General features: G+C 39.8%; 22 protein-coding genes and 8 long non-coding RNA genes across 58 annotated transcripts; 14 read left to right on the plus strand and 16 right to left on the minus strand.

The window, feature by feature from the left end:
* Positions 1-5,743: 5,743 nt before the first annotated feature.
* On the minus strand, positions 5,744-19,898 carry CDH26 (cadherin 26). Of its 2 annotated transcripts, XM_084538385.1 has the most exons (15): positions 18,190-19,898; positions 16,563-16,640; positions 16,356-16,478; positions 15,700-15,861; positions 14,429-14,576; positions 13,599-13,765; positions 13,303-13,431; positions 12,649-12,834; positions 12,167-12,435; positions 11,400-11,542; positions 10,928-11,161; positions 9,387-9,608; positions 9,176-9,300; positions 8,003-8,086; positions 5,744-7,278 (listed from the first exon to the last, which is right to left on the minus strand). In XM_084538385.1, exons 1-15 carry the CDS (start codon positions 18,229-18,231, stop codon positions 7,069-7,071), a joined length of 2,322 nt encoding a protein of 773 aa, XP_084394511.1. In that variant the 5' UTR covers positions 18,232-19,898; the 3' UTR covers positions 5,744-7,068. The 2 variants fall into 2 exon arrangements, with proteins under 2 accessions (XP_084394511.1, XP_084394512.1); XM_084538386.1 differs by lacking the exon at positions 16,563-16,640.
* A 136-nt stretch (positions 19,899-20,034) lies between these two features.
* On the minus strand, positions 20,035-28,015 carry FAM217B (family with sequence similarity 217 member B). Of its 2 annotated transcripts, XM_084538392.1 has the most exons (5): positions 27,940-28,015; positions 26,391-26,594; positions 25,075-25,180; positions 24,897-24,982; positions 20,035-24,499 (listed from the first exon to the last, which is right to left on the minus strand). In XM_084538392.1, the coding sequence occupies exons 2-5, from the start codon at positions 26,483-26,485 to the stop codon at positions 23,311-23,313; spliced, it is 1,476 nt and encodes a 491-aa protein (XP_084394518.1). In that variant the 5' UTR covers positions 26,486-26,594; positions 27,940-28,015; the 3' UTR covers positions 20,035-23,310. The 2 variants fall into 2 exon arrangements, with proteins under 2 accessions (XP_084394518.1, XP_084394519.1); XM_084538393.1 differs by lacking the exon at positions 27,940-28,015 and having other exon boundaries at positions 26,396-26,591.
* A 90-nt stretch (positions 28,016-28,105) lies between these two features.
* Positions 28,106-33,886, plus strand: PPP1R3D (protein phosphatase 1 regulatory subunit 3D). Its single transcript, XM_084538394.1, has one exon. The coding sequence runs from the start codon at positions 28,369-28,371 to the stop codon at positions 29,290-29,292; it is 924 nt and encodes a 307-aa protein (XP_084394520.1). The 5' UTR covers positions 28,106-28,368; the 3' UTR covers positions 29,293-33,886.
* A 2,402-nt stretch (positions 33,887-36,288) lies between these two features.
* Positions 36,289-68,151, plus strand: SYCP2 (synaptonemal complex protein 2). The gene is made up of 46 exons (XM_084538592.1): positions 36,289-37,279; positions 37,955-38,095; positions 38,336-38,468; positions 39,373-39,473; positions 40,004-40,028; positions 40,964-41,049; positions 41,927-42,015; positions 42,544-42,578; positions 43,188-43,330; positions 43,410-43,462; positions 43,965-44,010; positions 44,232-44,327; positions 44,908-44,968; positions 45,519-45,667; positions 46,278-46,352; positions 46,786-46,938; positions 47,991-48,090; positions 49,083-49,201; positions 49,948-50,043; positions 50,174-50,246; positions 50,353-50,410; positions 50,972-51,108; positions 51,195-51,344; positions 51,447-51,559; positions 52,076-52,346; positions 52,628-52,634; positions 52,968-53,004; positions 53,659-53,723; positions 53,827-53,884; positions 54,568-54,623; positions 55,173-55,221; positions 55,343-55,511; positions 55,893-55,960; positions 56,816-56,998; positions 57,586-57,772; positions 58,197-58,447; positions 58,563-58,742; positions 59,481-59,562; positions 60,032-60,193; positions 60,533-60,660; positions 61,257-61,351; positions 61,431-61,530; positions 62,380-62,438; positions 62,735-62,813; positions 63,285-63,341; positions 63,694-68,151. Exons 1-46 carry the CDS (start codon positions 37,256-37,258, stop codon positions 63,763-63,765), a joined length of 4,671 nt encoding a protein of 1,556 aa, XP_084394718.1. The 5' UTR covers positions 36,289-37,255; the 3' UTR covers positions 63,766-68,151.
* Positions 67,621-173,428, minus strand: PHACTR3 (phosphatase and actin regulator 3). 3 transcript variants are annotated; one of them, XM_084537881.1, is made up of 14 exons: positions 173,041-173,151; positions 171,605-171,746; positions 117,591-117,752; positions 116,633-116,710; positions 112,108-112,290; positions 107,354-107,557; positions 103,531-103,792; positions 102,294-102,541; positions 96,004-96,157; positions 75,985-76,040; positions 71,669-71,730; positions 70,609-70,749; positions 70,183-70,259; positions 67,621-68,224 (listed from the first exon to the last, which is right to left on the minus strand). In XM_084537881.1, exons 2-14 carry the CDS (start codon positions 171,714-171,716, stop codon positions 68,209-68,211), a joined length of 1,755 nt encoding a protein of 584 aa, XP_084394007.1. In that variant the 5' UTR covers positions 171,717-171,746; positions 173,041-173,151; the 3' UTR covers positions 67,621-68,208. The 3 variants fall into 3 exon arrangements, with proteins under 3 accessions (XP_084394007.1, XP_084394006.1, XP_084394008.1); XM_084537880.1 differs by lacking the exon at positions 171,605-171,746 and having other exon boundaries at positions 173,041-173,428; XM_084537882.1 differs by lacking the exons at positions 171,605-171,746; positions 173,041-173,151 and adding an exon at positions 142,918-143,061.
* LOC311445600 lies at positions 79,251-324,694 on the plus strand. 4 transcript variants are annotated; one of them, XR_014698531.1, is made up of 3 exons: positions 79,251-79,402; positions 259,672-259,853; positions 324,035-324,694. It is a non-coding gene; the product is annotated as an uncharacterized lncRNA (long non-coding RNA). The 4 variants fall into 4 exon arrangements; XR_014698534.1 differs by lacking the exons at positions 79,251-79,402; positions 324,035-324,694 and adding exons at positions 199,820-199,975; positions 260,593-261,066; XR_014698532.1 differs by lacking the exons at positions 259,672-259,853; positions 324,035-324,694 and adding an exon at positions 132,519-132,817.
* Positions 182,158-248,576, plus strand: LOC311445601. Its single transcript, XR_014698535.1, has 3 exons — positions 182,158-182,333; positions 182,990-183,078; positions 248,359-248,576. It is a non-coding gene; the product is annotated as an uncharacterized lncRNA (long non-coding RNA).
* EDN3 (endothelin 3) lies at positions 238,787-254,632 on the minus strand. Of its 2 annotated transcripts, none has more exons than XM_084537885.1 (5): positions 254,266-254,632; positions 253,696-253,939; positions 240,949-241,113; positions 239,876-239,980; positions 238,787-238,952 (listed from the first exon to the last, which is right to left on the minus strand). In XM_084537885.1, exons 1-4 carry the CDS (start codon positions 254,315-254,317, stop codon positions 239,908-239,910), a joined length of 534 nt encoding a protein of 177 aa, XP_084394011.1. In that variant the 5' UTR covers positions 254,318-254,632; the 3' UTR covers positions 238,787-238,952; positions 239,876-239,907. The 2 variants fall into 2 exon arrangements, with proteins under 2 accessions (XP_084394011.1, XP_084394010.1); XM_084537884.1 differs by having other exon boundaries at positions 239,865-239,980.
* Positions 283,548-303,849, minus strand: ZNF831 (zinc finger protein 831). Of its 3 annotated transcripts, none has more exons than XM_084537879.1 (7): positions 303,565-303,849; positions 299,125-299,165; positions 291,010-295,273; positions 289,971-290,113; positions 288,113-288,282; positions 287,280-287,431; positions 283,548-286,045 (listed from the first exon to the last, which is right to left on the minus strand). In XM_084537879.1, the coding sequence occupies exons 3-7, from the start codon at positions 295,240-295,242 to the stop codon at positions 285,191-285,193; spliced, it is 5,553 nt and encodes a 1,850-aa protein (XP_084394005.1). In that variant the 5' UTR covers positions 295,243-295,273; positions 299,125-299,165; positions 303,565-303,849; the 3' UTR covers positions 283,548-285,190. The 3 variants fall into 3 exon arrangements, with proteins under 3 accessions (XP_084394005.1, XP_084394003.1, XP_084394004.1); XM_084537877.1 differs by having other exon boundaries at positions 299,125-299,269; XM_084537878.1 differs by having other exon boundaries at positions 299,125-299,350.
* A 79-nt stretch (positions 324,695-324,773) lies between the features above and the next one.
* Positions 324,774-330,342, plus strand: PRELID3B (PRELI domain containing 3B). Its single transcript, XM_084537883.1, has 6 exons — positions 324,774-324,992; positions 325,483-325,651; positions 326,010-326,099; positions 326,761-326,831; positions 327,415-327,517; positions 328,176-330,342. The coding sequence occupies exons 1-6, from the start codon at positions 324,961-324,963 to the stop codon at positions 328,293-328,295; spliced, it is 585 nt and encodes a 194-aa protein (XP_084394009.1). The 5' UTR covers positions 324,774-324,960; the 3' UTR covers positions 328,296-330,342.
* Positions 330,343-337,205: 6,863 nt separating this feature from the next.
* On the plus strand, positions 337,206-338,136 carry LOC311445968 (uncharacterized protein; the record flags this gene model as incomplete). The annotated part of the gene is made up of 1 exon (XM_084538593.1): positions 337,206-338,136. A coding segment is annotated over one exon (873 nt), but the record flags the coding sequence as incomplete, so codon positions are not given.
* A 4,500-nt stretch (positions 338,137-342,636) lies between these two features.
* TUBB1 (tubulin beta 1 class VI) lies at positions 342,637-347,132 on the minus strand. The gene is made up of 4 exons (XM_084538566.1): positions 346,936-347,132; positions 345,056-345,164; positions 344,750-344,860; positions 342,637-344,627 (listed from the first exon to the last, which is right to left on the minus strand). The coding sequence occupies exons 1-4, from the start codon at positions 346,990-346,992 to the stop codon at positions 343,558-343,560; spliced, it is 1,347 nt and encodes a 448-aa protein (XP_084394692.1). The 5' UTR covers positions 346,993-347,132; the 3' UTR covers positions 342,637-343,557.
* A 76-nt stretch (positions 347,133-347,208) lies between these two features.
* Positions 347,209-348,950, plus strand: LOC311445950. Its single transcript, XR_014698681.1, has 2 exons — positions 347,209-347,246; positions 348,587-348,950. It is a non-coding gene; the product is annotated as an uncharacterized lncRNA (long non-coding RNA).
* A 1,433-nt stretch (positions 348,951-350,383) lies between these two features.
* Positions 350,384-355,573, plus strand: CTSZ (cathepsin Z). The gene is made up of 6 exons (XM_084538570.1): positions 350,384-350,594; positions 350,986-351,149; positions 352,941-353,120; positions 353,711-353,861; positions 354,100-354,262; positions 354,727-355,573. Exons 1-6 carry the CDS (start codon positions 350,458-350,460, stop codon positions 354,838-354,840), a joined length of 909 nt encoding a protein of 302 aa, XP_084394696.1. The 5' UTR covers positions 350,384-350,457; the 3' UTR covers positions 354,841-355,573.
* Positions 355,574-357,041: 1,468 nt separating this feature from the next.
* NELFCD (negative elongation factor complex member C/D) lies at positions 357,042-366,309 on the minus strand. Of its 3 annotated transcripts, none has more exons than XM_084538568.1 (15): positions 366,166-366,309; positions 365,740-365,855; positions 365,488-365,597; positions 364,694-364,803; positions 364,264-364,371; positions 363,128-363,280; positions 362,319-362,449; positions 361,696-361,861; positions 360,943-361,077; positions 360,436-360,575; positions 359,665-359,779; positions 359,245-359,340; positions 358,870-359,010; positions 358,372-358,501; positions 357,042-357,971 (listed from the first exon to the last, which is right to left on the minus strand). In XM_084538568.1, exons 1-15 carry the CDS (start codon positions 366,229-366,231, stop codon positions 357,937-357,939), a joined length of 1,752 nt encoding a protein of 583 aa, XP_084394694.1. In that variant the 5' UTR covers positions 366,232-366,309; the 3' UTR covers positions 357,042-357,936. The 3 variants fall into 3 exon arrangements, with proteins under 3 accessions (XP_084394694.1, XP_084394695.1, XP_084394693.1); XM_084538569.1 differs by having other exon boundaries at positions 365,740-365,852; positions 366,166-366,303; XM_084538567.1 differs by lacking the exon at positions 357,042-357,971 and having other exon boundaries at positions 358,185-358,501.
* Positions 366,310-372,112: 5,803 nt separating this feature from the next.
* GNAS (GNAS complex locus) lies at positions 372,113-522,837 on the minus strand. 5 transcript variants are annotated; one of them, XM_084538574.1, is made up of 13 exons: positions 465,429-465,446; positions 465,306-465,349; positions 464,743-464,815; positions 432,491-432,545; positions 432,287-432,406; positions 413,111-413,208; positions 384,111-384,165; positions 381,324-381,397; positions 380,549-380,607; positions 378,606-378,726; positions 377,945-378,075; positions 376,860-376,927; positions 372,113-375,972 (listed from the first exon to the last, which is right to left on the minus strand). In XM_084538574.1, the coding sequence occupies exons 2-13, from the start codon at positions 465,322-465,324 to the stop codon at positions 375,826-375,828; spliced, it is 1,020 nt and encodes a 339-aa protein (XP_084394700.1). In that variant the 5' UTR covers positions 465,325-465,349; positions 465,429-465,446; the 3' UTR covers positions 372,113-375,825. The 5 variants fall into 5 exon arrangements, with proteins under 5 accessions (XP_084394700.1, XP_084394697.1, XP_084394698.1 ...); XM_084538571.1 differs by lacking the exons at positions 465,306-465,349; positions 465,429-465,446 and adding an exon at positions 522,514-522,837; XM_084538572.1 differs by lacking the exons at positions 465,306-465,349; positions 465,429-465,446 and adding an exon at positions 468,661-469,858.
* LOC311445954 (uncharacterized protein) lies at positions 388,759-397,455 on the plus strand. 4 transcript variants are annotated; one of them, XR_014698684.1, is made up of 4 exons: positions 388,759-390,559; positions 391,192-391,379; positions 393,249-393,544; positions 394,973-397,455. XR_014698684.1 is itself a non-coding variant. In XM_084538576.1 (3 exons), exons 1-3 carry the CDS (start codon positions 390,480-390,482, stop codon positions 393,335-393,337), a joined length of 357 nt encoding a protein of 118 aa, XP_084394702.1. In that variant the 5' UTR covers positions 388,759-390,479; the 3' UTR covers positions 393,338-397,455. The 4 variants fall into 4 exon arrangements, 1 of the variants encoding a protein (XP_084394702.1); XR_014698682.1 differs by having other exon boundaries at positions 391,192-391,457; positions 393,249-397,455; XR_014698683.1 differs by lacking the exon at positions 393,249-393,544 and having other exon boundaries at positions 391,192-391,457.
* LOC311445955 lies at positions 493,424-498,215 on the minus strand. Its single transcript, XR_014698685.1, has 2 exons — positions 497,857-498,215; positions 493,424-493,709 (listed from the first exon to the last, which is right to left on the minus strand). It is a non-coding gene; the product is annotated as an uncharacterized lncRNA (long non-coding RNA).
* A 1,643-nt stretch (positions 522,838-524,480) lies between the features above and the next one.
* LOC311445956 lies at positions 524,481-556,733 on the minus strand. 2 transcript variants are annotated; one of them, XR_014698686.1, is made up of 6 exons: positions 556,482-556,733; positions 552,817-552,894; positions 543,014-544,616; positions 542,225-542,374; positions 540,265-540,419; positions 524,481-526,202 (listed from the first exon to the last, which is right to left on the minus strand). It is a non-coding gene; the product is annotated as an uncharacterized lncRNA (long non-coding RNA). The 2 variants fall into 2 exon arrangements; XR_014698687.1 differs by lacking the exons at positions 543,014-544,616; positions 552,817-552,894 and having other exon boundaries at positions 556,482-556,704.
* Positions 556,734-559,219: 2,486 nt separating this feature from the next.
* Positions 559,220-573,259, minus strand: NPEPL1 (aminopeptidase like 1). Its single transcript, XM_084538262.1, has 12 exons — positions 573,009-573,259; positions 571,568-571,753; positions 570,256-570,426; positions 567,672-567,761; positions 566,943-567,024; positions 566,618-566,760; positions 566,018-566,095; positions 562,598-562,698; positions 561,826-561,949; positions 561,378-561,554; positions 560,580-560,690; positions 559,220-560,117 (listed from the first exon to the last, which is right to left on the minus strand). The coding sequence occupies exons 1-12, from the start codon at positions 573,156-573,158 to the stop codon at positions 559,959-559,961; spliced, it is 1,572 nt and encodes a 523-aa protein (XP_084394388.1). The 5' UTR covers positions 573,159-573,259; the 3' UTR covers positions 559,220-559,958.
* A 3,181-nt stretch (positions 573,260-576,440) lies between these two features.
* STX16 (syntaxin 16) lies at positions 576,441-589,527 on the minus strand. Of its 6 annotated transcripts, none has more exons than XM_084538263.1 (9): positions 589,349-589,521; positions 586,938-586,949; positions 585,484-585,591; positions 584,168-584,308; positions 583,475-583,637; positions 582,632-582,723; positions 581,329-581,472; positions 580,723-580,803; positions 576,441-578,435 (listed from the first exon to the last, which is right to left on the minus strand). In XM_084538263.1, exons 1-9 carry the CDS (start codon positions 589,481-589,483, stop codon positions 578,331-578,333), a joined length of 981 nt encoding a protein of 326 aa, XP_084394389.1. In that variant the 5' UTR covers positions 589,484-589,521; the 3' UTR covers positions 576,441-578,330. The 6 variants fall into 6 exon arrangements, with proteins under 6 accessions (XP_084394389.1, XP_084394392.1, XP_084394394.1 ...); XM_084538266.1 differs by having other exon boundaries at positions 586,938-586,981; positions 589,402-589,507; XM_084538264.1 differs by lacking the exon at positions 576,441-578,435 and adding an exon at positions 579,046-579,150 and having other exon boundaries at positions 589,349-589,526.
* Positions 589,528-613,244: 23,717 nt separating this feature from the next.
* Positions 613,245-614,237, plus strand: LOC311445683. Its single transcript, XR_014698578.1, has 2 exons — positions 613,245-613,314; positions 613,423-614,237. It is a non-coding gene; the product is annotated as an uncharacterized lncRNA (long non-coding RNA).
* Positions 614,238-619,993: 5,756 nt separating this feature from the next.
* Positions 619,994-622,561, plus strand: LOC311445849. Its single transcript, XR_014698650.1, has 2 exons — positions 619,994-620,099; positions 621,718-622,561. It is a non-coding gene; the product is annotated as an uncharacterized lncRNA (long non-coding RNA).
* Positions 622,562-667,432: 44,871 nt separating this feature from the next.
* Positions 667,433-685,321, plus strand: APCDD1L (APC down-regulated 1 like). The gene is made up of 4 exons (XM_084538563.1): positions 667,433-667,689; positions 679,800-679,929; positions 680,429-680,987; positions 683,150-685,321. The coding sequence occupies exons 1-4, from the start codon at positions 667,653-667,655 to the stop codon at positions 683,912-683,914; spliced, it is 1,491 nt and encodes a 496-aa protein (XP_084394689.1). The 5' UTR covers positions 667,433-667,652; the 3' UTR covers positions 683,915-685,321.
* A 9,097-nt stretch (positions 685,322-694,418) lies between these two features.
* Positions 694,419-724,678, minus strand: VAPB (VAMP associated protein B and C). Of its 2 annotated transcripts, none has more exons than XM_084538564.1 (6): positions 724,401-724,663; positions 708,991-709,143; positions 701,362-701,465; positions 699,160-699,240; positions 697,443-697,619; positions 694,419-695,277 (listed from the first exon to the last, which is right to left on the minus strand). In XM_084538564.1, exons 1-6 carry the CDS (start codon positions 724,456-724,458, stop codon positions 695,119-695,121), a joined length of 732 nt encoding a protein of 243 aa, XP_084394690.1. In that variant the 5' UTR covers positions 724,459-724,663; the 3' UTR covers positions 694,419-695,118. The 2 variants fall into 2 exon arrangements, with proteins under 2 accessions (XP_084394690.1, XP_084394691.1); XM_084538565.1 differs by lacking the exon at positions 697,443-697,619 and adding an exon at positions 697,672-697,725 and having other exon boundaries at positions 694,464-695,277; positions 724,401-724,678.
* A 3,551-nt stretch (positions 724,679-728,229) lies between these two features.
* Positions 728,230-749,674, minus strand: RAB22A (RAB22A, member RAS oncogene family). The gene is made up of 7 exons (XM_084538580.1): positions 749,536-749,674; positions 747,591-747,670; positions 743,878-743,959; positions 739,721-739,792; positions 739,517-739,623; positions 737,548-737,657; positions 728,230-736,334 (listed from the first exon to the last, which is right to left on the minus strand). The coding sequence occupies exons 1-7, from the start codon at positions 749,569-749,571 to the stop codon at positions 736,237-736,239; spliced, it is 585 nt and encodes a 194-aa protein (XP_084394706.1). The 5' UTR covers positions 749,572-749,674; the 3' UTR covers positions 728,230-736,236.
* Positions 749,675-749,784: 110 nt separating this feature from the next.
* Positions 749,785-774,750, plus strand: LOC311445957 (serine/threonine-protein phosphatase 4 regulatory subunit 1-like). 2 transcript variants are annotated; one of them, XM_084538577.1, is made up of 20 exons: positions 749,785-750,019; positions 750,152-750,196; positions 756,980-757,112; positions 757,470-757,576; positions 757,826-757,968; positions 758,458-758,604; positions 759,962-760,069; positions 761,218-761,283; positions 761,826-761,984; positions 762,466-762,659; positions 763,008-763,444; positions 764,869-765,101; positions 766,124-766,216; positions 766,760-766,945; positions 767,284-767,445; positions 767,533-767,633; positions 768,718-768,838; positions 769,528-769,662; positions 770,405-770,546; positions 771,532-774,750. In XM_084538577.1, the coding sequence occupies exons 1-20, from the start codon at positions 750,013-750,015 to the stop codon at positions 771,684-771,686; spliced, it is 2,874 nt and encodes a 957-aa protein (XP_084394703.1). In that variant the 5' UTR covers positions 749,785-750,012; the 3' UTR covers positions 771,687-774,750. The 2 variants fall into 2 exon arrangements, with proteins under 2 accessions (XP_084394703.1, XP_084394704.1); XM_084538578.1 differs by lacking the exon at positions 750,152-750,196 and having other exon boundaries at positions 749,885-750,019.
* A 116-nt stretch (positions 774,751-774,866) lies between these two features.
* On the plus strand, positions 774,867-781,184 carry ANKRD60 (ankyrin repeat domain 60). The gene is made up of 4 exons (XM_084538579.1): positions 774,867-776,206; positions 776,963-777,093; positions 778,632-778,797; positions 779,307-781,184. The coding sequence occupies exons 1-4, from the start codon at positions 776,026-776,028 to the stop codon at positions 779,588-779,590; spliced, it is 762 nt and encodes a 253-aa protein (XP_084394705.1). The 5' UTR covers positions 774,867-776,025; the 3' UTR covers positions 779,591-781,184.
* A 17,084-nt stretch (positions 781,185-798,268) lies between these two features.
* Positions 798,269-841,855, minus strand: CIMIP1 (ciliary microtubule inner protein 1). Of its 2 annotated transcripts, none has more exons than XM_084538582.1 (4): positions 841,808-841,855; positions 802,179-802,257; positions 801,028-801,126; positions 798,269-798,663 (listed from the first exon to the last, which is right to left on the minus strand). In XM_084538582.1, the coding sequence occupies exons 1-4, from the start codon at positions 841,816-841,818 to the stop codon at positions 798,508-798,510; spliced, it is 345 nt and encodes a 114-aa protein (XP_084394708.1). In that variant the 5' UTR covers positions 841,819-841,855; the 3' UTR covers positions 798,269-798,507. The 2 variants fall into 2 exon arrangements, with proteins under 2 accessions (XP_084394708.1, XP_084394707.1); XM_084538581.1 differs by lacking the exon at positions 841,808-841,855 and adding an exon at positions 802,509-802,908.
* Positions 841,856-862,638: 20,783 nt separating this feature from the next.
* LOC311445697 lies at positions 862,639-863,606 on the minus strand. The gene is made up of 2 exons (XR_014698587.1): positions 863,472-863,606; positions 862,639-863,027 (listed from the first exon to the last, which is right to left on the minus strand). It is a non-coding gene; the product is annotated as an uncharacterized lncRNA (long non-coding RNA).
* Between the last annotated feature and the right edge of the window lie 157,985 nt (positions 863,607-1,021,591).

Consider the following 1,021,591-nt stretch of genomic DNA (forward strand, 5'->3'; position numbering starts at 1 on the left):
CTTTTCAGGATCTGCAATACACTTGAGCTCCTATACTAAAAGCCCTTTTTTATGTTGGCTTTTTCCTAGGAACAGCTGTGAGTGCTAGTGACTTTAATACCTTTGCTGTTTTTTGTTTTTTGTTTTTTCTTATAAAAATCTGTAAATGTGTTCTTTGGAAGATTTTTTGGTAAAGCTTCTACAATCATCTTCTATTCTTTTCCACATCTCTTCTAAATGCAGTTCAATTAAATAGGTTGATGGTACTTTTATTAATGTAAATAGCATTCTTGGAAAGATGGCACACTAAGCTAGATGAAGTTTTTGTGTTTTATGGCAGCCCTGGCCATAGCTGAAGTTTCTTAATCAAAATGTTTAAAAACAAAAATATGTGTTTTGTTTTGTTTTGTTTTGTTTTTTCAAATGTGAGATTCCTATCTCTGTTTATACAGAATATTTTTTGCAGGAGGTTAATTATTAGAGAACATCCTTTCCCAGAAATTGGCCAAAGTATGTTGGAATATTTTTCAAAAGCACAAGTAGTCATTCTGTATCTGACTGCCACTATTTTTATTATGGAAACATCTTGGAACCCTAATTAGAGACTAAAATCTCTTGTTTCATGTACTATAAGGAGGTAAAACACAGCAACAACCCATACAGTATTGAAACTAAGGTTGGTTGGTGTTTAACGGAGATTGGGAAGAAAGATCCAGTGGTGGCCCACAGCTCTGAAAGAAATAGGTCTGTTTAATATTTTTTCTTCACTTGTATATTAATACGCTCATCTCTTATAATCAAAGACATTTTACTTTTCTCACTTTCTTGGATCTGATTCAGAACTTAGAAATGTGATGCTTGCCTTGCCAGCAGTGTACACATCTCCCTGTGTAACTGAACTATTGTATCTCAGAGCTGATTTGCAACAGCCCTACTAACCCAGCTCTTGGCCTTTTGTAAGAAGTGGTTTCAGCTATGACTTTGTGTTAGACTTTGTAAACGGTTAGAAAAAAAAAAAAAAAGAGATAAATTCAGTGACCATCAAGAACACTTTCAGCAGCTGCCAAACCAGGATTTGACCCAAGGTCCAAGAAGGTTTGCTTGTTTAATTACCTTTTGTACATCGTTTCACTTTTGGACAATAACCTTAGAGGAACAGACAGCGTAGTTCAAGTTAGTAAATTTCATACTAACCCCAAGGACACTTGTATCATCAAGAACTATAGTTTGACACTATAAAATGTCTCCTTGAGCCATGATATAGGCATTTAAAAACACTGAAGAAAATGAGATAAACTATTCTCTCCTTCTGTTTCTTCTTTAAAATATCAATTACTGCAGTGTGCAGAGCATCTTATCTTCACTGTTTATGGAATGTATAGGTTTGAATACTGAAAATACTGCTCGGAATATGTAAATTACTCATGCAAAAAGTTACAACTTTGAGGCCAGTTGCAAGCATAAATTCCCTTTTTGTGCTCATAAATGGTTATTTGCTTGTGTAAATAGATTCTCCCATATGCCCCATAATCTTAGAAATTATCTGAATAAAACTCCTTGGGAAAGCAAATACTGTGTAATGAGCTACATGGAGTACAAAACATAATAGATACAACAAAGTATAGATATATGTCTTATCAGTCTTTGTTACTGTCTCTTCAAAAAAAAAGAAAGAAAGAAAAATCCACAAATGTCTGCTTAAAATTTTCATATTACTCTCCCCATTTTCCTTTTTCTTACTACTGCTTTGTAGTCATTAAATGGTACATTCCTTGCATGATGCTGATGAGGAAAGGAACTCTTAAAAAAAGAAAACTCTTCTCCATTGACCACATCAAAATATACATTTTAATAAGGAGATTTGTTTTGAAATAAGATACTTGTATAGAGACTTCTTAGTTTTCGCTTTTTGCTACGTGAAGGTAGCCTGGCCTTCTTATAACTGGCCTACTTATGCCATCTTCTGGATACTTGAAGAACTTTCTTTACACAGTTTCTTTCTCAAGAAACATTAATAATTATCAGTGCCTTGGAATAATTTGCTAATTGCATCCCAGAAGTAATTTTCTTTCTTATTTTATCGAATATAGATCAAAGCAAAACTGAATTATTAATAATGTATCATATTCAGCATTTATGAATAATCAGTAGATTGTAACAAAAGGTCTTTGTAAGTGCGGTCCCAAAAATACCGATATATTTAGTGATGTCATGTTTTAAGAAAAAAATACTTTATTAATGAAAGCCCCATTTATTCAAAAGACTGGGCTTCCATCCCTTGGAGGTAAGTCAAAAGAGGGAATAAATATTAGTCATGTTGCTTAACATGTTCCTGGTGATGGCTCTGCTGTGTGACACTCTGTTACTATTCTGATGCAAGTGGTAGAAGAACCTGCGAAGAACAGATGATTTTGTATGAGCTTCTGGAAATTTTATCTATGGTATTTTATTTTATTCATTTAATCGCTCTTGGCAAATCTCACATTGGATAATTACATCTCTCCAAGGGATAGGGAAGAAGGCTGGAGAGCCTTCAATGTCTTCTGTAGCCTCAGTCTGTATCATCTTCCCCAGTGAAGACTGGATATCTTGCAAACTGGGGTCTCCTATAGGATCCTCAGAGGGAGGGACAGGAAGAGCAGAAGAAATGTAGAAATGTGTCCTTCAGAGTACAATATACTTTGCGAGTCTGGGATTCATTTCACACTTTGTAAGGTAACTGGAGATAGTAGGCTCCTACCACACATGTTAAGCAAAACAAAGTGGTCACCTGAAATGTTAGATATTCAAATTTGTCAAGTGCCTTCTGTTTCTTGAGAAATGTACCAGTACCTAAGAAAGATTCTTGCAGGCTAGTGGTAAGTGTTTACACTAAACACTGCATTTATCTTATTTTAGACATCAAGAAATTATCCAGGTGAGATCCAGGTCAGATCCAGGACAATATGCCATGTTTCACTAGCATGGTCAGCACAGGAGAGCTAAGGTTTCCATTTTGAAGACTTCTCAACACTTTTGAAAAGTATAAAATAATGTGCGTGTGAAGGGCAGAAATGGCACAAGGATGTGGTGGTACAGCATCCATTTGCCTGTGCTTTCCAAGTGTGTTCTCTCACTTTTTCTGAGTCAGCAGTTTTCCATTCCAAAAGCAATTACAGGTTAAGATGGAAAGCCACTTCGGAATGGCAGTGTTATTGCCATGTCTTGTTATTCTCAGACTTCAGCATCATAACATAGTAAGAAAGAAAACGTCCATTTTTGGTTTCTTTAAAGGAAATAGTGGCTTTTGAAATGAGTTGAGAAACTTTGCCACTACCACAAGTGCTACAACATCTGTTCTCTGCTTCCTCACAGAAAACCTTGAGAAAAATCCCCAGCTTGGCCTATGGGATTTTTTTTTTTTAATCCAACACTCTATTGCAGGGCATTTAATTATTAGGACTGTGAAATACAACAACACCTAAAGCATTAATGGAAGTAACTAATTATAGTCCACTCAGCATGTGGTTTACTCTTTGCTTATAAAGACTCTTGTCATTTATTTGTCCTTTAAATGACTTCTTTTGATACCTCAGCCAGGACAAATGTGTCCTTCAGAAGGGAGATGACCCCAAACTGGCACAAAAAGACTTGATTAAAACATATACTCCCTCTGTGGCAGCCTAAAGATCCCATGGGATCTGCTACTGCTCAGCAGAGTAGAGGAAATAGCAAACTGGGGAAATGCTTTCTTTGTGAGACAAAAAGATTTCATTACTAACATGCTGACATCCACTCTATGTAGGACCATCCTGTGATCATTCTCTGTTGTTTCCTTTAAAGCTTAGAGGCAGAAGTTTAGTTCCAGCGTGATTAATTTCCCTTTTACTGATTGTGTGTCATTTACTTTCAAGCAAGATTTTTATAAATGAGGCAAAACAAAGACAGAGATGAAGATTGTGCAGAGATAAACATTTGTGCTGCTGGGACTCCCACTGACTTGGGCACAGCGGGGGCCAGAAGTAATGGGGATTCACAGGCGTCATGATTAGACCTCTCACTGTGAACAGGTAATTGAAACACTATAGCCCATCACCAGCATTTACGAAACGGCAAGCCATGAAGGTACTTAGTTTAAAGCAAACCCTGAACAAAACAGAGGCTTCATACACTCACTCTGCCATTATGTACGAGCAAAGCATAAGCTCAGGCCATCCGTACTCTATACTTTTGTTTGCGTGCAGTGCACTCCTGTGATGCCAGCCTGGCATTGTCCCCTGAGGACTGGCAATTTTGTGTAGTTCCTTTTGTGAGCGACGTGTAAGCTGTCTGCCTGGCCTTGGGGGTCACCAAGTGCAAGCAGAGGGGCTTTGGGAAGAAATGAGGCAAGTTTCCTTGCCTCGATGGCCTGGCTGTCAGCCCAGGTTTACTGCAAGGCACTTGCAGAACAGGGGTATGTGTCGCACCAACCTTCGTGTGAACATCTGAAAGCTCCCTCAGCCACTAGCAGCCTGGTGGTTTGCTGTCACCCTCAGCAGAGACAGGGCAACAGCAATTTTGAGGGCCCAAAGACTGACTGATAATATTCACTGTGTGTTGAGTCGCCTGTGTCTCCATCTGCTGACGTACACCCCAGCCTCACATGATTAAGAGCTGTTTAGTGACTAGCTTCCTGCAAATGTGACTGATAAAATCTGTGATGTGAGAAATGCTCTCACTCCTATTTTTCACTACTTATTAATCACCATGTCTCTTAAAAACCTCTAAGTAAACCTTTTTGATTCTAGTTCATAGCAGTGAATGTGTACCTCGTCAGCCTGGGCCTCCCTGCTGCCAAACTCCACTAAAGTCACTGGTATCTCAAGCAGATGTTTCTAGCTTTTAAAACAGTGGGCAATTACTAGACTAATTTAGGTTTCCTTCACTCTCATTAGAGTAGAAACATCAACTCAAACCTTATTAGAGATGGAGAAAGAAGAAATTTTCATATGGAGCTGACACGCTGACCTACACCTCTAGGCCTTCTGGATCTTGCTGAGTTTTGTTGTTGTCCAGAGACCCCAGCTGATGCATGACAGTTTACCTGCCCATATTTTGGCAGCAGGGACAATATGAGATTTCAGCAGATTGAGTGGAGGTTTAGGTGCTTGTATCATGTTTGTGTCATGTATTGTTACATAAAATTACTCATTCCAAATAGGGGGAGCATAGTGAGGTAAAAAATATCACTATAATCATTCAAATGAGCTGAACACCACATTATTATGTACTTACATGGTACATACAGGTAACACAGATAAAAATATCAACCAACAGTGTGATCATTAGTGGGAGTTCAACTGTCACATTACTGAATTTGTGATTGCAAATGGTTAATGAGTAAAAAGAAAAACATTTTTTTGTCCAGGTAATTGCATAAATGACAAGCTTGACAGGAATTATGACTATAATGTTATGTCAATGATTATAATGCCAAAAGATTTCTGAAAAAATATTCATCCACTCTGTCTCTTTTTGACTATGGGAGCTGGCTTACAATTTCTGTGAATTGGTATCTTATCTGTAAAATTAAGATTTTAATTATTTATTATTTGTTAAATTATTTTAATTATTTGAGTTTTGGTGCTTGTTGTGCTATAGACCCAACACAAATCTACATGAACAGTACACACACAGAACGCTTTGATTTTTATTTTTAATCTTGCATAATTTTCAGCAGAGATAAAAAATCAAAACAATTCTAATCTTACAACTATGGTTACAGTTCGCAGTAAAAAAAAAAAAAAAAAAAAAAAAAAAAAGTCATCTTGCTATTGTGCTGTTGGTGGTGTTGGTGGTGCTGCTGATTTAAAGTCTTCCATCCAGACTTCTAAGTTAAGGGCAGTTTATCAGACTAGTGATTTACTGTGTAAACAGATCCTGCTGCTGGCATTTAGGAAAACTTAGCTGCCTGCCATTCAGCCAGATTCTTTAATCACACTTGACTGAAGTTTCCAGCCTTGAATTATTATTTAATAACATCTGAGCAAAAGCCTAATTTATTGTTTAAGTAAACTTTGAAACAGAAGAACAGTGCCTTAGATACCAGACTTAGTGCTTGCCTCAGGCAGAGCATTTTTCTTTTAGCACAGAAGTGGAACAGAACAGAATAGTGTGACTAATTTCACCTCTTGTTGCATGCATAACTTACCTAATAGCAGCATGCTATCTTCTGAGCTGTTATTTCCTCATTCATGTTTTGTAACACTGTTAGCCATCATGCTGTAACTAACCACGGGCCAGTTGCACACAGACAGGTACAAACCACGCAATTTAAAAGTAACACATTTGTGCAGTCCACGTAGGGAAAATCGATACCATCCTTTCTTTATCATATCATCTGTTTTAGCAGTGATGCCTGAGGTAACCCGTGTATTTCCTTATCATAGTCACTTGTAGCTAATTTAGAGAAGGTTTCTATTTCGATGATAGCCATACCTCGTCCTCCATCAATTTCTTACTACTTATCGTTTACAATGGTGTAATAATACCAAGAGCCACCAGATGCCAGCACAAGCACGCAAGCACTCAATAAGTGCCTGTTTTGGGCTAAAAGGCAAGGATGGTGCAGACCTCTCAGGTTATTATGCAGTATACAGTCACTCTAACAGTACAAGTGGGCTTTCTCTTAGATGTTTCAATATCATTTAGGAAGAAAAGATCTTATCATCAAGTCAGATCTGCATGGATAATTTTGGATTTAAAGAGACCATCTACTGGAGAAAGGACTGTATCACTGGCCTAACTGGTAATTGCCTTTGCTGTTCAAGAGTAGTTTAATTCCATATGGAACTTTCACTTGAATTTCCAGCCAAATAGCCCTTCTCATTGTGCAAGTCTGCACAGAATATGACAAAATCACTCCATCATCTCTTCAGAGTAGAGCGTACCTTCCACGTGTGCCATGTTCTTGGCTGCAGGCATGCAAACAGCATAGGCAGGCAGAATAAAAGACAGGTACTCATGGTGCAAATACAGTGCAACACTTTCAAACATCGATGGGGGGGTTCTTTGGAATCTGTCAGCGCTGCTGCCTTTGCAACACCGTAAAGTACTCATAGCCTTTTGAGATTAACTGAATGACGAAAATCGCTTCTGACAGATTTCGTCCAGAGCAGAAAACTTTGGTCCTAGAGTGTTCAAAAAATCTGTGGGCAAGTCGTCACTGCCCATGGAGAGAGAGTGGAAGGAGTTACTTTTCTCCAGTTCTCCTTCCTGTGCATATATGCAAGGTGCATAGCTTGCCCAATAAGGTTCCAGTGCGCTTTGGTCATACAATTTCTAAAGGGAAGAAACAACACAAATCATCATGGAAGCTCCTACTACCCTTCAGGAAATTAAAGGGATTCACAGTATACTGTTATCAAACAGGCAAGCAGGAGGCTACAATGAACAGTATAGGTTTCTCTCTGATAAAGAACAGTTGAACTGAAACTTTCAGATGGAAAAGTACGAGAGTCTGATCTTCCCCTGACGTGACAATGAAGCAGGAAGGAGACTTTAATATGCCTTAGAACTAAGAACTCTAAGTAAATATGACTGCGTGGAGGCATGCCGTCTGGTGCAAGGAAGCGTGGAGAATAGGCCTGTTCAATGACCAGACAGAACATGGCAAGAGAACTAAGATTTCTTTGCTTCCACAGAAATGAAATAGCAGGAAAACAAACTTTAACCCTGGTATGGTCATATAAAGTATTTTAGCCCCACCGCCTAGTCTTGAAATATTCATTCCAGGTGAAAGTCTCCAGCCTTCCAAGAACTGTTGGGTGACCAGGTACATTCAGCGAGAAGTCTAGGAGACATGGCATCTTCAGCAACTAAGAGTCCTGACTGTTCCTCCATCCAATACATTCCTTTTTTTTTTTTTTTTTTTTAATAGTAATGCTTTTTAGGTGTGGCCAGACAGAGTAGCTGAAGCAATAGCAGCTTTTCAGTTTTGCATGCTTTTTTTCCTATTCTTACAAGCCACCTCAACAAAAGAGGGATTCAACATCTGCTTTCTTACCTGATTCAATATTTTGTCTACTGTCTGTATGATGTGATCGTGGTGTCTTACTTGGACTGTCTTTTGTATAGTGTACAGGCCACTCTGAAAGATAAACACAGTTTCTCAGGTTTCACCAGTGTAAAGTTGCCTACTAACATTTCTTTCAGATACAGACAAATCCAACTGCTTTCTCTCTGTTACATCCATTTCTCTTGTGCTGTCTTCTCTATTAGATTGCAGCTTTTCCTGGTCAGGGAACTGTTTCTTCTTCTGCATTTGTAAAACACTTCCTGTATATGTGGAGCCACCATGTATGTGCTGTTTGTAATCTCCAGTAGCTAAATATGTTTCTTCCTCTGAATTTAGTGAATTCCTTCTTGCTAGTGCACCAACATGACCTCAGAGCTTTGTAATGTCTACTTGTATAAGTACTTGTAGCTCCGAACTACAGACTAAGCATTGTGGAATTAGATTCTACATACATTAAAAAAAAAAAAAAATGGTTTTCATTTTCTTTGTCTGCTGTAAAACAGAGGTTATTTTTAGAGTCTCTTGATGAACATTACATACTTATGACCAGAACACATGGCAGTCACTTACTGATGTAGACCAGAATTTCCTTCAGGGATTCTTTGCAACAAAAATAGAGGTCTGTTGCATAAATTAGAGAATGCAGCACAAAAATCTGCAGAACAAATTCAAAAGCCTTCAAAACTTCAAAAGTACATCTTCCAGTTAAAATAAATAAATAAATAAATAACTCTTAAATCCTGTCCACACAGGACAGGATTAGCCAGTATGCTAAGTCAAAGATGTTGACTGGCATGTTTTTGATCAGATGAAGAATGATGGATCCTTTTCACTTATACCAAGAACTAAGTAAAGTTTTACTTAGTTTTATTTTACTTGTTTTATTTACCTGCATATCAATTCAGGTACTGTGAGAAGAATTTTGGAAGAAATTGCACTTCCAAATATTTAGGACAATTACTAATGAAAAGAAGTGTCAGTCTCAAACTGAAAGTTGCTGGGGAAAAAAAAAGTGTCAACATTTTTTCATATGCTGCTGGAATCTCCAGCAAGTAAAATTTATTTCTAATTTAGCTATATTGCATTATTTTTCCCACTATAATTTATACCAAGCATCATTCTTAGGATTCCAGCCACACGGATGTATGTTTTTGCACTTACATGACACAATGGCTTACTGCTCTCTTCATTATAGTTGATAAAAGTCTGTTCACCTTCTTGAGGTAGAAAAACAGCTTTGCTTTTAGATTGTGGCACATGAAACTGACAAAGTAAAATACTGGAAACTGTTGAAAGAAGAAAGGAAATGATGAAATTTATGTTGCGAACAGATCTGTATGGTTAAGTACAGGTGTCTGGTGAGGCTACTCACCCAATAGTATTAAGAAAGCTGTCAGTATTATTGCAATGGCACCACCTCCAAATCTCACAGCTCCTTGTGGTAAATCTTCACATGCATGCCCATCTGGGCAAAAGCAGAGCCTTATATGCTGATTCTGCCTCGTAGAAAGTCCTCGCCTGTCCCGAATAATGAAGGGCACCACATAGGTACCTTGTGGGAGGCTTCTTAACATCAAAAGTTCCACCGACTCCACTAAAAAGACAAATTATTTCAAAGAATCACAGAATGGCTGAGGTTGGAAAAGACCTCTAGAAGTCATCTCATCTGCCTTCTGCTCAAGCAGGGATACCAAGAGCAGGTTGCCCAGGGCCAGGTTCAGGTGACTTTTGAAGATCTCCGAGGAGGAAGACTCCACAGCCTCTCTGGGCAACCTGTGCTGGTGCTCCATCACCCACACAGTAAAGTGCTTCCTGATTTTCTGATGAAACCTCATGTATTCTAGTTTGTGCCCATTGCCTCTTGGCCTGGAATTGAGCAGCAATAAAAAGAGTTTGGGGCCCCTATGTACCATCCCTTTACATATTTATAGACATTAATGAGATTCCCCCGAGCCTCCTCTTCTCCAGGCTGAAGAGTCCCAGCTCTCTCGGCCTTTCCTCATAGGAGAAGCGCTTCAGTTCTTTGATCATCTTGGTGGCCCTCCGCTGGACTCTTCCCAGTATGTCCATGTCTCTCTTGTACTGGGGGGCCCAGAACTGGAGACTGTACTCCAGGTGTGCCCTCACCAATGCTGAGTGGTGGGGCACGATCACCTCTCTTGACCTGCTGGCAATACTTTGTGTAATGCATCCAAGAACACTGTTAGCCATCTTAGTGTCAAGGGTATATTGCTGACTCATGTTTAATTTTGTGTTCATCAGGACTTCTAGGTCCCTTTCTACAGAGCTACTTTCCAGCTGAGTAGCTCCCAGCATATACTGGGTTGTTCCCCCTCTCTCCTCCCCCCCCAGGTACAGGACTCTGCTGCAGGACCTTCAAAAGTCATGGAAAAAAAGTCTGATGCTCCACAGTGCCTTCTGACAATAAAAGGAAACTCATCTGCAACCCAATTGCAAACAGTTTTTCCACCGTTAATGCATCATGGTGAATAGGGCAAAACCCCATCCTGTTCTATCACCTTGCTGAGCCTTCTGGGCAACGAGGTGTGTCCCAACCTTGCTGCATTCTAGCACAGCTGCACTGACAACCTCTAGAATTCATCAGGAGGTCATTCAAATGCAGAAGTTGTTCCTCAGATGTCTTGTCTCCCTTTCTACAACTGGAGTGTATTGCTTCTGGCCCTGTCCTCAGTAGGGATGAAGAACAATTTTTTGTGTTTGGTGTTTTTTTGTTTGTTTGTTTGTTTTTTCCAAATTGAAGAAACTTTGGATTTTGAATGCTGTTCTTCCATGTCCTTTCAGTCTCCTTGAGACTAACCAGTAACAGACCATAAAGTAAGTGATAGTGAAATAACTAGAGGGGACGTAAGTGACAATAGGCTTCTCATGAAGGGCATAGACAGAAGAACTCACCAAAGTTCCTTCCTAATTTCCAGGTACTCTTCACATCTTCAGAGTCTTCAGCAAGCTCAAATGTAAATGGCCAAGAATGTGAATGGACCAAAGGAGACTTAGCTTTTATAATGAGAGGTCTCATTTCTTTTTTGTCACATACATCTAAAGAAGGATCCACTAACGTTGGCATATGCTCTTTAATGTCAGACAAATAAAGCAGGATGGTGCCAGTACCAGTCTGTGGTGGAGCATCTAGAAAGGAGCAAAAGAAACAGTAAAATACTTATAACTGGATATTGACAAGAGCCATTCTACTGGCAGGAGCTCTGCACCTGGTATCCTAATAGTCACACATGACACAAGTGTTAAACATTGGGGTGTTCTGAATAACCATTCTCCACTTAAATTAGTAGGCTTGCTATCATTTTATCTCTAGCATGCACCTCATCTCAAACAGTTGTGCTTGAATATTTTCTGACTGGCTGCTTACCATGACCAATAGCATGGACGATGATGGTGTACAGGCTGTTGTTCACATAAGGGGATTCTTGATCAAACTCTTTTACTACAGTTAGAACTCCAGAATTCTCATCTACATTCAGCCATCCAGCTGGGTCACGGGATAGTTCATATCTTAAAAAGAAAGGAAAAAGTTACAAGGAAGCACATTTCTTTAAGTGAATTTTGAAGAAGAGAATATTTCTGCTGCATCTTTGTTCTTTCGAGCTCTGTAGGTATTTTTATTAGTGATGCTTACTTTTGCTATCTCTATCACAGGTTGAAGGTTTCTGCATAGCCAATAGTTCCCCATGTAGTACTAATATACCTTGCACAGCCCCATCAAATCCATTCTTAGGGGTTCAGAATGTATCTGTTTCCACATCAGATTATTACTCTTAAAGCCAAACATACCTTAGTCCCTTCTACAGCATCCAAATTTGGTAGTCAAAAGTGACATATAAATAATGCAGCCTGTTTTTAGGCAAAACTGTTCTGAAGACAAGAGAAACATTGAGCAACCAAGGACTGACGATGCCTATAAATTTCATCTTACAGAACCAGCTATCTGGATCTGCAGCATTATTGGTAGTAAACCTGCACCTCTAATGTGTATCTTTATATAACTGCAAATATGCATGTGTACGTATATATACACATTTGAATATATACCATATAAAACTCAAAAAAAAAAAAAAAAAAACACTTTATATTCTTAAGCTATTTCTTATTCTGAGAGATGAAAGCATGTCCACTTACCTAATCTTTTTTGGCCCACCATCTGGATATGTAGCAAGGTACTTTCTAAACACTCTTCCAGGCTTCATTTCATCTTCTTTTTGGACAACAAGTATAGGAGGATGAAACTGGGGAACATTTTGCAACTCTGTAACCTTGATATTCACAGTTGTGTTCATGGGTTCTAGGCTTGAGATCATCACAATGCCATTTTCACATGAGAAGAAAGGTTCTTCATTTGCTACAGAAATTATGAGTCTCTTCTCAGAGTCATCTTTATAGCGGAGAGGCTGAAAACCCCAGACAAGAGTCTCATTAGCAATTATGATCTTTGATATGGCAGTCATATTATTTCATATTTTTGTATGCCAGGGACTGAGAGGACAGCCGTGAAACAGTTAAGATGCTAAGCTATTATTCTTATAGTCAGACTGACCATGTAACACATTGCCATGTTGTAGTTCATCTACTACAGTTCCTCCGGTCTGCTCAATAAATATTACCTTGATAACACTCAAAATGCCTTCATTTGTGTCTGGGTCAGTCTCGATGGTGAATTGTTCCTTCTCATTGCCTTTTATTATTGTGTATTTGGCTCTCCAAGCTGGAGTGTAAGGCGAATCTTCATCTTCCACTTGGAGCCATAATGCAGCTGAGTGTTCTCGGCCTTCTGAAATCTGTAGCTGGTACTGGGAGCAGAAAGGAAAGAAATAAAGATTATTTCCATTTCCAAGAGAAGTCTGTTAGCTCATTCTGAGACACAGTTCCAACACCAGACCATGTGGAGCTGCTTTATGATCTTTATGAAGAATGGATTGTAATCTGGACCTTAGCTTCTCAGATATGTTAGAATAAACTAGTCTGTCACCATTGCTATGCTGTGAGAAAAAAAAAAAAAACAAACTTCTAGTGCTGTACATGGAAATCTGACAAAGTTTATCACAGTCAGTAGTCAAGTGCTCTCTTACCATCCACATTTTAAAGAGGTACTTCTTCTAGCACTATACCATTATATAAAGTACATTTGCAAGTGCTTTGGCCTGATCCTATAAAGGGTCTGAGGGTTCCTATTTCTACTGCGGAGTGCATTAAGCACTTCACTTGAAGGATGAACTGTATTTAGGAAGGCTAAATAAAGTACTAATGTTTTTCCTTACATTATCCCTAGTAAATACAGGGGGGTGGTTGTTTGCATCTTCAATAGCTACATTCACTGTTGCAGTAGATGACAGCTGGGGAGTTCCTTGGTCATAGGCTTTCACCAGAAGTTTGAAAGTGCTGGCAGTCTGAAAAACAGAAGTAATTTCAAACCTCAGGTCAGAAGCAGTTCACACCTTTTACCAGTCATAGCTACAAAGCTGGACGTGAAACTGCCCCTCTCCTCGTACCCAGTTAACATGTAGTTAATATTGATTAGGCATTAAATTACAAGAAGCTGCCATATGTACATCACCTTATAATTCAGGCATCCAGACAGATGTATTGTTCCTGTGGTAGGATCAATATCAAATGGGAATCCATCTAGAAGGGGCATTTGTGTACTTAGAGAATAGAACACCTGAGAATTAGCAGTGCCACTTTCATCTTTGTCCAAGGCAGTAACTTGGAAAACTGGGTCATCTAGAATGAAGAATCGAGACTTTAATACAAGTGCCTAGTCTTGACATAGAGTTTCTCAGGCCTATCTACACGCTCTTGGACACACAGGTCCTAAGAGCAACTGCAGCTTCTCCTGTGGCTATGGTTATACCCAGAAAGACTCAACTCCACCTCATTTGGGTGGTAAATCTGCCCACAGTATCAATGGACAATAGAAAGGGTTATCGCACTCCTGAATTACTTTGTCAAAAATATTCAGTAGTATTTATGACAGTTCTTGGCCAGCTCCAGAGGAGATAGCACCATGCTATCTCATGTGTCTACATGTCTGTTCTTTGTGAACACAAACAGAGATTAAGTCTTTGTCTGAGCATTTTTCTGTGACATGGTGTGCACACACAGGTTTCAGATCCATGGTTCAGATCGGTCTCCTCTCTCCTCGGCTTACAGGTATGAGCAATTTTCACAGCAGTTTTTCCAGAATGTCTCTGACATTATGTTAATGTACAATCAGACAAGTCAAGCAGGAGGAAGTAGCCCTTCACATGAAATAAGTACTCATAATTTTAGGGACTAAGTAAAACCTATGGAGAAGAATGGATTTGGTAAGTAAAAGAAGGACAAAGGAATTAAGAAAGCATTCATACACAAACCAGTAGTATCCATTGTTTGGGTGGCATTTACCTTCACTGTGGTTCTCCCTTATCGTAATGCTGAATTCCTCTTCGGCAAACTCAGGTGCGTTATCATTAACATCTTTTACTTTAATCTTGAAATATAAAGGGCGGTCCAGTGGCTGACCAGTTTCTCTGTGCACAATATTGAAACGTATCTAAATAAATAGTGACACAGTAGCTCATTTAGATATCAGAATAGAACAAGAAACTGAATTTTGAAACATCATCAGTCATATTTAGCTAGCATTTGGTTTTGCATTGCTAAGACATTTATTCATTTTTCAAAGGTAGTAGATGCATAATGGTCATCCATCACCTTAAACAATACTTTAAAAAAATCAGTTAAAAAAATCTGGATCTGCATTGTTTGAAAAAACTGCTTAATGTAAAATAAGTAAATACCCTTGAGGCCAAACACAAGAATGATTTCAAAGCTGCTTCCCAACTCTGAAGTATTTAATTGAGTGGTACACTCAGTTTTCTCTAGCTGCATTTCAGTTATAAGTTCTGAAGTCCCCTTTGCTACACTTATTTCTGCTTTAAAACCAAGCAAAAAGTGTCCTGGACCAACCAGATGTCCAGTGAGGGGGAATAAAAGGCTCTCCAAAAGTTGTCTTTTCAGTGTGGAAGTCAGGACTTTGCACTGAGAACAAGGAACTTTAACTATGAAGTGGGTATAATTAATCCACAGAGATGCTTGTATAAATCATCATAGAATAAACAAAAGGAGACCATAACCAATTTTTTTTTCCGAGAAGAAAACAAACCCACACTCACATATTTCATTCATACACTTATCACATTTCTTTTGTCACACTTACTGCTTATGACCAGTTTCCTGCGTTTTAAGTAGGAACATATGCTTACGCATGTAAAGTTACTGTAATAGGACTTGGCAGCTCCTTCCTTTTGTAATGCTTAATTTTTTAGTTCCATTATCTTGATTAGGAGTTTGGAGGTTTAAAAAACTGCTGTAACACACTTTGAATTTCAGGACAAACTTTTCATTTGTAGGATATAGCCAAGGTCAAGTAAGAAAAATGATAGAACAGAAGTATACTGATACTTGAAATCCAAATATGTCATGACAGTATATAATCAGTAGTACGGTGGAAGTTCCCTATAGGTCTCTGCTGAGACAATTATCTTTGCAGGTTTCAAATAAGAAAATACACCCTTAAAATTCTTATTGGTCTGCCTCATTTCTTTGAAGCATTTGGCCATGAGAAAGCAGTTAATATTTGCAAAGAGTTTTAGGTATTCTTTAAAGTATATTACCTGAAAAGATGGAGTCTTTTCTCTGTCAATGGTACGATGTACATACACATGCCCGTTTTCATCATCTTCTATAGAAAACAATCCAATCTCTGGAGATTCATCTACCCCAGGTCCACTAATTAAATATTTTACTGATGTATTAAATGACCTGTTATTGAACAGCTTTTGAAAAGAGAAACAGCACAATGCAGTGTGAATAGGGAAGACAGAACAGAAGTAAAAAAGCTTTAGACCAACTATCTTCCTACCCACTTTGTCTTTGCAGATAAGGCCATTGTGTAGGCTTGTTCTCAGCCAACTCAACAGTTTTCTGGGTTGCAGCATCACTACTCTCTGCACAATGTGCAGGTACACAGCTCTGTACAATGACTCATACCTCTCCCACCCTATAGTCTCTTCTTTCCGCTGAGTATGCCTAGAGCCTCCCATAAAAAGAAGAAATCTCTCTTCTACACCACACAATCCTACCCACTACTCTGTTTAAATAAGCCAATTTTGAACAAAGTTTTTTTTGTTTTGTTTTGTTTTAAAAAATAAAGCTGTTAAATACACAGTTCTTACCCTCTCCTGCTTTTGGTATTTTATAGAAAAATCTGTGCTGGTGAGTACCTTACTGTGAGGTTCAAGGTAAACTTCTACTAAAAGGTTGGTTGTACCTGTCCAGCATATTTTGGGAATGGTCCTTTCTCCTCCTCTGTAACATCGATGGTGGTGATAACCCATGTCCTTTTTGTACGCCGTAAAGGACGTAGGCTGTCTAATTGATAAGAATCTATCAGCTGTTGGATAAATAAGTGTATTTAGTGTCATAGTTTACATACTAACAGTTTTGTATCTGTTATTAAATTGTATTGACTACAAACCTGAGTATTCTTCTTTTGGACAGCTTGTCTTAAACTGAAATTTTCAATGTCATGAGAAAAACTGTTGGTGGCAGTAACCTTATTAAAAAGAGAGGTCATTGTGAGAAGTATGGTTAGCTAGAAACCATTGTTATGTTGCCTAGGAGGACTTGTGCTTCATAGAAACACATTGATTCGGTTTTGACAGTATTGTATTAAGTTGTAGCTGAATCTAGAAACCTGTAGAGATTCTACAAATATAGTCCATCTCATTCCAAATCAATTGGCTTCAGAGCTTGGATACTAATTTCTCCAGTCAGGTGGTGCCGGTTCCAGAAATACACAAACACTGCATCTAACACTATGGTACTATCCCTACGGATTTTCTCAAATCAAGTAGCTCAGTTTTCAAAATATTCACCTCTGTCTCTGTCTGTCTCACGCTCCTTTAGATGTTGTCTGGTATCCACTCAACATAAACCTATTAGTGGTGAAAGTTAAGCCTGGGGAGTATTTCAGGTTCTCAAAGACTGTTATGTTACTCTAAGTGTCCCAAATATAGCTGATCTACCAGAAGATGAACACTGGACCAAAGTCTCCAATCCATGTGAGAGAAATAAATTGAGAATGGGGACTATACCCTAATTGGCTGAATTTGCCTTTTTCTAAGCACAAGCTTCCTGCACAGGCTTCAAACACCTGCACAGGCTTCAAACACTGCTTTCAGTTTAAAATTTCCACCACAAGGGAGTATGACAGTACTCAACTTACACTGTCATCATTAGCACACGGGTAACTTGTATACCTTCCTTTCGGCTCTTGCTGCTTTTACAGGAAAGCTTGTTTGGATTTTTTTACGACCCATCAGATGACTACAGCATCATATAAGATAGGAAACCAAGCTCTTACTGGCTCAACTCAGGCAAAGGTCAGGCCTTTACCTCCTGACCTGTTTCTGAAAAAACAATATACTGATAAGGTCATCATGGTTATTAACTTGCCAAGCAATGAGGTTTCACAAGTGAAGCCTTTGAGCTATTCTATAAAACTGTTGTATGATCTGGAGAAAACCTCCGTGGTGTGGAAACAGCAAGCAAGGCTTTAACCTGGCTCTTGCAGAGCACATTCATTAGCTTGGGGGCAGGTTCCTATCTGCCAGACTTGGTTAATTTGGTCTGTACCAGACCCCCCCAGCCAACCTGCTTTCCTATTTGTCTATGTGTAGCTACTGTTAATTATATTGGAGCTTCCGTTATGTATTTTATGGCTTCCACACACTTCCACACGCACCCGTTGTACAGCAATGGCTCTGGCCAGATGTGGAGTTGCTGCCAGAAATACAAATCAAGTTCAGGCCCACAAACCCCCCAGAAACACTTATGGAAATGCCACAGAATTACTGCAGGGGATCGTTAACCCAGCAGGATCAACAACAGGCACCGGCACGCTGTGCCAGGCATGGAAGGCCCCATATCCTCACCAGGAGGACTGAAAGCTGAAACCCCCTTCACAGGAGCCCTGAGCCCGAGTCTAGGGTCAAGGCAGCATCATCCCCTCCCTGGGGGCACTGCAGCAGGGCCCAGCATAGCAGAGGGACCCCCAGGACCCCAGGGGCAGCACAGCACCCTCATCCCCATGCAGCACCTACCTGCAGGAGAAGCAGCACAGCGAGGAGATCCATGGGGCACATAGTGGGATGGAGGGAGCAACACGTTCCCGTGGCTCTGCCAGCCCAGCCCAGGCGTGACAGGAGTCGGTGGGCCCACTCTGGTCCTCAGGCACCCCTGGTGAGCTCCTGCTCAGTGCTGGAGTGTAACCCACAGCCGGGCTTCCCGGCAGGTGCTGACTGCACCCTGTTGATGGGCTCCCCACCTTCCGTCAGGTTCGGTGCCCCCAGACGCTGTTTCCTACCTCAGACTGCACCTTATTGGTACAGGAAAAGCCTGTTGTTTAGGAATGTCCTCAGAGCAGCTGTTCTCAGCAGAACAGAGAGAGTTTCCCCAAAAAGCTGTCTGAAATTCGGGGATGAGAAGGCAGCGCAATGAATCCCAGCTTGTGTTCTGCCCAGCTGAGCGCGAGCACGCAAGGCTGCTTGGTTCTTTGACGTGCCAGGCTAGAGGGCATAAACCAGGCTGTTGGCATGCTGCAGTGGAGTTATTCCTTCCTAGGAAGTTCATTACAGTATCTTATTACAGAGAAATAAAAAAGAAACCAAAACACTGAATAGCTGTGGTGGCTTTATTGACAATCATATAGCTTGTGTTGATAATTACTTGGAATCATCATTTCTTAGTAACTTCACCGTTTGCAAAAGTCCAAGCATGTGACTGTAATGGGAGCATGCTATTACCTACACTTGCGATAGTTCAGCACCCCAAGTTGTATTTATCTGCCATGCTTAGGAGTGCTATTGTATTACTTCAGACTTTGAACCAAAAGTTTACTTGAAAGCTGATACAACCATTACTGTCTTGTTAAACTCAAAAGCCATTAAGCAAGTTTGAACTTGTATGCCTGAAGCTGACTTCACACCCAGCTTACAAAAATACATTTTAAATAAAACTACATACAGAAGCAGGAAATGAAAAATAAAGTCTTGTAAAATCATGTAAAAAAGAAGACTGAGTGGCAGACAGTATGGGAAAGGTCCTGGCTCCTATGAAAATAATAGGCACTTTCCATTCCATGTCAGCATTGTTTTTACTGGGGACTTCTTTGGAACTGGAAAATTTAAGGTTGCCAAAGTTGTGAAAGGAAGACAGGGAAGAACTGATCTTCTGCTAGGAGAAGAAAAGCAATAGATCATGTCAATTAGGCCACAATATTTTAAATCAAAGTGAAATTTACTGTTAACAGGATAAAAAGTAAAGCTTAAATAGCAGCACAGGGTAGGAGGATTTAGACATTAAGAAAACCTCCATAGCAAGAATGTTGAAACACTGGAGAAGGTCACCTAGACAGCACTTGCAACACAAGAATGTGGCTGAGACCCCACTTGTGCAAGCATCTACCTACATGTGTTTGCTGTGCACTGGATCATGATCTAAGTGTCCTAGAGATTAGAACAGAGAATGTGAAGCACTTTGATCGCTGCGTTAAAAAAAAAAGAGTATGATGAATTATGAAAATTGAGTATGATATTTAAGGCTAAAATGATGCCTTAACACAGCCATTACAGAAGTGACTGCCACGTGGAGCAGAAATAATCATGTATCTTTTAGCCAGGTAGCTTGGCCATCAGCAGCAATACAGCTGAGGTATCACTGAGCTAAGAGCCTTTGCCGTAGTAATGTTTTAAAAGAAAATTCAAAAGTGCCATCTTGTGGATGATGAAAAGAATACAACTAAGAAACAAGTAAGCAGCATTTCACTTTTAATATAATAAATACACAGTAACTTTGAATTACAAGATCACTTTCCAATGAAATTACCAGCAAAAATATCCACAGAATCTTCAAATAAATAAGAACAAATGATTGCCAACATCAAAAGCTGGGCTCCAGACAGTGGCCTGTTTAATTATTTTTTTTATGAGAAATTATTTTTTCATTAAGAACAACAGTTGTTCAAAGTTTATATATATTGGTATAACTGAAGTAGGATCTGGCTATTTAAAATGCAACCTGAGTGTATCAGTTTTGTAGGTAGTACTACAGAACACTAAAATTACATAGAAAAAAAATCATTCCATTTAAATAGCTCAAATTACAGTAAACTTGCTCTTCAGCATCTTCAGTGCTACACTTAGATACATGTGAATATAGGATAATATTGCTATATAGAGTGAAAAAATATAAATAACCACCCAAACTGTGCTGTGGAATTATTTAAATTCTGAATGTAATGTACTTGATGGAATAAACTTTTCTGTTATATTCAGAAGTGTTTTTAAAGAAAATACCCATCAATAGAAAATGAAGGAAAGATAAACCATAGTCCTCTTCATAAAAGCAGCTCTTTTCATCTATAGGCCCAGAACACAGACAAGTAAAATAGGAGCAAAACTGCTTCCAGATAAAATCCAACACTTGCAGGTCTGCTCACAGTAAGAACAGTTTTTGAAAGAAAGCAATTTCAAAAGTATCAAATGAATGAACAAAAATTAGAATCAGAATCATGTGATTATCATGTGAGACAAACTTACTTGTCCTGATCACAGCCAGAGCTTAGTGATGAACAAGTATCCAGACTTGTTTTCAGTGCCATCACCATCTCTGCCTATTAAACTTCTTAAAAAGTCTCCAACAACAGATTAAAGTGCATTAGACCACAAGTGCTACATTAAAACAATACTTACTAATTCCTGGGTCTGTGAGAAAAAAAATTCTCAGTGCCAATCGCCTTTGCTCTAGTCAAAGCTGACTGAAACACCACTTATTTATTTATTCTTTAAGAGGTGATCATGCAAAATGCGTATGTCTACATGCTCTCCATGTAATCTAGGAAAGCACCAATATAGAGCCACATTTCAGATAAAAATTTAGCATACACTAATATTCAGTGTCATAATAACATGCTGAATTAATTACTGCATCTAAGAGAATTTGTTTTTAAAAACTGCCATTCTGATTATTGACTTGATCCTGCTCACCTTGCTTTTGGTGCCTATAGTAGTGTGCCAAAACAGGGTACTAAAATCATGCAGTAGAACAGCGCTTATTATATAGTAAGAGCAGTCTTACTTTCACTACTCTTAATGCGAATCAGGAAAACTTGACTAATGAAGGCTTGGAGAATTTGGCCAAAGCCTGAAATTCCAGCAGTGGATGCAAGATCCTTTCATCTAAAAAAGCTGAAATACACAATGAGTCTGGAACAAAACAAAAGGATGAAATGTGCCAGTGCTGTGCAGTTGCTGGTATTTGAATGCCATCCTGTAAGTTTCACCACACCTCCAACACAGCCAATTTACTTGATCACTGAGCATGTCAGATTAAGTTCCACTTTAATTGCATAGAGCACAACATACAAGCAACTACAATTTATTTTAACTGTATCCTAACAAATACTGAATATGTAAATATACTGTACATTAAATTTGTTTCCTTTATCAATTTAAAATTTCACATTTGGTCTCCAGTAGACTAGGAAAAAGCCACTAAAAATATTTCTCACACTATTCCTGAGCATTGTTTTTATGTACTGTAAAATAATCTCGTTTATTACTATATTTATTAATGTTCTCTCATTTTAAACTATATATAAATCCATGCGTTGAAATTTTACAAAGCTGAAGATCTGGTAGGCACAATGAATGAATAGAAACAGCTAAGCATCTTAAAACCAACATGAGATCAACCAGAGAAGTGCAATTCAACTATGTACATAAATATATTCTTTAGCATTTGCTACTTTCTCATTTGATATCACAATGGAAAGGATCCACTTCTAAAATTTGGTCCATCAGACCTCAGCTCACTTCTCATAAACAGTTCGCTGTGACAGGTGGCTGAGGATGAAGCTAATGGTGCTCAGGAAGTATTTCATTTTAAAATGAAAGTTCAAAACATTTTCTAGAACTTCATTTTAACAGGATTGTGTCCCCAGCTAACAGCTGAACTGACACTTGAATATCCACTGAATTATTTTTCACATTCTCTTGTATCTCACAGACACAATTCAAAATAGAGTCCAAGGACAGGACCCTGCATTAAAAAATTGTACAATTTCTTTCTGTAGGGTATTTCCCCATGCCACATCACTAAACCCTGAAATAAGAAGCCAAGCTAAGTGAAGTAGACTGGAGCATGGAATAGTCATCTCAGTAACTGAAAATAGGTATCTTTTGTATCAAAATATATCTTTGACAGACCTTAAAATAGCTTTCAAATTCATCCCGTAAGAGTCTATTTTCTATGTTTTGAGAGTTTATGAGTTCCGGACGTTAGACCACAGAATATCTAGTAATATTATTATTTTGCATTAGTTATTGATATCCATGGGCGGTTTGAAATTTGGTCATTTCTTCTAAATGACAAAAAACATCAAGGTTTACAAAGTTAACTTGAAGGAATACTGTATATAAATACAGTGAAGGTTTCTGGGTATAAAAATATGTATTCCTTTTTCTTAATCTGCCACTACATAAGCTGTCTGCTCCCTAGTAATTGTTTGTCTTTAAAATAATCCTTTCTGCATTAAAATATTTCAATACTTTATTTCCATTCTTCTTCCTAGCAAAAAATAAATAAAAATAGAACTCATCAAAAAACTCAATTTATCATCTTCTATGAAGAATTAAGAGTTTGACTTTGTATAGATAGGTTACTCCATTATTTTATAAAAACAATTGAGCCCTTTTTCCATCAGAAAACAGAACACCATCAAACCTGTCTCAAAATAGCACATCTGTTACAGAAAAAGAGCACAGCTCCTATTCTCTCAAATACACCAAGGTAAGCAGAGGAAACACAATGGATTTCAATGGAGTTCAGCTGGTGCAAATAGGACATATTGTACATCTCTAAACTTTCATATTCTGCTCGTGTTATCTTCATTGAGCAATTATAAATACTTTTGAGGAAAGACTGGTGGAAGACATGCCTTCAGGGAAAAGATTTCCTGCTGGCCTTGCTGGCTTAAGATCAAATGTATTGAAAAGAACAGTGCTGACTTAGAACCAAGCATTGAGAACATGTTTTTTCAGGATCTTGCGATGAAGAAAACATGACCCTTCTGCATTGGCCAAATGCTTTCTAGCAGTCAAAAAACATCAAAAAAGATGTTGTTTTTAACATTTACATTTTTTCTAACATTTAAAAATCATTCTTCATTTTAATTTGTGCGATGTTTGCTTCGTGCCATTTGTTTTAATTTTCCTGTCCCCTGTTGGTTTTTTAGAAGGAATGTAATTGTTAGCATTGCCATTTTTCTTTGGGTTTGTACATGCATATGTTTTTACACCTTTCATGGGAGCAGCTGAACCATGGTATACTGATGCTTGCTTAGGGGGTCTGATGTTACCAACATTTTGAATTTTAGATTTGTTCTCAGGTGGCTGAATATTGAGAAGCTGTTGCTTTGCAGTTGTTTTTTTCAGTTCACTTCTTACTTCACCAGATTGTCTCTGAGAAGACATTGCATATCCTATTCTCTCAGATAGTTTCAAGTGACCTGGATGTGAACAGCACTGTCGACTTTCTTCACAGTATGAATCTCCCCTGTGACCTGAATAGCATGTAGGGAGCTTTGTAACACTTTCCTGGGGAGCCAATTGCTTGCTAGGCAATGGGCTTAACAATGCTTTGCATTTGCCAGGGCTTTTTAGGGTACGTATGGCACTGGGAGCAGTCTGTGGTCTGGCTTTGGCTGCCTTTACCTTCTCGTTCTGTACAGTCTGCATTTGCAGCCATTCCAGCTGCAGAAGGCGATCAATGTATTTCTCCAGAAATCCTGTTGGCTTTGGTCGAAACTCAGATTTACCCTCTACATTAACAAAGATGGCCAGTTGCTTCAAGTCCCATGAGTTGAAAGGGGGTGGCAGGAAGTCTGGGTAGTAATATTCTGATTCCTTAAAACCTGTATCAGGCACATGCTCCAAACAACCTGGATCAATTTCCTCAGCTCTGAGTATGAGTTCTGGTGGTGTGCAGGGAGATGGAGGAATGAGAATCCTTTCTGAATCAGAGAGATCACTGGCACTATCATCTTCGGCATCTTCTTTAATAATTTGTACCGATTGAAAATCAAGAAACATTTCACCTGCAGATGCTCCTTGACATTTAGAGGAGCATGGACCAGCTTCAGCAACATATTCTTCACGATTCTTTTCAAATTTTTCTTTTTTACTGCAATAAAAATGTTGTACTGGCACGTCTTTAACCTTACAGAAGCTACCTTGTGTGCTGCCTTTTATGGCAGGAGGGATCCTGTGCACTAAAGATTCACTTTGCCTTGCTTCTGGGAGACTCTTCTTTGATCCTTGTACTCTAGGAAGTGATGTGCAAACACTCGTGATCCTTAAAAAAACAAAGATCATATCCTGTTAGAATGATTGATGTCTTTGGAACAACAGGTTACAAAGTTCTTGCCACCTCCTTCAAGGACCTAGATCTACACAAATTAAACTACAAATGGCATGGAAATTTAGTAATGAGGTAAAATTAATATTTGACGGCAGAAAGAATGCTACCTACTACTATTTTTTTATTGTTTTATTTATTCTGAATTTGCCTGAGAACCTATTAAGGCAGTATAGTTAAGTTTCCATATTGACTACGTACGTTCATTATCCACAGAAATTCTGAATTCTGAGTCTAGGGAAGTTAAAGGCAACAAAATGAAGCCATGATTTTATCACAAACATTTAAATACCTGCTTGATTAAATTGAACAGATGATCTTAGCACAGAATTACCGTTTTGACTGAGCATTGTCATCCAGTTGGTTTCTTCCCTTCTTAAAAGTACTTGGTTGGTTGCCATATTGAGTATCATGGGAAGTCTGAAAAGATATGAAAATATGTGATGTTACTATTAAAAGCTGACATAAACTAGGTACCCTTTTTCTATAAACATAGAACTGGTTTGATTTACCTTTTCACTGGCACTTGATACATTTTTCCCTAATGTTCCAGGAGTCAGTTTCACATGAGAAACTGGTTTCTTTAGTCCTTTGGTGTTTGGATGGCTTTTTCCATTACTGCAAATAGCAAGGATTAAACTGAGTATGACACACAAATAGCAACCTATCATCATCAGAATATAAATACAATAAAAGTTTACAGTACCATTAAGTTTTAGAGAGTTGATTGCAACTATTCTTAATATTCACTGGAACTATGCTATGCTAACTTTTTGTTTTTTATAGTATTACTATACTACTATACTTTTTACGCTATTATAGCAAAATGCATAATTGAATGATACGATAACAGAACTTAGCCCCCGTATAAAGCCTTCTATAAGAGGATCCCAAAGTTACTTTGGGGATAATAAATAGTAAATATTAGAGATTGTGTATTTAATTACTACTGTATATAATACCTGGAACTGATGGTTCTAATGCACTTTACCAAATTAATTACAAAGTACAATATGAAGGCCACCACAACCAAATCTTGCTTGCCTTTCTCATTTGCATAGTCTTAAAATTTAAAGGATTATTCCTATAATGTTAATGAGTGGAAGTGGGCAGGGAGCATACAATCTATTATGATATTACTACAAACTAATTCACAACAGCAGCACAAAAAGATTCATCAGTTTGTTTTATACTGGAGTTGTACAAATATTAGTAGGAAAAAAAATCATATGCAAGCAAAAGAAATGGCATTACCAATCTGGACAGCTTAAAACTAACATATGTATTTTACTTCAAATCAGATATATCAGTGTAGGCACACAGCATCATTATATCAGTGTGTTGTTTAAGAACCAGAGAACAGTGTTTGTTCTACAAACAAGAAACATTACTAATTTTACAAAAGAAAGTTTTAAAATGTCATCTTAGAACAGGAATAGGAAAATTATACTCCCCCATCTAATTTAGATTGACCACAGTTTATTTAATGTCAGGCAAGACATCTTGTTCACAGTTTTTAAGTCAATATAGTTGCATTTTCATTTTGTTCAAAAACAAAAAACAAAACAAAACAACAAGAACAACAACAAAAAAAAACACCTTTAATTCATCAATTCAAGAGCTTGTAGCAGAATGAAAATGAGTCTAGTGCCTCCAGTGACACAGACACCTCTGTCATTTTGTGACCTGCATGGTCCTACTGCACGATCATTTGTGGTGGTGTGAATCAGAGAGGGAGATGAGAATCTGAACAGTACAGTCATGCGCTTATTAACTCTTCTACAGTAGAGATTTCTATAACTAGAAAGAGAGAAAATAATTTCCTTACTTTACCATTCCTTTGTGGTTTTCATTGATTTGGATTTCCTTTTTCTGTGTCTTTCTGTGCAGTAATAAAGGATGTTCTTGAATGCCTGGTCCCATTATTACTCTTTTAAAATGGTATCTGCACCTTTATTTGTACATAATCTTCAAATGACTCCAGTCTTAGGTCCATACGACACAGCCTATCAGATGCAATCATCACCATGTCCTAGAAATGTGATAAACGAACACATGCAATTCCTCCCAATGCGATTTATTTTTAAAGCAGTACAACAATCAATAAGCAGCTACCAAATGGCACTGGAAAGCACCATCCCCTCCCTGGGTGCTTGCGTATTATTCCTGCATTATTCCTCTTCCTAGTGTTGATCCGTGCCCAGCAGTCATCCCCCTGGGTACCGAGAGGCGAGCAGAGTAGGGGAGCAGCACGGCATACCCGCCAGGCGCAGGTTGCCCATTAATGCTGCAATGCAATGCACTGATAACGCAGCAATGCTGGGGGGCACTGCCAGCCAGAATCAACACATGCTTTGCTGCTGCAGCCACCAGCCCAGTGCTGTTACCCCAAGGCTTCTGCAGTCAGTACCGAGGGGATGCCAGGCCAACCACACCGTGTTCAAGCCTGTCCTGGAAACGTGGTTTGTAAAAATACAGAGAAATGTTTTGAAGTACAGCGGCGTTAGGAGAGCTGCTTTTCATACTACAGCATGCTCTTCGTTTTGTTCTTCCTGCAGGGCCTTATGCGTGCTGACTGCAGCCAAGTACCAGCCAAATGGTGGTGGGTGTCGCTGCTCTCCATTTAACACGAACAGCTGATCAGCCTCCCGGGAGTTGTCCTTTTCTGAGCCAGGAAACGCGCTCATGGTACGTTCATATATGTGGATTTTGTATCAAATGCTTAATATTTTCCTTATTCAAAAGCACATCTCCCAGCACTCATAAACTGCTACCAAAAATGCTCCCAGCAGCATATGCAGGGGTCCTTTCTCTTCCAGACACCGCAGTCCCCTCCGAGGGCTGCACAGACACAGATTTCGGAAGGGGAACAGCTGACTTGCACCAAAATACCTCTCCTCACCCACCCACAGCTTGGCTGCGCTGCGCTTTGTGTTTATATGTATTCGATGTGTATGTATGTGGTTTGTTTTTATATGGTTTGTGTTTATAGGATTTCTGTTTATATGTACACGATCTAGATGTACATGATGTAGATGTACACGACGTATTTGTACACGATGCAGATGTACATAATGTGTATGTACACGGTCTGTGTGCGTTACCTCACCCACCGCCGTTCCGCCATCCCCCGTCCCTGCTCTCCCTCCCGGCCGCCGGTCTCAGCGGCTCCCTCCCGCACCCCGCAGCCCTCCGCGCCCCAACACCGCCCTCCCGTGGCCCCGATCCCCTCCGACGGCCCCATTTAACGGCTGCTGCCCACAGCCCCGCTCCGCCCCGGGCACTGCCCGCAGCCCCAGCACGGCCAGGAGCGGCCGGGCCCTGACTGAACCGCCCTCTCCCCCCCTCCCTCCCCCCTTCCCGCCCCGTCCCGGTACCTGCCGCGGCCCCGCCATCCCCCGGCGGCTGCGGGCGGGCACTGCGCGTGCGCGGGGCGGCCATGGGCGGGGCGGGCGGGGCAGGGCCGGGGGCTCCGCGCAGGCGGCCCCGGGAGGGCGGGGCCGGGCCGGGGAACCGGGAACTGGGAACTGGGAACCGGCCCCGGGCCCCGGCACCGCCGGTGGGGGCTGCGGGGCCCCCGGGTCGGGCTGAGCGGGACCCCCAGGGCTCCTGCCGGCCTGAAGAGCCGCTCCGCCAGCCCCGAGCGAAGCGGCCGCAGGGCCCGGGTGTTCCCCGTGAGGTGCCAGCCCCTGGTTTGCTTCCAGCCGCCGCGACAGGTTCCAGGTCTCTGCCCTCGCCGCCTGGCTGTTACCACAGGGTGCGTGCTCCGGGGAGGCAGCGCTCGGTGCTGACACCATCAGCTCAGGATGGAGGTGCGAGGCCCTCGGAGGAACCCCAGCTACCTGTCCGATCTCTACCAGAACATGCTGCGGGCTGAGGGAGCAGCGGCACGAGGGCAGCAGCAGCCCCTGGCAGCGCGTACCAGCAGCAGCACGTCTGTGCTGAGCGGTGCCTCAGCCAAGGGGGGACCTCAGACAAACCAGCTTCAGAGCAGCGCTTCCAGCACCTGCGACCCAGCGTTACGGCCCATCATACGCCGCCGGGCGAGATCGTTGCCTACAACACCTGAAAGGAGGAAGCGAGCAGCGGTGCAATGCCAAGTTCCCAGGTGCCAGAGCCGTATGAACAGGGTGAGGTTTGCTGATGCTCTGGGCTTGGAGCTCACCGAAGTGAAAGTCTTCCAGACTGGGGAGGATCCATCCATCCCTTTGCATGTCCTTTCCAGGCTGTCCATAAACTCAGACCTCTGGTACAGCAGCCTGGACGTGGAGTTCACCATGCAGTGCTTAGTCCCTGACTTCCAGCAGCCTGCAGACTGCATGGATTTCTCTGCCCGACTTCAGGAGCAGCAGGTGTGTCTTGAACGAGTCACCAGTTCAGATCTGGGGCTCAGCGGCACCATCCAAGTTTGCAATGTTGCTTTTGAGAAGCAGGTGTCTGTGCGGTACACCTTCAACCAGTGGAAGAGCCTCCATGAAGTGGCTGCTCATTGGCACAGTAGCATCCCTGAGAAAAATGGGCAGGGTCAGGTTGATGTTTTCACATTCTTTCTCCCCGTGCCTCCTTTCCTCCTCCAGCTGTCTTCAGTAGTCCAGTTTGCAGCAAGGTACCAAGTCAACGGGCAGGAGTATTGGGATAACAACAGGGGCAAAAACTACAGTCTGACTTGCCGGACTCACCCCCTCAAGATGCCTAGAGAATGTGAGGAGAGCTGGATCCACTTCATCTGAATGAAAGGAAGTGGCTGCGGAGCAGCTTTGCGAGTTTCAGTGGCCCTCTCTGTGCTCCTGTGGCAACAGTCCCCTCTTTGAAACCTACTGAATGTGGTGGCAGTGTTTCAGGACAGGCAGGTAGCCAACAACCTGTACAAACTGTTCTAAACCTCTCAGAGAGTATAAAGGGCCAAAATGTGTAGAGTTACATCTGCTGAAAGCCTGTGTGATCTCTTGTGTGTGAACCAATGCAATTCAAAGGGATGCTGCCAGGATATTTTGCAGAGATCAAAACAGGACGCTTCATGTTGCTAGTCATATTCTAGATTTCATAGAATATTTCTAACAGATCCGTTTTACTATTTTGTACTGTTTTTTTAAGTGGTCAGTGTGGCTTTACTCAATTTTTGTTTCTAATTCTGTTTGTATTATCTCACCAAGTCTGGGCATTGTTCCAGTTATGCATAATTTGCATGGCAGACACTGTAGGGAAGTACTTGTATTTATATACTTTATTTTTAATTAAGACTGTTAACCATGTTAAATAATTCCATTAGTTTTGGGGTTCAGAATTAACAAAATGAGCAAAACCTACAGGAAAATGTCCAATCAGCCCGTTTTTTTTTTGTTTGTTTGTTTGTTTAGGAAAAAAAGAAGAGCCTTTTCTTATCTCCCCTGTTGTGATTGTTACCAGAGTAAATGAAGGCAGGTCTTCCTGAGGAAGTTCTTGTCTTTTCCACATGACATACCAGGAGGTTTCTCCTCCAGGTGGTGGTACAGGAATTGTTCTTCCCTTGTGCAACCGTTCTTACTAAGGGAAACTAGAGGAATTTTGCACTCGTGTTACAATTACACTTGTAGATCTCAAAGCACTGTAAGAATGCTACTGATCTTATACTCAAAATGAAGCAAATATGAAAGGTGAAAGAAAAGCTAATACATGGATCTGTAAGCAGCTCATTGGAACAGTGTGCTGGAATCCCAGCTGGTTGTTCCCCAGCATCCCAATGTCATTGCAGCAGTACTTTCTGAATGCTCTTATCAGCTACTTCTGGTTATAAACCAGCTGAACTCCAAGACTGCATTGGAACTCGTGCAACTCCAAGCAGGAACTCCAAAGTAAAGTGATGTTTTTATTTATCAGTAAAAATGATATTTACATGTGTTCACAGATTCCCTTCTACAGGAGGGAAAGCACAGCAACACTCATGTACCATCTACCCAACAGATGCTTCCTACTCTGCTACTTTTACTGTGAGGAATTAGTGTGGCTTCAGATTGGCAACAGGTTTGGTGACAGGCATATCTAGTAAGTAAAAGATTTCCCATTGTTTTTTTGCCTACATATGCAGCACTTCATGCAAAGTTTATATATATAGCCTAAATTTTCAAAACTGCCTGGCTGGAAGTATTAGAAACGCTGCTTTTCAGAAGAGCTATACTATGAAAATCATGCAGTGTATTCAGGCATCTTATTTTAGATTGCTGCTTATTCATCAAAATCACAAGTTATTTTTAAAATCACAGATGTAATCAGCACGCAGCCATATATCAGTCTAGAATGTCCACTGAGTAATTCTGGAAGTGTGGAATCCCCAAGAAAACTTTTGTGTCTGGCAGCTTCATGTTGTTACTTCGTTGTGTGACCTATTTAGCAAAACCAGGATTTGAAGTGAACAAGCTGCCCGGTTCCATTATGTCTTTGGCTTTCAAAGGAGCCAGTCGTAACTGATGGTTCTATGAGCTGCTGAGGAGCTCTTTCAGAGTACTGAGAAAACTCAATCCTATTGGAAACCATTGAGAAATGACTGTTGGAATGCAGTAGGACAGAACTAACCCTATGCAAATTAACTTGAACTTAGGCATTTTGCATTTTGTTCTTTGTTTTGAATTGCATATTTATAGTTTGTTCCATACCAGCAGTCCAATGCGTACAGCTCTGATTTCAAAGCAAAACTGTTGAATTAGAGGTTATTCTCCGTGTTTTAGGGTATTTAGTCAGCCTTCTAGGGTGATTAAACATGCTTCATTGGCTGTTGTCTTAGTAGATAAGAGACATATTTTTAAAAAACTAATAGAATTTGCAAGTCATGTTCATTTTCATTCTCTAATTTGGTACATTCTGGTAGTAATTGCTGTTAATGGAGTGGCAGGTTACATGCAATTTTGATTTCTAAGCTAAGTGAAATGTCCACAGATCATGCATTTGATTTATATAGCTTACATAGGTATTCAGTATAGCAGCAGAAATACAAGATGTACTTTTAATGTCTTGTTTTCAGCAGTACTAAGCACTTGTCAGTACTTGAATTCAGTTGGGGTTGCAAGGGCTTTCCCCTGAGAGTCAAATTCTAATTATTGCTCTTACAGTAAGTGTCCCTACTTTCAATAACGATGGGTTTTTAACTTGTATCTATAGTGGTCAATTACCAGTGGTTATCTGTGGGTAGGGAACAGTAAAAATCATCATTTCTTTATTAATGTTTTGCATAAAAGAACTTTCATTTTCCTTTTAAGAGAAAATGCATGCCAGTGGTGCTTTAATTTTGTATTGGAGCACTGAGAGGTCAAAAGCTTAAATTGAAATTGATTTGAACAATCAACGCAACTACCCCATTGGGTATTTCATATCCATTAAGGCAGGCAGAACACTTCTGAGATCAGGGTGAGGCTGTACAATGATTGCCAGCTACATGGATTGAAAGAGTACTGCCTGCTTTCATTCCACCTGCATATTTTCTGCATCTGAGTTAGAGTGACCATTAATCTGGCAGCAACTCTTGTGTCGTAGACAATCAGTACAAGGAACTAGAACACTGGTCTTCCTCATATACCACAAAAAAAATGAGAGCTCCATGAGAAGGGGCACTATTTGATGCCTCCTGTGGTGGGCTTCATATGACTGAATGACGTACAGCAACACAGGACATAGCGCATCTGTACTAGTCAGCCCAGGCTTTCTGTATAGTCAGTTGGGATGTTGCCTGTAGAGTTAGCAGAGTTGCTGTGGTGTGCCAAACTGCATCAGCTCTGCTGAGCACGCAGAGAACACCACGGGGTGAGTCCTGCCACATGAAATTCTCAGTGTTCGTGCAGATCATGCCAAATGATGCCAACTGGAGTCTGCAGGTGTCAGGTGAGGTGAAACATGCCTGCAATGACTGCAGAGGAATCATTATTGGCATGACCTGAAATTCTTATCCTTACATTGGTGAAACTTGCCTACTTAAGTAATTCCATTCAAGTTTATTTAATACTGCTAAAAGTCCATAGAAGTGGAGTTCTTACATGTTTGTCAGCTAAGAAGAAAACGAACACGCAGGTACACATAGAAGCACATGTGCTGAATAAAAGGCACTATTTATTATTCCCCTTCCCCTACTCTGCCTCCACCCCCACCTCCACCCCCCAATTATTGTATTTCTCCCATTAGTAATAAAACTGAATTCTCTCCCAGCAGACAGTTAAATTCCTTCTCTGCTGAGCCTGCTATTTAACAGCAGTTTACAGTGGATGTTGCTGAAGCCCAGCGTGACACTTGGCTTACTGGTATTAATATGCTGTTGTCATCTTCTGGGAGAGAATCTTTCATGCTAGCAAATGTCAAAATCTTGGTGTTATTGCAAGCAGGGGGAGATTATGTAAAGCTGAGACTGTCAGTTTAAAGGTTAAAGTCATGTACACCACAGTGTCAGGGAAATGAGAACTGAATGTCTCAGCAAAGTGAATTTGGCTTGTATTGTCTTCCTTCTGCAACCTCTCAGGGTATTTGCAAATGCAAATTTTGAATATTAAAGTATTGTTCCAAGTTTGTTTTTTTTAATCTCTGTATGTCTTGCACTGGTGGAGAAGAGCTGACAGCAGCTGTTACTAACTCAGTTGTCTGTCATTACTGGCTGAGTTGAGCAAGCCTAGCTTGTAATGGAACTGAGCGTGGTCTTGGGATTAATTCAATATATGAAAAACATTTTTCTGTAGGGAGCTTGTAAGCTGCTAAATATTCACTCATGAGGACTGAGTCCTGCCACATGACATGAAATTTGCACTCGTTTTTTCCTGTCACATTCAGTAGTGAACATCAAAATGAGTCTAGTTGACAAAAAAAAAAAAAAAAGAAAAAGGATTAAGCCATTAAATAGTGGTATGCACCTACAATGAAAGCAAACTTACGAACTTTCTTAAGTTCTCAGGACGACTTGACTGCTTGCACTGTGTTCAAACTGAGCGCTTGCCCTATCATAAGGATTTTGTAAAAGTGAATTCTTCACTAGAGTTATTGTCCTGTAATGCACTTTCAAAAGCCTGTATTTATTATAGTCATACAATAAATGAATGTCCAGCAGTACACAGTTTCAAGGTTCTTTCAAGCATGTTTTGTTTTTGAAAACCAAACATGGAATTCATGTAAATGAAAAGGGGTTATTTTTCCTGATGGTCTTGTCCGGAAAAAAAGTATATTACACAGTATGTCAATAAAGTATATACATTACACAAAAGGTCATTTTTTTAAGTGGAAAGTTGTAAAATGGTACAGTGCTTAATTCATATAAAAACAGTAATAGAACTATGGCTATTTTAATACAAGAGATTGTAATAAAAGCTTTTCACCGTTTATATGTCTGTCGGTGCTCTTTTTAGCAGTTGCTCTTTGGACAACATAGAGCTGAGTTGTTGCTTACAAAGCAACATAGTTTAGGAAAATAATGTGGGTTCAAGAACTGCCAAAAATGAAAACAATGTAAAAAAAATACAGTGATTAGTCTATATAGCTTGAAAAATGACTGTGCTGCCACTTCTTACATGGAATTTGCTGCCATTTAACCTCAGATCTGTGCATATGGCACTTGCAGGCTTAAGATCTAATGTTGGAAAAAGGCACACTGCCACTTATTCTGATAAGTTTCTAATATGGCCTCAAGGAAAAGAAGAGAGGGGTGTTTTTTTCTGATAGCATTTCCCAAAATTGTACTGGATGCCTCTTAATTGATTTTGTGCCTCACAATTGTGTTATTCTTTCTTCCATTTCTTCTTCCAATTTTCAGTGCTACACTTTTTCTCAGCTCAGATGATGTTCTCTTCACTCACTAGTTTCTTGAAAATAGATGTACATAGAGTAACAGCATCCTTCTTTACAGCACCTGATTTGTCTTCTACATGAAAGCATCTTCCTCAGTGCCAAGCATTTACTTGATATAGTTCAAGTTTGAATTAATTGTTGCCAGGTTTGTTGTAAAGCAAGACACAGGTATTTAATCAGAAGACATAATTAATAAAGACATGTATTACCAGTTACTTTTAAATCAGCAGTAATAACGTTACATTGCCAAAGTTGCTTGGGGGAAGACATTATTGCAAATTGTATTAAATACATGGAAATGCTTATGTTGTTAAAGAATTTCAGTGCCATGTTTTATTATATAGAGATTGTGTTATAAATAATGCATAGAGATACATAAAGGAGGGTGCTTTTAGAAATACATGGTATTATATTATCTGGTCTGTAATACTTTTTTTTCTTTTTTCCTATGCTGCTGATGTGAATCTGAACTAGCAGTACCACCTTCATTGTTTTCACATTCCCAGCTATAATAGAGTATTAAGCATCACCTGCAAATAAATACGGTATCCACAGTGTAGACTAACCAGAGAGCAGTAAAGGATAGAGATAGCACTCTTTGATTTCAACATACCACTTAAAGAGTGTGAATTTATTTTAGTCTGTGTTTTGCATGTATGTTTGCACAATGCCACAGTTCACAAGTATTTAAGATATCTGAATATCCCACAATATAAATATCAATACTATTTTGTTGAGCTGATTTTTTAACACTTTGGCTTTGTTTTTACTTTGAGCGCCATACCACGAGGTTCATCTTACAGTTAGTGTTATTTTTATGTTTTAGTCTCAAATGTATTTGAATTTATCTTACAAAATAAATAAATTCCAGCTTCTAGTAGTAGTAATATACAAATAGTCAACTGTAAGTACAGTACTTAAAGCAGTGTATCGTCAGTGCTCGGTACACTCAGTTGCATGCACTTTCTGAAACTGTCTGATAAATCCAGTACAGCAAGTCCGAGCGTGTAGTCATTTGTCACTGGGAGTCTAATGTTAGTACTGACTTAGTATTGACTTCTCTCCCGATTTGGCCTTCTCCCTATGACCTCAGATCCGCAGCTATTTCAGCTGACATTTGATATTAAAACTTGGGCACAAATGCTTCTGACCCTTCTCCGTTCTGCACGCCCCTGGAGCTGTGCCAAGCCCTGGTTTTGGTGCCTAGAACAGTGTTTTCAAGACCTCCGCTCAAGGTACGTGTTCCTGGTACCACAGGGCAGCAGGGGCTCCTGCGCACAACACTCCCGTACTCCAAAGATGGTTTTCCTTCTATTTTCTCTGAATATTTTAAGCATGGTTGGCATATCAATGACCCAAATAATTCATTTGAAAGGAATTATCCCCAGGAGGGTCATTGAACTCAGTGAAGTCATAATGTATTTTAACTTTCTACATTTTCAACAGGGCTCCTGGCATGTGGGACTCGCAAAACATTCCCCAAAGTTTGCGTGAGCCCTTGCAGCTGTTCCTGCGGAGAGCCTGACAGCTTCCATGGTTCGCCCCAGCCCGGTGAGGGCCGAACGTGAGGAGGGTTCTGCGGCTCTTCACAGAGCCCCGACACCGAGCCGCTGGAACCGGGCCCGGAGCTGAAGCCGCCCCGGGCATTACCCGCAGGTCTGTCACGGCCAGAAGAGCCCGCCTCCCGCTGGACGCCTCCGACAGCAATTGGCTTTCAGGGGGCTCGCTCGAAGGCAGGGATTGGCTCGCGGACAGTGGGGCTGGGAGTGATTGGCCGGCGGGAAATGGCGGGCTTTTCCCCCTGTGGCGGTGAGGTGAGGACCGCCATGCTGGCCGGCCTGCGGCAGCCTCGCTGCCGGCTACTCCCAGGAGGGGCGCGGCGCGGCCGGGGGCGGTGCGGGGACAGTGCGGGGAGCCTTCCCCTCAGTAACGGGGCGCTGGGGGGGAAATGCCGGTGACTCCGGGTGTTCCGAGGGCCGAGGTGCCGCGCCCCCGTCGAGGAGGAGGCACCTGTGAGGGGAATTGTGTTCGATGCTTTGGCTTCTCTGACTAAACAAGAGACAAGAGAACTGTGAGGTGATAGCAAAGGCTGCCCTGTAGGAAGGTGCATTCGTGTACTGGAAACAAGTGTGGAAAAAAATCACCCTGTATATATTGTTTCTGCATTACTTAGGAGAGTGAAAATGACGTGTACTTTCAGTTACTTCTTATACAGAAGTCGTCCCCTGGTTTTAATTGGTATTTCCCTTTGTCTAGTTCTGTATAACTTATGGGATGGGGAGACCAAAACTGCACATGGTAGATCACTAGATACACATCAACATACAAAGCATCAAAATATTGTTTTATATATTAACTCTATCTAAAAGAAGTACTTTTTGTGCGCTTTAAATTTTTACAATAACACTTAGAAAACTTAATTCAAGATATTTTTGTTTTGTTTGGGTAGCAATAGGCATCTCAGAGTACATGACTTGATATCATTAAGAAGGCTTTCTCCACATATGCATTACCACATTTTTCTTAAATAATTTCATCTACCCGTTTGTGACAAGGCCCTTCAGGAGTTCTGCCGTTGGCTTTCCTATCTGAATGACCTAGTGGTGATGGTACAATCTGCCATCCTGCTGCACTTTCCAAGGTCAGGAACAGTGCTGCAGAACCTCTGCCTTGCCCTCCTTGCTAGAGCGGATCGTTGGTTCTCCTCTTTTTCAATTTTAAGCAATTGTTTACCCATGAAAGGAATGCTTACCTTAGCTCCCAAGTTAATTTCATATTTAATATATTCCTGACTCGTTAATTACTGAAACCACGTTTGCAAAACTTACTGGAAGTCTGTGTCAGTGAATGGTGTTAAGTGACGATTGTTCCCTTCTTATGCAGCTGAGTAGATGAACTGCCAAAATGGCAGCCAGGAATGAGACTCAGGTATGTGCCTATAGATCAAAATATGACTATTCATTGTTTTAATTACTAACTTTAAGCACCTCTTTTGGTATTTAACTAAAAGTAAAATTTGCAGTATGGCAGAGTGTGTTAGGAAGAAATTTTCTGTTGACATACGTTAGTGCTAAGAAGCTGGTTGGAAAGCAAGAGTAACTGGAAGTTTTTACTGATGAAAATAATTCATATGCATTGGATATGAATGGCTTAACCAGTCGGGATGATAATTAAGATCGAAATGTTGAAATCTGCTTATAATTGCATTAGAAAGAGTAGAGAGGCAAAATAGTTGAGGAAACATGTAGTCAATATACTAATACCGTTTGAAGTCACTAATGGGTAACTAGGAAATGCAACTTTCTGAATGTACTAAGAAAAGGACATAAACACAATAAGCACTTATGTAAGCACTTGTTTGTAATATGAGGAAAGAAAAAAAAACCACACAGTTAAGGAAAAGTTGCAAAAGTAACTATTTGCACGATTAGTATGTTAGATATGGTGTTTTGTACTTCAATTTTTACACTTAATGATTTTGTGATTCAGTGTGTTTGCTGAGAATCTAGCAGACTACATGAAAAACATATATTAAACCTTATTAAATCAAGATCAGTCCTGAGCATACATTAATAGTGCTCTATTTTCTTTTACTCTTGACAGTTTGAAAAGTTAATCGATGAAGCTACAAGAAGAAAAGATTTTGAATTGCTAGAACAATATCTGGAAACAGAAGAGTGTGAAAATGTTTCTCACAAATGCAGCAAACAGTTTGTCAACAAACTAGACAAGCTTCTGTGTCAGGTAGTGTCAGTGGTACATGAGAATGATATATGCTGCCATTGTAATAGCCTGAAAAATATTGCATTTGACTTGTTTTATACCAGTAGATGATTTGAAAAACTGAAATAAAGTCTAAGAACAAAATCTCTATTTGAATTGTGATTAGGGTGGCTTTTGAGAACGCAATGATTAACTAAATGTAACGTCTAGTTACTAAACTAGTAACTAAAGCTAAAATCATCATAATAATTTCAATTTCAGGAGCTTGACAAACAAGAATTCAAAACTATTTCAACTTTACTAAATTCTCTTTGGAAATGTGGGGAAAAAATCAGCATAGCCGGCGAAGATGGGCTCCCAGCAATGATAAAATATGGTCTTATTAGAAAGATAAGTATAACCATAAACCATACAGGAACTTCTGAAAAAATATTAAGTAATATTTTAATACAATGTACAATACAAAATACATAAGTAATGCTTCAGTATTGAACAGCTTAGTATTCAATTTAGGCTTTGATTACCTTCTGAATTGAGAATTTCTTACAATTTCACAACAAACATTACTAATATAAAAATGTTTTTAGACAACCAGGTCCTTGTAAAGTGATACTGCTCTATTAAAGTGGAAGTTTGGCAAATTATGCAATACATAATTACTTGCGATAATGTTTTTGAGTCAGGAATTGTAATTTTCTCATGCAATTTAGTATTTTTTTGGTGAATACAACAATAATATTGTCCCTGTTCTTTCAACAAATTATAGTCCTATTCTAATTATTTTCTGTTATTTAAATGTGTACGTTAAATAACTTAGGCATTTGTAACTCAGTATATTAAATATACTGAAAAAAAGAAAACCCCCACTTCCTTAATGCTTTAATCAGAGAGTTCACTGAAGAAAGTTAATGGCAATGTCAGAAAGTGACTCTTATTCAATTGCCTACTGAACTGCTTTTTCCAGAAAAGTGGCAGTAACTTCCTGCTTCTACTCACACCTGCAAACACTTTTTCAGTCAGCCACCATCCATTGTTGGCTGTTTTGTCTTGTGACAGCAGTTGCAAAAGTAGATCTCCAGTTTTTGTGTTAGAAAGCCACAGAAATGACTTACTAACGGATTTCAGGACTGAAACAACCTGAGTGTGAAATTTCAGTCACTCTAAAGTGTGCTCAGGATGGTAACTGTTGTTGTTGTTATTTTAAACTTTGTATAGTTCGTTTAATTTTGTGTAAGTATAATACAAACTTGTATTTCATGCAATTAAAATACCTTTGCTTTTATTTTCTCTTTACATGGTTAATTGGTTTGAAAAGGTAAAAGGAATTTTGATCCTTAGAGGAAATGAAAATAATAAAACCCTTACAACTCTGGCTGAAGATTTCTTCAACATATTGCTGGTAAAAATATGTTGACAAATAAAATCCATTGTGTGTATTTGTGAAAATTAATATTAGTAGTTTCATGACAAAAAGACTTTGAAACATTTTTCCACTTACCATCCTTCTAAGTTAATGTTACAATTACTTCCAAAATAGATTACAAGTGGATAAATACTTTGCCTGTATTCTTACTCATTACTATAAAGAAAAAAAAAAGTTTTTAGTGAACAAAAAATTGACACCTTGGTTTAATTTTTTATTGCAAAATTAGCAGTATACTAATCTGTAATGCAGAGACACAAGCTTTGTAAGATCGATGAGTTTTTTGTAAAAATGTCTGCATAAAAATTATTGGGGAAATAATCCCCATAAATTTAACAAATATCTTTTTGGGAAACTCAAGTTGATAATAGAAAAGGTCTCCTGTATTCCTCATTAGGGATGCGATAATTTTAAAATCTGAAATGTTTTTTGATTACTTGCTTTAGGTACAATGACCTAAATTTTATGCTGTAATATTTATAGTGCTTTTTTCTTGTTTATTGTAGGCTGTGTATGATAGCAGACCTGAAGGTGAGCTTAAACAAATATACTCTAGATATGGGAGTTAAAATGTCTCTTTCGGAATACTTTTAAAATTATTAGTGTTAAAATAACTCATTACCTATGGAGCCATCTAAAGGCAAGGTAGTTCTCAGTTGGGCATGTATAATAAGGCTTCATGATTAATGTAAGTATTACACTTTTCTACATGCTGCGGTTAGTAAACTAAAATAAAAGGGCTTATCCTCAAGAGTGCTATTCTGTGCATAAAGAACCTCGTTTCTCTTTCATGTATGTTTTTTTTGTTTAAAAAAAAAAAAAAAAGCTTGAATGTCAAGTGTAACTGTGTAACTTTGATTGTTTAATTTAAGGTTTCTGTACTGACAGGTTTTCTTTGTAACTTGTTAGTATCTGTAATAAAAGGATGAAAACATCTATTTAGTGATGGCAACTAAATGGAGGCTTTATTAGAAAGAACCATGTTTCTAACAGCCACAGTACTCCATGGCACAGTAGTATGTCTTTTTGGATATTGTCTTCACAAATATCACTCTTACTTTTCAGTGAGGTAACACTAGTGACAGAAAGACCATTTGACGGTCACTGTCAAAGTGATGATTCCTTCCTTGTCCTTGGGAAGACATAATCCCAGGGTCAGAATTCTCTCTCAGAACTGAGTTACAGTGTGATGATGAGCTCCATGCACAGGGGACTCGTGCAGTGAGAATGCGATAGAAAGGCATGTAAACATAGAAAGACATACCTACGATAAATTGAAGTACTATTCCGTCTTGCATCTTCACTGTGAAGTTTAAGGCACTTGTTTTTATATATCAATAATCCTATATGGAAAGAAAGACGTGCTATGCTTACACCTGCATATAAGAATATTTTTCCAAATGCTGGGTGAGGGGGCACCCTAAACAAACTGATAACCTTAAATCTATTTTTTCTCTCCTCCTTAGGTAAAATGCAAATGTTAGAAAATTTTGTTTTGAGAACATGTACCCTCATTGCGGATGTAAGAATTAGTATTTATGTCCAGCAGGAGGTAAACATTTCCTTTTTTTAAGCAGCAGTTTTCTGTTTAGTGTTTAAACTGGCTTTGAAAAGATAGTAATTTAATTTTGCAAATCCTATTAAAAAAATAGTGTTGTAGTATAAGAAGGATGATTTAATATCTTTCTGAGATGCTCGTTGTCATTTATGTTTTTAACAACTTTCAGCTGCCGACCCTTATTGTTGCTTTGGACAATCAATTACAAAATGGTGGTAGAAAGATGCTGTTGCAAAAGCTATACAAATGCATAGAAAATAAGACATTAATATAGTTGCTATAAATATATTTGAGAATGTAATAAATACTTTAGATGCTTGTGGGACGCTTGTATGCCTTCTAGAGTACTCAAGAATTCCTTGTATTTATTTTACTTAACATCATTTTAACATCATTTTTTTCAGGTTTTTCTTCCTCTTTGAAGAAAGGAAAAGTTTTTTGTTGCTTTTTTGTTGTTGTTGTTTTATAATTGTCTTCTTTAAAGGCTATATCTCAAAAGCACAGGCTTTTTAAAGCAAATTTGAGGTATGCCACAGCCAGCAATCAGCTGCAGACAGAATTTAGCTCTGAAAGTTTGTTGCTATGTTTAACCCTTACAAATAAGAAACATAAGAAACATAACCCTTTAACAACCAATACTCACATTAAAGGTAATGTAAGTTACGGAAGTTCAGGTAGTTATATTAAGATAGATACCATTTAAGGTCAAACAGGACTTTTTTTTTTTTTAATTTTGCAATTACTTAATCATGTTATTTTCTTCAGTCATATGAAATGCTTTATGTAGGCCCTAAATGCAGGTAGAGAATAATTTAAACTTAAGCAATTTACTTAATATTTAATCCTACTCGTTTTTTTCCACTCTTCTTAGGTAGTAAGAAAACTTAATTTAATGCTTGACAACATGCCTCGAGATGCCAGGAAAAACATATTTTCTACAAAGGAAATGCTGCCTGTCATGTAAATAATCTTTGGTTTATTTTATTTTTTTAACCGTGACTATAATACATACAGATTAGTCCCTGTTTAACTCATTTTTGCATTTGCTGTTATGTAGCCAAGGGCAGTGCGCAGGTATTCTCATAGTGTTTTTTTTCCCCTTACAACCCTAAATTGCCTCATTTTCAATCTGAGTTAGGTTTTATTTCATCCCAGTTGTCTTTAAACAATTACTCTCTTAATTATAAGGATGTGTATAGAGCACAGTGAATCATTCACTGGAAGGAATGTCTTTGTGTGTTTGGAAACTTTTTACAGCATTTAAAAACCAAAAACATACACATCAGTTGCTTCACTTCTCCAGTCTTGTTTTCAGTTGTATGTCCTTTGCAGATCAAAGACATCCCCTCTGAAGTCTGATAATTCAGCTGAATCAGGGTTTCAGCTCACATACCAACAGTTTGTAATTAAGTAAACTTTTTTTTTATGCTTTTTTTTTTTTTTTTTTTTTTTGCTGTCATAGTTTGACAAAACTGCTTACTTTTGCAGGAGTGACATGGGTAGGAGAATTTTGGATGCTGGAGGTGAGCATGGTTAATAAACCTACTACTGAGCTTAAAAATTACATGTAGACCCCTTCAAAATTGAGAAGAATACCTTTAGAAACTGCAGAATGTTGCAGTTACAGTCCTCTGAAGAATAAAATATTGCATGAAAACAGCCTGCAAACTGGAATGTATCAGATGTATGCAGAATATAGCTAACTTGTTGAAGCTTTTGGTCCTCTCTTCTAGCAAATAAGTTTTAAAACAGCAAAGATCAGAAGGAAATCAATCTTTAAGCATAGTAAATTGCTAGCCATGTTCAGTATTACTATAACTTCTATCAGGGATCACTTCGGTTTCCCCCCATTCAAGTGAAAGTTGAAGATGTCTTATCTCTTCTTTATGTGCTTAGTGTTGCTTTGACGTTCCTTGAGAGATTGACTGAAATTTTATTTTGAAAGATTACGTTGTTCAGTCATCCTTATTCCCGTAATTCTTTATCCTTTATGGATTACATGCCTGGATTTAATGTGATGTGTAATATGAAAAGTTCAGCACTGCCAGTACCAGTTTCTTATGTAATATTTTTGGGGGGAAATCAGTAGTATCCTTAAAATTACTACTCCTGCAAAATGTATTGTGTTGTAGACTATGATCTGCAAGTAGCCATTACAGAAGCTTTATGCAGAATGATACCTGAGAAACAAAGAAGGGAACTGGCTTGCCAATGGTTTTCCATGGAGTTTGTGTCCAATGCATTTAAAGGAATTAAAGATTCGGAGTTTGAAACAGTAAGTCATATGAAAAATGTTTCCATGGAGGTAGACTTTTGTTTTTACACTTATTCAAGAAATGTCTCTGTTTTAATAGGACTGCAGAAAATTTCTTAACCAGGTGAATGGCATGCTTGGAGACAAAAGAAGGTAAAACTGATTTTTTTTTTTTTTTTTTTACACTAATATGTTTTCTTTTCTGGACTCAATGGCTGTTCATTGAGAGTACCCTTTATGTCAAAAAAAAGTGGTTTTGGTGAACACTGAATTAAAACAATACAAGTAAATAAGACTAATATAGCAGTGGTATTAAGTCAAGGAACTGTAGACAGGTGTTTTTGTGTTTTGTTCTGTTTTCAAAGCGTTAATTAGTAAAGAAATACTGTCTTTTGGCATATTGCCACAGGAATTATCTCCTCTATCTAGATGTTAATTTTATGTAATTCCTACACTTTGGGAAAAAAAGACAAACAATGTCAGCTCAAATAAACTGTTCGCTAAAGAACATTCAGCTAAGTGACTTCTTTTGCTTACTGTGATCTCTTAATTTCTAAAATACATAAGTTTTGCACTGAAAGCAATCCATTTGCTTTGTTCAGATATGCAAAATTTACATCATTTTATTCTTTGACAAAATACGCTTTTCTTACAGGGTTTTTACGTATCCGTGCTTATCAGCAGCTCTTGATAAATATGAGGTAAAATGCAGACTTAATCATATATCCATAGATTTTTATTTGTGCAGATGAAGTATTTCTTTGCCTTGTCGTTCAGAGAAGTAAGGATTAAATAAGATTTTTCAGGCATACATATGAAAGTCCATGTATTTGTAGTTTGTCAACCTGTAACACAAAGCCTGTTAGCTGGTATAAATTGTTATTCTTAGCTCTCATTCTTTTATCTTAATTTTTCTGTTCAGCTACAGATACCATTAGATGAAAATCTTGAAGAATTTTGGATTGATTTCAACATTGGTAGTAGAAGTATATCTTTCTATGTGGCAGCAGATAATGCAGTAAGCAAAGTTTTGTCTGTCGCACTTGATTCCTCTAAGGCAGTAGATGCACATGGTTTCAAGTATATAAAATGTGTTTCCCTACATCAACATGTTGAAATTATATATGTATCTGGAGAGAAACAAAAAACATATATATATAAACATATATATATATAAAGATATATATGATTTGGTGCAGAAATAGGCAAATGTGGCCAGTAAAAATTGATGTCATTGTTATATCTTTTTTAATGCACTGAGATAAAAAAAAAAAAAAAACATAGTAATGACCAATACTGTTTGTGAACAATTTAATATAACATAGTACATGTGAACAAGATGCCATTTAAAAATTACAATCATAGAATCAAATGGCAGTTTAGGTTTTAACTCAACCATTTAAATGAGTATTTCTACCAAAGATCTTCTGAAAGATTGCTGTCTGTTATAAATGAAGCTGATGTTCATTGTCACTTCTTCTAACAGAGGCTGCAGACAGCTGAAAATATATCTTGACTGAATAGCTTTCTGGTCTATGTATTCCATTTAATTGTAATATATGTTTTTCTTTTCAAAATTATGTACTTTTTTATATAAGGATCATCAATGGGAAACAGTCATTATACCAGAGGAAGAGGTAGTCCAGTACAACCTCGAAGGTATTGTCAGTCATGAATGTGATCTTTTGTTATACACTAACTTGGATTTTCAAACTGATTAATAATAAAGTACTGACTCAAATTCTCAGCAAAGCAAAATTCTCATTGAAAACACTACAGGTACTGTTTTTATATAATTACACTGCAGTCTTATTAGCATTTTAGGCACGCAGGTGTGATTTAATTAAAATAATTTTAACTGATGTCTTACAGTTATTTTAATGCAAAATAAAGCATAAAACAATGTTTAGTATTTTTCCTTTCAAATGTCTTAGAATGGTTTTGTAAATACCTATAATTTGCCTGCAGCTGTAATAAGTAAACTTCAGAAAAAATCTTACAGGTAAATATATAGAATAATTTTTTTTTACTGGTTTGAATCTTGAATTATTTCACTAATAATGTCTATTATAGGTTAGACAGAATTAAATAAAACATCTTAATAGCTTCACTGAAGCATACAAATAAGTATCATGTGTTTACAAATATTACATGAATGGAGATAAAAATTCTAATGAAAATACTTTCTGCAATTTTGTTTTTTGTCCAGAGAAAGATTCAAAAAAATTATTAACGATAGATCTAAAAAGCCCGATGAGTGTGGGTAATCAAGAAGGAGAGAAAATTTTTTTATATTTTGATTCTATCTTGGAAATCAAAGATGTAACCGGAAAGGTTTATGGATTAAGTAAATGTAAGGTAAGATTTAAACACTCTTCCTAACAGTTTTTATTCAATTTGAAATGATGTTTCATTGCCATATAAATGTTGTTACAAGTGTGATTATTTTATCGTTATCTATTTATACAGATAGTTTCTGATTAACATTGCCACTACAGAGCAGCATTTCTCCCATGATCTGTTAAGCTTCAGTAAAGTTACCTAATAAATTTAAAAATAATTGCAACAAAAATGAAGAGGCTGTAAAGGGTTCGCTGTCAAGTTTTGCATATGCAAATTAGCATTTTGCATATATGACTTTGCAGAAACACAGGAAGTAGACGCTTAAACATACAGAAGTCTATCATAAATGACTCATTACCATTCACGTACCCTCCTATGAATTGATTCACTTAATTAAAAACTTTTAGCCAGCCATAGCTTGCTCCTTGTTGCAAACTACTTTGCCCTGAACTCTTCCTGACTGAGAAACATGTGAGCAATGGAGCTGCTGTGAACTTGCAAGAATCTGTTTTCCCCTCTAATCTGATTTCAAACACTACTTCAGACTTAACTATTTTCTTTGTGTTTCTTGTTTTAAAGAAGTGAGCAAAATGTTTATTTTACATAATGGTTACTCACTTTGTAGGGATTTAGTAAGAAGCAGTCTTCGTCAGTTGCCAAAACAACTGTGCATGTTGTCTTTGATGAAAGTGGATCCCAGGTATTTTACTTCAGTATACTGAAAGTAAAGGCTGTTTTCTTTTTGTTGTTTACTCTTAATTCTTAGCTAATTATGATCATTCACCATAAAACAGTAACTTTTGAAACACCAATGAGCAAAGATGGCTCTAAAACCAATTAAATGATTTCTAGTAAGTGTGAATTGTATCTGATTTGTATCCTTTTCGGAAGGAATCATTAATATGTGGAACTGTGATTCGGTAAACCGTTCTTAGGTAAAGTAACAGATCGGATACTTTTCAAATGCATATAAGCTCCAAAGTTTATTAAAATCTACAGTGAGGAAGGTGTTACTCAAGGTAAATATTTTTTTTGATTGTGTGTTTATATGTATAAATATAAAACGTTATATTATTTTGGATTTATATTTATGTGTGTGTTTATATAGAATTTTGATAATGTGTGTGTGTTAGGTTCTGGTACCAGAAAGTCAGTTTTCAGCACATTTGGAAGAAAAATCTGAAGAGGAGAAACTCAGTAAGTACAAAACACAGCAACTTCCAGGGACACAAAGGACTCTTTGCGCAAACAACAACCAAGATAAACACAAAGGTAGTTCCTCCAAGGTAAGCTGGAGAATCAGAACAGAAAAGAATACATAAATAAGTAAACTTAAATGTTTATATACTTTAGAATATAAAAAACTATTATTTTAAAATTGGAGTATAATACAGATTTTGATTTCCCTATGACTTTTCACTAAGAAGTGTAAATCCTTTTTCAAAAAAGTTTGTCATCATTACTGTTATAGTTTCAAAATGCATAACAAAGAAAAGAGCAATTTTTGGCATTATTTAATAGACCATTATCCTTGTAGAATTCTCCTTGGAGAAGAATGTTTTGAAGGTATGCTTAGATATCTTATGCAAAAGTCAAGTATAGCTTCTGAAGACTAATTAATGATCAGCAATAGTACTCGCTCTAGTTAGCGACAAGTCCTATGCACTGGGTGTTCACAGATGTTTACAAAAAAGCTCTGATGTTGTTAAGATTAATCCTGTGTCGTGATTAACCAAACCACAATTTGATGGGCCTGTCCCTGTGCATAGCTGATTCTCTGGTTTAAACTGGGAGGGGTGGGATTGTGAAGCCTGGTATTTCTTTTGCTACATAGTTCTATAAAATTGTGAAGTTATAAATGTTAGTTCCAGTAGAAACATAATACTACAGATATGTTAGGAGAAAAAGATGAAGCCATGTTGCCATTTCTTCGTAATGCAATAGTCATGCAGTGCATGTCTTGTCAGAAGTTTTCTTCAGTAGACCTGTTCCTGAGGTTCTGCTGGCTTATGTGATAGGTTTGTGAAAACTCCTGGAAGTCATCTTGGTTTCTTTGATTGTTAACAAGGGACAGGATTTGGCCTTGTACCGTTGAATTAATTTAGGAACAACAATTGCTGCTCTCAGTTAAAAACCTTTAGTTTAAAGTGTTATGGTGAACTTTTTTATGGAAAGAGAACTGTGTAAAAAAAAATCCGTTTCATTGACGAGTGTAGCAAGAACAATTGTCATTTCAATAGCAAAGTGTTCAAAGACTCTTGGAAATAGATTTTCTAAAAACTTGTGTTGTCATCCTTAAGTCTGTATATTTTGGTCAAGTGTTTTTTTGTGTCTCAAGATAACCACATCTTGTAAAAGGAAAGTGTCTGAAGCATCAGTGCTTATTCCTGGAACTACAAGATTTCCCATACGGAGCCCACTGCTATTCGTTAGTACATGTAAGTTTACAAGTACTTTAAGGGTAAAACTAAACTACAAATAGTCTTTGAGATGGCTGGTTGAGATAACGTACAAGGATGAACTGTAATCCACTGCAGAACTGAAAATGAATAATAGACTTCATAAAATCTCCTTAGCAGGTGCTTTAAACTTGAAATTTTTAAAGGAGGCCACTTGCTACTGTTCCATAGACAGAATAGCATTCTAAACAGCTGAAAGCCACCTATTGGTTTTACTGCAGCTGTCAGTCTGCTGTTTTTGCTGGAGCAAGCTGAGAAGTCAGCTTGTGAGGAAAAGTAGGAAATAATGGATCAGAAGGTCTGTCACAGACCCAGTGCTTCCAATGCTTACTTCAGAAGTGCTTTTTACAGAGAAAAGGATAAGAAAGATACTTTCCTTTATCACAAACAGAAGTCATCACTTTCCTACTAAAAGTTCTACTGTAATGGATACTTTCTAAAGAAAAGGGAGAGACTTTTAAGACAAAGGCCAACAAAGGCTGGAGATAAAGCTGGTGGCCAAACAGCGTGACTTAACAAATCTAATTTTCTGTCTTTAATGGTCTCAAATGCAGCAATATCCTTTGTCAAGTGTATCCATGTGTCATACAAATTAAAAGAACAGAGGATAGAAATGAAAGCATTTTAATTAGGATGGAACAATACAGAAATTCTGTAGCTTTTTTATTTGGAGTTTACCACACTATCTGACCCAGCCAAAATGTATTACAGTAAAATATTAAACAGATGACTAAGCGTTTTCTACCAGAGCCTGGCTGTAAAAACATTGCTTGCCTCCAGATAGCCACCATTGGCTCATTAATCTCTTTAATAACATAATTGAAATCAATAAAATTATTAAAGATGGATAATGAGTTGATATCAATGCTACTCAGCTTTAAAAAAAGTATATGCAATAAATGAGATCATGGGCAATGCTCTTCATATTGATCAAATACTAGAATTGTAACATGTCTCTTGTTTGCTTTCAGCCACTCCTTGTAAAGGACGGTTTAAATTACCTTTGAAAATGATGAGTTCTGCTGACAGGTCTAACAGTAATGATGTAAATGAGACCAGAACAAAAAATGTCTATAAAGAACCTACTGGAGTATGCATGCCATCTGTAGCTAAGTCTTACTCAGATTAACATTAATCTGTATTCTAATATATTCTTAGTTTGTATTTTGGAGAGCTAGAGTTTCACAATCAGTAAATCACTGTTAGAAAATAGTGTGTTACATACACGATGTATTATTGCCCTCTGGATTTCAAGTTTAATCATTCTAAAGTCAGACTGAATTCTTGCAAAAATAGCCAAAACTTGCATTCAGTCATTAGTTCTGACCCATAAACTTGCTTCTACTAGCAACCACAGTTCTTCCTTTGTGTATAATGTGACAATAGTGTATACATAAAATCTCAGTTACGTAATGTTGATGTAGACTTAAAGAACGTATAATACAGTCAGCTACAGTTGTGAAATGGTAACGTCTTCAGGTTATAGCATTTGTAGCATCAGTTTTAGAGCATTTGTGATCAGGCATCCATTAAAATCTAATAAAACTACATAGGTGTCACTGAATAACTGCAGTTTGAGTATGTGTATTTTTTGGTTCTTTTCCAGTTAACAAAGACATCAAACTAACATTTTTATTTTATTTATATCTCTGAATGTTTTTCTGAATCAGATTCAGGTCAAATCCCCAAGAATGGGACTCTGAAGCAGATATAGCTATGCTTCAGAAAAAGGCTTTATTATATAGAATATGTAGTTTAGAATACTTCAAGCGTTAGTGGGAAAATTTGTTCTGTTTTTTTTTATGGATTGTAATTGCCATTTATTGTACTTTCTAGAATGGGCAAAGACATGTATCAGATAGTGAATTTTCTGAAACAGAACAGAATGTCAGGAAGTCAAAAATCAGAGATGAGACAAAACTACCTGAAAAGGTATTGGAACCAATACTTCATTTAAAAGAAAAAATAATTCTCCGTATTTTTAGGGAGACTGTAAGTTTGATGTGTCTTACTGTTTGTAGTTCTATGACAGTATTTTATTTTGGATGTTATTCTCCTGTAGGGAAAATCTAATGAAGAAGTTTTAAAAAATAGAGATGAGGCAGAAAATGGGGCCACCAGAAAGCAAGCCTTAGGCAAGTAATTTCACAAATGTTGATAGTCCTTACTTTAATTTTTTTAATCTTGTCTTTTTTTTTTTTCTTTCAAAAATGATTGATAACAAATTAATGTCTTGTTTAGATGATACACTAGATATTGTTCCTGATTCTCAGCCAACAGGGAGAAGCAACAAACATCCGTAAGTATTGCAAAAGAATGCCAAGTCACTGCTGTTTTATGACTTATTTATGACTTGTTTGTGACATGAAAAGGTTATTCTGTTGTATTAAACAGATTCACCATTTAGTTAGTCTTTGATTGCTTTGAGAATAATACTCATTAAGAGTAAGAGTAACATTTAGTAGTACCACAGAGAGTAACTCTCTCAGATGACATCAGAAGGTAAAATAAATATGGCATGGGATTACATATAAGTAGGTGAACTGTGTCATAAGAAGCAGCAGACTTCATCTAGTTCTAACTCTTGTAGACACACCACAGAATTATCAGGGTTCAAGTTTAATGGTGGCCATTGGGTATTGCTGCCTTTTTGAAACTGACTTAATGTGTATTGTTTGTGAAGGTTTGCCATTTAACAGTGCATTGGTTAATTGAACAATGGTAGCAGGCTTAGCGCTAATGTAAAATGCACTGATATCTATAAGCCATCTCTATTTTCCTATATTGTGATATACATTTATTGTAATTCAAACACACTTTCTAAAATTTACTGATAACAGGATGGTATCATTTCTATTAGACTGCCTGGTCTTTTGGAAAGTTCTTCTGATAAAAAAAGAACTTGGAAAAAAAGAGCGTGTTCTGTTCCTGAGAATAATATAGCAACTGGTAGCAGGCAAAAGTTAAATCTGTCATCAGGACCTACATCCCATACAGGTTATGTTCATATTTTGTTAATTGTTAGTGTTAAAAATGTTTGAGATGAATTTTTAACCCATGGCTCTGCTTTCTTTGTATATTAGTTCCTGTTTTTAACGAAAGAGATGTGAAACAAAATGTTTTTTATTCAGTTTGTGGAAATACCTCTCCAGATAAACAAATAAATACAAATAGAGAAAAACAGCAGCAAAATGGAATTCAAATCATGAGGGAAGAAAACTGCAAAATACTGAGTGGACAGTCAAAGAGCATTAATAATTTGGAACTGAAACAGTTGAGTACAGAAATTAAAAATATTTCAACTACTGCTGAAACATTTAAAACATTTCTTTCAGCTAGAGTGTCAGAAACATCTTTGCATTCTGATTTTACAAAATACAGCAATACAGAAGAAGAAGCTGATGTTCTCTCAGGAAAAGAGACTTCAAATAGTAAACAGTCGAAAATGGTGAGAGTTTCTTAACTTCATTTCTTTGACATGTAATTAAGGTAACTGTCAAATTTCCAGTATCCCAAAATTCTCAAAATGTATTTTACTTTGATTTACTCTCAAACTTATTTTTACATTATTTAATTCATTCTTTATTAGTTGAAAATCAATGTCAGGTTAACAGTTCATTTTCAGTGTGATCTGTTTAAGAATATCTTACTCTGAATTTCTTTTTTAAAATCAGACTTTTTATTAATAATTCTTAAATATGCAGCTCACTTGTGCTTCACATGCAGTGCTCATTCATTCACTTCCAAATGTCAGAGTACACAGAAACAAAACATTTAAAACAAAATATCTGCTAACCTCATGTCTTATGGCCCACTGTATGGGCAATGCAACAGAAAATTTTCAAACAAATGTTACTTAGAACCTCTAGAAGGCTTTTGATTACTGGGAAGCAGTAGTTCTGTTGCAGCTTTACCCTTTTGTTGCATGGGTTCAAAGCTGAATATTCAACACTTATTTTTCTAGAAAACAAAGTCTAAAGAAATGACAGATGCAACAAAATCACTAATTAGTAAAATCAGTGACAGATATAAAGAAAAGACTAACGAGAAAAGCAAAACAAGAGACTCCTCAGGTTTCGACAGGTATGATGTAAACTATATACTTTCATGGTTGTTCCTTTGTGTGGAGCTTCATCTGCAATCTACTTCTCTATCTACAGTTATTGCACATCAGCTTTTATGTGAATTTTTGTTAATTTCTGATAAACCTTGTGGTACAAAAGAGGCAAGTAGTTGTAATAGCTGAAATAAGGCTGTTGGAAATTCTATTTGGTGTTTTCACTCATTCATTCACAGAACTTTCCCTGGAGAGAATTTAGCTGGAATAGTTGATGATCACAGCATATACTGAGTGTCTCTATCCTATCTTCTTCATTCAGGATTCAAAATTGGATTAATTTATCAATTTTCTGATGATCTAAAACGTTCCTAGTTCTCTTCTCCTGAAACAGTTGGCTGTTAGTTTAAATTAGCAAATTCTTAAATGGGAAGACTAGTCTTACCTTGCACTGATAAGTGGAGATGTACGTTACATATCCTCCTTTCCAGTTTGATGCTAACTCGATAAAAAGAAAATGGAGTAGTTGTTAGGCTACTTCACCTTCCGAATGTTTTGGATAGTGACTTGGAAGACATGCATGATGTGTACATAGCAGCGTGTACATAGCTGCTATAAGTACATAGGTTTTGTAAAGCACAAAAATAGGTGGGAGCTGATCTATTTTTAGCCACTTGCTTTACTATTTAAATGCCTGAATACATTTAAATTTGTATTACACAAGGCTTATATTTGCATAAACAGTATTTTTATATATATTCTAATTAGGATCTAACAAAATGTATCCTTATTTTTTCAGACCATGTTTAAGTAAATCTTGTTTCAGTGTTAATAAGGTAATTGGAGTTACCGATTTAGTTCCTTTTTTTCTTAACAAACGTGTGCATATATGATGGCATTTACTAGATGTAAATCGAAAGCTTACAAATATCAGTGAATGTTAAACAACTCTATAGAAGTTAATGTTAATTCTGCATTGAATGTTAACTATCTAAACATACTTTATATATATGTTCTTTTGTTTTCTGGAATATTATTTTTATGAGCAACTGTTAGCCAGAGAAACCCCAATTAATTTCTGTTTACATATTCTGTATTTGAGTCTGTTTCCTTGTAATATAGACTCTTTAATTTTGAGCATAACAATACTAAACATTTACAATTAAAATGCTATAGTAATCAAGCTGGTCTAAATGAGACTACAGAATCCTTAAATGAGATCTAGCTAGGATACAGAAACTACTCCTAATATTTGGGGGTGGGGGGAAACAATTGATGTGAGGTTTAGTTAGTGTCATTAAAGGATAACTTCTAACAGATTTAGGTTCTACTAACGCTTTTTTACATTTGCATTATTGCTAATCAAGTGCAAGTCTGAGAAGTTCTAGGTTTTTCTGTAAGTTCATGCTGAAAAACTTGTTTTGTGAAATGACAGTTTTTACAAATGCGTAGTCCCAATTTGACATGAGTAAATTCCAATTTATGTCTAGGAAAAAGTTCAGAATAGAAGCTTAAAAACTACTACTTTCCTTGATACAACTTCTGGTCATATTGTGTAAGTAGTTAAAACATTTTCAAACAAAATTTATAATTACCCTTATCAAACTATGAGAAATATTTATTTATGTACTTACAGAATTGATCTCTGTGTCTGACAGGGATGATGTCTACAACTTTAACATCAGTGGGTTTGATGAGCCTACAATAAAGCTAGGGGTAAGAATATAGTTGAAACCGATATGTAATGAATAGAATGTAAAGCAGCTCTATCAAATGAAAATTATGTCTACTGAAAGTATAGTTAACATCTAAAAATTCAAATTAGTGTCACTGAAGGGTGTGGGGGGGAAAATAGTTTGCTAAGTTCTTGTTTTGTACATAAGTACCTCCGTCACTTTCAAATGTATAATGATATATGCTATCGTAAGATTCTGGCCACTTTTCTGAATTAAGAATGAAACAGTTTGTAGGAAGTATTATGTATCTATTAAAAGATATAAAGAAAAATCATTATCGCCTTCTTTCTAACGTCCCATCCTGTAAAGACATCTTTTCCTAGCTGTGTGAGTAACAAGAAAATGGATGACAAGAGACAATGTGTTGCCTTTTATGGCTAAGAGGAGCCTACTGAATAGGTGAAGGTAATGGTTGAAAGGCAAGTGGTTGGAAGCAAATGTATTAGCCGGAGATACACAAGTTTTAGTCAATTCTAGATGGTTTTAATTACCAGCTCTGTTCTTAAATAATTTCTAAGATAGAAATTAATCATAGCAAGTTAATTGCTGAGTACAAAAACTGAGCAAAAAAGCCCTTAATCATGTTATCTGATGGCCTGTTTAATTTTGCTTAAACTGTATCTTGAATGAAATTTGTCATTTATTCTCATTTGTGTTTTTTAGGTCCCAGACTGTCATGTTAAAGAACAGAATGTTCGTACAGATCCAAAGAAAAAAGGGTAGAGATGTTATGTTTTGTCCTAGTCTCCTGAGGATAAGCAAGTATAGTACTGTCTGCATTCCCCAGCATTCCATTATGACAATCCAGGGAATGCATACATGACATTATTATCTTGACTGTTGTTTTTTCAAGCTGTAAACATAGCTGCTATCATTTCCTACTCTATTTTATTATTTTCTTTTGGAAAACATATCTAAGTTTTCTATAACCTGATAAAAATGAAAGATTGTGTTTCATGATGAAAGCAGCTTTAGTATTCATGGAATACTACAGGGATTTAACCTCCTAAACAGAGTGGGGTAGTTCTTGGTTAATGCCCTGCTTGCAAATGGACTTACTTCTAAGTGTGGTGTTACTGATCATTAGCAAATACACGTCCTTTAGGGATAAGGTGAACAGAGCTTTCCAAAATAGATTTGAGAAAAAAAGCAGGTACATCTGTTTGATTCCTTAATCCATACATCATACAAATAGCAGAAAGATTTACATGTTGATTTATTGTTTAAAGGTGTTTTTTTCTTTTTTTTTCTTTTTTTTTTTAATCAAGGAATCCAGATGAAATTAAAACTAGCACTGAAATGAAAGCAGGAAAAAAAGTAAGACTCAGAACTTTGTGGAAACAAAACGATTTGTCTTCCTGTGTTTAAATACCAAGTATGTAAGTGAAAGGAAAATTAAAAATAAATGAGTAACTTAGAAGAACTTTTTTTTTAATAGACTAGAAACAATCGGGACAAGAAGCATCTCTTCAGTGACACAGACACAGAATACAGAGGTGATGACAGCAAGACAGACATCAGCTGGCTGCAAGAATCAAAATCTAAACCCCAGTTAATCGATTATAGTAGAAATAAAAACTTAGGGAAATCAATAAGCACAGGCAAAAGTAAGAAACTTTCTTCATATTTAAATGCGCTGCAATAAAATTTGCCCATAGACACGAACTGTACAGCATGTAATGTGCTTTTTTGTATATATGGTAGGTTTTAGTTGTCCTGTTTCCAAGGATGAGGACATTGTAGATTAATTATCCTAATCATTTAGGAAGGTTAATTTCCAAAAGGTCTGTATTTTAATATGGAAAATTATTGTAGACAGTGAGGCTGTTTTCAAGAAAAAACTTCGGATTTTTAAATAGTGCACTGAAGGCAGTTTACTAACCACATTCATAGGCATAAAAGTGATTTCATGATTTTACTGCTAAACCTTGAAATGTTGAAAATTTTATTATGATCCTGTTTTATTTTCTAACTTTGTGTTGTAACAGAAGATAAATTCTCTGAACCTGCTTGCCGGATGGATACATCTAAAGGCAAAACAGCAAAAAAGAAAAAGGTAAATGTAAATTTGCAACCTGACTTCTAATATTCTAAATACCTTAACTCACTAGAACAACTATTTTAAATTTATTTCATAAATATATGCAATTTCTCCATGCTTATTTCAAAATCATTGTATAAATGCAATTAGCTGTTTTCGGGTACTATATTTTTTAGATAGTATTTAGGAAGTATTTCTGGTGTAATACTAGCTGTGACTTGGAATGATTATTGTCTATCAAGACGTTTTGTTACTTAATTATTGATTATGCTTATTTACTGCTTAATAACAATCAACTCCACTGAATAGGTCATTAGCTGTTCAGTGAGCGTTTTCATGTGGCTAATATGCTTAATTGCTTTTTAATGACTATGAGATTATAATTCCTTTAAATGAATATAGGTAATGTACTGAAACTGAGAAGAAAAATGTTTGATGTTAGTAAAGAATAATAGTTGAAAAATATTGTAAGCCTATTGAAATTGGGGGTGCAATGAATTATGAGCGATTATGAGCATGGTTATGGAAGACACTTGTAGATATTTGTAAGCTACAGATTAAAGACAAATAAAAAACTATCATGTTAGCCTGCCCCACAAAACCACTCTTTGGTGTCTCAGACTGTACACTAATCATTCAAATCTATGTAATGTTAGTAGCTTAAAGCTATTTATATTAACACAGTGTAAATTGTGAACATGAAAATATCACTATATGTAGGTATCAATGGTGGTCTAGTCCATGTAAATGAAAACTGAAAAGGTCTTAAAGTACCTAATTAACCAACATTGAATCAGCCTACTGTTTACTCTACAATTATCACTTATTAAATATTGTGATATAAATTGAGAAGTTTTTGTTATTCTGAAGGAAACTGAACGTAAAAAACAAGCTCCAAGACAAGACAAAATGATAGAACAAACCTATAGAACAAAACGACCTCGAAAAGCAGCATTAGCAAAAAATTACAAAGAGCCTTCCAGCTCAGAGGAGTCAGAGAGTGAAAGGGAGTATTCAGCATGTACCTCTAAGAAAGAGAAATCAAAAATACAGGTATACAGTTGCACTGTATCTTAAAAATGTACTTCTACTCTATTTTTTGAAATAGACTCTGGTCTACTTTTTACTTAGACTTTAGTAAGCCAGAGTGTTATTTGAGGTAATGTTATGCCTATTCTGTATACAATGGAAAATGCTGACTTGATAGAAGGTATGTCAATGCATTTGTTGAATATCTAAGTAGGGTTTTTAGTAAATTAAGCGATGACAATTGTTAAATAAAACTTTTTTGTTTCTTTTTAGCATAACATTTCAATATATATGGATAAACCATTAAACTTCATTGATTAAATCCTGAAACATCAGTATTTGTCTGTAATAGTTAAGAACTTTATTAGAATAGAAATTCAGGTGCTGAATTATGCAAATTCAATGCTTATTGACATTAGAACACCTGATGCCCTTGTGAATTTAAGTACTTCCAATGATCTTCCTATTTGGTCCTTGTGTTTGTTCAACTGTACACGTAGATAATACACTCTTTACATATATATGTATATATATATATATATACACATATATATATGCTTATATATGTTTATGTGTTTAGCAGTGCTTATATACACTTCTTATTTTAATAGAAACCTATGAATGAGGAAAACAGAGATCGTGATCAGCAGAAGAAATTCCAGAATACTGTATCTTTGGAGCCAAAGATAGTAGTAGACTATGTAAATAAAGCGTTTATTAAATCAAAGAAGTCTGATGAAGAAAAGGAAATTGAAATGTCATTACCTGAGAGTCCAGCATCTCTTGAGACAATGAGAGGTATGTATTTTGATTTTTTTGTATAGAAATACCATGTCAAATGTTGGAGCTTAAATTAAGATTATCACAGTAATAAAATTTTATGTTTAATTCATGCTCTTAAAATGAGATCTCCCAATTCAGTGTGTATACCACGTAATTTAAGAAAATATATTAGTATGTCATTACAACTTTTATAGGTTTGTATAGTTGTTTGACATCAGCATAATACATTTATGTAATGCATAAGTGAAAGTAGGCTGTTAGAATTAATCTGGTAATGTGGAGGATGCAAAAAGTTCAATGTGGTAAGAATTATGCCAATATGTAAAATAAAATTTCACCCATCTGACACTTGTAAATAGCTAGAGTAGGGACAGTTGGCAGTATGGGGCTTTAACATAGTATCATTCTTCACGCTTACAGTTCGGTCACTGTTTTCTAGGTGCTGAGAGATTATCAGAGGGAGATGTTTCTCAAGAGCATATTTCTATTGAAGGATCACCAGGTCTTCAGGAGTCAACACCAAAAAACAAGGAAACATTAAACTTTGGGAAAGGAATCTCTCCTAATAATCTCTGTCCACAAAAAAAGAGTTTTCAAAGCATGTGTCTAAATCAGTCCCCTGAAATAACTGTTAAAAAGTTAACAATTGGAAATAAAAGTTTCTCGCCAGTTATGACTGCATCGTCTTTGGTAAGAATATTAAAGTTTCTCTACAGTTATTTTAACTGATGATGTTTCATTCAGCTGCTATATATTACGCTCTTGTGCATCTCATTTCAATAATGATTTTGTTATTTATGCGTAGCTCAACTTAACTCCAGTAACCCCATATAAAACTGTCAGTGGAAAACATACAAAGGAATCTGTATCTGAAACATGTGATGCTAATGAAAATTTGAGTTTTAGACATGGTTTTTCAGACAAACTTTCTGTTGAAGGAAAGCTACAAGATATCACTAAAGCTATCATCAAAAATAAAAGAGAGGTATGTTACTAAATCCATTCCTCTACAGAAAAGAGTTGCAGCTTCTTTTCATCCATTATATCTACATTGCAGTTGGTGAGATTTTAGGGGAATGGATCTTTCTTAATGTTAAACACTTGATATAATGTGTACTTGTTAATTTTTATATATTTGAAATAATTTACTTCTGAATTGTGTATCTGACAGATACAGTTAAAGAACTGGGTCCCAACAAGACCAATTATTAATACCTTCAAAAAAGAATAAAGCAAATATTTTAATCTTGACTTTCAAAAAGTAATAAAAGATCTTTTATAGATTACATAATTATGACATTGGCATGGAGAAATTCTTGGGGTGGATAAGTGCTCTCAGTAATAATGTATTACTTGATATAACTTGTAGCACTGACAAATAAAAACAAACTATACCTTCAACCCATTTTTGTAAGTATTTTTTCTGGTGAAAAAAGCACTAGTGACTCCACTGAGAAATAATTTTTTGTTTTTGTACTGTTGCAAGAAACTGACCTTATTGGGCATTTATCTTACTGCTATCATTATGTATTAATATGGTAAAGATTTTATTTTTCTCTTTGATGTAATGAGACTTAGTAGTAATTCACGTGTTTATTTTTCCTTCCTGTAGTTGTGTTCCCGTTCATAGTTTATTGAAAAGCAACATAAATGTGGATTTTTGACAAAGACTTCTAAAAGCACTTTCTTGTAGAAGCTAATAAATCAATGGCCTTTCTTGTAGGAACCATCTCCATTATCTGTTTCCAGTGGAAGTAAAATACAGTGTTGGAGTCAAGAACATTATGGCCCTGTGCATGAGTCAGGTACAAACACTAAAGGCAGCAGACTTTCTGTGTGTGTTAAGAACAGTTAAGAAAAAACATTTATTTGGCATAGAAAAATGTCGCAACTCTTTGATTTTTTTTTTTTCTTTTTTATTATACTTTCAGTATTGTTCAATTCTTATTCTTATTTTCTCTGCTGTTTTAAGTCCTCCAAAAAGACTGAAACATGGGCTCCAGCATGTAGATACTCTAAAGAGTAGCTGGTCTCTTAAGAAAGAGATCAAAAAGCATTCCCGCCGATACTGGGGAAAAAATGGGAAAACATGCTTATACCTACTGAACATGCCCTTTATAAATGCAATGCTCCTTAATTCTTATATGGTTCTTGAGTTGTAAAGAAACATACTGCTAAAGTTTTGATCCAAAGGGATCAAAACTATTCTTTATCTTGCACTGTCATTGTTGTAAATAATCCTAAAGTTAAGCATTGCTTTCATGTTTATTAAAGGACCAACTATACATACATTTCTGAAACGAAGGTACCAGAGTGATACAGAAAGCCATTCTGATGAAGTAGAAACAAGCAAAAAGGAGGAAAAGAAAAGAACCAGAAGAACAAAGTTGCAGCCTAAAAAATTATTTAAAAAGGATGACACGGTTACTTACAGAGGTTAACTATGAAATGAAAGTTGATTATAGTTATGCAAAAGTTGAAAATAGCATAATAATTTAAAGTTTCAACCAAAAACAGTAACATCCATAAAAAAAAAAGTTTCAAAGAAAAAAATGCCAAAAAATAAAAAAGAACTAAATATTTAGAAACTATCTCCATTTGAAAAGTCAGAAAATTGATTCGAAAATAGAAACTAGCCCCAGCCATTTAATTGGTGCAATTAATCTGTATTTAACAAGAGCTTATCTAGATTGTAACTACAGATAGGAAACTTCTTCATGCTGAATCGTGACATTACCATTATTTATATATATATATTTTTTTACATTTCTTCAGTGTCTGAAAGCTTATCTACTGTATCTGTAAATGATCCATCTGTTTTGGGTGAGGATGTCTGGGAACCTGGTTATTCAACTCTAAGTATGTGTCAGAAGTTCCAGAAAGAATTTACTAAGAAAATGGAGGCAAGACATTTTATATACAATATTAGTTGTGTGTGCAGTTACATGTGCATATGAATAATAGTCTTACACTGTGGAATTTACTGAAAAAAACATGAAGATAGCTAAGTGCATAGAACTTCAAGAAATCATAGAGTTAAAGTTGCTTTTTAAGTCTTTTTCGATTCGATTATGTACTTAACCCTCCAGTGGTTTTCCTATGTTACTAACGAGACTACTGCATTTTGGTTCTTTTCAAATTATCAACACCATGAATGTGGCTTACCAGCTAAAAGAAAAACATGAGCCTAAATAATGCATTTGTTCCTATAAGACAGCTGCAAGCACACAGCATTCACTCCATGTGTACTTTATCTATTCTCAGGAAATCTATTTTTCAAATAGTGTATTTCTAATAAAATATCAAAAACATAAACCCATGGTTATTAACATCTCATTAACAGAAAGTTTTTCCTTAAAGTAAAAGGAGATTAAAAAAAAAAATGTACTCACTACTATTAGTATTAGTAATAATTAACAGTAATTAACAGTACTAAACATAATATAGCTTTTTCTTCAAGTGAAAATAATCTGAAAGTAATGTTAAAATGTCTTTACAGAGCCGTTCACAAAAAATGGATCATTTTGCAAAGCAATCATTAAGAGCTGCCCACCAGCATTTAGCAACAATGAATTACCAGCTTCACGAATGCAGGTGTGTAACAAAATATTTATTTTAAAGCACTTAAAATGCAATGAATATCTTCTAAAGGTAACTCATTCTGTTTTGGTAGGATTAGACAGCTGGACAAATTTCATATAGTTATCCTTGAGGAAATTGAAAATTTTGAGAAAGATTCTCAGTCCCTGAAAAACGTGGAAAAAGAATTCTTGGTTTGTATTTTAATTACTTTATTATGGGGAAAAATGAGTTTTTATGAAATCTATAGATTGCTCATAGGATCTTTATGTTATTAATTCTAATTTTAAAAAGCTTTTCTGTTCTTCCTTAAATTTGATTCAGATTTTAAATAATGAATCTGAAATGTCTGGATTGGCTTATGTGGTCCTGTAAGAATTTCTATATCACCATTATGTGTTTTTACTTTTTCCTAGAATAAACTACTCATACTATTTCTAACAGGCTGTGTATGCCAATTCATATGCTTTTTTTCAGCTGTCTTTTATTTCAGCTACAGTGTGTAGGCACTTGAAACCGATGTGCTGTGTGTTCTAAGACAAGTCAGTTGCCTGCTACTTGCTGTAATGTAAAATCAATATAATCAATATACAAATAATCATGTTAACAGAAGACTTCAGTAGCTTTTTTTTTTCTTTTTTTTTTTTTTTTTTTTTTTTACTCTGAAGGCTTTTCTTTATTATTATTTTTCTTTTAATCACACTTAAGTGTATGGAAAATATGATTAAAACATTATGGATGTTCTTTTCCATCATTTTGAAACTCTTAGGCACAATAGGTTTACAGATTTATGGCAAATTGTTTCCGTGAAAACAGAATTCCTGAAGTGCCTTATCCTGCCAACTAAACTTTTTTATATCTGTGGTTATCTTGTGGTTAACACAGATACTGTTATTATTAACAGTATCTGTGGTTACTGTTTTACTCCTACTAATTCTGTGCTGAGGCTGTGACAATGGGTTATTTTATTCATAATAGATATTAGTCAGTTTTAGTTAAGAAAATAATAGTTACTGCTGACTGTTAATTGTTTTTCTCTCCAGACCTTTTGGAAAAAACAGAAGCAGACTTTAAGTACGTACCTGAAAAATGAGCAACAGAGGTTAGTACTTTTCACTAATGCTGTTTTGAAACTTGTTTTCTTCTGTAAATTCAAGGTTTAAGTTAGGCCGGCTAACTGTTCTTTACACAATTGCTCTCTTCCATAAAACAAGGATAGTAGATGAGATGAGAAAATGAGATTAAAATGTACTGAAAAAATGTAATTTTTCTCCATTAGGAATAATAATTATTAATGTTTTTAAGTACTATAAAACTACAAATAATGGGATATAGTCTTGATATTTGGGAAATGTTCATATGTAGCAAAACTCTTTGAATTGCGTTTTATTTCTTTAGATTTCAGATCCTTAAAACATCATTTGAAAAGAACATCTACCATACCGTTGACTATGAAGAACATATTTTTACTTCACAGGTATTACAAGCTTTCAGTTCTTTGCTGTTTTTAATCATATTTGTTTCTTCCACTAGAAAAAAACAATCTGCTAACAGATACCAGTATTGACTTATTTTTCCCCAAAGAATTCCTCATCCTCACAATTACATTAATGCTACCTAGGTATTTTTGTAGCTTTTCATTGTCATAAAATATTTTTACTGTAACACTGTTCAGCGTTTTAGGGCTAGATTTAACCTGTCAGAAGGTATTTGCAGTTATCTAGAAAATTGCTGCAAGGCTTACACTGTATTCTGTGACTTTGTTTACCAGTGTAAGTCATCCAAGAAGGAACAACTCAGATGCAAAAATCCCTTTCTGTAAGCGGGTAGATGCATGTGCATCTCTTTATTTCTCACTTACAAACCATTTAGGGATGTAATTGTCATCTTGAAAATGTTACTAATTGCAAGCAGAGAGGATACATTCAGTATGAGTATCTTTTTACAGATGCATCTTATGAAAGAAGACATGAAAGGACTCCAAGAGAAATTTCTTAAAGAAATGGTAAAGAAAGTTACCTTTTCTTTTTATTTATTAATGATAATGTAAGTATAGTTGTTTGAATGTTAGAATTTAAAACTTTAGTAATTTGTTACTCTATCAAGAATAAAAATTAATTAAAATCCTCATATCACTGACATTTTCTAGGTTAAGCCTTTTACTTGAGTGATGAAAGTATCAGGTAGATATGGATATAGTGTTTTATTTCTGAGCCTTAATGTGTTGAATGATAACATGGAAAAGTATCTTATTTTGGATATGTTAGAAGCAGGACACTATGCACCAGAATTACATTACAATATTTTTTAATAAGTTTTATTTCAAATGTGTGATAATTGTAATGCTTTTTGCACAGCAAGAAGAGGAACTGATTAATGTTCGCAGAGGATTGCAGACATTGTTTCTATCAGAAGACCAAGAATTCTAAAGTAATATTTTCAGACAATTTCCTGAAATTTAAGCTGAATATAAAGTCATTTTTAATGTAAAATTTGACAACTAGATTTATTTATTTTATATAAGGAAATAATTGTAATGAAAGTATATTTTCCTTAGTAAGATTAAAGTCTTTTGAATAAGACTTTTATTAGAGAGATTTGGAATTATTTTACTGAATATGCTAAAATGCAATATGTAAATTTTTGGATTTTTAGCATATGCTATTTTGAAGAAGTCTTTATTAACATTTGTATAGGTTATTTAACTGACTTTTAGAGAAATCATTTCAAATTTCACTTCAAATCTATGTTTTTGCTCTGTGTGTACAGAATATTTCTTTTGTCTGATGCAGAATACAGGCAAATTATTTAGGGTTCAAATAGCATGTGCTAATCTCAGTCCTATTCATCTGTGATACTTGATTTCAGTAGAAGTTTCTACCAGAAAATGACTGTAAACATTTATGGTTAAACTAAGTTGCAGATATTTGTATTAAATATTTCAATAAAAATATATGTCATCTGTCTTGTTTTTACAAAATGGTGTCATTACCATTCTGCTTTAAAGTAGCAATACCTTTTTGCATTTCAGTCACAGAAAACGTTGCTGAGCAAATATTTTGTGTTGGACAATAGTAAGAGGGTGTACTGCCTATAGCTCAGAAATGTCCTATATACTCATATTGTCTGTTCCATGTGCATAGGACATCTTCTGAAATCTATGTCATCTGAGAACCACCAGTGAGTTATAATTTACCTTTTTCCTTTGTTGCCGTATAGTGACTACGAGTTCTGTTTAATTTTAAGAGAAATAATAGCTTAGAGAAACCTTAAGAAACCTTAAACTACTCTGCATTTATAGTTCCTTAGCAATCTTTTTAGCCTTTATAACTGGCTATCCTGCATATATATACACTGTAATTCTTTCTGGCTCAGAAGAATACCTTTAATTCCCGTTTTTTAACAGAATTTAAATGAAAGCTATTAAAAACTTATAGCTCATCAAGGAGAAGTAACAGATGTAGAGAATAACTCATAGAACATGCACTTCTTTGAGGCTGTCTACATCATCATATGCAGAGCTGCCTATTTACTATGGAACTGACTCCAGATTAAGATTCACAACATCTCAGGAGCCTGGACTCAGTAAGCATGGCACTTGTACAACTTCACAGCTTCTGGAGCTACCTTGAAGAGGCTACACTCTCCTTTGTAGCTGATTTTATGACCACCATAGTCTCAAAATAATGTATTGGCCAACTTTGTGGTAACAATTTCCCCCCAACTTAGTTGCTTTACAGGTCTTTACCATTATACCTCTTATTTTGACACTTGGTTGTCTTTAACAGAACGCATGCTTTCTGTCTGATTTCAATCCCGTGTGTGCTGAGAGTAGCATGGAGAGTAATTTGTGTAATTACTTAATGTAAATACTTTCATTATAGATGGGTAGTAGCTTATTGTAAATAGTTGTAAAATATTTCTTATGAACTAAAAGTTAAAAATAGAAGAATATTCTTCATGGAAACAAATGTATTTAAATGACCATAAAATAATTTGGTCTGTTCATTCCATCTGTGTAGGTGCATGGGGTCCTCTTTTAATTTTTTAGCCTCCAATTTCGTTTTTTTTAAGCCTGTGATCAGTGTCATCTCCACTAGATGGACCTCATGAGACGTTAAAGATTTCCTTTAGTGATCTACTCTGTATTTGAAATAGGGTTTTTTCTCAACTGTAGAAGATTTTAAGAAGTGCAGTATACAGTCAAAGTTCATTTCTTTCATTGAGTGCATATTGGGAAAAAGTGCTATCTTTAATAAAAACTTATGCCGAAATAGAAGTATGAACTTGTACTGTCCATCCCTCAGTTGTTACCCTACTGCATTAAATTCTAAACACATTGAGCAGGTACAGTCAAATTTAACAAAGGTACAGATATGAAGCATATCACAACAGAATATTGATAAAGGCAAAACTGAGCACAGGGAAATTACTCATTTTTTCAGTTTGTGGATGGGAAAGCTTGAGGTCATTCAAAGCAGTCAACTAAAGTGATAGAAATTGTTTGCTGCAGGACTGTTTTTCGTTTTGTTTTGTTTTGTTTTCCCCACTAGGTAAAGAATAGCATAAGGAAGATAGCCTCCCTAAGCTAACCATACCTTCAGTGAATTTGCCCACCAGTTATTTGACATTGATCATTTGTGGCTCTGAAATAGTCACAATGTTTTGTTTCTTACCAGACTGAAGCAAAAAAAAAAGCTGGGATGGTTGCAATAAGGGGACAGCTGAGGAAGAAGAAGCTAAGCATGTTGCTGCATAACTACAAGATGGCTAAGTTGCATTAGTAATCCAGCTCATAGACATTGTTTGGAATTTAAAAAACTGCTCTAAGGTACCCTTAAAATATTTTACTACATTTTTTAAACATAATTTTGATGTATTTTATACATTTTGTTATCAAGGAAAGTCTGCTAGTTTGTGCTAAATAGGAGTGTTACCTTCATGGATTATTAGCCAACTTTGTAGTTAACAGTGAGTCATCTACAGTTTCTAAGCTAAAAATGGTTGTTTTGCCTAAGAAACATTTCTCCCAGTTCTTTTTACCCTTTTTGTATTTTACACGTTATATTGTTAATAAATATTTTATTAATAAAAATTGTTGATAAATATAATTAAAGGTATGTTAAAAGGCTAGTTACGATGTTACATATTTCTGTGAAAAGCAGAGTTATAAAACTGCAATTAATAGAAAAAAAATCTTTGGATTAAGTAATTCAGTGATTCAAGTCTTCAACTGATATGTAAGTCAAATATTAAAAAGTTGTACAAAAATTACAGCTAGCTACAGAGCAAGGTAAGTTATCAATGTCCACTTTGTTGGTCCTAAACATGATACCTCCCCTGATTCATCAATTTCTTCAAGCATTGCCCTTATTGAAATATTTTGTTGCACTGTATGTTCTTACCTTCCACTTGTAAATGTTAATTTGCTGAAAATGTAATGCTATTTTTGTTCTTGCGTCCCCTTACTGAGCACCGAAGAGAACAGAAATTGCATCCACTGTTTGCACTGATTCTATTCACCAGCTTGCAGCAATTTAGTAGTATTCTATACAAACAATTTTACATACCTTTATTTTCTGGATTATTTTCATGCTTCTTGGAGATCATCTTAACAAAGCTCCTTTTTCAGATTTTTTGATACTTAATGACTTCCTAAAGGGACGTCATTTAAAACTCTTGCAGAGAAGTTTTTGTCTTAGGAATTTGCTCCGTTTTGTTGTTGTCTTATAAGGCATGCTTTCCAGATACAAGTATTATTTTCTAACTTTTTCCTTCTAGAAGTATTTTGAAAATAATTCTCAGGTGCTTCTAGATGTCAAGCATTATTAGAAATGTCTGGTTTATATTTTTCTAAACCAATTCTTTGTTATTACCATCAAGTAACTTCTTTACTCTTACTATCAAGAAATCCTTGAACTATATATACATTTCCACTAACAAAAAACATTGACATTAATTTGTTTACTAAACATGAAAGTACATTTTTACATCAACTGTTTATGTATGGTTATCCAATTTAGTAATTTTTTAATAAGAATACCAGTGAATTTAATTGTAATTCTTCAGTGGGCCAGAACTTCAGCTAGTGTAAATGATGATCACATTATGCACATTCAAAGGACTTGGTACAAAACATTGGTATTGCATAAGATGGAAATCTTAGTTAAAATCATCTTTTTGAAGACTGTTGATAAAGAAGTGATATGATCTGGTACATAATAATTGCAATCTCTTCCCTTCCCAACTGTCCCTGGGAAAAAAAAACAGCTTTAGGAAACATGTTCATTTCCTGCAATAAGTAGTCATTTAATTAAAGAACAAAAGTAACAGGAGTCAAAAATGCTTGCAGCTGTGTTAGATATTATATAAAAAAAGAATGAAATTATAATACATTAAATTAGTTTTTAGAACATGAACTTAAGTGTTTTACAAACTAATTGTGGTAAGTTCCAAATGTCTTGTCAACGTAATACTGAATGACAGTGTGTCATGTCCATTTATGTCAGAGGCCTTGGAATGGTAAAGCCTGTACATGCACAACATCTCCTTTACCATGATAGGCTGCAAAACAGTTTGAAACAAGTGGCAAAGGAGAGTAGTAGGTTCTTTCAAGTAGCTTTACTTCATTCAGTCTTTCTCAGCTGATCATCTCACTCCACAGGCCATCACTCTTCTGGCTTCAGAGTGAAGTTCATCTCTGGTGTTTCTTTCTCTATGTAAGTGCTGCAGAGTTTTCATCTGCAGAGTCCACCTTTCGCATAAACATCAAGGTATCCTGGACTGAACTTTAGGGAAGGGCTCATACGTTCCCTGATGTGTGTTCAGCAGCAGTATCAAAAAGTAGACAGATTCTTCTCAGAAGAAAATTTCTATGGCCTGTGAAATCTAGGAGAAACAGGAGACGTTTTTTTTCAGTCTACTTCAACATTCTTTGAAAGTACATTTTTTAAAATATATTGTTTAGATTAACATTTTAAAAAATATATTAATTCTCTTTAAAGGTACATTAACAGTATTGAAAACTATTAGCAACTTGAAGTCTTAATTTTCACTGACACATTTACACTTGTATGTCATGACTGTTGTACAGTTACATTCTTCAAGGTCCAGACAAGCCAGTTCCCAATTATTTGGGAGTGCAAACACAAATACAGGTGTGGAACTGTGTATCTTTTGTTTGTTTGTTTGTTTTCTTTTAGTAATTAGGCTGCTGTTTGTCAGCAGCCTATTGGGCCATGTTATTATTATTTTGTAAGAATAAAGCAATTCTGAGCTGATGCTTTGGAACATATGAAGATACACCGTTGGATTAATATGTGATAGTCTTACATTCTGTATGGAATAAATACGCTGTTGCTCTGTAGGCTTGTTCTCTTAGCTGAGATATGTAATTAAAGTCTCAGTCATTTGTAATGCTTTAGCAGTAATTGTAAATTGCAAGCCTGTATTGCACCTAATATCCTGACCAAATTTCAAAATACATCATTATAATCTACTTAAACTCCCCAGGTAGCTCAATTAGAGAGGGTATCTTTCAATTCCTGCCTTGAACTGCAGCCCACCCGTATTTCCCATCTCACTCGATCAGCGTACTGCTATCGTGCCATACACGTTGAGCCTGAACCCTGTAGTTAGAAGGGCCCTAACAATGGCATGAAAAGTCTAGAATTCTATAATTGTAGCATTTACATCAACGTACATTGTATTTATGACTCCACTGTATTTGCTTAGATCATCTTTTCACTGAGCATACAAAACTCTCTTAAGATCAAATTCGTTCCAGATTCACAAACACAGAAATGCAGGCCCAGACCCTGCAGAAGCAAGCCTTCCAGAATAGAGACTGCACCCCAAGCTCCTCGGTACAGTGCTGGGCAGCTTAATTTAGCAGCAAGCACACCTGGGAATGCTTACAGATGGGGCAAGAGTACATTGTGCTGCCAACTCCCCAGATTGTCTTTTAAGAGCAACTGGACTCAATAGACATAACAGAAATTGTAGGAAATAACTGACTGCTGTTTAAGTTTTTCTGTAAGTGACAAGGTCTTTTTGCAAGTAACTTAATGGCTGTGGAATCAGCTTCTCTCACAGTCATTCTCTCGTGGAAAATCCAAGTGTTTCCATGACTGTTTAGACCTAAAACCTGTAATTGCTGTTGTGACAAAGCAAGTGCAAGACTGACTTGATGCGCAGCAGCCCATGCATTTGGACAGTGCCAAGCATCCAGGCCAATTTTCTCAATTTTCCTGCTGGCCTGCCATTTGAGGGGGTTGCAGACATTCCAGTGGCAACTAACATTCACATGCTACTGAAATCTACAGGCTGAACCTCTTACAATTTTTTGTTGTAACAAAAATTTTACAAGTCTTTTTTATGGGCATTACTCTCCCATTGATGAGAAAGTTACAGTGTCTGGGTTAATCAGGTTGCACGCTCAAGTACACTCCAGTATTCAGTAGTTCATCTGCTTTAAACATCATGGGGAGGGGGTTGTTTGTTTTTCATTATACCCCTACATTTAAATTTTTGCTATAGCTTTTGAATCTTAGTTGCAAAATATTCAAGCTGAGTGATACTCTGGAAAAGGTCTGGGGTCTCCTCAGTACATGCTAGTGTACACTATATATATATTATTTTATATATATATAAATATGTATATAATTATATATATATATAAATCAGAAAAGCAAAGTTCAGAATGGAATGAGAAATGTTTCCATTTCCTTTTAAAAGAAATGTTCCTATGTTTCCACATCTAACATGTAAGAGCAAAATCTATAGATTCAGGACTCAAAGAGACTAGTTATTATCAGGCAATGGAAATAAATGGCTGGAAGACTGACCTTGTCAAATGTTTGCTTGATGCATGTACCTCCATTTCATTACTTTTGTATTCATTTAGCTCTTTCCGAATTGCTGCCTAGGAATTGAAAATAAAAGAGAGTTAAATAATTTTGTATTTATAAGCATTGTAAAATACCAGACTCACAGAGCAGAATAGAAGTTTCATTAAGTAGAAATGATAGGCATCGGGCACAGCAACGCATACTATGCCAGTAGAGATGCTGAATATTTAGGTTTTACAGATCGCTGATGATTATATAGATAAATAGCATTTTTATAACAGTATGCGTTGGCCAACATGGTTACAGCAAAACATATAACATTTACAGAGGTTAAATGCCCCAGAGGTTAAATGTCTGCAAAGTCCAATGTAGCATTTTAGACAAAGTAAGTAGAAAGCAGTAATATTTTAATTATGTCAGTACCTTATCAGCTGCTGATAGTCTTGTCCATGGTTTATCTGCTCGCCTGTCATAATCCTGTGCTTTTGCCACTTCTACATAATCACTGAATCGAATCAGGATTTTTCTGTCTCTTAGTTCGTCAACTGTAGGTCGCTGATTAAGCTGCATTAAATAGTATTGTAAAATAAAACCAATATTAATAACAAATATTTCAATAAATTGTGCAACATTTTCTGCTTCTCATCTTAACTTAGTGTGCATTTATGTATATGGAAGAAAAATACTAATTCAACATGGAAAAAGTGCAACTCTTGAAAAGTCCAGGGAAATATTATGTCCTTCAAACTATTGCTGGGAGATTAACAATTGTTTAAATGAAGTTATTGACTATAGCACAGTGGCTTTATAATGGACAAAAGAAAATATTTTAAGCTCTAAATTGATAAAATGCATCAATTTAGAATAGGTAAAATAGACATAATTAACTTGTTATGATATAATTTAAGGTTTGTTAAAGGTTTTCTTACTGCAGTCAGCATCAGTAAGAAGTCACTTTTCACTGAAAGGCTTTTCTACTGCAGTCAGCAGCAAGGTTTTCAGAACTGGACCCACTGTAAGAATTCCAATTTGGGTTTAATAAATTATTGGCATTTTTTGCTTATAATTCCAGTGGGGGTTCCTGGGAACAGAACAATAACACAATCTAGTTCTGATTTTAAGAACACCTTAAATGCAAAGAGAAATTTATTGTGAGAGCACTCTTGGTGCTCAGCAAGAAGCCAGCTCTGCTACTGATTGCTACAAGGAATAACGTACTTCTTTGCTGGCAGTATAGTTGCAAAATATGCAGTGTGCAAGCAAGTATTCATTTTTTGTTTGAAAGTTTAAATGTAAATATTCTATCAATCCTCATAGCTGAGACATGGTAGGTACTTAAATAATTGATATACTAGATACCACACCACCGAGGAAGAGTTAAATTAAGGGAGGTTTTGTGTAGCAATGACCTCTAGGACTGGTTGATACTGTAATAGCTTTCATAAATTTCTAAAAACTAATAGAAGACATTACAAGATTTTACCTTTCTTGTCAGTCTCTGTTTGATTTCCCTCCTTTCTTCCTGTTCTGTTTGATCGTTTCGTTCTAGAGAGAATATTAAAAAAAAGATGATTTTCCTCATGAAGAATATCAGTAGTTTCTGAAGTTCCAGGCAATAAGAATTATATCACAGAAAAATTAGTAGCTGGTCCTTAGTTGTCTGCTTTGTTAGTTCAGTACATCTCTCTGTTGCTCTGCTAGAACATATCGTTACCTCTCTGTGAGGACAAGGTACTGGTGCCAGCTTTTCCTGTGCTCTAAACTCCAGTTCCAAGGAGATTTAACAAACCAACAGCAGTCACACCAACTCCAATTGCATAAACTTTAGAAACAAAATCAAAATATTCCATAGTTAATCATCAATTTTTAGTCTCCATATTGCTGGAGCCATTATGTTGCTGTAGATGCTGAAAAGACTTATTGCATGAGCTTCAAGAAAAGTACGTTTTTTCCTGTAAAACCTTATTCTCAGGCTACACCTTTGGATGGTCACACTGCCACAGCAGTTATCTTTGATTTGGGTACTTTTTTTTCTGCTATTCAGGATGTGCCACTGACATTAGAACCTTTTTATCTTCACGGGTTTCCTTTTTGTAGCATTTCATTCTAACCTAAGCCAGCTAGCTTTTGTGTGTTGTGCCTATTAACATTCAAGCCGTGATAACTCCTACACACTGGGTCTAAAAATAGACCAGAGTGCTGTAACATTGTGTGAAATATATCCTTTGCCTTGGGATACGAGGTAATGGCGTTTCTATTTCTAGTACTATCTGTTACTAAATTAAGGCATGAGCCTGTGACCTGAACAAAGCTGCAGACCTAGAGAAAAATGTTCAACCATTCTGGGAATCTCTAGATAGCACTGTGAAGTTTATTATACCATTTGCTTTAGATATTTCCAATGATAAGGCACACACATCATTTTTAATACACCTTAAAAAGACAATAGCACTGCGGATGAGTTTCCAAAATGGTAATTTTAGTAATGAATTATTCTCCCATATTTTTACACACGTTACATTACACTGAAATGCCATCGTAAGTATCTGCTTAGAGTAAAATAGTGCATAGCCACAACTGACTATAGCAGAAATGTAAAGCAAATGAATATAAAATATTATAATGTGCTTTATTAAAATTCAGTGGCAAGGCATAGAAATTTAAAATAGCGAATAGGACAACTAAAACTAGTGCCATGTCAGGGATGAGCAGCTGTTTAAGTTCGTTATGTTTAAAAGGAGAATGTCATTTTTAAAGTAGACTGTACTCTAAGATGCAGACATACTTGCAAGAATTTACTAATATGTTTCACTACATTTTAATTCACCCCTTTTAGAGTAGATATTCAAATCTATATGTTTTTATAAAAATAAAATAATTTTCTGTGGTATAGTGCCTTTTAAGATATCATTGTCAGTGAGATGCACTGAGAGAATTCTGAAATAAAACCACAAATATTAATTTCTGACCAGAAAATTATTTTCCAACTTTTAATATACTAAACATGCATAGCGGCCCCTTTCTGTGAGATATTCGCACAGACTCTGGGCTTATTCCCAGCTCCAAGAAAATGCTGAACATGAAAACACAAGAATAGTTCATTTAGAAAAAATAAAGCAAGATTTGATAGGAACTGCTAGCAAGGGCATTACAAAATTCAAGCATTGTTACAGAGACAAAGCAGAGAGGTTTTCCCCATCAGCATCACTCTGCCTACACATAGATCCACTCATTACTGAGGGCTGGCTTTGTAAACCTGAGTAGAAAGAAGCTCCCAATTACAAAGTGGCATGTGCAGTTCATTTCGCTGCTCTGCAAGTTTTTCAGGGAATTCTTAGCTGTGCATGACTCAGAAACAATTCCTGGTGTTAAGAAAGAAGTGGGGATTTTACAGTGTGATTTAAGAGATGCTGCCTTCTTGAATGTGAAAGGCAGCTCTCAGCTGAGTACAGGAAGAACACGTGAACACCTGGGTCTTGATTTTCGTTCATAGGGTTGCCACGCTCTGTGGCAAACCAGCAATGTTGTGTCATTAAAGTAAAGGCAGTAGAAGAAGTTCAACAAAACTGTAAGAAAGTGTTGGCTTTACATTTTAAGTACCACTTTTATCTCAGAACCATCTCTCTGAGGATGATAAGAACAGTCTCTCATTTTAATTTTATTAAGGATTGTTTTAAAATGACTTAGTGGTTGCACTTAGGCACTTGGAATAAGCTTCTCATTTTGAAGGAGCGATACAAATGTGAATTATTAGTCCTTAAAACAGCTTTGGGGGTAATGTTGCTTCTGTTAGCAGTGTGTATTATTAACATCAAAGACATTAAGAAACTTAGGAGGCAACTGTACAAACACAAGCTGGAGGAGGTTGTAGTGATTTCACTGAGGGGTATTTATACTGCTACAGCTTTGCACGTCAGACCCAAGCCAGGTGTTTTTAAAGTCCATAATAAGAAGATTTATATCCCTATTAATAAAAGGAGAGTTTACTAATTTCCAGATTCACTCAAAACTGAGACTAGATTTGTTGTATCTGTCCAGCCCTTTATGATTTCTATTGACACAAGTGATGACCTTAGCTCTTACAGGATGTTTAGCTTTTTATATAATGAAATAAGGTAAATAAATAGAGCGAGCTATGATCTCAGCTGAACCTGTATAAAGCCTGAGCAACTGAATTGAAGTCAATGAATTTGCTCCATGTTGGAAGCACTTTAAATGAGATACAAATCTAGACCAGTATATTTAGCTGGCATTCAGGAAATATCTTTAATTCTGCTTTATCTTCTTTCTGCTTTATCTCTCTGTAAGCTCATTATATGAATGTATTCAAACTTTTTTATTATTCAAGCTTGTCAGTTTAACCCAGATTAAGGTTGTAACAAGCACACTTCAAAAAGTAAACATAAAGGAACAGATTTTTTTCAGCAGAGATCCCTACTTAGGAGAAAAAAAAAAAAAAAAAAAAAAATATTTTTAGAGGTGATCTTAGGCACTGACTCTTGAAAATCTGGCTCCACATGTTTCAGAATCCTGGGTTAATGCTTTTTCTTGTCTCTCATGTAGATGACAGGTGAATTTAGGCCAAGTTCATTCATTTATGTTTTCCAAGACTGTATCCTGTATGTATCCTGTTTCTCATTTAGCTGTGCACATGTGTCAGATGCATCTGATTTAACCACACACAATATATGCATTGGAAGAGTACTGAAAATATAAGTTGATTATGGAATTTCTTGTTGTTAAAACTGAAATGAAATCCCCAGTAACTTCAATGGCAATAGCATAAGCTTTTTTGTATGAACTACTAAGAAAGTTCTGAGATAGTAAATTGTAGGTTATAAAATGTAGATAACTTTTTTTTCTAGATAATTGCAATCATATTAATAATTAAATATTAATTAAATACCAAAGGCAGGATTGCTTGTATGACATAAGCCACATTCTATATGGCTTTGTGTTTTATTTGTGTTTAATGAGAAGACAACCATTTTCACATCATTCTCGTTTTGTTGTTGGTGGTTTTGTTTTTTTACTGTCTACACTAAATAGACCATAAAATTAACAGAAGTAATATACTTTTTTTCTTCAAGCAGATGACTCTTCCATTCTCCTGTCTGAGATTCACAGCAGAGAATAATCCAAAGCCCTTTCCATTCTTCACCTAATTTAGAGAATTCCCAATACATCTAAGAAAGGGATGCATCATCTGTTTGATGCCTGGGTCAGAAACTTTAGGAAAAGTGTTGAAAGCTTCTGCTTTGTGTTTATTTGAAAGATGCTGGGCAACATTCCTGTGTAGCAGCATCTGTGATAGGCTTGGAATTGTCCCTTTAATAACTCTGATATCTCAGAGGATATTTCTTTGTCTTGTCTTTGGGAATGTCCTCACACCTCTGCAAGGATGCTTTGTCTATTCCACTCTAGTCTTGTACAGTTTGCCATGGCAGTCCACAGCTTGAAAAATGACTGTCCAAAGCCTCATTGTACTGTGTGACACTAGGATGCTACTCCTTTCTCAGATATCCATAACAGTATATTCATGCATAAATGTGAAATAATATATTCACAATATAAATGATTTGAAAACTGAAAATTGAACAAGGTACTATTTTCTGTACTAAATGGCACGCCTGTGTAAATTCTGATTTCTGCAGTACTTGAAACCCAGGGCATGTTAAACATGAAAACTTTTAGGTACAGAAAAAGTGAATGAATTTCTCTATAAAAGGATATGTTCTAGAAATGTAATAATCAGTTTCAACAAATATATATAAAATAATAAAAGAAAAAAGTACTCACGTTTAAGTATATTTCTTCTTTCTAGCTCTTCAACAGCAGGTCTTTGGCTGAGTCGCCTACGGAAAAACACCAAAATCACATTTTGTACCATGCTTGTTCTTTGGAAAGTCTGCAGTATTATGAGTTCTGGTTGGTGTTTTCCTTGTGTTTGTAGGTAGAGGGGGAATAAAAAATCCTTCTGCAGGACTCAAGGGGAAAAAAAAAAAAAAAAAAAAAAAAAAAAAAAGGCAAGAATCTCAGCACCAGAATGCTTTCTTGTATTTGCCAATGTCAGCAATGCAGACAGAAGTTCTCCTCTAGTTTGCTCTGCTCTTGGTAGAATTCTTCCTCATAACGTGCATCCTTTTCACCATACTTTCCAGACAGTCAGTTGGAACCAGTGCCCTCCAACAGTTAAATTCACTCTCGAGGGGGTGTTTAAGGTGGTTATCAAAGGAGTTTCACAGTGATCTTCTGTAGCTATCACTCCTTCTACCTTTTAATCTCACGCAGCAGCAGGCTTCCTCTTTTTCTAGTAACAGCAGTGATGCATCCTGACAAAATGCAGGCTTGCCAGAAATAAAGCTTTCCTGTGGTTTCCCGACTACACGTTTAATAGACCAATCCAGCAGCTACCCTCCTGCCTGCTGTATAAAATTCGTGTGCTGCTCACAGCCTCATGCTGTCTGAACAGAGTGTCTTATGCTGTTTCACCTCCCCTTTCAGTAGTGCTGCTTCAGGATTGAGTCTTCAAATCATATGATCAGTGCCACAGTGATTTTATTCTGCATACTAAATGAGATTTCCCCATGAGACACTGCCAATATCTGCAGAGAATCTCAGGTAATTGAACCCCTCCCCTAGGCAGACACACACACACTACATTTGCTAGCTTTAAAGTAATAATTCAGCAAACAGATCAGAAACAGTTTATGATGCTTTCTGGCCTGCATTCTGGCAGCATCGGGGATTCTCATCGTCTCCTCTGTAGCAGGTTTTACAAAGCCAGAGACTGAAGTTACAGAGACAAAGAAATACTCACAGCAGGGACCACACTGCAAAATACGGTTGCAGTAATTACCCTTTGCTGTGTACAGAAAATAGAGGAATAATGATAAATGCTATAGCAAGATCTGTATTTTATCAAATACACAAGAAATGAAAAAATGAAGTAACTGTTATCAGACTGTTAAAGAACAGGTAAAAATGTCTAATTCTAATTTCTCCTGTTTTTGTAAGCCTTACCAAATATATCTTTAGCATCAGCTCTGTATTCATACTTTCAGATCAACAGCACAAAATATGAATGCCACGCCTTGTCCGTTTCTAATTAATTTCTTTGTGATTACTGCAAAGGCCAAATTCTGCTCTCATCTTCAGCAACAAGAATGCATCACAACTACTATACCAGATTTACACCAACAGAAAACACAGATGGTGAGCTCTTGTACTTGGAAACACCTGTAGCCTAATGCTCATTCTTCTTACCTAACACCACATATCACCTAAGATTTTTCTCTGTCTCTTCTTTACAGAATAATGAGACAGATACTCCATCAATGGAATTTGCAATAATCCAAACTGAAATGCTGAATGATGCTGAAATGCCCTACTGAAGTATTTAAACATACATTTCTAATTCCTGTTACTCCTTCGCTTCTCCCTCCTCACTCATTTCCCTCCATATCTCAGAAATGATACTGCTCTGACTAGGCTTTGTTTGAAATAGATTAATGTGCATTTTATAATATAAAACAGGGAAGAGTAACTAACTCTGAGAGTTTATCTGGAAATGAAATGTCCACGCTATTTACTGATCACATGTCGCCCAATCAAGCCAGTTGTAATTACAACCCTTCCATGTAAGATTTATAGATTCTCCCTGAATCTGTACATTACATTTCAGAGGTTTCCTTTAAACTGAGGGATTAAAAGCCTAACAGAGAACGATTAAAGCATAATAGGTATGAGAATACATATGTCTATTGAATGCTCTGTATAGTTTTGCATATATTGTTACTGCATTTATGTTGGTTAATTATTTAAAACCCTATTTCCTTTTTGACTTCAATAAATATGTGGTAGGTGTGCAGACATAACATATTTCTGTGTGTACAGTTTTTCCCACAACAAAAGTAAAAGGTGCAGATACACACACACACGTATATAAATATCTATGCATGACAGGGCACTGCATTTTTATTTGAGTTTTTCAGAGATGTAGACCACACTTTCAAGCTTTTTTACCACATCCACAAAACCAGAAGTGGCCTATTCTTAAATATTAAGTTCTAACAGGGAAGATGTGTAAAAACACCATGTACATTGAGCATCATGATAAAATAAGAAAGTGGGTACACTACTGACATCTGTTTCAATCACTTTTTGTTTCTACCTGTTATATCATTTTTTTTTCTGTATGGAAGAAACCTCCATTTGCTGTAAAACCCCTCTTGCCTGCTTTCTCTGCCATGACAGCTATGCTGCACAGTGGCTGGGCCCAGCCGGCACTGCTGCGCTCCCAGGCAAGAGGGAAATGTAGAGAGATGGTGGAGGTGAAGGACTCCAGATGTGTGCACCAAGGGCTGCTGACCACACTGGGGGGAAGCAGCTGCGAGCACAACTCGTTTGAGGAGGCCACGTATCTCTGCTGAGCTGCATTGTGGTAAATCAGGCACTGTGGGGCTCTGTGAACTCTCCTGTGTTCTATGCACCATGTTTTGGAGGTTTATTTATTTAATTATTTCTCCCACACTGTTAAAGTAGAAAGTCCCACCGCTGACAAAAACAGAGAACATCCCCCTTGCAAGGAGCTCGGTGGCCTTCCTCTCAGGAGCTGCACTGTGGAGAGGCAGCACCATTTTGGAACAACCACGCCTCAGGACCACCTGGCCTAGGGAATGGCGTCCTGCCTCTCTTCTCACCTTCATTTGAGAGGAACAAGACAGAAGGCAGGCACTGAGAGAAACTAAGACTCCAGAAAGGGGATGCCCGAATCCTCTGTGCTTAAATAAAGGGAAACTCCAGCAGTATAATCTTCTTAGCGGTCTTTTTACTGCAGCCAGAGGATGAAGTAAGCACTGGACACAAAGAAATCTTCATAAAGGCTAAGAGATGAACCCCCAGTGCCATGATCTCTACAAACTGTGCACAGAGAAGACTTTGAAATACAGAACCCCAGGCCATTCTGAGGCAAAGTGCTGGCTTTTTTCCTCTGGTTTCAGCAAACACCTGCCTGCACCTGTGTGAGGGTGGCTGCAGGGCTCCACCCTGGGCCCAGCCCACACCCAGCCTGGGCACCATGCTGCCTCCCAGCCCTGTGGGCAGGAGCTGTGCAAGGGCCTGAGGTGAGGCTCCGCCACCACTGCAACACTGTTGTGGCTGTAGCTGTGGATGCAGATATGGATACAGTCATGGATACAGTCATGGACACCGATGGGTGAGTCCTGTGCTTTCAGTTTCCGTTGTTTTCATGTGGAGACTTTTGGCCCTGCTGGGGCTGTATCTCTGTGAGGTAACTGTAAACTTCGCTGGGAGCGCTAATGTAGTGCACCACCTTGGTCACTTCAGAGTAGTGGTTTCTTTTCAGTTGAATGAAATTTAGTTGCGTGTTTTCTGTTACTAAGAAGAGCATCTGATTACTGCTGTTGTGTTTTTGAGAGATATTAATATCTAGGTTTGGGGTTTGTTTGCATTACCTGCTCAGGCAGAAGTGTTTCATCTGAGCGCCTCCGTAGAGCCAGTCATTTTTGCAAGGGTTTTTAAAACTTTCTTGAAAACTGAAGTAGCCAAGTCCTGTTTCTGTCCAGTTCCCATATAATATAAATGTCATCAATACTACCATATTTTGTCTTAGTTCCACAAATTTGCTTTCCCCCTGATTTACTCAAAAGGATGCCAGGAGCAGAGGTAAGGGAAGTTGAATATGAGGGAAACTCAGGGAAACTGAGCAGGACTGGAGGCACCAATGTGATTTCATTGTAAATGGTGTTTGGATGTGGTCCAGAGTTTGCTATAGATGTGCCATTGACAGTCTAAGTCTAGACTGAAGTGTTGAATCAAAAATCTGAGTATTTTCTTCTAAAGAATGGTAAAGTCATCTCCGTGAGTTTGGGGTGCTGGGTTGTTTGTGGGACCAGCTGTTTCTGAAGCTCAAAAAAAGTAACAGCTTACGTGTTATTGTTGTTCTATGCAAAACAAACATAAACCTTCAAGCAGCAGGTGTTCTTCAGCTGTTTGAAGTTTGAAAGCTGTTCTGGGACGTATTTTCAGAATGTTTTCATCAGTAATTGCTTGGATTATGTGGGCTTGAAAAATGGATAAATGTACATATTTGCTTAATCCCATGTCTTGGTGCAGTGCCCCTCCTGAGGGCAGAGGAGCAGGCTGGGGCAGGATAACAAAGTCAGCTGTGGCTGGCCCTGCGAGCAGCCTGCAGGTGCGGCCATGTGTGCTCCTGGTGGCAGAGTACCCCAGGTGTTGGGAGCCCACACGTGGCCTCAAGACACTTGTTTTCTCCATCCAGTGTGCACATGGGAATCCTGTGAGGTTCATCAATGCTCCATGTTGGCTCTGAGAGGGGCAATGAATCTGTGCGTGTCTGGCTGTTTCCCTTGATGTACATGTGCAGTGCTTAATCGTGGCAAAACAATTCTATGAAAACAGGCTGCCTGGGGGATAACAAGCACGGCCTCCTCCTAACCTGACAGCTGGGGAAGTCTCTCTTGGCTGGTCTGGTGGAGTGGCCTGCAGCCCTCCCCTGCCAGAGTCTGGGTTGAGGTCCCACTGACTACGATGTTGGACATGTGCGTAACAGTGGACTCTTTCAAGGGGAAAACCACTAATTGCTTGTCCCCTCTGGAGCAAGGTCACATGTTCCTGAGCCCAATAACTCTCACACGTGCCTGTGGTTGCTGATCAATATTTACTTCACACAGTCAGATTCTCCTTCACATTCAAAGAAGTGAATGTCTTAGCAACAGCGTTACACAAGGTTGATGGCATTGGGCTGTTCCAGGTGACTGAATCCCCAGGAGTCTGGGGATTTGCGTGTCCCTTGGATCCCAGGGTCTGCTATCAGATGGGCAATGCATCAATATGTCTTACAAGCAGGAGAGTCTGCCAAGTTCTCTGTCCTCATAGTTAACCTTAGCAATATCTGTTTTGTCCGTTGTGGGAACTACACCTCTGCAAAGCTGCAGCACGGTGTGCTGTCTGTGGGCTTGCAGGCACGGGCATAAAGCAGCTGATGAAAGACAAAGTGGGAACAGGTGCAGCCCACCCGTGTGCACAGGGGGTTATGCTGATTACTGACACCTCAAACACTCCATCCTGTCCAACTCCTCTTGCTAGTTTGCAGGATCTCAGCTGTCCAACATGTGCTAGCAAGTGTTTGGCAGGAATGTTTTTGTAATGGAATCCATTACAAAATGCTTGTGTTCTTGGTTTATGAGGCTTCTTATGTCCCCTAAATGTGTTCATGTGTTCCTTTGTTTCGCAAATGTATTTCTGGACAGTGTCTGCTGCACAGTATCTGTATGATATAATTGTCATAAAACTGAATTTCTTTTAGATTTATAGCTGAAGCCAAAAAAAAAAAAAACACACTTTGGAATCCTTTTTTCTGCTTGCCTTTAGTGATGGCCATGTGTATCTGATAAAGTTTGACAAAGGAAGGGGGAGGATGGACTTGAACATGTGCGTGTGCCCGTGAACTCCGCACTGACAAGTGCACAATCAATCCAGCCTCCAGTAAGCGAGCTGTAGCTGGCAGCAATCACATTGATTGTCTCTTGCGGCAGGTACTTCTGCAGAAAGAGTTGGGAGGCTCGGGGGGGTGGGTCCCCTCTCACAGTAGATTTCCAGCCCAGTGGGGAAACAGGAAAGGGCGGAGGAACGGGAGAGCCCTGTGCCACCCCCTCGTGAAGCAGCTTGTGTCTGCTGCCCGTCAGGAGAGAGAGGCTCGGTCTCTTAAATTGGCATCTCTATTATCAGAACATCGTGTTCAATTCAACAAGAAGTTTATTTTCATCCTTCCTATAAGTGACTGTGAAGAGGATATGTGCCAGGGCTTTGAGTCACCCACACACTGAACCGTGGCAGTGCAGCACTGCTTGCAATGTACGATTACGGGTAGTAGTAAATCCTTGGTAGGAGGGACTTGCCTTTTACAGTCTTTTCTCTGTACAAAATTAGAAGGCAGGCACTGAAACAGAAACTTGTTTTCACCCCAAGGCAGTTCTGGAGCACGTAGAAAGTGTTAGCTGTGTCGTGCCAGCATTTCCCATAACAAGATAAAAGTAGTTGCTATTCTCTGATAGGAGGAGGCTTGAGAGCATTATGAAAACGGTGAGTTGGTATGGTCAATTCTGCAAGTCACGTGCCAAAATTATGCTGGTTTAAAAATGATTGATATTAGCGTCTATTCTCCTTCATGAGGTATTTTTTTTAACAATATTATTAAAAAAAATAATAATAATAAACTGCCTTTGGTTACCCAGTGCAAGATGCTGGATGAATGTAGTGACCGTGTATCTCATCTTAATTATGTATCTTACTCATTTGTTTGGCTTTCATTTCTGCCTGGATTTGCAAGTCAGCAAGAGTTCAGTTAATTATGTCGGCCCTCACCTCCCAGGCAATTACAGGTGTCTGTTGTTATAGTTTCTCTGACAGAAGCCCTGCACTGAGTAGTTTAGATTTCAGTTAGAATAAAACCCACTTTCTTGCCCGGCGTGAGGCTGTAACATGACTCAGGTACCATTGCCCTTTGTCCCTGAGTGACCCACATCCTTGTGACAGGTTTGCTGTTCTGTGGTGTTGCCTAAGGATAAGCAGTGCGGGCTGCAATACACCAACAGAGTCAGTGTCTAATTAAGTGAGTGGATTCAGCTGGAGGAGGCGATATGGTAATCACTGTTCACCACCTGTGAAAGCCCTGCTGCATTTGACCTTTGGCTTGGTAGTTTTTCCTGGAGGTGTGAAGAAAGAAAGGTTGGGTGCAGCTGGAGCACAGAGCCTGTCTCTCAGTTCAAAGGCCTGCCGCAAGGTTTGGTGAAGATGCTGAGCATCCTCCCATCACCTCCTGGAAGCTTTTGTTTCTATACCTCTCTCAATGTGCAGCTGAGGACTCTTAGATGATGTTGTGGTGTATTCCGGGACTGACATACGGGTTTGGATTTTCAGCTCAACTATTAATAAACAAGAGCCAACGTGGCTAAGTTCTGGTGTAAATGGAATAGCTGGTGGTTATTTCAGAGCAGGAGGTTCCGTCTCTCCCTTCCATGTGTTCCCCCACGCTCAGTTTAACAGAGCTTCTAGTTGGCGGCTCTGTCCTTTTTGCAGCACAACTACAACATTTACTCATTAGGGTGATGAAAGTACAGCTGATTATTCAGCCAGCGACATGCTCAGAGGTTGTAGTTTGAGGAGCATTTCTTTTCACAGCAATGTCAGTGTGAGCAGCGATACCACTCGCTCTTACTTCAGCCTTGCCTTGCAGCTGGGCAAGGATCGGGTTTGGGGAATACATTCAAGCTAAAAATAGCTCAGCGAGAAAAACTGCTGAAAGAACATGCTCTTCAAATTACAGCACAAGCGGTGCAGGCTCCCAGTGCAACTCCTGAGCTGGAGGCTGATGAGGGCTCAAGGGTGTGTATTAAAATATATGTTGAAGGGTCTTCTGACTGAAACCGCATGCCAGCTATGATCTAGGTCACACTGTGCAGGTCACTGAAAATGGTGAATAATGTTTCATTGCAAAGCAATACATTTTCTTAATATTTTTCTCTGAAGCAGGAATAAAACTCTGGAGCCCAGTGTTCCTCCAGGAAAAAAAAAATCAGTATTACATATCTCAGGCAAATTGAGAACATTGTGGATTTGATGCTTGAGGACAAGCAAACAAAGGGAATGATAATAAATCCTAGGGGGTTAGCTCTATCCCATTATCTGTGTATTAGTTTTTATATTATTTTAAATAAAGACATCTGTCCCTGCTGAAGTGATGCTAAAATCAACTCTGATAGCAACTGCTTGAGAAACAGCAGGGAGCCTGCAAGTGGCTCACTGGCAGACCAGAAGCAAGTCTTAGCCCTGCAGTAGGGCCTGCCATTTTATTAAGACCTTCTGATATTCCTAGTGGGACAGTTACGTACTCCTGGGTGCTTACTGAGTAATGATATGTTTAAAAAACAAAACAAAACACTTTTTCATTATTTCTTTTTTAACTTCACTGTATAAATGATGCCTAATACAATGCCTCTGCTTGATATACCCCAGAGAGACTGGGGATGGATTGCCAGCCATCCCTGAGCCCTGTAAGAAATGAGGCATCTCTAGGCTCATGAATCCTCTTCCCACACAGCCAGGAATGCAATTTCAGTCACTGCAGTCAGAGGGAACGGGAACAGGGGGCCAAAAAGACAGAAGACGTGTCAATTTGATCTGTAGCACAGGCTACGTTTCAGATTGCATCAAGTAGAGAGATTGTACATGGGTGGAAGTGCCCCGAAATGTCCCGAGCTCAGCTAGGGTGTTCACTGCTGCACAGCCAGTATTAAGACCCTGCAATACTGTCCACTTATATAGTAACAGTTGCCACTATAAACAGATGTGATTGTGATATACCACTGTGGATTTGGGTCACTGGAAGAAATCACAGCTGGATTTGCAGAGAGTAGACAAAGAAATGTTGGTATGCATCACTTGTCAGCCTGCCTCTGCTGACTGTATGTAAATTCTCCTCCACCCTGTCAATTAGTGCAAAATCACTTGAGAAAAGCCATTCTTGCCAGGCATACAAGCTGCTGAGAATCTCCCCAAGCAATGTGAGCACTGTGGAATATACTTCCCTGCTCCCAGTAACATGTATCCTTATGAAAGAGATGCTTTGGCAGTCTGCAAAGCCTGTGAAGCAGTGGATAAAGAGCTGCAGGTGTACTGGCCTTTGCAAAGTGTTGCTTAAAGCAAGAGTTGACTCCAGAGCTGGTGGTTTTGAGCAGGATGAGCCTCCTAACCCGGCAGCTTCCAGCTCTAAGAGGATGGGGGGCATGCTGTTGTGCTTTGCAAACTGGTTGTAATGTCAGGCTTTATGCTGAGGCATAGCTTTCTTAATCGCTGAAGTAAATCTAGGCAAACAGTGCTGTCTTGGCTTTGTGTAATCCCTAAAGGAGAGGGTAAAAAATGACGATTCCTAAAATTGCAAATGCTTCCGGGATAGACAGGCCCTCCTGGGACCGCGTGTGTGAGTGCACACCTGCCACCAAATGGCAGGGATCTCTCTGGGAACTCTCTCCCTGGCAACACAAGCACTTTCTAGTTCTCTGCTGTCACTCACCCACACAGTATCTCCAAACGGATGGGATATCCCTGCCAGCGTGTCACCATCTGTTGTACTCGTTTCTGTTCCTCTCGTGCATGCTATTGTTAGCCCAGCATTACAGCACAGCTAGGCCCGCGGCATGTCCTCCTGCTGTCATTAACCAGGGCTGGCCTGAGCCATGCAGCCTTTGCCCACAACACACTCTGAATCCTATTTCATTACTGCATTGATTTTTATTTTATTTTAATCTGTTTTTCAAAATCAGAGGTTATCTGTTCATTTTCAATGCAAAGGCTGTTCCTGCCATCAGCGTGCGGAGTGTAATGAGAAATTCCACTGATAGCTCGAAGATGTGGCTGGGTACCCAGCCAGGTCCTCTGGTCACAACAGGAATAATCATCAGTTCTGTAGTTATTTTGCCAGTGTATCTCTCACTGCTCTGAAAATTCAGTTTATGTGGTTATCCCTGTTGTGGCGAAGCATCTTGTCTGGAAACACAGACTTGCAGACCTTCTCCAGGGATGTATTAGATTCCCACAGCAAATGGTACTTTACTGATTTTGTTTGTCTTTTAAGTTGGGCTGCGTGAGGAGCATGACTTGTCACTTCAGGCCACGAAGCATGACACTGAGCATTGCAGACCAGCTAACTTACTAGAAAATGTGGTCAGGATTGGAATTTTAAAATGTTATCTCCTGTGTGCTCTTCCTCAAAGCTTCTGGGACCCTCCTTAGTTCCATTTTGGATCCTATGCTTAGTGGTGATGGTATAAATCCAGTCAGATGTTGCTGGCAAAATCCAGTCAGGCCAGGAAATCCTGAGCTTTTGAAGTCGGGGTTCCTCAGCTGAATGTAATGTAAGCATTTGTGTAACGTTTCATGGTGACCTGAGCATTTAGTTTTGACATTTCTGCTATGTTTTGCTGGGGTACATGAACTGTCTTCCACTGTCAAAGTGCAGGACTGTGACAGAAGACTTTTGGGTGCCCTGTGTTCTTGGGGAGGGATCCAGTTTTCCCTCCTTAGAGTTGCTGTCTGCCTGCTGAGGGGCTGTTAGATACAGATACAGCAGAGCAGGGCAATGTAAGATGGCAGTGACTCCTTATCACAGCTAGAAATGGCCTTCTCTCTGTGCTAACAAGCTCCATCATGCAGATTTTCTAGGCATTTCTGGCATGGTTTTCTTTTTGTTTGTTTTTCCCCTGTGGTTGCTGGAATTTTGAGCCCAGAGCCCCCAGCCTGCTCACCAGTCCCTGCCACCCTGACCTTCCTGCCCCGCTCACCCTCGGCACGAAGGCTGCCATTTCCACACACCTATCATTGTTAGCTCTTTCCTTCTTGTTGTACAGGCCAAGTTCTTTAAGGGTAATTACATGGTGTCTCTAAATACAACTTTCCTTATGACATTAGTACTGGTCTATTTAATCTTTTTTCGAGAAGGAGGGTTTCTCCCGTTGGGTGGTATTTGAAAGCACTGTAGCCACTCCCTGTGATAATTACAGTAATAAGGCTGCAGTTTAGCCTGTCCAGAAAATGGCTTTTGCAGACACCCTCAAATTAGGCTGGGCTCCTTGCAATAGACCAGCTGCTATCTGGGGAGACTGTTGTCAGATCGTCACTCTTAATTTTTAAAGTTATTGCTAAAAAACTGATGAAGTATTCATTCATTCACACTTTGATTTGCTCAATGAATATGATCATCCCCAGCAAATGGCAGTGGCTGCTCATCTGTGAGCCACGTAGTCTTGATTTTTGAGGGCTTTTTTCAGCAGTGAGGCACTTGTGTTTTTATTCTGCTATGTCTGTCTTGGCCCAGTAGTACTTCGTACCATTTTAATAAAACAAAATTGTTACATTTTTGTACAACACTGAAATAACTGGACTGAAGAAACCTGTTTCTATATGATTTAAGACTCAGGTTTACCAACATGCTGGGCATGTTTCCCAGCTGCCTGGGTAGTCCTCTGCAAAGTGGGTTTTCAGCTGAAGAAGGTCCCTAAGCTCGGAGGGTGTTGTCTGTTTCAAGTATTTACCCAGTGAAGTGAAAAAGAATGTGGATTGATAAAGGACTGAGCGTCCTTTTCAGCCTTTTGATGTGTGACATGACAGCTACAGAGAAAAGATAGAAAATAAGGATTTCTAGGGGAAAAAATTGTCTTGAGTCTGGAGAGGTCAGGAAGCGTGCTGCCCACTTGTATTATTTAACATCTTGAGAAACAGATACTGAAAGAAACCTGCAGTGCTCTGTTTGACCCAAGTAGGTCCCAAGTTGTATACAAAAAAATAAAAACAACCTCAGCAGGAGAACCCCCACAAGACCTGATTATATAGCTGCAGCTTGCCAGGTGGACAGAGGCAATAAAATCAAAAAGATTTAGCTAGAACTACGTTTGAATAATTGATATGGCTGTACAATATTTATTAAGTAATGTTTGATTAAAACCAGAGACCTTCTGTTCTGACCCATTTCCTCTCCTTCCCTTTGCCTATTTTCTAAAAATTTATTTCCTTTACTTTTCACCCCCTAACCTTCCCTAAGATTATTTCAGAAAGGTAGAAACTGTGCTACACTGACCCAGTTTTGCCATGTGAAAGTGGCAAGCCCAAGCCTCTGTTCCTGAATGAATGAGGCCACAGAATTTGTGCTCGGAGCTGCAGGAGGAGGAAATGGTAGGAACTGTATTTGGGGGGCTAGCAACATCAATGCATTAGCTGCTGCTTCCTTGGATCGTTTCTGGTGAGCCAACAGGTTTTGTCAGTTGTTGATAGAAAGTCTAAAAACGTGCTTAAATTCTTCGCGCAAAGGTGCAGATATCTCACCTGATGACACAGCCCCACAGCTCAGTGACAACCTCTTGCTGCTGTGGTGCTCGCTGTAGGCCATGCAGGTATGTGTGTGCAAATGTGATTCCATGCCTAAAGAAAGTTTCTTTTTCCCTTCTCCTATCTAAAAAACACCACAAATTTTTGTGAGAAGTAAATTCTGTTTGAGTATTCTGTAAGCAGCTCACAGCAATAGGTATGGTGAACATCGTTTATATCTACTCTACAAATAAAGTTGGCTAGGTTTGAAAGAAAAGGGGATGGGGGGAGCAATGCAAACCTCTTGTCTTTTGTTCTTATATGATTTGAAGTGGAAAATCTGAAGTTGGGTATGTTAAAACTGAAAAACATGCAGCCAAATCCCCTTCAGGCTTAGGTTTTGCTTATACCAACTGATAGTCTTTCAGCTACTCACTGCCCATCTTGCTTCTGTTTGAACTGCATTGCAGTAAGTGCTTGGCATTACCTGCAAAAAGCATTTTTCCTGAGTTTCATGAGCAGGTTAAGACAAAAACCTAACCCAAAGTAATCTCACAGCGACCACCCCCCTAAAATGGCAAGGGCTGCCACCACGAATGCCTTCATTGCCACCTGACACACAACTGCTGCAGCACCTTGTCCTGGGCAGGTTTTTGTCATAGGACAGCACGAATGGCTGGGACAAGCAGAGCAGCTGCCTTTGGTCTCTATTGATTAAGTCCTGCAAATTAAATTAAAGCAATTTCTTTCTGTAATTACTTGTGTTGCAGATCCAAACCAGCTTAAGGACCTGAATGATAATCTAGTGTAAATTGAAGCGTTACAGAACACTCCTGGCTTTCTGCAGATTTCCATTTTGTTCCATGACTGCCTGTCACTTTACAACAGGGCTGGGGCCCAGATCTTCAGGCATATGCTGATGCCTAGTTTTTCAGAGGGGATCTGAGCCCAAACACATGATGCTATTTGTAGGCAGTTTGGCAGGGCAAAACACACACTATTTTCTTCTCTAAAAATATTTTTCCTTATTTAATTACACTTGCTTTAGCAGTTCTCCTGCAAGTTTACTTATATAACTAAGTTCCCTTGTAATACATTGAACTGTTTTTTTTTAATTGTTATTATTATTTCCAGTTTTACATGTGCCACTTACGCTAAAAGACCAATTCAAGGAATTGACTCTGTGTCCCAGAAAAGGCCCTCAATACTGCCTTCTGTGTTTACACCTGCTGCTCTGCTCTTCCCTTCCCTGCTGTGCACTGACCTGCTGCCCTTGCCTTCACAGTGCTGTGGAAAACATGTTTGACTGTGAATTCCCAGCACTGGAGTCAGGGAACTAGAACAGAGCAGTATAAGGAGTTGGTCTTCCCAGAAGGAAATCTTTTATCGGCAGTGACCCAGTCATGTGAAACTTTCTCATCCCGACAGAATTAACTGCCCGTTGCCATGCTTCTTCAGCACATCTGCACCAAGTAAACACCCAAAAACACCCTGTCTTCAACGGGAGGTACATGCTGATTCCTTAGAGATGTGAACCTGCACTGAGAACAGCTTTGAGTCGTGCACAACGTGCAGATCAAAAACTAACACATGGGACTAAATCCTCACTGTTGTAACCCTTTATGAAAGAACTACTGTGTTTAATTTTTATTTATTTTTTTTTCCAAGCATTCAGTGGGCTGCTCTGATACAGTAAACTGCTCTTTTGGATCAGCTGCAGATCGTAGCTCTTGCCTAGGGCTGATAGGGTGTTCTGTAATTAATTGTGCGTGTATTGTACTTCATTACTGAAGCAAGCAAACAGCGCTGGTTAAAGGGTTTCTGTCTGGAGGATCTGTTATGGTCACACACTCATGGGGCTGGGTTTGTTACTTGCTGATCAGGGATTCACATTGGTGAAGTTCATTCTATTCTTGCAAGTATAATAAACGAAAGGGAACAAGGGCTACCTTTCTCAAGAGCTCTTCAGCCCTAAGAGAAGGGACAGGGTGGTTAAGGTATGTCATGTACAGTTATTCTTGAACCTCTTCAAACACACGTATTTGAGCTGCACAGCAGCTCGCGTGAACCTGAAAAGCACCGTAAACAGGAGGCTAAACTGACTCATCGCTTGGAGGCATCAACAGACCTTGAGCTTTGTCTTTCCTCCTGATTTTTATCCTTGAAGGCCGCCTCAGAGGAACTCTGGGAGCAAACACCTCTTGACTGCAAGGCCAGTCACTGGGTACAGAACGGGATTTCCAGCTGTGTCAGTGCTTGACTCCGAGAAAGGATGCGGGGAACATTAATGCCTATGGGACCCGAATGTCTACGTCCTGGAAACAGTCCTGAAATACCTCAGTCATTGCTTGCATTTCCCCCAGTCCTCCAGACTTTCCTGTCTTTCTACTTCTCTTCCCCCCAGTACGTATATATTTTCTGTAGCCTGAAAAAGTGAGTCCATAATGGAAAAGAGGCAAAACATGGAAAAAAAAAAATCACAAATCCTCCCATAGCACCAGCTCTAAAAGCCTTTGAGCACTGTGCAAGCTGTTAATAAAATAGCACAGTCTCATGAAACATTCCACAAGCAGCATCTCCGTGTAAATCTCCAGCAGCATCCCCCCAGCCTGCCTGCTGCCAGGGTGTCGTGGGGCTGGGAGGGCAGGAGACTCCCTCGGCTTGCACGCACGCCCCCGGAGCCAGAGCGCAGCTCTAAACATAGCTCCTGTCACGTGCGAGGAGCCAAGGCTGCTGCAGACGCCCACGCTGCGCTTGCTGGGGTTATTTTTAGCATCGGTGACAAGGTAACCTGGATGATTCCTGCCAAATGAGGAGGACATGTATTAAACCGTACACAGCCAATTAGCGGTGACAGACGATCTCTTCTTTGTGCCTGCCCTTCTGTCTCTGAAATAAATCTGTGCCGTGTCTTCCCAGCCGGTCTGAAATTATGATCTGAAATTGGGGCAGTTCCCCAACTCCTACTCCAGCCAGCAGGTGTTTAAGCACAGTCAGGGCTTCATTTTAAAAGAAAAGAAAAGAAAACACAATACACAACCAAAAAAAAAAAAAAAATCAATCTCCAGGTGAATTTAGGCTAGTCTCTAAACTGGGCTAAGTTCAGTGCCTTCAGTCTTCTGCATTAGGGCTACTAGTACCTCTGTCCCCCTTTGATCAAATACAGGTGAAATATTCTCCAGAGCCCTGTGAATTCAGCCCACTTTCTCTCTGGAGGGCTGATGTCTTTCCAGCGAGCAAAGCAGTGCTGAGACGTTTCTGTGAGGAAATGGTGCTGCACCTGCTCTTCCTGGGAACAGGGCACAGTAGGTAACGTTTCCCTTCATTGCTGCTCTGTGCTGGACTGTCGTGCTTTATGCTATTAGTTTGCAAAGCTGAAATGCTGTTTGCTTGGTGTTGCTCTGGCTTCAGAGGCGCTGTGAACTTCATGCTTTGTTACGTGAGGCTGACCTCCAGACCAGGGTCTGCATTTAGCTACATCTGCAGTTCCTGGGCAAGTTAATTTGCCTTTCAAAGAACCTTAGGGCAGCACTAGAACTACAGATGCCCAGGTATGGTGAAGCACTGAGTAAAGCTACCTCTTTTTCCAATTTACATTGCTATGAAACCGTGTCCCAGCATCATCTGCTTGTCCATACCAGGATTTTCAATATGATTACACTCAGTTTTAGGTGCTTGAGTTTTGGTTCCTCTCAGAGTCCATGAATCTGTCATTCTTCCTGCCAGACTCCTTTTATGCCCACACTGCTGTATCAGAATTCCCATCTCCATAATCTTTTAAGCACTGCTTGACGCGTCGTGTCTACTTATGCAAATATCCAAGGAGGTGAAACAGAACATGAAGTGAAAATTACAAGTATAATCTTTTCCGGGAATTCATGTTTTCACTGAAACACTAAGTAATAACGGAGTGTCTTTAACTGTGGTTAGACAAAGTGTGCTCGAGAAGTATCAGCCACCCAGGCAGTTCAAACATGAACTTTCTAAAGAGTCAGATATCAAACTTAATTAAACTACCCCTTTTCCTGCGTCATTCCTCAGTCTAGCAACTATTCCACACCTCCAGGTCTCAGCTTAAACCCCTTCCAGAACAAAATGAGTCTGTAAGGCAAAAGGCAGTTATTGCAAATAATCGTACTTGCAGATGCCTTTCCTGCCTCTTGACACAAAGAGCTCTCAATTCACTGAATTCCACTGAGGGCTTATTATCTGCACTCTGAACACATAATAATTGGAAACAAGACCTGTTGGGAGCTGGAGTATCCAAATCTCCGTTGTCTAATGCACAGTAGAATATTGCAGGCACATGCCGGGGCCTGGGGCACTGGGGATGCATGAATTAGTAAGAGAAAACATGACTGGAAAGGGAAATCTGGGGAAAATGGAATACTGCCATTTTGGATGGAGGCAGAGGGAGAAGTGCATGTTTCCACGGCAACAAGTGGTAGACCAATTTGGCTTGGGAGTGCAGGAGATGGGAAATGTGCTTTTGAAAAGCAGCAGTGCACATAAATGAATCCACAATCCTGTACTCGGAGTGCTGTCAGTCAGTAGTAAGTCTGGAGTAAGTGGACTTGCACTTCTGTAAAGGTAGAATCTGGCCCAAAAGATTTAACAGAACTCCTTGTGCTTTTTTTTTTTTTTTTTTTTTTTTTAGAAGGAATGGGTTAGACAGTAAAGAAAAATAAGCATTTCATTTAAGCTTTGGTTGCATAAACACTCATGAGCATGATAGCAGAGTTGGCTTTCTTGCCAGATTCTCAACTACTATTGAAATGTTTTTCAAGGAGAAGCACTTTAAAAAATACAGTGGTTTAGAGAAAATGCTATTCTTTTGTCTCCCCATCTTTTATGTTACTTAGACACTGTTATTTGGTATATTTTGCACATTATATACGTCAGCACAGCTTTCCCCCCAGACTACAGAGCTAGGCTGTGTTAGATGTGAGAAAGGCAATTTTCTAGACCGCTATAGGCTTTCACATCCCTACAAACAAGCGGTGAAATATTGATCTTGAAAACAACTGCCTGTTTACTTGCTGTTCTTATGCAGACAGCCATTGAATAACAACTCTCTAATCTGCCCGTACATTATTCTCTTGTGCAAAACGACAGGTCTGCAGCCTGATGGTACATGTAGATTCATATCTCAGCAGGCAAGTCCCATCACTATTATCAAAGCGTTGCCAGTACAGCAGCAACGTGCTCTAATCTGCATAGGTAATGGCAAAACCGTACAGAGAGCACACACAGCTCTTGGATCCCGACTGCCTGGCAGTACTTCACACCTGAGTGCTCAGTGGTGTGTCGCTTAGCTATAAACTTCCAAGTTGCCACATCTACAGAGATTAAGCCACACAAGTACCATTAAATGAATGAATGTGAAGACCTCAAAATCTCACCCAGGATTTTCACTCTTCTTCCCTGTGTGGTTATGTTTCAATGCTACTGCCAGGTTGTGCTCTGAGTGGGGGCTCTGGGGTGGTCTGGGTTTGGGGGCTTGAGAAATAGTTAGAAACTCCAGAGGGATGTATCTAGTGCTTTGACTCTTTGGCCCTTACCAGTACCCATTTTTAGGATTGGGATTTATTAGTATTTTTTGGACTTGTACTTGATTTTGCTGGTGTAAATATTTTCCCGCACGTATCCATCACCTGAGCTTGTCTGCATGGTCACGTTCTATTCTGGTGGATGAGTTAAGAGCTGAGCTGAGCTCTGCCAGCGCACATATGTGCTGGAAGTTGTGTGGGAGATTGCTTCCAATCTGTTTTGCCATTCCTGGCTATCCCAGCAATCTCTGCACCGTCTGTTCCCCAAGATGCACTGAACCCACCACATTCCAGAAGGAAGGAGTGAAATGAAAGCCTGTTTTCCTGCCTTTGGAACAAAGGTGGCTTTTAGCCATCCTCTTGACATTGCCATTGAGACTAATAGCCTGCACCACAGCTTGCTCCATAAGATTGTAAGAGACAGATCTTTCCATCTTTCCTGCATTTATCCATAAACAGTACATTTCCTGGCTTCTGGTGATGACCAGTTCTTTTTTTCACCAGTAGAGTAACTTCCTTTTAAAATCCTTGTAATGTGCTGACACTTGACTTGAGTTATGACTCCTTTATAATAATTCTCCAGGCTCATTATTAAGCAAGTTAAATAGGAAATGAAAAGAAAATGATAAAGCCTCAAGCTGCAATTCCATTAGACCTTTCACACTAGGGGAAGGCAGGCTGTGTTGCAGAGAGGTGACCTTCCAGGCATTTCAGCAACACAAGGTGTGGCTGGCTGGCTAGAAAAGAATCTTCTTGCTCAGTGAATATTCTGTGATGGTCCAACTGGTTTTTAAGGATACAGTGGGATGGAAACCTTTTTTTGTGTGTTTTAGAGCCATAAAATTAGGTGCCTGACCTATGAAGACATTTCGTAAGCAATTAAGTGGCCAAAATACTGGAATTAACAATGTCAAAGTGCAGCTTGAAATGTTTTTGTGAAATAAATACACAACATTAGATGAGCAAGGCCATGATCAAGGTCTATTTTCTTTCCTAAGATGATGGGTATTAACGTGGCACATCCATAACTGGTTCTGCCTGTAACTCTTGGAACTCAACATAAATTGGTATGTGGTATTTTCTGTTTGTATGGGGCGTACATATTTTTTGTGACAGGAACTGTCATCTGCTCTGTCTTGTGCAGTCACTCACACCACACCATTCTTCTTTGGGTGTGAAGTGCTACCATGCTACAAAGACTGAACAGCAGCTCCTGAGACTGGAGGGCAGTGATTGCTCCATCTCCAACATTGCAGGGCATCATGAACTTTACCACAACTCTCATCTATGTTCATTCAGCAGCTCATTTCCTAGCTGAGGGCAAGTCTGGTGATGGCAGTGTTTCCTTCCACAAGCTCTGGTCTGTAAGGACTCGTGCTTTGATCCATATGCATGTCTCTCATTCCCTGTCCCCTGAGGTAAAGTTTAATCAAATGCATACACATGAATAAGCTAGACTAAATATCAATAAATGTTTCTTTCAGGAGAGGCTTGAGATATTTAATATTTAATAAGCCTCAAAAATGAACTTCTGTTCATGTTTCTCAATTTGATTCCAAGCATTTTGGCGGCAAGCAGTGTGCGCTGTCCCAGTGTGGGCAGGCACAGCACACATTATTTAGCACTCCACTTTGTCTCATCTAAAATATTCATGCTTTCAGATATACAAATGTAGCTCTTAGAGGGGGAAAAAAAACAAACCACACGCACACAAAACAAATGGTGCAGTCTGAGCCTCACAGTCACCCTAAATCTTTGCTCTAGGCCGCTTGCCACAGTCATGCTATTTCTCCCACAGCTCTACCCTGTTGCCCTGGTTACTGATCTAAACCAGACCATGCCAACCATCCCCGCTGTCCCCGCAGCTGGGCTTGCACAAACACCTAACCCACGCACGGGCAATGCTGCTGAAGTTCCTGCTTAAAGCAGAAATACAGCCACCAATCCACCCAGCAGCTTTCCCTTCTTCAAGTAAGAATATGCAGCTATAGAAATTGCCTTTGTCCTCAAATTCAGCTGGTGCTGACAAGGCAAAACCAATACGTAAGTATATTATGAAGTTAAAGTACTACCCATCTTGGAGGACCTCAGCAATCTTAATTACATCAGCGGAGCTGCAGGTAAATCTGGCAGAATTTTATCCCCTCCAGTGACTTCTGTCTTGTTTTAAATTGAAATCAAGGGATTCTGTACAGAAGAAGCAGTTAATTTTTTTTATGTGACTGATTAACAGCTGAAATGCGATATGTTGGTTTGTGATTCATGGCAGGAAACGGGTTCACGGGTGGGTGCCAGTTTCTTGTCTGACAATACTCAGAGGCCATTTCATTGGACAGGGAGGTTCATCCCTATTCTTAGATACACTTACTTTGAGAGCTTCATTTCAATTTGCTGCCGGATTTCCTGTCTTTCCTCATCTGTCCTCCTTGGGAAAATATTCCTGTCTTCCAGCTCCTGCTTACTCGGTCTGTTTCGTAGTTTTACTGCCAGCAGTTCTTTCTTGCATTTTCTTGGCAAAGTACCTGGGGCATGGATTGAAAAGGAAGATATTAGAAAGAGAGTTCCTGGAGATGAAAAATGTATCAAGAGTGGGAAAATATAGAGAGACAGCAGCTTTTATGTTAGCCTTTGTTAGCATTATGTTAGTCCTTATGTTAGCAGTTTTACACACTAGTTTGAGCAGTGCTACAGTTGTGCTCGTGAACAGGGCTCAGATGCAAAACTGCTTACAAATGCAGAAGGATCATGTTATCTTTATTGCCTTTATCAGCAAGCAGTGCTCTCAGGTGAAAATTATTTGCAGCTGAAACATGATTCACATCCCTAGTTTAGAAATCAAAGGCTGTGCATCTCGCCTCAGCCCTCTGAGCACCCCTGTAGCCCAGAGGAACTCCAGTTCCCTGAATCACTTGCAGAAGGATGGGATGGCTCTGGGACGTGTGACCCCTCTGCTCTGGGTGAGCAGCAGGCATAACCAGTGACAGGCAGTGGTAACTGAAACAAAGTTGTTGCTTGCTCACTGTGCGTTTTTATATGTACATATAAATATATTTTTTAACATCTTTGTGCTTTTCAGGCATAGAAGATTGGAGTTGTGAGCAGACACTGTGTACAACATTAAATGTAAGCAATTGCTTATACCTGCTTCCTGTCCAAGGTGACAGTGTGCCGTAACAGAAATTTAAATCAATACTGTACTCCTGACATTGGGCCTTTCTTTCTGAAGAGAGCAGGGGAAAATATTCCAAGGAGTGAAGGAGAAGGATGTGTTTTATGGCAATTTGCAGAATGTGTCAAGTTAATTGGACATTGGGGCAATGCAAGACAAATATTTATTGTGATTGCATGACCCGTCGTGCTTATTGTAAAATGGGCTGATGCATGTTTTCCATCAAAAAAGCTGATCTAAAGCATTGCCATTACAAAAGAATTCTTTGTAGGAGGACATGCAGAAGCTGCTTTCATTAGGAGTTTACTGCTCTTTAGTGTGCTGGATGCTGAGTCCTCGCTGCTGCCCCTCTGGTGACATTAGAAGCGTCCTTTCACTCTTGCTGCAGGGAATTGGGTTTGAGCTCAGATGTTTTTCTCTCTCTTCTGTAACTCTTGAGACTTAAGCATGCTAAGCAAGTGAAAATTGGACTTCTGAGTTTATAAAGCTATTTTGCCATGTGTGGAAAGACACAATAAAATGGCTGTAAGCTTTAACTGCTGGTAAAGAAATCGGTCTTCATTCTCAAGTGCAGATTGGAAGTATGAGGTGAAGTCTGTATCTGCCAAGGGGTGGGTTGCTCATGATGGAGGAAAAAAGAGGGATGTGCTACCAAAACCAATGAGCTGCTGAGTCATCCCAGTAGGGCTGTGGTCTTCCAGCAGTCATACTACAGGGAGGTTGTAGCAAGCAAATTTACCCCAGGCTCCTGTTTGCTGCTACTGCCTTGTACTGGCTTTTCTGTTGTCCAGTCCAGGACTTCAGAAGTCTGAAAATGACCCGTGCAGAGTGGCACCACTCAGGTGGGGCTCAGTGTAGTCACAGTACTCAGGGACTGCAGGTTCATCTTTGCATTTACTTGGTCTTGGCAGCATGGTGTGTAATGCAGGGTTGTTTGGTTTGGTTTCTTTTTACTTTAAAGGTGGTAAGTTTGTTGTTGTTGCTACTGGTTTTTTTTTTTTGTTGTTGTTGTTTAGTTTAATACTTTACCTTTTCTAGGAAAGGCCACATCATTTTTAAAGAAAATGACATTTAATTGGTGTTTTTATTTGGCATTTGAAATAGGATTAAAGTCTAGTTTTTTACAAGATGCTCTGGAGGTTGGCAAGACACTAAATCCTAAATAGAGTCTCATTCCCAAATGTAGGGTTTTTATTTGATCAGGATCTGTGGGCCTGCATTGTTATCATTATTGATCTTGAATTTCTGTATACAGAGGGGAGAAATCTGTATCACATCCACACATACATCTTCAGAGGGCTGGGGCAGAGTACATATGGTATCCCAGGGTGAGCAGGGGCAAGACTCTTTGCAGTTGCAGTGTCCTAAAATTAAACTTTTTAGAAGCTATAATAGGGACAAAACCCTACTTAAAGTCAGAAATCTGTGTTCTTTAGCACCTTCCTCACTTAATACTTTCAAAGTCTGCCTTAAACATTAATTAAATTAAACTGTACAGCCCTCTGGGAATCAGTAGGTATACGTTTAACACATGGGTAAAAGAAGTCAAATTTTTTGGTTGATGCCACGCACAGCCTTCTGCTAAATGACTATATGACTCCATCAGAAACATTTGGATCACTGAGCCACCAGCCTGGGATTTTGTGGAGCTTTTTCAAGCCGCCACCAGAACTGGAGTGGGTGAAAATGGGTGTTTGCAGTGCTCAACCTGTACAGCACGTGAACCAACAGAACTCCTTCAGGAAACAACCTGAAACACATTTGGGGCTGACAGATTCCCAGGTATCCCTGAACATGCTCTCATTTTCACCTGCAAATTTTAAACAGCCAGTAAGGTGAACTTGGTCATGTCAGGAGATTGCTGCAGAGAGACTGCACATGCACTTTAGGTCTGATGTCTCCAGAACATGCTGGACATACTGCCCATGTGCTGGCTGGCTGTGGAGTGGATTTACAGGCACTGAAGTGCATCCTGGGTGCACTGAAAGCAAAATATATATACGCCGCACAGCACATGTGACTGTCTGTGCAGAGCTCCTTGGAAGGAAACAAGGAAGCTCTACATGTGCACGTTATTTTATCTTTTGGGGATGTGCCCTACGTGGTTATTCTCCCATTTGTCAGTGACAGCTGAGGTATGAGCCTGCTCCCATCAGGCTGTTATAAAACTACCTGCCATGCCATACTAGATCTGATCTTTGAGTTATGGGAGAACAAGGGCTAGAAACACAGCGATTATTTGCACGGATGAGGTCAGAGCTCGTTTTCTGCTGTCCTCATCCCATTGAATGTCAGCTGAAACTTATGCTTTGCAGATAAAACACTGGATGCTTTTGCAGGAAGTCAATTTTTGAAGCTGATGTGGAGCCATTGACTTAAGCTAGCTCAATGTGTTCCCCAGAGGCTTGTATTTCAAAGTGAGGTGGAATAATGCAATGTTTTGCTTGAAACAAAGTAAAATGAAGCTGCTCCTTAGGGCTCTGTCTACTCCCAGGTTGCTCTGCTGCACACTTAGAAAGTCTACTACTTTTTGAAATTAAAAACACAAATCATATCTGAAAAAACTGAACTTTAACCCAAATCCTGCTCTGGTATTAGAGGAGCAGAGAACATACAACCCACACAGGATAAGCCGTGCTCACTTCATCCAGATGTTAGGATTTCTAAAAGGCTTATGCTATAGCCACTCCCATGGTCCATATGCACTGTGCACTGATTAATCTTTAGGGTATTTCACCAAATAAAAATGCAAGAGATCTGGATTAAGCTGATCTGATAGTCTAAGGAGCTGTTCCTCATGCCTGACCAATTGGTTTAATTCCTGAAAAATAATACCTGCTGGGCAAAATGAAAGGAGGGAGGTGATGTTACCCCCTTTAGGAAGATGTGCCAAGAAACACTGGGTGGTTTGTCCATTTTCATCTTGACTGACCCACTAGTGGCCAGTTCTGTTATTCCACCTCCTGCAGAAACCAGTATCTGATGTTTCAGAATTAAAATCAACAAATAAAAAAAAAAAAAAAAAAAAAAAAAAGGAAAAATAAATAAATAAATAAAAAGGAAATAAAGCCCCAAACTAGTTTATCTTCATATCCATTGTCAGCACCCTGAGACAAAATCCTTCCTGATCACTATCTCGGTGGAAAGTGAATCTGCAAATACCCTCATCTGTTTTTGCCAGTAAGACACCTTCAATGCCACTGTGTCCCATGACCAAGCTATCTCAGGCAGGATCTTGGCTGTGGCCTGTTACACAATTTATGGCACCTCAGCTAGGTCAACAATAAGTGCTTTGAAAATTCACACCTTTTTCATGCTTGGTCTGCAGATTCCTGACAAAATTTCCTGTTTTAATTCAATTGAATCCTGACATTTAATTTCCTGTATGTTTACTGTTCTTTCTATCAAGCAAAAGGCAAATCCGAATACTGCATGCTGATGGAAAGACCTTGTGCACACTAGTTATCAGCTCTAGGCTACGTGAGAGTAAGGCTATTTTTAAACAAGACTACCATCTCACCTTCTAATTTTGAAAGGTTTCAAAGAGCTATGTATTCACTACAGTGCTAATGGAAAGCAAAGATACAATTCTTTGCTTTTTCAGCATTGTGTGTGACCTGTACCAACCTCCATGTACCTGTGGGGCTGTTGCAGTGATACACCATGGCAGCAGCAGTGGTCAATCTGGAGACATGCTAAGGCAGTACACTAACTGTAGAGTAATTTATTTATTATTTTTTTTCATAGCTTCATCTCATGACTTGCAAACCAGCACGGATTCATTCATTTACTTTTTATTATTTTTTTTTTTAATAGGAAAAACCTGGAGCTTTTCTGGAAATTATTCTAGTGCTATCCCTGTTACTACTGCTTCTCTCCTTCCCTTCTGAAATGCAAACAGATGGATTTGAATGGATGCTGGCATAAGCAGTGCCACTAGTGTAGAAAACAGAAATGCCTTGCTCGTGTCCTAGTTTGCATTGCATAAATGGGCAGCATCATATCTCCAAAGCTTCTTTCTCCTGGGTGGAATAACCATCCCACACCAGGAATTCTGTGGATTAAGCCACCATTTGCTCAGCTTCCTTGTACCCATCCATGGCAGCCTCCCTAGACACCAAACAGCTGAAACCTTGCATGGCCTGGATTTATGTTGTGCCCCTGAAATATATCTGAACTCCACCACTATAGAAACTGGGTCTTTTGTAAATGCATATTTAGAATGTGGTAGGACAACATACGTCCAAAAAAAAAAATGGGAACAGAGGAGAGGACAGAAAAACCTTAATGATCTTCAGGTATTTTTAATAAAATTATTTTAGGCATAAAGCTCAAGTCTTACAATGACTGAGTGACTTGGATGACTTGGGTAAATTTTAGGTGTGTATGGAACTGGCTTCTTGGTGCAGAGTTTGAAGTTTATGTATGAGGAGATCTGAACACCAAGGAGCAAGAGAAATTATTTACAAAGATGAAGGCAGCTACAAGCAAAGAAATGAGAAAAAAAAATATTTCTAAACTTTTTTTTTTTTTTTTTTTTTTTTTGGAATTGGCAAGTGTTTTGCAGGGAACAGGAGGTTATATACATATCTGAGGCCTCTATCAAATGATAAACCATCTTCAAGAGCTCTCTTTCCCCTTAGTGTACTTCTGCAGGTAAATACTAATCTGTATGTGGTCACCACACTACCTAATTTCATAATAGTTTTCAGCCTTACAAATTAGGCATCTGACTGGATATCTACACATGTACGTGTGCACATCCCTAGCACATCATCACAAGAGCTGGAGAAGCAAATCTGTATGTGGTTCTGGCCCCTGGCATTTTAAATTTGTGTCCTTAATCTTGTTCAATAAAACATTCAAGAATGTGTCAGCCCCACCCCATTTATATTCACCAGTCAGACCTATACACTTTTCCATCTGGCTTTTACATCTTGTAGTGCTCACATTCAAAAATGTATTTAATAAATTCTGGGAAGCATGCCCTACCCAATCATAATACTTTACCAATTATGCCTGATACACAAACCATTGTATGAAGCAAGCCATAGATACACATTATGTTTTCTTAAATTGAAAGATGTAGTTATGAGGAAGAAGTTTCCTGTTTGGTCTGATTTGGTTTTGTTTCATGTTGTGTAGTCACTATTTCAAAGGGCAGATTTCAGGAGATGTCTGCAAGTGCTGCTGTTCTTATGTAGCAGTACAAAAGGTACATAAGTCACCAAAAGGGTAAAGCATACTGATACATTGACTTATCAGCATAACTCTGTATCCTCTTATTATGCAGTACGTACCAAAACAGGCATGATCACAGTCACTATGATGTAAACGTAACTTCAGATCTTCACCAAGATTCCTTAGAAAAGCTGATGTGACAACAGAGGAATGTGCACTGCTCAATATTTTCTGTTCTGTGCTCCCATGTTTAGAGTATTCGTTAGGCTACAGTAGTGTATCTTTATAATATAAGTGATTTTCCTTACCAGAAATAACGGAGTCATTCAAGACTTCTTCATCCTGATAAAAAACAGAGTCTTCCTTGAGCTCTGAGTTCATGATCATGTTTTCTTTGTTCTCATCAGACTCTTTAACTGAGTTACGCTTATTTTCTGAGTCACTGCTATAACCCAGTGAGTTCTCCTTTTCTTTGTTGCGCTCCATGCTAGACGTTCTGGATGGACGGACATCCACTCTTTTTTTTGGAGAGCCTTTGCTTTCTCTTCCGTGGAAGCTGTGGGTGGAAGGTGCAGAGCCCAGTTTTTACAAAAGACTGGTTTATTGCCACAGTAGGAACTTATCATTATAAGAGACTGACCAGAATGGCCTGTAGCTCGTTAAGGCCAAAGCAGAGATTTCAGCATGGAACAACAAGGAATAGCACCCTTAACACTGTGTTGACAATGTCTATTATGGATCTATTTTCCTATCTTTATCAGAAAAATAAGTTGCAGAAAGGTAGAGAATAATATGTCTTTAATATATAACCATGTGCTATACCGTACTGATTTAAAAAAAAAAAAAAAAAAGACAATATCCTCACTGTAAAACATAAAAGGCATAAAATATTACAATTCTGATATTTTATGATATTTTACAATCATGACAAAGGTTTAACAGGGCCTAGAAATGATATTGTATGAATCTATTCCCCATGACTACAGCTGCTATGGAGCTGAGAAATGTTACCAACTTAGCTCCAAAGCTCTGTTGGAAAAGGTTATCTCTGTCCTCCTCTAATACAGAGGAGGGTTTATAATGAAAACCAGATAAAACACCTGACATAGTCCCATACAAGCATTTGTATTAGGAAATGCATACCGTGTATGTTCGTGTATAAGCCAAGAGACATAGTGAAATAGCATTTCTCATCTGTAGAGTACTCATATTTATAGCACTCTTTGCCTTAGCTATCTAACTTGTTGTCTCATGGGGAGGGTTTCTTTGCAGTAGGTCAAGGATTACCAAATAATTCTACCTGTTGAAAACCACCTTCCATGTCACGGTAGCCTCTTCATAAAGGAAGAACATACTTTAAAGTAATTGCCAAATCAAGCCCTTTAACCAGGGATAGATGTTCAAAGTAATGACTTCAGGAAGAAAACAGACCTAAGCCGTAGGATAGATAAAATGCTAATAACAGGGGAAGGACATTTACCAAGAAAAATGATTTAGTGGAATGACTCTCCCCATGCACCCGTGTAGCCAAAAGGCTGCAGGTACCTGTCCTGCCGGTGTTTGGTGGCCAGAGCCCTGTGCAGTTCTTCAATGACTCTGCTGGGAGGTAAAGGCAGGTGGACGGCAGCCAGGTGAGGGGAGCCAGTCGGTGTTGTTACCTGTCCTCTGACATGGGGATCAGAGCTTTTCTGGCCAGAGGGATGGAAGAGAGCAGCTTGTCCTGAGATTTGGGAGGAACCGACAATTACGTAATTCTTCAGGATAGTGGAAGGAGGAGATTTCATGGCTGGGTCATCCGTGTCGCTTCCTGCTGGCAAAACACAAGGATAAGAGGTCATACAATGCTGCTTGTGTTTTGGCGCATAAAGCTGGCACTGAAATTAATTCTTCTGTTGAACAGAAGAAAATGGTGATGTTTCCTTCTTGCTAAGAGGTAACTGGCTAAGCTGATTAACCATCTGAATTCAAAAGGCTCGTGCTGCACAAATATAGATCTTTGATCTAGAAAAATAAATGTTTTTCCCATTCCCTCTCATTCCCCACACAGATTCTTCTTTTTTCCAGCCCATCATTGCATTCTTGATCATCAGTACTGTTCCTCCTAACCGCCAACTGCCTGTGCTGCGGCGGCTTCCCAATCTAGCGCTTTCTCTGCTGGCCTCTGGCAGACGGTATTAAAATTTATGCACTGTGGTTCTCAGTCAGGACAAAATGTACCACTGTCTATTATCTGCTCCTCTGTGATTGCTGTGCAGCTTAGACCTCTGTCTTTCATATGCCAGTTGAGGAAATGCCAAAATTATTATAGTATAACGTTCGCCTAACAAAACTTGCCAAATGAAATCCAAATGATAGATGGCATACTGAGCACTAAGAAGAGAAAACAAAGGGTAAAGCCAGCTAATATATAATTTTTACCCTCTAGATTCAGGTTTTTATGCTGCATAAGCATTTTATTGGAAATTAGACTTCGTTAGATACATTTCTCTAGCACCCAAGTCCAAAGTGGATATTTTTCTCATTGTAAGTTTGATAGCTTTCCTTTCTTAAGAAGACTTGGCCTGAAAAAATGCCAATTAGTATTTCTGTTCTACATTTTTTTCCCCATTTTCCATATAACCCAGGCCCAACCTTCTGGTGCATGGCCCTGTTTATTCCAACAGTTCAGTCTGGGTATAGAAAGCCAATGTGACGTCTTCACACAAGAGGGTATTTCTTTTATCTTGTTGCCACCTAGCGTTGTAAATAGGAATTTAAACTGATACAACCCTGTACAGCCCTTGTACAAACTTGTTTTCACAGAACGTGTTTACTATTTTCTCTTTGAGAATGGAGAGTGGAATTTATCGAGGGCGACAGCAAAAGCACAGGTGAGAAGAGAGCTCCTGTAGCCACAACCAGATTCAAACATCAGAAATTTGAGAGTAGCAACACTGGTCTCTTTTTCACATTTGTGGGGTGGAGAGGAGAGCATCCTTCTGCAGGGAGATTTGCATCTGTTGTATAATTTCCTTGCTTTTTCTAAGAGAGGTCTAACTCATTATTTTTTTTATTGGTTTGTTTTTTTGTTTGTTTGTTTGTTTGTTTTTGAAGGCATTTTTGCACATTTCTCGTCATCCAACCCAGATCAATGGCAAGAGTTTAATCTCTCTTTTTATACATCTAGCAGGAAGGTAGGGGTCAAGCTGGTCCAAAAGTTACCCTGTTTAAAATCTGAAAAAGCCTGAAAGCACTGGAGGATTTCTCCAAGTGTTTAGGTGCCCAGTGTGCCATGCTTTGGCAGTGAGACACCTTCCCAGCCCAGAGGTGATCAGGGTAGCTTCTATGGCTGGGAGACAGCCAACCTGTGCTAAGAAAAGATGTTTTCTCAGTGTACAATGCAGGTTTGGTTATGTGCTACTGTAGAAACACATAGAAGACATTTATGATCAATTGTTGTCTTTTAAATTGTGGCCTGAGGGGATGAAAGAGCACCTCTTCAATCACTTTCTCCCTCTGCACCATGGGAGAGGCTTGCAGTGTTTTCTCAGAGCAAGAACCCTGGGTTCAGCTCAACCCCAAAGCAGGAAGGGAGGAGACTTTGTTTTATCTTTGTATTTGCTTGTTCCTGGAATGGGCCAAAGGCCAATTTTGTCCTCATTGCAGCTTGGGCCAATATTGAGAGTTTCCCTAAATCACACCTTATTCATCCTAATAACAGCTGTTCAGTGAATAATCTTGCAAAGTGATGTCTTGGCACCTTGCCCTGTTCCCCTCTCTCTGTGATTAATTGGTGCTTGGCTTATTCCTCACTCCTCTGCTAACAGCATCTCTAGCATTGTTAAGGGGGGAAAAAATCAAACACAGAAGAGCTTTTCAACCTCTTTGTCTTGCTGTTCTTTTTATAATAGCTCTTTGTTTCTCTCTCCCCATGCATTTGTATCCCCTTTCACTCACTGACAGTATTTGTTTAGTTTTAACTCACCACTGCCTCCACATCCAAACAAAAATAAATAAACATATAATCACTGTTGAATAAAGGTCTATAGTTACTGGAGTCATTGAGAAAACTGAGTTGTTCTTTGTGGGAAATTTAGATGAGGATGAAATACCAAAACTTAGGATATCCTGGATGGCAGAGGAAGTGCTTAGGGACTGTAAAGTGCCTGGTGGTTCTGTAATGTTGTTACCCTCTGTAGGTTAGTTTTTCTGAATCTTAGGCAGAGCACGGCTCTCTCATCAGCTGAGAAGCAATAAAGAAACATCCTGGTTGTGCTTGTTCACGTTGCAAGATGGAAGAGGCAGGCAACAGCCTGACTCAGAGCAGAGAATGGTGAGGCAATCCGAACAATGGCTCCCAGGAAGCTCTGGTATGATACTCTCATGAATCCAGGTCCTGCTTAAGCTCTTATGGCTTCCAAACATGGTCAAAATAAGGACATTTTCCATAGGAAACAAACATCTGTTCCTCAAAAAGACCAAAAGCACTGATATTTTCTATGAGTTCCAGTGGTCACATCAGTGTCCCTCTGATATTTTGTTTCCTGGTGACTTCGAAAACCCTGTTATTTGTGTCAGTGGGATGCAAATCAGGGCTGAGGTAATGGCTGTCATTTAAAAGTCTGAATACCCAAAAGGTTTGGCATTTAGATGTCAAGACTTCATTCTAATTTGCAGTAAGACCCTGTTAACTGCTTTTACCATATGTAGGGGCCCTAAAATTGGAACGCACTAAAATCATATTCACTTTAACACCCTTTCTGTAGTGCCAGAATGTTGGAAAACGTAGTAACGTTGGCAATACGTTAGAAAATCAGGAAACATTCAATGAAGGCTGGCATGGAGGATTGCTTTGTGGGAGCCAGGTGTATCACTTATGTGCATCCTGTTTAATTACACCAGATTTTATAGCTTTAGTTTAGGCCTACCCCAGAGAGCAGAACCTGCAGACAGAAACCTCTACAGAGCCTGTCGGGTTGAACTGGCTTGTGGCTGTTGTACTGTTATCCAGCGGGATTGTAGGTAATGAAAACATTTAAATCTCCTTGTGTTTTATGGCATATCGATATGAGCATCTGATTCAGCAGATGTTTGCGGTTGGTTTGATTTGTTTTACATGTGTTTAGTGCAATAGACTCCAACTAAATAATCCTCGGGGAGATCCAAATATGTATATATATTTGAAGTACAAAGATCAGTGCGTTATCAGGCAGCCAAACTGCTCAGTTCATGAAATTCATTATCATTCACTACAACCACAACCAGCTGGATTTACAGTAGGCAACAACAGGCTTGCAAAAGGATCTAAGATAAAAAAGAGTATACTGTGCTGTGTAGGTGAACAAAGCGTAAGGAGTGGGAAAGTCTTTCCTGACTGGAAATGACTGACCTGTTACACTCTTAGTGATTTTGGAGATCGCCTTAGGCGGTGGAGCTGGGAGCAATGGAGGGCTGGGAAGCTGTGCTGGGTTTCTTTCTGTCCCCTTCTGGGGAGAGTCTGTGGATTCAGAAATGAGTAAGGCTTGTGGACTGTCTTCAGATGCTGGCAGACTGGCATCTTCTAATTCTTCCACTGGTGCTGAAGGTTTCTTGGCTAGCAAGAAGATGAGTAAAATTAATGGAAAGGGAAGTTAATAATACTGATAGGCCAGGAGGCAGTGCCAGAAACATTCAGAAAAACAGAACATATGGTACACAGCTAGAAGCACTTATTTACCTTACTGGAAATAATGATTGTGTGAAATAGCCAACTAGCCAAAGCAGGTAAAGAATAAAATGTTCAAAAATATTGAAGAAATGGTAGTTTTGATGTTCCTGAGAAAACTGGTGAGTCTCTCTTACATTCCATTCCTTCCCTTAAGCTTTTTTTCCTTCTCTCTTTTTAATAACAGGGACAGCAAGGGAAAGCAACCTTTGAGAACTGCAATGGATTTTCTTACAGTGGTGTAACTGCAATAAGCACAGTGTTACTGAGTGAGTGCCAGGAACATACAGCCATAGGGCAAAGACTATCAACCCTGTAACATTACATGAAAGCTGGTTTTCCAGTTGCTGTACACATTTATTTTCACAATTTAGTTTTTATCTTATTTAATATATGACTACAGCTTGCATCCTACTGCACCTGACTCCAGAACTGCTGAGCCTTTCCTGAGGCTAAAGTTGATAACCAGGAAAAGTCTGTCATAAAAAGATTTACCAGTGGATCTCAGCAACTAGCGCGGAATGGAGAATGGATGAAGTACTTAAGGAAAAATTCAATCACCAAAGCCTTAATTTGAGATGGTGAAGCAGTGCTCATTTCAGGATTGTCTCCTGAAAGATGGCAAAAGCACTTAGCTCTTAAAGTTAGTACAGGCTGAATCACCGAGCAGTTTTTCAAATTGGGCTGGCTGTGATGAGGGCACAGGGGAACAGATCCAGAAAGGCAAGCAACTGAAGCAGGGTATGGGTGGAATTTCAGCGAAGTTCGGTATTAACATCTTTGAATTCTGATCAGGTACCAGCTGACTCTGGCAGTGCTTAAAGTTACCCAGTGCCTCATGGTTTGACTTTCACACTCTGTACATGTGTACAAAGATCACATGAATATTTGCCATGGCATACACTGGGGCCACAGCCGGGCTTTGAGCAACTCGGGCAGGACCTCCCCAAACAGCACGTCCAACCACCAGGGGCCCAGTAGTGGTCCAGCAGGTGGAGCACTCCTCCAAATGGGGAGATCCATGTTTAAATCTCCCTTCAGCAGGAGATGTGTCCAAACGGTTTGGGCTGGAGAAATGGTAAATCTCGCTCCCTTTAGCAGCCTGGACTGTCAAAGCAAAGTATGTTTCCCTCCAAATCATTCCAGAGCGTCTCCTAAAATCTCACAGAAGTGTGTACCCACAGCTGCCACATCACAAACCTTTTCTTGGCTCGGTTTTATGTCTTGTTTGGAATACAAGCTCTCTCTCAGCATCCTTGTGTTTAGAGTGCATGGGGAGGCACCAGAGCATTTAGACAGTTGGAAACAATAGCATTGGCAAGATAATAGCATTTAATTTGTTGACAAACAGATTAATGAGTGTGCCTAGAAGTGGAGGAACGAGTATTTGTCATTCAAGAAAGACAGGAAAGTGGAATAAATACACATCATTAGAGGGATTCTTGTGAAATTTGGCTTGATAGGAAAGTCTTATGTGATAGTTGCCTAAATTATTAAAGGAAATAATTTTCTCTAAAATATACATTTCTAGAGAAATGCTTTGTTCTAGTCTGACATCAGTTTGTGTTTTTTTGTGCCTGCTGCATAGAAGAGAGAATGTGGAATAGAAGTGAAAAATTAAGTCACTAATAGGTTCCATTATAGAAAGATCAAGAGCTCCAGTAGATGTTAGTAGTGTGACAGGAAAATTAGTCATATTTGGATGTTTTCCCCTGAGCTGAGCGATACTTTCTGCTGGCAGTAATTTCACTGCAATCAGGAGGCCTGCCTGTGCCACGAGGGGCCGTGCAGCACCGAGGCAGAGGAGCAGCCGTAGCGGGTCCTTGCCTGTAGAGGAGGCGGATCTGAAACATGCTCGGCCTCTGGCAAACATCTTTTTGTTTCGGAACTGCATCCTGTTCAGAGAACACTATCACAGAAACAAACTGTCATTGTGTGCTGTTGTCTTAAAAAAAAAAAAAAAAAAAAAAAAAATCCATTTTACAGTCCCAGCAAAGAACAGTTTGTTTTTATTTTTTTTTCCCATGGTTGTTTTTGGTAATAACGGTGCATTTGACTCAGAGTCTGAGGCAGACCTGAGTCTTGAGTACACAAACCTATTAACACATTTCGTACTGCAGAGGGAATGTTATCCTGCTGAACGTATTCCAAGGGCTCAGCACTAGACTCCTTGGCAGAGTAGCTAATTATTTGTAGAGAGCTGCTTGTCAAAGTGCCGCCTTGCTGGTAGGTAGGATTCATCCCCTTGGGACTGTCCCCATGCCCATTAGCTGGGTCGGGTGGGGAACACTGACCTGGCTCTGCCTAGGCTGTTCTTCTGCGTTAATGAAATGTGAGCTCTACAAATAATCCTTTTTGTTCCCTCCTCTTCCCCTCCTGACCTTCATGCCATGTCATCAGGATGAAATACAGCATATTGGGTATGAAGCAAATGTATTCCCTTTGTTTCTAGCTGGTCAAATATTCATACAAACTTGTAGAAAGACACCTACTGCATTGGAGACCTAGACTGAGCTCAAGGACACAGGTGTTGTAATAAGCTGTGCATTAGGATAAACTTTACAATATACTCCAACAATTTTGAAGACCTTTCTCACCCAATAAGCTCCGTAAGGTAAAATCACTAGACAGAAGTGCTAAGGTGGATAGAGGGATTAAATGAGTACAGAAATCACTTTAAAAGCCGCTGTTGAAGGAGGACTTCCAAAAAATAGGAGTAGTCACAGACCAGGGAGACAGGAGAATGTAATCCTGCTGTTATTTTTTGGAAGCTAGGAAATGATACCTCTGAGGGAGGAAAAGAAATGCAGAAGGAAGGAAAGGTTATGCCAGGGAGCCAATAAAAAGAACTAGCATTAGAGAGGAACATAAGAAATTGGGATGCTTTGGAAAGCCTCAATACACAATTTAGAATGCAGTGGAAGGTGTATTTTAAGTTACAGTATCAGATTTTAGAGAGGCATAATGTTAAATATATGCATTTTTAGAGCCATCTTTCTCAGATAGTCTGTCCCAGTAACTAGAGCTTCAGAGAGCAATTTGCTCAATGAAACGCTCTAGGAGAGAGTATCGCTGCTAGTAATAGCAGCCTGAGGTATTCTGGTCGAGAACTTGATCTGGTTGTTCTAAAACACTGAACGGGAAACAGGAGACGAGTGGGTTTTACCCCAATGAATTTTTAGAGTGATACAAAACCAAACACTCCATAGAGATTGAATAGAAAGAAAACATCATTAAGGGCAGGTATTAATAGAAGCTGTGTATGTCTAGTTCTCTATTTTCCTTCTGTTTTAAGAAACAATAGAGGATATATCTCTAGAAGGCCGCATACAGTGCTTTGGGATATTTCTCAATGTGACAACACATAGCTGAAACAACGGCAATAGAATGGAGTTGCTGTGCTTATAAAAAAAATCTTTGTGATGAGCAAACATGAGAATGGGGAGTACCTTTTGGGAGACGGGAGCATTTCTGTTGTCAAATCTATTAAGAGTAGAGTGGAGTGGGGCTAGAAATGGGCCAGAAGAGCAATATTACATAAAAGCAAAAGAGCAAAAATGAACGAAATTGTGAGTCATGGGGATGGAAAGGACTGGAGAAAGAAATGGGAAAGGATAAAACAAAACAAAAAAAAACCTTTAGAGGATGACTTCCATTCTGAGCAGTTGAAGCATCAGTCTGCCAAATCCAGCAGGTGAGGGGGGATTGGAGGACGTGGCTGGAGGATAGGACACTAAAGAGCATGGGGCATGCGCACATAGGATGGAAAAGAAAAGGCAGTTGGGGAAGGCATAAAAATTGGCCAGAGTGGATGGACAGGAAGATCAGCAAGCACTGCGTGGCACTCCTCACAGCCTAGGATCAAGCGTTATCTTTGGACCTACGCATTTCTTGGTTGTCAGGAAGCACACGGAAACCCTCTCGCTGCTGGGCAGTCCCTGGCTGCTCTGGTCCCATTGAACTGCTTCACAGATGAGCTTTGCATGAAAGGAGCTTGGTGTAGTTTATCTGTACTCATGACATCGAACTGCACTTGTATTTACAGTGTAATGGATAGAGCAAGTTGTGCATGGTCGTTGTTTCTCAAGCCAGGACAGGCAACTTCAGTCTTGGCATAGAAGTTTGAGAAGTGTTTTTGAGAGAAGCTTGTTTAATCTTCACAGCAGTCACTGCTAATACCAAAGGGGCACCATGCCAAGGTTGGATTGTCTCATAATCCAACTAATCCCATTATGCCAAGCTTTCTGTAGTCCCTCAGTTTGACAGCGGTCTCAAAAAATGACTTATAAAATAATGATTGCTAACCTGGTATGGGGAAGCTGAGCAGAACAAGGTGCTCAGGCTGTCTACCACTGGCATCTATGATTGCTCATGCAGCAGCTCAGCATAAATATATCTTTTAACATTTTATTATTTTTTAAAATATTTTTATCCAATACCTGCATCTTCTTTCAGCTCATCCAAATGCAGCTCCTCACCAAGGGAGGTCACATTTGTTGTGGCTGCCGTTGTACTCTCTTGCTGCATCTCTTCAGAGTCAAGTGCCTGGCACACAGGAGCTGGAGGGTCACTCTGCGTTGCTCTTGTGGCATCATCACCAGTGCAGGCTTTGCCTTCAGTATCTACAACACCAAATCATTTAATCTTAACTAAACCACGAGCAGTGAAAGGGGAACCCCCCTGCTATCCTCTCTGGAAGAGTGAGTCTCAAAGATGCAAGTAGTTTCAGTAAGTGGTTAGGAGACTGAGATTTGTCATAGAGCAGCACCTGATTTCTAAAAGTGCTGGACGTCTGTAATGTAAAGCCATGGACATCAGCCCATCTGGACACAAATATACACCCTGTTTTCTAGATAAGGCATCTTTTTCTGTGGGCACCCAGCAGCCCGGGTAAATGGCCATTGTGCCTGTACAAGAAGGCCACTGTGCTCTGGAAGCACCTGACGTGCAGGAGAGGAGGCAGTTCCTTTCCTGAGCAGAGCTCCCATGTAGCATGGGCACAGGTTGCTCTGACATGTCTATGTTGTGTCAGGCTCCGTGCACAGCACACTGCCATCCAGCTGCCCCAGCAGTAATCCCGGAGCATCGCAGAGGACAAGGCTGCTAGTATTCCCTACTGACGTGTAGGTTTGAGCACAGCATTAGTTACTCAGTTTTAAAAAGCATGTCTTGTGTGATTGAGCTGATCAGAAATTCAAATCCCTCCTCATGCAGACCTAGAAACTGCTCCCTTTGCTTACTCTGAAGGATTTTTGTGCCAGTGATCCCTGCAGCTGTACGCATCCTGATGACTGAAGCTTTTCTAGCATTCTCCTATTCAGGCAAGATTCCTCAGAATACAAACTACCCTTTTACTGCACAACTCTCTCAGAATTTACAAGATCAACACCACCATAGCAAATCAAAGCAATTACTTCGCATTGTAGCCAGTGCTCCGTGCTGATGGACACATCTGCTGTCCACCCCTGACCTCCTCCCCTGTATTTCTCAGCCCTAGACACTCTTTCTGGAAGCTCGTGACAGGGCTATGTTTTCTTGCAATGATATCATGACAAGTTTCATGAACATTGATTTAAAACAGCTAGCACTTGTAGCTACCCCTTTTTAATACTATTTGGACAATCTGCAGAGTAATTTATTGCCCTTTTGGGGAAAGGGTATCGGGTTTTGGCCCAGAGATGCTGCGGAAGGGATGCAGTATTTTTGTACGCTGAGCTCACTCAGTCTGCCTCATAATCACGTTTGGTGAAAAGTTACTGTTCTTAAAATAGCCCCTGCAGTAGCACAGTTGCTATGATACAGGGAAGGGGAGGGGGAAAAAGTTCATTGCCTACATTTCAGCTCATTGTGAAGGCAGCCTATACATAATCAGCGGTGTATTAACAGCTGCCTGCGTTACTTGACAGGCAGTCCTTACCTCTCAGTGCACAGCTACATCTGAGTGGTTTTTATGCTCACAATGGGGAGAAATGTTGGGGGAAGCTCCCTAAGTGTGTTCAAGGTAACTCTGCTTCGCACGTTCCTCGCATCCTTCAGACAGGCAAGCTGCTGACAGCTGTGCCACAATAGAGCTGCAGACAGAGACAAGAGCTCCTTCGGATCCCGGTCATGGAAGTGCAGTGACTAATGAAGTAATGACAAGCAGAAGACAGCCCTCTGCTGAGGAACGTCTGAGGCTTTCAGCAGTGATGGTCTCGGTCAAAAGAGAGCAACTTGTGCTTAGATCAAAGTGGACGTGCTGCTTTGATTGGCAGTGGTTCCCAGCTTGATTTTAGAGAGAGTCTGGGAGTGGGAGAAAGCACAGACCTCAAATCCCCTGGTAAGGAAAGCAGCAGATAGTCCTGGGAATTGCAAAGTAATCAGAAGAAGCAGGGCTGGGATTTATCTGGGAGGGAATCTCAGTATGCCAGACCCTGCAGCCTGTAACCTAGAGCAAAGCTGTATTTTAGGTCCAGGAGTGTCTAAGGGGCAGCTCGGTGTTTGTGTGAGCAGAGAGGGGGGCAGAAGGAGCTCAGCTGCACACCTTGGTCTGCGCAGTGTGTCTGGGCAGCTGCTTTTTGGGGTTGTGCGAGGAGAAGGGGTGACATAACCTGTTGGGATGACTCATCACCAAAGCATGGATGGTGCAATTTCACCCTGGGCTGCTCACAGATTGAGGCAGAGTCTGTGCGAGCTTCATGGTTTGCTCTGAGCCACACAGCCCAGCTCAAAATGCTGCTCGACAGACCTTGCGCTGTGAAGCTGGACTGGGACACGGCTGTTGTGAATGCATGCAGCAGGTCTGCACATTTCTCAGGCTACAGCTTTGTCCTGGTTTGGACTGTTAATGAAAGGGAGCAGGAGCCAGGACTCTGGAAGTGGAGTAGAGCCTGATGAAATAGAGGGATTTAGGGATTTACTGTAGTCTTTTTAGCATAGCGTTGCTGCTTTGACAGCTGCAACTTACCGCATAAATGAGGACTTAGCCGTGAAACTGCTGCCACTTCAGCTCTGTCCAAGTAGGGCACTAATCATTTACTGAGAATTATTTGGGTCAATTTTTGATACCAGTTAATAAGCTGCTTCTACTGATAATACAATAAAATAACCCTGGAGATTCACAACACTCCGTGTGAAGAAAAATAACTTGCAGGGAGCTGCAGTGTCCTTCAACTGACTGTCAGCCATGCTTTCCTTTCTGGGCACAGGGTGGTTCTGTAAATTGGTGTGATGTTCACAGGGGCTCTGTGCAGCTTCACTGGAGACAGGTGGGCAGAGGAGCCTGGAGAGTCTGTTTGCAGCTGCCTTTGTGAAAGTGCAGCTTCTCATAATTCCTTTTGTTTTAACTATTTTTATTTTGTTAAAATGATCTTGCAACTTAGCATCCTCTGTGTTCCTCCCAACCAGTTCTTTATGCATACAAAATGTTTATCAACTCATTATTACAGTTTAATGTGCTCTATAGAAGTTTTATTTTACTGCTGTTTCATAATGCTCACATGCCCATGCTTTCAAATTCATAGATTATGGGGAACTTCCATGCCCTTAGCAGATACAGGGTGTATTTTCCTATTGGGTAGTGCTGATGTGCTGACAGGACAACTAATTGTCTAGAATGAGAGACAGAAAGAGCTCAATGGACAGGAATTAAAAATGAGCCTTCGAAAACCTTCCAGTTTAGAATAAGCTGATGGTTTGATAGATTTTGTAACTTGGACATAAAACTCATTAAAATATATCCAATAAAATAATATGATAATTGCTTTAATGGGGAAAAAAAAAAAAAAACTGTTTAAAATGCTCTTTTTCTGTTTTTCTGACTCTTCAGTTGTGCAGTTGCACTGCAGCCTAGCATCACTGACTATTGTCCCACAGCCTATTTATAGGCACGGCGTTTGTTTTATACAAAGAAACTCAATTATTAGTTTCAAAGAACATCAACCCGAAAGGGTTGTTAGACATTGGAACAGGCTGCCCAGGGAAGTGGTGGAGTCACTATCCCTGGAAGTCTTTAAAAGACGTTTAGATGTAGAGCTTAGGGATATGGTTTAGTGGGGACTGTTAGCGTTAGGTCAGAGGTTGGACTCAATGATTTTGAGGTCTCTTCCAACCTAGAAATTCTGTGTGATTCTGTGATTTCTATATACCAGACTGGTCAAACTTAAAAGGCCATTCTTCATGACAGTGCTTTCTGCTATAGAGTTTACAAAGTAAAGAGGGATTTTTTTAATCTCTGTTTAGGTGGAAGTGGCAATTGGGATGCTGTCCATAACGTTGGGAGCTCACTTGATCTTGCAGAACAGTCACTCAGATCTCTGTGTCCCTTGAGCATCTGCCAGGACTTTGGAGCAGGGCTATACAGAACCACAGACCTTTGTGCGTGTTTCTGACACTTCATCATCTTTCATTCAGTGACTTCTGAACGTGATTTGTACTCAGGAAAACTTTAAAATGGCACTACCAAATGCTTCACTTTTCCCCATGAATGACAAGCACACAGGATGGCAATATGCTTTGACGCAAACTTTTCTTTTTACTGGGAAGGCTGCTGAAAATGGCAGATTAGTATCATTTAATGAGATTTGGATTCAAGAGGTGTACATGTTAACTTCCCTGCTGAATGCGTCTGTATGTTTAAGTTTATATTTATGCCAGTTTAAGCTGACTTCCTTGGCGGTCAGATTTAGCTAGCTTTAGAGGAATTGCATATGTACCAGCTCACATTCATGCTATGTAAAAATCCAGTGAAGCTGGAGAAGCATTCAAGGTGATAAACCATCAAAAATCAAACTGCATGGACTGATTACAGCAGAAAGGAATCAGAAGAATTCAATATTAAGCACTTTTTATCTTTAATGTGCTTGGATTTAAGATCTTCCTTTTATTTTTTTTTTTTTGATTGTTAGTTTTTTTCTTTTGAAGACTTGCATTTCCTATTGCACCAAAAAAGATTTGAGTTTTTAAAAAAAAAAAAAATTTCCTTACCCTGTTCCATCATCTCCAGAAGGCCTTTCTTAATGAGTTCATCCCGACCTTGTCGTGCTGTCATCTTCTTCTCCAGCACTGCAAGAAGTAGTAGCATGACACAGCACCAATTAACAGCAGAGTATTCGTATATCTCAATGAGAAAGCTGTAATGAGGAAATTCCCTCTGGTCTCAACTACTGCGTGCTTGGAAAGAACTGCAGGAAATTCTGGAGGTGCATGGATTGGTCAGCCTGTTTTGTACCCTTCCTGTTGTTAAAGTAGTAAAATCACCCGCACATAGAGCTGAGATTTATGATTTAACCTGCTGCCTAATCACATTGAGTACAGAATAACAGGGGTATGAGAGCCTTCGTGCTGTTTGATGCAAGGTGTTAGAGCTGCCTCAGGAGATAGTGTCCTTCATGGTGACACTCCTCAGGGCATCGGGCAAGTGGAGGGAATCACATCACCCTATCTTAGCACGTGAGTTTGTCTCCTTACTGATCTCCTGGGACATCCCTGGAGACCAGCGAGAGTGCGCAGTGCTGTGTGCTGGGCTCCTCCACTGCAGAGACAGCTGCTTGAGGGAAGGAACTTGACATGCTGCAGCTCCTTCCTGTCACTTTTCATAATGTTATTGTGACCTAAATAATCTTCACCCCAAATAAAAGGGGTGATGATACTTGCAGACATAAAAGTAGCCTATTTGGAGAAGAGACAGCCCATGAAAAGCAGTCTGTATTGAGGCTTGTGCTTCACTCTTATTTTGACCTTTTCTTTTAGATGTATTATATTGCATTACATAGGAAGTCAGCCTGTATGGGCTTTTTCTAGCCTTAAATGTCATGAATTCCCAACATGCTGGGATTTCTGAATTAGGTTTAGGTCAGGTCATCGTTAGTGTTTCCTATGTAAGGAAATTTCACCCAAGCTGAGCTTTGCCTTGTGCAGCATCAGACTGTCATTCTCATCGTACCTGCAGAGGTCTGCTTTAGTTTCTCATTCTTCTTTTTCCTCCACTTCCATGGTTTGAAGATCCTGCCCAGTGTTGCCAGTTTGCTGTTTCTCCTCACTGGCGGAGTTCTAATCCCTGAGACCAAGTAGTCAGAACGCATTGCAGGGGACTGCTCCATCTCATCTGGGAAGAGAAGAGAGAGGAAAGCCAGCAGTTAGACAGATGGCTTCAGCAAAAAGGCAGGTGAATGGAGGCTCCTCAGCTAACACATATTTGGTCTAGTCGCCAAGTTAAGCACCATAAGACTTTGTCACTGTATTGCTGGAGCCAGCAGCCAGGCTGAGGGATGCCAGCCAGAGGCACTCAGCCTTGCTGGGCCAGCCCAGTGTTTCCTCCTGGCTGCAGCCTTGCACAGCACCCCTCTGGATGCCAAATACTGGAGTATCTCTGCTGCTGCTGTCCCTCAGGGATCTCTCTAGGCTATTAGTGAGGCCCACAGAGAGGGAGATGTACTTAATTTGTACACCCTGTGCTTTATTCCTTCTCTTTCCTGACTTTAACCATGCCTGGGACTCACCAAGGGAGCGGTGTTGCTCTCCTTCCCAAGGGCTGTGTAACTGTGCATTACAGCCTTTTGAAATGTGGGGAGCTGGGTGCTCCAGAGAGCTTTAGTAGGAGCAGTAGAAATTTAACACATCTGCAAATTAGGCCCACGCAAACTCCAGTTAATCACATAAATGTAATGTTCATTTAGAAAACTTTAGACCTTTATGAAAAGCTGAGAGTGTGAGAAAGCTCAGGTCCCCTCTGAATTCCCAGCTTCCATTTCTGTTCTCAGGGTGCAGGATATTCCTGCCTGTTAAATGAACTCTCTTCACATAAGCTAGCACAGAACACACTGACATGTGTGAGCTAATGCTGTTCTATAAGAACAGTTTGTTTGATATGTGCTATGTAAATAAAATCCTACAACTATTGTGCAAATTTATTCCTTGAGGAAGCTAAGGGGAAAATTCTTTCCCTTTTGTCCTGCCAAGCCACAGGAATTTACAGATAATACTTCAGCTGGAAAAGCAATTTAGGTATTTTTAATATTTTGTCTTGAAAATACACTCAAACAATATACAATTGTGAAACAATATGCATGTACATGTATGCTGACTATTCACAGTTGTGTGCTGGCCAGTACCATGAAAGAAAGAAGCCCAGTTCGATTGGTGGTGTTACTGGTGGCTTTATTGAGGTTTGTATTTGAGCACCAGTACAGTGACTGGTAAAAGAAGCTGCGATAAGTTATCAGACATGGAGCTATGAACATATGCACGTTTCCAAGTAATTTCTCTCTGGAACAACATTTATCATAAATCGCTGTATGACTGCAAGATAAAAAACTATATAGCATCTTGTAGGCTTTGTTTTTAAGTCAACAGGGTGAAAATGCTTAAATCACAGCATGGAAGTGGGGATTTCCAAGTAAATAGGAAACAATTTGGGGGAGATTATTAAACACAGCAGGGGAATGAACACATTCCTCCTCTTCCATTTAATTTTGAAAATGTGGGTAAGAGAGATGAATCATTTAGTGGAGGCAAACTGCAAACCTGGCCATGTGAACTACCAGAACAAGAGAAAAGGCTGAAACTTTTTTTTTCTTTCTCTCCCACTGTACATGTTCAGTGAATTTCTCTTTCAATGTAGTGGAATGAGACAAAAGATTCTCTAAATTCATAGAGTTTATATTGGGTTTAATTTAGAAAGGCTTTTAAATGTACATAAAAATCTATTTTAGGTTTTGAAATGATTGTGTCTACCCAAGGTGCTATTTATGGTTAGCAGTCTGGAGGTCAATATTAAGAAGTTGAAAAAAGAAACTAGCACAGAGCCTAGCACAGGGGGAGGGCAGTAGCCTACAGAGTACAGTTAGAGTGCCAAGATATCATGCTTCTTCCCTAATTGCATATTCAAAACTAAGAAGTATCACAGAAATAAGCTTTGAAGAAGTAGAGCTGCTCTTGATTATGGAGATGGCAATGAGAATGGAAAATGGCAGAGAAGATCTGCTATTAATTTGCTATTATGATTACTTTAAAGCTGTAATAGAAGCCTCAGAAAATAACATTTGGCCATTGCTTGTGACATCCCTCGAGTGGGAATGGAAATGTTCATAAAATTAGCTCCTCTCAAAAGAGCTGTAGATCAGACTGTAAATCAGAGCCTTGGCCCTGGAAGTTTTTTCAGTGGTGTAGGACAGCCTGAGCTCCACCGTCCCTGTCTGCCTGTGAGGCTGCACTGCTGCAAGAGCGCTTCCTATCATCGCTGGAATTTCTCAAGCATGTAAGTGAAGATTAGAGAAGAATCTGACTTAGAGCAGTACCTTGGCAGGTTGCTGGCCCTGCTGCATTTCATTCAGGATGTAGGTGTCTGCAAAGTGTTTTAGGCATCATCCACACATAGCATGAGATTGCTTTACCGTTTTTGCCAGATAGGAGGGGATTTAGATGGAACCAAGAAGCCATTCAAACCCAAATCTGCGTGTCCCTAGCAATGTCTGTTATCCCACATATTCCCCTGGGAAAGAGAAGGGGAAGATACTGCAAAGGCGCTAAGAATTCCCTAAATGCCCTGCAGTGGTCAATGCTTCTGTGCTTTCTGCCAGTCTTGTAAGTGGGGCTTCTTCCATCCCCTTCTGTCTTCCATCCCCTTCTGCCCTCTTGGCTCTGGAAATGTAGATTTCTACCTTGGATTGGTCGCAGATGAAATACACATCAGTCACCAAAGAGAAGATAGTAGCTAAAACAAATGTTCCGGTGGAGGTTTTCATTGGCTTTTAAAATTTATTAATGCTTTTTCAGATGGTACAGAGAGTTCTTAAGCAAATGGTTTTATCACCTGGTACGTTCTCACCATATGCAGTTCCTACACTGTACATTTGGAGAGATGGACACAAATAAAAATAGACAGAGACACAGTAAGACAGATGTCCTGAAGTCATAAATAACAAGGAAATGGTCTCACTGGCAATAAGAATCACAAGAAAGCCCTTGGAGCTCCTCATTTCTAGTCAGTTCCTTTCTTCTTGGGTGTGGGTTGGCTGCTTGGGAGATGAGGAGTTGACAGCACAAAAAGCAGTTCCCACGTACAGCAGGGAATGCTGAAGGAGCAGGCGCATCTAAATACCAGCCAGCTCCTGCAGCCAGCAAGCTGCCAAGACTTGCCAACCCTCCAACCACTCTGTGAAGTATTCAGCACATTTTTTAATCTGCAGTCGATATTTTAATTATGCTAACTGTTCTGTGGAATAATGCGGTTATTTCTCCCAGAGCCTGATAGCCTGGGGCCAGGCCATGCAATTACATGGAGAATGTCTGCGAAATATAAACAGCCAAGAGCCAAGTCGGGACTCTCCAAATCGGCTGGGAGAAGCGAGCAACAGCTTCACTAGCTGTGTAACATGGAAGGATGAGGGCCGGGCCTTACACAGGGCTGAGTCAGCACCAGCTTAACCCCCAGCACCCCAGTCCAGGGCAGGGAGGCCAGGCTCAGCTGTCCCACGCTGTCCCCCAAGGACACAGTTCAGCCCTGTGGAGCCAGAGCATTAGCTCTGACTGGCGCTTGTTGGCTTTTTCTATTGAAATTACTTGTGAGTCCCTGGTGTACCCTGCAGAGGGCAAAGGCTCCTGTGCTGGAGCTCCGCATCCAAAACAAACTCCTCATCTATCACACGCCTGTCTGATGAGGCTGGGCAAGCGTTCCTCACGGTGCCAGCTGGGGTGATTTCTACAGCTCCTGACATTGGCCAAGAGTGTGAGTGGTCTGATGTCTGAGACAGCGCCTTAGACAAGGGGAGAGGTTCTGACCCAATGGGCAGTGCTCTGCAGTGCTGCTCTGGGCTGCAGAATAAACAGGCAAGAGAGAAGAAGGAAAGAAAACATGGTATTTGTCGTGTTTGGCTTCAGTGCCTGACCCCTTGGAGTCTGAGCATCTGCAGCTTCTGTCTACTTTGGTAGCAGTTGTGGTTGAACAGTATGTCTGAAAAATGCTCCATTGCTTTCTTCTTTAAAGTGGTGGAGTAGCATAAAAATACCACTCTTCCCGTTCCTCTCTTCTCTATAGGAATTGTGCGTGGACCATGCAGTGTTCCTGCACATCAGACCTCTCCCATTTACTGATATCAAGTCCTGGCTCTGTTCCATCCAGACTCCTGCAGAACTGGGGCAAGTTTGCTGGGAGTCCTGTGGAGTCTGAGTCCGGGATGTGTGATGGGAGAGTGCCCCAGGCCTGCACACAGCCCTCCTTGGTACTGTGGACATTTTTGGTGCTGAGAGGATGATGCTGGGGTAAAAATAGGTTCAGTCAGTTGAGTCTAACTTCTTGTCTTTTTTGGTAAGCCAAAGAGACTGTCAAATGATGCCTGGGCTGCTGATTACAGCAACTGCAGGCTGTTCTCTGCAGGCTGCAGTGTGGCAGCTGGGCACATCAGGAATGCAGAGCTGGGGTATGCTGACCTTGCCCCGGAGAGGGGCTGGGAGGGACCTGTGAGGCTCTTTTGTGAATACACAAATTGCAACGAGAAGTTTATGGGAAGACGAAGGATGCTGAATTTTAATGTGCTGGGAATTTGTTAACTTCTATTCATGGTAATGGAAGCTGTGCCTTCCTAAATCCCCTGTGTGCACTTCTAGGAGAAGGGCCACTGAAAAATCTGCAACCTGCAGGCAGTTTAAAAATAACACAGCAGAGAGGAGCTGCAGGCAAATTTGTAAGGCAGGCGTGCTCTGTTTTCTGATGTGTTGGTTTGTGATGCAGCTCTGCATGTTGCCCCCTTTATCATTACTGCATCCATCTTTGCAACCAGATGCAAAGTTTAAAAAAAAGGCAAAAGAGGCTCCCTTTGATCCCCTCCAGAGGGTAGAGACAGAGAGTGGAATCAAAATGACCTTTTCAGCTTCTGCGATAGACATGCCTTTGCCACTGCTAACTCCAGTGCTGCCTAGAGTTCATGTCCCCCTTTATAAAGGATGCTAAGCAGGATGTCACAGGGAGAGCTGAGCTTTCAAAGGGTTCACATCTACTACTGGTCAGTCCTGAATCACGCAGCCCAGACATTTGTGATGTTAGCCAAGAAACAGCGCTTCTCTACAAAGGTGCTCTGTGCAGAGAATGCTTCTTATCTAGTGAGAGAAACCTGTGGGTGGAAGAAGGCAGAGAGGTTGTCTTGGTTTTAAAGTAAGGATTCTCCTGAGCTCTGGGAGAGAATTAGCAACAGGAATAAGTCCCTTTTCCTTAGTTCAGCATCCTAAAGGCAGGAAGAACTGAGCACAATGACTGAGTCTCCAGTACAGGGGCAAATTGTTTGTGTCTAGAGACTTTGAGTACTTCTGTTATGTTCCAGAGAAGCAGAATTCAATCTGACGAGCTTTTTTATTGCAGTTGTTAGATGTTTCCTGTGATGGAGCTCTTCCTTGTGCTAAAAATGTTTTCTGTCACCTGCGTTTCTGCAGACACACTCTCTTTGTGAACTCTCTTTGAAAGAAAGCTGCAGTGGAATGTTCCAGTTCGAAAGTTTCTATTTCAGTTTTCTGAACATACAGAGTCTTGATTTTTCCTATTTTGAATGACTATTAGAAATTAGAAATCAGAATTAGAAATGAGAAAAAAGCTTTTGATGAACCTGAAATTTATATAATTTTTGAAGGACTTCAGTTGTATTTAGAGCTGTGAATGTTTCAATGTTGTTTTGCTTTGGTTTGGAAAAAAAATATACTGAATACTTTGTTAAACAGAAAAATTAGTTCCTGATGGTTTATTTCTTTAGAGAAGGCAAGGTGCCTATAGTGCAGCATTGAATGCAGTCATAAGCTCCTTCTGGATGCACAACTGCTGACGTGATACAGATTGCTGCTGTGACGCAGCATATTTGTTACACCATAAAAATATTAAAACAAAGTAGGGAAAATTACAGGACTGAGGTGCAAGTTCAGACATTTACCTAGCCAGATTTATAGTTTATGTATGGCCAATAGTGTAAATAGCTTTGGCTTAAATTCTCCTCTCTCTCTTCTCAGAATTGTTATCAGTTACGGAACAACATGCTCATGATTTCACCTCCCCCAACAGTTTAATCCTGAAAGGAGGCAGCTGGATAGTGGGCCAGGTTCAGCCGCATGATGACTTTGTCATTCACTGAGTTACCTTTGGGAAAATCTGCAATACTAAATTTGTGCAGACTTCAGACTCATGGAGATATGTGAAGGCAGGGTGAAAACATGAGAAATGGCAGAAGGGAGCAGAGTCCTTTATGGGCACCCTACCCAAAACAGCTCTGGGTTCAGCCTCCACAGAATACAGGCTTTTCCTGGGCTGTATCACCTTTCTTTTAGCCAAGGAGTGTGAATCCTGATTAGGTTTTTACACTTGCCCACGTGAAAATATAAGTTACTGTTTTTTGCTTTCCACCTTTCATGTGGGCTCCTGCACCCAAGCTTCCTTTTTCACTTCAAACTCAAAAGTTTGCCATGTATCCTTGTTCTATCATTTCCACTGCTCTTTAGTATGTTAAATTATGATTTAACATTTTTCTTTAATTGAAAGAGAAGAAAAAAAAAAACATAATTTGTGGGTGGTAGGAGGGGGCTGTGCTTGCCAAGGAAGTTTATTTCCATTCTGTCATGCTGTGCTTCCCTTCAAACTATTTGGATTTCAGAACCAGGTTTAGCTGAAATGAATGGGAAACAGATTATGCTTATCAAAGGAAAGAGAGCAGGGAAGTGGCAACTCCAGCTACATCTCTTAGATAAAAATACACTTTATATGCTTGAGATTTGTGATTTCTTCCAGAAGATGTTCCTTCAGGAAGCTGACATATCACCTAACAGCATTACTGCTGTATGAGCCAAGGTGCAAAGAATTAATCAGGAGCCTTTCAGGCTTATGGATCATTGTGTCAAGTCCCAGCAGCACTTCCCATCATTTACAGCACACAGTGTGACATTAGCAGTTCATTAACAAAATAAGTTTTTCAGTGTTTGTATAAAGGAACCGGCAACATGCTTTACCTGGATAAGGAAGAATTAAATAACAGTTAGAAAATGAGCCTAATGAAGGATTGCTGTATAATCACAGTTAACTCAGTTACCTGAGCCTGTAAAACATCACCTTTGGCATTTGCATGCTTCACACCACCCAGTGAGAACTTGCTCAGGCAGCAACAGAAGAGCATCGTCTGAGATTTACAAAAAATCCCTTCAAATAAAGTCAAATGAGCACCATCCCAGCAGAGGGCCAGGAGCCAGGCTGCACACCGAGCCTTGCCCATCCATCCTGCATCTGCAGAGGGTTTTGTACCACAGGTGCTGGCAATTCCCGGGACTGGGGTTTTTCCCCAAGCCTCTCAGAGGTGCTGTTTTGCAGGACAGGGGGAGCCCAAGCCCAGGCAGTGCAGGAATGACTTGAACTAGGCTTTTCCCTGGACTCAGCATGGTAACACTGTCTCCTCTGCAGAACCAGTGTTGTATCACCTACAGTTGTTTAATTAGCTGTATTCTGGCTGTAAGCTTGTTGAAAGGATGTTTTTAATAGCTTCCTTGGGGAGTCTGCAGGCTGAAACATATCCTTTGCTGTCTCCAAGAGGCACTGTCCGATTCATTTCACTGCTGCTTTTCCCTGATAGAAGTTATGTTTACAGGGAGATGTTACACCCTGGAAGTTATTGGTGTAATAGCACCATGCTGAAAGGTAACAGCGCATTGCCAGAATCAACCTGTTTAGTTTCTTCTGTCTATGGGAGTCTGTGCCTGTCAGCTATACAACCAGTTGTCACTGTTATATCCATCCCAAACTTGTACATTAGAGAAATAATCAAATCCTCATGTCCTATGCACTCTCATGCCCTTGTAATTAAATGTATAGTTTTCTTTCTTCAATGCACCGCAGATCTCCGATGGTGCTCTGTCACTGCTTCTTGTCACTACTACAGGTAGAAAGCATTCCTTCTGCTTTGCAAAATGCAAGAGCAGCTGCCTTTTTTCTTTTTTTCCTTTATCACCTCTGCTGCTTTGCACTTTCACTTTCCTCACAACCCTTGGCAAAAAAATGTGCAGTAGTCAACAGTCTCTGATGCAACTCTAAGCCTGTTATGCAGAATGGGATAGAGATTTGGAAGAAGAAATGCATAGACAAAAATGTGACAAAACACAGACCAGCCACAGAGGAAGGTAGTACAGAAAACAAGTATAATGACTGAATTCAACTTTCATCTAAAGATTTTGCATCTATTTTGGCTCTCTGTAAAACTGTTACAAAGCTGCCAGCAGTTTTTGCATTTGGTTGGGATGTAAATTGCAGTGAAACCCTCCTTGGGAGGCCATATCACCCGAGTGAATGGTTAAACCCATTCTAGAGAAGGCGGTCTCCTGCACGTAATGTTCTGTAAGCATGAGACTTCTCTGTGGGGAATGCCTTGAGGGGAGCACTGTTTTAAAGGTCCAGTTGTTCTGATGTCTGCTGGTATTTTCCAAAGAGGCAGTTATACTCAGTACTCAGTAGCCAGATTAGAGCAGGGTACCACAAACCCTCTTGTCCATGATGTTGTTGGAAAGACACGCATGTATGTGCAAACACACAGCAAACATTGCTACTGTGCTGTATCAGCTGGGTCTACACTAGCAAGCAGTGCAGCCTGTTAGAAGTGGTTTGGGAAGAGCTGGTGCTGAGGGACTCAGCATCCTCTGGTTTGCAAAAAGAATGGTATTTGTTAGGTAATGTAATATTGCGGCCCTTTAACTTGACAGAGGACAAGCTTTTTCCTTAAAAAGTGCAAAGGAAACAAGGTTATTATTAAAAGCAAAAATGCAAATCAAAGTAAACAACCATCCTTCCAGAGATGGACTAAGAATTCTCCTAGTTTCTTTCCAGTGGAAGGATGACATTCATTATTTCTCTTACTAAATTATGAGCTTCAAAGTCCTCAAACACACGTGCAAATTCTTGCGAGTTGGTACTGAAAGTCACTGGCTCTTAAATTAATGGTACACAGAAACTGCAAATGCCACATAATAAACTTCTATGATATGTTTGCAGATGGTTACTATTTGGAAAATTAGGCAACAGCATGTACAGTTGTGATGTTTAAAGACTACACTGCTGACACCATTTTGGAAAGAACTACCTGGAATAAGCAGGAGAGCAAGAGGTAGCACACAAACTTATTCAAAGTTGGTACAATGAATACTGAGTTAGATAAGATATAAGTAGTAGCTGCTGAGAAATTACTTCTTGATATTTTAAAGCCTGTTAGATAGCAGCGTTTGTAAAGGATCCCCACATCTGCCTTTAAGTGCCTGGAAGGTCACCATGTGTCACCGAAAGCATCACCATGTGGCAAATGCATCAGGCACCATCCTGCTCACCCTACATCAGCCAGTGTGGGGGGGTGCGGAGCCTCTTAAATCTGTATCGGTACAACAGGCCCTCTCTGTGCCATGTTTCTCATACGTACCGAAGTTACTGACCAAAATCCTGTTCTGAACAGTTCATCTGAGCAGGTAAGATTTGTCCAGTCCCAGTCTTACAGACTTCATGTACAATATAATGGTGTAAAGCAAAAAAAAAAAAAAATAACAACAACAAAATCCTGGTGGGATTCTGTGATACTGAGATGTGTTGTGGGAACATGCGATTACAATTCTATTTTGCTGGTTAGTGGCAATGCAAAAGAACAAAGATTGCCAAAATTAAGAGCATGGAAGGAAGCTCTGTTGGTCTTCTTTGTACAGACAAGTTTGTTTTTTGCTTTTTTTTTTTTTTTTTTTTTTTTAAGAACAACAGTTCTAGTCAGTTCTTTGGTCTCCTAACAGCTCTTGATTTTCATTTGGGTTATGTTTTTGAGGAGGAATCATCTAATGAATATTTTTCTAACATTTGCCTCTCATCAGCAAGAATACTTGGACTCTTTCCCCTTGGTTCCTTCTTTTTTCTTTTTTTTTTAATTGAAAGGGATAACCAGATTTCTGAGAAAACCTTCATTTTAAAACCACCACAGAATAGGGACTGAACTTCTGTTTTAACATGATTTTTTTTTTATTTTTAAAGTAAATAAGAGCCTTGTTCACTTCAACCATACCATGGGCCTGTTCTTACAAGTCTCACAAAGCCCAAAAATCATGGAAGGAAAAACAACATGGAATATTTTTACCCTGTCTGACCTAAATTTATGTATTTTTTTAGTTCTTCCAAGAGGAAGAGAAATGGAATAACTACTCAGTTTCTTTTCAGCTTTCATATTTTAACTGTATTCTCAGCTGCTCGCATGATTCATGGAGAGCTGGAAACAGAGATGCCCCCCCCCCCCCTTAGTATTATAATATCTGCTTCCTCCCAAGGAACCCTGTGAGTCTTTTGGGGTATGCCACTAAAAATCCACAAAAATCTCCTGGAAGCATCTTTGTGCCAGAAACCTACACGGGTGCTAACAGAGGAAGTGCCAATATCTTAGCTCCAAAAACTGATTACTTGTGAGTGTAATGAAAACTAAGATATTTAAAGATTTCCATATCGCTGTCTTGAAATGTATGCCGTAGCTCTTTGGTATTTGCAGAGGCTTCAGACTGCTGTTGACTTTGTGGATTGTTTTGTGTAATGATGGTATTGAATTTCACTTGTCTAGGCACAATTTGGATTTGATCCTGGGATGTTCCAAGAAACTCTGAAGTCCACAGGCTCTTATAAGAACTGAAAAGGTGTTCAGTGCTTTGCCAGGCTGATCTGTGCTATTCCGTGCCCACTCCTTCCTGGCAGCATTAGTTATATCCAAACTAAATCTGTTTGGAGCTTCCTATGGTTCTGTATTTAGAAATAGCAGGGGATGTTCAGGGCAGAAATCCATTCTTCATTCTGAAATTCCTTCACTTCATTGAGAATAAGCCAGATCCCTCATAATTTGGCTTGTGACTAGACTGAACAGATCATATCAAACTAATTCAAGGATTTAGTGCAGTAATAAAGAAAAAAGAAAGGTCAGCTTAGCCAAGCATAAGCCAAGTTCATTGGCAGATCAAATGGAGTCATACAAAAAACAGAACAGTAAAAACAAAAATGTGGTGAAACACGGTAACAAAAGAAATTGGTATCAAATGTGCCTATGTACTCTACTGCATTTATAGGCACGTATTATGCCTTACACTGCCGTGTTTGAATCATGCTAGCTTGAGTTTATCTGTCCCTAATATGGAGCTTCAGTCCTAAATGCCTGAACATAAGGTCAGGTGCAGTTTGTCATTCTGAAATTACACCTCCCTGTCAAAGACTATTCCCTTTCTCCCTGGGCTACTTTTCCTCTTCCCTATATTGATTCTGCTTTTACAAACAACTCCTTTTTTTTGCTACCACTTCACCATCCGTACAAGTCTGACTGCTTGCCCTGCACGCAGCCTTCTCTTCCTGCCCAGTACAGTTGCTGATCCTCTGGACAATAACAGTCTGACTTTAATCAAGACTGTGCAGGAAGAACCTTTCTTCTCAGAGAAAGCTTTTAGACATTACAAGTATTCAGGATTGGTTTACCACACTGGGTAATGAAGCAGAGCTAAAAATACCATATGTTCTTTCGACATCGCCCATTCATTACAATAAATGACTGAAATTTCTGTGACTGCAGAACAAAACATGTTTTATGTTTTTGCTTTTAAGTGAAGCTGTGTATAAAGCTCTTTGCCACTTGGACTAGTCTCTTAGTGTTTTACATAAGAGGATAACAAAGTTTATTTGGAAAAGGCAGAGAAGCCTAAGGCTTGTTTTCCTCTCATTTTCTTAAATGAATGAGGAGAGATCTTGGAGTGTGAGATCACGGAAGTGTAACTGGACAAATTTTCTCCATTATACCTTATAGGAAGGAGGTCATGGGTTGAGGCTGCCCTTCAGAACATTACCCATTATTGGCAGTTCACTGCAGTGGATAAGCAGAAGTCCTTTCAATCATCTGCGAGCATCCTATGCAATCTGTATAAATCGGTTTCAGCAACTGAGATGAGATTATCAAAGCGTGAGAGAGAACTGACACATAAGGCCAGATTGTTTGAAGATGTTTATTTTCAGCCATTTCACATAGTCTCATTCACTACTTTTATTTTTTGAACTTAGAGATTTTTTCCCCAGTAATTAAAACTCTGAAGGCGGGCATTCTTGCTTGCACAATGAAGTAACTTACAATATTTTTAAAGTATTTAAAAAAAAAAAAAAAAAAAAAAAAAGCTCAAGTAATTTTTTCCTTTCAAGTGCTGAAATGATCTCCTAGTGCTATTAATAGAAGAGCCTTTCCCTGTGGAAAAATTAATTCTTCTATTTAAAGCAGGGGAAAAGCTTGAAAGAAACAAAATATATATATATATATATATGATTCTGACATCTGGCTATCGGGTATAACCCTTGGATGATGAGGTCAGATAGTGCCTCAAGTTTAATAAAACACGTTTATTTGGAAATAAGGCAGAATGATCACCAGGGCATCCTTTCCCCACACAGTTGCTCACAGTGGCTGCATGCTTGCTAGAAGCCCACCCAGCTCATCTCTTAGTGCTGAGGGCAGCAAGTTTAAGAGACTGGACTGACAGCACTGAAAAACGTAGATCTTTGCATAAACAAAGAAGCAGGTATGGCTAGTGAAGCAGCGTGCCTTCCTCAAACTGCTGGGCAGTGAAGCCTGACCCTAAAGACCTAACTGGCCCCTGATTAGCAGAGCAGGTGCTAGGCTGTCCCTGTGATCTCCCTGTAGTGGACTGATATTGATACTGGCCACGATGACGTTTTGTGTGGGCATAGGACTAAGATTTTCTGGCACAATGAACCAGCAAACAGAATGCTTCCCCGGGAGTTTAAAGAGGGCATTTTATCCTGAACAGCTCAAACCCTGCCCCGTTAGACTCTCCTTCTTTGACATGTGCTGGCACTCAGTGATTCTGTTCACATGCTGACCTCGTGGCCTGGGTGCCGCTCTCTCAGTGTGCCCCAGAGTTATGTGTCCTGTGAGTTCCTGTGGGGGCCACTCAGAGAGATCGTGTTTGCAAAAACACATGGGTATGTTACCCATAATATGCAATTCACAGTAAAACCACCAAAACCAGAACAGAATGCTTAAGCTGAAAATAAAACATCTTATGATTTCATTCTTTGTTCTGTTTAATAAGGAAATGGAAACAAGAGATGTTTGTAAAACGTACAGAGAGGCATTGTGCTGGAGATGTCTGAGTAACCCAAGCGAGGCAGGGTGCTTAACCATCGCTGCGGCATTCGTACAGCCACGGGCTCTCACATGGGGAGCTAAGAAGCACTGCCAATTAATAGTGTGCTGGATGGAAGGAGTGATGTATTTCCATGGCGTTGAAGTAGACACAACAGCTCAGGTGCCCTAACACAGCATCTTTCCCACAAGGTAGACAAGCCCTTAGAAGATCAGCATGAACAAGTATGCCTTGGTTCATAAAGTCTTGGGCTTGTATCCAATAAATTCAGTTTTAGGGCATTTAGCGTCAGATCAAAACTTTCCAGTCCCAGAGATTGAGTAGAGATTGAGTTAAAAATCATTCTACTATCTCCAATGTGTTCAAAAAATATTGATCAGGCAGCTTTGTTCCAACAAGCCTTTTGCTGGATCTGGTACCATTTGCCTGTGCCACTTGGGCTTCACGCCGTACCGAGCATTGTCTGTCTTCCCACAGTTGGCATCAATCTGGCATAAAAGCACAGAGCTGGCATATACTCTACATCACAGCTCTGGCTGATTTGACAGAAATATGATCATTTGCCCATGCTTGATCTGGATGAAACCTGTACTGCTGGTCAAAACAATCGTGCACAGATCTGGTGTTACCATCAGCCTCTCGTTCGATGACAGCCCGCCTGTGCCAGAAGGTGACGTAAAACTAATGGGACGTCTCTGCCTGCTGCCCTGGCACAGAGGCCTGGCGGTGAGAAGCAAAATGAGACATTGCACGGTGGCTTTAGTCTCTGTACAGATCACTTCTGCTCAGTGCCTTTAACCTTCAACAGTTACCATGTGCTATGTGAACAGAGTATTTTCATGGGACATAGCCTATGCTGTGCAGCTGCATAGGGGTGTTGCTCCAGTTTCAGAGCAAAATAGACCAGCATTTTCCTCATGTTTGCTTTTTTTTGTTTTGGCTTTGGACTTTTTGCTTATGCACTGCAAATGCATGTGTTCCACCCTCACCAAATTTGTGGATATCCTATATTCTCACGTAGGTCAGAGTGAGAGCGTGTTTGGGCCTTGATTTTAGAGTGGCATGATCACTATCACAGATCTAAATTCAGCAAAGCCAAATTCAGCTCTTCCCCCCCCCCACCCCCACCCCTCACTGGAGTTGGCAGAAGGGCAAGGGGAGAAGGGAAGTACTTCTTAGTATTTAGTCAACATTAAAAGTGTAAAGCTTTGATAGTTGAGCATCTCCTAAGCAAAAACTGGCCAAGCCAGCTGAAAGAAATCAAATGTTCCTGCTTTATAATGCAAACCTTCTTATTTGTTGAAAATGTTCCAGGGTGGCTGCAGGGTGTGCTAAGCCTGCCTAAAGGCAAGTTTAACTTACATTTTGACTGTTTAAGAAAACAAACAAACAAAGACCTACAACTCTGTTTCTCCGCTACGCACTTTGGCACTCAGCAAATAAATTCTAGCACAGCAACTGCAAAGCCACTTGGGACAGACAGACTTTTCAGGAAGGTAGTTTTCAGCATTTTGCTCTACAAACTAACCTGGATGCTCTGTGGTGTTTAAATGATACAAAACCTACATGAAATGAGTTAGTATCATGTATTAGTATGTTGTTTGCCAACAGTTATGTAACTCTAACAACCACATCTTACATAATATTTTTTTGTAAGTGCCAAGTGCTTTCTAGAGGAGGAAAGCTGAAACACAACATATATTGTGACCTCTCTTAGGTCAAGCCAATGCTGGAAAGAGGATCTTCATGGCTGAATATTGGTCCAGCACTCTGCCTTTTAGTTTGTTGAGCTAAACCCTGCAACCGAGCAAATGCTGACTGCAGACACAGGCCCAGGAAGTTCCAGAGATGCCTGGTGGTGTGATGCATCTGATCTTGCAAGGATCATGAATGAAAGCAAGAGCTGCCAGGCCAGCACTGTCTGGAGTGAGTGCCAGCTGAAGGTGCACATGTGGATAATGTGCCCTTAAAAAAAAAAAAAAAAAAAAAAAAAAAAAAAAAAAAAAAAAAACGGAATTGCACGTAGAATGATTGCCCTGACAGTCACAAAAGAATATTTTTAATGATTGTGGTGTGCAGCTGTACATGAAGTATGTGCGTTTTTAGATCTGATCTGATATATAGCTGCCGCAGCTGTACGTATGAATCATATGGTGGCTGTATTCGTGGCTAGTTCTGACTGTGTACATGTAACAGCTCGGTTACACAAGCAAACCGAGGACTGCCAATGTACATCTTTTTGCAGACTCATTTAATCGCCTCTCTTTGACATTGTGGCCTTAGATTCAGTGCAAACAGAAGGACAGCTTCACAGTTCTTATAATTTGCAGAATGAGACCTTGCTATACAAGCATAATTTCTTGCCATGATTCTTCTCAAAATAGATTAATCCTTGTAGAAAATGAGAGCAGAGGCTAATGAGGGTTATAAGGCACAGATGGAGTGGTACCAGTAATTACTTCGTACAAACGCGGCAAAGTAATAGTTTCTAGCATGTTATTGAACAAAATCAAGCCCTACTAGCACACATAGCTACAGGGGAATTTATTCTGAAGTCAGATGTGACGATGCCTGGCTGTCTTCTGTGGAAAGACGTGACACATGGTCTATCTCATCTCGCCTCCTTCCATTTAATCACACTTTTAATGAGCAGAAACATAAAAAGTAAACAGTTCCTTTCTCTTCCACAATAATACTGGCTTTCTTTCTATGGCATTTACTTCAGATAACCAGTGTTCGTTTTTAGACCCCCTGTTCAATATTTCATTGAGAGAACTTCACAAGCATCTTCCAACCTCTATTTTTGAAGCTTCAGCAATGTTCATTTGTGTACAGTTAAGGAATGCAAATATCTCTCAGAAAGGACTCTGCCTGTCTGCGTAGGGGGAAGGGTTGCTTTTCAGTCCAATTCATTTCTCAACTGACAGCAAGCCAGAACTACATAGACCAGAATGCAGCTGTACTGTAATTCGTATACTAGCCCCTCATTTACAGATAGTCCCTAAAATCTAAATTTTATTCAGGAATTTGCTGTCTCCTATTATGAATTTTACTGGATAATGAACTATTCTGAGAAAAATTACTCTAGTGGGCAAAGCATCAAACTGTGCTGTAGTAGTTATAGAATGACAGATAAACGTTTGCATCTTAATGCATATGCAAATATCAGTAACTGCCATTCATAATGGCATTTATTAAGTTCCATGGTATTGTATGCCTGGAAGAAAATAATATGGTGTGTCTTTTGGCATAGGTTCCCGTCCTAATAGTAACAGAAGGGCACGTCCACAGCATACGTCTATTCTAAACCCACTTTTTTCACTTCAAAGTATTTAAAATCATGAGTCAGAGATCCAAAGCCACACGATTGATAGATTGAATTTGCGTTCTATTTTGCCTTCAAAATAGAAGATTAAAAAGGAAGATTAAAAAATATTCAGCTTTTTTTAATAAACTCTGAAAATTGTTTGCAACTTCCTAATGCCAGAATTTCATAATCCTAAATTCCAAATGTGATACTCAGTATAAAATTAGAATAGTTGACAGCTCTGCAGATCCAGGGCTTTTTACTTATGTCATCAATTCATTGAAGCCAGTGGAGAATGCAAAAACTAGAATTGAAAAAATATTCTGGAGAAAATTTTTCAGTGGTGCATTTGAGTTGAAGAGTACCCTTACCCTCCACCCCCCAAAATCTCTGACTTGTGTTTTTATTTTGAAGCTGTTTGTTTCATCTTCCTTCAGTTTATCAAAGTATGAAATGCTGAAAGTTTCTTTCAAATAGATTTTTAAGTACTTTTCAGAACTGCCAACATAGTAAAATATCAGTTATTCACACAGCTCAAGGCTTCTCTGGATTTGCAGACTGTTGCACTTGCTGTCTCATTTTATTCATTATAATTGGGTTTCACAGTGATAATCTCTCTGGAATATAGCATTTATCTCCTTCCACATGATTGTTAAATGCTGTATTGAAAGGGAATTATCACCTATCTTCCATCTTTTACCCTGAGAGGAATGAGAAAAAATGGGAAAAGTTGTCATTATCTGGGGGAATGGGAAGGCTTAGCAGATTCTGCTGTTTTTCTCTACTTTGTGCAGCTGTTAGAGCTGACGTCCAGGGTTAGTACAGGTGTAACATTGCACTTGCAGTCTTCAAGGGTACTGTGCCGCACAAGTCAGCCTAGACCTATTTTTTTTGGCACTAAAAATAAGGGAGAAGACGCTAATATAGGGAGAGAAAGGGTCCTTTGCCTGTGTTATTGTTGCCAGGTGTTTGAGTCATAACACTGACTTGAAAATTACATTCTGTCCCCTCCCTTGCCTTGTATTTCACCCCCACACCGGTGGAAGAGGGGCAAGGGAGAGATAGAAAATTCCAGGATCTCCTTGGCTCTCTGGGTTTTGACCCTTTAAGGTGCACGTGGACCAAATTTTCAAGGATTCCTTTCTAAAAGTGAAAATCTGAAATTTGCATTCTTAAAGTTTCTGATGGTTCAATGTATGTGTTCATCTTCCAAAGCTCTGGGATAAGTACTGCCAAGGTAGTTTGGTGCTTGGTAATCATGTCTTGATAATCTTGAAATAAACTGAGATGTACCTTCAGAGAAAATTCAGTATTGCAAAAATAACGTTGCAGGCTGATAATTCAGTTCTCAGTGAGTGACAGTTTATTTCTTCTTGAGGACATTGATATTAATAGATTTTTGAAATAGACAATAGAAATTAATTAATTTTCTGGCCCACATGGTTATTCAGAAGAAGAGCTCTGTAAAGTGAGTCATAAAGGCTCAATAATCCATGGTTTAATTTACATGACTCCTAAGAGAATCTCAAGATTTTCTGGGGAAAAGGGTGCACTTCCTGAAGAAAGTATTGAAGAACAGGGAAGAATCAGGGAAGTAAATCTGAAGGATTTCGGTGCACAAAAGCTGGAGAAAGCTGGTCCAAGCAGTCTCAAGGGAAGATGGGATGACAGCGACCCATGGTTTGTGTTCAAATTCTGTCCTTGGTCTTACTTTTAAAGTAACACTTAGTGGCAAAGTTATAAATAAATAGATTAAATAATAAATATTTGATGGGGCTGGCTGCATTAAATATTACAAGTAACTCTCAGATTAGTCACATGTGGTATTTCCTCTTCAGCCACTGAGCAACTGGTGGAGCTGAGCATTTGTTGCACAGTTAACAAATCATGGGATATTTAAACAATTCAGTACTCTCAGTAGGTCAAGTTTCTACCATTTCATTAGACTATTTTTAAAATTGTCTGGTTTTATACTGCAGGCCTATTTATTCCCTGAAATGTATTCCTCTGTGTATGTGGAGCATGAAAAATTAATTCCACTAACAGGTATTCTTTAACTAGGTCTCTAGAGTTCTGTGGGCCTGAATTACACTGCATTTTCCAGTATCTTTTTAATTTTGCATGTTCTAGATAAAAAAAGTTTCCTTTAAAAATCATTGCCCTCTTCTCTGTAATGGTGACAAGAAGTGAAGAGGATATCAAAAAGTTCCTCATCAGCATAAATAAATTAAAATTTCCACTTCAGAGAAGCCAAGAGGGATGAGGCAGCTATTAAACATTTGAAGAGGTAGCTAGAAGCAGAGATGACCAAAATGAAGCTCCCCGATATTAGCAACTCTCTCCACACTTGTATTGTTAAAGGTCAGATAATCTGTTAAAACAGAAATGTCTGAAGGCAGTATGGCTGGAGAAGAGAGTGTGATACACTGTCTAAATGATTGTCAGTTCTACTGTACTTGCAGATTACGTTCAACTTTCTCGCATAATGGCCAGTCTTCTATTTTTGTCACAACTACCTGTCTCCTCCTCTCATCATCTCTTTGTATGCTTGCCTGCTGATGCCCAATATTGCAGAGGTTTCAAAGGTTTGCAGAAATTTCACAGCAGTGATCCTGTGTCACCCAGCAAGGGAGATCTACGTGCACTGTTTATGAGTTCATACAGTTCTACTTCCCGCATAATAGCAAATTCACATTTAATTAGATATTTTTGTTTTCTCGTTATCCATCTTACATGCATAATTGTCCTAATTGTGCCCATGGGATAATTTCACGGCTGTATTTATATACCGGACTAAGACATCTGTTTGCACAGTTTCCCTGGAAATCTGGATACATAAGAGCAGGTACATTAAGGACAGCCTTGACAATAGTTGAAAGCACCACATCTGTCTGTCTCGTAGAGGGGACAGAAGGAAATCCTCTGCTCTGCCCTGTTAGGAGCTGAGCGGCACAGAGTAGGAAAACACAGCTGGGGGCTCAAGGCAAAAGCAAAGAGGTGCTCCCAGAAGCTGCTGTGGCATGAGGTACCGCGAACTTCTTTCTCAGGGATTAGTGTTTTTGAGTTGCATAAAAGGCATAAAGGATGTTGTAAACCTGCTGCTGACTTCACAGCACCTTCTGATCATAGGAAACACCAGCAGTAACACTCCCCTGACCTGCGTGGCTTAGCAGTGACCAGCTGGTTAGAGCAGGGAACAGCGATGAGGCAGTCGTCTCTAGCAACATCCCTCCCCGAGCTGCATGGCTTCCAAAACGGCTTCTCAGCAAGCCAGAGAGATCTTGTGGGAAGGCAAATCTGTAATATAAGCAGCTGAAATCATCAACATGTGGCAGGGAGCTGTGTAAACTGTACTGCCCTGCATGCTTGTCCTGGTGACTAACATGGGGATGTTCTCAGCTGACGTGCAGAGCCTTCCCTTGGACTTTCCGTCTGCTAACATTTATAATTGCTCATTTTATTAGGGAATTAACAATTTTTTTGTGGTTGTTGGAAAATGGCAATATTGCCAGTGTACAGATCCTTGTGTTGTTCCTCTGGCTTTTGATAACCTAAGGCTCCCTGACAAAGTTGGTCGTTTTCCCAGCACATCCTGGGCTGGAACCTGCTCTGCTTGACAGTGACAACATGGTCTGGGGAAAATGAGAAAGATGCAGTCTGAAAGGTGGTTCCCTTCATTCAGCCAAACTTTACATCTTAAATATCAGTCTTTTTCCTACGGTATTGTCTTAACTTTTTCTTTAACCAGTCATGCTATTTTAGGACAGCTTTATCTTGAGTTATGGGCACCTATTTCACCTGGCTTTTAAATGGAGTGTATTTTTAACAATTTAAAGAGAGCTTGTAGGCATCTTGCTTTTTGGACTGTCCATTTTAGGGTTTCCAGTTTACCTAATTAGCTGATTTTTTATGTAGTCCCTTTTCTAGAAATTAAGTACCTGAATGCTGGACTTACGTTGTCTCCTATTATTGATATTTGTCCATAATTTACAACTCTCATGAGAATTTCCACTCCTGATGTGTTGCAAGAGTTTCTTTTCATTGAAAACAGAAGTTTCCAGTCACACTTAAGTCCATTTGATTCACTGAGATGGTTAGGCAAATATTAACAACCTCTGTAAACAAGAACAAGCCACACAGGAGAAACTCCTCCTTAACCCCCTCCCTGAAGAACCATTTGGAACAAATGGCTGTGTGCGTAATACACTTTTTCCTAATTAGCATCTGTGGCAATAAACCACTTGGGTACATTTGATAGGCTTTTATCTTAAGATTAAATTTACATTTGCTGCTAGGTACCTCCGACATCTTCATTCTTGTTTTAGATCTGTCATAACATGATTATTGTGTGATCACTACTGACAGCAGAACAGTCTCTATTTGTATAAGGCTCAAGCTTATCTCCAGGCATGGGCTCTGCAGCCACGCCAAGTGAAAAATTTTTCTGTGACTTGGCCTCTTAGGTTTCAAAAATTATTCTCGTTAGAGTGGCAGGCAGGTTTTTTCGTAGCCTTATAAGAACTCCAAGACAAAAGCTGTAACAAAACCAAAACCAACCAAATAACCAAAAAAAAAATACAAGCAAATAATTGATAAATTATTTTTAGTGAGTGTCTGTCTGAAGAAATTGCAATTTAAATATATATTTAAAAAAAAGAAAAAAAGAAAAAAGGGTAGTCAAACTTCACAAGACATACTGAGGCCCAGATTTTAATGACTTTTCCAAAGTTTTGAAGAACTGGATGTAGAACAGATCCTTTCCTTAGTCCGGTACTCTAACCACAAAACTGTTTTTTCTTACCACAAAGAGCTAAGTGTTTTCACAAGTAAGTTTTCCAGGGCAGATTAACAACCAGTGTTATAAATTGTTACAGCTCTTATAAATCAGTCCATCTATTACTGATTATACCAGCTGAAGATCTGCCACAGGCCTCTCCAGTAGCTGGTTCAGAACTGATCTTGGCTTATCTCCCTGAGAAGTAAAAAAATATATATCAAATGAAGGTGATTTAATAAACATTAGAAAAAGAAGATAACAGAATTTCAAGTTCCAGTTTCCATGGAAAATTCCATAATTTTCAAATTTCATATGTCATAATTTTCACTTATTGGAAATGAACAAATTTTCCCAGCTCATGCTAGGAACTGTTGACTAAATTAGAGCAGTCTTTCATCTACTTCAGTTACAGCGTTTTCACCATTCAGTTCCTTCCCAGCTGCCTCAGTGAAAAGTGCAAAAAAAGATGAAAAATATCATACCACTGCAAAGTTACCTCTCACAGACATCGCTTTCAGAGATCAGAAACAGAAAAAGGAAACTGCAATAGGAAGGTGAACTGACCGCTACAAATCCAACAGCAATCTAATTCGGTTCACCACAGGGGCCTTTGGGATTTTCATACCTTATGTACTTAATCAGATTTGAGATAATGTCCATTCATTAAGGAAACCATTTTTATTTCCCCAGGTTAGTAGCTTTCTTTCTCCAAACAGCTTTGCACTCCACTCTCTCTACAACAAAAGCCTGATAAGTGTTCAAGTCAAAACCACACAACAGAAAAATGCTGAAGTGAAACTGGAAACCTTTTACCCACTCTGAGTTGAGATTTGTTTGCTTCTAACACCCAAGGGGAGTGAGGAAAAGTGTTCCAGTCACATGGCTGAAGTTGTATCGGGGCAGTTGTCAGCATGACAAAACCACGCTGAAGGAAATTGCATGATGTGGTCTACTATGAATCAAGTCCTTTTCAGACCAACAAAAACTACAGAAATCACACTCTGTTACTTCAGGGTTTCTTTATAATTGCAGGGTTTCCAGCAGACACAAGGGTTTTTGGGTAGACAAAATATTTCCATGTATGTGAGAGCAATAAATTAATCAGGTATAATTTATCACCTCTTGATACCAAGCTTAACATAGCATTCTTAGCATGTTCATGTGTATAACGTGTTTAATGCTTACAGTGTAGCCACCAAAGGTTATTACAGATATGGGGATTACTAGGAATTACATTAGAGATTCAAACTGTTGACTAGCACTACAAATGTAACAGCAAAATATATATATATATATATAGTTAATTTAAAGGAAGATTAAAATATTCTATTTAGTCAAACTTAAATAGATGCTACCTCCAGGAACCACTATAAATTCCCTCTAATGTCTATAATTACACTTATTTTTAGACGATATTCTTAACCTGGGTTATTTCAGTGCTACACATCACAAACTTGTCTCAGAAACCATTCAGTGGGCAAAATGAAGGATGAGAAGCTGAGTGCAGGATGATGAGCTACAGGGTGGGAATGGAAACAAATGGCTAAAGGCAGAGCAACCTCTTCATTGGCTTTGCTTCCAGAGCACATATCATGAAACTCTGCTTCAGACAGATTTTACAGAAGAAATTGTGTCTGGGAATGGTGAAGTGTAGGGATTAGTAATGGGAAAAAGATAGGTCTAGTAGGTCTAGAGCCAAAATTTCAAAAGAGACAAAACTCAGCTGGAGAGAGTTAAACTAAGGAGAGTGGGGGGGGAAAAAAAAAAAAAAAAAAAAGGTTAAGCTTAGAGCAGACTCTCTTCGAGAGCCTCAGATGGAATCCAAGATTACACTGCTCCTGTACTGGAAAATAGCTGATGGGTTCTGGTAAAGGCTTCATCCTCGTTCCCATCTGTGGGTTCAGTTCAGTTACCCTGTTATTCTCTGCAGTGGTGCTACTGGCTGAAATATTGCTGATGAAACAGTGATGTTGATCTGATGTTACATGGCAGAAGGTCTGGGGCTGTTTCAATTTATATTCTGAAGCCTTTGCCAGAATTCGTACATGCATGCTCTTGCCTACATAATCTTAATTCGGTTCCTTACATGATAGTCTATAGTCATTTGCTGAGAAACGGTATTATGACTTTGCTGCTGAAGTTGTGAATGGGTCAGTGAACCGTGAGGAAAGGTAGACAGAGCTCCTAGGTAAGGCTATTAAATGTGGCCTTGGAGAACTGGGCTCTCCCCTCCCCTGCCAGACTGCCCCTGGGGCACAGGAGTAAGCCATTTAATTGGAGTGCTCCTCTGGAAACTGTGGTTGGCATACAAATCTTCGGGTAGGTAAGGACCCACAGCAGAATTTAGTAGACACTGTTTTTAGGCATATAAAATGCTGCCTAATCAAATGATCCTGGAAAATCATGGTGTGTGCATCTCATGTGAGGCAGTCAAAGTCAGTAGCTTTGAAGTCTCTCTGATCCTCTGCACACTCTGCAGCTATGTAAGGTGGACACACCAGCCCCACACTACTCAGGGCTTTTTTGGAGGAGGTACTGGAGTGATAAGCACTACAGGAAAGCTTCTGAATACATTAAGACTTCTACCTTTATAGATCACTGGAGAAAAATGTGTGTGATCACGCAATTAAAGACTGCATCTTAATGCATATGCACAAGGAACCAAATGATGGTTGCATAGGCAACCATAATTCTGGTATTTCCTAGGTTTTCAGTGCTTGCCTTTAAAATCTTAATAATGTGCTCTTAATATAGTGGCTTTCTGGTATATAACATGTAATTATCTGAAACTATGTATGTGATGCTTTCTGTGTATCTGGAGAACATTTTGTTTTTGTGCTTTAAAAGGATCCTGAAGAATAATCATTATTTAACTAAAACATCTTTGGCTTTCTTTTTGCTTTGCTTTTTTTGTGGAAGCCACAAACAGATTTTCACATACCAGATGAATAATGTGTAGGAAGAGTGAGAAAGGAAGGGAATTGACTTTTTTTTTTTTTTTTTTTTTTTTAAGTATGTGAATTTAATTTCACCAGACATTTATTTCAATTGTAATGCACGTCCAAATTTATAAAATAGGATCTCCTTCTGAGTGCTTCAATATGTTTTATCATATCCTATTGAAAAAGTTCACGTTTTACAAAACACATTTTTTTCAACTGATTTTTCAGTTGTGATGTATATTTATTTCCAACTGAAATTGAATTGAAAATGAATATACATCAACATCTTCAGTACTAGATAGCATAAAAACATTCTGCATCTTCAGAGTATGAAGCAAAATGCAATCATAGACATGGTGGGCAACTGTTACATTACCTGATCAGATTTAAATGGCTCATAGAAATAAAATTACCTTGAACTGCTGGATTTTTCATAAAAACTATTTTTCCCGTCAGTGCTGGGGAAAAAGGATCAGCTATCCAACACAGCTAAACAAAAAGCATTGCAATAGTTGCAGTGGGAAAAATCCTCCATTCCCTGCTGCCCCAGGTTCTCTGCAACATAACTGTAGACATAAATCCCTCTCCTTATTGAAAAAGTGTATATTTCAATATTGAAACCAAGCAAGTGTAATAGACAGTTATGTAATTAATCTGCCAGCACCATCAACGTTTCCTAGTTTTGGAGGAATACATTCATGGTTATGAAATGTATGATTATTTTTCAGACCACAAACTATGAAAAAACAATCCCACTTTATCAGCTAGAAGCAATCCGATGGAATTTTCTCCTGTATTCCTACTGATCACAGAGACAACACGTTCTTGATATTGTATCACAAGCAAAATATCATAGGAATCCTAATTCCTTCATGTTAAAACATAGCTGCATACCCTCAATATAGAATTTCAGAAATGCTAAGAAAAAAAAATGCCCAAAGCTGGAGCAGATTATGTCCACCCACATCAGTTAAAAATCAAAGTAAATATGATATATCAGTTTAACAAAATAAGACATCAGTAGCAGAAAGTAGGTATTTATCCGTTTTTTGTTTTTTTTTACTCATTTCTTCTATTCCTTGTTACTTACCTCTGAGGGCTGCTGCTTGCTTGGAGCACACAGAAGGCAGCAGCTCAGTCCAAGGAAGAAATCAGTTATTTCCTTTCACCCTCTGTTCTGCCTTGAAACTCCTTCACTTTTTTTCTTTTCAAGTTGCATAGGAATACAAGGATGGACCCTTTGGGCTCTATCCAGGTCTGTTTATATTATGTAAAACAGATGAATACATTTCCTATTTTAACCAAGAAAATCATCCCTTCACTGACAGGCACCCGGATCATTAATAGTATACTGTATGCAACTGTGAAAACCCACGTAATGCTCAGAATTGGGCTCGGTTTTCTAAATGAAGAACCAGATGAAAATCTGCAAACCAACTTGTCTTTGTCACAGAAGTTTCTCTTCTTTTTATTCTGTAGAAGAAGCTGGAATTCGCTGTTTAACCAATGTAAGTTTTTCACTGGAAATGCTGGAGGAGACCTCTAGACTCTATTTACCACCAGAACCAAACACATTGGAGAGTTTTGGTCTTTTAAGTGCCTCTAACCCCACTAACTTTCGGTCGGCTCCCACACCAAACCTGTGATTCCTTTCTCCCAAGGCAATTTTGTGATACAGCAATGTCAGCAAACTGCTTCAGCAGTGTTTGAAAAGATTCCAGCTTAAATTACAGTAGTGAAAGCCTGCTCTGGGCTTTACCCTTACTATTTTTTTCTAGACTATTTAAATTTCATATTATTCCCCACCCAGTCTTAACCATGCTTCCCAGAACGCAGGAAAACAGTCTTTCCTTCCTGCAATCCTAAATGCCTTCATTAGGGAGACTTAACATTGAAGTGTTTTGGAAAGGCAGATGCTCTAGATTTAAAAGAAACAAGAAGAGATGACTCTCAGTGAACAGCTGCATTGCTCTCAGCTTGAAGCGAGCTGTATCTCAGAACAGTTTTGTACATTATTTTGTCACTGGGAACATATTATTACCATCTAAATTTAAAAACACGGGCTTTCTTACATGAAGGCAAAAGCAGACTTAAAACCACAATGACTGTTCTGTTCAAGTATCCTCTGCTGATGATACAGAAAACACCAAGGTGAAAAACAGTGCTTGTTTTAGGTGGACTTTGCTTGCAAGGTGTCTGTACAAAACTGGCCAAAACCACAGGCACAGGAATTCTTCCACACTTTCAAATAAGGCAGTATTTAGAGTTCTCTACTGAAATCTCATTCTGCGGCTGCTTCAGCTCTTTGTTGACTGCTCAGGAGTATCTTGTCCCTACTAACAAGCACTATTATGTTACATCTTAAGAGATGGATGGACATTAAACCTATGTTCCCAAGTTATCATTTTTCAGTTTTAGAGGAGAATACCTCTCAAATAAACTGAGCAGTAACTGCTTCCATAGATTTTAGGTCAAGAAATTCTTGAAATACTGTTCTGGCAAACAGGCCCACCTCTGAGCACTAGGCATACCTCTTGCTCTTAAAATGGCTAGCGAATTTCCAAAATCCTGGGAGAAAATCTAAACAAAATTTCAGAAAATTCTTACAAATTTAAACTAAATCAGACCTTTTTGCCCCATTAAATGCAAATTAACTTTTTTTTTTTTTTTTTCCTCTTATTTAGTTTTCCTATGTATCTTCTACAAGTGTTTACATTGATTTTCCATAATACTTCAAGCAGTCAGTGACTGACTGATACATTTCAACTCAGGTACATTGCCTATTCTAAAAAAGTGTACTAATAGTATGGATAATGTAAGATTGCTTTATTTTAATTCAATAAACGTGTAAAATGGAGACAGACTTTCAGTCATAAACAAGCATGCTACTCTCTGAGGGATACTATAAAGAAAAACTTGAATGAAATACTATTTCAATAACTGTTAACATCACTTGCAGTCTTTTAATTAATGCCAATAGCACAGCTTAGGTCAACGTTTTTGTGTATATATATATATATATATACAATAAATATACATAAATGTTCTCGCTAAGGAATTTGCTGAATGTAATTTTTGCATTTCAGATGTTTCTGATTCTCTTTAACAAGGGAGCCAGCATAGAAATATGGAAGGTAGACTTTTAGTTAAGTCTGGATTTCCTGATTATTTTTTATGTTATTATGTCTGTAAAGTGAGAAGAGATTAAAGATCTTAGAGAAGGAAATGCAATGACAAGTTGAAAACAAAAATCTCTCTTTTTTTATATTTAGTAGAAGTTTGCCTAGTGAGCATTATCCTGACCCATCAATCAGCATCTGGCCATTAATCTAATTGTTATTCAGCAAGTACTCCCTATAATAATCTCACAGGCATGTGCTCCAAGACTAGTGATTTTTGTATGCTGTGTCATAAGAGAAAGAAGGATGTTGAGTCATCTCACAGGACTCTTCACCTTATGACTGGCAAGACTAGCCTTTCCCTGTATGACTACTGAATATAAAATTGGGTGGGTAAATAAGGCTGCAATCAAGAATACTGGACAGCTGGGTAAAGTGGGGAAAAGTGAAAGATAAAGTAGAAGGAAAAGGACAAATATACCTTAAAGTGAATTAAAGAAAAAAAAAAAAAGACAAAGAAGACAATGACTTCAATCTGTGTACAGCTTCATTCTTTTTACTTGCTGCAGTTCTGGAAAGAAGTTATGACAACCAAAGACCTCACTTTCAAATATAAATAATAAATATTAAGCAGAATTAAACTAAAGAATCTGACCCAACAAACTTCCCAAACATATGCTCAAATTTAAGTACATAGTCTTAGTAAAGTTAATAGGATTCATCTGTCAGTGAGATGCCTTATGGGCAAACATGCTTTGCTTCTTTGAGTTTTAAATCCACATTTGCTAAGCATATGAGTACTTGAAATTTAGGAAGACAAGTTTGAAAATCTAGCAGAAGATTCTGAAATATTTTGTTGAAAAATAAAATGGAGACCTTTCCTGTTTTGGAAGTTTATACAAATTGTTACTCCTTATGTCAAAAGAACTGGTAGTTAACCAATGGAGGAACTGTGTTCTGGCCACATGTATTTCTGGTGGGTTTTTGAAGCAAACTGCAGAGAACAGTGCAAGTTGAATTTTTTGGTACAGGACTATGCTAGCAAATGAATCAACATGCTGAGAAGGTTGGTGTCTTATATTCTTGCTTATGAAAAAGCTTAGAATGGATTAAATTCAGATTCAGGTTTTCCATTACCATGAAAAATTTAGAAGTTTTCCTCCTTAACAGGACACAGACTTCAATTTTACCTTTTTCCATGAGACTCAGAACTCCAGGTACTGGAGAACTAAGATTTTGTTCAGCTATCTTTAGTAAGCGTACTTCAGGTATGTGGATTTTGTGAAGCATCCTAAATGTTTCATGTGATGTTGTGTGGATATAATATTCTACATTTCTGCTGTCAGTGTATTTCTGTGTTAGAAGACATTAGTTTATTTATGAGTACATTGTAGATCACAGAATCACAGAATTTCTAGGTTGGAAGAGACCTCAAGATCTTCAATTACAACTAGAAAATAAGGTATTCTTTGCTGGCACCAAATGGTGAGCCCTTTTATTGAAGCTGGGTAACATTCCATTTTCTACTGTTTCACTGTGCAGTTTGTTTAAGTATCTTTCAATTAAAAAGAGGTTGAATTGCCAAATATACCATTTGCTACATGACTGCAACAGTTGACATAGCATATGACATGGCATACAAAACCCTATGTGGATACCAGAAAGCTTGTTTCCCCATTTTGGCAGGGATGGGTAAGGACAAATTGGCTCTTGAAAATCCAGGGTGCTTTACTTCTGACTCCAGTTTTTCAAGGGAAAAAAAAAAAAAAAAAGAAAGAAAGAAACTGAAAATGTGACTGTATATCAGAATGCTGTGTACTAATTTTAGAACTCTTCAAAATAGAATCAGTAGTCACTTGGAAACACTGAAGAAAAATTGGCAATTGAGGAATCCCTGTTAAGCAGGTTTTAATGAAATAAAGACAATAACTTATTTGGTATTTCTTAAATACTCATAAATTGTGTATGGATTAAAATTTGAGACTTTCTTCTATCGGAGGAATTTCTTCTGTCTTCCTTCCTTGCAGTCAAAGACTGGAAACAATTACTCCTTAAATCAGAAACTCTGATTCTAAAGTCTTTTTCATTTGAATACACTTGACTTGCTTGGAGTACCTTGTTACTATTTCAATAATTAACATTTGTAGCCTAGTCTGTTTTGGAAATAATGTTGCAGCCAGTAAAAATAAATTAAAAAGTAAAAAAAAAAATAAAATAAAAAAATAAATAAATAAAAAGAGAGAGAGAGAGATCAGATATTCCAGTATATTCCTGGAAGCATCTTTTAAATGTCCTAAACAGTATTTTCAAAAGCTATACTATCTCCATGTCTCTTGATTAGCCTTAATTAGGATATTTTTGTTTATTTAAATGTGGTAATAATTTCCTTTTGCTTTCACAACAAGGCCTTTTGTCATTTTTTATTTTTATCATCTGTCACAAAAATTTGTTGTATGTGTAAGCAATTTAATGGTTCACTGAATGGTTGTTATGCAACTGGATTGTATAAAATCCTGTCCAAGCCTAGAATTACTGCAAAGGGGAAAGAGAGAATTGGTGAAAGACTGAAAATTTACATACATGTTCTGTTTGCATGTATATCTTATATATGTTGCATTGCATTGCTACTCTTTTTGTTAACCCTGTGAGTGGTTGTAAGGGGGAAGAGAAGATTAGTTACCTTTTGTTTAGGGGACAGAAATAGAGAGCTGCTGCCTACTCCCAGCACAGTCAAGACTCTAGAGTCATAATTTAGCCAACAGGGAATATATAGTAGCAAATCTGTTTTACATAGGTCTGAAATGATTACTTCAACAGTATACCATTGCTAGCTCCATTTCATGGTTAGTTTTTCAAACAGAAGCCACTCAGTGTAATGCTATTTAAATCAAATCTACTATTTAAATCAAAAAGGCTGGTCTTAACTGCATAGGTGAAGAATGATAAATCCAGTATTCCAGTTGCAATAATGTCACAGTTCAAAGTCAATCAATACTCAACTCAAAGTATCAATACTCATTATAATCCTATGAATGAATGATGGGAAATATCAATTTTTAAAGCTGTTACTGATACAGCTTGTTAGCTACCATGAAAGTACATAAAAGAACCCAAAGTTAGATGCACAAAAGCTACCTGTAGGGGAAGAAGCATATGACCTTGCAATTAAGGATTTTTTCATCAGTTAAACACTTTATATAGGGGCTGAATTAATGCTTTATCACAATAACTTTAATTCTGGCATTTCCTAACTTGATTTTAAAACCAAACTAAATTACTATCCTACGTTTGAGGACCAGGGTGCAATCAATGGAAAGGGAAGGTTCCACTGGCATTATTCACTCACATCTCTAAATCATACTTATTTCTGTTGACCATTATTGTGATTACCTACACAGCAAAGTATTATTACTCTGTGAATGAAATATGGATAATGATTCTAAGTTGGTCATAGATAAGTAGTACTTCAAAAGATGTAAAAGACATAACACTGCATTTCTTAATTTACTGTCACTGATTTTCACAGGAATAAGAGCTTAACTTAAGGTATTTGACAGAAAAAAAAATTAATGTAATCATGCTGTACACTTGTTGTTTCTGCAGTCACAATATAACTTCATAATTCAACTTATTTTCTAACCATAGCATCCCTTAAGAAACTAGAAACATGATTGTCTTGCAAAGAACCTTTGGATTGGACTAAATAATCTCCTGAAATCCCTTTCAACCTGGATCATCCTAAGATTTTTACAGATAAAATAGATGTCCATATCCATCAATTATTCCACATTCATAACTATTTCCTATATTTTTAACCTATATTTTTACAGATTTCCAAATGTATGTTTTTAACATTCAGGCAGAAACACTGAAGCACAATAAAAAATTCCACTTGACCACAGCTGGAAAGAGTTAGAAGCCTATAAATTACCCACTCTTTTAGACTGCTACATTAACTTTTGTAAAACAAGAAATAGTAAGCCATGTTCATTTTGTCTCGGTACAAGAAATGCAACCAGCAGAAATGGAACAATTGTTTGTAACCAACAGCTGGTATTGATTAACTTCTTGGGATGACATTTTTATTTGCAACTGAAATTGCAAGTTTGACCTCCAAATAAAATTTTCAGGGAAGCTTTACAGATGTTACATAGCATCGTATTGAATATGGTTTTCTTTTTCATCAGTTAAAATAAGATCCTTGTAACTTCTAACATTCATCACCACAGAGATAACTTGAAAAATGGATGACCAATCTTTCACCAGCCAATACAAATGATAGTGAAAAGAGTGATCTCACAAAGAAGCATTCCTGCTTTTCAACAATCCCTTTTCACATTGTATGAGCTTTACTTCACAATCTGTGTTGCATTTTCATTTAAAATTGTGGTGATTTCTAAAGAGAATAATCAATGAGAACACAGCATACTGTGTGAAAATGGTTTTTGTTTGTAGTCAGTTCGGAAAACATGGACTTCAGCCCTCCATATATGTGATAAATCATTATACAACTGATTACTGCCATACGGTACATTGCAAGGCCCACAGCTTTGAAAGCATATTTTCATTGCTCAGATGACTAAAACTGGCTAATATTTTTATGCATGTACATAGATCCAAATCAGCATGTCATGAATTGTTGAATTTTTGTTCTGCAACGCTTTCATGGACTCCTGTTTTGTGTCTCTTTTGATTAGCCTCCTTAAAAATCACTAAAGAATTTAAGACAGGCTCTACATTAATCAGACACTAAGACTAAGATATACCAACATGATATATATCTTCATAAGCATACATTTATCTTTATCAATCAGCACTAGAAATACCAGTGATTTATCAGAGAGTGTACCAGAGAGCGTTCCACTATTCAGCACCAAGGTCAGCTCAGGGCTACACACAACCTATAGAAAAGGACCTTGCTTCATTAAAAAGTCAAAACTCTCATAAAAAATATAGAGCAATATTACATTAGTAAAACACTTTATGGAAATAAGCAAACGTGATAGAGATTTTACAAAAAATAAAATAAAATAAAATTGTATTTATCAACTGTATTCTTTATGGAACATTCTATGGGGAATATAATGCAAATGGGTGGATGTGAGGTAAATTTTGTAACATTCTTTGCTCTTAGTAATGCATAATGCATTTTAATTGCAGGTGGTGCACAATGCACCACCTCTGTGTGGTGGAAGAAAAGACAGAACTGTGAACTGTACATGCATCTATTTTTCTTTGAATTGTCTACGTACAAAATATGGGCTAAATTGTGCCTTTAGGCACAGTGTTGAACAAAGATCATAAATTGCACAATCTCAGAAGATGTGATATTCTAGCACAACTCCCTCTTTGCTTCATGATAGGGCAGTCACAAATTACTTTTTCAGAAGCAGTCCACAGCATGTCTGCAATGTCTCAGATGCACTCACTAATCAGGGCATTGCATTGTTACAACAAAGGCCTATTTCTCTTTCCACTTTTCCTCGTCTACTCCTGCACTTCTTCTTCCACTCTTCCATAGAAGGATGCCATAGGGAACAGATTGTGTCTATGATCCCTCATATGCAGGCTGAGATAGATGTACATTTCCACTCCCTTAAATAGATGTATGTAGTATTTCACAAACGTAGGGATTTATTTAGTGTAGATTTGGCTCATTTACATTTCCTTTGAGTGTGGACTTGCAACATGGAGATGCATTTGGTTTATTACACTGATATGAATGTGTTCCTCACCTAAAATTGATCTAGATGCATGTGAGATGAGAACTCAGACAGCCTATGTATCTACATACAAAAAGGCAAATGTGGTCCTACTGGAGTTATTACATATCAAGCCAAAGAGTGCTTTTATTTTTAAATAACTATTTGTCCTAGGTTCTGAACATGACTTTGGCAATTCACCAGTGACAACAAAGCTGCACTAATAGTATAAACTTCTGAAACTTCAAAGTGGTTGTACAGGTTGTTGTGTTGTGGTGGTAGACAATACTGGTACATAGTCCGAAAAATCAAAATTGTAGTAGGGTTAAAAAATGTTCCAAAGGCAGGAAGTTTGGAATATGAAATAGAACTAGAGAGAATATGACAACAATGCATATGGGAAATCCCAAAAGAAAAAGTCAAGCACATTTACTTAAATAACCGGTCTGATACAGTACTACGCACAAAGATATTTCAGTCTAGAATTTGTCCTTTAAGTGAATTTAATGGCTTGTTTGTATGGCAGTGCTTACAAAAACTAATCCAAATTATCTAATGGTGTGCGCTTGGAGTACCTTAATTAAACAACACTGAATTTGCATGAATACTCTCAGAATTAAAGTAGTTTAGGTTCATTTATTTTGGAAAAGAGCAAAGCTAAATTAACTCAAGCTCACTTTAATTCTGGACATGAAAGTCCACGTAGATGCTACAAAAGTTTAATTAATCCTCTTTACTTTTCCATGTAGTGAAACTACATGGATTTTCATAGTCCATATTTATGTAAACAAGCTCTAAACACACACTTATGACATTTCAAGACTGCTTTATTTTCTATTACACTCCATATGGGTTAATTTAACAGTCACTGGAAGGAGCCAAGTATTAGCTGATCGTTCTTAACTGAGACCATATTTTTTTTTCCATCACTGCCTGTAAAAGACAAATTTTTACACATTCTCTGAATTATAGCCCTTAGTGTATCCCCATAAGCCTTACAGTCTACTGATAATGAACAAAAGAAGCTATATGTGATTCTTTAGAAAAAACATATTCAATTAAATCCCAAGTCTAAAAATGATATTGTTAAGGATGTTCCTTTGCAAAATAACTTATAGCATTCAAATTGGATTTTCTAAATAACATGCTAAAACCACAATTTGAAACTATTTTTGGATTGTGTCCCAGTGCAAATCAATCTTATGGATTCTGAAACTGCTAAGACAGATCTTGAAATGGTAATTAATTTGATATCGTGATTTTGATGTCAAAGAAGATACTCAGATTTATAGCTGCTAAAGGCTCTAACCCAACCATTATAACCAATATTTTTTTTTTTTTAACTTTCACTGTTTCCAGACTTGTTGGGTCCCCTCATTAGTTTAAATTTTTAAAATGTTCTCCTGTTCATGGGGTGAGAAACTCTATCTTTGGCTGCAACTCTGTTCAAATCACAGCTTGTTAGGCATGGTTCATGTTAACTGTGATTTCAGTTGGCAGGGCACTAGATTAGCTGTTGATATCAAGCCAACATTTAATTTTGGGGTTTTTTTTTGAGTCATCTGTTGCCAGTTCCCATGACAACTGATCTTCTAGCCTTCAGATTTACTAGAGAGAACCATTAAAATGTCCAGGAGTACATATAGGGATTCTTTGAAGTAGATGGAAGTTCAACTGTTTCTTCAATGGGAACTAAAAGACCTTTTCAGCTTTGCCTTCAGCAACACATGATTTCTGTTCGTGAAAACACGCCTTTCCACTCCATCCGCAGAATAAAGGTCTTTATGTACAAGATCATGCAATGCAAAGGATAGGCAAAAATATTTTTACATTCTCTCTTGCATATCAGTAATAATGTCAGCAAATGACTTTTCAGGTACAGATTCCTCTGGTCTTTGTTACAGTCCCTGTACATTTTCATTTAGTGTTTCACAAATGTGTGACATAGGTAAAAGAAATATTGCAGGAAGACAACATTCGTGTACTAAGTCAATGCAGAAGTTGCAACAGAGAAGATCACTCAGAATGCTATAGAAACTTCTTGAAGCAAACATACCTTTTGCTAACAATAGTCAGTATATATAAAATATGTACTACCCATATACCCACAGGGTACAAAGGCTTAATAAAAAATAAATATCACATTGGATCTCGAGAAGTTCTTATAGAAGAATGCTAATATGCAGCAGTTATTTCTTAGACTATCTCCTGTTGAGTTTCACAGACTGAACTGGAATGGTTTCAAAAGTCTAAATTCCACATTCCCCTTATATACTGGATACCAAACCTTGCAAAACACTAGGCATCCCCAAATCCCTTTGAAATAAATGGAATCATAAATGTAGTGGAAAAAGGTGCATAGCTGTTTGAAGTAATGGTAGAGACTTCAGGGAAAAAAAAAAAAAATAATCAGACCATCCTTTTACCTCTTCATTAGGCAAACATTTGCCTCTCATATATGGGAAGAAAATAAGCAGCTAGAGAACTTTGTCATTTGATTTGGGTATTGTCCACTGCCCAGAAGTTTGTACTAACAAGCATTAGTTTCAGGAGGATGTTTTATTATCCCAGACCTCTGCAAAAACTGCAGCAGGCACTGTGATGCTTGCAAACTCACAGTACTCAGGACTGTGATCTAGAGAATCAATGACCTTCTGCAAATGCAATCGGCTAGTGGTTCTCCTGCACCCCATTCACTTTATGTTTCATTATACATATTTGGATGACTTTTCCAGGCTGGTTCTACAACAGCAAATCCAGATTGTGTTCCTAAATGTGAGGGTGCACAGGCCTATCATCTAGCTTCAAACGGAGAATAAGGCAATTACTCTGACAAAAAGCTACCTTGCTTCTCTTCTCCTCCTCTGCCCAGTATAAGCAGTTAAAACAGATTTTAAAGATAATGGGGGTGTATGTGGGAGAAAGTGAAAGATAAGAAAAGAGAATGCACCAGTTCCTCAGCTTAAGTTAACTATCCCTATTCCACTGAGGACAGCCATTTTCCACCAGCTGAAAATCTAGCCCATTAGAAATCAAATCCCAGGTGGCCAAGTATGTTTGGTTACCAGGTGGCTGGCTTTTTCTTACAGCAACTCTCCCCTATTTGAGTAAAGCCACCCTTCACACTAGACTGTTGTGACTGGTAAAAACTGGTGTAAACTAATGACAAAACAAAGCACTGCAGCTGCGTGGTATGGTTGCCATCTTTCAGTACTACAATGGAGATTAAACAACTGCATACATTAACTCCAGCAGTTTTCGCTGTACCAGCTCAGACTGTGAATTCAGGCTGTGTCTGATTGTTTTACAATGCAGTTGGCTCATGAATGTCATTGATGCAGATGCTGGCATACATTCAAAATGCTTTGTTTCATGTTTTGCTTTTATCTTTAAATATATTTGAGCAGTTTTTTCACCCTCTTAAAACAACTCACATAATAGGTAGAGCTAAAAATGATCTAATAGCTTCAGTGCCTCAGAGCTACTGCCATGCATGAAATTCAGACCGTGACTATAAAAAGGAGAGCTTTCTCTCTAATTCTCATTTTTAGCTAGTTGTCTCTGTGCTTTTTGAGAAAGACAGAACTTGTTCATGTTTCAAGTCAACGTCAGTTAAATAAAATACAGTCTGATGGTTTGCAGAAAGATCATCTGGGGAACTTGAGGCAAAACTCTAGTTTTTTGACTGGCTGAGGCAATACATTTAGGAAGATTAGTAGTTACTAATTAAGATTATAGAGTGACCAAAATTTGTTTTTTACAGCACTTACTCTTTAGTTGGATGCAATGAAAGCCAATACAGTTGAGCAAATAATTCCTGATAAGTAATATATTTGCACCTTCACTTACTATCTGCATATTCCCTTTGATGGAATTACAGTTTTCCTGACACTATCATCAACTTGTACTTGTTAAATTATTTCTTCAAAGTGTTCAAAATATATATTGCATGAGTTCGACAGCCAAGCACAAGTAGCATGGTGCAGTTCTTGTCCAATACCTTATGGCAGTTCCCTCTTTGATTGAGTGCAACTCTTAATTAAGTTTATTTGCATATGTGCAAAACATATGCTTGGTTATTCAAACCTTGCTTCATACTGATGTTGCCTAATTTTATTAAATGAGAGAGACCACTATAAATTTTAGGGGAAATTAGACAAAATAAAAATAGATGAACCATTTTATTGTTTTAGACTAACATGACTATTTTGTACCTATCTTGTGAGAATTTTAATATTTTAACTATTTACAATATATTTATATGCAGTTTGAGTAAACACGGATTGTTACTGTGTTTCACTACATGCTTCACTTCAGCAGAGGCTGACTCAGGGTGTTCTGAGACAATTACATGGAAACACTCTTGGAGACTGATTTTAGGTTGGCCTGTAACTATTATGAGTTTGGACCAGACCACTCAGGTTGCCTACTGTAGGAAGCTGGTCTGTCCAATGGAGGTTGTTTTAATTATGTTATCTGCTGTAAAGCAGACTATTTTGTATCCTCTAAACCTGTTCTAACAATTCAGGCATTTATTCAGAGACTGATATATTTATTATCAATAAAACAAACAGAAGAATACTAAGAATTTCTGCAGAGAGGCTTAATTGATAGTGCATTGGGTAATGAATGACTAATTAATAAAATGAGAGCAGAATATAATGGATTTGTACTTTGTTTGTACACAAAAGGCATCATTAGAACTCTTCAACCGTCGTTAGCTCAGTCTCTTCTGCAATGAGTCATTCGGCTCCCTGAAAAAAAAAGTCTAGCTGCATTATAAAACTGCCAAGCCACATAAATGATACAGCTGAAACTTTCTGAATTGTCCTCCTATGTACATTGGTTCTCTGATTTTAGGGGATTCTTTGCCGTTTCTTTTTTTCAATTTCATGGTGAAATGGGTTGTGCAGATGTTGTACAGATACCTCAAAGATAATTTCATCAGAATTTTCCAAAAGTGAAGACATACAGAAAAATAAATAAATAAATAGATAAAAAAAAAATATAAAACTATGTTTGGATTGGATACCCTTGCCCAACCTGGCTAAGGAACTAAGGAACATCTTAAGTGTGGTCAAACCAAGAGTAAGTGAAAATAGATATCCCTAATGTCAGCTCCTGGGTTTCTGGTTCATTCAGACCACAGTGGGTGTCACTAAAATTGAAATTTGTAAATTAGATGACTTTGTCCTCTTCTGCTCTATGAAGATGATCACACCCTGTGGGTATGTAGCTCCTTCTCTTAACCAATGCAGGATAACCTTTTTTTTAACCAATTCAGAATCAATGAGTTGGCCACATTTAAGTCCACTGTGGCAAGATAAATAAAGTAAATTCTGAGAAACTGAAAACAGAATGTAAAGAACAGGGATGTGGGGTAGTCATTCAGTAGCTTCACTTACTTAGACTTAAAAAATAATAATAATATAAAATTAAAATAACAAAGGAACATTGAAGTAAATAAAAAATAAAAATAAAGGAGGAAAAGCAGTCTGGCCAAATTCTGATCTCTGTGCTATCAACTCTTTAGTATGTAGGTAGATAGATTGTCAAGAAAGGGCACAAAGACACATAATGGGATTTTTCAAAGTTCAATTTCTAGAATTTTTGTATTTCTAGTAAATATGACAGCCCTTCATCTACCATAAAACTAGATTAAAAAAAAAAAAAAAGGCTTGTTCACCCAATCTGTTTAAGCAGTCCATCAGTCAGTTACAAATAAAATCATTTGGTTAAAATACATATCAATGATAATTGTGTGCTTAAATATTTTAAACGTTTAGTATAAAATATGCAAAATGAAATAGGCATGGCAGCAATGTATAAAAGAGAGTTTTATACATACAATGAAGAAAATTGGTAAAATCAGATGCTGAAATATACAAATCATTTGTATGCACAAGAATCCCATGGGTGCATATGCGAACCACTCAAGTATGCCCGTTAGTTATTGTGATTGCCATTACCATGTGCAATTATTTGCTCTGCATCACAGTTTTAGGTGAATGGCTAAATCAGCTACAAAAATTATGAATAGCTGAAAAATTCTGATTCTTTCCCCAGGTCACTTAATTAAATCTCTTGTTTAGTTAACACCGTTTATATCATAACTAACAAACTGCAAAATGTACTTTTTCTTGAAGTGACGACAGTATTCCCAGAAGGACTGAAGTTCTGTTGTTTACAGAACAAGAATTCCACATGCAATAGCAGTGAAGCTGTCCTTCCCCGCAGGGCTTAGTCACATCATCACGAAGGGTTATCTGAGACACTTCAAATTTTGGCTGTTTTGTTATATACTTTATATATATATATATATATATATATATATATATGTATGTATACACACACACACACATTATATATAGAAAGAGACTTTACATGTATATATGCGTGTACATATAAATTTATAATGGAAATGAATAATTTCTGTAATATATTCATACACCTTTATATACTATGGTATACTTTTCTTTATGCTGTCTGTGATCCCAGTGCAAAAAGCAATTACCAGTAAGTTAGTTACAGACACACTGACTTCTCCCCATTTGGGGGTGCCAAACTTTGGTTGGGGTTGCAGTTTCTGAAGTCCTTTTCAGGAGGGGAGAATAAGAATATTCTGGAAAAAGAGTGCATGCTAAAACTGTAAATGTCATTTTTGGTGGAAAAGTAATTGAAAAAGTGTGTGTTTTTTTCATATTTCTTAAGAACTATCAGACTAGATTTGCCCAAGCACTTCTACAAGATCGTTCCACACTTAAACCCTCTTGATTTTAAAATCTTTATTCTCATTTCTTACGATGCTCAAAATGCTTCATCTCTGGCTCTGCATTCTAAATTGTCCTAGAGAATCTGCTCTTTTACTACTTCATAGGCTGAAACTCAGTCCTTAACCTCTTACATATGGATATTAGGGCCAAAGTTGGCATTCTAAATTGGCCTCTCTTAAGCTCACTTGGAACTAGTTTGAGGATGTGACTGCAGGCTTGATGGACTGATGTAAACAATGAAGGGATGAAGGGAAATGTGGGAAACCCAGATTACCCTTTGGGTTGTGCTTTTCATCTAATATGCTGACAGAAAAACACACCAAAATATAAACCTAAAAGGGTGACAGCTCCCACCCTCTCCTTATCTCTCCTTTTCCCACATCACTCCATCCACAATGGCTGCAATTACCTTTTTTTTCTCCACAACAATGGTAAAAACTGAAAAGTTAATAAAACATGATGGCTACTCTCCCTGTCCTAGAACTTATCCTCAGGCCTAACCATAGCTGTAGTGCAGCATAATCTAGCAACATACTTTAAAATCGGATTTGAAGAACAATAGCAATGGAAAGAACCAAACCCCAAAGCCATCCACTACCATCAGGACCCGGACCACACACCGACTCTAATTACCAGAGCTATTGCTGATGAGACACCACACAGAATGTCCCTATGCTGTTAGGACAGGGTAATCAGAATTGCATCTTCATAGCACCTGTTGGTAAAGTAGGAATAAGCTTGCTTATTAAAGAAAAATGTTTATTATTCCACTCTTATTTTCACTTATATAAAATAGCCTTCTTAAGAGATACTGCAGTTAAATAGTGATTGCGTGTATCAAATAAATTTTCAATGGATGTGGTCGATGTCATAGCACAAGGCCTGAGATTGGATCACAGATTAGTGTCCATGTATTTAAATAATGGAAATAGTTTCACAGCAAAGCACCAGTTTATACGTGGAACTCCGAGTTCCCATTGTCCCCAGTCCAACAAACTGATGGACAGTGAAGGAAAAATCAAATGCCCATTATAGTCAGAACTATTACATTTCAGACAGGACTCCTAGGAGAAGAATATCATTGCTATTCAAATATCTCTGGTTTTGGAATCTGGTAGTGAAGCCACTTTGAATTGAGTGTTTTGCAGAGAAATGGGTAAGGCTAAACAAATACACTGTGATACTTGTGATTCCAGAGCTGCTGCCACTTTATGGAAATGATAATATGTATATCTTTGGGAAACAATTGCTGTAAATAACCCATCTGTCATGAGAAATAATCCTAAATAACAAGGTTGTCACCTCAAATAGACTTAGATGGCAGTGGAATAGATGGAGACTTCTTTGTATCTGAAAAGGCAGAGTGAGTTGTGGGCAGAAAAATAATGAAATGAAGCAGCTACTTAAAACCACTCCAGACACACTATTTCACAGCAGTTCTTTGAAGTCATACCTTCTGAAAGCTATCCAAATGATGAGATGAGAGCAGGGAGCACTGGGTCACTCATCAGGCTTGTCGCATGGGTAAAATACCTACAAAGGAATCTCAGTGCTATTTTTGGAGGATACAAAACATCCAAGTTTTCAGTGCTTCTGTTTTGTGCACAGATGTATGCTACATGGAAAATGAGGGGGGAAACATTGATTTTGAGGAGGTATAATTAAAATTTTCACAGTATGGTTTTAAAGTTTGGAAAATTTGTGGATTTTTAAAATGGTATGGCTTCAGGCCCCTGAGGTGGCCCTTCTGAAGATGGGATTATCACATTACCGTGGTATCTGAGTTGAAACCTCTAAGCCAGGAAATACAGTACTGGTATTAGCAACACATGCAGGACAAATTTTGGAGATTTTAGCAAATAGTACTATTCTCAGGAAAATTTTCTAGTAGCAGTTTTTGACCCCTTTTACAAAACTTGCTTTAACTGTAAGACCCAAGCACATTTGAACTTTGGCTGTCTAGCACTTGCGCTTGCTTTGAGCTTATCAGAGTCAGAGAGAAGCTGGGAGGTTCACAGCTCCCTGACTTTGCAAGAGACTTGAGCCCATGGACCTGTTGTCCAGCACTTTCACAACTCAATGCCAACAGCCATAGAGCTGGTACATAGAGCTCCATGGAAAAGTCTTTGAGAGTTGTGTAATGGAAGAGCAGGATTTATGTGGTAAAGCAGCTTCCAAGAAGTTGCCAACCATAGCAATGTACAGAAAAGAAAAAATGTAGGCTTACTATAGCTATATAGACCTTGCCTAGTAGCTGTTCTTTCAACAACTTATATATGCAATTACACATCTATTCACCATCATTGCAGGTGCAAGCTGAGCAACAGCATGTGTATAAATTTATGTGGGTGTGTAAAGACTTCATTATGGTGATTTGTTAGCACAGGGAGAGCAGCTTTGTGTCTAATGAATGTGTAAATTAGGTGCTTAGCTTACTTGAGTGAAAAACAGTTCTACCACTTTGTGTCTTTAGTCTATCCCTCTCAACAGACTTGAAAAGAAAGTAGCTAGATAGTTTCATTCCTTGTCAAAGTAGCAACTTCCACCTAAAACCTAATCCTACTTTCTTGTATTGTCCTCAGGTTTCTAACAATGGAGAGCAGTGAATTAGTTGTGTGGAAATGTTGAATGCTATCTTAATCATATGCATGATATACTCTTATGTAGTATTAGAATAAGAGGCGCTACATTTTGTGTTGTCATTTCTGGGACAGAAAACTGGGGCTGTGAGCTAGCTTTAAATCATTTCTGGCATTAACGAGATTCTGACCAGAGGCTCTCTTTTATGTTCAGGATATGCAGTGCATTATTTCTTATTATATCACAATACATTGGAAAGAAACAGCCAAGTTATCAAGACTAATCCTTTAAGTCTTTCTTTCTGTACAATGTCAGACAAAATAAGACTATGCCATATTTCCGTAATCTCTCTTGTATTATGAGAATGTTATGATCTGTAACAACAACAAAATCCCTAAACTGTATGCATTCCCATTGGCTCTGATATGCTTAGATTTGTTTCTTTCTGTCAGAAGAGGTATTTCCAAGTCAGTAAAACTTTGATGTGTTGGAATAAAGCCTAAACACATCCTAGAAGGAGTGCTATGAGAGCAAGAGTGAGGAATATATAAATGGAACACCAAGTTACTGAACACAGCTTCTTCTATTTTTTGCTCCTAAGTTCTTCTTTCAGAAATAAGGGTTATTTAATCCCTTTTCATCTCATGTCACCCACAATAACTTTGGAGCTTTAATACTAACTTTCAACAAAGGATATAGTTCATGAAAAAAGACACTACTGACCCAACTAAGTATTACCTGGAAGGCCTCGGTGTGAGGTCAGCTTTGCTTACCAGCAAGGCATCAACATGTGAGAGATGCCCCAAGGGAATAGTTTTCAGCCAGACTGACACTTCATTATACAGCAGAGGCTTCAGTCATAAGTCATAAATGAGATTTTTTGACAGCTTAAGGTTAAACTGAGGACTGGAAATGCTGAAACCATAGGAAGGCAGGATTTCTTGGCTTCTCTGTTACATTACTACCACCCATTCTATTTCTAGAATAATAATTCAGGAGGTGCAGGGGGCTGCCTCGTTTTCTAAGGCAGAAGTGCTAGCTAATGGAATGAACTTGGACTAGATGGCAGATAAGTGAAAACTGTAGAAAAAGCAGACTGAAAACTAAGAAAAAGTTGCAACAAGCTCTACCTTCTCACAAGAGAACAAGAGATCATAGGAAAGCTTCAACTCAGTTAGACAGGAAGAATGCCAAATACTTTCTTGGACTAGAGAAGAGAGATCAGGATACATTAGTATTATGGGTTAAGGACCTATCTTAAAGCATTTTCATTCACGTACAATATTCTGGATTTTTGAAGGCTACTTCTTTATAATTTTGCTTGTTTAAATGATCTTTTTACATGGCTTCCTTTCAGTTTATTATTCTGTTTGAATTACAGCACAAAATGTACACCATAACACCAAAAAGTCTACTCACTATCTATCTTAACAGCTGTTGTTCACATACCCTATGTTTGCCTTAAGAAACTAAGCATCTGATCATGTCATCTGTTAAGTTAACCACTACTGCAAGGGTTCAAGTAAACTAGCCTCAGGCTATGGCTGATATTTGCTGCTATTACAGATCTAGCAGAGTCATGGTTTCAGTGAGGATGTAATTTTTTTTGGTATCACACCATTCTGTTTTGAATTAGTATCAGTAGTTTATAGCAAAATAATGAGTTCTTCAGGACTTCTTGTGGTCCTAAATAATAGGAGATTGCCAGATGACAGAAAGTTTACTCACTCACAGGAAACGGTGTTACAAATTGCAAGGTTCTCTAGAATTAAGTATTTCGCAAGTGAAATCTGAAGTGACATGAGTAGTTTATCTCAGTTGTGATTTTTCCATTAATTTGCTTGAGTTAAACAAGAAACTGATTGTTTTGTGGTGAACAAGTGCAGAATTTGTATGGAGTGGAGTACTAGGCTCCATTTTCTCTTTTCTAGACCTTTCTCCACATAGCTAGGATTCTCAGTACTTATTCTCTGGTGCTAGGCATTGTAAAATAGAGCAAAGCCAAATGAGCATCTGTGACAGATGTAAAGATTTCAGCTGGAGTTAAGCTGAACTGGTCCAACTGAGAATGGGGCAGGTGCCTTTCTCCTTGCAGCTTCTGCAATTCCAGAAAGCTGCATAGCTGCTAGAAAAAAAAATAAATAATAAAAAAAAAAAAACCACTATTTCAACTATTTTGGATATTTGTTCTTCCATCATTATAAATACAGAGTTTACACAATTACAAGAGTCCTGTCTGCAAATCATACACTTCAGAGAAGCCCAGTTAAGCCAGGCCTACATATGTTATCATGCATTCTGAGCAACCCGAAGAGGCAGAGGATTTAGGTAGCTGCAGAGGAGCATGCAGACCCAAGTTCATGACACAATCCCAACAGCTTGGATTCCCAAGATATGCCAGTGAAGGTCTGTACAACTTTTCTTCCCTTCTCTGCAGTAGGTCCTGAAATGCCCCCCTTCTCTGAGCCATCATTTGAGGTGACTCAGGCACACTTATTGACTGTTGTTTTTTTTACTTCTACTGTCACTTTCTCTCTGCTCCTGAAACAAATTAGGATGGTAATTTAAAGATTTAAAGCTTTCAATCCACCTGTCTCAGTCCACCAAGCTCAAAATGCAGGGAAGATGTCAGTGCAAAGCTTCCAGTAATTGAGTGGTCCTCCAGTGGCTGTTCAGCCGTGGCCATTGTAGAGCCAACCATAATGTGTGCTGGTTGAGATGAAATCTTCCTTAACTATTCCCTTTTGCAGTCCACTCACCACAGTTCTCAGGTCCAACTGAAATAATGCTGTGACTCTAAATATTGTGTGGGAAACTTTCCAGGCTCCAGTCCTAAGCCTGCAGTCATCAGCTTTGTTCCTTGTCTCCCCCTCCTCTGCCCATCTTGTGTAACTGAAAGCATTCTGCCCCTTGGGGCTGAGATATTCTTATACAGGTATTACTTGCAAAGCCAGCTGTTCACATCTCTCACATGACAAGACCTGGAAATAGGGAGGAGTGTATAATTCCTCTGTAAAACAGTAGGTAACACCTTCTATTGGGAAGGGTTGCTCTGTCTAAATATTCTATCCAGATTCATATTATTAGTGATGAAAAGATTGAAAAGTAGGTGCAGGAGCAAGGAGCAGACTGCTTTCATCTGATGGTTAGTCTGAGTTTCACTAAGAAGCAAGGCTGGTTCTAGATGGTGAGCAAACTTTTCCTAAGCATCAGCACTTCCGCATGTTATCTGAACTCAGATACAGAAGACTGACCGTGAATATTTCATTTTGGGTTCATGGGTGTTCACTCGGCCACCCTTTGCTCTGCTTCCAGCCTATGTCAGAGCTCAAGGCTAGGAAAGAGTGCTGTCCCTGAATAGCGTCTTCTACAGCCACAGTCAAGAACCCTGTCCTAGACTGCACTGACCACTGTTCTGACCCAGTACAGCATTTCTTGTATTCTTAAAAGGATTTAAAACAAAAAAACAAAGCAAAACAAAACAAAACGAAAAAGCTAACCAAACAAAAAAAAAAGTCTCAGTGCAGGCTGTTTGATTGAGTTAAGATGCAGACTTCTGTGGGCAACTGGATGAAATGTGACAGACATTCACAACAGATCAATATGGGCAAGGCATAAGGAAGATGGCAGGGCCTGAGGGGTGTAGCAGCCCTCAGAAAAGGCTGAAGGCTTCACAGGCTTGATGTGGTGCGGTGATCTATGTCCAGTTGCTGGTTATGCAGTGATGGAATGGTTTGAGGATGATAATATATATATACTAGAATAAGGAAGTTAACACGTGAACTGTCTCTTCGTTGTATACAACAATCAGAAGAGCTTTATGCATAAGGACTTGACTGTTTTTAGCTGTAATTGCAGGTTTGCATACGTGAACCATGTGTGATAATGGGATATTACCTTACTACGGCCAATAAGTTTCTCTTTGATTAAGATCATCTTACTGAAATATTTATGCAGACTCAATCGTGAAGCTATTGAACTGCTTCAAGTAGTTATGTGATGTGCTCTCCAGGGCATGTATAAATTGAGTATACATTATACCATAAATCAACTTGAACTCCAGACAAAGGTATGGGATTTAATGGGCACAAAGAATGCATTGTATTAGCATATAAACTCTGGCTACATTTAGAAACAGAATGAAGGTATCGTATTTAGCATTACTTAGTCTCTGGTATTTATAGATCTGACCTGCTTAGAAAAGCCAGGGTAATTAATTCTAGGTGTTAAATGTTAAAATACAAAGCCACAAATTTGGTTAAAAAATGCCGTAATGTTATAAATAAACAAATGGCGTAACCCATTAATTACAGCATGAATTGGGCAGCCCTGAAAGAGAGTTCCAAACCTGAAGAATGTGAAAGATTAATGGTTACTTAGCTACCCACTAAAATAAACTGAACAGTTTCCAGATAAACGTGACTCCTAGCATTATGTAACTCATTACATTTTACAAGTGTGGTGCAAACATTAATTGACTGACTAATCTTAAAACATCATCATCATTCATAGCTGAAGTGTGAAGGCTTTAATATTTGAAAGACATATAAATTTATCTGCATTGCACAGAGAATCAACTGTGTGCACAATTTATTATGTGCACAATTAAGTCTGAGTACTTGCACTTATTATATGCAATCAAATTTGCAGTTTAGTTTTGTTTTAAATTAAAACTTCTAATGTTGAAGAAAGAAAGATAAGACAAGGTTTCAGTACTCTGTAGACTAGGTGATAGCATTTCCTTTCTGTTCAAGTGTCCATACTGCCTGACTTAGTGGAGGGAGCCTTGTTCACTGGTCCTTTTTGTTGCTGGTCCATCCTTATTAAATTAAAAACTGGTCTATACATGCTTGCGCAAAGCTGAGCAGGGAGAAAAGGGGAGGGGAAGTGGTGGACAGCAGATATATTCTGATTTAAATTTTCTCTGTCAAGTTCCAAGCTACCTGAACTTATATCAAAAAACGTCTTTAGAAGGTCAATTAGTTGCAAGGGGTAAGGACATGTACTAAAACATAATTAAAAATCCCTTTCCATCTTTCATCAAAAAGCCCATAGTTTCTCTTTGTTCTCCTACTAGGTGAAACAACATCCAGCACAAAGACTCTATTTGTGAAGGCTTTTAACAAATAGAAATTCTTGTGCTAAGTCTCAAAGTAGAAGACCAGACTTACCTGTGGCCAGTGTAACATTAGGCATCAAAGTACATTGTTTCAGAATTTTTCTCCTTAATTCAACCAACTTCCAAGATGTACTTGCCTATTGTTTCTACTATTTCCTCTATTATTTGTAATAAGAGACATTGGAAGCTACAGAACAAGAAATTGTAGCTACATTAAATAAATAAATTAAAAACAAAAAAATCTATGTTCTCTAACTTTACAATGAGAATTGGGCCTTACAAAATCCAGAGTCAACCTCCAGTGGTGCCACTGGCTTCCTGCAGAAACTCAGGGAAGGCAAATTTATTACATCTCAATTCACCATGTGTAAAAATATGAGAAACACTTGTTTTATTCCACTGTTTTATGTCTTTTTCAAATTAGAAAAAACTACTTAAAGCCCAAACAGTTTCTCTTTATATGCTGCACAGCAGCTGGCACAATGGTGCATTATTTCAGTTATGGCCCATAGGTATTACTGAGACCAGAAATCTGTGTTTGGAGAATCTGAATCTTTTTTTGTAATCTGTGATAGTTCTTTTATGACACATAAAAACATCTGAAGAGTTAAGGAGGGAAACAGAAATGCCCTTTGTATTGAGTATAGAAGAGACCAGTAACATTTGAGAGAGATTGCAACTCTGAAAAAGGTCTTTTTTGCTCATACAGCTTGCTTTGATGGTTGTGTACTTAGGACCTAAAAATTCTTTAATGAGATGCAAATGCATTATTTGGTATCAATATTAAAATTAAAAAGAAAAAAAAATCCTGCATTTTTTGCAGTGTGCAATGTCATCCCTGCTGCTTTTAATGCTGGAGTATAGCTGCTGCCACCAAACACAACTGTGATGAAGGAACTTGCATGCACATAACAAGGCTCCTTCTGGTGGATGAGAGCAGATTCCCAGGAACTAAAAACAGAACATTTAAAACATTCTAGAACTAACAAATTCTGATTCAACAAGGGAAACAACGGATATGAGAAACTGCTAGACCAGATATCAGTGAAAAGCTCTTCACTGATATATGACAGACTACCTAAGCTACTTCTGACACTCGAGTTTAGACCCAATCCTTTGTGTTTGTGTGCCCCAAGGATTTGCTAGTAGCACTGAGAACAGGAGAGCAAACAGGCACCTGGAGTAACAGAGCAGCAGCACACTGGGGCTCTGTAACCAGGAGGAGCACCTCTGGGCTAGGAGATGCTCAGCTGCAGGACAGAGCGAAGGAGGGAGTCCTGTGCGTGACAGGGACTTGGGGTTAGGGTAGATGAGCAAGGGACTGGGGAATTGATAAGAAAGAAAACAAGTTTCTCAGAAGCACAATGGCTCCTTTGTTAGAGGGTAACTAGCATTGTGCTACTTGGAAATACTGTGATGATTTTTCTGGTGCTATATCATAAAAAAACTGTACATTTGACAAATAAATGTTTTAAGGAGTCTTACAGGAATGAAATTTGGTTTTCAATGGAAATGGGATATTAAGATGGAATGTAAATTAATATCTGCACGTTTCTAGTCTCTGCTGAGTGTTCCTCATTATAGTCCCTACGGTACCACGCAAGGAACTAAATATATGTGGAGCAGTAAGTTTCAGTTGGGAGCCCGTTTGTCGAATTAGATCAGAAACATTCTGACTTTGAGTGAGAGAACTTAAAATATCACAAAGGTTCATATATATGAAAAATATGGTAAAGTCATAAACTGGAGCAAAGCTACTTCCAAGCTTATTTAATTTTGGTCATAAATTAGTACTGTTGGGAAAGGATGTAAGAGACCTGGCACATCTCTTTTTTCAGAAGAAATATGATGCAAGGCAAACAAACTTTATTAACAGAATAGACTGGGTGATACAAGGAAATGAAATGGAAACCAAAATATTTCTGGTAGAAAAAAATACATTTAATAATAAGTGGCCTGGCTCAAGTGTTAGTATCAAATTTGAAAATTTATGCAACAACTAAGCGTATCACAGATAAGACCGCAAGTCCCTGATTTACGGTGCAGTGACCTTAATGACTGCAAAAGGATGACAGCACCAGCCAACTGACAGGCAGGGCACGAGCAGCATCTTTTTCTGTCCTGACACTCACTCTGCTATTAATTGCCTTGAGTCTTAAGCACGTTTTACGCACATGATTACAAGTTGGATTTTGTTTGTTTCTTTGTTTTCCTGAATTATGGGCCTGGAATGAAGTTTTGTAGAAAAAAAAAAAAAAAAATCACTGGAGCAGATTTAAAAAGCTGGCACCAGTTTGTGTCTACACTCCAGTTGCACCCATTTCTCTTTGTCTTTACTTTGCTCCTTACAAGCATCTGCAGCCCAGACCTACTATACTTGATTTTAATATGTGTTGGGGTTTTCATACCTTCCCTGGCAGTAGCTTCCAACATCGTGCAGTTTACCTGCTTAGTGTCCTGGTGCAGGAGGAGAAGCTATGCTTTTCCTATGCATTCCAGTTGCTAACAAGTCCCCTAATGCCATGCACAAGACTCAAACTGAGCAAACTTGTTGAAGAAATAAGTGCGTCAGCAATTAGTGTTAATTAAAATCTTTATTGGCAAAAAACAACACTAAAAAGTTGTGAGGAATCAATGGTAGGCATATGAAGGGAGCGACAATCTATCCAGGCTAACTTACAGCTTTAAAAATAATAATAAATAACAACAAAAAGCACTAGTACGGAATATTCCTATCCTTGATGTTTTTTTGCCTGGAGACTTGCCCCAAGCATTACTTAGATGCCTGATGGCCTTATACTGCCTGTGAGGGTCTGCTGGGTCACAGGTGATTACTGTCTTCAGCCCAGGCAGAGACAACATGACAGAAACATAACATGTCAAGCCTCTTAACATCCTAAAAAAAATAAAAAAAAATACAAGAACATTCCTGCTACAGAACTTTTATGATTATGATTATGATAACTAAGAACAGCGATGAAAGATTTTTAAGTTCTATGCAGTTTTCTCTCCTTTAGTTAATTCAGGGCTGCTGGTTACACATATCAAAAGAAATAAAAAGGGAATTAGTGTCTGGCAACAAGGTAGTTGTACATATCTGGTACATATCTGGAACAGCTATCTTGAAGCACCCCACAGCATAGTGCAGTGGCTGAGAAGCCTCCATCACTCTTCTCCAAGCAGCATTCTAGAACTCGTGTGAATACAGCTGTTACTGAGATCTAACACTGCTGCTGGCACCAGAGCAGCTCCGTGCCTTGGTACAGCTCCTGCACTGGAGGAGACAGAGGCCATGGCAGACCATTGGCAATGTCCAGTGAAGATCTCAGTATTGCTGCTTCTGAGAAGTCATTCTTTAAGCGCATGGTGTCAGGGAGGAAAAGTAGCTGCATGGAGAACAAAATGCAACGTATGCTTCTACAAATTAAGATGGATTTTTCCAAAAATGAAGGGGATAGGGCAATATTTTCACATTGTCTCGGTTGTCTCTCCTCAAGTACAGGTAGCTTTGACACAGTGTGCTCTTCTTCATTCTGTGGAACTCCCTCTTTTATGACTGTGAATCAAATGAGACTGTCCATCTTTTTTATGCCCTTTGACTGCTGGAAGGATATAATGAGAGCAATATTTTGGTTTCCTCCAACTGTTTCTCAAATAGATGGTAATGTTCAAATCTGATTTAAATTTCATATCCCTGTCCTCTTTAGACACTCCTTTCTCTCTGGATCCCTCCCTGGAGAGATGGAAGAAGGGAAAGAAAGGGAAAAGAAACAGAACTCTGATCAATGGAATTAATATCCCTCGTTGTGTGAGGTTTTCTTAAGTGATTGCTGTCCTGTGCCATTTGACTCAATTTCCACCACCTTTTTTTTTAATTGGAACTTAGCTAATGTTTTATCAGTTTTAAGCTTTCATTACTGCTTCCAAATTTCCCCTTGAAGTTATGGAAGTATGTGGTATTTTTGGAATAGTTTTTCAGCTCAGAGCTAACCTCAGATTTACAATCAAGCAAGCTCCATCTTTACACCTAGAATCTGATACAATAGCATTTTCTGTCCTTCTCCAGAACTCAGTGAAAATGATGGGATTTTGGACAGTTGTCTTAATGGCAGCAGGGAAAGGTGCTTCTGATTTTGGAGATCCCTCCTATGAGGATTTACAGATTAAGGTGGTAATTGTGATTCTTCTTTGTGAATCTGGCATTAAGTCATGACATAATATGAAAAAAATAAATTAACTTTCTTAAAAACAGTCCAGTCTTAAGCCAGTCTCTAATTAAGAGAGACACAAATATTTTGATGTGGGTTTCTCAAATTCAGGACGTATCTGAATCAGGACAGTGTGCTTTGGTAAAGAATGAAATATGAAAACCAGCGTTTGCTGGGCTTGCTCATAAAATATTGCTCACCAGCCATAAGATAATTTGCTTAAATCACAGGCTGAAGTGCATTATTTTATTATCTTAAAGGAGAGAATTACTAATTCAATTAAAACAAAGGAACACTGATTCTTTCCTGCCTTTCTCACACTGTTTCCAGTATTCCCTATGCTAAGAATAGGAACTATATGTACCATTTAAATGCTGGAGGAAATTACCTATTTGTCAGTGGAGCCTGCCACAGATAACTTAGTCCATATTTTCTTCTCAACCATGGCTGTGGTGTCTTAATTGGTCACTGTGAGGAGGTGCTGTTTAATTAAAGTTGCATATGAAGAATCTAAATCAGCAAATTTGTATTTCTGTTTTAGAATAAGTAGCTATTAAGTGCCTCTAGTCTAGCTTACAGAACACCTTGTTTATTTTACTTACTACAGGAACATTTAATAAGATATTAGTAATGTGTTTTTTGTTGTTTTTTTTTTTACATGTTATGAAATTCACTGTGGTCTGTAAAGATTACATCTCTTCTAGTAAACCAAGGTTATAGAATAGCTTTTCATTTCTACAGTGATTGCTTTGTAAAGAAAATCACAGTAAATAATAAGCTTTATCATGAAGTCTTGATTGTTCAAGCCTTGGAGTAATTGCAGCTGCTGCTGACATCGGTCAGGATTGTGAATGTCCAGAACTTCTCACTTTTTTTTTTTCTACCTTCTTTCCTTTCATAGAAAAGATCTAAGGCTATTTGAACCAGACAGTTACTTAGTTATTTCATTGTGGAAGAAGAGCAAGTCCTTAAAAAAAAAAAAAAAAAAAAAAAAGCTTTTCTCACATGGGAAGTTCCCTTTGAGATTTGACCTTAAGCAACAGTTCATCAAATAATTGCAAATGAAAGCTAACCAGATGACAATAGGAAGGTGAACTGACACTTGCCATCTGCAGTCTGCTCATCCTAAGTTCCTTGAGTCTGATGTTGATATTGCTCAGTATCACCTAAAAAGACATTATATTGTCCAGTGATAAAGGCTTTTGAACTTGCAAGACAGCCAGCAGGTCTTGTAACCATGCTTTGTACAGTCAGTACAACTGTTAAGCCAGTGTTTTGAGAGAGAAAGGAAAATGAAGCATTGCATCAGAGAATTTTCTTAGATTAATACATGAAAATCACAAAGAGCTATATGCTTCCAGCTCTACATTAGCAGTTTAGCATCATTCTCCTGGATAAGGCTTGGCTAAAAAAGAAACAAAAGTTATAATTCTTCTGGTCAATAATATATATAAAATATATAAATAAAAAAAGATATAAAACAAACGTGAACACCAGGAAAATCTTTAGGAGATAGGTTGACTTCATCTACCACCACATTTCCAACCTTGATATCCTTTCATAGGGTAGACTTAGCCAAATGAATTGGTGCAGAATAATTCTTGACCTCGTCATGCATTCAAGACAATGTTGCAAAACAAGACTAAATCTCTGGTGAGAATACAGCATTATTCCAATGCCATACAAAAGTTGAATTGTTTTTGTAGTGACTCTTCAGTGACTATTGTTTTGCTATTAGCTTATTTGTCTTTATGATTTAACCATATATGAAAATGCCTGCTTATGCATTTCATTATGCGTTATGTTCATTATTAAACAAACAAGGAATCCTGCACGTTCAAACTTACTTCTCTACAAGACTTGTCTGTGAGCAGGATTGGGATATAAACACAAACTTCTTACCATTTAGTGTTCCTAAGACTTTCTTTTGACTTGAGAGTCTATAGATGATTATGTTGATAATCTAATGACAATGACAAAGTTGTTTTCCAGAATAACATCATGAAATAAAGTACAATGGTAGTTTAGCATATAGAATGCTTACAGTATTATAAATTACGTTTCAGATTTTTGAGTAGCTGATTGCATTAAATTACTCAGAGTGATTACTTACAATATGGGTAAAATATTATTTAAATAAGTAATTTGTGTTCATTTTATTAGTTTAAAACATACAGGTGCTCAATACTAATTGATAAGCAAATTTAAATTAGTATATGGAAAACCTGAAAAGCTTACCAAACACACTAACTCTACTACCAACTATTTATACCTACCTGGACAAAACCCATAGTCATTTATCACCTTTTGTTTCTCTCCACGTATTGTATGTATACAATGATACCATAAAAGACATCTTTTCTTGCATATTAGTATAGCTTCTGCCATGCAATGGGACACTGTCTTATCTGATGAAATCTGTATTGGGGGGAAAAATGCTGCTTAGTATTGGTAGCTCCTTCTCCTTACAAAAAGTAGAATGTTTATATCTTTGTCTACGTGTCGGACATGTTGTGTACTTTCTTTGTTGTATATTTCACAAAGGTCAAAATAATTGATTAGCAGAAAATAACACAGAGGATTAAAAGTGAGATTGCATATATCTTCTTTTCATTAGCCACTTCTCCTTTCAGAAATCAAACGGCAGAAACATACATTCCTTTCAGGCAAGATTGCCCCTTTGGGAGTGAGTCGAGCAGTTCACGTTAGAAGAGTCCTTTGTTCCCTTTACTTAGGGTATCGGAACAGTTGGGCATCAGAGATAAATCATCTATTGTTTTCCTTAATTTAATTTGTGTTTCACTCCAGAGCAAGGTGCTCAGAATTACTTGAGAAGACAAATAAATGAGAAAACTTAAAATAGTTAAATATTAATATTCTCATTGGCTCAAAAGGAAGCAGTGTAGCCAGTTTATCAAAAAACCTGGAATATCTTATTTACTCAGTAACCTGACAAGGGCCAGAACTAAAGTTCAGTCCAAGACTGCATCCAGGGACTGTCTCTTTCAGCCTGATGGTACCTGACCCAAACACCAAAGCCATTCCTAGGTTTAGAATTCATTGTAACGGGCAGAGATGATCAACACCCTGTTCATTGTGTTCTGCTATGTTGATTACTCCTTTTCTCCCAGCAAAACCTTCCAGCTCTAGCATGAAGATCTATTCATATGGCCCAGTGCTTTTTGCCTTTGCTTCCAGCTTGTTGTTGGGCCTCTCCTTGCAATCACATCACATTAAAGTGATGCTGTTATTTGTTGTTTCCCCCCCCCTCTCTAAAGGGTAAAGGGGATATCGCTGCTTAGATTCTGACAACGTGAAACGACTGAGTCACCACCAACAGACATTTACAATTATTCCTCAAAGTGAAGTTAAGCTGAAAACATCATTAAGAAAAAAAAAAAAAAAAAAAAAAAAAAAAAACACACACCTCATCACCATATCCTCCTTAAGCACCGCCGATTGAGCTGCGTGCCCCCTGCACCCCCCTCCGCGACCACGCTCCCTAAGCCGATTACATCGCTCCCCGCCAGGCGAAAATCACCTTCGGGGGGCAGAAAGCCCCTCGGGCCGCCTCGGCTTCCCCCATCTCCATGGTGACCCCGCTCCCCCCCCCCCCGCCCCGCAGCGCCCCGCTGCCCGCCGGCCGCCTCGCCCCGCCGCTCCCCGGGGGCTGCCGGTGCCCGGAGCGGGGCGGGGGGCTCGGGGCCGTTACCTGCGGGCTCCCCGGCGGCGGCGGCGGCAGCGGCGGGCTCGGTGAGGACGCTGGGGTCGCTGTGCGACCTGCCCCGCGGGGGGAAGCAGCCGGTGCCTTCTTCCGACGCGGCCATCGGGCGGGGGGGGAGCTCAGGGGCGGGCCGAGGCGCTCATGGAGCCGGCGGCGGCCGGGGGATGAAGGGGGTGGAGGGGAGAGAACAACGGGAACGGGGGCACGGGGCGGGGGGCGTCAGCCGGGCAGCGCCAGCCGCGGCAGCATCCTCCCCGGCGCCGTCGAGCGGGCTGCGGCGGGGCGCCTCCACCGGCAAGCGGCAGCTCGGGGGGCGGCTCCGGCCGCCTCAGGGGGGCGGCTGGGCCATGCCGCCGGCCGGGCTGGGGATGAGCCGGGCAGCCAGCCGCCGGCCCGGCCCCCCGCCGGCACCTCCCGGGCTGCCCCCCCCCGCCGAGCGCCGCTGCCGGGGCCGCCTCAAGGCGCCGCGCATCGGGATTCTCCCATCGTGCCCCGCGAGCGGCACGCTGACGTCACGGCGGGGCGGGGGGCGTTGGAGTTGGGAGGGGTGTGGGAGGGGGAGCGCCGCACCTGCACCGCACAAAGGCGGAGGGAGCCGCAGGTGCGCGCCGCCGCCGCGCGGCCCCGCCCCGCTCCGCCGCGGGGCACGTGACGTGGGGAGGGGCCGCGCGGGCCGCCCCGCCTCAGCCGCGGGCTGCCTGAGGGGAGCACCCTGAGGGGAGCTTTCACCCCTCCGCCTCTGGAAGTTGCCACGGCCGGGGGCTGAACGGCACCTCCGCTCGGGAGGAGGGTTCCTGGGCGCTCATTTCAGTCATTTCTGAAAGCTCGGGGCAAATGGAGCAGTTTGGTGTTGGTTTAATAATTAAATCTGGCATGTCTATAATACGAAGTCCCCTTGTCCTTTTGTCTTGGAGGGGTTTCAGTTGACCGAGTGCGTGCCTTGCTATAGGCAGCTGTTGTGGGACTGGGTGTTCCCCGAGGTTGGTGTGGCCCCAGTACAGCTGTCCTGGTGGTCTGCTCGAGTCTGGGGCAAGCTGTTGGCATAGCGGCACTCGGGTACCCCATGATAACAAAACAAGTTGAATAAAACATTTATAGCAAAATATCAATGAAGTCCTCGTTCAATGAGTACTGTCCCCTCTGGCTTTGCTTAAGGCAGATCCAAAGGAAAAAGTAGCGTGTAGGGTAATGTAATCAAAGCCGCACCCTAATGTGATGGAGTAAATTAAGGCAGTGAGGGTATTTGATAGCTTTCTGAGAGCGTAATGTTGCTATCTTGACACATCTTCAATGCCAATTATTGTAATTTCTTCCAAGCCTTTTGAGTTAAACGGCTCATCATAATTCCAAAAGGACAGCTAAATGAGCCATTTTTATCACACTATAAAACATTCCCAAGGAATCAAATAAACAATTAAAACCAGAACATTTTGTTTAAGGGATGGTTTAAAGATATTACAATGTTATTTTGTACCCTTTTTCTCCTAGAGCCAAGCTTTTGAGTTGCCATGACTCAACTTTGAAAGGCAGTCATGAACTCTAAAATAGACTTTTCTGTGGATACAGAGAGCCGTCTGACATAGGTACTGAGTCCAGTTCTCAAGACAGAAATCTACCCCATATAGTAAAATAATAAGCCAAGTCTTCTGTCTAGTCCTAAAAAGTCATAAGTTTTATTTCTTTTCTTTAGGTAGCTTTTGGGTCATGCTAGAAAACGTTGATTATTTCTAGTGAATTCTATGAAGTTCTGTCTGTACTAATTGATGCCCCTTCCTTCTGCAGTGAAGAATCATATTGATTTCTGGTATAAAATGTGGAGTTCCATGTCAGATTTAGGCACAAGAACAAGACAAATGTATTAAAATAGTTTAAACCCAAGAAAGAATATCTCCAATATGATGTTAGTAACCTCTAGAAACACAAGACAAACAAGATGTTTGTTTTATTTTAACCAACGCGCATATCACTTGCCTCTGTAGAGGGCACTTGATAGGGTCCCCATGGATCGTAAAATATTGTCAGGTAGAAATCAGCCAAACAAGGCTAGGATCCGCTTTGCTGATTCAACTTAGTTAAAACATTTCATTGTCTCTCATTCCTGCCAAGCCAAGCATCAAGAGGCTCAGTTTGGGAATAAATCCTAGGCGTTTTGCATGCCAGCTGACAGAGCTGCCCCTAGGCCACCTTGTTTCCAAATGAGCCATCATCACATTTGGGAGAGGGGGTACAAGAAAAAAATGAGTTGTGTTAAATTGTTTAAGCCTATGTTGCTAAATAAAGTCTGTTGTGTAAAAATTATGCATGATTGCATTTCTTTTTGTTTCACGTTTCATGTATAATAATTACGACGATGATGATGGTAATGCATCTATGTGTACTTTTCATTTCCTGACGTTAAAGTGGGTACGACGTTCTTTCTGGGGGCAAACCAAATCCTTTGACAGGAAAAATAAATGTGAGGTAAAGTGTTTTCTTCACATCAAAGGACCAATGCCAAAAGGAACAGAGCAGTTTCACAGAAGTAAATAAAAGTTGATAGAGGCAAGCACCAACCAATATATTGTATGTACACTGATTTATAAATCCCTCTGAAATTAAAATGAAACTAAGCCTGGTTCTAGCTATGGGTATTAACACTTGAAAAATTTGCCCTTAAGTTCCCTTTTGCTGTGTGATATTCCATAAATGTCGCAAAAACAAATATTTGCAGGATTGGAACAACTCTTAGTAGTAACATGATTTTCCTTTTATTTGCTGACTGTAGCAGTCTTGTGGTAAACAAGTTTGCAACATTTTCCAAGAAAGTACAATGATCTGATATCTTTATTTCCCTCTCAGAGGATCTGTAGCCTTTGATATTTACGATGAAGAGTTATGAAAGTTTTCAAGCTTAGTGGCAGATATTTCTGCAATTGGAGTCCATTCAGCTGGAAAAAAAAAAAAAAAAAAAAAAAAAAAAAAAAAAAAAAAGCTTCTTAAAATGACATATTCACGTAAGGAACACAAAGAGGAAAACATATTTTGCTTGATGCATATTCTCCAAGCAAACTAATGCATATGCACTTGATGTACCTTCCCTTGATAATTTATAGAAAAGGAATGATACAAGTGGTTGGCATGGTTAGAGTCTTCTGTTTCTTAGACAGCTGAACTTCTGTTTCATGATCTAGCTATGTAGAGAGAAATCCTAAGTTGTGTTAGAAAGAAATAATTCTCTGAAGAGAAGGAAAAAATAGGTGAGTCATGTCAGTACTGTTTCTCTTGATTCAGCAGAATATTAAACAGCCTCATTGTTGGCAATCTGAAGACTGTAGATAGCTCTCATCTTTCTGTGCTGTTATTTAGAAAAAATCAGTTCAGAATACATTTGGATCAACAGCATCATCTTTCATGTTAAAATTGTTTTGATGACCGAGGGACAAATAGCCTTGCTCAGAGCAGTTTTCTTAGATGCAGCACAAGAAAGCATTTGTTCTGTTGCTTATGAGTCTTAACCTATTTTTTTGAGATTTTTTGCCAGCCTGCTGTGGTTCAGTATGCTTATACTAACAACAAAGAGGAGCATTCCAGTGCTTAAAAGGCTCTTGTCTCTATTTACTTCATGTTTGTGTATTTTTCTTCCTCAAATGCATTCGTGGTAAAGAGGGCATAGGGCCTATTTTGAGCCTTTATTTGTCAAGAAGATAAATGCACATCACTGAGTACACATAGAAGTATCATTCTGCAGTCACAACTTTGTCAGCACAAAGACTTGAAAGATGTCTTCTCCAAAGCATGCTGATGTAGTTGCTACTATAGAAGGCAAATAAAAAATGAATAAGCCTGAGGGACTTGTTTATTGGTGGTTTCACGTGCATGTTCATATTTAACATCTCGGATACTCAGGAGCTATTCTAGGAATCACCCATCTGATTTTCTGATTTTCATGTTTGCTTTCTTCCACAGCTCTAGTGCTCTGTCTGTCTTTTTATAAGTGAAGAAGAGGTGGGCAAGAAACGTGAAGCAAGACACTGAGCTCTGCTGCCTGCCTTCTTGACAAACAGCTCTTCTCACACAGTCCTTCTAAGCCTCTGTGCAATGGCAAAGGGAGGCTGAACATCTACTCTGTAACCCTGATTCCAAACTGTGCGGCTTATAATAGTAACAGCAGCGTCACATCTGTGGTGAGGGAACTCCTATCTGTGCCACACAAAGGCCCAGGGGGAGTTTTAGGGACGTGATTGCTGTGCCTAGTAGCTGTGTGTAAGGAGCAAGGAGCAGGCAGCTGTGTGGGGAAGGCGGGGAGGACCCCTGCAGTGCTGTCGAGGCCAGTGATGCCAGGGGAGATGCGTGTGGAAGCATAGCTTCTGCCAGTTCAGGCTTCGAGGGGATGAGTCTCTCTTTCCATTTTTCTCCCCTTTAGACTTCAAAACAGCTGAGTAAAAGGGGAGTATGTACAACTCCCATGGCAAGTCCAAATCTTCTTCCTTTCTTCATTACCTTTGGGGAATGAATATTCTGTTTTATGCGTCTATTTTATAGGCACAGTTTTCTCAAGGAATACAGCTGGAAGTTCCTCATCATTCTCATTTGCATCCTCTAAGTATTCCACGGTCCTTCTCAGATATCCAAAAATATGAAAAACTGCAGACATGGGGGGTCTGAGATCTATGGCCAGCGTCACTTGGATGGCAGGCTGTACTCATCGCTGTGGGAAAACCCATGGACGTGCTTCTTATCACACCCGCAGTCTGGGATGACAGGAATGACCTCATCCCCTGGGAGGGAACCTTCCCACTGCCTTCATTTTGCCCTCCCTGCAGGTCAGGAGCTGAGAGAATGAACAATTGACTTGATCAGAACTCTTAATAAACAAGGTCTAAATTAGCTGCACAGTATCTCTTTTGAGATGGTAATTGTGTATTATGTGGCTCTTCAGAAGCCATAGACTTGGGTTCCAATTCTCCTACTCAGCTGTTACCCAGTGGAGCAGAAGGGGCAGTGGAGCTGCAGCACGTGGGACTCATTTAAGAGAATTAAACTTGACTTTTTTGCTTCCCTAGGGAGGAACCCAGTGGTTCAGTCTCTGTGGTACTTGATCTTTCGTACTTGTCTGAGTACTCCTGTGTGCTTCTTGGTTTTATATATGTCTGGGATAGAGTATACTTTAGGATGACTCCATCCATTCAATTCACTGCTCACCAGTTCCTGAAGGAAAAGTTGAGAAGGGAAAGAAGATAGCAAATATTTTCAAATAATTTTCTGGAATTTTAAATTTTTTATTACTTTGAAGGAAAATACAGACTGAATAACATTTCTACTAATATACAGTGAAGTTGCTGCTTTGTAAAAGATAAAGTGAGTACTTAGAGTTTTCCATCCTCATTTAGGCAAAATATGCATGTGCAGTAAGATTATTGCTACGGACGTTGTGCTTCTGCTCTTTTGCAGATGTAGTAAGTCATGTTGAGAAATCATTCTTCAGCAAAAACTGAGCAAAATCTTTTTTACTTTTTCAGTACCATTTTTTTGACAGTTGTGAATGTTGCCATGACAGCAGGCAATCTTAAAACATTCTGCTCACCTACAGTATTACAGTTTAGTATGTTGCTTCCTAATGGCACAGGTGCCATCTTGCTGCAAATTTTGGAAGGGCAGGCTTCTTAGCAATTTGAAGACAATTTGTTTGGTGGACAGAGGTAGTGGTTGTTTTTCTAGGATTGTTTTTAATGGTGAAGTTTTAACCTGAAAAGTTAGCCCCAAACAGAATTAGTTAGATGTTCTGTTCTATGACTTCAAAGATGGAGACTATGGCATTGACATAAGGAAAATATTAAATAAAAATAAAAATAAAATATGGAAATCTTTGTAGTGCAGTTCTGCTGTAAAATGCACTTTGCCAGCTTGGCTTCTGGACAGCAGTAGGCTGTAGTCAGGTGAACACCTTCAGACTAAGCATCTTAACTAAGGAGAGAACATCTGTTTAATACAGTCTGGGAGAACAGTTAACATGATATGGGGATTTCAACAACAATTTAGTTTCAGAAGTTCTGCTTTGTCCTTCTTGATCTGTGCAGGGTAGTTTGCTGTCTCTCTCAGTTGTGCTGGTATAATTGTGAGACTGTGGTATCAACTGGATCAATGAAAAGACCAAGTTAAAAACCAGTCCCGTCCCTTTAGTACTACTTCTAACATGGCTTATGTCAGTGATCAGATTTTCTGTAAGGTCATGTGAAGAGTTGCATCAGCACAATTGGCAGGGTTGCAAATTACTAGCTCTGCAGGGTCTGTTGTGCAAAAATAATTTATGGGGATTTTGTTGACAAAGTCCTCTTACCATGTAATTACATTGAAAGTAGCATTCTAACAAAGCAGGCTTAGCACTCACCAATGCATTGAGGAAACACTCTAAAATACTGTAGTGAGGAGCGGATTTAAGGGAGTGCTGCCTCTGTGTTTGAAGGACATTGGATGTGGCTCTGAAATTTATTCTGCAAGGCCAAGAGCCCCAACTGCTTCCAGCATTTTAAAGCTGTTGGCATCATCCATTGTGAAGCCAGAGCAACAAGGAAAATCCACATATTGCCAGATGCTTATCTCACAAACGTATAACATTTGGGTCGTATACCACCTGAGTGACCTCCGTGCAAGTGTACAGCAATGTTAGGTAACTGGGAAAGGGTGCCAGTTTACACAAAAAGCAGTACAAGGAATGGTACTAAAAGCAGAGACATGGGTAAACTGGAATATGGGATGGGATTTAGAGCTTGTTCCCAAAGCTTTTCAAGTTAAGAGTCACATTGTTTTCAGTTAGAGGTTATCCCTACTGCACACCTCTCGTTGTTATACAAATGTGTCCTAGGTCTGGTTATTAAAAAGTGCACTGGAAAAGAATTCCCAAGATCAATTTAATATCGTCAGAGAACATATAGATATTTTCAGGCCTCTCTCCTACAAACTACTTCAGCAAGGCTATGTCCTTCAAATGCTAAGGTCCAGTTGCAGAACTAGGTTTTTTATTATTAATGTGCAGTCTAAAAATATGCTTTAATTTAACCCAATTTGAAATACAGAGACCTTGAACACTATTATTGGCCAAGTATGCAAATAATTATGTACATGAATGGCTTATAAATCTCAGTAGTCATTTGTAGGCATGCGTATTGGAGGAAGATGTCCATATATATACAGCTAAGGATTTTATGACCCGTAGGATTTATATGTAGGTAATTATATCCTTGGTTTGTGAGCTAACAGACTGGGGGGAGGGATGGTGTTGTGTGTTTTGTTTTGTTTATTTTTATTCCCTATAAAAAATAAAGTGGAAATATTTCAGAATTTATTTTAGAGAATGGCAAGTCTAATCAGATCAGTCAGGAAAGATATCAGTAGGTTTACTTTATCAAAAATCATTCAGAAGACATGAATTATTTTAACATTTTGTCTTCTCTTCCCTTGGGTTTGTGACTGTTGCAAAAATTCTGACTATTAATGCATTTTGAACAGAACTTGTCAAAAATAATTTTTTTCTCTATTTGTAAAGATGTCATATGTGTGCATCTGAATGGTACAGTATGTACATGTTAAATCTTCATGTAGGCCTCCAGCTGGACTTGTTGAATAGCAGACCAGCTGACAATGTAAGAGTGTCTCAGCTTGTGTATTTTGCTCAACACAAATGTCATATAAATATTGTATATGAAGATATTTCCAATTCTGTAGAAGACAGTTACTTGGTCCAGGCTTGGGTCCGTTTATTATTACTATTATTTTTCACCTGCATTTTCCTCTTCAGAGCAACGAGGACTTCTGCTTAAGACTATGGGGAACTCTATTTAATTATTATTGGCAGTCTGCAGTCCTTTGTGCTGTCAAGAAACTCATGATGCTAATGGATGATACCGCAAGCACTCAGTAGTGGTTTTATCCTCAGTGGTTTGTGCTTTCTTTGGTTGAATAAATATCTGATGGAGTTGAGAGAATACGCTATGAAACATAACTGTATACAGGAAATTATTGGCAGCCCTACCAGGGAGCCATAGGAATTACATCATTATTTTAAAGGTTAATTTTGCTATTGAGCCTTTATTAATGCATCTAAAGTAATGAATATCAAAGTACAATTTATTTTTATTGACACTTTACAACAGCAGTGTTAGCACGCCAATGGTTGTGGAAACGTGTCAGTTACTACGAGTTGGAGGTAATAGTCTCCAGTCAGTCTCCTATATACCAGCACTTCAGAGGTCTGGAGAAAGTCGTCAATGACAGAAGCAATTCTGTATCACAGCAGTATCTGGGGGGTTCCCAACCCATTACGGGCCTCTGATACAGTTATCATGATGGAGGTTGAGAAGTACTGGCAGACTTAACTGAGTTTTTACTGTATCAAGGATTCTACAGACACAGACTTTTCAAAATATCCCAAATTACCTGGATATGTATTGAATTAGAGCAGTAATTTTTACAAGCCAAGTAGCAACCTTGCTTCATCTGTAGACATTCAAATGAGTTTAGAAATCTCCCTCTACTCCCATCCCAGATTGTGCAAGTACAGCAGAAACTTTCAAACATGTCTTTCTTTGAAGAAAGAAAAAAATTATTTTCCTTATATTTCTAGTGTAATAGTGAGTGGAAAGACTTGTTTTTTCACTGGGGTAATTATGCTAAGAATAGCTCTGCCGAGATGGAACAAAGTCCTGCCAGGCCTGTGTCCTGCCAGAGGCAGACCAAGCAGATACCATGGGCAGGCATATCTGATATTTCTTCCTAATGTCCCTCAGCTATTTCAGTCTTCTCATGCTGGGTGAGAACATCTTGGTGTATATCTGTCCCAAATTCTTGCCTGGTCTCTCCCCTAAACTCTTGCAAATTTCTAGCAGCCACAATATGCTTTGGCAAGGAGTTCTGCAGGTTTGCTACCCATTTCATGAAGGCCCACTAAACTGCATTTGTTTTGAACCCTGATTTTGGTCATTTTATTTACTATCCTCTAGTCAGCTGCTTACCATTCCATTGATAGCAATTGATCTATTATCTCTCAATAACTGGCAGCTGCAGAACAGATTGTGTCAACAAATATTCTGCTTCTTAGGAAGGTGTTGAAAACTAAGGAAAGTGATTGGTAGTACGTAGTAGTAAGTGAAAGGTGTTGACTATAATAGTGAGCAAGGACCTAGTATGATTAGGAGAAAAGGTAATCCTTGCAATAATATGGTGCACTCTGTGGATATGTTGATAGACTTTATTTTGTGTTATTTCAGTCTCTACGATCATCATACAGCCTCTTCCTTGTCTCATTGGTTAGTACCCAAAAAATAAAATCTAGGTCTGAAAGGAGATTTCTAATTTAAAGGTTTTTTTTGTGTGTGTGTGTGTGGTTTTTTTGTTTGTTTGTTTGTTTCTTTTTCATGTCCTGCCTTGTGCTGTCTACATTTGGGTTCTCCTTCAAAAATAAATCCTTCAGTAGGGTCAACTCATGCCACTCTAGCCTTATTGCTTTTATTTAATTAAACACATGCTCTTAAGTTACTGTTTTTATGTTGACTTCTGTGCCTTCAGTGAGAAAGAGAATTATTGCCCCTTTTACTAAATAGTAAATAATAACAGCTACTACAGCTAATGTGTAGCTGTATTATTATGTATTATGTGTAATGTCCCCCTTCTCCCATAAGGGGGAGAAGGGATGTCTTCATGCCTGAACAAGTGGTTCATATGTCTTACTATTGGTTGTCCTCATTTTATTCTTTTAAGGGAGTAGAAAAGAAGTCAGGTCTTTGTATTTATTTATTTTTTCTTAATTTTGGATTGCTAGTCTGCTACAGCTAGCAGTTATCAGACCCTAATTTTTTGGCCTTGATACCACAGAAACACTGTGTTTACCATACTGTGGATAGTTCTTCCTACTTTAGCCCATGTTCTGTATTGGAATTTGTGTTTGTGTGGTTTATTTTTTCAGGACTGGTCCTTCAGTGCCAATCCAGTCAAGGATGCAATTCTTCCCAACATATTATAGCTGACTCTGTGGTTTGCAATGTCACTTACAAGGTAAATTTTTGTGGATTTTTTTTTTTCCACTCTGTTTGGTAAGCAAATTTGAAACATTTGAGAAGCTGTTCTCATCCTTTCCACTCTTGAAATTTTATGAATCACAGAAAGTAATGCAACTTTTAGACCTATAGAAGTCATATGTTCAGTATTTTTTCTGAAACTCTGTAACTATAAGCAAAGCGTGTAAAAGAGCATACTCTGAAGACCTTTTTCTAAACAGACAGTATCAACATTGAGATAATATCAAATCAAGTATCTTATCTGCAGTTACTAGCACTTTATTCCTTAAAGTGGCTTTTAATGGTTTTATTCCATTTATCCTGTCTGTTCTCTTTTAAAATACATAATCCAACTTAATTAAATTGTTCCACTTCATTTTTTTTTTCTTGTCAGGCTCACGATGTGAAGCTATTATTCTTCTTGGTTTGGATTTTTTGCATCTTACCTTACAGATCTTACAGTGTAGCTGGAAAAGTAGAAATAAAGCATAGTTACCAAAAGCTATAAAAAAAAAAAAAAAAAAAAAAAAAAAGCTTTCTGAAAGGTCAAGAGAATGGAGTTGAATGTACTAGAAGTCATACTGGAGTGCTCCTGGATTTCATTTTTTTTGATCACAAGGTTAGAATTCAACCGGTAGCAGCAGAAGTCCCGTGTTTGTGTTTTAGTGTTGCACAACTCTGAGAATAATTCAGGATATTTCTTCTTTCAGAGTACATTTCTCTGAACTCCCACTCTGGCTTGGCATTGAAATAGAATGTGGGTTAGCTGTCTGGGACATTTTGTATTTAAACACTAATCAAAAGTGTGGTGCTCAGAATTTGCCTTTCACTTGTAATATTCTGATCTTCTGTGCTTTTGGCAATCAAGAAATATACTGTGAAATTCTTAGAGACACATTTTTGTCCATTCAGGTTTGAAAATGCAGCTAAGTGTATTTTCACTTCAAACATATCCCTACATCAAATAAAAAGTTTAAGTAAATAATTTTAACAGTTACTTTTTGGCTTCTGGTTGGCTGGGACTGGAATGGGCAGGTATCAGACAGGTGCCTTTTGTGGCTGCACACTGAGCTGAGCTTTCTAAAGAGGTCAGCCTAGTGAACTTTACAGCACCATCCCTGTCTTCAGCCTCACAAAACTCTGCACAGAATTTTCCCTGGGCCCTGTGCTAACTTCACATGATGCTCCTACGTGAAAACATCAGGGGATGGAAAAGGTTGATGGTCCCAGGCCTATTTTATGAGGCTTGTTTCAGCCCAAAATAGGCACCCATTTTGCAACGTGGTTGTCTCCTCTGAGAAGTCTAGACGGAGCAGAAGGAATGGTTTTCTCCTTGTGCCACCATTTGTAGGATGAGAGAGAAATTTGCACAGCTGGATCATGTAAGAGTCGAAAGGTCTTCTGCTTTGATATCTATCAGTGTGACACTTAGTATCCTTAAGCACAATCAGACTTGTTCAACATGTCCTGAGTAATTCCAGACACATCCATCCTTGCACTTTCGTGGCTTATTTCATCCCTTAAGGAAGAACAAGATTTGGGGCTGTGCAGAAGACTGAAGCTAGCACAACTGCTATCTCTCTCTCAAGACTTGCTAATTTCTTAATAGATAATTTTTACAAACTCTGACCCCAGTTCTCTTCATATCAACTGACCAGCTCATGTGTGTCTGGACAAGGCGATTAATTTTGTTGCTGAAACAGGTTTGCAACAATTAAACGTGCAGGAATATGATCATACTAAGAGCAAAGAAAGGGAATGAATGTAACTTACCTTTTTCTTTGCATGGTGTTACCTGAATTTTTGCTTTAAGGCACTACCCATTTCTCAGTGATTTGTTAAAGCTTCAGGGTCAGAAAGTCTGCAGACATACTAAAATGCTCAAATTACTCACATTTAAACAGGAAATATTTGACTTCTTATTAGCATTTAAAATGTAAACTCAATTTTAACTAATGGACTTTCTAGTTCACTTCTGCAAGCTGTCGCCATCAGACAGGATTACCTGTGTACTGGGTTTGACCCCCGTAGTGAGAAGTGCTGATCTTACATTTAGTCGTGGCTGACAAGAGGTACAGTTGAATAGTTTGATTACTTTGCATATTTTTATATGCAGAGTATTTTGAGTGACAAACCACTAGAGGGCACAATGTGATTGTATCTTTTCTGAAGTAGGGTGTGGTAGCCAAACAGAAAAATGTGAAGTTAAATGTTTTGTTTTTTTTTTCATATTTCAAAAGAATCCTGGTGTATTGCACAAAATAGAGTATATGAGGCTGAGGTTTTAGCATCTCTGGCTTTTCATTTTGCACATCGAATTATTTCTCTTGAATGTTGATATGCTGATGTTAGAAGTCCTCACCAATTCCTGCCCAGTAAAGATTTTCACAGGGATCTATTATCTCGCTAGGAAAAGACCAGTATAGTAATTAATGTAAGACCAGTGCAGTAATTAACGTGTGAGCTATTTTTCCTTTGAGGCTGAGTAATGGTGCTTTGATGTATGCTCTGTAGGTAACCTTCGATCAATCTAGTTCCATTTTTGCTCAGTTCTTCAAAAATAAATAAATAAATAAAACAAGAGAGAAAATGCCACTTTTATCCCAAATTGTTATGATTCAGCAAACCATAAGATATGGTGAATCCACCCCAGCTAAGCAAACTCTTAGAAATGGTGATTTAAAGAGAAAATGCTGCATTGTTTTTCTTCTGAATTCAGTGGGCTTAGCTTCAGTAGGTAAAAGGCAGTGTCTATATATTTTGCATTATTGCTTTCTGATTGTGCCATTTCTTATATTCAGAAGTAGATGAAAATATTGAAATTATGAACTGTTCCACATCTTGTAATTAAGGTATCTTTATAAGAGTCAATTGAATTCATCTACATATTTTAAGAATCATGTTTTAAGATGTGCAAGCAAATACGTGAAAGTTGATTAATATAGAGAGATTAAACCTGGCCTTAATTTCCCAATAGTATAGCTATCCAAATGATGTCTAATGGATTTTGTAGGTAATGCCACTTAGGGCAGGAAGGGCTCTAAATATTTCGATGATACCGGGTTTTGTTTGCTTGTTTGCTTTGGTTTCATTTGTTTTGCTCAATCTGAGTGTTTACTCAAGATTTATGAAGTGTTCAGGACTTGGGATTAGGAGAAGAAATGATGGCTAATTAGGGGGGGAAAATGCATTTTGATTGATTTCTATGAATCTTCCTACCTGCTTTTTAGGACGTAGCATGAGTACTTCTAGGAATTCCCATGGGGAGCTTTACAGGAATTTTCTCGATGTTTTCCTAGGAATTCTTTTGGCTGCTTTCTGGGAATGGCCTGGTGCTCTCTAGAAATTTTTCACCTACTTTCTAGGAATTATCCCTGTTCTCTTTTGACATTTCTAGGAAGTTCTGTAGTTTTATAGGAATTCCCTGGGGTGTTTGGGGAACTTGGGTGTTTAAAATAGTTCTAGGAATTTTTGGAACTGTTCTACTGTATGTAGAGAATTCCTGTGGATTCCTGGAGCTTAGTAGATGTTTCCAGTATATTCTAGGAATTTGGTGGGAGATAATGTCTATGGGAGATGGTGTGTATAATTGTGCTGAGAATGCTTGTAACCTGCTAGGTGGGTTCTCAGGCTTTCTCAGTATTTCATGTTGAAAAATCTTTTTAGGAATTATGAGAGTTTTGTAAGAATCTTCCTAGGTTTCCTAAGAGTTTCTGAAACTTTTTAGGAACTTTCACAGTCCTTCTTGAAGTTCTTAAGTTTATAACTTTTTCAGGAGTATTTGGGTCTTTCTAGGAGTTTTTCTGGTGTTTCCAGGACTCTAGAAACTGAGACCTATTTTATGTTTAATGTATTGAAAGTCTAGGAAAACATTTAACAAGTTATCTTGGAATTAATTGACCTAGAACATTTCTAGGTATTTCCTTAGCTTTTGTAGGAATTCCTGAGTGATAACCTTTCTAGGAATTCTTGGACTGAGAATTTTTGTAAGGTTTACTGGATCTATAAATTTTCCTGGAAGTTTTTCTCCCTTCTTATGGGGATTTCTGGTTCTGGAACCTGAAGTATTTCATGTGGTGTTCTGGGAGTTTCCCTTCCTAAATGTGAAACCATTCAAGAAATTTTCCCAGGATTTATTAGGAAATCTTGGACCTATTTCTAAGAGTTTCCTGCAAACATTCTTGTAGGAGCTATTGTACTTACTGATGTCCCAAATGCCTCTGTTTTGCTTCAAGTTTTAAAAAAGAAAAAATAGACAGCTTTGTACTTAAGTGAGTGGAAGTTTCAACTGACTTCAGTGTATGCTAGTACTCTCTGGGCACTAACAGAAATTCTTCAGTTAATGTTATGCGCTCCCATCTGAGGAGGAGCACAGTGGTTAGATGTGATGTGACACATGAGTTTAGGATCTTGTGAGTCTGTTGGTCTTTTGCCAGTGAGAGAGTTTTATCACAGAGAAGATAGGTGCAGATATTTCAGTTAACTGACAAGACTAAGGCTATAGCACTGCTACATCTTAAAGCATAATAATACAGCATGTAGTACATCTTTGAGGTCAAGTGTGAAGATTAGAAAAGTATCAGCTTGCCAAACTGAGTAGAGAAATTACTCGTATGGACCACAAGAACTAACATATTGCTCACATAGCATAATACATGCAAAGGCAAGTTATTAAATGTTTACTCTTCCTCTGCCAAATACCTGGAGCCCTAACCTTAACTGGACTTGAAAAAAAATGTTTATATATTTCCCTTTACGGTTCTAGAGTCTTAAACTGGTGCGAACCACGTGGTTGTTTTCCTCAGTACTGAGTTAGCTTTTGTGGTCTAAATTAATGTTGGGAATAAGCCCTCTCTTCCCAGAATGTCCTGTTGCAGAAGGTATTATGTTTTTCTGAGAAGAAAATTAGTTGAGAACAGGATATAGAGAGTGTTGACTAATCAACGGAATATGTCAGAGCTACCTGAAAACGTCTAATCCTACCAGCTATCTCTTAGCATTAAAAAATAAATAAATAAATAAAATAAAAATTCCCATGTTATTCAGATCTCTTACTTAGCAAGGTATAATCCACAAATACATGTTTTGCACCAGGAGGTGCTGGTCCATTATGATCCTAGTAAGAAAGACACTCAGCTGCTCCAAGGTATCACTTAAAATGGTATTTATTAGAGCTAACACTATAACACTATACAAAGACAGTAATACAGATAATATCATGTCCCTTTAGATGCTAGGAAGCCAAGTGGAGTGGCCTCAAGTGCACCATGTGAACCTGCTCATAGAAGACGTTATCTCATTTTGGTTATTTGAGCTATTATAGGATTTAATTATTTAAAAAAAAAAAAAAAAGCTTCTAATGTTAAACAAAGGATGTTTGTGTGAGAACTTATTGCTGCACTTTATCTAAAGGCAAGGCCATGGAGGTGGTATAATCATTGATACTAAACAGGAGCTGCCTGCAGGCTCTGTAGTTACAGTCAGCTGCCTAAGTTTATCCTGCAGCCAAGAAATCTGTGCAGCGCAGTGAATGCCTGAAGGCCATGCTGTACATGCAGCACAGCCTGGTCCTGCTCAGGCTAAGTGTAGATCTCTTGTCTCCTTGGTGTACAATGTTCATTCAGCAAGCATCACTACGTGCATGGCCCTCCTACAGAACATCTGAAAACTGGAAAACTCTACCTCCCAAATGGGATGTGAACTGGGGTTTGATACTATGAAAGGCTCTTATGTACATACCACTGCCACCTGAGAAATGGTGGAGCACTTTAATGTCTTGTGTACCTAACAGGATGAGACTGTTGGCTTTTAGCTTAATGTTCTTAATATTTGTACATACTAACAACAAATTAATATTTGTACATACTAACAACAAATTATTGGCAGGTGATCATCACCTGAGAAAGCTACCTTTTCCCCTCTTGCACAGAAGAGACCATAGGCTAGCCACCACTTAGGTCACTTCCCAGTCTTTGAAGAAAAAGAGATACACGTCGGATACCGTGCTGACCAGAATAATGGTATTGCATGTCTCTGGAACTCTGGGAGTCAACCAACTCAGCTTCTGCTGTTTTAACAACAGCTGGTCATGTTCAACAAACCTGATATTCACCAAAACCAATGTTAACTCAGTGGAAACTCAGAAACAAATGTCCTGGCATCAAGATGTGTCATGCTGTATAATGGCAAGTCGAGTAACACTTCTCGCTACAGAGAGTTAACACAAGGCTGCATAATAAAATCCTATTAAAAAAAAAAAAAGTCACAGCATCAGAATTAGACAATTTAGTAGGTCTGTAGCTTGAACATTCAGTAACAAAATTAGAATGTTATAGTTTCTCAATTTCCTTCCTTCTTTTCACGTCAATTTATATAAAATGTATAAGAAAACTAGCCAAAAGTAAGCTTAGCTATAGCATCACTCAAACTAAGCAGCCAAGGAACTATTTGGTATTTTGTGACTCTTGAAATAGAATTGTATTATTGAAAGTGACAGCAGGGAGAACAGTCTATAGGAGTCCATTAAAGCTTCATAATGCTGTGAGTTCAATTTAAGACTTTGGTTCATAGAGTTGTGTTGAACAGACTCACCTTGCTTCCCACTAAGTACGAGTCATTCTTCTTGATAGATTCTGATAACTAAATTATGTATTAGAAACCCTATATGAGGAGAAACAATCACTGAGGCACCGTGGGAATGAGAGAGGAAATTTAACTGCCTCTACAGTGTACCATTAAAAACTACCAAAGGCCTCTTTCATGATCATTACACAGGTATTAGTAGCCAGCAAGCAGCATTTGAGAACTGTGAATAGCAAAGCTGGCGTGACAAGTTAGAGGAGAAAGGCACTCTTCTGTGCTTCCTGTTGAAATGTTGTACTGAATCAGTGTTATGTCAAAGGAATAGCTACAACCAGAAAAATCAGGGATTTTGAGGCAAGAACTATATGATACTGGTTTTATCATGCTTGTAAATGATGTTACCGAAACTGGCTGGCTTTCATATAAGCTGTAGTTCATTTGGTCAAATTACCAACACATTTCTCTTCATGCCTTCTTGGGAGACAGCTCCATTTATCCTAAAATAGCATCCTTATTGGCAGAAAAACAAACCTTCAGACAAGACATGCAGAAGTGATCCATTTCTCCCTTAGCTCAGGCATCTTGTTTATTTAACAATATATTTTTCAGAAGAACATGTGTTGCTGAAGCAGTTGTTTCAAACAGGTGGTTCTTCTTACTGAATTCTGCAACTTATTTGGTTAGGTTAAGATCTAAAAGATTTATTAGTTTCCTGTCATCTACGTTCTTTTTTTGTTGTAATCAGGGAAAACCTAGTAGCAAACTGGAAACTAAGATTCCAGAACTCTCGTTTATTGCTTTGTATGAGCTGTTTGGACATGTCCTGAAGTAAACAAGTTAAGCTAAAAGGCCAAGCAAAGACTCTACAAGATACGTTACACAAAGATAACCACCCACATGTTGTGCTGGGGAGGGAAACATTACAACTGGATAGTCCTCTTCTACCCTTCCTGATGTGGAATTTTTAACTGAACACTAATGGTGCACAGACAAAAACAGTTTAAATAGGAAACTGAGATGAAACTTGATTTCCTTTTTAATACTAGTATATGAAGTGGTTGCTGTTGTGAAAGGTGACAGACGTTGACTAGACCTCTTCCAGTCCTCTCTGGAGTAAAAATTTAAAATGCGGAGGTTTGAATAAATCTGGGGGGTGGGTAAATCCAAACAAACAAGTAGCTGTAACTTCAGTTTTGAGTTTTTTTTCTGGTATGGTAGCCAGGGCCTAGATTCTGCAGCAGAAGGTTTAGCCTTGTGAGGCAAAACATTCAAAAATAAATCACAACCTGAGGCAATTGATGCAGACCTTGGGTCTAAACAGTCTGTAGTATTTAGCTGTATTGTAAGTTTTGTGTAGACAGTTACTCACTTGGTCATTTTTAAGACTTGATGATGAAGCACTTTCATTTAAACCTACTTTTCACAAAGATAAATTGTTTACTTTTATATTCATCACCCTCATTTTCTGTATTTCCTTGCTCTCTTCTCTGTCCAGCAATTGGGTCTGTTGGAAAGGAGATCAAATACCTCAAGTAGTTTTTTTTTTTTAATCTGTTATTTCCTTTTTATAAGAACCCTACTTAAAAATCTTTTTTGGCAGGAAGAAAATAATAGAGATGGGAAGCATCTGATAGCAAATGAACTGAAGGTCTACAAAATATTTTTTATCTATAACAAATGTTAAGTAAGGCAGATGTAACACTAACTACACATCTGTACTGCTAGTCTGTCCCGTAGGGTATTTCTGGTCTTTCAATTTGTAGGTCTACACGCAAAATACAATTTTTTTTAATTATATAGGAATTTTAATTAAGGATAATCAGACATATTATACGAATAGTTATTTCTGATTGCAATATTTGTATTGTAAGAATTCTGTTGTTTTCATATCAATTATATTGACTGAAATTAAAATGATGGAAGCTTATAGCCTTTTGATAACGTTTTAGTATACATGATGATGAAGCTGTAACAACACTTCTAGATAATGCCGTAGCAAAATGATCTTCAGCCTGATGAAGATACTTGAAATTATAAAATCACAGAATAGCTCAGGTTGGAAGGGACTTTGAAGACCATGCAGTTCCAAGCCCCTGCCATGGCAGCGATGCCACCCACTAGGTCAGGTTGCCCAGGGCCTCATCCAGCCTTTCTTGAACACCTCCTGGGATGGGGCACCCACAGCTTCTCTGGACAACCTGTTCCAGTGCATCCCCACCCTCTGAGTCAAGAATTTCCTCCTAACGTCTATTCTAAATCTCTCCTCCTTTATTTTAAAACCATTCCCCCTTGTCTAATCACTGTCTGCCTATGTAAAAAGTTGCTCTTCAATTGTCCTGAATTTATAAAACCTTAAAAGCAAATTGAAAAGAACCCGTGTTAGTTATCTTTAACAGCTTTCCCAGAAAATAATGTATAAGGTAATGCTGATGAACTGTGGAAAATGCATTTCAAGCTGTAGTATTGGCACAAAATAGTGAAGAATTGTTCAATTAGCTGAAGGACACAGGGCTTTGTCACTGACCTCCAGCAAGCCTCTTTGATTAGGCGCACATAAGCAAGTTACTTTGGGGCAAACAGCTGTGCAAACTTGACATATTTCAGCTTCTTGGTAGTATTGCCAAATAGCCATTCTTATCCCAGGCTCAGATTTCATGCTACACCTGACCACTGATTATTTGGCAAAAGGGGCATGCATAGCATGTCTTAACTTGTTGGGCCTTTTCAACTCTCTTCATCTCCTTCCCACCTTTTTGAGGGAGAAAAGGGCTGTGCTCCTGAGAAGAGCAGCAGAAGAGCCTGGCTGGTGTTCTGCACTCATCCTATTTGGTTATTTTTTCCCAAAGGAGAGAAGCCAAAAAGCAAAATGTCAGGTAGTGTAAACTTCTAAGACAACGCTAAAAGCATAAATCTTCCTTGATTAGCTGGCTTGTTTTTAAAGAAATGTAAATTTTTTTCACTGGTGTAGACTGATGTAGCTTACCAGGAATGTCAGAAGCAAGCCTAGTTCCTAGAAGCTTCTTTCATCTCCCAACTTTGTTGATCCATATCCTCAGTATGAATTAGATTTAGGTACTTCAGGAGTACCACGGACAGACCGTGGCTCTGTCATCAGCACTCATTCTGTTGTAGTAGCAAGAAAGCAATTTCAGCTGTGGAGGCAAAAATGAATTTTGCAACCTCAGACCTGAGGGAATATCTAATTATCCCTGGAGGGTGGGCATGCTTGGGTTGTGTGAGTAACTGGTGCTGCTGAAAGAAAACAGATTTTTAAAAAAGGCTTCTTTCCCATACACAGTATAATCTGACCACAGTATAATCTGACCTCAGCAACAAAAGTTACCTGGGTTCTGCAGAACTTCTGAGGACTGTTTTCTGGCAGTATACTGCTATATTAGGCAGGAGCTGCTGATCCTATACTGTCAGACATCACTGGCAAGAAGATTAGACGTGTATTGTCAATAGTGAGGACCTGGCAAGCCTGTGGCAGAAGAACAAGTCTGCAGGGAGAGATTTTGCTTGAGCCTGCCATAGTTAGGCAGGCTCAATAGCTTCCAATTCTCAGGATAAAGCAGAGGAGAACAAACAGTTCCTTAATAATACGGTCTTGAGGCAGTGATTCCACACCAAGCTGGAAAACCGTTTCACACTATAAAGAATTGGGGATGGCTTTTGTGAAAACTAAAGTGTGAATGCCATCATTTCATCTAAATGCATCACCAAATACTGGAAACTTCAAAGTTTTAAATCTGAGGCGGGGTTGGAATTATATGTCACTGTAATTCTAAGTGAGGGTTGCTCTGGTTTTTAGCTCTATCGCGAATGTAATCAGCTTTTTTTCTTCCTGTAATCACCTTTCTGGTTTGGTTCAAGTGGCACCTGGATCCAGCAATTGGGTCTTTATACTGGGATGCTTTATGCCATGTCAATACATGTGTGTTGGAAAGAAAAGGAGGAAATCATCTCCTGTAAAATCAACTTGAGAATATTTTGAAAAAGAACTCTGGACGGAGCTAGCGAATAGCATATGGCCAGCGTGCTAACTGCAAAACTGCATTTCTCTGGCTTTGCTGACAGAAGAGCCTGCACAGAGTAGGGCTCTCCCTGGGACGGCTGGTGCATGCCACTGAGCATTCTTACTTACAGCTAAGCTTCAGGGGGAGTTTATGTGAGGGCCAAGTAAGTTGCATACAAAGGCTGGAAAAGAATTTGAAGTATGGTAATTTTTTAATATGTTTTGACTTCATTAAGGTTGATGTTCTTACTCTCATCTTTTGATTATGTGCATGATTAAGCACCTAAATGCTTGCTGTCTTTTTGTTTTTATTCCTTTTTAAGAGTACTTTATGTTTGGGTTTGGTTTCAATTTGGACAGAATGAAATTTAATAACAATATATTTAAATCTTAGCCAAGTTTCTTATATATTAAAAAAAAAAAAAAAAAAAAAGGGTAGGGAGGAGGTTCTTTTTGTTTGTACATCCAACTAATTTAAGAAACCTTATTTTCAGATTATAAATTCTTAGTGTTTTCTTGTAGTCAAAAAGCTTGATTATGGTAGACTGTCCAGGAACCAAACTATGTAAGCAAAAGCACAACTTGGCATTCAACTTCAGATTTGTTTGAAGCTCACGTTGATCACTGCATTGTCCAGTCACATAGTCTTATCAAAACAGCTTTGGTTTTGGCATATCTTGACACTTTTTGTGAGCTTCCTGAGTACTTTTATTGTAGACAGATGCATATAGACATTGCTGAGATCAAAAAAGGACTTAATATAATGCTGTTGAAATTGGGTATTGTGTAGGGTTATGTTGGTTTATGGAATGTTTTGAGCTGTTCATTATAGGCTGACCTCTAAAAAGTCCATTTCCTCAGAATATCATGCAAGTGTTATTAACTGTTTTGCAAATGAGAAGAACTTCTTACAGAGACTTAGTATACTCATATTATTCAATTTTGCACTGATTTTTTTTATTATAACTTTGGTTTTCCTGCTCTTTGGTAGCTCACTGATTCTAATGTGTCCAGCATCTTAAGCTAATGATATCAATGGAATTTCATATGTTTGTATGTTATTCTGCTTTGCAGTCAAGAGATTTGTATTGGAAATACTGTCAATCTGATTGCAAAGGAACAGATCCTGAAACAAAATGGAACTTCTTATTTCTTTCCTTTGTAGACAGCTTTGTTAGGGGGTGGGGAGGAGTAGAATACTTTGTATGCTGTCAGAAAATTAAATTGCAGCCTGTGCTCTTCATAGGCATCAGAAGTAATTTCTAATGTTGAAAGATGTACACTAATTTGTTATGTGTTTGAAAATGTCTCAAATATATCTAAGATATAAACCAGCAAGGGATGTGTGATTATCGTTTTAGTCAACATAGCCAAGGCATTTCTGTTTGTTATTTGACAAACTCTAGATTACTTTCCAAGGAAGGCTTCTGCTCATCACTTTTTAATTTGACTTTTACCATAAAACAAAACTGGCATTTTAGATTGTTTTGTAAATTGCTAATGACAAAATCATGGACTTAGTTACTACCCTTTATCTGAACTGGAAATATTTTTAGAAAGAACTGTTTGTCAACATTCCCCCTCCTCTTGGTGCCCATGAATAAATGGTTTCATTCTGTCCTCTGATACATGTAGAGTTTTTCCTTCCATGTATTTTTCCCTTGAGCCATGTCTTATGGCTTGGTCCATAAGATTTCCCTACTCAACTGGTGGTCTGTTTGCTCACAGTTCTCATCTTTCTGTATCTCTTCATTGTAAAAAAAAGAATTCTCACCGTGTAGAATTTTCTATTTGAAGTGGGATAGCAACATTCCTTATTAATGTCTGTTCTCTCTGTCCCAACATGGCTTGCCTCTGGCTGAAGTTCTTACATGTCTCCAAGGATATTACTAATCCACTTTGGAAGAGAATGGATATTGTATTTTACAGACGTCTTAAGTCTTTTAAACTAATTTTGTCCCAAAATGCCTTCCACTCCAATTTCCTGTATTTTTCCTGAAAGGAAATAGTTTTGTTTTTGAATGTCAAAATGAAAAACTATATATAAAAATCTATATTGAGATTAACAGTGAAGTTCTTACTTCTTGTTGAATGAAACAAGATTTTGGGGTGGAGGGTAATCCTGGAATTTTTTAGTATGATTAGTAGTAGGATTATTTTTTTCCACTTGGAAGAGAGAGATGAGAAGATATAACATTTTGTCTAGTACTTCAAAGTTAGCAAAATTACAGCAAGCACTGAAGAATTAATCCATCTGGGTTTTTTAGCCTTGGTCTGGTTACCTAACCCTATTTTCCATTATCAAGTTATATACTTGTAACATGATACTACTTCCTTCAAACCAGTCTAAGACCTCTTCACTGCATATGTTTTCAAAGTATACATTTTTTCATGTGTTTTCTAGTATCACTAAGGTTATCCCTGGTTGAAAGCCACTTTTTCACATGTATGGAAACTGTATAGACTGGGTTTTTAGCACTGAAGGAGAGTATTCCAGCTGCTTCCTTCAAGGTCCACCTGACACTGGTTTACCTGCTATATCATAGAAAGAAATGCCTTAGAGGAAACAAAAAAAATACATCACTTTTCAGTTGTGAAACTACAGTGATTTGTATTGGCTAATGCTCTGTTTCCGAAAGTGTTGTATGAATCTGCCCTTTCAATCTTGGAATATTAAACTTGCCTTATTTTGAGGCAACTGATGCCCAAATTCTTCTTGTTTAGATGCACATATGTATCAGTGCACTGACAAGTGCAAAAACTGTGTGGAGAAGAGAAGTGTTCAGACTGTTTATGCTTTCTTATTTCCAGCCACTGAACAGGCAGGTCAGGGAAAGACAGACTATTAGATGCACAATTTCTTGGTTTTCCTTCCCCACTATGGTATAACTGTGTAGGGGTTCCCATAATTTGGTATGAACCTTGGGTGACTCATGTTTCCATTGTCTCCTCTACAAGAATGAGAATGAAGTAGTGCTGAAAATAGAGCACTGAAATCTTAAGTGTGCTGGAGTCAATACCTAAAGTTCATCCTCATTTCAGTGTGATAAGGATTTCATAACATCTTAGGGGAACATTTTGACTGTTATATACTGGTATATGTTCTGTAATGTTCTTTGTACCTGAGCCTAGATCTATTGGCTGGTCTTAAAGTAATCTAGGAAACTTAGGCAGCTGATGTTAAAAGCTAGTCTCAAATGGATGTACTGCTTATGTATTTAAAAAAAAAAAAAAAAAAAAAAAAAAAAAAAAAAGCTTTGTAATACATAAAATGCTTAAACACATACTAAATACTAACAATAATACATATACTAACTTTCTGAAATAAGTTATGATACAAGTATGATTAACAGAGAAATGTCACTTCTTAAATATTCACTTGTTTATGTTCCATTTTAAATTGTATAAGTTCAGGAGAGGATTATCTCTTACAAAGATAATTATGCAGTGTATAACATTCTATTCATGCTCTGAACTGAAAGTCAGGAGATTTGGGTCCTATTCTGGTCTGTGAAATTGTAAAGTTTCCCATCAATATTGCTGCACCTTAGTATGGTACACATCCTTAGAAACCAAGCACCAGTGTTTCTACAGGTCATACTTACCATCTGTATAGCATGCTGCTTTGCTGTGCATGTCCATGCAAAAAAAAAAAAAAAAAAAAAAAAAAACAAGAGAGAGAGATATTAGATGTATTTTGTCATTTTACTAGAGATTCCAAGCAAGCTATAGCCAATTTTTTTTTCAAACGTTAATTGAGACGATGTGTTCATTTGATCTCAAAAGCTCTGTCATAAGCAACTAAGTCTTATCCTCCATCCAGTCCTTCCAACTGAATCAAGAACTTTAGAGTAGGAAATAAAGGTCTCAACACCAGATACCTGCTGGCTGTATAGATACCTGAAGCTCCTGTTAGCAAATTGTGGCCCAAGAATGTAGAAAATGTGGTGAAGAAATGAATCTATTTGTTTCTGTAGTTTAGTGATAATGTAGAAAATCATCTAAAATCTTCAATTTAGTTCTTTTTATTAAAAAATAAGATATAAAGAATGGGAGAAATAATGCTGCTACTCTCTTTAATGTATTTTGTATTCTGAAGCAGTTTGTTTCATAATAATGGAAAATTGTATCATGCAGGTGTTATCAAACACAATAATTAAACCTCAGCAAAGTAGTTCAAACATGCTGTTACTGGTGTGACTAGTTAGTGCTGTGGGTGATGGGGAAGAGATTCTGATTAGGAAGCCCCGTAGGCAACTGGGGATAAAAGAACAATGTCAGCAGCATCTTAACTAGCTGAGAAAAGCCTTTGTGCCCAACGTGCTGCTTCTTGTGCTTTAATAATGAGTCATCAGCTGATAGTTCTTTTGACAACCAAGTGTGTTTAAAGGTGATTAAAAATGTGAAAAGTGACCAACATGCTTCAGCCATAACTTGTGAGGTTTCTTCCTCAAGTTTTAGGAGACTGTTTACTCACTACTAGCTAGATCGTGTGAGTTAGAGGAAGAACATGGACCCCTGTGCAAGAATGTTGGTTTTATAGCTTGTTACATATTCTCTTCTTGTAGGAAGTGTGCAAAAACAGACAAGTGACTAACTCAAAAACTAAAAACCCAAAGAGGAAAGAGTCCATGTTTACCAGAATACATCTTGTCTTAAAACCACTGGAAACACAAATCTGTATGACAAGAGCATGTATGAATGTTTGGCCAAGCACTGTGGACTTTTGATACAAGAAACAGACAAATTTAGCATTTGAATACCTGAAGATTCAATTTGATAATGGATGCTAGGGACTCACTTTAAGAATTTCTCCATCATTGGTCCTACATACCAGATCCTACTCTTTAAAGACTTAACTTTATTTTTATTGTTCAGTTTTCCAGAAGACCTTTTACATGGAGGTTCCACTTATTATTAATTTGGATGGAACAGGAAAATAAACACACACCTCCAACTCAAAATTAAGTGGCCACTGGGTGGAAGATGATAAACTGTAGAATGATTGCTTCTAAATTGTCAGGGGAATGTGCATGTCACGGCAGGTACTTGTACCTTCTTTTGTGACATGAGTTAGGAGAGCAGAAGATGAGAGGGTCCTTAAGAAGGACTGCAATTTGGAGAGCAAGGTGTCTGGGAGTGTTAGAGGATTTCTGTTCAGGTGTAAGGTGTCTCTAAAATGCCAATGGAGATTCACTAATGCAAGAAGGTAGCAGATGTCTGGCTCTCTAAATGTGCAAAATTAGAAGCTAGGTTCAAAGTGAGGACTGGGAAATTCCTAATCCTCTGAAAAATCCATTTTCTTTTGTGAGAAGCACCACCATCTTCTTAAGGTTTACAATGTAAGACTGCATCGGTGGTGCCCAGAAAATGACTGAGCCGATTGAATTCTCACTGGAACTCTAGTTCAGTGAGAGCTGATATGAAACTGCAAAAGTATTTCTGTGGAAAACTTGGAAATAAAGATTCTTCTGATACAGCAAAAAATGTGATTAAGATATTCTGAATATGCAACTTGGAATTTGGAAATCAAATATGTGGGTATTTAATTGAAGAATAATGGTCAGGCGAAACAAGAAAGTTAAGCAAAAGTGTACCTATTTCAACACGCATCCTCTAACCATCAGTCATGATTCTGTCAAACTTGTATTATCTTGCAAGGTACCAGAGATCTTCAGTATCTGTGGTCAGAATACTGAAAATATTCCATAATTCTTTTCCAAAAAGCTGGAATGGAGGAGAAAATAGCCTGTCTTAAGTGAAAGCTCATGGGACTTGCTGGTTCCCTGCCATGCATTTCAAGAACTGATAAGTTTGATAGCACTGGCACCTTAAGGTTGTTTGGGGATGTTTGAATTTTTATACTCCCTGATAACACTTGGCCTAACTTTAGGACTTTGTGGAATGTCCTTATCTTTTCTGGAGCAGTTGAGGCTACTCCCAGACTTAGGGACAAGCACAAGTAGTTGTTCAAATTTGGGCAATTGGCTATTTATTTTTTTTGAAAATAAAACTGAAATATTTGGATTTTTCTGAAACTATATTTTTCACACTGGCTTTTTTAATTAAAGGCGGGGGGGGGGGGGGGGGGCAGGAGCGATGGCCTGTTCTGTCTCAGACTGTGAAGAAAATCTGACTCAGCAGCACAATGGAAATTACAAATTTATCCAGCATTTCTGGCTACTAAGATGTAATTGTGCATCTAAAGCTAACGGGATCTCCTTAAGGCACCAGATGACCAATACGGTCTTCTAGACATTTTTATTTCCAAGACAAAATATTGGTATTCTGTAAAAATGTAAGTACAAAAATATTGCTTAATATACCCTGGTAGAACTTGTTTGTGTTATGGTAGTAACCTAGTACACTATTTGTTGTGATTACTAACCCTTAACAAGAACAGTGTGTGCTCTTACCTATTCCATTAGTTATTTTTCCAGCTGCTGCTTTTCATTTAAAATCTCTCTTCAATCATCTGCAAAATTGCTGCTTTTTATAAAGTTACAAAACACTGCACTATTTTTTTTTGATTAAATTTAGTTGTGTTACATGTATAGCTGACAGGCTAATATCTCATCCTATGATATTAAATAAACATCTTTTCCTCCCATCATTTTCTCATAAATCCTATACTTGTTTTGTATATCCAGAGGAGTCCTTTTGAACTTTGCATTTGTTGTTTTAAAATATAAGTGTGTGTCTTATTGGGGACAATGATATCCTGGTAAGTCATTTTGGCTTAATTGGTTTCACACAAGAGTCATGGGATCTAAATATGCAAACAGACAAGTTTTCTGCCTGCAAGTCCCATAGAACTAAAATACAGGAGGGGAAACTTTAAATCGTGCAAACTTTTCCCATTTATATTGTTGTACACAGCTGAATTATAGATTGTTGTCTCAGTGACCTTTGGAATTATCACTGAACCAAATTCTTTTGGCTTGTGAATTGCTACGCAAATGTAATTATGTATGAGTTATGCATTTTTCCTAGTTCTTTAAATTAACATTAGTTCCTAATTACTCCATGTTCTATTTTGCGTTAGGTTGCTCGTATCTTTTTTGTTTGGTTCACTCCTTTCTTTCCTGCACAACATGTAATTGAGTATTTATTAAGGTTTTACATGCTGTGACATCTTCCCACAGTCCAACCTTCACTTGTTGTAGTTGCAAAGAACAAAATACAGTTGTACAATAAGCTAATTGTGATTTGATATAAAAATGCTGCAGTGGATAAATGCAAACATCTGCTGACTCCTTCAGTTTCCCTTCTCTTTAAGACTAAGGAGGAAATAAAAAATCCATATTCTCATGCTAGCTTCTGTACAAGTTGACAAAATATTTAGACAGCTTGTTCCCAAGGAAATACACATGCTAGAAAATGAGATGAACATTTTGATGGATCTGATAATGAATACATATTGAGAGCACAAATCACTGAAGGCATACAAACAACTGTCCAGCTGAATGAGCTGCAGCACAAAGAGTGGATTGAAATTGCCTGGTATCCTTTTCCAGAGCACACCTTCCAACAGTTCAAGCTGGCTGGGGCCACTTGTCCATTCCCTGTAAACAGTAGGAAATAAATCCAGAAAGTTCTGGTTATCAGTCACAGCAGAGGAACTCTGCTTGGGTCTGGTTTAATTCTGCTCTGCCTTTTAGAGCTTTTATAGTTGTCTTAGCAACTCTAAGTGAAGGATGACAAAAGCACTAACTATAATTAGGTAATTACATTTAGTACAAAAGCAAGCTACTAGATATAGCAGCTGGAGGCCTGATTTGTAAAACACATTTCAGTGTTTTCTATAAATGAATTGATGGCAGAGCTACTTCTGGTTTACCCCAACCCAATGGAGAGAAGAATGTATTCCATGGCTCTTTAACTGCAGAAGAATTGCATTCTGGAATGCCAAATAGCATGCTGGGCTATGGATGTGAAGGGAAGAATCTTTCTGGTTTTGTTTCCTACCTTCTTTTCCAAAAGGCTGAATAGAAAAAAAAAAAAAAAAAAAAAAAAGTCTCTTTTTAACCATCAATTAAATTTTCAACTATATATATTTTTTCATGAAAGCATTTCCTATTTTAGATGAAAATCCATAACATTTCAGAAAAAAAGGGCAACGAGATTTTCAAACTTTTTACTTCCTCAAAGTAATTTTTTTTAGCTTTGCAATATTTTTCCTGTTGTTTAGATAAAATATAAATATTGAAAAAGAATGCTTTTTTTCTATGTAAAGGTGTTTTCCTTTAGTATATCACTAACTAAAACATGAAACAAATCTTTTTTATTCAGATTTACTATTTTATTATTAAAAATAATATCATTATTTTATATTATTTGATTTACAGAGGAGGAAAAGTTGTGAAATCTGTGAGTTACACATAGATCTGTTGTCACAGTTGCATATTTACCACATTACAACATGTAAGAGCTCATTACTATAAACATGGAATAGGAGTTTATTATGCATTTTGCTTCTATCAATGGTAACAAAGTCTTATGTTCTTTTAATCATAGAACTTTCTCTTTTTTCAGGAAACCTTTGAGAATTATTCTGAAGCCTGATCAATATTTGTATCATTAATAAAACAGTTGTTCCTAGCCGCAAATTCTTTGTGATCAATCCAGCCATAGTGCTGTTTCTTCCACAAATTTTTCTTTAGAGGCTTAGAAAAAGCATATTTCATTTTTTTCTTTTTTTTCCCTGCTCAACATTACAGACATTACATATCATAGAATCATATGATATGACCTATTTCCTGAAAGACATTAACTTTGATTTTGTTTGGAGATGTTATTGGTTATTAATGTTTTCAGAATAATGTGTAACTTTGCAACCTGCAGTACAATCATATTCTTCTTTTGTTTTAAAGATGCTTAATAACCAAGTTAAATACTACCCATGTTTCCTGTAAATTACTTCTGCTACTTCCTCAGCTGTAAGGTGTTATAACTCTGGTCACTGCATTGTTTTAATTTTTTAGTTTCTCTTGCCCTGTGTTTCTTTGGTTTTGAATTCTTGTTTTCTACTCCCATTATGTAACTGTCCAAGCTTTGTAGCCACTCAGTTATTTGATTTGTTTTTTTTTCCTTTCATCACAACATTGCTGTGTTCAGTAACTCTCGTGTTAACAGGTAAATATAGCTCATGGCTTTTGCTGTGATAATCTCATCTTTTGTTCTCTTGTCAGACGCACTGCAATTTAGACTACCTGTGAGATTAATGCTGTCTTTGTGCACAAATGTATCAATTTTCTTTAATTTGAACATAACTTTACGTTTACTTGGGTATTGGAGATCTTGCAAGAGGCTGATGCTTTATAACATGTAATATAATTACTTCTTCTGCAATTCTGTCTGGTTTTATTGTTGTGTTTTCATCATACCAGCAGCTTCATTTTGCTGTATATTGCTGCAGGGTGCTTTCAGAGTGATTGCTGTCAGTTTTAACCTCATAGTCCTGGGATTTTTTACCATGATTTTACCTTCTGATTTTTTACCCACGTTCTTTGAAAGCCAGTTCCTAAATTCATTTAATTCAGAAGAAATTTTGCTGGCAATTTTATGTGAAAAAGATAAACTTTTTTTTTTTTTTTTTTGTATTTGTTTGAAGAGAGGCAAACATGCTTTCATTTCTACGCTCAGCACATATCAAACAAATTTTAAAGAAGGAAGGTGGTCCTACAGCCTCTTTTTTTTCTTTCCAAAAACTTGTTTGGGTGTAACTGATGCTGTCTAAAAAATTTACTTCACTTTCTGCCTGCACATCATCTTCAGGCCTATGTTATCTGGTTTTCATTGTGCCCTTTTGTGTTCCTTCTTGCCCAGCCTTCGTACTCTGCATGAAGTGGGAAAAATAGTGTAACGCCACCTATGCACTTGGAAGTGCAATGGGTACTGTTACAATGTAGATTCGTGTTCTCTTGCCACTCAGAGACGACAATCTCTGAGAAAGCTAAAGCAGGTTGTACCTTTCAGTCCCATACAGTTTCAGGATCTAAGTTTTAATATCCAGGATAGAGTACATTAATTTAGCATTTAACTTCAGCCTATTCAGACATGGAAAGTTGTGTTTAGGAAGCACTGTATGTGAACGTCATTCAAAAACATTTATTACTTATGACGTTCACCTTCATGGTTTGTGGCTGGCTTCATAACCAAAACTGCTTCTGGTTTCTGGTTGTCTGATATCATGAGAATTGTTTGTGACATTTTGGAAGCATCTTACATGACGGCTGATTCTCAAACCTTTGAATTTTTAGTCTAAATTTGATTCAAATGTACAGTTAATTGGGATTGTATTTTCAGTGTCAAACTGTGAGAAGGGCTGTATTAAGTTCTGAAGAAAATGAATAGACTGTCTCTGAAAGCAAACAATGCTTTGCTTCTAGGTTTCTATTAGATGTTCCCTTTTCTGTTCGTTAGTGGGATACTCCAGGCTAGTTCAGTTGAGCTCAGCTGTTCTTTGTCACTTTAATTACTATAATCAAAAGGCTGAACTGCTTGTGTGTTTGAGAAGGGGAAAACTTTTAATATCCTGTTCAACCTTTCACTGGTTTTAATATTTCCCTGAATGGAAGTTAAGTGAAGGCATCTGGCCTGTTTCGTTTCAGTAAATAATGGAAATTCTCATTGACATAGTAATTGCACTGAAATTGTGACTACTATAAAATGTAAACAAAATAGAATCTTCATACCTGATCTTGGGAACTCATTTTTTTTGCAAGTAAAATTTCACCTCAGGGTCAAGGGTGGGGGGATAAAACAAAAATTCACTACTGAAATTTATCTGGGGGGTGGGAAGGGGATCAGAAGGTGTGTGTTTTTCTGCAAACACCAGTTGGTACTGTAGCAGGATATGGCATGCTACATTCTGCGTATAAATCCCATAAGATTTGTACAACAAAGAGTTTATAATTCTTCCAATCTTCTAAGGTCCTGAAATCAAAACCTGGTGGCTTTCTGTGTGACTATTGCAAATTGCACAGAATGTGTGTTGCCTCAGATAGGACAGTGACACGTTAACACTATGGTAGCTTGCTGTAAGCAAGTCAGTTACTGTGCAGAGTGTATTGCTTATCTGTTGACACTAAGAGTTGCATCTAGTTTTCCTCACCTAGCTCAAGTGTATCTGAATTCATTACTAGGTAACTGCTCTCAAGGTATAGCTTATCCTGCAATCTTCATTTCTGTGTCCAGTCCTCAAGAAGCCCAAGTACACTTACTGTCCTAACAGGAATTTCGTCCATGTGTGGGCAAATGGACCAAAAACAGGACTGCATGGCAGGCATGAAACAAATCAGACTCCAAGCAAATATCCTGAATTTAGTTTTTGCTACAACTGCTGTTGGTGTTTCTATGCCAAGCTGTCAAGTGGTAATGTATTCTGAAAGCACACAAGGTTAAGATTGGGTTGCATAAATCTGCTTTTGAGTTTGTGCTTTCCATTACAGTGAAGACAGTCTTTGTGTCCCCTCCCAGGCTGATTAGAGGATAAATATTTTGACGGCTATGAGATTCTCAGAGAATATAGTTATGAAGACCAAAGAAGTATTTCTGAGATCACAGATATCTTGGGAATCTATCTACGTATTAACACCAATAAGTGTAGCAGGTACTTGCCATACAGCCATCCAAAACAAGGAGAAAAAAAAAAAAAAAAAGATTCTGTCCAATACCTGTCTAAAGGAGTTACTTTCCAGCAACCTTTGTTTTTGCTGCTTCCTCATCTGTATTGGAAGATATCCAGACAGTCAGCTTAATTTGCTAAACTTTCCAAACCTGGTAGCAATACCAATATCCTTCTGGGTCCTGATATATTCTGGAATATATGAGTAAAGAACATAAAATACGAATTAAGAACAAAATTCAGTCATAAGCAACTACTTAATAAAAAAAAAAAAGTCGTCATCTGATGGAATCTTAAAATAGTTGTCAGTCATGTCATTTCCCCAGAATTACTATTATCTTGACCAGCTTGAAAAAATTGAGTGATTATCTACAGGACCAATTTACCCAACCTTGAGGAAGTGCTAAGAGTCCTTGTGGTCATTTGATGCTGTCAAAACAGGTTTTGATGACAGCGGCCTATTCTTAAACATGAAATGCCAACTTCGGTAAGGGATACTTGTTACCAGGCTTAAGGTGAAGTAAAGAAGCTCCCTCATGCCAGCAGCATTCTCCTATCTTCTTGTGAAGTTATTTTCCACTTAGACACAGAAATGAGGCAACTAGCCAGACTCAGAGAGGAAGTTTGTCTGTGTTACTCTCATTCAATTGTCTTCACTACCATCAACATGACATAAGAAAGTGGCTAGTCAATGACACATCTTTTCATGCGTGCACTCAGGTATTGTAACAGTGCGCAATGCTCATTAAATTGGCACATTTATTTATTCTGTGAAGTTTTACTGCTCAGTTTTGATAAACTGACCTCAAGTGTCTCTGTTGTACAAAAGTGAAAACAAGCTAATAAATTTCCTTCTACCCTTCTACCTGTAGCTTGTGTGTGGATAGGAATTAAATTGTTTAATTTCTTCAAAGGGAGATAGAGCTGCAGCATGTCTGCATCACTGCAGCATTAGTCATCTGCCAAAGCACCGCAGGCCTGTGTAGATGTTTAAATTACAATAAATATTTATAATGGTATGATATGACAACTCCATAAATAGCTAGATCCTGCCCAAAGATTCAAGCAAGTTATTTTTTTTTCCCACTGGGAAGATGTGATTGCAGGTTTTCTTATAGGAAGGCAAAGATGAATGGTAGAAGTGAGTCATAGGAAGCAGAGTTAAGAAACAGGATTAAAAACCATAGCACAAGTTACCAGAATTATCTTGGGCTTAATGCCCATCAGTCAGTCATAAAATATGAGTTGGCTATTGCCCTCCCTGTGGTACTGAGGACAGAGATCAAAGGAAGACCCCCTACATCATCACAGAAAAGCCCAGAGGGGTGCAGAGTATTACCAAGGTGAATCCCCTAGAGAGTAATGAAATTGGAATTTCTTTAGCCACAGTTTAAAGGTTAATGTTCTTGTGATGAATGATATGACAGCATATAAATTACACTCTGCTCACTTCTTGGTGTTGGGCTTTGTATTTTTTATAATTGCCCAACTGGCCTTGTTTGTGTAATTTGTTTACTGACATGATAAAGCACAGAACTGTCTTGATCTGTTTGTTGTCAGTGCATGAGCCAAGTTCTATTTCTGCAAAATCTGTTTAAAAATAAATAAAATAAAAACAGCACAAACTCTAAAAATAAATTATAAAATGTTGTGATGCAAAACAGGAAAACAGCAGTTTCCTAGAGATTCATAAAGGTAGGATTTAATTTATGTACCTAATAAACTTTGTAGGAAAAGGGAGAACAGTTGAAGGTAGTAAACTTAGTTTGTGAAGTTCAGAATGTATGTGCCAAAGTTGTATTCTAAAGACATAAATTTTTTAGCTTGTATTTCATACCTGTATCTATAGCAAATTCTTGACTGCTAAATATCACTTGTAAAAGGGGCCTGTAAATCCCATTCACCAGTGGTTTACAGAGACCTTATGCCATCTGTTTTAATAGGACTGAATTTTGCATGAGACATTCTGATACAAAGCACTTTGCCAGACATAGGAAAAGTATTTTCTTTGCTGTGTTGAGTCTCTATTTAATAGCTCTTTAATTTGATCTTAAATGAGACATGGGAAAAGTCTATGCTCAGAGAGCATATTTATTAAAATATTTTATTCTAACTGTTTAACCTTGGGCTTCCCTCATTTGAAATGTTATTTGCTCAGAACAAACAGGATCTGGAAGGCCGCCTTATCAGTCATTGATCTTAATTCCTCTAGCAGATCTCCAGTTCCATGTTGTAGACCTCCTGCCTGTACAATTAATTTTCCTTCTTCTGTTGACATTTATCTAATTTGTAATCCCAATTGGAATAGGGTCAACATGAGCAGGAAACTGTTCTGAACATGGTGGTATTACCAGTGGTGGTAATTTCTCATACACTTGTACTCCTGTTCTTTCCCGTGCTAACTGCATTAAAGGCATTACCTAGGTCCCTGGCCTATCGTTATCAAGTGCTTTTCACTTCCCTTACCAAAAACTATCCTGTTTTCTTTGCTTACCCACAAAATAACCCCACTCAATCCTGGAGTTCCCCACTGGCAGATGGGCAGTAAGCTCTTACTGCTCTGGTTCCTTCCATGCTGTGCGTTCTGACTGGCCTCTTAAGTGCTCCTTCTCACACAAAACTAATTTCTGGAATCTATGAGTAGAAACTGGTTTCCACAAACATTTAAAAGCAAATTTTTTTCAAGTTCTCTACTGCTTTATTAATTCTGGTTAAACTGCCTAGAAATCTAGAGCTGGTAACATATATTAACAGCACAATTGGTTTGTTTTCTTGTTTTCTTTTTTTTTTTTTTTTAAGACAACAAAAATAGAGAGGTAGCATACATTAGAAAACACAATTTACTTTTCAAGAGTTTCAAAAAAAAAATAGGTTTGCTTTTAAAATTACAGGGTTTTAGAGTAATAAATATTAAGGTTTTTATTTGCCTTAAAAGTGTATATCTTCTTTCTACAATTCCAAGTGCTAGAAATTCTGGTTGTAATAGTCAGTATTGTAAAACCCAAATTATTTATTTACTTCTGTGTTGTTTGTTTTCATTTGTTTTTAAATCTTACTCAGCTGAGCCTGTGGAAGACTAGTCACAAATTTATTGCTTTTTTTTTTCCTATATTTAGACTTTTTATAACAATGACTTCCCTTTAATAAAGAATCTTATCAGTGTTGAGGTTGCTTGAATTAACAATATGGGGTTTCATCCCTTTCCCAGTATTATGTCTTCTAGCTCTGGCATTTTCTGCTGTGTTCTCTGCCGGTCTGTGTTTATCCCCCTCCTGGTTCCCACAGTAGAATATACCCACTTTGTTTGGCCTGCCAGGAGGCTTACACTAACTGATGAGGCATCTGAGAGATGACAGTGGCTTTGTGAAGTATATTGCACCGTTACTTTACATTCTGTTCATTGTTTCCATCTGTGAAATAAGAAAGGAGTCTCAGGAGTAAACTGATACAAATCCTAACTCTTTGCATAAGCAACTCTCTCAAAGCATGGGACATTTATCCTTATGTGTTTGTCTATCCTGTAAACCAGTTATCTGGTATCTGGAATAGTTTATCTACAAAACTAAGCTAAAAGATTTTTGTAAATGTTCTTGCTTTGCTTTAGTCTTTGGTTCTCACAAATGATGAAGAAAGTACTGTATATATGTGCTACACCATAACTGCTATATTACTGTGTAACTTTCATATACCAGAATGAAGAAACATTTGTATTAGCAGTGACTTTTTGGCATGGTAACCATCCAAATCTTACTAATTTCCTGTGCTTCATACCAACAATAACCCTTTGAGTTCTGATTACCTAACCTCAGCTATTTAATTTGTGTGGAGAAACTGCTGTTAGTTTAGAAACCGAAGTATAATAAAAAATAAACCTGCTCAAGTAATGAGTTTACTGTGTATCATTCTCAGCAGGTCATTGGACTGATGAATGTAAATCTATTAAATGGACAGATGATAAAGAATGTAATTTCTAGACAAAGTAAGAATTTATATCAAAAACAGCATCACATTAATGAAAACATGGATTACTTCTAATTTAAATTTGCCAGCAGGAAATTAACTTGAATAATTATTTATTTTTTTTTTATGCAGAAACTTAAAACACTGATAGCTTCTACTTTCATGTAGTACTTCTATCATACACTGTGTCATTTTCCCTTGAAAACTCATAGGAAAAAGTAAAGAAAGGGAAGACTTCTCTGCAGGTTTTCTATATATAATTTCGATCAGATTGTGCCATTGTTAGTGGAAAAGAGAAGTGGGAAACAGAATCCAGTTTGCCTCCCTAATATTTGCAATGGCTCTATAATCCTGATTATATAATACATGGAATATGCTCACACTGTAAAATGTCTTGTGCGTGGCCAAGAGCCTCTATGTTTGTCCATCCTGACAGGTTCTCTTGTGTTGAAGCAATGTTCTCATCTACATATGGAACTGCAAGAACATCCTCCTTCTCTGAAGTGGCATTAAGACAACACTTAAAAATAGTTGGCATCAGTTATATTAAAGGTTAAGAGAGAGATAGTTCGTATCCCTCTGAAACGTAAGTGCAGTGCACTTGCTCCCATTTTGTGGTCACTGAAGGTCATTCCAATTACAGTCATTACAGTTCTGTATGTTGAGTATGTTCTGTTCTAGTGGTATCTTGTTTATTCCTCAGAAGTTTATTTTCTTTGTAAATTGTGGACTATCAACAGTTTACAGAGATACCCAACCAGTAAGAGAGAAAGAAGGCTCAGAGCAAACTGAAAGCATTAGGTGCTGGTGCTCTATCTTTTCCTATTCTTAGAATAGCAGAATACATTGTGTTCTGAAAGAATTTCAGTGATTATTTACCTATAAAGAAGTATGCTTGGTTATTCTAAGTTCGCATACAATGAAGGACTGCATGTTTTACTTGGCTCTGTTAGATCTCTGAAATGTAAAAGCAGCAATGTTATGACTGCATTTCAAGCTCTTTGTGTATGTATATTTTCATCTAATCTAATCCCTTTTTAGAAATCACGGAACCATAAAAACATTTAGGCTGGAAGAGATCTGGGGAGGTTGTCCAGACTTTGAGCTTCTGGCTCAAAGCAGGGCCATTATGTAAGCTAAATCAGGTTGCGCAGGACCATGTCCCATCAAGTTTCAAAAATCACCAAGGATGCAGATTCCTTGCTCTGTGAGCAACTTGTTGCAGTGCTGCGTCATTTTTGCTCTTTTTTTTTTTTTTTTCCTTTACTGCAGCCTCTGATTATTGTCTTGTCCTTTTGCTTTCAGCCTCTAAAAAGAGTTCATCTTCTTTGTATCCCCACCCTTTAGGCAGTGAAGCCTGCAGGTTGCACCTCTTCACCAGGCTGCAGAAAGCTGCTTCCATCAACCTTTGTTTATACAAGCTGTGCTCCAGCCCCTTAACTTTGTTAGGGCATCTGTTAAGCTGTCTCTGCTTTGTTGGTCTCTTTCTTGCAATGAATGTCCCAAAAGTGGACACAATATTCCACACCCAGATACAGCCTCACATGCTCCAAATAGGAGGGAGCAATCATTTCCCTTGACTTACTGGCCATGCTTGTACTCTGCAGTTAGCCTTTGTCACTGCAAGCGCTTACTGATGACCCCTGCTGCGTTGTCTTACACCAGAACCCAGAAATCCTTCTCTGCAGAGCTGCAGAAATGAGAACCGACTTGATTAGTTTTAAGTGCCTCTTCTGTCTTAGTGAGTATTCATTGATTCAGTCTCTAGCAACTACTCTTGCCTATGACATTAAGCTCTGCCACAGGCTTAGGGAAGTCTTCAGAGTTTTAATACCCATTTCCAGGAACACTGGAAAATAAGGATCAGCAGCATTCTTACACTGAAGGTCAGCAATTACAGTCTGCAAAGCAGACAGTGAAAAGTAAGCTTGAGGCAAAAAAAAGTTCTATCATTAACTGTTATTATTGGCTTTCAGTTGTTACAGGCTTAACTGAGAATGCTCATAGTACTTCCTGGTCTGGTATGTTTCCAGATTCATGCAAGCCTTGGTAATCATGGTAGTAGCTAGGGGGGAGCAATTAATTTTCTTTTCTCCTTCCCTTAATCATAAGAATACTTCATAATAAAATTTACTTCTAGAGATGAAAAAAAAATCAACAACAAGCAAGGTGTTGTGCTGCGTTTTAATGCTTGGAACTGAAATTTGAGTGGTGAGGGAAAGCTGAGAGTCTAGAAAATGGGCTTAGAGCTCTGAAGTATAACATGTATTACTGCATGTTATATAACATGCATGTTATACTTCATACTATACACTTCATGTATAACATGTACAATGGTGCAAGTATATGGTTGTCAGTTTGTGATTTTCTGCTTCCCATTCATTTCCTACTGGCCTAATATCAGAAGGTTCAGAAAGCTCCCTTTTCTCTGTCCATTCTGTCAAGCTGCAGCATCAAAAAAAAAAGTGTGTGTGTGGGGAGGGAGGAACAAATGATACCATTGAAAATCTATGCTTATTAGGAGAACCTAGGAAGCATGGATTTGCAAGGCAAAAATGATGGCCTTTCAGTATTTGACGCAGAATTTAATATTGCTTCTTGTCCATGTAGGCTGTGGGGATTGCAATTCACATGGGTCTGATGCAGAGAAGGTGTACCAAGACTGTTGTAGCCTGACCTTTATGTGACAGTGCACATTCATTTCACTTTCTTACTCTTATGCCTGATCAGGTGTTTACACTACCTAAACCAATCCTCCTGAAATAAAGCTTAGAACTGTCATAAGACATAGTACAAGACTAACTTAAATTAGGTGTCAAACCTGTATGGCATCAGTGCAGCCCAGTGTCTTCAGAAGGCAAAAATGTATGAACAAGGTGCACAAATCAAATCCTAGCAAACAAACAACTTGCAGAGTGTAATCTTTGTCGTTCCTTTGATCCTTTTTTTTCCACAGTATTGTGCTAAAAATGTAACTTTAAATAGCTTTTCTTCTTGGGAAGACCTTGCAGTAAATGACCTTGCCTTTACTGCAGAGATGCTGATACGCAATGGTAGGCTTTTCTGTTAGGCTACACAATTAACTTGTCATTTTGTATTATAATTTTACTGTGATAAAAATATAGCCTGGTCAAGTGGAAAAGTGGGTGTTTCATATCTGGCTTTGTAATCTTATTTATACTATCTGGGTATTCTCTCTGAAGTAAAATAGTATGAATAGAATTCAGTCTCAGTGAAATTATTTGTGGTTCATTTTTATCCAGCTGGTAGTTATTATACTTTACTATGTCATTCTTCAGTGTCCCGTCAAGCAAAAGACTCAAAGCCAGAAATAAAATATTTGCTTCTGCACTAAAGCCAGTTCTAAAGAAATTAAATTATCTTGTATTCTATTCTTAAAAGCATCATACAATCTGGCAAGGAGCATTCCTGTGGTATTCTGAAGGTTGTTTATATATTTCACATTCTTAAATATAGATAGGACTATAAATTGAAACTGTTTTGTTTTGATGGAAGGCAATGATCTAATATTGTAACTAGTTGTATCTGTCAGTAAGCCTAAAAGAATCTTTGGTAAATTGAGTTAACTTACAAAAATACAAGATTGATTGGAAAAATTAATAAGTTGTTATTGAAGTCTAGAAATAAAGCATAATATTTATGTATAGTATGTATATGCAATATAATTATATATATATATCTTATATATAATATAACTAACTTTCCTATTCTAAAGCAATAAAATGACTTTAAAATAATCAATAGAAACATATTCAGGAGGGCTGCAAAAACTGCAACTTCTGAAGCACAAGTTTCCTTTTTGAGTAGTTGCTGCTTCACTTTGTGTGAAGTTCATATGGAATTACATGAAGTTTATTTTTTGATGCACAGGAATAAGTCTGTCATTTTCCTTGTCCTACTCACATCACTGCAGATTTTAAACTACTTTCTGTTCTTCTATGGCAGAAAACATCAATTTCTCAGCCTTCTATTCATATTTGTTCCAAACATTTTCTCAAGTTGTTTCAAAAACTAAGATCCAAACTTTCTTTAAAAAGAACACATAACATTAAATAATGCTTTGTACGGGGACTCACGGTGAAGCAATATGTTCTTTCTTCATCCTGTTCCACATGAAATTCTTATTGCTGGTTACAGCTTAAATTAGGAGAGAAAAAAACAACATCCTAACAAATCTTTTTTTCCTATGGGTCATGGTCAGTAATGTTAGCACAGTTCTGTGCTGGAATATTTATATATTATTATTACTATTGGTTAGTCTTTGCAGTGGAAGAATTATGAAAGGTCTGGTAAGCTTTTGTCTCACAGACAAAATGGTATTGTCTGTGTTATTAATTTCCGGCATTTTGAGCAGTTTGTTTTTGAAATTGTCTTAAACTTTTCAGTAGCGTGGTCTATTTCAGCCAATATGGAGAATTTGGAGATGTATTTTTCATTACATTAAAGTGTCATTAAGGGTCCAGACTTCCAAATTCTAATATAAAGTAACAGTTTAAATAAATAAAACTACTTGCAGAGCAAAAGGTGCATCTAGATAATTCCCATACAATTAAGATATGGCACATTTCTTCCATGATATGCTACTTTCTCAAGAAAGTGAGACTGGCAACCTCATACCATTAGGGTTAATCACAGAAGCCTCTTTGAGAATCTCAAAGTGGAAATGTTGACTTACTGAATCAAAGTTTGTTTTCTAATGTTCCAAATTCAGTATTTTTTACTCTATTTGTATTTGTGAGTTCTTTCTTGGGTTTTATGCAGAAATCTTTCCTCCCTGCCCTCTCACCCCTCAACCTTATTGTAGTCTTTACTTTAGACAGTAGGGCTGTCTTGTGTTAAGGAAAGGATGGTGCAATTTTAGCATAAATCCTCAAGGATGATGATAAGCATCTAATGGAACCTTCCATGGGAAAATGAAGTAGACCTCAAGTAAGAAATCAGCCTGTATATATCAATATCTTCAGTATTATTGGTTGCTTATTTACCTGTAACTATGCACAAAATTCTTTGAGCTGCTTACTGCATTTCCAAAAACCATGAAATACCACTAGTTCATAAAGATGTTCCTGTTGACTGTGTTCCTATTAATAACATATTACTGAATTGAGAAATTTAGATCGTCTGAATTAATAATGACTTTTCTCACACAGTTTTTAAAACGCAACTGTATTTTTATTTTTAGAAAATGAGGGGATTTTAGGTTAAGATTTCCCATTTTCGCAGCTCCCTCTGCTCTCCGGCGGGCGGGGCAGGCGGCTGGCCCGCTAGGTGGCAATGTTGGGTAGGCTTTGCGAGGGTTTGCATTGGTTTGCATCGAGTGGTGAGCATTGATTCAAGTCTTAGTTGTCTTGCTTACATATATGTATAGTTGTCTTTTAACAAGCAGCTCGCTTTGTGGCCGCTCCCTACTGACAGCTTTCCTCCTGCTGCTGAGGGACGGGTTTATTTCACCATGTAACTGCCACGTTATGCCGCGCACTTTGCCTGTGTCCAGGAGAGCTGCCTCACTGCTTGGCATCGTGGCACTAGGGAACCTGACAGTGATGTTGTTATGCAGCAGCTTCTCCATATTATGATCCTATGATAGAAATTTAAAATAATTGTTAAACGTTCTTAAAAGGAAATAAGGCCTAGTACAGATCTACAAATAGGAACTGCTTTGTGATAGACTTTTTGTCTAATTTTCATTGTGTTCTCCCTGGAAATGCTTAAGGTAGCAAAGGTTATATTTATATAAGCCTCACTTCCCTGTGGCAGAACTCTGCAGTGGTAAGTCTTGCCCATCTGCCTGTTCATTGTTGCGTGAAGTTCCTTTAACAAACATTGAATGAACACCGAGGAATACAGAAGTCGTGTTAGAAGAAGATAAATGGCCCATTAGAAGAGGATAAATGGCCAAGACTAAGCCGTCATTAAATCTCTTATTTGAGTGTATGTGAATAATTAGTAGCAGCAATATGAATTGGATTTAACAGCATACAAATTATGATCTATGAAGTGGAAGCAGGTGAGTTATTAGGACAACACTGAAGGATGTGAAGTAAGAAGAGAGATCTTGCAGTCCTGGTGTTGAAAATCAGAGAAAAGCAGCAAACTTCTTCAGTTCAAGAAGCAGAGGAAAGAGGAGCAAGCAGTGAGGAACAGGGATTTAAGGAAACAATTCAGTTTATATTTAATCATTTAATCCAGATCATTTAATAAAAAGATCTGGATTTTGAGTTTCATAATTCACAAAATAAACAATGGTGATATTTGATTGCAGAGGCTGCCAGACAGGCTATAGCCAGAGCAAGATTCCTTTGTGATTTTTTTCTGATATTTCTGTACTTGGCATTCAGCCACATACAGCAGACTAGCAGGAAGCTTTCTAAGACCCATTATTTAACTCCAAACATTTTACTACAGGATTGAGATCAAGAATGAAGTTTAAGCTGTGCCTCAGTTCAAATGTTAATTCCAATTTGTGTAAATTACATGATATAAATAGCCTATAAATATATAAACAGTTTCTAGGTTTTACAGAAACGAAGTTGCAAAGTTCCATAGGAGCATCCTGCGGCCTCCTGAGACTTCTCCTGCCCTGTTCATGGTTTGGCTTGGTGGGTGCTCTGCTGAAGTTGTTCACAAAGCATTAGACAAAACAGTGCTGAAGTTCACATTTGCATATTGGTTGCAAAACACTTTGGTATGTAGTCATTACATAATATACAAGTTGTTTGTGGTACTTTTAATTCCTTTCTAGCACTATAGCCTTGCAGGACTTCCAGTTCAGCAAGGTCTCCTTAGATGTTTGCTACAGCTGGTGGAACTTTTCCTGTGATGATAGCTAAACTTAGACTTTAGAAGCTGGAGTGAACGGAGGTATAAATCCTGATCCTAGCTCTGTTAAGTCACCCATTGATTTCTTTGGGTCAGGGCCAGTCCCATAATCTTGTGGCAACTATTAGTGTGCGTGCTTTAAGAAAAGCCATAGAAAATCTGTCTTTGTATCACTTTACCACCCCTGCACATTTCCAGCTCTTGCTTCCCAATGTTTTTATATGCTAAAACTACAGCTGTTGCAGTGTATGCTCCCAGAAAGCAGTGTTTCCATTTTGCATCTCTTAAGAAGTTTTCCTTTAATTTTCTTTTAATTTGTCAACTTTGATCAATATTGATAAAGATAATAAAATGGGAGAACTGTTGCTGCAGGTGCGTTTATATTTTCAGTCATACTTGACTCCTACCTTGGTGCACCCACTTGGCCAGCAGCAGTTCATTTTCAAGAGATTCCCATAGCTTACCCCTGACTTCCTCCCACAGACACAGCACAGTACTTGAAGACTGCTTTGTTTCACTGCACTGGAGGTAATTGCTTGGTGACAGGCAGAGCTTAACATGTTTGAACTGCCTAAAGGGATGAGCTGACTATAGAACTGCAAAAATTGCAAAACTCAGTAAGCAAACGGCCTGGCCCTAAGCCTACGATTCAAGGAGGCTGCATGAGCTAGGGCTAGGATGTAGCATGGGAATTCCTCTATTACATAATGTGACAAAATTAGGAAGGCACTCTGGCATCCACCAAAGATACCCAGAGGGCACGTGTATTACAGAAAGCATATGTGACATGTTATGAAAATATGGAAGGGGGAAAAAAAAAACAACAGCTGGCAGTGTTTTCTGGATTCCTGGCACCAAGTTATTCAGAAAGGCGGGCAAGGTATGCTGTGTGTGTTCAGAACCATGACGTGTATGCTGTACATCTGGTAATGGCCTATGTCCATGCTGCATGGACACAGTCTCTCCAGAATGACACAAGGCATGTGAGAGTGATGCAAAGTCCCCCAGCACTGGCATGTTGTTGGCTGGGTGCCGTAGAAGCGGCTACTTGGGAGCAGCACCCAGATCACAAAGCAAGCAGATTTTGGGAAACAGTCACATTCATTCATTGTACAAAGCCATCGGAGCAAGAATGGTAGTATTTTGGGGAGGAATAGGTCCCAAAGAATGTAAGCAAGTGGGGTTGTCATTAAAATTAATGGAGGAAGAATTTAAAAATAAAGATCAGAATGCTTTAGAAAGCTAGTTCCCAGAGCATCAGGGTTTGTGGAGTAGCTTGCACAATATCTGCCCCCAGCTATTGGTTCTGTGAAATCCGGTCTTTTCTAGGTAGATTTCTCACAGCTACGGATTGTCAAAGGTGAAACAGCAGGAATATTTGAGCATGGGCATAATTTACAATGTCTACTTCAAAGAAAGTATTTCATTCAGGTGTCAGAAGTCTCTTGATTTGAGCGGGAGGGGGAAGATCAGGGTAATAAACTGTGAATATTTCATTAGTGATGAAGCGCTTGTCCTGACAAAGGATTTTTATTTTTTTTTTTTTTTTTTTTTCAAGAAAAGAGGGAGAAAAGTGAGAATCTAAACACAAAGATAATATAATTAATAGGCTTGACCAAAAAAAAAAAATAAAATAAAAATAAAAAAGAGAGAGAGAAGGAAAAAAGAGGGAGAAATTTTCTCTAAAAGCCAAGGAATGAGACCCAGGAAGGGAGAAGCAGCTGCTGGGTCTCAGTTGAAATGATAGCTCAAATTTTTTTAATTTATTTTTAATTGCTAACTTCACATGAGATTAGAGGAAAGATGAAAGAAATGAAGCTTAATTTAAGCTAAACACAACTAAAACCAACTTGTTCCCCCCTTCTTTGAACTGCTAAATGCTACGGAAAATTTTCTGGGCAAGGCACTTTATCCAGATTCATATTCTCAAGGCCAATTTTGTGGATTCTCTGATTTATTTTTTTTGATTGTGTTCTGGTGATAGAGAAAATTCTGAATGTTGTATAGACATTACTATATTTCTGATTAAGGTGAAATGAGTCTGTTTCAAGGTTTCCCAGAGATACTGAAGAACTATTTCAATTATCTAGCATTGAATCTCACTTTTCACAGTTTTAGTCGCATTACTCCTATAAATTCAGTATGCCAAATCAGTGTGCCAAACACTAGCTTGTTTCATGTCCATCATTCATAAATATTCCCACAGAGTAAAACAAACCTATTTTGTTAAAATATACAAAAGTCATGGATGTCATTGCATAACACGGTTTTGCCTTGGGTTATATATAGTCTTTGAAAGTGACTATAATGTATTCTAAGCTTTTAATATTCCGGTCTAATGTTTCTTTTTCTTATTATACTCTTTTTGTTTGTCTGAAGTGGAAGAGATTATCTGTACTCTAACATAAGTCTTCAGAATGTCCTGCTACATAAAGGTTATGGGACCAAGCCCTTATTTTTCCACAGAATAAATAACTTTTGAATAAAAGGCCACACTATGTTGCTGGTCAGATTCTCTTCCTTTCCTTGCACTGCTGTTAAGCTGAAATGGGTAACATTAATTTCAGTAGTCAAAAAAGAAGGTGGCAGTATTAAATGTTGCCAAAAATATCAAAATTAAGAAAATGAGATGTGTGCAGCTAGCCAAGGAAATCATTTTCACGTAGCCCTGGGAACAGCAGCTTTCACAGATAAACTAGTCCCAAACCTTTGGCAAAATTAGGATTCCCAAAGCACCAAAAGTTGCAAGATGGAAATGCAGAAGCCTGATAAAAGTAGTTTGTAGTCTCTCACATTTAGTGGTATGCTCCTTGAGTATCTGTAAAAACAATTTAATTGAGGTGGAGTCTACATTACAGCATTCTTCTTTCTTGTTCCTATTACAATTGTCTGACCCTAATTTCCTGCTTTCTCATTTGGTTTAAGTTGGACTCATTCATAAGAAATTTATGCCTTACCCATAAGGCATAAATTCTGTGGGGGAGAGAATTCTCTGTAGATATTTATTCTGTGTGTTGGAACAAACTATGATAATATGACTATGGATTTAAAAGCTACTTGGCCAATGGCAGCATGTCAGACGTTTCATTTCATTATTACTCATTTTTCAGTTAATCCCACTGTGCAATTTGAGATAATCTGTTTGTTCTGTTATATACATCTCTCTCACACATATGAACCTAACTATAGGGATAGATACTTGCCTAAACCATCATTTGGATTAAATAGTACCCCTTTAGTGCAGAAGAGGAAGTAGAAAACAGAAAATCTCTGGAATTAAATTAAATATATTGACTCAGACCTGCCACATCATGGGTATCTCCACAGGAGAATCTTTGTGCCTTTCAGTGAATAGTGTAGGTCAAAATAAAAATTGTCATTAAACTATGACTTTCCTATACAAGATTAAAGCAAAGAACTCAGCTTTCAAATTCTGATCTGAAACACGTTGAAATAACAGTAACTTTGACTTCCGCAGAATTTAACACTTAAAGTAAATTTTGAGAGCCTTCCTTTCATTGAATAGTACAAGGAGTCCCACTGAAGTCCATAAATTTTAGTCATTCATTGCCTCTAGGGATATAGTAGTGATTAACAGCAAAAAAAATCATGATAAAGTAGACTAAAAAAATTGTAATTGTATCTTGAGTGACTAATGGAATGTATGGTTGTATTTAATCTTCTAGAGGGAAGTTTCTAAAACATCTAGTGCTACCCTCGCTACCCTACGTTCCTGCACAAGCAGTCATAACAGGTCAAAATGTTTGGTAATTTTGGTGCAAGTACCAGAAAATACCTTTTATTTAGCATTAATCTGCACAAAGCTAGCTCTTCTCATGTGCTCATGCTTGGTAGTGATTCTGAGTAGATTAATACAAAATCAGATAAATATGAAAGAGCAAGACCTTGCATTTTACATATTCTAAGACAACATCAGGCACTGGAAAACTAACAAAACACTTTCCTACAGACCTTTTAGATTGTTATATAAATTGGTACTTTTTCATCATTAAACTATATTACACCTAATCTTCCATAACTATTTCTGCTTATTGCTTTTTTTAATGAATGTAGTTCTTAGTTATAAGTTATGGCTAGTCTTATGGTTTTAGGAGGGGCGGGTATTGTTACAGACATAGATGGATTTGGTTCATTTCCAACGTAAAAATGATTAATTAAGTGTTGGCAGCTACATCTACCACTTTATATATATTTAAATCTATTTTATGGTTGGAGTTGTTTGTTCTAGATAGAAGGGTGGGAAGTGCATCCATAACCTGTAACCTAATCAACCTTTTAGAGTTCACCGTAGCAATAAAGCTATGGAAAGAGCATTTTTATGGGAAAGTATCTGTTGAGGAAATCTGAGCCCTGTTAGAGTGATTGCCTTGAACCAATATAGTGCCAATACCTGTGACAAGGCTGTAAAACTTTATCAAGTTTTGCTGATAAACTTTATCAAGTTTTTCTGATTTGGTTATAATGCTTTGTAGATTTCCCATAAAACTGCTTTTCATGGATGAGGTCATGCAGGGTAGGCTCCTGCCATGCTTTTTGTCTGCAGTATGCTGATCGCAAGGCAGAAGTGTTTACAGGGGTTGTGACTTCTAGTCCCCAAACTAGCAGTCTGTCTGCACTACCCACTGACAAGCATTGGTCAGTAGTGTGATAATCCCTAAATAAATTGCATCATTGACCCTGCTCACTTTCGTCTTCAGGGTGTGCCATTTTAGCCTCCAGCCATCGCCTTTCCTGCTATAGGGTTCTGCAGTGTGCTTGTTCCCATCTGAGGCCTTAGCCTCTAATCCTCTGTTGTTCGCCGTGATCTCTGCAGCAGGTCAGGTCAACACCTGCAGTTTCATTTTCTGCAGCATTATGGCCCACATCTTGTTTCTGAAAAAACGCAATGTGTTATTTCAAACAAAACACTTCAGAGAAAGTAATTTTGAAAAGAGCAATCAGTTGTATGTCTCTCCACATCCAGTTTGAAGTTTCATGCAAAGTTAGGTGTTTTTGAACTACATGAAATCATTCCTTGCACTTTCCTGATTGGGAATGAAACTCTGAAAGACGTGTCCCCTTCTATTGTTATCATTGTGCTTTTAATATCTCAGATGTCTTCATTTCCTGGAGGAAGCATTCTTTCTTTTAGCTACTTGGAAAACACACAATACACATTGCTGTAATGTTCTCAGAAAATTCTCACCCCTGAGGAGAGGGCTGAAGTTTTAAGTAAGATGTTCTTGTGTCCTCACCTTTCATTTAATTTTATGCAGATATCAGGAAGTTATTTCTTCTTTATTCAAGATGCTAAAATACTTTTTGCTATAATATTTTCTTTCTTTAAAAAAAAAAAAAAAATCAATAGATTCCACATAATTACTTTCTTTGAAACTATGGGTTTTATCGCTCTTCCAAAATTTTGAGTGGATTTCTTCCAATATGCAGAAACCGGCAGTCACTATGGCCTGTTGCTTGTTTCTAAAGTTATCTTGATAATTTGAGATCTTGTAAATATAAATATTTTCTGTTTCCCATGAAGCTTTTTCTGAACATTATTACTTTTGTCATCCATTCTTAAAAATTTGCTTTCTTTTTTTGGTTGAGGAAGGAATCCCTGTCTAGTAATAAAGACATCTTACAGAGCTATTGTTAACTGTCCCTTGTTATGCCTTTAGAAACTGTCCACCTGCTGGGTATTGGAAAGTAATCATTGCCACACATCCACCATTTGGGGCTGGGCGAGTCTCCATATTTTCTTGTGTGTTTACTTAGCTTGTTTTAGTTTCTGAAATGTTTAATTTCCTTTATTTCTATAAATTTTTTTGCTGTGATTGGACTTGTTCATAAATATGCTGTGGTAGCTCCTGTCAACACTCAAGTACTCCGTGACTGTTTAGTAGATAACATGATGTTCTCCTGGGAAATTTCTGTGAGCAGAAGACTGAGACGGCATGAGGCTTTCTCAAGTCCTTCCCTCAGTTCCAGCTGGCTACTGTGGACTATTCTGCAGGACCAGAGGTGCTGAGAGGTATGTTACTGACTCAGGTTCCAGCACAGGTAGCATGAGTTTTATTTGCAGTAGGACTTAGCAAAAGAGACTGCATAGCATAAAACAGATTGCCATCACTGTAACTAACTTTTAAAATCAATTTCTGAAATGCCTGTTACTCTAATATCTTCATATACAGGTGTTTTTTGTTTGTTTGTTTTTCCTCCAGAGGTAAATATGATGCTCCTGAAAATACACATCCTTGCAGTGGCTGGGGGGGAGAACAAATATCTCAAATATCCTCAGTAGATTACATTTATCTCTTTTTCCAATCTCTTTTCAAGATGAAAGGTGAAATAGTCTGACTTTAAACTAAGAAATAAACCCTATCTTCTCTTTGAACTATTTGCCAAGGAAGTAATGGGCTTATGTGGCTTTACCTGAGCATTGTAGGATTTTGCTGAGAACAGCAGCTTTTAATGAAGCATACAAAAATATTTGAAATCTGGATATATTTTTTTATATGGGGGAAATAAAGGATTTTTGTGTGAACATATTAAAATTCTAAATTACTTCTAAGTATTCATTTAATTAGATAAATATCCCAGAGCTCTTTTCTACTTATCTGTGTACCCTTTTGTATTTCAGTTCCAACTGAGTCTTGTATTCTAGAAGTCGTTCTTTCTATTTTGAAATTAACAAATTCTTCAGAGATTGTACATGGATTTTAGATTTTTGCTCTGGGCAATTTGAATCTTCCAGCTTTCGTTTTCCAAATACCCAAGCTCGTGTATAAATTCATACATGAAAATATTCCTATTGATTTCAACAGGACTATTCATGTGAATGTACATATATATCTGTAGGATCAAAGCACTATGAAACAAAATGGAAGTCATTACAACGAACATTGTCCAGCAGTTCTGTGCTGATACGTTTCTGTATATTTATAAGAGAAAAAATAAAAGAAATATATATAAGGAAAAGATAAGAGCTACCTGAAGCTGATGTGAACCAGAAGTCTAGACAAATGCTTTTTTAACCATGGTAGTTCCAATCAGTACTTCTGTATACAGTCAACCCCACTTATAACAGGTAATACTAATACTTTATGGCTCATTGCTAAGCCATCTTACTTTCTTTTTAAGGAAGATGGAAAGATTTCTAAAAAAATCTAGTATTATAAATGTTCTTAGACTAAGATGCTTTGCACTTAACAAACCTGTGATTATCCAAAGGGTAAAATATGTCTTATTGGTATCCAGAGTCATGAGCAGATCAGAAGAGAGAAGCCTCAATAGTACAACAAATGTTATTCAAGTCAGATCATTTAAGACCATTTTAGTAACCAACATGGAAATCAATTACTGCCATTCTTTTTGCAGTAGCTCAAACATAGCCAAGGACTGTTTCTGTATCCCCCCCCTTTTTTCTACTGTTCGTCACACTGAACCTAGCTTTTCTCTGCCTGCAGACATTTTGTTAAATAATCCCATAGACAATATTTTTTAAACCAGGTATGCACATATTCATGCACATACAAGCAAGCAAACCAGAGAGGATCATTTAAACCTGATGTAATTTAAAGGTTATTTTAATTTTTATTTGATTGTAAGTAGAGACAAGTATTGAACTATAGCACAAGAAATCCAAGAAACTTTGCAAAACTACTAGCTGCTTCTTGGGCTGGAAAATGTGGAGAAGCATGGGAAGAACGCTTCCAAATTTTCACTCTGCTCTCACAGGTATATTTGCAAAGACATTTGATCATCTTGACAGTTCCAGGCTCTTTCTTTACCTGTTGAACATCATTCATAGGCACAGTAGTGCAGAAGAGGAAGAATTACCTCCAGCTTCTTGCAAGCCATGCTGTTATCCAAACCTAACAATCCTGTAGTTATTTTGGTGCAAGTGTGCCAGTGTCTGTTCTGAGGTCAGTATGTGACTAGGTATGCTGTACTTTGTAGTATGCTCAGTAATTACCTGTTTTATGAGGTGTAACAACAAAAAGAACTATGGAAAGCCCTTCAATCCTTCTGCAGTGCTTTAATGTCACTAGGGAAAATCCACCCCCATTTGGGGAAGTAGGATTTGTAGTAAAGAGAAGTCTGATGCTTCATTTGGATATGTTTTGATCAGAGCAGTTACAAAGTGCTTTTTTGCTTTGATGCATCTTGAATTTAATGTGTTCATACAGATAAGCCCTTGGGCATGCAGGATTTGGCCTGGTAAGGATCTGAATGAATGCCAGGTAAAGTCAGGAAAGATTCTGTTATTTTTTCAATAAGTTTTGAGTTAAGCCTCAGTGAAAATTTATATTCTAAGGATCCCTACACATATGAAGTTTATTGCTCCTTCATTTCTGCCAATGCAGCTGAAGGTTATGTGCATGCAGGGCTGCGTTTGGAAAAGCACTGCCAGAGGGCCAAGGAAGTGGTTTTGTTTTTTCCTTGTATTCATCACCTGTGATCACCACAGATCATATTTGGAGGTTTGGGTCCTACCGTGGTATCCCAGGCACAGGATGCTGATGAACTCAAGCAAGTGGCTTAGTGTCTGGGGGCCTAAAGTACTTAGAGTACACACAGAGATGAGAGAGCTGCGTTTGTTCAGCCTGGAGCAGAGGCTGTGGGAACTGTCCTAGCAGCCTGGATATGCAGAAAATAGCCTCTAGTTCTTCATGAAGGCATACAGATGAGTGGAAACAGGTAACAGCAAGGGCAATTCTGATTAGATAGGAGAAAAATCTTCACAGTAAGGGTGTTCAGGTGTTGGAACAGAGACCTAGAGAAGTTGTGGAAGACTGGAGATTTTCAAAATTGAACTGAACAAGATCCTGAACAACCTAATCTAAACTTGAGATTTTCTCCACTTTAAAGCTGGCCATGAAGTTGTACCAGGTGATCTCTAGAGTTTTTCTCCAGAATATACATTTGTAATTCTAACTGAGAAATACATGATAAAACATCTTTAGAAGATTTTCCTTCTACCAGTCTGTTTCACCATGTTGTCCCACAAATGGTCGTATGAACACAGTGGTAGGGGCAGTAAACTATGTCATAAAAAATGACAGCCAGGATGGAAAGAGAAAAGTAGTAATCACAGAAAGTGTCCTAAATGGGTTTTGATGCTGAAAACATTAAAAATAGGAGTGTGCCACCAGGCACTCCTGGTGTTTGTCTTCAACTTTTGCTTTATGCTAAGCATGTTGTCTAACGCCACAGAGGGTTTGTGGATTAAATGACACCAGATGGGAATAAGAGATCAGGCAAAAATCTCCCTATGCAGTACTAATTGCATAAATCTGGATAGCATCTAGGCATTGAGGGTAATATGTGGGAAATCAAGATTGCTCTGACAGATCAGTACTGGCACCGAGTGGATCGGTATTAAAGGTACATTTTCCAGCTTTGGTGCAAAAAGTCAAAATCTCAATCTTCTGATAAATGTTTCAGTGCCATGGTCCTGTCAATCAAATCAGTATCTCCATCTTAATTAAAAGTGCTGCAATGTGTAATCCTATAGCTCTGTATTTGAAAGAAAGAGGAAAAAAATACTGCAGTAATCTCATTTGAGAAGGCAAGAAAACACATGTGGAACGCACATGTAGGTAGGTATGTGGGGAGGCTTATTGAGATTCTTGCAGAAATAAGGAAATAACTAAAAAAGAAACTGTTGTAACTACTAAGAGCTAAGAAAAAGAAATCCCAAAATGAATCTTAGACATTTATTTTTATTTTTTTTTAAGGCACTAAATTGAAGTGTTCAGCCTTTAGGTCATTCTTAGACTTCAATAAACTAGAGTTCAATGCAGGGCATGTGATGTCTTCTTGTAAGTAATAATACGAAATAAAAATCCTACACTGTGGCTCAAAATTGTAATTTCTAAACTATTATTTTCCAGATGTCTTTACCAGTATGCCCATAAACACAGTCTACGATGAACTGATGCTTTTGCCTGTCATGGTAACAAATGTTCATATCTGGACAAAAGCCTGCACCTTATGGAGGAAAGCAGAATTTCTCCTAGGTTGTGCCCTTTCTTGGGAGGACTTCCCTGTTTTTCTCATCCATCCCTAATCTTCATGGTTAAGGAAAGGCTAGAATGAAAGCATGGCTCAGAAGAACAGGTGAAGTAGCCACTTTCCAGAGGGTGAGGGGGGGATCTACTCCAGAAAGTACAAAACTAATAAGGAAAAAATATTCCCTAACAAGCACCAATAAAAGGTATTGATGGCACTAACATGACTATACCTGTAAAATTGTATCAAACTTCCCACCCCTCCAAACTGTACAACAGGAGTTTGTGCTTCTGTAGGAGTTGTAGTGGGATAATAGAATTCTTGGTTATCCTACATCAACACCCTTGGAAATATTAATGTAAAATAGAGCAGTTTCTACTTGCAATTATTTTTTCTTTCTAAAGCTTCTGTCCAAAACAGATTACTACTTTACTAGTGTTTGCTTTTTTCTTCTAAGTTTTTCCATAATCCCAGTCCATGTGGAGGTGCTGTAGCTATGTTGCCACGCTACTTGCAAGCCTGAGAAATCTTTGCAGACATAATGTTCAGATATGGAAGTCAACAAAATGGTTCAGGACAGTTATTTCCTATTGTAGTTGAGTAACTCCATACTATCATTTATTCTTCTGAAAATGCACTTCTCAAGAGCAGTATTTTTCCTGAGCTTTGGCGGTATTTGTGGAGTGTTCCCTCTTCTAATTGTGTTCATGAAATTCCATATAAATACAAAAGCGTATGCAAAAGGAACTTGAATTTTGCAAGACATTACATATTTAAAAGATATTAAAAGATAAATGTTTCTGATCCCTGAAATTCTGTTAGCCTCACTCATGCAGAGGTGAACAGAGTCTTAGGGTGGAAGGGCATTATTTCCAGATGGTGAGTTTGGGAAAGGCATTAGCCATTTCACCGCCTCAGTTTGTCATTGGTGAAACAGAAATGATGGTACTGAGTTCTGTGAATTTCTTTAAGAACTGTGGATAGATTATGGCATGCAAGAATGAGGCAATAATGTTCTCCTAGGCTGTGTGGTAGAATCCCTGCAATCTTTGAGGAAGCTAAATATGTTCTCTTCTGGCAACTTTTCAAGAGTAAACAGCCATTTCAACTTTCCTCTGTGTATTTTGGTCTACTAGGAAAGGTTTTTAACATTAAGTCCTGGAGTAGTGCCATTGTTTCCAATGGATTTCATGTTTAGCACAGAGTCTTTTGAGGGTAAGGTGTGCCACAAAAACTAATAAGCAAAGCCTTGAGGTTGGATAATATGACTGTAATTGTGGATAATCATCGCTAGTAGAAAACTAGAATATAGTCATCATCGTTGTCCTGTTCTAAAGTCTGCTCTCAAATGGTCTCAAAACTGTATGTCAATGAAAAACTTTTTAATTAAAAACTGATTATAAATGGTAGTTTTAGTATTTAACATTGCCTTGCTGCTCTTCAGTTTTGCATTTAACCCTTCAGGAATTACTGCGAAAGTGGGATTTTCAAGAAAAGTCATGCATTTTTAATTAATTTCTGTGGATGAAAAAGATGTATCAGGCAATGCAGCTAGTAACTGGCATACCAAAACTTTGTTATATAAAATCAAGGCTTAAAAGGCTTGTTTTGGTTTTATGCAAACTATTGTAATAGAATGTGTGAGGTGATGTGTAACAACATAAGAAAGTAACTCACACAAGCATTTGGATAGTTCTGCACTCATGGATTAGCCTCTAAATCAATTAAGTCCAGATCAGATCATTCGAGACCACAAATCATTCCCATACAGAGTTCTCTGTGAGTACAAAAAATAAATCTACATAATCAAAACCAGGACTGCCACTAGCCTGCAGTGGTGGTGTCAGAGGAAAGGGACAATGGACTGCAGAAATTAAACTATATTCACATGAACTGTTCTTTTGAATGAAACACTTCAGAACAGCACAGACATCTTACAACACTTCTGCTATTGCTGTTACATAGAGGGAGGCATCTCTCACAAGAACTGCATTTAGCTCTGGGGGACTTTTCCTGCCTTGTAATAAGGAAATGCCAGAATGTAGATGCATCCCCTGTAGAAACGTACAGACTGAGAATGCCAAGATGTAGATGGTCAAACACTGAAAGTGTTATGGCATATTTATGGGCAGTTATAAGGGTGAGGTGTTTGGGTAACTGCTGCTTCAATAGCACTACAGAAAACACATGTATCTTGGATTTTTTTTGCAAGTGTCACTCAACCATAATCTTCCTCCTTTATGCTAAGCTGCCATTTTCTGTGAAACTGTAAATGAAAGAAAAATGTTTTAATGTTATAATTTTGAGATGAATTTACTATTTGTAAAAGGAAAGGACTGCATAAAAATCTATTTAGTTAAGTAATACATGATAACCTTATATTAATTTGCCACATCTTGAAATTCCAGGCATTTTAACTGACTTTTTATAGAAAGCAAACTTTTGCCTGGTAGGTAAATGGTCTAACTGTTTAAAAATTTCAGTCTTCCTGCTGCATACAACCATGTCTGCATTTGTGGATGCCCCATCCCTGGAGGTGTTCAAGACCAGGCTGGATGAGGCCCTGGGCAAACTGATCTAGTGGTTGGCATCCCTGCCCATGGCAGAGAGTTGGAACTAGATGGTTTTAAGGTCCCTTCCAACCTGAACCATTCTATAATGACATCTGACAAGTGAGTGAATAAGTTAATAATCTTAGGTACACTTAAATGCCTAGATGTTTGGTATAAGCAGGTTGTCAGGAAAGGGAAAGATCATTCATAAGTCTTCCCTTAATGAATCTGGATCCCATCTCCCAATTCTTGTAACCATTCAAGAGAACCTGTGTGTTTCTACCAAAATCCTCTGAAGACTAAAGTTGGATTTTTTGTTTGTTTTGTGTTTGGTTGGTTGTTTTTTTGTTTTGTTTTGTTTCTTTCTTTCTTTAAGGAGAAAAAGGGGTTATAATTGTATAATTGTATAGATATGTGAGGTATAAGCAGAAAAACTGTGTACAAGTCTATTTAAAAGTTTATCTAAAAGCACAAGATGTCAGGTTTCTTTAGTTCTTTTTTTTCATACAATTAATGGTTTAGTGTTCATATTACTGTAATACGTAAACTTTGAGAGATATCACTAAGGATTTTCTCCCCACCTTAATTATATGTAAGGCTTGCCTTAGTGATGTTTAGTCTGTGTTTGAACAAGGTCTCTCTTTGCTTGTTTAGAAATAGGGTTGATAGAGCTGTGAAGAGTTAGCAGAATTGTTTTTGTCTGTAGAGCTCAGAAAAAATGTTTTGTATTTGAGAAATTGGAACAATAAGTGGTTACTAATACTATTGCTATCGTGTTGGTAACAGAAAACATGAATAAACAACATGCAAAATCTCTTTCTACTGTGTCTACAACAGTAGATCATTTAAAAACATATTTCAAGTCTTGACACCATATCAGTTGAGGCTCCTCAGTAAGATAATTGTAAAATCATGGGAAATTGAGCTAATATGCATGCTACATAAAATTTGAAGCAGTGTGAGGAAGATGCTAAAGATCTCTGAGGTAGAAATAATATTTTAAGAAGAGCATCTAGTGGATGCAGACAAAATACTAAGTATGCACTTGACAGAGAAATCAAAAATTTCCAGAGGAATTTTTCACGAAAGTTATGTTGTGATGTTTTGTACAGTGTTCCTGTGGTTTTTAAGTGAAAAACAAGCTTGATAAACATCTTAAGGCTGATTATCCATGAATGAAATTTGAAAACAATGAAATCCGAAGTAGGAGAAACAGATGAAGCACAAAAACTAGTGTGAGAACTATTTTCTGTAGAAGCAGAAGAAAACCTGAAAAAGAGAAGTTGACTAGCTCAGGAAATTTCTGGACTGCTAATGTTCCAATTCACACTGCTAGACAAACCCTTTATAAAAGCACCATTAAAAATATGTTTTAAAAAAAAAAAAAAAAAAGTTATGACTTATTTAGCCCAGATGAGAAAAACACACATCAAAAATGCTGGCAGCTGTATTCCAATAAAGCTGTTGAAAGATTGTGCTGAACTTATTCTTCCTGCTGTTGAGGCAACAGATGCTGGACTCCCTTCTGTTCCAGCTAGAGCATGATTTTTTTTAGCATTATTTCATGAAAATTACAAAAGGGGAGATTGGAACTTAAGTTTCTTCCAGTAGACAGTGTTTGTTTTGAATTATTTAATTTTTTTTTAATTATTTTTGTAGTGAGGCAGGCATAGAAGGAGTTTAGAAACACACATTGTCTTTTGAAAAAAAAAAAATTAATGCTGCATATGTGGAAATAAAGGCTTTAAGAACTATTTATGAAGTCAACATGTGACTGTCAAATGTTGTTTACTGAGTTTGCTCTGTGATATATAGGAGAAAACATTTGCAACATTGATGAAATAGTTGTTGCAAGAAAAAGCTCTCCTCTGAAATCTTTTGGTAAGGTGGCATAGTTTTATGAGTATCTAAAGACAGAATGCCCAGTGCTTCCACTGTCATCTTCACAAGTAACCATATGTTGGAGCTGTTGGCCTAATGCTAGGTTGCATGCTGCACTTGAGAATGTATACAAGAAGATCATACACGATGCAGTAGCGTGGGTTGGATGTGGGCAGCTAGGATGTTTCATTATTACTGATGCTAGTAACAAGAGGTTGCAATATTGAGATGTTTCTAGAAACAGTGACAAAGTGAACCCTACACACGTTAGTTTACTTTCTGAGCCCATTTTTTCCCAAGATTCCTTCATGGAATTATTGGTTCTGGAGTTATTGGACTCTAATGCAGGGTTTTCTATCCTTAAGCTTTCTTCTTTCTTCTGTGCTCCCCCAATACAGAGCTAAATTATCCGATTTCTGTGGAACTCTGCTTAAAAAATATTAATCAAGGACAAACTTCAGGGTCTGGCACAAGTGTTTTGTATGTTTTAATTCATAAACACGTTTGTATAAAGAAAGGTTTTTCATGCAAGAATTCAAAGGCTTAGATTCAATCTGGTACTTAATTGCAGTGTCTTAAACACTTCACAGCATGACCCTTAGCTGACCCATGACTGTCCAAACTGGCACCAAAAGGAGCTATAAACTGCCTTCATTCTTGTGAAACTAATGGAATTCTCTTCTGTGGTAGATATAAGGAAACAAAATTTAAAAATAAAAACAAAAATCTTTTGGGAACTGCATCTGAACAGTATCAGAATTGAATGAATACGTACAAAGTTCCAGGAATCTTCTAAGAGTACCCAGGCTTTGGTTTTAACACCTGCTTTACATTGGTTATGTATTTGCTTTGATCCTCTTGCAGAATGTTGGCTGGGGACTGGATTATTGTTCTCTTCAGAGATTGCTATTACTCAGGAGAGACTGGCTACCCAGTTGCCTATGAGCAATATATTCAGGGCTCAGTCATTACTAGCCTTCTTTTTATTAGTAGCCCAGAACTTTTTGAACTCAGGTTTATAGAATAATTTTGACTGGAGGGAACCTCTAACAGTTTAATGTACCTACTTGTATGCCTACATTTGTTAGTTAATTGAAATGAGAAATGCTGATTCCTTACCTACAAAATCCAGTGCAGAACAGTATAAATGCTGGCTATCCAGTGTGCATGACCTGTTTTATTTTTGGCAGGATAAAAGGTGCTGAAAACAGATCCTGACCTTGTATCCTAAGGGGATTTGCCAAGAGAATATTGTGAAGGACTGAACAGAAGTGAGGGAGGAACATTACTTATTACAGTTTAGAACAAATTAAACTTTTATCTTTGAAGGGGACCTCTATTGAAGCTATGATGAACTACGATATAATGCAGGAAAAAGTCCTTTTGTGGGATTTGGGATTAAATTCTAAAATGGATCTTGCATCCATTTTAGAGGCACCTTCACAAATTGTTTCCTTTATCAGCACAAGCTGCTTTCTATTATGAATAGGTTAATGAATTAGATGTTTGTATTTGCATGTGTTTGTGCTTTTGCGGTGGGAAAACTAATTCCAAATGGAAAAGAGCATAGCTTCCTTTTAGATGTGCTAAATTCAGATGTCACCTTGTACCAAAACAAGCTGCCTCATCACACGAGCAAGATAATGCTACCTAAATTATCAGTATTGTCTTGAAGCTATTTTCCTGTCATATTTTGTATTTGGTAAGTCTTTCAAGTGCCGATCCTGTTTAAGCCAGGTTTTCAGTATCTACCATGTTCCCATGCTGACATGACTGCATTGGCAAAACCTCTAACCTCTGCTCCAGACAAAACTAGAATTAAAAAGGGAGAAGTTGGGGAGGAGGAGGAGGGGGACACCACACTTTTTTTTTTTCTTGTTTATTCTGCTAGTATTCTTTGAAGAGATTGTGTAGCTACACTTGCAGGAGAAATTCCTGTTGTAAGGATATCCTTTGTCTACCTCAGGGACCTTTGCCAGAATAGCTACAACCACAAGGATTCTGTAGAAAGTCTTTGATACCTGGAGGTGATATCTGCCAATTCATATTAGGAAGATGAAGAGGGTACTTCTCCCAGATGTCAAACCTATCTCTTTCAAGAGCTACCTATCTGAAGGAGAGCTGGCATAGTGGGCCAGCTACACTGTTGCCTCAGGCTCAGCTTGTATGTTCATGTAAACTTGATTTTTGTTGCAAGTTAATACATGTGGCTGTTGCTGCTCTGTGAACTCATGTTTGCTTCCGTTCGCTTGCTCCAATGTGCCAAATTACCACAGCATGAATTTCAAGTCCATCTAGAGAAAGCCTCAGTAACACATCTCAGCTGGGTTGATAGATGGCGAGTAGCTGTTGTTAAGTTCAATAGCCAGATCAGGCCAGCAGTAGGCAAGTGTATCCTCCTCTTTTGCTGTTTTCTCCAAGGCTGTTTTACCAAAAGTATCCATGGTTTTGAGATGGTTCATCTTAAAATTCACACTTACTTGCTTGTGACTTCATCAGCAATTTTTACATGTTTCTGAATAAAATCTTATAGCTGACTCTTCCAGTATCTGTGTCTGTGAACACATTAAGATACAAATTGTGCACATACCTAACTGTTGTACTTTCTTGGTTGCTTTCTGCAGTGTTGAAAGTACAGATCTCTGGAATGCAGTATTATAGATTACCAGGCTTAGAGGATGAGATTTACAGACTATAACGGAATATATTTGTCTTCACATGTCATCTTGCTTTCTGCTTAGTAATTAAAAATCTCTTAGTTAAATCTTAGTTAAAAATCTGCACCTTAAGTTTAATCTTAGTTAAAAATCTGCACCTCGGGAATTTAAGCACCAAGCTGACTCCAAAGATGATTCATCATTTACTTCGCCATACCTTTTTAAGTGCCACTTGTCATCTGTGTGCATTTTTAAGCGTAACATACCTGTGAAAAATATGTCCTCTGTAGAGAATTCCAGTCTACAACATACTTGTTGTGTTCCTGTTTTCCTGTAACTTTCTATTATGCAAAGTAAAATGTTGTTTAGTTTGTCTCCATGGTAAAACCTATCTAGCCCTTCAACATATATATATATATATTTATTGCTGAAATAGTTTGCACATTTATTTTAAAGACAAAAAAAAAATGGCTCTAACACTTTTTATTATATGCACTGAAAGTATTTGTGTAGCCAAGGGTCTGTACTGGTAACTGAAGATCGCTCTCCTCTCACTTGAGCAATATAAATTGCCAGGCCTGGATCCACAAAGAGGAATAGAGTGAAAAATGAAGTATTTCCAAATTGATTAGTCAATACTTTGGGGAAAAAATTGTCATTACAAAATAGTAGCCAGCAAATTCAAAATGAACTATGGAAATAAAAATGAAAACAATCTAGCAGATAGCAATAGAACAAATAATTCCTGGACAAGTATGGTAAAATTTCTGCTCATGAATCACACGTAAACTCTCACTGATGTAATGGACAGCTGGATCACACTCTGAGAAACAATTTTAACAGAAATCAATAGTTAATAAACATGATTTGTTGTCCAGTGGAATATCCATTACTACAAGTAAAAAGGAAACATCTTTTTCTCAGATATTTCCTCATCTCTTCTCATTTAATTTTTTTCAACATAATGGCCCTTTACTGTCTAAATGGCCTTGTCCACATAGAAGGTATCTATTCACTGATGATTGAATGATAGCACATGGTTAAAAAAAAAATGTAGATACCTTCTAAAAAGAAAAAAAAATGCAGAAGGACTAAGAATTCTTAGCATTGTGCATATAGGACGTGACTTGGTAACCAGGTCACTGTTTTAAGATTGATAAGGTGCATATTGAAATAGAGAACCAAGCTAGAAGTATGGGGGATGAGAGGGAATGTGTTCAATATGGATACTACTTTATGCAATGTGGATTTTGCAGCTTAGGCTAAAGCTCAGTAAGAGCCCAAGAATTCAGTGAAGTATTTCTCATGGCAGAACTTGAACCTCATCCCAGAAGTTTTTTTGAAGCGCAGTTACACTACTAACTATCAGCATAGGTTACTCAGCTATAGAGATAATTTTGGAGTGCAAATCAAGGCACATCTGTCTTCCAAAGAAAGCACTTCTGAAAATCTTGGAAGTAGAGATACTTCTGTTACTTCTGAAAATTTGTTTTTGAATGAAGTTTGGAAAGATACCATGCAAGGTAAACAGAAAGCTCAATATGCTTCGTTTAACTTGCTTAACATATTTTAAGTCTCTCAATCCTGACATTTCTTTGTACTATAAAGCTCTCCAGGTTATGTCTTTTCTTTTGCAAAACTCTAGTAGTGAAACCAGAGATTGTTTCCAATCTCATCTGTTCACAATTTTGTTTGATTTCTGTTCCAGTAGATATTAAGTTGCGGATTTAAAGATTTGATGTTCATATGGCTTTTTGTTCCTTTGTGCCAGGGCAGGTTTAGGTTGGATATTAGGAGAAATTTCTTTACTGAAAGGGTTGTACTGCATTGGAACAGGAGGTCTTTGAGAAACATGTAGATGTAGAACTTAGTAGCGTGGTTTAGTCATGGACTTTAGTACTAGGTTAACGGTTGGACTGGATGATCTTAGACTTTTTTCCGACCTGCATGGTTCTATGATTCTACAATAACTTCTAGTTACATTTTTGTCTTACTCTTATTAGCCTGCATTTTACTCCTATAAGATAAATAGTTTTGTCATCTCAAATCACCTTGAACCAAATTTTCATGATTTCCCTCTGCAATCTTTCACTTTTTTACGCTAGATGCTGCCAGTAGGAATATCTGTCAGGCTTAAGTGCTGAGTATCTGGAAAGTATCTGTCTGGGTGGATCTGGTGGGTTTGGGTGGCACATCCCAGAACTGTGGCCAGTGTTTCTTTTAGTTGTTATGAAGAGATTACATGCACTGTAGTAACATATTTCCATTTTTTTCTTGCAGTAAAAGGAATTCTTTCAAACTCTTCTTTACTCAGCTGTGTTTTGTGAGAAAGACTTATATGTCAAACTTCTTTGAGGTTTTAAAACTGTCAAAAGCATTTCATTCAGTCTTTGCTGGTACATCATGCCAGCAGTCTTGGTTTTTATTATGGAGAAAAAACAATTCCATTCTGCTGCATTTAATGAATAGTTGGAGGATGTAGTAAATTCCATTTAGCACATTCATAAAGCAAATGAGGAATCATTTAAGTTGTCATAGTTTAGCCAAGAGAAAATTACTTCTGCCTGCATGACAAAATTACGCTAAAACATGTACCACCTTCTCCCACCCACATATCTGATAAACTTCAGTGGGTTACAAACAACCCTTAGTAAGGGAAATGAATAAATCAGTGGCCTATTTTAATTCGTCTATTCTTATGAATAAAAATTAAATAACTTTCCTGGTGAAGTCAAGTAAAAATTAGTTTCCTTTTAAAGTCATCCCTGTATTAACTTAACATGAGAAGGATCTACTGAAGAACTTTGCTTCCAAGTTTTATAATCATTGTGTAATCTTTGGGAAGATTAGAAGCAAAAGAATAGTATTCCCAAAAGCCAGCACAGCAAGCAAGGAGCCATTTACTCTGATGAACAGGAAACATGAACTCTGCTCAGGGAGTAGTCACCTAACTCTGCAGGAAGGTACTTCCTTCCCCACTCGCAGCTTTGACCCCTCTCTGACTCTGACACCAAAGTCTATGCCTTTCACAGGGCACAGCCGAGGAATAAGAAGTGGAGGTGGTGATGGAGACCATTGTCTCCGTGAGACTCTTGTCTTCATGGCACTTAACTGTTCTTACTGCCATGTTTAACTTGGATGGGCTTTGCTGTAACGCAAGCCCCACACTTGCTGTTTCTGCTAGAGGAACGTAGGAACAATATGCTATTTTCCTCTCTGCCACAGACCTGTGCATTTGATGGCTGTGTTCACTTTTTTTTTTTTTTTTTTTTTTTTTTAGTTTTTCTTACAAAAGAAATTCTTCAAAGCCTCCCTTCTATGGTGTTTCTAGACCTCTGATCGTTTATTGTTCTTATTCTTATTAACACCTGAAAATTGCACTTCTATTGATGGCAAATAGAATAAGAGCTATGCCATGCTGACAAAACTAGAAAAGTTGCATATAAACAGTTGTACATGGAATAGAGTAAGAACTGGAACTAATTTGTTGTTACAAAACTATACTGGAGTGTCCTCAAAACAATATCCCAGAAGAATAGTTCTGTAGTACACCTAGCTATGCTAATGTTACATGTGAAAAGATTTATTTCTAGCTTCTGCAAATAATCATTTTGATTTATCACATTTTAAAAATTTTCTTACTTAAAACATTCATTAGTTGTATATTAATTTTATGTGAAATTTTTAAAGAATTTAAATTCAAATTAGTCCAATATGCACACCATTAAAAACAGATAGACTGACTCCCTGAGACATGATGGATGCTAGTGGTGAAATTTTCCATAAACATATGAAAAGTAGGTAATAATCTTGTAGTCATAAACTATTTGCAGACAGAATAGTTGTGGTTACAGTCCAGAACCCAGCACACGCATTGTTTGGCTATATGCTGCAATTTACTGCAGATATATCAAAATTAATCTATAAACTTTGAATTTTGTCCCTTCCTGGTTTAATGCAACAGTTATTTCTCATGTTCTTTCTTTTACTGTGTTCAGGACAGATTGATTTTTACATGAACTGCTAGGGGTGCATACTCAATTCTCAGACTTTTAGAGCTATCAATCTGTTTTGAAAAAGGCAAGTTTTTGTATGACCTAGGTGTACGCATTCAGGGAAAGAAAAACAAAGATTCTGCTAGTAGTTATAAATGAGTATTAAGCATTCTTCATAACAAAGCCTGATTATTTGGAGCAGAGGGGAAGGGAAATTTTTCCTTTAAAAAAATTATGGGAAAATTATATGTGAGGAGTTTCCATATAATAAATAATCTATTTTCTATAAATGTACAAAATCATTTGTACAGCAAATAAGACATTGATACAAATGCAATAACTGAAAGATATATTTACTTTTATAACTATAATAATTTATTTATGAAATATATCCATATATATATATAATATCATATATATTTTGGCAAAAAGACCTCCCTTTCTTGTTTCAAACAGTCTATCACCACTGTTTTAAGTCTATATAACCATTTTTACTCTTCTTTTCATTTTGCAGTTTTTCTTTTAGTCTCCATCTTCCAATAAAATATAATTTAACATCATCTGGTTACAGTTTAACCTATGCACCCTGGGGAAAGTCTGCCTGAAGTTCGGTCAAACCAAAAAAAGATCTATAATGTTACAAGTAAGGGATTTCCTCTCTCTCTTTTTAAATTATGTTATTGAACAGGATGTGCAAAAGTTACTCTCTTTCAAGCTTACTCTCACATCTTTCTATCAAAAAAGTCCATAATGTCTGAAAATATATTTTCTGTTGAAAGATATCCACTGGTGGATATAATAACATCATCATGTCTCCAAGTTGTTCAGTGAAGAGATAAAAATGTGATTTAAAGGACTAGAAAGGCTGAATGTATGTATTAAGGATGATAATGTATGTTAGGGGCTTTGAATAGCATATGATCTTGTACAGTAAATTCCTTTGTGTGAAGTTTCTTTTGAAGTTCCATAGTCCTACCCTTTCATCCCTAGGAAATTTATTTGGGATGAATTATTGTAGTTCTGCTCATCAGCTACAGTGCATCTCTAAATAGGCACTGTAAATGTTTTTGAATGGAACTTTGTGCAAGAATAATTTGTGCATAAATTCAGTAACCTATTGAATACTCCATGTATACTCTTAACTTGCTATAGTTTATAGTAATGTTTATATTAGCCGTTCATATTTATTCTGCATAGATATTGTTATTTAAACATCTGCCACAAGGTTACAATATGATGATTCAGGCTTGCATACATTAACAAGAGAAACATTTTGAATCTGTTTATTCTTATTGAGAACTCCTGTATAGGCAATCTCTCTCTAACTCATCACGTTGTCCAGTTACAATTGCCCATGTAAAACTGGATGGGTTCTTCAGACACATAGCAAGCATAAGTGAAACAGTATGTTTCTATTTTACTTTTAAAAATCAGGTAGAAAAATGTTTCCTGAATTTGTGTTGCTGAAGTTTGAATCAGTCTTTGAATCTGTGTTCAAATATTGATATATATATTCCCTGCCAGGTTATGCGATAATTATCCTTTACTGGGACTCTCATGGGGGAAGTATGGGAGAAAGCTTCTTCGTACAGGTTCACGTGCCCTCAGAATGGCATTGAGGGAATGGAAGTGTTGCATGCTGCTGAATTCTCCACTGGCATCAGACTGAAGCATCAATGTTGTCCATCTCAGGAGAGAGCTGTAGTTTAAGTTCTTGCTTCTGAGCTTCAGCAAATGAGCATTAAAGCTAAACAAACAAACAAAAAAAAAGCCTGCTTGGTTAGTCAGAGCTAGCTCTCTCTGACCTGGTAGAACTATGGTTCACCTCCTTGATTATATACACACACCTCCTCGATATAGTATACACACAGAGTAAATGCTACCCAGATGCCTAATTAGCTCTGATTATGTAATCATAGCAAAACAAAACAAAACAAAAAAACAGCAACAACAAAAACAAAAGAAGTTGGATCCTTCCCTCCATAGCTAAAATTTTGAGGTAATGAGGTGATTTTGATGTATTTTAGAAGTCTTGTAGTCCTAATGGCTGCTTCATTTCACCCAGAACTACAAGTATTTGCTTATACTGATATAATTTTGCATTTCTTACATTGCAATGGTATTAAAATTTGATTTGGAACAGGAACTTTTTTGCAACTGGCTACAAGGTCACAGTAACCTCTTTATATCTGACACTCATAGTAGATTTATTTTCCCCTCCAAATATTTTTCCACAAAGTTTGTTTTGTTTCTGTACCCAGACAACTTAGGTTTTACTGCAGTAGTACACTGTCACATGTAGATGAAGTTATTGAAGTAGTAATTGAGTAAAAAGATGATAGACAGGAACAGCTCTTGACTGGAGAGGGGGAGGGGAGTAGTACTGTTTCCAAAATATGTTGGCTTATAGCCAGAGAATCCAATTTCTGAAAGAGCTATATCAGCAAGAGAAAAGCTGTAGTAATTCTATGTGTAATAAAGGCTATTTAAAAATAAAAATAAATAAAAAATAATAAATTAAAAAAAAAAAAACCTTCACAAGCCAAATTCTGCCCTTATTTAGCAGGAAGGGAAAATATTCATTTGGAATAATTTAGTCTTATGAAAATACAAAGCAAATTTATTGAAAAATAGTATCTCTACTCAACAAGATACACACCTGAGCCATACCTGACTGTTCAGTATCCTCCAAGCTCTCTGTGCTACTGAATGAAAGCGTTCTCCTCTTCCCTGCTTTGGTCTTTTTCCTCTGTTGTTTTCATTGATCCATGATTTCTGGGGAAGAGAGATTTGCTCAATTTCTCACTGTGTTCTCATCAATTATCCTTACTGAGCTATTCATAAAATGACAACATCATACCTTTGTTTAGAATAGAAAAAGCCTTGCATATTTCCATTCTAAAATAATGTACTATTAAGCATGGCCTGAATTGTTCTGCTTGTTATCCTAACTGTAGCTATTTCAAAAATACCACATCATAAAAAGAAATACACACCAACAAAAATCCAAAGCACTCATTTGTCTGGCTGGCTGGGATGGGATGGCTGGGATGAGTCTGGCTGGGATTGAGTTAATTCTTCATAGCAGCCCATATGGTGCTGTGTGTTGGACTTATGATTAAAAAAAAAAAAAAAAAAAGAAAGAAAAAAGTGTTGATAGTGCACCACTGTTTTGGTATTCCTGACCAGTGCTTGCATGGCATCAATGGGACAAAACTCAGACAGGTGACCTGAACTGGCCAAAGGAATATTTCATAACATCTAACATTATCCTTGATTACAAAACTCTGGGTATAGATGGGGGTGGGGGTTGCTTTTGGTTGGCTTTTCTTAGTGACTGGCTGTGCATCAGTGTGTATTCAGGAGATGGTGAGTGATACGCATTGCATTGGTTATTGGGTTTTCGTGTGTGTGGTTATTTATTTGTTGCTGGTTTTTTTCCCCTCTTTCCTTCGCCTGTTGAGCTGTCTGTATCATGAAGCATGAGTTTTCTCACTTTTGCTCTTACTATTCATTCCCCTACCCCACTTGAGGGTGAAGTGAGTGAGTGGCTGTGTGTGTGCTTCGCTTCTGGCCAGGGTTAACCTACACAACTAGATATGAGAATTGGATTTGAAAACAATACATCTCTTGATCAGTTTAATTTGATAAATGCAACGAACAATTTACTTCCATGAATAGTTTACTTCCATGAAATAGTCAAATCATGTACTCAGCCTGCATTATTAAGAAAAGATACTCACCTTCTCTTGTCTTGCATTCTCCTGCAAAACTGCGTACACTGCTTGTCATCAGTATCCAAACAGGAACACCGAAAAGAAGACTGGAAAGTACTTTGATTCTGGCCTGTAGATCTTTTGCCTCTAAAATTGCCTCTGTAGTTAGACAGCCCATATGGAACAGTCCTCCTGTTGTGAGAATCACAAATATTGTATATTTTAAGAACTATTAAGATGATGCTCTGTTTGTTTTTTTTTTCTCTTTTAGAAAACAGACCTACACCAAACCAATCAACTTATAAAAGCCTAAGTTGATTGAGTTTGGTATCTTCATATACCAAACTTTATGAAGTAGCTAAACAAACAAACAAAAAAACAGCTCAAGTGTCAGAATTAGTTGGCAGCTGCATTGACTATGTACAAAATAAATTGAGTACCGAGCACCCAGTACAAATACATCCCCAGGTAATTGCTTATTTTAGTGTTTCTTTGTGTTGGTTACTCCCCACAAATGTCATGTCCAGTGCCATAGCTGGTAGAAATTGAAAAAGTGGCTGTGGCAATTTCCACCAGATAAATGACATGTTGTTGTCATCGTTTTCTGATTTGCCATTAATTTTACTGAGAAATGAAGAAAACCATCAACATGATTAATTTACTGCATCACGTTTAGGAACATGAACCGAGTCACAAATGTGTGAACAGCTAGATTATCTTTCTCATGTGATCTCTCATAGAAAAGCACTGGTGCCTACATATTTTTTACAGCAGCACGCCAATAGATAGAGGTAATTCTCTTTATTTTCCTGAAGTTTGGCATACTTTGTTTACAGGTTATAGGCGATAGTATCAGAAAAAGGAATGCTTCATTGCTGCTTGCTAGTGTCCCAAAAATGCATGGATAGTTTTGATGTACGTCATGAATTATTCTCCTACTACTACAAGTTGTCACAGAATCTCAACTCAGGTTTACACCACGTGGAACTTCTGGAGACCCACCAGTGTTCCGGTGTACTCAAGGGCTGGGCTAAGCAACCCACAAATGCTAAAAAACCAAAGGGTTCAAAAGTGAGAAAGAGGAGTACAGGTGAAAGGGTGAGAAAAAAAAAAAAAAATGCGGAGGAGAGGAAGTAAGAGTGGTTATAGAAGGGTTGCAGAACAAAGCCTGAATAATCAGCCTGGAACCACTAACTCTGTGTACTTGGACTTGTTTCATTTGCTTTCATAAAAACATCATTAGGCTATTAATTGGAAAGCTGCAAATTTTCCATTTTCCCACACTCATGGTGGGCTGAAATGTTTAGAAACATTATTTTTATAATCTCTGCTATAATTTTTGATGTAACATCAGTACAGTTCATGCAAATCAGTTATTCAAACCTCTGCACTGCTAGTAACGCACCAGCTTGTAACCGTGTGTCTCATCTTTCATAGCCTGAACCAGATAGATTTGTTATAAAACCACAGAAAGAGGCAAAATCACAAGCAGTATTTCTGTTTGTTACAGGCCATGAGTGAGACACTCTCCAGCAGGTGCTGATCTTCTTGACATTTATGCAGAAATTGTTGTCTATTTTCACCACTTCCTTCATTCTACAGCTATACCTCAACACTAGGAAAGGCCAAGAATATGCAAATTTGGGTTAAGACTTTAGGACTTGATTTTGCCCCCTCTGTTCAAACAGCCATTTGAGAAGCTATTTGTTGTCTTCAGGGTTCAGGGCAAGTCCTATTTTATAATTGAAGAGTATTAATAATTCTGTACTGTCATCTACTGGAGAATAACGAATGATAAATGGCTAATGTAGTTAATTTGTGTCATAAATAGTTGTTGTACAGTCATATTTTTAGATACATTAATGCTTTTTATGAAGTAATGGCTGGTATTTAGAGACAGGAATGAAAGGAAGAAAGTTCCTGTCTTTTTAAGGGTAGTGAACCCTCTATGGAAACAGTCTGGGACAACTCTGTTATTCAACTTAATTCTTAGATGTAGGCTGAAATAAAGAGAGGAATTTTGCTTGGTCTAACCAGCTGTGAAACCCCTATTTCATGGTAGATAGGCTGTAAAGGGATAAGGAAGTTTTTTACAGCTTTTGCAGATGTCATCCCACATCATGTTAACAAGACATCAAATACTGTAGTATTTTATTTTCATTATTTTAAGTGATTCCCCTTAAAATGTTCACTTTTCCAACATATGATACTATTTTTTCTTATTTTAATTCTCTAAATGAGACTCTCGGTGGGACTCAGCTACAGGTTGGCCTGTGTCAGAGGTTTTGCCTTCACAGCTGGAGAGGCAAAAGGGCACATGTGCTTTATTCCATAGTTGCTGCAGTTTGCAAATTAATGGGCTAAGGGCAATCATAATCAACATCAATTTTATGTTAATGCATCAGTATGAGAACTACGGTGAGTTAGGAACGGGCCCTTTATCAGTCTGATGTATTTCCTAAGAGCCAGTAAATTCCAGAAAACTGGCAGGAGTGGACAATGTAGTGTAATTCCAAGTGATTAGAAGCATGAATCACAGCCAGAAGCAGAGGAGGAAACTGATATTTTAGATACTGCTTTTGATCTTTCTAATCAAGTGCCTTAAGTTCTGTGAGGCTTGTAAGCCTTATGCTTATAAGGGTATGCTTCATAGCTTGGAAAATATATTCAAGAGCACCTCGTTGTCAAGTGTAAGACCTTTAACTAGAATACCCAAGCAAACATTTTTATGTAAGCTAATGTGCAGATTTGCCAATCAGAGATGGAAATTTAATAGTTCTCCAATATGCCTGGTTTTTTTATTTCTACAGATAAACTTCAATAACAACTCAGAATCCTTCCAGCAGTATTCAGAAAGAGCTAAAAAAAAAAGTCAGTGTTTTCGTGCCTGTCTGTTACTCTGATGCAACTCATAAATCTCAACATTTAAACAAATGTTAGTGTGTGCATGGTTATCATTCCAGCAGCTGAAAATGTTAGTATTTCAAGTTAGTTCATGCCTCTTTCCCAGTACTTCAGAAGTGAGAAGAGATGCCAGAGAGATTCAGTTGAACAAATATCAGAAGCATTTGCCTAGCAGCATGCTGAGATTGTTACATGTGATTAATAAATGGCTGGTTGTGCAGCAAATTTTATGGTGGTGCAGTGCTCAGGTTCAAAATGACAGACACAAAATTACAATTTCTACATGCTAGGTGGGAATTCTTGTCAACATTTAATTGTCACCAAGCATTTGCTTTGCTTCCTATTTCAGGTGAGGTATCTCACTTCTTTAGTCAGCTATTAACCACTTTCTAAATTAAAGAAGGTGTGAGTTTAAACAAATAGCTTCTTCAGTATAAGTTGTTTTGTTCTTTATTTCCTTCATTATAAGGCTATGGAAAAGAAGCTGCTAACCTAACTCTCCAGTGCCTCCAGCGCCTGGAATTATTTCATGTAATAAAATTATGGGCAGTCAGTGCAACAGATCTGTTATCCAAAGATAATCCCATGTGTATCATAGAGCTGCACAAAGCTAATCAAAGCACAGCGTGCTCCTGTCACTTGAAATGTGCTTTTGATTTCTGCAATGGAAGGAACAGGCAGCAATCTTTAGGCTGGCCAATGTTTCTCCTAGAATTTTAAAAGGCAACAGCATAGATATGCTCTTAAATAACCTTAAATAACCCAGACCATTTCTGTACTTCTGTACTTGTATCCATAAAATACCACATAAAAAGCTGACCTAGACGTCAGCTGTCTCTTGAAGCAAGTTTTTGTCAGTAAATTAATAGAGATACGCATTTGTTGAAAAAGACAAGTACTGAGTAGTAGTGAAACAGCCATTCTAAACCAGTGATACCAGTGCAGATTTCCCGCAGAAAAAACTGCCCGTTGAGTAACTCTTGCCTTTAAGTCTAATTGGGAATTGTACAATTTGCCCATGTCCAGCTGTCCCTCATTTATACCAGGGTGAATGTTCAGAATTCAGGCAGCCAAATCCAATTGGTCTATTTTAATTCTTATAACATGTGGCTGAGTTTCTCATGCTATGTTATAATTGACCTATGAGCTGCTATTATTTTCTACTTTCCCAGCCACTTAAACACAGCAGATACCTCCAGGGCACTTGAGAGTTTCAGCCAAAACAAAGGTATGAGGGGGTTGCAGCATTCATCTCAGATGCTGCGATTTCAGTATTCAGCAATATATTTTCTGGCAAGTATCCAGGCCAGAAAGGCTCCCAACAGTCTCTAGTGTTCTCAGAAAATCTTAAAATGTATGAGATCCCTGTAAGGACCACTGAGAACAAAGAATATGGAAAGGAAGCAAAAAGTAACATCCTTCGATGACACCAAAATGTCTCCAAAATGAAAGGTGCTGAGGGAAATCAGATATTTCTGTGTACAATTCCACATAAAGCTACTGCAGTAATACCGTGCAACTGCAGATGATGAGATCATGGGCTGTTCTGAGAGTTCACTCCAACTGCCTGCAACAAACATCAGGTTTTTTAAACTGTGAGTAGTTCACAATAGGAGTTCCTCCCATATTATCACTTCCTCCTCTTCATTATCATTCAAGTAAAACACCATGGGAATGCTCTTCAGAGAAGTCCTGGACTTCTTGGTCTTCTGTCATTCTAACCATATGCTCTGTTCGTAGAAATTGTACTTTTTCTAAGTAGCTTTTTGCAGTTAAAATTATTTTCAGATGAGAGAAACAAGTTTTTAAGCTCTAGAGCCACACCTTTATTTCCCCCATCCTCCATTTAGTTGTACTCAGTGTTCCTCTTTATCTAAACAGGCAACTGTTATCCATAAAAGATGTAGCTCCAAAATCTTGCTGGATTTGGTTTTACCTTCACTCCTGTTTTTTGTTTGTTTATATATATTTTTCAATCCTGTTCTTTAATTAATACTCAATAATTTGTGAGGACTCCAAATTAGTTAATTAGTTATAGTTAACTTAGGCAATAAGCCAAAGATTGCACATATTTACCTTGCCATCCCATCTCACTCATCAGATGGGTTCTTTGATATACCTCCCAGTGAGATTTCACACTACCCAAGTACTGTGAGAGAATCCGAAGGCTGCAATAAGGCAGATTATTGCTGGGCACCTTCTTTAGCACGCCATCCCAGGAGGATTACAGCAATGACACAGGCTTGAGCAAAACTGTGCATAGCAAAATCAAAACATATGTTTGTTTGTTTGTTTCTTTGTTTCTTTGTGTATATTAAAATTTTATCAATAAAAGCCTTAACTTATACCTGTCAAAAGGATGCTACATGCTCTCTGCATCAAATACGATCAGAAAAAAAGTCTGAGTTTAGTAAAACCTGGGGTATGTTTCTTGAGGCTAGTGAAATCAGCAAACCATAGGGGCGTATTTTTTCTTTTTAATTTCATTCTCTAAACACCCAGTGAGGCTAACCTGCTGAACCGAGCTATTGCTTCACAAAAATACCTCTCTCTAAACAGCACTGCCCATATCCTTCAGTGTCTCCTACCAGCTCTAATCTGCTTCTAGTTTTGTGGCAAGTGATATGATTAAAAATATGTATCTGGTGCAATATTTTCTGTCTGTGGGGCCCAAGCTCCCATTATTCCTTGTTCTTCCTCTGCCTGGCAGGAAATCTTATTAACAAGGAGGCTGCTTCTAAAGGAAATAGACTGAGGCAAATCCCAAAGGGCAAGAACAGCTGGAAAATGAGGAAAGGAATCAGATAAAATTAGGTGGCAAAAGGTAGCTTTCTTAAAGTAAAATTCAGAGTACCCATTGCTAGTTTCTGAAGCCACCATACCAGTGCACACAGACAACACACTCTCCGGTGCGTGTTCCCGCAGTGTGTACAGTTCAAAACCCACTACTGGTTTAAAAACAAATAAAACAAACCTGGGGGAAAATGAACAAAGGTTAAGCTTTAAGACTGATGAAAGTGCCTGTGGTTTGATGGCCATGGAGACTGTTTACTCTTTGTTTAGTCTTAGAATTAGGCCAACATGAGCAGCTGTAGTGAAATTTCAAGGCACTAGCTGTTAGCGTGTCTCATCCCTGACCCCATTTTCTTCAGGACCAGCTCCTGCAATGACACAGGAGCCTAGGCTGCAGAGCCAAGAGATTTCAGGTCTTTCTGAGGATACTGCTGTTAAGCTATCAATACTGTCAGCATTGTAAATAAGGTTTTCAGGAAGACAGGATATATTCTACGTTTAGACTGAGGAGGGCATGCAAGCTGTACATGTGTCAGACAGATATTTAAGGTACCAAGGGATCAGGCTGAACAATGCAGGATGAGGAAATCTGAAAAGAATGAGACTGTTTAGGGGCAGTCAGGAGAAATGAGCAGAACACCAAGCAGGAGAGAGGGTGAATTTGAGACAGTTAGTGGAATGGGACTTTCTTTTCAATATGAAACTGTCAAAAGAAGGCATTCAGTAAAAAACAAAGCCACACCTTTCTTCTTTTTTTTTTTTTTTTTTTTTTTAAATGGAATGTTAAAGTTATTGTAAAATGGAAACACTGGATCTGTTCATTCAAGAGTCTACTGACCCGTCCTTTAAAACAGAATAAGCACAAAAAAGCAAGCTGTTTTCTATCTCAGCCTAGAAAAATCGTATTTTAAGTAGTGTGTAGTAAGATTGTGTAGTTATATGCCATTATTGAACTATTCTGAAGATATTTTTTCTTAAGTTTGATACTTATTTCACTGATTGTGGGATTCGAGTTGTGAAAACTGGTTGCACTGCTTAGTAAAATGCATGCATTTTGATAACGACAAATGACCAGCAAACTGTCTTGTCCACCTGGGAATATGCATAAAAGCTAGGAATATGCATATAGACAATCAACCTAGATGTGAGGTCAGTTGTGCAAAGCTGGAACTGTACAATAAATTTATTCTGAAACCCTTGGGGTTTCATTTGTAATAATGGCAAAGAATGAATACATCAAAAGACTTGTCTACCCATGAATCCGTGCAATTAAACTGTATTAAATCAAGGTGTGAAGTCAGTACATGATTTAAATTTTCAAGAATAACCATGTTTGTATAACAGGTCTAATAAGCGCACTAGTTTGTCTATGATAAAATAAAACCATAACAGTAGAAGCCTATTACTATGTTCAGTAAACCTATTTAAAATAGTCCGCTTTTGATGTGAAGATTTGTGTAGCATTTTAATATCAAAAATCCTCCTTTAGGGTAGGGGAAATTTACAATCTCTCATTTAATTTTTCACAAATATTTGTAACTTAAAAAAAAAAAAAGGCGTTATTTAATATTACTCGCTTTGTTAATATTCCTCATTTACATTAACTCCTTTTATCTTCTTTATGCCTGATTTTTTTATTTATTTTTTTTTTACACCAGTATGACCATAGATTCCATAGTTTTAGTTATTTTAATTGTTACTAACTTATTAAGATTTTTCTTTTTATCTTTCATTATTCAGGCTACATTAAGACCGGAGATACACATGGATAATCTAATCTTGATAGTCTGCAACAGGACAGGGCAAGCTTCATCCAGAAAAATGAAATCAATTCAACATAAGATTCATCATTTCGTCACTTCTTTTGGCACTTAGTTCTGATGGTTAACAATGCACACTGTTAAACAGAGAGATCAACTTCTTTATTTGAATTTGCCTGGCTTGCAGCCACTGTTTTATCATCATGCCTTTGGCTAGCAGGTATTTTTAGTCTGATCTATTAAGATCATAAGCACGTGCTTAATTGTTTTGGTGAACGAGAAATCTTTAGCTGTGTTCTTTTATTTCTAGTAATAGGACAGGACAGTGTCTACATTTAACTAATGATGGAGATAATTCTAAAAAAAAAAATAGGGAAAATGTAAGACTTTATTATAACACTTAATAACCATAAGGATGAAAAGCACTTTAAATAATATTATGCAGGCTTTCTTTCAATGAAATTCAATTACTGATGAGATGCAGGTAACAAAAAGATGTTATGAAGAAAATGGAAAAGTGAGTCAGCAGGGCATCCTGTTAGAGGAGTATCCAATTGATTGTCCTGGAGTCTTCTTGTTTTCATTCTAGGATGGCCTTATGACAGTGACCTAAGCCAGCAGCGAGCAAAGATCATTAGCTTATAGCTGTTAGACACCTGATCATAGGTGGAGTCAGCCACTGTTGCCTATATAGCTTCTGGCAAATCCTGAATCCACAACAAACACATTTGTCAGGAAAAGGAAACAAGGAAAAAGGCCTTTCTCACCTTTACAGGTGGTCATATTAGATCAGAAAAACAGATTTCTCTAGGTGAACCATCTAGAGTTGTTGACCTAGTGCCGCTCACATGATGAATTTTGATGTCCATTCAGGAATAATGACACAACATTGCATCCTTATAGCATCCCGATGTCAACACATACTCGTGAAACACTCCCCATATCCTCTACCACTATATCCCACAGAGCAAAGCAACAGACTACACTTTAGTGTATGCCCTTGTCCTTCCCCAGAGGAAATAGATACATCATGTGTAACCACAGAAGAAGTAGAACATGTCAGAGGATCAGAGCTGCAAACACAAAGATATTAGAACAAATGCTCCCTTTCACTTTGTCCATCCAATTGTACTGATTCAGAAATTGGTGTAATTGGCAGACAGAACTGTTGGATCATCACCTAAGCTGCCCTTTATGACATGGTCATAGAATTTCATTCAGTTATCCATCTTTTGAGTTTAATTAATAATGAAATAAGACGTCACTTAGAGAAAAAACTTTTGCGTTGATTTAGACACTTCAATAAATTAATTTTGTTGCTTAATCCAAGTGAGGAAGTGCTTTTACAATTATGTATCTACGCTGATTCCCCTTTGAAAGTCTCTGTATTATTGCCACATATTCTTACTCTACTTCTATTTCAGAATTAAAGCCCACTTTGGTATCTGATATTGTGTCACCGTTATAGTATTACTTTCCTATAGTTTTGATCTTTTAATCTTTTACTAATCATTCTGAGCATCTGTAGTAGTTCATGCAGCAACAGTAATGTCATTAACTGAAGCGCATTTTGACATTGATGCACAAGCTCAGTTCATATTGAAACATAGGACTCCTGTAAAGAGATACAGATCTAAAAGGTCTTCCCTACATTTTCTTCTTTAACATATAGAATTGAGCATTAAGCTGTAGCTTTATTACATCGGTGGGTACTGTTTAAAAAACAAGCCATTCTTTCACCCTCAGAATGTGTCAATCTATGCATATCTTGATCTGCATCTTGATCTATAATTAATAGCTTGACAAAAAATGCATTGCCAACTAATTCTGAGTAACCAGTTTTATCAGTGAGAAAAAAATACCAGCTTTTAATTATCTTTATTATGAAACTTTTGCCTGCATCACGTAATTGCATTATTCTGTTCTACCTTACCTGACTTCCATTAGGACTATGTCTTTCCCACTTAGGGCTCTTGCTGCTCCCAGCATAAGGGACTCACACTATGTGAAAATAACACTGGTGGGCTCAGCGATCTGGACTAATCCCAGTGGTTCATAGATAAGTATAAAGCAATACTCAAATGTGTACACGTCATATCTCATTTAATTGGAAATAGCTGCAAAGTCAGAGGCTGGATACTCTGCAATTGTGTGCTTTTCCAGAATTGTCACTCTGCCTATCCAAGTGGTTTCTCAGCAAGGATAGATAAAGGCCCTGTATTGGCAAGGCTTCTGCCTCCAACACTGTTATTGAAACTTTAACCACTTCTACAGGGAAGGAAAAGAGGAGATCATGACCACTATTTGCTTTAAACACATTACAACAATGCTTAACACCATCTTCTGTGGGAAAGAGTAGAGGGAAGAAACCAGAGGAGGAAGTGAAGTTTGTCTGTGAAGTATGGAGAGAAGAGTAACCTGGTAACAGAAAATAACGAGGAATTTGTGACAGGAATAAAAAAGGATAAAGTGAAGGATACAAATCCAGAGAAATGAGAAAGCAAAAAAAAAAATAGTAAAAAAAAAAAAAAATCAATTGTAGTGCTTGGTGTAGGAAGTAAAACTGCAAAAGAAATGAGAAGCAAATAAGCAGGAAAAAGATCAGAGTCAACAGATGTCAGGGTCGAGCACTGGAACAGGCTCGCAGGAAAGTGGTCACAGAACTGAGCCTGCTGGAGTTCAAGAAGCATTTGGACAATGCTCTCTGACATATGTTTTCATTTTTAGGTAGTTCTGTGTGGAGCCAGGGGTTGGACTTGATGATCCTTGTCTCTTCCAACTCAAGATGTTCTGTTCTATTTAAGAAACACGCTCCAAATTTTACTAACTTGCTCATGATTTAATAATGGTATCGTAAGCAAGAGAGACCCATTTAGATGAAGACACAAATACACCTTTATGAGTATAGGCACCAGCAATAGATAAAAAAACAACATTAAACTTGTCCGGGTTGATGGTTGGACTTGATGATCTTGGAAGTCTTTTCCAACATTAAACGATTCTACGATTCTCTGAAAACCTCTATTTTTCAATGTAATCTTTCTGGCTTTCTGTTGCATGTGTTGTCCTCAAAGTTACGTTTGAACAATCCTTTTTACTAGTCAATATAAAAACTTCCAACAACACGTATATAGCAACATGAAAGCCCTATTTATAAACAGCCATGCAGTCTTTACAGATCCAAGGGTTACTTCCATTTAAAGAAGTACTGTAACTTTCTTGGGATATTGAAGTGCACAGACAGGACTGATTCCTCTCATTCATATCCAGAAATACTTTTTGTCTTACTGAGAACACTGTTCCAGGTAGAACACCAGGCCAGAATTAGCACCTTTTCATTCATACATGTGACATAAAATCCTAATGTAATGTAATCCTATTCCTGTTGCACTGAACATGGTCAAAAATGTGGAATATCTCCATACATACTTAATTCAGTGACTACCTCTGCCCTCATATTTAGAAGCGTTCTTCTGCAATCCTAGAATCTTTGAAAATCAAGGGGTGTGCTTTTTCAGCTTAGAGGGAGATTTGTACATCTACCTAACACGTAAACAGAGCCTTTCCTTTCATTGCTCAAGAACCAGCTAACGGAGCAAGACAGTCCTGTATAGAATTTAATATTCCATATGAATACTTAATCCTCGAATCTATACATTCTGTAGCTTGCATAGAAATATCTGGTCAAATGGCATAAAAATCAGCTATGATAGAAATCAAACTTTTAGAGAAGTTGAACGATCACAGGCAAGACCTCTGCACTGGACAGTGGCAGTACCAGAGACATTTGCTGTTGTTTTGCGTACAATTGACTTTAGTAAAGAAAGTTGAGAATCACAGCCCCAGCTGTTTAGTATTTGAATTATGAATACTTCCTTCATGGAAATCTTATATATCTCTCCATTCTCTACTTTTTAGAAGAAAACCTCCACATCAGTGAATTAATGCAAACATGTTACAGGATTGCATCCAAAATAATTTTCCTAATAGAATGAAAATGGCAACAACAACAAAGAAGTTAAGGAAAAAAAAAAATTAATTACTTCTATGGACGTATTATACTTTCAGGCTGGTAGAATTTCAAAAAGGCTTGTCATCAGGCATGGCCTCTAGCTGGGATACACATATGAATTTACAAATTAAGCGTTATAAACCCTGTGTAATTTAACCTTTTCTACTGCTACTCTCTCTCTTTTTCTATTCCGTTTGTTATTTTAATCCAATGACAAGGTTTGCAGTTGATTCAGATTTATTCTTATGGCTAAGAGAAACATTCACAAACCATAGTCAACAGCAGTCAACAGTTTTAGATTCTTCCAATCTCCTGATTATTTTTTAATGAACTTGATTGCTGTGGTTCCTACAGGGCTGATACCTTTTAGCCTATGAAAATCTTCACAAATCCTTAAGACTTGTTTAGTCACTCAATGAGACAGGATATATACAATGGGCTAGGAGGAGGACTGTAACCTTTAGGATGTAGGCAAAGTGTCACTCTTCCTGGATGAGTTCTTTTAATTAGATACTGTTCATAATGGATCCTGCTTTTCTGCATGTGCTTCACCCCCTCTGACCTGCGGGAAACTCAGAATTTCCACTTCATGAGAAATGTGATGATTTCAAGAACTGTTTTTATTATATGTTGAAACAAAAGCTTATGTTTACCATTCCCATTGAGCGTAGTTGTAAAAGACACTCTTCTGTAACATCTTAACTCTGGTATACTGAGGTTTTCAACAAAATATTATTTTAACGTCAAAGCACTCTCCCACATGAATTTTTATCAAAGCCAGTACAATTACACACACACACACTATTCTTCCCTTCCTAAAGGGCGGTTTATTAGAAACAGGTTTCTCCTACAAAATAACTCCATTTTCCCCCCATGACTAATTGCACTCGGGCTGCAAACGGAGCCCACCCGGAGCTGCCTCCACCGGGACGCTGCCTGCAGCCCGCTCCCCAGCCTTCCTCCTCCTCCTCCTCCACCCCCCAAGGCGATGCCGGGCAGGTGGCGGGGCGCTGCAGTTCGGCCGCCCCCGACCACCGACGGGACCCCCGGCGGCCGCCCCTCGCCCCCTTGACCCCGGCCCCGCCTTCCCGCGGAGCTGCCCCGAGGGTGGCTGGGGGCGGGCGGGTGCCGCAGCCCCTCGGAGCCTCCCGCAGCCCCCTCGGAGCCCCCCCGCAGCCCCTCACCTCACCTCCCGCAGCCCCTCTCCTCACCTCCCGGCGACCCGCGCAGGGGCGGCCCCTCGCAGCCCTGCCCGCCATTTCGCGTCCCTCCCTCCCTCCCCTCCATCCCTCGCCCCTGACTCACTCGGGGGTGTTGATCCAGATGATGTCGAGGTGGCAGTAGTAGACGCACTCCTTGTCCTTGTAGGTGTAGCAAGTGCAGCGCCGGGCTCGCCGCCGCAGCGCCCCGCCGTCAGCCCTGGCCCGGCCGCCGCCGCCACCCGGCGCCGCCGCCGCCGCCTCGCCGCCCTCCCGCTCCTCCCGGCCCAGCGCCGCCGAGCGCGGCTCGCCGCCGGCCGGCACGGAGCGAGGCCGGGGCAGCGAGGACCCTGCAAAAAGGGAAGGGGGAAGAGCAGGGCTCAGAGATCCCCCTGCGGCCCCCTGGCGCCCCCCACCCGCTTGCAGTCCCCTTGGGGATGGGACCCCGAGAAGTTTCGGGCGGCCAAAGGCACCGTTATGTCTGCGCGGGATGCCGGCACCGGGGCTTGGGGGCGGCCCGGGAGAGGTTTTGGGGGGTTTAACCCACCGACGGCCGGTGATGCCTAGGTAGCTACCCGCGCTTCTGCTTATAGCCTTTGGGGAAAAGAAGAGCAAAAGCAGCTCTTCTTTGTGTGCGTGCGTGGAAACGGCGAAGAAAGAAAGCAAGTAAGGTTACCTGCAGTCGATGTAATTGTAAGTCCAAAGAGGAACAGTAACCCCAGCTCCATTAACCCCAAATTGCACGCTTGTTAACTGCAGGCAAAGGTGAAGCGCAGGGGCCGCTCCGGGAGGAGTCGCTGGGGGCCGGAGGCAGCCGCCGCTCCCCGCAGCCGGCTCCCCACGGGGCTGCGAGCGGCGCTGCTCCCTCGCGGCTCCTTTCCTCCAGCGCCCGCTGAGTCCCGACGGGGAGAGAGCGGCGTCAGGAGCAGGGAAGATCCATCGCTTGGCGTTTCTCACACACACCTCCCACCCCACCCCCAAATGCGAGCAGAAACCGGAGCTGCTGTTTCCCAGCTGCAGCCGCCTCCCCGCAGAGGCAGCCTCCTTCCCTGCCTCCCTCCTTCCCTCCCTGCTCTGCCTCCCCCGGGGCGGGCGCTCCCCGCCCCCGGCCCGGTGCAGGTGAGGGGCCGGCAGCGCGCGGCATCCTCCCGGCGCCCCCCTTTGTTCTGCCGCCCGCGCTCCATCGCCCTCGGACGGTGCCCGCTCCTCTCGTCCTCTGGGCGCTCCCCTGGGGGACGGAGGGTGGCCTCTGTGATGGAAACAAGAGGTTGAGGCTCAGTCCTGGGCTACGGGTATAGGAAGGGGTGTTTGGGGCTTTCCCTCCGGGACTTTATCACTGATTTCCCAGGTGAAAATTAAGTCATCAGTTCTCTGCTACTTTCGTTTTTCCCTTAAGTAAGAGCGCCTCTTTGCCGGACAAACCTACCGAACTTAAAGAGCTTTAAGTAAACTTAAAGTAAAAGGGGGTTCGTGCTGCGTACAAAACTGGCACTTGTTCCTAGAACATTACTGCCTGTGGCCTCGTTTGTTATCATAACATAAGCCACTAAGTGATAATAGGCAAGGGTTTAAGGGTTAAGGGAGTCTGCTATATCTTTTCTTACGGTAGTTAGTGTATTACAAGCTATTATAGGGAACATATGTTGCAGATGGCATATAAAGAAAGGTTAGTAAATTTAATTGTGGATATTTTAAATCGAAACAGGATATTTCGTTTAAGTGTCTTTCAGTACTACCAGAAAGAGTTGCAATCAAAATTATTTGTATGTATCATGCCATTTCAGTCTATTCCCTAAAATCTGTTTCACAAGTAGAAAACTAGTTGCAGGATCCCTCAGGTTATTTATTTGAAGGCGTAACGCTGCTCTCCACCGTGTCGCATTCTTTCTCCGGCCCTGCCCCCAGCTCCAGCTTCAGCTGTGGACTGTTGAGTAACAACACTTACAAAAACCCCATCGAGATGTCACATTCTGTCAGTTTGTCAAACCCTGCCTTTTGTCAGTTTCTAAAGTTTGCCTGTTTTGTTGGAGAGCTTTGGTCTACCATATTCACAGCTAATAACAAAAGCATGATGCTCATTAAAGACATTAGCAGCTAGAAAGTTCCTTTTTCTCCAGTTTTCCCCAGACCATGATTCTCTGTGGAAAATTAAAATGCTTTTGTTTCACATGGGTTTTGAAATGACAAGACATCACAATACAGAACTAAAATGCCAGGAGCATTAATCAAGCCCTATATTCAAAGACTGGTTAGAAAAGACAAGAATTCAGTAAGTCCCCGAAGTTTGCACCCACTGTAGTGAGTGCAGTTCATGCAGACATAGCCAGCTGCAAGCAGTTTGCTCAGATATTGACAACATTCAACGACTGAACTGTAAAACTGTAAAAAGTCTTTGGTGATTTTAGTTCTGATAGTTTTAAATATCTTTGCTACAGCCACTAATATTCTCATAACTAATACAATGGGGGAAAACAGATCTTATCTAAGTTCCTGAAGTTAGTGTTATATTGACATTCAGGCTTGATCTAAGTGCTTATTTACCTTTAAAGTTTATTATTGCTTTGCTGGGTTGTGGGTTTGTGTATATTAAAGTTGTGTTCTCAAAGTATCAACAGAGTTACAGTTAGGCTTCACAGTTATATAGCAGCTGCTGCTATTTTGAAAGATACAGTGACAAAACATTTAAAAAAAAAAAAAAAAAAAAAAAAGAATGATCTTGAAGTTAGTTCTGTTATGTATATGAGTAGAAAAATTAATTGCTTCAAATCACAAGTTCTAGATATAGTACCCTGATGCTGTTGGATACAGGACTGATTTTGACAAATGCTTATGACTGCATTTTAACGTATCTGAAAATAAAAAAAAAAATAGGGATTTACTGTGCAGTTACTGTTTAACAGAACTCACCCCTGAAGCTTATAGGAAGTACTGGTTATTTGTTTCTGATGTGATAAGTAACAATATGTTATTCCTAATTCTAATTTTAAAATTTAATTTTCTTTGTTGCAGCGTGATTTTGTCAATAGTAATGTAAAATGATCATAGTAATAGAATGAGTAATATAAAACTGTATCATATCTATAGGTTAACAGGCTAAAAAGTTCATGTTGTGTTGTGAATTTATTTGCACAAATTTTCCTAAAAAAGACTGCTCTATTTTTTTTAATGTTATGTTGAAGGCCTCTTCTACATTGCCCTACTTTTTCTTCCGTGTGCTGTTTAAACACTGAAAAGCCAGGGGAGACCATATCAGCACTGATACTGAGTGTTGTGTAAACAGAAGAAGTGATAAAATATATTCTGAAATTAGCTATCAAGGTTCAGAAATTGAGAAGGGCAAGGTTTTGGTCTAAGGACCATATTCAAACTTTAAAAGAAGATAAGACAGACTTTAAAGGAAGAAACAGACTCTCATCAAAGAAATTAATACTTCTGGACATCGTGGGTCTGATTCTTATTTACAGTGATTATCAAGTTATTTGTTTGGTCACATATTACCTATGGAATGGTAACGGCTTTGTAAACCAGATGATCTTTAAGGTCCCTTCCAATCCAAATCATTCTATGGTCTATTTAAGGATTATATTTTCATTTATTACCAAAAAGAAAAAAAAAAAAAAAAAAAAAAAAAAAGAGGACCCAAGCAAGCATCCCAAGCAAGATGGACGCCTCCATAGCTACAACCTTTGAAGCAAGGTTATAGCTATGGAGGTAGATTCCCAATAGACTGGACACCAAAAGATCCAATCCGTATTATCTTTTTCTGTTTCAGTTTCAAATCTTTAGGATGAATTGGTATTTTCAAAAATTTTGAGAGCCCCGCACAAAATGTATAGAGTTAATCCTCCTCATGCCTTCTAGTCTTCCCATGTCCCACATGCCTTCCTCTGCTCTTGTACAGCCGTGGGGGCTGTGGGAGCTCGCTGTATTCTCTACGCACAATGGGAATTACCCTGTGCTAGGACACTTTCCCGTTCTTTGGGACACCCAAGCAGCTAAAGGGAAGACAATCAGTAGATCTATGCTCTCGCTGGGTGTAAATGGTGTATATTTGAGATGAATTTATAATTACTGAAGGGAGAATGTATCTCAGAGATGAGGTCAAGGCTGAAGGAGTCCTGGAATGCGGAGCAGCTGTAACAAATGAGATTAAGAAAAGTAAGCTTAGATTCCAGATTTTATATTTGAAAACCCTGGGCTGTCTTTTCAATTAGGAACATAATCTTGGTTTTGTTTAGTACTTCTCTGCCCCTTGTTATCCTCACTTTATAAATACACTCCAGTGATTGTGAAGCAATCAGAAACCCTAGCCATAATTCCACAGCATTTAACCTTCATCACACAGGTGACTACACAAAACACTTCTGAGTTATAAAGAAGTTCCAGATGTGTTTAAATAAGGTTGGTTACTGAAAGAAACCACTTAAAAAGCTAACCTTCTAGGATATATTTACACTAGAAATAAAGCCTGTATTTAACATGTATGGTAGGGTTTCGGCAGTAGTGGAGACATTTTTGGCAGTGACATCTATTCTTACAGCTTCACAGCAGGTCAGGAGAAAAACCTGGTCAATACAGATGTGATGCTAAGTAAATGCAACCAACCTATCTATTATACGTATACGCCATCCATCTCTCTTTTCCCGCTCTCTTGCTTCCTTCTTAATGACAACGTTCTTTTCTGTTAATGGAAGGAAAGATCCTACTGGTGTGCAAACACCATGTGTTTACTAGCACGTTCTGCATCACTCGCACAAAGCAAAGTGGCTGAGTGAAAAAATGTGCTGAAATCAGTGGGTTCTCAAGAAAACAGTATCATCTGATAATTATTTAAGTTACTTTTTGCTTTGGTTCTATAGCCAGAAAGCTGAAGTTAATTTTGACTCCCCTTCTGTTACAGACAGCCCCATTTAAAGCCCTTTGATGTCCAGAGAAAGAATCACATTTTTAGTGGCCTTTGAACCAGATGTAGTAAAAGGCAACTGAGCGTTTTGTATGGGCTGCAATCGGGTAACTTGCTTAAAGGAGGAGAGATGTGTCACCTATTTCTCTTTTCCTCTTGCTTTTGTAATTTTTAATATATGTATACCATTAGAAGTAAAATAAATACTTGGTAAACACTGAAGAGGACAAATGCTCTGCTCTAACCATATTACAATATTTCGGTGAAGGCAAAGTACAGAAGGACCTGTATGGCTGTTTTTCAGCCTTCAGTAGAGCACTAGCACACACATTTAATGATTCCTGTTTGTTTCAGCTGTTGTGAAATTTAGGAAGGAGTTTGCATAAGATAACATATCCTTCTGTTGTAATATACTGGAGACAGAGCTCAGATCTCTGGATAAGGAACACTGTATAAATCTGAAGTGTTATTAACACTGCCCACCACTCTCCCCAGGATCTGAACCTGACCTCACTTCCCAGCTCCAAACAACCTCTGTCTTTGTGGAAATAACAGGGTTTTATAAGAAGATGATTTACTATTTTCTTACCTGTTTCACATAACCCAATTGTGCATGAAATAATTCTTTTCATAGAAGTTTATTCAGGTTTGGACATGTTCCCAAAGAGAATTCTGTATCAAAATACGATCAATCTGAACACTCCTTGTGTTTGTAAAGGATAGTGACTGAGAGTTGCTTGCAATTAAGAAGCTAGAGGCTGAAAGCTGAGGTGGCTGTCCCTCCAAAAGACCTTGGCACACTTACAAATGAGCAAAGCAGAGAGACAGACCACTTGAGAGGGACAGCTCATTCTGGGACATGCGGTGGCAGAAGGAAGCAAACATGAGTACCAATCCAAATCATGCTGAGCAGGAGCCATCCTAGAGGGAGATGAGAAGAGGGAGGGAGTGGTGTGGACATACAAGGGTTTGGGTTCTGGCCTGCTTTTCCTTCCATAGCAGCCTCATAGGATATTTGTATTCAGTTGTTTGTGGTGTGCGTGACAGGGAAAAGCAAGGAAGGGGAGGTGTAAAGATAAGATGGAGGAAGGTGGCCAGAGACTAGGTATGTCCTGAAGACTCTGGCTGGCCCTCAGTCTATTATCCAAAAATGAAATTTTGAAATGTGTTCTCTGACAGCGCTTCCTGGAGAGCTCCCCTTTTGGAGTGCACTGACCTGAAGCCTGCGTGGCTGCCTTTGAAGAGGGCATTTTTGCATTCCCTGCAAAGCCGGAGAACCAGAAACCCTGAGTCAGCTGTCCTGTGTGGAGCAGAGCTGCAGAGAGAGGTTACTACCAGGGACACACAGGACTACTGGAGCGGTGAGTACCTGCCATTGCCACTACTGAGCTCCTAGGAGCTGGATGGAGAAACAGCACAAGGTGTATTGGGGCACTGCAGTGATGCTGCTTTTTACAGCTGCTTTTGTTTGGAGATGTAGAAGCTTTGTTGGAATAACAGCTTAATGCTTGTGTTGTCAATTTTGTGGTTCCTGGCCCTTCTGTCCGTGAAGGGTGCTTTACAACATCTGCTGGATTTTTAACTGAGAGACTGGATTTTGCAGAAATGGTTGGCCCTTCATGTGGTGACAATTCCTGTTTGCCTTGCTAATCAGTTTTAAGCTGTTTTGTGTGTGTGTGGATGTGTTTGAGGGGGATTGTTTGTTGTTTTTTTTTTTAAGTGTGGTTTAGTGATGTGACATGCAGGTGATTGCAGAAATTAGAACGAAAGAAGGAAAGAAAGAAACAAACAAAAACCCTGTCCTGCACCACTGATATTCAGGAACAGCTTTTTACAGATCTGTGGATGAGATAGGTGCCTTCTACCAGCCAGTCTTGTTACATAGTAAGGTCAGTTTGCAAACAAGGCTTAAAAACATATACACTAGCAAAAAATGTGCACATCAATAACAGAAACCTGATTTATTTTATGTGATGTATCCAGGTGGACAAGACTGTTAAAGTACATACAGCACGCAGTATACTGAGTGCAAATAGTTTATTTACCCACATGAAAACCAAACAGGCTGGTCACAAGTACTTTTTTTTTTTTTTTTTGTAGGAAATCTCCTCTTCAGATTTGTACTAAACAACATCAGTAAGAGACTGTTTCTGGTGCTGCTTTGTAGTATAGTATAAATAGAAGCTCTGCTGCAGTTACCAGCTACTAATGAAGTTAGTGTCATCTTATTGCAACTGCTTGGCAAATCTAATTTTAAATACAAGTCTAGGCCCAGCCATTTCTTCTTCTGGAGGATCGACAGCTGAGACTCATCAGTCTAGCAACAATCTTGACACCATGTTTGAATATATAACCTTTCCTCTCCCTAAGTAACTTATCTCTCACTAAGAAAAGACTTCCAGAGAGAAATAAACAAGTGTCTGCCTGTATGAACTAGTAAAGGGAAAATAAAATGAAAAATGAACCTTTATTATTTAAACAGTGTGACATGACAAACTGCGAGTGCTGCTCACACCTAGCCCTCTGAGAGCAGCTTTCTTTGTTGATAAGCTTTGACTGAACATGAACCTTTACTAACTGATGCTAGGTTTGCAAATACATTATATTATATACTGGCATATTATAATCCTCCAGATTTTCTTCATACCATTTGCTGGCATGAAATCACGCAATGTCTGAACACAAAGACAAAGCCAAGTTCGGCATTGGTGTTGTGAGGGCTCTCATGTCATCATCCAGGCATATTCAAGTTTGGTGCATTTAATTGGTCAATTAAATCATTCTAATACATAGAAAGACTCTGTGTATGTGGAGCAGGGAGCTGTGGCATGAAAAGTGGGATCGTAACTGTGGAACATTTTTGCAGGTTATGTGGCCTAGGGTTGGTGCAGCTTTAACTAAATGAAGTTAAGGAAGCTCATGAATGGCCAAAATGTAAGTGCTATAAGTGCTATGCTCTAATCCTTTCTACAGTGTATATATGGTGCACAGGTACTTTTGTGCAACACAGAGTCCATTTATGTGTGTTTTGTAGGCCTAGAAGATCTTATGGCAAAGAGTGCCATTCAGGTCCAAAATGCAAGGTCATTACACAGTTCAGAAGCTGTCTTCTGTATGCTTGAGATGCTGTTGGTAAAAGATGTGGCATAGATATCTAAGGTAGTCATAGTTATGCAATTCCTTCTGTGGCTGTGTTGTGTTTAGTCTGATTTTTTTGGAAGAACAAATGGCAGCATCCTTCCTGAAGGTTCAAAAGGAACAGCTCTTTCCAGAAGAACCTGAAGCCTGCAAAATAAACACCTAGCGTTACAAGATGAATGTAAGTCTAATGTAACAAGGGAATTCTCAATCTATTTAGCTGTTCTCATTGACGTGATTGTGCTTATTCTCAAAGGTCTTGACCTCACATTTGGTTTAATAACATGTGCCTAGGAATAACAGCAAGGCAATACTTCAGATGTAACAGAAATTCCATACGTTTTGTACATTTAAATCCATAAATTATCTTCTTGGTGGGTGAAACATCAAGATAGGAAGAAAAGTAGAAGAGGAGTAAGTGCACCGTACAACCTGCACATAAGTTTTGGATGCCACTGGTGCAGCTCTTCCCTTTTTCACATTTTCCATAGCTGCATTTCACCCTACCTTGTCAGGGTTTGTAAAGTAAGTGCTAGTAAATCAGATGGTAAGAAAGGGATGAGTGCTAAAACAATGTTCTTCTCTAGTTCCTAGGGAAAAATACTGGGAAATTAACTGAAATAAGACAGTGAAGATAGCAGTGTTTAGTGGGAAAATAGGGGAGAGAATGGGGAAAAACAACAGGCAAAAGAAGGGAAAAAAAAGAAAGTCAATTAACTGATTTTTCACAGAAGTATCTATCCTATATAAAACAGAATCACAGAATCACAGAATCACAGAATTTTCTAGGTTGGAAGAGACCTCAAGGTCATCGAGTCCAACCTCCAACCTAACGCTAACAGCCCTCCACTAAACCATATCCCTAAGCTCTACATCTAAGCGTCTTTTGAAGACTTCCAGGGATGGTGACTCCACCACTTCCCTGGGCAGCCTGTTCCAATGCCTCACAACCCTTTCTGTAAAGAAGTTCTTCCTAACATCTAACCTAAAACTCCCCTGGCTCAACTTAAGCCCATTCCCCCTCGTCCTGTCACCAGGCACGTGGGAGAACAGGCCAACCCCCACCTCTCTACAGCCTCCTTTAAGGTATCTGTAAAGAGCAATAAGGTCGCCCCTGAGCCTCCTCTTCTCCAGGCTGAACAAGCCCAGCTCCCTCAGCCGCTCCTCGTAGGACTTGTTCTCCAGGCCCCTCACCAGCTTCGTCGCCCTTCTCTGCACCCGCTCAAGCACCTCGATGTCCTTCTTGTAGCGAGGGGCCCAAAACTGAACACAGTACTCGAGGTGCGGCCTCACCAGAGCTGAGTACAGGGGGACGATCACCTCCCTAGCCCTGCTGGTCACGCTGTTCCTAATACAAGCCAGGATGCCGTTGGCCTTCTTGGCCACCTGAGCACACTGCTGGCTCATATTCAGCCGACTGTCCACCATCACTCCCAGGTCCTTCTCTGCCTGGCAGCTTTCCAACCATTCCTCTCCCAGCCTGTAGCTCTGCTTGGGGTTATTGCGCCCCAGGTGCAGGACCCGGCACTTGGCCTTGTTAAACTTCATGCAGTTGACCTCAGCCCATCGGTGCAGCCTATCCAGATCCTCCTGCAGAGCTTTCCTATCCTCAAGCAGATCGACACACGCACCTAACTTGGTGTCATCTGCGAACTTACTGAGGGTGCACTCGATGCCCTCGTCCAGATCATCGATGAAGATATTAAAGAGGACCGGCCCCAGCACCGAGCCCTGGGGGACGCCACTAGTGACTGGCCTCCAACTGGACTTGGCTCCATTCACCACGACTCTTTGGGCCCGGCTATCCAGCCAGTTTCTAACCCAACGAAGCGTGTGCCAGTCCAAGCCAAGAGCAGCCAGTTTCTTGAGGAGAATGCTGTGGGAGACGGTGTCAAAAGCCTTGCTGAAGTCAAGGTAGACCACATCCACAGCCTTTCCCTCATCCACCCAGCGCGTCACTCTGTCATAGAAGGAGATCAGGTTCGTCAGGCATGACCTGCCTTTCATAAAGCCATGCTGACTGGGCCTGATCGCCTGCTTCCCCTTCAAGTGCTGCATGATGACTCTCAGGAGGATCTGCTCCATGAGCTTTCCTGGCACTGAGGTCAAACTGACAGGCCTGTAGTTTCCTGGGTCTGCCCTCCGGCCCTTCTTGTAGATGGGCGTCACGTTTGCTAGCCGCCAGTCGATTGGGACCTCCCCCGATAGCCAGGACTGTTGATAAATGATGGACAGCGGCTTGGCCAGCTCCTCTGCCAGTTCCCTCAGTACCCTTGGGTGGATCCCATCTGGCCCCATCGACTTGTGCACATCTAAGTGCCGTAGTAGGTCACCAACCAGTTCTTCATGGATAATGAGGGCCACATCCTGCTCCCCATCCCCTTCCACCAGCTCAGGGTACTGGGTATCCAGAGAACATCCGGTATTGCCGCTAAAGACTGAGGCAAAGAAGGCATTGAGCACCTCCGCCTTTTCCTCATCTCTTGTAACTAAGTTTCCCCCCGCATCCAGTAAAGGATGGAGATTCTCCTTAGTCCTCCTTTTTGTGTTGATGTATTTATAGAAACGTTTATATAGAAAAAGGAGAAGAAATAAACAAAACAAAAGTAGAAAAATACAATAGGGGAATTAATGGGGGAAGTAGAGAAAAGGAGTAAAGAAACAAGATAAAGAAAGAAAATGAGATGCTAATCTGTTCCTAAGGGTCAAGTATATTCCTCTAACAGCCAACATAGCTATGATTGCGCTTCTGCTTTTGCCTTTAAGTGCTTCTGTAAAGCAAATAGCTAACCAGGCACCAGGCTGTTTAGATTAGTAGATTGCCATTTGAGCTTCCTAGGTATTATGCTATTTCCCTAGCAAAAATTCTTCAGCTGCAAAATTTGTCAGGCTGTGGTTGTGTAAGGACATGAGGAGAGGCAATCTGAGATTATTTCTGAGTAGTGGTACTTTTCATATTTCTTAGACAACACAGTGTGATAAGCACTGAAAATAGCATCGGGATAAACAAGAACAAAAGGCAAGTTCAAAAAGTTATTTTGTTGATTGAAGGACTTGGTGAGGGAGGGAATGAAGAAGGACTGGAATTTGTGCAACTCTTTTAACAGTCTGGCTGCATTCTTTTGTCAGTATTTTTATTGTCTTTCACTTCCAAAGAAGCAATGATGCTTCAAGCTGTTCTGTGAAGTCTGGATGTACCTTGCTGAACTAATGAGGCAGAATGTGTCACAGCTGTTAGCAAGGGTTACACGTGTGTACACACATTTGAACTGGAAGAACAAAAGAGCTGTGATAATACTTTCTCACTCTAAAGTGCAATTGTTTCCATGTCTTTGGGTTTTGAAAAACAATGCTTCACACATTTGAAGGGCCATCGTGAAATTGATTGTCCCTGCTTGTCAAATAATTTATTGTTGCATTGACATTTTTTCTCTTTTACTGATTAGTATTTTCTCAGATTCGGAATACAGGATTAGGAGTCAGATTTTCTGCTTTTGATGTTTGCAATTTTGCATGGAAAAGTTTACCTAATGTCTATACCAACTGAAGTTGGACTGGTAGTGACTATCTGTTGCAGTTGCAATGATATCTAGCTGAGGGGGGGGAAGTACTCATCTTCATTTTGTGATGAATCAGAATTTAGGGGCAAGGATTTTATATGTCCATCCTTATGATAGTGGTGGGCAGAAAGTCAGTGTCTTAATATGAGTTAGCTGCAGAAGGGATGTTGAAGGTTATTTTAGACTCCAGTTAAGTAACCTAAAATATGAAATGAGTAACGACTGTCAGTTTTCCATTGAATAACTAGTTTAATAAGTATCTGATCAGGTAGAGTTTCAATTAGATACCTTTATTTGCCTTTAGTTAGTTGGTGAAAATATACACGAGTTACTAATAAATCATTATTATTGCTTTAATGTGTTTGATTCCAGTAGTTTATGTTTGAAGTTCTAAAAAATCACTGGGACCTTAAAATTTGCAGAATATAATGAAAATGCTAAAAAGGGTTGGCATGAAGTATAAGGACAGCTGTGCAAGTAAAGTTAGTTGTGCTGCTAGAAACTGGCCACCCAAGAAGATCTGGCAGAAAAAGTGAAGTATTAATAACATTATTAATCTACCGAGTTTTACTGCCAGCAAAATAAGTAGAGAAAGGAAGATTAGGGAGAAGTTATGAAGCAGCAGCACAAATAATGTAACAGATTTACAGTTGTCAGAGGTATTATGTTTGTGGTTCCTGTTAGCAAACTATGAGTATATACAGGCACAGCAGCTATGCAAAATGTCCAGATATTGCAGTTTGCAGTGGGATAAAGGGCATAGCATTGTTTAAACTCAACATGTTTCCCATAAATCCCCCATGATTATTTATTAAAACCATCAGAAGCCATTTTTCATGGGTTTTGGTGGAGGGTGGGGGAGGGGGAGTTGCATTTTGTGTTAATCAAATGTATTTTTTCCACTCTTACTCTGCAGAGTTCTGGTACTGTGTAACAATGGCACTGTGCCATTGTTACTTCTTGTGTGTTTTTCCAGAAATTAAAAGTAGTTTTCTTGATATTCTGGATATATATATATTTTTTTTTTTTTTCAACAAATGGTTCCATTAATTTCAGAATATCTCAACCAATTGAAACTGTCATTCATGGAAAAGCCTGGGTCACAGTTCAAATTATTCCTGAAAAACCACTTCATTCAAATCCAGCACAACTCGGGGCAATGCCACATCATCCAGTGTAAATCTCCAGTGTATTTTCTGCATGTGTTCACATCAGTACTTTGGAAGAAATATGTTAAGCTTTAATTAAGACTTACATTTTATTTGTAACACAGAAAGAAAATTCTGCTCTCAGTCTGTGGTATTCTATTAAGGCTCAGATTTAGTTGCCAGTTTTTGGTGAACATTTTTCTTTGATGCACTATTTACTTTCCTGTTCTTGCCTTCCTGACACTTGCCATGACTTCTCAGCTTAATGATCAGCATACATTTTTCGCTATACTTTTCTCAGTGTTGAAGAACAGACTGGAAGAGCATTTGTCTACAGAGACCTTCCTAGAAAACAAGATAAAACTATCTTTTTATTATTATTATTTTAATGTTTGGTTTGTAGCATCATCTTGAAGGGCCAAAACAGAGGAAGGATGTGATTGCTAGATGTATTGCACATGTGTAAGAATCAATTCCTACCTCCAGGACCATTCCAATTTTTCCTGGTCAAGACAATAGGTCTGCACAGTTGGGAAACTGAAGGCCCAATAGGTCAGACGATTTAGAAAAGATTGACTAAAAAAGGAAAACACTGTTAAGCCCTTTTGCCTGACATCAGATAGAATAAATAATTCACAGGAACTCTTTTTATACAGAACATATTCAATATGAGCAGGCTCTAGTAATAAATAAAGCACGATGAAGCCAAGAGCAGTTAAATCCAGAGACTGATCTCTCCAGAAAATACAGTCTTTCCAGGATATGGACCAGGTTATGCCAGAATAGATGGCCTAGGCAAGCAGGCAAGAAAAAAAAAAATACATTGGAGATTTCAGGCCCTGCTATTCATACATTAGGGCTCCTATGTAGAAATAAATGGTAAAGAAAGGATGGAGATTCTATGCAAAAGGTCTAAGTAAATACAATATCTTGCACAATGACTTCAACACAGAAGACTGTAATTAAAAAAAAAAAAAAAAAAAAGTCATATTTGGGGACACACATTTTTAAATAAACGGATTAGACCTATCAAAAAAATCACATGTGGCTTAAATTTCCTTGAAATATGAAAAGCAGAATAGGAAAAAGTTGTTTGGAAAAAGAGCATGAAAACAGCTCAGCAGGAAAACTGAAACATATTACATTCGCTGTCAGAGAACCATCATTCAATTTTCAGATCCTCAGATGCAGAGGAGGACACACTGCTTTCCTCTCTTGCTTCAACTTCTTTTCTCTTAATAAAACTGTTGTTTAGTTTGAAATTTCACATCTGTTTTATACAAACTGCACGAGTATTTTAAACTTCAGCTTTAAATGCTGTTAAGCCATCATTTGCTGCTCACAGTATGGTTTATAATTGGGATCACGTACTCCCTTCTTGAACTGGGAACTGAAGCCAGCATTCCCTGTCCCGATAAATACCTCAGAAATCAGTGACAAACTGAGTCTCATCTTTTGCGAGCTGGGCTCTGTCAAGGATGACAGCCTGCTGGTTGCTACCCATTCCTACACTGTCTCAGAAGGAAGAGGAACATGCTGGGAATCCCAAGGTACCAGTCACTACAGAGGAGACTTTGGCATGACGCTTTTTGGTTTTTCCTTTTTTTTTTTTTTGACTTGTCTGTTTGTAAGTAATTTGTTTGTTTTCAAAATCTCCCTTACTTCCCTTTCCCCAAACTAAGTTAAACCCAAGTGAGCATCCTGTTTAAAAGTAAATAAATAAACAAAAAATCTAGCTATGTAATCAAATCTCAAGTATGTTGCTTATACAATTGATCTGAACTGTCAGCAAGAAAAGTCCAGAGTTCTGGTATCTTATGCCCTTAAGGTCTAGGTTTTGGCTTTAAAGAGACCTTTTTTTTTCTTTGGTTTGCCTTTTAGACACCTCTGAAATGTAGTATTTTTGCAGATATAGTGCCTTTTGAGGGTTATTTTCTAACCTTTCTTCAGTCTCCTGTCTCAAGAGTGGGTATGTGTCCACGGGTTTTTTTCCCTTTATTTCTGCTTCTCAGGGCTACTCATAATCTCTTGGGTCTATAAAGCATGTCCAGGTTACTTTTACCATTTGGAAACTGAACATAGGGCAATACAGGAATCTGAACTAAACCTGTTAAGTTTAATTCTGGATTAATTTTTTTATTGTGGTTTAGGAAATCTCTCTGGCAGTTTCTCGCAAGCTGGGCAAGTGGTGTTCTTCAGGCCTACTTAGGTTATAATCCATTTGAGGCAGGTTTTCCTTATCTTTTGTATGAACACTGCTTCAGTGTTTGCATTTTGTCTCTAAGTACAAATGAAAAATAAAAGACGTAATGGCAAGTCCCTCTAGTAAGCTCCAGCTTTGCTTCATATCCACCATTGAAGACATACTGATTGTTCCCAGTCTTAAAGAACTATATCTTAAATAAGACAAGAAGTTGAAAATAAATGTATTTTATTTGAACCTCTGTATTCTGTTTCAGTGATATTTTGCATGTTCTTTTATTTGAGAGCGATGTTTGAAGTTAAAATTCAGTGGTCTTACAGAGTAAAGGCTCTGTATTTAGGGCATTTAAAATGTGTGGTTGATTTTATTTTGCTCTTAATTTTTGTACGCTGACTGTATTTACATTTTATGCCCAGATGGTTTTCTTTAAAGTCTTAGTAGAACTTACATGTAACATCTTGCGCCAGTGTTGTTTTCTTGATTTATGCCTCTGTGTTTGAATAGTTTGAAACTTTGTTAGGGCACCTAATGGGGAAACTGCTTTTTTAACACTGGGGATGGCTGTTCTCCATCAACAGAAAAATGGAAACACAGTTTGTGTGAATTGTGGGACAGTATTATTGTCACATTGTGCTGCTGTGTTTTTTGTTTTTGTTTTCTTTAAAGAAACCCAAAGCCTTTACCCCTAGTTGAAAGAGCATTCTTCCTTATCATTTTAAGTATTGCTCTGGAATTAAGGATTAAGTTATATCTACTTTTCATAAGGGATCTTATTCTTCCCATGTAATAAAATGCATATAAGATGTTAAGTCCTGCATGTCCAAGTTAACGATGAAACTTATGAGCTGTTGTTAACTGTTCATGGAGGGAACATCTAATGTAAGGTAGAAGGAGGAATGTTCATTGAGTAGATAAAAGCCTGCAGACACTATTGGCTATGACCATTCTGTACGTTATCTAAAACAAAAGGTTATACAGTAAATAAACATTTATAGTAAATTTTAAAACTAGTCTGCAACCTGATGTGCAAGTTAGATGTCCCTTACTGCTAGCAGATAATTTTGTTCAGTGAGTAGAAGAACATAGTTTGCTATGGCAGCCTAAAAATTAGTATGAATAGAAGTCCATAACTTGTTGAACTGAGCTAGCAATTGAGAGTATTTTCAAAACAAAATAGCATGGGCTTCATTTTTTCTACATCTGGGGAGATACTGAGGGCTTTTGGTATTACTTGAAAGATGAATTGATCAGTGATGAATGACATTATGCAGCTACCACAAGGAATTGATTTCTTATCAATTTTCACTGGACTGGTTATAAAATGATTTAGCTGAAATGTCTATCAAGTATTTTTGTTCCACTGTTGAACAAAATAGGCTAATAATATTCACAAACAATGACATTTTTGTTTTCTTTTGAAATGTGCTGTTGCCAGAGTTCTGTTTCATCCCAGTTTAGGGAAAGAAAAAGTAGAAAAGCATTCTATTTGTACAAACTGAATGCAATAGAAATTACACAGATTAAACCAAATTCTTTACTGTAAATGTGCTTAGTTTTACTGTAAGCTGGGGAAGCGTAAGTAACATTGGTAAACTGAAGCTAGTTACACCTTACTGGCATATTTAAATCTTTTTAGAGAAGACAAACTTCCGTGCAATCCCAAAGAGATGCAATCTATTTAAGTAATTATTGGATACACGGAAAAGTGCTTATTCCTGTCTGAAAATCTTCCCATATACGTTTATTTGCATCCTATACCCACTTCAGTCAGTGCTTAGAGGAAACTATTATGCTAAAATCGCAATTTTGGCAAAATATAAATGTTTCTTATTAGAAAACGTGAAAACAGCAGTTTTCATTAAATCATGGTTTTCAATCTCTTCTTTGCACTCTGTATTCGGATGTACTTTCACCGAAAGCATACCAGAATGTATAAACTTTACAAACTGAAGCATGATCTGATCTGTGGCTTTGAGCAAATCTTATTTTCATTTACTGCAACATTTACATTTGCCAGGGACATACAATTCTACAGACCATTATTAATAAAGTAAAAAGTTTTCTGAATTAATGTTGTGGCTTGATTAGTTTAGTGGAAGAATTTAAATCCCAACAAAGGACTGTCAGGGTTTAATTGCTATTAAGAGTTCTTCATATTTCTGCTTTTTTGTAGAATAGCAAATGTCTTACAAACACACATGGGAAAAAATAAATAAATAAAAAAGGTGCAGGCTTAGGTGTTCTTGGAGCAGTTTACTTACTGATTTCTGTATTTTTGCTCAAAGTTGAAAGCAGACTGGTCTGTTTAAAGCTGAGCTATTCTATGAAGTCTTTTCTTCCAAATGATGTTTCTCAGTTGCTGTAGGAAGGGAAAGTATTTGTGAATCTGTTTTGCTTCAGTAAGGTGACTGGCTCCTCATAGGCACTGCCTGCAAAAGGCTACTAGTAAATGTCCCTCCGTTCTCTGAGAGACAAAGGTCTTATCTTGTTGGTCTGAAAGTGTCATGGTACTCTGAATCTCCTCCTGATACTCCTCTGTGCTGCCACCAAGATACAGGATTCATGAACTGATACTTTCCGTCATGTCTGGGCAACGTTATTGCCAATTCATGTTCATGGCTTTCCTTTACTTGTTGCTGATCCTGCTCCCATGCTCATTTTTCCAGCTGTTATCTCTGGTGGTTTCAGCACCTGCTCATCAGCTACTCCCCCGTGCTTCCACCCATCTTTCTGCTTTCATAGCAAGGAAAAGCACTAGAGGTCTCCTTGATGTCTCTGCCCTAAAAATGTACCTCTTCAGGATTACCTCCCCAGACTATATCCACAGCCGATCAAGAAGTTTTTGTATCTGAACTTTGCTCTGCAGCTATATCCAGTCTCCCTGCAGCATGCCATTACTGTTGCACATTCTTGTGCTTCGTTTCCTGTCCTGAATTCCTGTATTCCAGAATGATGCTTCCTCTTTTTGGTTGCTTGAATAACAGTCTTGTCCTCTGGCAGATAGCTATCGGTATCCTTCCTCTAGTATTTTTTCCACAATGACCCATGGCTCAGCCTTTTCCGTCCTCGCCCATAAAAATTTGGAAATAAAGAAGCAACAATTTCATTACAACTGTTTTTTGACTGGGTCCCTTTGCTGCTTTTTCTTGTTATCTAAGTCATGTTAATTTCACCAGTGGGAATTGCTGACTGTAAACATACTCAAACCTGAGATGTTGAGTTGAAATCAGTCTTCAAGGATATGTTGGACATAGTCTGATGACACAGCCATCCATTAAATGCTTTGAAGCTCCTTTTTTAAAATCACTTGTGGAAGTTCCAAGGCTTCTCAGCACGGCTTATGTGGGTGAAGCTCCACATAAGCACGACTAGACTCTGAATTGGTTTATTTAAAGCCAACTTTATATGTCTGTTCTGATTTCCCATGTCTCCATGTAAAGAAGTTCCTAGTTAAAAAGTTTGGACAGACCCAACTTAGTTCTTCCTGAACCCAGATGTGTCCACCCAACAAGTAAATGGAGGTTTCAGAGCAAAGGGAAGAGTGGAACAAAGTGCAAAGACATGTGGCAATGAGAAATCAACATGTTCCTGAAAACCTCTCTCATAAGATGCAATAGTTACTGGGAAAAGACTAGTTAAGAAAAACATGCTAAATTGACATCTGCTTTTAGCAAGAATAGATACGTTGGCTGTCTCCAATGAAACTACTTTATTAAAATAAAAAATCTCAAATCAGATTTAGAGTACTCGAATACATATAGTGAGAGAAAAGAAGGGGAAGCTATAAAAATGTTCTGCCACTGGTGTACATATATTAAAGAGATTCATTTCTTATAACTGGAAAAAAAAATAAGCAAAAGACATAAGCACTAGTTATTTAATTTGCACTTAACTACCTTTTGTGGGTTTCTCTTCAGAAGCTGTTTGAAAGGAGTCATATAGCCTGCTACTGTGTTATCATTTATGTAGATTATAGGAAATAATGGAGAGAGCCATTCATGGGCTTAAATATATTCTTTTTTCAACATTATCCAACACACTTAAAAAGAGGGAATTCAACATCCAAGTTAACTGCCTGTTGGAACACTAGCCCTGAGTCTTCCCAGAAGAATGTAGAATGAATTTAACTTTTCAGGGGGCAAAGATATTTGGAGATATACAAGCTATGTAAAGACCTTGAGGGTAGTCAACTAAATAGTTTTCTGTTGACTCAAGCACTTTTTTTCTTATTGTCACGCAGCATGGGATCAAGGGTGGTGGAAATATGCATGTGAGGAAGCGTGAAGAAATGGCTGTCTCTCTTTGTATATCTTTTTGTGGCTTTTTTAGACTTGGCTTTACTGCAACATAGTTACTGTTGCTACAGTCCAATCTGGAAACTTTCCATCAGAAATGCTATTTTGAGTACTGACTTCTACATGTTTCGTATTTCATTGTTCTTAAATTCATGATATTTAGAGTTCGGGAGGCAAATTAAACCCCATTTAATTTTAGATGGATTCTCTACTATCCAAAGAACCAGGCTTGTTTTGCCACTTTTTTGGATTAAGATTTCTGTTGATTTCTGAAACCAGAAATGTTATACAGAGCTATAGGGGTGGGTAGCAGTCATCTGAATGGCTCCAGTAGCTTGGCACAGGATGTGTGCTTTGCATGTAGGCTAAGACTATAGTTTTTTTTAATATTTGGTATTAGTCTAACATTGTTCATCACACTTTGAATTCATCATTACTGAGCTCAGCTGAAACACAGTGCTTCTGGAATTCCTCCTTATGCAATACCAATGCTTATGTGTAGCATCAAGGTAAATTGCCACCCATTTTATTTGCTCTACTTAAATTATATGGTTTTCCCCAGAATCCTTGTGTCCAAATCAGGATTTTAGTGCAAGACAGTTAAATACTAGATGGATGGAAAAAACGGCAGGATTGTTGGGCTCTTAGGGTACTGGTTAATAGCTGACTCTACCTGGAGTCCAGTTACCAGAGGAGTTCCTAGGAGTCTATTCTTGGACGTATCTGTTTAATATCCTATTTGTTATCTTTATTGATGACCTGGAGGAGGACATAGAATACAGCTTCACTATGTTAGCATGACACCAAACTGGAGGGAGCAGTCAGTATACCTGAAGGTAGCATTGCTGTTCAGAGTGATTTACCATGGAGGAATGGACCAACTAGAGCTCCATGAAATCCTGCGATGACAAATGCAAAGTCCTGGGATATGCTAAATGCATGCCATTGTTGGCTGGCTGGGTAGCAGCTCCTCTGGACAGGATCAGGAGTTCTGGTGAGCAAAGCATCAGCCAGCAGTATCATGGGCTGTATCAACAAGAATGTATTCAGTAGATTGAGGGTAGTGATTATTCCCCTTTACTCATCTTATTAGTCCACATCCTGATTACCGTGTCTAGTTTTAGGCCTTCAAGTTCAAGAAAGTTGATAAACTTGAGCAAATTCGGTGCAGAGCCACAAAGATAATCTAGAGCTTTGGGACTGAGTTGCAGCCTGCCTATAGCTGTGAGACAGTTACCAGTTAGATGGAACCAGGCTCTTTACTGAGCTGTGTGTTAGAAGATTGGGAAGCAAGTCATAAGATGAAACAGGAGACTCCAGCCATATATGTAAAAAAAAAAAAAAAAAAAACAAAAAAAAAAAACACATTCTGAGGATAATTATGCATTGGAACAAGTTGCACAGATTAACTTTTGAATCTCCATTCTTAGAGATTTTCAAGCTGGATTGTGTTTGCCCTGATCTGAGCAGAAGGTTGAACTAGTTAACATCCTCATGCCCCTCCCAACCTGAATGACTCTGTGAAATAATGTCTAAGCAAATAAAAGTAATTCTGTCCACTTGTCTACTCATGAAAACAGGTTTAACTGATCACTGCCAGGGTACTTTTTAAAGTTGGACTAAATTGACCATTGCTAACCCTGAACACAAGAGTAAAGTGAATGTTTCCAAACAGCATTCTGCATTCTGTATTTCCATCTGGATTCCCAGTAGCAGAATTTTGATGGATTGGGGGGCATAAATGTACATGCTCTGAATCTCTTTCCCTAATAGCTGCTAAATTAAAATGTTGCCAGGAGTAGTTGCTGCTTCCAAAAGCAAGATGCCAGCAAATTTATGTATTTTCAAGTCTAACTTACTCTTGACTCTTTTATCCAGGAAACAATGCTAACTTGTAAGATTGCTCTCCTTTTGGCCCCACCTTTTTATTTTTTCCCCTTCTGTGGCATTGTAGTTAAACCAAAATTGGTGATTATTGTTCTTTTTCTGAGGAGTTTTTTTCCTTTTTTTTTTTTTTTTTTTTTTTTACATGTGCTCTTGATGAATATGAAATGGAAAATCTGGTAGAATTCTTAGTGCATAAAGGCAATATAAAGGCAATGCAATGCAATTGCATTTTAGTAAAATGACCCGTCTTGGATAAGTTTTTGTAACGCATTAGTCACTGCTATGTAAATTAAGGTGGAGAGGAGTTGATGGAGAGGAGTTGATATAGACATTGTGTCTGAGTGTCTGATTTTATGAATGTCAGGAAATCAGTAGTAGATTTCTAGCAGAACTGCTTGGTCTCATTCTCTAGCGACCTCCTGTGTATAATTGTTTTGTACAGTGAGTGACTCTGTTCTAGCCTCACTTTAAACACCCCAGAGGAGGTATTTAGTAGATGTAACTGCAGTGGAACATTCTCTGTCTTTCTTTCTTCTTTTTTTTTTTTTTTAATACTTATTGATTTATTTAAATTTTATTACATAACTTATTTTTTCCTTAAAACATTTTATCAATTCCTGTCCTTCCTGGAGGGAGTTCTTCCTTTAATCTTTTCTTAACAAATCAATATATTTTAATCAAGTTTTTCTCCTGATTATGTTGGTACATTGTCATTGAATTTAACTGGACAGCACTGGTGTAACTGAGAGAAAAAGATTGGTTCATTTAATCTTTCTGAATAAGTAATCTATTTCTGCAGTCCTTTTTTTTCTTGCTTGGAATTTTTTCAAATTTGTCAACATCTTCAGGGTAAGGAGGTTCTCCCAGTTCTAATAGCACCTGAATTCTTTTTGAAGTACAGAACGTGTTTCCGCAGGCATGTTATTAATTACAGATATTTCCCTAATTCCACTTCTCTGACTATTGTCCAACAGTTCACATCTGCATATCCACATCTGGTTCAAATAAAATAATAATAATAATAATTAAAAAAAAAAAGCTGTTGTGTTTTTCATTTTAAACATGTAAGAATAATGAGTGTTTTACTTTTTTCATATTTTTAAATCAAAGTTTGCAAATCCTTTTTATAATCTCTTAAACTCTATAATATTGCACAGGATGAGGCAGCTTTTTATGCTTTACTTAGCTGTATTTACATTCTTGCTTCTGAATAACCAGTGATTTGAGGTCTAAGACCTTTGTATCATTTCAATTTTTAATATTTGCTTCATTTACAGCTCGTATAACCCATAACTAAAATCAACAAAGTTATGCAAAACTTCTTCATAAGGTATAAAAACCATCTGTGGTGTGCAGAGGCTATGATAATGTGTTTTGTATGCTTGTATTGCCTTCCATTTGAGGATCTAAATGCAATTTTTTCTCTGTACGCAATGGGAACATTAAGAGGTATTGTGGAGTTAATGGTCAAATAACTTTTTAGGAGTTGTAATTTTCCCTGTTCTTCCTTCCAGCCAACACACAAGAACATGTATGTGCACGTCACTATCTAAATTACTAGTTGTGCCAATCTTGTAATTGCATTTGTACATACAGGTTTTGAGATACAAGCTATTATAGCTCTTGCTTAGCTTCCCAGTAAAGTATTCCTCTTCTCAGACTGTAGCTTCCTAACACAGGTGGGAAAAACACTGGCTCCCTTTGCCCCATTTGGTTGCTAACCTAGGTAGCTGCCAAAGCATGCTAAAGAAGTAGATTTTGTTCTTTTCTTTTTGCTTTAACCATTTTGATGGAGAGGGGGAAGTTTCTGTAGTGGCTCCTTTTTACAGAGGAGAGTGAGCAGCTCATCTGAATGACCCTGTCATATTCCCAGCTCTGTATATGAGAAAAAATGTTTTAATTTGGAATGTGAGGGATGATTTCAAGAAAAAAATTGAATATGATAAGTACAATAAGGAATGGTAAATCATAGGACTGTTTCTGGAGATAAACACTGGCTATTGGTCTACCGGTGTGAAAAGAGTGGGGAGAGGTTTTGTTGTGACGTTAATTTTGCACTGTGAATACCTCTGTAATAAGTAAGAGGTTTTAGTTTGCAGGGGTTAAGTGTAATTCAGAAAGACACATTGAAGCCTGACTCCATAAAGACATAGCTTTCTACATTTGTCTAGAGTGGTTGACCTGGTCACCAGTACTACTGAACCTAAGTAGCATTTAAGACATCTGGAAAACAAGACCACAGTAGGTTATGAAACACAGCTCCCACGGCTCTCATCCAATTGTTCATTTTGTTAATGGCATAATAATCTTTGAAAAGAATCACAGTTTAACATATCTGAACTTGCTCAGACTCTGAAACACTTCCAATCATTGTTGGATTAAGTACATACTCATAATAATAAATCTCATGTTTTATTTAGCATTGCTTGCTTTGTCAGTCAGTGAAACAACAATATGCATATATGCAAAACCTGTGAAGCTTAAAGAAACTGGATTATGGATTTACTATTAGAATCACCTTCTGTTTCTTTTTTTTTTCCTTTTTGTACCTTTTTTTTTTTTTTTTCTTTAGGGACTGATAATAAGACATATAGTGTCTCTTTAAAGATAAAATAGTATATGGACAAATGGCACTAGAATCCTTTTTGACCAGTTTACAAAGCATCTGCAAATGTTCAGGCGAGTTCATCCCTTGTTTAACTGTCTCTTGTAGTTCTTCTAAACTCAAGGATTGCATAAATACAGAACATACTTGGGCAGTTTTCATGAGTAGTCAGTAGGTGCATTGACTTTTACTGTGAGAAAGAAGAGCACTTTTTTATGTTTGAGTACTGCTTAAACTTAAGAGAATGGCTTATAACCAAACTGCGGAAGACACAGCTTTTACATTGTGTGCTTCTACGTGATGTTTATCCAGTTCCACCAAAACACTTTAAATGTGCTATTAAAATCTCTCAGTATTTTGTAGTCTAAAAAATAATATTGACCTTTTCATTCACATGACTTTTGTGGAATGTTGATGGTAAATGAAAAATACAGGCCAGGAGACTTAATCTGCAGCCTTAATTCCACATGAATCCTTAAGGTAAAATTAGTCATAGAATCATAGAATATCCTGAGTTGGAAGGGACCCACAAGGATCATTGAGTCCAACTCCTGGCTCCACACAGGACTACCTAAAAATCAAACCATATGTCTGAGAGCCTTGTCCAAATGCTTCTTGAACTCCGGCAGGCTCAGTGCCACGACCACTGCCCTGGGGAGCCTGTTCCAGTGCCTGACCATCCTCTTGATGAAGAATCTTTCCCTAACACCCAGCTTGACCAGCTCCATGCCATTCCCCCGGGTCCTGTCGCTGTCCCCAGAAAGCAGAGCTCAGCGCCTGCCCCTCCGTTCCCCTTGTGAGGGAGCTGCAGGCCGCCATGAGGCCTCCCCTTGGCCTGCTCTGCTCTTGGCTGAGCAAACCAAGGGACCTCAGCCCCTCCTCATATGTCATGGCCACTAGACCCTTCCTCATCTTTGTAGTTCTCCTGTAGATACTATCTAATAGTTTTATGTCCTTTTTATCCTGTGGCACTGTTGGTCCTTTTGGCTGCCAGGGCACACTGCTGATTCATATTCAACTTGCTGTTGACCAGAATCCCCAGATCGCTTTCTGTAAGGCTGCTCTCCAGCCTGATGTAACCCCATTTACTATAACCCTTTGAGCTCAACCCACCAGCCAATTGTTCACTCATTGTATTATGTGCTCTTCTAGCTGTATGACATTTTGTCTGGAAGGATACTGTGACAGACAGTATGAAAAGATCAAAAGATTTGCTAAAATAATAATAATCAAAAAAAAAAATCATAAAAAAAAAATACAGTGGTTTAGCAAAGCTACTTAACTAGATGACAATGATTAAAATGTAAACACTCGTGAATGGGAACAAATTTGCTTGTGTAAATAAAACAGGCAGCATACAAAAACAGACATACATTATGATATACATTGCAAGTAATGCAAAGCAAATGTTTTTAGATACAATTCCATGTGTGTACATCAGTGGTGCATATATAGCCACATATGTCCCAAATATTTTAGGCATGGCATTTTGGGGAATCTATTTACAAACAATAATAATGAATAATAAATTTGTTAATGTTATTATAATAAGAAATATGTGACCATTATATAAATATTTTAAGTGCATATATGGCGCTATTCTGTGATTCTATATGATTCTATGAAATACTTGCCTAAACTGTTACTGAAGTTTCCAAGTGATGAAGAGTCCATAACTTCCCTGAGCTATTTGTTACAAGTGTAGTTGCCCCTTCAACGGGGAGCATTTCTTAATATTTAATTTTTATGCTGCAAATAAAGGCCATCATCATCCCACAATGAATGTGAACAACAGATGAGATAGTCTTTTCTCATAAACTTCTATTTAGTGTTTTTGTGCATATTTCCTAATTTCTGATGCCTTAACAGCTCTTGTCCATTCTATCTTTTCTCATAGGTTATATATTCAAGGCATATCTTCATATTTGTTGGTGATCTCTGGGATTGCACTGCTTGGTTTGCACCCTTCTCATCCACCCTAGTGGACATACATATATCAGTTAGAGTTTTCCAGGCAGATCAATATCAGTAGTAAATGAGATTAATAGGAAAGTTTGAATAAATAAGGAATATTCACATCTAACAATAAGAAACGTTCACATCTAAAGAGGAAAAAATTTCTAACATCCACATATTTACAGTGTATTTGAGTAGAGCAGATGTTGAATATAGATCTTATCAGTGATCATCATTGCTGGTTTATTTGCATCCTTTAATGGAAGAAATGAAAATATGAGATGCATTCATGTGTAAAAAAAATCAAATTTTTTTATAGCAAAGCAATGAATCATCAGGACTGCTGCTAACTTTGAAGGATTGAGACAGATTTTTCTCTGTGCTGGTGCCCTCATGTGGCTTTGATGTTCAACTTCTTGAAAATTAATTAAAAATATCACTGCATGACTGACACTTCTGCTGTGAAAAGTCAGGGAATAATTTTTCTGCAAAGCCTTGTATGTTTTGTGTGAGTACAATATCCTTTGGGAAGGCAAAAATGCTGTCTGCCATATGGCCAGTTGGATTTGGATATGCAAACTCCTAAAGTTCTGTAATTTAAACCAAGAGCATTACTCACTGTTTTCACACATTGATGCATGTGATTCAGACCTTAATCCTCCAAGGGCTGTTGTGGCTAAAAAGATTCTGGTGGAGTCACTACCTCCTTTAGTGATGCTGCTAAAAACGCCACCACAGATGTATAAATGCTTTTAGAGATCTATGTTTTTTTCAGTTTTCAGCTCTAATGTTAGGTCAAATTTTTACACTGTACACTGAACTAAAATATGAAAGATTACTTCTATCAAGAAATAGAGTTTAACATGTTCTTTCTTTTCTAGTTTAAAATCATCCCAATTTTGTTCCAGCTACAGCTGTTTTATCACAAAGAAGTCTTTATATTTAATGCTCTGAAGTGTACACAGGATGAAAGTTTCTTTGCACAGCACTTCTGAGTTTGCCTTTAGAATATTTCTAAATTACAGATCTAGGAATTTCACTTTAAAACATGTCATTTAGCCACAAACGTTATGCAACAAAAAACTTTATATAGCAAATTCATTACACATCCATAAATTATTTTAATAAGAAAACTCTTGCACAAGCAAGAAGTGAATATAGATGCTGTGGGGCTGCTGGTTTGGTTTGATGCAAGGGTTGTCTTATGCTTTCTAAAGGTGCTTGACAACGTATTTTCTTTTATAGCTGGTTTAGATTTAATAGGTACAGAAATTTTCCATTTGCTCTAGAAGGTTGTAATTTTTTTAAGATTTTGCAAAACTTTGAAGCATTTGAAATTTATTTTTTTGAGATTTTTAGATAGAATGGCACTGAATTGAAAATTTGATTAAAAACTGGTGTATATATAAATTTGTCATCAATGCTACTGTTAACAATAATATGTAGGGAGTTTGAAAATGAAAATGGAAATAGCCATGAAGCTAAAGCACCTGAAACCAGACATATGCCTTTTTGTTAGTATGATTATCTAAGGAATATATTTGTGCAAGACAAGTCCTATAGCCTTTTCTAAAGCCTGCACAACAGAATTCCAGAGCACTGTGACTTGTAAGCACTGTGACTGCAAGCACTGTGTCTCTTCTTCTCCTGCTTTCTCTACAGATTCAAAATCCAGTAACTTGGAGTTATTCCATCAGAAGAAAATTCCAAAACTTTTGATGGGTTCGTTGCAGTAACATTCTTCCTCACTTTTCTCTTTAGACAAAGGCACCTTTCATCTAAACATTACCAGAGTACCTGACTAGTTTCAAGCACTAGTTTGAATCTCACTAGGTCTGACTTCATAATTTAGAAGCTTTAGAAGCTTTTCTGAAATGGGAACCTCTACATCAGGTTCCCTGTTTTGTTTTGTTTTTTTTTCCCATTTATTTTGAGGCCTTCATAAAAAGTAGTGTTCCTTCTTGAAAAGTGGAGCATTTTCCATTCATCTTTAGTTTGGGTTAAAGCAGAAATAGTAGCTGAGATGAAACTCAGGGATGGATGGCAACTTGTCAGTCATACATAGAATCTGTTAAATAGGATAAACTAAGGCTTGTCACACCTCTGTTATTTATGGGATGTTTAAGTAATGGGAGCCTGTTAGTTCAGTGCAATTTTTCAGCCTATAAATTTGAACCAACTGAATATATTCCATTTGAACAAGACTTTTTGCATTCTAAAAGTTTATATATAGTATGTTTACCATTACTATCTTCATGGATGTTGAGCATGTTTTTTTTGTTTATTTTTTTGGTTTATACCCACTGGTGTTACATGAAGCTTTGGATTATTTTAAGAGCCTTTCACTCCTTGTGACATAAAAAGACAGTGATTACACCTTTAATTTATTATTTGAATTCTAATTTACAGAATCACAGAATCACAGAATTTTCTAGGTTGGAAGAGACCTCAAGGTCATCGAGTCCAACCTCCAACCTAACGCTAACAGCCCTCCACTAAACCATATCCCTAAGCTCTACATCTAAGCTTCTTTTGAAGACTTCCAGGGATGGTGACTCCACCACTTCCCTGGGCAGCCTGTTCCAATGCCTCACAACCCTTTCTGTAAAGAAGTTCTTCCTAACATCTAACCTAAAACTCCCCTGGCTCAACTTAAGCCCATTCCCCCTCGTCCTGTCACCAGGCACGTGGGAGAACAGGCCAACCCCCACCTCTCTACAGCCTCCCTTGAGGTACCTAAAAAGAGCGATATGGTCACCCCTGAGCCTCCTCTTCTCCAGGCTGAACAAGCCCAGCTCCCTTAGCCGCTCCTCGTAGGACTTGTTCTCCAGGCCCCTCACCAGCTTCGTCGCCCTTCTCTGCACCCGCTCAAGCACCTCGATGTCCTTCTTGTAGCGAGGGGCCCAAAACTGAACACAGTACTCGAGGTGCGGCCTCACCAGAGCTGAGTACAGGGGGACGATCACCTCCCTAGCCCTGCTGGTCACGCTGTTCCTAATACAAGCCAGGATGCCAGGATGCCAGGATGTTTACAGACAACAAATCATGACATTCTTAAATGAATCAGAGTGAGTGTTTTTTTCTCCTTGTAAATCACATATATATATATATATATATATATATATATATATCTTGGTATTTATTGAAGAGATTCTTGAGTGATTTTATCTACTTTGTCTATTTTCATGGGACATTCTGAAGTTTTTATGACAGCATCTCTTCCTCTTTCCTCTCTTTTCCTCTTTACTCCCAAATTTGAGTAATAATAGAGTACTTCTTTGAGCTCACAATATTTAAATTCTTTGTACTGGGGATTCACTTAAGTAACTCTCCAGTTTGTCTTGGAGCACTAATACTGAACAGAGAAAGAAAGATTTAGATACGTTTTCCTTTGATCTTTCTTGTCCCTGTAATATCAAACTAGTGAAACTTGTCAAATAATGATGACATTAACAATTTTCTTGTTAATTATCTCACTGAGAAGTTTTCTGAGTAACTCATTGGTTCTCCTGCTAAGTTTTGAGGTAGGTTAAGAAAATTAATACAATTATGACTAAAATAATTCAATGTTAAAATGCTTGAACTGTAATACTGGTGCTTGTACTTAGACTATCAATACTTAAATAAGATATTTTTGTAAAACAATGTTGGATTTTATGTATAGGCTCTCTAGTAAGCCTTCCCTAATCTGCTGACAGCTTCTTCCAACGATCAGGAATGGAGACTTGCAGCTCATACAATATGTCCGTGTTCCTCACTTAGAAAATATGTGCTAGCAGAAAGCCTATTGACATTATAGCACTCAGAATATCCTCTAGGAACAGTGACGTTCTTGAATTTCCATCTCTGCAGTTGATTCTAGAAATAAACCTTAATAACTACAGCAATATTGGTGTTATTTTGAGATTCATGTTTTATTTTTACTAAGATAAAATAATTTAACAATATAAAGAAAAAATCTAACAATATAAAGAAAAAATTTAACAATATAAAAACAACCTACAAGTATATCATTCTTATTCATCTGTACCACCCTAAACAAACTGGTATTTTTTTGTACTGTTTCTCAGTCAACAAAATACACGATTTACAGGGCCTTGCAATCCACCATGGTCAGTGTCATTCATTTTTCAACTATATCCCCATGCTTGCTGACCTCTGAATACAAGGCTTCCTAAGTTAAGGAAGCTGTTACTTCATCTTATCCTCTCATTGTATGTAGAAATGTAACTGAAATTTACAGAAGTTTACCATAAAATGTAGTAAGAAAACGGACTGGTTCACTGTATTTCTGAACTGCAAATTCTGATCACAACCCAGCAGAATAGTATTAATACCATTGTTGTAAAATTTCAGCACTTTGTAAGTGACAATAAAGCATGAAAATGAAAATCTTAAACTAATATTCCTGGATTTTTTCCTCACAATCTTGACACCAATTATTTGTGTAATGCTACTGAAAATTCTGTGTTAAGGAGCAATATTGTAACATTTCTAAAAATGAAAAAATACCTTTCACAGCTCATCCTCTGTTCTGAAAGAGTAGATATTTTTTCCTAACTTCATTTTTTTTTTCCTTACCTTAGAAATAGGAATTGGTATAATGATTTGATCACAATTTTTGTTTTCTGTACATTAGTAAATGTACAAACATAAATCACAGCTAACCTTGAAGTTCCGTATGGACAGTTTCAAGAATGGTCACGTTTGTAAGCCAGCTGAAAATACAGGAATTGCATGGGACTTAGCACTTGGTTTTACATCTGTTAGCTGTTTTGGCATTGTTTTTCACATATACATTTATGTTCTCCTGTAGTATACTAGATCTCCCTATAAGATCTATGTAAGCTAAACTGTGCATAAATAAAGTAAAAGCAATTCCAAATATTCCATGTAAGTTTATCCATAAAACCCAAGTGTAGAAGTGGAGAGTTTTAATGTTTATCAGTTTAATCAAGTAAGTGAATACACTTGGCCAATTTAAACTATCTAATAATTTATTCACATAGAAACCAGTAAATTTGGGGGTTAATAGCACAAAACTTTTTGTTAAAAGAAAAAAAAGAGAGAGAGAGAACTATGAGAGCTATGCCATATAGCTTCTTTACTGTCAATAAAATAACATCATTGCACTTAAATTTAAGATCACAATAAAAACAGAACATGCCAGATTATATTGGTTGGAGCACAATGTGATGATCCTTGTCAAAAGTTATGCCACAAGGAAATATTAATAGCTAACATCCATATTCTCCAACTAGAAATCAAGAATATTTAAGTAGATATTGGCATAAAAGGCACAAAACACAAAGCAAAGCGTGCTTGTGTCATTTGTCACAAAGAAGCATTGACGTTTGTGCAACATGAAGAAAGATCAGCATTTTTGCAGACTCTTTCATTACCACAGACGTTTAGGCAGTGTATCTTCTCCTTAATGCCAGTTTATCACTCCCATTACAAATGGCAGTGACTACAGAAAAAGAGAATATAGGAGAGAATACACCCATACCCTTCCAGGAAATCTTAGCTTATATATTGAGGAAGCTGCTGCTACTGTTACTGTGTGTATTTACATAAACACGCTGCTGTCTTTTAATAATATAACCTCTGGCAGCTGGCACTTGTGGGCATTATATAAGACTGGTAAGAAGGTTAACAAGGCTAGAAACCCCTATGCAGGTTTACCGTTTGCATTTAAATAAATGATGCCAGCTCCCCCTTTTGTTTCAAATAAGCTTTAAAAAAGTTCCAAGTAGAAATAGAGGACTCTCTTCAGAAAAGAATGCTGCCAGTTGCACAGAGGAATGGCTTTTCTGATCTTAAGGTGCTTCAGAAATACAGATCAAACATCCACGGTATTTCCTTCTGTAATGGGCCATCATACAAACATCTTATTAGCAGCCTGTCTATATTTCTATAACAAGCCTATCTTCATCATCACTACTAGTGTCATCATATTCAACTCTGGTTTGCTTCCTCATCATCTCTAAACCTCTCTTTTTGTATATCTTGGAAGGTGTTGCAGAGTAATTCTTGAACTCGGGAGACCTGAGAGTTACTGAGGGGTTTTTAAAAGTAGAAGTAGCTGTTCTGTGTGTCCTTCCATAGCTCTCTGACTGCAGGGGGGTTCCATTCTTGTCAGAAGTTCCATGAAGGTCAAGGACTTTTTGAGAAAAGTTTTCCCGTTCTGTGTGTTCTACACTGGGTAATTTAGCTGTAGAGACTGACTCAAGAGGAAACTCTGCTTTTGATCCTAATGAATGAGAACATCCAGGTTGGGAACTAGGAGCTGAGTTTTCCATAGAAGATGAATATATATTTTCTTCAACTGGACATTTCTCCTTTCTTGAGGCCTGGATCACCAGATCTGATGTACCAGATCTTTGACTCTCTGACTCCACCTTTAATATACTTTCCTGGCTTGCCTCTAGGTGTAAGGAAAGAGGACCAGCAGCCTCTGAGTTTGTGCTATCAGATTGTTCACCTGCGCCTATATTTCTAAAGTCAAAAGGGCGAGACCAAAAAGAAGACGCCATTGAGTCAGCCTGAGCATTTGTCTCTGACTCCCCTGGAACTGATTGTTGAAGCACAAGTGGCTGTGTCACTGAACAGCAAATTTCCACAGCACTGCTGACTTGCTGCATGGCTGTATTAACCGTGGATGAAAAGGAATGAGTTGTCATAGATACTTCCAGAGGTGGTATAATGTTCTGAAATGAGAAATTTCTTCTTGTGTGTTCCCTGATTTGCCCAGAAATGTCCTGTAGAAATTAGGGAAGAAAAAAGTTTACATTTTAAAATTTCAATCCAGAGCAATGCTATCTTTTAAAAGAGTGCAATAATAATAATATTAATTATGTCAGTAGAAAGCATTTACCTCTGCTATAACTCATATCAATGGAGTAATTAAGGATAATGTCAACCTTTATTTATACAACTGTGATTATATTTGCACTACTGTTTTCCATTACTGCAGGCCAAGTCACTCATCTCTCTTTTGATGAGAAAACTTTTTTTTTCCTCCCAGTATGGGGGAGGTGTAGTAACGGATATATTTTTTTCCTTTTTTTTTTTTTTTTCTTGGTTAGGTGACAAATCGTGCTAATAATATATGGATAATAGGAATTAGATATTTCAAGCTACATATGTGCTATCTAGGATGATGTTCTTTTCATTAAGGTATTTTAATATTCATATTGCAAAGATGTTTATGCAAGGTTGGGGGAAAGGTTTAGGATGAGTCTGCAAGAAATACAATGTCTGAGGTGGTAAGATATGAGTAGGAAATAAAAATATTTCATAAAACACATCTTAAGGGTTAGGCTAAGTGCTTGTGCTACATCAGGCACCAGTGCTTATGCTACATAAAAACAGTCTGGTTCTGGAGCTTCTGTCTTCAATTGTGGCAAGTCTAGGGAAAAGTATAACAGTTAGGATAAGTGTAGAATATTTCCCCCAGAAGCTATGCTGGCACTGCATGCAACAGCATTGTTTGCAGCCAGTGCAGGTGTCTAAGGCCCCCATCTAAGCTAATGTAGCTATTGGTAGTGTCAAAACCATAGCCACGCAGGCGTCCACAAAGGGCTAAAGAAGATCTGTTGTGAAGTTTCATACGCGTTCTTCCCACTGCTGTGTGTCCATTAGCATCCTCCTAGTGACAAGTTAACTGTCTCCATCTCAGCATCCTCTGTGCTACATCTACCAGCACCTCCAACAGCAGTGCCAACCAAGACAGCAAGCAAGAGAAATATACTTTCCAAATCATGCAAATTTAATCGTTCTTTTTAAAAAAGCAAATTCTAACATTAGTAAGTTTCCATTATATTTTAACCCCCCAAAATAACTTTTTAATCAAAATTAAAAAACATTTTTAATCAAAATCTGTGAATAGATAAAGTACTCTCAACTTGAAGTTTAAAACTGCTGAATATAATTCAAGTTTTGCCACTATCATTTTTTCTTGTAATAAACAGTCATATAGAGTACAATACCTACTTTTTTATCCAATTTGTCTTTTTGCTTAGCGTGGTTTAGATTTTCAGTATAGGAAAATATTCCTGAGGTATTCTTTCCTTCTTTCTTCCTACTGCAAAGTGGCTTGTCTGAGGTGGAACAAGATGAGTCTTTTTGCTGGTGTAGGTAATTTTCTATTAAAAAGAGGTTTGAAGAAGCTTTTACTTTTATTGTTGTTCCCCCACATGCTAGAACTTACTTAGTAAATTTCTCATCATATCACTGAACTAATTGTCATGTATTTACTATTTTCTGTAAATTTTTATTCTACACCTGATACGTTTTCTCAGCTACTGTATATGTGTCTTTTTAAACAACCACTAAAAAATGTCTTGCAGAGTAATAACTATTCAGATCTTCTATAAACAAACACAGGGTATTGTCTCTGCTTCAAAGATGGCCATAGGATAAACAACATTTGCATTACTACCACTCCTTTAAGTTTGTGGATGAGAGGGCAGAATATGTTGATTGAACCACAGAAAGCACGTCATTACACGAAGCATCACACAACAAACACACAATCTTGTTTCAGGAAATTGTAAAGATCTATCTTAAACTGTTCAGGCTTCTAATATAAGTTTGTTTTGTGTTGTTTCTTTTTAAAATGCCCTCCTAATTGTCAAATTTGTTTAAGTAAGGATATGGATGAAAATCATGTGTGAGATGTTTGTCTTTTTACTTGAAGAACATACTGAAAGACAAAAGTGTTTTTGCAGTTCAGTGCAAAACAGGTACATATCAGAGATACTGTTAATGTTCATTCTTTTCAAAACCAAACATTCAATACATTCCAAAATATTCAAAGTACTTACCTTGTACTTCTGCCTGAAGGGAATGGCACTTCTTATACTGATTACATTTACAGGGTTGTGATGAATAGCCCTTTTTCAAAACATCCCATGTTCTGTTTGGAAAATAGTGCCTCTTGCTTAGTCGATTCATTTTCAGCTGAGCATATCCATGTACATGCCTTCCTCTGTACCTGCAATGCAAATGACATTGAAAAGATACACAAAAATGTGTCATTTAAAAGCAGCCATGGTAGAATAATACCACAGCATCAGGCAAATTTCCTGGGAATTTGGGACTTTACTACTGTGAAAATGTTGTTTTATGTCAACTCAAAAAATCTGGATTTTAGACAAGAGATCCACAATTATTTTATTAAACTTTTTCTCAGTAGGATTCAGTAAACCTTTGGTTTGCTAAGAGAAACTGATTCAGGAATAACAGATCCAGAAACCTTTCTCCTATAGCTGGAATTTTAAAACAATATACTTTTTTTTGAAGTTTTTGAAATACATGTATACAAGAATCACCTGAGACTGCATGGTTGTTGACTTTTTGTTTTTCATTTTGCTTCATGTGTTTGACATATTCATCATTACTAATGAACAACATATTTCAGTTATTTACAAAGCTCACAATGAATAATCCAACTTCTTTGTTTTATACTCTATCTAGTTCAGTTAGTTTTAATGACTGGGACTAAATTCCATTGGAAGGTCCCATTTTTATATTGATAGAATCAATCATTTTATACACAGAGTGGTGGGTAAATCTTAAATGTTTAGGTGTTTGGTGTATTCGAAAAATGTGTTACATTTCACAATTAATACTTTGGTGAGTTAGCTACCAATACGGACTGGCTTTCAGGTCTCTGTATTTAATTGAGTCCCTGTACTTACTTGATATAGCCAAATGAATCAATTCTCAGATCATCAGAAAAGAAAGAGAATTTTTATAAAGCTGAAAAAGAAGTCCCAGAAGAATGCCTCTGGACTGTTTGGGTAACATAGACTTGAGTGTTCTATTTTTGTTCTTATGATCATTTGGAATTGCAGTGCTGTTTGCCAAGCTAGACATGGTGATTAAGTTACTGACACTGATTTGTCCTCAAGGGACAACCCTGTCTGGTTTTGGTCATGAAATAAGAGGGATGCATGCACACAATATATGTTTCTTATTGAAGTCATTCATCAGACATTCTGCTGCCCCATACTCTTGAAAGACAAGAGACTAAATCTTACATTGATATGAACTCCCATTAAAGTCAGAGGAGCTGTGCTGATTGATACAATGTGCCTTTGATAGTTTTGTGCTCATATTCATCCTGCTTTGTATTTAAACTGAATGATCCTTTAAACTACAGCTGGTTTTAACTTTAACTTTGTGTTAGAACTTGATATTTATCAAGTGTTCTCTGCTTAATAGAAGTTTAGGATATAGATTTGCGGCTAAAAGGATCTTACATGCTGCTTTTAACTGTAACAGGAATAAAAATTGAAATATGTTGATTCACCTCAAACAAAATGAAATGCTGACAGTTTTGGAAGAGATGAATTTCTAAGTCAGAGAGTCAACTGACCAGTCATCACCTTTCCTTTGTAAATGGTATGGTAATATGGAATGGTAATATTTCATTGGTAATATGAATTGGTTCTGCTTGCAAAAGTCTGTTCCTGATAGTCAACAATATGTTGATGTTTTGATAATTTACCTTTGTGAAACTGCTGCCTTGTGGGAATAGATCTTTCTCAGAGAATTATTTTTCCCAGTTTTGACAAGATTGAACTTTGGGGCTGGCTTTCTATTTTCTGAGGACTTTATTACACCTATAATAGCAAAATGATGTCCATATCCAATGAAGCTGAAAAATATATTCCTTACCATTTTGGGGGGAATTTAATTTTGTTCTGTTTGTGGCTTCTCTTGAGTTTATTTGTTGTAAGTTTTTCCTTTTTGCAAACTGCTGTTTTCTTCTTTTGCTCTGATGTATTTTTGAAAGCACCACCAGCAGCTGCTGAGCTTAACTGTTGAGAATATTGAAAACATTGAAAGTATGTGAAAATTGTTAATTACATTAACTGAGATATTAGAAATCTGTGCTCCTGTTAAATAGAACTGAATAGCATAGTAGTTAAATGTTACTACTTTTTCTAGAAGTGTTGTGTTTTTCCAACCACTTTGTCCATCTAATTTTATAAACTAAACTTTTGTTTATCTATATAGAATTAGTGCATGTTCTTTTGTATTCTTATTCCTATATAAAAAACAAGCTTAGTCTTACAGAGCTGTTCTAGGATCCTGATAGACTTCATTTCCCTAAAAATGAAAAGCTTTCAGGCCTTAAACACTTATAATGTATTAATGTAATTTGGTTTTGTTGACATTTCAGTTTATCTCCATAATGAGACATCTAGTATATAGTCTGTCTTTGACTCCAAGTAAAATAAAGTCTTGAGCTTGACTGTCTTATAAGTCCTACTCTAATTCAGATATTAATTTAAAATGAAAACTATGAAATGCTGTTACAAAAGAATATAACAGATACCCCTACTGGAACAAAATAAGAAATAGAAATTATAGTCTAAGAATCATAGAATGAGTTACAGAATGGTTTGGCTTGGAAGGAACCTCAAGGATCATCTAGTTCCATCCCCCCACCATGCGCAGTCTTCTGCCTAGACAACATTCCTACTGAAATTCTCAGTAAATATTCACACAAATATGTATATATATGTATGTATATGCACCAAATGAATATATGACTTATCTTGTAAAGACAGAACTTATAAATTCTGCATCCACAGATACCTGCAAATGTCCGTAAACTTGTTGTTAGATAATGCTCTTATCTTTCAAATGACAATATCTTTGCAAGCAAATTACACCCTTTTGAGAAAGGGAATAGGATTAATAATCCTACCTCCTGCATCTGTTGTCCTTGAGAAAAGGATGAAAACAGTGTTTTTAAATTCTTGTTTGTTAAGCCATAGGCCACAGTCTTGTTAATATTTTTCATTTTGAAAATAGAAATATCATATGTTGAGAGTGTGCATTCATTGCTAGATTCCTTGTAACAGGTGTGCATGGAGGAATAAGCAGAGTCTGCATTTCCCTTCTGCTCAGCAGGCAGAGGAAGGCTTTTGGTTAAACAGCACCACGTTAACCGAGGTTCAGCATTTAGTGATGGGAAGGTGCTCTTGGTGCTTGATACTGTTAAACTTGCAGAGTAGTAAGTCAGGCTATTGTTGGGTAGTGCTGGGAATTCTTTACAGTGAGTGGTGAGAGTGTGGCAATAAAATGTGCCAAAGGAATGGCAAAAATAAGTGGAGCTCTCTGTTGAGCTCTGAGAATGCTCCATATCCTGCAGTGTTGGTGACATGTCCTTAAGAATGCCTGGGCTTCCACGTGTGTCCTGTCCTATGGATGTTGGCTCCGTGTCCTTGCTAGAAGTTCCCCTGTGGCCTGATGCTGTCATCGAAGCATCACTTCCTGAGCAAAGGTGATGTAAAACTTTATTTTCTTCTTTGATGTCAGCTGATATGAAAAAACCACTTGAATACTTAGAGGTAAAGCATATTTTGTTCTTTGGGGTCTGTGCAGAAGTGGTTATGCTTATCCACTTCTCCTCTGTTTGCCTTTGATAATTTAATTTATTTTTGTTCTGCTTATTTTTCCAAGCCTCTCTCTTAATTTCCTGCTTATAAAATGTGCTGCCTACTGTGGTTAAAATATTTGTTGTTTCTGAATTGACTGGTGAGCAAAATACTGGAGTTTTCAAGTTTGCATGTACATTCCATTTCAGCTTTCCTTTGCTGCCCTTTTGTCTCACTTCAAATTTTAAAGGGGACCAAAGCACATCAGTAGAATGAGAACAGAGTGATCCACTGTCAGAAGAGCAGGGTGGGTTGGTTAAGGTGTCTGTCACAGATATAATCTTCTGTTCAGGCTTAAAGAGAATTGACAGATCTGAGGCTTTCTTGTCTTGTGGCAATTTAAGGATGTATTTTGGAGGAAAGGCATTTTTCTGTGGGACCGGAGTTAACTGACCAGATTGCAGATGATGAAGTTTGGAAGGTGCATCGCCAGCGTTGTCACTGAGAAGTGGTATTCCTGTTTTCACAAGACATGTTTTGACATCTTTATCTGTTGCGTTGTGCAAGGCTAAAGAATTGCAATCGCTTCCCCTTAATTCAGGCCCCAAAAATCCCACAGATAAAGTTTTTGAGATAACTGCTGAATGTGAAAGAAGGTTAGAACCACTACAATTAACAGCTTTTGTGGGGAGTCTGGTTGTTTTCATATACTCCACGTTCTCAGCACCTCCAGATGATTCATTAATTCCTACGCTTATTTTTTGCTCCTCTGTTTTACTGGAGAATTTCACTGGAACTGTGGAAAGACATTCAGTGATAGTGCAACAGATTCTCTCTACTTCATTTACTGTGTTGTTCTCACTACTGGGACTGGAACAGGGCTTTGAAATAATGTTTTCTTGCTTCTCCACTTCAACTTTCAGCTTTTTTCTTTCTGACGGCAAATTCTGGGATTTCCCCAGGGTATCTCTGTTGTTGTTGCTGCAGTGGACCCACAGGGGCGTCAGGGCATGCTGGCCAGTTTCCTTATTCCTGTTTTGGTTTCCATAATTGTTTGAAGTGCTTTTATAATCTGATTCAAATGTACTGGATTCTTTCCCAGGACTCAATTCCTCCCATTTGCTACTCTGTACTGGCAAGCAGTCATCCTTCATTCTGCTAGCGTTCAGCTGACACTGAGTATTTTGCAGCCTGAGCTCACAACTGCTTGGAGCTAGTGATGTGTTGTTGCCACCTGTGCATTTGTCTGTGTCGCTGCCACAGACATGATCTTGGGAAGTTGTGCTCATTACACCATGTGCACTAGCAGTTACGGAATGTGATGTCTCCATTACATAAGTTAAACTGTCTGCAGTTTCCTCCGAGGACACATTCTGTAGAGTATGATTACCATTAGTACACGTTTCTGATTTAACAGTGTTTAAATCTGTTGTCACGAGGGAGGAAAGACTGTCACTTGGAGAGCTCCTGATGTCTCTTTCTTCAGTAATTTCAGTACTGCTGATAGATTCCTTTGAATCAGGAGTGAAGCCTGCAATATCTGTAATCTTATTCCCCCGTTGTTTCATTTTCTTGGCATTTTGACTGCTTTTCATTTTTTGGTAGATTTTCTTAAACGTTTCATCTCCATACATTTGCCATTTTTCTTGAGAGAACATCTTCAGCTTCCTTTGATTGTTTTTCTTATTTTTAGCGCTGACTACTTCTCCAGCCCCAGGCTTTTTACTTGCTTGCAACTCTTCCAAGGGAGGAGGATCAGCCGCGTTACTTAGTGGCAAGTCATCCACTGCTGTTTGTCTGACTAGAGCTCGAGGATGGCTATTAGGAAAATCCACCGAATTTGCAACGAGGTTGTTGCTAGGCAGCAAACTAGCAGTGCCTGCAGTTACAGACTGCTTAGTAAGAGAAGGTGGTTTTGAGCAGCCTGCTTTGTCATGTACCATTCTTGTGCCTTCCACAAATGGCAAAGAGTTGCTTCGTGTGACAGGCACAGCGTCTATCGTCGTGGAGAACTGGGTGGGCACCGAATGAAAAAACATCGGCTTGCATTTTTCTAGGGGTGCAAAGGTAGATTTAGCAGAACAAAGAGAAAGGTTCTTTTTCCTATTCACATCAAAAGTTTTGATGTCAAAATGGAAAGAGTCTTTGTATGTGTAAGGCATTGGCAGATCTATGCTCCCCTGTTTAGAAAGGATGGTTTTTCTGGGCCTAACATTGTCTAGCTGAGTATCATCCACCACAATTTTGTTATGAGAAATAAGTTTTGAAATGTGTTCTTCCAGCCTCTTTTTCTCTAGCATCAAGGCTGTAGCTTTCTCAGCTGAGTCTAGCTTTGCACTGCTTCCGGCAGTGCACCTTAAGCTGCTGAAGGCAGTTTCATTTTCCAGTTCAGTGCTGTGTTCATAGAGACTGTGCAGCGGGCTGGAGGATGCCATCTGTTGTTCTGTGCTATCAGAGCGTGACAGATACCCTGAGTCGGTGCTCTCACACTTCTTTAGCTTGCAGTCAAATGGCTTGTAATCCCACTGTTTTTCTGAAGAGGTTGCTTGCTGCCTTTGCAACTGAATGTGCTTATTGGCAGATGGACTTATTTGCTCCTGTATCTTCTTTCTCTGGCACTGACCATTTGGCAAAGCCACTGGAGATGATAAACCTTGAGGTTCTTTTTCAGGAATCCCCTGCTCAGTCTTTGAACTGAAGGACTGATTAGTTCTTTCTGGATTTTCTGAAGCAAGTGATGAATTGCTTGTTGCCGGCACTGAAAGGTCATTAAGTTTCTTAGTGTCTGTTACATCACTGGTCTCCAAAGTTACTTTTTTCATCTGCGTCCCCTTGTCTTCACAGATGCTGCTGTGTAATTTGGTGCTTTGCTGTGACATGATGTTCTCTTTTACCTTCTCATTTTGCTCCAATATGCCAGTGTTGTCAGAATCAGAGGGTAGTCTCGTATTGTTGACATGTGTCTGCGTTCTTCTGTGTTTGTACAAATTGCTTTGAGTTTTAAATGCAATACCACAAGTGGTGCATGGAAAGGGTCTCTCTCCTGTGTGAGAGCGAATATGTTTCTCAAGGACACTTGGCTTCAAACAGTCTCGTCCACAGTGTTTACAGATATATTTCCCAGCATTTTTTGTTTTTCCTGGGCTTCCAATAGATGCATTTACAGAAGAATTTGGTGATGATAAAACTGGTAAAGTGCTTACTATGTTTAAAGTTAGAGTTTGCCCAAATTGTTTCTGAAAAACTGACTGGGGCTGATCTGTGCCTTCTGAAGGAACAAGTGGATTCAGGATTAAAGGTATGCTACCGCTGTCTAGATTTACACAGCGCCTGCCAGGCACTAACTGGCTGTTTGGCTGAAAGCATCCTGGCTGGACGGGTTGATACAGGGGTATAGTGAGGGTTTTTAGATACACAGGTTGAGACAGCGCTTGCTCCTGTCGAGGAATCACATTGTTTTGGCTGAGAGCTGAAGAACCCTGTGCAGGCTGAAGAGAAGAGGTTGGAAGTGGCTGATCTGCTAGTGCAACAGTCACACCAGGATGCTTCTGTGCCTCCATTTCAAAGGTTGTCTGCCATGTACTCACGTATCTGTAGGGGAGGGGAAACAAACAAGTAGGAATCTTAACCAATAAAATAAACTAAGCTAATATAAGCTATAGTAAGTATATTTAGCTATAATAAGCTAAATAAAATAAACACTTTTTTATTAGTGTATATAAATAAGTCAACTGTTCAACTGGGAATCTTAACAAATAAAAATATAACAAATCTTATATACAGGCATTATACAGACTAAAATTATTTCTTTTTCCAATTAAATTGATTCATCTTTAATGTCTTAGCTAGGAATTAAAAAGTTCTGTGTAGTTTAAAGAACATTGAAGAATATACTTAAAACCTACAATAAGTACCCAAAATATTAGAAATAAATCTGAGCAAATGTAAGGTCTCACTACAACCTCCACCCAAAAAAAATAAATAAATAATACCGTTTTAATTTTCTGGAACCATATTCCCATTCCCATATTCTTTTGTGCAGCCCAAATTCATTTTGTTTAATGGAAGGTAATACTGTGGTATACTGTTTAGATTTAGATGTTTTGAATCCCAGCTGAAAACATTTTATAGTCATAGTTTTTGGATTAAGTGAAGCCATTCTTATGAAAATCTGCCCAGGGTTGGTGCTGGTCCAGACTAATTTTTTTTTTTATTTTTTTTTTTTTACAAAATAAAATTGTTTTTACTTTTTTTCCTTCTCAGAAACAAGCTAGGAAACTAGCAAAATAAGCTAGTTGAAAATTGTTTTTGGAAGAGCTGATAGAGACATCAGCATAACATCTAATTATAGCTCGGGTGAAAATTAAAAAGTGATCTTTGGATGTTTATTCAAATTATTATTCTTCTATACTCACAACTATGTATTTAGTGGCTGTTATGAGTAACAGGCTGTTCTTGTGCAAACAGTCTCCAAAAAAAGACATTTAAAATAACATCATTGGTAGCTAAATGTGAAACCCGCAGTTTGTTGCCTTGCTGTATAATCTGTAGCAGTGTTTTGGTACCTTCCTTGGATCTTTCTAATAGTTAACCATTACTGGAAAACAGCAAAAAAAAAAAAAAAATACTCAAAAATATTCTCTGAAATTTGGACTAGTGCCATATGACACACAGTATGTTACCATTATTCAAAGCAAAATCTCTGTTGCATATAGTTAGTGAGAAGCTTGCAAATGATTCATCTCAAGGAGAATTGGCAAACTCAGTGAAATTGTTTTTAAGTATTCCTCCATTACTGTTGATAGAGCTGGTAAATGGATATAAAACTGGATGAAGATCCAAGAGAATTTTGACTACTTCATAGCTAAAAATGGGAGCATTTCACTCACATCACATGAAAAAATGGGAAAATAACTTTGTATTCATGATCAATTGGAACAGATTAAGGTCAACTGGTTATGTGCTCAATAGTAAATCTAATTAGCATCTTAATGAACAGCCTGAATTCTGGTACTTTTCATATAAAATGTATGCATCATTGAAACTGAAGGTAAAGCAACCCTCTTGGTTATCTCTTCTTTGCAAATGAAAAGGTTTTGCATATTAGGATATTGCCTTTAATTTCTCTGATTATCTCATCCTTACATGTAGCTTGCAATGCAACTGTAAATACTTGTCTCACTGAGCAGTGGAAAGCCAGTGTACCAAGCACCTGGTGCCTATTAGCACACCCTCCTAATTCTGCACCACTTCAGGAAGTTCTGTTACTGGCTGGCAACCCATGCTTCACAGCCAAGGCTTCTTCCAATTTCTCTCCAATCTGCTTTGCTTTTTGCAAGAATTGAAAAAGTGTAGGAAAAAACAGCAATGCAGCCCCTGGGATGTGTTTTCTGTTTTTCCTTCTAGAACAGTCTTTTTTTTTCTTTCTCATGCATTTTGTCAATCAAACTCAGTTATCAAGTGTGGACTTACCTTGTCCACTTTTGAGATTTTCACATCGAACAATCACTTAACTAGTTTTGTCATATACGTATTGTCTATATTAATAAAATAATGTTATAAGAATTATGACTTATTAAAGGGATTAAGTTATTATCCATATTCTGCAGTGTGGTTAACACTACAGGATAAAAGTAGAGTGCTCTGATTTGCAAAACGAGGTTACAGACGCTTCAAGCCCATTCTAGGTTTTTAAGCTATGTAGTCACCTTCAAATCCAATTTAGGTATCGTAAATTTGACTGATAGGTAGAAGCTATGATGACACAAACACAAGAAATACCAGGCATTGTATAAAGTCTAATATTTGCAGCAAAATCACAGTGCAGATAAATTGTAACTGTACTTAATAAAACCAGCAGCAAGTAATAAGACATGAGGCACTCGTAACCTAAGCATGCAGTAGTTTTTCCAAGGATGTTAGGGAGATAAAACTCAGAGAAGAAAAGTGAAATCTGAATATCATGTAGCTAGAACATCTAACAAATAAACCACATCAGACAAAACAGATCATAGTATCTGTGCTCCCCACCTTCCCCTGGATTAGCGTGGAAATATGGAATTTACACTTCCACCCTGATAAGCCTGCTCCTGTGTGACAAATTTTGATCCCTCTTTGAAATTTTTGATCCCTCCTGTACATGCGCAGTTGATGGGCACTTCAAGGCCAGACTGTAAATTAGTAGAATTAGTAGGACTTGTGGTGGACAGATGTTTTTAATATGAATCCTGTAGTTCCAGGGACCAGAATATCTGTGTAATTTCACTTATACTGTTAAGATTTCTGGGGCCCAACAAACAGTATGATCCTGAAAATTGTTTCAGTATTCTGTAATGTTACACAAGGAAAATACCTAAGTGCTTACCAAATACTTTTAAGAGTTTAATAATATATTTCTACTGGCTATGGTAGTTTGCTACTTTCTACAACAAACAGAAGATTATTTTCTTCCTAAGTGAAAGTTCAGTGGCTGGTGTTCTGTTGTGGTAAATAAAATCACATTTTTCACATCTGTTGTTTATATACATATATATGTTTATATATATCTTCCCCTTGGCTAATTCTAGATAGTTCCTGCTTAGAGTAGAAAAACTTCCTTTGTTGATTATCCCCCACCCTCTGTACTGAGCAGCCCCCACATGACTGTCTGAGCTCAACCTCTAGCTTGTAGCATTGAACTACTAATATAAAAACTTGATCCTACTTAGATAAGGAAATGTTTCCAGTAAACAAAACAACAAGCAGGCTTTGGCCGTCCAAAACTTTCAAAATTCGTTTCTTAAGGTATCAAAACTGGTCAAGATTCAATTTAAATGCAATTATTTTGTCCCTAGATTGAATTATACTTTCAGGTAAGCACCATAGGTAGATCTGTGGAACACAGTAAAGTCAAAAAATGGAGTATTTTCAGATCGGCATAGCAGAATTTGTTTGATTCTATAAAGTGGTAGAAAAAAATCAATGTAAGCCCTTTCTGTACTCTTCTTAATTCCAAATATATTTTAGAAAATTTGCTTCTTTTTATCAGCTCTATTATAATAATCTTGATTATTCTCTTCTGTGTTTTCTCTTGATTTTTGTCTTCTGTGTGGCACTGTCAACTGCCCATCATTATTAATAAAATTACTAAGTGAACTTGTAACTGCTTATTTCCAGCACTTATATATAACCTCTTGATACGCCACTAAGAGGAGCATCATAGTCCTTAAGTCCAGTGCTCAGTTCCCCATCTTCATCTACAAGTATAGTCTGTAGGCATGATAGAGTTAGTTTATTTTTGTAACCATGCAGAAGCAGCTATTCATCACTCTGAACATACATAATGTACTATATTGTACTTAAAATATTTGTATTTTAAAAGCTTTTGGTGATCCCTACCTTAAATATAATACTATATAGAAAATGAATCCTCTTTAGTCTGTAAATAATTTTAGCTTACATACCTTTTATTGAGCCAAGCATTTCAGCAGAAGAAGTCTCATTTCTGTCAATAGTTCATGCAAGCAGAGAGAAATGAGGACAAAGACTTGAAACAGATTCGAAGTAGGAAGTATTTTTTTTTTTTTACATTGGTTTCACAGTAACAACCTTCAGAAAACAGGAAGAGATGAAGCAAAAGAAAATGAAGTAGCATTTCAATCTGTTCTTATCCTTCATTCACGTAGGAACCTATAAACAGAATCAGCTGCCTTTGAAATATAGACATTTCATACACTGCATTCAGTTGCATTATTCAGTGAAATACACTAACACAATGGTAGTTAAACAACATAAATATTTTGTTTATACCCTTAAAGGTAATTTGCTAGTAACCTTATAGTAAAGATATCTCTTAAAATATGTTAGAAAAGGAAACAATGGAGGAGACGAGTCACTTGCTGTATATGAAATGCTGAGCTCATCCCGTGTGGGTATTATCCCCCAGTGTCTTCTAATGGTGCCCTGTAGTGCGGTAGGAAGCAGTAACCAACTGGCAAAATACTTCAAGGCTATTGAAAGTGTTTAGATCATTCTTCAAATACCTCTCAAAACTTGTGAAAAGTTGTAGGGAAAACAGGATGGGACATCCTTTTGAGAATTTAAGTTTTGTTTGTGGGTAGACTTCATAAAGTCCTCAAACAAAGTGGTCTGCCAGGGTGGCCTGCAGGAGGACAGCTGTTCATCATGCAAACGCCTTTTTAAAATACGGATTGGGATGGCTACTTCCTTCACCGCTGTTAGACTGGGTAAATGCTGAACTAGAATATGCAAGATTTACTCCTGTCAATGTTACAAAATCAGCATATCTGGCCTGTAAAAATTCCTTAGGAACTGTGTTTTGGAAAATGGAGCCTTTATTCTGGTTACAACTTAACACAATCTGCCCAATTCAAATAGCTGCAGCCTGTATCTGCTACCCTAAGTTGGGTAGTGGTTGAACTGTAATATTTATGATTGTTTGTCCAATATCCAACTTAGTGAAAGCTCTTTCTTTTTGGTAATTCAGTCAATAGACTGATGCTGGAGGTGTAAATGGATTTTCATTTTACATAGCTTTATTCATCTCAGAGAGTTTTGCCTGTTGTTTGGATCACTATTGGGTCTTTTCTGGACCTTATTATAGAAATCCTCTAATTCTGGATGTGGAGAAATATTTGTCTTCTCATCCTTTCTATCTTTCTTGCCTGTCATTTAGTTATTCAGGGTCAAAAAAAGCTCTTAACAGGACCTGGTATTGATGCCTAAGATCCTGCTTTGTTCTATCATGCACTGAAATGCTCCCAGTACTAGGTAACAGCACAGCAAACACTTAAAATTGTTGAATCTAGAAAACTACTTGACACTGTGAACTGTTTTACAACTCGTGCTTCTGATCCTCAGACTCATTCTGTCCCTACGGATAAAAAGTAACTGCATGCAGCAACAAGTTTCAGTTCTACTGGGAGATACTTTCCTAAAGCAATGGCTTCTCACATGTGAGATCATCTGGAGGATTATTGCCTGCTACAGTCAACTAACAGAGACAAAGAGACACACATAAAAGAACACTGCTCAGAATCAAATGATACAAAGAGGCATTTTATATAACCAAATTAAGTGTCTCTTCAGTTTTATCACATATCTGAAGTCAATTATATTTTATTCTTCTATGACACTGGTTATTATTTTAAGGTAAGGTGAACTTACTTTAAAAGAACATTTATTTTAAACAGTACTAATAATTCTAGCAATATGCTGGAACTAGTAACAACTCTAAAGCATATAAAAAACTTTTAAAATTCATTATTTAGAACACTCAGTAGCATATCAAATTCTAAATACTAAACTTGCAAACTGCTTATCTCGAGAGGCTAAAAGGAAACAATAATTAAAGAAAACAAGTTACAACTATAGCAGATATCTGAATGGATTTTGCCATTATCACATAGGTTTCAGGGCTTAGCAGAAACTATTGAAGCTTGATCTGAAATTTCTGAATTTTAAATAAGTGAATCTGGAATCAGAATGACACCTCAGAATGTGATGATTCCCATGTATATGGATGAACAGACTGCTGTAATGGCTACAATTTGAACTGTATATTTAATAGTAAGGACTACTATTGCACTGTATTAGTTCTATTTGAAATTAAGTTAATTTTGCTTTCTCTTTTTAACCTACCTATTTTTAGGTGTTACCTCCTAAACTGGAATCTCTGTGCAAGATTGCTTATATTCATTTTAGTTCAAACCATTATCCTGACCAGGGAAGCCCAATTAACTTTGGTTGGCCAATAGCAAAATAGCAAAATAGCTATTTTAGCTATGTGCAAAGATAAGCCTACTGTCAGGTACTGCACAGCAGGGAGATGTGGTGCTAACAAACTCACTTCACACTCAATTCAGGTCTTAGTCAGGATTTGAAGAGATAAACCCACATACCATTCTCATGTATTTCTAGGTTCCAAGAATGTGTGGAAACGGCTCCTTCCCAGGCATCTAAAACCCTGCATCTTTCAAAGATACCCACAGGATTTTAGTCAAAGATGTAATCAACTGAAAGTAACAATAAATATGCTACCTATACTGATAAACTAATGTATTTCAAAGATCCTATCAACTACATGTTCTTAAATATTTTACACACCTAAATGAAAAGAAAGCATCTTACAGGATTGTTAGCTATTATTTTTTATTATTATGTATTTATTTATGTGGACAATAATGCTGAAAACAGCACACAGTACACAGTATCTTATTGTCAGCATATGGTACAGATACTGGAATTATCATTTCCAGTTGCTAGACTACCACTGATGGCTACCAGAAGGTGCCAGTGTTTATGAAGAACTCCCATGATTGACTAGACAAAACTTCCATTTAAATACAAGAACAGTGAGCTAAAGAGCCAGAAATAAATTTTGTACAGGTACTTCAAACGCTACTTGTTTAATGGAAAAGAAATCTTTATGAGTTTACCCTAATTCTGGAGCTTTCTAAACCTCAATTCAAACTTGCAAATGGAACCAATACATTTCCTGATTAGCCCAGAAATGACTGTTAATCTTGTTTTACTTACTTTTAAACTATTTCTGCCTCTGCTCTTTTCTCAGTTTGACTTCATACCTTGAAATGTCTCATAACAGAAGTACTGACTTCACCTTTTCACTTGTTCTTAAGGGATGTATCTGATTTTACCAGACTGCAAGTTCTCCCAGCAATATGCAGACCGCTCATAACCTTATTAACAAAGTTGAGAGCCTCAGTTCCAGGCAGAATTGAGATGAAATGTGTGATTTCCTAATCTTCTGAAACCCTTATAATTTTCAACATTAATGTTTCTTGATCAAATTCTGACTTTGGGAAATCTTCCTATTTGTTAAGAAGTCATTGTTCCTGAAATTTTACCCTGTTTTATCTCCTATAAAAGTACAAAGCACCTAGAAATCACAGTTATCAAACTTTGAAGGTCCAGTACTATACCCTGGGGACAGATATTTTTGATACTTTACTTCCACCACTGCGTTATGTCAGCTAAATTGTGTTATTTTTGTAAACCCTATCCCAGAAAACAGCATTAAAACCTTTTAAGGAGAATGTGATCTGTAACACCTTTCCTTCACTCTAGAATAGAAAGTTTTGATCATTTTTAAATATACAGCTTTCTGTATTTTTGATTCTCCTTTTCATGAATATCCACAAATTAAAATGTTCAAAAGGCTTAAATCAATAGTATTGTCAGCTGAAGTTTTAGTGTGTAAATAAGTGTTGCTTTGGCCCTTCTGATCTCTTCATGCAATTAGTATCAGAGTATCAGAGAATATTTCCTATTCTACTCCTTGTGCTTCTACTCTTACCAGCTCCACTCAGAAGAAATGCTTCTAGTTTATTATGGCTTTATTACATCTTTATTTCAAATGTACACTTTTCTCAAAAAAAAAAAAAAAAAAAAAAAAAAAAAAATCTAACACATCTGTTGGTTTTGTAACACTTTTGGTGGTTTCACAATGAAAAGAACTAGGAATGTTAGTGCTTAAAAAAATCTAAAAACCTCAAAGAATTTCCATTCTTTTGTCCTTTCATCAAATTTGCTTCTGTGAATTTCTCTGGTTAGGAAAGAGTTAAGAACCTCCAGCCAGCAGTCTCTAATCAACAGGTTGCTCTAACAGAAAAATAATAACCCTTATCCATCTTTTAAAGTTTAGGAGGTTGGACTAAATGATGAAAAAATACTGATTAAAGCCCTCTTAAAAACAGAAGTGGGGCCAGTACTAAAATACTCTGTGTTTTAGTAAAAAATCCTCCTCGTTCCTAAGTGAAAGAACCATTACATTAAAACAATCATAACTTAAAAAATTATCTCTTCCTGTCTAAAATTTCATTATATCTCTATCGATATAAAATGATAACAAAACACTTGCTAACCTTTAGGTGGCCAATTCACAGGCAGGTGGAGAGGTTCAGGTCTCTCTGGAATAGCGTTGAAACAAAAGAAGCATCCTGTTTTCTTTTTTCAGTCTCTTTCTCTTCTCTTTTTTTTTAAGCATTTGAAAATTGAAGGGTGGGTGGTGGGGTGTGTGCAAAGAGGGGAGGGGGCGAAGTCAGCCCACGCTTGGTGTGGGAAGAGTTTTAATGGCCGATGCTGGTAATATGGTTTGCCTGCTACAGTGTCTGCACTACTGCAGCTCTGTGTGTGGGCGTAAAGAAATGACACGACTGGGTTTCAAACCATTACACTGAAGATTTGCAAACAGTTAAAAAAAAAAAAAAAAAAAAACACAAACCCATCAGGCACAAATGAAAAATTATTACTTTTTTCTTTTATCTTTTTCTGAGTTGCTTTTTATTATTATTATTACTTATATTATTTATTAACTTAATAGATGTAATCCAGTCAGGTTTCCTCCTTGGCCTCTAAAATATTAAAGGTAAAATGAGTATTTAAGAAGGTTATTTTGTTTTATATAGTGTGAACATTTTGTTGTCATTTTTGCTGCTATTCTTTTCATTAGCCTAGAAGCCCATATCCCAAAAGGCATCCAAATTTCCACAGTAGAAGTCTTCAGAACGTGCCTATATTTCTGCTTTTGAGCATGCTATATCTTGGTAGCACCAAGCAGAAGGGTACTGTACACATAGCAGCCACTCCACAACTAGCCAGGCAGGACATTTTAAGCCACAACTATTCCCTTGAATGTTCCACAAAACAGACAAGAATAAAAGTGAAATTCTGGCAACCCATTTTTGTTCATCACTCCAAAAATGCTTCAGGCTTACTGATCCAAATCCAAATCAGTCAGAAAACAAATCTGAAAGTTTGTTGCAACTACTGGATAAAAAGGAGGCCAACAGCAATGAGACAAAGGGATTGTTCTCTATAATACCATGATGAAGGATAGGAAAATGCTCTTTAAGCTAAAATGCAACTGCTGGCACAAGAGGGAATGAATATAAATGGATGTGAATACTACATTACTGGGAGGGACAGAGGAAAGTTTTCTGACAGACAAGTGAGAACACTTCTCAACATTTTGTTGACCAAGAAGAATGAAACAGAGACAAAACAGTTTTGGAAAGGAGCTTGAAAACTTCACGGAGTCTTTATGACTTGTCTGGTCCATGACAGCAAGGGACCAGCACTTGTTAAATGCATATCTTCATGTATGCCTGAGAGAAGGCATCCAGCTTGAAAATTCATGTGCTTGGACACAAAGCATATGCATTCTTTAGTGTGAGGGTTTAGGTGTGTGGTTTTTTGTTTAGTTTTGTTTTTTAATATTGAAATGACCCCCAAATCAAACAGGGGTTTTGTTGCATTTGGTGTTCTGTTAATGCTAAAGAGCAGGGCAGCTGGACAGCTGGGCAGGTGGGGATGGCACAGGGAGGAGACTTCACAATATCCATGTTGCTGTATAGTGTGTAGTGTCACTGTCACCCCACCTTCTGGCCACAGAGGATCCAGAGCTGAATGCCAAACCAGCAGAATTTGGTGTGTGTGAGTCACAACTTTCTTGACCCAGTTTGAAAGGGTAGTAACAAAATGCATAGCCTGAAGCAGTATCTTTGTAAGGAACATATTGCTCATTTTGTCTCGGTATGTCATGGACACGCTGTGTAGTGACTTTCTAGCAGCCTAATACAGGCTAGTAGCCTGGATACAGCCACTACAACATCCATAATTTCTGTCGTGGTATTGGCCACTTTGCTGCAGATAAAGTGACATCTGAAATGTCTAAATGTACCTCATCCTCCTCTGGGGACTAATCCCCATGAAGACTTATTATATAAAGTTGTTATCAGTTATCTCAAATAACAATATTTATTTTATATATGTGAACTCTGAAGTTTGAATGTACAGAACATGGTTGCCTACAGTTTCCATTTGACCAAAGGTACATTTGTACTATGGTACTTAACGTGATATTTTTCCCCACAAAACACAGCTGTATAAATTGTTAGAATCTTTTAAAGCAAGTATTCAAATTTTGGAAACATTTAAATACAATAAAAATATTCAAAGCAGGATTAACGAAGGCATTCTAGTAAGTTGAAGAGCTAATTATTACCCTAATATCAATACTGACTAACAGCTACTGAGGTTCATATGGCGCTGTTGTATATTTTCGCGAGACAGCAAGAACTGCCACCGTAAACAGGAGTGTAACACTCACATATTGGTAAAGCCAAAAAAAAAAAAAAAAAAAAAAGTCCAAGAGAAAAGAACTTAAGGGCAAAAATTTGCTCAAACAGCAAAAGAGAGAGACACAGCTTCATTAGCAAATGGTTCTAGTTGCCAAAAAAAAAAAAAAAAAAAAAAAAAAAAAAAAAAAAGCCAGTACAGGGAAAAAACTAAAACACAAGGCAAAAGTAATAGATCCCATAAGAAAAGGAGTCAAGGGCTGCTGAGAAAATGCTGAGGCAAACACAAAGAAAGAAAAGGTTCAGCTGGTTGTGCACACAAACAAAGTGTTTCGCTAAGAATTGAATTTCTGCTTTAAAATGCTTGGATGCTTTTCATAACCCAGCAGCAGGGCTGTGTATGTAGACATTCACTCAAAGAAAATAATAATAATAAGAAGAAGAAGAACATATATATCCAAACCATCTCCAATTAAAAACCACAGACCTTTTTTCCCCAAACTTATATTTAATGTGTTTTAGGTAGGGCTCTTCATGCTGAATCATCATACAGGGTTGATCTGGGGATTTGGGGCTTCTCTTGGTTTCTTTCTTTTTTCTTTTTTTTTTTTTTTTTATAAATTCAGCATAAGCAGTTCTGGTGAATGACAGTTTCGTGGATTAATTCACAGGGATATTCTACAACCCAAGAACAAAGCTCAAATTAATGAGAGAAAAAGTAGTCTAGCCTTGCTCCTAAGTACCAGGAGATAGGGTGGTAATGAAGAGTTCCAACTACTCCTTCTTGCTTAAGTCATTATTTGCTACCAGTTGAAAGGGTAAAAAGTAGAGGAACTTATGCTGCCTCTTCTACAAAATAAATGTTTACAGGAGGAGTATGAAGGGTCTTTTCAGGTCTTTTAGATTGCTGGAATAATGAGCTATAATATTTTCAGGCATATCACATCATAAATATGAGTAATTGCAATTATGATGCACTTAAAAGCAATGTAGCTTTCAGAGGAACAGTTGCTTCTACTCAGAAAGTCAGGAAGGTTAGGGTTTTTTTACACATGCACAGACTAGTCATACTAATTCTCCCATCTGTTTCTTATTTGTCATAGAAAACAGATAACTTCAGAACTTCAGATGATATTCAGAAATGTTCTAAAAAACACCAGCTACATTAACTTAAATGTACCTTACAGAAAATAAGACCAGAATTTGACAGGGTCATCCATCACTTGAATCAACTTTCTGATAAGTATCAAAAACAGTAAAGGAAAATGTCAATAAATAGACCAGTGACTCCACACCTGCACCAGTCACACAGGTAAAACCATTCAGCCAACTCAACCATATATATTTATATATAGTTTTTATATTTTATTTTATTTTATTTTATTTTATTTTATTTTATTTTATTTTTATTTTCTTCATAAGCTTTTATGTAGTTGTGTTTTTTCTCAACATGTTGTCAAGGAAACCCTACATTCTTGTAGCTTAGTATCTAGTTCTTTATTGCTATAGCCACAAAACAGTTTAGGATTTTGAGCTGATTGATATACTTGCATTTCCACTGTGTAGCAATGCTTGCAATAACATAAACCGGATAGTGTCGAAGAAAGACCTCTTTTGGAAGATTCATTTCTTCCAAAATACCTGTGGCAAATTAGCCAATTAACTCTTCTATTTTTTAATTTAATTAAATTGTTGTATGTATCAATTTTCTATTATGCTATATACTAACCACCAAAAAAAATAACCCTGTAATCTTACTGTTTTCCTCTTATTTACCTCTATTATGGTTTCTCTTATTTTGTTGTGTTTGAATGATTTTGAGTTCCTCCAACAAAAATATTTTTGGATTGTGTGAGAGGCTGCCAGCCTTTCTATACTTTGAGTGAGAATAATTAAGTTAAAGTTGTATACTACTTGTATCCCTTCCTGTGTCATAATCTTACCTACTATTTATACCATTTTTCATTGGGCAAAGAGGGGCTATATATACACAGAATTTATGATGCAGTCCAAGAAAGAGCTGCTCTTCAACACCTGGCTGTGAAATAGTAGTGTCCACTCTGCCCAGGGATAGATTTCTCCAGAGCACACTAATTCCATCCACACTGCAAGGCACTAGATCAGTCTCAGGGTTGGCACTTATTGCTTGCATCGCGTGCCTTTTGTCCAACAAGGACTTTCTTACTTATGGCTTCCTGGCAGAGTCGCTTCACCTTTTCTAGTGGTGTATGCTATTGCACTGGACTTGTATTTCTGTTGTATGTCATGGTAAAAGGTATTTCTGTCATTCTCTCCTCTCGGTTTCATGGAGCTATGCTTTTTTCTGTTGTCAAGGAAACACCAGTTTTTTCCCCCCTTGCTCGTTAATGTCTGCATTTTTGTTTCCATGGCTACAAAGGAACCTTAGTATTTTAAAATAGCAGTAATTGGATTGCCTTAATTTTTTAAATTTTTTTGGCACCACTAATGGCTCCAGTTTTTTAAAAGCAGACACAAAAACTGTATCAGCAGTTTTTCAGCTATTAATGCTTGGTATCCCCTTGTCCTGAAATACTGGGTACATGCTAAGAAAAGTCATCAGCACCCAAACACTCACTGCACCCAACCTCAGACTCTACACATGGTGCTCCAACATAAGTCACCGAGTTCTTAACAGGAATGAGCAATCTGTTGTTATATTTAAATGTAGTTTTCTGCCCATGCTAATACGGTTTATGGAAAACTGTAGAGATTTTGCATACTCGTTCTTCTGTTATGAGTTGCTAAAGATTCCTTAAATAACTATAACAAAATGTGCCAGTTATCTTTTAATAGAAGTTTCCCCGACCTGTACTGAATGACCCTCTATTTGGCACTGGCTGAATTTCCAAACATTTGTTAAAAAATGCCTTCATTTTGATGCAAAATATGAGCTGAAATTACTGAAAATAGTCACTTTTTCAGTTGTATGAATTTCAATTTCTGGTGAGTGCTTGTAAAGAAGTGCAGAAGTTCTGTTGTGAATTTTCTGGGTGTTAACCCCAGCATTTAACACATTTCTAAGCTTTTGTAAATTTGACCACCAGAAGAATAAACTGGAAGGAATTTTACAGGCAGATGTCTAACATACCCAGGATACGGGGTACATAGAACATGGAAAAAGCACAAATTGAAAGTCCCAGTGTTGCTAAGAATTGTTATTACTTAGCAGGGGCATAACTCCATTTTGCTGAAGATAAAACCTGCAACTCCTTGACAGGCTGGTCTGTGTGTCTGTCTGCATCTGTGTCTGTGTGTACACTCCTACCATGCTGAAATTGTTACCATGCCGCTAATTTTTTATTTCTCACAATTCCACCTCCCTATTTCAAGTGGCTACAGTGCACCATAAATGCAGATTCTTCACCCTCATCTTTCTTCCTTTCCAGTATCTCAAGTTCCTCCTGTCCTCAGCCTCGATGCCACTTGTCCTATATCCCCTGATAGGAGGCGTCACCTCTTGTTACTGCCTGGCTAAGCAGCCATATACAAGTGTTCATATACACTTCCTACTAGTGATGCCCCTGCTCTGGGTTCCTGCACTCTTCCTGTCTAGTTGCTTTCATAGAATCAGAAGCATATCCCTGTCCCACTCCCTGATTTGATTGAAGTTAACCAACAAATTCAAAAGTTATAAGGGAACGACAGACAGAATAACTAGATAATCAGCCTTTTTTTTTTATTTTGAAAACAAACTAGAAAGGATCACCAACTGAAAAAGTCCACAAGCTAGGTATAAGAAAAACATGGCAACAAGTAGCTAGACATAGATAAGTATAAACAAGGAATTCCCTTTAATCTGAAATGCCAGTTTTTACTTTTCATAATGGACTTCTTTGCATCCTTGAGGCTAAGGCATTCTATTGCCATAGAAACAGTATCCTGTGTCATTGTGGACCTTTCTGTTGCTGTGTGCTGTTATGGAAACAGTCATCATAACAGCTGTCCACATGTTATATATCTCAATTATTGTGTTTGTAAAGATCCACTATTAAACTATCCTTTCAGGATTAATTTTAATAACAACTAAGCCTCTGAAGTAGTTAGCAATTTAGTAAACACCTTAAGGCTGCCCCAAATTAAAAATACAGCATTAGAACAAAATGTATAGTAACAGTGCCCTTTCAGTAATTACCAGCCTTTCTAAATCTCTAGCATCTGCAGAAGTTTGGGGGGAAAAAAAAAAAAAAAAAAAAAAAGTTGCCTGTCCACCCTTACAATCATTTGTAAAACTAGTTCAGGAAAGCAAATTCTTCACCTTCTGTGCAAGGACTCCTTTGCACATCTGTCATGCATGCGTGCATGGAAATGAAAAAAAAAAAGAAAAGAGAAAAAAAAAAAAAAAAAGAATAATGTTCAGTGAGAAAATGTAGCTTAGTTGGCTGAACAGGTGAATCCTTTTCATCCCAGGTCAACCATTCTTTTGTCTTGGAAAAGCCATCTAGGATCTTGACATAGATGAATGTGAACCAGAAGCTCAACTCCTACTAATTTTTTCCTGGAAACTGAGACCTTAGATGATCCTTGAGCTTTGAGAAAATCTCTTCATAACATCTGAGGTACTCTTACTTACTTATATCACTAGAGTTCTGTGAGCATAATTATTTTTTAGTTTTCTTGAATAAAACCATTTAAAAATCTGTGACACAGATATAAGTTCTTACTTGAGTTTGTGGTCACTCACCATTTAATTTGTTAGATGTTAATAGTTTTCTGGCTAGTTATATTGATTATACTTTTTAATTACTGTAATTTAAAAACTGCAAATGTGTACTTTTAAACTTCATCCTTTATCTCTATCTTTCATCTTTCTATTTTTTAATTATATTCACCTGTACCAGGAAGGTTATATCTTACCTCTTTTTTCTACAGTTATTACAGCTTGTAATAGGAATATTTCCTAACACTGAAAACCTGAAAAGATGTCAACTACAGATAGGATTTGAATACTTATAAAGAAAACAGTCAAATATAATGAGTTCATTGGTAAAATTCAGGTGCCTCCACTGACCTTCAGGGAAGCAGAGAAACAAAAACTACATGGAAACATGTCAATAACAAAACCCTGCTAATTCCCCTCATAAGGGAAATAAGGCCTTGCTCATCAGGCCAGTGATGTAATGATGCCTCAGCAGTGTTTGTATCATTTAAGTGGAGCAACATTTTTGTGAAGTTCTAATTCTAATTTAGTTCTAATTTAGCATTCAATTTGAATCCTTAGATACTTTTTCTTTCCTAAAGCAAACTACTAATGACTGTATGCTTGAATTTAGCTTAAATATATATATATATGTAGTCTATCAAAACTCCCCCCAGAAAGGTTTTTGAACTGGAACAGAAAGTTCATTTTTTCTCTCCTTATTAATCTCTTCCCAAAGAAAGCTATGTTTAATACTATACAGAAAAAAAAAAAAAAAAAAAAAAAAAAAAAAAAAAAAAAAAAATCACCTTACAAATGAATAGATATTTATATTACACCATCAGGGCTACAGTGAATTGCAAAAACTACTCATCAGTAAACCTCTTTGTTTACTTACCACAGAAAACCAAAGTGAACTCAGAGGTTCAATATATCATCTCCATATTGCATATTCTGATTAACTAAAAATATGCCTGCTTCTGAATGTCCTTCTTTAATGAATTCTACAACTTCTGTTACAACTACGAGACCACGAGCTTCATGTTATACCGAGCTCTGAGTGGGACAAGACGCCTGGTTACTTGCATCTCTGAAGCATGCACTGACCTGAGGTGATGTTCCATAGTCCTGAGCCGTGTCCAGAACTGGTTAATGCTCCTGGGTCAGAACACCATTTTCTAAAGTAGATTTAAATCCTGATTCCTTATCAAGGACCTATAGGCTAGGGCAAAGTGACCCCTATCTCAGCATGTGGGAATTGACTTATGAGGGGACACCACCACCCAGGCCCCACTGGTGGTTACACGCTGTCTGAACTGGGAGATCCTGAATTTACTAGAAAAAAATTTACAAAAAAAAAAAAAAAAAATCGAATCTGAGATGCTTATCCTTGCCTCCAGTTTCATGCACTGACGTGGTACATCACACAGAAGGTGGCAGCGGGCAGGCACACACATGCACGTGCCACTGCGCTGTGCTGTTAGCCGCACACAAAATGGCGGCAGCATGGGGAAGGCTCGATCCCTGTGGCAGTGGCCCCTTCGGCCATGGGCACGGTCCAGCCTCAGGGCCCACAGGACTGCCGTGTCATGGCCCTTCACGTCTGTTGCTTCCAGTGGGCTCTGGTTTTGCTCTGCTGGAGCATGGGGCTGCCCAGTTCCCCCTGCAGGGAGAACGACAGCGCCTGTGGAGGATGCTGGAAATGCCTGACCTTCCTCAGCCAGGTGTGGGGGCAGGAGGCTGGCAGGGTGCCATGAGGGGTGTGAGCAGAGGGGGAAAGAGGATGACTCCCTGCTGGGCAGGAGCATTACCTGCTGCTTGGTGTCGCTCAGCCAAGGGCCATGCTGAGCAGGGGTTAAGTTGAAGTGAGAGCTTTCCCCTTTTCAGGGAGAAGAGTGCAAAGAGTGTCAAGAGCAATTCATTGAGCTCTGAGAAGGGAGATGTATATTATCAGCCCTTCAAAGGACTTGGTGTCAAGCAGTGACTAAAACAATTAGATGTTTTTGAAGATTTTCTCCTGAATGCCATGTGTTCTTCTTGGGGAAAAAAAAAAAAAAATCAAGGAAAACTTGCATTCAGTCAGTGGGAAAATAGTTGGACCAATTAAGATGTCAACACAGAAAATGATTTATTTTTTTTGCTTCAAAATATTTATAGCTTCTCTAATATTAGTAAATAAATGTGCCAAAACTTCCCAAATGGTTAGGTAAATTTAAGTCAAGTGAAAAAGAATGTCAGTTATTTCCAGGACAAGGAATTTTTAGGTACTTCAACATTTTTCCCTTGTAAAATCAATACAGTAAAAATAAAGTACTGACAAAAAAAAAAAAAAAAAAAAAAAAAAAAAAAAAAAAAAACTTTTTCTTAACATGTCCTTTAACTGTTTAGATTCTGCAAGTTTTATTGTTTAGGCATATATTCAAATCTGCCAAGGATAAGTTTGTTATCCCAGTTGTTACCTACGAAAGACTCCATCTTCACAGTGCTGGTATTCTCAGTTGGCTTAGTAAGTAGTGTCTATGAACTGTCAGATTTTTCAATACCTTCCAATATTATTTTTGTAAAGACAGAACAAATTGATGCGCTCAATTTAAGTAGCAAAGCTGACAGGTATAATCCCATTTTGTTCAGCTTCCAAAAAATCTGAGTGCCTTGGAGAGGCTACGAATTCTTCTTCTATCCAGTTATAGCCATGTTTTTCAGAAAACAGACTCTCTGAAATTTATTTTTTAGTATTCCTTTTTTTTTTGGAATGCATGTCTAGATTCTCTAAGACAACAGCAAACTCTAGTAGTTTAAAAACAGACTACATGCCATGCTCTCAATATAGGCCTTAAAGAAAAGTCTACAACAAGATTAGGTAGGAATTCCTTTTTGTTTCTTTTGTAGGTGAGCACAGAAGGGATTCAACATCTGAGGTTTGCCTAAGTTCTAATTCCATAGACATTTTTCATGTCTGTGATCCTGATTATTTGGATAAACATGAGAATCATTGAACTAAAAATAATATTCATCATCACTTTTCTGAAGAAGGGACTTCCTTACAAGTAGTTAATTTACTTTTGTTTAAATCTGTGCAGATCCCATTTGTGTGTTTAGACAGTTTTGAAAGTACTCCTCTAATTTTGAATGTATCATGTATGACACACTGAAATACATATTTATAAAAGAAACAAACATTAATTTTGGAGTAGCTGAATTAAATAATATTTTTTTTCTTTTTTGCTTCCAGTCTTGGCTTGTCTCCAAGTTCTGTGTTTAATGAAGCTTTGTGGAGGTTTTTGTTAATATCATTCTTCTACTTAGAACTCGCCTTGCCTTCTGCTTCCATCACAAATGTATCTGGCAGCACCAGAACCTGTTTGAATCCATATGTGCAGGGAAGCGTTCAGCTGTTCAGACAGTATTTGTTTTTTTCTGTTCCTATGATACTCATTCCACAGTACATCTGGGAGTCCCCCAGTTAGAAGATATACAGTATTCATATCTTGGTTAAAAAGAAAAAATTTGTAGCTCCTATACACTTCATATAGCTCCTATACACTCCTATAACTTTTCATAGACTGGGATTTCTAGTAATTATTGATTTACAGTATTTTATATATTCCAGAGCACTGCTGTACACTCTGAATTTATCATCACTAGAAAATGTATAATAGAGCTATTCTTTTTTCTGAGCATGAAAACTGTATGTTGGCATTAACCAAGAACTCCAGTTTTGCCATCTAATCAGTCATGAACTTGCTGATAACAATGCATTTCCTACTGACTTAGTGCTGTAGAACTGACATAGATATTATTTATTTGTGCAGCAACTTATAATGGTTCTTAAATGAATCTTAAATTCAGAGAAAATTATGTATTGAGGCAGCTAGTAAGAAAGTGTTTTAATGTACTAGATATGAAAAACTAGATATGAAAAATTGCATTTAAAATGTTTTGTGGAAATACTAGTCATCGTTAAATCTACTTTGTGCACATATTTATTCCATTTATTTATATTTTTACTTCAGTTTTTGGCTGTTATATTTTGGACTCTAATTGCTTATAACAGAGAACTTGTACATCCTGAGGAGATGGATGGCATTAATCCAAGTTGGCCTATTCAAATAATAGTAATTTTGATCCTTTTCAGCACTTTGGATTTATTTAATTTTTTAATTTATACAAGTTGTTTATTCTTTAATTATTGCTTTTGCTGAAATGCTAAGTTGCAGACAACTTCCTATAAAGCTTAGCTTCAGCATAGCTTTAACTGTAGGTAGCACAATGATGAAAAAACTTTTGTCTCCCAAAGTGCCAACTAATCATCACTAATGAAGCTACACAAATTAATAACAATAGAGGGGGTGGGAGGAGGGCTAGAAGAGTACAAATTTCCATGTCTAAATTCTGTATCTAAGAACTGTCTTGTGCACTAAACATTTTGTACCCTTGATACTAAGACGTAACAATATGGGGAAAAACAAGTGTATGATTTTGCAGGTATACTACATGCACAGGTAGGAGTTAAACTGTGATGATGTTAACTTGGTAGTACTCTTATTTTTGACAAAGTACAACTCTTCAAGTAATGTTCTGTAAATGTATTTTTAATACTTACTGAATCCTTAGATCTTTTTTAAGTTCTTGCACAGATTTTACTCAAGTTTTCTTATTCTGTATGTACCAAACTCATAGAAGCATATAAAATGCCTTTGGCTTTGTATCAGGACAGTTCCAGACAATGCAGTGTTCTTCAGTGCTTCCAAGATTGTTTTCCCACATATTCCTTTCATTTTTTCTTCAGTGCTATCATATTGTACAGTTGAAGTGTATTAAGAAATGTCCATAGCCTGTACTAAGCATCAGATCAGGTTACAACAACATGCAAATTCAGGCATTTTATCTTGCTGGACTCTGCCAGTTAATTACGATTGCATCGCCTTCTTCCTGATTTTTATTTTTCCTAAATGGGAATTATTTTTACATGGATGAGGATTTTTTGAAATCTGTTTATTAGATTAAAATGTTTATTAGAGAAGACCATGAAGGAAAATACTTTTGTCCCAACTGTACATGTAGGGTTTTCTATTACATTTTTTTTTTTTTTTTTTGGATACCACCATACTGATGTTACTTTTTGTACAGCAAGTGCTAGTATCCAGCTATGTTGAATGGAATAGAAGGATTTAGCAACTTTGGTTCTTCATACCTTAGAGCGTAAGCCTTCCTTCTTTCTCAGAAATACTTTTTATGAAATAATTCTTTACGTACAAAATAATTCTTAAAAATACGAACCTGCAATCTTCTTGGTGTCCAATCTTTGTTTTGTATTCATTATGTGTAGTATGTACCAATGTAATATATCAAAATTGCAATGTGTATTGATTCTTCCATTGAAATACAAAATAAATAGTTTAGAAGAGATGAGTAGAAATTGCAGATGTTTATGTTATTTGGTCTTCTGTTCATCTTCCAGTTTAGTTTCATCTGATTATTATGAATAGCTCTGTGAGGCTTAAAGACCTCTTTGGGGTACTGATAATGTACCTTACAAATATTCAGAAAAAAAAAAAAAAAAAAACAGGACATGCTGTTAAATGTGTGGTCCTTAACAGAGAAACCTAGAAGGAAAGAGATACTGGAGTGGGACAAGAAAACAAGTGAGTAACAAAATCGTCAGGGAAAAAAAAATAAAATAAAAAAGTAAAACTTCTAACTGAACAGTCCACCTGAAAATTGACTGATAACTGCCATGGCTTTTTAAAAATGCTCCTCGTTTAATACAAAGTTAGAAAGGTGCCTCGAATGCTAGGCTTCTCTGCATTGCGACCACCAGCATGATTCATTCACCAATACATTTCCTGACTCAAAGTCTGTGTTAGATGATACAGGCCATAAATCAAATATGTACACTTGCTAATTTGTTTCACTTTTCAGGTGATACTCAAACATATAAAAAGCAGTCATAGAAAAAGGTTGTGAAATGGCAAGTGATTGAAAGTAGAAATTCACTTAAAATTTGTTGCATTTTTAAAGAATACAAAAACTTTCATACCAGCTGATGCTGTATTTCCAATCTGCTAAGGTAGTCATTTCTGAGTACACTGTTGAAAGCTGCAGTAAATTACATACTTTACAAACAATCTACAGAGACTGGAAAAAATACGGGTTTGTCTTCATCATACTTCTGTGGTCAGCCACTGCTAGACACAAGTTATAGTTGTCTAAGCCTGTTGGATTTATAAGTGATCTGATCGTTATCTCTATGATAATTAAGACATCAGCCATCACCACTAAGTAGCCGCTTCCATCCAGTAGTTTGTGTACAAAGAATTCTCAGCTGTTATTTCCAGATTGCGGTTTCTTTAAACCACGTCAAAAGATACCTGGTGAGCACAAGATTTCTGAAACAAAGAGGTTTATTTTGGATAAGGGAGCATGGTTTGAAGACCATGAGTGCATATAGAGCTCCATGTTTGTGATGTAATGTGTAATATGCTATGACCACTACCTGTCATCACTGGTTCTTCAAGGTTTTACATTGGGAAGTTGCATTCATCAAAAGTTTAATAGCTTGTGTGTTTAGAAGAAATGTTGTGGTCCTTAAACAAGGATCAGATATAGTTGTGAAGCACTTTAAAACATGTGGCTTTGTCTCTAATTGTGCAGTTACTGTGCTTACTCATGAGTTGTGGGTGATAACGTGATTATCATCTGCCTACTTGATCACATGTACATTTTGATGCTTGAAAAAAATATATATATATCTGGCTGGTAATTGTCATATTACACAAATTTAAAGAGACTGTTTCCTAGACAACAGAATAGTTGTGTTGCATCCATGAACTGTACACCGTCTTGTATCTGCACCTAGGTGACACACCTGGTGGCAGCTGCTGCTCCCATTAATAACATGGACAAGATGGAGCTGTTTCCATAGCCATAATCAAACTCCCTGAACTATGCAAGTCAAGGAAATCACATAATTGTATGAAACAAAACCAAAACGACAAAATTCATGGTGCTAATGAGTCATACAGTCAATACCTTGATAGAAATGTTGAGTTTGTTTTTAAATGGAAACCAAATCATTCAGTAGCCAAAGGCCATTTAAGGCTATCCTATTTAGGATATCTGCTGGAAAAAAACAAGTGCACCTGTATAACATGGCACATCAATTCACTATGACGATTCAAGTATGTTAAAATAAAATACGACAGACAGCAGGTGGAAGACCTAACCTTAATATAGCCACTATGCTAACAATAAGGCAATGAGATGGCCAGTTGTCATTATTTTATATACTATTTTATTATTATTAATTTTATACATTACTGTATATATTTTGTATATTCTCAGATGGGGGAGAAAGCTGATGGGAAAAATGGTTATTGACATTCAAATCACATAAACATTATCACAGCCTAGTTAGTGTAGACAGCGTTAGACAGCATCTTTCACAGGAGCAGTAGCTGCATCACATGCTTGGTAAGGAAGGTGTTTGGCAGTTTTACTCATGAGGCAACAGAACTCTGAAGTTGTGCAGGTTTAGGAAATTCATGGCAGTGAAAGCAATCTAAAGGGCTAATTTCTAGTTCAAGGGCTAGATCATTTTACTAAATGCATATTTTTATATACCCTAACTTAAACTAAATGCTCTGAAGTAAAGATAATATTTGGTGTTTGGTGTTTGGGGAGGAGGTGGGGAAGCTTCTGGGGGAATGGTGTTGGTGGTTTGCTTTTTGTTGTCTGGGGAAGACATTAAATGCTAGGTAACAAAAACTCAATCTCTCCTCAATGTTTTTAGGTTCCTTAGCTAAAAAAGGGTGTGTTTTAGCAGGAGTATAGTGGTATCATCACTTAGCAGTTTGTATTCTATGCTAGTATTTCACAGTCAGATGGTCACAAGTTTCTGAAGATCTTTATCACGCTTTTTTTTTTTCCTAAATGACTTAAAGTGTGAATGTAATAGTAAATGAATTTGCTTATTGATCCTGTGACATTTAGTCAGGATTGCCTGTAAATTTAAAAAGGAGTTCTCTGGGGTGTCTCTCCCTCTGTGGGTAGTAAGGGTTAGAGTCTGATGGAAGGTGCATCACCTTCGGCACATGCCTTTCATAGGTAGTTTCTGACAGCAAGTCTGCCTTTCAAAGCTTCTCCAAGAAAAGTCATTTCTTTTCTGTAGGCCTTTTCTATTCAAACTGCAGCCAGTCATTGATCAGCCACCTCTAGAATCATTGCTCAATGCCTCTAGGTCAGCCACCCTTGTCCTTACGGGTGACTGCAACTTGCCAGACATAAACTGGGAAATCCACTCAGCTGATACAAACAGGTCCAGGAGATTCCTAAAATATCTGGATGATAACTTCTTGGTACAGGTATTAAGAGAGCACACTAGGAAAGGTGTCCTCCAAGATTTGCTCCTTCTAAATGTTGGTCCGTTCCTTGAGATAACATCAGTCCATTTCTTGATAAGGATGGTCATCTCTCAAACAGGGTCACAGGCAAAGCAGAGACATTTAATGCCTTCTTCACCTCTGTCTTCAACACTGATGATGGGCTCCAGGACCCCCAGAGCCCCAAGTTGGAGGACCATGACTGTGGTAACGATAAACTCCCAGCCAACCCCAAACTTGGGCGAGATTTGCTGCTTCCTCATGAGGGGAGCAGAGGGGCAGGCACTGATCTCTTCTCTCTGGTGGCAGTGGCAGGATCCATGGGAACAGCATGAAGCTGTGACAGGGGAAGGTCAAGCTGGGTGTTAGGAAAAGATTCTTCACCAGGAGGTTGATCAGGCACTGGAAAAGGCTCCCCAGGGCAGTGGTCACAGCCTGTTGGCATTCAAGAAGTTTTGGACAAGGCTCTCAGACACATGGTTTGGTTTTTGGGTGGTCCTGTACGGAGCCAGGAGTTGGACTCTGTGATCCATGCAGGTCCCTTCCAACTTCGGATCCTGAGTGATTCTATGATTGCATGACTGTAAATGATAACAAGTTGATGGAGATCTGCAGCCTTGTGAGAGAAGGTTGTGCTGCTGTTCTGTTCATTTGTTGTCACTGTTACAGAAGGACTGACTGACTCTCAACAAAATGTGACCAAACCACATCCACTATAATTGTCTGGTGTTGAAGTAATTTATGCAACCTAGTACATAATCATGATGTGTTAGTAATTTGACCAGTTTATTGAGTAAATAGAAACACCAGTATGGAGGCATTCCCAGTTCAAATTCCCTCCTTCCCACAAATAAATCTCAGATGGCTTTCAAAAGATGCTATTTTAGAGCCTAGAAATGGTTTTTGGAACCAGACTGTTTTAGATGTGTCTGGAAGGAAAATAACGTCATTTTGAAACAGGAAATAGATGTACAATGGTATTGTTATGAAACTTCATCCCCCTTTTTTCCCCTCCCTATATCACCAAGGTAGAGAACAGTGCCACTTTCTGACTTTGTAGAACAGTGCAAAGCTTTATACAATAGAAACATAACACAGGTTAAGAAACTCCAGGAAGAATCCTTGTAGTACAAGTCCTTTCAGAAAACAAATTCTGAATCTGCATATAAGTCTGTGAAAAAAAGACTTAGTTCCTTGTTTTTAGTTATAAGGAAGTATATTTCCCCTTTTTATATTATAGAAAATAGAATATGGTCACTGACAATGAGTAATTCTTATTATACACTCTGCCTGTTCTGTCATCTTTTTTTCCCCAAAAGACAATATGTTTCGTTATCATGTTGAGTTTTCATTTATATTTTTGATCTACTGGAAAAAAAAAAAAAAGAGCCTGAATGTATCTTCCTCCTTTTTTTTCCAGCAGGGAAATTCTGTCTAGATCACATTTTAAAATGGAATTAGGGGAACCATTTATTTCTGCAGAAAAATGTGCTTTGGATTTAGGGATGGGCAGCCCTTTGGGAGTGGCTGCTGCTGGGATGCAGAATCAGAGTGGGATCTTGCCCTCTTTCACATGGCCATGCTTAGAGATGTGGATGCTTTGAGGTGAGTTTGCTTGTAAGAAGGTAAATACAACCTCTTTCCCTCTGATGGACTACTAGGTCTTCATGTGGAGAACCTCATGGAAATTTAGCTCCCTCTTGTGGTTTTTCCACACAGAATGTATGAATCGAGTCAACCTTAATTCTAAGTATAATATACCTGTTACTTTTCTCTGGCAGTTGATGTATTTACTGCTATTTCCTCTCTTCTTAGGGAATGATAGGCTAGTGATAATCTGTAAAATTTTGATTTACATTTCATATGCAATTTGACAGCCATTTTACCAGAACATGGGGAACTCAGGGAAAGAGATTTGTTGGCTATTTCTGTTGTTTGATTTTTTTTTCAAATGAGGGAAGAAGAGCCCTAAATACTAGAGGATAAAAAGAAAAAGAAAAAAGAAAAGAAAAAAATAAGACTCTCCTGGTTGACTGATAAAACATGGAAACAAATATAGGCATCTGGTTGTCTTACTCGGATCTGTGTTTTATTTTGGGTTGAACTGAATTACATGATACTAACAAATACCATGCCATTGTTAGTGGATGAAGAACAAGCACACATAGAAAACTGTTGAGTCTAGCTATTACCAAGCTATGATTCCAGCAGGCATTTTGGGGGGTACAGCATTGGCTTAATCAGCCCTGACCACTTATTCTTGCAGCCTCTCTGCCCCCTCTGCAATACTGGCATGGCCTTCCTGTGATTTTCAGTTCCATTTATGGTTCACTGTGCAGAAAACAGGAATTCAGCTGTGTTGTTCCCTTACAGCACTCATCCTGGCCATGTGAATTGTTGTTCTGGAGCTGAGTAGCAGCTCAGGAATGGGACTGAGTGACCACAGGCAGGACCTGCTCCAGCCAGCTTAAGCAGATTTAACAAATGTTGGGAGATCAGTTGTAGAGACTGCAGTCTTACAGTACCGCTACCTTGATTGAGGAAGGTACCTTCAAGGCAGCATAGAACTCGGTAGTCTTGAATGCTGTTTGCCTCACTCCTGTCCAGTTTGTATTCACTGGCTACAGCTTGTATTTGACCCTGCCCTGGGCCAAATTATGAGTCAGTTCTGACATGGAATTTGGGACAACATCAGCTTTGTAGAAGGAAGGTGAAAGGTTTTGGAGTGAAAAACGAGCTTGCTGAAGCAGTGGGAGGCAACTGTTAGGACTCAGCATCAGCAGTGGAACTGCTAATGCCGTGCAGAGGAGAAAAAGAGAACGGTAAAGAATGATGGCTATTTGTATAGAAACACATTTCCAGATTTTAAGAGGAAATATATTTATACCATCATTTCTCTGAAGAGAGAAGGAGATGGTTGCTTACCACTGAAACCTCTGAATGCTAACTTGTAGCATAGCTAGAGTTCTGTTCTGACCTAGGAAAGGTGCGCTGTGTAAACTCATTTGCAACTAGCATGGTGTTTGCAGGATGTAGTACACTGTGTAGTGGTGACATTTCCCCCTTTTTATACCAGTCAGAAATCTGGGAGGATCAAAATTGCTTGAACAAAACCCCTATTAAAATATGAGCAAGAACTAGAGGAACTGGTACTATACTACATTGAGATATCAGCGTGCTTCCTTTCTGAAAAGGAACTTTTATAAAAAGTACAATTCAAGGTGAATTTTTATACATGCAGACATGTATAATGACTTGCAGGGGATTAATAGTCTGATTTCGGAAGCACAGAAAAGAGATCCTTGCTATCCAACAAAGCTTTTTAAGAAGTACACGCAGGCAAACAGCCAAATAGTACAGGCTCATATGCTGAATTGACTGCTGATGCTGAGTTTATAGATGGGGTATTTGTTAAGAATTGTATAATGAAAGTAATTTAATAAATATGTCTGGATAGGAAAGCATTGTTAATGTAAGTTTTCTGCCAGTACAACTGCCTGGCTGACAAAGGGAGTGGGAACTTGTTTTTCCAGCTCAAGAAAAGGGCAAGACCTTTGGATGGTTTTCATTAATACTGCACGAGAATGCCAATATTTCAAAAACATCAAAACTTTAATTTCAGATCAAGGAACTGATTCAGTATTATTGTACTGTTAGCTATATTTCAGAATATGACAGGGGAAAAAATACTAACAAATACATTTTCCTGAGTGTATGAAATAGTAAACTTGTCTCATCTGTAATTTGAAAAGCCTGAGAAATGTTGTAATGCACGAAGCAGGTAAGCAAACAGAGCTCATCCTGCATACTACAAGAGAGTGCAGCAGTTAAATATGGTTCACTGTATCAGTCATCAGCAATCTTACTGTGCTAAAATTTGGTTATGGTAACCCCTTAAACATGCCGGTTTTGACCTGCATTCATTTCCTTTAGAAGTGCAGCTTGAAGCACTGCCATTATCACCAAAGCCTTCTTAGTTTTGTGATGTTTTGTACTGCAGAGTGGTCTAGTTGATCTCTGGGATTAAGGCTTTGAAGAAGTATGGGTTTTGTGGTATTTTTTTTTAAGTGTGCCACAATATGTTTTGCAGAAAGGTGAAAAAGCCTGAGTGGGTATGACAATCTGGCTTTTTGGTACCCATTATGGAATGAATAAATGATCTGGTCCTAATGCTGGGGACTTGGTTTGTGAGATATTTCCTGATATTTATGCTTTTCAGTCAAAACAATGGATATTTTATGAGGCTATTTAGAGGGGACAACTCATATCACCCTGCTGGCAAACATGGGTGTGAAAATACAGAATCATAATGATTTGTCCTGCAAATCAGTTTATTGCAACATCAAAGTTCTTTCATACACAATTCTAACAACAATTTCAAGTCTTTCTTAGTTATGCCAATGAGATTGCTCTTCCAAAATATATATGAAGCCTATAATTATAAGGCCCATCAGTTGCATTTAGCAGAGTGATAAGCAAACAGCCCTTGGAAGGTACATATGAAATGAGTAATCTTTCCATGGATTTCCACAGATTTTTATATTCTTTTGTGGATGTCTGTTATGGTCCTTAGTGATCATCTTAGTAGTAGCAGTGACTGAAAAGATTTAACTGAAAGAATATGTTCTTTGCTTTCAATTACTAGACAAATACTGTCAACAGATGTGGGGAAAAGATATCAAAGTATTAAATTTTTAGACATTAAAAAATGGACACAGCATTCTCAAGATGCAACATCACCAATATAAAGAATTCTAAATGCCACTTCTCCCTTTGCAACTACAAGGAAGCATTTTCTTTATCTAGTATCTGGCTTTGTTGTTTATGATTTTATCATTCCTTTCAAAGGTCTGGTCTTATAAAGTAGTTCAGCCATTTATATCACTCAAATGCAGAAACTTGAACAAAGAACTGTTAAGATGTAGCTCCTAATCTTCACCATATGTTGGCATGCTTTATTTTTGCTTTCTTCCAATAGTCAACATTTCCTTCACAGAAAAAATGGTGAGAGGCTAATGGACAGGAGCCATACTGCCTATGAATTGCCTATGTTTTAATGTAAGAGTTACAAAATCTAGAAATAATTTTGTATACTAAGATGGATTACGAGCACATCGACAATGTTTAGGAATGGTCCCATGAGACGGAAGAGTCAGGAAAAACAAGACCGAGACAGGTCTCTCGTTTCTGGGAAATTTCTCTCTCAACGTTTTTCCAGGGAATCCGTTACTGTGCCGTGACAAGTACATGGAGCCACGCAGCGCCTGAGATGTGTCCCCGAGTCGATGCCCTGTGGCCTGTTTGGAAGCAGCACAACTTCCACACCACTCAAGGCACTTCCAACACCGTTACCTCGAGAACCGTCACCGAAAATTCTCGAAGTGCCACAAAACGCACGCGTGTGTTGCCATAACCGATTTATTGCTTTATTATCAAACACTTCGAGGACGTTTGGGAGCAGCAGCCCAGGGCAGTGAGCCCAAGCCCTCGGCCCCTGGCACAGGCGGCCCCGGGGCTGTTTCGTAACGGCGCCGCGCTCCCCGCCAGCGGCCTTACAAAACGCGCTGGCGACGGACAGCGGGAACCCGGCCTGTGCGGGGCAGTGCCAAGCGCTGTCAGCAGTTAGGTAACAGCGCAGTCGCCTCGTGAGAGGTGCCTCGGCGCCCTCTCGCGACAGCTGCCCTTGTCGCGACAGGCTGCACGCTGCCGCCTCGGAACGGCGCGGCACGGCGGAGGGGATTTGCGGTGGGGAGGGCTCCTGCGAGCCGCGTTGGTGTTGACCTAGCCCTGATGAAGCCGCACACCGGGCGGACATTTTAATGTTTTACAGCGCGTTTAACGCCCCGCCGGCAGCGCTCAGCCCGCCCCGCCCTTCTTCCCCTCACGGCCGGGCTGCGCCCAGCGCGCATGCGCAGCGGGCGGGGTGAGGCGCGGCGCCCGGCGCCCTCCGTGCGACATTCAGGGGACACGCGGCCCTGCGTCACCGCCACCGCGCCGCGCGCGGCCATTGGAAGCCGGCGGGACCGGCCCGCAGTGCGCAGGCGCGGCGGGGCTGAGGGACGGGACCGGGACCGGGACCGGGACCGGGGAGCGCGGCGGGGCCGGGACCGGGACTGGGACCGGGGCTCGGCTCCCGCTGCCGCCATGAGGATCTGGACCTCGGAGCACGTCTTTGAGTAGGGCCGGGGGCTGCGGAGAGGGGGTGGGGAATGAGCTCGGGAGGCGCCGCTCCGCCGTGGGGCAGCCGCCTCAAGGGCCTTTGGTGCCGGCCGAGGATGGCGGCCCTGGAGCGGTGCTGAGCGATAACCCCAAGGGAGCGGGGGGGGGGGAAGGGAACGGCTCAGGGGGGTGTTGGGGAACTGCTGAAATCCCGATAAATTCGGGTCTCGTGGAGTTATATGGGAGGGAACGCATTCCTGCCAAATTAGAAGCCTCAGGGTAATTACAGGAGGCAGGGGAATTGCGGAGTGCTGCTGAACCAGGGGTGCCGGTCCTCTTGGATCTGCCCCTGTCCAGCCTAGGGAAGGATGTTTTGTAAGGTTAAGAATGGGAAACGGATCTGCCCTAAAAATACGAAGTGGTTGATATGTTGTGTCCAGTTTTAATAGAAGTCCTATTAAAAAAACTGTAAGTGTACAACCTCGTGTCTTGGTTTTGTTTTGGCAGTCACCCCTGGGAAACAGTAACGACAGCTGCCATGCAGAAGTACCCAAACCCGATGAACCCCAGCGTGGTCGGAGTCGATGTCCTGGACAGACACGTAGACAAGAGCGGGAAGCTGCACAGCCACAGGCTGCTCAGTACAGAGTGGGGAATACCCTCCATTGTGAAATCGGTGGGTATCGTGGAGCAGAGCTTGGGACGGATGTTGGGGGAAGCTTGTGAACCAGGTTGTTGTAATAGAAGTGCCTGATTTCATAATTCTCACGTTTTAAAAGTGTAAGAACTTAAGCACCAGGAAGGCTCAATAGCAGTACGTGTATTGACTTCCAGGTAGTCAAAAACTGTCTAGATTGTAGATTGCTTCCAGTTAAAAAAAAAAAAGAGATCCACTGTGACTTAATAGTTTTATTTAAATTAAACCCTAATTCTGTTGTCTCTGTGTCTGTTCAGTACCTTATGTATTTAGAAGCACTAAAAAAGTTGCAGTTGCTTAGCATACTTATTTCCATGTATGTGTGCCTGTTTTCTAGCTCATTGGCACATGCAGAACGAAGACATACGTTCAGGAGCACTCTGTTGTTGACCCAGTGAAGAAAACAATGGAGCTTAAATCCAGTAATGTAAGTACTTTAGTTTTGTTTATACAATTTAAACAGATTCCAGGTTATAATAAATCCTTGTAAATATGAAAAGGGTACTCATCTTTAAAATTACTATAAAATTGCATTAGAACAATATAAGTAAAACCTTTTAGGTAATGTGTTTATAGCTGACCAGTTCTGTTTATCAGAAGGGATCTCTTAGATTTTTGGAACCTGTCAGCAGTGAAACATCTGAACATACAGATGAGCAGAATACCAGTAGTTTTCTTGTTTGTTTGTAGGGTTTTGGTTTTGTTTTCATTTCTTTTTCCTTTTTTTTTTTTTTAACTTTAAGTTCTTTGGTGTACAGTGCTACCATTTCCTAATTGTGTAACATTTTGCTTTATGTACTGCCACATCTTTTTGATTCGACGGTTAAAAGGTTCTTATAAACGTGGTAGTTTGTGTCTTGTGAATGTTGGTAGCTCATAAGGGATCCAAAAGAATCTAAGGAAAGAGCACTAGATTGCTAAACACTTAACTTGGAGACTTATCTGTTCTCTTGTACACCTCTAATCCTAAAACTTGCAGGAAAAACTTGTTTAAGCCAGATAAAAATATTAGTTTTGTATCTGCAGTTTTATTTACTATATTCCTGTAATGTTTTTACTAAGAGGTAGTCTTGTTTTATGTTCTACAGATTTCATTTACAAATCTAGTGTCAGTAGATGAGAGGCTTGTCTACAAACCACACCCTCATGAACCAGACAAGTAAGTACCACTTGTTCTGATTGCCCTGAGGTAGTACAGACTGGTTTTGTATTTGTAAATTCCCATGGTCTTGAACAGATGATGCTGTGGGGTTTGCATCGCTTCTAGTGGTATCTTGTCAAAAAAGAGAGAGAGAAACTGTCGTTTTCTTTAGGCTATACTCGTACTGCTAGTGATAATTCTCAGGTATCTATATAAGGATTTTAAAGTAAGAGTTTTTCTTCCGTAACTGTGGGAAATGCTAAAAACCTGTTGTTAAAGGGGATGTCATAATACCATAATTCTCAAAATAACTTCACGCCAAATCTGCTGCTTCTACTCTATCTGCCTGCTGCTGAAAACAGAAGTAGTTGAGTGCCACAAAGGTCCATCTAGACTTAGTGTAGACACTTGGTTTTTATTTTATGCGTTGAAGCCTATGCAGTTAAGCACTGAGGAAGTAGGTTGTGTTCATGGGGCAGGATGTTCTGTGTTACGTGACAAAGCTGATGAAGGAATGTGCTTGTTGGGGAGGAGTGAGAAGCCTTTAAGCAACGCAGTTTTAAACTACTTGGAACAATTCATTTTCTGCTCTCTGTTTCAGAACCATTTTGACACAAGAAGCAATAATATCTGTAAAAGGTGTCAGTCTCAGTAGTTACCTGGAAGGGTTAATGGCGAACACAATTTCTTCCAATGCTAATAAAGTAAGTATGACCTTTGCGTACAATGTGACCGCTAGCAAATGACAATGGGAATGCAAATACAAATCTCTGTTTTATGTTCTGGCTTTGTCAACAATCTTGGAAAGGGTGGGGGTAATTCTGCTGCCTTTACTGTAGATATGTGAATGCTGAGCTTATTGAACTTGCTCTTTTTTTTTCTCTTATGAATATAGATAACAAATTCTTATTGGTAAGCACTCAATCATAATTGAAAAAACATTTCCATTCATTTAAACGGTGCTTTCACTCCGTTCCTGCACTCTTGATGCAATCTATTAGTTTTACTGTTGAAACAGAATGTGCATCAAGGCATCTGAAGTAGTTATGTGGGAGCAATGAAGTGGTGTTTTAGTTGAGAGTTTATCCTTTGAGTTCAGCCACAAGAATAACAGAACACAAAGTGGATAAAAAGCCACCTTGTGGTTCATAAGACAGCACTGCTGATAAAAGGAATTTTAAAGTGTAAAGCAGTACAATTCCTGCAGTACTCTGGTTATCGAAGGAAAAAAAAATCAGGCATGCATTTCTGTAACTTTTGCTTCCTTTTTCAATTATTGTTTCTTAAGTCATTTTCAGTAAGACAGAGTTTAATCTATTTACTTAATTACCAAGACTTACACCTTTTTTTTCTAACCTGTAGGGACGTGAAGCGTTGGAATGGGTAATAAATAGACTGAATGCTGAAATTGAGGAGTTCGCAGCTTCAGCAAGAGGAACGATGAGGAATTCAATGGCAGCAGCAGCATTTGTAGAGAAATGATAGCAAATATACTTGTATTACTAACAAGGTTTAACAATCCAAAGCTTCTCTCCAAACCTAAATACATGTATCCTTTGTTATTTAAAGGCATACCTGTGTATTAGGTATGTTTCAAATTTAATTTGGAGAAAAGCTAAATTCATACTAATGGGGCTGATATGCAAAACTTAATTAATATATTGGTTCAGCTGGACCGAACTTCGGTTGCAGATGGAAAAAATAATTTTGGAGTGTCGTTCCTGTATTTACATGAACACTAACTTAAAATGTTTTCAGATATGAAATAGCCTTGTTTAGAGATGAGGCTGTGTATGTCCAAGGAGACTGGCGTGTTAGGTTGACTTCTGTGGAATCTTTATTTTTGTGTGACTTATGGACTACCTCTTTTGGGACCAAACCCAAAATTAAGTAGAATGGTTTGTTCCAGCATTGTTCTGTTTAAGTTTTGATAGTTGTATGATACAACTTGGTTTAACAGAAAGTTTATTACTTGAAGCTTGAAATACAAAAGAATGTAGAAAATATTTTTTGATATGCTTTTTAACTAGTTTGACTGGTTGAGCTAATATGGTACTCAAATTGTTTTTCAGTCAGTATAGGTAAAACATTCAAAGTGTCTCTTATCTACTAAGACCTAAATTCTTTTTCAAGTATGACATTGATGAGCTGGACATGCAGTAACATAAGATTTTATCTTACATGTCTAGAATAACTATCTCCATTTCTAGAAGCCCGTTAAATAAATGGGTACAATAAGCATAGAGCCTTAAAAAAAGCTGCTGGGACTTCTGAGAATAGTAGGTTTTCAATTCAAAAGTTTGAAGAATCACATAGCGGACTAAAAAAACTTGGTGAAGCTGGCTAAAGAGAGACCTGAGCATAAGAGGAAGTAATAATAAGAATGTTAACGATATATTTATTAACTCAATCATGCTCTGAAAATAACCTGTTACACCAGCTGATTATTTTGTTGTCCTTTAAATTAAACATAATGTTCTAAATTCCAGGAGGTCCTCTACATTTTAAGCTAATCTACTCACAAAAGAAGGCTCTTTAAATGAAAACCTTGAGAATAAAAGGTTTTCTACAGTTCGTGTTTGTTTCCTGGTACTAGCTATAAATTCTTCATACTGACTCCAGTGATTAGCTGTGGGAACTTAAAGGTCAAACCTTGACGTCCTTGCTTACGTAATGCACCAGTCTGCTGGTAGTCCTGTTGGCTTCAGCAGAGGCTGTGTCCCCCATCTGGCTCCTTCAGTGTGAAGGGATAATGGGAAAACACAGCCCCAAATCTGCTGACTGGGGGGTGGGGGGAAAGTATTTTGGTGCCAGAGACTTATCCTGGAATTTTGATTCTAAGCTTACAAGTAATCTCAAGACTCTCTTAGCCTTTACAAGCTGTAATGTCACCTGTTCATCGATTTTATGTTGCATGCCATTTCTGTTGTATCAGAATTGCCTGTTCAACAGTATCTGCTATATAAAGAAACAGAGCTTATTTTAAGTTGGAAAGTTTGAAAAAATACTTGTGTAGGAAAAAACAGGTATGTACATATACCTTTTAAAAATTAACTATTCTAAATATTTTTCTAAAAAGAAATGGTTTAAGAATACCTTTATAAATTGAAATCATTCTGGTTTACCATGCTTTTACAGAAAATTATTACAAGTGAAATAGTGTTTCAACTTAAAAAGTGTATGTGAAACTGCTGCAAAATTGTACCATAACTTCTGATAAAAACGCAATGCTTGAAAGTGACTTGAAATGCTTATTTAGCCCTTATCACTTGGCATTTTAAAGTCAATTTTATGTTTTCCTAACTTTTCTGCACTAAGGACCTGCATAGTATGAATTCACAGTTTGTCCTTGCACTGAAAAAAAACTTAACTATTTAATTTTTGCAAGCATTCAACAACTTCGTGAAAGATCATGATTTGCTTGGTTCTATTTTATTTATATGCCTGCATTCTCATTCTGTCAGGGAGTATGGCTTTCTGTATGTGGCGCTTTTTTATTTTAAATAAAACTTTATCTGAGTTCTGGCTACTTTCTGAAGCATTCTGATTATTCATTTCTTTTAACTGCTAGGTTAGTAATCTAGAGTGAGGGGGGGTGAAGGTGAAGAAATAGTTTGGAGATAATAGTTTATTTTATTCAAATGCATATCCTAAAATGCATGTTTATAAGTGGTAATAATTTAAACCCATTTGCAGCTGCTGTGGTCTGTCTTACTCAGATGAATGCAGGGTGCTATGACTGAATGCATCAATTTTGGAGTAAGAGTGACTTGAGCTCATGCAGAGAAGCCGTGCGTTTGGGTGGTTAGAAGGGAGGTGGGAAGGAAAGGAGCTACACTTAAAGGGTTAAGAACTAAAGGACAAGGAAGAAAGAAAAAGGGGGGGATGGGGTGAAGGAATATAACGCAAACAAATCAGTGGTGTGGTCTTTGGTGGATCCTTACCTCTTCCAGCTCACCTAAATGGATTCATGTTTTTCCTTATCTGCAGATGAAGGCTTTTAATTGGCAAAAATTCAAACTCACCTGTCTAACTTTTCTGAGAAACAGAACAGAAGTGAGTAAGCTTTAGATCCAAAGCTCCATAGTCTGGAGAAGATTTAAGATGATTTTTGCACTGTTAAACATTCTGTTTTCACTGCACACCTGGATTTTGAACCGAGTCATAAATCCTTAGCTTTCCTTGCTGTTCATTGTCTGAAATATTTTGGATGATTTTCTTGTGTTCGTGTGATACTTAATTACTCCAACACAACTGCTAAGCATTTCTGCCTGGAGGAGGGACAATTCAAATCTGTAGCAACCAAGCATTCTTCTAAAGCAATTGTATTCACTGCAAATGCTATTACAGTTAACTTAAAACCAAAAGTTTGAATTGCAGTAGCTGAAAGTTTGAGGGCCTCGCAAGCTTAGTGCCACCTTTTGTTGAAACTTGCATCATCTGCTGGTTATTAATGTAAACAGTGTTCTTATTGTCAGTAAATGAATGGATGTAGCTATTTGCCTACGGAAAGCTTCTGTTGAATAAAACTGCTTACCTAATTTGTATCTAAAAGTTGAAAGAAGGAACTGAAAACTACTTTTGCTCATATTTGATATGAGAATTAGCTGTACCAGTGGTGAGATTTTTATGTTAATTTGGTAAATAATTTTTCTGTAAATTACCCTCTCTTTGTCCTTCATTTCTTGATTTAAACAGGCTTGGGATAGCTAAAGTAGCAGTATAGTGGATTCCTTTGTTTCATATTACTTGCAAGGCATTCTGAGATCTATAGGACTAATTTTTTCAGTGGTGTGTAGCTGCGTACCTTCAATGTACCCATCTGCACTATAAAATCTCGTTTGTTAAAGACTTTGTGCACTTTAAATCTTGCAGACAGCCTTATATTCTGAAAGGCAGAGCTATTCACAATCTGAAATAATAAAAACTGGTACAGTGGAAGAATGTTCCTGAATTTACTGTGACACTGAAATGACTTGTGTCTGTATGTACACTAAAATAATAATTTCTTCAGTCAGTAACAAAAACAAAGTACTTTAAAGGAAAACAAAAGGCTACTTTTACCTGATGAATATTTCTTCTTGCTAACAATGGGTGTCAGCACCTGTTCAGCCATACAGCAGTTAACAAACAATTGGTTTACATTTTCCTTTAAGAAGGAAAGAAAAAAGAAAAAAGAAAAAAAAAAAAAAAAGCTTTAACCACCATTTCCTACAACATCACTATTTTGTCTGTTGTGGTCTGTATTTGCAGTTAAACTGTATAGTCTAATGTATTTCCAGTAAGTGTCATATACAGTAAACCTAAATACCCACTGTCTAGTCTGCTGGCATTGACAGATACAGGGTTCAGAGGAAAGATCAGCATCCTGTTGAGGTGCAAGTTAATAGGTGAACTGACGAATGCTGATAAAGAGAACTTGTCTGAAAACACTGAGTCATTATAGAATCATTTTCTCAAGGTGAAGGCTGGTCTTTCACTTGCACAGGACCTGTTCTTTTTTTTCTCAGATAATTTGATAGCTTTGCTTTACTTGTTGCCATAAAATTGAATTCTCTAAAGGTGAGCTTACGTGTTATAATTAAGTTGAACTAACTGCTTACCTTTAATGAAAGGAAATAGTCCTGTGTCTACCTGCTTTTTTTTTTTTTTTTTCTGGTTGTACTGTCCTATTTCTTTGCACTGAGGATAGCATTCTTCACACCTTTTGAGTCAAAAGCTATGAATACAAGAAGAGAGATGATGTTTATGTAGCCCACAATGAGGGGAGACAATGAAAGAGGAGTAAGCTATCACTTGGGCTGAAATTGTATTGCCTGCATTGTAATATGTATTGCAATAATTTCATATTGCATCTCCTAGAAAGAGTACTTGATACTGTCAAGATTAACTTTAATGTAGGAGTAGTTTGTTATTTGTCAGCTATCTGGGAATTTGCTCGGAGTGGACCAAACTTTTCTGGATTTATTAGAGTTTCGTTTTTCAGCTCATCAATTCACATTTTAGTTCGTAAGACATCAGATAATGATTTGTAAAATTACAGCTGTTCCAATGTTAATGTCTCACAAATGATCAATTTCGCTTTATTTCTAGTATTACAATGTATCTTACTATAACTAGAAACTGTATTTTTGTAAAGCAGTTACATCCTTACATTAAATATTAAAAATCTATTATATTTCTCTTCAGACATACATACACTAAGAACTGCAATGCAAGGTGTTTTGTTTTTTGTTGTGTTTTTTTTTTTTTTTACATTCTTTTTCAACAGGAAGGTTTAACAGTTCTTTAATTAAAGTTTTAAAACACTGAACTAAAACAAAAAATAGTATCAGCTCTGTATTCATCATCAGCTAGAGAACTCGATGAAATAAAGTGACAGATGTAGTAAAAATTTTCCTAACCATCTACCCAATCCTTTTCCCAACAAATTATATGAAACAATTTTGCCCCTGCTGTGACCTTTCATATTCCTAGAACCTGTTCAACTTCATGGGGACCCTTATAAAAAAAAAAAAATCTATAATATGGCCCAAATGTAGCAAGTAGCATTACTTGGGTGAGTTCTTGTTAATGTGCTTTTTCGTTTTTGTTTGTTTTGAGGGGGAATGTAAATATTATTTACATGGGAGATAACTGCTTTGTTTTATCTGGATTTAATTGCATTTACATTCAAATTCTGTAGCACAATCTAGCCGATATATTGCAAAATTGGGAGTAAAAGAAGTACATATCAGAGTCCATACTTAGGATTTTTTCATAATCATAGAATCATAGAATCATAGAATATCCTGAGTTGGAAGGGACCCTTAAGGATCATCAAGTCCAACTCTTGACACCGCACAGGTCTACCCAAAAGTTCAGACCATGTGCCTAAGTTCACAGTCCAATCTCTTCTTAAATTCAGACAGGCTCGGTGCAGTGACCACTTCCCTGGGGAGCCTGTTCCAGTGTGCAACCACCCTCTCTGTGAAGAACCCCCTCCTGACGTCCAGCCTAAATTTCCCCTGCCTCAGCTTAACCCCGTTCCCGCGGGTCCTGTCACTAGTGTTAATGGAGAAAAGGTCTCCTGCCTCTCGACACCCCCTTACGAGGAAGTTGTAGACTGTGATGAGGTCTCCCCTCAGCCTCCTCTTCTCCAGGCTGAACAGGCCCAGTGACCTCAGCCGTTCCTCGTACGTCTTCCCCTCCAGGCCTTTCACCATCTTCGTAGCCCTCCTCTGGACACTTTCCAACAGTTTCATGTTCTTTTTATACTGTGGTGCCCAGAACTGCACACAGTACTCGAGGTGAGGCCGCACCAGCGCAGAGTAGAGCGGGACAATCACCTCCCTTGACCTACTAGCGATGCTGTGCTTGATGCACCCCAGGACACGGTTGGCCCTCCTGGCTGCCAGGGCACACTGCTGGCTCATATTCAACTTGCTGTCTACCACCACCCCCAGATCCCTCTCTTCTAGGCTGCTCTCCAGCGTCTCATCGCCCAGTCTGTACATGCAGCCAGGGTTTCCCCGTCCCAGGTGCAGGACCCGGCACTTGCTCTTATTGAACTTCATGCGGTTGGTGATCGCCCAGCGATCGCCCAACTATATAATCTATAGTTGTGTTGTATTCTGAATGATCTAGAAGCACTGGAAACATTGAACCTTCTTAGCCTGATGCTCTGTACAGTTTTATTTTCTCTTATTCCCCTCAGTTTTGAGGGACATTCAGCAAGCTACACAATTTCCCTGCTGTTTCTAGGAGAAAAAAAAAAAAAAAAAAAAAAAAAAAACACAGGAAGAGAAATGGAAGGCAAGTGTTAAAGTGAGATGCAATAATGGATCCCAAGGATCCCTTACCTGTCAAAGAAACATAAGCACCTATGAGAATTAAAAACTTCAGAAAATGTGTACCAGTCCTTGATTTCACCTAGATGTTTTTAAAAAAGTTATTCAACGTTATGCTCAACTGTGGACAGAATTTTTCATTATCAAGCTATTATAACAACATTTATAAAGTAACATAGCTGACATAAAAGGTTATTAAGCATATTGAAGTAGTAATGCACAAGATTCTTAAAACTTGAATGTACCTGAATTCTGCTCTGCAGATCCGGGATTCATCCAGAGAACATTTAATGCCAGATTTTGTAGAATGGACAGCTAAGAACTTGGCTCACACTGCAAAATAATTTTTATATAGAATCTAGGTGTCCGAAAGTTAAATGTCTTCATCTGCTTCATCAACTAACCTTTGAAATGTAGTCCTGTTAGGGAACAGCACGAAAGTGCAAATTTATCTTAAGATTCGAGATGGTTTTGGAGCATGTTTTCTCCTGGTGCTCTGTGCTTAGTGCTGTGCTTAGACAAAGAGGAGATTTAAAAGGAGATGAACTGTATTGTCATCAGCATGGATTGATTTCCAGTAGCTGTGGAACAGATTAGGGTCATCAGCAGAGAGAACAGCAGAGCTTTAACAGCACGGCCCAATATGGCTTACACAAGCAGAGAAAGGAGATAAATCCACAGCTATCAAAGGTAGGAAGTACGATTGCTGATCAGTATATTTTATACAATAGTATAAAACTGAATAATTCCGTGTTTTTGATAGTGTTATTTCATAGGAAAATATGCAATAACCTCGCCACTTAAAATTAAGGCAGAAAGAGCACAGCAAAGGAATAATGGAATTTATAGTCAGCTGGAAATCATTTTGATACTGGCTTTTCATTGTATTGCAATTTGCCTTAAGTATAATTCTGTTCTTCCCTGTACAATGCACTTCAAAAACTTTTAAGATTAAAGATAAAGTCAGTCACAAAATCATACAGTTATTAAATAGTGAGGGATTTTTTTTAAGGGGTTAATTATTTTTATTGCTTTATTATGAATACAGGACAGCAAGCAAACCTGTAATCTCATCACAAACATGCATGTGAAGAAAGTGTCGTTTGCTTTGCCTTTTCATCTACACATATGGTACTCTTAAGTGTTACAAGCATAGTGCTTGAGCCCTAAAGTTACAGATACATTGTGAATAAATATTCAAAGTGTATTCAAGAACTATATCAGGTCTCACCATTGACATGTAAGTAGCTTTTTTTAATCTGGTAATTTTTGTGTTGTGCTAAACCCCTCCAGTTTTAATATTTGCATAGTAAAACATTATTTCTGTCAGCTGTCTGTTTCCGTTAGCTTCAGTCTGTTCAGCAGACACCTGCTTCAGTTAAGAGGTGACCTCAGTGGGAGTTTCACCATGGCGATTATGTTAAATCCATTATACATGCATCTGGACATCAGTTGCATAATAACACGAGCAAAGCTTGGGTATATTCACCTGAGAAAATGCAGCCTCCTGTCATGTGTATCTTTCACTTTCTTGGTCTATAAAATACTTCTGTGATTAATCTCTGAAGAACTTTTTGTGTAATCCTGTGCCTATGCCTAGAAAGACAATGGCAGGATTCACCTACTCTGCTTTGCAGCACAATCTTGAGAAGAGAGAAGGCAGCTGTAGATCAGCCTCTTTATCTATGCGTACAGTGATTAATGTACCTTTATAAACTGAAATATAAGCTGTTGTTTCCTTTTTAATTCATCTGCCTTCTATCAGAACTTCTCTTTAGTTTTATTAATCAATTCAAGCTGAACACAAACTGAAAAATACTGTTGTTATTGTAGCTCAGGTTTTATGTCCAGAGGTACAAGGGTAGAAGAAGTAATAAAGTAAGAGTTCTCTTTACCTAAAAACCATGAAGAACTGATGTTGCTGAACTATGTATTTTTTAGTCACAGCATCAGTTCAGTTCACTGCTGGCTTCCAAAAAATAAATCCTGTACACGTGGAGAAAAATAATGATGCATATGCCATTTGGTTAGCATCTTCAGGAAGATCTACATTTTTGACTTAAATTTTATGAATCAGAAAGAAGTAATCCATCATACCTTTATAGTCAGAGGTCAGGTTTGACTTGAAGCTGCCGTGTGCATCTGTGCAGGTTTTTTTTAATTTCTCTGCTTAACCAGTAAGCAGTGTGCTGTCTGAATATGATACGACTTCTGGAAAAGAGAAAAACATTTTAATTTCCATTACATTACATAACCATTATTTCATTTCAGACCTAAATATATAGATGGTAAAACCTAATTGAGCAGAGAGAGACATGCCAAGAAAAAATGTCTCCTACCACAGTTATTCGTCTGTATTTGTACTTCTGTACTGGTATTCTGTGAAAGACTGATATTCTGAATAATTCTGCAAGCTCTTGTTACTAAAGTTGCCTGCACCAAAGCAGTATGCTTAGTTATTCTCAAACGTGCTAGTATTTGGGTTTCAATATATCTTTTGAAGTTGTTTTGACATGTTACTAGAGATCTTCAGTTAAAAATACTTCTGATTTAAAACTGCTCACATTGTGAATTTATTCGGCTTTTCAGTTCCATCTCTGCCATCTACCTGGACCCACCTGGTCTCACTTTTTTGGCCTCCCTGGACCCCTCCAGTGTAAAGACTTCAGCCTCTTTGGAACGCTTTAAAATTCCCTTTTCAGATTCCTTGGATCTATCCAGTCTGAGCTCTTCATCCTCTGTGGACTTTTCCAGCCTCACTTCATCTTCTCTGGACCTTTCAAGTCTTACATCTTCAGCCTCTTCCGACTTCTCCAGTACCTCTTCAATCTCCTTAGAGCTCTCCAGTGTCTCCTCTTCAGATTCCTGGGAGTGCTCCAGTTTCACCTCTTCAGTTTCACTGGACCTATTGAGTCTCACCTCATCAGGCTCTCTGGACGTCTCTGGCGACAGTTCTTCAATCTCCTTAGATCTCTCAAGTCTCACCTCAGTAGCCTCCCCAGATTTCTCCAGTCCTGCTTCTTCACCCTCTCTGGACCTCTCCAGTCTCACTTCTTCATCCTCCCTAGACGTCTCCAGTCCCACCTCCTCAGCTCCCTTGGACGTTTCCTGTGAAATCCCTCCAACCTCCAAACATGTCTCAGAGCACACTTCCTCAACCTCTTCAGAATCACTAGATTTCACAGATTTTAACTATTTCACATTTCAGGGTTCCTCTGAGTTATCCTCATCGACTGCTGAAGATGTGTCTAACCTCATCTCTACACCATTTCTGGATGTCTCCAACCTTTCCTTTCGGGACACTTCTTCCCTCACTTCCTCAATTCCTCTGGACATTTCTAATCTCACATCTTTAGTTCCCACAGACCTATCCACTCTCACATTTCTGGATGTTGCTAATTGCACCACCTCAGCTTCTCTTGATCTCTGCATCTAACCAACCCCCTTATCATAGCCTTTTTTTTTCTCTTTGCACACTCTGTACTTTTCCAAAATTTCCTCCTTTTGTATATTCTCTTTAAGTTCCCTTTCCTATGCCTCTGAAAGTTCTAATATGAAGGAAGATTCAGGCTTTACAGATACATTCTAGCATTTAAACAGAACTGAAAACAATCCTGTTTAAGCAAGCGTGAAAACAGTTTGTATAATTCTGTAATGGTGCCTTGTTTACAGATGTATAAATATTGATATAAACTCTGGAATTTTTGTAGAGCATGATTTCTATCACTGATGTAATTTTCACTCTGTCTCAGGATGGCACCTCTCCCAGAAATTTAACTTTTAATTCTTTTAATAAGTTTTTATTTTTCAAGATCAACAAATAGCAAATACAGCTACATGTGGGAATAGGTGCACCCAGGTTATGTGTATCTCTATTACGGATTTAAATCTGAGTGCAGCGCACACAATTGCAGAGGCATCACATGTTGGTATGGAGAGGGAAGATGTAGTGGAAAAAGAAAACAGATTAAAAAGAGGAGCAGATGAGAGAGGGGTGAGGAGAGAGATCAGGGAAGCTGGAGGGGCAGTAGAAGAACATGTAGCTGGAACAAAGGTGTCCATATTTGTGGCCTGGGTAGCCCATGATTATCTTATTTATGATTAATATAATTAAACTTATTTATAACTATTTTACCTAAGAAATCATCAGATATTAACACTAAAACAGCATTTGAATATAAAATCTCTTTATATATACATAAAAGTAATGTAGTTACTTGTGGTGCATCAAGTATGTTGCACAGGTAACAGAGATGGGCTTTTAAAAATCTTTGGTGCTTCCTTGTATCTTCCTCCTGGAGCTAGCTTTTTTGAAAACAAATATGGTTTCTTTGTTTTTTCCAATGTATCACTGGCACCCTTTGTGTGTTAAAAGTGCTGCCTGCCGTAACAAATACTTTTTAATGGATTTAATTTTTACAAGCTGGAAAGCTTTGCTCCAATATGTCACCCATGTCTCAGAATTAGGAGGACGTAAATGTCTTAAACAAAAAATAAAAATGGAAATAAATGTATGCAATATGAAATATTTTCTTCCTCATTTATACTAGCTCTTTCTTTAAAATTTAGTAGTAAAGATTGCAATATATGAGTTATAGAAATCAAGTCCAAATTCAGTGGAGGCAAAGTTGTTTAGCAATTATAAAAATCACAAATTGTTTGTCTGTTGGTCCAGATGGAAGGAACAGGTGTAATAAAATGCCCACCTTCAAAATGTCATCACAACTGGCACTGTAGAGTCATCTTCAGTGATCTCAGTAGAGAGATCAAATAGGCAAAGAAAGGAGAGGAAATTCTTTCTGCCTTCCCACTATTTCCTCCTGGTTGCTGTGCCTACTAATTACACAGGGCAATCTTCTCTTACTGGCTTATAATATCCTGGAGACACTGTGGCTAATCTGGTGGCTAATTGTTCTCTTTGTTCTGGTGGCTCTATACTGTCACTATTAGGGTGTATAGCTTGTTAATTACAATGGCTCTGGACTAAGTAAGCTCTCCAATAAAGCTGAAAATTACTCTGTGCTTTAAAAATCATCACCGTGTAGCGTTGTGAAATCTTGCAGTGATTTCCAGATATCTGCACTTCAGCAGAGACCAAAACGGTCAGGAAGACACGAGGCCTCTGTGCAAAGAGGAGCAAACCACCAAGGTCTCCTCAGGACCTCTGTGGTTTCCAGAGGATTCCAAAATACTTTGTGCTGTGGTTTGGTTCAGGATGGAAAGAATAGAGAAGAGGTATGTGTGCTTAACTGCAAGGATTTAAAAAATAATAATAATCCAAAATTTTCCTTGCTTAAAACCTTAGCAGTAATTATTTAAATTAGTATGTGATTAGAACCATGTTGATTCCTTATGCAGCTTGTTTTGAGTCTTCTTACAACTTTTTGCTTATTATATATGGAATTTGTCCGATTTTTTTCCAGCAAGTAGTGACAAATGGATGGTAGTGAACTAGAAGCTACGCTGTTTCTTACAAATCTATTTAAACGTTTAAATTTATTTAAACATCAGGTGCGTGCAATGCCTTACACCCACAAGAACCCCATGCCAAGGGGATCCCGTGCTCTAGGGGATAAAAGTGTACGTGGCAGAGCTTGGCCACACGTGGCTTAACGCCCTAACTCGAGAATTTATAGATAACTATAAAAATCATTGTCTGTGCGTGCTTATAAACCATTTTGATCCCTACACTCGAACTGAGGAAGCCAAAGCCCCCCAGCTGAGGCACTGACGAGGCCAATGCCTTCCCCCCCCTTCCCCCCCTCCCCCCGCCCCTCACACCCCGCCTGAGCCCCCGCGAGACTCCTCGAGGAGAAAGGGCGGGAGGCGCGTGCCGCATGCAGCCCTCTCATTGGCCGCCGCCAGCGGCGAGTGACGGCGCTGAGGAGACTGCTCATTTCCCATTGGTCACCTTCTCTGAGGCAACTCGGAGGCTGATTGGGCAGCAGATAATTTTCGCCCGCTGATTGGCCGCAGGCTGGCAGGGCGGTCTTTCCCCTTCCGGCGGGCGCTGACCTTGCTGGTGGCGGAGCGGCGGGGGGCAGCCATGGTGGCGTACTGGCGGCAGGCCGGCCTCAGGTAGCGGCGCGGCGCGGGGGGACCTCGGGGACCCTCCCGGGAACCCTTCGGGGCCCCCCCGTGCCCGCTGGGCTCTCACCTCGCCTCTCTCCCTCTCGCCAGCTACATCCGCTACTCGCAGATCTGCGCCCAGGCCGTGCGGGCGGCCATGAAGCCGCAGTACAAGGCCGAGGCGGAGAGGGCGGCGATGGCCACCGTGAAGACCGTGAAGCCCAAGAAGGAGTGAGGTGGGTGACGGCTGAGGGTGCTCGTGGTGGACGCGTCCTCGTCTCCTGGGGGGCAGGGGAGGGCTCCCCGTGTAGCGCAGCAAGCTGAGGCCGCTCTGTCAGGCTCTGGTTTGAATGATTTAGGTTCAAAGCTGTTACACGCTGCGGTAAGGCAGCTGTGTCCTTCGAAGAGCTGAGAGCTCTGAACGCCCTTGCTTTGCCAAGCCAGAGACAGTCTCGCAGGTGACCACTTCTGCTCCTTACGCTGAGTAGATAATAACCTTGGGTAAACCCTAATCTATGTAAGGGTCAGCTGGTGGCTGTGAGAGGTGGGTGCTGCTTGTACCTGCGTTTGTGATGTTGCACACATCATGAGCAGATGAAATCTCTTCTGGACTCTGCCTCAAGCAGCAGTAGATAACGTCACTAGGAAGGATTGCTTTGTGACTAGGACTGTTATGTGCATAAGATAACAACCTGTCCCAGTAAAGGTGATCTGTGTACCTTAACATTACCACAACCGTGTTTGTAGAGACAGTAATGTTGTGGAAATGGTTAAAATGTCCCCATAAGATGCTCGATCAGCATACTTGTAAATGAAAACAAGACTGTTTTTAAAATAAATCTCTGAACCGAGACCTGCAGTTAATATGGTTGGCAAAAGCCACATGGAGATTTTTGTTTTGCATAATCAGGAGTTAGTGTATTTGACATCCTGAAAAAATAGGTGGTGATACCATGGATGTAGGACAGCTTCTAGTTCTGAGATTAACTATTATTACCTTGTGTGAAACTTACCTCGTACATGTGTTCTCATTCTTGAATCAAGTAACTTGTATTTTAAATCTCTCCCAGGAACTGATCTGTGGTGAATACTGTAACAGCAAACTGCAAGCTGTAGGCAAGCTGAAGACCGCAATACAATGTCATCATGTTAACTGTAAAACTTGCCTGTGTGTAAATCAGCACGCTAATAAATATCACTTGTGGTTAAACAAATGAATGTGTGGCAACTGTTGTTCCTCTTGAAACAAAGTACTCCCTTTAGCAGAAACATCTTGAGTTAAGAGACTTTATCAAACTCTACCATTCAGTAGCAACAGGTGTTTAAGCCAAATCTATTGGTTTTCATGCTGGTATCTCAGGTATGTCAATGAGAGAGATGTAGCTGCCATTTAAAGCTTTTCTGCTTATTCTATTTCATGATTAATGAATATTTTGTGGAATTAATCACTTAGAATGTATGTCAGCAGAGAACATAAGCACATAATTTCAAACCTGTAATCAAAAATACACCTGCCAGTTCTCTCCCACTGCTGGAAGTGGTATGCTGTTGTTTTTCAAGTTCTCCCACTGGGGCGTTCGTCTTCCCTGTGTGCTCAGAACAAATTAATTCAGTGAAAATCATGAGGTCTAAGTTGAAGACAAAACTGTAAGCGGAATGCTTCTCCGGGGATGTGTGTGCATAATGTCCCACTGCATAGGAAGACAATATCCTTACAGAATTGGCATTGGATTCATGTTCACCTAGATGCTGTTACTGTCACTGTAATACAAGTGACCCAAAGTAAAACACGAGGCATTGCTTTCTGCAGAGTATAATAAACTCTCCCTTCCAAGAATATAAAAAAGTGCTTTTTTTGTGTAAAAACTTGTAAATATATTTTAATCTTTATAAAAATAAATTGTTTATCAAACTTTTGAGTATTATTTTGTAGTATTGGTATATATCTTTATTTTAAAGAATATTATACATACAGTGGTTATGAAGGGCATAAGACTTTTTGTCAAGGTATCCTTATGTAATGATTGCTGTTGAACTCTAGCTGCAAACCATTCCATCTGTTTTGCTGTACTCGGTGATAGGAAGAAAGTTTACAATAACTGGGGGGGGGAATAGCACACCAAAATACAGTGTTCACAATTTTGTATGCTAGTATAACTCAAGCTATAGTTTGAAAGGGAAACAAATCACACAACAATGAGTACAAGCTCTGCAATAATATAATAATACAGACCAGCAATGTTATAAAACTATTTAAAAAAAAAAATGAAAAAAAAAATGTCCATATTTAGTCTTGTCCTCTGTTTTTCTCCCTTCACCCTGCAACTTGAACATGAATGGCTCTAATGAAGACCCGTCTGCAGAGTGCATGATAAAACATAGTGCCTTTATAGGTCTTACAGATGTGTACGTGTTCCTAAAACAGTAGCAAGTTCATAAACAAGACATGGACTGTGGTTACCTGAAAATAAATAAATGTGATGAGTTGACAGCATGTTTTGCTGTTGCTTATGATCCTGATACACACATGTGCACGTACATACACAGACTATATTACATTGTGTCACGCAATAATACTCAAGAAGTGAATCCATTTACAAGAAAGGCTGTTATGAGGGTACTTGCCTTAATAGCAGATCTTCTGGGGGGAGATTCAGTGTCAACAGTTGATTTGGAAAGTAAAGCATAGCTGCTGTTGCATCATATTGTAATGCTGGATATACTTCGGCCAAATACAGAGGAAAAAATCTAAGTGTTATTTTTGGTATACAGTTGATGGCTACTGCTTTTTCTTTAGTGAATGACAACTGGCTTGTTTGGAGAATGTTTTTGTGTTGTCATTGTTCTTACGTTTCCTTTTCTGGACTAGCTTCCACTTCTACCTCTTCATATTCCTCAACATCTGCAGTGGCATCTTGGTACTGCTGGTACTCGGAAACAAGGTCATTGGTGTTTCCCTCTGCTTCAGAAAACTCCATCTCATCCATGCCTTCACCAGTGTACCAGTGGAGAAATGCTTTTCTTTTGAACATAGCTGAGAACTGTTCAGAAACCCTGATGAAGAGCTCCTGGATGGCCGTGTTATTGCCAATGAAGGTAGCTGCCATCTTCAGTCCCCGCGGCGGTATGTCGCACACAGCCACTTTGACGTTGTTAGGGATCCACTCCACAAAGTAGGAGCTGTTCTTGGTCTGGACAGCCAGCAGCTGTTCGTCCACTTCTCTGGTAGACATGCGGCCTCTGAAGATGCAAGCCACAGTCAAGTAACGCCCACGACGGGGGTCACAGGCTGCCATCATGTTGCGCGCATCAAACATTTGTTGAGTGAGCTCTGGCACCGAGAGGGCTCTGTACTGTTGGCTACCTCGAGCTGTCAGCGGAGCAAAGCCTGGCATGAAGAAATGCAGGCGAGGAAAGGGCACCATGTTAACAGCCAGCTTCCGCAGGTCCGCGTTCAGCTGGCCAGGAAAACGGAGCGAGGTTGTGACACCACTCATCGTCAGGGACACTAAGTGATTGAGGTCACCATAGGTGGGATTGGTGAGCTTTAAGGTTCTGAAACAGATATCGTACAGCGCTTCGTTGTCAATGCAAAAGGTTTCATCTGTATTCTCTATTAGCTGGTGGATGGAGAGGATGGCATTATACGGCTCTACGACTGTGTCGGATACTTTGGGGGATGGCACAACACTGAAGGTGTTCATAATCCTGTCCGGATATTCTTCTCTGATTTTGTTGATGAGCAGTGTGCCCATGCCTGAGCCTGTACCACCACCAAGTGAATGGATGAGCTGGAATCCCTGAAGGCAGTCACAGCTCTCACACTCGTTCCTGACCACATCCATGACATTTTCAATCAGTTCAGCTCCTTCTGTGTAGTGGCCCTTAGCCCAGTTGTTTCCAGCACCTGAATTACCTGTAAACAGAATTACAGACAGAACAACCACAAAATTAACAAAAGCAATTTTTAAATGCTACAAGACTGGAGTTAAAAGGCTGGTCTGTGACAGCTGGCCCCAGTTACATTGCTGTACATACCGTGAATAAAATTGTCAGGTCGAAATAGTGGCCCTATTTTGCTGGAGCGTACACTGTCCATTGTACCAGGTTCCAGGTCCACCAAGATAGAACGGGGTACATATTTATGGGCTGGAACAAAAGAAAATGACCAACTACTGTTAGAAAACAGACAGGCTTATAACCTACTCTAAAAAATCCAACCCACCTACAGGTTTGGGGTGGTGATGATGTTTTTATGTTTTTGTTTTTTAAATTCTATTACTTATTTTAACCTTCATTTTGTCCCTGTAAGTTGCTGACATCCTAACAGCACCGTGCACTTACAGTAAGCCTCATTGAAGTACACGTTAATTCGTTCAAGCTGCAGTGATGCATCCCCACGATAGTTTCCAGCGATATCAATTCCGTGTTCATCACTTATCACCTCCCAGAACTGAAAAAGGAAAGAGATTCATTACAGTCATCATGATTTTTTTTTCCCAGCACGTGTCCAGCAGCAGCTCTCACGCCTTGTGCCTGTGACTCCACACAAAGCAGGAACTGCAGCTAAAGTGAGGGATGATTTGCCATGTACAGGTTAGACTGCAGAGGGTGGGAGAGCAATTTCAGTACAACCAGCTGAATGAAATGCAATGGAGCCCATCAGAGTGGGGGGCTTCCTCTCCTCCTCTCCCTCCCTATAAGTTCAAGGGGAGAGTTTAGGAGACCAGTTATGCTGGTTAAATATTGCCTGTGCACTAGAAAAGGAAATATTGCCTCTCTAGAAAAGGCAAATTGATACTTGTTTAAATAGCACAGAATTATTATTACTTTAAATGACGGGGTACTGTTTGCTATGAATATAACAAAAGCCTGTGTTGGGCTGGGGGAGCTGTGTGCTTTGAGGCATGTCATGCACAAGTGGGGCTGCAGCATGGCAACACCAGCACAGTCAAGTCTGCACGGGAGCAATGCTTTCTGCAAGCAGATACTGGGCCTGAATGTCCTATCTTGACATTCATATGGCTGTCTTGTACCAGGACTCTTATCAAGGCAGCTGCCACAGCAGTGTTAATGCAGACACACCCAGCCAATATAATGAGCAAGCTATTTTAATTTTAAAGGTCTTTCGGGTTAGCAAACATTTCAACTCTACAACTACAACACTGCCAACACGTGCATGGTATATTTATCTGCATGTGTACTTTTATACTGGTCCTATTAGACTTAAGTGGTTTCCAGGACAAATACAAAAGCAAAATTATAAACCTTTCAGTGTTCACACTGGCTGCATTCAAACTATCTGGGTCTAACATTACATTTCCTGGCCATCCACAGCTTCATGTGCCAATAGAAGAAACTGAAGTGATGTTTGCGGTAGCGAGAAATGGAGGAAGAACAGAATTGAACTCCTTCAGCTAGCATGTGTCTTCAAAGACACCCCTAGCACCAAATTGACCCAAACACTTTTTTTTTTTTTTTTTTTTGGCACCTTCCTAGTAAGTAAATAAAAAGGGTGTTATGGGCATTTTACAGCAAAAATAACATATTTTTATTTTTTATCTTGGCACGCAAAGTCAGCAATGACTGACATCTCTACGTAACAGCATAACACTTTAAACTACACAAATGTAGTCCAAATGACATGGCTCTCTCGCAGGAGGCCAGTTAGGCAGGAATCCTTAACTTAGCTTAGAAAAGCCTAATTTTTCACTGACAGCACAGATATTTCAGTTGACTAACACAATCCCATGTTAATGATTATTATGTGGCAGAGTTAGTGCTGTATGTCAGAACTAAAGCACTGGCATAACAAACTTGCAGTCGTGACGTTGCTGGCTCCTTCACTTGTCCTGGTATTTTGCAGACTGGATTAATGCCCCAGGAACATGAGTCCCAGCAGGAATGCTCTGGAGCACTTAGAATTGCTCTGCCATAGTTATTGCAGATATAAGACCATTCTCATGTTATTATTAGTTTTACAGTTTTTGTGGAATGAAAAACAGTCTTTGACAGTCTTAAGATCAGCCTTTGCATGAGGAGCATGCCTGGCTTACAACTTTCACATCAAAACACTCATAAGCATGGCTGGCATGCCATGCATCCTATCATCGAGTCAACAAAGTAATTGTCCCTCCCTCTAAGTCCCCATCTGGTAATGATGTTTGACATGGTACTGATGACAGCACTTACTCCTAAGCACCAAAACTGAAAGGAGACCTTACCTTTGCTCCAATTTGGTTTCCACACTGGCCAATCTGAAGATGCACGATTTCACGCATTTTGTGCAGCTTAAACCTGTTGGTAGCTACAGCCCAGCACAGGATTTCTAGCTGCAGTCCCTAGAGCAAGCCCTCTTTCTGCTGCTCTATCAGCTACACCCAGCACAGTCCGCCCCAAGGGGCCTTTTTATACTGGTGAGATTGTCACTCACCCAGCAAAGGGAGTAGCCAGCTCCCCGCAAGTGGCACATCAAATTTGTCACAAAAAGGCAAAGTACATATTCACTGCCCACGGCTAAGGTATAAGAGCACAGGTACATTGCTGAGAGTGGCTTGGAAGAGCAAATTGTGCCTCACATGTACATGCACACTTTGAATTAATTATAGTTCTTTGTGCAGCAGTGTGATTCAAAACTCTGCATGTTGTATTTCTGTTTCATTATTTTGTGCATAACTTATGTATATATGTATGTTATTTTATGTATTTATCTGTACATAGAAATAGTAGAGCCAAAAGTGAGCAATTATAACTATCTATACTGTCATGTAATTTAAATTTTACACATCATAAGAGCCAAACAGGACAACATCCATAATCAAAACAGTAACAACTTCTGAGCATTAACCTCCTAGAATGACAGTATTGAGTGCACTGCCAGGCAAACTTGCAGTTCACTAATAAGCATCATTTTCATGAAGGACGGGGACAGGATCAGTAACAAAAAATACTTTGTAAGATGTAAGTATATGATGTCATAGAGTACAATATTTCTGTACTGTAAAATAATGTCATATTTTTAATTTTCTTGTATCTGAGATGAAGTATCTCAGAATTTTCCAGGAAAACACTAGAGGTGAAATCCCACTTCCAGTGCAGTTAACTATAATGTCCACTGTGTGAAATGTGTCACTGCATTAAAGGAAATAACGCAAGCCTGAGCAAAACATGGCACAGTCGTGTTGCTTGCTGATAAACAGGGCTAATATCACTGCGCAACAGAAACCCAGAATGGACGGCCTTCTGGAAGCTTGTAGGAGTTTTATTATGTCAGATGACTGCCAGTACTTCACAGGTTTTCTTTTTAAGGATAGGGGGAGAAACTACAATTAGGAAAGCACCTTTAATAATTTTGCATAAAAAAGAAGACACTGGAAGGACTTGACTCATTAAAAGTAACTACTACTTTTACCCTGTTATGGGTTGCTAGAGATAAGGAATCTATGAGCTTCCATATTGTTACGAAACAAAAATCAGCTTATTCCAGACTTCCCCACCACAGATGACTTCCACTTTTTCCACCAGCCAATGAAGGAACTGTTCCTAAGACAAAGTTTACTACCACAGCCACATTGCAAAAAGTGGCTAGCAAACATTGTCACCCTCTGTAAAGCTGTTAACTGTCCCCAACAGGGAGCATTAATAGCAAGATTTACAATTCAGGCATATTCATTTTGTTTCTTTAGAACACAATAGTTTTATCATTTTCCAGAAAATAAACAGTTTAGTTTCCATTGCAAGACAACACCACAGTTATGTTCAAAATTGCTGCATTGTTAATATTTTCTAATGCAAAATTCTGAAAAGATTATTTGGATATTTGCTTTGGAAAGCACATACTTTTTATTCACACACATTTCTTGTTTGTTTTCCTAGAATCACTGAGTATCCCGAGTTGGAAAGGACCTATATGGATCATTGAGTCCAACTCCTGTCTCCACACAGGGCCATCCAAAAACCAAACCATGTGTCTGAGAGCTTTGTCCAAACACTTCTTGAATACCAACAGGCTCGGTGCTGTGACCCTGGGGACCCTGTTCCAGTGCCTGAGCACCCTCACAGGGCAGAACCTTTTCCTAACACCCAGGGTGAACCACCCTGGTGCAGTCTTGTCCTGTACAATTCCAAATTCTGTACTCAACTGCTGCATTCTGAATGGGAGCTGCAGTGACACAATGTGTTGGAAAGCTACTGATAGTGGGGAAAAAAAAAAAAAAAAAAAAAAAAGCCACTTAAAATATCCAATGTATTAATTTGCAATAGCCACAATTTATGAAGAAGCTGAAGATTTGGTAATTTGTTGTCCAAAATATTTGGCAAAATAATTTCAACAATAAAAATATTGAGAGCATTTCACAAGAAAAGGGGAAATTAAAACAAAAACAAAAAAAAAAAAAAGGAAGCGAAAAAATATGCAATCACTAAGCATTGTTTTTTTCTCTTGCTAAAAATAGCTTCCTGGAATCATGTGCCTTCTCTGAAGCATTTCCTAATACAGTCTTTAAAATTATTGCACGAAACAAAGTCCCTGACTGCTTCATGAAGGTGGTTTGTTCCTCTTTTTCCCTGCCTTCACCTAAACGCATTGCTATGAACCCCTAAGTCTTTCTTTATACCAAACTTGGCATATGGAAAGCATGTTTCTGTGTAGATTTTGTTTGTTTGCAGGTCAGTCATCCTTCATCTCAAGACGAAGAAAACCAGTCAGTGAAGGAAACCCCAAGCTTGCTAACTGCACAAGAACACTTCCCAGGCACGGCCAGTACACATGTGCCGCTGTAGATTAGCAGTGTGTGTCTCAAGAGAAAGAGGAGGATGTGGCAGAAGGGTTGGCTTCGGGCACCTTTCGGCACAGAGGCGATTAGGGGCAGCCTGGCACTGGGCAGACTCCCACCCGCCTGCCCTGCAGCGTCTATCAGCCTGCCCACTGCTTCCACTGCCCTCAGAGTAGGCCTGAGATATTAAAGCCCTGGTGATGGGTGTAAGACCACAAACAAGCCATGTTTTTTGGTTGCTGGGCTGGGGTTTTTGTTTCTGTTTTGTTTGCTTCCTTGTACCAACACAGTACACGCTAGCAACAAATATGCCTGTGCAAGGGCCTGTATTCCTTTTTAAACTCTAGTATAAGAGGACTTAAAAATTCAAAAATTGAGACTGTAAAACTAGAATAAAAAAAAAAAAAAGCTGCCTGCTGTATGTAATCACACAGTTGCTGGCTACAGCCATACATGACACCGGTGTATCAGGCTGAAGTCAAAGAAACCTGGATCCCGTTCACACAGGGTCTGTCGCCGGTACAGGTCCTCCTGTCACAAACCGCGCATTGATAGCCACTGTACTTATTGATTCGTCGCGCTATTTTAACGGCTTTTCCTGTGTGTGTATGTGCTTGTTTTAAACCAAAATGACTCGGTTTTAAGCGTGTGAGACAGAGACCCTCCAGCACAGCACACCAGCCGAGCAGGCTGAGGCTGCCCTGATCCAGAGGCAGGGCGCAGAGCGGGCCCGGCCAGTTGATCTCCCTCATTACACTCGCTCCTTCTCCCCTCAGAAATTAATTACACCCCTCGGAAATTAATTAAACGCTCTTCGCCAGCCTTCCACGCCTCTCCACCACCGAGCCCAGCGCCAGGGGCTCCCCTCAGCGGCTCCCCGGGGGCAGCCGGGCCCGCCCACGGCAAGGCCCCTCCCGCCGCCCTTAAATCAGCGCCGGGGCCGGGTTCCTGAGGAAGGCTCTGCAGCCCAGCATGGAGGGCCCGGCCCGGCTCCTCGCCTCCCTCCTGCTGCTGCTCGTGGGCTATTTTGGCCTCTGCCGGGCCGGCCTCTACTTCAGGGAGGGGCAGAGCTGCTACCGGCCGGCCCCGCGCAGGGCCGTGGGGCTGAGGTGAGCTGCTCCGAGCCGGCCGGGGGCTGCCCGCCCGCCCCATGGGTGCCAGCCCCGGGGCTCGGCGGTGCTGAGGGGGAGCTCGGGGATCAGCCTCAGGGACAGAGAGGGGCAAGGGGAGGCTCGGGGGGGCTTTGGGGGGGCTCCGGGGCTGCCCCGACCCTCTCACAGCCCTCCGGGCACCTCACGGCTGGGAGAGCCCGGTCACGTTGTCTGCAGGCACATGACCGGCGTCAGATTGCGAAAGGCTGGGAGTCCTCCTTGTTTTTTTTTTTTTTTTCCTTTTAACCCTTCCCTTCCCTTTCCTTTTAATTTTTATTTTTTACCTTCCCCTCATTCGCCTGAAAACATATGGATCAGTAACGAGGGAAACTCCTTTCTGTCTGTGCAGAACCTACCCCCGGCCTCACGAGTACCTGGACGTCTCTGCGCTCCCAGAAAGCTGGGACTGGAGAAATGTCAACGGCATCAACTACGCCAGCACCACGCGGAACCAGCACATCCCGCAGTACTGCGGGTCCTGCTGGGCCCACGGGAGCACCAGCGCCTTAGCAGGTACGTGCGGGGCTGTGTGCTAGCTCTGCCAGCCAAGGTGTTGCCCTCAGTGACTTCAGTGTTTCTTGCTAAGCAAAGGAAGTTTATCTTAAGGTTACAAAATAGCTGATGTGAAGAAAAAAAGTGCCGAGTTGCTGCAGTGACTAATGTAGCAAAACCAGGCTTAGACATCTGTGAATACCCCAGGAAAAGAATAAAAGCCAAGCTGGTAGCTGAAGGCAGTTTTGGTTTCAGTAGAGAAAGCAGCCAGAGAAAGGCTGTCCCTACCTGCTTAAAACTATGTGGGGTTGAAGGGAAACACTGGGATGGTTAAAAAGCTGTTTGCAGAGAGATTACATTTATAGCTCCTGCTGAACTGTTTAGGGCCTGGAGAAGGAACTGGGTGTACTGTCCCTCACCTTGGAGGGGTGGTGATGGTAGAAGCAGATATAAAGCAGTAAGTGTGTCCCCTTCCCTCTGTCTGTACCTGGGGCTGCTGCACCCTCCAAAGTAGCAAGGGGCTGTGGGCTGCTCCAGCAGTGCCTAGCTATGAGGAAATGAAAGGAGTTGCCCTTGGTGGGAAGGGCCTATGCAGTATTACCTTAAAGAGCCCTGTTATTTAAATGAATGTCTACCGCAGCATGCAGACACAGCTGGTTTCAGCAGATGGGTATGTCTGCCCTTTTCTTGGGAAAACGGAAGTAGAGGTTTATGTTAATTGGTGAAACGCTCCCTCTAGAGAGAATATATTATGACTTGTATGTAACTGCTTTGGCTTAGTAACATACAGGAGAAGTTGTTTGCATAGGATGTTTTAAGAGGATCAGCTGTGAAGGAGAAATGGAGGAAATACTACAGAAATAGGGAGACAATGCAGGTGTGCGAGGAGACAGAAGCAACTGTAAAGTCTCTGTTCTTAAGCAATACAACAACATAAATGTGTGTGCAGTACTAAGATATATAGCTAAGAAGCTGCTAAATTTTATCTAACTTTTGGTAGAACTTTATTGTGTATGTAGGTGTGCATGTATGTGTGTTGAGTGCCTAAAGCATTCATTCCTTCTACTCTTGCTGAAAGACTAGGCTGGGATAACGCCTTGCTAATTCATACAGAGCACTCCTCCAGTTCTTTGTCAAAGTAGAGTTGAATGTCACTAGTACTAATAGGATTAAAAGTACTACAGCTGCATGACTTAAGCCAGTTAATACCTTGTGAGAAGCAGTTTATAAATATTGATTAGGAAGCCAAATAAGCTAGCTGTTTCAGGCAAAGTAAGGCAGCAGGATGGTGATGCCTGTCTGAGATAGCAGAATAATGGTGAGATGTTTACTCAGTGTGGCTGTACTTCTGAAAGCTCTTCCTTGCTTTAAGCTTGTGACAACTGTCTCCCAGAGACCTGGGCTGCCTGAGCTTATGATTGTCTGCATGAGTTTATGCGCAACTCTTCTGTAGAGAGAGAGCGCGCTCGTTTCATGATGTGTGTTTAAGGGCCAGGAAATAAATCTAGTTTTCAGACACTGATGAATTAAGAGCTCTAGAGTACTAGGAGGGTTGAAATGGGTCTTACTCATCTGCATCTTTTAGATGAGCTTTTAATGGAAAAACCTTGTAATGAAAACCCACAGAAACTCAGCCTGCCTATTTAAGTAGGTATTGAGACACACAGCATGACCTATAGCTGGGGCTTTTCCAACCACAAATACAGTTGTCTGCAAATAGTTACAGGTTCAATGAAGGCGAGGGTGTTTCAATACTAGTAATGTAACAGCACACATATTCCACTAACGTTTACTGATTGCTTATACTTGCAGATCGAATCAACATAAAGAGAAAAGGTGCATGGCCTTCTGCCTACCTCTCTGTACAGAACGTGATTGATTGTGCTAATGCGGGGTCCTGTGAAGGTGGAGACCACACAGGTGTTTGGATGTATGCCCACGACCACGGCATTCCAGATGAGACCTGTAACAACTATCAAGCTAAGAATCAAAGTACAATGCCTTTTTTTTTTTTTTTTTTTTGCTGTAGGGCCTCAGCCCAGATTCGTCAGATTTTAATATAGAGAAATTATAATTTTCTGTGTTGTTTTATTCAGTTTACTGATTCCTGCCTTTCAGTGTAGTACCAGCTGTTTGACTGACAGGTTTCCTTACAGGTCTCTGTCTAGACAGCATAACACGCAAACTTGTCTGGACATGATTTCACCAGCTAAAGTGTTTAAACTCAATCTTTTAAGTCGGTGATATACAATCTCTAGTGTAGTAAAATACTTGCAAGAGTCAACCTAAACAAAGGAGAAATGAAACTTTTTTGTTTCCAGTATTACTGAAATAGTGTCTGTATTTATAGAGAAGCACAACTGAATAACTTTCTCCAAGCAGTTGTGCCAATGAAGTGAAGAATAATAACTAGCGATTATAGATACTTTAAGTGTAATTTCCAGAAAGACAATTAGTTCACTGGAGATAAGTAATCATACTTATTAGTATCTACCTCAAATGAAGCTAAATAAAAAATCAGTGTGTTATTAATTCACAGGAAGAAAAGCATTATCTTGCAGTGATGATCTTTCTCTTTGTAGAATGCAAGAAGTTCAACCAGTGTGGAACCTGTGTCACTTTTGGAGAATGCCATGTGATAAAGAACTACACTCTCTGGAAAGTTGCTGACTATGGTTCTGTCAGTGGAAGGGAAAAAATGATGGCAGAAATCTATAAGAATGGACCAATTAGGTAAAAAAAAAAAAAAAACTATCTACTAGTAGTATTTGGATTGAAATACTTGGTATTCAGTTTAGTGACTGAAGTGTACTTCTCCAATTGAGCACATAGTAGCAGCCCTGCACTTATGCAGACTTCAACTTGTTCGTAGAAGACTGAGCTCAGAAGTCAAAATGCAAGAAAACAGATTTTTAGCCAGGCTCCCACCCTGATTCCTGTGTATAAAAATGCTTGCTCTGTTTTATTACAGCTGTGGTATAATGGCTACTGAAAAGCTGGATGCTTATACTGGAGGACTCTATACAGAGTACAACCCTTCACCTACCGTGAATCATATTGTATCTGTGGCTGGCTGGGGTGTAGAAAATGGAACAGAATACTGGATTGTTCGCAATTCATGGGGTGAACCCTGGGTAAGGAAACAGAAGAATATGTTTGCAGCACTGCTTTAGAGGAAAGGTGGAGTTTTACACACTTGCTAAGAGGATGCTGCAATGGCAGCTTGCAGGTAGAAAGTAAAACTTTATTTGAATTAGACTTTCAATTAAAAAAAAAAAAAAAAAGAAATCTAAGCTGAAGATGGATACTTGGTTAAAGTTTGTTAGGTAATGTCAACTCAATCCTAAATGCTGCCTTTTCATGGGCCACCATAAATCTGTTAGTTGTAGGCAAAACCCAAATCATATACATAGAACAGAAGCAGATTGCCCCTTCAAAAAAGGCTGTTCTATAAATGTAGCACTATACTTCTTGAGTGAATTCCTAGCTTCACTTCTAAACCACTCCCATTTGGAAAACAAAAGGATTCAATAGCATAGTTTATGTTTTCTAAATCACAATGTCTCTACTTATACTAATGCAAATTAATTCTCTACAGGGTGAAAGAGGATGGCTGAGAATTGTGACAAGTGCATATAAAGGTGGAAAAGGAGCACAGTACAATCTTGCTATTGAAGAGGACTGTGCGTATGGAGATGTTTTACTTCCTTGATTCTGTACTGTACATTTTTCTGTTTAAAGAATAGTCTAAAACTTTCACAGTTCAACTTTCAGGCAGTTTACGTAATTAGTCCAGATAACACAACACACAGTATTAAAAATAAAATACAAGTTGCCTTCAGATAACTACTTAAAATTTTAAAATTAAAGTAATTTACCAATGAAAAAGTGTTGTCTGCTTTGATGCACAGTGTTTAAATCAGTGTCTTACAGAAACTATATGTAAATTTGTGTATAAACATATATTTTTAAAATACAACTTATGCAGATGTAACTAAAAAACTATGCACACTAAACTAACAGTAGCGAGCAAATATTATACAATTATGCAGCTATAAAAACAAAGCTAAGACCAGATATTTTACATTCAAAAACTAAATCTCTCTGTTGTATCCTTGGCTTCCTGGTGAAAAAATATTGCTGCAAGTCTCGTGTGATGCTGTTGCTTTTATCCAACCAAAATTATAATAGGAATGTTGATCAAAAGATGTTAAAAGTACTTATCTACTTAGTCTTTTTTGCTTTAATATATGACTGGCTGTACTATTTTTCTCCTAGAGAGGCAAAATCTAGCCTGCCACAAGACAGAGCTCTCCTCATGCTCACTAATGAGTAAAGGTAGTAAATTCTATTCCTTAAAAATGAGTCAATTACTAAGTGGAAATCAGTGCCATATTAAGTGGCACTGCTCATTAAATTTAATAAACTGACTATGTTCTCTTTTATGATTGTGTTTACAGTGTAAGAGCTTATTAATACATGTCTCCAGTCATATTTTATTATTGTACATAACAAGCATTCTAATGTGGCAGACTAGTTACCCAAGGCCTTACCCAGGATGGTACTGCTTTTACTAGGCTTATTCTTGTGACGGAGTTGTTCAACAATGTGATATGTAGCAAACTATAATGTTTTAAAAACAAATCAAATGAAATTATATTAATCCTACCCTCTCTATGTTAAAGCTTTTTAGTGGTATAGCGAAGTGTGTGTGGGGGGAGATGATAGAGACAGGTTCAGGAAAGACTGCTGCCTTTTATTAGGTAGTTTCTCCAACTTACCTTGGTTTTATCTGCCTTATAATTAGAGGCTATTATGCTTAGCAGAATGAAACAACAGAGCTGATAGTGTCAAGATTGTTGTGCTATTCTGATTATCAGATATCAAAGAGAACATGTTTTAGATATGGTTGATTTGGCCCTAATTCTGGGTTCCTCTATAAAATCACTTGCTAATCATTAGCTGTTGATCACCTACCATTCACCTCTTCAGTTCTAAAGACTAGAATAGCCTTTTGCCTAGAGTTAAATGTCAATCAAGAATCTCATGCTGTGCATTGGTTAGTGCCAGCTACTTCCTTGGCTTTCCTTTATCATAGTAAAATGACTCCCCGGTGACAATAAGATTAATTTTGCCAAGCTGCAAAGCCTACTGTAAGTTAAGTCCTATTCAGCAGGATGGGGGAGTATAATAGCATTGACAGCAGCAGCATGGAAGTTTTACCCAGTTTAATATCATAAGCCATGAGTACAGAGGAACTCAAATGTATAAAGGAAATTATATAAAACTTGAACAAGGAGAAAAGCAGAAGTCTGCTTTGTCTGAACAGCTGTTAACTTTGTGATGGAGATAGGAACCAACTGCTCTTGATTATCACTAAGATGGTATATGAGGCAGGGCTACACACAAAAAAGGAGGAGCTGTAGGGTAAGTTGTTTTTGCAGTTCTTAATTCTACTAAGAAAGGAATCCAGGGTCTACAACAAACCAAACTCATGTGCTAATACTACTTCCAGTAGAATGAAGATAGGGTCTCATGCAAGTTTAAGTAGCAAGACATTTAAAAGATGTGCAAAGAAAGGGAGCTTTAAAGGTCCATTTGGAAAAAAAAAAAAAGTCATGTGAAAGACTGGCTGAAGAAAGGAAAAATGCAGTCCTTTTAGAAAGGAATGGAGAATCTATACAATCGATTTCTGTCTCAAATTGTCATGGTAGCCTAGAATTCCCCTTCATAAATCAGTGACAGCAGAAAAACAATTTAGATCTTAAGTTTACAGCAAGTTGACTTAAAATGTCACCTTTTGTCTTTTAGAAAGTACTTTGAAAAGTGCAGATAGTCTTGGCTATACCCCTTTTAAGTAGTACTTCTATGTACAAAGAGAAATCCAGGCAGATGAACAGAAACAAACAGTGGTCTCTGGAAAAGAAAAGACCTTTATTTAAAGGTACATTGTAATCTTGGGGGTATCCCTAACTTTAGTATCAACCCAGACAGAGTACAGAGAAGTATTTAAAAAAAAAAAAAAAAGCAAGCCACATCACAGTAATGAAGCTTTTGCGCACATGTTTTTTAGACAGCAAAAAAATTCTGACATGGTAATGAAACTTACCAGTAACATTTGATGCATCTATTTAACAAAAAAATAGATTCTGAAAGATACCACATTCACATTGGATCCATCTGTTAATACAAAACTAACCTTGAGTGTTACACCTCAACCTCTATTATGTAGAACATGTTTTCTCATAGCAGTACGTACATAGGATATTTAAAATTTTACTATAATATAAAGGTGAGAAAGAGGCATCACGGACCCTGCAGCACAGAGGTAATCATGCTTTTTCCATTTTTTTTATACTTCCCAACTCACAAGATCAAAGCCTATAGCATTCAAGATTTGTAGTCGTCAGAGAACTATCTGCAGGACGGGTTAATTAAGAACTACCTCCCCTATTCTTCAGGTTTTATATATTACACATGAAGAATCAGTGACAAGTTTTGTAAGTAACTGAAAAGAACATTCTTTGAGACAGGTTTGTGTGTCTCCTGCTACCCACTTCAGAATATTCAGATTTATACCAATGTGTTCAGTAACAGAAAATCCTTCAGTATTATTTTGTTTTCCAAATTACATTAACAGTCCTCTGATATAAACCTCAAGGTCACCATGCAAGTCAATCAAATGCCCTTCAGCCCTTTCTTTGTCATTTTTTTTTGTTGTTGCTGTGTTGCCCACCTATAGAACCTTATGGTTGAGGGTATGTCAAAGAAGTGATCATGTGCTCTGCGTTCTTGACTTTTCCACTGCTTAGTTCACCATAATAAAGTTAGATTTGCAGTGAGCTTAAAAGACAGAAAAAAAAAAGTGTTCAGTACATTACTGTGATTTATCTGTCTGCATGTGGAATTCTGCATTACATAATTAAATAGAATTTTAGGGTCTGAGCAGGTTTTTTTTACCCCCCCCTAGGAAATGAGTATACTATGAAAAACTACTTCCTTCCTTTTTTCTTTACTACAGTGTCAGCTCTCCAAAAGCAGTATTTGTCTTCAAGTTCCTCAAATACTGCTCAGAGATTCTTGATTAAAGAAAAATTGCTAAACAGAGGCCCACAAAAGGGAAATAACCTGTCAAAGTATCTGGCAAGCATTCTTATTTTTAGCAATCCTGTTGCTAAGCATTATTTACAAACTGTAACAAATACACAAGGAAGCAGATGTGCAATGGACAAGCATGACTTACCTATAAACTCAGTGACAGGATCATGTTCACCTTCTGTTTTAATAGTACCTGCAATACTTTCATTCTCCAAGATTGGAAGAAAAAGCTGTACGAAGTCTGATGTATATGGAGGAGCAATCACATCCAGTACCTGAAATGGTAGACAAAATTGGATTATTCTTCCATTTAGGTGTACGGTAGAAATATTACTTAATTCACAATACTCGTCTCAAAAGCATACAAGTATTTGGACTTCTAAGACCTTTTGTTGTCCATACAAGTAATTGATTATATATTCTTGTGGTACTGTACCTTAATATTACCAGAAGTCAAAGTTCAGTATGACTAAGTCCTGTCCTTGTGAATACTGATATTACATACATTGCTTGGAAACCCATCTCTTAACTTCAAGTATTTCTGAATTTGGGGCAAGCTGACTCGGTATCCATCCAGCCATATACAGCTGATACTAAAGTTTATCTCTACATGTTAGTAAACATATTTTTTTTTGCTGCTGACCTCTGTAACAAAGTATCTGATGAGAGAGATATCTGTGTCTAGCTTCTCCAGGCATTTGCGGATATAGCTGACAACAGGCAGGACGTATCCTCGACTGAGTAAGTGCACCATTCTATCCAAGAGGGTTTTCTTCAGTTCCAGCTGACAAGGAGGGAAAGAGAGCAGGGTGAAGGAGGAAAACCAATACATTAGAAATATACTCTCAAAAGCATACAATTTTCATCGTTTATTCTTATAGACTCAATATCTGCTATGATACGATCACTACCATGTTCCTAACTCTTAGAACTGCTGTGACAACTGCTGTGATAACAGCAGTTACCCTAAGAAAGCATAATACAAAGGAATGCAAATAACGAATCCTTTGATAATCACCTGCTCCATTACATCAAGCTGTGAATGTTCTGTTTCAAAGAGTTTGACAAGAAGTTGTAGAACTTGGGGATGAAGCAGCTGATGGCATGTACTAATCTGCAAACAAGATAAAGTAAGATCAACAGAAATTCAATTTAAAAACCAATGTGCTACTCTTATTAGACAAGTTTACATTGATGTTTATTGCCAGATGTACATTCTTTTAGAAAAGTATACCACCACTTCTTTCTGTAATGCCCAAATATCCCTAATATAAATAACTCTGAGCTGACAAAACCAAACAATTAACTCCAAACAGAAACAGATTCATCTTTGTATATTTACTGTAAACGACAGGCATTCCATGAATTGGGTGTAATTCCAGTTACAAGGATAAAAAATGCTTTTGCTCCCCAACCAGCTTTATCTGTACACTTTTACCTCATCCAGTAATGCCAGATGAACTGGGGTATGATCAGTCTGCAGCTGGAAGTATCGTGGTTCTGACACTGTCCAGTCCACCCACTTCAGTACACCCATTGCCACCACTGGAAACCTACGGAAAAAGAGGTCACTTTAGAACATGAGCATCCAAACAATCATCATCTTCCAGCATATTCTAACGATTGCTAGATTTTCATAATTTAATTTAAAACAGAATTAATAAAGCTCGAAATTTTATTTGAAGAGTTGTCAGCATACATAAAGAGCCACCTTCACCCCCAGTAAAATTAAGAAGCTGGAGAATAATTTTTTCTACAAAAGACACTACCTGCTTAGCACAAAATGCTAAAAACAGGCAACATAATTCACATGCATGCCGAGCTTAATCCAGTTCATGCAATATCTGCTGTTTCATACTACTGAGAGAAGAAAGAACACGTCTATTGCTAAGAAAGCTGCATTCGGAAGACAAAGTAACCTGTCACCTATTTCCAATGGCAGAGCCATTTCTTGGCAGAGCCAAGATGTCCTGCAACATGAGAGGTGCAGTTTGCAATGGAAGCCAGAATTTGTATCCTCATGAGGGAAAGATTCCAAAAAATCAAATGTACAATTTCGAAAGCTACTTTTAGACCACATATTCACCCATTCTACAGAGAGGACATTCTCTCAGAGCTGCCCACAAAGGTACTTCCATTTAGCAGTACTTTTTCTCCTAAATAATACTTCCCTTCCAAAAATGGAAACTTGTGACCAGTCTCTGCTTACCTGATGCACTGATAGAGCGTGCTCAGTTCTGCAACCAACTCTGATGCTCCTTTGTTCTCATTGCAACACAGATTGTGAACGGTTTCAATGGCTTTTGAAGTTGACTTGAGTTCATCCTTGTTTATGCTGACTCTCTTGTTCTGACAAAATACAAAGTTCAGATGCAAGAGACACAAATACACAGGGAGTCTTTGTTTACTTAAGGAACTGTAGCTTGACATAACCCTAAGACTACATTGTATTTCTCAAAGTTAGACTCACAGGAAAGTTTTAGAAGAAAAAAAGTGTCAATGTGCTGAAATAGAAGGAGATTTGCTTTATCTAATTCCCAGCTCATTGATACTTTTTTCTTCTAAAAATCCACATAAAAACATTTCACAACAAAATAAACAAACCAAGATGAACATATAATTTTAAACTGAGCAACTTAATGACCAACCATTTTCTTCAGCACAGTTACACCACCATAGGTGAAAAGAAAACGTTACGCACAGAACTGAGCATTACCTTTTTCCACATCTCTACTACGCTAGCTGCATATGCCAGTATGTGAATGTATTTGTGTTTGTGGTCCTGGTTGATCTTGGCACCTGGCTTAAACAATGACTGCATGAAGAGGTCCAGAAAGGCAGGTACTCGAATCTGAAGAAAATGAATAGTTTATTAGAGTCTGAGAATTATGAGAAAAATATATTTTTTTGCATCTAACGTGTCTCCCATAAAGCGAGATTTAACGGATTCCTCCTCAGGAATAAGTTAGATGGTTTCTGAAGAAACCTGAACTTTTGACACTGGCACACAAAAAAAAAAAAAAACATACAAAAGAGCAGCAAGTTAGAAACTGTATTACTCAGGTATCTAAATGCCAGCATTTGTTACCAGAACCCATTTTAGAACAAGGCAGTAAAACATGCCATTTACAACTGCTTGTAACAAAATGCAAAATTGATACAATTTTTTGTTTTAAAGAAGGAAATGAATTCCTTAACATCTTTTACTTCCTTCCTATTGGGGAGTTCTTTAAATTAATCAATTATATGTAACAAGGCAGATCAGAATGGTTAAAAAAATAAGATGCTAACGCAAAATACAATACAAATAGTAGTCTCACATTTATACATTATTTAAAATTACAGATGGATGAGCCTGAGTGATAAATTCCATCTTGCGTCAATACATTTAGCACAGTAAGACCTCAAATTTTTGAGGCTACAATAACAGAAGAAAGTTACAGAGGTTAAAAAGAAGACGGCTACTAACCAGTTCTACTGGAGGTGGGTCCATGCTTGTAAACATTTTGAACAAAACGGTGATATCTGCTGGATTCAGAGCTCCTTTGGACAGCATTGCACCAAGAGCTTGACACGCACGAGGGTAAGAGGCTGCAGTACCCAACGCTAAAGTGATTTGACTAGCATCATGGCCTCTAGATGAATAACACAAACATACATAGCAGCTTATTTTATTAATTTGGACAATTCAGTTCTAGCCTCACTGAGGCAACAAGGTACACCCCATGTAATGCAATACCTGGTGACAGAACCTCTTATCATGGGTAACTAGAGAAATAGACATGTATTTTCCTGGTTTTATTCTAAAATGTGCATCAAATAATAAAAATAAGTATTTTTGTAATAGACAGAAGCATAAATTCTTTGTTACTCCTACTTCAGTTCTCCCAGTACAGGACAAGGAACTTTTCTGTTGTTCTACATATTAAAGCCTGCTACAAGAACTGCTCTGTTGCTAGCAATTTCACACTACCACAGACTGAATAAAAAACAAAGAATTCTCCTTTTGCTGGTAATCAAGAATGAGCAAAAAAAAAAAAAAGCAGATTACAGATTATGACGACTTATCTTTCGCTTATAACAGGCGCTTACTTCTCATGAGCATATCGCTGAACCTCCTGAGCAATCCGTCTGACAGCTGACCCTCCTTGCTCTTCTTGAGATAATATGGACATCATAGCTTGAGCAAAAAGATACGTGTGCTCTCCATGGCAAACCATCTTCTGCGAAGGTGCACATGAAAAATATTACCAGAAAACAAGAAATACATTTTTATTATTACATTGCCTTAAGAGGAAAGATTTCAATGAAATCTACTAATACAAAAGGAAGAGAAGGAAGACAAAAGTACAGAAAAGCATAGTCTATCACAGTGCATTGATACCATGCAAGAAGAAATGACTACGTTGAGAACGTATGTTTTTTAGATGCTAGAGAGGAAAAATTAGCCTATTCATACCTGGCAATATTTAAAAAGTAAGCCAAGTCCAAAGCCATCCAAAAGTCATTATGGTATTTCATAATAAAGAACAAACAATACATTGAATCAGATGGCAAATTTCACACTGATGTGGATGATAAAACAATTATTAGAATTTGCCAGAGGACTGATTAGACTGATCTTTAGATCTTAAATTAAATGTGAAAGAAGACAGTTTTTCTTTTTCCTTTATACAATCCATTTAAGAAATATATGAAATGTTACATACACAGCTCAAAACACGATTGGTGACAGAATCACCAAATTTGTATTTTTTAACTCATATATAGCTTCTTTTCATAAAATTCTCTAAGACTTCAGAAAATGTCAAGATTTTCTATAATCCCGCAATGACTTGTATATTCTAACTGGAAAAGAAAAAAAATATTTTTCCCCACATAAAAAGGAACAGAGAACTTACGGCAAACTCAGGGAGGTTCTTCTCAAGGTTTTCTTCCCCTCCATCTAAAATTGTTGCCAAAGATGTGCGCAGGACTCTGGAAAATACTTCCAGTTGCTGACATGCTGTCGAAACACTGGTTATTTCCCCTTGATATCCAGCATCAGATATAAGCTACAGCAAAAATAATAAAGAAATGAATAAACAAATCACTTAATACCTATATTATTTAAGATGATATTTCAGATATCCTAATAAGCCTAGGAGAACACATACACTTGCTGGAATTCACATTCATCATTTAGAATACAAAAACAGAAACCAATGAATATCTGAAGTGAAGTGTTGCACTGTGTGCACTTGTAGTTCACACAGGAATCACGAGCTATTTACATGAATTATTCCTCCCATATAGGAACGTTATCTCCTAACAGGAGATTAAACATGCTTTTACTTTATGTATGCCAACAAGAGCCACCAAGCAAGATTAAGAATTAGATACCTTTGGTACTTGTGTACATATATATGGATGTACATGTGTAATAAATACGTGAGCAAAAAGCCCAGGAGAATAACTGTCACTGGGGAAAAAAAGCATGTAAGAACCTTTTAACAACTATTTCCCAGCACTCACAAGATAAATCTGTTCTTATAGCACAAAATTAAGGGAATTCCAATAACATTGCATATAATTTATATCAAAAGGTATCCAACGCTGAAGTCATCTTCAAAAACAGAACAAGTCACTAGGACATGGCAATAAAAATAAAACTAGAGATACAGACATTCTCGCTATTTTACTCTTAAATAGCAAACTAGTTTTGTTTCACTGTTGTATAAAAACAAAGGCTTACTTGAAAGCCTTTGAATTCACAACCCAGTAACCATAAAAATATGATTTAGAAAACACATAATGCACAATTTTCAAACACAGATCAGAGCAAAAAAATCTTAAAAAGCAGGTCAAATTGGAAGACTACATTCACAATCGGTAGGACAATTCCTCTCACCGATATGTACTTGTACTGTTCTGACATTTCAACAAGTAGTATTAACAAATACACATATGAGATACAGGCAACGTCATAGCCAACATTTGATGCCAGAACAATTAGCCTGGTATGGATCATCTCATTTATTACACTTGAGCATACTACCTTCACAGTAAAATTAAGCATTAAACAGTCTGGATGGGCTTCTGCCAACTTGTAGAAGAGATCTCTCCATGTTGTGTGTGCTATCATTTGCTCAAGCCACGCTGGAGTCTGAAAAGATTAAAGAAATAGAAATAAACATAAGAATATCTACTTGTCAATATCATTAAAAGTAAGCTTTTTACCTCTCAGGAGTCTAAGCAGTTGCTATGCAGGACTTTATTACAACAAAGGATGCATTCCACTTTTCTAAGTTCTCTAAGCCCCTGAGAACTCTAGTGAAATAGAGCTGGTTTTCTGAAAACGGTTGATTAGCTGAACAGCTTAGAAGACAGTTTTCCATCCCCCACCATCTACTACTCCATCACACAAAGACATCTATACAGGATCCACTCATGTCATGTAAAGACAGCAACATGGATTCCATGCATACCTCTCCTTCCTCTGTGAAGATGGAATCTGCTTTCCGAGGATCAAAATGCTTGATAAGTAAGCTCTTTAAATGGTTTTCCACAGTCTCCTGAACTTGCACTGGCTCAACACCTGTACAGAAGGAACAAAAAACTTGGCAGATGCAATCCAATCAAACATGGCAGCAAAATTTTCAATTTTTCAATAATGTTCTATCATGAGAACAAAAGCTACTCCGCAATTTACCAGAAATTTATCCACAGGTAGAAGGTGAGAGAAGAACCATCAGTTCTATTCTCAAGCCATGCAGATACAGACACGTACAGATTTTGAGATTCTCCATCATTTTTCCTAAATGCAAACTATGCTTAGGTTCATAGGCAGGTTATACTAGCCCTTTTCTCTTGCTCTCTTCATCACTCATGCTAACAGCAATGCCAGACATCTCACAAGGCTGTCACTAGGTGTGATACCAAAATATCCTAAACACAAAAGAGATTACCAGGATTGGTGCACAAACCCACGTTACTGCAGGCTAGAGTCCATCTGCTTTAAATATGTTAGGTACCAGTAGTTTTGACAAAAAACAATAGATTACTTATTCTCTGAACAGAATCAACATATTACGATGTTACACAAGAACTGAAAGGAATGGCAATACGTATCCTGAAGACGTCTTTCACATAAAGAATTTGGTCACATACATATACAGGATAACAACTCTAATATGATCCACTTTTCAATATGATCAAATTTGCCAATTCACGTATTTACGATGAAAGACGGACTATGGACCCAAATTATACAGTATCTTACCTGTTTGAATGAGCCATTCTGCCAGCAAATTTACAGTCTGTGCCACTGCTGTATAGTTTTCAGAAAGAAGCTGGATGACATTCTCTGGAGAGCCTCCTGCTTGGAAATACCTGATGAAAGAATTAGAAAAGAGCAATTTGAAAACTCTATTAAAAAAAAGGCAACTCTAAAAATAAAGGGAAAATAACAGCATCGTTTATTTTTGCATACTTCCATACAAAACAGTAGCACTGCACAGCAAGCTGCACTCACCTTTTTAGCGTGTTAAATATAGACGGCTCCATGATGTAGTCAGGGGTTGAAAATTTCTTCAGGCATTCTTGCTGGACTTCGGCATCATCCTCTCCCTCCCCGTCCTCATCGTCCTGCTGTTTGCAAGCACCGCCAGGTCAGTCACCTCAGGTCTTCCCCGCTTACCCCACAGCACACTACCAACTCCCGGAAAAAAAAAATACCCGATTTAACAGAGCAGGCGCAACCCCAACAGCACCTTGCTCTTGTTTTCTTTCTTTTTAACCCCCAAAACCCAGGTCCCACAGCCCCGGGCGGACCCCCACGCTGGGCAGGGCTAGAGGAGAAGCCCCGGAGCCCAGAAGGGGGGCAGGAGCCCGCCGGCCCCCCGAGCAGCCCGGCGGGACGGCGACCCCCAACCCCCAGCCGCTTCAGGCCGGTTCTCACCGCTCCCCCGTCTGCTTCGTTGCCCCACTCCGCCGCGCTCCCTTCGAAGTAATCGGCGTCCTCCATGGCTCCCCGGCCGAAAAACCCGCGGCGATGGCCGGAACCAGGCCGCGACCGGCCCCCGGGGCGGAGCGGCGCGGAATGGCGGGCGGCGGCCGGGCGGAGCCTGGCCCGCCCCGGGGCCGGCCTCAGCTGAGGGGAGGCGCCGCCGCTGTTGGGTTTATGGAGCTGTGAGGGCGGTTTGTGCTCGAAAGCCGTCGCCCTCCTGCCGCTTCGTGGGGAGTTTTTCGCCCCAGAGCCGGTGCGAGGAGGCGGCCGTCACCTCACGCCTCAGCGCCGCTCCCCCTGCAGCGGGTGTTCGCTGCCGCGCAGCCACCGCCCGGTGAACGAAGGCTGAAACCACGCAGCAAATAGTAGTGAAATAGCACAACCTAAAAGCCGTTCCCATGGTAAAAATAAAGTAATAAAATAATAGTAATAAATAAGCTTCCCTATAGCACCAGGCCTCCCAAAGCCATAGTAACTCAGATGGAGACTGCAAGAAAAGAGAAAAAAAATTGGATCATCATACTGTAAAAATGTTAGGAAAACAACAACAAATTGGTGGTAATTATTACATATTATCATATGGTTTAAAAATTAACAGGTAGAAGGAAAAAGCAGTCCCTCTAAAGAACGAAGAAGGTACCCTTGGTATAATGGAAATGGCAAGATTGTAAGGTTTTAGGACCAGAATCAGTGTAACAGCATCCCCTAAATTTGCTGGAGAATAATATTAAATCAACCTGTCTTTTCTTGTTCGTTAAGATTTGTTACTTCTAGCCTAAGACAAAACCCTGGAATCTTTGATCTAAAAAGACAACAGACCAACTGAAGCCCCTACAGGTAACGGTATGGGCTGTTAACAGGTTCATTTCCACCAGCAGTGAGGCCTGCACCATGTGGGGCTCCTTTCCTCAGGCTCTTGCCGTCTCGTGTCCCCACCAGAGGCAGGCAGTCACATAAAGAAAACACGACTGCTCCCCCGGCCACAAAACAGGATGCTCAGGGCAGCGGCTGTGCTGAGGTCGGGCCTTGGTGCTGCCCTTCCTAGGGTCTGCCCACAGAGGCTGGAAGGAGGGCATCAGGCTGGGGTGCTGGCCTGAGGCAGGGAGGGATCTGGGAGTTACAGACAAACGAAAAGGGGCCAAGTCCTAAATGGATGCTGATCATACAGCGAAGAGATGGGTGTTACTGAAACAGGAGAGCTAGAAGGCCTATCTGGTGACAACAATCAAACTTGTAAGGACTCCCGTGATATTTATGCTACAAAACTTACTGTCCAGATGAACAGAAAAATTGGACAGTCCTAGCACCAACTACCACTGAGAGACAGAGTGGTATTAGGTATTAATGCTACCAGTAATTTCAGTGTCTGACTCTCAAAACCACAAGTTCTGTTGTCTTTATATACTCGCATCTCTTTGTTTTGATTGCAGTAACAGAAACTTATTGATAATATTATTATCATTTTAATATAAAGAATGAACAATACTCAAAGCATTTCCTTTCAGCTTTCCTAGAGGAGAAAACTAGGGCCTTGTACTAGAGCCAGACATTAGCAGAGTGGCCCTTTGCAGAAGAGCAATATTCAGGCATTCCCCACTGTAGGTCAATAAACAAGCAAAATCAAAACAGAAACAAATTTCAAGTTATCATTTAAACTGCTGGAAAAACAAGTGTACCAGAAACTGATTTTGCAAACTAAACTGTTACAGCTTTGAATGGAAATAATGTTGGTTGTTCTCTTGGTTTAACCGTGTTCTCCCATACAATTTTTCAGTTTCCGTGAATTGTTCACCACTGCATATAATAAAAGCACTTAGACTTACCTGAGTGTCCCTGAAAGATTTTATTATCCAACAAATGCAGGCAACAAATTTCTCACTGAATGCGTATTTGACTATAGTTTGTATGTAAAATATTCTCGAGTCACAGTTCCCAACTAATGAGATTTTGATGACAGCATATTTGAGCCAAATCAATGTTCTGTGAAGGCCAGCCTAGGACACTCTGCAGCATGCCATGAAGAAACTCTAAAGGCAACCTAGGCAGTAGATGTGGGTGAAGAAGAGCCACATCTAGAGACTGTGGAAAATTATTTATTTCCCAGCTATCAAATTCTGTTGTTTGATTTTTGAGCAAATTGCTAACTTGCTTTGTTTCAATATTTCCTACCTAAAGGAGTGCCAAATATGACACAGGTGATCATTTCATTCCTTCCTGGAACAAAAATACATTCCAAATGGAAAACTGACCTCTAACAAAAGTGTTTGCCTTTTATCCACGTTTTTTGTATTTTGTAATTGCTAGCCTTTTGCAAATCAGACAATACATTCAACTAGAGATCAGGTAACAACTTTCAAATTCAGTAGGAAAGTACAGCAGCATCAAATCATCAAATTAGGCTAATGAGTTTTGGCTAAAGAGTTCTTTTCAAGCAGAACTTTCTTTTTTTTTTTTTTTTTCCCCCGCATTACCGTGACATTGACAATTTGACAATTCCTGGCAGCAGCGTTATTCCAGACATTGAAGTTATACATCGAATGCTTGACAGATTTCTATGCAACTGAAAAGTATTCAGAGGTACTCAGAAACAAAACAAGGCTTATTTATATACTGTGGATTGATTAAGATCATAGCCTTGCAACTCTTTGAGTATTTTTCAACATAAGCTTATAGTGGAAACATTTTTTTTCAAAGCAAACTCTACAGTTTAATTGCATACTGATCATTGGAAACACTAAGCTTACACTTCACTTCTCCCTGTTCTGTAAGTGCATTTTTTTTTGTGGTTCCTTAGATGGAGACATCCTGGCCTTTTAGCTAAATACATTTGCTGACCTTGAAAAGTTATGTAAAGATCCCAAACTTGCTCATTTGTACCTGGGAAATGAAGAATTTCCCAAATATTTTTAAATGTCTAAGGTGATGAATTTAGGAGCCTTTTTTATCTAGCTTTCCCTAGTTCCTTTGTACTTACAATGAGATTGTCTCATAACTTTTTTTTTTTTTTTTCTTTACAGCTGCTCTCTTCTTGCTTATCAACCATACGTATTACAAAGAGTAGACAGGGTGGGGAGACAGGGACAGTAGAGAGTTGCTGAATTGAAAGGTAGCAGTCTTTGGACCATGATGTTGGGCAGAACCATAAATTGTAGGCTCCTGTTTGAAACCACAAATATGTTAACAAGAGCCACTGCCTGCAGCAGCACTGGGCATCTGGGCTCCCTTACACAGATGAACTGTTGAAACCCAGCACAGCTTGCCCTGTGGGAAACAGAACTCAAGGTTAGCACCAAAACCTTCATCAAATCCGTTACTTCAGTTTGGATGTTTTGCCTTTAAGTAAAAAGTGATCAGAAATTAAAAATGCTGAGATACATAAGGAATCATCACACACATACTTCAGGAAAGAGACGCTGTCTCCTCTGGTTCTAGGGTTAATGCAAGTTTAAAACACTTTTCATTAATACTTTGAAGTCTTACATGTATTTGGTTTTATCACCCTACCTCTCCATTTGCCTTTTTATGGAAGCTCTTCTGATACTGCCAACAGAAAACTGATAACATACTGGAAATTAACCAGAGTGGAACCCCTCTCCAAGTAGCCTTCCTTCACAAGCCTGATGATGTGATTCATAACCCTTATACAGCTCTTTTCAATGCCTGATCTCTACTGGCACTCTAGCATTTTTGTTGTAAAAATAGTAATTCCAAATTCATATCAAATACAGGAAAACTATAAATAGAAACAGTTATTCACTATCTACAATTCATATAAAATCTACAGCCTAAAAACATTATTAGTTTGCATAACAGAACACCAGAACTGAGAGAACTCCCGTGATTACTACTTCCATCCTAAGCCTGTTCTTTGTACAGGCTGGAGTATTAGTTTATTTCATACAAAAGTATTATGCTTTCATTTAATAAAATAAGTGCATAAATTAAAGTGAAGAGATACATTCACATTTTAATTCTGAATTTGCTTACATTTGTCTACTGGTACCCCAGCCTCTGAAAGCTTGTTATGCTAGATAAAACCCTTAGGGTTGGCATCTTCTCCCTCAAAATTTGATGATTCTCTTTAGATTTGGGACTACATTTAAAGGCTTTATTTTTTCCTGCCATTAAATCAAAGGTTTTAGGGGCAGATTTCCTAGGTGAAAAAAAAAAAAAAGATTCTATTTTAATATTTTCTTTAAAAAAAAGAAGTTATATTACATACTCGATCTGTTACCCTTATTGCATAGGTATCAGCAAGCACTTGTTTTTGTTGTTTACCTAGGGAAGAACTCTCTATTTTTTCCACAGAACCATGCTATGTTCATAGAACCCAGAAGCTAGAAAAAAACAACTCATGATTTTTATATGTTTAATGCAACAAGAGATGAGGGCCTTGCCAGCTCCTCCCCAAGTTGCTGTTTCCAATAGAATTGTGCTTTAAACTGTACCCATTTTGCTCAGCTCAGTACATTAAAAGTAGACCGAGTAAAAAGCAGCTTTAACTTTTAATAACATGAGAATCAGGACTGAAAACAATTAGTTATGAAGCCAGCACTGATGGCTAACATTTTAGCATTCTCTGCAATACAGTAAAATACTCTGAAGCACTTTTTCAACATAGTAGCTGAGAGACGTCCATCTCCAATATTTAATCTAACTGGTTACGTCGAGGATTAAAGTCGGTTCACTCCTGGCATTTCTATCTCGTCAGTCAGCAGAGAGGAGATTTTTCATGGCTTTCAGCAGCAGAAGTTCAGAAATCCCCTTTGTAGCTTATTTTATTTACAAAGACACTTCAAAGATTGTCAGAAAGACTTTTTCCCAGTGGATGAAAATTCAAAAATATCCAGCTGAGGAAGAAGGGTACAGTTTTGGTTTTGGACTGCAAACAGATGTTTGCTCGTAAATATTTTTACTGTTACACAAACTGAACATGTTTTCAGGGATGAGGATCTGCTCCTGAGTGAGATTTCCACTGATAGCAATCTATGGCCCTGATCCTACTTGTACAGTTAGTAGGAATTTTATCGTCGACCACCATGGTAGAGGTTTTTTATGTGCCAGCATTGTTAGAGACACACATAGTATATTAGACACAGCTGGGGGAAAGAAGAGAACTTAGTCTCTTCCAGAATACATTACATCATTTTGTATCTTGCAGCAACGTCATCCGTCCTAGACATGTGCATGGCACCAATCACCAATAGCATTATCACTAAGGCACTGGCCTGGTGCTCAGATGACACGGGTTCTGTCTCCGTAGCTGTGGTCCGTTTCCTGTGTAATCATATTTAGACCTTTGGTTTTTCCTGGTACATCATTCTTCACATTTGAAAACAGGATATAACACAAAACAGCCTACATCTTTTACAGGAATATTGTACCACAACTAATTACAAGGCGCGCAGATTTTAAAGTGATGAACATCAGTATTTCATGCATGGATTTACTGGTAAATTATGTTGCAGGTATTAATTATGTGCAACATACTGGAACAGACATAGCTTCAGTTCCTCTAGAGCTAATGACATACTCTAGGTTAAATCCTATCCTCAATGCCACGATTCAAAATAGTTTTTAGATAAATAAAGATAAGCCCTTAGGGCTCCTATCTCTGACAACTGATCCAGCATGCCTTCATGCTTTTGCACCAAAGTCTACTCCTAACAACTTCAGATCTCCCATTTCAGCCTCTCAGAGAGCAGGTTTTAATGCTTTTGGAAGCAGCTGAACCTTTTTTTTTTTAGTCTATAGTCAATTTATCTCTCTACATTTTTTAAAAAAATCCTTCAGGAGATATCACTACTCTGCTGCATCACACTGGCTGCTGAATGTGTACTGATGTACAAATTGCTAAAAGTTCTTGGGTTGAAATAAGTTACTGCAAATGCACAGTAGCTGATTTTGAAACCACAACATCTCTACGATTTATTATTATTTTTACAAAATACCCAAAGTGATCAGACCATATTGTAGGTTACTGGCTTGCCAAAGGTTATGTTTTTAAATCAAAACCATTTCTGAGTTACAGAAGTGCCAAAAACAATCTTGAACCAGTTTTGTTTTGTTTTGTTTTTTTAAAACCAACCCCCATCCAACAAAACAGTTGTATAACTTAAAACAGAAACAAGAGTTTGTGTTGGAAACTGTTTAAAAACCAACCCACCAAATCATGCTTGAGCAGAAGCCTTGTATGGCAAAGATATAGCTTAGGGCAATTTAGTGCCAAGATATAGACCCGCTATGGGTTTATAATGGAAATACTGACACAACCTCAACTATAGTGATGCAAATGTGCCCTAAAACACTGTATTTGCTTTTATTAATAAAGTGGTAGTGTTTACATTTGCAGGTATCTTACACTTCAGCATCACGATGAATACTGAGTAGAATGAGTAAAGTTTTGGCTGTAAGGTCAGAAGTTTCCAAACAGATGAATGAGACAGAAGTGAAAGTCCTCAATCATGAAAACAAGAAGTTCAAATAAATAAATAAAACAAAACTAGGAAATACGGGTAAGCATTAGGTTGGAATGGTTCAATTAACTGCAAATTATGGCCACTAAATTAGAAAGACATAAGAAAACACAGTAACTTATTAAATAGCAAGCATTAAAGCTTTATGTTTTTTGTATTAAAAAAAAAAAAAAAAAAAAAAAAAAGCTGTTAAAAATAAGACTTGCATTTACCAGGCCACCAAACTGCATGGACTAATAAAGAGACTAACAAAGGCAATACTGAGACATTAAGACACACACACACTCCATACTTGTGCAACTCAACCATATTCAAAACAATTGCCTTTATCCTCACTTAAGAAAGGAAAAAAGTCCCCTAAGCATTTCTGTTCATATAAAGCTTTACAGGAAGGTTTCTTATACTGTTTCTTTCTTATATAGCTCATTGTTATTATGTACCCTTCTCATTATTAGAGGAAGAAGCTGATTTATTTTTACTTTTATTTTTTAACGGAGATGCTTTGTTTCTCTCAACGAGAGATTACATTCCTTACACCACTGCAAGTTTTCCCCATTTATAAATTTGGTGCTTACACCATGTCCTACTAGGCTTAAGAAAATAAGGGTTGGCACTCAATTAAAGATTTTGGCTCCTGTAACTGGAATTAAGGCTCACAATGAATTTCCTTTCCACTACGTGTCCCCCATTTTTACCTATAGGAAACACCAGCCCTTAGCCTACAGGCACTGGATACATTCTTAAATCAAAGGGGGCCATTTTCAGTCATTCTCTCTCACAGTTCTATGAAGTTTAGGTGGCAACTTCCTAAACGTGTGAACAGGAAAGATCCTTTTTCAAAAATGAGTATCAACTGCAGCTGAATTTTTTAGAAAATTTAGTGTCTTCTGAAAGATCACTTCTAATGTTGAGTTGAGAGAGATTGGGACATTAAATCCATCAAGTCCCCAACTGCTCTTAACATACCTGAAAATGGATGAGGCAATTTATTTTCATTTAAAAGTTTAGCCACAAAAGCAATGAAAACTCACAATCCTGAACAGTTTCAGTTCTTAGTATTAAAGGCATCTGATACCTGAAGCAAATCTAGCTGCACAGACACCACTGACCACACCCTAATTTAATTTAAACTGGACCTTTTCCCAAAAAAGAAACTTAACACAGGATCTTGGATGGAGGGAAGCTAGTGTGAAAGGCAAAGAGGCAAGTATTTTTGTTTGTTTTCCTTTTAAAGTCACTGCATTAAGATCCAGATCAGTTTAGGGGTGTAAATGAAGGGGAAACAGGGATGCTTGAGTAATATAGGCTAACACTGTTCTAGATGTGTTATTACAGTTGTAATTTCTGACTCTGTACAAATTGTACACGTAGGTTTAGACACATGAAAAAGTAACACACTCACAGAGACATAAAACACCTAGGTATAAAATATAAAGCAGTGTAGTAGTTACTAAAATTACATGCTCTCTTATTGCTACAGTGATTTTTGCTCTTTTTCTTTTTACTGTACCACATGTTGTTCTAAGCATATAATTTGCATAAATTATTCAAGTTTAAGAAAAATCCACACATCTTCACTTTAAGCTACTTATATAGTTAATATAAAACAAAAAAGGTTCTAAAGTATCTCTTTATTAAAAGAGAAATAAAAATGTCATTTGAAACTGGAATTCAGTGGCCAAATCCAAGGGCAGTGCACACCTTGTCATTCTGGTAGTATCATGCCCACGCAGTGTAAGTGGAGGTTGGTGGGGTATTTGGCCCAGTCTAGAGATGGTCACCAGACCTGCATGATGCCCTATGTGTTTATTATTGTTCTGTTTTTGTCTTCAGCAAAAAGGACTATGAATGACCAAAGACTAACATTTATAATTTGTAGCAAAATTTGGTTTATGTAGAAACAAGCCATGTTTTGCATTTGGATAGAGATTTAAATGAATTAAAGCTAAAATTAAAAAGCATGATGCTGCAACATCTGGTCACTTGTTGAAGACCTCACTTTTAAAGTGGTTAAGTTTGCACAATTTGTACTTTTTTCTTTTTTTTTTTTCCTTTTTTTCTTTTTTTTCCTTTTTTTTCTTTTTTTTACTAAACAGTATTTTTCCTTCTTTTATAAACCAGAAAAACTAAACTACAGATAAATTTTCCCTACCTTGAGCTAATGCTGCAGATAGGGTTGACAAAGCTGTACAGCGCAATCAAACATACTTACATCTTAGCTCATTGTACAGGTACAGCCATAATCAAGGCACAAAGATCTTCTACAAGTTATTTTTTTTTCAATAAAGTTGTACAAAATAATACATTTTACAGTCTGTACAAGAATAATAATCCAGCAGTAAAATAAAAAATGAGGGGAGGGAAGAAGAAAAAGAAGGGAAAGACTGTGACGACTACAGTCCAGATAATGATTTTTATAGCAGACGGGATCATCAGTGGACAAACTGAAAACAGTGTGTGGTTAACTCTTTCTGCAATCACAGGCCATATGCAGTTCAATTCGTAAATGTCCATGGTTGTCTTAAGACCACCAAGACTGGATTTAAAAATACCCTTCTGAAAGGTAGCAGTTGGTTTTTGCACTGTCTAGGTCTGTTGTAGAATTGTCAGTATTTCCGTTCAAAGCCACATTACAGTCAGAGAACCAAACTCAAGTGTGTCTTCAAACTTGGTCTGTGACTTGGCACCTTCTTTGTCTGATGCAGTGAATGATACAAAGTGGAGATCACGGGTTACATGATTATGCCCACAACAGTGCTAAATTACCTAGTTTTCTCTCCCCAATTTTTGTTTTATGCTTTAAATTTTAATCCCCAATTCTTTCAGGTGCTCCACATTCAGGACTTTTAATTAATTAGTTTTTATTTCTTTTTTTTTTCTTTCTTTTTTCGTTAATAACAGTGTTAGGGAGTCCTCATGGAAATGGCCTTTTAAGTGTTAGGGGCCATCTCAAACTGTCCGAGGGGTACAGAAGCAAGCTTAGAAGTGCTGCTATTGTCCAGCAAGGAGAAAAAGTTGAGGGGTGCAAATCAATGGGAGATTCAAACAGTTCTCTTCCACCCTTTGTGGGCAAGGGTGTTTTTTTCTTTTTTAATAAGGAATAAGGAGTCCAAAACACAGAAAAAAGTGCTCTCCATCACAACAACTCGTATTGGCGAAGGTGCATGCGCTGAATAATGTCCCGACAGTCATTGAAAACCCTCCGGATGTTCTCTGTATCCACTGCACACGTGAAGTGAGGATAGCAATAGTGCCTTCCATCTCCACTTGCTGTGCTGATTCTCTGTTAAGAATAATAGAGAGATACTGGGTTACAATAAGGCTGGGGAAAACTGAAAACTTGTTCTCACACCTCAGATGAATGAAGGTTAAGATAGGAATGTGTAAGCTGAGCTTTCAAAGGGTGTAACTAAGTGGCAAAATGTCCACAATTTCTCACTTTCTCAACTAAAACATGAAAATTAAAATGATCGGAATTACATGGTGAGAAGGGCACTGAGTTCCGGGGAATTCCACAGTGGAAAGGGAGCTCATGGAAGTTCTATTACTTGTATGCACATTTGGTGAATTTAGCTGCACAACCATTAGTGAATGTTGTCTGTAAAAAAAGTGGGATTTTGCCTCATTGTAAAAGCTTTCTAGCCCCATTTTACACTTATAAAAAGCCTCTCTTCAAATTTTGTTTTGTTCCAATTTAAAACGAGTCAATAACTTCATTGCCATGTTCAGCATTACAATTAAATTTAATAATACTTTAAAAATCCTAGGTCTAGTGTAGCTTTAGTTGACTAGTAATGGAAAAGATAACATCAAAAGAACATTAATATTTTGCAGATAATGCATATTTTCATTAGTCTTTGTCTTTAGAAATGATATATGGAATAAAAGCCTGGCCCCACTACCAGCAGCAAGGTTTCACTCATTATTCTTCATCTGAAGTTCCTTAATTCTCACCAATGCTTTTGCTGTTTAATTACATACTGTGTCAACAAACATATTTGAAGAGCAGCTAACAAACAGTGGTAAAGCTCTTAAACCTGTTTTATGCAGTGCAGACATTAAATATAAATTACACAAGACATAGCAGCATTTTGCAATATTAAAAAGTATCTAAAAGCTTATATTTGAGAAGAATCACATAAGAAATACTGAAGGAAAGGAAATACTTACAAGAAACTCATCTCTAATAAAATACTTGGCCCTTGTAACTCTGGGATCCTCACCAGGCTCTGGTATTGCTGATTAATAATAAAATAAGCATCTCATTAAAACAGATGTTTTTTTGCCAACAGCGCCTAAAAATCATAACTTGCTCTGTTTTCTGCTCATATGTGATAGAAACATATTTTTCAAAACTATGAGATAAAACAAAGCGTAACATATTTAAAACAGCAAGATTACAGTAGAACGAAGGAGAATTACAGTGTCCATAGTATCAGACATTTGTCAGGTAAGAAAAATGATTGCAAATACAACAAAGAGGAGTCCACTCTTGTGACTACTGGGTCTCACACTGCAATAGTTGGGGAAGAGTACTAGTGATGTTACAGGTAAACTGTAATGACAAATGACTGTATTATATTTATTACTGGTCCATTCATGTATAGATGTACATATTTGCACAGTACTGTGAGGAAGACCCTTCATTATAGGCTTTTTATTTAAAAAAAGGATCTTTTTGTTGATTTATAGTAACTACCTCTGACATGAGGGTCAAAGTTGGTTCTGTTGGTATTCATTAAAGATTACTAGAGGACTGCCCCAATAGTATTAGTGTAAGCTGTACTGTAGTCTACCAGCAAAGAAACAGGATTTTGGCATTAATATATTACATGCATAAAAGAGGACTGTCCCATTATTAATACCTAAAATGGAATAGAATAGTTCTAAAGTCCATCTAGTCCAATTACTTGATCACTTTGGGGCTAACCTGAAGTTAAAAAGTATTACTGAGGACATTATCCAAATGCCTCTCAAACACTGTCATGCATGGGGCATCAACCACCTCTCAAGGAAGCTTATTCCAGTGTCGACCAACCTCACAGTAAAGACATTTTTCCTAATGTCCTGAACCTCCCCTGGTGCAGCTTTTTGCCATTCCTTCACATTCTAAAACTAACATTACTCGCTGGTTGAAAAACAGTGAAGGAGTATTTATACTTGGAGTTTTCAAGTCTTAGCTGAAAATACCAAAAACATTAAAAATGTGATTAATAACAAAATGATGAATTGCTGATAAAACTTAAAAATCTTACCATCATCTGGTGTAGTGTAGCGAGCAAATTCTGGAAAGTAGTCTTCAATTTTAGATTTCCCTGCCAAAACTTTCTCTGCTAGCAAATCTTGTTTATTCAGGAAAAGAATTACTGAAATGGTCCGTAGCCACCTATAGAAAATTGAAGCCAGACACTCTGAGATGGCATAGCTAGGATCATTTATTAAAGCAAACAAACCATCAAAACTAACACATAATCTAGTTCTGGAGACAACATATTCAAATGACACTCTATAATAATTGTGAAAGGTTTCTCTTTTACACCTTAATCCAGTGGTGTAATTCAGGGTGTACACACGCCAAGCTTGGTTTACAAGGTTCTAATGTGGGCAATGAAATTTGCCCACTTTCTACTGTTAATCCAACTGCAACAAATAGGTGAGCTTATAGTAGTAAATTAAGAAGTGGTTACCACTGCTTTAATTACTTCACCCTCCGTAGGGCAACTACCAATTTGTAACTCTCCAGACTGTTTTTCAGTTAGAGTGTATGAGACATTAATGAAGCAAGTAAACAGCTGTGATCAAAGACTAGCTTAGATGGTGTGAGAAGAAGCAAAATAACGTAGGCTACTCTGTAACAAGTCTTCACTAGGATTACTGATTTATGTGATATTAACAACAAAACCTCAATTCACAGACCTGTTGTTCCAGATACTCTTGAAGAGGTTTAGTGCTTCTTGAAGCCGATTGGTCTGATTGTCCTCTCGTATAACCATGTTGTAGCTACTGCTGGCCACCACAAATATGATAGCAGTCACATCTAAAGCAAGAAATATCCATCAGTTAATACCAAACTTCAGAAGAAACATCCAAGAATTCTAGAGGTCAACCAAAAGCTGCTGAATTTTCAGCTTTATTAAGAGACCAGACTGGAAAGTTATAGACTACACTTTCTAAGTACTGAAAAAAAAACCACATTAGTGATAGGAAAGTGTCAGGCCACAGAAGCTGAAACAATGATAGAAACTACAAAAACGAAAGGAATAGAAACAAGAGCGAAAAACTGAAGAACGCAAATAAGATAATTTAAAGGAGACTCAAAAAACTGTACAGAAATTTAGAAAGCAATTCAGAGCAATCAGGAAAGGACACGGAGGCCAGTGGGGCTGCACCCCAGGAAAACAGCACTTTTCATCTGTGTGAAGAGTAGTAAGAAGAATAGTAGGTTGCTACACATTCGTGGTTCGTTGTACAGTGTACTCAAAGGCTCTGATCTCTTTCTTGGGATCTATTCATAGGATAACAGAATTCTGATTTCTGTGTGGCTGTGCTGCTCCAGACCTCTTACACTGACTTCCAAGCTCATCTGCCTCAGACATCAACAGCAGAAGAGATGAGTCAGATCATGAGGTAACAGGAAAAGGAAGGAGCAGAGGTAAAAACCAAACAAGTCTGTTATAAATAGCACAGACGAAAATATTGCACGGTAGTTCCACATATATTGAGAGGGTTCAGATGGTACTCTGACAGCCACTGTAGCGAAATGAGTTCTAAGTTGCATTCTACCTTATCTCTGCTGTACGATCTCATTATAACTTTTCTAGAAAAAGACAGACTTTAGCATAGCTTCATAAATATTTTGTCCAAACAACAGAGAAAAAGAAGAAAATATTTGTCACCAACTGTAAGAGAACTTGTATGTAGAAAGGTTTCATATCTAAGCAGAGATAGAGTGAAATACATGCAACACTTTAGGATACTTACAAAGCTATCTAATTTAAACTGTATGGGAGTTAAGAATATAATCATCTAAAATAAACAGACTAGAACCTCACTCTTCAGACTCCAGAGCTCACAAAATACTTGCACAGATTTCAGGTCTTACCCATACCTGGTTTGGTGCTGTGTTAGCATTCTAAGGAAACTAGCAGGTTATTTAACCGAGGATATTGATTTATGTTTTCAGCAAGGACCTTCCCCTTATGTCTGTTTTTGACAAAACATGCGTGGCTCCCTAGAAAGGTGCAGATTTATCAACTTCATCATGATTTTTTCCCAAGAGTTGTTTTGGGGCTACACTACACGATACTCTAGTGTTTTGTTTCCCATGTGTTACACTGTGTCTAAAAAGACAAATTTTCCCTACAATGTCTTACCACATGAGTGTGCTGGTGCTGATTTGGAAAGAAGCACCCATGACATAACAATGGGGATGCAATTATGCACAATAATATGACATTCTGATATTATACCTACATTAATTATATTGTAACTGTACTTGTTATATATGCACGAACACATGTAAACCTTCACTTTGAAGGCAGAATCTCTCCATCTTTACTCAGTTGACAAATAACGCACTAACACTCCAACAAAAGAACTACTTAAATGAAGGGAGGGAAGCTGACGAAGATCAACAAACTGTGAGGTTACCAAGCTTTAATTCCTTTCCATTGACATTCTCCCTAAAGACCACAGTTAGAGAAGTTTACATGACAAGAAAAATTCCACCCCGTGTGACTGTTTAGAGAATTCCTTAGCAAGCTACATGGAAAAGATGATGGCTTTCACAAAGTGATGACATAAGACTGCACGTTAAGATTTTGTGGATAAGTGTTTTATAAAACAAATTCTAATCATACCATTAAAACACTGGATCCATTTTCGGCGTTCATCTCGTTGTCCTCCGACATCAAACATACTAAGAAAAAAAAAGCATAAAATGAGTCACAATACTTCCCCCCACCCAAATGCAAACAGAACACGTAAGAAATTTTAGGACTTCCATGTCCTAGAAGCCAAAAGAAATTGAAGATTCTGAGAACCTTAACAGGTAATGGTCCACTGACACATGCAAGCAGAACTTTCATTGCAAAATACAACCGTTTGCTCTCACCAATATCTACAAATAAAGAGTAAGAAATTCTGGTGCATGTGCATTGCAGATTCATTTTCACCCTTACAAACTAAGACAACATAAAAAAAAAAAAAAAAGTCCTGCAACAAGTCATTTATTGAAAGAAGTATCACAGTCAAACAATCTTTCTAAACTGGCACAATACAGAGAGCATATATTTTCTGCTCTTAGGTATTGTACAAAGCTTTTGGTAAAATATTTTACTATCTAAAATAGCACTGAATCAAATAGAAAAGGCATTAATAAAAACATTAAAAATATTTTGTTCTTTGTCATCTAAAATGAAAGCAGAAAATCGCATGCCAACTTGAATTTCTTTTTAAAATATTTCTACTAAATACAAAGATCAGAAAACACTTGCTTTCAATTAAACATCAACTTGAGAAATACAAAAAGAGTCTCAAGGATTACACGGTATTCTTTCCTCCAATTTTGCCTCGTTCTTGTCTATACTGTATTAAGAAGAGAAAAAAAAGGAAAAAAAAGGAGGATATACTTACTGAAAATTTACTTTGTCCACCTGAAATTTGGTTTCAAAAATTCCTGATGTCAAAACTCTGCATCTGAGAAGATCCTATAGCAGAAAGGAAAAGTCACTGATTCAACACATACTTTATAATTCTTCACATATCCAGCAACAGCAAGAAAAACCTTTTACTTAGTGCTGAGAGTGTGCTACAAAACAGAGAAAAGAACATCATCAAGCTGTATTTAAGTTTCTAATCTTGAAAACATGCACACAAATAGATGTGTGCTCAACTTGAAAAGCACATATATTCTCACAAGCAAGCTGCAAGTGCCAAGCTTGGAAGAGAAGGAAACATTTAAAGGCCACTCATAACAAATGCAAGAGCTCAGAACAGTGCAGAATCATCACTGGAGATCTGCCTTCACTGAATTCAGTGGGATTGTGGCACACAATAGGACCTTTAAGCAACTGCCAACCAATTCCCAACCCCAAAAGACAGGTCTCTCCCCCCAGCTACTCAGTGCTTGGCTATTGAAAGGAGTGTTGAAGTCTCAGGCTTCTCCTTCCCCCCCCCAAAAGAACTACAAATTCAACCACTTAGATCTTATGAGTTTTTTCAAAGATAAAATTTGAAATCTTCACAAGAGCTACAGAACTGTTAAAAAAACAACTGTATTGGAATTTATTCGTGTCTACTGCAAAGTAGCGACAGCCCTACGCAGGTAACATCTGCCAGCAGAACCTATTTTGCTTCAAGTTCAAGTCACAGTCCAACTGTGACTTACTACCAAATACCACTTTGAATTCAATTAAAGGTTTTGTAATTTAGGACTTGAAGTTTTGGTGTTCTTCCCAGGAGATCTAAATAGCAGCTAAATTGTAGCATTTGCAGAACATAGACAAGATCACACAAATGGAACAGACTGCAAAAAAATTTACATGCACACTACAAGGTATGTTCCTACTACCTAGGTACCAAACTGGTCAGGGAAAGCCCAAACTACACAAAATCCGAAGGTTATAGAACACTGTTCAATCATTAAACTAAGTGGCTACATTTTAACATCATTTTTTTGAGACTGAATTAATGTTGACTGGGTATTTTAAATACTCATATTGAAAGCTGTATATATTTAAACATTGTTCTAACTTGATCCGTGTTTTTGAAATAATTTGAAAACTGCAACGCTCGATACACATAAACAAGCTTGGAGAACAGGGTTTTCAGGAGCTCTGCATCCCTAGAAGTCAATACAAATGTGACAGAAAAAAAACAACAAACTACTCTCAAAAAAACCAAACAATTCAAATATTACACTCAGTAGTTTTTAGGACAAACGCATAATGCCCCAGAGGATAATCCATATGGACCTGTTTTACCAAAAGTTTGTATAGAGACTGAATGCAGGCAGTGGCCCAAGAGAAGTACCATAAGGTGTTGTTCTTTCTGTTACTTACAACAGTAAAAATAGGATTGTTTTATTTAGGTAAGTAGTTACATGTAAGTAGTTAAATAACTTTCCTCCTGCTAAATTTGGGATATTAACATCATCTTTGGTTATTTATCCTACAAGAGTACACTATATGCTTTATTGCATTTCTTTTATGGGCAGAAAGTTAGGAATATGTACGTGATTTTGGACTAGAGACTTGGTCTTAAAGAATATCCTCAAATTCTCTGTAACAAAATGAAGACTACAATTCCTATTCTGATACAAAATAAACTAACAAGGCCATTTTTACAATATCCCTTTTCTATTAAAGCCCATGGAGTCATTTTATTGTGAGTGGAAATTCACCAAGTTTTACATGAGTAAGAATATGGAGCATGCTTAGATTTACTACACTTTCTGCAAGTAAGAGCTAGATAACACAATGAAAGAATTAAAACTCAGATTTCTATCTGCATTCAGGAAAGCCTATTTTCAAGTATGTAACTTAGTAACTCGAAAAACTGATCTTCCCTGAAGGTAAACAGGATCTTACAAAATGTGCCCTTTTCCACTGTACATCAGATGGACATTTCTACTCCTTGAAATATAACTGTGGAGTCTGCAGTCCAGCCACAAGGCCAGATCTGCACATGGTCTCACTAAAATGCCATATGGGTCCTTCTCGCAAGTGGTAAAAATAGGATAATCTGCTAGCTTTGAACATACAGTATTCACTGTTGGCTCAGTGAATGCACTGATCCTAATTAGAAAATGAGTCTAATTAGTAAAGAAAGTTTGTCTTATTTGAAATTGTCTTTAATTACAAGATGTACCATTTTTAAGAAGTATCTATACTGCAGAAAAAGATGTACTGACATACTCGTACCTGGAAAACTCTATTGCTATTTATGTTGCTATTCCTTCTATTTATCAGGAAGCACATATGAAAAGGAATACACTGTTATTTTTAATTGTGAATAATGTATCTTCCTGCTTTTCTGGATATATGGCACACAGAAGGAGCTGGTGGGGCTGAGAAGATACCAACCAACAAGGTTGCATCAAGGGAAGCACATGGCAGTTACTCAGCAAGGAGGGCAGAACATTAGAAATTACTTATTCAAATGAACATCTGAATTATTGTGTTGCTAAAGTATAACATGTCTGACTATTAGACAGATTTTCATTTCACAGTACACATGTATGTTTAAGCATGACCACAATCCTAACGACAAAGTAACATTTACTGGAATATTGTACTTGTTCAGTCCATGGTAATACCTACGTTAGTGCCATAAATCGCAATTGGAAAATTAGAGAAAAAGACATCTTCGAAGACAGAGGGTGCAGATAAGCTGTATAATTTTTTAATACGTTTTACTTACCTGGTCAGACGGTGTATACTCATTTTGTTTGACTATGTCAATCTTGTCTAGAAAACTAGGGAAAAAAAAGAAAAGAATAACTTGGCATTCTCAAATTAGACAAACTTTCTGATGCTTAATTAACTGACAGTTCCCAAGTAACAGTTGGTAAGTTTTATTGCATTCAGATTCACAAAGTGTTGAATACATGTAAATTGCTGAACATACGTGTGCTAGCATTTACATTGTGCATCTCCTAGCAGCACCCAGCAGAGGGCCGAATTCCCAAGTTTTATTCAGCAAGCCTGCTCATCTCATTCCAGCCCCCTCCCACTCCGCTCCCTCCAGCAGCAAACACGCACGTAGTTTAACTTGGGTGATATTACAAAAACTGTACAGCATAGTCTGCTCCTGCTAACAGTAAAACAATGACTCAAATAAACTGCCTGCATGTAATATTCTAGAAAGTAAGATGAATATTTTTACAAATAAACGTATCGTCACTGTGTCTTTTAATAAATGAAATCCCTAAACTGATTTCATTGCAAGTTCAGTTAAGTGTAAGGGAACACTGATTTTGTTGTCACCTGTTGGAAAAGCTTTTCAGTTTACTTTCTGCAGAAGTAGCACTAGTAGGCACAGTTATAAAGTACGTATAAGGAGGTTTATTTTATTCAAAATCATTAGGCATTAGTTAAAGGAGCTATCTTGGAGTCTTTAAAAATGTTTTTGTCAACTTGCTGTAACCTTCTAATTATCTTTAACTCAAAGGGCAAAAATCTCAAGGAACCAGTTTGTTTTACTGTGCTGTTACTCTAAGATTCAAAGACATAAAAAAACAAGTTTCAGAACACAGATGTTATGCTATAAGCACTCTGACCACCTTGCTTAATATCAAGTATGCATCAGGGTTATGCAGGACCTGACACCTTTCATTTTGTACTAGAAGGAGACCTCAAAATGCTTCTACAGTTAACTCTACTGGTAACATTACTGATTAAAATATATTGGTTTTAAGACTGATTAAGTTTCCTTTTAAACTCCAGTGCATGAATTCTTTTCCTTATGAAGCAGAAATCACAGAGAAAAGATGAGTTTTCTCAAAAGATTTCCCTTCGGATTCCTATTCCTAGAAAGGGACACTGAAACTGCATTCACTATGGTCATGCTCAATGATTTAAAGGGGGAAAAAGGTAGCCAAGTCCCAGCTTCACAGATTGGAAACCAAAATGCCATTAAAATTGGATTGGGTCTTAGCCCTCTGTTTCAGCCCCTACTTCTCAACGACTCCCTAAAACACAGTGCAGGGGAAGGGGAAAACAACTGAATGTTTTAACAGTGGCTTCAGGGTAAAGGCATTTTTGCCAGGAACTAGATTACCTTCTTGTTTCAGAGACAAATGAAAAATAAGTTTTGTTTAGTCTGAATTACAGACTTTAAAACACATCAAAACTCATCTTAACAAACATACTATTAAAAAAGTAAGACGTAAAGTTCAATTTCTGTCATGAAAGATGATGTGGACACAGGCAAAGGTAAAATGGATCACCAAATATGTACTGAAATTTACAAACTGGAGTTTTTCCTCATCTCTTCCAAGCTGTTAAATAATACCCTCTTCTTTTTAACCCTTAGGAAAAGAAGTAAAGCTTTTTGTTCCGTACACGGGGGATGTTAAATAGGGATGGCAATCATGAATTCCAACTAGCACAAATGCTTGCACATTAAAAAGTGCTCTCTTAACACCAGTCTCGGAATCACACGGTGATTTCACAAGTTGGAGGATGCTTGAAAAATGATCATAACATAACATAACACGTTCATAGAGACTTTAAAGTGATTACTACGATGTCCCAGCCTTTCTGTACTGAATTTATCTGAGCATAACATTTCACGCAAGGTTCCACAAAAGGCTTTTTTTTTTTTTTTTTAAAAACACACTGCTAATCAGCTTAATGGATTTTGGAAACTGACAATTAGAAAATAACAACAAGATATTGCTACAACCTGGAACTGAAAGTACAAACCTCTTACTGTTGTTTATGCAGACTATTTTTAGGCCTATGATTTCCTTGAAAAACATCAGCCACATAGGAGCAGCAGTACTGTACTTGAGATGAATTCCAATAGCAACGTTCATGCCAGGTAAAACAAGTTCAAATGGAATAAACATTTCTTCTTCCCTCCTAAATAAGTTCCAACGTTCACTAACATCTGATACTCGTAACAATACGAGTTCAAGAAGAAAGTCTTTCACAGTGTGATAGTAACCAGAAAACCTTCACTGCTTCCAGTGGCATTTTAAGGAAAATGGAGCAAAGCAGCATGTTAAATGAGGATTTCCTCCTGTGCATATCCCTTTTCACAAAAGTCTGCTCTATCAACTCTAGAATGGGCTAAAGACACGAAAAACAGTTTGATCTTTTGCACAACTATTAAAACAAAAACAAACAAAAAAACCCCATACATATAATTCTTTCAATTGAACAACTTCAAAATAAATGTGGTCTAAAATAAGGAGCAATGCAGGAACATGAGAGTTCAGAAAAGTTCAATACACTGTGTTCAGAGAGGTCTGTGCCCATTGTTCGTCCAGACCAAATAATTTATCCAGTAAATGGAACTAATAATCAAGTGAGGTGAGAACAAAGCTTAATTCAAAATGAAAACAAATTCACCATCATTAATTTTTATTTTTAGTTCTTGTTATACTCTACCCAAAACACAAGTGAGGCCATTTCAGTACTACCTTGTGTGCTGTACTCACTGCTGGTGGATTGTTCTAAGTCTATTGGAGATATGCCCATCTGCTACGGCAGCAATGAATTTCATGGGGAGAAGGCAAAAAAAAAGCTACTGGTGAAATAATTCAAATAAAACTCTCAAGCCACGAACCCAAATTTTAAACAGAGTAAGTTTTGCACTAAGTTACAAAGTCAGTTTTTTTCTTCTGTAAAATTTTCCCAGAGATTATACGGGAAAGCTATTTTCCAGAAAGCAAATCATCCATTCAGCATTGCTGCCAATTCTCACTTAGGGCCAAATTCTGGACATGACTAAATAACAGCTATTGCTCTGCAAAATACTGTCACTCAGTATAAAGCGCTTTTGCCTGTATTATTTATTAAAAAAAAAAAAAATACTGCTATGTTGCTATGACACATTAAAAAATAAAATAAAAGATTTTAGGTCATTTGTAATCAGCAATGCCGTGGTAGAAGCATCTCCAGGACAGCAGCAGATGTGTCCCTAGGATATTAAAATGCAAGGTATTAATAAAAAATTTAAACGATCTGAAATAATAAAAAAAAAAAAAACGCACTTTATTCTTGGATCCCTTTCCTCAGCTTGGGGAAGGAAAAATGCATGTGAAATGTTTTAAACACATCTTTGAGAAGAATCCAGTTTCTTTAACAGCAAGGGGTGTACTTAGAAAGCAGGTTTCATACAGACACACAGAAGCTTTCTTTAGCTCCCCCACAACTTAGGTCATACACGTAACCCCAATTCTCTCCCAGTTTTTTAGCAAGCCTATTATGCCAAAATCATGTCTCAATTTTCTCATCGAGACGTATGCAAATTTCTGATTAGTTCTGGAGTTCTTCTGTCATACAGAAATAAATGCTCTGGTTTTGCTTTATTCCTCTTTGGGGGGAATTTACCGAACGAGCAATGCTGCTGCAAGGCTAACAACTGCTGTCTCCACTTAAAGGTATGCAACACATTAAAGCCTCCACCTCAACAAACAGCACAACTTCACCATTTGGGGAAAAACAGGGAGGGGAAATTGGGCTGCCTTTCCTTAAGCATTTCCTGACTGTCTTTTCAATAAACAGTAACTTGAAATTTTAGTCTTTGTGATTTGACGAAATGGTTGACAGGCAAGAAAAAAAATCTGCTCTATCAAGACGAGCTTTTGTTTTCAATCTACAGTACCACTGCAAAGGGCTCTTCAAACTGACAGCGTACCTGTGTTTGAAAAGCTCTATTCCCATTAGCTTTTTTTTTCTGTCAAGTCATAACCTGAATTTGTATACAAAATGTCTCTCTCTTATGACATACTAAGATCTCATCTTCTGCATGCTGCGCATCAAGATTCAAAAATTCAGTCCCAACTAAATACAACATTCGTTTGTAACTCAGCTCCTTCGACACTAGTACGGGAACTTTGTGAAGTTTCTCGCCTCTGAAAGCCTCGAGGTATTTTACAGACAGTAAATCATGCTCACGAGTCCTGCCTGCCTCCATTCACGCTGCATTTCCTGTCTCTGCCACCACATCCTGAAATACACACCTTATATTAACCTTGTTTTAAAGGTAGAGAAAAAATTTGAGGCACATGAGGAGTACGTTAATTGCCCAGAGTCCCTCGAGTCAGTGGAAATGGAATTTTCATTTCCTCTGAGTCATGTGTTTTTATCAAGATATTACTAAGAATTAACCACACTTGTATCTACCCCGATCACCTTTAAAGTAGTCTTCACAATTCATGTTTCTGTGTCTGAAAATAGTATTTGTTTGCTGATCTTCCTAAAGAGTAAACTGTGTAAATGCCCAGTAATTTTTATTATTTATTAATACCCTGTCAGGGACTACAAAACTGATCCCAAGCTCTCCAAGGGAGTTTTTAAACTGAAATTTAACACAATCTAACATTAATAGTGTTTATAAACAATAAGGCGTTTTTAATTTCTCCGAACAGATCGAGCTTTAGTTCTACTTCACTCCCTTTTTAGTGTTTGCCGTAATCCTTCATGCTATTCAGGAAAGGCTTTCTAAGAGCTAAATAGTTAACTATTTGATAAAGTCTTTCTTCAGCTGTTTTGTCCATGCAGAAGCCAGAGTCACAGGATTAGTACAAAGATACAATACTCTCTTTAAAAGGGTATTCAAGCCGAGAAATACGTGATGTATGTACCGTAACTTGAACACAGTTTTAAAAAAAAAATGTAATAATGCAGAGACGTTTTCCAAACCCTGAAAAGTCAGGTCTGCTACAGCGTCAAACCCATGGCTGCCCATGCAGACCAACGCACTGCCCGCAAGCCCAGGGCAGAGGCTTTATTTTCCTTTGCAAGCGCGCACAGCCACCTCGACTGCCCTCAGTTCTGTCCGTTCCTGCCACTCCTGGGAGCAAGCAGGGTATTAAGGGAGAAAAGTCCTATTTCTTAAACTGGTCGTAAAGATTTCTTCTACATTTCAGCTGATTTATTTTTGTAAGAGAAGCAGAAAAGCAGGCAGAGTTGCAGGAACAGCGTAAATAAAACAAGCAAACATTTGATCTGCTAGTATTTATGGTATCCTGCGAACATGGATGTTACATGAAACCAAACTTGTCATGTTTTTCCTCAAAACGCGGTTAAACTTAATATTGGGGCATTAATAGACTTTGTTTGTTTTTAAAGCTACACTGGTATTTGCTATGATTTGCAAAGCTGCAACGTTTGCTGTTTAGGTGCTGGTAGAAGACATGCCATGAACGCGTTCCTGGGTAATTTAAAACGTTCAGAAAGGCACAGCTCTTTTTTTCCCCTAAGCAAAACTAGATAAGGGGAGGAAAAAAAAATAATTTTGCAATTACTTTAACCACTTCCCAAAGAAAATGAAGAAATCACAGCCTTTGGAGACAGGCACATGCAGCCAGTACTGTAACAAACACGACTGGTGTAAGTGCGAGAGCACTGTTATCGCGTGTAAAAATATCTCCGATACATTGTTCTCGTAACGAAATTCTGCGTGGCAGCTCTCAGACATAAGGACACTGTTCGAAACCAGATTTATATTGCAAACGGACTGATTTGTAGCACAAAGCTCCAGCAGACACAAGCCCAAAGGCAACTCTTCAGAAAAGCTTCCCAAGAAGTTGCAAGTATTTTTTATTTCCAGCTTCAGGTCAACCGGTTATTGGGACTTCCTTACCGAAGTCGCCAGGCACACAGAAGGGGTTTAAGGACGAGGTGAAGCTCCGAATGGACTAGTGGAGAGCATTCACGTGGCCCCAGCCCAGCGCAGTGACTGAACCTGCCGCATTCCAGCCGCTTGGAGGCGGAGGGGCACCATGGCTCTCATTTTGAAGCAAATAATGAGAAAGCTGAAAAGTATGACTCCATATATTTGGAATCATCTTGTGGTAATCAAGGTTACAGTTCCTTATATGGTGTGGAGAACATGAGGCACACATAGAAAAAATAGAATATTAAAAGTAGGGGGGATAAAGGAGCGCAACTCTTGCAAAAACTCCGAAGCGCACCCAAGCGACCGAGCAGCAAAGCCCCGGAGCTTCGCGCTGCCACGAAATACAAACCTTGCCCTAAAAACAAGGCCGGTTACGCGCCCCGCTTCCCAAGCTGCCTCATTAAAGCAGTGTAGGGCTCCCGGAGGCCGCGAGGCATGAATGAGTTTCAGAGAAACCCCGGCGAACGCAAAGCCTGCCTTCCAAAAAGCGACCGAAAAGCGCAAATGGGGAAAAGGTAGGAGAAAAGGAAAATCTATTTAAAGCAATCGTAGTTGTCTCTCTTTTTTTTTTTTTTTTTCCCCTCTTTGCCTGTCTAAAGTTAGTCTGGCTTAGAGGATGCAACTAACTTTCCCAATCAGTTTTACATTACAGCACAAGTCCAGAAATAGCTCCCAGCCGCCTTGGCCTCTAGCACGGTTGCCATGACAATGGAACCACAGCTCTATAAATAGCTCATCAGCACCAAATCTTGTGAGACGCATCTGGAACGGGGCCAGCCCAGCCCCAGCTCGACAAATAAAAATAGGCACAGGCGGTTTTCAAAGGCTGGCAAGGTACAATGCGGCTCGGCCCGCGCCTGGGGATGGGCGGCAGGCAGGGGAGAGAGCCCCGGGGCTCCCCGGCATGAGGGACCAAGGGGTGGCGGGCCGGGACCAGGCCCCACGGCCCCTCACGGCGGGCCCAGCGCTCGGCCCTTCCCTCATTTCCAGTTCATTTCCAGTTCTCCTTCTTCTCCCCCAGCCTGCAGCAGAGCCGTACGGCTTCTGAGCCCCTCACAGTGCAGTGCAGTGCATGGGAGGCCGTTAAAATAAGGCAAAGCTGAAGAAAAGCGATCCTCACGAGTCCCCCCTCTGACTGTTTCTGTAGGATTTTGGCCTCAGCGTGGCTCGCTGCTCGTGTGAAGCCGGAGGGCTGTGTGCTGCAGCACAGCCGTCCCCCAGGCCGCAGGCACACGGCTCCGCTCCTCGCCTGGACACGGCACGGCCACAACCACGACCAGGAGGTTACAGAGCGAGGGATCCGCACCCCTACAGCCCCGGGCCTTGCCTTCAGAGGTCAGTGAGGAGCGGCACGAGCCGGCCCCAGCCCCACTCGGCAGAACTGCCTTTCGAACAAGCGCTTGCTTTCCCTCCGTGGGTGAGAAAATGCAGTATTTTTAGCACAGACTCTTGATCAACCCATTCAATTACATCCAAATTATCTGTGTGGGAACAGAATGTTATGTCAAAAATGTTATTCAGTGTATTTGTCAATATTACCCAACAGTAGGCATTTGTATAATCAGGAGACTCAATATTTTCTGCAGCGTATGAAAGCAACGGTTCAGGAATAAGACTGAAGTTGTACGGCTTGGCAATTTCAGAAACGGGAAATAGTAGTCAGTGTGATATAACACAGTGAGCACAACTCTCAAAATATAAAATCTTCGCTGCTCTATCAAAAGCCAATAGAGACTACAGATGGTAATCAAAATACTGCGACTATAATAAGCATTGAAGCCACAGTGAAATATCTTCCGTATGCCATAAAGGCACCAGTGCACGCATTCAACACAAACTGCACCATCAGCCCACAGGATTCCTTTAGGTCCCTACATGGATATTTTCATTTCTAAAAATTGTAGAGTAACTTCCATCCAGGCTTAAATCTGTATGTAAACTTCCCTTCCCTTCCCCCTTCCGTTCACCACATCCAGCTTGCTCATTTGCCAGCCGAACAATGTATATTTCAGAAAACAGCAGTTTTCACAGAAATACTTCTGGAAAACGTACTTTATAACATGTAACGTAATGCAATTCAGGATTTATTGGGTTTTATAAAGATACTTCAAGCTAGTTTAAGAGCCTATAATCAGCTGCATGCTTGGATTGAAATGATATAAAAAAGAACGCTATGTATATATTTCTTCCTAAAGAAAGCAAATTCATAAATAATTATGAGATGGCTCTCTCTGAGTCACACAACGAACAAACCTCATGGTTTTGTAAGGGGGGAGAGAGTGAGGCAGAGGGCTGGCAAACAGAAAGCACCGCCCGGGGCCCGACCTGGCCACTTGGAGGAGCCGGGCAGCGCCTGCCCGCTCCTCTCCTCGCCTTGGGGCTGCTAACCCTTCCCACAGCGGGGCCAGGGGACATCTTGTCCCTACACTTCCACTAACCGAGGGCACGCTCTGCCCCACACCTCTGCTGGGCGCTTTTCACACAAACCCCCCTCCCTATCGCTATACAGCGATACACAGAACAAACACCAACTCTTGAGGCCTTTCTGGCTGCCCTCACTTGTACTTTTCAAACCTGTAGAAGAGGTATTTTCGCCCTCTCACGACTACCAACAGACTGGTTAAAAACAACTTACTCCCAAATGCCCCCAAGGTGCACCCCCGCGATACAAGCCTGTATATGCCCCATAGCTTCACAACAGCCCCTCACCCCGCCCCACATTACTTCACCGTGCCAGGAGGAAACTTAAACTGATCCAAGCCTCAGGTTGGGTCCAGAAATGAAAGGTAACGGTATGAATGAGATCACTGCACCAGGATTCGATCCCAGGGCAAGCCCGGGGCGGAAACACGGCTAGGGAGTGGGGAGGAACATGGTGCAATCCCTATTAGCTTCTGCTTTCTTTGAGGAAAAAAAAAAAGGGCTGCCAAAGAAATCAAAAAAACAAACAAGGGAAAAGAAGAAGCCATTAAACATTCACACAAAAAAATTTCTCAATTCACTTCCCTTTCTGCACCTTTTCTACAACTTTTCTTCACAAATTTTTGTGGTCCAGAGCAATGAGAGACCCAGACCTAACCAACAATCCTGTTTGTTGCAAAGCACGACAAATGGATTGCTTTAGGCATGGGGACATTAGCCCTTCTCTACAGTTTGAAACAAATTTGTTTGCCTGTCTCCATTTTCACCTATCCCTATTTACAGGTCGGTGTTCTAGAGAAAACAAGAACAGAATTAATCAGGAGGCAAAGTACCAGTTGCCTCTGAACAATTCATCTGTTACTGGAAACTGAACGAAAGGGAGATGGCAGGCTCAGCCTGGGGATCTCTGAAGGATATCAGGCCCTGCACCACCAGGGTACCAGCGACAGAGAACGTGGGAGCTGCAGCATTAAAACTTGAAACTAGTTTTAACCTTGTGCGACCCTACAAGACCTTCATCCTGCAGAACCAAACTCCTAGGCACTCCATCAACTTCCGTACCTTTTTCAGTTATTTCCGTAACGGCTCTGAACATTTGTAATTTTAAACATCACACAGGGAAGGAAAAGCCAAGGGTAATACCTAATTGTAAGAAAATAAATTCTATTGCCATGTGTTTTGTTTTTTTTTAAGCTATTGATAAAGTCATCAAGCTGGAATAATGAGAAATCCAGTATGGTTGACTACGAATGTCTCTCCCATTAAATTCCCCACCTTAAATATGCATAGTCTAAATATATTTTTGATGTGCCTGTTTTCTGGAAGGTAGAAAAAGGTCTTTAGCTACAACGGAGGTCAGTGATTTTCTGTTGTAATCTGTTTTTAATTGTAGACTAAGGTGACAGACCAAATCCAAACAGAGCAGAAGAAACCAACAGAACAATCACAGACTGCATTAGACCAATGCTCAGTGGGGGCTGAACATGGAGGGATATTTTAAATTTAATAATTTCTAAAAACCAAATTAAAAGAATCTTGTACAGTAAGGAAGAGACATTCTTGTACAGGTTTGAAAATAGTTTATGCTAACTCAAACTAAGGAAACTGTTTAGGCAAAATTATTTCGGCAAAAATCGATGTGAATAATTTTAAATGAAATTACGAAGTGGCTCTACAGAACACAACTTCGTTTGAAAGCCCCCCAGTACATTTGAGTACTTCACTTTCATATTTCTTTTCTAACGTGAACAACCACCCATGCAATTTTCAAATATCTATCCCCTACTGTAGGCTGCTGTAAGTAATTAAGACAGGTGAACCTAATGGGATATCCTTTCATTGTGTTTCAACAAAGCATTTACATGGAATCCTGTCCTTCTGGTCTTTAGCTCCCTCCAGTGCTATCAAATCAGTAGAATTGCGTTCTGTTGATAAAGACCATCACATATATAAAATTTTAAAATTGAATTTTTCTCACAAAATTAATGACATCAGGATTTCTAGAAAATATATTTTAAAAATACAGGATCATTTGGGGACAATTTTATCTTACACAAAATAGAGTGCTTCAATCTTTTGTGTTTTTCACATCGAACACTGAAAATTTAGACAAATGGGACAGGCGTTACTTTATGGTACAAGATGCAGGCACAAGCAATGCTCAGAAGACTGGCTGAAAAGCTGATCTGTAATGAAGCACTTACACTAGCTAGACCAGGCAATGGGAAAATAAGGTGGACTGAAAAAGGTCTGAAAGGGTAAAAAGCTGGTGGTGTCTGCAACGAGAGCATCATTTCACCGAAAAAACAGTACTTTCCTTCTACTGGGATGGTGTTGGTAGAAGCGTACTCTCGTTGACTGTGATGGAAAAGGATAGCCAGAAAGTTAACAAACAAACAAAAATATATATCAAAAAAACAAAGAGCTAGAGCTGAAATAGGTCTACGCTGAAGGCCACGGAATGCTTTACAAGCATTTTTAATTGGTATTTGCACCATGTCTTTCAGATGCTAGAAGAATTAATACACTAAAACCCCATTTGGTTTTGCCATTTGAAGAAATGGAGATATCTGCAGAAGCAGACAAATCAAATCAGACAGCCCCTGCATTCTTCTGCTCGTGTTGTTAGTATACTCTGAGCCCTAACTGCTGCAAATACAAAACCAGGCGCTTCCTCGGCTTCCAAACATCTAAAACCAGGCACCACCATTTTTAACAGAGATTTCAGAAAGGGAGGCAGGGGGAGATGATATGATCTTACTCGACAGAAAAGGAATTTTGCTCCCAGGATTGAGTTTCCGCAGGAACCAGGGAAGCAGTTATACTGCAGAGGATGAATATGGGCCCCAGATGAGCCCAGAACAATGGGAGGACAAACGAGCGCTGTTCTGAGGGCGGACTTCGCTGCCTTATTTAAATATACTTGTACAAAGGTCTTCAGAGAAACGCTTCGCTGCACTTAACGTGCAAGAATCCAGTCCAACACCGGAATTTTGCCTACTTAAGCACTACCACAACCAAGAGCTTTTTGCTCTGTATTTTAGGAAGTTTGGTTCTGCTGCAACAGTGCAGGAATGTTGACAGTTACCCTGCTCACGGGAAGCTCAAACCTTCCACCTCCACTGTGCCAGCGCCGCACGTGATGCTCGCTCCAGGCACTCCTGGCCGGGGCGGCGGGCAGCTCCTTTGCCGAGCTACCTGTCAGTACCTGCTCAGCACTTGCCAGTTGGAGCAATTCGCAGCAGCTCACATTTCAGTTTTCGCTTTTCTCAGGGCATGCTTTTTTTTTTTTTTTTTTCCTCTCTCTCGAACTTGGGAAAAACAACTCCAGGCCTCTGTAAAAGGAGGCAGACAAACTGGCATCAAGTATTACAGCATCTGTAAGAGAGCACCTCTCAGCATCGAATGAGTGGGAATATCAAGTTACTCTTCCTTCTTCCTGAAACATTCACTTGATCATGAAATTTAATACCAGATATACTTTAAAAAAATCATTTAAAAACAAACAGTTGATACAGAGCTACCACAGCAATTGTATACTGTTAATTTTGAGGACCATACTGTTAGTAATCTTCGGCTACTGTGAAAATCATTCCCTGCACATATCTTTTGCCACACAATAAAATGAATTCAAATTTAAGTGCTTGTCTCTCCCTGGTACACATTACATGCAGGCAGATAAAAGGAGCAAGAAACCAAGCTCGATGCCAAATTCAAAGGCAAACACTAAAGGTGAACACACTACTTCTGTGGGAAAGCCACTGGCAGGGAGTGACAGCACGTCTGCAGAGGTACAGCCCTCGCCTGTTCTTGTGTAACTTTTACACATCACACAACAAGAACTGTCAGTCATTTTATTTCATGATTCTGCTCTTTGCTTAAATATTCAGATTCCTTTTTCACTCTTCCTAAAAGGAAAAAACAAATACAGACCCTTCACTTATTTAAATGTTGTTTGTGATAACGTCAACACATGGCCAAAGACTACAGAATATTTCCCCAAATAGTATTTGCATATTTATCATTTTTAAGCTTCCAATTCAATGGATACCTCATAGAACATCCTGGCTTTAAAAAGGCTCACAAACAGCACTAATTTAGCATGATAAGCTATTTTAGAATAATTTACATAAAATATTGTGGCCCTTCCCCCTCTCTTCCCCACAGACCTGCTAACTTTACTCAATTTATCCTAAAGCAGAATTTTAATCATTATAAAAATATGAACTCCTATAAATCTCATTTCCCAAAACAGACTAGCTATAAAAAGGACTTTCAAAATGGTGCTAAAAGCTCTAATCATTAAAATGTCTGTAAAACAGAAAGTAGAATATACTTCTTTTTGCAAAAGCTATTTTAACATTTGCAAACGTTACTTTTAGCACCAACTTAGTTTCTAACCAGTGTGCTTTTAAGAACAAAGCAACAGAGAATGTAGAATCAGAGTGTGTGAAGGAAAGGTAAAATCCCTGACAAGGCACAACCATAGCCTGTTTCCTCTCTCAGCCAGCCAAGAGTGGTGTGTGCTGGTTTCGGCACCGAGAGGTTTCCTATTGTAGTCACTGACTCACGCCCGGGCAGTCAGGTGCTGCAGATGCTGGAGCAGAGACGGTGCCGGAGTCAGTGTGCAGAGCTGGGGCTGGCGGGGGCACGTGTACAAAACCGAGCTGCACAGGAAAAAGGAGGTGGAGGGAAATTTTTGAAGGACTTTTAAAATACCTTCTTCTGCAGCTAACTTGGGGCAATGTTACAATGAGGAAGTGGTAACACAGTTGTTTCAGTTAGTTTTTGTTGTGTTTTTTTTTTTTTTTTTTTTTTTTAAACCAGCATTATTGAATCTAGTCAGTATAGGTATAATAGAAACGTTGTAATTACCTGAACAATTACTAAACATATTTGTAGAATGTAACTATTTAAGCATTGCAACCTTAACAGCCACCAATAGACATTAAGGCTGAGAAGTACTACTGGTGGCAGTTCAGTGACACCTCAAGCCATGGCTGCAGTCTCAGCACCCTACCTGGCAGCTCCGCTGGGAGATTTTAGAGGCCAAGGACTGAGAAAAGAATGGGCTCCGAGTTTTATATGCTCCTCCTCTGAAATGGTTCTCTGCATGTCCAGGCAGTGCAGAACCAAAACCCACCTCTGTGGGTTTTGCTCTGTGTTACACCAAACAAACCTCTGCTAAATTACTGCCCATCTCCAGAAACCCCAATGTTAGCCCCTCTTTTCTCAGGCGATGGGGGGAATGGAGGGGAAAAAAAAGATTCTAGCCGTTATGGTCTTGAGGCAAGTAGAAAATGGTGCTGTGAGGTCTACCTACCTATGTAGGGAGTGTGAAACAAGCACATCTGAGAGGTGGAAAATGATTTCATCTCAGAGAGCATTAATTCTGAAACTGCGGTGCTGCTGCTGTATGTTGACATCATTAACTACTTTATTACGCTGGAAAGAAAGTCTCACAAAGCTGTGAATAACAACTCATTTTAGCACCACGAGTGGGTGGACTCCTCTCCCCAGCCCCTCAGCTCAGGCACAGACAGGCAGAAGGGAACCTGAGGGAAAGGGAAACCAAAGTGGAGAGCCCAGGGCACGCACACAGGTTCCACGGAGCTGCCAGAGCTCAAATCCCACAGCAGGATTAAAGCCCTACAATCCCAGCAGAGAACACACGCACATCTTGACAATCTCTTTGTCTGCAGAGGGCAGTGTCTCATGTTTGCATTTTAAATGGCTGAAAACTTAAACCTAAATTATTTATTAACAGATTAAAAATTTCCTCTTCTAAATGAAAGGAACATTTACACAGACTCACAGGAAGAACTGAACAAAAACGGATGCTAAAAACTATGGGCTCTGTTCCTGTAGTGGAGAAGACGAGAAGGGGACTAAGAAGGTATTCCTCTTCCTCAGATGTAGTGTTAATTCCCACATCAACATACATGAGGGGCTATGAACCCAGCTGGGGCTTTGGCCACCAGTATAAAGCTATGCACAATAATCAAGTCTATTATTCTGTATAAAGAATAAGGAAACCTCTCATAATGTCTTATTGCAAGGAAGCAATAAAGGACGTACAGCGCCCTTCAGCGTTGCAGCCTTGGTTCAAATATGTGCCTGAAGCATAGTGGTCACCTTACACTGCAGATTTGGTAATAAACATGCAATTCCAAAGTGTGCTAGGAAGCAGAGGCACGCAGCAGCAGTGCTGGAATGATCAGACCCAGCCAGGCTGTGCTGGCTCACCTATTGCTCTGATACCTGTAAGCAGACACTGTGTGATTTAAAGCACAGAAGACAATTCCAGGATTTCCATTTGTTCTGCACTACTATAATTAGAGCTTCCGGCTCCTGGTTTACACTAAGAACAGTGGCGAGGACTGCAAGGTGGAAGAGGCTCAGATCAGATGGGGCAGAATGGGAGAAAGGCTGGTGAGAAAGCTCAGTAGTTCTGGAGACAGGTAGGTGTGTTCTTCCATTACCTGCACTGCATCACCTGCTTCCACACGGGCATAATGTTTGTAGACTGTGTGTATGTGAAATACAGCTTTTATTGCGCTGCAGCATTTTAACTCCACTTCCTCTGCTCAGCAGCAAATTATTAGATTCACCACAAAAAAGGGGGGGCTAAGTGCGGCGGCAACTGATACATTACACAATAGCTAATACGCATCCATTAAATATAGCCATTTCCTCTCCTTTCTTCTAAAACTTTCAGCCTAAGAGGTTTTTGCAGTATCTTGATCATGCTAGCTGCCCTGTATCGATAGCTATAGCCAAAACTAGCGACAGGTGCAGAGCTTTCTACATGGCACTTTTCCCTTCCCCTGTGCCACCCATGTTTAGATCCCACAGCTTCAACTTGTAAAACTGCAGCTATCTTCTTCGTATAAATGCACAGGAAGTCCAAGGAACAGACTGCCAACGAGCAGATGAGAAAATTAAAAAAAGATCTGTGACACTAATCAATCATGCCAGGATTATACAGTGCATCTGAATTGATATTTTAAGGGAACAGAATTGGAGTACTTCTGCAGATGAGCATATCCTAAATTTTATTAAAAAAAAAAAACTACTTTGAATGAAGCAACTTCCATTGGAGAGACCTATGTCTTATTAACACATCTTAAGATTTTCTGTTTCTTTCTTTAAAGATAATAGAATGGGGGAAAAAAAAAAAAAAAGCTGATATAATTTACATTCGGGTCACTAACTTTCATGATTATAGCTCCAAACACCAAGCCTTTAAAAAGGAGAAAAACAACCACCCAAAACTCACAGTGCTCTGCAGCAGAACTTCCTCCTGTTACCTACGTTACCTTTTATCAGTGTAAGCCACATACATTTGGTGGAGCTGTAGTCAGAAAGTATCCCAAGGAAGTGAAAAACATCGTCAGCTAACAAATTTCTATGATCAATTTCCAGGAAGTAAGTATGCAGGGAGAACGTCATACATTTATACAGAAATATGTATGTCTCTCTCCTACAGTAAATATCCAATTCAGTTTTCTGTACATCCAGCATGTGTGTCATGGATCTTAGGTATAAACGTGAAACAAGTCAGAATTTAAAAGACATACTAGTAAAGCAAGGATATTACAACCTGATTTGCTCCATAATCCATATATGCATGAAAGTAGCATATGCTTGTATAGATTTGGGTAATTAGCGTTCTGTTTCAAAACCCACTGTGCTTTGTACACTATAAACATGGTAATTGTCACTTTATCTCCCAATCTACACTGTGATTTCAATTATAACACAACAAAGGGACTGCTCATGAGAACTGAATGGAGAGGGCAAATCGCACCCCTCGTAATAATAGTAACAACCCCATGTTCATTATTGTTTGTTTGTGTTTTTTTCAAAAGGTATTTGTTGATTTATTACAAACATCTCTTACAGTCTGATGAAAAAAGAAAATGTACTGGGTGCGGCACGAATCTTTCATTTGTAAGACTTGTCTTGAGGGAAATCAGTTTCATATTCTTTACAGGCACGTGACTTTATCAGAAAACCACAGTGCACAATTTTGGCATAATTAGCAGGACCTTCTTAAATACAGCCAAAAGAAAGCGCCGAGGGAAACAAACACATTTCACATCATTAGGAAAAGTCAGGACTGGAATGGAGGTACGGTGCCGGCCTCTGCACACAACAGCAGAAATCCTACCTATTTTTAGTTCACAATTCCAATAAGAAAACAGCTGGGAGTCTTAATGAAAATAACTTGGTGACAAATTTAATGGACTGAACACTAAAGTTACTATTTTTAAATAAAGTTCCTAATTATCTTTCGAAACAAGAAGCAATTAAGCAGCAGCGGAGCCACGACTTCACAAAAGTCTGGTAAGGCTTGGCTCCGATCAGGTTGAAACTGGGAAATGGCTCAGCCACTTCTGATCCTAAAAACTGGGTGAAGGCCAGGATTGGTTTTAGGACATTTTTTTTTATTATTATTATTATCATTATTTATTTATTTAAAATGAAAGCAATTCTGCTCTGGCCTGTCCGTGCCTGCTCTCCGGTCACCTTAGGAGGAGGCATGGTGCCTCGTAGCCTCCCAGTTAGCAACCTGCAGGCACCAGGAGAAGGTGGAGAGAAATACACAAACAGAGCTTGTGATGCCTGAAAAGAGCTTGTGGAAATGATCAATGCTCTTTGTTAACGAAATGTGCGGCCCTTAGAGGAGTTCTGCTCCGTGGAACAGAGGTGGACAGTGAGACGCTCCAGGGGCAGTGGCCAAGGGTCAAGGATCTCACCCTACAAAAGCCCTCAGAGAGAGCACAGAGGAATTCCTAACACGGAGCATATGGGTATTTGCAAAGTTACTGAGCTATCCACGATAAAGTGAGTTACAATCTGACATGCTCTTCTCCAAAACTCTCTCTAAATAGTTCTTTAAAGTGCGACGTTTTAATTACTTGTTCCCTTGATAGAGCACTGTGATAATGAGTGTATTGTACTTGTATCTCACAGAAGACAAAACTATTTCATGCTTCTTCCATACCACACACCTTAGTTTTAAAGCAAACTTTCCATTTAGCAGGATCTTAGAGTCCGAAATGCCCATTTGGGAAATACATCATCTGATCTGCTGAGATGGGAGGAGGGATCTCTAAGTTTGTCCTCACCGCTTCTACCAAACCATTTCACTGCACCAGGATTGTTGATGGTACTGGCATCAGTCCCATGAAGGACTGAACATCCTTCACTTGTCTGATTTCATTTAATATCTCACACTTGCCAAAATCATCCAAGGGTTATGAGCTCCTATACTGATGTTGAAAAAGGTAAAATCTGTTCTTCACGGAGCACGTGCTGATGGCAGGGCTAATGAATGGACCAAAATAAAACACCAACCAGCAGACTCAACAGAATAAGGCTCACTTTGCTGTTGAGACCCAACAATACCACAGAAAACCAGACATGCTCTTTATGAAGATACCCAAGAAAAAATAATCACCTTGCTAGACATGAGGCATCATGATGCCCAACTCTTCTGATCTGCCACTGCTTTTAGAACATCAGAAATAGGTAAAATTCAGCTGAGAAGCCACAGTAGCAAATGTGGCGGATGGGGTATTCCAGTCATGGCCTTCAGCACCTCTGCAAGTATTACCAGCATTAACACAAGCAGCAAATTAACACAATTTGCTTGCACATCACTTTTTTTTTTTTTGATTTATTTATAAAAATTACCTAAGTTTAAGCAGTTTTTTTTTTTTTTTTTTTTTTTCTGTTTTTTAATTGCAAAGCCCCAAATCTCTCCGTACTGATCGCGCAGCACTGCCAGGCCACGTGAGCAGGGCTGGATGCGGCCCCCAGGAGCCCTCCTTTGCTACACCCTCCTGCATGACCCAAGGCTCCTGCCCTCCCCCAGCTGCAACAGGCTTGCTAAAAATAGCTCTTTGCTAGCTTTTACTCAGGCTGCCGTTTACATAAGCCCTTTGGGGGCAGGGGAACCTTGCAGAGTATCCACGGAAGCCAGGAGCCTTCCCGGAGAGCTGGTGGGGCGGCAGCGCACCGCGCGTGGCCAGATACCGAAAGCCTCACCTGCGTGCTGCAACTTGGCCTTATCTGCAGATATCCTTCTTGGAGACTTAGTGTATCACAATACAAATATAGTTAACGCAATTACAGTTAAGCGTAACAATTGATTTTAACGTTTCAGATACAAAAATCAATGTATAATGTATTGCAGAGCAATCTGTTCAAAAGCACGGTTCCAAATCACAAAACCTATCAATGAGATCCTGCCTACAAAATGTTCTTAATCACACTTAAAATCAGTTAGCGTTTTGAGTTCCTTTAGGACTAAGTCATACGCTGTAAGAAATACTTCCTAAGATTAAAAAACCCTGATTTTATTTGCACTACAGGGAGTGCAACAGGCAGCATTACAATAAATAATGTTCTGTGATACATTACATCCAGCTTCAGTTTGCTAAACTTGTTCACCTAATATGAGATAATCTATTTTCTTATTTCCAGCCTGCCTCTCCTGCATTTAGGACTTTATGGCCATGTTCTCTGCATGCAAAGCACATGGTCTCAATAAACTTTGGAGCCTGCTGGTAAATTTCTACCAAATGCAATGCAGACATCTTTGTCAGGGGTCTCGCAAAGATAATAAATTCAGCAACACCTGTGAATGAGGCAAGCACCCAGACAAAAGAAATTTAAATTAAAATCCCCGGTGAAGGAATGGTTTCAGTATATTATCGAGCCCCGGAGTTCACAGCAGAGGAAAGGAAAGCAGAGAACGGGCAAGTCAGCAACAGGGCGTGCTCCTTCGCTGGGGCCACAGGGATGTATTTGCTGTATTTCAGCCCAGGGAATAATTGGGAATCGAACCTGGTGCTTTCACGTTGTACCAACGAACGTACTGGCCTCATTTCATCCTCGTAGCAGAAATTTTCTATTGTTGCCTCCTATCTTTCGGAACTGTTACTTTTAATTCCTTTTTTCCCCCCCCCCCCCCCAAAGCAAGTCTTTAACGAGGTCCTACAACATCAGTTTAGGTCTCAGCTTGATAAAAGTATTCTCCTAATTGTCATCTTCTAATCTTGAAGTGTTCCTTTTTCAGCAGCAGCACAGCAGGAGCGATAAGCGCTCCCACAAAAACACCCAGCCCACGCTCCCGAAGCCGTGGTGTTTGCTGGCGGCGCGCAGCACAAATGGCAGACGCCGAGGCCAGCAGCCACCCGCTCACAGCGGCAAGACAACTACGAAACCCTGACGGTGCCGGCACAGCTGCATCCCGACGGTGCCTCCTGTGCTGTCAGTGTGGGCCAGGAGCCTCTCAGCAAAGCCCCGTGGGCTGCGTGCTGCCCAGATAAGGCGGCGGTGGTGCACGGACCCCGCGCTCCTGCTCGTCCCCTCCCGCACTTACGCACAGCGTGCCCGGCGCCTGTGGATTTCCCCCCGCAGGATCCCCAGCGAAGGCGGCTCCAGCCCCTCTGGCAGCCTTCTCCTCGCTGCTTCTGCAGCAGATCGAGTTGCCTGAGCGAACCACAGCCCAAACCAAGCCGCAGTCGGGGCCTTTTCTGTCTGCACAAAGGCTGGTAGCAAAGGCGTGGGATAAAAGGGGTGACTGAAATTAGTCCTGAGGAACTAACAGTGTGATTTTAGCGCTCGCTTTGATGATTCTCAGGACACGACTGCTATGCCTTTTTGCCACCTCAGTAATCCAACCCCCCTGTACAATTCTCCAGTCTGATGCTAGCAGTTCAAGATGTTGCTTACTCTGTCTTTCAATATAGTAATTCAAATTTTACTAAAAACTGAGCACATTTTTACAATTCAAGGTTAAAACTTCAGGAGACAGACAAATGTAATGTGCCCCAAGTGCACGACCACCTTACAGAGTTGACATAACTGCAACTCCCCCTCTAATTACCACTGCTTAACCTCAGTAATTCATTCTAACCCTATACTGACCGCTACGTCTCTTCATAACACACAGGCAATTTGAGGATCACTGTGGATGCAATGCCCTACCAGGGAGCCACCATTTTACTGGATCAAATTTACTTCAGGTATGTGCCATTTTTGGAGAAACGAGATTGGAGAAGTTTCAACTGCAGCAAATAGAGAGATTTTAGGGTCAATTCAATACATACAAAACTTTGCCACACTTCCCTTGCCAGAACAAGGCTGTTCTCTGTCTAGTGAAAATAAAATTAAAAAACAAAAGCAGCAGAGCAACACCACACATGAGGTCCATGTACAGGGAAGCCAAGCCAAAGAAACCTGTGCCCTCATAAGACCTGAAGCTCTTCCCATTGCCTTTGTGCACGTGAGGAACCTGCAGCGAACCCACCTGGTGGTCGCTTACTGTCTGTCAGCTTGCCCCTAGCAGCTCAGTACAGTGTCCACTGAGATCACCTCAGTCCACGCACGCACAGCATGGCTTAAAGGGTGAGAGGCTTTTGGACAGGACACCACCAAATGCACGCGATCACCAGCATCTGAACCCAGCTGTTACTGAATTAACTCATGGGCTAAACTCCACTTACTTCAGGGCAGCTCCTGTAAGGATGGGTCTAGGCTACTGAATTTGTGATATATCTTTACTATTATGAAACAAAATGGAGCTGGTGCAGTAATGCTATGTTACAAGCCATGGTTAATGACCTTGCGTAACAATGCAACATACTGATTTCATGAATAAATTGTATCGTGTCGAGTCTATACTAACACAGATTAACCACTCTAAATGGGTTGCATATTTAGTCAGGACTTTGAATGCATAAATCAAGCTTTGTTTGACAAGAGTTCAAGAAGCGTTTGGACAACGCTCTCAGACATGATCTGATTTTTTGTATTTCTTTTGGGGGGGTGGTCCTTTGGGGTCCCAGCGGTTGGACTCGACAATCCTTGTGGGTCCCTTCCAACTCAGATATTCTGTGATTCTATGATATTGGTCATTTTAATTAAGTGCAAAAGGACTTTATGAAGCCTCAGAACGTAACAAATAATCACCAACATTACACGTCACCATCTGACCCCAACCCCCAAAAAGCCTATGAATTAATGACCATATGAAAAGGATTTCAAAGTCCACCTTGATTAAAAGTCAGAAACCTCACTTTACAAGAGGGGAACTTTTAAACTATTTTGCACAACTAACCCCAAATGAATTTAGCTTCAGGCATACACAGGTATACGAATCATACACTAACAAGGTGCTTGCTGTTACACAGTTAACTGTATTTCCCTAATTTTCATTTTATTACAAACTTATGCCTATCAACCAGAGAACAATACAATATTCACAAGATCTCTTCCAAAAGCCTTAGCGGACAATAGATTCATTTTTCCACATATTTCTATCATATTCTCTCACACACTATTAATGTCAAAACAAAAACTTTGAGGATGGGAGAAGGATGAGGAATGGGAAGCCTGTTGCCATCAAGATGCAGAAATCCTTACAAGTTCAGCTAACAGAAGGTTTTGGCTTCTATTCCATCTCCTTGTGTTTGCATTTTGACTCTCCCCTTCATCCACAAAAAAATACACTGCATTGGGTTTTGTATGCTTGCAGAGGCAGGGCCACAGGAACAAAACAGAAGCACGGACAGGTATCAGATAGACACTGCCTAAAAGGTTCAGATACTAATGAACCAAACCAACGAAAGCTATTACAAAAATCCGATGTTTGCTTTCAAAAAGCTCAAGATAATTTTACTTTCTTTGTTTGAACTTTGCTTTCTACTTAACATCATAGAGAAAGCCTACTGTTTTACTGACAATTTTTGTAAAATACAATGTTAAAAGCCATGCCAAAGTTTTAGAAATATGCTAGAGCAAATGCATGCCTAATCTGAGTAAATACTGTTACTAAAACACTGAAACAGCTGTTGCATGAGCAAATGCTCCATTTGCATGTGAAAGCAAATGCAGCACACAGTGGAAATGGAAGTTCATTTCTCAGAAATCAGGCATCTATGAAGACTTGCAGAATGGTTTATCCTCAACTCTTGCAGGCACGAGCAAGTGATACGCTTAAAACAGAAGGCAAAGCACCACAATCTGGCTGCCGGACTGGGTCAGGAAAGAGTTCTGGCCCAGCCTTCGCATGCCGGTCTCTGATCAGGCCTTCCCTGCCCTCAGCTGAAGGCTAATCCCTAAAATTTCCAACAAGACATGGAAAGGAAGTTGCATCTGCAGCAAAAAGCCAGAAAGGAACTGACAAGTTAACAGATGTGTGGAACAATGGACAAATAAATGTGGCAAATGAATGAACGTGACGGGTGCGGGGGGTAAAAGTGGTGGAGTGAAAGTGGAGACAGCAGTCAGATTCCCGAAGCAGAGTAATTCCCTTTCAAAATAATTCAGAACGATGTGGTGGTCTTCACACACACCTCAGATGCCTGTTGTTTATCTTATTAAACTGGACGTGAGGAAAAATTTTCTTTATTGTGAGGGTGGTCAACCACTGAACCAGGCTCCACAGTGGTTGATGCCCCATGTCCGTCAGTGTGCAAGGCATTTGGACAATGCCCCTGGTTAACTTTTGGTTATCCCTGAACAAATCAGGCAGCTGGACTAGATTGTCTTTGAAGGTCCTTTCCAACTGAACTGTTCTCTTCTATTCCACTCACATTTTGGACTTGTAAAAAGGTCTTTCTGCCATTACAGCTCATTAACTTTAACATTTTCATTTGAGTGCTCCTAATTCTGAAAACTCAAGCAAGCTACTCCAGGACACCTTTTGTTTTATCTTGCTTCATACTGTGATGTAATTTATTTTAGAGACAGAGAAGTTTATCTGGGGTTGAGTGTAGGTTGAAATTATGAATTTATGATTAGCTGTGACAACAGTGGGAACATGTGTTGGATTCATAATCCATTTATTGGCTAAATTTAGGTAATCTGGTTTTCACAGCACTTGCCAGCAGGCACATCCCTGCTACCAACAGGCAGCAAGAAAGGGCAGACACTTGGAGTAGTTAGGAATAATTCAGGCTACTTATATATTTGGACTCATTTTGTTGGTCCTGACTTCAGTGAAGTCATGCAAGCACAGGAGTGACTGCGCTTCCTGTTGTCTACAGCAACCTCCGTGTGCACCTAATGACCCCATGGACTGGGGAGAAAATATAACCCGGGGTTTATTTACTTTTACCTAAAATTTAGCTTTGTTTAAAACATAAACCTCTGGTACTTCAGGATAAAGAAGAATAGAGACAAGGCCCTAATTCAATGATCTCTAAGTGCTCTGGAACAAAAGCAAGGTGGTTTTATGATTAAGACACGGATAAGAAATGAGGTGATCCGGGTCTGGTCCTTGGCTTGCCAAAGAATTCACACAGCAGTAGGCAAGCTCATCAGCTTTAAATCAGCAAAAGGAGACATGAATGTTAGTCTTCCACACAGGAATGTTTAACAATATAATTGCTAATGCCCATAAGAAGCTTGTGTATGCCAGGAATATAGGCCGGGAAAATTCCTGTCCTGTTGAATGCGAGTACTCAGCACAGCTCACAGACCTGGAAGAGACAAGAGGAACTGCTCTGCCAGAATTACACTGATTAGAAAAAGCAAAAAGAAAGAAAAAGTAATAAATAATATGAATAAGAAACTAGACTAACAGTACCACTGATAAATCAGCTGCTATTTAAAAAGGTGAGACTTTCAGCAAATGCACTTTACTGTATCATCTCCGAAAAGAACTTCATCACAAAGAGAAACCAACAAGGAAGAAAATCATTAAGTACTCAGATTGGGGCTCTTAATTGCTCTTATAACTCAGCGAACCCAGAAGTGAAACACACCGTAAATCCTAATAAAAATATAAAGAATTTACAACCCCTAACACAGCAGATATTAAGAAAACAGCACGTCCACATCTGCTGATCCTTTAGCAGCTCTGCACAGCAGTCAGCTAAGAGTTGCACTCTCCCCCTTTCTTTGATAAGTATTTTAAAAACAAACATCTTCAAAAATCCTTCTCATAAAGCCCTTCTGGAGCAGCCTGGCACAGTTTCAAGCTATCAGAGTGGCTCTGCTGGTGCTGAAGTTCGAGAAATCCAGCTCACTGCACCTACACCACAACCTCCCCGGGCTTTCTCCTTCCCCGAAATGGCAGGCAGCGGGAGAAAACACGGTGAGGCTTTCAAGCAGGAAATAGCGTGAGAATAGGCTCCCTCATGCTACTTCCAGCCCTTCCTGATAGCAGAGGGTGTGAAATGGGCTGCAAATACTGTCTCTCACATTATTTCCTTTTCCACCCCAGCCAAAACCAGGAAGCGTCAGCTGGGAGATATGCAGAGAAAGCAGAGCATAAAATGAAGCAAAAATCATACTGGTGGCCAAGGAACTGAGCTGAGCCAAGGCTAGATAAAACAAAAATTCAAGTATTTGTGGGCACTTCCTAATAGTAACAAGACTAGAGAAAAACACTAGGAGGCTTAGGTACCCAGGCTTTGCTTTTGATTTGCTACAAAGCTGATCCAGAGGCTACTGACATCAACTTGGACTTACAGGACTGTGCTTGTATCCTCCAAGCCTTCATGCCACCAATAACCCATTCGTATGAAAGAGATCCTACTTATTCCAGCTACTCTGCAGTGTATTTGTGAGGCTTTAAGAACAGAGATCCGCAAACGAAAACCAAGGTAGAAGTATTAGCAGCATCTACACTTCAAAGAGATCGTGTGTGTTTATACTTGACAGGACGCAGAGATTTGACATGCAGGATTTGGCACATCACAGTGGAAACGGCTCTTAGGTTCCCAATCTTAAGTAGTATTTTCTGAATAAAATGAAATCCTGCACCTGCAGGAAAGAAATATGAAGGATGGTAAATCACTCATCGCCATTTGGGATTTTCTATATTCTAGACACTTCTGCATTCTTCTGTTTATTATTAGCCAAAAGGAGTATCACATGGCCGCTCCAGTTAAAACATTCGTTCACTTCTATATACATCCCCAAAATATGTGGAAGCAATCAAATCTGCTCTCCTCTCAGGTACTGCCCTCTCCTCACAGCTAAAACAATTCTCCACAGAGAGAAGCTGGTGACAGCCTCCCAGACCTTGCTGTCCTAGAAGCAGAATTGGAACTAATTACTTCATAAATGGAGCTAAGAAAGGGAAAGAGCCTCCTTTCTTTTCTCCCAGGACTGTGAAATATGCTCCGGCAGGAAGTACAGTAAAGCTCAGGATGAGCAGAGGCAGCTACCCTTCAACACGAACAGGGCTCCTCTGAAGTGACGCTTCCATTTAGTCAGTAAGCCTGAGGAGGAAGGGCAGGATACCAGCAGGGCTCTCCAACAGATGAGGTTACCGGCCCAGCCTCCCAGCTTTACACCTCTGAAGCTCACCAGTGAGATTAAATGAAAAGCCCGAAGCTGGTACCTGGGGCTTTTCTCAGGTCTTCTGCTCTGAGCCGAGGCCAGGAGCTCGGGGGAGCAGTGACAGAAGCGCACAGACGGGGTTAACGGGAGCTTCTGCTGGGGAGGCACCGAGAAACTTCAGCAAGTCAGCACAAAGAAGTGCAGCCTTTAAAGGTACTTCTCAGGAACAGGTGACAGATACCACTGCTAGACTCCTTGTACCTACGTTAGTGTTACGTAGCTATAACACGTTTGGACGAGAATTATCTTCATTCCCACTCTCCTAGGAAGGACAAGTAGCCCGAAGTGGCATTTTTCCTGTGTTCATCTACAAGAATTCGTGACAACCCAACTTGTTTGCTTTCCTCAGCACAAGCTCTGCAAGAGTTTAAGTCTCCATTTCCTCAGTATCTTTCTTTTCAAGATGCTTCAACGTCCTGAAGCTGTGCCATAGGTTAACAAGTCCCTAGCTCTGGGAGGACCTGATGTTGGACTGAGTTCCCACACGGAGAGCCAGCTCCTATCCATGAAAAGCACAACTGTAAAAGCAGCAGCATCAAGCACGAAGGAGCGGGGTCAATCCTCACACCTCTCCCCAGCACTCGGTACCTGACTACCGCACCGTTAACAAAGATGGAAGCGAGAGGAGCGAGGGGACTTTGGGGCCATTTCCCAAAAGCTGCCAGAAGGGACACAGGTGCTGCAGCCTGGCCGAACAGGGAACACCACCAGCCCTGCCACGGCTCTTCCCTGCCGATGGATGACAGAAACCAGCCCCGAAACGCTCACATAGCCCTAAAGAAGCTTTGCATATATTTCATTCCAGTTTGGCAGAAGCAGAAATGAATTTCATTTTGATATTAACATTCCTGAAAGCCAACCAAAGCCCTGTGCAATATGCACTCTTTACTATCCTAAAAGGGATAAAATTAATTTGTACGTTTGGAACAAACTATTTGCAGTGGACTTTGCAAAGCTTCCTATATATAACCGTATAAATCACAAGAGTGATATTTTTTTTTTAAATGCAGAATGTGAAATGACTCCATAGCAAGACAAGCTTTACACCAAGCAACCCACACTTAAAAAAAAAAAAAAAAAAAAGGAATAAAAAAATTAAAAACAGCAATAAAAAAACACTGTTTAGAATTTTAAAGCAGTTCTCCAAACTAAGACTCCATTAATACTTAACAATTTATTCAACTTTTAATAGCAAGAAAGGATTTTTTTTTTTTTTGAAGCTGAACTGGTCTTGAAAGACAAAAGACACTTTTCTGCTTTACATTTTAAGTAAGCTTTTCTTGTTTTAAACACGGATCTTCAAAAGTGAAAAATGTTTAGGACGCAGGACTCTTCTCTGAAAGAGCTGACATCTCCAACACTTCAGTGTGCTCAACTTTCTCTTTTAATTCCTGTTAGCTCTAATGAGAGCAGCTTGCACGTTAAAATTAAAAATCTTTACTTGAAAACCTCAGCAGCATTTTGTGTTCTGCCTCTGCTGCATTTTTTTAGAATGTGCTCACTGGGTTAATTTTGAAGTATCAATCATGTCAGATTTCCACGCAAACATTTTGCCATTTAAGAGCTCCTGATTTGCATATTCTGTTATTAAAAACAATACCAGGGCACGATCAAAAGTGCCAGAAAGGACAAGAACTGCCAGTACTAACAGTTAGAAAGGTTCTTCCATAAGGAAACTGCCATACACTTTACAACCAAACTGAACATATAAGAACCATGGTCTATTTTTAGGAGACAGCGATGGTATCTCAGAAAAAAATCAGTAATTTGTCGGCAATGTATAAGGTTTATTTTTGGTTCCGCAGCCCATGATGTAAAATTCAGTGTTCCACTAGATGGAGCAGGACGGTAAAACCATCAGAAAGGCCATTCCTCTTGCTGACCCATGAAAAAGTCAATGTCCAGCAATCAGGGAGGATAGCAATTTTAGCTTTCTTCTGTACAATCACAGCAGAACAAAATTTCATCCTCTTCCAAAAAAAGAGCAACACACAAAAGAAACCGTAGTGCTCTGCAATACTTGTGCCTTCCAGTCACAGAAAATGACTACTAACAAGCACTAGACAGAAACACTAACAGATAACCAAACACCATCAGAAACAAAACTATTTTTAACAGTTTCTATCAGCTTTATGCTATAAAAGACAGAATTTAGCGGACAATTGCCAGAATTTTTTTTTTTGTTTTGTAGCAACTGAACTTGCAAAAAGATCCATGCCGAATGATCAAACATTAGTCACCTAATGCAAGACATCGCTGCACATCAAACACTAGAAACAATGGCAAAACTTCAAAGAGCCTTCGAGAGACCTGGAGCTGTGCAAGTCATAGTAAAATCATCTCCTTGGTCTCTTTTCAAACAGAGCTAATTGTTGATTTACCTTTAAGTCTATCTAAACAAACAACTACAAAAAGAACCTTACAAACTTTATTTCATCAAACGTTCTCTATGAGACTCAGCAGTAGGCAGACAAACCACAGTCCTCCATTATGCGAAATGAGAAGCTTGCACTTCCTTGACCATTAAAACTTATTTCAGCTTCTCCAGAAGAAACAGAGTCTAAACTAATAAAGAGCAGTCTTAACCATTAATATTCCAAATTTGAAGTCCTACAATTCTTGAGCCTACATAATGAAAGTACCAATTGTCACAATTACCACAAACATCTTGCAATAAAAAAAAAAATCAGAACCATACCTTATTGCGATATGTGATAAATAACTGCAAACATGCAGCAGTCTCTCTCATGACAATACTAATTATCACAGCAGTATAAATAGCAGAGGGGAATGAATCATTCTCTGATATGTGCAGAAGGTACACAAGCAGAAATCTTGGTGACTGATCACAGGCTGCTGCCTGTGATTGTTGCTGCCCTCTCTTTGTTTTCAGACAAATAAACTGCACTAAACCCAAAAGCTGCAAACATGGGCACGTTTCACACCATCTAGTTTCCAACTTATTAAAACTTGCTCAGTATCTGAAGTTGACTGTCATTTAGAAAGGCACAGGTGTAAGAGGAAGAAGTGGGAAATTTGCTGTCAGCCTGTGCTAGGACCACCTGAAAGTATCGGTGAGGTTTCCAATACCAATATTATTGTCTAACTGAACGCAACTTTCCCCACCTCTGAATGGCTGATTAACAGCGACTCATTCCATAGTGTACCCTCTTCTTTTCCAAGGCATGGAAAACTAAGCATCAGGACTATCCAAACCACTGTTATTAACATCCAATACCACTGTCAGCATACAGCAGAATAGAAACGATACTTACTACTGTGCACAGTCAATCAGCTGATATTCATTAGACCTCTCATAGCAGGCTTTCACACCTTCGTCTTGCCAAAGCGTTTTTGTATGTTCATAAAATTCCTGAAAGAATAAAAAAAAAAATACTATCAGCAAAAAAAGGATTCTATACTAAGAAGCAGCAAATAGGAATGTATCGTTAGCACGGTAAGAAATGGTAAAGGGCAACAATTTAACAAAAAACATTAAACATCTTTGTAGAAGCTGTGTATGAGTTCTGTTCTGTTGGCTTTCTTAGTGTCTTGACTTTGTAACACTTTAAAACACTTAAAGAATTGCTTCTTGATCATCTTGTCCCAGTCCAACTGTATTTGGAAGTTCTGGAAGAAGGGCTAACTTTTCATTAATGACAATTCTGTAGGCATTTTTAGTAATCAATACTATTTGGTAACACTCGTTAGCTCACTGATATGATGTTTATTTGTCTGTCAACATTTTTTTCTTAATTGAAACACTATTTCTCAGTAATTCTTCCATAAAGGCAGCAAATTATGAATAGGTTTTACGTAATTTTCCATCTTCCAAGTTAGTGGGGATTTCTGGGGACCATACAGACACCTTTATCTTAGTGCTTGTATCAATGGATTTGTTCTTCTGCAGTGTAACAGCATACTGAGCTTCAGAAAAAATAAACTGATGCAAAACCAGATCATGTTTTAATGGTTTTAACCTTAAAAATTATAAACAGTGCAATGCCTTAGGTTTGCTGAACCTGTAACCTAAGTACAAAACACAACCAGAAGTCCGTCCTTCGTTGCATATAAAAGATGCCCTTTGGCTCTAACGGGGTGTGTGTTATAATTAATTATATTTCTGGCTATCAAAAAACTTTGAATAGACTTAGAAAGAACACCAGGATCTTTGTAACTTAAATACACACACCACTGGATGCATTACTTTTATCAATGACCATGGACTTTTCCTGGGTGTATCTCAGAGCTTTTCAAGTGTTTGGGACTAAATGCTTTAATTCTGATTTTTAATGGACTCTGTTCCCCTATTCCAACTCAGTTTTTCTGCACCCAGGAGAGCACACAACCTTTAAAGTAGTTGCTGTATACATTCTGCCACCCCCAACCTTGCCCCTTTTCTTTGTATTAGGGGTGTGTTATAGAAAAAGGATTTATTTTTTAAATAACCATTTTACTGCTTCAAGGTCCCTCCATTAACTCCAACTAGCTTTGGAATCATTCCCTCTCTTGGGATATCGGTGTCTTACATTCTTTTACTATCAGCGTGACACAAAGAAAGGAGTCCTCCTTTCCTACCAGGATATTGACTACCACCTGAACAAGTATCTCAACAGAAGATGCTTTGAAGGGCACCTTCAAGACAAGTAATGGCATCTTAAAAGTAAATTCAGGGCTGTGGACTTTGAAGCCAACCTCAGTTTTGGCAGGTAGAAGATGCATATGTGATTGTGTGATCACACAGTTGTGAATACCAATGATGGAAACAACCTATCAAATAATAAATTTGATCTTGTTTTCATTGCTATTGAATGCACGTGCACACACACAAAGAACAGTAAGTGCATACTATTCATCTAAAAAAGATCTTTATGGTAAATTTTTCTTCCTACTTCTTTTAAAAACAATACAAACTTCATACATGATATTAGATGTATCTTTATGGTTTGTTCCCTGCTTTTATTTTTTTTTTGTTCACGAGCAATAAGAAAACCTGAATTTCTTTCATATGTAGGTAAGCTTTTACATGATTTTAACTATCAAGAGATTGTACAAATATTTATTGTTAAAGGAAGATAAATTGCAATATTAATTCCTGTCCTCAGTTCTCTTCCTCCCACTGCTGAAATGTTCATTGGACGTGTTCATTTTGAAGGTTTCCTATTTTTTGGCAGTTGGAGAGACTGGCAAGTACCTTCAATCTTCAACTGTATCACAGCATTGAGACAAAAATATCTTTCCTCAGTAAAAAATGAGCAGGAAGAGAAAGTCAGGAAGAGAGAGGATACTATCTGGAATCTCACCATATTTGAACCAAAACTATTTTGGGGTGGCTTCATTTATTTATTTTTAAAACTAACAGCAAAAAAACTAATACAGAACCTCTCATGACTCGTTTAACTTATTACTACAAAGTTGGGAAATTGTCTTAATTGAAAAATTGAATTGGCAATTGTATTTTGTTGTTGTTGTTGAAACAACAGCTGATTCAGATGGACATAAACCATCTAAATTTCCAACTTATCAAGATAACTTACACCAGACCTCAGACAGTTAATTGAACTATTTGGCAGACACATGGTTCTAAAATAGACATCTACTTCAAACTGGGGTCAGCATCTGCCAAGCCAATTATCTCCAAATATACCCCAAAACACTCTCTTCATCCTGCATTGCAGTCAGTAAACAAATAACTAGGCAAAGATAAGTCTATAAAAAAATGTAATAAAGCATAATAATTCTTCATCAGCTACAAATGTATATTGAAAGTGAAAGGACACATTGTGTTAATGAAACAAGATCACGGCACAGTAAAGCTCTCTTGGCAGTAGAAAGAAGAGGAACTTAAACTTTTGCATCCCCTTTCCTTTCCATTATGGTTCTCCCTCCTCTTGGGCTTTTGTCCATCTCTTCTAACAACCTTTCTCATACCTGACTCTGGTCTCCTCAATGAGCCCATTTGAAATTCACCAATATACATGCAGAAGTGTAATTAATTGCCTGGAGTGTTCACATTTTACTACATATTACTTATTTAGTTGATAATTTCCTGGATTGTTCAGTACAATAAGCTGATAGAGTATCCCATTGTTCTCCTCAGAGTCCTCTCATTAGAAAGTTTCTTCCCAAGCTTGGATGCCTCCTCATTCTGCAGTCATTTGCTGATAGGCTTCTCCTGTGCCTCTTCTCCACCATTGTTCTTGCATATTATTTAAAAATAGCCATAATCAGTTTGTCCTCCCACATTAAACCCAGACTTCCTCACTTTCCAGTAGCCACTCTTGAATTTTGCTATATCTACCCAGGCTGACATTAAGAAAAAGGCAAGAACACAACATGAAAATGTTCAGATCTTACATTGATTGGCTGAAATATCTTACAATCACACAGTTTCTAATGACCTATCAATCTGTAGGAAGATGAACCTTCTAACCATCATGAAAATGAGGCACAAAGTCCTTCCTCACTCAACTACAATATTCCAGCACAGAACTGAAATAAAGCAATTATTTTAAGCAGCTTATCAACTCCGTCATACCTCGTGGAAAAAAAACGTTTCGAGTAGTTTCTGCAATCAGACTCTTAAGTGGGATGAAAAGTAAATCCAGTTCCTGGCCCTAGCGTAAACACATTGATAATAAAAAGCCCAAGATTTAGTTTGACAGAACTGTTACATACTGTTCAGCAGAGTCTTCCCTGTGTTTTAAGAACAGTTCTGAACTTCCCAGAAAGTATCTGGATAACAATAATCAATGTTTTTGCCTTGTTAGGTCAAATTAGCAATAAAAATACTTAATAGTGCCTTTATGGCTGTCCCGCTGATCTGAGCTATAATCAGCAGTACTTATGCAATCCTTTCAATATGGTTGTTAACTGTCCATGTGGGCTGGAAAAAGAATTCAAGTCCACATTCTTTGAACTTTTTATTAGCATTTCAAAATCTGGATCTACAATAGTAATGAGTAATGGATTATTATACCAAGAAGTACTTATTTTTTTCTTTTTAACTACATGACTTGTGACGGCCAAATATGAAGATCCCTTGTTAAACAACCTTCTGTCTTTGGGCCACACCGAATCTATCTTCACAAAATTAGGGACTGATGCCGACCCAACTTACACAACTGCAAACAGGGAATGTAGGTGTTCATCAGTGAAAAGTTTGAACCAAGCTTAGAAAGTTCAACTCGTGCTTTATTACAAGCTTAGTTATACTAGAATGAGTGATTTTGGAATTAAGACATATTAGCTAGTCACAAAAAAAAAAAAAAAAAAAAAAAAGATTTCCCCCTGTCCTCCCACCCCCAAAAATACACCTACACTAACCACAATTCTGTAATAATATTTAAGAAAAAGAATAACATAAGAAACCCGCAGCATCCCCTTTGAGTCATGGTATGTAGCCTGGGGTAACTCTCCGGGAAGACAAGCAAAACCACAAGATTTGTTATGCATTTAGGTGGAAAAGGGGCTTCAGAGGCCACCAAAAAAATCAAGTCAGTAACAGTTTTTGTTTTGTTTTGTTTGTTTGTTTTTTTGAGTTAAATAGGTCTAATTTGTATGAGTTCTCTAAAAATAATGAGTTAGGAAACAAATTAACTGAAAGTAGCAGGCAAATTTCCTGAAAAGAAATAGCCAGAAAACTAGTCCTTACATGTCTGCTTCTTGTTTCCATAACACTGATTCATTTGCTGGCACATCCTAATATAACAGACTCTACAGCAGCATCAACACAGGTTTCTCTTGCACTAATAATGGAACTCCTAATAAAACAGCTAAAATAAACAAATAATACTAAATAACATTTTGGTTTGAGATGATATTCCACTTTAAACAGGAATGAAACATTAGGTTCAAAACAATCCACAGTATTTGAAAAGTGTGGTCCTATTATCCATTCTTGCCTTATGTGTACTTAAAACCCCAAAAATATTCAAGTTATGTCATTTTCCATTTAAAAAAAAGCTGCAGTTACACAATACACACCCAAGATCCTGTTTAAACTATAGCTGAAGCTGTGTAAAGCAACAAAAGTCAACATAACTGATGACAGGCAGCATGGCATCACCAAGCAAAGTGAGAATTGAATTCTTCCCAAGACTTTACACTCTTCAAAGTGCTAACATTACCCGAAAGAGAAAAATCCTTGTGCAGAACACTTAGGGAAAATTATGCCAACGTTACACGCATATGAACGTAACACTCAGGGTTTGACTTTGAATGAGTACAAACTGCACAGGGGCGTAGTTTGAATTCTGGGCACAATCCCTACATGCTTCTGTGAAACTATAAAATCTTGGAGAAAATCCACCATCTGGATAAACCTTCTCTGGTCTGACTTAGATAACTCAAATATGAAGGACCTTGACTTGCTGATTGTAGGAAGCCTTGTCTCTCACCGTGCCATAACACTACAGAGCTTTAACAGACACAGTCATGTGAAAAGAAATGTGTTTAAGTATTAACGTTTTGTTTAGCAGAAGACACCTTCTCCACCTTCTGAATCTTTCCCAATACAATGAATAAACAGGTAACAACTGAGTATTGCCTGTATTCACTTACAGGAATGCAATCAGGCCTCTGGAGGAAAAAGATAAATAAAAACAACAACCCATGAGCAGAAATCATCATGTAAAAGGGATGCTCATAAAACAGTATTTCGGTCGCAGAAAGCTCTAACCACCATCCTGGATTAAAAAAGGGATTATGCGGAGTCTAATTGAGTTAAAATCCTATTTGTATTAGAAAATTTCAACAAGTTGAGTAAGTGACAGCAGGTAAACAGAGGTTTTATTAAAAGTCAACCAGAGAAAGTGTTAAAGAACTTGGAGGTTGAGTGTTTTGGTTGTTAAAAAAATTAATCCTCAAGAGACAAGCTCCAGGCCTGGGAAAAAATAAGGAACCAAGATCGGCTTTTGAGAGACATTCTAAAAAGATAAAATATTAGTAGAAAATGAAAGAGAAAAACTGGACATACTGTCTACACGGTTTTGTTCCCTCCAAATATATAAATACTCAAGAGACTTTTAAAAAATGTTTATGAAGCAATGTTTTATAGGCATTAGGATGTTGGCAGGGAAAAAACATTGGCACAGTAACTGCAACTATGACACCATGTTCACAGGAGCCCTAGCATGGACGTGCAACAGTACCTTTTCTTTGTAAAACCATAATGTAGGGCGGATCTGTCAGCAGATAGCTTATTTACTAATTCCAGCAAAAGTTGGTGCCACTGAAAAAACAACACTACCTACTAAAAGGTGTGTACAGCCATTACACAATGCTGTGGTTAAAACTGGGATTCAATTCCTGGGCAAAGTTCAGCGTCCCATGGAGTTGTGCATTTCATAATAAGAGTTTTAAATAGGTCATCCACTTACAAGCCTAATGACTAAAGGTCAAACAATCATATTCTAACTGTAAAATTGTGTGTTTTTACAAACATGCTCAGTACGGTGAGGGCACACGATCTCTGCTTTCGGGATGGACAGGCAGCAGTGCTGCGTTCCCCTAATGACCTGTATTAGGGTACCATGGGGTCACGGGGTGGCACAGCAGCACGGGGCATTCCCAGACAAACTGCACAGGTTGATTTTCTCCTTCCAGGATAGATAAATACACAGCAAATTGATTTATTTTTCACTGCTCATATCCGAAATCAAGCGATTACTATTGACTGTAAGGCTACTCAGTGAAGGAAGCCAACGGTGTCTTGTCATTCTCCCCATGTTTGGGCAGGGATCCTACAACGTGTTAAATTTGTCAAATCAGACAGTTTAATAAGCCACTTACTTGAATAGGGAAACATCTGCATTCCTAATGGTGTGAACAAGTGTTAATTATTGCTTGCTATTTTAGGGAAAACATGCCGATGATATCACAAAGGAAACGCATACCTACAAATAGTTGAAGATATTCTCCAGTTACTGGCACATGTCCAGAGGCGAATACAAAACTCTTTGGGAGAGGCCAGAGTACTCAGCATTTCCCATAACTGAGTCAGAAATACTTTCAGCAAGGATTCAGCCTCATTATCGATAGTTTTTTGTGTTTAGAAAGAAGAACAAGGCTAAAATATTTTGGGCGTCTGCTTACGTTATCTCCACATTTCTAGTAGCACAAACGAAACCGGATGTTGCTGCAAGAAGGGATAATGGGAAGGGAATTTTATTTAAGAAATTCCTGTCAAGCTTGAACTTTCATTTTTTCCCTCTGTTACATTTCAAGAGGCCCCAGTATTTGCGAAATGTACCGACACATGATTCTATACCCATTATATCCCATAGCGCCTTTGGTTAAAAGGTTCCAGCAGTGTATCATCACACCATCTCCCTTTCATTTTTACTTTCACGAGATATTTCATCACCACAGAAGCTTAAGCTGTTGATACTGGAACACTATTCGGATTTAATTCTTTCATACAGCTCCTATTTAAAACCCATCGCTCTCGTTAGGGAGGAGGAACTCGCTCTTGGGGAGAGCACCAAGATGGCAGGTCGGCAGGCGTGGGCTGCCCATTTGTCAAGACCGCGCTGGAATTTTAAACCAAGTAATCAATACTCCTCTGCTTCTTCAGAATATACTTACACGTGGACAGAAGGTAACTCATTAATGAATTAAACCTACTACTAGCATAAAAGGCTCAGGAAAAAGTCGTCTATACCATTTCAGCTCTCTCTTGGGGCAGCAGAGAGCTGTGACAGAGGCATTGCAACCAAGAGCTATTTTTACAGACCTCTGGCTAGGAAGGAAGGTTTAATAAAACTCTGAGAATTTCCTTTGAGCCTTAAATTAGGGTTTGGAAAATGTCTTTGATACTACGTCATTTCGTTGCTTTTTGTGTAATGAATATATAATAAACTTAAAACAAATAGTCAAATCAAATGGCTTTATTGCCTTATGCAACTGAGAACAACGCCACCATGAGTAATGTGTTGAACATGGGACAGCAAACTTGCAGTGTGATCCCCTTTTGGGTTGGAAACACAAGACCAATTTTTGACAGAAATGTCCACCAACAGAAAAGTGTAGAAGTTGACTTAGGATAGGAAGGAACTCTCTCTTAAGACAAATCCCAAGGAACGATCGCTGATTACCATACAACCTTTCTGAAGAACCAGAATCTGTATTTATAGAAGTATTCATAGACTCCAAATGCTGTTTATGTGAGGAGATCAGGCTTGCATACATTTACAAGAGATTAATCAAAACTTCTGTTTACTTTCTAGGATTTATTTATTTATTTTAAAAGAGTAAAAGCTATCCAATTTTCCTGAGAGCTTAAGAAGTCTTGATTTTTATTGGAACATTGAAGAAATGTCCTAGGATAATAAAATATCTTAAAGTTACGTAGCTGATATGCAAGGAAGGTTACAAGTAAAACACAAAATGAAATGTGCTTTTGTAAAAGTCCAGGTCAGGAATATTTCTATGCTTTCACTAGTATCAAAGACAACAGCCATTCAATACATGCACGAAAAAATGCACATGCTTTACTACACTGAATAATGTTTTGTGTAAGTACCTAAATTACACCCTGAACTTAGTATTTATTTTTCTAGAGGAGCGCCGTTAGAATTACTGAAATCATTTGAGCAGCCCTGACTTTCCAAGAATTCTATCTACTTTGTAGGATAGTCCGGCTGTGTGCTTAAAAAGGATTATTTGTAAACAGAAACTATTTTAAATTTCATTTATATCCTTCACCACATATTTCAAATAAATTATGATTTTTTTTTCTTTTGAATCCAAGCGAAACACCTGAAGGAAGACAACGATAAACACCACAATAAGATCACAAGAAAGAAAAGGCCAAAGCTACTCTCAGTTGGAGATGCTTTCATTGGTTCTACCAAGCAGAAAAGAGAAAATCTGGAAAGCTGGAACGTGTAACCTCCACAAAGGCAAGCTGAAAACCGTGATGACCTGGTGGTTTTCTGAAAAACAGGACTCTACTGGAAGCGATGTGTACCTTTATAAAGCATGACACTGCTGGCAGCAACAGATGTGTGCAGGATCAGAACAAAGTCATGCATGCAGGGCTGCCTCCACAGTGCACACACCTCCATGGCCAGACAAGCTCTCACCAACGTCCACTTGAGCTTCACGGGGTGAAAGGCCTGTGCTTGTGGATCTGTCTCGAGATCTGGGGCCTGGCGTTGTGATTCTTTAAATTCCATCCTAACTTCATAAGCTAAGGGCACACACCCTGCAGCTCTGCTCCATATAAAAGTCTCCCTGCTGGGAAATCACTGATGACTGTATGTAAAAAGGTAACTGAACAACTTTTCCATCCTACTATATATTGCATTTGGTACTGGAATGATAAAAACAACTTCTAAGTTTAGCACTGAGGGACGTGTAAAAACAGCAACAAATACGCGACAGAATCAAAACCTAAAATGGATTACAATACTTTTCCACTTTTCTCATTAGCTACTTTCATGCTTGTCTGAGCTTATCCTTGACTTATCTGACACAGTGTAAATTAAATTAAAATCCCAAATTCATGGCTTTTAGAAGCACGTTTACCACATTTCCTAGTCTTTGAACACAACAGAAATTTGATGCCCAAAGGTGTTTTTTGTTGTATGCCCAAAAGGCATATCCAGGGGTGATTTGCACATTTACTACGTTGCTGTCTTAACAGACTATCACAGAAAACCTTGCCAAGCCACTGCCATGCCAACCAGGCTCACAGGTGAAACTTTATTTCATCTATGTGTACACCAGTATTTTGCGATAGTCTCTTACTGTGATTAAAACCAGAAAATGCTTAAGAATTTCTATATTAAATTTATGCCTATTTCCTGTTTAATTCAGCTGACAGCTCTTCTCTTTCAACATAAATTGAATTAATCTGTTCTTGTACTTTAAGACTGCTCTGAGGAAAACAAAGGAGATGTATCAAGAGAAATTAAGTCATGATTTCTTCAAATGAATTTCTAAATGTGAACTTATGAACCTACAAACATGGTATGGTGGGAATTTACTTGATAAAAATACAAACACAGAAGAAAGCATTAGCATTTACTTTGAATGCTAATCAAATAAATTAATAATAAAGCAAAAGAGAGTTTGTTTTTTAATTTTTGTACGATAAAATGGCTACACTACAGAAACAATCTGCAGATAATATCACCTGAAAATCCTGGAATGTATATTCTCCAATTTAAGGAAATACTTTATCAGATTTCAACTGAACTACATCAACACGCCAGCTGAAACACTACAGAATTCAAAGGACACGTTTCTTTAGTTTTCTAGCCAATAATACCTTCATCTCATGAACAAAACTGAAGCGTACCCATTTTCACTGCAGTTAGAAATTGCTATTAAAGGCAAGGAAATCTGGATTATCAAAAGGTGGGAAAAGTCATTTCTGCAGATGCTGCCACATTTAACAACAAAAGCAGGTATAGCAGAAAGAACTGCAGCAAAGAAACCAAGAGATTAATCACTACATAGAAACCAAGGCTTATTATTAAAACTGCTTAGCTCTTCTATTTAATATCTTTTCTGTTCATAGAAGTCAGAAGGGAGACTTTTATTTTTTAAATACATAGGTATTCATAATTTAGGTTATATTTAAAGTCCAAGTGCTGTAATATTACTGTTCTTCAGAATGACCGCCCTAAATTTGTATGTATTCCTAATCAGTGTTTTGACTTTTTGGAAACTTTAGCAGTCGAAAAAAAGGTAACACAAATATATATACATACATTTATTTAAATAGCTTTACATTTAGGTGTAAAAAGAAAGATCTTCGCATTAATGGCAGTGTTTCTAATCATACCGTTTACTAAAGAATTGTTAATTATTTTTTTTAATCAAATTCTCCTTGATAGTGAAAAAAGCTCCCCATAAATTATGGATGCTTGTACAAAAATACCGAAGCTTTATTGATTCATAGACCAAAATAAACAGGAGCAGTAAAACCTGTTAGTGGAAGTGGTTTGTGCTGAATTCACCTAGGGGCTGCTACCAGACAGGCATCCCTGAGCTCTCCTCTCCACCACATGCCCATAGCAGCTCAGTTAAAGCAGCCATGTGAGAGCACTGGGGAAAACTCCTTCACATCCGACCAGTCACCATTCCAAGCAACAGCCACTATGCAACTGCTGTCAAAGAGATGGCTACCAGGTATTTGTTTGTGAACCTAAAAACTAAGTTCTGTAACAACATTTGCCTTTTTTATTTTTATTTTTTTTAAAGATAACGTCTAGTTATCAAATAACTCAGATATTACTCTAAACTTATAGTCAATATATTTTCATTTCAATTACTCATGAAGAAAAGCTTCGTGTCAACATAACAGTTCTTCATATGAGGCAATGGGCTAACTGTTCATAGCTAGTTCTCACAACTACAACCTACTGTACTGCATACTGAAGTTGAAGAAATGCTTATATTTAAGAATTACTGAGTGTCTACTTCCAATAAACAGGTTGTTCCAATACACAGCAATGTCAGAATTTGCTAGATGTTGCTGTTCTTTTGTAAGAAAGAACATTCATATCAAGCATCCATGTGGACAAAATCAGAGATTTCAGGAGATCCATTTGCAAATAATTCCTACTTACACATGCTTTAAGTGTGAGAAACAGAAATGAATTCAAGTAGCTGTCTAAAAAACAAAACAAAACAAAAACAAAACCTCAATAGAACTCCTTAATTAATTTGTGTAAGAATTTATTTCTGCTGTTAGGGGATAGGAAAACCAGCTTTAAGTCTTGTTCAGCTCTGATCAGGTAAACTCAACTGGATTACCTAGAAGTCCATTTAGAAGGAGCTGTTCTGTGTAGATAAGATAATGGAGATTTAAAAAAAGAATATGTAAAGATTACTTCTGAGGAACTAATAACATAGCAGTCTGCTGACACAGTCTGTAACACTCCCTATTCCTTTTTATAAGCAAGGTTAACATTCTTCAGTTATGCTTTGCATATCTGTATTTTCTACCAGTTCAGTGTTTCAAGATTCTTAAATACATATCTGAGGTCCATCTTGTATCACTATTTTACAAAAGACAAGACATACAGGGAATAAAAAAAAAAAAAAAGCATACAGGACAGTGAGGTGACTCGCTTAAAATAATAAAGAAAGTCTGGACAAGAATGAGTAAGAGTCCCAAATTTTCTGATAGCTATCCAAATTCCATACAATATTATGCAGACACCCAAGAAAACAGGCTCTGTCTCCTCACTCTCCTAGCTTCCCAGGGGGTACTCCCACCAGAGAAAATGTTTTGCCTTCTTCCACACCCCAAAATCTGCGGCATTTACCATGGCCTCCTGGGAACATCCCCCATTAAGGTGAATGTTTGGCATTACGTTATAAAGCCTGTGATGCTGTCAAACCAGAAAAGCTCACTTCTCCTTCCATGATGTATTTAGACAGGAAATAATAATATATCTACCATTAAAGAGATCAGGGTGATTATCTACAGGGACAGATAATTTTGTACTGTTGCCTACATGACTAAGGAACACTTTTGGCAGCAAATAGATCCCAGTGCACATCTTACTGAGACTGCATTATCTTGTATTTTTCTTAAAGATTTTGGTGTTAAAACCCTCTTAAGGATCCCACCTTTGTCTCTGCCCCTGCTGCATGTTAACGTACTACACAATTTGTACCAAGCGGTCGACGGGCCATGGTGTAAAGCAGCCCTCCAAACAGATTCCCGTTAAAAATAACCTCCCTGAAATAGAGGAGAGAAGGAGTAGGGGTCACTGGGGTTATTTTTAACCTGAACCGGTTCAATGGTCTGATTTACTCTGGGGACACGATGGAGGTTTTTTTGGCACAACTGCGAGTGGCACATGATGGTGTGGCGGGAGAGGGAAAGGGATGGCTGTGGGCAGCCGGGATGTTAGGCTGGCTTTGAGGCCGAAGCCAGCGTGTGGTAACACTGGGCCTCAAAGACACCACTCAGAAACCATAATAAAACTATTCAGCAGCACTGGCAGTGGGAGATCCAAAATAACTACAATGGAGCAGTGTAATAAAAAATAAACAGGGACCAAAAAACCTGCAGACAATTTCACCAACAGCCTAAAAACTACCCCATCTCTTCTAAAGATACATTTTCCAGGATACACCGGAGTGGTTCCGCAGTTATTTCAGATTCCAATAGCAAACATTGTGATTCTTGCTGAATGTCATCTTTCTGAAGCGATCACAGTATTTTCAGGAGATATATCTCCCACAGACGAGTCCAGATCAATTAAAAATAGGCAGCTGTAAACACTGCTCTGCTATTTTGAATATTTTATTAAGGGACTATGACCCAAAATAAATAGGTTTTATTTGGCAGCTTGATTCAAATGGGTTGAGCATGGAAAGAAAAATGGGCATAGAACGAGAGCATTTCCTTTCCTCTCCTAAAAGTAAGAGCAAAAAGAAAGGGATGAGTAAAAAGGCCACTATTGCAGTTGGTACTAGGGATGGAGAAAATATCCTAACCACTGTCTGGTATGCAGAACGGGAATAAAAATACCACCTCCATAAGCCAGCTCACCCAACATCACCCTATACTTGAAACAGATATACAGCTAGTATCAAAAATATTTCTGAGGTTCATTTTTGACATTGAAAATATACAAATATAGTTGTATTTTACCTGAAGTGAGCTAAATGTATCGAGGTACAACAGCGATAGGAAAGCCATTTGGAAGCCTCAACTATGAGCATCATTTGTTTTTATTTTCTATTGCAACTAATGGAACAGCTGTAAAAACAGCCTGAAATTTGGATTTGCTTGGTCTTTGTTCTTAAACACCGTATAATTGAAATACTTGTAAAGCAAGTATTATTCTGGTCTCACAGAAAATTAAAGACCAAAATTAAATCCTACAAAATTTACGATAACTTAAAAAGCAATTCTAGCACAAACTCAGGCAAGATTTCAAATTTATTGCTCAAGCAAACCAAGTTTTCTGCTTGTTTCATTATAGAGTCTCAATGATGAGCAAAGTTCATTCCATAAGTCCTAAACCATCTGTGATTTTGTTCTTTAAAGTATTTTTTACCATGGTATAATATTAAAATACAAGCCCAGTAGCAGTAATTACATGTGGGCCTTCAGATTTGTTCCATACATTCTCACAGCCTCACTTCTAAGGGTGTAGTACACAAACTTTTTGTTTTGTTTTTTCCTTTAACTTCCTTTTTCCTTGCTTAAGCTAATTGTGCTGGCCAGTGACAATTTAGTCACATGATAAAAACTCAACTTGAATGAAGACAATGATGTTGGTCCTCCTTGAAAAGATAATCTTTCATTAAAAAAAAAACTGGCACTGCAGCATTTTAGCCAAAAAGAGCTTTCAGTACTTCTCCACAGAAAGCACAAGCCCTCTGTTTTCAGTGCTCATTCAAACTAGCAGGGCTAGACTTTCTTGGCAAGGCTCAGCCATTTAACGTCCTGTCATTTTAGCAAGGATGTGTTTCCCAATGATGCAAATATTATACTACATACAATATTTATCAGTGCTATTCATCTTAACAAAAGATTAAATGGACTTGATTAGACTTCTGTTGTTTCCCTTCTGCTCTGCCTTAAGAAAAGTCTATGCAATAAGCCTAGTAACAAGAAGGATAGATTTATAGATTTTACCCTCCCCCCAAATCATTTTGCTGAAATAAATCAGAACAGTACGTTACCCGTGGATACATTACGTTCTCAATCTATTTTTGAAGTCCACAATGAGCTAAGGTAGAAAATACTTCACATAAAGACATGAGTTTAGTATTCAGTTGTGTTGCCTAGAATACTACTAATTAGCGCTCTCCGGGCATTTGAAACACACTTATGTTCCTAGCCTTAGAAATACTGTAACCTTTAGATGATTTGTAGGGCACAGTTCAGAAACAGTTTTCACCAGGTATCTATGATTGCAAAATCTTAGACTTATACAATCCAGAGAAGATTACAGTGCCTTCAAGGCTTCGAGGTAGGAACGTATGTAGGACAATAACACAGGTTGTTTAGAGGAACTTTTAACAGGATGGAAGTCCCATGACATTTCTAATCGGCTGGCATCTATAACACTTTTATTGCTTTGAATTTATATATCCTAAAAGGATTTTATATGCTTATTGTTCAAATCTAGAATTTGCAGACATGGACCGAAGGCATCTTGTTTTTCATGAGATTTCTCTACGGCTATTGCATAGAAGCCTTGCGATTTCTTACACTAGAGTTTTGCTAGTTTTATTTGAGTAAAAATGGCTCTCCGACTTTCATTGGATCAGTCATAGTTTTGAGGAATATTTTTTTTTGTGCTATTCACATTTTAGAAACTGTTAAAAACAGGGCAGGACAGGACAAATCAGACTATCAGCTGCAAGAGTTCTTGGACCATCAGCTTCTAGGCTTTTGCCAGTAGTATATACAGCATGGCGAAACAGCACAGAAGGTATACAAAAGGAACTACACATTTGATTTATTAAATATTGCAGTAGTTTAAATCACCAGCACGATTATGTGGACAGAATTCCTTTCAGTAAGTACTACTCTTTTCCTTTCCCCATATGCTACTATTTGTATTCAAGAAATCTAATTGCTTAATACCAAGTGGGATGAATTAATGTCTCCAACATACTAATTTTTCAGCTTTAAAGGGAATGTTTAGCCTACCATTGCGCTGCACCAACATTATTTTTAACTTGAGTTGTTTTTTTAATTCAATGCTGTATGCTCTACACAGATGACACACATTTCCTATAAGTCAGAAACTGCAAAGCAAACAGATGGAGACACAGATGAAAAGAATTAGAATATCAGACTCCAAAAGTTGCTCTTTAAATCCTAGAGTCAGACCTCTATACTATTACCACACTGTAAGGTTCCTACATTTCTTTTATACTTCTTTCTGCTTTTCACATCACACAATCTTGCTAGTGGGAAACTTCAATTCTAGCCCCACCTGTACAACAGGTGATTATAAACAGATTTACATGTCTACTTTAAAATTCTTCATTTAATACTGCCCCATGTGTGAGAAGGATGAAGCCTCATGTTCTAAAAACTGTCTTTAGTTGGAGAAAAATTGCAGAATACTAGTGCTAAACATTGATTCTGATTCAGTGCACTGCTTGCTGGAGAGCTTGCTAAATTAATGTTTAAGAAAAACATGAATGGGTATTTAAAGGGAATCAGAAAGGCCTTCTGTCTTAAAAGAGTATTGCAGTAGGTACTCATAGCCCTCAAAACAACACCTCCTTTGTACATGAGTGTTCTTTCTCCCCATCTTCATATTCCTCCTACAGCAGAGACGATGAGTGTCAAATATTGTACTGAGGAAAGTATGGCTTTGTAACAGCTGAAATGTGATTCCCCATGAAGAAAACGGAAGAGAGAGAAACTAAGTTCTACAACTCAAAACATACAGCATAACACACTACTCTGCTAAACACTGCTAAAAAATCCCCCTCCCATCTGCATTAGCACTCTATATAGCAAAGGTTTTAGCTGCCAGTTTATAAAATTGTCTCACCGGAGTACTGGAAGAGAGAGAAGATAATCAAGACTTCCTTAGATATAATGAGGCTATTTCCACTTACAGAAAACTATATTTTCTTCAAAGTACTTTTAATTAATCTATAGCAATTATTCTACAGAGGTACCCAAGGATCATATATTTCTGATACTATTCACTGAGAGTTGGCATCGAGGGACATTCTAAATCTTAACTTGATTTAAAATACATAATTAAAATGCAGGTTCACTTTTTCATGTACCACAGGACAAATCCAGGAATCAGAAACACAGAGGAGCTTATATAATCATCAAGGACAGAGGGAGCCAATGGTACTCCTTCAAAAATCGATCACTAGCATTTAGAACCCCAACCCTATGAACATTTACAGATGAAATACTTGAGTATCGATGAAACTATCCATTAGTCAAAGTTAAGCATATGCGTGAACCTCTGTAGGCTCAGGACTTAAAAATTTAACACAATACTTTGCTCGGGAAAAGAAAAAACTAGTTTTATTGGAGCACAGTTATTCTTCAAGTTGCACGTCTTTCACAGTTATTCTTTCAAGTTGCATTTCCAAAGACTCCTCTCTGGTCTTGAAATTATTTACAGACCTGGTAAGTACACCTCTATTACTTTAGACACCAACAACACAGCACATAAAACCACCAGGTATTATCTAGTCACAGAAGCTGATCACTTACGTGATCCTCAGTCCATTTTCTGGTCTCTCCTATCCAAGGATCTCAGAACGCGTTGCAAACGTAAAAGAACAGACAAGTGCAATAGTATGGGGGGTTGATCGTTGCTGTCCCTACTACTAATTAGTGTAAAATAGCCCATTTCTATAACAAGATACATCTATAAGCAAGACCCTTGGCATACCTTTTCATACTTTCATAGCAAATACCACCTACAAAAAGGACTTCACCTTGATTAGGAAGGGCTCACTACCCTGTGTTTTACCAGACACAAGTATGGAATATTCTGTTTTAGATTAAAAACAGCTGTCAGAGTAAAAACAGAGCTTCCCTAGCTGAGTCTAACAAAAATTCTAAATCTCTCAAAATGCACATTTTTTAAAAGCAGATTTTTCTTTCAGAAAAACATGTATAATAGATTTTCTTTTAATGTAAAGAGCTTCAACCAACACTAACTTGAAGATATATTCAAGAAGACGGCATTTCACACTGGAACTGAACACGAAATCATATCAAAACTCTTCATTTGTCTTCAGTGCATGTTTAGTATGAATTACCTTAGCACAGACATGCAACATGCCTGGCTTATTCGCTTACTGCTACACAACTACCTCTTTCAGAGGAAAATTAAAAACAACAAAGCAAAACACCATATTCCAACTCAATGGAAGAAAAAACGTTTTCTGAGACAGAGGAGAGAAAGAGAAAAATCAAGTACTTTGGTACATGGTAGGTCACAGGAACATGTTAGAGCATTGTTACAGATCACAACCTGAACTATCACAAAACAATGGGCAGTACGAGAGTTGCAGGCACCCAGCCAATTCAAGAGGACATGGGGTGGAGTAAGGAGCTGCTGTCTTTTCTCTTGAATATTCTCCTAAAACTATCTTCAAAGTATGAGATTTTGTCCCCCTCCAGAAAAAATCATAAATGAAGGGAATAAATATTATATGAAATAATCAATGAAGAGAATATAAATATACCACTGAGAACTGTCAAAATTAGTGTCAAGTTAAAATCTCAAAATGCATCGATTTAAGTTTCTTTAACCTAAAATGATTAATTTTGCATTCCCTGTGCTTCAGAAGAACCACACCTTCCACTCTCCATAACCTTTCTGCACCTGCTCAACTTTGAAAATTAACAGATTTGAAGATGACAATAACAGTATTGCCAACTAAGTGGCGATATAACATATGACTTTTGCATCGTACACAAATACATTTTTTTTCTTTCTAATAATGGCTGACAGAAACTGTTAAGTTCCCAGAAGCAGCAACAGTTGCAAAAGGTAACTCACTGTTTTCACAGACTAGCTTGTTCAACAATGTTTATAAATCAGAGTTACGAAAACCTTGTTGTGCTGCAAAGTATCCCACATTTGACTACTATTTGCACTTCCACTTTTCTTCAAAGCAGGCAGGACTGACCACTGCTAGAAACAACATTCTGGTGTAAATTGATCATGATTCTGAAACATCATAATTCCTCCCTTCAGTCTCTCGAACATTACATAGAAAGTGAACAGAAGCTTTCAAACACTCCTGTAATTGCTGCAAGTATAAAGTACTTCATGGCAATTAATAAAAAATATCTTCTCACTGTTTAAGAGTTCAGTGGTTGCAAAGTGTATTTTCATGGGTTTCTGCTACTTGTCTGGTTGAGATACAGCAGAAATTAATCACGGTAAGCAGACAAGTTATACCACCAAACAAATCATTATACTTTCTGCATTTACTCTGGGGTTGCAGGGATTTTGAATCATTAACTAGGACTGGGGAGGGCTGGGGCAAGGACATAGTATGTGGAACCTTTGCAGAAAGTCTGGCTGATACAGCTGTCAGAGAGCATGTCTGAATCAGCAAGAAATCTGTACTATTCTTCCAAAAGAGAGAAGTACAATATCACTAAATGCCAGCTAATTATCAACCAACTGCTGGGCATAACTTCCCTCCTTTTGGGCAGGGCAATTCCCAAGAATATCCAAACATTACTGCCCACAGTGCCCTTCTTTACTGTAACTGATAACTGCAATAGGGCATAAGAAAGGAGAAAGGATCTCTGCGTTCATAAAGGATGAGCCTGAATATTTTAGCCATGTTGCTATACACTTTATTTGATTAGCACTGACCAAAGACAGCTACTGTAGTAATTCCCAAAGACCAGATCTTTTTTTTTTTTTTGTAAATATTTACTACAGTGCAGTGAAAAATAATCATTTGTAAAAAAGCATGACTGCAGCCAATTAGAATTATTTACTTACCGGTGGGAAATCAAAGTCTATCTGGTTAGCTAAATTTAAGATGTAGTCGATTCGAAACTGGTTCTCTGGATTGGCTAGTTCAACTGGAGGTGCCAAATTGCCCATTGCTGTCACTATTGTCTGCAGAGAAAAAAAAAGTAAAATTATTGCAGAGTATGTCTACAGAGCTAATCTTGAATAGTTAGTAATAGCTTGAAAGATTACCTCTATAGCTTCTTTAATATTGTTCTTAATATCCTGAATTTTCATTTTCTTCTCCCTGTAATAATAATAATAAAAAAAACATACTAAATTTATAGGCCATACAAACAGAATATCTGTCTGAAATAGAACATGAAAAGTGTTCTATCAAAGCTATATTGTTAATACTGAATAAACCACTCTCAGTACTGTACACTTTTGTAGATATATTTGATTAAATATCTCATACCTTTTCTGCTTAAACAGCAAACATCTATTTGTCTCAAAAAGTCAATATTCAATTATGCTTAAATAAAAACTTACTGCAGTCTTTGACTGGAACTGAGATATTCTACAAAATCAAATTCTGATTTATTTTAATGAAAAATAATAGAAATACCTGAAAGTTATTTAGCAAACATAAATTGGAAACAAGGAAACAAATAGAAAAAAAAAAAGAGTAAGTTATTAAAAGTAAAAACAAATGAAAGCAGACCAAAGCGCTGTGAGTTAAAAAAAAAAAATAAAGCATAAAAATGATGTCGTATCAGAAAAAGCTAGAGCAGAGAACTCGACACAGACATTCAAACAATTTGGACGTAAAATCTGAAATCAATAGTGAAGGGCTAATTCAAATATGTAAAATTAACTACAAGCACTAAAGTAGGCTAGAAAACCATTCTGAATGCTGTATGTGCACAGTATCATACAGGATTAACTGCAGCCAAATTAAAACGTGTAATGGGCTCAAGCAAACTATTGCCTCCAGTCTATCTGTAAGGTATTTTATTGCATGGCATTTGCAATTCTGACAATAGTTATTTTCAATGCTCAATAGTGCAATCAAATGAAATGCCTGATCAAACGTTTAGTATAACCAAGAATTAGCTTTCTAAAGGTATAACTAGCACTGAGTCTGTAAACTGTAACTTAGTTGTAAAGCACCATGACAAAACTTTTACATTATTAATTTCTTGCTATACATAATATAAAATCACTGCTTTGAGGTAAACCAAGTTAGCCAAGTAATTACCAAAAAAAAAAACACCCTAAATTGTCTAAGTGACCTTTTAATCTTCATAAAACTGTTTTACAAAACATTTTAATTACCTGAATATTTATACCAACTGTTTCTAATATTTTTCACTTTGAGAACTAACATTTTCCAGAACAGTATCCCAAAGACCTGAAGCTACCAACACTATGCTTTCTTTTTTATTCTTTACAAGGTAGTGCTCACACTTTCAATTTACAGACTACAGCTTGAAAATTCGCAATTTCATTAGTTAACTAACTCCTCATATTGTACATGCTTTACATTATGTTTCCTCTCCATAAATATTCACAAGCACCAAAACGAAACTGAAAGCACATTCACCAATGAAGAATGCAGAAGAACAGCAGAAAAAAAAAGTACTGCCTAAACAACAAGGCAGACACGGACATCCAAGAGAGTGGAAATTTTGGTTATCAAATGAAAGATTAATATAACTTTTGTAAAAGACAGGGTCAATGAAAACAACACCGTGCCAGCTGCATGCCACTCTGCCTTTCAGACGCGGGCTTGCAGGATCATACTACACATTCTACCGCTGCGAAAGCACGATTGCAATGCAAGTCCTGTCTTACAGACAGAAAGCAAACAGCAGCATCAAATCATCTCGTTCTGGATGACTTAGCTGTACTAGAGAACATGTATGAATCAGCAGCCAAGCCCTACCGAACAGAAATACGATTATCTTTAAATATCGGCTCCTCGTCACTGACCACAACGTGTATTCTCAAAGCTTTGGGGCAGGTCAAGGAAGGTCAGCGAAGGTTGATGCAGAAAGACAACAAAATCATCAATAGTTGGATGTAAATTCTTGGTTTCACTGGAATTCTTGGTCTACCCTACAGACCACCTTATTCCTCCTATTCTCTATCTGAAGACTACCAGTTTTTTGCTTCGGGGATTTGGCACTGCCGATGGGAACAAGGCAAAGAGCCAGGAGAGGCCAGAAGCAGTGAACAAATGAAAATAAATAAGACAGGAAAAAAGAGGAGAAACTGAGGCTTTTTCACCCTCTTCCTTCCCATCTTCAGTCCTTTCTCCTACCCCAGGACTTACAAAACTCTTCATTTCACAAACCCAGGCTTACAGTGGGTATAGCTTTTGATTAGTGCACATATGGTTGCAAAAAGCTGCTGTTTTTAAAAATGATGTTCCTTTAATTAAAAAAACAAAACCCAAACCAAAACAAAAGCATAAATAACGCTATGAAAGCAGGAAATGTTTATCATTGACACTGTAAGCAATTTGGCTTGATTTTGCCTTCAGTTTTCAGCTGAACATGATGAACACATGCAGAGATTCTGTCCCACTGAGATCAAAAGGACAACTGATATGTCCAAAGTGAAGGAAGATACTAGCATTTTTAAAGGATTAAGGAAAAAACTAATATTCCGATATTTTGCTTTGTTTTGGAACATCAGGAAGGAACACACGTATAGAAAGTCGTCTCATTTCTGTGTCAACTGTAGTTAGATTTTTTTCCCCTAGAATTCTCTTGGATAACTTCCTCAAAGCTTTAGCTAAGTGCAAATTCCCATTCTTCCAAGTAATACAAAAAATGCAGTATTTTTATTAAAAGTTTTTGTCAAACTTTTATATTTACACCTCTTCACAGAGCCTCGCGCTCACAGCAGCACCGTAAAGTGATGATGAATACAGAGCGTGGTACAGCTCCAGCAGTTAACAAGCTGCTTGCCAGCCATCACCATCTTTATACCAAGAATACTCATAGTTCCTATTTCTGGTTTTGTTGCCATGGCCCTATAGCATGCCCAGTAAACAAGGAATCTTATTACACAGCAAGGGATGTATCATGTCGTTTTGTGTTTTGTAATGTTTACTAAGCATAAATTTTCCATGACAATGGGATACCTTATTCTGCTGAAACCCAGCATGTCCATCAATCATTCATCTAACAGCCTACCTACACCTGTGACTTTTCTTAATAATAATAATAATAAAAAAAAGGCTGTATGTGAAGAAGATATTAGCCAGGGACTAATGAAGCTAAGCTAATAAAAGCCAACCACCACCTCCGCTGTCCTTTCACACTAAGGTAGCACCTTAAAATTTCCAGAAGGAATTGAACTGGATTTTCCCCAACCACAAAAACCCAACATTCATCTTAGAAACGGATTCTTGCTTTTTCCTTTCTTATTCCCGGGTGCTGGCACACAATGGCGAAAACTAGGAGAGAAAAAAGCTGCTCTCCCCAGTGTGCTTCTCTGGAACAGCCTGAATAGATGTGAAATGCCACCGCGCTATCACGCCTAATGAGCTCCCGATGGCTCTGCAGGCCTGGTCTGTATCTGTAGATGCCACGGGTTAATAAGGTCAGATTTTTAATCTTGTTTAAAACTTTTGCTTAGGTTGCGTCGGGGAGGCCAAACAAAGCATTAAACTCTATTAGTTGAGGATTATAAGAAAAATCTCAAATCCTGCTGTTTTCAATATTTAAATGGGCCAAAGGAAAGCTGCACATAGCTTTCAGGAAAACTAATAAAGTCTATTTTAGGAACTATAAAAAAAGATGACATTTTAATACAAGTAACATGAAATTAGAATGACATAAAAGGTCAGGAAAATCAAATATTCCTTGAAAACAAACCTAATCAGTGTTTAGTGAAGAACAATTCCACCTGTGGCTGAGCTTTACTATTTAAATGACAGCATTTTTAGTCAGACCATCAGATCTCATGCAATGAAAACATTACCAAACAGGTTATCAGAAAGCAAACTGAATTAGTTTTAATGTTCCTGTCTGATTTAACTTCAGATAATAACAACTGCCCTTATTTAGAACTTAGAAAAAATATCTAAAGATTTTAAAAGTACTTGCCAGGAAACCAAGAATTCACCTCATGGGTAGAAAAGGAAACAAAATAACAATAAGGTGAAATGAATGGTTGAAGCAAAAACATGCCTTTTTTTTCTTAAAGACAAAATTAATCACAGATCTTGTGACCCCATTATGTCATTTATCTAAATTCCTTTAAAAAGAAGAACTTTGGATGTCTTCATTGCTACTGACAGGTTAAGAAGCTGTACACACACCTTGCTGCAAACTTCTACTGCACAGAGTTCTGACAAGATGGAAAACAAAAATATAAAGAACTACCTAATTTAAATCAGAATGTAGTAATTTATTTTTTTTTTCCACCAGCAAAAGAAATAGTTATGAACAAAAATGAGGGGATATATTTCTTCAAACCCCACAAACTTACAGTAAGGTAGCTGGAAAAAAAAATCCAAAGCCTGTAGGACAACAAAAGTTATTTTTTTCCTTTAGAAGGAAAAAAAAGAAAAAACATCGTTATCATTTTAAGACACACCAATTACCTATGTTAATGAGAAAATCATCACTTTCCTCCAAAATCCAGGGATTATATAGGAAACTCCACAGTTTAAACACCTGAATATTTTGTGAAGCATGCATTCGGCATAAATAAAGATAAAGACCACTGTGAAGAGGTGAATTTAATGCTGCAGGATACATGATTTGAGTGAAACCAAAAAGACTTTGATCAGATAATATGCAACAAAAAACGGCTTTTAATGAGGGTAAATTATGATTGCCAATTAATCACACCATGAACAAGGCCTAAAAAAGGAACCTACCCTGCGACACGAGTACTTGAGGCTTTACAATATGAATACAAAATATTTGAACGCTCTTTGCATACTGACGATATAAACGCTAAACAGTCAGTTTTGAAAAATGTCATTTCTTCCTCAGTTTGTCTTTTAAAACATTGTTTTGTGTGTGCTGCGTAAGCATAACAAGTAACACCAAGCAATGGTTTGCAGTTTGCATGCCTTCCTCCTGCACAAAGCAGCCTGCCTGCAGTCCCACAGAGCATCCAACAGCACGGACAGAGCGCACGGGGTGACACGAGGACTCCTGCTTAAAACGACTGGCTTTTTACTGTGTAACAATCCACGTGCTTTAAAAATAGATCTTTATCCACATCTTTGACACAGCTCATGGATTTCATAAACATGACAAAATAATCGTTTACTACACCTTCAAGAGGTCAGTAAAAACGCCTATAGCTCTACCTGGCCAGCTACCTCAGAGAAGCAGAGCAGCGCAGCCGAGATCTGCCAGCACAAGGCCACAAGCAAAGAAATTCAATTAAGAGTTTGCTACCAATCCACACTACAAAAATTCTGCGGTTACTTCACAGTTCAACAGTAAGACAAACTTGGTGTAGCAGCCTGGGTTATTTCTAGCAGAACAACATGACAATTACCTCCAAATATAACAGCTAGAACAGCAAACCGGGCAGAGGCCAAGCTGGGGGCACTTGAAAACAGGGGGAGAGGGGGAAAATCAGGTGCCTAGGGTATCCAAGGTGAAGCTGAAATAATTCATCTTAGACCTATGGCAAAACACCAGTTTACAGACAGACCTACCAAAATGCAAGAACAAAACCCACTGAGTATCTTCTGCAAATCAAATGCATCATGTATATGAGAGCACAGAGACAGCTCAGTAACTCTCTGGTTCTTGCAGCTCAAGATTGGAAAGGACGAGCACACAATGGACCGTGGGGTAGGATGCTACCAGCAGCAGCAGGATGCTACCACTCACCTCCGGCACTGTGGAGATGCTTGGTTGGACTGCTCCGAAATCCTGGCTAACAACAGAGCGTACCACCGGGCTACCAAAGGTGATTTACAAGCAAACAAGCCAAGAAGACATTAGGATAGCCTGTTTGCTTTCACTGTAAACAGTATCTTTAGGACAAAGGAAAATGCAACAGGTTGAATAATTTGATCAAGATATATTTTGATCTAAAGACACAGTTAGAATTATGTTGCACAGATCTAATTGTGACTTTCACACACACACAATGCAACATACACAACAGACAATGCATACTGGGCTTCCACAAGTTCTCCTTTAAGTGTTGGGAACAGCACTACAAACCACTTTGCCTCTGCTTGTTTTGGTACAATACAATATTTATTTTCATGAGGCACATGCACATCTTAATATGTGGCCGTTAATAGACGAACATGAGAAATACAAGAGCAAACAGACACCGTCTATTTCTGGAATGACAGAATCATTCTCTAAGTTACAAAGCAAGAAACACAAATTACTGAAGCATTAATAAAAAACACATCACAGCTGTCACAATAAAAGTTACTGTCAAGAAATAAACTTAAAAAGCAGAAATGTGAAAGCAGAAATTAGGCTGCTTTTGAACATTATTTACGCTGAAGTGGTAGGGTACTAGGGGCGTGACCTGTTTATTTTCTTAGGGAACACTGCCATAACGAAATGCCTACAAAACTCAATAAAGGCATCTCTAAATATAAACCTAACCCCTACTGTTAGGTTTGTTTTACCTGTGCTCATTGCACTATCCTAGGCGTAAAGGTTAACAGGTAACTTCACTCTGCCTCCATGGCCATCTAATAGGCAGCCTGGCTGCGGGCAGGTCTGGCCTCTGAAGCATGTTCAAGGACCCTCCAGGATGGCTGCATGCCAGGTGACAGCTCTGTCCCCAGGGGCCACTTGGCCAGGAAGAGCTGGAGTGCACCCGGGGCACGTCACACACCCAGGGGGAGGTGGCACAGGGGGCACAGGGATGCTGTTCTGGCTCTAAGCCACTTTGGGGCTCCCCTTGGGCTTTGCAAATTCCTCCCTAAAACCAGCTGAACTGGCTCTCCAGTCCCTTTATACCTGTAAGTGGCACCAGACCAGCACAGACCCAATATTAAGAAGCATAATTCTACTTATGCTGCTCCATTTACCTCAGCTAATTAACTCGCAATAGTTTAGGTAAAGAATGAAAACAGAAGTGTTCACAAAGAGCTCTGTGATGGAGGAGATTGACAAAGACCCTTTAATTCATACTGTGCAATTAAACACCTGTGTAAATTGCAGACTGGATTTCTAGTTCTTCAGGCACGCACACAAAGGATATCACACCACTCCACTTTCCTTGCTCTAAGTACAGATAATTAGGCATATTAGAATAAAAGATGTCCTTAAAAGTTTAGCATTCTCTCTCAAGATACTTGAGATAATAATTAACAGGGCTGGAAGTTTCAAACTATCTTGTGATTCGTTTCTGGTACCGAAGGACCAGACCTGCAGGAATAGGAGATTCAAGTCAAACCTGCTGAATCATCTTGCCTTGTACAACTCACTGCGATAACCGCTCGCTGTCAGGAAGCGCTGAAGACACTTTCCTTTTTTTTGGCACTGTGAATGAGGTCATTATTAACAGAAAGAAAAAAAAAAGGAAGCATATAGATCAGCAATCACCTTTAAAACATTTATGTCTGACTGTGGCAGCACGGAGGTACAGCACACGACCCCTCTCCCTGCGTGCTCTCTCCACTGGTCCAAGCTGGCCCATAGACGGCTCGTACAGCCAGCCCTCGCTGCACACTAAGGACTCTGGAATTACTTGGCTGGTCTGTCGATCTCTTCCTCATTTACAGAAAAAATACTGCCGTGTGAGTATGTACTGACTATATACCACGGTATGCACGGATCAACAGCACCTTCTGCTGAAGCTGGGATGTTGGCTATGCCGTGCATCACTTCATTCTCGGTACCGCAGGGACTTTGCTTTGGAACACGGGCTGGTACCAGCAGCATTACCGGGGTCTTGTTCTTGCAGCACTTCCAAATTGTTTTAATTGTTAAAGATCCATTTGACAAGCTCCCTGTGAATTTCATGCATTCTGCCACCATTTTGTAAATGTCTAGTGACTTCTTCAACTAGGGCTGGGTATGAAGCTTCCCAAAGAGGGCAATCACGTCCCAGAGCTCCTCAGGGCTTCACATACAAGTCTGAGACGAATAACTCTTCTACCAACCAATGACTTCACTGCTACTTTAAACTAAAAAAAAAATAATACACGGCCGGCTAAGTGCCAATATTAAATGGAAAGAAGCCCTAAAATAAAATGGCTGGAACACTGGGTGCCAAACAAGTATACACACAGGCCAGCCCAAACCTGATGCAGAGCAGTAGGGAAGACAACAATTACACAGGTGGAAGATGGTCAGCCAAGAAAAAAAAGTTGTGTTTTTTTTTTTTTTTAAATTATTATTATTATTTTTTTTAATTTTATTTTTTAAAGCAATTATGATTTTCCATTACCATCTGAAACACTTCAGCATTTGATATTGCAGACAGGAGAATTGGAAGGTGCAAAAGCCAAGGCTTTTATCCCCAAACCCTGCAGGTTAGCAGCTAACAAAGGGACGTCAGAAGGACAACCGCACAGCAGAAACAGGAAAAGGGAAAGGTTCAAAGTCATACAGTGTGGTAACCTCTCAGAAACACAGCAAATTTTATAAAACCTGATTCTGCAGGTTTCTACAAGCACTTACTGTAATTTTTATATGAATTACTTACTTTTATTCTTATTTAACATTTCAAATCCATTAATATAATTAAAGGCCACAAAAATATGCAAAGAGCTTCCAATGTGATAACAGTTTTTCCAATTTCACTGACAGAATAACTGACACAGCTAGTTTGGGGCTTAGCAGGACATACACCCTGTTGTCAGAAAACAGGTGTGCAATCAAGATTTGCTAGTGTAACATCAGGGAGAAAAATGTCCCAATATTCAAATGCACATGTGCTCATAAAGACACGTTTATGTGCAATCTAACCACGAAAATTCATAGAGATACATCTCATAGGGGCAAATACAAAGAGTCACTGAGCCATCTGATCAGGAACAGTTATCAACAGGCACCTGCTGTCACCAAAAACTGACCTTAGATTTTGGTGAGATGTTAGTGTTAAATGATTTGTTCATCACGTGTTTCTCACGGCCGTGCTAGACTGCTTTCACTGAAATCAGCTATTTGCTTTTCAGCTGTAAAGCTGGAATTCTGACAAAATTCTGAATCAAGGAAGGCTTCCTCAGGATGAGGCACTGTCAGGTACATGCAGCTTTAATTACAAGCCTTGAAGAGTTGCCTCAATGCTTACTATCGCAGTGTTATCAAGAGAAACTAGAACTGCCCGTAGTGATTTCAGCTTTTGGGAAGTTCGTGTTCACAGTCATTCTTAACAGTATGATACGCAGCTCTTTTCTCTCATAAGCTTTTAAATATGTCATATCTAAACAGTGATTTTTGTTATAGAATTTATTAAAAATTGAATTCCATTAGAACACTAGAATGGTGAAGCACATTATAGATGTTTTAAGTGTTTTCATGTAAACAAACTTATTAGCAGGACATTCCTACTGAAATCCTCAAAAAAAAAAAAAAGTGAAGCTTCTCAAATACTGTTAGATTGTATGAGTTATGGTTGTACCTTTATAGCTCCAGGCAGCATATGAATTTACTATGACTGTGCATGTAAACTGCATTTTTAGAATATGGGCTAATTAAATATTGGAACAAGCAGATCTGAAAATGTGTCCCTTAAAGTTCCAGACTCACAGTGAGGCAGGTGTAACAAAGCAAGGTGCTGACAACTTTGGCTCTAATCCATCAAAGCACTTAAGCACATGTTTAATTTTAAGCACATGAGTAATTCTATCAACTTTAATAGGGCTACTCATGGTTTAAGTACTACGATGGATGGGGGCCAGAATGCGCAGAACCTTTAAGAATGCTGCATGGCCCATGTTATAGGAAGAAAAAATGGCATTCTTCCACCGAACAATTAAGTTATAAAAGCTTTGGAAGCAAAATTTACCGTAAGTTGAGCACAGCTCTCTTTATGTAAATACAGAGATGTGAGTTACTCTGCAGCCTTTGAAGACACAACATGATGCAGGTTCTCCTAAGCACGATGTCCACGTATCTTTAGTTTACCATTCTTTTCCTTTACAGCTCTGCCTTAGGGCCATATGCCACCTATGCCTACCATACTGTGCTTTACAGTTAAGAAGTCTGATGTAGAAAAGATCGATAAATTAGCTACTAGTTATGCTTCTTTTCTGACATAAGATCCTACTAGATGTGGTTTGAAAACAGTAGCACTCCAGCCTTTCAAACATAAACTTGCCTGCGCAGACACAGGTGTGAGAGTTTCAGCAGTCACTGGCTGAACCATTTGGCATCTCCTCTGTATTAGCAGTCACTCTGTATATTCAGAGCTTTCATGAACATACAGCATGTGGCAAATTCAGATCTTTTAAGTAAAAATGAGATTTCTTTAAACCTAAATACTTTGTACAGTCAGTGTTAAGAATATTTAAAAAACAAAAACACCTGTTCTTCAAACTTCTACTAGGACGACCTCTGTAGATCAGAGCTGACTTACTTGATCTCTAAATAAGTCACTAGAAAATTCTGGATCTCACTTTAGCTGAATATGGCTCTAAAATTGTTACCAAGCTTTAAAAAACAGTTTTCTAAAATAGGAAGAGAATGGAACAACCTGAAAAATCCTTTACAGACATTTTCCAGGAGGTCAGATCACTAAATGGTAAAACAGAAGAGGACACGAGTTTCCTCCCCACACTCATAACGCAAGTCAGAGAAGTTTCACAAGCTTTTTGCTTATATAGCCAAAACATCCCAAACGTACAGTGAATTTTAACAGCATCTATTTTAACATCAAATTATATCTGCTCTCAAAGGTGGATAAGGGAACGTAGGCAGGGAGACGATGTTTCCAAACAGCAATACTAAACAATTATGATAAAAATACACTTTTCTACAAAAACTACTCCAGAGGTCAAAGCATCATACCAGGCTCCTATATACCAGATTCCAACAAGCCAACCAACCAAAACTCTACTCCTACACCCCCCAAATACAAAAAAAAACAAACAAAAATAAAAAAAATATAAAATAAAAATAAACAGCTTCACCCTCCTGAGTGAATTCTTCAACAACACACACAACTCCTAACTAAAGTCTTCTCTGTTACTAGTTAACACGTCCAATGCTTCTAAGACATCCTCCAGTCTGTAAAATGAGGAATTGTGTTTCATTTTGTGAACACCACTGTTTGTGGTCTCACAGCATCCAGTACCTTGTTGATTAATCAGACCCTGTTTCTGCTCCAAACTGGAATTTGAAGCAGTTTCTTCCTTATACAAGAGGGTTTTAAAATGATTTTTCCCAAGTCTCAATCACTGAAAAAATGATCTTCCCTTACTCGTCACACAAGTGTCAGTGAGCAGGTAACCCCTAACAGAGCAAGCCTACTAGCCTATTAGAAACACCCAGCTCCTCTACCCCTAACCACTGAGGTTTGTTCTTAAAGCCCACATGACGCCTCACACACTCATGTTTATAAAGGACAGCTTGTTAAGGCTGCACTCGCATAACTTGTTCACTTTTACATAGTAAGGAGCAACTATATCATGACAAGAGACAATGAGAATTAAATCAGCACAAGAACTTCGTTACATTAAAAGAGCACTTGCAGCACAAAATCAAGCCCCCTGCATACACAGTTCCAAAAACCCAACTGCTTTGCTATTTGCACAGCATCTCCCGTATCACTCATGTTACTGTTACCTTTTTGCAGAGACAAGACCACCAAAACTCAAAGACTGCACAAGACACAGGCTTCACTGCTCAGCAGAGCTGGGTTGTGCTTCAAGCAGCTCTGACAGTGCGGTACTGCTGGGGACCGGGGGGCTGAACGGGACCTACAACAGGGGGTCTAGCTGGGAAAGTCCAGCACAAGTCTATCCTATACAGCTAAGGGTCATTAATATACTTCATGCTGCCTTCAAGATAAGGGAAAAAGGTGTATTTTACATCTGTTATGTGAACAACTGAACTATTCATGTCTCCTACAAAATCCCATGGAAACTTTTGTGCTCATTAGTCTGGAACAAAGAAGTCAAGGCAGCATATTCTCTGCTGATATAAGAGGCAGTGAGCTTTAAAATCTGATTTCTGATATTTTAAAATCTCCTATAAGCAACATCTCTGCCTCCTGAAAGTGTAAAACTACAGGAGGAAAAGATCACTTCAAGTAAGAATTTATGATCTTAGGATAGACAGGCTTCTAAGTACATCCAAATTTAATTCATACAGCTTTTTTTAGTACCGGTTACTTCTGATGGTCTGGATTTTTTTTTTTCTGGATAAGTTATGTAAGTGCCTCTATTTTTTCCTTAAAGCACAGACATGGGAAAATACTTTTGCAATACTTATTTGTCTATGTAATTGCAATCAGAGCACAAAAAGGCAGCTAACCCAAATGGAACAGAGCTCTGCTGATTTCCATTCAGCAACAGAGGCCTAGAAAAATAGGGCACAGAAATCTACCGAGTGCTAGCCACCTCTGCAGCTGCCCATTTGCAGCCAGCAGCACCACTGGTGTTGCCTGAAGGGTTATGGCAGCACCATGGCTGGGGCTCACTGGTAGGGCCGGGGAGGTGCCAGGTGCTGCCAGCCCCTTGCTGGGGCATCAGGAGGCTCTGAGCTGCAACAACCTTGCTATCAGGTTATTTATAGGAAAGATACCAGAGAAAAGTAGAAGCAGGTAAAATTTATAGACTGCAACCTCCTTTCAGAACATGCTGTACCTCTCCTTTGTAGCTGTACTTTACTTTTCACCTTAATAAATAATCAAAGACAAAAAATGCCCGTTTGTAATTCAAAGGAAGTCCCCAGCTGCAGCTGAGCACGGCTGCACTATGCTGTGCACAACTCACTGCAGGCTCTTTAGCTGCTACTAATGTTTTAGTCCAATTGCATATTTTGAATTATTTCTATCTGTATCTTTAGGTGACTGAAGTGCCTTAGCCCAGAACAAGCAAAGACTCACTCCGTAAGTGAAATGAACAAGCCCCAAACCTCAACACATACGATCAACCATGAGAAAAAAAAAAGCCAAACAAAAATGTGATCAAATTGGTCCTCTCCCTGGAGTTTAAGATTATATTCTTTTTTGTACCTAGACTGGCAGGTAACGCTAACGATTGAATGAAAATCAAATACATAAATGGTTTCCGACAGCAGCATAAAGGTTTTTTTGAAAGCAGATTAGCAAGAGGTTTGGCCCAGAGCGCAACTCCTATCAGGCACCAGCTGCCTGGGAAGTATCATGCCGATACCTATAATCGTATTGAATACAGAATGAAAGCTTCTCATTTCTTTTCCAGTTATTAAAAGTTTTGCACTACCAGAAGTCAAGATGGTACAAGAAAAATATTTGTATAAATAAATGATTTAAATATTACCAGGCAACAACAACAAAAATACCCTCACTTCCTTCCAAGCACTGAGGCAGTCATCACCACGGTAAGCCCCGTAGTGAAATCCTTCAGCCAGTGCCAGTGAGCATCGTTTGGGGCGAGCAGTTTCACCTACCAGTTCTTCTTCCCTGCCCAACTTTAGGAGATACTGTCAACTAAAGGACATCAAAAGCATGTACTTTATTTCTAGCAATCTCAGGCTTTATTTACAGAAAAGTCAGGAGTCTATATTTTAAAGAGTGCAAATTTCTGGACTGCTACTTCTGAAATATTTTTGCTGCAAAGTCAGTCCACTTACAGCTGTACCACAGGTGAACTGACAAAATGGCAAGTTAACAACTCCCGTACATTTAACAAAGCAGGACAAAATTTCCTTTATTACAGAGGAGTTGTAGAAATGAAGCTGAAAACGTGATACTCACTTCCCTTACCTCAATATTATATTTCCCATTCTGCCCATTCATTTGAACTGCGTAGTAAGAGAACAATACTTTCACAATTCAATTTTACAGTTCCTTAATTGTGTCACAGCAAACTATTTTTAGTTACAAAAGCTTAAGTGGATGTGTACTGCGGCACACACAGTACGTAACCGGTTCGGGCACACAGTTAGGACTGACTCCTGAACAAACAGATGGGTAGATACTGAGAAAAACTCACTTCTCAAATTCCTCCCTCGTCTGTCTTACAAAATCCACTTCTGTGCCAGGCATTTGAATCTTACAAGACCATACTTTCCAAGCAATTTTATTCTATTTAATATTTATTTATTTTTAAGTTGGCAGAGCAGCTTTTCCACACAAGTTTCCCCTTACGCAGATTACTTCCCAACAAACATCAAGAAGCTGAGCCTTCCCTTCTCGTGTAATTATTTATACTCAAACTGAGCAGAGCATCTTTAACCCGACTCACTGACTGTTCAGTCCCTTTTAAGCAAACCTAAGCACGAGGTATAAAACTAGAGAAGACTTGAACAACTGCTCAGCTTAACAAATAGAAAACAAAGACCACCAAAATTAAAGTTTGAAATACTGATATGAAAAAAATGTCAGGTAAAATGCAACTTTTTTGTTTTTAAATCCACTTTGAAAGTTCTGTTTCTAAAAGCTGAGAATATCACCCACAAGCCGTAGATGCTGAATGAGATGGTGCTAGAAGGTGCTGTAAGTGCCTGCAAACCCAGGAGCCCAACTGAAAGACTCCTGTCCCGAGCAATCTACCACCATTCCTGGACTTCCAGGGAACCCGCCCTTTAGTACCAGGAAGGTTCATTTAACTCACGATGTTTCAGACAAACATTGTGGATCCAGATTAGCCTTCTCCAATGAAACACAAATTAACTGGAAAAATTCCAAACCACGCTTGCTGAGAAGTCTGGAAGTCACAAGAGAGGCAGTGAAGAAAGTTTCACTTTATTGTACTCAACATCTACACATATTTGGACTCAACTAGTATGAAGAATGACCTTTTACTATGTTTAAAATTGGAAATTAATTATACCTGAATAAGCACATTTATTATCGTTTCCCTGGATAAAAGGGAAGTTATACTGCTGTAATTTAAGTCAAACTATGACAATGGCACAATTATCATGTCTTGGCCCTGACCTGACATTTCTAAATGGTAACCAAAAAAAAAAAAAAAAAAGAAAAAAAAAGAAAAAAAGATATAGTTCGTACAGACAGTATGTAATAAATTAGAATGTTAGGACAAAAGAGCTATGTGAGATATAATTTGCTGATACTTGGCACATCACATAGAATATATAGCGCTCTACTGTAATTGTCCAATTACTTTCACAACATAGGGTCCCTTAAATATTAATAATACTATTTGAATGAGAAACTTATACACAGCTGAAGAAAATAACATCAGGAGAATGTATATACTGCTTGAAGTTATTACATTGCAAATTACTTAAACAGAATTACTTGGGCATAATTATTGAACCAGCTACTACTTTTGCTGCAACAAAAACATACCCAAAGTGCTGAGAAACCGGAGTTAAGTTGGCCCTATCTGAATGTGATTGCCCTCGGTGGCATTCCAGCCAATGCAGAGGTATTAACCAGGCAGCACAACTGATCTGCAACATTTGCATTCTATTCACAGACAATGACATGGAAAAAAATTAAATAAAATAAAGGCAACACATGAAACTTTAAAGGAGAAAGAAGATTTGCTAAGATAATTCAAGCATTAGTCTTTTTACTTCACATTACAGGGGAAACTGAACTGAAAAACATATAGAATGTGACACCTTCAAAACTTGTTATGAATCTTAGAGTTTCTAAAGCACCAGTGGCAGAACCTGGCAACAGACACAAACGGGAAGCAGTGTGAATCTTTCCCTTACGTTTTTTCCCTAACCTTCTGAAGTGCCATTTCTGAGACACGATATGGACTATGCAAACCATCCACTTAATGGAGCATAGCATGGATTCTTAGAAATTCTCCTTCTGGAGCTTTGAGCAGACTGAGATGTTTTTGCCACTACGTTAGAGAAAATGTCTGCTTAGTACCACATATTTGATTAAAAGAATTAAATATAATTTGGGGGTGATCATCAATATCTGCAAAATTCTGAAACATGCTCTTTATTAGATATATAAACTGTACTACATAAGCCGTTTCTACACTTACATAAGAGACACTGCTTCTCAGTTAAGCAGTACGACCCAAGATAGGGTGGTGAGGGCAAGAGAGAAGGAAAAAAAAGAGTGAAGAAATACAGTATGTCCCCCGCCTTTCTTTTTTAAAAAGAAAGGACTTACCTTAGTAAAGAGCAAAAACCTTTGTCCTTGGCTTGCACCTTTATATATATATATATATGTATATATGACCAATACCAGCTGCCTATCTTGTCAGGGATGCTGCTCACCTCAGTTGTTACAGCAACACAGTGAAGCTCACTGACACATTTCTTCCTCTGTTTGTCAACTTTCTGAGACAGCAGCTCTCAAACTTTTTTTTTGCTTCTTCCTATTTCTGTTTTAAGAATGAGCTGGAATGTACCTGGGGGGAGGTACATCATTAGAGTTGCTGTAAAGCAGTGGGAAAACAAGAAAAGAAGAATAAGCCCTACTTTACTGATTGCTAACAAAGCAAGAAAGAAAAGGCCCTCCTCTGAAATGTTCATTATAGACATAATAATAACATCTCTTTTTCAAGTTTAACAGAAAGAGAAGCCAAGTTTATTCCCACAAGCTCTTTTCAACACATGCAAGCAATATACAGAAAAGCTGTATGAATCTACTACCTGGAAATCAGATAACTGTATCAATCCACCTAGAGCATAACGATACTCACTGGCATCTCCTTACATGCTTTCATACAAAGGTTAAGCAAGACTTCTCAGGAGTTTAGACCTCCTACAGAATGTAACGTCGCTGACTGCATATATAGTGTGCTCCAAATGCATTTATGAAACATTCAAGTCATGTATTTTAGCAGGTTATTAATATCTTGTGTTGGCAGTGGAAGGATACATTTCTCTAAAAACACAAATCGTGTAAACCTAGTCATAAAAATGTTTATGACTATTTGATTTTTTTTTAAAGCACTGTACCGACAAGAGCTAGCCAATCTTCAACCTTTCCTAAGAGGTAGATTAAGTATTAAAGTACATCCAAGGTGTGGCATCGTATCAGCGTACCCTTGGTGGCAATTACACTATTAGAGCAAATTCTCTGTCAGCTTCATTGCTCAAAACTACAAGCCTACAACAATGCTTTAATTTTACAAAGCAATCTGAGGGAAAAATCTTGGTGGACAACTTACAGTTTGAGTTGTGTAACGATATATAAAGTCATTTTGGGAAAAAAAGTTTTAAAATAACCATTTTTACACTACATAATTATGCAATGTGTAAGGTATGAAGGCAGTGACAGCATTTGTCTCTAACACTATGCTTCAGAGAATAATTCAAATACTTGCCTGACTTAACTTTGTATTTAGCATTTCTCCATGAACAATCAATAAAAAAGGAGAGGGGGAGAAAAAGTAACTGGGTAGTAATTTCACCACAAGCAACCAACATTCAGATCCAGCATTAATATTCAGGAAATGCCCCAAGTCTGTCATTAATAATTAAGCATCGCCACACCCAGGAATATTTTACTACATATCTGCATCGACATCATGAGATCCAAACTTCAAAGATAATTGCATGCCATTTCAAAGATCGTCTCAGAATTAAGGGACACTGGCTACAGTAGCATGTATAAAACCCACTCCATGCCAAGGCAACAGACAACTGAAGCTGAAAAGCTGGACTCTTAACAACTTCCAATGCCTCAACAGTTTGAAGACGTGGTAGGACATTTCTGAATCTAAGCAATCACCTTCTGCAAGACTGAGGAAGAAATGCGTTTCTGAAGTTAGAAAATGTAAACCTTCAACCAAGTCTTTACACTTACTGAGAATCAATCTTTTATTATTCACCTCACTTACCATCATACATCCACTACACAGCTTTCCAAACTCTTCACAGCCGCACTCCCGAGCTTGCACAACCCAGCTCTCGGCGAACATTAAGCACACACAAACTGCTTTAGGAATCGATCAATCCACCAGAGCAGCGATCAAAACCACACCTTGACACCCAGCATCGCACAGGAGACCCATGAGAAAATCCAGGTGAGTATCATCCACCCACAACACAAATGCTTTGAAGCACAAGCTAAGGGAGGTCGGAAGGGCATCCCACTGGTCCTGCTGCTGCTCTCCTGCACAGCTCTGGCTTGGCCCCGTACATAAGAGGTGCTCTGGATGCTCATCTCTGACTGTGCTTATGCACAGCTCACCTCTGCAGTACATAAGCTGCTGCCGAGTCCTGAAACAAGGCCATGGCGCAGTCCTAAATAGGCCTTTTCTGAATGGAGATTTATTTGGGTCTTCCATCTGCACCGGTGTGCACTGAACAACTGCATTCACATGCACCAACTGCAATGGATCCTACAAGTTGTCTTCCAAGAAATCTAAATTCCCTACATTTCCTCAACAGAGCTACAGAATTCAGAAGTCCTGTGACATGTACACACTATTCCACTTTTATAATATTGTTAAATGAAGCTTCTTAAAAGCTTCTTTAAAAAAACAAAAAACACTAATCCAAGCACAACAGATTTCAATGATGAAACGCTTATCATTTTACACAGTATTATTATTTTCAATGTACTGAAGAAAAACCTGAACTAAGTCATGTATTTACTTTAATTTTGCAAAACACCATTAACTTTTGTGACAAAGATGTTTGCTACAAAGTAACTGGGTGTCCTTTTTTGTTGAAACAAAATCTAGGCAGAAAGAGACAAGCAAACCGTGAATGCTAGCAAATCAGATGACACGTTTGCTTGAACCAAAGTTTAAGGCACGGCAGTCCCAGTTAGTACCACTGCATGTACAACTACTAAACAAGGGGTTAACACACAATATGCAGCAGTTAATTCTCACAGATAACAATAGTTGGAGTTCAATAAATTGGGAGGTGGATTATAGCGTGGCTTTATTACCACCTCCAACACGTTTACTGATGTGCTTATTACCGTTTTTATAGCGTACTGCTCTTGAGCAACCAGTTTATAATATTTACCCTTTTAAAACTAGGTATACAGAGAATACATACATATATAAAAGGGTAACCAAGTTTACATGGCAATACTGATGCAGCAGCTAATACATCACATATGTAGAGTAATTACACACATCTTGTGCAGACAAACCTACTTAGAAGCCTAGAGGCAAAAGGCAGCTGCCAAAATTCATGCTTTTCATGCGTTAAAAAAAAAAAAAAAGCATCAACTAGGACCGGTCTTTTTCTCTTAGAGGATTAAGATAAAAATACCACCACCAAAACAGTTTGTTTATACACATCACACACACACACACTCCTTTTCTATCTGTAAATTACCTCTATTAACTGCAGCATGTCAAAAGAAATTTCAGTCCAACACAAACAAACCTTACGCACTGAACACAGTGAAAATATCACATACACTGGAACGTTTTTTTCATTACGTTTTAAACATTTCCTAGTGTATTTCTTTTGTATGCCTTCATTAATTCAATTTATCCTTTAACCTAGAATTATCTAGTATTGTTTTTAGCCCACACATGAAAAGCACCAAGTAACCTATCACCAGCTGACTCAAATTTACTGCGACTGCAGTTGGTGGGTAATGTACCACCCACCTCGTGTAAGGCAAAAACAGCTCTTCTCAGGCATGCACTCACTTGGGTCTGTGATGCAGACAATTAACATACAGATTATAATTCCAAATATATATGTCCTCTCAATGACAGCTTCAAGTATCAAACTCCCTTGAAAACATCTCGCACTCCTACGGAAGCAGGAGAGCAGGAAGTTGCCTTGCAACAATAAGCTGTGAATTTGCACGCCGAGTGTTCATTTGTTGTGTTTATCTGCATCACACAGCGAAAATGCCTCCTATACTGCACTGATTCATCGTGTTCATTTCATCCTGAGCGATGGCGAAATGGAAGCCTCTTGACAAAAACACCTAAGTGGACATTCAGTGTGTAAACACAGACTTGGCACAAAATACCCTGCATATAAAAGCCTCCCTATGCACAAAGCATGTCTGACATGTTTTTTTCTTCCTTGGACAATTAATGTGCAATTCAGAATACATCCTCATTTGCATATAAATAAAACCAGGAACTTGATATCCCATCATTTCTGATTCATTTGCAGCACATCCCTTTTTACTACTGTCATCCAGAAGTGGAACAAGCCTGTTTCTAAGACCAGCACCTTCAGGAAAAAAAACAACAAAAAGTGGGAGGCAAAGCATTAATGCCTGTGACTGGGACGAACAGTCTTCTGGACAAAACTTGTGGGATAACTTAACTTGCTGTTGTGTGTGATAACGGTATGCAACTCAGTAATTCCAGACTGTGTCTAAGGAAAATTGGGCGTTCACAATGTCAGAATCTGCTTTAAAAACAGTTAGAATTACTGCTTTTTAGGAGTTACTTACAGAATTAAAAATGACCTTTCTGTACAGGCAATGGTATTCTGATCTGAACTCAAATTAAGGAAATCTTAATCCAAGCACATTCTAACTTTTTCGCATCCTCAACAATGTTTTTATAATCTGTCTGTGTGTAATACATATAGTTTTCTTTTTGAATGGAACTGAATCTATCATGCAAACTTAAAAATCCAAAACCAGCATCATTTTTGCAAGTCAGATTTCATGTTCATTGTCATACCCTTGGCTATGGCAGCTTGTCTGCTGCTCAGATCACATTTCAAGTAAGAGACAGAATATAAAAATAAGCTCTATTTATTGCTCTATAAGCAATATATGTAAGCAATAAGCATTGCAGCATTATCAAGTAATAGAAGACCTAAGCACAATCTATCATACTTCTTGTTTGGAAGGCCTTCTAGGTGATAAATATTTTAATGAAATTCAATACACTGTAGGTGCATCAGCATGAAGTGAATGGATGGTGATGTCTATGTATCAGCAAACACATGAACAAAAATATTCCAAAACCTTTCAGTTAATTTGCAGTCCAACTAGATAGAAACACTTAAAGTCAATATAGGTCAGAAAAATAAATCCATATACCAAACTACCTCCAGTCCTCGTGGGACTAAACTCTGCCCTGTGCTCTGTGAAGCATAAACATAATTGTACTTCACTCACTGAAAGGAAAAAAAAAATTCTTTATTTAATAATCTTGTGATTATTAAGAAGTGCTTTCAAAATTAAAAAAAAAAAAAAACACTGCTTGAGCCCTAAATATTATTAGCTTTTTCAGAACATCAGCTCCGAACTTGCCACTCCCCATTTCCTTCTCTCATAACTCTCTTCATTCATGTCATCAGACAGCATCTTATTTTCAGCAACAACTACTCACTTTTTTTTCTTTTTTTTTTTTTAATGCTGCTGGATGTGCAGAACTACTGTTGAGGTTGCTTGGCAACTAGTGAGATGCATCAGAGAGATAAGGTCCAGAATGAATGGAATTGAAGGGAACTATATTTGGTTTCATTAAGAGATACTAATGCACTCAAACCGTACCAATTTGAATTTTCCACAATAAGGTGAAATTTTGCTATTTCTTTCAAAACACAGAGTCTCACTAAATCCATTAAGCCAGCTCCTCAGGGACATCTATGTCTGCCTATATGGAAGATGACTTTTACCTGTGTGAGGGGCTTGGTACAGCAAGGAACACTGACATATAGTAAAAACATTTGGGAAACTTTTAGCCCAGAGAGGATAACTGCATATTTCAGACTGCCTTTCAGTGTACCAAAGGCAGCAGTGCTTCTCCATATACTTTAAAATCAAGTTGAAATTTCAAATGAAACAATTTTGACCTGAAGGTCCCAATTTTTTCCGTGCTATGCACAAGTAACGAGCAAGAAATCAGATGATACTGAGCACCCAAGACTCCTACAATGGCAGAAAACCAATTAGAAAAAGTAGGCCCAAAGGAGGTCAAAAAAGCTTTATGCAGCAGGCAGTGGAAATACCCCAAATACACAATTCCTAGTGAAAGAGTGTCTTTCTTATCTCAAACTCTTCAATGAATTTTCTCTGGATCACGTGATCTTCCAACATCACCTCTGATCCTGTCTGATCTTTGATAGGCTTTGTGTTTTCCAAGGCCAGAACAGCCACCAGGAGCAGGCACACTTGTGGCAGAAAAGCTGCATCTCCATACACTGGACATAAACTGATATAAGTCAGTTTAAAAATACTGACTTATGTTTCTCTAAGAGAGCTCAAGCAAAGCTTTCTCATCCAAACAAATTATTTCAATTAATGTATCTCTACTGATAAGGAGCTAAATCTCACTCTTACCTTTTTTTTTTTTTTTTTTGGTAGCTTTCTCACATAGCAGTACTTCTACATGTAAATGAAATCACGTATAAACATCCTGCTTATGAACCCTGTACAATTCCTGGGGTCCTTCTTTTAAACCCTCCCCAGTAGTTTCACATCCTTCATATAGTGCAGACATAGGATATACCATTTTAATAACATTCTTATCAGTGTTGAGGTCCACTTTATTACTCATGCTTCACTTTTCCCTTTTTTATACATCCAAGCCTACATTTGTCTTTTTGCCACAAGAAAGCAAACTCCCCTAACTAACTAATTGACTTCCAAGGCCTTTTCCAATTTTACAGATACAATCTACATTCTGACTCCTGTGAGACTGTCTTGCATTCAGCTGTATTAAAACAAATTTATGAAGTACAACTTTTAAACATGTTATTCAGATCACCCTATAAAGAGTAACCTGACCTTCCCAGTGTTAACTACAGCCACTTTGCAGGGAGGGGTTTTAGACTGAATCAGACCAACAATCTAAGGAATGACTTTATATACTTAACCAGTAGTTCCCTGGAGGCTTTCCAAGCAGTGGTCCCCCTCACTGCCTCTACTAACCACCGTGCTGAGATCTATCAGTAAGCCAGCTTTTAAATTGCTCTAATATATACATTGGTAATTCCACACAATTAATTTTTTAAAATTAAAATATAATGTGATCGCGCCAAATGGCAGAAAAAAAAAGCACTGATATCAAACAAGTTGATTTTAATCAATCGGATCTATCACCTTCCTGAAGAGGCAGAGGTCGATTCAACATCTCACTAGGTATACAGCTATGCTACTAATGACATTCTCCCTATACACCCTGGTTGTAAGAAACCATCATAATTTAAAGAAAAAAACAGTAAACCTGCCCATAGTTGATACCAAGCATTTATGTACTCTCTTACTTCAAGGAACAGAACCACTTCCCTTTTTCTAAGAATTATAAGGAATTTAACAGTAGTGTTTCCCATAGTTTCTTGCACAGTTCCTTTGGGATTCTTGTCCATTATTTATTCTTGTTTTGAAAATTTCTATATTCTAACAGATGCTCCTGATACTTGCCTTTGTCACAAATTCTAAAACTTCCTTTTCTATTTTCAGCATTGCATAGGATGGATACATCCTCCTTTTTTGTTTGTAAGGAGGAAAACATTTTTGCCCTCTCTACACAACTATGCATGATTTTACTTTCTGCATTCAGTAATAAACCTGTGTTCAAACAAACTATTAGAAGTAAAACTTTTCATATTGTTTTGATATTGTCCTATGGGTTTTTTCCAAAACTATCAGAAGGGAACCTACGATTTAGAGGTCTCAGTTGGTTCCAGCTAACTCCAGAGAGAAGTAATGTACGATTTGACATGTAAAACTTTATTCTAAGACCAAATTGGTATAACATTCCTTTTCTGTCTAAGGGAGATAAACCTATGTAGGCCTCACTTTTGTAAAAATAATATGTGCATATTAAATGTTACATATGGACATCATCTACCACTGTCACTTGCATCTACTTCCCCTTCTCTTTCCCTGCTACCCTCCCTCTCTCAGACAACTCTAGGTTTCTGAAGTCTGAAAAAAATGTGGAAAAAACAGCTAACTAGTACACTGCCTTTTTTTTTTTTGGTAAAAGATCCTAGGTTTGTACAAAATAATCAGAAATGCTTTAGCAAACTCAGTCTTTTTTTTTTATACTCTCTTCTAACACTTTACGTTTTAATGCTAGCAAAAAGATATTGAGGTAACAGGACACTATGAAGTTCTCCCGTGATAAACATAAGGAAAGTAAACATATGATTGCATAAGATGCAATTACATAAAATGAAGACTGTCCAATTAGGTGAAGGCAAAACAGAGAGGCAGTACGGGGCATCCTGAATTCCCAATGGCTCCCTGAAACTAGAGTCTAGTGACATAGCTCACTCCCAGTTTCAATTCAAAAAAACTAAATGGCAAAATAATTACGCTTGCTATTTTTATGTACATGATTGTATTATCTCCAGTTATAAACTGTATTTTTATCTATAACGTTCAGTTAAGCAGAACGTGTTCCTCTGAGTAACTATTTTGAAACAGTATTAAGCATTTTTACATACCAGAAGTAAGAAGTTGCATCTAATTTACAGGCATATATTGCAGTAGGCTTCAAAACCACTACTGAAAATTTAATAACTTCCTACTCCATAGAAATTTAACGACAACAACAAAAAAATCCCATAAAGCAGATCTTCCAGTAAGTTGCATAACAAGGCTGCCATAAATTACAATGAAACAAAATAGCAAAAACATTTAACTTAAAATCCTTACTGACACTGACCTCCGAAAGTGCAGGTGAGGACAGCGGATGGGGGGCTGGCTCTTCCTGAGCTGCCCGCAGCCCGGGGCTGGTGCAGCCGCCTGCATCAGGGTGTTACTGGCACCCTGAGAGCCCCTCGTACTTCGGGGAGCGTTTCTTCTCCCCCTTTTCTCATCCATTTAATGAGAAAAACATTTCCTCAGCTTCGCGCTGTGCGTAGTTTTTTCTCATGAAAAATACAGTGCTGTTGTTATATTCTCATTTCAGAGAACTAAAACGATGAAGTAAAATGTACAAAATATTTTTTTTCAGCAAATGGCTATGTCCTTGTGATAATGATCTTTTCCTTATTAAAAAAAAAATTAAAAAAATTCCCACTGTAAGCTTTCACCTTTATCTTAAATGGTCTTAAACCATGAAAGCAATACAATATATTCAAAGCCATGCCAATCACTGTTACGCAATTAAAATTCTTGAAATGAAAGTTTTAATTTTTCCACAGCAATGACAGTAACTCAAATTTAGCTAGCATATTTATTTTTAAGTTAAGTTACCAGGGTTCAAAACAGATATTCCCCGGTTTGGTGTATTTACTGTTCTTAGTGTCCCACTACACATTTTTTTGCCTAATAAAAAATAAAAATTAAAAACCAAACAAGATACGAGCAAGGTGTCCTTTCTCATTACAAAGTTGAGGAGGAAACCTGCTTCGCTAATACTGGCTTCCTTTCAGCATTTCGTGTAACATAAATGTTAGTATTAATTAGAAATAATCATAGTAAAGCAGAATTATAATATCTTAACCTGAAGGAAACAAAACGGTATCTACGCACATAGAGCTGCAGACAAGCCTGGAGTATTTAAATCACAGTGATTAAGACGGCAATAGGAAATCCCTCAGCTAGCTGTTAAGTTGCCATTCAAGGCTAGATGTAACACCTACTGGGACTGCAGCGCACCTCAGAAGGAAATACTGCACACCTCTGCCTGCTCCATTAGTTCAGCACTCCTGGGAGGCTAGAAGGGTGCAGCTGGGAGAGATGATTATTTTCTGGTGCCTTAACTAAAAAGACAAGTGAACACAATGACTTATTAAACAGCCCTTTGGAGAATATAGTCAGCAACAAGTAGCTAATAGACACTGTCACAAGCCTTCTCATACTTCTGTAATAACAAACATCTTAAAACAGAACGCCTCATCGTGACATTCCCCTACTACATTCCTAAAAAAGCAGGTAATTTTGTCCCTTAGCTGTCAAGAGCGTACCTTGATGCATTGTTTTTTCTACGTAACCAAGCTCTTCCGTAAATAATTCTAATTAACTATTTGTTTACATTACAGTACACTTGTAGAAATAACGTTTAAAAGCTGGTGCTACACCTGCACTATTTTCTAAATACTCTTGAATCTCAATTTCTTAGTAAATCTAATTGTCAGATAGAGGGCATATTATTTTTGATACTTAAGGATTAAAGTTACAGAAAAAAAATCCCTCATCAGTGGAAATTCCTTCATTTCAACTTGAGAGCTTTGAACAACCATGGTTGGGGTGAACAACTTATGTATCTCAGTTCTTCATCAGAGATGAGACTTGGGCAGCTCTAATATACAAATGCACGATGCATGCCTGCTGGATTATACTTCAGACTATTAGCTATGTCTGCCTTCATCTAGCACTCTGGAAGGACGTTTACAAAATCGTAGCAGAAGTGTTTTTTAGCTGTTTTCTCTCAGTCCCTCTGACACAGTTGTCCAATTTCAACCAGGTTTGACAGAGTTGCTGTTGCAGAAATTAATTTCCCATAGTGGAAATCAGAGGCTGAGTAGAGGAGAGACCAAAATTAGAGCTCCAACAAAGGAAAGCAGGACAAGTGCATGCAGTTCTAAACAAGCCACAGCACATGCTGACTTCCGTCCAGGTAGCAGAAAACAGAAAAAAAAATAAAAAGAATATAAAGGACAGGATGATCCAAGAGTATTTAAGGACCAGTGTTGCAGAGAACATCAGGGACATAGATTAGAACAAGGACTGTATCAGTTGGAGAAAACAGGAGATACCATGACAGCTACGGTACCACAGGGAGAACTGCTGACTGCGACTATTGCAGAAAAGATTTGGGAGAAACAGAACATGTTATAGAAATCAGACTGAGCTCAGAGCCCACTACCCACAGAACAGTTTATTTTCTGCTTTGAAGAGGTTGAAGAGAAACTGCAAGCTTTGTAAACAGCCAATGGAGGGGTTACTTTATTTTTTTAAACCAAAACTAATGGGTAAAATCCCACAGCTACCATCAAAAGTCAACTTCTCCCAGATCCATTCACAATGTTTCCCACTTAGTTAAGTCCTAAACTCTCTTCTTTCTCTTTTGCTTCTCAGATTACATCACCCATGCTTATTCCACTCTTCATACTCATTACTGTCCAAACTCACTAAAACCAACTATATGGCTCTCTACGCTATGTTGATAGCTGCCCATGCATATTTAAAAAGTTTTTGTCAAATCTAAACCTCAAAACAAATAAAGCCACTGCTGTATTTTTGGCCAGTCCCTTTACATGCCAAATCATGTATGAAGGATTCAGTTCTTAATTATAGTATTTACTCACTGTTGGTACAGTCTTGACTTTTGACAAAACTCACTCACACAACTGTGTCAGTTCTTAGGACAAGACCTAAAATAGACTGAACTACATATCCTCCGCCCCTCTCTGCCCACACCTTAACGTTACGGTCCATAGCACAAATTTCTATCAAAACCAGTAACTACTCATTCAGCTGGACCAGAACTTTGCGTGGTCTGGGCAGACGTGTACACACAACTTTTCCAGCACGGTGACACCCCATCTGGGTCCTGGAGCAGGAGCTGAGAATGAAATGCTCTAAATCTGCAGAAGCCTCCTGACATCCATTGTGATGCAAAAAAAAAAATACATACCAAGCCTCCTCCCAGTTTTTCAGTGATACTCAAACAAACAAAAAAAATACATATTTTTTATTGCTAGTAGGGTTAAAATACAGTAAAGTCTGTTTCTTGGCAAGAAACTGATGTGACTACTCTAAAAACATAGTATTGGTACACAAATCTAAGTGAACTGTAAAAATAGGGCAACAATGCTCGTGTATACAAACTAACATTAGCCATTAGGAGGAAATTCATTATTTTAAAAGACTTAATTATAAATATTATATATTTTTTCTCAATCATAACATTAACTTCCCTTCTTTAAATTCACACACACAAAATGACTAAAGCTAGAAAACAAAACACAGAGTCAGATAGAAAAAGAGCAAACTTACTAAGATAGGAATCATTTCAGTCACAAAGAGATTAATAAAAGACCAATCTCCCTAGTTAATGTCATTTACTGGTTTATGTGACATAATAGTACTGCAGTTCATTTTTTAGTGGAACAGCTGTATACAGAAAAGATTTGAAAGCATCAATGTCTACCTTTCCTTCCTCACCAAACTATTGAATATATGTGAAAAAGAATAAAAAAAAATCCAAAACTTTAAGAGTTGACTTGCTTTACTTAATTTTGGTTCTAAGACAAAATAATTGTTAACAGCACGTGAGAAAAGCAAATATATTTGTCATCCAATTCTTGAAAATAAAGTTATTGAGTTTTGACTCTACCATCACCGTTAACGGATTTCATAAATACACAAACTCCTGTTCAGCAGTTCACAGTACCAGTTTATGAAATAAGGTCATCATCATACATCATCATTTGGGAAACTGAGGCTCAGAATAGTTATTTGAAGTCCCCTAAAACCTCAAGACTTCCTGAATCCTAAATACTATCCAAACTTATTAATCACAAAGGCATATTCCCCTTATTTATCTCCATAGTGAATTTCGTAAGTTGCATTTCAACAATTTATTTCTATCTAAATATTTCTGTTTGTCCCAGTTTTTCCCATGACACTTCAGAATTGTCTATTACCCTTGCTGATTTCCCACTTTCTAAAATCATGCATGACAATGATGCTCTATCTTTAGAGCCTGTCAGCCAAACCCACAGTGATCACAGAGGGGAAAGACGACCAAAACAACAACAAAAAAGTCAGTGAAAGGCCATCATCTTAGAAGCAAAGAGCCCTACTCCCCAGATAACACAGAAAAGAGGTTTTTCTTTCCTCTCTTCAACCTGAATTATGCATTTACACTAATTTCACCAACTACATTGTTTACTCCTCCTGCCTTCCCTCTTCCATTATTAATCCTTTCTGGTTCATATAGATTAGCACCTGAACTTCTGCACAGTCAAAAAGAGAAGATTTTAGCTCCACCTTTTCAGTGGATGATAACAAAACGCGGTACGCGACAGCAGGGACCTATCCCTCTGGAACAGCCTCATGAAAAGACAGCTGAAGTGCTGAGGAGGGAGGGAAGGAAAGGAAGGGAAGTCACAGGCTTCCTGCTATTACGAGCCAAATTTAAACCCTTTCTACATCACAAGGGGCCCTGTTGCTGGCAGTAATGCAAAGAGTAGAAAAATTGGTTGATACGGCATCTTCATCATGCTTAAAAGGCAGCTCTTCTATGTGAAAGATTAGGCACACCAGAAGAATAATACTTGGAAGCACGCTCCTGTCCTTTACGAAATTGCTGCAGGAATACGTCAGTCAACAGCGAGCCCAACTTCAGCTGTTCTGCGAGTGCTGCAAGTGGGCAAAGCCCTTCCAAAACTCCTTCCAGAACAACGTGTGCTGTAGACCACACCTTGCTTCTCCAATATTCTGCCTTGCTCACCAGTGCCACAGTGCTCCTACCTGCCACGCGCCACCCTCAGAACAGGCACAGAAGAAATATTTCTGTCTCTAACCCAATTACAGTTTATAAAAGGAACACTTTTTAAAAAAACAGCCTTTACTGTAGTTAACTTAGCTAAAACTTTAACCACCTTAAATTCACCTTAGCATTGTTAACTATTAAGCATATTAATTACCTGGAACACTCGATTCCATACATTTCCTTGAATAACTAATTAGCTAAAGTGATCAAGGACTGGAATCCCAAAGGAAATTCCTCTGGTTTTGTGGAACTACATAGATTTCGCCTTGCTCAATGCTACAACTCTACACAAGGCCAATTAACATAAATGCATATGACAACTGTCCCTTCATCTATTTACAGGCAGAATCTTAAGAAAACAAATAAGAAGTCCCCACACTCACTAAAGGAAGCTAGTGCATTTAGCACTGGATATCCTGTGCAGTCTCCAGAAATTAAGAGTATTTGAAGAAATACTGAATTATTTTTATTCAGTTTATTCACTGAAGAAAAACTTTTGATTCTCTTGTTTTTAGCACATTGGACATCCTTCACAGCAGGTATCCTCTTGCTGCTTCAAAGACCAATTATCACAGGACAACCAAATCAAAGGTAAACAAGTTTTGGATAGGACTTTAAACTAGATTTCTTTCAAGCCACACGATGAAGCCACATCAACAGGAATAATTCAAAACTACATTTATATACATGGACACTAACACTGAAGACCATTTTCACCTCCAGCATACTGGCCTTTACAACCTCTCTGCTGTTACCACCACATCAAGTGTGGTGTTGTATGAAAGCATATTTAATGTTTCTATCAAAGGTCCTAGAATATAAAAGAAGTAATGCTTCACTTTTCTTACCCTTCCAAAAAAAAATCTACGCTCTCTCTCACATTAGCTAAATCCCACATTATTTTTCCAGTGCATAAATAGGGAAGAAACGGAAGGAATCAGGAGGGAAAAAAAAAAACACAAAAAAAGATATCAGGGAAAGCCAGACAGCATAGCAACAGATAGTTACTTTGAAGAAAAATGCCAGTTATTTAAGGACTAATGTGTCTTGCAAGAACTTCGAAACACTGAAAGACAGCCCTCTCCTTCTATGTAAAGAGTATGTTATGATCTACTGATCTACTGTTTTTGGCAACGAGAACCAAAAAGTAGACTAATTACAACTTGTGTATTTTATATTTACCGCTTCTTAATTTTGATTATAATATATCTGAATGTTCCTGAATATATACTACCCACAAAGGCCTCTGCAAGACAATACACCGCAGGGTGGACAACCTGTGGCTCCTGAGCTGTGTGCAGCTCCCCAGCAGTTCAAGTGTGGCTCCCATACTGGGGTATGCTACGTGATTGGCAGCAGGGCTGTGCTGGCATAGGGGCTGCAAGGTAATCCAAATCCCTTGCTATGAGAAGGCAGAAGCCAGCAGAGGCTGCTGAGGCCAAATTTGCCATGTTGCCCTGGAATCCAGCTGCACGTTCAGCCCAGCCCAAACCTCCAACCCAGAAGCGACATACTCGAGGAATGCAATGCTGCTGCTAATCCCAGAGACTGTCCCAGTCCCTCCCCAGCTCTGCAGGCTATGTACAATGGGCCCCTGGGATCCCAGCCACACAGATTTTGGTATGCAGCTTGCAGAGTTGGGAAAGTTATCCACCGACGGAATATAACTTTCATTAAACACCAGCATCACCTCTTTAACAGCAGCTGCATACTTAGAAAACTTAGAACTGTGCTGGTTAAATTGATTGGTATTTTTAAAGGTGCCAAGGATCCCTGACGTCCACTTTTATTGATGAATGCTTTACTTACCACCAGATTTTGAGAGATGCTATATCAAAGTCGACTCATGCAAATCTTTTAAGTCATGCAAGTCTTTTAAGAGGTCTTTATTAGTGAGAGCAGCCAAAAAATGAAGACTACTCGCAAGTACCAGGACGTCAGACCAGGCACTTATGAAAAGGAGTTGTCCTAAAAAAGAAAATATTCCCTAGAAAGAGGAGCTTAAAAACACGTAGCACACAATGTAGTTTATTACGAATCAGCCTGAAGTTTCTTCCAAACAGATTCTGTACCTTATCATGAACTAGTGTTTAGGGATTAGGAAGTATTGTTGAGGCTCCTTAGCTAAACACTTAGCGCAGAATTAACTACTGAAAGACTAGTGAAAGCTTAATCTTCCCAAAGAGACGAGAGACACAAAATAAATTACACTGACTAGAAAGTAGAAAATGCTAGTACAAAAATACTGTTTGAGGACAAGAAAGACAAAAATAGTCATACCATCTAGAAAAGTTACACAAAGAAAATAAACTCTGAAATATCAACACCTTAATTCAGTTAGAATTACTTTAGCATGTTTCGGTACACACACACGTGAAGATGCTTGTAAGCAAAAGCTAACATCCAGGAAATCTCTTCCCACTCCCTAGCAAAGTTAGACGAGAAGTTAGCAAACAAATCTTTCATAGACAAAGAACAGGTTTCCATTTTTCTTATATTAATGCCAATCCCCTCCTCACAACTATCAAAAATCTAAACAGATTTTAAGCATAAAAAGAAAAAATTTTAGAAGCATGTTTTATCACAGACATCTGAACAAGCAAACAGAAAACAAGATCTGACCAGTTACCCTAGAAATTCACAGTACTGCCTCATTTTGTGAAGATACAGGAACAAAAGCCCTACTTGCTCTAAATAAAGAAAACTGCATTCATTTTGTGCACTAACGGGAGACAAGTTCACAGCAGTATGAATCAATCTACTATAGCAGAGGTAAATCAGTGTCAGCCATGTTGTGAAAGAAACTGCAGTTTAAAGAAAAAATCAAAACACAAAACTTAAGCTATAATCAAATCAGCCACACTGAACCTTGATACAAACCAGTTTATACCATTAGCTCTTACTTATTATTGGTGTTTGACTTCTTCAAGTTAATGTCTATTAATCTTATCTAAAACTACACATCCAAATTCTAGAGACCATGACATAGTAGCAAGAAGAAAATATACCAAGATATAAAGCAGAACTAACGACTATTGTGTGGTACACAGAGCTATGGTGAGGTGTAAAGTGAAAAAGAAACAAATGCACTTACTCAGCATTAAATCCATTCACATGCAAGATCCTCATCTGTTTGACTATTGTGCTTTTACCGGATTCACCAGCACCTAGAAAATGAAAGTAAATCAAATTCAGAAGGAAGCATGAGTGATGAAGGGACATCATTTTTTCTTCAGGGTAAAAATCGAGAAAGTTGGTTTTCTCGGTGCAAGAGTGAAAAGTGAAAGAAAAAGAAATAATTGCCACTGGAAACTTCAGTTGTAGCTAAAAATAAATGCCCAGCTCAAGTCATGTGTCAGATCTGAATCTTGGATCATTTCACTGTCCATTTTTCCAGTGTCAACGTTAAAAGCAGATTGCTATGTCTGGAAGGAAAAAGGAAAACTTCAACATTTTATAGGGGACAAGATAGGAAACATCAAAATCTTCTTGCCTCGTCACCACTATATGATGGAGAGAAAGACTGCCTGAAGTCTATATTCAACAGAAGCATTTTTGTTAGACCCTTAAAATGTTTTATGTTTGACTGCAGTCATCACCTCCCAATCATTAAGACCGTAACTTAAATCACACAGAATAAGATAAATGGCTACTCACATCTGAAAAAGAAAGGCATCTTCTTTACGCCTCCACCCGCAAAGCTACAGAAGTCTCCTTCTCTAATCCATGTCTTGTACGCAACCTCCCACCCCCTCTACATGCCCTAAATCAATCACATACCCAACGAGACGCTAAGACCACTTTGCATGGCTGCATGCTCCAAATTGCTCCCCACAGCTCTCCTCTAATTTCCTCATTACACCTGAAGTACAAAAATGAAAATTAAAAAAAAAAAATAAAAAATACTCTCCTCTCTTTTCCATAAGTAGACGTATTCTATTTCTGCCATGCTGCACGGATGCCAATGCACAGGGCAAGTAACTCATCTGCCTATAGTACCCATTTCTCCACGCACACTGAAAAGATCTGAACAGCAGCATTTCATTGAGCTGTTCCACGCTGCCAGATAGCTTTCTATATAAAGCAAACATATTTTTGTAAGAGTAGTATCAAAACCTGGTAGAATTTACAAAGATTCTTCTCTGCATCTCCTGGCTTCTCGTTTATTCTTCTCGTTACCCTATGTCTCAACAACAGACACGTATGTCGGAGGCAGAATGGGCACAGAGGTACAGTTTGTATTTATAGGATGCCAGGCCTCTGCTAGCACACACTGACAGCACAAGCCTCCATTTTGAGCCTCGTGTTCAAAATTGTGTTTTAGCAGTTATATTTCAAAGTTCATTTTCTGACAGATGCATTCCTCTCTGCTTTCTCCGTTCTTTTCTTTCTCCCTCATGGATTCTTAACAGTCCTGCTCTTCTCTCCATAAAACCTGTTTGCATGTTTTGCCACCGTAATACCAGAACGTTACTCCTTTTTCCTCTCCTTGCTGACTGATGTTTATAAGCACACAGAGAGCAGTTTTTGTCTACAACTCTTTATGCAAGCACCATTTCCCCTTAAACTACTGTTATAATGCGCATACTCTGTCTCTTCCTCTCCCCTTCAGGCATACTGCACCATGCAATAACGACAGGCTAAAAACTAATCAAGAATGAGTATCCCCAGTTAAATGAGAGACTGGGTCCACCCCACAACTACTAATTATTGAGGAATAGTAGTACATGCTATCTAAATATTTCTATTAATAATAACATTTCAGATGTAACTTTAAATTATGCCTTTTAACCAAAAGCATCGGAAGCCAAAATCTTTACGTTACATGGTCCAAAAGGGGGGAGATTGCTTTTGCTACAAATGCCCATAGCTTGGCATTGACATACCTGGGTTCTTTGGATCAGATGTTAACATCAGTGAACCAAAATTAAGTATTACTACTAAATTTCTGAATAAATCTATTTCTATAATTGGCAGCTTATTATGGCGCTATTCTTGCAAACAACTATGCATACATTTAACTTCACCACCAAGGATAGTTCCATTAATTTCAGTGAGACTACTCACAGCAGAAGAGGCAAGCACGGATACCAGGCGTGGGGCCTGCAAAGTGTTATAAACCCGCTAGAATATTTAGCAGCTCTTCTTTCGTGTTATCTGAACACGACGTGAAAATATTAAGACTGCTTTGCACCTTCAAAGCATTTTTTTCCATTCCACGTGTCTCATAACGCCAGTAAACGCAACATAATAGGGACGCGAGCTCTTTCACTTTTTACAAGTAAGTCTGTTACAGAGTGCCCGCGATTCTTGCAGCCACTGTCAGAAACTGCAGCAGCTGAACTATCACATTAACACACACATGCAGATGATCTTACAGCCAGCACTAAACATCTGCAGAATTTTATTTACAAGTATCTGAACTATTTTTTTAGTCAGCAGAACTGAAGAAAATAAAGAGCAATTTCACTTTAGCCCATCAGGTTTCTGTCTTACAGAAGTAACCAACGTGATGACGAATTGTTTCTATGCATCTAGGCAATGTTCAGCCTCAAATCCCACAGTGTGAGAGTCCCCGAGACCCGAAGCCCAAGTTATCCTGTTCAAAGACTTCTGCTGGAACACCGACGGACTTTTTAAGCCTTGCAGGTGCTGCTATAGCTCTAGTTACTTCTCCATTTACATTAAACCTCCTTCTTCCAGAGAGCAATTAAAAGATTTTACCGGTGACAGGACGTGCCTAAATTCACATCCTTCAAGAATTCTTTTTTCCTTCAGCGTTGTCTCGCAGCAGAAGTGAGTCAGTTCACCGAGGCCTAGCCTCCCCTGCACACTGCAAATCCCGCACACCGCTCACCAGCAGTCCCTCCGAGCGACCGAAACAGCCAAGATCCCGTAACTGCATCTGATTTGGAAACGCTCCCCCAAAACCAGCCCGCCAGATGTTCTCCTGCTCCCTGTTTGACACCGGTTTTGAACCTTCCCCTTTCCAATTCCCAGGCTGTATTTCCACGGGCACCCCCCCCAGAGGGGCAGGAGGGCAGGTAGCCGAGCTGCCACCGGGACACCCCACGAAGGCTGCGATCACCCCGGGCGTTCCCATTAATTAAGGGCTCTCCAAAACGACCCCGAGCAGCCCACCGGGGGGGAGGGGGGGGAACGAGCCCGTACCCTCGGCCAGGCCGGCACAGCCGCTCTCGGCCCCGAGCCCCGCTTCCCTCCGGGACTGCCACCCTCCCTCCGTCCCCCGCAAGGATTCCCCGGCTTCCTTCCTCCCTTCCTCCTCCTCCTCCTCCTCTCCCCTGCCTTCCAGCGCCCTTCTCGGCACCTCGCTCCCCGCGGGCAGCCCCGGGCCTGCCGAGCGAGCGCCGCCGCGGCCGCCCCAACCTCCGCGCCCCGGGCAGGCCCCGCGGCGAGCGGGCAGGCGGGCGGCCGCCCTTCCCTTCCCTTCCCTTCCCTTCCCTTCCCTTCCCTTCCCTTCCTTTTTCCCTTCCCTTCCCTTCCCTGCCGCCCGGGCCCGCCGCCCCTGTCAGCGCCCTGCCCTGTTTCTCTCCCAGGTTCCCCTCGGGCCCGCCGCTCCCGCTTCTCCCCGCTTTTCCCCCCCCCCCCCTTTCCCCATCGCCTCCCCGGCATCCCCGCCGCCCTCCTCACGCCGCGGCCCGCCCCGGCCTGCAGCCCTCAGCCCCGCAGCCTTCCCCCCGCTACCTGCCCTCTCGGCCCCGGCTGCCGCCCCACACCTTCCCCCCGACCCCCGCCACGGCCCCCAACAGGCCGAGGAGCCCCGCGGGCTCCCCCTTTCCTCAGCGCCCACCCCGGTGAGGGTGAGTGCAGGGGGGCTCCCGGAGCCCCCCCCACCCTCCTCCGCCTTGGCACGGCTGGGCCCGGCGGCCCCACGTCGCCCCCCCCCCGGCCTCGCCGTGGCCGGGCAGGGGGCCGGTGAGCGGCCCCGCCGCCCTCCCCCGTCCCCCCCTCTCCGTGTCCGGGGAAGGAGCCGTCCCCCCGGCCCCCTTACCCAGCAGGAGGAGCCGGTGCGTGGCCCGATAGACCTGCTTGTCCTTCTGCAGCTGCTTCTCGATTTTCTTGTTGGCCTCCCGCTGCGCCTTCTCCTCGTTGCGCTGATCCTCCGTCTTGCTGTTCCCTAAACAGCCCATCTTGGGCAGGGGGAGGCAGGGGGACGCGGGGCGAGGGGACGGGAGGCGGCCGGGGCTGCCGGGGGGAGGGAGGGAGGGAGGCACTCTCCCGGGCTCCCTTCTTCTTCCTCCTCCTCCTCCTCCTCCTCCTCCTCCCCCCCTACTCGCTGCTGTGGCGGCCGCTGCCCAGAGCCAGAGACATGGAGAGAGCCGAGCCCGGAGCCGGCCAAGGGGGGGCCGATGGCGATGACTTTGCTGCCGCTCCGCCGGGCCTCCTCCTCCTCCTCCTCCTCGTCCTCCTCCTCCTCCTCCTCCTCCCCGGCAGCTGCAGCTGCTTCTCCTCCTCCCCGCCCCCCCGCGCCGATCCCCTCAGCGCACCTTTCCCCGGGGGGGCCCCGCTGCGGAGCGATCCGCGGGGATCTCCGCGCCCCCGGCCGGGCCGCCGGGCTCCGTCAGGCGGAACAGAAATCACCCCCCCCGCGCCGCACGCACGGGGAAAAAATCCAGCTTCGGTGCCACCCCCGAAAAAAAAAATAATATTAAAAAAAAAATAAAATAATAATAATAATCCTCTTTAGATCCAAGGCACGGGCTCCAGGCGCGGAAAACCTCCCCGGAGCCTCGGCAGGGAGGATCGGGAATCGTCTCTTCGCCTCTCCCCCGAGCGGGTCACGCCAGCCCCGGTCCCCTTCCCTCGCCGGGCGCCGGAGCCTCCTCGCCCTGCTGCCGCCGGGGGGTTCCGATCCAAGCCCCCCCTCTTTTTTTCCTTTTTTTTTTTTTTTTTTCCTCCTTGCTGCTGCTTATTTTTCACATGAGGTTTCCAGGCTGCTGAATCCTCTTGGCTTCCTCCAGCAAACAGCGAGGGGGGGGGGGAGAGAAGGGAAAAAATAAAAAAAAAAAATCCCGTTTCGTCTCTCCCCCGAGCAAAAAGCTGTCCCCTTCACGGGAGGAGGATTTTTTCCTGCCTTATTTTTCCTTCTCCCTCTTGCATTTCTCCTGGCTCTCTCTCTCTCTTTTTTTTTTTTTCCTTTTTTTTTTTTTTTTTTCTTCCCCCTATTGAGCCGCACGGAGCGCGGCGGGGTGGGGCGAGCAGGCCCACACTGCACCCTGGGAGCGGAGCCGCTCACATGACGGCCCGCGTCAGCCCGCGCCGCCGCCGGCGCCCTCTTCGAACCGGCCCCGGGACCCCCGGGACCCCCGGCCCCAGCCCCGGGCCCCCCCGAGCCCCCCGCCGCCCCTCGGCCCGGTGCCTCCCGCAGGGCCGCGGCCGCAGCCCCCGGGGGCTCCGCCGCCGACTCGCGGCGCTCAGAGGCCCCGGCCCCCCTCAGGCTCCTTCGGATGGGGTTTTTCAGGAGCAGGGAGGCCCGGGGAAGTTTTTTTGGGGTTGTTTTTAATGGAGAAGTGCCCGAGGGGGGTGCTTGATGTTACAGCAGAATGGTTCCTGCGCTGAATGCTTGTATCTGTGCGCCTTCACACGGACACGCTTGCTCTGGGGGTCAGCCTCGGAACATCTGCCCAGCTCCCTAAAGGAGGCTCCTGGGGGAGCCGAGGTGCGGGAATGGCTTTTTACCGATTTGGGCCTTTCTGAGCAAATTTCCCTACCCCCCTAGCGCTGGGCAGCGGCCCCGTACCCAGCTCCAGCCACCGCCGGGTGGTGCCCCCTTCAGGACCGGCCCCGGTGCGGGACAGGCACAGGAGCCCTAAATCAGCCTAGGAGAACCAGCACGGCACAACTCGCGTGCAACTGCTTCTACCCCTGTTTTTACAGGCTGTTTACATCCTTACTGTTCTCTAAAATACGTTTTGAAACCTCACAAAAATTGCACGGTAGTTCTCCTGCAGAAGCTTTTCACCTATGCTTGAAAAATAAAGATTAGTGCTTTGCTCTCCCTAAAATACACAGCTAGTTTTCTCACACCCTCCCCCCTTACATTAATATCCTTTACATAAATAATTTATTCTCATTTGCAGCATTCAATTATCCACAATGCCATTCCCACGAACACACCTTCTTACGTCACCCGTTACTATATTTAGAACCACCTACAGTAAAATAATTATGTGAATAGAGCAAACAACTAGAAGGGCACGTTTAGTGTCACCACATACATCTGTTTAGTCGCCCTTGCTGAAAGAGGAGTGGACAACAAGGGAAACAGGGAACTCCATCGCCAACCCTCAGCCTTCGAGGATTTGTTGGGGCTTTCCGTGTAATTTTAAATGCCAGGACTTTGGGGCACACACAGCCTAAGAGGTCTGGAGACTCTGATCGACTTCTCCGAATGTTGTTTTACACCAAGGTAGTTTTCAAAGGCCTTAAAGAAACTTGGCTCAGTGAAGCCCCAGCTAACCTGAAGCAAAGATTTTAATAAATCCTTGTATCTTTTATAGGTCTTTTATTTACTTGTGTTGTTTCCATGTAATATTTATTACTAAAATATATTTTAACTGCGGCGTTTACAAGGTATAAAGGAATCAATAAAGCAGAATTCAGACTGAAAGTTATAAAACCTCACCACTTTTTTATGGTAGCAGGTATGAAGAGAATGCAGAACTGCCAGTATCTGCCACCTCTCGCAGCAGGGAGAATCTGCCCCAGCCTCCAGGCTGTGCTTCCCTCCATGTCACCAGCTGTGGGGGAAGGGAGCAGATCTCAGGCTTCAAACAGTTCACAAAGGAATCCACAAACAAGATAAAAATTATTGCTGGAGGTGCACAAACGGCTAAAATCTCCACAAGAGGCGAGCAGAGCTAGCTTAGGAAAGGGGGAGCAGTAGATGTGCTGAAGCATCCACCAACAACCGAGTCGCTGTAATGTTGCTGCCAGTGTCCTGCAGTGTACAGATCCCTGTCCGAGCAGAAAACGGGTCTGGGTCTGCAAGGTCGGCCTCTAACAGCCGTCAGCCACCGTGCTGTGTGCTGCCCTCCTGGTATATCTGTGCCCATGTCTTTTTAGGTGAACAAAGCATGAGGTAGTTGAACAAGGAAGACACACGGCTGAGTTACAACACTCCCTTTTGCTTACGATGGAATGGAGAATTAGCTCGGTATATTTCAAGTGTTATTCAAGGGTGAAAGGGTTAAAAGCTGAAATAAACAACAAAAAAAATCCTCACAAATTCTTAAACATGTCAACAGACTTTTTTGTCTTACTGAAACATGGTAAGACACAAGACATAAGACACTTCTGAAGAAACTGAAGTCTCAGGAACAGGAAAATAGAAAGAAATTTATGTCAGTATGGCAATAGTGCCTAAATAATAAAAATCCAACTATTTGAGGGTTGACAATATTTAAGAGTGTATTGAAGGACACCTCTGCATGCTAGGCAGAAATGTTTTCCAAAAATGCAAGATAACATGCATGTGGACATGGATGAAAGAAACATTGGAAGATTTATGTCTACTGATTCAGTCTGCACTATTTAAATTCATGAGATATCAGACTTTACACCTATAAAATTGTACACATTGCACACTTACAGATGAAATCTAGATTCTCTGATAATCTTTTGGTGTCTAAATAGAACAGCAGGCAGCCTCAGCTTCTTTTGCAGATTTTTTTTTTTCCCAGTCTAAAGTAAATGCAAAGACTCCAAGACACGAACATGCATCTAGTTTATGGCTTTCACAAGTCAATCAATGTAACAACCAACAACAACAACCAGGGAGTTTAGTTGTGTGAAACAATATTCTCAAAGTGGGTAACATTTTATGGAATATTTATGGGGGCAAGTTTCATACATCCATAATCCACTTTATTCTATTTGATAACTTTACTTACTGTATTTTTAGTCTGATTGGCCTTACTTCTACATCCTAATGAAAATCATCAGATCTCTTTTTTTTATTTTTTAAAGGAATTTCAGTGCAATTCATTCCTGCATTCTCCCTCTACAGCTTTCACCACAAAAACTATTCTCTGGCATCAGAGACTGAGGGAAGATTTGCAACAATAGCCTGATCCTGTAAATAAAGTTATTCTCTTCAGTTTTGCAGTCCCACTGAGTGCATAATTTATGCAGACTTTGCTCTTCCGAGCGAGGACAACTATACAGCTTGATTTACAAATGGTTAGAACAATTCAGATATAAAGTAAAACTAGACTATCAATGACAGAACAAGTGAGAGAAAAGTACACGATCCATTAAGCTTCTCCCTGCCCTGCAAACACAAACTTCTGTCCTTTTAAGATTTCCATACAATACACATAGGTGTAACAAAAATACTTTTTCCCGTTTTAATAATTTCCCCTTATATTTGACAGACCATTGCATATAGCCATGTAAATGCATTTTCTTTGTAGTAGTCTCCCTTACAGTTCATGAGGAGATGAGGAAATTACAGTTCAAGTAAGAGATGAGGAAATTCACAAACATTGGCTTGAAACTGTAGATGCAACAGTTGTTCTTGGAGTTATTTATTTATAATTTTCTTAACAGAGATTATGATACTGCTGAAAAAAGGCTTTTGACAAACAGGCTTCATGCCTTTCCGTTCTTTTTTTTTTTTTTCCTAACTAAATGGATAAAACTTTGAGCTTACAACCCTGATGAAGCACCACTGTTAGCCCCAGTGGATCAGAGCTAGCTCTGAGTTCACTGGTCACCCTTTGTTTTCACAGGCGATTGTTAGCTGCAGATCAGGACGTCCATCTTACAACACAGAAGCCCCCCAAACCCTCCAGGATGACAAAACCCCTTATCACCTATTGCAAACAATTCACATTTGTTAGGAAGTCGAAGGTACCAAGCACTTTGCATGCCCCAGCCTACAGAAGAAAGAAACAGTTAATTACTTTTCATGCAGGACAGTTGCGCGGCTCCTTACGGGATCACGCTGTCCGCAGTTAACATGACCTCATAAACTTTTGGCTGTGAACTGCGGGGGTGGAGTTGTGACCAAACCAGTGTGCTCATTTGGAAGGGAAGATAGAGACTACATCACGCTTGAGCATCCCTTAGCAACCAGAGTCAAATGGCAATGCAGCTTTTGAGGAGGCTGTCAGCCTTCACTGCTACTGGAATAGCCTGTGTTGCAGTTCCTGCCACAGCAGAGAAGACAACATTTCTGGCTCAAAAAGTAAGAGCAGCAGTGGTGATTTAACCATACAATTTCCTTTGTTTCCATTTATAGGGTACAGCTTATTTTCAGCAAGCCCTTTTTACTGGGAGGACACAGAGCTCAGTTAATCTGGGGAACACGTGAAACAAATGGCTCTCAGAGCAACACTTGATCTGCTACTTTAAACTCTTTCCACGTGAAAACCCAGACTGTAAACTTTGTAACCATACTCTGCCTGATAACAGGATTTACCTATGAAGGGCTAGGTGAGTGTGAAAAATAAATAAATAGTAATAATAATAATTAAAAAAAAAAGAAAAAAGAAAAGAAAAAAAAAAAAGGAAAAACACTCTCCAATTTAAAGCCATCAAGCAGGGGGGTCAGTGTACAGCAAACTTTGCAGCACTTCACTACTAATCTCGAAGTGCAGCTATGGCATGCATCTGAGTTACCTCCTCCACCCAGAACTCACACCCACAAGCCTGTTCCCCTCCTAAGATTTTGGGTCAGAGCTGCTAATCATGTTAAGGTGAAGTCTCAAGAGGAAGATAGTTTAATCTATTTTTCACTGAGCATTTGCAACCCTGTAATTCAGCTGAACATACACCATTGTAGAATAATGTCTACTCACTTTTTGTTGTTGTTTGTTTGTTTAATGTATCTGTTCTTCCCCACTTTGTGATTTATTTGAAATTCATTATCTTTGCATATCTTTGTAAGAAATGAAGATTTTAGAGTAGTTAGTTTTTTTGTTTTGTTTTTTGTCCTCTTCCTAAGGTTTTCAAGGGATTTAAAGTACTGGGAAAAAATAAACAATCATTGAATTTATATTAGAAAGGTGCTGAAAAAGTTCCCCCTGTGCAAAGCACCTTTGAGGCTTACAGTCTTTTGCAGAAATAAGAAATAGCTGTGATTTTTTGTAAGCAGCCTGCACTTTTGCTGCAATTTTTTTGTGCATTTTTGCTGTCCTACATATTCACAGTGCTGTGGCTGGGCAGCTCTAGCAGGCTTCCTTCTTTTAAAAGTAGGCATTATCTCTGGGACAGATGGACTCTTTCAGTTAAAGGACATTTTTTAGTAGCACACGCTGTATATTGATACTTCTCTGCTTTGAAGTCTCTTTATATTTTTAGCTTTAGAAATGCAGAGCTGTGGGCCTTCATCGTAGGCCACAGAAGTGACTGCTACTCGAGTGTCAGACCTATCAATCTCAATGCATTTAATCCCCAGGAAACTTGTCTTTTAGTTAGTCTCGTATGAGGATTAATTTAGGATATGGTTTAGACTTGGATCCATTTTTTTTTAATCTGCTTTGAAGAACAGAAGTGGCCCCGTGGCCCCTTGCACCGAATCGGGCCTGCTGCTTATGCCTTCCTTAGAAGGAGGCATCCTCCACGAGCTATCGGCCTGCAAAATCCTTTGGACTCTTGGAAGAACAAAACTTGGTGATAAAAAGGGAGACAGTTTCAAAGTCTCCACATTACCCTTTGACCTGCTGAACAAGGAACCCTTGAGTAATCCCAAACCCATTTAAAGGAGAAACAAACAAATTAAAGCCAAACAATAATCTAAAAAGGAAAATCAAAGCAAACAGATTGGAGTTGGAGCAAGAATTCAACGTGGCTTTTTTTTTTTCATTTGTTCCTTCTGCAGTGACCAGAAAAAAAATCACTTCAAAAAGTATTAATAGGTAAACAAGATTGGAAATTAAGCCATTATCAATCAAACCCAGGGAGGGCAAACCAGGGTCATCAAGCAGAACGACAAGTTTGTCTGTCATATGGGAAAGAGCGAGCCTATCTGAATGCAATAAAACGAGCATTGTCAGGAAGAAATTAATGCACCACTAATGTATTCAATAAAGAACAAACACAAAACATTTAAGTACAGATACTCCAAAACAAACAGAATGAAAACGAGATACTTCCCTCTCTGGCAAAGAAGAAGAATGTTTCCATACAGAAATTCTAAACTTGAGAGGGATTTTTGTTTTGTTTTTAAATAAAAACAAGCCCAGAGTCTACTAATAGAATTAACTGAGACCTTCCTTTAAACCAAAGAAAAAAAAACTTGCCTCCCTCCTCTCACTTCGAAGCTTTTTCTGAGAAATATTAAAAGGGACTTTAAGGAACTCATGGGATTATGGAAATAAAACACTGAGTAATAGCTTTTCACCTACTAGCTTTTCTTATTTTCTAACAGTTTTTTTTTTTTTTTTCATGATATTCCTTCTCACTACTCATGCATTCTGCACCGTACTTTGTAAAGAAAAAAAAAAAAACACAAACAACTCTTATGTAACAAAAGTACAAGCACATCCTAGCTCTCCGCATAACACATATGGAATGCTGATTACAAAAAAAAAAATTTGGAACATCTCGTTTCTGAGATTTAGTTTCAATATTTGTCAAAATTCACGCCAGACCTACCCCTGACTGCAAACTTCTTTTTTTTTTTTTTTTTTTTTTTTATTCTGTTTTCATTCTGTTTTAATTCTTCTGTTAATTATTCTGTTTTAATTCTTGCCATGTTTGGGTCACAAAGCCCACAGAAGTAGCAGGGGCTGATGTTTTCTAAATACCAGGTTCCAGCTAGCTCCTGCAAGGAAGCAACAAGCTCCCGAGTCTTTCCTCTGCCGTGGAGGTTAGCAGAGAGCAGGGAGGCTCCTGGCTTCGCCTCCCCAGCACGCGCAGCAGCGTGAGCATGCTGCGCCAAGCAGTCCTGGCACTGAGCGCTTGTCCCAGTCGCACAGGGTGGGCGCGGGGGGCTGAGCACAAGCCAGGAGGAGCCGGAGCCCAGCCTGCTCCGCTCGCCCACTGCACCGGTGTTGCTGCTTACTGACACTGCATTCTCATTTTATGGAGCATAACAGGAAGGGGAATAAGAGGATTGTTAAAATAGTTTTTGTTAAGTTGTCACACAGGTTTTAATGCGCTGTAAACATTCCTCTCTTTTACTTTTTTTTTTTTTTTTTTTTTAATAAAACGACGCTCAGGTTTTCACACTCAAAATGATTTTATATTTTAGTGGTAGCAAATCGCAGTACTCTCAATACCAGGAGCCATTATTAGAGATGATCTGCAAGGAATAACAGAACTGTGATTTTGCTCCTCCTTCTCTGCACTGCTAAAGGCCTGAAAGTGTTCCCTTTCAAAAAGAGTATTTTCTCCCATCTTTTTTCTTTACATGGAAAACTGTTAAGCCTAGATCCTAAAATTACATACAGGCAGAATTATAGAATAGGGGTCTTTTGTACCCTATTTTTCCTGGAAGAATCTGTCTGTCTGGCAAAGTAACAGCATCATTACTTCTTAAGTGCCTTGATGTTAAATTAGAGAGTGCCCCACATACCCTAGGGCAGTTGCAGAATTTAGACCCTTTCCCAATGCTCTAAGTAAGTCTTTCTGGTGTGTTTTTTTTTCTTTTTTTTTTTTTCTTTTTTTTCCCCTTCGATTTCAGCAACATATACAAAACAATCGTCTCAAAGCCTTTAGGTGTGCAATGGAAGATTCCCCTTGTCTTTGCATCTCATACACCAGCCAGGAGCAAGTACGTCCCTCACTAGGGCTGTGGGAACCAGGCAGGAGTCCGGCTCTGGACCCTGCTCCAGCCCCAGGCTGGCTCAGAACCTGTGGCCCAACACAGGGACTTTGCCTCTGCCATGTTAAAACCAGCAGAGGTGCAGGATTGTGCCCTCTGATGGACCCAGCACAGGGTATGTCTTCAGCATTCCTTCCCTTCTGTTTGAACACAGTGTCTGAATTAACTCTGCTCACAGGCCTGCTCAAGAGCTCATAGAAGCCAACAAAACTGTCCATGGGAAAGAGGTGAGCTCTAGGATTAAGCAGCGGAAGAGGATCCAGGAGACCTGATCTAACATGGGACGCACGATCCAGCACAGCCACTGATCCATGCATGACCTCGGACAAGCCACTTCCCCCTTCTGTGCCTCTTTTTCCAACTATCTTTTATCTGCCTTTGTCACATAGGTTGTAAGCTGCTTGCTTCCAATGTGTCTGCACAGAACCGAGAACCAAGGGACCCTGATCTCACTTCTGGCCTTTAAGTCCTCCTGTTACATATTTCATCATAAAATAATTATTCAGAAAGGAAGCAATTTTAATAGTCTGTCTTCTTTTTATTAACACCTATTTTAACTCAGACATCCTCAGGAACATTAAATGAAGACGTAGTCTCTCTTATAACACAGCTTTTCTGAAATGAAAATGCTACAAAAGCTGCTAGTATTCTTTTGAGTCCTTCTGCCCCAGGCCCTCCAGCAAAGTCGGGGAAAGCCAGAACCAGCATGCTTTCTACATTCAAAGTATCACACAAAGATACTTTTTATTTTGAAAATTTTTTGTTAAAATGCCTGCACAGTTTTCAGTCTTTCTTCATACCCCACAAAGTATCAAACAGGGCAGAAACCCAATGGTGTGCTCTTTCGCAGGTCGCCTCCAGGTTTGCTTTATGCTCTTCGGTGTTACAATAACGAATTTGTTTTTCCATTGCTCTGTACACGCTCTCTTGTCTGACTAAGAGTGACCTATTCGCTTCTGAAGCAATCGGCTTTTTTACAGCTTCGTCTCCACTGTGTAAACAGCAAGCGCGTCGCACAGCTGAGCCCCGTTCTGACTCAAAGGAACACGCAGGGTGCCAGTCCCGAGCCATACAGCCTCTGTGAACCTGGCCTGTGCGACCACAGTGCTGCACATGGACACCCCCAACTTCGCTCAGTGGGATCACTGCGACGTTTTGTAGCACTTAGATAGAACTTCACCCTGCCCTCAAAGCGGCCGAGGAGATGGGATTTGTGCTAGGGACGCTGCACGGGGCAGGGAACATGATGGCTTTACACCACTGTTGGCCCCCACAATTTGCAGTGCTCTGGCAAAGCTGCTCTGCCAAAACATGCCCAGGAACCCTAAGCCCCGGATGGGCACCAGGGGTGCCGGGGTGCACCCTTAACGCCCTGCCGGCCCAACGCGGCCTGGTGTGGGGAGCAAGGCCGAGCCCTCCTGGCACCCGCGGCCCCGGCTGGAGGCAGGGCCCTCCCGCATGGCTGAATTTCACACCCTATATATAAAATACACAGCCATACATTTATCCTCAAACATTCTGTGAATCGGTGTTACTGAGGGATATACTAACTCCATACATATGAGCCTTAAGGAAGATTTGTCCAAGGAACTACTTCCAGAGGAAGTGCTGGGCAGCCACATTATTTGTTTTGTTTAAAATGATTTCAGCCTTGATAATGTCTCTTTATCAAAACTACACATGTGCTGAGCATGCACAGTGCTGAGTGTTGTGAGGCATACAGGAAGGGGTGGATTTAATTTATTTCTTTATTATGAATATGGTGGTGCTGTAAGGAGAATCCAGGCTGACAGCGTGAAATAAAGCCAAACTTTCCGATGATAGTTTGAGGCCTGAAGTTCCTGTGCTGCCTTTTCAAATTCACTCTTAAATTCTGTATTCCTAATCCTCTGCTCTGGACCATCTCATGAATGGACATGTGTATTACTATAGAGCTGAGCAAGTACCTCATAATGTTTTCCATTAATATTCATTTGAAAGAAAAATGGAGTTTAAGCTTCCTGCTTTTGCTTTCCTTGAGTGAAGAACCAAGTGAGGGAGTGCATACATTCACAATTCACAGGCAAAGGTGACAAAGGCACACTGAAACACTGACACACTGCAAATATATCCCCGTCAAAACAGTAACTCTGTTTTATGTTGTGAGCATCATCCTGGCTATAAGGTTTGTTTAAATTTATTTTATGTCATGCCCTCCATGGTGGATTAAAGCATTAGTTTTGCTGGAGAGACTCAGTACTCAGTTGAATGATTACGGCCACAAAGCAGAAACAGAACCACCATGTTCTACCAGCACAGATCAACTCCCAGCTCTTAGCCTAGCAATATTTTTTAATTCTCCACCCTAAAAGCTGGCTTGGAGGAAAAAAAAAATGGTTAGAAAGAATGGGCTTCAGCCTCTATGAAAGAGACTGCAGTGGACAAGCCAAGTGGAGGGAAAGCGTAGGGATGCTGTCTGCATCTAACAAAAACAAGCTACAAGATCAAACTGTGCAGTAAAGACATGCAAGAATGCTATTTTTTCAGAAATCTGTATATGCTAAGTACTGTTTAAGAGTAAAGTGACAAAGACTAGGAAATTCCTTGTCTCAGCCTGGCTTGCCTGGGATGAACAAAGGAATTCTCATTACCAGAAAGTTGAAACTAAGGAATAAATATATTGTGAAATGAAGACTGTGAAATGCTGAAGCGGTGCTTTCACTATCTAAGAAAACGGACTGCAGGATCTCACTGCCCAAGAGTGTCCTACCCAAGGTCTGTTTATATAAGCACCAGTGAGAAACCTGCAGGTATGAGCAGATGACTCAGGTGAGAGGTGGTAGAAGTACACAGATTCACTGGCTGGATCCCAGCATACCAAACTGGTCTGCATGCAGACAGGAAGATGGGGCAAGACATGACAATAATAATCTACCATGACTTGAGACCTCCTGCCCTAGTAACAATTATGTAATTGTTACGGTCTCTTAATACTTGAGTAAGAAATCTTTTTATTGCATCAAATTCTCGTGTCTGGACAGATATGCGCTGTGAATGAATCATTACTGACTAGCTTTGAAGACCCGAGCTGAAGAGCACTTCATCGTGTAAGCCACATATCTGGACACATCAACACTTATGGTCCAATTTTCTGGAGCCAGTTCTTTAGGTACATTACCCTAGGGTATGCTGCCTGTGAGAAACTCCAGTTTTCCAGTGGCATCCTTAAAGGTTTATGAAAGAAAGCAATATAGTCTTAGCAAAGGAGCCTCTTAATCATAAACACCTAAGTCTTAGAATAACAAAAACAACAAACAAACTACTCCCCCCTCCAAAAAAAACACCACCAACAAAAAGCAAACAAAAACATATAAGCAAGGAAAAAATACAATTTAATAAACCAAACAGGCTTGAATTCACCTCTTGGCCTGACGTTACCTTTCCTTGGAGCCATCAGTCTGCCTCTGCTCTCTCTAGAACGTTTTGCTTCTCTGGGAGAGAGCACTGCTTCCCTAAATAATTTGAACTCCTTTTCTGCCCTTTTGCTTTTTTTTTTTTTTTTTTTTCCCCCAAACTGCTAATCAACTTCTCTGCAAAATGGTCACCATCATACAAAATTCTGCTGCTCATTTATTTTCAACGATTCCCAGCTTTCTCATTTATCCTCTTGGAGGTGCTCCTCTCCTTGGCAAGGATGTAGGGCATCTTAAACATAGGCCTATATTTTAATTCAGCACAGTGGTTACAGCACAGGACGAAGGATTCAGTGAAGGTTAAGGTGTTCTTAAAGTGTGTGTTCTCTAAACCACAGTTTGACTCACATATGCCCCCAAACAATCATACATTAGCAATTATAATGATCTTTAATTAAAAAAAAAGAAATATGTTGCTGTTCTTACAGATAAGGATCTATAGAAATACTTGTATAGGTGCCATGAAAGTCTATTTTTCAAACTACATTTTGGTGGGGGAATATTTAACTACCTTACCTACATTGCTTGAATGCTACTCTAAAATGAACCTCTTTGAAGTTTTCTTATTAAAAAAGCTTTAAAAATTAAGCAGTTTGAATTATTTTTCTATGAACCATATAATCTTCTTAAGTAGTAAAAAGTTAACTTTAGCTCAAGTCATTCCACTTGGAAAAAGATGATAAAAAAGCAGTAGATTCATGTGTCTTGCCCTACATTTTCTCTAAATGTAACATCTAACCCCTGATTGTTACAATTTTTCATGGTAAAGCCTTCTGAGTGTTTATAGCCAGCAGACTGGCTTTTATACTGGAAAGTCTGTTACATAAATGTCATTTTCATTTATATCCTCAGTTATAACAAAGTCATTAATGCAGCTGATTCCTAAGAAACCTTATATTTTAGCAACTAGTCCTAGCTCTGGTACTGGATAATGTAAACACATCTAACACACAGCACAAGAAACTCATACCTCGGAGATGCTACGTTTTTTAAACCAGAGTTAGAGGCTAAACTCACACACCATTCCTGATGGAAGTATCAATTGTCAAAGAGCTAGGTTTTGTTTCCAGAGAGCCACAATCACCTAACTACATTTCGTAGTTGCACGCAAGTGATTTTGTAGAGTGTAGTTATCAAATATTTGGTACAGACAGACAGAAGAAATGACGTTGGGTTGTGGCTTGGATCCTAAGGTCATATAAGACTGGAATTTGGGTTTGGATTCCACAGCACTGAAATTGCTCTTCAGAGATTCCATCTCTGTCGATACCAGAACCAGAAAAAACTCCTTTCTGTTTTTTAATCCTACTCAAACCCAAATATTGGAAGCATGTTAACATCTATGAACGAACATATCTGGCTCCTTGCCATGTGCTGTATTAATATGCCATATTTAGCCTCATTCTCTAGTACTCAGGCATTTAACCTGTTACCTCCAGCCCTTTCATCCACATCCAGTATGCCACTAACCAACATGGCTTTGCCCCTTTTCTTTCTTTCTTCCATTCTGTTAGCTGTTTTACACACATTTAACACGGCTATCCCATGGCACTGGGAAAAGTGACTTTTAACTTGTGCTCCCTCTACTGTCTGATTTGCTTCCAGCATTTGCTTTGCATGAACATAGCAATATCGTAGAAAAAAAAATTCAATTTCTTCTAACAGAAAGGTCTATTATTTACCACAGCTTTAGAAGTTACTATGTTAACTTGCTAAAACACATGCATAGCAAATTAAGTGCCTAAATGTATAGACCTTCAACTAGCATATCAGCTATCCAGAATTCCATATATTACAGACATTTTGTCTTGATCTCCTGTGAACCTCCAGGCTGAAATGAAGGAGTCACATGAAGCAACCATGGTAGCTAATATAAAGTACTTCAGACCTGTCAGGTAGCCCTAACTTCCATCAAAATCAATGCAAGTTGCAATTACATCCCCCCTTTAAAAGGTCAGGCCACTTAAAAACGTGATTATTAGACTAGAAAGTCCTCAGTAAGAGATCAGGAGGCTGAGTTCTAAGTCCTGATCTAGGGATTTGTGCTATGCTTAGCCAGACCCGCGGCTTTTCCTTGACACGGTTCTCACTCCTCATCTGTCACGGAAAAAGCATCTTCATGTTTTACATTGGCAGTAAGCAGCTGTAAAGTGAGGAGGGGAAGAGGAACAGCAAGACTTGGTGCCCCTTCTGTGGCGATTCCTTTCCATGAACAACATGGGCATTTTCCACGGCTTCTTGCAAAGCAGATCAAAACAATGAAGACAGCTTTAAATTGCAATTAGAAGCTCCTATCACGCACTCTGAAGCTCGGAACAAAGAATAAACCATGGAGTTAGCACTGTCTACAGATCAAATAGTGAAGCACTGCAGCTGCTCGCTGCTGGAGTACTGCTTGGGGCTCTCACGAGGCTCTTGGCGATGATGATGAGCAAGTCGTATCCTCTCAGTACAGTGAGGAACATCAACTGGACGAGCTACCATACATTTGTGGGTTTTTCACCTTCGATGTGGCCACAGAGCCACTGTGGATGTGGACAGCTAAGTACAAATACCAATGGTGAGGTGGAAGGCTATCTATGCAAAATGTGTGCATTATATGCAAGATATCCTGAAAGTATCTGATCCATTGTGCACACACTACATCAAGACTGGCTTTGTATTTCCATGTGATGCCACAACAAGATAACATTTGTTTAGAAGTGACAGTTTTGCTTGATTACTTTCAGAAATAATTAATGTTTAGCATACTGTAGACGAACTAAGAGGTTCACATTGTTTTTTGCCTGAAACACACATTGAAATAAATTCTAATAAAAAATAAGCCTTTAAGTCTTCGTTCATACTGGCAAGTAAACTGGCTGAGTATAAAAGCCAAGGGTATGATTGACTACCTTACCAATGTTACAACTGTTCCACTAAATAGGTATTTCAGAATTTACTTCCTTGCAGAAGAATCCTTAAATAAGCTTTCTTACAAGGCTTAGAAAATCCCATACTTTAGGACACATTTCCTGTTTTCTTGCTGTATTTAACTATAATTTCAGAATGAAATTTATTTTTCTTTAAATAAAGATCGAAAAATCAAACTTTAAGAGTATGGAGAAGATCACAGAAATCTATCTTGCCGATTTCAATGCGCTGAAATTGTTTAATGAATGCCCACAAATCTTTATAAAAATCAAAACAGTGAACACATTAACAGATTAGCATTATGAGTATTTTTAGCCCTCAGACATAAAAGGCACGTCTGCATATTCCCCAGAATGGAAAACTTCTGTAAGTAAAACTCAAATAATAATTAAATCCCATTTCATTGATTAGTTGTGTCTGTTACTTTCTTCTGCCTGCTTTTAGATTCTGAAAAGGATCTCACTAACACTCATTTTCTTCTACTTCCTTTAGCACTGTGTGTGGTGGGGCAAATTCACAATGCAAATTCATGTAAAAGTATGCAAACTGATTTTTTATAGTATATAATCACCAACTTTCTGTGTTGATCAGCAGCTTTTACACCACCTCTAGTTAGACTCAGAGGTGCATATCAAATCTGGCATTGTGAAGACTTTGAATCTGAAATGAGTGTTTTTAAGGAAACTTATGGGCTACCTTACTTAGGTCTCCAGAGTTTCTAGATGAGCAAACTAACCTTCCCACCACAGCTCAGAACTCCTTCTACTTTCAGCATCACTTGTCTGTTGACTCCACATACCAGTTACACACCTTCTTAATCCTTCGTGTAAGCTTTGCAACAGCTTTATAAATTCCTTATTGTTTCTTACTAAGAACAGCGATCTTCCCCTTCCCCCCAGCTGCTCAGCTGCAGTTTTCATTTACAGATAGAAAACAGAGCCTGTTTCTACAGTGAGGAAAAAAAGAGTACACACCCTTGCAAGCCCTCCTCGGTGAAAGTCCCCCAGTACTTATTTTAAGAGGTGAGGCTCTTGTATTACAAAACTGGTTAGAGCTGGACAAGTCAATGGCACTCTGCAGGAGAACATTTATGAAACACACTGAAAAATCATATTTTAATCAAAAGTCAGACATCGATTCTACTTCAATTTGATATATTTGAAACAATTCTGGAAGCTAAATTCAGCTTCTTAAAGCCTTTTTTGTGCACATTTTTTCTGTAATGAGGGACAGGACTTCTTCATAAACAAATATTGGGAAGGAACCAAAATAAGTTGATACTCAGCTGCTGAAAAAAAAATCAAAAGTACTTAAAGACCAGATTTCAAACAGTATCTTGGTATCTAAAGATTCAGGTAGACCTCTGAAAGGGCTTCCAGGTGGATCTGTGTGGTGGATCTATTTATTTTTCATACCTACCACAGTATCTGCAAAAGAATCCCATTAGGAACTCCTCTGTATTTTTACGCAACTAAACACCTCTAAATCTGAATTATACAACTCAGAATCTACATTTTATCTTTAAAAGATTGTTCAGGAACACAAAGCTACGGGAGCAGCAGCTGGTGCAGGAACACGTCTGTGTTCCCACGTTCTGGACTGCAGTGGCAATCAGCTGGACAGGGCTGCCTGAGTCCCTGGCATGCTTTTTGGAGTCGGACTTCAGGCTTCCGAGCTCTTTGCATAGATTCGAAGAGGGGAGGTTTATAACTGCTCCTCTTTCTGTTTGCATATTTTAAACAAGCACCCACAAACAGATACTTGGAAAGATACTTAATTGGGAAGCTTACATGCTATACATATTAATGTACAGCAATGCTAATGCTGTATATTTAATACATCTAAACAGAAAAGCACCTGCCAGCAGGCACATTAATTTTCTTGTTATTTTCTTGGTATTTCAAAGTACTATTTCTTAATATTTACTGGTTGCAATTGGTATTCTGTTGTTTATTCAGCTTTTTACTTCCCTTTTTTTTTTTTTGTATTTAGAACTAACATGTTAACTAGAATCCCTCTGCACAATAACCTATGCCTTCCTTTCCTTAAATGATCACTACAAATCTTCTAACTAATATAGTCTGTAATACAACTCGTTATGCAAGTATATTTTTGCATTTGCCAGGGTGTGATTCTAAGAAATTTATGTGTGTGTGTGTATATGATATTACATGAGCTTGAAATAAGGATTTACCCACAACTGCAAGCACAGAGTCAAGCTAGAGAGGATTCAGTGTTCCTTCAATCATCCTGGCACCAACATTCATACCCAGGCATGGGTATGACATCTGTACGTAATTCTACAGAAAACTGCTTTATTCACCAGTAATCTTCTGTTGTAACTATCATCTCTTTCAGAAAGCTGTGAAAACGTTCTTTCTGTGGCCCTTATCATTTTCAGATTAAAGAATTCCCCATTAGTTACAGGACCCGTGAGCACTCACTGTAAATCAACAAGCTGTATGTATAAAATTAGCCCTTACAATATCCAGCCCAAATCCCACAAACTGCTCTGAACTTTTTCTTCCTTTTTTGCCAGTTGTCTATCTTTTGCAAAGCTGCCATCATCTGCTCTCTTGCAAATTCATGGTTTTCAGGGGGTTCTTGTTTCTGCTGCCTTCTCAGATTACAATTTCTTTTGTGTTAATTAAGCTGAAAAATTGAAAGAATGTCGCTGACTCTACAAAGAACACAAAACAGGCTTGCTTGAAAAGCTAAAAATAGATTGCTCTGTTCAGAAGACAGACTACTCAGTCTTCAAACTATTTGTACAATGTGAATTAATTGCAGATGGCCAATTCATTTATTTAGACCTCTGTGACAGAAATGAAAGTGCTACTGCGACTCACTATGTGCACAGAGCTCCTTTCAGGTAGTTGGGTCTAATCAGAAAAAGAGGTGGCACGTTTTTTATTTTCTGGAAGTCAATTTGTCAAAAAGTTTTTTGATTTGATTCTCTCTCCCCAACATCCCGGTCTCTCTCCCAACGGCTAGGGTTTAAGACATGACACTGATGTGCACTAACTAGAAGTTACGATGGCCAGTCCACATTTACTTCTAGCATTCACAGTATATGCTGTAAATCAGTTACATCCTTGTGAATAAAAAAATATTTCATAATGATGTAAATGTTGCAACAAAGAGCACCTAGACTATTTGAATTATTTGAAATCAATGCTCTTTTTTACCCTCAGTGTTTGTTTTAAAAAGCATTTTAATTTCCTTTTTCTTTTTTTTTTTTTCTTTCTTCCTTAAAAGCAAAGGAAGAGATTTTTTTTAAAAATGTTATTGATTTAACAGGAGATAATTCAGGAAAATCTAAATGGAAGCTGATATTCCATCCTGGCTTTTATTGTTAGATAAATGGGAGGTTTCCAAAAATACCATCTATTAACTGGGGTGTATAAACTGTAGCCGTGAAATAAAAATACCATTGAACGAGATAAATTGTTTGGGAAACAGAATGATCTGTACTAGGACTTTACAGCAGATCCTGAACAGCGTGAGGCCTCTTTTGTGCTAGAAAACTAGAAAGTTGTCATTTGGGAGTCTAAATAATGCCAAGAAAAAGAAACTAAATATCAGAGTCCCTTTCCTCCAACTCCAGTGTCTATCCTTTGCAATTTTACTACTTAGCAGTCTCTAAATCCTTGTTTGCAGACTTACTGGCTTGAAAAATGTGCAAAAGTTGATCCACACAGGGTCTGAGCTAGCAGGGTTGTAAGAAAACCTCCCAAGAAGCTTCAGGTGGTATGATATCTAGCATGCTGATAGTATCACAGATACTACATTTTTCTGTTACTATTTTAAATAACATAATGTTGCTGTCTGCATTTCAAAGTAGTGATGTTACATCTTAAGTCTTTAAATAAAGGCTGGTATATATAAAGGCATCCAGCCTTACAAGCCAAAAATACAGCTTGATGCAGAAATGAATTAAATTTTCTGCCTAGACAAGTGATAGTAATCTACTGAAATTTAAGTACCAGTCTCCTCCACTGTTTAAGCTCCTTCTGAAATACTTCTCATGAAGTTGCTCATACTTATCAGTTATCACAGACTTAAAAGGGGGCAGACATCATCCCTACCCTATATTTTAAGCTATATTCCTTTGCTGTAACTTCATTGAAACTCTCATCGAGGTCAAGGGAAGTAACTTGTCTTCAAGCAATACAAAACCAGCTATGCAGTTAGGCTACAGTTGTAAACGCATCTTCCTTCTACTTTTATGGACTACAGAAAGTAGAGAGAGAGCTACCATCTTCCTAACAAGAAACAAATCCTTTCCTAAGGAAAGAAACTTCACAGGATGCCTCTTAAAGATGAACTCTGTCCTGCACGTTTCGTGCATTTCCTGGAAATGTAGGCGATACCTGAGGTGGAGCAGAGGACAATAAAGCTGCAAGACAGCAAAGGTCAGATGCCTTCAGCTCCATCCACAAACCAGGCTGAGCCACCCGTCTGGTCAATCCAGGCACAGATTCCAGGTTTGGGGAGGGGGCACCCTTAAATGCTGCTGTATGCTCACACAGTGCAGTTACACTTGCCCCCAGTCCTTGGAGGACTTACAGCACAGCTCGCTCACCCTGACGGGGTCCACAACACCCTCAAACCACTGTTTTTGCTTTCAGCCCCAGCTGGAAACGAAGTCATGGCCTTCAGCGAGGCCAGGCCACAAGGAGTGCGCCCCCAGGCACAGCGGCAGCGCCCGCGGCTCACCGAGGTTTACTTCTGCAAATGAACTGACTTAGACAGAAACTAATCTTGGTTGAAAAGTGAAACGCTTGGCCACATGCGTAGAAGAGGAATTTGTTGTTGTTTTTCAAGGCATGCAGTAAGGAAAGTGGTATTGGGGAAGCACCATCAGACCGCAGCGGCATCCGCCAAGCAGCCCTCTCCTCCTGGTGACTTGGTTCCTACTGTAAAATAAACCGGCATCACCAACATCCCGTTGAAATGACCAGAAAACATTAAACTACCCATTCACAGTGACTGACCCCATTGCTTTCACTGAGAGAAGCAAAGGGCAGCAGATTGAAAAATAAATACAAATAAACAAGTGCCTGCTGCTGGAGAACAGCACTACCCCAGCAGTGAGAGCTCAAGTGAAGACAGCGTGGTCCTCGCATCCTTGAGGGCAAAGCGTGTTATCAACGCTGCCATGGGGAGTGACCAGTCTGTGCCTTTGCACTTCTCCAATTCTTTTTAATTTTCCACTCTGGATTTATTTATTTATAAACTGTGGTGGGCCAGACTCTGTAGGGATCGTGTCTTTACGCAGGCACATGCTACCTTCTCTCAAATGAGAAACATCTTTGTTTACTTAAGCTATTTTTGTTAGACCTTTTTTTTTTTTTTTGCTGGTCCTGAAGAGTTTTGCCTTGCTTAAGTAAACATCAATATCTTTGGCAGAAGCGCCACCCTGGGGTGCCCACAGAGTACCCTGGTAGACCTCATAAAGGTGACATATGTATATATGTGTTTAGTGCTTGCTGAGGCGAATCATGTCAGCCGAGGTCTTTCTAGTAAATAAAACATTTTCAAAGCATTAACTATTAAAGATTTCTAAAACACTAATACTAGCACTTAAGAAATTCATACGAAGTATTTCTCTTTCTGTGGGGACTGTGCCTGGACCTGTGCTGCCTGCTCCAAACAAGGCTCCCATGACACGGGGAAATGCAGCACCATCTCCTACTGGCACCGAGCGAGGACAGGAGCTGACACCAGGTATAAGCTGGGACAAGCTGAGTCCCAGAGCACCACGTCAGATGCTGGTCCTCTCAGAGCTTTCCACACCTGGTGTGGTCTGCAAAACCTCCAGCAGAATAGATGTAGCACATCGCAATTCTCCGACTGCAAAAGCTCCTTCACATTTGTAATGAGAGGAATGGTTAAATGTCTGTAATTTATTAATTTCTATACAGGATTTCACAAGAAGGTAGGTGAACTGACAGCTCAAAAGGAGGAACATCACCTCACTTTTCAGCAGTAGATTCTTCACCGTAAACCCACGAAGTTATTTTTTGTTTAGCCCTTAATGAAGGATGATAAAATATCAGTGTCTGTGTTGCAATTCTGATGCATCACGAGAGGGAAGGGGGGAAAAAAAAACAACAGAGCACACAAGACAGAGATGATTTAAATAGTGTTTCAGCATTTTTATCCAAATTTTTAAGATGCTGGACTAGCAGGAATTCTAGTACTTCTCTCTAGCATTTTGACTATGTGTTCTTAAATACTTTTTAAACCCGGAGGAGTGCTACAATTTAGCACCTCTCCAGTTGACAGTGCAAAGAAAAGGAGAAGCGTCAGAACACTCGTTCTCTGAATGGATTTGTTCCTTCCCCAGTGCCCCATGTTGGCCTACTGCAGCACCTCTGAGACTACAGAAGGATGCTGAAGTCACAGTTTACGCTGGTTCTTGCATATCTACAGCCCCTACCCAACAGAAAGTTGGCCCTCTGGATATAATTAGAGTTCAAGGAATAGCCTGTCTTTTAAACCGCAAGGACAGAGATCAGGTTCCACTATTATAAAAAGGAGAAAAACCTTATTTGTATAGACTGCAAGATTTCTGAAGTATAGAAAATGAAGATATGCCATGGTTACTCAGGACGACTTAGGATCTGCAGCATGTATGCTTTCATAGGTTGCTGTCTTGTTTTTATTTCCCCATCAGGTTGCATGAAAGGAACATTTTCTTCCATTTTGTTAAAAAAGAAAACAAACCATCAGATAAATATCAACATGGTTAAACTAAAATAAATCCATCATCCTGTAAATTTTTAAATAACTCAATAAACTGTTATGTTTTGAAATGGTATAAGACAAATTTTTCCTCCTCTATAATTCAAAAACAGCCTTAACCAATTACTTCAAACTTTTCCCCAAACGAGACACATCTCCTTTGGCTCAACATTTCACATGAGAATTTTCAAGCCAAAAGGAGTTTCTTCCACAGATGAAATTGGAAATGAGAGATTAAAATCACCCTAATGATAGGTACTTGGTTATGCCTTTTAACTATGGACCCATGCCCGTATCTCTATAATTGTGACAATATTTTTCCAAGCAGAGTATCGTGTTGTATGTAACATTGAAACTTCCTGGTCTCTACTCCTTCTCCTCTGCTGCATGGTTACCATCTTATTTTTATAAGCATTCCATTCTGGGGCTGGCCCTTTAGCTCTGGCAGAGCCAAGCAGCTTCTGCTTTAAAGCGGCTATTTTGCAACTAGCTGCTGCTTGCTGCATCTCCCTTTTCCAGCCAGCAAGTACCTGTAATGTTTTCCTCTCCAGCTACTGAGAAACCAGCACTTTCTCACAGGTGCTGGCCCCTAAAACAGTGCACCCAGCGGGAATAACGAATGGTGACCTGGACCACGCAGGGATCTGTCAGGGTGGGCTTTGGTGCTGTTTCCTTTTTGGAAGGGCTGCGAAATGGCTGGTTTTACATGAGCTCATAACAAAAATAATTCTAGATTCACATCCTGCTCACGCTGGCACTATGCTGCTGGACCAGTCAGGCTTGCATCAAAGGCAAGTTTTCATCGCCGCTCCAAATCAACGGCTAAACATCAGGGGAGCCACCAACAGCACCACCAGGCACTCCTGGCCACTTCTGGCTCAAAAGCAGCGGTCAGCAGGGCAACGACAGCAAACTACATGGATTAAATATTTTAAGCAAAGTACCTATGGTATGATTATTTTACTTGGGCTGTTCTGTAGTGAGAATCCAACCCTTTACAAATAATAATGCTCTATTTTCCCCCCTTAAAAACAACACATACACAAAAAAAAAAAAAAAAAAAAAGAAGAAAAAGCGACTGAATTTAGAGCAGCCAAAACTCTGTGTATTGCCTGGAGAAGAGGTCTGCCCATCCGGGCTGCCAGGGAGGGAGGCTTTTTTCTTACAATTAATTGCCTACAGGACAAAGCAACTACCTTGACCTAGAGGAAGATGTGGTTGTTTCCTTCCCATCATTTTTCTCAGTCTTTAAACTGCTGTAGACAAGTGTCACACGCTCTGAAGTGCACACAGGCGGACACTAAGAGACAAATTCAAGCACGGTCACAGCCCCGGGAGCACCCCAGCCTCCTGATGCACTGAAGAGCCCTCAGTACATTTTCAGCTGGTCTCCACTCCAGATCAGACATCTGCACCACAGCAGTACATCATGGATTCGTAGCAGAAGCTACTCGCTGCTCTGGCAGGCAGTAATTAGATTACACGAATTACAGAAACGACGGGCTGGTTGTCTACTCACTGTACGGGCAGCCTGGAACGGCCTGGATAAGAGCAAAGCATTCAGATTAGCACAGGGATGAGCTCAGTGTAAATCCAAATAATACCAAAATAATATGTATTAATGCATGATGCCTCTGAACCAGCACGCTTGCTATTGCAATGCTTATCCTCTGCTGGCTATTTCACCAAACTGACAACATGAAATGTACCGTGTACGAGGCCGTCTGCTCATTTGCTTTTCTCAGCATCACACCTTCCACACTGTTCACACTTTTTATTAGAAAACTCAACAATATGTGGGAAAACCCCACGACCATGCCTGCATGAGCACTGCAGGCGTGCTGTACAACGGCGACCACAACTACAGTGCTCCAGACACTGGCCTACAAGCAAGTGCAACAAGCATTCAGCTTTGCTTATAAAACTCCCATATTTAACACAGCCACAGCACGTAGCTTTCAAAATCAGAGCTGGGTTTTCCCACTTAGGGGCAGCCGACCTGCTGCCAGGGGTCCATCAGCCACCAGTGCTGCATCACGAGGCACCCGCAGCTGTGTTGCCTCCACATCATATCCACTTTCCAGCTTGACTGAACCCATAACGTGGCTAGCAAATCTTTCAAATCCTATTTAAAAGTTGCATTTCTCCAACACAACTGTCATGGCAAAGCAGGGCTTTGTGTATCGGGATCACGGGCGATGCACAAACCCCTGGAGCAGTCGTGTGCAAGAGGAGCGCTAACGGGCGTCTCCCTCGGGCTGCACGAAAGCGTTTGAGTAACACAAACGCAGCTCCCAGGGGCTCTGCCTCAGCCTCTGACAACAGCTGTGGGTGGAACTGGAGAATATTCCATACTTTTCCACATATAGGAAGCTTGGAAATGCATACCAGGGAAGGAGGGCGAGGAAGGCAGGGCTGCCAGTGGCAGCTGGAGGATTTTCACTGCCCAGGGCTGCGCATCAGGGCACGGCCTCCTCTGCACATTTGGTGATGCACAGTGCATTTAGGGATTCTCAGTCGAGCAGCCTATCTGCTCACAGAGTCACAGCGGCACGAGCAGAAGCGCGTATTTATAAACGGCGTGCAAAAAAAAGCAGGACGAGTAGGACTGGGGCTCTCCAGCTGCAGTTCTGGTTACGCCAGACAGCTGCTCTGTCAAAAATGCTGGGAGAAATGCTTCATTTCTTCACAGGGGATGCCTTTTCATACTCAGCAGGAGTCTGCTTTGGCAGCTAGATGCTGCCCAAGGGAGAGATCGTGGAGGTGATGTTTAAGATACGGGTGGTATGCACCAGATACCTGGCTATGTATTTCTGACTCAGAGGGATTTGCAGAGAGGAGAAAAAAAAATATCCGGGTAAGCACTATTAACCGCCATATAATCATGACTGCATTTTTTTTTTCCACAGCTGTTCAAACAAGCATCTTGCATGACTCCTGAGCTTGCAGCCCAGCACGTGAGGCTGCAGCTGCACAAGACCCGAGCTCTGCCCCAGCTGCTGCAGCCATCACCCACCGACCCAGCACCAGCACCGGTCTGTCTTCATCCTTGTCCTCATCCTCGGCAGGGACAGGGGACGAGGGAGGAGCTCCACAATTAAAGTTAGCATTTCAGCAAGGGCCATCCTCAAGCCACAACAGAACCGGCACAATCTGATGGGAGAGATTGGAATAATAGGTTGGTACTGACCCTCGGTTCGGGCAGCAGCATGGAAACAAACTCTAGGTAGCTCTTACATCTGAAAGCCTTGCGTCACTTTAGCAAATGTTAATTGCATCAGTGGTTTTACTGTAGTAAGTTTCTTTTTCCTTTCCAGTTTTCTAAAGCCTTAGGAATATTTCAGTGGGAATCCTTCCCAAATATGCAAACAGCAAGTCAATGCTCAGAGTTTTTTGCCAAGCTGCCCTTTCCCGACATTTCTCACACACACACAAAAAAAAAAAGCATGATTAAAAATAGTATTTAAAATAATAAATAAAAAACAGAAAGGGACTAGAGTTTAGCAGGTCTAGTATTGCAAACAGCTAATCAAAAATCATTGCTAACACAGCCATACGTTTACTTGTCCAGCGTGGCCTCCTGATGATAATGTGCTCCCTTTTAATCAGAAGTAATTTAAATGCCTGCTCCTGCTGTTGCTCACGGGAAAGCAAAGTGCAGCACTGAGGCAGCAGGATCAGACCTCCAGCGAGCTTCTGAGGCAGCTCCAGCTCCTGGGAGTCTTCTGGCTTGAGACAGCACTTGGAGGCTTTTATTATTTGAATTGTGTCAAGAATATCTTGGGTTTGTGTTTTTTTCACCAAATACCCCCAGCGTTTTCCTTGTTTTAATTAATTAGCTTTCCCTGGGGGGAAAAAAAATACTAAGGATAAGTAACAAATGTCATAATTGGCATCTCACTAATTGCATTCCTTCTTTTATTTAGAAATACTATGCTACAGCTTCTCAGAACATGAGTTTTCCATGTGTCGTTTTTTAGCACTTAAAAAAATGTTAAAAATTTATTTCCATCATGATTTAAGAAATTTAATTTTTAAAGTTCAAAACCAAATGATCAGGTATCACTTTCTCCAGTCACTTAAGATTCCTAAATTTCTATTTGTGGTTGCTGCTATCAAATTCCCTACTTTTCCTTTAAATATAGATGTTGCAATTGCAATGTTTAGCACTACGGTTACAGTTCACATTCAGGACAAAGCTGACTCCTTAGCACTCAGCCAGTATAAATGTACAGAATGATCTTCAGATGTATCTTAACCAGTCTCAGGCATTTCTATGCCTTTTAGCACAGAGTTTACAGTAACACTGACAAAATAAAGTATACTAATCTGATAATCATGTAATATTATTTACATGAAAACTCTAACTATAAATTCATTAAGAAAATCCTACAACAAAATTATGAAAAAACATTAAAAATATCCATCTTGTTCTTAACATTCAAAAACTTAAATATTTAGCTTATATTAAGGCTGCATAAAAATTTGTTACTCTAATATGAGGAAGAAGCAAATCCAGTAATTTTAATTAATAAATTTTATGTATCCCATCTTGAATTTGATATATTAAATATAATTTTAAAAGAGAGACAAAAGAGAGGGATGTTTCCAAGGAAAAATGTAAGCATCAAAAAGGTTGACTCAACTCTTCTCCCTCCCTTTTATATCATGCAATAGGAAAAGATTACCAGGAAAAACAGTAATTATCTTAGAGATGTTTTACTTTGCAATTACTCTACTAATTTTTTCTAACAAAATATAGTTCTTCAGTTAACTTTCTAGAGAACAGTACTGGTTGGTTACCATGCATCCAAAAATTCTACTTCTGTAAAAATCATCCTGAACAAAGAAAGCAAGACCACAGCTGTGACTGTCCAGATATAGAATATCTTCAGGTCATCAAAACTAATATTTCACACGTTCTCAAAACTGTCTTACCGTATTATCTATATGAAACAAATATAGTTTCTGACATTTTAATAACTTAAGTTACCCCTTTCAAATAACATGGCAAATTATCACTGTACTCTAGATTCTGATAATTAAACATTTCTAAAAATTATTTTAGAGGGTAGTAAAAATACCCATAAATATTTCAGTCCCTATTGTGTATGTTTGCAATGAGATCTTCACCATCACACCTTTGGCAGGAGGGGGGGGATTCATTTTATTACTTAGAGGTAACATAGTCAAAGGATTGATTTCTTTAAAGCTCAGGCAAATTAAAAAAATGAAAAAATAGCATTGTGGAATTTTGTCATCTAAAAAAACCACCATAATCCTAAGAGAATCTTAATTAGCTGTTATCAATTACCAACATGAAGAAACACATCACCTGCATTCCCAAAATTGGGAAAACAACAAAATATTAAAGCGGTTATGAAGAAGAGCAGAATAACTCAGAAGATAATGCTAACAATTTAATATCTAACAAGTTAACAGACCTTTATGTGGAAATACAGGAATTTAATATACTATAGGTATTTATAGTACTTTTTCTACACATTTGCATTTACAGTATAATCACGAGACTTTTTTTTTTTTTTTAAAACTTTCACTCTTGCACCACTAAGGCAATTTGGAATTAGACTTATGTATTCAACAGTCCACTAACATCATCAAAAAAAAAACAGGTGACTAACCAATACTTCACTATTTCTGACAAACAAAATCTTTTTACCTAGACAGTAAAATAATAGACTTTTTAAATAACTTTATCTTGTGTGTACCCATCTCAAACTCCTTCACAAGATTTATAATCTCAGTTTAATTCCTTTGCAGACTCCCAAGGGACTAATTTCAGTTACATTTGTGCTGTTTTCTCCCAGTTTGGATTTAATACATTACGGAGGGCAACAAATATTAAGTATGTAAAAAGGTAACAATTTAAAAATGACAATTCCTGGAAAAAACATTCTTTATGTGTTAAATTCCCTGAAGAATAGAAATGGCCAAGATGTGTTTCAGACATCTGACTATTAGTCAACTATTGTTAAAGTGATCCAATTATTAAATAGGCAAGAATTATTTATTTTACTTATATAAACTATCCTTCTTTGACGGGTCTGGAATAAATTAACACATCCACATGTTTCTTTGCTTACTATGCCAAGAAGAATGACTAATATTTTTCTATAATAATATTTTGATAAGAAAATGAATGTTCAGTTTAGATTTGTAATATGAGTTTCTGCATAGTTTTTATGAGCTGAATCAAATATGAAATGATCAAATTAGAAGGATTTGAACAACCTAATTTAAAAACAAAACAGCTTTGCTCAAATACAAAAAGTATTTTCTTTGCTACTTTATCAAATGAAAGCATATTTGGGCTGTCAAAAATACACTGGCTAAAGGATTTAGACAGGCTTCATCTGAAGTACATTTAAACATCAAAACTAATTTAAAATGATCTAGAGAAACAAGCTGTGGAATGTCCAATCCTAAAAAAAAAAAAAAAAAAAAGTAATTAAATGCTCAGGGCTTAGCTTACTAAATACAATTACGGACATCCACCTCCTTTCTCCCCTTGCCAGACAAAATGCCCTCACCCGGCCACCTCCAGCCATGGCAGGAGGACTCGTAACAGCTTGGAGGCTGACCCCAGACCTGGAAGAGGGGGAAGGCATCCATTCACCTGCATTATAATGCCAGGATTTCCAGACATGTTGGTAAGACACCAACACAGAATCTGGAGCAGGCTCACTCCTCACGCCTGCTCCTCCTGCCCACAGACAAGAGCCTGGGGCGAGGGGCAGCCTGCGGACCCCACTGGACATCGGGGGAGATGTTATAGGATGCTGCCCTGCAACACCTGGTGTTCCTAACCTGTGTGACAAAGCACCAGGTGGAGAGCTTCAGATCCTCAGTTCCACAAAATAAAACTAAAACCAACAGTCTGATTGAAACTGTAGTTGCCTCTACACTACAGGAGCTTTCTGTTTTTCCCTACCCAGTGGCTGGGGCAGCTTCAGGAAACAGGTCTGCCTGTCTGTCACAATAATTGTTTCTGCCTCAGTTATCTAGTCCAGTCAAAACAAGCCAAGTTCATAGCCAGAGCTGCAAGAGATTTCGAACAAGATTTCTGAGAGCCCCTCTGCGAGCCGAGCATCCCCCTGACACCCAGCACGCCTCACCCCACTGCTCCCCGGCTGGGACCACCTCAACATCACCCACCCCAATATGCAACGGGACCGCTCAGAAGAAAAAATCCACTCAAGGTCTCCCTGTCCTTTCCTATCACACAGCTGACTGCTCCCTCCCTTCGCCATCGCGCGGTCCCCTGGAGACAAGCCTGCACCTTCCGGGCCGCAGGAAGCAGCGTGGCCCCACTGGGGCTGGGGCCCCGGCTGGCTGCTGCCCTTGAGCCGCTTCTCTGCGGATCCGTGTGAGATTTATAATCCAGCTGGCTGCCTGGCTGCTCTGCCAGAGCTGGGGGGCCGGAGCGGGACAGCAGCACTCGGGTCTGCAAGCCTGGAAGTGACGGAGGGTCTTGCAAAGAAGAGCAGGACCGCTGTCACAAAAAACAAACAAAACCACCACCCCCCAAAAAAAATCCCACACCAAAAATAGCTCAAGAGAAAGAGAAAAGTGAAAAACCAACCCTGAAAGGCTTTCTAGCTGGTCTGTCCCCAGACTATGCAGGAGGCTCAGCAAAAGAGGAATTTGTCCCCCACCCCCTCTGGCACAAAGTTGCAGCACGCGCAAACAAACAAAGAAAAATCCATAAAAAACGCCAAAAAAATACCCAAAGCTCATCCTCTGCAGTGTACAGGGTGCTTCTTTAATATTTTCAATCTGCAGAGGGATTTAGCTTTGGGCTTTCTTGCCGGCGAAGGCAGAGGGAGCAGGGCAGGAGCGGATCAGAAGGGAGAAGTTCCCCCAGAGGGTTTCAGAAGTTACCGCACATGTATTTCACCAGAGGCTATTTTTAACCCGGCAGCTGCTATTTTTACCAATGTCAGTGTTTTCCATGTGTTGAACTCTGTCCCCATGCAGGCTGCGGGGCGCTGCGCCCCGGCCCCCCCCAGGCGGCCCCCAGGCTCCCTGCTCTCCCCCCCGCTCCTCCTCCCTCCAGCGCTGGCTCTGGGTTGTCTGCAGCTCTTTGGGAGCTCTTTCAAGAGTATCAGCAGAGCCTGGACTCCGCTCCCCGCTGCCCCTCCTCTGTATGGATATATCTGGGGAGGGGGGGGGGCTGTGCGTGGTGCAAAGTCCAACCGCCAGCACCCAGCAAAGCTCCTGCTTCAACTTCATTCCTCTCCAAACACATTCCTGCCAACCCGGAGGGGAGAAGGAAAAAAAAAAAAAGGAAAAAAGAAAAAGTAAACAAACGCCACTGTTGCTAAGTTTTGCACTTTATACCCTTTTATATTTACAATCCTCTCTTGGCTAAAAATAGCAACACATGATCCATTTATAACTGGCCGGACATGCCCCGAAGCCGCTGGCGGGGCCCTGGCTGATGAAAGGAGCTCTTTGCGTTCCTTCTACCTGAGCTCATCTCGCGCTTAAAGGGCTCAGACAACCCCGCTGCCACAAAGCACGCATTGAAACCCCTGCTGCTTCCAGCAGAGATCAGGATAAGGGGTGCAAAAAAATAAAATAGCAAAAAAAAAAAAAAAAAAAAAAAAAAAAGGCTGCCCCCTGCCCTTCTTGGCATGCTTGGAGGAACATGGGAGCAGGGAGGTGCGGGAGGGGAAGGCGGCCCCAGCATGGGGCAGAAGCGTGCCCCAGCCCACAGCAAAGGGGCTGGGGAGGCAGCTCAGGGTTTAGCTTGGGGTTTAGCTTGGGACGTGATTGAAAAGTGAGTCTGGAACTTGCATCAGAGGTGACCATGGGAACAACTGGGGGCTTGGCTCTCAGGCAGTTATTCTGAAATCGACCTTTAGATGGTACCATGAGGTGGTCACTGTGGACGGACCCAGAAGTGGCTGGAAGCAGTGCCCGGTTTATCTGTACACCACTCCAGGCCTGGTTCTTGGGCTTGGGGTGAGGAGTGACTCCAGAAGCAGTGCTAAAGCTGGCCTAGAAGCAGTACCTCAACTGCCTGAGGCAGAAATGCGTGGATTTATTTGCAAAAACTGTTCACACAGGAAGTTTTAAAGATGGGGTATTTTCTTCTTTCACCATTACTAGCATCTTCTGAATCCAACGTTAAAAATTTCCATCAGCACCCATGAAGGATTCTTAGCTGCGTGTGTAGTGTAAACAGCTCGGGGACTGCAGGAGAAGTCACAAGGGCCAGGCCCAACGCCTGTTTCAGTGGAAGCCACACCTTCCCTCAGAGAGCCCAGGTGCCACACGAATGCCACTTCCCATCTAGTATCAACAAGCTTCAATGTTCTAAAATTTCCTCTTTGAGGCACACGTTTCCTGCTTTTAGTCTCTTGCGGAACCAGGCCCAGGTCAGAGGCAGGAGGGCAGGTCACACATCACCCCACAGTGGTAACAAGAACTACAGCGTGGGACTATGCTGGCAACCATCACTGTTTTAGCAAAGTTTACCACAAAGGTGCAAATCCTAGATGCTTAGTAATACACAGTCAAGCCCTCCCAAAGTTATGGGACCTAAAAGCAAAATATACCTTCCATTTATGAGTCTTTCAGGTACTTTAGATGTTTCTCAGTACCTCAGTTTCTCTTTAGAGCCAAGGAACACTGTTTGCTTGGAATGACAGCAAGAGTTCAGTGCAGCATGCCATGGATTGCAGCTCTGAGGAAAAATGTAAGAATCATGGTGGGACCCAGAGATGAATTGATTGGAACAGCTGGCAACATCCTTACCTACATTTATTCTTTACAGCCCTATTTCAGTTGCTGTTCTGCTGCTCTTCTTGGTTTTGGTTTCTCTATGGGAAACCACACCACCTGACATCTCGTCTGTGCTGGACCTTTCAGGCTGCGTTTCCCCTCTGTGACTACACCACGTACACGCTCACATCCACGTGTACCGCTGCCTTCGTCAGCATCAGACATCCTTCTTCCGAGTGCAACTGCAAGGGTTATTTTGCTGACAAGGTGCTGAGCCCACAGGTTCCTGCCCCAGCGGCTGCAGTCTTCCACACTCCTGCAGCGTGCAAACACCAGCAGCCCTTTTCCTGCCCCTTCCTCTCCCTGGCACCTTCCCCTTCTCACCATCTTCCATTCTGAAGCTGACACCCAACCCCAGTCCTTGCAGCTTTGGCCCCCTCTTCTGTTGACAAAATCAAACTCCCTGGCCATGATCCCCTTGGAGGTCTGCCACCTATTCAACAAGTAGAAATGCCCCCCCCCCCTTTTTTTTTTTTTTCTTTGGAGGGCCACAGCAGGGTAGGTGCACAGAGAACAAAGCAGCACTGCAAGCAGTCCCTGTAACACAGGGTGTGATGGCTGTGGTGATGTCCTCTGCAGCTACACTGGCTCTGACACAGGTCTGATGGCCATGCTGGTGCCAGGAATACCTGGCTTGGGATAAAGCATGTAAGAGGGTTGTTGTGTTGCTGAGATCTCCAGTCACCATCTCACAAATACCCAACTATGGCCTGACATAAGGAAAGGGGAGGAGAAAATGGAGCACACGTATCTCCTGGGAAAATACACAGTATAACAGCATTTATTTATCCACACTAGAGGATGTTCCTGGAGACTGCTACTGCCCTGCACTTCCCTCTTTCTACCAATGCTCTTGTCCTGGGAGTGCCCCTTTGCATTTGCTATTTATTGCTCCTTGCAGATGTTACATGCCAGTGTCCCCTGCTAAGATGGGACTTGGCCCCTCACTTACAGAAGTGACAGAAATCTGACATCTCTAGCTGTGATGATGGAGGATTACAGGGCAGCGTTAAGGATGCCAGGTATATGGAACCAAGACAGCCATAACAGGGACTGAATCAAATAACTCAGCCCTTCCCAGCACTGCTCTGGGGTGGTGAAGCTTCCAGGAAGAAAAAAGCAGTCATTCCTTTGTGCAAATCAAAACCAGCCTGAGGTCACCTAACAATGGAGCGGTGTGAAATTGCACATGTGTAGCTGAGACAAAGGCTTTAAAACTTCCTTGTTTAAAAGGCCAGAAAAAAAAACACAAAGCCCTGGTGTTCCTGGGCTACTGGATCTCCCCATAACCATTGACCTTTTATATTTGTTTATTTTTGAAATGTGTCACTATTTTTCTCTTAAGTCAAATAATTGAATGATTTCCACATTCTCTTCCCTCTGACCTCTTATTTTCTTCCTTTTCTCTAGAAATGCTCATTCAGGACTCAAATATTAAGAGTGGATATGGCCTAAATGTTGCAATTCTTCATTCCACAGATTGCTATCAGTATTGCAATCACTGTTCCCTCTGGATCTGGAGAAACCCACACAAAAGGACACCATGAAATACAGATTTGAATAGTACACACAAGGAATAAAATAGACTCTTCGAAGAATCTTTACAAAAATACTCCTTAAGAATTAAGAGGAAAGGGCATTATTTTTACAGTGGGAGTATTATAAGCAATGTCTTCTGCTCTCAGCAAGGCCTCAAACGTTCGTTTTGTGGATCTGGGTAACTATTAGGCACTATGATTGTATTACCCCTGTGGAATCATTCTCTCAGGCTAAATTTGCTTCCTCAGACACCCTGGCATCACTCAGCAATTCTGCCTTTGCTTTTGAACAAAGCTGACTTGACCTGCTTTGATCATACGTGCTGGGAGACAAGAGGCAGAGAGCTCAAAAAGAAAGGGATTCTGGAGAGGGACGGAAATCACGCAGCCAGCACTGTCAGCCAGCTGAAACAGATGCTGCAGTTTTGGAAACGACTGCAGCTTTACTGCCGAGAAGGTGAAGAGCGAGGTTGTCACCAGGGCTCCCCACTGCAGCCACATCGAGGAATTCTGCCTGCAAAGAAAGCTGCAGGCCAGTAAGAAGGGCTAGGGGTCCTTGCCCAACAGTAATACAGCCTCAGTTACGTTCATACAGTTCTACACCACTGCAAATAGCACTTCTGTTGGAAGTCCACCATCTACCAGAGGAGGTTATGCCAGAACCTCAGGACAGTGAACTCCACATCTAAATCCAGACTCCTTGTGAAGGTAACGAGTCACACTGGAGAGGACTCTGCTCTGTTACATCTACAGCCTATGCTAATGGGCCATGGGAGTTGAAGAACAGTTTATAAAGCTATCTATGCACTTGGCTCTGCTGACATTTAGCATCCTAAACTACAAACCAGCATCCTGCAGGACATGGCCTTCACTACACTGCCTGCAGAAAGCTCCTCCACTCATTGCTTCCATCGAACTGGTCCTGACAAAACCTTCCTTACCACAGAGCAGTTTAAATAGAAACTCCAGAACCAGCACACTTCACTCCACGCTGTTATTAAAATGATCTCACAGATTTTGGTGAGCGCTAAAAATTACACTGTAACAATGCACATGCTCTTACAGGGCTAAACATGCTAAAGAATCAAGCCCCAGCGGTGTCCTGTGGGAGAGACCAGCAGACCTTTAAATTGTAGTAGCACTTGAGGGCGCTCCTGCAATAAATTTAACTCACCCTAAAATCCTCCACTTGGTGATACGAGTTGAAGTCTTCTGTTAAAATATCACTCACCCACGTTGACATGTATATTTTTGCTGTTACAACACAGTGGCCCTGCTATTTTGGTAAACAAGGAGCAGAAGTTAGTCCTAACATTAAACATTCAAGGTTAGCACCTTGTTGTCCTTCCTAATATTCACACGAAGTGATAAAGGGGGACAGAGGAGGAAGAGGACAAGAAAACAGTTTAATTCAGATTTTCTTCCTCCATATAACAAACGTGCTCTGTGTGAAATGTTGGAAGTGTGAAAATGTCTTCTAGAAACTTAAAAAAAAAAAAAAAAAAAAAAAGGATGAAGATTCAAGCATCACCTTGTCTCAAAGGACAGACATGGGTTGCTGTAGTCCCTTATGGGCAGGGTGACTAGACCACTTTTTGCTCTGGTTTCCTTGGCCTTTAGAAGCATCCTCCTCACACAGACTTCTTGGTCCTCAGAGAAACCCCCATCCCTCCTTCACCTTCCACCTGTTACCTTCTCCACTGCATCCTTCCCACACCTTCCTTCTTGCAGGTCCTGCAGGTTGCTGCTGTGTAGTTTGGGATGCTCAGTGCCAGATCTGAGATCCAGCCATACAGTTCTACCCCAAGGGAGCATCCCAGACACATACATGCTCCATGGTTTTAGTCATGTTTCAGTTCTTTCTGAACTCATAAAATTCGTTCCCCATTTTTTAACCCTGCTCCAATACAAAACAGACAAAAAACAGGAACAGTCTTTTGACTGAAGTTACGCACTGTCAGCCCGAAAACAGCATTCTGTTCAGAAGTTCTGCCAGTGCAGCGCTGCATTTGATAATATCCCTGGTTTTAATCACAGCACTTCCATATTTAGCTCTTCCTCAATTTTGGCCAATATGCTCAATAGTTTTCATTGCAGAATTTTAAAGCATCACATGCTTTTTCTCAAGTAATATATAGATATTTTGAGGGGGAAGAGAGAAACCAGACTATGCTACATTGGAGTTTCTTTGTAATACTGACTGCTTAATAGAAAAAGAATGAAAGGAAACACTGAAGATTAAAAAGATAGTTCATAATATTTTCTACTGTTCCTACAATACTATATTTCTCCATCATTTTATTCAACAGTTGTCTGTGTCCTTAAGAATTTAATATTTAAAAACATCCTTACTGGTGTTTTAGAAAGTGTCAGACTATAATTTTAAGCATGCAGAAATATAGCAAAGCAGGTGTGCTTGGCAACATATCCTAAAGTATACAGACTAGCTTGCCAGAGCTTAGAGATGACTATAGCATCAGTCCTATAAAAATGCATTCAAATAAGGACTACTAATTACATGTCAAAAATCATCTGCAATTGTAAAAAGGCAGGACAAAGTCAAAGGGAAAGCAATCCAAGGAAGCTGACCTATAAATCCACAGTTGTCAACAAAAGATAAGCCAACAAAAAGTAGAGTACAAAGTAACTGAGAAAAGTACTCTTTATCTGCAAAGATGATGAATTAATCCTTTCTTCTCTATTGTTCTGTGATTAGTTAAGAGTTAAGCTTTTTTTTAAAAAAAATAAAAATAAAAAAATCAGGAACAACATACAGCACATATCCGATTTTAACAGCTCCTCTAGCTATGACAAGGAATTGATCTCAGGGTTGATCTCTGGAAGCCAGAAGACCACATTTTATGCCCGAGTTTTGGCTCATTGAAGCCATGGCGAGGCTCGGAGCAACCTGATGCTGTGCCACCTCCCCGACACGGTGGGCAGACCGACAGCCAGGCTGCTCCCTGGGATCAGCAATGTGCGCACTGCAAGATCTCCGCTTGGCGGGGGTGGAAATCTTTCAATCTCTGTTGTTTCCTGCCGAACCAGCATGGCTGGAATCTTCTGTAAATGGGCAGCATATTCATTTGCCGAGCTTCAGACTTAGTGTTTTACCAATACATATGAAAACCTTGTGTATCCAAGCTCAAACTTTCTAGGAACAATTCCAGTAAGATGCCTAATGTTTCCTGCTCCATGCAGACAGGGAAAAAAAGTACAACAAAAAAAAGAGAACCAAACTCATTTATAATCTACTTTGACAGTTATTGAGAACATTTGGCACCTATTAAAAAATCTTTAAGATTAGACCCTGTGAGCTATAAAAAAAAATATGTAAATGTGAACTTTACACCACATTTAGTTCACTACTGTGGTAGGTTCAGTCAGTTATTTTCCATTGAAAAATTATCTTCAAAAGAAGCCAACTGCCCCACAGACAGCAAACATCCACATACCGCTGGCGTGTTCCCATGGGCATCCCTCCCACCCCAAAGTCACAGCCACAGAAGCAGCCCCCTCCCTCGAGGGACACGACGGCTCCAGCAGCAGCTCGCAGCCCCACGCTAACACAAGGATAAGACATGTCTGTGCTCCAACACAAAACACACTCAGCACAGGCACAAAGAGCTATTCTTGCTCAGAATCAGATCTCACCCAGCGCCTTATCCAGGTCTTTTGCTGTCATTTTTGAGCTGGTGCATGTTGCCCTGTACAAGGCTATTCACCAAAACACTGTAATCATGAACCAGGCAATAGCTGCCCATCCTAGAAAGCAGACACTATATAAAAAAAAAAAAAAAAAAAAAAAAGAGCTATGAGAAGAACATGGGACCAAACTGTAAACTCAGCCTTAAAAGCGGAGCAGACAGATCCCACAGTCTTAAAAGACTTTGAAACAACCCAGGTTCACGTTTAATAGTTGCTGTTGCCCATGCCAGTAGCATTACATGAACAACCATTCAACGTTTTAGAATTCCTCTGGAACAAATTAAGTCCAACTACTTGGAAACTGACATTCTGAAAACAAAACAGGAGCTTTCTAGAGCTGAAAATACAGTATCATCATGTGGATTACCAAAATAGCAATTTGATAACAAAAAAGCCACTAATTTGCATAAAATGATTGTAAACCAGAGCCACAGATGTTTAGAAGCCTGGGATAGAAAAAATAAAAATGAAGGAGCTACATCTAGGCTCCACACTGACTGCTGGTGGTACAAGACTAATTTTCACTTTTCTTGAAGTGACCAACATCTATGTTTTTTTTTCCTCAATATAACAGTCTGATATTATTTTTCTTGCCACTCAAGCAAAACTATCTGTACTGAGATCTGTATCCTTATCCCATGGGGGGTTCCCATAAACTCCAGGCTCTTTAGAGGCAGCTTCCTTCAGCTTAAGCATAAATTCAGAACCACAGGCTGTTTAAGGTGACACCTTATGAGAAAGGACGACATACTGAAGTATCTACAGTGGCAGAGAACTGGGCTTTCTGCTCAATGTGATGAAATATTTCAACATTTGCCACAGTTTAAGCCCCACATTAATAAATAAGCCTGTGTGAAAGCTATTCTGTGAGAAAGGTACTGCAGTTTCTAAAGATACAACTTCCAAATGCAAATGTCGTATACTAACAAATTTGTTTTGTCTGCGCAAGTAAATTTAATTAATAAAAAGAAGTTTCTGGCAGCCCACTGAAAGTTGGTCTTGAAGCCTCTCAGAGTTACATTTTCTTTCAAGTACTGCTAAATTGCTTAGAAGCCACAGAAAATATATGTTAAGACAGTTGCTAATTTAGAGAAAAATGACCTCATCTGGCACAGTGTCTACAGCACCGATCACTGCACCACAAGAAAAATATTGTTGTACTGCAGCATGTGAAGCCTTGTAACACAAGTGACGCCAGGTCAGAAGGATCTGACTTACAAAGAAAGGTCGAGATCGAGGTCTTGCTTTTACTGTAAAAGATGAAGTCCAAAAAGAAGTTTTAACATGAAGGGCTGGGTGGAGAAAAGATGATCTGAACTAAGTGAATATAAACTTCCCCCCCACCAGGAGCAATAACGCCTTCCAAATGTAGTAAAATGTTTTCCAATAATGACAAATTGAGGTAAGGAAGTGATGTGCTAAGTTACGCTTCCTAGGGTCTCTTAAAGTAATGTAAGGAGAGCAAGAGTGTTATCAGAGCAGATTGTGCATGTGCTTAAGGCTATGTAAGCAGACCCCAAAGAGAACCCAGGGGAAACTACATCCCTAATGTAAAAACTTGAATGCTTTATACACTGGAGAGGGCAAGTAAGGTATTTATAAAGAACAGCTCAAAATCCCGGTGAGTAAGGGTGTACCAAAACCCCCGATTGGAAACAGGCAATGTGGTCGTGCCCTCCCATGGACACTGGCACATCAGTGTTAGTCCATTTAAAGAAGTCCTAAGGCTGTGACACAGCAAGGTATGAGCCACAGTTCGGTCAAGTAACTGTTCCTCTTAGGACCACTGTGTTGAATTCTCTCACACTATACATGTAAAAACCCAAATCATAGTTTGGTATTAATGTAGGCGGCATTAAGGATAAGGCATTCCACTCATACATCGCTTTCTCATATCTTCTGCGTTTCTCCACAGCCACAACAACGTGTGCCAACACAAACACGTACACGTGTGTATGGGCCAGGCCTCAGCTAAGAAACAAGCACCACCAACACACTGCTCCTCTGCCTCCCTTCGCATTTAAACCCACAAGCAAACTTCTCCTTAACTGCAGCATTATCAGTCAGGGAATTTACTTCCTCGTTGGTGCATGATCCAGAGAAAGTTCACAAGGCAGACCGCCTTATTAATTCTGAGTAGACCCAATACTCACCAACCTTTCCTCATGATGATTCATTCTCACTTGGATTCCTCTGACATGGTGTCAGTTTTGTTATGAAACCACTTACTTCACTGCAAGTGGCTTCAGTTGGCAGATCAGTTTCATACAAGAATCTGACCAAGCAAGATGTTAAAGACGTAAGATAACTACATGGTGTGAGATGACGGTTGAAGGGTGCTTCATAGTATGTTGGTGTCATGTCCCGTTCCCCCTTACCCCCAGTCTGGATGATCCTCAAGAAGTTTACCAGTAAAACATCCTCTGTAAAGAAACTGCACACAAATACTGCCCATCCTTAAGCAACAGCAGCAGGATATTGTCGTGTTGCTAAGGAGACACATGGGATTGCCTGAAAAGATGACTGTAGCACCCCAGGCTGCCTCTTGGACTCTTGGTTAATGCTGTTTAACATCACCTTTCTTACCGTGACTTCCCAACTTCAGGGTTCCAATTTCAAATGGATTTACTTCAGCTGTATTCCTAAGAAAAAGGTGGTCTGTACCGGGTGAGCTCAGTGGGAAACGGAGATCCCAAGTATTCAAATACCACATGGAGCCTGCTGAGTTATCCAGATTTCAGCTGAATTAAATGACACATAGTTATGACTACTACAGACATCTGTTTTCAAGAGGTGTCTAGATCATTAGCAGCTAATTCTATGCCTCTGTGACATTCCCTGCCATATGCTGGGGGATAATCTCAGCAACCAACAGGGATTTTCACCTCAAATCCTAACAAATCTGCTTTGCAGGGCTTCGTGGGTTTTCTTATGTCATTTATTAGATAATACTGCTCAGCTGCTCTTCTCTGCTTTTTCCATGCCATGTATCTGTTGTTTCACAGCACCCAACACCCAAACACTCATGCAACCTACCTGGTTAAGTGACAATTTTTTTCACACCATCCTAGTAAAAAAAAAAATCCCTTCCTTGATAAAGGTAAATACAAAATTAATCTCCTGGGTAAACACACTCAAACTCGTCAGTAGGGTTGCACGTCTGTGCATGTAACACACAGTATGAAGAGCAAAGGGAGAAGACCTAGCTTTACATGGATCTTCATTAATAGTGAAAAATCAGAGGGTTTTTGGCACTCCGTGAAATAGGTGCCTATGCTGAAAGATGCAATGGTACTTTGCAGCCATAACAAATGTGAACACACAGAATTTGATGTTTGGCATTAACCAATAATAACAAGCCTGGATGCATCTTCAGTACCAACAAAAGCCATGAGCCAAACTGCTCTGGAGCTTCGACCAAATCATTTCTCCAGGCCATAAGGAGAAGCATCACAAATCTGTTGCATTTGCTCAGCCTGGTGGCAGTCCTTCCCTGCAAAAGAGCACACAAAACCTCACTCAAGCTCTGGCCTCTTACTTTGCTAGCTAGGTATTATCTTTGCTGGGCTTTCTGATGGGTTTGGCAGTCACTTCGACCTCAGTGGCATCTCCTGAATGCTGCCGGGGAAGAGGGACAGCTGTCAGCAAGAGCTGCTGGTGTTTCCACCCCACACTTCCAGCCCTCCCAATGAAAGACAGCAGGGAAATGCAACAATCTTGAATGAACTGTGGCAGACCAGAGTCAGGGTGGGGAGAGCGGTCCTGCCTGGATTTCGTGGTCCTGCCTCCTGCCAGCCCTGAAGGAAGCCAGCAGTCTGATGAGATGTTTCTGTAGTCCCAGAGCTTCCCCCAAAGCTACAGAGCGGTTCTGCCGCTGGCGAGGAGGGATGTGTGGCTGGGATATTTTTATCTCCTCTTTGCTCCCATCCCTGTCAGTCCAAAACAAATCTCAGCTAGTGAAGTGGGAAAGATGGTTCACAAGGAGAAAAGGATTCCCCAGCTCGATTTGCGTGTCACCACTGGGTAAAGCAGACACATGCCACTGCGGTGGCACAGCTGCATTGTTCCTGGTTGCAGCCTGGAAAGGTTACTGGAAGTTGGGAAATAGCAGGCCTACTGCTTGATTTTTAGCAGCTGAAGAGCAGCAGTAAACCACATAAGTATTATGTAAAATGATCTTTTTCTAAGTATACATTTATTGTGCACAGAAGAAGTGGATTTAATTACAAACAACTGGAAGTTTTTAACAGTCTAGATTGCCCCCTACTCCCTTTCTAAAAACTAAGGTTTGGCAGCAGCTTTTGGGTTTCTTTGCAAGTCTTCTAAGTATTTCCTTGGAAAGACTTTACACTTGGTCCCAGGCAAGCAGTCAAAATCAACATTTAAAAAGCATGCCCTGCATAATTTCCAGGATTCAGCAGCATTAAGGTATACTTATGGAGGCCAGGAAGAGAACTGCTTTTTGTACTTTTTGACTTAGTGCATAAAGCTGGTCTTCAGACAAGGAAGTTTATATTCCAAATAATATTTTTAACTACATGCGGTCAAGTGCATAACTTATCAAGCCTTTCCTCATCCCCCTCCCAAAATAAGCCTGAATCGTAAATGTCCTTGCAGTGTTTAGTTTTTTCTCAGACCTCTACTGGAAGCAACAGATTCTCAAACCTTCTAATAGAGAATTATTTGATGGCAGAGAAAGTTTCACATAACATGTTCTTAAATTCCCTTTTACAGTAAAACTACAGTTTGGGCCAGATAGCGATACTCAGACTAATTTGGCTGGTTCTCCAAGGAGGATTAGGAATGATTTTGTGATCTGTCACTGTGCCTTGGCTGGGGGACAGTAACAGCAACACAAAGGTGAGAGCCCTCACTCATACAAATAATCCCACTGAAATCACTGTGACTGCTTTCAGATCTGCAACGCAAGTTTTTGGTTTGATCCAAAGCCCATGAGATTTCACCCATTTCATGTATTTGATCAGGACACAGGCCTTTGCAAATTGCTTTTGACTTTTCAATAGTAGTACACATGACACTTCTGGATACAACAATTTACACATTTAAGGACTAACCTCTAAAAAATTCTCAGATTTTGTTTTTTTGAATAGACAGACTAGGAAGGTTTCCTTATGAATATTTTCAGTGTATTCAAAACAAATGCATATTCTGAAACACCTGGAAGTTCAGTCCTGCATTGTTCACCACCTTTTAGATGGTGTAGCATGAAATGCTACAGACAAGTGAAACCTTCACAGAAGCTGAAAGGAATGAGAGAAATGACAATACCAGTAGCGTTAAGGAATCACGTTTAGAGGAAAAAATATCTTTGAGCTTTTACAGACTAAAAGGTATTTATTTGTTCTATGTTTCTAATCACCAGAAGAAAAACTGGGTCTATCAAATCATGAATTTCCTGTGTGGGGAGAAGGCAGGGAAAGCATCGAGGGAGTATATTATGCAGTATTTTTCTTCCAAGAAAATAGTTTTATCTGGTATTTATAAAAAACAGTCTGAATGCAGACTGTCAGCTCACAATAGCATGCCCTTCTTCCTCACTGTCTCTGTTTCCTCCCCTTGTAAAGCTGAAGTCCCACAAATTCCCCAGCGCTCCAGAAACCCTCCGGCTAACCAGCAATCCCGAGATTTCAGCATAAAAGCCACCAGAAAAAATGCAAAACCAAACAAATGCAGCCCACAGACTAGAAACTGTGCCTGGTGGGGGGGCAGGGAGGGGAAGAGGAAGAGGCTGTGATGCAAGGCACGAGGGCAGCCTGCCGGGGAGCAGGGCAAGCGCCCAGAGGAGCTATTTCTCATTCTGCAGCAGCTCTGCTTGGTTCCCCCTGCGACCAGCATGGCCTGGGGCACAGCCACAGCACATCACAGTCTGCGCATCCCAGGGATGCATGAGCACTGTTGGTGGCAGGCTCTCTGCACTTTGCCCAAGAAGCCAACAGAACTCAGGCTCTGAGGAAGGAAACAAGGGGCTTGCACAGCTGTCAGTGTCCCAGTCAAACTACTGAAACCAAAACTAAGAAGTCAAAAAACTAACATGAAGGAGTTGCCTTCCTTTGATGCCTGAAGCTCATCTCCAACAGTGCAGGGCAATAGGAGAAGATCAAAACAGCAGTAAGCTCATCTATCTCAGAGATGGAAACCATGCTGCCCATGTGGAGCCCAAGCAAGGAGTTTCAGCACCAGCATTGCTGCAGTGCCGACCGGAGAAGCTTGGATCTCCCACTGAAAGCCACAGCAACTCCTTGCCTGCTCGACCAACAGGCATCAGCCCCATTGTTGCAATGCCTCACAGCAACTCTTACCACCCAAAGCAGGATGCAGGAGGTGAAAATGGAGCCCTTCCAGGCTCAACAAGGAAGAAAATCCCCAGGGAACTCTGCCATTTTTGGCTTGACAAGAAGAGAGAATACTTACAGTAAAAATGTAGTTCTGAAGTTATTTTAATTTGCACTGATGAGAAAACAGAGCTGGGCTCTCCACAAACATTGCCAACTGCTCTGGGATGAAAAGTTTCACATTTTTCTTATGAACAGCAGAGCTGGAGCCTGGAGAATTCCTTCCATCTGCCTTTGGTTGCTGCACACGCTGGCACACAGAAAATGTTTATCGGTAGCAAGACCATGATCAGAACCACTGCAGTATATTAGCGAGATCAAAATCTCTGGAAAAACACATACCTCCTACTCTCCTTGCATGCACATAAGATAAAGCCCTACTGCAGGCTCAGGTAACATTACCATCTACTGCCTGATACACAGGTGGAGCTTGGGGCACCTGCTTGCACCTGGAGTCACCTGCTCTTGGGCTTCTCTCAGTTCATCAAACATGCAAACACAAGAGCCGTGTCTGCTCCACAATTTACAAATGCACTGTGTTAACCAGTGCTTGCTCGCTCTCTGCCCTTACCACCCCATAACAGTGCTGACTGGCCCTCGTGCACTGGGCTTTAGAAGCTCCTCCGTTGATGCTACCTGCCCATCAGTGGTCAGTAATGCACTTGGTCCGCATATCACTGAATTTCAAAAAATAAAATAAGATGCATGCTCCAAAAATGCAAACCTCAGATTTTAAAAGCAACTTATTTTGGATTAGCGTTCCTAAAATTTAATGCAGAGAAAGCTCACGGTAGGCACAGATGTGTGCACTGCCCCAGTGTTGGGCTGGGGTGGGAACACAGCCCCACACAGGGCAGTGAGAGGGGAAGAAAGCTCTGCAGTGAGGGCTCTGGTCACACCTGAAACTGCTTTAAAATGAAACATAAAACCACTTTTCCCACTCACACTGGCAGAATTCCACCCTACAAATAAATCACCTGCAGCTCCCAGGGATGCTGTCATAGCAGCTCCCACAGCTGCTTCCCCTGGGACTGCAATAAATGCCATCCCCGCACAGGCCGTTCACACGCGGGGTAGTGCAGGGTTGGGCCCTCCTTTCATTTGTTTTTCCACTGAACCCGATATACTTCCTGGAGGTCAAAGTCGTGAGCTGAGGCAGCACCGCAATGCGCAAACACGTCTGCGCCGAGCCACGCTCAGGCAGGGCCCTGTGGGTTCAGTTCCCAAAACCAGGCCCCGAGCGCGCTGCCGGCCTAGCGCCACGCTCAGCCTTGTGGTGTGCACAGAGCTGAGGTACTGGTTTGGGGCACTCGCTGATCTTCACATGAAGATTTCTCCTTGCAAGAATGTTAACCTGTGCTTAAGATGAGAAAGAGGAGAAGAAATAATGCCTCAGTAGGAAGAAAACCTCCTAGAGCCCCCCTCCATTCTGGAGGCAGAATTTAACTGGGTTTTCCCAGCAATTTTAGTTCTTCCCCCACTTCCAGCACGCTTTCAAGGAGATTGGAGAGCTGGCTAAACAGACTAAGACTGTAGATTGTAAATCCACATCTTTCTCTTAATTAGGAACTGATCCATCCTCCCTGGCATCCCCTTCCTTCACTTGGCAAAATAAATACTAGCAACTCTCTGACATCTGTTTAACACCTTCCCCGCATTCCTCAACGCAGAGAACACTTATCAAGTTTTCTGTGACATGCAAATCTTATAAAACACTGCCCAGACAGTTCTGTGGATTTTCTCTGCAGAAGGAACATATTAGAGGAAGTTAAGAAAACTTCAGCTGCTATTTATAAGCCATACAGTGGCTTGTTTCTCAAAAGCCTCATTGACCAGGGGAACAATGACAGTAAGTTTAGGGAGTTCAAGTTCTCTTAAGACACCCTTCAGGCCCATATATCTAAAATATTATGGATTTACATGCCCGCAACTGGGCTTTCTTATAACAAAGATCTGGACTTGTCCTCGCTTCAGGGAATTGCCTCTTTTTCCCTTTACCTTTTTCATACTGTAGTAATTAGAAAGATTCACAAATATGCATGATTTCATTGAATAAACGCACTCCCAAATTTAAGAGAAACAGGGAAGAGCTGTGTGTAATTAGAGGTAACTGTTCTTTGTTGTTTCTCTTCCAAGAATACGAACACACCTTACTGAGTTCTGCAGGTATTGACAGCCCACAGAAAAGACACAAACTATTCACATTCCTGTTGAGATGACCACCTCAGTATTACCTTCTTTTTGACACTACAGTTTTTTAAACCAAGCTATGACTGCTGGCCAATACACTTTTCAGCATCTTGCCAGAAGCTGAGGTGCTGCCTGCATGAGGCTGTTCAAGGGCAGACAGCATGGGAAAGGCAACAGAAGCCTGTGCCAAGGAGAGCTGCGGTTCCCTATGAGGAGCTCCGCTGGGCACAAAGACTCCTCTGAAGTCCATCCGAACGCTGTAGGTGGGATGGCTGTGCCAGCATCTCCTGCTCCCACTGCAACGTCCAATGCTGCTGAACCACACATTGCAGACGCGATGAGCTATTTATGAGGTCCACCCAAAGAGCCTAAGCACTTCCCCTGCAAAGAGCAGAAATACTCAGTTATTTCTGGGAATTTCTCTTAAGGTTACAGGAATTGCCAAAGAAGGAAAACACAAACAGCTAATACACCAGCTAATAGATATGCTTTTAGCAACAACACTTGCAAATGTTAAAAATTAAAACATCATCCACCTCCTTTCAGCAGACGATACTTTACAGAGACAGATGTGTAACACTTTAAAGCAGATGAGAATACAGCTAGGAAATACAGATGTACACAGATTGATCTGTGCACATACATAATATTTATATAAAAGAAAGATACCTTTCTAAAAACACATTTGTCTGTGTGTAGCTGAATATAAGTTGCAAGATTCCCACCATTTTTATCAGGAGTTACCAAAACCTAGCACTGGTTAAAGATACAGGCCTCCCAGTGATTTTCTTCAGAAAAAAAAACATTGATTTTTGTTCCTAAATTTGTTTCTGACCACTGACATTACACAGAGGGATCAGAAAATGCACTATCACTACAGAAACATGCCAATAAAATACTATGATACAGCCTGGAAGAAAAGCCAAGCGCCACAGGCAAACAACGTTGTAATTCACAGGCCAAGTCCTGGTCAGCCCAAGACCAACATGCCAGTAGGCAGTCAGTAATACTCAAGAGTACGTGCTGCCAACTTTTCACCTGTCTGCGGCACTGCTTTGTAGCTCTAGCACTTGAGGAGACCACCTAAAATACACAGGCACTACAACACCAGCCTCTGCATGTCAGGGCAGCAGAGCCCCCAAACTATCTTCAGAAAATGCGTTAGAAGCCTAAGGAGTACCTTTTGGGGGGGGGGGGGGGGGGGGGGGGGGGGGGAGAAACCACCTTTAGCCAAAACCCTGACCATTCCCACCCTCCAAAGCTGTATTGGCAGATTAACACATACAAGCCCCCTCAGTTTTACAATTTTAGGATGGCACTGGTGTCATTCCAGGTTGCTGCACAAACCTCTGTTACCACTGAAATGTGTGGGTTCAGGACATCTGAGGAGAACGGTCTGTAGCTTACATGAGCAAAACCCTGACTTCTTTGGCCAGTTACTAGGACCAAGTAGGTCACACCACTAGCAAGGGGGTGGAAACTGCTCAATGAATAAGATTTTGCACAATTGTCTGCAGAACCCCACTCTGGAGCAAGCTGAGAGTACAGATGGAAATAGCTGCAGGAATAGCATCCATTTGGAGTCAAGGTGGGATTGCGCTCTACATTTTTGCATCTCACCCCTCCTTCCTAAGGAAGCTATACAAACAAGGGTTGATTCCTCTAACATAAGAAAACTGGTAGACATCAGGTCTGGAAAAAGTTGTCATAGCTGGAATCTACATCCTTCCAGCTCTCAAAGAAGGAAAACAATTTCTCTGGACCAGGTATTGTACCTTCAGGCACCCAGCAGCTCTTCCTGAGCTGCCCCAGATGCCTCTTGCAGGCAGCATACAACACAAACACAGCTCCAACATATATATGTATATATAAAAATAAATGCTGAGAAACTGGGGAGACTTTGAACCACATTATTGTATGCAGCTCCAAAAATCTCACAAGTGCGTCATGAATCAGACAACAGGACTTTGCTTGTACTTTATTGCAGCAGTAAAGTTTGAACTATAAATAGCATGGAAGCACTTGGTCTCTCTTTTTTTATGATTTATTTTCAAAGTACGTTCTCTTTTAAGAGGCACCAGTTTGTGTTCAGTCCTCCTCTCTCATTTCTTCACTGCTGGTGCTCTCCATCAGCGATTCCCAGCCATGACACCGCCAGACCTAGAGAAACCCTAGCACAGGAGACAGTTCAATTTAAGATGCTGCAGAACAAAAAGGAGCTAACAGCTACACATGAGTGATCAAGCAATGTTGCCTGCTCTGGAAACTGCAAGTGAAACAGTGCTCTTCCCACTCTTAAAGAAAAAAATCATAGTATGGAGCTGGCCTAATAGCACACAAGTTGATTGGAGCCAAAAGCATGTTAAGTGAGTCCTTACTTCTTTTGCAGGCAAAAAATGTGGCAGTTTCACTCAGGTATAGCCACCTACTCTGCACTGGGAAAACTTATGATGCCAGCAGGTACAACCGCTGTCCTTCCTACAAGAGGAAGGGAAGAGCTGCTGCCTTCCTTCAGGACAGAGATGGAACAAACAGCTAAGAACAATAGGCAAAACCAGAGCACAGCTGGGGTATAGTCTTCACTTAAAAATAAGCAACAGTCTTTGATACAACTCTCAAATTAGGTCTGTGGCTACACATGAATGCTGCCTTGCTATAGTAAGATATCATCATCTCTATCCCACCAGGCATTTAATGAGTAAAAATACAGGTTACCACTAACACAGACATTGCCTACACACTGGGGAAGAGGAGAGATGATGCACACCCATGCTGCTGTGGTGGGTGCTAGGGAACAGGGAATCCCCCAGATCCCTCAGCCCCTTCCCCACAACAATCCATGCTGGCACGTACATGGAGCAACTAATGCTGAAGGGCTGCAACTGTGAAAGCAATTATTTTGCAGTTTGGCTCTCTGTACAGAAAGCATCATCCTAGCATCAATAGTGTGCCATCCATTAGCAGTCCTTCATTGTGACACTTTTATAGCAGTGCTGCTGTAGGTTTCCTAACAACTCCTATTGCCAGACCCTGCTTGAAGCAGCTCTAACTTTGCCAAATTTCAAATATACTGGCTGAAGCTTTCCATGCCATGTGTCTGCCTGAAGCTAGTGATTTTTGTTTGTGTATAGATAGTACAAAAAAAAGTTAAGGTCAGGAGCACTCAAGGAGGAAGAAAAAAAGGCAGAGAACAATGAGTAGCTTGTCTGTCTCCTTTCTATGGAAACAGGAGAGAAACTATTTTACCAAGTTATCTAAAGCATAGACGTGCCAGTGCTGAAGATAGCATGTTGCTCCAAGGTACAGTGACCATAATTGCATCACAGGTCCTGAGCTAGCACTGCTTGCATATTGAGTAAAGCCTTGTTAAGGTATGCAAAGCTTTCCAGGTGTTTTTTTTCAGCATGAGAATGCTCCACATCCAGCAGATCTCTGCTGGACAGGCAGCAGTCTATGGCATAGATCCCATTTTGTATGCAGTGGTGAGAACTGAGTAGGACTTGTCTTGCAGAGGCTCTTCATCACGAAGACAGACCCATAATTAGCATACCACCTCCCGGTGTCTGCAGCGGGATCATCATGCCTGCAATGGAAAGTACCCAGTGGATGGAAACCACAGATTCCCACGTCCAAGTGTTTTTGTAGTATCTGGTAATTACTGGGAGCCCTGTTGGAAAAAATTGTAATTCCTTTACCACTAATGACAGCCCGTTTGGAGCACAGTTGTGTACTGCTGCCTTCTGAGCCTCTCTCAGCGCGCAGGAGGCCAGGCTGCTCAGCAGAGCAGCCCGTTATAAGACACTTGCATTGCTAGCGTCCTATTGGGTTGAGTCTAGAATTTGTTGGTTTTCCTATTCCTTATTTTTTAAAGGGGAAATGAAACACCAACTTAGTATAAGATGTTAAGGTTCAGAAACCCTGTTCTCAAGAATTAGAAAAAAACAGGATACAGGTTCTCTCTACAGTTTTAGTCTATTTTTCCCTATCTTTCACATATCTTCCAATAAGGATCATATCCTTTTTTTCCCAGGGCTTATACCTACTTCAGCTCACAAAACATGAGGCAGAAGAAACAAATGAGAGCTGGAAGTGAATGAAACTATTTTCTACAGTGACAAGCTCCTGTGAGAGGGAATCTCTTCAAGCACCTAAACAGATACTTATCTGTACAACTGGTTGCCTTCCTCTCAGCCGTGCCTTCCCCACCCGCCCGGTCCCTGACAGAAGCAGAGTAGTGTCAGGATAACCACCTAACTGCAAGCAAGGTACGGAATCACAACATGAGGAAGGATATTTGTGGGTTATGCCATTAAATGCAGCCCTGCAGAACCAGACCAGCTTCATTCTGGTGCAGCGCTACCGCAGCAAACCGAGCAACACATGCTTCCCATCACTTGCACCAAGCCATGCTTCACACCTCCGAGATTGCAACTGCAGCATCCAAAGCTTGACCTGAGCATTCACAGCCATGACATCCATGCTCTAAACACATGAAGTGCACTAAAAGAAGCTGAGTGCTATGCAGAAAAGTTAACATTAGGCAAAGATCACTCATTTAAACTTTATGGCAGCTTTGGACAGCTTTAGCCTTAGTCCTTCTATGGTCCTATTTCCCTCCCCAGCATCCATAAAAGCAGGAGAACGATGCCACCTCATCGCACAGCAGTGCCATGCAGACACAGTCACTGACATTTGTGGAGACTACATTCCCTGCAATGATCAGGGCTGCAGAAAAGCCCACAAGGAGTTCAACAGTTCTTTATTCAGTACGGGGTACGGATGGCGTGTCATAAATAGGGCACGGGGTAACACATTGTACGAGGAGGATAAGAATATTGAATAGCCACTCATTCACTGCACAACATCCATCTTGTGCACTCAATGAAGTACAAGCCCTGTGGAAGAAAATACAATGTAAACCATACAAGACAGTCTTTAATTATATGTTATCCAGGGGCTTACCATGCAGCACACACACAGAAAGAGCGACTGCGGTTAGCCTTCATGCTGATATTTTCTAGCTTCTTAAAGCATTTTTTTTTCCTGTGTAATGTATTTCCCCTACAAAAGCTTTTAATTTGCATGGCCTATATTCATATTTGTACCTATAAGTAAGAACACTTCTAACAATTATTTAAGAACTGATGTAGCTAAGATTCAGAACTGTTTAGTATGTTGTAGTTAAATATCCCAGATAACAAGCACATGCATCTCTATTTACATACAAAGATATCTAAGCCCCCTTTTCTCTATGGGAATAAGCCATAAGTACCTCTCACATGGGTGAGAGTTCATAGCAAAGCAACACAAACACCAGGAGAGCTGAGCACATTTCTGACAATTTTTTTTTTTAAGTTGTTGTTGGAAAAATACTAACTGATCAAAAACATTAAAACCCCAGAGAAAGGAATAACATTGTTTTCATATATTTGTTATATGATAAAAACAAAATTTAAGATGAATTATAATACAAGTCTTAAAAAAGGCTGAGGAAGACCAAAATTAAAGTCACCAATGGGACACACACATAGTGGAATTGTTCTACAGCAAAGTTTAAAATCCCCCATAAGTTTAAAATTCCCCCATAAGCACACTTCAAATTTAGGCTGAAGACTGTTCCCAAAACAAAAAGAAAGCCCCCACACTCTGAAAAACACCCTCCAATACACTGTAGTAGCCCTGAACTGTCATCATAATTATGAGCAGAGTCTTAAATTGAGACTTGGTACACCCACATGCAGCGCATTAAACAAAATCCAATGAAATCACATCTGATTGTTTGCGTGAAAGGGAAATGCACAAAGGGAAAAACTCATGTACTACCACAAGTATGGAGTCAAATTACTGCTTCAAAGATACAGCAGATGTAAAACCTTTGTCCCACAAAAATTAAGAGAAGTTTTAGGAATTAGTAATTTACCTGATGTCAAGAAATGGTTGAAAAGCAATGAAAGAGAAATAAAATAAATCGAGTAACAGGACAGGGATACCCACATGCACTGCACATCCCTGAGAACACTGACAAAGCAAGGAACTCTAGTAGGTCTTAAAAAAAAAAAAAAAAAAAAAAACCACGCAAAACTGAATGTCAAGCATCAGTCACACTGGCCAGCATCATTCTAGTATTGCAAGTAACAGACCAGAGCTTATAGCTTTAAGGTATGTTATCCACATCACAAAACAAAACACACCCAGGCACAGACACACCTGACTGTGCATTCACTACATTCTGTACACCAAAGCATGTGACAGGAGTAAACTCTGGATTTGCTGTGCAGCTTTTCAGCTCTTGATGTTTGCAGTGAGCTAATGCAGGTGTACCTTAAAGATAAAGTAACTTCTCATACAGACCAGACCTGAAGCATTGGTACAGTTCTCATTTAAGTTCTGTCACTCTCAGAGAAAGAGCAGCCACCTGCAGTGTCCTTCACCATTCACACCATTGCTCTGTGTCTGCAGGAGCACATCAGCCTGAAGAGTTGGTAGCACAAGCAAGAAACTGAGTACCTTTTGAAGCTTTTGCCATTAAGCCTACAGTGTCAGGTGAGGAAACATCCCTCGTCTGCACTTCTTCAGCGTATTTTCCCCTACCCTAGCTCTATTCCTTGGAAGTAGACTCAGTTGCTGCTTTAAATCCAAGCTAGACAGTCCTGCCCCTCATTCAATTGCAGGTCAATTTCACTGCCCTGCATAATTAGCAGGTGTAATCCATAAGCATGCAGGCTATGTCTCAGTACAGAGATGCTCAGCTACAGCAGCAATACCTGCACATGCACATAATCAACCATGCAACAAACTTCTTGGTCCAGTTTAGAAATAGAAAATTCACGGAGTAACAGTACGAGCGGGATACAGGGAGACGCAACAAGGGAAGGAAGCTAACTAGAGAACTGACAGTCTCTGCGCAAGGCGCGGGGAAATGGGTCTCTTAGGCATCCCAAGATTTACAAGAGGGCCAAGAAGTGACTTCCTGCTATTCAAGTCCAGGCTGAAATATAATAAACCACTGCCAGCATAACACTGACTCATATCCATCAGATTTATAAATCAGTACTTTGACAAAGAATACTCTCTCTTTTGGCTTCACTATGGATAACTTCAAGCTACTAGGATATGTCATTTAACCCACTATGTTTAATGTCACTTCTGCAAAAAGCAGTACCGTGGCACAATGTGCTAGAAGAAACGTTAAAAAAAAAAAAACAAAAAAAACAGGCCACTGAAACATTGCCTAGTGCAAATGCAGCAGCCCATCAGATAGCCTTCCTGACTTACAGGCAAGCAGATTAACATCAGCATTAGTCTTCTTGTTTTGTTTTTAATCTACAAAGAAAGAGACATCCATTCTCACAGCTCCTTCTCCAAGCACTTGTTTACTGCAGAACAGACTTGAAATAAATTAAAAAGTTAAGATCTAAAATACCTGTGATGCAGCCTGTTCTTGAAAGGAGAGCCACGTTGGTCAGAGGTGTGACTTCCCACCAACGCGCTTGCAGCATACAGAGCTCAGAGCCTTCACACAAGGATCACTTGCTCTGCCCTCCCCCCCAGAAGAAGGAAGACACCTTCAGAAGCACGTATCGCTGTGGCCACATCACAAGGGATCACATTTATAGACCAAAAACTTTTAGCACTGAGACTTATAACACCATCTCAATACTGCTCTCTAAAGCTCCTCAGCAATTCAGCCCCTCGAATACAGACTACAAACATATTGAGTTAAAATAAAATAAAATAAAATAACACCAAGAGGGCCAAGTCTCCCCATTCATCACACGGGGTACCACGCCAACCTCAGCAGGCAGGAGGCTCCCCAGCCTGCAGAAGTTTGAGGCACCATTTGCTACCCCAGGATGTCCAGAGCTCCACAACGTGCTGTCGGTGTCCCAGCCGAAGCGTGCTGAGGGAAGGGGAGTGGGAGAATTTCCGAGCCCCCTGGACTTACCTGGCGGCTAATGCACGGCTCTGCTCGGCCATGTGTTGGGGTCACCCCCAAGCACCCCGTGCCCCCCGCCCAGCCGCACAGGCAGGTGCACGGCTCCGCCGGGCTGCAACCAACCTCGGAGCCCCGACACCTCCCCAGCCGCCAGCACTCGGCGAGGCGACGCCAAGCCACGAACGAACGCGCACGGGAAGACAGATAAATAAATAAATAAATAACACCAAACTCAAAAAAGGGGGAAAACCTCCCACAGCCCCCAGCACCGCCCACGGCTGGGGGGGGTCCCTCCGACCCCTGCGGGCTCCCCCTCGAGGTGCAGCCACCGCCCCGACCGCCCCCCCCGGGGCGATGCCGAGCCCCCGTCCCCGGTTCGCCCCCGGGGGGGAGCCGCCGGCCGCGTCCCGCCCGCCGCTCACCGAGCAGCAGCAGCCTGTGCGTCTGCTTGTACTCCCTCTTCTCCGCCTTCAGCGTCTTGTCGATGCTCTTGCTCCGCTTCTTGTCCGCCCGCTCCTTGGCCACCAGGTCCTGCCGCAGCCGGTGCCGCACCTGCGGGTCGCCGTGCTCCGCTGTCACCGGGGGGGGGTCCGCCTCGCCCCGGCCGCCGTACGGCACCGAGGGGCGCGCCGCGGCCAGGCGGGAGCGCAGGCTGTAGCACAGCCCCATGCTGCCGGTGCCGCGGCCTCCCGCCCGCCCCTACCGCATGCTCTCCGCCGGGCTGGGGCCGGGCCGGGCCGGGCAGGGCGAGGCGGCGCCCGGCGGGCTCTTAAACGGCCCCGCGGGGCCGGGGCTGCCGAGCGCCGCGCCCGCCCCTCCCCGCCCCTCGGCGGCCGGGCCCCCGCACGTGATGCCGCCATAGCTACCATCTTGTGAGGGGAGCGGCCGTCAGGCGGCCGCCGGTGCTGGGGGTGGGGGACGCGAGGTGTGAGGCGGGGGGACGGTGTCTCCCCGGCCCCGTCATGTCACTCGGTGCACGCCTCACGGCCCCCGTTACTCCCTCACTCGCCCCCCAGCTAGGCTGGGAGCTGGGGTGACATCGGGGAGTTGGGGGGATGCTGCCCACTGCTCTGTCAGAGAGCTGCCGTGGAGGTGCGCTGCCACAAGATCTCAACCCACTGGAAATAAGGGGGAGATACCGAGTCACGGCCCATTTTCATGCCCCAGATTTTCTTCCTGCTATATGCACTCGTATTTGTGGCTTCTTGTGTTCTCCATCAGTGCCGTCACCCAGCGCAGACGTTAAGGTCGAAGCTTGCTCTGTCGCTCTCCCCCTCTATTCTGCAGGCACCACATCTGACTGTTGTTTTGTTTTTTAACAAACTTCAATTTTACCTCAGTTGCAATCAATTCACCTGGCTGGGAGTGATAATTGTGGTTGTGGCAGTATCCCCCCCTCCGGCAGCATGCTCAATGCACATACTGCCAACTTTGTCATACTGTACTTTATACTCATCTCCGGCCAGCTCTAAGCATTCACTTATAATATGACTAATATTCTCTGGGGCCTGGCCACACATCCTGCACTCTGGAGTTAGATCTTTCCAAGCAGCTCTCTGTGCTGTGGCATATCTGCTAAGAGCCTGCGTGGTTATAACCGAAATCTCACTTTCAGTGCTTTCTCATGAGTTAGACATCTTGATATAAATTTCTCTTTGGAAACCTGTGAGTCCGTGTTAGCAGAACACATCCATTACAGGCTGCAGTGGCTCCCTCTTGCCTCTTCGTTCCTGCCACCCGAACGGGCGAGGGGAGAGCTGCCCCGGACTGTACTTGGAGGTCACTGTTAGCCAGCTCTGAACATCTTTTGTGTCTCATCACTCAAGAGTTTTTATTAGTCTTGGGACCCAGGCTTAAAGCAGGCTGCTTGGTATTCAGAGACGCAGAGGAGGAGCCCTCGCTCCTGGTCCTGCCTCTGCTGAAGGCCACGACAAACACCACGCAGCCCACGGCAGCACTCCTCGCCTTCAGCCCCATACTGCAGGAGGGAGCTGGGGCTTCTTTGCAAACCTCCTCTCTGGCATCCTGTTCCCAATGTGTTTCCAGGAACAATCAGCGACGGCAAGTGGGGATGCCAGAACAAAGTTCAGGAAATGTATTTAAATGATCTGTGAGTCTGGGCTCAGACAGGGTCATGAACAAATGCTTCGCAACAGGAACAGGCCCAGGGAGATTGGCACCTATTCCATCAGAAGACACTGTGTGTTTGTGTCCCTCATAAGAATGATGTTAATTATTTCAACACATTTATCCCTATTTAACTGACTTTCAGCCAGACCTGGTAGCTATGGTCAGGTTCTTATCTCTTCACTCCTGCAAGTTGTGCTCCTGAAAGTCAGTGGGTCTGTTCCTGGAGAAAGGCATCACCTGAGCCAAGGGAGAGAACACCTACTTCTTTCCATTTATTGTGTTGCAACATTCACAGCACCTAATCAATACCCTGCTGCCTGGCTGTTACAACAATTAGTAAGTGTACAAATTAAATCATTACCCAGCAGATAAGTTCACTTTAAACATCACTATGAGCCCAAGCTTCAGAAACAGTTGCTGCACACTGCAGAAATTAATCAATCTTGCATTATGCTTGAGATGCCCACATGACTCACTTTCTGTCTCCACTGCTGTAATGTCTTTTCCTCTGTGACTGAGAGTTCATCCTTCTGATGAGCACACCCCTGAGAATGTAATATACCAAGAAAATGTAAAGGTCAGACTAGAGGATTATTAATAGTGGTTTTCTTTTTCTTTCTGTGCTTTCTGGAGAGGCACTAGAACAAGAGTAAGGTTATACTTGGAGACAGGACAGTTCTGTGAAGCATGCTGTGCTGTGGGGATCTATGTGCTGCTGCTAAAGGAAAGGGAACTTGCAAGTGCTGTGGAGAAAAAAAAAAAATCTAAACAAAACCAGAAGGTAAAGTGAGAAACTAAAGGGAAATATTCAGCCTATTAATTTGTTCCCACGGCTCTGCAGGTAGACAACCCTTTTCTGTTTTCCTGCCTGCACAGTTTATAGCAAGACAAGTTTACGACCAGTCTGTTTCAGTTTCATTACTTCGAAAACTTTTCCGGTTCAGGTGACGAGTGCTGCAGAGCACTCCAAGCTTATCTTTGCTGTAACATTTGCTGTAACATTCATCCTTTCCTAGGTAGGATCTGAAGTAGAAATCTGAGAGGGAAGCAGAATGTCAAAGTGGAAGACAGGCTTTCCCTCACCCTATTTCATTTCAGAACCCCCAAAATAACTCATATAACTAATGAATTACTCATTTCAGGAAATCAGAAATTGCACATCCTGGTATACTGGCTACGGCCCTGCCTGTAGTTACTGTGTAACTGTAGTTAGTCCTTTCCAGCTGTTAACAATGTCAGAGACACATCAGCTTCCCAGCTTACACCAGTCTTAGCAGCAAAATTTCTGATTGACTTTAGTAACAGCAAGGGTAAGGTCATATATTTCCTCTGGGTAAGGAGTGTGTGACACATTGACAGCTTTTTGAAATCACACCCAGTTTCAGAGATAGCAGAGGGAATTACCTCTAAGAACAAACTATCTTCTGCCATATACGAATACTGTTCATCCACGTAGTACTCGCAGCATTTGTACTGGGGACAGATTCAGGCTTGAAAGTAGTTTGCAGTTAAAGAAAATGATTCTTAAAGCTGCTGGTCATGTCCATGGACACACACTATGTATCTACCCACCTGTGCATGGTAGCTTGCATAGCTCATGTCACAGTTTCAGCTTCTTTCAACCTCCTTAAGCAAAAAACATCACAAGAAGTAAATGTCCACACATAGCGAAGGGAGAGCTTGTAAAGTCCAGCTGGCTGGTGGGACAAGGCACAGCTGCACCAGCCCAGGAGGAATTCTTCACATCAGGGATATGAAAGGGCTATCTGAGGCATGGCATCTGCAGATGTAGCGTGGCTGTAGGGTTCGCTGCTCCTAAAGACATCTCTACATCTCCTCTCCTCTGGCCAGCAAGTGGAGTGGGGATGACTGAAGACCCTGCCTCCTCCTGACTGCTCAGGGAATGAAGGGAACAGAGTTGCCCTTCCCTGACCACTGGGCTGCAGATCTCTCTGTGTGTTTATTGCATTGCTTCTACCATCTGCAACAGGGAAAAAAAAGAAGAGGAAAAAAAAAAAAAAAAGTGGAGAGGTTAAAAAGCAAAGCAGGCCACCTGGGAGTGCAAAAAAGTACCAAAGAAGAGAGAAGAGAGGCAATAACCATGGGACTATATCATTAAAAGAGACATGGACACATAAGCAAAAGAACTTGGATCAATACCAAGAAACATGTCAGCAAGAGAAATGTAAATGAGTAAAATTTGCATTAATTTGTGCCTTGGGAGGGAAACTAATCGATTGAACTCAGGACACCCTAGCAAAACTCCCACCCCCATTACAGTAAGTGATCTATACATGCAATGTTCATTTCTTGTTGCAAAACACCAATGTGTCAGACATGCTTATGAGCTTTCTGGCACTCCCCTCCCACAGGCTGTCCTCTCTCCAGAGCACTGATTCGCACTCAGGTTTTCCAGTGTAGGTGGCTGTAGCCTGGCATCTCGGGTCAAGGCATCTCAAGTAGAGGACTCAGCTTTTCAGAGACCCTGTAATTGCCACTCAGTGCAGCTGGAGGAGCGAAGGGTGCTGAGCACCCCTGAAGAATGCATTTTGCCACCCAGTTGTAACGCAAGGCACTTAGTGCATAAAGTGAGGAAACTAGATTTATGAAGTTTGCTCACTGTCTGTATGACCAAATAACTACTCCAAACTGGGAGGATTTTCCATTAATTTTAGCTGAAGCAGGTTCTGTCTGGTCTCTACTTTTGATCCTTTGTTTCAGGTCAATAAGTAGCTGCTGTTATTCCCCTATTTCCTACACCGAAGTTTAGATTTAAGTGGGTGACTAAGTGCCTAATTTCAATCTTGACTTTCTATATCTCTATGTATATATCAGTCTAAACTGTTAACTTGTTGGCTTCTTTCAGAAGCCCTGAGAACCAGGAGTTTCTAACACCTATAACCACAAAGTTTCTAATACCTATAACCACAGAGCCACATCTCTTAATTCAAAAGACAGCTCTCCTGCTAAATAAGAATCATGATACTCAGATAAGGGATGACAGTCAGAATTCGTAGCCTTTGAATTGTATTTAAAGTACAAAATGACAGAAGTTATTAGTGCTTTCATTTATGGGACGGTGCTCTCAGGACATGGTCAACAAATGCTATATCACTGTTAGTGCACAGCAGGCTTTCAGCTTCCCACCTGGGCTCACAGGATGAGCAAAATCACCTTCACCTAGGAGGATATTCAAGTCCATTCCATGTATAGTGAGAGCAAAGTCTTTACGGAGGAGACAGGAGCATACAGATATGGTTATGGGATGTGATGACATCCTGGTCTAAATGCCAGTTCTGACATCCCTCTGGTCCATCGTTGATTCCCTGAAGCCGCAGAGTGAAGTCATGGACTCCAGGAACAAAGCTGTGCACTGTGTGTGGAGCGTAGCTGAGTCGGTAAGCTTCCAACTTATTAATATCCTGATTGGCTTTATGCAGATGTTAGCTATTCCGAAGCAATCACCACGAGATCCTTCATCACCTCATCCACCATTTGTCTTCTCCATGGTCCTGACAACGCGGTGAGGGATAGCAGACGGGCCATGGCAAGAAGGGCGTTCAAAGATGGTAGTTCTTGGCTTTTGCTACCTGAGAGTATTGCAGTGTGAGTTCAAAATGACACTGTGGCTATAAATTAAAGTGTGACTATTTGCTTCTGGCTCCATTCCTCTTGCCAAACTTCTGAAAGCACTCATTTAACTGTCTTTTAGCAGTAACGGCAGCCTGTGCTCTGGGGAGACCCACTGCTCGCTGACAGGTAGGGTTCACTGGGCACAGAACCAGCCAGTAACACCATCCAAATTCCAAAGTACAAGCTTTTCACTCCATTGAATACAATAAAACTTGCTACCTTTCCCCTTGACTATCTTTATGGACGCTTAGTTAGTTTTCAGCATCATGCCTCAGTTTTACTTCAAGAGTACTAAAGTGTGGTCCCCCTCAGACTCCTCCTTTTTTGTTTTACCCTTTGAAGATCATGTGTGATACTCCCTAGTTCCCAACAGTGGCTTTCTGGGTCCGAGAGCTGTCACCTGAACAAATATTTATGGCTTCAGGTGACAAAAGAATAGAGCACATGGTAAAATTCCTTCCATTCAGAAATCCCTTAGCCAGATGACCTACCTAATTCCACTGGTTTCATTGGGCTTCAATCATACCTCTAGGGGAGACCTGCCACATGTGAGGTGCCCCGAGCTGGGCTGGAAAGCCACTGGGATTGCACTTGTGAAAACAGAAAAGCGATATTTTGATAAAGCAGCTTATTTCCTTTTCTTAACTGGCTGTCCTGCAGACTGCAGATACTTCCTGTTTCCCCTCCGTCCCTTTCTAGGAGATAAAGCAACGTGTTTGTTGTTGAGATCATTGTGGCACCTTTAGCAAACTGAGTTGTCATGGGACTCCCTGCATAAACAGAGCAGGTTTTCAAGGATAATACACAACATAAATGAGCAGTCTTGTTCTGTCAACAAAAGCCCGTGTGTTTATAAGGACCCTCGAATATGTTTTTAAAAATACTCGGGCGGATATTTTTAGCTGTGAGAGCCTCTCCAGCCTCCCCTAACACACCGATACTGTTCTTGGCGACATTCTCCCCCTCTCCCAGGCATGCTACATGAGTCTGGTGGCAAAACTCCCACTGAGGGAGGTTCTGCAGAAGCAGAGCCCTGAGCAGCAACACAGCCTCTTGTTATTCAGGCTATACTGACATCTGTTGGCTCTTATCAACAAAGGTAGGAAAAAAACAAAGCCAGTTGGTTTCATACACTGAGATAGCATTCGCTGGCCAAACAAATAACTGGGCGAGCAATCCTGCAACTGGCTTGCATCCAGGCATGATAAGTAATTCATAGACAGGACTGTCCAGTGGGCAGGGTCAAGTTTAAAGCTAGGGGCCTCCTCTGCAGTTATCAATGTATCACCGTCCCTATGAAACACAATTCCCAACGATCGCCCTTCCAGCTCTGTGCTGCTCCTACATCTCACCCTGAAACACCACAAGTTGCCTTCCCAAAGAAGGCTGAAGCCTGCTCGAAGAAGCTGTGTTTCCCTTCGGGCATGGTGTTCGGTCCATGTGACTAATTAAACCAGTAAGACACGAACACTCATTTCTGAATCAGTCTGAAAAGATCACCCAACCTTTTGGAAAAAACAAGTAAGAACTGAGCAAAACATTTCACATGAACTACCAGAGTCTTACTCAGATGTACAATTTTGATAATATAACTTGATGTTCAGTGCAACAAGCACAGAACAACTGAACGCCCTGGAATTCAGCCAGCATCCTGCTTTGGTTAGGAGCTCCGTCCTGCAGTTACTGTCCTCATATGTCAGGGCTCTTACTCACAGAATTCATACATGGCTTAACCGAAGTAGGTACCAGTGCTACTCACTTCTCTCAGGCTCACTGGTGAAGCAATTACAAGCCTCTTTTTCTTTTTTTTTTTTTTTGTTTTTAAGTGACTGCTGCCAGAAGTCTGGCAAGTGCCAAGTTTGACTGTGCAGCCCAAGGTGTTCTCCGGGAAGCTGCCTGCAAACTCAGTTCACAGCTGGTTCGGGGACTGATTTGGCAGCAGCGCTTTGTGAGAGAAAGAAAGAACAAACAAGTATTGCAGAGGTGCTGTGGGCATGGGAGGAAGTTACAAGGAAGAGGACTTGTGATAATTCGGGCTGCAGAGGCAGACTCGGGTTGCCGAAGAAGATTACCAGCTGCTGTTTGTACCTGTTGTACGTGTGGGAGCAGGGCTCTGTGCACGTCCTGTGTACCCAACCTAGGCTGCACCGAGGAGATAGAGACTACCATCCGTTTCCCTTCGGAGTGGAAACAATTCCAGAAATCCCTCTCCTTGCTAGTCTTCACAAATATTTGTTAAATGTTTGGGTCAACAGCTTTTAGTTTTGGCCTCACAAAGCGTAATCTCTTTAAAAAGTCAGATCTGCCCTTTGGTTTTAAAGACAGTTTGTGCCATTTGGTTTTTGAAAGAATTTAAAATAGAATTAGCTTATTTTACAGCATTGTAAATCTCTCCTGGCTGGCTCCAGAATAAGTAGGCTGTTAAATCCTACTAGTAAAGATTTCATCATTTCTCTTAGAACTGCAGTTTAATGTTTCCCATGGAAGCTCGGGGCCAGGCTCACTCTGCCTGCTGGACTTCATTGCTGTCATGCAGCTTTAAAGGAGCAAATGGCAGAGAAACAATGGATCCACTTTCTCGGGGAAAAGAAAAAAGCAGTGAACATGAAAGCACTCGTGGTCACACGGGACAGTGGAGGTAACACTGGTGCCTGCACCGCCGGCAAGCCCCAGGGCAGCTCTGCCACTGATGGGTTCTGTGCCAAGACATGTGTGAGGAGCTGGGCTGCCAGGACCAGGGAGGCTGAGTGAAGCCTAGGGCTTTGAACTCCTTTTCACACCTTCTTTTTGTTATTCTCGTGTTGCCTAAACACCTGCATCTCACCTCTTGCTAGGGCTGCAAAAAACAGAGGTGTCAATTCACCATAGCTGCAGCTGTAATCATAATTCTGGTTATTTGTGCACTGCTTCCAGGGGCAAGATGCTGTCGGTGGCCAGGAGGAGGACACTGGAAATACTCCCCGCAGCACAACAGCTGCATCTGCTCCACGTTACACACGGTCACTTGACCCTGGCTCCGGGAATAGTGTCAGTTCCCCCAGATGCAGCCTCCTGATAAGCCAATCAATCACAGCCCCGAAGGAACTGAGTTCACCCTTTTTTCCTTTGCCTGCAGCAGTACAGCTTACACCATTAGTTAATGAAATCTGAAACTGCAGCGAAGGCTACAGGATTAAGAAAGCACAGCGTTTTCTCAGGGGGCAGCTCTGTGTGCACACAGAGTGTTTTTTAATGTTTTCCCCTGTTACATCACTGGGAAATTAGTTTAGCTGGCAGCAGAAAACGGCCTTTGGCTGGAGAGAGCATCCTGCCAGCTGCCGGCAGCTCAGAGCTGCAGTGTGCCTGTCCTCTAGATGTCACCACTGCCACAGCCTTGCAACAGCCTGCTCCTGCAGCCAGGCGGCCCCCAGTGCCCACCAGGACAGAGGGGCTGCCTGTGAGATGGCCATAAAGCCCCTTTTAGGTTGCTAATGAGGCCTCAGTGTATTAACACCAGCCTCATTAAAAGTTAAAAAAAAAAAAAAAAAAAAAAAAAAAAAAGAACAAGCCCACTTCATTTCTTTTTCACTGGGTTGTTGCTTCACTACTTGCTTTCCCACCTCTGGTTTCTAATGCAGTCAGAGCCCTCCTGCTCTCCTGTATTACCTAATGCTGCAGGTGCAAAAGGAGAGCAATCATTAATTTACAACCTTTCCTCTTCTAGAACAATTAAAAAAAAAAAAAAAAAAAAAAAAAAAAAAAAAAAAACAAGGAAAATGCAATGTTCCTTCTCATCCTCCATCTCAATACATCTCAAGACATATTTTGGTGCTATCTCAGTAGTCTTTTTCAACTCACCCCTGGTTTCCATAGGGAAAAAAATCATTAACTCTTTGCTGGGATAGTGCTGAAGCACATCAAGCTGGAACGCCCACGCAAAAGGCTTGTGTCTGTTGGGATGGCACCTCAGGAGGGTCCTTCTTGCTGGGCTGGAAAGTGGCAGTATGCACTCAACTGAGGTGAGAGGCCCCAGGTGACAGGGATACTGTGGTGGTGAGGAAATTAACTTCAGGTCTCACTTTTATAAAGCTCTCCTGGCTCTGCAAAGTGTTTCCAATTCCCCTTTCTGTTATCACTAGTGAAAAAAAAAACAAAACCACATACACACACAAAAAAACCAAACAAAAAAAAAAAAAAAAAAAAAAAAAAACAACAAGAGAATGGAACAATGAAGACAGTGAAGTCTTCTCTTGTCAATAAACCTTCATCTGGAAAAAAAATTAATAAAATAAATCAAACCCAAAACCAACCAACCAAAAAAACCACCAAAGGCAACTGCATTGTAGTATCAGCAATGGGTATAGCGGCTACAAGAGGAAAAAGACAAAACCCTATATTTTTCTGGACGTGAAAGCACGTACTGCCAAAGGATTCTTGCTTTCAGAGATGAAAGCCAGAATTTTAATATTCTACACCAAGGGGATTATTTTTGCCAAAACTATATCTACATTAGGAATTCAGCTGTCTTTTGTAGTCAGAAGACATGAAAATAAGATTGTTACTACGTGCCTTTTTGTCCTAAGTCAGCCTTTGTCAGAAAAAAAACATACCCACAAGATTTTTTACCAGAGTGTATTTTCCTCTATTTCCTAGCCAGTTAGCTCCAAGTTTCAGTGCAACATCCCAGTGACACTGGAGCACAGCCACAATGCGCAAAGATGACACCTTGCTGGGAATTTATGCAACGTGAAGTTCACAGAGGTTGTGCCTTTCTTTCAGTTCCCAGTTTTTCACTTCCACATGGCCATAAAAAACAACCCATAAATCATCGCAGCATTTGCTTTTAAACGACTTGAGAACCTTTAATCTGCTTCCACGGATGAAAAAACTGTGCCATGACGCTCGAGAGCTCAGCATAACGCCCGCCTGGAGGCAAGGCGCAGGCAGCGCTCCCTCTCCCACCACAGCACAGCAGAAGTGGCAGAGCATCCCCCCTGCCATATGCTTTCTGTGCAAAGGCTTTGCTGGGTTTTTACACAGGCACAGGTTTTACACTTGCCAGACAAGGGATGATGAATAAGGAGCTGTGCTCTCTGCTCTAAAACTAAGAGGTACTCACTGGTCTGTTGTGTGGAAAGCTGTGTACAGGGATCTCCCGAGAGCACCACTGCACTTGGTGCAGCTGCGGAAGGATGAGTTGTCCTTTCTGAACAGACTCAGGTCCCAGAGATGGGCTCAGACTATTTCATCCTAATGCTGAATTGCTTTGAAGATGCCTTTACCTTTCATAGCATAAGTACCCATCGTGAGTAGCTTCCTGTGGCTCCAGGTCAAGTAAATGTCATGATGATGCATCCAAGCACACATTGGGTGTCTCAAAACTGCTATACAGGAAAGGAAAACATTTGTATTTTGGATTAGAACATCTTCCTATTGCTTTAGTCATCCCTTTGTTTATATAATGCAAGAGGCTCTGTTTGCTGCTCCATTTTGAAACATGCTTTCCCTTGTGGTGATGTCAGTCATATCTTAAGTGATGTTTGTCACTGGAAAGCAAAGGAGGTTTTGATGAGCTTTATTATTTTTTTTGCTGATGGCATTTGCTTACACTCCTATTATGAAATAATTCTTTCTGCAGCGAGTGCCAGAGTGCAGATCTGTGGTCTTTCCAGCAGGATTTCAGGGGCAGAACGCGCTGTTAACTATCATTCAGACTTCACATAACACAGAGAGGTTTATGGGACTGAATTAAATTTTGTTGAGAGTAGAAATAACGTGGAGATAAAATTCATAAACAGATGAGTACGCCGAGCCTGCAGAGTGTAGTTCCTTAATTGACTCACTCACGCTAACGACTTGAAAAGGACTTGTTCCTCTCCAGGGCTGATGCTCCGCAGAGACATTGGCAAAATCCCCCTGGACAGACGGTGCAATTAAGGCACCAGTCCCTGAACGAGCTCCGTTACATGTGGGAGTAGCAGGCAGCTGCCCAGCGCTGGAGGAAGCCCTGGGAACCGCGGTGACTCAGGGTACAGCCCGGCCACCTGCATTATTTCAGCCCAACACACGCATCCATTTGCTGACTAGCACAGACATGTTACGGCATCCTGGCTCGTCGCTGCGATAGGAGGTCCGGTTCACCCTATGATTAACTTCATTGAAAGCTAACAATAACGTAAAAGGAGACTGCACACAAGTACCAGCCTCAAAAGAGCTTGTAAATGTTTTTTGTTTGTTTGTTTGTTTTTTCTTCAGCTTGTTTTAAATAGTGCTGCATTTTCAGAGCTACGAAGTTTATTCACAGATAAATTTGGCAACAAAAATCACGCTCACCATATTCTCTGTTGTATTATCTACTCCAAAATCATTAGCAGAAGATTAAAAACAAAATTCATGGATATATTTCAGCTTTCATAGTTTCAGTAGTAACCAGCTTCAGTAAATAATTAATACAACAGAAAGAGAATTTGCTGCATAAGGCAACAGCACCAGTATTACTCTATCAACCGAACTGTGTTCTGTCTTTCTAGTCAATCCTGTTCTGAGTGTCAGTATGAACATAAACTCAGGCGAAGCACTGTGCTGGTGTACCTCTGCTATTGCCAGTTTACCTGGAGCTGGGTTTGTGTCTGTGCATCTCTGGGCTGCGTGAATGCAGAGTTCACACCTGGGACTACAGCTGGTAGAAAGAACTCCTGCTCCACTGATACACAGTATATATACTGTGGTATAAGGTGAATTGGCATAGATTTGGGACATCTAATACTGTATCTATTCATCAAAAAATATTTGAGTTAATTTGGGTACAAAATCATGTCCACAAAGACCACTGTTTTCTGTTTCAATCCAAACACACACTTGTATCAGTGCCTTTCTTTGGAATCATCTTTCTGGTGGATAATCCAGGCAGCTGTATGGGGCCTCTGTGGTGCTTGGGTTGATGCTCAGAATTTTCTTGAAAATCTCTTTACATGGTTTATTAAGTATTTAAAGATGTGTTGTATATAGACCACCTACATTCACCTTACACTCAAGAATTAGACTTCTGAACATAAAGGCAAAAAGAAAAACAGGAAGTTATTTGAAATGTGAAGAACACTTCCATTCCGTCTCTTTATTTGTGTCTGGGAAGAAACCAAGCAAAGAAATTTTAAAGAGGATGATCTGACAGCCACTTTTAGGAATACTTATTCAGCATTAAACTGTCAAGAGTAAAGTGCAGCATAAGAAATCAATAGTTCCCATTTCGGGGAAAACAAGGATTATTGGACAGAAAACAAAACCCAGCATTTGGGTTGATGATTAGAAATGTTACATTAAAAGTATGATGGGCAAAGCAAATCGATTAACAGTTTGTGTTTTCCATTTGAGAGAACTGAAGAAAGGCAGAGAAATCAGGAACAGCTCAGGTTGTTTCCCTTTTAGTAAGCACTGTAAATAATTGCTGCTGACCCAGATTTTGTGGAAGCCTTACAGGTTGCTACACCAACCACGGAAATGATAACACCATCATGGAGAATAATTTAACTTTTGGGGTGATTTTCAGAATAGTTTTGCCATTTGCCTTGATAGCAAATAAAACAATTTTATTCATGGCTAAAATAACGCAAGGCAATGGAAGAGCAGACTAAGCGTGTTCCTAAAGTGATCGAACAAAGCTCAATGAAGATGAAGCAAGACTGAAATTGAACCATGTGTTTAAGAAGTAACCGGGTGTTACTAGAAAAACAAATCAAAAAATATATATAGAGAGAAATTTATTAATAGGATTTTCAGGCACTACATTTGCTTAAGACGATCTCAGGAGCATTACCCTGTATGGAATGATAAGGCATGGTCTGGATGAAAGCACTAGACAGATCTGGAAGAAGAGAGAATTAAAAGGAAGATGGTCTCAAAAACTCTCCTGTGATCAGTAACTGACATGCTTATTTTTCAGATCCTTGGAAGAAGCTAATTTTTTTACCTTAAGAGAATTTTCTTGTAGATAATAACTTCAGAGAAAAGGAACGAGAGTGGGAGAGAATGATACTTGGAAAGGAAGAACTGCTATAAAAATGTCATGGTTTTGGCACAGGGACACTAATTTTGCCTCACCTTCATCAGTAGTTGGATTTCTTTATTCATAAAGGATTTCTTCTCCTTAAAACAGTCTTACTCATAAAATGTACATGGTTAAAATTTTAATGTATCACATCTAACTTCATTTATCCTGCTGAAACTTTATGTGAATGAAACTTAGCATGTAAAGCTCTCCTGGAAAAGAAGGATAACTTTTTCCACTGTTCTATTGTAATAAATTTCACAAAGTTACTTTAAATTCTAATAGCTTTGGTTTTAATTAGCTGATTTGAACTGGATTATCTGTGTTTATTATTTTTGGAAATTTGTTTTGAATAGCATTCTGTACAATATACCCTTGGTTATTCTTTCCACCAATAGTAGTTTAGTAAACACTGCAAAATAACAGTACAGCTTTATATGTGAAATAATTGGACAACATTAATATATGACCTAACAGATGAACATTGCTTTTTTTTGGCACAATAAGCATTGAAAGTAGCACCCTGTAACTCCATTATTAGCCTACTGCAGTGAAGCAGTAGTTGAAACTCATGCTTCTGTGTTAGTTAGCAATCCAAATTCTTTACAGACTCACACCTTGAAAGAAAAACTAACAACAAAAATGTGTTATGTTACAAAACGTGCCAGTTCTTGTTTTGTTTTAACCTGGCATTTTGTCAGTTTTGTATCTGAAGGAACAAAATCAGTATTTTGAGGTTCTCCATGTGTTATTGATTACTTTAAAACACAGGCTTTGTTCATTAGAGATTATTAACCTGATTTTGCTTTTGTTGGTCAGGCAAGAACCACTCTGATATCAATAAAAGCATTTTACATTTTGAGCAGAAGAAAACCTGCTGCCTAATGGTATGGGCATTTTCTATGGCAATTGGCTGCTTGATAAGAAAAAATCCCAGAGCTGCTGGTCAGCTTTAAATCAGGCAGACAAATGCATCATTTTGACCGCAGATAGCAGTGTGTTCTTTGAAAGTTTCTTGACAGTCCTCAACCCCAAATCAGAATCTATTTCTACTGTTTTTTGTTTGTTTGTGTTTAAATGTGCACCCATACGCTAATCTGACCAAAGCCAATAAAAAACGTAACTGGGGGGTTTGAAGGAAAAGAACATTTTCATGTTACTGCTTGCATGGCCACATAGCAGGATGTATCATAATTCAGGCTTCCTCTACAAAAGCACGAAGACAGGAATGGGAAGCACAAGCCTATGCCAAGGATGTGTTTGGATATTTGAAAATAAGGACACATCAGTTCATGAACACATCTTTTTGTTCTTATCTACTAGACTGAAGTTTGGGGAAATTATTTGTCATTTTGGAATTGTAAGGTGGAATACTGAAGCACAACTCTACTTCTGAAATGTAGTAAAAAGAAATGGAGTATTACGTACATTGAAACAGATTCACTGTTGGCTATATAAAAACACACAAAATCCCCAAAAAACAACAAAATAAAGTATTAAATTGCACTATCTGTGAAGCTATCTGAGCTTTTCTCTCAAAGAACTCTAATAATCCTTCTGAAAGAAACCTTTGAATCTTTCCTTGAAAGAGAAAATATTTTACTGAAGCAACTTTATTGCACGTTTGATTAACGTGAGGAAATTCACCTTTTTTAATGCACACCAATGCTTTTTTCTGTATTACTGTAGTTACATTCTTGTGTGGTAGAAATAAGAGATATTTCAATTTAATTATTCAAAAGAATATGTGAAAAATGACAAAGTTTGAATTTTTAAGCACTTCTTTTTGCTTTGCAGGCTCAGCAGAGCTGATGCTGGTAGTATCTTCTGCCTACCAATTTACCAATTCCTGATGTTAGAACCACATCATGATTACAAGAATTTGAAGAAAGAAAAAAAAAAAGGAAAAAACTGACAAAGACCAATGTTCCTAAAACAAAGTTTCAACAAAGTTTCATTCTGAAGACCAGGAACAAGAGAAAGAAATGGAGAACGACAAAGAGGTGCACGTAGTATTCCACTACCTGCATTAAAACTCCAGCAAATAGCAAAAAACATATGTAGAGTTCTAATAAAATTTGTTTGCAGCATATACAGGAACTATAGAAACAGTTCTGCAGTAAAGTTTTGCTCTGTCTAGTTGACAGTGTAGCCTAAGTGATCTCCCAGAAGAGGCTCTCCCACTCCAGCTGTGACTGCTCAATGCAGCACTTAGAGACTCAGGGGTACCTTGACCTTTCCGGAGGCTCTTGTGTTCAGTTCTGCACATCACTACATCCAGACTGGATCACATCCACACTAATAAGAAAGTGCATTAAAGACATTTTGAGCCCTGTTTACAAATAGCTTGATTTTCACATTACACTGATGTTTGGCTCTTGTTCTTTTACAGGGCTGTTAACAGAAAAAAAATGTTTTAGGAGTTGATGAAATTCTACTGTTACTCTCAGCTAGTAGCACTGGGACTGGATGGCGTGTAGCTGTTACAGGAACACCATATCCTGGTGTGATATTTAATGCAGGAGCATAGACAAGAAGTCCTCTGGCCACCACCTGAGCGCAGAAGTCTGCAGTAGGATAATGTGCTACAGATGACTACGAAAGAAGAGAGTGAGGTGGGCTACCATTCTCTCTTATCACCATGAGTTCATTCAAAGAATTTCAGAGCTATTGTTTTTCCTTTCCTGCTTTTTCCTTCCAGCCATTTAAGTTTCTTAATAATCAAAAACACAACACAGAAAAATAACACCTTGATAACCGTGTCAATATGCAGGAATTGTGAGTCACTAGGAAGCAGTTCCAGCTTCCTGCACAACTGCCCTAGGAAACTCTGCAGGAAGACAAGTTGCATCTACAGCATCCTCGTGTTTCACTTTCAGACAGCTCATTTCTCAAGTGGCAGCTGGCAGGACAGTCCCTTTTCATGGCCTGTACCCAGCCTTTCCTGCAATGTTCCTGCCAACATCTGCAAAGGACCCAGCCCTAATTTACCAGATACAACCCTCTACGAGTGATAATTACAGAACTAAATGTGACGCAGACCAAAGCACAGTTGCCACTCAAGCCCACGTTAAAAATGGAGGTGGTTTTGTTGTAAATTCTCACCTGTGGGGAAGGCAGGACAGTGAAGGCAGAACCAACACATCAAACCCCTGAGGCAGTCATCCACAGCGCTGTACAATTCGGGCCCCAGCAGTTTTGCAAACCTCTCACCAGGCATTTGCCTCAATGCTGGAGTTCAAGCAGCCTTCTCTGGTTCCAAAAGCTTCCCAACACCATAGAGGGAAGGGATGGGTGATGTGCTGAAGCTCACAGGAAGGACTTTCCAGCCATCCTGTGAGCAGCCCAGGACATTGTGAGGACCATCGATGGCTCCTGAGGCAGATGTTTCTGCCACCAAGAACATGCCTGTGTTTCTACAGATTGTCCAGCTCACTCCAGGAGGTGTTGCTCCAAATAAGTGAATTTTGGACAGGTACGCGGGAGCCTTTCACATCCAACAGAAGGGCTTGGTACACATGCTCTGAGCAGCAACCAGCTGAGAGGACTGCCAGTCTCTTCTGCCTTTTCAGCCAACAGCTGCTAGGTGACATTGTGTAAGGCAAGACAAGCCACCTACTAAGAGAGGAGTTGGCAACCACAGGCATGGAGAGTTATAAAATAGTCGTCAAGACAGTATGGTGACACCATCATGCCCAACAAATTTGCTTTCTTCTTATTACAGAAGGGCACAAACCACATAATCTTCTTTTGGGAATCCTTGGTGCCCTGCTTGAGGGAATGCAAGGTGAGAACCAGAGCAGTCAGTAGCCCAGGTGAGGTGCTGCAGGGACCTGCTGTGCTGCACCATGCTCCTGCAGGGGCCTGGAGATGCCACAACAGCTTTACCTGCCTTGGGCTGGAGCTTTCTGAAGGAAAAATGTCATGGGAGTTCCAAAAAGTCCCAGGCATGTCAGGTGTGGTGTTTATAAAGAGGAAAAAAATACCTCCAATGATAGCAGGATTTGCACCTTTTTTTTTTTTTTTTTTTTTAAATCAGCTGTAAGAATTTTCCTTCTATTATTTTTCTTTTATCTTTTAAAACAATCTGGAACCTTAGTGCTGGTTGGGTAGAAATTATTTAAGTGATTTCTGGTTCTGACAGTAGGCTAAATAACCCATTATTTGCATGGCTTTACCGCGGATAAACAGGGTATAAAAGATTCTTTAGAACACAAATCCTGTTTAGACATTTGTGACAGCAAACGGAGGAGAGAGGAGATTTATGAAACAAATATTTTCTCAGCTATCTTAGCGCTTAGTTCTCTGTTCACGTTGCTCTGCCCCCGTCCCCCAGGATCGTAATTACACAACTCCAGAAGCAGCATCCCTTGAATTTACCACTTGCCTGAATCTGCTGCTGTCATTACTGTGGTACTGTGAGGAACATCTTCACACATCCCAGTATTGCACATGCTCCAGGACTATGGGCTGCTCGTGTCACACTGCACCCCTGTTCCCAAAAGCACCCAAGATTGCTGTAAGCGTCCCCAGGCTGGTCTCCTAGAGCAATAAACATAGAGCAGCATTTTAGGTGCTGTGAGTTTTGACTGTCTGTCCTCGGCTTCCTTGGTACTTCTTGCTCAGTGTCATGGTTAGGATTTCCTGATGTCTGAAACCATTTCAGACTGGTCTTGACAGCCACCCAGTTATTTTGGGCCATTATAGGCAATGGAGATGACAGCGTATCACCATGAGCTTGTCTATTGTGTTCGAAAGCAGCTGCCTCTACCCTCAGCAGTTGTATTTGAGAGCGTTACTTGGGAGCACAACTCAGCTGTCAGAAATTTCATCAGCTACAGGCTTTACAAATTTGGATTGGAGGTGAGGAAATATGAGGACAGGGTGCGTCTTCTTGAGAACTGGGCACCAAAAACAGTTTGCTGAGGCACTGAAAAACCTGTAGTAAGGCCAATTCTCTGATAAGCATACACAGCAGCAGAGACCTACAGATGTCTGCTCCTCCTTTGCTCTGTCCTGGTACAGTATCAGTGATACCAGGTGCTGCAGGTGCACACTAAGCTCTGACAGGGGCATTTCTCCCGCTCCTCTTCCTCCCACACAACATGGCAGAAAGTATCAGAGGTTCTCAGAAGCTACTTGGGCTATCACCCGCTTGCATAGAAGAACAGAATATTGCTTTTAATGCTTTACTCCATAAATAATTGCATTGTTTTCTGACTTCTATAAACACATGACTTACTAACAGAGCAAAATTTTGTCTGTATAGTTACACTGCTGTGTTTATACATGCATACAACAAGTATAAAGACAGTTATTCCAGGAGCGTTTTGTTTTGTTTTTCTTTTAAGTGTTTCTTAAAACTGTTCTCAAGCTCCACAAGCCAATTCAGGGTAATTTTCTAAAGGACAGTACACTGCAAACTACAAAGCATGCCTTCTTGTTTACTTGGATTGCTGTGTTCTTGCAGATGTGCCTTGCTGCTGCCATTAACGTTATACAGCACCATATGGATTTCTATGTGCTGCTCTGTGTACGTTGGGCAATCTCTCTGCTGTGGCGCCAGAGAAAAGCCGTGGCTGAAATCTGGCCAAGACAGTGCTGTTTCCCGGCCACTGTCATGGCCTTCCAGTATTTGCTGTGTCTTGGCCCCTCTCCTGCTTTCTGCAGTACAGTTGTTAGATTTGGGGAACTGAGAACACAGAAAGGACCTAAGATCAACCTGGGTAAAGCACAGGAGAGGAGGGCTGGAGGATTCCTGCCCTTCCAGCTCTGCAAGGGGAGGGCACCCAGATGGGAGGTGGGATCCCAGCCAACACTGCCAGACTGCTCTGGCACTCTCCCTGGGTGCTCCGTAGGCTCATGAGAGCCCCCACACAGGGATGCAGACAGAGACTTGAGGCTCGGGTTGCTAAGGCTGCTTCCTCAGGATTTGTTTTTATCTGCCCAACAGTCAGAAAAGCAGTGATCAGTTGCACAGTAACCACCAAAATCTGCTCACGCTCTGGAAGACATGCTTTTTTTCTGTTTCCTTTCAACCAGCCTCTCTTCCTGCATCCTAAGCACCTATGTCTAAAGAGGTGGCAATTCCTCGTTGTAGAAAATCCCCACTCAAATAAAAAATTTCCAAAATTTCATTCAAAGACAGCCAACTGCTAAGATGTTAGACTGAGGCCCACATACAAAGAGGAATTAGCCACACAGCGTACTGTGCTCCTAACAGCTCCATGACCACAATTTTCTTTGCACGTTTCATTCTGCTGGAAGCAAATAATGCACTGTGCATTTTGAGAACCTGTAGGCCAAGCATACAAAACAGTGAGCACTGTTGTAAACCATTCTCCCACCTGAAGTTTTCCGTTCTCTCCGTACACAGCAAACTGAGGAGCGCAGGACTGAGCTCCTCCTTCAGCCCAGCTGAGCCCCCAGGCTCTCTCCCTGCCCACGAGCAGTCCGGATGCTGGGTTTCAAGCACCCTCCCAGGAAGGTGGCGGTCACTGCAATGAAATATTTAAAAACAAGGAAGAAAAAGTGAGGAAGGGATATCTCAGAGCTCAGTTAGCAATTGGCAGAGCTCAACTAGTGCTGCATAATAACAAGAGACCAGAAAACATCTTGGGATAGACCCTGATGAGCTCCTTCTGTTATATCCCCAGATCACCAGTTGCAGAGCAGTGAACCAGACAGCAGGCATGCAGCTGGGAACATCCATCTGCCATCAGAAAGACTCCTGGTCACTTTTCCCAGGGCTGAAATCAACTCCCATAGCACCTCCCACCCCCTGTTTTTGCTGTTGGAGCACTGTGAAGGTAGGTGCGGGTTTATGGGCAGCCACATTACCTCTGCACATCTCACCAGATGTGTCTTTTTCCTCTTTATAGCTGTCTGCATTTCTACAACACAAGTACAGAAAGTGGCTTGAGGCACTGCATGTGATGAAAACAACCCCTCTGCTAACAGGTACCCACGGAGGAGCTCTCACTGACCCGTCCTTTCTAGCCTGACAAACAGCTCTACCTCATTTTGCAAAAAGAGGTAATTCCAGCTTTTTCTTGCATAAATACAAACAGCCTAATGCCATCCTACAGCTGGAGCTAAACGGTGCCTGCTGTGACAGCAAACACCAGCAGACTAACCTTGCCTGTACGTGCACTGCCATTTCTGGCTCTTCTGCCTTTCTCAAAGGCTTTGGACTCCTGCTTTCTGCCTCCCTCCAGTGGCAAGTCGGGCAGGGGACAAAGCACAGACGTGATTTCAATGAAGGTTCCCTCAGCCTCCACAGCCCCACACCGAGCTTTGTGCACTGCAGGTGGGAGCCAGGGAGCTGTTGGAGCTGGAAATTCAAGACCTTCCCATACTGACCAAGGAGGTTACAGAAGAGAAAGGCAAATGCAGCCAAGACTAACTTAGGGACTGCCGGCCTGCACAGCAGATACTATCACCAACTCTTCTTTCTTTCATTATTTTCTCATAATGATTTTTAGGCTAATTTTATATAAGTTTAGTGGTTCTGTCCTTCCTCTTTCCCCCCACTTATCCTGTCTCACCACATCGTTTTCTAGGAAAAAAAAATATAAAAAAATAAAAAAAAAGACTCTAGTTTACTTGAGTCAGTACATTATGTTTAACCAAACTACATCTTCAGCATAAAGTCTTTGAAGAAAACAGGAGACTCTCCCATTTCTCCTGACAGTTCGCTCTAACATCTGATTTTGTTTGCTTTCAATTACAAAATAACCCAGTGCTGTCAAGTTTCTCCGGCGCAGAGCAGTCCAAATATCAACAAACCAGTAGGATGCTCTTGTCTTCCACAGTTTGGAAACAGCCAAAGCACCATCTTCTGGCTGCTGTCTCGGAGGAGCTGTCTGTGCTCATCAAGGCTGGGCTTTGCTGCTGGGAGACACCTGTCCATGCTGTCCGGTGGGATTGTGGCTTCTTGCCTGTTTTACAGCAAAGGGTGAAGGGCTCGGTGATTGGATCTGGTCAGCATGAGATGGAGGCCATCTGCACACTGAGGCTTTATTTGATACCATAATTGCACTGGTGCAAACAACTAGCACAAACACACTGCCCCAGCGTAAACAGGGACTGACCCCTGGGCTTTCTGTCGCAGGCTGTCCAAAAACCCCTGGCACAAAGACAATGTGTTGTGTAGATACACCACGGTGAAAGCCTTACAAGAAACAGCTGATGGAAGTCCTTCACTGCAGATGCCTCTATGCAAACAAAGAGAAGACAAAGTACAGGAGCTCCCCTGGAAGACCGGGGGCAGTGTGTCCGATACCAACGTGCATGGCGAGCGATGAGCAGCCTGGCAGGGATGCGACGGGAGCGATCTCCTTGCTGTGTTTCTCTGCCTAGGCACTGCACCACCACTTCTTGGCAGAGCACGCTTAGATACAGTACGTGGGCTTTCCATGCTGGAACAACGAGGCTCATTTTCAGTTTACAGTCAGGCCCAAGTGAACGAAGCCTTCTCAATGCCTTTCAAGATGAACAAAGATGGATCAAACGCTGCACGTTATCTGCGGCACAATCTCACAGATGTTTCCTTGTAGAAATCTTAAGTGGAATACCAAATGTTTTACCACCACATACAAAGCTGGTTCAAAGCCAATGTTTATGATGTTGTTTTGTGTTTGTCTGTAGTATTGCATGTGCCTGTCAAAGCTGCTTCCTGTTTTGGATATTAGATCTTTGGATGGAGAGCTTCCAAATACTAGGCAGGTCCAAAGTAAGCTGTGCTCAGTAAAAATAAAAAACACTAATATCAGAAGAAATACAAATATTCAGATGAATAATTGTCTTTCTATTATTTCCTGGCTTGCACACTTACATGTGTTCATAGGAGGGGGGCAATCTTAAAAGACATATGCTAAATCCCTGCTGGCTAAAGATACGAAAACCTCTGTTAGTCTCCCAGGCCGTATATTTTACAACTCAAAGCACTATCCATTTGAGACCCTACCCTTTTCACGAGCATAGAATGGGCTTTGGATTAGGTTTGTGAGCTTGTTCATTGTGCAGTTTGCTGAAGACATAGGAAATGCTTTTTTGCTTCACTGGCAGTATTTCAGACAGACATGAGAAGTGGCTAACGTAACAAAACTGCTTCTGAAATGAGATTCAGAGAGAATGCTGGTGGGATACCTGGTCTTATGAGAAGGAATGTGACAGTCAGATGAGGTAGAAAGTCATGTTCGTGAATGCGAATGGCCATGACTAGTATTTTAACACCACACCTGGAGCCAGTATCTCCTTGGCTTTAGTCTTTGCCTTACATCTTTGGGGAAAATACTTCCAGATTTGCAATCTGAATTTATTCATTAGAGCTGGTTTGACAGTATATAAAAATGTTATAAAATATAGTCAGGTAAAATAAAAGTATTTGACTTGATAAAATAATGAAAACACAACATTGTAGACTAAAAAAAAAAAAAAAAAAAAAAGTTTCTCATTTGAGCAATTTCTAAATCAAATGTGAGTTTTCTTATCATTTCTATAACACTCAAGTTGCAGACCCTATGTCACAGAGTTGTCTCAAACACAGTGTTTGTAAGACACCCAATTCAGATAAAATGCATCCCTAATCTTTAGCACCCATCGCCTTAACTTTGCTTTCAACTAGTAAAATGTAACTATGAATATAAGACAGAACAAATACAAGAGTTTGACACAAACCACTAGCCCTGTGATCCCACCAGAGAAGGAGCAGCAGCTCCCAGCTGCAGGTAAAACTCCAGCACCATGTGGATCCCTGACCAGCCCTCTGCAAAGAAGGAATGCCATTCTTGTAACTAAAGGGAAAGGAAAACCTGTCTGTCTGCTCTGTTATGTTAGTTTTACAATCACCCATGCAGAGGATGGTGAGAGGAAGGAAAATGATGGTGAAAAGAAGTGGTGCCAACCCCGGCTGGACCATGCCTTGGGTGAGTTAAAATCCAACAAGCCATTGCTAGCAGAAAAGATGATGTGTAGAAGTGGGAACAAGACATCCTGCTGGAGATGTGGCTTTGCACACAACCATGGCCTGCAGGCACAAATCCTTCTGCTCTCCAATAGCTGCATTGAGAGCCCCCCTCATCTAAGAAGAGCACGCGTATTGTAGCAAGATGTGTACGATTTTCCACTCCATCCCTCCCAGACACTACCATTGCCCAACAAACTTTAATGTACATGGAAAATTATTTTCTTCCCAGATGTTCCTATTTAGATCTTAATAACTGCCTTAAACTACATTAAAATTACATTAAGATACTAATAAAGAGAATAAAAACATTAACAGAATGTTCTGTTATGCTATCATTAACTTCTATTAAAATATGTATCTTATTTAAACAGAAGTTAAACATACACACCAAGATTTCCAGCAGCACACACATGGTTTACAGACACACTTCCTTTGGGTACTGAGGAGAACTGTGTTTCTAAATCCTACATACATCTCTAAACTCCACTGCATTTTATCTTGTTTCAGGGATTCGGACTGGAATTTTCTCCCTCTTTGAGGCTGACAGCGAAGAAAAGGAGGGCAGCCTAGGGGATGGGGCATCAGGTGGGGAGCTGTTGGAGCTGTACTTCCAACAGTAAAGTCCTTGAAGACTATTGAATTTATTTTTTTTTCCAAGTCATTAATTTCTCTGTAAAATGGGGGTATTGAGGCTGACTTCTTTAGTACAGCATTTCAAGATCTACAGAAAATGGCACAGTGCTGCTCTTACATATGACAGCCAAGCATCAAAACCCCAAGTCTCTCTCTGCAGCACTCCTCTAGTGGTGCTCTCTGAGCCTGGCAGGGAGCAAAGGAGGTCAGGGACCTGCTGCTGGGAGCCAGGGTGAAGGGATGCGGGGCTGGGGGTGAGAGCAGCAGCACGCTCAGGTAGTGAATGGGTGCATCCAAGGCAGCCCACGAGAAGCAGCACCCGCCAGGCTCTGCCAGCTGGGTGGATCTGTCAGCTTCCTGAGCAGAGGGGCTGGAACAGGGCTTCTCTATGCAGCTTGCCTCTGAAGCTTGGATGACCTGTTCTAAACTGGCTCTGAGAACAAGGGAGCAAGATGAAATCAGAGGATGGAAAACGAAAGAAGACAAAGAGCACCAAAGGCTGGCAGGTATCGAGGAATGTGCTCAGACACTTTGCCACTTTCTTACCAAGTCAGACCAATTGGAGCTGCCTGGGAATGAGAAAAACCGGAGGCAGCAGGTCAGCAAGTACAGACAGATATGCAGCTGTCTGAACCCACACGGGTCTGTTGGGAGCATTAAATCCATGCAGCCCTGCAGTATGCAAGCTGCAAGTATTCCTAGGGTTGTATGGTACAAAAACAGGCCAAAAAATGTAAGATGTCTTTATCCTCCACATATTTCACATGCTGCATAAAACCTTCCCATGCCTCTTGCCCCAATATCCTCAGCTCTGCCCCAATAGTTGTGCACTCCAGAACAGCTCCAGAAGATGACTTGCATTTAGCTTCAAAAGCCCATCCGTTTCAGTGAACAGTGAGAGGGGCTCAGCACTGATGTGCAACAGAAAGATGTTGAGGCAAAGTTTATATGCCTGTGTTTGTATTTCTGTATGACACAGGATAGGTGAGAATTGAATGCTGTGCAGAAGCGGGAACATCAGCTCCTAGAGAAAGTTTAAAGGAAGTAGGATGTTACCCAGATTGCAGCAACAGCCCATAGCCCCTTCACTCAAGGTGTCAATAAAAAGGTTAAGGTAACTTGAAATGATTTTTGCAATTCATTACCACCACAGCAAGCACTGAGGAATGGAAACAGCAATAGAAAATCATGGTGAATAATTTCCTGTTTGTAAATGCATGCACCTTGTTCCTTCCCTGCTAACAGAAAAGATTATCCACGGAATGATCAGGATCTTTGTTCAAGGACTGTGAGTTGATATTGCAGGAACACCAAATTCCCTCTGCAAAACCAACCTGGGCATTGCAAAGGTACTCAGAATTGAAAGATGTATGCTGGAGCATGAAATAAATTAGGTAAGAGCACTGTTCACATGCATTCCAGCTTTCCACGTTGAATGGATGTCTGAACTCACTGAATTCTTATTGTTATAGACTGGAAATCCTCGTCTGTCCTGAACTGCTTCTACAAAGAAAACATTGTCAGATGTGAAAATAATGCATTAATTTTCCTACATAAAACTATCTGAAAACCAAAATATTGTCACTGGCCACAACTTCAGCAGTTTGTCCAGCTCAGGACTTCATTTCATTTCATTTTACTCATTTATTCTTTTCTTCATATTATTATTAACTCTGCATATTCTTGGTATCCATTTAAATGTCCGAGTAATCTGGCAAAAAAGAATGCTAAACAATTCTATTCATTTTGTGCAGAGAAGAATGATAGAGCCCAGCACTGTTTCCTGAAGCAGACAAGGAGGAGAAGGAAACAACACCTTGTTTAAAAGTGAGAAATCAAAATGAGAGGATGTAAAAATCAAACCTAGATGCATATTTTAGAGGTGAGAATTCACATGGGACCTCAGAGGTCTCCTGGTTTGGGATGTACGTCACTATCAGTTCCTTCAGCAAAGGGGAATCTGATTGCCAGCAGACTTCCAGAGACAACACCCTGCTGTCTTCTGAAACAATTGCATCCAGGTGAATGGACATTGCTAATGATTAAAACATATTATATTATTCTTATTCTACTGACAAGAAAATGGAGAGAAGACTAAAGGAGTTGAAATGAGATACAAAGCAGCGTAACCAGTACAATATCTTAAACAGAGAGATCTAGAAGCATGGGTATCTGAAAATTTTGTTGAAATTCTAAGTTCTAGACCAACCTTACTCTCTAGATTCAAAACAAGCAGCACTCTAATTTAGCAAGCCAGAGACTGCTCCAAAGTGAACACAGAATAATTCAGAATATTCAAGAACAGAAAGATCAAATACTTTGAGTGTATGGTTGAGAAACATTTTCAGATTTCAGTGCAAGATAAATGTTATCAGAATCAAAACGATGGCATAAAGATTCACACAGACATGAGCAGTGCAGGAATTAATGCAAGTGTGATTATTTCCTGTTAAATGACCACCTGGGAACACTTCTGAACAGGCAAGAAAAGCCTAAAGCCAAACCCACCCGTTAAAATATCTTTGTGCTCAGTGAGAGAAAAACAAACACCACCACCACCAACTTAAAAATACAATAACATCTAATAGTTTCCAATTGTTTTAACTTGCTTTAAACTGGACTTGAATTACGTGTGGACTAAAAGGACAGTGTAAATTGGTTGTCCTGAGACAGCATTGCTGCACTCACAGAGAACACGCGCCAGTTGTGAACACGTGTCTGCCTGCTGGGATCACACTTAGCCAGTGTTATCAGCAATGCCATCTGCAGGAACTGATGCTCATGTTCACACCCTGCACTGTGTTTATGGCCTTTTAAAGACCATTAAACTTTTGAGAAAGTAATCTGGCAACTGTTTAGTGTCCTGCTTGATGTGTAAGTGTAAACTCATCCTTGTAATTTAAGAGGGGTTACAGAGCAGGTGCAATTCAGATGATTTAACTTGCATCCATTTAATACCTATAAATCAGTCCTAGGGTTCTGGAATATGATTATCACTGATTGAGTCAGCAAAAGCTTTTATGAAGCCTTGGTTGACATGCTGGTACAGCCTCACACCTGCAGTTCTTAAGATGTTCCATTATGTCATCCCCAGCCTGATTTATTTGATCGTCTGGGTTAAAAATTCCTCTTAACAGTCTCACACCCTTTTTCCTAGAAAATAAAATTGATTCATTTGCTGATTTCTTTTCTTTTCTTTTTTTCTCCTGTGGTTTGGGATATTTCATGACAATGAATTGGAAGGGTCAGAGAAGTTTTACCGGAGTTTGCCATGCGCTTTAAAGCTGGGCTTTGCTTTGTACAACGCTCTGGTATCCAGGTCAGAAATACTTTGCTATTTTGTGAGTTCCTGATTCCATTCTGAAACATAATTTCTACTTCAATCCTCACTTTGGTTTTGCCCATTTTCCTTTTTTTTTTTCTTTTCTTTTTCCTCTCTTTCTCTGGGTCATGTTATCCATTCCATGGCCAACAAAATCCTACCGGCCAACAGCTGTTGTTTATACACAGGTATGTTTTTCTTACTACTGCTAAAGCTTTTCCTTAGTATTGAAGTGAGCAACTTTGCAAACAAGATATATTTAAAGTACAATGAAATACCCTTTAAGATCAAGGTTTGCATGGATTATCAAGTCTTACAAAAAAAAAAAAAAAAGTGTTCATGAACTGCAGACAATTCATTGACTGAAAATGAGAACTAAATGGAGTAAAAAGAGAAAATATTTATCCACCAGAAAGCTTCACTGGCTTTCAGGGCAGCACTTTTTCCTCCCAAGTTTTAAACCATTAAGAATGTCTATTGGAACCATCCCCTGTACTTAAAAGACCTGCAAATTCCTCTGAGAATGATTATATTCCAACATTTTGTGTCTTCCAGCTAATTTGGTTTCTCCCCCCCACCCCCCTCCCTTTCTAGATAATAGCAGCTGTCAAATATTTTCCCAGGTTGGATCCTTTCCCCGCACCACTAAGTTGTATTGTGCCATCAGTGCAGAAGAACCATTCGTTCTGCCAAGTATTGTTGGGATGGAGAAAAAGGCTGGCTATGTGCACTTTGATCTCATCCAGCTGCTTGCCTTGTTCTTTCCCAGGACAATCCTGAAGGTAAGCTTCCCTATATTAGGAGAGAAAATGATTTTCTTTTCTAATTCTGATGCACGTTTGTAGTTAAATCCAGTGCTGCTGAATGTGTTTTGTTCTACTTTTTTTTTTTTTTTTTGGTTATAAATCCAAAGTTGACTTTTTTGGTTTTGCTCAGCAGCTACACTTTGATTTGAAGGTGAATTCAAGAGCTGACTTGCAGCTTGGTAAAAGGCTAAATCCCACATCTAAGCACCACTGTCCCAGATTCTCAAGCTATATGATACGTATAAATGCTGCATATTTAATAGAATATGCTCCTATATCATGGTAATTAAAGACTTGGGAGGAAAAAATTTTGTCCTTTTGGGAAATTCAGTAAGTTCTCCCACTATTTCAAGGAACCTGAAATGTTTATCTAGATCTGTGAGGTTGGGTTCATTATTTATTCAGCACAAAATTCTTACATAGATCTCCAGTGCAGAGCCATTCCCTTGTCCATCTTTTTTCCCCATCTGACATACAATTCATGATTTTCATAACTCAAGAGATACTGTATTATCCTTTTCTGAATTAGTCCTCTTAATGCCATGGACTACGGACTTTTGAAGGCGTTATGTTCCTGATTCCAAGAAGAAAGGACTGACTAGAAGGCAAAAGAAAAAGGAGCAGTGGAAGAGGAACTTGGGTGAGGGAGCTGGTATCTTTCCAGATGGTATAATCCCTCACTGAGCACCTTCAGAGGAAGTCAGACAGCCCCAGGGAATGGAGGCAATGGGACTCAAAGCTATGTTTGTACATTCGAAGAGAACTATGTTCTATTTTAAACCAAGATAGAAAGAATTCAATGAAAGTATAAAAGCTGGTGGTTAAGATGTTTAAGGTGTAACTTGAATATTACTTCTGGCATCTCTCAACAAGATGTACTTCCAACACAGTAGATTTATGGTTATGTTAATCTCAGCCTTTATAGGCTGCAAGCATTAAGGACGTGCGTATGTACAGATTTACGGTTCCTTAAGAAAAAAGGTCCATTAAGCATTGGAAATTAGCCCCAGAACCCTCCAAGCCTAACAGCCTGTCATGCAGTTCTTCTTTGGTACCATTCACCCAGGCACTACGTTATGTTTGATACGTGTGCTCCGATGTTTATAGGTGATCAACTTCATTACCTTTGGGTCTGAACTTTTGGGATTAGCACAGAAGTGTTAATTTTATTCTATAGGCTAGAGAGCAAAATCTTTTGTTTCTTGGGGACCATAATATACTCTCAACAGCCTCAGCTAAGACTTTATTTGTGAAGCTGGGTTTTAGACAGTGTGTTAACAAAAAGCAGGGAGTCCATGGTCAGAAGCCTGAACAAGCCATATACTTTACTCCCTCTAGCTGACTGCTTTGCTGTACCAGTAGGGACACAATGGGAATTTCCTATGATCTACAGCCACTCACTCTTTTTTTTTTTTTTCCCCTTGCTTTTTGATTCAGTCTTAATTTCAGTGAAACAAAACAACTCAGATGAGTATCATGATAACTAACTATTATAGTAGGAAAAGGGAATGCACCAGAGAAGACCATGAAAATGGGATGCAGATGTGGCAACATCACTACTTCCCAAGAAAAGCAAACTACATGCTTTGAGGTTTTCCCAAAGTATTTTCCTTTTCTGGGCAAATTGTGGGGGAGTCCCGTACAGGACAGGAGCAGATCTTTTCAGCGTGGAGGTAAGGCACGTGAAACAGAAATGAATCAGAGGGCCTGGATGACTCCTCAAGGAAATGAGCCATCCCGATTCCACCAAGATGAGGGCTGATGCAGGGCACCACCATGGCAGGAGAGAGGTTCTTTCAGGATTTGGTTGCCATGGCTGGAGCAAGGAGGCCAGCTCCACTTCCAGACTGCTCTCAATACCAAGTGGGAGCAATAAACTTCTGGAAAAAGTGCTCAGCTCAATCTTAAATGTTGCCAGCACTGCTGTATGCATACTGTGGTGTACTTTTCTAGGCCAAGCCTTGCAGTGGGATGTAAAAAGGAGTTTGCATCCTACAGGCTCTCTGAGGATTTTAGGTTTGGATCACTTTCCACAACTGTTGCTAAAGTGATTGCTTCAAATTAGAGATGTGGACGCCAGTCTGGGAAGATGGGCGACAGTAACAATCAAGGGGTCTCTGCAAAACAGTCCTAGAATTAAAAAAAAAAAAAAAAAAAAAAAAAAAAAAAAGCAAACAAGGTCAAGGATATGGATATTCTTCATCTTACCAGGCACGACTGAAAGGTACTACTTTGTCCAGTGTCATTTAAGGTACTTCCTGTGCCCTAAAGTTCATCCATTGCTTCCTATGAAGAAACGGGAAAGAATCCATTGTTCTAAGAACTGATCTTTGTGTGTGCTATCAATAGAGACTTAGCATATTCTTTTGGCAGACACATGTGATAGGAATATTTGGAAAGAGGTAGATGGACACTGAACTTCAGGTTTTACTGCAATCCACAACTGAGAAGTACAGCATGTTCTGGGCAATGACTATGCAAGGATGTACAATTAATTATTTCCAATTTTTTTCTGCAGACAGTTGCGCCTGTGGTTCATATGTCTGCTTGGATGTGGTAACTGTATTTGATACTGATAAGAAGGCCTGAGCTCCACCAGAAAAAGGCATCATCTGCATATGTATGAACTATGGCAAAGACAAATCCCAGCAGAAGCATTTACCTAAGCTTAGCTAAAAGCTGTTTTCTAGAAGTAAACCCCAAAGTTCTTGGACTTTTTACTGTGAAAAATACAGATGAAATAAGTATTTAGCATGGCTTCTGACTCTCGCATGTGGCAAGCAACTCTGAATCTTGGGTTTTGGTGGGTTCAAATCTGGTCTGAACTTTTATAACGATAACACATTTAACCTCTTTAAATACATTTTAATTTGTTAAAATAATTTTCAGGGGGAAAGAGGAGAACAACAGATCCTATAAATTAGATTATAGGAGGATGAACTTAAGCCAGACCACTTAGCTTTGGTCAAGTGCATGTATTTCAGTTTGTCAGACCATCAGACCAAGCGTGGCCAGCCCAATTGGGTCACAGGCAATGCTCAGACAAAGGGCTGCTGTTGCATCAACCCTTTCTAGTTTCTTGTGTAAGAAAAGCTGAATGTCACAGCTGTTACAGAATACATAAACTGCAGGCCCAGTTCCACCCGAAAGGGGCCATCAGTACAGCTGTTTAGCTCAGGACATTTACAATTTATAGGAAGAACAGCAGAAATCCTTTGCAGGAAATGAGAAAGTGCCTAAATGCTATTGTCCCTGTATCAACCATGCTTCTTACTACTACGCTTGCTTACTTAACGTGCCTTACTCTTTCCTTCACAGACTACTCCAATTCTAAATAATTCCTCCATAAGTAGCTCAGACACATGGTCTCATTTCTGGCAGCCTCCACTGTGCTAAATTCTCTCTGGTGCCTGGAACAGCTGCTTGTTCCTCCAGCCTGGGCCTTTTAGATGTAAATAGTGTAATCCGACTTCAAGAGGCAAGGAAATATTAGCAGAATTTAATGTAAATATTGTATAAATCATCCCAAAATAGCATGGCCACGGGATGAGCCAAAGACACTAACAGAAAGTTAAACAGACTAAGTAAATACAGACTAAATATATTCCCCTCCTGGAATTGCCACTGGAATGAATCCAGGCAGGAAATAGGTTAAAATGCAGTCTTGTGGCAGTGATATTAAAAAGCCATTGGCCCACTTGGTGACATTTATAGTGAATTTTATGTACTCCATACATTCTTAATACATGCTGAGTTAAATATTATCAAATCTATAAAAAGATATGGAAAAATGTCTGTTTTCATATGGGCAGACACTGCCCGGAACTCTCTCTGTGGGTTTTGTGTAGGAGAAGTGTTTGAAAGAAAATATGAAAGGGGAGAGAGAGAAAAAAAGGAGTCCCCACACCCCAACTTTTGAAAACTGTTGCTTGCCCATTCAGCACCTAGAAGCCACCACACACCAAGACAACAGGATTTCTAGGACACAAACCACAACGAGGACTAAGGAATAAAATACATTAATTCAGTCGATGTGCAAGTGGGGAAAAAAAAAAACAATAACTATATATATATATAAGTTAAAGTGCCTATTATGGGCCTGTGCAGCTTTTGGTTCAGTGTGGTGTAAGTATAAAAGGATGTTTTTCTTTTATGGACTTTCTTCTACAAGTCCCAAGATGCTAGTGTAGAAAACACAATTAATGATAGTTTTGTGCATCGGTACTAGAAGATAAAAAGATGTCCTGATTCACCTAGTGCAGTCCTGGAATCCAGACTCTTGTCTTGATGTTGCAAAGACCATTTTTCACAAAGCTATTTTATCCCAAGTTTTACAAACAGGATGGGATTTCCATACCTCCCAGTCTCAGACTGTACCCAAAGCCAGCAGTAGCACCTATGGTTCCTCAGCCCCTGAACACCCTCCACAGCTCAGATACCCAGATGAATTCTGGTCAGAAGCTACAGGAAAAGCACAACACACCACGGCCCCATCAAGGAAACCAAGGTAAAGGCCTGCAGCCAGGACTCCAGCCTCCAGCAGATGCTCCAGCCTAAAAGGTACCAGCTGGCCCCAGACAGGCAGGGCCCACAACCTCTCTAGCTGGGCCTGTGCTGAAGATTTATATGCTAACATTTTCTTTATGAAAGCCTGGAGGGAGTCTGAGAAGGTGAGTGACTCCTGTTGTGCAATCCCTTCTCATGACAACTTCTGGAACAGCTGTGGCCAATTAGCTAAAGATTTCTTTCTTTGCAGAAGTATTCTTAACCTTCAGGGCAGAAGAGGAAAATGGTTGTGAAATATGTGTGGGGCTGCACTATCTTCATAGTGACTTGCACTGCATGGTCCCCTCTGTTCCTTATGCCTCTTTGTCAGTCAATGCCAGGGGTGACCACCAGCCCTTGGACACCTCTGCCAGCCTTGTAATGGGCGGTTACAGGGTAAGGGGCTTCTCTGACCTGAGCTGACACAGATACAATTTCAAAACTCAGTAGCCAAGGGACTTGAACAAGGGAAGAAGTCCTTTCACATCACAGATTAGCTGAATGCTGTTCAGTCCCATGGCAGGGAGGAAGATTGAAAAAAAAGCTAAGGGAGAATGAGAAGCATGGAAGTAGCAAGTCCCGTTTAATCTCATTCAGCCAGCGTTTGGCAGTGCCAAGAAGTGGTAGTACATGCAGCTGACTTCACTTGCTCCATACAAAATGAAGCTAGTCAGAAAAATCTGTGGCAAGGTTTGCAAGCTGAAGGTCAATCAAAACATTACAGAGATTTTTCCTGACTGAGCACGTTGGTCTGGGACAACCCCTCAAGCACCCAACTCCTCTTTGCTCTAAGCAAGCCAACAGATCACCAGCTCAGCACCTCTCCCGGTGAGGAGGCAGCCCTCTTGCTCACAAAACCAAACAGAAGAACTCTGCTGGTTCAGACTTGCATCCCAGAAAATGCAGCGTGGGCAGCTCTGTTCCTACAAGAGCTGTTGTGACTGGGCAGCACCACACAGCACTGCCCAGCAAAACTCCCTTTGACTCAAACAGCCTGGAACAAGCAGCACATCCTCCGCCCAGCTGTTAACTTGCTTATTGCTGAGACCCCAGGGTCTGGCATAACGCAGAGCAGGCCTTTCCAGCTCTTTTTGTCTGCTCTGGTGCACCAGAACACCAGGCCCCAACCTGTCACTGCTGTCCCAAGCACATTGGGCCCTGGTTTCTGACAGCTCTGTTCATCCCACCAGCTCCTTCTTTACTATTGTCCTCCCAATATAAGCTAGTTTTGTTCATAGCAAACTACCAAAAGCAGAACCAATCTGTTGTACAAGTATTCATCAGCCCCTGGAGCCCGATAGCTGTGACAGAGAAGCTCACTAACTCACCCGATGCCTGTGTCAGCTTTCACCAGGAAATCCTCAGCTAACAGCAGCATTGCCCAGAGGAAAAAACAAGAAGGAAATAGTGAGCCTGCTGTTGCAATGCTGTGTGAGACCAGGAAGGAGCCAATATCCACATTTTTTTGGGGAAAGCACTACAAAACACACATGGGCAGAGAGCTAATGCCACAGAACAAGCAGGCTTAAGAGGCCTACTCCATTTTCTAAGGTCAGCAGGAAGGTGTGACCTGCACTCCCCAGGTCTACTAGCTTATGCTTAATTACCAATCTCCTTCTGAAAGTGCTGGGCCCACCACATCTGCAGCAATTTAAGCATTAATAACTAGAGAACAACCTAGAGAGATACCTCCTTAGCTTTATGCTGCTTCTGGAGCCTGGTGTCAGGCTCTGCACTACCTTGCTCTGTCTCTAGCAGTTGCTCAGAAGGTAGGTCAGCTGGGAACCTGGAGCTTAGGAGCCCCCAAATTTTACTTCTTTATTTAGATATTAAGGTTATTTTCCACAACCCAGTGAGCCCTGTAGAGCTTTGGTATCTTTGATGGGGGACATAGGCTCTAGCGAAGTTTTATTAAGCTACATAGCCCAGCAGAGAGTGCTTCTATTTAAAGTTGCTTAAGTGGTACCAGAATATACTTCAGGTGTGGTCACCTAAATCCACTGAGGTAAACCTCTGCTGTCTGAAAGTGTTCCCCATAAGTAACGCACTGCTTTGTCACATGGAGGGGACTGTGCAGTTAAATATGTTCATAACCACAAAGCACTTGGTCAGGACAGTAATAGCTGCAGTAAGAACATCAAACAGCTTTTTAATCTGCTCAGTTATTCGCAGAAATGGGCGTCAGTTGCAAATTCCAGTTGCAAATTGTGTTTGATACAGGCTTATTTCTGCTTGGTAACCATCCTGTGTATAATTTCTGACACTGGTTATCTGCTACTTCTAAGGCAGTTTTGACATCTCCCCTTTCTTAGATAGTTTCCAGACTTCGCACCAAGCTACTTCAGGGCAAATGCTGCAGAAGCTAAAATTGTCCTTCATGTGAAAGTAGGTAAGAAAATCCAGGAGCTGGTAGAAGTGTGCCTTAGTGGAGCTAAAATTCTGTCCATTAGGGGGCTAAGAAAGATTGTGAGCTTAACAAGCATGAGATCTGAAACACTGAAGGAAATCTGAAACTTTATCTAGAGACCACAAATCGGTTTAGGTATCTAAATCTGCTGTAGTAGACAGACTTCTTATCTAAACAGAAGGAAATAACAATGTGCATGGGAAATAGTAAGAGATGCTAATTAAAAATAAAGCAAAACAAAAACCACCTTGATTTTTATTTAATCATTGGAACAGCTCCTTTTCAAAAAGCATCAAACCTCTTTCTCTTAATTAGGTGTTGGGTTATTTTACTCTGCTTAAGCAAATTTAAACTCTTTTTTCAGTTTTTGATTTCCTAAATATTTATCTCTTCTACTCCTTTTCAAGTATTTCCTATTAGATTTTTTCAATATTAATTTTATTAGATGGCTTCTACTACGTGCCTTCCAAGTTAAATCCAGTGGTATGATGTGCTTTGAGAAACAGTAAAAAAGAAAAATAACATCCTAAGTTATTAAAATCTCATTTCTCTTTTATCTGGACTTGCAGCACTCAGTGAATAATAATCTTGTACACCACAGAACTGCAGGCTACTGTGTATGTAAAAACCTGCCTCATTTGGCAAAACACCATACATTTCTAAATTAGAACTAATTAATCTGAAGAGTGTTTCGACAGCATGGAGATTTCAGAGAACTGAAATTAGAACATTTTGCCGTTAGCTTCAGTGGTCAGACTGAATCAGAAATGAAAATAACTCTTCGACATATTTCCTGAAACAGATTTTGGTAGCAGGTAGTGCTTTACACTGATCATCTAGAATGACTGAAGATAGAACTTTTATTTCTATGTACATTTCCTAAAACCGTGATCAAGTGGACAAGGAAATAAAAAAAAGCAATAGGAACATATAGGAAATAATGGAATTCTGGGGAAGAAAAAAATGTTGCATTCTGCCTATAAATCAAATACAGCCAAGAAACCAAAATGAAAAACTTCTTCTACATTCTGCATCAGGCTTTTCACGAGGTCTTTAATCAAAAAGACAAAGCCAAAACCAGATGTGTACATCACTATTAGAACTTCCATCTAAAATCTAGCACCAGTTCTCCCCAGAGATCACCTCCGACACAGGGAAAGGTATAATTTGTCACAACTCTGCTTGACTTTATCTTCAAAGCAGCCAAAAGTGTGTGCTGTGTTGGATTTTTTCAACATCAATGCTGTTTGAGCCAAGAACTGTTTCCAAAGGCTGATGCTTGAATTCACCAGGCAGGGACTAACATTGATTACAAGTTGGTCACTCTGTTCCTAACTCTGCTGCTGACATATAAATTGGGGCAAGTCATTTCCCGTGTGTGTCCACGCCAAGCTATTACTTGAAAACTCCTTGAGACTACTTTATACAGAAACTAATATTACGCATCCTGACTACTGTTGAATCAAACAAATGAAATGAATCATTGCAGTTCTTCAGAACTGCACCATACCAATCAATATAAGCTGTTACTGTGTTAGGGTATGTCTTCAGATGTGTGAGTGCTGGCAAAAGGAATTTGAACAGAGCAATGAGGTTGCACACAAATCTTTGGAACACTCAGTATTCTCAGAAATGTAAATAACACTATGAAGCACCACATGGGATATGTAAGCTGCTTTAATAATAATAAATTTATTAAGTGGCAAGAAGCCACTCTGCTTTGTAAACGGATTTTACTCAATCACAGCCCCCCAATTTTTTCCTCATTTACCATGAATACATTCTGTAATTTGAACATGAAAGATTTATGTAGAGATATGCTCTGGATCACTTAGAGATTTTACTGGTCAGAAATACATTACACATGCGGGAACAGCACCGTATTAAGACTAAAGGCCTTTTCTCATTATATCTCCTTTACTACTAAGTTAAATTGTCTTTGAATATGCCAAAACTACAGTTTTCCTTATCCTGTGTTCAGAGATGTAGTGGGGCCTGCAGAAATGTCTGATAAACCCTCATGTAAAATAAGTAATTCAGAAGGCTTTGTAAGCACGAACTGCAGTTGCTTCTTCAGAATAGAGAGAGCTTCTCATGCATTAATGCACTTAGTTTGGTTTCATGAGGTGCTCAGAGGAAGATGTGCCTTCCTCCTGGTACAGTTAGCTGAGCCTGGAGTCTGCACCACTGATATTGTTCAGCAACTGTTTGCACCAATAATTTAAAAAAAACACTAACAAAAATGAATCAGGCTGTTTTTATCAGAAACAAGTAATAAATCTTATCATGATAGTAAAAAAAATGGCAATTTCTGACATGTGACATTTTCATTGCTTGAAAACAAATCAGTGCAAAGTGAGGTAACACATGCACCCCGTCACATAGAGCTGGGGGCGCATTAAATCAGGCGCCGCCTTTTGGAATCCCTCTCCATATCCTCAGGGGGAGAGTCTCCATTGCACCCTAGAGGGGACACCATGTTTAGCAAAGGGTCTTCAGATGCCCCTCCAAACAGAGACAGCAACAAAGCCACGCCATAACCAGTAGCTCGTTCACCCTGGAAAACAAAAAACAATTCACATTTCAGATTGTATAGTATGGGCTGGTTTAATTTAGCTACTATCAAAAGCACTGACAGCACACGGCCATAGCAAATACTTGAGAAACACTGTCAAACCTGCTTGACTTACGCTTCTGTATCCTTACTGCTATTGCAACCTGTCACTGTTAGATTAAACCAACACATCAGTTGATTCACAAGAACAGAGCTCACACTGACTTGAGGATGGACCTGTGTTAGCATTCTTCAAGAGCATGTTCCATCCAACAGGACCATGGATTTGGAGCATGAGCTGAATAAGTTGGGTTTAAAACAAAGGTGGGTTGGGGGATGAGGAGTAAATTGGATATTTTTTTTTAGGGGAAAAAATTGCACATGTTCCATCCAACAGAGGAGGAACCCCAAGAGCAAATGTTTTGTGTGAGGGAGGTGAGTATGTCAGAAGTCCTATGAACATACCGCATGAACAGGGGCAGCAATGTCTACATGGACCCAGACTCCAGGCCAGTCGAAACCGATGTGAGAAGCAATGAAGAGCCCAGCACAGGAGCTTGGACTATTGTCTCGGTCCTGCAGAAACAGTAAAAATACAGTTGGTCTTGCAAGAAAAGAAAACGTCAGTGTTGTCTTCTTGACTATAGATTTGCACAACTGTCTTTCCTAATTCAAAGCTTAATGGATGGCTCTAAAACCCAGTTTTTAGTCATGTATACTGTAAATGCTTTGAGTTAATTCCTGGGTAGCAATCTGGTCCTGCTTTTTTCATCTTCTGCCCAAAATCATTTCTGCAGTGTTTTTGGAACTTACTGCACACTGTAACTCTCAAATTCTGCAAAAGCAGCTGCAGAAATCCCTGAGGTCTCTGTCCTCAATTTCCTGTTTTTTCCATTCTCAGTTACTGTCTCCAGTGGTTATATACGATCTGAGGAATGCTTGATTTTATTTCTTAAAAGGTCTCCATCCAGGAATTTAGCATTCATCTTAAGGTTATGTTTAAAAGGCAAGCAGTCCATAGACAACTTTGCAGCAGGCTACCCCATTTAAAATTGATGCTAAATATCAGTGGAGTGGCATTTATCTTGCAAAATCCCCAATTAAATGGTCTTTGAGGTCCTAATACAATCCATTTCTAAAAGATTAGAACCCACAGGAAGAACTTTCAGACAGTTATCAACAGATGAACATGTGATCCAGAATACACATAGGAGCATATTTTTATCTAATAAAAAAAAATGTAAAGAAAAAAAAGTATCTTACTGCAACAGAGTTCTTCATATCAGCTACAGCAGAGGTAAATTCACTGAAATGGAGCTCAGGGCAATACACGAGAGGGTGGACCAGGTCTCCACAGTTCCTGCCAGCTTTAACACATGCCCTTTCCCACTCCTCGTTATTGGTAAGGACAGCAGCATGATACTTTCCTGTAGCAATTCCCTAATGAAATATACAACAAAATCAGGAAGGATTAAGCCTGACAGTGCTGCACACAATAGTTCTGTACTCTCAGCATTAATAGCTGCTTTCCATCTAACAGAACCACCAAGAAGAAAAAAAAAAAAATCTTAAAAGTACTTGACAAAAAAAGGTAGTGCTACAAACATAGACAAAGACATTGCAGCTACGGCCAAATCTCTTAAAATTGTACATATAATGCACAGACACTAGAAGGATGCACCCCTGTCCACTAGCAGGTCTGTATCAGTACCTGAGCTCCAGTAAGAGTCGCCATATCAAGAATGATATCAGCTCCAAGATCTTTGCATGCGTAAGCTACTCCATCAGCCAGTATCAGCCTCCCTTCTGCATCAGTGTTATTGATTTCCACAGTTCTAGAAAGAAAAGAGGGCATTTAATACAACAATACTTCAGATTACAGGTTAAGACACATCTATCCTGGCTAGAACACTTGGTTAGAAGGCAGACTCGAACCTTATGTACTTTCTTACTTGAATCTGCAGGACTGTACTGCTACATATTCCACTGTTTTAAGCATTCAGACAGAACAAACCTGGAAAACTGTAATAATAATACTGCCTGCACGGTACTGTCACTGCCTGTCAGGCCTGTATAACACCCAGCATGTCTGGCTGGGATTTTACTAATTACTGCTTTCCACTAAGTATCACACTTGGTTTAAAACCACAGGAGATTCTTAGACAGTCCAAGCCTGCCTCTGTAACTGAGACAGCACAGACTACAGAGGGGAACAGAAAACTGGTTGTACTGGAACAAACACAGGAACCCAAGTGCTTTAAGGAGACTTCATCTCATGACAGATGATATGTATCTTCATGTGCACTTACATACCACACAGGTCACTCTATGCACGCAGAAAACTCATACTATGGCTGTCTGAAATCCTATTAGCAATCCTTAGGGAAGCTGTTGAGGTTCACAATCTATACAGTACGCAGACAAACAGAACCAAAGATTATTTCCTCTCAGTGTTTCCAGGAAAGATATAGACACAAACTTACTTTCCAGAGTAAAGAACATGAATGTCATCAGGTCTTGTTGCACGTGGTCCAACCGCATTCTCAGCCAAACAAAAAACAGCATGAAGATTGTCTTTAAAACCCTGTAATAACAATAGGAGAGAAATAGGTTTCAATTCACACCAAGCTCATTTATTTGGACTGAAGTCAATGTGGGATTATGATTTTATGGCAGCAATGCCACTAATTACATGGGAAATCTACGATAAATGTCTTATCTTGTAGCTGAGGACAAGAGTTACAGAAAGCAGGCAAGGAGAAAACATGCAATCCTGGCTTTAGACTTCTGAACTCACCAAAAAACTGCTGGGCTCACCAAAAACACCCCTTAAGTCACAGAACTACAATACCCCTGAATGAAAATCAGCTGAATACACCTCCAAAGATGTGGTACTTTAATTTCAGTACAACTCCAACACAGACTCACAACAGAGATGTATGAACTTTATAACTCTTCACCTTTTGTAGTCATTTTCTGAAAAAGAATGAAAGATCCAAGTAACAGATGCTTTGAGCATGACAATTAAAAAGGCTTGTGACAGCACGTTACACAGCCAGTCAGGATGCCTGGGATTATTTTCCAAACCCTGTTTTTTCCACTGCTTTTATTTAGTTTCCAGTGACAGCAAAGACACAATTGGGGTCACCTGAGAAACTGAACTCCTTCCCATCACTTCTTCAGCATCACAGGAGAGCTTACAGTACTAATGGAAAAGGATGGAAATAATAAATGCTAATACGCAGCCATTTGTGAACTCTACACTTTCCTAAAAAAACAGCCCCAGATGAACAGATTCCATCTCTGATAATTGTTCTGGAAAGCAACTTTGACCATGGCAACCCTGGAACGTGGTACTCCTCCACGTCTCAGTGGATCTATCAACTGCCAGCAACGCAGCTTGCTGCCCAGAATCAAGCCTGGAACGCACATAAGATATATACTACCAGTATCTACCTTCTCTCTTTACATGTGAAAGTAAAAATCATTCATGACTAGTATTAGTTGTTTTCCATTTTTTATTTTTTTTATAAATACAAAATTTCTGCTACAAAGGACACAGCATTTTCAAACTCTTCTCACCCCTTAACCTTCTCTTTTCTGCCAGATCCCATCTAGTTTACTTTGGTTCAAAATCACGCACTTATATAGTTATGGATATTTTAAAACATGAAGATTTTGTTTGTACAGTGACTGTATTATGTGGAAAGATCCTACCAACACAACGGGAGGCAGCAGCACTAAACAAATAAAAGCATTGTTCCTCCTCAACTGGGATAGCTAGTCCTAAAGACATCAAACTCCTAGGGAAAACAGGGTCAGTTTTACTGTCAATCTCTTAATAAAAGTCCTGTAGCCAAAGTAACGTGGACTTGCTGAATCAGCCCATGTTCTAAAGTCCAAAGGACAAGTACATCAATCAAAAACTTTCAAAAATAACACACAGCCTCTAGAAACCATAAAATAACTTTACAGCTGCTTGCCCAGCCAGTGGGAAAACAGCACTGTAGATAAGATACCCTTCCATCTATGATCCTTTCCTCTTCCAAAATTGTCCGCAATGAAAAAACACTCTGTTAAGAATCTCTTACTGAATTGCACCAAATTTTCCTCCCCCAGTTGGGAGATGTGGTTAATCTACTGTCAAAAAATGTAAACCCACTTCCACTATCAGCTGCCTTTTATTGAATCTCATCCTGCAGCTTTTTAAAAGCAGGACTCCCTACGTTAACATGCAGGAGGTGAGAAGGATTTAGAAAATGTGTTTTCTTTTCTTCCTTGTGTTGGAAAGCTCACAATGGATAAAATGCATATTTGAAGGAAAAAATAACTCACTTGTGTTTGCTATCCAAAGGCTTTTAAAATCACATTGTAAAATTGTTGAACAGCATGTAGGCAGATGATATTTTCTGAAGATGGATAATAACCTTTGCCCCTCTTCCTACTGAGCTTTCTATCCAACAGAAGTTTAAACTTCAGTCTTTTTGACAAAGTGCAGCTAATTTAAACCTCTTCCACATTTATATTATTCTTAAGAGTGTTAAAAAAAAGGTCTTGAAACAGTAACAAAGACAAATTATTTCCACTGCCTACCTGAATACATTTTCTGCAAGGATTTAATTAACAAGTCTTCTTGCATGGGATTGTAATACTAAGCAGCTATAACATTCTCCTGCTTTTAGATACAAAGGCACAGACTTCTTGTGAGGTATGACAGCTTCTTCAGGCTCAGTTTGTCCAAACAGATTACCACCAGTTTATTCATTTGTGTATATGAAATATCTGATGACTTACATTCACGGCTACTGCGATTGTGAACGCAACTTGTCAGTGCAGATAATTACATGCACACATACTTCTGAAACAAGGACTGAATCACTGAGAGAACGTACCACATGCATGGTTTTCCCAGCCTCTCCCAAAGCACTGTAGAAGTTCTAGCTTTTGTTCCCTGCAAACATGTGATCTAACTTTCTGAAGGACTTGGTTATGAAAACCTAGCAGTTTTCCTATGATGCTGCTCAGAAATGTGTTTTCAATTTTAAGTCTCTGCAGATAACTGAAGTTAACAATTCTTCCACATCAAACATACTGCTAAGGCCAAGGCACAGAGCTAAGCTGTTGAGAAATGGGAATTTGGCAATGATCATCCCCTGGACAAAGCTTCCATCAGATCTATGCATTAATCTGCAGCAGTACAAGTTCTTTGAACTTTGGATACTCCTTGGAGGCAATAGCTGCTCTGTCAGCAAGACTCAGTGACTGAATTTGTGGAGAGGGCAGGGTTTTATTGGCAGCAGCTACTTCATCTCCCCAGTTCATATTGGGAAAGCAAAACGTACTTTTAAAAAATTCTTCATATTTCAATGCTTGGCTTCTTCTCAGCTCCCCTACTACTTTCTGACCACAGGAGCCCAACAAGCAGCTCCCGATGAGACTAGAACTGCCACTTCCCTAGTAGGTTAATATTAGAACTGGCGCAGGAGTTGGAATACGGATAGGCTTCATACCCTGAGTTGCTCATCCCTTTCTTTACTAAGGGACAACAGCTGCCCCAAATCCCAAAGCTTAAACAATAAAGCTTTATACCTGGATAACTCAGGTATGAATCTGATTCAAGGAACTACAGTCAACTCAATCCTCAGAACAGACCCTGAAGCTCTAGAAAGACTCATAACAAAAAATCAGCACTTGAGCAACTTCTCACAATTCCCAAGATACCAGCAAAGATTTGAAACGGTTTCCTGAAATAGCATAAAGAGCAGAGTGGCCCAAGATCACTAAAGGCGGTGGCAGGTCAGAACTTTAGGATTAGGCTGGCCCCCATATCTGGGAATATATCCAAAAGCCAGCCTGCTCCTTGGCAATGCTAGGCTACATATCAATTAACACATTTTACTTACTTGCTTTACAGTGGCTTTGAAGGCACCCAAAATAGCAGCTGCTCCACCACAGTCTCGCTTCATTCCAGGCATAGTAGTCTATTTAAACAGGGAGAGATTTTTTAAAAAAAGAAAATTTTTGATTTCAGTTTCAAAGTACAGCCTGATAAAACTACTGTTTCTGATGCTTCTACAACTCTGGTCTTGACAGTGTCATAACAAATGCAAGGAACACATGCACGTCTACTTCTACTTGCTTTAGAACTGGAAAATACTAAACCTCTACTGCTAATTTGTTAGAAAAAGGAAAAATGTTCATTACAAGACACGCATTGAAGTCGACTCAAATGGGTTTTGTATCTTTCTCCAAAATCGGAAATGAAACATCTTTGTTTCTCACTTTCTGCTAGCAGTGTGCAATACTTAAATTGCACCCAGTAGCTCTGTAAAATATTCCTTGAATTCTATATAGTCTTTTCTCATGGTATTTTGTGTCTGCACAGATGATGGTAAATCAAGTGTTTACTCAAACAGATACTCTTTGGTTTCTATGGACATTAACAGAATTACTTCCATCAGGAAACAACACGGTAAGCAAAGACAGCAGAAGTGTTTATGTACCTTTCCCTTAATGCTGAGTCCTCCGGTATCATACACAATACCTTTGCCCACCCATGCAATGGTCTGTGTAGCACCATCTGGAGTGTGACTGAGAACTGCTAGAGCTGGAGGATGCAGAGCTGCCTTGCCAACCCCATAGATACCTGGAAAACAAGACAGTTAAACCACAATTAATCAAGAAAGACTGCAAAAAGACTGGCTGTATCTTGGAATACTGTGGGCTATAAAACCATTTCAGAAATGCATAAATAAAATATCACAATGGAGACGATACAATATCCCAATTCACTGCTAGGAAAAAAGTGGAATTTTCAACAAGATATACCTCCAAAGCCTCTCTCCTTCAGCTCTTCATCTCGAATAATGGTAGGAGTAATCCCAAGATCCTTGCCAACTTTTTTGATTTCCTTCATCATTAAAAGAAAAAGGACAATGTCAGTCAGTCAGTCATCAGGACACATTTGTGTCATAAAACCCACATGCGGGTTTTACATGATTTTGCATGTACACACATACATTCACTATTTTGGGACTGATGCTGGTTTCCAATGGTCTAATTTCACTGACACCCTTGACTATTTAGTATTGCATGAAATGCAAATCTGACCTTTAAGCTCTGCCAGGAAGAGAAATCTTCAGAGGTAAAAGCCAGCTGTTCACTCTACTGAACCATGATGAAATAGGGCAGGAATATTTTCACCCTCAACAGCTTTCCAGATCCTGATTTGCAAGCATGTCAACTTCTGTCCCATAATTTCAGAAACTTACCACCATAGGGCTTAAGAAAGCACTAGCACTGGCAAAGGAGCCCGTGTCATCACCTCTTCTGACTCCCAGTTCCTTACACCAAGCATTACACTATCTCCTTCCAACTTTGGTAAGTTGTACTAAATATTAATAGCTAAAGAAATAGCCTGAGCATCCTTGAACGGGTTGTTTAATACATCTCCTAGACTGACACAGCAGTTTTGCTCAGAGATAGGCACACTAGTTCTTTATTGCTGTAGTCAAGACTTCCAACATGTAACTCTTGCTCATCAGCTGTATTACCCACCTCCAGGAAGTTATCCGTGTTCATCTCATTGCAAGGGGTGTCCACGATTCGAGCAGCCAGTCTGACTCCTTCTGTAGCACTTGCCAGGCACTATAAAAAGAAGCGAAGACACTTAAGAACCGGTCTTGGTTTAGGTGGTTTTCTGCATAATGTTGTACCTAGTCCTAAGCAGCCTACACTGGATATAGGATTCCCCTGGAGCACAGTAATGCCTAACTGCAACTGATCACAGGTAGCTGAGCAGTACTGACTAACGTCAACCAAGCTAACTTATTTTCCATACGTGTTAAATAGAAGATATTTTTTCCTATGCTCTGATTTCTAAGCAACTGGATTCCTTCCAGTGAATTGATTCTGCAGAATTAGTAGCGTTCTCTGCTTTAAAAGCAAGACCAAGAATGCAAAGCAAGGTGGAGGGCTGGAAGGACAAGATAAAACAAATCCAGGAAGCCACAATGAACTTGTAGACTACTTGGGCTGGAAACCTGCAGCAATTACATAATGTACAACATGTTTTAATACAGCAGGCAGCATGGTTCAGTGCAACAGAGATTAATACCATAAGACGTTCTATATGGCAGGCACATGGGGAAGGTGAAACATGAGCTATCTGTGTGAAACATGCATCGACTGCCTCGCTCCTGTGGCAGAACTGGACTGAGAGCAGACATACCTACACAAGAATGGACTGAACCAAAAGGGCCCACAGCAAGCACACTGAGGCTGTTCCCTCAAAGAAGCATCCTCCTGGAAAAAGGACAATGAAGGCACCAGAGGCTAAGCTTTAACTTTCAGCTCCTGGGAATCAACAACTTGAAGCAAAAAAGACCAGGTGGAAGGGAATTGTTCAAGTTTTCCAGTAGCCACACTACACCAAAGACCACACACACAGCAGAAGGGTGAGTCAAGATGGGTTTCAAAAGAATCTGATGTGTTGGCTAGTTATTTGTGCTGAGGTATCTGAAGTTTGGTTTGGCCAGACTGGCCTAAGGACTCTATATATTCTGTATCCCAGCAGACTCATAAACCTTGGCTTGTTTTGGAGTGGTGCCTGATTCCCTACAATTACTTTGATTGCTTTACTTCCCCTAAAGGGATAAGAACCTCCTCAGGAGCCAGACTAAGTTGGGAGTGATTCACCACTAGGGTCATGCAGGTAAAAGGAGGTGCTCTAACGTTAACGACAAGTCCAAGGGAATCAACATGACACTCACAGAAATAAGCTGTGCCTGGGTTTGGCTTGCAGGGTACTCAAGAGAACCAGGACAACAACAACCTTAAGTAATTGCCCTATAAAACTGTGACAATCCCTCTAGTCCTCACCATAAAATACCATGGACAATGCACTAGGTGCAGAATATGGCAACATGCCTAGGGAGAGGTTTAGCTAAAAAATGCTACCACATGCCTCTTCCATACTCTACACTAGCTGTCTGGTGCTGGTTGAATTTAAGGGGTGAAAACTTAGCTTGGAGGAAGCCAGCAGTTGTTTTGGCATTGACATCAAAGGGAAGAATGGGAGAAATATATAAATATATATATATTTAAATAAAGAATTTTTTTTATTATTATTATTTCGGGGTAAGGGAAAATTCAACGATCAACTGTTGTACTCATAGCACATCTCTCTTTCATTTTCCTGAAGACTGGTCTGGCATCATTTGCTGTAGCCAACTCATTTAGTAGAATAAGAACAAAGTATGCAGTAACAGTTATAGAAGGAAAAAATCACTAAAGCTGCAATTCTGCGAATTTCAGATGTAGCAACAGTCTCCTCAATCAGATCACAGTGTCAATGTGCACTGAAATACAGATCTGGAGCACTGACCTGGAAGTCACCTAACCGCTCAAGTGCAATACTTGGAAAAGCTTTTAAGTTAGGATCTTGAAGATAATGCCCTAGAATAGTAAAGGTTACCTGATGAGTAGTTTCGTCTTTAAAACAGTCAGGTGCAAGGGAAACAATCTTTGACTACCTGCTACTGAAAGACAACTTAGACAAACACTGAACTGTTATGTACAGCTCATCCCCAAGCTGAAGCATTTCTTCAGGGGTCTTCCTTCTGGCTACAGTTTTTTATAAAAACTCAGACAAAGAGGTACATCACACAAATACCAGAAGCCACACGTGATCCCAGAATAAACAACTCTTCAGTGACATCAGTGTGATAGTCACCTGCACACCACAGACAGATTGTGCCCAAATAAAAGAGAGCAGCCCACGCACCGAAGATAATAGTATTAAACACTAAAACCCTACTATTTGCATCTGTGATAAATGTGAGAAAAGAGGAATCTGTGTTACTTGTTTGGTGTTTTTCACCCCTGAAACATACATTCTAAATAGCATCTTCAGTCTTTGCTGCAAGAATATGTTCAATATTTCTACTCACTTGTGCTCTGAACTGAACAATTTCAAGGAACTTTGATCTAGAATCATTTCTTACTTTACATACAACACCTACGCCATATGTAGCCTGAGGTACACATTTGTGCATGCAACAAACAGAAGAAATTTAAAAAAAGATTTCAGAGAATAATGAAAACAAATGATCACAAGGGAAAGGGGGGAACAAAAGCCTACTTTAAGCGTTGCCACTTCTATTGGTCCATTGTTTTGTCCAACCAGGAAAAACTCGACCGTTACAGTTTTCTTCTCTGTGCGTCTTGATGCACTGGACCGATGCGTAAACAGTGGGAAAGCCCTGGCCAACGCACAAGCAGAAGCAAAAACTTCAGACCGCTCACAGACCATCTGAAAAAAAAAGCCAGAAGAGAATCAAGTCAGGTAACATTAGGTAACATTAGGGACTCGAAGACTGCATTTAAAGGGATTCATTACCATTGGCAAAGAGGAAAAGAACTGATGTCTGAATGGAGACACGCTCATACACTGCACTTTGCTTGGGAGGGGAAGCAGTATAAACAGCACCAAACTGAACTCATTCAGCTCAGTTCCCATATGGAAATGAACATTGCTGGACCTGACTGTGTAGAATTAAGGGAACTAGACTGGTTTAATTATAGGTGTCTAATTAACACTGGTTAGCCCAAGGATTGAGACAAAAAAGCAAGGGAACCATCAGTATGTATTCGAAACAAATAAAACAGTGAGAGTAATGATATGAGAATGTGCTTAATATCAACCCAAACCTTTTTAACATATAAAATATTTTTCTGACGTTCATTACAGAAATTACTGATGGAAAGAAGTTTCAGTTAAACATCTCCACATATAAGTACAAGGGAAAAAATATGAGTAGAGTTAATACTCTTGCAAATAAGTTTTCCAGGAGAAGAGTATAATTAGATTTTGTTATTGACGCCGACTATATGAGCTTTCCGTAGTAAGCTGGAACTCTCGATTAATCTGGAGAAGCCATAGAAAGAAAAACCACCAAATTCATCCGGCTCATGCCAAAGGTGACCAAAGTAGCGCACCTTTTCCTGCACAAGATTTGTGCTAGAGTACTAGTTTACATTAGGATTTCTAAAACTTATTGACTAATTTGAGTCACCCAAAACTGGCTATCCTATATAGACAGAGCACTCTGTATGAAGTCCATGTCAATCTTCTAAAGCATGATATGTACCATGTGCTAAAGCCTTAAATACTTTTTTTTGAAAAAATCCACTACTGCTTCCCTTTGCATGGACGTTACTGGTTGAAAACATTCCATACATATCCATCCTTAATTTCTTCCAACTGTTTGAGCATGTATAAGCTATTATACTTAGGTCTTGTTTATGCTCCAGAGCAAAACCATTTATAAATGCTGGTATAATTATAGTGGTAACACTCATCCACCCCTTGTCTCCTTGGATACAGCTAAAATCCCGAAAAGTCAACAAAATACTAGACATTTCACCAGAAGCGTTTTCCAACAGCCACTTACAACAATACATCTGTTGACACCTCCTGGAAGACAATTTCTGACCAGGCGGGTGATGAACTGAGCTGCAGATGGACTATTGTGTCGGCTGACCCTGGAAGGCAACGCGGCCACAGTGGCGTAATTCAGGTAGAGAGGACAGCTGTCGGTAGGGTTTGGGTTCAGAGTGCTTAAAGCAGACTGCCATATCTGAGGAGAAAAGAAGAATTAAAAAAAGAAAGAATTGTATCAGACTTTGTTTCCAACAACTAAAATCCTTTATTTAAGAATGCCTCAACATAGTTGGAATAAGATGGAAAAACATTATGACACCCTTTTAAATGCAATAACCTCTACGACAGCAAAGAGGCAGGAAATATAATGAACCCATTTATTAATCAGAAAACACAAATGTGCTTTCCATTCAAGTATCTCTTAAGCCACATGAATTATAATTCAAAAGCATGCCATTAATGCACAGGCTGCTTCGGACGCTTTTAAGTTGATACCATTTTGCTAGTGATAAATACATGGACTGATTTACTAGCCCCATGTTATTCTTTCATGCAGCAATTTAATTAAAAGCAAAAAAGAAGGCTAAATATTGTCATAAGAGACTCAAGAGCCCAACACATAAAACTGCCAAGCATCTAGCAACCTCAGAGCCGCGATGCAAAACATCTATCGTTCTGCCACAAGCCATCAACACCATCTAAATAAAAATAGATCCACAGACTCCGCAGCCATAGCTGAAAGCAGGGGAGGAGGAAAGGGACGCGATATCTTTCACCCCTTGCAGGCAGCGAGGCTGAGTCCCCAGCTTGCCATCTGCCACCCTAGAGCGTGTATTTCGATGGTTATTGTAATGGCAGGCAGCACCTTGTCATCTGGGAGGCATGCAAAGCGCTTTCCACCCGTCAGAGCGGGTAAAAGGTAAGAAAGAGCCGCACGCTCCAAGGGGCAGCGCTGCCCTCAGCTCCGGCCACAACCCAGGGCTGCCCCAGGGCCTGGGGGACGCCCCGCAGCACCGAGCCGAGCGGCCCCCGGTGGGTTTCGCTTTTCATTTTTTCTTTAGGGCCGCCTCGGGGGGCTTTTAGGGCACCGCTCAGCCGGGTGAAGCCCCTTCCCGCTGCTGAAAGTGCAGGTTTCCCCCGAGCAAGGCCCGGCAGGCCCCGGCCCCTACCCGCCGCAGGCCCCGGAGCCGCAGCCGGGCGCTCCCCAACCCCCGGGCCGGGTCCGCAGCCCCCAGGGGAGCGCCCCGAGGCCGCCCGGCCGCAGCCGTGGCACGGGGAGTACCACGAGACCGGGCCGGGCCGGGCCGGGGAGAGGAGAGGAGAGGAGAGGCGGCCTCGGGAAGCGCCCCGCGGGCAGCCGGGAGAGGCGGCGGCGGCAGCGGGGCGGTGGCGATGGAGGGGCGGCGGTGGCGGTGTGAGGGGGGATCCGCGCTCCCCCAGCCCGGCCTCACCTCCTCGGTGACCCGCGGCTGCAGCTTGCCCCGCAGCTGGGCCCAGGGCAGGCGGTGCAGGTTGTGGAGCTGGCCCAGGACGAGCAGCGGGCGGCTCTGCGGGTCCGCCTCGCCGGCGCTGGCCTGGAACTCCAGCTGCACGTTCGCCATCTTCCTGCCCTCGGCTCGGCTTGGCCCGGCCCGGCTCGGCCCAGCCCGGCTCGGCACGGCCCGGCCCGTCCGCACGGCTCCGCCCCGCCGCCCAGCGCCGGCTCGGCGGGGCGGGCACCGCGGCGGGGCGGGCGGCCTCCGGCGGCCGCGCCGGGCACCGCAGGCGGGCTCGGGGCCCGGATGTGGCTCCGGGCCTGAGGGTGGCACCGGGCCGGCCCCGGGGCCTCGGCCGGAGGTGTGGGGGGCACGGGCTGGCCGGCGGGGGGGTGTAAATACGCGTAGGGGTACGGGCTGCTTAAGCTTGTGTGGAATATCTGCGTGAAGTAACGTGATAAGCTGTAAATAAAACCTGAGGGAAGCGTGGTTTGCTTGTCTTGTGTTGGTTAACTAATAAGCACCCCATCACATTTTGCAGCTTGTTCTTCCACTTGTCATTTGGAAGCCACTAAATAATACACACAGACAGAGGAGTGGTGTCCCCCTTGCATCTGCAGGGAACCTGACACGTAAGGACAAGCAACTCCCCTGCTAGGTCACAGAACGGCTCGGGTTGGAAGAGACCTTGAAGGCCACCGAGTTCCAAGCCCCTGCCATGGCAGTGATGCCACACACGAGGTCAGGTTGCCCAGGGCCTCATCCAGCTGTTCTTGAACACCTCCTGGGACGGGGCACCCACAGCTTCTCTGGGCAACCTGTTCCAGTGCATCCCCACCCTCTGAAACACGAGTTATCAGGTGATATTAATAGCCTTCTTTATTTGACCTGAGTTTCAGAAAACACACATAGATCATTTTAGTTTTCTACAATTCCACTGTTCATAGACAACAATGGAAAAAAGATGCTGCAACACTGCAGTGCACAGTGTGACATTCCTCGAGTCTTTCTGCCTCTTCAGTGAAGGTATTTGTACTAATTCCAGCCACCTCCATGTACAATTAAAATGCATGCAATTTTAATCGAGCTGGAACTCTTACTTGCCTCTCATAACTCCATTTAAGGATGGAAATGCTACATTTTGAAAGTGTAGAATCATACAGGGATAAAAATGGAAAAAGCCAAATTCTTTCCTTCATGAAGCTAAATATCAGAGAAAATGTGCTTCTAAAAACATTACAGAAACAGAGGAAAAAGCCAAAATACACTCTAAACTATAATATGGGCAGTCAGTTAAAGGAAACAGTTTTCCAAGCTCCAACTTTAATAGCAAATTTGTGTTTTAAATATAATGGGATTGTTATCCTTATATTTTAGTATTTGTCAAGCACCTCCTATTAATGTCAGGTCAGCAGGGAATCAGTACTCATTAATCTGCAGCTATGTGGAAAGTCTAAATATCAAAAAGGGAGTGCACTTCCATTTATAGTGGAAAAGAAAATGCAGATGCAAATAATGGAAGTACATCTAAGAAGAAAATACATATTAGGCTGAATTCCAGAAAAAAAAAAAAAAAAGAAAAAAAAAAAAGCTTTCTTAGAGTAAGTCTTACTTGGTCCCAGAAGGGACATTATGGAAACTTTATTGCCCAATACATTTAAAATTAGCTTAAATAAAAGATCTAACAAAATCTATTGCAGAGGTCAATCACGTGTCATCACAGACTGGACAGGATAACCCAATAAACAAGTTCAAACTCCAACACTTGATAACACTTCATGTAGAGATATGAAAGCCAACTTTTATGAGTCTCTTTACTGAGCCAAAGAACATAAGCTGTGTAGGGATTCACTATTATTCCATTACATACGGACAGTGAGCAAAATATGAAAGAGAATAATAGAATTATTATTTCTTGATCAAGACATTCAGAAAATTCCACCAGGTAAACTCTCTACCATTTAGTACAGCTTCTGCCATTCCTACTACTGCAAGATTCATAATACCATACTGTCCCAATCTGTATTTTCCAAAGGAAACAAAGCAGTAGGAAACGCTCATCTAAATCTAGAACCTTCCATCATTAAGTTAGGGACAGCAGAGGGGTGTCCTAATCAAAGCAACAGAATGACTGGAAAAGTCAGTTCTATGATACAGAAACTGTACTTATTTTCCACTAATAGTAGTTGCAAACATTTCTACTCATGTGAGCCTCAATGGAAGTTGCAGCATGGCCCAATCTTCCATGGCCACTCCAATTGTTAATCCTCTAGAAGTTGCAAGTATTAATGGAATTCAGCCACTCAATATTACATATTCCACCATAATTAATATGCAAAAGCATAATAGATTCCTTGTTTTAATTAAGCTTATATGTAATGTTTCTTAAAAGAAAAATTCTTCCATTTTACTTTTCAGAGTTTCTGTAGAACACTCGCAATAGATATTAATTTACTGTTGCAGTGCTTGTAATACTGTCGTTTTCAGATATCACTAGAATTAACTTCTACTAATAAGGAATAGCAGCTTCTTGTTGTATGCTTGCATACATTTTAATGGAGAAAGTCTGTACAAGCAAACAGCTTTATAAGTCATTCAGACCAAGTGGGGAACCACAGATTCTTGGGAGATGCTCTAGCAACATCGTGCAGTTCCCCGTGGCGTTCGGTAAGCAGTCAGGCAGAGGCTCAGTACAAGCTGAGAAGAATCCAGCAACCATGAAGAGGCCACAGTCCGCAGAACCCTGTGATGCACGCAGAGGTGATTACAGGGCTGGACAGAAGCAGTCACTTGGTTCAGGCAGCTTTTGCTCCTGTAACACCTGAGTAGGTAGCAGCCACTATTGAAGCCACGATTCTCCTCATATGCGGTGACTTTTTTGGGCACTGAGGCTACCCCTTCTGTAACACTCCATAGAAAGATACTCTTCCAAAGCATTGCATAAGGGTTTATGGTTTAGTTAATCAATAGTTTAGACTGAATTGTAATCAATTAGACATCCAAAGTGATTCAGAAGTCTAGAAGCTTGTTTTGCCTTTTTTTTTTTTTTAATATTCAGCCTCAAATTCTAGCTCAAGTTACACAGGACAATTCGCATCAGAGTTCAACCTCTTGTGCAGTGCATATTAAGAAAGTGTGTTTCCTTTCACAGAATTTGTATAGGAAATACATAGCCATTTACCTTAGTGGAGTTAAAATATCACTGGCATTTTAATGGCAACTACAGGAGAAAAAAAAATCACTGTTTTGACAATATAAATTACATAGTGCTACATAAAGTTTAAAAAAAAACAGGTATTTCTTGTCACTGCTGCTTTTATTTAATTTCAAAAAAAATTATGAGACATTAACATCACAAATATTTGCTTCAGTTTATGCTATTTAAAAAAAAAAAGAGTAATTGACCAATAAGGTTGGAAGTGTTTTATTACTTCTCTGAATTCATTAGCCATGATAAAATGTCAAAAGCACCAGTCAAGACAGAAATAAATAACACGATCTCATGTTAGAAAGTTGCAAATACAGTATATTAAATTATAGCAATATGCTGCTTCACACCAACTGATGTAGACAGCACACTAGGGAGACAGTAGTTTTACTCACGATCATTGAAAAGATCTGTTACCAGAACAGGGGAACTGCACGCCCACCTAAAAGCATCATTCTTTCTTTTACGGATTTATTTTATGAATTTAACCAAGGGCTTGAACTGGCGGTTTTGGAAGTTCAACATCCCCTTTGTCTAGAGGTAACAGGAGTGGTACAAAGCTTTTCACAATAAGCCCAAAAGCCACAGCTTTCATTTCTTTCTAGTCTTTTCTTTCAGGCTCATTCCTGCACCGAGTCAGTGTAAACCCACATCTTAGGTCCTCCTTAGTACATGGCAGAGACAAGTTCAGTGCAGGTAGAGGAATCCTGTCTCACATGTGCAACATTAAAATCGTAATATTATTAAACTGCACTTCAGGGGATTTGAGCAGAACATCTATGCAGCTTTACGGGGAGCACGGCATCAGTCAGAAATGAAGGAAATATAAGTTACAGTCTCTTTGGGGAAAAGTACATACAGAAAAGCCATATTAAAAATATTAAGGCAAGGCCTTTACAATTGCACACCACTTCAGGCCTGAATTAAAACATGAATACTCTATTACTTAGATGTTTCTCTAATTTTGCTTTTATGGCCTACAGCAAAAGTTTTCCACTGCAAAAAAAAAATAGTGGAAAAAAGGAAAATTCTCTACTGAAGGCCTAGTACATGTCACTTGTATGACATCTATCATGGTCAATAAAAGACCATAAACACGTCCTTTTCTAGGCAGGCATTTGAAAAAAATAATCTTCTGTCAGGGGAAAATGGATGTAATGTATACTGTAGTGAAATCACTTTTATATAAAAAACTAACATTTGGACAGATGCACTGTAAAATAAACATCTTACACAACAACTAAAGTATGAAACATCCAAGACCACTATAGCAGGCCAGATTGTGTAGAAAGCCAAATGAAGAATCTCTACTTTTTAGTTTTAACTTCATCACATCTTTAGTGTAATGGTTGTACTTTAAAAAAAAATGTACATGTATATACAATGATCATTCTATAGTGAGGGAAAACATTCCCATGATTACTCAAGCTCAGAAAAAAAAAAAAAGTAATTGTGTTAAATTATGCCAGTAATTAAATCATATTATTTACAAGATTATATAGCTTTCTGATTCTTAGTGATGATGCAATATCTAAATTAAGATCAGAGGGATTGGATCAGGTTCTGGTTGTTAAACGCTTTCTTTTTCACCTAATTCCTTGGAGTCTGAGTCTGGAAGAAAAGAAATTAAGTCAAACATTTTTGTGCCTCAACATATTTTACATCTAGATCAATTTCTGTTATCTAGTCCCATGACTCGGTAACACGGTTTAAATTTGAAGCCTATAACAATTGCAACATAATACAGAAGACAATGCATTATTGTTCACAGTAACAAAGGAATTACTGTACTCACTGGTAAACTTCAATTTTGTAAGTATTTAAGTAACGTGTTTCCAAATACCCCTGGACAAAGAACCAAATTATCCATTTGGAACCATCAAATTTCCGGACTTTTTTTTTTTTTTTTTAAACAAACACTTCACCAGTTGCCAAACTTGTACTCTGAAGAATTCTACAGAAACATTGCACAGACTTTGTACCACAAGGGCTTATACATTCAAAGGCAGCTTTCTGGAGTGCAGATCCATCCATTCACATTGGGGAAAAAAGTTCACATAAACTCCAAAAATAAGAAAATTAAGTGAAACCTAGTGTGACTTTACACCAATAAGAACAACAATAAGGACAATTACTATAACAAACAAAATTAAAATAACAAGCATCTTCCGATTCTTCTTTTGATATTGCTCTGCCTATAGAAACAGAAAAGAAAGAGTTAATACTTAGATTTCTGCAAAGCTCTAAGTATGGACTCTTGTTTAATATAATTAAGTACGTGTACCTCATTTTCTTTGGTAATTTGACTTTTCATATACAGTATATTGCAAGCAACTCCCACAAAATAACTCTAGTCCAAAGACTTGAGTGAAAACAAACATACACTGAAGTCACATTTATCCATATTAAATAAGAGACTATAAAGAACGCATCCTCATGTTGGTTATGCAACCTTACTGTGAATTCTTCTCAGCAGTCCTCGAGAAGGTCCTATGCCTCCACAGGACATGTGAGCTATACAGAAGAATGATATAATTTGCAAGAACTCTTAGCTATGAGGACTGTGGAAACAAAAATCAAGCAACAAGGTATGCAAAAGTCTGAACAGTAAAAATTGGCAAGATGTTTTAAGTCATTTTGCCAACAGAGCATTTCTATATTATAGCTGGAGGACATTAAAATTCACAATACTTCATTTTAATAGGCATTTTGGTTGTACCTGATTCAGCTGTGCATTTTCATTTAATTTCAATTAGAACTGAAAGCTTTCATTTTGTTTTGGTTCTCAGTTTTCTGCTTCATTCCTTCTTTCTTCTAACCACCTTTTCTCATCCCTTTCCTCTTTTTCCCAAGGGAATTAAAACGTGGAGAAAACTCTCCAAAAGTCAAATGAAAGTCTCCTAATAGAAACTAAACAAAACAAAACTTGCATTTAATTCCTTTTTAATTAATAAACCTTTATAATTTTAAAGGGAAAAGATATTAATTCTTTTCCTTTATAGCCCTTGTAAAAAAAATATTTTCATCAGATCTTATAAGGTGGAATTTTTGACTTGAAACTATGTAATACACAATCACTGCAGTTATTTTACTTAATCGGGCTTTAAGTATCACAAAGCCTGACAAAGTATCACTACTGATCCCCGTTTTCCAGTTGAAGCAGAAATTAGTAATTAGTGATTCATAACACCAGACTTCTGGAATGAATTAATGAAATTAATTCATTAATTCAGCACTAGAAAATATAAATATATAAATATAAAAATAGAAAAGCACTTTTCTATGAAAGTGCTATCTAGGTAGTTTACAGTAATTATGCCAATTAAAACAGAAAACTGACATTTATTAAATCGGAATAGGGTTAACAACAGTACTAAAAACAGCAGGGTATCTGTATTTTATATTACTATTCAGACATGTATGTTTTCCTTGATAGGTGAAAAAATTTTTATGCTGTACTGAAAACACCTGATCTCCAGTATATATATTGCATCAGAAATCCATTGTCTCATCAGCATTCCAAGCACGGGTTTGCTGACAATTCATTAACTACCACCAGATAAGAAATAGCATTGATTTCACCTGATTCATTTACTTCCAGTTCAGTTTGTGCAAATTGCTTGCAATTACTTTAAGCCTTGTTTGCCAATCGTCAATGCCTTACTTTAGCAACCCTCATTTTACTTTTTACATATAAAAAGAATAAACGTAGAACTAATTTATTTTGCTTTTCCTCAAGTGACAGTTTTTCCTGTGTATATTTTACAAGTCTGCCACAATATAAAGTTGAATGTGTAGCAGTAAGATGTCCGCATTTCCAACACAAACTGTTCTACTTAGAAGTTTTTACATAAATCTCCCATTCTAATTTTTCCAGTAATGGGATGACTGGACTGAGCTGACAAGTCAGAACTTAGCTTAAAATCAGAACAAAACAAAAAAGCCAGGAAAACAACCACAGAAATCTGTGTTCTTCTGCCAACTGAAACTTTTCAGATGTTCATAGTAAACATTTAAAAGCAAAAGGCTGCACTTAACTTCTAACAAATGTCACATGGTAAAAGAAAACATTTTTTCTTCTTGCTGCTCATGCTATTGAGATAACATTTTCAAACTTTAATACATTAACTGAGTGACTGAAACCTAATAGCAAGGTACCCAATATCTAGTCCCCTTTCAGAAGTGCTAAGCTCTCAGAACAGTGCAGTGAGAAGAAGTTGTAGATACATTCCACCAGGTCAGCAACATAAAGACTAAAGCACACTGCCTGGATGCCCAGAAAACTATTTGACATTAATAAGCATGATGTTAACAGAAGTTACATGGAAAGTTCCTACTGCAGTACAGTAGGGCATATCGTACTGTACAGCAATCACCTCTGTCAGGGATTACGTATAAATGAAAAGTGACCGAATAACATAATGGCTATTTAATGAAAGATAATTAGATATGCAAAACAGCTTAAATATTCTGTCAGCTTACCTTATGTAGCTGTTTTAAACCCTCTTCAGTTTTGATACATGACTGTTCAACGTTGTAGTCAATTCTATCTAGAACTGTTCCCTAAATGAAATGGAGGGAGAGAATGAGCACCAAGTTAAACCTAAACAAACTTCATGGACAAAAAAAAAAAAAATCATTGTGAGCGGCAGGGTAATAATGCTCACAGCAAGCAGCCTGAAACATTCATAGTTTACATAGTTCATTAGAAGACCTAGTTGGGACTTCTCTAGAGGACCTCCTTGCTTAATGCCTAACTGAACCGCTCTGTCACAATCTCACATCACAACCTGTAATTGCCATAATCCTCGCTCAGGTACTTTTGAGTGACATATTTAACCTAAGCTGAATTTCTGGAAGAAATAACTAACAGAACTCTGTAACTAATAGAACACATGTAGAATGAACAGATGAGTTATTACTTTTTCCTCATTAATTCAACTTCTTACACATTTCAAGCAGAAGAAACTTCGCCTGAATTAATGTGTTTGGAGTACATGAAAACATGATATTACAAAGGAAGAGTCTAGAAACCTTAGCGCTGCATGGAATCACCCATCTCTTGCTAACATTGTGGTGTTGAGGTACCTGTTCTACTATCATTGCTCCCAGGTCCCTAAATATTTCATTGAGATCGGAGATTGACTGTACAATCTGACGGATTTCTCTTTCCCGCTCTTCCACCAGTAACGTGTTCTGCTCCACCAATGCTAGCTGGTCATCTGTAAAACCCTGTTGAAATAAAAGATTCGTGGTTTTTAGGTGTTCTAGAGTGAAAACTCTAGAAAAAATTACAGCAATTACATGACTCAATAACGCAACGCTCCTTTTGGTATTTCAGTGATAGACAACTATTCAAGAAAAATCTTACTGTATTCATAAACCGTTTTAGGTCTGCTAATAGTCTTAGCATAGAAAATTTAAGTCTTGCATCCTGCCTAATCACACAAACAACTTGTTTTAAAATAAGATCTGTCCTAAAACAATGTATTTTATTGATCTACAAAACACAGGTAGGTGTCCTGTAGTTACGGCACATCTACTGATTGATCAGCATTACATGAAGTCCCAGAATGTCAATGACCATTAACACATTTAAAGACATGCAGCAATTCTGATTTTTTTTTTTCTTTTACATTATAAAAGATATTGCTGTTTGTCTCCCAAGGCCATTTACAACTGCACACTATCCTCCTCTTCTGTGTCCTCATCACTCTTATTTAGAGACCATGTGAAAAGCCTCTTATACACTAGATTAGCTAGATAAGTGTTGCCTTTCTCCATAATTTTTCAGTTGAAAAGCACGCATTACAGATATGAGTATTTTGCTGCACTATTGGATGGGACATGACAGAACAAATTCCAACATTGCTTAGAAATGCAGTATACTCAAACTCCACAACAAAATAAAACTGAGGGTGCCTGATACTACCGTTCAACATAAGTGCACAGAAACAAATCCTTACTCTGTTACTTGCAACAATTTGTAATACTGAAAATCTTCAGTTAAGCTTTAAATTCACTTTACAGAGTGCCACCTTCCACCAAAACTCAGCATCACACCGACACAATTCTCTAATAATTACTCGTGTATGGCAAAAAGGTAGGGTGACAAAGGACTGCACTGTATTTACAGACCTTCTAGGCCCTGTCAGTCATACAAGGAGCATTCAGTAGCTGCACTGAGTTCCCTCACACTGCAACACTGAGGCTGATGGCACACTTGTCTAACATCAAGAGCAATACTCATTAGGAAAATGCATCACAAATCTGCAGAAACAGAATTTCCATGTAGTTTGGTACTCAGAGTGTACCATTTTGACATTTTCATACTAAAAGTAAATTAAGAAGTTTTTTTGTACTGAATTTGTATGATAATATCTTAACTTACTCTGTCATAAAGCGTATCATCCTCTCCATCATCCATCAGTGGAACTGAGGTGTCAAAGAAGTGTTTGGATCTTTCCTCTCTATTCTTCATGCCTGTGAAAGACAAACTGTGTTGCAGCACATTGTTTACACACACTGATGTCATTCAGATTTCCTAGCACTTTTGAAAAGTGTGTGCAGGAAGGAGAGTATTTTCCAGCTGCTTTTGGAGGAAACATGATAAATATGGGATCTATCTAAAATCTACCTGATAAATGACAAGGAACGTCTAAATTCAAATTGTCACATAGGCTGACTATTTAACAAAGCATAACAAATTCTAGCACACTTACAAAACACTGATTAAGCCAGTAGTTTTAAGTCATTTCATTCCATGAAGTTAAAAAGATTTTGAGTAAGCTAAGAGCCTTAAAGTGTGATCACTGGGCTGTTTTCTAACAGATTCTCTCAGGAACATCCCTCTTCTAAATTGTGATCCTCAGTTCCACCTACACTTCCAGGGCAGGAAGGAATTGAAGTATTACATCTGAAGAAGATTTTTATTATTTTTTTTTTTAATAAATCAGCTTACTTTACTTTGCCAAAAATAGAATTGAACACAATGTTAGACTTTAAATAGGATATTCCATTCTTAATCTGTTTACTGATGCACAATTTTAATTTATCACAGACCATCTTGTAAAGTTTAATATATCATAAACTCCCAATCTAATATAATCCTGGTGGTCCTGTTAACCATCACTAACCAAACTTTTCTGTACCTTCCCCAACAAGAAAGTAAGTACACCTTAATTAGTGCTTTGCACAGAAAGTACCCATGCATTACTGTATCTCTTATGCTTACGTTTGAGATAGTCAGACTGTGCATGCCTGAAGTTGGTGGATAGGTCCTGAAGGGACTGTGCTAGGGAAGACACTACATTCCTGAGAACACGTGCTTCTTGTTCTGTACAACTACGTGACTTGCTCTGCAAGACCTGGACTGCTCTCTGACACCTGTGAAATAACTGAAAAAACAATTCCATTAGTATAAAAAAAGATACAGCAACACACGTGCTTTAAATATCACATTGCCAAGTTCAAAAGACTAACACTTTTGACCTCTAGAATTTTAAAATGAATTTCTTATTGCCCAGTGCAATGTTTAAAAAGGCATGGAAATACAGAAAATAGATTAACAACCTAAATCTAACAGGATAGAGTTACAGAGGCACTTCTGATCAAAGGCATTTTCTTCATCATAACTGTTTGGACTGGAAGTCATATAATACATGTGTGGATTTCTGTGAGGTAACTGTAAACGTGATTTAATCAAGTCTTCCAATCCCATTCCAAGATAGAAAAGCAAACAAGCAATTGACTCATTGAAAAGTTCACTGAGATGGTAAGTGCAGTACCTAGCATAAGAGCCCAGGACTTCTGGCTCACTCTAATAGTGACAAGAGAAGAAATGCTTTATCCCAAAGAAACTGCTGCCTTATTGTGATATGCATTACAGATATGTCATTGTTGATTCAGAAACAAAAGCGGTCTGTACCTGTGTGATCTCTTGGGTTGTTATTTCTATTGCACGTTCTTCTTCACTGCTGTCATCCAGTGTTGGTCTGTTTAGATGTTTATCATGAAGACTGGCTAATTCTTTCATCTTCTGTTTAACCCTGGCAATATCATACTGAATCTAAAACAGCAAACCCAACAATAAGGAAAGGGAAGTGACTAATATTTCAGGGAAAGGGTTCAGACAAATGCTACACAAAAATAATGAAACAAATCTTTAACAAAAAGCAGACCAAAGATCATTAAAAAAGACACAAAAAGCTGTCTTAGTAACTGAAAACACAAGAGTATGAGTTTGCTATTTTTAAACCTCCTCTTGTTAATCTAAGAGAAGACGGCTGTTTTCAGATATTCTCCATTAAAGCGGAGTTAAATATATTTATCATTATATAATTTAGTAAGAAAGATTTAACCAACTTCCAAAAACATAAATGAAAATTCAGGTTACACCTTCAACTCTGTCAAACATGCTACAGACTAAACTTTACAGCTTAACTTAAATTACTTGCTTTCAAACTAGACACTACAATAGATCTGTAAGGACGATTACTGTCCTAGTAAAAAAAAGGAGACTGATCACCTTTCTGAACATGCAAACTGATGAGCTGACCTGTTTGAGATTTTAAAAGGATTTTCTGAAAGTCAAGAAGAACTTCACACTCCAAATGCTGGAAAAGCCTCTTAATTGGATGCCTCCAGATCATTCCCTCATATTTGTCCAAATATTTCTGTAACTTGCAGCTCATCTGTGCTACACACGCAGGAAAACCTCTCCTGCTAAGATACTAACGCTTCTTGTTTTCAAATAGTAAAGTGAAAATCTATGTAACTGGATTCCTCAGTGGGTTCAAAAAACGACTAAAGAATGTGCTGAAATTTTTGTACCCTCCTTTCTGTGTTTGTATCTGAGAAGAACTTTGCTTTGCTGAGAGCTTAAGGACTTCCCCAAAGTCTCAAGTCTAAGTGCTCAGATACAGCATGACTACTCTAATGGCCCAGGTATACACAGTGCCAATACTGGGCTCCTGTTGATGATACAAATCTAGTCCTCTGCCATCTCTGCTCCTAGACAATCTCCCTTTATTTCACTTGCAATATATCTTTCAAAACAATAAATCACAGCTCACCTGATATTTTCTCTAAACAGGGGTGTCAGAAGTTAGAAAAAGTGCTTGCTTTAATCTTTCTTCTAAAACCACTTCTATCATAAAAGTTACAGCATTGGCAACGCAGCAGACAACACAAACAAACTCCTACATGAGAAAAAGTCAGGACTGCATTCGCCATTCAACTTACTTCATCTGCTCCATCCACCCATTTGGGAGGTAAGCGTTTCGTTACTCCAATTGCTGCCTCAGGATCTAGACTTATTCCTGATACCAGTGCCATACGATCATCAGCAAGCTACAAAAGATACAAGAAATATCCTTAAAAAGAAACAGCAAATCAACTTTACTCACACTAGATGCAAATCCTTGACAAAAATAAATACTCGTCTGCCTTCCCTTCCCATTAAAACCTCAAAAATGTTTGCACACGATGCAAGTATAATCATGCTCCAATTTTTCTAATGAGCTCTCCCATATACTAATGATCTATATTCTCCCACTTCCTACAGGATATGAAAGTTAGGGTAAATTCTTAACAGATTTTCAAGGAGAAGAGATGTTATTGCAGTAAGAATTCGAGTAATTCTTGTACTGGTACATTCATATTAGGAAGTGATTCACAGCCAACAGAACCCTACCAATGGTTTAGCATGGTTCATATTGGGCCAGACAAGTCTGACGATCTCATTTTGGAAAATCTCCAAATAAAGATGTTTTACATGTCCAAGAAGTAAACTTGCAGGAAAACGGGTGGAATAATTCTCAGAAAGATCCAGGGACTGTCAGAGAGTAAAATAAAACAAGGTGCCAGCCAGCTTTCACACCGCTTTCCATTGATTCATAGCAGTGTTGGGGACGGGGAAAAGGTGAAGAAAAAAAAAAAAAAAGAGTAAAAGAAACCTAAAATCGCAATTAATAGTAGTCTTAATTTTGAGTAACTCTGGTGCCACAACATTTAGTGCTGAGGCCGTATCTGCTCAGTCATCTTCCTCCTCTGAGGGGAAAGCAGGAAAATGGATAGTATAGATTTTTTTTTTTCATGTTGTCTGTTGAAGCAAGCTTTGTAACTCCAGAGATTAGATGTCTTCATTTATCGGAGACAGAAAAAGGTGTCAACATAAATGACACCTCTTAAGACATACCCAATTACTTCACTGTTTGTTCTCAGGGAAAGATTTCACACAAAAACTCCTCCTAGTTCTCTCAGATTTCTACTTTTCCCGTATCAGACTTGAAATCTCTGCAGTCCCCCACCCCTTTTAGAAACCAACATTTATTCCTTCCTTAACAATGCTCTCTTGAAAGCCTGTTGTTTTTTTTTATCCCTGGCATTGTTTCCTGACCAAAGTTTACATAATTTATGCATAGCATAAAATATTGTCAATAGTTTCACAGTACTGTGTCCCATATGCATACAATAAGTCAGACTAGTTTATACATATATATAATACATATAAATACTATAGCATTATTTCACAAAACGCTCCTCTTCTCTATGCAGCCTCATCCTTCTACTATATATGAAGACACCCCATCCTGTATCAAGAGATTTAATGAACTTGCAGAATAAGGAAAGGGGCATGTTAGCTCAGTTATGTATGCTTGATGCACCATGACAAAATAAAATGTGAAAAACAATACCTCATCCAACTCCTGAAGCAATTTGTGGATCCCATCAGCCCCATCCAGTTAGAGACAGCAAAAAAATAAAAGAAAAAAAAAAGAGACATAGGACAGATATAGTATTTTCTCAACTGACGATATCCTAGGCTTTTTATTTATTAAACATGATTGTTTACAAAGAACAAAACAAATTGACTGAAAACATTATTCAATAGAAGTTCAGTATCATGATATATTTGAGTAAGCATTTTGCTTGGTGTACAAACTTTTTTTTTTTTTTTGTATTTCAGCTGCTTGATTAACAAAGAGATCAAGTTAAGAACCCGCTTGATTTCCACACTAGCTGCACAGTGAAATATCTACTTACTAAAATTTCAAATTGAAAATCTGCAATATACTGAAGCATGACAGCAAGGGTAATTGACTGTAGTATTTAACATCCACTGGTGATTTAGGTTTGACTCTGATTGGAGGATCCACATACAGACTTCATTAGGACATTTATTGGTAAGCATCCCAGTTATCACAGGTTAAAACAGACAGCAACTGACGAAAAGCGAAAGCACACACAGTTTCTGCTCATTCATGTATGAACTTCAGTTATGCTCTAGTTTCAGACACCGTTAGTTTTATGTGCATCCCCAAAACCCCCAAAGACTAGCATCTGCACCTTTGTAACTCATCAGTCCTTGTAGCATAGGGGCTGTGTGTGAGCACTGAGATCTAAAACAAGGACAAAGTACTTGAGGTTTAACAAAGCAGCCGGCTTCAATCAATGGCCTCTTTTATCCTATACCAAGATCTTGAAATATTACCATATTGTCAAGAACGCTATTTTGATTATCTGAGTTTAAGGAGTTGTTGACTGTCAGCATGAGAATGCATCTTCCAGGGCAGACAGCAGTTTCTGACATACAGCTCTCATAATACAGGACTTTTCAGGAGAAGCCTAGAGAATGAATGAAGCTAAGTCAAAGCACTATGCGCCAGAATTAGCAACATTGCCGTGTACACAGGGACTCTGCTCTGGAAATAACACCCAAAAGAAAAAGTAACTAGCTAACAGTGATAAGCACCTTGGAAACACAAAGGTGAAGAGCTCACAGTACCACCTTTACACTTCTTGCCATGCTTGTAGCAGGGAGCTGCTACAAACTTCTGTCCACCAGAACATGGCTGAGCCACTGACTCATCTGCTTGACAAGGCCCTAACAATTTCCAAACACTTCACTTTGGTTATATTTGAATGAGCATCCTAGAAAATGCTTCAGTTCGTATCAACAAAGACTGTAAATAAACATCTTACACAAGTGCTAAGTGTTACTGCACTCGCTGTTGAGTAAAAGTAGTTTCGCTGCTCAGCAGCCTGTAGGCAAGTTCAAGCATCTCTTTCCATGTAGAATCAAAAATTTTAAGGATCAAAAAAATGATATTGGCAAGAAAAATTACTGAGAACCAAATGCAATGCCCAATGAAGCACACGTAATACATATCACTACTCATATTTCCTGCTCTGTAAATGCAACTGTATGTATAGCTTGTATAGAAACAGGTGTAATACAATTAAAAATGAACGAAATGTTCAATGGCAACTCATCAGTTGAAATAAGTTTTGCAGCATGAAGCACTGCTTTTACTAAAAAAATGCTTTAATGGGAAGATGGGAGTGCCAACAGATATTTACTGGAGGCTATTACAGATGGTAAGTTTGAGGAACCAGCTTTAAAAGCCAGTAAAGCTGAGCTGCCAGGCTGTTTCATTACTGCAACCAACAGTGTTCAAATACCCTTCAAATTGCTCTAAGGAAACTGCTTGTTTATAAACACCTTTTTGTACTTATTTTGTAAAGAATTACTTCAATAATTCTGAACCTTTCAAAGCAACCTTTAACTTTTAAGATTTCCATCCCAGTGTGACCAGCTCAAAACTTAGACAAAGCCACATGAAGTGTCACAGAACAAACAGCTTTCTGAGGTTTCTGTTCAGAGGGATCACACTAGAACCTACTGACACCCCCCTGTCACAGAGGAGATGACTTTGGGTATTACTTGCATTTGGGGAAACAACAGACATCGGAACAAACTATGGGAAAAGTCAAGCAACAGGAGGGACAGTCTACAGTACTGCATTGGACGGTGCCCACACTGCAGCGGATAGAAGAGCTCTGCTCTGTGAAACAAGTCAGTTTTCTTTCCCCACTGGGGAGACAGCAGGAAAAAAAAAAAAAAGCAATGGACAAAAACCTCATGGCAACACCGCCGTGAAGGTATTTGGATTAAGCCCAGAGCCAGGCCTCTTCTATTCGCCTTTTGGGGCAGGGGAGGGGAAGGGAGGGGAGGGGAGCAGCACCGGGGGCTCGGTGGGGGTGTGGGGAGCGGGGACCCGGCTCGGCTCAGCACGGAACGGTAGGATGAAGGGAGGAGACTCACCGCAGCAGCCATGCTACGTGAACTCAGAGGGCTGGAGGAGCCGTAACTACTCACTTGCTCGGCCAGCAGCTGCCGGCTCTGCACCGCCTTGTTCCGCAACAACAAGAACGCGTCCGTCAGGCGCCGGGTGGCCATGGTGGCCTCCCGAGCCGGCGCACCCCCCCCACCCCTCCCTTACCCTCCCCTCCAGCCCCGGGGCCGCTCGGCGCCTCACCGCCGGGCCCTCGGCCCCGGCCCAGCCCCTCAGAGGGCCCGGGGAGAGGCCCCCGGCACCGGGCGCCGCCGGCCGCTGGCCGCGGCCATGCCCCCGGATCCGCCGGCAGGAGCCCGGCCCGCTTCCGCGATGTGCAGCGCCCGCCGCCCTCCGCCCCGCTCCGCCCGGGCCCGCAGGCCGCAGCAGCAAGGTTCCGGCTCCCTGCCGGCTCCCCACACAGGGGAAAGGAGCAGAAAAAGCAGAAAGCCTCTCAATGAGCCCAAACAGCTGGGAAGTGACCCCTCGCACACGGCTGACGCCACCCCAAAAACGTATGGTGGGGGTGGTGAGGGGTGTTAGTGCCTTGTGGTGCTCGCCCTCTCAAACGGCAGCATCCGTCTTTCCACACCTGTCACCAGGTTCCCTGGGTGGTGACAGAAAATGTCTCAGCATAAAGACCTAACGTTTCCAGAGAGTTTCCAGTTAACTTTGTACATTTGCTGCTTCTCACTGCCTGATGCGTCTCTAACAGGAACAATTTTGGTTCAAAGCATAACACTGTAGCATGACCATTTTGATTTGCCTCTCGTCCCTCACTTTTTTCCTCTGAGTCCCCAGCATCACCCCAAATGTGCTTTGCTTTCAGTGAAGTCTGTATTGCCCAAAACAAACAAGCAAACAAAAAACTCACACAGGTTTTTATGTCAGCTCAGACCATTGAAAAATCAGTACATTCTCCCAAAATAAACACACCATTTGAAATGACAGCATTGGGTTTGACTTTCCAAAAGAGGCTTTTTAATAAAGCTGTGGCTGAAATTATTATTATTATTTTTTTCTCTGCTTTTTGACACCTCTGTGCTGGACAGCCTAGCAGCTGCTCACCCCTGACATGAGCTCCTGCTGCTGCCGGCGCCAGGCCCGTGCTGATGGCTTCCCGATCTCTGGGGTCATCACATCAGCCATTCCCTGGGGCTGTCAGGGCAGCTGCTGTGTGCTGGTCACCAGGAGCATCTCCAGCTTAAATTCTCACCAGAAAAATAAAAAATTAGTTTTTACACATATGGAAGGAACAGTGAGTATAATCACAAACACATTTTCTGGAAGCATTACCCCATTTTATCTAACTGCTTGGACAGATTTGTACAATGAGAAATAGAAAGAAGTATCCCTTTGCTGTTGCAAGACATTTTGGGAATTTACTTGAGCAGCCCTTCTGCCTCAGTGAGAGAGACCAAAACTTGGAATTTAGCAAGGAAATAAGCTCCAGCCTTACAAGGATCAACACATGCATTTCATTTTTCGTGGTCTGGTGAAATGTGTTTTCACTTTGGCTGCCTTACAGAGACTTTAAAAATATATGTATATACTTCATTTCTTCATGCTAATTTTTAATCTACTGTAACAATTTTTTATTCTATGAGAACAGTTTCAACTAATGATCCTCCAACCTTCTCTTGGCATCACTACTGTGGCTATAAGTTGAGTGGAATTTCGCATGCAGCCAGAGGTCTCCCACCAATCTTTCGGTTCTGGATGCCTACACAGAGAAAACTGGTTGGAATATCTCATTTAGCAACAATATCTCAATTTAGCAACTGTGCACCTGATGGGATGCCTTATGCTCCTAATGTGCTGGAAGTTGGTGCACACTGACCATTTGTGTCTTTTACTTCCTGATTTTTGACAGTGTAAAAGGTTTTGAATGTTGGGAAGGCTGGGAATTGAAGCAAAGGGTATAAAAAGTGTTTGGGACCAGTACACAAAGGGATAAAACTCTGTAAGGAAGGAGTCCAGACCTAACTCAGTGAATAACCACTTCAAAGTGGATATTAGGAATAAGCAAAGGGACTAGAAGGAATGGAAAAAAAGATTAATCAAAGAAAACTACATCTTAGAAGTTAGGATGTGTAGGCATAAAGGGAAATTTGCCAGAAGTAAAGCTGTGTTAGGCCTTGCAAAGGAAATTAAAACAAATAGTAAAATGTTCTACAGGCATACAGACCAGGAGATGAAGTAGAGAAGAAGTAGGGGTGATGACAGGGGGAAAGGCAGGACACAAATGAATGCCTAATATATAGTGGAAATGTACATAAAGGAAATGAAGGCACAGAGGTAGAAATTTTCACATCCAAATGGAACAAAACATAAAGATGAAAATGGGACAATAATTTCTGACCCAGACACCTAACAGAGCTTGCCTGTCAAGAATGTATCTGGCCGTGTAACAACATTGCTGCAGGAGCAGTGGAACACAATGTGAGAGCAGGAAAAATTGTTTCAGAATCTAATACGGGAAAAATGATTCAAGTCTGATCCCACTAACATACAGGACTTTTGGATAAATTTAGCAGGAAAGAATAATACAAGGCATGATGACAGATAGAAATGGCCTGAAATACAACATGAATTTACGGAAGGTGGATAGTGTTAGACTAACCTGATGACTCTGTAACATAAGTAGTTTTCTAAACAGAGAATAACAGAGAAAAGATAGTAGATCTAATCTATCTATTAACAAATAAATGCAGGCTAGAAATTAGAAGAAAATGTCTAACCTTTGGAGGACTGGCATAGCCTTCTTATGTGCATTGCAAGGGCAAACAAATATGTTATGAGGTAGCACTCAATTCATTTATAAAATGGATCATATTTTCTCATCTTAAAACACCACATATATCTTTCTAAGCATATACTGCTAATATTTTGGGTTGTTGTTTCTTGGTGCTAGACCTCACTGCCATATATTTTACTTCTGTTTGGAGTGCTGTGCTTTCCTTTGACCTCTTATCTGCTTTTTTTAATGTTCTTTTCTGCTGTTCTTAATGAACAATGAGGTAGCGATGCTGTGTGCATGCAGACATTCCTGCAGCCACTGCCTCCCACAGCCAAGGCCCAAAATGGGGGGAACTTTCTGGTTGCTACTGTGGCATTTGGATCAAGCTTCTGAAGGAAGACAACAGCACTCCAGATTTCAGAATTCTATTTTGAGGTGAATAGCTAAGCATTTCTTTTTAATGGGCAGATAATCAGAGCCATATTTCAAAAGCCAGCTTTTACTCTGTGCTTGCAATCTCCTTTCTCTCTGTCCAGTTCCTAGCAGAAGGCTCTCTGTATCCCCACTCCAGCTACTCAGGCTGAATCAAGGGCAAACAAATCTTATGCTTCAGTGATCAGATGCAAGTCAATCCCTATGACATTTTATCTTATGTAATTGAGTAGATAAATGGAGGAGGTGAAATACTGCCGTCCTTGGAAGCTCGAACAATTGGCTTTTGCCAAAAGTAGGATTAATGGACCATTAAATGCATTTTGCCATGGCAAATACCACCATCCTTGAGCAGCTGGGACACTTGGCTGCTAGAATAGTTCTGCAGGAAAGTTTCTAAATAACTAATCAGCAAAGCGACTGGGTTAGCTCTGTCACTGCTAGAGACACTTTTTCTGCATGGGAATTGAGGGACCTCCGGAAAAATGGACCACATTATTGCCTTTATCCTGTAGCAGAAGATTTTCAGGCTTCAAGGCTGTGAAAGTCACAGTTTCTAGAGTGTTTTAAACAGTGGAACAGGATTTGTTTGGCCAGTGAACTGGGAGTTTCCTGAATTTTGGCAATAGATGTGATTCTGACAGCCTCTCTGTAGGTGGTGCTACAAGGCAATGAGATGTGAGTAAGAATTGTCTAAGCTATTTTTGAAATTAAGTCCCTTGGTTTCTTACCAGCTCCTGGCATTTGAACTTTCTTAAAAGAAAATTAGACATAGTTGCCCATAATTTCTTTGTTTTGCTGAGCTATAATCTAAATGCACCCAGTGGAAATACAGAGAACTGTTATTTTCTCTGGGTTCAAACTGTTCACATTATGTACTTTTCCTGGAAATACCATTGAAGAAAACGTCTTTTCATATTGATCTAACTTTACTGCAAATTTAACAACAGAATGTTGAATATAATGAATTAGAGAAGAACATCTGAGAAAAAAATAATTTGTTGGCTACACAGAGACCCAAGTAATGGATGTTTACATTATAAGGAGAAAGAAATTCATGTCTCTAAGTGCTCTACACTGAAAGGTTCCCTTGAGTTCATCTGCTCTTCTGCATGCACAAAAACAGTAGAATGGATTGTGCAAATGTATCAGTGCTCCTTCCCACTGAAATGCAATCAACTCTGTGGACCCACGTCTTATTTAAAGCTGGGGTAGGCAGTGAAGACTACTGTGTCTGCTCGGAGGGGTGGGAGGAATTTTTAAATCAAAATTCAACTGCAAAAACTGCTGCTTGCAGGCAGAGATGTGTCACGTACATAATAAGACAGACAACCTTGTGCAAAGGCAGATGTGAGAGTTACGGTCTATGAGCTCCTACCCTGGTCTTGTGACAGGCTAATAATGCCTGTGGTACTTATACAATGGAACAACTCTGTCATCTAATATTGTGCAAAATTCCTTTCCTCAACTGGGGACTATATTGAATCTTCTGTGTCACCACAGTGTCAGGTCACCTCTGTAGTAAAGATAAAAGATTGCTCATTGTAGGCTTTTGTATCTTTGCTTATCCTAGTTACCTCTCCAGTTAGGAGAAGATGAAGATATTGGGTTTAAACTGATGTATCGAATGTCAAAGTTAATCACCGGTCCCTTTCTTGTATGAAATATATTCAAAAATTTTAGATCAAGATGGGATGCCTAGCTGTTCTGGATGTACAGTTTAGCTAAGCAAAAGCTTTGGGGCTGGATGCATGATAGTGATTGGATGTCCATCTGCAGAAATAGCAGTGTGAATGTAAGGTGTTCCTGCCCCTAGCTGTTTGCTAACTGTGACCGTAGCAATGATGTTACCCTGCAATTTAGATGGTACAGTATGCTCTGTGAGTGCCTCTCACGTGCTTTATTGCAAATCAGTCGGTTTAGTTATTCCTATAGCAGCTTTCCTTGAGAGGTCAGGGTGCCAGAGGTGACAAGCTGGAGTGCTGCAGGAGTTTACCTGAGGCAGTCTGCAAATCCAGACTCAGGGGTCTGACAGTACCAAGTCTGGAGTAAGAGAGGAGGGAAATGTACTATTTCCACATTTTGGCAGAGTCCCATAGTGCTTCAAGTACATGCATACATAAAGAGATAATAATCAAAATAAGGAGACTAGGGAAGTATTATTATTCATATTATGGAGATGAGGAACCAGCCTATGAAGAGATTCAGTGAGCAGTTCCCCTGCACATATGCTTTAATGTAAGAGCTGGCAGCAAAACATAGGATTCATCACTGCTACCATTTTACAGATGGAAAAACCAAGTCACGAACAATACCGGCTTGCTCAAGGTTGCACAGGGCATTTATAGCAAATCCAAGACCCAAATCTGGAGCTGCGGTGTCCTGGTCAGTGCCTTTCCCAAGGGAATCACTGATAAGGAGATTGATGCCAATATCTTCCCTAAGAGCAGCAGAATTTCAGAGAGAGAAGGGAGACTGTTCCAGAAAAAGACGTCTGTGATTGTGTTAGAAAGAGAAGCTTGGACTTCAGTATTGCCAGCAACTCATACCTATGTTCTTGTTATCCTAATTAGTGGCAATGTTCCACTTCCCGGAGGTTTTATCTCTTTAAATTAGGCAGTGGTTTTTTTAGCTAATAAAATTAGGGAAGGCAATTCAGAAAGATGTATTACAGTAGACCATGATCTGACATTCATTCCAGCAATAACAACTGTTATCAAAGAAAGATCTTTTTCATAAATGTAGGAAATAAGTCAGGCTAATAAAGACATGAATAGTTTTTGCACATTAAAATATAAAAATAATCAGTGAAATACTGAATAAAAATCTAGTCAGAAAGTCTGCATAATGAGTATTATCTTGCACAGAAGTAGTCTGTCTCTGCTTCGTAATGAAGAGCATTTAGCCATAAATCATTCTGGAACAAGAGGGAAAGAAGGAATGACCCTGATAATTTCAATGCCATTTGGGAGCAGCAGAGGGCACGTAAGAGCAATTTCCTAGTTAACAAATCTTCACTTTTTTTTTTTTTTTTTTTTTTTTTTTTTTTTTTTTTTTGCCTAGATCTTCCTGCAGAATCAGAAACTGTAAATACTGATTTATTTATTTATTTATTTACTTATTTATTTAATGAACTGGTGCCAAGTGGCTAGCAATTGGGTATCCTTTAAAGAAGGAAAAGTAGATAGCCAGACTGGTTTTCTGACCCTAGGATTGCTGCCTGCAGCTGACATGTTATGCCAAGATACTGCCTTACATGGTGTTTATTGCTATTCTCAGAGGTACTTAGAAATGGGAAATGCTAGAATCTGAGATAAGTACAAAATGATGTAAGAGTGCAAGGAAGGAAACTAGACCAAGCAAAAAAAAAAATGTTTATTAGACAAAGTGGAGCAAGGTTGGGGTGGTGGTGTAAGAACTGCAGCTGAGAATGGCTACAGGGAGATGATGAAATCCCCTTTCTGCCTTAAATAGCATCATAGTAAAAAAGAAGGGCAAGTCATACACCTGAAATAAAATTAAAAATAAAAAAGGACAGAAGAACAGCAGCTCCAAAAAAGAAACTGCTCCGTTTGTTTCTCTTTTCTTCCCGTTGCTCAGAAAAATGAATCAGTGTGTCTCTAGAAATGGTTTCACCCCAGCATCTGTGAATTTCCCCTCCATGGAGCAAGGCCTCACAGGGAAGCAAGCCTTACTGTCCCTAGTTTATACATGAAGAAACTGAGGCAGAGGAGTGTGATGCTGCTTGGACAATCAGTTTTTCCCCAGGCTATCCTTGCTTGATCCCTTCGAAGATGTGGATGTCCGACCTTGGATGACTCAGGCAGCCCAGACTCAGCTTATTTACCTCCCACTGATGTCCTTCTGCCCGGCGATTCCCAGTGCCTGGCTTTAGGCCAGGACCCTTCAGCTGTTGCTTGTGGCCTCCAGCTGGTCTGCAGTGGTCGTGAGCATCCCCCTCATCAGTTGCACCCTGAGCTCCTCACTCGCCCCCGCTGCTGAGTGAAGATCAGCCAGCAGCGAGGGATGAGAGCGGTGCTCGATGTGGGTGGGGGATTATTTTGATCTCCCTCCTTGGTGCTGCCATGTGTAGGCTGGGTTAGGAGACTCTGTGATCTTCAGGCTATACGGCCCCACCTCTGTCCACTGCTGTCCTTGTTGCATCTCAGCTGGCGGGTTAACCTGACACGGCTACCCCCTTTTTGGGATTGCCTGCTTTATCTTCTTGTTACTGTCCCCCACTTCAAATCAGTAGAAGAGGCCACTGAAAGCATTCAGCCAGCAGGAAATGCTGAGTATGAAGACTGTGGTGGGATTTAGGATGCCTGAATCTGGCTTATTCTTGCATGTCACAGACTGAGCGGTGTTTGGTAGCAGGGCCTAGGTAACGGTCCAAGTGCTGCCCTACTTTCACTGCAGCCTAGCTGTGGACGATGGTGGGCTGGGAGAGGTTAACGGGACATACTTTGGCTCCATGTGTTTTCTTGAGGTATTCAGTCTAAGTAGGCTCAGCAGCTTTGCCTATCCCCATCTCGGTTTCCTGACCAAAGATGAGGTGCGAGGAACTGAACCACATTCCCTGGGAAGAGCTGATAGAGCCTCCCCTGCCTTTCCCCCTCCTCTGGTGCTTCAAAACCAAAGCAGCTGCAAACTTCTTGTGGCTGGAGATGTGCTGAGTGGCCTGGCAGGAGTTCAGGGAGAGGTAAAGGAATCCCACCCAGCAGTAGCAAGGGCTCTGCGCCACCACCAGCCCTTGCGTGCCCTAAATCCTGACTTCCTGGTAACTGCTATCTCCATAAATACCAGTCAGCCAGCAGGAGAGGGGACTTGCATCACTGGACTGCGTTGTATCGCGTGAAATATGAGGTGACACACAATACACTGGCATTAGGCACAGGAGTTGTCTGCTGATGTGGTGACACACTCGAGGCAAAGCTGGAAAATTTGATCCCTTCCTGCCCGCGGTCTCCCAGGCTCTGTGGTAAGGCACGCTTGACTTGCTTTGCTTGGGGATGTCGAGGGAAATGGGAAAATGAAGCACATGGGCCAGAACCATCTGCAGTTCACGAACTCAGATGTGTCAGGTTGGCAAGTGCCCGCAAGGCTGCTCAGTCTGCTGCAATCAGCCCCTGTCACAGCGGGAGAACCTGGGCTAAGCACAGCATGGCCAACTGTGTCCCTGGTGAAGCTCAAGGGAGGTGAAGAATATTGAGCTGCTTTTGGCAGAGTTGTATCGGCGATGACTTTGGCCAGTAGTCAGTCTTGGCTCCAGATCCAGCTCAAAATGCCTCCCTGCTGCACTGAGTGCCTCGTACCCCTTTCTGCTCCCCGCAGGACCAGCCGCCTGCCTGCTTTCCTATTGAATCAAGGACAGAGCTGGTGTTTGATTCTTCTAAACGTGTGGTCCAAGCACTACAGAGACCTGCAAACATCTTTCTGTACTCCCCTGCCTGCCTTTGCTTCTCCACCTTTCTCTCATTTCAGATTCCAGATAATATCTCTCCTTTTAAGCAAGACAGCAGCTGTGTTACTGAGGTCGAAGCCCAGGATGTAGAGGATTCCCCCTCTCCTGCAGCTCTGCTCTTAGCTTCTTTCTGTTTTCATGGCTCCAGCTCCAGAATGATGCTGTGTATACCGTGACTGTGAGACCAAATCAGTGCAGTGAGAGCCAACGATTTTAGACCCATAATTACATACCCAGCCTGCACACTGTGTGACAGTGGAGCAAGCACACGAGGGTAGAGCACACTGAAACGGCTGCTGAGTCAATGGGCAATATCCCTCCTGAGGGGACCATGCCAGGACCTGCACCTTGGTTTGGTGCCCCATGCAGCTCAGAGCAGTCATGCAAACACCCGTCCCCCTTCAAGTGCCACTCATGACGGTGTCTCTGTTCCTGATTTATCCAGGAGCTAGGCAATTTTCTTCAGGTTCCCATGTGGATTTTGTAAAAGCAATTTCAAAAAAAGCCCAACAAAGGCACACAATTAATATTAATTTCTGTCAGTTCTAGCACAAGACTTGAACAGGGAAATGAGAATTTCTGACAAGCCTGTGATGTTCCCTGGGGTGGGTATGTATACGCACATGCATCTAGAAGGGTTTCTGGTTGTTTGTCTAACAGAAGTGTCTTGAAACAGATCTGTTTGCTCTGAAGAGCAACAGATTAATGAATAATGTGCAATTAAAGCCCACACAGGGGGCAGAAAGTAAGAATAGCTCCAGATCTGCTCCTTTTCCAGGGCTTCTTTCGTGTGCACTTGAAGAGGTACTTATTTAAAATAATACCTTTCTTTCTATTCTCTGGGAAAGATTTTTCAATGGGGTTTGTAAAGGCAGCTACAAAATAACGCTCCCCTAACGCAGGTGGTGGCCACTTGCGAGGTTGATGGGCACCTGCCTGGTGGGGGTACGGAAAGGCTTGGGGTTCACGTATATGGCCAGCCTCTTGGAGGGAAAAGTCAGTCTCATGGGGGAGTGTTTGCCTGGGCCAACCTGTCAGCCTGCACGACGATCTGCTCCAGCACACATTTCCTCTGTGACCACGAGGGAGCTGTTTGGGATGCTGATGGACGAACTGTGCCAAATCTCCCCGGGGTGGTGAAGGTGTAAACCTCTGTGTTTAAGCGGAGGGAGGCACAAATGTCTGCCAGTTCCTCGACCTCTGTAATTCCCAGTTGGCTGCAGTACCTTATGCCGGTGATTTAATTTACTGCAATGAACACAGCCACAGTGGCTTCCAGCTGTGATTTCTGCGATAGCTGCTGGGCTCTGACAGTAGCTTCCATGGGAGAAGCAGTGACCAGCCCCTGTGCCACCACCTCAGGCTGCCGTGATGGAGCCTCACAGCACCTTTCCCACTCTGCAGGGCCCCTACACTGTATAACCTGGGTCCCCAAGAGAAAGGAAGTCCACAAGAGAAAGGGGAAAAACATCGTGTCTCTGTGTTGCTTCCCAATCAGCATACACAAATGGGAGCACTTTGGGAATGTTGTGCTTTTGAGTTATGAAATGAAACACTTCCTGAACTTCTCAATGCTACCGGATTGTCAATGATAAATTGGTGGTAAATGGCCAAAAAGAGTGAAAAAAGAAGCAGGGATCGTCTTATGGAAGAAAAACAAACTTCATGCTGCTGTTGACTGCAGAGAGGGGCAACCTCCATGGAATCTGGAGCCAGGACTTCCAACCCAGCTCATTGGCCAGAAGATGAATGCATGGACATGAGCTTCGTTTCCATTTTGCAAGTGGGAAAACCATGGCACAGGGAGGTTGAAAGATCCCAAGAGGGGGGTGAGGCAAACTTTTGGCTGAGTGCTACAAATAACGTTTCAAGTCTGCACCTCACCTCTAGATCAAGGCCTCTGGATCACTTGAAGAATGTGCTGCAGCATTCAGCGCACGTATTGTTGTCCCTCAAAGGAGCAACAGTGTGCACATCATTAAAAAGAAATATTTTATGCTGATGATTCCCAAATGCCTGCTCTCTATCTATCTGGGTTCTTAAGCAGCACCCATTCTGCACATAATCTCATGCATTTACATCTCACAATGAAGATCAGACCTCCTTGGGCTAAGGAATTGTGCTCTAGGCCCCTGATAAAACCGTTTTATGGAGATGAATAACTTGTGTGGTTTCATGCTTCCTTTCCCTGAAATGCTATTAAATTAACATGAAGTACTTGTGTATTTATTTGAGGGAATTTCCTTCTTGACTCTGCAGGCAGAGAAAATGGGGATGGGAAGGGAGCTGGGACTAAATTATGCCGCTAACTGGCAGTGCCTCAGCAAGAGCCAAGGAGCACGGCATGCCGCCTCATTTTACTCCATTGGTGGTGCCACGAGCTGCAGACTGGGATAAGTTACCTTGTCTGAAGGGTTGAAATACCACATCAAAGCACTACGTGGATCAAAGGTGAAAGCAACAGGCGTTCCTGGCTGGCTCATCTTTCAGACCTTCCTCTCGCTTTAGTTTTCACTTTGAATCTGATAATGCAGCCTGAACACGGCCTTTCATATGCCTTCATTCCTCAAGGCACAGGTGGGATGGAGCGTGTATTTCCTTGTCAGCAGGCTACATGGGGCACAGGATTTCCAGAGCTTAGCTCTCCGGCATCAGAGTGATGGAAAAGATCTATCAGCTTGAACAAGGCAGATGCAACACCGATGGTGTGGATGCATCAGAGCAGGGGCTCTCCTGCCCCAGGTACAGAACAGCAATGAAAATCTAAACTGCTGCTCAATGGCTAAGTATCGGTATTAATTGGTAACATGTAGTGCTCAGGGCCCTCCAGGGAATCAAACCCATGATTTAAGACTTTATACAAAGACACCCTAAGGATTGTATGAGGCTTGGAGATAACACATTGAAACATACAGGGTAGAACTGGGAGGAGGCCACATCTACTGGCACATCCCTCCCCATGGCCATTGGAAGCGCATTGAAACTGTTTATGCTAAGTGAAGTAAATATAAAAGTAACTGACCTCAGAGACTCTGAAAGGAGACTTTCACCCCACAGGTGTGTGGCTTCCATCACCCAAGAAAGGGTAGGAATTAGATGTTGCTCAGTGCTATGAAAATCTGGATATTAACTCATCTGCACTGTTGGTTCCTCCTGTAGTGCTGCTTGTCAGGAAGGATCAGAGTCATCACAGCACGAAGGAAAGGACTCATGACAGGAAAAATCTTGATTCTGACATTTTACATCCTTCATCCTCTTTCATTTATGTCAGAAAACTTTTACTGAATCTGTAGTGGCTCTCTCTGGGTGGAAGTCTCCATCTGATAGATGTTCTCAGCTGTGCATCCATTACTGCACTTTGGTGTCTGAATCAATATATGTGCTTAAGTGAGATTTGTGCAGGTGTTGTGTTCTGGGCTCAGAGCTCTGTACTAGTACTTAGGACCCTACTGAGTGTCTTTTGAAACTGAGACCCTCCTAGATCTGGGGGTTCACATAATATGAAATATTACCCTATGTTCAAGCTGAACTGGATTCTTTTATGTCAAGGTTGATCTCCAAGGTTTATAGTGCCATTCAAGCTGACAGTAAGATGAACAGGGCAATTGTCTAGCTCCTTTCCATACTCAGATCTCCAAAAAGAAAACACTGTGACTCATTAGCCAGAAAAGCTGTGTTTTCTTCAGCAGGAAGCTTTGTAGATTCTCTGCTCCCTGATCTCCTTACACTCTTCCATCCCACTATTCTGGAAAAACTCCCACGAAAAGACAGACAGATATTTTAATCAAGAAATGGTCCTTACTTCCATTAGCAACAGCTGCTTTCCTTTTAATTTAATTCTACATTCTGGATTCTGTTTATGAAAGCTGCCATTAATTATGTTTTTCATCAGTCAATGTTCAGAGATGGCTAATGGCCCAGCACACCTAATTAGTCCTTCATGTATGATAATGTTTCAGCAAGTCTATAGTTAGTGTGTAGGGCTGATATCCGCTGCGCAGTGGAGTTGCGACTGGGGCTGTGCAAACTCCCCTGGTGTGTGTCAGATCGCGTTACAGCTGCCTTCCACCGCTGCTTCCAACATGTGGCTAGCTGTGGGCTGCAGTTACCAGGACGTGATGATAACAGCCAGTGCCAAAACTGGCGTCTGATGTCACTCAGAGCATGCTAACAAAGGGGTGAAGGATTCAAGCTGCCTTTGGAAGCTCTTTGAAGACAGGGTGTGCAGAGAGTGCAATTACAGCTACTCTTATTTCTGTTTCAAATGATGTCCTAGTAAGTGCTAGTGATGGCTAAATGCACTGTGCTAGAGGTGCTTTTCTTCAGCTTCTTCTGGGCTTAAACCTTCTGGACATCCATGCTTGGGTATTCTCAGCTGACCCATACCTCTTAAGTCAGGTCTCAAGTCACACAAGCTGCTGAGGCAAAGCTGACTACTTGTGATGCAAAGTGTGTTGCAGTCCTTAATATCCAGACTGTTTGCACACTGGCACGACCTAGTCTTGGCAACCTAGTGAAACCTCTGGGCTTAGGCGAATCTTTGGCTAGGTGTAACAAAAAGCTTGACTCAACTGTCCAGAAACTGTGTACACAACAAACAGCTCATCTTTGTTCAACAAGATGCATGAGCAGGTCGATTGAATTCATTGCATGCCTTAGAGGTGGAGTTGGAGTTTGAACATCAGACTCAGCTGGAACTTTGCCTTCATTCTGAAGGTGTTTGCAGCTGCAGAGAATAGCAGTAGTTATCGTATCGGCAGGTAGCCTCAGGCAAGAAACGTTTCAAATGCTTCAGTACACAGATAGCTTTGAAAAATATCCTCATCTGTCACAACTGTGTATTAAAATCACATCGGTGTGTGTGCACAGAGCTGGCTCTGTTCCCTTGCCCAGGCTGTCACCTGCAGAGTTCACGGCATTGTGGAAAATTACATTCACAGAGTTCTGTTTTGTTTATCTTGGTGGAAAAGTGGCAAATGACCAGCTCAGGATTTGTAGTCATGTACTGCATAAAACAGTCAGTCACCTTCAGCCCCTCCTACACCTGAAGCAGCTCGGTGCTCACGATCATTCTTTGCTCACTTTGGTTTTGGTGTGAGCCCCAGGGGAGGCTGCAGGAAAGCAAAACTGATCTAGCAATGTTCACTCTGTATAATCTTAGCAGCATACCTCAGTGAAATCGCTATCTTTGAATAATGAGAGGCCCTAATATTCTGCATGACTCTGGAGGTACTTCTCTGTCCTGTAGAATTACATCAGACTTATGCAGAGGTTCTTCAGTGCGTATTCAGTTGGCCGACTTCTGACTGTGTGACCTCACTGAGCTTAAAACCTTTTGACTTCAAGAGGAATGAATCTGCCATGCTGCTAAACAGACAGAGGATTTTTCAAAAGGCATCTGCTTGCAAAGCAAATGAAATTTTCTTTGATTTTCATGGCCTGTTGAGGAATGAGAGCAGCACTGAAAGGAATCATGCAGGGCTGGCTCAAAACAGTTTAAAGGAAGATACAAGGGCCCCCAAAGAGTTGTCATTTGAGAAGAGAAAGAAAAAAAGGCAGGTGACCTGTTAAAGAATATGTCCTATTCCCCAAACCTACAGCTCTCCTGCTCCAAAGGTGTATGATTTGCAGACAAAATAGATACAGAATAACCCTGTATTTAGAATGACACTAACTTAACACATTTTTGGATAGAGGAAGCAAAGTAGTGTCCTACTGCAGTTCATTGTTCAGTAACCTCTTTGATTACCTCAACCTTGAGCTCTCCTCTGAAATGCCTCAGCTGGAAAGTGCCAGATTTACGGAGTGCTGCAATGGTGATACAAGAAATGTACTAGCAGGGTGTTATGGTCCTGCTGTCAAGTCTCTCACTGGAAACCCAGGGTAATTCCAGTGCAGCTGATGGGTTACTGTCATCTAAGTGAAGCAGCGTTCATCTCTTGGACCTCACCTTTTGGCCTCTTCTATTGGCAAATGAACCTGATGTAATATTGCAAAAACACGTCCTTTGAGTGAAAGTGATAAGAAAGACAAATGTTTGACTTTAGCCAGAGAATTTAAAACTCAGAATCCTTTGAAGATGGCCGAGCTCTGTGCTGTGTTAGTTGTCCATATCTGTCTAAGAAAACACTCATTTCATCACGGCTGATGACATAAATTCAGACTTGTGAGCAAATGGCTAGATTGAGTTAAATCACCTCTCTATCTGCTAATGGCATTTTTGCCTTTACTTGACGATGAAGGTTATCTCGCTGTTTGGAAATTATAACCTACAACTGTTGGGCAGCATTATCTGGAGACTTGGGTGAGATAATTTGTATGAAAAATCCAGGGAATCTGAAGCTTATTGGCTTCCATTCACAGGAGGCTCAAGTGCTTCAAGACTCCCGCCGCCTTCACAGACCATGTGCCTCCTGCTACACAGAGGAGAAAGAATAGCAGCTGGCAGATGATGGATAGCACTGCTGCAGTCCGCTGTAGGGTTAGGAGTGACATCACTGATAGAAAGGGGAGCAGCTTGAGCTGTTTATAAAACTGCAGTTGGGAAGTTTGCCCCGGACTGCATTAGCCTCTCTTCGCTGCCTACCCTGCTTTTCCCCACTCAAATTCCAAGCCCCTTCAAGGGAAACAAACATCTGCAGAGACACAGTGCTAATTGTTGTACTTAGTGCTGCTGTTTACATTTTTGGTGCAGGCAAGTCAAAGCACGTCAAGGCTATCCCAATGGCTAAAACAAGGCAGAAATCTTGTTCTGGCTGAAATAATAAGGGGCTGGATTCTGATCTCGTGTACCAAGGCGTTCTGTGTTGGCCCCAGAGGGTGGAAATCAGGATCAGGAGTCCCAGAGGATGTAAACGAAGTAGCAGAGAGGCTTGTAAGAGGGTCAATGTGATAGAGCCACCGGGGAAATATTACAAGGTTAATGCAGTTTTCCATTATCTGAAACAGTTGGGGATTACATAGTATTTGTAAGCTTAGAAAGGCAGGCTTCCCTGGGTCCTGGTCCCTTCAAAATCCAGCCTAATGGCTCCTTATCAGGAATGATGAATCGCTCTGGTGCCTGCTCTTTAGTACCTAATTTCCACTTTTCTTGAGTCTGCTTAGAGTCCTTTTTAATTTTAACATGTATGGCCATCTCTGAGCCAAGCGTGCTTAGAGTCATTCTGGTAATTACTGTACTCACCAGGTCCCTTTAGGATGCAGTTTCAATGGGGTGTGACTTTCACAATATTTTTTTTTTCTTGTTGTTGCTTGAGCCACTCCAGGAAGGAGCTGTTAAACACGAGTCTCAGCAGGATCCATCATGACTGAGGACAGAACAGAATGTAATGAAACAGGGTGAATACGTGTCTCACCAAGCAGGATATGTTCTCCTAGTTATATGGTTGATATAGCTTTGGCTGAAGTTCAAAAAGGTGTTCAGCTTTCATCTCTCTGTCTTCCTTCCTCCACTCCCCTAAATATTAATGGCTGCACTCATACCTCCCGTGTTCGTGGCCTACTTTAATTGTTTACAGACTTTTTTAATAAAAGATTTGACCTTTTGCCTTTGCAGTTACACAAGCTTCTCTCTGTCTTCGTGCTGATGCCCCCTCCATCACAGCTTGTCCTCAGCTTCCCTGCACCCCAGCTGCCTCAGTCCGCTGCAAAGCAAAGGAGCAGACACTAAATCATCGCAGTCAGGAATATTTTGGTGGAGTTTTCCTGTTGGAGGGAAGGAGGGATGGCATGATACCATGCTCTGGTCAGGTTGTGACCCCAATGGGGGTCACACGTGCGGGCAGCAATGTGTCAGTGTCACTGGTGTTCTCACCCTGCAGCTTGGGAGCCAGGTCCTTTGGTGACTGGTGCTTCTGGCAGCTTGGGTTGCTGTTTGAAATCACATTTGCTCCGTTTTTCTCCTTTCTGTCTGGGTGAATGCTGAAAGGCTGTGTGGGAAGTGAAGTTCACACAGGAAGCCTGTGGCAGTGTGGGGAACTGAACTCAGATCTCGAGTCCCCACCTGGTCCGTTAACCACAAAGCCAGTTCCCCTCATTAATTGAACACAAAGAGAGCAGTCTTTCTCATGTTATTTACGTGCTGGGAGAGCAGAGGCAGCTCTGTGAGAAAGTGACATGGCAACGGGAAGCTAGCTGGATCGTGACGTGCCAGGTCACACTGGGATGGAGGTTTTGGGAGGGTCGGGGTGTGCTTGTTAAATCCTGAGCATCTCCGCAAGTGCAGCCTAGCCAGCGAGTTGTAAGGAAATGACACGGCATCCAGAGCGTGCTATAAACAGATGTATGTCCATGCCAGGAGGAAAGGGAGGACGTGTATCCCCTTTGATGCTGACTCCCTCCCGGCACTGGAGGGTCCTTTCATGGAATTCTATTGTCTCAAGACAGATTTCACATGAATCACAGCAGATGGGAGTAAAGGAAGAGGAAAATCAATCACACTGTTCTGCTTTGGTCGGCTCGCCTTGTTATGTTTCTGCATCAGCCAATTTCTGATCATGAAATTCTCCTTTATCATACTATTGGCTGTGTTTGCTGTGCAAAATTGTGATATTTGAATTAGGGCCTGTGTTTATGAAACGAGACAAGAATGATTAATATTAATGTCAGCATGAATTAAACCAGTATTTTTAATCCTATGGCAATTAATTAAAGCAGGGTAGTGACAAATAAGACCAGAAATTCCCAATTAGGCACAGGCGACTGGAGAAAAGAAAAATCTGACCTCTAAAGAGGTCTGGATCAGACCCTTTAGAAAGAAGAGCTTTTCTGCTTTAAATGGTTATTAATTTAACTGCTATCAGAACAGGAATTTACTACAGTGTCTCTGGCCAGCCTGTCTTCTCCTTCTGAAGAGACTGGGTTCCCATCCTCTCCAGAAGTGCCTGTGTGTATATTCAATACCATTGTAAAAAGTTGTGAATGGAAAAGCGTTTATTAAGTATAACCTCATTAATGGCTGGGAAGGGCTGTGCTGGTGGTGAGATATAATGTTTATTTTCCTTCTGGCTGCAGCATGCCTAGGGATAACCTCAGTGTGCCGGGATGAACTGGCTGATGCCCCTGCTTCCACAAGGGACCTATCAACAGGGTGAATTAATTTGTGAGCAGCATCTGCTCATTTCAGACAGGACTTTTATTTATTTCCCTCCCCTTAGTCCCCTTCACCCCACCAGCTCAGCCCTGAGGGCTGGTACCTTTGCAAGGCAGGAGGGCAGGGGAGCTGCTGGAGCTGGCTGGCTGTGGTGAGGAGGGCTGGGGCTGGAATGTGGCTACTGGAAGCCACGGCAGGAGCACGCTGGCAAGCAGCGAGCACGGGGCCCCGCGGCTGCGGTGCAGGGGAAGTCTGCTGGCAGGGCGGCACCACCTGGCAAGGAGCAGGCCCTGGGATTAGTCCTTGAGTACTAACTGTACCCACAAAGTATTCAGGAAAATAAAAGGAAACCATGCTTACGTTTGGGCTTTAATGGCTGGCTTTTTGCATCTCTCTTTCTTATTCTTGGTCATGAAACCAGCCAGTCTGCTTAGCGATTCGGATCTGAGTTCTTTAACCTGAAGGCATTCTGCGTGGTGTAACGTCTCCCAGCCTAAGAGCAAGTCAAGCATCAGCGCATCAGTGATCTTCATTTTCCTGGCTGTTAATTCTGGTTTACCAAAATGAAGAACAGACACTGAACAAGAAAAAGGAATAGGGGAACAACAGCAAAAATGACAAATGGAATGGACACATGGGTTGAAACATCCCATTTCTTGAAAAACTGATTTTGAGGTATCTGTCAAAGCAATCCCTGCATTTCTTATGATTATTATATCACATGGCCTTGGCGTGGTTTTCTGGTATTTCGTGAGGACCACCCAGAAGTGGACCAGGTTTGGTTATTGGATTTACTAAACAGAACAAGAAACACAGAGCTCCTGCCTGCTATTCAAAAATAATATCGCAAGGGAAGCAAACCACAGGGAGACCACAGGGAGGTGAAGCCCATTTTCCACTTGCTGAGGGAACTGCCCTCGCTTGCTGCAGAATGCAGTCTCCATATGCTGGGAATGATTCCCAAAAGCACTCCATCCTTGCCGACTCTGCTTCCTTTCAGAAGCTGCATCCACTGGGATGTAGGGTAAGGAAGTGGCTCTGAACAGGATACTCTGGGGTGTTTTCTCTGTGCAGTGAGGTGGAGAGAACAGCCTGTAAGAGAAAACACCAAATGGTGTTGGACTAGAACAGAGAAAGCCTGTTCCTCCCTTTCAGTGTGTCTCAGATTTTGGATCTTGGACCACCCGATGGCTCGAGAGAGCTTTCTGGGGCTTTGCACACCACAGAAAGTGCTGCTTCTGTGCCATGAATAGCTCTGTGCTCACTCCCCTGTTGGTCCACTGCTCTCTCCTGCCTCTCCCAGCAGGATGAGGAAGAGAAAGGTGGAGAGAGAGGAGAGAACTTCTCCCTCCCTAAGAAGCCATTGAAATGCATGCAGAAACTAGGGCAAGAAACGGATAAGAAATCTGCAGTTACTGGAAATTTAGGAAAGGCGGGCTTCTTTTCGTGATCTGCAGGGAGATACGATATGATAAAGGTAGACAGCTATGAAGTAAATATGGCAGAGACAGAGATAATTCTCCACACCTAGGCCCTGAGGGTGTTTGGGTCTGAAGACACAGACAATCACATAGATTGTGTAGTGCGTGTGAAGGGCAAGGTTTTGCCTAGCAGAGAATATAGTTGACTTTTGTGGGTCTTTTCCACAAGAGTAGTAGACACCAGCTGAATAAAACGGTGTATGTGCTAATGGAGGTGTAATACTGCTACACCCCTGCTGTGTGCTGTGGTTCAGTGGCAGAAACAGAAGATGTAACCAACAGGCCAGAATCTTTCAGGTCTTGACCACTGCACGTAATGATCTCGAAGACTCTTGGAAAAAGACACATGACATTTTGCAATATCAGAAATCCCTGCTTACACTGTTGTAAGATTCTGGTATGGATGGGAAGAAAGAAGGCACTGGAGACCTTCAGCTCTCTATACATTGACTAAGTGACTGTTCTTTTCAGTTTATCAGTGCCTAAGGGGTTAATGAGAAAAGTTCCCTCTGGGGACCTTTCACTTCCCTAACGTGTTTGTTGATTTCTTGTCCTCCTAGGCACAATTTTTGTTTGGGAATGAAATGTGCTTACTCACTCCTATGCATTTATTACATAGACATCGTGTTTGGGTACATCATCCATCAGTGGGAATGTCACATTGTGTAAAAGCTCCGTATCCAGAGTGACAACTGAGTTAGTGCTTGTGTTGGGGAGCAGCCCTCTTGCCAAGTTTCTGCAGCTGGACATTTTTAAACAAAACTCATTTACAAATAGATCCGTGAGCAAAAGAATCTGCAGTCGCATGCTGTTCTTGTAGACGCTGCCAGCTCCTGTGGGCCACCGGCTGCCCCACGGGGCACTCCTGGACGAGCCGGTGGATCTTGGCCAGTGGAAGTCCACAGAAGGGATTGTGATCAGCAGCTCTTCTCAGCTGATCGGGTTTTGAATTCTCCTGCAGAATGACTCATTGGCCTCAGTTCTGCTAAATAGATTCAAAAGGTGCCGTTGCTAATTCTGCTGCTGAGCACTGGGCTGAGGATTAAATGGCACAAGAACACGTAACTGCCATTTCTCTTGGACGGAGCTCAGGTTGGAGGAGTGATCTTTGGTATATGGCAGTGATGGCATGCTTACTAAGGCATATTCATTTCTCAGCATGTTATTTGCAACTTCTGCCTTTAGTCTATTGTACGGACGTCTATTTTTTTAATGATGGTTTGGAGTTTTCATGGCAACAGCTGTGGAAGTCAATGGCAGTCATACAAGTCAAACTTCAAGCAACACTTCGCAAAGTAGGCAGCAATCTATCTCAGTGCACCACATCATTAATTAGAGGAGACAGACTAGGCAGTTTGGAAAATGTGATCTCTACTGTTCAATTTCTAAAAGGATTCTGAAACGAACATTGGAATTCTGTATATTTTCTAGCCATGGAAGAAAATACAGCTAGAAAAATTAGGTCATATATTGATTAATCTCAGAATTGAAAGAAATTATATTAGCTACCAGCTGACTCTGTGACATTTTTTTTTTCTATCTGTAGGCTTATTAACTTAATTTGGTAATAATGGAAGAAGCAGAGAGGGGATTAATACCACAGGAATATTGAAAATCCAAAAATAGTTTCCCAGTAGCTTTGTGCTTAAAAAAAAAAAAAAAAAAAAAAAAAAAGTGATTTTGATGTTCATCCACCTAATTTTTAAGACGTGCACTGTTTGTGATAGCAATCATTTATTTAACTCATGTATTGAGACATTAACATCTCAGTGTGTCACCAGGCAGTGTTAGCAATGACTGTAGGTACGGTCAGACTGGTGACAATATTTTGGGACTACACTTTTAAAAGCTAGGCTGGTATTTATTTGAAATTTTTGCTTTTATAAGTAAGAGCGAATCCTATTTTCATGAATTTAGAAGCTTAGTTTTCTCCAATTCCACATTTTATCTTTTTTTTTTTTTTTTTTTTTTTTGCTATTTCTTTTTCCTCATAAAATTTTGTAACTACTTGAATTCTTACTTGCTTTTTTTTCACCTTTTTTTTTTTTTTTTTTTTTTTTTGGAGGTGGGGGTGGGATATCTAAAGCTAAGAAAATGTTACTTCTGTTTCAACTGAAACTATAATTAATACAAAAATCCAAACTGTGTCTGAAAAATTCTAATTTATTTTTAGTAATTTTAAAAAATGCTTTCCTAAAGTTGTATTTGATCCAACTTCCATTTTTGCTTTGGAAAATTTTTAAGTGAAAAGTTTCCAACCAACCTGATTTGTATTTAAAGAAGCGGTGATCATTGCAGTAGGGTATAATCATCTTTAGTTCCAAGATCTTTGATCACAGCGTGTTCACATCTAAATCTGAGTTGGGATCTAGATCTCTTTTATGCCTTAGGCTATAATTTGTGGTGTTTCTCTGACAAAAGAATTTCTTTCATAAGGCCTACACACACAAGAACAGCACGATGATTTTTTCACTATGTGGGAGCATTCAGCCTTATAAAAACTGTGTTGTGATTCCCTTTGGCGAGAAGGGAGAAGAGGCCAAATATTGCTGTCCTGGGATTTTGGTGTCAAAAACAGCACCAGGTGAGCATCACATAGGCAAGATTAAAGAACCTTGTGTGCCATGGCAGTCTCTCTCTTTTTTCTTTTTGTTGCAGAAAAAATAATACAGAAGTGAAATTGAGAATTTAAAGAGAGGAGTGGGCTAAGATCAGTGCTAGAGGGTTGCCAGAGTTCATAGACAGCTGGGATAAATGTCTGTGTGTATGTGTTTAACTGCACATCTCATTTGAATTTGCAAAACAACTGAGGTTGTATATGGTGTAACTGGAAACTATACAGAAATAATTTCAGAAATTGTCCAGTTGTTCCGCCACTGTTTGCACAAGAAATTGCTGCATGTGTGGGAGTATTCTCTCCTGTTTAGCTTTAACTCGAATCCCTAAAATAGACAGCTCATCTTGCCAGACTCCTCCCAAGGGTGAGTCAGAGGGACAGAGCCGTCCCCGACTGCTGGATCCATAGTGTCTGTGTGAGGCTCTCCACTACTTCTGGATAGCCCTTCAGGAGTGGAAATGAACCTTTTCACACATCTGCCATGTTCGCAGGATGTTACCGATGTGCTTAGTTTGATTGACGAGCTCATAACGTCCAGTGAAAGCGGCTTGTTCGAAAGCAATCGGGGCTGGGATTCTAGGCCTCAACTAGGCCCCAGATTTTTCTGTACTTACACACTGCCACATCTCAACTAACAAACTGTAATGGGAAAAACCTTTATTTACTGAGTCCCCAAGCTGTATTTAGTAATTCCATATTAAAGCTTACTTTTCTGAGTAAATAACTGAAGCATGGCTAATATGTCATCCCATCATCACCATTATCATGATGATGGGTGATGAAAGCAACTGTGTTCCTGAACTGTTGCCTTAAAAAAGAAAGGAAGCAAGCTTCAGGTGTTTGCTGTATTTTCATATATCTTTATACACAATGACTGGCTTCAAAGCTTACCATCCTCTACCAGGCAGAATGTTTTCATTTCTTCTGCATACTTTACTTAAATCGTTGTCTGTTTATACAAAGATGTCAGATGACAGAAGCAAAGAGAGGTAAATGGGAATAAGCTGGATGCTATCCATTTTGACTGAGAAGACACAATAAATCTAATTCTAGCAGGAAGAAAATTGTACTGTAAGGGAAATGGTATTATCCTGCCTCTTCCAATATATTTTCACCTGACGGATCAGGGAAGAAAATATCAGTATTAGCACACAACATATTTCCCCTTCAAGTGAGAGACTTTATATCAGAAACACATGCTAAAAATGTCATTTGCATTCCTGCTCATTTCTCAGGTCCAGCACTGGGCATTTGCCCCTTATCTAATCTTGATTGCTGTATTAAACTAATGCATGCTATTCTACTTTATCCTTTGCATAATTTCAGACACAGTTTCTATTTTCTTTGCACTTCACCAAGGTAGCACATAACTGCTTGGAAAATGTTAACATCTGTTAAGGAAAAAAAAAAAAAAAAAAGGAAAAAGGGAAAGAAATTAATCAAAGCCCTGAGATTTATGGGCTAAATCCTTGGACTTTGGTCCAGGTAGTAGTTTTCTTTCTCTGCTGAGGCAGCAGAAAGCAACCAAGACAGAGCAATTGGGGATTGTCCAGCACAGGAGCTGTGGGGCAGAGCAGAGCTGCCCTGGATGGCTTTCTGCTGCCTGTTCCCCATCCCTGCTGTCACACATGGGCACCAGCACGTCCTGTGTAGCCAGCCCCAGTGCTGGGCCAGCAGCTGGCTGCAGCTGGGCTATGCTGCAGCAGCCCCAGGGCTGCCCTAAATCATGATGGAAACTCTTTCAGCCCAACTTTTGTTCAGCTTCAGGGAAATGGAAGCCAAGCCTGCAGCACGGTTGTACCGTTGCTGCAGTGCCAGCAGTGAGCTGTGAGCCTTGCCTGCAATGGTGTCACCTGCCTTGACACATCTAAAAATATAATTAAACACTCGAATCATTGGTGCCTGAAAGAAAAGTGGTCCTGACATGCAGTGGGTACTTCCTCTTCAGTGTTGCCCTGAGGCTTGTGGTGCTCCCTGGGACAGCAGCACGCTGGGAACCTCTCCTCTGCTCGTGGGCAGCTGGGAGGATTTACCTCTGGGATAAACAATTAGTACAGAAAGGATAAAACTTCCTAAAGAGCAAGGCCTCGGGAAGAGCCACAACTTGAACAAATCTAAACTTGTGGTTGAGGTGTGTGAGGAGGAGGGGACGGGGCTGTTTTCATCTAAATGTTTTTCTAAATTTCAACGATCAAGTTTTCAAAAGCTACCCCTCATTTTTCTTTTCTTACGTTTTCAGGCATTAATGCAGCTGCAGGCAGCGCAGGAACAGCGTGTATGCAGATGTCTGGGCTATTTCTGGGGAGGTAAACAGGAGGCTCTGATAAGGCTGATTGGAAACCCTGAAGGCATGGACTTGATTTCCTCTGTGTGTGTGGTAGAAGTGTCCCATGGCAGAAGTGTGGCAAAGCTTCTGTAGACCTGGTGGCACAGAGACAAGTGAGAATCTCTGAGATCTTTGAGAACTAAAACCAGAGTAGTCTGCTGATGATATCCATGGTTTAGTCATCAAATCCTTGGGCCTTTGAAGGCAGTATTGGCAGGATGAATAGGTCTGCCGCATACAGAAATGTACTTGTGTGGTGATGTATTGCTGGAAGACACTTCACAGTTACTCTGCCGTTGACTTATTCTTGTATCGTTATGATTATTATTGTTGTTATTGTTACACCTTTTTAGGGAATAGCAAGAAATTAAGATCTGAAGTGGAAAAGTCAAAGTTCTTGGGAATGTTTTACTGTTCACAGAAGATTACCTGCGTGTTTGTGGTTTCACAAGAACCACTGGTACTTTAGCAGTCATACTGTTATAGTCTGCTAGAAACATACATTCAGACTGGATACCCATTACTGGAAATGATAGCGGGTGTCTGGAATGGAAATTGTATGTTCTTTTGGAAGTTTCAGTTGTCACTATATGTTACTTACAGCATTAATATCACAAATTGGAGTACAATGTAGAAACATAAGGGGATTTACTACTACAGAACTGGATGTGTTATGTGATGTAGTGCTGTGATATTAGACAACGTGACATTTTATGAATAAAACAAAAGATCTTACAGCACTCCTTATAAAGGGAAAAAGGGTTTGAAGCTGGTCACATTCACAGGGTGACTCTCTGAGGACTATTTCAAATGCTAGAAATTTAATGATGGCTTTTTAAAATCTAATTTTATGATGGCTACAATTACTAAAATCCACAGGGTTAAGATAGGAATTAATCATATCAGATCCATGTATATATAAGGATATACAAAAGCATGCATGTTAACATTTTAAAATTAAAATGAAGCACTATCTAAAGGCACACAACACCTCATTAATGTAACTTGAAAGATAAAATATGCCACAAACTAAATAAAGATACTTCTCCTCCTTAGATTGTGTATATTCTAGCAGTCCAAACATACGCACAGCACAGCATGGAGAGGAGAGGAAGCAGTAATAGCTACCCTTGCTTTTTCATCATGGCTATTTGACTTGTAGTGTGACTGGGGGGTGGTGGGCTCTCAGGCAGAAGTGAGGCATGGCCAGCAGTGCCCTTCTCCTTCAGCATGTCCCAGCTGAGCCTTTTCCCTGCATGGTGTACAAGAATTGTGATGTACTGCCCCTTATGCCAACTGCTCCTTTCCTTTGTGCTGCTGAATGATAGGACCTGGAGTCCACGATCTGCCCTATAGATCTGGATAGAGGTGGTCTCTGTGGCTACCACAACATTTAGCTGGTCATCCTTGGCTAGTCCTGAAGCCTGGGATGTCTTCTAATTCCCAGAACCCTGTGATCATTATTGCTCTTGCATGCAGTTTGGGTTCAGCCTGGAATGCACAGAAATCCCATCTGCCCTGGTATGCCACTGATGTTGTGGCCCTCTAGAAAAGATTTCAGGCAGTCCTGCCTGACCAACGCTGACTGCGTGGCATCATCCCACAGGCAGGCAGGGCAGGGGGAAGCACAGAGCATGGACAGATGTGGAGCTCTGGGCCTCACGCATGCTGTGGGACTGCTGAAAAGTGCAGAGAGCACATGAAGTTCTCCCCTTAGAGAAGAGCCAGATGGCTCAACCCAGAGCTGATTCAGGTTGCTACAGCGGCAAAGAAGTGTAGGTGAACTGCAGAGCTGGCTTTGAGCCCAGCCTGGGGTTTATTTCTGCACAGATGCAGCCACTGTCCTTATTTGCCACTTCCCATGCAGTACCGTGTAGAGCAATGCATTATTCTTCCCATTATTTTATTACCAGAGAATCATGCGGGAATATTCTCATGGCTGAACTCAGACTCAAGAGTATTTTGGCCTCTCAAACTTTCACTAGTGTTGACATGGAATAATTTCCCCTTTATTAATCTCTGGATTTTGTGATTCTGCAGTTGCATATGGAAAATATTAAATGCGGTAACCTGTCTGGCTTTCTATTATTTATTTTTTGTTTAGAAAACTTTATATCCACATTTCTCTGAAGCCACCTGTTCAGCCCAGGACTCTGTATTTGCACATTACCATCTGTATGCACTGCCAGGTGGCACATAAGACAAAGCATACATCTCTGCACAACTAGTAGTTAATTGCTGATTGCTGTTACTTTTATTAGCAGACCCTGCTTGGAAATTACTTTCATCATAAGCATTTTCATAAATATGACCAATTTTCAGCATTATTATTATCTCAACCCAAACAGCACTATGATGCTATTCAGTTTATAACTCTCCATTTTGAACATTTCTCTGCTAATTAGCTACTTTGCTGAAAATATTTGGCATTACCACAGACAGCAAGTCTGATGCAGGCTCTAGCCTTCATATGTGCAGTCTTCCACCTAAATCATGGGGCTATGCTGAGAAGGCTTTTTCCTAGGACACACGTACCAGAGCATCTAATTACACACATACACCTGCTTGTGCTTAGTTAGAAGCTGACATAGGTTCATTTGTAAAGACAATCTGCACTGTGTATTAGCACCTCTGCTTTTATTACCAGCACGTAATGCACAGCCCTTCAGTACACTGCACTGAATTGCTTTAATTACCTTCGTTGGGACCTGACCCTGCAAATATATTTCTCATGCTTTTATGTTTTGCCTGTGTCGCCCCATGGGAACTAGTGTTATCCTTCCCAGTGGTAAATGTGACTAGTACTGGCACTAGTGACATGATTAATATGATCAGTGGCACCTGTCTGCAAAAAAATTCCTCCGGTCTCCTCCGTGATTACTGAGTTGTGGGGATGGGATGTGTTCAGAGGTGCTGGGGCAGCCACACCAAAGTGAAGAAGCCCTCAGGCTTTGGCATCAGGAAAATCTGTGTGGCAACAGTTCCACTTTGGAGGTTTACTACACACTAAAATATAATTAATGGGACATCTACTAATTTTTGATCTTGAGGTTCATCTCAGCCATGTTCAGCATTTAAAAAAATGAGACGATGGATGCTTGATGTTGCGGAATGGTGCCAAAAATGTAAGTTTGGAGCATTCCTCCTCCTGATTTGTTTTGACAGCTATTTCATTTTCTGAAGCTGCAGTTAGAGCAATAAAAACAAAATTCACCACAGAAAAACAAACACCAGCTCCCTTTCCAGCAAAACTGATATATTTTTCAAATGCTGGAAAATTGTACGGCCAGAGCCCGCTGAATTTCCACAGGAGGTAAAGCTCATTAGCAACCACGTGAAAGACAGCAAGCAGATTATTGTGAGAAAGATGTTTGTACAGTTCCTTCAGCAGCACTTTATTTAAAGTTTCTGGTTTCTGGCACTTAGACAGCGTGTGTGACCTTGGTTAGTGACTGGTTGCTGCTGCAGAGCAGGCACCCTGAGAACCACTGCGGCCAGCCAGAGAGCTGCCAGGAAGGCATCGGTGAGGAGGAGGAAAAACTGCCATTTCTCTTCTTATTCCGCCAACAGGACATCCATTTAAGGAGGCACACGGAAGAGGAAAAATCCCTGGAGTGGGAAAAGGAGGGATGGCAGGGAGCGTGCCTGGGGCTGTGTGCCCTACGGGGGGTATCTCTCATTTGCCCCCCCGTCAAAGATTTGTGCTAAGCTGGTTGCTTAAGGACGTGGTCACTGTGTGCCAGAGGAACACAGAGGCGCTTTCTGTTATGACTTCCTGTTCTTTGTTTAGGAAAATACATTAACTGGAGGAAGAGAGTTCTCACTACAACCCTGATTACTATTTCCTTTAATTCCATCAAAATGACTTCTTCCTAGCCCAGTCTCCCCTGCCAGACGCTCTCCCCAGCCTGGGGAGTGTTTGAACTCCCTTCATCTTTTCTGCAGTTAATGTTTTGCAGATTTCAGCAAGACTCCTAGACTGTGTGTATAAAAGTACAGTTTAAGCAGTGACAAATAGAAAGCACATGCTTATTAAAGCTACATTACACAACTCAGTACTGCTTTAATGTCATCTGCTCCTAAAACAACAAACCTGTGGGGACTTGTGCCTGTGTGTGTGTCTTGGAAAAGGGAGGCAGGTCTGAGGTTATGATGACTCAGGAGAACAAGCTGGTAGAGAGATTTGGGTCCATCCAGAAAATGCCAAGACCACTGGTAGCTTGGGGACTTGACGGCCACCCTATTAATGGACACATATAGAGATTATCCATGGTGGGCTCTAGGTTGGACAGCCTCCGGCTTGCCTGAACACATGACAATGCCTTCACCATGAAAAATGAGGCAGAAATATAGGATGCTGGGCTGAGAGCTGATGCTTGCCTGATTTCCTTGTTAGTGCTGTAACAAAACCTACATGCTTGAGCTCCGGGTTAGCCTGGGTTCAGATACACGAGCCTAGGTTTCGCAGGTCAGGTTCACCTTTAATTCATCTTCCCTTTGACAGTGAGCGGAGACCCACTGGCTGCTGGTGGTGGATGCTGGCCAGATCCTCTGCCAGCACAGTGCAGGGTGAGCAGGGATGACCCCCACGGTGCACATCCTCCTCGGTTTTCATCCCTGGGGTCAGGGGAGCTGCTGGTGGGGCAGACAGCCCTGCAGAGCACCCACACAACTTCCTCCTCCTTCCTGCTCCTTCCCCCAGGCTCCCTTGGCCTGTGCCTAGCAGTCCTTGAATATTTTCAGCCCTCTAACTTTGTTTTACTTAGAGTCTGAGGCAGGTTTCACCAGGCAAACTTCTAATCTCTTTGATTTGAGCACAGAGCTGGTATGCAGCACTGGTAGCACTGACTGAGACAAATGCTCCCCATGTGAACTCAGAGACTGTGTCTTAGTTAATTTTGTCATTTTCAATTAAACTTTGCCTGTGCTTCTGTTACCACTTTGAGTCCTGCTTAGTGCTAATCGTTAATATGCATGCAAATCAAAGTGTTTTTCTGATTTCAGCTACATATTTCAAGCATTCTTTCAAAGATAAATATAATGTTTGTTTTTAGCTTCTTGTTTTCTTCTGTAACTTTTGTTGCTACACAATTGTTGACGGTTCAGTTCACTTAACATCATATCACTATTTTCATATATCTGGAATGGGAAGGGAGGAGGACAGAAAAATAGCCTGTGAAGGCACTGAACACTGCTACATGTAAAACTAATAGAAGAAAAGTGAAATAACATGGGGTATTATCACAATTTTTTTCAAAAATGCTTTCTGAAGTTATCTGTATATTTTAAGTTTCCCACAGTGATACACTTCAAGTTTTTAAAACAACACAAACATTTGCTTTGGCGAACAGCCTAGTGTAAAGAATAAAAATTATCAACACAACTAAATGGCCTAAAAAGACAAGGTATTCTCCCCAAGGAGGAGCAGAGAATGTAAAAGTAATCTGTGCAGGCACAATCCTATTCACGTGCAGCCAGCAAAAACAAATGGCTTGAGTGAGCTATCTCTTTTAAATGGAGAGATTACTTTCTCTACCTGTCCATCATCTCTCTAGGATGCTCACCTACCACCTGACTGGACTACTATAAGCACAATTAATATTTGTTTTATATCCTGTAGGTGCTTTTCCAGTAATGACATGACATTTATTTATTGCTCTTCTTCATGAACTAATAAAAAAGCCAAAGAGGCTATGGAGTCTCATGAACCACTGGCAGAAGGTTGTGAGCAGGTTACCTGAACTGTATAATGCCCCAAAGGTCTTTTTTTTTCATGGTCTGGGGCTTAGTGCATTAGCACAGATCATTGAGATCTCTCTCTCTCTTTTTTTTTTTTTTTTTTTTTTTTTCCTTCTCCATTATTTGTTCTTCAGCCTTTCTGTGAAAAGCAGCAATAAAGCTCAAACCTCTGCCACACTGAATTCTTTGGCAGCTTCTTAAAGCTGCCCGGAAACTGTTGTGAAAGCTTCTATAATCAGATAATGACTGATATACAGTGGGTGTCGATGGAAGTGTTCGAAAATAAAATGCAGGGTTGCTATAAAATGGGTTTACTAGATAGTAAATAACATTTCAAATATGCAAGAGAATCACATTCCAGCCCTGCTTTCTCTCTGTGGCCTTCATTCCCTTCAGGATCTGCTCTACTTGTGGGAAACCCAGTGCTAACTCAAACAGCTATGACTGCGGGGAATACTCACACCACTTCATACGAGGTGTAATTTAGGTTCCTCTCCTCTCCAGCCAGACTCCCTGCCTGGCTGTAACACCGCTGGGGACAGGCAGACCCCTCTGTGCCGTGCTGCCTTCCCCTGCTGGCTGTTGTCCTCTTCTCTGTACTTGCAGCCTAAGAGAGAGGGTGAAAGAAGTGAATTCACAGCTGGTGCCCCCATTTGGTGCCCATAATGAGCTGCGGTGCCCTGTCAGTGCCCCCCCCCCACTGGCTGTCTCTACCCACATTCTGTCTCTTATCCAACATCTCAGCCCAGGCTCTCTGGGGGTTGGATGTGTGCTCTGTGTCTGTACTGGGCTGAGAATAATACCCCTGGAACACAGCTTCACTCTGTGTGCTACCTCACTGCGATTTCCAGGTAAACCTGGAGATAACCAGGTGCATCGAGAGGATTGAACCGAGGCCGGGGGTGGGAAGGGATGCAGAAAAAAGCTGTGGCCCAGCCCTGGCACCACGGTGCTGTGTGGAGCTGGCACGTGGGTGCCTGCTCTGCTTGATCCTGCAGTACCTCCTCGGCTGCTGGCTCTGATAAACATGAAGTGATCTGAGATAATGTAGTCCTAATGAAAGACGGGTGCACAGAGTTACTGTAAAAGGTCTTAAGAGGCTGTTTTGTTGCCAAAAGGAAAAAAAAAATCCAATATCCACAGCACAAAGCAACGTCTGATCAAAATGAAACTGTGAGGGCGACCTTGCTCATGCAAAGGACTTGCATGAAGCTGTAGATGAATGAACAACCAGCTAGGGGAAAAATATTATTTGCCTCGGAAAACTTAACATTTGAATAAGGAAAAAGGGCTGCTGCTTATCTGTAGCAGATCACTGTGCCCTATTGAAAACACTGCTATGAATTTTTCTCTCCCCTTCTTTGAAGCTGGTCTTTTCAGATAGAGTGGGAGTGAAAGAAATGTTGTCTCATACTTAATCTCTAATCGCAATTTCAGTTTAAATAAGTAGTAGCCCTTAGCAGAGGAAGAGAAAAATGCAGTTGTTTGGAATGAATATTTGGTCTTTGAATACAGAGACTAGTGTACTGTTCACGTCTTGTGCAAAGGATTCGCATGACTTCTAAATTGTTGATAAAACAAGTTGATAAAACTTGTTGATAAAACTTTAAATGTTTTTTAACTCACAATAAAAAATTATGGTATTATCTTAGAGATAGGAGCATGAGAAGTAAAGCAAATTCAGTGGGATTTTTGCATAGAGATACAGGACATGACTGTTAAGTACTGGTGAAGGCATTAGTTTCACCAAAGTGCATAGGCTCATTTCTGACTATAAAAATGGAAAATCTATTGAAGTTAATACGAGTACTCTAATTTTAAACAGAAGCATGCTTAACTACCTTCCAGAGGCATTAAACATCTGTCCCAGTGTTGGCTGAGCTTTGGTAACAATGAAGTTACCCTACTTGATGCATTTTGCCCTCTTAGTGTGAAATCACAAATGGTTTTCAAGAGAATTTTGTGAGTTCCTTTGAATGCAAAATCCAGCTTGTAGATGTGTGGATGAAAGGCTCTGTATAAATGTCAGCCTTTATTATTGTTACGAATTTCCGGCTTCTGTTACTGAGACATTTTATATGGATCTTTTTGTGTCTCCCTGTCTGTGAGTTTGGACTAAATGCCTGCCACAAATCTCCCTGGCTTCCCCTGGAGGGGATTGCTCTAACTTGGTGCTCTCCTAACCTTTCCTTCTGTTCAGGGAATAAACCTCCCTTAAAAAAATGACCTCATAAAAATGGAGTAAACTCTGAGCTCTTTGTTTTTCTCAGGTCTAACCTCCAGGAAGACCATAAATTCATTTATTCTATAAAACACAGAGAAGTAAATCTTCAGCATAATGTGTGGGGAATTAGCCACTTAACTCCCATTAACATTAATGGGAACTGAATATTTATTTACCCCACAGCACATAAATCTTTGCCTTGTAACTTCTACAGTTTCTAACTAAAATGTTTCCATTGTTCTAAGGATCATGGTTATCCTGAAGGAGTGTTTACTAGGTTGTCAGCCTACGGGAGATATATTGGATGTTTCAGCCCTTTCCCTTCAAGTAAGCTGTAAAATGCGTTGGGGTTCTGTAATGTGAACTTTCTGAAACCTCTGTGTGATAAGCTCAGACGATTCAAACCTCCTCTGCTTGGTGCTGGTCCTATCATTCCTGCTGGGAGCTCGAATTGTTTGACATGAATAAACGTTTGTGAGTGATGGACTTCTGGTCAGCGCCTGGGGTCACGCATGGAGGGGCTGAGGCTGTCAGTGCTCTACTGAGTCTCCACCTCTTCCCGAATCTGTATTTCTCCTTTTTCCTCCAAATCTGTGTTTGTGGATTGTCAGAGAATTACACCCTCAGCTCTTTCTTCTCTACTTGAAGTGAAGATCAGGCAAATCAATCAAAGCTGATGTAGCCCTACTTTGAGGAGATTTTTCTCTTCCCCTGAGGGAGGTGAAGGGGCCGGAGCTCAGCAAGAGCTGTTGGAGGCTTCACGGTTGATCTGTGTATCTACCTGGAAGACACTGAAAAGCTCTCAGGATGGATGAGCTGATGGATGCTAGCAGAGATGAAAATGAAAGCTGCCAGTCGCTGAATGACATCCAGGCTCTGCTGTACGCGATGGCAAAGCACCCTGTGACTGCAGTACCCCAGGACTAATGGGCATACTGAAGTCATGAGTTTATACTGCATGAAACTGCTTTCCCCTAAAGCACTCTGTAGAAAGCTATTGCTCTTTTGTGTATGCATTTGAACCACTCCGAGGTAGTTAATAAATCCTCCAAATTTCTGGTTAAAAATAAATAAGTAACTATGGAAGCAGAATGGCTCCATCTTGCCTTCTATCGATTTATGAAGTATTGTAGTATAAAGCCTTCCTCTGCGCCTGAGTGTATTGGGCAAGAATCTTATTGGGCTTAAACTGCAGCTTGAGTGTTTTAGGCCAGACAATAGCAAAGGCTTCCCAGGGGTGAGGGGTGTGAAGCACAGCTGCAGGCGGCTGTCCCTAGGGGCAGGGCAGACAAACGGCGAGGAAGGACCTCTGTGGTGTAATCTGGGCTGGATGGTTGAAGAGGAGGAGATGGGAGGCTGCTCTGCCAGCTCTGTCACTCTAATGGAGCCAAGAGGAGATCCCTCGATTTTCATGGTTGTTGGATCAAGTCTGTTCAGTTCTGTAAGGTTTTTCAATGAACTAATAAAACTTTATCCAATATCCTGTCCTTCAAATGGCAATGGCTCTGTGTGGGGCAGGAATTACTGAGGAATATGGTGTTAAGAGAGCAGAAACCTTGGGCTGTGACTGACCCATGGCTGAACTCCTGTTGAGAGTCCCAGCAAACTGTAAAATAATTGCAAAGAAGAAAACGTGTGGAAACCCAATCCCCAGGTCCAAGTTTCCTGTGCGAACAGTTCACCTCACCTTCTGATCAGACTGGCCCCTGTTCCGCCTGGCTATGACCTCGGGGGCTCGCAGCTCGTGTCGTGTCATGGACAACCTGCCTTCCTTTCCCCTTCCCAGCATTTCCGTGGGAGCTGGGCCTGTGTGAGCACAGCACACACCAGCGGTGTGGGACCTCGCCTTTTTAGGTGGTTTTACAGACAGCCCGTAACTGAGCTAAGCATCCGAGCCGTGCGTAATGCCTGCTTTAATAGCATATTGAACCTATGGCTTTTATCATCCCGAGCAGCTCGCTAACTGCACCTGTCAGGTTCCTCCCGAGACTGAAATGAGAGCAGTCTCTGCGTCTGTTTTCACAGCTCCAGAGCAGAGACAGGGATTTGTCAGGAAACCATTAGGCAATACTACCCCATTTGTTGTGGATCCATTTTCTTTCCTGAAACCAAAGTATTTGTTTTCAAGGTTCAGGGAACAGGATTCTGGTGTGAGTGATGCCAATATAAATGCGCAGGACCCCTCCAGGCAATCAGTAGAAAGCCTTCTGATTTACACACTTTGCTGCACGCTGATTTACACGTGTGAGAACTGCATCTATCTCTGGAGCTTTCAAGCCACAGAGACTGGATGCATGGTTAGAGACCTATCAAATATTAAAACATCAAATTGTTGCTGCTGTTATTAGTACCAAAGGTATTAAAACCACTTGAATTATAAACAAAGGGCAAACAATCATGTGCAGCATGCTAATGGCGTGGTAAGCGTAGACCCAGGAGACAGCTTTGATTTCAGGTTTAGCTACCTTGAAACCAATTTCTTTACTTGGATTTTTTTTTTTTTTTGTCATTGTTTTCACAAATGTGGCACTATTAATCAAAATCTTAAAAAATACCATAGCAGTTTTATCTGTGAACACATACAACCAATATACTTGTATACCTAAATGATCCATTAGCAAACTCTATCCCCTGTATCAGTTACTGAAATATACAAATCTCAAGGACAGAAACAGAAGCTGCTTACAGAATCACAGAATCACAGAATTTCTAGGTTGGAAGAGACCTCAAGATCATCGAGTCCAACCTCTGACCTAACGCTAACAGTCCCCACTAAACCATATCCCTAAACTCTACATCTAAACATCTTTTAAAGACTTCCAGGGATGGTGACTCCACCACAAAAAACGTTCAAAATCTTTCTTCAAGAAACAAGGTTAGCAAATGACCAAAGTGAAAACTAGAGGAAAAAAAAATATAAAAACAAACAAACAAACAAACAGGTAACTGCAATTACCCAACCTTAACTCAAATGCTTCCTGTAGGGAAAAAAAACAAAACCAAAAACAAAACAACAACAGAAAAAAACATGCTCGCTCATGTGAGGGAAGGACACTGCAGCTGGACTGAGCCACCAGAGCATCCCTCTGGAGCAGCCTGTTTTGCCCAGACACGTGGCTGCAGCCTGACCTGGCTTATACAAGCTAATGAAGTCCTAGCTGCTGGTGGCATGGCCATAGCAGCAACATGGTGATGTAGGAGCATGGAGCATGGTTATGCTGTTGGGCAATATCACTGAACTAGTCATACCGACACACAGCCAAGCACTAGACAAACAAACAGAGGTATCAAATATAACCATATTTCCCACTTTTTTTTTTTTTTTTTTCTTTTTTTTTCTTCTGAAGTGCTGGAGGGGTTTCCAGCAATAGATAAAATCATTTTTTTACAAAACTGAGATGCAACATTTGTTCCGGAGCTTGTTAGGTCCTGAAATCTGTAGGTGGGGTTGGGAGAATGACATTCTGAGCTCTTCGCCAGCAGCGAAGCTATTAGAGCCTTTATAAATGTCATCCAGTTCAGTGCTGCTGCTTGTGCCATATTCCCAACAGCAAATGCAAGCATCATCAGGATCCAACAGGCTCCCAAGAATAAGACCAGCAATTCAACTAAAAATAAATATAATTAAACCATAAAAAGAAAAATGTCTGTGAGATAATCATCCTTGCAGTGAGTTGGAATGTACTGGAGAAATGTTTTTGTAGCTAGTTATGAATAAAATATGTTTTACATGGAGAGAATGTTGCCAAAATATCACAACATAGATTTATTAAATTAAAAATGAAAACGTAAATAGATAAAGGAAACATAGAAATCACTTTTTTCACATTGTAGGACAAGTTGCTTCTAAATTTCACCTCCTTCTGCTGGAACCAACCATTATTGTCTGGCCTAAGGTTGTGTCTTGCAACCTGTCAGACTGGGAGAGTAGACAGCAAACATCAGATGAGTGATGCAAGGGATTTACCCACGTTGAATTTGTTAATCCTCCATTCTTACAATGTTTTAACGCTTCATGACCTTTATGGCAACCTATCCCCTCCTAAAATTTCCGTTGCTGGTATGCTCATGAATTTGCTCATCTTGACCACATGATATTTTGACTATATTGTTTAAATCATATTATATCATTTCTGGTAAACGTCTGGCTAAGTGAGACTTTTTGTACAGGACAGTAATGAGGATCACATAAAGAACATTATAACACCTCCTCCAATTTCTGAAATAACTGATCTGGGAGAATCATTAGTAAAGGCTTTACAACATTTCTGAAAACTGAAAAAGTTTTCACAAATATATCAGCTAAAATTGTCTCAACACTGATAAATAACTAACTTCATGTAACACCCAAAACTAACTTCAGAAGGAAAGGAGTCAAAGTGCTCAAGGTCTGAAGGACAGTTCCTCTGCTGCCAACCTCTAATCCTGTTAAAGATTTCTTTCTCATATTGCTAGGGGATGATGTCTGAACGTACTCCCACTGTTACTTACCCGACGACTCCTTGTGAAGGGCAGATTGGTATCTGTGCCTGCATCCCTCCAGCAAGAATGAAGAGAATCTTGACTTTCAGCAAAGTGAATGGTCTCGCTGATCACCTCTTGTGAATTAACAAACATCTCACAGGTCTGGGCTCATTAGCAAAAACTTTAATTATCTCATTGGTGTTATTGGTGCATTTCTTATACCATCTCCTCGAGGGCTCCCAGTGTTCATCTGAACTTGTTGGTGTCCGGTATATTGAATTCTTTGCTTGCTAAGGGTGCAAGTAGGCAGGAATGCTAACATATTAGGCAAGAGTTATTTGCACAAAACAACAAAAGAAAAGCCCAACTATTGTAAGGTTTGGTGGACAACTGAATGGGAATCTGACAGGGAATTCATTAGAAATCGTGTCACATATGCCCATTGCAAAGCCACTACTGGCAATTGGCTTTGTTGGAAGTAAAAGTCTGAGCCCAAATGTTGCTGGAAAACTCCCTAAGGCCATTTCATTTATAAAAAGCCCAGGATTTTGAGAGCATATAATTATCCTTCATCCCTGCCATCTTATCCTGCATTAAGTTTAATTGCTCACAAAACTTGGCAACATTCTCACACCCATTTAAAGAAATTAAGTGGTTCTGTCATTTTTAGTGCTTTTGATATGAAAGTGTTTCAACTCAGACTACTTGTGACTAATTCACCCTGTGACAAGAACCTCTGCCTCCTCCCCTTCCCCCAAAATATACATTCTTCTTGAGAGAACTGAGCTCAGAGGGAACAGATGAGCTAAAAATAGTTGATTTTGGCCAAGATGGTCAAAAGTTACCAGTGGTTTCCAGTGCCTCTATTTTTAGAGGTGAAAGCTGACCACTTTCTGAAAGTCACATTCCCTCAGTTTTTCAGAGCTGGGCACCCCAAATCTTGTTTATTCATTTCCAAGGAAATAGGTCCAGAGCGATGGTCACCCAAGGGCTGTGGTGGGATTGTCACCCTGGTCCTTGACCCTTTGCCAAGCTCGGCCATCCCAGCTCAGGAGAAGCTGCCCAGAAGCTGCTTCCCGGTGGGTCCCTGACCCACTGGTGCTGTTCCATCATGAGGGCACCAGCTGCACTTTGTGTTTCCTCTTTCCACCCTTTAACATTTTTGAGCCTGGTAGAGCCAAACCTGCTACCTAGAGATGAAAAAGTGCTAAAATATGAACCAAGAATAGTCCTAATGCTCTGAGTCATCCATACCCAGTCTTTGTTGCTGGTAACTGTGTTAGTTCATTAAAGCTGCCGTCTCTGAGAGATCGATTCAATATTTACCTGCCCAGTATATGAAGTCTTCTTTTTAGAGACAACAAGTCATTTAAATACATTTCAGTAGGTAAAAGATGAACATTTGCTCCTTTCTATAGATAAGGCACACTGTATGGCAATGTGGTTAGAGATGGGGTGGAAATTTTGAGTTCACCAAGTGAACGCCTGCTCACATTTGCTTTTCTTCTACGGGCTTACTTTTCAACTGTGAAATGCAGTTAATCCATCATGAAGTCTTGACATGTGCTTGGTAGTTATATGTTTTGTTGTTCTTCAAATGAAAACAAAAGAATTGGGGTTTTGGAGTGGATGGTGTGTGACGGAAATTCCTCATGATAAAGTAAAAATACACTGTTGGCACTTGTAACAATTAAAAACCATAATTAGGCTTGTAAAAGCAGGTTTTTCCCTAAGATACTGCATACCTACAGTTCCTGCTGTCTTCAGTGTTATGTTCTGGACTTAACTGGACCCAACACAGCACTATATTAAGTAAATGCTGGGTTTTATATCCAGCATGAAAGAATATCATCTGTGAAGCAAAGGTCAATGAAATCAGATTTTCTGCTGTGTTTACTGGTGATAAATATCTTGAGAGAAAATGTGAGCATCTACAAACACGAGGTTATAATGCTAATATGGCCCCTTATCACCATATAAATGATCTACATCCTGACACAGGAAGTGAGCGTCAGTCCCAGCTGAATTATGAAGCAGTGACTCCCCAACATAAATAAAAGCAGAAGGACAGGCCTTGTCGAGCGCTCTGAGCACACGAGCTGGAAATAGGAGCCAGGAACTTATCTCAGCTTTGGAAAGTGATCTGCTTTGGAGTCCGGTCCAAAGCTCAGTTAATTAAGTGGGAGTCTTTCCAACAACTTCAGAGGACTTTATCACCCTTTATTAGGGCTACCATATGCCCACCTTTTTCTTACATTTGTCTTCTTTTTCTGTCCCTAAGTCCTTTTCCACTAGATTTTTGGTAACTGCAGCCCACATCCAGGTTTCCTCAGACCCTGAAATGTGTGTGTAGGAGTGGATTCGGTTTGCTTCAGTGGGCAGACACAGGATATTAGTGGACACAAGTGGCTGAGGGAGGTGGGAGGTGACGGAGGGCTGGGGCAGGATGAGAAGTGTCGTGGGTGGGCAGAGGGACCTGTGCTGGGAAGGCTGGTGAGGGGGAGAAAGTGGGATTTGGGGATGAAGAAATGGGGAAAAAAAAAGTGGTTGGGGAGGATAGATGGGAAAAACAGATTGGGATAAGAGGCCCTGGGGAGTGAAAAAGGAGGGGATATAGTGTGGGGGTCCTAGGGTAACTGCTCTGGCATGTAATCCTTCATCAGGGCTCTGAGAGGGGATTCCTATGGACTCGCCCAGGCTGCCACTGCTACTCCTCTGCCTCTGTCCACTGTCACTGCCTCCCTGGGCAGAGGGAGAGGACAGCTTTGCTTTTTGTGGCCTTGGAAATGTCCCCAGCATCCCTGCTTCAGCACCCCACCTGCACAGGGGGGCAAGCACCACGCTCATCCTCACGCAAAGGGAGCCAGGAGGGGAAGGTGGCCCATAGCCACCTCTCCTTGGACTTTGCCACTGTACGTGTCCCTCTTCTCTGCACCGCAAGGTGTCCGATGACTTCATCCCTCCTCAGGGATTTGCACAGTGTCATGGTTGAAGCTGAACTCCAAATGCACACATGTCTGGAGCTGGGGCTATTCTTTCCTTTGACAAATTGTTCAGACCTCACACCTCTACAGCTAAACAAATGTAATCCAAGCATCAGATCATAAAATCTTGGAAAAAATTTATTTGAACTGCTGGCATGGCTTCTAGTAGCACACTGGGGGCAGCTCTCCTTTCACATGTCTCCAGAGGCATGTAAAACATTTCACTCCTAGTAACTGAGCTATAAATGTAGGTCTCGAGCAGTGCATGCTCTGTGTTACAATGTGAGAAACTTGAGGGCTTTTGCTTTTTGTGCAGGGGATTATCAAAGCACCTTTAAAGGGAGCCAGATTTCCTGCCTCACCTTTCCTCACCCATTGCTCTGACATCCACTCTTCAAGAAACCAAAAGGTGTCAAACTTTCTTCAACACGTACAAATGAGCCACACTGCCTGGGCAAACTGAGAGGAAAGATTTGGGTCTTGTGGGTGCTTTTTGCTGGCTGCTTCGCAGGCAGGTAGCAGCGGCCATGCTCTTTCTGGCAAGGCAGCTCTCTGCTCGCATTACAGTTACAGCAACAAGGAGACGAAGACACGCAGATAACCATGGGCAGACAGGCTCACTTCCCTAGCCCGCTTATGCTCCACTGCTCTGAAACCCCGTGTGCTGGAGCAAGCATGCCCCTTCACGTTTTAGGGTAAAGAATGTGATTTTGCAACTCCCTATTCTGCTTTTCCCTCTAGTTACCTGTGGCGCACACTTGGACACGAAGGAGTAAGAGCAGAGGACAGTCAGGAAGGACAACACACAGGTCCAGTATTCATTCCTCACCCAGGTCTCCCAATTACCCGAACAAACTGTTATTAATTAACTCTGAGGAATGGATTGTTATTAAACACAAACGTCTACCTCATCTTTGCAAATGAGCTTGGGAGTTTCAGATGTGCCAGGACTGATGGATGGGGAGAGCTGGTGCCAGGCCGTGGGAGAGGCTGGAGGATACAACAGTGGGTCAGCAACGCTTCACCCCTGTCATTCCGCAGGGGCCAGTGCCAGGGATAAATGAAACACCAAGTTATGTGTAGTGTAATCTGCAGGTGTCAACATCTGCTTTGTTCTTTAAACAAAAAAGAAATAAAAAGTACTAATTTTCAGAAAAAAAATATTTCTTATTCTGAATGACCATCTGAGGGGCCAGATTATTGTATCCATCTCCCATGGGGTAGAAACCAGTCATTTTTTCAGTACTTCAGCCATTAATTAAGATATCAAGTGAAAGATTTTGCATGATTTCAGAAAAGAAAAAAAAAGGACTTGAAAATAACTCTTTACAGTGCAATTGAAGACCCTGGACATCAGGTACTCTCCTGGATGAGCATGGCAAGGGAAACAGAAAGGAGTATGCTCCCTCTCTGCCTCCTTGCTCAGTCACTTTCTGCCTTGTCTTGAGTTAAATTTGGTAAAGCCAATACATTTCCACAAAACATTTTTCTTCAAATTACCTGCCATTTTTTGAACAACACAAAACCTCAAGGCATTGAAAACTTCCCTATGACTTGGCTAGAAGTCCCAAGGGTTTGACGGTGCTTATGACATAAGGCAGGATCAAACTCGGTAGTGGAAAGATAAAGAATCAATTTGTCATGCTAGCTGAGCAAAATTTCAAGCTTTCAATGCAAAAAGGCACCTGAAGAACTAGAGGCTGACATTCAAAGCACTGGAAAATTTGACTCTGAGAGAGGGCACTGAGCTTGAAAGAGCAAAGAGAGGTCACACAGCATTTTTTGTGGGAAGACAGTGACTGCACCTGCCAGCCATCTCATCCTAACAAACGCTGCTGAGGCGGGCGGATGGAGCTCAGGATGTGCCAGTTCTTTTCTGTGTGGTGGCTTTCTGCCCACTGCAATTACAGAATGAGGAAAACAGCAGTTTTGTGAATAAAGCTGGCAGCTATCCAACACCGCCTGAAGAAATAACCGTACCTTGGAGAATCCTTTCTTTTTGTTTCTGGGTTGGGCCAAGCTCTTTAAAGAAGTTTAGCATTCATGCAGACATCTTCATTTCAAGATGCTCATTACTGATAAAATCTATCCTGAGCCCTGTGCAGTCACCAGCCTGTGCTGGTCTGAAATGCCTAAGATGTTGGTGTGGGCAGTTCACCTGCTCTAGACACTTGTTAATCTGGAGTGGTTGAAGGTCAAGTATGCTCTGAAGCTTTAGTTTTAAAAATTCTTCTAGGATTTAACAGTAACCATTATAACTCTGGACAAATTTATTATCCTATATGGTTGCTGAACTTAGCTTAATTCTTGACCACAAAGGCTTCCTCTGGTGCTAAATTCTGACTTTTACTCAGGCTTCATGCAGAAAAACCATCCTTGGATCAGTTTTGACCACACTGCATTTACTGTGGCTGGATGCACAACGACTTTGTTTTCTTAGTATGAGACGTCAAGGATAGAGCTCCACAGCTCTGTGGATCATGTTGGTTTAAAAGCAATGTGTGTGAGTCGTTATCCCTCCCTGCCTGTATCTCGGTCATTACCATGCATTTTGCGGCATCCCCAAGTCTTCCCCTGGTTGCAGAGCTTTGCTAAAGTCTCTTTATAGCATCCTTAGGGCTGCAGACTAACCGCATACACTTTGAGCTCCTCTCCATCATGTATTTTAGCACGTTCTTCTGCAGAGGCCATTGGCCACATCCCAGACATCTCCTGACAGTGGAGAAGCAAAGCGAAACACCCTGAGTAGCAATCCCCAGTATGCTGAGGCTGGAGGGGGAGGAACAGCCCTGCAGTTATTGCTGCATGTTAGCAGCCTCCTGACAAGAACAAAGCCTTCTCCAATGGGTTTGCGAACAAAACAGATGTAGGAACATTGATACCATGTGTTTTTTTTAAAGCAGATCTTTGTTTGATATGGTGAGAAACTGTATTACCAAAGCTTTACAAATAGAAAAGACACAAATTCAGCCTTCCAGAATAAGAGTTTTGGCTCATATTGAGCAAAAGCTGACATCCATTTGCTAAGAGATCCTTCAGGTTTCACCTATTGAAAACTAACAGAAAAAAGCATTCAACGAGAGTAGAGGAATCACTAAGAAGAAGAGATGAAACAAGAAGGAACAAGAAACAATACAGAATGTTAGAAAGAGATCACTGGAAACAAAAGTGGCATAAAGGTTAAAGTAAGAAAGTAAGACTTCAGACAATAAAACCTGTTGTGTTTTTTTTTTTTTTTAAATCCTTTTATGAAATTATGGCAGAATGACTAATGTGAAGAAGAACATAATGCAAAGAAAACAAATATTGTAGAGAAAAAGGGTGAATCGAGGTTAAGGCAATGAAAATAGCTTTCTGAGATACAGAGCTTTGCTTGAAAGAGCTCACACTCTTCATGTCAGTAGTTCCCTCTGAACAAAGGTATTATATTTTAAAGTCAATAGATATGTTTATCCAAGTCACTCCTAGCACACTTCATAAGAAAGGCTTTGGGGTTTTTAATTTTTGGTTCCAGACAAAGTCATTTTTCTTTTTTTTTTTTTTCCCCTTTAGAAAAATGTAATACATTTTTCACATTAAGAAAACAAGAGATTGAAAGATTACTTTTGGCACTTCCCCTCCGTGACCCCATTTGTTGCTTATGTGAGGAAAAAAACACAGAAGATGGTTCTTGCTGAGACTGCAGCCCCTACACTTACCAGATGAGAGTTCAGAGAAGAATGGAGGCTTGTTAGGCTGCTAAACCCACCCTCACCCAACTTCACTGCATTTGAAGACACCTGTGAGAGCATTGACCCTTTAAGCACCGCCAGGTGCCACCACCTGAAGTTCCTGCTGTTTACTGCTGAATTTTGTCCTCCCAAGTACAGAGCTCTTGCCTGGGCATCCCTGCCAGCACACCTCTGCATACACAGCCAGCCCCATGCCTCTGGTAGTGAGTGCTTGGTGGGAGCCACATGTCTTATTCTGGGGAAGTTTGTGCCTTGTCTCTTTACAGAGCAATGGCAATACATTTTCTCACCACTTGCCCTGGCACAGATAGCAGCCAAATGCAGCCACCCCAGAGGGAAGCAGCAGTACCGCCCTGAAGGCAGAGTACCTCTTCCCCAGCACTCCTGGATGCATCCTTCAGGCATTTTTTATCTGCATTAGGAGAAGATTACCTTTTGTCTTGCTCAGAATGACTTAGCCAAGTAGATCTTCCCAAAACAGCACTTCTCTTATCACAAGACCTTTTCTTCCTTTTGAATCTCTCCCCCACTGTAATTCATAAAGCAAATTGCACAACCCTGATTACAGAATTCCTGGTGTGGCCAGACGAGGGGAGCAGTCATCTCCTCTGCTTTGTAACCAGTTCCCCATCCATATATTCCCCAGCCCTATTTGACTTTAATGCAGCTACTGTTGCCAGCAGGTCTGTTTTCTCTTTAGTTTCCTGATGAACATTTCCATACAGAGCACATTTTGCATTTTTATTGGTCCTCCCCAGACGTGTAGCCTTTCATCTTTTGACATTGAAACCATATGCCGATCCCAGCAGAGCATGCAGGCTGCAGCACCTCCCCGTGCTGCGCTCCTTCCATACACCCCTGCCTGTTTTCCAGGTTGAATCTCTCACCGTCCCACTTTGCATGAGCACCATCATCCCTTCCCCTGCATCTGGACCAGGGTTTGCCCTGCACACTGCGCAGCTGCCCTAAAACACGTTCTTCAAACGTTTCTGCCATAAGCCTCTTGTTTCCTTTCAAAAATACCTATCATTTAAGGGCTGACTGCTCCTGCCTGCTGTCTGATAACCCAGCATGTGTATGACCCCACTGGCACCTCCAGTGGGGATTGTGAACCCTGAGGCACTCCATTACTTGGAGATGGTTCCAAACCCCACTATATAAGTAGAAATTTCATTAAATTGTGGGGTCAACCACCCTCCTCCACCAGCTGGTCCTCCTGCTCACCTGATATCTGCACGAGGAGCATCCTCCTGCCCTCAGCACCTTGTGGAAGGGGCATCACAGAGGGCTGGAGAGGCACTGGAGCCAGGAGACTTTTCCACAGTGTGAAAGGACTCATCCAGGTTTTCTCACTGGCACCAGGAAAGCTCTGATCCATTTTGGCAGGGATTGCTGTTCAAAATGAAGTGAGAAGCGCCCGCGAGGGCTGCAGGAGGAGCTGAGCCCTGGCACGGCACCTCGGGTGTACCTGAGCATGGCAGGGCCTGGACCCGCTTCAGGTCTCAGCGTCTGCTTCAGGGTCTGCTCCTCCACTGTGGCGTGTGTAGCTGCAGCTGATGCTAATAGGAGGCACATGTGCATCTGGACAGAAGAGTTATGGAGTCTGAAATAACGCCTCTGCACATGGCTGCTCTTGCTGCTTCAAGGCCGATTTCTTCCTCGCGCACAACAAAGCAAAAAATCCCCACTGCTTGCTTTCGTCTTGACATCCTTCACAGGTCCTGGCGCAGTGGGCAGCCTCAGAGCAGACCCACAAAAAGGGTTTCTGCTTAGTTTGGATCATGAGCTAGTTGTCAGAAAATGATGCTCTGGTCCTGGGAGATGCAATAAAGCTATCCCGTAAGTTAGGCACTGGCCAGATGGAGGCAATTCTTAATGCAGATTTCATTCAGTGTGTGTCACGTTTGCTAATTTCCCATGAATGATTCCTGATTCTCAATCGACCTTGGCCTTGAGGTTTGTAAAGCTGTTCTGCATCAAAGTCTTTTGGAAATGTGGACCTTTGCCTGCAATAAAGTAGGAAAGAGACTCCCTAAAAAAGCAGTTCAGTGAGATTTTGCACAGGGTGTGGCACTCTTGTCCGTCAGTATATTTTCTGTGCTTCTACTGACTGGGGAGATGTTCCTGTAGGTAAGGTGGCAGGTTTTAAGAAAGATGGATTCAGCTCGTACCTCTGAAAGGCCTTGGGCTGATCTTGTAAATGCTTTGGGACTCAACTTTTCCCTTGTAAGTACAGACTTTATATTTCACGTCGTGTCTATTCAGACTGTGATTTTCAAAGAGACCCAGACGAATGGCTGTACAAGTCCCACAGAACAGTAAGTCTGTTCTAGTTTCATTAAACGCCTCACTGAAGCGCTTTCCTGGGAGAGCAGATCATTCACCCTGCTTTCTTATACACGAACCTGGCCCTATTTTCACAAGCTGACAGACTACCTGATGGAGCCATTATTCTCTTTTCACATACAGTCTAAACTATTTCCTCTTGCTGGGCACTGAGCAGTTTTAAATCAAGATGTCTTAGTTCATGGAGGTTGGGAAACAGTCTTTTAAAATGCCTTATTTCTTCCTCGCACCTATGTAAATCTATTTTATTGGACAATCGGAAAACATAATGCTTGGCTTGTGTGGATAACCCCCCATACACTTCCAAATACAGCACAGAGTATTTTTTTGGAAAAAGCTCTCCATGAAAGCCTTGCTGTAGCCTGCACCCAGGCCGAGGCCAGCAGAGCGGCCTGCCCTCCGGCCTGAAAGTGCCCAAATGGCGGCGCTTGGCCTGGAGCACCGCACCGGGCCACGTCTCAGCACTGACGCTCAGACTGCACTGAGAGGGTGTTGTGTCAAATTAAGCCTGCAAACACACATTAGGCCAGTGCTATAACCAGTGAGAAAACCTCCAAGGGGCTTTGAATAGTTCTCTGTTGCCTCCTCGGCCCTGTGAAAGGGGGTGCCTGAACAGAATGAACGCGTGCGGCCTCTCCCAAATTGGCCCTGCCGTCCCTCCCCAGGGCACGCTGGCACACAGAATTTGTCCTGTCTGGGTTTACAAAGGCTGGACAGATGTTGTGTGGTGGGCAGTGAGCCTTAGTGTGCGAGGAGATAAAGGTAGCTTTGGAGGCAGCGTGGGCACAGTATGGACCAGGGTTTTTCGGGGAATGGGCCAGCCAGGGACACAGGAGGAGATACACAAAACCTGAGTGCATCTTTGGTGACAGAGGCACCGGTCTCTATGCTTTGAGCAAGTTGTGCTGCCCTGCTCAAAGGCTCTGTCCCTTCTACTGCAGCATCTGGCTCTCTCCGGACCCTAGCACGGTACAGTGCAACCGTTATGCTCTGCAAAGCTACTTGTCAACTGCCCAGCGGCTATATAAACACGGCAGGAAAACACTGCTTGAATCTTTAAAATCCTCAACAGGCTCCTTTAAACCACTGCCTCATACCTCTGGTTGAGATCTAATGCTCTGCATTAAAAAAGAAACAGTTAACTGAAATACCACCTCATTTTTACAGTCAGGAAATATCTTGCAATTATTGCCATTGTCAAAAATGATTTTAGCTTAAACTATGCTACTGTAGCACAGGACATAAAAAAGGAAAGGATTTACTGCCGAATGCTAAGTCATGCTTTATTTTAGTATGTAAGGAGCTAATATAGCAATGTAATATAGAGAACATAGACCCAAATAAAAGTTCACGTGTTCCTGCCAACTCCAAGCAATTTAGTTTTGTGACTCAGGCAGCATAATTGTGAAATTGGCTCAGAACTCATTACACTGTTTTATCTGTTTGTATTTTTAAATGCATGCTTCAGGTTCATTTCATTTGTCTTAAGACTCTAAGGTTCATCCCAGTTGCATATTGAAGGCTTTTGTGTGTGTGTGTAACCCTATGGGCTATGAGGCTACTTTTTATTGCTGAGAGCAGAGATTCTCTCACAATTGTTTGTCAGACTGGGACTGTGAAACATTAAATGCCCTCAAATACACACAATAAAATAAAGGGGATACCGTAAGCCTTAACACAGGCACACTGTGGCTCTGCCCCACCTAGCTACCCACACTCTGCAGAGGATACAGGATAAATGAAAGGGATGTGCAAAATACCTTAAGTGTGTTTCCTGAGAAGACACTGGATTTGGCTCAGTTTGCCTCCAAATAGAGATAAAAAAGACATAAAATTCTAAAACAGTAATTACAATGAGGAGACAATTTCGTATCATGTTAGGGTGCATTTCATAAGGTAAGTTTCTGAGACTGCGTGCTGGTGCTGTGTCTTCAAATGTAAATCTGATCACAGGCTGCAGCCCATGTGGTGTATAAACAAGCTGTATTTTTAAACACAGTGTGAAATGTGGGGGCTGACGTGACCATTATCAGAGCCTCATGCATGAGTTATGAGGCATCATAAAATATTTTCATATTGCAACAATGAAAATTGAAGCTGCTCAGTGGTAGGCTTGTTTGATCTGATAGCTGCCCCGGCTCCCTTCACTGGGTGAAGGGAGGAATGTTATTCAAAGGCTATCCTTCTGAATGCTAAGTTGTTTTCTCATAAATTTCTTACAAAGAAAGAACATCTTAAAAGGTTTCTTACAGAATGACTGATGAAGAAGAGACCACTAAGACAATGGAAGTGACATTTTCAGGGATTTGGGGCCATTCCACCTTGCCCATGAAGGAACTCAGCTAGACACCTTAAGCAGGCTGGAACAGAGTTGCAATGTGAGTGCAAAGAGTTAGGTCATCTTAGAGCCTCCTTTTGTCAATCAGTTAATGAATATATTTTATTTTGAAAATGAGTGTTCCTAGGGGTTCTTCAAGCTGATGGGCATAGCTGGATGGAGACAAATGCAGTCACTTCATCTCCTTCAGAATGAAGCTGTCTCCACCAGACTTCAAGACTCAGCCTGTAAATGTTTAATGCCAAAAATTTCCTTTGATATATTGAGATTAATTTCTTTGATCTTATTTTATTCTATTGTGCTCATTATGTAAGTGATTAATCTTACTGTTTTTTTGCATAGCCAGATTATATTTTAGAGAATACCAGGTAGCAGAGTTACTGCATGTTAGCATGAGAGTCTGGGTGTAGATCTTAAGATTTAGGCTTCATTCCTCCCAGTGGTATTGATTCCCTGAATGATCTTGAGCTAACCGTCAGATTTTGCTGTATTTCACTGCTGCTACAGCAGCTATTTAGCGAATACAAGACACTTGGATGCCTCTGAATGTCTTTAGGCTCCTATGGGAATCTGGCTTGTTCCTGCTTTCCTACCAGATGTAAACGCTTCTTTTAACGGCATAAAGGATAAGAGGGAAAGGAAAGACAAACAGTGCCGTTGGTGCTGCAAGCAGCAGGACTAAAATTCACTGTCCAGCGGGGAGAGGCAGGGCAGTCTGCCCACACAAGTGTGGCAGGGGCACTTGGCACTCAGGCCAGCAATGTCTAAGCATTGGCTTGTGGGGCTGGCTCAGATCTGACCCGCACGGAGCCATGCAGCATGTGGCTGGCTCTGGAAGGGCTGCCCGTGCAGACCTACCCTCTGAAGCAGCGAGTCCAGCTCTGTGGTTTCTGGCACTGCAGAACTGACTCCAATGGCAGGAACCCATGGGAACAGCTGGATCCTGCCGGGCATTGCTGAGAGTCTCATTTGTCTTCCTGTCATGGGCATGAGGTTCAACTACCTTTTTCCCCTCTCTCTATTTATTGAAGAACATGATAAAACTCATGCAAATGGTTAAGTATTTGGAAGTATTTCTGCTTGGCAGAGTATCCTTCTCTTCTTGTCTTCACAGCACTTTACTTTGGGGACACACATGCTCACTGAATTCATGTCTGTGGTGCCTTTGCACTGAGCGGATTCCAGTCAGCCTAATCACAAAGCTGGGCAAAGGGAAAACTGAATTTTCAAACTGATGACACATTTATACCAGAATTGTAACTTTATAATATTAATGTATCATTTAACTTACATGTATACTTTGGAATGTTTATAACTTCTGTAAATCATAGGCGAGAGCGGCCAAGAGAGTGCCACACAACATTCCTAGCACAACTTGTAAAATAAATACAACAATCGCAGAAGAACAACATTCCCTGCTACAAAAGGGGAACCGTAGCCGCTCTGCTGCAGATGGGAAAAGCGCTCAGCAAAGTCTCCATGAAGCCCAGGCACACGCAGAGGCACTGGAGCGGAGTTTGCCCTGCACTGCCCCCAGTGCTCCAGCTGCCGTGGAGATTTCGAAGGACAAAACGCCAGCAGGCCTGTGTGAATGAAGCATCACGTCTCTGGGAAGTGACACCAGAGCTTTGCTGGCCGTCCTGCTTGGCATCGTTGTCTGCATCTGTGTGGTTTTGTGACATTTCCTTCCCTCCTACAGGGTGTCTACTGAAAAGCCATCCCCACTCCACACAGAGCACTGTGACCTCTGCATGCAGGTACCTTGAACAGAATAAAACCCTACTGTTTCCTGGCCCATAAAATCCCGTGGCTGATTTCTGACCTATTAACCTTCAGTTTTTCTTTTCAGGTTTATAGGACTTTTATGACTTGACCAGCGGACTGTAAAATACACATTTAAATGCATTCAACTCAGATAACAATCTCATCATTAAAACAGCCTAGCTTCTTTGTTTGAAGTTAATCACTCTCAAATTCTTCTGGATTCATCAGCACACTAACCAATACCTGTTTTTTCTCCCTAAAGTTGGCACTGTAACATAACACAAAGACCTTCAGCTCTTAGAAAATAGCATAGAAGACTGCAAATCTTATCGAAAATTCTCTTCATCTTTAGAGAAGAATCTACAGAAAAGTCAAATCAAAATTTGAATTCAGGACATCTTCAAACATTAAAAATTGATCACGTTCTGAGATCCAGGTGGAAGGATGACTGCTTTTCGAGTTTTATTATGCTAAAAGTACAGTGGAGCAGCAAGCACAATGTGGTAACATTGCACAGGCAGCAAAATACCAAAATAACACCAAGGACAGGAGACTGTTTTAATGTACTTTCTGGTAAGTTATTTAACATGCTTTTGTTGGCAGTGCAGCTGGTTTGGGGCTTTGGATCAGGCCTGGATTACTTAGAGCAGGCGGTAGGCAGTGCCTCTCATGTAATGGTCGTTCCCAAATACAGCTGAACGCCGGTGTAACGGGACACTCGGTTCTGTTTCTCTTCTCTAACACTGACACCACGAGTATCCCAGTGTGTCCTTGAGTCTGGAAGAAAAAAAACACACAACATTTCACTGCAGCTGCGGATGCTGAACTGGGGTCCCCCGTTGCTCCTATCACCAGCAGGAAGGATGGGACCCAGAGCTCCGTCTTGGACTGTAGGAGCCAAATGAGTTATGGGGAAAGTAAAGGTGATGGCAGAAATGGGCTGGTGGAGTCCAGGGCTGGCAGGGTCTGGGCACTGTTTGGGACAGGTGGAGAAGAGCTGCCTACAGCAGAACCAGCCCCTCCAGCTGCATGATGTTGCTGCTCAGTAACTTCACCCTGGAAACTTTTGCCAGGTTAACAAGCCCAAAACTGCATTTCCTTCTCTCCACAGTTGGATCCTTTCTTTTTATGGCCAACAATGAAAAGTTTTACTTTAACACATTGCCTAATTTACAGTGGGTTCTGTCCATCATACACTGAAATGCTCATTTTTGGAGTCAAATATAACTGTGCCTGTGCTCATACACTTTCTGTATGCAATCCTTGGCCTCTGCATTTAAGAAATGCAACCCTAGGAGGTGTTTATAGAAGGCTAAATATAGGTTTATCTGTTCTAGTCTTTCCATGAAAGATCTTTTTCCTTCAACACATGCAGATTAAATACACGGAGCAATATTAGTTAACACTTAAGTTATGTCACGCTCCTAAAAACGCCAGGAAATTCCGTTTTGAAGTTGATGTTCCAGCCCTAACTCCTGTTGACTTTATATTTCTTTTCTCTCACAAGCATGAACTGAGGAAGGAGTGTGGCTGGAAGCAGAGTGACGCCGCTTCAGGCAGGCACCTCCCGTTAATCTCGTTAGGTGCACGCTGCGGGTTCACTCGGGCCCTCACGGAAAGCAAGAGCAGAAATCCCACTGTTCTCAGCAGCCCAGAACATATCAAAAGCTATATCTGCCATTCTAGTGCATTAAATCCTGGTTAAATGAAGGAAAATGAACCAAACTTTGGGGAATTTACGTCAGAGCAGCTGTTTGTGTGCATCTTCTGCTGGTCTTAACTCTCACACTTTGGGTTTTCCTGTTAGCGTTCGCAATAACGTCATTGCATCATAGTCCTAGTGTTTAATATTCCCTCTTTCAAAATATGAAGTTGCAGCTGACTCCCTGTATCCTTCTGGGATAAATGCAGAAAAAGCTTTACTTAACAGCTGCTATATATTATTATTATTACCTATTACATCATATCTTATTACGGCTCTATTACAAGTTTCCCCTAAAATCTAATCACATTCTGAAATTGTTTACAGCGAAACTAGAAATGGGCCCGAGACATAAAGTTCACATCCCAGCATGGGTCTGAACTTTCCTGAAGTTCAGCTTTATTCAGAGGCAGTGTTTAACTCTCTTGCTCCTGGCAGACGGGAGCGATGGCCAAGGCTGGCTGTGCGCAGCGGTACCGCAGCTGGGAGCATGCGTCGGGGCACCAGAGATGCTCCTGCACAGAGCAGATCTGGCATGGTGGCAGCCGAGACAGGGCTGCACCCTGTGGTGTGTCCATGTCTATGCTCTGAGACCCAGAGGCAGAGGGATAAGGAATAAAATTCTGGCCCCATATATGTTCTGCACTCAGATCTGCCCAATTAAATGAGTTTGAGAGACTTCACAAACCTCCAGGGACCCAGCCCAGCCCTCGGAAGCCTCACCAGGATGCCTGAACTTCTCTTTCCTCACCTCTTACCATCCAGCCCTGCACAGACTGGGGAACAGCCCCTCGGCGAGACAACAGCAGTGCTGCAGGGAAGTGCCCGTGTGGCTGCTCTTACGGGAGCAGCTGCTGCTGCGGTGGGTAAACCTTCACAGGCTCACTCCCTGAGCAGAACTGCGTGCTCATAAAGGTGGAATAAAAACAATCAAGGTCACCAGCCTCATCCACACACGAACGTTTCTATAGGTCTTCGCTTTACAGCTACGATATTAAGTAGTTTGGCTAACTTTTTAGAAATGTTACTATTTTCTCGACAAAATGTCAAGTAAGTTTTCAGGGGGGAATACTTCATAACTGAAGTATGTTTTCCTAAGGGCAATAAACCACTAAGAAATGTACTTTTTTCCCACCCAGCCTTTGAGCCAAAACTTTCACATGTTTTTCAAAGAAATAAAATTATAGGTGTTTTTCTGTAGTAGGGTGAAGTACCACCTGGGTGGCAGTGGTAGAAAGCTGGGCAAACTTTATAAATCTAGAAGGGGGAGATTGTTTTGGCATGCCTTAGGGTTACAGCCTGGGTTTCCTATGCATAATTTTAAAAGGAATTGCTCAAAGCATCAGGAAACTCTTGCTGGTACACTATACCCAGTGTACGACTCTTGCCTCTTTAGACTCACGGAAGATTGCCGGGGCTGAAAAGAGGATTTTTTCAATGCAGTGCACAGTAGAGTCAAGAGGCAGGCTTTTAATTATTTCTGTATCTGACAAACCCACGGCCCTTTCACATGCTCATTTAAGCGACCAGAAAAATGTAAAGTGAATTGGAAATAATGAGTTGGTCAGCACGGTTTAATTTGGTTTCCGTGCTGAGGTTAAGGTGGGTTCCCAGAGACTGCTGGCCACGAGGAGGGCAGCCTTGGGCTGGTGTCTGGGACACCTCCAGTGCACTCTTGGCTCTGCAAAACCAATGGGAGGTTTGTTGGCTTTTTGGAATTACTGGTGAAAATCTGAGCAGCTGGAAATGCACTTTGGTTTTGGTCATTTTAATCTTTGGCGTCACAGTGCTCGGAATGCGTGTAAATACTTTTTCTTATTGAAATAAGAGAGAAAATGAATCAACTGAATATCCGTTCATCCACGAACACTTTACACTGGAATGGGAAAGTGAGGAAAAGTGAAGGACAAAGACACTTTTGCTAACACACCTAAAAGCAGTGCAAGACCACCGTGAGTTAAGGAGCATATAGCTGGGACACCTAGCACCTTGACGGAACAATCCGGGTATTTTTTTAAATATTAAAAAATAGGCAACATAAAATCTCTCTCCTGGAAATCAGTCAGAAGAAAAACTAAAGAAAAGCTACAGAGGAAATCTCATTCTCTGGCCCTCTCTGCATGCTGGCTTCCTATGTGCTGGGCTGGGGAAACTCTGAATCCTGTGGAAGAAATCCATGGAGAGGAAGCAACAGCAATCACAAATTATAAAAGATGGGGCTGGTTTTAATCAGGGCTGACTCTTCACAAATAACAAACGGGAAGGAGAGGTTAAAGCGGGGCATAAGGCTAAGCCAATAAAGCCTTTTTTGAGACAAAATAAGAAGGGTGTATTTCAATATGCCACAGCGAAGGGAAAGTCAAACGAACTAACGTGTCTAGGGTGTAAAAACACTGTCTGACTCCAGGCATATGAGCCTGCGCTGATGCACAGCTCATGGCAAGAAGCAGGCTCCTAATTTAAGAGCTCTGAGTAACCTCGTCGGAAGGTTACACAGTCAGGCCAGATCTTAATTGAATTAGACATCCAAATTTAGACAGAGCAAATGTCCACGCTGCCTCTATCTCCTTCCCACCCCTTAATGTGCACTTTCAGCATTTGCATAAGAGCATTGTAGCATTTTTCCAGACTTTTTGGGGGAAATTACCATTTTTTTGGAAAGCCGTATTAGTGAGAAAGGTGTGATTTAAGTGTGATATAGATTTAGCGCACAGTTTTTAACAATCTTTCTGCAGACAGCATCTAAGGAGCCCTTAAATTGCCGTGCTTGTTTTGCTGAAACCCCGATGTATTCAGAGACTGAATAACCAGGCTGGAAACGAGGGAGTTCTGGGGACAGAGGGCAAAGTTTCAGGAGGAGATCTCAATCTGATGCGCATGTGGGGCATTGGCACTAGATTGCTTAGTGTTGCAGCACCAAGGCCAATAAATGATTCCAGAAAGCTGTGTAAATGCGTCGGGTACCAGCAGCTGTTAGAGCCAAGGAAAAAGCAGCCCTCTGGATTTCTGTGACAGATATTGGCAACACCTAGGGTAGGATCTTCCAAGACCACAGCAGAATTTTCAGTGCTTACTGGATTTTTTCAGTATAAAGCTGAGGTTTGTGTGGGTTGCTCCTTAGTGTCTTTCAAGTAACTAGCCTGCTGCTATGCAAACATTTGGGGTATGCAGTGGCCTGTGTGGATGCTGTCTTGATTTATCGTAAACCCCGGGAAGAACTCCTATAGCACCTGAAAGCAATCTTTCAGCAACTCAAGGAAGCAGAGTTGGTTTTTAATTCCCCCGTGTTCAGTAAGAAAGCAGGAAACCATACATACACACATATATATTTTTATATATTTATATATAGGGAGAGGAGATATAGAAGGGCAAGGGAGTTATGAAACCAGAGATAGGTAAAATGCAAAGCTATTAAAATGCACCTATTGCTGGCTACTAAATGGCAGGTGAGATCTTTTCTGGGTGTTGCAGTATATTATTGGAAATTTATTCCACATTTTGCAACACTGGCTGCTCCATTAACTGATCTCACTAGGAAAAAATCATCTCATAAAATAAATATGACCCCATGGCGTGTGCTAGCCTTTCAAGGACTGAAATCAGTTCCTAGAGATCAAATGGTTTTCATGAGTCTGGAATTTTAAGATCCATAGAGGGTGAATCTCAATGTCAATAATCTTAAATCAGGGTCAAAATTAGCATAAAATTTTAAAAGGAAGTCAAAAAATCTACATTGGCTTGATAAATTATCTGAAAGAAGTGAAACTCCCTGGATATTATGCTATTTCAATAAAAGAGATCACAGCATTTCCCTGGAAGGAATTATATGCCACAGTAAAGCATAGGTGGTTAAACAACAGGAAATTCATGAAGCCAAGCAGAAACCTAGTGATTGTGCAAGTTTATTAGTGAGTTAGATTTGCATTGGATCAAATACACCAACGACCAACTCTATTTTTCCCAGAGTGACTGAGAATAAAAGGATCAGTTTCAAGTAATGTAGTTGCCCTTTGCTGATTTGGAACAGATCTTCCTAAGTATAAATCTTTTATTAAAACAGAAATCATTAAAAAATGATGAAATGTGAGCTAGAGCTCTTGCAGCGAGGCAGCGCTGCCTGTGGTTTCCAGACACCAGAGATCGCCCTGGTCTCCTGCTCTCGGTGGCTCTCCAGGATGCCAGAGCCCAAAGGTTTGACTCGGTGTGCACCAAATGAGGGATGCAAACAATTATTCATGCAGAAAACTCACTGGTGTGAGATTGTTTCCTTTAGAGAAAATAAATTTTCAAAGCCTGAGCTTCATGATTCTTCACCCCTGAAGCAAGTAATTTTCATCAGTACAGGGAGGGAAAACCAAGTTTGTCTGGAATACAATTTTCTTTCCTAGGAGTGAAGGATTGACTTGGCCAGAAGAAAAAGACTAAATCCATCCTGAAGGTAGGAGTTGAGTGTGCAAGTGACACAAGCCAGTGCCTCACCTGCTCTCCGGCAGTGGTGCACATGCTGCAGAGAGAGAAATCACAGATGTGCTGTGAATCGCCGTGCTGAAGGTGGGTTCCCAGAGCCCTCGAGCCTGTGATTCAGTACAGCTTGAACCGAGACATGTCCTCCGTCTGAGAAACTGCGCTAAATTCATTCCTATGACTAATTTTTCTCTGCATCTAATGTCTTAAGTGTTTTCTTTCTTTTTTTTTTTTCATTTCCTTCCTTCCTTCCTTCCTTCCTTCCTTCCTTCCTTCCTTCCTTCCTTCCTTCCTTCCTTCCTTCCTTCCTTCCTTCCTTCCTTCCTTCCTTCCTTCCTTCCTTCCTTCCTTCCTTCCTTCCTTCCTTCCTTCCTTCCTTTCTCTCTCTCTCTCTCTCTCCTTTTCTTTCCCCACAGATTACAGTTCAGCACAGCACTAAGGGAAACATTCATCCAGCAACACCAGTAATTGTGACAGTGGCTCATGCAGCTCCAACCCTTTCAGCCCCTACCTGTGCTCCCACAGAGGGAAGCAATACTTCCTTGACGTAGTGGCTCTCCACAGTGCTACAGGTGCTTGGCTTCACCCTGGATGGGAAATCTGCAGCATCTTTGCTGAGATCCAAGAATCAAATTAGGTCTCTGCTTTTTTGTGAGCTCAGGTTTCCATCTCCATCTCACATTGGAGCCCAGGTGCCCTATGTGGAGAGCCAGCTTGGGATTTGCAAGGAGGGAGGGCAAGGAAACCTAGTGCTGGGGAGCAGACCCCCGCTTTGCATTGCCCCTGTGCTCACCCAGCACCACATCCTTTGGGTGTCTGCACTTGAAGAATTGATCCAAAAGGCGTGGAGACCCAGCCAATCTCTACTCCCTTGCACTGCTTCTCCCCTCTGTGAAGGGGAGAAACATGACATGTGGCCCTGTCATTTGGTTTTCCATCCAGAAAGCTTTACCCCAACTTCTGTTTTCTTAGGCAGGCTTGCATTTAATTAGAAGGAGACTATCAGCAGTAAAAGTAACCCTCTTAGATATGCTGAATCTGTTCCCAGCTTTGGCCTGTCCATGACTTCCCTATGCACGATTTCCTCCAGGATTCCGCCCTAAACCGAGACCCACTGTGATGCAACACCACTTCCAGCGCAGGAGATAGGGTAATGCTGGCTTGACAAGTGAAATTAGTTATTGCATTCCATTAATTTTGAGTCATGCGCCCAGCCCATGGAAGCTAGGAGAACATTGTGAAAAACAAACTCACTACATTGTACTGTAATATTGTTCTTGGCCCGAGTCGGAGGCAGCCTGCTGGGGTCCTTCTCAGCAGCCGAGCTCCACAGCGGCTCCTCCGCTAGCATCAGTCGAGCAGCTGCTGCCTTTGGAGAGAGAAAGAGCAGTTTGGTCTTCGTCTGGGATCCTAACAAGGACAGCAAGGGCCTCCATGGGATCTTTACATGCAAGTTTAACTTGGGAGGGCGGTGATGTTGGCTCCTCAGGCTTTTGAGTGTTTAGCTCCAATTATATATTTACTTGCAATTGCTAAGTGAGTGTTTGGAGCATTTCCTGTGCAAAACTCAGCTCCCGGAGTGTGCCATGGGAACGGCTGCGGCAGTGCAGCGGTTTTGGTAGTGCTGAGAGCAAATGATCTCCATAAAGGCCCTGTGACAACCACATGAAATCTTTCACTCCACAGCGTTCATCTCAAAGCCCGCAGTAGCATCTTCCCAGTTGTCAGGCTGCATGTGACTCAGAGCAAAACTCTGCCCATCCCAGACTTTGTACAAAAACTTTGAGCGTGAGTCAGCCCCGTTCCCCCCAGGGAGCACAATTACTGTCAGCAGGCGTCTGCTGCGCCAGGCCCCGCTCAGCGACCACGTCCAGGGGACTCTCCCATGGGAACCCGTGGTGGAGACACCTGGGCATGGCGCTGGCCTGGCACCGCGTAGGTAAGCCCGTGACTCACTGCGGTGGCTGTCTTGTAATGCTGACTTTATCAGACCACGGGGCACTGATGTGAATCTGCCAGACTTGAGGGGAATGGGATAAAGCACAGCTTCCCAGGCTTGTCCATAGGGCGATCTCATGTTGTGACGGAAAGATATTTTGCTCCTCCTTCAGTAAGGACGGTGGCTAAGGCCTGAGGAGACAAAACTAATGGATAAGATTTTACAGTATTACAGCAGGGAGCAGACCCTGCATCCTCAGCTCGCAGGCCAGGACAGCAGTCCCCATCCCAGTCCCCGTTGTTTCTCTTCAGTCTTCTCCTGGCAGAGTGAAACAGGCTGGGCTTCCACGAGAACTGACTTCAGCTACTTTGGTGAACAGACCTTTCGTCCCAGCTGTAGTGAGCGCAGCGGTGCCCTGAGTCCTTCCCAAATGTGCGGTTTGGTCTCAGGCACGCAGGCCTCACCCCTCCTGGAGAGCCAGGAGGCACAGCTGGCGGCTTCCCCAGGGCCACCCAGGAGCCTCCGCATCGCCTCTTCACTACCGATGTCAACAGAGCGCTTCCCAACCCCACCTCTTTTCCTTATCACCCGTTTTCCATCTCCTTCTGACAGATAATGAAGCATATGAGTGCTGTCTCGTCTCAGGTATCAGTCTGGGGCATCAGAAATCTTCCCTGCAGTGAATGGAGGCGCTTTGGTGCGGTTTGGGGGGCAGCTGCTGGCACGCCACGGACCGCTGGCAGGCACGGCTTCTGGCTGTTCCCCCGATGAGCTGTCCGCTGTCAGGCTGCTTGTTTTGTGTGGGAAGAGGAACAAGGAGACCGGCAACGGAGATAAAGTTAACTGTGCTGGCAACGTGGAAAGCTTTTCACTGCGCGCAAGGACAAAGTGAGGAGGATGTATCAGCAGAAGCACAGTGGTCGTGGGAGACAGGGGAGAGATAAAGAGCCTCCCACTGCCCCTGGGCATCCCACTTGCACGTGCCCCTGCTCTGACCTTGTGGAAGAAGCAGGGGGATGAGGAGAGCTCCATCCCCACAAGAGTCCTGTCGATGTTGGTTTCCAGTGGAGAGCCTTTCAGTTTGTGTTACTGTTTTCAGGGGAGAAGATCTGTTCTCAGCATAGTCCCAGATTTCTGAGAACTGAAACATTGTTAACCTCATTTCTTCATCATTTTTGAACATAAAAATTCACCTATGGAAACCACTGGTCATTTCTGAGTGCCACTTGTCCTTGGAGGAAGAAGAAACAGAAAGCAAAGTTCCAGAAGGACAGCTCCCTTCCTGGGGAGCACAGGAGCTTCTTTTTGCTCTCAGCGTCCTGAAATGGCTCTGAGCCTCTGGCTGGCAGAAGACACCACGCTTACATGATGGTCTGCACCCTGGTCCTCGGGAGATGCTGCAGTACCACTTCAAGGGCACGTCAGTGCACACACCTGCTGGGTGCTCTTCGTGGGCCCACAGGATCCATTTTTGAAGAAAACCCTTCCATTGCACCAGGGTGAGTGGTGCTGAGCATCTCAAAATTTCACATCTGGGTGAATGAAGTTGCACTGTCTCCCATTCTGCAACCAAGAATGTGAACCCAAATCATACTGAAGACCAAAGCCTGGCTCTTCCCTTCCCTGTTCTAACCATGGAACTGGCACCAACAGCCTGGGAGCACAGCCCTGGTAGGAAATTCAAAGTTATAGTGAGCTCAGCGACAGGAGGGAGCAACCCAGTCTACCTGTTGTGAAAATCCAGGTAATAAATATTAATGCATCGAGGCTCTGAGAACAGCAAGGGAAATCAAATCAGAAGCCTTTTGCAGAATTGCAGAGATTACAGTGAAATTTCATTTAAAATAGTCAATAAAGGTTGTTCTGTTTTTACTATTTCATTTCAGTCACATCAAAACTTTTCAGCTTGGGAAGAAAAGAGCAGCTTTGTTTTAACAGTCTCAGTTGGATTTGTTCTGATTTATGTTACTTGCAAAAAAAAAAAAAAAAAAAAAAAGTATATATATATTTTTTTAGTAAGAACTGCAGTTTCCAAAATTCTGAGAAAAAATGTCATTTTCTGACCCAGGACTTCGCAAGCTCATGCTTTGTCCAGGGTGGAGCTGGGACCACATTTAGGCCAGCAATTACAGAGGCACGGCCACCCCGCCCGGGGCTGGAGCTGATGGATTTGGTAGCCGTTTCCCCGCATGCTGTGCAAATTGCTGCAGAGAACAAACCCTGAGAACAACCGTGATGGAGTGACTGCCTGTTCTCTGAGGGCTCCACATAAATCTCCACAGCCTCTCTAACCACTGACCCAGACTGTGCCAGGCTCTCATTAAGGCCTGGAAGCCTTCTTGGGGCGTACAGTGGGATGTCCCTTAATGCTTCCTGCAGCGAAACCCCAGCCTCTGTCTTGCCAACATCCTACACCCAACCGCACACTGAAGTCAGTAGGAATTTAGCATGCAGGGGTCTTGTAAGGTCAAGGTTAATGTGGATTTTGATCCATCCTGCTTGCAGTTTTTGGAACAGAGCAGTCCCACAGCCACGTAAGAGAACTAAGCTCCCTGTCTGGGCTGCTGAACACACACATATGAGGCAGCACTTCACCTCAAGAGGCTCGCAGAGGAGCCCAGAGCGGTGTGCTGCTGACTCTCATGGGATATAATCCCATTACGCTGCTGTGCAGTTGTAACTGATGGCAAGAAAGCTTGGTGTGTTGGGAGGACAACAATTTTGCAACCACTTGTGAGAAACAAATTTTAGAATGACACAGATTTTACCAAAAGATTTGTTCTTGATACGTCTTGCAGAGAAAAACAACTGATTATAAAGGCTCTGAAATGGACGGTACATCTTAATTTTAAAAACAGAGATGATCACAAACTACATTTTATAACTTATCAGCTCAACAGCATCACTGGTGCAAAATGCCATGTTATATTCATTAGCTGGTAGTTTCCTAGGATCACTCATCCAGGGCCTGGGCATTTGGTGAAAATCTTTGGCTGTAACAGACTGTCTCTTAGGCTTCTTCCTCATGTACATCAGGCTTGAAAACACAGCTAATAAAGGCCAGATGGCTGCAGGCTCCTTCTCACACCCATAATATTGATGGGAACATTCTGGAGGGAGTGGATTCTGCATGAGTCTCTGCCTTGTGCATGACATGATGATAACCACATTTCATCCTTTGCGCTGTTTGGTACTAACTCAATTAAAATGTTTCCTGGATTTCTAGCAAATGAATGAAGTGCAGCTCAAAAGAAAATACATCCAGCCCTTATTATAAAAGGTTGTACTCATCACAAGGCATTTGAGTGTCTTATTTCTGATAGTGGGGAAATCCTTTTATTACTGAATTTGTTTGGGAAGATTTTGAACAATTCATTATAAAATCACATTCATGTCTACCAGAACATACAGAAACTACAGGTTCAGGATTTAGCATTAAATGGCACAACTACTAGGCAGAATGCTTTGATCTGGAATAAAGCATGAAGTGTGATGAAGTGTGCTCTCCAAAGCCACAAAGGCCTTGCAGTTAGATTCTGTCTGACTAGGCTAATTAAGAAGACTAATTAATGCCAAAAAATAATTCTCTGGAATGCTGCAGATATCACAGATACTGAACTATTGCACAGGATATTGCACAGGATTAGATGCTGTCTCTGTTGGTAAATTCCTCATGATTAGTAATCTCATCTTTTATATTTAGGTTTTAATAAGGAACTGTCTTCATTTTGAAGCCAGTTCCTTTTAAAGCTGCAAGAAAAAAGTAATTAAATCTGACAGAACTCACTTTCATGCCATATACTGCAGGCTATCTCATGACATGGAGACCTAGTCATATTTTTGTTATAAGGAGGTGATTTATTTTTGCAAGTATTTCCACTGGAGTCAGAGTTTTCCCAAATTCTGCATTTCTTTGGTTAAATGAGACCACTGCCTCTCTCTACTCTAGCTTTGTGCTCTGCAGCACTGCTGGCTGCACACCCTGTGTATGTTGACATGTAATGGTTTGAACATTTGACATTTATATGTAGCTGGCATTTGTTTTGTTGCCTTGCAACCATCTGGTTCCAGAAGAAACTCATAAACTGATCTTGAATCATGCAACCACCAGACAGCAAACAGATAGAGCTGTAGGACTCTGACAGCACATTTATCACACTTCTGTCATAGCTGACACAAACACTGCACTGCACTGTCTTCTCCTATCTCTATCACGCAGACCTGTGAGGGCTGCATTTTAAAAAGAGGATTTGATTCTTCACAGCACAGGGAGCTTGCGGCTTGCACTGACTTTGGCACATCCCTTTAAGGCTTGCTGTTAGCCCAAGAAAGCTCTGCAAGAAGCAGTAAGTGCAGTGTAAGATAGTTAAAAGTTACATTTCTAGCTCGTGTTGATTCTGTTGGTGTTGGCACACCTAAGCAAAATGGACTGGCAGTGACACGCTGTTACCCCCTGGCTCCATCCACAGAAGCAGAGGGGAAGCAAAGCAGCCTGCTCAGAGGTTTCTACAGGACAGATAACACTTGGGCCAGAATATTCTTGCCACAAAAGCTGTACTGTTTATTGGTAGGTGGTTTGCTCAGTGGATTAACTGATACACGAATGGAAAGTTTCTAGGAACAAAGCATGTTCTTGCAAATAGAGCAAGGCTAGTGCAATTGCGCTTTTTTTTTTTTTTTTTTTTTTTTTCCCTGTGGTTTATGTAATAAGACAGTGGCTCCCCTGCCATTCCACTTGCTTGTCTTCCCCTTTTTATTTCCAGTTCCTAACTCCCTGGTCTTGTGTCGATGAAGCAAAGAGATCACCTTTCTCAATAAAAAGAACTGAAAAATGCAGGAAGACCAGTTTATTAAATCCTAAGAACTTTTACTCACACGTTATGTAATACCATTTTTAACAACCATCTTGCCCTGTAATTAGATCCCCATAATTCATCATATAACTGGTACCTCCTCTTTCCAAATTAAACATTGCTTTTCCTATAATTGGATAATATTAGAGTACTAGAGCAGTTTGGGTTAAGATTTCATCATTGGAATCCACTTTTATTTTCAGCTTCCATAAATGTGTACACAAACACATTACACACTAATGCAAAAGAATGACTTTTACATTATAAAATTCAGCAAATAATAGTAGCTGTCACTGGAGGGCACCTACCTGAAATTCTGACCTGGCTAAACATGCCAAAGAGGAAAAGTAAGTGCTTGAGATAATTGGAAATGATTCTTTTGCAATTACTAACTCTTTTTGCCGTCCCTTCCATTTTCTTACTCTTCAGTATGTCAGAAGACAGAGAGCATTTTGTTGCTTCAGCCTTCAAATACTACCACTATTAAGGACAGTTCAAAGTTCCTGTTAAATATTCTCATCATCAGCATTCTCATGCTGATGACTTTATCCCCCAAGACAGCACAAGTTACAATGTCAATTAACAAAGTGCCTGCAAAAAGTTTTATTGGGTCATACTGATTTTTTGAAGCTCTATGGTGTGTGTATGTGTGCGTGCGTGCATGCATGCTCGGGCTGGGTAACCAGGTACGGAGCTGCCCAAGTTCAGACAGTTCAGCACTGACATCAGCAGTTACTTTGCTCGGTATTCTTATGATAAAGAATTATAGGAGAACAGGGTCTCTGCTATGCTAAGGATTTCACGGACTTAGAATTAGAAGCCATTCCTGCGCCAAGGATCCTTATATGTACATAGACAAGACAGTAAAGGAGAGGATGGATGCACAGGCAGTTATGGATGCAAAGCAGGAACAGAGCTTTGTTATCAAGATAGGCCTGAACCTGACAGAGGCAGCAATTTTCAGTGCCCTTTAAAGGTATTCGGTCTTTGGGGAGTGCTTAAAATCTTCTTTAAAATTGCATCTCTGTAAGGGGTAGATAAAAAGAGAAGCATTGCAAAGAGCCAAGGAGTTATATCCAAGCCATTTGCACTGTTTACAGCAGCTGAAAGGCTGTTTCAGCTAAAGGACATTCACAAGTAGAGTTCTTTGAATTTTAAGTTTAGTTTAAAATATTGATTATTTAAATTCTTCTGGTGTGGAAACATCAACAACAACAACAGGAAATCCTTCTCAATCCTTTTCTATTCTGTACACATAAATTGGAACAGAATGCTTATTAAGAAGCCAGTGGATGATTTCAATAACCAGGGTCATTTGGTAGACTAAGCTATCTTTAGGGGAAAACATGTTTACTGCATGAAGATTAAAAGTCCCACGTTAGTGTCTGGGATATTCTCCAGCCCACCACTGAGACGTGCAGTGGGCATTACTCGTTTTTCCATACCACATGAAATGCTATATTCTGGCTATATATTCAGGGAAGTAGAGAAGTTCTGCCTCAGCTGAGACTATGCTTCACTTGGCTTTATGAAAGAAAAGTACTAAGAAACAGAGATGGCCAGTAACTTAGGGCACATTACTGAGTGTCTACTGAGTATCTGCTTCTGTGTGATGGTGGCTGCTTGGTGCCTATATTGCAGCTACACTGAAACAGCAGGAGATTCAAGCCTGGCTTTTCCCAACATCACAGCAAAGCCTGGCTTCCTCTTGCCTTACAGCCAGGTGCTGGAGCACCTACACTTCCCTCTTTTCTACTTATATTTTTCTCTTCCTTAGGTGATATTGAACAATGTATTTAAACACTCTGTTATTTATTAGTTCCACGTAAAAGTGCATACAGCAGAATTTCCCTCACTGGTGGCTTATCGGCCTTGGTTCTTATCCTGCTCATGCTACATCGAGAATATCTTCAACACCAGTTTATGGTGTTTTTATTTCCTGGACTCTCAATTTACTGCAAACCACAGGTGAAAAAACTCTTCACAAAGAAACGCAATGAAATTACTCTCCACAGGGAAATTCTTCCTCTTTAAGAAAACAAACTCCAAGGAAGAAGCTGCGAGAGGCAGAGCTCTGGAAACTATTCACATGGCTGGGCTCTGCAGGCCGCAGCTGTTCTAAGGCCTGCACATTGAAAACATATTTGAGCAGTGTGACAGATAAGAGCAAAGAGGACACAGGAGAACTGTCCTAGCCTATTTTCTTCCAGTTGCTGGCACTCTGTCACTTCCTAGGAGGGCCCCCACTCCTGCCTCAATGGGCACGTTCTGGAGGCTTTGTTCTGAGGCCTGCTCTTGTCATGGCCAATATGTCTCAAAGCCTGGGCTAAGTCCTGGAAGCACGCAGGCTTTACAATTTAAAGCGTTACAGACAGGGGCTCAGGAGGGATCTGTCTCCTGAGGGACAAACAGCAATAGCAGCGCTCCGACCAGGCCGCAGGCTGCAACAACAAAGTCTCACAATGGCTTACCATGCCTTGGTGTCCCGGGTGAGGAAGAAGAAGGTGGTGACTGCAAGCGCCCTGAGCACTGCCATGGCACAGGGCTCTGGCAGGGATGCTACTGCCTGGTAACTTTGGTCTTTGATGGATTTCAGCGATCTGCCGGCAAATCCTTGATGTGTTTTCCAGCTGAGGTTGGCACGAGGCCTCTCGGCAGGCAGCACAGCACAGCCTACATCTAGAAGCACAAACGGCGTGAGAGGATTTCTTGCTGTTTGTCGCGGCAACACGGCAGTCGCGCTGAGGCCCATTTCCAAACAAGATGGAGCTATTCAAAAAGCATTTCCAAGCAATTTAAATCCGGGCTTGAAAACCTCTCCACCTTGACCTTCTTCCTGCAGACACCTCTCTGTGGGTATGTGAGCAGCAAACCACAACCGGAGGGGAATACTGGTCATGAGGAGGGAACATAGAAGTGGCTGTGTAACATGGGCATCAGAAGCATTTGTCTTATCGCTGTTTTACTCCCCAACAGATTTCTTCTATACTTTTCCCCTCATGTATTTTTACCTATTTTCCTATATTTTTTTATAGTTTTATACCAAAGGTAAAAAGATCAATGTCTGTTCAGTCTCCAGTAACCCAATAACTTATCAATCAATGGAAACAGAGGAGAAGAAAGTTCCAGATTTTTTCAAGATCTTTGCAGCAATTTTTAGAAGTGTATTTTTTAATCCTTTTCATTCAAACCAGCCAACACAAAAGTCATTCTTAGGTAATATTTAAGGAGATATTTCACTCAAGTTCTGAACACTCTTGGAATGTTTTCAAAGGAGAAAATGAAGGAAAGTCCACCATTAACAGGCAGTTAGAGAAATTTTCAGATTACTTTCAGTTTCTTACTTATCTTGGCACTCCATTAAAATAATTACGTTTGCTACAGTAACAGAGAGATTGATTAGACAGAAAACCTTATTGTTAGCATGTTTAACATTATATTTACCCCACTTAGCAGCTTTTGATTCAGTGAGACAGTGTGTTGAGTGCATAACCTTAACAATAAAAAAATAGAAAGTAATTTCTGTAAGGAGGCTTCAATTTTAGTAGTAGTAGTATAATAATTATAAAGGGGAACTCTGGTTGAATCTAATTTTTCTTGGGATTAGAAAGCTTTTAATTATTACTTGGAATCAAGCTTGCTAGCCTAGCATGAAGGAACACATTAAAGCAGAGATTTTAAAAGAGCCTAAGGAGTACATATATCATTAAATTTCAGTGACACGAGCAGCTTAGCTCCTTGCCTCCTTTGAACATCTCAAGCTTTCTTATTCATTAAAAAGAAAAAAAAAATAAAAAAATCTGGGAAATTTAGAAAAAAATATTAATTTTGTCACCTTTTTTTTTTTTTTTTTTTTAATGGGTATATTGATCCAATGCAAACCTATCCTCCTCTCTCACAAGCCCTTCCTGCAGATTTAACTTGCCTATGAGCAATTTTCTTTAGTCCTAGGAAACGTTTATTGAAATCCAATGTTTCCTCAAAGTAAGAACCTTTCAGAACCGTAGTGGGTGGGTTCTCTGATCATTTCCAGAGACAGAGAGAAATGCGCATCAGCATCAGTCAAGGACTGCATGATGGGATGAACTCTAAAAATGAGAACCTGAACTCTAAAAATGTAACCGATAGCTGTCATTTCTCTCTTATCTGGTAAATGGACACACTACGTTGGTCACCCTTGTACTCAGGCAGACTCTCCCAAATGCAAACCAATGCAGTCCCTCGGGCAATGCTACTACTGCTCTGAAACCTGTCCCTATGACTGAGCTCTGCTAACCCCTTTGGAATGTAATTAGACAAAGCTGCTGCACTAAAAGTGGCATTTATCTTTAATTCTTTCTCCCCCAAAGTTTCCACTGGATTCCCATTACAGACAGAATATTGGCAACTGTTCAGACTAAACACCAGAGTGAATTTGCTTGGCTCCAAATAAGACATTTCTGTGTCGAAAGCTAAACTATGTTGCTGTTTTTCCACCTGTTAATGTGTAGATTATATAATAAAGACATTTTTCTTTTTCTCTTTCTTTCTTTCTTTCTTTCTTTCTTTCTTTCTTTCTTTCTTTCTTTCTTTCTTTCTTTCTTTCTTTCTTTCTTTCTTTCTTTCTTTCTTTCTTCTTGTTCTTATGATTGTATTTGATGTGGAAGACATTGTGATTTTTTTTGCTTCATAGAATAATGCCAATTCTTTTATCAAGAAGATCAAAAAATAATATTTGAAACCATGGGCATTTTTTCTTGCTGCTTACAGAGCTGTTTTTAGTGGTAAATCTTACAGAAATTTTACTCCAAAGCCATTTTTAAGGTTTACAGCTTTGGCAATACAAGAGTTCAGTCCTAAAATCTGGATAGTTGTGGGTAGTGCTGCTGGAAGTCCAGATGTGTGCATCCCAATTTGTGTGTTTTGGGTTGCCTTAATTTCAGGCTAGCCAGCTTGCAACATTTTTTGAAATTCCCAGCTTCCTGGGATGGTATAGTCAGAATATTTGAAGACCAGTCCCAACATATAATGAAAGGGCAAGTACAAGTGGTGAGATGCCCAAATCGTTGGTCTTGCCATGCAAGTTGATAACAGGCTGTGCTATAACCACTGTGTGATTATTTTCTTCAATGGGCTCAAGCTGTATACACTGTAGCAGCATGGATATTACATACTGCATCCACTAGTGCAGCTGGGATTTATATTTTCAGACTGCTCTTGAACACAGAATGGCAATTTCTTGTTACCTTTTAATCTCTCCTTAAACAAAGTCATAGTTCTTAAACAGTCACCTCTGAGACAGGGAGAGAAATATTTTCCTAACAATTACTGAAGTCTGCTTAGCTGGCCATTTGAAAGTGACAGACATTTAAAAATATACAATAATAGTAATCTTTAAAAATACTTTATTTTAAAAATATTATTTGGGGAAAAAAAAAAAAAGTCCTTGCTCTCTTTATTCAGCAGGAAATGCCACACAATTATCTTTATTTTCTTACTGTTTGTGGGTTGGATTGAAAATCATTGTTTTAGATGAATTTACCTAGCAGCAATTAACATTTAATTTCCTTTAAAAATATAGAAACAAGACTAAAATACCCATTGGGGGATCATTTCTCCTTGATTAAAGTTTAGAAGTGGACAGAAAGGTTGATGTTCAATGCATTAATCAAGAAATAAGAGAATGAAAACTTACACTTGCTATTCCAGAAGCGGCTCAGAAACCATTTTAGCTTACTTTTATTATCAGAGAAATAAGTGTCTTACATACATACAGGGGTGACCACAGCTCAGTGAAGCTGTGGTCTTCCATGAAGGACTGAAGCAGACTTCCCACCAAATTCAGTAGACCTTGGCTTGGGCATGACTGTAAGGTGGACAAATATTTCTACACTCTGTATTTTGTGTTTCCTTTTATGTAAAAGGAAAGATGGGATTCAAATATTATAACTTGCAAAATTCTAATAGTATTTATTCAAATTCTAATAGTATTTACAATCTGCATTAATGTATTGTCTACTACTACAAATATCTGATGCTAGCCTGCTTGTGACCCTGAGAGTCCATGTACTGGAGTTGCCTAGAAAGGTAAATATTTTTGTATTAGAAACCTTTTATCTCAAAGGCTCAACAGGGAGATTTATCAAGGCCATCATATTCTGTTGTGCTGTACTTAGAGGCCTTACAAAGAGGAATAATAAGAAACAATTGTGCAAAAATTCCAGAAGGAAATACGTAACTACTGAGAGAAATGATGCATCGAGTAAGGTGGCACTGCCAGCATAAAGAACGATATTTTTAAAGGGAGTGTACTCCTACATTCCCGGCAACATTTATTTATTTAATGAGAAGCGTGAACTTTACACCTTCAGAAAGACCTAGCTAAAAGGATTAAGAAACATTTACATTCTCCAAGCTTAAAAAGATCTTAGAGGGTGGCTGTTTCCTTACAGTTGCATTATGCATGGCAGTAAATGCTAATTTCCACATACACTGACTTGTGCACAAACACTTACTGGGACATCCAGATATGAGCACGGCTGAAAGCCCATTGCTGTTTCTGCTTGAGAGACTTACAGCAGTGGTTTTCTTTCCAAGAACATGACCCAGAATCCACAGTTCTATTTTTCTGTCTTCACAATTTTGTCTACTTTCCTCATTAGCAACTGGACACCTAATGTACTATTGCAGGCTAAAGACTGATGCAACTCCTTTTTTAGGGTGATGATTTCAACGACAGTGCCTGTGTATGAACAGCCTTTTTAAGCAAGAGAAGAGCAAACAGCTAGAAAAACAAAAATGTAAAGTGCTTATGCAAAAATCTGTCATGGACATCTGGACCACCCTTGTCCAGCTCAGGAAATGTAACACCAGTCATGCCTGTAAGTGAAAAGAATCAATTGCACTTTGTGTGTTCAGAGGATCAAAGGTCCCCCTGTCAGCTCTGCATTTCAGGCTGGGCAGCTCCTCACAGAGCTGGGGTCCTGGTGCAGGTCCCTGCCTCCCCTGTGCTGCATCCCAGCTGCAGGCTCCTGCTGCCTGCATTGTGAGGTGTTTCCAGCGTTCCTCTATCTGAGACTTCTTACCATCCATGCAATCAGGCAGCTACTGACTGTGATGCTGCAGCGGCGATGCAGTGAAAGGGAAAGGCAGGCACTGAGAGTCACAGAAGTCACTTCTTTCAGTGAAAGCTTGATTTCTGAGCCTAACAATATCATTCTTTACAGCACACATAAAACTCTCTGGGATACTGAGATAAAGATCTTTATTCTGTAAATGCACAGCACCTTAGCCCTAGGGTTCTGGGACATATAGGCTTTGTAGTGATGCAATACAGAGCTCAGATTTATAATAATCTTATTTTGGAATACCTAAACTGCCACTGATGCAATTGACTGTACTGGCTGAAAAGCATTGGTATGACTAAACAGAGAAACATAGCTTGATTTAGATTGAGATATTTTTGTAAAAACAAAGCTTTACTAAATACAACATGAGGGGAAATTTGCTGTATTTATAGTTCAAATACCAAAGAAATTTCTCTCCCCAACAGTACTGGGTCTAGACATCTGTTTTTCATGCTTAAAATACAAGTGCTGTAACAGCAAACCAGTTCACAACTGCATGAATTGAAACTGTCTAGAAACAAGAATAAAAATGACTTATCCTCCAAGGCAAGCAAAAAGCAGGAGGTAAAAGCCTCTTGCAATTAGTGGTGGAAAATAAAATTAGTTTTTCGAAATTATTACAGCCATAAGTAAGATGGACTCCCTCCCACTGAAGCCACAGGCAAAACACAGTCTGGACTGCTCTTCACACACTGGTCCCTAAATAGCTGGGAATGATTGGGACATTTTTGTTTGTAAGGCTCTCAGCTATCTCATAAAACCACATTAGAAAATGCCAGGATAGGTTTTGTGTTCTATCCCCCCTTCCCCCAGTAGAAGAAAGCTGTGCATCCGTCAAAAAGCAGTCTAAATCCAAGTCCCTCTTCACCTGTCTGAGGTTACATCTATCTTCTCTCAGGTCTATTCTTTGTATAATGAACTACACTGTCTACTGACTTAATCCTCCTGAGAGTCATTGATTTACAGCTTCAAATGTAACATGGATAGCATGAAAAGAACCATCTATAAAGAAATACATATGGCCAAATTCACTGGCTACCCTGGACAATGTTCCTTTAAGTTTAAAGCCTCTATTGTGCTAAATACCCAGCTGTTAACAATCTCTTCTAGAGGCTATTGAATGCAGGAAGGACATGTTTTTAGCAATTAGAAAAATAGTAGGACACTTACACATGGCAATATTTAGCAGAGTTTGTTTGGTTAATAGGTCAGCAGTTTGGGACAGTTGGTGGTTGTTATGGGGCAGCAAGGAGGGTTTGTGCAATGAGGCATACTGGAAAGCATGCTGCACTGCCAGATACCACAGGGCACTCACAGATGAAAGTGTGCTCTATAAGCCAAGGCACTCAAAAGACATCCCTTATTCCACCATTTGCTTCTACCTTTAAAAATGCTTTGAAAACTCTGCCACAGGTTTGAACACTGGCAGGAAAAGTGCACACATAAAGCAGAAAAGATGCAAATGGTGGAATAATGTTTCAGGCACATGAGTACTACATATATGGGGCTTGAACTGAAGTTTGTGTCCTTAAGTATTTTTGGGGTAGAGCAAGAATTAAAGAAGTGATTAAGCGCTTTCCTGAGCAGGGCACCAGCCCTGACTGCTGTTCGCAGATTCCTACATAGATTATTCCAATTCTTTGCAGGAACAGAACATGCAAGGGACAGGGCTCATGCAGTGAGCAGGTGCACGCTAACATTGCTTCTAGAGGAGACGTGTCTGCTGCAACGATTTATGATGCGTTCCTCACAGTAGCATGAATTTGGCTGGTGGCCTTTGTAATTTATCTATGCTGATATCATTCTCTGCCTTGAGAACATTTATCTTCCTGAACATAAAGAGTAAATGATTGTTTTAACGAGGAGAAAACAAGCCTTATTGTAACAGCCCTGGATGAGGGACTACAGAAAGGCTTGGATTTTTAACACACTTCAATCTGTTTTCACAGCTGTTTATGGTTACTATAGTCACTGAACAAATACATGGTTATTTTACCTTTCTTTACTGATGGCCCAAGTTCCCTTGTATTTCCTCTGTCCTTGCAGAATGGCAGGGGCTGTGCTTGGAGCCACAGACCTTTGCAGCCAGCCAGTTCTGTGCAGTTTTCTGCATGCAGTGGTGCAATTGGCACTTCTTACATTGAAATCTTACACTGAAAATTGGATTACATGGAATACAGAAGGGCCATGTCCAATCTAAACAATCTGTCCACTGATCTCAGTGGTGGTTTTCAACCTTTTAGGATTCATGGACCCTAATGGAGTCTACTGACAATAGACATGCCTCTCAGTTATTTTTTGCAGAACCCTTAGAAGTAGTTCAGACTCACCACCAGGTCCATTTAAAACAGTCTTAAAATCACACATCTGTGGTATTTAAGACACTACAACCTAAATTCCACAGTCCTAATGGGTGAACACTAATAGGCATCGAAGATGTTCTATCACTTGCCCAGCAGATTTGATACATGATTATGCTTGCTTGTACTTCCTAAGCCACACGCTGCCATAAAGGCACCAGCCTCAGTACAGCCTGCATCTGTATGCATATAGTAGCCACTCCTCTAGCAAGAGCTGGTGGTGATTTTTGCAATTCATAAGAATAAAAGTAATTTCTTTCCAGATTGTTATTCTTCTCCCTTCCCGGATATGTGCAGAAATGGAAGAGAACAGGACCTCCCACCGATCTGAAAAAGTTAAACCCAAGAGGATTAAAATTAAATTTTAATGAGGAATCAGGGCTTTGAAAGTGTCAAGTGTTAGAGCATGACTGTCCCAGCTCTCCTGCCACTAGAAGGGAGAATGGAAATTAATGCTGGGCTGCTGGGATTGTGAAGGAAGCAGCATAACCACAGAATCAGCACCAATTTTTTTGAATACAGGCCCAGGTTTTGCTTTGGAACAAGAACTTGGACTCACATGAATTGTGTGAGGGCTTGGCCTTGAAAAATCAATGGGTGCTCAGTATCTGGCAGGATCAAGTCCATGGTGAGCAAGAAACTTGGCCCAGATGTGAAGCAACACTTCTTCTGCTTTCCAACCCCATGGTGTAACCACCAGACCACAAACGTCTTTCCCACTTTTTGCTGTTAAGAAGGAAGCGTCAGTTTTCAAACTTGGAGAAATGTGGTGGACTGAGGGCAGGAAGGATCTGTCATTCATAAGAAAATGTGAGCTAGAGTTTCAAGATCTATTTTAATTTTAAATTTCCCTAATACTGATAGAGTCTGGGGGCAAAAGGTTCTGTTGCCTGTAACTCTCACTGCAGCACGCAGTAGTATCTCTCTTCTAGTCACTTTTAAAGTATCTGTAAAATCTGAAGATGCAATTTCTTCACACTTTGAAAAACAGTGGCACCTTGCACAAGATAGAAAGCTGGCTCATTTCTGATTCTTTCTTCTTTCCCCAACCCCAAAAGGGACCTGGAATTAATGTGCATTCCTGATCAGCATGATGATATAAATCACAGCAAGCTGCTTTCATGTTGAGATGCGAAGCCAGCTCTCCACAGTGCCCTGCAGTGCATATACTCTCAATGACTTGCAGTGAAATAAAACCAAACAAAGTTGCTTCTGGTATAATGCCCTACACAAACTGTTGCAATTATCTCCATGGATGTGGGAGATTTATCTGCTTCAAACCTTTGCTCTCAGACATTATGAAGTTAATTATAAAATGTGCCAAGGGGGAGGCAAGGAGAAACCTTGTTAACCTTTTCTTTCTGTGGTTTTCCCCCCTTCATTGCATTTACATTGGCCTTGAAGAACTGGGACATTTTGCAGATGGTTTAGGGTCTATAAATTCTTATTTAAATCTTCATGAGCCAAGTATAACAGGTAGCAGTCCAGACTTCTCTAGAAAAGACAAGCCCCAGCTAAGCATGTAAATAATACTCCAGTGCTTTTTAGCATATAAATGCATACACTGAGCCAGGTGCCCTAGAAGGTTTATTCACATTTTCCTATTGTTACTCATTGAAGTGCATTGGGTATTTACTGTATGACTCTGCAAGATTTTTTTTTTTAATGCTACTTCTCAGTGAATAGATCAAGGTAACAGGCTAAAGCATGGTGACATGCCCTTCACAGCTCCGCTGTGAGAAGGCTCTCGTCTCCAGTGACTGATAAAGACAACCCAAACAGCCACAATCTCTGTGTGTATCCACCAGCAGCCTCAAATAGCAATATCCAAATGGCCTGTCACCAATCATAAAAAAGCAAGAGGAAAGCATCTGCTTGACATCAGGTTGGCAGGAGGAATCCGAGGTGATCAAGGTGGGCGATGTTTTGTCTTCCTTACTAATGTCAAAGAGCACGGCAATAATATAGCACATTGCACAGCAGGGGAAGTATTATGCTGTGCTGAACAGAGAGAAATAGGGTACTCGTTACTGCACATTATAGCTGAGAGATGTACTGAGACAGAGACCGATGACATCAGCTATGTTTTTGGGAAATCATATCATCCCTGGAACCTCAGTGTCCCTGTGGGGAAGATAACGCTAGCTCCCTTTGGCCATGTTTATGGGAGTTAAAGAACAAAGGCTCTGTATGTTGTTCTTCAAATCCTCTGCACATATTAACTGTTTTTAGGATCTGCATCTTTTATTTATTTATTTTTTTTTCCTGAGAAATTCAAGAATCCTTTACAGACTTGTTTATTTTTTCTGGCTTTTTTAATATCTTTTTTCTGTCCCCACCTGCCAACTCTGCATCATGGTACATCTGTTGGTGAGTCAAGGAGTGTTAAATGTCTATAGCTCCCTCCAGAGTTTCCCAGTGAGATTCAGTGAAGTTCTTGCCATGAGGGATGCCTAGTTTTTCTCCCACAAGCCCCCTAAAAGTTTATTATTCCATTCTATCTATTCCGCACTTGACAAAAGAAACCTCAGGCTGAAAGCCATTTGCAGACCCTGACAAAGATGCTGGCCATGCCTTTAAACTCTATGCAAATGCAGGACCACATTTTACAGGTGACTATCCATAACAGATGAAGTTATCCAGATGAAAACAGAGTCTGAATGTTAAGAAGTATATATCTTTTTAATACTGTACTTTCCCTAATATGTATGCCATAGTCTTGTGCCTAAATATATAGGCTATCCTAAAAAGCGGCCAGGGCATATTAATTCCCATAGCCCCATAAAATATACCCCTGAACTGAAATAGAGTGCAAGAGGTTCTACAGGGTAAACATTAGTTGTAAATGCACAAACTCAGCACTTTCAGGACACCCAGCATTTTCAGCTCTGCAAACATAGTATTTCCTGGTGTTACTTCTTAGAGACTGAACTTCAGAAGTGAAGTTGCTATGGCTTATAGCCATGGGTTTTTGGGGACCCAAGTATCTACTCAGAGGATCTTTCTTCAGACAAACAGTATTTTCATGGCTGTTGGCTTATTAATCATTGGTTTCCTGGCCTTCTGCCTTCATGTGTGGTTGCCTATCCTTGCTAGTCTGGAACAGGGAAGAGAAAATATTTGGCCTTCGGGGGCTAGGCAACTCATTGCCCTGTATTGCTGACAAGAGTGCATGAATCTGAGTTCAAATATTCTGTGCCTATTTTGCACAGGAATGAATATTGCACAAGGTGCCAGGCAAGTGAAGCATAGCTAATGTAAAAACACCTTGGTCTGGTTCCCAGTTACCCTGCAGCTGTGTTAGTATTTACAGCACAGTGAGTAAAGTGCTCCTGAATCAGAATAGGAACCATTTATATTCACTTTGAATGCGTAAATCAGGCCACATAGTTCTGCTGGAATTACAGGATATTTGCAATCATTTGTTTCCCTCCACGTGCTTTGCCCAGCAGGTAGTCAGTAATTATTTGATAATAAAAATAATAAGCACTTTTACATCGCTAGTCCTCTGCAGGAGCTGAAGATTACCCAGCAATTTTTACATGAGCTGAGAATTTAAGCCTGATGTCCTGGCAGTCTTCCAGGTTGGAAGAGTAGATCTCCTATCTAAAGCCTCCCGGCATTTCGAACAGGCTGTGGCACTCTCATCTTCGCGAGGCGGCGCGCTGCAAACAGCTGCGCGGTGGTGTGCAGGCATCCAGCAAGCACAATGGGGGCTGCAGGAATCTTCCAAAGAATGAGTACCTCTAACCTGGTTACTTTGATAAAGCCCTCTGGGAGCTGTGGAGATGGAAGAAGCTATACAACTGAAATCTGTCACTGAGCCCTGTTAGATATTATAGGATAAAACTCAGGATAGTTTACGTAACCGTGTTAAAATTTTCAGACAGCTGTGTAAAAACTGCTCTGAGATTGCTTTGGTTTTACTCCCTCAAAAAATACAAACAAAAAGTCTCAAAATATTGCAGAAGAAATGAAGGACATTAGCATTAGAAGCTTCTATATGTGAAGGATCATAGGAGAAGTGCAGAGCCAAGAACAGAGTTTGGGCCTGGTAGAACCTGTGTCATCATCTGCCAGTGCTTCAGTGGCCTAGGTCCAAAAGGAGTATGTCCAGCTTTGTAAAGGTAACTTCTTGCAAAATGATTTATTTCTCTCTGACAGCATTATAAAGGACAGCTTTTTTTTGCCTACGCATTTGATGATTTATGTATTTGTAAATATAATAAAACCACAGTGGTTTGGACATTTACCGAGAATGACTGGTTTGGAGAATTTAAGAAACAAAAAGAGATAAAAACATCAGCTTGAAAAAGGAGTGTCTGCATTACAAATGGACTTTGTTATTTTTATCTTGGCAAGTATCATTAAACTTTAATTCCTTAGGCACCCATGACAGATAAGTTTGTCCCACTTTGCTTTAAAGATGTTATGTGTTACTTTTGACAAAGTAATAAAATCACTGCACTGAGACCTCACTCCAGCCTTCTGATGCCTCTGCTCAGCGAATATGGGACTGCGCAATGAGGCCTCCACTTCTCGTTGCAGTCAGTGGAATTGCTGTTGTGAACTGGGAGACTGTTTTTTTTTTGTTGTTGTTGTTTTTGTTGTTGTTTTTGTTTTTGTTCACCTTAAAGTTTCTGTTTATGGAGCGAAATAGCCACTTTCATTAGAAAAAGTGAGTTTGCAGATTCATGGGATTCTGCTGGGGGTGTGGGGGTGTACATTCATTTTGGTTTGTGCCTGAGCTCTCTCATTTGCAAAAACCGTGCCTAGTTTTTCAGCCCGGAAATATGTGCTAAACCTCAGCCTTTAGTGCAGACACTGGAATGAGTATTAAACTATCAGAGTCATTACAGCTTGGCCTCTTCCTCTCACAGCTTCCCAAGACAACCCAGTCCATACATTATCGGGAAGCACATTGTTTTGCTTGCTTGAAGGGTAGCAAATGACCAGCTTCACCTTCAGCCAACATCTCGTTTCCTGCTCATTGCTAATCACCAGTACAGACAAAGAAAAGCGCTATTTTGTCCTAAGCACATTTCAGTTCAGGTTTGCGCTCAACTTGGTGCCAAGAGGTGGTTATAGGCCCTCTATCCATCATGGCCATCCTGCGGGCCTAGTTTGGGGCAAGACAAGGTGGGGAACAGGCTCACACCAACACCCGCAGCGGGGTGAGCTGAGCTTGACACAGGCCCCTGTGAGCCGCCAGGCCAGGAACACCCTTCAGAGGCTCCCACTTTTCCTCAGTGTGGGATATTACAAGGATTTTTAATGGGTTTAGGCTCTTCAAGGGGCACACTAGTGTCTTGTGATGACCTCCGCAGCAGAGGCTGAAGGGTCTGAGGGATCCGTGGGCCGTAGCGGGACAACCATGCCCACAACATGTGTGGGAGCCGTGGGCCATGGTGGCCATAGCTGTGTGGGACGACCCCGGGGGCGCCCCGCTGAGGAGAGCGCTGGCCCCGGGCAGTCATGGCAGAGGAGGGGGCGACACCGACCGAGACCGGCCCTCAGGCTCAGCCGGTGCCCCCGGGGGGGAGCCGGTCCCGGGGGGGGGAACGGGGGGGAGCCCGTCCCAGGGGTGCCGGTGCCGGGGGTGCCGGTCCCAGGGGTGCCGGTCCCGGGGGTGCCGGTGCTTTGGGTGCCGGTGCCGGGGGTGCCGGGGAAGCCGCGGCGGGGCAGCCCCCTCGGCGTGTGCGATGCGCGGCCGCCTGTGGGGCGCAGGCGGCGGAGTCTCCACCTCTTCTGGCAACTTGAACCTGCGGCTGCCAAGCTCCATTAGAGCTATCAGCAGCCGGGGGGGGGTGTGTGTGTGGGGGGGACGCACTTCACAGCGAAGGCGGGGGTTGAGTTGCTTTTTTTTTTTTTTTTTTTTTTTTTTTTTTTCCCTTTTTAAATATATATTTTTTCCCCTCTTCGCAAGCTTGTGGCTGAGCACGGGGACCGCTCCGGAGCCTCCTTCCCAGCTCCCGCCGGGTTGAAGCCGGGGTCCCCCCGCCGCGGGCACCGGGGGCCGCCCATGGCTGCGCCGCCACCGGGCGCCGCTCCCCGCTGAGCTCCCCGGGCACCGGCGGCCATCGCCCCTCTTCGGCCGGCGGCTCGGCGACACGAATCAGGGCGCCCACCATGCTCCGGTGCTGGTGGCTCGCAGGGCTGCTCCTAGGTAGGTGGCACCGGGGGGTGGCGGTGGGAGAGGGGTCGCCCCCTCGGGGTGCTCCACCGGGAGCAAAAGGGGGGTGGCGAGGAGGGTTCAGGGAGGGCGGGCAGGGGGTTATTAGGAGGCTGCAGGGAGCGTGGGTGAAGAGTGCGAGGGGAGAGCGGAGCGCAGCAGTTCCTCAGCTGAGGAGGAGGGATGCGAGGCGGGTGCGAAGAAGCAGCACGGAAGGTGCCGGGAGTGAAAGGACTTAAAAGAAATCGTCCAGCGGGGCTCGGTGCTGCAGGACCGAGGGTCCCGGTGTGCCCCCCGCAGCCCCAGGCCGGGCAGGAGGCACCCGGAGCCTCAGCCCCGCTCCCCGGGACATCCCCGGCCGTGCTCCTGCTCCTCGCAGCGCCGCTTCCCGCAGGGAGAGCCCCGGGAAGGAGCCCGGAGTCCCGGGGATGCTGCCGGGCTGTGGGACCGGTGTGTGTGGCTGTGCCGGGGGGCACAACTCGCCCAGGGTCCCCTCTCTGCCCCTGGGTGCAGGGTGCCAGGCTGCGGGACCCTCTGCCCAAACCTGTCCCTTCCTCGCCTCCCCGCAGCCTGGGGGTGCTGGGGGGTGGCAGGGCTGCGGAGCAGCCCCCCGGCCATCGCCGCTCGCTCCCGGCCGGCCGGCAGAGCACGGGGAGCGCTGCAGCTCGGCGTGGCTCAAGGAAGGGCTCAGGGGATTCCCAGTGGCTTTGCAGAGCTGCTGGGAGACATCCCTGGGAGGGAGCCCAGCACCTGCCCCGGCCTGGGACTGCTTCAGAAGTCTCCTTCAGGGACACGGAGCCGCAGCTGTACCGACCTCCCCCACCCCCCCCGGGCAGCGCAGGCTGCATCTTTGCGGCCGCCTTTCGTTAAGGCTTCTTGCAACCCCACAGCTCCTGGAGCAGTTTCAGAAGAAAAGGTTCTGGCTAAAGAGGCTATATGGGAGAACAAAGACAACTGTGCTGTGAAAAAGGCAAAGTGATTTCTGTTTATGACAAAGAGCAGAGCCTGGGGAATGCTTCCCCATCCTTGGACAGTGTTTTCCTAGGCAATGCACGGGAGACCCTTGAGTGAAACTCCACACCCCTGAACAGGTGAAGAGAAAGGTGGGGAGAGAGCTCCCATGCCCCCTGTGCAGCCTGGACCCTGGATATCCAGACAGCTGGGTTTCCTTTCCTTTCTTTCCCTTCTACCACTTGCTTTACTCCTCTGAGTCTTTGGGCAGCACACTATCACACTAACTTGGCCTCTTAAACTTGGGGCTCTGTTAAGTGAGCATTGCAGAAGCACTGTGTAGTGACAGCTACTGGAAATTATTTGCATAAGTATTTGCATTTGTATAAGGTTACTTTTCTGCTCTCCTTATCTGGGATCTTTGTCATACAGTGTCCCCCAAATACAAGGCTTCACAGGTTGAGAAATAAGTATTCTGCCTCTCTATAGATTTCATTAGTTTAAGTTGCTCTGCTCACAGATCTGTTATGCTGTATTATGAAAGATTACACATACAAGTCTAATTAGAATGCTTTCTTAAATTGTCATACAGTTTTAGTCCAATCTAATTAGAACCCAACGCTTTTCCATCTAATGTCAGTGATAAATTTTCCACTGATTTCAGTAAGAACAGAAGTTGGACCCTAAAACATATGTTTAAATAGCTAAGTCAGATCCAGAACTCATTAAAACCAAAGCAAGGTTTGCCAGTGACTTCAGTGTGAGCAAGACTGGTATTCTGAATTTTGCATAAAACTGAACATCAGTATGACACCAGCGCATAATTAGTTGAAAAAATGCTTCAGTTAGGTAACTGGATCAGATTTTGGAGTCTCCTCCAGCAAAGAATCACTCATTCTTGGAAATGTCCCGAGAGACTTGCTGAGTTTTTACCTAAGCTTTCATTAAAGTCTTTACATTCCAATAACACCACACTGATATTTTTCATGTGTAGCTTCTCCACCGTGGTTTTAACATAAAAGATCTATTCTTGCTTCCAAAGTTTATTTTAAATTTGAAAATAACTGTGATGGGGTAAGATAAGATAAGATCAGCAGCTGTATTCATTTGCGTGATTAGGAAGAGAATCCTCTAAATGATAGCAGTGAATTAAATCTAGATGTATGTATTTGCACATACATATATATTTTATACCCACTAGGAAATTAATATCATTGTCTTTGGATCAAATGTTTGTTTGGGGCAATGTTTACTTTGCTAATTTATTTTTTCCAAGTTGGCGTTTTTTTCTTCTTCATTTCTCTAGCTGGCCAAAAAATCAACAACTAATGTATTATGCTGGGTTGTGTGATTTGACTCTATTTGTTCTTCCATAATGATAGGTTAGCCATGTTTCAAAGTATATGGATATAGATAAAAACAGGGCTGAGATGTAAAAAAAGCACAAGTGAAAAAAATATCGTGTGGTTTCTATATTTTCCCCACAAGCACAAATTGTTGAGTAAGGAGATTTTCAAAAGCCAGAAATTGCTATGAAGAAAACCAAAGCTGGAATCCAATGCTAGGGGAGGCTGCATCTGGCAGAACAAAGTTTGGAAAGAGATTTTGCTTTCAATGGGATCCTGTGTTTCCCCACAACACAGCATATGTCATCTATAAAAACAACGCTTTCATGGATGAGATACCATCACTACTATAATCAACCTCAAAATTAGGAAGCACCTACACAATACTGTTACACAGTACCTCTGGTTTTCTTACCTATTTGCTAAGGAAGATAAGGCTGTGAAAACAGAATTACAAACTCTGTGATTTTAAGAAAGAGCATCTCAGCTACAATAATACCAAGAAACTGACAGTGATAAAGTGGGAATTTTAAAATGTAACCCTTTTCCTGTAGGCTAAGGGTTCCGCCAGAACCTGAAAATATGATTCATACGACAGCTCCTTCTCTACCCAATTTAAATTGTGTAACATCTGAGGGGTTAGTAATCTGCAATCTGTTATTTTTTCTCTTTTTTTCTTTAGGGAGTTAAAAGGTCTCATGCTGTAAAGCGTGAAATTGGGAAAGTTGTGTTTCTGTGTATTAGGAAAAAAATCTGATGTCTATGTGAAAAGCCAAAGCTCCAGATTGTTAAGTGATAAAGGGGTTCAAATACATCTTTATTTTTTTATTTTTACCAGGGTGATGGTGTGATAATGTCTTTCATGCTGATGTTTTTTCATTTTCACTGAACAGCTTTTTAAATAATCATGGTTTGAGTTGAACTGAAAGTGAGAATGCTGCTATGAAGCTCAGCTCCTATGGCACTGTAAGAGAGACATTTGGATCAGTTCAGCAACATCTCTTGACTCAGAACTGGTGTGATGGTACATAAATCAACAAGAGAAATCTCACCACTGAGGGTTCAAAGAGATTTGCTTAAGTCTAGTCTTTAAAATGAAGCCTTAAGCATAAGTGCACCCATTTGATCAGTCACTTAAAAAATCCCTCCCCAGGGTTTCTACTGTGTTGATATGAAGCACTGACAAATCTGTGACGTCTTGGTCTTGTCCGTGTCAAAGACAGAGATCCTTGGAAATGAGCTTTTGCCCCTGTAGTCAGCACAACTTATACTCCAAGCTCACCACTGGGAGAACTGGATTCACCTTGTTCCCACTTACTAAATCCACAGGTGCTGGACACAGGTTATGGCTTTTAAGTGTCTCTTCTGTCCTGCTAATACAAAACCATGATGACACTTCATTTTTAAAGCTCTTTCTTGCAGATTTTTTTTTTCCTGGTTAGACTCCCTGGAAAAGGTGAGTGAAAATATAAGCGACAGCAAAGTTTTGCTGTGAAAAAATCCTAAGTTTTGTTAATTTTGAGTAGCGCGAGTCCCTTTATTAGATTATGCAGTGCGTAGGCTGAATGTCAGCTTTGATTTCAGCATCTGTCGGCAGTGTTTAAGAGAACTGGAACACATCAAAACTTGGCTAATGTTGACAGGCAAAACAGTAGACTGAAATTTCAGGCTATCTAGAAACCACACCCAGACCCCAAAACACATGTTAGAAGTAACTTTAATTCTCTGCTTCAGCTGAACAAGTAACCTTTTTCTGTGGTCACTTGTGATTCTAAGTTAAACATGCGTGCATATTTCTGGTGTGGGATGCGTATCAGTTTACCACCTTTGAGCATGAACCTCTTTCTCTGAGGATACCCTCCACTACAACTGCTTTTGAATGCCCTTCTCCTCCTTGGTTTTGTGGGAGCCAAGTAGCCTCAGACTATTAGATCCCATTAGATCCTATTTTTATTACTATAAACAGTATACTTGCAGCAGTGCCAAGAGTCCTATTGTGTTAGGTGCTAAATAAGGAGAGAACAAAAGGATCGTTCTTTTTTTAGAGGGTTTATAATCTAATTTCCTGGACTTAGATTTTCAGCAGTGAGAACTTGACATTGCAGGGACACACTGGGATTCCCAGCTGTGTCCAGCAGTTAGAACCTACTGTGGTCATTTATGTTGTTATGGACCTAAATGCCCTGGTGCTTCTGGCCTGTATTTCTGGTCCCATGGAGGCGATTTCAGTGAGAAGGACGACAAACAATGAGCTTACACAGGGGAGCAGCTGTCTCCCGTGGGAGCCAGGGACTGGGACTGCTCCATGGCAGTGGGAGACTGAAAGGCCACTCTCAGCATCCCGCCAACTCCCTGCCAAGAGCGGGTTATTCCCTGCTGTGCTAAAGCTTTGTTCAACCCCTCAAAATCCTGCCAAGCAAGTGGACTTGTGCTGCCTACTGGATTGTGCCTTGAGAAGTTCACCCTGATATACAAGCCACATTTTTTCCCCTCTTCATTCACTTCCAACAGAACCTCTTTATTCAGTGTAAGGAATTCCTTCCCTTCCTTGGTGTTTATGCTTTGTGAATATTTATAGGCTGTTATCATGTCCATCTCTCCCCAGCTGTCACTCAGCCAGGCTACATGCACTCTGCTCTCTTAAATCTTGCTTCGTAACTCAATGCCTCCCACCCCCTAATCGTTTTTTGTTGTTCTGCTCTCAACTCCCGCCAGTTCCAGTTGCTCGTTTTGCTTTGGGTAAATGCTATATTTATGTTAATATTATGTGGTGGGTGGTCTTCTCTGTGCTTACGGTCCATGTGAGTGATTTAGATGTTTAAAATGACGTGGGCATTTTATAGCCAAGCCATTGCCTGATTACCAGTTCCGCTCTTCAAAGCACTCTGGGAAAAAATATGCTTAGCCATCACTATTAAAAATGGCCACAATAGCCACTAATAAAGTGCCTGTGCAAGGGTTTGAAGGAATTGCCAAAACTGCATGGGTGCTCTATACATTCAAAATGATGGTGTGCCATGAATTTTGAAACCATGCGCTATATTTTCTAATGAGTTTCCATCTTATCTAAATTAAAGAAGATAGAAGTAATATTTCCCATTTGGTTAGAATATGAATTCTGGTTAGAATTTAACTGAGTCACAGTTGTACCCCTAGGGTGTTGTTTGGCCTTGGACTGAGCACGTTTGCTTTTGGTTTGGAGAGGAAAGGCCTTCCTCCAGCTGTTCTCACTGGACTCCCCAAACCAGGTGTCCAGGGAATTAGAGATCATCGCACTTTGATCTCCCCCATGTCACCGAAATCAAATTTAAACTCTCACTCTGTTCAAGGAAAAAAGCTTGAGCATTCTCCTTCTTCCCTTCACTTTCTGTTGCCTTTTACTTCAGTGTTTCTCTGTGCCAGACTTCTGCGGCAATACTGGTCAGAGCTTAACACAGGTCACAATGTGTTAGTGTTGCCTGAACCCAGTTGCTTTTTTTCAGTGCTTGCCAACGCTGAAAAAAGGAGGCAAGTAGCAATTATCCCATTAGTTCTTAACTCTTCTGATTAACCACCCCTTCCCCTCCGTGCTGTGGGTTTCAGTGGCCGTGGCCGGGGCTCTCAGCTGGCACGGGACACCTGCCCGCTGCCTGGTCCCTGCTGCGGGGCTGGCAGCAGACAGCTTGCTGCTGCCCACAGCAGCTGGGCCAGCTGGGGACTGTCTGGCCATATGGCATTGCTCAGCTGTTCTTGAGGAAATCGTTCGCCTTGGACTGTTTTAGCTGTGGGAGAGGCGTAAGAAGGCCTCTTGCTGAGGCCTCATGGTGCCTGCAGGGTGGAGGGAGGAAGGAGGAAGGGTGAGGTGGCTCCATGGAGCCTGTGGGCTGCCAGGCCGGCATGGGCATGGCGAGTAAGGCCCCGTCGTGTAACCAAAAGGCCTGGCACCGTGGGCAACGTTAACCCCAGGAGATATTTTGTGGGAGGATGTGCTCACACCCACCGCTGGGGCTGTTTCACATCACGCCGCCCTGGTCCTCTGTGCCAAGTGCCGTGCCTCGTTGTGCTCGCTCCATCTGGGGAGACAGCAGGCCGTATCCCATTTCTCCTTTGTGCCCTTCATTCTTCCAGCGAGTGCTCACTGCCAGCTTGTGGGGAAGGGCATTTTCTGAATAAGGGCCTGATGCTGTGTAGTTACGGTCACGGGATCTTTCCTATTTATGACTCCAATGAAAGTGGGATCAAGCCCTGCAATCCCATTGACAGTGTTAGGCCTGGTTTTCTTCTTCAGGGTAAACAGCCAGAGAGAGCAGTTTTAAGAGCCATTTTATGTAAATGTAGTTTATATTGAAGAGGATCTCTGGGATGCGGGAGAGAAAATCTTCTCCCTTCCCTGCTGCAAATCCCATCTGTCTTGTCATCTGTCCCTGGACATGACACTTACAGGAGAAACAAATGGCTCCATGATTCCAAGAGTAAAATATTTACCTCTCTAGTGCCTTAAAAACCTCTAGTCAACTCACCAGAAGTGCTTCACTATTTTAATCGTGGACATGAAACAAATCAGACAAAGATCACAGCCTCAGAAGACAGCTAGGCTAAAGCCATTTAATACAGCGTCTGAACTTTTTTTTTTTTTTAATATGCTTAAAGTTACGGGGTGAAAGTATGTTTCAGAAAGTTCTTCTCTAAAATCCTGGTCTCCTTGGGACTTTTGAGTGAGCTGAGTTCCCTCCTAGGATCTGCAGAATTTCATATATAGTTATTCTGCAATGATGGCTAACATATGTAATACGCTTACTGTGCCACCCCTGAAAGAATACCGCGAAACTTCTAGTGAATCCAAAGCATTTTGCAAATAGCATGAACTGAGCATCAAACTGGTAAAAAAGCTATATATAACTATACCCATTTTACTGACAAATAAGAAAAGGGTTGAATAATAGAAATACTTTTCCAGAAGCCAAACAGTACTCCAGTGAAAGCACTGGCATCGTCCCTCAACCACTTGACCACATTCTGGCATCAGTTCAGGGAGGCATTACTAATCAGGAAAAATGTTCATGAACTGGCTTAATTTGAAGCTCATGCTTAAGTTTCACTGAAACCAATTAGACTTAAGCGTGTGCTTAAGTCCTGTGCTGAACTGGGTTTAGTTTGCAGATAAGCAAAATGCAAAACTGTGATGTGATACAGTATTCCACCCCCAGTGGGTTATATTTAAGTTTTTTAACTTTATAGTATTATAAAATAAAATATATATCTTCCCACAGAATTGTTCTCCTGGGAATGCCTTATTCTGAGCGAATAAAAAGCACCACTAACTTAATCTCCACACAAATGCAAGAGAAATCGATTTGCTTAATACAGACATCTTTGCTTTTGAAAGAATGCTTATTCCTTTAGTGGCTAACCCAAAATCAATTCTGCATGCTCTCAGGAGAGAAAAACACTAAGGAAACACTGTTTTGCTCTGTTAATGATGTCTGTGTGGATAAGTACAATTTGTGCATGCAGAATATATCGATATGTTTCTTATCATCCACTTCATTCCAGTCTGAACATTCCTTAGAAAATATCAAAGGTTTTATGTCATCTCTAAATGAAGAAATGTGTAATGCTCCATGACTTCAGGCACTGATCTTATCCCTGTGAATGTGTGACTAACTGAAACATTAGATTTATAAATTGAAATAATAAATTCTGGCCATAGGAGGCAATAACATGTAACAGATTAAGCAATCTAGCTCTGGAGAAGAGTTGATCTGCAGTAACTAATTTGGTGCAAACTCTAATGTATGCATTTTCTCCTCCATTTATAAAGAAACAGATGTGTGACTCAACTTTGCTTTTTTCCAAAGTCAATCTGTGTGGAGGAACACAAACAAGATTTGTTTCCAACAAGGCATGTTACAGTATTTCTCTCCTGGCTGGTATTTTTTTCCTTCATAACAGAGAAGTGGGTCTGAATCTGCAGCATACAGTAGTTTGTAGCACAGCCCCCGTGGCAGGTTCTCATTTCAGGCTTGGCCATTGCCTAGGAATCTTTTGTCCTAATTTTACCAAGAATTTACTGTGTGTAGGAATTTCCAGTTCTGCCTTTCTATCATTTGATGCTGCGGGTCTGATTTTTCTAAAAGTTGCTTATACAAATGAGTGTATGGAAGAGTTGATTAATATTTGCTACTGCAGTTGCCTCAAGGCTTGATCCAGTTTCTGCTGATTCCAGGGATCAGCAAACTCCGTTCCTGGGTACTGGCGTTCCTAATTGCCTGAGAGCTTGTGCAGCCCTATTGCCTGGAGACCTTGGGCCAGTGCTTTGGATGCAGCACGCACCAGAAAGCTGGAAAAAGATACTGTTTTGTCTAGCTGCTGCACTGAGGAGCTCTCTGGAAACGCTTGTGGTTAATCAATACAGACAGACAGGATAACGAGTGAGTGGAAGAGATCACAGTTGAGGTTTTTTTTAGATTTTCCTATGAATGGGTATTTTTGTCTTGAAGATGAATTGTGAATAATTTCCTCCTCCTCCCCCCCAATAACAACTCTATAAAGCAGTCAATTTGACAGAGAGAGAAGCTGCCCTGATGCGCTTCCCCAGGGGCTGAGTAACAGAGTGACATATGAGTGACAGCCACTTTATGCTGCTCTTGGAATAGAAATGTGCCCTAACTACAGATTTTAGGTCTGGAACTGAACTTTTCCAAGTTGAAAGACTGTTTGGATCTGGTGGGACTGGGCTTGGAGTATTTGAGAGAGAAAAGCAGCCACAAAATTTGGATACAAGCCAGTAGCTTTTGGTTTGAGGATGCATCCAGCTTGGAGTCTTGTGTACAGTTAAGTAAGACAAAATCCTTAGGAATTCCTATCATGTCAAATGTTTACATTCTGGAGCTTTTTTTTTTCTTTCTTTCTTTTTTTCTTCTTTCTCTCTCTTTCTCTTTTTTTTTTTTTTTTTTTCCCATGGAGTGTGATCCTGATTATAAAAATTCCCATTTCTATTGAACGTGTCAAAATCTTGTGATGGTGTTGCCAAAGTGTCTGTGCTCTCAAACAATGTAGACTTTTGGTGTTTCTGCCAAAAGTAGCAATAAGGGTTCAGTCAAATATTGAAGCTTCTGCTGCAATAAACACACACACACAGCAGTTAGCAAGTTCAGCATGCGGCTATACTTTGCACTGTTATTTCGGTATAACTATAGACTGCACCAACACCTCTGGAGTCTTTCTGTGGTTATGAGCAAGAGCAAATTTGGCCTGTATAGTCTGTTACCTCTAATCCAAATACAGTTATTTTTTAGTTTACAGTATTCTCTAGGATAATGATTTCATGTGTCTTTAAGTGTAATTCAGTCTGGACTGTCCTTGAACTGAAAGATCTGCAAAAGCTTTGCCAGTAATTAGGCCTCATGATAGGGCAGGCAGATGAAGCTTGGTGTATTTTGCAGCTGTGTAAAGAAGCACACAGGGGTAAGGCATACACGGGAGTAAATTTTCCTGAGGGCACAGAGCAAAGTCATGGCAGAAGTGGGATGAAAGTGCAGAGCCCTAACCCTGGGCACCCACAGAGATCCTGAAATGAAGGCGTAACTAATAACAATGAGTTTTGTCATTCAATATTGTCTGCTTTTCATATGAGGGCTCACAGGAACTGCTCTTTAGGAAGCACTATGAAAGCAATTGTGAAGGAGCTGGCTATCCCTGCTCGCCATGTCAAGCCCTTACAGATGATTAAAACAGTACAATTGTAAGTCTGCTCCAGAAAGACCCCTTAACACTAATAATATGTCTTTCCAGCTAGTTTATGCACTCCAGTGCATAGTGAGGTACCAGAACATCCATGGCTGGTTTCACTAGCCTTTAGGTAGGTAGGCTGCTTCTGTTACTGCTCCCCTGCTTAGCTGGGGGCTTCATTTTCCATGTGGTTATTCCCTTTGTGACCTGTGATAGTTTAAGGGTTTGTGTGCTAAAATCTGCACAAATGCATTTCAAAGATGCTGTTACTGTGATGTGTAAAACCTTTGCAAACGGCAGGTCTGTAGTGAAGAGACTCAATTTGTGTATCAATTTATGTCTATAAATCTTAAGTTGTATAGTATTAGATCAGTAATAAAATACCATTTGAATGGAAATGCCTCTGCTTTGCCACATGTTCAGGAGCCTCTGACTTGCACAAGGGTTTATTTGCTGAGTTGCTGTTTGGCTTGGTGTAGGGCTTGTGTGTATTTGTGGCAAACAGATGCCGAAGATTTTCAGCAGGCAGTTGACCCCGTGTGCGTGGAGGACACATTGATGCCAGAGAGGAGAGGCTCCTGTCTCGGAATATATTGGCTGCTGGGAATCGAGGGAGCCTCCCTGGTAGACCCCAGCTGTGAATCTGGCCCCGACTGTTTATATTGGTGTTACATCCCAAGCTTTTGAGCCAGGGAATTTTGCTGACGTTGCTCAGCCGCTTGTATGTAGTCTTGCCCATGGTTGACAGCAGACCCACATGTGCTAGCTGCCTTTGCAAACACTTCTTGTTACAAGGGCGCTGCTCAGAGAGGTGCTTGTGCCCTCCCAGCCTGGCTCAGGCCCTTTGTGATTGCAGCGGTTCCTTCCCTCACGTACAGTCAGATGGTTTGGGTTTCCCTTCCAATGAGGGGTTTGGTTTAAACAAAGCTCCCTACAAAGATCACGGCGTGGTTCAGGTTATACGAAGGCGTTGGCTCACGGGGACTAGGAGGAGCAGTTGCGATTTGTTGTGGAGCACACAAAGATCAGATCTTGAGCAGATCTCCAGTCGTGATCTTGAGTGAGGAGAGGAATGGATTACATGTGCAAAACCCATAAAAGTTGGCTTGAAATTTTCCAGCACACTACTACAAAAATTGCAAAGCACAGCTCGGGCGAGTGAACGCCGGCTGGGCTAATAAACCCGGGGCAGCGCTGGACTGGAACCGCACCAGGCTGCGGGACCTGGCTTTGCCTGACGGACACTTGTCCAACTGCAGAAAATCGGTGGGGTTTCAGGAGCTGTGCTGGGAACTCGTTTCACATCATTACAGGGGCAAATCCCATGTTTCTTACTGAAGCAAACTCACGGTGAGTGCCACAGAAGTCTGCCTAAGTAAAGAGTGAATAACATATAGGAATATATGCATATATATGTGTGTGTGCATGCAAAGGTCTTCAGGATTTAGCTGAGTGTTCGCACATTCCCTAAGCCAATAACATCCGTTGTTATGGGAAATGAGGTAAGTGACAGAATTACTGTCCTTATGGCGGGCGACAGGCGAGTCTAATGTTCCCATGCTGTAATTCCCCGTTCCAGTTACTGCTTCAACAATAGCTTCGGAGAGGGAGAGAACAGGAACAAAGCACGCTCAGTTTGATTCAAAGACTTCATCTAAAAATACGCCTGCATTTTGTTCAAACCAAAGCTAGAAAACACTAAATAAATAAAATTTCGTTATCCTTAACCAACCACTCGCTTCTCCGCTAACCCGGCTGGGGTGTCAGCATCTGACTGGATCTTCTGGTGAACGTAACCCAGGAGGTTTCTGGGCCACGGTGCTTAACAGGGTCTGTGCCCGTCCTGCTCGGCAGGGCCTGGCCGTGGGTGCCCACCCGTGGGTGCTGGGGCCCAGCTGTGGGTGCTTGGGTCCAGCTGGGGGTGCCCTCAGCGGGGTCCCCATCCCCGAGCACCCCCCGGGGCCTTCCCGGGAGCTCTGCCGGGCCCCGCGGCTGGGTGTGAGCGGAGGGGGCGCACCCTCCGCGCCGCTGACGCCCTTTTTTCCTCCCTTTTTCTTTCTCCCTCGCCCCCATTTTCTCTCCCCCGGCCCTTCGCAGCCTGCGCTGCCGCGGAGCCGCCGCTGCGCTGGGAGCCGCGGTGCCGGCAGCAGCTCCGCCACCTGCAGGACGGCGCCAGGATCGCGGCGCGGCTGCCGCCCCGCTTGGAGGGCCGCTGGATGTCCACCGGGTAAGGACCTTCCTCCTCCTCCTCCTCCTTCTCCTCCTCCTTTTCCTCTCTCACCCCCGAGACCCCCAGTGCCCCCCGCCCCGAGCCCCCTGGCAGCCCTCTTGCCTCTGCCCGTCTCCCCAGAGCTCCCGTCCCCGGGGCACAAAGCGCGGTGTCATGCCCAAAGTGTGCCACCAGCACCCGTGGGGTTTTGCAGGATTGCAGGACGGCTCGGGTCGGATGGGACCCTAAAAGTCACTTGTTTCCAGCCCCCTGGCACGGGCAGGGCCACCACCCGCTAGGTCAGGTTGCCCAGGGTTTGGGCAGCAGGTGCTCAAAATCACCCACCCGAGCGCTGCCACCGGTGCTGCTCACCCCCATGCTCGCCCCTGCGCTCTCCACACCCCAATTTCACCCGTCTTGGGTGTCCTCGTCCCATGTCACCCCGTTGTACCCCATCCTGCTCCACACAGGCTCTCTGCCTGCTGTGCCCCATGCTCACCCCTGCCTCTGTCCCCAGGTGCGAGGTGCGGCCGGGCCCTGAGTTCCTCACCCGATCCTACCTCTTCTACGCCAACCGCCTCTTCAAGGCTTACCAGTTCTACTACTGGGACCCCTCCTGCCGGGAGCCCTCGTACTCCCTGGTCATCAAGGGCAAGCTGCGCCTGCGCCAGGCCTCCTGGATCACCCGCGGGGCCACCGAGGCCGACTACCACCTCCACAAAGTCGGCATCGTTTTCCACAGCCAGAAAGCCATGCAGGAGGTGGCCTCCTGGATCAACCAGACCTCGAGCGAGGGCTGCAGCGGGTTCCTGCCACCGGGGCGCACCTGGGCTCCCGGAGCCCTCTACGAACTGCTGAGCGCCAAGTCCGAGCGCGACTGCACTGCGGCCCTGGGCTTTGCTATGCACGAGCTCAGCCTCGTGCGGGTGGAGAAGCATTACCAGCCCTTGCTGGAGCCACAGCAGAGCGGCAGCCAGCTGGTGGAAGAGCTGTACCTGGGGGACATTCACACGGACTGGCTGGAGAGGCTCCACTACCGACCGACCGGTTACCAGCGACCGCTGCAGAGCGCTGTGGTAAGAGCAATGCTTTTGCACCGGCCCTATCGCGAGCAGATGCCCAGCTCTCCCCTCATCAGTTCACTGGGCTTTGCGAAGCACACATTATTTTCATACTATTAAAATACTGATTGCTAGCACCTCAAGCCCTTGTTATCCCACAGACCTGCAGGAAGACATGCAGGGTACGGGTGTGGGTGCACAGCATAAGAAATAAGCCTGCAATGGCACGAGCCTGGAGTTAATGGCTTTTCGTTGGCTCTGTTTTCCTAGGAAATGCAATTTCCTAGTTTCCTGCACCACAGTCAGTGAAAGCTTTGGGCTGCACATCATTAGAGGCTGCCTACGCGCTGTTTGTCTTCCATCCCTCTCTCACTCTTTGTCATGTCCTTCAGGTTTAGAGAGGAGCGAGGAAGCAAGTGTCTGCCATTAAATCATTGCTCCTCAGCGTAATGCCATTAGAGGAGGAAGTTGCTCCGAGTAACGCTATTACACTGAGATTTAACTTTTAGTTTGACATAAATAAAACTGAGCAGGAGACCTGGTTGCTTTTTATTTTATATTTTACTTTGTTTCCAGGAAAGCGTATTTTTATGTGAATCACAGCTTATCAATTCAGAAATTACTGAGTAGTGAGATGGGGTAAAAAATCCTCTTAGAACTTTACAGTCTAGATGGAATTCAATTAATTGAAAAAAAATCTTTTGTGTGCAGCTTTTGAGGGGCAACATTTCCCCACACCCCAAACAACAGCAACTAGACTTGGAAAAAGAAAACCACAGAGCAACACCCCTTTCCCCCTCAAAAAATAACCTTCTCAAATTGGTTAAACTTGTGTTATCCTGGGCCAAAACCATATATATGAGCAAAACCAGATGGTAAACATAAACACTTCTAAAAGTTAATTTAAAACCAAACCTAAAGATACTGAAATTCACTCTCTGAATATAGCACTGTAATTAATCAGCTAACAGCTCTCCAATGTACCCGCACATGATGTCACCACTTGGCGATAATTAGAAGCTGCCATACATTAGAAATAACTTCACACGACTGGTTTAAGCAAGTAAGGTTTTTGGCTTCATGTCTATAGTGATAATTTTATTGGGCATGGGGTTTTTTCTTTCTTTTTTCACCAAACTAATATCCATTTGCCTGCACTAGTGAGAGCTACGCAGCTATGTTAGGAATTATTTTTTAACCCTCTTTATGAAAATATTACCCTTATTCCCTTAAATTTATACCTCTTTTAAAGAAACCCATTCTCCCCAAATTACCTTTCATTATCAAAGAATTTCCTGTCTAAGGAGAGCATATATATTTGCCAACTTCTGGGATTATTTAGCCATAATGTACTGTGTACTGTCAGCACTCATTAACGTGACAGTAGCAGTAAAACAAGCTGAAAATGACTAAATTACAGTAGACTCCAATCAACTCCCATGTAAATTACCCACCCTACAGTTAACTACTGAGTTATTCAACCTTGCTGCATACGACAGCTCAGTAAAGATTACCTCGTGTTCTAGAAAATGATATAATGTCCAAACCCTGGTTATTTAAAAATAAATTAGTTGTGATGTACGAAGTACCAGAAAAAGTTCCAAGCCACCCCAAAACAACCCTCTGGCATTTGATCGGCTGCAGGACTGCTTTGACTCGGAGTGTCACACAAAGCACGGGCAGAGCCCTGGGGCAGCTCCTTCTCCTTCTCCTTCTCCTTCTCCTTCTCCTTCTCCTTCTCCTTCTCCTTCTCCTTCTCCTTCTCCTTCTCCTTCTCCTTCTCCTTCTCCTTCTCCTTCTCCTTCTCCTTCTCTTCTCCACTGCCACATCTGCTCCAGCAGCTCCCAGTGAACCTCTGCCTCCCTTCGGACTGGGGTGGCCGGGGAGCTCTCCCTGCCTGTCCAGCAGTTCTGCCCTTACCCCGTCCTCCCCCTGTCCTCCGCATGTCCTCAGCAGCCCCGCGCAGAGCACAGCCCTTCTGTCCTCCCCAGGGAACCAGAATAGCAAAGAGCCCGGGCAGCTCTTTATCTCACTTAATCTGCTTGGCTGCCTTGGGCCAAGTTTGCTGCAGCTGAACACCCTGGCATGGGAGAGGGGAGCGTGAGCTTTTTGAGTATTCTGGAAAGGGTTTTTTTGGCTTATCAGTTTACAAAAATACCGTTCTTTGTCTTCCGCAGCACCACGTGCATCCTTGCCCAGCCTGTGGGATTATATACAGAGCTGATGAACACCACCCCCCCATCCTCCCTGCCAGAGCCGAGCCGCCGATGCAGCTGAGCGGCAGCTGGGTGAGCACCCACTGCGAGGTGCGGCCCGCGGTGCTGTTCCTCACCAGGTACTTCATCTTCCACGGTAACAACCACACCTGGGAAGGCTACTACTACCACTACTCCGACCCGCTCTGCAAGCAGCCGACTTTCACCATCTACGCGTCTGGGCGTTACACCCAAGGCGTCCCCTCCTCTAAAGTGAGAGGCGGCACGGAGCTGGCTTTTAAAGTCACGCAGGCTCGGGTGACGCCGATGGACCAGCTAACGGTGATGATGCTGAACTCCTCCGAGCCAGGCAGCTGCGGGCTGACAAACTCCTGGAGTGCCGGGGTGGAGCAGGATATAACGCCGACGAACGGCTGCTTGGCTTTGGGCATCAAGCTGCCCCACACGGAGTACGAGCTCTTCAAAACGGAGCACGACACGAGAGACCGCAGCCTGCTGTATGTTGGCGAGAGGCCCACGGACGGATCCAGTCCCGACCGTCCCGACAAGCGACCCACCTCGTACCAGGCGCCTCTGATCCGGTGTGCTGGGGCACCGGAGGAGTTCTCTAACTATGTTAGTCTAAAGTACTTGGGAGAAGAGGATGCTAACAGCAGTGAAGCACTAAAACCTTTGCCTGTGGCCTTTTTATTGTTTATAGCACTGCAGTTTTTAAGATGGGACTAGCAATCTATTCAGGTACAGCACAGAATCCAGATAGTCTTGGTGCTAGCGTCATTTTTATATCCTCCAAATGAGTACATCTGGAATCAGTTTTACTTAGATTTGGAAACACTTTTTTTAAAAAAAAAAAAAACAACAACAAAACACAGTGAATGAAGCCAAGAAGATATGCCTATGTACTGTTTGTCCTGTGGCTTTATTGCCTAATCTCCCCTCTTCTCTGCATAAAAATTTAATGTGGTGACATGGATGCACTGCACATTCAGTAGATAATTTAGCAATATGAGGGGAAAAAAAAGAGCAACATCAATTACAATTGCTGCTTTGAGCTTTTGACACTGCTAAGATTTAATCAAGGGCTTGATTCAGATGTAATTCAAACATCCAAAGTGTCAGCTGCTGAGTTTCTTTGAGGTTAAGTTCCCTCCCATCGTACTCCTCATTGCTGTTCGTGCAAATTTGATCTGCCGTGTCAGTCAGCAACAGCTCCACAGTCAGCAAGTGCTCTTGGTAAGGGCACAGTTAATCAGGCCTCTCGGTTTATAGATCCTTTCTGCAGTTTGTGTGTGTATGTACACACATGGAGATACAACATATAGTCTTCCACTTAACTGTGTACAAAAAAACCGCCCTCGGAGCATTACCCTGACAGACTGCTATGCCTGACTCTGGTCATAAGAGATGATACAGCAAATGGAGAAGGCGTGTGCACAACTGCTCCAACTTTCAGCCTTACAGCGCTGCAGACGCTGCATCCTTGCTGCATTAGTCCAGCTTTCCCCATGCAGTGCAGGCCTGTGCCTCGGTCCATCAGCAAAGGCAACGCAGCACTGCACACATGTCCAGCAGGCACGGGCACTGCCAGTCGGGACTCCAACTCGCCAGGCACTGTGCAAAGTGAAAGATCACTCATGAGTCTTCCCAGGCCATTTATTTTCACTGTCTCCTCTCTAAGTGTACTGACACATGGGTTGTTGAGCCAGCTGTCTTTTCAATCAGAAGTCACTTCCAGGCATTCACATAAAGATGGCTTATAAACCTGCCTCTAGCGAACAGGGGGCTGAAGAGAGAACTGACCAGCTCCAGGACAACTGGAGCTCCACCAGCAAGAAGGACAAAGTAAGAAATTACATTCCCTTGTCTGCTGCAGCTAAGAAGCACATAACTTACTAGGGGAAGACCTCCTCCCAGCAGCTAAATCCCCTCCACATAAGCCTATATATCTTACAAAGGATATTTTTGTTAAACCATCTATGCAATAGCTACCTTCTTAATGCTGTATTTACAAACTTGCAGCTTGTACTTAGATAATTTATGGGTTTTATAACATAAAATACTTTTTTTGAGGGAAAAATGTACATTAATAATTCAAATGAGATGCTTATTAAATGCGTACAATTGTGACAGAAATGTTGTCAGCATGTTTGCATGTTTCAGGCACGATCAGCTATTAATCATGCACATAAACAGTTGTACTTGGTACACAAAGAGGCCAAGCTTGGCTAACTTGTCTTCAGTTCCATCTGCAGACAATGGAGAGGGAGACATCTCTGGGGATTAGTAGAGCAGGCAGAACAGCTCCCTGTTTCTAAGGGTTGCTGTTCTTTGTTGCCTGCTACTGCACGGAGATCCATGGGCAAACGTTTGAAAGACTGGAAGCACGTTTTGGAGAGCAGGGCTTTGTCTCCTTTGGATGCCCTGTTAGGATGCTACGAATCAGGGCAAGCCAGGGTAGCAGAGCTGCATCTCATGTGAGCCATACACATTTTTTCCCTCAGCAGACCTGTTTGCCATCACTCGTGGCAGCCCCAAGCAAAGGCTACCATTCCCCAGATCAGCAAGGAGGCATTTCAGCAGGACCCAGAGATGTCCATGGCAAGAACAGGGAGCAGCTTTGTACTTGGGAGGGTGGGGAAAAGAGGGGAAACGCAATTCCTGCTCTACATTCTTACACACACAAATGAGATAAATGAGATATGTGTGCTAATATTTTTTTTTTTTCATTTACATACCATAGAAATTGTTTAAACTTCGCAAGTGCTCAGCATTGCTACTGCATGATGTAAAAACACCTCAGAGACCACACATCCTTTCAAAGTGGTGATGGGATTAATGCCATGTAAAAAAGTTACAAAACAACCAAAGACTGGAGCAAGCCCCAGCTCCTCCTGCAGCAGCACTCACCACAGCTCAGCTCCAGGAGCTGAGAACCTGCTTACACCCAGCTCCACCACCCCGCACAGCAGATGGGATGTGCTGACTAAGCTTCCCTATGAAAGCCTCATCAGGAGCCTCTTTGTCCTGTTTCCCCCCCTTTAAGCATACTTCTGAAAAGAAAGGAAAGCCATGAAAATAATATTTGCATAAATATTGCAACTTTTATTGTTCTGTTCACAATTTTTGGAGAAACATTCCTAAATTACACAGTTATTCTCTCAAGAATTTGTGCCTTTTTCCAATTTGAATTTGCCTGGCTCTGATTGCCAGTCAGTGATTCTTGTTTTGCTAAGATCAAAGAGAGCTGCAGTGTTCAGTATTTTCTCCGCGTGAAGGTACTTGTGCACTGTAATCAAGACATTCTCAATTTTGGTAGATAAACTCAGCCAACCGAGTTCTCTCTCTCTCTAAGGCATTTTCACACTCCACTAGTAATTTTTGAATCTCTTTTTGCACCCAGTCCAATTATGCAGCTTCTCTCTTAAAATGTAAATATCCAAATTGCATCCAAAATCCCCAGCTCTCACAGCTGAGACATACAGAAGTACAATCACCCACTGCTAACTATAATTCAAAACAAGAACACGTCCTTAGTCAGTAGTCTTTCACCCTGGGACTGCACTGGGAGCACATGTGGAGCTCTTACTCACTCTGGTTCTGGGTATGGGTATTTTTGTCACGTTACCATTTTCTCAGTAGAGATTTTGTGTGTATTTTCACCAGCGATATGGAAGCACTGAATTGTATCAGATCCCAGCAGGAGCCTTCTGTGAGCATCCCCATTTCATTATGGTTCTCTTTAAAAGACCACTTCTGAAATGTGTGATTATCACAACACATCAGGCTTTGTAGGGGTGCAGATATTGCAATTGACTTTAATCCCAAAGAAAACTGAAAAACAAAGATAGACTGAAATGACTTCCTTAGTTTACGCTCCTTCACTAACATTCGCCTCCTTTCCCATCCCTTCCTTGGGCTGTCAGGCTAACCAGGCACCGTACCCAGCTCATCCTGTCCTGCTTGCCTCTCCTCTTGTTACATGTAAGAGACAGCCTCAGACACCTCCTGTGGAAGTATTGATGCAGGTTTTCTAGACCCAGTGAATGTCATTTATTTTTATTTTTTTATTAAGCATTGCTAATGAATTAATTCAGTTCTCTTACCTCATCACTAGCAGTTTCACCACCTGCATCTAGTAACGGTCCTCATCCTACTGCAAAGATTCCCCCTGTACTTCAGCTCTTATCATCCCCTCCAAGCACTCTGGCTCATTCTTTTCCTTTGGCTATTGCTTTTCTTACTGATTTTCTACACTTCATAACTCATTTCGTGTTGATTACTGTTTCCCTTTATTTTATTTGTTATTTTTTACATTTATTTTTTCCCTTCTTTTCATCACTGAATAAGGACGGGCTTTTAGCCAGTTGTTCTCGATTGCAAAATTGTTGGGTTTTTGGCCATTTACTACCTTTCTCTTAGCAAATGGCCAATCCTGTTTCAGCTTTCCATTTAATTTCTTCTTCACTACCACATCTGATGTGAAATTTGCTAAGCTATGCCACCCTTTTGAAGCAGCACTTGCATCCACTAGCAGTTTGCATGGCCACATGCCCAGCAGAACGCAGTCAGGATTCCACAGAAACCACCAGTTTCTGTGATTCCTTTATCTTTAACCAACATAACCAAGACAAAGCCAAATACTGCCATGTCTAAAGCTGTATTGGAATCTAGGACATAAACAACAAACATTAGTCCTGACCACTGGCTTCTATTCAACTGTAAAATCCGTATCTGCCTTCTTACTGTACCTTACGAAGAAAAACCAAGCTAACACAGATGCACTGGCAGGTTGGTACCAGCTGAAAAACAACAACGGGCACGTCTTAAAAAAATCTCCCCCTCAACTTCTAATGTAATACTTTTCAAGTTTTATCACTTTTAACTATCCCCCAAAAAGAGAAAATAAAGACATTTCAAACATTCTGAATACATTTACTAGCTTCCTACACTAGGTCTGCACATGGAAGTCTTTTGTACCTTCTTTAGCCCATGAGCTACTCAGACACGTTGCCTTTCTAATTTTCTGCTTCTGTAGCAGGCACAAGAATTTAAAGCACGAGCTCAGTTTTCTGGGCAAACTTAGACTTGGGTCTGTTCTCCTGATTTTGCAGTTAGCCACTTTCACGTCCCCTCTGTTTAAAATGCTCCAGGATGTATTTTGCATTTTAACTTCCCAAACGATTCTTAAAATGAAACACACTGAAGTTTTAGAACGCTTCTGGATAAATCAATAGCACTGAGTTAATGCTCCATTTGATAAACAATCCGCACTGAAAAGTCTCTTATTGACCATAAACAGATGTGCTGCAGTGAAGCAGCAGAGAAAAGATGGAGCCTGAAAGGAGATGGTTGACAGGACACATGGTTCTATGCTACCTAGAATTAGAAGAGGGATGAGCAACCTTGGTCACAAAGGAAGCAGATGGGTGAGTTGTAACCCGGGGTGGGAGCTGGCACCTGGGAGCAGCCAGACGCATCAGGGACTGCTCCACAGGCAGCCTGCAAGCAGCCACCAAGGGCTGCTGTGGGCCAGAAGTCTGGGACACACAGGGAAGGTCACAGGGAAGAGCAAGACTGGAAAAGGAGCCAAGGGAAGAAAGAGATGGAAAATGAAAGAGGCTAGGCTGAACACCAGTGCCTTTGCAAAGGAGCAGTGCGGGAATGAAGATGACTTGGTTGAACCAAGGGGCTAGGGACTGGACTGATCTGACAGCTCAGGCAGAATACGTCAGAAAAGAAACTGGGCAGGAGAGGCTGCAGCTGTCACAGGAACGCTCTTCTGGGCTCAGAACTGCAGCAAAAATTCCTGGCTCCAGGCATATTTCTGTGTGGCCTGCCAGTGACATGTGGGCCCAGGAGCTGCTGCTTCAGCTCGGGCTGTTACTCACCACTAGATCAGATGCTTGGGTTGAGAATGGGTCTGTGCACAGGGTGCAAAGGAGCCGATCGTGACATACACGTGGGTTATCCGTAATGCTGTAACACCATTTTTTAAGGTGACCTTTCAAAACTCCAATTACATGTGTTTTAAGAGAACTTAATGTTATGCAAAGTCAGGCACACGATGCTGGGCAGCTTTAGACACCTTCTGGTCCACCTAAGCTCACGTTTTGAGTGGATGCTGAAGGCTTGATCAGATACTGCGAGATACTCACACCGAGCAGACTAACAGTGCACATGCACACTTGGTTTTGCCATTTCCTAACTTCTGAGTGCTTGACTTTGTACAGCCTTAATAAAGTTCTTTTAAAAGTAGTTGTGTGTGGATAATTACGCGTGGGAATTCTGCCAACTCAAACAGGAGGGAGCTCAGGAGGCTCTTCTGGTCTTGTGAGTTTCTCCACTGAAGAAAAAGATTTGATTAAAAAAATGAAGTACAGCTAAACTGGGGACAATGCTTTACTGCAGGCTGTTCTTCAGTTCTTCATAGGCACTTCAAAAGCTTAAAAAAAAAATCACAAAATTAGGAACTTATTAAATAAGAATGAAATGTACCGATGTAGAAACATAAACAGAAATGCCAGATGTATAATGTCAACTTGTAATATGCAGCTTCAATTAATTCTTCTTAATTCATTTGTTTTCTTAACTTCTTTTGTTTTGCCATCTGGAAAAGGCCATTCTCCAATGACAGATCATACGAGAAAAGACCCAAAGTTCAAGTTTGCTTCAAGGAAAAGCAGCCTTGTTTCTGTACTCAGACTAGAGAGCTCCTTTTTGTGGTCTTCATTCATGCAAATGCTTCAGGACAGACTTAGGCCTGGACAGGGAGGCAAAACATCTACATGGAAATGTAGTACACCATTCAAACTTTTACTCTTCAAAGTAAAAATGCAAAAGCAGCTCTGTAAAAGGAAATGAAGCCATGGGAAATGGAGGAGTTAACAACAGGCATCCACTCGGTTTGGAAGTGCAAATGCACACTTATTAGGAACTTCTGGCCAGCTCTTACTTGTGTTATTTTAAAAAACAACCTACATTTATCCAGTAAAAGAAAAACCAACCCATTAATAAAACAGACATATTTTATAGTTTAGCAGATTTGAGTAGTGGAAATACACAATTACTTTGTTCTCTGAAGCTAATGAAAACAAAAGGCAGCAGTACAATGCACAGTGTCACTTTAGCACTGACACCCATTAGACAAAGTGATTCAGTATACATGAAGCTGTCAGCATAGTATAAAGAAATCTTAGCTGGACATGTTCAAAGGATCTGCATTGCCCTGCTTTAACAATAAATCCCTCTATTTATCTAACTGCAACAGATGATTTATACTGGCATTGTAGCCCATTGTCATCTTTTAATCAAGTCAATCTACAGAACAGCTAGGTTTCACTCTATACAAGCAAGCAAAGCACCCCTGCCCAGTAGATGCTTTTCTTTCTAAAGTGCCTACACATTGATTTACATTTATATTTTCTGAACAGTAAATTAAATTTGTAGATATGTATCCAATTATAGGGAAAACTAACTTCCACATATGGTATTGAACTGATCTCACTCCTATACAGATTATTTTTTTTTTTAAATGAGTTTCTGAATCAAAAAAAATCTCAAATATGTACACTGCAATTCACTCACCACCTGTCCTTTCTCAGCTTGCTCACTTGAGCATCTAAGTAATGGATGCTAACCCATTTTCAGACAGAATTAGGAAGCAGCTCTAACCCCAAGCTGCTTTAGTGCTGCTGAGTACTACCACAGCTGTAGCACAGCCACAACAAACACGAGGTTCAGAGGACTTGTTTTAGGCATTCTTAAATTTCAAACAGAGGCCTTTTTGGTTGTTTTTTCTTAGTTGCTTTATAAAGCAAACAGAACGTGGGATATGTTGTTTCAGGACATTATGTAAAGCAAAATAAGAATAGTTTGAGAACTTATGAATTCCACAGTTAGGTTGCTATTGTGCCCAACAATTAAGGGGATGTTCCAATTAGGATATGAAAATGACACCCTTTTGCTAAAAAAGAGTTTTCTTGCATTAGGTGACTGCAATATCAAGTATCTTCAGACACTAAAAATCCATTTTTTGTGTGCCCACCACTATGTAAATGTGCTGACTGCTAAATCAAGATCATAGTAAGAATTGCAAGTGTACATGTGCAGCAACTAGACACCCTTAATAATTTATTGGTGAGAAGAAATTCTAGCAATTTGTGAAGTGAGTTTCCAACTTTATCCCATTACCAGCATTTCAGTAAAAAGTTAACATGGAATACCATTACCAAGCTATTACAATCCTGTATTTTTAGAAAATTACATTATGGTACATCAATCCCTCTCGACGTGACATCCACGGTATTAACTTTCTCTGTGATCCCTAGGGCTATTTAACAACAGCTCGAAACCGGGGGCCCAGCCTGCACATGCACTGCCATAACTGTGCAGTCACACTCAGCGACTGCTAATGCAGAGCAATAATTATGATCATTCATGCACAGAACATTTACTTTAAGATGTGATTTTAACTATTTTCACAGTTATTTTTTCAATCATTTCTCAGTACTAGACTTCAAGCCCTTTTAGCCATCTGTTTGTGCTGTGGACCCAAAGAGCACGGTCAGGAGTGTGAAGCTCCACAAAGCAGAGACCCAAGCAACTTCTACCGGCTTCTCAAAAATTAACAGTAAACCTAAAAGAACAGTATGGACAACAACTAGATTAAAAGTAATAACTTGGTTTCTCCTATCACTTTTCCAATATCTGGTGTTGTGCAAAGACACCAGACAATAATGCTATTTATAAGCTGTGTGTCATGCATAACTTCCTGAGCTCTACAACGCCCTCCAGAAGAATTCATTTTCTCTGAATACTTCAGGAAAGCATTTCTGATGTCATCAAATAAAGGATGGTTTGTAAGAGAACAAAGTGGCTTTAGAACATCCATCCAATATAGAAATTATTTTTGCAATATATCCACAAGCTGGCTTTTTATGAGCCTTCGCAAGAAAAAATATTTTTGGTTTTCTTTCTGTTGCATATGAACGAAGGGCCTGGTCAAACAGACAGGCAATACACACTCCACTGATCAGTCATTTTATTTTGAGCCCAGCAAAAGCAAAGCACTATCAATACAATTCAGTGCTACTGCCTGTTTAGGCTGTTGTCAAAAATGGTTATGGAAAGACCTCAAGCTTTTTTTAATTCCAAAATATAAAAAGTTAAATTTATGTTTTGGACGGATAATGGGGGCCTGCTCCTATTGCAGACTACGGTTGTTATCAATAGATCCTTACCTACCTAATGTCCCTCGTGCGCTGGTCTCTAACTGTGCCTTTGTAAGGCACCAAGCAGAGCATGAGAGCATTTTTTTCAGGACTTCTTTGCAATCCTGGAGCGCAAACAGAAACAGCTTTGCTCACAAATGACTTGAAGCTCCAAATTGTCACAGATCACTGAGAAGTGTGACTATTGAACACTGGAAGGAGGACAGACATTCTGCTGACTTTCCACTTCATCTGGGAGCTGCCCATGCCAAGCCAACTTCAGCAGCTAACTGTGTGTAAAATTTGCCTGGCGCGTTATTACAGATACACTCACAAGAGACCATTTTAACGCTTCGATCCCTCTGCCCTGCAAAGACAGCAAATTTCTTTTAAACGCTTTTTTGAGGGTGTTTTTCAGCAGAACAAAGGACTCCAAAACAAGTTTATACCTTTTCTTAAAAAGAAAAAAAAATAAAAAAAAGCAAATTAGGAATTTACCCATTCTGATAACATTCTTAGCTAGGTAAAGATGTTTACAGCCCCTTTAAAAGTACAGGGTAGTCCAGTCTCCCTTCAGCGCACATTTTCTCAAATACATTCTTCAAAGCCACGAAAACTAATTTTGCATCACTTACATCACTTTTCTGTCTGAAAGGGTTCTTTTACCATGTTTCCTGGGAAAGTTTTCATTAGCTTCTATAGCCCAGAAAGCATCTCTTTTTTGATCGGTTCTGCCCAATTTGTCACACTGAACTTGCGGCTTCGTTCTTTCCAGCTCATCTCCCACTTCCCTGGCCTTTGCAGGCACACCTTAATTGCTTCGCCCCTTCCATCTTGAGCAGACAAGAAGGCACTAACACTTTAAAGGAATAAAGACAGACCTCTTGTTTCTGTTGGGTCTCCTAAAGGTACTTCCAGAGTTGTGTTCCTGAGCTGAACACACCAGCTAGCATTCCCTCCCCGAGTCCATTTTCTTATTAAAGCTCAGATAAAATTTCACTTATTTGCACTTGCAAAACAAGAAATCCTTGAGAAACAAATATAAAGGTCAATGATGTAGGAAGAGTGTAGTAGACAGCCTGCCACCCAAACAAACACCTTTCTCTAGGAATCACAGGAACAACGCAGGAATGGAGGAAGCCACTTCTTACAGATGTATCATAATCCTGAAGGGTGTTACAAAAATTTTGTCAGCAACAGTTTCTGAACCTAGCATCTAGGACTATACAAGAATTCACTTGCTCAAAACCTATTTTGACTATTGAAGTCCAACACAGAGTTTATGTTTTTTGTAATACAAGTATGCTTAGAAACAAAATTACCTTAGCTTCACTTTCAATACGCTATCAAGTGTCTTGACTACTGAATCCAACTAAGCTGACAAACGAGGAGTTATGCAGTACCTGAGCAGTCAGCACAGTTACTGCGAACACATTTCACGGTAAATCAGTAAAGCATGCTCAGGATGGGGCTGTTCAGACCGATTTTAAAATTAGGCTGGAAAAAAAAAACAAAAAACTGAAACATGGCTACTAGTTTCCTTATGCCATAAACAAACTTCAGTTGACAGAGAACACTGCTCCCCCCCGAAACTGAGAACATGACAAAAGTAACAGAAGAAACATTAATTTGGGGGCTTTATTTAATTCCTTTTTTCTTTTCCTTTTTTTTTTTTTTTTTTTTTTAGATGCTACATCATCAAACAGGATTGGTCTTTTTACGGCATAGGACTAGTTTACTACTAATATTTTTTCCCCTAGATAGACTTATTTACATACAAAAACAGTTTCCTGACCACTGTTTCTCCAATGCTTGGATGATCAAAACTCCCAACAATTTACGTGTAGTGCCCAAAACACCAGGAGGCAGAAGAATCTCGCATCACTACAGCAGCAGTTTTTTAGTTCTAGTCACTGGCTTTAGAACAGGTGTCTTTTCATACCATATAGTATTAGTCAATTTTGTGACAGTAAGGAAACATGAGATGAAATACATTAAATAAGTTAAATATGCATTAAACATCTCTGAATAACATTTTAATTCAACTAAATGAACCAACAGCAATGTAGCTTGGTCCCTTCATGAGAACAAGGCATTGACCTTTATTCCAAACGAGCGTCATACCAGTCAATATATGCCTCTTAATGATGCCTAGCACATTCAGCATTGCCACATACAATTCTTCTCAGCTTCTCACTATTCATTTAAGTGCCAAGAAATTGGTAACTTGCACAGAGTTGAAGACACTGACAGAAACTGTTAAATTTATGAGCAGAATGGTGGATTAAAGTATTTTACAGAAGTTATCAACACCTCCTGACTAACCCAGCTCCAAACATCCAATAGGGCCAGCTCCAGCAGTGGAGGAATAGTTTTTTTCTATTTTCCTTTTTTTTCTCCCTTTTTTTAAAAAGAGGTAATTCAGCAACATGTACCAGGGTCTAAGAATGTTTAAAATGACATATACAATATTCCATTGTAGTGTTAAATCATGATTTTCTTCCTGCCTTCATCACTGAAGATTATTCTCTTTCATTCACTCATTCATTGTACATTTTAAACTTTCTAGATTATGTTACATAATATTTGTGCAGGGGTAATTTAAAGGCAAGACCTGTGAGATGTCATACATTAATTTTTTTTAAACATTGTTATGAATAAATTTAATCCAATGATATGGCAGAACCATCAAATCAATTTACAATTTCCAGCATGCTGCCTCTACAAGGCTATTTTTCCTATAATTACACCAAAGACAAAGAACAAAACCACCAAAGCGAGTATTCTGGAGCTGAACCCTTCATCCTTGACAGCAGCTGCAGAAGCAGATATTGGGTTGTTTGTCTGGGGTGCCTTCCTCATCCGAAGTCCATCTTCTTCCTACAGGAAGATAAATTGCTTAATTCTACTGGAAAAAAAAGTTTTAATTATTCACCTTGTATTTATTTTAGGTGTGAATAATAAAATAGGGGAGCGCTAATTTACAGCTTATTTAGAGTTCCATACACTAGATAACCCTAAGGAGAGGAGTTCTCTGTCTGCTTTGCTGGCAGAGAAAAAAAAAATACATTCTCTTCAAGTTTTCTCCTATGAAAGGTAATAAATAAGCCCTAAGTAAGGCTAAGGTAATAGAGGAAGCAATGAGGAAGCCTGCAAGAACACTTGTCTGAAGTCTGGAGACAGGTCCAGAGCATTAAGAGCAATGATGAAGGGAATGGCATGAAGACGCTCGTCTTGCTCTGTAAAACTGAGTATAATGCTGTTGGGGAAAATGTTTTAAAATATAACTCAGTAAGACAGGTTGTGAAAAATATGAAGCTTTAAGGGAATTATATTCATCATTGCCCTAGTGAGATTTCACAAACAAATTTTTGCCAGCACTTGAAAACTATTTCCTCCACCATAGTAATACTGAAGTTTTGTGACAAAACTAACGTTAATTATTAGGATGTTCTTTTGACATGAATTTGACAGCTCTCTTGATTGAAAGATGCATGGTACAACACCTAATAACATCATAACACCAGATACTATCATTTCAAGTGGATACAATGCCCTACACTTCTTGATCTGAAGTGTTGTGCAGCACAGCTGGGTGTTAGCGCGCTCCATTCCACACACACATCACTTTAGGAGCTGGGAAAAAGCAAGGCTTTGTGACCTAACTGAACAGCTGAAGCAATGGTGTTAAGCTTTTTTATGTGACACATTATGAGAGTGCAAAAAGTATAAGCTATTGAAGCAAAAGCCTCCAGTCTACACATAAAAAAACACTCTAGAAATAAAATTGTAATAAAAGTTACTGCAGCCCCCAAAACTGACAGGTAAGAGGAATTCAAAACGTTTTGTCTATGTGAGTGGTTTTCCACTTTTGAATTCAAAGGGGCAACTCATTTTCTTCAGGAAAATATTAAAGAAATCACAGACTACCTCATATCTCATTGCTGCTACAAATCTGGATGGGAACAACTGACTTTTTTTTTTTTTTAAATAAAAAACAAGATACTGTTTAACTAAATGGTAATTTTACTGCTAGAAAGCAAAACTTTAAATTTTAACTTTTCATTTTAAATATTTAAACATCTTGAGCAAGATCTAGTCTGACACTGGCAGCACTTGGTGGCTGGTGGTAATTTAACATTGTTTTCTGACCTTTTACAGATGTTCCTAACACTTCACTAAAGGGAATAGAGATCACAGTTTTAAGATGTTACCAAAGGTGTGAGCTCCCATACAGGATTTACTCAAGACTGACTTGTAAAAAAAAAAAATAAATAAAAAAATACGGATAGCATTCATAGTACTGGGAGACACTGGAAAAGCTAAGCTTATGTCTCAGCTATACATGTATGCTATTTCTATAAGCAAAACAAAATTGTTTTACAAATGTTTAAATAATTTCTTTATGTACCAGCCAGCTATGCAGCATCAGAGCTGACAGAAGAGTTCCTTTCACTGAGGTCCAGTACTCACAAATTTCAAGTTTTTATTGGTGCTGTTATCTACGAAACTAGACATTTATAATAAATGAAACTATTGCCTTTTTTTTTTTTTTTCCAGCACGGTGATAAAGCCTTCTGTTTGGTTTCACAGTGATGTGCTGGATATGAGAGGAAGCATATTTCCTTTTCATTTGCGTTACTTTGGTCATTTCAACTAACGTTATAGGTGCAATTACTTAAAACTTAATATTAGTATAACATTGCCCTCAAGCTCCCATCAGTTTGAGAGAACAGGGCCAAATCCAACACTAAATGCTGATTTCAGACTCAGGAAATTAGATGGGAAAAGAAAAAACAAAAGAATGTGAATTTATTACTTTGGGTTGCTATCCAATCAGCTTCTGACTGCATGAGTTGCAATATTCCTTTTGAAGGAACCACAGATTTCAACACTTTTTTATGACTTTACAGGGAGAAACTTACATTCTTTTAATTGACAGACAATAATAAAATATTATGCTGAAAAGAAGTAACCAAGCCTTTCAGTTTGAATTCTATTTTTCAAAAAAGGGGTAAACCTGGAAAAAAAAAAAATCTCTTTACCTTAAACTGTTTATTCTCCTCCCGTAACCTCTGAACTTCTACTTGAAGCCTCTTATATTCTTCCATTACTTTCTTAACTTCAGAGTCATCCAAAGAAGAACTTATTGATTTAGACATTACAGAGGAATCTGTCTTTGTTGCAGTTGTGGATACAATTTTATTTATTTCTATGTCATGCTGTTAAAAAAGGATAGAGTGATTTTTGGTTAGTTAACGCCACACCACAAACCTGATACTTAGGAGGAGAATCAGGTAAAATTTTCTGTGCACACTTGCAACGTGCCTGTATCAAAAGAAATAAGCAACATTTTTCTTTCTGCAAGCTTCACTTCCCCTTCCTGTTTTTCCACAGAAAACACCAGATCAGCAGCTATAAGTGCAGACAGAATGACCCCTGGTTTTCAGTCATGTAAAAAAGGAAATATGTCCCACCATGTCCCGCAGTAAGAAAGGGAACTTGAATTATTTGCTCACACACTGCTTATGGAGTCCTCGTGCTCCCCTCGCCTTTCCCTCTCCAAGCACAACACCAGCAGCTATCCAAGAGCCATTCTATTGCTAGGCACCACCCAGCTGCTCTGCTGCAGTTCTCTCTTCGCTCCTCATAGCTATCATCTCTCCACCTTTCTGTTTTTCAATGGTGATTGAGGAACTTTTAGCCCAAGTTAGGAAAGAGAAGCTGCAAAGCTCCAAAGCCCCCTCCTTCTCCTGGCTTTGGATCCTCTCTGTTCCTCTCTGGTGCAACAGGCTCAGCTCTAACAAGAGCAAACTGCTCTCTCCCCACCCAAACTGCCCCCAAAGTCTTAACATGAAGCTTTTATTTATAAAGTCAGAAGAACTTGTTAGTACTTGTGCTTTATTTTGCTCTAATAAATTTTAGGCATTATACAAAAAAAATTCTCTTTCCTTCCTCTTGTCACACCTCTAAATGGGAAACGCAGAAAGCACCCAGGCCCAATACAGAAGCACCTACTTTTAGAGCAGGTGTTCACTCTTTGGAGCAGGTAGAGAAGACAGTGAGACCACAACGGTGCAATTTTAACAACGCGTAATTGTAATCACAAGCTGCCCAGTGCAATATATAGTGCTTGTGCCTTCAGTATCTGTGTATTAGGAAACAATCCTCAGTTCACTCAGCCTATTACCAGCTCTACGCTTAATACTACACACTTCCTTCAGAAATTGATCAGTGTTCATAGCTCTAACAAACAAAGGATCCTACAATATTATAGCTGCTTACTGCAACATAACCCCTAACTGCATTTTTTCAATCTTCCTTACTAGGTGTATACCAACTTACTTGCAAAAACCAGTGTCATATAAAGGAAGCAAAAGGGGAGTGCTGGACAGGCAAATTTGTATTGTTCACAGCTATTAAGCTTGGAGCTTACGTGGAAGCACTAATGAACATCAATCAGCTTTTGTTTTGTTTTAATATTTTTATCCAATGTGATCTCATTCAATGAAGAAAGATCAACTCAAAGATTTCCTTATGGTTGTGTTGCATTCACATTGCTCAAGTTAGCTGCTAGTAATATTAAGTATCACTAGGATTTAAAAACATAAAATAAAACCATTTAAAACAGGGATGCCATCCAGACGGTGAAACAGAGGGTTCTGTCTTTTGCTTATATAGCTGTCTGTATAAACATGCCATTTTACATGATTTACTGTGGTATTAAGTTAAGTCACACAATATGCAGCTGAAAATACTCACAGGCTTATCATTTTCCGCTGGTAGCTCAAACACACACCTAAGTTTCGAATCCATGAGCTCCTCTGGTTTTGCCTCTTTCCACTGTAATAATTTAATATTAAACAGAGTATAATAAGACACATGGAAAATGTAGCGGATTGTATAAACAAATCACATCATCTCATGAAAAACTCCACAGGTGTTTATCATGTTACCATTAACCATATACAGGACCAAAAATGAAAATCAAGTACATAATTGAGTAGTAATGTTAAAGACCAGACCAGACATTTTAAAATAAATAATTCTGAATAGTCTGAAACTTTCACAGGTAATTTATGAGTGAACTGGGAAATGTGTAAGAGTAATTAGCATAGACAGGGGGAACTATGGTCCTGATTTAAAAAAAAAAAATAAAAGAGGAGGGGTATATTTAAAGGAAGGGAATGATGTTTTGCACCTGCTTATGTTTTAGCATCAATGCCTAAACAATAACAAATGTACTACAAATCAAAATGGGTAACTCTCCCTCTCATCCTTCTTTGCTCTTCAATTAAAAGAGTCTATCATAATATAATTTCCTTCCAATATTTTTAATAGGGATTAACAGTCATAAATCTATGCTCAATATCAGCCATAACCCTGAACTGAAAAGATTGGTTTGTAGCAGTGATAATAGTAGTGATAAACAGTGAGAAGCGTCCACAGTTTATGTCCTGGGGTGCTCATGCTTCTTCTCACTTTGCCCATACTTCTGGGCCAAGCACAGCATGGCTCAGCACATCTCAAGTAGGTGTCAAATTATGGCTTACCCCTGTGCAACCTGAAGAAGAATTTGACCCATCCTAAATAGCTGAATAGTACTTCAGCTCTTCTGTGGGTGAAGTCAGAATCCTATTTTGAGCTTGTTGGCTGCTGGGGACGTGTTGAAAGCTTTATAGTATTCTAGTAATTTGTCTCACCTGTTTATCCAGAATAGGAAGATACTTGGAGAGCGGTAACAAAACTGAGAAGTGACCAAATGTTACAGGAAAAGAAATGGTATTGGTCTGAGGAGCTCTGGAAAACTGAAAGGACCATCTAGATCCTTAAAAATATTCTTTGCTAGCAGAATAACATTTTAATTTAATGAGTTACTTTATACCATGTAGAGTTAGAAAGAAATGCAGACGGGATTATTCTTCTAGTGATGCAGACATTTCATTACTATTGCTTTTTCTCCCACTGGATCTTATTTTAAGGTCATTAAACAAATACAGTTCCATAAATCTCCTTCTAAAAGGGAAATTCTTAACTCTACAAAGTGCCTCAGCTTTAAAGAGCTGTTCAGAAGACATGTATTGTAAAGACTACTGTAAAAAAAAAAAAATGCATTCTGAGTTTGTTTTTGTTTTTTTTAAGTTAGACATATACATTCAAACATACACAGAGCTGTATACGTTAGAGAATAAAGGGCATTTTTTCTAATTTATTGTTTCCTCAACAATTACTACATGTTCTGTCAAACTAACAAAAGCTAAACCAGGGAAAGCTTCCTTGAAGTAGCAAATATCTCATTGCTATAGGAAAACCACCAGCAGACATACTGCTTTTTTTCTTTCTTGGTCACCTTAACATAGCCATCTTATTTCTACATATTTTTGTCCTTCTTTACTTCAGAACTTATATGCTTCTGTTACTCTCATTTGTAATCCATAGAACAAGATCTCTAAGGGCAGTTCATTTAAGCCACAACAGTAAGGATAAAGAAAAAAAAACAGTATTTGTAAACCATCTTCCCAATTCCTCCTGGGAAAAGGAGCTGCTTAAAAAGAAGACTCAAGACAGCGTACAAAGGCATAAAATATAGGAGATGCCACAGAACTGATCCTTAGAATATGTAGCCCAAGTTTGCCTTTTTTTTTTTTTAAAAAGTCACTTTATGTAAAAAAAATTTACAACTACTTAGCATGTTTCATGGCTTGGTATCCCATTGCTGACAGGAGCCTCTTAAGAAAGCAACCACAGACTGTTGTGCTGTGCTGAAAGACACAGTGCTGACACAAGAATCCTGAGGCTTCAGACAAATACACAAAACCTCACCATGCCCAGAGATGGAAACCTAGTCATGGTTTCAAGGAACATTCCAGTGTTGTCTGCAACAGGCTTTATGCAATGTGGTAAAATGTCTTAAAAAAATATAGAAACAGAATTAAATTAATTAAAATTGACTTCTATACTTACTACTGCTTCCATATCTGAAGTATCAGCTGGAGCAAACATAGACTGAACCATGAACTTGTGTTTACTTTTCTCATTAGGGTCATAGTCAAAAGGCTGTAGCATCACTGCAAGAAAAAAAACACACATTATGTTAACATTGCTTGGATGCATAGTCATGCACTGATGATATAGTTAACAGATTTGAGAAATAAAGACATTAAAATGACTTGAAGTGTTAACTCTCTCTGACCGAAGTAGCAGCTGAGATCAGGAACTTCATTCAAAAAAAATAAAAAATAAAAAAGGTAATAGAAACTAACTTCTTCAGTCTGCACAAATTTTTGTCTTGAGAATTTTGGAAATGCTGATCACAATACAATATTCTGTCCACGACTATGGCAATATAGTAGTAGCAATTTAGAGTGAACAGGATAATTTACATATCTTCTGGGACAGAGGGAAAAATTTCTCAAAGAAAGCATCATGTGTTTTCCCTCCATCCCTGGGGCCGAAGTAAGCTGGCATTCTGATTAGTTGCACATGGTGTTGTGGATGGTTCAGGAGAAAGGCTGCAGAGGCAGGCAAAGACAACGATTTTAAACCTTGAGGATTCAGAATGCAAATCTCCTCTACAAAGCAGAAAAATCTCATGATATTTATCAAGTACAGCTACTTCCCTTCCAAAATAAGTTGCTGAAAGCTTGTTAAAAATATAGAGCTGAAAGTTTATGGTTAAATGAGAAGAACTACGTTCAGGGGGCAAAAAAAAAAGGAAATGTTGGGCAGGGGGGAGGGAAGGAATGGTATGGGAAGGAGATGAGTGCCTTAGTTTATTTTTTTATTTTTATTTATTTTAACATATTGGGAACTTTCATGGCCTCTCTTTCAATCACAGTGGTCACTTAGAACCTCTACATTTTGCAAATGACACCTGGATATTTAACACTGATATTAAAAAAACACAGGACTTGCTTTGAGATCAGACAGCACAAAATGTAAAAAAATAAGTATTTTATACAAACTTGTTATTAGATATTGCAAAAAGCTGCACACCCTCAAAAAAAAAAGATATTTAAAATGACCTTTTGTGAACTGCAATTACTGCTAACATTAAAAGAAATGGTGTAAGGATTAAAAATTCACATTTTATGACCCATAGGCTACTTCAGGCCCTCAATTCAATCACAGTGAACAGTTCCAGAACTGGGATTGCTTTCAAGCAGTAGTGCCATTAACACGTGCTGAAATTCATGTGCTAATTGCAGGGATTTATAGTATACAAGTGATATCCAGAGATCCCATTTATTACAAATGAAGAAAAAACAAACCAATCTGCCCCTTTCAATAAGCAAAATATGTTACACTTGTGCCATCTTTATTATGCACACAGTCTGTGGCCATCAACAACCAAATGACTTTTAAAGCTGCAGGAAAAGCAAGACAGCCAGTTGTCTCAAATATGCTGTGAAAATTATTATACATTTTTGACTTGCCTTGCAGTAATCAAATACTAGTCCAAAATAAATATTTGTGTTATTAACAGGCTGCATTTATAACTCCTCTTCCAAACAGAAGCGATTGAACTGTGAAAGCACGGCTATTTCAACATTGCATGACACATCACTGAAAAGCAGCAAAATAATTTCTCGTCCCTTTTGTAGCCACCTAGCTGTTGTTTCAAGTCTACACAATGTTGAAGAGCCAACTGGGTTGTCAGAGCTATCCGCTGTTTCTGGAACTCATCCAGACCTGCAGTTTTAACAGTTTGCTTTGCAGAGTGCAACTATAAGCTCATTTGAAAATCATTATTTCCCCAGTGGTAGTGCTGAAGCCGTGCTTCAACGCCAAACGAGTGCTGCTCTGAATTCCATTCACCGAATCCTAACAGCAAGCAGCTCGAGAGGGCTCGGCAGTATAAACGTTGTTAGCACTTTATTTTTAGATCAATACACGAAAGTCACATCGACACAAATTATTCAACAAATGTCTTGTAAGCCAGATGGGAAGCTCAAAAATACTTACTTTGTTCAAAAGGAAACCAAAGCATTCAACATTTATTCACGTACTATTGGGGGTTTCTGTGAAAGGGTGCTTCCATGGATCTGCCCTAATTGCCAGAGAAGTGGCTACGGTGAGCACGGCTCCTTTGCTTTGCCTGGAAATTCCATACCTTGCATGAGAAATACCTGAAAAGGGCACATTCCTACAAAATACCTTATAAAATCAGCCTTATTAGCTGGTCAGAAGTTTCTGACCAGCTGTCATCAGAAGCCAGTGACCCAACAAAATGACTAACAGGAGTTTCAAGTACGCTGGTACCAGCATCCATCAGGATGTGGCTGGGATATGCATCCCTCTGCCCACATTGATGGCCCTACAGCTAAGCACCAGCAGCATCCTATCACAAGCAAAACCTGCAAAGCCACTGGGAGACCAATGGAATAAGAAATAACATCAGTTGTACTTGCTAGCCCAGTTGCCTTTTCCAAAATTCAAAGGACCAAGCTGACGTACATCCTGTCCTGAAACATTTCCACATAACGGCCACCAGTTTGCTCCCAGGCTCCTGTTACACCCCTTCATATCCACAGATAGCGAAGCAGAGCTAAAATGCTCCTTTTTCCCCAGCGTGGTTTAATGGCAAAGCTAATATCAGTATCAAGGGCAGAGGAAATTTGAAGCAAGGAAGGAAGATGGAAGGCCACGCTCTGCTCTAAAAGCCTGCCGGGATCTACCCCTCCCTTCCAAGAACAGAAGGAACAGAAAAGTCTCCCTGCTCAGATCGTCAACAACCTTCCCCTGCTTTCCATCTCAATTTATTAATGGCTGTTTACTTGGTCTTGGACCAACGCTGCCCTTGTGCTTAAATATCACAGAAGGGGAAGAGTCCTTTACTTCCAGTGCATTCCAAGGCATCAATCACAGCAACTCCTGGCCTCCTGGTGAACCAATAGGCCAGACTGCCAGTCCTCTCTGGGTCAGGCTCCCCATTCATTCTCTGCACCTGCTCTGCCTCAAATTCCTCTCTGTCAGTTACTCCAAGTATATAAACACAACATTTTATTAGTGCCTTGGACAATAGCATTTATGCTCTCTCTTCCATTACCTAGATGGACTGTACATACTACATTTGCCCTACTCACAGTTGTGTTATGTTGTTATGTTAGTTGTTATGTTAGCAATTTGGTCACCCTATGATTAGTCACAACATCCCCATAACCCTCCCATTTTGTTCAACGAGCTTGTAATTACAGCAGAAGTATTTTATTCTCCAAGTACATGATTTTGCAGTTTTTACAACGAGGCTCATCCTGGTTCTCTTACTGAAGCTTTCAAGGACGCCTAGTTCTAGCTGCATATCTTCAGCCTCCCAACTTTACGTCATCATCAGGGTTTTTAGTGTACTCTTTGTGCCAGAATTGCTTACAAAAGCATGAAGCAAGCTTAATACCAAACATCATTCTCAAGAAACATCACTGGTCACTTCCTCCTGGTGCAGTTCAGAAGCTATCCATCCACTGCAGCACTGCTTACTCTTCAGCAGCCCACTCAGTAGTCTGTGAGTCTATTTGTGTCTTTTCGACCTTTATTAATGGTTTTCCTATACGACATGGGATTAAATTCTTTATGGTCTGGCTAGCTCAGAACTACCACGCCTCACCTTCACACAAACAACCCACGCTGCTACAGGGATGAGCCTCAAGGTCACAGTGCCGGAGGTGAACGAAGGACACCCGCATCAACAAACAGGCAGAAGCCACTGTCTCCCTTTGTTTGTTCCATGTTTGCATAGCTCTTTCTGTAAATACTGCAGTAACACTGAAAATTGTTGACTCCTGCAGATCAAGATAGACTCTCCTAAAGCAAGCAGACAAAACCAGCCCCAGACTCAGGGACCACCACGTAGCCTTGGGGGGTGCAGGGGAATGGCAGCAGCCAATGTCTTAGCGGAAGAGGCAGACCCTGTGACCAGCACAGTCCTGAAGGAAAACACAAACTGCCTTTTCCAACTCAGGCAAGTTCACAAAAGACTAAAAATCCCCCCAAGGATGCCCTCAGCCTCCCCCAGTTTCCAGGGAGCACGTTCATTCTGCGCTGTGCGGCAGGATGCTGCACGCATACGGCACCATCTGTACTTCATCTCTCCCGTTATACACCTAGCTGCAGACTCATCAGCAGCTGCTTGTATTTTCTCACTTTTTCCCTTGTAATCTATTCATGCCTTTTATTTAGATTCCAGCCTCTTGGGAGCCGCAAAATCAGATATCTTTGTTCAAGTAAGGCATGTTTAACAAAAAACAGAATGTGTGCAAATCCCCTTCTCCAAGTGCTTCAGACCAAATGCAATCAAAGAGGGTGACAGCACATACGCACACTTCCCGACAGTTACATAAACTCAGCTGTTAAAATTACATGCCATTATATAACAGGTGAAAACAGGGACTACAAACCTGACATCGCAGCAAGCAGCGCATGCTGACAGAGCCTTAAATGCTGGCATTTAGGAAAAGCTGCGCTATGGCATAAGCAGCCAGTATCTGACACCCCACTAGAATAAGGAAAGCTTTGCTTTTCTAGCGTTTTTGTGTGTTAAGTGAGCCAACATACTAGCAAGAAATAACGTTCAGATAGCTGCCTGCCTAAGGACAGAACACCTTCTCGTGAGCTTGTATCAAAATAGGATCCGCCTGTGGGACTGTATGGAAGAGAGGCAGCCAGTTGCTACAGTGCAAGGGAGACAGAGGCTGCCCCAAAGGCAGCAGTCAGTCCGTAATATTCTAAAAACCACAAATTGTTCCAGAGCTTCAACTCCATTGTGCTTTGGCACTGCATTTTTCTGGAGGCACAAGGTGCAGTACCAACGCAGTGCCACTGTGTTAACGCCAGTCAGCAGTTCTCAAGAGAACACATTGCATAAACTACACACACCCCAATTAGTTTAAGTGTCTGGAAGTTATTACTGAGCTATATTCTAATAACTTCTAGCAAAAATGCGGCTAAAATACAGGTTTGGAAGAATTCAAGTCCTATTTTTATGCCTTACGTGAGACTTGAATCCCATGACTGAAGAATAACTGATTCAGAGGCAAAGAAAACATTTTCTATTTATATTTCTCTTTATTAAATCCAAAATCATCCTCTGTTCCTAAGCAGTATTACTCCAAAGCAGAGGTGAAACATCTCCTTTTCCAAGGATCTGAAAACAATTCTGATTTGTAAATTAATGAAAGTCCCCTTTCAATTCCTCATATCCAATAAATCCCTTTGGTAATCAGAACCAATGATGCTGCCATCTTCAGTACCAAAATTACGTCTCACACATGGTTTATAGAAGCTAGAAGCAAGACTGCAATGAATACAACTCTACTAAAGAGAAATTCACCCATAGCACAAGGTGAAGACAGCTTCTGTTTAGAACATTTTAGGAAATGAAGAATTAACATGCATAATCCCTGAAAGTTCTGTAACATATCTACCTAGAAATTTACCTATTAATATAGTAATTACTTAACGTACCATCTGAGGAACAACATGTACTGCTTGCATTTTAATATGCAATGTTAATAGAAGGGCTGGCAATTCAGCATAGTTATTTATTACTACTAAGTCAAGAGCAGCATGGAAGTACACCACAAATGTGACTTCTGTAATTAAATATACCAAAGCCATCAGCAAAACTGAATCATAAATCACCACAAAGGAAATTATCAAAAAGGGAAGTTTTTCAAAGCTTTGTAAGCAAGAGCAAAGCGTAACTTAGAGTAAGCACAGCAATCTCTCAAAATTGGATACTTTAAGTCAAGTCTTGGACTGGATCCATATCCTGTCCAGCAGGCTGCTATGAAGAGCGAGGTTGGAAAAGCACGTAAGAGGTAAGCATGCTGGTAGCATAATAAGTCTTGCGGTTCACACAAGACTTGCCTATACTATGTACTGCTCAAGGTAGAGCAAAGGGTCACTGTAAGCAGAAGTTTAAGAAAAAGAATCAATGTTGAGCTCAAGACAACATTTCAAAAAGTATATGAAGTACTAGCAAAGGAAAAGGGCTTTTAATTTTGAAAGTTCATCTGAAAGATGAAAAGAATTGCCATCTTTATAGCATATAGATAATTTGTAGCTAGAAACCATACTAATTTTCTTTATCGCTTCATTGATTTCAATGCATTTAATATGCTTGCCTGCAGCTAGTATAGATGACAGACAGCTTTACTTGGGAATTGTCCGTAGTTTAAAAGAATTTCGATTCCTCTCTAGAGATCTTTTTCATTTACATATCAGTCATTTCAGAGCTTACTGCATACTTGCTAGGCTTCTCCTGAAGCAGAACTGCTTTGCCTGTCCCACCTGTAGGTACCACAGCACACCGGTTATCTCCTCACTCTGTGACATTCTCCAGATACCAAGTGCAAGCAAGGTACAATTCTGCAATCATATGCACGCTTAATTCAACACAGTAAGAATCCCCAAAGACAAAACACCAGTGAGTTTGCAAATGCAGGCATATAGGAGAAGATTCACAACATTAGAGTCTCTGAGTATTATAATGTGAAGTATTTTTGGGATCAGTTTTTATTGTGTTGAAGCAAGGTCTCCAAGAACAAAGCATTCAAATATTTTACCTTTTATGCATTAGTAACTTAAGTCCTGCTTTTTACATTTTCATTTTTTTTCAAGTATAAAGCAGTAGTTATAGCTCACAAAATTATTTAGTACATGATAAGTTTGGTAAGACTAATGGCAAACCATGCAACCTATTAGTAAGTAATTTTTGTTGGGGTGGGCTCCCCATAGGCCAGTACCTTGTGTGCTTCTCTTATGCAATATTAAAATTTATTAAAAATAGTAAAACAAGTCTGCATGTTTACAGATACCATTTTCTTAACTCAGAAGTCAGACTTAATTTCTGCAGCCTGACACAATTAAATGCTTTGACGAAGTCCTTTAGATTATTAAGCTAATCAGTCCTCTATGCTTTCAATGTAACGCACTCCTTTGTTTTTCCATTACCAAACTCAGGCAAGCCAAGAGCTACTGACTCATTAGAGAAAATCATTAACTTTTCCTATGAAACAGCAAAGATTTAGTCACTTGACATTTCTAGCACCAAAGCATACAGCATCTCCAAGGAACACAAAACAAGCACGGCTGCAAAGTAAATGTTTGCATTACTGCTTAGTTATATTAGGCAGTTTGGCAAAAGCCTATCAGTCTAAGCTGTGTGGCTGCAGTCCACCCAGTTTTATTCTTCCCTCAATGTGCCTGTCCAAGCACTTGTCTGACCCTGCAATGAGCTGGTTCAGGAAGTTAAGCTGGCAAAAAACTAGCCGTACAAAAATAATCCCACAGGGAGGGCAGGGCTGCAGCGGTACCGACTTGGATAGGCTGGCTAATGCTGCTATGGAACCACATAAATTATTTATATAGTCCCCCTCCCCCTGCCCTAAAACAAGATGTCAAAACAAGCCCATTACTGCTAGACCAGGAATAAGGGAAGTAAAGACAGATAAAATGGCTGCATCCCTATGAAATCACCACCTCTTGCTTTTACAAGCATTCCATAAAATACTTTCAGATGGCAAAGCATTCCAAGAACTAACTCATTTGATGAGGCTATTTTCAATTACTAAAAAAGACACTTGAATGACTTACCAGAAACATTAATTGATGTTCCTGCATCAATAATTCCACTGTTAGGCCTTACACAGTATCTGCGTGGTGCTGTGGTCTTGACTTTGAAGCACACATTTCTGTCTGTAGGGTTGCCGAGTTTCAGGTTTGTAGTGACAACATCTGTGAAAGGGCCTGCAGAAGAGAGCAAGAGCAGCCTTTAAATCACAACAGAAAGCACTCCTCAAGCAGAGGCTGAGCAGGCTCCAGATCCCTGCTCACAAATCTCATAAAGTACTGAGATGTTTGGCTTCCCTCTGTGGCACGCACGGTAACCGCGCACGCAGCTCGGGATGCAACAAGGCTGCGGAGCAGCTTGCTCATGGCACCACAGCTGAAGTTGGTCATTAATAGCAAACAGCAAGGGGGGGGGATCATGTATACGTGCTGCCAACACAGCAACATGGCATTCAAACGGTGCCAAGTCCTGTGCTGTATCAGTTATTCCCCTCCAACACTGAACCAGAGTAAAGGCAGGCTCGCAGGGTACCACGTACATCTGTGCATGGACAAAAATAGGTGGGGTATAGGGAAATGGTTCTGGCTGCTAGAAATGGTACATCAGAAGCAATCTTCATAAACAAAATCCTGCCTCAGAGACAGGAAATAACCCCGTGGAAACAGGAAAGTTCCCGGCAGCTGACAGCACCGGCTGTGACTTCTGTATCAGCACAGGCAGCTCCGACCCACCGTCAACTTCTGCAACACCGAGTGCAGGCAAACACATTTCTCGTAGGCTCACTGCCCACCTGAAACTGCCCAAATCCCTTCGGTTAGAGCAAAGGCTGGCTACTGGTTTTCTGTAAGGCACCGATAAATCAGGCAGGCTGCATGCGACTGCACTGCTTGCTCTGATCACAGAGAATTAAAATTAAAGAAATATAAACACAATTTTATCAACTGTCTTCTGCATAAAAAACAGTAGCTTCATGCCTGAATATTTTCATCTCCCTTCAGGAGTGAAAGTCCTAAAATTTTAAAAGCAAATAATCATTTTTATAATTAATACTAATAAAAACACACACTATTCCCCCATCATCCTCCTGCTCTCTGCAGAAAATAGGATTGGTCCTCGGCTGCAGCATGGCTGGCTTAAAAGCACTTAAGATTGCTTACTTTTCTGATTTATGACAAATTCATCTCCTAAAATGCCGCTTAACACAGCTGTGCAAGGATTACAGTCCTGCAGCCACAACCCTCAATCCAATTTGTTTTAAGCGATAATTAAACAAACACAAAGAGACGGCACCCCGGCAGCAGCATGGGACCACGCTGCTCACGCTCCCAACAAGCCAGCCCTGCCCTTACAACACAACCTGGCAGCAAAAAAAGTGAAGCAGGGAAATTTTCAGATCCGATGACAAAGGTTTCACCAAATCTGGGCCTGGTGATGAAACATCAGGATGTGAAGGAGAATGAAACAGGAGTTCTGCCTGTGTGCTGCAGGCGGGGAGCCTTCAGGTCTAATGGAAAAGAACCGGGCAGAGCAGCTGGGAGTTGTTAAAGACGTTCAACTAGCAGAAAAATCCAGCAACCATTTACATATGTAAAGACAGTAGCAGATCTTCAAGGTAGATCTAACTGGGGGAACTCTAATGTTTCGGAAGGAATTACTTGATGCCTCCGAGTTATGGATGTGCCCTAGGAAGCTCGAGCACAGCACAGAGGGAGGGTCAGGGCTGTCTGCCCGCGGCCCTACGTGTGCAGCTGTGTCCTCGGCAGCTTCACCAGTCTGCGTGCTGGGATAGATTTCCCGGGGGAAATGCCGTGTTTTCACTTGGCTGATCCATGAATGCATGCGGGATTTGTGCACCCCAGCTTCGAGCTGCTGTTTGTAATAGTAATATGACAAAAGTCTGCATGTAAAATAATTTCCAAATGGATTTACTTACTGCTAACACGGACCATACCGAAATTGTTGGCAGCAAAACCTTTCAGCAGACTGAACTCATTTCTTGTCTGCTTGACTTTTCCTCTTTTTCTGTCCGCTAGGCTACAGAAAGTTTTTAGATGCGTTTTCCCCAAATTACAGGTCTCACAGATCAGCCAGCACAACTGCACGGCGAGGCTGACGCCCGCTCGCAGCAGACGCGTGCCAGGCACGCTCCTTCTGGCACCGCTGTCCAAACACCGTAGGCAAAGCAAACAGGAACAGACAAACGCGGGATTACAGTGCCATTATAGGTGTTCTGAAGTGCGTAACAGAAGAAGAAATAGACAACCGAGTACTGCTTGGGTAATTAGGGCACGGCAATGAAATACTATCGGCCTGGTCCCTGCCTTCTAAGAGCAAGGCCCGCGGCCTGCCAGCTCCGGCTGGGTGAAACCCTGACAGCTGTTGTTAAAGGATCACAGCCGATGTTAGGCTTTTGGGGGGAGGCTGGGGTGTGTAGGAACAGACCCTGGGTTAAGCACAGCCTAATTCTGTACTGGAGATGTGCCTTTTTTCTAACTGCTGGATCTGAGCATTTCGGGTAAGGGTGGGTTGGGTGTTAATGGCCACACGAGACTCACACATCGATGCTGGGGCTTCAATTTTCAATGCGAGGCAATGGAGCTTCTGGAGCCAGCTTGAACCAAAAGACTGTATTTGTGATTGTTTTCAATATTGTTGGAAAAGCAAAGCTTATATTTCTGTAAACACCAACCCAGCAAGTTTAAGGGCAGGGCGCTTTCCAAAATGACATTTCACACTTAAAACAAACAAACAAAACAAACAAGAAAACACTTTTCTCCCATGTTTTTAAAGATCATGAGAAAAATGCCACTGGTGTCATCCCAAGGATAAAGTTATGAGAAACTCAGGGTCTGTATGTGCATCATCTGACACGGGTCGCCATGGGAGCGAGCTGTCCAGAAGGAAGAATGCGGCAAATTGAATTTGGTGCTGAAAGTTGGGAATATTCCACAAGGACCGACGACAATTTCCTGCCAGTTAGGATGAAGTCAACTTGTGTTAATGCAAACCATGGGCATCTAACGTAAACAAGCAGGTACCAAGACGAAAAACGAAAAAAACACCACAGATGTCATATTCATGCAACAACAAGCAACAGCGAGTGTCATGGTTTTTCACATGGTCTCTTTTCACCAGGGTTAGTTTCAAGCTACAGCTGTGGCTTTCCACCCAGGAGCTATGCATACAAGCCTTCACATTTGAAGATCACAGCATTATCTCAGAATTTGCCACGCTCCATTTCCTATTCAAACACCAGTGCTGTATCAATCTTTCCTAGGAGTGTCATTCCGCAGCGTACTGCATTATAATATCCCAGATCATTTTAGTAATAATACAAAAGCCTGAGAATTAGGTCAGAAGAACATGATGTCAACTCTATTTAAATTTTAAATAAGTCTCCTCGCAATAAAAAGAAGCGCACATAATTGTAACAGCAAATCCAGGCTGAGAACTTTTTGGTTAGCGCAGTGCTTCACTACAAGCTTCGCACCACTGGCTGCTCCCAGTAACCGTGCTGCACAGCTACTGCACTTGAGCAGAATCCTAAATACAGTTTTTCCTCATCTTAACTGAAACTTCGTGCTTCAGCATGGCCAAGAAACAATCTTCATATATATGTACTTGCAGTGCTGCAAGACTACTGCTGGAGCATGGTCTGGCACATGAAAAGTCAGCGTAAGCATCAGAGGCAGAGCTTTGATGCCACATGCTTGGGCAGGAACTCTGCAGATTTGTATGTGCAAATACAACCATTAATACTTCTTTATAGTTAACTGCAAACTTGCAAGGCTGCAGTCTCACGGCCACTTGATCCTCGCACGTCTGTCTCGCTGCTGCAAGGGGAGGTGGTCTGACCTCTCCTCTCCACCAACTGCTTGTGCGAGCTGCGGTGTTCATCTGCTGCACAGAGAGCTGAGCCAGGGAGCTGCTTATGCTGAAAATTAATCCACTTAAAAGGCAGGGAGTGAGGGAGAGGGCAGTGGGGAAGAGAAAAAGGAGAATCAGTTTTCAGCCAGATCGAGCAGCACTCAGACACTGCCATCAGGCAAACCGCATCTTCCTGCGCAGCAGCCTTCTGCCAAATTGAGGCACTAAGGTCTCATATTTAGCAGGTTAAAGCTGGCACATCTAGGTGTACGCTCTGCAGCCACACTTTCCCTTGAAGCGTTGGCACAGTCGTTTGAAGTAATTAAGGCACATGCCTAATTTTTTTGTTGTGTGTTTAAATCTAATGCAAATTCTTATCTGCTTAACGCTGGGCATCCCCTAAAGCAAATTTCCTGAACTGGTGCTTCTCTGAGCAAATGCAATACGTGGTACAATCACAGTCATGTCAGATTAAACTGGTAATCAGTAATTAGCATGGGTAAGAATAAATTCCCTTGTTGTTCCCAGAATGTCTTAGATGCACTTTCATCACCTTTTCCTAAACAACAATTTTCACCCCTTCATCCCAGCACCACAGACGTTTATCAGAAGGCAGAATAACCAGAAATACAACCAGAGCCTTGAGCGATGCAGCCGCTTGCAGTTCCGTTGGGGAAAGCAGCCGAATGCACCACCAGGAGGGGAAGGACGTATTTCACCGCGGCTGAATCCCATCGATGTGTCAGATGAAAGTCATTAATCACATGATAGAGTCATCAACCTTAGAAAGGTAACCAAGGAATCTTTAACAAGCAAGATGGTAGAAAGCCATAGAAGGGGAAACTTAAATTGTTTCATGGCTTTTCTCAAGAGCCCAAGCCGCACGCATTGATGCATCCTAACTAGATGTCCACATGGAGCAATAACTCATTGACTGAAAGAGCCACATTTACTGTGTGTGAGTGAGAGCGTGGGGGCTGAACACGATGCTTCAGGCTCCCCTCCCCACTACGCACACGCAGTGCCTGCACACCTGCCCCTTGTCCCAGCCCCAGTACATGTGAACATCCTGCTGGGTCCCAGCCAGCATCACCCTGCCGACAGATCGAGGGCTGCCCAAAAGCACAGCCAGCTCTCCATCTGAGCAATTTTACCCCTCAACTTCCAGCTTTCCTTACCACTACATCCAAATTGTTTCCCAATTTATTATGCATCTGACAGTACTGATTTTGCTTTCTATCCCCAGCTTCTGCCATTTTTGGGGGTGGCTATCAGCAGAGCGATGGTTAAAATAAACACACTATTGGCAAAACATTAGCAAGAAGGCTCAATAACAGGTGTAGAATTGCCTTACTATACACTTCTTTTTAAAGTTACATATAAAGTTGATGACCTTTACAAACAAACTCTGAAATGTCAAGCAATGTGTTCTGAGCTATCAGCCAGGTGCCTGTGAATCAAGAACACCTAAGATCCAATCAAACTCTCCCCCTACCTTACTTGTCTTAAGACAAATCACTTAAGGGCTTGATCTTCTGCTATTAAAAGCCTTAAGAGTTGACAGCAATTCCAAAACAGGAGCAGGTTTGGACCCTTAGTTTGCCTCTCTGTGAAGTCAGGAGAATACTTACCTAATTAAAACACTAATCTTCACAAGATTTTCTGTAAAAAGCACTGTATGCCAAGTTCTAATCATCACTACCATCTGGCTCTGGAGACATTCATAATTAAGTGAGCATCAGCAACTTTTGAAATCAAAGAAGTCGAAGAATGAGAAACAAGAATTGCCTGTGTTGCATAAACATCTTATTTCACAAGTAACTCCCTGAAAAGACCCAGCTATCCCAAATTTGGTAATTATGTTAAAGAAAAAACTTAGGCTGCTTTTAATGCTCATGTAAACCACTCATAAACCTGTCAGTCTCAGCTCAGGCTTTGTAGGGAAGCAGCTAGAAAAGTGTGCCCTTGTGGAATCAATTTTATTACTCTTACTGTGCCTATCCTCACCCAAAGAGCCCTTGAAGCAAGAACGGAGGGAGGGAAGTGGCCACTTCCACTTTTGCTGTGCTAAGCAGTAGAAGCCTTGCTGAAAAAAATATTACAAGAAGTGCCATCCAAATCCCTCTCTGTGAAATAATTTATGCAGTGAGTTTTGTTTTTTTTTGTTTTTTAATATCATGTAATCAATAAGATGATCTACAAGGTGGGAAAAGGACACAGAAAGCCAGCAGAATTACATGATCCAGGTGCCAAAGTTGGATCAAGGCTGGCAGTAAATGATTTCATTTGGATGGATTAATCGGTGTCCTTCCCTGGCCTATTTTGACACAACCTATTTTTGCCAGAGCATGCCTCATGTTCAAGAGGAAAGAAAGACAAAAAACAACCATGAGTCTGATGACTATTTTCAGAACATCTATTATGATGTAATTTTTGTCACCTTCTATTCCTCAGAGCATCATTAACAGTTTGATTTCAGAGTTGTAAGAGCTGTGAGGCCACACATAAGGTTCCAGGCGAAATAGAAGAATGTCCTTCACGTAATTTTGGTACCGCTGCCATTTATTATTTTTTCCCCCCGAACTGATGTGTTCAGAGTTTTATTAGACCTGAGCATTACTTACAGGGATCTTCAACACCAAAATAACGTAAGAAGAAATATTTTCTCTATATCCTCAGCTTCGTGCAGATTTCTGCATACAACTGAATAACCAAAGACCGATAGCAGCTGGCTAGCTTTTAGAGGTGTATCTGTTTCAAATGTGCTTTCATATCCTTTTAGAACCGAGTGCCAAACATATCATGTTTCTTTGTTCACTCCACTCACAAACGCCACACATATCAACTCTCTCCAGGTAGGAAAACAGCTCAGAAAACAGTGGCATGCTCTCTTTTCACAGTGAAATAGCATCTACATCTCTTTCAATAACCAGGAAATACTAAGTCTTCCATATAAAAGATAGCTCCTTATTTCTGCACAGCTCGAAGCCTCACACGGGTTGCTGGGTGGGTACCAAAAGGATGCTGAAACACAGCGCAGGCCCCTGGGGAGAAGCGTGGATGCAGCAGTGGAGTGGGTGCAGCACCATGGCCTGGTGCGCAGCCTCCCCTGGCAAAAACAGTGCTGGCTGAAGACTGAAGTCAGCACGAAGCATCTCCCTGGAAGAGACATCATGGTTTTATCCCCCTCCACCCATCCCAAATTACCCTTTTTTCTTGTACTTCTTGCAAAGTAATTTTCCCTGGTCTAATTTAATCACTAATCTCCATTTCAGATGCACATGCAAATGGTAGGGAAGGAACAACATAACTACGCTAATTTTATGCTCGTATATACTCTTCAAATAGACAAGTCTGATGTGTAACTTAAATAGCAACTGAACAAATATTAACTGCAAAATTATGCATAAATTGCAAATACCAGAAGAAAAGAGCAAAATTAGAGATTTTGGGACGCACAATGAGTAGCTGCTTTTCCAAGTTAAAAAAAAAAAAGTCTAAATAGGCAGTGAGATACTAATTATATCTACAAATTAGGAGGAATCCTGAATTTAGCAAGATACATTTCTTGGGAGCCATTTAAAACTAGCCCATTAACTGTGCTTTCAAGATCAAAGGAAAAAATAAAACAAAAACAACTCAGAAAATTAGTCATAAGCAGTGAGAGAACTTAATAAAGGGGAAAAATACCTGACAGTTTATACCACTTGGCATAGAACAAGACAAATGTGTGAAGTGGCATTCTACAAACCTAAACTCCCATACGCATTATCTGCATCCCCGTATGGGTGAAATCAAGAAGTTCAGAGTAAAAAAAGCTATAAAAATATTTTAAAAAATACCTTACTGCCCTTTGACCTTCGCTCTCAGTCTGGTGAGCACGTAGGAAGGCCAGATGAGAAGATACTGCAAACCAGCGGAAATTATGCATGCAAACACTTTGAGAAGATGCAAAATGCACTGGTAAGTCACATACTGCAAAATGCAACAGCTGCAAATATAAACAGGCAAGGGTGACAGTCCAAACACACAACTGCACTCTGGAGTGGTGAATTTCTGCTTGCAAGAAACATTAGAAGCACCAGCAAGGATAAAATAACTGGCTAGATGAAAAAAACAGTCAGGGGAAAACCAAAAGTTTTTTCTTTTTTTAATTAGAGTTCCATAGTCACTTGACATGGCTTCTACAAACACAACTAACTTGAATCAAGGCTTTAGAAATGTCTGCAAAAACATGAGATTTAGCTGCATAGTGAGTCCCACACCTACACGATTTTATAATTTGCATCAAAAGTAAACGGATCACCAGGCAAACCTCCCCCTTCTCTATTTTTTCCACACCTCGTGGAAACCAACCAAGAAAACAGGATTAAATTTAGAACTATGAAATCTTTAATCCACAGCACCATGGTATGAAGGGCTTCGTTTACAGCTTGGAAAACGAGACACTAAGGTAGTTTGGTAAAGAGATTATTTTCATAAAGTATTTATAATAATGTGGGATAAAAGTACTGCATGCGGCAGCAGCACCCAATTTGTACAAACACGTACAAATGTTTTTGGGGCCAGAAGGCTTCCAGTGGAGGTAAGCACTTTTCAGAGAACCTATAAGGCAGAAAGGACAGGCTTGGTCAACTCTCGGTAGGGTTGTCCTGCTAGTGTGAACACTCAATCACTTCTGTCCATGTGCATCTTAATCCCGCACTGAATTAAACACGGAAATGGTGATTTGCTTTGCATATGTTTTCGGTGACAGCAAGACTGGGACAGCTGCTCTGGACTGATGGCACAAATCCCTCCTTCAGGAAGGTTGCCTAGCAGGCCAAGACTTCAAGCTCACCAACAGCCCAGGCACGTTATGGATATTCCATGTGTCTTTGACAGAGCTCTGAGTCTACAAAGGAGGTATGAAAGGATTTATACATTGAATAAATTTGGGGTCAAAAGTCAGAAAAAGAGATTTGGCACGAGGCTGGCCCTTAATTTAGATAAAGGGCTGTTTAAATATTGACGTGTATAAGCAGCACAGGCTTCCTTTCGGCCTCACTTATCACTTCACACGGTGAGGGAAGCAGGCCTGGGCCCTCAGCCTAGGCAGGCTCTGGCTGAAATCACTCAGGTTTGGCTTACAGGGAGAAAACGATGGCTTACAGTGGCATGGTGATAACATGAAAGATCATATTCCCTGCAAAAACGAAGATGAAATTGAGGTCTGAAACAACAGCTGGTACCACAAACAAAACTGTTGCAAACATCATCAATAAAAGCTCTCAGAGCCAACCAACTGCACTGACAGAAAAAGCAAAAAGGCTGTTATTGTACCAACTGTGAAATGCTTTCAGTAGTTATTAGTTGTTCCCAGCAGGGAGCAAACATAAGACCAATATGGTAACAAGATAGTAGAAAATGAGTGTGGCTGCAAGACGTGGGCAGAATTAGCAAGGGTCATTTGACTCCCGCATTGTCTCCGGCGAGGCCAAAGCCGTGTTTGGAGGAGCTCTGAAAGCAAGAAACAAGACAAACCCCCAGGTCAGCCAGTTTTCTGCAGAAATTGCATTATAACACATGCAGAAGTCGCTCACTTGATCCAAAGCGCATTTGATGCAATCAATACCTTCTAGAGCGGGGTGCATGCAACAAATTAAGCTTCTTTTGAAGCGGGCATTTGTTCATAGATGTAAGCTGAGCTGAGCTCATAAAGTTGGATCACTCACTATGGCAATGATGCCATTTTTCCAGTTGAGTTTCAAAACAGATCCAAGAATCTATTTAAAGGCTTGCGCTGATTTTTACAATCCTAATTCTGAATTGAAGTACAATTAGGCAAAATTCAGCATTGTATTCAGATGCAGCTCACTTATTTAAAAAGTTTTTTTTTTTTTTTTTTTTTTTTTTTTTTAATTTCTTCAATTTGATTTCTTTTTGCTTTGATTTATAAATGATTTATAAGACATGTTAGGTAAGAAGACAGATGCAATCATTTTATTTCCAGGGAGAATAAGCTATCAGAAACTCCTGTGCAGATTTTGACTCCACATTCCCGTTTCACAGGTGACAAGACATAACACACGGCCTGGTGGGCTGCAGCTGGTAAATACACGATTTGCTGCTCTGCACATGCGTGAATCTGCATCTGCTATGACACATTACCTGTCTGTAGAGAGACAGTCACTCCTTACCTTCAATATAGTTTATTACCCAGGCATATTTTCTGAAGCAATGAACAGAGGACACATGCCATCGCCAGCTCAGACTGGCATTCTGCCACCGAGGAGCTTTCAATAACCAGCTGGACAGCCTTGTTTGTCACCTATCATCGCAACAGTTCCATAGCTCAAACTGAGCACATCTTTCCACTACAAGGACCTCTTAAAAGAGCAGTTCTATGCTTTTCCTACTAAAAATTAGCTTAGCTGAAAATCGGTGCACAAACTTCAGATTCCTGAGGAACTGGAAATTCTGAACGTACGTGCCCCTTCCAATGTGATCAGCTCTTTGCCTTTATTGAAAACACAAAATGCCACAAACCTAAGAGAAGAAGTAAGCTCCAAATTATAATTGCTCATGCTGATTTTATCACTGCATTAGGCTCTTCCTTGAACTAGTAATACTTTGATCCCATTAATGCTCATTACTTCAACTGCAATTCTTAGAATCAATGCAGTACAAAATTATTCAAAAGCCCTTAACCCATCCATCGCATTGGCTGAAACCTTCAAGTTGATTGTGAGATTTTTGGAAATAATCTTAGAAGACCTAAATATGTTAATTAAATTTAAAAGAAAACATAGCTAAACTTCTTTTATTTGCTTCACACATCCCAAATAATCATTATTTGGCTCCCTAACCAAAGATGCGTTCTGTTCTAAGTTTCAAACTTTTGTCAGCTCACACTCGTACAATTCCTCCTCCTTTCCCAGCAGGGCCGTGTCATGTCTCTAGAGCGCAGCACACCAGCTGATTAAGGAAACACCATCTTTAACTTATTCCACCTTTCAAAAAATGAGACATATCACTAAATAGGTACAATGCATCATTCTGTTGCCTTTATCTTCAGTTCTTCTCCTCCAAGCATTGCTCTTTTTAAGTGAAGAGTCTATGGAAAGCCATGAGGCAATTATAAAACTAACGCACGTGAAATTAGAATAATTCAGTGAGATGCAGCAAGTCTGTCCAACTATAACAAACTCTTAATAATTAGAATAAAACTACTGATTTTACCTAAGTTGCGAGAATAGCTGGCGTAAGATGAACTACAAATATTTAAGTGTCACCAAAAAATGACTAATGAACTATAGCTTCATACAGATTTATGAAGCCTGCCTGTTATTTAAATACTGTTCTCTTTTTGAGTGTAAAACTTGATCAAATATGCAGAAGGATGTGAAGGTTTACTCATATTTGATCTACCAATGATTTTATTAGGAATTGGGCTAAACAGAAGCAAGCACAGAATGGTACATATTCCAGCAGAAGAGCAGCCAGCCATTGACACAGCAGCTTTCAAAGAGTAAAGAAATCCTAGCGCTGACTGCCATTATGCTGTGAACACCAGAAGGGCTCTAACAGTTTAAAGGAAACACTGTATAATTTTTCAACTTAAAAGATGCATATTAATTATCCTAAAGAGGCAACTTCTCATAACGCTGTCAGTATTTTACATTCTTAAACAAAGCCTGTTCCAGCGGCAGCGATGAGAAATCCCTGTTTATCCAATAGAGAACAGGATGAGCAGGCAGCCAAATCCCTCTGAATACCCCCAGTGCCTGGGCCTTGCACACAGATCACGACAGGGAGGGAGCGGTAAGCACACAGTTGAGTCACAACATCCCGCTAGGTCCTCAGCCTTTCTTCCCAGCCCTGACAACAGCAGATTCAAGGCTGATCACACGTCCCAAGCGCTGCCAAGCCGCTGGACCGAAAAGCCTTAGCTCAGTCTCCGGTAAGAATTGGGCATTTGCATCGGACAGAGGAGGTTTTGCCAACCTGCAAGGCACGGATCTGGCTGTAGCTTGCCCAGATGCACACAAAGGAGCTCAGAGCCATGCACCTGGGAGTGTGCTGCAAGGGCTGAGGCCACACCTTTGGCCGCAGCTCTGACATACCCTGGGGATGCAGCAGAGCCAGCGACGGGCGATGGCTTGGAAGGAACACCGCTGGGCCTGGAGCCACTGCTGGAGCAGTATGATTAAGAATGGAGAGTACAGGTCATTCCTGTTTGTTATTGTGCCCTTCGCAGAAAGCAGAGCTACACAGAGGCGTATTGCAGGCGTGCAGGTGGAAAAAATCACGCACCGGACACAGGAAACTGCATTTGCAACTGGCAGCAACTTGTGCTGGTTGGCGAGGAATTAATGTGGTTGCACAATACTGCTACTTGCCACTTGGGGAGCACTGCAACAGAGTGAGTGCTGAGTCATAAGCCCAGGCTCACCTGTAGCAACCCCCCAAAACCCCTCTGACACGCATCACAGCCCACGCCACCTCCACCCGCTGGCACAAGCCCTCTGCCAGCCACCCCCACCCCAAACTGCACCTGCAGAGGATGCTGCAGCAATTTCAAGCAGCTGAAAACCCAGGTGGGTCCTAAAATAAGTTCAGTTCTAACAAAACATCACTTGCTGGCACTAAATAAATCTGTTCCAGGTGGGCCTGTGATGCTGGAAGGATGGATCTGCCTGACTGGGAGCCATCCTGTGAAGCAAATGAGGCAGTGCCCCATAGCACAAGTGTGGCACTGTAATTACCAATGCTATCAAAACACATCTAACTAAAGGGGCCAGAATTACACACCCCCGCACAAGTTTAAAGCTCGTGCTTCCTTAAGTCTGGTCCTTGAATATCATGATCTAATTCATGGCAGAAAATCTCATTGTTGCATGCTGTGTGATTAACAAAAAGGAAGGGAAACATACATGCAGACGTTCTCACGTACAGCACCAAGGGTCTTTTTCACCATTCATTTCCAGTGAAGTCTCAATGATAAACCTATAGTTCAACGCTTTCTCACCTAGGCAGCAAAACTGCAGTGACCAACAGAAGTCACTGGCACAGCTGCACAGCTGCTGTTGCACATGAGCAGGGTAAGGAACGGGCACCTCCAGCCACACTGTGATCAGAGAGGAGTGTCCTGCCTCCCGCTATTCACAGCTGCATTTCAGCGCAGCACATGGTGATGCTATTTTGGAGCGTGTGTTATGGTGTAGGAGATGGAGAGGAAAGACAACCCCTGCTCATGCTCACATGCTATGAAAAGCAATTCTGGCATGAATATCTTCTTTGATATTTCTGCAAAAAAAAAAAAAAAAATAATAATAATAGACAAATGGTATTTTGAAAGACCTAAACACATTTAGAAGAACTGCTGCAAAATGAGGGGTTACAAAAGCTTCTTAGAAAAGGTCTTCAGATCCTTTCTTTTAAATGAAAGCAGTGGCTAACAGAGACTGCTGCAATCCCACACACTGGGACACACAGAATGAATCCTCACTTCGGTATCTTGTTCCTGCCTCCTTTCATAAATGTCACACCTCCCTCTAGATTTTATATTTAAGAATCAAACAGAGCAGCGTGACAACAGCATAGCCGATTATTTTCTGCATTTTCTACCCGTGTGCATTTTGACAGAGACCTCTATCCATTTCCAGCGTTTGTGAAACTCGGTTTAGGATCCCACCTTGCTGCTGCTGCCGCCCTAAAGCGTCGAATCTTTCGGGCACACCAGCGAGGAAGCGGAGCCTCACCGGTCGGCAGCGCTGCTGGCACCTGGCAGTCCGCATCCGCACGCGCTGAGCACAGCAATGCTTTGCACAGAAATGCAACTGTTTACAGAGGCGACAGAACCGTTGCTGCCACATTAGCAGGCAGCAGGCCACCACAACAACAGGACGAGAATCGCTTAGAGCGGAATTGACTTCATGAATACTTCAAACTGGCCTTTCCTGAATGAAGGCCGGTGGTCAGCACTGCCTGTCAGGAAGGGCTGTAAGACAGGATTTATTGCCAAGGCATATGAAGGCTATCCATAGCATTAGGCCTATTCCAACATTAATATTTAAGCATACTTTTAAACTAAGCCATAGATTAGCTGCAGCTAGTCAAGCAACATTGTACATTATAAGAAGCGTACGATGCTGGCTAAAGATTTGACAAAGAAAACCTCCACGGTTGGTGGATTTAACTTCAGCAGTCCCAGATCCTCCACTGAGGGCCAGGCAGCCTGACTAGTTAGCTTTACCCCAACAACAACACCACCCCACGGTTTTTGGCTAGTTTTATACCTGCTTGCAACCAAGTGATAAGAAAACGCCCCAAACCACAATTAGGTGCCCCTGGCAAGTCTGTACCAATTAAGGCCCCGCTTCTTGCCCGCCTCAGCTTCCTTGATGGAAATAACGTTACTGACATTCACAACAAGCATAATTAGATGAACATCAGCCCTTAACATAAACAATATTAGAGCAGTTTGCTTCTTGAGCATGTTTGATTCTGCTGCCATAACAACATGCAAAGACTTCAGCCTGCAACAAAGACACATTCAGTCCAGCCAGGGTTTATTACTGTGCCTTTTGGTAAGTCCAGTTTATACTAATAGTTTATATTGAAATATTTAGTATTAAATACAGGCAAAGACTTCTCCTAGGTGTAAAAATGTTACATGAAATGTTATATGAAATGTTATATGTAAAAGTGCTATACTGCTTTTGAGTAAGCAGTAATTTTACCAGATGCCACCAAATAGGTCGCTATTTTTAAAAAAGGAAGATTTGCCAGATATTCATCCGAAGCTCTACAGCACCTCTGACTCCTGCAGCATAAATAAACTTGCCGAATGCTTATTTGTAATCCCCGAATATTGCATTACAGCAGCACTATCCCTCAGGTCACAACGCTGGAATCTCAACGCCAGCTCCAACCCATTCAAGCGCTGGGCTTGCGGGAAAGACGGGGTTGGGGGCAGGCGGAATATTCGCAAGGAATGCGTCTGAACGCCTCGCAGCGTTATGGTAACGGGGATAAAAGGAAAAAAAAAAAAAAAAAACACGCCACGAGAGGCCACCAGGGATGGAGCCGGGGGGGCTCAGGGTTTCCCGCAGCCCGGCCGAGCCCCGCCGCACACACCCGGGGGTGCCCCGGCTCCTCGGGGACCTCGGGGAGCGCCTGCCCCCGCCTCAGCCCGCAGCGCATCTCCCTTCCCCGAGGCCCCGGCTCCGTCCTTCCCCCTCCCGGGGGCACAACGGGCGCTTCCCCGGCTCCCTCCCGGCTTCTCCTCAGCCCCGCAGCGCGGCCATGGCGGGGCCGGGGCCGGGCCCGGGACCCCCCCCCGCACCGCGCTGCGGCCCCGCGGGGCCGGGGGCTGCGGGAGAGGAGCCGGGGGAGTGGGAACGGGGAGGAAGAAGGAGGAGGAGAAGGAGGAAAAGGAGGAGGGGGACGGGGAAAGCCGCGGCGCTGAAGGACATTTTGGCAGCGGGCGCCCGGCCCCGGCCCTACGGAAAATGGCTGCCGCCGGAGCGGGGCCGGGCGGTGGGGAAGGCGGCGGCGGGCGGGAGGGCGGCGGGCCCCGTACCTTTGAATTTGAGCTCGTGCTGCGGTTCGAGGCTGAGGACCTGCTCCGCTTTCGCCATGTTCCTCCTCCTCTTCCTCCTCCTCGGCGGTGGCGGCACCAGGCGGAGAGAGGAAGGGAGGGAGGAAGGGAGGGGAAGGGGAAGGGAGGGCCGGCAGCGGGCGGGCCCCGCGGCTTTATTCAGCGCCCCCGAGCGGGGCCGAGCCGGAGCCGGAGCCGGGGCCGGAGCCGGGGCCGGGCGGGCAGCGGCGGCTCCCGGTGGGCTGACGGGGACGCGGGGAGAGGCCGGGAGGGCCGGGGGGGAGGCGGGGATGATGCAGCACGGAGCGGCCCAGGGAGAGGCTGCGGCTGACGTCTGCCGCCCGCCCGCCTCCTGCCGCGGGGGCCGGGCCCGGGGAGGGGAGCCCGGAGCCCCCCGAGGCCCCGCACAGGGGCGGCTCCGGGCCGGGCCCCGACCCCCGGGTAAGGACAGGGCGCTGCGGGGCTGGCCTCCAGCCACGGGCTTTGCAGTGGATAAAGACACGTTCAGGGCAGCTCGAGGGGTTGAAGGCTGCCCCTATGTACAGGCTAACGGAAGCTTTTTTCCTTTTTTCTCCACATGACTTAAAATATTTTTCAGTTTACAAATTTGTCTACTTAACGTGAATTGCCACTCTTCTGCTGACCTTAAGGCCATAACAGTTGTAACAGCACTACATAATCATCCACCTGTCCCCTCCCCTAGTATTCTACAATCTAAAACTTCGTAAGAATTCATAAAACATTACTGACACGTCAAATCAAGGGGGCTGCAACAAAGCAAGAGATTGGGGTGTCCCTTTTACCAGAAGAAATGTGCCAAGGATTGGGGTCCTAAAGTTTAGTTTATGTATAATTAATAAACAAGTCTTTGTGTATACAAATTCTTTTCTTGGACTTCAGATGGGTAGGACGGGGGAGGAGATACCATGGTTTCAAGGATAAAAGCAGTCCTATTAACAGAGAAAAACTGTCAAAGCATTCCAGTTATGTTAGAGCAAGTCCTAATGAGGGGTGACTGGCTAACAGGTAAGAGATTAATAAAAATATAGTAATAAAACATTAATGTGAAAATTCATGTTACCACAGGACTACAAGCTCTGTGATACATATGGTACCTCACATGCCTACAGGTTCTTTGTATTATGAATGTTATCACAAATATTGTTTTACTTTGTAACTGCCAAAAATGTATAAAAATGACTAAAAATAGCTGGAATAAAAGGGCTGCTGTGTTGCTGGCAATAAAAGCAATAGCAAACGAGTGATGTGTATGTTCAAATTAATAGCACTAAATGGATGATGACATTCAGTGCTGTAAGGAAGCCTTGCAAAAGCACAGCTGCAGTATTTGTACCAAGTCTCAACACCAGCTGCTCTTGTCCATGATAATTTCTTTTTTTCAATTAGTTCGTTTAACCATCTCCCATCATGTTTCACCTTTTGTTTTTGTTCCAACACTGTTTTCGTTCCATGCCAAAACAACATAAACCCATATAAATATTTAGTACAACTCTGAGTTTTGTAGTGAAACTTGGCAATGCTTTTTACCCAATACATCAGGACTAGTTAAAAGCTTCAGCAACGTATAGCAACATGCTCAAATAACGTACTGCTGTTCTTCCTTAACTTCCTTCTCCTTCCTTCTGTTGAAAGAAAAGATGGTCACAATGTCATAAAGGCATGCTTTTTTTTTTTTTTTCCAGGTTTCTGCTATTCTACTGTTAATTGGATTTGGAGCCTAGGATGTCACTAGCTTATTATTTTTGCTATTTGTGGGGGTTTAATTTATACTATAAACTACAGATTATGTCATAACATTTTATTAGATTTCAAATCAGGAGGTAATTCAGTTCACTTACGACTTGCAGTAGAGCTTTCTTTGGCTGATATTCTGGAAACATTGTCTTCTTTCACATAATCTCTTAGATTTTTTTTTTTTTTTAAATAAACAGATTCTCTCATTGAGCTATAAAACACGGCTGTCCATAAACATTCCAATTAATTGGTAGAAAATGATAAGGTTTATATACATCTGCAAGTTAATTGGAAACTAATGAGGAATAAGACAAAGGAAACATTATACAACATATAGTCATACATAATAAAAGTCCTTAAACAACTGTTCAGCATTGCTGCCCAGACCTTTCCACATGCTGCTTTTTCTGAAAGAAGTTCAAAGTACACCGTTAAGAGTTTGATGAGCCACAGCATAAAGGGTTTGCCAAGTTGGCATCATCTTGCAAAAGTAGATTGCAGCTGGCAGCTCTGAACTTAGCTGCTCGGATGTGGAGGACTCCCCTACATTTTCATCCATGCTGAAATTCATATAGAGCACAGCAGTTTTTACTCAAAGTTGAAAACTTATGAAGTCTTATGAATGTAGTTTGCCTTTTTTACATATATATTAATGTGCATACAGTCATTATTGTTCAGATCAGATTAATTGCAATGGACATGCATCAAGGTCACCTGCAATACTACATTGCTATCAGTTACATAAAACAACCCTCACTTTGTTAACAATTTCAGCCACACCAAGGCTAGAAGAAAACTTGTTGCCAAGGTGCATTTTTGAATAATAGGAGAAAATAGTGATGAATGCTATTGGAAAAACCTGAAGAGCATGTGAAAGCTTTGTACTGGAACAACTTGAACGAACACTTGGTACAAAACTTTCACCTTAAAAGCTATGAAAGTCTCTATCCATGAAAAATATTATTCCTTTATATTGCGTGCATGCAAATGACATGGTTTGCATCCAGTTTCCCTATACAAACATGTAAATGTATCCCTCTCTATTCTAGCACATTCCTTGTGTTTACCCTGCTTATACACTCTCCAAAGCACACTTGTACCCTTTACACAAATACATTTGACACTCTTCAAAGCAGCTAATACACATCTGAAAGGACAACCTAAAAATAGCAGACACCAAACAATAAATTTACATTATTCCAAGTCTGTGTTAAAGAGATCTTACTGTTTATTTTTGCATGTGAACTGTAGCCAGCTGCTTAGTAGAAACCTGGATACAGGATTTTCAGGTGAGAAAAATATTCAGGAGAAAAATATTAGAAACAGGATTCTTTTTCTTTTATTTATGCTTTTAAAGGCTGCTGTTAGATAAACATGTTAACTTGCATCACACATTTGAACACAAAAACTACATCTTAAACATTATCCAAGTGAGATAACTTTAGCCAAGTCTATATTTTTGTGCTGTACATAACCAAAGCAGTTTCTAAGAGGGAAAAAAAAAAAGCAGCCAAGCAGCTAGCTGTACTAGCAAATGAGAAAAGATCCCTTCTCGCATGACAGCCCCCCACAACACCATACAGATATTAAAAGCACTTTACAGTTTTGATTGACAGAAATCTGGCTTAAGCAGTTAAGAATTCAACTTTTGATACAGACTAAGCTAAATGCAATGTATTAAATAACGTGACCCCAGTAGAACTTGTCAGGCCTTGCACTGGCTGACAAGACTGTGTGTGGCCTGCAGTTTCTCAGACATCATGCTCCAAAGAAAGGAAGTGTAAGACAAAAGCTGCATTCTCCTTACTGTTTCTCCCCATCCTTTTTTTGTACAAGTTTGTCTGTTGTCTGTCTGTGTATACTTACGCCATGGAAAAGCTTCAGTTTCTGAATGACCAGCAGTCACTGCTTTTAGAAAACAGATATTTGAACTGTCACTTAGATTCACTTCTACTGTGGTATTGCTTAGCATTCCTCTTCTGGAACTCTATTACTATAGAGACTACTTTTGATGATGTTGAGAATTTTGGAACCACTTAAAAACAAGGCCAGCAGGTTTATAAACAAAGCTTTTTATTAATAAAATGTTTACACCTTTTTTTGCACAATACATCGGACTGGTAGTGATTTAGCATGTTATTACACTATAAAAGTTTATTATGGATGCTTAAGCTGAAAATGCTGTTTACATTATGCCAAACCAACATTTCTTTATTTTCAGTCTATGCACTATATGGGAGTGTAACAATACAAACAAAAAGGAGAGAACAAAAGTCTGGTTTTCCTCATTAGCATCTACAAACCAACAATACAGACAAACCTGTACACACCCTCGGGACCAGCCCAAGAGAAGACTATAAAAGTCTCAAAAACATTCATAAGCTTGAGAATTCATCACTATATTTCATCACTCGCAATCTGACTACATTTCATGCAGTGAAGCAATGGTTGTAAATTTGTGCAGTTTACAGTGCTGCAAATGCTCTGTAACTTTGAGCGGCTTTAGTTTGTCTTAATAAGAGATATTATAATAAGAAGGCACAGACCTTTCAATCTTTTTTAACAGGTTAACCCAATACTATAACAAAAAGACAGAACATTCTCAGGAGGGACAAGAACTGCTGATATAAAGGTTAACCTTCACGCTTAATTTTACAGGCATACATTTAGTACACTGCAAGAGCTATATGCATATCAGGTTATTTTTGTGCCCTGAATACACAAATGCAAATGCAAAGTTTTTGTTTTTTAACCTTCAGAATTATTTCCTTTTTTCTTCATTGGACTGGGGGCCAAGGAACACAAGGGGGAAAATTGCCAAGAAGTCTTAAGTGTCCTACAGCTACAGAAATATGATCCATTCATGTTTCGTATCAATTCATTCTGCCACAATTTCAATGCTGGATGCACTGTATTCAGAAATAGGAAGTACAGAAGTTAAAATACAGAAGAGTTCAAATTATGTTATTAGGGCTTTACTATAATTTACTTCCTTCAGGTGAACGTGCTTTTAGCCTCCTATCTAGTGTAATAAAATAGCGGTATGTGTCTCAGCTGCTATGATTTCTTAATTTCATAACGCTGTACTAATGAATTACCACTTTGTTAAAAAATATTTGCTGCTGTGACAGATACTTCTTGAACCTTTAAGGAGAAAAAAAGACACTTGCCACATTTTCTTGGCTAGATCCCATAAGGAAACAAAGAACAAATTCTCAAGAAAAGAGAATGGATTTAATAATAGGAAATACATACTGCAACGTGAGTAAAAGTAAGGCAAGAAAGTAGCAGTGAATCTGAACTGGACTGCAACAACTGGATGGAATATTACACCCACACAAATGAAGAGAATGACAGAAAAGGTTGTCTGTATCCTTCAACATCAGAAAAGGAGTAGCAGTTGGTTTGTTCAACAAAGCACGTGAAAATATTAACATGAATGAAACAAAGAAAACCCAACCTCCTTGAATAAAATTGTTAGTGTTTAAGAAAAAATTTAACCCCCCTCCCTCCCAACTTGCAGTATGATGCAACGGGAAAAACAAATTTCTTTCTTCTAGAAATTCTCTATTCTAGAATTAGAACAATTTCAGCAAATACTCTACTGAATTTTAACGGGACACATTCATCCTAGTGCCTTGATTTCCTATGTGAAATAGGAAGCATCAAATAACTCTAAGCCACTAGAAGTTTTGTAAGCATTTTTAAATAGCTCTTTATAGCACGCACACTCACAGTACTTAAAAATTCAGGCTTGAGTGGGGGGGAATTGAGAGGGGAAGGAAGAAAAAGTTGAGCCTAGAATTCCTTTGACATGTCAGAGGAAACCCATAAATATTCTTGGATTGTAGGATAGTCTTATAGGCCTTGAATGACTTTTTAATTTTTTAAAATCTGTGACACTTCATGGATAAAGTTTGATAATGCTTGTTCAGCTTTTGCACATTGAGTGTTTTTGATCCTATCTGACTTTAAAGTTTGCATTCAAAAGTCCAGAAAGTGATATATATAATTTTTTTTTTAAACAAGCATTGGTGTCAGAAGGCCTAACAATTAGAGAGAAATATGTTTTGGCACTTGAATTCTCGTACGAGAAACAAAGATGCAGTTTCAAGCTTATTTCTTTTGACAGGCTGGAGCCATACAACTCTGAAAAGGTCAGCTGACAAATCTTATATTAAACTTCTTTCTTTTCTTTTTTTTTTTTTTTTTTTTTTTAATCTTAGATTGGTAATTCACACCTGGAATAATAAGTCTTCTGTTGCCAAACATTAGTATGGGTATGATCTACAAATAGAGATGCAATGTGAGCATAGAATAGTTCAGTTGAAAGGGACCTACAAAGCTGATCTAGTCCAACTGCCTGGCCACCCCAGGGCTAACCAGAAGCTAAAGCACAGTATGGGTGGCATTATCCCAAAGCCCCCTGAACACCAACAAGCACGAGGCATCAGCCACCTCCCTAGAAAGCCTGCTGCAGCATTTGACCACGCACCCAGAACCTCCCTGGCACAGCTTTGTGCTGTTCCCTCATATTCCACCGTCAGTTACCAGGGAGCACAGACCAGCACCTCTCTCCCTGCTTCCCCTCCCCAGGATTTGTAGAGCACAATAAGGTCACCTCTTGGCCTTCTCTTCTCCAAACTAGACAACCCAAGTGTCCTCAACCTCTACTCACAGGACATGCCTCCCAGACCGTTTACCATCAGCTTTGTTGTTTTCCTCTGGATCTTAACATCATTTCTATGTTGTGGGCACAGAACTGCACGTGATATTCAAGGAGAGGCTGCACCAGTGCAAAATACAGTGGAGAATCACCTCTTCTGACTGGCTGCCTATGCTGTGTTTAATGGACCCCAAAATATGGTTCGCCCTTTTGGCTGCCAGGGCACAGTGCTGGCTTGTGTTGCGCCTGCTGTCACCAGTACCCCTGGGGCCCTTTCTGCAGAGCCATTCTCCAGCCACTCATCTCCCAGGCTGTACCCGTGTCCAGAATTACTCCATCCCAGTGCAGCCCAGCATTTACCCTTGTCAAACTTGGCACTGATGATTGTCCATTGCTCCAATCTGCCTAGATCCCTCTGCAAGGCCCCTCACCCCTCCAGGGAGTCAACAGCACCTCCCAGTTTAGTGTCATCAGCAAACTTGCCCAGGATGCATTCCACTCCTGCACCCAGATCACTGATAAAAATGTTGAACATAACTGGCCCTACAATTGAGCCTTGGGAAACATTGCTAGGGACTTGCCACCAAGCAGACACAGCCCCATTTACTACCTTTTTTTGAGCTCTACTGTCAAGCCAGTTCATCACCCAGCGCAGTGTGAACCTGTTTAACTCAGCTAGACCATCTCTCCAGGATATTCTGAGGGACAGTATGAAAGACATTATTAAAATCCAGAAAGACTGCATGCACTGCCTTCCCTTCATCCATTAAGTGGTTGACCTTGTCACTGAAGGAGATCAAATGACTAAGGTAGGACCTTTCCTTCATGAATCCATGCTGACTACACCTGATCAAAGTTTTGTTCTTTTATTACCTTTCAGCAGCACTCAAGATAATCTTCTCCATAACTTTTCCTGGGACTGAGGTTAGACTGACACGTCTGTAACTTCCTGGGTCCCCTCTAGTGACCTTCTCGTAGATGGGTAAAACACTGGCCAGCTTCCAGTCAGCAGGGAACACCCTAGACTACCAAGGCCTTTGGTAAATTGTTGAGAGAGGTTCAGACGTTACGAGTTATCTCTGAAGAATGTTATACAGATCTTTGAAAACCTTACTTCCACACACACAATTCTCATGCTTTGAGAAACCGACTCATCACATACAAACACAGTCTTGGGTCATTGTAAAACAACTTCCCGCTAAGTTAAGAAAGTTCATCCCTGTCTCTTGTCCATGGGAAGACGAGCCTCTTTTTAGAGATTTGAAGTGTTTAAGAAAGATATCCGAAGTATTTTAGAAAATGAATAGGCAGTGTAGAAATTGATGTTGGTTGTATATTCAGAGTCTCCCCATGCTTGAGATATTTTTCTACTTTTATGCAGTTATTGCTGCTTATAAGCGAGGCTCCCTACAGGGTGACTAGCCACACAGTTTATACAGCTTCTGTCCTGTAAATCATCAATTCCCAAGATAGTCTTTGCAGACTGCTGACATAGCACGCCACAAATAGACTGCCTCATCCTTAATAAACACTAAAGAGTTTCACAAGAACATCATTCAATCATCACTAATAAAGTTTTCTTTTCCAACTAATACTCAATATGTTATATTGGAAATGAACACTAATGTTAAGGAACAATTTAGGATTATCATCATAACAAAAAGCTTGTCAAGGCCAACTTTTTTAAACCATTCATGATATTGAAAATGGATTATTTTTTGATCTCTAAAATGAAGCTTTAACCATGAATGAAAGCAATTCCCAATGAATCTCACATCTCTCGACCAGGTTAAAGGAACAGAATTCAGGATCAGTGAGTAGGCATGGCTGCCTCTCCTATTATTCTCTTCCCAGGCATGTAAGTATTCTTTCCTGAGCATGCCGGTAGCATTAAATTGGTACTATGTATACACAAACGTCAAAGACAAGTCTGCATTGAACACCCCTCTGAACTGTTAGCTGTCTGATACTGTGGCACTTAAAGGAAAGGTTTCACTGATACCAGTAGGAATTTAAAGTGCAATGATTTTTGTTTCAACATGGATCTAATAATATACAGTCTTTACCTTCCTGGAAACAGCAAAAGTTGTTGGAATTCTCTTAGAACTTTTCAAAGCACCTATTACAATTTTCAGTAGTTTGGCCACTAAATGCCTTTGTATTTTATTAAACAGAAGCTTCCCCAACTCACCTATCTAGGCACTTAGCATGCCAGTTTCCAGCATGTATCTAAAATATGCTACAAAGCTACCCATATAGCATAGCAAGCCATTTAAGAAGCTTATATTTTATAGGGAATGATGAAGACACCCTCCAAAACTTGGGCAGCACATTTAAGTAACTCCAAAGCTTAGGAACAAACCATTTGTCAAGTACAATTTTTATAGACATCTACACTTTTGTACGAAAGAGTTGGCGTTGTATAGAGGTGGAAATAGTAGCATTTTGTCAATTTAAAAATGCTTTAAATCAATTTTATGACATGCACCTCATTATCTTTTTACAAATTTGACACTTGTCCCTCTCAACTATTTTTTTTAAGCCATCAATTCCCTTTCAGATTATTTTAAAACCAAGTCTCTATGATGATCACAATTCATGAAAAAGAAAGGTGTAGCAGAATAAAACTCAAGTCCCAAGCTTTTTTCAGTAACTTCTTAACAAAGTTACTAAAAAGGTTATTGGAATGGTTGATAATCAATCCTTCAAACACTCAAAAGCTAATTTTTCTCCAAATAGAGAGGCTATGTTAGGGAAAAACATAATCAATTCCAGTAAGCCTAGTGCAAAATGATAGCAGGTGGCCTAAAAAAATTATTAGTACAGAAGAAACCATTTTTCTCCAACAAAAATGAGATCTCAAACATGCACATCTCATCCAGGCAAGACTGCATTTCAACTTTTAGTTAAGGCCAACTGATCAACAAGAAGTTATCTTGGCCCAAATGAACTGACATCTACAGGCTGTCATTTTCCATAGGCATGGTCTTAAAAAGCAGTCTCACTTCAGTGTTTCTAGTTTGGGCAAACCCTGGTCACTTCCATGTCTTCATTAACTGGAGTAATTCAAGATCAGGAGCGCAAAAAAGCTACGAAGTATGCTTGTATTCCACCCAGGTTAGTAACATGTACACAAAAGGAGTCTGAAGCATCAAGATTCAGCTACATCGGTGAAGAGCCAGGTTGATGCTGCTGCTTGCTTTTTTTGTTTGTTTTAAGACTAATTGTGGTATGCATCAAGTAAAAGAATAGCTCAGAATGTACTTTATAAAGATTTCCTAAGAGATACTATACAGGATCAGTGAGATAATAAAAGTGGTGTAATAGTACATGATGCAGTATAACTAGAGACAGCTACAATAATCTCAGTGTACTAACCTAGCTCTGTCCCACCTAGAATTCAGTATTTCTTCTCAAGTTAATAAATATTGGATAGGTAATATTACACGATTTTTATTATCTCATGGAAAAGAAGACAAACTTCATTTTTATTCCATGCTACAGGCAATAAACATAATTTAGCAAGTCCAAAAACCTTTTTCTACTAACCTGCATGGAAGATATTCCTGATATTTGGTATTTTCCTTTTCTTACTATATTTTCTAGTTCAAGAAAACTTCCAGATTTATTATTTAATAAATGAAATATTTTATATATGAAGCATGAAGCCTGTACAATGATTTTAAAAACGTAGTCAAATTTCATTAAAATATACTGATCCATTTAAAATTTCACCCTAACAGTTTAACTGTTCTGCTCCATAAGAGCTCTACAAGAATTCTGATTAATACAAACTAATCTGAATTGTAAATTCTTTCATTTTTAAAAAACTTTTCTCCCATTTCCTTAAGAGAAAATACTTGAGATGATAGAAAGCCAGATTATAGAGAACAAATATCTCACCATGACCTCATTTCAGTTGGAAAGCTTAACAGCACAGTAGTATATACTTGAGTATTTTATGATCTTTTTCTTCAAAAGTATAAAGTTCCTCACTACTGCTAGTAGGAAACAAAAAGCAAAAATAAATAAAAAAGCACAAAAGGGTATGGTCAATCTATAGTTTAATTGAGAACATACTAAAACCAACACAATATAAGCTAAACACTGATTTACTTAAAAGTCCTCACAGGTGAAAAAGCCCAGGAACCAAGAGGTAATGATCTACATTACCACATGTCTTAAGGTTACTTCCTATTTGTACTTTTGTGCCCAAAAGAGGAAAGACTGGGTGCACCACAGATGAAAACTTGTTCAACAGACAGACCTGACATTGCACCAACAGCAGCCTCTATTAATTGGTTCTTTCAAATGGGATTTAAAGAGTGAATTTCAGCCTGTCTCTGGATGAAGTCACCAACAGTGACAATAACATAAAATGCTGGAAAAAAACCAAACTGATAGATAACCCCAGAAGTTTATCCATAGGTGTGGAATGGAAGGAGTGAATAAGATTGCATTAAAAAAAAATGTTTTTACATAATTTATAATACTTTAAACACTGGTCTCTTAAATATAATATGAACACTTTACACATGCTAAGCAACTGAAAGCTTTCCCCCCCAGCCTTTTAAGTCTTACCAGAACTATTGGCAGCATCTGTTTACAGCATCTGTTTTTAGTCAGTAATCACTTAATTTAGTCAGAACTACAGCTAGGTTTTCTTCAATCAACATCTTAATATTAAAAACCTTCTATGAACAAGAAGATGACTATAAAGCATATCAGTTTGCCTTAAAGTGATTAAAGTCAGCATGGAAAAAAAGATTGTCCATGGTTTAAGACCTCTCGTTTGTGTCCCCATCCCCGGTGTGTATCATCTTTAAATAAAAAGTGCAAATGGGTTCTGGGGAGTGGATGGACTGATTTGCCTATTATCTGTCTTCAGTTGCTTATTCTGTAGCCACCTGAAACCAACTGTCCCATTATACTTTGGATTAGCTACAGTTAAATCTCAAATAAGGCTCACTGAAGAAAAGGAAGAAATGACATCTGACTAACTTTCAAAGTTCAACAGACTCCTCCCACCCCCAAGTCCCACAAAAGTGCTCATTTCCCTTTTTACAAAAAAAACAAAATCTTGATTACAAAACTACTAAGCATTTCAGTTCTACCGTCCATAGTCACCTTCCTTTTAAGCAAGTCCACAAAACTGATGATGGATTCCCTTTTAATACAAGAGATACTACACTTTTTGTAAGTAAACAGGCTGACATTATGATTGCAGTCTTTTCTGCGAGCATACAGATGTCAGATGAACTGGTCCGTTTTTGTAGGACCTTGGGCGTATGAACACCAGCAGATAGAGATCTAAGACTGATAATATAAACCCAACGTGAACTATTAACTTCCAAGACCACCTACTGTATAAACAAGTCTGATTTTCTAATGGATCAGTCAACAGCAGCTGCGCTTTGTCACCGATGGCTGTCTTCTAAGTTTGAATCCCTTACCACTAGTTGGGGGGTTCGTGTCAGTTGATGGAATTCTACGACCTATAAGGAGGCAGAAAATAACATTTATTGCAAACATTATACTTGGAACTAATTGTATGCATTCAATGTATGTTTTGTCAGATGTTATTAATGACGATATTCCCGCATAACAGAAGGATGGCAGTTAACAGTTTATACAGTGCCCATAAGAGGTACAGTTCCACAAAAAAGAGCAGAGGCAGCTTTAAGCTAACTTTGCACTTCAGGCTAAATCAGTCTTAAGAGACCTAAGTTATGGAAGCACCCAGAGAATAAACTTTGCAGCACACAATACCATCTGGAATCTCTTTGTCGAGATCTATCATCTAGACCTGCATTTCCACAGCAGATCACCCGTGTCAGGCTTAACACTGAAGCGCTTGTAAAGGTAGCTACTTCAGTCATCTAGTCGGTGTTTGAAGTTGACCATTCATGGCTGAGAATTCTTTTTTGAGAGGTTTAAGATGTTTTTTCAATGTTTAAACTAGGCCATTTTTTAAGATTATAGAGAGCAACTATAAAGTCAGTAAACCATGAAGCTTAACTACAGTGCATATTTTTGACATCAGCTTCAATATACTCATCTGCTTTCAAGAACTTTTTTTTCTAAAATATAACATTGTTGTAGTTACCCGAAGTTAAATAATAGTGCATACACACACAAATGGACTGTTGGTTCTAATTTCACAAGCAGACTGATATATCTGCATCTTGATGTTGCTGCTTGAAATACATCTTACAAACAAAAAAAACAAGATATCACAACAGTACTGGTGGAAAATCCACACACTAGTTGCTATCTCCCAGGCAGTAATCTAGCACTTCTGAATTCTTCTGTTTTTGAAAACACACTGTTCTAAACTAAGCACAAACATTAAGAGCAAGAATCAAATTCTTTTTCTCAGTTGTATAAAGTTTGGATAGTTCTCATGCCATTTGCTGTCCCTTCCATAACCTTGGATGTACCAGTTAAATCATTTAACAATGGATATAGTAAGATGACACTGACTTCTGACATCAGTGCCCTGCTTGCTATTTGTCCAGCAGCATCACAGTAGGCTTAAAATCCCTACAAGGAATCTTTAGAGGTCATTAGATGACCAAAAATTTACACACCTCAGTTAGCATTTACATCAGCATACTATCACCTAAATAGCACCCCCAAAAAATTACAGTAACCAAATTTCTACTTGAACGTCTTTCAGAAGAAAACATTACCTGTTTAAATACTTACTAATTTCTATAAAGAGTTCATTAATGTTTATTGCATTTTTCGCACTTGTCTCTACAAATATTGCATGAATGGAATCTGCATAGTCTTTAGCATCTTTTTCCATGACTTCTCTAAAAAAAAAAAAAAAAAAAAAAAAAAAAAGAAAAAAAAATGAATGCAGAAAAAAAAACAGGATTCAGAATTTTAAGTGTCTCACTTAGCAAGTATTTCATATTACCCATTTCTCATCACCCTGCTCCCTCATCCTGAAGTTGATGCTCATTCTTTACTGTATGCTTTCTTCCAGAGGTACAAGCACCACTGAAGCACAATCAAACTAAATGACCTCAATCCATCTGACGTTACAATGGAGTTTGTTTCTTGAGTGCTTTAAGCACAGGTCTGCAATCAGTCATTGGGGGTACTTTGCTCTTCACACACACAAGTTTTAGGGACTCTGAAAAGATCCTGAAGTTTTCATTCCGCTAATCCAGTGGATTTCCTACAACTGCTCCCCAAACTAGATCTCTCTGAACACTGCATGGATTATTAGTATACCATTTAGTTTATGTGAAGCAATGAGGACGTTGCTATGAACAGAAATGTATTTTGACTGTGCTAACAACAAGACAGCCAAGTAGTGAAAAAAACTATTTTCCACCCTTAAGTTGATAGGCAAGTTGATAATGCAATGTTTCCATAAACAACAAGAAAAAAAAACAAAACCCAACAGCTGAAGGGAAGGCTATATGACTATACCCCACACAGCTTTACATACCATTTCTAAGACACATCTCTCCTGTCAGTAATAACAGGCTTAGGACATCAAAACACACAAAAGCAGAGACTTTAGGTCAATGACACAAACACTGTCTCTGTAGTAGAAGGAATCTTGGCCATTAGCTTGAATAGCAATGTTTACATGCTTTATGATGCCACCTAAGTACCAAGATGTAAGCACAAGTGGGAGATTTAATACTGCATGCCTTAAAATTTTCTTCTAAGGAATTTTATGCCATATTTACTCCAAGAGATATGTTGTTTCTGAGAAGAGTTATTAGAGCTCACTAGGTTACTAAAGTATACTAATGATTTGTAAAACCACACTAAGAATCAACTTCGCAGTGGTTTTTCAAACATAACCAACCATGCTGTTGCCTCTGGACAGCAACAGTGGTACCTTTTCCAATGAAATCTAAAAACAAGAAGTTTGCACACACCTTTCTGAATTTTGGCTTATTTAACCAGGACATCAATAAAAAAGGGCTTCTTTTGTTTTTAATACATGCTTTCTTGAGACTTTGGCTGTCCATAAAGTTTCTCAAGAGTTTTTCCCACTTCCTGCAACCATCTCAACTACAGCCAATTCCACCCTGGCATTTAAGCAGAAAGGGTAGGCACCTGAACAAGCAAGTCAGAAGAACCTACACAATGCTTTCCAACAGGCTCGATGTTTTTCATAACAGAATGAGGTGCTACAGACTGACAGGGTACTTGTTACAAATGAGGTAAACAGGTCGTATTACACCGTAGTTTCACGGGCAGTTTAAGCTTGTATAACTTGGCACTGCCACCAGAAAAGGTAATCCCGTCTCCCTATAAACTGCTCGTTCCTAACCCTGCTACCCTACCTCTGTCATGCTAGCAAGTGATCATGTTGTGAACAAGATAAATACACTTGGATAGGTTTTCCCTTTTTTTAATTGGTTAGTTTTAATCTGGATGCATTTTACAGCCTGATTTGCTGCCCAACCACACATATACTTGCACCAAAGGGGAGGAAGTGGGCAAGAAAAACAAAGGCAGACTAACCAAATCTTTTGGCAGTAGAAAACTCAGACTCCTTGTGAAACTCCAAGTTTCACGAGACAGTGCAAAACTGCTGAAGTTTAACTGCTTAAGATTTCAGAGCTGGTGAAACATATTAAGTATTTAAAGGTCTATGAGCTTATCTCCTGAAATTAAGATTGAACCATCAACAGTTATTTACCTTACATCATTAAGATCACACTTATTTCCCGCGATAGCTACAACAATGTTTGGAGGTCCATGTTGTCGAAGCTCTTTAACCCAATTCTTTAACGTTGAGAAAGTTTCCTGATGTGGAAGAAGAACAGAAGGAAATAAGAATCAGAACTGGCCCATGTCACAATAACCAGAAGTTGTAATGCTGAGTCAAAGTCCAATTTCTTACCTCTTTTGTGATGTCATAAACTATAATGGCTGCTGCTGACCCTCTGTAGTACATTGGGGCTAAAGCACGAAACTGAAAGAAAGAGACCGTACATCATGAATCTCATTTTCACTGACCTCCACAGCTTCCTTATTTAACAGTACAGTAAGAGATAACTAGCTTTAAATGTAACATTAGGGGAAAACTTTTCGTTGCAGAGAGCCCGCACAGCGGACTACATAAACTTCCATGAAAATATTGTTTTACACAGGCCAAACAATAAACAGTCTAGGAATCAGCAGCACACCTGTGGTAAAAAAAAGCACGCAGCTTACCTTGACCTTATTTTGACTAGATTAAAATCTCTCATTTAAGAAGAGGCTGGCGATACAGACACAAACCTGCAGCACACATGCTCAACTTCAAATACTGAGCAAGGGGGAAAAAAGTCAAAACTGAACTTGTTTCTTCTTGCTGATGTTTTTGGACAAAAAGTAGTTTAAAGAAAACTAGCATGTATTATTGCTGATTTGAAAAGTTCATAGGCTGGTGTCAAACTCTAGCCCTACTGAAAAATGAGTAACTCACCCCATTCATTTAATGCTAAAAATGCTGTTTTCTCCCTGATCTAATTTATAGCATTAGGGGTTTTGCTCAAGTTTTTCCTCAAAGCTCAAAAATTTGAAGGATGTTTATATCTTAAAAAAAAAAAAAAAAAAAAAAAAAAAAAAAAAAAAGTCCAAAGCTATGTGATCCATTGCAAATAAAGCTTTAAGAAACATGTTGGATAATAAACGCCTACAGTAATTTTATTGCAATATTCAAAATTAAACCTGTAACAGGAATATTTGGTTGGTAGTGAGTTTGCAGGGTATAAACCAGGGCTGTAACTTTGCACAGACAGTGTTTTGAATCCAGGATTGGGGGGGGGGGGGGAAGAACACAATTGAAGTCGCATCTAAAATATTATTAAAAATTTCTTAACAAAATAACAATATGATGTTCTAATTGAAAAAGCACCATACAACTGGTCCAGCAAACTAAACTCTCAGCTGAAGCAGAGAGTATGCTACATGTGCTGTTTTGATGTAAGCATGTGGTACTTCAATCTTTCATGCATCTTGCTACTCATAGTAAAAACCATGAGTAGAATACAGATTTCCAGGAAGGCTGATATTTTATTAGAACCAAGCAAATTTCCTTTTGCTTAATACAGTGCAACTGAGAGCAATATTATGAATCATAAAAGTTTTGGTATAAAGGCAAATTCCAGACCATTTACATTTAGATCTCAAATTCTGTGTTGAAAACGGGGTTTTGAACACAAAGTTCAGAATATGAAAATATTTAATAGTGAGAAAGGGAAACACAGGCAGGTATTCAGTTCACATTGGGGCATAATCCCTCTCCTCCATATAAATACTAAAATGCAAAGGGAAGCATATTTGGTAAACCACTACTTGGACTCCTTGCAACCTGGCTTTTTGATTATTTGACTGTTTACATTGGGAATAAACCAACTTTCACTTGCTGATTTGGTATTACTCTCATTTCCTGCCTAACACTTAGATACGTGGTTTTTTTTTCCACCTAAGAGCAGTCAGTAGGTAAAATACATTAACAAAACACATGCCACCAGAAACACTAATTTTTTGTTTTGCTGCTTTTTCTAAGACTTCAGCTTGCCCTCCTGTCTCTTGATTGACATTTTGACAGAATTATTAACAACGTAATTATCCAGACAACTTTTCTCAATTCTTAGGTATGAATGCAGAAATCCTAGCTGCTGTAAGTAATCTTCTACCAACTTTATATAGTTCAGAAGACATGAGAGAACAAATAAGACATGCAGGGAAGCCAGCTGTGTGAAGTGAATTAGCACACGTTTCTACCTTTGGAGCAAGGCTAGTTTGTCACTTCCTGAAGCCATTTCGAACACGAGGTTGCCTAGTATAACCTAGACCCATTTGCTGATGGGCTTTAGAAGTAGAAGATAGTAAACATTCCTCAAAAAGACCAGGAATTGTGTTTGTTACTATCATAGCTCGTAAGAGAAATCATAATCCCAAGAACAGTTTGGGCGTTTTTGGTGTTCCAGACCACCGCACATGGGATCCCTTCCAAACACCCTGCCAAACATATTGCTTACTAGAAAACAGCGCTGCAGAGTTCAGCACAAGGCATGCATATGGACCAATTGTAACCAGCAGTAAGAGAGAGCGTCAGCTTGGTTTTGGAGAGAATGTGTCTATGAAGACACTGACACCCTATCAAAGAAAATATTCTTGCTCCCAATTTGCTGATTTCCTCGGATATATTGGGCCCCACAGTGATGACTTCTTGTGTGGAACAAGCTTTAGAGATATCACAGATCTTGGGTCAGGGGCCAGGTAAGCCATCTTTTCTGACTTTCACAAGCGTAACATGCAACTTGAACGGAAGAAAATAAAAAGATGTCACAGTCTAAAAACAGACAGGGAATGTGCTAGTCATGTACAGATACACTTCCTCAGATTGTAGCGTGCTGAATCCAAATTAGGGCGTTCTCCCATTGCCTGCAAACACAGTTAAAGTGAACAGGATGGAATGCTACTACGTAATAGATATTTCCTGCCAAGTTGTTGCAGGCACGTTTGTAAAGCTTTCTGTTTAAGAGTACCAGCCTCTTCAGTCATGCTCTACCCCTCAGAAGCCTGATTCAAGCATTAACATTTCAGAATGTGCTATGATGTTTGCTTAACTGTTGACAGCAAATGCCAACTGAACTCTGGTAATGGAAGGGCTGGGATATTTCTGATAACCTACATAAATAGGACATATCCCTGGGACACATCCCCAGTGACCTAAGTTTGCCTTATATCATGCTGCTGGGAGGAAGTAAGTAGTCATTCAGAATCTAGAACGCTGAATGCAACACAAATATACTTGAGTAACTTTTCTAGCCATGAAGGCTGTTATCACATTAAAAAGCCACCAAGTCAGTTCCACCAGGACTTCCAAGAGTTTGAGTGACTGCACGAGGTTGACTGAGCCTTTACAATATTTTCCCTTTTTTTTTTCTTGAGCCAATCCTGAATATACTATAGTTGCATTTGCCAGTTACAGTCTTAAAATAACTCAACCTGATCAAACTGACTCTTCACAGGGAGCACTGTAGTATCTATCTTTGTTACAGTTAGCACACATCCTGAGTAAACTCATAGGTAACTGACAGTTGCCACTAGCTAACAGTCAAGAATCTGAACTGCAAGAGTAAGCGCTGTTAAGGGGGTTCATTTCTATCATTGTTACTGGCAGACCAGAAACAAACAAGTTAACTAGCAAACCTTTCCTTTCCCAAAGTAAAACTGATGCAAAGTAATTAACTGTGATTTCATTTGACTAGTCAGTTTCTTGAATGTTTTTATTATCTCTGCTCAGAATGCATGCTGCATTTGGCCCTCTGCACACTGCAGATATCAAAGTCTCAAACTATCTAATTAAAATGTGAATTTCAAAATAGATTTCTTGACGTAGCTTTTAACACTACCAGATTTGGGCAGATAACTCCATAAAGTAATAGAAGATCAGTTCTCATCCAAAATACTGCTTGAAACAATTTTTGATCACCTAAACCCACATCCTACCAACAAATTAAAAACCTTAGTAGCACCTTAATAAGGTGCTGAACCTTAATAAGCTGAACATTTAAGCTAACAGAATGTGTTAGCAGTTGTGTATTTTTCCAGAATCAGGAAAAATAGCCTTACCTGTACAATGAAACAAGAACATTCGTTTCACTCTGATGCTCGTGTTAGCAGTCACAGTGAGTGTTTAAAACTCAAATAAAAATGGTACCAGAGACAGGTGCTGGCTTTTTGCCCTCCCTTGTTTTCTTTCATACACCACTTATTTTCAGTGAAAATAATCCCAATCTTTTGTTTTCTGTGCTACTATTAGGTAATCATCCTTAACTCCACTTTTCAGCTCTAATACCAGTAACAGAAAATATATTTACATCACCAGTATCTGGACAGAAACCTGCACAGAAACTAATATTCTAATACAAGTTCATAAAACCAGATCACTTCGCAACTTTCAGGGGTGGGGTTGAAAAGCACCCCAAACTCTAACCAGAACCACCACCACAAGTCTGATGAAAGATATGTGATTAAAGATATGTGTAAAACTCTACTCACCCGTTCCTGTCCAGCTGTATCCCAAATTAGGAATTTATGCAGCTCATTTTGATACTGTACAGTCTTGGTCATAAATGAGGCTCTGGAAAAGAAAATAGTTTACAATTTTCAGAATATTAATGCCAAAATATAAATGCCTTCTTCAAACATTAGTACCATGTTTAAAGAAGTCTGTATTTCAGCAAAAGTGCTTCTCCACCCCACCCCGACAAAACCAAGTAAGATTTTCATATACAAATGTTGAAATTAATTTGAAGAAAAGGGCACTGTTACAGAAGGACAAAATAGCTACTTAAATTTAAAATAAAGGGGAGCAAATATTAAATGTTTTCCAATGTTAAGAATTAATCTCCTTCCCATTCCTTAAGCTCAGACGGCTGGCCAAATAGTATCACTGTCCAAAGTTGGGTGTTCTTTTAAGAAGCCAAATATAAGATGCAACATCCCTACAAACTAAGTCTAACTACAGTTTACTTAAATGCAGGTAACTCGATGTATTTTAGCAAGGAGTAAAAATAAATAAAGTGATAGGAGCATCTGTAGTAAAGCACAAAGACTTCAATTTCCTTAAGACTGATGAAAATCAGGCATTAATTCCTAAATTAGATTCTCACTGAAAACCAAACTACACCAGTACAGTCAATTCGAACAGCTGCACTAATCCACGTCACAACTAAACATCCCAAATGGTGGCTGACTCCACTTGAAATTCTTTGAGAAAACGAAGATTTCAATGACGAGTAAGCAAGAGCACGAGAGAGAGAGCACACAACTCAGAGACAAGTTGCTTTGGGAACACCTACATTAGTTACCCTTGACTTATAGTAAGAAGACTGGCAGTATCTAACCTAAATTTCCTATCTGCTTCTTCCAGCCAACACCATAACTGCACGAACAACATCTATACCCATGCAAGAAGCCTGTTTAATGGTATAAAGAAATACTGAAGACTCTGCAGGCCCTAGAGATGCAGGAGTGGAAAGCATCCTCAGCACTGAGTACAAAAGTTCTGAAGTTCTGACAGGGTTTCTACAAGTTACCTATATACAAATTTGAATCATGAACTAATCGTGAACACTTACGATGAAGTGTGATTGCTCAAATATTCTAAGACAAATAGAAGTAGGACAGGAAATGTAAGATTGTATCTCATGAACTCAAAAAGTAAAAGGAGTAAAAGCTTTACTTCTCAGCTTTCGTTTTGTAAGATGCTCTAAAACCTCTCTCTAATCTTTTATCAATCTTTAATCAATTTACTCTTTCCACCTCCTAGTCTCAATCAGAAAATTAATGCAAAGTCTAGCAAAAGTTTCAAAAATGAATTTGCTTAGAATTTTTGGGCTGCTTCTTACTGGAACTTCACACAATTCCTGCGTTTGGACGAGTCTTGATCCATACTGCTATACCAAAGTACCAACAGTACGAGTTGTTGAACCTCTTAATCATTTTATTAATAGAGCTGAAAGACAGATTTTAATCCATCGCTTCAAGAACCCATATGAATTCCACAACTATCACTAAATTAATGAAAAACAAATTAACTCCTGCAAATTATCCTAATTACCGCAATGGTGGGCAACTTCTAAGAGCACTGTAAGATACTGCGTAGCATCTGTTACAGACATTTCACTGAGAAAATGAGTCCAGGTCATATCTTTTGGTTCCTGCCTTCAAATATATATCCCCTCCCTACGCAAAAGGGAGGGGAAAAAAAGTAATAAAAAAATCAACCATCACAGAACCAGAAAACTACAAGATGAAAATAAACTGACTCTAGAAAGAAGACAACAACATTTTATGAAGTTCATTCTAGTCTCAGCCCTTTTACCAGGCAAAATAAAACAAAAACCACTTGAGGTTTCTCCAGAATATAGGAAATCCTACTTCGCCTAAATAGAAGCATCACAGATCACAGCCTTTGCTCCGCAGCGTTATGCAGTCTCACAGACATGCACGGCAACACAGTTTTCCAGAACTTAAAAACTGACAGCAAATTTGACAAGGCTGGAGTTCATGTGTGATGTGAGGACATAATGCAAATTCCATACTAGTTTACTCAGAGGTTTAACCCAGGTAGTTCAGATGTCTGGCCATATACATGTAACTACAGAAAAGAGCACCACAGCCAAATAAATAAGTACTCCTCACATTTGCAAAGCTTACGTCTGTGGTACCATGGCAGGTCACTTACTGCTTAGACTTTTTTTTTTTTTTAAATGAAAAAACAGGCACTACATGCACAAGCACGAACGCTAACTTTGGGCTGCTGTAGATAACACTCATATTAGCCAACTATTTAACAGTATAAGTTAAAAAAATAAAAAATAAAACTTTTTTTTTTTTTTTTTTTTTTAAGTACTTGGATGATTAGGAATGAAGACAGATTACCAATTTCTCATTAATCTCAGGTAATAGAAAAAATAAATTGATCTTGCAGTACTGTCTGTCTCAACAAAGAGGTTTGCTTGTAGTTGTTATTACTGTGTGCAGTAAGTCTTAGCCTTCTGAACAATTTATGTTTAAGTGTTTAGGACAGCCTGGTCCCTACTTAAGCAAATAGCAGTCTGGCTACTATCCCCACATCAGTTCCATTGTCCTCCAAAAAACAACATCTACTGTAGCTAATTTGACAGTAACTAAAGATGTTCAAGCCTTGAAGATCTAAGACAAACAATCTAGCAATCTGTCTTAAAGGCTACCTTTGTTAACAGGGAAATTAAAAAGCATGGTTCCTACAGAATATCTTGCAGTTCAATACCAATTTCTACACAGAAAAATTGGGGGGCGAGGGGGTCTTTGAGGGGGAGGGAAGGAGAGAGAGCGCAAGGAAACCACATTCTCTAGAAGGGCAGGATGAGACACAGCTAATCTTTATCAACAGAATCTTTTCAGTCAAAGCTGTAGTAGAGGCTGTATGGCACCTTAGACAGGAAATTGTATTGACCCCCCACGCTTCTCAGCATCAAGTAAAGTCATGTCCTCCTGTAAGTAAGGAATTGCTTCTGAGCCAAGCAGTGCATAAGAGACTTGGAAAACAAACAGGACAGCAAAGGAAATAAACAGAAGAACTTCCCAGCACTCCAAGAATTCCTGACGTTCTCCCTCTTATCTATTTGAAAATTTGAGCTCAGTAACACTGCTCTTCTGAGGCTCATCTTTCGAACATCCTTAGCTGTGTGGCTGATTGCGTTAACAATTTCATCAGTTACTCGAGCGAGTGCGTAACATATTGATGTATAATAATAGATCGAACTAAAGAGAACCTACAACCTGAATTAGTATATTAGCTACCTTTGAAAACCTAGTACACTTGTTATTGTACTTGACTTGTCAAAAAAAAAAACCTTCAACAAATCATGCAGTCACATAATAATCATACTTTGAAACTCAAGAATAGTGCATGACAAAGGCATGTTGTTCTTTAACAGAAGCATCTATAGTAGAATATTTTTAAAAGGATTTTATTAGCCATGATTAGCAACACAAAATGGGTTCAGATCTTACATATGAAAATGGAAGCTGCAGTAGGGCCAAATACACTCCCAGGTTTCCTAAGGTAGCTCAGGGGCTAATTAAGACTACAGTCATATTTATTACCACATTTAGCTGCCACACACAGAAAAGCCTCATATGATCTTTTAAAGAGGTATATATACATGCTCCTACAATTTAGTCTGATCTTTGAACGAGTCACGTTTACTTTAGTTTCTTACCCTATTGTTGGGTTAATGTTGGGATCAAAGCTATCTTCTACAAATCTCCACACAATACTTGATTTGCCCACACCAGTGTCCTAGAAAAAAACAAAACACAGAACAATTGAAAGAGATATTAGTTGCTGTAAACCTTTTATTCTTTTTGGTCTCACATCTATTTTTCATGAATAATATGTTCCTGCAGACAATCTCAGAGAACTTGGATTAGATTCTGAAATATTTTGGGTATTAGCATATTGTTTACTAGAAAAATGAAAGGTCTCTCTGCTAAGTTATAGTTCTCCAAATTGTTATAAAGAAATTTTTATGGAGAATAAAAATCTGCATTCCTGCTTTTTATCAGTTATTCAAGCTTTCCTCCCACAAAGTATACACAAACCAAACTTGAACTAGAGCAGAGAAAGACCTACCACATTTAGTAAAATATAGAGCAACTGAATATTGTACTCCACCTTTGCAAGGCAATCGAGCACATGAAATTATACAAGTGTGACACACACATTTCAACTTCTGACTAATGCTGTCCCACCCTGCATAATGAAAGGCCTGAAGTGTCTTCATGACACACCTGAAACATGTTTCAAATACAACTTTGCAGGTTTATAAATGGTAGAAGAGGAGACTCAACATAAAAATTTCAGGGCACACATGTATTTGTACCACCAAATCAATTGGGAAAAGAAAGCAAGCAGTAGTGGGCATATTTAGGAATGACATAACAGATTACCAGTACTAAGACCATTCTCAATAACAGTTGGACATTTTAAATAGTCACTTAACTAAGACAGGTGACAACAAACTTTTTGCTTTACATCTACAGAGCGAACAATTTTAAGGAAAACCAGCACAAGCGCTGTTGAAGTTTTACACCGTTCATGTATTATCTTTAATCTTCTATTATAATAAAACTGGGTACAGCACGTACACTTATGTTTATCTTTTCAAATTGTTGTCCTTGCGAAGAACATGTATGACCTCAGTTCTGTATTTTAGAGTGTTTGCAGTCTCAATGAACAACACAAACCTCAAAAAGAGAAATTTAGATGCAGTTTCTGGCTCTGGGAGTTCAGGAATCAGTTTTCATAGGTGTTTACTCTCCTCTTCTTACAGGAGAAAATACTTTGCAGGCAGAGCCAACTGTAGCTCAGTTACCTCAAACGTTTTCATAACATGAAGAGCACAGAAACAATTTTCTCTCTGAAGGGCAATGGGGCCATTTACAGGCAGACCATTCTGCCTGTCACACTCTGTACAGCACAGGATTTAGATGTAGAAAACTCCACCTATTCAAAAGGAGACTCTCCAATGAAGTCCTCAGGGTGAACCCAACCCAAGCCAACACATGGCTTGTCCCTGGAATTCCAAAACTCCTACTTCACTTCGCTTGATGTCTCCTCCTTCCTCTACCCGCTCCACTTAATGCATTTTCAAAGGCTATGCATACTGTTAAAAAATAAAAATCACACACAGAAAAAAAAGAAAGAACAGTTCAGCTTCCCTGCCTCTCTCCAGTTTGATTTCAGATGCTTTTACTTATTCCTTTTACGAACTCCAAGGCCAAGGGAGAGGGAAGCACACACTGAGCCTTCGCGCTTCCTCTCTACTTCTCCTCAGAGGCCAAGGCCGAACGAGGAGGATGAGGATGAGGATGAGGATGATGATGATGATGATGAGGAGGAGGAGGAGGAGGAGGAGGAGGAGGACGTCTCCCCATGAAAACGCCTCTCCCCACAGGGAAAGGCCTGGCCGCCCCCCCGACCGCTCTCCTCCAGGGACCAAGGCCGGGGAGCCGGGGCCCAGCTCTGGGGGTGCAGGGCCCCAGGCTCAACCCCAGCAGCCACCACCAGCCCGGGGAGCCCCTCAGCAGGGTGGGCGAGGGCAAGCAGCCCCCCGCCCTGCCTCCTCCCCTCCCCTCCCCTCCCCGCCGCCCCGCGCCACTTACCCCCAGCAGGCAAACTTTCAGCTCCCTCAGAGCCATGGTCGGGCGGGCTGCGCCTTCACCGAGCGCCGGAGACACGGCCCAGAACGATCATAGCCCCTTCCCCGCTCGGCAGACGGACACACGGACAGGACACACGGACAGCCCGACGCCAGCGCGGGCAGCCCCCCGCTCCCCGCCCCTCAGCTACGGGCGGATCTCCCCCCTCAGCCGCCGCGGCCCGGCCGCCATTTTGGGCGGCCCGTCCGCCGTCACCTGACTGCAGCCCCGGCGGGGCGGCCGCGCTTCTCCTCCCTCTGAGGAGAGGGACGGGGGACGTTTAGGGGCGATTCTGTTCTCCCCCCCACCCCTTTCGGGAGCTGCTGTTTGCTCAGCCGCTCGGGTTCGCCTCCGTGCGAGGGGCAGGAAGCACCGGCGGCTCCTCCCTGCGCCCTCCTCCTCCGCCTCCTCCTCCTCCTCCTCGCCCATGTCCATTCCAAGATGGCCGGTAAGTGGGGCCGGCGGGCGGGGGGCGCCTCACCGGGGGCACCGCCACGGCCCAGCCCGGCCGCCCTCGCCGCTGCCCCTCCGAAGCCAACCCCCCCTCCCCGGTGTCTCTCTTTTTGTTTTCTGTTTGTAGGGATCCCTTTGTATTTTGTGGATTTGCAGGATGACTTAGATGATTGTGAGTAACTGTCGTTTTGTTTTGTGTGTTTTTTTGTTTTTTTTTTTTTTGTATATTTTTTAATTTTTATTTTTCCGCTCGCTGCTTGGGCCCCCCAGTCGCTCTCTTTTCCCTCTCCGCCTTTTTAATTCGCGACAGGAGCGAGCTGGGGCCGTGCGGAGCCTCTCAGCGCGAGCTGAAGGCTCCTCCGTGGCTGTGGGGGCAGCTCGGGGGCTGACAGGGCCCTTCCTTCCCTCGCCTTTTCGGCCTCTCAGCCCTGACACCCGCAGCCGTGCCCGCTCTGAGGGCCGGGAACCGCTCGGTGCCCGCCGCCGTCCTGTGGGGAAGGAGGGCCCGAGGTGAGGGGCCGCTGGCTGTGGGGGCAGCTGGGGGCTGTGGCAGCAGCGCCTTGGGCAGCTGAACCTCAGGGAGAGGGAAATGGGCCCTGTCCAGACCCCCTCTGAGAGGATCAGCCCCGTCCTGAGGCCTCAGGGGTCTTGTGGCTGCCGGCTGGTGAGGCTCAAAGGGGCTTTGGGGGTGGTTCCAGGCTCTGGGGGTTCTGCTGGGCATGCACCGCTGAGGTGCAGGCGTTGTCGTGTGTGTGCCCTTCAGAAATGGGAAATAAATGGAAATAAACGCCTTTGTGCGCCAGCTGGCTGGCAGAAGCTAGTGGTTTTAGGTTAAGTACCCTGTTCTTGGTGCTAGGCGAGGCGGTTCAGCTGGTACAGTGTGGAGTTTTGTTAGGGGATTAGAGCTGAATGCGGCTCAGACAATTTGAAGGAGCTGTTGCTTAAGGAGGTAAATCTGTAGCCGCTAATCGCTGAAGTGGTGTTGCTTTGGGAACCAGCTAGGTGCAGGGGGTGGTTTCGTTTGCACTTGGGATGCTGGATTGACATTTCCATTAAAAGACAAACTGATGCTTGAATTTGGTGTTTGTGAGAGACTTGATTTGTTTACCACATAAATGTTTGAGGGGGCATCTTACTGTGAGGGTGACAGAGCACTGGAACGGGTTGCTCAGAGGTGTTGCGGAGTGTCCTTCTCTGGAGATGCATCTCCACCTGGATGTCATCCTGCACAGCGTGCTCTATGTGATCCTGCTCGGCAGGGGCTTGGGCCAGATGATCTTCAGAGCTCCCTTCTAACCTCAACCACTCTGTTACTGTGTAATAGTACTTGAAAATGCACAACAGAAGGCTTTTGCTTCCCTGTCTACTGTAAACATTCAAAATTAGGAAGAAGATGATCTTGAGCAACACCAGGAGAAACATGAGAGCATAATGGAAGCTAAAGCCTTCTTTTGGAAGGATGTGCAGGGACACTGCTTCTGCAGGCAGGGGATCACCCTGTGGAATTTTGTTAGTTGCTGTTAACTGTTTTTTGCTCTCAGTGTGTCAGGTTTCAGCATTTCACGAGTAGGTAGCAGAAAAACAAATGACAGTTCTATTTTTTTAGATGAAATTAATGGTTAAGTGGTGAGAGCTGTTGGTTCATTTTGTGTCTGTGTCTTTTTGCGTGTTGCAGAACATCTTTGATGTTTTTCTTAGAATTAAAGTGTAACTGTGTGTATCTTAATGATTTTAAAGCCATCATTAAAAAGCATTTTCCTTCCTTAATAGTATCTATTTGGAAAGCTAGAAATCTAAAAAGTAAATAAATCAAAATTTGCAAACCTTGGAGTATAATGCTTGAAATGCATGTTTTTAGCATGTAGGGATTTGAAATCATGATAACATTGGAGGAAGTTGCTTAATAATGGGTACTAAAAGATATTGCTTGCTGCAGTAAGTAAATGAAAGAAGTCTGTGTCAAGACCTTAAATGGCTAAAAGCATGCATATGTTGAACAGGATTGAAGTGACAAGGAAATTAGGAGATGCATTTCAATGTGCTTAGGCTGATTTGAAGGCTGTTCTGCAGAGCTCAGCACATCAATCTCACCTGAGCTCCTCTAATCACAGGAGAGCTGCAACAGTTGTTGCAGTACCTTAAGACTTGAAAATGCTTAATTCTCTCTGCCCTAATTAAAAAAAAAAAAACAACAAACAAACAAACAAACAAATCATACACACAAAAATCCCCTTCATAGTGCCAACAAATGGTTAGTTCTTTGAACTGATTGTGTTTTTCTGAATTGCTCCCAATTCCCTTTATTTTTTTTTCTTTTTTTTTTAATCCATGTAATAAAACAAAGATAGTATTGAATTCTGTTTGCTCAGTGTAAAGCACAAACAGAAATAAATGCAAATTTCCCATAATGTTTTATGGATCTTGGCATTGATCTGGGAGTAGACTTCAGTAGGAGTTAAGCGTTCATTCTCCGATATTTTTCGGTCTTTGGCTGTTTCTTTGAGACTGTTGGTTAAAAATTAGTATGATAAGCTGATGAATAAGTCTGTTGCTTGAATGCAAAACTCTGGTTTGAGTCATGAAGTTAATTTAAAAAAAATAAAAGGTTCGGATTAAAAAAAGGTTTTGCCGTATGCAGTCATTAATAAGCATTTTACATGGGTCACTTAACATTTGTGTAAAAGGAATGATCATTTTTAGGATGGGCATGTAAATAAAGGGAAATATATTTGAAAGCATTATGCAAATCTTGTTTATGCTTTAAAAATAACCTTTGATTAAGTTCATGAATTTGGCAATATGGTTAGAATTGGGGCACTCAAGGCGGTTTTCAATTTCTGATACAGTGGAGTTCAGGAAATCCTGTCTAGATTGAGATACTGGGCTAATCCAATGACTAGTCTCTAGCAAAGAGTTCATGGCGCATTTCAGGAAAATTACAGTCAAATAAGTAACAAGGACTGGATTTTTACTTTCTTAAGTTGATGAAATAGTGTTATCCACAGTGAGGTTCAGCTCCATGGGAACAGACAGCTGGGGGGATTCCATTGAATAGGGGGCAAAGCTATCATAGAAGCTACCTAAATTAATAAACTACAGTTTGACATCTTGTTTTTGTAAGGTGAGAAAAATAATTAGCTCAAATATCTCCTTAATAGACTTAAGAATATATATTTTAAAATTGGTTTTACCTCTAAAAACTGTGGAAGAAAAAAAAATTAACTAGTTGAGCTCATGAAGTTGTTACATAGTGAACCAGTATTTAATGTTTTGTGTTGGAAAAAGTGGTTAGTGATACAGTGACGGTAGCTGGTGATGTGCTGTGTAGTTAAATTCGGTAATGCTGTAGGTGGTTCTTGTAGGCTCTAAGCAGCTTTTGAGTCTAGGTCAAACTGAGGCATGGCAAACTCAAACTCAGCAGTCTTCAAGTAGATAGAATAGACTAGAATAGAGTTCAGTCAGAAGGGACCTGCAGAGATCTTCAAATCCAACTGCCCGGCCACTTCAGGGCTGAGCAAAAGATCTTGTTTATAGATGGACAAATTACACACTTGTTTGGTACCATTAGAGGGAAAACGCTGAATGCGTGGTTCACCTCTGAAGGAGTATTATTAGATACAGTAGAAGTACAAGTTCAACATATTTCTGTAATTTATTTTCTGGTATTATGTATTTTAAAATTTGTAAGTACCTATAGCTTCTTGTTTTATGGAAGAAAAATTCTTGAGAGAAGGCAAAATGGATTGTTTCTAACTTATGTGTACTGAGTCTGTGTGGAAAAAATTTCAGGTATTTAACTCTCTTCATCCTCAGCATAAGTAGTTTGCTCTGTGTTCCCTCAAGTCCTAGAAGCACTAATGTGTGCTTAGCTAATATAAATTAAAAATAAAACTGCTTAGGTAGAGAAGTAAAGCATGTTTATCAAGTTTCGAAAATTAGTCCTTGGTGTAGTGTTGTAGCCAGATTTATAATTGAGATTTACTTTCTTGTTTTTTGACCTGGTAGGAATTCTGCTGAAATGTTTGAAGGGACTAATAGTAAAGTGAAACGAGTTCATTTTTAAACTGTTAATTCTGTAACAAGTGCATTTCAGAAATATATATTATAACTGCACAGGCATAAGTATGGTCAGAGTTAGGTTTTGGAGGTGGACAGAGTGTTGCAACCTCCAAAAGGAAATCTACAATCTTAGTCTGGCTTCCTGCGAGCTTTCGGTGCTGCAGTGGGTTACTTCTGGAGCAGAAGCACTGGGTGCTGCCTCTTCAGGTGCTGTGCTTGGTGGGAGCGTTAGCCCTGGGACAGGTGCATAGATGATCCCTATTAGGGCAGTGTAATGTAAGTTACCTACACTTGTGCAAATAAATGTTTTGACACTGACAACTTGAAAAGTATATTAAAAAAAAAGCCTTTAGAAATGATAACGGCCAATTGAATGGAAATAAGGGTGTCATAAGAATCCACAGTCATGCTAGTTACTCGTGTCTTAAAATACGTTGCTGATCACGTAGCTGTGGAGTCGCATGTTTGTGTAAACATTTTCAACAACAGCAACACAAAATCTAATCCCCCAGTTTTCTTCTGTTTGAGTCCTGTTGAATTTTTTGATTGGAGCTCACTGTCTGCAAGAGCGCAGAATTGCTGTTTTACGATTCAAGTAGGTTTCTTGGAAACTGTGTTGTCATAAGTATAGTCTGCTTTTTTTTTTTTATTTTTTTCCTCCTGAGGCCCCCAGGTATAACCTTTTGTCTCAAATATGTTCGATGTAGTTTATTTTTTAAGCGCTGTGTTTCTGTGGAAGATGTTTTGGCTTCAGTTTGTGTCCGATACTAGGAAACCATGTTTCAGTTGTCTTCATCTCAGGCCTGTAATTTGTCCCAGTAACTTTTGCTTTCTTATTCATTGAGGACAGCAGAATAATACGTGTGCTGATAAGTATTTCTTCATTAAGTTAATAATAACTTCTGTGAGTTTGGAAAACAGTGTCTTCTAGAGATTCAGTCTATTTAAGGATACAAAGCAAAAACAAAGTATTAAATAATGGGAAATCAATTGCATATGAAATCAGATTCTCTTGTAGGGGAAAAAAGCAGAGGCTTGGTACCTCTTGGTAATAGAGTATTTGTATATAAAAATAATTTATAATGGGTATTAACACAGTTCATTGTGCAGGTTTCAGATTAAGGAGTTCTTCAGAGAAGTGTCGGTGACATAAACCTGTAGATAGAATAAGAGGATAGAGTTGAAACTTAATTATTCTGATTAAGGTACAGCCACTTCAATCCTGAAGGAGCTGTTGTATCAGAGACCTTGCAATTACATACAGACACCATTAAACCCACTGGCAATTTCAGAGTGTATTATGAAATAATGAAGGCTTCTCTTTAAGATGTGCAAAACCGTTGTAGTGATTGGGCTGGCGCATTGAGAAGGACTGTGAGTTTATTTACCCCGAATACTGGAGATGGGGACGCACAGCTCTTTACGCACACATTTGCTAATCTTCTGAGCGCGTCAAAGGGAGAGGGTGTTTCTGTTCTTCCCATTTTGCAAGCAGAGGAAACTGATGCTATAAATGAAACAAGATTTGGTTTGCTCATTTGTTTAGCCACATCTCTGCTGGTTTCTAATGTGGAAGCACAGTGTAACTTCCCCTCCCTGAGGACAAGAGGCCTGTAGAGCCCTGGCTTGGAGTGCCTGGGCTTCATTCCTACAGGCATTGTTCTTACAGCCCATTTGGCTTGTCATTGTGCTTGCAAATTACTGCCAGTGTTGTGCTTTCTTTACCAATTCAAATACCTAATATTTTGTCCTGCCAAGTCAGAAACTGGCGTGTTTTCTGCAGTGGCTGTCACTCTTAGCACATTTGCTGGCCTGAGAGAGATTACTTCTCGCATATGTGAAGCAGTGTGGCACCATTTGTACTTCAGGAAGGTCACAGGTGTTGTGTGATTTGTGTGAGCAAAGTGTGCTTGGTTGGGGAAGTTGCATGCCCAGAGCAGTGTCAGCTACTCCAGTGTAACTTTTTCCTGTAGTTTTAGTTACTGTACATGTTCCTGTATCTGTTGCAGAAATGAGAGAATTTGTCTGGAAGATTGAGTTGCAGACAGATTTCTTCAGTGCCTATGCTTTAAGAAATGAGCACAGGAAATAATTTGACAGCGAAGTTATCATTTTTCCTATCCCCCTCACAGCCTTATTTTTTTTGCCTGTAATCTATAATCAAGGGCGTGTTACTGGATTCAGTGCCTGTAAGATTTTGGTGGTATGGGGTTGGTATAGTAATACTTGGCTAAAAAGTTCACAAATAGAAAAAAGGTTTAGAAAACAGTAGTTTTGTTTGGGGAATCTCGGTAGTTAAGAACATCTGCAGTAGAAGTCACCCGGTATGTTCACAAATAAAGTTGTTTTCTCTCCAAAGCCACCTGTGTGGTGTGAATGTTTGGGACTCTGTAATTGCGGTGAGAAAAATGTGCCTTGGTAACTTTGAAACAGACACAAGTTTGCTGTTTTAAAGCAATATGCTTTTGCATTTTCTATCACTGAAAATGTCATTTTCTTTTAATGGGACTTACTTTCCTTTTGAATTTGTCTGTCAGTTTGTGGCATGCAGTTCTGTCAGCTGAGCTCTCTTAATTTTGTAGTGTGGCTAGTTCTGTCAAATTGCAAAGTAAAATGTGTTAAAAGCCAAGGATATTGTGACAGCTGAAACAGGTTACATTTCAGTTCCATTTCAAGGCTTGAATTTACTGGTCTCTATGCAAGTATTGCCCTTGAGTTCATTGGGTATAACTAAAGATTTCTTCTGGTAAGCAGTTTTCAGTGGTACACAAATAGTTTTGCTTTGAAGAATAGCTCTAAAAATAGGTAGAGGTATTGGCATATTTTATATTCCAGCATCTTTTGCGGACTTCTGGGTGATTTTTCTTTTCTTTTGTTACTCTTCTTGTCTTTCAAGTTGGATTTGAAGATTATGGACCAGACTGTGATAGCATGAGGATAACAGCATTCTTGGACATTCCAGGACAGGATAATTTGACTCCGCTGGCTCGTCTAGAAAAATATGCCTTCAGCGATAACGTATTTAACAGGTACAGTTACAACAATCACACCTGATGGCGATACAAGTTTTACAGCATGGTGGGTTTGGGGGCATTGCTGTTACTTTCATTATTTTGCTAAATGCAAAATTTCTGTTTGAATAACTGTTATGTAAAATTTCCATTAATAGCTTTTCTTTCTTGTTCATCGAATATCTCTGGACTCAGTCTTTGTTTTTTTGGGGGTGTGGCAAAATTGTATAGCTAATACGACTGAATATTTAGAGAAGAGCTTGATGTGTGTGGGTTTTTTTTAAGTGTCCCTTTCCATTTATTAAGTTCCTCCTGCATCTCACCTGTATGTTGTTGACAAGATATCAAGGCAGTTAATCTGTTGTTCTTCCACAGGCAAATTATTGCCAGAGGTCTTTTGGATGTCTTTCGAGATTTCAGTAACAATGAGGAAGACTTCTTGACTGTAATGGAAATAGTAGTCAGACTCTCTGAAGATGCAGGTTTGAATGCATTTATTTTAATTTTTCTAACTCTGGACTGTGGTGATAACGTGTAAGGCTATTTTATTTGTGTTTCCTTTACGAACTGGCAGTCTTAGTGGTGATATTTCCTTATGTTTCTAGTCTTTTCATCTTTTTCTGTTGTGAAAGCTTTAAAGCAAAACAAAATCCTAGCTTTTTCGTAATGTACTTTCTTTTTTTTTAATTTTCAATTTACTAATGTAGCTTTTACTTCTGATTTATTGGTAGAACCAACTGTACGTACAGAGCTGATGGAACAAATACCTCCAATTGCCATTTTTCTGCAAGAAAGTCGACCAAAATTCCCAACAGCATTTTTTGAATACCTTATGCCCATAGTAGTGAGGTATCTAACAGATGTTAACAATCAGGTAGGTAAAACAGACTGTGAGTTGAATAGTTGGAAAACATGCTGTGGTTTGAACTAGAGATATGAGGAAAAGAGAATAAATTTCCTGTTAATTGATACCTGGTTATTACATATTATTGGTATGTGTTGATTTCAGCACACTTTGCTAGGGAGGTCTGAATATACATATTTTTACCCTAGTGGGTAATGGGAAATGTGTAGGATTTTCCTAATGACATACTGACACAGTCTGTTATTGGAGTTGTAACATACAGGTCCTGACTTCTACTTCACATTTTGGTTTCTCAGGATTTGATTAAAGGGCATCTAACAATTACATTAAAATTTACTGTTTATTACTAATTCCTTTTATTGTTAAAGCTGAGGGATTTTTTTCTATTTTTTAACTTGTACCTCTGTGTTCAATGAAAACAAGCTTTCTGTAGTTCTCGTGTCACTAAATGATGTTTTTACAGTGATAGACTTCAGTTCTGTTCGTTCTTATTACTAGGTCAGAAAGGCAGGTCAAGAAGCACTGCTCATACTGCTGGAACAAGATCTTGTTGCTCAGAGTGACATAGAAAACAAGGTGTGTCCAATTCTGTTGGACCTCTCTGCTCCTGACAGTGATGATGAGTACAAGGTGGAAGCTGTGAATGTAAGTGAATTTGAAAAACTCAGTTTGAAAGAAAGCTTGTATCTTTACCTTTTAGGCTTTTTATTGCTTTTGTTCTTTATTTTTTAGCAGTGCTATTACAAAGCTTTTTTAGAATATATTTATAACAACTTTGTGCAAGCCTTGAATAAGCATAAGGAAGGGGAAATCAAAATTGTACGTACACTTGTATTGGCTTGAGAGCTTTACATTAATAATAGAACCTAAACTTTCTATACCATTATTTCGGTTTCCTTTATTCTTCTATTCGTTAGTTGCTCTGTTGAGAATTGAAACACTGATGTGATATAGTTGAAGCTTGGATCTATGTATGTTAAGCTGTTAAGTGCTGAATCGGTAGGTTTCTTAGTCATTTGTAATGTTGAGCACCATTGGAGAAAAAAAAAAAAAAAAGACAATTCTCAAAGAGTTGGAACAGGGTCAGGACTTGATACATCATGTAACACATCGTGTAACACATGCTTATGTTGTGTAAGCATTAAACTCCCAGTGCTGCGGGCAGAATAGTTGAGGAGAAAGGTGCATGGGTGCCCCTTCCTTTTTACCACTTCAAAAGTAAAGATTACAGCATGTTATTCCAGAAAGTGCAAGGTGAAAGGAGACCTAAAGTCCAAAGAACCTGATTTTCACAGCAGTAAAACAGTTTGCTGTGGTAGGTGCAGTTGGCAGTTTCTCAGAGAAAGGAGCTAAATTAATGAATTTGTTACTAACTAATTATGGAATTAAGATGTTAATTCTTAAAAGTTCTGAGTGTGATTCCTGTAAAGTATGCGTTAGCTTACATATGTGACTAGTTTGTCTTATTCTCCCTTATCTCTCTTCTTGTATGGCAAACTTTTGCCTTATCATGTTGTCTGATCCTATATAGAACTAGGATGATGCTTGTTTTTAAGCATTTGAGCAGTCCTAAGTTTGAGATATTTGCCATATACTTAAAGATTGTGCCTTTACGTACTGGCTAGTGCAGTGGGACTTTGTCTTCCATGTATAAAAATACCGCTGTATGTATGCCACACTGTAAATCATATTGAAAATGTATTTATTAATAAAAGCCAATTCACTGTCTTTTTAATCCAGTTAAATAATGTAAAGAAATATTATGTTCAGGAGTGACAGTACAGAATGATTTTAAATACAGTATGGAATGATTTTAAATAAAAACTACAGTTGTGCTTTACATAAACAAGTGTACAAAAATATGAATAATCTAGAGCACTGAAATCTATTTGATGGTAGTTGCTTTCTTGCTCTCAGAAGTAATTTCTAAGAGGAGGTTTGGGCCATGCTTATAAGTTGTATATTTTTTTTGTCCTTCCTCATATCCCCTTCTTGATTTTAGATAATCTGTAAAATGGCTTCTATGTTGAGCAGAACAACAGTTGAGCACATGCTGCTTCCTCGTTTTTGTGAACTTTGCAGTGATGGGAAATTGTTTCAAGTCCGAAAGGTAGGTGTGTTTTCAACTCTGAAATGCTTCAAAGGAATTTGTATGTACACAGCTATTCAAATGCCTTCTTGAGGAATTTAATCATGGCTTTCACTGATGAAATTTGAAAGGGTCTGGAAGAACAGTTTTAATTTATTAGCATGGCTTATAGATTCTGTATTTCACTAAATAATTAGATAACAGTCCTTGGGGAATAGTAGGTTTTGCACCATTTAATAGTATTTCACAACCTATTTTTAAGCCACAATATTTGGTTCTGTGATGCAAATCAATTACCTGCTCTGTTATCTTATTTCAAAACCAGAAATTCAAAAATAGGTATTAGACATTCTTCCTTTTTTAAAACCTGTTATTGTTCAAAGGAGAAATCTCTGAAGTGCAAGATTCCTTTTAAATCATGGTCAAGTACAAAGGGAAACTTACAGCATAAGAAGTCTTAAAATAATTCATCAGACTTAAGGGTCATGCTGAGCTGCAGCTTGGTCCTTAACACAAGCTGTTGGTGTTGGAATTTGACCTGTGTTACGGCATTATAATTCTGTTTTACATTAAATAAATAGTATGTTAACATAGGCTCATGTAAATTCATTTCAGATTTCAGCTGTTTGGTGTTGTGTGGTTTTTTTTTGGGCAACAAGGGAATGTGCCTTCTGCATTAATTACAGAATTTGAATATAATGCACTGTAAATGGGACTAACTTGAGATGTTGATTAAAGTTTGCTTCAGCAAAGTGCTTAAGCCAGTTTCAGCTATAGCAAAGATAATTCTGTCTGTACACCTAAGTCCTGACACTCATATCATATTTTAATCTGTTTTGTTTTGACAGCTGCTGTTCAAAGTCATTAAAGCTTCCAAGTAGGCTTATTAGTCCTTTTTAATTATTACTGAAGTAGAAGACTCTCTTCACAATGCAGAAGCCTTTTCTGCTATTGATTTCAAAGGCATGTGGTTTATGGAAGCCTGCTCTAATGAGTATTTGTTCAGAATGAGTTAAGGTTACAGGATGTAGTTACATGGCTGAAATTTGAATAGTCAAATGTGCATTTATTACAGGGGTTAAATAATGCATGGTGAAGTTGATGATAAACCTAATGCACTCGAAAGTGTGTTAGCCAGAATATTATTCATGATGTTTTTTGTTTCTTAGATTTGTGCAGCTAATTTTGGTGACATTTGTAATGCAGTTGGACAAGAAGCCACAGAAAGACTTCTGGTAGGTAAAAAATCAAAATCCATTTACAAGACATGTATTTATCAGTTCAAATGGTTTAATAATATTTCTTCTGTTGTCTTTTCTGTTATATAATCTGTTTATGTATTTTTTTGAAATGGCTTTATTGGAGGCTTTGAATGTACTTATATGGCAAAACTGGGATTGAATAGAAATAGAAAATTCTTGTTATGCAAAGCATTTTTAAAATGTAATTGATGGTTCATATGCATACTTCAGAATTACTGACTTTCTCTTTTCCCTGAACTAGATGAGTTAAATTACAACTTCAGGAAAAATAAGCCATTAATTCTATTCTTTCCTAATGTGTGTAGTCAAACATGAAATCCCAGTGAGGGGAAGATAATTTTTTCGAGTTTCTTCAGTTAATGCATTTTTTTAACCTGTCCCTATTTTATTATTTTCTTCACTCATTTTATTCTGAGTTCTCATTGTCTCCAGTTTCCAAACAAATACCTTGATAGTAAGTTGCTGCAGCCTTTGCTTAGTTTTTAATTAGTCTTGGTTTTGTTTATTTTTGGCAGATTCCCAAGTTCTTTGAACTTTGCTCTGATAGTGTTTGGGGAATGAGAAAAGCTTGTGCTGAATGCTTTATGGCAGTGTCTTACACTACATCCCCAGAAGTCCGCAGAAGCAAACTATCCCCACTCTTCATCAGTCTTATTAGTGACACTTGTAGATGGGTAAGCAACTCACTCTATAATTGATGTGTCTTCCCAGGCAGACACGATAATGGGCAAGGTTGTTGGGTTTTTTTTTGTTTTTTTTTTTTTTTGCTGCGATTAGATTCTTATCTAGAAAAAGCTAATATTACCTAAGAGATAAGCCTAAGAGAGAACCTTGTTTTTCTTCTCTTTTGTTATTTAGAATTCCTGTCAATGTTTTTTGTAAGTGTACTGCTCTTCTGAGAGTATGTTGCTTGTGTTTAAGATACTAGTTGAAGTATACAATGATATCCTTCAAATTTGAAATTTTAAAAAAATCCATATGCTTCTTAATATTCTGACACCCTTTGCGTAGGTGTCACTTATTGGATAGTTGGTAAAAATTTGGCATTAAATGAAGCTATTACAGTAACAAACAACTTGGGATCAAACTTTATTTTTTAGCATTAATTCTATGGGAGTTACGTGAATCCTGAATGTTGTCTTTATACTATCCCAGGTTCGTCAGGCAGCTTTTCAGTCTCTTGGCCCCTTTATTTCTACTTTTGCAAACCCTTCAAGTGCTGGTCTTTACATTCGAGAAGATGGGACGCTGAGTATCCGACCATCAACACAAGATGTAAATTCCAATTCCTGTCAACCAAGCAACAATATAACTTTAATTGCCTCTAGTACAAATGCTACATCATCCAGGTAAAATCATAGGAAAGATGTGGTATAGTGGAAGGGAGAAGCAAGAAGGTAATTCCTTTAGTTGCTGCTTAGGGCTGCAAATCTTAAGAAAAGAGTTCCAGAAATGGTATGAAAGGTGAGGTCGTACATGTACGTCTATTTGCATGTAGCCATGTTATTGAAGTGAAATTAACTTAGATGGCTTGACAGGAAGATAAAGGGAAAACTGTCGAAGTAAAGTGTAGCCCTAACATTGTCTTTCTGTGGAGAAAGTAAGCTTCTGTAGTTGATGCTACCTTTTATGAAGTATTTTACTTCAAAAGTACTGTTAGAGATATTTTATATGGATAATTGTGTGTCTGTTATTAGTTCAGAACAACCAATGGAAATCAAACCAGAGCCTTCAACTGAGGAGACTTCAGCTGAAGTGAATATGCCGCTCTCAGTTGAGAACCTGAATAAAGACACATGGGAAGCAAGTTCAGATTGTCGTACAAATCCTGGAGAAGATCTGTCTAGGTTGTCTCAGGATGATAAAGTTGTTGCTGGTATGGTTGAAGTCTCTACAGACAGCAGTTTTCCAGGAACGAACTCAAGGCTACAGTCTGCTGAGGATGTGTTTAATACATTTCTATACTGGCGCCCTCCTCTGCCTGATATAAGTCAGGACCTGGAGTTGCTTCAGTTCAAGACTGAAAAGCACAAAGACAGCTGCTCTGTGCCATGTAATAACTGTGTTGCTAGCAGTGAAATAAAAAAAGTTCTAGAAAGCTTACAGGAGCACATAGATGATCCAGATGTTCAAGGTGAGACTCTGTAATAGAATAACGTTCTCCCCCAGAAAGGTTTCTCCTGGCTTTTATAGAAACCCTTGACTGTGTTTTAAATGGTTTGGTACTCATATGGTGCTAGGACTCACCTGACAAGCCTGTCATCCATAGTCAACTGTTTCTCATTCCGCTAAGTCTTGAGTAAATTATCAATTTTCATCTGTCTGTTTATTCATTCATTTTTTCTGCATGCAACTGGAGTTTTATTTGGCTTCTTTGCTATGCTGTGAGCAGTGGCAGAGTGGCAGTATGGCATATCTAGTTGGCTCCTCATGGCAAGCTAGAAAGGCACCAGGAGAGTTTTTCATGTCTGAGAATGGAAAGGGGAAGGCTTAGAGGTGAAATATTAAAAATTAAAGTCGTGAAAGAAAGCAGAAACTGAAGTGTATGAATGAAAAAAGAAAAAAAGTGTAAATGAGTTTTGGAAAGAAAAGGGAGATAGAAAAGAGCAGAAGTGTATTATGTTCAACTAAAGCAAATGGAAAGATGTTAGCTTGACAGTTATGCAGTGGGAAAATGAATGGTTTGGAGAGACATGGGAGAAAGCAAGAACATGTCCATACATCCCCTTTTCATTCTGACTTTAGTTGAACAGTCATGCTTCAATTCTCAGAATAAGGAGATGTGGTTATTAATCTTTGTTTCCCTTCTGCTTTGACATCCAGAACAGTTATAAAACAGCAAAAGAACTGATAACAGGCATATTTATAAATTGTCCTATCCCCTCGTTTCCAAAGTATTCTAGTATTCTTCACCTTTAAATTATGCTCTAACGTCTCTATAGTCTTGAGACTATATTTTCTTTAGGCCTGTGGAGATATAACTACCTCAAGGTGTTTGCATTCTGACCTCTTAGTAACTTCATGTTCTTAGCAGCAAAGTTTCTCCGACGTTTATTGGTGATGTAGTGGTAAACCCAACCGCTAGTGTTCTGTCCACTTCTGCAGATAAGTTCAGAGGTGGTTTTACTAACTCCTTCCTCTAGCTAGATTGTTGTGGGTTTTTTGAGAAATGTTTTAAATGCACATTATTGCCTTTTCCAGGTAGCTGAAGCAATTCAAGAATATTAATAAAGAATTTACATTAATATGTTTGACAATATGAAGAGTGAAATGTGAACCAGTATACTGTGATACCTTGGGGGGGGTTATTATAAACATGTTTCAGTGGGAGAAGTTAGTAGAATGCTCCTGCTGAAAATGTTAATGTATTCATGTTATTTCTCTTAGTTTATGTGAAGATTTCGTGGAAGAGTAATAGGCCTTTCTAACAGCAAATGTTTGCTAATATGTTTTTGTGAAGCTTAGATCTGATTTCTTTTTATCCTTTCAAATTAAGTAACTAAGTTTAATGCTTTTAAGTGCAGAAAGGATACTAAATGGTCTCTTGCTTTATAACAGCTCAGGTCCAAGTGTTGTCTGCTGCTCTAAGAGCTGCTCAGTTTGATTCTGTTGGGAACTGTGAGACCAAAAAAATGGAAGAGAGCAGTGGCAAACTTCAGAACAAGACTATTTCAGGTGAAACAGCTGTTTCAGATACTACCTGCAACCAGCTGGAGGAAGACACCCTTTCATCCACTGCATCCCAAGATGATATCAGCGATGAGTCTGCCACCAGTATACTGAAAAGCACAGTAAGTGTGCATTGGGCTCCATGACTGAAGTGAATTCTTACCAACTGAAGTAATGTGTATGTTGGTGTAGTCCCTGACATAAGTGACCTGCTTCAGATCTGAAGCCATTACTACATTGTAACTACTATATGCTACTTATTTTAAAAAACAAAATTGAGTGCTATTATTTCTGCTTGTGCACAGGCTACTTAAGAGTTATTTTTTGCAGTAGCCTTGTAGTAGTTTTCAGGGGAAACGTATCAAGTATGGTCTCACCTCTTCCTGCAATCGATCTAAAATTAGCCTGTGATCTTCAAGCAGGAGGCTGAATCAGGTGGTGATACCTACACAGTTCCTGGTTACTATTTCTTGACAGTAATGTACAGATAGGAGTAAAAAGAATCATTTGTGCAGTATTTAATGTTGTTAGAGCTAATTCTGAATGATTAAGAAAAAATGTCTACAAAGAAAAATTGCACATAAGACCTGTACAAATAATGTAAATAACCAAAAACAAACAAACAAGAAAACCCTGTGATCTTTTAGACTTTCTGTGATTTTGGTCTTTTAAACCTTTAGAGTCTTTCAAAGGTTTCCATTGATACTTATTTGGGGAGAGGTGTGTGTGTGTGCTTCATGATTTGATAGGCTTGGAGCTTCCAGTGGTATTTTCCAAAATAAGTGATGCTTTTATCATGATATTGACCTGGAGTAACTGCTCAGCTGCCTTGTTTAATAGTTAAATTCATGCCAAGAATAAAAAATCTCTAAGAGTATAATAAAAGTAACTGCACAAAATCTGAATGAATGATGGGTTTGTTGCATTAAATTCTGTTCTAGAAGCAAATCTATCTGTGATCTTAACAGTGTTTGTAGTGTACAACTGTTGTCTTTTTTGCACTTGTATAAACACAGTGAATAAGGCTTTGTCTCTAAAAGGCTATTTTGTAACTGAATTGCTTTGTTCTTACTGTGATGCTTTGAAATAATTGCAAACACTGCTAAGTCTAACTCATTTCACTAACTAGTATGTCCATTTACAGGATTCAGGGGAACAACACAGAGGAAACAGTGTATTTTTAAAGAAAGACCAGGAAAAGAATCCACCATTTGAAGATGACAAGTCAAAGTTACAGGTGATTAAAATAGCATCTACCTGCTTTAGTGGAGTACTAGACACAGTTCATCTCATCCTTCATACAGCAGTAGCTTTTGCAGTTGATCAGTTGCAGAAGGTGAAGAAATGCTCTGGGCATTTAAAGAGAACTATTTTAAATCAGAAAACTAGAAAAAATATGTTTTTGGTAAACAAGCCTACCTGTTGTCTTTTTGGTGCTTTAGAGGCAATTCACGCAACAGACTTTAGGAGCTGATGATACTGCTTTGTCATTGGATTTAATGTTTGTCTATAGTAAAGAATAAATCTTCAGTTTGATTTGACGTAGTCTGTTCAAGAAGTAATATTTACTGTTCATTGCTGACATCTCTGGCCTAATGGGAAGGCAAATAACTACTCATTTGCAGTTTGTAAAGCAAAACCACAAAATGGGTGTCTTGCCACTGTTCTTATTTTGCTCCCCACTGGTTGGTAGGAAGAGAATACTGCAGCACAGCAGGTATATTTTCTTACTGGTCCTAAATTAATGGAAATGTGTGTTGTTGCTGTGCTCTCTCTTTAGGATATCATACCTCAACCTTTACTAGACCAGTACTTGTCAATGACTGACCCTGCTCGTGCCCAGACTGTTGATACTGAAATAGCCAAACACTGTGCATATAGTCTTCCTGGAGTGGCCTTAACGCTGGGCAGGCAGAACTGGCACTGCCTGAAAGATACGTATGAGACGCTGGCCTCAGATGTACAGGTAAAAAAAACAACAAAAAACACCACCACCAAAACCAACAATAAAAAATTCTTACAGCTTTCTAATGATAAAGCATAATTTTGAGATTCTTGTAGCTTTTGTTCTATTAGCTTTGCTGAAGCTATAACATCATATTCTTTTTTGTAAGGGATTTAAATGTGGAGTAGGAGTTTAAAATTCAAGATTTAAATCAGTCATCATAAATGTAACTAACATTTTCTGCTTCTATGTAGCTTGCCCCATTTGTCAGTCCCTCACGTAGGTGGTGTTTAAAAGCTGTGAGGTTTTTTTTTCCACTTATGGTACCTAATATGTATCTCTTCTTAAACTGTTTGCAGTGGAAGGTACGCCGGACACTAGCTTTCTCAATCCATGAACTAGCAGTTATTTTGGGGGATCAGCTAACAGCTGCTGATCTGGTGCCAATTTTCAATGGATTCTTGAAAGATCTAGATGAAGTGCGCATTGGTGTCCTTAAACATCTCTATGACTTCCTAAAGGTAGGAAAGTGTAATTTAATTTCTGAAGATAGTATCTTCAGAGTTTTGAATTTGATCAGCTTTATGCTAGTAATGTTTTTCCTTTAGTTACTTCATGCAGACAAAAGGCGAGAGTATCTTTATCAACTTCAAGAATTTGTGGTGACTGATAACAGCAGGAACTGGAGGTTTCGTTATGAGCTGGCAGAGTACGTAATTTTCTTAATGTCTGATTTTCATGTATATCACTAACTTGGAAATAGAGAATTATATTCAGAAGTTAGTGCACCCTAATTCTGAGCTAAAAGATCACAACCATTCTTTATTAAGGAACTTAATCAGGGAACTTAGCTACTGGCAATTTTTTTTTAAATGCAAACTGTTGCGATCAACCACAATAGAAACTAAAACATCACATGCCAAAATGGAGATCTGGTTTGCATGTAGCTTTTGAAATGTGACAGTCTGATAGGTACTATTCACTGAGAGTTCAGATTTTACTCAGTTCTGGACTGCATGTAAAATTAGGGAAATGTATATACAGAGTCATTTTTGTATTACATATCTGCAGGATAGAAAAGACTTCTTCAAAAATATATATGTATTTGTTTGGTATTTCCATATGGCTGGGTATATAATGGAGATAGTGACATCTCACAGTTCTTTTTCAACAAGCCCTGTTGATATTTAAAGAACCCGAGGAATGTTTTGTGGACATGGTTTGCAGCTAAAATCTGACCTTCGTCTTTATCTTGTTGCTTTATTTGGGCTGTTGAGGATTTATTCTCCCTTTTGTTGTTTGGCTCAACAAACTGAATCTTACTCTGGTGCAGTGCTGTTGTACAGCAGTCCTCTGACATCTAGTGGAGAGTTAGGTAACTTTGTGTTGTTTGTTGATGTGACTGAAATGAGTCCTGTGCAGTTTTGTAGATTTAAATAATTTTTAAAATGTAGACTTGTAGACCAAAGCAAATCTCTGATTTTTACTTTGAGGGAAGGTACATGACACTGGTCTGAAGTTACAGAGAAACATCTCATTGTACTTCTGTTTGTAGGTTTTTTTGTTATTTTGATGCAACAAATGTGATGCTTTGTTGATACAGCTTGATTAAAAGTTTCTTGCATCTCTTGTGTCTTTTCTAATATGTGTTCTCACCTTTATAAAGAGAAGACCTAACCTCTCCAGGTGCTTCATAATAACCATGGCCTTTTCAAGGCTCCAAGTGATCGTTACTGAGTTTCAACAGTTGGTTAGTGTTGCACTTGGTTGAGTTAATAACTTCTTTGTTTCAGGCAGCTGATCCTGATACTGGAACTCTACAATCCTAATGATGTCTACGACTACTTAAGACATATTGCACTGACTCTCTGCTCCGATAAAGTTTCAGAAGTTCGGTGGATCTCCTTCAAACTGGTAGAGGATTTAGTTCACTTACTTGGAAGGACAGGAGGAATATTATTCTTGAGAGGGATATCTGAAATCACTTATTGTTATATCCTCAGGAGCTTCTGTCCATCTGTAGGCAGAAGTTACCGGCCTTTTGAACTTGCTCTGTTTTGATGCATGCGGTTAAAAGGAAACTCTATAAAATACATTGAGTTGTCTGACTTCTGCATGTCCTAAAGCCTTCCTCATTTGGCTGTATGTGAGTGATAAATGTTTTTAACTGGATAGAAACCAGGAAATAAGACTTTTCAGAAGAACTTTCCCTGAATTCTACCTTTAGAAACAACCAAAGAAACAAAACAAACAAACAAAAAAAAACACAACTGACCTTTCCTCAAAGTTTGTTTAATCTATGGACTTCATGATAATGCCATCATCCCGTAGATGAATGAGTAGAAGGATTTCTTGTTTGTGGAACCATGGATAAAGGCATTATTTTAATGGTGGTTTTATTTTAATTTTGTTTGTTTAACTTGAACATCATCTTATGCTTTCTCTACAGAAGGCTTTTCTCCAATATAAATGTAATAATTCATTAAATTCTTCAGGCAGAGCTGGTTATACTGTATATGTTTGTTGTTTCTTTATAAGGTTCAAATACAACGATGCCTTTTCCTAAGGGCTAAAATTTAAATCTTTCTTCCTTTGCTTCACAGGTTGTAGCAATACTACAGAAGTTCTATGCAAACAATGCAAATGCACTGGGACTAAACTTCATTAATGAACTTATAGTGCGGTTTCGTCACTGTTCCAAGTGGGTTGGAAGACAAGCTTTTGCCTTCATTTGTCAGGTTGGCGCATTCTTTCTCTGAGGGTCTACATACATTTAATTTGGAGCCAGTTTGAGAATTTTCAGTAATGTAGGCAAAACTGAAATTCGGACTTGAGAATTTTTTTAGTGATTCTGTGGGCTGGGCTGGTGTCAGTAGTAGCAAATGGTTATTCAGGTTTGAAGCTGTGGTGAATTTTGTGCTATGCCTCCTGCTGGTACAGCTGATCCGTGTTCCTTTCTACCATCCTAGTAGCCAAGTTAGGAAGTAAATCCTAAACGGATAAACATTTTATAATACCTGTGTCGATGTGCTGGGATAAGGGTTTACAAGATCTCTTTGAGCTAACAATCGCTGCCGGATGCCAGGAACTACTTTGCTCTATTTTCATGCCTCCCATCCATCACACTTCAGCCCCCTACAAAGGTTTGCTTTAATAGGGATGGAGAAGAAGGGGAAGTGAGTTTAATACTGAAAGGCAAAGGAGTGATGACAGGCAAGAGAGCAGTATTTCCTAAAATAGAGCTGAAATTAAGTTATCTGCCCGTGTTGGGTCATCTTCAGAATGGCAAGATGCATTTTTAGAATATTTTTCAAAGGTTGCACTGCAATATAAGGTGTGGTTAAACTCTTAGTTAAGTTAAAGTTAAACTCTGTCTTTTCTAAATGGTCAGACAAAATTAAGGATAAGATAGAAAGGAATGGAAAATGCTGTAATTTTAACATAAATCTTGCTTTCTCATGTTCTGTCCTTATCCTGTAGGCTGTGGTGGAAGAAGAATGTATGCCTGTTGACCAATTTGTTGAACACTTACTCCCCAGTCTTTTAAGTCTTGCTTCAGATCCTGTGCCAAACGTAAGGGTTCTGCTCGCCAAGGCTCTAAGGCAGACGTTACTGGAGAAAGGTGTGGTCATTAATTTCCTCTGAAAGAATTAATGTCTTACAAATGCTGTCCTTCATCTGCCAGTGCAGTTCTTTATAAATTGGCTCACTTGACTAGTAAAAGCCTGTTTGGTTCTGCTTATACTGAGAACACAAATGTATGTTATAATCTGGGATACTGTATTTAAATTTAGATTGAGGGATATAGATTTAGAAATGCATAATACAGTGGCTGTTCAGTCTTGGATTCTAATTGTTCATCATCATCATCCCTGAAGGGCCTGAAACTGACATGGATAATATATCCAATGTAATAATGCTTCATCCACTAGAGGGCAGCTACATACTTGTTTATAGCAGGAAGTAATGCAGTTCCTGCATGTTGCTGCCTATGTTTATATTTGGTGTCTGTAGTGCTTGTGGAAAATAGATTTTTATTGGGAAACTTTAAACATCACCTTAGATTGTATTGTTTTGTTTCAAAACTTTATTTTAATTAAGTCTTCTTTGTGGTCCGTCAAATGAAGTGTCATTCCTCTTTCGTGTGATGGAATTGTTAGCTGAAGCTAACACTTGTAGTAGGAAATAATATAATTTTGTGCGCTGCTACGATTTCCTTTATTACAATTCCTTAGAAAACAAAACTCTTATCATTTCTGAGTTAAAGTATGGAGAGTGTTTTGCGAAACACTGGACAAAGGCAGCTTCCTGAGCTTGCTTTTCTTTGTTGGCATGTTTCCATTTAGGGCTTATCAAAAATAATTTATTTTTATAAATACTTAAGTACCTTATAAGATGAGTAAAACGTAGCGTATTTCTTTCTCTGACAGTTTCCTCAGCTTGCTGTAGTTCCTCTAAGAAGTTCATTAATTGGATGAGCTATCCCAGATGTTTTTGGCATCCTCTATATTTAGGCATTGTGCATGCCCTGTAGCTTTAAAAAAAAAAAATGTTTAATTTCTTCTTTTGGCTTTGATTAAAATTGTCTTTTTCTCACCTTATTCTAGCTTATTTTAAAAGTGTTGGCAATCCTCATCTAGAAGCTGCAGAGGAGACCATTCTAGCTCTTCAATCTGACAGAGATCAAGATGTGGCCTTCTTTGCTACCATAAAACTAAAACAAAACAACATGGACAATACTCCCATTGAAAAACAAAACTAATGCGTTCTTCTGCAATAGCCCTGGATGCCAAAATGGTTATTTGCACAACATTCATGGTTAGTATGAATAAGATGAACAAATAAGAAAATTAAGTTTTTGGCACAAAGTGACAAAACAGCTAGAAAGGGCTTTTTGAGAAATACCATACTTCTTATTTCATGACCACCTTTCATCTACAGATGTTTCTACGTTTGTCTGATATGCATGAGCAATTTATTTCTTTTCCTAAATGTGGGTGGTAACTCTGATCTTACCTGCAGTTCAGTATTGTATGTAAATTCTTGCACATACTCAGTGTTTCAGTGTAATTGAAATTTCTTTTTTAACAAAACAGTTCCTGTAGTAGTCTGCTATAAGCTTCTAATGTTTTTTGAATCTTTTTTTGATTATAGCAAACTTACATACAGATATTTTTCTCATTTGTTACTGTAGCTTTTGTATCATTTCAAATATTGTGTTTTATTTTGTCTGAAAGAAGTGTATGTATGTGAATAGCTCTTAAATTTCAACAAAAAAAAGGATGAAGAATTTAATTCTGTATCAGTGGGGAAAAAAGTTCAATCATTTCATTTTATAAAGTAGTTATTCTGCTAGAGCTAAGGCATGATTCGTTTTTACTTAATATAATGTGATAATTTTCAAAGCACAGAGTTTGACATTCTTTGTATATCGTGACTTTTCTATTTTATTTCTAAACTATACTCCTACAGGTGTTAACACTGTCTGTTTCTATTACTGCTGGTGCTGGTTAGTTGTAGATAGACCATTAATTTTCCAAACTGAAAATTACTCATTCTGCTCTGCTGAAGTTCCCTTCAACTAAAGGATTCAGTTCCTTCAGCGTGTGCTATTTCTTTAGAAGGGTGTTAGAGTTTTACAGACTTAAGCTTTTTTACAGGTCTCTTTCATTCCTACTTCATTTGAAAAGCACCTTTTAACTGGTCCAACATTCAGATCCCCATCAGCCTGTTAATTTGTTTGTAAGACACGGGATATATAAATTCTGGAGAAACTTCCCGTAGTAAGTGTTCAGAAAGAAGGTGTTAATGCAGTTTATAACTTCTGTGGATTCTGTGGTCAGGGTTGGGGCAGACGACAAATGGAGGCTATTGAGATCTTTAAGCTTACATAGGACATGCCTTCTGTGTATTTAGATGACTGTTTCAGAAGAAGGATGGAGTTAGTATACAGGTAGAGCAAAATTCTGTTAATAAAATCTGAGAGCATCTGACTGGTTTGCAAAATTCCAAAACTAATATGTTTTGGTGGATCCTGTTTTCTGTCATGTCCCAAACCTGTTGTTAGAATGGGGCTTGAAAAAAAAAAAAAAAAAAAAAAACTCTCTTCAGATTTTGGATCGGTACTTAGTCCTGTTCAAAAACTAATGATTACTAAAGAAACGTTTTTATGTAATGATACTTACTTTCTCAGTGAACACAATTTGTCATAAATAGGCCTGTGGAACTGTTTCTTTTCCCCTTGTTTCACTGTTATTACTAGTAAGTAGTTCAAGTGGGTGAAGATTTTTGCAGAAATAACTTTTTTCCTTCTTTTGTTTTAAATCTGGCTTGTCTGTGATAGAGCAAGTAGGTTCCTCAGCTGGGCTCTACTTTCTGAGGGTTCAGTTATGCTGAAAAACTGAATGTTTGTCTAACTAGTCTTGTATTATAATGTACAGTATTTGTATTAAATTGTTTCCTTGTGAGCTCACAAAATGCTTTTGGAAGCAAAAGGCAGAAATGTACCACTGCTATCACTGCTCTTACAGTAAACAGTATAAACTCTGTAAATTCTGCAACATTCTACATTTAATTTTTTACAATTTTTTATAATTTAAAATGGTTCTTCACTACAGACTTTTTATGATTGCGATTTCTTAACAAAAGACCCCTCAAGTTAATTTTTTCTAGTTCTAATATCTTTTTCTAATGCTGGCATTACACTAGTATTTTCTAACAGTTCAAATTTTCTAAGGCCTTTCTGACAAGGTTTTACTTCTGTTTTTCTATTATCAGTTCATTAAATTTCTCAGCACTGATCAAATTTTTTAAGTGTGTGTGTGTATGTAAGTATGTTTGAAATGTACATATACTAGATACTTTGAACATTAACCCAACCCAGGTTTCTGTTTGTCAGATAATCTTTTAATAATTACCTTTTCTTGCAATAATCCACTGGAAAACACAAGCTTTTGTATGATTTAGTGTGTTTGATTAGTGTTCATTAAGGATTTTTTAATTAAAATATTTGTAAACAATAAGCCACCAGCTATAGAAGTTCACTAAAAGGCTAAACAAAGTTGCTTGTTTTTTAACAACATTTGGTACCTCTCTAGCTCCAGAAATCAAAATCATGTCTATTCCAGATGATAAGATTTCAGTAGAGCATTTAAAACCTTTTTCAGCTCTACAGTTGCATGCACTAACGGAGGGCACCATAGTTTTGGGGTATGTTTTTTTTTTTGTTTTTTTTTGTAGGCAATGTGCAGGTCTGTTAAAACAGGTTTACCCTTTACAAGGTTTGCCTTTTTGTTTTAATTTTATACTAGAAGTGGTTTCAGCATGACTAAAGACCGCACTTTACGTCTTGTAATAGACAAATGTATGCAATGATGAGTAAAGCTGTGTGTTAACATACAATTCTCTGGGTTGTTTAAATTATGCAAAAATATGTATTTTAAAAGCCAGATGGAGCAAAGTTAGGTAGCTGATCCACTCTCACAAAAGCAGTAAGAATATCACTTCAAAGCATTTCTAGCTAAGGAACATGAGAATAACGTTAGTGGGTGCAATATTGCTTGAATGCTATAGGGAATTATCAAGCACTTGTAATCCAAAGCATGTTAGTCATGTTACTTAGAACTCGAATTCACTGGTAACTTATGTATGATGTACACTTGGCATCTGTGAGGATGCTGCCCTAGTGGCAGTTGTGACTGTACACAGTGTTGTTTAGAACCCAATTAAATGAGGACACTCTGGCAGTGTCATTCATTTGTCAGAATAGAGAATCTATGTAACTTTGTATTTATCTCAATAAATTCTGTGACTGTTTTATAAATCAATGTGTAGTAACTGGCTTTTGTTACAAGTGGGGTGTGAATGTATTCTTTTGGTTAGTGAAACTTCTCCCTAGCAAAATTAACTGCTTTCTTACACCAGGGTTGAGTGTGGAATTCATCATGCTGATGATGTGAGGGGGAGACTGGATGAGGGAATGAGTAATCAACACCTGGCTGGATGTTTTTTCCTCTCATATCGGAGTTTTCTGTTTCTTCTGCTGCCGCAGTTGTCCTTTTGTTCCTTTCAGACATTGACTGGCTGCTCCACCCTGTGCTCTAAAACTTCTGCCAAGTGCTGCAAAAGAATAATGACCTTCCTTTCTTTTTCTTTGCATGATGCAAAAGTGGGGGGAATAAACAGCCCCCCCCCACCTCCTAGTGAAGCCTACCCACACACTTTGAGGTAGGACACAAGATCCCGGTGAATAAACTGGAAACACAAATGGAACAGCCATGTGCTCTTTTTATGACACATCAAACTAAACACGTTTATTGTGACCTAAACCTGAGCAAAGAAAACAGGAACATAAAATACGGACAGCTTGGGTATTTACTGGAGTTACTGTCTTGTTTGTCTACTGCTTTCCTTGCCTGAAAGGGACCTGCAAGGTATGGCTACCTGAAAGGAGGCTGCAGCAAGGTGGGTTTTGGTCTCTTGTCTCATGTGACAAGCGGTAGGATGCAAGGAAACAGCCTCAAGATGCAGCAGGGAAGGTTAAATTAGATGTCAGAAAGAATTTATTCATTGAAAGCGTGGCCAGGTATTGGAACGGGCTGCCCAGGGAGGTGGTGGGGTCACCATTCCTAGAGGTATTTAAGAGATGCATGGATGTGACACCTGGGGACATGGTTTAGTGGTGGACTTGTAGTGGTAGGTGACGGTTGGATTTGATCATCTTGCGGGGCTTTTCTAACCTAAATGATTCTGTGATTCTACATAAGCTTGTGTCATCCTAGTGAAAATCAAGAAGTGGTCAAGAACAAATCCTCTGTAATAATCCTGGTGCATTACTTTGTCATGTTCCCGGCTGTGTTCATACAGGCTCTTCCATCATGCAGGCAGGTTGTTCTTCTGTGATGTCACTTGGTGCTGCCTGGATACTGTACAGTGCTAATGGTGTACAGGGGGTCTACCCTCAATGGCATGGAGGGTTCTGATGATAAGGGGAGTGTCCAGGGAAGAGAGGGATCACGACTGGATGTAGACTCTGTCCTTGTAATGACAGCAAGCTTTTTGTAAGAGGGAAGTCTTATAAACTTCTAGTCACAAACCACTTGATGACCATGTCTTCCTTGCCTCCAAGGACTTTCGGTGTCCGCCTTTGTCTGGCAGAAACTAATGAAATGTTTTCCCTGCCTCAGTGCCAGAATGACTTGACTCTGAAGAAGCTTAAGTCCCATTTAGAATTACTGACTGGGATCCCCCTTCATTTCCAGCGGCTTCAATACCTGGATGAAAGTGAGAACGTGTAACCTCTGGGGTTTGTGGGGGTTTTTCATTGTGTCTCTACCTGCTAGTTACACCTGTGTGTAACCCTGGGTGAGGGTTGGAGTTTTTTCCTCCTTTTTGCTGTACTGCAGTTGGAATTCAGCTCTTGACTTCACTTTGCTTCCTACTGCTGAGGGGTAATAGTCTAACTAACAGGGTCTTCTTAGATTAGGAATTGCAAAAACTGACCTCTAAATTCCTGCTTAGCCTTGTCGGTAGCCAATGCCAGTACCTGGCTGACTTACCTCAGCCTGGCATAGCTCTAGCAAGGCTCTGGCTAACTTCACAGTTGGAGTTGTGTGGAACAGTGTTTGTGCCCACTGCATCAGAGACTGCATGGTGTTAGAGAACTTGGTTTTGGAGGTTGCAAGCAGAAGGCTTATTTTAGAATAGAATGAATCCCTGTGTGCAGGGATATTTAGAATCCCTGTGTGCAGGGATATTTTCTCCTATGGTTTTGGTACTTGACGTGTTAACTATAGCTGTCTGTGTGTTACGACCATATTATCCCAACAGCGCTATACTCTAGCCTTTTCCAGGCTGGGAGGATGTCTGTTTTCATAGTTCTAGCACAGTGGGACCTAAGGTGTCCTTGATGCGTTATGACAGCAAAATCAGAGAACGTGGACATTGTTAAAAAGAATTGTCACTTTTTTTCTTTAAGCTGGTCATCGTCATCTTCTCTGAGGATATGTTGACTGACTTTTATTGTGTTACTCCCTACAGTGGATCTGCTAGATGATTCTACATTTAAGGACAATGATATTATCCGTGGTGGAACAATTACGATGCGCATCTGGAGACAAGATGGCTGGGGGCATCTTGTAGCAGCTGCTGCAAAAGGAGACACTGTGAAGGTTGACTCCGTTACTTTGGTGAACATGTGGGGTGTGCTGTCTGCAGAAATGCTGAAAGAACGTTGCTGAAGGGCTTACGTGCTTTTATAAAGGAAGAGTTCATAGAGAAAATAGCGGGGAAGTCTTTAATGGAAGAGACAAAAATTAAGTAGGTTATGTGTGCTTCTTGTAACAGTGAACAGTGAAAATCAAGGATCAGGAGCCATTCTGCATTTCTTGCACTTCACCTGCTGCAAGCTTACAGACCTTGATTTTGTAATACTGTCAAGTCTGATTAGTAAGACAGCTTTTTTTTCTGTGTGCGTGGAATGAATCGTTTCTGTGGTGCTTTTATAGAGGGCATGCTGCTTTCTCGATTTAGGACTGAAACGTTGTCTCAGCAGAAACACAAGGTACTCTGATTTGTACTGTAAACCTTCAGGCCTGAACAGATGTGATCATGAAATATCCTTTGGTGCCTTTCATAAAGAACCATTATCTCTGTTGCCCTGGCCAAATTCCAGCTTGGCTAATTACATTCTGTTCCTCTGCATTCCCCCAACCATTGCAAATGGATACCACAGGGTTCTTCACTTCCTATCGTTAACTGTTGTGTAGTGTTGCGGTTCGTTGGTAAGCAGCTGTTCTGCCTCGTGCCACAAATGGTTTGCATTTTGCTATTGGATGAAGTTTTGCTTTTTTCTCCATGTTTTGAGTTCCCTGTGTATTAGAGAATCTTCCTACTCAGTGTAGAACAGGAAGCAGAAAGGTGTGCCACAAAGACAATAGTCTCCTTTGAAATGAAAGATGTATTGGAGACAAAAAAAAAAAAAAAAAAAAAAAAAAGTTTGACACTGACTTTCAACTGGAATAAAAAAAAAGAAAACTGTACAGCTGCTCTACCAATGTGCTTCCACTTACTAGATGAGGAAACCATGGTGCACTGTGGAAGATGTAGTCCAATGTGGAAATGACTTCTCAAGAAGAACAGCAGCGTAGCAGCATGAGGCAACTGAAAATTGTTCTGAAGAGGCCTCTCAGCATCCCTTAAAGCCAAACACATCAGTTCTAAACAAAACAAAAAAATCACAGAACTCCTCCTGGGAAAGAATACGACACAGGGCCAAGTCCTGAAGTAGTCTGAGCTGTCTGCTGGAATTAAGGCCTGAAGTCTTGCTTAGATCCTAAGGACCTTGTGCTTACATGGCCAATACTGTCTGTGTTCTTCCCCCAAAAGCTTGGAACCTGGCCAGTCTTCAATAAATTTGAGAGGGACAGGGACTGTGAAGACATGGTTTTGATAAGATTTTGTGGAGCTCAGTATCTATATAGAAAAGGAAAACCCAAATTAATGTTCCAAGGGATGGCTGTGAATAAATGTCATTATATGTTATTCTGCTTTATCTTGATTCTCTAATACAAAACAAGCAGGTATTATTTAGGTGATCATAGAATGATTTATGCCGTGTGCTAGCATACCTGATGTGCAGATACAAGACTTCATAAAGAATCAGGTTACACTTCTGAAAGAGGCTAAAAGGTTTCTGTTTGTTCTGCAGCTGGCCCATCTGGGAGTTACAGAGGATTTTGCTGGCACCACACCGTATGCAGAGATACTGGGACCAGAGCAGAAAAAGGAATGGGTGGCGCACCGAGCTTTTGTGGCGCTGTTTGTTGCCAGCCACAGAGGTCATGTTAGAACTGCCACGTTTCTCCTGAGACATGGTAATGTTGTTAGATAGAATGATTCTTCTCTGGCTGTACCTGCATAGCATACCATGCCTTTCTGCTCATCAAGATCGTAAAATAGGGATTAATTGGGTAAAATTCTGTATTTGAGGTAGGGAATGTATTAAGCCCATCAATCCTAATGTAAACATTAAAACAATGAAAACTGTTCTTGCTAGATGTGATGAGTTTGCTCTTAAAGTAGGTAAATTCATAATGCAAAACAGGAGTTATGTTTTCTTACTTCCCTCCTTGAGTATCATTTATTGGCATGCTTGTTTTTTATCACTCCCATGCAATATTTTATCAGCTTTTTAAGAAATAATAGAAGTGCTCAGAAATACAAGAGTTGCAAGCTCTAGTTCTATAGCTCTGACACTTGAGTTTTTTGATGCTTTGCAACTTGCCTTTCCCTCAGATCTGCGTTTGCACGACAGGCAGTCCTTTCCATCAGTTACCTTTTTTTTGTGAGCCTTGTCACACTCGGACTACGTGTCTCTTTGCAGGTGCAGATGTGCATTCCAAAACCCCGCTAGGAAGGACCGCCCTTCATGTAGCTGCTGTCATGGGCCGCTGTGACTGCATTGAGCTGCTCCTTAGCTGTGGAGCACGAGCCCTCGACCCGGATAGCGAGGGACAAACGGCAGTGAGCCTTGCCCGCCTGTGGGGCCAGCAGCAGAGCGAGCGCACGATGATTCGCTTCAAGTGGCAGAAGAAGTCGTCTGCTGCTGTGCTGCCCTCCAGTTCTGAGAGTCTGGCCATGCTGGAGACGTCTGGCCACACGTCCTAAAATACATATGGCATAACTTGGTTCTGGCAGGCCTCAAGGGACAGTGACTTTCCCAAAGACACACGCTTCAAAGATAGGTCACTAGGTGGGGTTTGTAGGGTTTAGTTATGAAATAGGGTCATGTACTGGTGATGCTGCAGTGAAGATGACAGCTAGCTTGACAGCAACGCTTGCAAACACGGTCCTAATTTATAGCTTAACTTTTTATAAAATTGTTCCATGGCCAGAATGGTCATTTGGTTAATAACAGCTTGTAGGAGAGCTCAAGGCTGTCTACAAGTTCTTTGGAGTGCTTCTTGCTAGGGTAATTTCCTAATAGTTGGCAACAGACCAGAGTGATGTAGTGTAATGGGTATTTCAGGGGACTGGAAATCCCTAGATCTTTAATTCACTTCTGGCCCTGACTGGCTTTATTGCCTCTAGCAGATCAGTTAAGGGTTTTGTAAATAGAGCAGTTGGTCTACCGAGGGAGGGTGCAGGCAAACTTAATGTGCATGGAAGTGGCTAATTATGATTGCTCAGAGTCAAAATTGGTGCTTTCTTAGAACCTCCAACATATTAAGCCTCAGGAACTTGAAGACTGGGATTTCTTCAAGTCAGTGACTTGCCGTCCATCTGCTTTCAAGTATCCCATGTTCCTGAAATGCTTAAGTAAAAATAGACCTCATGGTCTTGTTACGTCTCTATGATGAGTAGAAGGAAGCTGAGCTTCTGGTCTGTTTCTTGAGGGCTTATTAGTGTCTCAGTGCTCCATCTTGAGCAGTTTCCATTGTTTTGCTTAGAGAGACTTGGGTGGATTTATTTTATTTTATTTTTTTTCCTGAAGAGCTCAGCACTTGACTTTCACTTAACCGTAGAAGAGGCAGTTCTCAGTGGGACAAGCACTTGTGAGAACTTGGCCCACTCAGTTTTTTGCTTGCAAAGCCCAGTGCACAGCCCGGAGACTCTATAAATAACTAATGTAAGGGTTTTTTTTTTGTTTGTTTCTTTGTGTCAGAGGTTTTTTTGTTGTTTTTTGACTTCAGTGCCCGGCCATTGGACTACACACTGAACCAGGAATGGAGACAGAGCAATGAAAACCATAGATTCAACTTCTAGACCAATCTGGGAAAAAAAAATACACGTTTACTGCAGCTTTCTTTTGTAAACTAAAAGGGCTTTGGGGTGGTGGCTGTGTCTTTTGTTGGTATTGCTTTCCTTGAGTTTAAAAGGCTGCAGCCGCGAGGGAAAGCAAACCCGTGGCTGCTTCTTACCGTGCCTGGAGTCGCGCAGCGCCAAAGCGCCGCAGCAGCCGGCAGAGGGAGCCCGGGCACCGGGCACCTGGGGCTGCGCCTCCCGCTGCTGCTCCCCTGCTCCTGCAGCTCGGCGTCCGTTCGCAGTCCAGCTCTCAAGTTTAAGATGACAAATAGCACAGAATATCCCAGTTGGGAGGGAACCACAAGGATCATCGAATTCAGCTCCAGGGTCACCAAAGGACCACCCAAAAATCAGACCGTGTGTCCGAGAGCGTTGTCCATGTGCTGCTTGAACTCCGGCAGGCTCAGTCCCATGACCGCTTCCTTTAATTCCTTCCTTTAATAAAGTCCTAAAGCAAGGTTGGGAGCTTCAGGCTGTGCCAAGTGCTGCTTTGGAAGGCAGTTCCTGTGGGAGGCCGTGCGGCGATGCTTATACGTGCTGACATCGATCGCAGCAAAGGAACGGAGGTTTCCTGCTGTGTGAGGGGAGACTTGCAGGGGATCATCCGAAGGAAGTTCACTTAAACAGGCCTTATGTTGATTAATAATTCTATGTGATTCAAATAGATGGTTGATATATAACTGCCTAGGAGAATGACAAGATCACAATTTCTATCGGGGTAACCAGCAGACAAGATACAAACAATGCTGTTTCTGGTATTCTGCTGAGCCTTTGAATATTGCAAGCAGGATTACAGAGAAAAGTCTACAGAAATCCTTTATTCTTTTTTTCTGTTGTCTGTCTAGACTGTGTAATCCATACCCAAGCTTCTAGAAATGGGGAGAGGTTATGTAGTTGCTTTTAGACATAATGCAGCATGCCGCATAATTCTAGGAAAAAACAGACACAGTGTCAGACAGAGAGAACTGGGTGACCTCAGGAGAAGGATGCCAGAAATGGTAGAAAATTGTGTAGTATATGAGCACGTAGTGAGGGACAAATAGCAAGTATTTTTTACTGGTAGCTGGAGACTCACCCTTTGGAAAGAACAGAACAGAAGTCACCAGTGCATTGTGTCTGGGAAATGGGAATGCACCAGTCCAAAACTGTACTGGGGCAAGTTAGAAGAGAGTGAATGGCTGGGCGAGTCCAGCACTGGAGCAGTGCATGCAGTTCTTATTCAAGAAAGGTGAATTCAAGCTATGTGAGACCCCTGAATTAGCCAGGGGAAATGGGAGTTCCTCCTCCTGAGAGGGCTGGCAGTGTAGGGCAGAGCCAACAACAAAAAAGCATGCAAGAGATAATATTACTCATTACCTAAGATGGCATGCTTGGGAGATTTAAAATAATAAAAATAAAAGGTATTTATACTGAAGGGAACTGCTGGGATAGTGAGACCAGAAATCAGAATGCATTGTGTAGCTCTTGGTCCGGAGGAGGAGCAGGGCAGAGAGACCTAACTAAATGTGTGTCCCTTAAGAACGCTGCTGTGTGTTCGAGTGCTGTGCCACGCTGTTTGGACTGGATGGCTGCATTGTCAGATGCTGATTTTATTTGCCACAGCACTGTGTTTGCTTAAAGCTTCTATTCCAAAGATATAGATGAAGCAAATAATATTGTCTTAGAGTAACCAGCTACGCTGTAGTGTGCAGCAGAATCAGGGAGACAGCACACTGCGAGACAGACCTCACTCAGACTGAAGTGGGGTGTTGAAGAGACTGAGGCTCTGAATCCTGAAGTGCATACTCAGTTCTGGAAGTACTTCATAGATGAGCTTGAGAACTTGAGTTCTGATTTATATAGTATCAGGAACCCTTGTGTATGTTAAGTTTTTGTATTGTACTGGTGTGCAAAAGCCTGCTTCTAGAAGAGAAGCTGTAATAACCTGTTCAAAGAAAGGAAACAGACAAGAAACAAAAGGGTTGTGCATTTAGTGCAGCAGTCATTGCTTTCTCTTCTCCATGCTACAGCAGAGGGAAAGGATCAGTCTCCAGAAGACTTGAGTGAGGATTCGTTAATGAGCTTTGGGATCCTCACATGAAGGAACAGGGAGGTCATTGTGAAGAAGAAAAGGCATCAAAAATGCCTTGAGTCTAATTAGGCCCAGAGCAGGACAAATGTCACAACTGTCTCCTAATATTAAGAAATCCAAAGCAACTCTTTTGGAAGGACTGTGATTCCCCTGGATGCAAAAGGCAGTAAGTTAAATAAAGATGACAAGCGCAACAATAATTCATCACACTTTCTTACTGTTATCAGCTTACCCCCTTTCCTTGCCTGGGCAGACCCCCAATGTTGCTCACAGCCATTGTGATGGCTGCTGTTCCCCCAGAGCCCTGAGCAAGCTAATGCTCAGCAAGCCTGAAACAGTGACTGCTGCTACTTAGAAACAGGCACCGTAGCCAGGGACAGCCTTAGATGTCTGTAATTTCAAATATCATTGAAATATTCCCTAAATGCTTCCCCTTTCTCCAGAAATGTTTCCAACTTTACCTGATTTATCTGAGTTACATCCCAATTTGCTTTGCTTATGTTTAATTTATTCCTCGGAGCTCCTCGTAGATGGCTGCTGCAGAAGAGAAAGGCTTGTGCTGTTGCCCCAAGTGATGCGCTATGAGGACATGCCTACTGGTGAAGGGATGCACCTATGGAGGAGCAGTACTGCAGTGCCTGTGTTGCTGCTTTGTATCCTGAGGCTGCCAGGTGAATGTCGTCTCCCTGTGTAATGGGGAGGATCCCACTCATTTGGTCATGAGCTGTGCTTTGCTTTAGGCAGCAGGCAATCATCTCTCTCTGCTCCCAGTTCATGGCCCTGAAACCTCCTTGGTGTTAAAGTTCCTTTCAAGGAAGACAGAGGCCACTCCTTTTAAAATCTGTCCTTCTCTGATGGAACTTCCATACTGGTATTGGTGTGGGTCCCTCTAGACTCGAGCAATACCTGGGTAGGCTTTGTGTGCTCGTGTGGTATCAGCACTCCTGGAAGCCTAATGCCACTGTTGATCTAGTCTTACTTCCGAAATATCACCTACAGCGGACCTCCCTGTGGAGGCTGGATACTGAATCCTGAGAGTAAAAACCTGTGATTACTTTGGCGTTGCACAAATAATTTGTTAGCTCAGTGAATTTTTAAATAGAAAAAAGAGCGAGCTTGTTGTTATACCTGTTCCAAATTTATCTATAGACAACAGTAACGCAGAATGCTGTGGCAATCACGACATTCATTTCTCAAAGTGACTCAAATGAATAGAAACTGTTAAAAGCTAGAGTACAATATAGTGCGTAAAACCCAACAGACATCAGGAAACTTGTACTGATTGGTCTCTTAGATGTTGTTTTCCTCTTGCTTGGGAAAGAGAATTGTAGTCAGCTTGCAATCTCCCTGACATTGTTCATGGAGGAAGCAGACAAAAAGTACCAATGAAATAGAAGGCCTGCAATTTAGTTAATTTTATGCAAAACACAATCAGCATTCAGACTGGGAATTACCAAGCAGAAATGTATTGATAGAGAAACCAAAATATTCTCTGTGCCTAAATGGTGAGATATTAAAATAAAATCTCAAGGAGACTCCTGGAGCTCATGTAGCTGTAGGCCAGAGAAGATGCAAAGGTGAAGTCTGACACCGCCAAAGTCATCAGGAGTTCAGTAAGGCCATGATTTAATCCCTGACACCTTAGGCCATGCATCTACATGGTATGAATCAGGGCAACACTGGTGTGACAGAACCTTGTTATCAGTAAGAACAAAGAGAAGAAAACTTTTTAGAAATGTGATTAGAAGATTTAGAAGTTATTGCTTATGAAAATGGTTGTAAAGAGTCTAGCATAAGGAGGTGGCAGAGGGGGAAAGAGCAGTAAGGAGGGTGGTAAAGGACAGAGCAATGGAAAGAACTGCAGGTCGGCGGGGGAATGTGATTATGAAGGGGACAGTTTTTCAAGGATTTGTTTCTAATCTTGGAGACCTGAATTGCCGATGGTGGACACTGATGTTTCATCTTCCATTTTACTTAGTTAACTGTAATGCTAAAATGCTAAGTGGACACCAAATGTTTGTACAGAGCAATGTATGCTTCTCTTTCCCAAACTTCATGCATCTCACTGTAATTTTTTAATTAATCAGTCTTTGTACCTCTAACACCGAAAGTTAGAGGTACTAACGCCTGAAAGTCCAGTGTGCATAGTCCCTCTCTGTAGCACCTCTGCCTGTAGCAGAACCTATGTATGAACGCTTTCTCTGCCTTCAATTTTTCAATTTGCAGTGTTCCTTGCATTTTAACCACCAACTGCGTTCAAAGACGACCAGAAGTTCATTGTGAACTCTGCCTGAGGATCATGTTGACCATTAATATTTAGAAAGGATAGTGGTTTACACAGGGGAGCCAAAAGCTATAAGCTTTCTAGTACGCTTTCAACATCTAGCATGCTTCCAATACCGTTTAGGTTGGTTTAGTGCCTAACCTACGCTGCAATTGAGGTTAGTGCTTTGGTTTTCTTTCAAGTTCCAGTTCCCCATATGCTGTTCTGTTTGCAAGATTTTCTTGACATAACCGTCTGGAATGGTTTGCTGGTGTTTTGCTAGGATTCCTGTGTGTTCAGAAGCTAATAGAGGAACTGTCAACTTGAAGGCCCATCTTAAAATATGGCCCTACTGGCTTGGGATAAGAAACACAGAGATTGCTTGTCCAAGCCTCTTCCGTGGAATTCGTGACGCTATTTCAATTCCTTTGGTTTCCAGTAACCAAACAATTATTGGGGTCAAGCAGAAGTCAAGGTATAAAGATTCATCACTATGAGCTTCCTTACTTATAAGCTGGGCCATATGTTAGAGGAATGATCTGGACTGTAACAGTCGTCTTCTATCTCTTGATGAGTGTTAGTATGCATAATTCAAATGTACATGTGTTTGAATTCCAGCTTATATTGATTGAATTGCTCTATGATAATAAACAGGATAAATAAATCAGATGGAAGTAAAAGCATTGATGTGCTCTGTGGTGATGGGGGGGATTAAATTCAGTGCTGTGCCCTTGAGCGGGATGTAATTTCAAAAGTGCCTCAAATATGATGATGACATAAAATAAGGCTAAGGAAGCTGTAGGGGCAGAAGGACGGGACAGAGGAACAAAACAAACTCATTCAAAATGATTTGGATTTATTAGGATTACAGGCTGATAAGTGGCTTATGCAGTTTATTGTTGGGAAGTGTAAGGTAATGAGGCCAGGGGACTGCAGGTAATCAGACTCCAGTCAGAGTGAGAGCAACGTGGAATACAGATTAGAGCATGGCAAAAAGGGCACGCGGCACTGAGGGAAATCGTTTCTAAGGTGAATAGCTGTCTTGATGCCTCTTTTCTTCCAAAGCTCAGCTCTACAGCTGTGCTTGCTGCATGACTGAGGAACTGCTGGCCCTGCTAAAGAAGCTTCTGTTCAGCCTTGTCAACACATGAGCTCGCTTGTAAATGAGAGATGGGTTTGAAACGCTTTTTTCTCTTTGAGGATCTCCAAATACAGTTGTACCTTGTTCTGGGAGCCAAGTAAGTAAAGCAAAGAGGAAGATGGAGGGAATATAGCCATGTCAGCATGAATTAGAATGACAGTCAGGCCTTGTCTAGTAGTGTAAAAGCAGCCAGTAATCCTTTCATGCTGGTTTGGCCAGGAAAATTTTCTCCAAGGGCTATGAGATGGGTGCTTGCTAATTGCAGGTGAATAGAGGAGAATCTAGCTTTTGATGTTACAGGAAAAGTGAACTGCGACCGAGCTGCTTAATATTAAGTTGATCACACTGACTTTAGAAAAACAGAAAAAATGTAGTTTCAGACTAATGAGCACCTTGCTGGGCAATAGTAAAGCAAGGAGAAATTGGTGAATCTTTCCTGTGGCTGCTAATCTCGAGGTAGATTCCATGGTTTTGAAAGTACTTGTGCTATTCTGGTTTCCATTCCTTATCTTTAGTTCTAACATCTGTCTTCATCTTAAAATGTTTCTTTTGTCTCCTAAGTTGCAAGCTTTGGATTTTTCTCACTTGTGGCCAAATAGCTTTTGAAACCCAATTAAAGGCAGAAAAAATAAATGTCTTCATTCTGTTAGATAACACATTAGCCACTCCTGCGTAAAAGTGCTTTCTCAGATTTGACCCATATCTCTAACCATCAATGTTACACTTAATACCTAGAGCACACCAGTAGCACATAGAACTCTCTAAGTCCTCCTTGCTTGATGCTCTATCAGGTGGAAATCCATTTTTGTCTAGAAGGGTTATGTTTGCAGCAGTTGACTAAGGCAGTGAGGAGCTACAGGGAAAACTGAACTGGGAGGAACAGAAGCTAAGGTAAGTCATGAATGAGAACTTAATCACAAATCCCAATGCTTATATCATATCAGAATTGAGCCATGAATGTAGAGTGGTGAAAGATTACTTGGGGAGTAAAGAGATGCACTTGGAATTTTTCCTTTTCTGAGTCTCTTCAGACTTTGGTGGCCTCCAATTAATATGCTGTCCCATTCAGCGTCCCTGTCTGGGATACCAGAAGCATACTGGATGAGCTCTAACGTGCACTCCACACCCATCCAGAGAAGTACATCTTGCTGTGACTCCTTAGATTGTTATTATAATAGTAATGAAAGAATGGAGGCCTCTCTGTATTTACGCTTCACGTTTCTTTTATCCACTGGTTCTCCACAGCAAATGGCCAGTGTTAGAATCTGCATCCTTGGAGTTCTGTTGTCGGGTTGGGCTGTCATCACATGCTTAGCTAATACCCTCTAGTAATTTTCTTATTCACATGCACACTTAATGTCCTTAGTCATTAGACTGAAAAATGTTAGCCTTGTCATAGTTAGTGACTGGAAGCAGAAAAGTCCATTTAGTTCTCAGGGGAATGAATTCTAATTTTCTGCTTGTCAGAAAGTGACATTTTACATATTTTTCTCTCTCCCCCCTGTCCCCCCCACCAATTTAGTGCTAAATTTAAATGTGTGTGTCATAGGAATAGACTTTTTGTCTGTGCTAGACACCCCAAAAGACTTGGCTGGTGTCCAGCGTGTGAGACACTTGACCAATAGCTACTGCTAGAGCTCATTTCATGCACTGAAGAGAATGGGAGGTGAGAGTGAAAAGTTAGAAATAAGAGGTCACTGCGGAGGGCACATTAACATTGCATGTCAGAATGCATATTTTTCCCCCTGGAAAATATGGATGAAAAGCAGCTCATCTGGAATAAAATATCCAATGAAGAAACAAATTATGCTCATCAGGCAGGCTCATACTAATATTTGTCATTAAGATGTGACACCTTCTATGTAATGTCACAAACTACTGGGAGCCTTTGAAAAGTGTACTGCTTGGAAGGCAACTTGTCTGCAGATATTGAGTTCACTGTTCTATGAAAGGGAAATAACTTGTGTCTTGAAAAATGGATGGCGTTTATGGCAAAGAGAAATAATCCTCCCACAGATTACAGCTGTTCTTTGCATTGTGCTGGTGGTCTTATCTCATCAGTGGATATTTTATAAGTGTTCTTTTTTTTTTTTTTTTTGATACATTTCCATAAAGCTGTTTTGAGAAGGACATTGTGTGCTGGGAGCTGGATGTATTTTGTGGAAGAGACGCCACTACAAAGAACTTAGAGTCTAAATTGAAAAAATGGGTGAAGTGAAAATAAGGAATGGTTATTCTGCTTTTTACAGATGGGAACTGAAGCAGGAGAGAGTGACTGTTGTGGCCAAAGTCACACTGGGAGTTCATGGAATTGCATCCTGATCTTTGAAGTCCAATTCCAGTATCTTTACCATATATTGTCTTTCTGTTCCCTTGCTGCCGAATGTAGGTTTGATATGCACATGTGTAATGAGCCAAACATGTTCTGCATATGTTTAGCCATATTCTGACCTTAGGAACACGTACCAAGCTTTTCCTGATATAGCTAGGAGTGCTTTCATGAGTGGGCTTAACCAAAGAGTGCAAAATAGTATTGGCATTTAGTTTAGGAAACATCTCATGGGCTTTTGATGGAACTGGTAACACTATTTTTTTTTTTTTTTGTTAGTGTTGTGATAATTTATAGATTACAGGTAATAATGCCTGTGTAATAACTAGAGATTCAGATAAAATTCAGAGATGGTTTCTGAATCTACACAAACATTTCCAAATCCTTTGTGTGTGGGGGAACTAAATTCCTCATTGTCCTGACTGATTTTTCCATTCTCCTTACTTAGGAAATATGTATTTCCTGTGCAGTTCTTTGGGCATGATTTATACATTATAATACATGACAAGTATATGCGTGCATAGTTAGAAGGGATAATGAAGAAAAGTAGTTGATGAAATTGAATTATGCACAATAAAATTGTAATTTTATAGAGAAGTTTGTAGTCATCAAGAGAGAATGAAGCTTGCTTGTTTACTTCATGTTGTGAGAGACCTCAGCTGGAACTACAGTCTTACATGCTGTAATACTTTATGATGTCTCACTGTAATTAAAAATTCTTTTCTAACTTTATTTGATCTGTTTATGGGCATACCCTGCCCTGCACTCTCTTCTTAATAACTTCCTATCCTTTTATGCTATTCTGGACCTGTAGGCACTACATCAACTGTTATCAAGGCTTCATTTAAGGAGCAATTGTGATTAAACATGGCTGTAAATCCATTCTCTGCAGTTTGGACAGATATGGCCCTGCCTGCAAGTAGCAGTTTGATTACAGGACCTGGGAGCCAGCTGAAGTCTACATACAGAGCTCTTAGAAGCACGGACTCGGGGAGGCTCACAATGGAGTCCAGTTCTGCCAGACAGTAGGTCCAACATATTTTATGTCAGATATCCAAGAGCCACCAGACTTCAGTGAGAGCAGAAAAACAACCTCTTGGAACCTGAGCTATTGGGCAAACGCTGTAAACTGGATGTCACCTCACCATCTGGGGATCATTCGGTAGGCACAGGCTGATGAGGCAATGCTGTGTCCACTTTTTCTACATTAAAATTTTTGAAAATCACCAGTAGAGAGCCCCTTTTCAACACAGCAAGAGATTTGGCTCATTGGCTACGATGACCCTTTCTCATATGTGGATGTTTTTGTTATACCATGAACACTGTCTGCATGTGCATTATAGCTCCAAAACAACCCTAGCAATACTGCCAAACACACACATGAAATGAATATAAAATACATTCCAAATAATTGCAGTATTTATGTAATTTTGCCTTCAGTGTTTCATGAAACCTCATCAGATTTTTAACTCCAGCAGAACCAGTAAGCTGATAGGTGTACACAGCAGTGCAGAGCGAGGCAGAGCCAGCCTGGTAATGCCTGTCGCTATTGACAGTGACTGATTAGCAATGACTCCAAGGGTATAAATGAAAGGAGAATTAAAAGCAGATTTAGGGAATCCTTTTTCTTTCTTGAGTCCTTTAAGTACAATACTGCACAACTACAACTGAACACAAAGAACCTGTTTTGTTCTGAGCCATGGTGAGAGCTGTTGAAATTGGTCTTTTCTCATTTGCATACAAGTCAAACGATTGAGGGCATAGCTCCTAGGACAACAAACATCAGTGCTTCCTGAGAGCAGCACCACTGCTGCACACACTCACCTCTCCTGTGACAGAAGCAGCACAGCCAGCCTGGTTTCTCAGCACTTGGGATTAAGCAAAAAAGGGCTATTTGGTTGTTGTTAGTAATGTGTCCTTGCACAGAACTAACAACAGCCAGAAAGGAAATGAAGTGGGGGACATCTGTCTGCTCAAGTGAAGGAATAACCGGTGTCCCCCTCCAGCCTGAGAGCCCTGCAACACTGACACTACTTGGTAACTATCTTGGCTTCTGCTAAGAGAAAGTAAATGTGTGGGGATTGTTCTTTAAGCAAGTGTTATGCTAAGATGGAAGCTGCACTGCACATAATGGGGAGCACAAGAAATTACTTTAGGTTTCATTTAAATAAAAAGGATATGGCTGTGCTCTCGCAATAAGACCATAATGGCTGCGTAGTTTTTCCAGACAAGGACTGTAGCTTGCTGGTTTTTTTTGGGCTCTTGTTTTGTTTTTGTTTTCACTCCAGCTTTTAAGGATGAGAATGTTGTGTCTGACGCATGTCAGCAAGCAAAGGAGATTCACTAGCTTAGCTGGGTTCGTCTTGCTCCCCTGTGAGGAATAAAAGCGTTAACTGTCTCTCACTTCAGGAGGAGAAGGGGGAGTGTTTTCAGCCTGCGAGAAGTGAGAAGGCATTGCCAGGTTTAGGTCAGGCTGGAGCAGGGGGCTGTGTGGCACTCTCAGCAGGACAGATTAGCTGGGTGTCACACGGCAGCCTGGAGGCATCACGCGGAAAAGGCAAGAGACAGAAGCGTGTGTGCGCGCGTGCAGGGTGTGGGGGGTGAAGGCTGCCATGTCTTGTTTTGGTGCAAGGCTGTTCCCTACAACAATGATCCTTCTGGAAAGCAGACTTGGAAGATGGTTTGCATAAAGAGCCTTTGTCAAGGAAGCAGAGAAAGAAAATGGCCACTACTACAGTTCCTGCATTAGAGCTATTTACAATGCTGTTGTCTGAGCTGTTAAAAACCTTACTTAACAAGGCTCCTGAGCAGTCATATTTAATCCCAGTCTGGTGGCTACAAGGCCTGATCCTGCAGTCAATTGCACCCAGTGAAGCTGGAGTCATATATCTGTAAAGGACTGGGGGAAGACAAAGGGTTCTTTCTGTTCTGTTTATTTCTACATGGTTGCATCTATTTTTATGCTTTGAAGTTCTTAGGTTTATTTCAATCACAGGTTTTTCAGTGAATCATATGAAGCACAGCAGGGGAAATATGCGGGAAAGTGCCAAATTCAAAGCTGAGTCAAATGGGTAACACACACACCCTGGGACCACAAGGTGTAGTTTACGTTAATAAAAACACATCATACTGATTCATCATTTCAGACTTCAATATAGCTGTGTATCTGTTGCGTCTCCTGTCACCAGCCTGTCACCAAAACAGGCTGTATAAGGGTAGCAATTAATAAAGAAACAGTAGAGCTTAGAATAGAGACCTGGTTGGCTGGCTCACAATAAAATTTATAAAAATGTATCTCCATTATTATTGTTCATTTTCTAGCTTAGCGATACAATTCCTTCTCTCCATTCCAAAACAGTTAAATGAATAGATACAAATTTGACAATTCCTAAAATTGTAGCTTGCCTCATTATCGCAATGTGTGCAATGACCACAGGTTTAAAGATCTTTAAAGACTGAGTGAATTCAGACCAAGCCCTAGCTTCTTCAGTTGAGTAAATTTAGTTTTTGCCTGTGCCCGATCTAGAGTTTAGGACAGGCATCCAAGTATTCAAAGGTTGTGATGCCACAGGGCTTTAGATATGCTTCAGTATGGTTTGTATTGCAACACAGAAAATGTCTGAGGAAAATGTATGGAACCATGAGACGCTGTTTTCTGGGTCTTACAGAGACATTGGAAAGTGGCACCAGAAGGAATTTCAAATGATCTTTCCTTGTAGCCCTCTGCCTGCGGTAACAGCAGCTTACCCTTCTATCATGTAATAGTTTTTTTGTGGATTATTTAAGGAGTAAATCTAGTATTTGAAATTCTGCTATTTATTATTGTTCATTTCAAATTGTGGAGAAATGAAGCAAGAAATTGGATAGAGTTTTCTTAGTTTGTTACCAGGAAGTGCAGTACTTTTATACATTTTTTACTGAAATGAAAAAAGAAATTCACCACTCCTGAGTGAAAAATGATTACCTTTTTCTCAGCTATCCTTGAAATCCTTAGCTTTTTGTTACTGATGCAAGTCAGGAGTAATAAACTTAAAAGATATAAAAGATATGACAGGTAATTATCCTCAGAGATACTCTTTTTAAAAAAAAGCTATTTTAATGTATTGTACCATAATGTACCTAGCATGCTGTAAAATGTAACCTCTATCATGCATTTCCAAAGAGCAGGAAGTCTGCTTATTCTAAGCTCAGTTTTTTTTTTCAGATGCTCCCATCTCTTACAAAAGAAAAAAAAAATGCACCAAGAAGTAACAAGCAGCCTTTGATCTATAATTTCCTGTGCTGTTGCTAAACACAGTGAATTTTTGTACTTGTAGAAGGTTTACTAAGGTTGTGTAATGTTACTTTTGAGATCAATGTACTGATTTAAGAATAAATAAATCATTAAAGGCTGGAAAAATCTTACACTGGGGATCAGACATAATGATGCTTTTTGCTAACCTGCCTTAGAACCTTTTGAAGCTGCAGTGTTCTGAAGAACATATTGCTTTGTGTGTCCAGCCTGAACTTTGTATGCTATGGTAAATACAGCTGCATCTGCTTAAATGAATAGGAATTAAAATTAACCTGCCGTGTTTACTTTTATGTCTGATTCCATCTGATCCTTCTTCTCTGAACATCTGGTGAGCTGCCTCCCCAAATGCTGAGATGCTGTCCGTAAGATAGCGTGTGATGGCCAGCTGAAGCCGTGGCAGTTTGTGGATGGAGGAAAGGTAAAGACAAGTGCTTCACAACTCTTCATGGATACAACCCCCAGCTTCTCTGCAAAACTTGTCATAGGTGACCAGTGGCTTGCCACCACTGAATGGTTTTAAACGTTTCAGACTCTGTAAGGGCCTGTAAAACCCAGTGTTTGGACTCATAAGCATGTCTTTAAAGGTGGCAACATCAAAGTCTTTAAATTGAGGTTAAAAGCAACCCTGTGGTACCGTTCAGGTTATATCACAGAGTTTACCAAAAGAAACCTTAATGAAAATAAGCCCACTACTGAGACAGACAAGGAATAGTCTTTTAATTTCATTGCCCTGTTCTCTGTGTAACAGAGCAAGTGTTGATGTGTGAACAGTCTGAAACCCTAAGGTCAAAAATATCTCCAAATCATCTGACTTGGACAATGGACATTGGACTTGGACAATTTGACAACGTCCATTTCCCGTGTTGTGTTTCACTGGTGCAACATGAGTCAGATTTTAGCAATTTCTGTGCTGTTTTTGCAAAGTTTCTGGTTTTGTTTTGAGTATTGCTTTACTGCTGGTCTTTTCCATGTCTGACAGAGTAGACCGAATTGGTACAGTTTTTTTTCACTGGACCTGATCAGTTTCACAGCATAACGGTATCATTTTCCAGAACAGTTCAATTTATGACACCATAGTCCTATGAAATGGTTTGACATGCTTTCAACTAACAACTTTTCAAATAACAACTTGATGGGATGTGAAAACCACAGGAGTCAGGAAGGAGGTAACAGTCAGCAAACGGGCCTTATCTATCTTGCTACACGGACACTTATGCTTGCAAGGGGAACTAAATACAACACATTTAGGAACATAACGCAAGGAGTGACCTGGACTGGGCTTCACATGGGAGTAGAGATTTTGTTCTGGTTGACAATGACTGTGTTTGGCTAGTATTTGTTGCTTTGGGACTTTATAAAATGTGGAAGAAACCACAAAGAATCCTTCGCTAAAGGAAACGATGTGTGTGAATGCCTTAGATCTCCAAAAAGGAAAAAAAAATCCACCTCCCCTGTTTTGCAAGGCAAACAATCTCAGAATGAAAGTTACTTCAGGCTGACAGAGCAGCCACTGCAGGAACCGGAGCCAGTAATTTCTGCACAAATTTAGGACTGTAGTAGGTATCCATTAGGGTAGTCAGAGCATGTACCTTTGTAGCAATGTCTCATGTAGAATAGCAATTAGAGTCATTCTCTAAGTGGCCACATTTTACAGCAGCTAAATCAATTGGCCGTCCACATGCTGTGTGTGATTTTCCTTTTGCGTGTCTCAAGACTTACAGCAACATTACTATGGTGACTGCAATTTGACCAGTGCTACTTACACAGAATCACTATTTTACTATCATCTGATCAAAAATCTTTACTCTCTGCTGCAAATGCATTTTAAATAAATTTAAATCTTTCAAATCTGAGCTCCCTGTAAAATATCTTGTATTAATTGAATTATAAATAGCAAGTGCTTGTTCTATGCCAGTTCTAAAAACACAGAAAAGAACACATTGTGAAGTGTTGGGTTTTTTTTTGCTACCCAATTATGTTGTTGATAAAGTAAGTGCTTATGAGAAAGATAATTCTGATTTCGTAGTTCTTCAAGTTAAATGCAATTGTCATTTAAGACTCTATTATTTTTTCATCACACTCCCAGAAAGGTATAACCAAGTGAAAATCCACAGTAGCAAAAATGCATGGCTGACCTGCTTTAATGTCTTGCTGTGCTGGTTTGTATCAAATACACATTTTTTTTTTTTTTTTTGCATATGCAATTCTGAAAGCGTACTCCATAGTTTTTCTCTGAAAACAGCCTGTTACAACAAACTAATTCATCTGGAACCAATAGTCAAAAGATAAGAAGGCCTTAGTTCTCTGAAAAATTTGAGTCAACTGTGGAGGAATTGATAAGTCACTTTGTTAATATGAATCATAGGCCACCAAAAACATCATAAATGACTACACCAAATGAAGCTTACACTGGAGCGTAGAAGACATCTAAATACACTATCATCCTGTTTTCAAATTCCGGTGAAAAATAAAGCACATAACTTTTTATATATGTTTAGAAACACCTAATTCTGCTCTGCCTTGCACAGAAGCAGAAGCCTAAGACACTTACGTAGAATTACAATTCTCTTGACTTTTGCTGCATTTTTGAAGTGATTTAATTTTGTTTTGAAGCATTTTGCCAGTGTGTGCACTGAGTTCACTAACAGTGTCCTGACCTTGGAGATAGCATGATATTTTACAGTGTGCAGTGACATTTATGTGCCCAGCTTGGCTTCAATAATTAGGTTAATTTCCACAAATTAGATGCCAGGTTTGAAACATTACAAGGTGATTTAATAAACCTGTATCAGCTATTTGGATTCGCAGCTGAGGCAGTTGACTGGGCAGTCCTTTGTCAGTTGCAAATCCAAACCAGCTTTTTGGGCTGGGAAAAGAAATAGGTTTATAGTACCAAAACCCCAAATATATGGATCAGCAATTGATTGATTTATTTTATAGGAAGTTTAAATTGTAAGTAATACTCCTTACACATTCCCCCTTTATATTACTTATATAAACAAGTATAGAAACCTAGTAATGAAAATAAAGCATTTAAAATTTAAATAAAATATAGTTCTTATAATTATCTTGCTTGTTCAGTGAACAGTTTACGTATGTTATAGTTAGTAACTAAACTGCAATTTAGTTTAGATTTGCAGAGTCTGATTCCAAGTAATTCTTTATTCTGATTTTAAAGTAATGTGACTGAAGTTAGTTCTGCTATGTATTCTCATTCTTTGGTAATCTTTCCAAAGGATATGAGTCATTTCTCTATTATTTGTAAAGAATATGGAAAAAGTAAAATATTATTTTGTGGGCATTTGGAACTAGATATAAAAAAATATAGGCGGGATGTTGATAACTGTGAGTCATTTCTTGGGAAGAAGGAAAGAGCAAACACTAGCTGCTGACCTACTGCTATGAAAGCCATGGACACTGCTGACTCAAGAAACAGATATTGATTACTGCAGAGAACAATGGAGATCTTGTAGCAGGATTAAAGAGAAAAGCCTTTCCCCTTTAAGCAATAAGGAGTATTAAGGAACTGCCTGTGTTAATTTCTTGGAGGCTGCTATTTGTTTCAACAATCTTCTATTTTAAATGTTAGCCAGGTTCTAGTTAGAACTAGAACCAAATAGCTGCTACAACTAAAGAGGCTTCTTCTGAGTTTTTAGAAGTCCTGGCAAACCTTCAGGTAGGTAATGAAGAGCAAGACTGAACTCTACAACAAGCTATACCAGTAACTCGCAGCGCAATCCTCTACTGTTATCAGATATGTAAATGTAAATACGTTTAATGTAAAAGGTACCTTGTGACACATGAGAGAATACTGCACATTTCTGAAACAAATAGTTGGCACATACATCACATCATCCATTTCACTTAAACAGATATTCCAGTGCTTTGCTGATAATGCATTCCTCTTATGTTCATTTGCTTTGCTAACATCGTACTAATAAATGTCTATCGTCTTCTTTATTAGTATCCAAGGGAACTATGTGCTTATTGTAAACCAAAAATCTCGGATCTCTCATCACTGACAGGAGGAAACAATTCATAAAGGTTTATCAGACACTGAGAGACAAGATTGATCTAATGCTCATTCCAATGCTCATTCAGCTGATATTTTGATTGATTTTAATGGCAGGTTATCCCTGAAAGTTTCATTAAGCGTATCGTTTATACAGTATGGAAAAGTATTTAATTTTATCTCTCTCCATCGTTATATTATCGATATAGTATTATTATATTGTAATGTGCTGTGTGGTGTGGTATGTCTGGTAAACATGATACAAGCGAGATTCCACAAGCTTGCCAAATCTAAATGCTATGTAACAGACCTTTCAAACAAAGAGTGAGTAGTTGATAGCCTGAAGAATGTCTCGTAGGTTACTCAAGAAACTACTGGTACTGTTACTGTCAGTTGTTTTTTCTTTTGATGTCTACACAAATATTTCTGAAAATAAGCTTGCCATAAGAAATTATTTGATAACATGTTGTTGTTTTTATGTAGAATGTGTTAAATGATGCATGACGATGGATGGATTTAGAAATTTTCAATGCAAGAAAATATTTGTAGTAGGCCAATTTAGCTTCTATCTATTTTTTTTCTTTTTGTAACTTAGTTTTGCTTAGAAATTTATGCTTAGAAACTTGCATTTTGATCAATTAATTGAACAACTAAAAAAACTGCTTTGATACTAAAACTGTTTTTTGAAAGTGACTTCATTTTGCTGAATGGCTTTTGTATGATTTACTTAAACCAATCAGGCAACTCCACTGGAAAGAATTTAATTACTTACCTAAGTACACAAACTGCCTGTAAAGCATGCAGAACGTAAAAGACAATGCATTTAATAATTATGACTTAACTAAACTTATGATTTGCCTGTTTGTTTTGTGTGTTGTTTTTTCTTCAAGCTACAGTGGATATGCTATAATGAAACCTGATAATTATCTTTTCTGGAGGTGGTTGTTTGGGATTTTATTTTATTTATTTATTTATTTATTAACGAGGAAAGCTTCTTTCCAAATATAAGGGTGCAGTTTCATGGCAACTTGAGACAATTTAAGTTATGCCTGCTACTGTCCTCTGCACCTTCCCATCCCTTTCTTTTATAAAGGAGTCTCTTTTATGCTAGCTCAGGCATGTGAGCAACTCTGTAGTGAGCTCATTCAAAGTGCTGATCTAACTGAAAACCAATTCTACAACACAGATTCCAATACTGGTAAGTGATGGAATAAGCAGCAGTGTAGGAACATATCAAGAGTATGGCAGTCTGTATCTATGTTTGAATAAGCTGCTGTGAAACTGAGTCTGAGTGGAGGCTTTCACAGAGAAACAATTGAAAAACAAAAAGTGCTCTGCCATTTCAAAACACGTTTTTTAAAAACTTTCAATAAATATTTTAAAATCATACAGTTACTAACACTAACAAAAGAAGTACCTGCTCTCTTACATTTACATGAATTTATTGATTGTTGCTTCTAAATGAATCTGAAGCAGTATTAACAGCTTGAATGCTACAGATTTCAAAAAAATGAGCAACAAGTAAAATGCTACATTAAGATGTTCACATGTTACCAAAATGACTGTGGATGTTTAGATAGATTTCAAAGGACAAATTTTTAACAGTCCAGTAGAGAACGTTAATTTAGGAACACAAATGGATCTATGTGCCTAATTGTTATTTCTTAATGTCAGTCAGAGGGTTCACATGGCCACTTCAAATCCTTGAAAAAGGTACCTTTGCTGCTTTGGATTTCAAAACAACGTTCGAGTTCCAGCCCAGGAACAGATGATCTCCAGCCAATAAATCCCTGGGTAGTCTTAGGTACTGGAGGAGATGGATTCACCTAGAATAAAAGTAACATATAGAATTCAATAATTAAAAGATTTTTGATTGTTATTTCTGTCATGTAACATCTTTTCTGCTTGAGTGGATGGAAATGAGAGCTTGTTAAAAATAGTGGTTTTAAATGCAATCCAATGAATTAATATCCTGAACACACACTGACATTAATGGAAAGAAATAATAACTTCAAAATATTGCCTAGTTGAATGCAAGTTTGATTTATCATGCAGAATGATTTATAAGTTAAAAAGTCCTTAGGATAGTTTAGGTCCTATTCTATAGCAAGGCACAGGGGAAGACAGAAGTAAAATGGCCAAATTCCAGTGAAGTAACTTACTTTTATCTACCACTCTTTTTAATAATTCTTTTAGTGCCTCAATTGGTATGTATAACAGGAAATTAAAAAAAAAAAAGTTATTGCTAAGTAATATATGTTAGCATACTTTTATAATATATATATATATAGTTTTGCTCAGTATGTTCCTAAGGGCTTTACTGGATTTACATAATTAGAAGAATTTAAGCTTCAGCTTTAACTTTTTTTCTTACAGAATAATAATAATATTTAAGCTCGTTAACATCTCTAAACAGGAAAAACAGCATTTTACACTTGATGCAATGCATTTGGTAGCAATGCAGCTATGGAATAGTAATTTTGTGGCCAAATGCTAAAGATATTACTGACTAAGCTGGCTTTTTCATCCAGAAGTACTTATCCATCCCACTTTTCTACTTTAAAAGATGGGTAAGCATCAAGTTAATCTGCAACTAATCTTGCTAAAAAGGAAACACACCAAAAGCCAAGAACCTCTGTTCACTGACTGCTGTGCTTACTTTGGCTGAATCTTCCCAATCGGGCATGTTATATCATTTTAGCATCTGGGGACTTAGTAGAGAAATACACAGCAAGAGAACAATGTTTCAGTTCTCTTGCCAGAGTTGCTTCACTTTGTTCTTTGGCCAAGATTAGAAAATGTTTATGATATTTAGGTGGAGCAGTTCCTCTGAAAAGATCATTTTTATGGCCAAATGTGCCACCCACTGAGCTGGATAATGGAGGAAACTATGTCCTACTTACAATCTGGGGGAAGGGACTATGAAGAACCAATTATTAATCTAACCTAGAGAGAACAGATATAATGACTGTTACCATGAAGGTAAATGTGCAGAAAGACACACAGTTCTGAAAAAGGACTTAAGAAACTTCACTCTGAATATGTAGAGGGTGACCTAAATCACACCAAAAAAAAAAAAAAAAAAAAGGATTCTGAGGTGAAATGGAAACTCTGATCCCTGGTTCAGTATGCACCAGGCTACATATGCTACTTTAGCAGCTGATAACTTGTGCATGTGATTTCTAACACACATCATTGTGCAGCAGAAGCAAACCTGACTGACTGAAATTGGATGCTTGAGACAAAACTGAAGAACAAGTAGCACTAATGGCAGAAATGCTGGCATTTAATTTCTCTGTCACACTCAACACTTATTCTTTATTTCAGTTTAATTTTGGTATAAGCTTTTATTACTTGCTCACCTTATCTTGCCACCATTGGAATCCTTTGAAAGAAAGTTCAACAAGTAGGAATTTTCAATCATCTCTTTTCTTTCCTTAATCTTCCAAGTAGAATAACCTTCCTTTTTGTTAGTGTGCTCTGCTTCCCCTTTTATATGTTCCTCTCCCCTTGTCATTGATTTAGCCTCCTATATAGTTATTCAATTCAGTGGTGATTCTTACACTGTATATATATAAATCAAAACAAGGTTCTCATTCCACTAATTTCTAACTGTGAGACAAAACATATATAACTCATACAATATAAAAGCCAATAGTTATGAATTGGCTCATTAGAACTTGACTTCTCCTGGCCAACCTAATTTGTGCCACTGAAGAGGACAGTGGCATCATCTCGGCCAAAAAGAATACTGCCTTACCTTACATAAAGCTAGAAAAATGGCTGCATATTAACCAATAGTTAAAACAGAGACATAAGGTTATGATAAGCCTTGAAGTAAGATATTTGAGCAATGAATGGTCAGCAATCATAAACAGCTCTGTGAACACTCTTCTGTAAGAAGCTGTACAGATGACTGTTCTGTTACTATATGCCACAAAGGAGAGTACGAGGGAGGGGCTTTACAGAAAGATTACATACAGTGAAAGCTCTGTGAACTAACAACCATATTCAAAGGGCAATTCCTTGTCTTAAATGAATGTTTTTAAAGCGTTGCTTGCGTTGCAAATACAATTTACTCTGACCTTTATTTAAAGGCCCACTGCTACAGGACAACTGATTTTTAGAGCTTGCATAGTTTCTGAAGACAGGTATTGCTGTACTACAATTATAAAATCTAATTTTCTAACCTTAATATATTTTTCCACGGGGGTCACAGGTCGAATCTGCAGATGTTCTGGAAGCTGTATCTTGGGCTTTGTTTTTTCTTTCTTTTCATCTTCAATCAACTGACATAAAAAATATCATAAAAAAAAGAAAAGAAAAAAAAAAAAAGACTGGTATCAATACCATTTTCCTTATTGCAGCATTTGTACACCCTGTTCTTTCCACCTAAAACAGGACTACTTAATGTAGTGCTTTGGAAATCACTGTAATGTACTTTTTGTTTTCAGAATGTGATATAATTCTGAATTTCAGATAACATGCAAGTACTGCTGAGTGATTCCAACTCTCTTGCACCACTGGTGCAAGACAGGCTAGAAAGATATCTTCTGTATCTTATATGACCACAAAACAAAGATTAATAAATGATAACTTGACATGTTCACCAACAGTAACAATGCATAGAGTTTGTCAGTCTTTCAGCTGTAGATCTATTAGCATTGTGTAAAGGTGGTATACGTGACAGACTGTGGTTATCACGGATGGATGTTGAAGCCTAAAGGACCAAATATTTTAAAGGTGTTAACTTGGCTTCCTATAGGAATTTTCAAAAAATCCCAGAACAGTTTAAGTACTTCTAGCTCCATGGTAAGTAAATTTATAGCTTTATTCAAGGGATGCATCAATCCTGTTCTTCAGCAATTAAATATTGTGATTGCAAAGGTAACATTATGTGATACTATATTCTAATATCTAAACATCATCGAGAATAGACATCTCTCCAAATATTTTAGTTTGCTGTAAACTTCTCCACTGAAAATTTAATTAGCTAGAACCTTTTCCCCTTGATTTTTAATCTACCATATGGATAGACAAAGGGGAAATATTTTCCTGTCAGTGTGCATCTAGTACTTGTTAGCACTATTGGGAGTCATGCTTCTCAAGAGAAATATATCAGAATATGTATAGCATATAAATTACCACTTGCCATATTTTGTTCAGGGGAAAGCTGAAACTTTGAAACCATCTTAAAGGTACTGCATTTGTTAACTGTGAACCTAACTTAGGAAAGCATACTCATTACTTTTCTACACTTCTGTGCTCTCATCGTGTTGTGTCCAGATAAATTTGTGTGCAAGTAAATTTCATGTGTTGCTTATATACCATTCAATTTTACCTCTGGAGGTGTTTTCAAGAATCCCCATTTGTGAGACCACTTTTTTGCAGCTTCTAGTTCGCTTTCTATGTATCTTTTCCTGAAATGGAAGAATATTTAAGACTTTGAAAGATACCTTTTAAAAGGTAACAAACAAAATAAACAAACAAACCCAACAACTGTTGTCAAAAAGCACAGCAATGGCATGAATCTTTAGTCCTCTGCCTCAAAATAGCAAGTTATTGTATGTGTTAACAATTCTCTGACTCAGGGATAATGGTAAATATTTTCCATGATGAAATGGAAATGAAAAACTATACATGAAGGTACTTCTTCACAGGTTATATTTACATTGGGAACTGGAGGAGATCACGTTTGTTGTGACACCTTTTTAGAAAGGTGTGAGACATAAACACCGATGTGCTTTCATACACCTGCTACTCCATTTGCTGATGAAACTTCTTGAAACTTTCCCATTTACAATTAAGTGATGTCCCCACCGCACCCCAGCCCTGCTCCCTGGTGCTCACGCTGAGGGGCTGAGGGACGGGGGCAGTGCTGGCTCCCCGGGGTCTGTTAGCACTGCTTCGCCTCTCACACCTGAGGGGATGAAAACCCTTCGGCTTTCTGAGGGTATCAGGGATCTGAGCACACACAGAGTGGGGGACACCCAGCGTTACCACTTCGTGTGAAACACAAATACGAACAAATCCCTGCGCTGGCAGGGCAGAGCTTCCAGAGAGGCTGCCTTGGTGGGACGGGGCAGCAGGGGAGGCCTGGGGCCGTTACCAGCAGTTGTCCGCCGCTACGAAATTGCACGGCTGCGCCCCATCGCTGCGGCGCTGCGCCATGGGGCCGGGCCGTTGGGGCGTCGTCGTGTGGGGCCGGGCCGCGCTCGTGCCGAGGGCGGGCGGGGAAAGCGCGGGCCCGGCGCCGCCTGAGGTGGTTCCGCTCAGCGCGGAAACGTGTTTGAGCTGAGACGATGAAAAGTGTGTGAGGAGGTAGCGTGTGTCCGAGGAAGAAGAGGTGTTTTCTGAACCCGCAGTTCTGCTGAGCTGCTAGGGGGCTTTAAAATCCCAGCAGGGGACTGTGGTCACTAAACCTGTGGTATTTTTAATTGCAATAGATGTGAAAAATGGTTGGAAGGTGTGCCATTTTTTATTCCAAAGAGAATTGGCTTGTTAACATGCCCAACACCTCATCTGTGTGTATGAGGGATACTTTCTGTTTTCTAGGCTTTTAACCTGCTGTTTCTAGTCCTTTGGTGCTCTTGATGTACACCTTGCTACACACATTTGATATTTGGTGGTTCTAGCAGGAAATAGTACTCTTGTACTATTAGTAGTCTTGTACTCTTTACAAATTACATGCTAAAAGTAGAGGATCTAAGAAAGATCCCAGTCCTCTTTATGGGTTATACAAGAAAACCTCCAAAAATATTTACAGCTTGTTAAAAGTTCACTGTGTTCCACTATATTAATATTTTTGGCTCTCTATCAATTTTGGGGGGCTTTTATTTTCTTGCTGTTGCTTTATAAATCATGGTTCTTTGTATGTAGGGGTTTAAATAGTTCCCTGGCCCCTTTATGGGAACGGGTTTGTACTAACGCTGTGAATAGTTAGGGTAACTTACTGACACCAGTGGACAACTATTATCCGTATTATAAAATAACTGCTGAAAGACTTTGAGCTGAGCTCTGTTGTTTATAGGTAGTGTGTTTGAATGCTTAGTTGCTAGTTTTTTTTTTTTTTTTTTTTCCTCTTGTAGAGCAAAATAACTGAACGTCTTAAATACTTGAATATGAGAAGTCTGTAAATACCTTTAGGAGCCATTTTAGACATACCAAGAACTTCTGTTTGAATAAGAGGAAAAAAACAATTTGTAATCCTAAAATAGTAATTAATACTGCTCTTCTGGGTTTCCAAAAATCATTAAACTATCAGCAAATTTAATATTTCACTTACATGCCATTTCTTGACTCTCTAATTGATAATTAGACTAGCAATTAGATCAGCTGGGTGTCCTATCACACCCATAAATGCTTACTCATTGTCCTATTTAATTAACTCCTGCTGCTTAGTCACATTTATCTCAGGAGCTCTCTTATTACAGTCTGGATGGTTTCTGTGAAAATAAGTAATTTGCTAATGAAAGCAATCAAAGTGATAGTTTACTATATGTCAGGATTTAAACTGTAGTAGCATTTGTCAAAAGAGAATGAAACTTATACTAATTATACTAATTTTTCAGATGGGGTGATGCAAATAAGTGAATTGTTAGCTTTAGGTCTTATCAGGTTCTTATGAGCACAGGGCAACATTAAAACATAGGCAATGTGAACCAAGGAAGTGAAATAGGATTTTAATGAGCTACTAACTATACAGAATGGCTTAGGGATACATGTCCAGTGAGATCCAAAGGCCATTTGCTGAAAGTCTGGGTCTTGTAGTTAAATACAGCAGTGTTTGTCAACATGTGGCAAATGGTGAAGCAGATAATAAATCACTGAAGATCCGTGTTTAAATAGAATCAAGTCTAAAGACTTGGTGCCTTGTCTAAAGGCAAGCAATATTTGGATCTTCTAAGAACTAATGTGGCTATAATGCTAAATCCTAAGGCCATAAATGCTAAAATCCTCCTCCTACTGCTTATTCCGCTTCCAGTTAGAAACTACCCAGTTATTCAGGTACTCAGTAGTGCTGCTGTTGATCAAGTGAATCTTCAAGAACTTACAACTTGTATGTAACACAAAAGTAGCAGATTGGCCTCTTGAATTTTAGATATTCTTTCACCTGTCATAAGACACCACCCCACTGCTGTGGAATTCGTGTGTTTTGTTTTTGTTTTTTACAGACCCTTCATTCCCTTCTCACTGCAGGTGTGTGCTGTGTGTTGATAATGATGCAGCTTTGGCATGGCTGATACAAGTACAGGTGGTGCTGACTTGTGAAATATGTTAGAGAACCAAATAGACCCTGCAGTAAGAGAAGATCAGATTGCTGATATAATCTGTTATCAAGCAGTTGAGCTTCCGCAATCAAAACAATAGATAGAATGGGGACAGGAGGAGTGATAAATGAGCTGAAATGAATAGTTGAGTTAGGTGGACATCTTAAAACTAGGATGGTGGCTTTCCTGATGTCATTCATAGTCTTCAAGATGAATTAATTTCTGTTTTCTGGGAATTTTGTGTGCCTACCCTGACATGAAAATGTTAAGGCTTTTCATATCACTTGTTCATAGAGAAATGTCCAAATTAACGTACAATAACTTTTTGTGCTAATCTGGGAAATTGCTTGGAAGGAACAAAGTTCTCCTTCAGGCTCTATGCAAGTATCTGCAAGTGTTGTTCATGAGCATCTCAACTTCCACTGAATGAGCAGAGGTTGATGATTCCAGATTATACTTGTGCTCAAGTGCTATAGATGCAGGTATAAGGTACATCATGCTTGACAGTACTCTAACCAAGCTGTTTTGTAACTTTTATGAAGCCAAACCTAGGTCATGTCCCCAGTTCGAGCATCATGTTATCAACTGCACAGATTTTATTGCACTTGACTATTCTTGCCAGTAGAGATAAGAGTCCTCTGCCTTTCATCAGAGAATGGGTAGGAAAATTAAAAAAAGAAAAACTTTATTTTTTGTTGTAAATGGTGTTTTGAGTATTTTTATATTTGCTGCTACTAAGCCCATAAACATAAATTATTATTTTAAATTATCCAGCACAGAATAGAATTAGATCTAAATCCTTGATCTCTTTACTAAGAGTTCTGCATTGTTCAGGTTGGAAGTATACCAGGAAAAAAAAAGTTCAGCTGAGAATCCTCTCAGAGATGTTTGGGATGGTGTAAAAAATCCATTGCTATTTCTCTATTTTGCTCCCCCGTATACGTGCAAGGAGAGTGCAGACAAAGGTGGCTTGGGAAACAGCAGCACGTAATGTGGTTTGGCAGGACAGTCCCTGAGGAACTCACCTGCTTGGCTCAGCTTAGAGGAGGTTTTAGCAATGTAAGGACTGCCTGAACTTCTGGTAGGCCCAGGCCTGTACCAACATAAACCTGCCTGGGAGATTCTTTCAATGCTGTCCTCTCCTCATGTTGTAACAGTGTGCTTCGTCAGCAGCAGCAACTGCCACAGTGCATGGGAAAGCAAAAATATAAATGATAAAGTAGGGCTCTTTTCCCCCTTTATGTTCTGAAAGCTTACAAGATGAGAAGTACTCATCAGTAAATGAACCTTTGAATAGTGTACTTGTTTTCTGAACACGTTTCAAACTTGCAACTGTAAAGATCGAGTATAACAGAAGTATGTTTCTTATGAGGAGATGGGCATTATAGATGTAATTCTGCTTGGAAACAGCTGCAGCACAGGGGGCTTGGCAACTTCTATTGTATTGTGTCCTGCTGGCATAGATGTTGCTGTTGTGTTCTATCTGAGATGTTCCAACACTGCAATGTTATGCACGTGTGATGGAAGGCACGTGTTCATGATTTAGGAATTGGCTCAGGGCTGTGCCACTATCTTGTGTGTGACCAACAAGACCCATGCACTCCTGATGTGATGTGACTGTTGCTGTACATCTGGCAGCTCTGCGGGGGCAACTGTCAGTGCTCTGACTTGGCTGCTTGGCTGGAAAGTGCAAATACTCTACGCAGATGGGAGATAAAGCAGTGAGGGAAAGGAGAATGCTAATGTCCCTAAGGAAACCCACAGTGGTGTATACCAGTCCATGTTCTCTGGTTTTATTTCTGCAGGCTTGCACTTCACACTATAAGCACTACCATTTTTGCATTTAAGAACCTGAAAAACATTTTCTTCTTCCAGGTACACACTAACCATCGATGCTTCTCTACTCTGAAGTGAAACCTCTGCAAATGAAGATGTTAGAAGCATATGTATATCTATGCTTATGCTCTTCCATTGAAAATGCTTACCAAAAAAATCAATTAGCACTTTTGGGCAGTTCTGTACTTGTTGCCCCATGATACCATTTGCAATACTAAGTGTGGAAGCCTAACAGAGGAGTCTGTAGAAATAACTTATGTCTTTTGCTAATATTTCTAAGTATTTCAGGTGTAGGAAGCTTGAGTGGTAAACTGCTTGTTAAGATTACTGTGATTTCTTTTAAACCAAATGCTATTGACGCGATGGCTTCTGGCTTCACTCCAAAACCAAAACAAACAAAGAAAATAAACACACCAAAAAACAAACCCCAAATGAAAACAAGCAAACCCTTCTAAAGTGTGTACCATCAAGAATACGTTAATTGTAGTTCTTGCTTTACCATTTGAGAGGAATCCACGGCTGGGTTAGAACGGCTGGGTATTTTGTAGCCAAATTTAGAATGGTCAAGATCATGTTGTGGCTGTAATTATCTAACGACTTTTGAACAGTGTCTGGTGTCTCTATTTTCCCAGTAAAATGTTTTCTTTTCCGTCTATAAAATGTCACATTTACAGCTTTATGCAGATCTCTGTGCTTGAAAGGGATGAACTATCTTTACTGAATGTAGATACTTGTCAATAATTCCTCAGTTTCTGTTTTTGAAAAGATTCATTGTTTTCTGGTTCAAAATAAAGGTTTGCATGAGATACCTTTCTGTTATCTTGGATGGAAACACCTTTATACCGTAGTTGGTGAAGTAAGTGTACACGCTCCCCAAATAAAAATATTTCCACTAGTGACTTGGGGGGCTTTGTCATTTTCAAATTGAAGGACCTATTTGCATTAAAATTCCTTCTTCATAGGCATTGCTCCTGAGCACTGCTCCACAGCTCCAATTGCAAGGGGCTTGCAGGATGCTGCCTGATTGCAGATTCAAAGATGGGGAACAAGACCACCACTTCCAGTCTCCTCACTGTAAACAGTTCTTGCAAATGCCCATGTGCAACATGTACCAGACTTCTCCCCCATTACATGCTGGGGTACCTAGGCATATAACATGAATTAAAGGTTAAGTAAAAAAGACATAATTCAGAATTTTGTTGCATTCTATAAACTGAAATCAAACTCTTAATGGTCTTTGAAAGTATTTTTTTTCTCAATACAGTGCATGTTTCAAATCAGAAGAGCTGCCTTTTTTCTTTTTGCATGAAAGGCAGGGGGTCTAGGACATTTTAATAGCTTTCATATTCTACTCTGCAAATATATTATTGCAGCACAATAGTTTCTTTGCATGAGAATTGCTTAAATGATTCAAAATGGATTGAAAAATATATTTCAAGTTTTAATTTTATGCACAGAACATTAATGAGCAGTGCCCCTTAGAGACTTGCTGTCAGTTTAACATATTCACAATAATCTCAACACAGATGTTATTCCATCTAAATCCTTTTAGAGAGAAGAAACTAGTAATTTTTCCTTGGAGAACATCAGAAAATATATTATTGTTGAAATTACATTTTGATCCCAGAATGCTATGTAAAATATCATTGCTAGGAAGAATAAGTAGCACATTGTTTCTGAAGTAATATGCACGTAAAACTTCTTTGAGCCTTTTCTAAATTTTAGAATAAGTGAAATGTTGTTAGTCCCATGCAATTTTGCTTCCCTTGAGGGTGATTGTAGGTGATAATGGCTATGAGCATCTCATTGTGCTCTAATTTATGAGGGTATTTGGTTTTAGTTCAGATTTCTCTATTTGCAGCTATAATGTGATAAAGTTATTGCCTCTATTAGATGCATTTTTTCTGCTCTTCATCTGAGCACATGCATTAAAATACTTGCTAGGAAGAAAATATATACTTAGAACAACCTTTTTCTTGGAAACATTTGAAGTACACTTTCTGCTTTGTGTTCTTCAGTGTGCCATTGTTTTGCTTTTTGGTACACTTATGTTGTACTCTGGTTTTGTGTATCTTGAAATATCTTTATATATATATATATAAAAATTAGATTGGTCTTACTAGAGTATATGGCAGGTGAGTGTTCTAAGAATTCTTCCAGAACTGCATAAATACAAGAATAATTCTTAGAGTTGTTGATACTGGAGTGCATACTACATTAGTTATATGCAAAGATAGTTGCTTAGAGTAAGTTCTCATTAGATTTCACAGAACTTTCACAGAACTCTTGTGGAGGAGGAGGATAAAAGGTAAGAGTGCAGTTTGTCCATTGCAAAAAGCAGGAGAATTGCCAGTTGTAGTCAACACAGCATTCCAGCCTCTTTTTTGGGAAAGACCTGTAGCTCCTGCAGACATTTTGTGGGGGACTACTGACAGTAATAAAAGGTGCAGTTCATGACACATGAAGTAAGACCTCTGTTTCAAAGCTAAGGTCTGTTTTACGAGCCTTGATGCAGAAAATCGTATGGGAGGATGTCTTGCTGAAACTACAATGCAATGGAATACCCTTTATGCAAATGTATTTGTTTTGCAAAAGCAGATAGCTTGATGTGAAATAGCTGTTCATTTCTCCGCTTTGCTGTTAAGAATGCTAAAGGGAAAACAACTGTTAATATGATGATATAAAATAGCTGCAAAACTGTAAGCAAACAAGAGTCTCAGATAAAATCTCAGAGTACAACTGCTAAGTTTAAATAGAATATGTTTTATTTAAAGCTTAAAATTAACCCAAATCCAATTGAAATGTAAAGGTAATTCATATAATCCTACCACTAAATTTTTAAAATTACTAATGCATTTTTTATTGATTGAGCTTGTAAATATAAAATTTTGACATACATTTAAATGTAAATTGAAACTTGTTCTAGATACACAAATATAAAATATTTTATGTTTTTAAAGAACAAGGAATAATGTATTTTCCATACCCTTGTAGCAGATTGTTTTCAGCATGCATTAATGACATTAAAAGTGCACATGACTTGCTTTAGGTTCACTAAATTATAGCAGTTGATAAATTTGCCTTTATTGTTCACACTACTTGATCTTTTGTTTTTATAAATTTTTAAGTGTGTGGTTGTAAATATTTGCACAATATTTGTACATCTTAGATGATGTACAATGAATGAATGAAGAACTCCTGGAAACAGGAAATATTTCTAATCGAATCTGAAGATACTCTTTTCAGAGGGAGTCTATCAAAATTGCAAATTATTACTTTTGATCTAGGTAAAATGATCCAGAAGAGCATGGGTTGAAAATATCAAACTTAACATATTAAACATATGTTTAATTTAAGTCTTGCTTTAAAAGTTGCACTACTTGTTAACTTATTATATGAACTAAAGTTCCTATAGAAATTGGTAGATTAATACAGACTTATTTCTATAGCAAGAAGTCCATTTCTGTGCCAAGAAGTTCTTTTGGGAATATAAACCAAACTGTATTAAAACTCCCTTGGAAAATGGTCCCTGTGGTGAGAGGTCTTGCCAGAGACAAGGGTAATGTCTAGTGCTAAGAAGACACTAAACTTTTTGCACCGTTTTGGTCCTAGATATCAAAAGGTGATTTGCTCTGTGCCTTCCCAGCAGCCCACAGAGGTTTCCCGTCTCGTGGTAAAAATTCATTCTCCCACCAGCAGCCATAACTCCAGCAGCTCTGCATGGTCCACTTGCTGAGGTCTTCCGTGTTTTCCCCTCTAAGCACTGCAGCTATGTCTGCATCTCTCTGCTACTAAGTCTGAAAGGATCCTACTGCTTCTAATAATGGATGGAAGCTTGGAAGGAGAAATGCATGCTCAAAGAGATAACAATTATCCTTTCTTTACTATGTGCTTTTAAGCCTTGCTAGCCAGACCAAATTTAATCTTGTAGCAAAATGTTTCCATGAAAAGCATGGTGATTTTATATATTATTACTCAAGAAAATGAAATTTCCTAAGTATGTGGAAATGGCCACGTATGTCTCAAACAATGCTGCTGTGTTTCTGCATTTTAGAAAGCAGTGGCTGGTTCAACAGTTCTTGCTATCTCTGTACCTTTCTGCCGATGGACAATGTAGACGGGCCTGTCATCTATGGAATGGTCTGTGAAAGATATTTTTTGAAAAGATAATCAATATTAATGTCTGGAAGGCTGTTAGAATAAGCCCCTGCCTGGAGAATGCAATTCAGTTTCTCAATAGAATACAAAGAGAAAGAAATGCATCCTGCAGCAATCTGTTGTGTTTTTTTTTTTTTTTTTTTTTTTATAGTAGCTGTGGGAGGTCATGGGATTTAAAATATTTACACTGTCATACTTAGGAAATCCAATGATCCTAGACATACTTAGTTGCATTCAAAAGACTCAATATTTAGACATATGCTCCATAAGTAATGTTGCCATAGTGAAGAATGATTGTACAGTTACTGTAGTAGAAAAACTAATGCAGAAATCAATTTAGTATTGATATTGGGAAAATACAGGATGTTGATATTGAATTTAGGTTAGGATTTTGCTGTTCTTTGTTTATCCTAAAAGAAGTAACTTCTTTCTTTACAGATTTGGAAAAGGGCTTATTTTTAACAAAAACTTTATTCAAGTTTTGGCAACTTTCTTTGATCAGATTTGCCATTCTTTATGTAAACTGCAACTGAAATATAACCTGGATGGGTTCTTCCATGTAAGGATAATGAATGTTTAACTAGGTACTGTAACAAGATATATGCAGTAAAAAGATAAATGATGAAGCATCTTAATGTAGCTATAAGCTTTGGTCTAATGTATCTTTGACTAAATCAGGTTATGACATAAAATTTAACACACATGTACCCCAATTCAATGAAATGGCTTTTCAGTAACATTTTAAATAATACCCACTCATGCAGGCTTTCACATTAAAGTAATTATGGAAGGGGAATGATAAGAACAGAAAGAAAGTTTACTCTTCCTCTTCATAGTGAAAGCAAATGTGTTTTTCTCCAGAATCTGCCAAGCCTGTGTTTTAATGATTTAACAGATGGAGTTGGCACATGTGAACCTGGAAGATGCATCTGTCTGATTTTTCCAGTCTGAGGATTTTTTAACTGCATTAATAGCACAGACGATGGTAAAATATCACCTCCCCAGGCTGCTTTGCTCTCCTAACACATAATGTCTTTTAAGAAAAAAAGTGATAGGAGACTGGGGTGAAGAAAAGGCCAGAGAAATGAGGATTTGAAAAGTTTAATATTTTCAGTCTTCACTGCATTAGGCTTTTAAGCCTCTCACTTTGATGAATTTTGTGCCTATGGTGTGGAAACAGAAATTCTACCCAGGCAGTTTTATCTGTGATCTCAGGGTTCTGTTAATTACTTGCTCTAAATAAATAAACAACATTTAAATAAGGAGACTGATAACCACTAGCGTTTTTTCCTTTATGATTTAAATGCCTGTGATTTAGTATTGTACTTTGATATTTTTTTTTTCTGTTAATTTTTGCAAAGGTTTTGCTCATGTGTAACTTCAGGTTTAGGAATCTCATTTAATCACTTGCACTGTTCATTCAAGCAGACATGCGAATGCTTAATTGTTTTAACTGTTTGAACGAGGGCCCTAATTTGAATTTCTTGATTTTAGGGTGTAACCCCTAGCATTCACCCAGACTTTCTGCTGAAATCAATGATATGGCTACCTGTGTAAAGAGCATGAAGGCCATGGGTTAAATGCCTCAGTAGTGTGTAGGAGTTGACTGAAATTACAGGCCCTTTATAATGCTTCTGCAGGCATCTTCTAAGGGGAGCATTGTCCAAGGACTGGATCAGGCATCTCATTCGGATAGCACTTCTGTAAGCTGTCCAGCTGGGTACAGTAATGTTACAGCAAGCTCTTGTGAGGATGTGCCTAAACAATGGCACCAAAGATGGTGAAGAACCTGAAGGGCAAGACTTACAAGGAGTAGCTGAGATCCTCGGCTTGTTCAGCCAGAGCAGAGGAGGCTGAGGGGAGGGCTCGTGGCAGCCTGCAGCTTCCTCACAAGGTGGAGTAGAGGAGGAGATGGCACTGGTCTGTGCTCTCTGGTGACCAGTGACAGGACCAAGGGGAATGGCATGGAGCTGCAACAGGGGAAATTCATATTGGATATTAGTAAAAGGTTCTTCACCCAGAGGGTGGTCAGGCTCTGGAACAGGCTGTCCAGGGAAGTGGTCACAGCACCAAGCCAGCTGGGGTTCAAGAAGCATTTGGACAGTGGTCTTAGACTTGTGTTAATTTTTAGGTAGTTTTGTGTGGGACCATGAGTTGGACTCGATTCTTGTGTGTGCCTTCCAACTCAAGATATCCTGTGATTCTATAGGATATGAAAGGACTTCTCATTCTGTTTTCAAACAAAAATGTTGTGATAAAATGTAAATGAAATTAATCTGTAGTGTTCTGTGAACTGTCCTGTACTTGCTTTAACAGCATGTATGTTTTTAGTTCATTTCAACTTTATCTTACAACTTCTGGGAAAGAAGAAAATGTAAAGAGGAACAGCTCTCATTGTTGATGAAATTAGCACAAATATGGCTTTTTGTGTTGATCAAAGCCTGTACATGGGAATTTTGGAATAAAAGGATCCAGGATAAAGCAAAGCTTAATAAGCTAATGTTATGAACTGCATGTTAATGTAATCCTTCACTGGGTTTCTGCTCATTTTCAAACATCATTTTTCTATCACTGGAAAAGAAAACCTATCAAGCTGGATGTTTTCACCTGTTCCAGAAGTTCCAGGTGTTTAATGCTCTGAGTACTGACAGTGACAAAGTACCTCAAAACATTAGTCATTGTTTTTAGACAATGCACACAATGGATTAAAAGGCTTTTGCTTTCAATTGTATTTAGATTAATTGAAAGATGAAAAAATATGTAGTCACGTTATCCTACCATATGCTATACATATATGTATGCAAACTGCAGCAGGTCAAACACCAAGGCTGTCTTCTCTTGTCTTGTCTGGTCCCAGTTAGAAGTAGTTAGCTTGCTGCTTTCTAAGGCTGAAGCCTCAAGCTTTGACATTACAGTCCTTGGGGAGACAATGCTTGCTAAAATGACAGCAACTTTCCCTAAAAGCTTTAGATGAACTTGAGAAATGACAGGTTCTGATTTCTAGGTCATTAAAGCTAGTGGAAAATTTGGCCCTATTTCAACCACTCATCCTATTACTGTTCTGGTGAACAGTAATAAGATTTCAGAATTCTCAGGTAACTAGGTGTCAATATGAAAGTTAGTAAGGAAAAGTACATTTAATTTTCCTGTCCAAAGTCATAGTCAAGGTTTAGAAAAGTTGAGGTTTAGAAAGTGAAGAACTGTCAAAACCAAATATCTGATTTAGCCTCACTGTAAGTTTTTCACAGCAGGAATTTTGGTTGTTGATTTATGGATGTGACATACTTTTTTTTTTTTTCTTTTTTTTTGCCTATCCTGAGAATAAGCAATAATCTTCTGTTCATTAAACAGCACATTGCAGTTTTTATCTTTTATTCTACATCTATGTAGAGGGTTTTATTTTGATGAAAATAGAATTATTCAGCAATGTTCCAATTTAAAGCCCAAAAACGTCAATGAAATGACTGACTTCTGTACGAACTGAGTGAAGTTCTATTATAGTTAGGAAACAAAAAATCATTTTAGAAACATCTGATAAGAGAGGACATTACAGTTTATCTTTCTTGGGGTTCGCACTATAAGAAGCACATAACAGCAGAGACATTGTAGTCCTCATTCAAAAGAGAAGCTATTTGATTATGGGCAAGATTTGAACTCATGAACTCAGAATTTTCTGATATTTAAATTGTATTTAACATGTTTAATATGAAGTGAAGGAAACTCTACATTGCCTTCATTATCCGTGGGCCATGCACTAAGAGGGTGGGGAGGAGTGTTGTGGCTACACCTGCTTTTGGAGACTGGGCACCTGTGTGGTCCAGGTACATGACTTTTTTATTTTTCTTTTTACTTTTTTAATGGTGCATTTTATGAGTCCTGTATTGAGGTCTCATGGGTACTCCAAAGACTGCAGAGAGCAGTAGAAGTGAAGTCACTGGGGAGACTGTTGAAACCTGGATTGTAAGATGAAATGAGGACACGCCTTTCAGTGATTTTTTTTCAGCCTTCAGGTTGGCCTCTAGTATTTTTACACTGTTCAGGTGCTTTGGCTTCATATACCATAGAAAGATTACTGCGTGTTTCTATAGGTTGTGGGATCCTGCCCCCTTATCCACAGTACATCATGGTATCAGTGCAAGACTTAAGCTGTACGCTTTTGCCTAGTTCAAGGCAGAGCAAAAAATTGTTCTCTATCGCTTTCGTTTGTTAAAGTCATTGAACTTGCCTTTCGTACTGTGATTTTGTATTAAGCCTGTCAGCTGGTGGTAACATTCTAACTCACCATCATGCAAAAATACTTCCCTATCTCAGGAACTCTATCCTAAAGCAGAGAGAATGGAGTATCACAGTCACGTTGTCATCATAATTCTGACTTTTGTTATGTATTTCCATGAAATTTGAAGACTAATTTAATCGAGTCACCAATAAGTAACTCAGAACAGAATTAGTGTTTGGAACAGGTAGATCTTCACAATTAAGATGTGAAGTGTTTCAGATGGACCCTTTCAAGCTAATGTTAATTTATTTTAATAGGGCTTTCCTGCATATTCTTGCCAGCAGTATGCTTCATCAACTCTGCTGTATTTTCCCCGTTTAAAATTCAAAAGGTCAGGAACCAGCTACTGCATGTTGAGTGAAGTAGCACACTGGACTGCCTTGGCATCCAGCTTCATCTGATTTTCATAAAATAGAACGTTGCTTTATCACTGGTAACAAACTCCAGCTCTACATGTGTTATTGCCTTTCTGTCTCCAACTTTGTTTTTTGTTCATGTGCTATTTGTGCCATTGGATAAATGGGTACTGGGGCTGCAGTCCTGAATAGGTAAAGTATTGTATGTTACAGAATTTTACAGAATTAATACAGATTACAGATTAATCATTCTATAATAACAATTGCTGAATTTTGATGGTGGCTTCTGAGTTTGGTACAGAATCTTGAACCTTGAATTTGAAGAAGGATATCAAGTGTATTTTCCGTTGAAAAACTAAAGGAAAAATTAAAATGTCAATGAAAAGGATTGCAAAATTATTGAAGATGTTCTAGAGCTTTTGTTGCTGGAGGAAAAGGTCTAGTCATACAGTTGTATGTCAGAAATACATGTACAGTCATGAGGTTCACTTATTGGTGTAATCAAAATTAGATATACAGATAAACACAATTGGATTTACTAGTTGTTCTAATGAGAGATATTACGTCATTGCTTTGTCTATGTACTTAGATGATTATGACTAAAAGAATAATATCAAAAAATGTAGAGTTACATGTATTTCTACTTCCAAAAAGCTGTTTTGAGTAGATGGAGATACCCCACCTGTACTGACTGGTAAAATGTGAACTCCGATCACTTGAGGGAGAAAGTGCTTTATTGTTCTGAAGCTCTATCGTCTGCTTCTTTCCATCTTCCCAGAGTCATCTAGTCTTGATGTCCGAATTGGGACACATTTTTCAGTCGATGTACTTCTTGGGACTGATTCTGGATTTTCTGCTCTGTTGTATAATTTATATGCCCAATTTTGCACATCTAAAAATTAGATATGTAGATGAAGTGAACTTTCAGTTCATTCCACTTGCTGTGGACAATCAAACATCATAGGATTTGCCACCCTTTGGTGGTACCTGTTTCTTTTGACAATGAGAGCTTAGACAATCAGCTTCAGATAGATTAGGAACTTCTGGTTGATGTTGTGTGTGATTAGCCTTACTTTTTCTATCATGTAAAATTATAAGTAGGAGGGTTTATTAATGCTTTTGCATGGTTTTAAAAAAGATTTGAGACAGTGCAGATTCAAACACATGTATTTCAATAGTCTTATTCTTATTTATGCAGAATGAGGCTCTTCATTTTTTAGTGAATTAGGGAAGAGTACTGAGAAACTTGTCTTCAGAAACATTAGAGTCCCGGAAAGAAGAAGATGCCAATTTTCTGCAAACACAGGACATTGAAAATATCATTGCATTAACCATAGCAAATATCACTAGAACTATTTGTTTTGTTAATGCCCTTTTGTATTTTAACAAATGGCTGTAATAATTTTCTTCACAGTTTTAAGGTTTGATTAATCAGTTCATTGTGTTCTTTCTTCAGAAGAAAACGTGTTTCTGATATCTCTTGGCATGAGCGACATATGGGTTCAAGCTGAAATGATGGAGCATCCATTCACTTAACAAAACAAAAATATGCCTTGGCACTCTGCTCTTCTCTGCTACTATTCCAGCCAAATTTCAATTGAAAGAGCGATGTGGGTTATTTTGTCATTGACTATGGCAACAGTATTTCATCTGGATGAGATTCTTCATGAAGTGTGGCACACAGAGTACCAGCAACAATTAGAAAGATGATATTTCTCTTGCAGTGCTCTCTACTGCCAACGTTTTTAATATTGCAGGTCAAGACACCAATAAGTAGAAAAGGTTGGTGGAAATACCCGAAAACGTTCAAAAACAAAAACCCTACCACCTACCTATATTGAATGAGTTCTTTATGTCCTTTCTCTGTTTTTCTTCTTTCAAGTTTTCTGGTTGTTATTTTTCTTTTTAAAAAATCAAAAATCTGTGTTTTTTTGTTTGTTTTTGTTTGTTTTTGTTTTTAAATCATCTTTCAAAAATTTCTGCTGTAGACGTTTATCTGGTTGAGCTTGTGCAGCACCCATTCTATTCTAGTTCTTAAATGTAGAGATAACAATTTGTCTGCCTCATGAAACCAATAAGTAACTAGGGAAAAGAAAAAAAAAATCAAAGATATTATTTCCTTAAAGACTTTTGCCCAAGTGGTCCTCATAAAAATAGGTAAAGTCCTCTGAAAGACTATTTAATACGTGTTCCATTTTTTGTCGTATCTGATAAGGCACTAAGTGTTTGCTAAAAGTTCCCCTCTTTAGAGTGCAAATTTCATTGGAAAAATGCTTTTCCATCTTATGTACACCAAGACAAAAACTTCATAAGAATCAGAAGTCATGAGAGCAGAGCTGAGCCTGGGTCAGGGCATGGTTCGTCTTTACAAGTGTGAAGGCTTACAGTAGACACCTGCAGCTCAGTTGTCATTTTGGGCTCCTTATTTTAGTCTTTGGAGAAAGACAGGCACTTCTAGGGCCTGGCTTCCTTAATTTAGATGAAGTCAGAAATTCAAGATAGGTGAGGTGAGTCATGTCCCAGAAGTGCCTGTCTTTGCTGACAATAAAGCAAGTGAAGATAATATTAGACCAGTTGTAGCTTTCTAATGTATAACTGAGATGAATTCCACCCTTCAGAGAAAAGAGATTTTCCACTATCGAGGGATGTTTTCATTTAAAAATGTTAACTGCATCATGCAAATGAAGTATAGATTGTGCATGTTTTATATCCAAGCTAAGAAAGATGGAGTTAAAAATTGCATCGAATGCAGGCAGCTGCCTAATAACTCCAACTAACGTGTCATGTTTGGAACGTACAAACATGACAGGTGAACACGTGCAAGCCATTGTACTCAGTGCCATTAACTCCTAGAGGATAAACGGAATTTAATATTGAATGTACCAATAAGAAAAAAATCCTGCGGATATTTTTATATCTACCATCTCGATTATTGTTAGTACTGACTACCAAAGCTGCTCTGCATGTTTTTTCCCCTACCTGTCTCCTGTAAAAAGAGAGGTTTCACTGGAAATTTTAAGAAACATCTGAGAGATCGTGATTCTGTGTCAGTGTATTTGTTGTATCAGTTGGTGGTGGTTGTTGTTGAGAAACTGTTTGTACTCAAGCATGGAGTTGGACTTTTTTTTTAGTAATCTGGTTTTTTTTTTTTTTTTTTTTTTTTTTTCCCAAGGAATAGAACAGTTTGTGTAGAAAAAGAAAAGGTTAGTCAGTATGATTTTATAATCCTCCAGTTATTTAACAAACCAATTAGAATGATGACTTGGCAAAACCAACTTTAAAGTGAATTAAAACTATGCCCCAGATATAGCCCATGCTTATACAATTATTTTTTTTAAAGAGTTTACATCAGCTTTAAACTAATCTATGATTCGAGAATTAAAATGTAAGAAGTAATAAAAATTGTTGAAACAGAAAAGATCAGAAAAGAACAATAGTCCTAGATGAATTTTCTTCCTTTCTTCAGCTTCAAATTTATGATAGAATTAGGCTTAATTTAGTTTCTCAGACAGCAATTCCTCATTGTAATTTAGAAAGAAAAGAACATGCCGAAAAAGAAGCAAGCATTCTCTATTTGCCATCTAAGTTTATCTGGAAATAATGAGTATACACTTTGAAAGGTTTATGTTCTGTTCTGTGTTGTGTCTACAGTGGGAATTTAGAGCATGCTAGGTGAAAAAATTATGCTGACCAGACCCTTAACTTCTCAGTCTTGTGCTTTTTATTTTCCAGTGACCGAACATGTCTACAAGGAAGCTTATTTCATGCCAAAAGTAAAGTTGCCTCACACTTGATGCAGCTTGGGTTAATGTGTTTTGTAGAAAAGCAAACACTTTTACAATTTTAACATTTCAAATTAGCTTTGAAAATGTGCTTGCAAACTAGGAAAGTAAAATTATAAAGCTGAGCAGTTGGTTACAAAAATTCTTCCAAATGTTCCTTTGCTGTTTGTCACTAGTCCCCACTAAATTGTGAAAAATTAGAAGGTGCTGATTATTAAAGGCACAAGACATTTTATTTCAAGGTTTCTTTTGCTTGGGATTTCTTACTATCACATCTGTGTTTTGAGTGGAAGAGTTATTTTGCGTCTAGATCCCATGCGTCTAGTTCAGGGAATTTGAGACCTCTCTGAGCCTAGATCGGGAATTGTGTACTCTGAATAAATTAAGGCTTTGTTTTTCTTCTAGAGAGAGAGATGGTATAACAATACCTCCTTACTTCCATACTATTTCTCTGGTATCCTCTTGGATACTGACAACAGAAACTGCATCTCATTCTGTGTTATATAAAATCTAGGAGACAAGGAACGTGGTTTCACTGGGGACATATAGGTGTTACTGTATATACTAATAACAATTAACAACAAACCAGGCTCTTTATTTCCAAATCCTCACTCTCCCTACAACTGTAATATTTAATAGCTTAGTGTTCTAACAGCTAGATTATAGTGAGGTACTTCAAATGTGAGAACTCTGAACATTAATCTGGAAGGTTCAGACTGACAGCTGGTGGTTTATGAGATGCTCAGTAGCAGCGAGGCCGCACTGTAAAGAACAAAAGGGAGATTGTAAGATCTTGTCTGATCCATAGATACAAAGGAAACTGCAAGGAATGGTGTATTTTGAGCTTGAGTTTTGTCTTACCTTTATCTTTAAAGAAAATAATTAACAAAGAAAAGACCAGTAGAATCATACTTTCTAATGTTTCAGGTACTCTGCTGTTCATATTTAGAAGGATTTTACAAGTATACTAGTCACTAAAAGGTTTGTGCAGATTAAAAACCAAACCAAAACAAAAAACAATACTATTTGAATGCAGGTGCTAGGGGAGAAATACACCCCTAATGCTGCTCAATGAAATTTATTTTTCATTAAGATTTTGAGGCAGAATCCTAACTTGTTACCTTCCACTCTCTGACCAGCATCTTGTTTGTTAATATGGCTGTGTACAAAATGAAATTGTAACTGCACCAATATTAAGGCTCAGTGCATTGTCAACTCAAATGAATAGTCTTTTTATTCCTTTCTACTCTGTGCCTTTGCTTAAATAGAATTTAAAGACAAGTATTGCTATTATTAGTATTGCATGTCTTGTAATGCAGCTAAGTACAGACCACTATTAGACTGTGCTGCTTGCTTTAGAAACAGGAGACAAGTTTTAGTTGCTTACAAAATCAAACAGAGCTTTCTTACTTCCTCCTGACAGCCAAATTAATTTTGGTCCTCCGTATGGGGTGTTTTATGATAAAAAGAAGACAGAACAGATAAAGCATTATATTGTCTCTGTAAAGTAACTGGTGACTGAATGCAAAAAGATTAACCTCTGTGATCAGAATAGCCTGTTGCGTGTTCAGGTGTCTTGAAAACTGAATGGACAAGCAAAGGTTCTGACTCCTCAGCTGGTGTTTATCAGGAGAGTGCTATTGCTGTTGTAGGAAGGATTGTGATTTGCACTGAATAATGTTATGGTGTTTTCTCTGAGCATTTCTGCTGATCATTACTGCTACTGGCTGCATAGGCTAGATTAAACCATTAGCAGAAAGGATGAAATATTTAAAAGGGAGGGAAATCAAATTTCAATCAAATTGTCCTTGGTTGCAATTTCTGTGGGCTTCAGTGATTGTTAACCTTACTAAGAACAAAGCCAAGTACATTCACTGAGAGAGGAATGAAGCTTAACTACACTGTCCACTTTTGATCTAATTTTTCTCCTTCCATTTCTTTTTTCACAGGTAAAATGAAATGACAAAATGAAATTAAAAGAAAAATATAGCTGTCATTAAATGTCTCTCCTTTCAAACCTTAAGAACCTGCATGTTTCATACTGGTCACAAATAGCTCAGCCAGTGCTCTGCTTTATTTAAAATTATGGAAGAAAAATCACATGCTAGAGGTTGGTGTTGCTGGTGTAGAGTGTGAGATAGTGAGGAGGTACCCAAACGAACCAAGTCTGCCAGGTTTTGCAACTGCAGTTGCTTTTACCCCATTTTAAAATTTCAAAGGATACATTACCTGTTGTCTTTAGAGAGCCTGTGGTTTTAAATAAAGTATTTTAGTGTTAGGAAATTATCACCTTTTTTTTTTCTGTTACTATATATTAATTACATTAAGTCTAATGTCCTAAGTAAACTCATGGACAAAAATGAAAATAAACTTCTTGTCAGAGAAACTCCTGTACTTTGAGGAGAATACACAGTGGGGCAGAGATCACAATCATTTCTCTCTCTTCTTTCTTTCTCTCTCTCTCTTCTTTCTTTCTCTCTCTCTCTCTCTCTTTTTTTTTTTTTTTTAAACTATTGACACAACTGATTCACCTTTCAGAGTGTGGTATTTACTACCCTTTCATAATGATTACATTCCATGGGATGATTTCCAAGTACAGTAGCTCTTACAATAATATCTATAACATTCCTTGAGACAAGAAATAATAACAACCCTATGGCTTAGGATTCTTCATGTAATATGGCCAGCCTGTACTGAAACAAAAACAACCCCCCCCAAAAAAAACAAAAAACACAACAAAACAAAAATAAAATTATTGTAACCTCTTTTAAACATACAGTTAGAAATATCAAATCAGGTGTTGCTTTTTTGATGGCCAGTTAACTACCCCAGGCTTCGCACATGAAGCAATTGCATTTGAGTAACCTAGATATCTAAAGCTGAATACATTGTGTAAACTGATACTGATTCGTCCACGATAGGCATTTTAAGCTCAAACAGAACATAAGGATCGTCAGGTCTGGACTTGAATCTTCATGATCATTCATTTCAGTATAGGGTTTGCATTTCTTAAATAATGACCCCACAGCAGCTAGCTCCAGCTCAGAGATGTTTGTTGTCTGATTTGGTGGAGTGGTCCAGTAATGAGGACATTGCTTGCTAATCCTGAGAATGCCAGTTTGCTGTCGTAGGAAATGTGGTTTTATTTTTAATAGTGTGCTAGCTATAGCAGAAAACTATTGTTTGTGATGGTTTTGAGAATGCAAGATATCAATATTTGTAAAAGTATATTAAATTGCAGGCACTGTGACCAGAAAAATCCTTGTGTCAGCTTACATAAACTGCTAGTGGAAGAATATGAGAATACTGACTCAATCTATGAAGTCTTTCATCAATAATTTGAATAAGATTTGTCTTTCACTATAGTCAACAAACAAAAGAAAATAATCAGCTAATAGAAGCTTTTAGAAATAAAGTACGAGTGATGTAAGAGAAATGAACAACTCGTTCATCATGACAATGTTGGCTGCCATCTCTGTAGCGCTAAACACTCTGCGAGAAGACAAATACTCTCCGCAGCACAAAGTGTGACTGAGTGCCTTTAAGGCATAGAAAGTGCTAAATGACCTTTCAGCACTTTAATCACTTGACTGGGTTGAAAAATTTTAATGAAGGTCAGACAACTGGAAAAATATCATAGATGATAGTGTAAGTGGCAGATTCTTGACTGCTATGTGCTCTGTCTGATAGTTGGTTTTTTTTTTTTTTTTTTGAAAAAATGTTCTTTGTAAGGAGTGTCTTTTTTTCTTTAACTTTTTTTTTTTTTTTTTTTTTTTTTTCCCAAATAGCAGATAGTACATTAGCACAGTGATAGTAACAGTATCCTAATGAACTACCTGGTGCTAGGTGGTAAAGATTGGTGATTCTTTAAAGCAGTGTTAGGCGTAAAAAAAAAAAAAAAAAAAAAAAAAAAAAAGAATTTAAAGACCTTCTTGGTGTTAATTGTTTTTATTATTTTAATTGTTAATTAAATTGTTAAACAATTGTTATTTGTTTTTATTATTATCTGTTTGAATGCCTTTAATCCTGTTCCCACTATATAAAATAAGTCATTGGTATAACTACAAGTGATTCTGAAGGCTAATCATGGCCTTTATAATCTGGGCCAGAGAAAATAGTCAGTTTGGCTGTATGCTGCTTTCTGAAAATGTAATGACTTTGTTGGATTCCCATCATGAAGTAATGTCAGGAAGTGTAATCCAGCTACATCTAGACCTTCCCCAGAGGTTGCTTATCCCTACACAATGTGTTTTAATTAATGACAATTGGGAGTCTCCTGGGCAATTTTTTGTGGGCATGAATCAGGTGATTCTGTGGTCTGTACTTAAAAATAAGAATGTAGAAAAACAAAACAAAAGGCAAATAGCTGAGATGAAAGACTGAGCTTTCCTAAGAGGTTGGGATGAAGCTCTATTAGGCAGGTGACCTTTTGAAGACAGGCTTGGAAGGAGAGTAGAGCTTAGAGGTTTAGGCTTGACTTCTAAGTGGAGTGGTTGAGTGTAACCCTAAAGGAAGCGAGCAAGCTTCCTGGATATTTTGGACTGAAGAAAGCATGAGTTACATTGAAATTATGTTAACAGTTTTATTTGGGAAGCTTAGCTGGACCTGAAGACCTTTGCCCTCTCATCCTTAACTGTAAAATTTGAATGCAAGTTTATTCAACTGGGACATGATTGGTTTCAGTTCAATTTTTTTTTTTTTTCTTTAGTTGGTTTGTATTTTTAAATACAGAAAAACATGGAATTGTCCACTACTGCCAAGAAGATGATAACCAAGAGTAAAAGATGAATCACAAATTAAATATTTGTGAGCAATGGATCCAAGGCAAGATGATAATCAGTTTTCAGAGATGATTGACCTGGTTTTGTGCAGCTCTACAACTAGAAATATTGGAGATCATAGTGCTGAGATTACACTAATTTTATCTGTTGGTATACCCTTCTGGCTCTGCCTTGCATGGACATACTGGCATGGGTCAGTGTTGGTAACTTCTGAATTTTGCAGTTCTCTGGAACAGGTGTGCCTGTACTTTGCTTATGGGAGCCATTATTTTTTGATATTGTGGGGTTCCAGTTTACATTTACATTATCTCATTTCACAAGACTACATTTACATATACTTTATGACTCCTTATGCTGTAACCGGAGAGTTGCTTTATTATTCCTTTTCTAATTGGTACAATGAAAGCAGTCTGTAGAAGCATTAATATTAAACATCAGAAGACAGTTTTCTAAGTAGAGCATGCCTGCATCTGATGAGCCATGCAAGAGAGTTGCAGAGAAATAGGTCTATGCTGGCATTAAAAAATAAAAACATCCCGCCTTATTTGAACAGAAAGACAAATGAAACATTTGCATCCTTGGTAATTTGGATGCTGGCAAAGCAGCCTTGTTTGTCAGTCCTTTGACTTCAGACACTGTCATATAATTTTCACTCAGAAGAATACGTACCAAAGAAAAAGGAAGGCAAAGTATGTTTATTATTTCTTTACATGTTCAGCAGGAAGCCAGTGATTTGTTATTCAGACACATCACATTGTTATGCTACGCGATGCAATACCACGAAGTGATAGGTCTTGAAAGATGAAAATGTGTCTCTGTGGGACAATCACTCTCAGGGTGTTCATCTCTCAGTTTGCATGCGTGCTCTTACTTTTTACAGATCAAATATGAACATAAACAGTAGGAGGCTTGTTCCTAAGATGAAATATGTAGTCATAGTGTCCTTAATATTTGTGTTCCTCAGCATTGACTGAATATTGCTGTATGACACTGGGCTTCAGAGGAGCTTGGGTAAATGTTGCCGTCAGCTTCTGTTTTGTAAATTCATTCTTTTTGCTTCACTTCTTTTCCACATCAAATATAACATTATAGAAATGAAACTGTGTTGGTTCCTGGATTCAAGCTTGGTTAGAAGCCATGTAGTGGACAGGTGTAAATCTTATGTTTTCTACTCTGCTAACAGGCTGGTATCAACATACTGTTAAGTCATTATTGTGATGTTTTTGTATACTTGATTTTTTTCTCAAATCTTAACTTCTTGAATTCGTGTGACTGTATGGTAGTTTTAGTTTCCATTCCAATCTGTTTCTATCCATTATGCCTTCTGAGAAAAACTGAAACTCTGAGAACAAATAGAGAAACTTTTTTTTAATAAAATAAAAATAAAAACTGTTGATTGTGCTAACCATCATGTCTTCTAAATATGTGCAAAATCCTAAAATCTCACTGTTTTGTGTATCAAGTTCTTCAGATTCAGAAAGAACTTGTTGAATGAAATTCAGCCTGGAGCAGACATCGTGCAGAATGTTTCTGTACCAGCACAAGTACTTGAACAAACATGCAAATGAGCAGAGACCTTTAGTTAGCTGTCTCCACAAGGGTGAATTTTACCTAGACTGTGTGTTATCCCAGAAGGTAGAAACAGCTGCTGTTTTTGTGTCATAAAATAGAAAGTAACTTCAGGGACTCAAAGTCACTGAAGACCCAGAAATGGAAAAAGGACAGATGAGGGAATGGCAGATTGCTACAAATCACAGTCTCTGGTTAATGTCTTCTGGGCTGTTTAAACAATTTTACAATTTTTACTAAATACAAACTCCCTGTTCTTCATTGATGAGAACAGCATGTATTTTATTTTTATGCCCAGATCTCACTGAAAGCCAGTGCCACCTGGCATAGATGCTGTCTTGAAGCTTTTCATGTTCAATTCATTGAAGGCTTGATTTTGCAGCTGCTGCTGCTTTAAGTGCCCCTCTCTCAGGATTCTGTGTCTGCAAACTGATTCTATCAACCTTGCTCATGAACTGCAGAAAGCAATCTTTCAAAAGGAATGAGATGACATTTCATGTGAGACTAGCCCTCGGTAAGATCTTGGAAGAAGCAGAACCTACAGTTTGTTGGTTTGGTTTTCATTCTCTCTCCCCTCCTTCTTAATCTGTAGCTTCAAAAAGAGCATTTGGGGGAGAATGATTTTCCATACCCTCTGACTCCCCAGGGAGGAGTTGGTGTAGTTTTGAAAACAGTTGCAGTTGCCTTTGCTTTACAGGCTTGGCTTCATTGACAGAAATTATCACTACCGGGGAGAGCAGCTGGGACTAGGGGGAAACGCATTATATGTGCTTCTTCTAATAGACCTATTTTGCTTTTTGGGATTGCTAGATGAATTTTTCCAATGAGCCCTTTTACCATATGACTCCTTCCTAACCTCTGCAGCCAGGTTAATGTGTTCAGCTTGGTGTCATCTTCCATTATGATACGTAACAGCTGTGTCACTGGAATAAGCTGATGGTATTTTGATAACAGACATGACCTTCCACATTTCACCCAAAGGCTGGCCAAATAAAATGGCATGGTAATTTTATCTGATCCAACACAACAGTTAAGCACCAAGTGGAATGTCTACTGAATTATCAGTTTGTGCAATTGTGTTGCAGGTAGCTTGCAGAAAAGCACAAGGATTTTCTGTAGTTAATGTGAACAAGGATGGGTCTTAAATTCTGCCTAAAGTCATGGCTGAGAAATAAAGGAGAAACTGGAGTGAAATGTGAAGGCTAAATTAAGAAGAGGAATGTCTATGGACAAATAACAATATCATTCTGACTCTCTGATGAAGAAAGACAGAAGCAAGCCTACATGCACACATTTGCCTGAAGACTAGTTTTTTGATCTGTGCAGTGTTTCCAAGTGAATCTTCAGTTCTCCTAGGAAACCATTATTAGGCTAATTGAAATGCTGCTTGTATGTTTAAAAGCAACAAATGCTATGGTACATCCTTAAAGCCTTTCAAAAGATTGTATGAAATTCTTACTAGGAAGCCAGGTATACTATCTGTAAACTCTTAAACAGCATGAGATCTAAACTCTAAATGTTTCCAAAGCCAGCAGATTTTCCTTGTATTTTAAGCAGAGTATTTTAATGGTTTTATGATGTTGCCCAGCAAGATGAGGGTAGAAGTGGGACTCAGTCCCAGAGTGGGGACATTTTTGCAGGGAGATTTTAGCAACGGGAGTTCTATTCTCCTCTTTAGAAAGCAAATGGCTCACAGAATAGTTGCTTTCACTGCTAGTGTATTCTTGTCAATTGAGATACTGTTTTGTCTTCTGTTTGAATGAGAACATGGAACTAATAAGCTTTTAAATCTTTATGCAGCTCCCTCTCTCATTGAATGTTTTAATCATTCACACCAAGCAGCCAAATTCTCTGGTGCATATGTATGCTGTATTGAAAGATAATGGATGCATATGTTAGAACTAAATTTGGCCAACAGTCAGGGAACTTGACTGAAGGAGCTGATTCTTCTAGGCAATAATTGAAAAATATTGCTAACAGTAGCCTGATATAAACTTGCCCTCATGGGTGTACGGGATCTTAACGGCTCAGCTCCAGTATGCATTAAGTGGAAAGCCTCTCACTGACTTAGTGGACACTGGATCAAGCTTGAATTGGTTTCTTTGTCTCTACATGCTTCACCCCCCGCCCCTTTTTGTTGTCAATTGCATTCAGATATCCAAGAACTCTTTTGCAACACTTATGCGTTCATTTCAGTTTTTACCCTCCCGCCCCCAAATTATAATTTCTCATCTGTATCACTTTAGAAAATAACGAGACATTTCAAACAGTTGTACACATTTTTGCTGCCCCTGTACACTGCTCTCTGTGTGACATACTGGAAATTAAAAACATTCCCTTACATTTCCTTCGTGTCTCATATTTGCCATGGGAATGTGGGGTCTAGTTTGTTGACTCAGTTTTATATACATATTCTGTATAGATGCCCACAAAGGCTTATGATGTATCTGCGTCATATGTTACAGTAAGGTGTTTGCCCTCCTGCCTGAGAGAGCCAGAAGCTGTGTGAACACATGTGAAGTAACAGACATGTGTCTCACCAGTGCTTATTAGCTCCAGCTCAGTGCCATGCTCGTAAGTGCTAGTCAGCTCACGGGCTGCGAAGAATTTGCTGGCATCTCCTTGCAAAATGCTCTCTAGCACCATTGCTAAATAGCTTTTCAGTATGCTGCCCTTTCTGTGCTTTTCTGAACAGAGGGAAGTGAATGGAAAAGAGTTTAGAGGGAAGGATACAAATTGTACCAAACGTGATGCTCATTAAGTGCGCAAAATACTCTTGAGTTAGGTTAGGGATGCTGTTAGCCACTGCGAGTGGTATTTTGCACCAAAGTTAACATCTTAGTGGTGGTTGGATGAGAACAGTAAATATTTATCGTATGTGGCTATTGAGCATCATTATCTGTGCATAAAAATTGGTAGTTGTTTGTGAAGAGAAGTTTAGAATTTTCTTAGCAAACCTGTGAAAGGGGTTAATAAACAGAATAAATAGTCTGCAGGGTGTCAGCTGGGTAGAGGTGATCTTGCTAGCAAATTTGTTTATCCATTTGCATTTGAAGAATGGATGCTTGTTGCTTTTTAAAATGTTATTATTATTATTAAGAAAAGATAAAAGACTGTCCCACGCTGGCTCGCCATGAAGCTTCAGCTGTCTGCCAGAGACTTAATTTTCATGCAGAAAAGAGAGTTTGTTTTTAAACGGATAATTCTGGCACGTTTCTTCTAAAAAAACCAGCAAACAATCTTTTAGGCCCGCACTCAGAGTTCACTGCTAGAACATCTTTTCACACAGTTGTTTTCTGACCTCAGCTGCTTGCATTGCACAGGAGGCTTGGAAGTATCAAACCTGTGATGCAGTGCCAGTCTGTCAGGCACAAAGTGTTGTCACTTCATTTAAAATAGCTAGCCTATAGTTGCAGCTGTAGATGGGTCTTGAGTCTATATGGAAAAGCAGTTATGACGTTCTTTTTTTTTATTTTTTATTTTTTTTTATAATAATAAAATATATTTATTATTATATTTTTTATAATAATAAAATAAAAATGGTGAATCACAGAGAGGCTCTGATGGCCCAGCCACGTTTGTTTTTATTTCCTTATCTCTAAATGGGATGTGACTGAGGAGCAGGTTGCCTCACCTCTATTATTATCCCACTACTGACATAAGATGCTGGAGTCCCCAGGCCAGAGCATGTAGGGCCTGAAATAGGAAGGAGGTTTGTATGAAATACCTTTTTCTCCTGGAAATTCAGAGAAATGAAATGGCTTGATTTCATGCAAGATGCTTTTGGTAGAGCCAAGCCTACTTTTTAAATATAAGAAAGTCTTCATTTATGTCCACAGGGACTATATTTCAGAAAATATGCCTGATTTACTATTTCAAACTTCTTGTAGTTTTTGATGTGCTATGGTAAAATTTTGTGATCATTTAGAAGTTACTTTCACATGTCTAGAAATTATATTTATGGCAATAAAGGTAGTTCCCAAATGTTTTGAATACATAGAAAGTCAATTCTGTGAGAGATCAGCAGACTTTGGGCTGATGTGCCACCATATGCTAATGTAAATGAATTTGCAAGTAATAGTAGATGAGGACAATGTGGTATGATAGATGAGGATAGCTCCAAATAATTAGACACACTAATGGATTCCCATTCATTTTTTTTTTTTTTTTTTTTTTTGTTTAATTTTCGTGATTAATATAAAGCATTTTCATCTTCTGACCACAAACAAGTCAGCAATTCGAACTAAATGTGTGGTAAACTGGGATGCTGGGCGTACTGACATTTTTAAAAGGCTAGGAAACTGAAAGCTCTTCACTAATAAATCTAAAATATTTCCAGTATCTGGAAATAGCTTATTTCTATAAACATAAATCCAAATTCTTGGATGGTGCCGGTCAACACAGGTCCTTAAGAACATGAGAGCTTACCCAGCAGAGGACCCGGCACTGCAGTGTTAGACATGTAACATGACCCAAGTCCTTCTGGAAAATGAAGGCTGTAATTTTTGGAGGTCAGTGAGTCTGCATGACTGTGGTTCTGGACATAAGCATAGAAGACGGTTGTCATTAGTGAACTGCTGTCAGGACAAAAATGGTCTGCTCAGCCGCTGTCACAAAGGGAGAGCTAAGGGGTTGTAGGGTACAGGCTACTGCCCCCCGAACTGTGCCAGAGGTAGTTGGAGTAGCAAAATGGAGTAGAAAACGTGAGCATACTTTGAAAATTATCTATTTACTCTCTTGGGAATTGGGAACTTCTGCTTAATGGCTTGACAATAAACATGTTCTAATGAACTCGGGTCTGTTTTCTCCTACAGATGGTGCTATTTTCACATGAAAAATCTTAAAAGTTTGAAATGTCAAATAACTTCAATGCAAATTCATTTTCAAACCAGAGGGGAAAAAAAAAAAAAAAAAAAAACAAGAAAAAAACAACAAGATGTTGCAAGGACTATTAAACAGAATATGAAGGAGCATTGCTCTGATAGTGGATAAAAATCAAAAGAAAGCTTCACAGTAAGCTCCTCAAAACCGTCCCTTTCCTTTTTGCCTGATCTGAGCTCTGAGGTGCTGTCATGTTCTGGAATAGATTCATATAGTGCTGGGATTTGCTCCTGTGAAACTAAGTTATATTAGTAGGGGTGCACACATATGGACAAGTGGAAAATATGACTTCCAGAACTTCCACCTCCCTTTGTTTTTCAAGCTAGTTTATCCATCCTTTCTTCCTCTGCCTCTTACTATTTTATTGCATTTGAATATCCTGCAGTCAAAGAAGGGAAGTTATTGGAGGCATATTGGAGCATTCATTCACCAACCCAAGAACTAAGCAGATGCTAATGTTCACTTGAGAATCAGCTTCTATGTACCAAATATAGCGGACAGAAGTCATATATCCTGACAACTTCAGAAGTATTGTGGTGCTCATTCCTTTTCACTCTTCTAGTCCCACACCACAGGACCTGGGGGATGTTCATTCCCCTTAGAAAAACGTCTACAGCTATTTCTGTGGTAGGCAGGTGTAAAGCTATACATGAGGACACTTCTCATAAAAAGAGCCTTTTGGCCCTGTTATGCCCTTAGGATGTTTTAGCCTATCCTGTCTTGAGTATATAGTGGAATTTTCAACCTCTAAGAGTGCTACTGATACAGAGGGTCGTTATAATATGGGGAAAAAAGAGAATTTGGTGTCTATATTAAAAAGACAAAAAAAGCATTTGTAGATTTAAAGTCAAAGTACATTTTAAAAAGGCAGCAACAGCCCATATTGTGTTTTCTGTCACTTTCTGGAAAGCCCATTCTTGGTGCGTACTGTGAACAGGTCTTGTTGCTGATTCAGGCTCAGGCTGAATCAGAAATTTGTCAGGAGAAATTTCCGATACAGGACCTGAAATGGCAACAAAGCAGCACTGATACTGGGAGGAGTTGCCCTTCTCTGAAATCACACAGTGGGAGAGCAGAAAGGAAATCACATTTCTCCTCATCTCCTCATTCCAAACCAGCAAGATTTTTATTTCTTTTTTTAAGTAAATGTGTGTCATGGGCTGGCAGAGGCTGAATGTGTCCCTCTGTGAAGACAGTCGCTGCTGGAATCACGGTGCTGCCAGCAGAGTGTGTGACCAAAACAATACAGTTTTCTTTTTTTCCTTTTATTTCTCTTTTCAGAACAACTCCTAGATGTTCTGTATACTGGCAGGCAGGAGGAAAAGGAGACAGATGGTGTGACAGTGGGGGAACAGTCTATTTTAGCACTAATAAAAATGGGACTTGAGATCCATGTATGGCAGAGAAATTAGAAACTTGGAATACTAGGGAAAAAGGAAGACTAGAACTGACCTTTCAGTGTTACAGAGCTACGTAGTGATGGCTTTTCTTTTGCACTTGAAATTTACAGTTTTATTTTCTCCTCCTGTGAAATATGAATAAGACCTATGGTTGTACTGATGTACAGTTTAAATCCTGTCTTAAATAATATTGGCTAAAATATAATTTGGTTACAGAAGGTGAAATGTTCTCGTGTTCAAAAAGAAGGCTTTTTCCATCTGCATCGTTCTTACACCTGCTTGTTTTGCATGTTTTCTTCTCTTAAGTATCTGAAAAAAGGAATAAAAATGGATGTTCCCTGTTCTGTGAACTCTGATGGGTTCGTGCCAATTCACCTGTCTTGTGGGTGTAGGAGTGACTGGGCTTGTGTAGCTCTGAGGAGGTAATAATAACTGGGATGGAGAGGGGCTTTTGCAATCTCTGTGGGCATTCTCATGGTGTAGCTCTGATTTGAAGATTTTCTCCTTTAGTGTTAGTATCTGTTTTATTTTGAGGGCATGAGTAAGACTGTAGTTAGCATGGCCTCTTAGGGATATAAAATAATGGGGTTTCTTGTTTAGGCAATCATGAAGTCTCACCTCTGCCTTTGTATTGAGGGATTTTATGTCAGTCTGCAAACCTGGTAGTCCTAGCTGCTAGACAGGATAAAGTTTGTCAAAATGAAATTAATCTTCCACCTGGAAGTACTTTTACAGGTCAGCATAGCTAGGCCTCACTTAATTGTTTTGTTTGATGGAAAACACTTTTAACTTTCCTATAAGTCGTGCATCTGGAAAGAGGGAAGGAGGCAACAACGTGCACAGGTAAGACCAGATAACTTGCTAAGAAAGCACCCACTTTTGCAGGCATCAACAGTCTGTCTTCTCATTGGTAGGAAGGAAAAACATTATTGCTCCTCTTTAGAAGTATAGGCACAGCTAATTTCCTGTGACCATCATCTGACATCTTGGATATGGCAAACTGCTGTAATTAACATTTAGGCTACCCCTAAGAAGTGTGTAGTACCTTGAACTTAGGGAAGTCACAGGCCTTCAGTTGATAAAATAAGTTGTCTCCAGAGCAGCTAAATATAAAATTGTTAAATTATTCCACGTTTGCTTCGATTCAGTTCTCTTACTATCACCAAGAAAAGTCTGAGAAAAAAATATGGTATTTCTACACTTTTCCCAAAAGTGACATCCCTTGGAAAGAAATGTCTGACTTTTATGGACAGCCCCACTAGACTCGGCAAAATTTGAGATGTTGACAGAAACAGGATGAATATTCCTATAGGGGTGGTGTCTGGCATGCTTCTGCCATGCTATGCCTGCAGAGATCCTGAGTGCAAAGTTTCCTGCATTTTTAGGAGTTTCCTGCAGTGCTCTGTTAACTGAGTTGTAAAAACAGATGTGTGTTGTATACAACTGTTCCTAAACTGTCCTGGTTCTTCAAGGATGGCTGAGAGGGTATGAAAGAAATTGTGTGGAAGGAAGGAAGCAACAGAAGCCCAATTCAACTGTCATGAAAGTCTACAGGAGTTTTTCCATTGACTTAATGGGAACTGAATTAAGTTGTTGGTGAGAGGCCATGTCCAAAAAAACTCCAGACCTCCTCTTCTATTCCACATCTGCAGTGGATCTGCTGAATTTATTAGGAGTAAAAATCTAGCTTACAGCATATGGAAAATAGAGGGGGTGAGGGTTATGAGAAACCCCCAACTTATTGATGTGGGAGTGGAAAAGTCCTGCAAAATGAACTGTTTCAAATATACTAAAAACATAACCCCCAAAAGCCCACAAAGCCTTCCTGCATTCATAGTCACTGACTTCATCAGTTTCACAGCATTACTTTTCAATCAGCAAACATCATAAAAACAGGAAGGCAGATTTATGGCTGTTTATTAGCCAGCACCATTACTGTATTTACTGTAGTGTGAAAAAGGAAATCAAGGAAAAGTGTTATAAATCTTGGTGGCTGCAACCCAGATGCATTTATTTACTTACTGGATACTTCACTAGTAGCTTAGCAGATGCCTGCTAGTTTACACATATATTTTGAGCATATCAGCAGACTGCTCTAGAGGGATGGGTGTTAAAATTCTGCTGGGGTCTGTTTTGGGCTCTGCTAGGAAGAAGTTAGTGAAATGTGTTCAGTTTAAGTAGATAAGCCAGTTATAGAGGAGATACCAACATGCTAACCCATCAAAGCTTCTTTAAATGGAGTATAATTATAAATACATAATCTTGCAATAACAGAAAGATAAAGATCTGGCTATTAAAATAATAGCAATAAAAGGAAAATGCCCGTCTTGTTGAACAGCTAATATCTTAATGTTCGAAAAGGTACCTCAATCCTCATAAATCTTATCCAAAATCCTAGATCTGTAATATTCCCCTTGATCTGTGGGGTCAGTGGTATCAAATATGGAGCTCCGTTTCTGGCAGACCAGGCCCAAGGTGGTACTTGGCCATTGCAGATAAAATTATGGTTTATCCAAAAAAAGTGTGTCATCTGACCCTGAATGACCTATTTCTATCTGCAGTCAGAAAAAAACAAACAACATTATCTGTAAATATGGTTGTGTTCAAATGTGCATAAATTCTTTATAGAATGCATTTATACTTTGTTTAAGCAAACGCCCTTTTCTTTAAATGTCTACTTCACAACAGCAAATGTTGCCTTGGCTAGGCCTACTCTTTACATCTTCATTATCTATAAAAATCTAACTAATGAATGGAAGCTGAGTTGAATGCTTAGGCATTAAATGTCTCAAAGATCTATTTCATTTTTCAACTTTCTCAGTAAAAGCACAGCTTATTTTATTTTATTTTATTCAGTTTAGATTTGTGGTCAAATGTAAAATGCTGGATCTAGATTTGTGTTCAAAGTCCAAATGTATTTTTCCTGAGGGAAAATCATGAACCCATTTGAGCCAATTGAAATATTTCCATTGATGTTTGGTGAACCAGGAAATAAGTTAATCCCAAAACCTAACTTGTGCAACATCTCTATAAATCACCTTGGTTTTTATAGTAGCTGTTGTCTTTTTCTACTTACTGTTGGCTTTTGTTAATGTTGTTTTTAAACTGAACAGTAAAATGCAAAGAGATTATAAATTATAAATGAAGTTTCAATGAGGCTGTTGATTGCGATGACTAAAATCTAATTAAGCAGTTTAAGATCTAAGTGATATTATTATTAAAGAGTTACGTTAACAGAGCATTTGATCAGCCTCTTAATTTGTTTTATGTGAATTATGCTTGTAAGATAATGTGATTCTGAGTGACATAAAGATCAATTCTTTTTCTTCGTTTTTTTTGAGGGAGAACTAATGCTATGTTTAAATTGAAATAAATTGATGGAGAATTCTTAGGGAAACAAAAGCATTCTTTTGGCGTCTTAATTAACTTTGACTTCACATAAATACTAGTACTGACTACTTTCTGTGGGTTTGATATGACACTGTATAAAGCACTTATATTTCTGTTCTTATTTTAAAACCTGGCTGTGTACAGATAGCTGTACACTGTTACAGATTTGCTGATTTGTTATGGTGACAAGCTCGTTACCACTAGCCAGTGAGATGACTGTGTGTCACACTACATTTTTGCCTGTGAAATCATTGTAAACATCTTATTGCATGCATGTTTTTTTTCACTAAAATATAGTGCAGTGTGTTTTGAAGCCAATGAAAGTCTGTTGGGATGTGTGTTTATTATTTAATTTATGAATACAGTTAGTGCAATGTATGACCAGATCGGATTGCTTCCTGTGTGATGTTGCTAGGTACCAGTCACGAGGACTACAAACTAGATAAACATGTCCTTGTTTATGGGGACGGGACCTATCCTTGGTGGCTCTGGTAGGCTGTCTGGAGGTTCTGGCTAACATTTGTACTCCTGACTTTGTGAATTCCATCAGCCTTGTCCTCCTCAGCTGTCAGGTGCTCGCTGAACAAGTTTGTTCCTCAGTTGTTATGATAGGAAGTCAGGCAGAACTTAAGTTTATTAAAATTTGAGTGCAGTATAACTGTTGGTTGGTTGAAACAAACTGCTGTACTTGAGTGCACAGCCTGAAGAGTTGAACAGCACCATGGGGAAACGGACACAGTTGCAGGGAGCCGATCCTGCTGCAGGGTTATAGACACTGTTCCTTGGGCACTGCTGCATTGCCCCTAGTTTGGATGAAGGGGCCAGGTGACCCATGTAACAGCACTACCATCAACCTTCTACCTCCCACAGACATAGCTAGGACTCTTGGATCAGCTCCTGAATCCTCTTGAAAAACAGCTCTGTTTCTGCTGCTGCCTGTGCTCTCCCTGTTTGTGAATATGCAGTCCACAAGGACTTTAATTTCATTGAAATAGTTTTTCAAGGGGTATCTTACAGCAGATGGTCTCTGGCAGGGGAAGACATCCTTCTTAATTCACATTTATTTTTAAACATCCAAAACGGAGGAGAGAGGAAGAGGGGAAAAAAAAAACAAATCGTGGGGAAGATGAAGAAACATAATGCACTTAAAACACAGAGAAAGACAGGGTGCCAAACACTGCAGAGGAAAGAGAAAGTCATGAAGCAAAAAATGACACTACGAAAGGCAGCACAGCTGGTTGATTCACTCTTGTGCTGTGCTATTTGTGTATTTTTGACTCTTGTATGCAATAACCAAACCCTTATGCCTAACTTTATGTCCTTTCAACTTTGTTGTGCCTGTTGTCGTGTGGTTCATTCTGCATCATTCCTTGAAAACAATCTCTAATGAGCCAAAATGTACAGTATTGTTTTTGAATACATTCTTGTTTTTCTTTTTATGTCTAGAAGGATGGAAAATTACTTTTGCTCTTGAACTGGTTCAAAATCTTCCTCCCACACTGAGGAGCTTGGAAGTGGGTTTGGAAGACAGTATTTTCTGGCTGCAAGCATCAAAGTGAGATCCAAAGGGCAAACATCTTTAAATATTTAACTACTAATAACCTGGTTCATAAAACTGACTGGGTGTTTATGGAAGACAGTATTGCTACTTTATGGTATTGATCCAACAGATACCGTTAATCCTGTATTTTAGAATACAAAAAATGTACAGAAGTCATTCTGGACAGAAAAAAGAAATATTCATCTCAGCAAACTGCTTTTAAATATTGATGTCTCAGCAGCCTTGCTATGTCATTAGCATTTTTTTCTTCATATGTTGAATTTAATCAATACTTTTTATTATTATTATTTTTTATTTGAGGTTATGATCAAGTAGCATAAAACATTTTACAAATTCTGTTTGCATGTGATATATTTTGTGTTCTCTGGAAGCTCCGTGTCTAATATGATCCAGCAGACAGCGTTAGTAACTACTGACAGACCAGGGCTAAAATTTAAAGGTAAATGACTGCTTTTCATGTTTCAAATTTTAAGCATTAAACTAAATATACTTTAAAGAGATTTAATTTTCACTGGTCAGAACTGAATTCCTTCCAGAAGTCAGGCAACCACTGAGGCCCAGAAATCAACTCTTTATTTTGAAATCACAAGAATCCCATGAGAATTTAAAGGCTTACTGTTTCCGAGACACCTTGAGATTCTTAAGTTCAGGTACAATAGAAGAAGAATTGTTTTATTAGTATGTAAAGTGACATGTTGATAGATACCTATCTTCTGAATGGTGGTTTCAAATATTAAATGATGATTATCCAGAGCTCCAAGGCACTGATTCTTTGAAAGGGCTTTCAATATTGTGGGAGTAGAATGACAGGAGGCTGATTGCAGCTGATTAATTCTGAGCTACTAATCTGTAGACTTTTTTTTTTTTTTTTTTTTTGTTCTTGACAACTGGTATAATTTAAGTCCCATAGAAGAAGAGACCATCCAGTTTGAGGGCAATAGAGAGCCTGGTTTAGTAGGAACTCACTTCACCGTGCTCCCTGCCTTTCCTTCCTTGAGCATCTCCCAGCTTCAGAGAAATGCTCCACCCCTCTCTTCCAGCAGCCCATAGGAGGAAACTGTTGTGTTTGCTCTGTAGGCAGACAACAGGAGATATCCACATCCTACCAAGTATAGGATGTAGTTAGTTAAGATGGGCAAAGTGTGAGAAAAAGGAAACAGATAGATCTACCTTTGTTTATTATTTATACAGACAGCATGTGATGCATGCACTGTCATTATTAAAAAAAAAAATGAAAAAAAGAAAAAAAAAAGTGTAAGGATAAAGAAATGTCTATACTTACAGAGTCCGAAGGTGTTATTCTGACTCTCTACCCCTCCTGTACCTGGCATATTGACTAATGTTTTCTTGGACATGACAGGTAAAATAGTGATTTGTAAAAGAAAAAGAACATGTCCCAGTATGACTAGTACAGCTTGAACTTTTAATTTTAGTTTTTACAAAAGTATCATTCAGCTACACAACCCCTCTGCATTTTTCTCCCCTCTAAAGGTCAGATACCACTTCCTCTTCATTATGTTCTTTTGCTTTTAAGCAAGCAGCTTCTGCTTGAAAATTTTCATGTATTACTCATACATCTGTAGGGCAAAACATTGCTTCTAGGCATTTATCACTCGCTTGCAGTTGACACATAGTCATAAAGGTGACCTATTTCATATTAACAATCAATTTCCTTTCATTGTCACCACCAGGCTATGTTCTACCCTTTCACTTCCCTTGTCAGAAGTGTAGGTTTAGGGGTCAGATTGAAGATTCTTTGAAGGTAAAAGGATGATTGTTTGACTCTATGCATCACTGAATTCTGTCAAATTTGTTTTAATGCTGAAGAAAAATACCCAAGCAGTGCTTTCTAACAGAGAATAATGGAACACAGTCAGACTTTAGTATCAAACTTTGTATGCAATCTTGGTAAAATTGTTTCTGTAATGCAAAGAGCTTTATATGAATCTCATAAATTTCAAGGCGTAATAGCAGCTTATTGGAGTTCTTTGTGTGATTTCAGAGCTTTGTGTCTTTTATATTACTTGAATTATGGTGTTGAATCTTGGAAAAATTAATAAAAAGTCCATTTTAAAAAGAGATACTTCTGCATGTTACTGAAGTCTGTGTTATGCAAAAGAAATAGTATGCATAAACCTACCATGTTCCTGACATCTGTTTGAATTGTTGAGCAAAATGGTCTGTGTTCACATTTTAGGAGACACAATAATTCACCAAAAGGTGCAATCTGTCTTTGGAGAACCCACAGGTTTGTCACTGAATTTCATTATCAATACAAGGCATTTTTGTGTGAAGAAAATGCCTTGAAGAGGGCTGTCTGCAGGAAAAGAACAGGATAATCTTTAGAATAAAGATACTTCTCTGTTTCATAGAAATCCTCAACAGATGATCAAATTTTAGCTGTAGTGTGTATTGGATTAGAGTTTATTTTTATTTTGGAGTTTAAAATTCCTTCCCCCTTCTTCCCTAATATTCATTCTTCTCAAAGCAGTTGAGAGTAATTTTTACTTCTTGTTCTAGTTTTACCTGAATCCAAGTGATGTAGAAAATCAGTTGACAATAATGTTTGACTAATTGTATTGATTTCCCTTCTGCTTTATTCTGCTAAGATAAACGTGCACAAGGTAATTTGAAATATATTTTTCCAATAGTAAAAACTGCACCCATTTAATGTGTTTACCTGGGATGTGAGAGATCCAGTCAGGTCACTGGCATAAATATTGGCTTTGCTTTGTTTTGTTGGTTTTGTTCTTTTCAAAGACAAGTGGAAACAGAAAGTCCTGTTGCTAGAATAGCAACAGATTACACAAGAAAATTCTCATATACAGAAATTTCAGGGCTTGGGAAATCCAGCTCCCATTCTGCTCCTCTGCTCCTAATGCAACACAGATATAGCCTGATGGGGTTAGTCATGCTGCATGCCGCCTTCAGGATTTGTTCCACTGGCCTTTTTGAGGGCTAATGTGCCAGTCAGCTTGAGTTAGCACACCAGAAACTGGTTCTGAACAGAAATATTATGCTTAGATTTGGCAAACTTTTTGTTGGAAATTCTGAATTAGGAACTTTTGAAGTAACCTTCAACATTGGTGTGAAGTAGAAAAGCTTGCGTTGCTCCCTGCTTCTGACTGGTGAGACATTGTTACCAGCATGTGGGCCCTGAAATATCATACTCTTGGTTATAGTTGGTTTTAGCTTTGACCTTGGGAAGATCCTGCATATGAATCACTTTGTTTTCAGTTCCATGAATTCATCTTAAAATTATGAAACAATAAACAGTGTGGCAAAGGACAGCACATTTGAGAAGGAGACAAAACAAAAGAAGAAAAAAACCAATATTGCTGTAAGCAGCAAGGCAGCCACAGAAGTGTTTCATCAGTAAAAGACAAGAAAAGAATGCCTAAAAATTTCAACTTTTCTGAAATCAAAGTAAAGGGAAGCAAATAATTCTAAACCTACAAGATGTATACAAAAATATTTAGCCCACCTGCAGCTATTCTGAACTTTCTAGATTTAACATTGAGAAGAGCAAGGTCACCTGGAGAACTGAGAGACATAATACCGTACATTTCTACACTTGCATTTGTGTACACTCCTTTTTCCATTGACTAAAAACTTCCTGTGTTTCTGATCTAAAGATCTCAGAGCAGACACCACAGTGTATGAAATGCTAACTGTAATCTATGCTTGAAATCAAAATATGTGTAGGATAGAGAATTATTTCTGATGAATCAGAGAAAAAGTTCCTGCAAAATGATTTTGAGTACCTATTGTGATTTCATTGGCATAAAACTGCCATTTTTTTGCATTGCTAGAGTAAGGCACAGCAGAATTATCTTAAATTGCAAACGTTCAGGCTAGTGAATTTTAGCAGTGAGAGGGACTATGTCTCCTTTCATGTTAGTATGCAGTTTGGTGTGCAATGAGGAAATTTTCCCTCATTTGTGGGGACAATCTGGCAGGAGGTATAGCAGGCAATAATACAACAGAGGGCAAAAAGGTAAAAACATGGGTTTGGAAAGAGGTTCAACAAAAAGTTTGTCCTGTTTGTAAATAATAGGAATGACTACATCCCTGATAACATTCACACCTGCACTTCTGCCAGTGTTGGTGCAAGTAGTAGTGGTCTATTTCTCTATAATGGTTTGAAAGGAACTTGGCCTGTTATAAGGCCCTATCTCATCACATGGCAAGCTTCTTAGCAGCTGGTCAGCGATGTGGGTGAGTGAGGGAGACCTGAATGAGCCAGTATCAGAATGAATGAGAGACTACAAATGTTACAAGCTTTGTGGTTTTCTTTGCAGGCACCACAGAGACCACAAAGTACTGCCCACTACATTGTAATTTTGATGTCATAAGATTCTTTATGGTGTTGCATTTGGGGGAGTGTTTATGACTCAGATTTATGTGTATCTTTTCTGATATCTGTGTTAAATTACAGAACTATATTGTGCTACAAAGTGAGGTGCAAACTGGGTACCACTAGAGAAATATATGTATGTTGTATTATAGATAAAACACTCTTTATGTGACACAAAAAAATAGTAATTGTAAATATATTTTTATTATTCTTTCTTCTTAACCCTTCTACTTTATTACGTTAGGTTCTACAGGTCACTACAAAAGCATTAAATGTTTGGATAGGTATGCAATGGGGCAACATCTTAAAGCCTTTAAAAATTATTTAAAATCTTTAATTAAAGAGAAACTTACCTGAAAGCCATGACATGAAGACATCTTCACACACAAACTGGCTCATATGTTGAAATGTTTCACATTACTCCAGCAAAGCTACTGAGGTCAGACGCAGGGGAGCAGTTATATGTGCCTCAGCTGTCTTCTTGTTTCCAGGTGCATCTGTATCAGGTTTAAACACACAACAAACGTTACAGTCTGAAATTTTATGTAGCTGCAAATGGAGAGACTTGCAAAATCTGTGACTTCTCAAGGATTTGCTTTTATTGTGTGTTCAAATACAAACAGATATCTACCATATTTTTGATGTGGAGAAGCTTAGGGATATGTAATTCTAATTGTTCCATTCACAGTATTTATTTATAGTTGCATAATTAGTACTGGATTTTCATGTTCTAGCAGTGTTGCAAAGAAATGTGATTTGTACTAGTCTGCATCATGCCAGAATAAGAACAGATAAGACTAGATCAGAACAGATCATGTCTAACTGTTGACATAAATAACAAGCATGATAAATGTTATTACATGAACTTGATTGTATGTATTGATTTAGGCATTCAGCTGTTGTGAACAACTAAGATGGCATTCTACACATATTCCTAGTTTAACTGAAGGTGTACCTCAATGCTTTGTTGCTAGGATTTAATCATAAACAGTTTCAGGGTAATTTCATTCAGTGTCTTTTCCTCTCACTCATTCTTTTTTTTTTTTTTTTTTTTTTTTTTTTTTTTTTTAAGTTTCAGGAAAACGTTTGAAGTTTTCTGGTTGTGAATTTGCCATCTCAGCCATCTTTTCACTTTCCTGATGCTTTGTACTCAGAATTGGGTCACGTGTAATTTTGCAATGGTACAATAGTCCTTTTATGTGAGAACCACCCCTCCGCAACTTGCTTCCTCTGCATCTTCAGTCTCAAGATGATAAATAGAAAATACACTAAGCTCCAGAGTGGAACAATCATACTACTTTTGCCAAAATCTGCAAAATTATTGCTTCAAGTACCCTAGTTCTGAAGAAGGTAACCAGAAACTTAAGCTTCAAAGCTCAGATATTACTCATCTGTAGCATGTTATTTTATGTGGCACTGGAGAAACTGGTGTTAGATGATGCCCAAACCTCAGTTGCTAACCCCAGAAAACAAACTTACTTTTCTTGTGGAAGCTAAAAGTTTTGAAGTTCATTATAGCATGAGAGGACAGCACATCTGATAAAACTACAAATAAACCAGTTATAAAGCTAAGACTAGAAGTGTGCCATTACATTGGAATGACTATGGACCAGCTAGTCCAAAACATACCTTTGACAGTGGTCAGTCCCAAAATGAAAATGTTAAAAGAAAATTGTACAGCAGACAATCCTGGATTTGTATGCCCCAAAGGGACAATCTTTCCTAACCTTGGGCATATAGTGGCTAGCTCATACCCTCAAGCAAGAAGATTTTACCTCTTTAGAGAGACATGTACAAGTACATGCTTTTGAACTGCACTAGATCTCACACAATTTTCCTAAGATATTGAAGAGCTGTGAATGTAGTATGTGATCTGAAGAGAATGTCAGTGGAAAATCAGAAATCTTGAAAACTACTGAAAACAGCAGTAGCTTTTCTGAAGAGATTGAGTGCTGCCTTACTTGCTTACTGAAAGGAGCAGACTGAAGGGCCAGATGATACATGTCAGAAAAACTAAGACCCTTATCTTAAACTTTGCAACATGATATATTGCCAATTTCCCTCTGAATGTTTAAGAAGCTATTGCAAAATATTTCCAACATAGACTGCTCCTCTAAAAGTCTGGGTGCTATCCAGGATCAGATTCAGCAATGTCATCATGTCAAAAGAGAGGCTGATCTTCAGGCAGTTCAGAAACAAGGAATCCTAGAAATCGCCTAAGGTAAGCCAATCTATGAGAAGCTCAGACAAACTGTGAAAAATTAAGATGTTCAGAGAAGTTGTGTAATGTTTAAGACAATTGCAAAATTATGATTGCTCATTTCCAAACTTCGAAGAGGCATTGCAGATAAAGTTCTGCCTTTTGCTAAAATTGTGACCAGTATCATACCTCTCAAAAAGATAAAACAACAGATATTATGTGAGGGCAAAAAGGCATAGACATGAGAAAAGCAGGCTATAAAACATGCAAGTGATCATATGGTTGGACTAACAAAGGCTTTGAACAGTAATGTTGACCTTAAGTCTTTTGCTGACACAAATAACATAAACAATAGACAGTCTTAGCCAGAGTCTTTGATTATAAATGGAAGGCTGGTTTTCCAGTTTCCACTTTCAACTTGTGAAAATTTAACAGCTGATGTTCTAGGCAAGAGCTGGTATAGAAAAGACCTAAAGGCTTTTAGCATCGTGTGCTTCTTTTAAAGTTCAGAACTGCACAGTGATACACAGCCTGCAGTGCTGATGGATGCAGATGCACACAGTACTGAATGTATGCATTTATATTGCCATTGGGTGTAAATTGTTCAGCCCCCCACCCCCTGCCCAGTTTGGTGTTTTTTTTTGGTCATGTCTTTAAGAAGAGAAGACCTTTGAGTACTCTTTTTTTCTTTGAATAAAAGATATTTTTTTCACTTTAAAAAATAACTTCAAATGATGTTTCAGAAATGGGAAAACTACCTACCTTTTTGCTTACAGAGACAGAATGTTTTCTTGAGGGATCAGATGTATAGAAGCTTTTACAGCATGCACAAAACAACTTATGACAGAATAACAAGCTGCCCTGTGCCTTCACAGCAGCTGGCAGAGTGAGTCATTGCTTCTGGCCCTGTAATGCAGACCTTGCGTGTCTGGGAAATAATGCCCAGCCAAGTGTGATTGCAAGCTATTATTAAGGCTTTATTTGTGCAATTGGTATGGTTGAGGTCAAACATCTTTCTCTCTGTTTTCATGTAGTGCTTTTAGGCAGCTTTCAGTAATGATTCCATTATACCCCTACTATGAAGATATTTTACCTCTTCTACAAATCGCTGGTTAATTACTGAGTTGTTTTTCCCATCTGACTCTACTTTTGAGTAAGACTGTATGACATTGAGCCAGAAGCAACACTGAATACACAAAAAACAGGGAATTTGAGCTTTGAACTGAAAGTGAGTACAAGAATTTCTGGAACAGATGAATGCAGCCTGAGAGTTACTGTAGTGATTGAAAATGTGTTGTCTAGAAATTGAAATTATTTGGAGACAGTGGTTTACATGGGGGTCTCCAGGCAATGTGTTATGTTGTCTTTGCTTTCTTAAAATGTTTTAGGTCTGTTTTATAAGAGTAGAGAATTATTTTATTTGTAATATCAAGCTATTCAGAGTTGAACTGTGATTTACAGGCCATGTGATGTCTTGAGATACTCAATAAAGAAGATAAGTGAAGCACTTATTTTTTAAACCTTGAAAAAATAAACAGGCTAAACTTTATGGACATGTACTATATTTGGCCAGAGGTAGTTCCAGAGAACATGTAGTAATTTGACAAGCTATTTTTGAAAAGAAAATGAATTTAAATGAGTTGCCTTCTAATGATTCTTGGGTTAGGGGCAGGTGAGCACAGTAGAACTGAGAACACTGCAAATATCTGCAAATTGCACATTCTTCTTCCTGTTAATCACACACTGTGGACTGCATCTCTGTGTTTGTGAAGAAGCTAGTTGAATTAAGCCCTGATCAGAAATGAGGACAGTGGGATCCACTGAAGCCTTAAAAATAATGTAGATATTTTAAGCATGGTTCTTCAATCAAAGGTATATTACTGGTATATGAAAAAGTTGATATACCAGTAAGCAAGGGATAACATGCACTGGCAAATATAAGTTTTGTGCTTAGTTCTAATAGAATATATAGCACAGAGACTCTACAATACCCATTACAAAAGCAATTACTTTAAAGGATTACTTTAAACATATGTTTATCATAATTGGTCTATATATTTTCAGTAAAGAGTTTACAATGAAATGATCTTTTCTAACCATTTATTAAACCGCTAGGGTTAAAGCTACATTCAGGTAAGTCTCTCATAGCTATTTTATAATCCACGTTTTTGGAACTGCATTATGATGGATGCTCCTGCTGCTTGTGGGCATAGCATACAAGAAAACCACTTCAACATCTTTTCAGAATCAGGTATGTTTTCCAGAAAGCAGTCCACTTTGCCTGAGATACTGTTTGTACCTGACTGGTGCTAGCACACGAGCCAAAGATATCCCTCAGTGTAAAACTGTTTTGATGACCATGGCTAGTTGGGATTCTCTTTTTTTCAGCTAGAAGTGCTTAGAAAAAATCTTAATACTTTATGCATTTTCTTCTGAAATCTTTAATAAAGAAAAATATTTTTTATTTGCCAATATTTGCAACTGGAAAAACTAAGGATTGTGATGCTCCTACAGTTGTCATTACTCTAACATATAACACCTCACCCTCTTCAATCCTTTTATATTTATACCACTCCTGTGAGACAAAGAGTAGCTGTCACCTCTGTTTTATACCTCTACAAATGAAGCGCAGAAATGTATATGCTCTCAGCAAGAGTGACTAGTTTTCTAGTTTTCATTCTGAGTTTTTTAGTGACTCTCACTAGGGAAGTTTTGGACATTAATCTCCCAGCTCTCTTTCTGTTCTGTAGCCTGAGGGTATGAGGTTGAAATTGGACTGGAAAAGCAAAATCACCTCACTCCATATTTTAAGCTGATACACCAGATTTTGAAGAGAGATGAGTGAGGTGCTGTCTGTACTTTCAGAATGGTTTCCTAAAAGGTCAAGGGCAGGGAGCTGGGAACAGGGATATTTTAAAGCATCACTGGGACTTTTGTCAGAGATACCATATCTGTGATGAATCTTTCTCCAGATGTTCTTATTTCTGCTCTTTGATTGTAGAGGGAATCTGCACAGTGGGCATTGACTTTTAGGTGGAACAAGAAAAAAAATTCCATCTTTGAACTTTCCACTTTTTAAGAGAAGAACTTCCATCCCTTAATCCCTAGTTAAGTAGTCTAGCTGGTTTTAAGATGTATTTCAGTCCCAGAGGCAACCAGTGGCAAAATGGGGATTTGAATCCTAGGACTTCCAAACACTCAAATTGAGAAAGTGTAAAGTGCTATGATTCTCAGCTCACTGGGACTTATTCATATAAGCATTCTCTTTGAAGCCAATAAGAATATTACTGTGAGTAAAATTTGTAGGATTAAATCCTTAATTTCTGTTGAGCCCAAATTTCTACTGTTACAAAAATGCTGATATATGATTTTCCTTAAAATAACTGGGTAGAGTTGTAGCAAGGAACTGGCAAACATTTTAGAAAAGCATGTTATGATAGTAACCTTGCATAGGAATACTGGCTTACAGTACTTAACAGTATTACCTGCCAGTGAAAACTTGGCAAGTCTTCTAATTTGGTCAGAGAACATTGCTAAGGAGTAAATTAATTTGTGAGAAATTCGTATCTCAGCAGAAAGCAATCCTGGTCCTTCAGCTGTGTACTCTGGAAGAGAAATATTCAAATAAGTAAAATAAACTCAGCGGTTTGTATTTTCAGTGAGGAAGGGGACTTGAAAAGTCTCTTACAGTGCTAGTCACTATCTCTTATTTACTTTTTCACATATCATTGCTTAGGTAATGGTTATTGTAAAAGCACCAGGAAGATTTTAATATCACTGAAGCTTTATTGTATCTAGCCCTGATTTATACAGTTGCAAGTTGTGAAAGAATCAGGTTCTCAGCATTTGCTAGGCAAAGTTGGCATCATTGTTAATTTAGTTAGTCCCTGAATAGCTCTGTGAAGTAAGGTTTTCCATTTCATTGGTGAAATTATTGAAGGACAGAAACTTAAATTCTTACCTCAAATTCTTACTTCAAAGTCCATTGGTGCCAATATGGATCATTCCAGAAGATTTGCTATTAAATGGTTAAATTGTTCTTGAATGGTTCATAGGGAAATCTCTAAGGTCACAGAACAAGAACAGGATTTGATGGCTTCAATGCAATGAAGGTAATAGAAGCAACCTCACTGAAAGTAACCAATGGAGATGCATGAGTCACAGCTGGTATTGAAAGGACTGAGGGTTCCAAAATCTTGATCTCTTGTTAACACTTCTTTATTTAAAATTCTTATAAACCTTTGTGGGGTTTTGGAGATATTCAAATTTGCCATGAAATGCTGTTTTCCTCCCCCATTAGTGTTCACCCTCTCTTCTGCAACAGTAGTACTTCCTCCAGGTTTTGGATGAGCTCTATACATTTTGTTTTGAAAGCCTGTCTTTTGCCTCTTAATCATGTTGGATCTGCATGAACTACCTCTTCTCCATCTCAAATCTTTTCCAACAGCAGTTAATGTACAAAGAGGGTGCCGTTGTGAAGAATAACTATTAGGTTAAGGTAATTCCATATTATGTTCTGTTAGAGATGAACATATGCATGGAAAAGGGGGTCTTTTGTTAGGAGGCTAATTAAAAGTTCATGGGCTAAACTATTTTCTGGAGTAACTCTGCTGAATGCTAATGAAGCAAGATCAGATGAATATGTGACCCTCCATTACGAGAAACTTTAATTAATAAGTTGAACAAAGACTGAACTGTGCAAACAGCATGAAGAAGATTCTGTGGGATGAAGATCCTGTTAGAAAAAAAAAAAAAACAACAGATTTGTCTCTTCCTTCAAGTTGGAACAAAAAGGGCTGGGTAGATCACAATTTTGGCAGTGTTTTCAGTTAAGAACCTTAATGCTGAACTTGTTAAATCCTTCTCTGAAAAACCATCAGATTACTGCCTCCCAGAGCTCTAACAAAAAATAAAATCAAAATCATATCAATCTTCTGCAGAGGGGGCTGATTTGACTTAAACCAAGAAGTCTTGTGATATCCTAAAATCCTTTGACAACTGGAAGTAGATTAATTAATTAATTAATTAATTAAGGCCAAAGCATGTTCAGGGAAGAGATATTTACATCTGTGGAAAATACCCCAGCCACCCCTTTGCTCAAGGAATTTTTGAGTTTTCAGTGTATTTGTACCCATAGTATTGCCTTGTACTAATGCAACAATAATGTAAGTTGTTCCAAAAACCCTGGGCCCAAGTCCAGATTCATCATGTGGACTTGAAAAAGCCAACATGCTTAGGAGTTACAAAAATAATACTGGATTATTTATTTATATAGCACCCATAAATTTGCAGGTTGCTTTACACTCCAAAAATAAAATCTAGTCCCTGGAAGGGTAGTGCTGTAATGAATTTTGGCTTCTAGGCATAAATAAAAAGAAAAACTATAAAATTCTGAGATTTAAAAAAAAATCTCATTACAAATCTCTCCCATCCTCTGTATTTTAAATATTTCTGCAGTGAATGAATGTACTTTCTAGCCTAAATAAAATGCAGAGAAGAATTGCCCCAATATCTCCTAAAAAAAGAATTAAACTAACATACTGGAAGTATAGAATTCAACCATCTGTTGCTGGTTTGTTGAATCAATGTCAAACTCAGCAGCATATGAAAGAGTGACGTACAGTACAGACTACAGAACAGGGCAGATATTTTTGGTGACATCTGGATGCTTTTAATCTACTATACAAACAAGGATTTTGGGGACAACAAACTCTTAATCATATGTGCTTAGAATATCTACAAAAACAGAAAAAAAAAGCTTGCTCCTGGGGTTACTTATTTCTTTCTTTTCAAAGGGCCCTTTCTTTGAGGAGGTACACAATTATAGGAGGATATATAATTTCTTTACCTCTTAAACTTTTTTTTTTTATTATTTTTTTTCTCACACATTTTCTTAATGAATTTATGAGTAAGGTAGCAAATCCCCACCAATATTTTCCTTGGTTCTCTCATTCACTTTGGGCTAAGCAACTTGACTCTGACATCAATGATCAGGGCCCCTGCTGACTGCCCTGTAAAATACTTACATTTTATTGTTATAGCTCAAGTACAAGAAAATGCAGAAAGGAAGCACTGTTGTACAAAATATGGAGATGCAGTATTGAAGTACACAGTGATGATATTGCAACTTCTTAGAGTTGGCTTTTGCTAAAAATTTCCTTTGCCAGAATGATTGGTGGTAGATATGTGCTAAATTTATTGATGTAACAGTGACAAAATTCCAAGGGTTTCATTGGAGACATCTGTAATAAAAGTTTTTCTTAGCTTTATAAATGTATTTTGAGGTGGGTGAGAGTTATGTGCTTTGCTTTATTTTTTGTTTTTCCCAGTGGCACAATTATCGGTCATAATCCACATGAGAAAGCAATCCAAACACCTGCAAATGAAGGAAGTGGTTTCTATACATTGTATGTGAGAGTTCTCAGAATAGCTCCTTTACTGCTATTCATCTGTCACTTCAGTTGGGTTTGAATTTACAGAAAAGAAAGAGACATCTGTTTCTTACTTTGATTTCTCCATGGGAAACACAATAACAATAATTTCACTAAAGGAGGCTATCGACCAGTTAGTGATGATGGGACTGTTTTGGATTTCTTTAACTGTAGATGGATGTTTTCCCTCTTCAGGTAGTGGTGTCACAGCTTTTGTTGTACATTTTTTATCCTATCCAGGTTTGCTGTACGAAAGAACTTAAAGGAAGTATTCAACCATGAAACTTAAAATACTGTGAGTTTTATAAACTTAGGTCACTCAGTTAGGGGCAATAAAGGCACACACTGGATGATTTTCCATTAAAAATTAGGACCTGATTCTAGTAATGGTCTCATTTAAAACATACAGTTCCAGTGGCTTTAATAAAATTAGGAAAATCAGATTCAGGATTTTCATATGCTTTCTTGATTGAAAGTGGTATTTCCCATAATTCACCATCACCCCATCACCTTTTACAGACCAGATTTATTTTTCTTTTTGACCATTTCTGTTTTCTCACTGTGGTTGTAGTTAATTAAGCGGTTAATTTGGAAACAATTTATAGAGGACACAAAAGTCTTCAGGTCTCTGTATACCCACTGTAAGGTAAGCTCATCTATTTATACAATTTATTCAGTGCATTGTTAGGTCAAAGATGAATATTTAAAACCAAAAATAAAGCATATGTTTTTAAGACCTTGTAGAAACACAAGAGCATAGCAACAGCTGTACTGTGTCAGCTCAAATGCCCATCAATCCCAGTATCCAGTCTCTGCCAATGGCAGTAGCAGATGCCAAGGCAGTGGTACTTCGTTAGTATGCCTCCTGTGTGAATAACTTCACCATAGATATTAGTACTTTTTATACTGGTTTACACTGGCAGGCTCCAGTGAGGGTCAAGCCTGACTGTGCTTGAGCTGTCCTGTGCTGAGCACAGGCACCTACGAGGAACTAAGAAGACAGATTCATGTTGCTGTCTGTAGATGGACATCTGTGGCAAGGGAGGTAAAGTGATTCTCCTGAAACAGGAATTCTGTTCGTGAAAGAGTGAGCTGAAACCAGTTTTTCATTCCCAGTCCAACATCTATGCTGAAAACAAATTCTTCCTCCCTTGTGGGACTTTGGTTTTGTTGGAATAAAAAGTGAGTCAGGAACCTCAGGAACCAGTCCAACAAAATTAGTATAACTGACATTTGACGATCAACCTGACCTTTAACAGTTTTTCATGTTGCTAACACAAAATGATTGCTCACCAGGCTCTGAATAGGCCCAGTATAACACCCCCTGCTACTCCCTACTCTGCATCATTCTTTATTTTCTTGTCAGAAGCGTTTCTTCTTTGCTGATATGTGATGTTTTGTGCTGGCATGAAAATAATGGTGAAAAAAATTGTATGATTCAGGGGTCAGTCAAACTGGGTTCTGAATGGTTAGTAGGAAGAATGAGTACTTGTTTCCTGTGATGCCCTTGGCAATTAGATACTGAGAGAATGACAGACTTTGAATGACTGATCTAGTGATCTGTATTGTCTTATTTTACATTCTTCTGGACAACAGAAATATCAAGGAAGAAATTTTTCAATTTTCAAAATTTATTTTAAATAATCAGGCATTGTCATCAACAATGAACATAATTGCTTGTGTGCCTTGTATTCTACTTAGGAAATCACTGAGATTCTACTGTGAATTTAGGAGTGCTAGAGCCAAAATACAGCAGACTTAACATAAAGATCGCTATTTGATCAAACTTCTTGACTAGTTTTCCAAGTAGTATAAATTAACACTAGTTAATATTCCTAAGTATCAGATAAGAATCTCTGCTGGAACCATGACATCATATTAAAATATTGATCAGAAACTTAAGTATTAAATAACGATCAATTTTCTTTGATTGCAACCCGGTCTCTACTCCTGGCAATGCACATGCTTAAATTTACACATTTGATCAACTATATTGACATCAATGGGATTATTCACACCCATAAATCTGTGTAGCTATAATTATTGCTAGATCAGCGTCTCAGGCTGTAAAAGAAAGGAGATTGTTCCTGGAGTAAGGAAAGTATTCAAGATCTAGTAGAGCTAGCACAAATTGTGCCATTTGTGCAATCTATTGGATCAGGAAACTGGAAAAAAATCAACACTTTTAAAATAATGGAAATAAGTCATATACAACTCATGTTTATGTATCTTTAAACCTATGCAGCACATAGAATTTTGTGGGATGTAAATCAGGCGAAGAACAAGTCCAGAAAGTTCCCAGTTTATAGAGGATATTGCTTCTGATTTGTGGGTAGTAGATTTCCTTTTACCATATTCTATATGGGTTTTGGCATTTAGACTTTCCTGTGACCTTTTATGAGACCTTACCTCCCAAGAAAGGTGCATTGCAGCAGGATGCAGAAATACATTTTCCTCAAAGCTCCTTCCTGAACATAAGTTTGTCTGTTACAGTCTCTGTAACATGTGGTGATTCAAATATAGCTTGGCCTCTTCATTTGAATATACTGTAATTCAATCAGCAATGTTCCTTCTACATTCTTAGCATCATCTGCCCCAAATGTGGTTGGCAGCATGCTTTCTCACTTCAGAGAGCTCAGTCACAGTGGACCTATCTTCCTATGCCTACCTTAAAATATCTCGATTAAGCTTGGAACTTCATTCCTTGCTTTCAAAACTTCTGACAGGTGATGTCTCTATTCTGTTCTCTGAATTCCTCCATTTTCTTCTTTGATTCCTCACTTCCTTCATGCACAGAGAGGTGTTTGCTATCCATACTAGCTTCATAGAAGATTTTTCTCTTGTATTATTTTACTCATTTGGAACCTTACCCCTTCCTGTCTCTGACATTACCTAGAGAAGACTTCTCTGCAAGTGTCATTTAGATACTGAACCTGTGTGAATCATTGTGTAAAACTTGGGGTAGAGAAGGATGCCCTAGTAAAATAAATTGCATTGTGTCTCTGGCTTCTGCTGGGCAAGTTTAACTTTCAGTCTAACTGCACATCCTGTCTCATACCTTGTGCTATGTGGGCTGGTGAGCTGGGGCTATTTCAGTTCAAGAGTTCTCTGACTTTGTTCTCTCCTCATCCCATCCAATATGAGGAGCTGGTATGCTTATAGCTGATACACCATATTGACCAGGCTAAAAAGAATCTAAATAGTAATCACGCTGTCCTTCATCATTTTGTTGATGTGTGCACCCATCATGCATTAATAGATGAAAAGACACAAGATGAAAAAGTATGGTATATATTATATATGTATATATTCCTGGTTATACGGGACTTTGTTTAAGGTTCTGTCCTGTCTGTTCAGTCCTAGTTTCCATTTTCCGCCCCTAAAAATCTGTGGAATATTGTTCTGTTTGCAAAGGATGATTTCTTCCTTCCAACTGATTTCCATGAGATACCAGTCTATGTTTTATGAAGCTCCCATTTGTACAGCATCAATTTTGGATGACTAACTCAAGTAGAATTTTTCTGGAAATATTACCTGTATTTGCATGAAATAGAATTTACAGCCTCAAGCCTAATTTCCAAATTTAAATTAAGTGGAGATCATTTCTTATGCTTGATAGCCACATTTCTCCACCTGGCTTACAATTTTGTTCTTTTCATTTTGTATGCATACTCAGCTGGCACCAGGAAAAAATCCATGCATTTGCAAAAGACAAATCGAACATGGTAATCTATTATATCTGCAAAAGTAGGTATAAAATGCTGGAGCCTGCTAGAAGATTTGGGAGATTCAAAATCTCTCAAAAGAAGATAATTAACATGTTTCATGAAAAATTGGAAAAGGGATGAATATGTAAAGGTGTAGGTTTAAAAATAAAGCCATACACAAGTGTCATAATGAATTAAAGCATGTGCCCTTACTTGCCAAGTGTACAGTAACCTATTACAATACCAGCAGATATGCATAAACTCTCACAAGTATGATCAATGTGTCCAGTGCTTCCTAAAAATCAGACCTTTTGTTCACGCTTTGTCTGAGTGTGTTTGGACCCCTTGTGCACGTGCTGTAGAATTGATGTGAACTCATGGTGTCTACATGTCTGCATTTCCAGACGTCTGGCAACAGGGTTGGAGCTACAGCGTCGGTGTTGTTACTGCCAAGCATTTAGAAATCTAAGACAAATATCCAAAATTTTCAGTTTCCATGGGAAAAGAATATCCAGGAGAAACCTGGAGACAGGAGAAGTGTGGACATGCTCTATCCCTAGTATATTGAAAGCTTGACTGCTGAGCCGAGTATATCCCTGTATACCCTGTATATACTTCAATACACACAGATATATATAGATATCTTGCTTGGCTGGTGAGCAGAGCTGCATAGCAAAACTATTGTTTATTGATAGCTATTATTTTCTGTGCAGAAATTTGGAGGTTTTTGTTTTGTGACTGTACTCATTTCAGAGTTACAGTATATATTTAGTGTGACTCCTTGGATCGTTTGTTCAGTGCTTTTGACTTAAACAAACAAACCAATTCTGCAGTTCTGCTTAAAACAAGGAATTATATTATATTTTAAACTGTTTACAACTTCAATACTGAAACTCAAATTTTAATTTTAATCTGGTTTCTGCTTATTTTTAGAAACAACAATTTCATGGAAAGAAAGGAAAATGTAGACCAACACAAGCATTCTAGCAGAATGCCTTTGTTCTGGCAAAGCAGTGTGGATCAGTCAGTTCTACTAAGGGGGCTTTTGAGTTGAAAAGGGTTTGGGTTAAATATTGAAAGGTAAAAGTTGTACTGTGAGATTCTTATACAGCTCTTTTTAGGCACATTCACGTTGTATTCCGTGAATGAAAACTGACTGAAGACCCCAGAATCTGATCTCACATTACGTAGTTTGATATATATACATATATATGTATGCATATGTATATATTTGATTGTAGGCTATTTTTCAAATCTGTTATAGTCCTCCTCAATAAAACAGCTGCCATGGGACCTGTCTGGCCATCTGGACTCTTAGATATATCTGGCATAAAAATATTTTTGCTCTAGACTTACCGGCTGCGTTTGGTAGGTTATGTTACAGAGATATTCCAGTTTTCTTCATTTTCTCCTCATCTGCAGATTTTAGGCAAGAGTTTTAAGTTGCCGCACCTTATGGGAAGGTCATTCATCTTTAAAGAAATTTTTAAATCTGGTGACTTTAATTCTTCCACAGTTAATTCATGGGAAAATAGAAAGAAAAGAGGTAGGACCTGCAATTGGCTTTTCAGGGTTTGTGAATTCAGCTTTGTGATTCCAAGACTGCTATGATCAAACCACGTTCCTCAAAATACACCGACCATCTTCCTCCACTTTACAAAAGTGCATTCAGAGTATTTGTTTGTGATTACTCCTGTACTCTGTGATCGTCTCTATGACAGGGACAGAGTGCTCAGCCCTGAAATTGTGTACGGAATGATGGTTAACAATCTCTCTTCATGGTTTGTCATGTAGTTTATCACAATGTCCCTGAGGTGGCTTCCCTGTAAGCCTGGGAACTTTGTGTTCACACTTTGCTCTTTCAAAAAGCCAAAAGAATTCAAACATTATATGATACTTCTTACCTCTGAGAAGAATGTAACCTACCAATGTTTGTTATGACAAAGGTTAGTCCTTCCTGGCAAGGTAACAGTTCTTTGTCAATGGGAGGTACTGTATCGGGATTTCTAGAATGGAATGAAAAGGAAAGCTAATCTTTCCATCCTGCTCCTCAGTCCTCATCATGGATTTTGTTTTTACTGCTCCTTGAGATTTCAAATTTTTTTATGGCCATGTTCTAGCCTCATTTTTTGTTTTAAGTTTCCTGTTTTCTTATGTTGAAGCTCACATAGTTGGTTGTCTCTAACATCTGGGAGTTGGTTTACCATAGTATTTCCAGCACAGCTATGTTGTAGCATGCAACAAATTTTATAATTCATTCTTCCCACCCAAGGCATATGCAAGATAGCACACACCCACCTTTTATTTCCCTGTTACAACAAAAAAAAAATTGTCCATCAGTACCAGAAGGTTGAAGGTACACAAATATGAAGGCTGCCACGCATTTTTAATATAAATAACATGATCGCTTCCTATGTTCTCTGTGAGCACACTCAGAACCATGATTTAAAGGTCACATTCCATTTTATTAAGTCTAATGGATCTTTGTGACACAGAAGAAAGGGTTCTGTAGGCAGAAGTAAATCAGAGTTTGGGCTTGTTCACTTGCAGAAGCTCTTGGGTGCCTTTATTGACCAGACAGCATTAAGTGCATGAAGCAGTTCTGGAGACCTGTCCTGTAACATAAGGTGAAAGTTATACATTTTAATTACTACTGTGGTATGTTTGCTAGAGTTTGTTTTTTAACGTGATATGGTTTCATTAAGTAATTTATGTATGAAATCCACAAGGCTTCCTAAGGCCTGAAGCAACAGAACCATTGTTATTAATGAAGGCAGACAGCATGTGGCAATGAGTCCCATCATAGCTCACTGCAAAGCACAGCTTACATATTAGGACTGTTCTTCATGCTGCACGGGGAGCAAGAAGAAATGATTTGCTAAAACACTATATTTTAACCTGCATTTGTAAATTACATATAGGATGATTATATGTGAATTGATTCTCTTATGAGTTACAGTAAAATGAGAAATACAGCTTTCTCTGAATAGAGAAATCTGTATTGCATGATCAACGTGTAGCTGCAAAATGAGACACTTCTTTATGTTCTTTTGGTATGTAGCTGTGAAGCTTCGTAAGGAGCTATACTATTACTGCTTCTGTTATAGAAGGTCCGGAGACCCAAAGTGGTCTCCAGCCCCAGGAATTGTGCAATATAAAATTGAAGTAGGTCTTTGCCCTGAAGAATTTGCATCCTAAATAGCACACAAGGATGAAGTAATGATCCAAGAATTATACAGAGGACTGATGGCAGGCAGAGGGTTAGAATACAGCTGTGTGGACAAGAGTTCTAGCCACGTTGCTTTTCTATAGGACTTTGGTTTGTCTTTGTCAGTGCTGCAGCTTCTTTGTTCTGCCGGGACAATGTGTGTTAACAGAAGCCCTGCCTCCTTCAAGACGCAGTACTCCCAAGAGTACTGAGGCAGTGCAAAGTCTTTGCAAAGCTGAAACACAGCTGTTCTTCATAAGCAGATACACAGTTGTTAGACAGGAATGTGCCACACAGCCAAGTGAGGAGGGGTTTGTGCCAGGGAATGACTCAGAAGCACAGCCCCACAGTTATGTGTCTCCAGTGGGCAGAAACTGAGCAGAGGTGTTCTCGTTGGATGAAGTGTTGGCTGTGTGCTATGGTAGGTGTGCTGGTTTCCCATGTCCTCATAACATGAAGACAGAATGTTGTACTTCTTCTAATCCCTCCATATACAGTCCCTCTTTATAGCTCCTCCTGTGTTCATTGCACTTGTGCTGAGCTGAGTAGTTCTCACTATAAAACTAGAGGTGTCTGCTCTTAATCTAGGTGCACAAATACCACAGACTCCTTAGTATAAGTATGCAGAGCCATGGAAAAACAAAAACAAAAACAAACAAACCATACCTCTAAAATTAGTTTCCAATGCTTGCAGGTGGAAAGCTACCTCTGATCCTGTGTGGCACTGCTACTTTACATACAGAGCTGGGTGAGTGATAGCCATAATATTTCAACCTAGATTGTTCAACTTAAAGTGTGTGATGAGATTATTGGTCTAGTCAAACAATGAGCTCAGTTAATGACAAAGAAATATGAAGTCAAAGATAGCAAGAAGGGTTTAATATTCAGAAGATACAAACTCATTGGGCTGCATAGCAGCCATAAACTCATTGGGCTTCATAGCAGCCATGCCAAGTTCTGGCTCTTCATTCTTGGTCACTCTCTTATTTGTGGTATTCCTGAACAAACATTATCACATGTATGTAAATATTTAATGCTAACTACATACCTAGTAGCTATTCAGTGAAAGGTCTTATATTAGTACCCTTTTTTACCTGCTGGAGCTAATGGTAGTTCTGCTACCTTTGTGCAAGTGAAAGCATCAAAGTGAAATCATCTTTGAGCACAGAGCTGACGTTTCTGGATGCCAAAACAGTCATTGTTTTGTGTGAGAATTGAGAGAGTGCCAAAAATGTCTTTCTTTTCTCCTTACTCCTCTGTTATTAAAGCTCATTGAAAACTTAAAAAAGGAAAAGAAAAAAAAAAAGTAGAATGTAGTGTCAAGAAGACGAATTGTTAAGCTTTGATTTAAAAATTGCAACAAATCAGTGTCACATGACAACAGTAAAAACTATCCCCTCATCAAAATGATACCTTTTGGGAAAAACACTTTGCTGAGGAACTCCTCTAGATATATAGAATCGAATCCTGCTCCTCATAACAATTCAGCTTAGTTTGCATGTCACATCAACTCATCTAAAGAAACCCACAGGCAGGACGAAATGCCAGGATACCCAGTGGTAGGTACAATGAAGTAAACAGCTCTGTCTCACAACATTTGCAACCCCCAAAACAGTGTAATGTCTCATTACAGAACACTTCATCCAGCTGTGGCAATGAAGGCAATGAACTTTTTTTTTTTTTTTGGCTGCTCTGTTGCAGCGTCTGCACTTTGTGATGTGCTAGGACAGGCTGATTGCTGTATTTTCATAGCTGACTGACTCGACCATCCATTTCTGGGGGGGTTACAGCTCTGTTTTTTGTATGTCCCCAGCAAAGTACAAAGAGTGTGCAGAGACTCAGCCGCCTTTCATTTCCTACTGCATATTTTGGGATAACTGCTAGTGAGAAGAGAGAGGATTTGTGAGTAAGTGTAGCCGTTCAGGTCACAGGCCATTTCAGTAACTAGCCATGCTAGTTTTATTTTAAAACAGAAACTAAGACTGTCAACCAGATCCTGGCATAAAGAGAGGGGAGTAAGGTTTGAGTTTGCTGTCCCATTCTGGGCTCTTTCTTTTAGGGGGGAGAAAAATAAGCCTGGAAGACAAAAGCACGTATATCACCACCAAAACATCGCTCATGTAAGTCATGAAAGCAAGCCAAGTGCAATGAAGATAGAAATGGGAAGGACTTGGGCACCTACTGGATAAAATGCAAGGTTAGTTCTTCCCATTGCTTCCCTGCTGAGCTCTAAAAGATTTATTTGTGCTGCTACTTTCATGCCAGAAAGAGCCCTTGTCAACTTTTGGACCTCCCAAAGACTCCCCTTTAGCCCCAGCGGTGGTGTCATCAGGTCCATGCCTCACTCTCTGAAGAGTTTGCTGCCAGGGACCCAGAGGGGGACGGGAGGCGGTGTGCTTTCTTAGCCAGCAAGGAAAGGGTACCAGTAAAAGTACTGGTGATTACTCACCCAGTCCACAGGAACAGCAGAGTTCTCATTAGGGTCTTATGTGAGGTAAATGTAGAGAAAGTCTTTGATAAGGAGTAATGTGAGGCATTTTGTAGATTTTTGTAGGGATTACCTTTAGAAAATGAATACTGTTCTGAGCAAAATTTTCCAGGCTGCCACTACTCCCAGTTATTTCTCCCCATGTTTCTTTTCTCAAACTCCTACTCCTTATTTTGTTAGAAAAGTAGAAGTTAACTGTTAGACCATTGTGTTCTTCAAAATGAGTCAGTTCTGCCATATCCAACAGAGTTCAGTTTGACTTTAGCTTCTGAATAAGATGAAGTACAATTAAAACAGGGAAAGTGGCACAGCGCTTAGTACCGTGTCTGCTAATTGCTCCAGTACTTTCATTTAGACTGACAGCTCTCCGTGATGCATTATCACTCTGGTGGGTTCTCCCCACCCCCCACTTAGCAGCTCTTTCGTGGATTAATTTCAGCATGTTGCTGCACATTGATGTGCTGAGCACTTCTCACAGTTTGCAACTATCAAGTCTGGTCCTGAGTTTGCTGCTGTTAAAAATAATATTTGATCTTCTGCCTCTTGTAATCATAGGAGGTGACATGGCTTTGTTGCTGGTTTCATTTTCCCCTCTCCTCTCTTTCCTAATGCATTACATTGTTCCAGTGTTGTAAAAGAGTGCTACAGTCTAAGTAAATGGCAAAGCTGCAGAGTATGAGGCAGGAGGATTTGTGCTGTACAGGTAAAACAAAGGGAGAAAAAAAAAAAAAGAAAAAAAGAAAGCAAAGCTAAATAATACTTAATACACTCTTTATGGAATAAAGACTTGACATTCTTTAAAAGATAAGATTTAACAAAATAGTTAAACTTTTTTTTTTTGTTTTAACTATTTAACAAAATAGTTAAAGTCTACAAAATCTACTGGGACATTGACATTGTGAGTTACATGTGCTGCACTTATGCACTTTCTGTCAGATGCTATGCCATCAGCAACTGCCTGAGAAGTGCAGAGCTGCTTAGTATTAGGCAGTAGATTCAGAAATTCTGATTCAGAGATTGTGGGTCACAGTGATGTTTGTGATAAGGGGTGCTATGCTTGGCCTTATGTTTTCCTCTCATATCTCATTTTTGTAGAGGAAAATGGCAAAATACTAAAAATGTTGGAAAGTCGTCTTCTACATTTCAGATTTTAGTTCCCATGAAAGAAAATACTGTTTCTTGTGAAAGCCAAGTGCTTATGACATATCAATGCAGTTAAAATTAAAGACGAAGATTCCTTGATGACCCTATACCTCTATTTTTTCCAGATCCATTCTTTGATTCTCTACATATCTTTCCAGCTCCTGTCTTAAAATAATCCATTCTTATTTTTGTGTTTCACAGTTTTTTCCCCTCATTTTTTCATCAACAGCTTTTATGAACTCTTATTTTTTTCCATTGTTTCCCATTCTGTGTCTTCTCTTCATGCTATGCATCATCTGCTTCAGTCCCTGTTGCATTTTTCTTCTTTGCTCTTCTCATGGAAAGAGAAGTCCCCAAACTTTCAGTATTTAAAATCTGTGTGGGAATTGCAAAACATAAATCCAGAAATAAAACATCACAAAGTTCAGAATAGTCAAACATGCGAGGAAAGAGGGATCTAGTTTTACATCTGCTATCATTCCGTACTTAGTATAAGGGCAAGGAATGCCTACAGGTGTGCTGTGCCCCTATGTAAAAAACAATTCTTGCCTTTGCGATTTAATTAACCTTCATAAATAAAACAGACGAAGAGTAAAATGGAGAGTTAAGGGATTAAGAAAGGAAAAATAATTATAGGATTTCTTTAGATTGTCCAGGAAATCTGAAACTAGATCTCCTGAATCTCTTTCTGGTAACTTAGTTCCTTCTTTCCTTCTCATTTAGATTTGAAATTTTGTATCAGTCTTCCTTCCTTCCTTCTAGTCTCTTCTGGGCTAAAGAATCGGCTAATCATATACCAATCTTGAAAATGTACCTTTCTTGAAATTTATGACCAAACTTATTTAAAATTCACGTTGCATTTCTAATGGAAATTGTGGTAATCTTGAATGAAACTTTGAGCTGCAAGAATCCCTTGTCCTATGAGTAAGGCTGCTGTAGATACAAAGGTTCTACCACACATTTTAGGAATAAACTCTACATCAAGATCTGGTGTCTCTCTGCTGACTTTTGTGCTTAAAATTCAGTCTCCATTTACAATTCATTGGATAAAGCCATCTGCCCACATAAGTTCCTGAAGCAAATAATTATTCCTACACAGATTACAAATTTAAAATCAGAGAAGCAGGCATTCTGTCAATGGTTAAATGACTTATTTGACAGTAGACCATTCTTTTAAGAATAAAATGCTCAGCAGAGAAGTGAGTGGGCTCACAGGGAGGCTAAGGCTACACATGATGCCAAGAACTACACATGGTTCTCACATAAATATGTCCTTAATAGTTACTCTTCATACTTCATTGATTGATAGGTCATGAACTTCCGACACTAAAAGTGCAGAGATAATGAAACAAAGAGAGTTTTAGAAATGGAAAGAAGGCCAGGGCATTTTTCCAATGAATTTTTTGAATGTACAGAGCTATATTTCTCTTTGTAGTTCAAATTCTTGAGCTTGCCAGATTTGTGAATAAGAATCTTTTGTCCTTGTCCAATAAATATCTCCATAATATGTAGAAAGAGCAGGAATGGAAAACATTGATGCAACTAAATATTAACCATGTCCTTGTATTGGTAACAGAAGAAGAGCTGGGATAACATGAAGACGTGATGTTCAGAGTTTTGGTGACATGATCCACTTCCAGAAGGAAATTGCACAACTCAAAATAGGGACATTAGGTCCATTTAAACACACATCTAAAGTAACAAGGACACATGTGTTTAGGCAAAAATCAGAAAGTAGAATAAATTGATAGCTGTGCTGTTCCCACTGTATCTGAGCCATAAAAATATGGTACTTCAGGGCCAGAATTCAAACAAAGAACCCACATAAGCTTCCAGATTTTTAAGAAAGCACGTCAGTAAATGCTGACTTAATTAGATAGCATGAAACCTTTTTGGAAATTTGGCTCTTATGCAGGATTTGAAAAGGAGAATAGGTCTTTTGAAAGATCTGTACATTAACATTCATTACAAAAAGCCCTTACTGTATGTGATTGATCAAATACATACTTTTCAGACTGATAATACTGAAGTTTATTTTATGCTGACTCAAGACCATACTTAACAATTTGTGTCCTCAATTGTAAGCATCAGGAAGGCATCTACAAACCATGGGATACTATTTCCTTATAGAAGTTTTATAGTTGCTGCCTTTCACTCCACTGTCTGATGTCTCTGTTCTTCTTTAGGTGAAACTTCTTCCAGCACTTCTTCATTATTTATTTTTTTTTTGTTTGTTTGTTTCTTTTCCTTATCCTTCCAGATATAGGGCACCAGTCCTTTGCAAAAATACTTGAATGGGTGCTAGGTTAGTTGAATTCTATGTTACTTTCTCTGATTCATACCTTTACTCTTCTTTTGCATTGCGAGTCTTCATATCTCTCCATCACTGACATGACCTATATTAAAATAGCATCAGAGAAACCTTTTATTCTCACATATAAAGGCAGTAGGACAGAGTGTTGCTATCCCCATCTTAGCCTGAACCGGAGAACATATGTGATTTGCCCAGAGTAGAGAAATGAACTCGCATCTATTTTAGCACCTAACTCATGGCCTGTCTGTCCTCTCTGAAGATTATCTCTGCTGAGATAAAAAAGATATTGAACCTGGTCATTGTACATAAAATCCACATTATATTATTTTATATTACTCCACTAATCTGCTGTGAGATTCCAGACTGCAGTGCTGAGAATGAATTAAAGGATTAGTCATTAAAATAACTTCAAATACAGTCAGCCAAGCAGTAAAATACAAAACTTAAACTGTGTGTCGCTCAGTTTAGCTGAGTACTGCTGTAGCTCAAAACACAGTCTGGGCTAATTAGGAGAGTAATTACTCACTGTCCACGCGGTGGCACCCTTGGCAGGTACGTGAGCCCGCTGCTGATTGTTGGCAGCCCTTGCAGGAGGGCGATTTCACTTGGCTGGGTTTTAGGAAGGATCTGGAGAACATGCAGAGGTCCCTCTGAAGGGAATGGCGTTTTGTCTGCATGCTAAGCTTCTTTATCACATCAGAGCTGCTACAGCTGCATCAGGCTTTGGAGGTCTTCAACAGCTGGATTTTCTCTCCCCATGAACTCTCAGTTTAAAAAATACTTAAATCTTCAATTTAATTAATACTTAAATGTGTAAGTCACGAAGAAAAGGATAAATCCTACTTTACTCTTCCTCTATTTATTAATCTCTGCTCTCCAAGTTATTTGAATTTTCATCCATGTTTTTGAACCCAGTTTCTCCTTCTTACACGTTTTTTTAAGGCATAATATTTGTTGGCCATAGGACTATGTTTTGTCTCTCTTTTTGCATATCCTTTATTTGGCTCAACATAAATCAGCAAAACCACAATATTCATGTCTGTTTTGCACCACACAAGGTTATCTGTTTTCAAAAACTTCAGAAACATTTATCTTTCCCTTGTTTCTTCCTATTTGCTGTTTTTAGGCAGTACCATTCTCTCGGAAGAGATTATCTCTTTGTTTTATTGATGTCGGTGACATTTACTATTGTCTTTAATGAGGCCATGGCTTTACCAAAGCAGTAGGGCAACAGCATGCCGAGAAGCAGAGGTGAAATAAGGAAAAAAACAAATGAGAATTCAGGAGAACACTGTTCTGAGCACAGCTTATATTATTAGTAGCAGAGAATGTGGTCTATCTGAAATGAATGTCTGGTTTGTCTAGTTTCTAGTGGGTAGTTCCTTTGAGGTGAATAACAAAACTTTCTCAAGCAGCAGTAACAGCAAAATGATAGTAATGGGAAACTGTAGAAGGAAGTAACGTTTTGGAACTGGACCACCTAAATATCATTTGTTCCAGATGTTCAATATAATCCATTCTCTAAATGTTGTGACATTTATCATGAAGGTTGACTTTAATGAATGGTGTTTTTGTTCTATTGGTCAAGACTTTAAAATTGTAAAGATATGTATTTTTTTTATAATTTCAATTGCTGAGTGCCAATTTTGAGAGGCCCTGAGAAGACTTGTTTTTCAGAAGTTCATGCTCAACAGCTTCTGAAATTGCAGTCCAAGTCTCCCTGTTTTTTTCAGGATATGAAGGCTTCCCATTTGCAGATCAAGGATGGAACATTAACGCCTGAGAAGTCACCCTTGACTCTTACAAATGTTTTTTTCCAAAACGTATTCATAGACTGGAGCTATATAAAATGATTGATTTGTTTTTGTGGCTGCCTGTACTGTATTTATTGGAAGTATAGGTAGTGCCACAGAATTGATCAAAGTATTTCATACAAAGTTAAAAACATAAGGGCATGGAAAGCTAGCAGGTGTAGCTGAATCTTACATGGTTTGCAGATGTACTGCTCAGGCAAAAGGGCAAAACCACAAACTATAAATACAGCAAATCTTCCCAGTACTTTGTCTTTGTTAAAAAGAGTTCCAAATTCTTCATGTTGTGCTGTAGGCTGTTGTTTTTTAACTTCTTTTTTAGATTTTTTTTTTTTTAATTTATTTTTCCAGATCTGAATTCTTCCTTCATGAAAGCACAAGGCTTGGCTCTTAGTTCCTTGTATCTTTCTAAGCCCACACCCTGAGTACAAAATAATGTTGAAGATCACTCCCCTGTCTTACCCTGCCAAACACACACTTTCAAGGGGTTTGGGATGTGGATATTCTTTTGTCCTACTCAACAGACCCCTGACTGAGATAATATCCTTAAGGTTAAAAGTATTATTGGAAGGAAGCACAAGAACACTGTGCTCTAGTTCTCCTGCATGTGGCTTTAATTATAGATACTCATGAATCTTTTTCATACCTGCATTTACTTATTTTTTTTTTCTTGAAATCTCTTCCACTCTGTAAGGATTCTGTTGAAATGAGTTGCTAAAACACTATATAGGAACTAACTGGATTAATTAAGGGATCCTGATACTACTTTTTACCTTTTTGATTCAACTTCACAGACTGCTCAGAAAGGCTTAAATAACTGGGGCCTATTCCTCATGAAAGCACTTGTAAATTAAAAGAAAAGCAGTTTGAGCTGCTTTTCACCATACAATGGCTGAATTTTCATACCAAATAAAACAATGTCATAATCTTATAATCTTACAATGTTTTGGTAAAATGTAGGCTTCATGTTTTTTTTTTTTTTTTTTTTTTTTTTTTTTTTTTTTTTAATTCAGTAATTGCAGCCCTTCATTTCTTTTAAACAAATATTTATACAAGCATGCACTGTAAAACAAGATAATCTAGGGTCTGAGGCCCTACAGGGAAGTCTCTCTCCTTTTTCATGATGATCTTTTTTCTGAGCTGTCCGATAAATATTAACCACTGAGGCAGTTTAGAACCTAAAATATTTTTGAATACTGAAAAGAGATCACTTTCCTTTTTTATAGGTGTGATCTTATTCAGTGTGAGCTACACCTGAGCATCAAAGAGCAGAAAGCAGAGGCAAATTAAGCCCTAAGTCAAAACAGAGTGTGCATTGACAAATACACAGGAGGACAGCTGTGTTTCCAAAATGCTTACAGTCAGGATAAATTTCATCTCTAGATTCCTGTCAAGTGTCTCAGAAGTTGCTGCTATATTGGTGCTATAAGGATATTAGAAAATTACACGTAACAATTTTCTGGATAAAAGAAAGACCGAAATTTAATTTGAATCTCTTCGAAGTTCATTGTTAAACATACTTGGTTTGTTTTAGATTAGTATCAGAAGCAGAGACCCAAGATCAAATTATGTTGTGGTAGATTCTATAAAGAGTAAGTTCAAAAAGATTTATTCTGATTATTAACCGGGAGAAGTTGAACAAAGCCAATATTGCTGCTTATGAAAAGTAAGAAACAGAACACGCGTAGATTATGGTTTTGTTTCTCAAAGTTATTTAGACACCTACCTCTTGTTGATTAATGCTTGTTTGAGTGTAATACATTAAAACTTCGACTTAAATCAGATCGAGCTAGGACCCTAGGCAAACGGTAGATGGCCGAATAACTTTTCCAAAACTATATAGGAAACTGAACAAAATTCCATTGGAGTTTAAATGTTAATCACATAGCTGTTGTTCTGTAGTGTAAGATATCTCAAAAGGATTAGATGAACATCACAGGGAAGAACATTTCTGCAGCACAGATGAGGAATAGATGGTTTAAGAATAGGACACCTTAAATTCTGGGTGGTCTTGTGAACCATGTGCACACACAATAAGAAGATTTATCATCATCATGTGCTCTGGGATATAGTCTAGGATATAGATTTCTTTTGTGAACAGAGGCTTGGGATACCACAGGGTCCCAGATCCTGTGCTTAAGATAGTGCTGGCTTTAGAGCAAAAATGTATGTGCTGTGTATTACCTTGCTTCAGGCATACAGTCCCCATTTTAGTAAGTTTTAAATGTTGTACAGCAATTAAGAGCCATTTATAATCTCAAGTCTATAAAATGTCTGTAGCTGTTAGCTATTTGAGAGAATTATGCTTTCAACATTACAAAACTATTAATTTTTCTCAAATTAAAACGTCTTTAAAATGTAAACAAAAATGAGGGGTTATCAGACTGCAGTAAACTCTGGGTGGTTCATTGCCAGCTAGCTGAGGAAGTCTTATAAAGTAAAATTCGACTGATAGGTAACCTGTAATGCTAATTAATCAGTTGCAGTCTTTCATGCTTTATTTATTTATTTTTTTTTCTGTTATTAATTGACAGAAAGCCAGCTATTGGTAAAGTCTTTGAAACCCTAGGGATATGTTCTGGCCAACGCTGCTCTTTTTGATCAATTCTTTTCTGTTTTCTGTATTCATACTTCCACATGAAATTATGTTCCCGGAGAGCACTAAGGAACATTTACACCAGTGACTTGAGGACTGTTGTCATCCATCCTTGAGCAATTTGACTAGAGTTTCTACAAGTTTTAGCTGAATTTAAAGCATTATTGCTAGTGTAGTAGTTTTTATAAAAACCTGTAGTTCTCTAACATTATAGTTCCATGCCAAACTGTTCCAGCATTATGGAATGGCTTACTCATAGTGCTACTCATGGAGTTGAACTTATTTGCAGAGATAAAATGGCTTGCTAAATAAATTCAAAAGAATTCCTATCTGCAACCAATTCAGATATAGTAAAACAAAAATAAAGTGATGTTCTAAACATTTATTTTGCACTCATTTAAGAAATTTTCATTTGATGCAAGCTCATTGCACAATGCTATTTTCTTCTGATAGACTAAGATATAAATTAGTGCATGCAGAATGGCCTAAATCATCCACTGTAATCAGGCAAAACATTAAACCAAAGGAGTTGAGTAAAATTTGGTTTCCTTAGTTGGCAGGCTTTATATGTGCTTTATTTATTTATTAATTTATTAATTTTCAGTTTTGATTTGAGCTGTGGTTTTGAGACCATTTAGAACTGGGCCAGAACCACATCTTGGGATCTGAATACCCACAACTCCTGGCCCAGATCTGATTTTTTCATCTTGAGCTCATCTCTGATTCAAAAGAACCCCCAAATTCTAGGCAAAATTATATCAAAACCACTAAGCTTAGTTTGTTGGAATGCCAAGCCACAATTCAGCCCAGGTTTGTTTGAAAATGGACCTCAAGCCATTTAAAACTGGTCACAGATTCAGTTGAAAGTGATCCAAAGTTGGATCATAATATTTACAAACTTCAGCAAATCTATGCAGAACTCAACATTTGCAATAAAACTGAAATTGAGAGAGTATTGTGAGGTCTCCTTTTTTGTTGTTGTTGTTCTGTGGACATTCAATGCAGCTCAGCAAACCTGTCAGGAGAACTGGATTGATTCAGAGGAACTGGTAGTTTGGAGAACTCTTGTGTTTGAGAGTAATTCTGAAAGAGCTGAAAGAAATGATGCAAATATATCAGTTTCCTCTCTTATGCTTTTTCCATTTTTAGTGGAGTTGCTCTTGTTCTGCTCTGCATTCTACACAATTAAAATGAAAGCTTTTGAAGTGTTTGAATTTGCATATTTTATTTTTTTTCAGAGACTTTGTCATAGCCTTTTATGCAAGTGATAGCATTAAATTGGAGCAGCAAGATGAATTCCAGGAAGCGAGTAATCTTCATTAAGCTTGTTTATTTGCAGGAGCTCCATTAAATTAAGAATCCTTATCAGGATACCTCTGAACTGATGAAACTAGCATGACTATTTGTCTGAAGCAATGTTTCCCTACCTGACATGTTGGGGTCCGGTACTCCAACTGGGTGTTTGGCAAACCCAGAAGATCATTAGTTCAAAGCTGACATTTGACCTATTGTACAAGAACAGTCTCCTTAGTAATTGAATCTTCATTTTACAGACTAAGAAATGGAGGTGCAAAACAAGGTATGACTTACAACTGGTCAAAGGAAACCTATAGCAGAGTTTGAAAGCTAGTGTATGTCCACTGACCAGATTTTAAGACACTTTAATTGTGGCAATGGCTGGTGTAGTTTTGGCTCAAGTTTGCAGTTCAGCATGAGGTTAAGAATGCTTTTGAGTTCTCCTGAGCCTTGCCCTGTGTACTGGTGAGACCTCTGTGCCTCTAACCTCCGTTTGTTTTCAAACAGAACTGTGTGAATATAGGGGCTATTTTACATGGATACACCTGGTAATGAGTTGTAAGTGCCACAGATGATGAGGCTTGCACACCAGCATTCTTAAACAAAGCACATAGAAGCTTATCTTAATTCAGAAAGACCCCTTTATTCATTACAGGGCAAAGGTTCATCATTCAAATGCATCTAGATATTTTATTATATCTATTTCTAGCCAGGTAATTGGGTACAGTGAATGAAATTCACATTCCATTGAATTCAGCGACAAAACTCCTAACTAATTTTAGAAAAGACAAGATTTTAATCATGTATTAGTCAATGAATCACTTGGTAAACACATAGAATCATAGAATCATAGAATCATAGAATATCCTGAGTTGGAAGGGACCCTTAAGGATCATCAAGTCCAACTCTTGACACCGCACAGGTCTACCCAAAAGTTCAGACCATGTGCCTAAGTTCACAGTCCAATCTCTTCTTAAATTCAGACAGGCTCGGTGCAGTGACCACTTCCTTGGGGAGCCTGTTCCAGTGTGCAACCACCCTCTCTGTGAAGAACCCCCTCCTGATGTCCAGCCTAAATTTCCCCTGCCTCAGCTTAACCCCGTTCCCGCGGGAACGGGGCTACATAGGCTACATTATTTAATTTTCACTTTCTGTGTATTCATGGGTATAAATTGGGACTCCCAGGCATGCCAGCTTCTGTTTCAGTGTTCCATTGCACTTACAGGATGCACCAGAAGTTTTCTCCATGCTTCTTCTGCAACTAAAATATCTGTAGTCTCCAGTGGCAGCAATGTGTTGCCCACACAGAGCATTCTGATCTTTTTCTCTGCTGCTAATGTGATACCTTCAAAATATTAAGACTGAGAGAGAATGACCTTAAATGTCTGGCCATATCTAGGTTTCCTCTTTTGTTTTCAGTGTGGCATGTGGCACCTTGGTTATCAGATGACATTTTCACATATTTTTATCAAGCCCTAAAGCATATTTAGATATAATAGACATGTTTGTCTTCAGCTGTCATTATCAAAATAAAATTAAACCTCATTTAGATACATAATTTGTATTGAGGGCTCTCCATGTGCTCCCCATGGTTTCCAAACAAGAAGACTTATTTTGTTCATTACTTTTTATGTTAAGCATTACCTAAAACATTTGTTAATTGTGAAAAGCTGTAAGCATTGACCCGCTTAGGAAATGAGTGCGTTCTAATGAAAGTTTTGCAAATGTAAAAAGAGTTTCTCATTATGAACTCTTAACTAGCAGTGATGATGCACTTCCTGCTATTTTATTATCCTGTAATTTGCTCTGTGTTACTCCTTCAGGAAATACTGCTAAGCTTATGAAAAAGAGGGAAAAGATTTCTGAGGCTGTGAACATCTGAGATGAGAATGGGCACCCTTAAAATTAGAAGAAAAAAACAAAGTTTAATCAATTCTTAATTAAACAAATGGCAGAACTCCAGTCTAATATCTTGAAAAGGAGTTCATAAAAGATTAAACAAAATTTAATTTCCCACTAAATATATTCAATGATGTCTGTACATCACTGGTGAGGTTTCTTCTCCAAATGATTTAGACAGACATTTACACTTTTCTGAAATACCAAAGAAAATTATTTTGACATATTTAGTTTCTGCTGCACTGCAACACATATTCAGAAATGCTCACCCCTCTGAAAGGGTAATTGTTGTGGTGAGTTGGACACATTATCAGCCACAGATAGGAAGCCTTGAAGAAGAGGACTCCACTTAAAAGACATTTGTGCTCTCACTTAATTAACCCAATGGCTTCTTGTTCCAGCAAAGCTGTTCTGCTACATAATGACAAGAAAAATTAGATATTAGTGAAGATCTGGACATAAATGAATACGCATCTGCTTATTTTTGCCCTCCTGGCATGTTGCATCAGGTTGCTGTTTAGGACTAAAATTAAAAATGCAGTGAATTGAAGATTTTGATGAAAAACCTCATCCCTTTTCCTAATTGAAAATGTACAAAGGCCTAATGGAGAGACACTGAACTCTCAAATGTCTGGGGTTTGTACTCCTGTTGCAGGAGCTGTGCGCCTGTGTGTTTGTTTAGATACCGTTTGTAAATACATATCTGCTTTTACACTGACTGACTATTTTAAGGTGACTCAAACAGTTATTGGTACCAAACTGCTTTCGAATGAATGTTTAGAAAACTGTGATGACAGATCAAAGGATCAGCATTTTAGCTTTCCATTCCTGATGTATCTAGTTTAGACTGTCTGTAAATAAAGTTCTAGTCAAGTTCTAAATGAGCAAAGCAAGGTCTTGCAGGGGAAGAGAAATACTGCTGAAACATCCTTCTGAAGGGGCTTATTATCTGTGTGGAAAGATTTGTAAGCCTTGATTTTTAGTGAAAATTGCCTAAAGCAATATTAATTGAATATTCATCTTTCTGATAAACATACTGTACTTCTGAAACTGTTGTCATCAACACGACAACAAATGAGCATGGAAAAGTAAAATTCCCGAGTGAGAGGCAGATTTACTGATGCGAACTTATGCTGAGAAGTATGAAGTCTGCTGTTCCATTTTGGAACCAGCTGCACCCATGTGGCTGCATCAAATGGACATTGTTTATGTGCAGTGGTTTTGGGGATCTGCAGTTGTGTTACAGTGAAAGATGTAAGAACATGGAAAGTGATGGAACCAAAATGAATATGTAAAAAGGAAGGAGGAGCTAGATTCAAAGGAGAGCAGTAAGTTAGGAAATGATATCCAGCCTGCTGTGTCCTACAGGGAAAGGAATGCTTCAGTGTGAAACCAGAATATTGCTTCTCTGAATACATTGTTTTGCAAAGTATACAACAACTTTTGTGATAAAAATCAGTATAGTAATCCCAAACTGATTATCTCCTATTATAGATTATTTCCTCTTTAGGAAGAATTTTTGTAGATGTTTTTCTCATATGCATGATCTTCATTTGGCATAGCTGGTATCATCTGCTGAGGGCTTCTTTTTATCTAGTTGTACAGGAGTTCTTAGGTTATATGTTCCTTTCTTTGGACCTTGAATGATATTTCTTCAGGATTTCTTGGAACTATACGAAAAATAGAGCTAAAGAAATCACTCTTAAAAATGCTTAGGTTTCCCGTGCCTTTAAATTTTTAGAGATTTGGTTATGCTGGTCTTCTATGTGATCTAGGAAATATGTAATCATTTGGAAATAAGGGTAGAGGAATCCAAGCCTATACCATTGCAGCTGAATGATGGCTATACCTAGTAACACTGTGACTACTAAGCTGAATTACAAAGATATAATTCTCCCTGTTCCTTCTGCCTTTGTACAGATGTGTATGCTGTAAATGTTATTTATAGGATTCATTTAAATTCCACAGCGTTTTCCCAGCACATATTCCACCTTCTTTTTTTTACTGTACTTGTAAAATCAATACTCCCAAACAGCTTTCTTCATAGACTCCTCCTACCTTCTACAAAGCTATCTTAGAGGGCTCCATGTGTTTCCATGGAGCCCCTTTTTAAGCATTTAGAGACAAACTCAAGCACTAAACTTAATTGTTAAGGAAAGCCAATGCTGTTGCATACTGTAAAGAAACTAATCATGCTTGGCTTCTGCAGGTGCAAAGTTTAAAGGAAAATTGTCAGTATTCAAAGCCCCTGGTACATTTTTGTTGTTCCAGGTTGCTATGTGGGTATACTCCATAGTCTAGTTAAAATATTCTGGGAAAAGAATTTCAGATTTGTTTTTAACACCTCTATTCATTTATAAAGTATTCCTTGGCATCTAAATAACAGAATTATTATTAGTTTTTAAGCAGCTAAGCACACATTAATGCCTACAGGTTTCTATTTCCACACTTAAGCAACTGAGTAAAAGTAAAAAAATAAAAAAAATAGAGGCCAATTCAAGAAAATCTCACCTCTTTTACAGCAGCACTAAATAAAAAAAGCAAAACCAAACACAGGATGAAACTGTGAAGAACTAGCATACAAAATACCAAAAATCCACAAAGGCTTAATTTTGACCTCTGCTGAAACCATTGTTTGAGCTAGCTGACCAGCATGCATCTTGTTTGTGTTGGGTACTGCTTTTGATTGCCTATTTTCAGGTAGTCTAGAAGGTTTACAGAAGCATTCTGTTTCTTTGGCTTTCTCCTCACTTGTCTGTCTGTGGCACTGACTCAGACACTTGCAGACAGCACACCTTGTGTAGGTGCTCTCAAGCCTCTGCTTATAGCTCTCATGCTATAATATAGCTCTCATGCTATATATGTTTGGGGCAGTGAGCTTTAATCAAGTACCTCGTAGTTCTATGACTTCTCCTGGTGTGATTGTCTAGACAGGCTGTGTGTGTATCATAAAAGAGATGTTAAGCATTGCAGAGTCAGGAGAAGGCTTCGTGTTTGGCCAGGCTTGCTGAATTGTCTTTTGGTATCTTTTGGCTCAGCTTTTTAAAAGCATGAAGAACTTTGAGTTTGCATTCAGAATGAAATCTTCTGTGTTTGCCCCTTCTAAAGCTTTCCATTTCTGTAATGCCTTCTATCCAGTATCTCATAGTTCTTTGCAAAAAAAAAAAAAAGTAAATTAAACCCCACAGCAAACTTGTGATCTAGAGAAAAGTGATGTCCACTGCTATTTGTGACAGAATAACTAAGTTTTAGAAACAGAACAAAACAGCCCTTCTGTCCTCCTTCTGGGCCTAACAATATCGATCAAATGCCACAGAGGAGCAAACTGAGGCACTGCGTTTAGGGTTTGCTGCAGTGTCATCTTGGGATATCTCTAGCACACCATGAAATAGCCTCTGATTCCTTGCAGCATTGGAGCTATTACCTGAAGCTATTAGTTCAGCTAACATGCAATGAATACTGACAGCCACTATGCAGTTCTTTAGAAAGAGGCAAGACAATCTCCTAATGCATCTAGCAAGTCATGCAGCGATGACCTGTGTGCGCTAACAAGACGTTGCCATCATGCAGCACACAACTTAATTATCTGTGCCATTTCTGTAGGCTGGATGCAAGTGAAGAGTCACAGACACCCAAGCATATTTGATTATCATTGTATTTAAATTGCTGTTCCTGGAAAATATGGCTTTGGTGGATTCTACTGGCAACTGATGCCAACCTGCATACTTTCAGTTCTGAATGCCCTTGTGAGATTAGTTGCAAATAAATGTGGTAAAATGTGTTTTGCAACTGAGAATGTTATCTGACTATAGCCAATTTTATTTCCTTTGATAGCTTTGAAAAAATAGAATTTATATTTGTATGGGTTCATTTTTTGAGTTTATTTTTGAGTTTATTCAATGGTTTGCTTGCTGCCTTGAATCAGGGTTTCTCATACCCCTTTTCACAATAGTTGGAAAAAAATATATCTTATAAATCAGATTTTAAGCTGAGTTTGCTTCCTCTTCAGACCCCAAAACAAGCAGCCACAACTGATACTACTGAAATGTCTGGTCATAGAAGAGGGAAGTTTATTTGGCATTTAAATGGGAATTGAACTAGTTTTAAAGTATTAGTTATGAAGAATAAGTGACACTTGGGGGATTCTCTATAGAGAGATTAAGTCTAAATACAGTGGACAAGATTCTTAACTGATGTTCTTTTGTTGAAAGAGAGTGAAACCAAGTCAACATACAGTTAAGATTTGGCCTCTTCTATGCAGATATTCCCACATAAAGGAGAAACAATTACAAAACTGAATTTGACTCATAACAGAACCAAGACTTCTCTTTTGATTTCAGATTTACCAAAACAGTGGCTTGACAATTGCTTCAGTTCATTAGAAATATGAGGTATATTCACAGTTGTTTCCTAAGTGTGGGTTTGATTTAAACAGTTCTGGAATTCTGAGCTTGTCAAGCTCCGTTGTGATTGACTTCATCTTTTACAGAAGGCTCTCATGGATTTATAGCTGAGATCTTGACTTTTCCTTCAAAATCTTTTATATTTTTCAAAGTTGACACTCTTAGTTTTAAATTCCACACAGTTTCTTCACTAATGCCCCTACCAAGAGAAGAAAGCAAATAATGGGATTTTTACAACTGTTTATAAAATATTGCTTGGAAAACTTCAAAGAACAGAAAAGTGATTATGCTTGGTCTTTTTTCTTTTTCATTTCAAATTTATTTATATTTGCCTCTTATTCTCATGTTACTTTCTTCTTCAAGCTGCCAAAAGTCTTCAGCTGTGGTGCTGGAAATTAAATGGCAAATTTCTGGCAGACATCACAGAGCTATATTTTCAATGAAGGATCAAATCTAGCTTCTGATTAACAGCAGAATAATTTTATCTGCACTGTCACTTATGCTTATAGTTCTTGGATTTGTTGTCATTTGCACATGGAAACATAATATTTGCAGTGTATTTTCATTCCAAAACAATACACAAGGTACAATATCCACAGTGGTCTAAAGAACACAAACACAAAATCAAACTAGTAGTGATAAGAAGGATGAGATAATTATGGCAAAAACTCTGATAGAATCAAGAATATTATTTTAAGTATCTGTTGTCAGTGGGGTCAGACATAAAATCCTTACATGCTCTTCCACTGAATCCAGTCCATCCCTCACAGTTTTATCTGGAAGGAGACAGAACTGACAGCCTGGATGGGCATCAAAATTTTTTGCAACAGCCCTGCTGGTTGTGTTGATTCAAAGAATTAATTGTTTTGCATTTGTTGAAATTAAAGCAAGTTATTGCATTAATGAGAACATGAAAAAGGAAAAGAGAAAAACAGAATAGTAGGACCTGTGGACATCAGCACTGATGTTAGTTACTCCACGTTGCAGGAAATGTTCCCCTAAGTTCTCTTAGAAGTGTACACAGACTGGATATAGAATGCCTTTTTAAAGGAGGCTTCGACCGGTTGAATGAAGCTTGACCCCTTGTTTTAAGCAGGCAGTGGAAACAGAGGACACGAGACATCAGAGACAGATACTGGTCAGGAAATGGACTCTTAGAGCAGAAGACCTAGGATGCATGTAGATGTGACTGAACATGCCAGAAGTGTGCCTAAGACAAAAGTTGAGGTCCACATATCCTTATAGGAAGTGTTGGTGCAATATTGTGGTTCAAAGCCGTCTTTTACCTTTCAACAGCAGAGGGTGCATGCAACCTGCTCTGCTTTCTTCCCTCCTTCCTGCCTTGGTGACCTTGAGAGGATGCTTGCTACAGAGTAGAGAATTCTGAAAGGAATTCCTGTAGGGTGAGGTACCAGGCTCGGAGAAGATCTTGGGTTAGCTGCACTCTGGGCAGTTTAACTTGAATTATTCTTCATGGAGCATATCTGGTACAGATCAGAGGGATAAGGAACTATCGGCCCAACTGAGCTCTGTTCATCTTAAAGTGCTCAGTAAATTCCCCCAGGCAGATTTTAACACAGCTGTCACTGCAGAAAAGCATCGGTCTGGTTAGATCCCTTTCAGTCCTTTGCAGACCCAAGCAGTCTGGAAGAGTCCTCAGACTTCCTCTTCTGTTTGTACCACATCATGGGCCACAAAACACTTCCCAACAGCCTGTACCACACAGAAGATCAACAGTGAGAGAGCAAAACCCACAACTATGATGTGCCTCAGGAAGGGAGTAGAAGAGATCAAGGGCATTGCCAACGTGAATGAAATCTACATGAAAGAGCCTTCGTCACTGCACTGCTTTCATGGATTAAAGGAACAATTGAGCAGAAGAATGAAAAGGCAGTGCCAAGAGGAAGGGAGAATATGGAGGGGGAAGCTGGGTTTCTCTGGTTAAACCATTCTAGTCACGTTCTTGGCGCACAAGCAGAAAAGCACAGCTGCTTTACATCTGCTACAGAGCACTGGAACTGAACAGGCACAAATATAAGTATTCTCAGCCTGTTCAGTTGAGTTTTTTTGTTTGCTCTGGTATGGACACAATACTTTTTGTAATTAGTAGCATGGAAAGCTATTTTCCAATGCAACTGCAATAACTAATATGGCTTATAAATGTTTTCTTTCAAAGGTCAGGCCTACAGGGAGTTACAAAGGCTAATTTTGTCACTAGAATGTCAAACCTGATGCCAGCCCTGGGAGACACAGTAACCAGTGGATTACACAATTTAAATGTTTTATGCTTATATCCATTAAAAACACTGACAATTTTCTTTCAGGTAGCATCCTGATTACATTTCATGCTGTAAATCTCCCCAAGCATTTTAGGGCTTTATACCAAAAGTGAGGCCCACATTCCTGGATACCAATGCAATACAAATATAACAATAATACAAAATTTATTTCCCTGCTTTATAGTCTTTTATGCATATTTTGAATATATAATTGAAGTGTTCTTGCCAAAACCCTCAGTTTATCTAACATGAGGAAGGTGGTTAAAAATGAAAACAGAGATGCCTTGAATTTTAGCTCAGTATCTCTGTTTGATCCTATCCAATGCCCAGCAACAGCCAGGAGGTAAAAGTACTAATAAACATGTAAATTCATATGACTGGCTTCAAACGAAATCATTCACTGACAAACTAAAACATTAAAACTTCAAGCTAAAACATTCACTGAAGAATTGTGTATTTTGAACTCAATCTCATTCTTTGTGTGTAAATCAAGTTTCAGCTAGTATTGATAAGTGATTTGCTTGCATGAATTATATAAATTAGGATTTTTAATGATGAGGAATATGCCAAAGCAAAGAGAGACTTTGTAATACAGATTAGAGCCCAAGACAGATGTGGAACACAGCAACTAGGGGCTGAATCGGAGATTCAAGGCTCACTGCTCTCAGAAATAACAGCTTTGGGTCTTCTGTCACCTGCCGCTCCAATTATTTAGCAAGAGTTAAGGTTCTTTCAACTTCATATTAGATGATAATACACCTATGTGGGTGACGACAAGAACTGCAACTGTGATAATTATAGCTGCTGAGAACAGCAGCACATTCTTCAGTTTAGCTCCACACTTGGAATGTGTTTGTGAGTGTCATATGGCTGGCTGCATTGCCCGGATACAAGCATTGGGGGATGCCTGAGTCTTTCAGGCATCCATATACATATAAAAAAAGACATTTCCCAGTGGTTTTATGAATATGTAAAGATGGAAGACCATTTTGCTGATACATTGCCTGCAGTAGGAGACTAGTATGTAGTTTTAAGATTTGGATCATGTTTTGGGGCTCTTTTTGTGTGTCTGTCTATGTACAGTTAATGTGCAGGTAGAGCTGTAAAGCAGGGAGTTCTGATCTGTGGCGCAACTTTCTGTGTTTGTTGTAGCTTTAACTGCATCTAAGCCATATGCCTGGTGCAGCATGTTGAACAAACACCTTTTTTTATAATTCTTACATCTCAGGGGAAAAACTGACAGGGCCATGGCAAATTGCTTGTTCAACTAAATGTCGGTGAAGAGGCTGCTATGGATCAGGCTTTTGGAAAAGATTCAATGCCACTGTCTAGACAGAGGCAAGAAACAAGGGCTTCATTTCCCCCCCATCCTTTTGGAGCGTTATGACAAAGATATGTAAGTCTGCTAATTAGACTGGAGCTTTGCACTTCACCCCTAGGAGTTTCTTTCTTAAGAAATGTAGGTCATTTGATTGGCATGTATTTTTCAGCATCCTAGTCTCCAGTGAGAAAATTAAGAAAAACAAGCTGTGTTACATGCAAACAAAACTGAGAGCTACAAAGAAACTGAATGTTCTATTACAGAAAGGTTTTAGCAAGCCATAAGCCACCAATCTCACATTAAGGGAAAATGGAATAAGGAGGTATAGTACAACAAGCCACAGTTTTACTGGGGTTGACAGACACTACTGCTACTTGCTGGATTACTTCCCCTCAGTACGATGGAACACTAGATTTCGAATAGGTGTGTTTGATTGGTGGTCTGTACGTCGGGCTCCGTCAAGAAGTAAAGGGTAGAACGCTAATAGCTGGGCATTACAAGGTGTTGGCTGGGAAAAGGAGGTCAGAGTTGGAAGTGCTGCCTTACCATGGGCTGGATCCAGACACAGGTGGTGCAGTCATTCTGAGAAAAGGAAGGAGGAAGATGAATTGAATGTTTCCAAGAATCAGGTAATATCCCAGATTCATTGTGTTTGCACATTTAGGGAAAGGCCATTATATCTCAGTTTGGGGTAGGACATAGTAGCAATGATGGAACTGAGCACTAATGCACCACTGGTTTAGAAGATGTTGATGGCAACATATTTGTGTCCTGATGGCTCAGAAACTCCCAGAGTTATCCAAGAAAAGAACTAGAAGAGAGTGACTCTTAAGCACTGTCTTCTGTCAGAGGAGATCTCTTCATGTCAAAATGAGAAACCCATCATTTTGACATCTCCTCATGTTAAAAATGATGGGATTCTCCATCATATTCACTGAGATATTCCTCTGTTATAAGTCTGGGGTGGAACTGCTGAATGTGCTCTAAAAGCTGGAGAGAACTACCATTAAAAAGGACATGGTTTCCATCTTCTCATAGACTACCCAGCACAGAGAGCTGGAGCTTCAAAATCAAGGTCTGCTCATGAGACACTTTTGTTCCTTAGTACTGTTATAAAGGACATGCTTGTTTTCTTAATTCTTTTGTAGCTATCCAGTGTAGACACACCTGTTCTCATTGATGCATAAGCAGTAAATCAGCAGAGGTCAGGGGATTCAAGACAGAAATGTACACTTTTAACTGAGTAGTTCACTGAGAAGTTTCCCTCAGAGAGGATAATGCAATTGGTAGTAAACAAACATGATTCTCTTTTTTGTCATGGGGATATCGATCAATTGGATGCTAAATAATCATTATTGTATTAAACTAAGGACCCCAAAGAATCATTCAGCTATTTCAGTTTTTTCAAGGAGGCTTAGGGGAATTATGTGGTAGGATGCTCAGTGGGTACTGGCAATCACTCAGGAGAACTGAGGAGCCAGTACTGACATGCCAGGGGTGTGGGAAAGCAAAGGGAACAAAATGGCTCTCTCAATGACTAATTTGCTCACTAAGACTTTTGTTTGTGCATTCTCCATGCTTGCAACCAAATATGTGTTGTTCACATACCTGTGCAGTCCAGAAGACCCTGGCCTGAAGAGTATGCAAGCAGCATTAGATCTTCCTTTTACATTTATTAGCAGTGTTCCAATCAGCAGTCTAATCAGGTTTATTAGAATATTAACTACCCAGTAGCAAACATATTCAGAAGTTACTGCTATTTTAATGTTTCCATTTGTGTATGCTCTCTTTTCCACAATTTATCTAGGCCTGATTTTCAGCAATAGAAGTTAGGCATTTTGTGAAAAGAAAGGACTCTCAAGTCACCTCAGGCTGTATACTCAAAGATAAACTGTGAGTCACTTTAAAATTTAATTCAGTATTTTTATAGGAGATTTTTGAAAATCTAACAATATTTGTCTTATTAAATTTGTACCAAATGTGTATTTGGAAGTATTTCTCACTAAGTAGTATAGAGACATCTTGGGTGTCACTTTGTAAATTAATGAGCGTCTGTTTTTCATTGTAATGAGAAAGCTGAGAAAGCATACAAGTGAGACTTCACCATTAAGAATTAAGCGTCTATGGTGAGGTGTAATACAGGGTTCTCAGAAAGTTTCCTCCTGAGTCACTCCATTCCTGGGCACTGGAACTTTAATATCTATCTAACAGCTCTTTTCCTTCTTTTGATGCCAACACTCAAAATTACTTGCAAGATTGATTTTGTTTTAGAAATCTGTTTCTAATATTTGTTTCTAAGGTGGTACCATAAAGTCCTACATGGCTTGTGGCCTGTTTGGGACTCTTGTTAAAATTACCAATTGGAGTTGAAAAAAGAAAACAAGACACTGAGGGAAACCTTCCTTCCTCTGCATATTCTGTTGCTTTTTGGCCTTTGTTTGGGACATTTTGTCTGCATCTGAATATATATTGTTTACTATATACTAATATGATGGAGAGAGATAAATTTATTTGCAATAGCCAATGATCTGAGTGCCTTCTGGGAACATATAAATCTTGGTTTTCAATCTGTACTAAGGCAGGGTTTCATGAGCAGATTGTCTGTGACCTCCCTTTCTTCTGCTAGTATCTTGGTGCTCTTCCTTTACTCCGCTGTAGACCCTTCTAATGTTCCTTTGCTCTACAACAGTAATACTTCCCCTTGAAGGTTTAGTCAGATAATGTTTAAAAAGTGTTTGTTATCCATGAAGAAGGTCATCATTGCAAGGCGCTGATATCTACTGACACAACTGCAAAATTTTAAACAAACAACAACAACAAACAGCAAGCAAACAAACTATGGGACAGCTAGAAATGCAGACAGAAATTCCTCTTCATTCCCAAGCCATATAAGGATCCATGCATAGCTATATAAGGCAGAATCTGCAAAAAGAGATGAAGTTTTGGCTGATTTTACATGGGAAGCATTGTGTTCATATGTTTCCTTTGTAGAACTAAATCATAATTTAAAAGCTGTCAGAAGGCCTCTCTTTAAATTAGAGTAATTTATTGCTGTGTGTGCCCAAGAACAGCTACAAATGTAAACACAGGCACTCACTTGGCTGTATCCACTGCCCTTTTCCACATCACTTCCCAGAGGAAAAGAAGGCTAACAAAGAATGAAGCAAATGTTCTCTACAACATGCAATAAAAGGATTAATCCTTCTCTTCTCGTACCTCTATACTGTGTCACCAGAGTCTGGTCTTTGTCTAGAATTTCCAGTGACATTGCTGGCATCTCCAGGCATGGACGGCATGCAGGAAAAATGCTCCCCTCTTCTGCAGAAATCTCCTTGCTAATAAACTTCTCAGCCTAAACCTTATATATACACATATGTGCACAAGCTCTCTCTCTCTCAGATAGATACATAGGCCGTTTCACACTCTAAAATTAGTAGTTATGGAAAATGATATATGCAGTAACTTGATACGCTCACTGCCTTTGTGGCAGCACATTCCTAAAGAGATACCTGTGTGATAGATTCTTGATATGGCTTAGCTTTTCAGTTGACAGAATGGTGAATGATTTTGGCTTGGCAGAGCATGTAGGACTGTGAGGTACTAATCTAAAGTGGAATGTCCCCATTGCAGGAGTCTCTACAGTGTCTTTGGCAGTATCAAATCGAAAAGATGCCCCCAAGATGCTGAGGAAGAGGAGAATGTCAAGTGAAATGTAAGCTCCTCCTGCTGTTGGCGAAGAATCACTGTAGAATCTGATTCAAGCAACCTTCAGGAACTTGCAGGTTTTGTTTATCTCTTTTGTGCCTGATTTGTAGACTCCAGTCTAAACCAGTCACATCATCTCTTTTTCACAATGCAAACCAAATAAACAAATAAAAAAAAAAACAAAACAAAACCCAACTGTATTTCTAGTTTATATATCCTATCTTGTCCTTTATTCTTTCTTTGCACATTTTGAACAAATTAGTAATAGAACCAGTCCAGACTAGTCTGCTGGGTTCCATCAGTTTTCCTGCATTGCTCACGTTTCCTGTCCATCTTTTGTGTCATCTCTTTTCATTGCTGCTTTAGATTAGCCACAATGCAGAGCCATTTATGATTGTCATATGTTATGTATCAGGCTTAATTGTTCATCCTGCCTTTCATCATCTCATCATATTTCACAGACCATGATTAACTATGATTCTTTTGAGGCACCCAGCTTGCCTTCACTTGCTACTTAGCCTTACACATCCATATGGTTCAGCTTGGTTTTCAAAGATCTCTGGCATTTTGCTACTTTGTTTAACACAACAAACCAAGAACTGTTTTGGCTGGTTTCTTTGCTGTGGCATATATATGTATCTATATATTCAAATTTAATATCAAAGATTAAAAGACAGCTGGTGGATCTGGAACAATGTGAAGGGTGTGCTACAAAAAGTGGTCTGAAAAGTCTGCGGATTGTTGACATCATTTCTGTTTATGTCCTGTTTTTTTTTTTTTTTTTTTTTCTAGTCTGTGCAGTCGGTGGTGATGCCTTGTCCCTCAGGGAATTTTACTGCCCTCTCTCTCTTTTCTATTTAGAACATTCTCCTAATTTGGCATTTTAAATTTAAACTGCAATGCTTTGTGCTATGTATTGTGTTCCAAGGCTGGGAATGATTCCCAAAGCTGTATTTTCATGGCACACTTTTGTATCTCCATTAAAATCAATGGGAACATGTTTGAGAGATGGAGGGTAGAATTCCTTTTACTAGGAATTTTTCTCTGAGATATTTTAGAATATGATGACGTCTCTTTCACTCTGAACTTTTCTCTCTTCTAGACTGCATTTATCCTCTGCATGTCTTTAGTCCTTTAATTTGTCCACTATTTTATTACCCTCTTTTCTTTTTTCCTCTAGCCCCCTGAAAAATGTGATAATTAAAATTGTACATCCTGTGTGACCCTCAGACTTCATTGAGTCATTGCTTCTACATACAATCCTGTGGGTGTACAAAATTTACATGTAACAGAAAAGACTTGCTATCATGAGTTTACTTAGTCCTTTGTACTTCTTCCCAGAGGTGTATTGCCTAGTATTTTGCTTTTCCTGTTTTGTAGGTTTTGTTATGGAAAATCTGTAGTTTGGCTTTAGTGACAGTCTTGTAACTTAATATATTATGAGGTACCTCTATGGCTGTGCTATCCTAATCAGGTCATTTGTCAAAAATGACCTGAGATATACATAAGATGATGTTTGAGAAAAAGTCTCATGTTGCTTATTTGTTCGATGTGATGTACTCACACAACCCTAGAGATTGTGTAAACTAAAAATGAAAGCAGAACCTTGTGAGTTTGCAGAGCATATAGATTTTAGAGCCATAATCAAGATAATCATCTCAACTGAGTCACAGAAGTGGACCCAGACATAAAGCTACCAGTGCAGGCTTGAATTAGAGTTGTTTTTTCACACTGTCTTGAGATCTAGAACAGATGCAGATCACAGTTGAATGTGGTATTTTGGAAGGAGTGCAAGGGATGCTGCTTGCACTTGCATGAAGTATTTTCCTCTCTACTGCTGAGCCATTGATGGGTGTTCTGTTGGCTATAAGAGTACATTAGAATAAGCCTAGAGTGGACTTATCATAAGTGCAACTGAAAAATGTCAGGCCTAAAAGAATTAAAAGGGATATAGGAAGCAGAAGCAGGAAATGAAGATATCCACGGTGTTGTTCTTGCTATACTGGGATGTATAATCCCAGCAACGGGAGGTGTGAAACATAAGCTTACAGTGGGGACATGCAGGCTTTCCTCAGTATTTGCTGTGTTTGTATGTCATGAATTTCCCTCCCTAGTCACTGCAGTCCATTGCCCCATGTGCTTCCAGCTGACACTGAACATGTGAAAACTGGCATTTCCCCATATGAAAGCACCTTCACAACCTTTGTGTGCACAAACTTGGGAAGATTTTCGGGAAAGACAACAAGGGGTGGTAAGGATCGTGTCTGAATCCAAGTGGAAACTGGATGCCAGTGGAATTTGAGCACTAGATTTTCCAGCGTGCCCAGCTGACAATAAAGAACAGGGACAGAGAGGAATGTTAAAAATATGTTATTCAGCTAAAGCTGGCATTGTGGACTTCTACCTGCAGGACCTACATTTGTCTTGTGCTGTAGTCTCAATTCTGTATGCAAGGGAAAACATTAAAGTAAAGGAGTAGTTAAATTTTCCAAGGCAATCTTGTTTGTCTCTCTTTTGAGGATGCCAAACTGATGACAAGTATGGTATTATTTGTATATGTATATTTAAAGTTGACTTAATTAATGAAACCCATGGAGTCTAACCCCTAATCTTATTTAAAATGTCAGTTGCACAGAAACAAGAAGCTGATTTACATTGGAAGGATATAGAAATGAAAGGATTGCTTTCAAATTTATTTTAAGTTGGTAAAATATTTGTGTGCCTATAATGTCCATTTAATTTTGGAATTTGGGTGCAGAAGGAATTCTGGGACAGGATGAAAAGTAAATATAGTAAAGCATTTATTTATTTATTTATTTATTCCTCTAGTAGGTGTTTTTGCCTTTTCTGAGTCTCCTGGGGCTGTCCATGAGTCAGCTGTAGATACTACACCTACTTTAATAACATTTTAATATTTATGGAACCTGTTTTTCCCAAGGTGCTGGGAAACACGTCCTCTGTGAAATATTTGCATTGTTTCAATGTGATATAACCAATGGATAAAAATATACAATGATGTGGAGAAAAGGAGAATACAGGGTTTAAAATATTTTACTAATTTGTCAGGGAAATCTGGAAAACATCTGCCTCCACTGTTTGTTCTTCTGTTGTTTTGCTTTTAATTATCCCCACCTCTTTTTAATGGAACATAAACTACCATTTCACAACTTTATATGATAGACCAATCCATACAAAACTGCCATGATATTTGCAGAACTCTGTACTTGGCCTTCTCTTTCTTCCAGATGTCTTCTGTGCAAACATTTCAAAACTAAATATTGATTAAAAACAGTTTAAGGATTAAATGCAAACAGTCTCAGTGAACAGGCACATTAAATACAGTTATGAAAGTCAGAGCAAAGCTTGTTTAATTTCCATATGCTTTTTCTGATTTGGGGAAGGTGATGGAATTAAGTTCCATACCAAGTCTTGTAGTCATGTCCACTGCTCTCCCTTGCATGACACTGAACATGTGGTCTCTGCTAACTGTTTTCACAGGCAGGCAGCAGGTGACACCTGGAAACGTTTTCTCTTTTTCCATGAATGGGAGCAAACTGGTAGGTGAAAAATGTAGCTAAGAGGATTGGGAACTGTTGATCTGAAACGCTCCTGATTGGCACTGCAGAAGTCTTTCAGCCAGAGACCAGAGCATATTGGAAGTTTCTGTGTCAGATGACTGGAAGAACAAGTTACAGATAAGGACATATGTAGACATCTGTAACAAGGGACATTCCAGGGCTAGGAACACTGCACATTGTTTGCAGAACAAAGCCAAGACTGATCTATGCCTTGTCTTACTAAGAGAAAGGAATTTGTTCAGCAGCTACTTCTACAGTATCTTTGTGCATGAGTAATTTCCCTCTTTTATTTTATTTATTTATTTATAATTTTTTTCAAGGAGCAGGGTTTGTCTAATTGGAACAATTTGCAATTTTTTTTTCCAGTCCCTGCGCACTTATGTTTTATTGCTTGTGTAGGAAAAAATAAGTCCAACTGCTTTCTGAAGCTGATGTAAAGAGATCTTAGACTGTCAGTGACAGGTATTGGTCTTTCAACAAAAGTGTAGCTGCAGAAATGTCTGAAGACCAACGTCTGCTACAGTACAGCTGGGAAGAGGCAGCAGTGACTTAGAGCAGTAGATGCTATATTTCAAATAAGGAAGACCAAGTCTTTTCTTTCTCTACCATTGACAGAAATCACTGTCACCAGAGACTTCAGAGTGGTAGCAGAGAGGAAAACAAAACTCACCCTGCACATAGTTTTTTCCACCATTAAGCTAAATGCTCTCATGGTGTCAGACACAGGGAGAGCTCATATTTTGTTCCTATGATGCTGTAAATCTAGTCTTCTAGTTTTCACGTTTGAGTTCTGCAGACTTATTGCTTAGTACATATCTGACTCTTATTATGATAAACAAGAAAAAGAAAAAAAAAAAAGAAGAAAAAAGGACAAAGAAGCAGCCTGTTGTGAGATTTTCAAGAAAAGTGAATAATTATGTGGAACAATAAGTTTAATTATAACACTTCTCAACTTACTATTTGAGGATAGCATACATCAAAGACCCGCCCCCCAAAAAAAGAAAAAAGGTGTACATGGAGAATGAAGATGCTGGGAGCAGCAAAGGAGTCATTCCTTTGTATAAATAGCTCTTTATAGAGTCTGACTCCTGTGAATCTCTGTTATAATTTCTTTTTCATTAAATAAATTTGAGAAAATGTTGCCAAGTGTGTGTGGACCAGAGACAAAAATGACAGGTTAGGAAGGGATACATGCTTTAGAAGTGACCAATATTTCCAAAGCTTTCAGTGTATAAACATTTGAGCATGTTTGATTTCAATGTTAAAATAACCAAGTCAAAAGGGAAGGGATATGTGTCAACTTGTACCTAGCTGTCCTGGCAGAAGGCAAACCATGGCAGGATACAATTAGCTTAAAAAATAACTAGAGGAGTTATGGTACTCCCATGGCCAGAAATTTTAATTAATCTTATTTTTTTTGCAAAACTGATCAAAGGGCAAGGCAAAATGGAAAACTGAAAGATCAGATGGGGAGGTCAGAACAAAAAGGGAAACAGAAGTGATAGCAAAGGAACCTCTTCTGGTAAAATAGAGGATTTTTCAAGAAACTTTAGACTAGTGATTTCTCAGGAGCTAAGCTGTTTATGTTTCTGTCTTCTGAATAACATCTAGAACATGCATGATCATAACAAAAATGTGATTCCACTGCAATTGGCTCTGCTATAAACACTTTCTTTTGGGAAAGAACTGCATTCACCGATGCATTTCTGAAATTGGCCTCTGAATTCTGGAATAAGATAGCTCTGGATCACTGTCATTCCCAGGAAATGTTCTGCATGTGCAGAGTTAATATTGTTTCAATCTGGCTTGCTTCCACAATGCAAATATCCACCTGTGCATTGCTGTGAAGAACTTTTTCTGAATCAACTCTTCCTATGTGTCTAATATTGATTTAATTGTGGGTTTTGGCATTACTTAAAAGCCTGAAGTGTTTTTAATAGATAAAATATGTTGTGTCCGTTATTTGTGTCAGCGCTCCCTGGGGAACCTCACTATTCAGAATGTTTTCTGAGAGGCATATACATACACAAACCCCTGCAGATGTCAATTCAAGCACTGCACCCAGGGAGTAATGACTAACAGACTTCAGACAATGAAGAATCCAATTTAAAATCCAAAACTGGATTATAAAAAAAACTCTTATTCTTCATAGATTTCTGTAACAAATGAACTCTTTTTGCTATTTCTAAATATCTAATTATATTCATATTTATATGGGTTAGTCCCCAAGACCACAAGCAAAGCAGATTGGAAAGGAAGATGCAGAGCTCACATCTCCAACTCTCATCAGCATTTCTGAATATTGATGTTTGCATTACATGAGGACAGATGCTTTTTTAATGATATCCTGGCTAATTTGAGTAACTTACTTAAAAACATATCTGAAGTTACTAGAGATGTTCTCCTTTTATGCTAACTACTCTTTGCTGGGGTGCATTAAAGAAGTATGTTGGAGCATGATTCAGACCATTGATTCATGGTATACTATGGCTATTTTTAATTTACTCATTGAAATGTCATAGGAAAGGAAAAGCACCGTGCACTTCTGTTGTTCCATTTCCCCGTTCATTCTGTACACCCTTAAAATACTTTGCTACCAAATGCAACATATAATATTTATTACATTTTTGGCTTTAATAACATGGTTATCCTGCTATCATGTACCACTCTACCATGCATCAATTATGGACAATATCTGTCATCAGTCACTTAAAAATTGTTACCACAGCTTGATGATAGATGATTCTACCTAAGCAGCACAGATGTGGTGCTCTTATATCCTACCTCTAACAGCAGGAGCAGGGCATCTTTGGAAGACAGATCAGTTAATTGCCATAGCAGCTTCAGCAAAGTTGTCTAACCAAACTGTACAGGTGCCCCCCATGTCAGGCATTTCTCCTATGTAGGATGGTTAATCAAATTGATAGAGGACCACAGTCACACTTTTCTTACACAATGAAATGCTTCAGTCCCCCAGCCACTTGGCATGAGCTTGTTAGATCGGGAATTCTCACAACTTGACCTTTGCATTACACACTGCCACACAAAACAGATGCTTGGAAAAAAGGCAGCAGTAAACATGCTGGCATCCCTGCCCAGGGCGGGGGGTTGGAACTAGGTCTCCTTCAAGGTTCCTCCCAACCCAAGGCATTCTATGATTCTGTGATATAGAATGTCATGAAGGACTTCATGGCTAGACTGGTGTGGAGAAGGAAACGTGATTACTCATGATTACTCTCAACTTTTCACCCTCTCACCAGCACTGCCACACCTCCCACTCCCCTCCACTTTTCCAGGGGAAGGGCCTGACTTTCCTGCTCTGCTTGTATAATGTTATTTTCCCTTTCTCCTCAGTACAGTGTTCACATTTTTCCCTTAGTGATTCTGAGTCCTTTTTTTCAGATATGTTCAACTTTCTGTTAATACCTAGAGCTACTAAACTTGTTCAAATGCAGTTAGAAAAGATTTAGGAGGGACACGGGCTTCTAAAACAATAGTGGCCGACTCAGATGGCTGAAAACAGTTAATGTAAAATAAAAGCAATTGTCCTAGCAGAGGATCCTGATCTTACAAAATAGGAGAGTGAGTGAAAGGGCTCTGGACTAGCCCCTAAATGAAGGGCCTTTTGTCTGCCTGAGCTGATAGAGTTGATAGAGTTGAACCTGCTTTTTGGGATGAGCTCAGTAATTTCACGTCTGGGATACAGGGCATGTTCCTTGTTCTTTATAAGTCTCTGCCTCTGTGTAACATGGAGGGGAATTACTGCCTTTTCTCCAGCATTAACCTTCTATTCTTTCATGCGTATGTTGCCTTTTGGCCTTTTGCCTTTTTGTTATTTTAAACAAATAGGTTTTTAAAGGCATGGAGATTTCACATAATCCTTACTTATTTGCCCTACATTTTTTTCCTTCTTCTTGCTCTTCAAAGGTTTTTCAGACAGCAAATGATGTCTGAACCTAAATAAAACTATCAGGAAGTAACAATTTTGCAATGAAACCCTAGCTGAACTATAGTTTTATGTTAAAGATAAGCAAATGATAGAGATATTAACATTAAACTACACATCAGCATGATTGCTACCATAGCCATATACCTGTTATGGTCTGACAGGTTTAACTTATTAAACTCGAGCTTTACGTTAATAATGCAGAATCTGCAGACTCTCTTCTCTTCCCTTGATTGTACTACACTGCCTAGCATGTGCACTTACCACTCATTTATGGCTTTATGGTAGAGTGTGAAGTGCCTTGCTCCTATCCCAGTGCCCCCTTACCTCATTATATTAACCTCATCATTTGCCCAGGTTAAGATATGTCATAAATTAAAGAAATTAATCCACTTCAGACATAGGGAAGTTTGCAGGGCCTGATCTGGTAGCATGCTGTTAAGCTGAGATCTGAGAAGTTCACATGCAGTTCTTCTGAACTCCTTACCCTGCTGGAGCAGGATCACTGCACTATGTGATCTGACCCTGTCCCTTCCCACCCCCTGAGGCAAGAAAAACCATCTGAGGGGTTTATTTACTGCAGCTACGCATGATAACTGGTTTAAAATCAACATTCAGAGAACAATCCACGGGGTTCCAATGCGGTACAGAATTTGCCAGAGAGGAGAGTATTGCTCTTGGACAAGAAAAACAACTGTTCCATTTAGCAAAAGATTTTGAGGTTTTGAAGTGTATTTATTTTCCAATAGGAAATGACAGCAAGGCCTTTTAAAATTCTCAGAGGCAGAGACAGACAGAAGGAAGCAGGGCCCAGAGTAAACAACAGGCTGCATCTTTTGTCAAGGATGGGACAGTTAGGATGGGTTAGCCCTGGTCTGGTGTTATTGGAGCTTTTGAACTGCAGTTTCTTCAGCTATCTCCATATCACATGAAGAAACATTTTTGTCCAAACTGATGTAGTTTTTTTCAAAAACCTCTAGTTTCTGTAAAAGGTTTCATGAGAAACCAGCTCTCCCCTGTATTCAGTGACCCAGAGAAGTTGCCATACATACGCACCTTGTCAAATAAATATGGCAATGCAGATGGTTTAGGACATGTAGGAGACTAACATAAATGGTGAGAAACAGAAATCACCCAATGCTGGATTAGGGATTTGTGAAAACTCTAACACCATCTTTGGTGGTTTTTTTTTTTGAATGTTTCTCCACTCCTCTTCCAAGGGAACCTTGGACCTCTGAGTGAATTTAAGGCCATGTCTGCTTTCCCTGTATTATTTCTGTGCAACTATTTTTTCCTCTGTAGAGGGAGGAGTGTTGCTGCTCCTTGCTGCAACTGAGTTTTCTGTAATAACTTTCTTGCTTTAAGCACGTTATCCTACATTCATTTTTGTTTCTTTTCTTTATTTTGTTATGAATTCCTCCTGTCCCTTTTAACTCATCTGGTTCATTTTTAATGCATCCTGTTTATTTTTCCAGCTATTTCTTTTTAATGTGTTATCTGACCTTTTCTGTCTACTCTTTTGGGGATGTACACAAAGCTCTTCCTTTATTTGCATTTGCTTTTCCTCCTCCCCTCCACAGCACCTAATGTTTGGTCTGCCAGTGGAACCTAAGAACAGGGGGAAAAAAAGCCACAAGTCCACAGATGATGATAAGAAGCTAAGTCTAAAGCTAAGTTCTCATCTTGCAGGTGTGGAATGCTTCAACTCACTGAGATATGTAGAAAAACAAGGGCTAGTTTTATCCCAGAGCTCTCTGACACAGTTCTGGGAAAAGACTGCAGCTACAGGAAGTTTGCTTGGAAGAAGAATTCTCCCATTTGGCTTCTTTGTGCAAGATAGCCATCATCAGTAAGGCAGTAAGCAAGGCAAAAAAAAAAGGTACTACCTTTTCTGGGAGCATGGCAGGGGTTTATTGTGAATGGGAATCAACGCTTTGTCCATTTTATTTCAGCAAAGGACTTGTGGAGCAGACCAGTGAACTTCTCTTCTTGGGGGCATTTTTCCATGGAGGTGGAGGACAGCTCTTTGAATGGTTTCCCTTTTACACACTCCCTTTTAAGAGGAAGGTGCTACTGGCTAATTCTGGTTTGGCAAAGTGTTGTTCATGCAAGGTGGCTGCTCCCAGAAGAAAGGGAGGTGGCAAAAGCTGGCAGCCATCCTTGTCAGGCTGAAGCACAGAGCAAGAAGGCAGAGTTATAACAAAAATCAATACCACAAGCTATCGGTCTGCCACCATTTACTCACCACAGCTGCAAAAACCTTGGTCATTCGTTACTATTATGGAGCTGTACTGGCACCTGCTATTACCATAATGAAGAAATATTACAGGCTACAATTTGCAGTAGAGTTTGCTATTTGCAGCAGCCACTGTCTTCTTTTGATAAAGACACAAGGCACCTTTTGCTCCTAAAAGGAAAGAATCACCAGGTTTCCCTTGACTTGGCCCACCTGGAAAATGAGTTGGTGTTGACAAGTACTTATATTTTGGTGGGTAAAAAGGCTCTTCAGGCTGGGAGCTCTCTTCTGAGATGTTCTTTGTTAGCCAGATTTGCTTCTCATACATCTGATTTGCCTGTTAGAACAGTACTTCTTTCTCTGTGTGTGGGGATGTGTGCATGCATGTGGTGTGAAGATGTGGTCCCTCCTTAGCACTGCCGTGGATCTCTGTTCTGGGTATGCTAATCTCATAACAGACCCAAAGAAATCAAAGGGGAAAATGGTGTTTTCAAACAAGTTTCCTGTAGCTGCAGCCTGTTCCCCTTACACTTTCCCTTTGAGCCCTTTGTTTCACAGCCTGCTTTGGTGATGCATTGTGTGGTTATGGAACCGAACACCTTCCCTTAAGCTCTGGGCAAATCTAGAGCAGCACCTGACACCGAATCGTAAATCTTCATGTGTTGGATGTAAGCACAGCACTAAGCAAGAGCTCGTGCTTCTGTGACAATGCAAGGGCTGATCTTTGACAGAAACAGTTTGATGAGGGTACTTGACATGAATCCGAGAATTCTCAAATCTGAAGACTCATAGGAAAATGTGAGCTGTTGATGCTGGCCCAAATCCACGTGCCAAAGCATTTATCTGAAGAAAAGAAAACCCTTTTTAAAACATGCATGTTATGAAGGATGTTTGCTTTTAAAAGACAGAGCACAATGGGAGGCAGCCTATCCTGGTGGTTTGAATTGCAATGAAGATCTGGTAGAAGGGAGGTTTGGAACACTCTCTGAGTGCAGGGTAACAGATTGTGTGATTTCACAGAACTTCACAATATTACGCCTCACATTTTTTTGTTGATTTTTTCCCCCCTTATTATTGCTATTCCTATAGTAGAAAGTAGAAACAGAGTACAGGCCATGACTCTTCTGAGCAAGATGAGGTCTTAAACTCAGCAAGAGGAAGGCTGAAAGTATCTTGATGACTGCAGCATTGTGCTTTCCATATTGTTTCTTCTGCTGATTTGCTTTGATTATGGGAAGGCTACAGGAAAGGAGTAGTGAGACTAGCTCAGTGCTGTTATTTCAGCTGGCGGAAGAAAATACCTAATAAAATGATTTGGAAAGAAGAGTCCTGCAAATTCACATCGCAATCATTTTAAATATGTGAAATATTTTTACTAGAATGGCTTTGTTTGTATTCCTTGTTTCGAATGTCTCAGTATGGAGGAATACTACATTAAATCTACTACAATCAATCGTGACTGAGATTTCAAGCATCATCTTCCCAATTTCCTGCTATTTGCCTTTCTTTCTTGCTTTTATGTGATTTTGGTTCTGATTTCTGACTTTTTACCTAATATCTGATTGGGAACCTTTCACTTCCAGGCTGGACAGTGAAACCCACTGGCTTGGAGACAGAGGATTTCATTATTATTTGTACCTATCATAGTCCTTACAAATGCAGAGCAAATAAATATCTTTTTTTTTTTTTTAATGTCATATATCTTTTAATGAAGGCTTAATGTTTTTGGAGAAAAATTAGATTTTTTTTTTTAAGGAAAGAAAAGTATAATTTGATTCAAATTGATTTTTTTTTTTATTTTTTTTTTCCCACTGAAAAACTGTGTTACTGGAAGATCTGTGAGGATCCATGACCTTTCAATCACTGGCATCTAGCCCTCAGTAAGGGAAGCCAGGAACAAACACTTTTCGGGGGGAAGGGGTGTCAGTTCATCTCTGGTTCAACCCTCCAGAAGGCAGAGATGGGGTACATGAAGCAGACTACTTCAGAAGAGGAATGTCTCTCCTTTTTAAATCCCCTTAAGGAGGTTTTTGAGGCTGGGACAAATTATCCCACATTGCATATATCTGGTTCTGTATATATCTATAAGAATGCCTTATTACCACTGGAATCTGAATTTTTACCTCAAGGTAGAGCTTTCATTGTCTTTATAAAAGCATAAAGAGCAGAGTAAGTGGTGTTTTGTTCACTGCAAGCTTTGGTTAGCTTATGAATACCATTTTTCTCCTCAGTTTATTGTATGAATGCTTTCCCATCAAATTCATCTCCAGTATGTAGAAAGTGCTTTCTGTTTAATTTAATTACTTACAGTGTTGCCAGAATTAATTTTCTGTTAGCTCTAAATATTTTACTATGAATGATAAATCAAAGTGTGCAGTAGGTACAGCAAAATTTATCCCTGTCCTGTTCTTAGATCTCTGCCGATTAAATCTTTGGCATGCGAGTCATGGGTGATGAGTTTTGTGTAGTTACTGACTGGATTTTGAATTACTGGATGAATTCTTTACTTGTACATACCCCTCCCTTGCCATAACTTCCAGGGCTACTCATTGATATAAATAGGAGGATGTTGTCTGTAACGACTGATTTCAGTCCTGAGCAAACAAGTGTCTCCAGTGAGTACTTCATATCGCTGACATTTCAGACATTCCTAAAAAGTATGCTGCACGTGTCAGAAGTGGGTACAGCTGATTTGGAGAAAGCTCTGTGCTAAATACTTCCTTTTGAGCTGCTTCATGTTTGCCCTGTATTTATCTCCAGATCTCCCCCTCTGGGGTTATGCACATCCCCTTGCGTTGGGTAACACAGACTGTTCACTAATGTGAAGAGAGAAACAAGTTAAAACGTGCTCTGAGAGCTTTTCCGCTTGCACCTGAGAGCTTGTGTTGATTTTTCCAGAATTGTGGCAGTTGTTGCTGTTAAATAAAAAGAATCGGTCACCTGCTGTTGGTTTTTGGGTGGGACTGGCAGCTAGAAAAGAACTGGCAGGGATGCTGTGACACTTGGCCATGCTGTGTAGTCCCAGAAGAAGCAAGGTACTGGGCTAGGAGGGTGCTTGACCTTTGGATCCTATGTTTTGGATCCTCAGTCACCTAATTTTGAATTTGGGACAGGATGTGGTTTTAAGAGAAATGCAGTCCAAACTGGGAATCCCTGCAGCGTGGGTAGGTCTGGTAGGTCCACTTCGGCCTGGTTGCTCATGTGATGAACCAAAACCAGGTCTGTACTTGTTAAAGAGGTTCATAAAATACTAATGAATGATGATGGGGACAACATTTCTTGTGTTGGGATGGGATTCATTCAGAATTCTCTTTGAGTTCTTCTCTGTGCCACTGTGAATCTATGGCAACTTTTGGCCTAGAACTTGACTAAGCAGATGAGGGCTTGAGCAGCTGAGAGTGGAAGACTGTAATGCAAGGTTGTAGGGAACAGGGAGGAATTCCTACGCTTGATTATGGGGTCCGTGTCTAAAGTTGGGTATCTCAAAAACAGGGAAGAGATAATCAATGCTGAGGGTACGCTGGTGACTAGACGTAGCAAAAATAAATTTCAACACAAGAAATCTTGCTGTGCATTGCTTTCCCATGTAGAAAAGATGGAGGTTTGTCAGCAGAATGTTTTAAGATACTTGGCAGGATCAATATTCTACATGGAATAGATGAAGGTGCTTGACAAAATGTAGTTCGTCCTAAGCATTTTTTGACAGAATATATTTTATCCGTATAAGGGCTTGAGCAGAATTGTCAGTGATATCCCGTGATAGATGGCAATATGAAGAGTTGTAAGAGCCTGACTATTAAAAAAGACCAGACAACGTAGTGCTCTGGCAGTCTATTTGACTCTGAGTGGGTGGTTGGAAAAGGATGAGGGACGGGTGATCTTCTAATAGGAAGTTAATAATATACCTTAAAGAAATAAGGGGAATCCAGAGATGATTAAAGAAGAGATGAGGAAGAAAAAGCATTCTGGAGAAATTTCCTCACAGAGAGGATGATTCATCCTGGACTGTGCTGTCAAAAGGCAGCTATGGAAACTGCAGCTGTGGATGTATTAAATAGGAGTCAGGCAGGTGCTTACTGGAAAAAATGTTACGGATGGAAACAAGCACCAGGAGGAGTGGGAGGAATCTGCAGAGCCAGCTTCCGGTTTTTGGTTACAGCAGAATCAGTGCGTTCTTCTGCATTTGCATTGCAGATGCACAACAGTTTTCAGTCGGAGCAGATGCTTGGCTGTCGTGGACTCACACGAACACATGTCCAAGGGGCCATTCTCACCTTCCTTCCTAACATTTTTTAAAAGGAAGAGGCGTATTAAATCCCAGGATGAGGGGAACCGTTTCAGGATGGAAAAGGTTGAGCAATGGTGGTGTAATAGAAAGCAAAATTTGGCCCACATTAGTTTCCTCCAACAGGCCTGTTTTTCCCATTAGTACTGCTGTTAGTACTAAAGATCTTCTCTGGCGTTTGACAATAAATCAGAAGTTAAGCCCTACAGAGAAAGGCATAGAGTGGTGGAGAGGTATAGTATGTGTTGGGGGAGGAAAGGAGAAACAACAAAGTAAATGGATTTGAGTATTTTTAGGAAGAGGAGCTGAGAGGGATCAGAAAATTTCAGCCTGTTATTGGTACCATCGTGACTTCAAAAGAGAGTTTAAATTGTCTGATGTTCTGCATCGAGGGACTTGTGGAGGTGCAAATCCAGTAGAAAAATTGAGGGAGAAACTTCCAAGAATGCTGCTTACCCAAACCTGTGTGTTTCCCTTAGTTCTCACACTTTCCTTTGCTTCTCTCTGTCCTGGCCTTTTGGACTCAGATGTCCTGTAATTGCAGATGTTGCCATTGGTTTCTGTTTTTTCCAGAATGAAATTGGGCCTGAGAATTTGCAGAGAAGGAAAAGTCAGCAATCATAAGGAGAGACAGAATATAAGTGTAAACCTCTGGAGATATTCACTGAGGATGTTATTGCTTTCTTTCCTGTATCTCAAATGTGTTTCCACTGACTCAGGGATCATGTCTGGATGCCTCTGGGTCATAACTTGAAAGCAGTTTCCAGTTTTTCTCAGTGCAGCTCCATTATGACCAGATTCCTCTGTGTTGTCCCACCACCCTGCCTGCACACCCACCAATGCAAAGACAGCTACAAAATACAGCTATAACAACAAACGCCACAAGGTTATTTCATAGGTCCAGGAGCCAGAACCTCAGCGGTTCAAGTCAGAGTAGATCATTTCACTACACTGGAGAAACACCAAACACTGGCTGAAGATACAGAGAAACACTGGCTGAAGATTTGCCCCAGAGGTTTCTTCTTGCAAATGGCACAGGGTGAAAATTTCTGGAGAGGGCTGAGGAAAAAAACTTCCTGTTTTCTTTTGGGAGACTTTAAGACTTTCTGACTCAAATGTCAACCATATTTTTATTTTTTATTTTTATCCCATGAATCCTGGGGATACAATTTGGTGAATAAAATAAATAAATAAATAAAAAAAAAAAATAAAAAAAAGCATCTGTTCTTCGGTTCAGTTGCACCTCTTTGAACGTATGACTGAGCTACCTGCCTAAATGCTTCCATAAAATTAGGTTTCGGTTCCATGTGTTTCATTGTTTATTGCATGTTTCCATGGCACAACGAGTTGCCAGATAAAGCAATCTGCAACCCTTCTAGTTTATCCTAAAGCCTTTTAAATCTGTCTCCTCTAAGCTTGAAATTCTTTCATTCAGGCATCCAGTGTTGTTGAAACCCCTATGCCAATAATTCTTAATGATGTGTGTGTCTAGCCAGAGTAATTCTCCTCATTCAATTTGCAATTTTCTAAGTCAATCCTTTCAGCATTGTGACTGTAGCAGTTTATTTTGCATTCTGAGACATGTGGCTCTCTTAAAACAGTCCTGACTTTATAGGCAAAGTTATGTCTTATAATGAAGGACAAGTGAGCTTAAAGTTTGCTTTGGAAACCAGGGCGGTATTATCTTTGCTTGCATGCACTCCTGGGCTTGCAGCTAACACACATGGATGCAAAGTTTTCCCTCAGCATTTGACATAAAAGACAAAAGCAGAACTGTTTCCCATTTGGCAGAATATTTTGTCTCTAGTCTTGTTGAAAAAGCATGTTGGACTAAGGTTTGTATCTTATGCTATTTGCTATGCTCAGGAGCAAATATCTGCAGCAACCAACAGAAACTCTACTGTTAAAGCTGGACTCCTGGTTTATAGGGGCAGCATGCTCAGAGCATCCTGAGGGAAAGAAAGAGGCCCTTTGTAGTGCTTAATGACCAACCTCAGCCATCTATTGAGATCATGGTGATGAACTCAGGAGAGAAATTTTGCAGCTGCTATAAAGAGGATTGCAACGACTTGGTCTTTGGAAGGAGTTGGGGTAAAGATATCTAGGTGGGAAACGGGAGTGCTCATCAGAACAAGACAGAATGGAAACACGCGTTATTTTTATGTTTAGAAACCATTGTGACTTACAGGATCATTTTGTCCTGAAAACAAGAAGATTTTGATCCCCGCATAAGGAATATTTATGTGAGCTCAAGAAGCTTTACTTTGGTCACTGTGAAAAAAGAATTTGTAAGCCTCTCTCATTTCATTCATTTATTCTTTGCCTGTTCTTCAATACCAGTCGAAGGAACAGCTACATTTAAGGATGTTTATTTTAAGTTGGTACTCTGGATTGAAAAGCTTTTCCATCTGTTTCTGCCCTGCATTGGATATAACATTTTGCAGATGGCAGCATTTATCAGAATCCCACTGCATACTACTTGCTGGCTTTATGCCTTCAGAAATGGGCCACGTTCACCACCACTGTAACTCCACTGAAACTGATGGAATGACACCATTAGTAAATCTGATCCATCATCACAATCAAAGGAAACTCGTAAAGTGCTTCCTGAAGTATCACCATGCACTCTGGGCACAAAGGCTGTGTCTTGGTTGACTTGTTTGATGTAAATATATTGAATTATATTTAGTTTTCATGATTACTGAAGATTATTGGTTTATGTTAAGAACCTCTTAGTTCTGACTTTTCCAGTCCATGAGTGAGTTAGGGAACAGCTTTCAAACACACCATCTCAGATTGCAGCCACAGGCGTGGGTATACAAGCTATTCCAACAGGCAGAGATTGGGAAGGCGCCTGCTGTCTTGACTGATGCAAAAGAGCAGTCACATCGGCCAGATTAAGGAGTTTTTCTTTCTTTAAGGCATTCCCCAAAATATAACACTTCTACCATACTCTTACTCCACACTCCTCCCTTCCTGTTCTTCTCAACACTCTCCCAAGCTGTGTTGTATAAGTAAGTCCCTTGGGGGGCTGGTCCAAAACGCTGCCCTTGGTTATGAAGCACCTTGCCCCACTAGATGTTGTCAGTGATTTCCAGGGAGCTGCTTAAGGAGCCAGCACAATCCGGTCTGTTTTTGTGTAGGCTAAGAATCACAACTCCACGTTCAGATTTCAGCATCAGTGCCATTTGGAAAGCCTGATTTTCATTTCACTCTCAGGTGTTTTTTTTTTGTTTTTTTTTTTTTTTTTTTATCTCTGTTATTTCATTCACAGAATGAGGCAGAGAAAAGAGTTAGAAGTGACAGGTCAGGAGACCAAATCTCGGGTTCAGTTAGGGAGCGAACTTTTTCATGTTTTTAAGCTTTCCGGAAAAAAATGGAAACAAAACTTTTCATGGTCATCTTTGGAAAAAAAATATTATTTGGTTAGAAAGTTTGAAGAAAATTGGTTAAGAACTTGCATATGCTAAGAAAGGCTAGAAGAAAAAAGGAAATTAGACTTTTTAAAGACTTTTTCCACCTATTATATAGAAGGAGTGGTCAGGCATAAAAGAGAATTCCCCTTTAAAAGTGTTCACCACAGCAAACACGCAGAGCACTGTTCATTAGGTGCTGCTACAGAAAGCCCAGCTCCTGCCATGGTGAAGCTTTAAGTGAAATGTCAAAATAAAGATTTAACTGTCACTTTTCCATGTCCTTGCTTTTTCTCTTCCTTCCTACATTTTTCTTATGCTTTGGCAGATATTTGTGAAAGGGCTTGTTTCTTAAAATGTCATTTGATACTAAGGCCCTAGATGCCTAGCTGGGCTCCCTCAATGCTATTTCAGTGAATGCTATTAATAAGTTGTCTGGCTAGCAGATCCTGGATACTCTTTGGTTTAAGTTTTGACCATGTCATGCCTCTGTGATTCTAGCTGTGAGCCACTGTGGTGGAAAAGAGAATTTCTTTTAAATAGTGACCATCCAGGAATTAATGGTGAAGAGTACACAGACTGTTCTCAAAAAGAGCTGTGGGCTACAGAAGACAGAGAGCCTAAGTGTTGTCAGTGTCGTGACAGCACCTGAGAGAGCCTTCTCAGTGGTGAAGCATATCTGAGGCATCAAGATGGAAAAATACTTCAGAGATTTTGTAAGCTGTAGGAAAAGTTCCAACTATTTAGCAAAGTTAATGCTGAGCTTTTCTGACTCATAGCACTAAAAAGCTGTTCCAGTCTCACTGCTGAATCAATTAGCTCAGCCAGCACCCTTCACATCAAAGTAACACCTTCCTTTCTTGCTCAGTTTTAAGACCTAATTCAATAATTTAAATAACAGAATTACATAAAGCTGTATTCCCCCTTGTACCCACTCCTGCCAAAGGTTGCTTGCATGTTTCACATCCCCCTGCTTGCACACTCACACGTTTAAATTCCCTTCAAACTGGAGTTTGGAGTATGTACTAGAAATGAAAGACTGATTAAATCTACTCAGTTAATATTTGCAGTCCTCCAGAGGAAAAAAAATAGTGCAGGGATGTTTGATATTAATAATTCTCAGGATCATAGAGATGCTGCTGGGGAGGGGATCAGTTTAACACAGCCAGAGGAACTGAACAGGGGACTGGAAGAACTGCCTAACCCTGCAGTCTCAGAGCTGCAGCTGCAGCTGAAGAGGCTGGACTAAGGTGCATGGGGAAGTGTACCACAGAGCCTGAGGAAGTGTACCACAGAGCCTGAATCCCCATGCAATGCCCTTTACAGCTTATTCTCAAAGCAGTATTGTGACTGTAACCTGTACAACCTCGCTGCCTCTCTTAGTTTGGTCACCAAAATTGTCTGTAGGTCTGTAGAGCAAGTCTTTGATGTCAGCAGAATGTTCTCTCTGTGGATAGCTCTGTTAATAACACTGTGGTGTTGTAATATTTTTTTTTCTTTCCTTTCCTTTTTTTTTTTTTTTTTTTTTTTTAAGATTAATTAGTCAATTATATGAAATTACCTTTTGCAATTAAAGCATAATTTAGAAAAAAATATCAAGCTCATTTTTCGTTAAACTGCTTATAACTGAGGCTGTTGTATGTAAAGGTGCTTTTACATTCTATTTTTACTGCTGGATGAACAACATCGATTAAAAACCCCTTAACATAGTGCTTGAAGTGACTCAGCCTTGTCATTCAATATTTAGAAGGAAAAGAATTTAGATTTGCAATTTACATGGTTAATAAAGAGCATTTGGGCTTTGGGAGGTTGATGCAGCTCAGAGCTGAACTTTTGTAATGTAGAGTTGAGAGGGCAATGGATGTAACGAAGTGTTATTTAAACTGTCACATAAAAAGGAAACTAAAATATGGTACCTCAAGAGTTGTTTCTTTCATGGAAAGGGAAGGACGAATCAGTTATTGCCTGTGTAATTGTTTAGTTATCCATCAGATTACTGCAAACTGCATGTGTGTACATTTCAAAGTGCTTTGGTGTAGACAGACACAGACCTTTGCTCCTGAGGAATTCAATGATTTGCCCCATGGGAATTGCTGGGCTTGCCGCAGTTCACTTAATGACACTGATGGGTCAATTCTCTGCCAGAGCCAACAACTCATCTTCATCATCTTCTCAACTTCACATCCACTAATGATCAGTCCTTATAATGAAGGCATTTTTCACCCTGCCAGGAGTCACAAGGAGAAAAATTGATTGACAGAGTTATCTGGATTGTAGTAATTAAATCAGGGCAGACAAATCCCTGCTCTCATTATATTTCAGACATGTCTGAACCATGAAAAACAGAGCTGAAGCATTCTGATTTGCTGTCTACAATTCAAAATGTAGCATCAGATGCTGTATATGGTATATAGGGCTACAGCAGGTAAATTCGGAATTAGGAAAGGATAATTATAAATCACAAGTGGTCTAAATATGGGTGTTGGGTTTAACCATCTTTAGAGAAATGAGTATATTAAATATTTGAAAAAAAACTACTGACATTAATATGTTATAGGAAATTAACCCAAAAGCATACCAAATGTATCCAGGCTCATTCTGCAGTGCCTTGCACAGAAACAGTATTTGTCTGTACCAGTGAGGCAAAAGAAGTGGCAGGTAGAAATAGAGATGCAAAACAGTTGTACAGTACAGAACTGGCACCGCCACAGGCTTGGCGCTTGCACAGCAGAACACAACTGTACAGTTTTTGAGCTCTCCTGCAGATGAGAACACAGATTTACACTGGAGAAACCAGAAGAGGATTTCAAATACTATTGGAATTCTTTTGTTGGTGAATGCCTGTTGAGCAGCACTTGCCTTGAAGGATTTGTGTGTGGATGTTCTTTCGGTAATACGCAATCAGAATTCATGAGTTGCCCTTAAATTCTCTTTTTACACATTTTTTCTTCCATCAGTTTATTAAGCTGAGCCATTTTTCAGATACTGTAAACCATTGTACCCACATTAAATAGAAGATTATGCTGCATGAACTTGAATTAATATTAACCAGCTAATTAAGCTGATTAGATCTGGTTAATATTGTGTATATAAGCTGTATATTTACAGAGAGGCCGATTATGGTTTAAATCACTGAAAAATGAGTAAAGTAATCTGGATTCACTGGGACAGTTGCTCAGCTAAAATAAATTGGCTAAAGTTCATTGAGCTCAGAGTAGAGCCTGCATTTATGGGGTATTTGGCACACTTATGATACATTTGAAAATCAACCTTAATAGCTGAAAAATGCAGATGACAGCTAGAAGTAGAATTTAGGCAAGAGTGAATAAATCATAAAATCATTTCAGGAGTGAAGGCACTGGGGAGACAGTACCCTTTCCCAACAAGATTGCTTTCCCAACTCCGTCCAGTTTAGCTTCATAGATGAGACAGATCCTCAGCTGGAATCAGATACCTAAATCAGCATGGCAATTCTTTGCCTCTGGTGCTGCATGCACATGTTTGGGTTTGTAGTACTGTTTACGGCCATCTGGATCTCAGTGAATATTGTTAGCATCATGAGTAGGCTCATAGCTCAAAGAACATGCAGGTAAATGCAGATTACTATTTAAAAACTCTTTGCTACTTCTATCAAAAGGACAATTGTAGGGGAAGGTGATGCAAGGCGTTCTAGTCGGCTGCAGCTGCTGATTATCCTTTTCAAAGGTATGCTGTAGCATAGACTTAAAAACTGCCAAAGCTGAGACCAAATTTCACATCAAGGACAGTGAAGTTTGCTCATGTGGAAGTCACATACAGTATGGATTTCGGTGGCAAAACATGAGACCCAGACAGCAATGAAAGATTTTTTTTTTTTATTTTTTTTCTGACAGTCTGAAACAGATTGTGGATACATGGCAAGGCTGGACGTGGCAAGACATCCATGGTCATTTTAGTGGTACATAAACATTGATCTTTAAAGGGTAAATAAGGTGAGGATATAGATTCTTTGAGGTCAGATTTGTGGCCTTTGGGTTGGCACCCTCCCACCAAAAAGTTTTGCTTTTAGGTCACCTGTGCAAAAAGGCTCGGCAGATTCTCAGGACAGGGTGAGTTTTGCAGCAGTTGCCTTGAGTGATTCCAAGGCCCAGGCACAACAGAGGGGGATTATGTGATGGGAACAGGAACAGTGCAGTGGGGATTTGGACCTTTTTAAAGTGGAGAAGATGCTGAATCAATGTTCTTAAGAGTCAAGCACAAATTTACCTCAAGTTCAAAGGCCAATATGTGGCCTTTTTCCTTGGAATATATTTTAGTTCCATCTTTGTGATGAAACTGTCTGTCCCAGATACACACATGCTTGTGAGCATGGGTAAATTGGTCTTCAAATGGCCCAACAGACATAACCACAAAATGGTGATCTGTCAGCATGCATTTTCATAGAAATATAGAATCACAGAATGGTTTGGCTTGAAAGGGACCTTAAAGATCTTCTAATTCAACCATCTGCCATGGGAAGGGACACCTCCCACTAGATGAGGTTGCCCAGGGCCCCATCCAACCTGGTCTTGAACACTTCCAGGGATGGGGCATCCACAAGTTCTCTGGGAAGCCTGTTCCAGTGCCTCTCCATCTCATTCCTATTTTGGAAATGGAACAAGAGGCAATTTGTTGTATATATAATTTGTTACAGATTAGGTATTTAATTCTAATCATGTCCACAAAGCAGTGAAGTTCAAAGGAAATAAAAAGGAAAGGGAAATGGGAATGTGTCCTTCATCATTAGGATGCACAATTTAGGAAGTGCAGCGGGTAGAGTGGGGACTTTTTTCCTTTGTTTCAAAATTCCTTGGATTTCTGGGTTCTGCTGCCTCCTGTTTGGTTTCCATTCTGCTGATGTTCTTAGGATAGTTGATCTTCTCTACTCAGCAGAACCTAAGTAATTCTTTTTCCTCACTGGCTTTCCCTGTTTTTTCCCTGCCCAGTTCAAAAGGTCAGCTGTAGCTACTCCCTTTGTCAGGACAGAGAATTAGAGACTGAAGGATAATCAGTTTTGGGAAGCAATAATATCATAAGACTTTTGTTAACATTAGCATTGACTTACCATGTGAAGCAGGGCTCAGAGACATATTGGAGATTTCAAGAGTAAAATCAGACTTTGAAGCACTTTCCATAAATCTTTCTCTACATTTTTCCAGACATTACAGGGTAATGGAATAACAAATGGATCAGGAGCAAAACTGCCACAATCTTAGCATGGAAAGGGGCATGACTGAAATCCGGATTGTCCCAGATCCATCCCCATAGTTGTTACTTCTCTGTTCCCCTCTCCCTCCCCAGCCACATACCTCCTGTTTCACCGTGTTATTTCAATATAAAGAGGAGAAGTAAGGGTTCAATGCTGGGAGATGAAAAACAGTATGTGGCTTACTCACAACCTTCTACATTTCAGAGAGCTTTCAGAGAGGGATCTCTCATTTGATGAAGATCCTTTTTTCTGTTTAGTCATAAACAGATGAATCCTATAATAGCCTCTGTTTCCTCTGCTACAGGAGGTCTGTATGATTAATAAGATCTCCCTGTAGTGAATGCCAAGCCAAACAGATGAATGCAAGGCGCATCTGCTGTAGATTAAACATTTGGAAAAAACATTTTATAAATATTTTTTTCCACAACAACATATCCATATGGCAGTTAACTAGGGTATATATTTAAAACCTTGCATGTACAGTATATAGCCATGCATATGTATTTAATATACTTATTAAATAAGTACTTATGTTGTCACTCAACAGATAGCTTTCTGATATGACTTTGAATCTATTCGAGATGTCAAATCAGATTGTTTGAAAGGACCACATGTGCTTTATCAAGCAAAACATGAGAAGGCTGCTTCTGAGTGGGTGGGTTAGTAGGAAGCAAACCTTTTATTTTATTAGTTCTCAGAAACAAGAATGTGCAAGGCAATTACCTGGTTAGTATGAGGTAAGTGTAAAGTAAGAAGTACTCAATACGGTTAGAGAGAAAAGGTTGTCCCGGGCACAATGCAAACAGATTCTGAGAAGAGAAGTTAAACTGTTTAAGATTTCTTAGCCCAAATCCTCAGCATCTAAATTTAGCTTTAAAAATATTTTAAAGTACTGGACTTAATTCTGATCATAATTAATATTTTAGATTTACTTATCTAATTAGTTAAAGGGTTTTACAGAAATTAAAAAAATTCAATTTCTACTATCCTTTGTGGTATGATGGGAAATTTCTTTCTTTCTGTCTGTTCATGTCTTCTGCCTTCGAGGGCTGGACAACCATAATTCTGGATCAATGAGACATGAAATACTTAATGCAAACTGAAACCAAATTCAACAAGTCAAGATTGTCCAAAGCAGCTATTGACACTCTCACAAAAGTCACTCAAATCTCTCAGTATGCTGTTCTTGTAAGACCTAACAGTATCATTGTAGGCTGGCTGTTTTATTTGGTTTGCTTGTCATGAAAACTAAGATCCTGACGTGTGATTCAAAGGACCTAATTCCTGAAGTGTTTTTTAAGTTGTCTTAACTGGCCTTCCAAACTAGCAGCCACAAAGAGGAAAAAACAGTCTTTCAGGATTCCATACATGCTTTTCTTTTTGTCTTCTTAAGTATTAAGACCCGGTTTGCGCATGTGCGTGGGAAAACTGGGGCACTTATCTGAGAAGGGCTCTCTGAATCTGACATTTGCTCCAGGAATGGCTAGTGCTTGTCAATTCATGTCTGTCTGGGCTCTAAGAATGTAAATTTCCAGACCTTAAAGCATGATACTTGCAACCAGACATGACGTTTACCCACATGCTTTTACAGAGATTGCAGAACAGAGGAAAATAATTGCCTAACTTTGCTTTTATCACACACCACTAGGTACTTAGCCGACTCAAACAAGAAAGACAAAAGCTCCTCATGTTCAAGAGACTTTTAATATTTGTTTTCTTTACAGTTTCAGACTTTGCTGCCTAAAATATTTGTTTTCTGCTATTCTTGCCACTGTTTCCCATCCCTTCTCTGAGCATCCTGAAGGCAGGTGGGAGCGTGGAGCTGGGCAGTTCCCTCACCTTCGGGACTGTGAGTTGGTGACTCATGTCCCATTCTACTTTAGACTCCTTTCTTCTTGGCCTACTTATCCTTGCTTTGCTCCTGAACTCAAAGTGCTTTACTATATAAGTAAATTTTATTTTCATTTTTTTAATCAAAATGCCTATAGATTCTTGGAACAACTTTCTGAACAAAATTTCCTTAAAACTTATAGAAACAGCAGAAAACTGATGGATTTGTTCTGATGGAAATCTTTAAGTGGTCCTTTTTGCATCTGGGTTGAAATGCAAAATACAGAATGTGAAGTCTGTTTGAATACACCTGATTTTCAAAACTATCTGTCTTCACAGCTCCATCGTAAGGCCTCCTTAGCAGTCTGTGATATTCACAGAATATTATTTTTTCACGTGTCACAACCATATGTTAAGTTTGCTTGCACCTAGATTTAATTAATTCAGTTTAGAGAACAACAGTCTTACTGCTTAACAAAGGTTTATTTTAGGCTAGTTTTGATTTGTTCCCAATGAATTCAACTGAAATTGATATATTCTGCTTTTGGACTTAATGGTGTTCTTACAGGTCTTTATGCTGGTTTATCAGAACTGATATGCATTGGCTTCCTCATTTAAGCCTTTGGGAACTCTGGGTGACAAAAATGGGCAACTAAGCTTCTCCTTGCATTACCATAAGGATGCACCCCCTGCAGGCTGCTATGCCTACCATGAATTTATCCAGCTGCTCAAAGTATGCTGCGAAAGTCAGAGATAATAAATGATGCAAGTACCTCCAGCTCTGGCTGAACAATCTGGGTATGAACCTCCCATGCATGTGGACAGAAATTCTGTCCAAGGAGGGAGCTGGGATAATTTCCCAGATGCTCCCACAGCATCCTGTAATAATAGGGAAAGATCATTGTGAAGAGAGAAGGTGCCCAGACAATCCCTCTGGTAACATCAGTAGCATTCAGTGAGGACACAGTATTCTTGAAAGGCAGACTTGAGCACAGACGGGCCACTCTGTGTGGATAATGTGTTGTCCAGGGAATTCTGCAAAGGGCCTTCTACTAGATGGTTTTTCCTTGCTCTCCTCTGCCAGGCCTTTGCCAGTGCTTCCCAAAATCTTACACAATTGTAGGAGAATGCAGAATGAGGAGGCTGCTTGCTATGTCAAGGGTGTATTTCCGTGGTAAAAAAAAAAAAAAAAAAAGTACTTATTTTATTTTTTCCATAATGAACTGAATACCTAATTTAAGAATTTAAGTAAAATGAGTAAAATAGAGTTAGAGAATTGGTTATCTCACTCTAGCTAGTATCCTTCCCGAGAGGTGTGGCTTACTGAGCATGGAGGCACTGGCCTTGTCGCTCCCATCGGTAATGACCTGCATGGCAGATGGCAGTGCAGCATTTTGGTGCCCATGGCTAAGGCCTTTTAGCAGTGCTGCTTTGTCTGGGGCCCCGATGCAGACAGTGTGCTGCAGTCTAGGGTGAGAAGTGCATTTGGTGAATATAAACCAGCTCTGGGATGTGAAAGGGAATAACAAACTTTTATCCAAACCTGTCACTTTAAACTCTCCATAGAAGTTACCCACGGTTCTCAGCCAATCTGTTTTTGTGACTTAGCTACATTTCCTGCCAGATTATTCATCTAGATACAGATCCCTTGCTCCTGCAGTGTGGAAACCTGAATAATAATTTCAGCTGCAGAAAGCCCTGGTGAATTGCTGGCCTACTTTGCTGTCCCAGGGGGAAGGTGCATTTCTCTAATTCAGGAGCCATTGCTTTGGCAGATGGCTCTATTTACTCAATGAGCAGGTCAGGACAAGAGGAAAACTGGAACATAATCCAACAGTATCCAATTAAAGGTAGTTCTGTGCGACTGTACCAAAGTCACTGCAGTCAGAACCTCTAGGGAGGGTGTTCATTTTTAAGCCTTGCTTCCTAAGGAAATGAGGCTGTCTGCCTGTCTACCTGTCTGTCTGTCACTGTCCATCCTCTCCCACTGATTTATGAATCTGTTTGCCATTATCAAGGAAAAATGACCGGAGGGGAAAGAATTTTCAAAAATATGAAACTCCAACAAAGTTAACAGAACTTGGCAACTGGGATAGAAGGAGGCCAAAGCGCCTCCGCGGAGGAAGGTGCAGGTAGAACAATCTCCTGCCATTCCCAGACTGGAGAGCAGGGCAGGCCCCATGGCCTCAGGAGGCACAGAAAGCCTTGCCAGCTTGAACCAGCACCATGCCTGCGCCACTTGCCCATCCCAGCACCTGGGGAACATGGGGGCAGACTGGAGAGCTGCCTGCAAGGACAGGACCTTAGGTACATAGAGAGAGAGTACAGGAAGGGAGGGGGACAAAGTAGGGTTCCCAGCTCCACTAAACAACTGCCTTTTGTTAGTGGTGTCAGTCACAGAAGGTCTTGCTAAGAATACTGAATTCTAGCAAAAGTATAATTCAACAAAAAAACAGTCAGGAACCTGTCACCAAAGGGTGCCACCTAGCTTGCTAGCGTACTCACAGCAGTGGAATAAGGGTTGCTGTAAAATGCAGGAGCAGGCAAAAACAAACAAACAAACAAACAAACAAACAAACAAAAACAATAAAAAAAAAGTGAGGGTGCGTGCAGGGAGCTTGGCTGTTGCCTTCTCAGAAAGAGCTGAGGCCTGAGACCTGCGGAGGCTGTGACAAAGTCATTGTGTATGAAGCCTTTTAGCAGTAAGTCTGCTATAGCACAAACCCTATCTGGTGCAGTTAGAGTGCTATAAAAATGCAATGCTGACCAAGTGACTCTTTGAGTGGTACTGCTCCTGTGATCCTGTCATAGGTAAGAGAGTACCAGGCTGGGACAGAAGAGCTCTTACAAAAAGATTTGAAAAGACAACTGAGCAAACATTTTGGGTTCCCAAAAAGTTGAACTAAGTGCATTAAATTTCAGTTCTGTTTTGACTAAAGCTCAAAACTAGTTTTGGAACCAGATGTAAACGTTAGTATTATTATGGCTTTTTTAATGCTGAGCAAGAAAAATATTATTTGCTTCAGTTTTCCTGGAACTGAAAGAACAGTGAGAGGAGGCAGAGCAGGTTCAAGTTCCAGCTGATTACTGGATTCATTAGCAATGGGCTGTCTGAAGCAAAAAATATAAGTGAACCCTGAAGAAAACAAAGCAAGAGGGTTTTTATTTGGTTGGTTTTGTATTTTATTTTATTTTATTTTATTTTATTTTATTTTATTTTATTTTATTTTATTTTATTTTATTTTATATTTTTGTATGATTTCCCCACTATCAGGTTAGGTATTTTGAATCATTCCAAGACATTTTTCATTTTGTTGGTAAATAGGCATGCACTTGTTCTGGGATTTCAGTCCCTAACTGTTCACTTTATCCAAGGGAGAAAGGCAGAAACATGAGTGAAGCTCAAACAATAAAACCTCAGCAATGGATCAGGCCATTATTATTACATGATTTCAGGCTTTGAAAGGTCATTTATGTTTTCCAAGTTGGATTTATTTTTTACACTTATTTGTAATATTACCTTGCTGTGTTTCATAATGTCAGGGAAAATGTCTGGTTTCAGGCCTAAAATGTCAAAGCAGCATTTTCAAAAGCTCTCAGCACTGGGCCAAATGTTTTTTTCTGTTGCTGTCAGTGGTAGCAGTCCCATTTGCCTGGGCAGGCTTGGGCCGGTGCTGAGCGGTACAGAAATCCACCTTCACTGCCAGTATTGCAGGCAGGCTACACCTCACATTCCCCTTCCTTTTCCTCATCCATAGTCCTATTTGTATGTGGTAAGATTTCTGGTAAGAAAGATAAAAGCATGACAGATATGAGTCCTGGATTAACTTCCTATGCTTCCTAATGACTACAGGTTAAATCACAGAACTATTTTATGCCTCAGTTTGCATCTAAGTGAAACATAAAATCCCCATCTCAGAGGGCTTTACAGTTCACCAACACCTGGGAATGGCAAAACTGCAGCTTAAACAAGTGCCAAGTATATATCATGTAAAAACTGTTCATGTAGTGTTGCGAGGAGTAATATAGATGAAGCCGATACAATCTAGCCATATATCTCCATCTGTGCCTCCATGTTGGGGAATTATTCTGGATGATACTGGCTGTAACAACCAAGCACTGCCCCAGCAAGGGAAATCATGCTTTAGAAAATGTGATGAGGAGAATCTATTGTTGATATTCCCTTCCAAGTGGTTTTGTCATTGGATTTGTCATGCTGAAGACAAACATGGGCGGCATAGAATAAATTAATTTGCTGTTCTAATAACTATGACTCAAATTTATTTTTTTTTCATGACTCCTCTCCCAGTTGGCACAGGAGTGAAACAAATCTTGTCGTGTGTGCTGCAGCCATAGGTAGTACATGCTCAGTACCATATTGTTAAGAACCCCATTTTTTGCCTACTCTAGACATATATATCTTCAGCTGTTAGTATTCCCAGATAAAAAGTGGTAGCAGTCAGATTCTCTAATCCTCTGGAGAAGATAAATAATCCTCATTCCCCTATCGTTATCTCTCCCCTCCTATACCTTGCATTACTGTTGCATTAGCTTAGCATAAGCTGATAAGAGAAGCGTACGATGAATGTGTGTCCACTACTTCTATATGGCGATAATATTGCCTTTGACTTGTATTCAATACCTTAGTTTATGAACGTTATAATTCTTCTTAATAACCTGTTTTACTGCAAGGAAGCATTGCCATGATATAAGGGTATGATCTGTATGTGGGTTTTCTCATGGTGTTTGGTAGCACATTGCCATTAGGAATATTATTCTTTACCCTGGATGGGGGTGCAATACCAGATGGAGTAGTTCACCCACCTTGTGGGCTTCTGGGGAACCTGGTAAATTAGAACTCCTTGTAAGAAAGGTATTTTTTCCTACTGTGATACTTGTCACAAATTCCTCTCTTATCCTAGTTGGAAATAGGGAACAGAGAAAGTTTTTGGCCCCAGGATGATAATGAAGAAGTAAGGAATGAAATTTCAGTCCCTAAAACATTTGCCACTGATTTTAGTGTGAGCACTTTTTCAGTCGGTGTTTCCCAAATTGTGGTATCCATTTGTAGAGAAAGGTAGAACTGCTTGTTCAAGGTCTTGGACTGAGGAAGAAAAAGTATCCTCAGAGTAAATACTGGAATGAGAGAATAAAATGTTAGAGAAGAAAATATTAGCTGCTGAATTTGTTCAATAATAATGCATTCTTATTTCATGTGAGACGGTAGGAATACTTCAATTTATTGCTTCCTGTTTTCCTAGTTTTTACAAAATAGCTACTTGCGCTATACCTTCTTCATCCTTCTCTAGGGATAAAATGTAGGAAAAGGCATGAAATAGAATGATGGAAAGGTAATCTTAAGCTTTAATTCATTACATCTGAAATTAATAATACCAAGTGATATTAATCCACATTTATCAACTAAAGACGAGAGGGAGTCAGAGCAGGAAAGGAGATTGTTTCACTGAATAAGTTTAAATCAAAGAATCTGGTATAATTAGAGAGAAGAGAACTATCTCTGGCTATGCCTGTTCTGAGTTCTTAGCCATAAAAATGTTTCATAATATTGGAAAGCTACAGCCTAAAAAGATAATATTGATCCCATTAAGCTTCTGTAAGTGCCCCAGTTTACATAGAGAGAAATAAACCTTGTGCTCAGGATCATGTCTGGCTGTGAGTATTTGCAGGATGCAATTATTGAGCAATAAAGCTCAGCAATACCAACTCCATGATCTAGTTTTGCTGTCACATGGTGGTAATTCCACTGAAGTTGGGACTGAAAAAGTCTCAGAAAAGTGAGGTGCACTTTCTTTGTTATATCATATATGAGAATTAAGTATACATTTTAAAGAAACCCATTGATGCTAAAATTATTTCTTGAATAAATTCATGTCCTAATGAAATTAAGGAAGTTTGGTTGCATCCATAATAATGACAAGAAGTAGGAGTTATTGCCCAAAGGCCTGCAGCACTGAGACTTCTGCAAGCTGGAGATACTTTTTAATCTGGGATGCTGTAACCACAATGGCCATATGGAAATGCTAATGTCTAGGGAAGTGAGCTGGCTGTTTTACCATGTCTTAGATAATACATTTAATTTGTATGTTAGTGGGCCATTGATTTCATAATCTTTCTTCTGTTTGTTTGTTCTTTTAGATTCTTTATTTGTAATTCATATTTCATATTTCTCTGTTAAGACCATCAGACACTGGCAGTAAAGCAAGTGAGAGGCCAGATGGTTCAACTTGCTCATTTTTTCTCAGCCACTCCCGGATGCCACCTAGGGAGGAAAAGAAATGGTAGATCAAGATGTTGGTCTCTATGCTGTACTATACAGTAACTCCTTCTTTCAGGGTCAGCTTCTATTAAAATTCTGCTCCTTTATTTTGATTTTTAAAAGGAGGTAATTTCATATTCACTCTTCTCTCTTGGCACTTAGGGAGAGATTTTGAAAGGTATAAATGGCAGGTATTCACCTAATTCCCATGGAAAGTGTCTGTAACTCCACCGCAGTGTCAGTCAAATCGTGCTGGAGCTGCGATTCCTCACCGCCTGCACCAAACACTGCCACGATGTAGGAGTTGTGCAGGGGGCGTGGGGGCCACTTCAGAGTGATTTGTGGTCTGGCACGGATGTGGGAGCTGCATGGGGCCCCACACAACTATGTCAGTATAAATCCTCACTTGGAAAATGTTTCATCAAGTGAAAGCTGAAGCACATGGCTGTCCAGACCAGTCACGTGCATGACGTTACACTGCCACATGCGTGGCCTGCTGCAGCCATCGCCGTGTGGCCAAGAAATGACGATGGGTGAGGTGATGTTTGCAGGGACAGTGAGCAGTGACGCACAACCGGGGCTCATTACCCACACCGTTGAAATGAAATACAACCCAGACACGTGCACAATCCTGCACTATTCTGAACCTTTCCATTTCTCCATTTCCCACTTAATGCTGTCTCACACGGCTCCGTGCCATAGGTGGGACAGCATTGCATGAAGACCTGCCGGGCTTTTCGCTCTCTGCCCTCTGGTGGTTTTAGCACTGCTGAAACAGGATATGAACATGGCTTTATGCTGTGCAGATGGACAAAGTATTTTTCTCTTGCTTTTGTGTCAAAGCATCATGCATAATTTAAAGAGCATTTATAAAATTACTAGAAATAGTCATGTTACTTTAAAAAAAAAAATATGTAGAACATGGCAAAATCAAATGAAATTAAAATGAAAAATCCCCTTTAATTGCAGCCTGTATGATCAGATGCAATAAATAGTCTGTGTGCAAATGGATTAACATGCCAAAAACATAACTTGAGGCTAGAAGTGTAACATCACTCAGTAAATTAACATCAATAATTATAAGCTGTAAACAGTAGCAGATATAATTAAGATTTGAGGCCCAAGGGTTGTAAATGCCTAGCTGCAACTGACATCATCAGCCACTGTGATCTCGGTGTCTGAGTCCCCTACAGAGACAGCAAAGTTACAAACATTACCCTACATGGAAATAAAATGTCAGTGTACTAGGAGCATTTGCAAAGTTCCTCTGTCTCTATTTTAGAGACAAAGAGAGCTCTTTCTAAGAGGTAAAATTTTAAGAGGTTTAAGTTTTCATCAGTGGGATTCCACTGTTGCACATTCCTTGCAGCTGAAGATGTCTAAGAACAACATGCGAAAATATTATTTTTCAAAGGGTTAGGTTAACTTAGTTGTTACAGTACCCTGCAGATAGAAAACTGTCCCAAAAGAGTAGGGAATATTACTTTGTTAAATTTGTAAGCGAGGAAATAAAGATGGGAGAAGGGAGGAGGAAAGGAATAAGATTACAGTGTGAGCTTCTGAGCTGCGTGCAAAGAAAAAAACAAAGCAGGTGCTGGTGTTTGTGTTTGAAACACACTTTCAGAGCTCTGAATCACCATCATCATCACAATAAAGAAAAAAGGGTAGGGGTTTCGAATGAAACTATCTGAGCATTTTTCAGGATGTGAAGATTATTGGTATCTTTAGATTGAATATTCAGAGCTTTGCAGAAACAGACATTAATGAAAGCAGTTGAGCACTCATTATTATGGGGGATGATAGTGGTTTATTGTCTAAGGGCTAGTGCTTCAGCAAAGAGGACAGCATCAACAAAGAACTGGTTCATGGTTGAGCTAAAGTGGACTGCGGTAGTATGTTTTGTAGCTAGAACTTGCCTGTAGAGTTATATTTTTCAATGAAGCATTTGTAACTGAAACTCTTTCTCTGGAAGTCCTTATGCAAATTCCAAAGTGCAATACAATGTGCAGAAATTTCCCTTTCTGCAAGAACAACTGTTTGTGGCATTTATGCACTCAGGAGGGTGATGTAAAGGCCAGGATGCTTTGGTAGGGGTGGTATCAGAAACTACTCCTATTCCAGGTCCAGAATGATTTCTGTGGATAACCCAGGTATAAGGCATGGGACGAAAAGAAGTTTAAGTGTTCCTGGGACAGATGATATCACTCTTCAAAGTGATAGAATTGACTCCAAGTGGTGGCAGCTGCCCTGTTTGTACCACCACAAGACAGGATTGTGCAGGGAAACCCTAAGCGGATACTTAAGTTAATGCAATTTACCTTCATTTAGAGACATCCAGCAGAGCAGTAAAAGGTGACCTAAGTTTCCATGGGAAAGAAGACCAGGAATGTAATTTTGTCCTTAAGGTCAGGGGAAGTAACCCTGCGCTAGTACTTCTGGAAAAGGGAATGATGTGAATGGGTCTCAGGTGGAGTTAGGGGATTGCTTCCAGTGACCAGGTGTTTGCAGCCCTCCGGTGTTTGTAGGATCCGTCTCTCAGGTATCTTTGGAATGGTCCTATCAGGATTTCAGGAGAGCTTGCAAAATGCCAGAACTCATAGAGGAACATGTTACAGACACATTTTTACCAGAGAAGGAGCTGTAAGGTGAGATGTTAAGCTTTCTCTCTCTCCAGCAAAGCATGAGTGTGATCGCATGTCTGCTATAGTCCGTGGGACTGCACAAGCACTGAAAATATGACCCTAAGTGGCTCGCTGGCTGGAGAAGGAAGAAATCCTTTGTGCACTGTAAGATGGTCCAGGTGGACACATCCCCTTCTTAGGGTGGCATTGGCACCAGAGCCGGGACCCTGGCAAACATCCTGAGCTCAGCACCAGCACTCTGCCCGGTGCATGGCACCATGTGGCTGTCTCAGCGCCTGTCCTGCAGCAGTCCACTGCTTGGCATAAACATGCTTTCAGCCACACAGCATAGCAGAGAGTAGGCAAGTCTGATTGCACACAAAAATGAATATAAATTCTCTCAAAGAAAACAGCCTTTGAAGAGCGTTGAAGTTGCCCTGTCAAGAAAAACAGAAGCAAAGCTTTCAGTTCTTGGCTTAACAAAAGAGCAAAGAACAACTGAAGCTTAGCAGCATTGCTTGCCTGTTTCTAGTGATCCCAGTGGTTTGTGGGGAGGCCACATCTTAGGAAGTTACTGCTGGTAACAAGTACATACGAAGAGGAGATCGGAAAAATGGTGTAACAAGTTTGTCTTGATCCTTCTGAAATATATTTTTGTTTCCACTAGAAGATGTGGAAATGGTCATTTCACAGTAAGAATTGGACTTGGCCAAGAAATTATTATAGGAGGAATTCTGCTTCAAGGGTTGACTTGAAAAAAAAAAAAAAAAAAAAAAAAAAGCAACCTCAAACCAAAGATGCAGGCTGGCTGCATTCCTGTGCTTCCTCCTCCTCCTCCTCTTCCTCCAGACTACCAAGCCCTGGGCTACTGGGGATGAGCAGAGCCTGAAGGAGCCGCCTGGCTATTCCCCCTCCTCCCCTGGGATTTTAACATCCTCCTTCTGCTGTCTTAGACTATTTATTGCCTACTTTACCCATATCACCTTCTAGCCCTGCCTGGAAGTCAAACAAGGTGAAGACAGCTGAAGTGTTACTCTAACTTGCAGCACCTCTATAAATCTCTTTCTCTTAGTAAAGAGCCAGTGTAGTTTTACAAGTGTGATGTCTTTTTATTTTATTACCCAGCATGCAGTACATGAAACTGTTTTCCCACAATGTGTAAATTTAGAGAGGGAGGAAACCCAGTCTTCCCTGTCTCTCTGCCATCAGCTGCCTTTCTGAGATCAAGAAGCGTGTGGAAATGTGAACTGCCTAAATTCTGAATGACTAGGAAATAGGTTAAAAGTGCTACTTTGTACTGTAGCACTTTACAAAAGTGTGTTTGGTTTGACAGGACTTAATAAAAAAAATCTTTTAATCTCTGTCACTGTGGGTAGGTGGGAAGGCCAAAAAGTCTAAATGTTTTAAAGGAAAATTTTAATTAGTATGCAAATTTGACTTTCTGCATTAAAATGTCATTTCCTAAGTAAATGTTGTTGCACTAGAAGTTCAGATATTTGATCATTTTCTGTCAAGGTGCCTTTGCAAATTTCCTGAATGTAATAACAGCATTTCAAAAACAAAATGAAATTCTCCTTTTGTTCCAATGCATTGGGTGTGCTCCACCAAAGGCTATGTGACTAGAATATGTTAAATCAGCCACCAGTTCCTACTGCTGTTTCTCTTTCCCCCAGTTTGCAAATTCTGTTCTCCACTCGGTGCCTGTGGAGGTTTCCTGAAACAGGGGAGCTGCGAAATATACCCCTGCATATCATAAATGTAAATCACTGAGGCATACTAACAGAAGGATTACAAAAGCTATTGCAGTCATTAAAGTCAAAGGAAGTAGTCGTTGAGTTATTGTCAATTACCAGTGAAGGTTACAACAGTGATTAGCATTTACAGTATTTGGAAAGGAATTATGCACATTTTGATAGTTAACTAATTTCATTGTCTCAGTAAAATACACGTATCCCTGTCTGCTGAAGAAGGACAAGAAGAAGATCAATGGTTGATGGTCCTGCCTTGCATTTAACATTGAGAAATAAATGATGCTCTAATATAAATGTGATGGAAGAATAATTGTGAGGGAAAAAACAGGGAGAGAAATTTTAATAAAGGCAGGAAATTCTAAGTTTAGTCTCATTCGGTGTCTGTGGGGTCGGTGGCTCTTCCAGCCGCTGCTGAATGAATTTACTGTCTCCAACTACACTTTATATGGAACTCTTCAGGGATCAGAAAACATTGCACATGGGAGCCATATGTTTAGCGCCTGCCATCATTTATTGAGAGCTGAGGTTCAGGGCTGAAAGCTGATTTAAACGTCCACATGTAGAGTTCTTAAGTACAAAATAAGGTACAAATTCTCACCAAAGTTGAAGACAGAAGGGAAGAACTTGTAACCCACCATAGAAATGGTTTTGAAAAAGAAAAAAACAAATGTCTGGGGCAGTTAGGTTCTGGCAATGGTGAAAAACCTGCCCTGCTAAGTTCATGATCCCTTACTACCAGCTGCAATGCAAAGGTCTAACAAGGGTGATGAGTGTAAGGGCATGAAGGTTTATAGTGACCTGCGTTCACAATGACTGTATCCAGCAAAGGTCAATGGAGAAGGAACCTCTGCAGTGGGGAGGGTAAGGGTCCACTTTTTCCAGCCTTGTCTCATTTGCTAGTCATAGCCACAGACTTGATAGAGCACACAAATAATATAGCCCTTGGTAGACCTTTCAGTTTTTGTGCATGTCTGTATAATTTCACAGACTGGCTGTCCCACATGAACATGAAATATGCAACTAAGAGTCCCTGATCTGGAAGCTTCTTACAGCAAATCTAAGAATTATATATAACCCACTGCAACCACAGGGAGGTTTTCTCAGTGTTCTCACAGTCTCCTGCCCAATTTGCTCATGCCCTTACTCTTATTGTCACCTTGGCCAAGCTCCTGCGAGCCCACAAAGAGTGACTGACCTTCTGACCCTCAACGCTGCCTTTTTACAGCAGGGTTAAGACGTGTTAGCAGGGAAGTGTGCTCTATTAATGCCTGTACCTCGCCTGTGGATAAACACCCAGATGTCAATTCCTGCCATTGTTAATCGGGCCCTTTTGATGAGCATGAAATTTGTGTGATGAAAGAACCTATAATGAATTTTTCTTTTGCATAACAGACATTTTGCTGGTTAAAGGAATACCAAACTCCATTGCATATGAATGCTTTCACTGTGTTAGCAATTTTTATATCTTATTGGCAATGCTGTAAAGCAATGAAGATTCAGACTCCCCAGCTCCCTAGAGATTCTCGTAATTACAACACTGACTGCTGGAGCATGAAAAAATGTCATTTGGCAAAATGGCCATCTTGGCTTCCTCTGGCTCATCCTCCCCTCTCTCTGACTTCCAAGTCCTGTTTGTTCAGTTTACTAGACAAACACATTGTTTGCTATTTGGCCAGGGCAGATGTTTGTTTAATTCGGCACCTTCTGCTTCCTTCCTGAGACTGAGGAAAGTCACACTGTTCACTGTACTTTCTTTTCTGTTTAAAACACCTCTCCACAGCCAGCCAAAGTGCAGAAAAGAGGAAGGACAATGGTTGCTTTGAAAATTATTTATTCAGGTCATGAAAAGTGATTCCATGTGCGAGCATTTCTAGGACCTAAAGCATCATCTCCTGTATTCTATAAATGGCACACGGCAATGCAGAGAGAGCATCTAGCTGGACTGCATTACTGGGCAAAGGGGCCATATCCAGCCACTGAATGTTTTCAGGTAGAGAACAAACCCTCGAAGGCAGGGAACTGGCTTTCTCTGTCAGAAGTTAGCTTGCCTTTATAAGGCCTGACAGAGAGCAGAGAAATGGCTTTACAGACCAGCGGTAACTCGCTAGGTGCTGTAGTGTTAGGACTCATCTCTGTTCTAAATGAAACTTGCCTTTGAAGACCATATTCCAGGAGTCTCAGCAAGAGTTTAGATTTATTCCCACCCCTTTATTTCTCCCTTCCATTTATTTATTTATTTATTTATTGTGTATGTGTATGTGCGTGGCTGGCATGGTGCGCTTTCTCCTTCCTTCACAAAATTTTGGCATTTTTCATATCTCCTCCACTTCCTGCTATACACATGCATCTGGTTTCTCTAAAGCTCTGTGGTTTTACATGCCTTCCCTCCTCAAAGCATGGTTTTACATACCAAGCGGCAGAGCAGAGAACTCAACACTGTATAGCTCTAATTCAACAAACGTATGCAGACATATTCTTCTTTTACTTTAATAAACACGATAGTGCCGTTGTTCCTGATCAGATTGTGGATTTTCAACAAACCCAGATCATTAGATTTTTATATGTGTATCAATGTGGCACTAGGCTTTTATTTGCATGCTGTATATACCCATTTTTCTGTAAATAAAGAAACATCAGGACCATTTGTTGCAATTGGAATGTCTATGCGTAATGAATAGGCAATGCAGGTTATTTGTTGTAGGGTGACAAACTACATACATTGGCTTGTTACACCTTCGCAGAAGGCAGGCAGAAACGATCGAGGTTTTGCAGTATGGAGCTGACATGGTCATGAGTGAGTTGTGCAGGGCAGTGCTGCCTGTGACTTGCACTGCTGTGTGCCACCTGGCACTGCAGGCTTCCCTGATAGTGCTGTTCTATTTGTTCCTGCTGGGCTATAAACTAACAGACTTATTGGAAACTTCAACAAACCTTGCTGTGAGTTTCACATTTCAATTTTACTGCAGACTTTTTCACTTTTCTAGGCTGTGTTCTCAGACAAGCCATGAGCTTTGTGAGCCTTTGCAGTTCGGTATATTATTTACATTTCCTCAATGGTGGTTTTGTCTAAAAAAAATCAATATAATCACTTTGCAATTAGTTCTACCTCTGATCTGTTGGAAGAATTTGTATCTGCAGTGTTACAAGTTTTCTCACAAGAAATATTGCTAATTCATGGAACTGCCGTATGTGTTTTATGTAGCATCTTCTGCACTACTGGAAAAACCTTTATGGGAAAAAAAATTAAAAAAAGGCCCCAAAGTAACCAATGGAACAAATTCTATAGCTGTTAACAGCACTGAGAGCTTATAGGGACACAGAAGTGGTGCCAGTGTGACTTGGAGCTGCATTTGGCTCAGTGTTCTCCTAAGAGTGAATCAGAGCTTTGTACATGGCAACAACATCATTTCCTTGATTTCTTTTCTCTCTTTCTTACCACATTCTTCTTATTTCTTGATTTTATAACTGTCATAGACTGGACAGACAGCTTCTAGGATTTTTGTATTATTGCCTTCTAAATCTTTCTTGCTTAGCCATCATATTGCATAGTTGATAAATTTAATAAACCCCTTCTAGATTCACTCATTGCCCCAAGACTTATAGTAAGCTGTGCTTTCAGTTTTCTGTCTTATTCTCCTGAAAGATGAAAATAGCTCTCTAGTGCTCTGTTCCTTCTCTGCCTCCACACCTGCAGTTTTAGCACTGTGAGCACTTCCAAACACCTCACATTTGCTCTTTGTATTTGAACCATTCAGAATGCATAACTTTACAACCTTCCCAATAGTCTTTGGTAATAGATGAGGTTATCTCAGGATTTATGGTATTCCTTTATGAAATCTGTGGCAATTTCTGGAATTTAAGCCTTTTCATGGTTCTACCTAGCCAAGAGGGTGAAAAACAGCAACTGCTGGAAGTTATCCCAAACACAATGACATCAGTGGGAATCTTCTGGTTGTCTTCAAGAGCCTGTAAAACATCATTGCAAATTCTGTAACTAACAGAGGGCACCTGGGAATTACCCATTTTGGCCAGGAAGACTTTGGGGTGCAGCCAATGTCACTTTCTTAGACAATAATTGTTTGCTGAAATACTGAACTCCCTAAAGCAGAATTACTTCTTAGTCTTCAACTCAAGACTTCTGATAAAGTGCAATATAAAATGCCTTCAAAAAGGCCAGCAGCCAAATTCCTGTCTTGTTTATATGTTCATAACAGGTCAGTGACCAAAATTCTCCTTTCACTTCCATTGGTATAGGGGAGGTAACTCCATTTAAGGCTAGTGACAGTCTACTGGGAAAAACAATGTTTTATGAGAGACAAGTGAGCCTGCTGATTTCAGTTCAACTGCATAAATGTAAGCAAAGGCAGAATTGAGTCCTTATTATTTCCTGTCCATAACATTTGTTTCATTTTGTCATGGCAGCTGAGTAGGGAAACTCCCAAGATTTCTACAGCCAAGTCATCCTTCACCAATAAAGCTATACTGACTCACATCGTAGATTAGACTTTTCACAGTAAGCCTAACAAACCACATTAAATATAATTGTGGCTGTGCAGATATCCCTGTAAACTGCTGTCTCTGTCATTTAGATGTTTCCATCTCTTTAGGAATAGCTTTGCTGATGAGGCAAGAGGCTCACCTGCCCTTATCCTTTGGAACTCCCAGGGGGGCAAACAATGCACCCCGTCTTCTTTTTGCAAGTGTTTCTGAGTGTTTCATTACTGTATTGCTGCTGTTCCAAGGGGAAATACATTAGCATTCTCTATCCTCCTCCTTTGTGAAGACAGAAACAAAATTAAACTGCTGACTGTCTTTGGAGACCTCCTTTGGTGGCCCCAAACATTTTTTTCTTCTTCTTTTTTTTTTTTTTCTTTTTTTTCTTTCTTTCTTTCTTTTTTTTTTTTTTTTCACTAGCTCTCCCCAGTCTGCTTCCCTCCTAGACTGCTTGTTTTTGAAAGACTTCTACATTTTGCTGATGCTAATCTTCATATCCCCACTTATTCCCATTGGTCTCTGTTGCCTTTTCCTGTAGGGATGGATTTCAGTTGTATCCTCTCCAATTGTTCTTTAACTTTTTCCAGCTCTGTGCAGTCAGATTTCTGGTGCACTATAGGACTCCAAATTGAAATACTTCTGGGTAGTTCACATTTCTTTAAATTTCCATAAGGCAAAAAGCATTTGGGATTTTTGCACTGAGGAATATTTCAAATGTAATGATAACCCTGTCCCAGATGTGCAGAGTTCTGTATGAGGGGAGCAATCAACAAGCTGAAATGCAGAACAGACAGGCTTACTTGGTTATTTGTGTGCGTAGCTGATTGAGCTGTGTGAGCAAATCACCCCCTGGGCAAATGCAGGTATTTCCCCCCTTAGTGGGGATGCCAGAGGACTGCCGACCAAGCTGCTGCAGGACTTGGTGATGGCCAAGACTTCTCAGCACAGCAGCAGCCCTGACTCCTCTGAGTGAAGGGAGAAGACCTTTAGCTGCTTGCTGTGGGCCAGCTGCTGGACAAGACGTTAGCCAGCACATTATGCTCATGTTTTACTCATTTCAATTGCACCAGTAGTTTCCAGGATCATTTTTATTCATCCTTATATATGAAGACTAAACCAGTGCAGATTTTGGTGCATGATGGTGATTAGATACTGGGTTCCAAGGAATCTAATGACAACACTCCAGCTAAAATCAGTGGGTACGGGAAAAGCATCTGACACCAACCAAGATATCTGTAGACAGGACTAGAGCTGTGGCCTTCTAAAGTTTCATGTCGGGAAGAAGACAGCAATCACAACGTGATCAGATGCTCTGTCCTTCTTAACCTCCCTTTTCCATTTCCCCTCTTTTGTTCATTTGATTCAAAGATTCACGAACAGAGTATTTCTTTGAAAAAGAGAGAGAGAGAAAAAAGTAAAACTAGTTCTATGAGACTATGGGGAGAAAACAGTATTTCTCTGGAGTCTCATCATGGTCTTGGCTAGAAGCAGAGCAAACATTGTCATTATGGCTAGCAACAAAGGACACAGCATTGCTTCCAGTGAAATCACCACTTACTTCAGCATGAGCAAGATTAGGCCAGGAAAATAAAACAGCCCTGAGTTTAATAGTTAGAGGAGAAACTAACTTTGGCTAAAACGATAAGCCATCCTCCAGGCTTGCAGTGACACCCATTTAGGCTCAAGACCCAAGAAGATATTGCTTTTCCTCTGTTACCTTCCCCAGTGGATTCTGTTCATTACTGTAACAACTCTAACAGTCTCTCTTCCCCCCTCTCTCTAACAAGATATTTTGTCCATCCTAATTCAAACTACCCCCTTAACTGAAGCAGTGGAGTACAGGTCCTTCAGATAAACACAAACTGTAATTAGGTCATATTCTGAGTAAATATGTGTGGGTGGGAAGAGGAAGAAAGAGGGAGGGAGACAGCAAGCAAAAGAAAAAATAAGACAGGGCTTTGGCAGTGCTACAGAACTGCAGAAAGCTGCTTCTAAGTCTCAGGTTAAAAACGGGAGCGGTTTGCATTGAATGCAAGCTTTAATAAGTACTGTAAATTGGCATTTTTGGTGATTATGTAGACAGCCTGTTTTATTTTTAATAACTGCTAATGCTGAAACACTGTTGTTACTCTTCTGCTACAAGCTGTACTTTTGAAGGGCTGCTTAGGATGGGATCCCCGGGAGCTGCAGGCCTGGGTGCTCCTGGGAGGGTTAATGAAAGTGTTTGCATCTGTCTGGCTTTGCAGCTCTCTGCTTAGCCTGCCCCAAGCTGTATTTGCACACTACTGTGTGCCCCACTTTGTGTGGCCTCAGAGTTTGGTCCAGAGAGAGTATAGATTGTGGGTTCTGTGCCTTCACACTAGGGTGTCACAGGGAGCTTTGTACCATGGAGGTCTCTGAAGTGGCCATAAGGCACCTGCCTACGCAGACAGTACTGTACTTTTCTCCAAAAGAGTGCAGCTAGCAGCATGAATACTTTTTCTTCATGGCCTTCTCCTATAAGTATTGTATATACAGTCTGTATTTCATGTTTGTCTATGAGTTTGTTATGGGAAACAGCACTGAAAACCTTACTTCAGTTGAGATAAATAACATCCACTGCTCTCCCCTCATTCACCAAGCCAGGCTTCCCATCACAGAAGGCTATTAGATTGGTCAGGCATGACTTCCCCTTCATAAATCTGTGCTGAATACTCCTAATCACCTTCTTCTCCTTCATATGTTTGGAACTGGTTTCCAGGATTATTTTCTCCATCACTTTCCCAGGGATCAAGGTGAGGCCTGTAGTTCCCAGGATTCACCTCCTTGTATTTCTTTGAAGACAGGAATGAGTTTGATTTTCCCAGTCCTCAGAAATAACCCCTGACTGCCATTACCTTTCAAACATAATTGAGAGTGGGCTTGCAATGACGTCAGCCAGCTTCCTCAGCTTTCATGGGTGCATGTCATCAGGTTTCCTGGACTTATGCACACAGTGTTTGTTTAAATGTTGCCTAGCTGGATCCTCCTCCACCCAGGGTAAGTCTTCTTTGCTCAGGATTTTCCCACAGGCCTCAGAGACCTGGGATTCCTGAAGGCAAATATTACCAGTAAGGCCAGAGGAAAAGAAGGCATCAAGTACCTTGGCCTTTTCTATGTTCTTTGTCCCAGTTAGCAGTGGGCCCACAATTTCCCTAGTCTCACTTTTGCAGTTGGATTTGTTGTCAATAATTTTTCTGTTTAAGCTTCTGGTGAGTTGAGCAACACCTGGAAGAAGGGTTTCCTTTCCATCCCACCTTTTCATGGGAAACCTAGACTTTTCATGTGAGGCCAAAACTCATAAAAGTTTATGAATACTTGTGGCTGTAGATTGTCCAAGAACATGAAATAAATCAGCTTTGGGGATGTTTTTGTTTGTTTGTTTTGTTGTGAAGTAACAAAAATGTTTGAGGAAAGCAGAGACTTTCCTTGAAAATCTCCCTCCCCTTAGAAATGCTGTTTTCCTTTGACATAGGTGTAATGCAGAAAAGCAATGTGCACTAGGGATTTGTTTGTGAGCCTATCCAGAAGACCTCTGGAAGCAGGATGAGTCTGTCTGCAGGCCTGCTTCTTATGTCAAGTGGCTCACAGGAAATTCTGACTCATCTGAAAGCCTTGGAGGTGGCCATGGGACAGATACACCAAAAAGAAAACACTTTCTCAAATGGCTGGTGCAGGTTATGGTCAATGCGCATGTGTTTCTTGTCAGGAGAATGGCGTGTGTTCTGCTTAAATTCCATATATGAGATTTTGGCTTCCACTGGAAATGTGCAGGTTACCAAGAGTATTGAATTCTACATTATCAGCTGTGGGCCCCAGATTCCACCCTTAAAACATTAATGTCTAGTTTCGGCATGCTGAATTGGCTGCCCATGTCAGCTTCCTGTGTTCTGCTTTCCAAGTTCAGTGCTTGCCTAAATTTTACTTCTCTTGAAACATTTTTGTTGGTGTAATGAATGGAAAATTTACCATTATGCTCAGTCTGTAAGTCTCTGCTCCTCTTTCTGAAGAGATAGACAATTTTCTTTGCAGGAGACATTTATTTTCAGAATGATTCTGATCCAAGATCATTACATAACATTTATAGACAGTAAAAAGAGAATCCCAGAAAAGATGTTGCAAACATGCATATGTATGTACATGTATATCTGTATCTATATATCCATAGTTATAAGTGCACAGCTACGAAGAGGCATTTGAATCCAAGGGAAATTAGGGAACCTTCAGAGCAAGCTAATGCTTGGTTGGTGTGGCTATCTTGTTGTTACACTTTTTACCTTAAAGATTACTGAGGTCAACAGAAGGAAGGATTTCCCTGGATAGGCTTTGGCTGAAGTACTAGATGAAACCAGAAGAGACAGACGTGGAATCTTGATCTTCTAGGCCTTTGCCCTGTTTACAAAACCTCTTTCAAGATTCGGGGACAAATCACAAAGGTAGTTCGATGTTGCCATCCATCCTGAGTACCTCTAACCTACTTAATTTCAGTGATACTTCTTTACACAGCAGTACATCAGCTGCTCGAAGCACCAAGGTGGTTTCCATGCTGTGGGTAATACTTCTCTGAAAAAGAAGTGATTACAGATTAACCATGTTGGCCAATTCACATGGCCTGGTGTAATAATATTTTGGCATTAGGTGCTACCTGGAACAGCCTTGAGCAGCAGAAGCTGTGACTGTGGTGACTTGGGTTTGTTGTCTCAATCATGTACCAAAGTGTTTGCTACAGTTCCTACCTTGGGATATATTGTTTTTAATATCTCAGTGGTTTTCTTAGACTCAAATCTTACTTTGAATTGTGGTCTTATCAGAACATTTGAAAGGATATAAATTTACTTATTTACTTCAGTATACCATGCGAAGACATTTCTTCCTACCACGCAGTGCTAACCAGCTTTCACGTCTGATGTGTCCGTGTAGGAATTTTTATGTGACTAGGAGATGGAGACTGGGAGGACTGAGCATGCATGAGCCACAGAAGGGTTAACACCACCAAAGTCTTCTTGCTACTGCAGGACCTAGTATGTTCTTTTGAGAGGGGAAGGGAACCATGAATGAAATTTGATTTATTTTGCACAGGCAAACTCAAGACAATAGAATTTCCTTTGTTTTCATCTGTTAAACCAATAGACAGTCCAAAAAGAAATAGAGGTGAAGGGTTATGCAAGTCATATTTTTCCACGTTGTGTGACTGTATCTTCAGAATTTCTTGTGATCTGCAGAGATTGCTTTTAGCACAGTGACCTTTGAATAAACAGGATTATGGTGTCCAAAAAGAAGTGAAATAACAAGTACAGACAAATTTGAAAATACCATCAAGTCTGTGACTTCTTTTCAGCTAAACTGGATACTCAGAGTGGACTTCAAATATTAATATAATAAAACATAAAGATCTAGAGGAGACCCCCCCCCCCCCGTGAGAATTTCTCCTTTTAACTACTAATCTGCTTCTGCTTAATTCCATATGGGAAGAATAGCTTAACTGGTGACCTTCTTCTGCAATTTTAAGAGTGAAAAATAAACCTACTGCACATTTAGCAAATATTATAGTCATGTCAGGGAGGATGGGAAAAAAAAAAAAAAAAAGAAAACTTTTCAGAGTCTGTGCAGTTTTTGGAAAGTTTATACCCGACTTTTTCTTCTGTAAACATAAATATAGCCAGCATTTTACTGCTGAAACTAATAATTTAAGCAACTTCTCATGAAAGCTAGAAGAATTGCCTTTCCCATTTGTGGCACAGAGCCTGTGGTTCCTATTCATCAAATCAGTCAGTCAAAAGAAGGGAAAATATCTATGCATCTGCACATCCCATTATATCCTAACCTCTGAAGGCAGAAATGGCATCTGAGTAGTGCAAAGCTGTAAAAGCCATTGATGAAAGCCTGCTACGGCTTGTTATGAACTCTACCTGCCTACCTCGCTATAGTTTTTTTATTGTTGCCACATGAGCAGCTTTCAGAAGGACCACTTACTACTACATACCCACACTGCAGCAAACTGCCTTATTTTCTGCTCCAAGCACACTTTCACATTACTCACAAACTTTCCAACTGTCAGACAAACTTTGTTATAGTTCATCTACCTCCCCTGCAATATGGCATTTGAGGCTGTTTTCAGGGTTGCTCTACATAATCTGCTGTGACTAGATACATAACTATTTCCTTACAACACAAACTTAGCGAACACAAATTTAAAGGCAACTTATCCTGAACCCTGGGCTCAAGCCAGACTTTTTGCACTATCTCAGTGGAAGTTCTGAGTTCAAAGTAAAACTGGCAATAGGGAAAACTTCTTCCGAGATGGTAATTTGCTACCTATCTGCTCGTAGCGGTATCAAAATCACCTGGCAAACGTGCAGCTATCAGCTACTTTCAAGCTCGGTCTGACAGCAAAACCCATGACCTCAGTAGGGATTGTGAGCAGGAAGTCTATGCAGTGTGCGGAGAGGCTTGTGAGGGAGGGCAAACATTTTTCACTTCATATATCATCGCTCACAGCTCACTGCTGGGATTCCACCAAGTCAGCCAGTGCTAAAATGTTGTGGAAAATGACATTTCCTGGGGTATTGTTTTTGGCAGTTCTAATTGCATTGGACAGTTGGGCACTGAAACTAACACGAAAATTCCTCATATTAATAAGAAAAAGACATATGTTGAGTAGCCTGCTCTGGTAACAAAGAAAAAAAAAAAAAAAAAAAGGAAAAGCAAAAAAAAAAAAAAAAAAAGACCCCCATCCTTCCATAACTGAAACAGATGCAGAGTATTTTCAACATCCACAACATTCTTTGCATCTGTCCATAAAGTAACATCCATCTATGCAATACTGCAGCAATAATTAGAAAAAGCAGCACCTGCAGATTTCAAAGCAAGATCCCACTTCATGCACATTTCTTTGTTATAACTGCTCTTTCCAACTACATAAAGACCTGGAGTCTAACAGCAGCCGAGGCAGGGAAATAATTAGGAGGCTGGAAGGGGAATGAAAATCAGCCAGGAAAAATTTGTTACTCTCTCACCTTTGGCTTTCAGTCTTCAGGAACTACAGGCCCTTGTACATCAATTAGCAATGAAATGCATGCTGCAAAATTCATCCTTACTGCAGCAATGTTCAGACAGAGGGTTTGGACAACACAGGCAGAGTCACAAACAGTTAACCAATGTGCAGCCCAGGCTGATTAAATGGAGAGAAGGAAAGCTGGGTTCAAAACAGTTCTAAGCCACCTCCATTTCCCTGGTTGTGGACTATGGATAGAACTACGTGGTTAGCTTCTGGCTGCTTTGTCTGCTCCGTGCAGAGTCTGGTATTGCCCTGTCCACCTCGTACCCAAAGCCCTGCTGGCATCTGGCTGCTACAGGCTAGCTCTGGCCTTTTGGCTATAGTGATGGAGGATGCCTCTGGTTCTCAGGCAGCGGTGCGGCTGTGTGTGTGCCTGTGTGTAGGTACACGTTACTCCTGGGCAGAGGAAATCCCAAGAGGAACAGCTGCAAACCCAGTGACAGAGTACAGGCTGCATCTCAACAGCAGGCAGTCAGCTTCTGTGCAGCAATTCCATTATTGGTGGAGGATGATGGACATGGGACCATGTTTAATAGCTCCCCTAAAATATCTTGCCTTGGCATTGTGTTTATTCTGACCTGGAAGGATCACTGTGACTTACAGTGCCTCATGTTTCGGCAGGCATAAAGAAGGAAAAGCACTGATAACAGAACAAAAAGTCAACGAGTTTCTCTTAGGACAGAGGCAGGCAGTAAATGATAAAAGCATTTAGGCTAAGTAATTAGCTTTTATTACCACTCCTAAATGACCCTTGTAGACAGTCTAAGGACTAAGGGTGACCTCAGGTTAGGCCTTCCTCCCCTTGCTCTCTCAGCTGCTCTCCAGCTCTGTGTCGCCAGCCCTGATCTCACCCAGACTCCCTCTGTAGTGAGCCGAGCTGTCAGGAGGCGGCACTGCTCCCATGCCCGCAGCCTGCCCCTTCCTGGGGTCCTTGCCAGGCCTCTCCTACTGCTGGGCCAGAGGCCGTGTGCCCTCAACATCTGTATGAACCCCGAGTGATTTCTTATCAGGACTGTGCAGAATGAACTTGCTACAATTTTATTTGCAATGCTCTAGGGGCCTCGGCACTTTGTAAGATTGCAAATAAGAATCTGCATGCAACATTTCTGCATAGTGACTCATATTTGGACTTGCTTCAAATCAATAAACCCTCTACAGAATAACCCCAAAACTCAACCCCAAGACACACTCATCCTATTACTCATTCTTATTTTGGAGTGCCCATGAGCAATGTAGGCTTCACAACACAATTAAAAAACCCAAGCTCTGATGGATCAAAGTGGTGAACGGAATGGGAGCAGTTGCCTCATGGCTGACTGCTGTGATGAGACCCATGTACAGAGAAAAGTTCACTCAGAGGAAGCGCTGGGATCATTTGGACACAAGCTGAGATGAGTAGTGCCGTTTCACGTTTCCTATTGAAAATAATAATAAATAAAACAAAGCAAAATCAAACCCTTCTGTTGGAAACTACTGATGTGGAGATTGCACTTCCCATAAGAAGCTGGAAAATTCCTGATAGTTTCTCTGAAGCTCCAGCTCTGAGGAAGATGACCAGGTTATATTTTAATTTCCTTCCCATCATACTGACTAAATGAATGTTACACTTTGCAGCAGAAGCACTGAGGTAACACCATCATGGATAGCCTGCACAAACAAATTGTGTTAGTTTCAAGGTTCAGCAATGACTTCTTTGTACTCTTCCAGTCTCCTAACACAGAGCTGTGAAAGGCTGGCCTCTGCTTCCACTAGTTTCAATGCTTCTAAACATGAACTTAAAACTACAGGTCACTAGAAGAACTGTTTTTTCCCCTGAGGTGTAGCCAGTATTTGGAGCTCAATGCACTCTTAAACCTAAAGGTCATAATCACTGATAGTGAGATGGGATCTATAAATTCTGTCATGCACACGTAGCATTTCTTGACTCATAGTGGTACACCGATATGCTGAAGAAGATCAGGGCACCCTGTGGTACACACCAATGTCAAACCGTCCCAGCCATAGGGAACTGAAAGTCTAAATAGGTAATTTCAATTTTAATGAGAGAGTAGTGCAGCCCAGAGGGTTTGTTTGCTTTCTCAGGCTTCTGCTGGAAGTGTTTTACAGACGTAAACCTCAGAGAATCGCTGCTCCTCGGCTTCCTTGGGTTAACTCAGGCAGCCTGGCTGCTGGAGCGTCCGCAGGCTGTCCACTCGGACCCTGACAGTGTGCCAGGCAGGGGTTACAACAGCCAGGTGGGGTGCGGAGGGAGCAAGAGCACAACTCGGGCATCAGACGCTCTCTCTTCTTTCCCATCTTCCCTCCCATGAAACTAGTGGACCAGTGGAAAGGTCCTGCTGGACCCCGAGGGACTTGGAGGTGTTTTCTGAGTCATCCTCCTGTCTGGGCTTGAGAGAGGGATCACAAACCTGTGGTATGTAGTGTGGGGCAATCAGGCACTGTGGTGTCTCCACTTGGGCACACCATTTTTATACATCTGTGTCCATTCCCATGTGACCTCAGGGTAAGTTTCTTCCATGAGCAGCACAGTGCTGGAGTCACCAGATACTAGTCTGGGGGGAGACGGAGAACATTGCTGTTGTTGATTGAGCAACGGATGCAGAACAGGAGCTGGTAGTAGGGGGCTGGGAGATTTGGGGAAAAAAATCTACATTAAAAACATAACAGACTTTATGAACTGCCATTGAATGAGAGCACAGGAGTCCTGGCTGCACAGAATGCTACCTAGAATAATGTTTCTGAGTTGTTTTCTAGAACTTTTCTTTCATATTTTTTTTCTCGTAAAATGATTGCAACAATAATGCTAAAGAAAACCTCTTCAAACACAAAATCATTTCTGTTGTTGTAGAATTTTTTGAATGCCAAATACCTACTGTGTTAATCTTTGGAAGAACAAGAAAAGTTTGTTCTTTGTATATGTAGATTGTTTCAGGGTATTGTTTGATTCTGCTTTTGATAGGGGTCATGTTTCTGGGCTTAGCTGGATAGTTTGTTTGTTCCTATTCATTAAAAGAGACCCTGCAGCTATTTGGGGAGGGAGTGTGGTATTACATTATTATTGCTCCAAAAAGTATGGACAAAAATGTATTGTAAAAATTCCAAGGTTTCTAGTAGGAGTTCTCCTAGTAATAAATACTCTCAGTCTGCTGGAGTGTAGTTAATGTGCTAACATTGTATTGAGCTAATTAGACAGATCCTTGAGCTACAAAGTTAAAATATACAGCTAATTCTGTGTGTAACCTACTGGTACAGCGGTTTTATGCAATGGATAAGGGGAACAGCAACTCCCAGACTCAGTCTTTGGTCACCTTGATCTATAGCACTTGCCATAATCAAGTAACAATGCTTTTGGTGCTGCAGGGTCCTGCCTCCCTGCTGGCAATAAAAGTACAGAGATGCTGATAAAAGCACACTGATGGTGGGGCAGGAGGCAAAGGCCTCTGGAGGAGAGCAGCACTGAAGAGACCAAAAATTCTTGTGAAATATTGATTTAGGTTGTTCTGGTTTGCATCAGGGTTGGGGGTGTAAAGCACCTTTCAGGATTGTGGTTTATAGTCTTGATTTATACAAACAAGTAAAAGTGTCTTCTCTCTCTCTTGAGCTATGCAGTTTGCCTAAAGAGGGACATGAACTGGAATGACTGTACTTGTTCTGGAAAAGCACGAGGCAGACTCTTCCAGAATAAAGTGCCTGTGCTCTTGACTCATTGTGCCCTCCCAGAGCAGAGCCCAATGAATTTTATTTTTTTTCCTGGAAGAAACTGTCATCATCAGGGAATTATTCCAAGGCAGCCAATTTATTCTGGAGTTGCTTATCCATAGCAAATTCTTCTTGCCTACCTTCTGGTCAAAACCACACCTACTGCGCTGAGGCAAATATTTCACCTCCTCTGAGAAGTTCCACCATAAGTAGCCCATAGTTGCCTTTCAGAACCTGTGGAGTGCTGCCATGATTTCACCAACCCCAATACTTTTCTAGTGGCCGACTTTGATACCGAGGTCTCTAAGTCAAAGCAGATTGCAACTAGCAAACTCTGTTTGGCTTTGTCCATCTTCACCCTATTGAGATTTTTACTCATTCATAGGATTATCTCACACTGCCAAAGATGTTTCCCCTGCCACACAGTAACTTTTCCATGAAGAAAGTCACAAGAGATTTCAGCTTTGCTGTGATGCAGAGTAATGACAGCATAATAGTATCTAACCACCTACAAAGCTCTCAGAAAACAGAGGTTGGCTGAGATTACTCAGTACTGGGAACAAATCACTCCACTAGGCAGATAAAAACAATTGCCCAAGATTTCTGAATTGGTCAGAATCTTCATGCCTCTGAGCAGAGAAATGTTTATAACCATTTTCATACTATGTTCCAGAGTCACCATGAAGAAAGTCATAAAGAGAGCACAGAATCTGTTCTTTGTATGTACTTGTCTTATCGTGTTTGCGGTCTGACGTAGGTGGGGTTACCCTGTATATATACAGCAGATATGAAGCAGTGTTTCATCACCTCACCCATCACATGGAACGTTGTGTCTGGAGATAACAATATCTTGTTAACACAACACCAGAGAGCAGTGAGTGAAGCAAACCTAATACAACTGGGTCAATAGATCCTTCCTACTGACTACTGTCTGTATTTCATGTAGATAAATCTTGGCTTTAATGTCATTTGCAGTTTTTAATTGAAATACTGTGGCTTCCAGGGGATCATTAATTTGTTTCTTCCATAGTTCTGACCCACACAACTGATTCTCCACTCCTCTGCACTCAGAATAACCATTACCCTTGCTCAGAGTGTAAACAACTGCCTCCTGGAGTTGCATCATTCTGACACAAAGGACAGTCTGTCTTGCAAAGGTGGAATAGCACTTGTGGCAGTTTTACAAAGGAAACTGGAAAAAGGCCACATTTTGAAAACTGAGAACTCTTCTCTTTATTTTTTTAATTCTCCAGGATTTTCCTTTAAATTCAGAAAGCTCAAAGTTTTAGTATTTCTTCTGTTTCCAGTTTTGCTTCCCTCCATTCACCCATGTTTTTCTCTGTACACAAAGGAAGAGCGAGTGCAAAGTATTTTGTCATTCATTTCTCTTTTCTATGCCACTTCAGACACTTCAAAACAGTTACAACACTTGTCTAATGGCAAAAGACAAAAGAAACTTCTGTCACTTCGTAAACTCTGAAGTTAAACGGTAAAAAAAAAAAAAAAAGAGAAAAGTGAAAGCAAGAGATTTTAACGCAAAACCAAAATTATTCCAAGAAAAAATACTATATATTTTTATTGTATTTATTGTCAGCAGAGTGCTGCCTTCTCTTTCTTTACCCTTGGATCTACAGCAAAAGAAGACTTCATCACAGATTAAAGCCTCATCCCTGCAGTCTGACACCTTTTAGTGCCTTACAGTGCTTAGATAAGATTTTAATACTCGATGTGTAGTTAGCATATTAATAATTGCCATTACCAACCATTATCATAACTCATGTTTCATTAGTGAGCAGTGCTGAACACTCCTTTGGAAAGTCATTGATAGCACCATGTTTGTAACTTCAAAGAACCATTCTTGTAATTCCAGGGATCAGATTTCCCTCTGACAGTGTATGAGCAAATTCCCCCAAAGCCACCAGTCTGACCAATGGTTAAAGTCACTCGGTTTTCCACTGACTCTGGATGATTTCGACAAATACCTTCCACTTAAACTCTTGAAAAAACATCTCCCTACTGTCCATGACCTGCTATGAAAATCATCTATCCATGCTATGAATGTAATTAACCACTGACATAACCTCTCGAAGTGGTTACTGCAAGACCAGGAGCTCTTCTGAAAGCAGAGCTTAGGTAGCACATGCTGCAGGAAGCACTAAGAGAAGTGCTCTGGCTTACGATGCAGACAGCCAGACTTGGTAGTTGTGTCCCTCCTGTCCTTGAACACCGACAGAAAGAGACTGTAGCCTTCTGAGCTCCATCCAGGAGCTGGGCAGGATCTGAGCCTTTGGCTTCTGCCTGCTGAACACTGTCCCTTTATTCAAGGCTGAAGACTGTGACGGAGTTATGTTCTAAGCAGATGTGAAGAATAACAAACTAGAAGCAGATAGAAATAAAATAAATTCTGGTAGCAGAACAGATTTTTAAACCGGAAGGCTAGTTATAAACAAGAAAAAATATATTTATGTACATATATACATAAACTTGCTTGCTTTATATGTATATATATGTATAGCAAAAAACCTTTCACTTATATATATGAGATTTACTCTGTGTAAGTGAGATTTATGTACATTGAATTCAATTCTCCTGATAAGCATCCGTTTCAGTACCATTTGTGGAGAACACACCACATGTTCCTTCTCTCCCACAGAAGGTCTCACCAGAGATCATAGTCTTGCTCATTTTGGACCTTATCAGAGGCAGTTAGTTCTCCCCGTGCTCTGTAGATAATCTGTCCTGGAGGACTTTGGAATTCTCAAGGGGGCCAGGCACCTAAAGTGAGACTTTGCAATATCTGTTGTCAGATCTAAATCTCTAGCCCTAGATGTCAGCGGGACTGGGCTGTGCAGAACAGCTGTGGGCTCAGAAGCCAGAACTGCAGATTCTTTTTGAGTATCACATACTCAAATACTAAATTTTGGATTAATTTACAGTGCTGCTGGCAAAACCCCCTTCATTTTGCCTATAGCTAGAACGTGTGAATTGGCAGCTTTTGCCAATTCACAAATTTCCAAGATGCCCAAATTCTCCTATCTACCTTGCTCTGCAATTCACGTCATGCTGTTCTCTGCATGGGATACAAAGATTTTGATCCATGCCACATGCTGCACATCTTCCCAATGAAGCAAAAAGCCCCCCTTGCTGGCTGGTACCCTGCTGACATCCCATTTCTGCTAATTAGGACCCTGAGTAGTTAGTGCAAAATATAAATGTGGCAGGATTCCAAGCTGCAAAAAGAAGAGAAAGTGGGGAAAAAATAGTTGGACAGCTAAGGGAATATGTAAATGTATTTAAAATAGATGATTCTAACTGCAGTGAACAGATGAATTTTATTTTTTTTTTATTCCAACTGGATGGCTTTAATCAAAAATGATAGTTCATACATCTGCTCTTTGAAGATAAGCCTGCAGTTACACAAAACACTTAAAGAAAGAAGCTGTGGTGTGCTGATGAGACCTCAAAAATTCTAACCCATGACTAGGAAGATTATAGTCTGGTTACTTCAGCAAGTTGCTAATTCTGAAATATTATACTGAGTTATTTGTCCTGTCTGAGGCATGAAAGGGATGCCTGTAGATTGTGCTGAAGCAATTAAGACATTTTAGAAATCATTAGTGAACTTTCTTGATTGAACAGTCATTTCCCCTCCAGCCTCTCCCTGACTTTTCTCCAATTGTTTGACCTAGAAAGGCCACTCTCCATCAGTCTGGCATTTATTTTATAATGCAAGGTAAAGATTATAAATTAAAGCAAGCCTGTTTCTGGGGAATATAGGGCTCCTCTGGAAACTGCAAGCTCAAATATAAGTTGGAATCAGGGACTCCACTTTCATAAAAGTCTTAACATTGGATGGACAGCTGGGACAGCTGTCTGACATGATCTTGGGGAAAAGGTTTTCAGGTCAGAGAGGGGGAGAATGCTAAATCAAAAGAGAAGAAGAATTTTATCCATCTTTCACTGGAAGATGGATAAAATTCTGTAAATATTGCATGGTTCTGGAGAAACTACCTCCACTGCTGCTGAGAGTTATAAATTCTGTGGCTGATGAGGCTTTTCACTGGAGTTCCATTGTCCAGCTCTAAACTACAATTAACGATTAATCCATCATCCACCTCAGTGAAATAAATAATAGAAATGTGCCAAAACTGTTTACAACTGGGGATCTTTGACATCCAGAACAAAACTGGACATGCAGAACAAACCTGTGGGCATGAACCAGACAGTTCTCCCCTTTGAGTTACAGAACACTACTAGAGGCTGCTCCTCTCTTGAACAATGACATTGCAATTGCTGCGATTCAAATTATTGCATCATTAGTCTGTGCCTAAGCATAACACTTTGGTTTATGACTATGTGGAACAGTGGCTAGAGGGCAGCAAACCTGGAAGTCTGTGTGACGTGCTCTGTGCTGCCACATCTTGGTGACCCTTCGTTCCCTGTCTTCAGCAGAGAAGGGAGTTCGTTTCTCCAAAGCTGTACAACTACCTCCTTGAAAGAAAATGTCCATTTGCCACATGATTTCATCCAGCAAATTAGTAGCTTTAGTAGTCTGGATTGGGAAATATCTAAAATACATGAGGAAACATCTAAAATATCTTAAACTAGCCAGTCCCACTGTCCTGAGCAGTGGAATACAATATACTAGTTGTCCTGGACATCCTGCATCCTGGACATTTTCTGTAAAATTAATATTACGATTTAAAAAAAATAAAAAATTGTTTTCTTTTGAAACATAATTGTTCACTGCTTCAAATTATTTCTCATAAATACTGGTCTGGAAAGTATTAATGAGGGACCCAACAGGAAATGTTGCAAATATGTCATTCACATGATAATTTTATGTTATCCAAACTGCAGTCCCATCGAAGTGTTTCCTCATTTTATTGTGGTCAGCTTACACTACAGCTATTATAAATAACTCTTAGAACAAAATGGACTTTTGTATATTTACGTAACTTTTTACAACACGGGGATCTTTTGCTATCAATTGTTGAACTGTTCCTTATTCAGTGGGGATTTTCCCATCGCTGTGACCACGTACACGGTTGGGCCTATTACTGCTGTTCCCAAGGTGTTTCTGCAAATATTCATTGGGATTGTGTGATTATGTAAAGCAATTCAGTAAGTTATATAACATTTTCTTTCACTTATCAGTCATAAAGCTGCTAATTAGTCCTATGACTCGACAGCTATTCCAATTCCTTACAGTATCATCACTGCATATTTATTGAAATGTGTGTACCATATTATCATTCTTCCAGCTGAAAGGGAACAACCAGCATCATATTTGTTTAATTCAGTCTACCTATTCTCAGTTGGGTGTTGAATCTCATTGTAATTTAGGTTCAAGCTTTCAGCCGTATCACAGCAACTAATAAATATGCAGATGCTGGGACTAGAGCAGTCTTTGTGCTGCTATAAATGATCATTTAGCTTCATGCTTTCCTGTTTATTTATATATATTGCCCTGCACCAATACAAAGGGAGCTACTAATTTCATTCATTTTTGCAGGACAGTGTTGCTGCTGGTTTAAAGCCCATCGGCAGTCAAACCTCCTCATAAGTGATATTCATTCCTTCTGACAATCTCATTTCAAGTCATCAGGAACACTGTGTCAATTGTAGACTAAAAAGAAAAAAGTAAAAATAAAAAATCGGCTGTCAAGGGGGTTCTGAGGAGTTGAATAGGCATGCAGATCTCTTTGCTACATGTAAAATTAATCATTATATTTCTGCTGCTAACTTGCTTTTCTATTTGTGTCACACAGGGATTCTTAAATGACCTAATATTGAATCTGGTGAATTATAGGCTGGAAGACCACAGTGTTTATTATGCACTGACAGAGGATGGATTGATCTAGTGCTTGTGGGCTTTTTTTTCTCCCTTGCTTTGGAGTCTGTTTGCCTCTGGTACCACCTCATTAATCATTCCTAGAATTTACCTTTCCATAAATACTTGGAAAGGACTTGTAATTATTCCTTTCTTTACCAACTGTATTTTTTCTGTGTGATAAAGAGCAAAACCAAAACAAAGCCATGCAGCCGCTCATTTGTTCGTACAAAGTGGAATCTTGCATTCAAGATTAATCTCAAATTCAGTGTGGCACCTCTATTAAAGTCATGCAGTTAAGTATATCCCCAAATTTTGCATATGCTTACATGCTTTTGGCTTCAGTAGGTCTTCAGGGAAAGCATTTGCTAAACAGCTTAACGCAATAGAAATGTACTTAAGCATGTGCTTAATTCATTTGCTTAAACCGGAGCCATAGTGCTTAAAGCTAATAGAAGTAATTTTAATAATTTAAACTCCACTTTTAAGTTTAATACATTACACTCACATTTAAAATTGATCTACTCAGAAATACCAGCATTTGAGTGTAAAAATAAAAGACTGGGAAATACAGGGTTTTGATATTAGCATTGACATAGAACTAACTCTGTGGTCTCTTCAGACTCACTTTTCTCCTCTGCAAAGAGTTTGATCAGCGTTAATACATTATTGCTCTTAACTGCTGGGGAGCCATTTCTTACACTGCTACTAATGCAATTAAACTTCGTGTAGTAATTTAGCAATATTTCTTACAAGAGAAATACTGAGAGAAAAGATGTTTATATAATACTTTTTATTTAAACATTCAGTTTTGTGTTTCTAAAGTTCATGGATTTCTTTATCTGGAATGTTGCATAAAGGCACTGAGCTGTTAGTGATTTTCCAGTTGCTTAGCCTCATTTTGTTGTACAGAGTTTTACCAGCTGGTGTTTTCTGAATTGTCAGATCACCAGTTCGTTAATTAAAAGTGCACATGTAGCCATTTGTAATTTTTGTGCTAGATGCTCCTGCCCTTACTCATGCTCAGGGCCTTCTGTGTGACACAGAGCAGGAAGAAAGGTATCAGGATATGGCTCTGTCTCTATGGATTTCAAAACATTTTGCTAGCATACAAACTAATTGTGCTTTTATTTCTGCTCAAAATTTCAAGACAACTTATATTCCTTCGGAGAATCTATGACTTAGATATATATGCTATAAGAATACAATTTTTCTTTTTTTCATTCAATTCTCTACTGTGGAAAGTAGAAACATTTGCCACTTTAGTTTTCTCATTCATTTTTAAATGAAATCCGACAGTTAGGTTTTCCCAAAAAACAGAATGTGGAAAAACAATTTTCTATCCAAAGGTATTCCGGATATAAAAGGTTGACCAGCTCTTCAAGCTGCACAGTGATGTTGTGTGTTGGGTAACAGCACCTGTTTTACAAATGGCATAGATGAGTAGAATTTATAATTTTCAAACACGAATGCTAAACATTTAGAAAGTAGAGTTAGCAGAGCAGGTGCCTCGTTTTAAAATTTTGCCTACAGAAATTCACCTGGATAAAGTAATCCAATATTAGAATTATAGAAATCAATAACCTGCTTACCAGGCTTTTATCCTTTACAAATCTCATTGCAGCCAGCTATATCCTTTTGTCAACATTTTTGTCAACAATATTGAGGCGATTTCTCAGATTCCTATTCAGAGTTAATTAGAACTTCCAATATGAGGTTCGTGGCTACTGCATGTACCTGGATACCTACTGGTAATTTAAGCATTTTAATTTGCAAATCTTGCACTTTGTGTCCGTGTTTGGTCATGCTGATATGTCCTGAGGATACCCAATTTCCACATTTTCCACATTTGTAGTTATTCTTTATAGGTTTGATTCTCTCATGAGCTGGTTGCTGCCACAGACTGCAGCACACTAAATTAATTTTGCTTGGGCTAAATTAGCAGCTCTGTTCTGGTGAGATTCAAGGTAAAATCCTTCTGAGATGCTTAGCACCCTGAACATCTGCCAAAAGTAGCAGAAATGGGAGTTGATTAGTGGTTCCAAGAAGGGGTTAGCAACTTGCAGGATTTCTGTTAGGATCTAGACCAGAAATTTCTGTAGAGAAGAAGTGGTCTATCATTCTGTAGAAATATTCATTACAAACCAGACAGCTTAGGCTCATTTTTGATTTTCAGTGGAGAAGTTCTCAGAGCTGCCACAATCCAAGCTCTTGTCCACGTGTGCTTATCATTCACACAACTGCAGGTTTTCACCTCAGTCTTTGAAATTGGGATGATTTCTAAACTGCAGGTAGGAAAATGTACTGGTGATGTCTGGAAATGGCAACGGCTTCTTCTTCTTTGTTATGTCACCTCCCTGATCCTACTGTTGCAGCAACAAAGCTTGTAATTAATTGCCAATAACAAATGAGACAGGCGGGCTTAGAAACTTGTAACAAAACAGGGACCTTCTAACTGTAAGTAGCCTCAAGTCACAATATCAGAAAATTATTTCTCGGTCAAATTTTAATGTCCCATGCAGTGAAGCCCTTTCTTCTGCATTCAGGAGAACTTTATTGCTCTTCAGTTCAAGTGGTCTTCACAAAATGGTAAGTATTGAGTCAAGAGCAGTCAAAGCAGAGAGAAACTGTCATAGATTTAATTTGCCTCTTTATGTTTTTAGGCCATTACTCCGGAATAATATTTTGGGTGATATCCTTCCACTCCCCTACAGAGTTTTTAGCAGATTTGTCTAAATGAATAAGCAGAACCTCAATGCTTTATACTTGTGTGGTACTGTACACTGCTTTGCGCTGCCACTGGTTATTTTACACCCCTGGCCTGTGTAAGCAGAGATCTTCATTCTCCATGGTTATCTCTTCTGTTACACTTGTTATAAAGAACTATTCCAAAGACTATTATTAAGCCATGTGCATAGTTCAGTGCTCATTGCTATGGATTTCTAATTTCATTAGTATGAGCTTTGGCAGATATGTCCATATAATAATCAATAACTGTCTTTGCCACCCACTTACCACATGCATGTACACTTAATATTAGAATCGCCCACAGGATTAACAACTCTCTATTAGGCAGAAAAAGAAAAAAAAAAAAGCAAACAACCAAAAAAGATCAGAGTAAGTGTATACTGTAAAATACTCTCTTTCTTGGCATAAGCTGATATTGATTCACCCCAATAGGAATATTCCTCTTACATCTCCTATAAAACACAGAAGTTATTCAGTAACTGCTAGGGATGAAAATTAACATTAAATGGCTATAATTTAAAACAGAATGCCATGGAAGAGGGCATTTGGGTGCCAGTGTTCAACCACCATTATGTAAAGTAAATGTGTAGAGATTACTTTTCTATTTTTAAGAGTTAGTATAGGCATTTGGGTGCCAGTGTTCAACCACCATTATGTAAAGTAAATGTGTAGAGATTACTTTTCTATTTTTAAGAGTTAGTATAGTGGGTGGCATGGAAGCAGTAACTCCAAGCAGCCTACAGTATCTTTCTTTCATGTACTTCTTTCCTGCCGTGGATATTTGTGTTTGCAGAGTCCAAAGAACTGGCAACAGTGAGAAACCAAATTTTCTGTTTACTTGTGGGCTTTCCTTTTCAGTGCCGACAGTACCTTTCTCAGGCACAAAGCCTCAAAGTACACTCCTCTGCTCTGTCCTGTAGGTGACTTTGGGAGGCCACCTGGTAGAGGGTATTTCATAAGCAAGCAGTCTCCATCCCCACTCTGAAAAAAAAAATCAAATTTTAATGGCAGGATTATTCAAAGTGAAATGTGATGAGGTCTTCTGTCTAGTAGGTGGAAACCACATAATCTGTTTAACTAAGGGTTCTGTCTGGAGCGCTTTAACTTTCCAGTAGATAATTACTGATTCTTTTGTAAACACTTAGTAGACTGACGTCTTTAGAAAAAAAAAAAAAAAAGAATCTAAATTGGGATGAGAGTATTTATGAGAGTATTTCTCATGCCTTAGAAAAAATATAAGATTGGGGGTGGTGGTGAATTTTCTTTCTTGCACACGGCTTTGGAATATTTGAATTTCTCTGCGCACAGTCCTGTAGGTAGCCACACTGGTACTGACCATTTCTTAATACAGATTTGCAGAAATGTCTAGAAAAGAACAAGAAAAGAATTAGATGAAAAGAAAGAATGCTTCAAGAAAAGAATGAGATGGCATCGTGCTGGATAAAAAGCTTCCTTTGCACTGTTAATTTCTCACTCTTTCTGAAACAACTGAACAAGGCTTGTTCTGTCCTGCAAATATTTCCCCTATTCCATGGAAGATGTTTGAGGTCCCAGAGAAAGCGTTGATAGTACAAGTCATTTCATGTGAAGCTGCACAGCAAATGTGTAGGGAATGTCTTCGCTCACTTTCAGCCTTGCCTGCTGTGGTCCATGGTGTGTTTCATGACTTTGTCTTTTCTGGCCAGTCTCAGTACCTGGAAATGGGAGAAAGAGAAGGATGGTGGCGTCATGATAGACCCTGCCCTGGGACACAGCAAGAAGACCCACATGCAGTGGGCAGTGATAAAGGCCCCCAGGCAATATGCCTATGATTCACCCCTGACGCTTCCAAATTCATAACTGCAGCTGAAACAACTAGCCTGTCTACACAGATGTGACCACCGTGTTTGTAGTTAGGAAACTCTGAGATCTTTTAAAGTACAACCTTTATGAAGGAAAGAAAATGCAGAAATAGATAGGGCATCATATATCTTTTTTATAAAGCTGTAATAAAACACTGTTTCTCTTACAAGTTTTGGACAAGATATTGCAACACTTCATTAGGCTCTTCAATTATTCTCTATCAGTCACCAGGGTCTGAAATTTTGTAAACACATGAAGCACTGGTAACCTAAGCCTATTGCATGCAATTAAAACACTGCTGGTTCTTTTCTACATTGGTATCTAGGCTTGGGCACTCAGGTTCTGGGTTGGTAATTTGTGAGTTACATATCATTTCAGGCATCAGATTTTTTATCTTGTTAAAATAAAAATCTGATGACTCTTTCCCTTCAAATCTGTCATTTTGAACCTACTCATAGAAATTAAATCAGGCACTTTCTTAATTAATACAGTTTTGTAAACCAGTGAATATTTTGCTAGGCTTAATTTAGGCATCAGAGAAGTTAAAATGCAGAGCTCTGTTTCAGCATGCTAGGAAAACTGCATGATGCGTTTACATCTTGCATCAGACATTGGGACTTTTGTTTAATTTTGTGCTGTTTGATATTTGCTACAAAGTTTAGAGTATCCAAGCAGCTTAAACCAGAAAGGAAGCTTCTGGGATCTTGCAAACTGTCCTATGTTTCTCTGAAACCATTAACTTTTTTTAAAGGAAATTAAAGCTAAAATAAGAATTTTCCACTGATGGGTGCAGAGAAGATTTAGGGATGCTGCATGGGAATTATGCAGGTTTCCAAAATCAATTGGTTTGAGTAACAGCTGAGTCAAACATCTAAACCTGTCCTATGATCTAAATAATGGTGCCTTGTTAGCAAGGCTGGGAGGCTTCTCCAGCTGGGATGATTTTGGGTTGTTTCTTAGACCCAGAGACCTTAGCAATTTTTTATTTTTATTTTTTCTTAAGGTAGAGTTGTTGCTGAAGTAAGCCTAGGGTTTGCATTCAGATCGGTCTTTCCCTCATAGTAGATTCACTGTGATGAGCTGGATCAGCCGCTGATTTTGTAAGTGGGTAGAGTACCCAGCATGTGTCAGTGAATGATGAGGCCACAGGCAGTTGTTGTCCCAATCTGCTGAGTGCCACCCGCCCTCGGTCTCACTGAATCGCAGAAGCAAGCTGCACGTCGTGCTCAAGGTCACACAGAAAGTCTGGGGCAAAATCAAGAATCCAAGCAGCCTGACATGCTTTTAAGAGCTCCCCTTCAATGCAGCAAAGAACAGCATTCATCTTTAACAACAAAATGGTGCGTGGCAGTTTGTTGTCCTCTGAGTCATTGCTCCTGCTGAACGCCTCCCTTGGGAAGGTTGTTAAACTTCTACAACACTCACAAAATCTTAATGGGTTTTGCCAAATGAATTAAGAGCCCTTACAGCTTTCATGCTGTGTACCGTGGATTTTGAAAACTTATGTCAGTAGAGCAGTAAATCTCTTGGAAGCAAGAGGAGGCAGTGAGGAAAATAACACAAAAGGTGAAGAGTGCTGTCACGTCTGCCCAAATGAAAATTATAAGAAACCATTTTGGTGGGGAATTATATAAATCAGCAATAAACAGTTGAATTAGTATTAATAATAATAAGAATAAGAATAAGAATAATAAGAATAATAAGAATAATAATAAAATTGAGAGTCTTTTTAAACTGCTAAAGCCCTGAAGCAAGTCAAAGACATTTTTTTTTCCTTGTGCTTCTGAAGCTGTGTTATTCAAATGATTGTTAAAAATTATATCCTTATCTTAAGACTGAGGGAAAGGCTTCTGCTTTAGTTTCCCATTGGGGTAAATAAGAACTGGACCCATTACATTCCTTGACACTGAGTATTCTCAGTGGGAGATATTAAAGTTGTTATGTCTTTCTCTCTTGCATTCTATTCTTAAATAAGCAGGCTGAAGGATGGCACCTCTTATATTCTGTACTGTGACAACAGATGCATTTCTGCTGAAATGTGCAATTCTGATTTTTTTTCCAGAGGCTGGTTCAAAGGTGTCATTGCACAAATCTCTTAATTAAAAACCTTATTTTTTAAGAGGCTGTGTGAGCTTACTTATAAAAGCTGGATCTAGACTGGAGTTAAGTGTCCAGAAGGTCAGTTTTGCACTGGATATCTTTTATTTTATATTTTATTTTATTTTATTTTATTTTATTTTATTTTATTTTATTTTATTTTATTTTATTTTATTTTATTTTATTTTATTTTATTTATTATTATTTTTAATTTATTCTTTTTCTTTTTCCCCTTCATTCTTGTTTCTACAAATAAAAAAATAAACAGTTGAAAAAAGTGAAAGTGAGAAAGTGAGGAAAAAACAACAGGCAGGGATGATTCGAGCTTAAATCATTTTCTGGGTTGAACCAGATTTGGATTTTGTTTATTTCTTTTTAGGTCCATTTGCTCACATGTCAATGAAATTCAGGTCTGTCCTTTAATACTAATACTTATTTTTTGCTTCTAAACTCAAAGCTCCTGCTGCTTGATCCAACCTAGTCTTCTGATATTGACTTTATTATCCAAAGTCTAATATTTTTCCATTTATACTTTCAGATGAAACCTAATGAAAACATTTCTGCCAGACCTAATAATTGAAGTAATATGTCTAATCGCCTGTGAAAACTGTGCTGTTGAGTCTCTAAAATATTACGTTGTGCCAATCTATCACCAGCAGCCTTTGAGAACTGTTTAATCTGGAGTTTACAAAGACACCGGACTAAACTGCTGCTTCTCACAATCTAGAGTAGACAGGTGGTGGGAAACTCATTCTGTTCAGGGTATATAGAAAAGCTATGGCTTCTATATATATATTCAATATATCTTCATGTTTTCTAGAAGGGTCAATTTCCTTAAAGATCTGGTGGACTACATTGACCTTTGTTGTTGACAAACATGGTTTTAATTGTATTTTAGACCTCTTTAGACTTTATAATGTGTGTTAGGGCTCTCTGTGTCCACTCCAGAACTTCATGACCTGTCTCCATTCACATGGTTGGGGAAAGACAATGCATTTCTTTATATCATTTGCCAGTGGCTTGTATATGAAGAGTGCGAGTTTCTATCTCATGAGTCAAATCCTGCCCCTGTGGAAGTCAAAAGCAGAGCTTCAAAATTTTATATTCACTTTGAAGTGATGGAAAGAGACTTGGTATTGTGGGAAGCCCAGAAGCACACTTCCAGCCTTTTTTGAAGGTTCTTAGTAAATGCTACCTCTCATTTCTTCCACTGTAGGATACTGTCAATAAGATTCAGTCAATAGAGTGATGAAGAAAAGGTCTGTGCTTTCTGTGGGCAAGGAAAATTGTGATTTTTGCTAGAGTTTCTCCAACTGGTGTTCTTTATCTAAGTACTTAATGATTTTATGGTTCTTGCAGCATTTGTCTTAAACAGAAAATTCTAAGCCATAGTTAAAGTCCAACTTAAATGGATGCTAAATCTAATGCAAATTATTAGCATCATAAAATCAAATTGATTATAACACGGGCCTGCCAGGCACTGGAGCAAGCTCTGTTTCCCAGAGTTGATTCTCAGCAAGCTCTATTTACCTGAGTGGTGTTCAATCAATAAACCTGCCTCTTGTCGTAACGTGTATCATGTCCAGGTTCTGCTAAATGCGCCTGCAGTCCAGGAGCCTGAAATGTATCCCGGTTCAGCAAAACGGTTGTTTTATCTACCCCTACTCAAGAATTGACATGTTTTTCCTATCCTCAGATGTTAAAATCAAAAGGCTTATCTGCTTCCAGGCAGGCCTGTAGTGAAGCTTTTGTACCGGGGAAGAATCTTGAATACTGTCCAGCAACTTTGATGAATGCTGAATCATAGCAAAGCTGTCCACCTTCCAAGTGGAAGAGAACTTCATTATGCTTGTGTGATATGCTTCACGCTGCCTAAGAGTCCTGTGTGAAATCTGAAGTGTTGATCTATCCACACAGTGGTGCTAGACTAGGCTAAATGACCTAATATATCACTTCTTTCTCTCTGACTTGTTACAAACACCTACATTCATCAGGAAACTTCAGCTAATCATCCCCATCAGGATGGGAGTGGGAGCTGGATGTGGGAATTCGTACTGAGTTACATTCCTCTGGAACGCGCCTCTCCTGGAACTTTACCTGACCTCTAGCTCAAAAAATGTTTCAGGATGAGTTATTATCCTAGCCCTAGCCCTACTTCCCTCCTTCCTGCATAATAGAAGGTGAAACAAACACCTAGAGGAAACACAGCTTCATTTAGCTACATACTCATGGTGGCAGAAGATGTTTTGAGCCCTGTTTTGCATTCTAATGTGATGAAGCTGGATAAAATGTTAGCTTCTGTTTTGCACTCTCTAGAGATCCTCGGGTCTGCAATTTATATTAATCCAGATCTGCTTGTCGAATATTATCTACTTCTTCTGCCATCTCTTCCTACTTAGTAGGCTGAATGAGAACGCTAATTAGACTCTGGTGCCAATTTACTGATGCACCGTCTTCTGTTCACCCCATGAGAGAGGGTTTAGCTAAACGCCACATCTCTTAGTCTGAGTTAGTGGTATACAATCTTTGTTGTAATTCTGTCAGGAATGATATCTGCAGAGCATGCAGTTATAACCTTCTTTCCATATTGAAATCTATACAATATTCTCACATTTCTCTTGAAGGCCAATCATACCCTGTGCAACTATCTTCCGAGTTTTATGGCTACAGGAAGCTTCCAGCCATTTTTTATGGTGGGTGGGAGAAAAATATTGACTTTTAAAGCCCCATATAGTTTTTCTTCCTCTACAGAAACACATTGTCATCCCAGCAATGGCTATGCAGAAATTTGTTATGCTAAGATAAGCTGCGCATGCAGCTCAGTGTAACAAAATATAAAGTAATGAGGTAAGGGAGTATGTTTACAGTTTTAACAGGGGCCCACCACAGAATACAGAGTAACATGGGAATCTGAGTTGCTTGTGAATAACCCATTTTATCTCTCTGCATAACAGTTATCAGCAGTGCATAGGGAATGAGTTTTGAAAGGCGTGGAGGCTGTTTTGATATAAAACAAGGCAAAAGCAAAACCTAATTTTAAATATTGTGAAATTCTGTGCATGATCTGATAAGGACAAGATCAGAACGCTGCAAAATATGGCACACTGTCAGTTCTTGTAGTGCAGTAATGCTCAAAACCCCAGCCAGAGACATGGATGTTGTAATACTTACTGTACTGGCAAATGCCAAAAAGAACATCTCAGGCCCAGGAGTATCTGCTACAAGATAGGGCAGTGGTAGAGGAGGTGTGATCAGCGTGGCTGCCATAGAGGTCTTGTCAATGACAAGTGATTTGCAAGGCCAAGTGCAGTTCACTGATTAGCTACTCATCAGGAGTATCTCATTACAAGTTAAATTGGCCAGCGCGTATTTTATTCTTGCTTTATATTTGCCCCTGTATAGACCACACCAAGGCAGATGAATCTGTATTGTGTACCGTGCTGGAGCTCTAGGGGATGAATTAAAGAAAAACCTTTTCTGAAGTTCACTTGCATAAAACAAATCCTCTGACCTTAATGACTTCTCGTTCATGTAATGTGAGCCCCAAAAGCAGCAAAGTTCACCCCTTCGGTGTTTTGCAGATAAACACCAAAGTAAATCCATCTTCCTGTTCAAGGGATATCATTTTGAAGTTGCTTTTTGATATTCACGGCCTCTCATGCAAGCATGTAGTAAACTGCCTGGTATATCAACAGTGAGCATAGAGGTTACAAGGAACAGAAAAAACAAGGGCTTGGGAGGTACAGCCAACAGCTAGATTTCTGCTCTGAGATGGGAAGCACATGGGTTGGTTTGATTTAACCTTGAGAAAAGTTACTTATTAAAAACACACCAAAAATAAGAATCCAAGCGCAGGAACATCAGGGATTAATACATTCTCTTAGCAGTTGAAGAGAATCATAATAGCACCAGAGGTTTCTAGGATCTTGCTATGGAATTTTTGTCTTTGAATTTGCAGGACTGGAAGGTTTGTGCTCCCCACACAGTGATAAATTCTCTTTTACAAAATGGACTGAGAAGGAGGAGGGAAGGAACTGGGTGGAATCAATTACAAACCGTATCAGACATTTAAGTTTAAACACAAGACCTTGCAAAGGCTTGCATGAAATCTTACTAGCAATATAAACAGGACTGGTGCCAAACTAAGCACCAGAAGTATTCAATAATAAAATACAGCTGTCTCCATTGGCACCTACCCATGAAAGTTTGTCATTTTTACTGTTAGAAATGCTGACAAAGAGAAATCTAAAAAATGAAAACATTTTTTTTTTTTTCAAAAGAGGGAGGTTTTCATGAACTGCAACCTAAATATTCATTTAACATTGGAACATTCCATAAAAATAATTTATAACATAATTTCTTCTTAGAAACGCATTTTGACAGAGTTCTTTTCAAAGACTATGGTCGAACTTGGCAATGCTAACAGCTTTGCTTTCATATCCATAATTCTTAATTATTAAAATATTCTCTGTACACTTTCCTTGGATTCTAGCGAGGCACATCAAAGCAGGGGGGCCTCTTTGCTTTGGCTTAATGCACACCATGTCAGCTGAGGAGGAAGCGAGTTCTGCAGACAGCCCCAGCTTGGGGAATGCAAACCTGGTACACAAAAGCAGGCCCAGGAAATTTGCAGTTACAAACAATTTCTGCCTTTGCAGAACTGGACCTCACCGGCAGGCTGCTGCAGTGCCTCTGACTCACTCCAAGAGCTTTCAGCTTTGGGAAACAGAAACAGACCGAGACCTGTTATCACTTGTAACTCGCTTTACACCTGGATCCATCATGGGGGACTTCTCAGGAAAATGAAGTAGGTTTCAGTCCTGAGGAGGGAAAGACGTACCTGCAATCACACATGCTCACACAGAGTTACACATGTATGTGCTTGTGGCTGCTCTGCAACTGTCAGCTGTTTTGTGTATCCCCTTTGGGAGGACTTTAGCACCTTTCAAGACATTGTGGGAGATTTCTATTTTGTCTTAAGCAAAATAAGGACACGATTTGCCAGCTGAGGGAGGATTTAGCCTTTGGATTAAACACCTTTTGCAAGTGTCTTATTATATAGAAGGGAGCAGTCGCTCTTTCCGTGCCTCACTCCGTGAGGTTCCTGTTCTCATGAATTCAATTTTCTGCTTCCCACTGATGAAGCTGCAGTTTCTGCTCTCCCAAATGTATCCCCTAGCTTGGGTCAGGTTCCGTCCTGGATTCTTGACAGCACATGCAGTGATCATGGTAGCTGAAGGCAGTAACAGCTTTACCAAAGATAATTTTGAAAAAAGGATAAGCCATTTTCCTCTTAATATTCTGCCCTTCCATCCCTCTCAGCCCCTGCTACATCCTGCAAGTTTCTGCTCTTGCAGATGTGGCTGATAACAAACGTGCTGTTCTGGTGACCACATCCTAGCTGAAGGGCTAGAATTTATTCTTTTTCAAGTGGATTACTGCATGCTTACCAGTCGAGATTAACTGCGTCCACAAAGAGCTTTCCTTCTTTGGGTGGGATGTCTTCAATTTAACATGGAAAGTCTTCCACAAACTTTCTCCCTCCTTGTAGAGAACCCTGCAGAAAGAAGAAATTAGAAGGAATTTAACTGATCCCAGTTCAGAATTCTTTAGACTTCCCTCTGACTATAGTCCTGTATTTTTAAGGCATAGTAAGAATATATAACTGGTTTTCTGAACTTAGAGTGGTGATGAAGTGATGTGTGTGTTTGGTCTTCAGATGGCCTACCCGGAATTGTAGTGTATGATAGTTCTCTTTGTACTGAGACTGAAGTCCTTAAACTAAGACTATTAAGTGCATAAATTCCAGACTAGTGCAAGGAAAACAAACAAACAAACAAACAAACAAACAAAACAAACAAAAAAACACATAAAATGCTCCTCTTGTTAAAATTACAGTTGCTGTACTGTTCTCCTACTTAAAATACTGCACAGTCATAAAATTCAGCTTGAAAATTATATGATCAGTCTCAAAGAAACTGCTGTCAACAGTTCTCCTTGTCAGTCCTGTACGCTTTAAGTACTGATTAAATACTTCAAAGATGGTCAAAAATGACATTTCAGCATTGTAGACTTGGGCTCTGGGATTGCTTTGAATTTGCAGGTGATACACAGGCCAGCAATTACTGATGTTTAACTGAATGACACTGCAAGTAATGGGAAGACACTGTGACTTTAAAAGAGTAATTTCTATGAAGGCTAAGAGTGACTGTTATCTTTTTTTTTTTTTTTCTTTTTTCTTTTTTTTTAATTCTATATTTATTCCAGCTTAGTCCTTAACTCTGAGCCATGCTATGCAATAATAATGGAACTGCTCAGACAGCAATTTACCGATGTGCTTGAGGCCCTGTCAAACCACATGGAGTGATGCCATAATCAAATTCATAATGTCTTATCTTTTTCAGATAAAGTAATCATCAAAGGAGTGCTGGCACGAACAGAGAAAAAATTCAGGGCTCAGACATGCTCTAATGTAGTGAGCTGTGACATAAATTGGGCTGTCCCTGTTTGCCTTTCTTCTCTATCTATGTTTCCAATTGGTCTGCCAAAGACATGCTTCTAGCTTTGTTTTATACCATCTTTTGAAACAAAAGAGTTTTAAAAAGACAAAAAAAAAAAAAAAAAAAAAAAAAAAAACTTGAAAGGGTTAAAATTTCAAAGTGAAACATCCGTGTTCCCCCACCACTCTCCCTTCCTTCATTTTCTTTTAATACAGTTATTGGCTGGCATTATAGACAGAAAATCTACAGACTTGAGATTTTCAGTTAAATCAATAAAATATTGTTTTAAAAAGTGGAGTTAAGTGTATTATCTGTCCATTACTCCATTATGGTTTGCCCTCAATCATGGAAGTGAGACAAAGATTCCCACAAGGCAAATCACATTTGTAGTTAACCTAAAACAGCCTTCCTTCCCATATCAGGGAATTATTTAAGGTCCCTTTTCTACTGGGTAATTAAGCACGTGCCTAACTCTAAGCATATTAGCAACACTGCTGAAGTCAATGGAATGATACTGGAGTTAAAGGCAGTTGCCAAGAAAAGAAAACCAAGAAAAGAAAATGCTGTTCAAGTGCAGCAAGAATTAGGGTGGGTGAATCTTTTAAATTATACAATAAAACATGTGGGAAAGGGAGAGAAAACAACAACAACAACAACAACAACAACAACAACAACAAACTGTTTCTTTGTTTTAGAGGGGCCCGATTCAAAAGCAAGGGCCTATACAATGGCTTTTGGCTTTTTGGTGTTATTTTCTTTCCAAATTTATTTCCCTGACATTTGGCATTGGGCCAACCCGATTGTCCCATTGGTTGGTGTGTGCACTTTGAGTTGTTTCTGTTTTAAATGTTTGCTCAGGTCTTGATGCCATATCTCAGTCGAGTGCTCCAGTGATGTATGTGAGGCCCAGGCTTTGCAACAGTCTCATATATCTTTTGTGAATTTTTATGAACTGCAAGGCAATTAAGACCCAATTCTCCAGTATGCTGAGCAACTGCAACTCCCACAGACTGCAATGAGAACGGCAGAGAGTGCTCAGCACTTCTGAGATGTGGAGCTTGCTGCAAAGCTGTGTCCTTGTCATTATGCTAATTTTATATCATTAGGAAATACCTATTTTCCACAAATGCATTACAGAAGTAATTGAACTATACAATGCTTACATTCCCAAGGAATTCTGCACCTGTATTAAGGGAAAGTATATAGGATCCAAATATTTTCAGCCTTTTTTCCAAACACTGCTACGTTTGATTTTGGCCCTAGAAGTGTAGTCACCCACATTTTGATTTCCTAAAATGAATAATCCTCCTTAAAAAGTTGCAAAAAACTTGGATAATTAAGACACCCAAGTATGGATTTTTAAAAATGTTATCTTCAGTCTATTTTAAGATATGTAGAGCCCACAAATGTACTATTCTGAAGGGGGAAAAACACACAAAAATCAGTATGAAAATGTACTGCAACACTACAGAATACTAATCACTCCTACACAGAGAGAGCCTTCATTTTATCTGCTTTTGCAGAAGGTTTTTATAAAGTCAGATTTTAGAATAACTAAACCCCAGTACAACTGAAGGAGACAAAGCTTTGCACTTGAACAAAGGAATGTTTTCTCAAAAAATAACAATGACGATCTGGTTTGTGCTTTTATAGCCATGCATATACTAGATGATGGATAGATGGTTACACAATGAGAATATATAGTGAGCAGAACATGCTCTCCATTAAAAAAATCCCAGGCAGCTAAGCTTCAATGCAAATTCATGTGATGTGACGGCTGGCAGATTTGGCTGAAGGAATGTATGTATTAGGTTTGTTCCTGCTCTGAGTGATGCCCAGACATCTTTTATAATTCACCAAAGAGGGAAAAATCCCTCCTGGATTCTGGCTGTGAAAGTGTAGGAGGCAGCTTCTCCCTTTCTTTTGACCTTGAACAGCCCAAGACTTGGGTCTGGTTCACTCTGCCACCGTTGGACTGGTTTACTACACACTCTCCCCTTGTTGCAAGGATTTCCTGCCTTTGCCTTCACACCCCTGCTCTCTTGGATGTCTTCATTGAGTCAATGCATTGATCCCGACCTGATCCATGAACTGGATAGCCAGGCAGGACAAAGAGCAAACACAGTTTGTCTTACTGGGAGATGGATTCTTCACCAGCTGTATTATCTTACAGGGAAGAGCACAACTGGAGGTGAGACAGACTCTGTCCCTGTGCTTCCAGGGATCATGCAGGTATTCCGTGTTGCAAATAATCACAGTCACAGAGGGGCAGGATCCTTTCGCCTTGCTCAGGATCAGGAAGAAGCATGCAGGAATTGCTCTGTGGGTAGAGTTTATTGTCTCACTGATAACTCCCATGGTGAACCTGAAGTGGACTAATGCATCTCAAAGAAACAGTCTCTGAGACCTGGATAATCCTATCGGCTTGAACTGAAGACGGATGCTTCCACAGAGAAACCCTCCAGTACTTACCTGTTTTGGAGCATGTTTGCCATTTTGCGCTGTGCCTTTAAAAAGGCAAAAGCTCTGACCCATCTCTTGGATTCTTTGGCACTACCATGCGCCAGAATTAATTAAGCACTAGTCACTGGAGAACATGTGCTGTTTTTCTGAAGAGGGCAATTGTCATTTACCACTGACTGTAGTCTATATGAGAGAAGCAATACAATGATAGAAAGAATGAGATGTTAAAAAAAAGTCAGTTCATAAACTTTAAAAAAAGAAGCCTGTTTTAAATTATATTGATGAAGTTTTAATCATTTACCCCTGTATCACATCGATATTTTAGTGGTGGGTTTTTCTGTCAATGGCTCCTCTGAGACTGTGGATGATAAAACCATCAAAAAGCTTTCGAGGGATTTTTTAACTTCCTGTTATTGATGATCATCATCATCATTATCATAGAGCTTGGGCCTCAGATTAATGAATCTTCACTATGAGGGTGGATTGACTGTATTTCAGGAGGAGCTGTGGCCAGCCTGGCTCCAGCTGAGGCAGCTCACATCTGTAGCATGACAACCACATTTATACTGGATTTTGCTGTGTGGAACCACTGACCTGCTCCAAAGCTAACTCATGGCTTTCCCCACTCCATCACTGACCATATTCTTTCCATCATTATACCCTTACAGTGTATGTTTGTAGAACAGTTCACTGTGTTTTTTCATTGCTTTCACTACATCCAGCACCATCCATCAGATGAAAGAAAAAAAAAATAAATTTTCTTCATTTAGTTTGAAAACATTTGTTCCTACGTCCTAAGTATTGGCTTCAAATACTTCATGTTACCGGCCACTACATTCAGAGGACAGAGCCTTACTTGCTTGGAAACCCAGAACACTTACACTCTGTTGAGTAAATGAGGTTGAGGTGGAAGAGTGCAAGCAGTGCTGTGTCACTAGCCCACATCTAGTAAGTGGAGATACTACTTCAAATGCAGTAGCTAATTTCTGTTGATTGTGACTCTTAGGGAGCTTACACAGTTACAACAGAAAACTACAGTGAAACAGTAAATGACCTACATGAAAATGTCTAAGTAGCAAGGGTAAAGATTTTATTTCCCTTGTGCATGTTACTGAAAACTTCAGCAGCAGAGCAGTGAGAGAAAGTAAAAGATCTGTTCTTGGCTTTGGAAAATTCTGTCTCGGCACAATGAGAGCATAGTTGACCTCACTGCATCATGGTTACCAGCAGAATTTAAACAACCAGGATAAATCATTGTCAGTGATAGCAACAGGAAGTTAATCCAACAACCTTGAGAGCATCATTATAATTTTTCACACATTTTCTATCTTTTCAGTATCTAAGTGAAATCTCATTTCTGAACTCCTTGGGGCTACAGAAAACAAAGCTATCAAAGACACCTACATATCCCTGCCTTGAGCAACAAATGAAATGCAGACACAACAGAAGAGAAAGCAGATGGCCTTGCAAGTGCCCTGGAGAAGATTCTCCAGGTCACATTGGGTAGGTGGTGAAGAGAATCCATTCTGCGATGAATTACACCTCTTGTAGATATTGTCTTCCTTGTGCTTGTCTTAACATATGCTGAGTGATATCTTTTGAGTCTGACTCCTGAAGTTATATCTGCTTCATTTATATAGAAACACGAATACTTAGCTTAAGACACCAACCAGGCAGAAATCTCCACCTGAACTAGATTCCCTTTATTGTCAATAGAGAGAAATAGAATGCATCTGACCTATTTAAGATGCCTACCGTAACATAATGTTGTATCACACAAGCACACTGTCATTAAAGGAGGTTGTGATGACTAGCTCAGACTGGGATTTCAACACTGTAGATGTCTCAGACTAGGTGAGGTAAGTCCTACCCACAGCTTGGGTATTGCCTTAATGAATCACAGCCACAGAGTTTTCTCCAATATTTTTAGAGATGGTGGAAATCCAATGTTGTTGGTTCCCTGGCAATACTTGAATGGGAAATGAATGAAATGAAATTCAGTGATATTTTGAAAACATTTTTTCAAATTTTCACTGATATGAAATTTTTAAGCTTTCAGTTTTTTGGAGAGTGTTGTTTTGATATTCTACTTATGGCTAAGTAAAACTTCCATTTTAAACCAATATTTAAAAGCTCTAGAACACAAACTGACCTCAATGAAAAAGGACTGTTTCTTATAGAAATTTGTAATGATCTTAAGTTTTGTTTAAAATGAAACATATTTAAAAAAAAAAAAAAAAAACAATGTTTCATTGCTGCTGAATTCTTCCTTTGCAAAGAAAATAAAATTGGACGTGAAAAAGATTCTTGAATATAAGACTCTGAATATTGTGTTTCTAGATAGAATGGTGCTTGGTAGAAAGGTGCAAATAATCAGAGGAGGGAACAGACATTCCTTACAGATGTTGATCCTGACTAACATTTGCATTATCCATCTGACTCTAGTTTGCTCTTACATTACCTACGCTCTTAACCCCTTGACTTCTTGAGTCAGAGCATACCACAGGTTAATTGCATGATACGTTAAAATGTTCGTGCAATTCCTGGATTTTGCTTCATGTTTTTTTTCTTCCTCCTGAGGCTCAAAACTACTAATGAAATCAGTTTGAGACTTATGCAGGCTTCTGACACACTGTGTCCCCAGACTCCATTTCTGATCTGGCCCAAATGGCACTGAGACAATTATTTATAAACAATTTTTATTTAACTAGTGGTCTTTGGTAAAATAAAACTTAACACTACTGAGATTCCCCATTTATTATTATGAATATCTGCTAGCTCTAATTGATCAAGTTGTGGTTTAAAAGAGCTGTCACTACTCTACTGCTGTAGCAGAGCCTGAATCCTGAGCCGTATTGTGTTGCTTCTTTTGGCCAAGTTGCACCCAAACAACTGAACCAAACTACTGAAGAATTCTACAGCTGTCGTGTCTCTTCTCCTCTTTTGGGAAACAATCACCTAAAGGGACATAAAAATGCTAGTTCAACGTTAAACATGTAGAATGCCTTCCTTCGTAGGTCTGAGCAAGTAAGGCAACTTTTAAAAGACAGACTACAGCAGCTGGCTGATCTCCAGAATTGTCTCTGGGGTGAACTTTATTAGTGGTAACTAACCATAAGTGCCCACAGCCTGGCAATATTTAGCAGCATGTTGGCAGACACACTCTATAGTACTAATAAATTAATAATGATAATTAGTTAATAATAGTTTACATTTATGTGACATGTTCCTTGCTGCAATTTAAGTTCTGTACTCGTCCAACTAAAAGTTGACATGAAGAAGGTTGTCTCCTACAGATTTAACTTTGTGTGGACTGCTTTCACATCTTCCTCCTATCTCTTCCTCTCAACCCTAAGCAATCTATGTTCCATCAAGATTTTCTCATGCACTTGAATTTCTAATATTCTTATGGCAAAAACCTGCAGTGAAAATATTGTCTAGTAACAGATGAATGATTACAGCCCACTTATATCCTTCCAGTGCACCACTAATCCTTACTACCCACAGAAGACATTACAACCAGTAATTTCATCCATTTTATAGACCTAGACTATATTTTCCCCATCTAGTTTTGAGATACTATATGAAACAGTGAAGTTATTAATGTCAATAAATAGGGAATCTACACACTTTTCCTTAGCTGGAGCAGAGTTGATCCATCAATAAGAGATGGACCCAATGTAAAATAAGCAGTAGAAATGCAGCTAAGGGAAGAGGACCTCCTCCTTTGATGCTGACAAATCCCTGAATCAGGTTAATTTTCACACTTATCTTCTTTTTCAACTTAGATACTTATACAATTATATTTGGCAGTCCATTGTAATACTTCTCTGGCAATTCAGGATGTGTGACCTCTTATTTCCTGGCTCTTGCCCTGTTTCCCTGCCCCAGGTCCTATTTAAAGACTAAACGTTAGGCTTGACCATTTTCAAACATCCGCAACTTGATCCACTCTCCATAGAGGGCAATATCTCCATGAAACCTATTCAGTTCTCAAATTTCTTTATCCAGTTCTAAACACATCCTAGTATAAAATAAATCAGACACTGCATATGAAGCGTTTAACTGGGTCTCTAATGTTCTGTAGCCTGAGATTTCACCACTAGGGAATGAAACAATGCATTGCCCTAGCTCATCTAGTAATTGATCTAATCCTTCTCCAGATTTCTAGCCTGTAGCTTTGTTTGGCTGATGTTATTTCAGGAAAAATATTTATGCTTTTCCTAAATTTTAATATGACTTCATAAATAGAAAATCATGGCCATTTCCCAGCCAAAACCAAGTCATATATGTGTGCATTGAACCCTCTGGTGGTGAATGATTTTAAACAAATATTTTAGACCACAAATACAAAATAAAACCTGTTGACCTAAACATTAGCTAAAGAAGCTTAAGGTAAATGTTTTATCTCATAGTTGTGGGACTGCCTTTAAGGTACACCTGGTTATCTAAAATTGTTCAGATGATGCATAATCATCTATTAAGATGCAAGAACCCACTTGCGAACCTGACTATACCACTTATGAAAACCAAAACAAGAACTATATTAAATATCAATATGATGGTTTTAAATGTAGACAATATTTCTCTTTTGTTTTATATTAAAAGGCAAGATAAAAATTGTTGTGTGTTCAAACAAAACTGAGCTTTTCAAGGAAGTTTTATTTGATCAATGGGAAATATTTTATTTATCCTGAAATGAAATATTTCATTTAATTTTTGAACTATTTAACTTTCCATACAAAAGGGTTTTTCACCACTTTTTTTTTTCAATATTACCTGAACTTTTGAATGAAAAATGCCAATTTGAAAAAGCTTTCAATTGTGAAAATGTCAAAATGAAACTTTTTTGGCATTTCTGAGACAAACATTTCAGATAAAAAATGTCAACATGAAATGTTTTGACATTTTGAAAAATGTCTCCCTTTTTTTTTATCTGAAACTTAACCAAAATTAAATTGAATTTACTATTTGTCTAGAAAATAAGAATTGCTTGCGTTGGTAGTTTTCCCTGGGTAAGCAGCTGATCTTTCTGCCAGGTTGGCATTGAAACATCAGCCAAGCAACTGTACAAACATATCTTATAGAGCAGTTCTTGCCTTTATTGCAAATCAGCTTTGGACTTGTTGGTGGTTATCTATCTGTCTTCACTCTTGCACTTTACAGTCTGCAGTTACCAGCTATGCAAGCAGTTCTATGGTCCGCAAAGAAAGAAAATGAGAGAACTGATTACTGTTTAATGAGTAGTTTTCCCTTGCATTAAACTGATATTTTTACTTAAAAACTTGGCTAGTGGCAGATTTATGAAAGTTCATTCCTAAAAAAATGGCTTATCCATTAAACAGAAGCACGTCCATAACTCTAAATGAGTTTTATAGATTGTTATAGTTACGTTCTTAAATTAAAACAACCCCTTCTAGACCAAACTGACAGCATTCCAAAATAGGACTGCAAGCTGCAATGAAGTAACGCCTTGAAGTAGTTGGTGCTTGCACTGCATTTTTGGGATGTTGTAGATGCTATATGCCAACCATATTAATTATACATAATTATACAAAAATTAAATCTTATGATTTACTGAAAAATAATGTTTTACTCTAGCTGAGAAGTCTCAGCTGTGAAGCAGTTACAGTTCATATGCGAGAGCTACTTTTTTTTTGTGACAAAAAGAATTTTGCATTCATTTCATTTCACAATTTCTTCAGTGTAAGCCTAAGACGATGCTGTTATAACAGCAGCGTAAGATGAAAGAAAACTCTGCCAGGGAAGAATAAGTGCACCTCAGACCAAAACCCAAAGTATTGTGTGGGTGCCAGAGTGCTGAGCTCTAGCTGGCAGTCCCCTTGGTGGGACCCACAGCCCTGAGAGAGGAGGCTCAGAAAGGCAGCCAGACAAGGCAGTGTGCTGGGAGGAGGCTGCTTAAAGCAGCCACTGCTAGGGGGAAGGGGTGCATTCAGCTCTGACCCAGGTTCGTTGATCCATGCTGCTGGCTCTCATCTCCTTCCACGTGGGATTAGCTGCCAGGAACACTTTTAAAGATAAGTTCTCCAGTCCCCCCTTTTTCCTCTTATAATAAAGCAGGGCCCATGCTATCCTTTCCAATGCAAGGGGGATCTGGGAACTGTTCCTTTTCTGCAGCAGCCCAGTAGTGAGGATTGTTACCTCCAAGTGGGGGAGATCTCTGGGAAGGTGGGTTTGAATCCCTCCAAACAAAAAAGAAAAGCCAATCTGCATCCTGACCAAGCCAACTACTAAGCCATTGGATGAAGGGGACTATTAGGCCCTTGTTTTAAATAGAAAGAACTAATTGGTGTTGCATTTTGCAACATGGCAGGCACTCACTGAGAAAACCTAGGGGAAGCAAGTAAAGGATCGGTCAAATCAGTGAGATCTGGGTCAGTTCAGAATCCCAAGGTAGCCTGGGTGACAGGTGCCCTATTTCTCAGTCTTACAGAAACTGATGCACACATTCAGCAGCAAAACTGTACACTTGGAAGCTCCTGCCTTTTAACTTTGAAGGTGGAAGACATTCAAAAAGGGGTTCTGGTGAGCAGTATTTGGATGGATGTCCATCAATGTCTCTTTTGCATCTGGACATAATATCTTGGAACAAGTGAAGGGACATGTGGTAGTGCTTGTTGGTTCAGTAAAGGGGCTGTTGGGAAAGTGTTAATTCACCCTTGGACGGGCAGGGAAGATGCAGTAACAAAGCTGCCCATAGTTGAGTGCAGAGACCCACCAGCTGCAAGGAATTAATGACTTCCCACAGGAACACTATAAGAGTTTGAGATGGGGGAAAAGAGTGGGTTTGAGCTGGTGTTGATAGCCCCTGTGAAAGTCTCTCTGGAGAGGCACTAAGGCAAGTGGAGTGGGCTGTGCAGCCTTCTTTTCAACTTTCTCTTATGTGCTTTAGTTGAGAGAAGCCTTTCAGTGCTCAGGAAGAGACAGAGTATGCTTAAAATTGATGATTCCGTTTTATAATGGAGCATAGCTGATAATGATTTTTCCTCTCTTAATGTTGATTTATTGCTGCCTTCTCAGTTAGGCATCTGAAGACTAATTTTATTATTATTCTTAACTCTGTTGGTTCTAGTTTAAGTAGTGCTGGCTTTTACGTTTCTTATTAGTGAATTTAAAGAAACAATATACCATGGGTTGTTGTTTTTTTTTTTTTTTTTTTTTTTTTAATCTAGCACTTGAAGGAAGAAAAGGTGTCTATTGCAGTAACAGTCCATCAGCTGAGGTGTGTTGATCCCTGCTAGCCAGGGTTCAGTCCACTGTGTTATCATGTGTAAATTATCTACCTGAGTACAAGCTAGCAGGGCTACTTTGTGCTGAGCCCTAAACTGACATCAGAAGGGAAACTTTCATCCAGAATAAAAGCATAAGGAAAATGAGCAGACTTGCCAGTAGGTCAGAAAGTTCTGAAACCACAGTGAATATTAAATACAGACAAATTTTTCTGCAGACACTAAATTGGTGATTAAAAGTACAACCATCTAGATAATTAGAGGAACTTCAAATCTGTCCTCATAGTGATTCAGGTGAATGACATTGTCAGCTATTCTATTTTGTATTGATTCCCTCAAAGCTCAGTTATTCCCAGCCTTCCATTTCAGATGCAGCACCTTGTTTTCCTGTATCTTGAAGCAAAGAAATTAGATAAAAACTATTGATTAGCACGGCACAGAGGGGAGTGATGTCTGTAACCTTCCTTTGTCTTGCAGCTCTGCAGCTGAGGCAGCAGTAATAGGATTCTGTGTGAGTGCGACTGTGATGAGGTCACACTGCTGAGAAGGGAATGAAAACACTGCAGTCAGCTAGATCGCTTGCTTCTCTGATAGTTTTTGATATTGTTTGTCAAATTGTGATTTGAAGGTTATTTCTCTGGAGGCTGAAGTTGCCTTATTTCTGTTCTGCACTTGGGCTTTAAAATTCATGCATTCATATAAGCACCCCCCTCCTTTCAAAGTTTTGGGCTTTTATTGGGAGCCGCATAGGCTCCCAGTAATGTACAAGCAAACAGCTATCTTCAGAAATTTCTTGTCATTATGAGATTACACAAGTTATTTGTAACAGTAAGACAGGCTTGTTTGGTCTCTCTGCCTCTTCTTCCTCCCTCCTTTTTCCCTAGCATGCTGCAGTCCACTTCGGTTAAAAACAAGTTGAATAAACACTTTCAAGACATATGAGCTGTGAAGGGTTATGCTGATTTAGTACATAGTGGCATAGCATTTACTGGTGTCATTACTCAGGGAAGAAATGAGGAATTTCCTTATTTCAATTGCTTTGAGAAACAGGTATTTAGTGACCTACCTAGGGCAACAGTGAAGCTGTACAGAAACTGCAGAAAAATGAAAGATGCTTTTTCATTCTGAGTGGCCTCTACCACTTTCAGCCTTGTGTTGCTTCATAGCAGTGAAGCAGTTCAGTGAGGTGATAAGGAGGAAGCTGAGGCGCAAAGGAACTGTGATTTGTCTACTGTAAGAGGGTGTCAGGTGGTGTCAAATGGAGGATAAACACTGCAGAATACCTGGCCCTCAGGACTTTACTTTTGGAACATAAGGCAGGTTGCATTCCTCTCTTCCCACAAAGGAAGGAACCACGCAGTGTCTCCCACTAACTAGGCCTTCGGGGTTTTCTCCCTTTGGAAAGCTTACTCACCCTAGTTCTCCTGTAACAAGATGCAAGCAGATTGGTATGGAGATAGCTGGCTAAGAAAGCCCTCCAAAAAAAAACCCTTCTTGAATTGTATGGCAGTAACAGTGCTTTTAGCATGCTGCTGCCTTGTCTGTCTGAGCCATACTGTGCAAAAACAAGTAAGTCAGGTCAAGCTGCATATTTTGAGGTTTGAAGTCCCACCCTCTCAAATAAGTGATGTGGGAAGAAGTCTTCTGGGAAGACTCCTTCCCCTGGTTTATTAGTGTGGGGTTTTCTGTGGGAAGCAGCGAGACTTTCCCATCCCCTCCTTCACACCATGTGATGCTCTGTGATCATAATATGTGGAACAGTCTCAAGCTTCCAAGAAGTCTTCCAGTGCTGATCAAGCACGTCCTGGGTGTTTTTCTTTAGTCTTTGTTCCATTCTGTATGATCCCAAGGACATCATTCTTTGCCCCTTGTTCTCATCCATGTGAAGATGGTGATATTTCCTTTCTCAAAGGCTGTTGTGAAAATGTGGAGATTCTGTAAATCTCCTACCAGATGGAGGGTTCTATGGGAGAACAAAGCATCTTCCTATAATTGATTTCTCTGTAGGGGAAGCTGACACTACTTTGGAGATTTTTTATTTTTCTTTTTCCCCTGAGTAATCTGCTGGAAGGACTGTTCTTGCACTTGCTGTTGCTGTCTGTGTTGTTATACGTGGCTGTGTTTAAGGTATTGGTGAAGAACCCCCCCAGTTTGAGCCGTGGATGTACTACCTCTAGGCTGCCCACAGGATGAGTTGCCAATTGTAGGACAACCAGAACTGCCTAGTGCCTGTCTGCTGGCTGCCTTTAATGGATGAAATTACACCCTGGTGGTCCAGGGCTGCAGCAGGTATTTCATTAGCATTCAGTGTTACCTATACACTCCCAGAGAGATACTAAGTATGGAGGCTCAGAAAGAGATTAGAGGAAAGCAGTGAGTGGGGGGAAAGGCTTGAAATCACTATTTTTATTATTTTTTATTTTATTTATTTATTTTTTTAGAAAATGGACAATTTGAATGCACTAAATAACATAAACCATATTCTTTACATCTCTAGAAGGGTAAAGCTTGGTCAAGAGATCCTTTTTTATGCTGTTTTGTTTCAATGGTTACGTCTCTTCTTTGATTCCCACTTATCTTTTCATTTGACAGATTTTTTTCCACCTCCATCCAAAATATATTGTGAAGGGTGGCTTACTCACAAGGGCATGTGACTTTGTAATCAGAGTAGCATCTGGTGCTGGAGAGAAATGCAGCCCCAGTCCAGAGCTGTGAGTAAGGTTGGAATGGCATCTTCATAATATCCAGAGAGAATCTGGAAGGGAAAAAAACAATTACCTCTACCTGCAAGACTTAAGCAAATTTTATATTTAATCTCTTAAATATTCTTGGCCACTACTTGGCATATTTTCATGGTTGGTCATCTATCTCTTAGCAAGATCTAAAGGACTCAGCCAGGTGCAAAGATAATTGTTTCCTTATTTCAGCCAGCATCTGCTCAGCCAGCTGGGTAGCTCATCTGTAAAGGGTGACAGGCTCAGGTAGCAGCCTGCAAATCCTACCTCTTGTGCTCTGATGGCAGTCAGCCCTGCTGAAAGTCTGTGTAATTCTGTGTTGGAGAGCACCCTGTGAAAGAATGCAGTTCTGCTGAGGAGGAAGTGAAGGGGTGAGCCAGGTGCTTAATGAAGGAAGGAGCAGAAGTTTGGTTATCACAGACTGCAATCTCAATTTTCCATGTTTTGCTTTGACCCCTAAATACCCTTCCTTCATATTAAATGCCTGTGTTTTTCCTTTTCCCCATGTATTATATTAATTTGTTTTATTTTTCATGGCTATTTATCAACCTGTGTAAGCTGTGATTGCCACTTCTCTATGTATACCACTATTTTAATAACTTTCATGATCTGTAACTCCACATATCTTGTGTTGGTGGCAGTTAGATTTCTATCCTGGCACTTTATTTCAACAGATGGTTTATAGGGAACTGTCATCTTGAAAGTCAAGGAGTGGAAGATTATCTAGCACTGTATGGGATGGGTGGAATACAACCTCTAGCGTACTCTGACACATAGCCCTACTGCACCCAAATTCCTAAACCAACAGCCAACATTGTAAATAAAGAGGAATAATGTGCTTCTGACTGAAGCCAATGAGAGGTCTATGTACAGTGTAGTTAGAGGACCCAGGTCATATGTTATATGTTGTTACAGATTTGGAAACGTGCTACTCTTTCTTTACAGCTCTGATACTAAACAGACATTTTCATTTCTAAGTGCTTTTTCTTTGTTACCCCAAGCTGCTAAAATTAGAGGCATCTAACATAAGAAAGGAAGTCAAGTTTTGTTTAATTTGTCTCAGATTTATTTTGTGACATTTCCTGGATACATTTACCCATCACATTATTAAACAAGAGTTTATTTTTTGGAGGCTAGAGCTTCAGCTTTGGCTATATTTCAGTAAGACAGGAATTTAAATAATGTCAACATGCTGAGAAATTAGAAAGTCTTTCAGGTGTGTTTTGCAGGAGAAAGTTCAGAGCTCCCCTATCTCTCCTAATAGCTGGCCTGGGGCTTTTTCAAATGTATAATCTTATTTTTCCACTCATTTGAAATGTAAACAGAATTTTCACAGAAGACAGAGGAATCCATCTGCAAATAATATTTGTTTTTGGCAATTTGTTTCTTTAATTATGATGATAAATATCCACTATTTGGCAACAGCACAAAGAAATGTGCTCTTGCATGTCTTTGTTCCTTCGGGAGGAATGGAGAAAGTGGGTCTTCTTCAAAAAGAAATTCTCCCATCTATTCACATAATTCTTGTAACTCACCCCAGCAAGTGATGAGAATCCCCTCTTTTTCCCTCTCCCATGGGAAGGAAGTTTGGCTGTGATTCAGAAAACATACTTTTTGCTTTTGGACCAACCAGGACTAAGGACAAAGCTGAAGCCAGGAGAATGCACATGATTCTTGGATGAAACCAACCTTTTTCTCAACATTGAGTTGAGTTTATCTCAACAGATGAGGAAGATGCATATATGCAGCTTATTTATTATAATAAAGGGATTGGATCAGCAGTGGAGTAACCAACACTTAAATTTGGCTTTGTTCACAATTAGGAGACTCCAAATCAGGCCCAAAGCTTTAAGTGCCTCAGATATGTGTTCTGGAAATGACAAGTCTAATACAAATTCTGCATGTTGAATCCCTCTCTAAAACAATGAGCCTTCCAAAAGTAGTTGTTAGGTTATCACGATATCTTCTTGGGGGTTGGATTAAGAGAAATCATTAATCTTTAATATCTGCTTTGTAGCAGCACACAAGCTAGTTGTTTTTGCTTTCTATGCAAACAGGCAGAGGTGTGGGAGAATGTAAGGGATGAATCTGGGTTTTCCTAACTCACATGCATTATTTTGCCTGCAGGTTGAGCCAAATCTCCTGCATAGACTTAAAATAACCTAGCCTTTTACACCTGCATCCTATTAATTCACATTTCACAGTATATTCGATAGTGAGTAGGAAAGTGGTCTGTTTCTCAGTGTAATTTTTTAAAAGTAAACATGTAATGTTAAATTTCAGAAAGGATTTTTCATATTCAGAGTATTGGAATGGGCCTTCCTTCTGGATAAGGAAGAAGGAGCAGAACTGGAAGAACTGGATATTAAATACTTTATTCAAAAGCTCCATCCCTTTTTTGCCTTTGGATTTCCCACGACCAAATGTTCTTAGTTTCTGTCAAATTGTTTGGCATACACTTGATGCAGATGTACTTAAATCACTGGGCTGGTCAGGAGCCCTTTACATTTGCTGGTTTTATGATGTTTAGCTAGCTATCTTAGCCATATGGTTTTTTTTTGTTGTTGTTTTGTTTTTGTTTTTTTTTATTCCATGCCTGTTAATTGTAGCTTTTATGAAGAAATGACAAAAATCATAAAGACAATAAGAAATCATTCCCAAAGCAAACATAATGAGATATTGGAGAAGCTTATTTGAATTTTCTGTCATTGTTACTAAAAATATAAAATATTAAACTGAAGTACTCAATGTTGTTGAACAGAATAAAAAATTGCTAACATGAGAAGAAATGTTCCTTTTTGTTCCTAGTAGTAGTTTTTGGCAGGATTCAGGAAGTTTTAACAGAAGATGAAATGTAGATTGCATCCCACTTGAACATAAATCAATGTACTAGACTAAACAATACCTATTGTACAGTGCTTTGGATTCTTGTTCATACAAATGCTCGATTAAGTCTGTAAACTTAACAAAGCTACATTTACATAAAACAAAAATCCCCAACGAGTATTTAAATGAGTCAGTAGGTGCCCTTTACACAAAATGGGCAGTGTATTCTTTCTGCTATACAAGACACATGGTTTTCATTAGGTTGCAACAACAATTATAAGTTGTGTGGTCAGCAATCCTATGAGAATGCATTCATGCAGTACCATTAGATAATAATTACCTGGGCAAAATGGGGATATTTCCTGCATGTTCCATTATAGGACTTGAAACCACTAATTAAGAAACATCAAATTTAACAAGGGTACCAAAAGACTGGTTTATTCACCTTCTGATCAGCGAGTCCTTCTCTGGATTGCTGTCATCGCTGCCATCTTTGTGCAGAAAATACATGCTATGTGAGGAAACCTTCCAGTAGCGTTCAAGAATAACAGCGATTACCTAATTGCTGTTTTGATCACTACAGGTTGCATTAATGGCACCAATGCTGATTGGATATGAAGGCAGTGGTGTGAATCAACTTGTAATCAGTGTAGTATTGAGCAGGTGTTATGTTAACCAGTGAACAAAAATACTAATGCACAGGTTGAATAAATAGTGCATATATATACAACTTAACGTTCTTCTCGCTTTGACTCTGCCCAACCCTGCGAGACCACAGAACTTGTGTAAGTCTGGCACGAATGTATTCTCAGAACAGCAGGACAACTGACCTCTCCTTGTGTGGGTTAAAAAGGCAGCATTTAAAGGCAGTTAGGAATTTTATAACAGGATGAGAAGGAAGAAATTGCCACTGCAAAAAAAGAGAAGGACTCCTATTAGAAAGCAATTAATTCAGTTGCCTGGATTATTTCAACTGCAATATAAAATACAAAGCACGTCTTCCAAGTGAGCCCTCAAAGTATTTTTTGAGTACAAAGCATTCTCCTGAGAGAATATACCCATCTCCAGAGAACATACCACTCTGTAAAGAAGGCAGACAAACCCTTTAGTTGCTTTGTGCATATCACAATGGGTCTCCCTGGAAGAGTGGTGCCAAACAGTGGGAGAGCTACTTGAGATTTCCAGTACCAAACTGGCTGTTTCTCAGGGAGAAGATGGAAATTGCTTTGCCTGAGCTTGTTGTTTAGAAGGAAAAGAGCTTATGACCCATTTGTTTTGCAAATCCTTCTGCCAGTTCTAGTTGTCTTCAGCCCATTGTTCCTGTGAACTCCAGTCAGTTTAAGATGAAAAGTTGTACCCTTCCACCCTTTTGCTGTAAAATATGCAATACAAGGAAATCATAATATCAAAGTAACAATTTGCAATCAAATCAATTTAATTTGGTTGATTTTATTTTCTTTTGTTTGTTATGCACTGGAACATGAAAACTAACAGGGCTCGGTTTCATCATGTAAAGCAGCAGTGAGGTGTATGCCTTGCTTGATGTGCACAGTAGCAGTTCTGCAAAATATGCTCTTTGGTGTGTGTCCCTGCCCTTGGAGACAAAAGAAAACAAAATCTGAATTATTCCAGATATGAAAGCAAATTCCCTTGCTTGCCCTACATATGACACTAAAAGTGGGTCAGATGGATGATTGTTAAGGTCTGGTGTGGGTGAGAGGAACAAGCACGCGAAGAGAGCTCGGCGCTAGGAGCTGCGATGCTAACTGCAGCAGTGAGCAGCCCTTAGAGGCAAGTGCTCTGCCTGTCAGCTCCTGTCTGTCAGGGCACGGCTGCAGGTGTGTTTCCGAGCCTTTAGTGTGAGGTTTCTCAAGCTGCTAATTTTGAGGGACTTAAGTTCTTGTTCTAATGTAGGATTTTGACAGAGATGAACTATTTATTACCGGTAAATAATTGTCATGTAATTCAGTTCCTGCAGCACATGCACACAATACTGACATAATTTTACCAGACAGGGTGTGAAACACTGCTGTTGAGGATGCTGGGTTATGCCCCTTGGCTATTCCAATACAAGTGTCTTCTGGACTCTCTGTTTTGGAAAGAGGCTGTGGAAGTTTGAATCTCCCTGTCCCTGCTGACTTCTTCAGCAGATGGATGCTTGCATCTGACTGCCTTGGTTGAAGAGCTGTTTCTTCCCAGGTTGCTGTATGTTGTGATATTGGATAACTTCTGTTTCATTCTTTTTCCATAAGACTCGCATATCTGGGAATATGAGTAATACAGTCAAATTTTACTCTATCAGGTCACAGGTGAGGGTTTCCTTTAACAGAGCAGGTGAGAATCTTGTCTCCCTCAGATTTGTGGCTTGCTTCCATGTTTGTGCACTTGTAGCATTGGGAGACAAAAGATCATGGAAATTAACATGGAATTCCAGGTTACACATCTGATTTCTAAAACAGAAGGGGAATTTTAAAATATAACCTTTGTTGGCAGACTGGGTCGAAAGAGGGGAGGCAGAAGTATCAACAAATATTGCTTTAATTTCCTCCATTCTTGTTGGAGTTTTGTGAAAATTAATATGTTCAGGCTTTTTATCAATGACGCATCCTAGAACTGGTGAAGGGGACTTGTGATAGATGCCTGCCGCCTCTTATCTCAAATTTCTTTCTGAAAAGCTCCTTTGCAAAAAGCCTAATTGCAAATGAACAATTCTTCCATCTTAGACCAAACTTCTAAAGAATCTGAGAAGTTAACAGGCTCTGCTGGCTGTCCCTCCTCTGCTCTCTTCTTTCTAGATTATTTTTTAATTTGAGGGTATGATTGCTTCTCATTTTACTGATGCAAAACCTCCTAACATCCATTGAGAAAGGTCCTCACTGCTTTCAATAGTCTTTGGATCATTCCTTCAGCTTCATTTATGCTCTGGATTACAAAGCTTGAACTGCAGGGTTCAAAGGGTCTATCAGGATTTACAGTCTCCAAGTCCATATCCAACTTTTCTGAGTTCTCTGTACTCTACGGAGGTGAAGATGCGAGATCTTTCATATAAGTATCAGCTGTCTCTATTACTAACCAGTAGCACAGACATTTAATATAGAAAGGAAGGAAAAAGGACATTGTACATGTATTCTAGCGCTTAACTTGTGAAACAAGAGGAAATATTTTCAACCTGTGATCCATTTAGGTTGCGTAAGCTATGAATGAGGTATTGTTAGATGAACATCAAATATACATGTATATATTAAATATTTAACTTGATCTTTGTTCAGTTTGCCTTTCTTGTAATCCCTTTACAATGTTCTTAGAAAACAAACATGATTTTTATACTGCTTGCCAGTAGTGACCTCAAATTTTCTGTTTGTGTTAATAATATCAATTACCTGCACACATGACTCACATTGAACCTTGTCACTATATTGGAGGAGTACTTGGAAAATGACCACAACATTTTTGTAATGAAAGCACACCCTATTGCTTGAAATATTCTGAGAGTGGATTTACATTTTTGTGCATGTGTAACTCTGGAAGTTCTTCATTCTTATTTCTTTTTAGAATAAATCTGAAACACATAACTGTTCCAGTAATTTAGGTAGAGAAGATAAAAACTCCAGAGAAATGCTATTATCAAATACAGGAATGAATGCAACCTGAGCTGCCTTTTTGCAACAGTCTCTGGAATCCCCAAGTTTGCTGCAGACCACAAGTATATTTTAAACCTCAGATTAGTGTATACCCACAGTATGTCCCCTACAGCTGTGAACTGCTACTCTTTGTTTAGGACTGGGCAAACCTCCAGTGGCTATGTTCTTACAAGGAATGCATTTTCCAGTGTTTTGATTTAATGACTATTATTCAAGCTGAAGTCAGTTCCTTTCTCACACTATTTTAGGCCCCGTGTGGTAAACCTTTGTGCCACTGTTCTCCTCAAAAAAAAAATCTGGTATTTTCTTTCTGTGCTAAAACCAATACAAATTATATCAAGCTCTGTAGCTTATGAAATAAATGTTGGTTATCTTTTTAAATGAGAAAATCCTGAATTTAAAAGGAGCTTGAAGTTTGATATTTCTACTGGCCTACCCGCCCTCCTTTTTCATCCCTGTTGTTCATTCCTGTAATGTAGGAAGTTCCTGCTATGTGTTTGGTGATGCACAAATACAGAACAAAAGGTCCCTGCACTGAAGGCTGAAAGTTTAGATATTTCTATTGATTGGATAAATACTGGACATTTCTGTTTCTTGCCAGAAAGTGATACATTAAAACAAGCATTAATTGGGCAGATGAACAGTGAGTTGTGAGGGTGGAAGGACTGCAGCATGGATGGAGGCTTGCTGTAATGGAGGGGTAATGGGATGTAAGTGTGTGACCATGTAACATTCTTCCTCTCTTCCCCTCCTTTTGTTTTTATTTTAGCATGATACCTTATTCATCAGACTTTGCACAGAACTCCCACATTTGTATTATTTTTTTTAGCACTTACTCCATCCTTGTGTGCCTCTGAGATCATTCCACATCCTTGTTCTCACGGGTAGGAGTGGATGCTGGAGGCTGCAGCACTCTGAGACCATCCTGTCTTTCTCACTTGCATTCAGGACATTATCCAAAGCCTATCTGATATATTTGCCTATCTCCAAGTATAAGTAAAGTACTTGCCTTAGATAATTGGCCAGCTCCACCACTGCTTACTCAAGAGTCCATGCTAATTTCAGTCTTTCAGGCATCTGAGTCCTTATTTATGATTCAGAGTGGGTTGAAATTTCCATTTAATTAATTCAAAATTAATAAAATCGAACATTTTAGTTTTTGAAACAGTACAGAGAAGTCTTCTTTTTTTTAAAAATTTCCATTTTAAAGTGAAAATCTTTTACAAATTTTATTTTTAGATCTTTCTCCACACATGCTTTTCTTTGGTAGGCCTAGTTAAACAGTAAGATGATTTCATTCTGAAAATTTGAAACTTAAAAGAAGAAATGAAGTCAAGAAAACATAACCAGGGAAAATAAGGGAGAACAAAGCTAGTTATGAAATCATTACAATAAAAAATCTTTGACCAGTTTTACTCTCCATTCAGTGACAGCAGATCTGATAAAATGTACCTAATTAACACCCAGCAGATAACAATTATCTTGTATAATTATGATGAGCTTGTTTGTTCTTTAATTGACAGCTTAAGCAATGTTTTATGATGTTTATTTGACCTTGACGCTAATCTGCACCCAGCCACTGCGAGCTGCCAAACGCGTGGCTGTTTGGATTTCTGTCTCTGCCGCTTGCACTCGCCACTCGTTACCGTCAGTGTCACTCTGCAGCGTGATGTGTCCCGCACCATCTCGTCGTGACTGCACAGCATCACCCCAATCCCTCGCTTCCCTTGTGAGGCTGCACCCAGTTGTTGCCCCTCTGCTGCCTGTCCATCCCTGTCTGTGCGTAAGCAGTGTCAAACAGCTGACTCTGTAGGATCCCCAGAACAAAACACATTGTAGTGCTTGGAACCAGATAAGATGTTCTGCTAGAAGCTAAATCACCAAACGGATCTGATAGTTTTACATATAGTCAATACAGATTTTACAACACTAGACCCACAATCTGCTTTCTATTAAAAAGTACCAGATAGTTCAATAATCCCGTCGTGATAGAATAGATGCGTTTTGTTTTGTTGCATCCTGAGTATTTTGAGGGGATTTTCAAAAAGGCAGAATAAAATTTCTTTGCTATCCTGTAAATAACTGACAGTTGCGTGTGTCAGTGCCTGGCTGCCATAATCATTTTTAATTTAATACTGTATGATGCTCTACCCATAGCCTGTCATTTTTATTAAGGGTTGTGTGGGATAAAATTTCAGATTAATTTTCAAGATGGATTTTCCCTTTGCTGGAGAGAGGCAAACCTAATTAGACTGGCATTGTGGGAGAAATCTCAGCAGAGGAAGAATCACCTGTCTCAGATACTCAGAGGGGACTAAGGAGGTCATTGGTTTCAAGCCCAGCCTTACCAGATCACTTAATCTGTGACTTAATTTTTCACTGGCAAATTGGGGCTAAGCATGACTACTTCCTACCCTCTGGTTTGGGGGATAGAGCTTTGCCTTCTTGTATTGTATATTTTACTGAACTACGTCTTTAATTTTTAGGTGTTTAGTGCCTTCTAATTAAACGCCGCTTCTCCAATTCTGTTTCTGCTGCAAATGAAGGAGATAAGTTCAGTATTTCCAGAGACTTCTTATGTGGATACTCAAACTGATTTTACAGTAGTAGCATATTTTTCAGCATTAACAAACCAGGAATCTTTGAGCAGCTGACCAGCAGAATAACCTTCCTGGCGCAATGGCTCTTAACAAAATTTTTGTCCCAGCTGCTTCATCTGAAATGTAGCTGTGTTACTGACACTTGCTCTTTTCTATCTGGAAAGGAGAAAGAAGTTACTCTCTCCTGAATTCTTTTAAGTCTTCTTCCAGGAGGCTCTGGTCTAAGTGATTCAATCAATTAATTTTTTGTTTTCCTGTGAGGAATCGACCACTTACAGTAGTCACCAGATTGGAAAGCAAGTTGAGTCTACAGATTCTCAGCTCTAATTCTTCATCATGAGTGTTTAGACTGTTCACGAGCTCCTGTAATGTCAGTTATAATGCAACATACAATAGTTAGGTATGATCTTAGCAAAGTCAACTTATGTTAAAATATCATAAGGGTTGTTTTATAAGACAACTGCTAATGAACAATGCTGTAGGTCCCCCATGTTGTGTCTCACCGTCCTTGTCTCTGAAGATTCAGAACAAAGAGTTATCTGAAATGTGGAAGTTGTTGCAATCCCACTTTCCATGTTGTGGACCATATGAACCAGATTTATGTGCAGGGTTACTTACCTGAAACCAATTTGAAATTAATTTAGTGAGGAACAAATATGGAACATCCCCCAACCAAGTTTTTGTTTGAGATTTCTGGATTTTGGGGATTCTATTAGAGAGGGCAATAGACTGGGAACAGCTTCGCTTATCACACCATCTTGTCATTTTCACTTCAAGGCAGTATTACAAAATGCAGTGGTGCATACGACTTAGTAATAAGTATTATTATTTGTTCAGCATTGTCTTATACCGCACTGAGAACATTGGGTCTCTGTCCTGTACGGATCATTAATTTGAGTATGCAAGACTTTTCAAACAATAAGTGTCCTTCATGATTAGAGAGGGATTATAGCAAAGTGCTGCATTTTTGTGTGGTATTTTTCTCTCTTTGAAGGAACTAAGTTTCCAATTGAATCTAGTTAACTATACCAGACTTCTGTTTTCTTAATATGAGAAGTATGTCAAACCACTTAACCTGGTCCTTTCTCATTGCAAATTGCTGATTTGGAAGGAGACTTAGAAAAACCTTCTGCATGGGCTATCCCTGTTTTACGTCCGCAAGAACTGCATGCAGCATTCCAGTTGAAGATGGCAGTGCTGCTGAACCAAATTCAGGTGCCTGAGTTCTCAGATCCTTTTTCTGCAGGATTGTTCCTGTCTGCATTCAAAAGCCAAGGTAAAGGACAGCTGGACTCTCAGCTCTGGTATTCGATATACATCTCAAAACGAACTGATAAGGTTTTGGTTTGGCAGGAGAAAATGGTTTCATGTACTGTTTGTCTCCTTTTTAAGCAGGATTCCATACAGGCAAAACTCCATTCAGGTAAAATCAAGGCAGGTTTGCATATCTGCTACTGGTATGTAAAGGGAATAAAGTCTGGAGATGTATCAAATAGCTTCATAATAAGTAATATCCTGAAGAGACCGTATAGTATTACCTGACCTTTAAAGTAAAACAGTATTTACTCAAATGCCGTAGGAACAGTTAACGTGCTTTTTTGCCTTAGAATTCATAGAGTAACTCTGATAGAATTAATAAAGAATAACTTTTTAGAAAAAGGGAACGTATGGCATGTTATTACTGACTTCAAACTACAACCAGAACATTAACTAAATAACTCCAGAATACCCACAGTATGTTCTGAAGCGTCTCATACATTACAACACGACTCCTCAAGCACTTTGGGACCAGACTTTATCCCTTCATGTATGTTCCACTGTTTGCCTCTAAACATTTTTGTCTATGTCCTCAATAAAATCCTTTATATTGAGGGTCATATAAAGAGGCTGGAAACACTAAGTAGGCTTGAGGGGCCTTAACAAATTTTTAGCTTAGGAACATTTTTCAGAAACTGAAAAATTAATTAGTATCACTCCAAAACCCTACAGGATTTTTGGTTTTGTTTTTTTGGTGTTGGCTACCCTCTCACTTAATTGGTGTGATTTATTTTTTTTAGTGTAATTTTCCAGTCCTTCACTCATGTTCCCGCAAATCTTCATGAGTTGAGCAAATAGATGCAGTAGAATGAGCTGAGAAAACCTAAGACTTGCAGAATTTTTCCCAGTCACGGGGACAAATAATGCAGCTTTTCTCCCTAAGCTTCCTGCTGCTTTTAGTCACCAGAAGTCTTCCAGCCTGCTCTGGCTAAAGGCTTCTGGTTCTCAGACAGACAGCAGAGCAGTGTGCGCTGGGCTGCTTTCCCGCTGGGTTGCCTTGTACCTCTGCAGAAGGAGAGGGGCTGGAACCAAGTGAGCTGGGCAGGAGACTCAGCACTGGGAATTTAAATTTCTTGCTCATCTAATTTGGCTGTCAGCCATTTTATTCCTCTCTTTGATTGATGTATCTATTTAAATGCTGTAAGAACTGGGACTCTTTCTCAGCAGGAGCTTGTACAGTGCATTGCATGAGGGATCCTGACCTTGTTTGGGGCCCTCCGTGTTTCTGAGGATGAAGTAATAATATAATAGACTCATTATATGTTGAAACACTTCTTAAAAAGCTTGTATCTGACAAATGTAGTGATTATGAAGAGCTACTATTGCTCCAAGTTAGCATACACAAAGAGAAGAGGGGGCTAACTCCAGCTCCCTTTTCCTGACCCATGTGCTCACAGTAAAGAAGAGAAAATTACATTTTGGGGATTTGGAAGAAAAAATGGCCTTTATTTAAAAGAGAGAGGTGGAAGAAAAGAAAAAAATCACCTCCCCCCCCCCCAAAAAAAAGCCCCAAGTTCCCCCCAAGGCTCTAAGCTCTGAATCGTAGCTCTGGGCTGAACCCCATGCTGCAGACACTTCTGGCTCCCTTGCTGCATTTTGAAGCTCTCTTGCTGTCTTCCTATTAAAATTATCCTTAGGAGACAGCCTTGTGTCTTTACTTGGCTGCCTTTGCTTTTTTTTTTTTTTCCAATTTCTTTTTTTTTTTTCTTGATGAGTCATTCTACCAGCTTATACCCTATCATCAGATAAACCAGACAATGAAGTCACTGGGGTTGCCTGAGAGCAAAATTGGCCCCATTATCCACAACCACTGTGCCTGCATTGTCACTGATAATACACTGCCCAGGGGTTGGCCTTCAGAGTATGATGGAAAATCACCAGGGACAAGTAACCTTCTACCCAAACCAAAATATTTGTTGTATTTTTTTGTTGTTGTTTTGCATGTCTTCTAACTTTGGTGAAGTGCTTCCAGCTGAAAACAAGCAATCACACACAAACAGAACTGGTGTTATATTTTGTCAATGTAGGAGGGAGAGTAAATTATCTGATAGAGTCCCTTTGATTGCATGCACCAGCTTCAGACTTCTGAAATTAGCAATACCAGGAAACTTCTAATAGTTTCAGAGCTATTAGTTGTCAGAACGTATGAGAGGAAAGCAAGATGCTTGATTAGGAGTATTAATCATTGTTTATTAACTTGGTACAGAAGCAAACCGTAACTGTCACTTCTGTAAGAACGTGGGGCAGAGACTGTAGACAGTCTCTGTAGTCTAGAAACAAGATGCACTGAGATGAGACAGAAAACAAAGCAAGGATGAGTGAAGTGACTTTTCCAAAACTGTATGGCAGGTCAGTAGCTGGTTAGGAATATTAAGAAGGTTTTCTGATTCCCAGAGAACTGTTCTCTCTACTGAACCACAGTACTGTTCAAAGCCAGTATAAAGACTCATGGCTTTGCTAGTGCTGATGGCTTGTGGTCTGCTCAGCTGATACTGCAAATTGAAACAACGAAGTGCAGCCAGTCTTTTGGGATCTATAGTAATCTGGTGAGGAATTCCATAACAACTGCTAATATTAAACCTTTTGCAAGTCTAACTGCTTGTACCAACGAAGGACAGAAGAAAGAAGAGGCAGCACAGGAAAGACACCAAGTCTTGCAAAACCAGACTCAGTACCAAATCCTTTTGGTATTTTTTTACAACAGGAAAACCTTTCTATTGCTTAGTTAGCCCATTCAAGAGATGAGCCTATCAATGTGCAAGCCTAAGTGGCTGTGTTTCATCATCATCCAGGAGTGATCATCCAGTTGGTTCAAACATGGCTGGTTGTCACTACATGTTTTCATGTAGCACCCAGCATGCCAAACACAGCTGAGCCCTGTGCTTCTGGGCACTGTACAAACAGTATAAAATCATACTTGCCATTCCTATTCCAGTCCAGGAAACCTCAGAGCATCTCTAAAGGTGATGAAACTATGCTAGGAGAAAGAATCAGAGCTCAAAGGTGCTGTGTTTTATGCCAGGACTGCAGAGTCCACAGAGACAGACTCCCTAGTGCTGAGCCAGCCAGTTCTGTCCTCCCTTAGGAGGAAGGACCTTATGTCTTGCAGACTCACCTCAGGATTACAGTGCAGAAGGTGACGGGGTTTAATTGTATGTTAAAATTATCATCTTGCACTATTTTTCCAGACTGATTCTATCTTCCTAACAATCTGTGCCTTCCTTCCCTTCATTATTTTGCTGTGATTCTTGCTTACACTGTCACACTGATGGAAGATTAGCTGTGTGGGTTTTTTTCCTTTTTTTTTTTTTCTTTTTCTCTTTCCGCTTTTTTCTCCTCTCGTTTTCCCAGTGTGGCATTTAGGAAGGAGGCTGAAAATATTGAACAAACTGCTGATGTCCCCAAGATTCAAATGTGTGAAAAAGACTCGTAAATGAGTCTAGCACACTCAGAAACATTCTTAACATCTGTTCAAGCAGGAGTACAAATTCCCTCTCTCAGAAAGCACAACTTGTCCTCCCTGTTATTTAAAACTGCAGATTTCTTTGGATTTGAATAATATCAAAGTGGAGCTAAGGAAAATAAACTCTCTGATTATAGATATAACATTTACAATGGGAGGTGTGGATAATACAGAATTAGTTTTAACTGCCAGCTGTCTTCAGCTCCTATGATGTAAGTCTCCTCCTTGCTTAGCAGTATGGAAAGGGACATGTAGTTACTCTCCACAGTTGCAAACCCTATGGATCATGTCCCCTAAACTGTTAGATGTGGGCTTAGTGACTGCCCTTAAGGAGCAGGAGAATGGCAAGTGTCTTCCTCTGAAAATATACTTCCTCCTAGAATGAAGCAAAGGTGCCTTAGAATTTAATAAAAATAATTTTAAGCTTGATTTATTGTCAGATATAGTCTTAATGAGGCAAAAATCTCACTAACTCATTTTATTTTGTCTGGCAGTAAACACTTCAGGATTCTGTCCCCAAAATGTAGTTGCAAAACTCTCAACACTTCTGCAATTCAGTGAGAGAAGGGCTATAAATAGCCAGCCAGACAGACAGAGGCACAGCAGGGAGAGCCCAGGGGTCCGAGCTTCCCGTCTCTTTCTTGAACCGCAGTCTTTCTTGAACCGAACTGCAGACGTCAAAATGACAAATGGAAAAGAAAAAAATAAATTGCAATCAGTAACCCTGAAAATGAAGAAAAAATAAGTAAAATAAATGCTACGTTTAATAAAAATGCTGAATCGCATCAGCAGTTTAATGGGCTTCAGTTTTAAAGACTGCTGCAGTAACCTTCACTTGCTCCGGCGGGGCTCTGGATGAAGTCATTGCTCAGGGCGGTCGCACTCCGCCTGCATCCATCTCACGCAGCCTTTACGCTCTGCAAGGGGCTCTGTATGCCCAGCCGGTGCCGAGGCAGGATTTTCCTGGTGGCTCCCTAGGGGTCTTAGAGGACAGATCAGAGCAAAGCTGGCCTGATATCTGTGGCTAAATCTGACTGCTGGTTGGGACTGCAGCACGCTGTGAGCTTAGAATAGGTTTCTGAGGACAGGTTTAATGCAGGTAGATGAGCAGTCCGCACAATAGCACCAGTATTCCAGGGAATGTAGCTACTTTATTTAATCATAATTAATCAATTAGCATTCCCCATTCAAGTGACTTTTATTGCTACAAATGTCTCATGATGGTAACAATAATGGCTCTTCTGCAATTACTCCACCTTTAAAAATCCATACCACTGCTTTTAGTTCTTTTTGATAGAGAAATTATGTAACTCACAAGTCTTATTGCTGATGCAGTACTGAAAGATGAAACACTTTCCCTCTGGAAGGTTAATGTGCTGCAAGTTTCCTTATGATTAGGAACAAAAATATACCAGCAGGAGCAGGTGGGATACAACCAAAACAAAGAGTTCTGTGAAATTCAAGCTTAAAGCAGGCAATAAAGCTAGCAATGGCATTTCATCTTAGAGGCCTCCTGCAGCAGTGATCTATGCTACCATGGAAAAGTCCCCAGGAATATGCCAGTTGTTTTGAGAATGATGAGATTCTGCACCTTTGATAGCAGTTTTCCAACTGCACGTTGTTTCTAAAAGCCTGACGAGCTCTTCTTGGAGACAGAGGGATTTTGAATGTAAACTAATGCCAGCACAAGGACAGCCCTTTTAAATAAAGCCTTTGTGGCTTTATACGCTGTGTATTTATTTTGGACTGATTAATTCTGTTCAGAACCAATTTTGCAGTTGGCCAGGATTACCATGAGCTGAACCTCTGGGTAGAAGCATCTGGTGCCTCTCATCCTTTCTCGTTCCATCAAGAAACTGGTACCTTTATCTCCATCCAGTTATTTTGGCTGGGGGTGCAGCTTGTAACAAGCTTAATAGCTGGCTAACTAAAATCTGCTGAATTGTTAATATTTCACACCCTAATTTCTACGTGTCTTTTTGCCTTTTTCTGTCATGATTTTCCATTTAACATATCCAGAGTTTCCTACCCATCAAGCGTAAACATTCTGTGGCCAGTTCACTAGCCTTCTGCAGTGGCTCTCACCTTACTCAGTCAAGTACATGGCTATATTTATTTTACTATGTAGGAAACGCTCAGAGTAGTCCTAGGTCAGGAATGCCTTAATTCTGGGAAGTGTTTAGACACTTGTATAAATGTCTTTGTGAGCAATCTCAGTTGCCATCATCAGTATTTCTTGCACTTTTCCAGTTGTTTCTCTTTGCTGGATGAGGTCCTGCGAGGTGGCCTCTCACAGAAGCGAACTGATGAGTGTTAACTAACTGCTGCCACGTCCACTTGGCACTGAGGTCAGGCTTGTGCTCCATCCACCGGCTGGCTCCCTGTCACTAACACCCACCAGCTCCCATTTGGCATCCTTCCATCCCGTGGGACACGTACTGGTTACACTTTGCCTGAACTTGGCCTCGCATTGCCCTGAATTGCTCTCCGGGACTCAATGCCAAATGGCAGTGTTTTCCTGTCACAGGAAAAAAGAAAAGGTTCTGGAAACAAAAACATCTTCTGCAGATCCCTTAAAGAACAAGTTCTTCTGTGATCCTAAAAAGAAAGGCATGTATGAAAACACATTGTAAAAGTAGTAAAATCTGCTCACCCTACTTTGCTTTTGAGTTGAAGGTAATGGAGAGAGGAGAACAAGAATGGGATGTGAGTGATAAATTGCAGCTGGCCAAAGCCATTCAAACCATCTCCTGCTGAAACCAGTAAGAGTACTCAGGTGGTATTTTTGTAGTGGCAAATGGAAAGAAGAGAGGCTGTTCTCTGAAAGTGCCTATAGGGTGGTGTAGGGCATTGCTTTGTGTTGTGTGAAACAGTGAGCTTAATATCAGTGGTAACTGCAACATTGCTTAGACAGCCATGATCTCAGCTCTGTGGGCTATTTTACTCAGGAGAAAACAACTTAGCAGTCTTTGATAACTGCAGCAAAAATGCCTTCCAACTTTCTAATCCATAAGTCTTACACCTGTTTTTCTATCCCAATCACCAGCACATAAGCACTTCTCTTCATTTCCTATGTGTCACCTGCTCCATGTTCAAGCATCTCCTTTGGGAATAGCCTTTCCTTCATGTTTCTTTATCTTAATACAGTAAAAGTATGAAGAAAGTCCACTGATGTCTCTGTGACTTGTCGCTTGGTGTGCACCTTTAGTACGTGCATATGTGGCTGAAGTGATTAAAGACTGGTACTGGAATGCCTGCATGAGAGGCTGTTTACACATCACACTGCTCTGTAACACGTGAGCTGGGCCTGCAGAAGTTCTGTATGTGCCTGTCTTTTTTTTCAGAAGTTTTGACCCAATAGACAGGGATGATCCTGCACCTGTCTACTTTTGATGGCAAGGCCCATTCAGAAAATCTTGTTGCCCGTTCTGTTCCATGCAATTACAAGCATATGCAGTCTGTACTCATTAAAAACAAAGCAAAACAACAACAGCAAAAACCACCCTTTATTTGGAACCACTTGCAGTGATGCTAAATTCCTTTTACAGTGCGACATTATAAGCAAGTGGGAGCAAGAGCTAGGAAACAAATCCAGTATGCTTTCTACTTTACAATTTTTCTTTAGAAGATATGTTGTATAAGGAGATATTTGCTTTTCTATTTATTGCTTCAGTACATCTTTTTGTTTTGTTTTATTCATATCATAATTTCAAATCTCTCATGGTGAAGTTCAAGCGGGAGAACTCAAGCTTTTTTGTGTAAGACAGGTTTGAAAATAACCTCAGTACTTCACAGTAAGGAGAAATCAATAAGGCCAGCGTGAGAGAGAAGAATAGACATATTAATAAACTAAGACTCTGAGTAGAGCAGGGTCATGAGCTAAATGTAGCTATACCTGCAGCCTGAAAGATCATTCCAGGCACCGGAGTCAGCACACGATGGGAAACCTAGAAACATAGCCTACTTGGGGCTAGACACAAAGAATAGGGATTGCTGGGTTCTCTTTTTTTTGGGCTGGGGGCTGGAGAGGTGTTTCTCCACTAGGATACAAAAATACTAACTCCAAAAAATAAATGTGACATACAAACTTTCAGCTCAGACTACTAAATTACGTTTTTCTAGGTAACCAGATTCTGTAAAAACAACAAAATGCATTTAAAACAGACAGAGTATCTCTGATGTTTAATATGCCTTGATCTGGGAGGATAACATCCAGGACTTGTTTTTCTATATCTGAAATTATTGTGGATGGTTATCTTACTGGCTTCATAGTTACAAAGAAAGCATCAGTTGTCTGTGCATGAATACCATCAGAAGTTCCAGAGGATGCTTACATTTATTCTCATTATATCATGCTTTTGCATTTTCTTGTTAAGTATGGATATCCAAATTCACTGTTTTTCATAGTGTTCATTGCCAATGTATCTAAGAATAAGAATAACATGTATTATAAATCCAGGACTAAATTCACAGAATTGAGGGGGTGGGGAATGTCAATACAAATAGCAGCAAATGTAGTGTACTTAAAAGGTGTAAGCTTTTTAAAGAGCTAGCTGTATGGGTGTTTATCCTTCATACAAACAGCTGTATCATCATTTAAGCTACTTCAGAAGGTTAACTAAATTTATGCAAGATTAGTGATACCTAAACAAGTTATTGAAAAATATCAGAGTGGATATTAAGCTAGACTTGATAACATATAAAAAAATATTTGACTAATATACTAGCAAGTTGAGTTCTTTTATCTCTGATATCTCATTGGACTGAGCTTCCTACTGATGTCTTAATTGGTCTGGAAAGCAATGTCCCTCGTTTGTTTATTCAGCCTTGAATATTAAAGCCACCTTCAACACTAGTGCTTGAAACTGTAAGGAAACATCTTAAAGGAAGATTACCCACTGAGTAAAAATTACAGGAGGGAAAAAAAAAAAGAAAAAGAAAAAGAGTAACAGTTACATGGAAAAGGGACTTATGACTATTAGGAGTGTGTTTTTGGTGTGTATGGGAAGGGAGGGAGCAGGAAGAAGGGTCACTGTGTAAAACTGTTGTTCTCTACAGTGTTCAAGGCTCAGAAAATTGACTTATTTGTATCTTGACCACAATATTTTTATGGTTTAGTATATCACTTCTGATTTTTTGTAACTTCCTTAGTCCTTCTGTAATCGAACAACCTAATTAGATGCAATTAGTTTTCAGATAACACTAAAATTAATTGCATATTTAAAAAACAGTGAATCCAGTTAGGGCCACAGCAATTACTTGCGAAATATGAGCATAGAACAGTTGTACAGTAAAATACAAATGCTTGCTTGTTTCAGAATTTTGATTTCCCCTGATGTTTAACACAACACGAAATCATGAAGGAGGAAAAGCTACTCACTTCTGGAGCTTTATGTCACTAACATCTTCCGTGTGAAGAAGTGGGAAGTTTGGGTGGGGCTTTCACTGAAATCTATGAGATCTGTGTGTGTGGATCTTAAGAGCATGGCCCCATGTATTTAACTAGAATATAAACTATTTCCTTATATTTTTTCCTTATATTTCCTATAAACAGGAAGAAAAGGAGCTATCAGGAAGCACTAAATCAGGTGTAATGGGGAAACATTATCTTGTTAAGCAAATACTTGATAGAGAAAGGCTTTAATGGGTTCAAAGGGGTGTTCATGACCAGACTGGATAAAACCTTGAGCAATGTAGGCTGAGCTCAAAAGTGACCCTGCTTTCTGCAGCTGGCTGGAATATATGACTTGCTGAGGTGCCTTCTGACATGAATTGTCCTATTTGATTTCTTTTTCTGTATTATGCTGCAGAAAGCCTATGCTCATTATCTACATGGAGGTAAGATGGGAACGTTTCATTTAAATATGTGATGATTTGATGATCTTTTATTACAATAAAGTTTCAGAAGTTAAACAGTCTCATTACATACATTTTTATAAGAGAATATGAGCACTAAGTAAAAATTGAAGAAAGATCGATCACCAGCACCTTCTACCAAGTTTAGTATCAATAACAGGTAAAAAAAAAAAAAAAAAAAAAAAAAAAGTATAAAACAGGAGAAGGAATAGCTGATTTTATGCAAGCTCAGTGTTTGTCTCTACTGGAGACCACTTACCCCTCAGGTAACTTCTCATTTGTAACTAGTGCAGTTTAGAAAGACTATATATAACCTCGCAATTTGTGACTAAACTGAATTTGATGGGACTCGGCTAAGATGATTCTACATATAAGAAAGCACTTGCAGGATTAGGGCCTACTGGCTTTGATCAGTAGTACTTTACCATAATACTCTTTTCCAGAAATATTCTTAGCTACTGCCTAATTCCCTAGCCTTATTATAGGTTCTATTAGTTACTTGTGCTTACCATATTTCTTCAACATGTTTCTGCCTCTTTTTGGTTGCTGTTCTTTTATCATCTTGTTACAACAGATGATGGTTTATTATCTTACCAAATAAATGTAGCTTCTGGAATGTGATTAAGCTGCAGGGAAGTCAATAGGTGATTGCTGCCCATGACCTGATTCTCATTCCTTGCAGCACCACTAACCTACCGTGTGACCTTGGATGAATTTCCTCATTAGGAAAATGGGGCTGATTATTTACCCCCAGGGCACAGTACTACCGTGTTACAAATGACAAAAGCCAGGGAAATACAAATTTCTTTGGAACCCTCCCAGATTCTTTCCATTGACCATATGCTCAAAGACATTACAGCAAAGGGTCCTGCACCTGGGGCGCAATAACCCCAAGCAGAGCTACAGGCTGGGAGAGGAATGGTTGGAAAGCTGCCAGGCAGAGAAGGACCTGGGAGTGATGGTGGACAGTCGGCTGAATATGAGCCAGCAGTGTGCTCAGGTGGCCAAGAAGGCCAACGGCATCCTGGCTTGTATTAGGAACAGCGTGACCAGCAGGGCTAGGGAGGTGATCGTCCCCCTGTACTCAGCTCTGGTGAGGCCGCACCTCGAGTACTGTGTTCAGTTTTGGGCCCCTCGCTACAAGAAGGACATCGAGGTGCTTGAGCGGGTGCAGAGAAGGGCGACGAAGCTGGTGAGGGGCCTGGAGAACAAGTCCTACGAGGAGCGGCTGAGGGAGCTGGGCTTGTTCAGCCTGGAGAAGAGGAGGCTCAGGGGTGACCTTATTGCTCTTTACAGATACCTTAAAGGAGGCTGTAGAGAGGTGGGGGTTGGCCTGTTCTCCCACGTGCCTGGTGACAGGACGAGGGGGAATGGGCTTAAGTTGAGCCAGGGGAGTTTTAGGTTAGATGTTAGGAAGAACTTCTTTACAGAAAGGGTTGTGAGGCATTGGAACAGGCTGCCCAGGGAAGTGGTGGAGTCACCATCCCTGGAAGTCTTCAAAAGACGCTTAGATGTAGAGCTTAGGGATATGGTTTAGTGGAGGGCTGTTAGCGTTAGGTTGGAGGTTGGACTCGATGACCTTGAGGTCTCTTCCAACCTAGAAAATTCTGTGATTCTGTGAAAGAGTCTTACCTACACACAGTGTGGGGTCAAAAGAGTATTTCATGTGCTGGTAGGGGAATGCTTAATAGGCCAGACTTGTTGCTTGATGATGGTGTGATATATTAGAGGAAATCTGCAGCCAAATAGGTTTATAACACAATGTCAGTGCAGCTCATGCAGCAAGGTAAAGGATGGTGCTTAAGTTATTAATAACACTCTGCTCTGTGCATTACTATGCTAGTTCATCATTTAAACCCTGTCTGTTAATGAAACAGCAGAAAATATATTAGAGTGTTATCTGTTAGTTGCTGTAAACGTGGGTAAGACCAATCTTTTCTAGTCAGCAGAACAGTGATCATCTGCCTCTTCTTTCTGATTAGATAGCGGAGGATTTGTGTTACTTTGACTTGCATCTCATTATTTTCTGCTATTGGAAAGGCTTGTGTATACCAGAGCTAATCTGGTTTTGTTTGCTCTTAATTGCATTAGCTGCTCTGATTAATAAAGATTTTTTTCTTCTTACACAGCTCACCTTTTCTTTGTCATCTAAAGTACTAAGTTTAGAGGCAAAGACAAAGGGGTGATCTGTTGAAAGTACTCTGCCACAGGGTTAATTTGTCTGAGAATGGGAAGAATTTGATGCTCAAAATATCTTACTTGTGCACCTAACTGTAAGTAAAATATGAACTGATACCAGCCTAGGTTGCTGCTTTGGGATTGTCAACAGAGACGTGAAAAACTAATGTGAACAGGACGGAGCAAAAAGTTTCCATCTCAAACATTCTTTTGCAACAAGTCCTTTATTTTATAAAATGCCTGCAGTGCCTGATGGGAAGTTGTAAACTCTTGATTTATACTTCCAGAATCCTCTGTGGGCCTGGTTCTCTGGCTGGGCTGCCACATGCCTCAAAACCACGCACCTCCACCACAGGCTGCGCTTCCTTTTTCTGTGAGAAAGGCCTGACTGTAAATTACAGTGCTCAGAGCTTAGCAGGGAGAGGAGGATAAAACGCTAGGCCTCATGACTGCACTGGCTGTACTGGACCCGAGTATTTCTTCCTCCTCCTGTCTTCCCCTAAACATAAAAATATATTGAAAACTGTAACAACTGCTTTGTTCTCCTTGGTATTTCTGACTAGGTCAAGGTAACATTTACTGCAGTTTGAGAGTGTTAATAAAAATAAAAGTGAAAGAAAGAAGAAAGAAAATGGATTTGGATTCTTTGGAAAATGAAATTTTACTGTGTCCAAAACAGGTGGTTTTGGCATTTCAGATTTTACTTTCTGCAAGGTTCATACTAGAAAGAATGTGCTTTAGCAAATATTCCGCAGTGACTTGTTCACCAACTTGTTTCCATTGTCTAATGCTCGTCTAATGCTGATTCCATTCCAGCACTGGTATTCTCTTGACTGTTACCTTGTCCAAGTTTTACTCAAATACAAATTCCTCTTGTCAGAGCACTTTCCTGAGCAAACACAAATCAAATATCTTATCTTGACTAAGTCCGTGTTCTTGTCTTCCACACAAACTTGGAAGACAGGATGTTTGCTGTTATTGAGGGTACCTGACAACCCCTCTCCTCCTCAACACATTTCCTTTAATTTTAATTAGTTTCTAATCTTGAGTGTCACCTAATCAAATGCATTTGTGGTTCATGTCAGGGCTTCGTTTTTTTCTTCCAAAACCAAACTCTTATTTTCTGCTGATCCATCAGATTGCCTTTTTTAAACAAAAGCTCATCTGCGTTTATGATTTTGATTTGCAAGATGCCATAAAACTTGAAGCAAATATTTGCTCTGCATTACACAAAACAGGAATTTAATTACTTGTTTTATATCTTCTTTATATCTTTCTTTAACATCTCCAAAAATAAAGTATGATGGCAGCAATGAAACGTACCTTCCCAAATGTCTGCATTCATTACTGGTACCAATCATCAAGGCCCTGATTCAGCAAAGTTCTCAAGTGCCTGCCCTAATTTTAAGCATAAATAGTCATACAAAGTCAATTCATCATTTTTCATATCTATGTTTTAGTGTTTTATTTTTGCCACCACTGCTGTTCCAGCCAGGCTGTCCCTCCCTACAGGCAGGAGTTAGTAAATTATGTAATGCTTAACCAATTGTTCCTTGTGAGGCAAATTGCTGCTCCCATGGAAGTGAGTGGCATTTCCTGCCTTCAGTTATAATAGAAATAGGTTCCAATGGAACAGGTTATGGGAATTTTATTCAATTAAATAGGAATATTGACTGGTTAGACACACAGGAGGGTGAAATACTTTGGTTCATCAATAAACACTTCTCTGGAAAAATGTACAGTTGTTATGCTTTAAATGCTACCACTGTATATCATGTCCCACTGGTGTAAATCCATAACTCTTTGAATACAGTCTGAAAATATAGACTGTTGAACCAGAAGAGATACTGAATGGCAGCAGAGGTGGGGAAAGACGATGAAGGTTGTCTCTGTTTTAGCCACTTTTAGAATGCAATGAACTGATAATGTCAGAACAAGATGTACTTTTTAGGAGCAGTCATTCATTCACTACTGTCAGGTTTGCTATAACCTATAGCAAATGCATCTATTCAGTGTTCCTGTGTGACCCTAGTGTGGGGAAAGGAACTTCAAACCAAACTGTCAGGTTTGCGCTTTGCGAATTCGACAGCAAACCCACTCACCACGTTTGATGTGAGTGTAAATATATACTGGGAAATAGAGCCGTCACTGACAGACTTACCAAACCCAGACTCATTTTGGAGCAGACCTTCTCCAAGATAAATGGTGTGTGATACAGCCAACTGAATTAATTTGCACCACAATCATTTTAAAATGCAAAGTTTAACTGTCAGCAAGCCCATGCGTCTGGATTGTTTGCTTGCTACGTTTGCTTTACTTGGTATGATGAAAGGAAATGACCCAGATGTAGGTGATTTTATTATTTTTTTTTCTCACACATGAGCAATATATGCATATCTTTTCCCCTACGTTTCATGAAGGTTTTTATGGTAGGTAGTGTGAATGGGCGGCATTTTGTTCTGAACTAGCGGTATGACAACAAAATTGTTCTGTTGCTGTTCCTCCAGCTGCAGAAACAGAGGTGGGTCTGCAGTTCCTGGCTGCATCTTTGGATGAAAGCAGAGAGGGCTGGAGGCCACTCTCCCTTACACATGTGATTATTGAAATGGTTCTAGGGAGCCCCTGGAAAATATCTCCTTTATACATGCTGTGAACTTCTCCCTGCCTCAACAATAACCTCAGAAAGGGAAAGGGAGGAGGGTCACCAAGCAAGGCTATCAATCCTGTCCACACTTAATTGGCAGGATCAAAGTGGATCACTAACCATTTTATGTCTTAAAAGAAATAACTGTCAGAACATGTGCAAGATGGTTTCCATGCAGAACAATACTTCATAAGAAGAAATAGTGTCATTGAAAAGCACCAGATTTTTGTTCTTAGCCATGTGCTAAGACAAGCAGCCCTCTGGCATCCTATGTTCGTGTGCAAAGCAATGAGAGCAAATGATTGTGTGTAACAGTTCGGTGGTTGAACCAGAAAATGCAAGAGGAAGGAATCAGGTTGAATCAAAACAGAGAAGGAGCAATGTCCTTTCAGCAAAACCAAACCTGAATGTTTTTCTCAAGGATACCATGAACTTGTTCCTTTAGTCCAGACCAAGGTGTGTATGGGCTGATGGTGACCATGACAGAATCTGCAGGTGCAGTGGCACCAAATGTGTTTGTTCTCTGTTTGCCAGGTCTGCCAAGAAGCAGTTGAGAGTGGCAAAGTCCAGCTAGGCCTTGCTTAGGCGTGTATTACCTCGTTGAGGTACACCTACCAAAATGCTTAGCTGAGACTTGACTTGCTGCTGTGATTTGGGATGGGAGCAAGTAGCTCCAATTTTGTTTTTTATATAAAGAGCAAAAGATACACCAGCAGTTCCTGCAGCTTTGCTACACACGCTGTGAGGGAGGCTTGAATTAATCCCTGCCAAGCAGGCGCATGCATCCCATCAGAGTATAGCTGTCGTTGTGCTGCTAGACAAGATGGGACAGAGACTGCAAGTCCTACCCGGTGATCTCCTGCTGCGGGAGGCGTGCTGGGCACTAAGTGTGGTTTGCTGCGTTTCCCTAACGCGCTTCCGTGCTGAGAGCTCCCTGACAGCATTGGCGTAATGGGGCGAAGGGCCCTGAACGACAGAGCTGCTGGAAGAGCTGCAGCTCCTGATGGGCATTCCTCCATTCATCTTAAGAGCCAATGCAGTGGAGGAAGCACTTGTACATCCTTCCAGTATTCTGTACTTGGCCATCATTGCCTCCTAGATTTAATTTTCAACGATAAAATACAATTTGTATAATGTGTGGAGAGGTCTGATACCAGCGTCCTGGAAGGAAACTGCAGCTAGGAGCTTGATCATGTTCCATTTCAGGCTAATTGAGTAAGAAAAATGCAACAAGATAAAAAGAGGGGAGGGAGAAATGCTCTCTGATTCACACAGGAAACCTAATAAAAGGGAAAGGCTGGTGTTCGCGGAGCTAACCTGCGCAGTGTCTCTTCGACAGACCCGTGGCTGTGTGGCTGCAGTAGGCCAGGCTGCTCTGACAACAGAGCCTCTCCTGTTCCCTCCTTCCCCTCCCCGCTCTCGAGGGGTGCTGGCTAAGACAAAAGAGTAAATGCCATTGTCTGGAGGAATCCCCGATTTACTTCCAAGTCAGGCTCGGAGCATGTGGGACTTTTATGAGCTCTCTCGCCCTGGCCTGCCGCTGACCTAACCCTGCCCGGCACAGATCACCGCCATTCAGCACAAAACAATGCCATTTACATGCCAGCTTCGTCAAAGGCCTCTTCAGCGCCCAGAACGCTAGTCACACCCGATTTTGCTGAATAATGCTGGATAGTTTTGTGAAATGTGCCTGTGTTTTGCTAGGCCGTCCGCTGAACAGCCCCAAACTCGGTTTGCATAGCAACTGTGAGAACAGAGAGGCCAAAATCTCCATCATTTGGGGCACCCAGCCCCGTCCCTACCAGGGTTAAATAATCCACGCCTGAGAGAGAGCCGAAGGACTGATAAATATGCAAATGGATGGCTTTTAAACGCCTCTCGGGCTGCACCGGGAGAGGTGGGTGTGCGACAAATACAGGCCTGAACTCCTAAGTGAAGAAATAAAGTGTGATTGATACCGTTTTAAATCCAGGGGCTAAAATAGCTGACTTGAAAATGTCAATACCTCTTTAAATGTGGGTGGCATGTAAATTGCAACCACATATGCAAAGAGCGACAAAGATTTAAAGAGTGCTGGGGCGAAATGAGTTTACAGGCTTGCGTAAGGGACTGAGCAACACCAAGGAAGGAATTATTTTAACCACAAGGATGGTAACAGTCCTTAGATCCTGACTCCAGGGTGCATTTTTTTTTTTTCCTAAGCCCATCTATTTTTAAAAAAATAATTTTAAAATAAGTTTGACATTTTGTGTGAGGAACTGTTGAGAAATTCCTTATATAACATTCCCTCAGTGAAATATTAAAAGCTTAGCTGGTCTGAATTTGAGTGCAACTGTTTGTTCCACTTACTGGAGTCCCTCCTCCGCCCCCTTCCCCTGCTCCTTTTTCCATCTTGAAAAATAAAATATAGTTATGGCAAACTGTTACAAATCTAAATTCTGCAGCCATAAATACTGTGGCAAATAATCTTTTACACTCTCTCTTCCCTTCCTCCTCTCTAAAATGTATTTGAAACACAATTACTGTGTTTAATGATTCAATTTGTGAAGACTTTGTCACTAGCACAATGAAAGTGGCTCAACTGTGATAAAGCAAACATACCAATAAACCTTGTTTTTATTGATTTGTAGGAAGCTCAATTGTCTGGGAGAAACAGAGAGAGCTGACATCACCGCCTGGTCCCACTGGAATGCAGTGATAAGTGTCAGCCTATTTTTCTTACAGGCAATTTCTCTAGCTATGTGATGTCTGGCTGCAAATTTAAAGTAAATGACATTCCACAATCTGGTAGGGATGTGAGGTAAAGTCTGCATTATTTGTTTTAGCATTTAAAATAATTTTGTGTCTGAAAATTTCTCCAGTGTCTAGACAAGATGTATTACTTGCCTGCTGAAAATATTAAAATTTTGTACTGTACACTCGACACAGCTACTTTGATAGTAAACATACAGATTCAATTTAAGATTTTTAGGCTCCTTTTTACAGCACATTATATTATTATTACCACTGGGGGAGCCAGATTAAATCTAATTCAGGTAGTCAAGCACAGTGCCGCTCTGTGCAGGCCAGGTTGTCGCAGCGTTTCCCTTAAAAGCCTCTTAAACGTGTTTATTTGAATCCTCTGCATTTTGTTGTCTTCAGCATAAATGTACAAATGCAGCAGCACATCTGATGGGGAAACTGCTGGGGCAGCTGTGCGTGCAAAGCAGTACGATCACAAGAGCAATATGAGCAGTCTCCTGTATTTTCAGCTGCTTTCTTCTACATGTTCCTTTACTTTTCATAGTCTATTTGAAAATGCTAGGCAGGCAGTTTTAGGAATACAAATGCCTCCCACCTTATAGAAAGATTGTGGGTAAAGGAATCTTGGGTTCACTTTCTGACGGCCCAAGCAGTTGCCTCAGTAACTTTTCATTCTTGGGTTTGAATGTGTATGAGTGGTGTCTGTGCCTTAGGCTAACATAGGCAAGCAAACCAGACCTTCTCTGTTCCTGACTAAACGTCAAGGCCTTCATCACTGCATTTCTTAGTCTGCTTTAGTGATTCTGCATGGAAATCCTGTAGAGGTTGAGTGCTTTAATCTAGGGCACCTGCAATGAGGTGCTTTTTGGTTGCTGATTTCCCCAAGATGGTCTGTAAAAGAGCCAAAACTGGCAACAGGCAGGATCCATGCTGCTCCCCACTGCATCTGGGACAGAGCATTCTTTGACCTTGGTGAAACTGGGTCATGGTCCCACATTGTCTAATTTCTATGCTGTGTTGGTGCCGACACTTATTTCGACATCTTTAAGTAGATCAACAGAGGTCGTATGATTTTTTTCTTTTCTTTATTTATTTATTGCTATTCAAGCTCATTAAAAAAGAAGAACTTCTATAAGAAAAGTTTATCTTTAGGGTGGGTTTAAGAAAAACAATTTTGTTTCTTTATCATAAAAATATGCTTCTTCCGAAGTTAGGAACAAAATGCTTTCTGACAGCAACTTATGCCACAAGGATTGCTAGATAGGAACAAAACAAAGCAGAACATGAACTCTCTCCTTACCCTCCTGTTTGACCTGTTTATTTTTGTTAAAAGGTATCGAGTTCTCTATAGTCCCTAAATGCCCTCCATTTTCTCCAATGAACAAAATGACTCCGTCATGTTTAAACCATCAAGATGGTAGTGCTGTTAAAGGTAAACACTATAATAAAAAGATGCAGAGTTAAGTGGCCAGGGACTGTGTAGGTGACTTGTTGAGAAAGAAAGACAATTTTGCTAGCCTTTAACAAGTCTCCCTCTTCAATTCTTTAATGCTCATATTTTTACTGTACTGAGCAAATCTTTTCTCTCTCCTCATGCTTCTTAGGAACTCCCCCTGTTCCTTATTAAGAGTTGTATGTTTCCAGTACTTCTAAATGCCAGTTCTCAAAAATCATGAGCCAGACCTTGGGGAAAAAATCATGAGGTTGGCTTAAATCAATATACTTTGAATTCCTTTTATTTGCCTTCTCTCTTTGGAGCTGTAAGGGTACTGGCACTTCATGTTTTCAGGCTTCTTTCCACAACCATGAGAACCAGAAATAGAATTTTTAAAAATGAAAGATTAAAGTTCTTTGCAATGCATGAATCTAGCAGCTGGGGCTTTAAAAAAGAAAAGCCGTGAAATATCGTGAGACTTGCAGTTGAATGTGGAGTGCTGTTAAATTGGAGAGTGCTTAGAAGGCTGAAGAAACTCATGTTATTAAAATATCCCTGGAGTAAGTTGCATTGACTTAAAAGAGCTGAGAAACAGGAGCAATGACACTAAGAAAATATCTTTTCGATCAGGGCCCAAGTTCCAATCTTCCTTACAGTGCACCTGATAAATGCATGCCAGAAGCACAGCCCAGCACATGTGAACTTACATGTATGTGGGCAAAAGTTAGCAGAGTCCCTTGCTTTGCCTTCTGCAGTTCATGCACTGCAGGATGCTCTCTGAGACTGCACAGCCAACATGCTGCAGGAGATAAAGCTCAAGCAGCAGAACCACGGGACGTGCACATTTGTGAACTCGAGACCAAGTTTTGCATTGCCCAAGAAGCACATTTGCTGTGCTTCGATGTTTTGAATATACCAAATTCTGGCTCTCAGGTGAGTTGATAATTAGAATATTTTGTACCTCCTACAAAGATGATATCTGTACTATCAGCTGCCCTGAGACAGTCTGCACTATTCCACCAGTGTGTCTGACCCTTTTTTATGCCTGAAATGCCAGAATCTCTGAGCTTGCTCACAGAAAGCTTCCCTGATACCTAACCTGTTGCAGCAATAGCCCAGTCTTTCCTGTCCTCCCCACCAGAGAACAAATTATTTCTTTTGCCTTTGCTGCAGCCATTTACATATTTAGAATACCGTATCTTCCTTCTACTCTTTGAACTAAGCACTAAGATCAAAGGTAGTGCATCATACTGCAGTCTAAAACCAGCTTACAGAGAGGCCTGGGCTTCCTACTGGAGGTTTTTACTTTCACTGCTTGCAGGATGTGTCTGCAGCCTGTGTTAGAATTAATCTGGGGCTAATCTAGACCTCTCATAGTGTGAACAGCGATGTCCCGTCGATACCCCTGTTTCTGGCAGTGCTGTTCATGCCTTACTGCTTTCTGCATTCTTGCTTTCCAACAGCATGCAGGTTCTGGTTTTTGTTTAACATTTAGCATATGAGAGCAGACAAAACACCTTTCTTGTATTTTGTAAGGTAATACCAACATAATTATAGGGGCTTACATAAGCTGGGTAAACACTGGAAGAAATACTTATATCAGCAAATGAATAATAGAAGGTAAGCTTTGAACCTTGGAGTTTCCCATGTTGAGATACAACACTGAGCAAACAGGAGGCTGGTGTTTTAAAAGCAGGTGAAGACAAATGGGAACGCGTGTGTGAGAACGGTCTTGGGTTCAGGCACATTCCCTTACAAAGGTGAACATCTTTACTGAAGCGTGAGGGAAGGTTAGTAGGATGTGAGCCTGTCTAGAAAGGTGCTCCCTCGTGCTACAAGGAACAGGGGCTCCTCAGGGTGTGTCGTTAGAGTAGAGGAGGAGCAGAATCAACATTAACCATTACTGTTGGGGGAAAGGAGCTAATCCTCATTTCTTCGCAACATTGTGTGAACAAAATACCTGACAGTGGAACTAGTGGCTAATTAGAAGACATGGTCCTCATGGGACTTAAGTCATTTGAGATGTGACAGGTAGGAAATGGCTTGGCACTATTCTGACGGCTCTTTGTACCGAGTACTGTAGACAGCCCTGGGATGGACTGAAGGTTAACGAGGTTGTTCTTCGTGACAGCAGTCAGTTCAGGGAAAGTTTTGTTGACATCACCTTTGGAAAGCCGCTCGAACTACCCTTTGGCAAGTAGCAGGGCCTTCAATTACAAGGTGATCAAAAGCTCATCCAACCATTGCAGGTTGTCTCTTTTCCAAATTGCTTTTTTATTGTAAACTCATGGTCAACATTTGGTGGGGGAATTAATTACCAAAGAGATGATAGAGAATGCCACTCAGGGAGTAGCTCTTTTAATTTTTGCAGCAAACTAACATCTGACACATCTGGAGAATAAGCACTGCAGTTCTGCAATTCCTGTAAGAGAATGCTGCACACAAAGGGAGAAAATTTAAATAATTTAAAAATCAGACATTGCTGCAGGATGACTGAGGACTTTGCATTTGTGCAAAACTAGAAGAATAAATTTTCCCTTCTCCTTTTCCAAGACATGCTATTATGATACAAATTAGCTCTTGTATCTAACTGCATACACTGCAAAAAAGTAGTTTGTTTGATATTACCCTCTCCTCTTTTTTCACCTTTATATTTTACCCAATAAGAAGCAGTAATCATGTGAAGAAAGTGTTTTGTGGGAATGTAAAGCAGTGCACTAAAAGCAGAAGACAGGCACTACATTAGGATTACATCAGAATTGTAGTTTGATCATTACATGGCAGACACGTAACAAAAATTAATTCACAGGGTGCTGCTAAATGCTTTGCAGCAGTTTCTCAGCTTTGCAGTTTTCCCCTTGTTCTTACACATTCTGGCTTACATTCACCTCACCTGTTTGGAGATGTCCAAAATGTAGGCATCCCTGTGTGAACCAGCCCTTTCAACTTCTGTTGCACTCAGTGCAGAGAAATGGGCGCTTTAAAGGTGATGTTCACCTTCACTTGCAGCTGGCTATGAACAGAGGTTGGGTGAATCACACTCTGTAAGTGATTGCCCCTTGACTATAAAGGAAGGCCAGCCAACCAGATTGGATGGAGCCGTCTGAAATTAGGCACTATTTACCCTCCTTAGGTGCCTATGCGTACAAGACCTTTCAGCATTCGATAGAAAAGTGGCTGAGATATGTGGGTGCGATGGCCAAGATGTGGTTGTTGGGGTTTGGTACCTCCAAAACAGCGTAGTGTGAGAGTCAGTGTTAGTTGCCCTCAGGATTTCTGAGTGTTAAGACTGCTCCTAGAGGGAGGAATCATAGCTCTCCCTTCATTCTCCCACCACAGAGCCTGGCAGGGCGTGCTGCCCTGGCTGACCCCTTTCATGTACTGGGGCTGGACGTAGATTTTGGCCAGGCATCCTCCTAACTTTGACAGAGCAGCTTTGGTGTATTGCAGAACCCAGAACTGGGTCCCCATCACCATCTTTGTGCTTCTCTGAAGAAGCAGAGGCTCTACCTTAATGGGGAAATTAATAACCAAAGAGATGATAGAGAACACCACTGAGGAAGTAGATGATTTAGTTATCATAATACTTATTAAAGAGTAGCCCAGTTACAACCTGCAGCCAGCTTCTATAAACTTGGTACTAAGTAAAGAGGGCTATTTTTTGTAGAACAATTAAAATATTTTACAATTATCTTCCTAATATTTACTGTAAATCTAAAAATTTGTGAGATGCTCTGGTGATTGTTATTTGGTTTTGGTTGTTCTAATGTAACTTCAGTTGCATAATGATTGAACCTACAAAGGCTCTCCTTCAGAACTAACACGTCAGGAAAAATCCAGGGTGCTGGGGTTGTTCCCTGCCATTTGCTGTCTGCGATGCAGATGGACAAGGGGAGCTTTCATGCCAAAGAGCTGTTGGGAATCTTCTGTACATCCCATTCCCAGTAAACCTGGAGTGGTCTTTAGCTGGAACACACCCTGTGAGTCAAGCCTACAAAGGGAGAACAGCCTCTCTGCCTGCTTCTGTCCCAGCACACAAGTTTTGCATCAGGCCATAGTAAGGGTGTGAAGGTGAAAGGAAAGGTCACTAGACCTAAGAGATATGGAGAGAAAGCCATCAAAACGAGCTCCCCAGCATGGTGGCAGTAGCAGGCACACACTAGGTAGGGCAGCATCCCTCTTGCCGTGCCTGTCCCTGTGCTGGGAGCTCTCAGGTTGCTGGCTGTGGCTGCACCGTGGCGGAGGCCTTGGCACAGAGCTCTGAGCGAGGGAGGTGGAGCTGCAGCTGTGGGCAGAGCCAGCTCTGGGAGTTCCCCTCTCCAGGGCATTACAACCAACATGCCCAGAGTCACGCCTTCAGGGATGTGGCTTTTATACGAGGTGGCTGGTTTTATTGCTTTGGCCACTGTACATTTTTGCTCTCATTTCTCATTGCCTGGAGGCTCCTGGGATGCTACTTTTTTTTTTTTTTTTTCTGGCTAGATTTTCTGGGCATGATCTTATAGGATGCTACACTTATTTTGCTTCTATCCCCTAAAATCTATGATAGATTATCAGTTGAAGGCCAAATGAATAATTTTAGAACTTACTTGTCCCTCAGTGAATGCTGTAGGTAATTAATACATGAAAGATGAAGTCTGATTTTCACTGCCATGCTTTTCAGGTTCCTGGAACCTGCCTTGAACAAAAATCAGAGGTGTCCCTTGACCTTCATAGAAAATGAGAAATAGAAATGCCCGTGCAGTCCGTACCTAGAAAACAGTGTATTTAGTGAGCTGCAATGTAGATGGATGTGTCTAGTTAAAACATCAGTCTTCCTATAGGACTAATTGGCTTGATGCCAGCTCTTGAAGAATGAAGCTGTTCCAACATGTAATCAAGTAACTCCTGAGGGCCCCCAACTGCTGCCTTAATATAGCCATACCTGCCACGGCGACGAGATGGCTTTCATTCTCAGCCAAGCAGAACAATCTCCCTTTGGAGAACAGCAGCTTCGGAGTATAAATATATTTGTAGCTTTTTGCAGCCTTGGGGGAAGGGAATCCTTGCACTATAAACAAATTGAGATTCTTATATCAATTGTTTGTGCCTTAATTATTGCAAAGAATAATTAACTGATCCCACAAGGACTTGGAATGGGTTGTAAAGCATGTGAGACTTCATCTTTCACTCTTTGCTAGCAAGCTTGAGATTTCTGATGAAGAGAAAACGCATTGTTCTCCAAACTCTTAGGGGATTTAACCTAGATTTCATTAAATCTACGATAACTGGGTGACACTGAATACACCCAGCTACTTCTGGAGCCTGTGCACATACATTTTTCATTGCAGATGTCTGTCACATGTTTAGATCAAAATTAAGAGATGCTGGTTAATAAGGAAGGTTAGTTGACCCCAATCTCTTCTGTCCACTGGGCAAAAACGCTTGCAAATAACACAGAGAGAGCACCAACCATACTTTGGTGCTTGGCCTTATCTGTAACCTTCTATTTTTTTTAATTATTATTATAATTTCCCAAGGTTACAAGGACTATCAGATGTTTTATCCAGCTTTGTTTTTCAGAGTTCATGTGGCTGTCCTATTCCAAAAGCGATCTGTTAGCTTCTAGCTTCCAACTTCTCACCTTTGGCTGTTAGGACCAAAGATTTTTTCCCACTTGCACAAACAGCAAAAGATCAGGGGCTCAAGGAGTTACTCAGTCCAATCCTCTGCTCTATCACTGGATCAGCTTTACTTACATCACTTGTGATAGATCTATGTCCAACCTTTCTTAAGTATCTCCAAAACCAAAAATCAACAACCACTCCAGATAATTTATCAAATGTTTCCTTGCTTTTATATTCAGCAAGTTTTTGCTTGTTGCTCTTTAAGCCCAGGATTTCTTCTCTTGACAGTATGATTTTTCCCATGTTCTCTGCAGCTGTCTTTTGTAAATTTTCACTCCTATCTTTTCCTCTTGGATGGAATTCCTCAAGTTCTGCCTGGGATCTAGGGACCCTGACCTAAAGGCTACTAATTGTGATTGCTTTCTTCCGGCTTCTCTCTAACAGCTCCAAGTTTCCAAGCTGCTCTTAATGCATGGAAACTGTACTTTTGTGGAAGACTTCTTTGTTTCCATTGTGTGCTGAGAGGATTCACTGTTTATCTATCCACCGGGATAGTAGTTGTCTTTTCTGCCACCCCAGATCATTTCTGCTGTCATCTCTGCAGCTGTGTCCCACTGTTTCTGGTCCTGGTTATTGCTATTAAAGTGGTAGCAATATCTTGCACTTTACTAAAAAGAATTATCTTTTTCTAATTTTTCATGATCATCCTGATTTCTAATTGACACTTACATAGCTCAGTGTTAAATATTTTCAGTTAAGCAAGGTGCTTAACTCATTCCCTAAGCCATACCCTCATTTTCATTACCTGTGTTTCCTACAGAAGTGCCATCCTTCACAGCCTTCCTTAATCAGCTCCAGGGATACGTGCTGGGTTCATGAAATAGTACAGCCAGAAAAATCCTCATGGTGGGGCTGTTCAATGAATTTGTAGAGATTTGTGGGTAAGAGCAAAACCTTGCCTTGGTTTCTAAGAAGCAAAGGCGAGCCAGAGAACAAGAACACTGAAAAAGCTGGAGATGGGCGTCTTTGGACATCCATCTACCTTCCATCCAAATCCCTGATACAACCATGTCAGTTCACTAGGCAGACGTGTTTCAGATGCCCTTGGGCCAGCCTGACTTTTGTGATTCCAGCTTGTCTCTGGATCATTAAGACATTTTTGTGTTGTGTGCCTCCAAACAGGTCTGCGAAGCCATGAATACCATAGCCCAATGCTGAAGGCTCCGAGTGGTCAGTGATCTTTGATGTTATGGCTATTTGAGTGTGGCACAAATGTGGAATTGCATACATAAAAGGGACAGAATCAAAATTGAATCAACACTTTTATTCTGTTCTCCAACTTGTGCTCATTGTTTCATAGCTGTGAGCATGCTGAAGCCTGGAGTGATTGAGGGGGCTTGCTGTCATTGCAACTCAGTCTGCTCTTCACGCTGAGCACTTCATGTTTCTCTGCCTGGAAAACTTCAAATAAAATGTCAGTCTGTGCATCTCATTAATCTGCTAACAACTAAGTTAAAGGTCTAAGTGCTTTAAAAATATAACAGAGATTTTAAGTTCAAGGATAGAGTTGAGTTTAGAATCCTTTTGTCCCATCCATCCATCCATCCATCCATCCATCCATCCATCCATCCATCCATCCATCCATCCATCCATCCATCCAATCTGCCAGCAGTCTTGCTCTAATGCAGTCTGAATGCAAATAAGCCTGATGGAGAAAGGCAATGAGGTTATATTGGTTAGTTCCAAAGTAGAAAGAGAAGGAGTTGAAGCAAAATCAATACTTTTGAAAGACAAAAGAGTTGCAAAGCCTTTTTCCTTGAAGACAACCGTCCATGTATCACAAGAAACCACCACCACCTTTGGCACCATTGCTGACAGTTGTGTCTGAGCCTTCAGCCCATGTAAGCCGAAGAGATTGAACTCCATCTTCTCTTCAAAGAGAGGGACATTGGGTCAAAAAGTGAGAAGTTGGTGTGGCTTTGTAAAGCCATGCTCAGCCTGTGTTTTGAATGGGCACTCAGTCTCCTGGGAAGCTGTATTAGCTTTGGACAGATGCCCACTCCACACATCATGTGCCATTTCAGTTCCTTAAGCTCTCAAAAGACCCATGTATTTTCTTTTTTTTCTAATCCCATGTTTATAGAGTCGTGTGCGTGTGTTTGTGTACGCTCCATATAATTATTTACAGCTAACTCTGTATCCTTTGCTATTTCCTTCTCCTTCTTTTGTTACATTATATGCCATATTTTCATGCCATATGCCACTTAAGCTGCACCTTTATGTGTACAAAATGTGTACCTAATTTGCATGCACAGTTACTACCATTGTAGACACAGGCACAGAGTCAGTAGGCATATTTGCATGCAATTATCTGATTTGCTTGCCCAATTGTGGTGATTTGCATATGCAAATTTTGTGCACAGTTGTACATTTACATGTTTTAAAAACTGGCCTCCATGGTTTATTATAATAACTTTAAGCTTCCTCTTATAAAATATTGAAGATCCTAGAACCACTCCAGCTCTTCGGTATTATATCCCCTCATTAAATGGTCTCTACATTTTTACATTCTCTCTCTCTCTCCCCCTCAAGTCCAGCACTCAAAAGAGGTTTAGTCTGCAGATTTATACATTTATTATTTCAAGGTATGTTTGATCTTCTCCATATGCCTCTGTTAATCCACCTTAGAAGTATGTAGAGGAAAAAAAATAACCTTGCTTAACTTTTAGAGGATATTCTACCTACCCAAGCCTGTGTTTTCCATTTAAGCTCAGATTTTTTTCAATGAATTAATTCTGACGTAACCGAAAAGTTTATTTTCCTAATAGCGATTTCATCAGTTGCTATGGGTAAATACAAGGCTCTAATGTGTGCTCTGGCAGCACTTTAGCACGAAGGGACCAAATGTGTCTCTGAAAGTATCTAAAAGATTTCCTGAGAACAGACCGAGTAAGAGGAAAGTTGCCAATTTGGTTTCTGTGCCTTAAGTTCTTACAGCCGTGAAGTTTGCTTTACTATCATTTCTCAATTTATCATACCTCCAGCACCCTGGGACTTAACTTCTCCCACCCTTATCGCTAGAAAAATTCTTGGTAATGTCTCTAGCTGAATCCTATCTGTAGCCTGGAATAAATGATCCCTTAGTGCTTGGTGCTGCATACACCGCTATTATATGGGAACCATACACCATATGTGAACCATATATAATGAATTCAGCTGAGCAATCTGCAGTTTTATCAGACCACATTGAAGCCTCAGATATTGCTTGTGCTTTAGACAGCTCTTCTAAAATAAACATGAGAGAAAACAAGGAGAAGTTGCCATCTCAAAACACACCAAGAATACAGGATGGGTATTTTACATAATGTTTAGAGGGGAAGGGAATGGCTGAATTAATGACTCAGCTGGAGGGGTACTTCATAACTGCTTGTAATAACTCCATCTGAAATTTAGCCAGCAAAAACCTGTGCATTTTACAGTTATGGTTCAACCCTAGCTTATGGGAGAATGTGAAGCAATCATCAAAGTTACCTGGAGTTCCCAGAACCGAGCTCGTATTTGTCTCAGGATAGCAAGGCTGGTCTCTGCTTCCTGCTTGTCATTTGAGAAAAAAGTCTTCCATGTATGGCCACAGTAAAATAGGCTCCAAAATCTTATCTCCTTGCCTGAAATATGGCCATAGGCCGAATCAGGAGTGCCACAGGGAAAGCACAGGAGCAAAAAAAGTATTGATATGGATGGGTATTTGGTAGCTCCTCTTAAAAACAGGGCTGGTGATAGATGGACTGACTTAGAAGAATTTTCAGGGAACTACTTTCTCAGAAGAATTAAACAATGGTGAAACAGGAGAAGCCTAGAAGGTGTGAGTAGTTACTTGGCAAAGGAACAAAAATTGGGGTATAGTGGAAAAGAGGCACCATTTAGCTGCTTTGCTGTCTCCAGAAAAATGGTCCAATCTGAAGCAGAATCTCCTCAGTATAACAGCATTTTTAGTGAGTTCAGTGCTGTGGTTTTTGTGCTTTTTCATGTGAGCTTGCATTTCCATGGGCAGATATACTGGAGCGAGCTAGCCTGTCATTTCAAATGCAACCAGGGTTGACGCACAACAGATGTGTGTGTGTGTGTCTGTGTGTGTGTACTTGGTGACCATGATTTGCATGCAAACAGTATCATTATCAAGTTGATGGTTGCCTGTTTTACCACACACAGACATTATACACATAATGGCACCTCTAAACTGTCTTAAAATCTGGCCTCAAAATCTCTTTTAAAATTACAAGTTAGCTGGGTGTTGAGAGCTTTGCTGAGGTTACAACACATGTATGCAAATTCTGTGGGCAAAGCTACATCAGAAATTTAATAAGCCAGTAAGGACTATGTAAGCAAGGGAAAAGAAAAAAAGAAACAACGTTTTGTGGCTGAAATGGTTCTGCCTTTGGCTAGATGTGCTCTTTGTCTGAGTCTTCATCCACATGTCCACGTCCTGCTTATGTCACCTTCCAGCAGAGACAGTGACTCAGTGGCTTCTGGCTATTCGAGGTAATTGTTGTTGAAGATGTGCTAAATCAGAAGCCCACTACATCAATGTGTCTTTGAAATAGACTCTTCCCATTCTGGACCAACCATTTTAAAAGCTTTTCTTATCCCTTTCCCTTTGAAAACGCTTTCTTTCTCTTCCACAGCTTGGGGGTCAAATCTATCCTTGCTGTAGCTCCATCAAGGCTTATTTGGATGATGTTTTTCCCTGTCTCTCAGCCAGAGAACCAACTGAAAGAGATCCTGACAAATCACAGCACAAGGGGAGTTATTTCCTCACTGAATGCTCTCCCTGGGCTAGATCCTTTATGTGAACTGCCCTCTTTTGCAAGCCCATGGGAAGCAGGTTGCAAACACATCTGATGTGCCTGCTCATTCAGAAGACCCTCTTAGTTCAGCAGGAAATATCTGAACCTACTTCTACTTGCTCCTGCTCTGAAATATCCCCTTGTGGGTATCTCAGCAGCCATTACATGGAGCCAGTCCCGAAAGCAGACATTTTTCCCCATTTTATAATAGGAGTGTTCATTTATGCTGAGAATACAATTTTTACCAGACTGCCTGCAGGACAGTACAATAAAAGATTTATCCTTAATAGCATTTCACTGAAGTTTCACCGCAGGAGACAGGTTTTTTGTTGTGTGTGTGTGTTTTTTTTTTTATTTTTATTTTATTTTATTTTATTTTCCTCTTCAGTTGCTATAAAAGTCTATTCTCATAGCTTTTTTACAGAACATAATCCCTAGATCTCCTCTGCCACCTTCTCTCAACTGATTATTTTTTTCTCTTCCCTTCAGTGCTTTCTCCTCTCTGACATGCTTCTCTCCTTTTTGTTTTAGTTTCTTTTATTGTATGGTCAAAGGAAACCAGAAAAGTGACTGGTTATGAGCACGGTAAGCCTGAAGCTGTACTGTGGGACAAGCTGTCTGTAGCAAAATTAGCATGAAATAGGAACTAGCCTTTGCTCACCTGCAACTTCAGGTTTGTTTTTAACTCTAACCCTCTGTTCGACACAGACTGCCAACTTACAAGCTGTGGCTTACATCTCCACGAGTGTTTAACTCTTCCCTCTAGGCTGCTGCTGAGGCCAAGGGGTACACACATCTATCTTCCTGCATTTTTGAAGGATGTTTTCCTGCTCCAGAATCTATCTCACCTTTTGTCCAGGTTAGGTGCAGACACTTAGCTGAACTTCTAGAGTTTGTCTCAAGCGTGTTTAGAGAGAGACAGCAGCCTGCAGAAGAAAGCCACATGCCTCCAGGTGGGATAGGATGTTCGTGGGAAATGTCTGTCTCTTCCCATTAAGCTCAGCGAGCTTCTGTGAGTCACTAAGTGCCAAGTGGCCCAATAGGAGGAACACAGTCCTGTCTGAGTGATATCACTGACAAACTGCCTGAATAAGGGTCTGCTACCAGGCTGCAGCTCTGTACCTTCCTTTCTGAGTCCTCTGGAGGTACAACGATGCCTGTGGTGTATGGCCTGCCTACTGCTTGGACAGAGGGAGGCTTAAGATAAAATCCTAGCTCAACCAGCCTTCCATTATCTGCTTCTTGTTCCTCTGCCACAAAACAAGCAGAATGGTACCTACCCTCTTCCTAAATTGTTGCAGAACTTAGGGTTGCAAAAAGCTGCTCGAGCAGCATGTCTCATCGTTAATTGTTATCCCAAGCTTCCTCAGGTGCCTGACTACTTGAACATCTAAGAATTTACGGGCATTTGGTAACGTCTGAAAAGGAAGAGTCTCTTTAATATGCTTATGATAAGTATTTGCACTATTTTAGAAAGCTATTTTCATTCTACTCAGACACTCGTTAAATAACTTTTTAGAACTTGAACATTTACTGCTCATTTTATATGTGAAATAAATCAATCAGATTTAACAAAGGAAAGAACCTGATTTGCCCACAGCCCTGTCTGAGCACAGAGGTGCCATTTTGCAATCTAATGAAGCTTTCAGTTAAAGAAATGAAAGGGTGTGGGGAGGAGACTTTGATGCCTAATAAAAATGATTCAGCATCCTCATAACTTTGACAAGTACTGTGACTTACAAACCTTCCAGTGGAGCAATATAACAATAGAGTAAGAACTTCTAAGTCTAGACCACAGAAGATACCTATCTACAATGATGCATCCTCCCAGGAAAGGAAAGGAAAGGAAAGGAAAGGAAAGGAAAGGAAAGGAAAGGAAAGGAAAGGAAAGGAAAGGAAAGGAAAGGAAAGGAAAGGAAAGGAAAGGAAAGGAAAGGAAAGGAAAGGAAAGGAAAGGAAAGGAAAGGAAAGGAAAGGAAAGGAAAGGAAAGGAAAGGAAAGGAAAGGAAAGGAAAGGAAAGGAAAGGAAAGGAAAGGGTTTCTAGTATAGCTTGTCACTGCCTTTCTTGGCACTTGTGATGACAGCCACAGTCAAATTCAAGACAGTGACTGGCAGTTAAGGTCAGTTATTGTTTGGGGCTGCTATGCTTTAGCCTCGCATATGCTTAATGGATAGCAGATCATCAGGGCTACCCAGAACTCAGCATTTGGCTCTCATATGGCTACAATCTCTTACACATCACTCAATTCTTTACTGTTTCTAAAACAATGCATTATTTTTCCTTTTCTTTTCCTGGTACTTCATAGTTAATCAGTATGAGTTTAAACAGAGATTTTTATATGTATAAAAAGCAGAGCTCCTTAACACCTTTATAAATCATCCATACTTCAGGCTGGGGTTATTACCAGATGGGTATTAGTCGAGGCCTGTCTGAAGAGACTATCTGTGACTTTGATGTATTTTTCCTATGCTGCTAACAAATGGGTCACAGCCCAGTTATGCGATTATACAACATGTTTACAACTTCTGCCATACTGAAGATGCACAGAATATTGCTTGGCAAGAGCCAGGACATGCATCTTGTGTGGTACGAGAAGTCCTGCCTCGCTCCCTTCCATCCTTCTACATACACGAGGAATCTCACACAATTTCCTTGCTGTCGTATTTGAGAATGGAAGGGCTGATTCTCACAGACAGAAAGTCTCTCAATCTTTAATATGCTTTCAAGCTCAGCTACAAAAAAAAAAAAAAAAAAAAAAAAAAAAAAAAAAAAAGGATTTAAATTGTACTGCATAAAGGCTTCTGTGTTATGAAGTATCATCATCCAAACACTTTAAGTAGTATTCTATAACATAGTCTACCATAAGTTCAATTTTTACTCAATCACTTGAAATGCACTTAGGAAAATTGCTTCTTTTGCTGTTTTCACAACAGCTCTGGAAGTCAGCCTCTGGTTTAATGATAACTGCTTTAATCACAGTTTGGCTTGTTTCATTTTGACAGCATTGATGTAACAAATTATTTATTTTCTGTATGTTAAATATACTATCATTGCAGCTACCAGAATTTTGTTACTGGTGCACTAAATGCAAACGACAAGGTTTGCATCTCATTAAGGTAATTTGTGTGTGCATAATTTTCAGTAAACACAGTGAATGAAATCACGTATCTTTTCTACCAAAAGTGTCATCTGAAACTATTTGGGCTTCTTTTAGCAGCAGGATTTATTTTTCAAACCCCACTAAATATAGCCAAACATGTTTTTTCTCCAGCCGCAGAGCCAGACTGGAAAGCGAATACAGCATCCTCAAGCAGGACTTGCATTAAAAAATATTGTTACATCATTAGGCTGAAAACCCTCCCTTCATTTGCCGTGAATTGCTGCATTTGGAGCAAAGTGCAGATTCTGCAGGGTGTGCAAGGAGTAAAGGACATTTGCTCCTACACCGTGAGCAAGGGGACGGGGGAATTCTGTCCCTAATTTGTTCTGATCCTGCTGCCTCATTAGGGCAGCCTGTAAAAGATGGGAAATGTTTACCATGTCACTGAATGTGAACTTTCTGCATGGAGCTGTTAACACAGTAAATAGCTCAGGAGGAGGGAGGGAGACAGCTGGAGTACATTGTGTTTCATAAAGACTATACTGGGGCCTTGAATCTTCGTTTAACCCATCACTGAGGTGACAAATATCCACCGCTTTGCTGCTGGGTGATGCTGCTGCTGCTTGCCTGTTAATTTATCTGTTTTCAGGCTGTCTAGACATTGTTTGGGTCAAAAAGTGCTGTCTCTCCCCTGCCGTGGGATTTGCCTGCTCAGCTCTTGCTGCAGGCTGCTGTGCCAAACGGGCTTTACAGAAGAATGCTCCCTCTGTCTGGATGGCTTATTAAACAGGACTCCAAATATATGGAGGGGTTTTCAATCAGGCTAAGGCTTCCTACAGATAAAGTTTATTTTAACCTCTTCTGTCTAAAAATACACTGTCAGGAATAAATAATTCAAATAGTTTGTGTTGGCTTTTTTTTTTTCCCCCCTTGTGATTAAAAGTCTGCCTAGAAGTGTCCTTGAAATGTTCTCTTAGGAGGTTCAAGCATGTTTTGGATGGTCCAAGCCCAGACTAAACTAAATGCCAACCTGGGGCCCGTGCTGTGCCTCCCACCAGGGTGGTACCATTCCTGGAACAACGGAGACACGGGCACTTATCAGAAACCTTTCATGTTGCTGCCAAATAAACATTAGGAAATACTTTTAAAATGGTGCTTCAGGTTCAGTAAAACTACGAACGCATACCTTGGCCATATATTTCATGGCACTACTTGTAAAGATGTTGTCCTTTGGGGGACTCAGACATGAGGATGTTTACTATGTGAAAAGGTCATCCAGCCACCTTGACCAAGTTGTTGTCATGAGATTCTCAGTTTGGTTCAGCAGGAAATAACCAGGAGTTCCAGAAAAGCTGGGCTCCTTTTCAGTATAAAATAACGTTGCATTGCATTGAGTCTTCGATAGCAGTATTGATTTCCTGATGTACCTGCTGTGGTATTAGACTGCAGGAATAATGATCAGCCTGGGACTTGTTGAAATTTCTCTTCCACACACAGTCCCCTTTTTGGGACAGAAAATTGGGTTTTGGATTAACTGATTTTTATTTATTTATTTTTTTATTTTTTCTCAAGGCCTGCAGGAACTGTGGAAAACATTTGTATAACTTAGAACAATGAAGTCTCCCAGTCTGGAGCATGCTACATGCACTGCATGGTGGGAGCTGTAGTTTCTATGTTTCATGTTCCCATTTCATTGTTATCAATTAGGCTGACTTCATCTTCCAAGATTTATAAATGCCTCATTCCATACGTAACTCTCCACTTCTTACTGCCTCAACACAGAGCATCGGAAGGCGGCCCAACTAAGGCAGCTACAGTGAAAACTGGCAAAGCCCTTGTGTCAGGGTCCACAGCATCATTCTTACATGCACATGTTGCTATCTGTTCAACAGAGATGCTTGAGTTTTTCTGTTTTGTTGTTGTTTGTGGTGGTTTTTTTTTTTTGGTTTTTTTTTGCCATAACTACATATTTATGCATAAATATTTTTGATAATTGAAAAATTTCAAGGAAAGGAAAGCCACCCAGCCTCACTGGTAAAAAAAAACTCCTCCCAACCCTCTCTTCTGGTTCACTGGTCAGCATGTTGTTATCCGTAGGTGGGCTATCCCTGCTCTCCACAGAGCGCCTGAGGACCAGCTCTGAGCTGGGAAAATTCTGTCCTAGGTCCGCTAAGGGAAAGCTCTTGGTGAAGATGAATTCTCAGGACTTTCATCTCAGGCCTGGAGGACAGGTCTCAGTTTTCTTACATCTGTTAACTATACCTGGCTATTTACTGAATAGCACTGAAAGCAATTCTTCACCAGCTATTCTCTTCCTGGAAAAGAGCTCATGACCCTAACCCAGGCATCCACATTAGGTAGACCTCATACAGACTCAGCCGAGTTCACCAAGGCTCTGCTTGAACCCTGGCTCTTGGCCACCTGACTGTCAGATGGCCGGAGTTCAGGCAAGTGTGCCCAGAAAACAGCCATTAACCCTTTGAACCTCTGAGAAATTTCTGCTCTAGGCTCTTGTGCTCTGTGGGGTCAGCAGAGATTAGTGCCCTTACACCAGCTTGCTAGCAAAGCTACTGCGTTGAGCACAGAAGCAGCACATGTTCAGATGAACAGAAATTCCTGACAGTGTCTACCCAGATCGGCATTAGGTAACTCTGACTATGAGTTTCTCAGGCTTCACATCGTTCCTCACAAAGCAAGGACTACAGAGAATCTTTGTTTAAACATTTCTCCCACCTCCCCATTGGAATTTAAAACAAAATGTCATGGAAATATAAGCTTTGTTACAGCTTGCTATTACAAAGCCTAAATTTTAGGCCAAGTTAGATCTGAAAGAGTTTCTTTATTAGTACTTTTCCATTACTAATTCTATTTTTTCATAGAATTTGCATAGGTGTTTTGAAATAGCTACAATCAATGTAGTAATTCTAATGAGAGCACTTTCCAAAATACAAACTGAATAGAGAGGTACTTTGTCTGATTTGCTTGTGGATCTACAGCTTCTAGCTTTTCCACTATCCTTTTTATTCTGAATGAGTAGGTTCAAAGAAGAAAACTACCCAAGCTTCTCATGTGACTCCTGAGCTGGAGACAGCGACTGAGTGGTGTCTCCCACTGAGGCAGGGAATCAAGTGAGGTTTAAGGAGCGGAACCTGTGGGAAGTGGGAGGGATGCTAAAAATAAAAATTAAAGGTCCTAGTATGTTTTCAACCCACATAAACTGCTAACCTTCTACTGTAGCACTTACAAGTCTCCTGCTAGAGGCATCTCCCAGAATCCTGTTCCCAGCTGTGTTACAAATCCCATCCTTCTCTTCACCTTTGCTATCCAGGTGGAAATATGCACCCGGTGTTGTCTGACACTGCAGAGAGTGCCACAGCTCAGCGTCAACATGGGAGCCACTTGGATGGGCTACAGTGGGCTTACTTTCATGTCAGACATATCCCAGCCTCTGGTCCATCAGGGATCTTCAGGGTGGCTTTGGGACAGCCTCACACTGCATGAGGAGTGGGACAGCCGGCAGATAACAGGAGAGAAGGTGGGAGGTGGGTTCAGTTGCTTGGTCTGCCAGGGACTTCCCACATGACTCTCAACCAACCAGACACTTTGTCCTCTGGTGTTTCAGTTCTCTGTGTCTAAACCTGGGCAAACGATGGTTTTGTACTTCCCTGTGGTGCCATTAGGGGACATTAGGAGCTGTAGCACGTCCCACATTCCCTGGGAGAGATAATGAGCTGGTTTGTACACAAACCTAGCAGCCAGAAGAGCAGGTACTCCTTTTTGTGCACGTCTACACCGGAGATTTGAGAGATGGACAACATGTTTGTACTGGTCTCTAGAGCTGAGGTGGATTTGGAGCCTGTAGCTGTTAGTGGGTTACAAGCAATAAAGCATAAGGTTGTGCTTATAAAGGATAAGAGCAAGTGTCTGCCTGTGACATCTTGAACAATTCAGGAGTGGGGGCAGGCAACATCCCCTAATTCACTCAGCCCCACAGGGCTGTCACTTGGATGCCAATGTCAAAACTGGACAGAGTTAGATATGGGGTCATCACTCCTTGCTTTAGGTGCATTTAAACACAGACAGGATATTTCTGATAGGTCTATGGGGCGGTTTTTGGTTTGATAGCAAATTGCATTGCTTTTCAAGAAGCAAGTATCTATTGATGGCACCCGAGAAGTTATTTTTCCCTCATCTGAGCACTCAGAGGCAGTAGTTTTTAGAGCTGTAGAGACTGCTGATCTGAACTCAGCAGGTGATTTTGTTTGATTCATCTTGGGCTGTTTTGTCTGCTCAGGTTCCCCATAGCTTGCCATCTAGCAAGTGCCCATAGGCAGTTTACTCAGTGTGTATGGGCAGGTAGTCTTGTTGCCAAACAGCCGTCATGGACAAAACATCTTTCATCTCTGTCAGCCTTATTTTGAATTGGTAACCCTCGTGTGAAGAAAGCTGGCTTCTTGTTCCTTGGCATCTCAAAACAGTGCCATGGTGGCATTTACACCTGAGGGGACAGGACACAGGGCGTTAACAATTCCATCAGAACCTGATGAAAGTTTGGGAAGGGGGAAATGCACAGTAAGAAATGCTGGATTCTCTATTCCCCATTTGAAGTTGACAAAACAGAAAGCCTGTACACACACACAAAGATTTCAGGGCACTGGTAAAAGCCGCACACCCATTCAAAGTTTGCCATATTCTCTTTTGGTATTCTACTGGGCTGTCATAGATTGCAACAGGCATCCATTTTGTAATTTGTATTTAGTTCCTTTTTCACTTTTGGAGATGCTCTTTGTTATGCCTGGATATGGACTGAAGTGAAACACAAATGCAAGTAGTTTATACCACTGGGGTATTTTCCAGGCTGTGCTCTTATTGTGGTCCATGTCCTTGGTCTCATATAAACACTTGTTGGCTTGGAACCCCCTGTGACGGCCGAATAACAAACCGGAGCTCAGAGTTGCTGTTGTTCTTAGCTGCTGATCGTTTTGTTCCTTTGTTTATTCCATCTGAAATTGGTTTATCGTTCAGCCCACTTCTGTTCCTGTTGGATTTTTTGCTCCATAAACTGTATGTCTCCCTGGCTAAAAAGTCAACAGTTGCTGCACTTTCATTTCCTCCTGCGACAGTGAATCATAACCAGGCAAGGGCTGCAAGACCAAAAAACAAAAGGAGGGAGAAGTAATGCAGTGGATCAGCTTCTCCAGGATGTGTGAACTCTGCAGGGTGCCATTTACAAATGCAGTCCATGAGCTGAGCCTGAAATAGTTTCCTTTGCAGTTGTGGAAGCAAACGGCCCCTTGGAGGTTTGCTTGGTGATTCCAGCCAGATGAACTCAAGCTTTCCAAAGAGAACAGCCTCACAGCAGTGCCCAGGAGGTTCAAGTGCTTCTTGAACCCTTTTGTACTCAGCTACAGCAGCAGCAGATGAGCTTGATGGCTTCAGAGGACCTTCCAGTCCTACATCCATGGCCTCTGAACGTTTAGAGGCATGTTCAGTAGAAAATCAGCCCTAGGCTGAGACTGAACTCAGTTTTTTGAATCCCTCTATTCTAAACCAGCTTCTACACTGAACGAATCTATATGGCCTTATTAGCACCTTCTCTAAAAAGCATCTTTTGGAGGGACAAAACTGCCAAAGCAATGGGTTTTGTGGGACATTATCCCTTCCTTTTTAACATAGGGTGTAGCAGTTTACTACTTATTTTGAGAAATTGCTTCCCCATGCCAGCAGTGTAGCGCTGTTGTGGAATATCATGCCAAGTTTGGATTATAGAGAAGAGGGGATGACAGAATACATGTTCAAATCAACAAACATATATATGTGTGCATGAGTTTATTTAACTTTAAAGACTAATATTTGCATGGAAAATATGAATGAAAGAAAAGTTATTTCTATTTTCACTGAAATTTTCTTGAGAAAAAGAAGAAAGTATTTTCTTATCGGCTTTATAGTTAAAAAGAACCTAAATTGTATTTCACTGAGAAAAAATCTGCTTTTTTTTCTTGCTACCAGTGGAATTTTCCTAAAAAAAAAAAAAAAAAAAAAAAAAAAAAGAGAGAGAGAGAGAGAGAGACCTGGCATAATTTTCAAAACAAATGGATGTTCATCTGAGAGTATGACATCTTATACAAAGACAGCCCAAGAAAGTATTAAATCACCGAATTGCATGCTGGTGTGGTGAATTGCTCAACTGAACACACTGATAAAAATGCCAAACAAAATGTTCCTTGTTATTTTCCAAGGACAGTAGATATCGTTCCTGGGTTTTCACTTCCCTCCAATGCAAAAAGGAAGCAGTGTAACTGTACTGCACGTCACTCTGAGGTGAGTTTCAGTCCAGAAAAAGAGGGACCATCAGTTCCACACAGTGACCTTCAGGAGGTGACTCTTCACTTGAACTTGCAGTCTTTCTGAATTTTCTATTTTAAGTTTGTCACATGGCACAAATATGGGGGGTATCAAAAATTTGGAGGATGTTTGGGAAAAGATGCTCTGCAATGAGTTTTGCTCATATTTGAGCCCCTTCTTGTCCTCTGTGGCTCATGCCTCATGCCCGTTGGTGTTCATGGAAAACTCCAGTTGAACTGGATGAGTTTTGCAGGCCTGGTTCTGTAACATGACAATTTTTTTCCACTCATGCTAGAAAGAATGGAGAGTGCTAATCAAACTGCAGGAGGTGGGTGGCCTGAGCCAGGTCCCTGGGTTCTGCCTTTGGATACTGAAAGAATAGGAAAAAGAGAAAAGCCGGTTCGCCTGCAATGGCAGAGTTCGGACATGAAGCAGTTCTTAAATTCATGTAGGTTTTTGAAAAAGTGACATCTTTCTCTATGAATCACACATGGGATTTGCATCTTGTGTCACACACATGCTGAATAGTGGAAAGAATATGACTCAGTTATATTCTTTTTATGAATTGAACGCTAAAGCAAGATGTTTTGCATTGTTTTGGCAAGGAGACTCAGTTCGCCTTGTATCTCCTCCAGCACCTACCCACTCGGAGGCACACACACGTACTACCCCTCACCATGCCCCCTCCACACTCCTTTCCTTTGGCCCTTCTACTGGAAGTTGTTTACTGCTAACTATTCCCTACAGTGACAAGTCACTGCTGTTATTACTGTATAGTTATTATTATTTTTGTGCCAGTCACTCATCTGGACAGGAAGGCTTTAAGAACCTTAATTACTTTGTGGCCAGACATGGAGCTGTATTTCTAAAAGTAGCTTTTCTTTTTTGGATGAAGTTCATTTCCTACAGTGTCTGGTTTTATGAGTTTGCTAAAAGCTTTCAGGTTCTCAGGAACCCCTGCACTTTCTTCTCAGAAACACACATCATAAAAAAATAAATATATATAGAATAATATTGGAAATTTGGAACAAGTAAATAGTCTTCAACTCCTTTTAATCATATATGTGGAGTCATTTGCATTTTCACATGCATACTCTGCTTTCACTTCTGGGCTAAATACCTTTCTAAAATGAATTTTGTGATTATTGTATGCTATAGTTCAGGATCCTTTCAGTTGAAACGTCCTATTGAAAATATCACTGTTATTCTTGAAATGTAGTTTCTGGCACTAGCCACCAACTATGTTAATTTTTATATTTTTTAAGAGTGCAGCAGAACTGGCAGAGAGGTAATGCGTAATTCCCTCGAAGCGATGTCCCCATTGATTTGATTTTTCCTTGACAGCTTATCCATCATGCTATATGCTTATTTAGACAAAAAAATAAGAGGGCTGTTATCTGCCAGCCTGGCCTGAGGGCTTTTAGCAACACCAGAAAGTCTGCCGGCTTTCCTTTCAACATTCAACAAGACGATTAAGGAATCACATTATGATAAAGGTGGGTACCGCGTGTTACGAGTGGGAAAAGAAGAGCAGGTCTGAAACTTGTGAACTTATGAGAAGTCCAGTGTTTATTGTGCAGTACTGTACATCCGACAGGCAGCAAAAAGAAAGAGCTTCTGAGCTGGGATCAGAGAGGTGGCTTAAGAACACCTTGAGCCTAATTCTGTGCGGTGTATGGAGCATTTCTGGGATTTACTGCTAGTGCTGGGGGATAGATTTTGATAAAACATTATGCTCTGAAGAAAACAGATTTGGGTCAACTGCAACATTTTCTGAATTCACGTTCAACTTAACAAGTTGTTTCATTCTTAAAATTTAAGCAAGTCAAAATGTTCCCTTTCAACATCTTACATGAAACACTACACCTTTCAGAAATGTACCTGGTTTTATTTTTTTAAATGCTTACAAGTGAAATGATACTTCGTATTTCAAACTAAGTGACATATTTTACTCATCCTAAATGATTCATTTCATACTTCACTTCACTTTTTCATTTGGTTAAACCAAACAGGAAAAAAAAAAAAAAAACAAAAGAGAGAGAGAGAGAAATTTCTTTTTGAATCTCCCCTAAAAGAATTTTCCACAATTTTCCAGGGCAGTTTTGCAAATAACTCTCCCCCTTCATGAGAAACTCATCAGTGCATTCACAGAAGCTTCCACTCCTCCACTTGGTCTCCACCTGGTCTCCAAGGGAAATCTCTCTCTCTCTTTCAGTGAGATTCAGGTTTTATTTCAGAGACAATAAACCAGTCCTGGCTGCTGGTATCTTGAGGGCAGACTGAGAGCTGGAATGAACCTGCTCAGGCTTTATGCCATTCAGTTAAGTGACTTACTGTCTGAACATGGACAGCCTTAGTACTTCTCAGAGTCAGATAAACTAGGGATGAAATCACAAGCAGGATTTTCCACAAAATCTAGATTTTGCACGGTCTATCCTGAAGGTTTTCATTACATGGGCAGAAAATCACCTCTAAGGCACAGCCCTAATATCTATGAGGAATCATGCATCTTCACCCAGGCTATCAAAAAAAAAATTTAAAAAGAGAATCCAAGTTGAAATAAAACATGGAGCCGTGTCTACATGGGTGTTTGGAGAAGATCTGATCTCATCTGGCATAATGAAGCTTTGCCACCAACTTCATAAGGCTCAAATAAATAAAATAGTAACTTTCCAAGGATGACTTCACTTCTTTCTAATCTGGGTTGGAAAGCTGGAAAAACCTGCCTTATAAAAGCGAATGGTCTCATCAAAATGAAGATCTCCCCTAGTTCAAAGACCTAAAGGAGAAACAAATTATATCTTTCCTTATTTTTTTTTTTTTTAATAAATCCATTTCATTAGGGAGAGCTTAAAGTGACAGCTTTTAAAAATCACTTTTCATTCTTTCCCTGTTCTCTCTTTCAACAACACAATCACACCCCAATTAACTAACTGTACTGCTTACAATAAAGACTAATGATCCTCCACTGGCCCCTACCTCCATTAGCAGCTTCAGAATCCCACCAGAATCCCAATTAACACATTGATTTGCTTAAAAGGAAAATAGTGATCTTTGGCTGTCCATTCTACCAGCTGTGTGTTCCATCACCCAGTCTCCAGCAAACCCATTGATTTCCTTAAAATAAAACCAGCAAACGTACATTAATTCCCCTCCCCTAACTGCGGGGTCCCACTCCGATTCCTCTTCTTGCCAGAGTTCACTGGGACATTTTATCTAAGGAGCTTAAAGACTAATATGCCTCGTTTCTCTCCTGCTGACCCACCGGTTTATCAAACTGATTGCAACTGACTGCAAGTGTGGGACTGAAGGGGAACGCTCAGCGAGGATGTTAGCTGCGTGCTGCCAGTTCCAGCTTGGTGCAGCATCCAGATAAACGTGGGGAAAGAAAAGGGTCACGGAAGCCTGTATGTTAAGGTTGTGTCCCCTACAATCACACTCCCATAATTAGACTTTGTAATGAGGGAGCCCTCATTATCGGAAGCTTTACAAGGAGTCTGCAAATGTTATTCTTGAGGATGGCTGGAGGTCAGGAGGGAGCACATCCACAATGCTGACTTGCCCCGAGGCCCAGCAGACGAGCAGCAGTCTTACATGCCCAAGGGAACTCTGTAAAGGGATTCCTTGTGAGAGAAAACAGCCGAAGCTGGATGTCCAGGAAGCTTCCCGTTAGAGAGTACTTATCATGCTGTGCAATACACTGCAGATAGAGGTTATAAATAATTAGGAATGAGTGACCCAATTCGGATAATAGAACCTGCCTGCCTGTAAGCTCTATCAAGCACTCTTCTGCCTGGGCTGCACAGTGTTAGAAACTTCTATGGGATGTGTATGGAGCAATAGCACAGACAGCTTTTTCAATAAGCTAAACCTGGCATCTTTGAGGTTTCATCGCAACATGCAGACTTTGCAGACAGAAAATAACAACTTCTGCTGGCCACCTAAGTACCTGTTTTTCACAGGCAGACTACAGCGACTGAAGCTTGCTCCCCAATAGCTAACACCAGTACCCACAAGACTCCTGTAGTAAAAAGTGCAATAAAAACCACTGTGAAATAATAACCAAGTGATAAAATTACAAGTAGGAACACATAAAAAAAAATCTCACATGCACTGCAGGAACAATGATAAAAGCCTGCCTCTCAACCTGTCTAATCTCACACGCAAACCACACCCTTGGGTATTGCCAACCAGCTGAAAGCAAGAGTGGGAGCAGAGTGAGTGAAACCACATGAATGTGTGATGTGCAGCAAACATTCAGGATCCATATTATAGTCTTTTTCCTTTAGTGCTTATACTAGATTTCTGAGGAAGGTTTCCTCCCTGTCTGGATTTGAGAACCAGCAGACCATGGGCATATACAGACATCTCAGATTATTCCACAAAGTAGCTGTGCCATACTACAGAGGATGGCAAATACTGATGGCTGCACTGTGCCAGGTTACTTGTGCAGGAGTATAATTCTTTTAATAATATGTTGATACTTAGGAAAAGTTAGTCCATGCTTTCTTGTTGTGTCCTGTGAAGGGGAGAGAAAGGGGAGCGTTGGAAGGGAAATTGAACAGGTACAAAGAACAGATAAAATAGTGATAGACACAAAATATGTCCTATTGATTTTATTGTAAAATGCATTTTCCTCTTGCTTTTCTTGCTGACTGACCAGTCAGAAATCAAAGATCTGTTAATTTCCAAGCAAACTGGAGTCAGTATCAACATGTTGGTTTACATCCCCTGTGTCAGTATAACAGGTTAGGGCACAAACCATCCAGTGGTATCTTATTCTTAATGAAGGCAGCAAGCTGTTTGCTGTGTCTTAGAAAAAGTCAAGATTTCACTAGGCTTGTCCTCAAGTCTTCCTGAATGCAAATTTCTTTCTCTCCAAGGAGATTTGAATACTACTCACCTTCAGTTTTTGTGAAGAGAACACACTTGGGCAGGCCAAATCATATGTGGTTATTGAGTTCAAAACCAACACTTCCATCAGTTTTGTTTCTGTGGGTTTGGTGTGCGTTTGTTTTTTTCTTTTCCTAGCATTTACTGGACTTCAAATGCAAACAGTACCAAAAGGCCAGGCTGCATTTATCTTTTCAATTAGAGAAATTGTTCTACATACTGAACAAGATTAACATGCTGCAACTTGAAAAGCTACGTAGCTTTTAGGTTTACTACTGGATGCCAGCATACTTACTACAGGAGATCTGGAGATAACGACAGGGCATTAGACACTCTCTAAATTGCAGCGATTATTTTCAATGAGAATAAAATGAAGATAATGCTGAAAATAGCATTGCACTTTTAAAGGAATTATTGCAGGGCCTAAATCCCAGGTATGTGTATGTATTTTTGCAATATGCAAACCGAATGCTAAGCAAAGGCTGCATTTGTCATCAGTGCAGCTGAACCCTAAAACAATCACCCATGGCGTGCACATTTTGAAAGTCACCATTTTAAGCAATTAGTGGGAGGGGTAGTTTCCCTACCACACTGAACCAAAAGCAGCCTTCTCGTGCTTGGTGGGTGAAAGCACAGCTTCTGCTTTCTGCGCTCTTCTGTACACCCTCATCAAAACCCTACTGATTTATTAAAATGCCAGCTCCAAATATGAAGGCCCAGCCTACCCCCAAGGTTTCCAGTATACCTGGATTTGTCTCTGTTTCTTCTTACTCTTTTTCCGCCTCTTTAACATGAGAAAATTATTGCCAAATGATTAGCATTTGCAGTAAGAAAATAGCTGGGTTAAACAATTCAAGTTTTAATTCTGTTCTAAAACATGCGATCATTTGAAAAGCTTAAAGAGAATTACAAACACTAATTGAGTCTGACAGTGTGCATTTGATGGCAGAAAAGGAATATTAAAGCCATTTCACTGATAGGTAAACAAAGGTAGGTAAAAGTAATATAATTTCCCTGAGCTCACACAGAAAATCTATTATGAGGGTGAGCTGAAAACTCAACATTTCAGATTGTCTAGTCTCATGTCCTATGTAAGAGAGAAGTGCTCCAAGAAATTGCAGTCTCTGGTTATTAATTTCAGTACTGTGAGAACTTGGGATCTTGTTTTCAAAATAACATCTGCTAAAATGCGCACGCTAATAGATACATCTGCATTCACAAGGAATAATGTAGCTCTACATTCGGATTTCCACATGCAAATCTTGAATTAGTCTTCTAACAAGTTCATTATGTGAATGATGCCTAATTTGCACATGCTGTTTTGGCAACTGTCTGTGCAATTTTCAACACGCAGGACTGCACGCCTGCCCTTTGGAAACTGAAGCTCTTTAGCAACCCTTCATGTAAAATTCCCTATTTTTATTTCATTGAATTAGGCTGATCTGAGAACTGTTAGTTCTTTTTATTATTATTATTTAAAGGGAACCAATAGAGACTAGTACAAATGGCATCCTTAAAAATTAGTTGAGTATGATTGACTTTGAAATCACTTTAGTCTTCCAGTTTTAAAGAGGTTTATTCTGATGAACTGACCTGAATGTTAACAGAATTGGAATTTTAATTTGTATTCAGACTGCAAGAATATCATCCACTCAGATGAGACAGTGTTGTTTAATTAGGTCTAGTAGTTAACTCGGCAGAAAGTAAATGTACTGCTAGAGGTTTGGAAGACTGCTACAGGCTCCTGGGATTTGCAGGAGTTTGGAGAAGCTTAAAAATAAGAAGTCAGTAGTTTTAGGAATTAGAAATGAGTGCTTAGAAGGTATCGGAAAGGTTCTGCAAACTCTGTAGTCAGCATCTTTTAACTTTCTGCTTCTCATTATTGTAATGACCTTGGAAGGATTTAAAATTTTGAAATCCAGTAAATAAAGTAAATCATATGTATGGAAGGTCCAATTTTTGTGATTCCAAAGAAAGCCCTCAGATATTATGGTAAGTCTGGTATCTCCAGTATCTTCTACAGGATTGTTTGTGGTTCATTTATGATGCGAATGACCTGTGAAAATTCCCAGTGATGTATACAGCACAGACAGCACCCATTAATAGCAGTAGAATGATATTTTCTTCACATTACAGCTTGAATGTTTGCCGTTTTCATTATAGTTGACAGAATAAATAATACATGCTCTTTCAGATTACCATGCCCAAATAGTTTAATATATTATTGAGACTTTGCTTCTGCATTTTTGTTTCTGTTTTTGTTTTCGTTGGGGAGGGGGCATTTGTTTTAATCGAAAGAAACGCTGCAAATTACAGACTGACATATTTTGATGAAATGACAAGGCAAGCAGAAAGCCATACATACTTCAGAGCTGACAAAATGAGATAGAAAAAGGGAACTATTCTTTAAAGTTATAAATGTGAAAATTGATTCAAGAACACTAGCTGTTTTCAATTTTTTATTACCACATATTTTAAGGACTCCCATGTTCTTACAAACTGGAGTTTATGTTCTGATATGAAAATATAATTAACACTTAAATTGACACTTTATTTCCTGTGGAGTGGAATTTTTTCGGCTCTCAAATGCAAGCAATTTATGAAAAAACATGGTGACAGTAAAACATCGAAACATCTTAAATTGGGGGTCCTCCTACAGGAGTCACTGGCATGGGTGAGTAATTTTATTTGCTTCTGTGGCTCACTTTGGGCCTGTCTGTACCTGAAGGAGCAGGAATACTTTGTCAGATAGGGCTGGCTGCAAGGCTGAGTGCCCGTGCTCCAGGGACTGCCAGAGAAAGGGTTTGCGTGTCACCCTGCAGCAAGGCATCTGCAGATACTTTTAAAGTATCAACATGATAGGAGTTTTGGGGATGAGGCTGACAAGTGGTTGTGAACAGGCTGACATTTTTGCATATTTCGGTTTCATGGATTTCCAAACACTGTGGGAAGGCAGAGTACTTGGTACTGCATTTGGTTGTCCATTGGACTTCCATGTCACATCAGAGGGTATTTGGAAATTGTCATATTTTCAAATTCTTTATTCATTTTTATTCTCTGTGTACATGCATATTCCCTGTGGTTTGCTTTAATGGCTGGCTTGTATGGAAGTCTGTGCTGCAGCAGATATTTGCTAGAGCAAAGGCCCTTTCTCAAACTGCCTGAAGTAAATGGAAAGACTCCCTGTAGCAAAGCAGCACACACGCAGAAAAAACAACAACTCCAAACACAGCTGTCATTGTTATTACAGCAGTGTTGAGACGCTCGGCTAGCTGGAGTCACAAATGAGATGCATTTCTATAAACCACACAGCAAACACCCTGCACAGCCATACCTGACTTCTCCACATACAGTGTCTACAGGGAGGGCAGGGGCCTGGGCACAGCACATTTATTTGTTGTAACTCTCATTTTCTAAAGCCAACACAAAATGTCTCCTCAAGTGCTAGAAAGGTCTGGAACAGAAAAGGTGGTCTTGCTGTTGCTGGGAAAGAGAATTGTAGAACCAGTGGGGATGCATTGCTTTGTCATTACATTCTACTGTCACAGGCTTCTTCGTCAAAATCCATGAACACAGTGCTAAAACAAATTACGTGGTGGGGCTTTAAACTCAGTCTTGTGTGCTTGTACAGTAGCTTCATCTTAATACCTCGACTTAGGTACTAGTGAAATGATGCACTCTTTTCATCAAGGTAGAGCAAAACCTCATGTTACTCAATAGAGCAAAGAAAGAAATGAGAGGTCAAGGCTCTCTGGCAGTAACAAACCTCTACCACCTCAGTGCAGATGACAGACATGTTTCAACTGAGAAGAATGAGCAAGGTGACCCAGGATGGACTGCAGCCCATGCATTCAGACGAACGAAATTAACTGATAACGCTTCACATAACCAATGTATGTGCTGCCCCGGAGTGGGGCTGGTCTGTGGTCTTCCTTTCCATAGGC

The sequence above is a fragment of the Aythya ferina genome (genome assembly GCF_964211825.1).
Source record: "Aythya ferina genome assembly, chromosome: 16".
NCBI lineage: Eukaryota > Metazoa > Chordata > Aves > Anseriformes > Anatidae > Aythya > Aythya ferina.

Bases quoted from the DNA above. Each gene is read 5' to 3' on its own strand.
- CDH26 (XM_084538385.1), bottom strand. From the start codon at position 18,231: ATGTGCCCCATGGATCTCCTCGCTGTGCTGCTTCTCCTGCAG. The intron at 16,641-18,189 runs GTAGGTGCTGCA...CTTTTTAATAAG, and splicing joins CTGTGCTGCTTCTCCTGCAG to GTTACTGCCACCAACAGTTT. The intron at 16,479-16,562 runs GTTTGTAGTCAA...TTTATCCAACAG, and splicing joins TCCAAAAGAAGAATACTCAG to CTGATAGATTCTTATCAATT.
- FAM217B (XM_084538392.1), bottom strand. From the start codon at position 26,485: ATGGGACCAGGCATTCAAGAACATCCTTTATTACTGCACAGAAAGACA. The intron at 25,181-26,390 runs GTAAGGAAATTA...TGCTATTTGCAG, and splicing joins AACCACAAAGGAATGGTAAA to TAATGGAAAAAGCCATCCAA. The intron at 24,500-24,896 runs GTAATTCTGTGC...TGTTTTTTTAAG, and splicing joins GACAATGCTCAGTCAAAACG to GATCACGAGTGTTTGCACAT.
- PPP1R3D (XM_084538394.1), top strand. From the start codon at position 28,369: ATGGAGGTGCGAGGCCCTCGGAGGAACCCCAGCTACCTGTCCGATCTC.
- SYCP2 (XM_084538592.1), top strand. From the start codon at position 37,256: ATGGCAGCCAGGAATGAGACTCAG. The intron at 42,579-43,187 runs GTGAGCATGGTT...ATTGTGTTGTAG, and splicing joins GAGAATTTTGGATGCTGGAG to ACTATGATCTGCAAGTAGCC. The intron at 45,668-46,277 runs GTAAGATTTAAA...CTCACTTTGTAG, and splicing joins ATGGATTAAGTAAATGTAAG to GGATTTAGTAAGAAGCAGTC.
- PHACTR3 (XM_084537880.1), bottom strand. From the start codon at position 173,155: ATGGCCGCGTCGGAAGAAGGCACCGGCTGCTTCCCCCCGCGGGGCAGG. The intron at 96,158-102,293 runs GTAAGGAAAATC...TCCATGCCCCAG, and splicing joins GAATGACTCCGTTATTTCTG to GTACTTTGCCAAGAAAATGC. The intron at 71,731-75,984 runs GTGAGTACTTTT...TATTCTCTCTAG, and splicing joins AAGAAGAAATATACTTAAAC to AACGAAACGATCAAACAGAA.
- EDN3 (XM_084537885.1), bottom strand. From the start codon at position 254,317: ATGGAGCTGGGGTTACTGTTCCTCTTTGGACTTACAATTACATCGACT. The intron at 241,114-253,695 runs GTGAGTCAGGGG...TTCTCACAACAG, and splicing joins ATCTGGATCAACACCCCCGA to GAGGACTGTTCCATATGGGC. The intron at 239,981-240,948 runs GTGAGTATCTTT...TCTCTTCCCCAG, and splicing joins AGAATGCAAGACAAGAGAAG to AAATCATGGATCAATGAAAA.
- ZNF831 (XM_084537879.1), bottom strand. From the start codon at position 295,242: ATGGAGGCACAGAAGCATCCTGGTGTGACTGTTGCACTAGCAGATCAG. The intron at 290,114-291,009 runs GTAGGATTATTA...TATTCTCAACAG, and splicing joins AAGGACAACAGATGCAGGAG to TTAAGCTCAGCAGCTGCTGG. The intron at 287,432-288,112 runs GTAAGTACTTTG...TCTTTTTAATAG, and splicing joins CCTTCAGGCAGAAGTACAAG to AAAATTACCTACACCAGCAA.
- PRELID3B (XM_084537883.1), top strand. From the start codon at position 324,961: ATGAGGATCTGGACCTCGGAGCACGTCTTTGA. The intron at 324,993-325,482 runs GTAGGGCCGGGG...TTGTTTTGGCAG, and splicing joins ACCTCGGAGCACGTCTTTGA to TCACCCCTGGGAAACAGTAA. The intron at 326,832-327,414 runs GTAAGTACCACT...TCTCTGTTTCAG, and splicing joins CACCCTCATGAACCAGACAA to AACCATTTTGACACAAGAAG.
- TUBB1 (XM_084538566.1), bottom strand. From the start codon at position 346,992: ATGCGTGAAATCGTGCATCTTCAGATTGGCCAGTGTGGAAACCAAATT. The intron at 345,165-346,935 runs GTAAGGTCTCCT...TTCCTTTTTCAG, and splicing joins GAAACCAAATTGGAGCAAAG to TTCTGGGAGGTGATAAGTGA. The intron at 344,628-344,749 runs GTATGTACAGCA...TTCTGTTTACAG, and splicing joins ACCTGACAATTTTATTCACG to GTAATTCAGGTGCTGGAAAC.
- CTSZ (XM_084538570.1), top strand. From the start codon at position 350,458: ATGGAGGGCCCGGCCCGGCTCCTCGCCTCCCTCCTGCTGCTGCTCGTG. The intron at 353,121-353,710 runs GTACAATGCCTT...TTCTCTTTGTAG, and splicing joins CTATCAAGCTAAGAATCAAA to AATGCAAGAAGTTCAACCAG. The intron at 354,263-354,726 runs GTAAGGAAACAG...AATTCTCTACAG, and splicing joins ATTCATGGGGTGAACCCTGG to GGTGAAAGAGGATGGCTGAG.
- NELFCD (XM_084538567.1), bottom strand. From the start codon at position 366,231: ATGGAGGACGCCGATTACTTCGAAGGGAGCGCGGCGGAGTGGGGCAAC. The intron at 364,804-365,487 runs GTAAGATACTGT...CCTTCTGTACAG, and splicing joins AGAATGGCTCATTCAAACAG to GTGTTGAGCCAGTGCAAGTT. The intron at 360,576-360,942 runs GTAATGCTCAGT...GTATTTTGTCAG, and splicing joins TAGTAGAGATGTGGAAAAAG to AACAAGAGAGTCAGCATAAA.
- LOC311445954 (XM_084538576.1), top strand. From the start codon at position 390,480: ATGAATGAGTTTCAGAGAAACCCCGGCGAACGCAAAGCCTGCCTTCCA. The intron at 390,560-391,191 runs GTAGGAGAAAAG...CTGTTTCTGTAG, and splicing joins AAAGCGCAAATGGGGAAAAG to GATTTTGGCCTCAGCGTGGC. The intron at 391,380-393,248 runs GTCAGTGAGGAG...CCCTATTTACAG, and splicing joins CCCGGGCCTTGCCTTCAGAG to GTCGGTGTTCTAGAGAAAAC.
- GNAS (XM_084538571.1), bottom strand. From the start codon at position 522,760: ATGGGGCTGTGCTACAGCCTGCGCTCCCGCCTGGCCGCGGCGCGCCCC. The intron at 432,546-464,742 runs GTAAGTGCATTT...TTATTATTACAG, and splicing joins GTGAATGGATTTAATGCTGA to GGAGAAGAAAATGAAAATTC. The intron at 375,973-376,859 runs GTAAGTATTTCC...TATTCTTAACAG, and splicing joins TTATTAGAGATGAGTTTCTT to AGAATCAGCACAGCAAGTGG.
- NPEPL1 (XM_084538262.1), bottom strand. From the start codon at position 573,158: ATGGCGAACGTGCAGCTGGAGTTCCAGGCCAGCGCCGGCGAGGCGGAC. The intron at 570,427-571,567 runs GTAAGTGGCTGT...TTTTTTTTTCAG, and splicing joins GTGTCAACAGATGTATTGTT to ATGGTCTGTGAGCGGTCTGA. The intron at 567,762-570,255 runs GTAGGCTTTTGT...TTCTTTTTATAG, and splicing joins TAGAAGTGGCAACGCTTAAA to TGCCTGGCAAGTGCTACAGA.
- STX16 (XM_084538263.1), bottom strand. From the start codon at position 589,483: ATGGCCACCCGGCGCCTGACGGACGCGTTCTTGTTGTTGCGGAACAAG. The intron at 583,638-584,167 runs GTACAGACCGCT...TTGTTTTTTCAG, and splicing joins CAACCCAAGAGATCACACAG to TTATTTCACAGGTGTCAGAG. The intron at 582,724-583,474 runs GTAAGCATAAGA...TGTCTTTCACAG, and splicing joins ACAGTCTGACTATCTCAAAC to GCATGAAGAATAGAGAGGAA.
- APCDD1L (XM_084538563.1), top strand. From the start codon at position 667,653: ATGCTCCGGTGCTGGTGGCTCGCAGGGCTGCTCCTAG. The intron at 667,690-679,799 runs GTAGGTGGCACC...GGCCCTTCGCAG, and splicing joins GCTCGCAGGGCTGCTCCTAG to CCTGCGCTGCCGCGGAGCCG. The intron at 680,988-683,149 runs GTAAGAGCAATG...TGTCTTCCGCAG, and splicing joins GACCGCTGCAGAGCGCTGTG to CACCACGTGCATCCTTGCCC.
- VAPB (XM_084538564.1), bottom strand. From the start codon at position 724,458: ATGGCGAAAGCGGAGCAGGTCCTCAGCCTCGAACCGCAGCACGAGCTC. The intron at 697,620-699,159 runs GTGAGTATTTTC...CTTTTTTAACAG, and splicing joins CAGCGGAAAATGATAAGCCT to CATGACATAGAAATAAATAA. The intron at 695,278-697,442 runs GTAAAGAGATTT...ATCTTCCTGTAG, and splicing joins AGGAGAATAAACAGTTTAAG to GAAGAAGATGGACTTCGGAT.
- RAB22A (XM_084538580.1), bottom strand. From the start codon at position 749,571: ATGGCTCTGAGGGAGCTGAAAGTTTGCCTGCTGGGG. The intron at 739,793-743,877 runs GTGAGTAGAGTT...TCTTTCTTTCAG, and splicing joins ATACAGCTGGACAGGAACGG to TTTCGTGCTTTAGCCCCAAT. The intron at 737,658-739,516 runs GTAAATAACTGT...TTTTTTTTTTAG, and splicing joins TGTGATCTTAATGATGTAAG to AGAAGTCATGGAAAAAGATG.
- LOC311445957 (XM_084538577.1), top strand. The intron at 757,113-757,469 runs GTACAGTTACAA...GTTCTTCCACAG, and splicing joins AGCGATAACGTATTTAACAG to GCAAATTATTGCCAGAGGTC. The intron at 761,985-762,465 runs GTAAGCAACTCA...ATACTATCCCAG, and splicing joins TTAGTGACACTTGTAGATGG to GTTCGTCAGGCAGCTTTTCA.
- ANKRD60 (XM_084538579.1), top strand. From the start codon at position 776,026: ATGACCATGTCTTCCTTGCCTCCAAGGACTTTCGGTGTCCGCCTTTGT. The intron at 777,094-778,631 runs GTTGACTCCGTT...TTTGTTCTGCAG, and splicing joins CAAAAGGAGACACTGTGAAG to CTGGCCCATCTGGGAGTTAC. The intron at 778,798-779,306 runs GTAATGTTGTTA...GTCTCTTTGCAG, and splicing joins CACGTTTCTCCTGAGACATG to GTGCAGATGTGCATTCCAAA.
- CIMIP1 (XM_084538581.1), bottom strand. From the start codon at position 802,567: ATGTCTCACACCTTTCTAAAAAGGTGTCACAACAAACGTGATCTCCTC. The intron at 802,258-802,508 runs GTAAATATAACC...CTTCCATTTCAG, and splicing joins GATCTCCTCCAGTTCCCAAT to GAAAAGATACATAGAAAGCG. The intron at 798,664-801,027 runs GTTAGAAAATTA...CTTTTATTCTAG, and splicing joins CCGTGGAAAAATATATTAAG to GTGAATCCATCTCCTCCAGT.